Source organism: Corythoichthys intestinalis, chromosome 1 (assembly GCF_030265065.1).
Source record: "Corythoichthys intestinalis isolate RoL2023-P3 chromosome 1, ASM3026506v1, whole genome shotgun sequence".
Taxonomy (NCBI): Eukaryota; Metazoa; Chordata; class Actinopteri; order Syngnathiformes; family Syngnathidae; genus Corythoichthys; species Corythoichthys intestinalis.
The window spans coordinates 21108623-22029927 of NC_080395.1; the positions used below are offsets into that span (position 1 = coordinate 21108623).

The 921305-nt window shown below is 39.6% G+C and overlaps 7 protein-coding genes and 1 non-coding gene across 14 annotated transcripts; 5 read left to right on the forward strand and 3 right to left on the reverse strand.

Moving 5' to 3' along the window:
* Window positions 1-739: 739 nt before the first annotated feature.
* On the reverse strand, window positions 740-173079 carry adamts18 (ADAM metallopeptidase with thrombospondin type 1 motif, 18). 3 transcript variants are annotated; one of them, XM_057843203.1, is made up of 25 exons: window positions 173050-173079; window positions 150349-150505; window positions 150087-150180; window positions 143774-144093; window positions 121667-121949; window positions 117863-118077; window positions 113890-113973; window positions 113354-113513; window positions 108571-108676; window positions 107940-108077; window positions 107707-107860; window positions 103713-103808; window positions 101870-102018; window positions 80301-80473; window positions 70228-70358; window positions 66847-66970; window positions 66531-66775; window positions 47267-47387; window positions 43439-43565; window positions 28968-29172; window positions 20067-20258; window positions 15253-15323; window positions 15002-15167; window positions 10103-10295; window positions 740-1422 (listed from the first exon to the last, which is right to left on the reverse strand). In XM_057843203.1, the coding sequence occupies exons 2-25, from the start codon at window positions 150448-150450 to the stop codon at window positions 1304-1306; spliced, it is 3768 nt and encodes a 1255-aa protein (XP_057699186.1). In that variant the 5' UTR covers window positions 150451-150505; window positions 173050-173079; the 3' UTR covers window positions 740-1303. The 3 variants fall into 3 exon arrangements, with proteins under 3 accessions (XP_057699186.1, XP_057699175.1, XP_057699197.1); XM_057843192.1 differs by having other exon boundaries at window positions 15002-15170; XM_057843214.1 differs by lacking the exons at window positions 143774-144093; window positions 150087-150180; window positions 150349-150505; window positions 173050-173079 and having other exon boundaries at window positions 743-1422; window positions 15002-15170; window positions 121663-121872.
* Window positions 173080-214668: 41589 nt separating this feature from the next.
* On the reverse strand, window positions 214669-414174 carry phkb (phosphorylase kinase, beta). Of its 3 annotated transcripts, XM_057831364.1 has the most exons (32): window positions 414092-414174; window positions 411199-411298; window positions 403001-403087; window positions 393871-394009; window positions 380083-380182; window positions 373948-374055; window positions 373733-373813; window positions 352148-352263; window positions 349949-350012; window positions 345640-345735; window positions 342564-342761; window positions 332976-333033; window positions 332575-332652; window positions 332321-332479; window positions 329209-329303; window positions 299170-299225; window positions 295112-295205; window positions 261591-261674; window positions 256911-257015; window positions 252499-252581; window positions 248393-248483; window positions 247543-247601; window positions 247288-247450; window positions 242790-242871; window positions 241507-241564; window positions 233219-233309; window positions 225672-225877; window positions 221455-221589; window positions 221095-221224; window positions 220899-221006; window positions 215960-216100; window positions 214671-215882 (listed from the first exon to the last, which is right to left on the reverse strand). In XM_057831364.1, exons 2-32 carry the CDS (start codon window positions 411239-411241, stop codon window positions 215745-215747), a joined length of 3246 nt encoding a protein of 1081 aa, XP_057687347.1. In that variant the 5' UTR covers window positions 411242-411298; window positions 414092-414174; the 3' UTR covers window positions 214671-215744. The 3 variants fall into 3 exon arrangements, with proteins under 3 accessions (XP_057687337.1, XP_057687331.1, XP_057687347.1); XM_057831354.1 differs by lacking the exons at window positions 233219-233309; window positions 411199-411298 and adding an exon at window positions 241303-241393 and having other exon boundaries at window positions 214669-215882; window positions 414092-414173; XM_057831348.1 differs by lacking the exon at window positions 411199-411298 and having other exon boundaries at window positions 214670-215882; window positions 414092-414173.
* Window positions 414175-414487: 313 nt separating this feature from the next.
* itfg1 (integrin alpha FG-GAP repeat containing 1) lies at window positions 414488-717917 on the forward strand. The gene is made up of 18 exons (XM_057853607.1): window positions 414488-414848; window positions 414953-415037; window positions 422019-422149; window positions 422234-422291; window positions 422372-422449; window positions 422897-422991; window positions 479015-479064; window positions 492368-492449; window positions 504928-505022; window positions 555990-556141; window positions 610543-610693; window positions 613716-613824; window positions 654009-654052; window positions 654564-654642; window positions 682910-683034; window positions 693266-693348; window positions 696909-697026; window positions 708690-717917. Exons 1-18 carry the CDS (start codon window positions 414671-414673, stop codon window positions 708747-708749), a joined length of 1773 nt encoding a protein of 590 aa, XP_057709590.1. The 5' UTR covers window positions 414488-414670; the 3' UTR covers window positions 708750-717917.
* A 7740-nt stretch (window positions 717918-725657) lies between these two features.
* Window positions 725658-764786, forward strand: LOC130921698 (neuropilin and tolloid-like protein 2). The gene is made up of 10 exons (XM_057845908.1): window positions 725658-725953; window positions 728125-728181; window positions 728263-728406; window positions 734358-734606; window positions 734673-734720; window positions 738688-738815; window positions 743818-744046; window positions 756432-756545; window positions 758268-758398; window positions 758781-764786. The coding sequence occupies exons 1-10, from the start codon at window positions 725944-725946 to the stop codon at window positions 759471-759473; spliced, it is 1803 nt and encodes a 600-aa protein (XP_057701891.1). The 5' UTR covers window positions 725658-725943; the 3' UTR covers window positions 759474-764786.
* Window positions 764787-774625: 9839 nt separating this feature from the next.
* Window positions 774626-797853, forward strand: dnaja2a (DnaJ heat shock protein family (Hsp40) member A2a). Its single transcript, XM_057848867.1, has 9 exons — window positions 774626-774803; window positions 775720-775779; window positions 788291-788520; window positions 788598-788678; window positions 788758-788891; window positions 788958-789154; window positions 796642-796786; window positions 796851-796978; window positions 797049-797853. Exons 1-9 carry the CDS (start codon window positions 774726-774728, stop codon window positions 797235-797237), a joined length of 1242 nt encoding a protein of 413 aa, XP_057704850.1. The 5' UTR covers window positions 774626-774725; the 3' UTR covers window positions 797238-797853.
* A 503-nt stretch (window positions 797854-798356) lies between these two features.
* trnat-agu (transfer RNA threonine (anticodon AGU)) lies at window positions 798357-798430 on the forward strand. Its single transcript has one exon. It is a non-coding gene; the product is annotated as a tRNA-Thr (tRNA).
* Window positions 798431-804466: 6036 nt separating this feature from the next.
* lrp3 (low density lipoprotein receptor-related protein 3) lies at window positions 804467-824438 on the forward strand. The gene is made up of 7 exons (XM_057826350.1): window positions 804467-804685; window positions 809354-809492; window positions 809556-809779; window positions 812031-812647; window positions 812739-812947; window positions 813063-813462; window positions 820424-824438. The coding sequence occupies exons 1-7, from the start codon at window positions 804619-804621 to the stop codon at window positions 821111-821113; spliced, it is 2346 nt and encodes a 781-aa protein (XP_057682333.1). The 5' UTR covers window positions 804467-804618; the 3' UTR covers window positions 821114-824438.
* A 12868-nt stretch (window positions 824439-837306) lies between these two features.
* Window positions 837307-885925, reverse strand: slc7a10a (solute carrier family 7 member 10a). 3 transcript variants are annotated; one of them, XM_057848089.1, is made up of 11 exons: window positions 885709-885925; window positions 867057-867261; window positions 861155-861306; window positions 858028-858153; window positions 854381-854534; window positions 854119-854242; window positions 850512-850615; window positions 848757-848853; window positions 848515-848664; window positions 839298-839475; window positions 837307-839226 (listed from the first exon to the last, which is right to left on the reverse strand). In XM_057848089.1, exons 1-11 carry the CDS (start codon window positions 885809-885811, stop codon window positions 839126-839128), a joined length of 1494 nt encoding a protein of 497 aa, XP_057704072.1. In that variant the 5' UTR covers window positions 885812-885925; the 3' UTR covers window positions 837307-839125. The 3 variants fall into 3 exon arrangements, with proteins under 3 accessions (XP_057704072.1, XP_057704087.1, XP_057704080.1); XM_057848104.1 differs by lacking the exon at window positions 885709-885925 and adding an exon at window positions 870325-870579; XM_057848097.1 differs by lacking the exons at window positions 867057-867261; window positions 885709-885925 and adding an exon at window positions 862812-864622.
* Between the last annotated feature and the right edge of the window lie 35380 nt (window positions 885926-921305).

The window sequence follows — 921305 nt, forward strand, 5'->3', positions numbered from 1 at the left end:
TTGCGACATGGTTTATTGCTTTCTTGCCAGTTCAATATGGCTGCACGACGTCTCGGGCTGACGCCTACGTTGTAATGTTATGCTTATATGATCCTTAGAGAAGATTTGTCCGTAAGTATGGTTGTTGTAAAGAATGTACATATTATGTTAGTAAGCGAAATGTTATATTTTTTGTATGAGACGCTTTTTGTTTATGTTTAGTGAACCTGTATAGCGTGCTAAGCTAACGTTGTTGCTAATGCAATGCTTGTATACTTTTTTTTTGTAGTTTCACTACAGTCTAAAGAGGACAGTGGTTTGAGTCCATTTTATTAATAAATCAGATGAAAAAGGAAGAAGTCTGATTATTAAGGCGTCGTTCACTAGCTGTCTAGCTTTGGAAAAAGTAGACGCTTCGGAGTGAGGACAGCATAGACAGATTTAAATGACAGTAGAGTGAAATGCCCACTACAGTCCTTATGTACCGTATGTTGAATGTATATATCCATCTTGTGTCTTATCTTTCCATTCCAACAATTTATTTTACAGAATATATATATAATTTACAGAAAAATATGGCATATGTTATAGATGGTTTGAATTGCGATTAATTGCGATTAATTAATTTTTAAGCTGTAATTAACTCAATTAAAAATTTTAATCGTTTGACAGCCCTAATTTCAACAGATTATTTGGTGGAGTATTTTTGTCGTTGTTGTTATTGCGTTCATTTAAACTTCTATAAGTCATAAATCAGAACCAATAGGTGTTGCTTCACAACCAAGTTATATTATAATCTTAGCAATACAGGCGAGTGAAAGAGACGCACAGAAAAGCATGGTTTCCACCGTGTCAACACGCATGGAATGTCCGGGTCATGCGTCAGCAGCAGGAAGCAGAAAAAGAGGACCAGGAGAAGTGCACCAAATGCTAGTAATGCTTCTTAAAAATAAACACCAAATCATAAAAATACATAATGTCATCACGTGGAGAATGTCTGGGTGAGTTACACATCACAGATCCACTGCACAACATAATGTAACATCATGAGCAATAAGTTAAATAAAGGCATCGGATCCTTTAAATACACACACGATACAGGGTGAGCTAATAACAAAATGGGAAGAGCGCTCAAATGTCCCATAGACAGAAAATGTTACTTTTCCAGTTTGTTGATTTTTTCTTCTTTCTTTACTCAGTTCAGTAGTCAAGTACTCCAGGAAGGACAAACACATTCTGTCAGGTGCAGTTCCATGTGTTCTGAAGGTTCTAAAAGGCCCGCTTCAATGGTTTCGGGTCCTTTCCTTCTTTAGTAGGGGCAGCGCTACAACCTTCTCCCTGTGCAGGACCGGCAGCACTGATCCCCGTAGAACTTGTGGCTGCAGACGCCGTGCTGGGGGACCAGGTGGCACCAGCTGAAGCGGTCCGTGCAGGGCGGGTCGCCTGAGGAGAAAAGACATGGCGCTTCAGTACAGCTACCTGCGTCATGGGAAAAGATACTTATTTTTGCAGTAGTAGTTGTTTTAAGACTATAGAAAAGTTTCCAAGGTACTTCCGCATTTCTGCTCGCGCTTCCGTTTTACACGTTCCCCATCCATCAAAATCCCTCGGTAACACTTTACAATAAGGGTCCCTTAATTAACATTGGTTAATGCATTTTTAGACAATAACTACTGTAACTAGGGTTGTTCCGATCATGTTTTTTTGCTCCCGATCCGATCCCGATCGTTTTAGTTTGAGTATCTGCCGATCCCGATCCGATTACTTTTTTTTTTTTTTTTTGCTCCCGATTCAATTCCAATCATTCCCGATAATTTTTCCCGATCATATACATTTTGGCAATGTATTAAGACAAAAATGAATAAAACTCGGACGAATATATACATTCAACATACAGTACATAAGTACTGTATTTGGTTATTATGACAATAATCCCTCAAGATGGCATTTACATTATTAAAATTCTTTCTGTGAGAGGGATCAACGGATAGAAAGACTTGTAATTCTTAAAGGATAAATGTGACTTTGTATATTGTGACTAAATATTGCCATCTAGTGTATTTGTTGAGCTTTCAGTAAATAATAGTGCAGCCATTTAACTTCTGCCCAAATGCATGATGGGAAGTGCAACCATGACTGTGCGTAGGGGCACCAAATGATATACCTTCTCTGCGTTGGGAAAGAACATAGGGTGTTAAGAAAATGATCAACTACTACCTTTCTTCCCCACATTGCCTCCCACGTTATTTTTAATAGCTGAGAGAGGTATTGTAAGGCTTTAGCCACATAAAAAAAGGCTCCAAAGGCTGTCAAAATTCTCTCTACTGATAATACGCTGCCTTTCAGCACTATCTATAGGTAAAACGGCGTCTTTATAGATTGAACGCGACAATGCGTGAGTGGGTTGTGCAGCGCATGCGTTAACTATTTAACGTGATTAATTTTAAAAAAATTAATTACCGCCGTTAATGCAATAAATTTGATAGCCCTACTTTAAGCCAAAACTACTCTGGATGAGTGTAAGACATTTTGTCTGTAACGTTAAATACAATCAGAAAACAATTTAAATAATATGTATATATACATATATTAAAAAAAGGCATGTCCGATATTTGTTTGCCAATTCCGATACTTTGAAAATGACGTGATCGGACCCGATCGAGCGGCATCCCAATCGATTGGGACATCTTTAATCTTTAAGTAACATGACAAAAGTTCATTTATTCCCTTATCTAACATTTATTATTAACTAACACGTGTTAATGCATTAAGGTAATGCATTAGTTAATGCATTATAAGACAATTACTCATGTTTAAGTAACATTACAATAATACATATAATCCCTTATTTAACATTTAGTAATATATTAATTAACATTAGTTAATGCATAATCAGACAGTAACTAATAGTTTGGTAAAATTAAAAATATATATAGGCCTATATAGGGTTAGGGTTTGTTAACTTAAGCATTTATAATTTCTTAGTTAAGGGACACATGTGCTACACTTAACAATAAGGGTCCAAAAAACATTCAGTAATAAATCTACACCTCATGTTAACACAGGTTGTAGAATTTTGTCCACGAATGATCCAGGAAGTGATAAGAACAAACATACAATCTTTTAAGTGGATTCTTGGGTACATCCATAGGCAGAGTTTGACTTTTGGGGCGGGGGTGGGGGGTGGGGGGCACAATATGTTGATGACCCCGAAACGCAGTGTCAGCAATAAAATTAACTTACAACAATATTTATAATAATTTGAAAATGAGCGTTTTTTTTTTTTTTTCCCCATCATCATGAGGGGATTTCTAAATCAAGCCGCTTACGACAGCTATACTTTTCGCCAAGATCGTCATCCATTTAATGTGGTACGCCCACCGGTGTCGTGCCAATGTAGTTACCCCCGTCAAAAATTGTATCCCCTGGGCAGAGCCACTGCGCTGCACTGATTGTCTTGATTTCCGTGTTTTGGTGATGTAGTTACGAGGTTTTAAAACATGGCCCATCCATAAAAAAAACAAACTTTTCTTTCTGTCGTATAACGCAACATACGTACTGAACGTAAAAACAGCAATGTTTCACTGTTTTACTCGTAGGATGACCTATAACTGTTATTACTGAAATTCAAGTCCTGTATGGACTTTCTCCAGTTTAATAAACGCCGATGTCCAAAATGTATAACCGTGGTTCTTTTCTGGCTTCAATTACTTGTTTATGTTAACATAACTTAGGTGTGTGTGTGCACTCTCGCGGCCAGGGGACACAATTTTTAAAGGGGGTAACTACATTAGCAAGACACCGGTGGTGGCTCTGTTGTACAATTAGCGTCTTTAGTAGGGCAAATTGAAACTCCGCTCACCATCTTGACGGTGGTCTCTAGCATTTCATGGTCCACAGTTTCAATCTTTGGTTCTTGCTCAGTAGTTGTTGTCGCTTTTGAAAGCTTAGGTTTAGAAAAAAATTACGTATATCCATATCCTTGCTGCTTCGGTCCTAAGGTGGTTTTGGCTAAGCAAAGCAAATGACCGTCTTAGGTGCTAGTCACATGATCTGTTCAAAAAATAATTTTGACCCATTATAAAAAAATTTTTTTTTGTTCATTTCATTCATTTTTGTTGTTTGTTTTATTGCTTTACAACTTTGATAGACAAAAGTTTACCAAAAGATTCTCAATTTTAAAATTATATACTGTACAGGAAAGTCAATTACATGCAATTACACTTTTCGGCCACCAGGGGGTGCCTGGCCCTGGTCCCCCTTGAAAATCTGCTCATGGGTATATCCATAACTTACTGTCTGCAGCTGGTTTCAATTCAAGGAGTATGGTGAAGTAGATCCACACTGGCGCATTGTAGCTACTAGCTGGTCGCTTATAAAAACATTCCACTTCCAACCATATATACCTGTATATATATATAGGCGCTTCCAGGAGTTCACGCACAGCACAGAAAGCCTCGGAGTCTCATCTATGTCGTGCTGAATCCATTTTTGGAGATTCCGTGAATTCCTCTGGTTTGATTTTGCAGTTTTAACTTTGTCAACACACTGCTTACTTCAACCGCAATTCATGTTGTTGTGTCTGAACCGGACGTTTGGAGCAGAAATTGTCAAAGATGGTGCCACCCATGTTTCTCTCAGGAAACTTTTCCATTAGAACGTAAATTAAAAGGTACTTTAATATGTATATACATATAGTTAAATAAATGTGTTACTATTGAAGGGAAAAAAGTCGAGGCAAAGTCGACTTTCTCTTATTTTCCTAGGTTTGTTCTCTTAAAAGAAAAGAAAAGAAATCAATGTTAGAGTTGTCCGATAATCAGGCATGAAAATGGGTCAGGGGTTAAAAAGGTGAGAAGGGTGTGGAGGAAATATGTTCCAGTACACTGTATTGTACACCCCAACAAAATATTGAGCTCTGTCGACCCACACTGTGTTTCAGCAGGGCCATGCAGAGACCGGTGGAGGGGTGGGTGCTCGTAGATCAAAAGGGGCACATGAACAAGTATTTAATACACCTTAAAACAACATAACTTAAATTTTAACCAGCTTTAGATAATAATTGGCTGCGACTGTGACATACTTTAATTGGGAGGGGGCAACAGTGAATAGAAATCAAAACTGTCATCAACACTTTCTGGCTGTGACTCAGTCAGTCTGCCTCTTTTCTTCCTTCAACCTCTGCATCAAAACTTCCTTCCTCAACTTGTTCATCTGAGAACAAACCACATCAGATGGTCACTGAGCCACCAACAGCACAGTTTTCTTAAAACTATTATTTCATTATTATCCATACTTAACAACTCTAGCACCTAATGATTAATAAAGCAGTGACATAAAACTCTTATAGAAAAATAACATTGTAATTGTGTTTATAATTGGATTTAATACCCGACTATCCTTGCAAACTTGTTCTTACCAGGTCTGCTATTCACCCAGCTGATGAGGTATCCACTGCCTTTAGCAGCCTCATCTAACTCCTTTTTTTATCCCTCAATCTCCCTTCCCTACGACGCATGTCTATGTAATGAAATATAAATATTTAAAAAAACAAACAGACTCCCCGGTGGCTTTTAGTTTTAAAGCTTTCTTAATTTCTTTCTCACTCAATAACGATGGAGTTAGATTTGTGTTTTTATTATTCAATCAAAAAACAAAGTTACTTCTATCAAAAACAAAGTTGCTTCAATCAAAATACAGTATACACTTTTAATCCCAAAAAGTAACTTCAATTAAAAAAAAAAGTTTTTGATTGCAATAATAAATTTGAGACAAAAAAAGCTTTTGAAAACTATTTTTCTTGATTGAAACAAATTTTTCCATTTAAGTAATGTTTTGCGTTTGGGCCACATTTTGGCTAGGACATTTGTGTCTTTATTATTCAATCAAATAAGTTGCTTCAAACAAAAATATATATATAAAAAGAAAAACTTTGCACATGTGCCAATCACCGTTTACCAAAGCCTGAGAGGGTTTGAGTAGACTCACTATGAAGCTTTTAATAAAGCCAAGCATTTTCTAACTACTTTATTCTTGTTTAAAAATAATTTGGTGGGGCAGTAACATGTTTAAAACTTATCATAATTCTTACATTTTGAAGTGCTTGAAAACCATTTATAAATGATACTTTGGTGAAAAAAGTGAAAAAAAAACATGTCTTATATATATGTATCTTTTTTCCAATGTAAAATCTGAATAAATGCATTGAACACGCACAAAAAAATGGGGGGGGGGGGGGCGCTACTTCGCGGTTTTCACTTTTTGCGGCGGGTTCTGGTCCCCATGAAACGCGAAAAACGAGGGATCCCTGTATTTCTGAAAAGCTTTAAGAAGCAGGACTCATTCCCACCACTCGTCGGGCCGCTTTTGTGCCGACACCGGCCGTCAGCTCAAATCCAAGCCGAAAATAACGCGTCTCCGGCGGGTGACGGGAGCGATGTGAGGCGCTCCCTCCATCCGAGAGAATGCCGCTTAATTTGACTCAACAGTGTGTTTCTTCGTTTATATTACCGCTAAATACACAAGCTTGACTTTAACGGGAGCTATTTTTTTTCATGGGAGATTTGGCTAGCTCTGGCAGTGTTCAACGCAAGCTGCAACGAATGGCAGTAACTTTTTTATATCGCAAAACGTGAAAACGATTGAAACCATTACTCACCAAATTCAATCTGCTGGCAAATACAGGCAAGTGTGTATGCTGCGCTCTGCCCCGATGTGGATAAGGCCTGCTTTTTGTTTTCGCTGCTTTGCAATGCAACCGAAGGCTCTCCGAGCACTCCATGTACACACGTAAGGAGTGCGCGCGTTTGGAATAATGGAATGCAGCTTGGCCCGATGATTGGTTCTCGTCAGCGAAGCATCTAGAAGGATTTGCTGACTGTGTTCTTGAGTGCTCAGTTTACGTACGTAAGTTAATCACATGATGATAATAATAATAATTAAACCTCCCGACCCCCCCCCCCCTTCCTCCCAAAAAGAATTTCTCCTCGGATCTACGCAATTCACGTAGGTCGCCCTTTTTGACTTCAAAACGGCGAATTTCGCCGAAAGGTGAGAGATTTTCATGCCTGGATAATATCGGCCGATAAAAGCATTACAAATAATATCGGAAAATATCAGTATCTGTTTTACCCCAGTATATGTGCTGGGTTATAAATTAATGTAGAATCCTGCAGCCTTTGTGCATGGTCTGGTCACAGCGGCTATGCTTAGAGTGACCTTTAAGGGTCTCCAAACTAAGATGCTTGGCATTTGTTAACTGAGGGAATCAAGGTGCACACAAAAAAAAAAATTCATAACTCATTAAATTTCATTTTTAACATCATAAAATAATTAACACCTTAAATTCTATGACGTCAAATTCATATCCCAAAAAAAACACACCTTTATTCTTGTAAACATTACAGCAAATTGTTAACCCTTTATAGGCACTCATTTAAAGAAACACTATGTAACTTTTCAGTTTTTCGATTATAGCGATATCGGTGGACAAAAGCTATAGTTTTTGCCTTAAGGAAGACTGTTTCCCGTGAGGACCAGCACTGTGTTGTAAAATCATCAATTAATAAAAAAATCAATCTCCGAGTCGCCTGCAGATGGATTTAACGACATTTCGGTTTCCAGGGGCTGTGTGAAAGAACAATAATAATAAAGCAATGAATCCTGTTGTGGCTAAACAATGACATAGGATGGTTGCCAACCGTGTGGCTATGTGTTGCTAACCCCCCCACCCCTCCTGAACTCATCATGGTTGACGAGTTCGGTTCACTGCAGTGAGTGAAAGCCAGGCCAATAGTTATTCTTAAGTATCCTGGTAATGTCAGTTTTTTTTCCTCCTCAGACAAAACTTTTTGTCGCTTTTGTTGCTCTGCCATCTTTACAGAATTCGCGCAAAAGTGTTCGCATCGACTTCTGTCTTTATAATGAATGGGGACAGTGGGAAGTGACGTACACTATAAAGCAGTCAGCGCATTTGTAGTTTTTGTGTGACAGGATTTCTTCCATCCTCCTCAAAGTTAATTAGTGCTGGTGAAAGCGATACAGCCCCCCCTCAAGATATAAAAGAGGTGTCATTCAACTAGTTGTCAGTCGACATCAGGGGTCGCGTTAACCGGAAATTTTCCGTCGTTGACCGGTTTTTTAAAACGGTGACGGAAAAAACTGAAGTCCGTCAGTCATTTTGACAGGTTGCAATTCACACCCCAGACCACAGGGTGGCACATTAATTAGCTATTGTCTCTCTTAATGCATGACGTCGTTGGCTATTCTGTCAGAATATTGTAGTGTAACCGGGGTCTGGCGGCGGCACCGTGATTGACACATCAACGCGAGGTTCTTATTGGTGCACCCGGTGTGCCAGCGCGTGATCCAATTGGTGGACTAGATTGCCGCCTGTGTATAGACAAGTTTTCGAGGTACCGGTTTACTTCCTTATGTCTTCCTTCCCCTTCCGTTTCCGCCTGTTTACCATTGAAGTCAATGGCGGTGGAATAGAAGTTGGAAGGTCTTTATACAAGATCCCGGGAATGTTATTTTGATGTAGGCGGGTGGAGAACCAAGCCAAGGCCTCCATGCTTCGTACCATGTCGATTTCCAAACCATGGGTGCTCGTACTCGTCATAAGGAGATGGACGAAACTGACAGCTCCTGCAGTCATGCCCCCGCTGTTATGGAAGGTAATGTGCTCTAAAAATACGAAACCTAAAATCTGGCGCATGAAACGACTTGTTGCCTTTGCTATTGATATTACGATGAGGATTGTAATTACGAAGTTTAATCATTTTTACAACAACTAGCTTCTGCTACTGCTGCTAGCCGCCTGTTGCTAATCGTGTTTGAATGCACCGCATATATCCAAGTGTTACAAGTTTTTATTCGTTTGTTTACAGCTGGGAAATGCTGTTATAAAAGAGAAGACAACTTGACTTGTACGTTGATGGACATATATCGAACATATATAGTTTGCGTTCCACAATGATGATAACAGCTCGACTCCCGGGAGAGGCCGAGAGAGGGAGGAATTGTGACAGACGGTGGTTCGCCGAGATCGCCGTGATCCAACTACGAACTTGTGAACGGTAGCATTTTTAAATATATGCTATTGGAGCTGGAATTACCGAAGAGGAGAGCGAGATGGACTGCTGTAATTCGACAAGAAATCGGGGCACCAAACGATCACCACAGACTATGTAGTAGTCATTTTATATCTGGTAAGATGCATTTAATATATATTTAGAAGATTTTGGGCTGACAACCACAATTAAGATCATTGTGTGACGTTGGTGATTGGGGTCTATAGGGTTGCCTCTTTTTCTTTGGGAGTGGAGTTGTTTTTTTGGTGTTGTTGGCGGTAAGCAGAGTAAAAAGAGGGAGAAAAATACAACTTCAGTGTCTAATTTTTCGCCGCCAAGCAAGCGTTACAAATTAAAAATGAATGAAAACTAAATACTATTGAATATGTCATCATTATCATTTTAAAAATTTCAGTGACTGGTAAAAATAGATTATGACCGGATTTTTATGACCCTGTCAGTCAAAATGACAGACAACGAAAATGTCTAGCGCAACCTCTGGTCGACATATCATCACAAATGTTATGAAAATATTTTATTAAGGTTGAAAAGTTACCTAGTGTTGCTTTAAATATTATGTTGATTTTTTGTGTGGGTGTGTGGTTGTGTGTTGGGGGCCATAGCCAGATTGTATTTCTGCTATTATTCGTTTAAAGTTAGCTTTTATTAATATTTTCTATGTATTATATATACACATACAGTATATATATATATATATATATATAATATATATGTGTGTGTGTATACACACATATAAAATATTGATTAAAATTATTACTACGTAGTATAATAATAATTGAGACCTGGCATCCATATAAGTGGAATTTTGGGTCATGTAGGCCACACTTGCATACCAAATATTGTATGGGATCCTAAATGTGATGTCCATGTCTTTATGAGGTTGAAGTTTTGTTTTAATTGCCCAAAATGGCAACTTGCTTTAACAAGAGGTAATCTAACATGAGAACTGTAAAAGTAATAACAATAATAAACAAGATCTAAATTTTCATGGTATTTAGAGGTATTGTAAACACGTTTAAAGAGCATTTTACCTCTTAGCGTGGTCCCGTCCGCTGTGACCCGGTTTTGGTTTTGTGGCGGCGAGGCTGGGCGGGGGCAGAACTGAGTGTTGCAGGCCTGCGAAGCGACCGGTCGCTGATGAAGCATGCAGCCGGCCACCGGACGACCGTGAAGCAGACATTGTACACTGCGGGTCTGGACGCCACCGCCGCAGGACACTGAACACTGAAGCGGAGGAAGCCATGAGGAAAACAAAGTTACAGAACATAGTCGCCCTCCAGCCAGATGTCGACAAGCTTCTCCTCTGGTGGAAACAGGCGGGAATCAAACACTCGCCTCAAACTATCACAGGTTGCCCTTAAGACTTGATCTATAATGGATGAGAACCAAGAACACACAACAAGCTGCCCACAGTTTGCCCATGCTGTTTGTTGACTTGCTGGTGATGACACAGCAGTGCAAGCGGAAAATTCACGCTCAAATCCACGTGTGGGTCATCAAAAGAAGCGAGTGGTGTTTACACTTGGCAAACATGAGAATATGGGGCTTATTTTGGAGAAAATACAACTATTTTCTTGTAAGATTTGACCTTTTTTCCAGGATTTGTATTTTTTTTTTTTTTTTTTTTAATTGATTTGAAGATTCGTACTCTTTTTTTTTTTTAGGCAATTTACATACAAATTTTGCTTTCTAGAAAAGCAGAGTGCCCCAAAATTGTGCAGTTGAAATAAAATGTTCAATATACTAATTCAATATATTAATTTTGCATATGGTTATGTACGATTGGTCAAGATTTTTTTATTACTATTTTAGTATTGTAACTCTTTATTAAAATATTCCTATTTTTTACTTTTGGAAAATTAAGACTCATACTCGCAACATTATGATGCAGTATTTTTATATTTCTGACGAAAAAAAACTTTAAACATCCTATAAGTGTAACTTATGTGTAAGTAAAACTTGAATTTTCAAACATGAAAGTACCATTTATATAAAAAAAAAAAAAAAATCCTCAAAATACAACTGACTACCGTAATTTCCCGAATATAAGGCGCACCCGTGTATAATGCGCACCCCAAATTTACTTGTAAAATCTAGGGCAAATTATTGTACCCGTTTATAACGTGCACCCTAATTTTACCACTAATATATAGAAGAATACAAGAAAACACAGCTCGTGTACAGATACAGAAATGTCATTTTATTGACTGGTGAAACACAGCACAAGCATAGCCCATTGGTAGTTCAAAACATAACCATAAACTGACAATATTTACGGTTTCTTTTAAAGGCTGCTGTATAACTTGCTCGTTTCATCATGATGAATAAATGTTTCTTCCATGTATTGATACGGTAAAATGAAAGTGAGAACGTAAGGCGGAAATCTGAGAGAGGTCATCGCCGTCAACACGACAGTAACAATAGGAGCTATTGTTATTTGGGTTTGGGTTTCCCGAGGGACAGATATAGTTGACGGACACACACAGGAAGTCTGTTGTTACGTTTTTTATGGTCGGAGTTGCGGAGCTGCAATAAACCTTGAGTCAAATGAGTTGAAAAAACTAAATTCTGTGCTCTATGAAGAGTGAAAAAAGCTGAATTTAACACATACGAAATCAAGTAAAGTATTACCGAAACAAAATGGTGACGTCATGTACCGTAATGATCGGCAACGGGTCGCCACATACGTTTCTTCAACACAACGCAGCCGTGTCAATAAAAAAAAAAAAAAAAGGTTTATATATATATGTAATACATATATATATATTTCTGTCTCCATCCATGTATAATGAGCACAATGATTTTACAAGTTGATTTTGGGGAAAAAAAGTGCGCGTTATATTCGGGAAATTACGGTATTTTTTTTTATGTAAGAAAACCTAACATCTGCATGATTACTATATTTTAGTTGAATTGTTTATCATAAAATGTTTGGACCAGGCTCTCAAAAACATTACATTAGTTATATTGTTCGCAATTAGTATGTACCATAACAGGGAAAGTTTTGTTTTCCAGGGGTGCCCAATCCCGGTCCTCGAGAGCCCCTATCCAACTTGTTTTCCGTGTCTCCCTCTTTTAACACACCTGAATCAAATGATCAGCTCACCAGCAAGCTCTGCAGCAGCCTGATAATGATCCTGATTAGTTGATTAAGGTGTGTTAGAGGAGGGAGACATGGAAAACAAGCTGGATAGGGGCTCTCGAGGTCCGGGATTGGGCACCCTTGGTATACACTGTTCAATGTTACTGAATGACAATTTCATCTAAACTTTCAACTATGCCCAACATCAGTTGTCACCGTTGTCTTGATAGCCTAACCAAGCGTTAACATTTGACCAACAGAATACAGTCCTATACTGGCGACGTAACCCAAACTTCTGTCGGAATTAACCCTTTAAATACCCCCCAAATCTCAAAATAACTATCCAAAAACATGTATTATACACAGGGGTGCACATAAGTGGTCCGCATGCGTACTGGACGTATACAAAAGCGCTGGCCCTCAACGGCTTCCATACGCTTTTGCGTACCGATGGCTGACCGCTGTATTTGCGGCGGACACGAGATAATCACTTCTCAAAATGTCGGAGGCAGGCCCCACTAAGTAATTATTTCCGTGTTCCCCCACCCCCATCAAAGGACAGACAGACGACAGAGACGTCACCGGAGCTACCGAAAAAAGGACTTTTGCTGAAAAGTGGCTGCAGGAGGTACCATAGCTAGAAGCAAATGATGCTCGTATGGATATGTGGTACAAAATTTGCCGTGAGAATCGCTGATAAGAGCAGCGCATTTTATGTAGGGTCCAAGAATTTCAGCCATCCAAACTTTGAAATGCACGAAAAAAACAGAGCATGTGGCAATTAAACAAACTATTGATGTCAGGCAGCACCCCACTCGCCCTATGGACAAGTGGCGGAATAAAGTTAATGAAGAGCAGCGCCATGCACTGACAAACGTGTTTTTGCTCGCATTTCACAAAGCTAAACATGCACGTTCAATGAGCTTTTATGAGGAGGAGGACATCCCACTTTTACAAAGGCTTGGAGTTAATGTGGGAGCCGCATAATGCCCTATATTTTGAATTAGTACTGCTTTTATGTTTATTTCTTTACATTTCACTTCAAAGTAATGGCAATTTTGTTGTGCCAGTTGATGTTAATCAGGCATTAATTGTTAATATAATTAATAAAAAGGTATTTGGCTCTAACTAAAGCTTGTCATAATTTTATCGCATCAGGCGGGTCGGCTCTCAAGTTCAATGAGGACCAAGTCACATCTCTAGGTCCTCCTCTGAGAACCTGGGCAAAAAAAATATTTGCACCCCTGATTATACATCATTGTACCGTCCTCGCCAAGACGTTGAAGCCAAGTCCTCGCTAGACAGCGAGCTAAGTGGCGAAATGACAATGTTAGACGTCCGTGTGGTTTGCTGACTTTATTCAGATGCTCATGACGTCAACATTTGCAGAATTAAACTAAATTAAAAATGAAATTACTGTATTGGCCCGAATATAAGACAGTGTTTTCTGCATTGAAATAAGACTGAAAAAGTGGGGGTCGTCTTATATTCAGGATCTGGACATCATACCCATTCACGATGCTAGATGGCGCCAGATATCATTGAATCGAATGCTGAACTTGACTCCCGCGGCCAAAGCGACCTAGCCTGGCATTCCAGACTCACCGCTGTTCCAGCTAATTAGTCTGGCCACCATTAAGCGGATAAAATTTCCAGTACGTAGCAAGCCACAGCAAACAGACAGCGGAGTAGACCAATCAGCGACGGGCGGATGTGACGTTAGAAACGCGACGAGGGACTTGCACGCGGAAGTAAACATACGAGGAGAGTGGAGTTTATACAACATGGCTAGCGCAAGACAGACTGTTGTCAATGACTTGTGTCGATGTGTTTTTGGTCATTTAAAACTGATTTTATCGTGGATTGGAACATATTCTCGGCTCTCCTGTTCGCCATCTGTGTTGTTGTGGAGACGACTTCCGACGCGTAAGAGTGACGTTGCTCGTTAAGAACACGTCACGCAAATAAACGAATCTGATTTGACGATTGATTTTGTACTTGCTCGAGAAGCCGTTAATGGGCTGGGTCCCAGACTATTCTCTCAGTGTTTGAAAAATACAGGGAAAAATACTGGCCGTGCCAGGCAAAAAGCGACCCCTTATGGTTAATGCAGTTATTGCAGGTTTGTTGTTTTATCACAATAGATTGGTTTATTTACATTTCAAAAACCAGAAAGCATTGATTTACGAATGTGATTGCACTTTAGTTTACATATTTAAATGTTCAAATATTAAGATCTGAATGAGGCAAAATAACATGCTTTTTCTCTCAAATATATTGTTATGATCATTTGTTTCAGATGTACTGTAATTATTTTCTGTATAAAAATTAATTTGGTGTTCAAAAAGTATTTTTTCAAACTTGAGTCTTGAAAAAGAGGGGGTCATCTTATAATCTTATGTAAATCTTATCTTATATAAATAGATTATATTTTATATAATCTATAGTCTTATATTCGGGCCAATACGGTAAATCCGTTTCATTTTCAATAACAGCAATTTAAATTTGCGTTAGTAACTAGCTGCTGATACAGCAGTAACAATCAACATAAATTATTACGATGTATCAGCGTCCACACATCAAAAATAATCACATAAACTCGCCCCAAGTATTCGACCACAATTGAAAACGTACAATAAACACTAAAAAGGTGTTATATGCAGGTGTTGCCTCTGTGGATGCTTCACAACCAACAAATGTGCGCGGACGAGACTCCGGCGTCGTAAGGTCAAAATCGCGTAAGTCGGGTACGTCGTAACCCGGGGACTATCTGTACTTGAATGCATGTGTTTGGTAACCCTAGCAAGATGACCAACATTCTGTTAAGCAGCAAGACTAGTATATATACCTGTTGCCATGGAGAAGAATACCAGCTTGACACCACAGCACTGGGGAGGCTCCTGCCCGGCAAGACTCGGGCCAGCTCGGGGCATGGACCTCTGTCGCAGGCCTTCTGGAGATCTGCAGAGGGTTTGGCGAGGTTCCTGCACCTCCTCACGGGAAACTCCACAAAACTGCTTGGAATTTAACACAAGTAAATGAGCCCTTTCTCACTTGAATTTTGTGGATTTAAATGATATTGTTATAGAGAGTTCTTACCCTCCCTGAAAATCTTTCTCCCCGCAGCGGAGTTCTCTCTTTTGGAGGCCAGGTCCACATGACCTGGAGCACTAAAAGACACATATTTAACAGCTCACTATAGGTCACTCACCAATGAAACAAAGTCATACTGTAAAGAAAAAAAAAACTCCTATACGTCAAGCTCAGTAGTGGAATGTAAAGAAGTAAATGTACTTAGTGACTGTACTTAGGTACATTTTTGTGTATCTGTACTTTACTTGAGTACAAATATGAATTTGTACTTTTTACTTTTACTTCACTACATTTTACAGCACGTATCTGTACTTTTTACTCGACTAATTTTCAGATGTCGCCTACGGTAAACATTATCTTTGTTTTTGTCTCATTGTGAATTGATAGTTTCTTTTCATTTAATTTCCATCAGCGCAATCAATAAGCCCCGTGCAACTACAGTGATCCCTCGTTTTTCACGGTTAATGGGGACCAGAACCCACTGTGATAAGTGAAAAACAGCGAAGTAGTGCCTCCCTCGGCCCCCCCCAATTTTTTTTTTTTTTTATGTGTGTGTTCAATGTATTTATTCAGACTTACCATTGGAAAAGATACATATAAGACATGTTTTTCCACTTTTTCCCCACAGTAGAATAATAATAAAAATATATACCTGTATATATATATATATATTATATATACTGGACTGTCTCAGAAAATTAGAATACACAATATTCTAATTTTTTGAGACAGTCCTGTGTATATATACAGGACTGTCTCAGGAAATTAGAATACACAATATTCTAATTTCCTGACTGTCTCAGGAAATTAGAATATTGTGTATTCTAATTTCCTGAGACAGTCCTGTATATATACACAGGACTGTCTCAAAAAATTAGAATATTGTGTATTCTAATTTTCTGAGACAGTCCAGTATATATTAGGGCTGTCAAACGATTACAATTTTTAATCGTGTTAATTAAAGCTTAAAAATTAATCGTAATTAATCGCAATTAATCGAAATTCAAACCATCTATATAAAGTATGCCATATTTTTCTGTAAATTATTGTTGGAATGGAAAGATAAGACACAAGATGGATATATACATTCAAAATACAGTACATAAGGACTGTATTTATTTATTATAACGATAAATCAACAAGATGGCATTAACATTATTAACATTCTGTTAAAGCGATCCATGGATAGAAAGACTTGTACTAACATTCATCTAACATTCTCAAGAACTACAAGTTATAGAAATTTTATATTAAAAACCCCTCTTAATGTTTTCGTTTTAATAAAATTTGTAAAATTTTCAATAAAAAAATTAACTAGGAGCCCGCCATTGTTGATGTCAATAAATACTTACACAATGCTCATGGCTGCTGAAGCCTATAAAATCAGTCGCACCCAAGGGCCAGCAGAGGGCAGCAAAACTCCATAAAACACAATTAACAAGTGAGCCTTTCACTGTACTTTCATTTAAATCTGTCTGAGCGGGGCATGTGAGTTAATTGCGTCAAATATTTTAACGTGATTAATTTAAAAAATTAATTACCGCCCGTTAACGTGATAATTTTGACAGCCCTAATATATATATATATATATATATATATATATATATAATCCTTTTAAACATGTTACTGCCCCACCAATTTTTTAAAACAAGAATAAAGTAGAAAAAAGTCTTACCTTTATTAAATGCTTCATTGAGTGAGTCCACTCAAATCCGCTCAAGCTGCTCACTTACACACAATAAGTTGCCACAGCAACTGTTTAACAAGCTAAACCATGATTGACGCATGTGGCGCTTTGAAGTTCGCGTCTCTGGCAATATCAAACCGAAATGTCTGTCAATCATTGTTAACTTTAATAAGCAACTCCAGTGCACTACCTGACCAACAAAGAGCAGGGAGGTGGAGGGAGGGAGAGAGGTTTCATCTGAATTTTTTTTTTTTTTTTTTGAAATTGGAAAAAAAATCCGCGATGGACTGAGCGCGCAAAATTTGAAGCGAGAAGTAGCCAGAAATCACTGTATGCTGCGATTGAGCACTAGGGGGAGCAACAAGAGTACAAGCAAAATTAGGCAGGGGAACAAAATATTGACCAATAAAAAACTACAGTGAGAGCAGTGCGCCTTTAAATGGGTGCTGCACACTCTTGTACAGTAGGTGGGGGTATGTACCTGATAGTTGTTTGAAATCTGGCATTAAGGTTTGGAGTTTTTTTTAGCTTGTTAAGCTTCGGTTTACAGTGCAGTCAATTTTTTATTCCATTTTACACGACTATATAATATATTTATATTTAAAATATGTATACTGTATGACATTTTGGCATCGGGTGAAAATCTCAGATACTTGTACTTTTACTTAAGTAAAAAAAAGTGATTACTTCATTCACCACTGGTCATGCTAACTTAAGATTTTAAGTTGGCATTAATAAAATTCTGAACTTATTATTTTATCAATTTATTTATTTTTATTAAATGTAACTTGCTTCTTTAGTTTCTAACTCATTTTATTAAGCTAACACTGTTAACTCGATAAAAAAAAAAAAAAAAGTTGTTTTAATTTTAATGATCGAGTTTTAGGCAATACTGAGTAAACTGAATTGAAAAAGTTGTGTGAACGTAACCTTAGCTTCAATTCCAATGCATTAAAAAAAGGGCGCTGGCAGTAGCCACGTTTACATGCTGACTTTTATTCATACCGATTCAAATCATTCCGAATGGAAATTTCACATCAGCTGTTTACATGTCACTTCATCTATTCCGATCCAGCGTTTACATGTGTCTGCCTTTATTCCGAAAGGACGTTTGACAACTGCTGTCTGACATGCGCAGATTAATCAAAACAAAGCGTCACGCTGCAAAACATGGAGATCGATCGTCAGATCAGCTGCTGTTTTAACTTTTCAAGTGGAAACAAAACTTCAGAATGACACACTGTTCATTTAAAAAGTTGTGTGGGTGCGCTGTGCGTGTGCTTGGAAGCCATGTTGCAAGTGACGTTACTTACGTCACCAAGTGACGTCACCACGTCATTACAGAGCACGTGCAGAAAGAACGCAATCAGACACCATTCTGCTTCCCTGTTTACATGATATAATTTTACTTCTAATCGGTTTGGGAAAAGGAATATTCCACCCCTGTGAATCGGAATGAAATTCCATTCGGTTTGGGCCTGTTCATTCCGAATGAGGTGTTTATATGGAACACATTTATTCGGTTTGAACAAATATTCCGATTGTAATTGGAATATTTGGCTCCATGTAAACGTGGCAATTGACACAGTTAAGCCTGAGTTATACTCCCGCGTTGCGGTTACGGTGTAGCGACTACGGCGTCACTCGACATTCGATAGTTCTGCGGTGAGGGAACGCGTTGTTCTGTAATTCACCGTCAAGCCACTAGAGGGATGTGGCGTTATGTTTGTACGGTTTTGGGGCATGCTTGTTTACTTCCGCTAGTCGGAGAAAAAATAAACAATGCAAGATGGAACTCTTGAAAGTAAATATTCTGCTCATCAACACTGAATAAATATTGAACATACAAATGTTGACGGGCAGGCGACGCAGAAGACGGTTTCGAGGCGGTCTGGCCGACTTTTGATGCCGCACAGAGAGTTTTAAAGACTCGGGTGGAGAGAGCTAGCTGTGGCGGCTAGCTTCAAACTGGCGTCGAGCACTGAGTTCAAAGTCTGCAAAGCCCTCCAGCCTGATTTGTTTGCCGTGTCCTACAACCAGCCACTGGGAAGCCATAGCAGATTTCTGGCGTCTAGGAAACTTCCCAAACTGTGTTGGGAGGCTTGCTCATAAAAAGCACCGAGGCACTCTCAATCAGTGATGATGTATTGTGTGTGTGAACTGTCTGTTATTGAAAATTAAAGATCAAAACAACTCTTTTGACACCAAATCTGTGCTTTATTCTTCATATACTTGAAACATATGTACACAGTAAATGATGAAGTGCACCAACCAAAAATACGACATAAAGTGATAAAAAGTTGGCAGTTTTTGGCCCACTGGGTCACCGCTTCGTGTGGCCACTCGATTCCGAACACCCACGTCTCGGTGGTTCTTCCGTTTTTTTTTTTTCCGATCGCCGACCTTGCCATTTGGCAATCACAATAATAATGTCTTGATGAGACTTGCTCTTCGATGATACTCCCGTCGGCTTGGTGCATTTTTGCGTGTAGAAAATAATGTTTGATTCTATTCTACAATGGCGATGTTTTCGCGGTAAACCGGAAACAACAGTCTGAGCGGACCAATCACAGTCCGTTTTCGCTACGTCATACGCGTCTACGCGACGCGAAGGTTAGAAAAATCGAGAGGCGCGCGTCAGGCTACGGCGTAGGGTCGTAACTCGATTCTTCCTTGACGGCGTAGGTCTGACGCGGAAGTATAACTCGGCCTTTAGTCAGGCTGTGTAGCTCAGTCGTCATTCAGTTCAATTCCCAGTTGTATTAGTTCATTATATGTACTTAAATTTAGTTTATCTTTTTTTTTTTTACTTTAGATTGCTTAACAGAAGTCCATCTTACTTACAATTTTGAGTTTAAGATTTGATTTTTTTTCCAGCAAAAATGCTAAATTAAGGGAAATAGGTTGAAACATGATCATTCAATGCCAACTTGCCAATGGTAGTGAATAAATGCTTATGTATGTTATACTGTCTACAAAGTATTGTAAAAGGTCCGTTCCCATTTCTCAACTGTGAGGCACTTAAATGCCCTTTCCAGTGAAATCTGTTTATATTCAGCACAGTGTCCTCTTCCATAGAAGAGACGTTTCTTTCCATATTTGAAGTGGGTCAACCTCAAATATGTGTTCTTACCTCTCCCCAGGAAGTGTGAGTCCACTGCAGTCTGTCATTCTTAGGGCAGCGGCGCAAGACGCAGCTCTCCTGGGCTTTGGGTCGGTAGTTCTGTCTGCACATGCTGTCGGGCACCACCGCCGGTGCACCGGGGTCACCGCTTTGGCAGAACACGCTTCGCTTCTTCAGTCCACGGCCGCAACTCTTGGAACACTGTGAGCGGAGGAAACAGAGACAAGGTGAGACACAGGTGGCGTTCTCTGGAGGTTTAGTCGAGGACCTCACATTGTTTTTCAACCTTGCTTGTGATTCTTTAAAGCTGGATTTAAAATGTACTTTCAAATCTTGGGATAGCTTAACATCTACCTCCAAGTGATGCATATAAAAAAGCTAAGTGCTATATATAATATATACTGTATATATTAGGGCTGGAACGACCCGCTTTGTCACGATCCGATCCGTATCCCGATACCTGTGTGGCGATCCGATACGTATTGCGGTACTTCAACTATGGTAACATATTACCTTTTAAAATTTATAAAAAACACAGAGGCATGTACGTATCTCCGTATAAACTAGATGTTATTTGACATTTATTGTTTTTTACATGGAAAAGTGCATTAACTGTTGCAGCAGCTGTTCGTGTGCAAAATAGGATAAAAATGATTTAAAACACTTCACATTTTATACCGAGTCCTCATCCGATACCGAAAAAAATTGTTATAAAAATAAATAATTACTTATTTAATATAGTTTTAAACATGTTACTGTCCCACCAAATTATTTTTAAACAAGAATAACGTAGAAAAATACTTGTCTTTATTAAATGCGTCATTGTGTCAGTGCACAAAATTCTGCTCACGCTGTTGAGGGCACTTACACACTCACAATGAATGTCCACTCATACTACCGCTAACAAGCTAAACTGTGTCAATCATTGTTGAGCTTGTTAAACATGCGACCTCTTTCAAGTATAGCGCTCCCAGGCTTCTCTGGCAACATCAAAGCCTGAACAGCTAATCGATAACTTTACTAAGCAATCTCACAGCACACTGCAACCAAGAAAAACAGAAGGACAGAGGGGACATCTCTAGTTTGTTGGCCTTTGGCTAGCGCTGCATTGGAACAGAATATGAGAAGTCTAAAGTATCAATTCTCATAAAAAAGTATCAATAATTGGATCGTGACATAAAGGATCATGATATATCGCCAAACGATATGTTTCCCAGCTCTAATATACAGTAGATATACATAAAGATCTGTCCAATGTATCGGGTAGTCAATAATATCGGCAGATATAAGCATTTTAAATTATATTGGATACTATCGACATCGGTTTTTAATTATCTGTTTTGGGCCTGTTGCTTTTAAAGTGAATGTAGAAGCCCTCTGCCTTCGTACAAGGGCTGGTCAAAGCTTAGCACGGTAGTTATCCTGATTGATCATTTCATGCTTGGGATTTGTTATGTGAGCAGACCATTTAATGTGGGCATCACATTACAATTAGCCATAATAAGTCCACGACCGCATATATCAGTATTGGTTTGATATTAGTATCGAATTTTTGGATTTGGACAATATCATGATATCGGTTATCAGTTAAAAAGTCATTATCGGACAACTCTGATATATATATATATATATATACAGTATATATTAGGGCTGTCAAATGATTAAAATTTTTAATCGAGTTAATTACAGCTTAAAAATTAATTAATCGTAATTAATCGCAATTGATCGCAATTCAAACCATCTATAAAATATGCCATATTTTTCTGTAAATTATATATATATTCTGTAAAATAAATTGTTGGAATGGAAAGATAAGACACAAGATGGATATATACATTCAACATACGGTACCATAAGGACTGTAGTGGGCATTTCACTCTACTGTCATTTAAATCTGTCTATGCTGTCCTCACTCCGAAGCGTCTACTTTTTCCAAAGCTAGACAGCTAGTGAACGACACCTTAATAATCAGAATTCTTCCTTTTTCATCTGATTTATTAATTAAAATGGCCTCAAACCATTGTCCTCTTTAGACCGTCGTAAAACTACAAAAAAAAAAGTACACAAGCATTGCGTTAGCAACAACGTTAGCTTAGCACGCTATACAGGTTCACTAAACATAAACAAAAAGCGTCTCATACAAAAAATATAACATTTCGCTTACTAACATAATTTGTACATTCTTTACAACAACCATACTTACGGACAAATCTTATCCAAGGATCATATAAGCACAACATTACAACGTAGGCGTCAGCCCGAGACTTCGTGCAGCCATATTGAACTGGCAAGAAAACAATAAACCATGTCGCAAAAAAAATTAATCACTTTCAAATATATTAATCACGTTAAAATATTTGACGCAATTAACGCACATGCCCGGCTCAAACAGATTAAAATGACAGTACAGTGTAATCTCCGCTTGTTACTGTTTTTTTGGTGTTTGGCGCCCTCTGCCGGCGCTTGGGTCCAACTGATTTTATGGGTTAGTACCATGAATGATCATGGTGTAATTATTGACATCAACAATGGCGAGCTACTAGCTTATTTTTTGATCGAAAATTTTACAAATTTTAATAAAACGAAAACATTAAGAGGGGTTTTGATATAAAATTTCTATAACTTGTACTAACATATATCTTTTAAGAACTACAAGTTTTTCGTCTTTCGTACAAGTCTTTCATGGATCGTTTCAATAGAATGTTAATAATGTTAATGCCGTCTTGTTGATTTATTTTTATAATAAACAAATACCGTACTTATGTACCGTATGTTGAATGTATATATCCGTCTTGTTTCTTATCTTTCCATTCCAACAATAATTTACAGAAAAATATGGCATATTTTATAGATGGTTTGAATTGCGATTAATTGCGATTAATTAATTTTTAAGCTGTAATTAACTCGATTAAAATTTTTTATCGTTTGACAGCCCTAATATATATAATATATACTGTATATAAATAATATATTATATATAATATAAGTGGCGGATGCTGGTCTTTCAATGAGGGAGAGCTCAAAGTGTGTCTGTGTAATGCTCGGAAGGGAAAGAAACTACAGTGCCAGAAGTCAAGTCTTCAAACACAAGGAGCTACAAAAGAAAAAAAACAATACAAATAAGCTCAAATTTTCGCTAGTCGTTTTTAACAAAGTAAGTAACGATTCTGAAAGTCTACGGTTCAACTCAGAACAACTGAATGAAAATTGAAAAATGCCTCCCACAGATTTTAATATGACAAGATCACCGATTCGCTCATTTCACTGTCCCTCAAAAAGGATTACAGCCAATCATCATGCAGAGAACCAGAGTGTTCGGCCAGCCGAGCCCAGCCCACTGCCCATAGACCCTCAGAGATACACAGAGTCCGATTATGCGGGATAAACCCAGCCTCTAGCCAATGACTCATCTTGTATCGCAGTAGTGGAACAATGTACTCTCAACTCTGGAAACGCACAGCTTCCACACTGTGTAAAGCAATGTGAAGCTGTGTGAATAAATGAAAAGCAAGCCGCATTGTAACCAGTGATAAGAAGCTAATTCTGACCAAAAGTTGAGCGCGTTGTAGCACACATTTGATGGAACATTTTTTAATATTTTGGGGGAAGCTGAGCTTCCCTTGCAGTCTTATCGCAATCGCCCCTGAGATATATACTAGTATATATGATGAGCAGAAATTTCCTCAAAATTAGATGTCTTAAATACTTCATTTCAATTCAATTAACAATTTTATCACATGTTAGAAATAAGAACAAAATGTGTACACAAAGAACACAATGTTTTCTTTTTTTATAATCAAAACATAGCCAAATACCCATGCACTGTGACTGCATGGAGCAGCCCCACCTGTGTGCCAGACTCCGTATTACCCCAGAAAAAAGTTATTCTTCAAAGATTGATATGTTTAAATTAGGCCTGTCAAACGATTAAAATTTTTAACTAAGTTAATCACGGCTTAAAAATTAATTAATCATAATTAATCGCAATTCAAACCACCTATAAAATATGCCATATTTTTCTGTAAATTATTGTTGGAATGGAAAGATAAGACACAAGACGGATATATACATTCAACATACTGTACATAAGTACTGTTTTTGTTTACTATAACAATAAACCAACAAGATGGTATCAATATTATTGACATTTTCTTAAAGCGATCCATGGATAGAATGACTTGTAGTTCTTAAAAGATAAATGTTAGTACAAGTTAGAAATTTTATATTAAAACCCCTCTTAATGTTTTCATTTTAATAAAATGTGTTAAATTTTCAATCAAAAAATAAAATAGTAGCTCGCCATTGTTGATGTCAATAATTACACAATGCTCATTGTGCTGAAACCCATAAAATCAGTCGAACGCAAGCGCCAGCAGAGGGTGACAAAATACTAAAAAAAACACAAGTAACAAGTTGACATGACACTGGGCTGTCATTTTAATCTGTTTGTGCGGGGCATGCGTTAAATATTTTAACGTGATAAATTTAAAAAATTAATTACCGCCCGTTAACACGATAATTTTGAAACCCTGTTTTAAATATAAATCTAAAATAAAAATAAATAAATATAATATAATAATAATAAATATAAATATAATTGAGGGGGGGGGCAAAACAAAAAACAAAAAAAGAGAGATTATATTAGTAAGGAACGGAGGTTGCGGGTTTGCTGGAGCCTATCTACAGTTAACTAGAAGCAGGAGGCAGGGAACACCCTGATCTGGTTGCCAACCAATTGCACACATAGACAACCTTTCACACTCACAATCACACTTGTGGAGAATATGTAATGTCCAATCAGCCAACAATTCATGTTGAGAGGATGTGGGAGGAAACTGGAGTACCTGGCGAAAACCCACAGGGCTATGGTGCGAACATGCAAGCCCAGGATGAAACCCTCAATGCAATTATTTCCTCACAGAAATTTTAAAAGTGAATGTATTCCCTCACAAAATATGAATAAATGAAAAAAAAAAAAAACAGGCAAAAGGATCGATGCTAAAAAAAGAAAAAATTTACATAATGAGAATACATTTATAATTCTATGAGAATAAAAACGTTATATGTTTTGGTCGATAGAAAAAAACACTATTTTTACAAACCGTAAGACTCCAAGAGCAATATTTGGCTTTCTACATACTTTTTCTATTCGGTAACGAATTGCCAAAGTAAACACGTAACAACATTGTTGATTCAACACACGCTGTATGAGCTAACAGAAGGTCATAGCTTGGCTGAGGCTCTATTGTGGACCCGAACATTAATCACAATAACGCTTTAGCTCATAAATTCCGCGCCAGGAAAAAAACTTGCCCTCTTTCTAAATTCCTAAATACTGAAGATGAAAATCTATGCAAAACATAAATTGTAATATGGAAAAAAATTTGCACTGTAAATGTTACCTCCAACCAACAGAGAAAGCAGCAAAACACCAACACTGTAAACCTCGAAAGGAAAAAACAAATAGGCTGGAATGCTAATCAGGGACCCCAAAGCGCTTTATGTGACCACACCGTCCCCCTTACCCCGCATCCCAACCACAAACACATACACAAACACACACACGGTACATACAATCTGCCTCTTCCCAGCAGTGCTTTTGACACTGAAAGCTTCCATTGATCTTTTGAAGGAGAATGTCTTTGACCACCTCCTGAACTCAACAAAGAGTCACACCACTGTCACAAAGATTGACAGCTGAATGACGGCTGACTGGCTGCACTATATTGCTCTCCTTTTTTTTTTCCTAAAGAATTATGATCTGACTTGAGTTGGATAAAGTTTAACATAAGTAAATAAATACATTTAAAGGGGTTTAAATACAGTATTTACTGTATTTTTCGGACTATACGTCGCACCTGAGTATAAGTCGCACCAGCCAAAAAATGCGCAATGACAAGGAAAAAAAACATATATAAGTCGCACCGGAGTATAAGTCGCATTTTTGGGGGGAAATTTATTTGATAGAATCCAACACCAAGAACAGACATGTCATCTTGAAAGGCAATTTAAAATACAATAGAGAACAACAGGCTGAATAGGTGTATGGTATGCTAACATTACATGACGCTAGAAGTTAGATCGGGCCTAAAAAATCCAGCCTGACCTGACAGGCCCGCGGGTATTAAAGCCCGATCCGGCCCGTGTCCGATCAGTTAACTTGATTTGCTTCCCCGAGCCTGAAAAACCCCAAAATGTTATGTTTTATTTTTAGGCGTGAGCCCGAAAAAAACGAAACTTTATGTTTTATTTGTGAGGACTCAGGAGAAAGAGGAAATTCGGGGATGCGATGCGTGGTTGCGTTTTGTGTGATTACGTTTGTGACGATGCCGGTGCATATATGCATAATGATAACAAATTAAAGTCTGTCTTTTGTAAGGAATTCTCCCAGTTAAACAAGACTGTAAGATGGATATTCAATAAACATTTATATCGTTTGTATTTGCATGTCTGTTCTAACAGGCGGATAGTGGATTTGACATTTATTTTAATCTCTATTATTTTAAGTTTTCTCAATGTTTATATAGTCTAAATATTTTTATGATCATTATAAATGCATTTACACAACAAAATAACGCTGGAAAAGTTTGTTAAATATATTTTGTCGTATGAGACCAAAGTGCCGCATTCGTTTACATTCAGCGAAGCCGACACAGGTTTCCGTATAGCACCTTCAACAATCAATTTGAATCCTTTCCATATCCCACTCCTACCGCAGTTGTTTGCTTTTCAATTACCGTCTTTGATTTTCACTCCTATAGCTGCTCCATATCGAAAAGGAAATACCAGGATGCTTGCGGAGGGCGCCAAGGCCGGGAGGGGAAGATTGAAAAGAAAGCCACTGCGTTCACGTGCGCAGGCATTTATTTAACATCCATTCATCGTTTTAGTATAAATATATAAATATACATTTATTTTAAAAAAGTTAGCGAGAGAGAAGTCGGCCCGACCCGACCGTCAATAATCACACATAAGTCGCTCCAGAGTATAAGACGCACTCTTTGCCTAAGTATGAAAAAAATTGCGAGTTATAGTCCGAAAAATACGGTATGCTAGGTGAATCTGAAATAAATAGAGCATTTCTTGACAACAAATGAACTAAAATATTTTCACAATAATCTTCACTCATAGAAAAAATGCTTAATTTTTTTGTAAACAAAACGGGCAATTTCCATTTGTAAAATCTGGGTAAACTCTCGTAAAATCGGACTTTTCTGCATATACTTTATATACAGTATATACCGTAATTTTCGGACTATAAGGCGCTCCTGACTACAAGCCGCCACCCACCAAATTTGATATGAACATGGCATTTGTTCATAGATGAGCTGCCCAGCTGTCCTCACTGTATTATGGGATATTTACACCAAAAGCTATTAACCGATAACACTTTATTTGAAAGTGGCATCACAAGACTGTCATAAGACCAAATGAACCACCATCATTGCTTCAAGAAGCTTCATTTGGCCATCACTGCTCCCTTGGAATGAGACAGTCAACCTCTGCTGCCACCTGCTGTCAACAAATTGTCGTCCACCATGCCTCCTAGCATGCATTGCAGCGCTTCTGATGTAAATAACAATCCAAATTCATGTTCTGCGCTAATTATTTCTTCATTTAGTTTTCCAGTTGTTTCATTAGTTGCTAGTTTTGCTATTTGATAACACTTTTATTTGATAACACTTTATTTGACAGTGGCACCATAAGGCTGCCATAAGACCATCATAATTACGACATGACACTGCCATGAGCAGTAATGAATGCTTTTGACAGATGTCATTTTGTGTCATCCTGCAAACTATCTCACTTTTGAATGGATGTAAAAGATCCGAGATGGAGTTAGTGGCATAATTTGCCAGATGACACTTAATGATATCTGTCAGAAAAATGCATTCATGTCCATGATAGTGTCATGACATAATTATTACTGTCTTATAGCAGTGTTATGATGCCGCTGTCAAATAAAGCGTTGCCTATTAACCCAAATAAATTAACAAATAAGCCGCATGGGACTATAAACTGCAGGATTCAATATGAGAGAGAAAAAGTTCCGTCTTATAGTCTGAAAATTACTGTATATTTTTTTTATCTTAATTTTTTCTTAAAGAATGTAACTCAACAAACGTCATTTGAGTCAAAAGAAATTCAGAGTTCAATGTTTGAGAAAGCCACTTTTTTTCCCTTCATGTACCAAGTATTTCTTTAATATTGCATTAAATTATATTCTTAAAAAATATAGTTATAAAAACAATTAGTCACAAATATTTAGATTTTATTCAGATTTTGACATTTTCTGCAAAATGAAACATTCTTGATAACCCAAAGTAGATCCTTTTTCAAAAATGGATTAATTGTAATGGAAAATATTTATATACCGAGTAACATATAGTTTGACCACAGGATAGTTCAAAAACGTTTTTTTTTTTTTTTTTTTTTTTTTTTTTTTGTAAATATATATATACCGCTATGAAGTTGCATTTACAGTATTTAATTTGGTGTCATTTTTTTGGGTCGGAGCAATTTGTGAGTTAGCAACAGATCCAGTAGAGGGAAGCAGAGAGCTGAGAATGAGAGAGACGTACGTATGCAAATTGTGCAAGAATGCGTGTGGGCGCCTTTACTATTGTAAAGTCTTTAATTATGCAAACATCTTCTAAACATGTCACCATGTTTTAATTGAAGGTCACAAACTCTCCACTTACGTTTATATATGTCCATTTAAAGAGGTGATTATTGCTGCTATTACATTTAACTAAAGAGTGAAGCTACACATGGAGGGGAGGGATGTTTAACTACTGTTGCACTACATGGGGAGGAAGATGGTATTAAGTTCACAAGAACTGAATTCAATCAAAATCCGTGTCAAATGTGTTGCAAATTTTGCTAATTTTGAAATACACATTAGAGTACCTGCGACCAAGCTCCCGAGTTCCACGCGGGTGGGCAGGCCTGAGTGTTGCAAGGCCTGAGTTGCGCCGGTGAGACTACGGGGCAGAGGGAGTGCGGCGCAGCCTCCTCCCGTTGGTAGGTGACTTTCCGCATGCAGCGCAATGTCCTGGCCTGCTGGCCTCCGCCGCATGAGCGACTGCATGCTGCCCATTCTCCTGTCCACCAACTGGGGGGATGACAGAAAGAGAGCACTATCAATGAGAGTCATTCCAAAAAAGAAAGAAGTGCCTGGAGTTCATGTTTGTTTTTTTTTGTTTTGTTTTATTACAGGCTGAATGTCTGTCAAGTAGAAGCTCATGTTGTTGTTGTTGTTGTTGTTGGGAGTGTGTACACAATACTTTTTTTTATCTATTTCGCTGTTATTCGTGGTTGGATCACGATGAAATTTGGTTGCTATATGCTGGGGATGTATACACATTGACCCTCGGAGCCCGATATCAGGGCTGATTGATGAGTTGCGGACCATTTTCTGAAAAATCATTATTTTATTTCCTTCTAAACACTCCCGGAAATTACTGGTAGTCCCCAGGTTAAGACGTCACTGATTTACTTTAATTTCAACTCAACGGTTCAGGGGTCTGGTCCACTATTTTGTCACCGGTCTTTTTTTTTTTTTTTTTTAGCTGGTAACAATAGCCCCTTTCAGACTTATATCCCGCTTAATTACCTTGTAATGTGACGTGGGATTTACCCGTGACATAGCTTTCAGACATGGGGAGATGTACCAGGTTGGTAATTGGTTTTTGATAGTTGGCTTTTAGACTTGTGCAGTGTTGGCGACTCGGTGCTCTCTGTGTGAGGAGGGCGGGAACGGGATTTTATAATCTGGACGACATGCCTGTTTTTTGTCGGCAACAGCAACAAAATAAACCACACCTTTCCAAAGATGAACAATGGATTTTCTCTTTCTTGGCTCTATGATCCAGTCGCAATTGGATTTCGTTATGTTTCCAGTTTAATATTGTTATTGTTATATATATTTTGTTTATTATTGTTTCCGTGTTGCTAATTGCAGTGTTTGTTTACCTCTTTTCGGATTACTGCACAAAAAGAGGAAGTGACGATCCACCTGCCATGATATACAGTGCCATGCAAAAGTATTCGGCCCCCTTGAATCTTGCAACCTTTCGCCACATTTCAGGCTTCAAACATAAAGATATGAAATTTATTTTTTTTGTCAAGAATCAACAACAAGTGGGACACAATCGTGAAGTGGAACAACATTTATTGGATAATATAAACTTTTTTAACAAATAAAAAACTGAAAAGTGGGGCGTGCAATATTATTCGGCCCCTTTACTTTCAGTGCAGCAAACTCACTCCAGAAGTTCAGTGAGGATCTCTGAATGATCCAATGTTGTCCTAAATGACCGATGATGATAAATAGAATCCACTTGTGTGTAATCAAGTTTCCGTATAAATGCACCTGCTCTGTGATAGTCTCAGGGTTCTGTTTAAAGTGCAGAGAGCATTATGGAAACCAAGGAACACACCAGGCAGGTCCAAGAAATTGTTGTGGAGAAGTTTAAAGCCGGATTTGGATACAAAAAGATTTCCCAAGCTTTAAACATCTCAAGGAGCACTGTGCAAGCCATCATATTGAAATGGAAGGAGCATCAGACCACTGCAAATCTACCAAGACCCGGCCGTCCTTCCAAACTTTCTTCTCAAACAAGGAGAAAACTGATCAGAGATGCAGCCAACAGGCCCATGATCACTCTGGATGAACTGCAGAGATCTACAGCTGAGGTGGGAGAGTCTGTCCATAGGACAACAATCAGTCGTACACTGCACAAATCTGGCCTTTATGGAAGAGTGGCAAGAAGAAAGCCATTTTTCAAAGATATCCATAAAAAGTCTTGTTTAAAGTTTGCCACAAGCCACCTGGGAGACACACCAAACATGTGGAAGAAGGTGCTCTGGTCAGATGAAACCAAAATTGAACTTTTTGGCCACAATGCAAAACGATATGTTTGGCGTAAAAGCAACACAGCTCATCACCCTGAACACACCATCCCCACTGTCAAACATGGTGGTGGCAGCATCATGGTTTGGGCCTGCTTTTCTTCAGCAGGGACAGGGAAGATGGTTAAAATTGACGGGAAGATGGATGCAGCCAAATACAGGAACATTCTGGAAGAAAACCTGTTGGTATCTGCACAAGACCTGAGACTGGGACGGAGATTTATCTTCCAACAGGACAATGATCCAAAACATAAAGCCAAATCTACAATGGAATGGTTCAAAAATAAACGTATCCAGGTGTTAGAATGGCCAAGTCAAAGTCCAGACCTGAATCCAATCGAGAATCTGTGGAAAGAGCTGAAGACTGCTGTTCACAAACACTCTCCATCCAACCTCACTGGGCTCGAGCTGTTTTGCAAGGAAGAATGGGCAAGAATGTTAGTCTCTCGATGTGCAAAACTGATAGAAACATACCCCAAGCGACTTGCAGCTGTAATTGGAGCAAAAGGTGGCGCTACAAAGTATTAACGCAAGGGGGCCGAATAATATTGCACGCCCCACTTTTCAGTTTTTTATTTGTTAACAAAGTTTAAATTATCCAATAAATTTTGTTCCTCTTCACGATTGTGTCCCACTTGTTGTTGATTCTTGACAAAGAATTAAAATTTTATATCTTTATGTTTGAAGCCTGAAATGTGGCGAAATGTTGCAAGGTTCAAGGGGGCCGAATACTTTTGCAAGGCACTGTATAAGTCATCAGCCTTCGGGAATTAACCAGCAGCTTACATACAGGCCGCGTCCCAGTTAAGTCCCGGACATTATAGTAGGAAGTGACTTTGTTAATGTCCGTGTCAGTCGACCCGGTAAATTGCTTTCATACATAACGACTACCCGTTTAAATCCCAGGACTTAACCGGAGTTCAGCATATGTCTGAAAGGGGCCAGTTTCTCATCCAGCCACATTTCAGCATTGATGGTAAGTACAGTATCTTATTTTTCACTTTATTTTGTCAATACAACGTATAATACATGTTTTTACATAGTTATTTTGAGATTTAAGGGGTATTTAGGGGTACTTAAAGAGTTAATACTGACTGACGTGGAAATTCGGGTTATATCCCAGCATAGAAACAGAAGTCGTTCGTAACCCGGGGACAGTCTGTACTAATTTTACCCCCCAAAAAATTGCATAGATCAGCAATTCTATGAACATTTTAACAATGTAGATTTTGCACAGATAGTCAGATCTTGACAGCTCAGGAAATAACATTAAACATGTCAAACTACCCTTACCTTGTGTATAAATTCACTAACACTAACACAAACATTTTCCACCGACATCAGATCTTCACATATTTGCTCCGAAATAGCCGCCGTCCTGGCACCGCAGTGCAAGGGGGAGATTACTGCAAACAAGTGGTCTGACCACCATCCGGATTTTAGGCAGGATTGAGATGGTGAGTCCAGCAGATGGTTCGGAATGGCAAAAATAAAAAAGACCTCGGTCACGTAGGCGCTATTCGTTCTCTTTAGAATTCCCCAAACAAAATTTTGGGGTAAAGCATTGCGTTAAAGACTGGTTCTTTTCTCCCCTGTGTTTTGTACAGGGTTATAAATAACAACATATCACTAGGGTAAAGTTCCAAGAAATGTGGCAAAGATCACCCTACTTTGCATAGTGCAAATGCTACATTTTGAGATGGATGGACAGGGGACTATCCAACCTTTATTTATTTTTTTCTCTCTCTCAGTAAAGTTTAAAGGGATCCATGGATAGAAAGGCTTGTAGTTCTTAAAAGATAAACATGATTATGAGTTTTAAAAAAATGATCGAAGGGACCCCTCTAGATGTTTTCGTTTTTTATGCAATTTGTAAAATTAGTTTAACTAGTAAGTCGCCATTGTTGTTGACGTCGCAGGGCGGTGACGTCACACGGTTACGCTGCCGGGCTTCCAGAGTATGACTCAAGCGACATAAGCATGTCATCTCTTCAACCATTTCAATTGGAAGCCGAGCGGAACAATAATAAGCATGGCAGTACTGTCGATATTTCACAAAACGAGCTGCAAAAGCAAAACGAACAGGAAAGACTGGATGAGACAAGATGAGAGTACGACAAAACTGTTTTCTGCCAAAATTTTCTGCACTGGTGAACCGTCTTACAAGAGGCAAATTTGACACCCATTGTACTATCGTGCCCTTTCAGCTTGTTATGTTTAGATGCATACAGATAGAACATACTAAAGATGCCTTAGGAAAATACTTGAATGTAGTAATATCAAATAAGGGTGGTTTAAATATACTACGTGACTAATGTGGCCAACATATCAACAATCTGCTTAAAGCTACCACAAGAAAACACAATGCTTAAAAGTATGAGCGGGAAACACGTGCAAAAGTAGGCAAATGGAAAGGTAATAAAGACTCAATAAACACACAAATAGTAAGTACTCGCTGCTTTTAACCGATATGCGCATGTGTCTCGCTGCGTAGAAGGATTTGGAGTCTAGTGACGGTGACAATCTACGTCATTACCCCGAGCCCCCATTGCGTGCATAAAACATGGCGCCCTCCGTAGGTCAAAATATGCACTACGTATTATTATGATTTTTAAATCAATGGCAGTATTTCATGTGTTTCTAATAACATATTTTAGTAAAACAGAACAATTGTGGCTTATTAGAGCCCTTAAGTCTTAAGTCTGAGGTTCCCTTTAATGACTGGAACACTAAACTTATCTGTTCAAAGTCAGAGCCTGAACAGGTGTTTACAGTCCGTACAGTTATACTGTAGTTACAGTCAATTTTGACTTTGTTCGGCCATTATCCAGCTGTCTTTGAAAATGAACTTGTCTTAGAGATTTAATTTGATTTTAACCAAAATTGATCCATGTATAGTATACTTAACAAAATATAATCACTTTGCGGCATGAAATTCGGGAAACGTCTATCATGAACAGAGGTGGATAGTAATGCGTTACATTTACTCCATTACACTTATTTACCGGTAAGTAAGTTTTCGAGAAAAAAATACTTATAGTAGTTTTACCACACCATTTTTTTTTTTTTTACTTTTGAGTAGATTTGTGAAAATGCTATTCTTGCTACAGTAGAGTGGTTACACTTTTTTCCTCTTTGTTCTACATATTACAGTTTACTTGATTTTTTTCCAGAGATGCCCACACTGGCTCTACCAGTTTCACCAATGAGATGTCGCAGCAATAATCAAATGACTCCATAATACCAATCGATGTAACAATACAGTCACATGACCACACTTAAGCTTGCAGTTGAAAGTCCTATGATCACACCTGCCTGTTCAATCACGTGGTGTCATTGATGCATTGTAAAATATGAACTATTTGACAGAGCAGTTAACATAACTCGAAACCTTGGATTTCAACCTCTCACAATTTTTACTTGGCACCGATACATACTGTACATGGTTATAATTGTTTTAATATCATGGTAGGACATACGTTATTTTCAGCTAGAAGGCACTCATGCTATTTGGACGGGATGATGTTTTATTTCTTTAGCTTTTTCTAGTCAGAATTGTTGATTTTTATGTAATTTCTTGGCTTAATATGGTCCTGTAAAAGGTAATAATAGTTCAGTAAAATAATAACAGTTCATATATAGGACGTTTTGCTTAGAAAAAAAAATGGTAAAACATTGTAAGCAGTTACTCATTACTTGAGTATTCTTTTCACTGAATACGTTTTTACTTGTTCTTGAGTAAAAATTTTGGATGACTACTTTTACTGCTACTATGACTACTATATTATTTTGAAGTAACGCTACTCTTGAGTAAACATTTTTGCTACTCTACCCGACTTTGGTGGAGTATGGCAACAACGTGTGATGCCTCCAAATTTGGACCATGTAAACTTGATAGATCAGGAATGATGGTGTGGATATTCTGAAACATTTAAGTTTTTATCATTGTGTGTGCAAAAGAGATGGTGTCAAGGTTTACACAGTTCCATCCCAACCAAACTCCTAAATGTCTTCATGTGCCTCCTTACTTCACAAGTAGTTTGTAAAACTGGCACTTTACACTAAGAAATTTCAATCTCAATTATAATATGAAAGATTTTTTAGCATAACTGCAGCAACGTAGAGGGTTCAAGCATGTCTATGTCTAATGGCGGGCTGGATTGACTAAGACACTATAAAACAAAAAAGGAAGTCATTCAAATGAGTGAATGATATTGAGTTAGCGAAATAGCATATTAATGAATTCTTCAGTTTTCATTCAACTTAGTGAGCCGCCGTTTTGTCCAATTCTGCCTTCTGCTGTTGACACAAATTAACGTCACGGTGGATTTGATGCAAAACAGATTTACTGTTTATCTCAGCAGCTAGCATGAATATGGGCTAATGGCAGTTGATTGGTCCCGTGAAAATCCCAATCAACATCTGACTTTAAAGCGACAGACAAATCCTCGTACAAATGACCTTCAAATGAAAGGTTGCTTTCAGTAGTGCTGCAACGATTAACTCGAGTAATTTGATTAGGAAAAAAGCTTCAAATCAAATCTCGCTGTTTCGAGCATTGGTTTAATTAAGATTGGCGTTGTAATGGTTTGTTTTGAAAGTGTTTGTTTAGTTTTATTGATTTGGGTTGATACACTGACCTCTAGTGGCAACAGTGAATATGACATAACTCATTTAACATGGCGGAATCCAGCTGCTCCCTGTTAAGACCTACATGAGGTAAGTTGTTTGAGCTAAAATGTTTTTTAATGCATTTAAAATTTAGTTTATAGGTATATTTCGGCATTTTTTTTTTTTTTTTTTTTTTAATATGTAAAAAGTTAGCATTTTATAGCATTTAAGCTAGTGGACTTTTGCTATGCAAGTTAGCTGCTCATTTGTTGTACTTCAATCTTTATTTATTTATTTTTTTTATAGTTTAAGGGTAAGCTCAGCTATTTTAATTATTGCTCTTGTGAAATGAAAGTTCAACTCTACACTGTTTGAAGACACACTCGGGAATTTTATTTTGTATTCACATTTAAATGTTCCTAATTCGATTACTTGCTTATTCAAACCAACTAGCAGATAGATTATTCGACTACTAAATTAATCAATGGCTGCAGCCCTATATTTCAGTATACAAATCGTGATATTAAAACAAGCATAGAGAAAATAAGCATAAAAAATGACGAGCACAGCCATTTTGTGACATCAGTTATAGCCACGCACATACACACTGATAAACTTGAGCAGAAGTGCATGTGATTATAGGTAATAATGGCAGAAGGGTGGGCAATCTTGCATACTTGCATTTGATTGGCTAAAAATGTACTGGCATTGTTCGCTCTAAGGGCATCCTCTTCATAGAAATGCTGACGTTTATTTACCTTTGTCTTTACTTAATAAACAATATGGTTTCGGATTGGATGCACATTAAAAGGTGTTGTCTTTTTGATTTTCATCGACAGAAGAGGTTTCCTTCAGGCAAAATGGCGGCTCCCTAAATAGATGAAAAATGTAATTACACAGTGGGGCAAACAAGTATTTAGTCAACCACTAATTGTGCAACTTCTCCCACTTGAAAATATTAGAGAGGCCTGGAACTGTCAACATGGGTAAACCTCAACCACGAGAGACAGAATGTGGAAGAAAAAAAAATAGAAAATCACATTGTTTGATTTTTAAAGAATTTATTTGCAAATCATGGTGCAAAATAAGTATTTGTTCTATACCAAAAGTTCATCTCAATACTTTGTTATGTACCCTTTGTTGGCAATAACGGAGGCCAAACGTTTTCTGTAACTCTTCACAAGCTTTTCACGCACTGTTGCTGGTATTTTGGCCCATTCCTCCATGCAGATCTCCTCTAGAGCAGTGATGTTTTGGGGCTGTCGTTGGGCAACACGGACTTTCAACTCCCTCCTCACCCCGTGGCGTCAAAATGATAAGAACGGGGAGCAAAAATCCCAGAACCACACGGCGGGACCTAGTGAATGACCTACATGGAGCTGGGACCACAGTAACAAAGGCTACTATCAGTAATACAATGCACCGCCAGGGACTCAAATCCTGCACTGCCAGACGTGTCCCCCTGCTGAAGAAAGTACACATCCAGGCCCGTCTGCGGTTCGCTAGAGAGCATTTGGATGATCCAGAAGAGGACTGGGAGAATGTGTTATGGTCAGATGAAACCAAAATAGAACTTTTTGGTAGAAACACAGGTTCTCTTGTTTGGAGGAAAAAGAATACTGAATTGCACCATACCCACTGTGAAGCATGGGGGTGGTAACATCATGCTTTGGAGCTGTTTTTCTGCAAAGGGACCAGGCTGACTGATTTGTGTAAAGGAAAGAATGAATGGGGCCATGTATCGAGAGATTTTGAGTGAAAATCTCCTTCCATCAGCAAGGGCATTGAAGATGAGACGTGGCTGGGTCTTTCAGCATGACAATGATCGCAAACACACAGCCAGGGCAACAAAGGAGTGGCTTTGTAAGAAGCATTTCAAGGTCCTGGAGTGGCCTAGCCAGTGTCCAGGTCTCAACCCCATAGAAAATCTGCAGAGGGAGTTGAAAGCCTGTGTTACCCAACGACAGCCCCAAAACATCACTGCTCTAGAGCTAGAGATCTGCATGGAGAAATGGGCCAAAATACCACTAGCAGTGTGTGAAAAGCTTGTGAAGAGTTACAGAAAACGTTTCGCCTCCGTTATTGCCAACAAAGGGTACATAACAAAGTATTGAGATGAACTTTTGGTATTGACCAAATTCTTATTTTCCACCATGATTTAAAAATCAAACAATGTGATTTTCTGTTTTTTTTTTCCACATTCTGTCTCTCATGGTTGAGGTTTAACCACGTTGACAATTACAGGCCTCTCTAATATTTTTAAGTGGGAGAACTTGCACAATTAGTGGTTGACTAAATACTTATTTGCCCCACTGTATGTTTATTCGTTATTCTACAAACTCATGAAATCAGTGTACTGATCTGTGACACCCACACAAAATAGATGTTTGAACAAAAATATTTAGCGTTTAATTCATTCAAAGTCCTTTCTCGTAAAGTTGTATGGGTTCTCTGTATACCACTCTGATCCCCTCCCACACAAAAAGGGCTGTGTCTGGACGTGCAACGGGGCCCTTTAATACCTTTGGCTGAGATAAGAGAAATGCAATGCCCGAGATTAGCGGCAGGAAATGGCGTCTCAAGTGTTGGGAACAGAGGCCGTGCCGAAGCGTCAGCTTTGCGGCTCGTTGCGCACGGCCCGAGCCCGGCATCAACGTCCACGAGCATCCGACGAATGCTTTGCGTGTCTATTTCGGCCTCGCGGCTTGGACGCGCAACACATAATTGCAGCATCAGTGGAAGTGCTCATGCTCTCCCTGACCCCAAAACGCCGTGCCCTGTCTTTTCAGTGCAGTGTGCATGTAAATCACTTAGCCGCTCTCCAGAGAGGAAAGACCTTTCATACGGGTGCCGCTTCAACTTGAACGCCACCGCAGCGCTCGAGCCTTCATGCATGCACGCCCTCCTTTTTGAAAGCCAACGCCATTGCACTCACAAGGTCGAGACATGGGTGGGCTTGATCATTTGTGGACGTTTTGTTGAAGTCAGAAGGAGGTTTTAAAACCAAAATCAAATGCTGGCATAGGCTGGAACTCAATAGCCAAGTAGAACATTATCACCTCTATTTCTTTTATATGATATTTGACTCATTGGCTGCCAATGACTGCGCTAGATGTCCACTCTATTTTGACTGATGAATGATCGGATCGGATGATTGGATGTCAGTGGCACTGAAACATGAGCATTTATAGCCTAGCTGAAATGATTTGGACGTCTATCGTTGTTAATGGCCACCAATGAGTTAAATACTATTGGGGGTTGGTCAATTTTAGAGTGTTATTGGGGGTCATAATCAGTGTGTATTTCTGTTTGTATTCCTTTATTAACACGTCATTAATTCATCAGTTCATTTATTCATAAAAATTGTATTTAAAAACAAAAAAAATATTGATTCATTTGAAAAGTAATGTAATAATAATTGAGACGTTTGTCAATTCATTTGACTTTACTCGATTATACTTATCAACACTGATAAAACAATTCTGCATTCCGAACCACTAGTTTAAAAGTTGTTGAAAAACTCACCAACTCACAGTTTTCACATGACAAAAAAAAATCTTAAATCGCATTATTATTGGAATTCAAATCATATTTTGAGACGATGCAAATATATACAACAATTTGGCAAAGCGCAGAGAACAAGAAATGTGTCTTTAAATCTGCCGTTTAGCTCCTCCTGTCATTATAGCGCTCTGGCGCCTCCGTCTTAGTGATGACGTCAGAGAATGAGAGATTTCAGTGGATTTAGTATTAAGCCCAATAGAGGAGGAAGCGTTTTCAGTGATTGTGGTTCAGGTATGAATTTTTCGAAGATATTGTCGATCCAGACGAAGTATGTGACATACAGCCATATATGTTAGAGTTGTATTTGGAGGAGAAGGAAGACTCAAAACGTGTCACCCACTAAATGCAAGCCACCTCGTTATTAAAACGTGTGCCATGATCCCAGTATTTGACATAATATAAAACACGTAGCTTACTCACTTCCTCGTCCGTCCAATGGTCCCTCGATTGTCGGTCTTGTTTTGCCCATTCTTCACGTTGAACAGGATATTTTGAAAACCCAAAAAGGCTCACACTACTCTGCCTGGTGTAACAACAAAAGCCTGCAGCATATTGGGCTGGCCTGACGCGAACAATAAGACGATTAATCCGCAAAATCAGGAGAATCTGCAGTCCTTCTGCATACAATAGTATGGCTGTTTAGTGTAGATCAGGGGTCGGGAACCTAACGCTCGAGAGCCAGATCTGGCTCTTTTGACGGCTGCATCTGGCTCACAAATCACAAATTAATGAACTCATTCACTCCCAGCCATTTTCACCAGGGCAAGGCCCTTCGCTTCCGGCCGTTTTTTCCGGATTTTGACTGATTTTGCAAGGCCCACAGAAAATTCTGTTCCATTGCTATATAAACATGGAACCCACCAAAAGAAAGATTAGACTCTCTTCTTTCAGCAGAAAAAAAAATAAGTTCATATCTTTTTCCATTCTTTAGAAATCAGCATTAGAAAATAGCTTAGTTTGAGCAATTTTCAAATTTTTGATGAAAAAACAGAAAATGAGCTTTTTGTAAACGCATACATTTCAAACATAAGTTTGACTTTAACACGGCTATTTTTTGCTTCAGTGACATCCCAAACATCTGAATAATGTTTTCCTTTTACAAAATAACATGAACAACCAGCCAAATAGAGCTTTTGATAGCAAAGTAGCAATTTATTGACACATGACTACTGAGAGATGACGGTTTGTCACCGAGAGGACGCCGTTGTCGCCACGTCAGCCGTGTAAACCTTTCCCTCATCGTTGTGGGTCTCACAAAGATGGATTATTTTTGCGTTTCTGCGGGGTCTGCTTGGCTAGCCGCTTTACTGAGGGTCTCACTCGTTTTGCACAGTTGGCCAGGTGTCCTCTCATTGGTTTGTTCGGTCGGAGCGCCGCCTGGCATCATGCCGCCAGCGCTCCGACCATGCTGCCCGGCCGTTCACTGCTGTTGAATCGTGTTGCCTAGTCTTGCAAAATGCGCTACTGCCCTCCAGTGGCCAGTTTTATTGCTTTAAAATGGGTTTGGAATGTTTTCTTTGTTTCTCAGATACAGTGGAAGGTATATATGCTTCTTATTAAAAAAAAAAATTAAAAAAAACAAAAAAACGCAAAAGACGTATAAATACGTTTTTGGGACAGTGAAGCATTTAAAAATAGAACGTATTTATACGTTTCCGGGAGCAAATGAGTAAAAAAAAAAAAAAAAAAGATATATACTGTATATTAGGGCTGTCAAAATCATCGCGTTAACGGGCGGTAATTAATTTTTTAAATCAATCACGTTAAAATATTTGATGCAATTAACGCACATGCCCCGCTCAGACAGATTTAAATGACAGTACAGTGAAATGCCCACTTGTTAATTATGTTTTGTGGAGTTTTGCTGCCCTCTGCTGGTGCTTGGGTGCGACTGATTTTATAGGCTTCAGCACCCATGAGCATTGTGTAAGTAGTTATTGACATCAACAATGGCGGGCTACTAGTTTATTTTTTGATTGAAAATTTTACAAATTTTATTAAAACGAAAACATTAAGAGGGGTTTTAATATAAAATTGCTATAACTTGTACTAATATTTATCTTTTAAGAACCACAAGTCTTTCGATCCATGGATCACTTTAACAGAATGTTAATAATGTTAATGCCATCTTGTTGATTTATTGTTATGATAAACAAATACAGCCCCTATGTAGCGCATGTTGAATATATATATCCATCTTGTGTCTTATCTTTCCATTCCACCAATAATTTACAGAAAAAATATGGCATATTTTATAGATGGTTTGAATTGCGATTCATTGCGATTAATTATGATTATTTTTAAGATGTAATTAACTTGATTAAAAATTTTAATCGTTTGACAGCCCTAATATATATTATATATCATATCATACTCCTTTGCGCATTGCGCTAAACGGCGACGGTCACCGGTCATATGCTGGTGTTGTGCAGTAATGAGCAGACATGACTTTTGCGGCGTATGTTAACTTTTTTAATGCTCCAACAATACTCACGCAATTCGCTCTAGATATCATCAAATAGCAACCTAGATGTGCTACGTTAGATCCCCCCAAGTCCCATGCCATTGATTGCGGGAGCCCAGGGTGATCATGGGACACGTAGTCCGTATACTACAACCGGCGATTAGAAAGCCGGTTCACAGTAATTTTAGTGGGAAAGTGGCAAACATACATGTCGTTGTGTCTAGCTATATTTTTATTTATCTATCAATCTCACTGGCAACGTAGATGAGGCAGAGACACTGTTCAAGAGGGGTCGCTGTATTTTGCTGTCGAAAATAGTGGCCTATGTGCAAATCAGCGGAAAGAAAACTTCCCTGTTTTTTAGTTTCGTTTTTCGTGTTTGTCAGCTAATCTTAGAAACCCTTTTGAGACGATGGGAAAAAGAAAAAAAGACGGAGTAACGTACTTTTCAGCAGGAACGGCCAGAGGAATTTGCCTTTGTGGAGAGTTTTTGACGACTTTTCGGATAAAGACCGTCATGATGTCAAATCAAATTGAGTCACCGCAAGTGAAGGACATAAATGCAGCACCATTTTTTTTCTCTCACTTTGGATGAGTCAACAAACGTAGGCAATTTATCCCAATTCAGCGTGATTGCAAGGTTTTGACTATGAAAGGGACAACAAGAGGGCAGGATTTATTCAAGTCCTTCACTGAGTTCGCTGAAGAAAAAAATCTACCGATAGATCAACTTGTTTCGGTGTGCACTGATTGTGCTCCGTGCGTGGTGGGGAAAAACAGGAATCCTAGCGCTTCGTGAACATGAAAAGAGACACATCCTAAGTTTCTCAACGCCTGAATGAAGCAAAATCATCAGCAAAATCAGAAGTCACATTAATGGTAAGAAATACTCATCATTGATTAGCAACAGCATAACAATGCTATTAACAAGAATTCAGAGACTAACCCAAACCATTGTACTTTAAAAGTGTTGAAATTACATAAAATGCACAGATTACTTGGATTTTTAGTTTGAAACATATTGTATGGCTCTCACGGAATTACATTTTTTTTTTTTTTTAAATGTGGTGTTCATGGCTCAGTCAAAAAGGTTCCCAACCCTGGGTGTAGATAATCTTATTCTCTGACGTCACATCCACCTTCTTCTTCAACCCGAGACTCTAGCCGGAAGTCATACATTTTCATGGCGCGGGATTTAAAAAGTTGAATATATCGATCGCTTCCACACACATCCAAGCGGTTTCATTCAGGAAATACTGTATTATGAAATAAACATAATTTCTGGTGTCATATGCACTTTTTCATGCTCTATTATTTCTCAAAAAGAAACCATATCTAAGTCACTTACTTATAAGCATGCAATTTTCTCACTTATTTTATCAGAGAAACACTCAAAAAATTTAGGTAAACAACATAATATTTGTAAATTTAAAATATGACAAATTCAACAAATCTTAGGTTTAGTTTTTCTGTAAAATATACAGTAGTTTGAGCAGTTTAAATTTATGTTTTCATCCATCGATCATTGCAATATCATGAAAACTTCGCCTGTGAACCATATTATGCACGATGGGAGGAATCCATTGATTTGTTAAGTAGAGACCTGAGCCACAAATGTACTTAGTGGATTTCTCAAAAAGGAAAAGGAGTGATTAAAGAGTGGGCAGAGAAGGACGAAGAGTAGGAGGAAGGGAACGAGATAGACCACAGACAAAGTGCAGACTCCCCTGAACCGCAATGTGAAAGGGTGCGCAAGCCTGTAATAAAACCAGCGCAACATTTGGCAACATGGATGCACATGCCGCAAACCACACGCATACACACTTACTATGCTGGGCAGGGCTGCGTATTGCAGAGGTGCGAGCCCAGCGTGGGTCGAGTAAGCGGATTGCACATGGTGGCGTTGACGTGAAGTTTCTGGTCCTGCATGCAAATAGCCTTGGTGGAGATGCGACCTAAAGATGAAAACAGAAATAATTGAAGTTTTTCAGTACAGTAGGGGTGTCATGACCTACCAAAGTTCCAAAATCAAGTTAAATTGCTTTAATATTTGTTATTTACAACAACAAAAACATCTATATTTGTTAACCCAAAACCCTAAATTGCTCAACAGTGGTCAAATAAGTACTTTATATGGGTATATCCATACCTACTGGTGAGAGAATGAATAAATGAACGTTTACTTGTAAAGCATCTCATTACTCCGCTCTTCAAACTTCGCGCCCTCGGTTCATTGCAGATTTTTTTCTCAATAAATAAATAAATATATGTAGTATTTTATACAGCTGTCCTGATCCAATCACGTAGTCGCTCACTCTCGTTCTTGACGCTTTCCTTGGTCAGGCAGTGCACTGGAGTTGCTTATTAAAGTTATTGAAGATTAACAGATGTTAAGGTTTAATTTTACCAGAGACGCTTGGAAGCCAAAACTTCAAAGCGCCGCATACGTCAATAATCGTTCATCTTGTTAAACAGTTGCTGTGGCGACTCATTGTGTGGAAGTGAACAGCTTAAGCGGATTTGAGTGGACTCACTCAATGAAGCATTTAATAAAGACAAGCATTTTTGTTACATTATTCTTGTTTAAAAATAATTCAGTACGACAGTAACATGTTTAAAACTTATCATAATTGTTATATTTGAAATGTTTGAAAACAATTTATTATAATTTATTATAATATATATATATATATATATATATATATATATATATATATATATATATATATATATTAGGGCTGCAGCTATAGAATATTTTAGTAATCGAGTAATCAACTGAAAATTCTATCGATTAATCGAGTAATCGGTTAAAACATTTTTTTCTTTTATAGGTAAAGAGCAATTATAAATATACATGAGAAAAAGACATTTCATCCAATATTGAACCATTTTCAGTCAATCAATGTCTTTATTTTCGATGTACATTGTTGAAAACAGCCAACAATTGCATCTCAGATGTGACTAGAAAAAAAAATTCACTGCTGTCACTCAAAAAACTTCTAGATCTTACTAAAAAACAAAAAAACAAAAACATATTTCTTACCTAAAAATGTAATTACGCTTGATAACACACATCACTTGAAAACTACGTGTTTCAATTGAATTTCCATTTGTGTCAAGCTATTTTTAAGTTCTAGTTTTAAGTTAGTCTAAACTGTAAGTACTGATAGAATTTTGAGTTTTTGCAGTGTTCAAAATAATTGTATGATACCTGCTGTATTGGAGCACATTAGGGACCAGGTGTCTTGGTGTTTTATTCAGCAATGACTACTGAGCTAAAACTGACAGTTAGCTTTATTATGTTTTAATTTTACACCCTCATCACTCTACAGCGCTGTGTTTTTACAGATTAAATAAAGCCTGTATGTGAGACACGTTAGCCACGCATCGACAGTGGTCATAATAAATAGAAACCTTGCCCTCCGAAGGGCTAACGTTACGTGAGTGAGTGACAGAATATGTTATATTTATTAGCGCTGAGAAGTCTACTGCTTAAAGATGGCGGCTGTTTACTAATGCTGCCCAGACGCGGCCGAGTCTGTCATTTCGCATCTAGTTCTAAATGCATGCATTATCTATGAGACGCCTCGGACATTACCTGCTACCACACTAGCATCATGCGGGCGTAGTTTTTAGCAACGTCGGCGTAATTTGTAGCAGCTGTCGGCTGCAGTAAGTTTTTTTCTTTTCTTTTTTTAATTGCTTCTTCCTTTACGCACGTGACGTCAGCGCGTTGTCCCGCATTAAAAGTAGTCCGGGCAAAACGTGATGCTTAGAGCTGGCAAAATTAAATGATTCCCCGAGGTGAATAAAATTACTCGGATCAGTTTTTAAACTCGAGTTACTCGAGGATTCATTTCAGCTCTAACATACGTGTATATATATGGCTGAAAAAGCAGTTTCTGTTCTTGCACCCCTCTTTAAAATAAACTGCTGTATTTTAAGCCAAAAGAACTGTTGTGTTTGCTAGAACAATATGTCTATATGCTGCCATAGCAGTTTCATGGGGCATTCAGCCCCCAAACAATTTTTAATTTGTCCGTTTTACCCTGGAGACCCCCGTTTACAGACACTGCACAACTGCTTTTGTTTCAATCCAGCCATAAAAAGAAGGTAATTATATTTATTATTCGAAATGTCTATTATTTTTAGCTTAGAATCATTAATTTATTTCTAATATTTAGTTATAAAATTATTCACCTGCTTATTTTAAACAAATTACGTCACAAAGAAAAAAATAGTGTCTGTAAATAGGTCACGGATTTTGTTACTGTAGCATTTCCCCCGATATTTTAGATGACAAATAATCAATCCAAACAAAGAAAAATGAAAAAAAAAAAACATTTCAAAGGATAAATATTTGAAAAAGAAAATCTTGACCAATCCTTGATGTCTGCGATTTCTGCATTGCGACCCTTTTTATATTACCGTGTTTCACCCATAAAATCTCCCAAAAGTCCGGCTGTGGCCATTCACAGCTGTGTCTTGATACTCGGTGAGACATGCTACACGGAGTTTTTGGATTGAAACAAGGTAAGTATGCGATAATATCTCGTTAAAATCATGGTGTCTTTAATTATGCTCTCTTGTGCTCTCACTTCAAATGAGGGTTTTGGGGTTTAATTTTTTTTTTTTTTAAATGGCCTCCAGTTCAATTGTTTTCTTCCCCCAGAAAACTGAGATTTTAAGCTTTCCAATGATCTATCACACATGCATATAGGACAGTTTTGAAATTTGGCCAAATTGGGGGTCTCTGAACGGAACTTCAAGTCACCTGAGTGTTTGTATTTTTTTTTTTTTTTTTCAATCTAAATTATATTTTGGGCAAAAAAGTGAAAAAATATGTCATATATATATATATGTCCAGTGCTAAATCTGAATAAATACATTGAACACGATTTCTTTTATTTTTTATGTTTTTTTTTAGGGGGGGGGGCGCTACTTCGCAATTTTTTACGTATCGCGGCGGTTTTTGGGCCCCACTAATCGCGGAAAACGAGGAATCACTGTCGAACAAATGGATGCAGAAGTCCTCTCCATTTAACGCCTTGACAGTAAATTACTGCCGAAGGCGGTTGAGTGCAGGATCCAAGTAAAGATTTTTGGAAAATACATCCACACATTTGCATTCAACAGGGGGTGCTCAACGGACATCTGTCCTCTGAGTGCACTTGGTTTGATATTGTAGCTGTCAAGTGTGATTATAAAGGACTGAAAATGCTCTTTCAAGATTACATTTTTAATGCAATAGACAGATGAATAATGATGGAACATTGGAAACAAAAAACGTTCAAACAAAAAACACAACTCTGCAACGGGAAATTCCACAGAAAAAAATGAATGTGTATGTTTTGAACACACAAAATTACAGCTGTATTAGTTTATATAGGATTACATTCAATTCACAATGACTTACGCATAAGGGCATTTTGCAGAGCATGTTATTTTGTTGTTGCTTTTTTTCAATTAAACTGGATTCGCATTTGGGTCTAAGGTATACCTGAGTTGTGTACTTATTAACTTTTTGATCATTCGTTTTGGCATTTGTGCCTCCGAACTATCTTGTACAGTGACTCATCCCAATTGTGGTAGGCTCAAAATGCAACATGATCAAAGCATGCAGACATGAAGGCAAAACCAAACACTTCCAACTCACCTCCGGCACAGGGAGCGGAACAGTCGGAACGCACCACACCCCAGCTGTAGTCTGGCTTTCTTTCGGTGCGAGGTAGTGTGTACTCCCAAACCACGCCAGGGTTCTTGCCTTGCAGGAGAATCTAGCAGGGGAAGGGAAAGAAGAAGCTGTTTATTGCTGGCAAGACAGATAATAGCTTAGAGGCTTTCTATGCACCGTAATTGACTGGTGTGCAGTTTGGGGGTGGTTCACCAATGACCAAAGGTGGGTAGAGAAGCCTAAACTTTTATTCAAGTAAAAATAGCGTACTTCAAAATGATATAACTCAAGTAAAAGTAGTCACCCAAAAAAATTTTACTCATGTAGAAGTAAAAAGTATTCAGCAGTAAGAATACTCAAGTAATTAGTAACTGCTTACAATGTCTTTTTTTTTTTTTTTTTTTTTTTAAACAATATATTTTTTCCCTCAGCACAATGTCATCTATAAGAATTGTTATTATACTGTCATAGAAACACAGCCACAGTTATAAGGACATATGGTCTATTACATGACCATATGAGGCCATAAAAATACAAAAATTTAATTACAACTAGAAAAATCTACAGAAATGAAACATCACCCATCCAAAGAGAATGAGTGCTATCTATTGGAGAAAACATATTTTCTATCAGGAAATTAAAACAATCATATCTCCGGTTTTCCATGGTCTATCGGTGCCAAATAAACACTGGGAGGGAAGTTGAATTATGCATTTTCAAGTAGTGTTGACAACAGCGCTCTATGTGTCTGTGTTTTTTTTTCCTACATGATTGAATAGACTTGTGTGATCAAAGGACTTCCAACTGCAAGCTTGCGCGTGGTCGTGTGACTATTGTTACGTCTGATTGGTATAATGGAGTCATCTAATTATTGTTGCGACACCTCATTGGCAGGGGTGAAAGTGGCTAGAATTTCTTGCCGGAACTCCCTGACATGAAGGTAGCCATGGAGCCAGAATTGTTTTATTTTTTTTTCGGGGGGGCACCCCTGCCATTCTGTAAGATAATGCTCAATTTCAGCCAGAAAATGATTGCAATTACAAATGTTTTGGTAGTAATATCTTCATTTATTTAGCTTGCGATGAAAAAACACAAAAGAGAATGGAAAAAAAATTAAATCAATATCATTTTACACAAAACTCCAAAAATGGGCCGGACAAAAGTATTTGGACCCTTTGAAAAATCATGTGATGCTTCTCTAATTTGTGTAATTCACAGCACCTGTTACTTACCTGTGGCACAGAACAGATGGTGGCAATAAAAAATGTATAAATCAATAAAAAAATAACTAAATCACACTTGCAGCCACTTAAAATGGATTAAAGCTGACTCAACCTTTGTCCTGTGTCCTTGTGTGCACCACATTGATCATGGAGAAAAGAGACGACCAAAGAACTGTCTGAGGACTTGAGAAGCAAAATTGTGAGGAAGCATGGGCAATCTCAAGGCTACAAGTCCATCTCCAAAGACCTGAATGTTCCTGTGTCTACCGTGCGCAGTGTAATCAATAAGTGTACAGCCCATGGCACTGTGGCTAACATCCCTAGATGTTGACTGAAAAGAAAAATTGACAAGAGATTTCAACGAAAGATTGAGCGGATGGTGGATAAAGAACCTCGACTAACATCCAGACAAGTTCAAGCTGTCCTGCAGTCGAGGGTACAACAGTGTCAACCTGTACTATACGTCGTCGTCTAAATCAGGGGTCCCCAACCTTTTTTGCACCACGGACCGGTGTTATTTGGGTCTTTTTTTTCACGGACCGGATATCCCGCATATCAAACATAGCCGCAAAATGCGCAAATGCAGCGATTCCAAAGTAAACACTACAAACTTTCTTGAAAGAAAGGAATATTAACTTACGTTTGATCATGGAAGGACTTGTAGAAAAGTTCTCCTCAGATTCATCCTGCCATGTAAGCTGCACACAACAGCTGCACACCGCGCTCACCATTAACGACTTTGCCTTGTCATTAAACATTAATTAAGAAGCCCGCTTCACAAAGATACGATGTTGGAAATTGTAGCAGGGTTTTCAATGCTCTTGTCGCGATGTCAGGATATTCCAGAATGACTTTAATCCAGAACCTCGGTAGAGTTGTTGTCTCGAATGTACGTTTAATAAGGTCGCCGTCATTTGCGATCTCTCTGTTTATTCACAAACGGGTCACGAATCCACTCCTTCGCAGTTCGTGGGTCTTCGAGGCTGTAGGATCGTCAGGTGCCCTTTTCGCCATAAAAATATCCTTTTCGCCGTAAAAATATCTCCAAAGACGTCTGTTTTCCAGTCATCTTCGCTCGTGTGGGGGCTAATTATTTCCGGGAACAAATGTGCTGCGTCCGCGGCCTAGTAATACATTATTATCGAGGACAAGCGCACATAGATATATTATATACACAAACAAGATGTACTGCTAGCAGTCCAATCAATGGACTTCTATGACAACATTGTAATCTATCCCGTAGTATTATATCTAGAGTAGACAGAGATATTGGTGTGTTAAGCAGGGGCACAGGGTTAATTCGGCCAGAATGCGGTCGTTAATAAATTATTATGTCTGTGCGGCCCGGTAGCAAATGCGCCACGGACCGGTACCGGTCCGCGGCCCGGCAAATGGGGACCCCTGGTCTAAATGAAAAGCGACTCTATGGTAGGACACCCAGGAAGACCACACTTCTGACCCAGAGACATAAAAAAGCCAGGCTGGAGTTTGCCAAAACGTACCTGAGAAAGCCAAAAACGTTTTGGCAGAATGGGGGGGGGGGGGGGGGGGGGCGAGGCCTTCAAAGAAAAGAACATGGTCCCCACAGTCAAACATGGCGGAGGTTCTCAAATGTTTTGGGGTTGCTTTGCTGCCACTGGTACTGGACTGCTTGACTGTGTGGCATTATGAAGTCTGAAGACTACCAACAAATTTTGCAGCATAATGTAGGGCCCAGTGTGAGAAAGCTGGGTCTCCCATAGAGGTCATGGTCAGCAGGGCAATGACCCAAAACACACTCCAAAAAACACTAGAAAATGGTTTGAGAGAAAGCACTGGAGACGGGCCAGCAATGAGTCCGGACCTGAATCCCATGAAACAACTGTGGAGAGATCTGAAAATGGCAGTTTGGAGAAGGCACCCTTCAAATCTCAGAGACCTGGAGCAGTTGGCCAAAGAAGAATAGTCTAAAATTCCAGCAGAGCATTGTAAGATGATGGATTGATGGGTACCGGAAGCAGTTGTTCGCAGTTATTTTATCTAAAGGTTGTGCTACCAAATATTAGGCCCATGACCCCAATAAGAGTAAGTACTGTATTTTTCGGACTACAAGTCGCACCTGAGTATAAGTTGCACCAGCCATAAATTGCCCAACAAAGAGAAAAAAAACATATTAAAGTCTCACCGGAGTATAAATCGCAATTTGGGGGACATTTACTTGATAAAATCCAACACATAGAACATATATGTCATCTTGAAAGGCAATTTCATATAAAAATACAATAGAGAACAACATGCTGAATACAGTATGACGTTACATGATGCATGAACAACAAAATGCGAATATACTGTCCTCACCAGGGTGCTACGGTTCAGTCCTGGCTATACAGTGAGCTAAACTCCCAAATGACGATGCTGGACGTCCGTATAATTTGCTAAATGAATTTCGTCCTCGATACCAAACAAGTTCGCATCAACGTAAATAAATAATAATTAGGTGCTGTTACAGCAATGACACAAACGGTTAGCATGCATTCGCTAGCATTAGCACATCATTCAAACAACCACACAACTGGCTCTAAGTGTCCGATCGCGGGTGGAAAACACACAACAACAACAGAAAAGATGATACACACGGGCGTTGCCTCTGTAGAGATATTTTACAAGCATAAACAATGAACATAGGTTCGCTGCTGTGTTTCTCTCTCGCTAACTCGCCCACTCACTCAAGCTGCGTAGCTGTCAGTCTTCTTCTGGCGTGTGAGCGGTCTTCTTCACTTAAACAAGTGCGAGTGCGCCCTCACGTGGGTGTGAAAGTGCCACAAACTGAAAGCATGCATTTCAATATAAAAAAAGTCAATAATACAATTGAAAACACATTGCAGAAGGCAGAACGTGAACGTGGCCATAGCTATTAAGTTATTCAGATAACTATAGCATAAAGAACATGCTAACAAGTTACCAAACCATCAGTGTCACTCCAAAACACCACAATAACATGTGAAATGATATCATAATGGGTTAATAATTTCACACATAAGTCGCACCCCCAGCCAAACTATGAAAAAAAACTGCGACTTATAGTCTGAAAAATACGGTATAGAAAACACGCAACAAATGCCTTAGAAGGTCTTTGCTGCCCTGTGCTTTAGTAGCTCTGAAATGTAGGACAGTTACTGTATGCCAAAAATCACAAAACCGTACTGGAGGTCTACATAGACTAGGAAGAGAGTTGATCATGGATGTTGCGTACAACCGCATCTTCTTCTTAGCCTCGAAATCAGAGCGAGATTATTCTTCCTACACGGACATTCTTGTGGTATGCCAGTCCAGGGCCCGCAGTGTAATTTTGCTCCGGCGTTTTAGGCTTGATGAGTGGCGCGGTGAAGATGTGGAGAACCTGTGGTCTGTTGTCTTTGGTGTAACGATGTTTTGTACTTGTCAAACACGACAAAGATCTTATACTGTCTACACATTAAATGTGTTTATTTCCAAATCTTTGACTGCTTGTCTGTCCATCAAAGCATTTATTTTGGTCGTAATCGTCATCCCCCATAGCTAATTTGATTGACTATGTAGATTAGTATGTTTACGGTTGTGGTAGGGTTTTTATCTTTGCTTGTGTTTGGCTTGGAGACCAATATTTGGCTTTGTCTAAAACAATTGTTAGAAAAGTTGTGTGGTGTTTATCTTGGCAGACAATGTTTAGTGCACATTGTGTGTGTTTGGCGCAGAGCGAGTTGTTACACAGACGGAAAGCTGAAGGCATGATTATGTCTGCATTGTATTGTTTCTGCAGCTGTTTGTGAAAAAAGTTGGAATACAGCTCAATCCACATTTAATCGCATTTAATTCTGCAGATTGTGCACTAGGCATTTTGGTGTGATGGGAAAGTTTGCAATGAATAGATTGTTTTAAAAAGTGTTTTAAAACAATAGAGGATGCGGGACAGAACCCTGGGGAACACTGTTTATTGGTACTTGCTAATTATCTTAACATCTAAAATCAGTTTCTCTGTAAATTCCAAAGAGAGTCACATGTGAAACATAGTGGTTAATGTTAGCGTTTACAACTAGAAGAAAGTAGGCGCTCACTTTTTTACCCTTGTGCAAGCCAGGCTGAATGCCAAGATAAATCGGAGAAATTGACAGGTTCCCCAGTTAATATGAAACTAAAACTCTAAAGCAAATTGTAGCGAACATAATCATTTATACTTTTCAGCAGTTCATTCATAGGCCTCTACTGCAGTGGGCCCTCAACTGAATTCCCTGGGCACTTTGTGGTCTGAGAGCCTTAGGGGTCCACAAAATATTTTCCAATAAATTATGCTGTATCTTGTAAAAATGACAAACCTCGATAATTGGGGACAAGTATTCCAATATTAATATATTGTAAACCAATTAATTATATCTTGATTTAGCTTTGGACCACTTACACTGATTTAGCTTTGGACCACTTACACTGATTAATTTGTGACTGAAGCTAGTTTCACAATTCGTTATCCGTCAAATCCAATTTTTTTTTTTGTGTGTGTAGCCGTTCATATTGCAAAAACCTATGCAACTTGCTTCATGAATAGAATGTGGCCTCTATATGTGACTGTGACTTGTGAGACCCGTCATTACATTGTCACAGTGTTTATGGAAGTAAATATGGTCCCTTTGAGAGCTGTCCGCCATCATGTTTTTTTTTTCACTTTTGACGATCGATTGGAAGAACCAACATTTTCCTAAAATGATAGCTTCATGTGTTATATTAAGAAGGAAAAGGTACTTTTGCTCCTTCCTCCGCCATAGCTCGTCCGCTTCTGCTGTTTGTTTTGTCGAGCAGAAGTGACATATTTCACTTGTTGATGACGTAGAGGTCGGATTCATGCAGATATGCATTGACAGTGCAGTGGTGTCAGGCAATGTTAGATTTTTTTTCAAATCTGTTTTGGACTCATTTGGGTTTAAAAAAGGAATCAGATATCTACCCATTTACACTGCATGAAAAAAATCAGTTATGTGTCGCAGATTGACAAAGAAATAGTGTCAACGTAGCCTTAATCTCACATCTGTTTTTTTTTAAACATTTTTTTTCGTGTGTTTGTTTGGAACAGAAGACGTATTATTTAAGGAAAGATGCATATTTGTAGTGCTGAAATGATTACTCGAATAATTTGAGTAACTCGATTTTAAAATTGATTGAGAAATTTTCTCCCCCTCGAGGAATTGTTTCATTTTGCCAGGTCCGAGCATGATGTTTTTACTGGACTACTTTTAATGCGGCACAACGCGCTGACATCACGTGCGTACAGGAAGAAGACAGAGGCGGCGGATATATTTGATTTCAACTAAGCCTGTCGCGATAACAAATTTTAGTGGGCGATAAATTCTCTCTTAAATTATTGCGATATGCGATATTATTGCGCCCCCCTCCCCAATTTTTTTTTTTTAACCAATTTTCAATAACACAGTAAGAATATATAATAATAATAATACTAAGTAATATTAAGTACACCCATTTAAACGGAATTAATATTTACTCAATATCCATACCACACAGAAACACAGAATTAATAAAATGTCTTTTTCAAGAAAAAAATAAAATTGCACTTCAATAACTTAAGCATTTAGGCACAGAGATATAAAGTTGTAGTAACACAAACAATTGAACTTTAGCAACAAGAGAAAAACACATTAATTAAGTAGCAATAACAAAAATTTGGCTTCACTAAGGCTAGATTCATACTGCAGGTCTTTTAATGCACAAATCCAATTTTGTGTCATGTCTGCTTTTCTTCTTTTATTTTCTATTACTGTGGTCAAGCCCGCTTCTGCATAATAGCCGGAGTTCAAGCTAGAAGCCAATGGACAGCTACATCGCTCCCGTCCTGCCTGCTGCTTTCGGTTTGCTGACGTCATTGCTGCATGGATTCCGATTCGGGACACTTGAAAGTTCAGACCGCCAGCCACATTCTGGAAAAATGTGGCCCAGATCGGATTTAGACCACATACGAAAGTGACCCAGATCGGATTTGAAATGGTCCACTTCAATGCGACTTGTCACGTTCAGACCGTCAAGTTAATGCTTCGCTTGAGTCGGAAAAACACGAAAAAAATCGGATTTGTGCATTAAGACCTGCTGTATGAAATTAGCCTAAGTGTCAAACAAAATTAAACAGAGGTAAAACGGTCTGATTTCTTCAGCAATGTAGCGGACTACACGTTCCGTGAGGGAACGCCATTTTGCGCGATCTCGTTTGTGTTTCTCAAATCAGGCGATTACCTCTGTAACTGTCGATTCCCGTGACGAGGAAGGCTCTGGTTGTTGCGATGCAGGTTTCTTACCAAGCAGTTTTTGGTTGCCTGGCCATTTTCATTTGGTTTAAAAATCAAAATATTCCCACACCGGGGCTGTGGTCTTTGGCTTGGAAATCAGCATTTTCCGTCCATTTTGCTGCTCACTCATTGCTGTACGCCGACAGTGCACTCGGCCCCGTCCATCCACCATTGAATGATGGTCACGCAAACTCAAATGTATAAAAACGAACATACCCAGAAGTCAATAAAAAAGAGTGAATTCTCGTCACAGCATATTGTGCTGTTGGTAATGAGGACGCACGCACACACGCACGCGCATGAGGCGATAAATCGCAGTGGGAAAATTACCGCCTTCATTTTCATTTACCGTGCGACAAAGACAATTATTGCATATCGCGGCAAGTTTAATTTCAACCACGCATGAATATAGAGGTAACAACAAGGATGCCGACTAAAGCGAAGAGAAAGGCACCAAGAGCAAGCAGAAAATGTCAAAAGTGTGAAAGTATTTCAAGCTGGACACCAAGGCAAACACTGTTTCTTGTATTCACTGTAAGACGGCGCTTGCATAACACTCCAGCACGTGTTCAATGCTGCGACTCTACCGAAGGCACTCCGTGTATTCTGAGAGCGGAGGAGCGATACTCGGGACAAGGTAAACTTAAGTTAACGTGGCGCTAATATATAAGATTAACGTTACTACACCTTTCTAAAGTGACGTTAGCCCTGCGGAGGGCTAGGTTTCTTTAATTATGACTACTGTTGATGCGTGGCTAAGGTGTCTTTCATACAGGCTTGATTTAATCTGTAAAAACACAGTGCTGTACACTTGTACAGTAGTGATGAGGGTGTAGAATAAAAACATAATAAAGCTAATTGTCAATTTTAGCTCAGTAGTCATTGATGGATAAAACACCAAGTGGCACTGGTGCCTAATGTGCTCCAATACAGCAGGTATCATACATTTGGTAACACTTTATAATAACTATCCGTTTTACTAGTTAATAGATCATTAGTAAACTGTTGATACATAATTTATTGTTGATTTGTGAAGTATTTGTTAACAGTTTGTTAAGCATTTACAGGGGTGTTCCTAACCTGGAACACAGTTTGTGTAGAAACGTTTCAAGTTTTTGTGTGTAACGTTTGGCATTTCTAATTTTTCAGGTTAAGAAATGCCGTTCACTTCAAAAGAAAAGGCATTTGATAAGGCATTTTGCAGGCAGCGCTCATGTTTCACATTTATGAAAATCTGCCATAGAACCAACAAATATTTGTACTTTCTTTTTGTATATTAAACCAATAAAACTTATGACCTTCAACATAAAGTGTATATAGTTTTATTAAGATCCATCAACTAGCATGGGCATTTAGAATGGGGTCAACCATATTGGAACACCCTGTAAATGCTTAACAAAATGTTAACAAATACTTCACAAATCAACAATAAATCATTTCTCAACAGTTTACTAATGATCTATTAACTAGTAAAACGGATAGTTATTATAAAGTGTTACCATACATTTATTTTGAACACTGCAAAAACTCTAAATCCTATCAGGACTAACAATTTAGACTAACTTAAAACTTAACTAGAACTTAAAAATAGCTTGACACAATTGGAAATTCAATTGAAACACGTGGGGAAAACACCTAACTGTAGAGTGAAGTGTGTTAGCAAGCGTAATTACATTTTAGGTAAGAAATAAGATTTTTTTTTTTTTTTTTTTTAATAAGAGCTAGAGGGGTTTTTTGTGAAAGTAGTGAATCTGTTGTTGATGTTATTGTCTGAGATGCAATTGTTGGCTGTTTTCAACAATCTACTGTACATCTAAATTAAAAGACATTGATTGTCCAAAAATGATTAGATGAAATGTCTTGTTTTCACATGTATGTTTATTATTGCTCTTTACCTAAAAAAAAATGTTTCATCCGATTACTCGATTAATCGATGCAATTTTCAATAGAATACTCCATTACTAAAATATTCGATAGCTGTAGCCCTACATATTTGACATAAAAACTATTTTTTGTCATTCTCAATTTTCTAATTACTACAGAAAATATAATAATTTAGAACAGAAAGCTTTTATAGTATGGTAGGGTAGGGTAGTCATTTCCCAACCCAAAAGTAATACTGTACATTTGATCATCAGCCCCTGTGACAATAATGCCCACCCCAAGAGATTATTCACTGCCAGCCTCTCCCAGTCGAAATGGAGTGGACGTCCAACGCCGTTAATGGCAGTCAACGAGTTAAACAAATGTCCTACAAGAGTTAAGGGAAAATTTTCCCATGTGAATAAGGTCCTTGGGCCCAAAAAGTTCGAGCACTATTCCTCTAATGATAACGTTTGCTTCTGTTCATCCGTGAGCCTCGGCTCAAAATGGACATCCAAATAAATGACAACTAGGAATCACCGGTCAGTTGGGGAAGAGAAAGGATGTGGTGGAAGATGGCTGGAAATTGAGCAGTGCGCTGTCCAAATAAAGGGACTGTGAGCCAGCACGAACTGAAAGAGGAAGCCATCTTCGCTCTAAAGAGGCTTGTGGCCAAAAGTCAATGATAGCAACGTGACTGTAGAATCATGCCAAGTTGTTACAGGACTCCACTTAATGTCCATAAAAATCTGTATACTGCATATATAAGTCTCAAGTGAGTATCCAGTTCTTGGTTAAATTTTAAACAAAGGAAATGGACGATCGGCAATTTGCGATGAATATTAGAGAACAAAGTTTTAAATATCAAGATCAAGTTCATATTAGGGCTGTAATCGTAATTAATCACAATTCAAACCATCTATAAAATATGCCATATTTTTCTGTAAATTATTGTTGGAATGGAAAGATAAGATACAAGATGGATATACATATTCAACCTACTCTACATAAGTACTGTATTTGTTTATTATAACAATAAATCAACAAAATGGCATTAACATTATTAACATTCTGTTAAAGGGATCCATGGATGGAAAGAGTTGTAGCTCTTAAAAGATAAATGTTAGTACAAGTTATAGAAATTTGATATTAAAACCCCTCTTAAAGTTTTCGTTTTAATAAAATTTGTAAAAATTTTTATCAAAAAATTAACTAGTAGCTGGCCATTGTTGATGTCAATAATTACACAATGCTCATTGTGCTGAAACTCATAAAATCAGTCGCACCCAAGCGCCAGCAGAGGGCGAAAAAACACCAAAAAACACAAGTAAAAAATGGACATGACACTGTGCTGTCATTTTAATCTGTTTGAGCGGGGTATGTTTGTTAAATGCGTCAAATATTTTAACGTGATTAGTTTAAAAAATTAATTACCACCTGTTAACATGATAATTTTGACAGCCCTAGTTTATATCCATAGGCGACAAATGCAAGCATACCGTATTTTTTGGACTATAAGCCGCTACTTTTTTCTCGCCGCTTCTACCCTGCGGCTTTTACAGTATAAGGAAGTGGTTTATTCATTGATTATTATTTTTTTTTACAAGCAAACTTCATCTTTTCTTGTTAAAAATAATAGAATTGGATAATTAGACATGTTTTAAAAGAATGGCTTTCCAAATTCTGCAATGACATAGCTCTCAGCCACTACACTAGCACAGATAAAGCTTGCCAGAAGCTTGTCAGACTTACTCAAAAACTCATGATTTTATAAATGAATATGGCTCCATCTGATACTATATGCTGCTACAAAAGAACAATTTGAAAAAGGATGGGAATCCATTATTTACTACGACAAGAGATCGCGATCCTAGCGATGATTAGCTGTTTTTTAACTGGCACTCAGAGGACTTTAATGCCACAGTATGCTACAACAAAGTTCCTATATAAGGGTTAGCGCTAGCTGTTAACCGTTTTTTTAGAGGATTTCATCCACTTCAAGTTTAGAAGGAAATTTAAATATTTTTTTCAAATGTGGAGACCTGTTTTTTAAAGTTTGTTTTTAAACATTCAGACAACATGTGTCAGTGATGTTGATGCGTTTTTATCTGGTTAATATATTTTTGATCAATGAAATATTTCTGTATAACATCTATGTAAATACCCAATGTTAAGATATCAACACCAGCGGCTCATAGTCAGTTATATATGTGGATTTATTTCTAAAATAATGTGAAATTTAGCCGTTGCAGCTTATAATCATGTGCGGCAGAAATTACGGTAGTTAGCGATGGGAGTGAAACATTACATTGGAGACATACTGGAACATGATTGTTATATTGCAAAAATGTGATGCATATTTGGAATGATCATGTCATTACATTTTTGTGATGCAACAGCATCCATATGATTCATGATATTGCATTTTTTGCCATTGGAAACAGACGTAGCCTCTGACTAGCAAACAGCATTGCTAGTGACATTTAGTCAATTGGAGCCAAAGCAAAAAATGAATTAAAAGAAAATTGTTTACTGCTTCTGACAAAATAGGATATTAATAAGATTTTAAATTGTCAGCCGTACCATATATTACCATCAGTTGACGAGACAGCTCATACAGACATTGCGCCATGGCTTTTCATAGCGTCCTAGCAGCTTTCACTGCACTAAAGCTGAACTCAAAAACACGCTGCGTTCTAATGCCACATTTAGGTGGAAACAGGACAAACATTTTAGTGCATACAAGCAGGCATGAGTGTCTCAAGAGTGAATTGGTCGAGGATTCAAGGTAATTATTATAAAAAATAGCACTATGCATGCACTTCGAAACATTGTTAAAAAAAAAATGAAATGAATGGAAAAATTAGTGCAAATTTAGCTTGAAATGTTTAAGTACAATGAATGATAACTGCCCGTTTCTTTGCTTATAACCACAATTTTAGACTGTTTTAAGATCATATCTATAGAAATTCTGGGATTTACCAATATATGTACAAGAATTTTCAACTTAGACATCTCTGTTTTGTGATGAACGCCATGTTGGATTTTGTGTCCATACACAATTGCATAACTTTACATTCAAATAATCAGCTAATTCTAGGCCAACTGCCATTTTTTTTGGCAAAAAAAATTATATAGACATTTCTGCGTCCATACAAAAAAAAAAAAATTGGCTTTTACGTGTTTTATCTTATGTAACATTTCAATATAAAAACGACGAGGTCCAGATACGTGCTGAAGCAATAGTGACATCAGAATTCAACCTAAACAAGTTGTTATTGTATATAGAAAAATGCAAAATTTGCTTTTCTTGAGTCAAATTAAGATGACTCTGCATGCTTTCCTCAAGTATTAAGTGTCTGACGTGAAAACTGAGTGGTTTATCAGCTTTTGAAAACATGAAAATTGCACTAATTTAAAAAAATAATAATCGCTATTTCGGGCAAAAACTTATATGTCATGTTAAATATTGCAATTGATCCTGAAAATATCGGTGATTATCTCAGCATCTGGTGATTTTTGTGAATCTAGCGTAAAATCCGAGAATTTTATAGCCATTTTAAGTTTTGTTATACCGTATTGGCCCGAATATAAGACGGTGTTTTAGCATTGAAATAACACTGAAAAAGAGGGAGTCGTCTGATATTCGCGGTCTAGACATTATACCCATTCACGACGCCAGATGGCGCAAGATATCATTGAAGCGATGTTAAGTCATGACAGATCTCAGGTACTCTCCAAATTCATGACGCTAGATGGCGCCAGATATCATTGAAGCAATGTTCTGTCATGACAGATCTCAGCTACTAGTTTAACCAGTTTGCATTATTTTATTGCAATGTTTTTCCTTATTCAGATTTGTTTCAAGACTTAAGTAACAGTAAGACTTCACTTTGATGGTTAATGCAGTTACTGCAATTTTGTTGTTTTATCACAATATTTATTTACATTTTCAATTTTATTTTATATTTCATTTTTATCATTTTATATACCCACAAGGTTTATTTACATTTCAAAAACCAGAAGCCATTCATTTACGAATGTGATTGCACTTTAGTTTACATATTTAAATGTTCAGATATTAGAATTCGAATGCGGCAAATTAACATGCTTTTTCTCTCAAATATATTGTTATAATAATTTGTTTCGGATGTACTGTAATTATTTTCTGCATAAGAATTGGGGTTCAAAAAGTCTTTTTTCAAACTTGAGACTTGAAAGAGGGGGTCGTCTTATAATCAGGGCAGTCTTATATTTGGGCCAATACGGGTATTAGAAATTATAAACCGGGATTTTATTACAGAACGACTTTCAATTTTTTGATGCCGCTGCTCATGGTGACTCATACATGCCTAAGGAAGCTGCCTGTTTTGGTTTTAGGTCGCTAGCGGATTTGGTTTTGAAAATATTTTGATTTAAATTTTTGAAAATAGGCCCCCTACGGAGTGACCCTGCGCCGTTTCCCGTCAACTGATAGTGAAAGTCGTACATTAAGTTGCAAAATTTAGCTAAAAAAATACAAATCAGAAGTAGGAAGTGATGTTATGCTTCTTCATAGTCTGATCTTAACTCATCACATTCAAAGAGCCCGGTTGCAGTATTCTTAATCTTTTAATCTAGCCGACACCCCCACAGCCACCGCACTCTCAAGCTCCTTCTCCCTTTTTTTTTTTTTTTTCGTAATTACAGGACATACTTAGAGAGATTATGGTGGTGACATCTGCAGATCAGTATGAACTGAGAACACATGCAGACAAGAGTGCGTATTAAGCTTCCCTTTCTTTAAAGGACCGCTTTGGGTTGTTCAACTGTTAATCCTCCTTTCATTATTCGGCAACGTCTCGATCAGTTATGATGATGTCAGGGAAATGTTACACCTGAAGGTGATACGCGACACGCAGACACAATAGTGTTGATAGGAAGTGATTGATTCTTGTTTTTTTTTTGTTTGTTTTTTTTTTGCCGCGCCAATAAAACCTTGAAAATCATTAAAAATCAATCAGTGGGCCACCACTTATTTGCAATTCACCAATGTTTGAATCTGAAAGACATTCTAAACCAGGGGTTTCAAATGTACGGCCCGCGGGGTTGTTCTGCCTGACAGGCACCTTGTAACTCATATACTGTACATACAGAATCACATGCTTTTAATTTGAACTCACCATAAAACCAGAAGTCTGGGATTTGTGTGATCGAGTGCGTGCACTACTACACTCTGCTCAGTTTTGTGTCCGCAGACAAATTCATTCATTCAAAGTCAAAAGGGCGCCGGCAATGGCAGCTAATGAGTTAAACAAGGAAGTTACCCAGAAAATCCCCAAAATCAACAACAAGTGAAACAAAATCAACAGGAAGTAACTGGGAAACTCCCCAAAATCAACAGGAAATGACCAGTGAACTGGAATCTGCCCAGAAATGCCCCAAAAATCAATAAGAAATGATCCAAAATTTAAAACAAGTGCCCTGCAAGTACCCCTAAAATTACAAGGAAGCAGTGTTGTTTTTGTCAACGATGATGTCAACAAATACTCATGACAGTGACGGGACGATAACGATCGGGAAAAAAAAAAAGTGTTTTGGAAGAGTTAAGCATAACGAGCTTAATGCCAGTTTTTGTCTGTCGAGACGAGAACAAGACAAAAATGCACAATAGTTCCTGTCACATGTTCACAATATGTTACATTTTATGTGTAGTTAACAGTGTCTGGTTGTGTCACTCATGTGACGTGCTGTGCCACCCCCCACTCAGCAGTGCAGTGCCTTCTCTACTCTCAAGGCTTGCACACACCCCGAACAGGAAGATTTGTTTTCTTATCTTGGCCAGACAGAATATGCAAGGTTGCTTTAGCCTTTAAAGGTCTGTGCTGAGTGATCGTCACACACTAAATGTAACTCTTAGCGTTAGCATAGCATTCACATTTGCATTAGTGCTAACTGTGAGCGCCCTCTTAAACTCTCGGACAACTTTTTTTACATACTGTTCGTGGCGTCCAGGTGGGTATAATTCATTGAAAATAATGTACTGTTTTCCAGTTGAGTGTGTATTATCACTAGAGGTGTGCAGAATTTCCGATTCTTAGATTATTCGCGATTCGGCCGTGGAAGGTTCGAGAACGATTCACAAACATCCAAATTCCGATTATTGAAATATGCCAAGTAAAGCGGAAGTACAACACACTCAGCACGCCGCGCGGTCTTCGGGACGGAACGGAGCGAGAGTAGCTAAACATCATGCTTCTCATTACCCGGCCCCTCAGGTAATGCCAATGCTCAACTCACGGCTCTAGCTCAACTCATGCCACGAGCTAAAAAAACACAACAACATACCTGACTGCTGCCGAAAAGCTGCTACAAAGTACAGCCACATAATGTTACGGTAGATATCATTTATATAGGACTAGATGCATTATAGATTCGGTAGCGTAAGCAGCATATCTACAAAAAGCTAGATGCGGGCGTTAGTAAACGGCCGCCATCTTAAAGCAGTACACTTCCCTGCAAGGCTGTTGTAGCGAACCTTGCAAGCAAACCTAATTAACTTTTTATCTAAAATACTCCTAAATCGGTAAAATATTGACTTGAATCTATCTTTAAAATAGTTTTAAAACTTTCACATGTCGAAAGTAGACAAAAGGGAAATTATGGAGTAACGGGAGCAATTTTAACAACTTTAACGGTTGAGTCACAACATTAAATTAATTGAATGTAGTTTAAAGCTGCTGATACAGAATGGGGACTGGAGTTTTTTTATTTAATGTTATTTTTGTATATTTGTTTACTGCTATATGCGAACTTGATACTGAAATAGTAGTTTGGTTTATCCTGAGAGTATTTTTGAACAATTTTGGAACTAATGTACAAAACTTAAAAAAAAAAAAAAAAAAAAAAAAAAAAAAAAAAAAAGGAGGGGGGTGCATCAATAATCATTTTATAATCGAATCGGAGCCTCTGAATCGTAATCGAATCGTTAGGTGCCCAAAGATTCCCAGCTCTAATTATCACCAAGTTGGTGTTGTCCTTGTAGACGCTACAATATGTGCTTGTCTGTCAATGTTCTTTCAAAACAGTTGGAAAGCTTTATTTATTTATTTATTTTTGGAGTACATTTTTTTAAATTTTACAGACGAAAACATTTTTAGTAAACGTCGATGAAAACTAGACGGAAACAAACACATTTTGAGATGACTAAAAAATGAATAGGTACAGTGGGGAGAACAAGTATTTGATACACTGCCTATAGGAAAACCCATTGGCAGTGTATCAAATATTTGTTCTCCCCACTGTAAATGCTGGTATGATATTCTGACAGTATAATAAATTTAACCCAAAATATCACAGTTTCTCGGTTTTCCAATTACAGCTCTAAAATGCTTTACTTTGAGGTATCTAGGTTTAATTTTTTTTTTTTCCCCCATTGAACAGGATTTTTATTTTTCAAAACATATTAGCAAAAATAAATTATTTTCCATTAAAAGCATATCATGTTTACATTACACACACACACACTTTTTCTCAACATAGACAGTTGCCAGTGAAAGAAAAACACCGGATGTTTTACCACCGCTAGACAAACTAAACACGCTGGAGTTAACTCTCGTAGCTGGTGGGAAACGTTCATGACAGTGTTTACTAACCTTTAGTTTTGTATAAATGTGAAAATCATACTGGAGGTATTGCCTCTTCGGCAGCTACCCTCCGCAAACATGTTTTACTTGTCGGGTTGGCCCTCCTCCTCTAAGCCGCATATTACCATACCAGCGATTTTGTTTTCTTCGATAATGGAAAACGTTCAGCCATCGTGGAGCTCAGTTGACTCAGTGACACTGAGCAACAATCAGTGGGGTTGGGTTGAGCCTTACAGCTGCAAGTGAGGGATTTCTCCAGGCATTTTGGGACATAAAAAATAGCTGATACCTTCGGGCGGTATGACAGAAAATTTTTGCAGTTTTGAAACCTTGACGTTTTCAAACCACGGTATACCTCGGAACTAGTAATCGGCACATGTCTAAATATGACTAAGACTAATAAGCGTTATTGTCCATAAGACTAAGATTGAGACGATGATAGATGTCCATTTCACTAAAACTGGGAGGATCTTTCAGTGCCACTAACGGCGCTAGACATCCAATGCATGTCTAGCCCCATCGATAGCAGCCAATGAGGTAACTTATTTGGCCAAAAATATACTGGTCCGCCCAACATGAGATTTAATTGCCATAAATGTGGCTCGCAAATCACCCCTGACACCCCTACTCTAAACTTACTTGATAAAACCTTTACGAAGTTTAAATTGTGGGGGAAATTTGCCAGAACAGCATGGAGTTTGGCACGCATCTTTCATTTTGCAGTCTATAAATTTGTCCCTCAGTATTTCAAATGTTGGTTAGCTTGAGCTTTTTAATGCCACAACAGATCAAAAACCTACATATGCGATGAACACTAATTGCCGCAAGCGATCTAGGGAAACTCCCAAACAAAAAAAATATTCAGATAGTCAAGGTCTATAACTCCAAGATACTTCTTTAAATTACAATTACTATAACAGATTCTTGTTGCACCCTCTTTGCATTCATCCAACAACGAGCACTAAACAGAGGAGCCTTCTTTCCTGAAATTACTATGAAAACATACAAACTTTTCCGGATGACCAGGTGACCTTTAAGTGGAACAACTTTTAAGTGTATCCATTCAGTGCTTCCCATTCAAAGATTTATGGACCGCTCATTCTTGATCAAGCATTTTTAGGACTTCAGGTAAGAACAAGTGTCCTAGCGCTCACCTGGTTTCCACTTCTGGTTTCTGCAGGCAGGGATCAGAGTTCAAGGGAAAATAAAAGCTTGTGCTGACACAGTTATGTGGCGGGACCAGCCCCCGTGAAGCCTGCCGCCTCGAGGCAGGTAAAAGACTCACCCTCCTGCATTATAGTGGCTCTTAATGCAGTTTTCTTTCCGTTTTCTCGCATCGCTAACCACCAATCATGTTTGTAACAAAAGTACTATTGAGGTCAGTGGCCACGGGGGCCACATGGCCATGGCTTTGGATGCTTGTGCATGGATGAAAGCACGTGGCTGCCTCTTTACATTTGTGTGCTAAGACATACCACCACTTACAGTATGATGGTGCAAGGTGGATGTGAGTTTTCCTTCTTAAGTCAAAGAGCGCTGAAGTTGCTCTGTTCAAAATGAGTGAAAATTGGAATACACCAATAAATAATTAAAGAGGGCAAAATTGTCACGTATGACCAAATAATGGGGAAGAATGCGAGAAACATTTTATGAAATGCTAAAATTTTAAATACCAAAAGGCTTTAAAAGTGAAAGGGAACATTGTAAAGTGATGAAAAACTCTAAGAAAAGCGGTTCAGAAAATGGATGAATGAATAATGCACAGGTAAAATAATGCAATTTTTGTGTGAGGTGGATAAAAAATGTTGAGAGAGAAGAAAAAAAGGAGGGAACAAGGTAGACAGAGGGTGAGTTGGTCAAAATAAATTACTTAAATATCATCAAAACTGTGAAAAATGCCTTTTTTTTAAGTAGAAAGAACAAATTGTGAAACTTGTCATAAAATATGTGAAGATTTATATTAAGTCTTTCAGTGCCTTTGACTTGATAGACAGTGATAGTGACTTTTTTTGTCTTTCTGCTGCAAATTTAAACGAGTTTGTCCCAAGTAGACGTCCAATTCATTTAAACTGGGAGGGTAGACCAAAAGATTGTATGTTAATTGTCTTAAAATGTGACTTTTTTTTTTTACAAAATACAAAAACTGTAGATACATCTGTCATGTGCAATATTGCTAAAAAAGTTTACGACAGCCTCTTTCATGAAGAGATTTGACAAATACTGTAAGCCTTACTTCAAACACGAGCGTTTCATTGGTGGGCCCGGCAGCAAACAAGCTCTCAGGTTTGCTGAAAGACCGCTGGTAGCTGAACGTGGCCCCTCCAAAGTAGAATCTGCCCGGCCAATCCACAGTCCAGTCACCGGTTAAGTAGTACTTTCTCTTCAGGGAACGCACGGCCAGGTAGCTGGTCGATACCGCCATCTCCTCAATGCGAATGCTCCGGGCACCGGCAGGGATGGTTACCATGGAGTAATACTCTGGGAAAAGGAGATAGGATTAGATGCGTGATGATTTCTTGTCATTTTGGACATAACTCAGATGCACTTACCATTAGCTCTGTGCTGCAGCGTGTACATGCCTTTGTAAAATTTGCATGTAGAGTTGCTTCCTTTGCATACACCGCACGCATCCAGAGAAGCTTTGGATCCTAAAATCTGATCACAACCAACCGTCTGCAAAGAAAAATTAGATATGAATGAATTGCTGGAAAAAAAACAGTGAAAAACAAAATGGGTATCATGTAAAAGAAATAGGTATACCGTAATTTTCGCACTATAAGACGCACCACATTATAAGCCGCCACCCACCAAATTTGACACGGAAACGACATGTGTTCATAGATAAGCCGCACTGGACTATAAGCCGCAGCTGTCCTCACTGTATTATGGGATATTTACACAAAAAGATATTAACCAGTAACACTTTATTTGACAGCGGCATCATCATCTGTCATAAGACCAAATGAACCACCATGAAGTTTTGAAACAATTGGCTGCAAAGCTTCATTGCTTCAAGAGGTTTCATTTGGCTATCTCTGCTCCTTTGGGGGAGACAGTCAACCTCTGCTGCCACCTGCTGTCAACACTCTTGCCATCCAACATGCCTCCTAGCATGCATTGCAGTGCTACGGATGTAAATAACAATCAAAATTCTTGTTATGAGCTAACTATTCCTTCAGTTACTGTTCCAATGGTTTCATTAATTGTTAATTATGATATTTGGTAACCCCATTTTTTGACAGTGGCGCTATTAGACTGTCATTAGATAATCATAATTATGACATGACACTGTCATGAGCATTAATGAATGCTTATAACTGATGTCATTTAGTGTTATCCAGCAAATTATCTCACTTTGAATGGATGTAAAAGATCCGAGCTGGACATAAATGGAGCTAGTGACATAATTTGCCAGATGACACTTAATGACATCTATCATATGCATTCAGTAATGCCCCAGAAAGTGGCATGTTATAATTATGACGGTCTTATGACGCCGCTGTCAAATATTTTTACAGGATATTCTTTTTATCTATGTATTTTCCCCAATTTCTAAATAAATGGCATGGTCATGAAAAATAACAGTCTTGTGCTAAAATATGAAATATTTAAAAATGCATTTATTCAGTACAACATGGAAAAATGACTCCATAATGGTCAAAACTGTCGCCTTCTTGCACCTCCCGAACAATATTTTATGCCACCGGTGATAGTCCGGCTTTTGTCATTTCCATGCCCCGGCTTCGGAGAGCGTAAACAAACCAGGAGGCGTGACAGCTAGCCGACATGCAAACCCGAACCTAGCGGCGTTTCCAGGTCTTTATCTTGCCTTAGGAAGCGAAAAAAATCACACAAAACCTCCCCGGATTATGTCACATGGCGGCAGGGTTGTCGATTGTCTTTACCGATCGGCAACCCCCCGGCCGCGAGCAAGTTCCCCTGCTTCGGGCAGGAGAGCTCACTTGCCGGGGAAGCAGCTGGAGAATTACCGCCAGGCAAACCGGCCAACGTCGGAGGAGCGTGTAGCTGCCCGAGCCCAACCCGAGGATAGTGGTCTATTGCCGGTTATCTGTCAACTTTTGCACCCTTATAATATTTTGCTCCCAAAGCTGTTGTGGCTGTGAATAAGCCTCTTTTACATTCAGTTGGACTCTCAATGTTATCATCAGCTGCTAAATAAACAAGTAACACCATAAGTATTAGAGCTGGGAATCTTTGGGCACCTAACGATTCGATTATGATTCAGAGGCTCCGATTCAATTCTAAAACGATTATTGATGCACCCCCCTCCTTTTTAAAAAAAAAAATATTTAAATTTTTTTTTTTTTTTTTTATGTTTTGTATATTAGTTCCAAATTGTTTAAAAATCCTCTCAGGCTAACCCAAACTACTATTTCAGTATCAAGGTAACATATAACAGTAAACAAATATACAAAAATAACAGTAAATAAAAAACTCCAGTCCCCATTCTGTATCAGCAGCTTTAAACAACATTCAATTAATTTAATGTTGTGAATCAACTATTACAGTTGTTAAAATTGCTCCCGTTATTCCATAATTTCCCTTCTGTCTACTTTTGTCAAAGTTTTAAAACTATTTCATCATTTAAAGATAGATTCAAGACAAGATTTTGCCGATTTAGGAGTATTTTGGATAAAAAGTTAATTAGGTTCGCTACAACAGAGCCTTCTAGAGAGGTCTACTGCTTTAAGATGGCGGCTGTTTACTTACGCCGGAAAGTCTGTCATTTCGCATCTCTGTTCAATAATACATGTTTTAACACTGACGTCGTCTGTCATTTTGCATCTAGTTCTACATATATATGATATCTACTGTAGCCGTATGTTTGTAGCAGCAGAGCAGCAGAGACTGGGCGTTGTTTGTAGCGGCTGTCGGCCGCAGTCAGGTATGATTGTTTTTTTATCTAGCGGCATGAGTTGAACATGATATTTACTCGATCCGTTCGTCATTGTGTCCCAAAGACCGCGCTGACTATGTTTTACTTCCGCTTTACCTGGTATAATTCAATAATCGGAATCTGGATATTTGTGAATCGTTCTCGAATCTTCCATGGCCGAATCGCGAATAATCTAAGAATCGGAAATTTCGCACGCCTCTAATAAGTATACATGTTCAACACGAATATGGCATAAATTAAGGGTTAATTCCGATTTGCGCTGAAAAATGGGTTACGTCGCCAGCGTAGGAACGGAACTCATTCGTAAACTGGGGACTACCTGTAGTCACTAGCCCCATAAAGGGTTTAAGGTCTTAAGTGTAAATAAAAATAATAATGACAAATTACCAAAAATAGTCAGTTGCTCAATAAAGGGTTAAAAGTCTGATGTGCCAACTTTTGAATAACTGTCCACTAGTGACCACTGTCCCTGAAAGGGTTAATTACATTAAAAAATAAGCAATTGCGGGATGGACATTATAACCTATCCATGCAAATTTGTGTCATTATTTGAATTTTAGTGACTTAATGCCTCATCTAAATTGGCAGATTACGTTGACATACACGGTTGTTACAAGTACACACGCCACAATGACTAAATATACTCAAATTTACATGCAATTCAAGTCACTGCCAATTAAAGCCAACGTTTGGTCGCCCACCAGAAGCAACAACGTGTAGAAATGGGACAAAATAAGTGTCAACGCATCGGTTTGGGTTGCACCACAAGACAATTGCGCTAAGATCATGGTCAGACTTTTGAGATGATTGTTTGGAAATAAACTCTTGACTCTTGATGGCTGCTGAAAGGTAACACTTGAGGTCTACCAAAGTCGTTGAAAAAACAACGTTTAAGTCAAAGCGGGAAGAAAGGGATTGAACGGTGGTCACGCTGTGGACTGGCCTGCTGCACAATCTGTCTTATTTTTAAAGAAAATCATGCAATTATAAATCATTTTTGACACTTTTGTACCTCGCACACGCCGTCGATGCAAACATCGCCCCTGTGGTCGGAGCAGGAGGTGCCATCTTTGACCTTGCTGGACATGGCGAAGAAGAAGTCAAAGTCTTCGGCTGTGCAGTACAGCTTACAGATGTCTTCATCTGGAAAAAAACAAAAATAGAGAAGTTACACAATGAGGCATGCAGTTGGTCAAAAATATAACAACAGTAAAGAAGCTAAAGAATGACAGTGTATATAGCTACAGTATGTGAGGTTACATACATTATGCTATACATAAATCACTACGGAAACAATTTTTAGATTTTTTTTTTAAAAACAAAAAAAATATATAATTTCAGGACACTAGCAATCATAAATATGAGAGAAACAAGCGGAGGTGGGTAGTAACGCGGTACATTTACGCCGTTACATTTACGTTATTAGTAACTTTTTGAGAAAAATGTACTTGTAAGAGTAGTTTTACAAGCCATATTTTTTACTTGAATAGATTTGTGAAAAACAAACGCTACTCTTACTCCGCTACTATGTGCTACACTAGAGCCATTACATTTTTCTTCCTTATTCTACATATTAGATTTTACTTTATTTTTGCCCGAGATGCTGACAGTAGCACTACTATTTTAACCAATGACACTTAGCAACAATAATCACATGACTCCATTATACCAATAAGAAGTATCAATATGTCCAATGACTACGCTGGCTTGTTTAATCATGTGGTGTCTTTATAGCGCCGTAAAACACTATTTGAAAAAGTCTCAACATTACTCGAAAGCGCGGATTTCAACCTCTCAACCAGTTTTTATTTGACTATGGAAAACCGGAGATATGATTGTTTAAATTTCATGGTAGGAAATATTTTTTTTTTCCACTCAGAGGGCACTCATGCTCTTTGGACTGGTGATGTTTTATTTTTCTAGTCTGAACTTGATGAATTTTGTGCATTTCTTTTGCCTAATATGGTCATGTAAAAGGTTCTAGTACAGTAAATAACAGTTCATTTTTCGAGTTGGATTTCCATGATTTATGTTGAATTTTATGGCCATAATATGCTCTTCCAGTTACACCTATGAGGTGTTGCAACAATAATCAAATGACTTCATTATACCAATTAGCTGTAACAATACAGTCACATTACCACATGCAAGGTTGCAGTGGAAGTCCTATGATCCCACCGGCCTGTTTAATCATGTGGTGTATTTAAAGAACCGTAAAAAAGAACCTATTTCACATAGAACACTGCAGTCAACATTATTCGAAAGCACGTATCTCAACCTCTTTCCAAGTTTTTATTTGACTGATAGATCGTGGAAAACTGGAGATATGATAATTTTAATCTCATAGTAAGAACTTTTTCTCCACTAGAGGGTACTCATGCTCTTTGGACAGGTGAGGTTTCATTTGTGTAGATTTGTGTAGGCGGAATTCCATGATTTTTATGTATTTTTATGGCCCAATAAGCTCATGTATAGACCATATGTCCTTATAACCACACCTGTGGTTATAATGCAGCATATAAGCAGTTCATATGGATGACACTGCGCACAGAAAAAATATGCGATTGAAAAAAAAATGTAGACAAACATTGTAAGCAGTTACTCATTACTTGAGTATTCTTTTCACCTAATTTTTACTTCAACTTGAGTACATTTTTGGATGAGTACTGAAGTAACGCTATTCTTATTTGAGTAAAATTTTTCATAAAGGTTAATGGGGGGGGGGGGGGCACTTAAGCATTTATAATTTCTTAGCTAAGGGACACATGTGCTACACTTTACAAAAAGGGTCCAAAAAACATTCAGGAATGGTTAATTAAGGTTAAGTAATACTTATGAGGTACGTTCACGTGAAATAATACTATACTTAAGGTTAGGTTAGCAGCACCCAAGGACTCACAGAGCAATGTTTCTCATTTTAAAATAACAATCACTTACTAGTACTAGTATACATTAATAACTTTATTAATACACTAATGTATATGTGAATTAATGTTAAGTAATGTATTATATTTACTATATATCATAACCTAACCTTAAGCATGGCATTATTTCACGTGATGGTACCTCATAAGTATTACTTAACCTTAATTAAGCATTACTGAATGTTTTCTGGACCATTATTGTAGAGTGTAGCACATGTGTCCCTTAACTAAGAAACTATAAATGCTTAAGTTCCCCCCCCTTAACCTTGATTAACCATTACTGAAAGTACTAGTTTATTTTTTGATTGAAAATTTTACAAATTTTAATAAAACGAAAACATTAAGAGGGATTTTAATATAAAATTTCGATAACTTGTACTAACATTTATCTTTTAAGTACTACAAGTCTTTCTATCCATGGATCGCTTTATGAGAATGTTAATAATGTTAATGCCATCTTGTTGATTTAATGTTATAATACATAAATACAGTACTTATGTACCGTATGTTGGATGTATATATCCGTCTTGTGTCTTATCTTTCCACTCGAACAATAATTTACAGAAAAATATGGCATATTTTATAGATGTTTTGAATGGCGATTAATTATGATTAATTAATTTTTAAGCTGTATTTAACTCGATTAAAAATCGTTTAACAGCCCTAATTAATATATTGCTATATGTTAAATAAGGGATTATATGAATTATTGTAATGTTAGTTAAACATTAGTTATTGTCTTAAAATGCATTAACTAATGTGTTAACTTAATGCACTCACTCATGTTATTTAACTCATTTGCTCCCAAAAACGTATAAATACGTTAGGTTTTTAATTGATTCAGTGTCCCAAAAACATATTTATACGCCCCCCCACTTTTTTTTTTTTTTTTTTTTTTTTTTTTTGGACAAGAGGCCTCAAGTGGTTCCGATCTATCTTAGATACAATGCACAAAGCTCAAAACCCATTTTAAAGCAATAAAACTGACCACTGGAGGTCAGTAGCACATTGTTAAGAACTCATCTCGGGCCAAGAAAGTATGTGAAGAAAAATAGTCAGGAAACGGAAGTTGGAGGGATCTTGTGAAGACGCGTGAGAATTTGAGAAAAATGTGGAGAACGATTGGGAAAAAAAGGCAAACAACACTGGGGGAGTATTTTGAAAAGAAAACGAAACCATCGTCAAAGAAGGATTCAAAAAAACTATCTTGATGAGACAGACGGTGACGTCCACAACAGCGTCAGATTCCACACGCGTTCTGCGGAGCTCACGTTGCGTTACTCCTTAGCCTGAGGTTGAAACCAACGATGAAGATCATGAAGATGATGAAAAAAGTGAGACCGATCTTGAGCCAGACTAGCCACGGGAGCAGCCGAGAGCCTTCCCTGTTGTTATGTGCGCAAATAGTTCAACAGTTCAATAGTTTAGTTATGTGTAAATAAATTGTTACTTTGCCATCAAAAGCTCTATTTGGCTTGTTGTTTGTTAATTTGTAGAACAGAAACATTATTCAGATGTTTGGGATGTAACTAAAGCAAAAAATAGCTGTGTTAAAGTCAGCGTTTGAAATGTATGCTTTCACAAAAAGCTCAATTTCTCAGTTTTTTTTTTTTTATCAGAAATTGGAAAATTGCGCAAACTAAGCTATTTTCTAATGCTGATTTCTAAAGAATGGAAAAAGATATGAACTTATTTTTATTTCTGCTGAAAGAAGAGAGTCTAATCTTTCTCTTGGTGGGTTCCATGTTTATATAGCAATAGAACTAGGGCTGTCAAACGATTAAAATTTTTTAATCGAGTTAATTACAGCTCAAAAATTAATTAATCGTAATTAATCGCAATTAATCGCAATTCAAACCATCTATAAAATATGCCATATTTTTCTGTAAATTATTGTTGGAATGGAAAGATAAGACACAAGATGGATATATACAGTGGGGAGAACAAGTATTTGATACACTGCCAATGGGAAAACCCAGAACAAGTATTTGATACACTGCCAATGGGAAAACCCATTGGCAGTGTATCAAATACTTGTTCTCCCCACTGTACATTCAACATACGGTACATAAGGACTGTATTTGTTTATTATAACAATAAATCAACAAGATGGCATTAACATTCAGTTAAAACGATCCATGGATAGAAAGACTTGTAGTTCTTAAAAGAAAAGTGTTAGTACAAGTTATAGAATTTTTATATTAAAACCCCTCTTAATGTTTTCGTTTTAATAAAATTTGTAAAATTTTCAATCAAAAAATAAACTAGTAGCCCGCCATTGTTGATGTCAATAATTACTTGCACAATCCTCATGGCTGCTACAGGCTATAAAATCAGTCGCACCCAATTGCCAGCAGAGGGCGGCAAAACTCCACAAAACACAAGTGAGCGTTACTGTACTGTCATTTAAATCTGTCTGAGCGGGTCAACTGCGTTAATTGCGTCAAATATTTTAACGTGATTAATTTAAAAAATTAATTAACGCCCGTTAACGCGATAATTTTGACAGCCCTAAATAGAACAGAATTTTCTGTGGGCCTTGCAAAATCAGTCAAAATCCAGTAAAACGGCCGGGAGCGAAGGGCCTTGCTCCAGTGAAAATGGCTGGGAGTGAATGAGTTAATATATTAATAAATGTTTAGATAAGCGATTAAATTAATTATTGCCATGTTACTTAAATATTAGTTATTGTATAAAAATGCATTGACTAATGTTAATTAAGGGACCCTTATAGTAAAGTGTTACCAAAAAGTTGTATTTGTTTTAAATGTTGGATAATAAAAAAAAGACTACCTTGTTAGTTATTCAAGAAAGGTCTGAATGAAAACAAAACTGACGATTAAGTCTCGGGTAATTACTTCCTTCATTGAAATCACAGACAAGTCTCAGCAGATGACGGCGAAGGTGACTTAGCCCAAGGTTCCTGAGGCAGTTTACAATGTGTTCCTCCCAACATGACCTCCCATTCATCAAGAGCTTAAACAGGCCTGGGACGCTGGCCAAACAGATCACTGTCCTTCACTGCACTACCCCTCCTTCCTTCCCTCTCCCTTTTCAAATCTTTTCCAAGTGTGTTGAAGGGGTACAAGTGGTTGCATGCCTCCCATTATAGGTGGTAACAGTTCTCACACTCAGATACTTTTGAAGAAAAAAATAAAAATAAAAAGTAAAAGTAATGAATCATACCCTTTGATTCATTAGTGCATTTCCAAGTTTTTACTTCTAAAGTACAAAACTATTTGTACTTTCCACAAATGCCTTCAATGTCTGTTATGCAGAGTGATCCTTTTCGCAAGCTAATTTAGCTTCAGCAGTAGTAAATAGAAAAAAAAAATCTCATTAGGGGTTTTGGATCTGTAATACATAAGACAAATTAAGACAAGACAAAGCTTATCGCAGCTGAAACGCGCTCCTTTGTGTGTTTGAGATGAGTTGAACTGGCCAATTAGGTTAAAGCTATCGTGCTTTATGTTGAAAATCTTCCCAAGGATTAAATTCCTGAAACTAATTGAGAAAGTACTAAACATTGGACAGACCAACCATGACATCCCTGAATACATTCTATTGGCTCTTGGCAATATGGCTTGTATATACAAAGTAAAATATCATTTCCTTTTTTTTTTCTTTAAAAAAATCTGATTCGCTATCATCCATTTTTTGCTTGCACTAAAATCCTAGAGATATTCAAAACAGGTTTGTTACAGTGTTGATTTGCTTTTCTTCCCCCTCCTGATTACGCTTATTGCAAGTTCCTAGTTTTTCTATGTAAAATAGTTGCTAAAGGGATTGAAAATTGTCACTTGTTAAAAAAAATAATTTGTTCAGCTGGAAATACTGCGAGAAAAAAAAACAAACCTCTGGGGAGCCTTACACTAGGGGTCAGCAACCCGTGGCTCCGGAGCCGCACATGGCTTTTTGATCCCTTTGATGCGGCTCAGCTTTTTTAAAAAAATGCTTTGGATTAACTCAGCTTTCCTTTAGTAAGAAGTATAAGTCAGACTTACTTTTTTATATATATATATATATATACAGTGCCTTGCAAAAGTATTCGGCCCCATTGAATCTTGCAACCTTTCGCCACATTTCAGGCTTCAAACATAAAGATATGAAATTTAATTTTTTTGTCAAGAATCAACAACAAGTGGGACACAGTCGTGAAGTGGAACAACATTTATTGGATAATTTAAACTTTTTTAACAAATAAAAACTGAAAAGTAGGGCGTGCAATATTATTCGGCCCCTTTACTTTCAGTGCAGCAAACTCACTCCAGAAGTTCAGTGAGGATCTCTGAATGATCCAGTGTTGTCCTAAATGACCGATGATGATAAATAGAATCCACCTGTGTGTAATCAAGTCTCCGTATAAATGCACCTGCTCTGTGATAGTCTCAGGGTTCTGTTTAAAGTGCAGAGAGCATTATGAAAACCAAGGAACACACCAGGCAGGTCCGAGATACTGTTGTGGAGAAGTTTAAAGCCGGATTTGGATACAAAAAGATTTCCCAAGCTTTAAACATCTCAAGGAGTACTGTGCAAGCCATCATATTGAAATGGAAGGAGCATCAGACCACTGCAAATCTACCAAGACCCGGCCGTCCTTCCAAACTTTCTTCTTAAACAAGGAGAAAACTGATCAGAGATGCAGCCAAGAGGCCCATGATCACTCTGGATGAACTGCAGAGATCTACAGCTGAGGTGGGAGAGTCTGTCCATAGGACAACAATCAGTCGTACACTGCACAAATCTGGCCTTTATGGAAGAGTGACAAGAAGAAAGCCATTTCTCAAAGATATCCATAAAAAGTCTCGTTTAAAGTTTGCCACAAGCCACCTGGGAGACACACCAAACATGTGGAAGAAGGTGCTCTGGTCAGATGAAACCAAAATTGAACTTTTTGGCCACAATGCAAAACGATATGTTTGGCGTAAAAGCAACACAGCTCATCACCCTGAACACACCATCCCCACTGTCAAACATGGTGGTGGCAGCAACATGGTTTGGGCCTGCTTTTCTTCAGCAGGGACAGGGAAGATGGTTAAAATTGACGGGAAGATGGATGCAGCCAAATACAGGAACATTCTGGAAGAAAACCTGTTGGTATCTGCACAAGACCTGAGACTGGGACGGAGATTTATCTTCCAACAGGACAATGATCCAAACATAAAGCCAAATCTACAATGGAATGGTTAAAAAATAAACGTATCCAGGTGTTAGAATGGCCAAGTCAAAGTCCAGACCTGAATCCAATCGAGAATCTGTGGAATGAGCTGAAGACTGCTGTTCACAAACACTCTCCATCCAACCTAACTGAGCTCGAGCTGTTTTGCAAGGAAGAATGGGCAAGAATGTCAGTCTCTCGATGTGCAAAACTGATAGAAACATACCTACCCCAAGCGACTTGCAGCTGTAATTGGAGCAAAAGGTGGCGCTACAAAGTATTAACGCAAAGGGGCCGAATAATATTGCACGCCCCACTTTTCAGTTTTTTATTTGTTAAAAAAGTTTAAATTATCCAAAAAATTTTGTTCCACTTCACGATTGTGTCCCACTTGTTGTTGATTCTTGACAAAAAATTAAAATTTTATATCTTTATGTTTGAAGCCTGAAATGTGGCGAAAGGTTGCAAGGTTCAAGGGGGCCGAATACTTTTGCAAGGCACTGTATCTTCAATTATTAAAACACGCAGGTCATGAATTCGATAACTATGTACCGTATTTTTGGGACTATAAGTTTCAACAGAGTATAAGTCGCACCAGCCAAAAAAATGGGCAATGAAAAGGAAGAAAAAAACGCATATAAGTCGCACCGGATTATAAATCGCATTTTTGAGGGGGGATTTATTTGATCGAATCCAGCACCAAGGACAGACATGTCATCTAGAAAGGCAATTTAAAATGAAAATACAATGGAGAGCAACAGGCTGAATAGGTGTACCGTATGCTAACATTACATGACGCATAAACAACGACCTGAGAACGTTCAGGGTTTGTTAATGTAACATAGCTATTAAGAGTTATTCAAATAACTACAGTGGGGCAAATAAGTATTTAGTCAACCACCAATTGTGCAAGTTCACCTACTTGAAAAGATTACTGAAGCCTGCAATTGTCAACAAGGGTAAACCTCAACCATGAGAGACAGAATGTTGAGGGAAAAAAAAAATTAACATTGTTTGATTTTTAAAGAATTTATTTCCAAATTAGAGTGGAAAATAAGTATTTGGTCACCTACAAACAAGCAAGATTTCTGGCTGTCAAAGAGGTCTAACTTCTTCTAACGAGGTCTAACGAGGCTCCACTCGTTACAAGTATTAATGGCATCTGTTTTGACTCATTATCGGTATAAAAGACACCTGTCCACAAACTCAGTCAGTCACACTCCAAACTCCACTATGGCCAAGGCCAAGGAGCTGTGGAAGGACACCAGAGACAAAATTGTAGACCTGCACCAGGCTGGCAAGACTGAATCTGCAATAGGTAAAACGCTTGGTCTAAAGACATCAACTGTGGGAGCAATTATTAGAAAATGGAAGACACTCAAGACCACTGATAATCTCCCTCGATCTGGGGCTCCATCTGGGGCGCGATCTCACTCCGTGGCGTCAAAATGATAACAAGAACGGTATCAGTAACACAATGCGCCGCCACTTTTTGGTAGAAACACAGGTTCTCGTGTTTAGAGGAGAAACAATACTGAATTGCATCCGAAGAACACCGTGAAGCATGGGGGTGGAAACATCATGCTTTGGGGCTGTTTTTCTGCAAAGGGACCAGGACGACTGATCTGTGTAAAGGAAAGAATGAATGGGGCCATGTATCAAGAGATTTTGAGTGAAAATCTCCTTCCATCAGCAAGGGCATTGAAGATGAGACGTGGCTGGGTCTTTCAGCATGACAATGATCCCAAACACACAGGCAGGGCAACAAAGGAGTGGCTTTGTAAGAAGCATTACAAGGTCATGGAGTGGCCTCGCCAGTCTCCAGATCTCAACCCCATGGAAAATCTGTGGAGGGAGTTGAAAGTCTGTGTTGCCCAACGACAGCCCCAAAACATCACTGCTCTAGAGGAGATCTGCATGGAGGAATGGGCCAAAATACCAGCAACAGTGTGTGAAGAGCTTGTGAAGAGTTACAGAAAACGTTTGGCCTCTGTTATTGCCAACAAAGTGTACATAACAAAGTATTGAGATGAACTTTTGGTATTGACCAAATACTTATTTTCCACCATGATTTGCAAATAGATTCTTTAAAAATCAAACAATGTGATTTTCTGGGTTTTTTTTTTCCACATTCTTTCTCTCATGGTTGAGGTTTACCCATGTTGACAATTACAGGCCTCGCTAATATTTTCAAGTGGGAGAACTTGCACAATTAGTGGTTGACTAAACACTTATTTGACTAAATACTTATTTTGCCCCACTGTAAGTAAGGTGAAATTATTATTGTGGTAAAATTGCCAAAGAAATCGCCAGCTTTGTGAGGTTTTTACTTTTTATTATCAATTTATTTCAGAACTTGTGCAACTCAAGACACCTACTGTCCGCTACAGTTGACGGCAACAGAACATTAAAATCTCTACTGCACCGATCTTACTGTCACGTCAGTCACGCGGTGCATTCAGGCACAGCACGCAAAACACATCCGCCACATTAGAACCTGATTCTTTCCATTATTACAGGAATTATTATTAAAATTATAATACTGCATTATTACTCTGATTTTTATTTGAAATTTATTTATTTAGCTATGTATAATTGTCATTTGTAATAGTAACAGCAGTATTTATTCAGGATTTAGTGTTGGTTTTTGGGCTGCGGAAAGAATTAATGGAATTATAATGTATTCTTGTGGGGAAAATCATGCTCAACATACGACCATTTCGACTTACAAACAAGGTCCTGGAACGAATTCGTATGTAGAGGTACCACTGTATATGTATATTTATTTATTGATTTGCTACTGGAATCACATTTTGAAGCATATGTTTTTTGTTGTTTTTTTTAAACTCAGTCAAAAAAGTTCCCGACCCCTGGGATAGGCACTGTGCCGCTCCCAGTGTTGTCTTTTCTATGAAAATCAGGCCTAAATGACTATGCGCGTTAAAGGCTGCCAACCCCTGCCTTACACTGTAAAATATTCTGAATAAAAGTCTCCAACTTTACCATCCACTTTTGTGTACGGCTTCCACTTGTAGTACCAACCCCTGAAGGGTTTGCTGTTGTACTCTGCGCACTGCTGCATTCGGAAGTCCACAGTGTTGGGAGGGCACGGGCGGGTGTTGCACAGCTGGTTTTGGCGGCTAGGGCCATAGCAGAATTTGCCATTATGCTGTGGCCTGGAAGACACGAGACAAATTTGTCAAATATAAGTGAATATTACAACAAAACAATATACAGTCCCTGACAAAAGTCTTGGCGCTTATCCATTTTGTAGAAACGATTGCTAATAACCTGACTTTTAATTATTCAATTGGTTTCAGAAATTGCTCATATAGTTAATACACTCCAAAATGATGTTGAATGCACAAAAATAAATACTAATACTAATAAAAAAATAAAAACTATTTATGTTGCCTTCCACCCTGCAGATCTCTCGCACACCCCCATACTGATGTAACCCCTGACCATGATTTTGCCACCACCAAACTTCACTGTTTTCTGGGTGAATCTCTGAGCCATGCAGGCTCCAGTAGGTCTCCTGCAATATTTGCGGTGACTGTGTTGTAATTCAATAGAAGATTCATCGGAAAAATCCACCTTTTGACACTTTTCCAACGTCCATCCTTTTGACAGGCTGTGGGCCTTGGCAAATGCCACACGTTTTTTAATTGTCTTTTGTTTAATGCTGGTTTCTGGGCACTGATTCGACCATGGAGGCCATTTTTAGACAGAATTCGACAGACTGTTCTGGTTGACACAGGGACTTCAGGTGACCAGGTCTCGGGGAGCTCTGCTGCAGTGGAAAAAGATCAAGATCTTCCAGCACTGGCCAGCCCAGTCAAAGGACATGAACATCATTGAGCATGTCTGGGGTTGGATGAAAGAGGAAGCATGGAAGACGAAACCCAAGAATGTTGATTAACTCTGGGAGGCATGCAAGACTGCTTTCTTTGATGTTCCTGAGGACTTCATCAATAAATTGTATGAATCCTTGCCAAACAGCATGGATGTAGTCCTTCAAGCCCATGGAAATCTTACAAAATATTAAATTTGGATCTCACAGCACCACTACTAAATTCACTTATGTTATGTAAGATATTTTTGTATTTGAAGTACATTTTTTGTTCAATTTTCACACTACTTTCTGTAGGCGACAAAACTTTTTCTTGCCAAAATTTGACCTTTATGTCTTCATTAAATGATAAATCTTTTTTCAGTGAAACGAATATGTATTTTTGTACATTCATCATCATTTGGGATGGTCTTGGCCTTCATATGAGCCACTTCTGAGACCAATTGAAGAATAAAAAGTCAGGTTATTAGCAATTGTTTCACAAAATGGATACGCGACAAGACTTTTTTCAGGGATTGTCGTAATAATGAAAGCTGGGTGCAGAATTTGAAAATAGAATAAAAATGTAACAAGCCATTACATTATCCCATCAATCTACATTTGAAAGAAAGCCTGTTAACATTTAGCCTGCTTTGTGTTTCCCACAGCTTTTAAACTGAAGCATTCCGGCACGACCACCAGCGGAGAAAATTGACTTTAGCTATTTACGCTAGTTACCAAAAACAGTACGGTTAGCGCGGACCCGGAAGAATCCCACTGATCTCATAAAAACAGCAATGCTGTTCAACTTGGCGAAGGTACTGAAGAATGCTGACTAGAAACAGAAACCCGACGGGAGGACAAGAATATCGAGGAAACAAGTGAGTGTGCACGAAATGAAGCAATACCATCCTGGATTCCATCTAACGGAGGAGTGATGGAATGGCGTTTAAAACGCCGTCTATTTGGGGTTAGAAGAAGGTTGTCGGAATATACGTCTTCACAATCTTGAGCTTATTAGATGATCACATATGGTCTTCTGCTTATTGTGGGAGTCTGCGCAGCATAATCGACTAGAGGGCTTTCTGCATCCCAGAATTCCACTTTAACTGAAGGATTGTTGTTTTTCTTCTTGTTTCCTTCTCCCATGATCATTTAATACCACCTAACCGTCAATGTATTTCTAGAAAGAAACATGGGCCAGATTGTTAGATTTGAGTTGTAGCCTCCTTTCTGCGTCGGTAACCCTACGCTGGCGCAGACGTTTAGCGCATCTTTGGTTCAGGTTGTGCAAAAACTCATAGTGCAATCGCTATTATCCAATGACCGCAACACTATTGAGAACCTGTGGAGCATTTTTAGAAGAATGAAAAATAGCTGTTTTTTTTAAAAGGTTATGCATAATGATAGGTTTAGAGAAATTTTCCTGGGCTGATAACTATAGAAGCTCATGTGCTTTTTGCCTAAGAAATCAAAGCCTTTGTCATTGATTCATTCACATATGACTGACTTTTATGTAAAGATATAAAATATCAAGTGAAGGACCAAGTATGAGAGAATATGCAAGAAGTGCAAACGTAATCTAATGGAAAATCTTGAAGACTGTGTGATTATCTGCAAAGGTATGTCATCAAAAACAGATTGATTAAAAGCCAAATTTGCCCAAAAAATAAGGACATCCAGATGATTAATCTTGAACTTTGAGTTAAAGAACTGAACAAATGGAAGTTACAGAGGGGCAAATAAGTATTTAGTCAACCACCAATTGTGCAAGTTCCCCTACTTTGAAAAGATTAGAGAGGCCTGTAATTGTCAACATGGGTAAACCTCAACCATGAGAGACAGAATGTGGAGAAAAAAAACCCCCAGAAAATCACATTGTTGGATTTTTAAAAAATTTCAAATTAGAGTGGAAAATAAGTATTTGGTCACCTACAAACAAGCAAGATTTCTGGCTGTCAAAGAAGTCTAACTTCTAACGAGGTCTAACGAGGCTCCACTTGTTACCTGTATTAATGGCACCTGTTTTAACTCATTATCAGTATAAAAGACACCTGTCCACAAACTCAGTCAGTCACACTCCAAACTCCGCTATGGCCAAGGCCAACGAGCTGTCGAAGGACACCAGAGACAAAATTGTAGACCTGCATCAGGCTGGGAAGACTGAATCTGCAATAGGTAAAACGCTCGGTGCAAAGAAATCAATTGTGGGAGCAATTATTAGAAAATGGAAGATATACAAGACTACTGATAATCTCCCTCGATCTGGGGCTCCATGCAAGGGCTTACCCCGTGGTGTCCAAATGATAAACAGAAGGGTGAGCAAAAATCCCAGAACCACACGGGGGGACCTAGTGAATGACCTACAGAGAGCTGGGACCACAGTAACAAAGGCTACCATCAGTAACACAATGCACCGCCAGGGACTCAAGTTCTGCACTGCCAGACGTGCCCCCTGCTGAAGCCAGTAAACGTCCAGGCTCGTCTGCGGTTCGCTAGAGAGCATTTGGATGATCCAGAAGAGGACTCATCATGCCTTGGGGCTGTTTTTCTGCAAAGGGACCAGGACGACTGATCTGTGTAAAGGAAAGAAAGAATAGGGCCATGTATCGAGAGATTTTGAGTGAAAATCTCCTTCCATCAGCAAGGGCATTGAAGATGAGATGTGGCTGGGTCTTTCAGCAAGATAATGATCCCAAACACACAGCCAGGGCAACAAAGAGGTGGCTTCGTAAGAAGCATATCAAGGTCCTGGAGTGGCCTAGCAAGTCTCCAGATCTCAACCCCATACAAAATCTGTGGAGGGAGTTGAAAGTCCGTGTTGCTCAACGACAGCCCCAAAACATCACTGCTCTTGAGGATATCAGCATTGAGGAATGGGCCAAAATATCAGCAGCAGTGTGTGAAAAGCTTGTGAAAAGTTACAAAAAAACGTTTGGCCTCCGTTATTGCCAACAAAGGATACATAACAAAGTATTGAGATGAACTTGTGGTATTGACCAGATACTTATTTTGCACCATGATTTGCAAATAAATTCTTTACAAATCAAACAATGTGATTTTCTGTTGTTTTTTTTCCCCACATTCTGTCTCTCATGGTTGAGGTTTACCCATGTTGACAATTACAGCCCTCTTTAATATTTTCAAGTGGGAGTACTTGCGCAATTAGTGGTTGACTAAATACTTATTTGCCCCACTGTAAACATGAACAACTGAGCAAATGTATGTTTGTATCTTCCGTTTGTTCAGTGGAACAAGAAAGCTAAAGGCTTGTTGGTGACTGTTGAACAGTTGAAAGAAAGGCAAGGATGCCTTGGGATTGTGAAGGTGGAATTTGACTCTTTACATCAGGGGTCTCCAAACCGGTCATCAAGGGCTTTGTTGGTTGTTTTTTGTTCCAAACGATCAAGCACAGACAGTTTAACCAATGAGGTTTCTTCTAAAACAAGCAGCACTTGACTGCAATCAACTGATTACACTTGTAAGACACCAGATTGGTGTAAAGGTTTCGTCTTGTTTTGTTGGAATGAAATCCTGCGCCCACTGCGGCCCTATGTGGAATAGTTTGGAGACCACTCCTTACATGATAAAGTTCCTGAGCTACAAAAGAAAAAAATGCCAAGTCAAAACAATAAGTTGCATGGCATCTGCAAATTCCCGCGTTGACTGTGTCAATGAACAAAATTTTGGATTCTACTGAATGAAATATCTGATATCTGACATCTCTCCGCCATGAAAGTCATTATACATGCCTGGACGGACACAAATCTTAGCTTCAATTTATAGTCTTAAAGAGCTTCAACCTAGATTTTGTCTCTCTGAAATATCACCTAAAAGTGAAAGTGTGGAAAATGCCTCTTTTGCTGAGGAATCAGAGACTCATGTTAAAGCAACTGAAGCTATTCATGAGTTGTTCACTCTCTTGTTTTACATGCACATTAGTAATTTGGTGTACAGAAATCTTGAAAGGAGGTGTGGGCACAGCATCTGCAAGAGTAGCTGAACCATGCAGACCCTAAAGCATGGTTTATGATTCCGCGTCGGGCCGACGGCGTAGCTACGGTGTCAACCAGACACCATCGATAAGCATTTGAAGCTCTGCGTAGAAGTGCCGCATTGCGCTGTAGTGTGCTGCTCCAGGCTTCCCGCGGGGTCTTAAAAGCATTAAATTTATGAATTTGGAAATAATACCTTTAAAAGTCTTTAAAAAGTATTGAATTTTCATATCTGGGACTTAAAATTTAAGACGTATGTAACTTCTCTGTGTCTCATTCCTCCTCAAAAGTGTCATTTGTCATTTTGATTAAATAACGTAGCCTAAATAATATGAAAAAATAGGACGTAACATAGCCCCAGGTCAAAATCCCGTCCAGGGGATTCCCGCGTGAATCCCGTGTCACGGCGCGAGTCCTGATAAAATGTCATGCTAGTCTATAGCACACAGATTTTTTTATACCTAGCCATACATTTCTTATCAAAGAGATGGGGAAATGTAAATTCCTCGACGCGTCGTTGAGTAACCAGCCTTTTAGCTTTTGGCTAAAACCAGTGGATACCCGTGTGTTTGAAGCTTTTTGCATCGTATGTAAAAAAAAGATTTAGCTGGGTACAAAAGGCATGAAGGCGCTAGAGTCCGATGCTAAATCGTCCAAGCATATAGACCCCAATCACGTGACGTCACAACTCCGCCCCCCTGACTGGCGCTGCCATATTGTCCGTCAGCTCATCGTGTTTACATATTACCGCTACGTACATTCCTCCTATTACTGCATGTTTTTCTGCTTGTCTAAGGAATCACCGCCTAGTAAACAAATCCAAAAATCTTCCTGACAATCGTTAACATTGATTAATCAAAATGGTGAAGGCATGTGTGGCGGTTGGTTGCAGTAACAGAGAAGATAAACGGTCATTTTAGTAGTTGCTGTGTGCCCATTGTTAAAAGGGCAAATCTCTAAAGCAGCACGGTTTGTGTATCTCGGTCCATGATGCGTTTGTGTCGACAGCCGTTAGACAGCGGCTGTCGACAACACGATCGCAGACATCATCAGATGGAGACTACGAAGCTCGTCGCCACGGTCGCGCAGCAAGAAGGTGAGCGCAACAACAGGTGTTGTGCCGAAAAATAGCCGCCCTGCGTGAAATGCCCCCCCGACGGGAGCGCCCACATGCAAATGACTTTCTTGTACCATGAATATGTATTATTTTACTCTGCTTGAACTAATAAATGTCATACCTGTGTGATTGTCATTGGGATATGGTCGTGAAAACCTGTAGACCAATACATTTCCATTCAAAGATGGTTATGTGGCCCAGTCCAAGTTTTGTTACTAAAATACAGCTAGGGTTGTTCCGATCATGTTTTTTTGCTCCCGATCCGATCGTTTTAGTTTGAGTATCTGCCGATCCAGATATTTCCTGATCCGACTGCTTTTTTTTTTTGCTCCCGATTCAATTCCAATCATTCCCGATAATTTTTCCCGATCATATACATTTTGGCAATGCATTAAGAAAAAAATGAATAAAACTCGAATATATACATTCAACATACAGTACATAAGTACTGTATTTGTTTATTATGACAGTAAATCCTCAAGATGGCATTTACATTATTAACATTCTCTCTGTGAGAGGGATCCACGGATAGAAAGACTTGTAATTTTTAATGAATAAATGTGACTTTGTATATTGTGACTAAATATTGCCATCTAGTGTATATGTTGGGATTTCAGTAAATGATACTGCAGCCATTCAACCCAAATGCATGATGGGAAGTGCAACCATGATTGTGCGTAGGGGCACCAATTGGTATATCTTCTCTGCGTTGGGAAAGAACATAGGGTTTCAGATTCAGATTCAGAATATTTATTGTCATTGTTGCAAAAAGCATGTTAAGATTATGATCAACTACCACCTTTCTTCCTAACATTGCCTCCCACGTTAATTTAAATTGCTGAGAGAGGGAATGTAAGGCTTTGGCCAAATGAAAAAAAGGCTCCAAAGGCTGTCAAAATTCCCTCTACTCATTATACGCTGCGTTTAGTTCTATATATATATATATATATATATATATATATATATATATATATAGGTAAAACGGCACCTTTATAGATTGAAGGCGACAATGCGTGAGTGAGTCGTGCAGCGCATGCGTTAATTATTAAACGTGATTAATTAAGAAAAAATAATTACCGCCGTTAACGCAATAAATTCGATTGCCCTACTTTAAGCCAAAACTACTCTGGATGAGTGTAAGACATTTTGTCTGTAACGTTATATACAATTAGAAAACGATTTAAATAAAAAAAAAAATATATATATATATATATATATATATATATATATATAAAAAGGCATGTCCGATATTTTTTTGCCGATTCTGATACTTTGAAAATGACGTGATCGGATGCCGATCGATCAGGCCATCTTTATACAGTACAAATATTTTGTGTAATTTAATTATTTAAAACTGATCTTACAGTCGTAAAACCATTACTGTAGTGCGTCCATGAAAACATTTGATGTGTTCACGTCAATAAAGCGTTATAAATAAGTGCTCCCGTCAGGGGGCACATTTCACACGGGGCTGCTATTTTTCGGCACACACCGGCCCGTTGTCGATCAAGTTTCATTTTACAATCGTGACAACGGTGATGCTCAGCTGCCCAAATGTCGGTTTATATTCAGGCCGGTGCCGATTTTGGGTACCCGACTCCTCATTGTGACATAAACTGGAGTATGATTGGAAATTTTGTGGTATCAGGACGAGCTCTGACGCACGCGACGGGACCGGACGGGAGGAAACATCGGTTTGGGCATCAAATATGGATCTGGCGACTGGATCGACTGAAGCTTTTCCAAATAACGGCTTTTATGCAACTCATCCAATGAGTTTACAGTGAAAGCACTGGGGATTCCATAATTTGCAAGTGAATCCACCTTTAGGAACTACGATCATTGACAATACGGACACAAAATGACGGACAACATGGCGGCACAATACAGCGATCACGTGATTTTGTGACGTTGGTGATTGGGGTCTATAGCATCCATGAGAGGGAAGAAACAAACTCCCTCCAGCTAACAATAGCCAGCTAGCTGCTAGTGCTGCAGCCCCCCTGCATCCCAGCCCAGCTACGAATGCTAGTGGATTTGCAAACATAGATCTACACATATCGTTTGGGTCCACAGCAACCATTAAGGCCGAGGTGTTGTGGTTGCCTGAGAGTTTAAGATGACGCTCGCCATGCTAAATGCTAATGCTGACTAGAACGCCTCTACTTGGCCTGTGCTCTGTGTCTGTGCTCTGGTGGTGACGCATGAGTAGCCTATTCAATACGCTGCATTCTTACATCCTGCACACATCCCACATTTCCACTTTCAAAAAATAAATTTACACAAATTCACAGATTTTGTTTTTCTTTGTCAATATGGCTATGGAATAGGTATTAAGTTTTTAAAATGGTCTTAATTAGGTCTTAAAAAGTCTTAAATTTAACGAAGAAACCTGTAGGAACCCTGCGCTCAGTCACTAGGGGGGTGTATCCTTATCTTTGTGTGGTTTCGTGAGCTTCTGCTGGGCTTCACCATAGCACTCCTTGGTTTCTTTAATGTCAGAGACAGAGCAGCTATTTCTTGAGTCAGAGCTCATCGAAATCGAAAAAGAATTGCTTTTGCACCAAATGTGTAAATGTAGGAGACGCAGAAACATTTGTGGAGGTGGTCTGTCCGACCACTGAACCAGTCGAGGCAAAAAACGGGTGAATTTGCCACATTTGTTCACCCAATGAAGGGCATGGATGAAGAGATGCACTTTGGATATTTTCTGATGTCAGCTAGCAGATTTGACAATCATCTTTGCAAAATTCAACCTTTAATATCACACCAGCAAACACACAACATGCAGGCAACCCGTCACCGCAACGCGTAGTCAGGATTTTGAGCGGATGCACGTCAGGCTACTGCATAGGGTACGCCATCAACGGCAGATCGCAGAAGCATAACAAGTCCTTAAGGGGAAACCACCAATGCCCCTGGACCCAGTGCTGTCCCCACCAGTCTCAAAGACTAAACCACGGCCAACAGATGTGATCATTTTAGGTTGTACCGGAGTTTGTTGTGTTTTTGTTCTAGAACCACGGCCAAACCAAAAACCATCAATAGTTCCACACTCAAGTACGAAACACCTATTAAGTTAGTCCGGCAACAACCTAAAGGACCTTCCGCTGCGATAGAGAGTCTGGGGTTCTTACACACAGGGTCCAAATTGAGCACCACTCAGCCTTTACATTCCATCTTTACATCGAGCGTGTGACAAAATGTGCACCGTCAAAACCAGGTCAAGATTTTGACCCTAATCTCCAAGGCTTGTTGACGAGGATTAAGGCGGACCGTGTTTGATCTGGCAGGTGGTCTAAGGGGGGGAGGGGATGACAAAGTGAGGAAGCAGGTGGAAGACGTGGTAAAGCATGAAAATTCATTTTTCGCCTTTAGAGCAGCTACTACAAGGGCTTTAATCTGCCAAGCCCCCTTGAAGAAGACATTTGATGAGGATGACTCTGGCCACGGCACTGAGGCGAAAGTGCACCTGAGGTCAAGTTCAAAGGTATTTCACGAGAGAGTCGATGGGGATGAGAACCTTTTATATGACTAAGAACACATGATAATCAAGCAGATTTGGCAAAGACTGTGCTGATCACTGAACCAATTGAGGTCCGTTATCACCTGCAAATAAAAATGTTGTAAGACACATTCTCGTTCTTGTTTTTTTTTTTTTTTTCACGGACGAAGAAACAGACACTTGGCTTTGATGTTGGAATTGAAACAAAGTCCAAATTTAATTTTTGTTAAGATTTTCAGGGTATATATATATGTTATACCAGTTGCCAGAGGCAGGGTTAGCAGACAGGTAAGTCAGGCAATTGCTTCAGGCCCCGGCCAATAAATGGTCTCCCGTTTGCCAAAATGTACTCCACAATAATGACAATGACTGGCCATTTGAAATGGAAACAGTACCAAACCTCTCTTGTGGGTCTCCATCACATGCCACAAATGAGCCCAAATCAACAGGAAGTGACCCAATATGAACAGGAAGTGAGCCTGAAATGCCCCAAAATCAACAGAATGTGCCCCGATATCTACAGAAATTGACTCTGGAATGCCTCAAATTCAACAGGAAGTGACCCTGAGATGCCTCAAAATCAACAGGAAGTGACCCAATATGAACAGGAAGTGAACCTGAAATGCCCCTCAATCAACCAAAAGTAATAATAATAATAATACATTTTATTTCTACAGTGCTTTTCAAGACACGCAAAGACACTTTACAAGAAAGATCGGAACACAATAGCTCAAAAGGAATAACAAAACAATCATAAAATTAAATTAAAAGCAGGATGAGAGTAAATAAAGAGTTTAACAGGTCAGGATAAAACCGAGAAAAGGATTATGGTGGGTAAGAAAGTGTGAAAATGTGTGTTTTAAGTCTGGATTTGAAAAGTGAGAGGATAGATACATTGCGAAGATCGAGGGGTAGGGACTTCCAGAGCAGGGGGGCACAGTGACGAAAAGCTCTGGAACCTAAGGTGGCGAGACAGACACAGGTGAAGGAAAGAGGAAGAGCGAAGTGAACGGGGGGGACAGTTAATACAGAGGAGATTCCATTGGTAGGGAGGTGCCAGGCCATGGAGTGCTTTAAAGGTATTGAAAAGGATCTTGTAATTTATTCTTAGTTTTACTGGGAGCCAGTGAAGTTGACGAAGGATGGGGGTGATGTGGTGTGCGGTTGGGGTCGGAGTGATGAGCCGTGCTGCTGAATTTTGGAGGAGCTGCAGTTTTTTGGAGGGACTTATTTGGGAGACCGAAGAGCAATGAGTTACAGTAATCGAGCCGGGAAGTGACTAGACTAAAGACAAAAGTGGAGGCAGTATGGCGGGTGACAGAAGGGAGGAAGCGAGAAAAATTGTGAAGGTGAAAGTAGGCCGATCTGATGGTATCATTAATATGGGAGATATAGCAAATTCCTCAAAATCAACAGGAAGTGACCCAATATGAACAGGAAGTGAACACAAAATGCCCCCAACATCAACTGGAAGTAAACTCGAAATGGCTCAAAATAAACAGGAAGTGACCCAATATACCAGGGGTCCTCAAATACAAATTTTGAAGGTCCACAATTGTTTTTGTCATAAAAGCATGGGTCCATTTATTATTGTCGGTCAAGTGTAAACAAACAGATTGCAAAGTGCCAGCTGTGACTCGTGTTTCATACTGCTGCGGTCCGTCCACTCTAGCTCGCAGCACACAGGCTCTCTCAGCCAATCAGAGCATCGTTGTCATAGAGATGACAACAGAAGTGGGAACATGGAAGATATTTGACTAAAAATGAAACAGAATTTAGCGATAGAATAGTAGCGCATAGTGATAGATCGGCGATTCATACAAATAATATATGTAAAAAAAAGTTGGTGTTTTTTTTTGCGTTTTTTTTTTTTTTTGCCATTTGCTCTGGGTCCGCAGAGGTGTGCAGTGGTCCGGTCGTAGACCGCAGACCGCTAATTGAGGACCCTGGCAATATACCAACCATTACAGCAAAGCCACCATCGTAATTTGTCCAGTAATTGCACTTTCTAGTTTTATTTGACGTTATTTATTTGTATTATTAAAAGTTTTCTATTAAAATGTTTTATATATACTGTATCTCAGGGGTCAGCAACCCGTGTCCTCGAGTGCCACTTTCCAGCTTGTTTTCCATGTCACCCTCCTTTAACACACCTGAATCAAATAATCATGATCATTATCAGGCTCCTGCAGAGCTTGCTGATGAGCTGATCATTTGATTCAGGTGTGTCAAAGGAGGGAGACATGGAAAGCAAGCTGGATAGTGGCACTTGAGGACCAGGGTTGCTGACCCCTGCTGTATCTGGTCTGCCAACTTTATTTTTCTTTTGATGTGTTTATTTATTTATTGTACATTTATGTGAGCAAAACCCACAATTTTGCAGCGTGCAAGGGTGGCATGGGGGCCCCAGGGATTTATTGCTTGGACCCCAAACAGACCCGAGCAACACCACTGACAGATGTTTATGGTGGCCATTTCGCTGAGAGCTTGACTAAACCATGTACAGGTCACCCAAAACCCCTTCATGCTCAAATTAACAGCAATGGCCAATATGGAGGACCAAATCCTAACGTGCATTCTTTGAGTTGGTGTGAATGTCATTTTGGTAGGACATGCACAACTGTCAATTTGGAACATTTTGTAGGGTGTGAATGACATTAGCAACAGGCAGATAGATCTAGGCTAATCCATGTGGTTTTGGTCCGATTAGGAAGAGAGGGCCCCTGCCAAATTAATCAGTGAGATTAACAGTGGTACACTCAAACACATGCACACAGTTGAACGAGTTCGCCACTGCATGATGATTCACTTATGTACTACTGAGATAAACCTTTGAGGTTCAGCACAAATGACATCCAATATAGACGCTGACTATCACATCTTAAAAGGTAGCATATTAAATAAAAGTGACGTTTTTAGAGTGCCTGCCCAACTACTACTCCAACGATTGAAAAAATCTATACTATGTCTCCTTTAAGGTCTAGATACCTTTCCCTCCCCATATCCCACTGACCCTATAACTCAGAGTCACAGCAGTTGCAAAAGCGCCTCTCTCATTGCTGCAGCAATGATAAACGAACTAGACAGCTAACCTGCTTGCAAAGGACCTCCTCCGCAGGCCCTTCTTGCTCTGCCGAACGTGGCGTATGCGTAACGTGTATCATATGAGCAGAAAACAACTTTGATCCCCTGGCGGGAGGGATTAGGAGACGGACTGGCTGCGTCCGTGTCTGCCTGGCTGTTAAGTAAGATCTGATGATTGCAGTGAAGCGAACGGTCCAAATATTTAAACCGACCTCGTTATGTGTTTGTAGGGGGGAGGACGAATTGTGAAAACTTTGTAAAGCCAGGATGATGTGCTGGAAAAGCTGTTAATTAGCACTGTCAGGCTTTTAAGATGCTGTTGTGCTCTTTTTGTTTTTCTGTCAAAATGTGTTTTTTTTTGTTTTGTTTTGTTTGTGTTTCTTTTTGTTTAGAATAGATTTACATTTTTTAAATTCTACCTCAAAGCTACTTTTTGATCTAGTTAAAGTATCTCTTTAATTAGCGTGCTAGCTAGCTAGCGATCCGTCACCTAAACAATCTACTATCTATAAACTATCAACGGTTGTCTTTCTTGTTTGTAGAGGAGAAATTGTTCAAGGAAAATGGTGATGGAATGTAGTGCACAAGGTTTTCAGATTAACTGCAGCTGCTGTCTCACTTATAAATGACTAGCAGTATGGCCAGGCATTGTTCGATGTTGTGTAATGTAAACGCAATACAACTTAATGGCAGATAAAACATACTTTCCCTAGAGATGCAGCTGTAATGCAGTAAGAGTAAAAGGACACCATAAAAAGGTTAAAGCGCAACTGCTTTTCCATCACTGTGTACAGTATTGTGGAAAGCGACATGGAGAAGAATGAGAGAGACAGTCTTTATGTTTCACAGATGCTGCGCGTGCGCACCATAAACTACATGACCTCAAGAGACAGCGCATTTATTGAACATAAAACACCAAAACATAACAAAAGCAACCTCCACTCTCAGTCATGGTTGCCACAACTACCCATGAACCATTGCGGGCGTAACACATAATAACAGTCGCTACAGTATGTATATCCAGCCGAAATGAATCCCTTAGTAATATTCCGGAAAATTGTACATTTTTTAAAAATCCAGCATCTTGTTGTGGAGTACTCAAAGCCACAACCTATTGTCACAGCACATTTAAATTTGTACATGAAACCGTAAAGTTTGAAAGCCGACTGCGACATTGTAATCGCAAGAGATGCTTCTTTTGTCCAAAAGACGGTGCTGTCGACTCCACAATCAGAGATTTTCTTTCTTTCAAATTTCTTTTTATTGGTTTCACAAAGATACAGAACAAACCCCCTCCCCAAACTAAACAAAAACCAACAAAAAAATGTTTCACTCTAAGCTGTTCAACACAACCAACCGTGAAGTCTAAGTCTAATGTCCATAGAGCCATAGAAAGTTCTTCAGTGCCATCACTCCCAATACATAATGGTTACAGTATCAGAATAGAATAGTCAGATGTCCCAACAAGTAGGAGCAGCATGGAAAGTCACCATACCGTTGCCCATCCCCAATAGCTAAATTAACAGTATGACAGTGCATATGTCATTCCTGCACGTGTGTGGCAGTGTTGTCAAAGTATGAAAAATAAGGTCCCCATGTACTATAAAATTTCTTTTCAGAACCGCGAAGAATATATCTGATTTTCTCGAGCCTGAGGTTCATCATCACATACCTTATCCAATGCAAAGTTGTGGGTGGGGCAGCCTCCTTCCACCTCAGAAGAACCAAACATCACGCCAAAAGGGGGGGTAAAAGCAATAACCCTAAACCCCCAAGTAGGCAGCCACAGACCCTCCGGTAAACTCCAAATATTGATATTAAAGGATCAGGAGTGATTCCGACCCCTAACACTAGGGAGAGGGCTTCAAAAATACCCTTCCAAAATGTTTCTAAACTCGGACATAACCAAAACATATGGATCAGTGTTGCATTCGCCAGCTTACACCTATCACATAAAGGGCTGATTTCTGGAAAGATTCCGGACAATCTTACCTTAGAATAGTGTACCCAATGTACTACCTTAAATTGAATCAGAGCGTGACGGGCGCACATAGATGAATTATGTACCCTACCCAAAACCTTAGATCATAGTGCATCTCCAATTGGTGCTTGAAAATCCCGTGCCCACAGGTCTTTGATTCTGGATAAGGACGGAGCTACCATATGAGAAATTAGATCAAGAATACGCTTGATTCCCCCTTTCTCTGTCGGATCTAAAGACATTTTATCATCTAAAACAGTTGTAGGAGGTTTATTTGGGAAAAGTGGTATGACACTCTTAACAAAGCTTCTAAGTGGCAGATATCTAAAATGATGTGAGTTAGGAATATTAAATCTTTGGACTAGCAGTGCGAAAGAGGCAAAAATATCATCCACAAAAAGGTCATTTAAACGTGTAAGACCCAGGTTGGACCACAAATGAAAGGCTTTATCGACTGTTGAGGGTACAAAAAAAAAATGCTTCGACGCCACTGGGCTAAAAAGGCAAGTACCAACTACACCATTTTTTCCCTATATTGACACAATCAGAGATTTTCTATGCTAAATTTGGGAGTTTTGAATTAATTTTCAGCACTAAATGGAGGCCCACAGAGATCAAACCAATCTAAAATCATTCCCAGAAACAAAGTACAACTGTGTAAAGTTTCGTCGAAATCTACCCTGCCGTTTCATAGTTCCTAGGGAATGAACACACACACACAAACACAGGCAGTTTTATTTATAGGTAAGTCTAGATTTTAGGGCTGTCAAACGATTAAAATTTTTAATCGAGTTAATTACAGTTTAAAAATTAATTAATCGCAATTAATCGCAATTCAAACCATTTATAAAATATGCCATATTTTTCTGTAAATTATATATATATTCTGTAAAATAAATTGTTGGAATGGAAAGATAAGACACAAGATGGATATATACATTCAACATACGGTACATAAGGACTGTAGTGGGCATTTCACTCTACTGTCATTTAAATCTCTCTATGCTGTCCTCACTCCGAAGTGTCTACTTTTTCCAAAGCTAGACAGCTAGTGAACGACGCCATAATAATCAGGCTTCTTTCTTTTTTATTCGGATTTATTAATAAAATGGCCTCAAACCATTGTCCTCTTTAGACCGTCGTAAAACTACAAAAAAAAAGTACACAAGCATTCCATTAGCAACAACGTTAGCTTAGCACGCTATACAGGTTCACAAAACAAACAAAAAGCATCTCATACAAAAAATATAACATTTCGCTTACTAACATAATATGTACATTATTGACAACAACCATACTTACGGACAAATCTTGTCCAAGGATCATATAAGCACAACATTACAACGTAGGCGTCAGCCCGAGACGTCGTACAGCCATATTGAACTGGCAAGACAACAATAAACGATGTCGCAAAGCGACCACAAGAGTTCGCTGTTAGACAGCACAAAAAGCCTTGCTGTAAAACTTACCAAAAGGTAGAATACTGTCTGAGCGGGACATGTGCGTTAATTGCGTCAAACATTTTAACGTGATTAATTTAAAAAATTAATTACCGGGCGTTAACGCCATAATTTTGACAGCCCTAATAGATTTACAATTACTCAGAATAGTAGTTTAAAATAACCTAGGACAATTTGCTTCAACAAAATTTAGTTTATTTCATCATATAAATGGCACATATAACAGTCACACATGTGGACAATTTTGAGTCTAATGAACAGATCTTTTTGGGACATGGAAGGACAACAAATGACCCAGAAAAAATGCAAGCACCGTATTAGATGACCAGAGCATAGATTTTAAGCCACAACTTCAGAATTGTGAGCCTCATGTGCAAATATAAAATTACTAACGATTCATAACATTCATTACACACGCCTTCCATTTCAATTTAACTAAAAATTGATTTTGCTTGACAAAACACAAATGCTGGAAAAAAAAATATGAAAGGTGCTGCCGGCCATAAAATTTGTCTTGACTGTTGCTTCATGTTCATCGGCCAAAAGTCCAATGAGCCAAACTCCAGCAATTAGTTCCACCATCTATTGGTCCCCCATGGTTGTCCACCATGGACTGAATCACACGTATAAAAGGGAAGGCGTGACTCGCCAAAATTGGCTTGATAGCATCCAGTAGACTTTCTTTTTGAGTTTTTAACCCCCAAAACAGTTACGTGAAACATGCATTTTGAAAGGCATGTTTATCATGCTTCACCAGAAAATAACCAGGAACTGTGCTGAAAGGCAAACAGGAATGCTCCAATTTTGGTTTGAATACGTAATTGAAGGAACATTTTGGGCCTTTTACGAAAGAAGATGATTATTATATCGCATCCTAAAGCCAGTTTCATTTAGCAACATACAATTTGGATAGGGTAAACTGTATATCACTATGTCAAGAATCCATCATTCCATAAAGGAAGTGTCTTTTTCAGGGCAGACTAGTCCCAAGGACTATGTTTAGTGCCTACCAAAATGGGGCTGAATAAATTAGACTGTGGCTGAGGCGATATTATCAACCATTGTACAGTAGAGAAAATAAGTATTTGAACACCCTGCTTTTTTGCAAGTTCTCCTCTGCTATTTTGCAAGTTCTCCCACTTAGTAATCATGGAGGGGTCTGAACTATTCATCGTAGGTGCATGTCCACCGTGAGAGAGAGAATCTAAAAAGAAAATGCATGATTTTTAAGTTATTTGTGTGATACAGCTGCAAATAAGTATTTGAACACCTGTCTATCAGATAGAATTCTGACCCTGAAAGACCTGTTAGTCCGCCTATTAAAAGTCCATCTCCCCTTCATTTATTATCCTGAATCAGATGCACTTGTTTAAGTTCGATGGCAGCATAAAAGGCACCTGTCCACCCCATAAAATTAGTTAGACTCAAACTTGTAATATGGTCAAGACCAAAGAGCTGTCCAAAGTAGAGGTGGGAATCTTGGGGCACCTAATGATTCGATTACGATCCAGAGGCTACGATTCGATTATAAATCGATTAATGATGCATGTAACCCCCCCCCCCCCCCCTCCAGCTATTAGCTACTTTTAATGTTTTGTACATTAGTTACAATATTGTACAAAAATCCTCTCAGGCTTAAATAAACTACTATTTCAGTATCAAGTTAACAATTCAAAACAGTAAATAAAATACTCAAGTCCCATTCTGTATCAGCAGCTTTAAACTACATTCAGTTAATTTAATGTTGTGAATCAACCATTAAGGTTGTTAAAATGGCAAAAGAATCTGATAAAAGAATCGGAAATTTCAGAGACAAAATTGTTCACCTCCACAAGGCTGGAAAGGGCTACAGAGCAATTGTAAAGCAGCTTGGTAAGAAAGGTCCACTGTTGGAGCAATCAATAGAAAAAGGAAGACGCTAAACATGACGGTCAATCTCAATCGGAATGGAGCTCCATGTAAGATGTCACCTCGTAGGGGCCCCAGTGATCCTAAAAAAAGGTGAGGAATCAGCCCAGAACTACACGACAGGAGTTTTCAATGACCTGAAAATAGCTGGGACCACCATTTCCAAGGTTACTGTTGGTAACACACAAAGACATCATGGTTTGAAATCATGCATGGCAAGAAAGTTTCCCCTGCTTAAACCAGCACATGTCAAGGCCCGTCTTAAGTTTGCCTATGACCATTTGAATGATGCAGAGGACTCATGGGAGCACGTTTTGTGGTCAGATGAGAGTAAAATAGAACTATTTGATCATTATTCCACTAACCGTGTTTGGAGGAAGAAGAATGATGAGTACTATTTCAAGAACACCATCCCTACTGTGAAGCATGGGGGTGGTAGCATCATGCATTAGAGGGTGTTTTTCCGCGCATGGGACAGGACAAGTGCACTATATTAAAGAGAGCATGACTGGGGCCCTGTATTGTGAGATTTTGGGGAACAACCTCCTTCCTTCATTCAGTCAGAGCATTGAAGATGGGTCATGTCTGGGTCATCCAACATGACAATGACCCGAAGCACACAGCCAGAAAAACCAAGGAGTGGCTCTGTAAGAAGCATAACAAGGTTTTAGCATAGCCTAGCCAGTCTCCAGACCTAAACCCAATAGAAAAAAACCTTTGGAGGGCGCTCAAACTCTGTGTTTCTCTGCGACAGCCCAGAAACCTGACTGATGGGTGGGCCAAGATCCCTTCTGCAGTGTGTGCAAACCTGGTGAAAAACTACAGGAAACGTTTGGCATCTGTGATTGCAAACAAAAGCTAATGTACCAAATATTAACATTCGTTTGTTTCAGGTGTTCAAACACTTATTTGTAGCTGTATCACACAAATAAATAGATAAAAATCATACATTGTGATTTCTGGATTTTTCTTTTTAGATTATCGCTCTCATAGTGGACATGCACCTTGTGGGAACCTCTTGGTACCTCACGATACGATTTGCGATACAAAGCTCACGATAACGATGATCTGACAAAGTGGCGATACAGCGATCATCGATACATTGGTGAGGAAATCATTCTAGGATATTCTGCAAACAACTAATAAACAGATAAACAAGCTTCTGCTGTGAATTGGAATGAGTTTATCTCTAGTAGACGTCCAATCCATTAAAACGGATTGAATGTCTATGGCCGTCAGTGGCAGCCAATGCCAGGCAATGAGGTAATTTTGGACCATTTAAGGTCATTTGCCTGTTGATTTTCAGTTACTTTCTGTTGATTTGGGGGTATTTTATGGGTCACTTCCTGTTTATTTTGAGTTAAGAACAGGAACTGACCTGGGAATCACCCAAATGAATAGGCAGTGACCAAAACTCAACAGGAAATGACCTGTAAATGCCCTAAAATGAACAGCAAGTGACATGTAAATGCCCTAAAAATCGGACAGAATGATTGTGAATGCTCTGGTTTCCAATGAACGAACGTTCCCAGTCTAAATGGATTGGGCGTCAAGCATAGTCAATGCAGCCTTAGAGGTAACTGAGACACTATTATGGTGGAAGATTTTGGTAGCAACTTGTTGGCTCCTTTTTATTTATTTTTTTAGACATTGACACCATTTTAAAACGATATCTCGATTCTTGGCAGGAGCATAACTATAACATTTTGGGATACCAAGCATAAGCAGAGTTTAAGAGGGGGTCAGGAGGCCAGGCCCCCCCCCTGGTGGCCGAAAGGTGTCATTGCATGTAATTGACTTTCCTATATATATATATATATATATATATATATATATATATATATATATATATATATATATATATATATATATACTGGACTGTCTCAGGAAATTAGAATACACAATATTCTAATTTTCTGAGACAGTCCTGTACATTAATCCACCATTTAAAGCAGGGGTGTCCAAACTTTTTGCAAAGGGGACCAGATTTGGCGTGGTAAAAATGTGGGGGGCCGACCTTGGCTGACGTCCTTTACATAGAACAATATACAGGACTGTCTCAGAAAATTAGAATATTGTGTATTCTAATTTTCTGAGACAGTCCAGTATATATATATATATATATATATAAGTTGTAAAGCATTAAAGCAAACAACAAAAATGAATGAAATGAAAAAAAAAAACAAAGATATTTATAATGGGTCAAAATTATTTTTCAAACAGATCATGTGACTAGCACCTTAGACGGTCATTTGCTCTGCATATCATTTAAAAAAAAAAAAAAAATTAGGGGAGGGCAATTTTATTTTTCAAATGATTTTTTTTTCTTTGTTTGAAAATATTTTGGGGGGATTGAAGATATTGAATGATTTAGACACAAATGTCCTACCCATAATCTGGCCCAAAAACGAAAAGCATTGCTAAAATCAAAAGAAAACTTTTTAAATTAAAAATTAAGTGTTCAAATGCAAATATTTGAGCCTCATTGATTTTTTTTTTTTTAACTGAAGTGATTTTTCATTTGGAAATATAAATTTTTTTGTTTGAAGCAACTTATTTTTTGATTGAATAATAAAGAAACAAATGTCCTTCCAAAAATGTGGCCAAAACGTAAAACAACATTACTTCAATCAAAAAAAGTTGCTTCAATCAGAAAGAAAAAATGACTTAATTAACACAAAAAATCAAAGAAAAATAGCTTTTAAATGCATTTTTTTGAGTTTCAGATTTAGTTTTGCATTCAAACACATTTTGTTGGGATGGAATAATGAAGACACAAATCTACCTCCATATGGCTCCGCCCAGGGGATACAATTTTTGTCTGGGGTAACTACATTGGCACGACACCGGCAGGCGAATCATATTCAATGGATGACGATCTTGGCAAAAAGTATAGCTGTCCTAAGCAGCCTGATTTAGAATTCCCCTCAAGAATGATGGGAAACAAAAAAACGCTCATTTTCAACTTATTATTATACATATTCTTTTAAGTAAATTTTATTGCTGACACTGCGTTTTGGGGTCATCAACATGTTGTGCCCCCCCCCCCCCGGCCCAAAAGTCAAACTCCGCCTATGATACAAAGTACCATGATATATCACCATTTTAATATTTTGTCACACTCCTAGCAGCTACGATGAAAATTTCAGACCCCTCCATGATTTCTATGTCGGAGAACTTGCAAAACAGCAGGGTGTTCAAATAACTTATTTTCTTCACTGTATGTCATATCATTGTATATGGCAAGTTTGATCACTCATCATAAAAAACAACAAAATACATACAGTGTGTTATAAAACAAGCTTCCCCTGTGCATGTTAAGACCACTAACAGAGAGGTTGTGCACGGTGGGATGCGCTGAATTACATTTGTGCGAGCGAGCAGCGATGCGGGAAGTTGGCAGCCCTCAGCGCAAAAAAACTCTTGTTTTTACGAGGTTTTCCCCCACCCGTGTCTGGAGCATGGAGAGAGATTGTCTTGCTGTCTGGACTGTCAGCTGACTTGTGTGAGAGGGTGTGCATCAGGGTGCATGAGTGTGTGCGTGCTGACAGCTACCTGGCAAAAGATGCTTTCAGGTGTGTCCAAAAAAAAGAATAAAAGAGCTGTTCTCTTGCAACCATGGAGCAACTATGTTTCCTTGGATGATGACATGATGAATGCCATCTATGAAGTGCTTGTGTGTGTATTTACCTTGGACTGGTGCAGGAGCGCTCTTTGTGCATGACCCCACCTCCACACGTTCTGGAACATTCGGACCACTGGGACCAAGGAGACCACTGACCATGGATTGCTTTGGGGCCATGCTCCCCATATTTTACACATTGGCCACGCCAACACCACTGATGAAGTAAAAGTAGAAGTAAAATTTGGAAATAATTACATTTTTACATGTAGTACAATGGAACAAATAAGTATTTAGTCAACCACTAATTGTGCAAGTTCTCCCATTTGAAAATATTAGAGAGGCCTGTAATTGTCAACATGGGTAAACCTCAACCATGAGAGACAGAATGTTGAAAAAAAAAAACAGAAAATCACATTGTTTGATTTTTAAAGAATTTATTTGCAAATCATGGTGGAAAATAAGTATTTGGTCAATACCAAAAGTTCATCTCAATACTTTCTTATGTACCCTTTGTTGGCAATAACGGAGGCCAAACATTTTCTGTAACTCTTCACAAGCTTTTCCGCACACTGTTGTTGGTATTTTGGCCCATTCCTCCATGCAGCTCTCCTCTAGAGCAGTGATGTTTTGGGGCTGTCGTTGGGCAACACGGACTTTCAACTCCCTCCACAGATTTTCTACGGGGTTGAGATCTGGAGACTGGCTAGGCCACCTCAGGACCTTCAAATGCTTCTTACGAAGCCACTCCTTTGTTGCCCTGGCTGTGTGTTTGGGATCATTGTCATGCTGAAAGACCCAGCCATATCTCATCTTCAATGCCCTTGCTAAAAGGAAGGAGATTTTCACTCAAAATCTCTCGATACTTGGCCCCATTCATTTTTTCCTTTACACATATCAGTCGTCCTGGTCCCTTTGCAGAAAAACAGCCCCAAAGCATGATGTTTCGACCCCCATGCTTCACAGTGGGTATGGTGTTCTTCAGATGCAATTCAGTATTCTTTTTCCTCCAAACACGAGAACCTGTGTTTCTACCAAAAAGTTCTATTTTGGTTTCATCTGACCATAACACATTCTCCCAGTCCTCTCAATCATCCAAATGCTCTCTAGCGAACCGCGGACGGGCCTGGACGTGTACTTTCTTCAGCAGGGGGACGCGTCTGGCAGTGCAGGATTTGAGTCCCTGGCGGCGCATTGTGTTACTGATAGTAGCCTTTGTTACTGTGGTCCCAGCTCTCTGTAGGTCATTCACTAGGTCTCCCCGTGTGGTTCTGGGATTTTTGCTCACCGTTCTTGTTATCATTTTGACGCCACGGGGTGAGATCTTGCATGGAGCCCCAGATCGAGGCAGATTATCAGTGGTCTTGTATAGCTTCCATTTTCTACTAATTGCTCCCACAGTTGATTTCTTTACACCAAGCATTTTACCTGTTGCAGATTCAGTCTTCCCAGCCTGGTGCAGGTCTACAATTTTGTCTCTGGTGTCCTTCGACAGCTCTTTCGTCTTGGTCATAGCAGAGTTTGGAATGTGACTGACTGAGCGTTGTGGACAGGTGTCTCTTATATCGATAATGAGTTAAAACAGGTGCCATTAATACAGGTAACGAGTGGAGCCTCGTTAGACCTCGTTAGAAGTTAGACCTCTTTGACAGCCAGAAATTTGCTTGTTTGTGGTGACCAAATACTTATTTTCCACTCTAATTTGGAAATAAATTCTTTAAAAATCAAACAATGTGATTTTCTGTTTTTTTTTTCCCACATTCTGTCTCTCATGGTTGAGGATCACCCATGTTGACAATTACAGGCCTCTCTAATCTTTTCAAGTCGGAGAACTTGCACAATTGGTGGTTGACTAAATACTTATTTGCCCCACTGTAAATCCATTATTGATTATGGGACAAGAGTCCTCACCATGTCCGGTCCGCAGCTCGTACCCTCGGCGGCAGGCATGAACTTGGTCTCGCATCGGTGGCCCGTGCGGTGACACCACAGCGACTTGCAGATGTCCTGAAAGATGAGGCACACAAAAAAATGAAAGACTGGATATACTGTAAATAAATATTTTAAATGTAGGGAAGAAATATAAAATGTCAATTTTGTGAAAAGTGTGGATAACAGAAAAAAAAAATCTTGGATACATTGAATTAGTTGCACTTTGTTACTATCTACCACTGCAGAATGAGCATTATCTGCTCCCTGCCAGCATCAGAAGCGCTTATGGTGCACCCATGGAAAAAAAAAAAAAGCCTAAAAAAAGCCTGGATGTCAAATCTAATCAGTGCGCTTCTTTAATGAAACAGGCTATAATTGTATGTGTCATCTGACCCAACAATACAGAAATGGAGAGAGTGAGTGAGCACAGAGGGAGAGCCTCATATCGGGAGACAGGCTGCCGACACTGGCAGCCGGCCCGGCTGCAACGGGCACAGGGGAAGAAACGGGGATGGAGAGCCAAGGCAAATTAGGCTTTCGGACTTCGCTGGGTTTGGGGTTTTTAACATGGATTTGGGTGTCATACAAGGCAGGGGTCGGCAACCCAAAATGTTGAAAGAGCCATATTGGAGCAAAAAAATTATATATATATATATATATATATATGTATATGTCTGAAGCCACAAAAAGTTGAAAGCCTTAAATATGCCTTCCAAATAAGGCAACACATGTATTAGGTATCTATATTATCTATATTAGCCAACTATCAAAATGACTAAGTTGGCTACAAATACATAATGAGCCTTCATGATTACCGTATTTTCCGCACTATAAGCCACACCTGAAACCCTTCAATTTTCTCAAAACCCGACAGTGCGCCTTATAATCCGATGTGCCTTATATATGGATCAATATTGGTTAATCATGGCTTGACATTCCATCTAGCTCAGCTCCATCTCGTCGATGCATAATGCAACACTAACCACTACTACTACTACTGTGCCTTACAATGCAGTGCACCCTATACATGAAAAAGGTTTTAAAATAGGCTATTCATTAAAGGTGCGCCTTATACTCCGATGCACCTTATAGTACGGAAAATACGATAAATGCAGTGCATCTTATAGAGAATGACGCACCACGTGATTACTCTGTTGTATGATGTCGCCTCAAGTTTAACATTGTTACAATATTAATGCATTAAAAGAATGTTTCTGTCATGTTTGTCTTCCTACAGAAACCGTATTAAAACTAAAATAAGTCCAGGGAGCAACAGCTGCTATAGAGCCACAGGTTGCTGACCCCGATTTAAGCTTTATACCACAGTTATTGTTTCAAACTAAAAGATTTCAAAATAATGGGTTTGAAATGCATTATTAAGCCTCTAGCTACGATTACAATGGTGGCCAAAAGTATTGGCACCGCTGCAATTCTGTCAGATGATGCTCAATTTCTCCCAGAAAATGATAGCAATTACAAATACTTTGGTAATAATATCTTCATTTATTTTGCTTGCAATGAAAAAACACAAAAGAGGATGGGAAAAAATTAAATCATTATCATTTCACACAAAACTCCAAAAATGGGCCAGACAAAAGTATTGCCACCCTCAGCCTAATACTTGGTAGCACAACAATGAGTTTCCCATAATGCTCTGCTGGAATTTTAGACCATTCTTCTTTGGCCAACTGCTCCAGGTCTCTGAGATTTGAATTGTGACTTCTCCAAACTGCCATTTTCAGATCTCTCCACAGGTGTTCTGTGGGATTCAGGTCTGGACTCATTGCTGGCCACTTTAGAAGTCTCCAGTACTTTCTTTCAAACCATTTTCTAGTGTTTTTTGAAGTGTGTTTTTGGTCACTGTCCTGCTGGAAGAGCCATGCCCACTGAGGGAGACCCAGCTTTCTCACACTGGGCCGTACGTTATGCTGCAAAATTTGTTGGTAGTCTTCAGACTTCATAATGCTATGCACACGGTCAAGCAGTCCAGTGCCAGAGGTAGCAAAGCAGCAACCCCAAAACATCAGGGAACCTCCGCTCCATGTTTGACTGTGGGCACCGTGTTCTTTCTTTGAAGGCCTTGTTTTGTTTTTTCCTGTAAACTGTATGTTGATGCCTTTTCCTAAAAAGCTCTACTTTTTTCTCATCTGACCAGAGAACATTCTTCTAAAACGTCTTTGGCTTTCTCAGGTAAGTTTTGGGAAACTCCAGCCTGGCTTTTTCATGTCTCTGTCCTACCATAGAGTCCCTTTTCATTCAGACGCAGACGGATAGTATGGGTTGACACTTTTGTACCCTCAGACTGCAGGACAGCTTGAACTTGTTTGGATGTTAGTCGAGGTTCTTTATCCACCATCCGCACAATCTTTCGTTAAAATCTCTCGTCAATTTTTTTTCCCGTCCACATCTAGGGAGGTTAGCCACAGTGCCATGAGCTTTACACTTATTGATGACACTGCGCTCAGCAGACACAGGAAAATTCAGGTCTTTGGAGATGGACTTGTAGCCTTGATATTGCCTGTGCTTCCTCTCAATTTTGCTTCTCAAGTTCTCAGACAGTTCTTTGGTCTTCTGTCTTTTCTTCTTGCTCAATGTGGTACACACAAAGACACAGGACAGAGGTTGAGTCAACTTTAATCCATTTTAACTGGCTGTAAGTGTGATTTAGTTATTGCCACCACCTGTTATGTGCCGCAGGTTAGTAACAGGTGCTGTTAATTACACAAATTAGAGAAGCATCACATTATTTCTCAAAGGGTGCCAATACTTTTGTCCGGCCCATTTTTGTGTACATTGATAATGATTTTTTTTCCCCATTCTCTTTTGTGTTTCCCCACCAAAACAAAATAAATGAAGACCAAATCATTTGTAATTGTAATCATTTTCTTGAGAAATTGAGCATCATCCGACAGAATTGCAGGGGTGCCAATACTTCTGGCCAACAGTGTACATTTTCAAACTAGAGCTTTTAATTAGGTTAGCAAATCTGGGTTTTAATCTGCTTTCGGGCTTAAATAAGGGTTCAAACTTGAATAGGAGTTTAACAGGGGTAAGGACTTCTACTAATCGATGCTTCAGACCATGGCTAGGTGTTGAAATATGAGTTTTACAGAGATTGATGGTCTAAAGTTAGGGTTCGAAACCAAAGTTAGCAACGTTTAGCATCAAAGATTTGCATCTTGTTTTCAATAAGAAACCCTCTTAAGGTCACGGTCATGCAAACAGCCTTTGGAATAACCTGAATAGCTATGATATAGTTTTGTGCGCCAATCTCCTAGCTATACCATTTGTTTGAGTCTTTTCCCAGTGGTTAGCAGCCAAGGAGCATTTCCATTTGAATAACAGCTAACATAAAGATTTCACCTCGCCTAAGGGGCTCGACCAGGGGTAGAAGGTGTCCATCCATTGAGGGAATTCAACCCTTTGGTAAAACAACAGGGGTCTTGGGCTGTTTGGCAAAGATCACTGCGATTTATAAAGTGCCCATTTAGTGCGACATCATTGATGCTGTAAGGGTGACAATACAAGGACCCTGTATGGTAGAGGTGCTCATTACTGGAGGTTCCTGATGGTCTTAAATGCTTGTTCATGTGGGATAGTTCCGGTACATAAAAAAAAAACAAAAAAAACAGGACTATTCAACAGTATAGATGTTGGTGTTCATGCAATACAAAAAGTGAGGCTAATGGGGGAAGGTCTTGTGGCAAAGTTCAAAAAGAATCTGGACTAAGGTATTTTTAGAGAATTGATTGGAAGAACCGAAACCCTAAACACATTGAAAACCTGTAGCAGGCTAAAGATTCTAAAAGCCTAAGAACTAATTATGTGCTGAATTATAGAATTGTGGGACTGGGATTTTTGTTTACTGCTGAGGTACCTTTGCGGAAAACCACCAAGCCTCTTTATAAAGGATAATATAGAAATGGCTATAAGCCGACACAAGGTGAAGTTTGAAAGGTCTTTATGAGCTTACCTTGACAAAGTCAAGGCTGCACAACTCAGCCCCGGAGCCAAACTGCCACTTGCACTGTGTGTCTGCATCATATAGCTGCCCGGGTAGCTTCTCGGGATATTTGTACTGACCAATCTGCTTGGGCTCATCCACCAGACAGGAGGCCTGGGTCGTCCTGAGGGACACAGTATTGGGTATCACATTAAAAATCAACAAAACCATCCAACTAAAGGTGGTATTGCAAAGAGGCCTACCCTAGGAAGCGACTGAGGTACTGCCGGCTGCAAGTGGACCAAGAGAAAACCCCATTGTTGCCAGCAAGAGTGGGGGACATGATGTTGCCTTCAGTTTTACGACAGGGGTTACCCTCACCATCATGTACCATCCCGAAACTGAGGAGTGAAAAGTAAGCATACACGAATATTTTTAATATAAATTATTTCACTTTCTGATTAGTCGTGAGTTCACAGTATTCTTTGCATCCTAACATTACATTTTTGTTCCAATTTGTCTCCTGAGTCGACACGCTTTCATGCCTTTTCGACTCTTAAGTAGCTGGGTGAAGAGCAGGAAAATACATGTCCAAGGTTTGTGTTGGGTGTGTGCCAGGCAAGCAGATGTATTTAACCATAGGATGAAAAAAAAAAAAAACAATGTAAATTGAACCAATCAAAGTTGTGGGGGTATCTCAATGGAAAAACAAAAAGTGCCATCTGCCGTGGGCTTTTCTGTATAAATGTCACATTTGAACATAATGTTTGCAGGTCAAAGTGTGTTTGCGGTATGTTTCAGTTTGAGACATTTTAAGGTTCCACTCAGTTCACAACTCTGCTAGTGGATTTTCTGACACATCAATATTATCACAGTGAGGCACGAAAGACATACTTGTGACCGGACTCATGAGCGATGGTGAACGCCAAGCCCAGTCCTGTGTCCTCATTGATGGTGCAGCTCCTGTATTTGCTACACATGCCACTTATTGGAGCAAAACCTACCAACACAGGAACATCTTGAAATCATAAATAAGCCAAACTTGTAACAGATCAATCAAAGCCCTGGAAAATCAAAGCCTTATTCCGTCACAGCTTCAAATCAAAATGCTCATTTGTCCAAAATTGTTGATTTGATCAAAATAGTTGATCTCCTGTTCAAACTTGAAACATGGTTCCCATTGATTTGTTTTGTCCATCCCAACCTATGGGTGTTTTCACACCAGGAAAATCCATAGTTTGTGTTCTTTGGTCTGCACCAAAATACTTTTGGGCCAGACTTTTTGGTGTTTTTACTTTTCATATTGCAATTTTAGCAAGCCAGAATTTGAGACAAATCTACCGTACGCATTAGCAATTATCTTTTAATCAGTGGACAAAACAGTCTGATGATGCCATGGTTATTTTACAAGGACAGTAGACATTACACTCCTCATTGCTTCACGTTGAACCCAAACTCATATTAGCCGACATACTGCTAACCAAAGACTGTGATGCTAACCCACTATTTCTCAAATCGTGGTGCGGACCCCCCTAGTGGGGTGCAGAGCGATGCCGGGGGTGGCGCTTGTGATCTCGGGGAACATACTTTTTTGCCGTACAAGAATAAAGTGTAATTGCACATCCACTCAGCGAGTGGCAGTGCCACTCTCATTTTCAGAGTGTGCGCAGTATTCCTGAACCAAACAAGAGCACACAGCAAAGAGCACTACTGATATGAAGAGCTAAGATGAGGAAATATGTCGAAGCGTATGTAGCATTTGGCATTTGGTTTTGACTTTTAATACAGTGGGAGACGAGAAAAGACCAGTCTCTTTACTGTGCCTAAAAATGTTTGCAGCGGACAGCAGGAAGCCAAAACAATTAAGACATCACTTAAAGACATTAGACCAGAATCATAGTGATAAGCCACTTAATTTTTTTCCAGCAAAAATGTGCCCAATAATGTCAACAATCGTCCCGCTTTGTCAGTGTTACATCAGTAAACCAACAAGCACTGTTAGCATCAAGTTAGTTGGCGTATCAAGTTGCTCAGTGCAAAATAGCCCCACACTATAGCGAAGGAGCTGATACTGCCCGCAGAAAAAATTAAAATGGGTCCTCTGTCCAATGACACTGTCGTTTTTGTTCGATTAATTTTTGTTTTTTTCTGTCAAATTGTTTGGCAAATTGTCCTCATGAGTTAATGTTGCTAATCAATTTGAATGTTTTTTTTTTTTTTTGTATTTTATTTGTCAGTATCAAATGGTCAAAAAATCTAACTTGAGTGTATCTTTACAGTTTGAATGTGACTTTTTTTTTTTTTTTAATTCAGGTAAATTGATGTGCTTTAGGTCTTTTCTGTTAATTAAGTTATACTTTATTGTAAGCTGATCTCTCTCTCTCTCCAATTTCAGCCATGGTCCTGACCACAGTGTGGTCGCTTTCACACCAACAGTATAGCGATGCGCACCATGGTCTGCTTGGAGAAAACTGAGAACACCTCCCCGGCAAGGTTTAGGACCAGCTGTTTGGTCCGCACTAGAGTTCGCTGGTTTGCAGTCACACCAGCCCAAAAGGTGAGCACCACAAATTTTTTTGGTCTGGTCCGGACCAAATAGTGCAGGTATGAATATGCCCTAAACAACCATTTCCACAAAACCTTGTGATCGGTTAAACTGGTGTTGAGGGCTAAATTTTTCCAACATTTTTTTTTTTTTTTTTTCTTGCCGTATTTTACCCTTGCATAAAACAGCATTAATGCCATGAGTGCTCCTCAAGGGTACTTCTCCAAGTACTTCTACCTTGCTTGGTCAGTCCAGACATTTTAGTTTGATCCAAACCAAAATAACAGGAATGAAAATGTGCCTTGGACCGCAGTCTGGACCAAATGACTTCCAAGCAGACATGGGAGACTCCCTGTGTAGGACGGTTAAGACTTTCCAGCAATTATAGGAGGTCGCTCCATCCGTCCATCCGTCTCTTGAGGGGAACATGGGAAAGGCAAAAAAGACTACACCCTGGAGTGATAGCCACGCCAGCTATGTGAGCAATACACTAACTACCAACAGAGTATAAAATGTAGGTAGCCTATGGATTAAACAAAGACCCTAAACCCTTATCATGTCTAGATTTTTTTCGTGTAATTTTTATAAATTGATAACTTGAACCCTCATTAGTGCCCAAATTCTACCTTTGTTTTTTTTTCTAATCTCAAAACTTCAATCTAATTTGTAAAACCAACTTTGAAAACTAAAATGATATTGAAATCTGTCAATGATGGCACTAGACGTCCAATCCATCAGTATCAGTTTTAATTCTGCAATTAATTAATCAGTTCAATGACACGTCCCTAGAATATCCTTACAAAATTTCATTCGTATTTGTCCACGAATAAAAGAGGAGTAGCCATTTTAGCTTTTAGTTTTTAAGATTTCCCTCCAGGTACAGTGGTATGAAAAAGTATCTGAACCTTTTGGAATTTCTCACATTTCTGCATAAAATCACCATCAAATGTGGTCTGATCTTTGTCAAAATCACACGGATGAAAAAACAGTGTCTGCTTTAACTAAAACCACCCAAACATTTATAGGTTTTCATATTTTAATGAGGGTAGTATGCAAACAATGAAAGAAGGGGGGAAAATATGTCAGTGAACCATCACACTTAATATTTTGAGTCCCCCCTTTGGTTGCAATAACTTCAACCAGACACTTCCTGTAGCTGCAGATTAGCCTGGCACTTTGATCAGGACTAATCTTGGCCCATTCTTCTCTACAAAACTGCTTTAGTTCAGTCAGATTCCTAGGATGTCTGGCATGAATCGCTGTCTTTAGGTCATGCCACAGCATCTGAATGGGGTTCAAGTCTGGACTTTGACCTGGCCACTCCAGAACGTGTATTTTGTTCTTCTGAAACCATTCTGAAGTTGATTTACTTCTGTGTTTTGGATCATTGTCTTGTTGCAGCACCCATCCTCTTTTTAGATTCAACTGTCTGACAGACGGCCTCAGGTTTTCCTGCAAAACATCCTGATAAACTTTTGGATTCATTCTTCCTTTAATGATCGCAAGTTGTCCAGGCCCTGAGGCAGTAAAACAGCCTCATATAATGATGCTCCCTCCACCATGGGTGGGGGTGAGGTGCTAATGTTGGTGAGCTGTTCCCTTTTCCTCCACGCATGACGTTGTGTGTTACTCCCAAACAATTAAACTTTGGTTTCATCAGTCCACAAAATATTTTGCCAAAACCTCTGTGGAGTGTCGAAGTGCCTTTTTGCGAACATTAAACGAGCAACAATGTTTTTTTTAGACAGCAGTGGCTTCCTCCGTGTAGTCCTCCCATGAACACCGTTCTTGGCCAATTTGACATTTAATTCATGTGTGCACAGAGATATTGGATTGTGCCAGTGATTTCTGTAAGTCTTTACAAGACACTCTAGGGTTCGTTTTTACCTCTCTGAGTATTCTGCGCTGAACTCTTGGCATCATCTTTGGTGGACGGCCACTCCTTGGGAGAGAAGCAATAGTGCCAAACTCTCTCCATTTGTAGACAACTTCTCTGATTGTCGATTGATGAACATCCAGACTTTTAGAGATGGTTTTATATCCTTTCCCAGCTTTATACAAATCAACAATACTTGATTGGAGGTCTTCAGCTCTTTTGACCGAGCCATGATGCACATCAGACAATGCTTCTCATCAAGACATTTCTTACCAGGTGTGTGTTTTATAGTGGGCAGGGCAGCTTTAAGCCACTCATCAGTGAATGGGCACAGACCTGACTTAAAATGTTTGGTAAAATTTGGTTTCAATTGTTCTTTAAGCCTACTTAGGCAAAGGGTTCACATGCTTATTTTCCCCCTTCTATCATTGTTTGCATGCTATCCTCATTAAAACATGAAAACCTATAAATGTTTGGGTGGTTTTAATTAAAGCGGACACTGTTTTTTCATCTGTGTGATTTTGACAAAGATCACATTTGATGGTGATTCTATGCAGAAATGTGAGAAATTCCAAAAGGTTCAGATACTTTTTCAAGCACTGTAATTATAACACAGTATATATCGAGCAGACTTGTAGGTCACACTTCTGTACCAAATTTTTGGCGCCCATGACCAAAAATGTGATGTACAAAGTATGCGGATGACAGACAGATGACATTTACTTGACTATAAAGGGTGAAACCCAAATCTGAAACCTCAACCTTGTCTTAAAACCCTAACTTGAAACCCTACCTAGCTTGAAATGGTTATATAAAACAATAACTGTGTCCGGAAATTCTTCGTCTGAGGTAAAACCAGGATTTATATTTGTACCACTATTTTATAAAATAATCTGGAACAAAATGTTTCCTAAATTTGATCACCAACGCTGGCTTTAAACTCTAAATCAAATCCATAACCGCGATTTGAAATCCTAAACTGAAACCCTGAACCTGTCTTGATAACATACAATTAAAAACGTCAAGTTCTTATCAACTCGAGAATGTGAAACATTTCAAATGGAAGCATCTTGATGAATTTCAATTCAGGAACCCTCATGCTTGGACAGAAGCAGGTCAGCAACTTGCACGGAGAAACCAAAACTAGCAACCTCGTGTGTGTGCAGGGCAGGCCAGCATAAATTGGTCAAGACATTCAGGTGTAAAAACAAACCAAAAACGGAGAGCAGGAAGTTGCATTTGGCCGCTCGCCTTACCCAGGGTGTCACAGGGCTCATTTTTCCAGGAGCAGATGTCCAGCCCAGTGAGGAGAACGGCGTGGTCGTGCCGCTTACCGCTCTTGCCGACCAGGCCCGACTGCCATTGGCAGAAGCTGTTGAGCGACTGGTCAGCATGGTGATTGATGGTAAGGCCCAGCTGCGGTTAATGGTAGGCAAAGAAAAAAAAACAAAAGAGTCATCCTCTGCATAATCATGGCTCACTGAATTCAAAATCACCTGTTCCTATTTTATATTGGGATTTTTTTGTGTTTTTTTTTTTTTTGGTGGAACCCAATCTAAGCTTTTCACTGAAAAAATGGCATTTTAGTGGATTTTGTTCTCTTTTTAAAATGTGCATAAATGCCAGATAATAACTTTATATTTTATGTTGAAACTAATAGGCAAATAAAAACTTTTATTGAGAAGGAAGCGTCAATTACATGCGGTTTTTCACTATTCTCAGCAAGGCTTCGACTGTGAAAAGCAGCAAATTACCGTATATTTGCAGTTACAGTACGAGCCAGTGCACTTACCGGGTCTTGTTCCAGTAGCAACAAGCTAACTACCACAATGTTGATGTCTGTCCCGATGGTGCCGTCTTTGAAAAGACTGGAAACCTAGGGAATAAAAGCAGTAAAAGTGACTGTTAACTCAACAAATGAGCCAAGTGTACAATCGGTTACCACCATGTGTTTGCCTGGTTCCGAGTCGTCACGGCCAAATACGACCAAAAAAGAAATCTGGAAAGACTTTGTCATTGATGCACTCAGGGATTAGGAGAATGAGAAGAAGCCACCGGCGCCACCGAATGCATTACGAAACCACATTTTAGAAAACGAAAGGCAGGCCTTAGGGACGGGTATGGTCCGATTCAAGCGAAATAATGACTGGTGTTCTGTGTGATTTCATATGAAAGTAGGCTCAGGCACATTCTTTCGGCAGTACAATTCACAAAAGTTAGTGGTTTTAAGATGAACAAAATGCTAACAACTGTCTTGATAATATTGCTGCTTAACTGTCAACTTAACCAGGCAAATCAATAGAAAATTCAGCTTTTCCGTTAGGTAAACTGTAGTAACTAGGGGTGTAACGGTACACAGAAATCTTGGTTCGGTACGTACCTCGGTTTTGAGGTCACGGTTCGGTTCATTTTCGGTACAGTAAGAAAGCAAAATGCAAAATATAAATGTGCTAGTGGTTTATTACACACCTTCGTGCTTTCAACAATAGGAACATTAGCCTATACAAAGCTAGAATTCTGCTCAAAAAGTAGCGGGTATTTAAAGATAATTCAACAACAATTTGCCTTTCAGACCCCACGTATTGGTCAGCTTTCTTTCTGAAAGAAAGAAGAAAAAAGAAGTCCTGTGCTAAAGAGAAAAGCAATCCCAAAGACAAGTATTTTAACATGTATTTTACAAATGAAATGCCTCAATGAATCATTTTTTTTTTTTCTTATGAACGGTTTTCAAAAGCTTTATTGGTGGATTTTCTGAAATTAAAGCGCCACACAGAAATTAATAAATTTAATTGTGTAAGCAGGTGCAGGATCTGTGTATTATTCTTATTATTGAATTACAGGTGTTTTAGCTCATTTCAATTTATTTTACTTAAATGGGCTATTATTTATTTTATTATGTGTTTATATTTTACAAATGTAGTATTCATTTATATTGTATATTATATGTTGTATAACTTTAGTTTCTATGTGAATATTAGTTCCTACTTGTTTTGTTGTGGTAGGAGGGTTTTGTATTGAACACGGGGCCGTGTTGGTTATTATTATAGCAGAGAAGACAGCAGTAAATCAACAAAGACAAGTCAACTGTGCCCCGATCTACCACTCAACAGATCTGATGGACTCAAAAAGTGGGTTACGATTGCATATTAGTTTGAAAATCGACCGGATCCACCGTATTTTTACACGAGTGACTTCCGGTCTGCCCGATCCTAGCTACTGGTAGTGGTATTGGCGCAGGAGGGTCGCGTCTCGCGTCAAATAATAAACTCTGCCGTTCTTTTCGCGTGTGTCGTGTTAAGCCGCTTCTGGGACATGTCTAACACGCGGCCGCACTGCGACTGGTGTGCATTGGCTTATTGACTTTAACGCCCGCGTTTCACTGCGTTCTCGCGGCGGCCACGTTGTCGCGCCGTTGATGTTTCTGGGTTATACTTTCCTACCGTGTTGGTCCTCATTATAGTAGAGAAGACGGAGTAAATATAATCCACACAAAGAAATTGTAAGCCGATCGACTCACAGCCCAGTTCATTAGAAATACATGTACCGTTACACCCTTAGTAGTAACCCTACAGTTTACAATGTAACAATCTGGATTGATACATCGATTGGTTATTATAAGATTCAATCAAATCAGCGGATGTAATAGAGTCCATCTCCAAACAATATAGAACTGTACTGTGTGGTGGATAGACAGCAAATTATGGTAAACTTGACTATGGACTTCACTATCAGTTGACGGGAAACAGGGTCGCTCCGTAGGGGGCCTATTTTCAAAAACTTCAAATTCAAATATTTTCAAAACCAAAGCCGCTAGCGACCTAAAACCAAAACAGACACCTCCCTTCGGCATATAGGTCTCCATGAGCAGTGGCATAAAAAATCAAAAGTTGTTCCCTAATGAAATCCCGATTAAATGTTTTTTTTTTTATACAACTATAACAACATTTAAAATGGCTATAAAATTCTCAGATTTTACGCTAAATGCACAAAAATCACCAATTGCAGAGATAATCACCTATATTTGTAGGATTAATAGCAAAATTTAACATATCATATACGTTTTTGCTCGAAATAGCTAAATCCTTTTTTTTTTTAATTTAGTGCAATTTTGACATGTTTTCAACAGCTAATAAATCACTCAGTTTTCACATCAGAAACTTAATACTTAAGGAAAGCATGTAGAATTAATTATTATAAATATTAATATTATTATTAATTAAATTTGCATTTTTTCATATATAATCACAACTTATCTAAGTTGAATTTCGCTGTCACTATTGCCTCAGCAAATCTTGCTGGCTATCTGGCCCTCGTTGTTTTTAGATTGAAATGTTACATAAAAATTTCTTTTTAAAAAACACGTAAAAGCCTCTTTTTTTTGGGGGGGGGGGGGGGGTGGACACAGAAATGTCTAAATTACCAGGCTTTTTCTTTGCTGAAAAAACGGGCAGTTGGCCGAAAATTACCTGATTATTTGAATGTAAAGTTCCGCTATTGTGTATGAATACAAAATCCAACATGGCGGACATCAAAAAACAAAGAGCTTTTTAAGTTGAAATTTCTCTGAAATTTCGGGACTGGTCTGTAGGTGGCCTATTTTCAAAAGCTTTAAATCCAAATATTTTCAAAACCAAAGCCACAAGCGACCTAAAACCAAAATAGGCACCTCCCTTAGGCATATATGAGTCTCCATGAGCGGTGGCATCAAACAATTCAAAGTCGTTCCCTAATAAAGTCCCCATTAATTATTTTTTTACAACGATAACATAAAATGGCTATAATGGCGAGATGCACAAAAATTACCAAACGCAGAGATAATCACCAATATTTTCAGGATTAATAGCAATATTTATCATGTCATATCACTTGTCATTTCAGTTTTTGCCCGAAATAGTGACTTTTTAAAAATTTTAATTTAATTTTATTTTTTTAATTATTTTTTTTATTTAGAGCAATTTTAAATTTTAGGCAGATAGTAAACCACTCAATTTTCAAATCAGAAACGTAATACTTGAGGAAAGCATGTAGAATCATCTAAATTTTACTCAACAAAAGCAAATTTTGCATTTTTCTATATACAATCACAACTTATTTAGGTTGAATTGCCTCCTATAAATGTTTCATTATAAATTTTTTTTTTAAAAAAAAAACGTAAATGCCTATTTTTTTTGTATGGACACAGAAATGTCTGAATTACTAGGTTTTTTTTTTTTTGGGCCAAAAAACGGGCAGTTGGCTGAAAATTAGCTGATTTGAATGTAATGTTCCGCTATTGTGTTTGGATACAAAATCCAACATGGTGGCCATCACTAAACAAAGAACTTTTCAAGTTGAAAATTCTTGTAAATAGGTGCGTACATCTCGGAATTTCTATAGATATGAGTCTACATTCTTGGTTAAAAGTAAAAAGCAGGGCAGTTGTCATTCGTTGTACGTAAATATTTCAAGCTAGGGTTAGGGTTACACTAATTTTTTCCATTCATTTCATTTTTTTCACAACGTTTGAAAGTGCATGCATGGTGCTATTTTAAATAATAATTACTTTGAATCCTCGGCCAAATCACTGTTGGGACACTCTTGCCTGCTTCTATGCACTTTCATCCTGTTTCCACCTAAATCTGGCGTTAGAATGCAGCGTGTGTTTGAGTTTATCGCAGTGAAAGCTGCGACGACGCTCTGCTTGGCCAGGCCCTCTACGGGAAGCTGTGGCACAATGTCTGTAGGAGGTGTCTCTCGTCAACTAATCTTCCCATTTTGACACTGACCATGTTCATGACGGTGAGGACGTAAGTGGTCACATTCTCGCGGCCATGTTTCTCCAGCATCTTCCTGTCGGCCACTACCAGGGTCTCCACATTCAGCCCTCCCACACGGTTGGTATCAATAGGGGAACGTTTCGGTCTCCCTGGGCCTTCATCGTCAGGCATGGCAAACTCATCTGGCATCAGGAAAGGATCCTCAGTGGGAAGCTTGGGAGCGTCTGTTAGAATTAGAAGCAATTTTATCCAGTCAAGCAGAAAGGTTTTTAGGGTCTCAAATACATGTCCGTATTAGGTGTTCTTCCACACCAAGAAAGCCGTTATTCGGCAGGCTTCGTTCCATTTAACATGCGTTAATTCAGAACACAGTCACATCCAGAGTCATAAGACAAAATTCATGCGCAGCCAGTTTTACACAGTAGGATTTCTTTCCTTTTACTGATAGTGGCTACGTTTACGTCGACAAAACTTCCTATATTGGATAATGTTTCGTATTAAAATAATGATCGGACGCACTGTTTTCATGAACACTAAAAACTTTGATCCGATTAGGAAAACACACTTTCTGTCGGAACAAATTTTTTTGACACGGTCGTCAGTATGGCTTCTTCTTCTACTACTATTTCAAATATAATTAGCCAATCGCTCCATCCATTTCTACATCAAACGTTAGCGTTATTTCGTGTACTTTTCCCGTTTTTCTACCATCACGTCTTTCAACAACTTTAACATCTACAGTAAAGTGTTCGTCTCAGATAGAGACCAGTTCAGTCTTTGCGCCTGCCATGTCTTTCGCTCATTTTGCTTCTAAAACCGTAATTTTCAGACTATAAGCCGCTATTTTTTCCCTCATTTTGAATCCAGCAGCTTATAGTCCAGTGCGGCTTATTTGTTGATTTATTTGGGTGAATAGGTAACACTTTATTTGACAGCAGCATCCTAAGACTGCCAGAAGACCGTCATAATTATGACATGACACTATCCATGGGCATCAATGAATGTATCTGACTGATGTGATTACGTGTCATCCGGCAAATTATGTCACTAACTCCATTTACAGTGGGGAAAATAAGTATTTAGTCAACCACCAATTGTTCTCCTACTTGAAAAGATCAGAGAGGCCTGTAATTGTCAACATGGGTAAACCTCAACCATGAGAGACACAATGTGAAAAAAAAAAACTGAAAATCACATTGTTTGATTTTTGAAGAATTTATTTCCAAATTAGAGTAGAAAATAAGTATTTTGTCACCTACAAACAAGCAAGATTTCTGGCTGTCAAAAAGGTCGAACTTCTTCTAACGAGGTCTAACGAGGCTCCACTCGTTACCTGTATTAATGACACCTGTTTTAACTCATTATCGGTATAAAAGACACCTGTCCACAACCCTCAGTCAGTCACACTCCAAACTCCACTATGGCCAAGACCAAAGAGCTGTCGAAGGACACCAGAGACAAAATTGTAGACCTGTACCAGGCTGGGAAGACTGAATCTGCAATAGGTTAAACGCTTGGTGTAAAGAAATCAACTGTGGGAGCAATTATTAGAAAATGGAAGACATACAAGACCACTGATAATCTCCCTCGATCTGGGGCTCCATGCAAAATCTCACCCCGTGGCGTCAAAATGATAAGAACGGTGAGCAAAAATCCCAGAACCACACGGGGGGACCCAGTTAATGACCTACAGTAGGGGTGTCCAAACTTTTTGCAAAAGGGGCCAGATTTTGTGAGGTAAAAATGTGGGGGGCCGACCTTGGCTGACGTCCTTTACGTAGAACAATATATTTAAGCAAATTTTAGCAAGCCATTCAGTGTGTCACATTTGCTTTATTATTTGTTTTTAATTAATAATTTCAACAATCTCGCAACTAGCCTTTGCAGAGTTATCTTTTGACTCTCGGGCTCCTGCGAAATACTGCTACTGTGAAATTAAACTAGCTTCAAGTTGCTTCAATTTCTCGCTGCGAATCTTCCCTGTAATCTTGTCGTACATGTCAGCGTGTCTTGTTTGGTAAAATCGCCATACATTGAACTCTTTAAAAAGAGCGACTGTCTCCTTGCAAGTGAGGCAGACACAGTTGTTGCGTATTTTAGTGAAAAAAAATAGTCCAATTTCCACCTATCCTTGAAGCGTCGGCCGTCACAGTCAACTTTCTTTTTTTTTGTTGCTTGTCGCCATTTTAGAAAATTGGGAGTAAAAGGTCACACGGGGTAATGTTGCTTAGAGTAATGTTGCTTTTTTAGTGGGTAAATGAGGAGCAGCATTTAGTGTGTAAGCTGTCTCATATGCTGGTAGCAGTACTGCTGACCAATTTATTAAGTCTGTGTGCGGGCCAGACGTTATTGATTTTATGACAGAGGCTGGGGGCCGGATGAAATTTGACCACGGGCCGCATTTGGCCCCCGGGCCGGACTTTGGACATGTCCGACCGACAGAGAGCTGGGACCACAGTAACAAAGGCTACTATCAGTAACACAATGCGCCGCCAGGGACTCAAATCCTGCACTGCCAGACGTGTCCCCCTGAAGAAGAAAGTACACGTCCAGGCCCGTCTGCGGTTCGCTAGAGAGCATTTGGATGATCCAGAAGAGGACTGGGAGAATGTGTTATGGTCAGTTGAAACCAAAAAAGAACTTTTTGGTAGAAATACAGGTTCTCGTGTTTGGAGGAGAAAGAATACTGAATTGCATCCGAAGAACACCATACCCACTGTGAATCATGGGGGTGGAAACATCAAGCTTTGGGGCTGTTTTTCTGCAAAGGGACCAGTACGACTGATATGTGTAAAGGAAAGAATGAATGGGGCCATGTATCGAGAGACTTTGAGTGAAAATCTCCTTCCATCAGCAAGGGCGTTGAAGATCAGACGTTGCTGGGTCTTTCAGCATGACAATGGATCCCAAACAAACAGCCAGGGCAACAAAGGAGTGGCTTCGTAAGAAGCATTTCAAGGTCCTGGAGTGGCCTAGCCAGTCTCCAGATCTCAACCCCATAGAAAATCTGTGGAGGGAGTTGAAAGTCCGTGTTGTCCAACGACAGCCCCAAAACATCACTACTCTTGAGGAGATCTGCATGGAGGAATGGGCCAAAATACCAGCAACAGTGTGTGAAAAGCTTGTGAAGAGTTACAGAAAACGTTTGGCCTCTGTTATTGCCAACAAAGGGTACATAACAAAGTATTGAGATGACCTTTTGGTATTGACCAAATACTAATTTTCCACCATGATTTGCAAATAAATTTTTTAGAAATCAAAGAATGTGTTTTCTGTTTTTTTTTTTCCACATTCTGTCTCTCATGGTTGAGGTTTACCCATGTTGACAATTGCAGGCCTCTCTAATCTTTTCAAGAGGGAGAACTTGCACAATTAGTGGTTGACTAAATACGTATTTGCCCCACTGTATGCTAACAACACAGACGTGTGGTAATGACGGTTTGTTCCGAAATTGTGGAATAACAGTTTTCATGCGCACAGGTTAATTTTAAAAATTGACATAAACCACCCCTCTCGTTCGGAATAGAATTTTGATCGGAATAGGCTTGATTAGGTCAGAATATTCCGAACAGGGTGTGGACGTGAAGCGTTTTTATTCAGATCAGGCTTTTAATATGAATAAATTTTTGTATGTAAACGTAGCCAATGAAAGACAACAAATTAACCGGAAAGGCTGCCATTGAGTGATCATGTTTCATTGGCACTTAGTTAAAAGTGGATTTATTTTTTATTTTTTATTTTTACAATAACTGTATCTACTAAAATACATTCATTCAATTTCAAGTAGAAGGAAAAGAAAGTTCCCTTACATACATTGCTTGCGGCGTCCACAGAAGTGTTGCCTTTGTGTGCTGTCAGGTTGCTCATCCTGGTGTTGATGGTGGTCCAGGTGTGGCAGGTGTTGCTCCTGGTGCTGCATGGACGGGATGAAACTCAACGGGTCGCCGGCTCGTTCACGGACTATGTGTTCAGCAGAGCGTTTGTAGATGACGTGCGGCTGGTGACCATCAGGCGCACTGTAGTTGTGACGTTTGGCCAGATGTTGAGGTAGAGGTGAGATCAAGTAGTCGTGCTCGGACACACGGATCAAACCTGACTGGGAGACACACACACAATGCAAATCATTGCAATTTTTAACTCAGTTTTTTTCACCAAATATTCTAAATTTTACAAGGGGAAAAAAACACTTTTTTGACAGCCTTCTCACTCCAAATTCTTTTTTTTTCGCCCTAAAAAATATATCTTCTAGTTTCCAATTGGACAATCGACATCCATTGGCTTGGCAGAACCACCAAAGAAATCCACATTCTTTTCCATTGTCTTCTGACTCGGACCCACCAAAAAAATCCACATTCACTCGGATTGACATATGAGCGTTTGAAGGGAACCTCGAACTTAAAGACTTGTAGGCTCTAATAAGCCTCAATTGTTCTCTTTTACTCAAATACGTCATTAGAAACACATCAAATATTGCCATTGATTTCAAAATATATATTTAGTACATGTTTTGACCTACAGAGGGCGCCATGTTTTATGGGCGCAATGGACGCTCTGGGTGAGGACGTAGTTTGTCACTGGCACTAGACGAAAACTACCGCCGTTCTGCAATTCCTTCTACGCGGCGAGACGTCCAACACAAGCGCACATCGGTTAAAAGCGGCAAGTACCTACTATTTTTTTTTTTTTTTTTATCTTTTAGTAACATTTCATTGCCTCAAAATACTTTTTGCATGTGTTTCCCTCTCATACTTTTAAGTATTGTGTTTACTTGTGGTAGCTTTAAAGGGATCCTCTATTTTTAAGACAAGTAATTCTTAAAAGATAAATGTTAGTATGAGTTATAATAATTTGATATTAAAACCCCTCTTAATGTTTTTGTTTTAATAATGTTTGTAAAATTATTTTAAGTGATAGGTCGCCATTCATATTACGTCGCAGTGCGTGACGTCACCGGTCCCGTTGCCGAAATTCCAGCGTGTCACTCGTTAGCTTTCCCAACATGTCGTCAGTTGTACCCTTCCTATTTGAACCAGATCTGAAAAGTGAAGAGCAGGACAGCACAGTGGGTCGTTCACAAGACGAGCTTCAGGGAAAAATGCGTGCAGCAAATACCTGATAAGACAAAAGCTGGGCAAAACTGGTGATGCGAGAGAGTCCTGTTGGGAAGTCCGGTTGGGAGTGTATGCTGTCAGATTTTATTAGCAGATATTCAAGGTAAGCATATTGCGTTTTCAAACTTATCCCAATATAATTATGTAGATTGTTAGCATCCAGAGCTGTCGTGTGCTTTACATACAGTACAGGCCGAAGAGCACACCTTGTGTAATCCATGTCTTGTACATTGTAACGTGTGGTAGCTAGGATATGTGTATAAAAGTACCAAAAAGGGAGAAGCTTCCACTTATGCACATTTATTCACAAAAAATAATATGTCCACCTTGACCACTCTTCACTCGGGAGCTCAGCAGTACGCAAACACGCGTTCCCTGACGAACTCCCAACATTGTTGTGAGGTCTACGTCAGAGTCACTGTCGTCACTGTAGTGTGCCATAGTGCTTTAATTGTTTAGTATGATATGGGGAAAATTCCCACGAAGAATAGTCAACATAAAAGATAGCAATAGTAAACTAAATCCGCGTCTTTACTCACTCGAAGATCCAGGAATTAGACCGATCCCATGGCAATGTCGCAGCCGCGTCAGGCCGTCGATTCCACAAAATAGACTGATCCGAAAAGCTGCTGTTTGGGACCGACGAATCAAAAAATGGACAGATCCGAAACCAATATTGCAGACGCGGTGGGACCGTCTGATCCAGAAAATAGACTTACTTGACTGGGGATCCAGGAAAAATGTTCGGGCGCCAGTTGTAACGCATGGTGGGTAGGATACGTGCATACAGGGACCAAAAAGGGGGAGAAGCTTCCACTTATGCACATTTATTCACTAAAAATAATAATTCCACCTTGACCACTCACTCCACTCCCCTTGTTTCCATTTCACTGGAAATTGCATCCAAAAGCAGCACATCGTGGCATTTTACTTCGCGAGTTTAGGCAGCAATAAGCAATTGTTGAACACGCTGTACATTTGGAAAGATACCAATTACATCATCACTGCGAGGCCGCAAACCATGGCGCCAACTAACGGTCAAAATATGGACTAAATATTATAAAATACTGTCATTGATTTAACATTTTATGTGTTTCTAACAACATATTTTAGTACAAGAGAACAATTGTGGTTTATTAGAGCCTACATGTATTTAAGTTAGAAGATCACTTAAGCAGATTGTTGATCTGTTGACCACATTAGTCACGTAGCATATTTATACCACCCTTATTTTGATATTACTACGTTTAAGTATTTTCTTAAGGCATCTTTAGTATGTTCTGTGTGTATGCAGTGAAGCAAAACAAGCTGAAAGTGCACGGTAGTACTTTGGGTGTCAAATTCGCCTCTTTTAGGACGTTTCGCTGGTGCAGCACATTTTGGCAGAACACCGATTTTGTCTGTCGTCTCATCTCATCCCGTCATTCCTGTTCATTTTGCCTTTGCTGCTCGTCGTATGAAATATCGACAGTGCTGTCATGCCCATTCATGTTCCTCTCAGCTTCAAGTTTAAAGGCCTGAACAGATAACATGTTTATGTCGCTAGAGTCATACTGTGGAGGCCCAGCAGCGTAACCCAGTGACGTCACCGCTCTGCAACGTCAACAACAATGCCGACCTACTATTTAAACTAATTTTACAAATTGTGTCAAACCTAAAATATCAAATTATTTTTTACTCATAATATGTTTATCTTTTAAGAACTACAAGTCTTTCTATCCATGGTTCCCTTTAAGCGATTGATGGGTGCTCGGGTGTCCTGGGGGACCACCCTGGATCCTGGGGGGGGTGGGGGGCAATGGCACCCTTGCTGGGCTGCGGGAGAAGGGATGGGCTAATGCTGAAACCCCCCCACCCCACCCTCGGGCTGGCTGGGTGGGGGCCGTGGCCCTGGGTTGGTGCCCGCGTGGCGTCTCCACTCGTCTGTGTGGCTGTTACGCTCTTGGTGGGGCTCGCGTGCCGCTGGATGTGACAGGGCGCGCTCGGGTGGGGGGTCCCGGTGCCGGGAGTGGCGATGGGGCAGCGTAGGGTCGGTCACCGACGGGCTTACACTCACAAGGGATTCACACGATTACTGGGTTCCAGATCACAGAGCTGATTTGTGCGCAATCTACCCCTTTCAACCACTTAGCTTACAGACTCCCCCACCCCCGTCCCCCTCTTTCCCTGGTCAACGGGCCCCCCACATGGTGTCAACGGGAAATACATCTAGCTGACCACCAACATATTAGTAGTTAGTGTAGACGTTCAGTGTCTTTCTTGTTGTTGTTTGTGTTTCTTTCTTCTCTTGTGTTTTTCTTCTGTTCCCCCATAACCCCTTCCTGTTCGCTGCTTTGTCATAATAAACGAGGTATCTTGAATGATCAACATGGGAGTATGCCAAACTCTCAATGTGAAACATTAAAACTGTTCAGACCAACTGCGCACTTAGACTTCCATTCTCCGTGTCAAACAGCTGAACAGGACAGGTTTAAAAAAAAAAAGGAAAGACAGAAAGAAAACCAGGGTGACTATGTTGAAAAACAATGTAATGATGTACTGTACGATGATGTTTTCAGTGGCAATTGCTCGATGACTAAGAGGGAACCTTAGCTTCCCTCAAAATGTCAAAAATGAATGATCAAATGTATACTGTTGTGTGTCATTGACTAAATATGCACTACAAAGCGCTCAACTTTGTTCAGAATTAGCTTCTTATCACTGGTTACGATGCAGATTGCTTTTTATTCTATGGCGCAGCTTCATAGTCCTTTACGTGTGGACGCTGTGCATCTCTTGAGTTGAAATGGCATTGTTCCATTACAGCGAAATGAGATCCCGCCCATCGGAAGCTGTGCAGCTATGGGCAGTGGACGGAGTTCGGCTAGCCCGGACGCTGTTTCTCAGCATGATGATCGGATTATCTTTCTGAGGCTGAATCATACGGTGGCCGAGAGGTGTCAGGCGAAATGCAAAGTCCAAACACTTTGCAAATAGAAAAAAAGAACGAACCCCAATTGCAAACGCTTTGCAAAATAAAAAAGCACGAACGCAAACTGCCACAACACGATCCCCAATTCCTAAAGCGCGATTGCAAATTGGCAAAAGCATGAATCCCAATTGCCACAACACGACAGCAAATAGCTCGCAGCACGACAGCAAATAGCTCGCAGCACAACTGCAAAATCACGCAGCACAACGGCAAGAGGATGACCCGGAAGTTTAAAAAAAAAAAAAAAAAAAAAAGGATGAAACTTTGTATAGTGCTATATGTGCTTTGTGACCAACTCTAAGGACCTCCGTATAGTTGCAAATGTATATAAAAATGTCAATCGTTTTTGCTGTAAACGTTTTGTGCTGCTTTCGTTTTAGAGATATTTACAATTCTTTTATAGGTAAATTTGAGGTCAGCTAGGTTTTGTAGATACAGTATTATGCTTTAACATAGATATTGATTTCGAGTAGGGATGTCACTCGGTTAGCTCCCCGCGGCTAATGGAGCGTACCAACTCTTTCAATAACAAAGGGGTGTCAAAACAACTAGCACGAACGTAGCACAAAACGAATGGCAACACTTCGGGACCATTTTGGAGTAAATGGGGGGCTTAGAGTGACATCATCACTCGAAATTAATATCTCAAGCCCCGCCAATTTACTTCAAAATGGACCCGAATTTGTTTGATCGTGCTAGTTGCTGGGACACCCCTCTGTTACTGATCGCCTCGGTACGCTCCCTTAGCCGCGGGAGCTAAGCTACGCATCACCACTCGAAATTAAAAAGAAGATTGTAAATATCTCTAAAAGCAGCACAAACAAAACGTTTACTGCACAAACGATTTTGCTGTTGTGTTGCGAGCCTTTGGCATTCATGCTGCGAGCTATTTGTTGTTGTGCTGCGAGCCATTTGCTGTCGTGTTGCGAGCCATTTACTGTCGTGCTGCAAGCCATTTGCTATCGTGTTATGGCAATCGGGGTTCGTGCTTTTGCCAATTTGCAATCGCGCTTTAGGAATTGGGGATCGTGTTGTGGCAGTTTGAATTCGTGCTTTTTTTCTTTTGCAAAGCGTTTGCAATTCGGGTTCGTGCTTTTTTCTATTTGCAAAGTGTTTGGACTTTGTATTTCGCCTGACACCTCTCGGCCACCGTAGAACCCCTTTTTGATTGACAACGAAATGAGCGAATCAGCGATCTTGTCCTATAAACATCCTCGTGAGACTTTCTTCAATTTTTATTGTGCTTTTCTGAGTTGAACCGGAGACTTTCACAATCATTGTAGCAACAGTTGCTTTTTTAAGAACGATTAGCGAAAAATTGAGCTTCTCTTTTTGGTGTTTTTTGTTTATTGTAGCAGCTTTTGTTTGGAGACTTAACTTCTGGCTCTCTAGTTTCTTTCCCTACCAAGCAGCGAGAGCCGCTGAGCTCCTAAATCGTAAAAAAAACCTCACAGGTGCATACACTTTGAGCTTCCCCTCACTGAAACACCAGCATCCGCCACTGGTGGTTGTATGAAAAATATATGGAGTGCAGATACTTATTGACTGACACTGGTAAAACACAAAAGTTGATTTTTTTTTCCAGATGTTGAGAACTTTTGACCCAATCCATGTGCTTGGCCTTGCCTCAACTATTCAACTCTATGTTAGAAGAGTGTGAGAGAGATGGCTTAAAATGATAGACTTGCCTTCAGTTTGGGAGAATAAAATGTTTGGTTTTAGGAGAAATTAAAGGAATCTATTTTTAGAGTAATGTTATATTTTTAAAGCCATATCAATAAGCCCTACCTCTATTGTTTGAGATTCCATGTTTGACAGTCGTAAGTAGTTAACATTAGGGTTTGGGGGTTTGAGGGAAGCAATTCATTGTCTATTTCCACTCATTCCCATCAGAATTGTAAAGGAGGGACTGGCTAGAAGACATAAACACACACATCAACCCACTGACCCACTGAGCTTTGGCCTTAGTGTGAGTGAGTGTGTGTGTTATGGTGTCATTGTGTGTGTCTGTGTCTGACACAGTCGACTAGCAGATTGCAAAATAAACAGAAGACCGACAAAAGAGAAGCTGGTGTTGTCAAAACACGACTGGGCTCGCTGTGAAGCGGCCGCTTTGAGACCGAGTGTTTCTAATTTGTGTGGAACGTAAACTTCCTCTAGCCTACATTTCACGTGAACGCACACACACATGCACACGCACATGTTGGGAAAAAGGGTTTTCCAAACATTGCTTTGACTGAGTCTTATCTGAGAGATCTAAAAAAAATCATCATCAATGCAGCAAATTCCTAGAATAATCTATTTTAGTTACAATCATGCATTATGTATTGCTGCAGTGTCTTAGAATAGAAGTCAAAACTGAACTGCAAGAACAGAGAGGAGAGGTCAGGGCAGTCACGCTTTTATTGAGTCACGTTTGCTTCACTCATCTTTTCATCTTCGTCTGGAGTTTTTACAGCCTCGTCAAGCAATATCGCTGTCATCGTTCCTCGGAAACTTTCCCTCACCCTCGAGCGATACTACGTGACTTTTCTTCAAAGGTATTAGCCTTGTGAAGCCTAAATATATCACACGACATATCGGTCCTCTTTGCTTTGCGCTGCATTTAAATTTATTTTCCATCTTAAAAAGGTGCAATTAGAAACTTTCAACCTGGAAAACTGTCATTTAAAATGTCAGGACTTGTTAAAGTTGCCCTTCTCTTTATTGTAAACATCAAAGAGTCTTAAATTAGTCTAGACTAGATGGCGATTACTAATAAGTATGGTACGGTAAGGGGAATTTGGATTGGGAAATTATTGGAAGCTAATGTGAAAAAAAAAACGTACACTGGAAACTTTCGCTAGTTGAGTGTATTTTCGTTGTTGTTTGTTTGTCATAAAAGCAGAGTCACCAAGTTGGTTTCATCGACTTACAGTGGGGCAAATTAGTATTTAGTCAACCATTAATTGTGCAAGTTCTCCCACTTGAAAATATTAGAGAGGCCTGTAATTGTCAACATGGGTAAACCTCAACCATGAGAGACACAATGTGGAAAAAAAAACTGAAAACCACTTTGTTTGATTTTTAAAGAATTTATTTGCAAATCTTTGGTACAATCTTTGTATACTTGGATTAGCATTCTGTCACAATGTGACCTTTAAAATTTTCAGAAAATGAACAAAACCAGTCTTTTACACCTACGGCCTTTATTTCCGATCAAGTGATTGGATCGGGACATCAATGCTAAATAAGTAAGTTTAGTAAATAGGTAAGCACATCGGTAACTAATTTAGTAAATTAGTAGATTAGTGCTGCAACTATTAATTGATTAACTCGAGTAATTCGATTAGAAAAAAGCTTTGAATCAAATTTTGCTTCTTCAATAATTCGTTTAATTAGTGCAGTGTTGTAATTAGGGTTGGGCATCAAGCATCGATGGGATCTGGGAATAACACTCTGGTTGTCCTGAAACCTTTCGAATTTTCTTATTCCGATTCCAAATTTTGATGCCCTGACCGCCGACTGTAAAAAAACTGCTGCCAAACACTACAAAGAAGAAGCCACATGAAGTGTGTGTTTGTGCATTGCAACTTGATTTCAATCATAGTCACTGTGCAGCGGCACTCAAACGTTTGGCTCAACTTCACAAAGAAAAATGACCAGTCAGCTGAGTGCAACATCATGCAGAGGTGGCTGCACGACCAATATGATTAAACTCCGGCTTCATGGAATACAAGTGCCGAGTAGTTCGTAGCTGAGCGCCGCGTATTTGACGCACTGGGCCGGACCTCTAGCCAGTCAGAACCAGGTAAGTAAAACAATAAATTACGTCTGTCTTCTGATGCCCCTGTGACCCGACCCAAGATTAAGCTGGAGATGATGGATATATGGACGGACAGATGGAATAGTATGAGAATAAGTCGGATTATTAAATCGGGCTAATGTAGATATATAAGCAGCTATGTACTTTACGAAGCGCGTTGCTGTGGCCGTTAAAATCAACAGTATTAAAAGGTCATCAAATTATAATCAATAGGAAGAATTTATACTTATGCTTCATCGTAGCTCCCAGCTATGGTACATGTATGTATATAACGTTGCGGCTCACAGCTACCTTACCCCTACGTAACATTTGCGACTTTGTCGTAGCAATTGTACGACTAATTTCGTAGTCCTTTTTAAAAATGTTATTAATTTGGCCCTAATACTCTGTCGTATCAGACTACGTTATTAGGTTTTCTTTTCACATGCTTCACTAGTGATACGTGGCATCTATTTATCTACTCTGCTGTGAGCACCAGCCACCAGCTGTTATGCGTTCAAGCTTCATCTACACCCGGTGAACGTGCGTTTTCCACTTCAGGAGACACTATCTGTCCTGAACACTCATGCTTACTGCCTGAGAAGGCAGATATGATAATTGTCCTAAAAAAAAAAAAACTGTTTCTGATTTTATACTGCATCCGCTGCTAATCTGGACTGGGATTTACAAGTTGTTTTTTTGGTTTGTTTTATATTCTACACCAGGTTAGACCATTAGTGGTAGCTCAATAACATGTAAAAATGCCTGCAGCATAAGACACTCTAAAACATAAGCAAAAGAATATGTGTAAATGTTTTCTCTTTGAGATTTTGAAAAATAAACATCTTTGTGAAAGTGCACTCCTGTGTAAAGAAACTTGATCATATTCAAGTTAAAAGACTGATATTGATATGCAAGTTAAAAGTAGCCCTTTGAGGAATTCATAGGAAAGTTAATTGAAAGTTCATATAATTTAAAAAAATAATCGAGAAGTTAAGAAATTAATATAAACTATGCAATTTTTTTACCCTGCCTATTAAAAGAATCTGAATCGAGAATCATTTGGAACTGGAATCGAAACATGGAATCCGAACTGAAACCGCTCAAATTCAAACGATGCACAGCCCTAGTTGTAATGGTTTTGAAAGTGTTTGCATTTAGTTTAATTGATTTGGTTGGATACCCTGCCCTCTAGTGGCAACAGTGAATATGACGCAACTCATTTAACATGGCAGAATTATGCTGCTCCCTGTTAAGACCAACATAAGGTACATTTTTGTTTGAGCTAATGTTTATGTTTTTTTATACATTCATAATTGACTAAGTCGCAGTTTTTTTTCATAGTTTGGCAGGGGGTGTGACTTATACTCTGGAGCGACTTATATGTGAAATTATTAACACATTATTATATAATTTCACATGTTATTTTGGTGTTTTGGAGTGACACTGATGGTTTGGTAAACTTGTTAGCATGTTCTTTATAGTACAGTTATCTGAATATTTCTTAATAGCTATGTTACATTAACATACCGGCCACGTTCGCATTTCGTTATTCATGCATCATATAACATTATCATACTGTACACTTATTCAGCATATTGTTCTCTATTGTATTTTTATTTTAAATTGCCTTTCAAGATGACATATCTGTTCTATGTGTTGGATTTTATCAAGTACATTTCCCCCGAAAATGCGACTTATACTGTATAAGTCGCACCGCAGTATGTTTTTTTCCTCTTCGTTGGGCATTTTATGGCTGGTGCGACTTATACTCAGATGCGACTTATAGTCCCAAAAATACAGTAGTTTATAGGTACAGTGGGGAGAACAAGTATTTGATACACTGCCAATGGGTATATTTAGCTGTTTGTTGTGGCAATATGTGTTTGAACAATTTTTTTTTTAAGAGCATTGTATAAAAAAAAAAAAACATTAGCATTTAAGCTAGCGGACATCTGCTATGCAAGTTGACCAATTGTTCTTTTGTTGTATTTTGATTCACATTAATGTTTTATACCATTTGAGGCTAAGCTCAGGCCTTTCAATTTATTTCAAAATGAAAGTACAATCCTGCATAGTTTGAAGAAACACTCTGGAATTTTATTTTGTAATCTTATGTAATACTCTTTTGAAAGTGCAATCTTAGCGAACCTTTGTTTTACATCTCCTGAAATTTATTCTACAACACATTAAATGTTCTTAAGTCGATGACTCAATTATTTGAACTAACTAGTTGGTAGATTAATCGACTACTAAAATAATCGAGACCTGCAGCCCTAAAGTAGATAGGTTGGTAAGAAAGTAAAATAATAGACTGCAGATAGGAAGGGTCAATAATAGCAAATAATTTTGGCTAAGTGGCAAAAGGCTAAAAATAAGATTTTCATCAGTTTCATCTTATATCTGAACACACATCAATTTGCTTAGTCAATATTGGAGTAGATTTCTTGTATAAACCTGCTTACTGTGTATGCTAAACTGGCCTCTATATAAACTACTTTAAAGGTTCCCTACCATGACATTATGACGCAAATGACTAAGTGCTTACATGCCATTAAAGACGAGGAGGGCAAAGGGGAGTTGAGTGGCCAGAAGCCCCAAACCAGTGATTACTGCACATCTGCGGGGAATCATGTGACCAGAAGAATTATGGGTCTTGTAAGGGTAATAAGCACAAGGTGGTAATATTATATTTAGAAGAGCAAAGAGACCCACAGTAGCGGAAGAGTGTGCTGACAGAGAATAAATACTGGAAAATAATACATCATGCAGTTTATGTCATTAATTATTTTTTTTCCCTTTTGCTTAACCAGACTTGCATGTAAACAGCTTAATTCTAAACTTCGTACATACTACATCTGTCTTGGCAACTTAGTGTAATTTAAAAAACAAATACATAATGACTTTTTTTTAACGATACGGTGCTTTGATATTGGCTCCTAAACCACATACTGATGACACAGCGGTAGTGATCGTTTTATAGAAAATCTGGAATGAAGGCATATTAATAAATTTAAGTGACATAATGTCTGTAATTTGATGTTTTATTGACTGTATTCATTATATTCAACCACATTAAGAAGCTAATTGTCATTAACATGACACTGTGTCACAATTAGCATCAATGCTACTGCATTATTTCCAGGTCCCCGTGTCAAAATGGAACAGTCCAAGTGAAGTAATAGTAATTTCCATTTGTATGGGCCTCCAAGGAATAGCGCCTCATGCTCCGTCCTAGTCCAAAATGGGGTAACGATGCTTCTTTGTGCAAGCATGAACCTGTTCAAGTTGCTTAAAGACTTCACCCTATTGTGTTGCTCAACAGGGGAAGAATAAAGACAACAATAAATGCTTAAAAATTTCACAATACAGCAGGGTTGTGGATGATGATCACAATACAGCGGGGTAAATAAGCATTTAGTCAACCACTAATTGTGCAAGTTCTCCCCTTTAAAAATATTAGAGAGGCCTGTAATTGTCAACATGGGCAAACCTCAACCATGAGAGACAGAATGTGTGTGTGTGTGTGGGGGGGGGGGGGGGGGGGGGGGGGGTGGGCAGAAAATCACATTGTTTGATTTTTAAAGAATTTATTTGCAAATCATGGTGGAAAATAAATATTTGGTCAATACCAAATGTTCATCTCAATACTTTGTTATGTACCCTTTGTTGGCAATAACGGAGGCCAAACGTTTTCTGTAACTCTTCACAAGCTTTTCACACACTGTTGCTGGTATTTTGGCCCATTCCTCCATGCAGATCTCCTATAGAGCAGTGATGTTTTGGGGCAGTCGTTGGGCAACACAGACTTTCAACTCCCTCTACAGATTTTCTATGGGGTTGAGATCTGGAAACTGGCTGGGCCACTCCAGGACCTTGAAATGCTTTTTACAAAGCCACTCCTTTATTGCCCTGGCTGTGTGTTTGGGATCATTGTCATGCTAAAAGACCCAGCCACGTCTCATCTTCAATGCCCTTGCTGACGGAAGGAGATTTTCACTCAAAATCTCTCGATACATGGCCCCATTTATTCTTTCCTTTACACAGATCAGTTGTCCTGGTCCCTTTGCAGAAAAACAGCCCAAAGCATGATGTTACCACGCCCATGCTTCACAGTGGGTATGGTGTTCTTCAGATGCAATTCAGTATTCTTTCTCCTCCAAACACGAGAACCTGTGTTTCTACCAAAAAGTTCTATTTTGGTTTCATCTGACCATAACACATTCTCCCAGTCCTCTTCTGGATCATCCAAATGCTCTCTAGTGAACCGCAGACGGGCCTGGACATGTATTGGCTTTAGCAGGGGGACACGTCTGGCAGTGCAGGATTTGAGTCCCTGGCGGCGCATTGTGTTACTGATAGTAGCCTTTGTTACTGTGGTCCCAGCTCTCTGTAGGTCATTCACTAGGTCCCCCCGTGTGGTTCTGGGATTTTTGCTCACCGTTCTTGTTGTCATTTTGACGTCACAGGGTGAGATCTTGCATGGATCTTTCCATTTTTCTAAAAATTTCTCCTACAGTTGATTTCTTTACACCAAGTGTTTTACCTACATCTTCCTAGCCTGGTGCAGGTCTACAATTTTGTCTCTGGTGTCTTTCGACAGCTCTTTGGTCTTGGCCATAGTGGAGTTTGGAGTGTGACTGACTGAGGTTTTGGACAGGTGTCTTTTATACCGATAATGAGTTAAAACAGGTGCCATTAATACAGGTAATGAGTGGAGCCTCGTTAGACCTCGTTAAAGTTCGACCTCTTTGACAGTCAGAAATCTTGCTTGTTTGTAGGTGACCAAATACTTATTTTCCACTCTAATTTGGAAATAAATTCTTTAAAAATCAAACAATGTGATTTTCTGTTTGTTTTCCACATTCTGTCTCTCATGGTTGAGGTTTACCCATGTTGACAATTACAGGCCTCTCTGATCTTTTCAAGTAGGAGAACTTGCACAATTGGTGGTTGACTAAATACTTATTTGCCCCACTGGATAGTTGGGTAACACTGTTCCTGTTCTAGAGCAGTGCTAGCTCGGTATGCTAGCATTTAAAATTACTCTGTCATTCATTGTTTTTTTGTTTTTTTTAACTCAATATCCCTGAGATCTGAAGCATCTGATTATTAATGTCGAGGTAGACATGCTGTCCTAAGCGGCCAAGAAAGACACATACAAAGAACCTTTGCTAACCTACTAGCAGAAAGTCATAAGTAATGAATGCCCACTGTTCACGTGTAGAATTACCTTTATATATAGCTTAAACCCTAAACCAGTTCCCAAAAACTTGAATATCATTTCAAACTAATCTTACAACAGTACCCTAAAAAAAACAAATGGTTTGCAGATCAGATATTAATTTGCACCATTTGCTAATGTAAACAGTTAGATCTCTGCTGGCAACGTGATCCACCCCCTTTGACCAGGTTGGGACTTGTAACGGTGTTGTCAGCACAGCAGTAGAGGACAGTTACCACTAGGCTAACAGCGCAAGCTAGCAGCTCTAACTGCTAGCGTGCAGTCTTTTGAGGAGGAAGGTTTCGTCGGCAGCAATGCACTTGCTTGCACCCGTTACCTTACTAGCAACTTATATCTTCCTCTGCATCCATTTGACAAGTTTAACAACCTTATTTCTATAGAATCCATCCCACATTAAGCCTTGTCCACTTAAACGGACCTTTACTGGAATCTTCCGAAAACTCTAAGACTGCAACAGGTTAAGATAGCATGAATGTTGATTTTTGCATATTCCTCAATAAGCAAGACAAGATATGTTTCATTTTCCAACTCCGCAGGTTTAATACCTTTTCGGATCAGGTACTAAACGGGCAGAACCTATGCCAGACGAAACATGTCTGTTGAGAAAAACAATAATCAAGTAGTTCTGTACTTTATTTAACAACATTACCAACACATCCCATTATTGCACTACTGCTGTAAAGGTCACGTTTTGATGTATGGCTTCGGTTTGCATCCACTTGAGGTCCTTCACAGAGCCCATTCGTCTTGTGTGAGAAAGATGACAAAAAAAACGCACAAACACACAGAATGCCTCAGCCATTCTAAGAACCCAACCACGTACTCCTCCTTTTTCTTCCTCTTAAGATGGCATCTAACAGTGGGCACTACATCACTGTCAGCATAAAGACCACCATGGAGTGGCTACGGGCCCGAGCGAATGAGGACGGACCAATTTGTTCTTCCCGAAGTAGACAGGTACAAATGGGCAAAATGCTGGTTGGAGATCCCTCATTGATGCGTCACTTGAACCCTATTATTGTGGATTCTTCCTCACGTCTGACCCCATACATCAAGTCATCCACAAAAAATTAAATACCAGGGTGTAGGTTTAAGAATTCTGGTGATTTGTTTGTTACTAGATTGTGAAGTTCAACAACTGAGATTTAACTCTCACACTTCTTAGTGTTTTAGGCAATTGTCATTCCATTGTCACATTATTTGAGGTTAACGGTAGAGCTGACCTTAAGAGTCTGATTTAGACATTGTTCCGTCACACAGCCAATGGTATTTGATGCCTTCAGATCAAGGGTGTAGGTTTTCATAGGGACGGTTGGGACAGAACACTACCAACTTTTCAGGATGTTCAAATTGTCCCCACCAACTTTTAAGCAACCTTATTTGCATTTCATAATGAATTCAGTTATATGATAATAATAATTGTATTTATATAATATGATAAAAATTTAGGAGTATCTTCACATATGCTGTAAGGATAGAATACACCCTACCATTATTTAATAAATTATTTTCATTATGTTCAAAATTGATCCCTTTTCACTTGCTGAATGTGCCGGTTCATTTTTTTCCCCCTCAAACGCACGTTCGATTGGCTGATGACTTGACCCCCACACACACACACACACACACCCTCCCGCCACACAGACACACCCGCACACTCACACAACCCCGACAGATTCATATTGACAACATGGCGCCTCCTCCGCCCCCTTAAAAGAGGAGGGATATTAGAAGTTTTTTTTTAGCCAGCAGCAGCCACAGTAAGTAATGTAAAAAGACGTCAATCTTCTGGAGGTGGGGAACACAACACTAATTTTGTTACTGAAAGTCAGACCTGCATTAGAGTTGGCATAACATTAAACTGTGTGAACTTGCTAACCTGCAAAACGACTGCCATCAAGCTTGCCATCCCTCATTTGGATCATTATTTGCATTATGTGCATCACGGTAATGCAACACGGTGGCTTCAGAGTGCAAGTCCTTTTATTTAAAGTCTTAGGGTAGTCTAGTATGGCTCAGATGTAGATTGGTCCTTGGACAGTTCATATTTTTTTCATTGATTTTTTTTTCCCCAAATCACTTTTTTGTTGCAATATTTTAGTTTGAGTCTTGGGGTGCTCCAGTGCCCCCAAAAGTGGACCCATTCATGGATAGTTCCCCATTTTTTCAACAAAAGGACTTGCACTTCAAATGGTTCTTTAGTAGTTTTTGAAAACAAAGGTTGAATTAAACGTTGTTTCACCTGAACCAATACGCATGAAAGTTGGTATAAGTCAATACAGATTTATTTTTCATTGATCATCATCTCTTATCTCATATTCGTGAGAAATGTAGCCTGCCCTGACCCCTTTTCAATAATCTGTTTGGTCTTATTAATGTCCTGTACCCAGCAAAACATTTACATGCAGTTTTTGCTGCTATATCGTCCCTACCAATGTTGAGACCAAACCTACGCCCTTGCTTCAGATACTCATTTGGGGAAGTGACTATCAGCCCAAGAGAGTATTAAACACTAAGGGATGTGGGGAATTTCAGACTTATATCCCGGTAAATTCCCATGACATGGCTTTCACGCTTGGGGAAATGTCCCGGGAATAAACCGGGTTGTATGTATGAAGTGGCTTGATTTATCCTGGGTTGGCGCCTCGGCGCTCTCCGTAAAATCCTTTTTGGTTGGCATCGGCTGTCACATTCTGTTGGTCAGATCGTGTTTAGTTACAGGGCTGGTTGTGGGAGAATTCTCAAAGTCGTACCTGCAGCCAGTTCAAGCTCATCAAGACTATTTAAGCCCAGGTGATCCAAGAGAAGGGTGCCAAGATATTAACTTGCTGGGCGCCATTCGACACCTTGTACTCTCGAATTCCGTGCATTTGCTAGCTTGTTTGTCTGCCGCCCTTGTTTTAAAATCCTCTGCATTGTGCTGGTATTTCAGTATATTTATTTTGTTGTCTTATCGGCTGCCTGCCTACCGCATAGGTTAGTATTATTGATCCCCGTCGACCTGCTGTCACGGACCCGTTGTGTTATTCCCTTTTTTAAGCGATAGAGTGTAATTTTGTTTGTATTTAAAAAAAAAAAAAAAAAAAAACAATCTTGAACGCATCCCTCCATTGTTGTCTGCTTTGAGGTACAACCTTGTTTCCGCAGTTGCGGATCTTAACATTGGAAACAAAATAAACCACACATTTCCAACGAAGTACGATGGACTCTCTTCCTTGGCTCTACGATCCAGTAGCATTTTAATTTCGTTATGTTATTAATTTAATTTTGCCATGTTGATAATTGTGATGTTTGTTTACCGCTTTTCATCATACGGCGAAGAAACAGGAAATGATGATCGGCTTGCCATGATATTTACATCATCAGCCTTTGTGCTGTGACCCAAGAATCAAACATGCTTTCACACATGCCTCGCCCCGGGAATGTCCCAGACAGTATACGAAGATGCGACTCGGGAAATGTCCGCATCATCTCTATGTCAGTTGATCCAGGAAACTGCTTTCATACATAAGGGCTGCCTGTTTAAAACCCGGGATTTAAACAGTGTTCAGGTGTGTGTGATAGGGAATTGTCTGTTATGTGTCAGTTTTTTTTCCAAGAAGTCATTCAAAGGGGCTTGCTTTGGAGGACTGGCAGATACTGTATAAAGCCTGAGTTATGCTCCCACGTTGCGGTGACGGCGCAACGACTACGGCATCATTCGACATTCGATGGTTCTCCAGCCAGGTGACGCGTTGCTCTGTAATTCACCGCCAAGCCACTAGAGGGGTGTTGTGTTATGTTTGTACGCTTTTGGGGCATGCTTTTTGACTTCCTCTTGTCTAGTTTAACGGAGAAAAAAATTAACAATGCAAGATGGAATGCTTGAATGTGGATCTTCAGCTCATCAACATTGAATAAATGTTGATCATACAAATGTTGAGGCGCAGGCGACGCAGAAAACGGTTTCAACGCGGTCTGTCCAACTTTTGATGCCGCATAGAGTTCTTCTAGCCTCGGGTGAAAACCAGCTAGCTGTGGCGGCTAGCTTCAAACTGGCGTCGAGCACTGCGTCCAGCGTTTTGTCCGAGGTCTGCAAAGCCCTCCAGCCCGATTTGTTTGCAGTGTCCTACAACCAGCCAGTGTGAAGCCATAGCAGATTTCTGGCATCTATGAAACTTCCCAAACTGCGTTGGAAGCCTTGATGTTAACGTTATCATAAAAAACACCGAGGCACTCTCAATCATTGATGATGTATCGTGTGTGAACTGTCTTGTTATTGAAACTTCAAGTACAAAACAACTCTTTTGACACCAAACCTGTGCTTTATTCTTCATATACTTGACACGTAAATAAGTCACAGACTAACAGCAAACATATGTAAACAATAAATGAAGAAGTGTACCAACCAAAAATACGACATTAAGTGATAAAAAGCTGGCAGCTTCACATTGGCGGTGATTTCGCGCTGAACCGGAAACAACAGTCTGAGCGAACCAATCACAGTCCATTTCCGCCACGTCATATGCGTTGACGTGACGCTAGGGTTTTAAAAATCAATAGGACCGCGTCACGCTACGGTGCAGGGTCGTAAATCGGGTCTTCCTTGATGGTGCAGGTCTGACGCGGAATATTTTACTTCATGTTTAGGTTTGGTTAAAAATAAGTCCAAACGGTTGCTTGGTTTTTTTATTATATTGAATACCAGTCCCCAAGAAACCCCACTACAAACAGCACTAACCCCAGTATCAATATGGGGGCAAAGCCACTACACACCGCAGGGAGTCGGGTGCGCGGCAAGGGCAGACGAAAGTTGAAGGTTTGAGTCTGTGATCTTGCTTACGTGCATGACAGAAGTCGCAACCTGAGGCAGCGTGTCAACAACACAAGCGGGGGAAAGTGGGAGAGGAAGAAATAACAATAGGAGGGCGGAAAGGGTTGGATTCACACTATAATGCCATGTAATGCAGTCCACTCAGTTTTGCCCAGAGTTTGGTGGTTCACTTGTTCAGTAACCCAAACATGAGAAAACCTCTTTTCCTCAACATCCAAGACGTGTTGATTAAACAGTTTCATTTTCTCTATGCAAGAGCCGCACTAGCAAATTCACTACACTCAAGTACCCAGCCTTTAAGAGCACGGAGAAAGTAATTACAAAGTGTGTACAATTAACAAGGCTCTGTGGGATAAAATCCCTCATCATCTTGCACTGCTCTTAATACGTTCTCATTTGCTACACTTCCATCTGTTTGATCCCTGGCCCGAGTCCTCCAGCATTGGTTCAAGTCCAGAAGCCCCAGCTGACTTCCCCTCTTGAAAAGACAATAACATGAAGAATGAGGGGCTCTTATTCTTCCTTTCTCCTCTTTGCTTGCTCGCACCCTATTTTGTACCCCCTAAAGCCCTTTGACATGAACAGTCCATCTTTCAAAAGAGACGATACGGCCTCCCTGGGAGCTTCCAGGGCCGGACAATGGCTCCACATTATCCCGGCACAACACTTTCCCTCACTCACTTTCGCTCACTCGCCATTTATGATGTCACCCTCTTTTCTTCCCTCTCATGTGTCTTTCTTCCCCTGCCGCATTGTTTCTAATCCCACCTTAATCCTCCTCTCCGCCAGCCTTGAATGCAGTCGCTCCTTATTTTGTACCTAATCCAAATATTCTTGTTAGGAGAGCTGCATAAAAGCATGAATGAGCTTTAGTCTCACATCACACACATACAGACCATAGTATACAGATAAAGACATGGAGTACGATGTCAATATTCATTCAGATTTGATTATAGGAAAGTCCTCAATCTAAAGCACTTACTAGCCGACAGGACTTGAAAAGGTGGCCCAAGTTTGCAAACCACCTTTTCATGGTCCCTGAACTGATATGCCTTCACTATAATGCTTTGCTTTCAAGATGTATTTACTGAGACTTGTTTCCATGCTAATGATGCACAGACAGCCTGTAGAAAAAAAAAAAAAAAGAGTCCCCAAATCATTCATCATTATGGAATTTTTTTTTCATCTCCACAATCAAGGTACCCTAACCATTTATTAGGGTTGTTCCGATCATGTTTTTTTGCTCCCGGTCCGATCCCGATCGTTTTAGTTTGAGTATCTGCCGATCCCGATATTTCCCGATCCGATTGCTTTTTTTTTTTTTTTTTTTTTGGCTCCCGATTAAATTCCAATCATTCCCGATAATTTTTCCCGATCATATACATTTTGGCAATGCATTAAGAAAAAAAAAGAATAAAACTCGGACGAATATATACATTCATCATACAGTACATTAGTACTGTATTTGTTTATTATGACAATAAATCCTCAAGATGGCATTTACATTATTAACATTCTTTCTGTGAGAGGGATCCACGGACAGAAAGACTTGTAATTCTTAAAGGATAAATGTGACTTTGTATATTGTGACTAAATATTGCCATCTAGTGTATTTGTTGAGCTTTCAGTAAATAATACTCTAGACATTTAACTTCTGCCCAAAAGCATGATGGGAAGTGCAACCATGACTGTGCGTAGTGGTACCAATTGATATATCTTCTCTGCGTTGGGAAATAACATAGGGTGTTAAGAAAAAGATCAATTACTACCTTTCTTCCACACATTGCTTCCCACGATATTTCTAATTGTAGGGATAGGGTTTGTAAGGATTTAGCCAATTAAAAAAAGGCTCCAAAAGGCTGCCATAATTCACTCTACTCGATTTACGCTGACTTTTAGCTCAATCACAAGTATTTGATACACTACCAATGGGTTTTCCCATTGACAGTGTATCAAATACTTGTTCTCCCCACTGTATATAGGTAGAACGGCGCCATTACAGATTGAACGCGACAATGCGTGAGTGGGTCGTGCAGCGCATGCCTTAATTGCGTTAAACATTTTAACGTAATAAATTTTTTTAAAAATTCATTACCGCTGTTAACGGGATAAATTTGATAACCCTACCTTAAGCCTAAACTAAAGACTCTGGATGAGTGTAACATATTATGTATGTAACGTTAAATAAAATTAGAAAACGATTTAATTTAAAATATATATATATATTAAAAAAAGGCATGTCCGATATTTTTTTGCCGATTCCGATACATTGAAAATGACGTGATCGGACCCGATCGATTGGGACATCTCTACCGTTTATTCCTTCCTTGTTAATTTGTATTTTTGTTATTCACACCCAGAATTACCAACACAGGATCTAACGACTGAGATTTGTCAAGATTTTAATCTTTCCTACATTTTTTACACTCATTTTACTGTCCTTTTTTAATGTTTTAATGATATCTGTGTATGTGTTAGCGGCAAACTCACTGCAACAAGGACTAATAAGAATAATAATAAAATAAACTAATGTGGTTTACCCTATTACCAGTGTTGTCACGGATTACTTGAAAAAGTAATTTAATTACTGATTACGCCTCAAAAAAAGGTAATCTAGTTACTTTACTGATTACTTCATTATCAAAGTAACTACCGTACGTTACTTTAGAAGTAATTTATCAGTTACTTTTTACCAATTTTTCTCCCTTTGCCGCCTCAACATAAGAATGACAACAGAATAATGTCATCGCATGTAATTGGCTAACCGATGATTGAGTTTAAAGGGGAAGATCAGAATTTATTACATAAGGCTTAATCTTTGAGTTAGCGGAGGTTTAAATAGTTGATTGAGTTGATATCAACCACCATTGGCTCGCACTAGCTTAGCAACTCCGGAGCCCTGAAACTAACAAATAACTGACAAACTGCATGGAATTTGTCGAAATCAACTCCACCGACTAATTAAACCCCGCTAACTCGAAGATTAAGCCTAATGTAAAAAATTCTGAATTTCGGGTTAGGGTTAACAGCATATCAGTTCCATTGTAAAACAATCAAAACAATGCAAATTGACTACACAATAATTAATACACACAAATGAATTGCACATTGCAATAAACACAAAGGTGGGGGCGGGGGCGGATGCACGCGCACAACTCGGAAGTACGTCGTACACACACGCGGTCAATTTGGCCAAAAAACGTGACAGTAACTAAGCAATTTACACTCAATCGGACATACGACACATCCCAAAGATGCGAAACGAACACGTTACCTCACGGCATAAATGTGCAACACAAATATGATGTAAACAATGCTTGCAAACTTGGAGCGATGACTGCCCGTCGCTGCAACGAAAGCTACGAAACAGCCGCGCATGTAGGGGGTCCAAACGATCGCTAATACCCTCCGGAATGAAGGAAAAATACTCATGTTCATTCAGGTTTGTAAACAGATCAACATTCCCTTGCACACCTCAACACTCGGCTCGAATTTGCAGCCACACTGGGAGCCTGGCCCACGCCTTTTTCAGTCTCAAAACTGCGCGTGTGACTCGACACCAAAACAGGAAGTAGCTGTGAGCGGTTAGCATGGAAACACATGCCGGGAACCTTTCAAACATGTTTTTATCCAAAATTCTCTTCATACGTGACTACAGTATTCTTCATTTTACATACATTATGCCGCAATAACAAAATGGTAATGCAGAGACAGTAAGGAAACTAACTTTAATCAGATGACTGGTTTGGAAAAAATTATTCGTTACTGAAAGAAAGTAATCACATTAAAGTAACGCGTTACTTAGTAACGGTACTGACGACACTGCTTATTATTAAGCTTCAAGGCTTGCAAAGCCATCTTTGCTATGTTGTGCATGCCAGACCACTAGTTGGCAGTGTAAATCTTCCACCAAAACAGCAGCTATTGTGCAGTCATAAAAAATTAAAAAGTTACAATCCAAGAAACACTCAAATCAAACAACATTAGTGGACTTACCAGCCCCGAGCAAGTTGAAATAGCTGCCGAAGAGGACGACAGGTCCCGGATAAATCCCTGATAGAGGCAGTCATGGTAACTGTCGCCTGTGGTTACTGTGGCAACACCGTCCGAGTCCAGAGTTTGCACCGTGAAACCCGGGCCAACAACGGAGGAAGGTTGCAGGTCTAGATGCACATCCCGGCCAAAGACAGAGAGGCGGTAGTGCAAAGATGAGGACCGTGACACGGACCTCCTACTGCGATGACCCCACTGGCTCACGTCATGGCTCAAGTATCGACCCTGAGCGTCCACCTCCACCGGCGTGGCAAAGGCGTAGTCTGAGGGGCACGGAGAACAGGAAGTTATGTACTGTACTTTTGTATATGTTTAGCATTTCAATGACCAAAACCAAGCTGTACAGTGTTTTCCTCAAATATTAGTATTGAAGTCACAAAAACAAATACCGAGGCTGCCACACCACCTCACTGACAAGGGTAAAAGGTTCTACACACTATTCATCTATAGTTGCAAGGTTCTTAGATGTAGCAAGTAGGCACTTTCTAAAGAAGCAGATTACAGTAATTCCTGGACTATAAGCCACACCTGACTATAAGCCTTATCACGAAAACGATATTTGTTCATAGATAAGCCGCACTGGACTATAGGCCGCAGCTGTATTATGGGATATTAACACCAAAAGATTTTAACCGACAACACTTTATTTGACAGCAGCATCATAAGACTGTCATAAAACCAAATGAACCACCATGAAGCTTTGAACCAATTGGCTGCAAAGCTTCATTGCTTCAAGAAGCTTCATTTGGCCATTACTGCTCCCTTGGGGAAGACAGTCAAACTCTGCTGCCACCTGCTGTCAACACTGCTGTCATCCAACATGCCTCCTAGCATGCATTGCAGCGCTACATATGTAAATAATTAAAATTCATTTTCTGTGCTGTTTCTTCAATTACTGTTCCAGTTGTTTCATCAATTGCTATTTATGGTATTTGGTAACACTTTATTTGAAAACGGCGCCATAAGACTGTCATAAGACAATCATAATTATGACATAACACTGTCATGAGCATTAATGAATACTTATAATAGATGTCATTTAGTGTCATCCGGCAAATTATCTAACTTTTGAAAGAATGTTAATGATCTGAGCTGGACATAAATGGAGTTAGTGACATAATTTGCTGGATGACACATATTGACATCTGTCATCAGCATTCAGTAATGCCCATGATAGTGTCATGTCATAATTATGACGGTCTTATGACTCCACTGTCAAATAGAGCATTACCTATTAACCCAAATACATCAGCAAATAAACTGCACTGGACTATAAACCGCAGGATTCAAAATGAGGGAAAAATTTAGCGGTTTACAGTCTGAAAATTACGGTACTACGCTGTCAAAAACAATTGATACCAAAGGACTATTTGGACTCTAACATAACTTGACCAGGGGTGTCCAACAATGTTGTAGCTCTTTCATACTGTCATACTGTACATACAAAATCACATGCTTTTATTTTTACATCGGCGCTGTAAAACCGTATATTTGTCATTAATGAGATTAAGTGCGTTGCACTACTGCACTTTGCTCGCTTTCATGTCCCCAGTTACATTCGTTCGTTCGCCCTCTCCCAGTCAAAATGGATTGGATGTTTATAACTGTCAATGGCAGCCAATGAGTTAACAAGGACGTGGTTCAAAATCAAAAGTAAGTAACCTGGAAATGCCCCAAAAATGAATAGGAAATGATCTAAAATTTAAAGGTCGTGACTAGAGATGTCCCGATCGATCGGGTCCGATCACGTCATTTTCAAAGTATCGGAATCGGCAAAAAAAATATCGGCCATGCCTTTTTTTAATATATATATGTATTTTTTTTTTATTAAATTGTTTTTTAATTGTATTTAACGTTACAGACATAATATGTTACACTTATCCAGAGTCTTTAGTTTAGGCTTGAGGTAGGGTTATCAAATTTATCCCAATAACGGCAGTAATTAAGTTTTTTAAAAATGTATCGTGTTAAAATATTTAAAGCAATTAACGCATGCGCTGCACGACCCACTCACGCATTGTCGCGCTCCATCTGTAATGGCGCCGTTTTGCCTATATAGAGAGCTAAAAGACAGTGTAAAATGAGTAGAGTGAATTTTGGCAGTCTTTGGAACCTTATTTTAATTAGCTAAAGCCTTACAATCCCTCTCCATACGATTAGAAATATCATGGGAAGAATTGAGGGGAAGCAAGGGAGCAATTGTTTTTTTTTTCTTAACACCTTGAGTTATATCCCATCGCAGAGAAGATATAGGAATTGGTAGCACTACGCACAGTCGTATTTCACTTGTCATGGTTCCACTTCCCATCATGCATTGGGCATGGCCTTCTGTATCATTTACTGAAAGCTCAACAAATACACTAGATGGCAATATTTAGTCATAATATACAAAGTCACAAGTCTTTCTATCCGTGGATCCCTCTCACAGAAAGAATGTTAATAGTGTAAATGCCATCTTGAGGATTTATGGTCATAATAAACAAATACAGTACTTATGTACTGTATGTTGAATGTATATATTCGTCCGAGTTTTATTCATTTTTTTCTCAATGCATTGCCAAAATGTATATGATTGGGAAAAATTATCGGGAATGATTGGAATTGAATCGGGAGCAAAAAAAAAGCAATCGGATCGGGAAATATCGGGATCGACAGATACTCAAACTAAAACGATCGGGATCAGATCGGGAGCAAAAAAACATGATCGGAACAACCCTAGTCGTAACCCATAAGTATCCTAAAATTACTATAAACAAGTGACACAAAATTACCTTATTGACAACGACAGACGTCCAATTCACTCATACTGGAAGGGCTTGGTATAAATGCTTATCTTCAAGGGCCATTCACGGATGTTCATTCTTTCAAAATAGATAGAATGAATGTCAAGCCGTCAATGGCGTCCTAGTCCAACCCTACTTTTGTGTATCCTATGATTAACTGGTGATCAATCCAGAGTATGGTTTTACTTTTCTTAAAAGTCAACTGAGTCGAGCGCCTCTTGCCTATGAACACTTGGCGCTAAAACCAAAACAATAAAACCTGTTGAGTAAGAAAACTACGAACGAACTATTCACTTTCTGCAAATTAGCTTTTGCGGAGGGACATCACTGCTACCCGCTAACAATTCAAGGGAGGGACACATCCGTATACCAAATACATTCCCATCTCTTTGTTCATCGGTGAATTTGAATTTCGTGTATGTGAAATGTCCTGAATGTAAACATCATGAAACTAATTTCCTCTTTGGGATTACAGTAATCCGCACAAATAGCAAAAAAAAAAAAAAAAAAAACGTGAGTAATTGATGGCCCCCTCTTAAGTGTTTATAGTTGCTTAGACTACAGTTAAAACCACAAATATACCACAACTAATCGTAAACACTTCATCATAACCTTCATAAATGAGTGGCTTGATTTGATTCAAAAGATGAAATGTATATGAGGGGTAAATTTAGTACAAATTAGTGCTGGTCTACTTTTGAATGGTGTACAAAAATAAGAGTTCAAAACAAGTAAAGGATGTGAATAAATACTTATCAGTTTCAAGTTAGCAATTACGATACCACTGTCTTTTTCTGCTCCCGCCACCAATAAATCAAAGCTTATAAATAGTCGAGAGGAACTTCACTAAGAGGGAATCCCAGAGTGAGCAGAGTGAGAGTAGCACTTTTTTTGGGACTTCATGACCCGTTTGACCCCAGCATTGTCACACTGCTAATTTGCTCTTTAAGGACTCCTAAGCATTACCATACTTGAGCCATCCCGGAGGTTGCGCCTGTCATTACAGTGGAAATCGAAATTCACGCTGGAAGGTTTTGTGGACTCGAAAATAACACAAAATATGTCATGACTGTCTTAAAACCATTGTGTACTGCAACATGTTTTGAACCAGCAATGTCATCTTTCTAAAGTAAAGTGTTATACCTAATGGCATTTTTGTAACTTCTTACGATAATTGTCCATATATGTTTTGGGTCACATTGACTACTACAAGTACATAAGAATTAAAAGGCATAAATCAAAAATGAAGGTTTCACCATTTGAAATAATGACACTCATTTCTGTAAAGCAAAAACAATTTTGAAACCCAAACCCTTCTGTGAAACAATAATTTTAAGGAACTTTTCATACATATCCAGGTCAGATTTAACTATTTCGGAAAAAATATTGCACACTTTTTTATGTTCCTTATCTTCTTTATAGCCACAATTTAAAGCAGCACTTGGTAACTTTTTAGTTTTGGTCGATTTTAGTGACGCCTGTGGACAAAAGTGGTAGTGTTTTGCCTAAAGGAAGACTGCGTTTCCAATGAGGACCAGCGCACACCCGTGCAGCGTCATAAAATAATCAATCAATCAATCAATCAAAAATCAATCTCCCGGTCGTCTGCAAATGGATTAAACAATATTTTTGATTCCAGTGGCTGTGTGAAGGATGAATAGTAATGAGGAAATGAATCCAATTGTGGCTAAACAATAGCATATGACTGTTAGTAACCATGTGGTTTAGTGTGGGGCGTCATGCCAGCGAGTGAAAGCCAGGCCAATGTTTATTCTGTATATAGTAGTAGCCTGCCTTTTTTTTCCTCCTCTGACAAAATTTTTTGTTTCTTTTGTTGCACTGCCATCTTTGCAGAATTCACGCAAAAGCGTTCGCATTGACTTTCGTCCTTATAATGAATAAGGAAAGGGGGATGTGACGTATGTCGTAAAGCAGGGGTCCCCAACCTATCATTGGGGTCTTTTTTCACGGACCGGTGTTCTGTCAAATTTTGCACCTTTATAAAATTTTGCTCCCAAAGCTTTTGTGGCGGTGAAAAGAGCCCTCTTTTATATTCAGTTGGACTCTCAATGTTATCCAACGGTGCTAAAAAAATTATTTACATCATAAACATACATGTGCAACACGAAAATGGCGTAAATTAATGCTTAACCAAACGGCGAAGTCGTTAAGTGAAAGAGCTGCGTGCAGTTGTTGTGTGCAGCTAACATGGCAAACGTAAGTTAATATTCCTTTTTTTAAAAAAATTTTGTTGTGTGTACTTTGGAAACGTTGCATTCGCGGTCATTTGTAACGCTACGCGCATGCTAAATTTGTCAGAACACCGGCAATGCGCGGCAGAAAAATACACCAAATATAAAATAACATTTGTTTTTAGCCCCGTCATGTTAAGTGCAGGGAAAATACAACTCACCCGCTGAATCAGTGGGAGGCCTGAGCTTGTTTCGTTGAGACGAGATAGTCGCGAGATGGTAGCCTGAGAGAAGCCTGCTTCACAAAGATACGATATTGGAAATTGTAGCCCAGTTTTCAGTGTTCTCCTAGCGATGTCAGGATATTCCGAAATGACTTTAATCCAGAACCTCGGTAGAGTTATTGTCTCAAATGCACGTTTAAGGTTGCCGTGATTTGCGATCTCTACAAGCTGATATTCCTGTTGCGCAGACATGCTCGAATAACTTGGTTTATTCACATACGGGTCATGAATCCACTCCTTCGCAGTTCGTGAGTCTTTAGTGATTGGGAAGTAGCATTGATTTTGTTTTCTTCGAGGTTGTAGGCTCATTTTCTGGCTCGCCAGGTGCCCTTTTCCCCGTAAAAAATCTGTCCAAAGAGGTCTGTTTTTCAGTCATTCTAGTGTGGGGGCTAATTATTTCCCTATGTCATACATAATTTTCGAGGACATCCAATAAATTGATTTCTATGGCGACATTCTATCCTGTAGTATTATATCTAGAGTAGACAGGGATATTGGCGTGTTAAGGGGCACACCTCAAGTTAATTTGGCCAGAATGCAGTTGTTAATAAGTTATTATTTCTGTGCAGCCCGGTAGCAAATGCGCCACGGACCGGCACTGGTCCGCGGCCCGGCATTTGGGGACCCCTGCCGTAAAGCAGTCAGCCTATTTGTAGTTTTTTTGTGTGCGGGTGTGTGGCAGAGTTCCCGCCAGCCTTCTCAAAGTTAATTAGTGCTCGTGAAAGTGACACAGACCCCCTCAAGATATAAAAGAGGTGCCATTCAGCTAGTTGTCGGTCGACATATTATCACAAATGTTATGAAAATATTTTATAAAAGTTGAAAAGTTACCTAGTGTTGCTTTAAATAACTTTTTTCCCCATTCATCTAATATACATTTTTGGCCATTTCTTGGTCCTAAATATTTAGATTTGACATGTCCTATTTTCTCTCACTGTAAAACCGAAGCCAGCCAAGCAAACTGCATAGCAACATCAACAACACATGGAGCACTCACCATGATTTAAACCGTGGCTGCTGGAGGGAGAAGAAGAGAAGTAGCTGGTTGACACTGTGTGCAGGGAGGCATGTGTGCAGCAAATGTGCAGAGTCTGCAAAAAAATATAAATAAATAAATTTTAAAAAGTAAAAAAAAAAAAAAAAAACAGGCAGGTAGAGCAACAGGTGACGCATGAATGACATAAATCGGTGGTTCTTTGAAAAAAGTCATCCTGGACTCAATAACTTTGAGAATCCTACATAAGATTTTGGATCAATACCTTGATGAGGTTCCAGGTCAGCAGGGTGGAAAGCAGCCGCACTGGGGCACAGCCGACCAGCGGCAAAGGTAGAGTCCAAATGATAAGAAGCAGACAGTCCATGGTGGTGGTCGTGATGGTGGTGGGTTCAGGGCGAGCTCACACCTCCTGGCGGCTCCTAAAAGTGCGCACGAGATCTAAAAGCGCGCCAAATATTGCCATCATCACGCAGTGCGCGCGCATCGTGGACCCCCTCAGGTGAGGTCCACTCGTGTGAGGCAGGTAGTCCAACACTAACTAAATGAGTGAATGAGTGAGTGAACCCAGTTGGGAAAGCCGGCCGTTCGTGCGCATTTGGCCCAATCAGCTCGCAGCATCACGAGAGCAGACAGAGAGATGTGACTCGGAACGACGCCCACACGCGGCCGTGCGTACGTGCGCGTGCACCTACCTATTCGAGTGCTCGTGTGGGCGCGTGCGCGAACAGTATGCGAGTACTAGCGTGACACTCTTCACCCATTTTGGGAGCTGCGCGCTTGGATGTGAACCACTTCGGGGGTGAAGTGCCTTGCAGTTTTCATTAAGACTAAAAATTGCCGAAAATCACATGCGCGAGTCAATACAGCACTGTACATGCAATCTGGTTTGCAGAGCATTCACTACCATAGTACCATTCATTTTACAGTACAGTAGAATGTACAGTCCCTGACAAAAGTCTTGTCGCTTATCCATTTTGTAGACACAATTGCAAATAATCTGACTTTTAATTATTCACTTGGTTTCAGAAATGGCTCATATGAAAGCTAAGACCCTCCCAAATGATTTTGAATGTACAAAAATAATATTTGGTTCACTGAAAAAAGATTTATCATTTAATGAAGACATAAAGGTCAAATTTTGGCAAGACAAAAGTTTTGTCGCTTACAGAAAGTAGTGTGAAAATTGAACAAAAAATGTACTTCAAATACAAAAATATGTTACATAACATATGTGAATTAAGTAGTGGTGCTGTGAGATCCAAATTTAATATTTTATATGACTTCCATGGGCTTCGGCAAGGATTCATACAATTTATTGATGAAGTCATCAGGAACATCAAAGAAAGCAGTCTTGCATGCCTCCCAGAGTTCATCAACATTCTTGGGTTTCGTCTTCCATGCTTCCTCTTTCATCTTGTTTATGTCTGGTGACTGGGCTTGCCAGTCCTGGAGGATCTTGATCTTCTTTGCCTTGAAGAACTTTGAGGTAGAGATTGAAGTATGCGATGGAGCACCATCCTGCTGGAGAATTCGTCCCTTTTTATGGTTAGGAATGTAAGAGGCAGCTAAGATTTGTTGATATTTAAGACTATTTATGTTGCCTTCCACCCTGCAGATCTTTCGCACACCCCCATACTGGATCTAACCCCAGACCAGGATTTTGCCACCACCAAACTTTTCTGAGTGAATCTCGGATCCATGCAGGCTCGAGTAGGTCTCCTGCAATATTTGCGGTGACTGTGGTGTAATTTAATGGAAGATTCATCTGAAAAATCCACCTTTTGCCATACAACAGTAAAGTGACTTTTGCAAGTTCACCCACTCAGAAAATAGGTAGAGGTCTGAAATTTGAATAATAGATGCATTTTCAATTATAGAGACATAATTTTAAAAATCCAGAACTCACATTGCATGATTTTTCAACAATTTGTAATTTACTGGGGTTCATAAGTATCTACACCCTTGAGAATCAGCAATGATTATGACACTAAAAGAGTTACCTTAAAAAAAGTCCATGAGTAACCACCCACCCACCCACCACCCGTTTGCAGTTAATATTGTCAAATGTGCACCTGACAGTCAGTCATAATTCAACTGCTACCATGGGCAAGACCAGAGAGCTTTTGAAAGACACCAGATTACAAAAAAAAAAAAAAAAAACGGCTTGCTCCACAAAGCTAGAAAAGGCTATGGGACAATTGGAAAGCAGATTGGTAAGGATAACTCAACAGTTGCAGCAACTTTAAGAAAACGGAAAAGGCTAAACATGACTGATAATCTCCCTCGGACTCGGCCAACATGTAAAATCTCTCCTCATGGGGCATCACTCATGATGAGAAAAGTAAGGGCTCAGCCTATAACTACACGGCAGGACCTGGTCGCTGACCTGAAGAGAGCTGGATTCAATTTCAAAGGCTACTGTCAGTAGAAAACTAGTGCCGTGGTTTAAAATAATGCATTGCTCAGAAGCCAGTACATATGAAGTCCCATCTGACGTTTGCCAGGGGCCATCTGAATGATGCAGAGGGGTCATGGGAGAAAGTCATGTGGTCAGATGAGACCAAAGTAGAACTTCTGGGAGGATAAAGAAGGATGAGTACTATTCCAAGGACACCATCCCCACTGTGAAGTATGGAGGTGGAAACCTCATGCTTTGGGGCTGCTTTTCGGGCACAGGACGACTGTGCTGTATAAAGCAGAGGATGAATGGTGAAATGTATGGTCAGAGTTTGAGCAACAATCTCCTTCCCACAGTCAGAGACTTGATGAGATATGAGTCGTGGTCGGATCGTCCAAAATGACAATGATCTGAAGCACACAGCCAAGCTGACCAAGTAGTGGCTGCGTAAAAAGCATATCAACGTTCTGAGTGGCTTAGCCAGTCTCCAGACCTCAATCCAATAGAAAATCTTTGGATGGAGCAGAAACTTCGTGTCTCTCAACAACAGCCCCGAAACCTGACAGATCTAGAGAAATTTTGTGTGGAGGAATAGGCCAAAAATCCCTGTTTCCATCTGTGGAAACCTGGTGAAGAACTACAGAAAGTGTCTGACCACTGTAATTGCAAACAAAGACTTCAGGCAAAGACACTAAATATTAGCACTGATTTTCTTAGGGGTACAAATACTTAAGAACCCCAGTAAATTACTATTAAATTATTGAAAATCATACAATGTGGGTTACGGATTTTTGTTTTTAATCGTGTCGTTATAAGTGGAAATGCATCTATGATTGAAATTTCAGACCTCTGTCTATTTTCTAAGTGGGTGAACTTCACAAGGGGTGCAAATACTTCTGCTCCTCACTGTATATGCCCAAGTCTCATCTTCTGAACTGCAAGTTGCTGGTTGAGAGAACTCTCACTCAAAAAAACTACAGGGAACTTAATCTGCTTTGCTTGCAGACAAGTGACAACTAAACAACCAATAAAGTAACAACAAGCATTAATAAAAATTCCCAGCATAATACATGTTTGCTAAATGCAATCAAGTATAGCCCAATTTTACTGAAAATGTGAATTTGTGAGAAAATAGGAAAGTAGGCTAGTGGAGATTTCTTTTTATCTGTGAATATTTTTACGTTGCAATGCTTTGAATCAGTAGAGGAATGTCGACATGCAATGTTCCCTCTAATTTTTCATGTGTCGGAGAAGACATACAAGCTCCCTGAACACACTGAGGACCACTGTGAGCAACATCAGATATGTACGCTGTGGCCACATACGAGTATCACGCCTGTTCAAAACCTTGGATCATTGCAAGTTACATGGCTTATTAAAAGAATGAAATTATACAGCAATGTTCAAAAAAGCTCAATGTTAAATGAGCAAAAAAGCACATATTAAACAAACCTGCAGAACAGCCTAATTTCACCTGCGCAACATAGCCAAAATTAGAAATATTCTGTCTAAAAACGATGCAGAAAAATTAACGCGTTCGTTACATCTAAATTGGATTACTGTAACTCCTTACTCGCAGCTTGTCCTAAAAGTTCCCTAAAAGGTCTTCAGCTAGTCCAGAATACAGCAGCACGACTTTTAACACGAACTAATAGAAGAAAGCACATCCCCCCTGTGCTCGAAGCCCCTTCCCTGGCTTCCAGTCAAGTTTAGAATTAAATTTAAAATCCTCCTTCTTTCATTTAAGACCATTACTGGTATGGGGCCATCTTATCTCACAGATGCTCTGGTTCCATACCGCCCCAACAAAACACTTCGTTCTCAGAATGCAGGTCTACTGGTCGTTCCCAGGGTCTCTAAAAGTACAGTAAGAGCTAGAGCCTTTAGGTACCAAGCTCCTGTCTTATGGAATCAGCTTTCAGCTAATATTAAAGAGGCTGACACAGTCTGTACATTTAAGATTAGACTAAAAACTTTCCTATTTGACAAAGCTTATGGTCAGGCTAGTTGAAAACAGACTGGACTCACAGTTCAGTCTAAAGCTGCCCTCGAGCTATAATGCTAGGGGAAGTACAGCCACCGAATTCTATCCCCTGTTTTTCACTCTACTTACCACTTGTTCTTACTTTATTTCTCTTTTCTAATATCTAGTTGACTACTTTTTTCATCACTAGTCACCCGGTGTCCCCTTTCCCCCTACTTTTTCAGCCCCCCATCTCATCTGGCTAAATGGACCTCCTCATGTTCCGTTACTCCACTGTATCTCTGCAAACTGGAACTCCTTCTGCGACTACCCATCATCAGTCCTGGTGCATCAATAGACCCTACTCACCAACGTCACAGAATGACGTGTCGCTGTATCCGGCCGCCATATTGTGAGTCTCTGTTTAGCTCTATTCTCAATGGTTTCAATTAGTCGTTCAGTTTAGAGCAATTCATGGAAGCCCCGGTGCTTTCAGACGCTGTAAACTCATTGGATGCGTTGCATAAAAGGCGTTATGTAGAAAAGCTTCAGTCTATCCATTCGCCAGATCCATATTTGATGCCTAAATCGATATTTTTCGACCCGCTGTCTTCGCCCTCTCTGCCTGACATCTGCTTCCCTGATATTTACAACTATCTTGTCCACACAAAATCAGCCTATTCTCACGAAAGTTTGAAAAACTTTAAGAGCAGCACTCTAAGCAACATTATCCCGTGTGATTTCTAAAATGGCGACAATCAAAATAAATAAATAAAAAAGTTGACTGCGATGGCCGACGTTTCAAGGATAGGTGGATAATGGACTATTTCTTCAATAAAACCTGCAACAACTGTGTCTGCCTCATTTGCAAAGAAACAGTCGCTGTTTTCAAAGAGTTCGATGTGACGCAATATTACTAAACAAGACATGCTGACATGTACGACAACATTACAGGGAAGATACGCAGCGAGAAATTATAGCAACTTGAAGCTAGTTTATTTTTTCACAGAAGCAGTATTTCGCAAGAGTCCGAGTGTCGAAAGAGAACGCCACAAAGACGAGACTGTTGAAATTATGAATTTGAAAAAAAATAAAGCAAATGTGACACACAGAAGGGCTAGCTAAAATTTGTTTAAATATATTGTTCTATGTAAATCAGCCAAGGTAGCCCCCCGCATTTTTACCACACCAAATCTGGCCCCCTTTGCAAAAGGTTTGGACACACCTGTTTAACTGATGATCCGTAGACGAGGCTAGCTTCTTTCACTTGGTACCAGCTAAATATTATTCAAAATGTAATGATGGTGGAAGAAATAAGCATCTTGAATTTGAAACTGTATGTTGTCGGCGATTAGCCTCGCAATAATCTTAATTGTGGTTGTCAACCCAAAACCCTCTAAATATATATTGAATGCATTTTACCAGATATAAAATGACTACTACATAATCCGTGGTAATCGTTTGGAGCCCAGTTTTCTCGTCGAATTGCAGCAGTCCATCTCGCTCTCCTCTCCGGGTCTCTCGGTAGAACTTCAAGTCTCTCCGTCCATCTTCTCTGTTATTGCAACCAACCGCCACACACGCCTTCACCATTTTGATTATTAATGTTAACGAGCAGAAAAACACGCCATAATAGGAGGAATTTACGTAGCGGTAATGCATCAACACGACGAGTAGACGGACAATATGGCGCGGAGGCGTGGTTGTGACGTCATGTGAGTAGGGTCTATAGCCTGTCCGTCCTGGGAGTGGATCTCTCCTCATTGTGGTTCTCCCCAATTAAGGTTTCTCCTTTTTCCCATGGGTTTTTTTGAGTTTTTCCTTGCCGCCAGTGAGGATCTAAGGATGGGGGATGCCCAGGTCATGGACTCATCTCATTCATCTACTGTATCCGACTGTGTATCAAAATGACTCTGTACAGCCCTCTGAGACAAACCTGTTGTGATATAGCGCTATACAAATAAAATTGAATTGAATTGAATTCATTAGTTAATTTTAATTTAATATGTTTGGCCTACTTAAAATGGAAAAGACAAAAATCTCGTTCATGAGATGTGTTCTTTAGAAATGTGGAAAAGAGTAGAATGTCGAAAAGCTACTAAGAATAATAAAGACAGAAATGAAAAAAAAAAAAAAAATCATTGCAGCATTTTAAGAAATAAAGTTTGCAAGTTCCTGCATCGTGTTGAAAAGTGTGTCATGCATGTAAACGATCTTTGAAGACAGTTTTATTTCCTCCTGTTGACCCTGCCAGCACTATTTTCTGTAGCGGAAGACGCGTAAACCTAACACTCATCTTTCCATATCATACCGTAGCATATGATATCACAGGATATGATATCATGTCATACTTGAGTGGTCCTGGCGGGCAGACTGAATGGTTGGTGGTTTGCCGGCTTGTGCCAGGTGTAGCTTTGAGTGGCTGAAAATATGAATTACGCAGTGGTGGTTGGTTGTGACTGCCGTGGTAACCTGAGAGGCAAATGCAAGCAAATCTGTGACAGAAATTCTACAACAAATATGCTCTCAATCTCAAACATCCTCTACACGAAAGAGACCTAATTTTTAGAACCTGATTCGATTTTTAAACCCTAATTTGATCCATAACCTCTTATAGGTCACTCATTGAACTCATTCGCTGCCAATGACGACGCTAGATGTCAAATCTATTTTGACAGTCAGAATGGATTGGATGTCTTGTACCATCAATGGCATTAGAACAAGGGTGTAGGGACGGTCGGGACATAACACTACCATCTTTTCAGGATGCTCAAATTATCCCCACCAACTTTTAAGCAACCTTGTTTGCATTTTGTAATGAGTTCAGTTATACCAGTATATGTAAATGTAAACCCTTTATTTAACATGGACATTAACTGACACAAGAAAAAAAAAAAAAAAAATCACACATCAAAATTTCATGAGAGTACTTTGGTTCGAGTCTTGGGGAAGTCTAGTATGCCTCAGATGTAGATCAGTCCTTGAATATCTTGATATGTTATATTGACCCTACCAATGTTGAGACCAAACCTACGCCCTTACATTAGAATATTGGCCTTCACATCTACTCATCCCATTTTAAATGAATTGGATGTCTATCATTGTCAATGGCAAGCAAAAAGTTGAATACTATGAAATTAAAATACAAAATACATAAACTTTCAAGTGTTCTTGGAGTCCATAACCAGAGTGTATACGAGTTTTTAAATCATATATTATTCATATATAATTTTATTTATTCTTTAAAAATATATATTAAAAAAATAATTTTAAAAAGCAATCATCATTACCAATATAAACAGCGTCGGGTCTGTTGCCAACGGGCTTACACTCGCAAGTGATTCACACAATTACTGGGTTCTACAGTAGATCACAGTGCTGATTTGTGTACATCTACCCTCCCAATCACTTATCTTATAGTCTCCCCCACTCCCCCCCACTTGTCAACGGGCCCCCCCATATGGTGTCGACCAGAAAGACATCTAGCTGATGATAGCACCAACCTATTAATAGTTAGTGTAGGCGTTCAATGTATTTCTTGTTGTTGCTTTTTCTTTTCTTGTGTTTCTTCTGTTCCCCCATAACCCCTTCCTGTTCGCTGCTTTGTCATAATAAATGAGGTATGTTGAATGATCACAATGGGAGTATGTCATACTGTCAACGTGAAACATTAAAACTGTTCAGACCGAACAGACCCTTAGACTTAAAAAAATAAGTATATATATATATATATATATATATATATATATACACACAGTATATACTGGACTGTCTCAGAAAATTAGAATACACAATATTCTAATTTTTTGAGACAGTCCTGTGTATATATACAGGACTGTCTCAGGAAATTAGAATACACAATATTCTAATTTCCTGAGACAGTCAGGAAATTAGAATATTGTGTATTCTAATTTCCTGAGACAGTCCTGTATATATACACAGGACTGTCTCAAAAAATTAGAATATTGTGTATTCTAATTTCCTGAGACAGTCCAGTATACACACTCACCGGCCACTTTATTAGGTACACCATGCTAGTAACGGGTTGGACCCCCTTTTGCCTTCAGAACTGTCTCAATTCTTCATGGCATAGATTCAACAATGTACTGGAAGCATTCCTCAGAGAGTTTGGTCCATATTGACATGATGACATCACACAGTTGGTGCAGATTTGTCGGCTGCACATCCATGATGCGAATCTCCCGTTCCACCACATCCCAAAGATGCTCTATTGGATTGAGATCTGGTGACTGTGGAGGCCATTTGAGTACAGTGAACTCATTGTCATGTTCAAGAAACCAGTCTGAGATGATTCCAGCTTTATGACATGGCACATTATCCTGCTGAAAGTAGCCATCAGAAGTTGGGTAGATTGTGGTCATAATGGGATGGACATGGTCAGCAACAATACTCAGGTAGGCTGTGGCGTTCCAACGATGCTCAATTGGTACTAAGGGGCCCAAAGAGAGCCAAGAAAATATTCCCCACACCATTACACCACCACCACCAGCCTGAACCGTTGATACAAGGCAGGATAGGTCCATGCCTTCATGTTGTTGACACCAAATTCTGACCCTACCATCCGAATGTCGCAGCAGAAATAGAGACTCATCAGACCAGGCAACGTTTTTCCAATCTTTGATTGTCCAATTTCGATGAGATTGTGCAAATTGTAGCCAGCGTGGTCTTCTGCTGCGGTAGCCCATCTGCCTCAAAGTTCGACGTTCAGTGCATTCAGAGATGCTCTTCTGCCTACCTTGGTTGTAACGGGTGGTTATTTGAGTCACTGTTGCCTTTCTATCAACTCGAACAAGTCTGGCCATTCTCCTCTGACCTCTGGCATCAACAAGGCATTTCCTCCCACAGAACTGCCACTCACTTGATATTTTTTCTTTTTCGTACCATTCTCTGTAAACCCTAGAGATGGTTGTGCGTGAAAATCCCAGTAGATCATTCAGTTTCTGAAATACTCAGACCAGCCCTTCTGGCACCAACAACCATGCCACGTTCAAAGTCACTCAAATCACCTTTCTTCCCCATACTGATGCTTGGTTTGAACTGCAGGATATTGTCTTAAACCATGTCTACATGCCTAAATGCACTGAGTTGCCGCCATGTGATTGGCTGATTAGAAATTAAGTGTTAACGAGCAGTTGGACTGGTATATCTAATAAAGTGGCCGGCCGGTGAGTGTATATATCAGACTTGCTGTTTTGTGTGTTTTGTTAAAAGAAAACTCACACAGGTCATGAATTCCTCAATATGTAAAGTCACAGTTGCCACTGGGGAGACACAAAAGTCTTTGCGCCATTTACGTGTGGGTTTGACTTGGAGTAAAAACCGTGACTTAAGTGGTGAGGGAGCTGAGCCGAAAGGCAATGATCTCGATTTACCAGTTGATTGACGTTCCTACACTCACCTATGGTCACAAGCTGTGAGTCGTGACCGAAAGGACAAGATCCCAGATACAAGCAGATGAAATGAGTTTCCTCCGCAGGGTGTCCGGGCTTTTCCTTAGAGATAGGGAGCTTGGTCATCTGGGTGGGACACTGTGCCGCGCAGTTACTCCTCCGCGTTGAGAGGAGCTAGTTGAGGTGACTCGTGCATCTGGTTCAGATGCCTCCTGGACCCCTCTCTGGAGAGTTGTCCTGGGCATGTCCCACCGGCGGGAGGCCCCAGGACACGCTGGAGAAACTGTCTCTCGGCTGGCCTGGGAACGCCTCGTCAGAGGAGCTGGTTGAAGTGGCCGGGGGAGAGGGTATTCTGGGCTTCCCTACTAAAGCTGCTGCCGCCGTGACCCGGCAGATGATAGATGGATGGACTTTATGTGCTTGACTCACGCAGGTCATAAATTCCCCAAATACGTAAAGTCGCGGTTGACCCTCTGAAGGTGTACCCACCATTCACAGCGCAAAGACATCCAAGTGGCAACCCTGACTTCACATAGATGGTTAATTCATGACTGGTGTAAGTTTTCTGTGAATAAAAGCGTATAAAAAGTGAGCACTTATTCTGCTTACTCAAGAGGAGGCTAAACTGCTTTGTTAAATCAAATATGCACCACAAAATACACAGCTGAGCTGACGCAAACACTTCAAATATCAAGTTGTTGCTACAGCTCCCAGACTTGTTTTTTCTATGGGAACTGGGTCGAAATGGCTCTTTTAGTGTTTTAAAGGTAACCGACCCCTGGTATAAAAGCACATAAAGACATGCTTCTGTGTTTACGTTTTTCGAAGAATGCACGTGTGTACAGGTGTGCTTTGATGTATTCTGTGTCATTCTTGTTATCTATCACTGAGGCACTCATCTTTTACTCCTGTTTGCGACTTTTGGCCTTACTCCATCTCAATCCCCAAAAGTGAAACTCAATAGCAAACCTCACAGATGCTCCATCTGGAGGCAGCATCTGTGCTATCGGTTATGTTGAGTCCTGCTTCGCTTGGAAAACTCTAAGGAGACCATTGGGAGGATTTTTCGTCTTCTCAGGCAGTATCCATTTTTATGAGGAGCTGACCAAAGAGATACTGCCTTCTATACACTTGACTATTGCAACCAAGCTGTTTTGTCCATTGTTAAGTTCCTCCACAAGTTTAACACTTTTTTTTTGTAATGTCTCCACTTTTTTTCCCTTTCCTGTCATATTTCCTTTGGCAGTAAGGGACAACTTTTCACTGCAAAGCAAGCAGTTGGAGTGATCACCCGACACCTCTAAATGGATGCTACAAATGTTGGTTCTCGCCAACTGTGTGTCTGTGTTGGGATTCGCTTTTTGTCTTTGATGTCAAAGGGGGGGTGATCATGTCATCAGTTACCACTCAAGTGACAGGTTCCTATAACCGTCGACACCTTTTGATGAGGTCACGACCGAAGTGTGAACCAGTGTGTGTTTGGTGTGTTCTTGTCACTAGGCAGAATACAGGCAACACCTCCTCTACTTACAATATTAGACTTTTGGTAGAATTTCAGAATAAAAATCAAATTTATCATACTTGTTGAGATTGTCATACAGAACCTCATCTCCTTCTTGATTATACTTGCAAATAACTGTTTAAACACATTAACATGGCAGCTTCAGGCATCTTGAAATTGAACCCAACGATACACCAGATTTGTGCAAGTCGTCAATGCTGTTCTTGATAACTTAGCCGATTTCTTTTTATTTTCCAATGTTACATAACAAAGCAGTGTGTTTCAGGCATGCCTTCAAATCAGTGGCACAGCTACACGTTGAGCAGCGAATGCGCCGCATATTAACGCGAGCAGACAGGGGGCACCGTCACGAGGAATCCCCCCGATCACTCCTGGTCCCAGTCAAAAGGCCCGGGAAGTGGGCTTTTTTTTTTTTAATGGTCACCTGACACCTTGCTTGCTACCGGGTCACGTTGACTAAGGTGCTATTGAAACAGAAAATTTAACTATTGGCAGAGGAGGCGTTAACACGGTGCAAAAACGAGTTAGCGATCTATTCCTTGCAAAAAACAGTGACATTTTCTAAAATGTGAGTTCGAAAATGAAGAGGACTATGATGTTAGTTCTATAATTGTGCCCAACGAGGAAAAGGTCAGCTGCAGATTTAGACCATCGAGTCCAGAAAGGAAATCTACCTTTGGTGTCCTCAAATAGGTAAGACATGCTTGCATTGTAGCCATATTATCATTTGTTGCTGCTGTTGAGCTACCACCGTCCAGAGCGCTGTTGGATATTTTTTTTTTTGCATTTTTAGTGTTGTGAAAAGGTGGTGTTAAACCGAGGCATATTGGGCCTTTTAGTTTTCAAATGTTTTTGTGTGTCATTGCACCGTTTAGCTCCACTGATTTTCGTTACAATACACGGGCGCTTTGATTTCCTATACAAAAACTCAACACAACACACACTGTAGGTGAAATAGAACGCTGTCTTTGTAGTAGCCTAGTAGTAGTATGTAGACTATCCAGCATGCGTGTGTACTGCCATTGTGCATGCCTTGTATTGAGAAAACCCGCGAAAATTGGACCAAAACAGCAGTTTTTGGTTGGGAAAAACTAAACAAACATCCAAAGCGTCCTCTGCTGTGAGTGACTTCCAGCGCCCCTGCTCACTTTCACGTTTTTTCGTTTTTTTGTTATTTTTCTCACAACTTAAAATTGTTCATGATTAAAGTCTATGATTGTTGCCAATGAATTTTATTAGCGATTTTTGCCAGCAGCAATGAGAAGTCCCGTTTGGGTACTGGGGTTTGTGTGTAATGTGAATCTATGCGCGCCTCAGTGATCAGAGCAAAGGAGAGAGAGTTCACTGCTAGTCTGCTCCACTCAAGTTTGGTTGCTAAATCCATAATATTAAGAAATGTCGCAAGTTGGATGGTCTTGTGTGTTGTTAGATCTAATTTGCCTCCGTCAGAGGTAAGTAAATGAAGCCAGTTGAATTGTTTGAATTCTTTGTTGATGAGAAGTTACTACTAAGCACAGAGCGCTAAGCTAATTAGCGATCAAGCAAATCAGTGTCTTAAGTTTCTGTTTGTATTGTGTTTTGGAGAAGTATATTAGCAATTGAGTTATTGTTTGATAGTAAAGTCGTCTCATTTCTTTTTATGATGAAACCACACACATAAACCAATTCACATAACAGCTTAGTCTCAGGACAAACTCCCATTCAAACTACCGGTACAAGTAAAAATTGTCAAAGCGAGAGTGAGCTTTGTGATATATATATATATATATATATATATGGTGGAAAACACAGACAAGATCGAAAAAGCATTTCTGCACTCTTCTTTAAAAGAAATTGCTGTATTCTAAGTCAAAACAACTATTGTGTTTGATAGAACAAAATGTCTATATGCTGCCATAGCAGATTCATGGTGCATTAAGCCCCTGAACCATTTTTAATTTGTCCGTTTTACCCTGAAAAACCCCGTTTACAGACGTCGCGCAACCGCTTTTGTTTCAACCCAGCCATAACACGAAGGTAATTAATTATATTATTCAAAATATCTGTCGGTTTTAGCTTAGAATCATTAATTGATATCTCATTGTTCGTTCGGAAAAAAAAAAAAAAACTACTTTAAATTATTCACTCACATATTTTAAACTTTTAAGCAAATTATGTCACAATGAAAAAATGGCGTCTGTAAAAGTCACAGATATCTACCTCATAACTATTGCTTAATTGTATTTTGTTTTTGTTTTTTGTTACTGTCGCATTTTCCCCAATTTGTGAGATGGTAAATAATCGATCCAAACAAAAAAAAATGTTTAAAAGGGTAAATATATGAAAAAGAAAATCTCGACCACTCCTTGATGTCTGCGATTTCTGCATCGCGACCGTTGTTATATCACCATGTTTCACCCATAAAATCCCCCAAAAAATCCAGCTGTGGCCATTCACAGCTGTGTCTTGACACTCAGCAATACATGCTACGTGGAGTTTTTGGATCGAAACAAGATAAGTACGCAGTAATATCTCGTTAAAGTCATGGCGTCTGTAATTCTGCTCTCGTGTGCTCTCACCTCCAGATAGGGTTTTGTTTTTTAAAAAACTTTTTTATTTTTAAATGCCCTCCTGTTATAAATTTTTCTTTCCCCAGAAAATAGAGATTTTAAGCTTTCCAATGATGTATCACCAGTGTTGTTAATAACGGCGTTACAATATAACTGCATTACTAACGGCGTTATTTTTTTCAGTAGTGGGTAATCTAATTAATTACTTTTCTCATCTTGGCAACGCCGTTACCGTTACTGAGGACGGAAAGGCATGCGTTACTATGCGTTACTATATTGGTCGAAAAGTCTGAGGGAGACTGACTCACCGAGACGACAGAGCAGAGCAGGAGCGGGGAGGAGGCAAGAAAGTTGTGATGCCGAGCAAACGCGATGCTAGGTAGCTCCAATAATACATGTTGTAGCCGAAAGCCGACAAACTACGCCCGCATGTTATGGTAGATATGTTAGACATGGTAGATATCACATGTACTGTATATAGATATAAATAGATGCAAAATGACAGACATGGCACTAAATGCGTTAGTAGACAGCCGCCAGCTTAAAGCAGTAGGCTTTTTAGGACGGCTCTGTTGTAGAGAACCTTCCTAGCGAACCTAAGTAACTTTTTATCTAAAATACTTCTAAATTGGCAAAATCTTGACTTGAATCTATCTTTAAATGATGAAACAGTTTTAAAACTTTCATATGTCGAAAGTAGAGAGAAGGGAACTAATGCAATAATGGGAGCAATTTTAACCACTTTTAACAGTTGATTCAGGGTAAAGGGTAAATTAGGGTAAAGAATTGGGCTCGGGCCAATTGTACCAAAAACCTCCACAAAAAACTTCACATAGTGTGGCCAATGTTTTTTTTTTTTTTTTGAGGGAAAAAAAATTAAAAAAAAAGTAATTATCACCAATTACTTTGCCAAGTAACTAATTACTCTTACATTCAGGTAATTGAGTTACTAACGCAATTACTTTTTGGGAGAAGTAATTTGTAACTATAATTAATTACTTTTTTTCAGTAAGATTAACAACACTGTGTATCACGCATGCATATACGACAAATTTGAAATTTGGTCGAATTGGGGGTCTCAGAGAGGAGGTCACCTGAGTGTTTTCTGCCATATATATAAGGATTTATTACAGTCTGCCTCCTCCTTATTTGATTTTGTTTAAAGGAAATAAATGATCCATTTAAACTATTTACCGTAATTTTCGGACTAAAAGCCGCTACTTTTTTCCTTCATTTTGAATCCTGCAGTTTATAGTCCAGTGCGTCTTATTTGTCGATTTATTTGGGTTAATAGGTAACACTTTATTTGACAGAGGCGTAATAAGACTGTCATATGACCGTCATGATTATGACAAGACACAATTATGGACATTTCTGAATGCTTATGACAGATGTCATTAAGTGTCATCTGACAAATTACGTCACTAACTCCATTTATGTCCAGCTGAGATTTTTTACTTCCATTCAAAAGGGAGATAATTTGCCGGATAACACTAAATGACATCTGTTATAAGCATTCATTAATGCTCATGACAGTGTCATGTAATAATTATTATTTTCTAATGACAGTCTTATGGCGCCACTATCAAATAAAGTGTTACCAAATACCATAACTAGCAATTAATGAAACAACTGGTAAAGTAACTGAAGACATAATTAGCACAGAACATGATATTTCATTGTTATTTACATAGTAGCACTGCAATGCGTGTTAGGAGGGGTGTTGGACAACAACGGTGTTAACAGCAGGTGGCAGCAGAGGTTGACTGTCTCCCCCAAGGGGGCAGTGATGACCAAATGAAGCTTCTTGAAGCAATGAAGCTTTGCTTTGGTTTAAAGCTTTATGGCGGTTTATTTGGTTTTATGACAGTTATATGATGTCTCTGTCAAATGAAGTGTTACCGGATAACATCTTTTGGTGTAAATATCCCATAATACAGTGAGGACAGCTGCGGCTTATAGTCCAGTGTGGCTTATGCATGAACAAATGCCGTTTTCGTGCCAAATTTGGTGGGTGGCGGCTTATAGTCAGGTGCACCTTATAGTGTGAAAATTACCTTATATTAGCACTTTGCCCACAACAGGACTTTTGTCTGATTTGAGGACTGGGAAATTCTTGTTTTATAATCAGAGCTTCTATTTAAAAAGTGTTTTATGTGGTTGACACGGTACAGTTTTAGACTACAGTTAAGTCAGGAAGCTCTAAAAAATATTTTCAATTTTGTTCTCATTGATACTTACAACATGACTTAATGTCAAGTGAAATTGTGTAGGTCATTGTAAAAAAGTGTCATTCATTGGATTAAACGATTAATTGTTTAATTAATCGTCTGATTAATCTTATATAAAAATATTCCTTGGTTGCAGCTGTATAACCACCATACTAAGAAGCAGCAAAGATGCTAAACAAAAAAAAAAAAATTTAGTTCGTGTGTGTCTGCTGGGTTAGGGCGGGATGGGATGTGGGGGACTAGGGGGTGACATTTTTTTATTTCACATACCCTAACAAGAATGGGTAGTTGTGCCCCCACTTCAAATACATTCACAGGTATATCTGTATTAAACTCAAATGTTGTCATTACACATATTGTAGGCTTTCCAAGACGTGACTTCGTCATTCTGGATCCCCAAATCGCTTCAATGAATAGTAATCTTTCTGTAAGTAAACGTTCAACTCTCAAAAAATATCATTTCAAGATTTACCTTCAAAAAGTCTATCATTACTCTTGCATTTCAAAATTATAAATAATATTGCTCGTTCGAAATAACCTTATCCAGAAAGAGTTTAGACTTTTTTTAATGTTAGACTTTGGGGGAGGTGAAAAATGTATTTTTATAGTTGATATAAATGAAGACAGTACAGTAAATTAATGCTGGAATGAAAGAAAAAAAAAAAAAAAAAAAAATCAACTTGTTTTTGTGCAAAGCCCTTGAATCGCATATTTAACATGCCTCGTGCTTGCTGGGGAAAAAATAGAACATGAAGTAGAGAAAAAGATTACTTTCACGACAGCGGTAAGTTTGGCGTAAACAAAACAACAATTGTTTTACTGAAATGAGATGTTATAGCTTCCAAAAAGAAATCAGTTTGATTGACAGATGGTTACTTCTTCAGAGTGTGAAAAAAAAAAAAAAAAGCCTCGGAATGAGCGTAGCAGTGCTTCCTCTACAGTTGTGAGGTGGAATTTCATTCCCCAATGCTTTGACTCAAACAATCTTTAAGCATTTTGCTCCTTAGACATGCTTTTAAAACATTAAAATGTGCTGTTAAACTTCAAAATGGGATAAATATTCTTCCAAATATGCTCCCAGTCAAAAGCTGTGAGGTCATTTTTCTAATGTACTGTCAAAATTATACTGACAGTTTTAACATACAGTGGGGAGAACAAGTATTTGATACACTGCCAATGGGAAAACCCATTGACAGTGTATCAAATACTTGTTCTCCCCACTGTAAATATGCGAAACTATAGTCTTTGAAAATTTCAAAGCCTGTTCGTGAGTGTCTAGGCTTCAGCTGTGGCTGCTGCAGGTGCATTATGGGTGTATATTTTACTGCTCTCCTGGCATTGTAACAAAAGGCTGAAAATTGCATTAACAAGTGTGACCCTTCTATCCCAGATGTAAAGGTATTCTAATAAGTGCAATTCTGTATGTATACTAGAAAAAACACCGATGTCTGTCATGTAGCGGGGCTTTCTTGAAAGACAGATTTACAGATTATACCACAGATATGTACATTCCACATAACAGTCTGGGATACATATAGCAGCAGAACACTGGAGTACATCACTGACAACCGTGACTTGCCGGCATGTCAGAGGAGCAGCTTGACTTCACCTGATCTCCCTTGGGGGAGTAGCTAATACAGAATAACAGGGAGCATTTGTTTTGCATCAGTTTGACGGCTGCACTGTAAAGGACTGCGGGTGTCAGGTATCGAGTGATAAGATGATGCTTCGTGTCCCATTAGTCAGCACTTTCGCGTTGACATAGAGGAGATCTGGAGCCCACTTTTACTGCTCCTGTTTTATCTCTTGAGAGTTAGTGGTCCAGGCCAACTGCTGACAGCAGAAGCGCTCTGGTTGCGACATGACAAAGAGTGACATAGAAATTGTTTGGGAAGCTCAAAACGAAGGTTGGTTTCGTTTGGTATGGACAAAACTTGTCCTATTTGTTGGTTAGTTGACAGCTTTGTGTTTTATCACGTTGTCGCTAGTGGATTTTTCCTACGGTTTTTGTTGTACGTATGCACCTGTGGCATGTTGACATGCTATGCTTCCTCAGTTGAACCATGGTGTTTAGTGGGTTGACCCATGCTATATGAGTTGCACCATGGTACTTGATACTAGCGAGGGAATTGGTCAGTTGGGCATGTCTTTATGGACACATCCTGATGTAACAAGTGTGAGCCGTGTTAAGAGCAGCACGGAGGTGACAAAATAGTGGGCATATCAGGAAGATCTGGTTCGGCTACTGGAGGGCAGCAGCAATGAATAATGGCAAATTTGTTTGATTGAATGAAATGTGTATTTAACAAATAGGAATATTTACAAAATCTGACTGTTGAAGGAATTTGTCCCCCAGGCCAAGCCGCACGGAAACGGCGACAGCCGAACCAAGTATCGCTCTGCCGATGTCGCCTCTGCGCGAGTCAACGGGGAGGGCTGAAATTCCGCGCGTTCACTCCCTATGTTAACTCTTTGTACTGCCACCAAATGTCCAAAAGTTTGAAGAAGGCTCATCGAAAACAGGTTGACAATAGTAAAAAACAAGGTAAAATCAGACGACGGAGACCAATGCTGGATCCAAAACAAGGCTACATAGAAAATGTTTCCGAGCAGTGAAGCGTTTGTTATCTCAGTGTCCAGTGTTTTTGAAGGCTACGGTGGAGTGGGCCGGGCCGAAGGTGTGTCTTCGTGGCTGGGACGTGGTTGCCACAGCGACCGACGCTGGTCTTGATGTCCCAAGCGCCAGTTATCAACTTTGTTATCCTGGCTGGTCGAGACGCTACTTGTTTTAGGATAGAGTGCCCTGCTCTATGTCCTTGGAGTGGCCAGGTGAACCAATTGCGATAGTTGGTGCGTCAATCTTGCTCGTGACGCACACGTGGGGCTTCTGTGATAAGATGGCGTTGTGTATCTATTCTGCTTCTTTTCATTAAACTATGGTGTGCTATTTATTTAGGTGTTTCAGAGTAGTACAAACAATCCTACATTACAAATGAGAAATTATACTATTCCCTGATTAATTGTATTACGTGTGTTAGAGTAATGCAAACAGTTAGACGGTGCCTACGAGAAACGGTATCATTTTTTTCATTTCCCCCTCATGAGCCCCGATAAGGTGATTCACTTTACTGTGTCCAAGGGCATGGAGTGAAGTCTGCCTAAACTGTAGTTAGATGAATTTGTTAGACTAACGCAAACAATTATGTGGTGTGTGCGAGAAAGGTTCCTATTTATTTCAGTGTGTACACCATTTAAAGTTGATCAACCAAGGGTGGGGGGGCCCAGTTCACTTTCCCCACCCCAACGTTCGTAAGTAACAAATAGCCAAGCACATAAATGAATGCCTTCAGCTTTATAGAGGTACAAGGTGCGTGTCCATTAGCGCTGCTTGAATCCTCACCAGTTGAATGGGTATTTAAATTGCATGGGAGAGAAAAATGGGCTGCAGAGCCTCCTACCAGACCCTGACATGACAATGGTGTTGAAGACAAGGAAAAGGACTGTCAGCCTCCTGGCTCAAGTTCTAGCTCGCCATCCTTTTATTGGAGTGGTCCCAAGGCAGGGCCGGACCATCTGGCCTGCATGAACCAACCAACCTAGTTACAAAAATACAATAATATTCACGTTACCATCATCATGCTAACATAACAATATACAACAATAAAGCACCAACAGACCCAGAAAAATCACATGAACACATAGGGTAGCGTAAGTTAGCATGGTGGCTAATCCGCTAACAATAGATGGAAAAATTCAGACTCACCAGTTCACTTGGATGTAGTTGAGCACACACACTAAACAGTAGTGATGGGTCCAGTGATACTAATACGCCGGCGCGTGCGTCGAGCTCATGGAGCAAACCCTGCGTCGGTGCGCGTATCACGACAAGAAAATCACGTGACCAATGCATGAACTCATTGAACTGTGTCGACACAGTCATGATGCGGCAAACTGGTTCAAAAGGAAGCGCGTCTGTCAACGCGATGGAGCTGCTGAAACAATCCACATCTCACGGTTACTTCCTCGTTGTCTACATCCTGTGGAAATGGACGTAACACAGGGAAAACGCACTAGTCATCTTCTATTCAAAATACAATTAATTTTAAGGTAACTCTTAGTTTATTAGAGTAACGGGTAGACGCGGGTCTGTCGTTTGCGGTGCGTGGAAATATCCGCTTTGATGCTTGGTTTCTCATTTTTCTCCCGAAGACTCTGGAGTTTTTGGAGTTTTTCCTTGCCGACATGGAGGGTCTAAGGATGGGGGAAACCCAGGACTTGAATTTGTTTATTCATCTTTGTTGCTTCATTTGCTGTTTCTTATTGTGTATCATATTGCCTCTGCAAAGTCCTTTGAGACAATGTTGTTGTGACCTAGGGCTATACAAATAAAATTGAATTGAATTAAGAACACTTGTTGGCATTTAACCAGTTAACTTAGTGGTAAGAGCGCTCGCCTTTTGTCCTCGACGCGTCATGCATGCAGTAACGAGTCCTGGTCTGAACGTGTTGAATAGACCACGGCGCCAAGAAAACTGGTTGTATTGTTAACTTTTTTTTTTTTTTTCCCCAGGTGAAATGTCTTATTTGTACTTTCAACCCGTCATATACAGACAGTAGCCACCTCCTCAATGCTGAAGCATTATTGGGCCAAGCATGAGAATCAAGTTTCTGATAATCCCAAGATAAACACAGGTATAGAGCGATTCCTTTACCTACCCACAGTAGCTTTTTTGGTCATTTATTTCGAAATCTGTAATTAAGTTATAATTTATTTATTGTCCACTTCAATTTTTTTCTGATTGGCTATTGTAGCACTTAGATGACGAAGTGGGGAGTCAAGGAGACAATGCAACTGTAGATGAAATTGCAAAAGTGCAACGATGCACGGCAGAGCCGAACATGGCACACAGTGCAGATTTTCTTCAATACTGGAGGAGCCAATGGACATCTTATCCAAACTTCTTTCAACTGGCTGAGAAATTCTTGTGCATGCTGGCATCGTTGGTTCCATGCGAGTGTGCGTTATCCACAGCAGGTGAAATTACTTGTTTAAAAAAAAAACAAATAATAAATAAATAAAAAGCTACCAGCTAAATTTTAAACATTTAAAAAGCTACCGGTATGTTGTTGAAAAAAAAAAAATGATCAGAACAAAAAGTCCACAAGCATCCTCGTTCACCCATTCATTATTACTTACATTTTCACATGATAATATATGTTCACATAATTTAAAGATATGGAATAATGCAATATGAATGCAAAGACTTAAATGATTTGATTTTACATGCTATGTCATCAATTCAGTGTCAGTCTGTCAAGTGGGTTGCCTGTAGAGATTTTTTATGTCCAGCAGGTGTCAGTATTCAATGACACAGTATCCACACTGTGTCAACACAGTGTGTCACTGTGTCGACACACTTCATGAAGTATCGCGGACCCATCACTACTAAACAGTAGTGATGTTACGCTCGAAGCAGACGCTCGAGACAAGTGTCGAGCGCTCGCGGCAGAAGTATCACGAATCAGTCGTCCCGATGTCTCGCTGGATCCGGGGGAACAGCTCGTGACGTCACGCTCGAAGCAGACGCCTGACAAGTGTCGAGCGCTCGCGGCAACAAGTATTCCGATACATTGTACTGATGTCTCGCTTCATTCAGTGGAAAAACACCTGGCCGCAGAAGCAAAGCGTTGTGATGCCACACGCGTGTCGGCCGTGACCGTGGACGTGTCACTCAGGTAGCGAGGGTTCGAGTCAGTCAATTTGGTTCAGTCAAGCTCACAATGCTTATAAAAAGGGGATATATCCCTCAAAATGTTGTGGGTTGCGAGGAGAGCCTTTGCGCGCATTACGTCATATTGAGAACAAGGGAGAGTAAAGTGAAATTAGATCAGATTACACATTAGATTAATTTGCAAATGCACATAGTATAGGCATTCATTGACACACTATACACTGATTTATATAATACGCACCCCCCCCCACACACACACACACACACAAGTTACTTTTTGTGTCTGTCAGTTAGTCAGTTTTTGTGTTTGTCTATCTGCCGGTTTGTATATTTGTTCGTTCCATGTGAGACAATATTCTCAAAAGCTGGAGAGGTCATTAGCAAAAAGAGGAACTGGCTGAAACCAAATGCTGCTGAGATGATTTGTTTTTAAATAAAAATGTGTGAAACACCCAAATCCCCATCCCAGTGTCACTAGCATTCTATACACCTACCATCAAGAGTTCCCTATTCCACAAGTATTTCCGTTTTTCATTTAAAAGTAACAAAACAGCTTTTTTTGTTTTTGTTATTAATATTATTATTTTTAATTAATCCAGGGAAGAATAAAGAATCAATTTCATGCTAGGGGTCGAACCCACTACTGCTTGCACACGAGGCAAATTATGTAACCACCATACGACCCCACATATTTAGTTGCTCAGATGATACTTGGTTATATGAAAGTTCAATATATTTTTCTCCAACAGATGTCATCAAACTGAATTGTGTCAAATGCCTCGTAGCGCTGAACCATTTCAACACATTTGCTTCAGTGATACAGAAAGCAGTGGTGAAGCAGTGTCGTGACTCACCACACTGATTCGTGGCAAATGCTTCATAACTCTGAACCATTTCAACACATTTGCTTCAGTGATACAGAAAGCAGTGGTGAAGCAGTGTCATGACTCACCACACCGATTCATGCCAAATGCTTCATAACACTGAACCATTTCGACACATTGCTTGATATTGATCCACTGCTTCAGAAAGCTTCGGTTTCTCCATCACTACTAAACAGATCTCCAACACAAATAAAAAGGTCTGGTTCTAGAAGTTATAAAACAAGTTTGAAAAGTACAATTGGTTGGATGCATCAAAAAGCATTTGAGACTGACCTGCAGCTGTTGCTTCTTGGCTTCTCTCCCACACGACTTAAGGGAGAGGAGTCAAGCGAGCTTATATAGTGCCTTGGTGACTGGTGATTGGATAATTGGTGTAATGTGACTTATCATGTGACGTGGTGCATTCAGGGAGTGTGGGAAAAACAAGTACTGGCTAAGAATGGGTAATCTCAACCCATGTTACACCGACTTCACTTAAATGCCTATCTTGGCACAGAGTTGTCCACCAATGAGTCAAATGTGCTACGTTTTTACAATACAGTGCAGCTGTACTGTTCTCCAGGGCTGGAGTAGGACTCATTTTCAGCCCGGGAATTTCATGCCTAAGACTGGCCCACTTTATATCATTTCAAATAGGGATGTACCGGTCACATATTTTTGCACTCGAGTCTGAGTCACGTTATTTTGAGAATCTGCCGATAAAGAGTCCCGATACGATACCAAAAATATATATACAGTGGTACCTCTACATACGAAGTTAATCCGTTCCAGGACCTTGTTTGTAAGTCGAAATGGTCGTATGTCGAGCAGGATTTTCCCATAGGAATACATTATAATTCCATTAATTCGTTCCACAGCCCAAAAACCTTCACTAAATCCTTAAAAAAATACTGCTGGTACTATTACAAATGGCAATTACACATAGCAAAACAAATAAATTATAAATCAAAATCGGAATAATAATAATAATAATAATAATTCCTGGAAAACGAATGAATGAATGAATGTATTAATGTAACGAATGGGGTTCTAATGTGGCGGACGTTTTTTGCTGACCCTGAACGCACCGCGGCGCTGACGTGCCAGAGAGACCGGTGAGCTTGAGTTTCACTTTCACTTTGAATGCTTTTTTGAGAACACCGTCAATTGCGGCAGACAGAAGGTGTTTTTGTTTTGAATAAGTTGTGAAATAAATGATAAAAACGTGGCGAAGTTGGCGATTTCTCTGGAGATGTTACCACAATAAGAATTGTCAGCTTAACTTATAAAGACTGGCGAACGATGGTCGGAGGAGGACCGTGGAGATGTATTGTTGAGCCATTTCACGGATGGCCACCCTACGCTCATATTTTTCTGTCATTTGCATCTTCATTTAGAAGGTAAGCGTCAACTTTTTCCTTGTTTCACCACCTGTACCAACCTTTTCTGAAACCAGTGTTGATTTGTCACACAAGAAAATCCGCCGTGCATTCGTCTGCGGTGCTGCCATTGTCGTCGTATTTCGAACATGTCGTCGGATGTAGAAACAAATGGCGAGTCAAATTTTACGTCGGATGTCGAAAAGTTCGTGTGTCGAAGCGATCGTATGTAGAGGTACCACTGTACTGTATATTTGAGCAGAAGTTCCAAACATGTTAAAGTACTGTATTTCTTCTTTTTTCAAGAGTGTTTCAGAGGATAAAATGTATATATTTTTGTTTCTTTTGAAAATGTCATTGTATTTCTGGATTATTTTGTTACTTTGTATTCATTCCAATCCGTTTATCCTCACGAGCGTGCTGGAGCCAATCCCAGCTAACTATGGGCAGTAGGTGGGGTACACCCTGAACTGGTTGCCAGCCAAATGCGTCTGAAAAATATCAATATATTATTACATTTATATATATTTTTTAAAGACAGCCCACAAGGATAGCAGTAACAGCATGTAAGTAATACCCACTGTCATGAATAAATACCAAACAAAAAATTATAATACTGTAGTATTTAAAATGTGTAAAACCCGGACTGGACCAGCCTTCTGACAGGCCAGCCCACCGGACTTTGTCCTGATCCTCCCGATTAGCCAATCCCGGCCTGCTGTTCAAGTAAATAGAGTCCATAATGCCTTGAGCATTATGGGTTGGCCTATGGGTTGAGTCATGTTAATTGTGATCCATGACTGTTTCTGGGTTGAACCAGGGTGCTGTTGAACCCCAGTGCTTCATGTGTTGCCCAATGGTAACTGATAGGTTGAGCCAAGGTGTTTGGTGGGTTGACCCATTGCATATTTGCTGCTTTATGGTTTAAGCCCTGGGGCGACGATCCTTTGTGAATTGACCAATTGGGCTTTGACCCACAGTGCTTCATTGATAAAGTCATGGGGCTCTCAGTTGACCCATTCTACTTTGTGGGGTTTATGGTGCTTTTGACTCATGATGCTTTTAACCATCATGTTTTGTGAGATGACCAATATTAATTGTGACCCATTATAATTCATGTCTTGATCTAGGGTGCCGTGTATGTTGACCAGTGGGTCAAAAATGGCGTGCCCCATTATTCCCCCCTCACTCCACCGCCTCAAATGTTTGATATCTCGTGCACCGATTCGCTCCATCAGATCAGACGCTTGAGTCTTCTCGCCGACAGCCCCGCTCGCACCATTCAGGAAGCTCGATGGGCCGCGAAAAGTTGTCGACACAGGCCGAGCAGGGCCAGCGAAATACATCGCAATGACCCCGCCAAGCGCCTACCTCCATCGTGTCCGGGCCTCAGTGACTCACTTCAGAGGTGATGAGATAATGAGGTCCAAGCCAGGAGCTCCACGGTCTTGTGTTGTTCACCATGCCACAAACACAACTGAGTACTCACTGACTGCCAAAGTATCCCAAAATCCACCCCCACAGCTCTCCATTGCTACATTCAACCCTAAATCCATCAGAGCCAACACACACCATTTCCCAGGTCTTTTGGCTCAATTCCAGCAGAGGGGGGGATTTCCCAGTTTTTATCCTAGATCCCACCCACATCCTTAGGGGACGTGACAGAGTGCAGGTCTCCGCAGAGGCAGCGCTTAATTGACGCTTGTCCTGCCTCTTTTGTCCCATGGCACAGTCTAATTGAGATGATTGGCTCGACCCAAAAGTGAGATTTGAATGATGGATTTAGTCTTGGGCAGTACGGTGGTCCGGTGGTTGCCATGTCTGATTTACAGTTCTGAGGATCAGGAATAGAATCTTGGCAGTGGCCTGTTTGTCTGGAGTTTGTATGTTCACCCCTTGGAGTTACTTCAAGCACTGTACATTGACTCCATGAAAGTTTTTTTTAATGAAGAACACTAAACTGTTCATATGTGTGAAAGTGAATGTTCGTTTGTGCGCAGGAATTCACCGATTACTTTAAAGTGATCCTCTACCTTAAGTACATGTAGGCTCTAATTAACCACAATTGTTCTCTTGTACTAAAATATCTTCTTAGAAACACATAAAATGTTAAATGTCAATGGCAATATTTTGTAATATTTAGTAGAGATGTCCCGATCACGTCATTTTCAAAGTATCGGTATCGGCAAAAAAATATCGGATGTGCCTTTTTTAAATATATATATATTTTTTAATTAAATCGTTTTCTAATTGTATTTAACGTTACAGACATAATATGTTACACTCATCCAGAGTCTTTAGTTTAGGCTTAAGGTAGGGTTATCAAATTTATCCCGTTAACGGCGGTAATTAATTTTTTTAAAAAATTTATCACGTTAAAATATTTAACGCAATTAACGCATGCGCTGCACGACCCACTCTCGCGTTGTCGCGTTCAATCTGTAATGACGCCATTTTACCTATATATAGGGCTAAAAGGCAGCGTAAAATGAGTAGAGTGAATTTTGGCAGCCTTTGGAGCTAAAACCATACAATCCCTTTCCCTATGATTAGAAATATCGTGGGAAGCAATGTGGGGAAGAAAGGTAGTAATTGATCTTTTTCTTAACACCCTGTGTTATTCCCCAAAGCAGAGAAGATATATCAATTGGTACCACTACGCACAGTCATGGTTGCACTTCCCATCATGCATTTGGGCAGAAAAATTAAATGGCTACAGTATCATTTACTGAAAGCTCAACAAATACACTAGATGGCAATATTTTGTCACAATATACAAAGTCACATTTATCCTTTATGAATTACAAGTCTTTCTATTCCTCTCACAGAAAGAATGTTGAAAATGTAAATGCTATCTTGAGGATTTATTGTCATAAGTATGTTGAATGTATATATTTGTCTGAATTTTATTCATTTTTTTCTTAATGCATTGCCAAAATGTATATGATCGGGAAAACTTATCGGGAATGATTAGAATTGAATCGGGAGCACAAAAAAAAAGCAATCGGATCGGAAAATATCGGGATCGGCAGCTACTCAAACTAAAACGATCGGGATTGGATCGGGAGCAAAAAAACATGATCGGAACAACCCTAATATTTAGTACACATTTTGACCGATAGTTGGCGCCATGTTTTGCGGGCTCGCAGTGATGATGTACAGTGGGGAGAACAAGTATTTGAGACACTGTCAATGGTGACAGTGTATCAAATACTTGTTCTCCCCACTGTATATGGGATGTTTCCAAATGTGTAGCGTATACAACAATTGCGTATTGCTGCTTAAACTCGCGAAGTAAAATGCCACGATGAGCTGCTTTTGGATGCAATTTCCAGTCAAATGATAACAAGAGGAGTGACGTGAGTGGTCAAGGTGGAATTATTTTTTTTTTTGTGAATAAATGTGCATAAGTGGAAGTACTCCCCTTTTTGGTATCCTACCTACCACACGTTACAACTGGCGCCCGGACATTTTTCCTGGATCCTCAGTCAAGTAAGGGATCCATCTAATTTCTGGATCCGACGGTCCCACCGCGCCGGCAATATTGGTGCCGGATCTGTCTAAGTTTTGGATTTGTCGGTCCCACAGCGGCTTTTTGGATCAGTCTATTTTGTGGATTCGACGGCCTGATCGCGGTTACAACATTGCAATGAGATCGGTCTAATTCCTGAATCTTCGAGTGAGTGAAAAAACGCGGATTTGGATTACTATTGCTATCTTTTTTGTCGACTATTCTTCGTGGTAGTTTTCCCCAAATCATACCAAATAATTAAAGCACTATGGCACGCTACAGTGACGACAGTGACTCTGACATGGACCGTACTTTTATGTTGGTGTTTTCGTCTGGGAATGCATGTGTGCGTACCGCTGAGCTCCTGAGTGACGAGTGGTCAAGGTGATAATATTATTTTTTTTGTGAATAAATGTGCATAAGTGGAAGCTTCTCCCCTTTTTGGTACTTATATGTACGTATCCTACCTACCATGCGTTACAATGTACAAGACATGGATTACACTTGATTCCAGGATTTGTTCCTGTCAAACTGTTGGCTTGTACTGTACGTAAAGCATACGACAGCTCTGGACACTAACAATCTACATAATTATACTGGGATAAGTTTGGAAACACAATATCTTACCTTGAAGATCTGCTAACAAAAACCTGAGTTCTCAACAGCATACACTCTCTCGCTCCGTTGTCAATGAGACACACTTGCAGCGAGTACATCACCAGTTTTGCCCAAGCCTTCTCTTATAAGGTACTGTATTTCCTGTTCTCATTTTGCCTTTGATGCTCATCTTGTGAACGACCGACAGTGCTGTCCTGCTCTTCACTTTTCCGATCTGGTTCAAATGGTCAATGGACATGGTCTCTCCAGCGTGTCCTGGGTCGTCCCCGGGGCCTCCCGCCGGTGGGACATGCCCGGAACACCTCTCCAGGGAGGCGTCCGGGAGGCATCCGAACCAGTTGCCCGAGCCACCTCAGCTGGCTCCTCTCTACGCAGAGGAGTAGCGGCTCGACGCAGAGTCCCTCCCGGATGACCGAGCTTCTCACCCTATCTCTAAGGGAGAGCCCGGACACCCTGCGGAGGAAACTCATTTCGGCCGCTTGTATGCGGGATCTTGTTCTTTTGGTCATGACCCAAAGCTCGTGACCATAGGTGAGGGTAGGAACATAGATCGACTGGTAAATCGAGAGCTTTGCCTTTCGGCTCAGTTCCTTCTTCACCACTACTGACCGGTGCAGAGTCCGCATTACTGCAGACGCCGCACCGATTCGCCTGTCGATCTCCCGCTCCCTCCTACCGTCACTCGTGAACAAGACCCCAAGATACTTGAACTCCTCCACTTGGGGCAGGATCTCATCCCCGACCCGGAGAGGGCACTCCACCCTTTTCCGACTGAGGACCATGGTCTCGGATTTGGAGGTGCTGATCTTCATCCCAACCACTTCACACTCAGCTGTGAACCGCTCCAGTGAGAGTTGGAGGTCACGGCTTGATGAAGCCAACAGCACTAAATCATCTGCAAAAAGCAGAGATTCAATGCTGAGGTCACCAAACCGGACCCCCTCAACGCTTCGGCTGCGCCTAGAAATTCTGTCCATAAAAATTATGAACAAAATCGGTGACAAAGGGCAGCCTTGGCGGAGTCCACCCTCACTGGGAACGAATTCGACTTACTGCCGGCAATGCGGACCAAACTCTGACATCGGTCGTACAGTGACCGAACAGCCCTTACCAAGGGGCTCGGTACCCCGTACTCCCGGAGCACCCCCCACAGGACTCCCCGAGGCACACGGTCGAACGCCTTCTCCAGATCCACAAAACACATGTAGACTGATCGGGCGAACTCCCATGCACCCTCGAGGACCCTGCCGAGGGTGTAGAGCTGGTCCACTGTTCCACGGCCGGGACGAAAACCACACTGCTCCTCCTGAATCCGAGATTCGACTTCTCAGCGGACTCTCCTCTCCAGCACCCCTGAATAGACTTTACCAGGGAGGCTGAGGAGTGTGATCCCTCTATAATTGGAACACACCCTCCGGTCCCCCTTCTTAAAAAGGGGGACCACCACCCCGGTCTGCCAATCCAGAGGCATTGTCCCCAATGTCCACGCGATGTTGTAGAGACGTGTCAGCCACGACACCCCTACAACATCCAGAGCCTTCAGGAACTCCGGGCGGATCTCATCTACCCCCGGAGCCTTGCCACCGAGGAGCTTTCCAACCGCCTCAGTGACTTCAACCCCAGAGATTGAAGAGCCCACCACGGAGTCCCCAGACTCTGCTTCCTCAAAGGAAGGCGTGTCGGTGGAATTGAGGAGGGCCTCGAAGTATTCTCCCCACCGGCTCACGACGTCCCGAGTCGAGGTCAGCAGTACACCATCTTCACTATACACAGTGTTAATGGTGCACTGCTTTCCCCTCCCCAGACGCCGGATGGTGGACGAGAATTTCCTCGGAGCCGTCCGGAAGTCGTTTTCCATGGCCTCGCCGAACTCCTCCCATGTCCGGGTTTTTGCCTCGGCGACCGCCGAAGCCGCAGTCCGCTTGGCCAGCCGGTACCTGTCAGCTGCCTCCGGAGTCCCACAGGCCAAAAAGGCCCGATAGGCCTCCTTCTTCAGCTTGACGGCATCCCTTACTGCTGGTGTCCACCAGCGGGTTCGGGGATTGCCACCACGACAGGCACCAACCACCTTACGGCCACAGCTCTGATCGGCTGCCTCAACAATGGAGGTGCGGAACATGGCCCACTCGGACTCAATGTCCCCCACCTCCCCCGGGATAAGGGAGAAGTTCTGCCGGAGGTGGGTGTTGAAACTCTTTCTGACAGGGGATTCTGCCAGACGTTCCCAGCAGACCCTCATAATACGTTTGGGCCTGCCAGGTCTGGCCAGCATCTTCCCCCGCCATCGGAGCCAACACACCACCAGGTGGGGATCAGTTGACAGCTCCGCCCCTCTCTTCACCCGAGTGTCCAAAACATGCGGCCGCAAGTCCTAGGGTGTCCTGGTGCCAAGTGCACATATGGACACCCCTATGTTTGAACATGGTGTTCGTTATAGACAAACCGTGACGAGCACAGAAGTCCAATAACAGAACACCACTCTGGTTCTGATCGGGGGGGCCGTTCCTCCCAATCACGCCCCTCCAGGTCTCACTGTCATTGCCCACGTGAGCGTTGAAGTCCCCCAGTAGAACGAGGGAGTCCCCAGAGGGGGTGCTCTCTAGCACACCCTCCAAGGACTCCAAAAAGGGTGGGTATTCTGAACTGCTGTTCGGTGCATAAGCGCAAACAACAGTTAGAACCCGTCCCCCCACCCAAAGGCGGAGGGAGGCTACCCTCTCGTCTACCGGGGTAAACCCCAACGTACAGGCGCCAAGCCGGGGGGCAATAAGTATGCCCACACCTGCCCGGCGCCTCTCACCATGGGCAACTCCAGAGTGGAAGAGAGTCCAACCCCTCTCGAGAGGATTGGTAGCAGAACCCAAGCTGTGTGTGGAGGAGAGTCCGACTATATCTAGTCGGAACTTCTCTGCCTCACACACCAGCTCAGGCTCCTTCCCTGCCAGAGAGGTGACATTCCATTTCCCAAGAGTTAGCTTCAGCAGCTGGGGATCGGACCGCCAAGGCCCCCGCCTTTGGCTGCCACCCAACTCCCTACGCACCCGACCCCTTTGGCCCCTCCCACAGGTGGTGAGCCCATGGGAAGGGGAACCCACGTTGCCTTTTCGGGCTAATCCGGGCCGGGCCCCATGGGGACAGGCCCGGCCACCAGACGCTTGCCTTCGAGCCCCACCTCCAGGCCTGGCTCCAGAGGGGGGCCCCGGTAACCCGCGTCCGGGCAAGGGAAACTGTGGTTCATTAATGTTACTCATCATAAGGGGTCTTTTTGAGCCATACTTTGTCTGGCCTCTCACCTAGGACCTGTTTGCCATGGGTGACCCTACCAGGGGCTGAAAGCCCCAGACAACATAGCTCCTAGGATCATTGAGACACGCAAACCCCTCCACCACGATAAGGTGATGACTCACGGGGGGGACAGCTCATCTGTTTTCATTTATTTATTTTTTTAAATTTAAAACAAAATTCGCGATGGACTGAGAGTGCGAAGTTTGAAGCCGAAGTAGCGAGAGATCACTGAAAATTTATCAAAATGAAATTAAATCAAATTGAATCGTGTCCTGTAATTCTGTGAAATATCTTATTATTTTTCCCAAGAATCAATGTCGCTGCATCATGAAATTGGTGATTTACACTCCTATCAATAAAGTTGAAAATTATAAGTTGTTGTTTTTCTCCCTGACTGAAACGTTTGCAATTTACAACTTCAGTCATCACTCAAAGCCAACAGGGTTCTTATTGGGACAAGAGAGAAGAAAAAACTTGGTGAAATTTCAGCAACAATACTGTCATCTAGGTCAAGAATCCTTGCAGGGTCAGGGCTCGCAGAATCCCCGTCGCGGTGGTCGGCGGTCGCATGCTCTCTCTCGCTCTTTTTCTTTCCTTCAGACAGACGGGCAGAGAGACAGACGATCCAGGCCAAATTACAGGATGGAGGATAAACATGTCGTGTAAAAATACACGCGGCAGCCAGCAGGTTCATCAGGCCGCGACGGGGGCGAGCCTGTTTTTAGAACGTATCTTCTCGCGGATAATCTCATCCTCTTCATTTGTGGCTCATCTGGAAGGGAAGGGCCATACTTTGATGCGTATATATATTTAAATATAAATACGCATCGCTTGTTTTGGGAAATGCACCGTGAAATGGAGGACAAGATGAAAGAATGAGAAGGATATTTATTTTTATGTCAAATGATGCCGAGTTAACCAAGATGGTTTGAAAAGAAGACACAAAACTTTGCATTCAGAACAATGGGAAAAATCTGTTTTTTGTTGTTGTTTTTTTAAAGCTCTCTTTTTGTTATGTTGTCTGTTGAATTGTTAGTTAGTCAGCAGTTTGACATGAAAATGTTTTAAATGTTCCCTTTACACTCAATCATCTAAATGATCGCTGTCAACCCTCCTAGTCAAAATGACCATACCGTCCATACTCATTGTCTGCGTAGTCCAGCTCTTTTTCTCGCGTTCGGGAACTCATGGATACTACATTGCGACAAATGGCTATTTGTAAACCACATAGCATGACAGGTTTGAACAATTTTAGCGATTTTTTGATAAAACACGAACGCAACTCTCTCGTCGATAAACAACGATGGCACCTGCCTCGACCTTTTGTTTCCTTGTTATGACGTCTCCGCCCCATTCGGCTGTTTCCGGAAAACTTTCGGAAATGTTCGTCATTTTCGATCTATTTTCGATAATTGCTCATTAATGTGATTGATTTTTTTGTTAACTTTATCAATATTTGTTATCTTGGCACATAACGGTTCTATTGATGTCTCACACCCCCTTTGCGTTTTCTTTTTTTTTTTTTTTTTTTTTTTTTTTTTTTTTTTTTTAAAACCTGTCCTGTTCAGCTGTTTGACACAGAGAATGGAAGTCTAAGTGCCCGGATTCTGAACAGTTTTAATGTTTCACATGGAGAGTCTGACATACTCCCATTGTGATCCTTCAAAATACCTTTTTATTATGACAAAGCAGTGAACAGGAAGGGATTATGGGGGGACAGAAGAAAAGAAATACAAGAGAAGAAGTAAAAGAAACACATAAACAACAACAAGAAATACATTGAACATCTAAACTAGTTACTAATATGCTGGTGCTATCGTCAGCGAGATGTATTTCCGGTTTACACCATGTGGGGGCCAATTGGCCAGTGAAAGAGGAGAATGGGGGGGGGTGTCTATAAGACTATAAGCTAAGTGATTGAAAGGGGTAGAGTGTACACAAATCAGTTCTGTGATCTAGAACCCAGTAATCGTGTGAATCTCTTATGAGTGTAAGCCCGTTGGCGACCAACCCTACGCCGCCGCATCGCCAATCCCGGCACCGGAACCCCCAACCCGAGCATGCCCTACCACATCCAGCAGCACGCAAGCCCCACCGGGCGCGCGACAGCCACGCAGACGGGCGGAGAAACCCCCCCCCCCCTTTGCGTTTTCATACCCTTTAATGTTTTCGTTTTAATAAAATTTGTAAAATTCAAAAAATAAACTAGTAGCCCGCCATTGTTGATGTCAATAATTACTTACACAATGCTCATGGGTGCTGAAGCCTATAAAATCAGTCGCACCCAAACGCCAGCAGAGGGCGGCAAAACTCCATAAAACACAACAAGTGAGCGTTTCACAGTACTGTCATTTAAATCTGTCTGAGCAGGGCATCTGCGTTAATTGCGTCAAATATTTTAACGTGATTAATTTAAAAAATTAATTAACACCCGTTAATGCGATAATTTGACAGCCCTAATATGTATATATATTTTTATTAGATCTAATAGTTTTTTGAGTGAAAGCCGTGAATTAGTCTTTTTTTAGTCTAGTTACATCTGAGATGCAATTGTTGGCTGCTTTCAACAATGTACATCGAAAATAAAGACATTGATTGACTGAAAATGACTCAATATTAGATTAAATGTCTTGTTTTCTCATACTTATAATTGCTCTTCACCTAAAAATATGTTTTATCCAATTACTCGATTAATCGATAGAATTTTCAGTCGATTACTCGATTACTAAAATATTCGATAGCTGCAGCCCTAATTGTCTTCCTTCTTAAATGGTCTTCACATAGCTTAAAAATTTTATTTCGAGTTGATTCCTCACTCATGTTTGTCTTTGCTTCAGCACAAACTTTGAGAAGCTTCCATTGTTGGCCTTGAGCTTTGAAGCAAGTCAGCACATTTGAGTGCATACTGCTGCAATATCCTGCTCCTTCAGGACAATCAACATTTGTGTCTAGTGACCTCCCTCCTTCATTGCTTTTGCTTTTTTTGTGTGTGGAGAAGAGAGCAATGTTAAGAAAAGTCAACACGAGTCACAATGATCTGTCCTTGGAGGAGGAAAATCGATCGGTTTGCCTTTTGTCCATTCGCAGGTGTTTAGTTTGAGTTACCAGGCAATTTGACTTTTGGGGGTAAAAGGAAAAACACTGATTTGACTTGAAAGTGACACCTTAAATAATACAAGAATGGTGAATATTTTACTTGTTAGAATCTTGTGCGTCAACCAAAATGTAGCAGGAATTTGTTTTAACCCTTTATAGGTAAGTGACTACTGTATTTTTGGTAATTGAAAAAAAAAAAAAAAAAAAAAAACTACTACACGATAAAGAAATCACATTTGGGATCATCTAAGCCACAATTTTCAAATTTAGTATACAAGTTTGGTCTACATGGTATACAGTGGGGCAAATAAGTATTTAGTCAACCACTAATAGTGCAAGGTCTCCTACTTTTAGAGAGGCCTCTAATTGTCAACATGGGTAAACCTCAACCATGAGAGACAGAATGTGGAAAAAAAAACAGAAAATCACTTTGTTTGATTTTTAAAGAATTTATTTGCAAATCATGGTGGAAAATAAGTATTTGGTCAATACCAAAAGTTCACACGACACGAGCAGCAATCTAAAAACAGCGCCATGGTGCCAAGCAAGTTTAAACATCATCTCCAAACAAAGCACCCGTCGCTTCCAAACATAGTCGATGGACTATTTTGTTTGCCTTCGTGAAAACACAGAGAAACAGGCAACTTTTGATAAAAACTACATAGGTATATGAGAAAGCCCTCAAAGCCAGTTACCTTGTTGCTAAATCCAAAAAGTCCTACACCAAGACATTTAATGCTACCTGCCTGCAAAGCCATTGTCTGCGAGATGCTCGGCCCTGATGTGGTTAAAGACATTGCTCAAGTCCCCATTTCTGATAATTCTGAGCTTTTTCAAGCCTAACTGCTATGAAAAAAATAAAATAAAATAAAAACAGAGACTGAGAGCGGTTGAAGAATAAGAATATCGACTCTCTGTTCATCTAAACAGATTCAAGTTTCACACTGCGTAAGTATACATATTGAGAAATTATTTTATAATTAAATATACTGTACAGAAAATAAGTTACGAACATTTAGTTTGTGGTGTGCCGCGAGATTTTTTCCAATGTAAAAACGTACCTTGAGTCAAAAAAGGTTGAAAAACACTGCTGTAGGGAACATTTGCATCAACTCTGCAGTGCCAAATAGTGGCAGCTGAATTTTACATATTCATGTCCAGTTTTTTTTTCAGGTTGGTCATTGTAGTCGCAAAACCTTTTGTAATAAATACTACATTTGAAGGCCCATGTCCACATGTCTGTCTGTTACCGTGATGACACTGTGTTAGCCATTAAAAGGAAGTAGATTTTTTCAGGGACTTAGGCAGCTTAAAGAGCCAAGAGATTTGGCACACTTGGTCCAATTGGCCCAATTAGAAGATTAATTTTGGTTTTGAATAAGGGCGTGGCTGCACAGCTCAGTAGCGCCTCCGTTTTGTAGGACCCTCTTCAATAGGATTCATTATTGATGTGAAAGATGTTGTTATAATATAATATCGTGTAGAACATGAAAAGTAATGCCAGTTACTTTGCTGGGTAACTAATTACTCTTACAATGAGGTAACTAAGTTACTATCTCAATTACTTTTGGGGAGAAGTAATTTGTAACTGTAACTAATTACTTTTTTAATGTAAGATTAACCCTTAGATGCATAAGTGGGTCAAAAATGACCCGGTGAGGTTGTTTTCTTGAAATATCTTTGGAATGAAAAATTGTTATCAATTCATATTCCAGGTATTCCTCAAAAAACATGTTTTTGATATAATGCCATTCAAATCTTTGATGAACTTTTTATACATTTGAAGAAATTGTCATTTTTGTATTAATACCCTAAGGGTAAAAAATGACCCACATTCATTTTCTATGGAATCCAATGGGAATCTTTCATTCTTATCAACTTTGGCTGTAAAGAATACATTTACCGTGGACCACACAGACTAGGTATGTAAAAAGTGACATCCCTTAAGAAGATTATTTTACACAGCAAGAGCTGATACGTGTATTGTAAGTATCATGTCCATATAGTATTTTGTGTGTATTTCATGACTCTTTATTATTATTTATCAACAAATTAACCTACTTCATAACTAGCTAGCTAACTAAGGCTAGGTTCATACTGCAGGTCCTAAAGCATATTTCCGATTTTTTTGTCATATGTTTTTTTTTTGGGGCGTACCCGTTCAGACTGCCTTTGTCCTTTGAGCCTGTTCAAGTATCACACATGCGCTCTAATTCGCAGTCCGAGATGCACTGAGCAACCTGGCCCGCATGTGCAGGAGGATTGGAACAGAGAGAAAAAAACATTGTCAGGCTTATTCTCAACCCATTTTATTTTTTTATGACTGTTGTCGAGCCCGCTCCCTCCCCAAAAGCCGCGTTCAAGCTAGGCGCTAATGCTAATGCACAGCTGCACCGCTACCGTAGCACCCTGTCTGTCTCTCTCTTTGCTGATGTTAATTGCTGCATAAATTCCAATTTGGGGGACTTGACAGTTCGGACCGCAGCCATATTCTGGAAAAATGTGGCCCGATTGGGATTTTAGCCACATACAAAAGTGACCTGGATCGAATTTGAAAATGGCCCACTTTTATGCGACTTTTCCCGTTCACTTGAGTCGGAAAAACACAAAAAAAATTGGATTTGTGCTATATTTACAGCTGAAATGGTCCTACAGATGTTGGATGATGAAGAGGTAGTGACAGGGTTGGACTCAAGTGTCCGAAATTTCTGATGATGAGGACCCAGACTATTGTCCAGGTGGCAGTGGCAGTTGTCCACCTGGAAATTCAACTAAACAGGATCAATCTGACTCATAAGATTCCACTTATGTGTCCTCTGAAGAACAAAGTGTCCAAATCATGGCCAACAGAATGAGTTGGTAGGGCTCTTACTTGAGAGAATTACCTCCCACCCAGGGCAGAACACAGAGCCACAATATCCTCAGAAATCGGTCAGTGCCTCCACAAGGGCTTAGCACCGCTGTCTCACTAAAGAGATGCATGGGAGCATTTTATCATTGATGATAAAATACAAATAAGGATAAAGTCTATTGCTGTTGTTGTTGTTGTTGTGTTTTTTTTTTTTTTTAATGTTAATTGAATCATAAAGATATTTCAAGCATGAAATCATTCTTGTGTGGCCCTAAATATCATACTAATTAATATACAAGTAATTATTCTTCACCAAAATGGCATGAAAATACATTGGTTCTAATATGGGTCATTTTTGACCCACTTATGGAAGAGTGTAGGGTCCAGTAACATCTAAGGGTTAACAATACCGACTAAAGTTAACCTAAAAAATTTGAGTTATGCTACTTCAAATCTTGAAAACTAATTCTTGAAAATATAACCATGAAAAGAACATTTTGTCTGTCCACTTCCTGCCTCTTTGTTTTTTTCTTTTTTCCAGCGTGACACAAATTTGTCTCACTAAAGTGATGAGAGCTACACTTTCTGAATGGCAGGCCTAGACATCTTCCCAGGCTTCAGTCTTTATTGAGCCGTGAATGTGACTGTGCTGTACATCAGTGGGCATGAAAGCACTTCACGTGTAATTTGGGTCTTGAACGTAAAAACATTTGTGTGTATATAAGACAGGGGATGGTATGCATGGTATGCAGTCTGTGCCTTGTAAATTGATTGTTTTAAAACAAAGCCAAATTGTCTCTTGATTCAAAGTACCTCACAATCAGCCATGCTGGTTTTTTTCCCCCTTTTTTTCCCCAATCTAAGAATGAATGTTGGGAGACCACAACTCTAAAATTCTGTTGATTAACTCTTTCATGAACGAATTATGATATTAAAAAAAAAGGGTTTTATTACAGTCATTTCAGACAGGGGTCTCAAACTTGCAGCCCAGGGGCCAATTGTGGCCAGCAGGACAAAGTTTTGCGTACCTTTTCTGACATCCAATTGGAGTATTAGTGTTGCTGTCGCACATATTTTGCGATGGGCGGGGCAATTAAAAATATATATAATATAATATAAATTTATGAATAAAATGAATGCAATAATTGGAGGATACACGTTGGGGAATTGTAGGAAACCTCGGACTAAAAGACTTGAAGGCTTTAATAAGCAACAATTGTTCTCTTATTATATGTTATTAGAAACACATAAAATATTGCCATTGACCTAAAAATCTATAATTTAGTACGTGTATTGACCTTAGACCTTGACCGTAGATTATCACTGTCACTAAACGAACACTACCAGGTAACTCCAATTCCTTCTACTCGGTGAGACGTCCAACACATGCGCATATTGGTTAAAAGCGGCGAGTACTTACTATTTGTGTTTTTATTGAGTCTTTTATTACCTTTTAATTGCCTCAAAATACTTTTTGCATGCATTTCCCACTCTTAAGCATTGTGTTTTCTTGTAGTAGCTTTAAAGCAGATTGTTGATCTATTGACCACATTAGTCACGTAGCTTATTTAAACCACTCTTATTGGATATTACTATTTTTAAATATTTTCTTAAGGCATCTTAAGTATGTTTTGTCTGTATGCATCTAAACAAAACAAGCTGAAACTGCACGGCAGTACTTTGGGTGTCAAATTCGCTTCTTGTAGCACATTTCGCCGGTGTAGCACATTTTGGCAGAACAGTTTTTTTTTTTTTTTTTTTATCCTACTCTCGGCTCGTATTGTCCCGTCTGTCCTGTTTATTTTGCTTTTGCTGCTCATTTTGTGAAATATCAACAGTGTTGCCATTAGGGATGAGAATCGAGAACCAGTTCCGAGTGTTCCAATTCCATGGATTCATTTGGCAATTTTTCTAACAATTCTTTTATCGGTTCCAACCAGCATGATTTACGTTTTAAATTTGCGCATGTTATACTTACGAATCGGCAAGCACGGCAACATAATTGCCGATCCGATCACGTCATTTTCAAAGTATCGGAATCGGCAAAAAAATATCGGCCATGCCTTTTTTAAATATATATATATATATATGTATATATATATATTTTTTTTTATTAAATCGTTTTCTAATTGTATTTAACGTTACAGACATAATATGTTACACTTATCCAGAGTCTTTAGTTTAGGTTTAAGGTAGGGTTATCAAATTTATCACAATAACGGCGGATATTATGCTGCACGACCCCCTCACGCATTATCGCGCTCCATCTGTAATGGCGCTATTTTGCCTATATAGAGAGCTAAAAGGCAGCATAAATTGAGTAGAATGAATTTTGGCAGCCTTTGGAACCTTATTTTAATTGGCTAAAGCCTTATAATCTCTCCCCCTATGATTAGAAATATCAGGGGAAGAAATGTGGGGAAGCAAGGTAGCAGTTGATCTTTTTCTTAACACCTTAAGTTATATCCCATCACAGAGAAGATATATGAACTGGTAGCACTAAGCACAGTCGTGGTTTCACTTGTCATGGTTCCACTTCCCATCATGCATTGGGCGTGGCCTTCAGTATCATTTACTGAAAGCTCAACGAATACACTAGATGGCAATATTTAGTCACAATATACAAAGTCACAAGTCTTTCTATCCGTGGATCCCTCCCACAGAAAGAATGTTAATAATGTAAATGCCATCTTGAGGATTTATTGTCATAATAAACAAATACAGTACTTATGTACTGTATGTTGAATGTACAGTATGTATTCGTACGAGTTTTATTCATTTTTTTCTTAATGCATTGCCAAAATGTATATGATCGGGAAAAATTATCGGGAATGATTGGAATTGAATCGGGAGCAAAAAAAAGCAACCGGATCGGGAAATATCGGGATCGGCAGATACTCAAACTAAAACAATCGGGATCGGATCGGGAGCAAAAAAACATGATCGAAACAACCATAATAATTACCAATGGCTTCTCATCAAGTTTAACCTGCAGAGAGTCGTTGCCGAGTGAATTTACATTGACTTTTACAGGCCATGTAAAAGTCCAAAAATAGCCCCAAAACATCACTGCTCTAGAGGAGATCTGCATGGAGGAATGGGCCAAAATACCAGCAACAATGTGTGAAAAGCTTGTGAAGAGTTACAGAAAACTTTTGGCCTCCGTTATTGCCAACAAATGGTACATAACAAAGTATTGAGATGAACTTTTGGTATTGACCAAATACTTATTTTCCACCATGATTTGCAAATAAATTCTTTAAAATCAAACAATGTGAGTTTCTGTTTTTTTTTTTCCACATTCTGCCCCTCATGGTTGAGGTTTACCCATGTTGACAATTACAGGCCTCTCTAATATTTTCAAGAGGGAGAACTTGCACAATTAGTGGTTGACTAAATACTTATTTGCCCCACTGTATATGGTAGGGTGACCATATTTTGATTTCCAAAAAAGAGGACACTCAGCCCGGCCTCAAGATACTTGAATTTTACTCGAAGTTCACTCAAAGATGCCTATATCACTTTAATATATTTAAAGTGTGCCCCCTCACTCTGGATGGAAAAATGCAGTTTGAAAAAAAATAATTAAATAATGACTTAATATATATATATATATATGTATATATATATATACAGTGGGGAGAACGAGTATTTGATACACAGTCAATGGGAAATCCCATTGGCAGTGTATCAAATACTTGTTCTCCCCACTGTATGTATGTATAATATATAATGCAGACCCATACAAATGAAGTCCAGTCAATACACATACACACAGTAGGCGATGTGCCAACTAAACATTTTTATAAATTACTATCACGACAATTGTCCTTGATAAACTGTTATTCCCAAATAATTGATATTCTCTTTGAGTGTTCTTGATTGCACACAAACAAAAACCAAAATTAACTGACAAACTACTCAACCAGCATGTTTCAAAATGTAGCAGTTAAAAACTCCGTTTCCCATAATGCCTAGCGCGGTTTAGCTTACTGATAGCTAGCTGAGGCAAAAATCAAACTTTGCTATAAAAGTTTACAATCATCGGCAGCGCAACGATGCGACACCAAACGGGATTTTACAGTTAAAGCTCCGACAGAAGTCAATAGTTGCCATTATATACGTATTTATCGTAAAAAAATTCAGGCGTTGTGGCCAAATCGTCAACCCAGTAGATGGCGGTAATGCCTCATGATAGGGATAAACTGCCAACAAAAACATGTCATCGCAGGCAGGCGCTGCCACCCAGCGGCCGGAGGGATTCTCTTCAAATTGGTCCCGTGAAAAATCATAAAAACCAGACATTTTTATGAATATATAAAACCCGCCCGGACCACGAGGATACTACGTGAAAGTAGGACTTGTCCGGGCAAAAGAGGACATTTGGTCACCCTAGTATATGGCTACGGTAGGTGCCTGTTTTGGTTTTAGATCTGTAGCAGCTTTGGGTTTGAACATTTTTGAATTTGAAGTTTTTGAAAATAGGCCCCCTAGGAATCGGCCCCGTTTCCCGTGTCATGTCAATAGGTTATGAAGTCTATGCCCTCTCTTACTAATGACCACAACACATACTCTGTAACCTGGGCTGGCAGTGAATGAGTTAAGATTATGCTAACTTTTGAATAGATGCCTCCTGTCCCAGAAAGATTGTATTATCTTCAAACTTGACAATTTGTCACGAACATGTTGAAAAATTAACTATTGATGTGCTTTATTAGTGGGCGTCATCATGCAAATTAGCCTTTATTAGATACTTGTTGTGGCTTGTGGTCAAGCTGTGCTGCTTTGGCGATGCCGATTGCGATCGGTACGTTACGAAGAACAATGGCGCCTCTGACTTGTCAACATGACGTTAATGGCGTGTGACGGCGGCACCGCTTTCTTTTCGCGTATTCTCATGACTACAAAAGGGGGCTGCATGTCAGCGCGAAGAAACACCGGCGGTGCTAAATAATGACAGCCAGAGCATTGCACATGAGCTCATCAAAGACCCACCCCCTCAACGCGGGCCACTTCAAAGCTGACTATGGAGGCCCGACTTGTTTCGTCTGATGCCACTGACCACTTTCAAATGCCGCCGGGCCTACAGGAAGCCAGTCATCCAGGCAGCAGAGTGCGAGGGAGTGCGGAGTGGGGGCTAGCGGGTAGCGGTAAAGGGTGGGGGTACTCCTGGGTGTACGTGGGGTGGGGCGGTGGGGCTCTTGTCTCACAATTTTCCGCCCTGATTGGAGTGAATGAGAGAGCATTCTGTAGCTCAGCTGAGAGGCAGTGACTGGTTGGCTCAGCGGTTCGCGAAGACTCTCACAGCCAGAGACGTGACATCACTTCGGGCTTGATGCCCCTTACAGAAAATAGTTTGGGATGACAACGACTGATGTGGATGCTTGTTAACTCTTTCAGGGACAGGGATCACTACAGTGGACATCAAGTCAAAACCTATCATTAGCTCAACTCATTTACTGCCAGCCCAGGTCATAGAGTACATTGGTTTGAAAAAGTATCTGAACTTTTTGGAATTTCTCACATTTCTGCATAAAATCACCATCAAATCTTATCTGATCTTTGTCAAAATCACACAGATAAAAAAAAAAAAAAAAACGGTCTGCTTTAAGTAAAACCACGCAAACATTTGTAGGTTTTCATATTTTAATGATAATAGTATGCAAACAATGACTGAAGGGGGAAGAATAAGTAAGTGAACCATCACATTTTATATTTTGTATGTACCCTTTGGCAGCAATAACTTCAACCAGACCGTTCCTGTAGCTGCAGATCAGTCTGGCACATCGTTCAGGACTAATCTTGGCCCATTCTTCTCTACAAAACTGCTGTAGTTCAGTCAGATTCCTGGATGTCTGGCATGAATCGCTGTCTTTAGGTCATGCCACAGCATCTCAACGGTGTTCAAGTCTGGACTTTGACTTGACCACACCAGAACGTGTATATTGTTCTTCTGAAACCATTCTGAAGTTGATTTACTTCTGTGTTTTGAATTATTGTCTTGTTGCAGCATCCATCCTCTTTTTAGCGTCAACTGTCTAACAGACGGCCTCAGGTTTTCTTACAAAACATCCTGATAAAATTTTTAATTCATTCTTCCATTAATGATTGCAAGTTGCCCAGGCCCTGAGGTTGAAAAACAGCCCCAAATCATGATGGTCCTTCCACCTTTCATTTTTCTTCCATACATGTCATGTGTTACTCTCAAACAATTCAACTTTGGTTTCATCAGTCCACAAAATATTTTGCCAAAACTTCTGTGGAGTGTCCAAGTGCCTTTTCGCGAACATTAAACAAGCAACAATGTTTTTTTTTAGACAGCAGTGGCTTCCTCCGTGGAGTCCTCCCATCAACACCATTCTTGGCCAGTTTTACATACAGTTGATGTGTGCACAGAGATATTGGACTGTGCCAGTGATTTTTGTAAGTCTGGCAGAAACTCTAGGGTTCTTTTTTGACCTCTCTGATTATTCTGCACTGAACTCTTGGTGTCATCTTTGGTGGGCGGCCACTCCTTGAGAGAGAAGCAACACTGCCAAACTCTCTCCATTTGTAGACCACTTCTCTGACTGTCCATTGATGAACATCCAGACTTTTACTGATGATTTTGTATCCCTTCCCAGCTTTACGCAAATCAACAATCCTTTATTGCAGGTCTTCAGGCAGCTCTTTTGACCGAACCATGATGCATATCAGACAATGCTTCTCATCAAGACATTTCTTACCAGATGTGTGTTTTATAGTGGGCAGGGCAGCTTTAAACCACTCATCAGTGATTGGGCACACACCTGACTTAAAATGTTTGTTAGAATTGGTTTCAATTGCTCTTTAAGTCTCCATAGTTTCACTTCTCTATAGGAGACACCCAGATTCCATCAGTGGGAGTGAAGCCAGTCAAGAGCCTGGGGAAGATCTACGACAGCACCTTAAAGGACACCACAGCACTCCATGCAACATCAGAGGAGTTGGGAGCCTGGTTGATAGCTGTGGATAAGTCAGGGCTACCAGGCAAGTTTAAAGCCTGGGTTTACCAACATGGGATCTTGCCTCGACTCCTCTGGCCACTGCTGGTCTACGATGTGCCAATGACCACCGTCGAGTGCCTCAAGAGGAAGGTTAGCTCTTTCTTGAGGACGTTGCTGGGCCTTCCACGAAGCCTCAGCAGCATCACACTGTACGGGAGAAACAACAAGTTGACTCTGCCCTTCAGCAATCTGGACAGGGACTCAAGTGACGGCAGAGTCTCCTCGGCTGGCATACAGGTGAGGACCGGCAGGAAGTGGTGCGTTAAAGAGGCAGTCGACCAAGCTGAGTCCCGCCTGCGGCACAGTGAGCTGGTGGGAAAAGTGGCATGCGGACGAGCAGGACTTGGGAGTAACCAAAGACCTTCGAACAACAAGGCACAGGGGAAGGAAAGGCGCCTGCTTATCCAGAAAGCGGTTCGGGCAGGGGTGGAGGAAGAGCGCTGCAGTAGGACAGTAGGAATGCGGCAGCAGGAGGCGTGGCCCCGATGGGAAGAGGCAGCTGGCCGGAAGATTACGTGGGCAGAGCTATGGCGATTTGAGCCTCACCCGATCAAGTACCTCATCCAGTCGGTCTACGATGTCCTACCAAGCCCATCCAACCTCCACCGCTGGGGCCTGGCTGAGAACCCACAGTGCCCACTCTGCCAAAGGGCTGGATCGCTGGAGCACATCCTGAGTTGCTGCCCACGAGCACTGGGAGAGGGACGTTATCGCTGGCGTCATGACCAGGAGCTGCGAGTCATCGCTGAGGCCATCAGCACAGGGATTTCCTCCAGCAAACACCAACAGCCAGTAAGGCAGCCCATCGCCTTTGTCAGAGCTGGGGAGAAACTACAGCAGCACCGGGGTGAAGCAGGTGGTCTCCTTGCAACAGCCCAGGACTGGCAGTTGAAAGTCGACCTAGGGAAACAGCTCAAGTTCCCAGAGAACATTGCGGTGACCACACTCAGGCCTGACATCGTCTTTGTGTCAGAAACAACAAGGCAAGTGGTCCTGCTGGAATTGACTGTTGCCTGGGAAGACTTTCGAGAGAAAGAGAGCCAAGTATGAGGAACTGGCAGACGAATGCCGAAGCAGGGGATGGAAGACCCGATGCAATCCCATAGAAGTCGTGTGCAGAGGATTCGCCGGTCAGTCACCCATCAGGGCACTCAAGATGCTGGGAGTGAAGGGACTGCAGAACAGGCGAGCCATTAAAAATATCAGTGACGCAGCAGAGAAGGTGTCCAGATGGCTTTGGATCAAGCGGGGTGACACGTGGTCACATGCTCTTAAGACACAAGCCGGGACTTGATCAACCCCGGCTGGGTCCCCTGGGCGAGGGTGTATGTTGTGAGACCCGAAACACCCAGTGAACCCAGGTGCCAACATTGATGATGTGTCTTAAGTTGCACCAAAAGTGTATATTAGAACTAGGCAGAGGGTTCACTTACTTATTTTTTTCCCTTTCTTTCATTGTTTGCATGCCATCCTCATTAAAATATGAAAACCTATAAACATTTGGGTGGTTTTAGTTAAAGCAGACACTGTTTATCCATCTGTGTGATTTTGACAAAGATCAGATCACATTTTGACAAAGATCAGATCACATTTGATGGTGGTTTTATGCAGAAATGTGAGAAATTCCAAAAGGTTCAGACACTTTGTCACACCACTGTATGTGTTATGGTAGTTAGTTAAAGATGGTAATTGATAATGAAAATGCCTCTTGACGGCCATTGATGTCCATTGGACATATACTGGATTTCCGTCAATGGCAGCCAAAGAGTTACGCTATGTGAGGTCACATAAGGTTTGTAAAACAGAACAAATAAATAAAATTCACTAAGCAAAACACACACAGGCCAAAACTAATTTTGAATTTATGTCTTAATTCTTCTTTTGTTTTTAAATTTGATTGCAATTTCTTTTTTCTGATTGCAACTGTTTTGAATTTATATATATTTTTTTGTATATATCACATATTTATATATCGATCGATCGATCGATAGATATAGATATATATATATCTATATATAGATATATATATAGATATATAGATATATAGATATCATAAAACTACAGCAAACATTAAAGTAATACTTTAGAAAAAAAAATAGAACAATAAGCTAAATAGGTATCTGTTACCATATCAGTTTTTCAGACAACTAAAGCTTGACAATTAACATAACAAACTGTCCGGTTGTCGGACTAAAAAAAAAAATTATATAAAAGTCACCCTTGAGTACAAGTCGCAAGCCCAGCCAAACTAAGAAAAAAGTGCGACTTATTATCCGGAAAATACGGTATTTGAATTATTGATTTTTTTTTATTTTTTTTTTCCACAAAATTGATCTATTACGATTTTTATCTTGGATAAAATTACTGGTATTTATATTTTTTAATTTATTGCCCATCGTAAAATAAAGGCGGGTAACATTAGTACTACAATTGGAAGTCAAATGAGGGGCCGCAAAAAATTGTCCCACTAGCCACAACTGGGCCCTGCGCAGCAGGTTTGAGACCACTGTCCATATGAATGGAAAAAAATATATCTATAATTACTGTATGAGAAAAAAAAACTTGTAGAGGTTTATTGAGGAGTTGCAACCATCTTTTTTGTTCCTGAAAACACGAATGTAAGATATTGTGAAGACTAATCTTCATCTTAAATGTATTACTTGTTGTCACTGATTTACTAAGATCCCGAATTTATAATAACAATTACTTTGGATGCAAGACCCTGTCTAGAGGTCATTTTTTGTTTACAACATTTAATTTTTTTCATTTTTTTTACTTGTGCTTATATCCTGCCCTTGGGCTCCGCCAAAACATAAAACCATGCAATTTTCATGATGGTGTCCACCCTTCGATACCACATTGCCTGGTATGCGGGATGCAACTTGGGCGCAAACATGTAGGATGTGTCGACATTCAAGGAAAGCAACATTTTGTTTTAGGGTGAATGCGGTCTGTAATTCAGAGTGGGCAAAATTTGGAATAACATCAGTTAAAAGTCATGAAACTGAGAACAATAAATCTAACACCGCCTTTGATGTTCAGGAAAAGTCGGACTTTAGGTTCATTTTAGGCGTTTGAAAACGCGATACTTAGCTTTGATTTTCCCTAAAACAAGTATGCAACGGTCACTACTACTACTACTAAAGGTTTAACATTTGCTTCAATGAAACTAGTTCTTGTAGTTTATATAAACACATACGATCAGTGACGGTTGTAGAATTTTTGTGAAACGTGGGCCAAGAAGGGGCCACATGTAAGTGTATTAAGGTAGATTTGTGTCTTTATTATTCAATCATAAAAAAAGTTGCAAAGCTGCAATCAAAATATATATTTTCAATTGAAATTTGAAAAGAAATGTTCAAATGAGTTAAATTAAGCGACAGGCTCTCGGATGGAGGCGCGTGCCTCGCATCAAACCGGTCGTCCTTTCGACTCGGGCTCAAGGTGATGGCTGGGGTCGGCCCAACGAGTGGTGGCCATGATTCTTCCTCTTTCAAGCTTTTCAGAAATACGCCATAGGTGTAGCCACTTGTCACTCAAACATGTCTGACCAACAACGAAGTGCAACGTTTGTCTCAAAATGATTCAATCAAATAAAAGGGAGCTCAAAGTTCTTTTCACTTAAAAAAATGGAATCTTTTTTTTTCTCTTCAATCAAAAAAGGGAGTTCAAAACTTCTCACTTAAAAAAAAAAAAAAAAAAGGACTTCAAAACATTTTTCGTTTCAATTAAAAAAAAATAGACTTCAAAACTTTTTTCACCTAAACAAAAAAAAAAAGATTAAATAAAAATAATATTTATATATATATTTTTTTTTAGGGGGGGGGGCAATTTTATTTTTGCATATGAATTTTTTTTTGATTGAAGTGATTTTTGTTGTTTTGTTTCTGTTATTTATTTATTATTTATTACTTAGTTTTAGTTGAATTATAAAGACACAAATGTCCTACACAAAATGTGGCCCAAACTAAAAAAATCATTACTTCAATCAAAAAAGTTTAAAAAAAAAAAAAAAAAAAAAAAAAACTAAATCTCCTAAAAAATTCAAAGAAAAATAATTTTCAAATGCTTTTTTTGAGTGTCAAATTTATTTTTGTATTTCAACACATTTTTTATATTTAAGTGACTTTTTTTTTTTTATTAAAAATATATTTTTTTATTGAAGCAACTTTTTTAATGCACAGTTTTCCCTGCACATAACGGTCGTGTAAATGCGCTATTAAAATAACAGCAAAATGCGAGATTGCTGAAAATCATTGTCGTGTAAAAGTGGCCTAAATTGTATGTGATGCCATAGACTTCATAAAGTCTATGGTGATGCTTACGAAACCCTGTGTTAAATTTAGTCAAGACTCAACTAAATTTAATGTTTACTAAAACCATAGGCAGAGAGATTTCCCCGCACATAATGGTCGTGTAAACGCGCTATTAAAATAACGGCAAAATGCGAGATTACTGAAGATCATTGTCGTGTAAAAATGGCCTAAATTATATGTGATGCCATAGACTTCATAATTATATTATGAAGTCATAATTATATTATGAAGTCTATGGTGATGCTTATGAAACCCTGTGTTGGATTTATTCAAGACTCAACTAAATTTAATGTTTACTAAAACCATAGGCAGAGTTTGAGTTGGCAGGGGGGACACAACATGTTAAAGACCCCGAAACACAGTGTCAGCAATTTAATTAACTTACAAGAATATTTATGATAATAAGTTGAAAATTAGTGTTTTTCTGTTTCCCATCAATCTTGAGGGGAATTCTAAATCAGCCTGCTTAGGACAGCTATACTTTTCGCCAAGATCGTCATCCATTGAATATGGTACGCCCGCCAGTGTCGTGCCAATGTAGTTATCCCCGTCAAAAATTGTATCCCCTGGGTGGAGCCACTGCAGTGCATTCAGGGAAGGCGGAGCCACTGCACTACTGCTTTGCTTTTGAGTTCCGTGTTTTGGTGATGTAGTTATCTACGAGGTTTTAAAACATGGTCCATCCATCAAAAAAAAATTCTGTCGTATAACATAACATAGGTACTAAACGTAAAAAAAGGCAATGTTTTACTGCTTTACTTGTAGGATGACCGATAACTGTTACTACTGTAATTCAAGTCCTGTATGGAGTTTCTCAAGTTTAATAAACATCGATGTCCAAAATATGTAACTGTGGTTCTTGTCTGGCTTCAAATAATTGTTTAAGTTGACATAACTCATAACTAATGTGTGTGCGTGCACTCCCGCAGCCAGGGGATACAGTTTTTGATGGGGGTAACTACATTGGCAAGACACCAGTGGTGGCTCTGTTGTACAATTAGCGTCTTTAGTGGAGTAAATTCACTCACCATTTTGGCGGTGCTCTCTGGCATTTCATGGTCCACATTTTCAATCCTTGGTTCTTGCTCAGGAGTTGTTGTCGCATTTGAAAGCTTAGGTTTGAGAAAAATTACGTATATCCATTTTGCCTCTTCGGTCCTCGGCAAAGCAAAGCAAAGCAAATGACAGCCTTAAGGTGCTAGGTAATATTGGTGATCTGTTCAAAAAATAATTGTTGTTGTTTGTTTTATTGCTTACAACTTTTATAGACAATATTTTACCGGAAAACTCTTAATTTTAAAATCATATATAGGAAAGTCAATTGCAATGACACTTTTCGGCCACCAGATGGGCCTGCCCCCCACCCCACCCGACCCCACTTAAACTCCTCGTATAACTAAAACTGATATGTTTGGTTGAACTTTAATCACGTTTCATGTTGCTTAACTCATTTGCTCCCAAAAACGTATAAATACATTTTATTTTTAATTGTTTCAGTGTCCCAAACAGTGTTGTTAATCTTACTGAAAAAAGTAATTAATTATAGTTACAAATTACTTCTCCCAAAAAGTAATTGCGTTAGTAACTCAATTACCTGAATGTAAGAGTAATTAGTTACTTGGCAAAGTAATTGGTGATAATTACTCCCCCCCCCCCCAAAAAAAAAAAAAAAAAAAAAAAAAGCCCAATTCTTTACCCTAATTTACCCTTTACCCTGAATCAGCTGTTAAAAGTTGTTAAAATTGCTCCCATTATTGCATTAGTTCCCTTCTCTCTACTTTCGACATATGAAAGTTTTAAAACTGTTTCATCATTTAAAGATAGATTCAAGTCAAGATTTTGCCGATTTAGAAGTTAAAAAGTTACTTAGGTTCGCTAGGAAGATTCTCTACAACAGAGCCGTCCTAAAAAGTACTGCTTTAAGATGGCGGCTGTCTACTAACTCATTTAGTGCCATGTCTGTCATTTTGCATCTAGTTATATCTATGTACAGTACATGTGATATCTATCATGTCTACCATATCTACCATAACATGCGCGCGTAGTTTGTACTAGCTATCGGCTACAACATGTATTATTGGAGCTACTTAGCATCGCGTTTGCTCGGCGTCACAACTTTCTTGCCTCCTCCATACTCCTGCTCTGTCGTCTCGGTGAGTCCGTCTCCTTCAGACTTTTCGACCAATATAGTAACGCATAGTAACGCATGCCTTTCCGTCCTCAGTAACGGTAACGGCGTTGCCAAGATGAGAAAAGTAATTAATTAGATTACCCACTACTGAAAAAAATAACGCCGTTAGTAACGCCGTTATATTGTAACGCCGTTATTAACAACACTGGTCCCAAAGACGTTTTATAAATACGTCTTTTACGTTTTTTTTCATAAGAGACATCTCTAGGTTCTGATGCAGCTTAGCTCCAAAGCACAATGCTAAAAATCCAATTTAAAGCAATAAAACTGGCCAATGGAGGGCAGTAGCGCATTTGGTAAGACCCGCAACCCGATTTAAGGGAACGAACGGCCGAGCCGCATGGCCGGGGCGCCTGCGGAAGACGATCGAATGGACGTCCAAGACGCCAGGCAGCGGACGACCGAGCAGAACAACCGAGAGGACGCCCGGGATGCCAGGCACAGGACGAGTGAGCAGAATGACCGGGACCACCAGCGCAGCGGACGATGCCGTTGAGTCCGTGCTGCTCGCCGAGCAGAGCCCGCACCGGCGTGCTCGGCCGCTCGCGTCCCCCACACCCTCCAGTGTCCCGCAACTCAGCCAGAAACGCGTAAGGCCAAACCAGTTCCCCCCTAGGAACACAACATGCCCCACACGTTTCCCAGGGGCGAACTCCGCCACGAGGCAGTGGTCATCACAAAAGAAAGACTAAAAAAAATTCATCTTAATGAGACACTACAGGCGGTGACGAGGGAAAACCCCACCACGTCTGCGGAGACAGCCGCGGCTGCCACAACAGCGCCATCTCCCAGCCCAACAGTCCAGCCATGTGCAAATAAATTGTTACTTTGGTATCAAAAGCTCTATTTGTCTTGTTGTTTATATTATATTGTAGAAGGAAAACATTATTCAGATGTTTGGGATGTCACATAAGCAAAAATAGCTGTGTTAAAGTCAAAGTTATGTTTGAAATGTATGCTTTTACAAAAAGTTTCAAAAATTTCTGTTTTTTCATCAGAAATTGGAAAATTGCTCAAACTAAGCTATTTTCTAATGCCGATTTCTAAAGAATGGAAAAAGATATGAACTTTTTTTTCCTGCTGAAAGAAGGATCTAATCTTTCTTTTGGTGGGTTCCATGTTTATACAGCAATAGAACAGAATTTTCTGAGGGCCTAGCAAAATCAGTCAAAATCCAGTAATACGGCCGGAGCGAAGGGGGTTGCACCGGTGAAAATGGCTGGGAGTGAATGAGTTAACATGTATTTGTTGGATTGAGCGAAGACCAAAAATAGCCTGAAAAAAGATTTTTACTGCCATGTTTAAAAAACAAAAAAGGTCCGCTAGGTTTATCAAACTTAAAATGATCTGTTATCAAAATATCTAACCTAATTTTAAGACAAATTGATCTGTGATGTTGAAAAAAGTCAATAGAGGTTCTAAATGGTATTTAATGTATGCAAAAAAACATTGGCTGGTTCAATGACGACTCTGCTAATCATGACAATTTGTATTTCAAAATAACTATGAGGGACTAAATGGAGATTTAGTAGTGTCCCTTATCAGATTGCCTCATCAAATGTTGATGTCTGCTACCATCTGGTGGTCTGCTTGTATAACAGCAATTATGATCAAACCCTCTAACAACATATCAAGGTTGAGCAATACAATACAACGTTGATGATGATGATAATAATTGCAACAACCTATTTTTTGTTAGATTTGTTCAAGAAAAGTGCAATATAATTTTCAATAAATATATCAATTCAAACTTTTAATATTTGTGAGGTTTTGAATATTGCTTATTAGTTTGCATTAAGTCAGTCATCTTAATACACACAAAAAAATGTTGCACTTCCAGTCTGTCACGAGATGGTATTACATAATTTGGACTGATTGTCTTGCTGAATCAAATCAATGTTTAGGAGTAGGAGGTGTTGTTGCCACGGCAACACAAAGTTCTTCTGTCATTGAAATGAAAGAATATAAGTTGCAACAAGGTCAAAAACAGTAAACAGCTGCGCCGCTAAGTGGGTCTGCTTTTATGGTCCCAGTCGGCGGTGTCATTTAGTTTTGATTCACAACATTTGGGAATATGGCTACTGTCCCGCCCGCTAATATGACATGTTGATACCATGGGTGTCACCTTGAACCGGATATGAAGTTATGGCACCGACGTGTCGGGGAACACAAAGCATCCATTTAGGACTTGATTATTGGGATTGTTGTCCACAGAGGACAACGAGCAAAGCACATTTTCAAAAATCATACAGTTGTGGTCAAAAGTTTACATACACTTGTGAAGAACATAATGTCATGGCTCTCTTGAGTTTCCAATTATTTCTACAACTCTGATTTTTGTCCGATAGAGTGATTGGAACAGATACTTCTTTGTCACAAAAACATTCATGAAGTTTGGTTCTTTTATGACTTTATTATGGGTTAACAGAAAAAGTGATCAAATCTGCTGGGTCAAAAATATACATACAGCAACACGAATTAGTAATTTCTTGTGAGTGATTATTGACTTGAACAATCATTGACTTGAACAAGTCAGGAAAGTCACTTGGAGCCATTTCAAAGCAGCTGCAGGTCCCAAGAGCAACAGTGCAAACAATTGTTTGTAAGTATAAAGTGCATGGCACTATTTTGTCACTGCCACGATTAGGAAGAAAACGCAAGCTATCACCTGCTGCTGAGAGAAAATTGGTCAGGAGGGTGAAGATTCAACTGAGAATCACCAAAAAACAGGTCTGCCAAGAATTAGAAGCTGCTGGAACACAGGTGTCAGTGTCCACAGTCAAGCGTGTTTTGCATCTCCATGGACTGAGAGGCTGCCGTGCAAGAAGGAAGCCCTTGCTCCAAAAGTGGCACCTTAAGGCTCGACTGAAGTTTGCTGCTGATCACATGGACGAAGATAAGACCTTCTAGAGGAAAGTTCTGTGGTCAGACGAAACAAAAATCGAGCTGTCTGGCCACAATGCCCAGCAATATGTTTGGAGGAGAAAAGGTGAGGCCTTTAACCCCAATTACACCATGCCTACCGTCAAGCACAGTGGTGGTTGTACTGTATCTATTCATCTTTGTTGCTTCATTTCTAATTGTGTATCATATTGCCTCTGTAAAGTCCTTTGAGACATTTGTTCTGATTGAGGGCTATACAAATAAAATTGAATTGAATTGAATTGGTAGTATTATGCTGTGGGGCTGTTTTGCTGCCAATGGAACTGGTGCTTTACAGAGAGTAAATGGGATAATGAAGAAGGAGGAAATGGGATAATGAAGAAGGAGGATTACCTTCAAATTCTTCAAGAAAACCTAACGTCATCAGCCCGAAGATTGGGTCTTGGGCGCAGTTGGGTGTTCCAACAGGACAATGACCCCAAACACACATCGAAAGTGGTAATGGAATGGCTAAATAAGGCTAGAATTAAGGTTTTCGAATGGCCTTCCCAAAGTCCTGACTTAAACCTAGGGATGGGAATCGAAATCTGATTACAATTCGGAACCGGTTCCTAGTGTTTCGAGGCCTCGACATCACAATGAAAAAGCCTTAACGATCCCTTTAACGAGTCCTGAAGACGCATATTGCGTCGTGACTGTCTTGTTGTCCAAACGCATCAAACTAGCATGGCGCCAAGAACCACCCGCTCCAAAGTTTGGCTACACTTCACCAGGAAAGAGGGTGAAAATGAAAGGTTACGATGGTTTAGCACGAAGCACGAGCATTGCAGCCGTTAACATAACAATGACAGCACATAGGTTCAAACGCTCGAAAGTGTGTCTTCACTTCACGAGGAAAAATTACAACAAAACGACTTGCAATCATTGCAAGGTGGAGATAACAGCATCGGAAGGGAAGGTGGAGACAACTGCTTCGGGAGGGAATAGACTACACTGTCCTCACGGAGACAGCTATACAGCTAGCTAAACTCCGATATGACGATACAGAAGACGTTGGTATAATTTGCTGACTTTATTCAGCCATCACTTGAAGAGTGAAACTAAAAATAGAAATGAAACAAATCAATTTCGTCCTCAATAACAAACAAGTTTGCATCAACGTAAATCAGCCATGATTAGCTGCTAATTCAGTAAAAACAAAACAGTTAGCATGCGTTCGCTAGCATTAGCACATCGTTCAAACCACTACACAACTGGATTTAAGTGTCCGATCGCGAGTGGAGACACACAACAACCACAACACAAAAGATGATACATACAGGCGTTGCCTCTGTAGATATTTTACAAGCATTAACAAAGAACGTAGGGTCGTAGCAGTGCCTCCCTCTCTCACTAACTCGCTCACTCGCTTGTATGCGGCATTTCTTCTTCTTCGCGTGTAAGCGCGCTCTTCTTCACGTGAGTGCGTTCTTCTTCGCGTGAGGAAGCGCAAGGGCGCCCCCACTTGAGCGTGAAAGCACCATAAAAACTAAAAGGCATTCATTTCAAAATACTGGTAAATAATACATTTTAACAGGGGTCCCCAAACTACGGCCCGCGGGCCGAATACGGCCCGCCCCGACATTTGGTCCGGCCCCCTGAACAATACCAGAGAGCATTTTGAATTTTTTTTTTTTTTTTCTCAATAGTGTTATTTTCTGGCATTTTTCTGTGAAGAACTCAGAGAGGGTTATTTGGTTATTATCTATTTGATTAATAGTGTTATTATTATTAATTATCATTATATTATTTGATTTTATTTTATTTACTTTTGTTCCGTGAAATATTCAATTCAATTCAATTCAATTCAATTTTATTTGTATAGCCCTCAATCACAACAGAAGTCTCAAAGGGCTTTGCAGAGGCAATATGATACACAATTAGAAATGAAGCAACAAAGATGAATAGATACAGTTCAAGTCCTGGGTATCCCCTATCCTAAAGACCCTCCATGCCGGCAAGGAAAAACTCCAAAAACTCCAGAGTCAATTGGGAGAAAAATGAGAAACCTTGGGGAGTACCAATCAAATATCCAGAAAGGGTTATTTGATTGTGGCTTTCTGAAAAACAATTTTTCTGAAAAACAATTTTTTACATTTAGGCACTCCTGCAATCGTCACACTTTTTCTGTTACAAACTGACCCCGGCCCCTCATCAGAGAAGGGAAAAGTTATGCGGCCCTCACTGGAAAAAGTTTGACCCTGCAAGTTTAACACATATTGCTAACGGCAGACCAACAACCTATATGCCAATATATACCAATATTTTTTATTTCTATTAGAAAAATGTTTCAGTAAAATGTTAAACATTCTTGTGCATTTGCCACTTATTGCCACAGTTAATATTGAGGCTTTGGGCCTCTTTTGACCTTGTTGTGAGTTTGTAAGGTTGTGACTTCTGATTAAACAAACTCGATGCCAATCAAAACGTTTGTTCTTCTTTTTCCCCAAATTAGAATCGATAAGAGAATCGATAAAGAATCGAATCGTTAAGCAATATCGATAATGGAATCGGAATCGTAAAAATCCTATCAATTCCCATCCCTACTTAAACCCCATTGAGAACTTGTGGACAATGCTGAAGAAACAAGTCCATATCAGAAAGCCATCAAATTTAACTGAACTGCACCAATTCTGTCAAGAGGAGTGGTCAAAGATTCAACCAGAAGCTTGCCAGAAGCTTGTGGATGGCTACCAAAAGCGCCTAATTGAAGTGAAAATGGCCAAGGGACATGTTACCAAATATTAACGCTGCTGTATGTATATTTTTGACCCAGCAGATTTGATCACTTTTTTCTGTTCACCCATAATAAAGTCATAAAAGAACTAGAGCTGTCAAACGATTAAAATTTTTAATCGAGTTAATTACAGCTTAAAAATTAATTAATCGTAATTAATCGCAATTCAAACCATCTATAAAATATGCCATATTTTTCTGTAAATTATTGTTGGAATGGAAAGATAAGACAAGATGGATATATACATTCAACATACGGTACATAAGGACTGTATTTGTTTATTATAACAATAAATCAACAAGATGGCATTAACATTATTAACATTCTGTTAAAGTGATCCATGGATAGAAAGACTTGTAGTTCTTAAAAGATGAATATAAGTACAAGTTATAGAAATGTTATATTAAAACGCCTCTTAATGTTTTCGTTTTAATAAAATTAGTAAAATTTTCAATCAAAAAATAAACTAGTAGCCCTGTTCTGTCCTCAATGTGTGTGAGTACACAAATTGACAGATAGCAAACATAAGTTCCAAAAAGAAATCAGACGGTGTGGCAAAGTTGCATGGGCTTTACTGAAGTCATCTCTTTTTGACAGGAGCACGTTTCTTGTATTTTTGTAAAACTGAAAATAACAAGGCAATGTGTCAATAACTTGCATAAATCACAAAATAACATAAAATGTACACACACGTGTCCATTTGAGCAGTAGCACTAGCCAATTAGCTCACAAGCATCTAACAATGTAGCTGCATTTCACCATATATGTGAACAAATTCAAATACACATTATCAATAACTATCTAATGCTCATGAATATAAACAAAGGAGGAATATAACTCACAAGCGATGCATGTATTAGACACAAACAGTGTGATGGGGCTATGAGAACTGCCACTGAATACTGGATGCGGACGTTAGCTGGTCTGAATAGCACTGTCTATTAGTGTGAGTTCGCGTCGACATATAATCACGTCAGAAAAGCGCGCCGAAACCCAAATAATCAGCTGCACTGAATCGCCAGCAGAGGGCGGAAAAACTCCGTAAAACACAATTTACAAGTTGGCCTTTCACTGTACTGACATTTAAATCTGTCTGAGCGGGCCTAGTGCGTTAATTGCGTCAAATATTTTAACGTGATTAATTAAAAAAATTAATTAACGCCCGTTAACGCGATAATTTTGACAGCCCTAAAAAGAACCAAACTTCATGAATGTTTTTTGTGACAAAGAAGTATCTGTTCCAATCACTCTATCAGAGAAAAATCAGAGTTGTAGAAATAACTGGAAACTCAAGAGAGCCATGACATTATGTTCTTCACAAGTGTATGTAAACTTTTGACCACAACTGTAAATGTCAGAAAGAAACCCATCATCTAGTGGAGTTAATATATCACAGGCAACATTACAGTACATGGAATTGGATGTTCCTCCAAAAAGGTAGGCCGCCAAGAATCCACGATTCCCTGATCATGGAATTTTCCACTGATTCGAACAGTTTCAGCAAAAATCAAAACAGTCTGCAGAATACAGGGCGGGGAACTGAATATTACATTTTACCTGAAGTCTGTCCCGGGGATAAGAGGCCATGGTTAAATAGCCCCCTCCACTGGCCCTGCTTGTAATGGGAAGAGAATGGATTTTGCAAGAAAAAAATGTGTGGGAGCGTGTTATGTTTCGATAAAACCAAGGTTGAACTTCTTATCCATGATTTCAAGAGGCACAGTATTTCTGGCACAACCACATAAATTCTTATCTGCAAGAACATAACACCTCCTGTGAAACGTGGTTGTTGCTGCTTTGCAAGCTTTGGCAGAGTTTTTCTTCACCTAAAACTGGGGCTTCAGTCAAAATACAATGATTCATGAACAGTTACAGTAATTTTCTGACTATAAGGCGCACTTGACTATAAATCGCCACCCACCAAATTTGACATGAAAATGGCATTTGTTCAAAGATGAGCCACACCTGTCCTCACTGTACGATGGGATATTTACACCAAGATATTAACTGGTAATACTTTATTTGACAGTGGCATCACAAGACTGCCTTCGACCAAATGAACCACCATGAATCATCATTGCTTCAAAAAGCTTCATTTGGCCTCACTGCTCCCTTGGGGGAGACAGTCAACCTCTGCTGCCACCTGTTGTCAACACTATTGTCATCCAACATGCCTCCTAGCATGCATTGCAGCGCTACAGATGTAAATAACAATCAAAACCCTTATTTCTTCAGTTACTGTTCCAATTGTTTCATGAATTGTTAGCTATTGTATTTGGTAACATTTTATGTGGCAGTGGCACCATAAACCTGTTATAAGACCATCATACTTATGACATGACACCGCCATGAGCATAAATGAATGCTTATGACAGATGTCATTTTGTGTCATCCGGCAAACTATATCACGTTTGAATGGATGTAAATTATCCGAGCTGGACATAGAGTTTGTGACATAATTTGCCAGATGATCCTTATTGACATCTGTCATAAGCATTCTTTAATGCTTATGATAGTGTCATGTCATAATTTTGAGGGTCTTATGGACAGTCTCATGACGCCTAGCCTTCATTGCTTCAAGAAGCTTCGTTTGGCCTCACTGCCCCCTTGGGGGAGACAGTCAACCTCAGGTGCCAGCTGTTGTCAACACTGCTACCATCCAACATGCCTCCTAGCATGCATTGCAGCGCTACAGATGTAAATAACAATCAAAACACATGTTCTGTACTAATTATTTCTTCAGTTATTGTTCCAATTGTTTCACTAATTGCTCGCTATGGTATTGGGTAAAACGTTATTTGACAGTGGCGCCATAAAAATGTCATAAGACGATCATACTTATGACAACGCCATGAGCATTAATGAATGTTTATGACAGATGTAATTTTGTGTCATCTGGAAAAGTATCTCACTTTTGAATGGATGTAAATTATCCGAGCTGGACACAGAGTTTGTGACATAATTTGCCAGATGATCCTTAATGACATTTGTCATTAGCATTCATTAATGCTAATGATAGTGTCATGTCATAATTATGACGATCTTATGGCAGCCTCGTGACGCCTAGCCTTCATTGCTTCAAGAAGCTTCGTTTGGCCTCACGGCCCCCTTGGGGAAGAAAGTCAACCTCGGCTGCCACCTGCTGTCAACACTGATGTCATCCAACATGCCTCCTAGCACGCAGTGCAGCGCTACAGACGTAAATAACAATCAAAACCCATGTTCTGTACTAATTATTTCTTCAGTTACTGTTCCAATTTTGTTTCATTAATTGCTACCTATGGTATTTGGTAAAACTTTCTTTGACAGTGACGCCATAAAACTGTCATAATACCATCATACTTATGACATGACACCGCCATGAGCATTAATGAATGCGTATGACAGATGTCATTTTGTGTCATCTGGAAAATGATCTCACTTTTGAATGGACGTAAATTATCCGAGCTGGACATAGAGTTGTCCAGCTGTCATAAGCGTTCATTAATGCTTATGATAGTGTCATGTCATAATTATGACGGTCTTATGACAGTCTTATGACGCCGTCAAATAAAGTGTTACCTATTAACCTAAATAAATCAAGAAATAAGCACTACTGGACTACAGGCCGCAGGATTCAAAATGAGGGAAAAAGTAGTAGGTTAAAGTTCGAAAATTACGGGAATATCCGATCTATAACTAATGGAGCCTTTGGTGATTTGCAAGTTGGATATGTAGGCACTTTAAATGGCCCTCTGAGGGTTTTTCTAACGGTCCATCCATTCAACCATTCATTCGTTGCTTACCCCATGAATCCACCCATTCATCAATCCATTCATTAATGACATCACTGCACAATGAGCAGCCACTTGTGGATTTCTTTGTGGAATTGATCAATCTGACTATTCATTTGCCATCCGTCAATGCATCTATCCATTAATCAGGTTGCTACTCAACCTTTGAATTTTGTCACAGAAATATTCGTATTGCTGCCATAACACACACATATCCTCAGAAATCAATTAGGATCTTGACCCCTAGAAGTAATGTTTGTCTGTTGGAAAATATGATTGGAAGGGAACAAATTGTTGCAAGCTAAATTGGTATTTGTCCAAAGCGTATCCATCGCACTCCTCTAAAGATGTTTTCTGCAACTGAATGGCATTCAATAATATGGATCCCTGCTGTTTGCTGGAAGGTGTATTTCCCCCTAAAAATAGCATCTTTGTTTCAAGGTGCACAGGCCATTAGCGTCAAAAAGAAGTCAATTAAAGTGCTGATTAAAAAAAAAAAATCTTGCCAGGACTTCAAAAGCGGGTGACATTTTATGCAGTCAAATTAAATGTTTTTAAAAGCTTGTATCTTATTTGGCAAAGTGACAGAAGTACAGAATATATATATATTTTTTTTGGGGGGGGGGGACCACTAAAGGGATTTTGATGAAGCAGCCCCTGAAACAGTTGCTTAGCAACTATATTTTAGACAAAGAAGCCTGCCATTTTTACATTTTGATTATCCAGTTTGGTGTAAGAGCACCATTTAACCCATGATGCTAAAAAAAAAAAAAAAGCGGACACTTTTCAGGTGTTTTTGTCAAAAGATATTTTAGAATATTAATACCAAATTGCAAATATACCAAAAAGCTGGACAGCGCCTAATTTTGAAATGGAATTCACATAGCAGAGAGATGTTAAAAAGATGTTGAATCAACATTCCGCTGTCGATCTTATATCGTTCACCAGACGTTGTCATTACTTTTGCACCCACGTTTAATGTTGTTCCAATGTTGAAATCCTTACTAAACCTCAACGTCATTTCGATTATCAACATTGGAACAACGCTGAATCAATCCTGTTTTCCTTCAATTTTAACCATGATGTTATTAATTCTTTCAAATATGCCTATATTTAGAGGTTCTGCTTTACTTACAAAGGAATTAGCTAATAATAAATGGATAAATAGTAAAAACTTAGCTGCATTTCAAATTACAGTATTTTTTATTGACTCACAACAACAGAAAACGTCATTAACGCTCAGTAAATTTATTTCAAACTTAAGCCTCCTCCTCAGTCTGGCGAGCTTCGCTGGTCTGGGGCGTAGCGTAGCACCATAGCCACTCCTGCAAAAGGAAGCGAAAGCATATTCTGACGCGTCCATTCCCATCTCCTTCTTCAGTGAATCTGAAGAGTACAGATAAAATGGCATTCACAGTTAATTCATATTATGGAATTCAAGCATATATCATGTGTTAGTTCAACATACTTCAGTATTTTGTGGTGAACTGAGTTTCTCAACCAGTCTCAAACCAAATTTGGGCTACATGTGGGAACGGAGCTAGCTAGCTAGCTTCGATGGAAAAATGACCGCACTATCTTGGTGTTCAATAAATTAATTTAGACTAGGCTTGATTGTGTAATATCTAGCGATTTTAGCACGTTAATTGGGGGGAAAAAAAAAAAAAGTTAGCCTAAACCATGGGTGTCCAAACCTGCCCTCAAGGGCCGCTGTGGGTCCTGGTTTTTGTTCCTACCAATAGAGCACAGACAGTTTAACCAATGAAGTTTGTGCTAAAACAAGCAGCACCTGACTGCAATCAACTGATTACACTTGTGAGACATTAGATTGGTGAAAAGATGTCGTCTTGTTTTGTAGGAATGAAATCCAGCACCCACTGCGGCCCTATGTGGAATAGTTTGGACACCACTGGCCTAAACCATAGACTTCATAATATATTGACAGGAAACGGGCCCGGGGCCAATTAATAGAGGGCCTATCTCACTCAAAGCTGACCTAGTGGAAACACAAAGAGCTTTTTACGTTGAAAACTCTTGTGAATGAATGCTTAAATCCCTGAATTCTTCATAGAAATGGACGCAAAACAGTCTTGATTCTTGGTTATAAGCAAAAAAACAGGCAGTTAGCATGTATTTTACGAAAATATGTCTAATGTGCTGCTGGTCTTGAAGCCACTGTGGCACCACCTGAACACCACAAAGAGCTTTTTACGTTGAGAATTCTTGTCAATAAATGCTTAAATCCCTGAATTCTTTAGAATTATAAACATGAAACAGTCTCGATTCTTGGGTAAAAGCAAAAAAAAAAAAAAAAAAAAGGGCAGTTAGCATTTCTTTTACGTAAATATGTCAAATGTGCTGCTAGTCTTTAAGCCACCGTGGCGCTGCCTTATTACCACAAAGAGCTTTTCACGGTGAAAATTCTTGTGAATAAATGCTTAAATCCCTGAATTCTTTGTAGATATGAACGTAACACAGTCTCGATTCTTGGTTAAAAGCAAAAAAAAAAAATGGGCAGTGAGCATTTATTATACAGAAATATTGCGAATTATGACACCAATGTCGCAGTGGTTAATTTGTCCCATTGTTTTTTTTCCCACAACATTTCAAAATGCATGCATGGTATGAAAAATATAATAATTACCTTGAATCCTCGAACAAGTCACTCCTGAGACAATCCTTCCTGTTTTTATTCAGTACAGGTTTCGAACCTTTTCAACCTACAGTAACTCCGCCGTTGGATAGCTGGATGTGTTTGAGAATGACTGCTTACTGACTGAAGTGGACTGTGGGACGGCCCCCTACTTGAAGGCGTGGCGTAGTGTCTGGGGAAAGTGTCCCGTCAATATCATTATGAAGTCTATGCCTGAACTCAGCTCTAGGAGATGTGACATATTTATGTCACACTGCTGTTGCCATAGTGTGCACTTCCTGTGGGTGTGGTATTACAGTATAAAAGGAATCTCTGTGATGTCTCTGTGACATATATGCTGAGAGTGAGAAGCACACTGAATAAAGAAGTGTTGTTCCATTCAAGTCTCGGCCTGACATGTACTTAGATCAAGGAAGTACTTAGCGAACATCCAGGCTAAGTAAGTCTTTGCACGTATGCCAATCACCGCAAATACACCATTTCTTACAATTTCGGCTTTGTCACGTTGTGTCAGGCGAAGCGTTTTATATACAAGTAATAATGACAAACATGGTTCATTCTACCATCAGACATTGTTGCTGTTAAAGGCTCTGAAGAAGAGCAACAGGCTTACCTTTAAATATGGCTATCTTTAGATGAGGCATTTCCAATGGAGTTCGTTCGAAGTGATATGGTCTTCCCGATCGTCTTCCCACGAACACAATTATTTTTTTGACCATAACTCCTGCTCATCCATAACTCGATGACTTTTCAATCATACATCTCGGTCAATCATAAATCAACTATCTGTCAAAATTAGTTCATTAGGGTGACCAAACATCCTCTTTTGCCAGGACAAGTCCACTTTTCACTTCTTCTCCGTTACGTCCGGCCGGGTTTTAGAAATCCATGAAAATGTCCGTTTTTCATGATTTTTCACAGGACCAATCCCTCTGGCCGCTGGGGGGCAGCGCCTGCCTGTGTTGACGTGGCTCCTACTAGTAGGGGAAGAAGGAGTACTTTTTGTTTTTTGTTGGTAGTTTACCGCTTGTACCATGGGGTGTTACCGCCATATACTGGGTTGATGGTTTGGCAAGAAATCAGGCAGTTATAGACTACAATAAGGAGTAGTTCTAAGAGACGTTTATGCTGTTTTAATTACTAAAAATGTTTAGTTGGTACAAAGCCTACTGTGTGAGTGTGTGTATTGACTAAACTACATTTCCATGGTTCTGCATTATATTATTTTTTAATCATTATATGTTTTTTGTTGGTTTTGCGTTTTTATAATTTATTTTAGGAAGAATAAAGCCTGTTGAGAAACCTTTAACCTGTTGACTAAAAAATATTTTCATATAGTATGTGGCTTTATATATTTTTTTATAAAAATGAATTTTTCTATCCAGACAGAGGAGGCACAGTTTAAATATAATAAAGTGATATAGGCATCTTTGAGTGAACTTCGAGTAAAATTCAAGTATTTCGAGGCCGGGCCAAGTGTCCTCTTTTTTGGAAATCAAAATATGGTCACTCTAAGTTCATCATCTATAAAACAATGTTAACCCAACCACCGCCTGACATACAATAGAACAATGTTGTTTCAACGTCACTGTATGGTGTCATCGGTATTTGTAATATTGATTCAACATGGTTTATCGTCGAAAAACGTCGATGTCAACCATACTAATGATTATGATGAAAAATCAACGTTTATTCAACGTCACTATGCTCTCCGGGAATTTTTTTATCATCGCATGTTAGCGGAGAGAGGCGACAAACTTTGATAATTTACCTATTAAAAAACAAAACCATGATTAACTTGACCTAACAAACAATATACAATCATACTTTTAAATGTGTCTTTATTTCTCCTTGCACTGCTGCCATTAAGCAAAAAAATATATGTATAATTGTGCATGCAACCATGACAATCTAAACATTTAGCGTGTATTCCAACACAAAAAAACGCTATTCACATTCAAAGTAGGTGATTTCTAAACATCACTTTGCACCGGATTAGCAGCTAATCATGCTTCTGGCAATCAAAAGCACCATGATGAACAGGATGTTATGACGACTTAATGGATTCAAAAGGGGTTAGTTTAGCTTGCTTTAGATTAGCATGACACTGGCTAATAGCTAGCATTGCTCTGTAAATCATTAAGAGGATTTAGTTGTATGGCTGTTGATTGGCAATTCAGCAACTGTACTGCCAAAATGTAGACTACAAGCAATTCGACAGCAAATTTGACATGGTGTTTGTCAGTGAATGTTGTGTGACAATTAACCAACTGTCAGAAGAGTCTAGGCTTAGCTTAAGTCTTAGCACAAAATGCTAATGCTAGTTCATTCTTACATCCCTTCAAAGCTTTTCTTGCTAACCGGCCTAAAATAATTCTGAGACGGCTGCCGAGTGTTGAGTAAAAGGACTAAAAAAATGTAGTAGCTGCCCTTCATCTCAAAATTCTCAGTCTTACCCTCTGTTTTGACAGGTTTGGCTAGAAAGACAACAAACAGAATGATTAACTTCTTAGTCTGTTGTTCCATCAACCACATGATGTTTCTCCACCACCAAAATCCACCTAGACTTTAGTGCACATGCTAATCTAGGAAAAGTAGTGAATCAGATGACGGAAATTTAGCATGAGGGCTTCTAGCTAACAGAACATGGGTCGTCCTTGCAGGGCTTCACGTCACCCTGCAGCAGCAGGGTCATGACGGCCTTGGTCAGGTAGCTTGAGGTGCCTCTCCGGCCTACAGGTGGAGTGTTGTAGAAGGCCTGGGGGTCGTCCTAAAAAAAAAAAAAAAATGTCGGGGAGGAACACAGTGAATTTTTAACAAATGGAAGGAGAGCGGAAGCCTTTATACCTGTTTCTCAATGCATTCTGAGCGACTGTGATCCCGTTGGAAGTCTGCAAATGCGTCCTTCACCAGACTGTCCAGGTCCACTTTTTCTGCAAAGTCCACTTCTGGGTTTCTCTCCAGTACAATGGACACCACCATCAGCAGCTGCTCGTACAAAACATTGGAAACTGATTTTAAAGCGTGCAAATATTTATTTAATAATTAATTAATTAATGAGTGTTATTATTTTTTAAATAAAATTTAAATGGTGCATAGAAACCATTTATTGTTCATTTGAATCATTATCTCTAATTTACCAAAACTATACATATTACAGTTGTCCGATAATGACTTTTAAACCGATATCCCGATATTGTTCAACTCCAAAAATCTGATACAGATATATGCACTTGTGGACTTATAGCAATAACTGCTGTGCAAAGCTGTGACCAGCCCTTGTACCAAAGCAGAAGGCTACTACATTCACTTTGAAGGCAACATGTATACTGGTCCAAATCCGATAATGAAAAACCGATGTCAATATTATCCGATATCATTTTAAAATGATTTTATCAGCCGATATCATCAGGTACCCGATAATTAATCGGGTCACCAATAATATTGGCTCAATTCTGATTTATTTATTTTTTGCCCATATGTGAAATGTATAATTTTTTTTTCTTGCCGTGTGAACAGTCCATATCTTCTTTTTTTTTTTCAGATCCAACGGGGCCATTTTAATACGAGTAGGAATGGAATACATCTTGAGCAAGGGCGTAAGTTTGCATAGGGATGGTAGGGACAAAACACTGCCAACTTTTCAGGATGTTCAAATTTCCCCCACCAACTTTTAAGCAACCTTATTTGCATCATATAATTTGTTCAGTTATATACAGTGCCTTGCAAAAGTATTCGGCCCCCTTGAATCTTGCAACCTTTCGCCACATTTCAGGCTTCAAACATAAAGATATGAAATTTAATTTTTTTGTCAAGAATCAACAACAAGTGGGACACAATCGTGAAGTGGAACAACATTTATTGGATAATTTAAACTTTTTTAACAAATAAAAAACTGAAAAGTGGGGCGTGCAATATTATTCGGCCCCTTTACTTTCAGTGCAGCAAACTCACTCCAGAAGTTCAGTGAGGATCTCTGAATCAGAAGTTCAGTGAGGATCTCTGAATGATCCAATGTTGTCCTAAATGACCGATGATGATAAATAGAATCCACCTGTGTGTAATCAAGTCTCCGTATAAATGCACCTGCTCTGTGATAGTCTCAGGGTTCTGTTTAAAGTGCAGAGAGCATTATGAAAACCAAGGAACACACCAGGCAGGTCCGAGATACTGTTGTGGAGAAGTTTAAAGCCGGATTTGGATACAAAAAGATTTCCCAAGCTTTAAACATCTCAAGGAGCACTGTGCAAGCCATCATATTGAAATGGAAGGAGCATCAGACAGCTGCAAATCTACCAAGACCCGGCCGTCCTTCCAAACTTTCTTCTCAAACAAGGAGAAAACTGATCAGAGATGCAGCCAAGAGGCCCATGATCACTCTGGATGATCTGCAGAGATCTACAGCTGAGGTGGGAGAGTCTGTCCATAGGACAACAATCAGTCGTACACTGCACAAATCTGGCCTTTATGGAAGAGTGGCAAGAAGAAAGCCATTTCTCAAAGATATCCATAAAAAGTCTTGTTTAAAGTTTGCCACAAGCCACCTGGGAGACACACCAAACATGTGGAAGAAGGTGCTCTGGTCAGATGAAACCAAAATTGAACTTTTTGGCCACAATGCAAAACGATATGTTTGGCGTAAAAGCAACACAGCTCATCACCCTGAACACACCATCCCCACTGTCAAACATGGTGGTGGCAGCATCATGGTTTGGGCCTGCTTTTCTTCAGCAGGGACAGGGAAGATGGTTAAAATTGACGGGAAGATGGATGCAGCCAAATACAGGAACATTCTGGAAGAAAACCTGTTGGTATCTACACAAGACCTGAGACTGGGACGGAGATCTATCTTCCAACAGGACAATGATCCAAAACATAAAGCCAAATCTACAATGGAATGGTTAAAAAATAAACGTATCCAGGTGTTAGAATGGCCAAGTCAAAGTCCAGACCTGAATCCAATCGAGAATCTGTGGAAAGAGCTGAAGACTGCTGTTCACAAACACTCTCCATCCAACCTCACTGAGCTCGAGCTGTTTTGCAAGGAAGAATGGGCAAGAATGTCAGTCTCTCGATGTGCAAAACTGATAGAAACATACCCCAAGCGACTTGCAGCTGTAATTGGAGCAAAAGGTGGCGCTACAAAGTATTAACGCAAGGGGGCCGAATAATATTGCACGCCCCACTTTTCAGTTTTTTATTTGTTAAAAAAGTTTAAATTATCCAATAAATTTTGTTCCACTTCACGATTGTGTCCCACTTGTTGTTGATTTTTGACAAAAAATTAAAATTTTATATCTTTATGTTTGAAGCCTGAAATGTGGCGAAAGGTTGCAAGGTTCAAGGGGGCCGAATACTTTTGCAAGGCACTGTAGGTCATTTAGATTGTCTTCCCATATGTTGTAACAATAGAACTGACCCTACCATTATTAAGTGAATTACGGTCATTATTTTCAGACTTACATTTACCCCTTTTTCACTTGCTGAATGAGCCAGTCCATGTTTTTTTCCTCAAACGCATATTTGAATGGCTGTTGACTTGACCCCCCCAGCCCCCACGCACACTCTCATAATGAAGAATTACGTTACATGTCGATTTATTTATTTATCTATTTTTTGCATTCCTGGATAGTTAAGAGATGATTAAAAATTTTGCATTTCTTTCTATGTTAATATACAAATTTGTGTTCAAATATTGTAATTTAAATTTGCTAATAAAAGTTCAAATAATTTAAAAAATGTTTCTTTAGTAGTTTTGGAAACAAAGGCTTGAATCGAACGGTGTATCACCTGAACCTATACATATGCACTGCAAAAACCCATCTCCTTAAAACTGTGAAAAAAAGGAAAAAGTTGAATTCCCTTGTTGTTAGTATAAATCTACTAGAAATAGGTAAAATTATCTGCCAAGTAAATTAAATTTTCAAAAAAAATCAAGTAAATTTTACTCTTAATCTAGAAAAATACCTAGCTGAAAATAAGCTTAAGACTTATTTGAAGCAAAAATCTTCTATATTTAATCTTAAAAAAAAACTTGTGTGTCAAGAATAGATATTATTCAAAACATTCAAAACATTATTTGAATTTTTTTTTTTTTTTTTAAATTTAGATGAAAAATGACCGATTTTTCTTTTTTTGGGCTTAATCAGAACAAATAGTATTATTTACTAAAAGTAAGTGGAAGAATCTGACACATTAATCTGTTATGTAGCCTTTAAAATTCAAACCAAGATGAAGAAAATATTTTGACTTGATTTAAGAAAAACGATGTAATACTCTATATATGCAGCGTGAAAGTTAATATACGTCAATACAGATATATTTTGCATTAATCATTTAGCCTATCAATTAATTAGGTTCTTATTGGTGAGAAATGTAGCCCTGACCACTGTTCACCCAGTCTGTTTGGTCATATTAATGTCCCGTCCCCAGCAAAAAGTGTACATGCAGGTTGTGCTGTTATTTCGTCCCTACCAACATTGAGACCAAACCTACGCCCATGACACGCAGGTTATGCTGTTATATCGTCCATACCAATATTAAGACCAAACCTAAGCCCTTGCTCTTGAGTGTTAGCATGAATGTGACCCATACATCATCAACAAGTCAGATAAGTCACTATTGTTCGACAAAACAGACAAAAGACACGAATGACCAATGCGGACAAAGGCGCAGAAAGTATCTTTTTCTCCTTAATACTGCACGGGAAGCCATCAAGTTTAAAAAAAATTATACATTGGTTCCGCTAGCTTAAAATTTGCCAAAAAAGTGTGACGATGGAGACTTCCAGAAGGAATAGCTTTACTTACTTACCATAAACGTCACGTGTCTCAGTGCTCAAGTGTGCCACTTTGCGGTCTGATTCCATTCACAATTCAAGTTTCTTATGATTTTGCAATGTAAACGGCTACACAAAAAAATCGGAATTGGAAATCGCGCCTGCGCTGCGAACTTCCATTCATTTAGGGTGCTTTCATACAAGAGCAAGAGGACCAGGCTCTGGTTGGAGAGCTACCTCGCAGCAACACTTGCAAATGAGTTGTTGAAAAGTTTCAGCATCCACACTGCGCCAACTGAACTTTCTTAGTAGCATTACGTGGACGAAAGGTGCTGATTTGACAAATACAGTAGAAGAGGAAATACCTCCCTACAGAGAGGGGAGGGAGCGTGGAGTGTCACTTGTGCTGTGATACTGCACGTAATGTAGCATAGCATAGCAAGTCCTGCTCGACCAGCGGTGGCGTCACTCACTGCTGACTCAATGCCGAGTGAACTGGAGTATATAAACATGCGCGGGGAAAATTAAACCACGAAAGAACACAATGTGGTACCTTCACAGAGGTGTGCTATTGCTCTCACTTTCGTGACTTTTTGGACTGTCAAATTATCGCCACTTCCAGGAGAGCGAGACTCATGAAGCGGCTACCCCAAAATGCTCCTGTCACTGTCCCACGGTACGTCCAACAACAGCATGCAAAATACAACTGCCACAGTAGAACTTGATTCTCTGTATCAAATGCAAATGCTTAGCACAGCACAATAATATTTGGCCATGGCTAATCGTCTGTCATTTTGCCACTGTTGATTTTGAATAGCGTGCGTGCTGTACTTCCGCTTCCTAGGATGCCCTGCATGTACCGTCAGTACCACAGTTCGTTTGTTTGGTCCGAACTACAGTTCGTATGCATGTTCACGTTTACATAACAAAGCCGACTATCTGAGAAAAACAACTGTAGTCCGTTTAAAACGGACCAAACAGTGCTAATGTGAAAGCGCCCTTAATTACCTCCACGATGGTCTGTCTGTATTCGGGCAGGACGATACTCTTCAGCATGTCCTCCACCAGGAGAGAGAAGTTCATCTCGTACATGGTCATGTCAGACAACGTCGGTTGCTATAAAAAATATATCCAACTATAAGTAAGTTTAGTCTAAAGACATCATCTTGTATGACCAGAGTCAAGTCATTCCTGAGGAAGGTACCTGAGGGAGGTGCGTCCCACCGACCAGGATCCCATTGGGGGTCCGCTCCAGGATTTGCCAGACGCGGTCATAAAAGCCCAGAGGAGTTCTATTCAGCGAACCGTCGATCTGACGGCGGTGGAGCCAAGACCTGCGAGAGGTGAAACCAGGCCAAACTGAGGAAATTGTCTTCCTGAGCTGATGCGCATTTGATGAGATAAGATTAAAGAGAAAAAAAAGGTTTAATGAAATCCCCAGAAGAGCTGCGGTAGATAGCGGAAGATGGATGTGGACAAGTTAAAAATAATTAGAAATGGAGAGGATTACAAAGTAAGTCTTTAGATAAGGAACACAGCATGGATGATGTTCAATTTTGAGTACCTGCCCGTGTGCTGAGGCTGCAGCACGTCGAGTAGGAGCTGCTTGATGTCGCTGGGGGATAGCTGGTAGATGTCCTGGGGGGGCATGTCTCCAGCTCGGATTTTCAACTCCTGTTTCATGGCCTGGACAATCCACCTGTGGAACCACACAATGAAGAACAGGGCAATCATTAGCTGCCATTGACATTGCTAGACGTCCAATTTGTTTTGACTGGGAGAGGATGGCGGCCATCATTCAACCTCTCAGTCAAAATGGACTAGATGACTAGCACTGTCAATGCCACTGAAACATTAGCATTTACAGCTAATCCGTCCAGTTTAAAAAAATTGGACGTCTATTATTGTCAATGGCAGGCAATGAGTTAAATATGTACTCTGGGGGATAAAACATTAGAGGGATACTGGGGGTCATAACCAGAGTGTATTACAATTTTTAATAATTTCAATGCTATTTTGTTCTTATTAACATTTGATTTGCTTCTAATTTTATTTAGCCATATTTTTTTTTAAATAACATCCCAAAAAAAAAAAAAAAAAAAAAAAAATATATATATATATATATATATAATTATAATTCAGAACTGGCATCCATATTGGTGAAACTCACATTTTTGGTTAATATTTTGGTCTACATAAACAACGTGATGTCATGTACAGTCATGTGAAAAAATTAGGACACCCCATTAAATGTTTAGTCCTTTATTAGTAAATGTTCACATATCAATCTCTGATCTTGCTTTTCTTTATCTCTGGAAAACAAAGTGATTTAATTGCAAGTAAATAACAACTCATTAAACCAAATTTATAAACAAAAATGCATATTCTAACTAAGGAAAAAGTTACGACACCCTACCTCCTAAAAGCTAGTGTTACCCCCTTTGGCTGAAATAACTTCAGTGAAATGCTTTTTGTAGCCATCTACCAGTCTTTGGGGCAGTTTACATGGCGACTCTGTGACACAAAGACGCAATGCCTGAGTAGCGGAATGGCCTCGCGTGCATATGGCGTCGGCGAAGACGAAAAATTCTGAATCCTGCCTCCAAAGTGGAAGAATTCGATTGTGGGGGATTGAGGAGGGCTTGCGCCGCACGCATATCAAGGGCTCCCGCGGCGCGAGACCGTGCTGATAACATCAGGACTCGTACACGTTCCATTGGGCATGCGCAACGGTGCTACTAAACATTAAAAACAGCTAAAATGGCGGAATGTCGGCTTTAATTTACTGTTTTAATAATTTTTCTTAATTAAATATGTTGAATGTTTCCATTTTTGTGCCTATTTGAACAAAAGAAAAATGCCATTGCTTCGAGTGGCCGGGCATATTTTTTTCTGGGCTGAGGAACTTAGTGGGGTCAAAGTGCATCATTTGCTGTCGCCTTCTAAATCTGCACTGTCCCCTAGGGCCTGGCATGAATATTACATCGTTTTCATGCAGAATTGCGACATTGTTCGAATGGAGACGGGCCCATATAAATGCAAATTTGAAATTTTTCGTATTCTCGGAGAGTCACCATGTAAACGGCCCCTTTGACATCAGTATGGAGAAAATTTGCCTCAATTCTCAACGCAGAATACTTTCAACAGGGACTGACTGCTGAAGTGAGATAGTGAGATCAAAGGAGCTGTCTGAGGCCTTCAGAAAGAAAATTGTAGACACTTATGAGTCTGGTGAGGGATTTCAAAAAATCTCAAAAGAATATAAAATCAGCCATTCCACTGTCCGTTGTCTACAATTAATTTTTGTTGTTTACCTGCAACTAATTCACTTTCTTTTCCAGAGATAAAGAAAAATAAGATCAGACATTGATATGTGAACATAAGTGAAAATTTCTTAATAAAGAAATGAACATTTAATGAGGTGTCCTAATTTTTTCACATGACTGGATGTGTATGACTTTTTTTCATTACCAAAATTAGTGTCACTTGCCCTACAAAGGGTTAAGATTGTGCACTGTTAAATAAAAACCAAACTCATCACAAAAAACATACATTTTTCTCTCCACTAAGAGAAGAAATAGTTCTCTGTTACTAGCTTAAGTGTTCTCTATTAACAGTAAATCGCTAAACACTTCCGTGTCGGTAAAAAATGTATTAGATCTGCGAGAATGCATTTGCTCTTCAAATGTGTCGATTAGCAACAGGTCTCTACATTTAGTCTCAGCTGCGCCAAACATTTGCTGCTCAAGCACTTACAAGAACTAAGTTGTCTAAGAGCAACTTTAATGAACAGTAATTGCTCCTCGATGTATTCTATTACCAACACGTCTTGACAGACTACGGTGATCCCTCGCTACTTCGCGCTTCAAACTTCGCACCCTCAGTGCATCACGGATTTTTTTTCAATTGCAAGAAAAAAAAAAAAAAAAAAAAAAAGATTTTTTTTTTCAATTAAAACAACAAATACAGATGAGCTGTCCTGAGCCGATCGCGTAGTCTCACTCTCGCGCCCTCCCTCCATCTCCCTGCTCTTTGTTCGTCACTGTGGCACTGCACTGGAGTTCCTTATTAAAGTTAACGATGTTGACTGATGTTTGTGTTTGATCTTGCCAGAGTCATGAGCTTTAAAAGCGCTGCATGGGTCAATCATCATTTAACTTGTTAAACAATTGCTGTGGCAACTCATTGTGTGTAAGTAAGAGGATTTGAGTAGACTCACTCAATGAACTGTAGCAAATGCTGCCTTGGAACCGACAGGCGCTGTGTGCGCATGCGCAGGTGGGGGGATAAGGAAGCATGCGCTGGAATGAATGTGTGTGTGTGGCGACGTTCGAAGCAGCCGGACGTGTTGTGTTCGTGGCAATAAATGCCACATGTTAAAAGTGATCCTGAGGAGTTTGTAATTTCCACGTGTCACTCCTAAGAGTCAGAGCAAAGGGAGGTAACAGAAGCATTTAATAAAGCCAAGAATTTTTCTACTACAGAACATTATTCTTGTTTAAAAATAATTCAGTGGGACAGTAACATGTTTAAAACTTATCTTGTCCCGATCGATGGGCATTCCGATCGATCGGGACAAGACAAGTCCGATCACGTCATTTTCAAAGTATCGGAATCGGCAAAAAAATATCGGACATGCCTTTTTTTAATATATATATATTTTTTTTAATTAAATAGTTTTCTAATTGTTTTTAACGTTACAGACAAAATGTCTTACATTCATCCAGAGTCTTTAGTTTTGGCTTCATTTATCGCGTAAACGGCGGTAATTAATTTTAAAAAAATGAATCACGTTAAAATATTTAATGCAATTAACGCATGCGCTGCACGACCCACTCACGCATTGTCACGTTCAATCTATAATCGCGCCGTTTTACCTATATATAGAGCTAAAAGGCAGCGTAAAATGAGTAGAGAGAATTTGGCAGTCTTTGGAGCCTCTTTTTAATTGGCTAAAGCCTTAAAATCCCTCTCTCAACAATAACAAATATTGTGGGAAGCAATGTAGGGAAGAATGGTAGTGGTTGAGCTTTTCCTTAACACCCTATGTTACTTCCCATTGCAGAGAAGATATATTAATTGGTGCCACTACGCACAGTCATGGTTGCACTTCCCATCATGCATCTGGGGAGAACAGTTAAATGGCTACAGTATCATTTACTGAAAGCTCAACAAATACACTAGATGGCAATATTTAGTCACAAAATACAAAGTCATATTTATCCTTTAATAATTACAAGTCTTTTTATCTGTGGATCCCTCTCACAGAAAGAATGTTAAAAGTGTAAAAGCCATCTTGAGGATTTATTGTCATAATAAACAAATACAGTACTTATGCACTGTATGTTGAATGTATATATTCGTCCGAGTTTTATTCATTTTTTTCTTAATGCATTGCCAAAATGTATATGATCGGGAAAAATTATCGGGAATGATTGGAATTGAATCGGGAGCAAAAAAAAGCAATCGGATCGGGAAATATCGGGATCGGATCGGGAGCAAAAAAACATGATCGGAACAACCGTAATAATTATTATTACATTTGAAATACTTAAAGATTTATTTTTTAAATTATGCTTTGGGGAAAAAAGTAAAAAAAACTACCTTGTATTCCTAATAAATACTTTTTTTTGTTGTTGTTTTTGGATGGAGTGCCCTGCTTCGCGGTTTTTCACTTATCGCGGTGGGTTCTGACCCCCATTAACAGCGAAAAACGAGGGATCACTGTAGTTGTGTCACTGCCTGAGTGCAGACTAAAACAAGATAGATTGTGGAACGAACCCAACTCGGATCTTGAGCATGCCACTGAAAAGCTCTGGGCTGTTGGAGATGATCCATCCAATATGGATGACAAGCTCCTGCTGAAGGACGGCCTCGCGCTCGCCCCCAAGTGGGCAGCACTTGCTGTAGATGATGCCCTGGATAACGCTGGGAGACAGCGGGTTTGAAATCACCTCCTCCTCATTGCCGAACACGCCCAGGGTCACCTGGGAAAAGACCCGCCTAGAATTAGAAAGCTCTCCCACTATCCCAGGAAGGGGGTTACTTCATTTCATTGTGTATGTGTTGCAAGCCATATCATCATCCTCTAAGGTCTTCAAAAAAGATTCAAAGCTGTTCTTACGGTTAGAGCAACCACTTGATGAAATTAATCTCCGCAAAAATAAATGAGGACTGACACAAATTAAGATATTAGCAGCAAAACAAAATGGTGCTACCTGCTGACTGACAAACAAGTCCGAGGGTCGGCAACCTGCGGCTCTAGAGCCGAATGCAGCTCTTTGTATCAATATTTTAATCAACAATTATTTGGCGACTGTGAAATTTAAAAAAGACATTTCACTTCCCTTAAGTAGGCAAATCAAGACAGGTCTACTGTTATTGTGTATTTGTCAACAGAACACTCACACAGGTCATGAATTAACCAACTTTGTAAAGCCACAGTTACCACTCAGAAGGTGTACCCACAAGTCTTTGCACCATTCAGAGGTGCAAAGACTTGTAGGTACACCTTCCGAGTGGCAACCGTAATTCTACTTAGTTCACTCACGCACGTCGGGAATTCACCAACTATGTAAAGTCGTGGTTGTGGAGAGTGACTTTGCATACAGTAGTTCATGAATGAACAAATTCATGTTTTGTACATATCTGCTCTTCCACCCCTCTTTAAAATAAACTGCTGTATTTTAAGCCAAAAGAACTGTTGTGTTTGATAGAACAATATGTCTATACGCTGCTATAGCAGTTTCACAGCGCAGTAAGCCGCTGAACTATTTTTTATTTGGGCGTTTTACCCTGGAGACCCCTGTTTACAGACACTGCACAACCTCTTTTGCTTTAACTCAGCCATTTCCCCCGATATTTTAGATGATAAATAATCAATGCAAACAAAGTAGGGCTGTCAAAATTATCGCGTTAACGGGCGTTAATTAATTTTTTAAATGAATCACGTTGAAATATATGACGCAATTAACGCAGATGCCCCGCTCAGAGAGATTTAAATGACAGTACACAGTGAAACGCTCACTTGTTGTGTTTTATGGAGTTTTGCCGCCCTCTGCTGGCGCTTGGGTGCGACTGATTTTATAGGCTTCAGCACCCATGAGCATTGTGTAAGTAATTATTGACATCAACAATGGCGGGCTACTAGTTTATTTTTTGATTGAAAATTTTACAAATTTTATTAAAACGAAAACATTAAGAGGGGTTTTAATATAAAATTTCTCTAACTAGTACTAACATTTTTCTTTTAAGAACTACAAGTCTTTCTATCCATGGATCGCTTTAACAGAATGTTAATAATGTTAATGCCATCTTGTTGATTTATTGTTATAATAAACAAATATTCCTTATGTACCGTATGTTGAATGTGTATATCCATCTTGTGTCGTATCTTTCCATTCCAAACAATAATTTACAGAAAAATATCGCATACTTTATCGGCGGTTTGAATTGCGATTAATTGCGATTAATTACGATTAATTATTTTTTAAGCTGTAATTAACTCGATTAAAAATTTTAATCGTTTGACAGCCCTAAAACAAAGGGAAAAAAAGTTTAAAAAGGTAAATATTTGAAAAAGAAAATCTGGACCACACCTTGATGTCTGCTATTTCCCTATTTATATCACCCTGTTTTACCCATAAAATCCCCTAGAAGTCCAGCTGTGGCCATTCACAGCTGTGTTTTGACACTCAGTGAGACATGCTATAAGGAATTTTGGGATCGAAACAAGGTAAGCACGCGATAATATCCCGTTAAAATCATGGTGTCTTTAATTATGCTCTCTCATGCTCTTACCTCAAGTTTGGGTTTAGGGCAGGGGTGGCCAACCCTGGTCCTTGGGAGCCGCAATCCAGCTTGTTTTCCATGTCTCCTTCCTTTAACACACCTGAATCAAATGATCAGCTCATCAGCAAGCTCTGCAGTTGCCTGATAACAATCCTGATAATTTGATTCAGGTGTGTTGGAGGAGGGAGACATGGAAAACAAGCTGGATTGCGGCTCTCGAGGACCAGGGTTGGCCACCACTGCCCTAAACCCTAACTTGAGGTGAGAGCATGAAAGAGCATAATTTAAGACACCATGATTTTAACGAGATATTATCGCGTACTTACCTTGTTTCGATCCCAAAATTCCATATAGCATGTTGAACTTGAAGTTCTGCTCTGAGACCCCCAATTTGGCCAAATTTCATAATTGTCCTATATGCATGTGTGATATATCATTTCTTAAAATATCAATTTTATGGGGGAAGAACATTTTTAAACAGGAGGGCATTAAAAAATATATATATACAGTGGGGAGAACAAGTATTTGATACACTGCCGATTTTGCTGGTTTTCCCATTTGCAAGCCATGTAGAGGTCTGTAATTTGTATCATAAGTTCTCTTCAACTGTGAGGGACGGAATCTAATACGAAAATCCAGAAAATCACATTGTATAATTTTTAAATAATACATTTGTCATAACTGCATGAAATAAGTATTTGATACATTACCAACTAGTAAATATTTCGGCTCTCAGTTCTTTTTTAAGAACCCCTCCTGTTCTCCACTCATTACCGGAAGTAACTGCACCTGTTTGAACTTGTTACCTGTATAAAAGACACCTGTTCACATGCTCAAACATACAAACTCCAACCTCTCCACAATGGCCAAGACCAAAGAGCTGTGTAAGGACATCAGGGATAAAATAATAAACCTGCACAAGGCTGGGATGGGCTCCAGGAAAATAAGCAAGCAGCTTGCTGAGAAGGTAACAACTGTTGGAGCGATGATTAGAAAATGGAAGAAGTTCAAGTTGACGCTCAATCTGCCTCGTTCTGGGGCTCCATGCAAGATCTCACTTCGTGGGGCATCACTGATCATGAGGAAGGTGAGGGATCAGCCCAGAACTACACGGCAGGACCTGGTCAATGACCTGAAGAGAGCTGGAACCACAGTCTCGAAGAAAACCATCGGAAACACATTACACCGTCATGGATTAAAATCCTACAGCGCATGCAAGGTGTCGCTGCTGAAGCCAGTGCATGTCCAGACACGTCTGAAGTTTGCCACTGACCATCTGGATGATCCAGAGGAGCAATGGGAGCAGGTCATGTGGTCGGATGGGACCAGAATTGAACTTTTTGGTCTAAACTCGGCTCGTCGTGTTTGGAGGAAAAAGAAGGATGAGTACAACCCCAAGAACAGCATCCCAACCGTGAAACATGGAGGAGGAAACATCATTTTTTGGGGCTGCTTCTCTGCCAAGGGTACAGGACGACTGCACCGTATTGAGGGGAGGAATAATGGGGCTATGTATCGTCAGATCTTAGCTGACAACCTCCTTCCTTCAGTGAGAGCCCTGAAGATGGGTCGTGGCTGGGTCTTCCAGCATGACAACGACCCAAAGCACACAGCCAAGGCAACTAAAGAGTGGCTTCGTAAGAAGCATCTTAAGGTCCTGGAGTGGCCTAGCCAGTCACCAGATCTGAACCCGAAAGAAAATCTATGGAGGGAGCTGAAAGTTCGTGTTGCCCGGCAGCAACCCCGAAACCTGAAGGCTCTGGAGAAGATCTGCATGGAGGAGTGGGCCAAAATCCCTGCTGCAGTGTGTGCAAACCTTGTCAAGGACTACAGGAAACGTTTGGTATCTGTAATAGCAAACAAAGGTTTCTGTACCAAATATTAAGCTCGATTTTTGTGATGTATCAAATACTTATTTCATGCAATTAAATGCTAATTTATTATTTAAAAATCATACAACATGATTTTCTGTTTTTTTGCATTACATTCCATCCCTCACAGTTCAAGAGAACTTAAGATAGAAATTACAGACGTCTACATGCTTTGCAAGTGGGAAAACCAGCAAAATCGGAAGTGCATCAAATACTTGTTCTCCCCACTGTATATATATATTTAAACCCCTAAACCAGGGGTGGCCAACCCTGGTCCTCGAGAGCCGCAATCCAGCTTGTTTTCCATGTCTCCTTCCTTTAACACACCTGAATCAAATGGTCAGCTCATCAGCAAGCTCTGCAGTTGCCTGATAACAATCCTGATAATTTTATTCAGGTGTGTTGGAGGAGGGAGAACTGGAAAACAAGCTGGATTGCGGCTCTCGAGGACCAGGGTTGGCCACTCCTGGTTTAGGGGTTTAATTTTTTTTTTTTTTTAATGCCCTCCTGTTCAAAAATGTTCTTCCCCCAGAAAATTTATATTTTAAGAAATGATATATCACACATGCATATAGGACAATTATGAAATTTGGCCAAATTGGGGGTCTCAGAGCGGAACTTCAAGTCACTTGAGTGTTTTCCGCCATATATTTATGTATATATATTTACGGTTAAGCTTATGAAATAATTTCAAATGTCAATGTATTCGTGCAGCTCCGAGTATTGTTTGCGTGGAAACTAGGTCGAAATGGCGCTTTGAGTGGTAAAGGTTACCGACCCCTGAACTAGACGATGAGATCGCTTCACTGCACAGAATTGTATTACTTTTAATGTCACCAGCCAATCAAAAATGCTCTTGCCCAAATACTGACCAGAATTCGAGAAGGGATTATAGTAATGCAGTCAGGTTTGCAAATTAAATTTTTAAACCAGGGACCCAAGCTGTTAGCTAATGATTTCAATTAACTGAGGTATTTTGGTGTAATTTCGGCTTTAACTACTGCTCCAGTTCTGACTTTCATAATAGCCTACAGGCCATGGCAGTAAAATCTTATTTAAGAATATTAATTGAAAATCTTGGAGCACATATTTTTTCCAATCCTTATGTGGGATTGGATTAGGTTTAGTCTACGCACTAATCTTCAGTGTCACTTCTGAGTCAAATTCAGACTTGAAACTCAAAAATTTTTAATTTTCGTGAACAACTTGAACTCAACTCTAGCACAGAAACATCATGTTTAAAGGGATCCACGGATAGAAAGACTTGTAGTCTTTAAAAGACAAACATTATTAGTGCTGTCAAATTTATCACGTTAACAGGCGGTTATTAACTTTTGTAATCAATCACGTTAAAATATTTGATGCATTTAACGCATGCGCGGAATGACCCGCTCATGCATTGCCTAAAACAGATTACAATGATGCCGTTTTTTGCACATTGAGAGCAAAGAGGCAGAGAAAGGCGAGTGGACACAGGCGTTCATTGGACCGCGCCGTTTATTGGCATAAGCTTCGGCAACTCCTTCACAACAAACATAAGTATCATTTAGTGAAAGCACAACAAAAATAATATTCCTATCGCTCCAAAAAAATAATGTTCACAAAAAGAAAATCGTTTAGCTCAAATACAAACTATCAGAGGTCTGGTACGATGTGAAGCCAGCACTCAAATGACCGTTTAGTACAATGGAAACAGGGAACTACCGCGTCAGTCAAGGGACAAAACACACTCATTGGCTTGATTTCCAAGCAATTTAAAACTCTCCTTTGACACCTTGTGGTGTATTTCAATCACTACCTTACGTAGTTAAAGACACCGTGGAAGAACGGCAGGGAGCCCATGTAACGTCACCGCTCAGCGACGTCAACGATGGCGAGCTTCTAGTTTATTTTTTTGATTGAAAGTTTTACAAATTTTATTAAAACGAAAACATTAAGAGGGGTTTTAATATAAAATTACTATAACTTGTACAAACATTTATCTTTTAAGCACTACAAGTCTTTCTATCCGTGGATCCCTTTAACAGAAAAAATGTTAATAATGTAAATGCCATCTTGTTGATTTATTGTTATAATAAACAAATACAGTACTTATGTACAGTATGTTGAATGAATATATCAGTCTTGTGTCTGATCCTTCCATTCCAACAATAATTTACAGACAAATATGGCATATTTTAGAGATGGTTTGAATTGCAATTAATTATGATTAATTAATTTTTAAGATGTGATTAACTCGATTAAAAATTTTAATCGTTTGACAGCCCTATTTATCAGGAGTTAAAATAATTTGATAATGAAACCCCTCTTGGTGTTTTCATTTTCATACAATTTGTTAAATTAGATTAATTAATAGGTCCCCATTGTTGTTGACGTCACATGGTTACGCTGCTGGGCTTCCAGAATATGACTCTAGCGACGTAAACATGTCGTCTTTTCAACCCTTTCAATTTGAACCCGAGAGGAACATCAATGAAGATGACAGCAATGTCGATATTTCACAAAACGGCAGCAAAAGAACAATTAACAGGAAAGACAGGATGAGACGAGATGAGAGTAGGAAAACAAAAAAGGTTGTTTGCCAAAATGTGTGACGTCTCGCCGCGTAGAAGGAATTGCAGTACCCCGCTAGAATTCATAACGTGACAGTGACAATCTACGTCATCACCCCGAGTGTCCATTGCACGCTTAAAACATGGCACCCTCCTCAATTGTGGGTTATTAAAGCCTACAAGTCTTTGAGTCCGAGGTTCCCTTTAATACATGCTCCAATGCAAATTAGTATAACAAAAATTTACTTCTTATCTGACTTAGAGGAGCTGTTTATCCTTGGAACTATGAATAGTCATAAAACCAACATTTTGGGTCCGCAATTTTCAATAAACAGTGAATATTGAAATGCTGCTGTCGGATGTACTGATCAGAAATAAGCAATCCTCAAATATGCAAGAAGCTTGTGTTGAGGCCATTTTTATGCAGATGCATAACTTCAGATACTTGAACATAATGAAAGGCTAAAAGTGCTCACATGGAGCATAAAAAAAAAAGATAAGTCGAGAAAAACAAGGCTCTCAAAAGGAGAAGGCTAATCTCCAAGAAACACTTGAGATGCCACACGACAGCGGCGGCGGAAGTGCTCTATCAGGGGTCACGGGAGGATCGGCTGGCACGTGCACAGTGGCTAGACGAGGCAAATGACGAGCGCGCATGCGGTGACCAGGCGTTCCCTCAGGAGGAAGCGGCACGAGGAGCTCCAACGTGATTATCTATTTTTTTTTCTCACAGTGAACAATGGAATGAACAAGCCAAGCAGTCATTGTTGTTGTTGTGTCGCATGGATTTCAATGACATTCACAAGTCCCAGGAAAACTTCATGCGCAATTATTTACAGCCAGTTTTGAAATTCAATGAATCACGCCGGTGTTTGCGCATTCATTTCAAATGTAAGCAATGTGAATGTGTGTGTCAGTCTGGATAGGAGAAGGCATGTACTTTAAAAACAAGTGCGTGAAACAGATTTGCCAGTGAACAGGAACTCTTCTCTTAAACTGAGTAAATGTTTGTCTTGAAGTCATTATAACCAACTTTATTCTGATGGCATTAACACTTCTAAAGGTTTTTTTTTTTTAATCCCAGTGTAACCCTGTTGCCTGTGTGTACACTTACCTGCTTGCCATGCACTAAAACACTAGTAATACTGGGGGCAAGGCTGTCCACTAGCTTAGTTAACAGACTGGCAGCAAGACGGACAACAGACCTAGTGGGCGAAAAGACAGCGGGCATCAGACAAATAACGCAGCTCCCGCTGTTGCATTAGGAAAGAATATCTAATGTTTGCGAACCAATGAGGGTAAAGAATATTTGACCGAAATTACAGCATTGGTCATGCAAGTTCTCCCACTTGAAAATATTAGAGAGGCCTGTAATTGTCAACATGGGTAAACCTCAACCATGAGAGACAGAATGTGGGTAAAAAAACAACTGAAAATTACGTTGTTTGATTTTTAAAGAATTTATTTGCAAATCATGGTGGAAAATAAGTATTTGATCAAAACCAAAAGTTCATCTCTATACTTTTTTATATATCCTTTGTTGGCAATAACGGATGCCAAACGTTTTCTATAACTCTTTACAAGCTTTTCACACACTGTGGCTGGTGTTTTGGCCAATTCTTCTATGCAGATCTCCTCTAGAGCAGTGACGTTTTGGGGCTGTCGTTGGGCAACACGGACTTTCAACTCCCTCCACAGATTTTCTATGGGGTTGAGATCTGGGGACTGCCAAGGCTGGCTAACCTTGAAATGCTTCTTACGAAGCCACTCCTTTACTGCCCTGGCTGTGTGTTTGGGATCATTGTCATGCTAAAAGAACCAGCCACGTCTCATCTTCAATGCCCTTGCTGATGGAAGGAGATTTTCACTCAAAATCTCTCCATACATAGCCCCATTCATTCTTTCCTTTACACAGATCAGTCGTCCTGGTCCCTTTGCAGAAAAACAGCCCCAAAGAATGATGTTTCCACCCACATGCTTCACAGTGGGTATGGTGTTCTTCGGATGCAACTCAGTATTCTTTCTCCTCCAAACAAAAAGTTCTATTTTGGTTTCATCTGACCATAACACATTCTCCCAGTCTTCTTCTGGATCATCCAAATGCTCTCTAGCGAACCGCAGACAGGCCTGGACGTGTACTGGCTTCAGCAGGGGGACACGTCTGGCAGTGCAGGATTTGAGTCCCTGGCGGCGCATTGTGTTACTGATAGTAGCCTTTGCTACTGTGGTCCCAGCTCTCTGTAGGTCATTCACTAGGTCCCCCCGTGTGGTTCTGGGATTTTTGCTCACCATTCTTTTGTTATCATTTTAACGCCATGGGGTGAGATCTTGCATGGAGCCCACAATCGAGGGAGATTATCAGTGGTCTTGTATGTCTTCCATTTTCTAATAATTGCTCCCACAGTTTATTACTTTACACCAAGCGTTTTACCTATTGCAGATTCAGTCTTCCCAGCCTGGTGCAGGTCTACAATTTTGTCTCTGGTGTCCTTTGACAGTTTTTTGGTCTTGGCCATAGTGGAGTTTGGAGTGTGACTGACTGAGATTGTGGACCGGTGTCTTTTATACCGATAATGAGTTAAAACAGGTGCCATTAATACAGGTAACGAGTGGAGCCTCGTTAGAAGAAGTTAGACCTTTTGACAGCCAGAAATCTTGCTTGTTTGAAGGTGAAAAAAAAACTTATTTTCCACTCTAATTTGGAAATAAATTCTTTAAAAATCAAACAATGTGATTTTCCGTTTTTTTTTTTTTTTTTTTTTTTTTCACATTCTGTCTGTCATGGTTCAGGTTTACCCATGTTGACAATTACAGGCCTCTCTAATCTTTTCAAGTAGGAGAACTTGCACAATTGTTGGTTGACTAAACACTTATTTGCCCGACTGTACTTCATTAAAAGTATGAACAGTCAGGTTAGGTATATAGAATGATTAAAATATGTTTGGCTGTTGTTTTATTACGGATTAACCCCAATTTAATATGGTGTATCAGTCATGCTTGGAACAGATTAGCTGATTTACATGTAAAACGCGTCTCTATTTATGAAAATTTTGGGTTACGGACTAATTCTAGAACAGTGGTTCTTGACCTAGCTAAGGGTACTGAACCCCACAAGTTTCACATGTGCATACACTGTACTCTTGGAATTGAATAATAATTCAAATTATTATTATTCAAATTCAAAACTGATATAGCTAAACTATAGCAAGCTAATATCTGTGTGAATTCCCATTCAAATTACTTCAAATTTCAAATATACGACAAATAATTGGGCATTTGGCTTTTGATTTTCACGTTGGAATTTTTTTGTTTTTGTTTTCATGTCCACATTCCCATTTTAGTGTTGCATCCTTGCATCACACACGATTTTCATAATGTAAAATATGTCGAAAATGTTTTTTTTTGGTACACTTCCTCGAACCAAGTCCAGGTCAACTTTCCACTGAGCAAACCAGTTTCTCCTCCCATAAGATAGAGGGCTAGCAGTTGAAAGAAATGGAATTACTTTAAGCGTATAAATTGGGGGAAACTAGTCCAAAACTTAGTCTAAAACAACACTTTGTTTAATTAATGTCGTAAATAGAGGTACCACTGAATAACATTTAAGAAAAAAATAATGTAATCAAACACACAAAAAAAAAACACAAAATGTTAGCTAATTTTGTGTAGTTGTATTTAATTCATTTTTAGAAAGTAACAAAAATATTTTAATTAGCATAAAAGTGCACAAAGTTGGCCTATTGACAATATTACAATTTTGAATTGTTAATTTTTGAATTGTATTATTTTGTCTTTTCTAAAACAGCATCCTATCAGCTAATACACATGATGTAGAACTTCGACATTTTGGAGTGTGGCAAAAATTCTCCATTTATATTCTGAAATGGAAAATTAGAAGATAGTAAAACATAATTTTCAGCCTCACTGATAACATGAATAGCACCAAGTCAACCAGCCTGCTCAATGGATTCATGTGATGTGGCTGACTTTTTATATGCCATATTTTAATGTTCACTCCCTGTATTTTGTTAAATTGGTCTTCAGAGTGCCTCCTCTTGCCTGCCTCTGAGGGTGAAAAGCAGCAGCGCGTTGCCATTGGCAACCGTGGAACCGAAAGCCACCCTCACAGAAGAAATTAAATCATTTCAATAATAAGCCAGGATGAATGATGAGTGTGTGCGTGTGTGTGTGTGTGTGTGTATAGGTATTCAGCATGGGAACGCAAAATGTGCACGGATGAATAAAAAGCAACAGACCCTCGGCGTTTATGAGGCATGATGCGGTGTCAATCCGCCGACGCTTTGTTGGCCAACCTATTTCAAGCTTCACTTGCTGGCCAATGTTAGGGAAATGAGAAAGTAAATTGAACCCGAAGCACTGATACCATTTCCAAGCGGGGATAGAGGGGGGTAAAAAAAACAAAAAAAAACAGCCTTTTCCCTGCCTTTCTCTCTTTGGCATAATCACATCTCGATGCTGTGTGTGCAAATACGCCTTCAGTCAATTAATACAAACAGCATACAGGGGAAAAGTTGTCGCTGTCAGTCAGACTACAACACACTGAAACACGCATAAGTTAATACACAATTCTGCTGGGTTTGGTCAATGCTGAGTCAGGTCAGTATGATTTAGAATTAATTAATGCTGATGTGCAGCGGAACTTCTTAACGTGAACGCTGGGCGACCTCGCTTTAAATAGGATTTGGACATTTTGAGTTCGAGAAATAATAGAGTGCATGTGAAAATTACCGTATTTTTAGGACTATAAGCCCCTACTTTTCCCCTTCATTTTGATACCTGTGGCTTATAGTCCAGTGCGGCTTATTTGTTGATTTCTTTAGGTAACACTTTATTTGACAGCGGTGTCATAAGACTGTCATAAGATCATCAAAATTATGACATGACACGATCATGGACATTACTGAATGCTTATGTCATTAAGTGTCATTTGGCAAATTATGTCACTAACTCAATTTTTGTCCATCTTGGATCTTTTGCATCCATTCAAAAGTGAGATAATTTGCTGGATAACACTGAATGACATCTGTTATAAGCATTCATGAATGCTCAGGACAGAGAAATGTCATAATTTTGATTGTGTAGTGACAGTCTCATGGCACCACTGTCAAATGAAGTGTTAGCAAATACCATAACTAGCAAATGATGAAACAATTGGAACAGAAACTGAAGAAATATTTAGCACAGAACATGATTTTTGATTGTTATTTACATCTGTAGCGCTGCAATGCATGCTAAGAGGCATTGTTGGATGACAACAGTCAACAGCAGGTGGCAGCAGAGGTTGACCGTCTCCCCCAAGGGAGCAGAGATGGCCAAATGAAGGTTCTTGTAGCAATAAAGCTTTGCAGTAATTGGTTCAAAGTTTAATGATGGTTCATTTGGTCTTATGACAGACGGTTGTATGATGCCGCTGTCAAATAAGGTTGTACCGGTTAATATCTTTTGGTGTAAATATCCCATGATACAGTGAGGAAAGCTGCGGCTTATCTATGAACAAATGCCATTTTCGTGCCAAATTTGGTGGGCTGCGGCTTATAGTCAGGTGCGCTTTATAGTGCGAAAATTAGGGTAAATAAAAATAAATATTTAAAAAATAAAACTACAGTGGTAAGAAAAAGTATCTGGACCTTTTGGAATGTCTGACATTTCTGCATAAAAACACCACCAAATATGATCTGATCTTTGTCAAAATCTCACAGATGAAAAAACAGTGTCTGCTTTAACTAAAACCACCCAAACATTTATAGGTTTTCATATTTTAATGGGGATAGTATGCAAACAATGAAAGAAGGGGGTAAATAAGTGAACAATTACATTTAATATTTTGTGGCCTCTTCTTTGGCAGCAATAACTTCAACCAGACACTTCCTGTAGCTGCAGATCAGTCCGGCACATCAATTAGGACTATTCATTCATTTTCCATGCCGCTTTTCCTAATCTTGGCCCAATTTTCTCGACAACACTGCTGTAGTTCAGTCAGATTTCTGGGATAGCTGGCATGAATCGCTGTCTTTAGGTCATGTCACAGCATCTCAATGGGGTTCAAGTCTGGATTTTGACATGGCCACTCCAGAATGTGTATTTTGTTCTTCTGTCCTGGGATGTCTGGCATGAATCGCTGTCTTTAGGTCATGCCACAGCATCTCAATAGGGTTCAAGTCTGGACTTTGAATTGGCCACTCCAGAACGTGTATTTTGTGCTTCTGAAACGATTCTGAAGTTGATTTACTTCTGTATTTTGGATCATTGTCTTGTTGCAGCATCCATCCTCTTTTTAGCTTCAACTGTCTGACAGACGGCCTCAAGTTTTCCTGCAAAACACCCTGATAAACTTTTGAATTCATTCTTCCATTAATGATTGCAAGTTGTCCAGGCCCTAAGGCAGCAAAACAGCCCCAAATGATGATGGTCCCTCAACCATGCTTCATAGTGGGATTGAGGTGCTGATGTTGGTGACCTGTTCCATTTTTCCTCAACACATGATGCTGTGTGTTACCCCCAAACATTTCAACTTTGGTTTCATCAGTCCACAAAATATTTCGACCCAACTTATGTGGAGTGTCCAAGTGCTGTTTTGCAAACATTAAAACGAGCAAAAATGTTTTTTATAGTCAGTAGTAGATTCCTCTGTGGAGTCCTCCCATGAACACCTTTCTTGGCCAGTTTTACATATAGTTGATGTGTGCACAGAGATATTGGACTATGCCAGTGATTTCTGTAAGTCTTTAGCAAACACTCTAGGGTTCTTTTTTTTTTTTTTACCTCTCTGAGTATTCTGCGCTGAACTCTTGGTGTCATCTTTGGTAGACGGCCACTCACTGGGAGAGAAGCAACAGTGCAAAACTCTCTCCATTTGTAGACAACTTCTCTGACTGTAGATTGAACATCCAGACTTTTAGAGATGGTTTTGTATCCTTTCCTGTAGAGTGGCGCCTCCAGAAATTTGTCATAGGGGTGGCCAAATGGGGCCACTTAAAATCTTGGGGTGGAACACCAAAACTAAAAGCCATAATTTCATGTTTTCATTGTATTTTTGCAGTAAAAAGGTCACAGGAAAACTAGGCTGTACACCATCGTCACGCTGGTGCTGCTCTGTCTGTTCCTCTCCTCCATCCTCCTCCTTCTTCTCCTCCTAATCACTAAGCCTCTGTTGCTCCTCTGTCGTTTCTTTCTCTCCTGTGCTAATTTTCCTCTTAAAATAAGAAACAATGTCTGTCGACTTTCTCTTCATCGTCTGAAAATTGACCAGCAGCAGCTAGCGTTGGCTACGTAACTCGAAACCACGTCAAAAAGCTGCTCTAACAGGTGTGTAACAGCACAATTTAGCTCTTAAAAATCACGTTACGATGGCGCATACTTCCCCTTCTTCTTTTACAAAGGTATTCTAACTTCTATAATTACTTGTAGTCTTCTCCGTCTTCTCTCTTTACTTTTGTGGCGTTCACCGAAATAAGCTGCCCATCGAATTGTGCTACCTTGTCGCGCGCACTAAACCGTTGCTGTCGGAGGCGGAGCGCGCAACAGCAGCGGGTGCGGGGCGGGGGGACTACTGTGAAGGTGAGGAGCAGCGGCTTGCCAGGCTGTGCATTTGGGATGAAATGGATAACAGATGCTACAACAATTTAACGATATACTGGCAAGCGGGGTGGCCAGTGGGTGGCCAACAAATTTATAGGGGGGGCCGTGGCCACCACCCCTGGCCACCCCCTGGTGGCGCCACTGTTCCTGTATCGTTTATACAAATCAACGATCCTTCATCGCAGGTCCCCAGACAGCTCTTTTGACTGTGCAATGATGCACATCAGACAGTGCTTCTCATGAAGACATTTCTTAACAGGTGTTTGTTTTATAGTGGGCAGGGCAGCTTTAAGCCACTCATCAGTGACTGGGCACACACCTGATTTACATTGTTTGGTAAAAATTGGTTTCAATTGCTTTTTAAGTCTCCTTAGGCAGAGGGTTCACTGACTTGTTTTTTTCCCTTTCTGTCATTGTTTGCATGCCATCCTCATTAAAATATGAAAATCTACAAATGTTTGAGTGGTTTTAGTTAAAGCAGACACTGTTTTTACATCTGTGTGATTTTGACATAGATCAGATACCATTTGATGGTGATTTTATGCAGAAATGTAAGAAATCAAAAAGGTTCAGATACTTTTTCATACAACTGTATTTATGAGATAAAAAGAAAAATATGTGTACAATATTTACAGACAAACAAAATAATTAATAGAATAACACAGTTGAAACATGTGATTAAAGTATTAATAAAAGTATTTCACATATGGACTATAATACCTTAAATATAAACTCAAATTATTTAGGTCGAAAGTAAAATCATTAATGATTGTTTTTATATAGTATAGAAAGTATTTTATCATTAAAGATTCTTGATTAAGATATCAACTAATTCTAAATGAAATACACGATTTCTCAGTAAAATTCATTCTTTAACTCATTGGCTGCCATTGACGGCGACAGACATCCAATCATGAGGCTGTTTTCATCCTTTTGCTGTGAATATAAATGAGTTCATCACTAGTAGACGTCCAATCCATTTCAACTGGGAGTCCAGCCCTCCCACTTCAATGGATTGGAAGTCTGTTGCTGTTAATGGCAGCTAATGAGGTCATTATTAAATAAAAGTAAGTTTATAGATAAAAAAAAATATATATATATACTGTATATATTTTACACATTAGAATACCTTTGTAAAAACAAAACAAAAAATAAGAAAACATTAAAAAAAGATTTAAATAGGTTATAAATTATATAAACACGATTAGATGGGAAAACATTGAATAAATTGTTAACATTTGGGAATTAAATAATTCAAACACACCACTGTAACATTGTATGGGCAATATCTTCAGACACTGTAATTGTTAAGCGATTCCCTCAAGTGTGTTTTAAGTCCTTTAAAAAGGTCCAAGTCCCTTTCATTGGAGAGTACAGCCAACAGGGGGCGTCGCTATGCAATGGTTAATGAGATGAAAGCAAGCCAACTAGCTAGTAAGCTAGCTCGCTTGGCCAAACTCACGCTGGCGTAATGTTTACCCACACGATGTCACAAATTCATATCGACGGCTGTTTTGAACTTAGCCTGTTAGCCCGGCGGTAAGCAAGCCGCTAACGGCTAACATGCAGACTCCGCATTTTCTGGCGGGACTCCATTACCTGCTTGCCCTTCACCAGAATGGAGGTAATGTGAGGTGCGATAGAGCTGGCCAACTTCTTGAGGATGGCGGCGGCGTGGCGCACCGCCAGCCTGGGCGTTGTTAAACAAGATAACTAGTTAAATGTTGACGTTTGCGTGTATGTCGGTGTGTGTGTCTTTGTTTTTCGTGTGGGTGCGTGTGAACGTGTGAGTGAACGTCAGACCAAAGCTTCCGGGTGCCAGCTTGTCGGTAGATCCTCTCCAGCTCTTCCATCAGATTCTCTGTAAGTTCAAACAGTGCAAGTCTTGGCCTTACAAGTACATAACAAAAGAGGTATCAACGTGTTGTCTGCACGCTCGTAGTGTTCATCATCCAACAACCCGGGGTAAAGCTTAATAGCGACCCCTGTCAACTTGTGTCATACCCCATATCAAAGAAATTAAATCCTTAATAATATATTACACATTACTTCAATGTAATAAATATTAAGAGAAATGTTATTAATGACCTAAATATATAGGTTCTAGCTCATTCCACAGACGTTATCACATGACTACTCGAGCTTATAGCGAACACAGAGTGCTAAAAGATGAGCTAACTTCAGCGGCCATTGTTTGCTGTGGTTTGTGCCTTAATAAAGCATCGCTTGTAAGTTATATTCTTCTTTTGTTTCGTACATATACATGCGCATTGTGTTGCACATTATGGTGTGTATATTTTGTTTGATTACATTTATAGTTTAACGTAGTTACATTGTTTCATTGTTATGGGCACGAATGATTAATTTCAGTATGGATTATCCTTCGTTTGATGAATATATTTTTGGTATATAATAGAAACAAGCAATGAAAAACTTTCGTAAGATGAATTTTACGTGTACCGAAGCTTTCGCATTTTGAGGTACTACTGTACAAATATTTTCAAATTTAAAAAAATATAATTTGTTCAATTAATGTTACAACACTGCAAAAAATGCCACTTCTAAAACGAGTAAAAAATTATTTGAAATGAGATAAGATTTGCCTATAACAAGTATGAAAATTCTGCCAATGGAACAAGCAGTTTTTGTCTTGCTAAGAATTCTTAAAATAAGATTAAATGTGAGGGGGGTAAAAAAAAAAAAAAAGAAAAAAAAAAAAAAAAGAGCCTTTCCTAATATTCAGGATGAACTAGTAAATTATAACTACTTTCAAGATCTTGTTGAACGTGTAAAATATAACTAGTTTCAAGATCTCAATCATCCTGAATGGATGTCTTATTTTAAGAATTCTTACCAAGACAAAAATTGCTTGTTCCATTAGCAAAATGTTCTTGTTACAAGCAAATCTTATCTCCAACACTAAGCGTAATTTTTTACTCGTTTTAGAAGTGGCATTTTTTTCCAGTGAACATATATTGTAATGGATCATAATAAATTGTGCAGTCATACAAAATATCCTAAATGATAATAATTAAGGAAAACGAATGCATGAATTTTTTTTCTGACACAAAATTATATGAGCTTACCATCTTTAGTAAGAAAGTGCGATCCTTCCCTCCTCAACAGGATTCCGGCGAGCTGAGCTTGGCTGGCCAAGCAGTCACAATCCTTCATGATAATACACAAAATATGCAGTTAATTCAAACTGTGTATATGCGAAAACAAAAACAAGATACCCATTTTCGCCCACTGGTGGAAAGCTGCCATGAAATTATAATGAGGCGACTCAGTGTCGTGCCTGACGATAATGGATAATAGAGCGTATCACCTCATTTCCATTGAAATTAAATGAGGAATATGCATGAAATGGGGAAGAAAAACAAGGCATTCTCATGCACTACAGTGGAGAACTAGTTTTCAACTTTTGGCCTGTCTTCACTTTCACAGGACACTTAAATAGCTACCATAAAATGGCATCCGATACGATCATTGTCATCTTGTCATCTTTACAGAGACACCCCGGCCACACCAGAGGTGGGTGGTAACTAGACATGTGCCGATTACCGGTTTCAAGGTATATTGTGGTATGTGCGTGGTATCCCTTGCTTGCAGCTGCAAGGCTCAACCCTTCCTTGGTCAGTGTCAGTGAGTCAGCTGTGCAACACGATGGCTGGGGGAGGTGAAACTCCTGAATATTTTTCCCCAATCGAAGAAAAAGAAATCCCTGGTATGGGAATACTTCAGCTACAGAAAAGTTACAGATGGCCGTGGCTTAGAGGAGGAGTGCCAACCAACATGTAAAACATGTTTGCGGAGGGTGGCTGCCGAGGAGGGAATACGTCCAATATGATTTCGCATTTATACAAAATTAAAGGTTAGTAAACACTGTCATGGATGTTAGCCACCAGCTATATATATAACTCCAGCGGTGGTAAAACGTGGTGTTTTTTTCTCTTTGGGAACTGTCTGTGTTGAGAAAGAGAGTGTGTGTACAATGTAAACATGATACGAGTCATACACACGTGCTTTTCGTGGAAAATAATCTTTTTTTTTTGGTAACACTTTACAATAAGGGTCCATTAATTAACATTAGTTAATGCATTTTTAGAAAATAACTAATGTTTAAGTAACATTACAATAATTAATACAATTGCTCATCGAACATTTATTAATATATTAATTAACATGAGTTAATGCATTAGCTAATGCATTGGTTAATGCATTTGTTAATGCATAACCAGACAGTAACTAATGGTTTGGTAAAATTGGTAAAATTAAAAATATATGTAGGCCTGTGGTTTACGGTTAGGGTTTGTTAACTTTGCATTTAGAATTTAGATAAGGGACACATGTGCTACACTTTACAATAAGGGTCCAAACAGCATTCAGTAATGGTTAATAAAGGTTAAGGGGGAACTTAAGAATTTATTATTTCTTAGTTAAGGGACACATGTGCTACACTTTACAATAAGGGTCCATAAAACATTCAGTAATTGTTAATTAAGGTTAAGTAATACTTATGAGGTACGATCACGGGAAATAATACCATACTTAAGGTTAGGTTAGCAGCACCCAAGGACTCACAGAGCAATGTTTCTAATTTAAAATAACATAATCACTTACTAGTACCAGTATACATTAATAACTATTTATTAATGCACTAATGTATATGTGAATTAATGTTATATTATATATATTATATATTATAACCAGGGGTGCATATAAGCGGTCCGCATGCGCGCATGCGTACTGGACGTAGACAAACGTGCTGGCCCTCAACGGCTTCCATACGCTTTTGCGTACCGATGGCTGACCACTGTATTTGCGGCGGACATGAGAAAATCACTTCTCAAAATGTCAAAGAGGCAGGCCCCACTGAGTAATTATTTCCGTGTTCCCCCACCCCCGTCAAAAGACAGACAGACGACAGAGATGTCACTGGAGCTACCGAAAAAAAGGACTTTTGCTGAAAAGTTGCTGCAGGAGGTACCATGGCTAGGAGCAAATGATGCTCGCACGGAAATGCGGTACAAAATCTGCCGTGAGAATCCCAATGTCGCTGATAAGAGCAGCGCATTTTATGTAGGGTCAAAGAATTTTAGCCATCCAAACTTTGAAAAGCACGAAAAAAACAGAGAGCATGTGGTAAATAAGCAAACTATCGATGTCAGACAGGACCCCACTCGCCCTATGGACAAGTGGCGGAATAAAGGTAATGAAGAACAGCGCCATGCACTGACAAACGTGTTTTTGCTCGCATTTCACAAAGCTAAACGTGCACGTTCAATGAGCTCTTATGAGGAGGACATCCCACTTTTACAAAGGCTTGGAGTTAATGTGGGAGCTGCATAATGCCCTTTATTTTGAATTAGTGCTTTTATGTTTATTTCTTTACATTTCACTTCAAAGTAATGGTAATTTTGTTGTGCCAGTTGATGTTACTCAAGCAGTAACTGTTAATATAATTAATTAAAGGTAATTGGCTCTAAGTAAAGCTTGTCATAATTTTATCGCATCAGGCGGGTCGGCTCTCAAGCTCAATGAGGACCAAGTCACATCTCCAGGTCCTCCTCTGAGAACCTGGGCAAAAAAAATATGTGCACCCCTGATTATAACTTAACCTTAAGTAAGCCTGAACGATATATCGTTTAAACATCGCCATCGCGATGTGTGCGTGCGCAATAGTCCCATCGCGAGGACGTGCGATAGTTTTTTTTTGTTTTAATCCACATACGCCCTGCTTTCTGCTCTGCGCAGAGCCTCACACGCTCTTTGAATCTCACAGTCACTGCAGCACTTGCTTATTAAAGTTAACGATGCTGGTATCTTTGATCTTGCCAAAGAAGCGGACATCAAAGCATGGCAGCTGTCAATCATCGTTAAACAGTTTCTGCAAGGAAGCTGCTTTGGAATAAATGTGTGTGTGTGTGGAGACGTTTGAGACATAAATTAAATGCCAGAAGTGATCATGAGGAGTTTGTAATTTCTACATGTCCACCAAGAATCACAGCTAAGGTAGATGAACAGAAGTATTTAATAAAGCCAAGCGTTTTCTACTACAGTACTTTATTCTTGTTCAAAAATTATTTTGGTTGGACAGTTATGTTTAAAACTGATCATAATTATTACATTTGAAGTGCTTAAAACCATTTATTAATATGTATATACATTTTTTTTTAAATCATACTTTGGGGAAAAAGTGAGAAAAAAACATGCCTGATATGTATCTCTTTCCAATGCTAAATCTGAATAAATACATTGAGCACACACAAAAAAAAAAAAAAAAAAAAAAAAAATTGGGGGGCGCAACTTCGCAGTTTTTCACTTACCGTGGCAGGTTCTGGTCCTCATTAACCGCGAAAAACGGGGGATCACTGTAAATTGGTCATTGTGAGTCATCCAAAGTCTTTCCAAACAGCTATTCAAGTCATCTAGTGAAAATTTCTTTAAAAAAAATAATTTAAAAAAAAAAAAAAAAAAATATATATATATATATATATATATATATATATATATATATATATATATTTTAATATCGCAATATAATATCGCAAACCCCAAAAAAATCGCAGCAATAGGTTTTTCCAATATCGTTCAGGCCTAACCTTAAGTATGGTATTATTTCACGTGAACGTACCTCATAAGTATTACTTAACCTTAATTAACCATTACTGAATGTTTTTTGGACCCTTATTGTAAAGTGTAGCACATGTATCCCTCAACTAAGAAATTATGAATGGTTAAGTTCCCCCCCTTCACCTTTATTAACCATTACTGAATACTTTATGGACCCTTATTGTAAAGTGTAGCACATGTGTTCCTTAACTAAGAAATTATAAATGCTTAAGTTAACAAACCCTAACCCTAAACCCTAACCCTATATAGGCCTGTATAAAATTTGAATTTTACCAAACTATTAGTTACTGTCTGGTTATGCATTAACTAATGCATTAAATAATGCATTAACTCATGTAAATTAATATATTAATAAATGTTAGATAAGGGATTAAATGAATTATTGTCATGTTACTTAAACATGAGTTATTGTCTAAAAGTGCATTAACTAATGTTAATTAAGGGACCCTTATTGTAAAGTGTTACCCATTTTTGTTCTGATGGTAATAATGTTGAAGTGTGGCTGTGGGTTTAGGCTCACCTAAAGAACTGCATTTATTTTAATTTTATTTATCATCAGAAAATGATCAAAAAATAGACAGGAAATTACCCCGGAACGCCCCAAACTATACATGAAGTGACCTGTAAGTATCCTACAGTTACAAGGAAGTCATCCGAAATGAACGCTTTGGCTTCCATTGACAACATTAGATTCCCAATTCACTTAAACTACGAGGACTAGCTGTGAATGCTCATATTTCGGTGCCACTGGCGGCACTAGTGGTCAATCCATTTTGACTGGGTGAGGCCTAATGGTGTCAATGGCAGCCAGTGAGTTAACTTAATAAGCCAAAAGTAACTAGTCTGGCCCACCTAAGAAATAGTTGCCATGAAAGTGGCTTGCGATCCAAAATGAGTTTGATACGCCTGGCATAGGCTATGCCTTAGAGGTGTGGGTTTTATACTTACGTGAAACTTTTGGAGGACCTCGTCTGTAGGCTTGTGCAGCCACTCGTCCACGCTGATCTCGGGCTGTTGCTCCAAGTCGGAGGCATTGGGCGTGCTGGTCTGTCGCTTGACTTTGGAGTGTTTGGGAAGCTCCAGCTCTTCGAAACTTCGGAACTCCGGGATTCTTTTTGTTGTTATTCCACAGAAATTTGCATGTAAGAAAGATGTTCCTAATAAAGCGGCTGGCGAACGTGTAGCACGTGTCATGATTCTTACTCAGCCTCGTTGACACGCAGGAAGTCCAACTGTTCTACCACAGCTCCGGAGATCAGAGTCTGGGAAGATCACACGCACTCAACATCATCAACTTTATTCTCTTGATATAGCTACCTTTTACTGTGAAAATAGAAAAGCATTTTTATAGTGAAAAAATATATATGATTTTCATATTTTAGCATTTCCCGCTCTAAAATACAGTGGTACTTCTGAATATGAATTTAATTTGTTCCAGGACCTGGTTTGTAAGTTAAATGGTCGTATGTCGAGCGGGATTTTCCCATAAGAATACATTATAATTTAATTTATTCATTCCACAGCCCAAAAACTTACGCTAAATCCTTCATAAATACCGCAGGTACAATTACAAATAGCAATTACACATAGCAAAAAATAAATTATAAATACAAATCGGAACGATAATAATATAATAATAATAATGTAACGAATTGGGATCTAATGTGGCGGTTGTTTTTTGCATGCAGTTCCTGAACACATCGCACACTACGCTCATATTTTTCTATCATTTCCATCTTGCCATGGGAGCAATGTTGATTTCTCTCACAAGAAAATCTGCCGCGCTGCCAGCTTGGGGGAAAACAATGAAATTGCGACGCTGTTGTAAATCATCGTATTTTAAACATGTCGTCAGAGGTTGAGACAAATGACGAGTCAAATTTTATGTGGGGATGTCAAAATGATCGTATGTCAATGCGATCGTATGCCACGGTACCACTGTTAGTTAGTATGACTTTTCCCCTCGAAAACTGAATTTCTTCGTGGCAAACACACATATAAATTTAAACTAACACTTTCTTTTGTCTATTATATTTAAAAACAACACAAAAACCTGAAGTCTGTCCACATGAACTTTGACCCCTCCGATGTGGCCCTTCTTGAAGGATGCCAGCATGTCCAACACCGGATTGAAGCGACTTCCCCTGATGAGACAACAGGTCCAGTTATTGGAATGGAGAAACAAACTGTTGATGCATCGAAGCGGCTAATCTAAATTCTAAAAAAAGATGTGACTGTCTTTGCAATATATATTGTTCCATAGACTTTACTATCAGTTGACGAGACAGCTCCTACAGACATTGCACCACAGCTTCCTGTAGGGGGACGGACCAGGCAGAGGCGTGAGACGTGGCGGCTTTCAATGCGCTAAACGTACGCTGCATTCTAACACCGAATTTAGGTGGAAACAGGACGAATATTTAGTGCATACAAGCAAGCAGAAGTGTCTTGAGAGGGATTTGGTCAAGGATTCAAGGTAATTATTGTATAAAATAGCACCATGCATGCACTTTGAAACGTGAAAAATACTTAACTCACATTCATATCTATAGAAATTCCGGGATTTATGCAATTATTTAAAATAATTTTCAATTTAAAATGCTCATTGTTTTGTGACGAAAGCTCTTTGTTTTATGACGGCCACCACTTCGGATATGGTATCAATAAACAATAGCGTAACTTTACACTCAATAATCAGGTAATTTTCGGCAAACTGACCTTTCTTTGCAAAAAAAAAAAAAAAAAAGTAATTTAGACATTTCTGCGTCCATACAAAAAAATGTGTCTTTTACCTGTTCTATTTTATGTAAAATCTCAATCTAAAAACGACAAAGGCCAGATATCCGGCAAGACGTGCTGAGGCAACAGTGACATCGGAATTCAACCTAAATAAGCTGTGATTGTAGATAGAAAAATGCAAATTTTGCTTGTGGTGAGTATAATTAAGATGATTATGCATGCTTTCATCAAGTATTAGGTTTCTGATGCGAACATTGAGTGATTTATTAGCTATTTAAAACTTAGATCAAATTGCACAAAATTAAAAAAAAATTAAGTCGGTATTTCGGGCAAAAAGTTGTATGATCTGTTGAATATTACTATTGATCCTAAAAATATAGGTGATCTCTGCATTTGGTGATTTTTGTGCATCTAGTGTAAAATCTGAGAATTTTATAGCTATTTTAAGTAGGGCTGCAGCTATCGAATATTTTAGTAATCGAGTAATCGACTGAAAATTCTATCGATTAATCGAGTAATCAGATAAAACATTTTTTTTAGGTAAAGAGCAATTATAAATATACATGAGAAAAAAAGATATTTAATCCAATATTGAACCATTTTCAGTCAATCAATGTCTTTATTTTCGATGTTCATTGTTGAAAACAGCCAACAATTGCATCTCAGATGGGACGGACTAGAAAAAAAAATATCACTGCTTTCACTCAAAAAACTTCTAGATCTTATAAAAAAATTTTAAAAATTAAAAAATAAATTTAAAAAAAACCCTATTTCTTAGCTAAAAATGTAATTACGCTTGATAATACACATCACTTGAAAGCTACGTATTTTTCCCACGTGTTTCAATTGAATTTCCATTTGTGTCAAGCTATTTTAAAGTTCTAGCTAGTTTTAGGTTAGTCTAAACCAGGGGTGTCCAAACTTTTTGCAAAGGGGGCCAGATTTGGTGTGGTAAAAATTTGGGGGGCCGACTTTGGCTGACGTCCTTTACATTGAACAATATATTTAGGCATATTTTAGCAAGCCATTTTGTGTGTCACATTTGCCTTACTATTTTTTAAAATAATTTCAACAATCTCACAACGAGCCTGTGTGGCGTTCTCTTTCGACTCTCGGGCTCTTGTGAGCAAACTTCAAGTTGCTTCAATTTCTCGCTGAGTATCTTCCCTGTAATCTTGTCGTACATGTCAATGTGTCTTGTTTGGTAATATTTAGGGCTGTCAAAATAATCGCGTTAACGGGCGGTAATTAATTTTTTAAATTAATCACGTTAAAATATTTGACGCAATTAACGCACATGCCCCGCTGAAACAGATTAAAATGACAGTACAGTGTAATGCCCGTTTGTTACTTGTTTTTTGGTGTTTGGCGCCCTCTGCTGGCGCTCGGGTCCATTTGATTTTATGGGTTAGTACCATGAGTGAGCATGGTGTAATTATTGACATCAACAATGGCGAGCTACTAGTTTATTTTTTGATTGAAAATTTTACAAATTTTAATAAAACGAAAACATTAAGAGGGGTTTTTACATAAAATTTCTATAACTTGTACTAACATTTATCTTTTAAGAACTACAAGTCTTTCTATCCATGGATCACTTTAAGAGAATGTTAATAATGTTAATGCCACCTTGTTGATTTATTGTTATAATAAACAAATACAGTACTTATGTACCGTAGGTTGAATGTATGTATCCGTCTTGTGTCTTATCTTTCCATTCCAACAATAATTTACAGAAAAACATGGCAGATTTTAAAGATGGTTTGAATTGCGATTAATTACGATTAATTAATTTTTAAGCTGTGATTAACTCGATTAAAAATTTTAATCGTTTGACAGCCCTAGTAATATTGCCTCACATTGAACTCTTTAAAAACAGCGACTGTCTCTTTGCAAATGAGGCAGACACAGTTGTTGTGTATTTTAGTGAAGAAATAGTCAAATTTCCACCTACCCTTGAAGCGTCGGCCAACACAGTCAACTTTTTGTTGTTGTTGTTGATTATCGCCATTTTAGAAAATTGTAAGTAAAAGGTCACAAGGGACAATGTTGCTTAGAGTGCTGCTGCCTTTTAGTGGGTAAATAAGGAGCAGCATTTAGGGTGTAAGCTACTTCATATGCTGGTAGCAGTGCTGCTGACCAATTCATTAAGTCTGTGTGCGGGCCAGACGTTATTGAATTTATGACAAAGGCTGAGGGCCCGATGAAATTTGACCACGGGCCGCATTTGGCCCCCGGGCCGGACTTTGGACATGTCTGGTCTAAACTGTAAGTACTTATAGGATTTTGAGTTTTTGCAGTGTTCAAAATAAATGTATGATACCTGCTGTATTGGAGCACATTAGAGACCAGTGTTACTTGGTGTTTTATTCAGCAATGACGACTGAGCTAAAACTGACAGTTAGCTTTATTATGTTTTAATTTTACACCCTCATCACTCTACAGCGCTGTGTTTTTACAGATTAAATAAAGCCTGTATGTAAGACACATTAGCCACGCATTGACAGTGGTCATAATCAATAGAAACCTAGCCCTTCGAAGGGCTAACGTTACGTGTGCGAGTGACAGTAACGTTATTTATTAGCGCTGAGAAGTCTCTTGCTTAAAGATGGCGGCTGTTTACTAATGTTGCCCAGACGCGGCAGAGTCTGTCATTTCGCATCTAGTTCTAAATGCATGCGATATCTATGAGACACATCGGACACTACCTGCTACCACACTAGCATCATGCGGGTGTAGTTTTTAGCAACGTTGACGTAGTTTGTAGCGGCTGTCGGCTGCAGTAAGGTTTTTTTTTTTTTTAAATTGCTTCTTCCTCTACGCATGTGACGTCAGCGCGTTGTCCCGCATTAAAAGTAGTCCGGGCAAAACGTGATTCTTAGAACTGGCAAAATTAAACGATTCCTCGAGGTGAATAAAATTACTCGGATACGTTTTTAAACACGAGTTACTCGAGTTGCTCGAGTATTCGTTTCAGCTCAAATTTTAAGTTTTGTTATACTTATGTAAAAAAAATAATCGGGATTTTATAAGGGAACGACTTTGAATTTTTTGATGTCGCTGCTCATGGAGACTCACATACAGTATGTGTAAGGTTTTAGGTCGCAAGAATCTTAAGTTTTGAAAATATTTTAAGTTTTTGAAAATAGGCCCCTTACGGAACAGTCCTGCGGACCGTTTCCCATCAACTGATAGTGAAGTCTAGGATTTTTGTATTCTCAAAATTCTGACTATTTATTAAAAAAATGAATAAACACTATTCTTATTTATGATTGTAATAGTAACTATTAACTATTACTACTACATTTGTTCTTGAAAAATCTAACACATTATTTTCTCATTACTTTTTTTTTTTCATGATGAAAAATTCTTATTTTCAAATCAGTACGCTTTTGAAGGAGCAAGTGTACAAAATGTTACTTGATGTTGTCCTCGTGGATGAGCACTAAGAAGAGAGGTCGTCCCTGCATCTTCCAACACTGCTTGATGAACTGGAGGGCGTTCTGCAACATGAAATAACATTTGGAAGACAATTTCAACGTTTCCTATGCTAATGTAAGAAATCCTCCTCCGTGTTTAGTGATTTCTTCTATACTTTTTCTTTTTGGAAAATTTAACTTCGCTAAAATAATACTGTATGCTCATAAAACTTTCATACTAGTAGTACTCGTCATGTTACATTCTAAAGCAAAAACAGATCCATGGTCTGCAGCATGGAATAACATTTGGAATACAATTTCAACGTTTTTTATGATGATGTATAAAATACTCCTTCGCGCCCAATGATTTATTTAACAAAAAAACTGCATTCACATCATACTTTTTCTTTTTTTTTTTTGAAAAGTAACTTCACTAAAATACTTCTGTATGGTCGTAAAATTTTCATAGTAGTAGTAATACTTGTCATGTTACAAACATTCTAAAGCGAAAACCTATGTTATTCTTGCAACATATACAATGGGGCAAATAAGTATTTAGTCAACCACCAATTGTGCAAGTTCTCCTACTTGAAAAGATGAGAGAGGCCTGTAATTGTCAACATGGGTAAAACTCAAACACGAGAGACAGAATGTGGGGGTGGGGTGGGGGGGTGGGGGGGGACAGAAAATCACATTGTTTGATTTTTAAATAATTTATTTCCAATTTAGAGTGGTAAATAAGTATTTGGTCACCTACAAACAAGCAAGATTTCTGGCTGTCAAAGAGGTCTAATTTCTTCTAACAAGGTCTAACGAGGCTCCACTCGTTACCTGTATTAATGCCACCTGTTTTAACTCATTATCGGTATAAAAGACACCTGTCCACAACTTCAGTCAGTCACACTCCAAACTCCACTATGGCCAAGACCAAAGAGCTGCCGAAGGACACCAGCGACAAAATTGTAGACCTGCACCAGGCTGCGAAGTCTGAATCTGCAATAGGTAAAACGCTTGGTGTAAAGAAATCAACTGTGGAGGCAATTATTAGAAAATTGAAGACATACAAGACCACTGATAATCTCCCTCAATATGGGGCTCCATGCAAGATCTCACCCCATGGCGTCCAAATGATAACAAGAACGGTGAGCAAAAAATCCCAGAATCACACGGGGGGACCTAGTGAATGACCTACTGGGACCACAGTAACAAAGGCTACCATCAGTAACACAATGCGCCGTCAGGGACTCAAATCCTGCACTGCCAGACATGTCCCCCTGCTGAAGCCAGTACACATCCAGGCCCGTCTGCGGTTCGCTAGAGAGCATTTTGATGATCCAGAAGAGGACTGGGAGAATGTGTTATGGTGAGATGAAACCAAAACTTTTTGGTAGAAACACATGTTCTCGTGTTTGGAGGAGAAAGAATACCGAATTGCATCCTAAGAACACCATACCCACTGTGAAGCATGGGGGCGGAAACATCATGCTTTGGGGTTTTTCTGCAAAGAGACCAGGACGACTGATCTGTGTAAACGAAAGAATGAATGGGCCCATGTATCGAGAGATTTTGAGTGAAAATCTCCTTTCATCAGAAAGGGCATTGAAGATGAGATGTGGCTGGGTCTTTCAGCATGACAATGAGCCCAAACACACAGCCAGGGCAACAAAGGAGTGGCTTCGTAAGAAGCATTTCAAGGTCCTGGAGTGGCCTAGCCAGTCTCCAGATCTCAACCCCATAGAAAATCTGTGGAGGGAGTTGAAAGTCCGTGTTGCCCAACGACAGCCCCAAAACATCACTGCTCTAGAGGAGATCTGCATGGAGGAATGGGCCAAAATACCAGCAACAGTGTGTGAAAAGCTTGTGAAGGGTTACAGAAAACATTTGGCCACCGTTATTGCCAACAAAGGGTACATTACAAAGTATTGAGACGAACTTTTGGTACTGACCAAATACTTATTTTCCACCATGATTTGCAAATAAATTCTTTAAAAATCAAACAATGTGATTTTCAGGGTTTTTTTTCCACATTGTCTCTCATGGTTGAGGTTTACCCATGTTGACAATTACACACTTCTCTAATATTTTCAAGTGGGAGAACTTGCACAATTAGTGGTTCACGAAATACTTATTTGCCCCACTGTAAAGAAACACTGTGAAGAAAATAATTATTTGAACACCCTTTTGCAAGTTCTCCCACTTTGAAATCATGGAAGAGTCTGAAATTTTCATCGTAGGTGCATGTCGGAGTGGAGCCCCATGTAAGATATCACTTCGTTGGGTCTCAATGATCCTAAGAAAGGTGAGGAATCAGCCCAGAACTACATGACAGGAGTTGGTCAATGATCAGAAAAGAGCTGTGGCCACCATTTCCAAGGTTACTGTTGGTAATACACTAGACGTCATGGTTTGAAATCATGCATGGCACAGAAGGTTCCCCTGCTTAAACCAGCACATGTGAAGACCCACTGTAAATTTGGCTATGACCATTTGATGATGCAGAGGAGTCATGGGAGCATGTTTTGGGGTCAGATGAGAGTAAAATAGAACTTTTTGGTCATAATTCCACTGTGTTTGGAGGAAAAAGAATGATGAGTACTATTTCAAGAACACCATCCCTACTGTGAAGCATTGAGGTGGTAGCATCATGCTTTGGGGGTGTTTTTCTGCGCATGGGGCAGGAAGAGTACAATGTATTAAAGAGAGGAGGACTAAGACCCTATACTATGAGATTTTAGGGAACAACCTCCTTCCTTCAGTCAGAGCATTGAAGATGGGTCGTGCCTGGGTCTTCTGCCATGACAATGACCAGAAGCACACAGCCAGGAAAGAGCCAAAGAGTGGCTCCGTAAGAAGCATAACAAGGTTCTAGCATGGCCTAGTCAGACTCTAGACCTAAACCCAATGGAAAACCTTTGGAGGGAGCTGAAACTGAGTGTCTCTCAGCGACAACGCAGAAACCTTAGTGAAGGGTGGTCCAAAATCCCCCCCTGCAGTGTGTGCAAACCTGGTGAAAAACTACAAGAAACAATTGACCTCTGTAATTGCAAACAAAGGCTACTCTAACAAATATTAACGTTCATTTTCTCAGGTGTTCAAATACTTATTTTCAGCTCTATCACACAAATAAATCATTACAAAATCATTCATTTTGATTTCTGGATATTTCTTTGTAGATGATCTCTCTCACATGTACCAACAATGAAAACTTCAGACCCCTCCATGATTTCTAAGCGGGAGAAAATGCAAAACAGCAGAGTGTTCAAATACTTATTTTCTTCACTGTAGATAACTTTATTTTGTTACGTTGAGAATATTTATACAGTACTTTTGAAATCTGCAAATGGATTCTTGCGATGTTCAGACAAGCTTTTCAGAGTAAAAATAATAAGCACTAATTTTGTAAAGTTCAATTATCTTTTTTTTTTTTTTTTTAAATACATTCAACCCTTCTCTGGGAAATGGAAAAAATATATAACTATACTACATTTAGACTTTAAAATCGTATTCATTTTTAGAAATGTCCAGCTTTTTTAATATTGAAATAAGAATCTCGTATTTTTCTTTTTCTTAAAAACCAGCAAATTTATGTTGTGAAATTATTTTCTCATTTCTTATCAAACGAAAATAAATAAATAAAACACCCTTGTGTTCTGTTTGAAATCATTTTCGGCAGTGAATTAAATTTGATCTTAAATATAAATCAGCCGAAAAATACTAAACCTTTGCAGTACATTGTTTTGATGCATTTTCAAATTTGGATATGCAAAATGTACCATTGATTTTCGCATACCTAAATTTGAAAACCGGTCAATTTTGAGCCAAACAAAATACAGGGGTTAAATCAAAAGCATCTTAAATTAACGGAGTGATTAATACCTCAAAACAAACTAAGCTTCCATCTTGAAAAGATCCCTGGCCCTCGATTGGCAAAGTAGTAAACAGAACAGATTGATTTTTGTGCACATATTATTACTAAAAAAATACATTTTTTTCTCAAACGTTTGAACTTATCTTCAAAAGAAAACATCACATATTAGAGCTATGATTGGTGTAATTTTCCTCTTAAAAATAATTTCCGTGCACCAGATGAATGACATCCCAGTTATTTTTGTCAGCACTCTATTATTGGCTTATAATCACAGATGCTTTCTGTCATCAGCTTCTTTGACAATTTGATGTGCGCCTTTATCACGGCTCATTTGCACACCATATAATTTTATTCCGCGTGCGATAGTGACAGTTTCAGTGGCGAGCTGTGGTTTAATAAAGGATTAGGATGAGTTAGCGCACTCTAAACCTTGCACATTTTTACCATTCTGACCTTCCCTCAAAGCCAGGTAGAAGGCCACGGATTTCAGCCTGTCGTAACATATTGCCGGCGGGCGACCAGTTCATGATCGCCATTGTGTATACCTTAATATCGTCGATCAGCAGCATGACATCCTGAGACAAGTAAAAGTCGCTCAGATCAAAGACAATCGGGTAGCACACCACCGTCTTGCCCAGGATGCGGTAAATCTACACACAAACATATAAAATAGGATGGATGTTGACAAGAATCACATTACTGTGGTCATGTGTACAAAACGAGCCATCAATCCTGTGATACAGCTAACCCATGGGGGAATAACACAATCACATCCACACACATACCCACTGATAATGATAATGCTTTCTTGCAGGGACCATCCTCCCTCCATATATGTTCATTACAATATTGTCTTTGTGACAAGAAGGAGGGAGTCATGATTTATTGGTTAGGGGGCTTTGCCTGAGTAAAGCTGCTCCAGCTCATCAGCGCACACACATGTAACATGTTATAATATGAAAAGAATGACGATACAAGCTGTTCATTAACTTGCTTTATGACATTAAAAGGAAAGACAACACCTAATATTAATGACCTTCATGTAAAAGATGGCTGATCAAAGTGGCAAATTTCTACAAACTCTGATAAGAAAATAATGTTTGAACGCAAAATATGACACTGATTTTGTGATATCAGTTATACCCGTGTACATAGAATCTGATAAGACTCAAACATACAGTGCCCTCCATAATTATTGGCACCCCTGAAAAAGATGTGTTTTTTTAGCTTCTAATATTTTTTTTTTAATTCAAATAATATGGGACCTTAATGGAAAAAAAGAGAAAAATCCAACCTTCAATACAAGTGCATTCATTCAGTGGGGAAAAAATCCCACATAAAGAAAAAAATATTTGACATCAAATAATGTGTGTCACAATTATTAGCACCCCTGGTGTTAATACTTTGTACAACGCCCTTTTGCCAACAAAACAAGGTCTGGGGACTGAGATGACCATGGGAGGAGCTTGATTTTGTGTCTGGTGAACCATTTCTGTGTAAATTTGGCCATATGTTTAGGGTCATTGTCTTGCTGAAAGACCCAGTGACGACCCATCTTCAGCTTTCGGGCAGAGGGCATGAGATTTTGATTTAAAATGTCCTGGTATTTCAAAGCATTCATGATGCCATGCACCCTAACAAGGTTCCCAGGGCTTTTGGAAGCGAAACAGCCCCACAGCATCACTGAACCACCCCCATACTTCACAGTGGGTATGAGGTGCTTTTCAGCATGCACATCTTTCGTGGCACGCCAGACCCACTTAGAGTGTTTGTTGTTTGTAGCTCAATCTTGGTCTCATCTGACCAAAGCACATGGTCCCAGTTGAAACCAGGGAGCGTGTCTATTTTTGTGTCAGACCAAGATTGAGGGGTTGTACAAAGTATTAACACCAGGGGTGCTAATAATTGTGACACACATTATTTGATGTCAAATAATTATTTCTTTATATGGGATTTTTTCCCCACTGAATAAATGCACTTGTATTGAAGGTTGGATTTCTCTTTTTTCCATTAAGGTCCCATATTATTTAGGAAAAAAAATTATTAGAAGCTAAAAAAAACACATAATTATTATAAATCCAATAATTATGGAGGGCTCTGTAGGTGCATATGATAATGGGTAGTAATGGCATATTGAGAAAAAAGCAATTTGGTATACTCAAATTTGATTGGCGCTGATAAAATGTCTGCACTCGTCATGCAGCCAGTTTTCGGCAATGCTGGCTTTTATTTAAAGTGCCTGTAACACAATTAAAAAAAATTCTTAAATAGCATTAATATGTGAATTAAAATCTTATTTTGAGACTTTTCGACTATATACAACAATTTGGCAAAGCGTAGATGACTAGAAATAAGTCTTTTGATCTGCCGTTTAGCCCCGCCTGTCATTATAGCACCTCTAGCTGGATGATGACGTTGGCAGAGTAACGATTTCAGCCGATATAGAATTCAACCCATTGAGGGGGAAGATTCAGAACGAGGAAAATGCGACAGGGAGCAGCAAAATGTAATGTTTTAATCTCTCTGCTCGAATATTTTTACAGTATATTCTTTTTATCTAAAAAAAATTCACCAGTTTCTAAATAAACTGTATGGTTATGACAAATTAGTCTTGTGTTTAGTCTTGTGCTAAATGGAATATGAAATATTAAAAATGCATTTAGTCAGTACGACAGGGCTATATTACCGAATAATGGTCAAAACTGCCCGAACGGTATTTTATGCCACTGGAGTTAGTTCGGCTCTTGTCATTTCCCAGCGTGGGAGGAAAGTGTAAACAAAAGAGGAGTGTAATAACTAGGCGACATGCTAACCCGAACCGAGCGGCGACATGCTAACCCGAACTAAGCGGCTCTACCAAGTCTCTTTCTTGCCTTTCGAAAACGAAAAATCACACAAAACTACTGTGAGATGTGCTTTAATGCTTTTGCACAATAACAGTATTAACAATATAATAACAGTATTAACAATATTCACAATATTTACAATAGTTATTGCAATTATGTGTGTTTAAAACTAGGTGTTATGATTATGTTTTCTCTATTCACTTATACTTTTTAGTGTTTACACAATGGAAAGAGTAAAGTTTCTGTTTTCAGTAAATGTCACCATAATGTTTCATTCTGGTTTCTGTTCTCAGTAAATGATACAATCTCGATAAAACAAAACTTACGCACGTGCAATGAATGCTCTCCAACTCCTTAATAAAAAGGCTGCGCTCCTCAGGGGGGGTTTTAGATAAGCTTGTTGCGAGCTACTCGCTCCGCATCAACCTTCTCTCCTGACGGCCGTTAGCGTAAAACCTTATCCCTGTCTCCGTTCTGATTCTCTCTCCGCCCTCCCTCAGGTCTTTTATTATTTTCTTAGTACAGTAGTAAGTTTAGACCCAACAACTACCCCGACTTATGTCACACACGGCGGCGGGGCTGATTGTCTTCACCGTTCGGCCAGTCACAGGTGGCGAGCAAGTTCCGACTTGTCGTTCTGCTGCGGCAGGCAGGCAGTGCTCGTTGCTAGGGACGCAGAGGGGAACGAACGCCGAAAATAGCGCATTCTCGGTGGGCAAACCTGCCGATGTCGAAGCGCATTGCTGCCAAAGCCTAACCAGAGTATAGCGCTGGAGGGGGGGTGGAAGTCTACACAATCGAGAACCGGAGACCAGAGCGGGGGGCTCCCCGGGCCCAAGCCGAGGATAGTGCTCCATAGTCGGGCACGCCTTTATCGGCCGGCGACCATAGTGTGAGACAAGCCGCTGGTCGTCGGCCGAGTTTGCCTTCCACAAAATGCAAGCCACCTCCTTATTAAAGCGTTTGCCATGATCCCAGTATTTAACATAACATAAAACACATAGCTTACTCACTTCGCTATTCGTACAATGATCTCTATATTGTCGGACTTGTTTTGCTCATTCTTGGCGGTGAACAGGATCTTTTGGAAATCCAAAAAGCCTAACACCACTCTCCCTGGTGTAGTAACAAAAGCCTGCAGCACATTAGGCTGGCGTGACGCAAAAAATAAACGAATTAATCCGCAAACTCAACTAAATCCACAGTCCTTCTGCATATGATAGTAATGGCTGTATTGTGAAAATGATTAGTCCGCTGGCGTCACATTCGCCTTCTTCCTCAATCCAAGACCGTGGCTGAAAGTTACATATTTTCGTAGTGCGGGATTAAAAAATTGGATAAATATATTGATCGCTTCCACACACATCCAAGTGGTTCATTTCATTCAGGAGCATAAAATACCGTGTTTAATTTGAAATAAATGTTTTTTTTTGTGTGTGTGTGACAGGCTCTTTAATCTGAAAACAAAACGAAATTAAATTGTTTCTGGATCGTAGAGCTGAGGAAGAGAGTCCATCGTCCATCTTTGGAAACGTGTGATTTATTTTGTTGCTGATGTGAGGGGCCACAACTGGGGAAACAAGGTTGGACCTCAAACCAGAAAACAACAGAGGGATGCGCTCAAAGGTACAGTATATTAAATACAAACAAAAATGCACGCGATCGCGGAAAAGCGGGAATAACACAATGGGTCCGTGACAGTAGGTCGACAGAAATCAATTATACTAACCTAAGCGGAAGGCAGAGCCGATAAGAAAACAAAAAAAAATACACCCAAATACCAGCACAACGTAGGGGATTTCAAAAAAGGGTGGCAGACGAACAAGCTAGAAAATCACAAAATTTAAGAGTACAAGGTTTCCAATGGCGCCCAGCAAGTTAATATCTCAGCACCCTTCTCTTGGACCGCCTGGGCTCAAATAGTCTTAATGAGTTTAATTGCCTGCAGGTACTACGTCGGGAACACTCCCACAACCAGCTCTGTAACAAAACACGATCTGACTAACAGAATGTGACAGTCGATGCTGACCAAAAATGACGTAATGTCCGGCTTTTGAAATCGTGCCAGCTGTCCTCCCCAAACAGAGAGCGCCGAGATGCCAACCTGTGATAAACGAAGCCACTTTCACACACACAACCCGTTTTTTTCCCGGGACATTTCCCCATGTGTGAAAGCCATGACACGGCTAAATCCCGCGTCACCTTACACGTGAATTTACCAGGATATGTGTGTGAAAGGGGCTAAAGTTGCCTCTGGAAAATGTATTCACGTTGTGAGCTGCATAGATTCCCTTAGTTGTAGCCTCTGCGCACTCTTCCACGTGTGGTAAACATACGCTATGTGGAGGTGCAACATACATGTGAGCACGTGTAGTATACCTTGGAGGTTCCAATACAGCCCACGGGTCGATCTGGACGCCCACTCAGGCCCAGTTTTTTGTTGACAGCCAGGAAACGGTAAGCCTGTGGGTAGACAGGCAAAGCCATGTTAATGAACATGTATAGCATTGTGGGTGGGAGGTCATTCAGTCCCCAGCTGAGAAATTCCATTACCTTTGTATGGCAGCGCTACCACCCACTGGTATTGCTATTATCATTAATGTTTATGAGATGTGGCGCTAATGAAAAGGTCCCAAGCACTCCATTAGCAGCGTTCTAGGCAGATCCCCGTGGGGCTTAAGGCGCAGTATTGTTGATACGTAACATGGGAAATGTGAGCGCATTGAACAGAGAAAATAACACTCTTCATCATACATGCCACAGCCTTACGTTGAAGCAAATTATAGGAAGATTGTACTTCACCTGGCAGTCCAATTTTGATAAATTTTTAAGATTAGGTATACAGGGAGTCCTCAGGTTACGATGTCCTTGACCTATGACTTTCTGACGCCCACGCCTCGTCCACCATAAAGTCCCCTTTACCATATTTTCTGTTTAGCTATTTCATAGTGCTTGTCTGTATTTGAATAACGTTGCGTTTTTCGCCCTCATATTTCACATGATGACCCCAGAAGAAGAAAGCTGGGTCTTTTAGGTCAGCCAAAAGAATAGTAGTTGCTATGTACCATAATTTTCGGACTATAAGCCGCTACTTTTTTCTTTCATTTTGAATCCTGCGGCTTATAGTCCAGTGCAACTTATTTGTTGATTTATTTAGGTTTATAGGTAACACTTCATTTGACAGCAGCATCATAATACTGTCATAAGACCGTCATAATTACGACACAACACTATCATGGGCATTACTGAATGCTTATGACAGATGTCATTAAGTGTCAGCCAGCAATGTCCCTAACTCCATTTATGTCCAGCTAGGATCTTTTACATAAATTCAAAAGTCAGATAATTAGCCGTATAACACTAAATGACATCTGTTTTAAGCATTTATTAATGCTCATGACAGTGTCATGTGATTATTATGGCGGTCTTATGACAGTCTTATGACGCCGCTGTCAAATAAAGTGTTATATAAATACCATAACAAGCAATTAATGAAACAACTGGAACAGTGACTGAAGAAATTAGCACAGAACATGAATTTTGATTGTTATTTACATCTGTAGCGCGACAACACATGTTAGGAGGCATGATGGACAACAACAGTGTTGACAGCAGGTGGCACAGAGGTTGACTGCACAAGGGAGCAGTGATGGCCAAATGAAGCTTCTTGGAGCAATGAATGGTGGCTAATTTGGTCTTAAAGTGTTACCAGTTAGTATCTTCTAGTTTAAATATCCCATAATACAGTAAGGACAACTGCGCCTTATAGTCCAGGGCGGCTTATCTATGAACAAATGCCATTTTTGTGCAAATGTGGTGGGTGGCGGCTTATAGTCAGGTGTGCCTTATAGCGCGAAAATTACGGTAAATGAAGCTTACATCATATAAAGAACGGAGACACTGATGAACGGTAAAGATATGCTACATTCAGACCAACCCTAAATCATCACGTGAAAAAGTCTAGCTCAAGGGCCTTGGTTTGCATAGGGATTGTAGGGACATACAGTGGGGAGAACAAGTATTTGATACACTGCCAATCCATTGGCAGTGTATCAAATACTTGTTCTCCCCACTGTAACACTGCCAACTTTTCAAGATGCTCAAATTGTCCCCACCAACTTTTAAGCAACCTTATTTGTAAAATACAAGTATAATGACCTCGGTTATGGAGGTAATTTAGATTGTCTTCCTTTATGGTGTAAGGATATAATTGACACTACTATTATTAAACTGAATTATTTTCAATAGGTTCAGATCTACATTTGCACCTTTCACTTGCTGAATGTTCCAGTCCATTTTTTTTTTTTTTAACTTCACACATCTGGTTGGCTGAAAGACGTGACCCCCCCTCTGTGTTTCCTGAGCTTCTTTCTTTATACTTAGTATTTTTGACGTAAATCTCAACTTTAACAATGAAATCAGACTTTTGCAGAACTTGGTCTTAAGTCCAGGACTCCCTGTATATCCTCCATGAAAGGCTTTCATTCAGCACAGGGCCTGAGTAATTTGGTGCCCTAGAAGAAGGTTTAGCTAGGCACCCCCGAAAATGACAGTACGATATACATATATATCGCGGAAAACACAGACAACACTGCTCTTGCACTCCTCTTTAAAAGAAACTGCTGGATTTTAAGCCAAAACAACTGTTATGTTTGATAGAACAATATGTCTATACGCTGCCATAGCAGATTCATGGCGCATTAATCCCACAAACTATTTTTAATTTGTCCGTTTTACCCTGAAAACCCCTGTTTACAGACGTCGTGCAACCGCTTTTGTTTCAACCCAGCCATAAAATGAAGGTAGTTATATTTATTATTCAAACTGTCTGTCGTTTTTAGCTTAGAATCATTAATTGATGTCTCATATTTCGTTAAAAAAAAAAAAAAAAAAAAAAAAAAAGACTTAAAAAAATTATTCACTCGCATATTTTAAACTTTTAAACAAATTATGTCACAATGAAAAAATCGGCGTCTGTAAAAAAGTCACGAGTATCTACCTCATAACTATCGCTTAATTGTATTTTTTTTTGTTACTGTCGCATTTTTAAATAATAAATAATCTATCCAAACAAAGAAAAATTGAAAAAAAAAGTTTCAAAGAGTAAATATATGAAAAAGAACATCTTGACCACTCCTTGATGTCTGCGAGTTCTGCATCGCGACCCTTGTTATATTGCCATGTTTCACCCATAAAATCCCCCCAAAATCCAGATGTGGCCATTCACAGCTGTGTCTTGACACTCAGTGATACATGCTACATGGAGTTTTTGGGTCGAAACAAGGTAAGTACGCGTTAATATCTCGTTAAAGTCATGGCGTCTGTAATTCTGCTCTCGCGTGGTCTCACCTCCAGATAGGGTTATGCTGTTTAAAAAAACTTTTTTTTTTTTCAAAAATGCCCTCCTGTTCAAAATTTTCTTTCCCCAGAAAATGAAGATTTTAAGCTTTCCAATGATGTATCAAACATGCATATCAAACAATTTTGAAATTTGGCCAAATTGGGGGTCTCAGAGCGGAACTTCAAGTCACATGAGTGTTTTCCGGCATATACATACCTGTCAACCCGGGGCCGTTGGCAATCTTACGAATAGTGACGTATGCCCTTACAAATTGGTGACTAATCTTACAACGTCGTAAAAAGCGTGCAATATGAAACAAAAATAAAACTAATTTTTTAAAATAATATGAATTTATTAGTATTATTGTCACATATAATCTGGTAAAGTCAAAGAACAATCAATATCTTCAGCTACATCAGGATTAACAGTGACTTCTGTTATAATTGTATGAAGTACTTTTGGCAATTTCTATCATGTCTTTTGAGGGCTGCACTTCATGGCACTTCAGCTCGCAATTCAGTTTGACTTGAAGGTAGTTCGTTAGTGTGTCCAATTATAAATTAAAAAGGTCAATTGATAAAATTAACTTACCGATGCAATCTTTGAGTCAGGGAACATTTCGTTTGCTAATTCTGAGACGTGATCAGCAATAGTTGCGGGCAAATTGTGTTTGGCTTCAATTTGGCAAAATAAAATCTCCGCTTTCGTCACTTTTCATTCTGCATACTTCATCTTTATGATCAGTGTTGTTAATCTTACTTTTAAAACATAATTAATTACAGTTACAAATTACTTCTTCCAAAAAGTAATTGAGATAGTAACTCAGTTACCTGAATGTAAGAGTAATTAGTTACTTGGCAAAGTAACTGATGTTACCTTTCATGTTTTTTCATTTTCTCCATTAAAAAAAAAAAAAAAAATCATAGTAACCCTCGTTATGTTTGGAAGTCATTTAATGTTGTGAATCAACCGTTAAATTTGTTAAAATTGCTCCCTTTTTTGCATTAGCTCCCTTCTGTCTACTTTCGTCTTGTGAAAGTTTTAAAACTCTTTGATCATTTAAAGATAGATTCAAGTCAAGATTTTGCCGATTTAGGAGTATTTTAGATAAAAAGTTACTTAGGTTAGCTAGGAAGGTTCACTACAACAGAGCCTTTGTGAGAAGTCTACTGCTTTAAAATGGCGGCTGTTTACCAACGCCGCCTAGTCTGTCATTTTGCATGTAGTTCTATATGCATGTGATATCTAGGCGTAGATTGTAGGCTGTCGGCTACAGTCAGGAAATATTGGAGCCACATAGCCTAGCATCGCGTTTGCTACAGCGTCACAACAAACACTCTTCTCTCTCCGTGTCTGACTTTTCTCACGTCATTCAACCAACGTAACTCATAGTAACGCACATTGTCTCGTTGCCGAAACGGTGACAAAATCCGAACGGAGAAAAAAAAACAAAACAGAATGCACGAAAAACGTACAGATTTTAAACGTACGGTGTACACATTTAAAAATCAGTGCTCACTTGTACAAATTACGCCGAAACCTCACAACTTGACAGGTATGTATATATTTCTATATGTATTTTCTGTATATATTGTATTTTCACAACTTCAAGGGTGTTCGTCTGCCACTGTTTATGGTTCAGAACACAAGTTAGACATTCACTTTTTCATTGCGCTAGCCGCTAACACAGTGAGATGATGCACAGCTTCTCCACCTTGATATGTTACAAAATATTCTGAAAGCATACCACGATTTTTTCCCAGAGCATTTCTTTTCCCCCTAAAGCAATTTGGCCCCCCCTCCACTAGATGACGCCCTAGGCAAATGCCATGCCTTGCCCGGGGCCAGCCTTTATTCAGCAGAACGTTAAAAGGGAAGCATATACCAATCCTGTTAACTGAATTCAGACATTTGTGATGTGAAAAAGCATTTCACTCCATCCTGATTTTTTTCCCTTCACAGTTTAATACAGGTATTACGAACGCGGTTACGAACGAGTTCCATTCCTATGCTGGTGACTTAACCTTAATTTCTGTGTAAATTGGGTTTAACCCTTTAAGTACCCCTAAATACCCCCTAAATCTCAAAATAACTGTTTGAAAGTACTGTGTTGTATTTTGTTCACGGATGGAGGATACACTGCCCTTTGTTGGGAGTGTTGGGTCTGGCTGGACTCTTGCCTTGTATTGACTGAGGAGCAGACTCGTCTGACATGGCTATAAGGACAGCTCCACTCTGGTTTGGCCCACATAAGGCTGTAAATTGTTTCAGCTAATATATGCTTGTGTATGTGTTTGTAATTAAGTTTAGAGCTACAATTTGTGGAGTTATGTGTGAGCGATTTGCTATGTCATAGCCAGTGTTGGGCACTTTACTTTAAAAAAGTAATTAGTTATAGATACTCACTACCTCTTCCAAAAAGTAACTGAGTTAGTAACTGAATTACTCAATAATAAAAGTAACTAGTTACCAGGGAAAGTAACTATTTCCATTAATTTAAAAAGAAGTTGTTGTATGTCAAAGAATTTGAAATTTTCTGAGCAGTATTCTAGTCAGTTGAATAGAGAAGAACAGACAGGTAGTTGTGTTATAGAACCTTGTAATATTTATTGCACCTCACCAGCAACAGATTTATCCTACACTTGAAGGGCAACAAAAATAAACAGATTTGAATTGCTTACCACAGATGTCGACAAAAGTTTTGCCCTGGGACATAAATTACACTTTACATGCCAGTACTTTCCTTTAATTTTGACCAAATAGTGTTTATATCTCTACCTCGTAAAGGACACATTTTCCTCTGAATGCTCTGCCATCATATCCCTCTGCATCTGTTTTGCGTGTGTGTGTTTGCCGCACGCTGTTCCGGCTTGTGTGTGAAAACACCGGCTCTGAAGTACGTGCACTTTTAGGCTCGAGCGTTTACGTCACAGTATGGTGGGATCACCTGAGATTTGACAACAACGCAGCCATATTGGAAGCAGGTCTGGCTCGCGGGACATTAAACTTTAACTTGCCAGTTCGATAAAGAGACAAACTCGTTACTAAGGCAAAGAAAAGATATGTGATCAAACTAAAGAATGTGAACAATGTTGACCCTTACGAGCAAGCCGAAGACAAATGGAGTAAAGATGTCAACGGGCTTCCACAATTATGCGAATGGACATTGTGCTGTATTTATTGTTTGGTGTATGTTACTAAAATCATCAGCAATTCCGAAATTACAAATCGCTACAAAGCTACGAACAGTTTTGCTGCGGATGGGTGCAGGACCTGCACATTATGACCGTATCAAACGGCAACTCCATCGTTCTTGCAAAGGTAGGCTATGTGTGTTTACTATTTTCATTGCCATGAACCTGAACGCACCCAAAGTCTTGGATGACAAATAAACAGAGCAAAGTAGACTCGCTACGGCTGGTAGTTTCTTCAATTTATTCAAAGTAAGTAAAGCACCGCTTTTGACCGTCAGTAACGGTAACGGCGTTGTAACGGCGGAAAAAATGATTAGTTAGATTACCCCATTACTGAAAAAATAACGCCGTTATGTAACGGCGTTATTTATAACGGCGTTATTCCCAACACTGGTCATAGCAGCTATGAGATAAATGAGAATTGCAATTACATTAGCATTTGCAGCGGATTTTTGTTAGGCAAACCAGGTTTATTTACTCTACTAATTTTACATATTGGTCAGACTCGTTGGATGTTTGAACACCAATTGTTTCGTGTCAAGTGTTTCCTTGTTAAATTAAGTGTTGTATTGAACATGTGTGTACATATATGTGTTACAGCTAGGGCTATCCCAAACGACTAATTTCCTCCCGATTATTCAGCCGACTATTTTTACGATTAGTCGACTAATATAATAATTTTATTTATTTATTTTTTTTTACTATTTTAATCATGAAATTTTTGTTGAAGCTTATTAATTCCCAAAAAACATTTAACACCTAAATTCTTTATTAACGTATAAATAAATAACATAACTCAATATAATAAATAATAATAATAATAATAAAAAATCAATAATAAATCACAAACAATTAGGTCAAATGATGCTGGCATTAACTTGTGCAAAAAAAATGTAAACGTATACGCTGAGACTTCACTTCTTTAACAGGAGTCAAAACAATTGTTACTCTTTTTGTGGTATGTCATCGTCTATATTGTTCTAAATGTAAAAATGAATTGCAATGTCCCGGACAACCATTTTCAGAATACTTTGTGTGAGTTCAGATGCTTTTTCTGGTGTTCCGCATTTTTGGGGGAGGGGAAAAACTTGTTCAACTTTTGCTTTAACCTGAAAATGGATAAAGTAGAGGGCACACTGAAATATTACCACAACTATTTTGAATGAGAGGCATACATACTCACAGTAACAAAAATTAAATATATAGTATTAATTTTATAGTATACTACTATACGTATATACACAATGATACTTTACAATATAAAGTAACTAACATTAGTGCAGTCATGGATTACAGTAAGCAGGCCAGTGCTGTTTCCATATATATTTTTATTATATTATGTATATACAGGACGTATGTATATATTTTCCCCCCCAAATGGGAGCTTCCATGATCCTAATAAATTTAATAAATAATAAATAAAAAATTTTAAAAAATTATTATATAATTATATATATATATATATATATATATATATATATATATATATATATATATATATATATATATATATATATATATATTAATTAATTATTTTATTAAATAAAAATGCACGTTGATACGATGCACATAAACGTAACTTCCATTTTAAAAAATCGTTAGAAAGTTGTTATGGACTTGCAATCCGCTAGCTTGTTGTTTCTTGTTGTATTCGAAAATTATACTTGGGTGACGGCGCTTCAAGTGTTCGTTCATAGCCGACGTGGTACCGTGGTATGCGAGCTCAGCTTAGCAAAGAGTACACACAGTGGCACCCTCCATATTTTCCTTGAAATTATTCCAGGCTCTGGCTATTCTGGTCCACTTTTTGGCTTTATGGCACTTTCACGTGTCACCAATTCTGCCCATTTTGGTAATTGGCGGTGTTTTCAACTCCTCGCCGTAGTGAGGAGTGAACCGGCGACTCACTTGGCTCGTTGTCGTCGGTTCGGCCAATTTCCTCCTCAGGAAGGCGGTGGTGTGCATAAAACTTTTATTGACCAAAACAAAAACGTAGGGGCTGCAGCCACTGAACTACGCGCTACCCGCGCACTTTCCCAACTCAACGATCTCACTCCCTCTCTCTCGCTCGCCCACTTTCTTTCTCTTTACTCAATCTGACAATGCCGGTCACATTGAAATAAGAGCGGCCCCATTGGGGGTGTTTGTCACAACTGCTTGCATCGCGAGCGCCCGCCATTCTAAACTTTATCCCCATGTAATTTTTTTTTTAACCAGTCGTTACCCGTCGACGGTATGTTTTGCCCGTCGACGCATTTAAGTCATCGATGACGTAGACAACGTTGACTAGTCGGGACAGCTCTAGTTACAGCTTTACAAACTGTCAAAAGTGAAGGAAGTAAAAAGCTGAAAAAAACGAAATCAAGTGTTTTTCCGATCTCTTTAGCGATATTTTGGCCCACTCTTGCTTGGAGAATTCTTTTTATTCAACGACATTGGAGGATTTTTGAGAATAAACAGCCTTTTTGGATGGACAATCAACAACTTTATTGTTATACAATATAGTGCCTATACTCAAATTGTGCTTTAGGCCAACCATATTCGTGGGCTAGCTCTGAAGGGTCAAGACACATTTAGACAACGGAACATTTCAACGAGGTTATAAGGTTCTTCTAGAAAAGTGCAAAGTAGGGTAAAGGTGGCGGCTGCTTTCTTTAATGTAGCTCCGACGCATTTAAAGATGCTGTCGAGTGGAGCAAAGACCAGTGTTTCTCTCTGCAGCTAAAAAGCCTCTTTTCTGTCATGGCCTGTCTGAAAGCACCAAATCAGCGGATGCAAAGAGAGCCGAGATGGACATCGATTCCAACCCCCCCGCCCCCCATCCCTCGACTTGGAGGTGTGAAATCCTCACCTGCTATGTGAGCCGAATACATCAGGCATACACCTTTATTGCCCTTGAGATAGACTTGGAATGCTACACTTGTAGGGGGTGCAGTATCTATGACATTTTCACTCAGGTGACCTATATAACCTGTACAACTCAAGTGAAATAAACAAGCGAGTTTTTCATTGCATAAGCTTGCACACCCTCCTAGAGAAGGGCAGGAATTCAGAATTCAGCCAATGTTACTCACATTAAATTCCATACACAAAGAAAACTATGTAAATATATAAGCAATTTCAAGCTGAATTTATCGTCATATGTTCTCTTGAAGATGCACTCTGATTGTACTCCTGCTGCCACTTCACTCTCAAGAACTGCAGTTCACCAAGAACATCAAAAGGTGGTACTGTGCTCCTCTGGTGCAAATCCTCTGCAAAGCACACGGTCGCTTAAAGGTTGTTCCAATTAAAATTAAACACACTTAGAAGTAAGTAAAGAGCAGAACTGTGTATTAACCCAAAAAAAGCTGTTCACTGAGGATGAAGCAGAATTGCAAATGTGGCGCACACTCATACACACACGTACACGCAGGGAGGTGAGCACAACCTCTGCACCCGACTCGGCTCCCTTGTGGAGAATAGCAATGAGGCAGCTGGTCAAGGCGAGTTTAATTCACACAAGTGCGTGACATCACGAGAGAGGCCATAGTATGAGGAGTTTGAGGCTCTTGTGTCGGCAAATATTAGGTGGGGTTTGTTTTGTTTGTTTTACCCTTTGCAAGGAAGGGGAGATGAACGGTGCAGTGGAAAAGGTCTTTTGATTGGCACAACTGGGACCCTTTTGTGATCACAGAATGCTTAGGTAGTCAGCAGATAGGTCAGTAGTTCGGGGAGTTCTTCTCAAACAGTGGTTCAGTGGTAAGTCAAGACTTGGTTCTTAACAGCACAGTGGTTCTTAACTCATTTGCTCCCAAAAACGTATAAATACGTTCTATTTTTAATTGTTTCAGTGTCCCAAAGACGTATTTATACGTCTTGTACATTTTTTTTTTTTTAACAAGCGACATCTCTGGGTTCTGATTCAAGTTAGCTCCAAAGCACAATAAAACTGGCCAATGGATGGCAGTAGCGCATTCGGTAAGACCCGCAACCCGATTCAACGGCAATTTTTTAAATTAATTACGTTAAAATATTTGACGCAATTAACGCACATGTCCCGCTCAGACAGTATTCTGCCTTTTGGTAAGTTTTACAGCAAGGTTTTTTGTGCTGTCTAACAGCGAACTCTTGTGGTCGCTTTGCGACATGGTTTATTGCTTTCTTGCCAGTTCAATATGGCTGCACGACGTCTCGGGCTGACGCCTACGTTGTAATGTTGTGCTTACATGATCCTTGGACAAGATTTGTCCGAAAGTATGGTTGTTGTAAAGAATGTACATATTATGTTAGTAAGCGAAATGTTATATTTTTTGTATGAGACGCTTTTTGTTTATGTTTAGTGAACCTGTATAGCGTGCTAAGCTAATGTTGTTGCTAATGCAATGCTTGTGTACTTTTTTTTTGTAGTTTCACTACGGTCTAAAGAGGACAGTGGTTTGAGGCCATTTTATTAATAAATCAGATGAAAAAGGAAGAAGTCTGATTATTAAGGCGTCGTTCATTAGCTGTCTAGCTTTGGAAAAAGTAGACGCTTCGGAGTGAGGACAGCATAGACAGATTTAAATGACAGTAGAGTGAAATGCCCACTACAGTCCTTATATACCATATGTTGAATGTATATATCCATCTCGTGTCTTATCTTTCCATTCCAACAAATTATTTTACAGAATATATATATAATTTACAGAAAAATATGGCATATTTTATAGATGGTTTGAATTGTGATTAATTACGATTAATTAATTTTTAAGCTGTAATTAACTCGATTAAAAATTTTAATCGTTTGGCAGCCCTAAAATGTATGCTTTCACAGAAAGCTCAATTTCTCTGTTTTTTCACCAAAAATTGGAAAATTGCTCAAAGTCAGCTATTTTCTAATGCTGATTTCTAAAGAATGGAAAAAGACGGCACATATAGGACAATTTTGAAATTTGGCCAAATTGGGGGCTCAGAGCGGAACTTCAAGTCACCTGAGTGTGTTCCGCCATTTATATAAAATTATATATTAATAAAAAGTTAATTAAAACCAAATTAATAAAATAAATACAATCATTAATACAATTACAACTGATGAAAAGAGAAATATACCTTGGTTATGGCCACCAGTAACAATCTTAAACTGTTGCTTTTATTTCATTTCAAAGTATTTAAATGAGTGCCCTATAAAGGAATAAGGGTGATGTTTGTTAGTACAATAAACTAGTGACTAAACATAATTTTAAATCAAGGAAGGTAAACCATATTGCTAAAGTATCAATGTCATTGAGGTGAGTCAACACTTGGTTTAAATCTGGATGTTCTCCTCTATGTTGCGCTGCATGTTCCTCTAAAGTGTACAGTGTGCTCGCACGGTCAGCTTTCATCTGTTCAGAAGGATTACACAAGCGGTGGTCTGAAGCTCAGGAATAGTCCATTAAGCGGCAGGCAGAAAATCGAAAAGTGCCTTTACAGTTATCCACTCTACAAAGTGCTCTATTAATTTGTAGTCTGTGCTAAATCCCGCCGCTTGCTCCATGATTCTCACTCTAACCCGGAGGCGGGTAAACAACGTGCAGAGTGAATTTCACACTAAAAGGCATTGACAAATGCAAAGAAACTTTGACAAAGTACCAATGGTGGTCGACAACTACACATGTGATGTTTTTCTTATTCTTCATCAGCATCATTGATCATGAACTTCATGATCTCCTAAATCATCTGAATGCAGAGAAAATTATTGATCATGTACCGTGGAAGGAGCTGTATAGATCCATAAGGACCCTACTCGTGTGATGCACACATTCACACAGGCAGGAAACGCTCTGCTTGATAATTGGTATCGGCAATCAACAACAATCACAAGTTGAGAGCTGCTGGGAGAATGTTTTTCAAAAGCTCCCCATTCTGAATTTTCTTCAAATATAGATGCTATCTCATGTGATGAAACGCAGTATCAAATTTCTTGAATTCTGAATTTTGTTTTCCATGAACTGACGTAGATTTGCCAGCAAGTGAAGGAATAATAAGTACCCTGGATGCAAGGGTTTGCATAGGGACGGTAGGGACATAACACTACCAACATTTCAGGATGCTCAAATTGTCCCCACCAACTTTTAACCCTTGAGAGTCGAAGGACGCGCCGGCGCGTCCTCAGCGCACGTCGTTTTTGAAGCGCCCTCACGTTTTAATTATCGTTGCTTGGTCTCGTTTTAAAGTGCGGAAGTTGCGGTTTACTCTCGTTATTATTTGAAGTCAATCGACCAACTCAAACGTGAGATACTGTCATTTAAGTTTTATAGTTTTATTGTCCTCTCAAAAAACATTAAAACGCTGCATGGATCATTTGTTTATGTCTATATTTCCATCATTTCTTGTCCTTTTTCAAAACGGAAGCTCCATGAAAAAAACACAAATCAAACGAACCCTTTCGAAGTCACAGTGGAAGCACAAAATGCGTTTTTTTTAAATAAATATAACTGCCGTGCGAGGTTCTACCGAACGAGAGGGAGGAGTGTTCCGAAAGCAGCGAGGTGGCGAGCGACGGCCGTTTGGATCGAGCAGCGACTTTGTGTGACTTAGAGAATGAACGGAAAACTACATTTAGCGCAAGCAATTGTGCTTATTTATCAACTTGAGGAAGAGGATGGTCCAAATTCGTCATCATCGTCTTCTTCGGAAGAGTCCTCGAGTGAAGATAGTGACGGATTTGAACACGTGGGTGACGCCATCGACGAGAAGAGGTAAGCCAACTCACTTTTTTTTTTTTTTTATGCTGAAAAAGTTTCTTTTGAAAGTTTCTTTTGATATTGCAAGACAAAGTTAATTTTGATGCAATATAAGTGTGTGTTTATGTATATAATAATAAAATGTGCATATCAGATCAAAGTCATACGTGCACTGTGGGTATCCCAGGCAGGAATTTATAATTTGTGGTGTTCTTCTTTCTATATGAAGATTAGGGATGTAGCACATATTCAGCTATGGTATTCTTTCTATTGTCATACATATAGATTTCCATTATTATTTATTGCTGTATATATTTTTATTTTATACTTTATTATTTTCATAAATACTGACTTTTTTTCATGTACATTTATAGTGACAATGAAAGTAAAGTGAAATGAAAATGGAAGGGTGGAAAGAGGACCGACACCCCATGGAAGTGTGGGCTGTGTGATGTAGCCCTGTGTCTAATTCCAGGACGAAACTGCTTTTCGGAGTCGCATGCCTGAAAAAAATTTAACTTGTTTATTGTAAATATTTTTGAAATACTTTTTTTCCCAATGTTATATATATATATTTTTCCCCCACAATCAATCTTCTCAATTTGTGTATATAAATGTGTGTTCAAGAAGCTTGATTGTGTGTACATAGTTTTCATCAGGTGATGGGCCGCAATACCTAAACTCATAAAGAGATGGCCTCTAAACACTTTTTGTGTTAGATGGTATATATTTTTTCACTGTTCTTCACTGTTTGGTCTGCTGTATTTAACCTGTTTTGACTAGAGCATGTATAAAGGCAAAAAACGCCTATGGCTATACCTGTTGTTTATGTTGAATTGTCAAATATAGGACTATTTATTCTAATTTTTTTTGGTTGAATGTTCATCCTAACATGTTGAATAAATATTACAAAGTTTCAAAACGGTTCGTTACGCATGTTTGGTTGTCAATTGGACATCAATATTAAAAATTTTGACAAAACGATTTTGGAATTTTTGGTCTTTTTGGGCCCAAAATGATGATTTATAATTGTTCAGTGAAGGAAACAACAGTTTGGACATGAAGTTCAAGGTGTCACAAAAAAAGGGACCAAACCAGGCCATCGTAAACAATTCTTTCTTTGAAATATAAAGGCAACTTCAAAGGCCTGCAAAATCAGACAAAATAGGCCCAGACCTTAAAGGGTTAAGCAACCTTATTTGCATTATATAATGACTTTAGTTATATAGGTAATTTAGAATGTCTTCCCAAACGTAAGAATAGAATTGACCCTACAATTATTAAGTGATTTGCATTATGTTTAGACTTAGATTTACATCTTTTGACTTAACGAATGTGCTGGTTCATTTTTTTCCCCTCAAACCCACGCTTGATTGGCTGATGACTTCACCCGCCACCCCCCAACACACGCACTCACAAAAATGCAACATGTCAACAACATGCCACCTCCTCTGCCGCCTTCGAATTTTTTTCAACCAGTAGCAGTAGCAGCCACTGCAAGTAATGTAGAAAGAAATCAATGTTGAGGAGGTGGGGAACACACTACTAATTATGCTACTAAAAGAGTCAACATTAAACTGTGTGAATTTGCTAACCTGCAGAATACAAGTAGGAAGCTGTTAACATTTATTAGACTTACTAATTTTTTTTTGTTGATCCCTGATAAGAATTTTTTTCAGCTATATTTAATTTCTTTATTTAGACACACAATGTTGAGTGGTCTTAAGACAAATGTTTATTTTTTGCATTCCTGGATAGTTAAGAGATGATTAACACGTGTATGTAATATAATTTATGTTAGGGCTACGGTAGATATCACATATATATGGAACTAAATGCGAAATGAAAGTAGACGGCAGCGTTAGAACATGTATAAAGAACTAGATGCAAAATGACAGACTTGCGGGTGTTAGTAAACAGCCGCCATTTTAAAGCAGTAGACTTCTCTAAAAGGCTCTGTTGTAGTGAACCTATAATAATATAGGTAATAATTAACATTTTATCTAAAAAAAATCCTAAATCGGCAAAATCTTGTTTTAAATCTATCTTTAAATGATGAAATAGTTTTAAAACTTTAAAACGTGTGCCACAAAAGATGCGCATGCTGAAAAGCACCTCATACCCACTGTGAAGTATGGGGGTGGGTCAGTGATGCTGTGGGGCTGTTTCGCTTCCAAAGGCCCTGGGAACCTTGTTAGGGTGCATGGCATCATGAATGCTTTGAAATACCAGGACATGTTGAATCAAAATCTGTTGCCCTTTGCCCGAAAGCTGAAGGTGGGTCATCACTGGGTCATACAGCAAGACAATGACCCTAAAAATATGACCAAATCTACACAGAAATGGTTCACCAGACACAAAATCAAGCTCCTCCCATGGCCATCTCAGTCCCCAGACCTTGTTTTGTTGGCAAAAGGGGGTTGTACAAAGTATTAACACCAGGGGTGCTAATAATTGTGGGACACATTATTTGATGTCAAATAATTATTTCTTTATGTGGGATTTTTTCCCCCACTGAGTGAATGCACTTGTATTGAAGGTTGGATTTTTCTCTTTTTTTCCATTAAGTTCCCATATTATTTAGAAAAAATATGATTAGAAAAACACAAAACACATAATTATTATAAATCCAATAATCATGGAGGGCACTGTATACTGTATATGTTCACCACATGTATACACGGTAGTGTATACATATATAGACACACTTCGAAGAGGTCTGAAAGATAAATGCATTTCCACTCATAGAGATATAATCTTACCAAAAAAAAAAAAAAAATCCAGAAATCACATTGCATGATTTTTAAAATAATTTATTTGTAATTTACTGTGGTTCATAAATATTTGTACCCCTGAGAATCAGCAATAATTATGACACTCAAAGAGTTGTCAGTCTACGTTAGAAAAAACACCACCTTTGCCCCATGAGTAATCACCCACCCACCACCCGTTTGAGCTCAATATTGTCACCTGTGCACCCCACAGTCAGTTATAAAACAACTGCTAGCATGGGCAAGACCAGAGAATGTAGTGTCGAATGACACTAGAGAAAAAAATGTTGAGCTCCACAAAGGTGGAAAAGGCTATGGGACAATTGAAAAGCAGCTTGGTGAGAATAAATCAACAGTTGCAGTAATTGTCAGTTAATAGAAAAGGCTAACCATGACTGATAATGTACCTCAGACTGGGGCTCCATGTAAATCTCTCCTTGCGGGGCATCACTCATGATGAGAAAAGTGAGGGCTCAGCCTAGAACTACACGGCAGGAGCTGGTCAGTGACCTAAAGAGAGCTGGATTCACAGTTTCAAAGGCTACTGTCAGTAGAACACTACGGCGCAAAGGTTTAAAATCATGCATTCCTCTGAAGGTTCCCCTGTTGAAGCCAGTACCGTATTTTTCGGACAAAAAGTCACAGTTTTTTTTCATTGTTTGGCTGGGGGTGCGACTTATACTCTGAAGCGACTTGTGTGTGGAATTATTAACACATTATTATATCATTTCACATGTTATTTTCGTGTTTTGGAGTGACACTGATTGTTTGGTAAACTTGTTAGCATGTTCTTTATGCAATAGTTATCTGAATAACTCTTAATAGCAATGTTATATTAACATACCGGCCACGTTCACATTTCGTTGTTCATGCATCATGTAACATTATCATTAGGGTTGTTCCGATCATGTTTTTTTGCTCCCGATCTGATCCCGATCGTTTTAGTTTGAGTATCTGCCGATCCCGATATTTCCCGATCCGATTGCTTTTTTTTTTTTTTTTTGCTCCCGATTCAATTCCAATCATTCCCGATAATTTTTCCCAATCATATACATTTTGGCAATGCGTTAAGAAAAAAATGAATAAAACTCGGACGAATATATACATTCAACATACAGTACATAAGTACTGTATTTGTTTATTAGGACAATAAATCCTCAAGATGTAGAGCTGTCCCGACTAGTCGACATAGTCGACGTCATCGATGACGTAAATCCGTCGACGAACACGACATCCCGTCGACGGTTAATGAAGGGTTAAAAAAATATATATGCGTGGAAAGTTCAGAATGTCGGATGCTCTGTATGCAAGCTGGGAAATGGGCGGCACAAAGCCAAAAAAGCGCACCAGCGTGTCCAAAACACTGACTTATTTCAAAGAAACAACGGAGGGTACACTCTTCTGTCCTGTCTCTTCAATGCCAAGCTTGACTGCACGTCGGCCGTGAATTTAACACCTCAAGCGCCGTCACCCAGTTTTTTTTTTTCATTTTTTGTACACCAGAGGGTGCTGTCGCCTTACTGAATAATAATGTTTCATTGACAATGGGCTTATAAGTGCTATTAGTATTGTCCTTAATGCTAACTGAAAGGTTTACTTCATGTTATGGTTTATTTTATGGTATAGAAAATTATATAAGGTTAAAAGGTCATAAATATATACAGTATATACAAAGATTACACTCAAGGGAGAGATTGTCAATGATAAGGTAATAAATTAAGGTAAAGGCAATTCATTGATATATAAATAAGGTTTAAAAGGAAAAAGGTGAAAAGTTTTTGTTAATTTCTAATTGTGTTGTTTTATTTGTGTGCACCGTAGCTTTTACGGTGTGATTACATCAAGGATGGAATAAAAGTTGTAAACCATCAGTTTAAGAGACCACCTTTTCAATCGGGATGCTACACTAGTTAATTCTATCAGCATTTGAACTCATTGTTTATTTGTGATTTATTATTGTTATTTACGTGTTTATTTGTACTTTAATATATAATTTAAGTGTTCCAATATGTTTTTTGTGAATTGATAAGCGTCAACAAAAATTTCATTGCTAAATTAGTAAACAAAAACCAAAAAAAAATTTTTTTTTTAATTATTAGATTAGTCGACTAATCGTAAAAATAGTTGGCTGACTAATCGGGAGAAAATTAGTCGTTTGGGACAGCCCTATCAAGATGGCATTTACATTATTAACATTCTTTCTGTGAGAGGGATCCACGGATAGAAAGACTTCTTAAAGGACAAATGTAACTTTGTATATTGTTACTAAATATTGCCATCTAGTGGATTTTTATGAGCTTTCAGTAAATGATAATTCAGCCATTTAACTTCTGCCCAAATGCATGATGGGAAGTGCAACCATGACTTTGCGTAATGGTACCAATTGATATATCTTCTCAGCGTTGGGAAATAAAATAGGGTGTTAAGAAAAAGATCAACAACTACCTTTCATCCCCCCATTGCTTCCCACGATAATTCTGATCGTTGAGAGAGGGATTGTAAGGCTTTAGCCAATTAAAAAAAGGCTTCAAAGGCTGCCAAGATTCTCTCTACTCAGTTTACGTTGCCTTTTAGTTCTATGTATACGTAATACGGTGCCATTATAGAGTGAACGCGACAATGCGTGAGTGGAATGCCGATCGATCGGGACATCTCTATCATACTGTACACTTATTCAGCATGTAGTTTTCTATTGTGTTTTTACTTTAAAATGCCTTTCAAGATAAAATCCAACACATAGAACAGAAATGTTATCAAGTAAATTTCCCCCAAAAATGTGACTTATACTCTGGTGCGGAGTTTTTTTCCTCTTTATTGTGCATTTTTTGGCTGGTGTGACTTATACTCAGGTGCGACTTATAGTCCCAAAAATACGGTACATGTGAAGATTGATGATGAGGGGTCATGGGAGAAAGTCATGTGGTCAGATCAGACCAAAGTACAACTTTTTTGGCGCAAACTTTACTCGTCGTGTGGAGAAAAAATAAGGATGAGTACAATCCCAAGAACACCATCCCCACTGTGAAGTATGGGGTGGAAACCTCATGCTTTGGGGCTGCTTTTAGGCAAAGGGGACAGCGCGGCTGTACTGTATAAAGCAGAGGATGAATGGAGAACTGTATCGTCAGATTTTGAGCAACAACCTCCTTCCCTCAGTCCTGAAGAGACCTCAGTCCTCAGAGACCTGAAGATGAGTCGTGGCTTGATCTTCCAACATGACAATGATCCGAAGCACACAGCCAAGTAGTGGACAAGGAGTGGCTGCGTAAAAAGCATATCATATATACAGTTGTGGTCAAAAGTTTACATACATTTGTGAAGAACATAATGTCATGGCTCTCTTGAGTTTCCAGTTATTTCTACAACTCTACTTTTCTCTGATAAAGTGATTGGAACAGATACTTCTTTGTCACAAAAAATATTCATGAAGTTTGGTTCTTTTATGACTTCATTATGGGTTAACAGAAAAAGTGATCAAATCTGCTGGGTCAAAAATATACATACATGGATCTAAAAAGGGAATCATTGACTTGAATAAGTCAGGAAAGTCACTTGGAGCCATTTCAAAGCAGCTGCAGGTCCCAAGAGCAACAGTGCAAACAATCGTTTCTAAGTATAAAGTGCATGGCACTGTTTTGTCACTGCCACGATCAGGAAGAAAACGCAAGCTATCACCTGCTGCTGAGAGAAAATTGGTCTGGAGGGTGAAGATTCAACCGAGAATCACCAAAAAGCAGATCTGCCAAGATTTACAAGCTGCTGGAACACAGGTGTCAGTTTCCACAGTCAAGCGTGTTTTGCATCTCCATGGACTGAGAGGCTGCCGTGCAAGAAGGAAGCCCTTGCTCCAAAAGCGGCACCTTAAGGCTCGACTGAAGTTTGCTGCTGATCACATGGACAAAGATAAGACCTTCTGGTGGAAAGTTCTGTGGTCAGACGAAACAAAAATCGAGCTGTTTGGCCACAATGCCCAGCAATATGTTTGGAGGAGAAAAGGTGAGGCCTTTAACCCCAAGTACACAATGCCTACCGTCAAGCACGGTGGTGGTAGTATTATGCTGTGGGGCTGTTTTGCTACCAATGGAACTGGTGCTTTACAGAGAGTAAATGGGATAACGAAGAAAGGAGGATTATCTTCAAATTCTTCAAGATAACCTAATGTCATCAGCCCGAAGATTGGGTCTTGGGGGCAGGTCGGTGTTCCAACAGGACAATGACCCCAAACATACATCAAAAGTGGTAATGGAATGGCTAAATCAGGCTAGAATTAAGGTTTTCGAATGGCCTTCACAAAGTCCTGACTTAAACCCCATTGAGAGCTTGTGGACAATGCTGAAGAAACAAGTCTATGTCAGAAAGCCATCAAATTTAACTGAACTGCACCAATTCTGTCAAGAGGAGTGGTCAAAGATTCAACCAGTAGCTTGCCAGAAGCTTGTGGATGGCTACCAAAAGCGCCTAATTGAAGTGAAAATGGCCAAGGGACATGTTACCAAATATTACCGCTGCTGTATGTATATTTTTGACCCAGCAGATTTGATCATTTTTTTCTGTTCACTTATAATAAAGTCATAAAAGAACCAAACTTCATGAATGTTTTTGTGACAAAGAAGTATCTGTTCCAATCACTCTATCAGAGAAAAATCAGAGTTGTAGAAATAACTGGAACATCAAGAGAGCCATGACATTATGTTCTTCACAAGTGTATGTAAACTTTTGACCACAACTGTATATCCAGGAGTGACCTAGCCAGTCTCCAGACCTCAATCCAATAGAAAATATTTGGATGGAGCTAAATCTTCGTGTTACTCAACGACAGCCTGACAGATCTTGAAGATTTGAGTGGAGGAATGGGCCAAAATCCGTTTCCATATGTGAAATCCTCGTGAAGAACTACTGAAAGTGTGTGACCTCTGTAATTGCAAACAAAGGCTTCTGCCCTAAATATTAGCACTGATTTTACATTACGAATACTCATGAACCCCAGTAAATTACAAATAAATTATATAAAAATCATACAGTTTGAGTTCCAGATTTTCTTTTTTTTGTATTATGTCTCTATAAGTGGAAATGCATCAATGATTGAAATTTCAGACCTCTTCCTATTTTCTAAGAGGGTGAACTTGCAAAATCACAAGGGTTGCAAATACTTCTGCTTCAAATGTGCATATTTACAACCTATCACATTGTTTATCAATCATTTATTGGTTTGGTCAATAACACTGAAATATTTGCAAATATTTAGAAAACGATCCATCAAAGTCAAATAGTTTCTAAATAGATTATTAGTCCACTGTCTTTGAGGAATCAGACAATATTAACTTAGAAAAATCTAAAAATGTTTAAGATAGGATAATTCAATTTGTCAATTAATTTTATAATCAACTAGAAACTGCAATTTCGGGAGAAATTACACACCTTGGTCTTTCCTCTGTGGTGATACAGATCTTAGCCCCACTCAGGTCTATCAATAGAATGGATCATAATGCCAGTCATTGGCACAAAACAAAGTAAAAGCCATTAGAAATGAATGGGAGAATTGGACGTCCATGGACGTCAATGGCGGCACCTTTCATAATTGTTAATGGAATCGGGGAAGTTTGGGGGACACGTCCTAATGATATCTAGTCATTTTCTGTTGATTTGGGGAAAAAAAAAAATTACCATTGAAAATGAATGGGAAAAATTTTGGACGTCCATGGACGTCAATGGTATCAACTTACATAAGCGTCAATGGAATCCAAGTACATTGGCATCAATAGAATGAACAAACATGAAGAAATGCCTTTGGAAATGAATGGGAAGTTTGGACGTCCATGGACGTCAATGGCATCACCCCCCATAAGCGGCAATGCAATCGGGGACATTTGGGGGACACGTCCTAATGATATCTAGTCATTTTCTGTTGATTTGGGGAAAAAAAAAAATTTCCCATTGAAAATGAATGGGAAAAATTTTGGACGTCCATGGACGTCAATGGTATCAACTTACATAACCGTCAATGGAATCCAAGTACATTGGCATCAAAAGAATGAACAAACATGAAGAAATGCCATTGGAAATGAATGGGAAGTTTGGACGTCCCTGGACGTCAATGGCATCACCCTCCATAAGCAGCAATGCAATCGGGGACATTTGGGGGACAGGTCCTATTGATATCTAGTCATTTTCTGTTGATTTGGGAAAAAAAAAAAATTTCCCATTGAAAATGAATGGGAAAAATTTTGGACGTCCATGGACGTCAATGGTATCAACTTACATAAGCGTCAATGGAATCCAAGTACATTGGCATCAATAAAATGAACAAACATGAAGAAATGCCATTGGAAATTAATGGGAAGTTTGGACGTCCGTGGACGTCAATGGCATCACCCTCCATAAGCGGCAATGCAATCGGGCACATTTGGGGGAAACGTCCTATTGATATCTAGTCATTTTCTGTTGATTTGGGGAAAAAAAAAAAATTCCCATTGAAAATGAATGGGAAAAATTTTGGACGTCCATGGACGTCAATGGTATCAACTTACATAAGCGTCAATGGAATGCAAGTACATTGGCATCAATAGAATGAACAAACATGAAGAAATGCCATTGGAATAAATGGGAAGTTTGGACGTCCCTGGACGTCAATGGCATCACCCTCCATAAGCAGCAATGCAATCGGGGATATTTGTGGGACACGTCCTATTGATATCTAGTCATTTTCTGTTGATTTTGGGAAAAAAAAAAAAATTCCCATTGAAAATGAATGGGTAAAATTTTGGACGTCCATGGACGTCAATGGTATCAACTTACATAAGCGTCAATGGAATCCAAGTACATTGGCATCAATAGAATGAACAAACATGAAGAAATGCCATTGGAATAAATGGGAAGTTTGGACGTCCCTGGACGTCAATGGCATCACCCTCCATAAGCAGCAATGCAATCGGGGATATTTGGGGGACACGTCCTATTGATATCTAGTCATTTTCTGTTGATTTGGGGAAAAAAAAAAAATTCCCATTGAAAATGAATGGGTAAAATTTTGGACGTCCATGGACGTCAATGGCAGCACCCCCCATAAGCGTCAATGGAGTTGGGGACGTTTGGGGTATACGTCCTATTGATATCTGGTCATTTTCTGTTGATTTGGAGAAATTTATTTTTTTCCCCATTGAAAATGAATGGGAAAAATTTTGGACGTCCATGTAAGTCAATGGCGGCACCCTTCATAAGCGTCAATGGAATTGGGGAAGTTTGGGGGACACGTCCTATTGATATCTGGCCATTTTCTGTTGATTTGGGGTAATTTTGTTTTTTCCCCATTGAAAATGAATGGGAAAAATTTTGGACGTCCATGGCAGTCAATGGCATCGACATCCATATAATCAATTGAATCCAAGTACATTGGCATCAGTAGATTCGACATGCATGGCCGTCAATGGCATCAATGCAATGTAAATTCCATTGGAAATCCCATTGGAAGTGAATGGGAACTTTTCCCATTCGAAATGAATGGGATAGTTTTTGGCAAATTTCCGAGGAAGCGTAATTTTTTTCCAAATTCTGTATACAACTTTTATGCCCCTCACCGTCCCGGAATTTTTGATGCCCAAATTATGTGATTTGGTCAAAAATTGTAGGACTAGATACATTTTGAAACTTTTTTTTTTTTCACGGAAAATTGCCGTTTACGGACGAACGGAAAATTTTTCGGGGCCATTTGTAAAGTTTCCTGTGTCACGCGAAAATTCCGGTCGTGCCGATACTTGAACGGTGCCGATCGGTCTAACGGTTCGGGCTGTGAAGCGCGCGTTTTTTTTCCATTCAAAATGAATAGGAAAGTTTTTGGCAAATTTCCGGGAAACCGTAAATTTTTGCCAAATTCTGTATACAACTTTTATGCCCCTCACCGTCCCGGAATTTTTGATGCCCAAATTATGTGATTTGGTCAAAAATTGTAGGACTAGATACATTTTGAAACTTTTTTTATTTTTCGGAAAATTGCCGTTTACGGGCGAACGGAAAATTTTTCGTGGCGGTTTGAAAAATTCCCATCGTCACGCGAAAATTCCGGTCGTGCCGATACTTGAACTGTGCCGATCGGTGCTACGGTTTGGGCTGTGCGTTGGCTCAAAAAAACGCGGAGAATAAGATGAATAAATAACTAGAAACTGCAATTTCGGGAGAAATTACACACCTTGGTCTTTCCTCTGTGGAGATACAGATCTTAGCCCCACTCAGGTCTATCAATAGAATGGACCATAATGCCAGTCAATGGCACTAAACAAAGTAAAAGCCATGAGAAAAGATTGGGAGAATTGGACGTCCATGTCCGTCAATGGCAGCACCCTCCATAATTGTTAATGGAATCGGGGAAGTTTGGGGGACACGTTCTATTGATATCTAGTCATTTTCTGTTGATTTGGGAAAAAAAAAAAAATTTCCCATTGAAAATGAATGGGAAAAATTTTGGACGTCCATGGACGTCAATGGTATCAACTTACATAAGCGTCAATGGAATCCAAGTACATTGGCATCAATAAAATGAACAAACATGAAGAAATGCCATTGGAAATGAATGGGAAGTTTGGACGTCCATGAACGTCAATGGCATCACCCTCCATAAGCGGCAATGCAATCGGGGACATTTGGGGGACACGTCCTAATGATATCTAGTCATTTTCTGTTGATTTGGGAAAAAAAAAAAAATCCCATTGAAAATGAATGGGAAAAATTTTGGACGTCCATGGACGTCAATGGTATCAACTTACATAAGCGTCAATGGAATCCAAGTACATTGGCATCAATAGAATGAACAAACATGAAGAAATGCCTTTGGAAATGAATGGGAAGTTTGGACGTCCATGGACGTCAATGGCATCACCCCCCATAAGCGGCAATGCAATCGGGGACATTTGGGGGACACGTCCTAATGATATCTAGTCATTTTCTGTTGATTTGGGGAAAAAAAAAAATTTCCCATTGAAAATGAATGGGAAAAATTTTGGACGTCCATGGACGTCAATGGTATCAACTTACATAAGCGTCAATGGAATCCAAGTACATTGGCATCAATAGAATGAACAAACATGAAGAAATGCCATTGGAAATGAATGGGAAGTTTGGACGTCCCTGGACGTCAATGGCATCACCCTCCATAAGCAGCAATGCAATCGGGGACATTTGGGGGACAGGTCCTATTGATATCTAGTCATTTTCTGTTGATTTGGGGAAAAAAAAAAATTTCCCATTGAAAATGAATGGGTAAAATTTTGGACGTCCATGGACGTCAATGGCAGCACCCCCCATAAGCGTCAATGGAATTGGGGACGTTTGGGATATACGTCCTATTGATATCTGGTCATTTTCTGTTGATTTGGAGAAATGTAGTTTTTTCCCCATTGAAAATGAATGGGAAAAATTTTGGACGTCCATGGAAGTCAATGGCGGCACCCTTCATAAGCGTCAATGGAATTGGGGAAGTTTGGGGGACACGTCCTATTGATATCTGGTCATTTTCTGTTGATTTGGGGAAATTTTGTTTTTTCCCCATTGAAAATGAATGGGAAAAATTTTGGACGTCCATGGCCGTCAATGGCATCGACATTCATATAGTCAATTGAATCCAAGTACATTGGCATCAGTAGATTCGACATGCATGGCCGTCAATGGCATCAATGCAATGTAAATTCCATTGGAAATCCCATTGGAAGTGAATGGGACTTTTCCCATTCGAAATGAATGGGATAGTTTTTGGCAAATTTCCGAGGAAGCGTAATTTTTTTCCAAATTCTGTATACAACTTTTATGCCCCTCACCGTCCCGGAATTTTTGATGCCCAAATTATGTGATTTGGTCAAAAATTGTAGGACTAGATACATTTTGAAACTTTTTTTTTTTTCACGGAAAATTGCCGTTTACGGACGAACGGAAAAATTTTCGGGGCCATTTGTAAAGTTTCCTGTGTCACGCGAAAATTCCGGTCGTGCCGATACTTGAACGGTGCCGATCGGTCTAACGGTTCGGGCTGTGAAGCGCGCGTTTTTTTTCCATTCAAAATGAATAGGAAAGTTTTTGGCAAATTTCCGGGGAACCGTAAATTTTTGCCAAATTCTGTATACAACTTTTATGCCCCTCACCGTCCCGGAATTTTTGATGCCCAAATTATGTGATTTGGTCAAAAATTGTAGGACTAGATACATTTTGAAACTTTTTTTGTTTTTCGGAAAATTGCCGTTTACGGGCGAACGGAAAATTTTTCGTGGCGGTTTGAAAAATTCCCATCGTCACGCGAAAATTCCGGTCGTGCCGATACTTGAACTGTGCCGATCGGTGCTACGGTTTGGGCTGTGCGTTGGCTCAAAAAAACGCGGAGAATAAGATGAATAAATAATAAGTACAACTAGAAACTGCAATTTCGGGAGAAATTACACCTTGGTCTTTCCTCTGTGGAGATACAAATCTTAGCCCCACTCAGGTCTATCAATAGAATGGACCATAATGCCAGTCAATGGCACTAAACAAAGTAAAAGCCATTAGAAAAGATTGGGAGAATTGGACGTCCATGGCCGTCAATGGCATCACCCTCCATAAGCGGCAATCCAATCAGGGACATTTGGGGGACACGTCCTAATGATATCTAGTCATTTTCTGTTGATTTGGGGAAAAAAAAAAAATTCCCATTGAAAATGAATGGGAAAAATTTTGGACGTCCATGGACGTCAATGGTATCAATTTACATAAGCGTCAATGGAATCCAAGTACATTGGCATCAATAGAATGAACAAACATGAAGAAATGCCATTGGAAATGAATGGGAAGTTTGGACGTCCGTGGCCGTCAATGGCATCACCCTCCATAAGAGGCAATGCAATCGGGGACATTTGGGGGACACGTCCTATTGATATCTAGTCATTTTCTGTTGATTTGGGGAAAAAAAAAAAATTCCCATTGAAAATGAATGGGAAAAATTTTGGACGTCCATGGACGTCAATGGTATCAACTTAGATAAGCGTCAATGGAATCCAAGTACATTGGCATCAATAGAATGAACAAACATGAAGAAATGCCATTGGGATTTAATGGGAAGTTTGGACGTCCATGAACGTCAATGGCATCACCCTCCATAAGCGGCAATGCAATCGGGGACATTTGGGGGACACGTCCTAATGATATCTAGTCATTTTCTGTTGATTTGGGGAAAAAAAAAAAATTTCCCATTGAAAATGAATGGGAAAAATTTTGGACGTCTATGGACGTCAATGGTATCAACTTACATAAGCGTCAATGGAATCTAAGTACATTGGCATCAATAGAATGAACAAACATGAAAAAATGCCATTGGAATAAATGGGAAGTTTGGACGTCCCTGGACGTCAATGGCATCACCCTCCATAAGCAGCAATGCAATTGGGGACATTTGGGGGACACGTCCTATTGATATCTAGTCATTTTCTGTTGATTTGGGGAAAAAAAAAAATTTCCCATTGAAAATGAATGGGTAAAATTTTGGACGTCCATGGACGTCAATGGCAGCACCCCCCATAAGCGTCAATGGAGTTGGGGACGTTTGGGGTATACGTCCTATTGATATCTGGTCATTTTCTGTTGATTTAGAAAATGTAGTTTTTTCCCCATTGAAAATGAATGGGAAAAATTTTGGACGTCCATGTAAGTCAATGGCGGCACCCTTCATAAGCGTCAATGGAATTGGGGAAGTTTGGGGGACACGTCCTATTGATATCTGGTCATTTTCTGTTGATTTGGGGTAATTTTGTTTTTTCCCCATTGAAAATGAATGGGAAAAATTTTGGACGTCCATGGCCGTCAATGGCATCGACATCCATACAGTCAATTGAATCCAAGTACATTGGCATCAGTAGATTCGACATGCATGGCCGTCAATGGCATCAATGCAATGTAAATTCCATTGGAAATCCCATTGGAAGTGAATGGGACTTTTCCCATTTGAAATGAATGGGATAGTTTTTGGCAAATTTCCAAGGAAGCGTAATTTTTTTCCAAATTCTGTATACAACTTTTATGCCCCTCACCGTCCCGGAATTTTTGATGCCCAAATTATGTGATTTGGTCAAAAATTGTAGGACTAGATACATTTTGAAACTTTTTTTTTTTTTCACGGAAAATTGCCGTTTACGGACGAACGGAAAAATTTTCGGGGCCATTTGTAAAGTTTCCTGTGTCACGCGAAAATTCCGGTCGTGCCGATACTTGAACGGTGCCGATCGGTCTAACGGTTCGGGCTGTGAAGCGCGCGTTTTTTTTCCATTCAAAATGAATAGGAAAGTTTTTGGCAAATTTCCAGGGAACCGTAAATTTTTGCCAAATTCTGTATACAACTTTTATGCCCCTCACCGTCCCGGAATTTTTGATGCCCAAATTATGTGATTTGGTCAAAAATTGTAGGACTAGATACATTTTGAAACTTTTTTTATTTTTCGGAAAATTGCCGTTTACGGGCGAACGGAAAATTTTTCGTGGCGGTTTGAAAAATTCCCATCGTCACGCGAGAATTCCGGTCGTGCCGATACTTCAACGGTGCCGATCGGTGCTACGGTTTGGGCTGTGCGTTGGCTCAAAAAAACGCGGAGAATAAGATGAATAACTAGAAACTGCAATTTCGGGAGAAATTACACACCTTGGTCTTTCCTCTGTGGAGATACAGATCTTAGCCCCACTCAGGTCTATCAATAGAATGGACCATAATGCCAGTCAATGGCACTAAACAAAGTAAAAGCCATGAGAAAAGATTGGGAGAATTGGACGTCCATGTCCGTCAATGGCAGCACCCTCCATAATTGTTAATGGAATCGGGGAAGTTTGGGGGACACGTTCTATTGATATCTAGTCATTTTCTGTTGATTTGGGAAAAAAAAAAAAATTTCCCATTGAAAATGAATGGGAAAAATTTTGGACGTCCATGGACGTCAATGGTATCAACTTACATAAGCGTCAATGGAATCCAAGTACATTGGCATCAATAAAATGAACAAACATGAAGAAATGCCATTGGAAATGAATGGGAAGTTTGGACGTCCATGAACGTCAATGGCATCACCCTCCATAAGCGGCAATGCAATCGGGGACATTTGGGGGACACGTCCTAATGATATCTAGTCATTTTCTGTTGATTTGGGAAAAAAAAAAAAATCCCATTGAAAATGAATGGGAAAAATTTTGGACGTCCATGGACGTCAATGGTATCAACTTACATAAGCGTCAATGGAATCCAAGTACATTGGCATCAATAGAATGAACAAACATGAAGAAATGCCTTTGGAAATGAATGGGAAGTTTGGACGTCCATGGACGTCAATGGCATCACCCCCCATAAGCGGCAATGCAATCGGGGACATTTGGGGGACACGTCCTAATGATATCTAGTCATTTTCTGTTGATTTGGGGAAAAAAAAAAATTTCCCATTGAAAATGAATGGGAAAAATTTTGGACGTCCATGGACGTCAATGGTATCAACTTACATAAGCGTCAATGGAATCCAAGTACATTGGCATCAATAGAATGAACAAACATGAAGAAATGCCATTGGAAATGAATGGGAAGTTTGGACGTCCCTGGACGTCAATGGCATCACCCTCCATAAGCAGCAATGCAATCGGGGACATTTGGGGGACAGGTCCTATTGATATCTAGTCATTTTCTGTTGATTTGGGGAAAAAAAAAAATTTCCCATTGAAAATGAATGGGTAAAATTTTGGACGTCCATGGACGTCAATGGCAGCACCCCCCATAAGCGTCAATGGAATTGGGGACGTTTGGGATATACGTCCTATTGATATCTGGTCATTTTCTGTTGATTTGGAGAAATGTAGTTTTTTCCCCATTGAAAATGAATGGGAAAAATTTTGGACGTCCATGGAAGTCAATGGCGGCACCCTTCATAAGCGTCAATGGAATTGGGGAAGTTTGGGGGACACGTCCTATTGATATCTGGTCATTTTCTGTTGATTTGGGGAAATTTTGTTTTTTCCCCATTGAAAATGAATGGGAAAAATTTTGGACGTCCATGGCCGTCAATGGCATCGACATTCATATAGTCAATTGAATCCAAGTACATTGGCATCAGTAGATTCGACATGCATGGCCGTCAATGGCATCAATGCAATGTAAATTCCATTGGAAATCCCATTGGAAGTGAATGGGACTTTTCCCATTCGAAATGAATGGGATAGTTTTTGGCAAATTTCCGAGGAAGCGTAATTTTTTTCCAAATTCTGTATACAACTTTTATGCCCCTCACCGTCCCGGAATTTTTGATGCCCAAATTATGTGATTTGGTCAAAAATTGTAGGACTAGATACATTTTGAAACTTTTTTTTTTTTCACGGAAAATTGCCGTTTACGGACGAACGGAAAAATTTTCGGGGCCATTTGTAAAGTTTCCTGTGTCACGCGAAAATTCCGGTCGTGCCGATACTTGAACGGTGCCGATCGGTCTAACGGTTCGGGCTGTGAAGCGCGCGTTTTTTTTCCATTCAAAATGAATAGGAAAGTTTTTGGCAAATTTCCGGGGAACCGTAAATTTTTGCCAAATTCTGTATACAACTTTTATGCCCCTCACCGTCCCGGAATTTTTGATGCCCAAATTATGTGATTTGGTCAAAAATTGTAGGACTAGATACATTTTGAAACTTTTTTTGTTTTTCGGAAAATTGCCGTTTACGGGCGAACGGAAAATTTTTCGTGGCGGTTTGAAAAATTCCCATCGTCACGCGAAAATTCCGGTCGTGCCGATACTTGAACTGTGCCGATCGGTGCTACGGTTTGGGCTGTGCGTTGGCTCAAAAAAACGCGGAGAATAAGATGAATAAATAACTAGAAACTGCAATTTCGGGAGAAATTACACACCTTGGTCTTTCCTCTGTGGAGATACAGATCTTAGCCCCACTCAGGTCTATCAATAGAATGGATCATAATGCCAGTCATTGGCAAAAAACAAAGTAAAAGCCGTTAGAAATGAATGGGAGAATTGGACGTCCATGGACGTCAATGGCGGCACCTTTCATAATTGTTAATGGAATCGGGGAAGTTTGGAGGACACGTCCTAATGATATCTAGTCATTTTCTCTTGATTTGGGAAAAAAAAAAATTTTCCCATTGAAAATGAATGGGAAAAATTTTGGACGTCCATGGACGTCAATGGTATCAACTTACATAAGCGTCAATGGAATCCAAGTACATTGGCATCAATAAAATTAAGAAACATGAAGAAATGCCATAGGAAATGAATGGGAAGTTTGGACGTCCATGAACGTCAATGGCATCACCCTCCATAAGCGGCAATGCAATCGGGGACATTTGGGGGACACGTCCTAATGATATCTAGTCATTTTCTGTTGATTTGGGAAAAAAAAAAAATCCCATTGAAAATGAATGGGAAAAATTTTGGACGTCCATGGACGTCAATGGTATCAACTTACATAAGCGTCAATGGAATCCAAGTACATTGGCATCAATAGAATGAACAAACATGAAGAAATGCCTTTGGAAATGATCGGGAAGTTTGGACGTCCATGGACGTCAATGGCATCACCTTCCGTAAGCGGCAATGCAATCGGGGACATTTGGGGGACACGTCCTAATGATATCTAGTCATTTTCTGTTGATTTGGGGGAAAAAAAAAATTTCCCATTGAAAATGAATGGGAAAAATTTTGGACGTCCATGGACGTCAATGGTATCAACTTACTTAAGCGTCAATGGAATCCAAGTACATTGGCATCAAAAGAATGAACAAACATGAAGAAATGCCATTGGAAATGAATGGGAAGTTTGGACGTCCCTGGACGTCAATGGCATCACCCTCCATAAGCAGCAATGCAATCGGGGACATTTGGGGGACACGTCCTATTGATATCTAGTCATTTTCTGTTGATATGGGGAAAAAAAAAAATTTCCCATTGAAAATGAATGGGAAAAATTTTGGACGTCCATGGACGTCAATGGCAGCACCCTCCATAAGCGTCAATGGAGTTGGGGACGTTTGGGATATACGTCCTATTGATATCTGGTCATTTTCTGTTGATTTGGAGAAATTTAGTTTTTTCCCCATTGAAAATGAATGGGAAAATTTTTGGACGTCCATGTAAGTCAATGGCGGCACCCTTCATAAGCGTCAATGGAATGGGGAAGTTTAGGGGACACGTCCTATTGATATCTGGTCATTTTCTGTTGATTTGGGGTAATTTTGTTTTTTCCCCATTGAAAATGAATGGGAAAAATTTTGGACGTCCATGGCAGACAATGGCATCGACATCCATATAGTCAATTGAATCCAAGTACATTGGCATCAGTAGATTCGACATGCATGGCCGTCAATGGCATCAATGCAATGTAAATTCCATTGGAAATCCCATTGGAAGTGAATGGGACTTTTCCCATTCGAAATGAATGGGATAGTTTTTGGCAAATTTCCGAGGAAGCGTAATTTTTTTCCAAATTCTGTATACAACTTTTATGCCCCTCACCGTCCCGGAATTTTTGATGCCCAAATTATGTGATTTGGTCAAAAATTGTAGGACTAGATACATTTTGAAACTTTTTTTTTTTTCACGGAAAATTGCCGTTTACGGACGAACGGAAAAATTTTCGGGGCCATTTGTAAAGTTTCCTGTGTCACGCGAAAATTCCGGTCGTGCCGATACTTGAACGGTGCCGATCGGTCTAACGGTTCGGGCTGTGAAGTGCGCGTTTTTTTTCCTTTCAAAATGAATAGGAAAGTTTTTGGCAAATTTCCGGGGAACCGTAAATTTTTGCCAAATTCTGTATACAACTTTTATGCCCCTCACCGTCCCGGAATTTTTGATGCCCAAATTATGTGATTTGGTCAAAAATTGTAGGACTAGATACATTTTGAAACTTTTTTTATTTTTCGGAAAATTGCCGTTTACGGGCGAACGGAAAATTTTTCGTGGCGGTTTGAAAAATTCCCATCGTCACGCGAAAAATCCGGTCGTGCCGATACTTCAACGGTGCCGATCGGTGCTACGGTTTGGGCTGTGCGTTGGCTCAAAAAAACGCGGAGAATTATTGAATAATAATAATAATAATAATAATAATAATAATAAAGTTGCACAATAACAATACCTTGTTCTTTCTTTCAGAAAGACCAAGGTAATAAGTACAATAAAGTTGCACAATAACAATACCTTGTTCTTTCTTTCAGAAAGACCAAGGTAATAAAGTTGCACAATAACAATACCTTGTTCTTTCTTTCAGAAAGACCAAGGTAATAAGTACAATAAAGTTGCACAATAACAATACCTTGTTCTTTCTTTCAGAAAGACCAAGGTAACTAGTAGTCGATTCAAGTGTTGCGTTGCATTGTCGCCTTAATGGAAAATTGTCTACTGTAGTGTGTATATGTATGTCCAGGTTCACATTTTCGATAACATTGTAGAAAACATTTGTTCCTGTTACCACATCAAAGAATGACATCCTGCAGGAAGAAATGACGGCGATCAGTTGGGCCATTATACTGATCGATGGTGGTTAAGTAGAGCAGTGCTGAGAGGGATCAATGGCATGGAGCTGACAGCGTGTCTTTGATGAATGTGACAATCAAGACCAGGCAAGGCTGCTGACATGCAATCTGACTGATTGCAGCATTGATTAGTTCTTGCGGCGGTGTCGAAGCTATTTTTCAAAAACTCCTCCAATTAGATGAAAAGTAAAGAGGAAGCTGCTTAGAGAATCTGACTAACTACCGCCACCTCACGACAAAAGGCAATCAATTAAAATAGCTTACTATTGAATAGTCGACAAGAACAGCTGGAAAGCACCCTCCCAAATCTACTGATTTGAGGTTTAACACTTGAACGTCACAAAAACAAACGAACAGTGTCGTGTTTGTGTGGAAGTGTGTGTTGGCGAGTATATGCATTACCTTGACCAACTCCTTCTGTGGCCAGATTTGGATGGGCTCCACCTGCTGCGGTGTCTGCGTCTGAATACCGTATGTGTTCAGAAACACCTGCAGCCTATACATAAATGCAAAAAATATATAAATGCTGTATACAGTAAAATAATTCTTCTTACAATTGTATTTCTTTTCTTTAGAGAGACGCCTTGGGATCGATCACAAAGGTCCAAGGCCAGCTACAAATGATTATTTTGTGAGTTGATTTTTTGCGGTTAGTACACTGATTGGCTCATATATAAATCATGTTATGAATTAGATGTTTTCGAAAGCAAACACAGATGATTGCAAATGTCTTATTTTGTTTAATTACAACACGGCTGCGAACCTTCGTTCATAAAATATCTAGGGCTGCATCTATCAATTATTTTAATAGTCGATTAATCGATGAACTAGTTAGTTCGAATAATCGAGTAATCGGATAAGGAACATAAAAAATTAAAATAACTGAGTTGAGCCTCAAACGGTATAAAAAAAACAAAAAAAGAGGATATATTTACAACAAAAGAACATTTAGCTAAATTACATAGCAAAAGGCCGCTATCTTAAATGCTATAAAATGCTAATTTTTTTTTTTTTTTTTTTTTTTTTTTTACTACAATGCTCTTAACAAATGGTTCACATATTCCCATAAAAAAACGGCTAAATATACCCATAAACTACTTTACCAATGCATTAAAAATAACATTACCTCAAACAAAAACTTAGCTTATGTGGGTCTTAACAAGGAGCAGCTGGATTCAAAAATTGCAAAAAGTTTGGACATCCCTGGATTACACTGTCCAACATTTTTTTTTTCATTTTCAGTTACATGAGTTTTTTTTGTTTTTTTTTACAATCAAAGCTAAATATACATTTAAACTAAATTATGAATGTATATTAAAAAAATTAGCTCAAACAAAAACTTAGCTTATGTTGGTCTTAACAGGGAGCAGCTGGATTCAGCCATGCGAAATGAGGCAGACTAGAGGGCAGTGTATCCACCCAAATCAATAAAACTAAATGCAAACACTTTCAAAACAAACAATTACAATGCCACTTTAATTAAACGAATACTCGAAGCAGCAACATTTAATTTGAATATTTTTTCTAATCGAATACTCAAGTTAATTGATTAATCGTTGCAGCACTAAAAATATCTCTACAGAGTCAATGCCTGTGTGTATCATCTTTTCGGTTGTTGTTGTGTGTTTTCCACCCGCGATCGGACACTTAGAGCCAGTTGTGTGGTTGTTTGAACGATGTGTTATAGCTAGCGAACACATGCTAACTGTTTGTGTCATTGCTGCAATAGCACCTAATTATCATTTATTTACATTGATGCGAACCTGTTTGGTATTGAGGACGAAATTGATTCAGCAAATTATATGGACGTCCAGCATCGTAATTTGGGAGTTTAGCTCGCTGTATAGCCAGGACCGAGCCGTAGCGTCCTGGTGAGGACAGTATATTCACATTTCGTTGTTCATGCACTGTACACTGTACACTTATTCAGCATGTTGTTCTCTATTGTATTTTTATATAACCAGTATGGGGCCCCCAACCAGCTGCCCATGCCCATATGCGGGTCTATTATTCAGGCGAAGTAGGCGATTGCCTTAGGCCCCCAACCAGTAGGGGGCCCCCAACCAGCTGCCCATGCCCCAACGAGCAAGGGCTTGGGCCACCAAGCCAGCAGCACCCCCAACTATTCGTCATGTATAACTATGTCCGCATACCAAACAAACAAATAACAAAACAAAAAAGAAAGCCATTTGAATGCTGCATTTATATTATCTCTCCCCCCACACACGCACTACAATGGACTGTTCCACGACGACGGACTGAGTATCTGTCGCTTAGCTTCATTTAGCGCCGTTTAGCTTCGCTTAGCTCCGTTTACCATCACTTAGCTCCGCTTAGCTGTTCGTTAGCTTCGCTTAGCTCTCCCGCGTTTTTCACGCCACTAAGCTCGCTATTTTTACAGCTCACATGCTACTTTGCACGTCCGCTATAGTTTATTTCGAACACATGAGCGAACGTGCGCCCCATGAGAGCCAAAGTGCAGTGAGGGAGAAGTTGAGAACAGGCCGCTAATGCCTCTTTTAACTTTCTTCTTCTTCACACCGAACATAAAATACACGACAGCACACCCTGTGGCGAAACAATGCAGTGCAGTTCCAATCAGTCATACAATAACACTCAAAAGCTGGTTAACAGCATTTGCTAACGAAAAAAAAATTAAATCTATTAGTGACACCACAAGCAATGATGAAGAATTTTTTTTTTACGTAGTGTAAAGCTTTCGGTTAGCGGTTTAGCGAATGTACCTAGGGTGAACATTTCAAAATAAAGCACGTCATGTTCGTCATATCAATAATTTCTGGAGTTAATCCCACATACTTCAGAATTAATATTATAATATGTAGAGTAAATACTACGGTATACAGATTCTACACTAAGAATAGCTTTCAAATGACACTCTTTATGACAAACATGATTGGCAATGAATAATTAATATAATTATTATACTACTATTATAGATAGTAGTATACTATAATAATAATAATAATAATAATGCTAGAATTTTTTTAAAGAATTGTTTTGAATAATGTTGAAAAGGCAAAGTCAGTGTTCTGAATCTGTTTACTTTCCATTCTTTTGCACTAGTAAATCCTATCAGCATTTAACCTCACTGTTTGTGATGAATTATTGTTATTTACATGATTATTTGTACTTTAATAAAGAATTTAGGTGTTCCAAAATGGTTTTGTGAGTTAATAAGCGTCAACAAAAATTTCATTGCTAAATTAGTAGAAAAAAGAAAATTATTAGATTAGTCGACTAATCGTAAAACTAGTCGGTTGACTAATCAGGAGAAAATTTGTCGTTTAGGACAGCCCTAGTGTACCGGAACATATTTTCTCCACACTCTTCTCACCTTTTTAACCCCTGACCCATGAAGAGGGTCCCTGGATATGTTCGCCTTAGCCCCCAAAATTGCCAAGTCCGCCATTGAATGCGACTTATACTCCGGTGCGACGTATATATGTTTTTTTCTCTTCGTTGGGCATTTTATGGCTGGTGCGACTTATACTCAGGTGGGACTTGTAGTCCGAAAATACGGTACTGAGTGAATTTGATAACACTGGCCAACAGAAAATGTGTAGTTTTGGGGAGTTTTGGGGGATCCAAATTTTTCTGTACACTCGAGATTTTTTTGCAAATCATTCCTTGTGCAATGCAGCAAAGCAAACAAACAAAAAAATAGCCGAAAATTAACAATATGTAGCTAAATAATATCCGTTATTCCACGTTTGAGACAGCTTAGATAGAGACAATGTGACATGTGCTGTGCTGCACTGTTGCCTAACAGTGTTGTTTTCGTCAACAATGATAACGAAAATATTTCGTCGACGAACAATTTTTTCATGATAATGACGAGTTCAAAATGTGGCTTAGGAGACGAGAACATAACGAGACGAACGCCAGTTGTCGTCGGACGAGAAAACAACGAGATGAAAAATAGTTCCTGTCCTATGTTCACAATGGGTAACATTTTCATATTGTACGTTGAATACGTTCGAGTTTAGGATGTGTTTCAAGTAGTAACGAAAAATCGATTAACTCGAGTGCCCGATTAGAAAAAAAAGATTCAAATTAAATTTTGCCGCTTTGAGTATTCGTTTAATTAAAGTGGCGTTGCAATGGTTTGTTTTGAAAGTGTTTGCATTCAGTTTTATTGATTTGGGAGGATACCCTGCCCTCTAGTCTGCCTCATTTCGAATGGCTGAATCCAGCTGCTCCCTATTAAGACCAACATAAGCTAAGTTTTTGTTTGAGCTAATTTTTTAATGCATTCATAATTTAGTTTAAATGTATATTTAGCTTTGATTGTAAAAAAAAAAAAAAAAAAAAAAACTCATGCAACAGAAAATGAAAATAAAAATATTGGTGATTAGTCAGTAATTCATGACAGGATTTCTTTATAATTGTAAGGAGGAACAGGATGTGAGGAAGCACACACACCAAGACACACAATATACCTTTGGCTCTCGGCTATCAGCGACACATGGACCACAACATCATTCTCTATGGGGCCCTACAAGGGACAAAAAAACAACCTTTGAGGTTCATATCAACATTAGGTTTACTGTGTTCTATGATCAGCTTTTAAATTGTTGAATGATAGGTGGAGGTTAAAATGGGTAAATGGGTGGGTGGATGCGTAAGAAGATTGAGAAGAAAAGCAGGAAGATAAAAATAGTAAGAAGTGAAGGTACAAGGTAGACGGTTAACCCTTTCATGCACTAATTATCTTCTTTTTTTTTTTTAATTCTTAAATATTTTAATTACATAGATTGTTAGCTTCCTATAACAGCTAGCGTTATGTCTTCCGAAAATGTATTTGTCATGCTACGTAGTACAATATTTTTGAGTATGTGTTTCTTTTGACAAAATCATTTTGCACCTTATTTTGTTGCTTTGTAGACCTTAAAACAAAAACCTGATATTTTTCACCAGACCTTGTAAAGATGCAGTGATCGGGCCCGATATCCGATCATGTGATTGGATGAGGGACATTAAATTTTGGGGTTGTTTGTTTTAGTTTTTTTTTTTTTTTTCCATTTAAAAGTCTTCCGAAATCATATAGCTTGACCATAGACTTAATAATTATTAGAGGTGTGCATCGGCACTGCCCTCACGATTCGATTACGATTCGGAGGGCCACGATTCGGTTCTATTCGGCAATACATCACGATGCATTAAAGCCTGGGATGCATTAAAATTCTAAAGCAAAGCATATTTTTCGTGAATCATGAGGCAACACAAGCAGTCAGACATTAAACAACTTTTTATCGGCTCTTGTGTCACTCCTGGTTGAAATCAAATGAACATGCTTTCAGATATATATACAGTGCTGCTCGAAAGTTTGTGAACCCCACAGCGATGGTCAGATTTTTTGTAAAAAAAACTAAAATAACCTTATTAAATGTTAAGTTATACCCAAATCCACAATACTGACATTCCAAATAATGGACTGAAACAAAAGAAATAGTTATATTGTCATTCTTTATTTAACAAAAGTGGTTGATTTAAGAAAAACTCAGATATCATGTGTGCAAAAGTATGTGAACCCCTTCAGTTAATAGGATATTGCGCCTCCTTTTGTAGAGATTACCTCAACCAAACGGTTTCTGTAGTGACTAATCAGCCTCTCACATCTACTTTGGGGGATTTTTGCCCATTCTTCCTTGCAGAACGCAGTCAGTTGAGAGAGGTTTGATGGGCGTCTGGCATGAACTGCTCGCTTCAGGTCCCGCCACAGCATTTCAATGGGATTTAGGTCAGGACTTTGACTGGGCCAGTCCAGAACACGAATCTTCTTCTTTTTCAGCCATTCCTTGGTTGTATTGCTGGAATGCTTTGGATCATTATCATGTTGCATGATCCACCTTCTGCCAAGCTTTAACTTCAAAACAGATGGCATCAGGTTATGTTCTAGGATTTGACAATATTCCTCAGAATTCATGATTCCCTGGACTATGTGGAGTTGTCCAGGTCCTGAGGATGAAAAGCAAGCCCAGATCTTGACATTCCCACCTCCATGCTTCACTGTTGGGAGAAGGTTCTTTTGGTGGTATGCAGTGTTGACTTTTCGCCAGACATGGCGGTTTTGGTTGTGACCAAACAGTTCAATTTTGCACCTACATCAGTTGATGAAAACTCTTTTTAATTTAGTCTCGACAACACAACTGTTAAAAAAAACAAAAAAAACCTACTGAATTGATTGATTAGGAAATCAGGTTGAAATAATAGAAAATCCCAAAATGTTGAGGGGGTTCACAAACTTTTGAGCAGCACTGTATAAAAAAAAAACAACAAAAAAAAACAGATCACAGCATTTAATTAGTGCTTTGAATGAGACCAGGGCTTTCTCTTTTTTTTTTTCTTTTTTTTTTTTTTACACATAGTAGCAGCCTTTCACACATTGCAACATCTGAATTCCTGTGCAAAATCAGTAATAACAGTCACTGTATTTTAGTCACAACGACCCATCAATAACAATATTCAAGTAAATATTAAAGAAAACGAAAAAGAAAATATTGTAGTGCAGCAGCATCTTTATCGCAATATCAATCCAGGGATCAGCTCAGCTGCAAACAAAACCAACTAAATTGCAATGTAGAACAAAAGTAAAATGTAGGCCTAGCCCACTATATATTTTTTATTTTATTTATTTATTTATTTATTTATTTATTTAATTAATTATTTTCCCTTCAGGCATGACAAATCCAAACAAACATACAGCATTTATATGTGTTTAATTCAGCCCGAAAAGAAAAGGGCTGACGAGAGAAGCCGAAGCTTTAAAAATGTATATATATGCAATAGAGGTTAGATCGGGCCTAAAAAATCCAGCCCGACCCGACAAGGCCCGCTAGTATTGAAGCCCGACCCGGCCCGAGCCCGATCAATTGACTAGATTTGCAGGCCCAACCCGAAAAACCCGTTTTTTTTTTTTTTTTTTTTTTGAAATGACGCGGAAAAAAAAAAATGTAGGAGCAGCAATTTATTTTCATTTCTTTGAGTTGGCAGAAAAAAACGCAAGTTTTCTTAATGTTTAAATAGTCTACATATTTTTATGATCATTATAAAAGCATTTACACAACGAAATAACCCTAGGCAAGTTTAATATAAAAAAAAAAAAAAAAAAAAAAAAAAAACCTTGGGTTTTGCAGACACACAGAGGAGAAGATTCAAAAGGATCACATTTCTGTTGCCTTTGTGTGCATAAATAAAAGCGTCCTAAAAGTAGTCCGGGCAAAACGTGATGCTTAGAGCAGGCAAAATGAAACGATTCCTCGAGGTGAATAAAATTACTCGGATCAGTTTTTAAACACGAGTTACTCGAGTTGCTCGAGTATTCGTTTCAGCTCTAGTGGTGATAAACTGGCGCTACAGTGCCTTAAAGACTAGCAGCACATTTGACATATTTAAGTAAAATAAATGCTAACTGCCCGTTTTTTTTTGCTTTTAACCAAGAATCGAGACTGTTTTACGTCCATATCTATAAAGAATTCAGGGATTTAAGCATTTATTCACAAGAATTTTCAACGTAGAAAGCTCTTTGTCTGTGTTTCCACTCGGTCAGCTTTAACGGAGATAGGCCGCCCAATAATCGGCCCTGCACCCCATGTCCCGTCAATATCATTATGAGGTCTAGGGCTCAACTCTTTGGCTACCATTGACGGCAATTGACGTCCAATCCATTTTAACTAGGAGGGGCAGGTAGTGATCGTTGCTTGTCTATTGTTGTTAATAGGTGTTTTCAATATGAATTTCCCTCGTTACTAAGTACCACAACACATACTCTGTGACCTGGGCTGACAGTGAATAAGTTAAACTAATGTTAAGTTTAAAACAGATGTCCACTGAAACGACCACTGTCTGTGTAAGTGTTAATATACTATTTTTTTGGGGGTCTTATCATCTGTTTTGTCCAGTGGAGTACAGTACTGCACTTTCTTTGCTGTTCATCCGGGCTACATGCCAACAAAAGTGCGGAAAAAGTTAATTGTTTTGACGTAAGTCGACTTTGACACTGCGGGAGATGAAATGTGAGCTGAAATCAGGATTCAGCTCAACCCATCACGCACAAACTGACAGTGGGCGGAGGTATAGCGCGACCTCCACGCTGTTGGAATGGAAATGAGATGTAAATCCTGAACAAGCAACTGCGGGTGATGTAGTAAGAAATTCTGTTCTCCTTTGTAATACTGCCCTGTAGCTCTCAAGACATCATTGAGCCATTAAAAGGCAAACCGACAGGACGTTGTGCCATTTTAGTTTAGCTTGAAGCATCATTTTAGTGTAAAAAGGAGTCAAAAGTTGGTTTTCTTTACACAGTTTTTGTAGAATACAGCAGTTCACATGTCATGTTAGACAAAAAGTCAGTCTTTCAGCCAGCATTGTTTACTTTCTGAATATTTCATGCGCATTTTCCAAAAAGTCACTTCAGCAACTCATTGAAGGAGTGCTACACGGTCAATGGCTTGACATGGTAGATAAGTAGAGTGGAATAAGACAAGGTCGGCTACAGGCTGAGGAGAGTAGGTTTAGCCAGCAGCCGTGAAAAATGAAAGAGCACTCAGCATGGCACCACAGATGCTTTCTGACATTTAACACATTTCACATTCAATCCCCTTCCTCTGGTAAAGCATGTCATCACAATCAAAACTACGACACGAAAAAGAGAACCGAAATTTGAAACTCTAACACAGAACACAGGTTTTTAACACTAATTTGAACCCAAAACCTGGTTCAAAACCCAAACGTCAACGGGAAACCCAATGTTGGAACCCTTACCCATATTTGAAACTAGAGATGTCCCGATCGATCGGCATCGATCGGGATGCCGATCGCTCGGGTCCGATCACGTCATTTTCAAAGTATCGGAATCGGCAAAAAAATATCGGCCATGCCTTTTTTAAATATATTTAAATTAAATCGTTTTCTAATTGTATTTAACGTTACAGACATAATATGTTACACTCATCCAAAGTCTTTATAAAGTTTAGGCTTAAGGTAGGGTTATCAAATTTATCCCGATAACGGCGGTAATTAATTTTTTAAAAAATGTATCACGTTACAATATTTAACGCAATTAATGCATGCGCTGCACGACCCACTCACGCGTTGTCGGGCTCAATCTGTAATGGCGCCGATTTACCTATATAGAGAGATAAAAGGCAGCGCAAAATGAGTAGAGTGAATTTTGGCAGCCTTTGAAGCCTTTTTTAAATTAGCTAAAGCCTTACTTTCTCTCTCCCTACAATTAGAAATATCATGGGAAGCAATGTGGGGAAGCAAGGTAGCAATTGATTTTTTTTTAACACCTTATGTTATTTCACAACGCAGAGAAGATATATCAATTGGTAGCACTACGCACAGTCATGGTTCCACTTCCCATCATGCCTTTGGGCATGGCTACAGTATCATTTACTGAAAGCTCAACAAATACACTAGATGGCAATATTTAGTCACAATATACAAAGTCACAAGTCTTTCTATCTGTGGATCCCTCTCACAGAAAGAATGTTAATAATGTAAATGCCATCTTGAGGATTTATTGTCATAATAAACAAATACAGTACTTATGTACTGTATGTTGAATGTATATATTTGTCCGAGTTTTATTAATTTTTTTCTTAATGCATTGCCAAAATGTATATGATCGGGAAAAAATATCGGGAATGATTGGAATTGAATCGGGAGCAAAAAAAAGCAATCGGATCGGGAAATATCGGGATCGGCAGATACTCAAACTAAAATGATCGGGATCGGATCGGGAGCAAAAAAAACATGATCGGAACAACCCTATTGGAAACCAGTGTTGTTTTTGTCAACAATGACGAGAGCGAAAATATTTCTTCGATGAACAATTTTTTCATGATGATGACGAGCTAAAAACGTGGCTTGGGAGATTACAACATAATGAGACAAATGCCAGTTTTTGTCTGACAAGACAACAGCGAGACGAAAATGTAATATAATTTCTGTCAAATGTTCACAATGTGTGACATTTTCATATTGTACATGGAGTATGCCAGCTTGCATTGTAGCAGTGTTTGGGTCGTGTCACTCATGCGTCTCTCCCTCATACGATGTTTTCGTCCGACGAAACGAAAATGCAGCAATGTGTGACTAGTCATGTGCCGATTACCGGTTTCAAAAATTTTCCGTCATACCGTCCCTACGGGATTACCTATTTTTAATGTCCTAAAAATGCAGAGAGAATCGCTTGCTTGCAGCTGCAAGGTTCAACTCTCCCCTACCAGTTGTTGCTCAGTATCAGTGAGTCAACTGTGCTACACGATGGCTGGAGGAGGTAAAACTCCTGAACTTTTTGCCCCCATCAAAGAAAAAGAAATTGCTTCCAAAAATTGCTTCCAAAAAGCTCAATCTTGGTCTCATCTGACCAAAGCACACGGTCCTAGTTGAAGCCTGGGACCGTGTGCTTTGGTCAGATTTTTGGCAACAAACACTCTAAGTGGGTCTGGCGTGCCACGAAAGATGCGCATGCTGAAAAGCACCTCATACCCACTGTGAAGTATGGGGGTGGGTCAGTGATGCTGTGGGGCTGTTTTGCTTCCAAAGGCCCTGGGAACCTTGTTAGGGTGCATGGCATCATGAATGCTTTGAAATACCAGGACATTTTAAATCAAAATCTGTTGCCCTCTGCCCGAAAAGTTGAAGGTGGGTCATCATTGGGTCTTTCAGCAAGACAATGACCCTAAACATATAGCCAAATCTACACAGAAATGGTTCACCAGACACAAAATCAAGCTCCTCCCATGGCCATCCCAGCCCCCAGACCTTGTTTTGTTGGCAAAAGGGGGTTGTACAAAGTATTAACACCAGGGGTGCTAATAACTGTGACACACATTATTTGATGTCAAATATTTATCTCTTTATGTGGGATTTTTAAATGCACTTGTATTGAAGGTTGGATTTTTCGCTTTTTTTCCCATTAAGGTCCCATATTATTTGAATAAAAAACATTATTAGAAGCTAAAAAAACACATCTTAACCAGGGGTGCCAATAATTCTGGAGGGCACTGTAAGTCGCTTCTCAGTATAAGTCGCACCCCCAGCCAAACTATAAAAAAAACTGCGACTTATAGTCCGAAAAATACAGTAGTAGAAAAATTCTTGGATGTATTAGATGCTTCATTGAGTGAGTCTACTCAAATCTGCTGAAGCTGTTCACTTACACACAATGAGTTGCCACAGCAACTGTTTAACAAGTTAAACAATGATTGACATATGCGGCGCTTTGAAGCTTTGCCTTACAAGCATCTGTGGCAAGATCAAACTCGAATATCTGTCAACATCGTTAACTTTAATAAGCAACTCCAGTGCACAGGTTGACGAACAAAGGGCAGGGAGAGGGAGTGAGTGAGACTACGCGATTGGCTCAGGACAGCCCATCTGTATTTTTTATTTTAATTGGAAAAAAAATCCGCGATGGACTGCAGGCATGAAGTTTGAAGCGCGAAGTAGCGAGGGATCACTGTACAGTGATACCTCTACATACGAATAGAGGCGTACAAAATTTCCGATTCTTAGATTATTCGCTATTCGGCCGTGGTAGATTCGAGAATGATTCACAAACATCCAAATCCCGATTATTTAATTATACCAGGTAAAGCGGAACTAAAACACAGTCAGCACGGTCTTTGGGACGCAATGAGGAATGGACCGAGAGTAAATATCATTTTAATCTCATGCCGCTACAAACGTACGGCCAGATAATGCTATGCTAGATATCACATATATATAGAACTAGATGCGAAATTACAGACGATGGCGGCGTTAGACCATGTAAAGAGAACTAGATGCGAAATTACAAACTTTACTAAACATTACTAAACAGCCACCATCTTAAAGCAGAAAACTTCTCTGGAAGGCTCTGTTGGAGCAAACCTAATTAACTTTTTCTCTAAAACACTCCTAAATTGGCAAAATCTTGACATGAATATCTTTAAAACAGTTTTAAAACTTTGACATGTTGAAAGTAGACAGAAAGGAACTTATGGAATAACGGGAGCGATTTTAGCAACTTTAACGGTTGAGTCACAAAATTGAATTAATTGAATATAGTTTAAAGCTGCTGATACAGAATGGGGACTTGAGTACAGTGGGGCAAATAAGTATTTAGTCAACCACCAATTGTGCAAGTTCTCCTACTTGAAAAGATTAGAGAGGCCTGTAATTGTCAACATGGGTAAACCTCAACCATGAGAGACAGAATGTGGGGAAAAAAAACAGAAAATGACATTGTTTGATTTTTAAAGAATTTAATTCCAAATTAGAGTGGAAAATAAGTATTTGGTCACCTACAAACAAGCAAGATTTCTGGCTGTCAAAGAGGTCTAACTTCTTCTAACGAGGTCTCCACTCGTTACCTGTATTAATGGCACCTGTTTTAACTCATTATCGGTATAGAAGACACCTGTCCACAAGCTCAGTCAGTCACACTCCAAACTCCACTATGGCCAAGACCAAAGAGCTGTCGAAGGAGAAATCTTGACTTGAATCTATTTTTAAATGATGAAACAGTTTGAAAACTTTCACATGTCGAAAGTAAACAGAAGGGAAATAGTAAAGGGAGCAATTTTAACAACATTAACGGTTGATTCACAACATTAAATTAATTGAAAGTAGTTTAAAGCTGCTGACACAGAATGGGGACTTGAGTATTTTATTTACTGTTTTGAACTTTTAACTTGATACTGGAATAGTAGTTTGGTTTAGCCCAGACATGTCCAAAGCCCGGCCCGGGGGCCAAATGCGGCCCGTCGTCAAATTTCATGCGGCCCCCAGCCTCTGTCATGAAATCAGTAACGTCTGGCCCGCACACAGACTCTACTAATACCAGCATATGAAGTAGCCTACACACTAAATGCTGCTCCTCATTTACACACTAAAAGTCAGCAGCACTCTAAGCAACATAACCCCGTGTGACCCTTCCAATTTCTAAAATGGTGACAATCAACATAAAAATTTGACTGCGACAGCCGACGCTTCTAGGATGCGGAAATTGGACTATTTCTTCACTAAAATACGCAACAACTGTGTCTGCCTTCTTTGCAAAGGGATAGTTGCTGTTTTTAAAGAGTTCGATGTGAGGCGATATTACCCAACAAGACACTCTGACATGTACGACAAGATTACAGGGAAGATACGCAGTGAGAAATTGAAGCTAGTTTAATTTCACACCTGCAGTATTTCGCAAGAGCCCGAGAGTCAAAAGAGAACGCCACAAAGGCTAGTTATGAGATTGTTGAAATCATGAATAAAATAAATAAATAAATAAATAAATAAACGTGACGCACAGAATGGCTCGCTAAAATTTGCTTAAAATATATTGTTCTATGTAAAGGACGTCATCCAAGGTCGGCCCCCCACATTTTTACCACACCAAATCCGGCCCCCTTTGCAAAAAGTTTGGACACCCCTGGTTTAGCCTGAGAGGATTTTTGAACAATTTTGGAACAAATGTATGAAACATTAAAAGTGGCAGGGGGTGGGCATCAATAATCGATTTATAATCTAATCGTAGCCTCTGAATCGTAATCGAATCGTTAGGTGCCCCAAGATTCCCACCTCTACATACGAACGTCTCTACATACAGAATTTTCATCTCTTCCTTCGCCCCTCGTGTTCCGACAGGTTTAAATGAGTGCATTAACTTTTATTCTTTATTATGTTTATTGTGCAATAATTGAATTGTAGCATGTATTTGTTACACATTTTTATGCATTATAAAAGGTTTATGTCAGAATTTTGGGGGCTTGAAACAGATTAGGGCATTTAAATAAAAAAGCGTCTCTACTTACAGAATTTTTAAGTTACAAAACGACTTCCAGAACCAATTAGTTTAATAAGTAGAGGTACGACTGTAGTACGTAATTTTGACCCTTGGCTTGGAAGAAATAAAAAAGCCTTGAAATCAAAATTTGACAGCATTAATCCTTATTTCAAACCCGGACCATGCCTTGAAATCTTACGTCGAAGCCTAATCCATATTTGAGACCTAACAATACAGTAAGTATCGACTCTTCTAGTCCTCCGGGGTGTGAAGTTCATGGAAATTTTCTCCATGCAGACATCACACTGCTACTGTTTCAATTATATTCGCATCGCATCTTCTATTTCTTTGGTTCATTTCTTGTCTTCTAGACTTATTTGACAGCAAGTCACATAGTCTAACTTATTTGCAGGATTGTTCAAACATTTAAAAGAATTTGAAATGCAAAAGTTTGCATTGAGCATGTCTCTGTTTCAAGGTCACATTGCATCCCAGTGCGTGAGCGTAGCATCACAAAGGAATAAAAAAGACTTTCACACAAAGTTGAAGCAGGAGAACTCCCATCTCCCTGACTCACACTCTCCGTTTCTGTGCGAAATGAAATATAATCCCCTTCTTTTCATGCCCCGGGCGGCTGCGTGCCGGCGCGCAGATTCGTATTTTTGATGAGGGCATTTGAACGAGTCACAGGTTTAACATTAAAGAAATGGTAAGTCTGGACTGTGAGAAGGCAAGATGTCGGGGGTTGGGGAAGTATTGCGGTGTCTGGGGGTGTGTTGAAGGGTGGTAGGATGAGTTGTGTATTTGTAGAGTCAGTAAAAGACGGAGAAGGAATATTATCTTACCCTTGAGAAACATTAAGGACGAGGCAACAATAGGGAATTTTTTAGAAAATACCAATTTCTAAGTCATTTTCATACAACCCTGCGGTACGATAGAAAAGATTAAAATCCCGGATCACTTCTAGTAGAAAAGTACTGTATAAATATAATTCAAAAGCCTCTCATTTGAATCCTTAACTAGGGAACCTGACTGATCCTTGAAACCTCACTTAAACACTAACTTTGACATTGAAACTTTGACTTTAACATTGAAACCCAGCTCCAAACAGTTTAAAGTGCGTACGACACGAGAAATCAAAGTCTTAAATAGGATTATTATGTGAATTACAATCATATTTTGAGACGATTCGCCTATATACAACAATTTAGCAAAGCACAGATGGCGAGAAATTAGTCTTTTAATCTGCCGGTTAGCCACGCCTACCATTATAGGGCTCTAGCATCCCCAACAGGTGGATGACGTCAGCAGAGTTCCGATTTCATCTGATTTAGTATGCAGCACGTTGCGTGGGAATTATTCACAACGGCGAAAACACGACGAAGAGAGCCGCAAATGTCTTTGTTTCAGTCTCTCTACTCCAATATTTTTACAGGATATTCTTTTTATCCAAGTATTTCCCCAAATAGCTAAATACAGTAAATGGCTTGAGAAGGACCAGTCAGCCCGTTGAGGGGAAATTATTCAGAATGAGGAAAACGTGACGAAGAGAGCCGCAAAATGTCATTGTTTCAGTCTCCCTACTCCAATATTTTTACAGGATATTCTTTTTTATCCAAGTATTTTTCCCCAATAGCTAAATAAATGGCATGGTCATGACAAATAACAGTCTTGTGCTAAATGGAATATGAAGTAATAAAAATGCATTTATTCAAGACGACAGGGCAAAATTACTCCATAATGGTCAAAACTGTCGACTTTACCTTTACTGTCGCACTTCCTGAACGATATTTTATGCCACCTAAATCGGGTTTATGTCATTTCCCTTCCCTGGCTTCGGAGAATTTAAACAAACCAAGAGGCGTGACAGCTAGCCAACATGCCAACCTGAACCGAGTGATGTTTTAAAGTCTTCGAAGCGGAAAATCACACATAACTAGCCCGGATCATTTCACATGACGACTGGGTTGTCGATTGTCTTGAGAGCAATTTACAGCTCGTTCCCCTGCTACTACTGACAGGAGAGCTCGCCGAGGAAGCAGCTGGACAATGACCGCTGAACATTTACATGCCAATCCACGATCAAACATAAGTAGTCTTTTATTTAAAGAAAGTTTGTAGTGTTTACTTTGTAATCGCTGGATTCGCACCTATTTTTAACTATTTTTAACTCAAAGTTGCAGTTTCTGATCGGTCAGAAAATTTGACAGAACAACGGGCACATGAGCACAATAAGCCGAATATAGTACTCTCCCGGCGACAAGCTGCTGGTGTTGTGACGAAAAATAGCCGCCCCGCATGCATGTCAGCCACAAAATGCAAGCCACCTACATATTAAAATGATCCCAGTATCTGACATAATACAAAACACGATGTTTACTCACTTCCTCGTAAGTCCCATGGTCCCACAGTAGTAGGGCTTGTTCAGTGTTGTTAGTAACGCGTAACGCGTTATTGTAATCTGATTACTTTCTACAGTAACGAGTAATCTAACGCGTTCATTTTTCCAAGCCAGTAATCCGATAAAAGTTAGTTTCCCTAGTGCTGTGCGTTACTATTTTGTTTTTGCCTCATAATGTATGTAGAATGAAGAATACTGTAGTCATGTACGAAGAGCATTTCTCATCATGGGGGGGTGCAGGTCACGTGTATTACGATGCTGTATGAGGCTGTCTGCCACGGCGGTCAACAACATACAGTTGTGGTCAAAAGTTTACATACACTTGTGAAGAACATAATGTCATGGCTCTCTTGAGTTTCCAGTTATTTCTACAACTCTAATTTTTCTCCGATAGAGTGAATGGAACAGATACTTCTTTGTCACAAAAAACATTCATGAAGTTTGGTTCTTTTATGACTTCATTATGGGTTAACAGAAAAAGTGATCAAATCTGTTGGGTCAAAAATATACATACATGGATCTGAAAAAGCGAATCATTGACTTGAACAAGTCAGGAAAGTCATTTGGAGCCATTTCAAAGCAGCTGCAGGTCCCAAGAGCAATAGTGCAAACAATTGTTTGTAAGTATAAAGTGCATGGCACTGTTTTGTCACTGCCATGATCAGGAAGAAAACGCAAGCTATCACCTGCTGCTGAGAGAAAATTGGTCAGGAGGGTGAAGATTCAACCGAGAATCACCAAAAAGCAGATCTGCCAATAATTAGAAGCTGCTGGAACACAGGTGTCAGTGTCCACAGTCAAGGGTGTTTTGTATCTACATGGACTGAGAGGCTGCCGTGCAAGAAGGAAGCCCTTGCTCCAAAAGCGGCACCTTAAGGCTCGACTGAAGTTTGCTGCTGATCACATGGACAAAGATAAGACCTTCCGGAGGAAAGTTCTGTGGTCAGACGAAACAAAAATCGAGCTGTTTGGCCACAAAGCCCAGCAATATGTTTGGAGGAGAAAAGGTGAGGCCTTTAACCCCAAGTACACCATGCCTACCGTCAAGCACGGTGGTGGTAGTATTATGCTGTGGGGCTGTTTTGCTGCCAATGGAACTGGTGCTTTACAGAGAGTAAATGGGATAGTGAAGAAGGAGGATTACCTTCAAATTCTTCAAGATAACCTAACGTCATCAGCCCGAGATTGGGTCTTGGGGGCAGTTGGGTGTTCCAACAGGACAATGACCCCTAACACACATCAAAAGTGGTAATGGAATGGCTAAATCAGGCTAGAATTAAGGTTTTCGAATGGCCTGACTTAAACCCCATTGAGAACTTGTTGACAATGCTGAAGAAACAAGTCCATGTCAGAAAGCCATCAAATTTAACTGAACTGCACCAATTCTGTCAAGCGGAGTGGTCAAAGATTCAACCAGAAGCTTGCCAGAAGCTTGTGGATGGCTACCAAAAGCACCTAATTGAAGTGAAAATGGCCAAGGGACATGTTACCAAATATTAGCGCTGCTGTATGTATATTTTTGACCCAGCAGATTTGATCACTTTTTTCTGTTTACCCATAATAAAGTCATAAAAGAACCAAACTTCATGAATGTTTTTTGTGACAAAAAAAGTATCTGATCCAATCACTATCAGAGAAAAATCAGAGTTGTAGAAATAACTGGAAACTCAAGAGAGCCATGACATTATGTTCTTCACAAGTGTATGTAAACTTTTGACCACAACTGTAGCATTCTGACGAGGCAGCGAGGCTAACAGTGAAAGGCAGGATATATGCCGCAAATGGATGCATTTGCTCACTGGAAATACAGCCATTACTTCACATTTCTGTCCAGTAAAGATGACAAAAATATCTCAGTGCGTTGCAAACTTTACGCTGGCTGAAAAAGACTGTCGGCCGCTAAAAACTCTACATCCAATTCAACAAGGAAGCACTTGGAATTACAGGACTACGCGAAAAAACTCGAAAAAGCCGAGAGGTAACAAGACAGCCAGCACTTAAACAGTTTGTAACCAGCCTTTATGCACATTTTATTGTCAGTGTTTGTAACCATAGGCGGAGTTTTACTTTTGTGGGGCTGGGGGCAAAGCATGTTGATGACTGAAACAAAAGTCAAAAGTTTGGACACACCAAAACATTAAACATTTTTACGTTTTATATATTTTCCCTACTATTGTAAATCCTGTCTGAATACATCAAAACTGAATGAACATGTGGAATGGCAAAAAAAAAGTGAAATAACTGAAAACAGGTTTTATATTCTACATTCTTCAAAGTGTCCACCTTTGAGGTGTCGCCAAACTTTTGGCCAAAAGTTTATATATATACAGTGGGGAGAACAAGTATTTGATACACTGCCAATGGGTTTTCCATTGGCAGTGTATCAAATACTTGTTCTCCCCACTGTACATATATATAAAACTGTTCAAGCTCAGTTGTTGTTGGTTGCGTTTGAAAGCTTAGGTTTAGAAAAATTCTAAATACCCATCTTGCCTCCACAGGTGTAGTTTTGGCTTAGCAAAGCAAAAGCTAGTGTCTTAGGTGCTAGTCACATGATCTGCTCGAAAAATTATTTTGACCCATAATGAAATACGTTGTAGGATTCTTGTTCATTTCAATAATTTTTGTTTGTTTTATTGCTTTACAACTTTTATGGACAATATTTAACAGCTAGGTCTTTATTTTAAAGGGGAAGTTCAGAATTTTTGACATTAGGCTTTATCTTGGAGTTAGCGGGGGTTTATTTAGTCGTTGGAGTTGATTTGAACAAATTCCGTGCAGTTTGTCAGTTATTTGTTAGTTTCAGTTGGAGTTGATTTGAACAAATTCCGTGCAGTTTGTCTGTTATTTGTTAGTTTCAGGGCTCCGGGGTGGCTAAGCTAGTGCAAGTCAATGGTGGTTGCAATCAACTCCATTGACTAATTAAACCCCCCCTAACTCAAAAGATTAAGCCTTATGTGAAAAATTCAATTACATGCGATGACATTTTTTGTTGTCATTTTTATGTTGTGGTAGCAAAAGGAGAAAATTTGGTAAAAAGTAACTGATAAGTTACTTTTAAAGTAACTTAGTTACTTTGATTATAAAGTAATCTGTAAAGTAACTAGATTACTTTTTTGAGGTGTAATCAGTAATCAGTAATTAAATTACTTTTTTAAGTAGTCTGTGACAACACTGGGCTTGTTTTGGCCAATATCCACCGGTGAATGGGAACCTTTTGAAACCCCAAAAAGGCGCACATGCCTCTCCCTCGTAGAGCAAGATTTCTCTGCAGCCGTCTGGATAGCGTGATGCGAAACATAAACGTATTAGTCCGCAAAATCAGCTGAATCAGTCCTTCTTATACAACAGTACGGCTGTATATTGAAGAGGACTCCTTCCTCCGTACACGTCACAGCGCCCTCTTTCTCAACTCGAGACTGTTGCCGGAAGTCACTCATTTTCATGGCGTGGGATTCAAAAAACTAAATAAATATAGCGATCGCTTCCACACGCATCCAAGCGGTCTATTTCATTCACGAGCATAAAATACCGCGCATATTATGAAATGAACATTCTTTTTCGTGTCGCAGGCACTTTAAGCTACCATCGGCTGGCTTTTGGCATAGATCTCAGATTCATCTGCCATGATGGACCTCCATGCTGTTAAGGCATGCTGCACCAATCTGATGTGTGGGCAGTTACCATGGTGATGTCGGGGACAGTCTCAAGGACACAACAGAAAAGATATAAGATGGGAAAGTATCCATGATGAAGCGGATCACGGCTTGGATGGTCAGTCACAACTAAAGTTGGTGCACCAATAACAGGTGACTTGTTGAAGTTGTTTAGTGTTGATAAATAAGAATATAAATAGCTGGACATATAAATGCATGATGGGAAGTGCAACCATGACTTTGCGTAATGGTACCAATTGATATATCTTCTCAGCATTGGGAAATAAAATAGGGTGTTAAGAAAAAGATCAACTACTACCTTTCTTCCCCACATTGCTTCCCACGATATTTCTAATTGTTGAGAGAGGGATTGTAAGGCTTTAGCCAATTAAAACAAGTCTCCAAAGGCTGCCAAAATTCTCTCTACTCATTTTACGCTGCCTTTTAGCTCTAAATATAGGTAAAACAGCACCATTATAGATTGAGTGCGACAATGCGTGAGTGGGTCGTGCAGCGCATGCATTAATTACGTTATATATTTTAATGTGATTAATTTAAAAAAATTAATTACCACCATTAACGCGATAAATTTGACAGCTTTAAACACAATTAGAAAATGATTTAATTAAAAATATATATAGGCTCCAGCAACTCCGCGACCCTCGTGAGGATGAAGCGGCATGGAAAATGAATGAATGAATATATATATTAAAAAAAGGCATGTCCGATATTTTTTTTGCCGATTCCGATACTTTGAAAATGACGTGATCGGACCCGATCGATCTTTAAAAAAAATCTATCTTGATGAGACAGGCAGTGATGGGGGAAAAATTTACCCCGTCTGGCGAGACAGCCGCGGCCACAACAGCGTCATCTCTAAATAGTTTAGTTATGTGTAAATAGATTGTTACTTTGCTATCAAAAGCTCTATTTGTCTTGTTGTTTGTGTTATTTTGGAAAAGGAAAACATTATTTAGATGTTTGGGATGTCACAAGAGCTAAAAATAGCTCTGTTAAAGTCAAAGTTATGTTTGAAATGTATGCTTTTACAAAAAGCTCAATTTCTCAGTTTTTCATCAGAAATAGGAAAATTGCTCAAACTAAGCTATTTTCTAATGCTAATTTCTAAAGAATGGAAAAAAGATATGAACTACTTTTTTTCCTGCTGAAAGAAGAGAGTGTAATCTTTCTTTTGGTGGGTTCCATGTCTATTAGCAATAGAACAGAATTTTCTGTGGGCCTTGCAAAATCAGTCAAAATCCAGTAAAATGGCCGGGAGCGAAGGGGGTTGCTCCGGTGAAAATGGCTGGGAGTGAATGAGTTAATGTAACTCATTGCGTTAGCATTAGCATTAACTTTATCTTGGCAAGCATCCTCGTAAACGTTCGGACTTTTTTTACATACACTTCGTGGCTTCGAGGTGGGTTTAATTGAAAATAATACACTGCTTTTCCTGCTGAGTGTGCATTATCATCACGAAGTCGGCATTGTCCTTGTAGACTTCAACAATATGTGCTCGTCTATGTTCATTCAAAATTGTTGTAAATCTAAATTGATTTTTGGACAAAAACATCTGAATTTTACAGACGAAAACATTTTGAGCAACTCTTGACTAAAACGAGACGAGCTTTTCCATGAGATTTTGTCGACTAAAACGAGACGAACACGAACACATTTTGAAATGACTAATAAATAGTTTCGTCCAAAAGACTAAGACTATGACAAAAATTAAATGGGCTGCAAAAAAACAACACCAGATAAGATGACTGAATACATATGCTGTCGGACTATAAGTAGCATTACAAAGTAGTCTCGTTCTTCTACACCATCATGCTGTTCCAACAGCCACAGCCATTCCAAAGAAGAAATCATAAGTCTTAACAGCCTTTGCTCAATACTCTAGAATTAGGTTGTAACGTAAATTGCAGGAAAGCCACAGTGTTGCTTTCCTGAGGGATAAATAAATAGGAGATATCTATTTGAGGTGCGGGCTTTATTACAGGGGAGGTCACTATTGGGAGGAAAGAGGATATGTCATCTGGCATCTCGAATAAAATTGGTCATCCAATTGAATCGGTAAGCATCACTGGCGAGGAAGAGCTATCACTAGTTTTACAGCGCTATTATTTTCAATGGCTGATATGCCATTTTATACACCATTTATGTGATACAATGTGGCAGTGTACTGAACGTGTTATTTACAACACGTAGCGGCACACGGACAAATGAAGACGACTGTGCCATCACGTCTGATCGCTTCATTTCCTCACAGCAGCCTTTTTATGCGACACTCTATGAAACGCATCTACGCCCTTCAAGCTAAATGGACTGGAACACATTACATTGAACGAAATACACACACACACACATGCACAAATACACAACCATCTCAATTGCTGATGCATCCGGTGTGTTATATAACAAGACACAGTGACACCTACAGGGTAATATACAGTGCTGCTCAAAAGTTTGTGAACCCCCTCAACATTTTGGAATTTTCTATTATTTCAACCTGATTTCCTAATCAATCAATTCAGTAGTTTTTTTTTGTTTTTTTAACAGTTGTGTTGTCGAGACTAAATTAAAAAGAGTTTTCATCAACTGATGTAGGTGCAAAATTGAACTGTTTGGTCACAACCAAAACCGCCATGTCTGGCGAAAAGTCAACACTGCATACCACCAAAAGAACCTTCTCCCAACAGTGAAGCATGGAGGTGGGAATGTCAAGATCTGGGCTTGCTTTTCATCCTCAGGACCTGGACAACTCCACATAGTCCAGGGAATCATGAATTCTGAGGAATATTGTCAAATCCTAGAACATAACCTGACGCCATCTGTTTTGAAGTTAAAGCTTGGCAGAAGGTGGATCATGCAACATGATAATGATCCAAAGCATTCCAGCAATACAACCAAGGAATGGCTGAAAAAGAAGAAGATTCGTGTTCTGGACTGGCCCAGTCAAAGTCCTGACCTAAATCCCATTGAAATGCTGTGGCGGGACCTGAAGCGAGCAGTTCATGCCAGACGCCCATCAAACCTCTCTCAACTGACTGCGTTCTGCAAGGAAGAATGGGCAAAAATCCCCCAAAGTAGATGTGAGAGGCTGATTAGTCACTACAGAAACCGTTTGGTTGAGGTAATCTCTGCAAAAGGAGGCGCAATATCCTATTAACTGAAGGGGTTCACATACTTTTGCACACATGATATCTGAGTTTTTCTTAAATCAACCACTTTTGTTAAATAAAGAATGACAATATAACTATTTCTTTTGTTTCAGTCCATTATTTGGAATGTCAGTATTGTGGATTTGGGTATAACTTAACATTTAATAAGGTTATTTTAGTTTTTTTTACAAAAAATCTGACCATCGCTGTGGGGTTCACAAACTTTCGAGCAGCACTGTAAATGCTGTTATGGACTTAACAAACATCTATTGACTCTATTTTGAACCCATAATGCAGGGATCCATATTTTATTTTATTTTTACTGGGAGCACTGTAGCCAAAAAAACTCGATTTTGGTGGTGCAAGCACTTTCACTGCATTCCGGATAAATCAGAGGTGGGTAGAGTAGCCCAAAAAATAATTATATTACTCCAGTAAAAGTAGTCATCGAAAAAATAAAAAAGTTTTCAATGAAAATAATACTCAAGTATTGAGTAACATTGTAAGTAACAGCTTACAATGTAATGAAGTGTTTCTCAATTACCGTATTTCCAGTCCCTCCCCCAACCCCAGGAAGAAGTAAATGTTTCCCGCCACTGTAAATAGTGTCATTTGTCTATAAAATTATTATAAGCACATCTGCATAAAATTGTTTACTTGTTAACATTTGATCAACTTACAATAATGCATAAACTTTTAAACATTCTTTTTGTTTGTAAAAGAAAAGACTTAAAGTGCACCAATTTGCCTGAATTAAAAAAAAAACACTCAAGGCAGTTTCTGACTATTTGATACTGAAATGTACAATTTAATAATATCAATAAATGATAATACATTCAAATTGATTAGCAACATTAACTCAGAGAACAATACGCCAAACAAAAATTAATAAAACAAAAACAAATGTCAGTGGACAAAGGGACAGTCTTTATTTTTGCAGCACTTGTATCATCCAATATGACTGAGCACATGTCTAATGCTGCAGGCCGTAACAGCTCTCCTGTTATGGAATTTTTTTTTTTTTTTTTTGCACTGAATAACGGTAATATACAGCTACATCGCTGCCGTCCTCCGTCCCTCTCGCTCTTCGCAGAGGTAATTGCTGCATAAATTCCGATTTGGGAGACTTGACGGTTCGGACTGCAGCCACATTTTGAAAAAATGTGGCCCAGATCGGATTTTAACCACATACAAAAGGGACCCAGACCGGGTTTGAAATGGTCCACTTTTATGCGACCTGTCCCGTTCAGAACGTCAAATTAATGCCTCAATCCAGTCGGAAAAACCGTAAAAAGACCTACTGTATGAACCTAGCCTTAAATTTCCATTCTCTGAGTCTAAGCAGCCGAACAGAAGAGGCTAAAAAAAAATAAAAATAAAAATAAAAAAACACCTTACATTGTGATATTTTTTTTAAACAATATTTTATTTTTTTCCTAGCACATCATCTATATGAACTGTTATGATTACACTGTACTATAACATATTACATGACCATATATTAGGCCAAAATGAAACATCACCCATTCAAAGAGAATGAGTGCCCTCTACTGGAGAAAAAATATATTTCCTACCATGAAATTAAAACGATCATACCTTTGGCTCTTCGTGGTCTATAGACCCTACTCACATGACGTCACAACCACGCCTTGGCGCCATATTGTTCGTCAGCTCGTCGGGTTTAAGCATTACCGCTACGTAAATTCCTCCAATTATGGCGTGTTTTTCTGCTCGTTAACATTAATAATCAAAATGGTAAAGGCGTGTGTGGCGGTTGGTTGCAATAACAGAGAAGATAGACGGAGAGACTTGAAGTTCTACCGTATTCCGAGAGACCCGGAGAGGAGAGCGAGATGGACTGCTGCAATTCGACGAGAAAACTGGGCACCAAACGATCACTACAGATTATGTAGTAGTCATTTTATATCTGGTAAGATGCATTTAATATCTATTTAGAGGGTTTTGGGCTGACAACCACAATTAAGATCATTGCGAGGCTAATCGCCGACAACATACAGTTTCAAATTCAAGATGCTTATTTCTTCCACCATCATTATTTTTTGAATAATATTTAGCTGGTAACAAGTCAAAGAAGCTGGCCTCGTCTACGTATCATCAGGTAAACAGGGGTGTCCAAACTTTTTACTAAGGGGGCCAGATTTGGTGTGGTAAAAATGTGGGGGGCTACCTTGGCTGATTTACGTAGAACAATATATTTAAACAAATTTTAGCAAGCCCTTCTTTGTGTCACATTTGCTTTATTATTATTATTTTTTTAATTCATAATTTCAACAATCTCGCCTTTGTGGCGTTCTCTTTCGACACTCGGGCTCTTGCGTAATACTGCTCCTGTGAAATTAAACTAGCTTCAATCTGCTTTAATTTCTCGCAGCGTATCTTCCCTGTAATGTTGTCATACATGTCAGCGTGTCTTGTTTGGTAATATCGCGTCACATCGAACTCTTTGAAAACAGCGACTGTCTCTTTGCAAATGAGGCAGACAGAGTTGTTGCGTATTTTATTGAAGAAATAGTCCAATATCCACCTATCCTTGAAGCGTCGGCCATCGCAGTCAACTTTTTTTTTTTATTGATTGTCGCCATTTTAGAAAATTGTAAGGGTCACACGGGGTAATGTTGCTTAGAGTGCTGCTCTTAAAGTTTTTCAAAGTTTCGTGAGAATAGGCTGAGTTTCTGTGGACAAGATAGTTGTAGATATCAGGGTAGCAGATGTCAGGCAGAGACGGCGAAGACAGCAGGTCGAAAAATATCGATTTAGGCATCAAATATGGATCTGGCGAATGGATAGACTGAAGCTTTTCTACATAATGCCTTTTATGCAACGCATCCAATGAGTTTACAGCGTCTGAAAGCACCGGGGCTTCCATGAATTGCACTATAAATTGCACGACAAATTGAAACCATTGAGAATACGGATAAACACTGACGGACAATATGGCGGCCGGATACAGTGACACGTCATTCTGTGACGGTGAGTAGGGTCTATTGGTGCTAAATAAAAACTGTGAGAGAATTTGAAATACGTGCTTTTGACTAATGTTGACTTTAAGTCAAATAGTTGTAATTTTTAGACCCGTTTAAAGACGCCATGTGATTGAACAGGCCGGTGTAATCATAGGACTTCCAACTGCAAGCTTGTGTGCGGTGATGTGTGTGTGTTGTTAGGTGTGATTGGTATAATGGAGTCATGTTATTATCGTCGTAAAATATCATTGGTGAAACTGGTATATCCACTGTGGGCAACTCTGGCAAAAATAAAGTAAAATCTAAAAGAAAAGAAAATGTAATGACTCTAGTGATGCTCAAAGTTGTCGGAATAGAGTTGCATTTCTTCATCACCAGTGTTGTTAATCTTACTTTAAAAAAGTAATTAATTAGAGTTACAAATTACATCTCCCAAAAAGTAATTGCATTAGTAACTCAGTTACCTGAATGTAAGAGTAATTAGTTACTTGGCAAAGTAACTGGTGATAATTTTCATGTTTTTTTCCCTCAAAAAAAAACAAAACAAAAAAAAAAAAAAAATACAGGTAAAGTTCAAAAGGTTTTTGGGACAATTGGCCCTAGCCCAATTCTTTACCCTTAACTTAACTAGACACAGGTGTATTGTGGATATTGCGATAACTAGATAGTAACCTTTGCTATGTGTGGAAGTCATTTAATGTTGTGAATCAACCGTTAAAGTTGTTAAAATTGCTCTCGTTATTGCATTATTTCCCTTCTGTCTATTTTCGACATTTCTAAGTTTTAAAACAATTTCATCATTTAAAGATAGATTTAAGTTAAGTTTCGCCGATTTAGGAGTATTTTAGATAAAACGTTACTTAGGTTCGCTAGGAAGGTTCTCTACAACAGAGCCTTCTTGAGAAGTCTACTGCTTTAAGATGGCGGCTGTTTACTAACCAAGGGCGTAGGTTTGGTCTCAAAATTGATAGGGATGCTAAAACAGCATAAACTGCATGTACACTTTTTGCTGGGGATGGGACATTAGTTAGACCAAACAGATTGGGGACATTTCTCAAATATAGCTCAGATATAGCTGGTTCCTACGTAAAAAAGAAAAAAGGTTACAATAAAATTATTTTCATGGGAGAAAGTCATTTTTCAAAATGCTTGCTTCATGTAAGGGAAATTTACAGTGGTTGTGTTTTTTTTTTTTTTTTTAGGGGATGAGGTTAAAATAATGTGCATCAGCTGCGAATACAAATATTTAATGATAAGAGATAGAAAATACAAACATTTTAACATAGGGAATAAATGCAAAAAATGCACATTTGGATTAACGTTAACTGTAGAAAAAGTACAGGAAGACACGTAACTAAACAGCTTTCTACTCGAGTTTTACAGGTTAGCAAGTTCACACGGTTTAATGTTATGCTAACTCTGATGCAGGTTGGACTTTCAGTGGCAAAATTAGTGGTGTGTTCCCCACCTTCACAACATTGACGTCTTTTAACATTACTTAAAGTGGCTGCTGCTGGCTGAAAAAACCTTCTAATATCCCTCCTCTTCAAAGCGGGCAGAGGAGGCGGCATGTCGACATGTATTTCTGTTGGGATTGTGTGAATGTGGGGGTTCTGGTTATCAGCCAATCAAATGTGCGTTTGAAGGCGAAAAAATGGAACAGCACATTCAGCAAGTGAAAGGTGGTAAATGTAAGTCTGAACATAATGTAGGGTCAATTCTATCCTTACAACTTATGGGAAGCCAATCTAAATTACCTATATAACTGAAATCATTATATAATGCAAATAAGGTTGCTTAAAGGTTGGTGGGGGCAATTTGAGCAGCCCTAAAAGTTGGTGGTGTTATGTCCCTACCGTCCCTATGCAAACCTACGCCCTTGTTACTAACGCATCTAGTTCTTTATAATACATGTTGCTAACGCCGCCATGTCTGTCATTTGCATCTAGTTCTGTATATATGTGATATCTACCGAAGCATCATGTGGGCGTAGTTTGTAGGCTATAGGCTAGAGTCAGGTATTATTGAAGCCACCTAGCATAGTAGCATCGCGTTTGCAACTGTGTCACACTCCCTTACATCCTCCCCACTCCTGCTCTGCTCTCGTCTCCGTGAGTCCGTCTTTTTCAGATTTTTCTCGCGTTAGTCAACGGCATAGTAATGCACGCCTTTCCTGCTTCAGTAAAGGTAATGGCGTTGCCAAGATGAGAAAAGTAATTGATTAGATTTCTCACTATTGAAGAAAATAACGCCATTAGTAACGCCGTTATATTCTAACGCCGTTATTAACAACACTGTTCCTCACAAATCTCCCCACCTCAGTAAAAACAATGCTTATTTGTGCATTATCACTAACATTTGCCAGGGCATATGTGTGGCGCTGTTGAGTTTTTTTCCGCAACAAAGCGCTACCTCATTGGCAGAAGTGGGTGGAGTAGCCAAAAATCTACTCAGGTAAGAGTAGTGTTACTTCGAAATAATATTACTCAAGTAAAAATAAAAGTAGCCGTCAAAAAATGTGCTGAAGTACAAGTAAAAAAAAGTATTTGGTGAAAAGAATACTCAAGTATTGAGTAACATTGTGAGTGACCGCTTATATTTTTGTGGATTTTTTTTTTTTAAACAATAGTATTTTTTTCTGAGCGCGAAGTTATCTATTTAGACTATTGTTATAATGATACTGTACTGTAACCCATTAAATAACCACACGAAACCAAATAAATATTAACAAAAACAAAACAAAAAAAAACAATTCCGACCAGAGACAAAAAAAAATTACACGAATGAAGCATTATTCGTCCAAAGAGCATGACTGCCCTCTGGTGGAGAGGTGGAGGTGATGATGACTATTTTGAAATTAAAAGGATCATATCTCTGGTTTTCTGAGGTCAATCGGTGCCAAATAGAAGCTGGGAGAGAGGTTAAAATCCACTCTTTCGAGTCATGTTGAGGGCAGCGCTCTACGTCAAATACTAGAGATGTCCCGGACCCGATCGGGATGCCGATCGATCGGGTCCGATCATGTCATTTTCAAAGTATCGGAATCGGCAAAAAAATATCGGCCATGCTTTTTCTTTAATATATATATATTTTTTAATTAAATCGTTTTCTAATTGTATTTAACGTTACAGACATAATATGTTACACTCATCCAGAGTCTTTAGGTTAGGCTTAAGGTTGGGTTATCAAATTTATCCTATAACGGCGGTATTTCATTTTTTAAAAAATGTATCACATTAAAATATTTAACGTAATTAATGCATGCGTTGCACGTCCCACTCACACATTGTCGCGCTCAATCTGTAATGACGCCGTTTTACCCATATATAGAGCTAAAAGGCAGCGTAAAATGAGTAGAGTGAATTTTGGCAGCCTTTGGAGCCTTTTTTTAATTGGCTAAAGCCAAACTATCCCTCTCCCTATGATTAGAAATATCGTGGGAAGCAATGTGGGGAAGAAAGGTAGTAATTGATTTTTTTCTTAACACCCTGTGTTATTTCCCAACGCAGAGAAGATATATCAATTGGTACCACTACGCACAGTCATGGTTGCGCTTCCCATCATGCATTTGGGCAGAACAGTTAAATGGCTACAGTATCATTTACTGAAGGCTCAACATATACACTAGATGGCAATATTTAGTCACAATATACAAAGTCACATTTATCCTTTAAGAATAAAAAGTCTTTCTATCCGTGGATCCCTCTCACAGAAAGAATGTTAATAATGTAAATGCCATCTTGAGGATTTATTGTAATAATAAACAAATACAGTACTTATGTACTGTATGTTGAATGTATATATTAGTTTTATTCATTTTTTTCTTAGTGCATTGCCAACATGTATATGATCCGACAAAATTATCGGGAATGATTGGAATTGAATTGGGAGCAAAAAAAAGCAATCGGATCGGGAAATATCGGGATCGGCAGATACTCAAACTAAAACGATCGGGATTGGATTGGGAGCAAAAAAACATGATCGGAACAACCCTATCAAATACTTTACTTTTTTTAACGGTGTATTAAAGACACCACAGAATTGAACAGGTCGGCGTGAAGATAGAACGGGAAGCTTGCGTCTAATTGGTATAATGGAGTCATGCGATTATTGTTGCATCGTCTCATTGGGGAAATCTGTAGAGCTACCCCAGTAATACACCAGGCACGTCTTTACCCTTGGCATTGCTGGCAAAAAAAAAAAAAAAAAATTAAATCTAATATGGAAAATAAAGAGGAAATATGTAACGACTCTTGTGTAGCCCAAAGTAGCGGAGTAAGGGTAGCGTTTTTTCTTCAAAAATCTACTCAAGTAAAATGTGTATCTTAGTAAAACTACTCTTATAAGTACATTTTTCTCAAAATGCTACTCAAGTAAATGTAACACAGTACATGTAACACATTACTACCCACCTCTGCCAATTGGTTGCCATTGACAACCATAGATATCCAATCCATTTGAAAGGGGAGGGTTCAAATGGATTGGACATCTACTAGTGACATAATTAATTAAATTTAAAGCAGAAGGATCATTGGACATTACATGAAAGGATGTCTATCATCGTCAATTGCACTGAAAAAGCTAATAATGACTTAAAAGGAAAAAAAAAAGGGGGAAAAAAAGCACAATTGACTGACTTTGAACTAAAAAAACTAACAGCATGCTGTAGTTTTTTTATATAGAAATGAGCAAAATAGTTACAGCTACATAACATGCATTTGCGCTTTACATGGTGCATTAATGCAAATTGAGCTTTTTTTCCGCCTTTCCTTATTCATCACCCTTGCTGCCGCCTTTCTTGACCCGCTTTTCCACTCTGACAGGGACCACTGAGTGGCACGGGATGGATCCATTTATCTCACGCCGATAAATCTTCAAGCATTCATTGCGGATACGAGCTGTCACGCGTGTGTGGGTGGCGGTGATACTGCTTTCTCATGCGAAGGAATTTAAAGCCGTCCATTAAATACTGCATGAGTGCTCCCTGTTGACCCATTAGATTAATACGCACCACACCTCCAATATGGGGGGGGGGGGGGGCGGGGTACATTGACTTTAGTCCAGATTATGTAAATTTAATGAGTCTTACCTATGTAAGTAATGAATAAATGTGTCACGTCAGCATATTTCAATTTAGTATTACTGGCATTACTACCCTTTTTGTTTAAGTTCTTTCTTTATTTAATTTTTTAAACCTGCCCTGTTCAGTTGTTTGACATGGAGAATGGAATCCTAAGTGTTCGGTTGGTCTGAACAGCTTACATTGTGAGTATGACATACTCCCATTGTTATCATTCAACATACCTCATTTATTATGACAAAGCAACGAAAAGGAAGGAGTTATGGGGGAACAGAAAAAAAGAAACGCAAGATAAGAAAAGCAACAAAAGCAAATATATTGAACGCCTACACCAACTAATAAAATGTTGGTGCTATCGTCAGCTAGATGAATTTCCGGTTGACACCATGTGGGGGGGCCTGCTGACCAGGGAAAGAAGGGGAGGAAGGTGGGGGACACTATAAGCTAAGTGATAAAGAGGGGTAGAGTGTACACAAATCAGCACTGTGATCTAGAACCCAGTAATCGTGTGAATCCCTTGTGAGTGTAAGCCCGTTGGCAACCGACCTTACGACACGACACCGCCAATCCCGGCACCGGGACCCCTTACCCGAGCGCGCCCAACCACAACGCTGCACGTGAGCCCAACCAAACACGTGACAGCCAAGCAGACGAGCTGGAACACCGCGCGGGTGCCAACCCAGGGCAACGGCCCGGGAAGGGAGGGCGATCGGGGGGGGGGGAGCAGTTCAATCAAAAGTTGCTTCAATCAAAAAATATATATATTTTCAATCAAAGAAAAAAATACATTTAAAAAAAAAAAAAATTTCTCTAATATATATATATATATATATATATATATATATATATATATATATTAGGGGTGTCAAACGATTAAAATTTCTAACCGAGTTAATTACAGCTTAAAAATTAATTAATCGTAATTAATCGCAATTAATCGCTATTCAAACAATCTATAAAATATGCCATATTTTTCTGTAAATTATTGTTGGAATGGAAAGATAAGATACAAGGCGGATATATACATACAACATACTGTACATAAGTACTGTATTTGTTTATTGTAACAAATCCATAAATGGCATTATTAACATTCTTTCTGTTAAAGTGATCCACGGATAGAAAGACTTGTAGTTCTTAAAAGACAAATGTTATAGTTACAAGTTATAGTAATTTTATATTTACCATTAAAACCCCTCTTCATGTTTTCGTTTTAATAAGATTTGTAAAATTTTCCATCAAAAGTAGAGTTAATATGATAATAATAGGAATAAAAATAACAATAATAAGAATAGAGTGACCAAGTCTGAGTAAATTTTACGTGTATTTTGCACAGCTATTTTGATATGGAATGCACATTCATTTTGCATTGTTGTTTAACTGTGAGAATAGGGCCTCATTACTATAGACTGAAGTGCTTTTCTTTTTGTGAACATTATTTTTTTTTTTTGAGGGAGATAGGAATATTATTTTTGTTGTGCTTTCACTAAACGATACTTATGTTTGTTGTGAAGGAGAAGCTTATGCCAATAAACGGTGCGGTCCAAAGAACGCCTGCGTCCACTCACCTTTATAAGGCACATATCTTACCCAAAATACAACAAGAGACACATAATTGCCACTAAAAGAAAGAAAACTTACCGAAATATGTGTGGAACACAAATAGCAATTTGCATTGCATTGTGCATACAGCATAAACATCTCACAACTACTAATTCTCCCACGTTTAAAAGAAATAACATTAGTATGGAACGGCGCTGCCCCCAAACGGCCAGTGACATTCTCTTCCCTCTTAATGTCCATAAACGGCCTCATTGTAATCTGGTCATTCAGTGCATGCGTTAATTGCGTCAAATATTTGAACGTGATTAATTAAAAAAATTAATTAACGCCCATTAACACGATAATTTTGACAGCCCAAATATAAATATATATATATATATTTATATATATATATATATATATATATATATATATATGCAAAGCAACTGACCTAAGATGATCTGATCTAAGATGCTCGAAAAATAATTTCGACCCATTATAAAAATGTGTTGTTTTTTTTCATTTCATTAATTTTTGTTGCAGTTTTATTGCTTTACAACTTTTATATACACTGGGGCAAATAAGTATTTAGTCAACCACTAATTGTGCAATTGTGCATTGTCTTGTATCGTGATTTCTTTACACCAAGCGTTTTACCTATTGCAGATTCAGTCTTCCCAGCCTGGTGCAGGTCAATAATTTTGTCTTCGACTGCTCTTTGGTCTTGGCCATAGTGGAGTTTGAAGTGTGACTGACTGAGTTTGTGGACAGGTGTCTTTTATACCGATAATGAGTTAAAACAGGTGCCATTAATACAGGTAACGAGTGGAGTCTCGTTAGACCTTGTTAGAAGAAGTTAGACCTCTTTGACAGGCAGAAATCTTGCTTGTTCGTAGGTGACCAAATACTTATTTTCCACTCTAATTTGGAAATAAATTCTTTAAAAATCAAACAATGTGATTTTCTGTTTTTTTTCCCCACATTCTGTCTCTCATGGTTGAGGTTTACCCATGTTGACAATTACAGGCCTCTCTAATCTTTTCAAGTAGGAGAACTTGCACAATTGGTGGTTGACTAAATAATTATTTGCCCCACTGCATATATATATATATATATATATATATATATATATATATATATATATATATATATATATATATATATATATATATATATGAAAGTCAATGACATGCAATGACACTTTTCGGCCACCAGAGGGGCCCGCCCCCCCCTTAAAATCAGTTTATGACATAAACCCAGTTTACGCAGACACAGAAAACATGGAATGGTAAGTGCGCACGACACTGACAGTGGAGGCTTTTCAGGAATGAAATAGAAAAACAAAAATGCTACCCTATGAGTCAATGCTCAGCAACACTCACACAAACACGACTGATTGTTCCTAGGATCAAAGAGAATAAGAAAATTGCTTTCAGGTGAACTGCTTTCAGGTGGAATTGTTTGGAAGAATCAACTGTATTTCCTCAAAAAAAACAAAAAACAAACAAAAAAAAAAACTAAAAGCCTGTCACATGTATGACGTTGGCAATATTTCAAGATGACTTGTTTTGAAAGTGCATCCTAGAAAAGGCACCATTTACAGAGAAATTACAGCGTATTGGAGCAGGAAGGAACACTTTATTAACTCCATTCAAATATAAGCTGTTAAATCTTGTAATTATTTTTTTCACAATTAAAACATCAGTTTTACACAAAGCTTCTAGAAGAATGTCTTATCTACACTTTCTCTCGCAGTTGAAGTGTACCTGCAGACCTTTGTTTTATATTTCAAGTGGGTGCAGTTTTTGTTTTCACAGACAAAATTCTAGGAATTCAATTCTGGGAAAGTGAGTGGAGACATTGAAAGCATTAAGACTGACCTGGTTGGAGTAGCGCATGCTGACGTTGCGCTGGTCCTGACGGGGAACATAACGATGGATGGGGTCGATGTCCTTGGGGCTGATCAGTTCATCAACTTGGAGACAAGGACAAACATACATTCATTTATTCTTAAACCAAACAGGGCTGATTGCATGTGTCTGTCACGACTAGATGCAAACATAAGTCTCAAGGAATTGTTTTTGTTGGATCAGACATTTGTGGAAAGTTCCTATCAATTTTAGCAAAACCTTGTGAGACTTTCAGACTTTCATTAGACTTTGAAAAATATCATACGATTGCCACAAACGTCACAACATTTTCATAATTCGAACGAGTCTTCCCATAATTTTGTGAAACGCCCACAAATCAGGTTGCCAACTGTCCCTTGAATAATGGAGTTGTCCGCTAATCAGAAACAAAAGTATCCGTCCCTTATTGAGCTTTTTAAGGGGCGTGCTTTGTCCCTAATGCCATATACCCCCCCACAAACCAAAATGCATTTTGCCACATATCAAAAAAAAAAAATGCCACATGGCAAAAAAATTCTGCCAAATGGCAAAAAAAAAAAAAAAAAAGCCACATGGCAAAAAAAAAATTTGCCACATGGCAAAAAAAGGCCACATGGACAAAAAAAATGCCATATGGCAAAAAAATTTTGCCACATGGCACATGTCTGATGACGTAAATATCATGGCGAACCGATCGTCATTTCCTCTTTCTTTACAGTAAGACGAAAAGCAGTAAACAAACATCGCAATTATCAACATGGAAAACTGGAAAGATAGCGAAATTAAACTGGAAACGTCCTGAAATGAATTTGCTACTGAATGTTAGAGCCTAGGAAGAGACAGCCCATCGTCCAAATTTGGGAATGTGTGGTTTATTGCGTTGCTAATGCCGAACAAAAATAATGTCCAAGTTATAAAATCCCTTCCCTTGCCCTCCATGCACGGATAGGTCCAAGTCACCAACACAGGACAAGTAGTGTTAAACCCAGGTAATTCCCGGTACATAAATCACTTTTCGCATACAAAAAGATAATTAAATGGTGACTGTAATCGGGGCGGGTGGCTCTACCAATGAGGTGTCCCTTATTTTGTTTTTTTACCTGGAGTTGGCAACCCTACCCACAAATCCTGAGACATCACAAAACTAGTAAGACTATAGCGAATTTCTAGCGACTTGGCTAATCTCATAAGACTTGAACAAATCTCATTAAACTTTATCAATCAGTGAATCACATGAACTTGTAGCTAAAGTGGGGCAAATAAGTATTTAGTCAACTACTAATTGTGCAAGTTCTCTCACTTGAAAATATTAAAGAGGCCTGTAATTGTCAGCATTTGTAAGCCTCAACCCAAGAGACAGAATTTGGAGAAAATAACACAGAAAATCACATTGTTTGATTTTTAAAGAATTTATTTGCAAATCATGGTGGAAAATCAGTATTTGGTCAATACCAAAAGTTCATCTCAGTACTTTGTTATGTACCCTGGCAATAACGGAGGCCAAATGTTTTCTGTAACTCTTCACAAGCTTTTCACACACTGTTGCTGTTATTTTGGCCCATTCCTCCATGCAGATCTCCTCTAGAACAGCGACGTTTTGGGGCTGTCGTTGGGCAACACGGACTTTCAACTCCTTCTACAGATTTTCTATGGGGTTGAGATCTGGGGACTGGCCAGGCCACTCCAGGACCTTGAAATGCTTCTTACGAAGCCATTCGTTTGTTGCCCTGGCTGTGTGTTTGGGATCATTGTCATGCTGAAAGACCCAGCCACGTCTCATCTTCAATGCCCTTGTGATAGAAGGAGATTTTCACTTTAAATCTCTCGATACACAGCCGCATTCATTCTTTCCTTTACACAGATCAGTCTTCCTGGTCCCTTTGCAGAAAAACAGCCCCAAAGCATGATGTTTCCACCCCTATGCTTCACAGTGGGTATGGTGTTCTTCGGATGCAATTCAGTATTCTTTCTCCTCCAAACACGAGAACCTGTGTTTCTACCAAAAAGTTCTATTTTGGTTTCATCTGACCATAACACATTCTCTCAGTCCTCTTCTAGATCATCCAAATGCTCTCTAGCGCAGGGGTCCCCAACCTATTCCACTAAGGCACACTGTGGGTGCAGGATTTCATTCTTACCAAACAAGATGACAACACTTTTTCCCCAATCTGGTGTTTTACAAGTGCAATCAGTTGATTGCAGTCAGGTGTGGCTTGTTTTAGCAGAAGCCTCATTGGTTCAACTGTCTCTGCTGGATCGGCTGGAAAAAAAACCAGGACCCACAGTGTGCCTTGAGGACTGGGTTGAAAACCCCTGCTCTAGCGAACCGAAGACGGGCCTGGACGTGTACAGGCTTCAGTAGGGGGACACATCTGGCAGTGCAGGATTTGAGTCCCAGGCGGTGCATTGTGTTACTGATAGTAGCCTTTGTTACTGTGGTCCCAACTCTCTGTAGGTCATTCACTAGGTCCCCCGTGTGGTTCTGGGAATTTTGCTCGCCGTTCTTGTTATCATTTTGACGCCACGGGGTGAGATCTCGCATGGAGCCCCAGATCGAGGGAGATTATCAGTGGTCTTGTATGTCTTCCATTTTCTAATAATTGCTCCCACAGTTGATTTCTTCACACCAAGCGTTTTACCTATTGCAGATTCAGTCTTCCCAGCCTGGTGCAGGTCTACAATTTTGGCTCCGGTGTCCTTCGACAGCTCTTTGATCTTGGCCATAGTGGAGTTTGGAGTGTGACTGACTGAGGTTTTGGACAGGTGTCTTTTATACTGATAATGAGTTAAAACAGGTGCCATTAATACAGGTAACGAGTGGAGCCTCGTTAGACCTCGTTAGAAGAAGTTAGACCTCTTTGAAAGCCAGAAATCTTGCTTGTTTGTAGGTGACCAAATACCTATTTCCCACTCTAATTTGGAAATAAATTCTTTAAAAATCAAACAATGTGATTTTCAGTTTTTTTTTCCCACATTCTGTCTCTCACGGTTGAGGTTTAACCATGTTGACAATTACAGGCCTCGCTAATCTTTTCAAGTAGGAGAACTTGAACAATTGGTGGTTGACTAAATACTTATTTGCCCCACTGTATCTTTGTCTTACCTAACAGCTTAGCAATGTTGTAGAGGGCTTGACCCCATAAGAAAAGCTTGCCGTCACGTCCTGAGTTGCTAGGGAAGCGCTTTTGGCTACCATGCTGCTTTTGCTCGGCCTCTACAAAGTCGGCAGGCACGTAGTAGTACTTGGGGACTACAGCGTGGCCTAGAGTGAAAGCCCAATCACTGAGTCATGAGGTCAGCAAATACGATTTTTTCTGATGACTTGTGTCACGCGATGATTGTAGTGTTAGTACTTGCCCTCGTAAGACTGAAAGATGATGGGCTCAAGGAGGTCCTGGTACTCTTTCACCTGAGCATGGTTCCCTCTGAACACCCCTACAACAAACAAACACAAGTATTTGAATTTGAATTCATGTTTTTCGATTATTCTTGTCGACGAAATAAAATGTCAGCATCAAAATATCATTTTATTCATCATCCATCTATTAAACCTAAATGCCAGTGGGTTCAAGAAAGGGAATCATAATCCTTTCAATTACATTTCTTTTGAGAACTTTTACATTTATTTTCAGGCCATTCACTAAATTTCACACTTTGTTAAGTCCTCTAAAATCTTGGATTCAATAGAATCAAAGTCATTCGGCTTGAGCCCCGGGCTGCCTGTGAGACACTCAAGGTATTGTTGCAAGGAGGCTTACCGTCAATCATCATGAAGATGAAGAATATGGGAAACTCACACTCGATCCCATCAAAGAGCTGCCAGGAGACACAAAAAGACAGATGGAAGAAAGGTTATATTGCTTTTTCATTTCAGTCAGGTTAGAGGATCCACTTCCAAGTGGCTGATAGCTGACATTTCGAAGGACAAGACCAGTATTTAGCCACAAGGCTCAACGTAGAACACAAGGGTATAGGTTTGGATAGGTACGGTAGGGATATAAAACACTACCAACTTTTCAGGATGTTCAAATTGTCCCCATCAACTTTAAGCAACCTTATTTGCATTATATAGTGTATCACAAAAGTGAGTACACCCCTCGCATTTCTGCAGATATTTAAGTACCGTATTTTTCGGACTATAAGTCGCATTTTCTTTTTTTTATAGTTTGGCTGGGGGTGTGACTTATACTCAGGAGCGACTTACAGTGGGGCAAATAAGTATGTAGTCAACCACCAATTGTGCAAGGTCTCCTACTTGAAAAGATTAGAGAGGCCTGTGACTGTCAACATGGGTAAACCTCAACTGTGAGAGACAGAATGTGGGGGGGGGGAAAAAACAGAAAATCACATTGTTTGATTTTTAAAGAATTTATTTCCAAATTAGAGTGGAAAATAAGTATTTGGTTACCTACAAACAAGCAAGATTTCTGGCTGACAAAGAGGTCTAACTTCTTCTAAGGAGGTCTAACGAGGCTCCACTCATTACCTGTATTAATTGCACTTGTTTTAACTCAATATCGGTATAAAAGACACATGTCCACAACCTCAGTCAGTCACACTCCAAACTCCACTATGGCCACGACCAAAGAGCTGTCGAAGGACACCAGAGACAAAATTGTAGACCTGCACCAGGTTGGGAAGACTGAATCTGCAATAGGTAAAACGCTTGGTGTAAAGAAATCAACTGTGGGAGCAATTATTAGAAAATGGAAGACATAAAAGACCGCTGATAATCTCCCTCGATCTGAGGCTCCATGCAATATCTCACCCCATGGCGTCAAAAATGATAACAAGAACGGTGAGCAAAAATCCCAGAACCACAAGGGCGGACCGAGTGAATGACATACAGAGAGCTGGGACCAAAGTAACAAAGACTACTATCAGTAACACAATGCGCCGTCAGGGACTCAAATCCTGCACTGCCAGACGTGTCCCCCTGCTGAAGCGTCTAGGCCTGTCTGCGGTTCGCTAGAGAGCATTTGGATGATCCAGAAGAGGACTGGGAGAATGCGTTATGGTCAGATGAAACCAAAATAGAACTTTTTGTTAGAAACACAGGTTCTCGTGTTTGGAGGAGAAAGAATACTGAATTGCATCCGAAGAACACCATACCCACTGTGAAGCATGGGGGTGGAAACATCATGCTTTGGGGCTGTTTTTCTGCAAAGGGACCAGGACGACTGATCTGTGTAAAGGAAAGAATGAATTTGGGGCATGTATCGAGAGATTTTGAGTGAAAATCTCCTTCCATCAGCAAGGGCATTGAAGATGAGACGTGGCTGGGTCTTTCAGCATGACAATGATCCCAAACACACAGCCAGGGCAACAAAGGAGTGGCGTCGTAAGAAGTACTTCCAGGTCCTGGAGTGGCCTAGCCAGTCTCCAGAATCTCAAACCGATAGAAAATCTGTGGAGGGAGTTGAAAGTCCGTGTTGCCCAACGACAGCCCCAAAACATCACTGCTGTAGAGGAGATCTGCATGGAGGAATTGGCCAAAATACCAGCAACAGTGTGTGAAAAGCTTGTGAAGAGTTAGTTACAGAAAACGTTTGGCCTCCGTTATTGCCAACAAAGGGTACATAACAAAGTATTGAGATGAACTTTTGGTATTGACCAAATACTTATTTTCCACCATGATTTGCAAATAAATTCTTTAAAAATCAAACAATGTGATTTCCTGTTTTTTTTTTTTTCCCCACATTCTGTCTCCCATGGTTGAGGTTTACAAATGTTGACAGTTACAGGCCTCTTTAATATTTTCAAGTGGGAGCACTTGCAAATTAGTGGTTGACTAAATACTTATTTGCCCCACTGTATGTGTGAAATTATTAACACATTATGATATCATTTCACAAGTTAATTTGGTGTTTTGGAGTGACACTGACGGTTTGGTAAACTTGTTAGCATGTTCTTTATGCTATAGTTATCTCAATAACTCTTAATAGCGATGGCCACATTCGCGTTCTGCCTTTGGCAATGGAAGTTCAATTCTATTATTGACTTTTTTATATTGAAATGCATGCTTTTAGTTTGTGGTGCTTTCACGCCCAAGTGGGGGCACACTCGCACTTGTTTACGCAAAGAAGAGCGCTCACATGCCAGAAGAAGACAGACAGCTATGCAGCGTCTGAGCGAGTGGGCGAGAGAGAGAGAGAAACACGGCTGCGAACCTACATTCATTGTTTATGTTTGTAAAATATCTCCACAGAGGCAATGCCTGTGTGTATCATGTTGTCTGTTGTTGTTGTGTGTTTTCCACTCGCGATCGGACACTTAGAGCCAGTTGTGTGGTTGTTTGAACGATGTGCTAATGCTAGCGAACGCATGCCAACCGTTTGTGTCATTGCTGTAATAGCAGCTAATTATCATTTATTTACATTGATGCGAACCTGTTTGGTATCGAGGACGTAACTGATTTGTATTACTTCTATTTTTACTATCACTCTACAAATGATGGTTTTATAACCACGGCCAAAATAAAGTCAGCAAATTATACGGACGTCCAGCATCGTCATTTGGGAGTTTAGCTCGCTGTATAGCCAGGACCGAGCCGTAGCGTCCTGGTATATTCGCATTTCGTTGTTCATGCATCATGTAACATTATCATACTGTACACTTATTCAGCTAGTTGTTCTCTACTGTATTTTCATATTAAATTGCCTTTCAAGATGACATATCTGCTCTATGTGTTGGATTTTATCAAGTAAATTTCCCCCAAAAATGGGACTTCTACTCCAGTGCGACTTATATATGTTTTTTTATCTTCGTTGGGCATTTTATGGCTGGTGTGACTTATACTCAGGTGTGACTTATAGTCCGAAAAAAAACGGTTTATCTTTTCATGGGACATCACTGACAAAATGAAGCTTTGACACAATGAAAAGTATTCTGTGTGCAGCTTATATAATACAGTTCATTTATTTTCCCCTCAAAATAATTCAAAATATAGCCATTATTATCTAAACCCCTGGCAACAAAAGTGAGTACACCCCTATGAAAAAATGCACATTCCTAAATGTCCAAATTGAGTACTGTAGGTCAGACAGGTCAGACTTTCAGTAGCAACATTAGTGGTGCATTCCCCACTTCTACAACATTGACGTCTTTTTACATTTCTTACAATGGCTGCTTCTGGCTCAAAAAAAAAAAAAAAAAAAAAAAACATCTAATATCCCTAATATCTAATGTCTGTGTGTGTTTAGGAGGAGTGGGGGTCAAGTCATCAGCCAAAAAAGTGTGCGTTTAGGAGGGAAAAAAATGGACTGGCATATTTAGCAAGTGAAAATAGGTACTAGTACATGTAGGTCTGAACATAATGAAAATAATTCACTTCATAAATAATGCTGGGGTCAGTTACAACAATTAACTCATTCACTCCCAGCCATTTTCACCGGTGCAACCCCCTTCACTCCTGGCTGTTTTACTGGATTTTGACTGATTTTGCAAGGCCCACAGAAAATTAGGTAATATTGCGATATAAACAAGGAACCCACCAAAAAAAGATTAGGCTCTCTTCTTTCAGCAGGAAAAAAAGTTAGTTCATACCTTTAGAATAGATTCTTTAGAAATCAATATTAGAAAATAGCTTAGTTTGATCAATTTTCCAATATCTGATGAAAAAACAGAGAAATTGAGCTTTTTTTGAAAGCATACATTTCAAACATAACTTTGACTTTTACACAGCTATTTTTTTGCTTTAGTTACATCCCAAACATCTGAATAATGTTTTCCTTTTACAAAATAACATAAACAACAAGACAAATAGAGCTTTTGATAGCAAAGTAACAATTTATTTACACATAACTGAGAGATGATGCAGTTTTGGCCGCGACAGACGGGGTAAACTTTTCCCTCATCGCCGCCTGTCTCTGCTCGGCGAGCAGCACCGACTTAACGGCATCGTCCGCTGCACTGGTGGTCCCGGTCGTTCTGCTCAGTCGTCCAGCGCCTGGCAATACGTCCAGAATTCTGCCGTCCGCCTCCTCACCCACACCCGCTCCAGAGAGCACATCACCCCCATCCTCCAACAACTTCACTGGCTTCCAATCTAATACCGGATTCAGTACAAACTCCTCCTCCTCACCTACAAGTCTCTCCATAACCTGGCCCTTTCCTACCTCACTGACCTTCTACAACAGCACTGTCCATCCCGCCGCCTACGTTCTTCCGACTCCAATCTCCTCACACCCATCACTCGCACTAAGCTCCGAACCTTGGGGGACCGAGCCTTCGCCGCTGCTGCTCCCTCACTCTAGGACTCACTCCCAAAACCCATCAGGAACTTGGACTCATTACAAAACTTCAAATCACTCATAAAAACCCACCTGTTCAAACTAGCTTTTCCCAACTCTTAATTCTGTCTATGTGTTATGTTCTGTAAAGCGTCTTTGAGTGTCCAAAAAAGCGCTATACAAGTTTGATGTATTATTATTATCATTATTATCCCGGGCGTCCTCCCGGTTGTTCTGCTCGGTCGTCGGCCGCCTGGCATCCTGGATATCCATTCAGTCTTCCGCCGGCGCCCCGGCCATGCGGCACGGCCGTTTGTTCCGTTGAATCGGGTTGCGGGTCTTACCAAATGCGCTCCTGCTCTCCAGTGGCCAGTTTTATTGCTTTAAAATGGATTTTCAGCGTTGGGCTTTGGAGCTAAATTGAATCAGAACCCAGAGATGTCTCTTGTGAAAAAAAATGTAAAAGACGTATAAATACGTCTTGGGACACTGAAACAATTAAAAATAGAACGTATTTATAAGTTTTGGGGAGCAAATGAGTTAAAACATATGGGAAGACAATGTAAATGACCTATATAACTGAAGTCATTATATATCAAAAATAAGGAAGCTTAAAAGTTGGTGGGGACCATTTGAGCATCCTGAAAAGTTGCTGGTGTTTTGTCCCGACCGTCCCTATGCAAATCTATGCCCTTGGACCAAACATACGCCCTTGGTAGAACACCTAATATATACAGTATTGGCTGTTTCACTATGTAAAATTATACAAACATCCCCCATTCATGCAATAACACAGAAAATGTCTTTTAAAGTGCCTATTCTCTTCTAATGTGACTTCCTAGTGTGAAGGTTCAGCCATGTGTGTGTATTTGAAATGTGTTTGGGCGGTCATCTCGAATGGAGGAGGATGCAAGAGGAGACCATAAACAGACAAAGGTGACAGGCTGAGAGACAGAAGATCCAAGCTTGAGACTGATTTCTGTGGAACTCTTAAGGGGATTTGGCACTTCAGCTGCTGCCCCTTGTAAATGATGACAACTTCATTTTTAATCGACACAGTTTGACACTGCTTCAGGACCATATTGTCTCTTGTAGGGTTACTAATATTTCTGCAAAAAAAGTAGAATAATGAATAAATTGGATAGATTTTGAATGCACTAAAGCGAAACCCTGCTATTTATGTGGGATAAGGAGGGAACCCTGCTGTGATAAGTAAAAATCCATGAATAATTGAAACTTCCATCCTAAAGGAGTATGCAAATGCACAGTGATGTCGCAAGATAGCAGCACAGCACAGCACTTCAAATGGGAGACAATAATAAAGCAAAACTCAATGCATTTAGCATGTAGGCAGTCATTCCAAGAGTGTAGGTTTGCATAGGGACGGTAGGTACATAATACTACCAGATTTCAGGATGCTCAAACTGTCTCCTCCAACTTTTAAGCCACCTTATTAGCATTATATAATGAGTTCAGTTATATGCGTGATTTAGATATGTATCACATATGTTGTAAGGATAGAATAGACCCTACCATTATTAAGTGAATTATTTTTATAATGTTCAGATTTACATTTATCCCTTTTTCACTTGCTGAATGTGCCGTTTTCCCCCCCCCTCAAACTCACGTTTGATTAGCTGATAACTTGACCCCCCAACCCCTCCTCCAAACCCTTCGAGTAGGAGGGATATTATTTTTTGGGCGGCCAGCACAAGCAACTGTAAGTAATGTAAAAAGACGTCAATGTTTGCGCTACTAAAAGTCCGACCTGTATCAGAGTTAGCATAGCATTAATCTGTGTGAACTTGCTAACTTGCAAAACTATTGTAGTCAAGCCAGCTTTCACAAGGAACAACAAAATCAAGCTAGCCGTCCCTCATACGGATCATTGTTTGCATTATGCGCATTACGGTAATGCAATGCGGTGGCTTTAGAGTGCAAGTCCCAAGAATGCGTTCACTTAAGAGGGACATGAACATGAACTGACATGAAAAAAAAAAATCTGTGAAATGAAATCACACATCAGAATATCATGAGAGTACTTTGGTTCAAGTCTTGGGGTAGACTTGGATGCCTCAAGATGTAGATCCGTCCTTGGATTTCTTTTTTTTCCCAAATCACTTCTATATTACAATACTTTAGTTTGACTCTAGGGGTGCTCCCATGTCCCCCAGGAATGGACCCATTCTTGGATAGCTCCCCATTTTTTTAAATAAAGGGGACTTGCCCTTCAAAATATTTCTTTAGTAGTTTTTGAAAACAAAGGTTTGAATCGAACGTTGTATCACGTGAACCAATTCATATAAAAGTTAGTATAAGTCAATACAGATTTAGTTTGCTCTGATCATTTCACATATCAATTAATTGGGTTCATATTTGTAAAAAAGGCTCCGACCCTGTTCAATAATTTGTTTGGTCTTATTAATGTCCCGTCCCGAGCAAAAAGTGTAAATGCAGGTTATGCTGTTATATTGCCTCTACCAATGTTGAGACCAAACCTATGCCCTTAAGTCATTCATCCACGTTACATAAATGGCTGCATATTGAATATGTATATGGCGGAAAACACTCAGGTGACTTGAAATTCCGCTCTAAAACCCCTAATTTGGCCAAATTTCAAAATTGTCCGATATGCATGTGTGATACATCAAATTTTGAACAGGGGGGCATTTAAAAAAAAAAAAAAAATTAACAGCAAAACCCTGACTGGGGGTGAGAGCACGCGAGAGCAGAATTAAAGACGCTATGATTTTAACGCGATATTATCGCGTACTTACCTTGTTTCGATCCAAAAACTCCATTTAGCATGTATTACCGAGTGTCAAGACACAGCTGTGAATGGCCACAGCTGGATTTTTGGTGGATTTTACGGGTGAAACATGGTAATATAACAAGGGTCGTGATGCAGAAATCGCAGACATCAAGGAGTGGTCGAGATTTTCATTTTCATATAGTTAACTTTTTAAATGTTTTTTTTTCCAATTTTTCATTGTTTGAGATGATTATTTATCATCTAAAATATTGGGGTAAATGCGACAGTAACGAAAAAAATACAACTAAGCGATAGTTATGAGGTAGAAATCCGTGACTTTTTTACAGATGCTAATTTTTTCATTTTGACGTAATTTGTTTAAAAGTTTAAAATATGCGAGTGAATAATTTTTTAGTCTTTTTTTTTTTTTTTTTTTTTAAGACATATTAGACATCAATTAATGATTCCTTTTTTTTTTTTTTTTTTTTAAAGATATATTAGACATCAATTAATGATTCCAAGCTAAAAATGACATACATTTCAAATAACAAATACGATTACTTACCTTCTTCTTATGGCTAGGTTGAAACCAAAACAGTTGCGCGATGTCTGTAAACGGGGGTTTCCAGGGTAAAACGGACAAATTAAAAATAGTTCAGGGGCTTAATGCGCCATGAATCTGCTATGGCAGCATATAGACATATGGTTCTATCAAACAGAAAAGTTGTTTTGGCCTAAAATACAGCAGTTTACTTTAAAGAGGAGTGCAAAGAAACTGCTTTTTCAGTCTTGTCTGTGTTTTCAATATATCCAGGGGTGAAAGAAGGCCAGAACGGTCAGGAACGCAGTTCTGGTATAAGATTCAGGGCCGGAATGCTGTTCCGGTATAAGATTCAGAGCCGGAATGCTGTTCCGGTACACAGTGCTTTGATTCCGAAAATATGACGGCAACTGTCAAAACGCTATGTAAAAAAAAATTATATGTATATTATATATATATATATATATATATATATATATATATGCTAAACTGCCACACATGCATTTCATCTCCAAGAAGAAAACAATCAACCAACATCAGATTTACATACACAAGTGTTAACAACAAACATAATAAAGTGCTTGTGTAGCGTGACGTGATCAACAGAGAGGGATAGCTCTGATTGGTTCAAATGTGCATGTTTTCTGGAACAGCAAAAAAAGCAAAATTATTGTTGAATTAATGCGACAAAAAAAGGGCAATGCAACATATATGGATCAAATTTTTAAGAGCAACGAAAGAGTTGAGGAGGTTTATTTTTTTCATATTTAGTTTTATTTGCTCTGATGGGGAGGTTCAAAACATCTTAGCTGTCAATATGCACTTTGGACTTATATTTGTTCATTTATGTTAGGCTACTTATTCCTTTCCTTATGATTTAAAAAAGTCAATGTTGGCGCGATCTTCAAAATATATTCCATTACACGCTGCATAATATAAGTCATTTGTACTTATTTTTCTGAATGTATGTTACCTCTATCTTTATTATTAAAAAAAAAACAAAAAGTAAATGTTTACATTAACTTCAAATTTAACATACGTCATATGTTCTTAAGTAGTTAAAATTGAGATTTGGCATTTAGTATGTGAGGAAATGAGGGAAAATTAAAATTAGGAGATGAAGGTTGGGGTTATTGCTGTTTTTGTTAACGTTTATTTTGCAAATCACTGAAAAGATACAATTTTGAATGAAAATCAGTTTTTGTATGTGTTATAGAAAAAACTGTGCTAAAACAGTTTTCTTTGCATTTCAGTAGTTTAAGAGGTTTGACCCACCCCCAAAAAATGAAAGAAAAAATAAATAAATAAATAAATAAATAAATAAATACAATTTCTGGCTCCATTACGACCTTCACGTCGGGGAGTTCCGGGAAGAAATTCTAGCCACTTTCACCCTTGCATATATCTGGTTGGGTTTTGAATGTATGGCTTTAAATTAGGCTTTCGAAAAATGGTTAATAATGCCAAATAAGGGCTCAAGTTTAGAGTTTCTAATGAGGTTTTCAAGCCACGAGTCAAATGGTTCCAAACCAAGTAGGTTCTCAAAATAAAGTGTGTATGTTTTAAACTTATAAAAAAACAAAAAAACAAAACAGTGTTCAAACCAGGAAATGAAATGAAGACGTTCAAGTGAGATTAGAGTTTAAAAAAAGTTTATGTTGAGGATTTTAAAATTAGTGTTAAAATTAAGGTTTCAAACCTTGTTTGGAAGTGTTAAGTGTTAACAAATGAGTCTTTTGGGAGTTATTTCCCACGACAACTACAATGTAATTATAATTCAATGTTAATCCAGTTATAAAAGACAAAACGATGGAAGTCCTACCTTCATTTCGGCAGGTTTGTAGTATCGACGATCCTTGTCCTCATTGGAGGTACGGTATCCATCACGGAGGAAGCGCTTGAAGCCGTACTTGCCACGCAACTTGCGGACGATTTTGTCCAGTGTCTGACTGTAGAGAGCATCGTCATCCACAGCAAAAGCCGGGTAGCTGATGGTGGGCAGTAAAGCTGCGTCTGTATTCTGAAAAACAAAACGACATTTTTTTTTTTTTTTTGCCAAACGATTAAGGTTTGGACAGGTTGTTAAACCCTATGGATCAGTTCTAGTCCTTCTGATTATTGTGACCAGTGTCATGGAATCCTATAGATTCATCCCAGGAGTGTTTTTTCTACACTTAACTACAGCTTATCGTCAGAGAAAAAAAAGCCACGGTTCTCCCTGGTGGATCATGTCTATCCATTCCCGAAGGCTGGTGGTCGAAGGTGTCGCCAGATGGAATATTGAATTCCAATCCTCCTTCACAGGCCAAGGGGTCCAGAAGTCATACTTATATTTTAGTTATTTCTTGGGATTTTTCCTTCTTCTTCTTCTCCAACCTACATTTTATAGCGCCGAGGCACCGTGCTGAGTTCCAGACACCCGCTGACATCTTGACGTTAGTCTGATGTGCGCAATTAACCTCTCATAGCCGTCGTCACAAGGCTTCCATTTCAAATCTGACGGGAGGGAAGAGGATGAGGAGAAGGAGGAAGAAGATGGGATTAAGATCACAGCTGCTTCAAAAAGGGAAGCGAGGACGCCTCCGAAGGGAAGCACTTGAGCTTTTTTAGCGTCCATTCTGAGCTAAAATGCACCAGGTTTCATCTCAGAGGGGAGAGTTCATAAACTGAGTTGAACATCTGCTAATTAATAGCGCCTCAGAGACCATCCGTATCTCCACAAAGTCCATTTAGTTGTTAAATCTACAGTCCCTGTGCACTCCTTTTTCTATACATGTTTTCTTATCAGTGGTCCTCCACACTCCCACTTTGCTATGAATCTTGCATTGAGAACCCTATTCTTTTGAACTAGACACAGATGTCAAAGTCTCTCGACATTAGGAAATGATAATGAGCGAGCTCAATAGAAATAAATTGAACATCAAGAAACAGCCCAAAGAGTATCATCTGCAATGCTTATCTTAAAGAGGATCACATGGTGCTGGAGCATATCCCATCTGACTACAGGATGAAGGTGGGTTACAACTTTCTTTTAATAAACTATTAGTAAGCCAAACGGGCACACTTAGATAAACTACGATTCATAATAAATAATCACAAGAGTTGCCCGATAATGACTATTTGAAAAATAACTGATATCCAGATGTTGTCCAACTCCAAAATCCTATACCAATATACAGTGGGGCAAATATGTTTTTAGTCAACCACCAATTGTGCAAGTTCTCCTACTTGAAAAGATTAGAAAGGCCTGTAATTGTCAACATGGGTAAACCTCAACCATGAGACAGAATGTGGAAACAAAAAACAGAAAATCACATTGTTTGATTTTCAAAGAATTTACTTCCAAATTAGAGTGGAAAATAAGTATTTGGTCACCTAAAAACAACCATGATTTCTGGCTGTCAAATGGGTCTAACTTCTTCTAACGAGGTCTAACGAGGTTCCACTCGTTACATGTATTAATGGCACCTGTTTTAACTTTTTATCGGTATAAAAGACACCTGTCCACAATCTCAGTCAGTCACACTCCAAACTCCACTATGGCCAAGATCAAAGAGCTGTCGAAGGACACCAGAGACAAAATTGTAGACCTGCACCAGGCTGGGAAGACTGAATCTTCAATAGGTAAAACACTTGGTGTAAAGAAATCAACTGTGGGAGCAATTAGAAAAAGGAAGACATACAACACCACTGATAATCTCCCTCGGTCTGGGGCTCCATGCAAGATCTCGCCCCGTGGTGTCAAAATGATAACAAGAACGGTGAGCAAAAATCCAAGAACCACACGTGGGAACCTAGTGAATGACCTACAGAGAGCTGGGACCACAATAACAAAGGCTACTATCAGTAACACAATGCGCCGCCAGGGACTTAAATCCTGCACTGCCAGACGTGTCCCTCTGCTGAAGAAAGTACACGTCCAGACCCATCTGCGGTCCGCTAGAGAGCATTTGGATGATCCAGAAGAGGACTGGGAGAATGTGTTATGGTCATATGAAACCAAAATAAAAAATTTTGGTAGTAACACAGGTTCTAGTGTTTGGAGGAGAAAGAATACTGAATTGCATCTGAAGAACACCATACCCACTGTGAAGCATGGGGTGGAAACATCATGCTTTGGAGCCGTTTTTCTGCAAAGGGACGAGGACAACTCATCTGTGTAAAGGAAAGAATGAATGGGGCCATCTATCGAGAGATTTGGAGTGAAAATCGTCTTCCATCAGCAAGGGCATTGAAGATGAGGCATGGCTGGGTCTTTCAGCATGACAATGATCCCAAACACACAGCCAGGGCAACAAAGGAGTGGCTTCGTAAGAAGCATTTCAAGGTTCTGGAGTGGCCTAGCCAGTCTCCAGATCTCAACCCCATAGAAAATCTGTGGAGGGAGTTGAAAGTCCGTGTTGCCCAACGACAGCCCCATAACATCACTGCTCTAGAGGAGATCTGCATGGAGGAATGGGCCAAAATAACAGCAACACTGTGTGAAAAGCTTGTGAAGAGTTACAGAAAACATTTGGCCTCCGTTATTGCCAACAAAGGGTACATAAGAAAGTATTGAGATGAACTTTTGGTATTGACCAAATACTTATTTTCCACCTTGATTTGGAAATAAATTCTTTAACAATAAAAAAATGTGATTTTCTGGGTTTTTTTCCCCACATTCCGTCTCTAATGGTTGAGGTTTACCCATGTTGACAATTACAGGCCTCTCTAATATTTTCAAGTGGGAGAACTTGCACAATTAGTGGTTGACTAAATACTTATTTGCCCCACTGTTTAGTAGGAAAAACACACCAAAGATCAGAAATAAACACAGCAACTAGAAATTATCCACATTTTATTTTCCCTCCCACATGAACATTAGTGGGTGGTCAGAGGAACAATGTGGGTGCACTCACATGAGAGCGTGACTCTCGTGGCAGCAGTGAACACAACGTTTGCCTGTTTCGGTTGTGGGCGTCCAGATCCACAAAGATCACCGACCAGGAGCAACCCTGAACACACACGCACAAACATGAGCACCAAAGGATATCCAAACGCACACACATGCTTACATGCACACACATAGACACCCACACCCACATACAGAAAGACACACTCGTACAGACAGACACACTTATTTAAACACGACCCGACATGATGTGAAGCGTGGGAGTGCTCCAACAACAGCAAGTCAAGAGTCATCCAATCGTTCAAAAACATCCCATGCACTTAAACGTCCCACCATCGATGCTTTTTACTTAGCGAGTGGTCAAACGTTTGGAAAAAAAAAAACATCTTTCTCCCTCCACCTGCTAAGCACTTTCTAATGTAAGCACAAATGCATTATGGATGATTATTGCCTACACGCTCTATTTTCTACTTCTATCCGGAAAAAAAAATGAGTTGGACGGAGAGGGCTTTTAGTCAAATTGGTGAGGTATGCAAAGAGCAAGGGATTATGGGTCAACACTGTTGATTGAGGAACTGGGAGCAAAAAATGTGCCTCAGCCTCAATTAGTTGTTCAGATCAAGCCAAGGCAGAATATAAAGTATTGGCCCGAATATAAGACAGCCCTGATTATAAGACGACCCCCTCTTTTTCATGACTCAAGTTTGAAAAAAGACTTTTTAAACACCAAATTAATTTTTACAAAGAAAATAATTACAGTACATCCGAAACAAATGATTTATCACAATATATTTGAGAGAGGAAAAGCATATTATTTTGCCTCATTCAAATCTTAATATCTGAACATTTAAATATGTAAACTAAAGTGCAATCACATTCGTAAATGAATGGCTTCTGGTTTATGAAATGTAAATAAACCAATCTATTGTGATAAAACAACAAACTTGCAATAACTGCATTAACTAACAAAGTTAAGTCGAACTGTAACTGTAGTCTTGAAACAAATCTTAATACGGAGAAACATTGCAATAAAATAATGCAAACTGGTCAAACTAGTAACTGAGAACTGTCATGACAGAACATCGCTTCAATGATATCTGGCGCCATCTAGTGTCGTGAATGGGGAGAGTAGCTGAGATCTGTCATAACAGAACATCGCTTCAATGATATCTGGCGCCATCTAGTGTCGTGAATGGGTATAATGTCTAGACCGCGAATATAAGACAACCCCCTCTTTTTCAGTCTTATTTCAATGCAAAAAACACTGTCTAATATTTGGGCCAATACGCTATCTTTAAATGTGTATATTTAAAGCAACACTATGTAACTTCTCAGTTTTGGTCGATTTTAGCGACGCCGGTGGACAAAAGCAGTAGTGTTTTGCCTAAAGGAAGACTGCGTGGATGGATTAAACAACATTTTCTGTTTCCAGCAGCTGTGTGAAGGATGAATGGTAATAAGGTAATGAATCCAGTTGTGGCTAAACAATAGCATATGACGGTTAGCAACCGTGTGGCTAAAAGGGGGATGTAGGTGAAAGGGGGAAGTGACATATGCGTAAAGCAGTCAGCACATTTGTAGTTTTTTTTGTGTGGCAGGGTTCCTGCCACCCCCGTCAAAGTTAATTAGTGCCGGCGAAAGCAATACAGACCCCCTCAAGATATAAAAGAGTTGTCACTCAACTAGTTGTCAGTCGGCATATCATCACAGATGTTATAAAAATATTTTATAAAGGTTAAAAAAAAAAAAACATACCTAGTGTTGCTTTAAATGTTTTGCATTTGATTTTTAATATACAGTATTATTTCCATATCAATGATTGTTTAGTTGCATACAATTACAATGAGCAACATTTCTTTTATATTTTCAATAAAATGAAAACATATTAGCAAAATGATTTTACACAATTTTTAGATTTGATTTCACGAAATTACTTGTTACATTAATTACATTTATTATTAATAACAGAAATAAAATGTTGTTTTAATATTCAAATCAAAACCTATATTTCATATATTTTAAATCTATTTCATTTATAGACGATAGTGATATATTGTAAAAATATGCCAAATAAAATTAGCATTTTTCTATGCATTGAAAGATTTTGCATTGATTTCATGAATCCATTTGTAAGTCATTTATAATTGCATCCTCTGTAAGGACAAAAAAATAGTCATCATTTTATTAATCATTGGTTACATACTGTATTTGTAATATTTGTAATAAGCTATGTGTAACATGTCATTGCAGTGACTGTTAGACTGGATTAAATGACGTTTAAATGATGTTTCTCACGCATTTGCCTCAGATCAATTTTTATAACGACAAGAAAACAAAAAGTTGACAAAAAAAGAATACAAAAAATGAAACACCTCGCCTCACATTCATGTCACACAAAGAAAAATGGGAAAATGACAAATTCGCAAGGCATATTGAAATGTGATGATATCACCCGCAGCTGTGAGACAGCCAACTGGGAAATCAGCCCTGATAGACATTATTAATACAGAAACCATGAACTGATTCTTTTTTTTTGTCTGTGATCAGACTATTAAATATGGCACAAATATGGTATTATTAGTGGTGTATATGCTAGTAAACACAGTATCATGATACAATACAGGTACATAAAATATGATATAAATACAGTGCCTTGCAAAAGTATTCGGCCCCCTTGAATCTTGCAACCTTTTGCCACAATTCAGGCTTCAAACATAAAGATATGAAATTTAATTTTTTTGTCAAGAATCAACAACAAGTGGGACACAATCGTGAAGTGGAACAACATTTATTGGATAATTTCAACTTTTTTAACAAATAAAAAACTGAAAAGTGGGGCGTGCAATATTATTCGGCCCCTTTACTTTCAGTGCAGCAAACTCACTCCAGAAGTTCAGTGAGGATCTCTGAATGATCCAATGTTGTCCTAAATGACCGATGATGATAAATAGAATCCACCTGTGTGTAATCAAGTCTCCGTATAAATGCACCTGCTCTGTGATAGTCTCAGGGTTCTGTTTAAAGTGCAGAGAGCATTATGAAAACCAAGGAACACACCAGGCAGGTCCGAGATACTGTTGTGGAGAAGTTTAAAGCCGGATCTGGATACAAAAAGATTTCCCAAGCTTTAAACATCTCAAGGAGCACTGTGTAAGCCATCATATCGAAATGGAAGGGGCATCAGACCACTGCAAATCTACCAAGACCCGGCCGTCCTTCCAAACTTTCTTCTCAAACAAGGAGAAAACTGATCAGAGATGTAGCCAAGAGGCCCATGATCACTCTGGATGAACTGCAGAGATCTACAGCTGAGGTGGGAGAGTCTGTCCATAGGACAACAATCAGTCGTACACTGCACAAATCTGGCCTTTATGGAAGAGTGGCAAGAAGAAAGCCATTTCTCAAAGATATCCATAAAAAAGTCTCGTTTAAAGTTTGCCACAAGCCACCTGGGAGACACACCAAACATGCGGAAGAAGGTGCTCTGGTCAGATGAAGCCAAAATGGAACTTTTTGGCCACAATGCAAAACGATATGTTTGGCGTAAAAGCAACACAGCTCATCACCCTGAACACACCATCCCCACTGTCAAACATGGTGGTGGCAGCATCATGGTTTGGGCCTGCTTTTCTTCAGCAGGGACAGGGAAGATGGTTAAAATTGACGGGAAGATGGATGCAGCCAAATACAGGAACATTCTGGAAGAAAACCTGTTGGTATCTGCACAAGACCTGAGACTGGGACGGAGATTTATCTTCCAACAGGACAATGATCCAAAACATAAAGCCAAATCTACAATGGAATGGTTAAAAAATAAACATATCCAGGTGTTAGAATGGCCAAGTCAAAGTCCAGACCTGAATCCAATCGAGAATCTGTGGAAAGAGCTAAAGACTGCTGTTCACAAACACTCTACATCCAACCTCACTGAGCTCGAGCTGTTTTGCAAGGAAGAATGGGCAAGAATGTCAGTCTCTCGATGTGCAAAACTGATAGAAACATACCCCAAGCGACTTGCAGCTGTAATTGGAGCAAAAGGTGGCGCTACAAAGTATTAACGCAAGGGGGCCGAATAATATTGCACGCCCCACTTTTCAGTTTTGTATTTGTTAAAGTTTAAATTATCCAATAAATTTTGTTCCACTTCACGATTGTGTCCCACTTGTTGTTGATTCTTGACAAAAAATTAAAATTTTATATCTTTATGTTTGAAGCCTGAAATGTGGCGAAAGGTTGCAAGGTTCAAGGGGGCCGAATACTTTTGCAAGGCACTGTATAATATAATACACGTATCAACTCAACGAAATAGGGCATACCTGGTTTCCAAACAGGTTAAATCCATTGATAGCCTCCAGAGCAGCCTTGGCCAGGCCGACAGAGCTGCACAGAACAACATTTTAAATTTGAACTTTATTAACAGCAACTGATTTCTACACTCACAATGCGCTACTGTTGTGTTTCCCCAAAAACATAAAAATAAAAATAAAAAAAGACCAGAGGGGAGCGTTGTAAAATGTCAACATCACCCAAATTTTTTTGACTCATAGATCCTAAACATTTATAATGTTTAAAGTGCGTATGACAGGATAAAAAAGTCTTAAATAGCATTATTATGTGAATTAGAAACATATTTTGAGACGATTCGACTATATACAACAATTTGGCAAAGCGCAGATGATGTGAAATTAGTTTTTTAATCTGCCATTTTAATCTGCCTAAATGGAGAATGACGTCGGCAGGGTCATGAATTTATGATTTAGAATTCGGCCCATTGAGGGGGAATTATTCAGAACGGGGAAAATGTGACGAAAAGAGCAGCAAAATGTCATTGTTTCAATCTATCTACTACAATATTTTTACAGGATATTCTTTTTATCAAAGTATTTTTCCCCAATTGGTGAATAAATGGTATGGTCATGACACATAACAGTCTTGTGGTAAATGGAATATGAAATAATAAAAATGCATTTAATCAGTAGGACATGGCAAAATTACTCCATAATGGTCGAAACTGTCGACTTCTTGGCACCTCCTGATATTTTATGCCACAGGAGTTAGTCGGCTTTTGTCATTTCCCTGCCCCGGCTTCGGAGAGTGTAAACAAACCAGGAGGCATGACAGCTAGCCGACATGCTAACCTGAACCGAGCGACGTCTCAAAGTGTTATTTTCGCTTTTCGAAGCGAAAAATCACACAAAACAACCCCGGATCATATCACGCGGTGGAGGGGTTGTCGATTGTCTTCGCTGATCGGCAACCCGCCCAGTGGCAAGCAAGTTACAGCTCATAGTTCTCCTGCTGCGGGAAGGAGAGCTTGTTTGCCTGGGAAGCAGCTAGAGAATGACCGCCGGACAAACCGGCCGACATCGGAGGCGCAAATGGCTGCCACATGGTCAACACGAATATGGCGTAAATAATGCTTAAAAACACGGCGAAGACTTAAAGACTTTTCTACATGTCCGTCCATGATGAAATGTAAGTAAATATTCCTTTATTTAAAGAAAGTTTGTAGTGTTTACTTTGTAATCGCTGTATTCGTGGCCATTGTTAACACAAAGTTGCAATTTGACAGAACACCCGGCACATGAAGATGGCAATAAGCCGAGTATAGCGCTCTCCCGGCGGGGGTGCGACAAGCCGTCGGTCATCGGCCGAGTGGCATTCACGGTGGACAAGGAGCATTAAAACGTGTACCATGATCCCAGGATTCGACATAATACAAAACACGATGTTTCCTCACTTCCTCGTAAGTCCAATCGTCCCACAGTTGTCGCAACCTGTTTTGACCGATCTCGGGGTGAACGGGAACATTTTAAAACCCGAAAAGGCTCACACCCCTCTCCCAGGTGCAGCTACAAAACCCTGCAGCAGTTTGGCTGGCGTAATGCGAAAAATAAACAAATTAATCCGCAAAATCAGCTGAATCTGCAGTCCATCTGCATGCTATGAAGCAATGCTGTATTGTTAAATGCTGACCCAGGTGACGTCACATTCGCATTCGTCGTAAACCCGAGACTGAAGCCGGAAATCCCTTATTTTCATGGCGTGGGATTAAAAAATTAAATTTGAAGAAATCTGTTTTTTTTGCACTGTTAATAAACAATATTTATTACTGACTGCTGGTATCACATGTCACCTTACCTATAGTGCAAGAGTACCACTATTACAAGTCTTTTTAATTGTTTTTTTATTGTGTACATACTTTTTAATCCATTTTTTGTGCATGTGTGCACTCCATGGGGCAGCTTTAAATCTCATGACACTTTGTGTAATGACAATAAAGGTATTGTATTCTATTCTATTCTATTCTATTCTATTCTATTCTATTCTATTCTATTCTATTCTATTCTATTCTATTCAAAATAATACGTTCGCTTCCACACACATCCAAGCGGCCCATTCACTCAGGAGCATAAAATACCGCGTGAAATAAGAAATACACATTATTTTTGGTGTCATAGGCACTTTAACTTATTTAAGTTTCTGAGCCCAAAAATGGAAAAAATCCAACTGACCTTGAATGCAGCTCAGTGCTGCCATTGTTATACTTGCTGCCTCGCTCCCACATGCCATAGTCTGGCACTCGGTAAGCTCTCTCTACGCAGAACACAAGGTTCTGGATAAAGGACACCTGTAACAAAATCAGAGGAAAAAAGTTGATCCCCAACATTCCAAGCCCATGCGAAGCCATAAAAAACCATGAAAGAGAGGCCGTATCAAAATTAATGCAATTTTTTAGAAACCTTAAAATACTGGTCCGCTTTCTAATTGGATGCTATATAGCAGAGTTTCCACATCAAAACAGGCAGCTAATGCTATACTAAGATCAATTGTTGCATGAGTTGATGAAGCCTGCTCATTTGAGAGCCGAAACGTATTTACAGCCAAGTAGAACACTCCAGTATGGCAATCAATTCAATGCCTAGAGAATTAAATTACCTGGATGAATAAAAATATTCAGAGGCATGAGTCTTCCTTTCATTAAAGATACTTTATCATCGACTGCAATTTTGACAGAGAAAGATACACGGGTCTGAACTAGAGTATTCGTAAAAACCTGTGTACTACTAATTTTAAATGTGTTTTATAGCACATTTTTTTGTTTTTAGATATATTTTTAATGGATATTAAGGTTACGGTGAAGAATCAGAATTGCAAGTGGCACGTTATAAGTGCTTATACAGTGCGGAAAATATGTATTTCAACACCCTGCGATTTTGCAAATTCTCCGACTTAGAAATGATGGGCAGCGTTGAAATTTTCATGATAGGTGCTTGTCCACTGTGAGAGACAACAATGTATGATTTTTTAACCATTTATTTTGTATTATACTGCTGCAAATAAGAATTTAAACAACTGTCTATTAGCTAGAACTGTGAGCCTCAAAGACCTGTTCGTTGCCTTTAAAACTCCTCTCTAACTCACCTCCACTCTAATTCTCCTAAATATTATAAATATAAAATATATAGATATAATATAATCCATATAATATATAATTATCCTAAATGGAGGGAGGTAACTTTTTGAGTCTGACTTTTTGACCTGTTTGAGGCGGCTAGCTGCATATAAACACCTGTCCACCCCATACACCCCAAAGAGCTTCCCAAAGACATCAGAGACAGAATTGTAGACCTCTACAAGGCTGGAAAGAGTTACAGGGCAATTGCCAAGCAGCTTGGTGATATAAGACCCACCATTGGAGCAATTATTAGAAAATGGAAGAAGCTAAACATGACTGTCAATCTCCTTCAGATTGGGGCTCCATGCAAGATCTCGATCGTAGGGTCTCAATGATCCTTAAAAATTGTGAGGAATCAGGAGGAGCTGGTCCATGACCTGAAAGGAACTGGGACCACCATTTCCAAGGTTACTGTTGGTAATACACCAAGACGTTATGGTTTAAAATCACGCATGGCATGGAAGGTTCCCCTGCTTAAACCAGCATAAACCTGTTAGTCACCTTTAAAAAGTCCAACTCCCCTCCACTTATAAAGCTGCACAGAAACACCTATCCACCCCATAAAATCAGTTCCAATAACTAAAATGGGCAAGACCAAAGAGCTGTCCAAAGAAATCAGAGACCGAATTATAGACCTACACAGGGCTGGAAAAAGTTAGGGGGCAATTGCCAAACAGTTTGATGAAACAAGATTCACTGATGGAGCAATTATTAGAAAAGGGAAGAAGATCACCAGTTATGTTTAACTCCCTCGGACTGGGGCTCCATGCAAGATCTCGCCTCGTTGTGTCTCAATAATCTTAACTCATTCACTCCCAACCATTTTCACCGGTGCAACCCCGTTCGCTCCCGGCCTTTTTACTGGATTTTGACTGATTTTGCAAGGCCCACAGAAAATTCTGTTCTATTGCTATATAAACATGGAACCCACCAAAAGAAAGATAAGACTCTCTTCTTTCAGCAGGAAAAAACTTAGTTCATATCTTTTTCCATTCTTTAGAAATCAGCATTAGAAAATAGCTTAGTTTGAGCAATTTTCCAATTTCTGATGAAAAAAACAGAGAAATTGAGCTTTTTGTAAACACATACATTTCAAACTTTGACTTTAACACAGCTATTTTTTGCTTTAGTTATATCCCAAACATCTGAATAATGTTTTCCTTTTACAAAATAACATAAACAACAAGACAAATAGAGCTTTTGATAGGAATGTAACAATTTATTTACACATAACTAACTGAGAGATGATGCTGTTTTGGCCGCGACAGACGGGGTAAACTTTTCCCTCATCGCCGCCTGTCTCTGCTCGGCGAGCAGCACCGACTGAACGGCATCGTCCGCTGCACTGGTGGTCCCGTTCGTTCTGCTCGGTCATCCAGCACCTGGCATCCCGGGCGTCCTCCCGGTTGTTCTGCTCGGTTGTCCGCCGCCTGGCATCCTGGAAGTCCATTCGGTCTTCCGCCTGCGCCCCGGCCGTGCGGCACAGCCGTTCGTTCCGTTGAATCGGGTTGCTGGTCTTACCAAATGTGCTACTGCCCTCCAGTGGCGAGTTTTATTGCTTTAAAATTGATTTTCAGCGTTATGCTTTGGAGTTAAGTTGAATAAGAACCTAGAGATGTCTCTTGTGAAAAAAAACGTAAAAGATGTATAAATACGTCTTTGGGACACTGAAACAATTAAAAATAGAACATAATTATACGTTTTTGGGAACAAATGAGTAAAGAAAGGTGAGGAATTTGCAAAGAACTACACAGGAGGAGCTATGGAGCTGGCCAATGACCTGAAAGGAGCTGGGTCCACTGTTTCCAAGGTTATACACAGAGAAGTCATGAAGGTTCCCCTGCTTAAACCATCACATTTACAGGTCCGTCTTAAGTTTGCCAATGACAATTTGGATGATCCAGAGGAGTCATGGGAGAAAGCCATGTGGTCAGATGAGACCAAAATGGAACTTTTTGGTCTTAATTTCACTCGCCATGTTTGCAGGAAGGAGAATGATGAGTACCATCCTAGGAACACCATCCCTACTGTGAAACATGGGGGTGGTAGCATCGTGCTTTCAGGGTGTTTTTCTTTATATGGTACTGGATGACTGCACTTTATTAAGGAGAGGATGACCGGGGCCATGAGTTGCGAGGTTTTGGGTAACAACCTCCTTCCCTCAGTTAGAGCATTGAAAATGGGTGATGATTGGAGCTTCCTACATGGCAATGACCCGAAGCACACAGCCAAGATATCCAAGCAGTGGCTTTGTAAGAAGCCTATCAAGGTTCTGGAGGGGCGTAGCCAGTCTCCAGACCGAAACCCAGTAGAAAATCTTTGGAGGAAGCTCAAACTCTGTTTCCCAGCCACAGCCCAGAAACCTGACTGACCTGTGTGGAGGAGTTGTGCAAAATCCTTGCTGCAGTTTGTGCAAACCGGGTGAAAAGTTACACATAACTTTTGACCTCTGTAATAGCAAACAATGGCTACTTTACCAAATATTAACATTGATTTTCTCAGGTGTTCAAATACTTATCTGTAGCTGTTGTGAAAGAATATTTTATTCATGCTTATAAAACACATAACTTCTGTGAAACGATAATCATTTGTGCTGTGACAGTATCCATTCATGCTCGTGTGCTCTATCTATTTCTTTGAACATAATACAAAGAGTTTCTGTGGACTGCCTCATCTGATTTTACTCCCTCTTGTACCAGCTACGGCTAAGTTCCCAAGGTCGTAACTCAAGATGTTTTTCTGTGGAAAATCCCCAGGTTGGGCTGTAATAAGATTCACTTCTGTTTCACAGTAAGCATCCTTGGGTAACGCCCTTTCTATAGTATAAAGGAACTTGGCTCTCTTTGCCTCATTGTACTCATGCGCGGTCACAACTCCAGGCTGAAACACAACATTTGTACCCTTGATATATATCTTGTTTATAAAGTCTTTGAAGCAGACAATCCTTGGCTGGGTTTGATTCTTTCTCTTATTTGAGCTATTGGTTGATACTTGTCTCAGAGTTCAAACTTGAACCACTCCCTGACAGCTGTATAATCCAAATCAACTCAAGTATACATTGTGATTTAAAGTTGTATTTATTTATTTATTTTAAGATTATGTCTTTCACAGTGGAAAAGCACCTATGATGAAAATGTCAGACCACCTCATGACTTTCCTCGCTGTAACTATGTGTGCTATATTTGGAATTGAATTTCCATGGCAATCCATTACGTAGTGTAAATACAACACTAGGAATAAAACAGTGCCTAGTAGAGAACATATCAAAATGGATAAGGTCATACCGGCTATCATTTCCCGTTCCAATTATTTATGAGAATCAGAGCTAAGTGGAGTAGATACATGCAGTATAAAGGGGAGCATAGCTGAGTCATACACATAAACAGAAAATATTTGAACTGCAAAACGAAAAAATACAATAAAACTAAAGAGGAGAAACACAAAAGTGTCTTGAAGGCTTTGAATCATTGAAACGTGTGTGTGCACTTGAATGATTGAAGATGTAATCTAAAATGACAAAGCTGCAGGGAGAAGCAGAAAGCAGGATTTGAAGGTGTTTGTCTGCTTGTTTTGGGCTGCACTAATACGACACAGGATTGCTGCAACTTTACGGACTCTATGCCTTATTTCTCGTCCAATCTTGTTCCTGTAATGCAAGGTAGCGGTTACTAATAATAAATGGCGTGAGAAACAAGTGCGTCATTTTATATGTCAAATACAGTACATGGCATAAAACAGCCTGCCATTTTTACTCTCTGCTTATTTCTAGTTGTTCTGCATATTTCTGTTTTGTGAGGTAGATATTAACATGAATAACTGCTGGGAGAAAGAATCACATTAAATCATATGATGCGTGCATTGCAGAGCGTGTCGTGTACTTGTTTTGTTTTGTTTATTTTGTTGCGCAAAGTGATTGCATTAATCATGTACTACCAATATTTATGACTGAGCGTGCCATGGAAAGTTTTTTTAACAGTCTGGATTATTTTTAGTGCCTGTTTGTTCTTATTGTGAAAGGTGGCTGGGATCAAGAATAACTGCAGGGCAACTGAGCAGGGCAATTTCTTTCAAGATGATGTGTGAAGGGAATAGTATCCTTTCCCATATTTACTGTTTGACTGTTTGTATTACTCTAACACACCCAATATAAAATAAATAGCATTAAAATCATAGTTTAAGAAATCAAGTAGAATATAACGTATTGGCCCGAATATAAGACGGCCCTGATTATAAGACGACCCCCTCTTTTTCAAGACTCAAGTTTGAAAAAATACTTTTTGATCACTAAATTAATTTTTATACAGAAAATAATTACAGTACAACTGAAACGAATAATTATAACAATATAATTGAGAGGAAAAGCATTATTTTGCCTCGTTCAAATCTTAATATCTAAACATTTAAATATGTAAACTAAAAAGCAATCAAATTCGTAAATGAATGGCTTCTGGTTTTTGATATGTAAATAAACCAATCTATTGTGATAAAACAACAACATTGCAATAACTGCATTAACCATCAAAGTGAAGTCTAACTGTTACTGTAGTCTTGAAACAGATCTTAATACGGAGAAACATTGCAATAAAATAATGCAAACTGGTTAAACTTGAGAGTAGCTGAGATCTGTCATGACAGAACATCGCGTAAATGATATCTGGTGCCATCTCGCGTCGTGAATGGGGAGAGTAGCTGAGATCTGTCATGACAGAACATCGCTTCAATGATATCTGGCGCCATCTAGCGTCACGAATGGGTATATTGTCTAGACCACGAATATAAGACGACCCCTTCTTTTTCATTCTTATTTCAATGCAAAAAACACCGTCTTATATTCCGGCCAATATGGTATATAAAGTATGAGTGGAGTTGGAGTGATTGGAATTTGCAGGGCCAAGACACCGGGCAGATAAGGGCGATAACAACTGTAGGATGCCTGCTGACTACGGAAGCCCAACATGCGTCATGCAGCTGACTGAGCGAGATTGACGCTGACGGAGCGAGACAAGCAGGGGATGGCCAAGACAGCCGGACCACCAAATTCCACCATCAGCTCTTCTGGTAACCAACAATGGAGAGTCCAGAACAATGAAACGACATCCTCTCCTCACATAAGGATCATCTGATAATGGAGGAACCTCTGAGAAGTTGACAACCAACACTCTCGTGGCGCTGAGCCTGGCAAAATCCTCAGCTCTCGTTGCCCTGGCAATAATAATGCCCAAACGCTCCTGCCCAATCCACAACAGACAATAACCCTAAAAAACGCCCAAACACACCCTTCTTCTGGACCACAGCCCGCCTAACCAGAGCCTTTAAAAGACTGAATAGTTAACAAATCGTGGCTATTTTTCTCGGGAATCTTTTGTTGACCTGTGATATGGTGACCCTGGATCCAGCCTTCCGCTTCGTCTGGGTCTGTTTGCTTTTTTGCCTTGCTGTCTGATTGCTGTTGACTTGGAATAAATTGTCAACTTGTGCTTCAAAGTCGTTTTCCAGCTTTTAAAATGGAGTCCGTACAAGGGGTTAAAACTAGGGCTGTCAAACGATTAAAATTTTTAATCGAGTTTTGCATTCGCTTTGCATTCCACCAAAGTATTCAAGCAGATAGTCGCTTCTTGGTTATGTCTGCTCCTCCCGCCTCTTTTTACTGATGGGCTCAAACATCAAATGACCGGGGAATTGGTAGTGCAGTTGAGATTTGCAAGACGGTACTGCATGATGAATTAATGAATCAAGAATTACCGTCTTGCTTGCAAGGCTAAGATAGAGCATGCTGGAAAAGTTTTTCTCTTCTGTGGTTTATTGCTAACAATTGTATTATTACAGTACATATTCCAAGAAAAAGGTACGTTTACATGGGTAGTTTTCCTCAGTCCAATTGAAATCAATCTAATTGAGTGAATAGGATTTGATCTGTATACATGAAGTCGAAGTAAAGAGATTCAAGTTCAATTCGCAATTTCATGGCCCCAGCTGAATCCGATTGTATTGTTCTTTTGACATGCACATTGTGTGACTCTCTGCCACTACCTGTAATGTGTAATGTTGCCTTCACATGCTATGGGAAAGATAATCCTTACTACTTGCTAATTGTTAGTTACGAGTATGTCCTGTTCATGTGCTTTAGCAAAAAAAAAAAAAAGAAAAAAAACATAGCAGACACAGATTTCATTTAGATTTGTTGGGAAAAAGGGTAATAGACCTATTACTTCATCAACTACAAGAAGAAGAGATTGCATCAAAAGGCAAACTGTAGGTTTTCGGTTGCAAATGAACATTTTAGCAACCACTTGGTTAAAAAAATAAATAAATAAATAAAGTTTTATAAATGTGTACACGATGTTTTGATGATGGCGTTAAAAAAAAAAAAAAAAAAGTACAAATTGACGATATACTGTATCTTTTTTTTTAAAACGATGTGTAAGGAATCTTACCATACACAACTTTTTGTTCACGCGCTGCCATTTTGAAAAGTAAATGGTCGACCCATCTCGGAAACTCGAGACTATTAATAAAATAAACTAATAATAATAATAATAATAACGAATAAAATACCAGTTTTCCAGTAGAAAATACGAATTGAGGGGGGGTTCACATGCAATAGTGGTATTTACTGGGGATGGGAATCGAAATCCGATTCCAATTCTAAACCGGTTCCTAGTGTTTTGAGGCCTCAACATCACAATGAAAAAGCCTTAACGATTCCGTTAACGATTCCTAAAGACGCATATTGCGTCGTGACGTGTCTTGTTGTCCAGACGCATCAAACTAGCATGGCGCCAAGAACCACTCGTTCCAAAGTTTGCCTACACTTCACCAGGAAAGAGGGTGAAAATGAAAGGTTACGATGGTTTAGCACGAGCATTGCAGCCGTAAACATAACAATGACAGCACGTTGGTTCAAACACTCGAAAGTGTGTCTTCACTTCATGAGAAAAAATTACAACAAAGCGACTTGCAATCATTGCAAGGTGGAGATAACTGCATCGGGAGGGAATACTACTGCAATTTCCTCACCCAGACGCTAAGGCTCAGTCCTGGCTATACAGCTAGCTAAACTCCCAAATGACGATACAGAAGACATTGGTATAATTTACTGACTTTATTCAACCATCACTTGAAGAGTGAAACTAAAAATAGAAATGAAACAAATCAATTTCGTCCCCGATAACAAACAGGTTTGCATCAACGTAAATCAGCGATGGTTAGCTGCTAATACATTATTAACACAAACTGCTAACATGCGTTCGCTAGCATTAGCACATCGTTCAAACCCACTGCACAACTGGATTTAAGTGTCTGATCGCTAGTGGAAACACACAACAACAACACAAAAGATGATACATACAGGCGTTGCCTCTGTAGATATTTTACAAACATTAACAAAGAACGTAGGCTCATAGCAGTGTTTCCCCTCTCTCACTAACTCGCTTGGATGCGGCACTTCTTCTTTGCGTGTAAGCGCTCTTCTTCACGTGAGGAAGCATAAGGGCACCCCCACTTGAGCGTAAAAGCACCATAAAAATTAAAAGGCATGCATTTCAATATAATGGTAAATAATACACTTTAACACAGGGGTCCCCAAACTACGGCCCGCTGGTCGGATACGGCCCCCTGAACAATACCAGAGAGCATTTTGATTTTTTTTTTTTTTTTTGATTTTTTTTTTCCTCAATAGTGTTATTTATTTACTGGCCTTTTTCTGTGAAGAACTCAGAGAGGGTTATTTGGTTATTATCTATTTAATATTAATATATAGCGTTATTATTATTCATTATTATTATATGATATTATACTATAATATCATTTTTATTTTATTTACTTTTGTTCCATGAAGAATCCAGAAAGGGTTATTTGATTGTGGCTTTCTGAAAAACAATAATTTTTTTACATTTAGGCACTTCTGAAATTGTCACAGTTTTCTGTTACAACAGAGAAGGGAAAAGTTCTGTGGCCCCCACAGGAAAAAGCCCTGACCCCTGCTTTAACACATATTGCCAAAGGCAGAACAACAACCTATATGCCAATATATACCAATATTTTTTTATTTCTATTAGAAAAATTTTTCAGTAAAATGTTACACGTTCTTGTGCATTTGCCACTTATTGCCACAGTTAACATTGAGGCTTTGGGCCTCTTTTGACCTCGTTGTGAGTTTGTAAGGTTGTGATTTCTGATGCCAATCAAAACGTTTGTCCTTCTTTTTCCCCAAATTAGAATCGATAAGAGAATCGATAAAGAATTGAATCGTAAAAATCCTATCAATTCCCATCCCTAGTATTTACCATAATAACGACATCACATTATGGCAGCATAACAGAAAAAAATGTGCACTTCCTGGTTCCTCCACATGCGCTTATGTAGTTAGGAGCACATGCGCAAACTGAACAATCCTCTCTATCAACCCAATCCGCTCCAATCAGCACTTTACATGGGACATAGAGCGGATTATCAATCGGCATTGAATACACTTTACAATCCGATCCAAAATACAATACAATACAGGTGAATTTGATTGGCTACGGTGTTTATATGAGACATTTGTAATCGTATTGGCCTTTCAATCAGATTATAAATAGGATTTTTTGACCCATGTAAACACACCCAAAGTGTCAGACAAAATGTTCTATGGACAATTGTTTTTGCTATTGGTCTACCAAGTTTACTCCTCTGACCAGTTAATCATCACAAAAAGTGCATCGCTCCTGCTTGGCAAATCGTGCTGGGGTTTGATTTTACACAATGGATTCTATTCATTATGCTCATTTCTATTGTGCATAGCAGCACTTTTCATGAATAAATGGGGCAAGGAGTCGTAGTATTATTCATAAAACACGGACATTGCATGAATGAGCATGCTGTGGGCTATTTTATCACTCTGTGGATTATTTCTGGGCATCATGTTATATGTATTGTATCAGGTAGTGGTGATCATTAATAAATGGCTAGAGGACTGATTAATATAACTTTCCACTTGCAAATGTGGAATCAGGTGCGTTGTACTGGTTATTTTTACTCCATGGATAATTTTGTCATTTTTTTCTTACTATGCAAGGTGTTGGGAGTCATAACTGGTGAAAGGAACATTAATCGTGACACACAATGTACATTACACAACAAAGGTTGTGTTGTGCAAGGTGACATTTATGATTAATAACTGGCAAGAATAATGATCACATGGAATTGGTTAATTGTGTTCATGTATGATCATTGACTTTTTTCTTCTTTTTGCTCTACAGATTTTTGAAAGGTTGTTTTGTTGAAAGACGTGCTTTGTCTTCTTTTGGGGGGCTTTTACAATAAAATGGAAGGATGAAGGGGATTAAAGTGGTAAGTATCTTAATGGCATCTTAATGGACACAACACTAACACACACACACAATTACACACACACACCACCAGGCTGAATGTGTAAGGAATCATCTTCAGAGGATACACAGACACTTTCATGCCAGTTTTTCTGCACACGCACATACAAAATGAAAGAAAAAGACCGCATTGCAGTTTTGGCTTTGACTTTACATTGGAACTAACAACTGAGGACACTTTTTTGATAGTATGTTTACAGATGAGCTCATTTAAATTAGGGCAGATACAGCATGAAAAGAGTGTAAAATTGGAATTTAGCCAAGACAGCATAAATTCTTTTCACCTAGCCTAGATCAGTGTTTTTCAACCGGTGTGCTCTGAGAGATTGTCAGGTGTGCTGCAAGAAATTATCAAATATCTTTTTTTTTTTTTAAATAATTTTTTAAAATTTATAATTTATGACATTATTAGGGTGGCCACCTGCCCTGTATTTTGAAAGGCATTCCTCCTTGTTAACAGCACACGGACATCGAAGGAGGAAGGAGTAGGTGGAAGGTTCTCGGCAGTGCTTAAGTTGTAAATCATAAGGTGCCGGAACGCAAAGTACATGTGACAGGGATGACGAGACGGACGCAGGTCCCGGAACATTCGCAGAAAATGGTGCTGAAAACAACACGCAAATGCCCACTTGCCATGCTGTGGGACTTACAAGCTTCAATTTCAGATAATATCCATGGTATAACTGTTATGACAACAATTTACAATAGGGCTGCAGCTATCGAATATTTTAGTAATCGAGTAATCGACTGAAAATTCTATCGATTAATCGAGTAATCGGATAAAACATTTTTTTGTAGGCCAAGAGCCATTATAAAACAAGACATTTCATCTAATATTGAACCATTTTCAGTCAATCAATGTCTTTATTTTCGATGTACATTGTTGAAAACAGCCAACAATTGCATCTCAAATGTGACTTAAAGACTAATTCACTGCTTTCACTCCAAAAACTTTTAGATCTTATAAAAAATTTCTTACCTAAAAATGTCATTACGCTTGATAACACACATCACTTAAAATGCCGCCAGCGCTCCGACCATGCTGCTCGGTGTTCACTGCTGTTGAATCGGGTTGCCTTGTCTTACAAAATACGCTACTACCCTCCAGTGGCCAGTTTTATTGCTTTAAAATGGGTTTGGAGCGTTGTTCTTTGATTGTTAGATAGAGCGGAAGCTATATATGCTTCTTATTAACAAAAAAACGCAAAAGACGTATAAATACGTTTTTGGGACAGTGAAGCATTTAAAAATAGAACGTATTTATACGTTTCTGGGAGCAAATGAGTTGACTGAGACACTATTATGGTGGAAGATTTTGGTCGCAACTTGTTGGTTACTTTTTATTTTTTGACATTGACACCTTTTTAAAATGACATCTCGGTTCTTGGCAGGAGCATATCGATAACCTTTTGGGACACAAAGTATCACGATATATCACCATTTCGAAATTTTGTCACACCCCTATTGTGTACTGTGATTTTTTGATCCAGATTGGACCAAAGAACAACAGACTGAATTGTCATGTATCTTGTTCGTGTACATGGTGAAAATCAAGTTGGCTTGCCAGGCAAGGACATAACAGCCATCTCAAACAATAGGGAAAAAAACACGTCATAAAAAAAAAAATCGTCTAAAATATAGTCTATGCTCATATTGTACTTGTTATAGATGAATGGACATGCTCCTCTCCACATATTTTTCCCTAATAACTGCCATTATGCAAATGATCAGAACAGTGAGAAATAATTAACATTTTCAAAATAGTCTATGGCATAATTATAATCCTTGTATTAAATGAATAATGCCAGCGCTCTTTTTGACAATTACTCATAACAACTTCCACTGGGCATAACAGAAATAAACAAAGTGACCTCTACTTTTCATGTGTGGGAAAAAAAAAAAGCTTTCAGCTATTGCATGTTGTCACATCAATGTAATCACCCCAGGTGGGGCTTTCAGAATCAGAAATGCTGATCCATTAACTCCAGTGTTGTCAGTAACGCGCTACTGTAATCTGATTACTTTCTTTCAGTAACGAGCAATCTAACGTGTTCATTTTTCCAAGTCAGTAATCCGATTAAAGTTAGTTTCCTCAGTGCCTGTGCGTTACTATTTTGTTGTTGCCTCATACTGTATGTAGAATGAAGAATACTGTAGTCATGTACGAAGAGCATTTGAATAGAAAATACTGCTCTTGAGTTTGGGAGTGACATCACATCTCACGTTTTCTCATCGGAAAAAAAAACGGGTCACGTGTATTACCATGCTGTGTGCGTGCCGTCTGCCACGGCGGTCAACATAAAACATAGCCTACCATAGGCTACCTATCAGGATGCTAACAGTAAAGGAGCCGGAGAGATACAACAAACAGCTGCATTTGCTCAATGGAGATACAGCCATTACTTCACATATTTGTCCAGTAAAGATGACAAAAATATCTCCGTGCGTTGCAAACTCTGCGCTGGCTCAGAAAGACTGTCGACCGCTAAAAACTCGATATCCAATTCAACAAGGAAGCACTTGGAATTACAACACAACGCAAAGAAACTCGAAAACAAAGCCGATGGGTAACGAGACAGCCAGCACTTGTACAGTTGGTAACCAGCCTTTATAATATGTGTAATTATGTACATTTTATAGTTAGTGCTTGTAATCATAGGCTGAGTTTTACATTTGTGGGACTGGGGGAAAAGCATGTTGAAGACTCCGAAACAAATGTCAAAAGTTTGGGCACACTTCATCATTTTTGCATTTTATATATTTTCAATACTATTGTAAATTCTCACTGAAGACATCAAAACTATGAACGAACATGTGGAATGGCAAAAAAAGTGAAAAAACTGAAAAAAGGTTTTGTATTCTACATTCTTCAAAGTATCCACCTTTGAGGTGTCTCCAAACTTTTGGCCAATACTGTATATATATATATACACATCTTGACACTGTTCGAGTTCAATCAACTGTTCAAGTTGTTGTTGGTAGCGTTTGAAAGCTTAGGTTTAAAGGAATTCTAAATATCCATCTTGCCTCCTCTGGTGTAGTTTTGGCTAAGCAAAGCAAACGATAGTCTCCAAGGTGCTAGTCACATGATCTGTTCGAAAAATGATTTTGACCCATTATGAAAACTTTACGTTGTAGAATTTTGTTCATTTCATTAATTTTTGCTTTTCTTTTATTGCTTTACAACTTTTATGGACACGATTTTAACGGCTAGGTCTTTATTTCAAAGGGGAAGTTCAAATTTTTTTACATTCGGCTTAATCTTGGAGTTAGCGGGGGTTTAATTAGTCGTTGGAGTTGATTTAAACAAATTTCGTGCAGTTTGTCAGTTATTTGTTAGTATTAGGGCTCCGTAATGGCTAAGCTAGGATGAGTAAATGGTGGTTGAAAGCAACTCCATCGACTAAATAAACCCACGCTAACTCAAAGATTAAGCCTTATGTGAAAAACTCAATTACACACAAGGACATTTTTCTGTTATTTTTATGTTGAGGCAGCAAAAGGAGAAAAATTGGTGAAAAGTAACTGATAAGTTACTTTTAAAGTAATTTAGTTACTTTCATAATAAAGTAATCAGTAATGTAACTAGATTCCTTTTTTGAGGAGTAATCAGTAATCAGTAATTAAATTACTTTTTTAAGTAATCCATGACAACACTGATTAACTCATACACATCATTCCGATTAGCTGGATTTTATTTTATTTTTTTTCTGTTCAGCCAATCAGATTACAGATTCACCACTTTTGACCTTCACATAACCTTAAAGTGACATCCCTATGGAATATTGCAACGTGGAATTTTCTAACTGGTGAGGAAAACTGTCAAAGATTAGGGAAGAAAACAACAGTTTTCACCTCCAATTGTTGTGCTGCCACTTTTAAATTTTATTAAAAACAAACGATGTTTTAAGTTTCACAATGAACATTTGACTGTTTTAGAGATTTCCTATGTGAAATTGACTGAATTTAGGTTTACAATAAATAATTGACTTTTTAAATTATGCACAATGTCGTGGCATATTCTGGGATATTCTATGTTTTATGATGCTTTGAATCCGAGGTTAGAATTCTTTCCTGCATCATATCCTGTACACAATTTCCTGAAGGGAATGACAAGTTAGATCCAGTTGTGGGAATGTGATATGAACATGTTTGACATACTGTACATCCATAACATTGTACAATATGGTGTGTTTTGACAGCTCTAGAATGATGATGTAAACAGTGGTGATATTGAGAAGATGTCCACATCGTATATGCAATGAGCAGAAAGCACTGAGGCGGGAAACATGATTGGTCGGGCTGGATGAAAAGTGAGAGGAATGTTATAGAATCTTGGTAAATAATGTGTAAATATGCAGTATTGTGCATGTTTGGTTTATACCAGCAACAAGAAAAAATTACTCCTGTGAAAAAAACAATACTTATTTTTAGGGCTGTCAAATTTATCACATTAACGGGCGATAATAAATTCTTTTAAATTAATCACGTTAAAATATTTAACGCATTTAACGAATGCGCGGAACGACTTAGTCATGCATTGCCGCAAACAGACTACAATGGCGCCGTTTTATGTATATTGAGAGCTAGGAGACAGAGACAAGCGAGTGGAGTGGACACAGGCATTCACTGGGGCCGCGCTATTCATTGGCATAAACTTTGGCAACTCTTCCACAACCATTATAATTATTGTGGCGAGCGACGTGGGGAACAATGACAGGCGATGATCTTTTTCTTAACACCCTGTATTGAACACAATGCAGAGAAGATATACCATTTGCAGACACCACTTAGAGTCATGGTTGCCCAACTTCCCATCATGCATTTGGGCAGAACAGTTAAGTCGCTACAGTATCATTTACTGAAAGCACAACAAAAATAATATTCCAATCTCTCAAAAAAAAAAAAAAAGAAAAAAGAAAAGCGCTCAATGCAAAGGAGAACTGGCATTCCCAAACAAAATAGCTATAGAGAGATAAAAGGCAGCGTAAAATGAGTAGAGTGAATTTTAGCAGCCTTTGGAGCCTTTTTTTAATTGGCTAAAGCCTTACAATCCTTCTCCCTACGATTAGAAATATCATGGGAGGCAATGAGGGGAAGCAAGGTAGCAATTGATCTTTTTCTTAACACCTTTCGTTATTTCCCAACGCAGAGAAGATATATATATAGCACTACGCACAGTCATGGTTCCACTTCCAGTCATGTATTTGGGCATGGCTACAGTATCATTTACTGAAAACTCAACAAATACACAAGATGGCAATATTTAGTCACAATATACAAAGTCAGAAGTCTTTCTATCCGTGGATCCCTCTCACAGAAGGAATGTTAATAATGTAAATGCCATCTTGAGGATTTATTTTCATAATAAACAAATACAGTACTTATGTACTGTTTGTTGAATGTATATATTCGTCCGAGTTTTATTCATTTTTTTCTTAATGCATTGCCAAAATGTATATGATCGGGAAAAATTACCGGGAATGATTGGAATTGAATCGGGAGCAAAAAAAAAAAAAAAAACAATCGGATTGGGAAATATCGGGATCGGCAGATACTCAAACTAAAACGATCGGGATCGGATCAGGAGCAAAAAAACATGATCGGAACAACCCTAGTAATTTACTTTTTGATTTAAAATTTTTACAAAACGAAAACATACAGAGGAGTTTTAATATAAAATTACTATAACTTGTACTCACATTTATCTTTTAAGAATTACAAGTCTTTCTATCCGTGGATCCCTTTCACAGAAAGAATGTTAATAATGTTAATGTCATCGTGTGGATTTATTGTTATAATAAACAAATACAGTACTTATGTACAGTATGTTGAATATACAGTACAGTGCCTTGCAAAAGTATTCGGCCCCCTTGAACCTGGCAACCTTTCGCCACATTTCAGGCTTCAAACATAAAGATATAAAATTTTAATTTTTTGTCAAGAATTAACAACAAGTGGGACACAATCGTGAAGTGGAACAACATTTATTGGATAATTTAAACTTTTTTAACAAATAAAAAACTGAAAAGTGGGGCGTGCAATATTATTCGGCCCCCTTGCGTTAATACTTTGTAGCGCCACCTTTTGCTCCAATTACAGCTGTAAGTCGCTTGGGGTATGTTTCTATCAGTTTTGCACATCGAGAGACTGACATTCTTGCCCATTCTTCCTTGCAAAACAGCTCGAGCTCAGTGAGGTTGGATGGAGAGTGTTTGTGAACAGCAGTCTTCAGCTCTTTCCACAGATTCTCGATTGGATTCAGGTTTGGATATTGACTTGGCCATTCTAACACCAGGATTCGTTTATTTTTTAACCATTCCATTGAAGATTTGGCTTTATGTTTTGGATCATTGTCCTGTTGGAAGATAAATCTCCGTCCCAGTCTCAGGTCTTGTGCAGATACCAACAGGTTTTCTTCCAGAATGTTCCTGTATTTGGCTGCATCCATCTTCCCGTCAATTTTAACCATCTTCCCTGTCCCTGCTGAAGAAAAGCAGGCCCAAACCATGATGCTGCCACCACCATGTTTGACAGTGGGGATGGTGTGTTCAGGGTGATGAGCTGTGTTGCTTTTACGCCAAACATATCGTTTTGCATTGTGGCCAAAAAGTTCAATTTTGGTTTCATCTGACCAGAGCACCTTCTTCCACATGTTTGGTGTGTCTCCCAGGTGGCTTGTGGCTAACTTTAAACGGACATTTTATGGATATCTTTGAGAAATGGCTTTCTTCTTGCCACTCTTCCAAAAAGGCCAGATTTGTGCAGTGTACGACTGATTGTTGTCCTATGGACAGACTCTCCCACCTCATCTGTAGATCTCTGCAGTTCATCCAGAGTGATCATGGGCCTCTTGGCTGCATCTCTGATCAGTTTTCTCCTTGTCTGAGAAGAAAGTTTGGAAGGACGGCCGGGTCTTGGTAGATTTGCAGTGGTCTGATGCTCCTTCCATTTCAATATGATGGCTTGCACAGTGCTCCTTGAGATGTTTAAAGCTTGGGAAATCTTTTTGTATCCAAATCCGGCTTTAAACTTCTCCACAACAGTATCTCGGACCTGCCTGGTGTGTTCCTTGGTTTTCATAATGCTCTCTGCACTTTAAACAGAACCCTGAGACTATCACAGAGCAGGTGCATTTATACGGAGACTTGATTACACACAAGTGGATTCTATTTATCATCATCGGTCATTTAGGACAACATTGGATCATTAAGAGATCCTCACTGAACTTCTGGAGTGAGTTTGCTGCACTGAAAGTAAAGGGGCCGAATAATATTGCACGCCCCACTTTTCAGTTTTTTATTTGTTAAAAAAGTTTAAATTATCCAATAAATGTTGTTCCACTTCACGATTGTGTCCCACTAGTTGTTGATTCTTGACAAAAAAATTAAATTTCATATCTTTATGTTTGAAGCCTGAAATGTGGCGAAAGGTTGCAAAATTCAAGGGGGCCGAATACTTTTGCAAGGCACTGTATATATCCGTCTTGTCTTATTTTTGCATTTCACCAATAATTTACAGCAAAATATGACATATTTTAGAGATGGTTTGAATTGTGATTAATTACGATTAATTACTTTTTAAGCTGTGATTAACTCGATTAAAAATTTTAATCGTTTGACAGCCCTACTTATTTTAAAACTAAACTTAGTAATTCCAAATCATGTACCGTGTCCAATAAAATTACCATTTATAGGTTTCTCGACAATACTGCAAAGATAATGTACATTTTATACGCTAGTGTCGCAAAAACCACAGTTGATGTATTTGTTACATCCTGCCTCGACTATTGTTATGCGATGCATTCTGGTATTCCCATGTCTATGAAACTGGCAGTCATGTCAGACATCCTTCCTGACATAAACCTCACACTTGCCTTGTTTTGGCTTAGAACAGGCAGGAACAGGGAACAGGGTCACTGAGTGTGAATTGAACCTGTCTGCACAAAAGCCAGCAGCAGCATACTAAACCAGTAGTCTACGAGCCCATAGAGGTATTAAAAAAGATTATTTTTGTAAATTCGACTGCAGCTGTCGTATTGGCTCTTGTCTTTTTATCGTCTTAGCAGTCACAAAATTTGAAGTGAAGGCTCATTAAGTCCACCCGTGTGCCACCCAAATGTAAACAAGCGTCGCATAAGTGGGGAGGCTTTGGCTTGTGTCCATGCTCGAAGTTGTTTTGATCATTGCCTCTCTGCTGCATGCCAAGTGCAAGCACCATAAACGCAACAAAAACACAATTACTGACAAAGAAAAAAAAATCATATTTTGTCTAAGCATTTTGTCGTAAAACAAGATAGCAGCAATCAAAAATGTACAGTTAAGAAATCATCTTGAGATAAACACTTACTGAGCAGTCCATATTTCAGAGTACATACTGCAAGCGAACACCTTAATTAACCAAAACAGCAGCACGATAGTGAAAGAAAATAAACCCTCAAATAGACACCAATACTAAAATAAGGAGCGGAAATATTTGCACCCCTTGTGATGTTTCAAGTTCACCCACTTAGAAAACAGTTTGTGGTCTAAAATTTCAATCATAGATGCATTTCCACTCATAGAGACATAATATAAAAAATCCAGGTATCATATTGTATGAGTTTTAAAAAATAATTATTTGTAATTTACTGGGGTTCATAAGTATTTGTACCCCCTGATAATCAGCAATAATTATGACACTCAAAGAGTTGTCAGTCTACCTTATAAAAAAAGTCCACCTTTAACTAATGAGTAACCACCCAGCCACCACCCTTGGTGGCTTGGTGAGAATAAATCAACTGTTGCAGTAACTGTTACAAACTGGAAAAGGATAAACATGACTGATACTCTACCTTGGACTGGGGCTCCATGTAAAATCTCACCTCGTGGGGCATCACTCATGATGAGAAAAGTGAGGGATCGGTCTAAAACTAGATGGCACGAGCTGGTCAATGACCTGAAGAAAGCTGGATACACAGTTTCAAAGGCTATTGTCAGTAGGACACTACGGTGCAATGGTTTCAAATCAAGCATTGCTCAGAAGGTTCCCCTGTTGAAGCCAGTACATGTTAAGGCCTGTCTGAAGTTTGCCAAGGACCATCTGAATGATGCAGAAGGGTCATGGGAGAAAGTCATGTAGTCAGATGAGACCAAAATATAACTTTTTGGTGCCAACTGTATGCGTCGTGTGGAGGAAAAAAAAGAATTATTAGTACAATCCCAAGAACACCATCCCCACTGTGAAGTATGGGGGTGTAAACCTCATACTTTGGAGCTGCTTTTTGGCAAAAGGGACAGGACGACTGTACTGTATAAAGCCAAGGATGAATAGTGAAATGTATCACCACATTTTGAGGCACAACCGCCTTCCCTCAGTCAGACTTGAAGATGAGTCGTGGCTGGATCTTCCCACATGAAAATGGTCCAAAGCACACAGCCAAGCTGACCAAGGAGCGGCCGCGTAAAAAGCATATCAAGGTTCTGGAGTGGCCTAGCCAGTCTCCAGACCTCAATCCAAGAGAAAATCTTTGGATGAAGCTGAAACTTCGTGTTTCTGAAAAACAGCCCAGAAAACTGACAGAGCTAGAGAAGATTTGTGAGGAGGAATGGGCCATAATCCCTGTTTCTATATGTGAAAACCTGATGAAAAACTACAGAAAGCGTCAGAGCTCTGCAATTGCAAACAAAGGCTGCTGTACTAAATATTAAGGGTGTAACTGTACATGTATTTGTATTGAACCGTTTCGGTACGTGGTGCTCGGTTCGGAATGGACGCGTACCGAACAAGTTTCTGACGTAATGTAACCCTTACTTTTTGAGGCTGTGAGTCGATTGGGTAATAGTTTCTTTGTGTAGATATTTACTCCGTCTTCTCTACTATAATGAGGACCAACACGGTACCATGGTTTAACCCAGAAACGTCAATGGCGCGACAACGTGGCCGCCGCGAGAACGCAGTGACATGCGGGCGTTAATGTCAGTCAGCCAATGCACACCAGTCGCAGTGCAGCCGCGTGTTAGACGGGTTCCTGAAGCGGCTCAACACGACGCACGCGAAAAGAACGGCAGAGTTTATTATTTGACGCGAGACGCGACCCTCATGCATCAGTACTACTACCGGTAGTTAGGATCTGGTGACCGGAAGTCACTCGTGTAAAAATACGGTGGATCCAGTCGATTTTCAAATTAATTTGCAATCGTAACCCATTTTTTGAGTCCATCAGATCTCTTGAGTGGTAGATCGGGGCACAGTTGACTTGTCTTTGTTGATTTACTGCTGTCTTCTCTGCTATAATAATAACCAACACGGCCCCGTGTTCAATACAAAACCCTCCTACCACAACAAAACAAGTAGGAACTAATATTCACATAGGAACTACAGTTATACAACATAAAATATACAATATACATAAATGAATACTACATCAAATTTGTAAAATATAAACAGATGACAAAAATAAATAATAGCCCATTTAAATAAAATAAATTGAAATGAGCTAAAACACCTGTAATTAAATAATAAGAATAATACACAGATCCTGCTCACACAATAAAATGTATTAATTTCTGTGTGCCGCTTTAACTTGAGAAAATTCACCAATAAAGCTTTTGAAAACCGTTCATAATAATAAAAAAAAAAGATTCATTGAGGCATTTCATTTGTAAAATATATGTTAAAATCTTTGTCAAAAGAAAGCTGACCGATACGCGGGGTCTGAAAGGCAAATTGTTGTTGGATTATCTTTAAATACTCGCTACTTTTTGAGCAGAATTCTGGCTTTGTATAGGCTAATGTTCCTAATGTTGAAAGCACAAAGGTGTTTAATAAACAACTAGCACATTTCTATTTTGCATGTTGTTTTCTTACTGTACCGAAAATGAACAGAACCATGACCTCAAAACCGAGGTACGTACCGAACCGAGATTTTTGTGTACCGTTACACCACTAATAAATATTAGCACTGGTTTTCTCAGGGGTACAAATACTTGAACTCCAGCAAATTACAAATAAATGATTGAGAAATCATACAATGTGAATTTTCAGATTTTCTTTTAGATTATGTCTCTATAAATGGAAATGCATCTATGATTCAAATTTCAGACTTCTACCTATTTTCTAAGTGGGTGAAATCACAAGGGATGCAAATACTTCTGCTTCTCACTGTATGAGTAGAATTACTGTTTCTCATTTTAGAGATGCCATTAAAGATTAGCTGCTGAGCATATTGGTATCATGATGCTGACCAAAACAACAACATAGAAGCAGATAAATATCCTTAGGCTGGTGCATACCTCGTCGGTGTTGTAGATAATCTGCAGGCCGGAGCAGATCATCTCCACCAGGTACAGCAGGAACAGTGAGACGGCATCGATCTGTGGCAACCACACAAGCACAACCAATTAACGTTTCTGTTCATTTTGGTGACGATCATGAACAGGAGGACTCCTAAAAGCTCCTTTGTCCTTCTCGTGTTAACATCGTTGACAAGTGTCTTTATTGAACTGACCTGCAGGTGGTGGTATTCATCATAGGTGTGGATCTCATCACCAGTGTCCACATTGAACATGGAGTGCAGACATTTGGAGGGGCTGGGGTCCTGCTTAAACTGCTCAACCTACACGCACAAAATTAATCTCTGTGTCAACGAAGCTATTGGAAAACAGGAAAGCAGAATATTCAAAATGTAAGATCTTGTGGAAACAGATCTCTTAACTCATTCATTCCCAGCCATTTTCACCGGTGCAACCTCCTTCGCTCCCGGTCGTTTTACTGGATTTTGACTGATTTTGCAAGGCCCACAGAAAATTCTGTTCTATTGCTATATAAACATGGAACCCACCAAAAGAAAGATTAGACTCTTTTCTTTCAGCAGGAAAAAAAAGTTCATATCTTTTTCCATTCTTTAGAAATCAGCATTAGAAAATAGCTTAGTTTGAGCAATTTTCCGATTTCTGATGAAAAAACAGAGAAATTGAGCTTTTTGTGAAAATATACATTTCAAACATAATTTTCACTTTAACACAGCTATTTTTTGCTTTAGTTACATCCCAAACATCTGAATGTTTTCCCTTTTACAAAATAACATAAACAACAGGAAAAATTGAGCTTTTGATAGCAAAGTAACAATTTATTTGCACATAAGTAACTGAGAGAAGACGGTGTTGTGGGGTAAACTTTTCCCTCACTGCCGCCTGTCTCAAAAAGATGGATTTTTTTTTTTTGTCTTTCTTTTGTGGTGACCACTGCCTCGTGGCAGAGTTCGCCTGGGGAACTTGTGTTCCTGTGGGGGAACTGGTTTGGCCCTACGTGTTTCCGTGCGGGACATTGGAGGGTGCGGGGGACGCGAGCGGCCGAGCACGGCGGCGTGGGCTTTGCTCGGCGAGCAGCACGGACTCAAAGGCATCGTCCACTGCACTGGTGGTCCCGGTCGTTCTGCCCGGTCGTCCAGCGCCTGGTATCCCGGGCGTCCTCCCGGTTGTTTTGCTCGGTCGTCCGCCACCTGGCATCCTGGACGTCCATTCGGTCGTCTTCCGCCGGCGCCCCGGCCGTTCGTTTTGTTGAATCGGGTTGCGGGTCTTACCAAATGCGCTACTGCCCCCCAGTGGCCAGTTTTATTGCTTTAAAATGGATTTTCAGCTTTGTGCTTTGGAGCTAAGTTGAATCAGAACCCAGAGATGTCTCTTGTGAAAAAAACGTAAAAGACGTATAAATACATCTTTGGGACACTGAAACAATTAAAAATAGAACATATTTATAGGTTTTTGGGAGCAAATGAGTTCATGAAAAGTGTCAAAGGGATCTTGGTCTCAAAAGGATCTCCATGTAGAAAGCATCTCAGAGTGAAAAGGATCAAAAGTAGGTTAGAAAGAGATCTGTTAGTGTGAAACAGATCTTTCAATGAAAAGAATTTTACATGTGATGGTGATGTCTTTGCAGGGATGACTTCATGTAAAGGGTCTCCATTTTTAAAAGATTTCTATGTGTCCGAGATATCTTTGTGCAAGGGGTCACTATGTGAAAGGGATCTTAATGTAAAAGGGATGTTCACGAGAAAGAAATTTCTGTGTGAACGGAACGTCTTGGTAAAAAGAATCGATGTGTCAAAGGGTTCGTTGAGTAAAAGGCATCTTACAAATGATGCTATTCCAGGTGGAGCTACTGTGTGAGGTCTATGTTTTCGGTGCAAATCTGTGTGTGCGTGTGCGTTGGTACGAGAGCATGTGTGTTTGGTGGCGACACGAAATCACAGCTGGGCCGCCAGCCGTTCCCTCTGTCACACAGAGTTATAAATAATTGGGCCTTTGTCCCACTTTTACCTCGTTTGTTTCCCCTCTTGCTGGCTCGCTCCATCATCAGAGCAGCCACTTTTTCATCCTCCATCTTTTTCTTTCTGTAACTGCCACAATCTTTCCACCTTCTTCACTAACTCTCACTGATATTCAACTTGTCAGCCCCACTTTTAACTTCAAATTCAGTGCGAAAATGTTTCGGAGTAATTACAGAATGGTTTTTACCTTTACTAATGAAGAGTCTCTTAATTTTTTGTTGGATGTTTGTGTGTGTGTATTTTTAATGTTATTGCATTACCATTTATTTCCTTATAAATGAAATAAGTCAATGTATATTTTATTCGCATTTTTATTATTTGGCAACCTGGCAGGTTTTCTCCAGTGCAGATAAGGGAAAACTCCTGAAAGTGGGAAGAGAACTAAAAACAGTAAACAGGCCTATGATGTTATTTTTTATATTGGTAAAGCCAAAAGAAATTTTTAAAAATGCTTACTGCAGGGGTCATATTCATATAAAAGGAGCCCAACCTTACACACAAGCTCATCAGAGCTGAATGACCTTCTATTTCAAACATACATTATGATCTTGTTTTGACTGTGCATGTGGTCGTTTACATTTAAGAAAGGCTCTAAATCTAGTTAACATAAACCGTACTTAGGTTTAATCAAATTAGGCATAATTAAGCACAACCTTACACACAACCTCATCAAATCTGAATGACCTTCCATTTCAACCATGTATTGTGATCTTGATTTGAGTGTGCATGTGGTCATTTACATTTAAGAACGGCTCTAAATGTAGTAATCATAAACCATGGTCAGGTTTAATTTAATTAAGAATAATTACCTTGATTTTCAGACAATAGACCCCACTCACCAACGTCACACAATGACGTGTCGCTGTATCCAGCCGCCATATTGTCAATCATTGTTTATCCGTATTCTCAATGGTTTCAATTTGTCGTGCAATTTATAGTGCAATTCATGGAAGCCCCGGTGCTTTTGGACGCTGTAAACTCATTGGATGCGTTGCATAAAAGGCGTTATGTGGAGAAGCTTCAGTCTATCCATTCGCCAAATCCATATTTGATGCCTAAATCGATATTTTTCGACCCGCTGTCTTCGCCGTCTCTGCCTGACATCTGCTACCCTGATATCTACAACTCTTGTCCACAGAAACTCAGCCTATTCTCACGAAACTTTGAAAAACTTTAAGAGCAGCACTCTAAGCAACATTACCCCGTGTGACCCTTCCAATTTTCTAAAATGGCGACAATCACTAAAAAAAAAAGTTGACTGCGATGGCCGACGCTTCAAGGATAGGTGGATATTGGACTATTTCTTCAATAAAATAAGCAACAACTGTGTCTGCCTCATTTGCAAAGAGACAGTCGCTGTTTTCAAAGAGTTCTATGTGACGCGATATTACCAAACAAGACACGCTGACATGTACGACAACATTACAGGGAAGATACGCTGCGAGAAAATAAAGCAGATTGAAGCTAGTTTAATTTCACAGCAGCAGTATTTCGCAAGAGCCCGAGTGTCGAAAGAGAACGCCACAAAGGCGAGATTGTTGAAATTATGAATTAAAAAAAATAATAATAATAAAGCAAATGTGACACAAAGAAGGGCTTGCTAAAATTTGTTTACATATATTGTTCTACGTAAATCAGCCAAGGTAGCCCCCCCACATTTTTACAACACCAAATCTGGCCCCCTTTGAAAAAAGTTTGGACACCCCTGTTTAACTGATGATCCGTAGATGAGGCCAGCTTCTTTGACTTGTTACCAGCTAAATATTATTCAAAAAATAATGATGGTGGAAGAAATAAGCATCTTGAATTTGAAACTGTATTTGTCGGCGATTAGCCTTGCAATGATCTTAATTGTGGTTGTCAGCCACAAACCCTCTAAATATACATTAAATGCATCTTACCAGATATAAAATGACTACTACATAATCTGTGGTGATCGTTTGGTGCCTAGTTTTCTCGTCGAATTGCAGCAGTCCATCTCACTCTCCTCTCCGGGTCTCTCGGAATACGGTAGAACTTCAAGTCTCTCCGTCTATCTTCTCTGTTACTGCAACCAACCGCCACACACACCTTCACCATTTTGATTATTAATGTTAACGAGCAGAAAAACACGCCATAATAGGAGGAATTTACGTAGCGGTAATGCGTAAACACGACGAGCAGATGGACAATATGGCACGGAGGCGTGGTTGTGACGTCATGTGAGTGGGGTCTATAAGGCGCACCTGACTATCGACGCTACTCACATGACGTCACAACCACGCCTCCGCGCCATATTGTCTGTCTACTCGTCGTGTTGATGCATTACCGCTACGTAAATTCCTCCTATTATGGCGTGTTTTTCTGCTCGTTAACATTAATAATCAAAATGGTGAAGGCGTGTGTGGCGGTTGGTTGCAATAACAGAGAAGATAGACGGACAGACTTGAAGTTTTACCGTATTCCGAGAGACCCGGAGAGGAGAGCGAGATGGACTGCTGCAATTCGACAAGAAAACTGGGCTCCAAACGATTACCACGGATGATGTAGTAGTCATTTTATATCTGGTAAGATGCATTTAATATATATTTAGAGGGTTTTGGGCTGACAACCACAATTAAGATCATTGCGAGGCTAATCGCCGACAACATACAGTTTCAAATTCAAGATGCTTATTTCTTCCACCATCATTACATTTTGAATAATATTTAGCTGGTACCAAGTGGAAGAAGCTGGCCTCGTCTACGGATCATCAGTTAAACAGGTGTGTCCAAACCTTTTGCAAAGGGGGCCAGATTTGGTGTGGTAAAAATGTGGGGGGCTACCTTAGCTGATTTACATAGAACAATATATTTAAACAAATTTTAGCAAGCCCTTCTGTGTGTCACGTTTGCTTTATTATTTTTTTAAATTCATAATTTCAACAATCTCGTCTTTGTGGCGTTCTCTTTCGACACTCGGGCTCTTGCGAAATACTGCTGCTGTGAAATTAAACTAGCTTCAAGTTGCTATAATTTCTCGCTGCGTATCTTCCCTGTAATGTTGTCGTACATGTCAGCGTGTCTTGTTTGGTAATATTGCGTCACATCAAACTCTTTGAAAACAGCGACTGTCTCTTTGCAAATGAGGCAGACACAATTGTTGCGTGTTTTATTGAAGAAATAGTCCAATATCCACCTATCCTTGAAGCGTCGGCCATCGCATTCAACTTTTTTTTTTTTTATTGATTGTCACCATTTTAGAAGATTGGAAGTAAAGGGTCACACGGGGTAATGTTGCTTGGAGTGCTGCTCTTAAAGTTTTTCAAACTTTCGTGAGAACAGGCTGATTTTGTGTGGACAAGATAGTTGTAGATATCAGGGTAGCAGATGTCAGGCAGAGACGGCGAAGACAGCGGGTCGAAAAATATCGATTTAGGCATCAAATATGGATCTGGCGAATGGATAGACCGAAGCTTTTCCTTATAACGGCTTTTATGCAACGCATCCAATGAGTTTACAGCGCCTGAAAGCACCGGGGCTTCCATGAATTGCTCTATAAACTGAACGACTAATTGAAACCATTGAGAATAGGGCTAAACAGAGACGGACAATATGGCGGCCGGATACAGCGACACGTCATTCTGTGACGTTGGTGAGTAGGGTCTATAAGCCTCCACCCACCAAATTTGACACGAAAAAGGTATTTGTTCATAGATAGTCGCACCGGACTATAAACAACTGCTGTCCTCACTGTATCATGGGATATTTACACCAAAAGATAATAACAAGTCACACTTTATTTGACAGTGGCGTCATAAGACTGTCATAAGACATAAGTCATTATTTTGACACAACACTGTCATGAGCGTCAATGAATGCTTATGACAGATTTCATTTAGTTTCATCCAGCAAATTATCTCACTTTTGAATGGATTTAAAAGATCCGAGCTGGACATAAATGGAGTTAGTGACCAAATTTGCCGGATGACACTTAATGACATCTGTCATACGTATTCAAAAATACCCATGACATTGTCCTGTCATAATTATGACTTATTATGTCTTATGATAGTCTTATGACGCTACTGTCAAAAAAGTGCTACCTATTAACCCAAATAAATCAACAAATAAGCCGTACTGGACTATAAGCCGCAAGATTCAAAATGAGGGGAAAAAGTAGCGGCTTATAGTCCCACAATTACAGTAGTCAACAACAAAATTGTGGTTAGAATAAATGCTGAGAGGCCACAAAATCTAGGAAACAACTCGCCATAGTGGCTGGTGAGCAAAAAAATACATTTCAAGCCTTGATTATAGTCCAATGATAATGTCAGTAATTACGAATACTACTAACCTTATGAGCTTGCCTCATGTAGCAGTAGAGAATTCCTCTCATGCACTTGATGGCTGAGTGTTCCAGTTCATGAGTGCGTCCCATGTCATCATCAATGCGCCTGTAGCCCCCCAAAAAAACCAATGAATTTTCCCAGTTCAGGATTTTCAATGGGGGAAATATAACAGACATTATTTCAATAGGGTATCGCATGAATGCTATTTTTAGACCGTGACGTCACCATTGTATACCGGAAGTGGGTTAACATAGAGGAGCCCTCGCATCCAACCCATTTTAGTACTGCTTGTTTTCTGTCGGTAATCTTTCAAAAAAGAACATGCCGAGTAAACACTGCTGCTATGGAACTTGTAGACACAACTCGAAATATTACAATATATGAAGGATGTTTTCTACATACGTTTCCCAGGCCAAAAAAGGGGAAAAAAGTGAACAACACCAGCAAGGTGAAGCCATTCACCTTCATATGCAGTAAACATTTTGTTGGGGGCAATGGTCCAACAGAAGACGAAGAGGTAAGCCATTTTGGTATTTTTCTTATTTTTAACGTGGCGTTTTGCCATGCTGCTTCAGTCTGACAATGAATGACCTTAAAAAAAAATCAAAATGGTGTCTGACTGCCACTGTTGTTACCTTTTCTGTTGTAAAAAAAACAACTTTAGTAAGGGGAAAGTGTAAATAAATTATAGAATTAAGATTTGTTATCAATGAAAAAATTAAAAGTGTTCATTGGCTGTCACTGAGTAGCATTTGTGATCGCTACACAAAAATAGCAATGCAAATTACCCCCAAGAATGGTCAGAGACGTAAGACAACCAGAGGATATAATATATAGTAAAGGCAGGGCATATGGTGGTAAAGGATAGATTGTTGAAACAGGAAAATGTCATTGTCAGTGGCGTAAGGGAGTGCACACAAGAAAAAGATGTGGATAAAAAACCTGCCTCTGGATCAGGTCGGCTCTTTTTCCCAATCTTTTTCAGCCTTCGACACTCAAGCAATCTCTTTGAACATTCGTATGTAAATTTGGCACAGAATTGGTTGGTTTAGCTCAGTAAACATCACATTTGTACACACTTTACTCGGGCTGTCAAACCATTAAAATTTTTAATCGAGTTAATCACAGCTTAAAAAATAATTAATCGTAATTAATCGCAATTCAAACCATCCATCACTAAAATATGTCATAATTTTCTGTAAATTATTGTTGGAATGGAAAGATAATACCGATATATACATTCAACATACTGTACATAAGTACTGTATTTGTTTATTATAACAATAAATCCACATGATGGCATTAATGTTATTAACATTCTTTCTGTTAAAGGGATCCACGGATAGAAAGACTTAAAAGTTCTTAAAAGATAAATGTGAGCACAAGTTATAGTAATTTTATATTAAAACCCCTCTGTATGTTTTCGCTTTAATAACATTTGTAAAATTTTCAATCAAAAAATAAACTAATAGCTCGCCATTGTTGACGTCGCCAAGCCTGACGTCACATGGCTTCCCTGCAGTTTTTCCACTTTGTCTTTAACGTAAGGTAGTGATTGAAATAAACCACAAAGTGTCAAGGGCTAGTTTTAAATTAATTAGAGATCTAGCCAAGTTTTCCTAGTTCGTTTGCCCCTCGACTGACGCCATAGTTTCCGGGTTTTTTGTACGTTACATTCATTTGAGTGTTGACTTCACAACATATAAGACCTCTGATAGTTTGTATATTGTGACTAAATATTGCCATCTGGTGTATTTGTCAAGCTAAACGAAATGTTTGAATAGACATAGGAATATTATTTTTGTTGTGCTTTCAGTAAATGATACTGTAGCGACTTACCTGTTCCGCCCAAATGTATGATGGGAAGTTGGGCAACCATGACTGTCAGTGGTGGCTGCAAATGTTATATATGTTCTGCGTTGTGTTCATTTAAGCGTGTTAAGAAAAATGATTATCACCTGTCACATCGCTTGCAACAATACATATGATTGATGTGAGAGAGTGGCCAAAGCTTATGCCAATATATGGCGCGGCCCCAATGAATGTCTGTGTCCACTCGCTTTTCTCTGCCTTTTACCTCTCAATGTACAAAAAAACGCGCCATTGTAGCAATGCATGAGTGGGTCATTCCACACATGCATTAAATGCATTAAATATTTTAACGTGATTGATTTAAAAAAAAAATAATTACTGCCCGTTAACGCGATAAATTTGACAGCCCTACTATTTGCATGCATTTAGCTTTAGGGACAAACGAGAGCTTGACCCGCCTAGCAACAATTGCTAACGTCATGAACATTACTGACCAAAAGTGACGTGTTTTGTGCGGTATGCCATTGCACATGTGTACCTAATATTGTGGCCAGTGAGTATACTCCCACTGGCATCTCATTAATCAGATATCTGCTATATTATTGTATTATAGCAATATTACTGTTGACATTTTAGTGGTTTAAATGACAATAAATTGTGGCACACTGTATGTCCATTATAAATAATGCAATTGAACTAAGTGAATGCAATCAAGTGATTGTCTGACACACACGCACACATAAGCATCTGCTTGAAGACGTAACGACACTCTGTGAGGCCGTCAGATGAGAATCATCTTAATTAAATCCCAGTGACAGTTCTAATAGAAGGCGGCCGTGACTGATGGCAGCGATCCGCCGCCGGTCACATTGCAGCGGAGCACTCTATTTTTAACGTTCCTCTCCTTCCTTCCATTTCCCTTCATATTTTTCTTTTCCCTTTCTTCATCACGTCATCACTCTTGTATTGCCCTGGTGGCCTTTAGTTTGCTTTTGTCCTCATCAGTCCCAACTAAAATAACCACAGAGAATTGCAGGCACTGAGGGTGTGAACGCTAGGTGATGTTACACGGTGCAAAAAAAAAAAAACATATATAAAACAACACAAAAGCAAACAAGTATGTGTGGCAGGGCTAGGTGATAAAGCCTTACAAATTTACTCTTCTTTCAAAAATCTGCTTTCGACTTTAAATGATTTTTCAAAGTGACATAACAGTTGGCACTTAGACAAAACTGTTCACAGTTACATTGGACAAAACATTAGGTCATGCTGCTAACAGTGTTGTCACAGTAATCTGATTAGTCTCTCTCAGTAACGAGTAATCTTACGCTTTTACTTTTCCAAACCAATAATCTGATTAAAGTTAGTTTCCTTCGTGTCTGTGCGTTACTATTTTGTTGTTGCCTCATAATGTATGTAAAATGATGAATATTGTAGTCATGTAGGATGCTACAAAGGTACCTGCTACGTTTGTTTCTATGGTAACCGCTCAAAGTTACTTCCTGTTTTGGCTTCGAGTCACACGCGCTGTGAGTGTTTTGGGACTGAGAAAGTCATGTGCCAGGCTGCCAGCGCGGGTGCACATTCTAGCCGAGTGCAGCCAGCTTTTGAGATGTGCGAGAGAATGTTGATCTGAGCACGTCCGTGAAAAACGTGAGTATTTTTCCTTCATTCTGGATGGTTCTAGCGATAGGTTGGACCCCCTACATGCGCAACCGTTTCGTAGCTTTGCCGTTGAAACGGTGGGTAGTCATCCCTCCGAGTTGGCAAGCATTGTTTACATCATATTCGCGTTGCACATTTATGCCGTGAGGTGACATGTTCGTTTAGCATCTTTGGGACGTGTTGTAAATCCAACTGAGTGTAAAGTGCTTAGTTGCCGCCATGTTTTGTGGCCAAATTGACCGCGTGTGTGTGCGGCGTACTTCTGGATTGTGCGCGCGCATCCGCACCTGCCCCCACCTTTGTGTTAATTGAATCACTGTGCAATTCATTTGTGTGTTGCTGATTATTGTGCAGGCAATTTGCATTGTTTTACATTGGCACTGATATGGTGTTAACCCTAACCCTATCCCGAAATACAGAATTTTTGACTTAATCTTAATCTTTGATTTAGGCTTAATCTTCGAGTTGGCGGGGTTTAATTAGTCGGTGGAGTTAATTTCAACAAATTCCATGCACTTTGTCAGTTATTTGTTAGTTTCGGGGCTACGGCGCTAGAGTGAGTCAATGGTAGTTGAAATCAACTCCACCGACTAATTAATTCTTAAAGTTTATGCCTTATGTGAAAATTTCTGATCTTCCACTTTAAATTCAATCATCCGAAAGTTACCGAGCCCCTAACATGACATGGAAGAAGAAAAGAAAATACAGAGAGGAGAACAAAAAAAAAAAGCTGACATAAAAAAAAAAAAAAAGTGCCCGAAAAGAACACGGAAGATTTTTTTGTCGAAGCAAAAAAATAAAATAAAAATAAAAATAAAGAAAAAATGCCGCAGAAAAAAATGACAAGGAAGTAGAAAAAAAAGTTAATGTATGAGTAAAAAAAAAGAAAAAAAAATTACATCTAAGCAAAACAAACAAAAAAAAATTCATCTTCGAGTTGGCGGGGTTTAATTAGTCGGTGGAGTTAATTTCAACAAATTCCATGCACTTTGTCAGTTATTTGTTAGTTTCAGGGCTCCAGAGTGGCTAAGCTAGTTTAAGCCTTATGTGAAAAGTTCTGATCTTCTCCTTGAAATTCAATCATCAGAAAGTTATGGAGCCCCTAAGATGACATGGATGGTAAATCGACAGTACTTATATAGCGCATTTATCTGCATGGTTACCACGCCCAAAGCGTTTTATATTATCACACCTGTTACCTGTTCACGCACGTTCACACACCGATGGGGTGCCTCCAATGGGGCTGGCCCCATTGGAGGCAAATCAGGGTTCAGTGCCTTGCCCAAGGGCACTTCGACAGTGGGCAGTCGTAGCCGGGAATCGAACCGCTGACCCCACGGCCGCCCATGGAAGAAGAAGAAGAAAAGAAAAAACAGAGAGGGAACTAAAAAAAAAGTTGACGTTTAAAAAAAAATAATAAATAAATAAATAAAAAAGTGCCCAAAAGGGACACGGAGGATTTTTTTTTGTCGAAGCAAAAAAAAAAAAAAAAAAAAAATGCCACAGAGAAAAAAAATACGACGGAGGATTAGGGCCAAATCAAGGAGAGAGAAAAAAAAAAAGAAAAGGACGACGAGATTAAAACCGTACTGGTACTACAAGACTAAACTCATTACATAGCGTAACCGCTACGCACATTACGTACATGTACCGTAGCTGAGCGCTACGACGAAGCATCAATATAAAGCAATCTATTGATTATAATTTTATGTAGATGATCCAAAAGATAACGTGTTTCTTTATTTATGAAGCAAATTATAAAATATAGGCTCAGGAAAAGCACAATATCACCCGAATACGCTATGACGTCACTTACGGCGTACGTAACGTTATATTGACTTGGAACAACAGCGTGCATCTCGAGAGCGGTGGTGATTCGGTACTTCTGGATTGTTTCAAAAAGACGTTTTGGTGCATTGGCATCAAATTACAATCAATATAAAGAGTCATACACGTCGTGGCTCCCAGCCAAGGTAGGGTAACTTGTTATTTTAAGTACTTGATATAATATCCGTCGTAATCACACACAAAGCTTTCACTTCATTAAGTTTTCACCGTCAATTGCAGCCAATGAGAAAATACTGTGATAGGGCCAAATGTACGTTTTATTTATATTAAAAGGTAATACTCAAACGTACGTTTTGCTCGATGTATTTATATCAAAAGTAATAATTTATGTATCGTGAATCTTCACAATTCTTCTACATGGTGTGTCTGTATATCCATTTTTCAGTTCTTCCCGAGCGCTTACATGTTTTGCATCTTCTCATTTTTGTCTTCCGAGTTCCCGATTTTCTTGTTTATTCAATTCCACCTATCCAAGATGGCAAAGAACTTGTTGGAAATTGTGACTTTCCTGAGACGTCGGGGTGTATCAGAGGAAACAATCAATTGAATTGAACAGCAAAAGGTATTTCTTACTTTTTTTTACCTTTTCATCAGTCAGTTCATGTCATTTGTAAATAACAATGCTTCAATATGCATTTGTTTCGACTATTTCTCCGTCTCTTGTTACTTTTCTCATCCGCCTCTCCTCCTATGCACTTTCCTTTTACCATCCCCATCTTCTCACCTGCTTCTCTACTTCACTTCTCACACAGTATCTCACAAAAGTGAGTGCACCCCTCGCATTTCTGCAGTATTTAATTGTCCTTTCACGGGACAACACTGAAGATATGGCTTTTTCAAAAGGTGAAAACGAGTCGGTGTACATCTAATAATACAGTGTAAATGTATTCTCTCAAAATACAGCCATTAATGTTTAAACCACTGGCAACAAAAGTGAGTACACTCAAGTGAAAAATCCCCCAAATCAGTACGCCTTTTTCCCTCCCCAGCGTAACGTGAATCATTAGTGTTATGTGATCTTAGGTGAAAATACTGTAGGGAGCAAGAGTGTTAAATGTGGTATTACTGCTCCTCTCTCGTTCAACATTAATGGCTGTATTCAGAGACAGATCTGCAGTTTCGTGGGATACTGTACCTTCTCTTTTCCTACAAATCTCCTCCTCCTTTCTCCTCATTACCCCCTGAGCATTATAGTTAACTAGGAGTGATGTATACTAGGGCTGAACGATATTGGAAAAAACTGACATTCCGACTCTATAGGGGTTTACGATGTATGTTGTGATATTGAAACGAAAAGAATTTTCACCAAAGAACTTGCATAGCTCTATTTGGGAAGACTTTGGTTGACTCACCATGACAACACTGTATTCATATAATACCGTTAAATCCAGGCTAAGGTGGTTCATCTGTGAATGATGAAGATTGCTGCAAATAAAAGGAATCCAGGAGGACATGTCTTTGCACTATTGCTGCTTTTATGATGCAGAACAAAAATATACATGTCCAAAAAAATAATAATAATGAAATAAAACAATCACACGTCCTGCGATGGGACAATTGCGCTTGCGCACATTGCAATGGCGATGTTCAAACGATATATTGTGCAGGCCTAACGTATAGCCATTTTAACTAAAATTGAGAAATGAAAATCGGGAAATTTGGAACGTTCTGGATATCAGCGGACTTAATAGTGTTATGAAATGGAGTTCTGGATGAAAGTTACGTTGTCCTTTTTTTCTTTGTTATGATGATGTGTCTGTCTTATTTTCAGATTGACAGCGAGGTCATCCTACTGATGGAAGATGCTCAACTGGCGAATTATCTCCCATCATATGGAGACAGGATTGCTCTCTTTAACTTTTGCAATCACCAACCACAGTCATCAAAGCGAAAGCAGGGACTATTTGAAAAGCTAAGTGAGAAGCTCAAACTTAGAAAGGAAAACCATACAGAGAGAGTGAGGAAGCAATCACCTCCAATAAAACAAAAAGACCTAAACCAAAAACAAGAAAGCTTAAAATAGGGTGGATTCACACTGAAGGCCAACTGACCTAACAAATCAGAGCAAAACAAGGCGGAGGGACAAGAAAGATCTCAATTCGAAGTGAAGAAGGTTATAGTGAGATACTAAAACAAGGAAAAGTCACTTTTCTTTCGATACTTTTCTAGTCGATATTTTGACGACGAATGTTGCTGATTCCATTCAGTTTTAAATACTCAAACTGTTCTTTTTAAAATCACTCCATGAAGGGAATACTGTATTCACATAAAGATAATCAGAAACACAATTGTTCAATACCAACGTTTACAGTTTTACTACGTTAAATGTACAGTAGTCTGCTACTGCACCATATTTACATAGATGAGTTTTACTGTTACACGTACAGTATATATCACATTACGATGTTGTGTACGATGTTACAGTTAACCTTTAAAGAAGACCAGTATTACAATGCTACATGTAAACAGTATATGTAACTGTTACAAATCATTCTTATTATTTACAATGTACCATTATTTACAATGTTATATGTGTATATATATACAGTGGGGAGAACAAGTATTTGATACACTGACAATGGGAAAACCCATTGGCAGTGTATCAAATACTTGTTCTCCCCACTGTATGTAACAGTGGCTTGGTAATGTAACTGTTTAACAGGTAATTATGCTATTTACAGATAATGTGAATCATTGCTTTAAATTTCACTGCTGCTTTCTTGGGGACCTTGGCTGAGTGAACATTTCAAAGGGTCGCTCGCATTTGTTTGTTTTTTTCCACAAGTTCCATTTACTTTATATGTTCAATAAAAGGTTGTGAATACGTCTACATTTTACTGTGGAACATCCATAAAGCATAGAGGAATGCCATTTCCAATATTTCCACACTTTATATATGTTCGACTATTTCATTCCTTAGTCGTGAATAGAGTTCTACTGCAGCATATGCATCTGATGGAGCATTCCAGCCATTTTCCTCCATAAGGAGAGTGCAAAGCTCAAAAACCGTCTCATCGCAGGGATATGGCCCTTTCGGAGTGCAATCCTCCTTGCAAACAGGTATTTCCTCTGCAAGGACAGGCTACAGTTTGTCGTCTGCTGCATACAGCCGTGCCATGCTGAACATGAGGATGGGCCGTCCTCCAGGCGTCCCATGGGCAGATCTTGGTCGTATTTGGTGTGTGTTCCATGTCCTTACCACTTCATCCAATTCATCCTGCATGACAATTAATATACAATTGATAATCAATCAACAGAACCACTATAAATGTCTAAAAGGATAGTGGTTTTTTAGCTGTAGTTGTGAAAAAGTAGCCTTACGTCACATTTCGTTTTGGCAGATGTTTCAAAGTATTTTTACAAATGATATTGGATTATTTCCATCAATTCGCCTGCTATATATCTCTGTGTATGTTTATTATTCCTCCTCTTTATGTCTCACTCTCTGTCTGTCCCAATCTTTGTTGATATTACAGTACATGGGCAATAACTTCCTTTGTTTATTGAAATAGAATAGATTACAACTATAAGCATGAACTATTCCTTTTTAGCCTCTGTGATGGAGGTGCAAAATGTCATTTCTCGTAGTGGAAGTAACAGTATGACTTTTATTCTCGAAGTAACAGTATGACTTTTATTCTCGAAGTAACAGTGTGACTTTTAATCTCATAGTAACAATTGGAGTTCTATTCTCGTACTAATAGGGTGACATTTTTCTCGTACTGTTACTTCAAGAATAAAAGTCGTATTATTTCGTTGGGCTAATGCTACTTACAGGGAGCTACGACAAAGTGTTGATAGCCTGTAAATAATGATGTAGATGAGCCAAAATATGAAGGATTTCCTTTTCCTTATTTGTAGATCCGATTCAAAAACACAAGACGCTTTCAATACAAAACAGTGTAAAAGCGACGTAAGGTAAGTAGCATTAGGACAACGAAATAATATGACTTTTATTCTTGAAGTAACAGTACGAGAAAAATGTCACCCTATTAGTACGAGAATAGAACTCCGATTGTTACTATGAGATTAAAAGTCACACTGTTACTTCGAGAATAAAAGTCATACTGTTACTTCGAGAATAAAAGTCATACTGTTACTTCCACTACGAGAAATGACATGTTGCACCTCCATCACAGAGGTTAAAAAGGAATAGTTCATGTTTATAGTTGTAATCTATTCTATTTCAATCAACAAAGGAAGTTATTGCCCATGTACTGTAATAATATCAACAAAGATTGGGACAGACAGAGAGTGAGACATAAAGAGGAGGAATAATAAACATACACAGAGATATATAGCAGGCGAATTGATGGGAATAATCCAATATCATTTATAAAAATACTTTGAAACATCTGCCAAAACGAAATGTGACGTAAGGCTACTTTTTCACAACTACAGTTAAAAAAGTTTACAGTGGTTCTATTGATTGGTTATCAATTATTTATTAATTGTCATGCAGGATGAATAGGATGAAGTGGTAAGGAGCTGGAACACACACCAAATACGACCAAGATCTGCCCATGGGACGCCTGGAGGACGGCCCATCCTCATGTTGAGCATGGCATGGCTGTATGCAGCAGACGACAAACTGCAGCCTGTCCATGCTAAGGAAATAGCTGTTTGCAAGGAGTATTGCACCCCGAAAGGGCCATATCCCTGCGATGAGACGGTTTTTGAGCTTTGCAGTCTCCTTATGGAGGAAAATGGCTGGAATGCTCCTTCAGATGCATATGCTGCAGTAGAACTCTATTCACGATTAAGGAAAGAAATAGTCAAACATACATAAAGTGTGGAAATATTGCAAATGCCATTCCTCTATGCTTTATGGATGTACCACAGTAAAATGTAGATGTATTTACAACCTTTTTTTGAACAAATAAAGTAAATAGAACTTGTGGAAAAAAACAAACAAATGCGAGCGACCCTTTGAAATGTTCACTCAGCCAAGGTCCCCAAGAAAGAAGCAGTGAAATTTTAAGCAATGATTCACATTATCTGTAAATAGCATAATTAACTGTTAAACAGTTACATTACCAAGCCAATGTTACATAAATATACATATAACATGGTATATAATGGTAAATTGTAAATAATAAGAATGATTTGTAACACAGTTACATAGACTGTTTACATGTAGCATTGTAATACTGGTCTTCTTTAAAGGTTAACTGTAACATCGTACACAACATCGTAATGTGATATATACTGTACGTGTAACAGTAAAACTCATCTCTGTAAATATGGTGCAGTAGCAGACTACTGTACATTTAACGTAGTAAAACTGTAAACGTTGGTATTGAACAATTGTGTTTCTGATTATCTTTATGTGAATACAGTATTCCCTTCATGGAGTGATTTTAAAAAGAACAGTTTGAGTATTTAAAACTGAATGGAATCAGACAGCAACATTTGTCGTCAAAATATCGACTAGAAAAGTATCGAAAGAAAAGTGACTTTTCCTTGTTTTAGTATCTCACTATAACCTTCTTCACTTCGAATTGAGATCTTTCTTGTCCCTCCGCCTTGTTTTGCTCTGATTTGTTTGGTCAGTTGGCCTTCAGTGTGAATCCACCCTATTTCAAGCTTTCTTGTTTTTGGTTTAGGTCTTTTTGTTTTATTGGAAGTGGTTGCTTCCTCACTCTCTGTATGGTTTTCCTTTCTAAGTTTGAGCTTCTCACTTAGCTTTTCAAACAGTCCCTGCTTTCGCTTTGATGACTGTGGTTGGTGATTGCAAAAGTTAAAGAGAGCAATCCTGTCTCCATATGATGGGAGATAATTCGCCAGTTGAGCATCTTCCATCAGTAGGATGACCTCGCTGTCAATCTGAAAATAAGACAGACACATCATCATAATAAAGAAAAAAAGGACAATGTAACTTTCATCCAGAACTCTATTTCATAACACTATTAAGTCCACTGATTTCCAGAACGTTCCAAATTTCCCGATTTTCATTTCTCAATTTTAGTTAAAATGGCTATACATTAGGCCTGCACAATATATAGTTTGAACATCGCCATTGCAATGTGCGCAAGCACAATTGTCCCATCGCAGGACGTGTGATTGTTTTATTTCATTATTAGTGTTTTTTTGGACATGTATATTTTTGTTTTGCATCATAAAAGCAGGAATAGTGCAGAGACATGTCCTCCTGGATTCCTTTTATTTGCAGCAATCTTCATCATTCACAGATGAACCACCTTAGCCTGGATTTAATGGTATCATATGAATACAGTGCTGTCATGGTGAGTCAACCAAAGTCTTCCCAAATAGAGCTATGCAAGTTCTTTGGTGAAAATTCTTTTCGTTTCAATATCACAACATACATCGTAAACCCCTATAGAGTCGAAATGTCAGTTTTTTTCCAATATCGTTCAGCCCTAGTATACATCACTCCTAGGTAACTATAATGCTCAGGGGGTAATGAGGAGAAATGAGGAGGAGATTTGTAGGAAAAGAGAAGGTACAGTATCCCACGAAACTGCAGATCTGTCTCTGAATACAGCCATTAATGTTGAACGAGAGAGGAGCAGTAATACCACATTTAACACTCTTGCTCCCTACAGTATTTTCACCTAAGATCACATAACACTAACACTCTTGCTCCCTACAGTATTTTCACCTAAGATCACATAACACTAATGATTCACGTTACGCTGGGGAGGGAAAAAGGCGTACTGATTTGGGGGATTTTTCACTTGAGTGTACTCACTTTTGTTGCCAGTGGTTTAAACATTAATGGCTGTATTTTGAGAGAATACATTTACACTGTATTATTAGATGTACACCGACTCGTTTTCACCTTTTGAAAAAGCCATATCTTCAGTGTTGTCCCATGAAAGGACAATTAAATACTGCAGAAATGCGAGGGGTGCACTCACTTTTGTGAGATACTGTGTGAGAAGTGAAGTAGAGAAGCAGGTGAGAAGATGGGGATGGTAAAAGGAAAGTGCATAGGAGGAGAGGCGGATGAGAAAAGTAACAAGAGACGGAGAAATAGTCGAAACAAATGCATATTGAAGCATTGTTATTTACAAATGACATGAACTGACTGATGAAAAGGTAAAAAAAAGTAAGAAATACCTTTTGCTGTTCAATTCAATTGATTGTTTCCTCTGATACACCCCGACGTCTCAGGAAAGTCACAATTTCCAACAAGTTATTTGCCATCTTGGATCGGTGGATTTGAATAAACAAGAAAATCGGGAACTCGGAAGACAAAAATGAGAAAATGCAAAACATGTAAGCGCTCGGGAAGAACTATGAAAAATGGATATACAGACACACCATGTAGAAGAATTGTGAAGATTCACGATACATAAATTATTACTTTTAATATAAATACATCGAGCAAAACGTACGTTTGACTATTACCTTTTAATATAAATAAAACGTACATTTGGCCCTATCACAGTATTTTCTCATTGGCTGCAATTGACGGTGAAAACTTAATGAAGTGAAAGATTTGTGCGTGATTACGACGGATATTACGTCAAGTACTTAAAATAACAAGTTACCCTACCTTGGCTGGGAGCCACGACGTGTATGACTCTTTATGTTGATTGTAATTTGATGCCAATGCACCAAAACGTCTTTTTGAAACAGAATCCAGAAGTACAGAATCACCACCGCTCTCGAGATGCACGTTGTTGTTCCAATTCAATATTACGTTACGTACGCTGTAAGTGACGTCATAGCGTATTGGGGTGATATTGTGCTTTTCCTGAGCCTATATTTTATAATTTGCTTCATAAATAAACACATTATTTTTTGGCTCATCTACATAAAATTATAATCAATAGATTGCTTTATATTGATGCTTCGTCGTAGCGCTCAGCTACGGTACATGTACGTAATGTGCGTAGCGGTTACGCTATGTAATGAGTTTAGTCTTGTAGTACCAGTACGGTTTTAATCTCGTCGTCCTTTTTCTTTTTTTTTTCTCTCTCCTTGATTTGGCCCTAATCCTCCGTCGTATATTTTTGCTTTGATTTAGAATTTTTTTTTTTTTTTTTTTTTTACTTCCGTGCTTTTTTCCTGCTTTGGCAGAAAAAAATCTTCCATGTCCCTTAAGGGGCACTTTTTTTTTTTTTTTTTAACGTCAACTGTTTTTTTTTTTTTCCCTCTCTGTTTTTTTTTCTTCTTCCATGTCACTTTAGGGGCTCCGTAGAAAGTCAATTACAGTGGGGAGAACAAGTATTTGATACATTGCCAATGGGAATGTGATTACATTTTTCTGTTGTCATTCTTATGTTGAGGCAGCAGAGGGAGAAAAATTGGTAAAAAGTAAGTGATAAATTAACTTTTAAAGTAACTTAGTTACATTGATATTAAAGTAATCAGTAACTAGATTACTTTTTTGAGGCATAATCATGAATTAGTGATTCAATTACTTTTTCAAGTAATCCGTGACAACACTGACAACTACACCCTGAAATGTTCATCTATTGGTGTACAGTGATACTGACCGGTAAGCTAAGGCCAAGGCCCATGCTCCCGCAGCACAGTAGAGGGAGTCCCGCACCTTGGCCTCTTTACAGGTGGAGCAAGTCTTGATTGGGAACAGGCCAGTGGTGGGACTCTGGTAGTTGAGGATGGTGATTTTGACTAAAAAAAAAAGACAGAAAACACTAAGTCACTCATCTGTAGAATAAAAATGTATGAAGGGGAGGGGAGCAAATTCAATTAAGGCCTGCTTTCAACCTGAACAACTTGTTGGAAGCGAACGTAAATGTTAGTTCCATATTCCCCTGAAATGTGTCTGCATAAATTTAATGGTGAAATATGACAGATTAAACAGAAGAGGGCTTCCGAGCCAAAAATAGTTTCCCCAAAAATATGCAGAAATACCACATGCCCACATATCAAGCTTCTGACACAGTCATTAATATACTTTACACACACATTGCAGTGAACAGAGGTAAAAAATGTATTTTGGGAGCTCACATCATTTTTCATCAGTATATTAGGCTTCACAAACGGCAGGCAACATCCATTCACTGGTCGTTTGTTCCAGTCAGAAATTGTAAAGGATTTAGAGCATCTGAAGTACTTGACAGCTCAACATATCGTCTCACAAAAAGTATAAAAGGCATTTAAAATCCACCCACTGCACATGTTTTAACTGATGGGGATACATATGCATATCCATCATCGGAACTGTTTATAGAGAGCAGGATTCAAGGGAGCATGGGAGTAAAGATCTAAACTGCAGGTGGAAAAGAACTCCACTGTAATTCACACAAAAGTTGCGCTCAAATTAGTCTACCATAAATAGTTACACAGATAAAATAACACGACTGTAAGTGTGCCAAAAGTTGTAAGAACATAAGCAGTCAAGCAACTATAAATGGACAAAATCAGTAACTAAAGCCTAATAATCCACAATCCCTCGCATTATTCAACGCAATTTTCATGGAAATTTCCTCAACTTCAAAGCACTCTTTTTACCCGGTCTCACTTGTCGGGTTTGTTTGGTTCCCCGCATCTTCCTCATCTCCCGTGCAGAGGAGTAGTGCGTCCAAAGCCCTCAAATGGCTGATTTAGTGCGACATTATCTTGATGGATGCCATATTACCCCTCCCCCAAATCCTTTTAATTTGCATTTGGAGGAAGTTTTCCGAACAAACTACTTCTCCCCCCACCAACGCTGCCCATTTACGTCTCATGGTGACTTTGCTGGTACGTGCATCTCAGTTTATACTAGAACACATCAAGATGACATTATCGCTGTTTTGTACTCAGGGGACACACTGAGCTGGACTCAAATTTCACTTTAACGGGGACATATTATGCGGAAAAACTTTTATGTGTTTGTACACAAATAACAAAGGTACCTGGAATGACCACTCACCCATCAGGTAAGAAATTAATATACTGTAATGGTTAGCGATCTGCCTTTCTGAAAATGGGTGCTTAGTAGAGCTGGGAATCTTTGGGCACCTAACGATTTGATTACGATTACGATTCAGAGGCTCCGATTCGATTATAAAACGATTATTGATGCACCCCACTCCTTTTTTTTTTTTATATATATTTTTTTTTAATTTTGTTTGTATATTAGTTCCAAAATTGTTCAAAAATCCTCTCAGGCTAAACCAAACTACTATTTCAGTATCAAGTTAACATATAGCAGTAAACAAATATACAAAAATAACAGTAAATAAAAAACTCCAGTCCCCATTCTATATCAGCAGCTTTAAACTACTTTCAATTAATTTAATGTTGTGAATCAACCGTTAAAGTTGTTAAAATTGCTCCTGTTATTCCATAATTTCTCTTTTGTCTACTTTCAACATGTGAAAGTTTTAAAACTATTTTAAAGATAGATTCAAGTCAATATTTTACCGATTTAGGAGTATTTTAGATAAAAAGTTAATTAGGTTCGCTTGGAAGGTTCGCAACAGCAGCCTTGTAGGGAAGTGTACTGCTTTAAGATGGCGGCCGTTACTAACGCCCGCATCTAGTTTTTTGTAGATGTGCTGGCAACGATACCGAAGCTATAAAGCATCTAGTCCTATATAAATGATATCTACCGTAACATAATGTGGCTTGTAGCAGCTTTTCGGCAGCAGTCAGGTAAGTTGTTGTTGTTTTTTTTTTTATCTCGTGGCATGAGTTGAGCTTTGGCGTTACCCGAGGGGCCGGGTAATGAGAAGCATGATGTTTAGCTACTCTCGCTCCGTCCCTAATTGCGTACCGAAGACCTCGCGGCACGCTGAGTGTGTACTTCTGCTTTACTTGGCATATTTCAATAATCGGAATTTGGATGTTTGTGAATCGTTCTCGAATCTTCCACGGCCGAATCGCGAATAATCTAAGAATCGGAAATTTTGCACACCTCTAAGTGCTTAGTCAACAATAATCGATGCAGCGATGCATCCCGATGCGGGGCATGGACGAGTCGATTCGATGCGGGCAACAAGCCGAATCGATTCAGCGCATTTTAAAATATATAAGTACGTTCAAAAATCTTCCCTGCGCAATTCCAGTGATGCAACGGATTTGGTTTCCCCATTTGTATTATTATTCTCATGTTTCATTTTTTACACACTGCATAACTCTGGTCAAGTTTCCCACCAACCGCGTAGAAGCCAAAATGTCTCCAGACGTCTGCTTTCAATGTCTTAGGTGCATCAATAATCTTTCTCACTCCCTCTTTCTCCACTTCAGCCATTGTTATGTTATGTCCTACCTCTTAGAGGTCAGATCTTGTGCCCGAACCCGAACGGGTCGGGCCCAAAATGTTAAGCATTCACGTTCGGGTCGGGCCGCCGCGCCGGACTAATAAATCATTTTTTTTTAAATGGGATAGAACCGAGAGCAGGCTCTCTGTATTGTGCATTTGCTTGTGCATGCACATGAACGCAGTGGCGCCGCCCGCTTTTTCTTCTCCTCCGCTGTGGCGCTTGCAATTCGTTACGAAAGATACTTTTATTTATGCACACAAAGGCAACACAAATGTGATCCTTTTCAATCTTCTCCTCTGTGTGTCTGCAAAATCGCATGTTTATTTTTTTCATATTAAACTTCCCCAGCGTTATTTCGTTGTGTAAATGCTTTTATAATGATCATGAAAATATGTAGACTATTTAAACATTAAGAAAACTTGTGTTTTTTTCTGCCAACTGAGAATTCGTTATGAAAGACACTTTTATTTATGCACACAAAGGCAACACAAATGTGATCCTTTTGAATCTTCTCCTCTGTGATTCTGCAAAATCGCATGTTTTTTTTTTTTTATATTAAACTTTCCCAGCGTTATTTCGTTGTGTAAATGCTTTTATAATGATCATAAAAATATGTAGACTATTTAAACATTAAAAAAACTTGCATTTTTTCTGCCAACTCGAAGAAATGAAAATAAATTGCTGCTGCTGCGTTTTTTTTTTCGCGTCACTCCAAGCCGGGTCGGGCTTCAATACCAGCGGGCCGTGTCGGGCTGATTTTTTTAGGCCCGATCTAACCTCTACTATCTCTCTGCTCTCTCAATTGCAAAAAACTGATATTTCCTCATGTTGAAACAGATTGTTATGGCTGCTAAAATGCTGATGCACTTCATTTTAATTCATTATTTTTTTATTGTTATGTGGTAGTTACTGATTGAATTTCTAAGTTGATTGCACATACATAGTGGGCTAGGCCTACATTTTACTTTTGTTCTACATTGCAATTTAGTTGATGTTTTGTTTGCAACTGAACTGATCCCTGGATATTGCGATAAAGATGTTGCGGCACTACAATATTTTCTTTGTCATTTTCTTTAATATTTACTTGAATATTTTTATTGATGGGTCGTTGTGACTAAAATACAGTGACTGTTAGTACTGATTTTGCACAGGAGTTCAGATGTTGCACTGTGTGAAAGGTTGCTACTGTGTGTAAAAAAAAAAAAGGGAAAGCCCTGGTCTCATTCAAAGCAACAATTAAATGCTGTGATGTTTTTTTTTTTTTTTTTTTTTTAAATATATACATCTGAAAGTATTTTCATTTGACTTCAACCAGGAAAGACACAAGAGCCAATAAAAAGTTGTTTAATGTCTGACCGCTTGTGTTGCCTCATGATTCACGAAAAATATGCTTTGCTTTAGAATTTTAATGCATCCCAGGCTTTAAGGCATCGCGATGCATTGCCGAATCGAACCGAATCGAATCGTGACCCTCTGAATCGAATCGAATCGAATTGTGGCCCTCCGAATCGTAATGGAATCGAATCGTGAGGGCAGTGCCGATGCACACCTTGAGTGCTTAGTGCAAGGAGGGCTCTATGAATGTGCTGATTACTGTAATCAATGTAATCGAATGATTTTTGTAAATTTTAATGGGCCTTCTGTACTTCTAATGATGTATTTTGCTCCAGTTTTCATAAGCAAACTGCACCATTGGTCTCAGGTTTGAAGGGTGTTCACTCGAGGCAACACGTTCCAGCTCATGTTTCATGTTTAATAGGATTTAGATCAGGGGTCATAGAAGGCTGCTTCAGAATAGAACAGTGTTTTGCTCTTAGCTGTGACTGAGTCCAAACTTTCTGACGTTAGGTGGCACAATTTTCTCTGGAATACCTTCAGATATGATTGCGCCCTTAGATATTGAAGACATCCTGTGTCAAATGCAGAAAAGCAGGCCTAGAACATAACAGAGCCCTCTCTAGTTTTCAAAGTCAGGACCTTGTACATTTATTTCTGTGACCATTGTGGTTTTAACATAGGGGTACCAACCAGGGCCAGAGTGGGACTCATTTTTAGCCCTGGAGTATCATGCAACAGACTGGCCTACTTTATATCCTGACCTATTCTATTGAAATAATGTAAATATAATCATGCTGTCAAATGATTTAAAAATTTTGATCCTGATGAATCGCAAGCTGTCCATAGTTAACTTGTTATAAATGGCTTCTTTTTTTAAATGGAAAAATAATTACATATGGCGGAAAACACAGACAAGACTGAAAAAGCAGTTTCTGCTTTTTCACTCCTCTTTAAAAAAAAAAAAACTGCTGTATTTTAGGCCAAAACAACTGTTGTGTTTGATAGAATAATATGTCTATATTCTGCCATAGAAGATTCATGGCACATAAAGGCCGCAAACTATTTTTAATTTGTCCGTTTAACCCTTGAAACCCCCTTTTACAGACGTCGCGCAACCACTTTTGTTTCAACCCAGCCATAAACGAAGGTAATTAATTATGTTTAATCGCGTCATTTTCAAAGTATCGGAATCGGCAAAAAAATATCGGCCATGCCTTTTTTTAATATATATATATATATTTTAATTAAATCGTTTTCTAATTGTATTTAACGTTACAAACATTATATGTTACACTCATCCAGAGTCTTTAGTTGAGGCTTAAGGTAGAGTTATCAAATTTATCCTGATAACGGCGGGAATTAATTTTTAAAACAAATGTATCACGTTAAAATACGCATTGTCGCGCTCAATCTGTAATGGCGCCGTTTTACCTATATAGAGAGATAAAAGGCAGCGTAAAATGAGTAGAGTGAATTTTGGCAGCCTTTGGAGCCTTATTTTAATTGGCTAAAGCCTTACATTCCCTCTCCCTACGATTAAAAATTTCATGGGAAGCAATGCGGGGAAGCAAGGTAGCATTTGATCTTTTTCTACACACCTTATGTTATTTCCCAACACAGAGAAGATATATCAATTGGTAGCACTACACACAATCATGGTTCCACTTCCCATCATTCATTTGGGCATGGCTACAGTATCATTTACTGAAAGCTCAACAAATACACTAGATGGCAATATTTAGTCACAATATACAAAGTCACAAGTCTTTCTATCCGTGGATCCCTCTCACAGAATGACTGTTAATAATGTAAATGCCACCTTGAGGATTTATTGTCATAATAAACAAATACAGTACTTATGTACTGTATGTTGAATGTATATATTCGTCCGAGTTTTATTCATTTTTTTCTTAATGCATTGCCAAAATGCATATGATCGGGAAAAATTATCGGGAATGATTGGAATTGAATCGAGAGCAAAAAAAAAAAAAAAAGCAAGCGGATCGGGAAATATCGGGATCGGCAGATATTCAAACTAAAACGATCGGGATCGGATCGGGAGCAAAAAAACATGATCGGAACAACCCTAATATTTTTAATAATTTAATAATGTAATTTTTAGCTTGGAATCATTCATTGATGTCTAATATTTCTTTAAAAAAAAAAAAAAAAAAAAAAAAAACATAAAAAAAAATTATTCACTCGCATATTTTAAACTTTCAAACAAATTACGTCAGAATGAAAAAAAATGGTGTCCGTAAAAAAGTCACGGATATCTACCTCATAACTATCACTTGTATTTTTTTTTTTGTTTGTTTCGGTCACATTTTTTCCGATATGTTAGATGAAAAATAATCGACCCAAACAAAGAAAAATGGGGAAAAAAACGTTTAAAAGGGTAAATATATGAAAAAGAAAATCTCGACCACTCCTTGATGTCTGCGATTTCTGCATCGTGACCCTCGTTATATTACCATGTTTCACCCATAAAATCCCCCCCAAATCCAGCTGTGGCCATTCACAGCTGTGTTTTGACACTCAGTGATACTTGCTACATGGAGTTTTGGATCGAAACAAGGTACGTACACGATAACATCTCGATAAAGTCGTGGCGCCTGTAATTCTGCTCTCACGTGCTCTCACCTCCAGCCAGAAAATCGAGATTTTAAGTTTTCCAATGTAGACATGTGCCGGTATGAGATTTTGACGGTACGATAACCGTGAGCAAAAATACCGCGGTTTCACGGTATTGCAATTATAGCTCCAAAATTTTGAGATGTATGGGTTTAAAAAAAAAAAAAAAAAACTTTTTTCCATTCAACAGGTTTTTTTTCCAGAACATATTTGCAAATTGGAACATGAATATAATGTGAAAATAAATAAATTAACACAAAATAACAAATATATGAAATCAAAATAAATAGAACCTAGACTATACCCACAGCCACAGCTCAGGTTACTCATTATTAGAGCAAGAACAAAATAATTGCTATAAAAAAGTAAAAACACTTCTAAATAAAATTAAAAATATATACTGTATGACTTTTTTTGAGGGGGAGAAGCTGAAGTTTCGCCATTTTCAGCCACTGTGTCAACTCTCTTCTACATGATGTCATGCCTTTGTGTTAAAAAGAACAAAGAATTCATAAGTTAATACGTTAGTTAAAAATGTATAAGTTAGTTTTATAAGTTAGTTAAAATGTAAATATTGTTGAGGAAAGGTTTCATCTAAAACAAAAAGTGAGGAGTGAGACCTCCTTTCGCAATTAGCGATCTATGCCGCAATCCTTTTTTTTTTCTCCCCCCCTTCATTCAAGCTTGTTTCTTACTCAGCGGCAGTAACACATAAAACCTTGACGAAGCTGCTCTCCCAGCTTAGCCGAGGCTAACATTTGTCTTTGTAAGTTTAGTTAGTTTGTATATTGAATTTGAAAGGAAAATGTGTGTTTTGTTTTTGGCGACCTTTTTCATGGTGCTACAGCTATCCTGTTGAACCTACTCACATGTGGAAAAATACAATTGTACAACATTTTAAATGTATTCATTTGTATATTTCACCGCGATTTGAGAGCTCAATAAATTGAAGAAAAGTACGCCTTGTGTTTGGAGGGTTTGTTTTTGGGTTTGCTGGCTGTTTAGCAGAATAGCGTCACTGACACTCACGGCAACAAACGGGAAGGGTGAGCGCTGCCGCACCAAGCCACTTCGGCTGCATTTGGGCACTTGAAAAATAGCGAAAACCTTACTAAGGTATGACGGAAAATTTTAGTGGTTTTGAAACCGCGACGTTTTCACACCACGGTAAACCGTGAAACCGGTAACCGGCACATGTCTATTCCAAAGATGTATCACACGTGCATACCGGACAATTTTGAAAGTTAGCTAATTTGGGTTGTCTCAGAGCGGAACTTCAACTCACCTGAGTTTTTTCCGCCTTATGATAAGATTTAAAAGTCATGCGTGAGCAACGCAGTTTATCAACTTGCCTCAGTTACATCGGCGGTGACAGAAGGAATGGGACAAAATTTCTGTGTATGTGAACTTCTGGTTTCAACAAATTTAATGTTGACGGATAAAACTAATGTCATGGACTTCTTTTTCCCTCCTGGGGAAGTGGGGAGCTGCAGAGAGTTTTACAACACCATCATTATAGTGGATGTACACATGACGAGTCAATCATAGTGGAGGCATTGTGGACAGTTTTGCAGGCAGGCAGGCATCAAAGACAGACACACACACAGACAAAAGGAGAGAATATAACGTGTTTGATTTGTCATTGTTTTCCCGTCTCACCAGCCGGCACTGTGAGCAAGAGCAGGTAGCATTTATTGGCAGAAGGGTCTGGTTGACGGCGATAACAGTGCTGGCTTTGTTCCCGTCGCTGGAATTGAACAGGCACTTCCTATAACCGCCACCCGACACAACAATTAAATAAGACTGATGCCGAGAATTATTTCCAAGCGTAGAATCACCTGTTGGACGCTAAGCTACGGTAATTAACTCCCGTTGTTTCACCAGCAGTTATCAGGCAAAAAAGCCGAGAGCACAAAAAATCCAAATGAAATCCATTATTTCTTACTTCCAAATGGTCCAAAATTAAGTTTCTCTTTTCGTGCATTTACTTTCGATTCCTACAGCAGCCCATCGAGGCAGGACAACAAGTTTGACCGGATTGCATCATGACAATTTATTAAGCCTATAGCGACAAATCTAATCTAGTAGCCACCCTCAAATTCATTGCTTGCATTCTCTCAGCCACATAAAACTAATTATGTGTTTCATCATGGAACATCAGGACAGGAAAAAGTACTTTGGTTGGAAAACTGCCTTAAATTGATGCCATTTGTGCTTGTGTAGCACACAGAAATGCACTTACCTGCACCCCACTCCCCCTCTCGCACATATACACACCTTCTAACAATAAAATAAGTGTCAGATGGAATCATAAACACAATAGTCCAGCTGCACTTTATGGGACTATTGTGTTCTTTGTGAAGCGCTCACTTGGCTATCGTTGTACACTACTTACATGTCATCGCTTCACATGCTGATAACAGATAAGTGTACTTACCAGCATTGTAGTAGCGGTCCAGCTTCTCCCACAGGGGCTCATCCTCGCGGTGAAGGATGGACAGCTTGAGGGGCTCATAGATGGATCCTGGGTGATGACAATAGAGTTAATTTTCCCTTTGTGAAAGACCAAAAGATAATGGTCGACCTTGTTTAAAATGAAGAATACACTTTCCCCTTAGGAATTATGTTGGAAGTTGAATGCTTGCACTTACAGTGTGTCACAAAAGTGAGTACACCCCTCGCATTTCTGCGGATATTTAAGTATATCTTTTCATGGGACAACATTGACAGAATGACACTTTGACAAGTAGTCTGTGTGCAGCTTATATAATAATTTATTTTCCCCTAAAAAAAATGCCATTAATATCTAAACCCCTGGAAACAAAAGTGAGTCCACCTCTTAGAAACTACGTACACCCTTAAATGTCTAAATTGAGTACTGCTTGTCATTTTCCCTCCAAAATGTCATGTGACTCGTTACAGGAGTACTGTCAGTATTGCTGCAGAAATTGAAGAGGTTGGGGGTCAGCCTGTTAGTGCTTAGACCAGACATGTCCAAAGTCCGGCCCGGGGGCCAAATGCAGCCCTTGGTCAAATTTCATCCGGCCCCCAGCCTCTGTCATAAAATCAATAACGTCTGGCCCACATATAGACTTAATAAATTGGTCAGCAGTACTGCTACCAGCATATAAAGTAGCTTACACACTAAATGCTGCTCCTCATTTACCCACTAAAAGGCAGCAGCACTCTAAGCAACATTACCCTGTGTGACTCTTTACTCCCAATTTTCTAAAATGGCAACAATCAACAACAAAAAAAGTTGACTCCGACGGCCGAAGCTTCAAGGATAGGTGGAAATTGGACTATGAATTCACTAAAATACGCAGTCACTGTTTTTAAAGAGTTCAATTTCAGGCGATATTACCAAACAAGACACACTGACATGTACGACGAGATTACAGCGAAGATATACGTAGCGAGAAATTGAAGCAACTTAGCTAGTTTAATTTTAAAGCAGCAGTATTCACAAAAGCCTGAGAGTCGAAGGAGAACGCCACAAAGGCTAGTTGCGAGTTTGTTGAAATTATTAATTTAAAAAAATAATAAAGCAAATGTGCCACAAGAAATGGCTTGCCAAAATTTGCTTAAATATATTGTTCTTCGTAAAGAATGTCAGCCAAGGTCGGCCCCTCACATTTTTACCACACCAAATCTGGCCCCCTTTGCAAAAAGTTTGGTCACCCCTGGCTTAGACCATACGCTGTACTTTACATCAAATTAGTGTGCATGGCTGTCACCCCAGGAGGAAGCCTCTTCTGAAGACGGTACACAATGAAGCCCGCAAACATTTTGCGAAGACATGTCAACAAAGCACATGGAATACTGGAACCATGTCCTATGGTCTGATGAGACGGGCTGGCTTTCTTGTGTACCGAGGCTTTCTCCTTGGGTGACAACCATGCACACCAATTTGATGTAGAGTACGGCATATGGTCTGAGCACTAACAGGCTGACCCCCCACCTCTTCAATCTCTGCAGCAATGCTGACAGCACTCCTGTAATGAGTCACATGACATTTTGGAGGGAAAATGGCAAGCACTACTCAATTTGGACATTTAGGGATATGCATTTTTTCACAGGGGTGTACTCACTTTTGTTGCCAGGGGTTTGGATATTAATGGTTATATTTTGAGTTATTTTGAGGGGAAAATAAATTAATATATAAGCTGCACACAGACTACTTTTCTTTATGTCAAAGTTTCATTTTGTCAGTGTTGTCCCATGAAAAGGTATACTTAAATATCTGCAGAAATGCGAGGGGTGTACTCACTTTTGTGATATACTGTAGCTCCTGGGATCAATGTTTCACACGAGCGAACGACCCAATGCCCCCTCCACCAATTCTATACACATTACACAATACTGAAAACTGTTAAACAAAACTTATTCAAAAGTCAAGTGTTTAGAATTGTTGACAAAATTTGTTCAAAGAGCAACAATGAATTTAATATGCGATAGTTTACATTTTTTGATTTTCTCATGTTCAATATGAACAATGTTTGAGCTGTCATAACACTTTGCTTTGTTCTTTTTCCCCAAACACACAACAGAGACACAGCAATTTTTTTTGTCAGTCAATGAATTAAGAATTGGTGATCGCTGTTGTCAATCGTACATTTGTGTGACAAAATACAGGTAGTCCCAAGGTGTATACATGTGCCGAATACTGGTTTCAGGGTATAGACCCTACCCACCGACGTCACAAAACCACGTGCTCGCTGTATGGTTCCGCCCACTTGTCCGTCATTTTGTCTCTGTATTAGCATTGGTTTCAATTGATCGAGGAATTTAAAATGCATTTCACGGAAGACCCGGTGCTTTCTGATGCCGTAAACTCACTGGCGTTATGTGGAAAAGCTTCGTTCTATACAGTCGCCAGATCCATATTTGATGCCCAAATCGATGTTTTTCGACCCACTGTCTTCGCCCTGTCTGCCTGACATCTGCTACGCTGATATTTACAATTATCTTGTCCACACAAAATCAGCCTATTCTCACGAAAATTTGAAAAACTTCAAGAGCTTGGAGGCTTATAAATACTTCGTTGCTGGTTGGGTGAAACAGGTCCTCGTCCACGAAAATTCGGCAGGAATCTATCTTGTGCTTGGAAAGGTGAGTTACGAAATGTTCAATTCAAAATCTTTTGTTATTGCTAACATCCACTGTCAAGTCAAATGTATTTCATGTCGTTTGTCAATGGAGTTAAGGCTTTTAATGTTTATATGGTTTAGCGATAGCACTCTCACTACGTACATACGTGTATGTTGTCGGCGATTAGCCTAGCAATGATCTTAATTGTGGTTATTTGTCAGCCCAAAACCCTCTAAGTATATCTTAAATGCATCTTACCGGATATAAAATGACTACTACATAGTCTGTGGTGATTTTTTGGTGCCCAGTTTTCACGTCGAATTGCAGCCGTCCATTTCGCTCTCCTCTTTGGATCCCTCGGAATAGGGTTAAACTTCAAGTCTCTCCTTCCATCTTCTCTGTTAGTGCAACCAACAGCCACACACGCCTTCACCATTTTGATTATTAATGTTAAGGAGCAGAAAAACACGCCGTAAATAGGAGGAATGTACGTAGCCGTAACAGGTTAACACTATGTTTTGACGGACAATTGGGCGGTACCATTCAGGAGAGCGGAGTTGTGACGTCACGTGGGTAGGGTCTATACCGTGGTAGCTATTTTTTACGTCCCCAAAATGCATGGAGAAATCCTTCACTTGCAGCTGCATGGCTCAACCCCCACCCACCACTTGTTGCTCGGTGTCATTGAGTCTGCTGTGCTACACGATGGCTGAAGGAGGTGAAACTCCTGAACTTTTTCCCCCATCAAAGAAAATGAGATCACTGGTTTGGGAACACTTCGGCTACAGAAAAGTTACCGCCGGCCGCGGGTTGGAGGAGGAGGGCCAACCGACATGTAAAACATGTTCGCAGAGGGTGGCTGCCGAGGAGGCAATACCTCCAATATGATTTCGCACACGGGAAGTTGTGAGTCGGTGGGGAGAATACTTCGAAGACCTCCTCAATTCCACCGACACGCCTTCCTTTGAGGGAGCAGAGTCTGGGGACTCCGAGGTGGGCTCTCCGATCTCTGGGGTTGAAGTCACTGAGGTGGTTGGAAAGCTCCTCGGTGGCAAGGCCCTGGGGGTTGATGAGATCTGCCCGGAGTTCCTGAAGGCTCTGGATGTTGTAGGGTTGTTGTGGCTGACACGCCTCTACAACATTGCGTGGAAATCGGGTCAGTGCCTCTGGATTGGAAGACGGGATGGTGATCCCCCTATTTAAGAAGGGGGACCGCAGGGTGGTTCCAATTATAGAGGGATCATACTCCTCAGCCTCCCCAGTAAAGTCTATTCAGGGGTACTGGAGAGGAGGGTCCGTTGGGAAGTCGAATCTCGAATTCAGGAGGAGCAGTGTGGTTTTCGTCCCGGCCGCGGAACAGTGGACCAGCTCTACACCCTCGGCAGGCTCCTCGAGGGTGCATAGGAGTTCGCCCATTTAACCAGTCTACATGTGTTTTGTGGATCTGGGGAGGGCGTTCGACCGTGTGCCTCGGGGAGTCCTGTGAGGGGTGCTCCGGGAGTACGGGGTACCGAGCCCCTTGGTAAAGGATGTTCAGTCCCTGTACGACCGGTGTCAGAGTTTGGTCCGCATTGCCAGCAGTAAGTCGAATTCGTTCCCAGTGAGGGTTGGACTCCGCCAAGGCTGCCCTTTGTCAACGATTCTGTTCATAATTTTTATGCACATAATTTCTCGGCGCAGCTGAAGCGTTGAGGGATTCCGGTTTGGTGACGTCAGCATTGCATCTCTGCTTTTTGCAGATGATGTGGTGCTGTTGGCTTCATCAGGTCATGACCTCCAACTCTCACTGGAGCGGTTCGCAGCTGAGTGTTAAGCGGTTAGAATGAAGATCAGCATCTCCAAATCCGAGACCATGGTCCTCAGTCGGAAAAGGGTGAAGTGCCCTCTCCGGGTCGGGGATGAGATCCTGCCCCATGTGGAGGAGTTCAAGTACCTCGGGGCCTTGCTCACAAGTGAGGGTAGGAGGGAGCGGGAGATCGACAGGCGGATCGGTGCAGCGAATCTGCACCAGTCCATAGTAGTGAAGAAGGAGCTGAGCCGAAAGGCAAAACCCTCGATTTACCAGTCGATCTACATTCCTCCTCTCACCTATGGACACGAGGGGTATAGGTCATGACCGAAAGAACAAGATCCCGGATACAAGCGGCCGAAATGAGTTTTCTCCGTAGGGTGTCCGGGCTCTCCCTTAGAGATGGGGTGAGAAGCTCGGTCATCCAGGAGGGACTCACCATCGAGCCGCTACTCCTCTGCATGGAGAGGAGCCAGCTGAGGTGGCTCGGGCATCTGGTTAGGATGCCTCCTGGACGCCTCCCTGAAGAGGTATTCCGGGCATGTCCCACCGGCGGGAGGCCTCGGGGACGACCCAGGACATGCTGGAGAAACTATGTCTCTCGGCTGGCCTGGGAGCGCCTTGGGATCCTGCCGGAGGAGCTAATTGAAGTGGCTGGGGAGAGGGAAGTCTGGTCTTCCCTGCTAAAACTGCTGCCCCCGCGACCCGACCTCCGAGCAAGCGGAAGATAATGGTATTGTATGGTATGATTTCACATTTAGACAAAATTAAAGGTTAGTAAACACTGTCATGAACGTTTCCTACCAGCTACGAGTGTTAACTCCAGTGTGTTTAGTATGTTGAGCGGTGGTAAAACGTGGTGTTTTTTTCTCTCTGGCAACTGTTTGTATTGAGAAAGAGAGTGTGTGTATAACGTCAACATGACATGTGTCATACAAAGGTGCTTCTTATGGAAAATACTGTCATTCAATTATTTTTGTTCTGATCGTAATAATGTTGAGCTGTAGCAGTGGGTTTAGGCTCACCTAAAGTACTGCATTTATTTTATTTCGAATATTTAGTTATATATATTTTTTATTTTAAATTCACATTATACTTATGTTCCAATTTGCTAATTTGAAAAATATAAATCCAGTTTAATGGAAAAAGTTTTTTTATTTTTTAAACCCAGATAGCTCAACGTAACACATTCTAGAGCGATAATTGCAATACCGTGATACCGGGATATTTTGTCTTAAGGTTATCATACCATAAGAATATCATACGGGCACTCCCACCCGGGTTACAACAGACCCGATTTACGTGATTTCGACTTAACGATGCCTGCGTCACATTGTTTTTTTTTTTTTTTTTTTTTTCTTTTCTTTTTTTAATGTTGACTTTTGTTTTGTGATACATGCTTTTATTTTGGCGCAGGAAGCATACAACAAGAAGCGAGCGCATGTACCGATGTGCCCGCCCCACACACGCACACACAGAGCAGCCGAGTGACAGAGGTGACAGCCTGTGCGCACATTAGTTGCTTGTTAAGCATCCAGAGGTGACGGCTGTATATAACCCCTTTTGTACTGTTTATTGTGCATTTCAATTGTGGTCAAATACTTTGGGGTGTGTTTACATAATTGTTTTTGATGATTTGCGAACGCTAACTGATACATGATAATCGTTTGTTATTGATGTACCAGCCGCTACTTGTAACCGCACATTTGAATAGCTGTTATTGAAGATGAGACTGATTTAATTTTCATTTTATTTTAGATTTCTTTCTGCAAGTGTTGATGTCATGAGCAGTTAAATAAAGTCAGCAAACCATACAGATGTCTGACATTGTCATTTTGGAGCTTAGCTCACTGTCTAGCTAGGACTTAGCTCCAACGTCTTGGCGACGACAGTACAGTGACGAATAATACATGTTTTTGGATAGTTTTTTTTTCTTTTTCTTTTTAATTTACAAGATGTTTTGAGGTATTTAAAGGGTTAATTCCGACTTAGACGGAAATCCGGGTTACATCGGCAGTGCAGGAATGGAACTCGTTCATAAACCAGGGACTACCTGTATTACTTTTGAACTTGCCAACATACTTAATAAAGAAGTTATAATGGCTCAGACAGTGCCGGTAAGTGTTTTTTATTTATTTTTATTTATTTATTTATTTCCACGATTATAGGCAAATTAATTTTTTTCTGTCTTCGGCAGTACATTAATGTCTTCTTTCTTCTTCTATTTTTTTTTTTTTTTTTTAATCATAACTTCCATTTCCCACCAAAGGAACAAGTAAGGTAAGACATAGTACTGTATGTGACCCAAGAGCAGCAGAAGAATTTGAGGGAATCCCCTCAAGTATCTGACTTTTTTCCCTCAACTTCAGACTCGTTTCACTCTCCCAGTGATTTGCATTTTAATAGACCTGACCTTGGGTCAACACCACAAGGTAGAGGATATTTCACATTCTCACTGAAATTTGCATAATTTCCATCATATTAAAAGTTTCAGTGGATGGGGACAAAGGGGAGAGATAAAGCTCTTTTGAAGGATGTAGATGTGAATTCCAACATTGAAATTTCACTTTCTAACATGGAATCAATCACATGTACCTGCTCTCATATATGCCCGTGACTAAGTCTATTACATTCTAATGCATTTTAAGGGCATTTCAGACTTCATATTACAGTTTCTAAATTAAGCAGTATTTTATTTAGTTTAAATGCAATTAATGTCATGTACATATCTTTGATCTAGCTGCATTTTTGTTATAGTGCTTTTGAGTTACTGTCTCGCTAAACAAAAATAGTGCAGCCTCTGTTATGTTTCGCTATTATATGCAACACTTCATATTGTTAACCGTCACAATTTAGATAATTATTGTATTATCGGGTTGCTGATAATATCAGCCGATAAAAGCATTTTAAAATGCTATTGGATCATTTCCACATCGCTTTTGGGCCAATATGCATGTTGCCTTCAAAGTGCATGTAGAAGCCATCTGCCTTCTGCTTTTGTACAAGGGCTGGTCACGGCTTAGCACAGCAATTATGCTTATTGACCATTAGATGTCTCCAAACTAAGATGCTTGGGGTACCTTATGTGAGCATTATCATTATTAAAACATCCAGTGGGGCATCACAATACAATTAACAATAATATGTAAAGTCCACGTCCGCATATACGGGTATCAGTTTGATATCAGTATCGGATTTTTGGACTTGGACAATATCAGAAAATTCGTTAAAAAGTAATTATCAGGCAAATCTAATCACAACCGTTCACATTGGCTGTTAGTGACAACGATTATTGTCCAATCTATTTAAACTGGGAGATGGCAATAGACATCCAATTGAACTCGATGGTTTGGAAATCTGTCAGTGGCAGTCAATTAGTTAAATATCAATCAATCAATCAATCAATCACTCAATCAATCAAGCAATCAAACAATCAGATAGGATTTAATTGTGGAAAGTCTCAAATAAATTACGATATACGGTAAGCAATTTTCACAAACCAGTAAACTCGAGAAAGTTCACTTTCAGAGAAATTTTGGCTAATATTCAAGGCATTGTTGCATAATAGTCTCCTTGAGTAGTGGGGAAAAAAGGGGGGAAAACTGGATTTTTACACTTCAAGCTTCACATTCAGAAGTGGAATGTTCCCCAACTCTTTGACAGTGTGGCATATTAACTGTTCATCATTTTAATTGTGCCATTTCTTCCCTGAAACATTTTATTTTATGAATTCCTCCAAAACCGGTGCTACTTACCAAGCCTTTGGACTTTCTGATGACGCCCCTTTATCGCAGTCATTTTCAAAAGTTGAAATTAAGGCCAAACTTCTCTCTCTTTCTCAGTTAAATCACAAATCTACAGCAGGAGGCAGTTAGTAGCACACATTAGAATTTGGACACATGCATGATTTAATACTGAATTTCGTGATTGTCATGTTATCATACAATAAGCATGCAAGAAATCATTACAATGGAGAAAAATACATTAGCACATTGAGATTTTTAGAATAAGTAGAGTGATCAGTAGTTGCTTCATTGCAAAGGTTTACAATATAACAGCTCTGCAATATAGTCCCTGACAAAAATCTAGTCGCTTATCCATTTCGTAGAAACAATTGCTAATAACCTGACTTTTAATTATTCAATTGGTTTCAGAAATGGCTCCTATGAAACCTAAGACCCTCCCAAATGATGTTGAATGTACAAAAATATTAATATTTGTTTCACTGAAAAAATATTTATCATTTAATGAAGACATAACGGTCAAATTTTGGCAAGATAAAGGTTTTGTCGCCTACTGAAAGTAGTGTGAAAATTGAACAAAATGTACTTCAAATACAAAAAAAATATGTTACATAACATATGTGATTTAAGTAGTGGTGTTGTGAGTTTCAAATTTAATATTTTGTATGACTTCCATCAGCTTGAAGAACTGCATCCATGCGGTTCGGCAAGGATTCATACAATTTATTGATGAAGTCATCAGGAACATCAAAGAAAGCAGTCTTGCATGCCTCCCAGAGTTCATCAACATTCTTGGGTTTCGTCTTCCATGCTTCCTCTTTCATCCTACCCCAGACATGTTCAATGATGTTCATGTCTGGTGACTGAGCTGGCCAGTCCTGGAGGATCTTGATCTTTTTCCACTGCAGCAGAGCTCCACAAGACCTGGTCACCTGAAGTGCCTGTGTTAACCAGAACAGTCTGTCAAATTCTGTCTAGAAATGGCCTCCATGGTCGAATCAGTGCCCAGAAACCAGCATTAAACAAAAGACAATTAAAAAGCCGTGTGGCATGTGCCAAGGCCCACAGACTGTCAAAAGGATGGACGCTGGAAACGTGGCAAAAGGTGGATTTTTCAGATGAATCTTCCATTGAATGACACCACAGTCGCCACAAATACTGCAGGAGAACTACTGTAGCCCGCATGGATCTGAGATTCACTTAGAAAGCAGTGAAGTTTGGTGGTGGCAAAATCATGGTCTGGGGTTACATTCAGTATGGGGTGATCTGCAGGGTGGAAGGCAACATAAATAGTCTGAAATATCAACAAATAGTAGCTGCCTCTTACATTCCTAACCATAAAAAGGGACAAATTCTGCAGCTCCATCGAATACTTCAATCTCTACCTCAAAGTTCCTCAAGGCAAAGAAGATCAAGATCCTCCAGGACTGGCCAGCCCAGTCAACAGACATGAACATCATTGAGCAGGTCTGGGGTAGGATGAAAGAGGAAGCATGGAAGACGAAACCCAAGAATGTTGATGAACTCTGGGAGGCATGCAAGGCTGCTTTCTTTGATGTTCCTGATGACTTCATCAATAAATTGTATGAATCCTTGTTGAACCGCATGGGTGCAGTCCTTCACGCCCATGGAAGTCATACAAAATATTAAATTTGGATCTCACAGCACCACTACTTAATTTGTTTATGTTATGTAACCTTTTTTTATTTGAAGTACATTTTTGTTCTATTTTCACACTACTTTCTGTAGGCGACAAAACTTATGTCTTGCCAAAATTTGACCTTTATGTCTTCATTACATGATAAATCTTTTTTCTGTGAAACCAATACATTTTTGAACACTCAACATCATTTGGGAGGGTCTTAGCTTTCATAGGAGCCATTTCTGAAACCAATTGAATAATTAAAAGTCAGGTTATTAGTTATTGTTTCTACAAAATGGATAAGCGACAAGACTTTTCAGGGACTGGATATCATCACAATTGGGCTCATTTCAGCTAATTACAAATTGTAATGATTACGGAATGTAAATTTGCTTCTTGCAGAACTGTTAGATTGTATTGATTTTCCTTTCATATTCTGCTAACCCCATTTCCAGCATGGCAGATGGAATATTAGAACATTGAGGACACATGAGGGAAAAAAAATAATAATGTGGGATTTCATTGAGGAAGTATTAATGCATTTGTCTAATAAAAGTACAACAACAAAAAAAGTGGTCTGCCAAGTACTTCATCTGATAAGAGCTTTATTGCAAAATCTTCCGGTTTCCCAAGATGCACCAACATGCAAGGCTTCATTCCCCTTACCATATCGCAGTTTTACTTGTATGTGTTAAAAGTTGTTTGTTTAATGTAAAAGTTAATAAAACAACAGATGTTTATTGACATTTGAAAAAATATTTTCCTTTTAAACATTTTGTAAAGTTTTGAATGTCCTTAGTATTCAGTCAACTCCAATTCTGGCCCTAAATTATTTATACTATATTTGTAAATTAATGTTAAAGCTAGAAAACATAGGTCATTGCTCCTTTAGTCGTTGTTAAATCTGATAAGTATAGTATAGCAAAAAGGAGGGATAGTGTGCTCTTATTAGTTTGTCTGATTGTTTATTTTTGGTTTATTTTGTTCTTTTGCAAAAAACGCCCTATTCAAGAAGATGCATAATATGTACCAAAGACATATCTGAAATCGGGCCCATTGAGCTTTCGCACAAGGGAGAGGGTCTCAAAATAGCACCCCTTCCAAAACACTGCACATTAAAACCTCTGACCTTTCACGCTTGGACCTGTCACCTTATCAACTGTAAATCAAACCACCCCTCGTTTAAAACGTGTAACTGGCACACAGGCGAGAGAGCAGAAATTGTTAATACGTGAACGAAGGTGCAAAAAGGGTAAATCTGACCTGATCGTTTCGATCGGGCTTTAAATTCCAGCAGTTTCCAACCGACATCAGCCAAGCTCGCCATGGCTGCAAGACCATTCACTTCATGTGTGTAGAATAAGCGTCTGGGGTGAACTTTCAAAATAAATTACAGTGACTCTTTTTCTGTGTATAAACTGAGTTTAGGCTTAAATATTAGCTTTTAATACAACATTTTATTTTGAATAAAGCTATAGATCTCAGAATCCTTGTGATTCTCTCTCATATGGATTTGCGATTAACCCTATTAAAAAGTATTTTGACATGAAAAGCACTGCTTCCGGTTACGTCGATACTGCTGTCAAACGTCAAACCATTTGATTACGACACTGACGGAAATGCGAAAGTTATATTACTACCCTCTTTTACCTAAATTGGGTAATGTAATGCACATTTACGTGATCTTAAATAAAAATTTAAATACAAAAAAATCATAAATTGTATATTTTTATGATTTGATGTCCATTTCGCTGTGAAAACCCCGCTATTTTCTGCTACCGTAAAATCCCATGCCGAACGGCGATTTGTGTTGTTGTCATACGAGAAGCAGCTACCAGCGAGATGTCCCCGTCAAGATGGAATATTATGCTGTTTTTCTTCCAAGTTTTTGCCAGGTACCGGACGCTTGCCCTCCAGGATGTCACGGCTGTCTTGTTCGGGTCCGAAAACAGCGGCACAGTGGCAGCATTCGGCGACTTTAACGCCGACAAGCAGACAGACATCTTCATCATTAGGGACCGTATGTCACTAGCTTTCATCATAACATAAGCTATTGCAATTTTATATGGAATGATTTTGCATATTCACCCACTTATTCATTAATATGACTACATTTCATTTTAGAGTCCGAGCTGGTAGTCTTCTTGGCTGACTCCAAACCACCTTACTTCAAACCCAAGGTGCACATCTCAAAAGGAATATTGCCCAGGTAATTGTTTTCATTGAGTTGTAGGTTAATCAGTGACGTATGGATTATTTCACTTTACATGATGTAGCCAGGGAAGATCCCATTTGTATTTTATTGAACCCTTTTAAATCACAGCAAGTTTAAGTCACTTTCATTAGCAATTATTTCGGGTTTGTTCATAGGCAGAGTTTGACTTTTGGGGCTGGGGGGGCACAACATGTTGATGACCGTAAACGCAGTGTCAGCAATAAAATTAACTTACTAGAATATTTATAATAATAAGTTGAAAATGAGCATTTTTTTTTTTTTGTTTGTTTCCCATCATTCTTGAGGGGAATTTTAAATCAGGCTGCTGGCAGGACAGCTATACTTTTCACCAAGATCATCATGCATTGAATATGGTCCACCCGCCGGTGTTGAGCCAATGTAGTTACCTCAGTCAAAAATTGTATCCCCGGGCTAGAGCTGTATAGAGGCAGATTTGTGTCTCCATCATTCGATCAAAAAAAAAAAAAAAAGTTGCTCCAATCAAAATATATATATTCAATTTAAAAAAGAATTCACTTCATTTAAAAAAATGTGTTTGAATGTAAAATTAAATTTGAAATTCAAAAAAATGCATTTGAAAGCTATTTTTATTTGAATTTTTATTGAAGAAACTTTTTTAATTGAAGTAATGTTGTTTTGTTTGGCTAAGACTTTTGTGTATTTATTATTAAATCAAAAAATAGGTTGCTTCTCACAGAAGAAAATATTTTCAAAAGAGAAATCACTTCAATTAAAAAAAAGAAAAAATTCAATCATAGAAAAAAAGTTTTTGAATGCGAAAAAAATATTCGAGACTCAAAAATTTGCATTTGAACACTTAATTTTTCATTAAAAAAAGTTTTCTTTGTTTTAGCAATCCTTTTTGTGTTTGGGCCATATTATGGGTAGGACATTTGTGTCTAAATCATTCAATCCCCCAAAAAGTTGCTTCAATCATAAAAAAATATTTTCAATCAAAGAAAATAATCATTAGAAAAATAATATTGCCCTCACCTTTTTTTTTTTTTTTTTTTTTAAAATAATATGCAAAGCAAATGACCGTCTAAGGTGCTCGTCACATGATCTGCTCGAAAAATAATTTTGAACCATTATAAAAATATATTTTTTTTGTTCATTTCATTCATTTTTTTTGTTTTTCTTGCTTTACAACTATCTATCTATCTATCTATCTATCTATCTATCTATCTATCTATCTATCTATCTATCTATCTATCTATCTATCTATCTATCTATCTATCTATCTATCTATCTATCTATCTATCTATCTATCTATCTATCTATCTATCTATCTATCTATCTATCTATCTTTATACAGTGCCTTGCAAAAGTATTCGGCCCCCTTGAATCTTGCAACCTTTCGCCACATTTCAGGCTTCAAACATAAAGATATGAAATTTAATTTTTTTGTCAAGAATCAACAACAAGTGGGACACAATCGTGAAGTGGAACAACATTTATTGGATGATTTAAACTTTTTTTAACAAATAAAAAACTGAAAAGTGGGGCGTGCAATATTATTCGGCCCCTTTACTTTCAGTGCAGCAAACTCACTCCAGAAGTTCAGTGAGGATCTCTGAATGATCCAATGTTGTCCTAAATGACCGATGATGATAAATAGAATCCACCTGTGTGTAATCAAGTCTCCGTATAAATGCACCTGCTCTGTGATAGTCTCAGGGTTCTGTTTAAAGTGCAGAGAGCATTATGAAAACCAAGGAACACACCAGGCAGGTCCGAGATACTGTTGTGGAGAAGTTTAAAGGCGGATTTGGATACAAAAAGATTTCCCAAGCTTTAAACATCTCAAGGAGCACTGTGCAAGCCATCATATTGAAATGGAAGGAGCATCAGACCACTGCAAATCTACCAAGACCCGGCCGTCCTTCCAAACTTTCTTCTCAAACAAGGAGAAAACTGATCAGAGATGCAGCCAAGAGGCCCATGATCACTCTGGATGAACTGCAGAGATCTACAGCTGAGGTGGGAGAGTCTGTCCATAGGACAACAATCAGTCGTACACTGCACAAATCTGGCCTTTATGGAAGAGTGGCAAGAAGAAAGCCATTTCTCAAAGATATCCATAAAAAGTCTGGTTTAAAGTTTGCCACAAGCCACCTGGGAGACACACCAAACATGTGGAAGAAGGTGCTCTGGTCAGATGAAACCAAAATTGAACTTTTTGGCCACAATGCAAAACGATATGTTTGGCGTAAAAGCAACACAGCTCATCACCCTGAACACACCATCCCCACTGTCAAACATGGTGGTGGCAGCATCATGGTTTGGGCCTGCTTTTCCTCAGCAGGGACAGGGAAGATGGTTAAACTTGACTGGAAGATGGATGCAGCCAAATACAGGAACATTCTGGAAGAAAACCTGTTGGTATCTGCACAAGACCTGAGACTGGGACGGAGATTTATCTTCCAACAGGACAATGATCCAAAACATAAAGCCAAATCTACAATGGAATGGTTAAAAAATAAACGTATCCAGGTGTTAGAATGGCCAAGTCAAAGTCCAGACCTGAATCCAATCGAGAATCTGTGGAAAGAGCTGAAGACTGCTGTTCACAAACACTCTCCATCCAACCTCACTGAGCTCGAGCTGTTTTACAAGGAAGAATGGGCAAGAATGTCAGTCTCTCGATGTGCAAAACTGATAGAAACATACCCCAAGCGACTTGCAGCTGTAATTGGAGCAAAAGGTGGCGCTACAAAGTATTAACGCAAGGGGGCCGAATAATATTGCACGCCCCACTTTTCAGTTTTTTATTTGTTAAAAAAGTTTAAATTATCCAATAAATGTTGTTCCACTTCACGATTGTGTCCCACTTGTTGTTGATTCTTGACAAAAAAATAAAATTTTATATCTTTATGTTTGAAGCCTGAAATGTGGCGAAAGGTTGCAAGGTTCAAGGGAGCCGAATACTTTTGCAAGGTACTGTATATATAAAGTCAATTTCATGCAATGACACTTTTCGGCCACCAGGTGGGCCTGCCCCCCCCTTAAACTCTGCATATAGGTTTGATGTCTCCAAACTATGATGTTTATGAACTTTATCAATTCATTTATGTCCTCAAGCCATTTGTTTTGTTTATAGTTTCCACCAAATGGCAGCCACTTGACATTAGTGGTGTGACAAAATCTTGAAAAGGTGATAAAGTTTATAGTGATGGCATGTGCCGGTATGAGATTCTGACGGTATGATAACCTTAAGCAAAAATATCCCGGAGTCACGGTATCACGGTATTGCAATTAAAGCTCTAAAATGTGTTACTATGAGATATCTTTAAAAAAAAAACAAAAAAAAAAACAATAAATAACTGAAATATTCTAATTACAACGAAAATAAATGCAGTCCTAAACCCACAGCTAAGCCTGTCGCATATGCAATAATTCTATTTACCGCACGGTAAATAAAAAAGAAGGCGGTAATTTTCCCGCTGCAATTTATCACCTCGCATGCATGTGCATGTGCGCGCGCCTGCGGCAGATGTGTGGCAGACGTGCTGTTAAAAGTTCGGCTTCGTTGTTATAAACTACACAATATGCTGCGACGAGGACTCACTGTTTTATTGACTTCTGGGCACCGATATGTTGGTTTTATACATTTGAGTTTGAGTGAACATCATTCACTGGAGAGAGGCGGGGCCGAGTGCACTGTTGGCACACAGAAATGAGCGAGCAGAGTGAGGAAGACGGTTCAAAGCCAAATAACCACAGCCACGGTGTGGTAATATTTTGATTTGAAACCAAATGAAAATGGCGAGGCAACCAAAAAGGATGAAACAGTTTGCAAAATGTGTTTGGAGGTTGTTTCAACAAAGAGGACCAACAGAACAAATCTACATGCTCATTTGACAACACTATCACCCTCTTTAGTTTTCACTGCTTATTAAGAAAACTGCATCGCAACAAGCAGAGCCTTCCTCGTCACGTCAATCGGCAATTACAGAGGTGTTCGCTTGACCCGAGAAATACAAACGAGCGTAGTCTGCTACATTGCTGAAGAAATGAATGTTTCACCTCTGTTTAATGTTGTTTGATCCTTATGGAAGTCAAATTTTTGTTACTGCCACTTAATTACTCTATTTTTCTTTGTTGTTTAAGTGCAATTGCTTGTGTTACTACAACTTTATACCTCTGTGCCTAAATGCTCAAGTTATTCAGTGCAATTGTATTTTTTCTTCAAATAGGCGTTTTATTCTTTGTTTATGTGTGGTATTATTATTGTTGTCTTTTACTTGAAAGAGGCATATTCTATTGTTTATAGTTGGGATTTATTCAAGTATTTTTGAATTTAAGAGTAAACATTTATTGCGTTTAAAAAGGTGTACTTGATTTAATAATATATACAGTATTCTCACTGTGTTATTGTAAATTGGTTAAAAAAAAATAGGGGGGGGGCGCAACAATAATGTATATCGCAATAATTTATGACAGTGTTTTTCAACCTTTTTTGATTCACGGGACGTTTTTACATTGGAAAAACTCTCGCGGCAAACCACAAACCAAAAATGTTCCAAAATATTTTCTGTATAGTATATTTAATTATAAAATTATTTCTCAGGGTGCATAGTTACTCAGTGTGAAAATTGAGCCTGTTTATATGAATACAAAGCCGATATCCTTATTCTTCAACAGCTCTCAGTCTTTCTCTGTTTTATTTATTTATTTATTAAAAAAAAAAAAAATTTATAGCAGTTAGGCTATAAAAGCTCAGAATTATCAGACAGGGGGACTTGAGCAATGTCGTTAACCGCATCAGGGCCGAGCATCTCGCAGACAATGGCTTTGCTGGCAGGTAGTATTAATGTCTCTTTCACAGTGTGGGACTTTTTGGATTGAGCAACGAGGCTTTGAGGGCTTTCTCATTTACCTTTGTAGTTTTTCTCAAAAAAGTTCCCTGTTTCTCTGTGTTTTCACAAAGGGGAACAAAATAGTCCATCGACTTGTTTTGAAGTGACGGTTGATTCGTTTGAAGATGACACCATGGCGCTGTTGGATCACTGATCGTGTCGCGTTCAAGAACTGCTTGGGTTTCTAGCCATTAGCCACCCTGCACCTCAACAATGTGTTGGAATAAAACACGGAGAGGATTGGCGGTCGTCACATATGGATAAAATAGGAAGGACACTGTCCAGTATATCGACACATGACGTGTCTAACCAAATGATGTGCAGTAGACTTGCTGGGGTCCACATTGTCGCGGACAGCAAGTTCGCTGATGGCTAGAAATCCGAGCAGTTCTTGAACGCGACACGAACAATACCTCGCTTATCTGAACACGACCGAGAACTTTCTACCTACTCCTTCCTTCCTTCCTACTGCAACTCCGCCCCACAACTTAAAAAAAATATATATGTATAAATGCGACATTGGATAATTTCTCGCGGCACACCTGACAATCTCTCACGGCACACTACACCGGTTGAAAAACACTGATTTATGAGATACTGTAATTTATCGCCCACTAAAATTTGTTATCGCCACAGGCCTACCCACAGCCACAGCTCAACATGATTACCATCAGAACAAAAATAATTGAATTATTTTCCATAAAAGCACGTGTGTATGACGTGTATCATGTTTACATTATGCACACACGCTCTTTCTCAACACAGACAGCTGCCAGAGAGAAAGGAATCACGTTTTACCACAGCTAGACACACTAAAGACCCTGGAGTTAACGCTCGTAGCTGGTGGGAAATGTTCGTGACAGTGTTTGCTAACCTTTATTTTTTTTATAAAAGCGAAATCATATTAGAGGTATTGTCTCCTCGGCAGCCACCCTCCGCAAACATGTTTTACATGTTGGTTGTCCCTCCTCTAAGCACGGCTGTCTGTAACTTTTTTTTGTAGCCAAAGTATTCCCATCCCAGCCATTTTGTTTTCTTCGATGGGGGAAAAACTTCAGGAGTTTCACCTCCAGCCACCATGTTGCACAGCTGATTCACTGATACTGAGGAACAACCGGTGGGGGAGGGTTAAACCTTATAAATGCAAGCGAAGGATTTCTCCATGCATTTTTGGGATTTAAATAATAGCTGATATTTTAGGGACGGTATGACGGAAAATGTTTGCGGTTTTGAAACCTTGACGTTTTCATACCACGGTATAGCTTGAAACCGGTAATCGGCACATGCCTAATCGTGATACTTTGCATCACAAAAGGTTATCGATACCCTCTTGCCAAAAATTGAGATATTATTTAAATAAAAACAAATAAATAAATAAATAAATAAAGGAACCAACAAGTTGCTACCAAAATTTTCCACCCTAATAATTCCTCAATTAACTCTATAGTTGTCATTGACGGCGCTTGACGGCCAATCAGTTAGGACTAGGAATGGCGAATGAACGTTCATTCGAAACCAGAGCATTCTCAATCACTCCAATTTTTGGGGCATTTGCAGGTCACCTTTCTGTTAATTTCAGGGCATTTACATGTTACTCCCTGTTGAGTTTGACTCACTGCCTATTCATTCCCGAGTCGGTTACTGTTCTGTAACCCAAAATCAACAGGAAGTGACCCATAAAATGCCTCAAAAGCAACAGGAAGTGACTGAAAATCAACAGGTAATGAACCTGAAATGGCCCAAAATTACCTTGTTGCCTGGCATTGACTGCCACTGAGGGCCATAGAAGTGGGAAGGGCTCATATGAAGAGGAAGGGTTCATTCGCTGCCCCCCTCGCAGTTCAAATGGATTGGACGTCTCCTAGCGATAAACTCACAGCAGAATTATTAAGATAGCTTGTTTTTCGTGTTATTAGTTGTTTCGTAGAATATCTTAGAATGATTTCCTTACCGATTTATTGATAACTGTTGTATTGCCATATCGTGAGATCATCGTTTTCGGGAGCTTTGTATTGCAAATCGTATAGCATGGTGAGGTACCAAAAGGCCCCGACCCCTACTTTGCACATTGTTACATTAATGTGTTTTTCTACAGTGAAGCCATCCTCACCAGCGTGGTGCCGGGCGACTATGATGGAGATTCCCAAATGGACGTTCTACTCACAGCTCAGATTAATCCAATGGCTTCGTCTGTCTTCATCTTTTGGGGGGACAACAATACGTTGGGTGTGTATGGGATTAAGTCTTGGGCCAAAGAGGTCATTGAATTCTGGTGGAGATCAAGATAAATGGTTTTTTACCTCTCTGCAGATATGACTGGTTGGCTCAAACTGAACAGGACCTTCAGGGATCAACCTCTAGTCATGGAGTAAATTTCTACTTACAATATTCCCACCATACTCGCACACATGATGTTTTTAATACCGACAAATTTATCTTTTCTTATAGCTTCAATGGTGACATGATTCCAGATATATTTGGAGTCACGGACCAATCGACCACTGAATTTTGCTCTCTCACTGAAAGGTAATCTATGTTTACGTCTGTGTAATAGAATATTCTAATAAATATTATAATTTTTATTGAAATATATGTATATATATTTTATCAATCAAATATCTTTTTAGTAACATTTTCAACAGGAGTTTAATTTAGAAGTTCCCATTTTCATTGTGAATCATCAAAAATCCTGGTCAAACAATGCTCCACCACTTAATTTGCCCCAAAAATATTTAACAACTGAAAATGTCTTTATGCCTGCAACCGATTGTAGAACAATTTATGTAATGCGAGAATAATTTGCAATGAGGACCTCATTTTAGTATTTGTACTTTTTTTAGCAACTTTGTTGAAGGTGTAAGTTTACCTTCCTTAATGAGCATATCAAGGATTTGCCATGAAAAAAAGCTTTTGCATTCCAGGAAATGTTTGTGTCTTTCCAAATTTTTAAGTTTTTCTTTCCAATTTTTTTAGGGATCCTGTGTGTCAGAGTGCTCTAAGTTCACCCATCAACATGCGTATACCTCATGCAAATGCCTTTATCGACCTCAACAAGGATTTAACCGCCGGTAAGTTTCAGACTTTTATGAGATAAGACAAGGTGGCAGTGATTGATTAGCAAGCTGTTTAAATCCATATTCCACTGGGATCACAACAGTAACATCAGTGCTTGTGTATTTTGGTATTCACCGGCCGGATTACTGCTTAATCCATGGGCTGTCACAATTACCTACAGTGGGGAGAACAAGTATTTGATACACTACCAATGGGTTTTCCCATTGGCAGTGTATCAAATACTTGTTCTCTCCACTGTATTAATGTTGTCGGTGTACCAAACAGTCAAGCTTCTTGTCCCCGTCCAATATGTCCCATGCTGGAAATACATCTACCCCTCACGTACATACTTTGCTGCACTGTTGAACTCATAATCTTTTGTTCATTTCATAGACAGTAATTCCAAGATGGTAGAAAAATAATCTGCGTAGGCAGAACAATAAACACCAAGAAAACAAACTGGGGAAAACATTAATTTTGTTGCATATCACTGCATGTAAATAGGATCCGACAAGCTCTGACTCACAGCAATCATACTACCAGAACCATGACTCAGCATATCGACTCCTCCGTTCGGAGAGAAAAGAAAAACAATAGCCTCAGGATAATTTTATTGTGCAGTCTCATTCGACTATGTGCTTATTTAGATGATTATGTCCGGTCAAAATGTTCTACATGCGTTAAAATAAGTAGAGTACAGTGGTACCTTTACTTACTTACTTACTTACTTACTTACTTACTCTCTGCCTACAGAATTTTCAGGTTAAGACACGCCTCAATGGGAAAATATTGCCACTTGTTACGAAAGAAGTTTCAGGATACGAAAGGCAAAAATCGAGTATGGCTGGCACTCGCTGTTCCCAGAGTTGCTGGGAAGCTGCTCTGCTATTGGCTATTGTCGAGCTTTCCTGGCATTCAGTTGGCTAAGCGGAACCTCTACTGCATGTCTATGTGTGTATCCTAGCGTCCTCTTCATTCGCCGCACATGTTCCGACAGCTTACATGAGAGTATTAACTTTTATTCTTTACTCTATCCTTGTTTTTTTACATTGAGCACAACTCTGATTTTATGTTTATTGTGCAATAATCTAATTGTAACATGTAGCTGTTAGATGTTTTGATGCATTGTTATGCAAAATAAAAGATTTGTCTGAATTTTGGGAGGCTTGGAACGGCTTAGGGCATTTACATGGAAAATTCGTCTTTATTTACAGAGTTTTCAAGTTACAAAACTACTTCCAGAACCAATTAATTTCGTTAGTAGAGGTACAACGGTAAATAAAATGGTTGTGCTTATTTCACCGATTTACTACAAAAATCTTAGCAGAGTTTTATCGCAAAATTATAATATGACTTTAATACCCAAAGGTTATCTATATGCTCCTGCCAATAATCTATTTCTCGTTTTAAAATGGTGTCACTGAGAAAAAAACAAAAATCCGCATTCGCAGCCAGTCTTTCCTATTATCGGGGCATTTACAGGTCACTTTCGGATCATTTTTTTAGGGCATTTTCAGGTCACTTTCTGTTCATTTTAGGGGCTTTACAGGTCACTTCCTTTTGAGTTTGAGTCACTGCCTATTCATTTAGGGAGATTTCCGGGTTACTTCCTGTTTTGTAACCAGTGCTTAATTTGTAAATCATAAGGTGCCGGAACACAAAGTACATATGAGAGCGCAGGGATGACGAGACGGGCACAGGTCCTGGAACATACACAGAAAAAAGTGATGAAAACAACACTCAAATGCCCACTTGCCATGCTGTGGGACTTACAAGCCTCAATTTCAGATAATATCCATGGTGTAAATCAGGGGTGACCAACCCTGGTCCTCGAGAGCCGCAATCCAGCTTGTTCTCCATGTCTCCCTCCATTAACACACCTGAATCAAATGATCAGCTCATCAACAAGCTCTGCAGTTGCCTGATAACAATCCTGATAATTTGATTCAAGTGTGTTGGAGGAGGGAGACATGGAAAACAAACTGAATTGCAGCTCTCGAGGACCAGGGTTGACCACCCCTGGTGTAAAGGTTATGAGAACAATTCACAATTATTTAGGCTATACTCTGCACAGAACGGGCAAATTGCCCACATAACCACAGGTGGGACTTACAGTACACAGTTAGCAATTAATTTCACAACAGGTCTGACTTTTAAAACATTAAAAAAAAAAAAAAATCAGAGCTTACAATAAATACCACCCCCCCACCCCGTCTTCTCTGGCTCAGGTTGTATGCCATAAGCCTGTTGCTCCAGCTGTTGGCGGTCCACCTGGCTGACTGCTGGCCCTATAGCCTCCACGCCGGGTGGCGCTGAACCTGACCAACTGCTGCCATGGTAGCAGCCTCCTGCCCCGGCTTGGCTGGCTGTCAGTGAACCTGGCTAGCTGCTGCGGTGCTAGCCCCCTGCTGCACCTGGTGTTCCGCCCGTTAGCATGATCGCTGCAGCTGCCCTCATTGTCGGTTGTTGCTTTTCTGACTCGTTTTGAACCATCTTCCTTCTTTTTGAAAAAAGACAGGTAATGCAACTGTCTTTTTGGCATGTTGAAATACCGTTTGATCCTGGCTGCTTGCTCCCCAGATGACACAAATTTCCTGTTTTTTTTTTTTTTTCTTATGTCAAGGGTGTGATTTGTTGGTGTATCAACAAATCTCCGACTCTTTCAGATGACATTAAATGTTTATAAACAACATTGTTACGGGCATCCCCAAGGGGCCGCTGTCCCGTTTCAGTGTGACCGGCATTGCCAATTTGACATAGAAGAAGAAGTGGGCGAGCGTAAGGGGGAGAGAGAGGGAGCAAAAAGGACAGTTGCGCGGGAGCACGGTATTGACTGGCTGACTGTCCCTCGCTGGTTTTTGTTTAGTTAATAAAAGTCTCCATGCAACAGTCATCCGAGGCGTCTCTGTGTCTTTATACACTACACCACCTCCCCGGAGAAAGAACATCATGTAGGAGCGACGAGGAACGAGCAACGGAAGTCTCCAGTCCACATATTATGATTATTTTCTGTACACGAGAGGTGCCGGATCTGTCCAAATAAGTCCCTGAACACTGGGAAGCCAAAATCAAGAAGTGCCGGATCTTGTTCCGGCAGAATCCGGCACAAATTAACCCCTGTCTGTAACCCAAAATCAACAGGAAGTGACACACAAATGCCCCCAAATCAGCAGGAAGTGAATGAAAATCAACAGCAAATGACCTGAAATGTCCCAAAATTAAACTCATTGGTTGCCATTGACCGCCATAGACCACCAATCCATTTGTGTTGGGAGGGATAGCAGCCTCTCAGTTCAAATGAATGGCGTAGCGCAAGCAACACGTCACTTCCGCTCATTAATATTCATGACATTAGCTACTGTTGCTAAGTAGGGACAAGTCACCGTTTGTCCCTAATAGGAAATGAATGGAAATCGTGTACGAAGGAGATGTTTACAGAGCTAAACCTACCAATTCTCTCCGAAAATGATTGCCAGTGAATTTGGCACCAGGCACAAGATGTGGAAGAACATAAAAACATAAAACATAAAAATGTCATCCATCAGCTGATAAAGATGCGTCACACCAACATCAGTGACCCTCTGACGAAGGCGGAAGTGCCCGCCGAAACATGTCAGGTAAATAAAACTACCTATTATTGCCTGGGATAAAAGAAAGGGTTTGACGAATAAAAATGTTCAGTTAAAGAGATGGCTTGAGTGTCGAAGGCTGAAAAAGACGAAAAAAACGAGCCGACCTAAGCATAGCTTTAGCTTTTTTATCGACGTGACTGACAATGACATTCTCCTGTTTCAACAAGCTATCCTTTACAATCAGCCCTGTCTTTCTTATATAGCCTCTGGTTGTCCTACGTCTCTTACCGTTCTTGGGGGTAATTTAGTTAGCTTTGTGTGGCGATCGCAAATGCTACTCAGTGACAGCCAACGAACACTTTTAATTTTTTCATTGATGACACATCTTAATTCTATAATTTATTTACACTTCCCCCTTATTAAAGTTGTTTTTTATATATACATATACATATATATATATATATATATACACATGTATATATGAAAAACAACTTTAATAATATAATATACATATATATATATATACACATGTATATATGAAAAACAACTTTAATAATATATATATGTATATATGTGTGTATATATATATATATATGTATATATGTGTGTATATATGTGTATATGTGTATATATGTGTATATATGTGTATATATATATATATATGTATATATGTGTATATATGTGTATATATATGTATATATATATCACAGAAACGGTAACAGTGGTAGTCAGATACCATTGTAATTAATTCTTTTCAGGTCATTCATTGTCAGTCAGAAGCAGTACAGCACAACGTTACGCTAAAAGAATAAGTTAAAATTATAAAAATGGCTTACCTCTTTGTCCTCTGAAAGACCATGCCAACCCAACATAATGTTTACTGCATATGAAATGTGAATGGATTTACCGAGCTGGTGTTAAAGTCCGCGCAAGTTGAGTCGGTCTTCACATTTTTTCCTCTCGAGTTTTTGGTTTTCGGAAACGTATGAAGAAAACACCCTTCGTGTGTCGTAATGTCTAGAGTCGTTTCTACAAGTTCCAAAAAAGCAATGCGTGATCGGCATGTTCGTTTTTGAAAGGTTACCGGCGAAAACTAGCACAAATTACGTTGAGTCTATGCGGGGCGGGTCTATAATGTCCCACTTCGGCTTTACTTCCGCTTTACGATGCAATGTCACGGTCTAAAAATAGTAGAGCTGAAACAAGTACTCGAGCAACTCGAGTAACTCGAGTTTAAAAACTGATCCGAGTAATTTTATTCACCTCGAGTAATCGTTTATTTTGACAGCTCTAAGCATCACGTTTTGCTCGGACTACTTTTAATGCGGGACAACGCGCTGTCACGTGCGGAGAGGAAGAAGGAAAAAAAAAAACTTACTGCAGCCGACAGCCGCCACAAACGACGCCGACGTTGCTAAATACTAGCCCGCATGATGCTACGTTGGTACAGGTAGCGTCTGATAAGTCTATAGAGATCACATGTATGTTGAACTAGATGCGAAATGATAGACTCGGGCAGCGTTAGTAAACAGCCGCCATCTTAAAGCAGTAGAGCGCTAAGCGCTAATAAAGAGCCCTAAGCGCTAGTAAATAAGATTAACGTTACTGTTGCTACTACCTCACGTAACGTTAGCCCTGCGGAGGGCTAGGTTTCAATTAATTATGACCACTGTCGATGCGTGGCTAACGTGTCTTACATACAGGCTTTAACATAACATAGCATTGTGGAGTGATGAGGGTGTAAAATAAAAACTTAATCATGCTAACTATCAATTTTAGCTCAGTAGTCATTGCTGGATAAAACACCAAGTAGCACTGGTCCCTAATGTGCTCCAATACAGCCTGTATCATACATTTATTTTGAACACTGCAAAAACTCAAAATCCTATCAGGACTTACAGTTTAGACTAACTTAAAACCTAACTAGAACTTAAAAATGGCTTGACACAAAGAGAAATTCAATTGAAACACGTGGGAAAAAATCCTAACTTTTAAATGATGTGTGTGTTAGGGCCTCCGTCCCTCCTTCCTGAGCCCTGCCTCAGGTGAGGGGAGTTGGGCTGATTACAGGTCAGACGGGTGGAGCGACCACAGCTGAGAGCGGTTAACATCAGCCAGCTTTAAAAGCCCAGCAGACGCACCACCACGTCGCCCGATCAACTCGTCTGGTTCCACCGACCTGTTCTCTGCGCGCCCCTTGTCGGATTCCACGCCTGCCTCCTTCCGAGCTCCCTCGCCTTCACGCCGGCTCAGCCACCCCGAACAGAGCAAGCTACAACAACACTTTTTCCTTGGTGTCGCTAATAAACCATTGCTCATCACAAGTCCTGTTTGTCTGCATTGGGATCCCTTCCTGCTCACGCACATCCTAACAGTTTGATCGGGCCAAAACATGGATCCCGCAGACAACCTCGCCCGCTTGCCTACGTCACTCCTCGATCATCACCAGGCCATAGAAGTGCTCTTCCATAAGGTAACTGACGTCTCCCAGACAATCCAGGCCATCCAGGCACGGCTCACATCGCTTTCTCACTCGCATACGGCCCCGTTACCCCCCGGCCACCCCGCTGCCGTTTCGAGCCTCGCGCCCACTGCTAACCCGGCGTCATCGGCTTCGGGCCGAGAGCCCCACGTTCCCGCACCGGCTCCGTATGGTGGCGACCTCGGAGCATGCCGGACATTTCTAGTGCAGTGTAGCCTGGTATTCGAACAACAGCCATCCACTTACCGGAATGACAGAGCGAGGATAGCATATTTGATTAGCTGTCTTCGCGGCACCGCATTGGAGTGGGCTTCTTCAGTGTGGCAGCAAGATTCCCCCTTGTGCTATTCGTACGCCAGGTTCACCGAAGAAATGAAGAAGATCTTCGATCACCCCGTTCGGGGAAAGGAAGCCGCTAAACGGCTCATGTCAGTGCGCCAGGGAGCCCGCAGCGTTGCAGAATTCGCCATAGAATTCCGAACACTGGCGACGGAGAGCCGATTTAACGACGAGGCGCTACAGGAAGTATTCACCCGTGCGCTAAACGAATCCCTCAAGGATGAACTGGCCACAAGGGAAGCTTCTTCGCTGGATCACGTGATCGCCCTTTCGATCCAGCTGGACAATCGGCTGCGGGAACGAAGGAGACAGCGCCGAGAGCAGCAGGCCGCTCCACCCGCCCGTGTCTCTCTCCCCCGGCCGCTTCCGCCTCCCTTCCCGGCACCAAGCGCTGCGTGTGTGCCCACGGGCGCGCCCCCTGTCGACGACCCGGAGCCCATGCAACTGGGTCGGGCACGATTAACGCCAGGAGAACGGGAGCGAAGATTCAGAAGCAAATTGTGCATTTACTGCGGGACAGGGGGACATTTCCTTTGTGACTGCCCCGTACGCCCGGGAAGTTCTGGCTCGCCAGTAAAAGAGGGACTGCTTGTGAGCCATATGAGCAACATCCCCTCTTGCCGCCTCCAACTCCCAGTTACCCTCTCCAGGAAGGGCCAGTCGCGCGCCGTCACTGCTTTGGTGGACTGTGGCTCTGATGAAAATTTCATTGACCGAGAACTGGCTAATCAGTTGGGGCTCGCCATGCATGTTCTCTCGACACCTATGCAGACCACGGCGTTGGACGGCCAAATCTTGTTCCGGGTGACCCATCAGACCGAAGCCCTTGACATCCTCGTATCAGGTAATCATAGAGAGGTGAGCCCCTTCCTCGTTTTCAGGAGCCCTCGCTCCCCCCTTGTCCTTGGGCTGCCTTGGTTGAAGAAACATAATCCCACCATTGACTGGTCCCACCCCAAGATAACCGCCTGGAGCTCATATTGCCATGCACACTGTCTTCAGTCTTCATTGATGCCGTCCTGCCCTGTCCCAGAAGCGGAGCCACCCGACCTCTCCAAGGTCCCGGAGTGCTATCGTGATCTTGGGCAAGTGTTCAGTAAGGAACGCGCGGCTTCGCTCCCTCCACATCGCCCGTATGACTGTGCTATCGACCTCCTACCAGGAGCAGCCCTCCCCAGGGGGCGCCTGTTTTCCATCTCTCAACCTGAGAGGGAGGCGATGGAACAGTATGTTAGAGAATCCTTGGCAACGGGCATTATACGGCCGTCCTCTTCCCCGGTGGGCGCGGGGTTCTTCTTCGTGCCGAAAAAAGATGGCGGCTTACGCCCGTGCATTGATTATCGATCCCTGAATGATATCACCGTAAAGAACAAGTATCCGCTCCCGCTCCTCGAGTCTGCATTCACCCCCATCCAGGATGCCACCATTTTCTCCAAACTTGATCTCCGCAACGCCTACCATCTCGTCCGTATCCGTGAGGGAGATGAGTGGAAGACTGCATTCAACACGCCCCTGGGTCACTATGAGTACCTCGTTATGCCATTCGGTCTCACAAACGCCCCTGCCGTCTTCCAAAACCTCGTTAACGATGTCCTCGGGAACCTGATCAACCGGTTCGTAGTGGTCTACCTTGACGACATCCTGGTCTACTCCCGCACCCTCGCCGAACACAAGGAACATGTCCGCCAAGTGCTCCAGCGGTTACTGGAGAACAAGCTCTTTGTGAAGGCAGAAAAATGCGAGTTCCACGTCCCCGAGACTACCTTTCTTGGCTACATCATCGGCAAAGGCCACTTACGAATGGACCCAGCTAAGCTCTCAGCGGTCCTGGATTGGCCTCTTCCCACAGACCGAAAACAGCTCCAGCGCTTCTTGGGCTTTGCGAATTACTACCGCCGGTTCATCCGCAACTACAGTCGGATTGCTGCTCCTCTCACGGCCCTCACCTCCACAGCCACGCCCTTTCGCTGGTCTGATGCTGCCAGCGTAGCCTTCCGCGACCTCAAGGCCCGTTTCACCACTGCTCCTGTGTTACTCAATCCCGACCCGGCACGTCAATTCATTGTTGAAGTCGACGCCTCCGAGGTTGGGGTGGGTGCTGTGTTGTCCCAACGCGGGGCCGACGACAAAGTGCACCCCTGCGCCTATTTTTCCCGCAGGTTGTCCCCAGCCGAACGTAACTACAGCATCGGTGATAGAGAGCTCCTCGCTGTGAAGCTGGCCCTGGAGGAGTGGCGCCACCACCTGGAGGGAGCATCCGTACCATTCCTTGTGCTCACCGATCACAAAAACCTTGAATACCTCAAGTCCGCCAAACGTCTCAATCCACGTCAAGCACGGTGGGCCATGTACTTTTGCCGGTTCAATTTTAATCTGTCCTACATTCCAGGCTCCAAGAATGCAAAACCAGACGCCCTGTCCCGGCAGTTCCAGAAAAGCCAGTCCCAGGAGGAACCCTCGACCATCCTCCCGCCAACCTGCTTCCTTGCCGCCATGGAGTGGGAGATTGAGGGGAAGGTGAAAGAGTCACTCAAGGACCACCCCGACCCTCGTGTGGGGCCACAACCAACCCTCTTTGTTCCTCCAGACCTTCGAGCCCAGGTACTGGAGTGGGCCCATTCTTCTCGTTTGTTTTGCCACCCCGGCATTAGGAGGACGTTGGCGGTGCTGAGACAGCGTTTTTGGTGGCCGACCCTTGTGACGGACACCCGCTCATTCGTCCTTGCATGCACTGTCTGCGCACGCAGCAAGACGACCACCAGGCCCAGTGCTGGACTACTACACCCACTACCAATTCCGAGCAGACCATGGTCACATATCGCCCTGGACTTCGTCACCGGTCTCCCGCCGTCTAAAGGCAACACAGCAATCCTCACGATAGTTGATAGGTTTTCCAAGGCAGCCCACTTCGTTCCTCTCCGTAAGCTTCCCACCGCCTCGGAGACAGCTGATCTGCTCACACAGCACGTTTTCCGCCTGCATGGTATCCCAGCAGATATCGTCTCAGACCGGGGGCCACAATTCACCTCTCAGGTGTGGAAGGCTTTCTGCACAACCTTGGGCATCTCGGTGAGTCTCTCCTCCGGCTATCATCCGCAGACAAACGGGCAATGCGAGCGTACTAACCAACAGATGGAAGCCGCCCTTCGATGCACCACGCAGGCCCATCCTGCCTCCTGGAGCGACTATCTAATGTGGATTGAATACGCTCACAACTCCCTCCCCAACGCCTCTTCCGGTATGTCCCCGTTCCTATGCTCCCTTGGTTACCAGCCGCCGTTATTCCCCTCGCAGGAACAGGACATCGCTGTCCCCTCGGTCCAGGCCCATGTCAACCGGTGCTCTCGGGTCTGGAACCAGGCTCGCACGGCACTCCAACGGGCCTCGCAATCATCGTCTGCCCAGTCCAACCGTCGTCGCACGCCGGCGCCTGTTTACGCTGTGGGCCAGAAGGTTTGGCTGTCGTCCAGGTTTCTGCCGGTGAAGAACGGTTCAGCTAAACTTACCCCCCGGTTTGTGGGCCCTTACGAGGTCATCAAGGTGGTCAACCCCGTGGCCGTCCGTCTCAGGCTTCCTCAGCATTTCCGTGTCCATCCCACGTTCCATGTCTCCCAGGTCAAACCGGTTTCCTCGTGTCCCTTGTCCCCCCCTGTTCCGCCCCCTCCTCCACCTCTGTCTGTCGATGGAGGCCCTGCGTACAGGGTGCGTCGCCTGTTGGACGTCCGACGCCGAGGCAGGGGGCTTCAGTACCTTGTGGACTGGGAGGGCTATGGTCCCGAGGAGCGCTCCTGGGTTCCGTCCCGGTGGGTGCTGTCTCAGGCTCTCATCCGGGATTTCCACCGCGCCCATCCCGATGCTCTCCGTCGGACGCCAGGTGGCGCCCGTGGGAGGGGGGGTCCTGTTAGGGCCTCCGTCCCTCCTTCCTGAGCCCTGCCTCAGGTGAGGGGAGTTGGGCTGATTACAGGTCAGACGGGTGGAGCGACCACAGCTGAGAGCGGTTAACATCAGCCAGCTTTAAAAGCCCAGCAGACGCACCACCACGTCGCCCGATCAACTCGTCTGGTTCCACCGACCTGTTCTCTGCGCGCCCCTTGTCGGATTCCACGCCTGCCTCCTTCCGAGCTCCCTCGCCTTCACGCCGGCTCAGCCACCCCGAACAGAGCAAGCTACAACAACACTTTTTCCTTGGTGTCGCTAATAAACCATTGCTCATCACAAGTCCTGTTTGTCTGCATTGGGATCCCTTCCTGCTCACGCACATCCTAACAGTGTGTTATCAAGCGTAACGGCATTTTTAGGTAAGATATATATATATATATATATATATATATATATATATATATATTTTTAATAAGATCTAAAAGTTTTTTGAGTGAAAGCAGTGAATTAGTCTTTTTTTAAAATTCTAGTTACATCTGAGATGCAATTGTTGGCTGTTTTCAACAATATACATCGAAAATAAAGACATTGATTGACTGAAAATGGTTCAAGATTAGATGAAATGTCTTGTTTTCTCATGTATATTTATAATTGCTCTTCACCTAAAAATATATTTGTTTTATCCGATTACTCGATTAATCGATAGAATTTTCAGTCAATTACTCGATTACTAAAATATTCGATAGCTGCAGCCCTAAAAAATAGCCTGCGTGCGGTACGCCATTGGATGTCTTCTAGTGATAAAAGTAATACAATTCACAGCAGAAGGATGACGATAGCTTGTTTTTCTGTTTATTAGTTGTTTTGTAGAATATCCTAGAATTATTTGCTAACCCATATATTGATAATTGTTATATTGCCATATTATGAGATAATTGCTGTCATGAGCCATGTATCGCGTATTGTATCGTGAGGTACCCAGAGGTTCACACCCCAAAGTTTAATTAAGTTAGTCTTATGTTAAAATTCAAATGTCTGTCGTGTGGTTCAATGGCTGAAAAACTTGCAAAATTTGGAGACAAAGGTGGTATTGCTTGGTGACATTCTCTATTTAAAACCAAAATGTGCATGTCTTTGTTCAGTGAATTATTAACATAAGAAAAACCTCTAAATGTAAACATTGTTTATATTATCTGTCAGCTTCGTACCAGCACTGGAGACCTCTAATTGTTTTATTTTTCCAATGACATTATACATTTAATTATATACATAACTACCATCATCATGCCACCTGAATCTGAAACACAGATTCACCACTAATCACTGCATTGTTTTTACTTGTCTTTAAATTAAATAGAATGAATAAACAATGGAACATGGCAGCAGCAACAAATATACACAAACAAAACAAAGAGCTGCGTGTACAATTTATTTTTTTCACATACTTCTATGCTGTGCGACATAATAAAACAAACTAATTAATGCAAAAACACAATCTGTACCAAAGTTCATTAAATATTAACCAGAAAGAGGCGCGGAGCCGGCCAAGAAAAAAAATACATAAATTGACTTCCATTTATCACTAAACAGATTAGAAATGAATTAAAACGTGCACAGGTTAAACTGCGACTGCCCCGAGACAAAAAAAGCGAGCGCCGCAAAAAGATACCCGCGGTGCATATGACACTGGTAAATCCTCTGTGATTACCTAAAACATGGGGATTACTTTCCAGAGTGTTTAAAAAAAAACAAAAAAAAAACACTAAGTATGACTGGCAGCTTTGCACTTAGCTGGCCGAGGAGAGCATAGCTCAAGCAAAGTGATTTCTTCATTCAGTGGTGGAGAAAATGACAAATTTAGTTATCCTTAGTAAACTAGAACTTGACATTAGTATTTGGGTCTCTTTATTGATTTCTACTGCTGTCTCTAGGGTCCAGAGCCATATACTGTATTTTTCTGACTATAAGTCACGCCTGAGTACAAGTCACACCCGCCAAAAAATGCGCAATGAAGAGGAAAAAACATATTTAAGTCTCACCGGAGTATACATTGCATTTTGGGGGGAAATTTAGTTGATAAAATCCAAAAGAATATTTTACAGCACAAACGATTGACATCATTTTCAATTAAATTTGCATCTGATGGAGTAGGGGTGGGCAACTTCACGGAGGTTCGTAGAGATGGTCACAAAGCACATGTAGCTAAATACAAAGTGTCGTCCGTTTGGGGGGGTTGGGTGTGGGGGGGTTGGTGGCGCGTACTTTCATCCTGCAGGACTATCACATGTCTGATGGGATTCACGCATCACTAGGTGCAATTAGACTCACTCAAGTAGAAAAACTCGGTGTCAGGATTAGCGATCAGACAGCATAGAATAGGATGCCAACATACTCACAAGGAATTCACACAAATACTGGGTTCTACACCTCACATGGCGGATTTGTGTACATGCCATCCCTCCTAATCACTTATCATTCTGACCCCCCCCCTTTCTTTCTCCTTGGTCATCAGGCCCTCCACATGATGTCAACCGGAAATACAACTAGCTAACGATACCACCAACATATTCATAGTTAGTGTAGGCGTTCAATGTGTTTCTTGTTGTTGTTTGGTCTTATCTTGTCTCTCTCTCCTTCTTCTGTCCCCCATAACCACTTCCTGTTCGCTGCTTTCTCCTAATAAACGAGGCACGTTGAATGATCACAATGGGACTATGTCATACTGTGATACTTTGAAATTTTATCACATTGAAACAATCGGACACTCAAATTTCCATTCTTCATGTCAGCAGCTGAACAGGACAGGTAAAAAAAAAGGCAGTTTAAAATAAAAATAGAATAGCGTACAACAGGCTGAATAGGTTTTCAGTATGCTAAAGTTACATGACGCATAAACAACAAATTGAGAGCGTGCCCGGTATGTTAACTTAGCATAACTGCTTAGTTTTCACTACTTGCAGCATGTAATATGCAAAATATGATTTTGTTTTCAGTTCCATTTTTTTAAGCCCTTCTTAGTTGTTTTTATTTGTTTTTAAAAGTTACCACCAATGTTGAAACACAGGCTTGGAGCGCCTTCTTGTGGTTTAGTGTCAAAATGCCATGTGAAATGATATTATAAGGTGTTAATAATTTCACACGTAAGTCGCACCAGAGTATAAGTCGCACCCGCAGCCAAACTTTGGAAAAGGAAAAAAAAAAAACTGTGACTTATAGTCCGAAAAATACGGTACTCTCTGCTGTCAATGGTCTCACACTGTCGTTTTGGTCGCGCAAACCCTCCCATTTAATGTGAAAACTGGACCCTATGGCTGACCTGGCAGACTTTAATCCATATTTATGAAGCGTATACGCTTTTGTATTTTTTTCCTACTTCTAAATAACAGCGACTTCGCTCAATGAATGACTGATGCGAGGCCATATTACAGTTAAGCAACAAGAGGCGAGAGATGACGAGGGACATCCTTATCGCCGCGGTAAACCCAACATAACTGTTCTGGGGAAGAAGTGTCCAGCAGGGAGCATTCATGACCTACCTGTGCAAAAGGGGGCAAAGCTTCTAATTACAATTTACGAATTCCATTTTAGGGGAAAGAAAGTAGAAAAAAAAAAAAAAGATTGTCGGCAATTCATCGCTAGGCAACAGGCACGGTGCTGCACTGTGTATCATCTAGTAACTAAAATGGAGTCTTTTGGAGGAGTTTTCTAGTGTACTCTGAGAACAATTGGAATTGATTACATGATGATTCATCTAATAACATGTTGTGTAAGTTTTGTGTGGTAACAGTTAAGGATCTACCAAAATTTAAAATTCTTCTTTGAAACTGAAAAACAGAAATAAAGGATCCTAGACCGAAAATTAAAGGTGCACAATGTAGAATTGCACTTCAATTATTTATGAAATGGCCAAAACATTTCAATTGACATTAAAGAAACATGTTTTTGGAAGTATGTCTAAAACGGTTCTCAATGGTTAAGCAGGGTTTTTCCCCATTACAAAAGATGATTTGCGCAAATCTGTTTGTTTTGCTTTCGTGTTCATCATCAGCCAATCATGAGACCAATTTACAGTCTTCGTTCGTGTTGCCGCAGCTCTGTACGCCCCGTAAACTAAGGCTGTGCCAACTTTTACAAAGAGTCTGAATTATGTCTACCACTCAAGCAAAAAAAAAAAAAAAAAAAAAAAAAACATTGTTACAAACCTCAAAGGATTCAAAACAGCAGGAGGACCAAAACAAGGATTTGCATTCAATTGGCGTGATTGAGCTACGTTATTTAGTATTAGCCATCTAATGCACCCCACGATTCGATTCGATTACTATGCAGGGTGCTAAGATTCAATTATTGAACGATGATCACGGTATTGACTATGATCACGATTATCGATGCATCATACATTAATAATTATTAAAGTAACAAACAAACAAATTTATGTCTGTTATTTATTTAAAATATCTTAATGATTCAACAGGAAGTATGAAAACATAGCCATACAACAAAAAGCTTAAGCTGCTTATTTATTTATTTATTTATTTTTTAAATACAAGAAAGTGCCAAAACATTAACCATTTTAAAGGCAGTACTTATTTCTCAACAAGCCTAAAAACACACACACACAGCTGGCTTTGAGATGCTCTTTTTCACAAGAAGGTGCAAAAACATTGGCTGTTTTACAGGCAGTACTTATTTCTCTCAACAATACAATGACATTTATACTGGTGGAATGAATTCTGGAGACAAACAAAGTGTCTTCTTTTAACCAATATAATTTGTTTTCACAGATTTCTGTACTATTTTGCATGTTTGTAGTGTTACCGCTGTACTTAATCCTGGTCTTACACGTTCTGCATCTGGGGTAAATTTTGTACATCACCAAACAATGCACAAATTGACATGGAAATACATATAAGCGAAGTCGCTAATTAGCATAGCACTCGGCGATAATTAGTCCCATCTCAAAAACAACAACAATAGAAGCTAAACAGCAGAAGAGAGTTCGTGTACTCACCTCTGATAGACGGACACGACACTTGGCAAAACACTAGGGACTTTTTCCAATTAACACGACTTGAACCTACTGCTGGACAACTGAAAGACAAGGAGCAACAAACTATCTTTCTTCCTCTCTCGCTCTAAAAAATAACTTGCGCACAGAAGAGGGCCAGGTACCTGCCTGTCTCATACAGAAATGTATTTTCGATTCTTTTGAACAGGAGTAAATCTCTCGCTCAGTAACTTCAGCTGCAGCCATCATAACGTTGTGCGTACTTTAGGGCTGCAGCTATCGAATATTTTAGTAATCGAGTAATCGACTGAAAATTCTATCGATTAATCGAGTAATCGGATAAAACAAATATATTTTTAGGTGAAGAGCAATTATAGATATACATGAGAAAACAAGACATTTTATCATTTTCAGTCAATCAATGTCTTTATTTTTGATGTGTATTGTTGAAAACAGCCAACAATTGCATCTCAGATGTAACTAGAATAAAAAAAAAGACTAATTCATTATATATATATATATATATATTATATGTATATATATATATATATATATATATATATATATATATATATATATATATATATATATATATATATATATATATATATATATATACACACACCTAAAAATGCCTTTACGCTTGATAACACACATCGCTTAAAAGTTACGATTTTTTCCCACGTTTTTCAGTTGAATTTTTATTTGTGTCAAGCCATTTTTAAGTTCTAGTAAAGTTTTAAGTTAGTCTAAACTGTAAGTCCTGATAGGATTTTGAATTTTTGCAGTGTTCAAAATAAATGTATGATACAGGCTGTATTGGAGCACATTAGGGACTAGTGCTACTTGGTGTTTTATCCAGCAATGACTACTGAGCTAAAATTGATAGTTAGCATTATTGAGTTTCTATTTGACACCCTCATCACTCCACAACGCTATGTTATGTTAAAGCCTGTATGTAAGACACGTTAGCCACGCATCGAAAGTGGTCTTAATTAATAGAAACCTAGCCCTCCGCAGGGCTAACGTTACGTGAGCTAGTAGTGACAGTAACGTTAATCTTATATATTAGCGCTTAGCGCTCTTTGTTAGCGCTTAGCGCTCTACTGCTTTAAGATGGCGGCTGTTTGCTAACGCTGCCCAGACGCGGCCTAGTCTGTCATTGTGCATCTAGTTCAACATACATGTGATCTCTATGAGACTCATCAGAGCTAACTGCAACTAACGTAGCATGTGCAGGCTAGTATTTTGCAACGTCGGAGTCGTTTGTAGCGGCTGTCTGCTGCAGTAAGTTTTTTTTTTTTTGCTTCTTCCTCTACGCACGTGACATCAGCGCGTTGTCCCGCATTAAAAGTAGTCCGAGCAAAACGTGATGCTTAGAGCTGTCAAAATAAACGAATACTCGAGGTGAATAAAATTACTCGGATCAGTTTTTAAACTCGAGTTACTCGAGTTACTCGAGTTGCTCGAGTATTCGTTTCAGCTCTAGCGTACTTTAAAGTTTTCCAGGCTGCAGACTTGTCTGAATTTCGTTCGAATTGAATCGAATCGTCACTTTTCAAATCTCGATGCATCAATAATCGATTTACTGGCACACCACTATTTAGCATGTGGATCCATTGTCCGGTGCTGTTGTTTAGCATGTGGACCCATTGATCCATCCATATACTAAATCAGTAATTGAAATTAAAGTGGATGGGGCAATTAAATTGTCTTTGTGGATGCTGTCAATGCATTACCAAACTATATATTTCTTTGCCAGTGTGCTTATTCATTAAAAAAATTAGCCCTCCCTCACTTCGGTCGTGGTGACATAAACTAACTTTAACCTCGTATCACGGCTCTTTTAATCATCATTACTAAATGTTGCCATTATTACATTAAAAACATCTTGCTTGAAAATTAAAAATAAGAGATACATTCACCAGAGGACTCGTCGCTTGGCAGTTAAAGTTCTTTTGCTGCAGGTTCTCTGATGTAAAGCAGTATTCTGGCAACCCGAAGGGGGAGGGCATTTTGTGTTAGTCAATATTTTGATCAAGTGTAGTACCATTTTTGGCCACTAATCCTACATTGTGCACATTTAAAATCGCCGTCAATGGCAGCAAATGTGTTCATTTTTTTAGGCGCCATACAATATTTGAATTGTATTTTACTGTTAGTCATGATGAGCAAAGTACCGTAGTACCTCTACATCCAAAGTTAATTCGTTCCAGGACCTTGTTTGTAAGTTGAAATGGTCATATGTTGAGCAAGATTTTCCCATAAGAATACATTAAAATTCCATTAATTTGTTCCATAGCCCGCAAACCTACACTAAATCCTTAATAATTACTGCTGGTACTATTACAAATGGCAATTACACATAGCAAAACAAATAAATTATAAATAAAAATCGGAATATTATTATTATGATAATAATTCCTGTAATAATGTAACGAATCTGGTTCTAATGTGGTGGAGGTTTTTTGCGTGCTGTACCTGAACACAGTGAGATAGAGAGTGTGGTAGATAGTTTACTTTCTCTTTTAATATTTTGTTGCTGGCGTCAACTGCGGCGGACAGTAGGCGTGTTGTGTTGCACAAGTTGATGGAATAAATGGTTAGATACCTGATGAAGCTGGCGATTACTTTGACAATGTTCCCTCAATAATGATTGTCACCTTAACTTATAAAGACTGGTGAATGGAGGTCAGAGTAGGACCTTCAACATTGTAGACATTCTACGGTTGTATTGTCGAGACAGTTCACGGATCCGCACACCATGCTCATATTTCTCTATCATTTCCATTTTCATTTCAATGGTAAGCAACACCGTTTTCATTTTTCACCACCTGCACTAACCTTGGAAGCAGTGTTTTATCCCACAAGAAAATCCGCCGTGCGTCCGTCTAATGCCACTGTCATAAATAGTCGTATTTCAAGCATGTCGTCGGATGTAGAAACAAATGGCGAGTTAAATTTTACGTCGGATGTCGAAAAGATCGCGTGTCGAAGCGATCGGATGTCGAAATACCACTGTATTTGTTTTTTCAAGAATCACTACTTTAGAGCAACAGGATGACAGTTTGTTTACTGGTAGCCTTTTCGTGCTAGGTTATTGCGGTTATTATTATTATTTTTTAATATTAGCCAACTTTATGCCTTTGAGGTGCCGCACTACATTTTGTTTTAGGGCTGCAGCTACCGAATATGTTAGTAATCGACTGAAAATTCTATCGATTAATCGAGTAATTGGATAAAACATTTTGTTTTAGGTAAAGAGCAATTATAAATATACTTGAGAAAAAAGACATTTAAAACAATATTGAACCATTTTCAGTCAATCAATGTCTTTATTTTCGATGTACATTGTTGAAAACAGCCAACAATTGCGTCTCAGATGTGACTAGAAAAAAAATCACTGCTTTCACTCAAAAAACTTCGAGATCTCATAAAAAATATTTCTTACCTAAAAATGTAATTATGGTTGATAACACACATCAACTGAAAGCTACGTGTTTTCCCCACGTGTTTCAATTGAATTTCCATCTGTGTCAAGCTATTTTAAGTTCTAGTTAAGTTTTACGTTAGTCTAAACTGTAAGTCCTGATAGGATTTTGAGTTTTTGCAGTGTATTGGAGCACAATAAGGGACCAGTGCTACTTGGTGTTTTATTCAGCAATAACTACTGAGCTAAAATTGACAGTTAGCTTTATTATGTTTTAATTTTGCTCCCTCATTACTACAGCGCTGTGTTTTTACAGATTAAATAAAGCCTGTATGTAAGACACGTTAGCCACGCATCGACAGTGGTCATAATCAGTAGAAACCTAGCCCTCTGAAGGGCTAACGTTACGTGAGCGAGTGACAGTAGCGTTATATTTATTAGTGCTGAGAAGTCTACTGCTTAAAGATGGCGGCTGTTTACTAACGCTGCCCAGACGCGGCCGAGTCTGTCATTTCGGATCTAGTCCTAAATGCATGCGATATCTATGAGACGCATCGGACACTACCTGCTACCACACTAGTATCATGCGGGCATAGTTTTCAGCAACGTCGGCGTAGTTTGTAGCGGCTGTCGGCTGCAGTAACGTGTTTTTTTTTTTTTTTTTTAATTGCTTCTTCCTCTAAGCACTTCAAGTCAGCGCGTTCTCCCGCATTAAAAGTAGTCCGGGCAAAACGTGATACTTAGAGCTGGCAAAATTAATTGATTCCTCGAGGTGAATAAAATTACTCGGATCAGTTTTTGAACTCGGAGTTACTCGAGTTGCTCGAGTATTCGTTTCAGCTCTATTTTGTTTAGTACAGTATGTATCTATTTCTGCTGTGTTCCATTACATATCTGTACGAGAAGCATTTTTTTCCAGTTATATTTTCTTCAGGAAGTTGACGTAGCATGAGTAGAAGATGTAAATTGCAGTCCTTTACAGAAGTGACGGGTACCATCACAGAAGGACGGAGCAAAAAACAGTTATATTGGCACCAATTAAATGCTTGACTCCCTGTAAAGTGAAAATAAAAATGCCTTAAGCATGTTATATACTGTAATGACAGGTTTTCTTATACAAGTGTGTCAAATTTGAATTATTAAAAAAATGCCAAGTCTATAGAATCGAATCAGTGAAATCACTTTACATGGTCTTCAAAGTTACCAGCTAAATGCTATTACAGGGTACTAATTTAACACCAGATTGGCTTCTTGGAACAAATCCATCCAAGATTATTTTATTTTGTGTCATTTGATTGGCTGGCAACCGGTGAGTGTAGGCTCATGCTCACTCCCAACCCTAATAAGGATAATTGGTATACAAAACGGGTGGATGGATTATCTTATTTATGAATTCCTCTCTAAATTAGTTGGCAAGATCACAGTGAGAGTGATTCCCAGTAATTTTATCTTTTAATGCAAAGCCAAGTGTTTATTTACGACTGTTTTAAATTGGTGTGTGCGCGCTCAGAAAATGTAATGAGTTCTTACAAATAGATGCAAATAGTGCAGCGACATTAAAACGATGTACATACTAGGCCTTTTTTTGTTGTTATTTTTATTTCCCTGTCGTTTGCACATTTGTTGTTCCTGATAATGGTTTGCGGACGTTTTCCGCCGTGAATAACACCACTCCTTTTCCCATGTCGTTTCTCTGTTTTTGCTGTGTTTTTCTTTTTAAACGAGCCATTTTGACAGATTGGGGTGCGAGTCGTGCAGTGTCAGGGAACTACATTAGTTCAGTGACAGAGCCGTGCCTGATAAAAAATTTAAAAATAAATAAATAAATTCTCCCAATGTGTAGATGGTATGTTGTGTTCCAGATGACTGCACGTAGAGGATTTTATTTAAATTAACATTCCATTTTTTGTTTTTTTCGCCATGGTTTTTGCATACGTTGTTTCTGCTGTCTGTATCCAGATCCAACTCATGCTTGTTTGTTTATTTTGTGGGCCACATGAGTACTTTAAGATTTTCCACTGATGTTGTTGGATCAGAATGAAAACAGGCACTCATTCACGAAATAATTGTCTACCCCTATTAATGTAAATACTGTACAGTACTAGTGAAAACACATTACAAGGGTCAAATCAATGACTACATTCGAGGAGCAACTTTTCAATTTGAGAAGCAATTTTATTTAACGGATCAAATTTAAATCAATGCCAGCCCATCGAAATATCTTTGCTGTTTTGATTTTAAATGTGTTTGAGGCGCAAAATGTTGAATTTGACTCACAAATCGGCTCTTTTCAAACCTTGAATTATTTATCAAAAGGTGCTGAAAAGCCAATATCTATATAAAATAATGAACCTTTTTCCCCCCTTGGGTTTTCATTGGCTACTTGTAAAACACATTGGAGCTTCAGTTGTAATTGACACAGTATAAAAGACAGTATAAAACTAATGGCATTACTGAGTGAATGCATGAAGTCAAATCTTCAACCGGTGCAGACAAATTAAGGGGTTTGGCTGTATATACTGTACAGCAGGGGTCGCGTTAACCAAATATTTTCCGTCGTTGACCAATTTTTTAAAACGGTGACGGAAAAAACTGAAGTCCATCTGTCATTTTGACAGGTTGCAATTCACACCCCAGACCACAGGGTGGCGAGTGAGCATATTAATTAGCTATTGTCTCTCTTGATGCATGACGTCGTTGGCCTTACTCTGAAAAATGTCAAGGCAACTGAGTGTCCGAAGTTTCTTCAAAAAGCCCCAAAATGACGATGGTGTTGATAAAAGAGGTGAAAAAAGAGGGACTGCACAAGCGGGCACGCAATTCAAGTCCATGCGCACCAGGAGGAAAGTGTGAGAATGCGTTCAGGCCACAACAGGTGAACTGTTAATTTCATTGTTCCATATGTAGCCTAGCTACTCGGGCCACAGTCAGCTGTTTTTGTCAGTGCGGAGAAAAGTTACATATTCATCTGCTTGATGTGTGATGGCACGGTGTGGATTCTCTGTTAAGCTTGTTCGGAAAGAACAATAATTTAAAATGAATGAAAACTAAATACAATTGAATATGTTGAAGCGGTATGCAATGTTAAGAGTCTTGTTAGCTCGAATTGCTGTGTCCAGCCGCTGTAGCTCTGCTGCTCTCTATTCAAGCCGGAACGCGCGCGGCTCTTAAGTGTCTGTCACGTGACTTTGTCGTAGCCGGTAACGCGCTCGGCCAAATGGACACACAAGTATGGAAGGTGAATTATGCCAAACAAATGGTCACCACAATGTCATTATCATCATTTTAAAAATTTAAGTGACGGGTAAAAATAGATTATGTTCGGATTTTTATGACCCTTTCAGTCAAAATGACAGACAACGAAAAAGTCTAGCGCAACCTCTGCTATACAGTATTTAAAAAAAGAGGTTGGGAACCTATGTCTCGCGAACCATATCTGGCTCTTTTGATGGGTGCATCTGGCTCTCCGCCAACCCGCAATTTTAAATGTGGAACCGGCCGACTAATTTGACATGAACGAGCTGTGATGAGCTGATGGTCCATTCACACATTTTTCTTGGACATTCAAACATTCATCGCAATTATATGCTTCAATTCTGTGCCCATTGGTGGAGCTCCCGTCGCGAATTTCACGGAGGTGGGCACGAGTACAGAGCTCGTCTTGTGCCTTAAATCTCTGCTAGGGGAACGTCAAACCACGAAAGTGAACTGCGTGGTACCTCAAGTCATAGTGGTGCGCAATCAGTTTGACTTCAATGGCTTTTTCACCTGTCAAAATTGTCGCGTTCCCTGGTTGCGGTTTTACAGTTCCAGGAAATATATGCAGTGCCACACCATGATTCTATTAGTTATTTTCCAAGTGGTGAGCGCAACGATTGTAAAACATCATGTAACGATGTCAGGCTTTCATTGTTGTTTGTTGTTGTTTTTTAAAGATTTATTTCAATCACAACTCAGTGACTGCTCGTAAAAGCCGAGCATGGCCTCACTCTCCCACATGATGCGTTCAAATGCGCTCATGAAAAAAAACAGTGATTACAAAGTCGTCTCGGACAAGCTGGCAACAGAATATGTTAAAAATCTCTATATTGACACACACACGCACACACACTCACACACTGTATGGCTCTCATGGATTTATATTTTAAAATATATTCTAGGGTTCAATCCCGGGCTTCGGCCTTCCTGTGTGGAGTTTGCATGTTCTTCCCGTGCCTGCGTGGGTTTCCTCCGGGAACTCCGGTTTCCTCCCACATCCCAAAAACATGCATGGTAGGCTGATTGAACACTCTAAATTGTCCGTAGGTATGAGTGTGTGCGTGAATGGTTGTATGTCTCCTTGTGCCCTGCGATTGGCTGGCAACCAGTTCAGTGTGTCCCCTGCCTACTGCCCGTAGTTAGCTGGGATAGGCTCCAGCACCTCCGCGACCCTCGTGAGGAAAAGCGGCATGGAAAATGAATGAATGAATGGATGAATGAATGTTGGGTTTTTTTGGCTCTCTTGGTCAACCCTTTTCACGGACAGGTGTTCTGACAAATTTTGCAACCCATCAAAAATTGCAACGATGCGGTTCTGCGCATGCGCGTAAAGTTAAACATGGCCGCAAATGCAGCGATTCCAAATTAAACACTACAAACTTTAAAGGAAGAAATATTAACTTAACGTTTGATCATGGAATGACATGTATAAAAGTTCTCCTCAGATACATCCTGCCATGTTAGCTGCACACAACAACTGCACACTGCTCTCTCACCATTAACGACTTCGCCTTGTCGTTAAGCATTAAGAAGCCCACTTCACAAAGATACGATTTTGGAAATTGTAGCTAGGTTTTCAATGGTCTCGTAGCAATGTCAGGATAAGACTTTTATCGAGAACCTCGGTAGAGTTGTTGTCTCAAATGTACGTTTAATTTCGCTGTCATTTGCGATCTCTACAAGCTGATCCTCCTGTTGCACAGACATGCTCGAATCACTCGGTTTATTCACGAACGGGTCACAAATCCACTCCTTCGCATTTCGTGGGTCTTCGAGGTTGTATGCTCATCTTCTGGCTCGTCAGGTGCCCTTTTCGCCGTAAAAAATATCTCCAGAGACGTGTGTTTTCCAGTCATCTTCGCTCGTGTGGGGGCTAATTATTTCCGGGAACAAATGTGCCGCGCCCGCGGCCTAGTAATGCGTTATTATCGAGGACAAGCGCACGTACATACGTATATTATATACACAAAACAAGATGTACTGCTAGCAGTCCAATCAGTGGATTTCTATGACAACATTCTGATCTATCCTGTAGCATTATATCTAGAGTAGACAGGGATATTGTTGTGTTAAGCAGGGGGACAGGGTTAATTCGGCCGGAATGCGGTCATTAATAAATTATTATTTCTGTGCGGCCCAGTAGCAAATGCGCCACGGACCAGTACCGGTCGGCGGCCCAACAGATGGGGACCCCTGATCTAACATATAAAAAAATGCTACCTTCACGTGAACAGACAATGTTACAGTTCATCATGTCAGGAGGAGTGGAAAGAAATTGCCAAGAACTCTCAAGTGATTTTTTTTTTCTCCCTTTCGAGCTGGATCAGACATTATTAATTGGGCGGAAATAGATGTTGTATTTCTCACATTAATAAGAACGCGACAACTGCTTTGTTGGCGGGGGTGAAATCATGAAGCAAGTGAACGCAAAGCCCTACCCTCGGTGACCCCAAACGAACTCCACTTTGTGGGCCATGGCCAAGTTTTTGAAAATCTTGTTTCACAGTCTGCTGCTTCCCTTAGTAGGAGGACAGGGCCACATATCATTGAGCCAACGCTGCGTGAGTCCATGCCTCCTGCGAAGGGCAATTTACGCGCTACTTCCAAGTTTTCAGCAAGAAAAAGTCCAAATACCAATTAAAAAGGATTTGAAACATTAAATAACTGTGAGGTGCCTGCGTAGTGTAGTGTTTTTTGTTTCCTTGATGGAACCGAAATGCCACTGGCCACTGTCTTACAATGTGCTATTGCACCTTAAGTTTCCTTGCCCTTGTTGACCGTGAAAGAGAAGTGCTCTGAAAAGAGCATAGCAATGGTTGGCAGCGATGTTACACAATAGTCTGAAAATCATGCATTAATTGAAGTGGAACAACAGTGTGATACACAAAAGCCGCTTTTGCACTGTAGGAACTATCCACAGTTCCTAGAACCTTTTGGGGGACGATGACGTCATCTTGCATGTTCACACATGTAGGACCAGGAACTCAAGTTCCAAGAACAATGGTAGTTGCTACTCTGAGGTTTCAGTGGGGCCGTAGGAACCCGATTACGTAGATGTTTGGTGATTCTCTGACATCAGCAGCAGCTACGTCCATTCCATAATCGCATTTCTCAAGGAGCCAACATTTTTGAAAAAAAAAAACTACCCTGTACTAAATATGTGTACTCTACCAGTCTCGTCGTTAGACACTAGATTTGCTCGCCAATCAGGGGTATGCCATCTTAGGCACCCCACGATTTGATTTGAGTACGATTCAGGGTGCTATGATTCGATTATTGTACGATGATCACGGTTATCATGATTATCACGATTATCACGATTATCGATGCATCGTACATTACAAATTAATAAAATAACCAAACAAATGTATATCCATTATTTATTTAAAATACCCGAATGATTCAACAAGAACAATGGAAACAAGCCCATACAACAAAAAGCTGCCCTTAAACCGCTTTATTATTATTATTATTATTTTTTTTTACAATACAATAAAATTTACACAGGTGGAATGAATTCCACATTTTCGGGAAACAAAGTGTCTTTAGAAATAAGACCTCTTTTAACCAATATACTTTGTTTTCACAGATTTCTGTACTATTTCACATGTTTGTAGTGTTACCGCTGTACTTAATCATGGTTTTACACGTTCTGCATATGTATCGTAGTAACTTTTGTACACCAACATACAACGCACAAATGGACATGGAAATACACGTTAGCGAATTCTCTAATTAGCTTAGGGCTCGGCGCTAACTAACATCTCAAAAACAACAACAATTAAAGGCTAAACAGTACAGGAGGGTTCGTGTACTTACCTGTTATAGATGCACACAGGTCTTGGGAACACACTCAGGACATTTTTAAATTGAAATGACTTGAAAATACTGCTGGACAACTGAAAGACAAGGGGCAACGAACTATCTCTCTTCCCCTCTCGCCCTAAAAAATAACAGGCGCACAAAAGCGTGACCACCGGGTCCCTGCCTGTCTCATACACAAATTCATTTTCCAGTCTTTTGAAAAGGAGTAAATCTCTCGCTCAGTAACTGGCAACATCCATCATAACGTTGTGCGTGCGTCCGTTAAAGGTGTCCGGGCGGCAGACTTGTCTTGAATTTCGTTCCGCTAGGAGCAGCTGTCATAAAGTTGTTAGGGAAAGTCATCGTTTTTGAACATTTATGAATCGTAATCAAATCGTCACATGTCGAATCATGCAATGCATCTAATGATACATTTTTTTGCACTCCCTTATCGCCAATGGAAACTATTACTATAAACTTCAAACGTGTAAGAACTGCCGCTGCGTCCTCGACGGTCTCCATCTCGTTGTTTTCCGTTCAGCTTAGGATTTGCAGTTTTGTTTTGTCAGAGGTGGGTGTGGTGAGTAGGCATGTGCCGGTTACCGGTTTCACGGTTTGTCGTGGCATGAAACCACTAAAATTTTCCGTCATACCGTAGTACAGTATTCGCTATTTTTCATGTTCCAAAAATGCAGCCAGAAGTGGCTTCGCGTGGCAGCACTCCCCCATTCCCCTGTTGGTTGATGTGTGTGTCAGTGACACTATTCTGCTAAACAGCCAGCGAACCCAAAAACAAACACTCCAAACACAATGAGTACTTTTCTTCAACTTATTGAGCTCTCAATTCGTGGTACGTGAAATATACAAAATACATTCATTTAAAACGTACAATTCTATTTTTCCACATGTGAGTAGCTTCAACAGCTTAGCACCATGAAAAAGTTCACCAAAAAGTAAACACACTTTTTCCTTTCAATTTCAATATACAAACTAACTAAAAACTTATAAAGACGAATGTTAGCCTAGGCTTAGCTGGGAAAGCAACTTCGTCAATGTTTTAAGTCTCAAAACTGCTGAGTGAGAAACAAGCTTGAACGAAGGGGGAAAAAAGTATAGCGTCAAAGATCGCTGATAGCGAAAGATGATTTGCCCTAAGCACAAATCCACATTTGCTGGACGAGGAGAGGTCTCACTCCCAATGTTTTTTTTTTTTTTTTTTTTTTTTGATGAAACCTTTCCACAACAACTTTTACATTTTAACTAACTTATACATTTTTAACTACCTTACTAACTTATAAATTCTTTATGTTCTTTTTAATACAAAATTACTTATGTAGTCCAGAGTTGACACAGTGACTAAAATTAGCGAAACTTCACTTGAGCCCCCCCCCCCCCCCTCAAAAAAAAAGTCATGGAGTATATACTGTATGTATATTTTTCATTTTATTTAGAAGTGTTTTTACTTTTTTATAGCAATTTTTTTTTTTTTTTTTGCTCTAATCTTGAGCATCTTGAGCTGTGGCTGTGGGTATAGTCTATAAGTTCTATTTATTTTAATTTAATTTAAAATATTTGTTATTTTGTGTTGATTTATTTATTTATTTTAACATTATATTCATGTTCCAATTTGCAAATATGTTCTGAAAAGAAAAATTCTGTTTAATGGAAATTTTTTATTTATTTATTATTATTTTTTTTTAACCCATACATCTCAAAATAACACATTTTGGAGCTATTATTGCAATACCGTGAAACCGTGGTATCTTTGCTCACGGTTATCATACCGTGAAAATCTCATACCGACCCATGCCTAGTGGTGAGTAAATAATGCGTCACTAGCGCAGACTACGTCACAGCAGTTCATTTCAGACGCAGTTACCATGTGTGAACATGACTGCCTGGCAAAGTATAGTTCCTCCTATGACTACTGGAGAGGCCTGTAGTTATAGGAAGTAAGTATTCAGGTTCCAGTAGTCCAAAAGTGGCTAAAGCCTTGTGTATGCTACACAAAAGCCTGAATAAGGAGCATATTGACTATAATAAAGTGTAGTTTAATAATAGAATCGCTTTTCTACATTTTCCCAGATCTCTGCACAATATGACATAAATCTCAGTGGTACTTTTGCGCATTTGTTAAAAGTTTGAGAATCACTGATTTAGGTGTGTCACGCTTTGTCTTTAATCAATCAAATTGTATTGCATGACCAGATCTAATCAACTGAAAACACTGTACACGTTGTAAATTGTGACATTAATAATTTGCTAAAACTGAAACTGCATTCCTGTGCATTGCCAACATCCAAAATGTGTCTTTCCAATACAATCCATCAAAGACAAGTTAATAAACTCAACAAACTTAGTACACTTTATGATTGTCCACTGGAAAAAAAAAAAAATGAATACGGAAAATGGTTATATGTCAGGTACTCTGCCAAACTGAACCGCACTATGTACTTATCCGTGCAGTGTGTCATGAATCTCAATCCACTACCCTCTTTGAGCCATCTATCGCAATGCCTGACTCAGACAAAGTTCCATTTTAATGGCAGAGGCTGTGACATTTCTCCCAGAATGCCAGAGGCCAACCCCCACCTAGATCTACCCTAGCGGGTAGGGGGTAGGCTTAAAGAAGAGCCAGTTGATGCAGACAGATGAGTACAGAGGACGTGACAGATAGTAGCACACAAATATACGCCAGCTCGCATGGTCTCATTACTGTCAGCCTCGCTCAGACGCACAAAGGCAACACGCCAAGGTGACATTTGTCCCCCGTAATGGAGCAATAAGATCAGTCGACAAGGGCTTTCTTGAGCTTGTCTCCATAGCAACCTCAAGGGGCTACAGTGTGTTTGTACTAGAGGGTTGAACTGACAATTTGTTGTCTCGCCTTTACCATTTCACAATGACAGCTTTAGCTTGATTAGTTGCCAATCACGTTTAAGAAATATTCTTTAAATCCACAAGTGTTGGGTCTGCACCGCCAACTAGTAGCATTGTCTCTAGCATGTAGCAATATTTTACTAATAATTAAAGTAGGGTCTGCACAGCAAACTAGCACCATTGTCGCTAGCATGTGGCAATATTTTACTAATAATTAAGATCAATAATATAGCCATGACAAAAATTAGCAAGACAGACAGTATTCTCTAGTGGATGATTAGTAAATTGTTTAATGTCAAAGTTAATGGTTATTGTTGATAAAGAAAACATCTAACTACTACTGCTTTCAACCATTAACCTTGTGCACACTAACACAGGCTACAAACTCAGGCTATGTCTACACCAGGGCGGATAATTTTTTTTGCCTTTTAATTCGGACAATATTTTATAACTGTGGGACGACGTTGCTCAGTGGTAGTGTAGTCGTTCCCCAACCCAGAGGTTGGGAGTTCGATTCCCCCCCGATGAACTCGTCTAAGTATCCTTGAGCAGAGCAAGATACTGAACCCCACGTTGCTCCTGGGACTGTGTCACCACTAGGTAGATGAGGAAACGGTGTAAAGCGCTTGAGGGCCTTAAAAGGTGGAAAGGCGCTATACAAGTGTAACACCATTTATACAAGTGTAACACCATAACTGTCCACACTACGTGTAAAGTGCGTTTATAAACACCCCGCTCCTGAACGGGACACCTGCATTTGCGCTGAAAGGAGCAGCTTCGTGTGTCAGATCATGGTCCACGCAGGTCACTCCTGAACTGGAAGCTTATCAATTTTTGGCATTGTTCGATGTCTTTTCCAGACAAATTCAAGCGGAAAAAGAGGAGCAGGAATGCTGTGTCTGTCCAATTCGCCTCCATTGTTTACAATGCCGTACTGGATGGCGCGCTCCATTACGTCACTTCCTTTGACTCCGTTTATCATTACACAAATATCCCGGTTATGTTAGGCGGTAGGTCCATAGTTTATGACATTACATGGGCCGCTACATAGTGTAATATAATCTCCCGGGAAGAGGTACATTGGTGTAGCCGACATGCTGCATAGTCTAATATATTGAACGTTTGAGGTAGGGCTGCAACTATCGAATATTTTAGTATTCGAGTATTCGACTGAATGTTATATCGGTTAATCGAGTAATCTGATAAAACATAATTTTTTTTTAGGTAAAGAGCAATTATAGATATACTAGGGCTGTCAAAATTATCACGTTAACGGGCGGTAATTAATTTTTAAAATTAATCACGTTAAAATATTTGATGCAATTAACGCACATGCCCCGCTCAAACAGATTAAAATGACAGCACAGTGACATGTCCACTTGTTACTTGTGTTTTTGGGTGTTTTGTCGCCCTCTGCTGGCGCTTGGGTGCGACTGATTTTATGGGTTTAAGCACCATGAGCGTTGTGTAATTATTGACATCAACAATGGCGAGCTACTAGTTTATTTTTGGATTGAAAATTTTACAAATGTTATTAGAAGGAAAACATTTATAGGGGTTTTAATATAAAATTTCTATAACTTGTACTAATTATCTTTTAAGAACTACAAGTCTTTCTATCCATGGATCGCTTTAACAGAATGTTAATGTTAATGCCATCTTGTTGATATATTGTTATAATAAACAAATACAGTACTTATGTACAGTATGTTGAATGTATATATCCATCTTATCTTTCCATTCCAACAATAATTTACAGAAAAATATGGCATATTTTATAGATGTTTTGAATTGCGATTAATTACGATTAATTTTTAAGCTGTGATTAACTCGATTAAAAATTTTAACCGTTTGACAGCCCTAAAATATACATGAGAAAACAAGACATTTCACCTAATATTGAATCATTTTCAGACAATCAGTGTCTTTATTTTCGATGTACATAGTTGTAAACAGCCAACAATTGCATCTCAGATGTGAGTAGGGGGGAAAAAATCACGGCTTTCACTCAAAAAAACTTCTAGATCTCATAAAAAAAATTAATAAATTCTTATTTCTTACCTAAAAATGTCATTACGGTTACACACATCACTTAAAAGTTAGGTGTTTTTCCCATGTGTTTGAATTGAATTTCCATTTGTGTCAAGATGTTTTTAAGTCCTAGATAAGTTTTAAGTTAATTTAAATTGTGAGTCCTGATACAATTTTAAGTTTTTGCAGTGGTCAAAATAAATGTATGATACTTGCTGTATTGGAGCACATTAGGCACCAGTGCTGCTTGGTGTTTTATCCAGGAATGACTACTGAGCTAAAATTAACAGTTAGCTTCATTATGTTTTTATTTTACACCCTCTTCACTCTAAAGCGCTGTGTTTTTACAGATTAAATAAAGCATGTGTGTAAGACATTAGCCACACAGCGAAAGTAGTCATACTTAATAGAAACCGAGCCCTTCGCAGGACTAACGTTACGTTAGCAAGGTACAGTAACGTTAATCTTAATTATTAGTGCTGAGAAGTCTACTGCTTTAAGATGACGGCTGTTCACTAACACCGCCGAGTCTGTAATTTCGCATCTAGTTCCATATACATGTGATATCTATGAGACGCATCAGACGCTAATTGCTACCACCGTAGCAGTATGTGGGCGTAGTTTGTAGCAACTTTAGCATAGTTTGTCATGGCTGTTGGCTGCAATCAGGTATTATTGCTTCTACTATTATTCCTCTATAGATGTGACATCAGCGCGTTGTCTCGCATTAAAAGTAGTCCGATTCCTCAAGGCGAATAAAATTAATCGGATCAATTTTTAAACTCGAGTTACTCGAGTATTCGTTTCAGCTCTAGTTTGAGGCGAACGTTGTCCGTCCTTTTCTAGACGTAGCCTCACTTTCAGGGCCTTAAACACAGTCTGATTTTATATAACTCTTTGGAGAATTCCCCCAACAAAACTGCATCTTTGTTAAGAAACATTATTGTAAAGCACTCCCTCTTGTTATACACTGTGGACAGTAGTGTTATATTTGATTGATATGAATTGATTTAATGAATCAGACTTTTTTGTTGTTGTGGGTGATATTTAAAAAATGACATCCATCCACAGCCCTTTTTTTCAGTGTATGTTTTATTCTTCAGTAGCCTTTTCATTTAACTCAGTACTTCTCAAATAGTGGGGCGCGCCCCCCTGGGGGGGGGGCGCAGAGCAATGCCAGGGGGGGTGCATGTGACCTCGGGGAACATGTTTTATGTGTTTTTTTTTTTTTTTTTTTTTTTTTTTTGCCGTACTGGAATAAAGTGTACTTGCACATCCACTCAGTAGGTGGCAGTGGCGCTCTCATTTTCAGAGTGCGCGCAGTATTTTTGAACTAAGGAAGAGCACTCAGCACACACAGACAACAGATATGAAGAGCAGTGTGCCACCGTCGTTTTCGAAAGCCATTTTCCGACCGGACTCACTCACGCAGCGACCCACTGTCTTGTCCGGTTCTCACGTCGCCGCCCGAGAAGTGCCATTTTCGGCTTGGGATCGTCACGACGACTGCCCTCACCTACGGTTCTACCTCGGCCGCCGTGAATGCGCTTTTTTCGTGCCGTTTGCCTTTTAGCTTTGACTTTTAATACAGTGGGTGATGATGAAAGACCACTGCTTACTGTGTCTAAAAATAATTATAGCAGACAGCAAGAAGCCAAATCAATCATTGTTAAGCCGCTTGATTTTTTCAGTGAAAACGTGCCGTATATTGCCAACAATCGTCCTGCTTTGTCAGTGTTATATCAGTAAGCCAGTGAGCATTGTTAGCATGCTAATTGAAAAATAACTCCACATCATTGCAAAGGAGGTAAATACTGTGAGCAGCAAAAATAAAAACTGTCCTGTCCAAGGACACTTTTTTCCCCCTTTTTATTCAGATTTGTTTTTTCGGTCAAATTTTTTGGCACATTGTCCTCATGAGTGAATGTTTCTAATCAATTTTAATATGGTATTATTTACTGATTTTATTACATTTTATTTTTCTGTATCAAATGGTCAAAAATGTACCTTGAGTGTATTTTTTAGTTTGGATGTGAATTTTTTTTTTTAATTCAGGCAAATTGATGCACATCAAGTCTTCTCTGTTCCAAACAAAACAATGTTTATAATAAAGTTATACTTTATTATAAGTTGATCTATGTTACTTTTTTTCTTTATTAGAAAAAAAGGACACAATGTTAGGCAGATGCGTATTTATAATAGTAATTTTATAGACAAATGATACTATTTACAGTGGCGGCAGAGAGTTTGGGGGGGCGCGAAACATTTACGTCTTCCTTGGGGGGGCGTGACAGAAAATAATTGAGAAGCACTGATTTAACTACAGTATTTCAATGTGATTGGATAAACAAGTTGGTGCCTGGGGCCTTTGGAAGTGAGGATGGCTGCAAGTGAGTAAGCAATGTGTTTATAGGCACATACATGGAATCTTTTCGGTGAAAAGCTAGGTTTAGTGTGTGTTTTCAAATCGTTCTGAAAAATCAGTTTTGTGACTTGAACTCTGTAGTGTGCGTAAATCCAATTTCTGACTTCCCATTCTAATATTTAGTTTTGTTGTTGGTTTACAAGACAACATGTATTTGCAGGTAATCAACAAAATCACATTTTAGCATGAACAAATATCCAAGACGGCATTACAGATCCAGAGCATATTAGCTCTCTCCTCAATCCCACCAACCCCCCACTTCCATTTTCCACTCCCTGACTCTGGACTTCAAAGCCCCTTTCTTTTCGCATAAACCTGGATGCTTACAATTGGTAATAGCTTGGAGCTGTGGTGACGAAAAGCGAGGCGACAGCACACATGTCGGTGCGTGGGGGAAACATCAGGCTCTAATGCAGCAGTCTCAGTGCCGACTGTCAGCTCCCGTCTGCACTGCCGCCTCAATTTTTTTGTGCTACTGTTGCAAAGCCTTTTTACAGGTAGTATGTAAGGCTGCCTGTGTTATCCCTCCATGTCTTCATATTGCTGTGGTTATTCACTTTTTTATGCAACACATAGACAAAGATGTCTTCAATTTAAAAAAAAAAAAAAAAAAAATCCAGCTTGCCTTTACAAGCGGGAAAGGATCCGCTGTTAATCCCAATGGCAATTAATTACACCAAAATAATTATGACTTTTTTAATGCAAACACCAACATGACTTTGAACAGAGTGGATGTAGTTTACAAAAGCACAGGCTGGTGTTCCCAATTTAAAGAAATTTACTGGCATTATTTAGTGTTTTTTGTGTTTTTCTCTCCAGACAACATGAGTAAAATAATTTTCATTTACTGGTCCTTCTCAAAAATTAGCATATTGTGATAAAGTTCATTATTTTATGTAATGTACTGATAAACATTAGACTGTTCAGGCCTTTTATTGTTTTAATATTGGTGATTTTGGCAAAAAAAAGTCAAGAAAAAAAAATCCCTATCTAAAAAAATTAGCATATTTCATCCAACTAATACAAAAAAGTGTTTTTTAATACTTCAATTAATTATATCAGCTATGCACTAGGTGTGCACGATATCCATTTTTTGAAACGATCGATAACTTCCTGCTCCTCAAGGCTGATACCGATACAATAACCGATAATATATAGAGAATTTTAAATCTATATTCACCTGAGTTTTTGAACAACTGTAGGTCAAAAATACTAGTGGTGGATTCAGCCGTTGACGTAATCAGAGTTTTCATGATGACATGAACATTATTATAATGAACAAAACAAAGACAAGAAAAGTTTTGACTTCAAATAAAGTGCCCATATTTATTTTTTCAAATAAATATAATTTCAGTCAATCACAATCAATCAGTCATTGACGATATGTTCCCCTGAAAAATGAGCACTGAACTTATACATAAACCCAATAGGTATTGTGCTTTGTCAGGGGATAAAACATTTGGTGCAACATGAGAGGATTTTTGCCGTCTTGGGCCATGAAACAACTTTCTTAACCTGGTAATTATAGGACAGCAAGCCTATCAATAACCAAAAGGCCTCTCAAGAACTTGTAAACATAACACTGTAAAATGCAAACATTTGCTAATTGCCGTAGTAAGGTTTATCACTTAGTGATGGAAAAATACTCTAGAACTGGAAGTGAAAAACAGGAGTGGAAACAAACGCACACATCCAAATCCACCGACACCCTGCCAAAAATGTATTATCAGGCCGATAAATAATGTTATCGGATTTATTGGGATGACATCATAATTCCTATTATCGGACCGGTAATTATCGGACTGATAATTATTGTGCACCTTTACTATGCACTCAATACTTGGTCGGGAATCCTTTTCCAGAAATGACTGCTTCAATGCGGCATGGCATGGAGGCAATCAGCCTGTGGCACTTATGATGTGTTATGGAGACCCAGGATGCTTCGATAGCGGCCTTAAGCTCATCCACAGATTTGGGTCTGGTTTCTCTCAACTTCCTCTTTACAATATCCCACAGATTCTCTATGAATTGAGCACAGTAATGCCATGGTCAGTAAACAATTTACCAGTGGTTTTGGAACTGTGAGCAGGTGCCGGGTCGTGCTGAAAAATGAAATCTTCATCTCCATAAAGCTTTTCAGCAGATGGAAGCATGAAGTACTCCAAAAGCTCCTGCTAGCTAGCTGCATTGACCCTGCCCTTGATAAAACACCAAGCAGCTGACATGGCACCCCATACCATCACTGACTGTGGGTACTTGACCCTGGACTTCAGGCATGTTGGCATTTCCTTCTCCCCAGTCTTCCTCCAAACTCTGGCACCTTGATTTCCGAATGACATGCAAAATTTGAAAAAAGTACTTTGGACTAGAGCAGGGCGGTAAACCGAAAATTTACCGTCACCGAAATTCTTAACGATGACCGACGTAATTTTGACCATGTCGGTAAATTCGGTAAATTAATAAAACAAGAAAATATAGTCTTTTCATCCCGCTTTGATTCTGTGTTGTTCGTCTATGTTCATTCCCCTTTAAGAAAGCAGTGAATGTGCTTACGTAGGGAGTCACGTGATCATCAGGATGCCAATCAAACAAAAGCCCGGTAAGCTAACGCTAGCAGCTAACGCTACAAGCAAAACGTGATGGAGTGTGGCTTAAGGGAGGTTCACCAAACTTTCAACCGACATTTAGTAGACTCTTGGTGGCATCCAGACGGGCTTTCACCCGCTGTCCTCCTTTGTTCTCACGATTTCCGGAGATGGTGCTTTCAGTGCTTTCTACTGGTAGCCAGGCTAACGCTAGCTAGCGGCTAACGCTACAAATGAACGTTATGGAGTCGGATAGCGGCTCTAACTTGTCGAAACGGCTGAACTTAATGAGTGGATTGGGCACGGACTGCATCTAGCAATTACTATGTGGCGTTATTTTGTACCTGTCTGTGTGTGATTCCTCTGATAGCTTTTGTGATGGTAAAGCATTCAGCATAAAGTACAATCCAACGGCAAAACTTATAATGACCGAGAAATGGCCCCAGCTATTTTTATTGTGCGTGCATTTATTAAAAAATGCACTGGGGGGAAAAAAACCCTTAAACCATAAAGTAAACACTTGTATTTAATAATTATGTCACAGCAGCCATTAACAATAAGTTGTCTTTTTGAAGTGTACTGTTCAAGCTGCAAGTCATTTGTGTTACAATTACATGTTTAGACAGGCATATTGATTTTGACAATGTACATTGTTCAAGTCATACACGCTGTTATAAATGTTCATACTTGAATTCTTATTGCTTACAATACATTTTTATAAACTTAATGTTTAGACTGCATGTACAATTGTTAAATACAGTATATCAAATTGAATGCTGGTAAATAAATCAACAAGAAATAGTTAATCTGTATTTCATGCATTGATTCAGATTTTCAAATTATATAACAGTCCGCTTGGGCGAATTTATCGTCATTTATCGTTATCGAGATAAATCTGCTCAATTTATCGTGATACATGTTTAAGGCCATATCGCCCAGCCCTACTTTGGACCACTAAGCAACAGTCCAGTGCTACTTCTCTGTAGCCCAGGTCAGGCGCTTCTGCCGGTGTTTCAGGTTCAAAAGTGGCTTGACCTGGGGAATGCGGCACCTGTAGCCCATTTCCAGCACACGCCTGTTCACGGTGGCGCTGGATGTTTCTACTCCAGACTCAGTCCATTGTTTCTGCAGTTCCCCCAAGGTCTGGAATCGGCCCTTCTCCACAATCTTTCTCAGGGTGTGGTCACCTCTTCTGGTTGTGCAGCGTTTCCTGCCACACTTTTTTCTTCCCACAGACTTCTCACTGAGTGGCCTTGATACAGCACTCTGGGAACAGCGTATTCGCTCAGAAATTTCTTTCTGTGTCTTAGCCTTTTGCTTGAGGGTGTCAATGATGGCTTTCTGGACAGCAGTCAGGTCGGCAGTCTTGCCCATGATTGCGGTTTTGAGTGATGAAACAGGCTGGGAGTCTTTAAAAGCCTCAGAAATCTTTTGCAGGCGTTTTGATTTAATCCTTTGATTCAGATGATTAGGTTAGTAGCTTATTTAGAGTACCTTTTCATGATATGCTAATTTTTTGAGATAGGGATTTTTGGTTTTTCTTGACTTTTTTGCCAAAATCATCAATATTAAAACAATAAAAGGCTTGAACTACTTCAGTTGTGTGTAATGAATCTAAAGTATTATGAAAGTCCAATGTTTATCAGTACATTACAGAAAATAATGAACTTTATCACAATATGCTAATTATTTTAGAAGGACCAGTACTATTTCCTCAAGATGTGATGTACCTACATATTGGAAGACGTGCAACCAAAGTATGTGTTTCCTAGCTGCCAATATTTTTGTTTAAGTACTGGAAACTGGTAGCGGGAACTGGGATATACAGTATTCCTACAAGTCCACCATGTAAAGCGGCATGGATTAGTGGTAGAGTAGTCGTCTCCCAACTCAAAGATTGTGGATTTGAGTAGAGCTGTCCCGACTAGTCGACATAGTCGACGTCATCGATGACGTCGACCATGTCGACGTCATCGATGACGTAAATCCGTCGACGAGCACAACATCCCGTCGACGGTTAATGAAGGGTTAAAAAAATATATGCGTGGAAAGTTAGAATGTCGGATGCTCTGTTTGCAAGCGGGGAAAACGCCACAAAGCCAAAAAAAGCGCACCAGAGTGTCCAAAACATTGACTTATTTCAAAGAAACAAAGGAGAGTACACTCTTCTGTCCTGTCTCTTCAGTGCCAAGTTTGGCTGCACGTCGGCCGTGAATAAACACCTTAAGCGCCATCACGCAGTTTGTAATTTTTTTTTCCATGTTTTGTCCACCAGAGGGTGCAGTCGCCTTACTAAATACTAATGTTTCATTGACAATGGGCCTATAAGTGCTATTAGTATTGTCCTCAATGCTAATTGAAAGGTTTATTTCATGTTATGGTTTATTTTATGGTATAGAAAATTATATAAGGTTAAAAGGTCATAAATATATACAGTATATACAGTGATTGCACTCAAGGGAGAGATTGTCAATGATAAGGTAATAAGGTAAAGGCAATTCATATAGGCAATTCATTGATATATAAATAAGGTTTAAAAGGAAAAAGGTGAAAAGTTTCTGTTAATTTCTAATTGTGTTGCTTTATTTGTGTGCACCGTAGCTCTTACAGTGTGTTTACATCAAGGATGGAATAAAAGTTGTAAACCATCAGTTTAAGAGACCATCTTTTCAATCGGGATGCTACACTAGTTAATTCTATCAGCATTTGAACTCATTGTTTATTTGTGATTTATTATTGTTATTTACGTGTTTATTTGTACTTTAATAAATTATTTGAGTGTTCCAATATGTTTTTTGTGAATTGATAAGCGTCAACAAAAATTTCATTGCTAAATTAGTTTTTTTTTTAAATTATCATTAGATTAGTCGACTAATCGTAAAAATAGTCGGCTGACTAATCGGGAGAAAATTAGTCATTTGGGACAGCCCTAGATTTGAGCCCCTGCCCTGGTGACCATGTATCTTTGAGCAAGATACTGAATCCCACATTGCTCCTGATGCTGCATCATTATTAATTAGGTGAATGAGGAGACATTGTCAAAGCGCCCCGAGTGCCTTAAAGATGGATAAGCGCTATATAAATGAATGCCCTTTTACCATGTAGAGACATTGCTTCCTCAGCAAGATGTCAAATTCATGCCGTAAATCTTTATCAGGCCAACTGCATCGCGGTTGGTCATTCAATGACGCATAAAGAACTGCATTTACTGACTTCAGACATTTGCTTTAAAAGGCTGTAGCATTTTTAATTTGAATGAATAATCCAAGACTTAATCCCATTGCCAACAAGAAGCCAATAAAGTTCCAGAATAGGACTTCAAGTAAACTTTTGAAGTTGGCTCAACTGTCGCCCAATTAGGATATATTGTCTCAGTGACTGTCCAAACTATCACATGAGAACCAAGCTGAGTTTCACTCATGAATCTATGCTGAACCCGAACCGAAATCCCTCCAATTCCTTAAGAGCTCGGCAGTACTTGTGATAAGCTGCTAATTGGAAGCTTTGAAAGCACAAGCTTGGCAGAATAAAGTGACTGTGTACGGGGGTGTGTGTGGGGATATGTGTGTGTGTGAGTGTGTGAGAGAGAGGGTAACGGCCTAGTGGTGTGAAAAGAATAATTATCCACATTTCTCCACGTTGTGTGTCTCTTACCTCCCACTCTGTTGTGCCTTTCTCGCCTTTTTGTTTGCGTCATTAGTGCTGTGTACTGCAAATATGTTGTGCATATTGGTGATATTAATGCATGGATTCTCTAGATGTACACCAAGAGCTACGGCATGTAAATAAAATGCTTTCCGGTATCTTGTCTCATATCTTTGAGTTGCAAACCTTGCATGTTGCTCTTGTCGTCTTGCAGATTCCATCAAAAAGATAAATATTGTGCCCTAACGCAATCTTCTTTAGAAATGCCTCTGGAAGGCAATGGAGTGGCTTCAGCTTTCGTCTCATACAAATACAAGCAACATGAAAAATAAGTTTTATTTCAGAAACAAATGGCACACTGTAATAAAAATCCAGATGTTCAAATGTAAACAATAGAGCCGTGAACAAATCATTTGCTACTCTAATTGCCATTCGAGTAGGCGTGGGAAAAACTAATGAACAAATCCAAAAGGAATATTGTCCGTATGCAGGGGAACAAATTGCCTCTTTAGATTATCTACTGTGTGGGTTGTGATCGACCGAACATGATGTATACGTCTGAATCCATCATAGCAACAAATGAAGGGAGTTTGTCAACTATGGAGAGCGACGGTTTCCACAGTGATCTTAGTTTATTGTATGAGCTGTCCAGAATGACATCGCTATCAGCCAAATTTGGATGAATCTAGCTTAAGCCACAATAAATCGAGGGACCCTGATTCAAGTAACTCTGTTTCAGAGCACACATATCCACTCACGTTCCCATCAGACGTTGCCCTATCTGTTAAGAAGAAGGCTAAATAGCAAACCTGGTCTTTATCCCCCTCAGTGTGCCTGAGCAAAATGGAATACAGAGATATAATGTTGCTTGCTCGAGTCAAACAGTCAGCAGAGGCCCCTTAAATTGCTTCCAATCCCCTTAACAAATCTGATGGAGAGGCTATGAATAACTTGCAGTGCTCATCTGCCATGATTCCCTGTCTCTCCTCTGCTCCCCGAGAAGTCAAAACCTCTATCAACATGAATTAGCTGAGTATGTGCCACCTTTTCAGCTTTTGTGTCATATTCGGTAGATGCTGGCTTTCAGAGTGTTTTTTTTTTTTTTTTAATACTCAAGATAAACTGCAGCCTGCTATTACAGATGCAAAATAGAGGGTAATTTTGACGAAGTGATTTTTCTGAAGGTAATGTTCTCTATACTTTCGTGGCAAGTTGAGTAGTGATTGTCTGGTATAGACTTTAGCCTTAGAGCGAGGCTGTCTGGGAGAATCAATGTGTGGCATCAATGTCTCTTTTCCTGTGTTTTCTGCTGCAGTACATCAGATTTTTGTTTGTTTGATTTTTGTTTTGAAATGTGCTGCACTCTTACAACTTTTGTTTAGGTATTTTAATTAGGGCTGTCAACATTTTTATTTAATTAATTAATCATAATTAGTCGCAAGTCAATCTTAGGGGTGTAACGGTACACAAAAATCTCGGTTTGGTACGTACCTCGGTTTTGAGGTCACGGTTCGGTTCATTTTCGGTACAGTAAGAAAACAAAATGCAAAATATAAATGTGCTAGTTGTTTATTACACACTTTTGTGCTTTCAACAATAGGAACATTAGCCTATACAAAGCTAGAATTCTGCTCAAAAAGTAGCGGGTATTTAAAGATAATCCAACAACAATTTGCCTTTCAGACCCCGCGTATTGGTCAGCTTTCTTTCTGAAAGAAATAGGAAAAAAGAAGTCCTGTGCTAAAGAGAAAAGCAATCCCAATGACAAAGATTTTAACATGTATTTTACAAATAAAATGCCTTAATTAAACTTTTTTTTTCATATGAACGGTTTTCAAAAGCTTTGTTGGTGGATTTTCTCAAGTTAAAGCGCCACACAGAAATTAATAAATTTAATTGTGTAAGCAGGATGTGTGTATTATTATTATTACGGTATTTAATTACAGGTCTTTTAGCTCATTTCAATTTATTTTATTTAAATGGGCTATTATTTATTTTATTATGTGTATATATTTTACAATTGTATATTTTATGTTGTATAACTTTAGTTCCTATGTGAATATTAGTTCCTACTTGTTTTGTTTTGGTAGGAGGGTTTTGTATTGAACACGGGGCCATGTTGGTTATTATTATAGCAGAGAAGACAGCAGTAAATCAACAAAGTCAAGTCAACTGTGCCCCGATCTACCACTCAAGAGATCTGATGGACTGAAAAAGTAGGTTACAATTGCATATTAGTTTGAAAATCGACCGTATCCACTGTATTTTTACACGAGTGACTTCCAGCCCAATCCTAGCTACCAGTAGTAGTATTGACGCAGGAGGGCCACGCCTCGCGTCAAATAATAAACTCTGCCGTTCTTTTCGCGTGCGTCGCGTTGAGCCGCTTCTGGGACGTGTCTAACACGTGGCCGCACTGCGACTGGTGTGCATTGGCTGATTGATTCTAACGCCCTCGTTTCACTGTGTTCTTACGGTGGCCACATTGTCGCGCCGTTGACGTTTCTGGGTTATACTGTCCTACCCTGTTGGTCATCATTATAGTAGAGAAGATGGAGTAAATATACACAAAGAAACTTTAAACCGATCGACTCACAGCCTCGAAAAGTAAGGGTTATATTTCATCAGAAACTTGTTCGGTACGCGTCCATTCCGAACCGAGCACCACGTACCGAAACGGTTCACTACTATTACATGTACCGTTACACCCTTACAAACCATCTATAAAATATGCCATATTTTTCTGTAAATTTTTGTTGGAATGGAAAGATAAGACACAAGAAGGATATATACATTCAACATACTGTACATAAGTACTGTATTTGTTTATTATAACAATAAATCAGCAAGATGGCATTAACATTAACATTTTGTTAAAGAGATCCATGGATAGAAAGACTTGTAGTTCTTAAAAGATAATTAGTACAAGTTATAGAAATTTTATATTAAAACCCCTCTTAATGTTTTCCTTTTAATAACATTTGTAAAATTTTCAATCAAAAAATAACTAGTATCTCGCCATTGTTGATGTCAATAATTACACAATGCTCATTGTGCTGAAACCCATAAAATCAGTCGCACCCAAGCGCCAGCAGAAGGCGACAAAACACAAAAAAACACATGTAACAAGTAGACATGACACTGCTGTCATTTTATTCTGAGCAGGGCAAGTGCGTTAATTGGGTCAAATATTTTAACGTGATTAATTTTAAAAAATGAATTACCGCCCGTTTACACGATAATTTTGACAGCCCTAATTTTAAGGTTTTGAAGGAATACCACTGGTTGATTACATATGTGTTGATATATCACGTATATGAATACTGTTTGCTGTTTTTGGTGATCTGTTCATTTCATTTGCCACATACCAGAAGGAAGGATGAAATGCAGTGAGTGTTTTGAGTTCCGTGTGTAGTCAAGACATTGGAATGGAATGAGGAGCAGAAGTGTTTGCACTCTTTGTTATTTTGCAAGTTCGCCCACTTAGAAAATAGGTAGAGGTCTGACATTTCAATTGTAGATGCATGTCCTTTCATAGAGACATAATCTAAAACAAATAGTGAAATAACATTGAATGATTTTTTAAATAATTTATTTGTTGTAATTTACTGGGGTGCATCGGTATTTGTACCTCTGAGAGTCAGCAATAATTATGACATTCAGAGTTTTCAGTCTACCTTAAAAGGTCCACCTTTACCAACAACAGCCCACCACCTGTTTGAGCTCATTATTGTCACCCGTGCACCCCACGGTCAGTCATAATCCAACTGCTACCATGGGCACGTAAAATAGCTGTCCAAAGACACCAGAGACAGAATTGTCGACCTTTACAAGGCTGGACAGGGTTAGGGGGCAGTTGCCAAGCAGCTTGGTGAGTTAAGATCCACCTTTGGAGCATTTATTTGAAAATGGAGGAAGCTAACCATGAATGTCAATCTCTCTCAGACTGGGGCTCCATGCAAGATCTACCTCATAGTCTCAATGATCCAAAGATTGGTGAGGAATCAGCCAAGAACTACACAGGAGAAGATGGTCAATGACCTGACCAGGTTACTTTTGGTAATACACAAAGACGTCATGTTTTAAAATCATGCATGGAATGGAAGGTTCCCCTGCTTAAACCAGCACATGTCCAGGACTGTTTTAAGTTTGCCATTGACCATTTGAATGATCCAGAGGATTTATGGGAGACAGTCATGTGTTCATATGAGATCAAAATTGAACTTTTTGGTCTTAATTCCACTCATAGTGTTTGGAGGGAAAACAATGATGAGTACCATCCCAAGAACACCTTCCCTACTGTGAAGCATTGGGATGGTAGCATGATGCTTTGGGGGTGTTTTCCTGCTTATGGGACTAGACGACTTCACCGTATTCAGGGAAAGGATGACCAGGGCCATGTATTGTGAGACTTTTGGGAATAACCTCCTTCCCTCAATTAGAGCATTGAAAATGGATCGTGATTGGGTCTTCCAACATGACAATGGCCCGAAGCAGACAGCCAGAATAACCAATGACTGGCTTTGTAAAAATCATATCAAGGCCAAGCATATCAAGGTTCTTGAGTGGCCAAGCCAGTCTCCAGGCCTTAATCCAATAGAAATCTTTGGATGGAGCTGAAACCTGGTGTTTTTCAACGACAGTCCCGAAACCTGACAGATCTAGAGAAGATTTGTGTGGAGAAATAGGCCAAAATCCCTGTTTCCATATGTGAAAACCTGGTGAAGAACTATAGAAAGTGTATGACCACTGTAATTGCATCTATGATTGAAATTTCAGACCTCTACCTATTTTCTAAGTGGGTAAACTTGCAAAATCACAAGGGGTGAAAATTCTTCTGCTCCTCGCTGTATCACATATTAATAAATAAGAAAACACTCAACACTTAAATTGTATTTAACACTTTTTTGTTATGCATGGGTTTAGCATAATACTGCAGATAAGATTTTAAGATATTTTAATCATGAAATTTTATTGGGATAAAAATAGCCACATCTATTCTGCAGAGATACTCTTGACAGATCACAAACGTTACAGACAGAACAACGGCAACTGTTCATTAATTTGGGCAACGTAGCCGTGTGGCGCAGAGGCGGGCATGTGTAGTTTGTTTGTTCATGCACTCGCTTGTGTAGGCGGGACAGTTTATCCTTTCAAGTTTCATGAGACAAAAGACATGCATCGGAGAGCTGAAATAATTAAGCAATTGTAGATTGTCTCTTTTTGTAATTAAGATATTTTCCATGCTTTGTTGTGACTTGTAATGCACGGCTGTATTTTTTAAAGGTGAACGTCCTTGTTGCATTGACTATTTCTTCCTGTGTGATTCCTTTTGTGCATCCTTTGGCTCCAGCCTTCGTGCCGAGCGTACCTTTAATTACCCTGCGACACGACATAACACTTAGCACTCAGAATCCCTGCCGTTACACAAGTGCCGCCCGCCCACCCACACAAACACATTTTTAAACTCTGTTATATATGCTACTTTCCCTGAGTGTTTGAGACAGCTTCACTCACTCACTCACTCACTCGCTGGGGTCGCTAATGCTCATGCTAAGATCAACTGCAGCATCCAATTTTTGTCTGTGGTTCACTTGTCAACTCAAAATTGATATGACATGGAGTGTGTAACAGCATGCCAGTGTAAGCTCAAGATTGTAAAAGACACTGCAAGAATGGGTTGTGTATTTCTTCTAAGTGGTTTTCAAGGCCATCTGAACCAAACACAACTGGAGAATACAATCAAATAAGGCTAGGATCATCCAATCAAATCAAGGTACCTTGATTTAGGGTTGGATGTGCTTATAATGAAATGCACGAGTCTAAAATACGTACGCTACAAACCACTTTTTATTAGGTCATTTATTTGGTTTGGTCTTAAGGTCACAGTTCAGTTTAGGTGAAAAGAAAAAAGCAAAACAAAGTGTATGCTTTTCTCAAGGGTTGTTCCGATCATGTTTTTTTGCTCCCGATCGTTTTAGTTTGAGTATCTGCCGATCCCGATATTTCCCGATCCGATTGCTTTTTTTATTGCTCCCGATTCAATTCCAATCATTCCCGATAATTTTTCCCGATCATATACATTTTGGCAATGCATACTGTATTTGTTTATTATGACAATAAATCCTCAAGGTGGCATTTACATTATTAACATTCTTTCTGTGAGAGGGATCCACGGATAGAAAGACTTGTAATTCTTAAAGGATAAATGTGACTTTGTATATTGTGACTAAATATTGCCATTAGTGTATTTGTTGAGCTTTCAGTAAATGATACTGTAGCCATTTAACTGTTCTGCCCAAATGCATGATGGGAAGTGTAACCATTACTGTGCGTAGTGGCACCAATTGATATATCTTCTCTGCGTTGGGAAATAACATAGGGTGTTAAAAAAAAAAGATCAACTACTACCTTTCTTCCCCACATTGATGTCCATGATAATTCTAATTGTTGAGAGAGGGATTGTAAGGTTTTAGCCAATTAAAATAAGGCTCCAACGACTGTCAAAATTCACTCTACTCATTTTACGCTGCCTTTTAGCTCTATATATAGGGAAAACGGCGCCATTATATATTGAACACGACAATGCGTGAGTAGGTCGTGCAGCGCATGCGTTAATTGCGTTAAATATTATAACGTGATTAATTTTTTAAAAATTAATTATCGCCGTTAACGCGATAAATTTGATAGCCCTACTTTAAGCCAAAACTAAAGACTCTGAATGAGTGTAAGACATTTTGTCTGTAACATTAAATACAATTAGAAAACGATTTAATTAAAATATATATATATATATATATTATATACATATATATATGTTAAAAAAAAAGGCATGTCCGATATTTTTTTGCCGATTCCGATACTTTGAAAATGAAGTGATTGGACATCTTTACTTTTCTCTAAATACATTTCATGAAAATTGAGTTTTCCTAGGATTTATTTTAAACTACTAAGCAATAAAATACTCAATAAATGGAAAATTGTCAGATAATAGATACAATAAAATGTAGAAATGAATGCTTTTTGAATTTTTTAGGAAACTGCCGTGTCCATAATTTTTTATTTAGTCAGGAAGGGAACAATGAATACAGCCTGGTGCAACGTAACACTTTATAAAGTATAAATTATTATGCTATAAAAACAGTAATAATGCAGTTTGTTATTACTTTGGCTCCATTTAAGTAGCCTAGGGAAGATTGATTAGGTGCTGCTGGATATTGTTTTCACATTGTACTATTTTTCCCCCTCTGCCCTACTGATATTATACTATGATGCCATTCCAAACGATTTAACAAGTTTGGCATACCGCCAAAAGAATATCTCTAACCTGATGTCGTCCAGCCAGAGACTGTGCTGCACTTTTTTACTGGAGGAGACAGGGGAAAAGAAAAAGCATTGCTTCCTTGCAAAAAGTAAATGTAATTAAAATATTAGTAATTTTTGTGTCCATAATAGTGGTGTATTAATGGGTAAACCTTCTAAAATAGGCGACTGTCTAGATTTTAGGAGAAGTCATCAATTACTACGTTCCTATCGCAGTCGATTGTTGTTTTCACAGAATAATCCTTTAGTAGCACCTGTACCGGAATTTAATTGACTTCAGCACAAAAGTCGCACAAGTCATGCATCCAGAGTCAGTCTAAATACCAGGTCTCTAAGGGAACAGGCCATTTCTGTTACGTAAGTGTTTTACTTTTGGTAAACGTTTTATCTATGCTTCTGTTGATTAAGGTTAACACAAATGAGTCCCGGGGTAGCAGTAAACATCAGTAGTTAACTTAAAGAAACTGCCTTAAAAATGAGCGATTGTGGCAGCAGATGGTTTTATATGACTTGCTCATAGCTCTTGATAAGGCTGGTTTAGGATGTAAGTAAAGCGACGAGCTTTTTGGAATAGCCTATTTCTTGAGTTACTCAAATGGAATGAAGCTCCCCATCTTTTACAAAATCAAATATCTGAATGGCTGTCAAAAGATAATTTATATTCAAAATAAAACAGGAGTTTGCTTTTCTGGGAACATCTAAAACCAAATCATCAAAGTGATATTACTGGATTTTTTCGAAAAATTCCGAAAAATAAACCCAAAACATCAGTCTACCATAAGTGGACGACTACTGAACCGATACTACCAAGGCAAATTAGGTCTGTGTTGTGTTCATTTAGTCGCCAAAAGAAGACCGTAAATCTAACATACAAAGGATTGCAGTCAGTGGTTATCCTGTTGAGTTGGATTCAGTGAACCGATGCAACCGAATTATCTGTTGGAGATGTTTTTGTTGAGTTTGCTGGCTCTAATCAGTGAGCTGATGTGACTACATAATCTGAGTGCACAATTCAGTATGATAAGTAAGATATTTTTGAGAGTTCTTAAAAACCGTTTAACTGTCCATTATTTGGAAAAATTTGACTACGTTTGTACCAAATATACTCTGGTACTAGGGCTGCGCAATGTGGCCTTATGTACTTATCACTTAACGAAACAATTTGAAAATCTGAATCAATGCATGAAATACAAATTAGCCATTTCTAGATGATTTATTTACCAGCTTTCAATTTAACATATGTAACAATTGTACATGCAGTATAAAAATTAAGTACATAAAAAAACTCTTGTAAACAACAAGCATTCAAGTATGCACATTTATAACAGCTTGTATGACTTCAACAATCAACAACGTTAAAATATCAATATGGCCACTGTGCAAAAATGTCATTGTAACACAAATGACTTAAAGCAAGAGGAGCTTGAACAGTACACTTCAAACAGAGAACCGAGTATCACACAACACTTTTGTTCATGGCTGCTGTAAAATGATTACTCAACACAAGTGTTTACTTTCAGGTTTTTTTTTTTTTTCCAAAGCATTTTCTGAAGTACGTGCACGCACACATGCACCCCCCCCACCCTCCCCCGCACGCACATTAAGCTATACTGATCCAACTCTGTCTTATGCCTATGAAACATGAGCAGTAATGACACAGAATAAAGCAAGCACATATAGAAAAATAGCTGTGGCCATTTAACGGTCATAGTACCGACTGCACCGTTGGATTATCCTTTATGCTGAATGCTGTACTATCATAACGTCTATCAGAGAAAACGCACACACCCACGCAGATACAAAATAACACGGCATACTGATTGCTAGATGCAGTCCTTGGAAAATCCATTCATAAACTTCAACCGCTTTGACAAGGTTAGAGCCACTGTCACAGGTGGTGATAGCGACTTCATCCTTCTCAAAATTTTCCAGACATCCTAAGTCGAGTTCTTTCTTGGCATCAACACGACATTATGAGCGTCGCCTAATGCTATACTCGAAATGCCTGTGGCCTGGCTACCAGTAGCCGTTTCACTATTATCCGACTTCATCACGTTCACTTGTAGTGTTTGACGCTAGCGTTAGCATACCGGACTTCTGTTTGTTTGAGTTCCTGATAGCCATGTGAAATTACACCTAAACACATGGTTGTTTTCTTAAAGGCGAATGAGCACAGCCAAACAACACGTAGTCAAAGGGAGCTGAAAAAACTTTATTTTTTGTTAAATTAAAAAAACAAATTTACCTACGCGGTCAAAGTTGTGTCGGTCATCGTGAACCATCTCGGTAACGATACATTTTCGGTAAACCTATCTGGTACGGCTATTTGCAGTGCAGCTCAGATAACAGATACTTAAAGTGCTTCCAAGTGCTAAATCCTTATTCTAGTAAAATGAAAGGACAGTAAAGCCTGAGTTATGCTCCTGCCTTGCGGTGACGGCAAAGTGACTGCGGCGTCAATGAGCATTCGATAGTTCTGCGGTGAGGGAACACATTGCTCTGTAATTAACCGCCAAGCCACCAGAGGGTTGTGGCATTGCGTTTGTACGGTTTTGGGGCATGCTTGTTGACTTCGTGTAGTAACGGAGAAAAAATAAACAATGGAATATGGAACGCTTGAATGTGGATCTTCAGCTCTTCAGCATTGAATAAATGTTGATCATACAAATGTTGAGGAGCAGGCAACACAGAAGACGGTTTCAAGATGGTCTGTCGGACTTTTGCTGCTGCTCTGAGACTTCTAGCCTCGGGTGGAAACCAGCAAGCTGTGGCGGCTAGCTTCAAACTGGCGTCGAGCACTGCGTCTAGCGTTTTGTCCGAGGTCTGCAAAGCCCTCCAGCCCGATTTGTTTGCCGTATCCTACAACCAACCAGTGGGAAGCCATAGCAGATTTCTTGCGGCTATGGAATTTCCCAAACTGCGTTGGAAGCCTTGATGTTAACGTTATCATAAAAGCACCAAGGCACTCTCAATCAGTGATGATGTATTTGAGTGTGAACTGTCTGTTGTTGAAAATTAAACATCAAAACGACTCTTTTGACACCCAACCTGTGCTTTATTTTTCATATATTTGAAGTGTGACACGTAAATAAGCCACAGGCTCACAGCAAATATTTGTACACAATTAAGGATGAAGTGCACCAACCAAGAATATGACATAAAGTGATAAAAAGCTGTCAGATTTGGCCGACTTGGTCACCTCTTTGTGTGGCATTCGATTCCAAACACACACATACTGGTCTCGGTGATTCTTCCATTTTGTTATTCAATCGCTGGCTGACCTCCAGTCCCGTATTTTCAGCAATCTTCTCCTACGAATTGCTTGCCATATGGCAATCTTCATAATGTCTTGACGTTGTGGAAATTGTCGTACTTGCTCTTCGTTGATACTCTTGTTGGTTTGGTCCACTTTTGCGTGTTACAAAATCATGTTTGACAATGGCGGTGGTTTCGCGCTGAATCGGAAACAACAATCTCAACGGACCAATCACAGTCCATTTCCAAAACGTCACACGCGTTGACGCGACGAAAATTGAGAAGGAGCAAGAAAGGCTACAGCGGAGGGTCATAAATCCGGTCTTCCTTGACGGCGCAGGTCGATGCGGAAGCAAAACTCAGCCTTACACAAATGTTCATCAAGCCAAATTTTTAACAAATATTTTTTTTCTAGTTGAGTTCACTTCGGGGTTTGTGTGAACAGTGTAGCAAGAAGTAAAACTAGGTGAAATATCTTTTCTTTTCAAGTGAGAAATGGCTGCTCTGCAAATCATGTTGCAAAGTGAAAGCAGAGAGTAGTGAGGTTTCACAAGGAAAAGTGTGGACTGAAAAGAAGTTGAACTACCGCAAGCGTCTCATTCAGCAGAAAAGCATTTTAATGCTGTGGCAATGGCACGAAGACTCAAAATGGGAATAGGAATTGGTATATTATTGCAGGAGAGCACAAAAGATTGAGAGAGGAGTAACGAGCTGTCACGCAATAAGAAACCTGACCGCGAGCAAGTTTAAGATTTCATTCAAACGCTCCCCCAACTATCAAAAATGAATGCGTCAGTGCCGTCGTTTCATCCAAGTATAGCAGAAAGCTTGCAATGCAAAAAAAATGTGCTTGAGAATTTGTGAAGTCAATCAATGAGATTATATGGAACGAAAAGATGTGCAGTGTTAAAAATGCAAACTGGCATATACTAGTATTTATAGTACATGAGACAACAAATATCAGTGCACAAAATTTCAGGCCTATATGTTACATACAATTGACAACAGCGAGGCTGAAGCCTGCAAAAGTGTCGACATGATTGACAAGAAGTCGTGGAGTGGAGGCGAGAGTTTTTCAGAGATAAAACTTGGCGAGATGATGCCCCGCAGGGAGAATGTGGAGTGTTTACCAAATGATCAGCTCTCTCCACCGAAGCTAATCAGCCAATCACGGCTGGATCCTGCCTAAAAGGCCTGATTGGCTGATTAAGGCAAAACTCATCAACACGACCCCCTGCGCGTCAATGACTTGCTTCCTTGAATCTTTAAGTTTTTTTCCCCTCCCCCAGCCTGTCAGGATGCCATCCTTTGTACTCACTTAAAATTGAGATCCCTCTTTCTCCCTCAACCTGTCTGGATGTCATACTTTGTGCTCACTTAAAATTGCAATTCCTCTCAAATACTGCCTGTGTTTTGTTTTGTTTTTTGTTTTTTTTCACTTCGTTGGTCGTTGTTTTTATGAATTGCTGGTGTGATGATCTAATTTTCTTCATGGATTAACAAAGCTATTCATCTGCAAAAAATACTTACACGTGAATCATTTTAATCATTATGAACTTTAGATCAAAAAGTGCTACATAATTTTTTTTAAATCATCAGATTTTTTCTTTTAGTTTGAATCTGTGTGATTGAACCGTACTTTACCAACTTAAATTTGCATCTATTGAATGAATGAAGGAATCGGCAACGGGGTTCTCCAACTTACTATTGATTGTAGGTAGGCCTAGAAGATTTTTGTTGCTAATATAACACAACTGAATCACGGATGTTCAGATGATTGCAATTTTTATTTATCATTGTTAGCTGAGATTAGGCCTGTCGCGATAACAAATTTTAGTGTGCGTTAATGTATCTCATAAATTATTGCGATATGCGATGTTATTGTGCCCCCCCAATTTATTTATTTTTTTAAACGAATTTACAATAACACAGTGAGAATACAGTATATATTAGTCGATCGAGTACGCAATAAATATTTACTCTTAAATTCAAAAATACTTTTTAAGAAATCACAACTAAAAACAATAGACCATGCCTCTTAAGTAAAAGACAACAATATTAATACCGCACAGAAACACAGAATAAATAAAATGTATTTTTCACGAAAAAAAGATAAAATTGCACTTAATAACTTAAGCATTTAGGCAAATGAAAACTTTTCCCCTCATAGCTTCTGCTATGGTGTTCCATAGGGATGCAGCGATACAGTTAAGTCACAGTTCGGTACGATTTTCAATACGGGGGACACAATTTTTTATCCGATTGAATACATTTAATGCTCTGGGGGAAAAAAAAACAAAAAAACAATTGTATATTTTTTTCTAACGAGCAAAAATTAAATTTGCCATTATAAAAACATGCATTTTAGTGCATAATATTTATGTTCTTACTTCTTACTGATCTGAAGAAATTTTGTATAAAAGTGCTGAGAACAATCTTTACTGTTTGTAAAGTGAGGCAGGGCACACTGTTGATTGCTACAGCTCTCTTAGCAGCCAGGTTTACTACATGAGCAAGACATCCTATTTGTGGTCCGAATCCATCTGTGTCACGTACTGAATTAATAATATTTGTAGCATTGTCTATAGTCACTGGTATGGATTGATTTGGCCTTCTTAACTTCCATTCAGTCATTGTGGTTTATAATTCATCGTTGTTGTATATGGACTACATGTCCCATAATCACTCTGGGCTCACGTAGCCAATGGCACGGGACATAGCACATCTAGTTTGCTATTTCATGATATCTAGTGTGTGCGCACATAAAAAAGTTGAAAACGCCATAGTCGCGTTTGCTCATTACTACACAACACCAGCATATGACAATCGACTTTCATAAACAGGACGAGTTTGAAGCATAGCGCTAGTAATTTGCCACTCAATGTTCATCATGTCAGCTGTCCGTTGTCAAAGCAAGGTTGTTCGTAGCAGCCAAGTCGGTAACAATGTTTTGGCTGACTTCGTTGTAAATATCCGGTGTTGTACCGAAAAATAGCTGCCCCGCGTGAAAGGCCACCCCTGACGGGAGCGCCCACAGTCAACAACACCGGCACGCCGGAGATGGTCCACAGTCAATCCGGAGCACTGACGCGGCCGGTATACAATGAACAAAAGGATATAATGGAAACGATTGGCTCCGGCGCCATTTTTTGATGGGACCTGGAACGAAGATGCATTTTGCGTAGTTGGTAACAAGGAATCCGAAGTTTTAACAGCACGTCTGCCGCACGCGCGCACACATGTGCACGCAAGGCGATAAATCGCAGCAGAAAAATTACCGCCTTCATTTTTATTTATCATGCGATAAATGGAATTATTGTATATTGCGACAGGCTTAGCTGAGATGCATTACTTCAATGACCAACATGGCATGTTACAAAGACAAAGAAATGCTGTTTTACAAATGCACCATTGGGCTTCCCAACTTAGTTGACATCTATAACTGGCGACAACTCAGCTTTTATTTTTCAAAAAGTAACAAAATAATTGTTTTCCTGCGGACTCTGCACCGGTCCGGACTGGTGCAGAAGTAGCTGAGCCGAAAGACGAAGCTCTCGATTTACCAGTCGATCCTTCACTCACCTATGGTCATGAGCTGTAGGTCTTGACTCGGGCTGCAAAAGACAACATGTATCAAATACTTGTTCTCCACACTGTACGTAGTTCCTATGGAGTGTACTCATTTTTTTTGCCTGGGGTTTAGATATTAATGGCTATATTTTGAGGTATTTTGAGGGGAAAATAAATGAACTCTATTACAGTGCCTTGCAAAAGTATTCGGCCCCCTTGAATCTTGCAACCTTTCGCCACATTTCAGGCTTCAAACATAAAGATATGAAATTTAATTTTTTTGTCAAGAATCAACAACAAGTGGGACACAATCGTGAAGTGGAACAACATTTATTGGATAATTTAAACTATTTTAACAAATAAAAAACTGAAAAGTGGGGCGTGCAATATTATTCGGCCCCTTTACTTTCAGTGCAGCAAACTCACTCCAGAAGTTCAGTGAGGATCTCTGAATGATCCAATGTTGTCCTAAATGACCGATGATGATAAATAGAATCCACCTGTGTGTAATCAAGTCTCCGTATAAATGCACCTGCTCTGTGATACTCTCAGGGTTCTGTTTAAAGTGCAGAGATCATTATGAAAACCAAGGAACACACCAGGCAGGTCCGAGATACTGTTGTGGAGAAGTTTAAAGCCGGGTTTGGATACAAAAAGATTTCCCAAGCTTTAAACATCTCAAGGAGCACTGTGCAAGCCATCATATTGAAATGGAAGGAGCATCAGACCACTGCAAATCTACCAAGACCCGGCCGTCCTTCCAAACTTTCTTCTCAAACAAGGAGAAAACTGACCAGAGATGCAGCCAAGAGGCCCATGATCACTCTGAACTGCAGAGATCTACAGCTGAGGTGGGAGAGTCTGTCCATAGGACAACAATCAGTCGTACACTGCAGAAATCTGACCTTTATGGAAGAGTGGCAAGAAGAAAGCCATTTCTCAAAGATATCCATAAAAAAGTTTCGTTTAAAGTTTGCCACAAGCCACCTGGGAGACACACCAAACGTGGAAGAAGGTGCTCTGGTCAGATGAAACCAAAATTGAACTTTTTGGCCACAATGCAAAACGATATGTTTGGCGTAAAAGCAACACAGCTCATCACCCTGAACACACCATCCCCACTGTCAAACATGGTGGTGGCAGCATCATGGTTTGGGCCTGCTTTTCTTCAGCAGGGACAGGGAAGATGGTTAAAATTGACGGGAAGATGGATGCAGCCAAAGACAAGAACATTCTGGAAGAAAACCTGTTGGTATCTGCACAAGACCTGAGACTGGGACGGAGATTTATCTTCCAACAGGACAATGATCCAAAACATAAAGCCAAATCTACAATGGAATGGTTCAAAAATAAACGTATCCAGGTGTTAGAATGGCCAAGTCAAAGTCCAGACCTGAATCCAATCGAGAATCTGTGGAAAGAGCTAAAGACTGCTGTTCACAAACACTCTACATCCAACCTCACTGAGCTCGAGCTGTTTTGCAAGGAAGAATGGGCAAGAATGTCAGTCTCTCGATGTGCAAAACTGATAGAAACATACCCCAAGCGACTTGCAGCTGTAATTGGAGCAAAAGGTGGCGCTACAAAGTATTAACGCAAGGGGGCCGAATAATATTGCACGCCCCACTTTTCAGTTTTTTATTTGTTAAAAAAGTTTAAATTATCCAATAAATTTTGTTCCACTTCACGATTGTGTCCCACTTGTTGTTGATTCTTGACAAAAAATTAAAATTTTATATCTTTATGTTTGAAGCCTGAAATGTGGCGAAAGGTTGCAAGGTTCAAGGGGGCCGAATACTTTTGCAAGGCACTGTACTGTATATAAGCTGCACACAGACTATTCATTGTGTCAAAGTGTCATTTTGTCAGTGTTGTTCCATGAAAAGATATATTTAAATATCTGCAGAAATGCCATGGAGTGTACTCACTTTTGTGATACACTGTAGCTGTGCTGGACCAGGATATACTGTCGGACCCGTGGGTTGATTCCCACCACTTCCTGATTCCCCTTCCACGCCTTCAGCAGATGCATTTACCTCCCAAGATGCTCAGTTCCCAGCAATATTGTGGATGTTCATAAAGTTCTGCTATAATTGTTCCCCACTCAGTGCAATTATGATCGTACACTGTATCCACAGCTGCCGTATCAAACACATTATGTAAACAATTGACATACATTTTCTTAAATGGTGTGGCCAAACAAGACGTGTATTTAAAAAGCATGCAGTCAAAGAAATTATATCCAAACCAGGTGAATTTGTGCAGATGTTCCAGATCAAAACCTCTTTGCTCTTTGTTTTTGAAGCGATTGGTAAAAAAGTTGAAGTACATATGCCGTACTTATTTTAATGTTAATGCTTTGTAACGAAAAAACAGTTTCATAAAAAGGTGAACAAAGACAATCCATTGCACAGTGTTAGTGGTTTTAGACGTATTTCCTGTCCGTCAATTTTTATATGTAAGCTGAAACCTGACCAATGTGAATTTGTTCCATCATTATGGCTTTATTTATTATAATTTGCCCGACTTAACCGGTTACCTTTCCCCCTTTCAGATTTGTTCCTGACAACTGAAGGACCGAAGTTTGAGACGTGGATCAGCAAGGTACTTTTCTTGAGATAAAAAATCAAGCCCTCAAAAACACTAAGATTATTTCAATCTTAGTGTTTTTGAGGGCTTGATTTTCAACTTTATTTCAAAGTTTATTTGGCTTATTTTACACAAAATATGGTAGTACTATAGTGGATTTTTTAAGATTGGGGTTTGAACTAGAGATTTACCAGTTATTGGTGCCAATATTTGAAAATTTGACATATATCGATATCTGGCTTTTTTTTTTAAAGCCGGCCGGCCGATATGAAAAAATCTATTTAAACCAAGGTTATATATTTGTCATTTCTATTATTAGTTTTTCCATTAGTCTAGACCTGTTTTTATCTTCGTGGTTATATATTTTCTGTGGAAATTTTTCAGAGAGCTATTTATTTAACCTTTAATTCAACTTTATAAGAGATATGTCTGAGTCTGGGAAGTTATTTTCCATTTGTGTGATTCAATAAACATGCTTAAGGCTTTTCATTGAAGTTCAGTGTTTGCATTAGTCAATATTTTCCCGCCAATTTTTAAGCTTTTACTGCAAATAAATATCGTCTCCAAAAATCGGTTATCAGACCCTCTAACTACTAAGAATCAGTGTTGTTAATCTTACTTTAAAAAAGTAATTAGTTAGTTACAAATTACTTGTCCCAGAAAGTGATTTAGTTAGCAACTCAGTTACTTCAATGTAAGAGTAATTTGTTACTTGCTATTAGTTTTCATGTTCTACATGTTATGACATGATCCATCATCCATTTTATAACATCTTTTACATCAAATATGCTTATATTAACTGATTGAATTGAACTGGCTTTTTCATTCCTAAAAAAAACATAGGTCACCTATTTTACGTTTTTTAACATTTCACCTATATAAGAGCGTAATGGTATACAAACGTTTTCAAATGCTGTGAGAAAAAAGTTTTTTTTTTCCTGTTGTACTGAACCCACACCAAACCGTGACACCCGTACTGAGGTACGTACTGAACCATGACTTGTGTATACTGTCACAACCCTAATACAGATTCATATAGTTTTCAATATGCAGGTGAGGCTCTGAATCTCTTCCCTCTTCTATCTTTCATACCTGCCAAGTTGTATGGTTTCGGCATAATTTGTACAAGTGAGCACTGATTTTCAAATGTTTACGCCGTACGTTCAAAATCTGTGCATTATTTTTTTTTTGTTTGTTTTCTCCGTCACCATCATTTTGTCACAGTTTCGGCAACGAGACAATGTGCGTTACGATACGTTACTATGTTGATTGAATGATGCGAGAAAAGTCAGACACGGAGAGAGAAAAGTGTTGTGACGCTGGAGCAAACGCGATGCTAGGCTAAGTGGCTCCAATATTTCCTGACTGTAGCCAACAGGCTACAATCTACGCCTAGATATCAAACACTTATAGAACTACATGTGAAATTACAGACGGCGGCGTTAATAAACAGCCACCATTTTGAAGCAGTAGACTTCTCAGAAAGGCTCTGTTGTAGTGAACTTTCCTTGCGAACTTAAGTAACTTTTGATCTAAAATACTCTTAAATCGGCAAAATCTTGACTTGAATCTATCTTTAAATGATGAAACATTTTTAACATGTGGAAAGTAGACGGAAGGGAACTAATGCAAAAACGGTAGCAATTTTAACAACTTTAACAGTTGATTCACAACATTAAACGATTTCCAAACATAGCAAAGGTTACTTTTTTTTTTTTTTTTTTTTTTAATGAAAAAAACAAAAAAAACATGAAAGGTAACACCTGTTACTTTGCCAAGTAACTACCGCATTTTTCGGTCTATAAGTCGCAGTTTTTTTCATAGTTTGGCTGGGGGTGCGACTTATGTGTGAAATTATTAACACATTTTTATATCATTTCACATGTTATTTTGGTGTTTTGGAGTGACACTGATGGTTTGGTACACTTTTTAGCATGTTCTTTATGCTATAGTTATCGGAATAACTCCTAATAGCTATGTTGCGTTAACATACTGGCCACGTTCGCATTTTGTTGTCATGTAACATTATCATACCGTACACTTATCTTGTTCTATATTGTGCTTTTATTTTAAATTGCCTTTCAAGATAAAAATATGTTCTATGTGCTGGATTTTATCAAGTAAATTTCCCCCAAAAATGCGACTTATACTCCGGTGTGATTTATGTTTTTTTTTCCCTCTTCATTGGGCATTTTATGTCTGGCACGACTTATACTGAGATGTGACTTACGGTCTAAAAAATACGGTAATTACTCTTACCTTCAGGTAACTGAGTTACAAACTCAATTACTTTTTGAAAGACGAATTTGTAACTAATTAGTTACTTTTTAAAGTAAGATTAACAACACTGGTCTTAAAGATGAAGTCTGCAGAATGAAAAGTGACGAAAGCGGAGATTTTATTCTGCCAATTTGTTGCCGAACACAATTTGCCCGCAACTATTGCTGATCATCTCTCAGAATTAGCAAAAGAAATGACTCAAAGATTGCATCGGTAAGTTAATTTTATCAATTGAGCTTTTTAATTTTTAATTGGACACACTAACAAACTGCCTTCAAGTCAAACTGAACTGCGAGCTGAAGTGCCATGAAGTGCAGCCATCAAAACATGATAGAAATTGCCAAAAGTGCTACATACAATTATAACAAAAGTCACGGTTAAATTTAAGTAATCATGATGTAGCTGAAGATATTCATTGTTCTTTGATTGCACCAGGTTATATGTTACAATATTACCAGTAAATTCATATTATTTTAAAAACTGAGTTTTATTTTTGTTTCATATTGCACACTATATAGTACGTTGTAAGATTAGTCACCTATTTGTAAGGGCATACGTCCAAATTTGTAAGATTGCCAACGGCCTCGGGTTGACAGGTATGATCTTTTCTTTAGTTGTTTTGATTTAAAAAAAATAAATAAATAAAAAAAAAAAAACACTAGGTTTATGTCTACTTCATTCAAGAAAAGTTTAGGGCAAGTGACTATTTTTGGTAATACAAAACAAAAACATTATTATTATATTGTCGCATCTACAAGGACAACACCCACTTGGTGATTATAATGCATACTGAACAGGAAAACAGTCCATTATTTTCAATTAACCTGAACACCACGAACTGTATGTATAAAAAGTTGCCCGAGAGTTTAAGATGACGCTCGCCACGCTAAATGTTAATGCTAGCAAAAACGCTACTGCTATGCTAACGCTCCGAGCCACATAGCATCACGTTTGCAACGTTGTCACAACCCCCTTCCCTCCTCCCGCTACTCGCTCCGTGTCTATCAGACATCTCTCGTCATTCTACCAAATTGTAGTAACACAGACCTTCACATCCTCGGTAACGGTAATGACGTTGCAAAGATGGGAAAAGTAATTTGTCAGATTACTAACTCATGACAAAAATAATGCCGTTATACTCTTACGCCGTTATTAACAACACTGCTAATAATCGGTATCGGTTCTAAAAAACCCTATGTTGGTCGATCTCGGGTTTGAACCTCTTCTCTGGTTTTCTTTTTTTGAGTTCTACTTTTCTACTGTATTTGCTTTTGTTTTTTCCAGGTACTCTGGTCTCCTACCATGTTTCATAAGCATCCACATTAGGTTCATCATGTGTTAAAATATATTTGTTTTTTAGTCACTCAATTTTAACAACAGCTAAAATCTCATACAAAGTCAGTTTTCTTCAAGTGGTCTTATCAGAATAGTTTGAAGTAAAAATTTAAATTTTCTTTAGCAAGTCATACCTGTTTGATATCAAATGATGTACAACTTGCTATTGTATTATAACTCTCCCGCCCTCTTTTATACTCAGTAAATTAAAACAGCAATTTACAGCTTATCTTTGCTAGTGCACCGTCCATCAATTTTCTGTGGCAAATGCTGCTTTTCCTCATTAATTCCAAAACTATTTAATACTGTTTCAAACTCATTTTTCAATATTACCTATAAAATTCACTGACTTCCATGTGATTTCATAAAAATAGAAAAATACAGCAAAGGAATTAGGGCTGCAGCTAACGATTAATCGTATAAATGTCACATTTTTCAATTACCTTCGCAACTTGAAGTTGTTTTAGGCATGTTGTAAGTAACAATGAAGACAAAATGGATGACTGAACTTGAAAATATTTTTAATTACTGCTTCCTGACTTAACTGTAGTCTACAACTGTACTGTTTGAAGTACTTAAAACTTGTTAAAGTTTTTAATAAAGGTTCGGAGTATAAATCAAAAAAAGAATTTCTCAGGACACAAGTCAGACAAAAGTCCTGTTCATTCAAATTAAATAAAAAAGTCCTTCTGTTTGACTTTTTTTTTTTTTATTATTGTAGGGAAAGCACTAATATTATTCAATTCAATAAACTTTATCTATCCCTTGGTAGTTGGTCATAAATACAGTCCAAATCCAATTTCAAAGCACACTCTCTTGAATGACAATTTACAGTCTGAATTGGGAGTTGTGTTGAAAGGAGACTCTAAGCTTTTATATGAATGGGTTTATGTGTGTGGTGTCTTAATAAAAAGAAATGAGACAACTTTACTATCTAACAGTAACTCCAGTGCTCATATACTTCTCCAAAACAATACAAACGGACACTTAAGACACTGATTAGCATAATCGCTAACTATCTTAGCGCTCCATGCTAAGTTGTAATGTCTCATCAACAAAGAATACAATTGGCTGCCTTTACTCACCTCTGATGGAGGCACACTGGATCTAACAACACAAAAGTCAATCTAACTCTCGGACCGTCGAAATATTATTGATTCAGCAAACCAACCTGACTGTAGCAGTGACCTCTCTCTCTCTCTTGCTCTAACCACCGGCGCGCGCGCAACCTCACATTAGCCACAAACAAGGACCCAAACGGGACTGCTCATAGCTGCCGGCAACAATTGATTATCAAATTCGTCTGCAACTAATTTATTACAGTGTTCCTTCGCTACTTCACGCCCTCAGTGCATCGCAGATTTTTTTTCAACTTAAAAAAAAAAAAAAAAAAAAAAAAAAAAACACAGATAAGCTGTCCAGAGCTGATCACGCAGTGTCGCTCCCTCCCTCCCCCTGCTCTTTGTTCGTCAGGCAGGCAGTGCACGTGCACTTGAGTTGTTTATCAAAGTTAACGATGATTGACAGATGAATTTGTTTGATCTTGCCTGAGTATTGAACGTCTGAAACGGCGCATGCGTCAATTATTAATTTGTTAAACAGTTGCTGTGGCAACTCATTGTAAGTGAGCAGCTCCGAGCGGATTTCAGTAGACTCACTCAGTGAATGATTTAATAAAGCCGAACATTTTTCTACTCCTACTTTATTCCCTTTTAAAAATAATTTGGTGGGTTAACATGTAACATGTTTAAAACCTGTCATAATTATTTTATTTGAAGTGCTTAAAAACATGTATTAAATATATATGGCGGAAAACCCTCAGGTGACTTGAAGTTCCGCTCTTGAGACCCCCAATTTAGCCAACTTTCAAAATTGTCCGATATGCATGCGTGATACATCATTGGAAAGCTTAAAATCTCAATTTTCTGGGGGAAGAAAATTTTTGAACGGGAGGGCATTTAAAAAAAAAAAAAATGTTTATTAAACAGCAAAACCATGTCTGGAGGTGAGAGCACGCGAGAGCAGAATTACAGATGCCATGACTTTAACGAGATATGATCGCGTACTTACCTTGTTTTGATCCAAAAATTCCATGTTGCATGTATCACTGAGTGTTAAGACACATGTTTGAATGGATTTTATGGATGAAACATGGTAATATAACAAGGGTCGCGATGCAGAAATTGCAGACATCAAGGAGTGGTTGAGATTTTCTTTTTTATTTATTTACCCTTTTAAATGTTTTTTTTTAATTTTCATTTTTTCTTTGTTTGGATCGATTATACATCATCTAACATATAGGAGAAAATGCGACAGTAACAAAAAAAATACAATTAAGCAATAGTTATGAGGTAGAGATCTGTGACTTTTTTACAGACGCCATATGTGAGTGAATAATTTTTTAAAGTCTTTTTTTTTTTTTTTTTTAAACGAAATATTAGGCATCACTTAATGATTCTAAGCTAAAAACGACAGACGTTTTGAATAATAAATATAATTAATTACCTTCGTTTTATGGTTGGCTTGAAACAAAAGCTGTTGCGCGACGTCTGTAAACAGGAGTTTTCAGGGTAAAACGGACAAAATAAAAATATTTCGGGGGCTTCATGTGCCATGAATCTGCTATGGCAGCATATAGACATATTGTTCTATCGAACACAACAGTTGTTTTGGCTTATAATACAGCAGTTTCTTTTAAAGAGGAGTGCAAGAGCAGAAACTGCTTTTTCAGTCTTGTCTGTTTTCCGCCATATATTTATTTTTTTTAAATTATACTTTGGGGAAAAAGTGAAAAAAACATCTCATATTTTTGTCTCTTTTCAATGCTAAATCTTTGGGGGGAGGTGAAAAAACATATCTTTGTCTCTTATCAATGCTAAAGCTGAATAATACATTGAACACACACACACAAAGAAGTTTTTTTTTTTTTTTGAGGGGGGGTGCGCTACTTCGCGGTTTTTCACTTATGGCGGTGGGTTCTGGTCCCCATTAACCGTGAAAAACGAAGGATCACTGTAATCGATTTTAATCAATTAGTTGTTGCAGCTTTCAAAGGAATGCAAAAACACTGCCACGGATGCTGCCAATTCACAAACCCATAAAAAGCATTACTATATTTTGACTGAAATTGTTGATTTATTCGCATAAGTAGATGCTCTTATTTTTCAAATAGATGAGCCAAAAGTGGGTGTACCCCATTTAAATTAATGTATTCACAGAAGGAAGGAAGGCAGTAAGGATCATATAGGAAGGAGGAATAAAAAACAAGCTTAAAACAATCCTACTTAAAAGTTACATGATTAAATTGTGTTTGGTTGATGTAATTTTAATAAATGTGTAAATCCATTGAAATGAAAACAGCTTAGCTTGGCACTTACTGCTGAACAGCTAGCCGTTAGCAACAGTTCTGGCAAAGGTGGCATTAATTCACATACTGCATGTGCAAAGTTTGTCTAACTATTCACTTCCAAGATGGATTTTATGATTTTGTTGAGTAAGGAATTTTAGGACATTAAGGAAAGGTCTCAAAATTACATTGATAGGCACATATACAAAAATCCCCCAGTTTTTGCAGGACATAGGAACAACGCCCTACCCCCCTTGTAAAACAATTAATATACCAAAAACCATGATTCCACAAGCAGCTATATAAAACTCGTCTTACAATATTACACTTGAATATAGTTTAAAGAATGTATCTTTCGGTGAGTCGAGATTTATCACTTTTTCACAGTGTATAGTGAAACAAATACAGTGAGGAGCAGAAGTATTTGCACCCCCTGTGATTTTTGCAACTTTACCCACTTAGAAAATAGGTAGCGGTCTGAAATTTCAATCATAGATGCATTTCCACTTATAGAGACGTAATCTTAAGAAAAAATCCAGAACTCACATTGCATGATTTTTAAAATAATTTATTTGTAATTTAGTGGGATTTATAAGTATTTGTACCCCTGAGAATCTGCAATAATTATGACACTCAAATAGTTGTCAGTCTACCTTTAGAAAAGTCCCCCTTTACCCAATGAGTAACAACCCACCCATCCCCCTTTACCCCATGAGTAACCAACCACCACCTGTTTTAGCTCATAATTGTCACATGTGCACCCCACAGTCAGTCATAATCCAACTGCTACCATGGGCAAGACCAGAGAGCTTTCGGAAGACACCAGAGGAAAAAAATGTTGAGCTCCACAAAGCTGGAAAAGGTTATTGGGCAATCCGAAAACAGCTTGTTGAGAATAAAGCAACATTTGCAGCAATTGTTAGAAAATGGAAAAGGCTAAACACGACTGATAATATACCTCGGACTGGGGCTCCATGTAAAATCCCTCCTAGTGGGGCATCACTCATGATAGAAGCGTGAAGGCTCAGCCTAGAACTACATGGCAGGAGCTGGTCAATGACCTGATGAGAGCTGAAAGCACAGTTTCAAAGGCTAGTGTCAGTAGAAAACTACAGTGCAATGGTTTAAAATCATGCATTCCTCAGAAGCCAGCTGTTGAAGCCAGTACATGTGAAGGTCTGAATTTTGCCAGGGACCATCTGAATGATGAGGACGGGTCATGGGAGAAAGTCATGTGGTCAGATGAACTAAAGTAGAACTTCTTGGTGCAAACTTTACTCGATGTGTGTGGAGTAAAAAAGAAGGATGAGTACAATCCCAAGAACACCATCCCCACTGTGAAGTATAGGAGTGGAAACCTCATGGTTTGGGGCTGCTTTCTGCAAAGGGACTGGACGACTGTACTGTATAAAAAAGGATGAATGGTGAAATCAGATTTTGAGCCACAACCTGCTTCCCTCAGTCAGAGACTTGAAGATAAGTCCTGACTGGATCATCCAACATGACAATGATCTGAAGCACACAGCCAAGCTGACCAAGGAGGGGCTGCGTAAAAAAAACATATCAAGGTTCTGGAGTGGCCTAGCCAGTCTCCAGACCTCAATCCAATAGAAAATCTTTGGATGGAGCTGAAACTTCGTGTTTCTCAACGAAAGCCCTGTAACCCGACAGATTTAGAGAAGATTTGTGTGGAGGAATGGGCCAAAATCCCTGTTTCCGTATGTGAACACCTGGTGAAGAACTACAGTAAGCGTCTGACCTCTGTAATTGCAAGCAAAGGCTTCTGCACTAATCATTACAAATAAAATGATTTAAAAAATCATACAATGTGAGTTCTGGATGTTTTTTTTTTTTGTTTGTTTGTTTTTTGTTTTTTGATCATGTCTCCATAAGTGGAAATGCATCTATGGTTGAAATTTCAGACTCACAAGTAGCGCAAATCCTTCTGCTCCTCACTGTATATGGTAAAAAGGACCATAAATGTTTTTCAGCAAATGGTTTGAGTTACGTTTCACTACCTGTAGCTTGTGTTCTTAGCGGGAGGAGGCATTTATTTTTTTTTTGCAAACACATGAACAGAAGGACCTGACATTTATTTATAGCTGTTTTGCAGTAAACACGAGTGCATTTAGCAGTGCCCAGTATTCTTGAAACACAAACAACATTGCTCTGTTGTTGTCACAAACCGCCCACCCACAACCTAAAGGTGTTAACCCACCGATCAGAGACAATGATGAGTCATGAAGCACCCACACCTCTGTTCATTTGTGATCTGTAAAGCTTCAGTGGGCTGCGGAATTGTCGGTTGCTGCTGCAGGACTAGTTAATATTCCATCGGTGCAGAGCTAGGGGAGACTGTGTGGCTGTGTTTTTTATGTGTATGCATGTGTGAGTGTGTTGCGGATGGGGCCCTGCTTGAAATTCAGCAGGTTGAGGCACAAGGCGAACAGCAGTGTATCTTATCGCAGAAAGAGGGAATGGAAGGAGGCCCGGCAAAAAGAAACAGGGCGGGGGTTGGCAGTGAAATAGTAGCCAGACAGGGATAAAAAAAGAAGAGAAAATAAAGAGTGTTTATAATTTTCAAGCATCTGAATACCTCCCGTCTTTTACGGTCACCGAGGCTGTTTTCCCATTTAAGACATCGAAGGTGTCTTTCCTGTTGGAAAGTTTGTCCCACAGTAAAAGGAGAGAAAAAAATAATCTGTGCAAATAGCACTCTGGTTCGTTTGCACATTTTTATTCAAAATCAGCATAACCACTCCTGGAATGTGCCTTTCACATTATAAGTAGTACTGATATTTGAATGGATTTCGGCGGCTACTTTGAGATCTACTGTATACAACAGTTCTCAAAGGATTGAAGCTCACGGACCCCTCATTGCCTATTGCCCAAGGACTATATTTCTGTCAGCAATTAAACGTACTTATCGTGTATCATTGAAGGCTAGAGGAATTAAAACAAAATTGCGTTTTATTGAGAGAAATGAGTCAAAGTAGAGTGCGCTATTTTTACACATTGATGTTATTTTATATTTTTTGAATACTTTTGAATGATTAAGTGGCATTTTTTCTGCATAGAAAGGAGTTGTTCAAGGTTGTGTGGATAGTGCTATGTTGTGTTTCACTTTTTTGATGTACAAAAAGTGGCACAAGTTCATTACTAAAATGAAAATGGGATTGTATAACATACAGTATTTTGGCTCTAATGTTTTCATAACTTAAACACTCATTCTCTTTACTGTTTTTTTTTTTTTTTTTTTTTTAATAATTGTTATTTGTTTGCTGCACTTCTGTAAAGTCCACTGGTTTGCTGCTAGCCCTGGACGCTTTTCAACTTCTTTTACCTGCTCCGGGGCAGCGCAATTTAGTTATAAACTCATATATAAGTACCACCATATTCAATATACCCCCTACTTTCCTACATCCAGACCTGTCGGTGTTTCTTGACATTATCTAAAAGAAGTGAGGTGCTGAGTAGGACAAGGCAGAGGTTAACAAACTCTAGTGAGGAAAGGTGTTTATTAAAGGTCAAGTCCACGGCAGCTACTATATTGTGGGAGTACTTCACTTGCTGTATGGCAAAGCTGCACATTTGTTGAGGCACTTTCAGTGCACAAAAAGATTGAGCAGTGCAGACTACATAGTGACTTTCCCTACTGAGCAGCTCTCAATGGCTGATATCGTTTTTACTAAAAGTCTATGGATCATCACTTGCAATGTTTGTTCGTGGTGTTGTAAGCTTTGACACTTTGCAAAGGACATGTGCGCAGGATGATACAATTTTCTATTGTATGTGTTTGTATTAGTGCTTTCAAATTTATGGCGTTAACGGGCGGTAATTAATTTTTTTAATTAATCGCGTTAAAATATTTGACGCAATTAATGCATGCACGGAATGTTCCGTTCACGTGTTGCCTCAAACAGTTTACAATGACGCCGTTTTAGCACACTGACAGCGAAATGGCAAGAAATGGGAGTGGATACAGGCGTTCATTGGACCGCACCTTTTATTGGCGTAAGCTTTGGCAACTCTTTCACAACAAATATAAGTATTGTGGCGAACGATGTGGGGAAGAATAACAGGAGACGATCTTTTTCTTAACATGCTTAATTGAACACAACGCTGATCATACTGTATACTATTTGCAGCCACCACTGACAGTCATGGCTGCCAAACTTCCCATTATGCATTTGGGCGGAACAGTTAAGTCGCTACAGTATAATTTAGTGAAAGCACAACAAAAATTATATACCTATCTCTCACAGGAGACAATGTTTTTCTTAACACGCTTAATTTAACACAACACAGAACATACTGTATACCAGGGTTCACTAAATCCGGACCTCGGTGCCACTTTTCCTGTTGTGTTTTACATGTCTCCATGTCTCCCTCCTCCAACACACCTGAATCAAAATAATCAGGATCATTATCAGGCTTCTGGCGAGGTTGCTGATGACATAATCATTTGATTCAGGTGTGTTAGGGGAGAGAGACGTGGAAAACACAACAGGAAAAGTGGCACCGAGACCCGGATTTAGTGAACCCTGCTGTATACCATATGCAGCCACCACTGACAGTCATGGTTGCCCAATGTCTCATCATGCATTTGGGTGGAACATTTAAGTTGCTACAGTATCATTTAGTGGAAAGCACGACAAAAATAATATTGCTATCTCTCAAAAAAATAATGTTCACAAAAAGAAAAGCGCTCAATGCAAAGAGAACTGGCATTTCCGATCAAAATAGCTATGCAAAATACACATAAAAGTTACTCAGACTTTGCCTTGGTTAGATCTCTAATTAATTTAAAACTCGCCATTGACACATTGTTGTGTATTTCAATCACTACCTTACATAGTTAAAGACACTGTGGAAGAACGGCAGGGAGCCCATGTGACGTCCCGCTTGGCGACGTCAACAATGGCGAGCTATTAGTTGTTTTTTTTGTTTTTTTTTTTGATTGAAAATTTTACAAATTTTATTAAAACGGAAACATTAAGAGGGGTTTTAATATAAAATTACTATAACTTGTACTCAAATTTATCTTTTAAGAACTACAAGTCTTTCTATCCGTGGATCCCTTTAACCAAAAGAATGTTAATAATGTTAACGCCATCTTGTGGATTTATTGTTATGATAAACAAATACAGTACTTAGGTGCTGTATGTTGAGTGTTTATGTCCGACTTGTGTCTTATCTTTCCATTCCAACAATAATTTACAGAAAAATATGGCATATTTTAGAGATGGTTTGAATTGTGATTAATTACGATTAATTCATTTTTAAGCTGTGATTAACTCGATTAAAAATTTTAATCGTTTGACAGCCCCAGTTTGTATTTATGGAATTAAGAATAATATGAATAGAAAGGGGACTAATAAGAAGTGTTATCCTTTCATCTTTGCACATCAAATCCATTGACACACACACGCACAGTTTTAATATTGACACTTTGCAATCAGTAGCCTGCTCCAATCAATCACACTTGCTAGGATCTCATCTTCAATCAGTTAACACCCTTGTTATGTGTGTGTGGTACTGCGCCTGGGAGTGTTTGTGTGTATGCATGCGTGTGTGCGTACGTACGTGTTTATTTCTGTACCTTTGTTATTTTTTACACATTTGACTCTTTAGAATACTTACAAATTAAAATGTGTGGACGTGAAAGTAAATGGACTGTAATATTATGAAGAATACAATACTCGCATGTAAAGTACAACTCTAAATATCCACATTGCAAACAGTTATTAAGACAAACATGCACACTTTGCTGTTATAGTCGTATCTCACAGAGAATTGTGAAAATGTTAAATTTGTAACACTGCACTAGACATTGAGATTATATTTTCAGTGTAATTATATATATACTTTTTATGTGACCGCCCAATTTGTGATGTTTTAAATTGTGCATTACACTTAAGATATTACAGTCATAGTAGCTTAAGTCACTGTATATTTTACTTTTAAACAGTCCCTTTAGTCAATTGTAAGAAACATGCATTTGAAAGACGAGTTGCGTTAGTGGGTTGCGCCCATGAAAAATTTACTAAATTGATTTTTTGCCATTGTCAAACTGCTTAATTTGCTGTAGCCATTGACTCTTGTTTTTATTTTCTGGTGCCGCTAACGTGAGAGTTGTCCCTCCTACAATGGTCAGTTGGTGCAGGATTTAAGAATCTGAATGCCAAATTTGACTGATATGGATTGGGCCCATTTGAAAGAGAAAAAACCTCAAGCTAGTTAGTGTTTGGCAAAACCAAGTTGCTGCATTGTTTGTATTAAGACACAGTATCTTTCTCCAAACATAGACTTTAAATCAAAGAAAAAAAATCAGTTATCTCTATCATGTGTTGTCAGGGTGGAAACTTCAGCCGGGAAACCGTTTTACCTGAAGCCCCACCCCACTCCAACGTCGGGCAGTCGTCTTTTGCTGATTTTGGTGAGTACAACAGACATGTAAAACCCTGAGAATTCAGATCATTATTATTATTATTATTATTGCTCTTAGTGATTTAAAATGGCAGTTAAATGATGAGTTTTTAATGTGTTTCAGTTATTTTCCTAAATTGACAGTGATGATTGCAGGCTCAAGATAAAAGCTTTGTCACATAGTAATTTGAATCCCTAAAAAATGAACAGGGACGGATATTTGTGAGCCACTTAATTTGCCATATTCCAGTCTTTAACTCAAACTATAACAATTTGCTTGACCTTAACACGATCTAATGACTCTAAGGCCCAGCTAAGCTAACAAGGTTTCCTGTGTGCTCTGTGTGGCAAGGATTAAATGATGCGTCTTGCTTTAAATCAGTAGTTCTCAAGGGGGCCGCAGAGCGATGCTGGGGGTGGCGCATGTGACCTTGGAGAACAAACTTTTTTGTCGTACTAGAATAAAGTGTAATTGCACATCCACTCAGTGGGTGGCAGTGCCGCTCTCATTTTCAGCGTGTGTGCAGTACTTTTGAACCAAACAAGAGCACACAGCAAAGAACACTGGCGATATAAAAAGCTAAGACAAGGAAATATGACGAAGCGTATGTAGCATTTAGCTTTTGGCTTTGTCTTTTAGTACAGTGGGAGACGAGGAAAGACCAGTCCGTCTACTGTGTCTAAAAATGTTCGCAGCGGACAGCAGGAATTATTTTTTTCAGCGAGTGCCCAATATTACCAGCAATCCTCCCGCTCTCTCAGTGTTACATCAGTAAACCAGCGAGTACGGTCAGCAACATATAAGGTGGAATACCAAGTTGCTCAGTGCAAAATAACCCCACACCATTGCAAAGGAGCTGATACTGCCTGCAGCAAAAATAAAAACTGCCCACTGCCATGTCGTTTTTGTTCTATTAATTTTTGTTTTTTCGGTCTAATTTTTTGACATATTGTGTTCATGCTTGATTTTGCTAATCAATTTGCTTTTTTTACTATTTATTGATTTTATTAAACGGTCAAAAAATGTATCGAGTGTTTTTTTACAGAATGATGTGGGGTTTTTTTTTACACTTCATTGTAAGTTGATCTATATTACTTTTCTCTTTAATATTAAAAATAACACATTGTTATGCAAAGTTGTACTTATAATAATAAGAATTTTATATACAAATGATACTACAGTATATTTACAGTGGTGGCAGAGAGTTGGGGGGGCGCGGAACATTTATGTCTTCGGGGGGGCGTAACAGAAAATAATTGAGAAGCACTGCTTTAAATGATAGTACAGTCATTTCTAAATGTTCATGGGTGTTAGTGGCAGACCCTTATTGCAATTAGAAAATGTGAATGAATGACACGCCTCCTAAAAATGCAGGAAGTTTTTATTTACATACACAAGCAGGTGTGAAAAATGGTTGGTGAATGTTGTCATAAATGTGTCTGCACTTCATCCTACATCACCACTTCATACTGAAAAAACTCAAGGTTGCAGGGACCTAAGTGAGGATTTGATTCCTGAAATTAAGCTCTGTGGTCAACATTTTCATCTGTGAACTCTTTTCTTCCAACTTTGTATTGTTTCCTTTAATTAAACATTGAATTTACAACTTTCTGCAGGCAGGGCATACAAGGTAAGGTAGGGAGAACCACCTCATCCATGGCCACTATCAATTCCAGGGCCTACCAAGGAATATTTCCTCTTTCTACTTTTCATCTTACTTGACACAAACCGCTGCACCTCAATGCACAAAGCTGTCAAACTACAGAAACTTGCAGAACACACCACATCATATCCAACTCATCAGCAACAGTGATGAGATGCATATCGACAGGAAGAGTCGCATCTGGTGTCCTGACGCAGCAAGCTGAACATGCTGAAAACTGGAGGGATGTTTTTGACTTCAGGAAACACTCTTCGTCCAAGCTGATGCTCCTCACACATTCTAACTTCACTGTATCACCTATTGAAACTGTCAACTGTCTTGCGAGTTACTCTTTGGAAGCCCCACGTCAACTTTGTCCTCAAAAGGCCATGCATATAATTTATTATCTGCGGCTGCTGAGGAAGCTCTGTCTTAGAGCAGTTAAAGGCAGTTCTCCCCAACGGTGTTTGAAATAGTCTGTTATTATCCACCACAGTCCTTTTTACTGTGGCGAAGAAGGACAAAATCTGCAACAGACAGCTTAAACTGCTGAGAGGATCATTGATGTCCCCTGACCATTTGAGGTCTTGCAAGCTTTAAGAACTAAGATGAGTGAAAGGAATGTACTCTTGGACTTACCCCCATGGACAACATCTATTCCAGCTCCTTCCTTCTGGTAGATACTATCAAACAATGCACACTAAAACCATCCGATATTCTAGTAGCTTCTTCAAATGGTGGTAAAGCACTACTTATTCTGACAGCACATCCTTGACACCAAGACACCACAAAATAGCACCAAACTGCTATAGAAATTGAGAGATAACCTGTTTTGCAGGAACTCTACTACTCATTAATATAATTATCCTTGGTCTCGATCGTTGGACTTATTAAGCGTAGCTCATTTATGCGGCTTTATGTGGGAGGCCAATTGAAATTATCATGTCTAATTCATTCATTTACTCCTTAACTCATTCACTCCCAGCCATTTTCACCGGAGCAACCCCCTTCGCCCCCGTCCGTTTTACTGGATTTTGACTGATTTTGCAAGGCCCACAGAAAATTCTGTTCTATTGCTATGTAAACATAGAACCCACTAAAAGAAAGATTAGACTCTCTTCTTTCAGCAGGAAAAAAAAGGTTGTTCATATCTAAGGGTGTAACGGTACATGTATTTGTATTGAACCGTTTCGGTACGTGGTGCTCGGTTCAGAACAGAGGCGTACCGAACGAGTTTGTGACGTAATGTAACCCTTACTTTTCGAGGCTGTGAGTCGATCGGGTTACAGTTTCTTTGTGTAGATTATATTTACTCCGTCTTCTCTACTATAATGAGGACCAACATGGTAGGACAGTAAACCCTGAAACGTCAACTGCGCGACAACGTGGCCGACGCGAGAACGCAGTGAAACGCGGGTGTTAAAGTCAATCAGCCAATGCACACCAGTCGCAGTGCGGCCACGTGTTAGACACGTCCCAGAAGCGGCTGAACACGTTGCACGCAAAAAGAACGGCAATTTATTATTTGACGCGAGACGCGACCCTCCTGCTTCAATACTACTACCGGTAGCTAGGATCGGGCAGACCGGAAGTCACTCGTGTAAAAATACGGTGGATCCGGTCGATTTTCAAACTAATATGCAATCGTAACCCACTTTTTGAGTCCATCCGATCTCTTCAGTGGTAGATCGGGGCACAGTTGACTTGTCTTTGTTGATTTACTGCTGTCTTCTCTGCTATAATAATAACCAACATGGCCCTGTGTTCAATACAAAACCCTCCTACCACAACAAAACAAGTAGGAACTAATATTCCCATAGGAACTAAAGTTACACAACATAAAATATACAATATAAATGAATACTACATCACATTTGTAAAATATAAACACATAATAAAATAAATAATAGCCCATTTAAATAAAATAAATTGAAATGAGCTAAAACGCCTGTAATTAAATAATAAGAATAATACTCTGATCCTGCTTACACAATGAAGTTTATTAATTTCTGTGTGGCGCTTTAACTTGAGAAAATCTACCAATAAAGGTTTTGAAAACCGTTCATAAGAAAAAAAAAATGATTCATTGAGGCATTTCATTTTCTAAAATACATGTTAAAATCTTTGTCATTGGGATTGCTTTTCTCTTTAGCACAGGACTTCTTTTTTATTTCTTTCAGAAAGAATGCTGACCAATATGTGGGGTCTGAAAGGCAAATTGTTGGATTATCTTTAAATACCCGCTACTTTTTGAGCAGAATTCTAGCTTTGTATAGGCTAATGTTCCTATTGTTGAAAGGAGTGTAACTAGCACATTTATATTTTGCATAGTGTTTTCTTACTGTACCGAAAATGAACCGAACCGTGACCTCAAAACCGAGGCACGTACCGAACTGAGATTTTTGTGTACCGTTACACCCCTATTCATATATTTTTCCATTCTTTAGAAATCAGCTGTAGGAAATAGCTTAGTGTGAGCAATTTTCCAATTTCTGATGAAAAAACTGAGAAATTGCCAATGCTTGGCATCCCGGACGTCCTCCCAATTGTTCTGCTCGGTCATCCGCCGCCTGGCGTCCTGGACGTCCCCCTAGTCGTCGCGCTTTGTCGTTCATTGCCTGGCGTCCCAGACGTCCTCCCTGTCGTCCTGCTCGGATTTCCCACACCTGCCGTCCTGGACGTCCTCCTGATCGTCTGTTCGGTCGTCTTCCACCGGCGCCCCGGCCATGCGGCCCGACCGTTCGTTCCGTTAAATCGGGTTGCGCCTGCCGTCCTTTGTGGGTGGATTCTGGGTGGGACCTGTGTGGTGACCGCTGCCTCATGGGAGAGTTCACCTAAGGAGCTTGTGTGGGGCATGTTGTGTTCCTAGGGGGAACTGGTTTGGCCGTGCGCGTTTCCGGCTGGGTCGTTCTCCACATTTTTCTCACGCTTCTTGCTTTTTCCGACTTCCGTTTCCTGACGTATGACTTCTTACCAAATGCGCTACTGCCCTCCAGTGGCCAGTTAAAGGAGTTCACAAACAGTTGTCAGAAAACAACGACATCCCCTGTTCTAATTCCCCTATTGTGAAACTATCTGGACCACAAAAGGGGGCTCTCCTCTTAGATTATGATGAGGTTACAAAGGAGGCTGTGTGGGGAAGATGTATTACACATATCCGTGCTATACAGTGTAAGTTAAAAAAACATTAAGAGTTGGTCGAAATAGATCAAACGCCGCAGGGTGATTCTTGAGGCAACAGCCCGTTCGTCTTTCTTAAGGACTTGGCCCGGTCAGTCGATCAAGGACAATCTGCAGCAACTGAAAATGGTTGAAATAAAAACCTGAAAAGTACATCTTGTGCAGGACCGGATTAAACACCACCGGGTCCTAGTTGGTGTGCGAGAGGCAGGCTTAGTCCCTTAAGCCTCCTCTGCATCTGAAGCAGGCTCATCCCTAAACGTTCTCTTGCCGTCACCATGGCCAGACAGGACTAATCTACACAACACAATTTTACCACACGCGCACACACACACACGTACGCAAAGCCCCCCACTCACACACAAACTGTTGTGAACGTCTTTAAACAATCTTGGCTGGTGCGAGTCATTGTTCGTCTCTGCTTTACATTTTATTCACCACAAATCTCCACCGGCTCACTTTAATCTCTGTGCAGCTGCAAAAAAAGGCCCAAGGGGTTTTCTTGACTGGTTTAACATCAGGCAGTCTCTCTGGTGCTTTACCTTTAAGAAACGTCCAGGTGGTATGCAACGAGGAATTCGGAATAACTAGTATGGACACACTTAAACTGAAATCCTTTCAAATATATACATCTACAGTGGACCAAATAAGTATTTAGTCAACCACTAATTGTGCAAGTTCTCCCACTTGAAAATATTACAGAGGCCTGAAATTAAACCTCAACCATGAGAGACAGAATGTGGTAAAAAAAAAAAAAAAAAACAGAAAATCACCTTGTTTGATTTTTAAAGAATTTATTTGCAAATCATGTTGGAAAATAAGTTTTTGGTCAATACCAAAAGTTCATCTCAGTACTTTGTAATGTACCCTTTGTTGGCTATAACGAAGGCCAAAGGTTTTCTGTAACTCTTCACAAGCTTTTCACACACTGTTGCTTTCATTTTGGCCCATTCCTCCATGCAGATCTCCTCTAGAGCAGTGATGTTTTGGGGCTGTCATTAGGCAACACGGACTTTCAACTCCCTCCACAGGTTTTTCTATGGGGTTGAGATCTGGAGACTGGTTAGGCCACTCCAGGACCTTGAAATGCTTTTTACGAAGCCACTCCTTTGTTGCCCTGGCTGTGTGTTTGGGATCATTGTCATGCTGAAAGACCCAGCTACGTCTCATCTTCAATGCCCTTGCTGATGTAAGGAGATTTTCACTCAAAATCTCTCGATACATGGCCCCATTCATTCTTTCCTTTACACTGATCAGTCGTCCTGGTCCCTTTGCAGAAAAACAGCCCCAAAGCATGATGTTTTCACCCCCATGCTTCACAGTGGGTATGGTGTTGTTCGGATGCAATTCAGTATTCTTTCTCCTCCAAACACGAGAACCTGTGTTTCCACCAAAAAGTTCTATTTGGTTTCATCTAACCATAACACATTCTCCCAGTCCTCTTCTGGATCATCCGAATGCTCTCTACGAACCGCAGACGGGCCTGGACATGTACTGGCTTCAGCAGGGGGACACGTCTGGCAGTGCAGGATTTGAGTCCCTGGCGGCGCATAGTGTTACTGATGGTAGCCTTTGTTACTGTGGTCCCATCTCACTTTAGCTCATTCACTAGGTCACCCCGTTTGGTTCTGGGATTTTTGCTCATCGTTCTTGTTATCATTTTGACGCCACCGGGTGAGATCTTGCATGGAGCCCCAGATCAAGGGAGATTATCAGTGGTTTTGTATGTCTTCCATTTTCTAATAATTGCTTCCACAGTTGATTTCTTTACACCAAGTGTTTACCTATTTGCAGATTCAGTCTTCCCAGCCTGGCGCAGGTCTACAATTTTGTCTCTGGTGTCCTTCGACAGCTCTTTGGTCTTGGCCATAGTGGAGTTTGGAGTGTGACTGACTGTGGTTGTGTACAGGTGTTTTTTATACCAATAACGAGTTAAAACAGGTGCCATTAATACAGGTAACGAGTGGAGCCTCGTTAGACCTCGTTAGAAGAAGTTGGACCACTTTGACAGCCAGAAATGTTGATTGTTTGTAGGTGACTAAATACATATTTTCCACTCTAATTTGGAAATCTCTAAAAATCAAACAATGTGATTTTCTGTTTTTTTCCCACATTCTGTCTCTCATGGTTGAGGTTTAACCATATTGACAATTACAGGCCTCTCTAATCTTTTCACGTCGGAGAACTTGCACAATTGGTGGTTGACTAAATACTTATTTGCCCCGCTGTATATTTGCCTGCAAATTACTTTACTGAGATTTAACTAGTGTATGCACTGTTTCACATTGGTGTTGCATTTTTCTTTAAAAACTTAAACAGTTACAGTTTAAACGAAAACATAGGTTTTGAATCTCATGCACTAGCCATGACACATGGGATCAGTTCCAGACCCATTTTGTTATCCTGTATATGCTAGTCTTTGTTTAAATTATTCAGAACTTTAATGTCGGCTATCATGGCTATGCAGATCACACATCTTAAATCTAGCAGTGTCCTCAAATGACTGAGTTCCATAACATCTGAGCCGCGTTTTAGCACATTTTTTTCCTTCATTTATTTCATCGCGCGCACAGAAAATAAATCTTGTAATTCGCATTATCTGTTAATGTCATTGCAGCTCAGGGTTTCCTTCAAAAATTTATGGGACAAAATTCAGCATCTTAAAATGGCAATAATGTATGAACCAAAAGGGTTGTAACCTATACGCCACAGGGTATGTGTGTGTGTGGCTCGTGTGTGTGTGTGTGTGCATTTGCTTAATTTATAATCCCCCCATTTGTGCCAAACCAAAGATTGCGTCAAAAAAAACCTTTTGCCCTCTGTAATCAAATACCATCTTTTCTCACTATCCTACGGTTCTGGAAGTGCCACTTAAGCGCTTAGTTAGCAGAAGATGGAGGCCTGCACAGGTCACGCTTCTTCTCATCTGACAAATTTGGTGACGAGAGAGAGCGCTGCCTCCCTGGATGAAACGTGCTGTTATCTTTCATTCTGCTTGACCTGGCTACGCCTCAACCCAGATCTGTTATTCTCCTCAATGCCTCCTCTCTTCTCACCAGATATGGATCTCACTGGTCAGGAGAATGACTCACTTTCTTTCCTAGAAAATTGGAGTGAATCTAGTGATAGTATGTGTAGAAGCACTGCAGCAACCATTGTCAACCACACGTGGATGAAAGCACTGTTTTGTGCCACAAATTCCTAATTGACGAGCAAGGAAGAAAACAGACTCATCTGCCTTGCGGTTGAGGTAATTGCATTTTTCAAAGTGACAGTGGCCCTGCTACATAATTCATCAATAGGTGACATGCCGGTCCCAGTGCTGGGTTTGCTCACTGGCCCCGATGGAGTTAAGGGAGCAGGAAGGAGGTAGTCGCTTAATGAGACAGTTAGCTGGGAGGCCTGGCAGATTCAGAGGATGCAGCCAGAAAGGTGGTGGGTGGAAATGAGCAGTTGGTTAATGAGACATGAAGTTAGAGAACCAGGTATGAAGAAGGCGTTTTCGGGGCAATGCGGGCAGTATTGAAGGTGTTTTATTCCTATTCAGATGGGCAGACTGGAGAATGGAAGTGCGGGCATTGCTTGGAGAAGTTAAGTAGGAAGTAGGTATGTGCCGGTATGATAACCTTAAGCCAAAATATCACGGTATTGCAATTACAGCTCTAAAATGTGTTACTTTGAGATATCTGGGTACAAAAAAAACAAACTTTTTTTCCATTGAACAGGATTTTTATTTTTTCAAAACATATTAGCACATTTTGAAAACAAAATTCTCATTAGAATTAAAATAAATGCAGTCCTTTAGGTGAGCCTAAACCCACAGCCGCAGCTCAACATTATTACCATCAGAAAAAAAATGATTGCATTATTTTCCATAAAAAGCACGTGTGTATGACTCGTACCATGTTTACATTATACACACACTCTCTTTCTCAACACAGACAGTTGCCAGAGAGAAAAACAAAAAGTTTCACCACCGCTAGACACACTAAACACACAGGAGTTAACTCTCGTTGCTGGTTGGGAAACTTTCATGACAGTGTTTACTAACCTTAATTTTTGTATAAATGCGAAATCATAATGGAGTGTTCTCCTGGCTGTTGAGTTATGTGAGTTTTGAAGCATTCTGAGGGGGTCAAAGTAGGGCTCAAAGCTTTGGCCGGACAAAGAATGACTGCTAGGGGGCGCTACATAGTGTATTTGGAATTTGTCTTTACACGGTATCAAAGATTGCACCTGTCTTGAACTGCCTGCCGATTTTGGTGCATTTTGAAGCATTCTAAGGGGGTCAAATTGAGCTCAAAGAGGCTGTGGAACAAAGAATATAATAATAATAATAATAAAACCAAGAAACCACAATAGGTTATTTAAAAAAACATTGTCACCCGCATGTCCATACTGTTCAGTTATGGATGTGTTCTAAGTCAAATAAAATCGAATCAAGTTTTATTTGTTTAGACCAGTGCTTCTCAATTATTTTCTGTTATGCGCCCCACCTCCCCCACCCCACAGGAAGACGTAAACGTTCCGCGCCCCCCAACTCTCTGCCGCCACTGTAAATATATTGTAGTATCATTTTTATATAAAATTCTTATTATTATAAGTAATCCTCTCCATAACTGTTCTTTTCAATATTAAAGAAAAAAAGTCACATAGATCAACTTACAAAAGTGTAAAAAAATAAACAAAGAAAAAACTGACACACATCCATACTGTAAAAATGCACTCAGGATACATTTTTTGACCATTTGATACTGAAAAATAAAATTTAATAAAATCAATAAATAATAATAAATTCAAATTGATTAGCAACATTAACTCACGAGGACAATATGCCAAACAATTTGGCTGAAAAAACAAAAACAAAACAAAACAAAAATCTAACATAAACGACAATGTCATTGGACAGGGGGACAGTTTTTATTTTTGCTGCAGGCAGTATCAGCTCCTTTCTTATGGTGTGGGGTTATTTTGCACTGAGCTATTTGGTATGCCACATTATATGATAGTTACAGTGCTCGATGGTTTAGTGATGTAACACTGACAAAGCGGGAGGATTGTAGGCAATATTCGGCACGTTTTGGCTGAAAAAAATATTTCCTACTGTCTGCTGCAGACATTTTTAAACAAAGTAAACAGTCTGGCCTTTCCTCGTCTCCCACTTTACTAAAAGTCAAAGCCAAAAGCCAAATGCTACATACTCTTCTTCATATTTCCTTGTCTTAGCTTTTCATATCTCCAGTGCTCTTTGCTGTGTGCTCTTGTTTGGTTCAAAAATATTGCGCACACGCTGAAAATGAGAGCGGCACTGCCAACCACTGAGTGGATGTGCAATTACACTTTATTGTAGTAGAGTAAAAAAGTATGTTCCTCAAGATCACGTGCGCCACCCCCAGCATCGCTCTGCGCCCCCCTGGGGGGGCCCGCCCCACTATTTGAGAAGTACTGGTTTAGACCAAATCACAACAACAGTTATCTCAAGGAGAAAACAAAAGATGTTTTAAGGTGCAGTAGCCTTATGCTGGATTTTGACCTACTTGAGCATTGTAGTTTGTTTGTTTGTTTTTTTGCCCCCCCCCCCCCCCCCCCCAACCCCCCAGGTAAGACCCACCCACACCTGGCATCCTGGTAACACCACTGAGTTATTGCCTCCTCGGCATCCACCCTCCGCAAACATGTCTTACACGTCGGTTGGCCCTCCTCCGCTTAGCCGCCGCCGTCTGTAACTTTTCTGTAGCTGAAGTATTCCCATGCCAGCGATTTTGTTTTCTTCGATGGGGGAAAAAGTTCATACGTTTCACCTCCTCCAGCCACCGTGTAGCACAGCTGACTCACTGACACTAAGCAACAACCGGTCGGGGAGGGTTGAGCCTTACAGGTGCAAGTGAGGGATATCTCCATGCATTTGGAACATAAAAAAATAGTTCATACCTTCGGGACGGTATGACGGAAATTTTTTCCGGTTTGAGGTTTTCATACCTTGAAATCGGTAATCGGCACATGTCTAGAAGGAAGTAAGGAATGGTGAAGTTACTAGAAGGGGCTAGCAGTGAAACCGCAATTTTCAGTTGAGGGCAGAAGTAACAGAGTCTATGTGAGGACTGTGCAGGATATCCAAAGAGGAGGAAACAGGCTGCAGTGTGACCTCAGACTACCAGAGGCATAGGGAGTTTTCATACAGCGAGAAAAAAAAGTGTTTTGATCTGATGTGATATTCAGACTATGTGTGCGTTTGTCTGAATGCTTGCATATGTGCAGGTAAGTTGGTGCGTGAACAGGGCGGCCTAGATTCCTCTCCTACCCTCCTCACCCATTTTTTATGCTGCCATTACATGCAACCTCTCCACCTCTTTCTCTCTGTCGGCCATATATCCTCACCCCCCTTAAAACACCTATTTGCCCTCGTTTTCTTTCTCTAGTCACACATTCGTCAATTTATAGGTACACAATGGCACATGTTGATGTGGCAAAGTTTTTTTACGCTTCTTTCCAAAATCCTTCCAAATTTGTCACATGGTAAGGGCATGTCCTGTGCACAGCCATCCTCAAATCACCACATAGATGTTTGAAAAGGTTCAGATCTGAATGCTGTCTGGGCCATGACGAAAACGTTTTTTTGTTTTTGTTTTTTTTTTCGTTTGCTAAAGCCATTATTGAGTTGTTTTTGATTAGGCCCTTGGGTCATTGTCACACTGAAAGAAACTTTCACCCTTTCGTCTTGATAGCGGAATAATTGACTATTTCAAATTCTGCATTATTCCCTCCATCTCAACTAATGGTAATGCTCTGCCTAAATAAAAACCGCCAAAATACTCCAAATACACAAATGTAAACCAACTTAAAAGCTTGTTATAAATGATGTTGATTGCTTAACCATGTAAGTTCAGGCGCAACTACTTTGATCATCAATACATGCTTGTACCCCCTCTCGTTTGCCGGAACATGGATCCATACCTGCTGCTCCCTTCCCATCTGCTGCCTATCGCCTCGTCAGATAAATAGTGATCGGGAGGAAGAGGCAGGCGGTGAACAAAGAGTGGCAAAGATGGATGGAGACGCGCACTGGAGGAGGCGCCTCAACGGGAGGGAGGCGGGAAGGAGTGAAAGTGACAGAGAGGAAAGAAGAAGGGGCATAGCAGGAATGAAAAAGAGACTGACTGATAAAAGATAGATGAAAGAAGGTATTCATGGAGGAGAGGGCAGGTGGGACTGCATTAGTGTGTGGATGTGTGTGGTAGACCGTAAACACTGGAGGCAGGATGGCTAGTGTCAATCTCTGAAGGGCTAAATTTTCTCTCATTGTTTAACTTTGTGCCCCTTCCCTAACAGTGTGTCAGCCCCTATCTACCTCCATATATCCATCCATCTGCCATGCAACAGTTTTGGGTTCCATATGGCCAATTTCCATGATTAACATCCAAAGAATTAATAGACCCCCACCACACCAAACCTCCTGAAAGAACCCTGTGCAAACACAATGGACTTGCTTGGCAGTTTTCACTCTCATTTCTTTGCTTCAGCGTTCAGGATTTGCATTTTTGTCCTCCTATAAGCAGAATATAATGTGGAGATAAGTCGATGAGATTGTTTGTAGATGCCTTAGTACACTCTTTGTCATTTTACTTCTTGTTGTTTTACAGATAACTTTCTTTGTGATTTTTGTAGATGGCGATGGATACCAAGACCACCTCCTGCCCCTGTGCTTGGATGAAGCCTGCCAACGCAGCGCCATTTATCTGGCCAAGTCGGGCTCTCAAGAGGTACACGCACACATAAATGCACACAAACTAAAGTGACTTAACTGTGATTCAGATATCACTGTATTGTATATTTGCACTTTTTTTTTAGTTCAGCATGTAAAAAAAAAACGCTTAGAAATGCCATAGTTAAAGGGATCCACGGATAGAAAGACTTGTAGTTCTTAAACGATAAATGTACTTATTAGTTAAAATAATTTGATATTGTAACCCCTCTTGATGTTTTCGTTTTTATACAATTTGTAAAACTAGTTTAACTAGTAGGTCGCCATTGTTTTTCATGTCGCAGGGCGGTGACTTCACATTGTTACACTGCCCGGCTTCCAGAATATGGCTCTAGCGCAGTACTTCTCAAATAGCGGGGCACAGAGCGATCCCGGGGGTGGCGCATGTGACCTTGTGGAACATACTTTTTTGACATACTAGAATAAAGTGCACATCCACTCAGTGGGTGGCAGTGACGCGCTCATTTTCAGAGTGAGCGCAGTATTTTTTTAAACTAACCAGCACACCGCAAAAAAGATATGAAGAGCAGTGCGCCGTTTTCGGGCCGGGCTCACGCAGCAACCCACTGTCTTTGTTTCTCACGTATCCGCCCGTGAAGTACCATTTTCGGCTTGGGAGCATCACGATGACCACCCTCACCTCGGGTTTTCCTCTGCGGCCAAGAATGCGCCGTTTTCAAGCCATTTGGCTTTGACTTTTAATGCTGTGGGAGACGAGGAAAGACCACTTCGTTTATTGTGTCTAAAATTGTTTGTAGCGGACAGCGGGAAGTCAAATCGATTAGAAGTCGCTTAACCCTCATGCGGAATTTACATATTTTGTAATGTTTTTGATGCTTTCTTCTTTTACATCAAAGAGTAAGCATAGAAAGAAAAACACTAGGGATCTGAAATTTCCCCCGGATTGCTAAAAAAGGCAGACGTTCAAAATGAAACAGTGCCGTCATTTCTGAACTGTTGCATTAAAGTGCTTGTGACACGAAAAAGCATGTTTATTTCATAATACACGCGGTATTTTATGCTCCTGAATGATATGGACCGCTTGGATGTGTGTGGAAGCGATCGCTATATTTATTTAGTTTTTTGAATCCCGCGCCAGGAAAATGAGTGACTTCCGGCTTCGGTCTCGCATTGAGGAGGAGGGCGCTGTGACGTGTACGGTAGAAGATGTCCTCTTCACGCTACAGTGTACTGTTGTGTATGAGGACGAAGGATTCAGCTGATTTTGCGGATTAATACTTTTATTTTTTGCATCACGCCAGCCAAACGGCTGCAGAAAAATCATTCTGTATGCGGGAGAGGCGTATGCGCCTTTTTGGAGTTTCAAAAGGTTCCCATTCACCGTGGATATTTACTGTGGGACCATTGGACTTACAAGGAAGTGAGTAAACATCTTGTTTTGTATTATGTCAAATACGAATACAGTGATTACAAAGTAAACACTATAAAATTCCTTTAAATAAAGTTAGCTACACAACAATTCCAGCCACCCTCCTCCAGGGAACGAACTGTAAATTGCTCTCCGCCGGGCGGTTTGCCGATCCGCAAAGAAACTCGACAACCGGGTCGTCATGTCAAATAATCCAGGCTAGTTATGTGTGATTTTCCACTTCGAAGACTTTGAAACATCCCTCGGTTCGGGTTAGCATGTCGGCTAGCTGTCACTCCTTCTGGTCTGTTTACATTCTCTGAAGCCGGGGAAGGGAAATGACATATGTCCGATTTAGGTGTCATAAAATATCGTTCGGCAGGTGTGACAGTAAAGGTAAAGTCGACTGTTTTGACCATTATGGAGTAATTTTGCCATGTCGTCTTGAATAAATGGATTTTTATTATTTTATATTCCATTTAGCACAAGTTATTTGTCATGACCATGCCATTTATTTAGCAATTGGGGAAAGTACTTGGGTAAAAAGAATATCCTGTAAAAATATTGAAGTAAAGAGACAGAAACAATGACATTTTGCCGCTCTCTTCGTCGCGTTTTCCTCATTGTGAATAGTTCCCCCTCGACGGGCTGACTGGTCCTTCTCAAACCATTTATATAGCTATTGGGGAAAATACTTGTATAAAAAGAATATCCTGTAAAAATATTGGGAGTAGAGAGACTGAAACAATGACATTTTGCAGCTCTCTTCGTCTCGTTTTCCTCGTTCTGAACAATTCCCCCTCAATGGGCTGAATAGTAAAACCGATGAGCCTAGTCTACCGCTGACGTCATCCACCTGTTGGGGACGCTAAAGCCCTATAATTGTAGGCGTGGCTAACCGGCAGATTAAAAGACTAATTTCTCGTCATCTGTGCTTTGCTAAATTGTTGTATATGGTCGAATCGTCTCAAAATATGATTCTAATTCACATAATAATGCCATTTAAGACTTTTTTTCTGGTGTCGTATGCTCTTTAAGTGGCTAGAGAAATTGAGTACGTATGAGTTCAAATTACATAATATGTAACCATTGACTACCATTATAATTCATAATTTTTGATTTATTGTAAACCTGATGTAATTCATTGCAATTTTCGTGGTTTTTGCATGAATCTATTCAAAGACGGTCAAATAATGTGCGTGTCGTGCTTTGAGCGTGTTTGGACCACTAAACCAACAGGTGGCGCCATAGACCAATTAGTCATTTTCCTTGCAATCCAACGCAAACATTGGTGCTCTTCTTTCTCTCCGCGACTGCTTGCTGCAGTACTGCTTGGTCACACATGACCATGAATGGTCGTGCATGCTCGTGCATGCTCGCGCACGCTCGTGCACGCTCGTACGTGCACGTGCACGCTCCTGCACGCGCGCTACTTGCAGGAAGATTGAATTGCATAAGTATATTGACGGAAGTTTAGTGTCATTTGAAATCGTGGGGTTGTGTGAGTGTGTGCACACTCAAGTTGCAAGTTTTGTTTGAAATCCTGCAATTTCATTGGTCGAAACACCAGTCCCCGTTTCTAACATCAAAGGTGAACACGTAGGAAAGGCAGAGATCAAAGCCCAAAAAATTGACGGGAAAAAAGTACTTCCTTGAATCTCAAATGTTATTGGTCCAGCGTTCGAATTTTGTTTTAAACTTATTGGCTCGTGAACTTTTCAGTCAAGTATATAAAAGAGTCGACCGTGGGAACATTGTCCCAACTGACTCAGGCAGGATGGAGCGAAGATTCACAGCGGAGAAAGCGATGAACAGAATTTATGTCAAGAGAACAACTATCAAACTATAACAAATAATAACTAACTACTGCAACTACTAACTTTCAACGAACAAAAACAACAATAATTACAACTACTAACTTTTTTTTTTTTTTTTTTAAACAGTTCCAACATAGTCTCTTTGTATGCTTGTTGCATATAGCAACCCCACATGGGTTAAAACCCCATCACGTCATCGGGAAAAAACGAATCAAAAGCAGTGATGGGGCTGCTGCAAGCATTATTCATAACATCCTTCCTTCGAAGACGATGGTTGTGATGTTTTTGTATGATGTACTGCAAAAATGCCTCAAGGTGTCGCTATGTACCTTGTTATGAATAATATTTGCAGCAGCCCCATTGATTGACTGCCTTTGATTTGTTTTTTCCCGATGACGTGATGAACGTCATGGGGCAGAGGGGGGTTAATAAATAAATAAAAACTACATATGTATGGATAGCTGAGACGCTAATGAACATTTTGAGTTGTTGAAAGAAAAAAGATATTCAAAAATGACTTATTTATCACACCTCAAAGTAGCCTTACATATTATGTAAAATAACGCGAGAGGGGCGTTTTTAGTAAAAACTGTCATTGTCCCAAAAAAATTGTCATGCATAGAAAATATTGTTGTTATAACTTATTGCCTCATTCAAAGTTCTAATTATGTCAAATGAAGTATTATTTATATTATTTTATATACATATATACAGCACAGTTTTCTCCATAGTCCTTCTATGGGCTTGTGTTGTCCTAAGTGGGTGGGTGGATAAATAAATAAATAAAAACTACATATGTATGGATAGCTCAGACCCCAACGAACATTTTGAGTTGCTGAAAGAAAAAAAATGTTCAAAAATGACTTAGTTATCACACCTCAAAGTAGCCTTACATATTATGTAAAATAACACGAGAGGGGCGTTTTCAGTAAAACTGCCATTGTCAAAAAAATTCTCATGCATAGACAATTTTGTTGTTATAACTTCTTGCCTAATTCAAAGCTCTAATTATGTCAAATGAAGTATTATGATTATTATTTTTGTATATATATATATATATATATATATATATATATATATATATATATATATATATATATATATATATATATATATATATATATATATATATATATACAGCACAGTTAGTTTTCTCCATAGTCCTTCTATGGGCTTGTGTTGTCCTAAGTGGGGGGGGGGGGGGGGGGGGGGTAAATAAATAAATATAAACTACATATGTATGGATAGCTCAGACCCCAATGAACATTTTGAGTTGTTGAAAGAAAAAAAATATTAAAAAATGACTACGTTATCACACCTCAAAGTAGCCTTACATATTATGTAAAAAACAAAAACATCGTACGAGGGTTAAAAAACATTAGACCCCAATCTAATTGATAAGCCGCTTGATTGTTTTTCAGGGAAAACGTGCTGAATAGTGGCAACAATCGTCCTGCTTTATCAGTGTTACATCAGTGAAACTGCGTGCACTGTTTAGCATGCATACTGCCTGCAGCAAAAATGAAAACTGTCCCTCTTTGTTCTAATCCTTTTTTTTTCACTCAAGTTGTTTGGCATATTGTCCCCATGAGTTGCTGTTGCTTATCAATGTCAATTTATTATCATTATTATTAAATTTTGTTTTTCAGTATCAAATGGTTAAAAAAAAAAAAAAAGTACCTTAAGTGTATTTTTATAGTTTGGATGTGACTAAATAGAATTAAAATAGTCTTTTAGGTGAGCCTAAACCCACAGCCACAGCTCAACATTATTACCATCAGAACAAAAATAATTGAATCATTTTCCATAGAAAGCACGTGTATATGACTCGTACCATGTTTACATTATACACACAGTCTCTTTCTCAACACAGAATGTTGCCAGAGAGAAAAAAAAAATAGTTTTACCACCGCTAGACACACTAAACACACAGGAGTTAACTCGTCGCTGGTGGGAAAAGTTCATGACAGTGTTTACTAACCTTAAATTTTGTATAAATGCGAAATCATAATGGAGTGTTCACCTGGCTGTTGAGTTTGGTGAGTTTTGAAGCATTCTGAGGGGCTCAAAGCTTCGGCCGGACAAAGAATGACTGCTAGGGGGCGCTACATAGTGCATGTGTATGTGTATGTATGTTTATGACATTTTTTACTAACCTTTAATTCTGTATAAATGCGAAATCATTTTGGAGTTATTGCATCCTCGGCAGCTATCCTCCGCAATCATGTTAAAACACGTCGGTTGGCCCTCTTCCTCTTAGCCGCGGTCGTCTGGAACTTTTCTGTAGCCGAAGTCTTCCCATGCCAGTGATTTTGCTTTCTTCGATGGTGTTTTTTGGTTTTTTTTTTTTCAGGCAGATTGATGCGCTTTTGTTACAAAAAATGTTACTATGTTACTTTTTTTTTAATAGAAAAAAGGGCAGAGGTGTACATATAATTTTATAGAAAATACTATGATGATACTATTGATGAGACTAATGATGCTATTTACAGTGGCCGCAGAGAGTTGGGGGGGCGCGAAACAATTATGTCTTCCTGGGGGGTGGGCGTAACAGTAAATAATTCAGAAGCACTGCTCTAGCGACATAAACATGTCATCTGTTCAACCCTTTTAATTGGAACCCGAGAGGAACATTAATGAACATGACAGCACTGTCGATATTTCAAAAAACGAGCAGCAAAAGCAAAATTGAAGAGGAAGGACGGGATGACACAAGAGGAGAGTAGGGGAAAATACCGTAATTTCCCGAATATAACGCGCACTTTTTTTCCCCAACATCAACTTGTAAACTCATGGTGCGCATTATAAACGGGTACATGGATGGAGACAGAAATATATATGTATTACATATATATATAAACCGATTTTTTTTCATTGACACGGCCACATTGTGTTGAAGAAACTAATGCGGCGACCCGTTGCCGACCATTACGGTACGTGACGTCACCATTTTGTTTCGGTAATACTTCACACTAATCGGCCGAATGATTTCGTGTGTGTTAAATTCTGCTTTTTTCACTCTTCATAAAGCACAGAATTTAGTTTCTTGAACTCATTTGAGTCGACGTTTATTGCAGCTCCACAATTCGAAGCATAACAAATGTAAGGACACACACTTCCTGTGTCCGTCAACTATATCGGTCCCTCGGGAAACTCAAACCCAAATAACAATAGTTCAGTAGTTTTACCGTATCAATCCATGGAAGAAACATTTATTCATCATGAGGAAACGAGCAAGTTATACAGCAGCCTTTAAAAGAAAAGTCACATCCGTTTTGTTTTCTCCTAGATTCTGGTAAGTTGGAGAAGTTGTCAAATCATATTATTACCGTAAATATTGTCAGTTTACGGTAATGTTTTGAACTACCAATGTGCTATGCTTGTGCTGTGTTTCACCAGTCAGTAAAATGACATCTCTGTATCTGTACACGAGCTCTGTTTTCTTGTATTGTTCTATTTATTGGTGCTAAAATTAGGGTGCGCGTTATAAACGGGTACAATAATTTTCCCCAAATTTTACAAGTAAATTTGGGGTGCGCATTATACACGGGTGCGCCTTATATTCGGGAAATTACGGTAAGTGTTCTGCCAAAATGTGCTGCACCGGCGAAAGAGGCAAATTTGACACCCAAAGTACTTCTGTGCACTTTCAGCTTGTTTTGTTTATATGCATACAGACAGAACATATTAAAGATTCTTTGAGAAATACTTAAACGTAATATTATCAAATAAGGGTGGTTTAAATATGCTACTTGACTAATGTTGTCAACAAATCAACAATCTGCTTTATAGCTACCACACGAAAACAGTGCTTAAAAGTATGATATAGAAACACATGCAAGAAGTATTTTGAGGCAATGAAAAGGTAATAAAAGACAATAAAAACACAAATCAGTAGTACGAGTACTCACTACTTTTACCGATGAAAACATGTGTTGGACGTCTCGCCGCGTCGAAGGAACGTTATTAACCTGGTAGTATTCGTCGAGTGACAGCGACAATCTATGTCATCACCCCGAGCGTCCATAAAACATGGTGCCATCCGTTGGTCAAAACAGGTACTAAATATTATAGATTTTTAAATCAATGGCAGTATTTTATGTGTTTCTAATAACATTTTTTAGTAAAAGAGAACAATTGTGGCTCATTAGAGCACACAAGTCTTTAAATCCGAGGTTCCCTTTAGGTTGCAAATGCAAGTTCAAATTTTTAAAAGATGCATTGCAATAACAAAATTAGCACAACAGTATGGGATTTGGAGAAACTAAGAAACCACTGAGGCCTTCACAGAGCTGTTGCATTTATAATGAGAGAAAATACGTCCAACCTATTTGGACTGAGACGAGTGGCAGCAGTCATTCGCTGTCATTTATTAATGATCTCTCAGCTTGAGTTCTTGCTCTTGTCATGTCTTACATCTTTTAATTTCTTTTTTTGTTTTTGTGTTTTTTATGTTCATTCAATTTTTTTGTAATTTGTTAAGGCAATGTCTTTTATTTTATTTTGTCTTATATTGCAATTCTATTTATGGACAGCAGTTGGCTGCAACTTCAGTGTCTTGTAGAGTGATGCGCAAGTAACAATGGGTTGATTTGCTCGAAAGCAGTTGGTATGTTTTCTTTCTAGAAAACTGCAACAATTTTCCACAAGCAGCCCAACAGTAAATATTTGTTAGCAATAAATTGTCAAATCAATGAAAGATCAAATAATTACGATAAAATGTTCAGTAAAATGGAAAATGCATTTTGAATGACAATTAAAAGAAATGTATTTACTTTTAACTCCCTGTCATTGACAGAGATAGACATCAAATCAATTTTAACTGAGACGGCTGGCATTGAATGAGCATATTCCAGTGCCATTGATGGCGATAGGCATGCCATATATTCTTGCACCATCAATGGCAGCCAATGTTAATTTATGAAGTGAAATGGAAGCTCGTGTTACAGTAGGAAGGTTGTTGTTGTGTTTCCTAATGCTGGTGCAGGATAATTATTGGTCCTATAATTATCGGTCCGATAATAGGAATTATGACGTCATCCCAATAAATCCAATACCATTATTAATAGGACCGATAATATGTACTGTGCTGGCTTTACAGTTTACACACTAGTATGGTAAATCAGTTGACCATTTGCGGGGCATTGCTCTCACCTGCTGGTCAGAATACTTCGCTGCATCTATTTTTTGTTACAGTTTGGTTCAACTTACAAGCTCATTCACTTACACGTTGCGGTGTCTAGCGGTAGCATTGACAATCGTGAATGCTTTCTGTTACGTTTCCATCTCAGAAATATACTGTATGTCTGTAAGTATTTTATGTTTACTATAACATATAGATGTGCAACTAGACATGTGCCGGTTACCGGTTTCACGGTTTACCGTGGTGTGAAAACGTCGCGGTTTCAAAACCAATAAAATTTTCCGTCAGACCGTAGTACGGTATTCGCCATTTTTCATGTGTCAAAAATGCAGCCAGAAGTGGCGTGGCGCGGCAGCGCTCACCCCCTCCCGTTTGTTGCTGTGTGTGATAGTGACTATCGGCTAAACAGCCAGCGAACCCTAAACAAATAATCCAGACTTAAGGCGTTCTTTTCTTCAATTTATTGAGCTCTCAAATCGTTGTAAGTGGAATATACAAAATGAATACATTTAAAACGTTGTACAATTGTAATTTCCATGTGTGAGTAGCTAAACAGATTAGCACTATGAAAAGGTTCGCCAAAAACAAAACACATATTTTCCTTTGAAATTTGATATACAAACTAACTAAAAGCTTATAAAAGACAAATGTTAGCCTAGGCTTAGCTGGGAGAGCAACTTCGTCGAGTGTTACAGCCGCAGAGTGAGAAAACAAGCTTGATTCACTTGAATGAAGGGAAAAAAAGGCATAGCATCAAAGATCGTTAATTGAGGAAAGATGATCTTGCCCTAAGCACAAATCCACGTTCGCTGGATCAAGGAGAGGTCTCACTCCCAATTTTTATTTTTTTTAGGGGAAACCTTTCCACAACAATATTTACATTTTAACTAACTTATACATTTTTAACTAACTTATTAACTTTTGAAATCTTTGTTCTTTCTAACACAAAGGCATGACATCATGTAGACTAGAGTTGACACAGTGGTTAAAAATGGCGAAACTTCACTTGAGCTTTTCAATCCTCAAAAAAAAAAATTATGCAGTATAAATTTTTAAAAATTTTATTCAGAAGAGTTTTTACTTTTTTTATAGAAATTATTTTGTACTTGCTCTAAAGTTGAGCAACTTGAGCTGTGGCTGTGGGTATAGTCTACGTTATATTTTAATTTTATTTAAAATATTTGTTTTTTTTATTGATAATTTATGTATTTTAACAATACATTCATATTCCAATTTGCAACTATTTTCTGAAAAAACAAATCCTGTTCAATGGAAAAAAGTTATTCTTTTTTAACCCATACTTCTCAAAATAACACATTTTGGAGCTACAATTGCAATACCGTGATACCGTGAAACCGCGGTAGTTTTTGCTCACGGTTATCGTACCGTCAAAATCTCATACCGGCACATGCCTATGCGCAACATATGTTTACTTCTGTGGTGAAGGGTCATATGTACAGAACTTCATAAGTTGTTGTGTTATAGACGCCAGCCAATGCTTTAGTAGCTCAAGCTAGTGCGCTATGCTATGCTATACATATAATAGTTGTGTATATAAGTGTATTGTGCAGTTTGTTGTATATTGAGTATTGAATATGTGTATTTTTCTGTTGTACTTTCACAATATTAAGACTAGTGTCTTCCCATAAAAGCAAGAAAAGACCAAGCCTTGTGGTTTAAGGAAGTGCATTCATTTTTAGCTGGCTGTTGGGCAGTGCAGAAGTGAAACACACTGTTTTGTTAATGTCATTATGAAAAATCTGGTGAGATCAAAGGCAAATCTATGTTGAATCCACCACTATTTTTTTTTTTTTTTAATTAAACCTCCAGGCAGAGGTTGCGCTAGACTTTTTCGTTGTCTGTCATTTTGACTGACAGTGTCATAAAAATCCGGTCATAATCTATTTTTACCCGTCACTTACATTTTTAAAATGATAATAATGACATATTCAATAGTATTTAGTTTTCATTCATTTTTAATTAATATTCTGTCCGAACAAGCTTAACAAGAGGCAAACAGACAGCGGAGTGCACCAATCAGAGACGGGCAGACGTGCCGTTAGCAAAGCGACGAGGGCAGGACGTGGGACTTGCGCGCAGAAGTAAACATACAAGGAGAGCGGAGTTTATTGAACATGGCTAGCGCGAGACAGACTGTTGTCAATGACTCGTGTCGATGTGTTTTAGCTCATTTAAAACTGAATTTACCGCGGATTGGAACATATTCTCGGCTCTCCCGTTCGCCATCCGTGTTCTTGTAGAGACGACTTTCGGTGCGCAAGAGTGACGTTGCTCGTGAAGAACACGTCACGCAAATAAAAAATCTGATTTGTCGATTTATTTTGTACCTACTCGAGAGGCCGTTAATGGGCTGGATCCCAGACTTTTCTCTCAGTGTTTGGAAAATACAGGGGGAACAGTCTGGCCGTGCCAGGCAAACACATTTTTCCGAGTAAGGCCAACGACGTCATGCATCAAGAGAGACAATAGCTAATTAATATGCTCACTCGCCACTCTGTGGTCTGGGGTGTGAATTGCAACCTGTCAAAACGACAGATGGACTTCAATTTTTTCCGTCACCGTTTTAAAAAAACGGTCAACGACGGAAAATATTGGTTAACGCGACCTCTCCTCCAGGTGTTCAAAAACTCATGTTATACATTTTAAAAATTATGTATTATCGGTTATCGATATCACTATCAACTTTGAGGAGCAGGAAGTTATCGATATCAGTATCTGTTTCAAAAAATGGATATCGTGCACCCCTATTTCCTAAGTTTTAGCATTGTGTAAATTTGACAAAGTACTATTGTGGCCAATGTAGAAACAGCTGATTTTTAAAGCATCTCTGGTTTCTCTGTCAAAATGTCAGCCAATCAGTTAATCAGAAAAGTAAAAATAAAAGTATGTTATAACTACCAATCCAACACGTTCAGCATAAGCTTTTTTAAACTTTCATTCATTTATCTTCTGTACCGCTTATCCTCACGAGGTTCACAGGGGTTCTGGAGCCAATCCCAGCAAACAACGGGCAGTAGGCAGGGTATACACCCTGAAGTGGTTGCCAGCCAGTTGAAGCTTTTTCTAACAAAAATTTACAATTACTTCACTGCAAGGAAACTTTGCTTTCCCTGGATAACTTCCTGAGATTGCAGATTGCTTATGTAAGAAAGCAATTTACAGCAGACATGGGTGTCATTTGTCACAAAAAATAAGCGTTGTTGGAAATTCAGACAATGACAAATGGTAAAACTCTTTTTGGGGGAAGCAGGGACTTTTTAATCTCGACTTTCCCTCCACGAAAAAAAAAAAAAGACTAAAATGAAAAACAACCCCGGTGAGCACTTTGATAGTGTTACTCTGCTTACTTAAAAACAGCAGAATGAGGCTGATCATGTTTGGGAATCATGACTGTCATCTCAGCAAGAGGAAACATTGCATTCTGGCTCCTGTGCTGCTTCCCTTTGTGTGTGCATTCACACTTTGGCCCACCATAACTCATATTGTTTTTGAATTTTTTATGACTTTCTCCGCACTGAACCAGCAGATCCTAACCACACTACAAAAACCAAAATCAACCCAAGAAAAATGATCGAGAATCAAGCACATTATAAACTGTGGCTTTGTCTGCCTCGATATTTTTCTGTTTACGCAAAAGAGCATTTCACTTCCTTCACACATTTAGTTCCCTTATAAAATATGTTCTAGCAGAGGAGATTGCTTTAAGACTGCAACGGAAGCTTAGCAAAAAAAAAAAAAAGTAATCAGTTAGAGGTGCACGATAATTATCGGCTAATAGGAATTATGATGTCATCCCAATAAATCCGATTGCATTATATATTATCCGGCCTATTAATAATATTGTTGGCATGGTGTCGGATTGGGATGTGTGCCTGTGTTTTCAACACCTGTTTTGCCAGTATGCAGAGTTTTGTTACTGTTCTAGAGGCCGTATTTTTCCTTCACTGAGTAAAAACCTTAAATGGCAATTATCAATTGTTTGCATTTTACAGTGTGTACAAGTTCTCGAGAGGCCTTTGGGTCATTGATAGGTTTGCTATTCTATAATTGCCAGGTTAAGAAAGTTGTTTCATGGACCAAGACGACAAAAGTCTCCTCTCCTGTTGCACCAAATGTTTTATCTGCTGACAAAGCACAATACCTGTTGGGTTTATGTTTGCTTTAGATCAGTGCTCATTGTTCAGGGGAACACATCGTCAATGATATTGACTGATTGATTGTGATTGACTTATTATATTTATTTGAAGAAATTAATTTGGGCACTTTATTTGAAATCAAATTTGTTTTTGTCTTTGTTTTGTTCATTATAATAATGTTCCTGTTATTATGAAAATTTTGGTTCGGTCAAAGGCAAATCTATGCTGAATCAACCACTAGTATTTTTGACCTACAGGTGTTCACAAATGCAAGGTGAATATACATTGAAAAATTATATATAATTGGTTATCGTATCGGTATCGGCCTTGAGGAGCAGGAAGTTATTGGTATCGGTTTCAAAAAATGGGTATCGTGCCCCCCCTAGATCAAATGTACACTGTGGTGTGTACATACAGTACATGTCATTGAGTATGTATTACAATGCTCTCAACTTTTGTTCAGAATCAGCTTCTTATTGTTGGTTACGATGGGGCTTGCTTTTTATTCATTTGCTTCACAGTGCTTTAAACTGTGGACGCTGAGCGTTTACATAGTTGAGAATGCATTGTTCCACTGCAGCAAAACGAGAAGAGTCATTAAAAAATTAAATGATAAATGCTGGGCCTGCCCGCCCATCGGACACTCAGCGTCTCTGCGGGGTTTATGGGCAGTGGTCGGGGCTCGGCTGGCTAATTTTCATTCCATTGTTTTGAGTTGAACCGGAGACTTTCGTAATCATCCTAACGACACTTTCCTTGTTAAAAACGACTGACAAAAAAATCAAGCTTCCATTTCTGGTGTTTTTTTTCTTTTGAAGCTGCTTGTGTTTGGAGACTGGCGTCTGTCACTCTAGTTTCTGTACCTTTAGAGCAGCAGGTGCCTCTGAGCCCCTCCACCACCACAAAGCACTCAAAGGCGGACACACTTTCAGCTTCCCCTCCTTGGAAGACCGTAGGGATGTTTTGTTGCATCTGGCACAGTGTGTCATTCATCCGCAAAGGGTACGATGAAATCTTAAGACTATCAAGGCATTTTAGAAAGAATCGTGCTGCTCAATGTCAGGAAGTTTTCTCACATTCACAGGTCATGAGTCTTCTAACAGGAAAATAAGCTATAACACTGCTAAAGAGACCCAAGAATAGCTAAGAGTAAAACATTGGACCATTTTGATGTGGCCTTCAATGATTTCTGATATAAAGCTGATTGAAAATCTATTGAAGGAGTTGAAACATGCCGTCTTGTGTGCCCTCTTCAAACCTAAGAAAAAACAAACATTTTTTTCTCATGAACATTGGGCCAAAAGAATTGCTGAGAGGTTGTTTTGGTAAGCACTGTGGGTTATACATTCATCTGGTGAGGGTGCCAACTCGAGCTGCAGCTATCAGTTATTTTAGTAATCAATTTATCTATCAACTAGTTAGTTCAAATTATCGAGTAATCGGATTAAGAACATTTAATGTGTTGCAGATTAAATTTTTGGAGATGTAAAACAAAGGCTTGCTAAGATTGCACTTTCTAAAGAATATAAATTATGAACACAAAATAATATTCCTGAGTGTTTCTTCAAACTATGCAGAATTTCCCTTTCATTTTAAAATAAGTTAAAATACCTGAACTTAACCTTAAAATGTATTTTTAAAAAATAGGATCTAAGTACAACAAAACAACAATTGGCTAACTTGCATAGCAAACTACTGCTAGCTTAAATGCTATAAAATGCTTTTTTTTTTTGGTCAATGCTCTTAACAAATCATTCAAATACATATTCCCACAAAATACAGCTAAATATACCGATAAACAAAATTCCGAATGCATAAAAAACATTTTTGCTCAAACAAAAACATAACTTTTCTTGGTCTTAACAGGGAGCAGCTGGATTCAGCCATGTTACATGAGCTAAGCCATATTCACTGTTGCCACGAAAGGGCCGTGTATCCACCCAAATCAATAAAACTAAATGCACACACTTTCAAAACAAACCATTACAACACCATTCTAATTAAACAAGTCTTCAAAGCAGCAAAATTTGATTAGAAGCTTTTTCTAATCGAATTACTTGAGTTAATCGTTGCAGCACTAGTGCCACCACTTTTTGATTAAGTGTGTCTGAAAGGATATAAATTGTATCAGATTTTTTACAGACCTGTCAACCTTGAGACATTGTGTTTTCCGATTTCCTTTTGGATTATTTTTACACACAAAAAAAAAATTGAGAAAATTTAAGATGTCTGATTGTACCATTGCTTCGGAAGGGTTTGGAAAGCACTGTTGCGTACGCATTGTAAGCAGACGCGCACACGTGCACGCATGCACCACCACCCACATAAGGTCTTTTCATTTTACATCCTACCAGTTGGCAGGACTCCTAGCTCCCTTTCACTCCATCCTCTACCACCGGAGAACCAGCTTCCACTCACTTATTCCCCCCCTCTTTCACATCCAAAATAGAAATGTTATCGGCTTATCCGCCATGTCCGCCCACACACACAAATACACATAGACGTGCACAGTTGAGCATTCCCTGTAGACAAATATTTCTCTCGCCTTTCTCGTATCACATTTCCCTGTCAGCAAGAACAAACAATTGGAGAGAATGAAGTAGTGAAGGACACGGATAGCATGAAACAAAGGGATGGTTAGAGGAAGATGAAGAGGAGGAGGTGATATCATTGCGGATAGATGAAGAATGCATAATTATGCAGTTTCATGATTGAAATGTTCAAAGGCTGGGATGACGCTTCCTCAGACGAAAATGTCAAATCGATCCCTTTTCATGTGAAAAACGCGAAAAGACTATAAAATGCACGCCCATCCTTGAAAAAACTATAAATACTATCATCCAACATATATTTTTAACAATTTTTGGCTTTTAATTGCAAACCCTTAAAACTGGGATTTAACCCTTTAACACCGCGTCGGTGGCAACAAAATTACGCATATCATCTTTGAAGCCTTGTCACGCTGTAATTACGTTACCCACGTGCCGCTGGTTGGTATCATTTGAAAGTGCGGAAGTTGAGGTCCATACCCGTTTTTACTTGAAGTCAGTCGACCGAGTAAAATGGGAGATAATATCATTTGAGTTTTATAGTTTTATTACCCTCATAAATAAGCATTAAAACGCTGCATGGACCATGTGTTAATGTCTATATTTCCATCATTTCTTATCCTTTTTTCAAAACCGAAAGCACCACGAAAGACGAAATATCCCAAAAGCCATTGTGAGGTCGAACGACAGCCGGTTGGATTGAGCGAGTGACTGAAATGTGCGAAATGAATCGAAAACTAAGTTTAGCGCAAGCTAATGCATTATTTCATCAACTCGTGGAAGAGGTTGGACCAGATTTGTCGTTGTTTTCTTCGGATGAGTCGGCGAGTTGGGAAGAGTGACGGGCTGACCCGGCAAACAACGGAAGAGTGGGCTGTGTGACGTAGCTTCGTGTCCTGCCCAAAGGGAAACAAGTGACATGGCTGAAAAAATTAAACTGAACTAGTTTATTGTCAACATTTTTGAAAATACTTTTTTCAATGTTATATTTGATTTTTTTTTCTCACTATCAATCTTTTCAATTTGTATATACAGACGTGTGTGTTCGAGAAGCTTGATTGCATGTATATACTTTTGATAAGATGATGAGTGCAATAGCTAACCTCACAGAGATATTCTCCAAACCTTTTTTGTGTTGGATGATATGTATGGGGGAAAACACTCAGGTGACTTGAAGTTCCGCTCTGAGACCCCCAATTTGGCCAAATTTCAAAATTGTCTTATATGCACATGTGATACATCATTGGAAAGCTTAAAAACTCAAAAAAAATTTTAACAGGAGGGCATTTAAAAAACAAAAACATTTTTTTAACAGCAAAACCCTTACTGGAGGTGAGAGCAGGCGAGAGCATAATTAAAGACGCCATGATTTTAACAAGATATTATCGCGTATACTTACCTCTTTTTGATCCAAAAACTCCATGTAGCATGTATCACCGAGTGTCAAGACACAGCTGTGAATGGCCACAGCTGGATTTGGGGGGGATTTTATGGGTGAAACATGGTAATATAGCAAGGGTCGCAATGCAGAAATCGCAGACATCAAGGAATAATCGAGATTTTCACTTTCATATATTTACCCTTTCAACATTTTTTTTTTCAATTTTTCTTTGTTTGGATCGATATATCATTTAAAATATTGGGGGAAATGTGACAGTAATGAAAAAATACAATTAAGCTATATTTATGAGGTAGATATCCATGACTTTTTTACAGACACCAATTTTTTCATTGTGACGTAATTTGTTTAAAAGTTTAAAATATGCGAGTGAATAATTTTTTTTAAAGTCGTTTTTTTTTTTTTTTTTTTTTTTTTTTTTAAACTATATATTTGACATCTATCAATGATTCTAACCCAAAAAATGACAGACATTTTGAATAATAAATACGATTACTTACCTTCTTTTTATGGCTAGGTTGAAACAAAAAAGGGTTGCGCGACGTCTGTAAACAGGGTTTTCCAGGGTAATACGGACAAATTAAAAATAGTTTGGGGGCTTATTGCGCCATGAATCTCCTATGGCAGCATATAGACATATTGTTCTATCAAACACGACAGTTGTTTTGGCTCAAAATACAGCAGTTTATTTTAAAGAGTGGTGCAAGTGCAGAAACTGCTTTTTCAGCCTGGTCTGTGTTTTCTGCCCTATGTATTTAAATATTTTTTCCCCACTTTTTTTACACTGTTGGTCTAGTGTGTATAACCTGTTTTGACCATTGTATGTGTAAAGGCCAGAAACGCCTATGACCATACCTGGTGTTTGTGTTGAATTGTCAAACATAAAACTATTAAGTCTTATTTTTTTCTGTTGAATTTGTATCCTAACAAGTTGAATAAATATGATCAAGCTTCAAAACGGTTGGTCGAGCATGTTTGGTTGTCAATGGGACATCAATATTACAATTTTTGACAAAAGATTTTGAGATATTTAAGATATTGTTTTGTCGTTTTGGGTCCAAAATGTTGATTATAATTGGTCAGTGAAGAAAACAACAGTTTGGACCTGAAGGTTATGGTGTCCTGGAAAAAAAGCGACCCAACCTGGTCATTGTCAACATTTTTTTCTTTGAAATATAAAGGCAACATCGAAGGCATGGAAATTTGGCCAAAATAGGTTGGGTGTTAAAGTGTTAAACCCTACTTTGAAACAATAACCCTAGTTTGAATCCCTAAATACTAAACCTAAACCAGGTTTTAAACCCCACTTTGAAACCCTAACCCTGGTTTAAAACCCTAATTACAAACTAAACAGGGTTGTAAACCATACTTTAAACTCTAAACCTATTTTGAAACCCTAATCCTAGTTTGAAATATCCATTTGAAACACCAACACTCGTTTAAAACACAAATTACAAATCCCAAATGTATTAACGTTTGATTAATTTAGCGTGTTTATTATTTTATCTGTCTTGAGTTTGAAAATTCACTCTTTGTAGTTTTTCAAGGTACCTGGTGCCAAGGGCGATACACGTCAATGTGTTTTTGTTCGCTTCTCTTGATGCAGCTATTGACCATTCAACTAGTCAAACTTTGGCCTTCCAGATTGCCTGTGTTCACACATTTGATATTGTGTGTGAATGCCAGGGCACCTCAATAAATGAACGATCAAACTTTCATATTAAATGATATTTATGAGCAAAGTAAAGAAGGCAATTACAAAAAGGCTCCTTTTAACACACATTTGGAAAAAAAATCCCATTTTGAAGCCTGAAAACATTTAAAAACAATGTCTTGTAAACAGCCTCTGTCAGGAGGGATGAAGAGGAAATAGGACAGGAGAGCAAACTGAAGGCACATTAAGTGGCTCCATGTGGCTGTGTGGGGAGAGGGGTTGAGTTATTTCTGTTGCCTTATTACCACTTGAAGATGAACATGTCATTGGAGAGCAGTGGGAGGAAGATGAGAGCATGGATGAGGGCTGAATTAAAAAAAACGTGATGAGATGCCCTCGAGCTGGCAAGGAGGTCCCGCTGAGTCCACACCAGCTCGGATTGTATTTACATGCATGCCGGATTCTTGCTCAGCCCCAAAACAGCAATGGGCCTCCCACCCCCCCAAGTGTCTTTACTATCCTGGAGACCTTAAATTCACCTCCTTTACCCATTTCTGCCCTTCTTCTGACATAACCCAACACGGTCTTAACAATCCAACTGTGGACAGTGGACTTAAAATCATGAAAGACGTTTCTTTACTTGGATGAGAAATTACATTGGAATAGAATTAAGAAATATTTCTGGCAATATTATCTACTTACCGTATTTTTCGGACCATACAGTGTATCACAAAAGTGAGTACACCCCTCGCATTTCTGCAGATATTTAAGTATATCTTTTCATGGGACAACACTGACAAAATGACACTTTGACACAATGAAAAGTAGTCTGTGTGCAGCTTATATAATAGTCAATGTATTTTCCCCTCAAAATAACGCCATTAATATCTAAACCCTGGCAACAAAAGTGAGTGCACCCCTTAAGAACTACGTACATCCCTAAATGTCCAAATTGAGTACTGCTGGTCATTTTCCCTCCACTAGTCTTTCTCAAAATATTAGCATATTGTGATAAAGTTCATTATTTTCTGTAATGTACTGATAAACATTACACTTTCATAAATTTTAGATTCATTACACACAACTGAAGTAATTCAAGCCTTTTATTGTTTTAATATTCATGATTTTGGCAAAAAAGTCAAGAAAAAACAAAAATCCCTATTTCAAAAAATTAGCATATCATTAAAAGGGACTCTAAAGAATCTACTAACCTAATCATCTGAATCAAGGAATTAACTCAAAACCCCTGCAAAAGATTCCTGAGGCTTTTAAAAACTCCCAGCCTGGTTCATTACTCAAAACCGCAATCATGGGCAAGACTGCCGACATGACTGCTGTCCAGAAGGCCATCATTGACACCTTCAAGCAAGAAGCTAAGAAACAAAAAAAAACATTTCTAAGCATTAATAGGCTGTTCCCAGAGTGCTGTATCAAGACACCTCCGTGGGAAGTCTGTGGGAAGGAAAAAGTGGCAGGAAACGCTGCACAAGCAGAAGAGGGGACCACACCCTGTGAATGATTGTGGAGAAGGGCCGATTCCAGACCTTGGGGGACCCGCAGAAACAGTGGAATGAGTCTGGAGTAGAAACATCCAGAGCCACCGTGCACAGGCGTGTGCTGGAAATGACAGAAGCGCCTGATCTGGGCTACAGAGAAGCAGTACTGGACTGTTGCTCAGTGGTCCAAAGTACTTTTTTTAGATGAAAGCAAATTTTGCATGTCATTCGGAAATCAAGGTCCCATAGTTTGGAGGAAGACTAGGGACAAGGAAATGCCAAAATGCCTGGAGTCCAGTGTCAAGTACCCACGGTCAGTGATGGTCTGGGGTGCCATGTCAGCTGCTGGTGTTGGTCTACTGTGTTTTATCAAGGGCAGGGTCAATGCAGCTAGCTATCAGGAGATTTTGGAGCACTTCATGCTTCCATCTGCTGAAAAGCTTTATAGAGATGAAGTTTTCATTTTTCAGCGCGACCTGGCACCTGCTCACAGTGCCAAAACCACTGGTAAATGGTTTACTGACCATGGCATTACTGTGCTCAATTGGCCTACCACCCCCTGACGTGAACCCAATTGAGAATCTGTGGGATATTGTGAAGTGGAAGTTGAGAGACACCAGACCCAATACTGTGGATGAGCTTAAGGCCGCTATCGAAGCATCCTGGGCCTCCATAACACATCAGCAGTGCCACAGGCTGATTGCCTCCATGCCACGCCGCATTGAAGCAGTCATTTCTGCATCCCCGACCAAGTATTGAGTGCAGAGCTGATATAATTAAATGAAGGTTGACTTTTTTTGTCTTAAAAAACACTTTTTTTTAATGGGTCGGATGAAATATGCCAATTTTTTGAGATAGGGATTTTTAGTTTTTCTTGACTTTTTTGCCAAAATCGTCAATATTAAAACAATAAAAGGCTTGAACTACTTCAGTTTTATGTAATCAATCTAAAATATATGAAAGTCTAATATTAGTACATGACAGAAAATAATGAACGTTATCACAATATGCTAATTTTTTGAGAAGGACGAGTATATGCTGCTACAAAAGAACAATTTTAAATGGATGGGCATCCACTATTTGCTACGACAAGAGAACGCAATGCTACCATTGATTAGCCGTTTTCAACTGGCACTCGTTTTGTCTGACTTTGTTGCCCCAGTATGCTACAAACAAAGCTGTTATATAAGGACTAGCACTAGCGGTTAACCGTTTTTAAGAGGATTTTAAGAGGATTTTATCCACTTTAAGTTTAAAAGGCAAGGTAAAGTGGATAATATATCTTTACAAATGGAGTGACCTGGGGGGGGGGGGGTGATGGCTCCTTTGCTGGGCTGCGGCAGGAGGGATTGGCTGCGCTTGACCCCCGGCCGCCAATCCCCCCCACCCAGGCTGGCTGGGTGGGGGCCGTGGCCCTGGGTTGGCGCCCGCGTGGCGTCTCCGCTCGTCTGCGTGGCTGCGCGCGCCTTTTGGGGCTCGCATGCGGCTGGATGTGATAGGGCGCGCTCGGGTGGGGGGTCCCGGTGCCGGGATTGGTGATCGGGCGGTGTAGGGTTGGTTGCCAACAGGCTAACACTAACAAGGGATTCACACGATTACTGGGTTCTAGTTCACAGAGCTGATTTGTGTACACTCTACCCCTTTCAATCATTTAGCTTATAGACTCCCCCACTCCCGTTCCTCTCTTTCCCTGGTCAACAACAGGCCCCCCACATGGTGTCAACCAGAAATACATCTAGCTGACGATAGCGCCAACATATTAGTAATTGGTCTAGATGTTCAATGTATTTCTTGTTGTAGTTTGTGTTTTTCTTTCTTCTCTTGTGTTTCTTTTCTTCTGTTCCCCCATAACCCCTTCCTGTTCGCTGCTTTGTCATAATAAACGAGGTATGTTGAATGATCACAATGGGAGTATGTCAGACTCTCATTGTGAAACATTAAAGCTGTTCAGACTATCCGGGCACTTAGACTTCCATTTTCCGTGTTAAACAGCTGAACAGGACAGGTTTAAAAAAGGAAAAAGAAAAAAAAGTTGGCATTTTAAGCCTTCAGACAACACGAGTTGGTGATGTTGATGCGTCTTTACCTGGTCAATAAATATATTTTTAATCCATCAAATATTTCTGTGTTACATCTATGTGAATATCTAATCTTAAGATATGGACACTTGCGTCTTATAGTCAAGTACGGCATATATGTGGATTTATTTCTAAAACTGTGAAATTTGGGCAGTGCACCTTGTTATCAGGTGTGCTTTATAGTTCAGAAATTATGGTACATTCCCCCAAACGCTTCAGACATTCAGAAGCTTCTCAAAAACAAGCAAAGCATTTCTAAAATGAATAGTAAATACCATGAATTTGCTTAAGTTGCTTTGTCTTTTTTTCAGTGTCACTGTTCTGGGTCAACGTTGCCAGCATAGATTGAGAAACTGAAACAATGCGCGTTAGTATCATAAACGGTACAGCGCTTGCATGATAGGGAATCGAAGACTATGGAATAGGTCAGGGAATTTGACACTTGACACTCGCTTCCTTCTCCACGTATCGAATAATTTGATTACAAAAAGCCATGTCTCTTTGCAAAAGGCAAGGCAAGGCAAGGAAATTTTATTTATATAGCACAATTCAACACAAGGCAATTCAAAGTGCTTTACATCACATGAAGATCATAAAAATCACATTTAAATCAACACAACGTAGAAACGAAGACAAAAGATCGCATTTAATCACAGAATAAAAATAAATAAATAAAATAAAAATAAAACAAAAACTACTACTACTAATAATAATTGAAATCAGCAATGGAGATAAAAACAAGAGGAATAGAAAGCAGGTAGATTGAAATATATAGACAGTTATAGATATGCAGTGCTAAACAAAAGCGTTTTTAGCCCTGATTTAAAAGAGCTAACAGTTTGAGCATACTTCAGACGTTCGGGTAACTTGTTCCAGAGGTGAGGAGCATAATAACTAAATGCTGCCTCACCCTGCTTGGTTCTTGTTCTTGGAACATGCAGAAGACCGGTTCCAGACGACCTTAGGGGTCTAGATGTCTCATAGGACTCTAACAAGTCAAGCATGTATTTTGGTCCAAGGCCATTAAGTGTTTTGTAGACGAGCAGTAGTATTTTATAGTCTATCCTTTGACTTACTGGAAGCCAGTGTAGCGATTTCAAAACTGGTGTAATGTGGTCCAGCTTCCTTGTATTTGTGAGGACTCTGGCTGCAGCATTCTGTACCAGCTGCAACTTCCTGACTGATTTTTTATAAAGACCTGTAAATATACCGTTGCAATAGTCCAATCTGCTGAAAATGAATGCATGCATAAGTTTTTCCATGTCTTGTTGAGTCAGAAGCCCCTTAATTCTGGTTATATTTTTTAGGTGGTAATAAGCGGATTTAATGACGGACTTTAAATGGTTATCAAATTTTAGGTCTGAGTCAATAATTACGCCAAGGTTTCTGACTTGAATTGTAGCTGTAAGTGACATTGTGCTAAGTTGGCTGCTTATCTTTGACCTTTCCTTTTTTGGCCCAAAAATGATCACCTCTGTCTTCTGCACATTTAACTGGAGAAAATTCTGGCACATCCATTCATTGATTTGATGAATGCATTTGCTCAGGGTGACTAAGGGACTATAATCATGTGGGGACACAGAAATGTACAGTTGTGTGTCATCTGCATAGGCGTGATAGGAGATGTCATACTGTTTCATTATCTGAGCTAACGGAAGCATATAGATGTTAAATAAGAGTGGTCCAAGAATTGACCCTTGAGGGACTCCACACGTGAATTTGGTTCGTTCTGACTGATGGTTTCCGATTGACACAAAGAAATCCCTATCATGTACATAGGATGTGAACCACTGAAGAATAGTGTCAGTAAGCCCTACCCACTGTTCCAATCTGCTGAGTAGTATGTTGTGATCAACCGTGTCAAATGCGGCGCTGAGATCCAATAGTAGCAGAACAGATGATTTGCCTGCATCGGTATTCCGACGAATATCATTTAGGACTTTGATAAGCACAGTCTCGGTGCTGTGTTGTGGTCGAAATCCAGACTGAAATGAGTTAAAAAGATTGTTTTGCATCATATAATTCTGGATCTGTTCGAACACAACCCTTTCGATAATTTTCCCCAGGAATGTCAGATTTGATATTGGCCTGTAATTACTAATGGTTGAGGCATCCAGATTAGGTTTTTTTAGGAGAGGTTTTATTACTGCAGTTTTTAAAGTCTGAGGAAACTCTCCTGTTTGGAGAGAAGTATTTATAATCTGAAGTATGTCTGGGGCTATGCAATGAAAAACAGTTTTGAAAAAGTTTGAAGAAAGGATGTCAAGGCAGCATGTTGTGGGCTTTAATTTCGACACAATTTCTGTTAAAGTGGCATAGTCCAAGAGGCTAAACTGTCCAAGATTGACGTGGGGGACATTTTGGGAGGCATTTAGTGTAACATTTGTTAATCTGGAGTTGCACACAGTCTGTCTAATCTTTAGTACTTTGTGTGTAAAGAATGCTGCGAAATTATTACAGGACACCTCAGATGCCAATTCCTGAGGTATTGATGCTTGTGGGTTTGTCAGTTTGTCAACAACAGAAAATAGTGTGCGGGTATTGTTAGTGTTTCTCCGAATGATCTCTGAAAAATATGACTGTCTAGCATTTTTCAGTTCCTGGTTGTATTTGCGAAGACTGTCTTTGTAGATATCATAAAAAACTAGGAGTTTGTTTTTTCGCCATCTGCGTTCTGCTCGTCTACAAACTTGCTTTTGTTTTATAGCTAGTATGGCATTTCTCCAGGGTGACCTCTTCTTTCTTGACAAAGATTTTGTCTTAATCGGGGCAATAGTGTCAATTACAGTCATCACACTGGAACTGAAACTATTTACAAGTTCTTCCACTGGAGCTATTGTAGGGGTTAATGGTGAGGCATAGGCCTGTGTGAATAACGCACAAGTGTTATCACTTATGTAACGCTTCCTAATCACCTCTGTTTCCCTTTTCAGAGGATGGACAGGGGTGGTCATTTTAAACATAATGCAGTAGTGATCAGACAGAGCAACATCATTCACTGTGACCTCAGAGATGTTAAGACCTTTGGATATTATTAAATCCAGTATGTGCCCTCTGTTATGTGTTGGAACTGTGACATGCTGAGATAAACCAAATGTATCCAAAATATTTAAAAGCTCTATAGCACATCCTTCTTCAGGATTATCAACATGAATGTTAAAGTGCTTGTGACACGAAAAAGCATGTTTATTTCATAATACACGCGATATTTTATGCTCCTGAATGATATGGACCGCTTGGATGTGTGTGGAAGCGATCGCTATATTTATTTAGTTTTTTGAATCCCGCGCCAGGAAAATGAGTGACTTCCGGCTTCGGTCTCGCATTGAGGAGGAGGGCGCTGTGACGTGTACGGTAGAAGACGTCCTCTTCACGCTACAGTGTACTGTTGTGTATGAGGACGAAGGGTTCATCTGATTTTGCGGATTAATACTTTTATTTTTTGCATCACGCCAGCCAAACGGCTGCAGGAAAATCATTCTGTATGCGGGAGAGGCGTATGCGCCTTTTTGGAGTTTCAAAAGGTTCCCATTCACCGTGGATATTTACTGTGGGACCATTGGACTTACAAGGAAGTGAGTAAACATCTTGTTTTGTATTATGTCAAATACGAATACAGTGATTACAAAGTAAACACTATAAAATTCCTTTAAATAAAGGACTACTTACGTTTGATCATTGATAGGCATGTAAAAAGCTATCCTCACGCTCATTAGCAGTTAGCTGTTAGCACGTTAGCTACACAACAATTCCAGCCACCCTCCTCCAGGGAACGAACTGTAAATTGCTCTCCGCCGGGCGGTTTGCCGATCCGCAAAGAAACTCGACAACCGGGTCGTCATGTCAAATAATCCAGGCTAGTTATGTGTGATTTTCCACTTCGAAGACTTTGAAATAGAGCTGAAACGAATACTCGAGCAACTCGAGTAACTCGAGTTTAAAAAGTGATCCGAGTAATTTTATTCACCTCGAGTAATCGTTTATTTTGACAGCTCTAAGCATCACGTTTTGCTAGGACTACTTTTAATGCGGGACAACGCGCTGTCACGTGCGGAGAGGAAGAAGGGGAAAAAAAAAAAACTTACCGCAGCCGACAGCCGCCACAAACGACGCCGACGTTGCTAAATACTAGCCCGCACAATGCTACATTGGTAACAGATAGCATCTGGTGAGTCTCATAGAGATCACATGTATGTTGAACTAGATGCACAGTGAAAGACTAGGCCGCGTCTGGGCAGCGTTGGCAAACAGCCGCCATCTTAAAGCAGTAGAGCGCTAAGCGCTAATAAAGAGCGTTAAGCGCTAATATATAAGATTAACGTTACTGTCACTACTAGCTCACCTTACGTTAGCATTGCGGAGGGCTAGGTTTCAATTAATTAAGACCGCTTTCGATGCGTGGCTAACGTGTCTTTCATACAGGCTTTACACAACATAGCGTTGTGGAGTGATGAGGGTGTCAAATAAAAACTCAATAATGCTAACTATCAATTTTAGCTCAGTAGTCATTGCTGGATAAAACACCAAGTAGCACTAGTCCCTAATGTGCTCCAATACAGCCTGTATCATACATTTATTTTGAACAGTGCAAAAACTCAAAATCCTATCAGGACTTACAGTTTAGACTAACTTAAAACTTAACTAGAACTTAAAAATGTCTTGACACAAATAGATATTTAATTGAAAAACGTGGGAAAAAATCCTAACTTTTAAGTGATGTGTGTTATCAAGCGTAAAGGCATTTTTAGGTGTGTTTATATATATATATTATATAATATATATATACTTTTAAAAAATAAGATTAAAGGTTTTTTGAGTGAAAGCAGTGAATTAGTCATTTTTTAAAATTCTAGTTACATCTGAGATACAATTGTTGGCTGTTTTTAACAATATACATCAAAAATAAAGACATTGATTGACTGAAAATGATAAAATGTCTTGTTTTCTCATGTATATTTATAATTGCTCTTCACCTAAAAATATATTTGTTTTATCCGATTACTCGATTAATCGATAGAATTTTCAGTCGATTACTCGATTACTAAAATATTCGATAGCTGCAGCCCTACTTTGAAACATCCCTCGGTTCGGGTTAGCATGTCGGCTAGCTGTCACTCCTTCTGGTCTGTTTACATTCTCCGAAGCCGGGGAAGGGAAATGACATATGTCCGATTTAGGTGTCATAAAATATCGTTCGGCAGGTGTGACAGTAAAGGTAAAGTCGACTGTTTTGACCATTATGGAGTAATTTTGCCATGTCGTCTTGAATAAATGGATTTTTATTATTTTATATTCCATTTAGCACAAGTTATTTGTCATGACCATGCCATTTATTTAGCAATTGGGGAAAGTACTTGGGTAAAAAGAATATCCTGTAAAAATATTGAAGTAAAGAGACAGAAACAATGACATTTTGCCGCTCTCTTCGTCGCGTTTTCCTCATTGTGAATAGTTCCCCTCGACGGGCTGACTGGTCCTTCTCAAGCCATTTATATAGCTATTGGGGAAAAAAACTTGGATAAAAAGAATATCCTGTAAAAATATTGAAGTAAAGAGACAGAAACAATGACATTTTGCCGCTCTCTTCGTCGCGTTTTCCTCATTGTGAATAGTTCCCCCTCGACGGGCTGACTGGTCCTTCTCAAGCCATTTATATAGCTATTGGGGAAAATACTTGGATAAAAAGAATATCCTGTAAAAATATTGGGAGTAGAGAGACTGAAACAATGACATTTTGCAGCTCTCTTCGTCTCGTTTTCCTCGTTCTGAACAATTCCGCCTCAATGGGCTGAATAGTAAAACCGATGAGCCTAGTCTACCGCTGACGTCATCCACCTGTTGGGGACGCTAAAGCCCTATAATTGTAGGCGTGGCTAACCGGCAGATTAAAAGACTAATTTCTCGTCATCTGCGCTTTGCAAAATTGTTGTATATAGTCGAATCGTCTCAAAATATGATTCTAATTCACATAATAATGCCATTTAAGACTTTTTTTCTGGTGTCGTATGCTCTTTAAAGTCACCCACTAGAACAACACAATCAAAGTCCATGCAGACAGAAGACAGCATTTTGGTAAACTCATCAAAAAACATTGTGTTATACTTTGGTGGTCTGTAAAGTGTTACCAAGGCAGCTCTGCAAGGGCTTTTTAGCTGAATGACAATATATTCAAAGGAATCAAACTGACCACATGAAATATTTGTGCATTGGAAGCTGTCCCTGATCAGACTGGCAACCCCACCTCCTTTCTTATGGGTTCTTGGCGCACTAAAGAAATTGAAGTTTGTGGGGGTTGCCTCAATCAGAACTGTCGAGCTCTTATCTTTATCTAACAAAGTCTCTGTTAGGAACATCATGTCAAGGTTATGTTTGCTGATAAAATCATTAATTAAGAAAGATTTGCCAGCTAAAGATCTTATATTTAGCAGAGCCAATTGGAGATGCCAGACTGGATTCACTGGTGAGTTTTGGGAATGACATACTATGCTTAACAGGTTGGCAGAGTTGATTGAACGTTTTTTATTTCTCACCAATCTAGCCCTTTTTGTGTTGTTTATCACCACTGGGATTGTTGAGCATACAGACTGTACTCCATAGGGCCCCGGCTTTTGCTGGGACAGAACAGTCTTTGTAATGTTGTCCCAGCCTGGACCCGGTGCATATCATATTGGTGTCGCAAACATGGCTTCCTCCATTGAAGGATAATACCGTGTAGTTCCAGAGTTGTAGTGCTTTGGCTTTGCCCCGAGAGAATTCCAGGGGAGGCTGGTTAGTTTGTTGCCATCTTCCCCTGGCACCTGTCAGGTGTGACAGGTACAGGGTGGAAGCGAAGACATGAACTTGAGGAGATCAAGAGACTGGTTAACCTTGCTATTTAGATCCATGGAGTCCAGACCAGGTTGACTCATTATTCCATCCAAACTAAGTCGTCGGCGGGGTGGCTTCCGGGACTGTGGAGATTTAGGCCTTGATGAGGCCTTAGCCTGACTGAGTCGGCGGAGTGGTGGCGTCTTGGAGTATGAGGATTTGGTGCTGGATGGGGCCTTATCCTGGAGTCGGCGGCATAGTGGCGTCTTGGAGTGTGAGGATTTGGGGCTGGATGGGGCCTTATCCTGGAGTCGGCGGCGTGTTGGCGTCTTGGAGTGTGAGGATTTGGGGCTGGATGGGGCTTTAGCTTGGAGTCGGCGGCGTGTTGGCGTCTTGGAGTGTGAGGATTTGAGGCTGGATGGGGCCTCGTCAGCAGAGGAAAGCACTCGCAGTCATGGCAGTTTCCCATTTAGATAGGTTCTTGGAGAATGACTCATGTTGATTAATCCCAGCTACTTGTTTCAAGTCCATTATACTCCCAAATTTTGCTGCCGTCATAGAGCTACTCAGAGCCAGTTTTTGAATGTATCTTATCTTTTTTTTTTTTTTTTTTAAACCTGTCCTGTTCAGCTGTTTGACACAGAGAATGGAAGTCTAAGTGCCCGGATTCTGAACAGTTTTAATGTTTCACATTGAGAGTCTGACATACTCCCATTGTGATCATTCAAAATACCTTTTTATTATGACAAAGCAGCGAACAGGAAGGGATTATGGGGGGACAGAAGAAAAGAAATACAAGAGAAGAAAGAAAAGAAACACATACACAAACAACAACAAGAAATACATTGAACATCTAAACTAGTTACTAATATGCTGGTGCTATCGTCAACGAGATGTATTTCCGGTTTACACCATGTGGGGGCCTATTGGCCAGTGAAAGAGGAGAATGGGGGTGGGGGTGTCTATAAGACTATAAACTAAGTGATTGAAAGTGGTAGAGTGTACACAAATCAGTTCTGTGATCTAGAACCCAGTGATCGTGTGAATCTCTTATGAGTGAAAGCCCGTTGGCGAAACAACCCTACGCCGCCGCATCGCCAATCCCGGCACCGGAACCCCCAACCCGAGCATGCCCTACCACATCCAGCAGCACGCAAGCCCCACCGGGCGCGCGACAGCCACGCAGACGGGCGGAGAGACCGCGCGGGCACCAACCCAGGGCCACGGCCCACACCCAGCCAGCCCGGGGAGGGAGGGCGGGCGGGGGGGCGGGGGGATCCATGCGCAGCCCATCCCTCCTCCAACCGCCCAGCAAAGGAGCCACCGTCACCCCCCCCCGGGACCCAGGGTGGTCCCCCGGGCCACCCGCGCGCCCATCAACCGGTCTTCAGGGATGGCAGGAGGGGACGCATCACCAACCCCACGCCTACACCCACCCCCGCCCGCCCACCCGGACCACGAGCCACAGCCCCCCAACCGGCACGGCACGCCACGGGACCCCCAGCGGCCCACCAAGCCCCAGGCAAGGCAGGGTCCCCCGCCGGTGCAGGCGACACCCCGCTGATACACCGGCGCCCAGCCAGCGACCCGCGACGGAGCGCAGGGCGGACGCCCAGCCAGAGAAGAGAGGGGAAGGCGGAGGCAGGAGAACGCCCAGGGACTGCCATGGGGCGACGCAAGATCGGAGACCCGACCCCCCAACCCACTCCCGCGGCCGGCAGCCGAGGCAGAGGGGAGGCCACACCCGGGAGCCACGCCATATAGAAAAAGTGTGGGACCCACCTACCACCCTATTACTGTGGCTGCCAGGTTCCCGACTGGCAGCCATCACCCAGCACCGTGATGGGGGTGTGAGGGGAGGGTAGAATGAATGAATGTATCTTATCATCTTAGAAATTGAAAATACACTTTTTCAGAGCCCCAGGGGACCAATATGAAATCAATACAATGCGATGAATTTTCCTAATTTAGCATGTATGTTTTTTGTCCCCAAAATACATACTAGATAAATTACGATATAAGTCGTGGAATGGAAGGGCTGTCATTCATTCTCAGTGGGCCAATGCTGCATCCTCCCACAATTCACCAGGCAATCAGTTAGCAAGTCAACCCCAAAGGCCTTAGCGGGGTCACATTCACTTGGCCTTCTGCAGCTCACACATCAGCGTTCGATTAGCTTCTGCTCTCGGAGCACAAAAGAACCTCGAGAGACTGCACAGAAGTCGAAGCTCATTCACAAGTTGGACTTGAAAACTCATCACCAAAGTATAAAAGCTCTATTCACAGCACATATATCACCATAGCTTTCGTACTTGCCCAAACCAGCACAAGCTGCCTGGACTGCAACGCCCAGTCAGCCTCGCTTAGTCGGTCGGTGGTCTTTGACAGGTTATGCGAACATATGGTCTCACTCTATTTCCAATTTCTGCTCTGACCTCATTAACACCCACAGATTTAGCTATAGCCGCCTGTCAGTCTTATGTTGCGTGATAACTAGGGGTGTCGCGATCACATATTTTTGCATCTGTGTCCGAGTCACCTGATTTTGAGAATCTGCCAATATAGAGTCCCAATTTGATACTGAAAAAAGTGCTGAATAAAAATCATGTTACGTTTAAACTAGGGCTGTCAAAATTATCGCGTTAACGGGCGGCAATCTTTTTAATTAATCACGTTAAAATATTTGACGCAATTAACGCACAAATGCCCCGCTCAATCAGATTAAAATGACAGCACATTGAAATGTGTACTTGTTGTGTTTTTCGGAGTATTGTTGCCCTCTGCTGGCGCTTGGGTGCGACTAATTTTATAGGCTTCAGCACCCATGAGCATTGTGTAAGTAATTATTGACATCAACAATGGTGGGCTACTAGTTTATTTTTTTATTGAAAATTTTTACAAATTTTATTCAAACGAAAACATTAAGAGGGGTTTTAATATAAAATTTCTATAACTTGTACTAACATTTATCTTTTAAGAACTACAAGTCTTTCTATCAATGGATCGCTTTAACAGAATGTTAATAATGGTAATGCCATCTTGTTGATTTATTGTTATAATAAACAAATACAGTACTTATGTACCGAATGTTGAATGTATATATCCATCTTGTGTCTCATCTTTCCATTCCAACAATAATTGACAGAAAAATATGGCATATTTTATAGATGGTTTGAATTGCGATTAATTGCGATTAATTACGATTAATTAATTTTCAAGCTGTAATTAACTCGATTAACAATTTTAATCGTTTGACATCCCTAGTTTAAACATGTTACTATCCCAGTGTGCCGCCTTCACAATGTGAATTATTTTTAGACAAGAATAACTTGGAAAAACGCTTGTTTTTATTAAATGCTTCATTAAGTGAGTCAATTCAAATCTGCTCACGCTGCTAATAACAGCCGCTCTCTTACACACACACAATGAGTTGCCACAGCATGTTGCCGCTAGTGTTTCACAAGCTAAACGATGAGTGACACATTTGGCGTCTTTGAAGGTAGTGCTACCAAGCTTGTTACCAATGCCTGGCAGTCATCGTTAACTTTAACAAGCAAACTCCAGAGCACTCCTCACTAAAAGGGTGCGAATTTTCCGATCTTAGATTATTAGCGATTCGGCCGTGGAAGATTCGAGAACGATTCACAAACATCCAAATTCCAATTATTGAATTATACCAGGTACAGCCGAAATAAAACACAGCGTGGTCTTCGGGACACAATGAGGAACAGTTCAAGAGTAAATATCATGTTCAACTCATGCCGCTAGATTAAAAAAAAGAAGAATACCTCAGTGCCGCTTACAGCCGCTACAAACAACGCCCAGTTGCGAGTTGCTACAAACATTAGGCATAAAACGGCTACGGTAGATTTCACATTTATGTCGAACTAGATGCGAAATGGCAGACTACAGCGGCGTTAGAACATGTACAAAGAACTAGATGCGAAATGACAGACTTGCCAGCGCCAATAAACAGCCACCATCTTAAAGGACTAGACTTCTCTAGAAGGCTCTGTTGTAGAGAACCTAATTACATTTTATGTAAAATACCCCTAAATGGGCAAAATCTTGACTTGAATCTATCTTTAAAAGATGAAACAGTTTTAAAACGTTGTCATGTCGAAAGTAGACAGAAGGGAAATTGTGGAATAATTCTAAAAACTTTAACGGTTGATTCACAACATTAAATTAATTGAATGTAGTTTAAAGCTGCTGATACAGAATGGTGACTTGAGTATTTTATTTACTGTTAACTTGATACTGAAATACTGTAATTTCCCGAATGTAAGGTGCACCCGTGTATAATGCTCACCCCAAATTTACTTGTAAAATCTAGGGAAAATTATTGTACCCGTGTATAACGCGCACCCTAATTTTAGCACCAATAAATGGAAGAATACAAGAAAACAGCTCGTGTACAGATACAGAAATGTCATTTTACTGACTGGTGAAACAGCACAAGCATAGCTCATTGGTAGTTCAAAATATTACCATAAACTGACAATATTTACGGTAATAATATGATTTGACAACTTCTCCAACTTACCAGAATCTAGGAGAAAACAAAACAGATGTGACTTTTCTTTTAAAGGCTGCTGTATAACTTGCTCGTTTCATCATGATGAATAAATGTTTCTTCCATGGATTGATACGGTAAAATGAAAGTGAGAACGTAAGTCGGAAATCCGAAAGAGCTCATCGCTGTCGACACGACTACCAATAGGAACTATTGTTATTAAGGTTTGAGGTTCCCGACGAGGAAGTGTGTTGTTACGTTTGTTATGTTCGGAGTTGCGGAGCTGCAATATACGTTGACTCAAATGAGTTTAAGAAACTAAATTCTGTGCCTTAGTGTAAAAAGCAGAATTTAACACAGACAAAATCATTCAGCCGATCAGAGTGAAGTATTACCGAAACAAAATGGTGACGTCACGTACCGTAATGGTCGGCAACGGATCGCCGCATACGTTTCTTCTACACAACGTGGCAGTGTTAATAAAAAAAATTGTTTTATATAGATACAGTGCCAGTTGAAGCCTTGGACGGTGTGCTTTGGTCAGATGAGACCAAGATTGAGCTTTTTGGCAACAAACACTCAAAGTGGGTCTGGCATGCCACAAAAAGATGCGCATGCTGAAAAGCACCTCATACCCACTGTGAAGTATGGAGGTGGGTCAGTGATGCTGTGGAGCTGTTTCGCTTCCAAAGGCCCTGGGAACCTTGTTAGGGTGCATAGCATTATGAATGCTTTGAAATACCAGAACATTTTACATCAAAATCTGTTGCCCTCTGCCCAAAAGCTGAAGATGGGTCGTCACTGGGTCTTTCAGCAAGACAATGACCCTAAACATATGGCCAAATCTACACAGAAATGGTTCACCAGACACAAAATCAAGCTCCTCCCATGGCCATCTCAGTCCCCAGACCTTGTTTTGTTGGCAAAAGGGGGTTGTAAAAAGTATTAACACCAGGGGTGCTAATAATTGTGACACACATTATTTGATGTCAAATAATTATTTCTTTATGTGGGATTTTTCCCCCACTGAATAAATGCACTTGTATTGAAGGTTGGATTTTTCTCTTTTTTTCCATCAAGGTCCCATATTATTTGAATTAAAAAACAAATATTAGAAGCTAAAAAACACATCTTAACCAGGCGTGCCAATAATTATGGAGGGTCGATTATCGATGATCGTTGTTTCGCCATATCGTCAGATCATCGTTATCGTGAGTTTTGTATCGCAAATCGTATCGCATTGTGAGGTACCAAGAGGTTCCCACTCCTAGTTTCTGGTACCAACTATTAACACTGTATATATAATATGTATACTGTATAATTCTGTCTCCATCCATGTACCCGTTTATAATGCGCACCATGATTTTACAAGTTGATATTGGGGGAAAAAAAGTGCGCGTTATATTCGGGAAATCGCGGTAGTAGTTTGCTTTTGCCTGAAAGGATTTTTGAACAATTTTGGAACTAATGTACAAAACATTAAAAGCGGGGGGTGGTTGTGCATAAATAATCGATTTAGATTTGAATTGGAAACTCTGAATCGTAATCGAATCATTAGGTGCCCAAAGATTCCCACCTCTACTGCTCACCAGGAAAAGCAGCAAGCGGGAGAGTGAGAGGCTGTACGAGCATGAAGCAGAAAAACATAAATATATTTCAATTAAAAACCCAATCCTTTTCACCGATTCCGATCCTGTGAAAAATGGCACAATCGGCCCGCCTTCCGATCACGTGATCGGATCGGGACATCCGTAGTGATGTTTTTTTTTTTTTCTTTTCTATTTTATCTTTTTTGTATCTGTAACAAAATGTTACAATCAAACAAGGAAATTTAACCCATGAAATTTGACGTTTATTGCCATTATGGGCAGACAATAAATTAATAACAATAATATATTTACCTGGCACGGCCAGACTGTTCTCCCTGTATTTTTCAAACACTGAGAGAATAGTCTGGGACCCAGCCCATTAACGGCCTCTTGAGCAAGTACAAAATCAATCGATAAATCAGATTCGTTTATTTGCGTGACATGTTCTTAACGAGCAACGTCACTCTTACGCATCGGAAGTTGTCTCCACAACAACACAGATGGCGAACAAGAGAGCCGAGAATATATTCCAATCCACGGTAAAATCAGTTTTAAATTACCAAAAACACATCGACACAAGTCATTGACAACAGTCTGTCTCGCGCTAGCCATGTTGAATAAACTCCGCTCTCCTCGTATGTTTACTTCCGTGCGCAAGTCCCTCGTCCCGCCCGTCGCTGATTGGTCCACTCCGCTGTCTGTCTGCTGTGGCTTGCTCCGCCCTGGAAATTTTATCCGCTTAATGGTGGCCCGACTCAATAGCTGGAACAGCGGTGAGTCTGGAGTACCAGGCTACGATTTCCGAACACGTGATCGGATCGGGACATCCATAGTGATAACATTTTTTTTTTTTTCTTTTCTATTTTATCTTTGTTGTATCTGTAATAAAATGTTACAATCAAACAAGGAAATTTAACCCAACAAATTTGACGTTTATTGCCATTATGGGCAGACAATAAATTAATAACACTAATATATAGCATTTCCTTTAGATAACTGTATTCAACTTTCACAGATGGTAACAATTTTCACAGTGACATGAGCCAGGACCTTTCAATTGTTTTAACAACTCAATAATTAATTAACCTCCGTTATAGCATAACCCACTTCCTGAATACAGTTTCTGGTAGGGGTGTGACAAAATTTTGAAATGGTGGTATATCATGATACTTTGTATCTGAAAAGGTTATCGATATGCTCCTGCCAAGAATCGAGATATCGTTTAAAAAAGGTGTAAATGTCTAAAAAAAAATAAAATAAAAATGAACCAACAAGTTGCTACCAATATCTTCCACCATAATAGTGTCTCAGTTAACTCTAAGGCTGCATTGACGGTGCTTAACGCCCAATCCTTTTAGGCTAGGTTCATACTACAGGTCTTAATGCACAAATCCGATTTTTTATCACATCTGTTTTTTTGGCGTGCCCATTCAGACTGCCTTTGTCCATTGAGACCATTCAAGTATTACGCATGGGCACTAATTCGCAGTCCAACACTCACTGAGCAAGACGACCCGCATGCACAGAAGCATCAAAACAAATGACCACACATGCTGGCTGTCATCCGTCATTCCACGGATTTTATATTTTGCTTTTTAAAAAGAGGACACAAATAGCAGACATAAATAATCCCCGTCTAGGCTTCTATTCAAAGTATATGGATCGACAGCATGCACGCACTGTCCGTGCATGTCACACACACATACGGGCAGTTTGCCCCGACTCTCAGCCGTGTAAGCAATGTTGAAACATTGCGTATGTGGAGCAGACAGAAAACCGATTATTCTCAGTCTCATCCTCAATCCGTTTTTATTTTTATTTTTTTTATGACTGTTGTCAAGTCCGACCCTTCCTAAAAAGCCGTGTTCAAGGCAAGCTAGGCGCAAATGACGCACAGCTGCACCGCTACCGTAGCGTCTCTCTCGCTTTTTGATGACGTAATTGCTGCATGAATTCTGATTTGAGAGACTGGACAGTACAGACCGCCACGACAGTCTGGAAAAATGTGGCCCAGATCGGATTTGAGCAACATACGAAAGTGACCCAGATCGGATTTGAAATAGTCCAGTACTATGCGACTTGTCAGGTTCAGACCGTCAAGTTAATGCCTCACTCGAGTCGGGAAAAACACGAAAAAATGAGATTTGTGCATTAAGACCTGTAGTATGAACGTAGCCTTAGACTGGGAATGTTGGTTCATTCGAAACCAGAGCATTTAAAGTCATTCTGTCTGATTTTCAGGGCATTTACAAGTCATTGCTGTTCATCTTCGGGCATTTACAGGTCATTTCCTGTTCTGTAAATCAAAATAAACAGGAAGAGACCCCTAAAATACCCCAAAGTCAACAGGAAGTAACGAAAAATCAAACTTAAATGGCCCAAAATTACCTCATTGCCTGGCATTGGCTGCCACCGACCGCCATAGACGTTTAATCCGTTTGAAGTGGGAGAGATGGCAGAGAACAGTTCAAATGGATTGGACGTCTACTTGTGATGAACTTATTCCAATTCACAGCAGAAGCTGGTTTCAGGGCATTTACAGGTCATTGCTGTTCATCTTAGGGCATTTACACGTCATTTCCTGTTGAGTTTAAGTCACTGCTTATTCATTTTGGTGATTCCCAGGTGATTTCCTGTTCTGTAACTTAAAATAAACAGGAAGCGACCCCTAAAATACCCCAAAATCAACAGGAAGTAACTGAAAATGAACAGGTAAATGACTTTAAATCGCCCAAAATTACCTCATTGCCTGGCATTGGCTGCCACCGACCGCCATAGACGTTCAATCCGTTTGAAGTGGGAGGGATAGCAGCGAACAGTTCAAATGGATTGGACGTCTACTTGTGATGAACTTATTCCAATTCACAGCAGATGCTGGTTTCAGGGCATTTACAGGTCATTGCTGTTCATCTTAGGGCATTTACACGTCATTTCCTGTTGAGTTTAAGTCACTGCCTATTCATTTTGGTGATTCCCAGGTGATTTCCTGTTCTGTAACTTAAAATAAACAGGAAGCGACCCCTAAAATACCCCAAAATCAACAGGAAGTAACTGAAAATGAACAGGTAAATGACTTTAAATGGCCCAAAATTACCTCATTGCCTGGCATTGGCTGCCACCGACCGCCATAGACGTTCAATCCGTTTGAAGTGGGAGGGATGGCAGCGAATTCATTCGCTGCCACCCTCCCTGTTCAAATGGATTGGACGTCTACTAGTGATGAACTCATTCCACTTCACAGCAGAAGCTTTGTTTTCTGTTTATTAGTTGTTTGTAGAATATCCTGTAATGATTTACTGACCAATGTATCGATAATCGTTGTATCGCCATATCATCAGATCATCGTTATCATGAGCTTTACAATCGTATTGCATCGTAAGGTACCAAGAGGTTCCCACTCCTAGTTTCTGGTACCAACTAAAATACTATTAAGAGCAACTATAAAAATTTCACGACAGGGATGACGCAGCTATAAACGTGAAAAGATAACTCAGAATTGATTAGTATGATGTATATGGAAAAAAAAAAGTGGTCACTAACATGAAGAGATGAGAGATCAATAGACACACAAACTCAAAGTCAAATATTGACTCTTGGGCCTGCCTTGAAAGTCACCCCTGATTTGCATTTCAACCGCTTCGACTGCATTTGCATTTCTCTTTCTGCATTTGGGGGATTTGCGTCCCCCTTATTTTCTGAATTCATCTCATTTCAAGTAAATCGCACAGTAGTTTAATAAGGGAAATGAGGACAGCCAAGTAACGCTTTCCTTATCTTACCTCTGTGAAAATACCCGTCTGGGCCAGTCGTGGGAGAATATCAGAAGTAGAGGATTGTAGTCACATGACTTGTTTTAATTCAGATTTTAGATGCCATTTTTAGGATATTGGGATTTCCCCTGCTAAAACATCAAATATTCCACTTGGACTTGACAATTACCGTACCAGACAAGTCTTGCCTGTTTGCATATGACATTGTTTACAAGATGATGCTCCGTTTGTTTTTTCTGTTGCGACTAAACCTGGCAATCCAGCAGATCCTTTATGCTCCGATGCAGAGTGCAAACGGCACCTCATGAAAGAAGTATCATTGAGGGAGCATTAAAGTTAATTCATTTTGGGTCCAATGATTGTTGTTGATGAGTCACTAAAAGTTACAGACTTGTTTTTCTGGATGCGTACCACACTCAAGTACAGTGGGGCAAATAAGTATTTAGTCAACCACTAATTGTGCAACTTCTCCCACTTGAAAATATTAGAGAGGCCTGTAATTGTCAACATGGATAAACCTCAACCATTAGAGACAGAATGTGGGGAAAAAAAAACAGAAAATCACATTGTTTGATTGTTAAAGAATTTATTTGCAAATTATGGTGGAAAATAAGTATTTGGTCAATACCAAAAGTTCATCTCAGTACTTTGTTATGTACCCTTTTTGGCAATAACGGAGGTCAAATGTTTTCTGTAACTCTTCACAAGCTTTTCACACACTGTTGCTGGTATTTTGGCCCATTCCTCCATGCAGATCTCCTCTAGAGCAGTGATGTTTTTGGGGCTGTCGTTTGGCAACACGGACTTTCAACTCCCTCCACAGATTTTCTATGGGGTTGAGATCTGGAGACTGGCTGGGCCACACTAGGACCTTGAAATGCTTCTTACGAAGCCACTCCTTTGTTGCCCTGGCTGTGTGTTTGGGATCATTGTCATGCTGAAAGACTCAGCCACGTCTCATCTTCAATGCCCTTGCTGATGGAATGAGATTTTCACTCAAAATCTCACGATACACAGCCCCATTCATTATTTCCTTTACACAGATCAGTCGTCCTGGTCCCTTTGCAGAAAAACAGCCCCAAAGCATGATGTTTCCACCCCCCATGCTTCACAGTGGGTATGGTGTTCTTCGGCTGCAATTCAGTATTCTTTCTCCTCCAAACACGAGAACCTGTGTTTCTACCAAAAAGTTATATTTTGGTTTCATCTGACCATAACACATTCTCCCAGTCTTCTTCTGGATCATCCAGATACTCTCTTGCGAACCGTAGACGGGCTTGGACGTGTACTGGCTTCAGCAGGGGGACACGTCTGGCAGTGCAGGATTTGAGTCCCAGGCGGCGCATTGTGTTACTGATAGTAGCCTTTGTTACTGTGGTCCCAGCTCTCTGTAGGTCATTCACTAGGTCCCCCCGTGTGGTTCTGGGATTTTTTCTCACCGTTCTTGTTATCATTTTGACACCACGGGGTGAGATCTTGCATGGAGCCCCAGATCGAGGGAGATTATCAGTGGTCTTGTATGTCTTCCGTTTTCTAATAATTGCTCCCACAGTTGATTTCTTTACACCAAGCGTTTTACCTATTGCAGAGTCAGTCTTCCCAGCCTGGCGCAGGTCTACAATTTTGTCTCTGGTGTCCTTTGACAGCCTTTTGGTCTTGGCCATGGTGGAGTTTGGAGTCTGACTGACTGACTTGTGGACAGGTGTCTTTTATACCGATAATGAGTTAAAACAGGTGCCATTAATACAGGTAACGAGTGGAGCCTCGTTAGACCTCGTTAGAAGAAGTTAAACCTCTTTGACAGCCAGAAATCTTGCTTGTTTGTCGGTGACCAAATACTTATCTTCCACTCTAATTTGGAAATAAATTCTTTGAAAATCAAACAATTTGATTTTCTGTTTTTTTCCACATTCTGTCTCTCATGGTTGAGGTTTACCCATGTTGACAATTACAGGCCTCTCTAATCTTTTCAAGTTGGAGAACTTGCACAATTGGTGGTTGACTAAATGCTTATTTGCCCCACTGTACATACCTTACACGCAAACTGAGTGTACGTTATTCTCTTAGAAATTGTGTTTCATGAGTCTATGCAAAATATCAATTAAAATCAGCCATGAAATGCAGCTTCTCAATTGAGACACTGCATCTATTGACATGCACTTCAGTCTACTGTCATAATAAAATGCAATGCGTCCAACTTGTTTCCTACTCTGTTGCCCATCACTATCTCAGTGGCGCTCCTAATGCGATAAACATTACCCTCATCATTATGTCTGAGGCATCATAAAAAGCCACTAGTTGTCACACGGCTGCTTTTGAAACTAACACAATTGCCTCGTTTTTTTTGTCTATCCTATGCCAGCTCCCTGGCGTTAATATCAAAACTTTAGCACCGCCACCCGCGTTTTAATTTCTTGGCCTAATGAAGCGACAGGCACACTATGACAAGTTGACGGGAGTTTGCCAGCTTTTATTTCCAAGTATATTCCTGTGCCCCATTTTGGCTTTAATGTTGCTGCCACATGCGGTGCGGCTCCGTCTGACGCCCACGTTTTACGGCTGTTTTTCTGAAAATCCTATGTTATTTGGTTGTAAAAACTCTTTTGCTGAGTTTTTTTCATTGGGGAAATTGAATAATTTTCCTGTTATTTTAACATCGGATGGGTTATGACATGCAGCCAATCGCATTTAATGTTGACATTGTGCCCCTTTATACTTTGTAGTACAAGGTCATACACTTTTAACCCAAGATGTTAGAGACAGAAAGCATCCTGACTAACTGCATCTGAGTGGTGTGGAGGCTACAGCGCCTCCGACTGGAGCAGTGCGAGGAGAGTGGCAAGGACAGCAGAGAAAATTCTCTCCACTCCATTCAGGATACTGGACAGAAGCACTGCTTATCCCATGCCACAAACATCAGTAAGGACCCCTCTCACCCACATCACGGACATTTTACCCTGCTGGCCTCTGGTAAGAGGTTCTGCGGCATGCAGTGCAGGATCACCAGCTTCATAAATAGTTTTGACCCTGTGGCCATTAGACTGGTTAAATAAAAATCCCTCACATAACATGTCTACCTGGCTTGCACATTGCACATCTTTTTCTGCACTTTTGTACAACATTCTGACACGTTACATTCTTACCTATCACTGCATTTTGAAATATTGTGTCGTGTTGTTAAGCTCCCCCTGGCTTGCTCGTTTTGTATATGCACTGCTGTACGTTACTCCAATTACCAGATGTTTTTATTCACAATTTATTTTTTTATTCATATTTTTATTTTACTTTTATTATTTTTATTTTATATATTCTCAATACTGTGCGGATCAAATGCAATGACATTTTCAATGCAAGTATCTACAGTGATATGAAAAAATGTCTGAACCTTTTGGAATTTCTCACATTTCTGCATAAAATCACCGTCAAATGTCATCTGATCTTTGTCATCACACAGATGAAAAAAAGTGTCTGCTACAACTAAAACCACCCGGACATTTATAGGTTTTCCTATTTTAATGAGGATAGCATGCAAACAATGACAGACGGGGGGGAAATAAGTAAGTGAACCCTCTGCCTAATGAGGCTTAAAGAGCAATTGAAACTTGAAATTGAAATTTTGAAATGTGCGTGCCGAATCACTCATGAGTGGCTTAAAGCTGCCCTGCCCAATATAAAAAACACACCTGGTTAGAAATGTCTTAATGAGAAGTATTGTCTGATGTGCATCGTGGCTCGGTCAAAAGAGCTGTCTGAAGACCTGCGATCAAGGATTGTTGATTTGTATAAGCTGGGAAAAGATACAAAACCATCTCTAAAAGTCTGGATGTCCATCAATCGACAGTCAGAGAAGTTGTCTGCAAATGGAAAAAGTTTGGCACTGTTGCTTCTCTCACAAGGAGTGGCCGTCAACCAAAAATGACGCCAAGAGTCCACAGCAGAAAACTCAGAGAGGTAAAAAAAAAAATAAAAATAACCTAGAGTGTCTGCTAAAGATTTACAGTAATCCCTGGCACAGTCCAATATCTCACACATCAACTCTTTGTAAAACTATGGCCAAGAATGGTGTTCATGGGAGGACTCCACAGAGTAAGCCACTGCTGTCTAAAAAAAAAAAAAAACATTGTTGCTCGTTTAATGTTCGCAAAAAGGCAATTGGACACTCCACAGAAGTTTTGGTAAAATATTTTGTGGACTGATGAAGCCAAAGTTGAATTGTTTGGGAATAACACGCAACGTCATGTGTGGAGGAAAAATGGAACAGCTTAGCAACATCAACACCTCATCCCCACCATGAAGCATGGTGGGGGGAGCATCATGATTTGGGGCTGTTTTGCTTCCACAGGGCCTGGACAACTTGCAATCATTAATGGAAGAATGAACTCAAAGGTTTGTCAGGATGTTTTGCAGGAACACCTGATGGATGCTGCAACAAGACAATGATCCAAAACACAGAAGTAAATCAACTTCAGAATGGTTTCAGAAGAACAAAGTACACATTCTTGAGTGCCCAAGTCAAAGTCCAGACTTGAACCCCATTGAGATGCTGTGGCATGACCTAAAGACAATGATTCATGCCAGACATCCCAGGAATCTGACTGAAATACAGCAGTTTTGTAGAGAAGAATGCTCCAAGATTAGTCCTGACCGATGTGACAGACTGATCTGCAGCTACACGAAGCGTCTGGTTGAAATTATTCCTGCCAAAGGGGGGGACACAAAATTTTAAATGTGATGGTTCACTTACTTATTTTTTCTTCTTATGTCATTGTTTGCATACTATCCTCATTAAGTTAGGAAAACCTATAAACGTGTGGGTGGTTTTAATTAAAGCAGACACTGTTTTTTCATCTGTTATTTTGACAAAGATCAGATGACATTTGACTCTGATTTTATGCAGAAATGCGAGAAATCCCAAAAGGTTCAGATAATGTTTCATACCACTGTATTTATCATTTATCATGTATGCTTCCAAGCGACCTAATTTATTGCAAATTATTTAGCAAACAACAAAACTGCTTGAGGACCACTGCAAAAAAGTAGCAGATTACCTTGCCAGCATAAATCCCATCAGCGTCGCCATTCACTAGGTCACTTGGATCTTAACGTTGCCATGTTCATATAGTGACATCCGAGCCCCTTTAACGCCATGCTGCCGTTTTAAATGGACCTGAACTAATCCATAAGCACTCAACATGATTGTAATGTGTACCATAAGGAATATCCATGTGACAGTCTGCTATCAGTTTTGATTCAATTTCCATCTGTTGCGGTGCTGGGTGAGACTACACTAATTGAATCGTCGCGCAATGCAGATGAACCATAATACGTACAAAGACCATTTTACTTTTTTCACTTAGGTTCAGGCTTCATTTATCCGCCTCGTTTTTTTCCAAGCAATATGAAACAGTATGATAATAGAGCTGAAACGAATACTCAAGCAACTCGAGTTTAAAACTGATCCGAGTAATTTTATTCACCTCGGGTAATCGTTTAAATTGGACAGCTCTAAGCATCACGTTTTGCCCGGACTACTTTTAATGCAGGACAATGCGCTGATGTCACATGCGTAGAGGAAGAAGCAATTAAAAAACAAATAAATAAAACTTAGTGCAGCCGACAGCCGCTACAAACGACGCCGACGTTGCTAAAAACTAGCCCACACGATGCTACGTTGGTAGCAGGTTGCGTCTGATGCGTCTTATAGAGATCACATGTATGTTGAACTAGATGCAAAATGACAGAGTCAGCGGCGTTAGTAAACAGCCGCCATCTTAAAGCAGTAGACTTCCAAGCGCTAATAAATAAGTTTAACGTTACTGTCACTCGCTCACGTAACGTTAGCCTTGCGGAGGGCTAGGTTTCTATTACCGGTAATTATGACCAATGTCGATGCGCGGCTAATGTGTCTTACATACAGGCTTTATTTAATCTGTGAAAACATAGCGCTGTAGAGTGATTAGGGTGTAAAATAAAAACTTAATAATGCTAACTGTCAATTTTAGCTCAGTAGTCATTGCTGGATAAAACACCAAGTAGCACTGGTCCCTAATGTGCTCCAATACAGCAGGGTATAATACATTTATTTTGAACACTGCAAAAACTCAAAATCCTATCAGGACTTAGTTTAGGCTAACTTAAAACTAAACTAGAACTTAAAAATAGCTTGACACAAATGGAAATTCAATTGAAACACATGGGAAAAACACCTAACTTTTGAGTGAGGTTAATGGAATTTTTAGGTAAGAAATATATTATATTATATTATATTATATTATATTATATTATATTATATTATATTATATTATATTATGTTATATTATATTATATTATATTATATTATATACTAGGGCTGTCAAATGATTAAAATTTTTAATCGAGTTAATTACATCTTAAAAATGAATTAATCGTGATTAATCGCAATTCAAACCATCTATAAAATATGCCTTATTTTTCTGTAAATTATTGTTGGAATGAAAAGATAAGACACAAGACTGATATATACATTCAACGTACGGTACTTAAGTACTGTATTTGTTTATTATAACAATAAATCAACAAGATGGCATTAACATTATTAACGTTCTCTTAAAGCGATCCATGGATAGAAAAACTTGTAGTTCTTAAAAGATAAATGTTAGTACAAGTTAAGGAAATGTTATATTAAAACCCCTCTTAATGTTTTCGTTTCAATAAAATTTGTAAAATTTTCAATCAAAATATAAACTAGTAGCTCGCCATTGTTGATGTCCATAATTACACCATGCTCACTCCCCAATCCCATTAAATCATTGGACCCAATCGCCAGCAGAGAGCGCCAAACAACAAAAAACAAATAACAAGCGGACAGTACGCTGCTTTCATTTTAATCTATCTGAGCGGGTCATGTGAGTTAATTGCGTCAAATATTTTAACGTGATTAATTTAAAAAATTAATTACCGCCCGTTAACGCAATAATTTTGACAGCCCAAATATATATAGGTGTCCTGCCTAAAACTTTTGCACAGTACTGTATATTTTTATTATATTATGTATATACAGGATATACTGTATGTATATATTTTCCCCAAGTGGAAGCTTCCATGATCCTAATAAATGCCATAATTAAAAAAAATATATATATATATATATATAATATGTAATATATATATATATATATATATATATATATATATATATATATATGATCTAAAAGTTTTTGGAGTGAAAGCAGTGAATTAGTCTTTTTTTTTATTTTTATTTTTTTATTCTAGTTACATCTGAGATGCAATTGATGGCTGTTTTCAACAATGTACATTGAAAATAAAGACATTGATTGACTGAAAATGGTTCAATACTAGATGAAATGTCTTGTTTTCTCATGTATATTTGTAATTGCTCTTCACCTAAAAATGTTTTATCCGATTAATCGATAGAATTTTCACTCGATTACTCGATTACTAAAATATTTGATAGCTGCAGCTCTAGATAATACATTGTCATTGTAGAGATGAAGTTTGTATTTGCTCCCCAAGTAAACATAAAACACAGTTTTAAATAATTTATTTATTTACAAGAGAGGAATAAGTATTTAAGCTCCCTGGTCCATTGTGAAAAATGGATAACTGTTGGGCTACCCTTTAGCAACAACAACAACCGAAATCAAACGTTTTCTATTTATAAGTCTTGAGGTCACAACCCCAAACCCCTAATTCTAACATAGCACTACCATGAGACGCCCAAACCATTGGCCCTAAAACTAACCACCAGAGGTAACAAAAAACCTGTGACAGCGTTAAGTAAGCAGGTTACTGTATCAATTATTAACCATAAAAATATAGCGAGGATATTGCTGTCAAAAGACAGTAGATATACTAGTATTAAGAGGCTCCCTTGCCTCCATTCACTTGAATGTACCCACCGTGCTACGTACATAGCGTTTCACAGTTAAAGACTGACAGTCATCCTTGCAAGCCATCAGTGGGCGATTGTTTAATGAGCAAACCAATGTCACATTAAACTTCTGAGTTTAGTCTTACCCCTAGAGAAACACACCAGCTGGGTTTATCGTAGCTTTACTCCAAACGTTAGGCAGGCTCAGCTTTAACTACAAGTGAAAGCCATCCAGGAGCAGTATTAACAAATAGTTAGTTCCTTATAAACAGCTCATATGTTATCATAATTGCACTTGGTTTAATGAAGTCATAACCGCTTTGATTTTAATACCTGTAACATATGCAGTTACCCTTCAAATTCTGTGCGTTAGTTTGCAGACTAGATCAAACGTAGCAGTTTGATATTAATTTTGCACTGTCTGCAATCAGAGCCACTCAAAATGTGAAAGTAAATCATGCAAATAACCATTTTATATGACACCCCCCTTATAACCACTAAATATAACCTTTACCGCTAACACTATCTACAGAATAATTCCTAAATCCAACCACTAACTCTCTCCATAACCTTTATCCCTAATCTTACCTCTGTAAGGTATTTTGAGTCAGGACTTTCATGGAAGTCGTTTGCCGTGATTTAGTTAATATCAAAGCTCGCTGAAGGGGAAACTCCAAATGTGTTATGTTGATGCCTCGTTTAATGAGTCAGACTCATTTTCTAGCCATTTAACTTGCCAATGACACCTGCATGATTTACATGTCTTCTTTACAGCTAATGTTACCAGCTGCTAAAATAATTGCTAATCGCTGCGTCCTCAGACATTCTGCTTCTAGTTAGCTTTATTAGCTGCACTTTAGGTGAGCATCTCTGCGGTAGTTCCTGTCGCACCTGCTCTCCGTTTAACATTCATGAATAGTTAATACCCACAGCATCTGGCTATACACCCCGCTAGTCCACACACAGACATTGTGCAGCGTCTAAATCGATCTTTCATTGTCTGTTTTAGTCCCATTAAATCTGAGCTAAATCTAGAATGTGCCAAATCTAGAGGGCTCACCGTTAAATATTTTATTAATCGGCGATCTTCTAACTGTGAACATTGTTCAAGAGCTCATTGGCCATTGTAATACAATTTAGTGGCAAGCACAAGTACTCCCACATGGGAAAAGCCATGCACATGGCCAAAAGGTGTTGACACAGTTTTCTTTTTATATTACGGCTTTAAAAATATGAAATCAGGAATCAAGTACATTGCATTTTCTGGTACGTAACCCTGTAAAGGGCACTTATTGAACACATAGCCAGGGCAACAAAGGAGTGGCTTCGTAAGAAGCATTTCAAGGTCCCGGAGTGGCCTAGCCAGTCTCCAGATCTCAACCCCATAGAAAATCTGTAGAGGGAGTTGAAATTCCGTGTTGCCCAATGACAGCCCCAAAACATCACTGGTCTAGAGGAGACCTGCATGGAGGAATGGGCCAAAATACCAGCAAAAGTGTGTGAAAAGCTTGTGAAGAGTTACAGAAAACGTTTGGCCTCCGTTATTGCCAACAAAGGGTACATAACAAAGTATTGAGATGAACTTTTGGTATTGACCAAAGACTTATTTTCCACCATGATTTGCAAATAAAATTCTTTAAAAATCAAACAATGTGATTTTCTGTTTTTTTTGTTTTTGTTTTTTTCCCCACATTCTGTCTCTCATGATTGAGGTTTACCCATGTTGACAATTACAGGCCTCTCTAATATTTTCAAGTGGGAGAACTTGCACAATTAGTGGTTGACTAAATACTAGGGCTGTCAAACGATTAAAATTTTTAATCAAGTTAATTACAGCTTAAAAATTAATTAATCGTAATTAATCGCAATTCAAACCATCTATAAAATATGCCATATTTTTCTGTAAATTATTGTTGGAATGAAAAGATAAGACACAAGACGGATATATACATTCAACATACGTTACATAAGTACTGTATTTGTTTATTATAACAATAAATCAACAAGATGCTATTAACATTCTCTTAAAGCAATCCATGGATAGAAAAACTTGTAGTTCTTAAAAGATAAATGTTAGTACAAGTTATAGAAATTTTATATTAAAACCCCTCTTAATGTTTTCGTTTTATCAAAATTTGTAAAATTTTCAATGAAAGAATAAACTAGTAGCTCGCCATTGTTGATGTCATTACTCCATGCTCACTCCCCAAACCCAAAAAATCATTTGGACCCAAGCGCCAGCAGAGGGCGCCAAACAACAAAAAAACAGGTAACAAGTAACTAGTGTTGCACCGATACCATTTTTTGGGCCCGATACCGATACAGATACCTGGCTGTGCAGTATCGGCCGATACCGATACCATTCCGTTACCACTGTTTGCAACAACAACAAAAATATATATAATATATATATATGTATAAGGGATGCAACGATACAGTTAAGTCACGGTTCGGTACGATTTTTGATACAATTCAATACATTTAATGCTCTGAAGCAGAAAATACAACAGTTATTATTTAAAAAAATTTTTTTTGCTAACAAGCAAAAATAACAGTGCCATCATATAAACAAGCATTTTAGTGCATAACATTTATGTTCCCACTTCTTACTGATCTGAAGAAATTTTGTATATAAGTGCTGAGAACAATCTTTACTGTTTGTAAAGTGGGGCACACTGTTGATTGCTGCAGCTCTCTTAGCAGCTACATTTACTATATAAGCAAAACGTCCTATTTGTGATCCGAGTCCATCTGTAACGTGCTGAATTAACAGTATTTGCAGCATTATCTATAGTCACTGGTATGGATTGATTTGGCCTGCTTAACTTCCATTCAGTCATGGCAGTTTCTAATTCATCAATGGACAATATGGCGTCGCTCTGGGCTCACGCAGCTAATGGCATGGGATCTAATGTAGCACATCTAGGTTGCTATTTGATGATATCTAGTGTGTGCGCGCGAGAGTTAGCATTGGATCTAACATAGGACATCTAGGTTGCTATCTGATGATATCTAGTGTGCGCGCTGCGCCGCTTGAGTGTTTTCTGGCCACAGAAGTCACTTCTGCTCATTACTGCACAACACCAGCATATGAGAATCGACTTTCATAAACAGGACGAGTTTGAAGTACGGGGTTCTTAATTTGCCACTCAGTGTTCATCATGAAACCATGAGTTTGCTTAGTCTCTCACGGTCTTAACCTTTCTGATCCCATTGATGCTCTACCAGCGGGAGTTAGCTTACGCATGGTAGTCGTTGGTGAATGCCATGTTAGAAAAGCAGCGTAACATCGCGGATATGCGTTGTAGTGAAAATCCTGAATATCGAAGATGAAGATGATAATTTCGTTTTGTAAATTCGAGACAAAAACATACAGATGTCATACATCGAGATTTGGGAAGTTAGCTCATGTGGGAAAGACAGTTCATTTGCGCTCAAGTGACGCCAGTAGATGGTATCGGCGCCCTAAATGTTGGTACTCGTCGATACCGATACCACCAATTCGGGCCGGATCGGCGCCCCCTGCCGATACTGGTATCGGTATCGGTGCAACTTTACAAGTAACAAGCGGCCATTACACTGCTGTCATTTTAATCTGAGCGGGACATGTGCGTTAATTGCGTCAAATATTTTAACGTGATTAATTTTTAAAAAATTAATTACCGCCTGTTAACGTGATAATTTTGACAGCCCTGCTAAATACTTATTTGCCCCACTGTGTGTGAACATTTCTTAATAAAGAACTGAATATTTAACATGGTGTCCTATGTCTTTCACATGACTGTACATTAATACTGATGTCTGGTGCTTTTTATACAACCGTGTTGGGTCCTCTCAACAATTATGCACAGAAACTGTCACCAAATAAAAAGAGTGATTCAAAATGATGCTGTCTGTCTGACACCGTTCAAACTATGCTAATGTGTGGATGCCACTTCCATTTGACATGAAACATTTCACACTCACAGCCTGTCTGGAACAATGAGAGGATAGAAATCTACTCATTAAGTGGTGTCAGGGCAATGGCAAAAGGACTATAATATTTCCCCGCCTCCCCTTTAACGGCATGCATCCCTATTACGTTGCATGTAATTCTAACTAGCAGCCTTCGGCTAATTGTAGCACTCTCCACGACAATGCCATTAACCTGAAACTTTCATCCCCGCTTGGAATGGTTTCATGTACTTTTATTTAACATCAGTCTGAAAGGAGAATGAGGCACTTTCCCTTCTGTCCGGTGAAACGGAAATCATAGGAACCGAGAGGTGGTAATGGTACCGCAGAGGTGTCATAAAAGGTTGTTATGCTGTTACTTTTACTGTTCACACTAATGCCATCAGTCAGATGCTCTAATGCAGAGTTGGAACATCTTATTGACTATATTACTGTCAGCAGCAAAAACGAGGCACTAGTTTCCTATGAAAGGTTCGCAAAATTCTATCAACAGTTTAACCGATCAACAAAATATTCGGACGTCCGTCATCAGAGAGTACATATAGTAGAAAAGACTCGGGCAATTCCCTTAATTAAATCAATAGTTGACCATCTTGGTACAAGGCAGATATTTTGGGTGGATTCCAGATTTTCTTAGTGTTCTTACTCCTACTTGAAAAAAATGTGAAAAAGTTTTATAATCTGGGTACGAAATGGCAGGAAGGTTGCTTTGAATGCCTCAACACACATGAAAACTTTATCATTGTTTAACTGTATTGTAAAAGTAATCTTCATTGTATTTTTTGTTTTCTTTTAAGTGGGTCCCAGTGCTGCTCGACTTCCAACATAGCGGGACGGTGTGGAGCTTCGTGCCAGGGAAACCCAGCCAGCCTCTTTCATTGCACATAGGGGACTATAATCTGGACGGCTTCCCCGATGCTCTGGTGGTCCTCCGTAACACCAGTGGCGGGTAGGATTGCGTTGATAATGCTCCTCCATATCACATTGTTTAATTCATTTATCTTCATAAAATCATAATACATGACCAGTGCTGGGCACGTTACTTTAAAAAAGTAATTTGTTATAGTTACTCACTACTTCTTCCAAAAAGTAACTGAGTTAGTAACTGAATTACTCTATAGTAAAAGTAACTAATTACCAGGGAAAGTAACTATTTCAGTTACTTTAAAAAGAAGTTGTTGTATGTCAAAGAATTTGAAATTTTCTGAGCAGTATTCGAGTCAGTTGAATAGAAAAGAACAGACAGGTAGTTGTGTTATAGAACCTTGTAATATTTATTGCACCTCACCAGCAACAGATTTATCCTACACTTGAAGGGCAACAAAAATAAACAGATTTGAATTGCTTACCACAGATTTCGACAAAAGCTTTGCCCCGGGACATAAATTACGCTTTACATGCGCGTTCTTTCCTTTAATTTCGACGAACTTGAAATAGCGTTTATATCTCCACCTCGTAAAGGACAAATTTTCCTCTGAATGCTATGCCATCATATCCCTCTGCATCTGTTTGGCGTGTGTGTTTGCCGCACGCGCTGTTCCGGTTTGTGTGCGAAAACACCGGCTCTGATTGGCTTACCATGACACATGACTCTAAGGTAGAGGTGTCCAAACTATTCCACATAGGGCTGCAGTGGGTGCTGGATTTCGTTCCTACTAAACAAGACGACATCTTTTCACCAATCTGGTGTCTCACAAGTATAATCAGTTGACCGCAGTCAGATGCTGCTTGTTTTAGCACAAACTTAATTGGTTAAACTGTCTGTGCTCGATTGGTAGGAACAAAAACCAGGACCCACAGTGGCCCTTGAGGACAGGTTTGGACACCCATGCTCTAAGGGCTCGAGCGTTTATGTCACAGAATGGGGGATCACGTGAGATTTGACAACAACGCAGCCATATTGGAAGCAGGTCTGGCTCGCGGGACATTAAACTTTAACTTGCCAGTTCGATAAAGAGACAAACCCGTTACTAAGGCGAAGAACAGATATGTGATCAAACTTATGTGATGTGAACAATGTTGACCCTTACGAGCAAGCCGAAGACAAATGGAGTAAAGATGTCAACGGGCTTCCACAATTACGCAAAATGGACATTCTGCTGTATTTATTGTTTGGTGTATGTAACTAAACTCATCAGCGATTCCGAAATTACAAATCGCTACCAAGCTATGAACAGTTTTGCTGCGGATGGGTGCAGGACCTGCTCATTATGACCGTATCAAACGGCAACTCCATCGTTCTTGCAAAGGTAGGCTATGTGTGTTTGCGATTTTCATTGCCATGAACCTGAACGCACCTCGAGTCTTGGATGACAAATAAACAGAGCAGAGTACACTCGCTGCAGCTGGTAGTTTCTTCAATTTATTCAAAGTAACGCACCGCTTTTGACCGTCAGTAATGGTAACGGCATTGTAACGGCAGAAAAAATAATTAGTTAGATTACCCCGTTACTGAAAAAATAACACCATTATGTAATGGCGTTATTTATAACGGCATTATTCCCAACACTGTACATGACTTATTTTGATGTCAAGCAAATATCGTAATTTTCGGACTTTAAGCCGCTACTTTTTCCCCCGTATTTTAAGTCCAGTGGCTTAAAGTGCATTGCAGCATTTTTGTTGATTTATTTGGGTTAATAGGTAACACTTTATTTTGGCAGCGGCGTCATTAGAGTGTCAAAATTATGACATGACAGTTTCGTGGGCATTACTGAATAGAGGTGTGCAAAATTGCCGATTCTTAGATTATTCGCGATTCGGCCGTGGAAGATTCGAGAACGATTCACAAACATCCAATTTCCGATTATTGAAATATGCCAAGTAAAGCAGAAGTACAACACACTCAGCGCGCCGCGCGGTCTTCCGAATGAGGAACGGAGCGAGAGTAGCTAAACATCATGCTTCTCATTACCCGGCCCCTCGGGTAATGCCAATGCTCAACTCACGGCTCTAACTCAACTCATGCCACGAGATAAAAAAAAACACAAGAACATAACTGACTGCTGCCGAAAAGCTGCTACAAAGTACATCCACATAATGTTACGGTAGATATAATTTATATAGGACTAGATGCATTAACGTTCGGTAGCCTTCGCAGCACAATCTACAAAAAGCTAGATGCGGGCGTTAGTAAACGGCCGCCATCTTAAAGCAGTACACTTCCCTGCAAGGCTGTTGTAGCGAACCTTCCAAGCAAACCTAATTAACTTTTTATCTAAAATACTCCTAAATCGGTAAAATATTGACTTGAATCTATCTTTAAAATAGTTTTAAAACTTTCACATGTCGAAAGTAGACAAAAGGGAAATTATGGAATAACGGGAGCAATTTTAACAACTTTAACAGTTGATTCACAACATTAAATTAATTGAATGTAGTTTAAAGCTGCTGATACAGAATGGGGACTGGAGTTTTTTATTTACTGTTGTTTTTGTATATTTGTTTACTGCTATATGTTAACTTGATACTGAAATAGTAGTTTGATTTAGACTGAGAGTATTTTTGAACAATTTTGGAGCTAATGTACAAAACATTAAAAAAAAATAAAAGGGGGGGGGGGTGCATCAATAATCGCTTCATAATCGAATCAGAGCCTCTGAATCATAATCGTAATCGAATCGTTAGGTGCCCAAAGATTCCCAGCTCTATTACTGAATGCTTATGACAGATGTCAATAAGTGTCATCCGGCAAATTACTAATCACTAATTTCATTTATGTCTAGCTCGGATCTTTTACATCCATTCAAAAGTAAATAATTTGTCAGATGACATTAAATGACATCTGTTATAAGCATTCATTAATGCGTATTATTATAGTGTCTTATGGGGCCACTGTCAAATAAAGTGTTACCAAATATCATAACTAGCATTTAATGAAACAACTGGAACACTAACTGAGGAAATAATTCGCAAAGAACATGAATTTTGATTGTTATTTACATCTGTTGTGTCACAATGCATGCTCGGATGCATGTTTATTGACAACAGTGTTGACAGCATTTGGCAGCACAGGTTGACTGTCTCTCCCAGGGGAGCAGTGATGGCCAAATGAAGCTTCTTGAAGCAATGAAGCTTTGCAGCCAATTGATTCAAAGCTTCATGGTGATTCACGTGGTCTTAAACAGTCTTGTGATGCCGCTGTCAAATGAAGTTTTACTGGTTAATATCTTTTGGTGTAAATATCCCATAATACAGTGAGGACAATTGTGGCTTTTAGTCCAGTGCGGCTTACTAATGAACAAATGCTATTTTCGTGTTAAATTTGGTGGGTGGCGGCTTATTGTCAGGTACGCCTTAAGCCTGAGTTATGCTCCCGCATTGCGGTGACGGCGCAGCGACTACTGCGTCATTCGACATTAGATAGTTCTCCGGCCAGGTGACGCGTTGCTCTGTAATTCACCGCCGAGCCACTAGAGGGGTGTGACGATATGTTTGTACGGTTTTGGGACATGCTTGTTGACTTCCTCTTGTCTAGTTTAATGGAGAAAAAAATAAACAATGCAAGATGGAATGCTTGAATGTGGATCTTCATCTCATCAACATTGAATAAATGTTGATCCTACAAATGTTGAGGCGCAGGCGACGCAGAAGACGGTTTCGAGGCGGTCGTCCGATTTTTGATGCCGCATGGAGTTCTAGCCTCAGGTGGAAACCAGCTAGCTGTGGCTGCTAGCTTCAGACTGGCGTCGAGCACCGCGTCCAGCGTTTTGTTCGAGGTCTGCAAAGCCTTCCAGCCCGATTTGTTTGCCGATTTGTTTGCTGTGTCCTACAACCAGTCAGTGGGAAGCCATAGCAGATTTCTGGCGTCTATGTAACTTCCCAAACTGCGTTGGAAGCCCTGATGTTAACGTATCATAAAAAGCACCGAGGCACTCTCAATCAGTGATGATCTATCGTGTGTGAATTGTCTGTTACTGAAACCAAACCAGTGCTTTATTCTTCATATACTTGAAGCGTGACATGTAAATAAGTCACAGACTCACCGCAAACATATGTACACAATAAATATTGAAGTGCACCAACCAAGAATACGACATAAAGTGATAAAAAGCTGGCAGTTTTTGGCCAACTGGGTCACCGCTTCGTGTGGCCCCTCGATTTCGAACACAAACGTCTCGGTGGTTCTTCCATTTTTTTTATTCAATGGCTGACCTTACCATTTGGCAAACTTTATGATGTCTTCACGAGACTTGCTCTTCGATGATACTCCCGTCGGCTTGGTCCATTTTTGCATGTAGAAAAATAATGTTTTACAATGGCGGTGATTTGGCGCTGAACCCGAAACTAAAGTCCGAGCGAAACAATCACAGTCTATTTCCGCCTCGTCACATGCATTAACGTGACGCTAGGGTTTGAAAAATCAATAGGACCATGTCAGGCTACGGCGCAGGGTCGTAAATTGGGTCTTCCTTGACGGCGCAGGTCTGACGTGGAAGTATAACTCGGCCTTTGTAGTCTGAAAATTAAGGTAGATTACATGGAGATTTTGTTCATTCGCGAATAATGATTTTATCTGTACTTCTGTAGCTGTAACATCACCAGACCAACCAACATGTTCATATTGGCTATTTTTGTCATACATTGTTATCCGTCAGCAAAAGTAGCTTCAAGCACTTCTTCAATGCAGCCAGCTCATTTATTTACACAGCTTTGTCTAGATAAATTATGTGGCTAAACACAGTGAACATCCAGTCCTCTAAAGTCACTAATCATCCCCCCTTGGTGGCTAACAAGCTTCCATTTTGACAAGTGGCATTATCATGATGGAAAGATGAGTAGTTATAGCAGTATGTAGGAGAAGATTGCTAAGCTATGTTCAACTTGTGCAAAGCTATTGTTAAATATTGTCACGAAACACCAGAATAAATGATTGTTGCTACAGTACACTTTATAATGAATTCTCGCTGGAACCACGTTCGTTACAGCAGAGACTAACCAACTGTGAACAACAAATTAATAGGTGTCTAGACAGAAAACATACAGCAACACAAGTTTGAAAACTGGAAATAAAGGAGGCCTTGTCATTTTAATCCTGCTGTATTTTTGTTTAAGATATGCTGTTGTTTTATTTCAATTTTTTTTTTTAATATAAATGTGTGGGTAGCATAGCATGTACAGTTACAGTGCCCTCCATAATTATTGGCACCCCTGGTTAAGATGTGTTTTTTAGCTTCTAATATTTGTGTTTAATTCAAATAATATGGGGCCTTAATGGAAAAAAAGAGAAAAATCCAACCTTCAATACAAGTACATTTATTCAGTGGGGAAAAAATCCCACATATAGAAATAATTATTTGACATCAAATATTGTGTGTCACAATTATTAGCACCCCTGGGGTTAATACTTTGTACAACCCCCTTTTGCCAACAAAACAGCACCTAATCTTCTCCTATAATGTTTCACAAGCTCGATTTTGTGCCTGGTGAACCATTTCTGTGTAGATTTGGCCATATTTTTAGGGTCATTGTCTTGCTGAAAGACCCAGTGACGACCCATCTTCAGCTTTCGGGCAGAGGGCAACAGATTTCGATTTAAAATGTCCTGGTATTTCAAAGCATTCATGATGCAATGCACCCTAACAAGGTTCCCAGGGCCTTTAGAAGCGAAACAGCCCCACAGCATCACTGACCCACCCCCATACTTCACAGTGGGTATGAGGTGTTTTTCAGCATGCGCATCTTTCGTGGCACGCCAGACCCACTTAAAGTGTTTGTTGCCAAAAAGCTCAATCTTGGTCTTATCTGACCAAAGCACACGGTCAGGGTGTGCTTTGGTCTGATGAGACCCACACCCTAAGTGGGTCTGGCGTGCCACGAAAGATACGCATGCTGAAAAGCACCTCATACCCACTGTGAAGTATGGGGGTGGGTCAGTGATGCTGTGGGGCTGTTTCCCTTCTGTTGCCCTCTGCCCGAAATCTAAAGATGGGTCGTCACTGGGTCTTTCAGCAAGACAATGGCCCCAAACATATGGCAAAATCTACACAGAAATGGTTCACCAGACACAAAACCAAGCTTGTGAAACATTATAGGAGAAGATTAGGTGCTGTTTTGTTGGCAAAAGGGGGTTGTACAAAGTATTACCACCAGGGGTGCTAATAATTGTGACACACGTTATTTGATGTCAAATAATTATTTCTTTGTGGGATTTTTTCCCCACTGAATAAATGCACTTGTATTGAAGGTTGGATTTTTCTCTTTTTTTCCATTAAGGTCCCATATTATTTGAATAAAAAAATTATTAGAAGCTAAAAAACACATCTTAACCAAGGGTGCCAATAGTTATGGAGGGCACTGTATATCGCTATACACCACAAAGTAACTGCATTCTTACCTCCACCTTCCCTCCACTTACTCCATTCGAGTTGAGTTTCATGGTAGTAAATAGCAAGGTATCAACATTAGTTTAGTCAGTCTGAGCACAGCCCTGCGCCAGTGAAAGAAGGCAGCTAAGGTGAGCGTGATCTTCAGCATGCAGACATCACAGCTGATAAGAAAGCCCTTTTAAAAGTCATTACGCCGTGTGCCTAGGCATACACACCAAAGTATGTGCGTGTGCGTACGTGTGTGCTCGGGTAATGAAAGCACTATATGGATTATTTTAAGAGATGAAGATGAGATAGTTGAAGAGGTCATGTCTGCATACTGATTGCTGTGTTATGCATGTGATGTGGCGGTTGTGCGAGACTCTAGGTCAGTTGGGAAGTGCCCCAAATGACACACACGCACAAATATTTGAGCCCTATATTCCGGGTAAAGCCATATATAATCATCACTAAGTCCTGCCGGACTTAACCCTTGAAGGCTCCCTACTCGCCCCCTGCCATGGAGAAATGACTGAGGTCTCACCAGGAATAATAACACAAGCTGCTAGAGCTTCCTTTTCCATTTCCTCCGTGTTTGTATGCCCGTGGCGTTGTAATCTGCTTGCAGGAAACATGCACTACTTACAGACTAGCAGTAAATATACACCCCTCAGAAAGTGAAGGATTATCACGGTTTTAAGCGAAATTTGGAGGTGAACTGTGTCCTCGGTGTTTCTGGTGAGACAGCTCACTTGAGTTTTTAAACTGAACCAATGAAGTTTGAGATTTTACCACTTTTTTGAGTCAGTGACCCAAAGAAACCAAATCATCTCAGTCTGCTGAGTTTCACGTCAGTCCTCTAATTTGAAGGCTAGGCTAGGTTCATCCTGCACAACTCAGATTTTTTCGTGTTTTTCCCGACTCGAGTTAGGCATTAACTTGACGGTTTGAACGGGACAGGTCGCATAAACGTGGACTAATTCAAATACGATCTAGGTCACTATCGAATGCGGGTAAAATCTAATCTGGGTGAAATTTTTCCAAGTTTTTGAATGCGGTCTGCACTTTCAAGTCTCCCAAATCGGAATTCATGCAGCAATTACGTAAGCAAAGAGCGAGAGAGGCATGGAGGACGGCAGCAATGAATCTGTACATTAGTGTTACCGCCTAGTTTGAACTCAGCTTTAAGGAAGCCGGCTTGACACAGTCATAAAAAAATTTAATGGGGGGAAAAGCATAAGCCTGAGAATGCTCGATTTTCTTTCTGTACGCCAAATGAGCAGTATTTCAATATTGCTTATATGGCCGAGAGTCAGGCCAAACCGACCGTATGTGTAGGCATCATGCACGCACAGTGCGTACATGCGTCATATCAATACATATGAACTGACTATAAAACTAAACGGGGATTATATTTCTCTGTTATTTGTGTCCTCTCTTTAAAAATCAAAATATGATCACCCTAGGACAGAGGTCACGGAACCGCGGACCTCGGTCCGGTTCCGGACCCCCAAGCCGTCTGGACCGGATCTCAAGCTGTCTGGACTAATACACGTTGCAACAACAAAAATCTTTTTTTTTCTACGGGTTTGCAGAGTGGAGGCGGGCAACAAACAAAAACCTTAGCGGTGACGCGTGTGAGCCAGCCAATGGGAGTGAAGCATTTGAAAGTTATTTTTAGAACAGCATGTCTCACTGTCGCTTTCCAGACTCCGCGGAGTGACAGCCAAAAACTGAGCCGAATGAAGTTGGAGGAAGAGGCGAAAAGGTACGACAAATGGCGTGCTCAAAACTACGCAAGATTGATGCAGACAACAGAGTGTTTAAGGAGGAATGGACCAACACATTTTTGTTCATTTTACCTGGCGGCAGCACAAGACCGCCATGCCTCATCTGAGACTCATTCAGAGACGGTAGCGCTTGTAAAAAGCAGCAATTTGAAAAGGCCACACCGAGACGAAGCATGCAGCTTTTTTTGCAAAGTTTCCCAATGAACTCTGCCATCCGTTCTCAAAAAATAGCGGAATTAAGGGCTCAATGTGATCGCACCTCAAGGCTCATGGTTCATTTATTCCCTGCACAGCAACGCGCAAATGAATTCTCCCTCAGAATAGCGTGGGTCAAAACAAAAAGTCTTTCAGTGACGCACCGATTGTCAAAGATTGTATGAGTGTAGTTGCTGAAACTTTGTTGATGGAAAGCAAAAAGAAGAGGTCTGTCCAAAAATAAAGCAAATCCCCCTGTCAGCATCCACAATTTAAAAAAAAAAAAAAGTCTTGAAGATGCTCTTATGTTGCTATTTAATGATTCAATTAAAGCAATTTTTTAGTTTTATGCACCTTTTATATTTTATATACATTTTTGAATGATGTAATTATCAGCATGGGCACGTAAAAATACGTTTGTATTTTTGGGAAAAAAAGAAGCATTAAAAATATTTCCGGACCCGAGATTGTTGTAATTTTTAAATTTCGTACCCAGAGGATTTTTAATTCATGACCCCTGCCCTAGGATGACGTAGAGCCAGCATGTGTAGTCATTTGTTTTGATGCTTCTGCGCATGTGGGTCTGTTTGCTCAGCCTGTGTCGGACTGCGAGTTAGTGCGCATGCGTAATACATGTACGGGCTAAATGGAAAAAGGCAGTCTGAACAGGCACGTAAAAAAAAAAAAAAACAGATATGAAGAAAAATCGGAATTCGGTCTGAACGTAGCCATAGTCTTTTCTGGCGAGTTTGCAAACTTAAATGAATTATGAGATACTGTACATCCAAATCATATGAGTATGCTCTATTTTCAACCGATTCAAAATACTCGGCTTTTTTGCCCAGACCACTGACAATTTTAAAAGTTCTCCATAAAGCATATAATCGATTGGGTTCACTTTGCATATACAGAAGCACTTCATATATAGCAAATTACCTTTAATTTATGTTCACCTCCCTTAAGTAATTGTAATTGGATTTTCCAATTTAGCTTATCTCAGCACATTGATTCATTTCCAATGTGGATATTTATTCCACTCATAGATTTGCTGATTTGGTTTAATGCTTTCAACACATTCACCTGTGAGTGTTGGGTTTGAACACAAGCACTTTGTTCATGAAAATTTGCTATGCCTAGCTTAAATGGATCATTGGAGTCAAGTCATCATGACATTACTATTTTTGTTTTCAATAAATTACAATTTATTCAAAACTCCCTCACAAACTCAACCGCCAAAATCATTATTGGTAGTACCAAGTAGACTAGTCCTAGTCTTGGCCTAGTCCTAATCTAGCCGTAGACTAGTCCTAGTCTAGCCGTAGACTAGACTAGCCTTTATTGTCATGATACAGAGTAAAACGAAATTTAAAGCTTTGTCATAACGTGTACCACTTGAACAAAAGTACAATAAGGCTAATATAAAACATTGTTTAAAGGGTACACAGATTGGGAATAACGTGAATAAGTGACTAGTAGCAAGGGATGAGGTAGTAATATAAGCAAGATATATTAAGTAAAATAAGTATTTGTGGAAGCAGACAAAATTGATGCAAGAATATGGAGAAGTGTGTTTGAAGCAATAGCACTATGTTTTTCTGATCACATTGTTTTCATCTCATTTATATCTAAACGAAACTCCACATGTGGACTAGTTGATTTGAGGAAAAATCCTTTCAACACCACCATTGTTTTCATTTCTCATTCATTTTACAATGATACACCAGGAACTGTGTTTATACTGTATGTCTCTGTTGCGGGTGGACTCAAAGTTGTCTTTCTGACAATAATAGTCCTAATAGTTGGAAGAGCATCTTTCAAGGAAAATTCTACTTTTGAAATACAGGTAGTCCCTGGGTTACAGACGAGTTCCATTCCTAAGCTGGCGACGTAACCTGAATTTCCACATAAATCAGAATTAATGCTTTAAGTAGCCATGAATACCCCCAAATCTAAAAAAAAAAAAAACTGTCCAAATGCATGTATGATACACCATATTAATAAAATAAAGCAATAAATAAGATAGACGGATAAATATTACTCATCCGGTAACACCAATCACACCATAGTTCTTAAAGCTGATATTTATTACCGTACTTTTTTCTTCCAACTGACATTTATTAATAGCGAGCTAACGGGGAGTTGATCATTGCCGAGCCCACGACGTTTACTGTTTCTCTGCCTTCTTGAAATGTTAACTGGCGTTCATCCCCGCCTTCCAACGTGAAAGCAACACTCGACACTAACAGAAAATAGCGCGGACGTGACGTCAAAGAAGTCCAAGTGCAACAAAGGAAAGTGGACCGCACAAATACTGTAGTATAATGAAATACCAGATATGCATAACCCTGTCGAGATAACAAATTTTAGTGGGCGATAAATTATCTCATAAATTATTGCGATGTTATTGCGCTCTCCCCCCCCCCCACCCAAAAAATATTTTAACCAATTTACAATAACACCGTGAGAATACATTATATATTAATAGATCAAGTATACCCATTTAAATGCAATACGTGTTTACTCTTGAATTCAATAATACTTTTTAAGAAATCACAACTAAAAACAATAGACCATGCCTCTTTTGAGTAAAAGACAACAATTTTAATACCGCACAGAAACACAGAATAAATAAAATGTCTTTTTCAAGAAAAAAATAAAAATTGCACTTAGTAACTTAAGGATTTTGGCACAGAGGTATAAAGTTGTAGTAACACAAACAATTGCACTTCAACAACGATAGAGAAAAATAGAGTAATTAAGTAGCAGCCACAAAAATTTGGCTTCAATAAGTATCAAATAACAGTAAACAGAGGAAAAACTGTCTCATTTCTTCAGCAATGTAGCGGACTACACTTTCCGTGAGGGAACGTTCTTTTTCCGCAGTCTTGTTTGTATTTCTCACATCAAGTGAACACCTCTGTAATTGTCGATTGACGTGACAAGGAAGGCTCCGCTTGTTGTGATGCCTTTTTCTTACCAAGCAGTGAAAACTAAAGAGGGTGATAGTGTTTCAAATGAGCATGTAGATTTGTTCTGTTGGCCCTCTTTATTAAAACAACCTCCAAACACATTTTGCAGACTAGTTCGTCCTTCTTGGTTGCATTGCCATTTAGCTGTGTTTTTTGTTTGTGGTGTTTCCTCACTCTGCTCACTCATTGCTGTGCGCCGACAGTGCACTCGGCCCCGCCTCCCTCCATTGAATGATGGTCACTCAAACTCAAATGTATAAAACGAACATATACCGACAAGTCAATAAAACAGAGTCGGTCATCGTCGCAGCATATTGTGTAGTTGATAACAAAGAAGCTGAACTTTTAACAGCACGTCTGCCGCACGTGCACGCAAGCCGATAAATCGCAGCGGGAAAATTACCGCCTTCATCTTTATTTACCGTGCGATTAATGGAATTATTGCATATCGCAATAGGCTTCGATATGCATAGCAATTACTGTAGAGATCAACCATTTAGATTAGTGTTGCACCGATACCATTTTTTGGGCCCGATACCGATACAGATACCTGGCTGTGCAGTATCGGCCAATACCGATACCATTCCGATACCACTCTGTTAGCAAAAAAAAAAAAAAAACATATATATATACGTATATATATGTATGTACGTATAAGGGATGCAACGATACAGTTAAGTCATGGTTCGGTACGATTTTCGATACAATTCAATACATTTAATGCTCTGAAACAGAAAATACAACTGTTATTTTTTTTTTTTTTTTTTTTTTTTGCTAACAAGCAAAAATAACGAACAAGCATTTTAGTGCATTATATTTATGTGCTTACTTCTTACTGATCTGAAGAAATTTTGTATATAAGTGCTGAGAACAATCTTTACTGTTTGTAAAGTGGGGCACACTGTTGATTGCTGCAGCTCTCTTAGCAGCTATATTTACCATATAAGCAAAACATCCTATTTGTGGTCCGAGTCCATCTGTAACATGTACTGAATTAACAGTATTTGCAGCATTATCTATAGTCACTGGTATGGATTGATTTGGCCTGCTTAACTTCCATTCAGTCATGGCGGTTTCTAATTCATCAATGTAGTATATGGACTACGCGTCGCTCTGGGCTCACGCAGCTAATGGCATGGGATCTAATGTAGCACATCTAGTTTGCTATTTGATGATATCTAGTGTGTGCGCGTGAGAATTAGCATGGGATCTAACCAAGCACATCTAGGTTGCTATTTGATGATATCTAGTGTGCGCGCTGCGCCGCTTGAGTGATTTCTGGCCACAGAAGTCACTTCTGCTCATTACTGCACAACACATATGACATTCGACTTTCATAAACAGGACGAGTTTGAAGTACGCCGCTCTTAATTTGCCACTCATTGTTCATCATGAAACCAGAGTTTGCTTAGTCTCCCACGGTTTTAAGCTTTCTGATCCCATCGGCGCTACAATAGCAGGCGTTAGCTTACGCATGCTAATTGTTTGTGAATGCCTTGTTAGATGAGCAGCGTAACATCGCGGATATGCGTTGTAGTTTACATCCTTAAAATTGAAGACGACGGAGTTAATTTCCTTTGGTAATTTCGAGACAAAGACATACAGATGTCATGCATCGGGATTTGGGAAGTGAGCTCACGTGGGGAGGACAGTACATTTGCGTTCAAGTGATGCCAGTAGATGGTATCGGCGCCCTAAATGTTGGTACTCGTCGATACCGATACCACCAATTTGGGCCTGATCGGCGCCCCCTGCCGATACTGGTATTGGTATCGGTGCAACTTTAATTTAGATTAATTAGACCTAATGAATAACAACATTAAATGACAAATAATATACTGTACTTACCATCAATGCTGAGAGGTGGCAGTAAAGACACTGTTATGCGACTAAAGAAAAAAAAAAAAAATGAATGGAGAAAAAACAGCGGGCGAGACACGCTTCGAAAAGTCAAAATCACAAAGGTCGGGTACATCATAGCCCGGAGACTACCTGTGTTACTGTTTCTAACATGACTTTTTGTCCTGAAAAAAAAAAAAAAAAAAAAAAAAAAGAATCTTTTTCTCCAACTAGTTGTGTCAATTTATTGTTGTAACAATACATTTATAGTCACTTTCTCAACGCTAATGGAATTCAGGATGCATACTGCACCTATGCCTTATTGACATTAGTTGTATGAGGGCATCTGGGAAAATTAATCCAAAATTTAAAGAAAATACGTCCTAGATGCTCTGTTTGAAATACGTATTTGTTAACCTACTGAGTGAATAAAGGACAACGTCTTGAGAGGAGTTGTGTTGACATCACTGTAGTCCATCCATGTCTGTTTGCGTTAGTGTTGTCCTCTTTTTTTGCGCCTGGATGTCATTTCCACCGGCGGCTCCTAAAAGCAACAAGCATTAAATCCAGGTCACAGGACAGACGACGCCTCCAGACGCTGTCTCACCCCTTGAGTGTGTGTTGAGTATTGTTGCAACGTCTGAAGGCTGCACACAAGCTAAGTATTTGAGATGAAGAGGAACAGTGCAGAGTGGCTACCAGCTGCTTTTTCGTTCAGGTGTTTTTGTGTGTCTTCTCCAATTTGACGGCCTCGTAACTTGTGCAAAATTGAACAACTGCGATTATTAATTCACTAAAACATTTTTGAACAGTTATTTAAATTCTTTATGAAAGTAGAAATAAATACGTAGGTAAATACAGTGGGGCAAATAAGTATTTAGTCAACCACGAATTGTGCAAGTTCTCCCACTTGAAAATATTAGAGAGGTCTGTAAATGTCAACATGGGTAAAACTCAACCATGAGAGACAGAATGTGGGAAAAAAAGAGAAAATCACATTGTTTGATTTTTAAAGAATTTATGTGCAAATCATGGTGGAAAATAAGTATTTGGTCAATACCAAAAGTTAATCTCAATACTTTGTTATGTACCATTTGTTGGCAATAACGCAAGCCAACCGTTTTTTGTAACTCTTCACAAGCTTTTCACACACTGTTGCTGGTATTTTGGCCCATTCCTCCATGCAGATATCCTCTAGAGCAGTGATGTTTTGGGGCTGTCGTTCAGCAACACAGACTTTCAACTCCCTCCACATGTTTTCTATGGAGTTGAGATCTGGATTTTCTATGGGGTTAAGATCTGGAGACTGGCTAGGCCACTCCAGGACCTTGAAATGCTTCTTAAGAAGCCACTCCTTTGTTGCCCTGGCTGTGTGTTTGGGATCATTGTCATGCTGAAAACCCCAGCCACTTCTCATCTTCAATGCCCTTGCTGATGGACGGAGATTTTCACTCAAAATCTCTCGATACATGGCCCCATTCATTCTTTCCTTTACTCAGTTCATTCGTCCTGATCCCTTTGCAGAAAAACAGCCCCAAAGCATGATGTTTCCACCCCCATGCTTCGCAGTGGGTATGGTGTTCTTTAGATGCAATTCAGTATTCTTTCTCCTCCAAACACGAGAACCTGTGTTTCTACCAAAAAGTTCTATTTTGCTTTCATCTCACCATAACACATTCTCCCAGTCCTCTTTTGGATCATCCAAATGCTCTCTAGCGAACCGCAGACGGGCCTGGATGTGTACTGATACTGTATTGTACTGTAGATTTACGTGTACTGATACTTATAGTAGCCTTTGTTACTGTGGTCCCAGCTCTCTGTAGGTCATTCATTCATTGGTTCTGGGATTTTTGCTCACCGTTCTTGTTATCATTTTGACGCCACGGGGTGAGATCTTGCATGGAGCCCCAGATCGAGGGAGATTATCAGTGGTCTTATGTCTTCCATTTTCAAATAATTGCTCTCACAGTTGATTTCTTTACACCAAGTGTTGTACCTATTGCAGATTCAGTCTTACCAGCGTGGTGCAGGTCTACAATTTTGTCTCTGGTGTCCTTCGACAGCTCTTTGGTCTTGGCCATAGTGGAGTTTGGAGTGTGACTGATTGAGTTTGTGGACAGGTGCCTTTTATACCGATAATGAGTTAAAACAGGTGCCATTAATACAGGTAACGAGTGGAGCCTCGTTAGACCTCGTTAGAAGAAGTTAGACCTCTTTGACAGCCAGAAATCTTGCTTGTTTGTAGGTGACCAAATACTTATTTTCCACGCTAATTTGGAAATAAATTCTTTAAAAATAAATTTGCAATTGAATGCAAAGTAAACAGATTCAGAACACTATCCGACAGGATTTAACACAATTCTGACTTCTCTCATATCTCTATATTGTTCTCTCTAAGCACTGAAGTGAAGGAATGTGAGCATGTCTACGTGGTCAGGTGTCAAGCTTGCTCTTTTTTCGTTACAACGTTCCAAGCAGCTGAGAAAAGACACTTAGATGGTGTTGAGCAGAGTAGATAAATAGATGTCACGCGTTTTCATTCATTAATACATTAAAGGAAAAGCAGGATGTTGTTTTGGTTTTTGCCCAGGTCCATGCATGGTGACTCGCGTGCATTGATGCTGCTGCTGAGCAAATGTTAATAAAACATTGTGGTTTGGCTGCTTGGTTTGATACAGCACCTAAGACTCCCGTCTTTGCTCAGTGGGACTAGCAACGTGCCTACAGGCCCTAACACAATTTGACCAGTTACTGGAGTGTTGGAGTGTAGTTAAAGTAAGCTACATAATGCACAAAGCTGAAACACAACATTGTGATTTTAACTGCTACCCGATGCTTCAGAAAAAAATGAAACATAATGATGCACGTTAATATGACACATATGATTGCAACTTCAGTAAAACAGTGTCGTTAGTTAGTTATATGGTCTTGGTCTTAGGATTCCACACCTTTTTGTCTTCTGCCGTCCTCCAACAGTAAACATGGGTGACGGGCCGCCACTAACGGCATTTCACATGTTCGTTCGTTCCGAGGTGCTGCTGTGGTACGCAAGCTTGGCTCTACAAAGGCCTTGAAAATAAGACCATACTTTTGACACTCTGGTCCGCTTTTTTGGCATTATTATTAGGGGTGTGCCATCTTAGGCACCCCACGATTTGATTTGATTACGATTCAGAGTGCTATGATTTGATTATTGAACGATGATCACGGTATTGGCGATGATCACGGTTATCAGGATTATCGATGCATCGTACACGAGGCCGGCCCAGCCTAAACGCAGACTATGCAGCTGCTTAGGGCCCCTGACCACTAGGGGGCCGCCAATCTGGCAACCTCATTTTATACGTTGTTAATAGAGCATCGTGAATAGTGTGGCGCGCATTGCCGTCTATCTATGCAAACCTCCATTTTCTTGTCATTACAATTCTGGCAACCCGGGGAGTGACGTTGAACCTGCTTTGCGATGATTGGTGCTCAAACTTGCTTGGAAAATAGATGCACGAATATGTCGAAGAGAATTTATCCTTCTGGAGCAGAGAAACGAAAAATCTGATTAATATACAAAATATGGACGATTGGGTTGGATTGCATGTATGGGTTTCACAGTACAATGTGACGAAATGGTGGGCCAAAAATATGGGCCCCTTGGCATTATTTTGCTTAGGCCCCAAATGGCCTGGACCAGCCCTGATCGTACATTACTAATTAATAAATCAGACAAACAAATTTCTGTCCATTATTTATTTAAAATATCCTAATGATTCAGCTGAAACGATGGAAACATGCCCATACAACAAAAGCTGCCCCTTAAACGGCTTTTTTTTGTTTTTGTTTGTTTTTTACCAAAAATATTAACCATTTTAAAGGCTGTACATATTTCTCTCAACAATACAATACAATTTACACAGGTGGAATGAATTTCACATTTTCTGGAAACAAAGTGTCTTTAGAAATAAGACTTCTTTTAACCAATATACTTCGTTTTCACATATTTCTGTACTATTTTGCATGTTTGTAGTGTTACCGCTTTACTTAATCATGGTTTTACACGTTCTGCATATGTAGTAACTTTTGTACACCAACGTACAACGCACAAATGGACAAGGAAATACACGTTAGCGAATTTGCTAATTAGCTTAGCGCTCAGCACTAACCGTGAACATCTCAAAAACAACAACAATAAAGGCTAAACAGTACAGGAGGGTTTGTGTACTCACCTCTTACAGACGCACACGGGTCTTAGCAACACACTCAGGACATTTTTCAAGTGACATGACTACTGCTGCACGATTGAAAGACCAGGAGCAATTAACTATCTCTCTTCCCCTCTCGCTCTAAAAAATAACTTGCTCACAGAAGCGTGACCGCCTGTCTCATACCTGCCTGTCTCATACACAAATTTATTTTCCAGTCTTTAGAAAAGTAGTAAATTCTCTCGGCCAGTAACCGGCAGCATCCATGATAACTTTGTGCGTGCGTCCGTTAAAGGTGTCCTGGCGACAGACTTGTCTCGATTTTCGTTCCGCTACGAGCGGATGTCATAAAGTTATTAGGGAAAAATCATCGTTTTTGAACCTTTATGAATCGTAATCGAATCGTCACGTGTCGAATCGTGATGCATCTCATAATCAATTTTTTGGAACTCCCTTATTTATTCTCCCTCTGTCATCTTCCCCGCTTGAAACTCTTGCCTCCGGAGCCTTTGCACACTTGCTTTCAACAGCTTTTTTTTTTTTCTATACTCCTAATCGACCATTGACAGTTATGTTGTGCTCATCTATGCATTTACGTCATTGATAATGTCGACAACATCGACTAGCCGGGACGGGTCTAATGCATTTATTACAATTCATTCATTACAAAATAATTATTTAGTTTGAATGTATATATATTTTAGGGGCAGTTTACATGGCGACACTCCCAGAATACGACACATTTCATGATTGCATTTATATGGTTCTGTCTCCATTCGCAGTTCCGTGTGAAAACAATGTTGTATTCATGCCAGGCCCTAGGGGACAGTGCAGTCATACAAGGCAACGGACAATGATGCACTTCCTTCACGACAATCTCCTCAGCCCGGAAGACAACCACCCCACCCCAAAGCAATGGCGTCCACGGATTTTTTTCTTTTGCTTCATAAGGCACAAAAACGCGAACATAAAATATAGTTAGATTAAAAACATTCTAAAAAGAGTAAATTAAAGCAGACATTCATGTTTGCTGTTTTGAATGTTTAGTAGCAGTAGCTGTACGTGCCAGAAGTGACGTGTGCGAGTGCTGACGTCATCGGAGCAAGAGTGTTGCATTTATATGGTTGCGCAGCAATCACCGCAATCCAATCGTTCCGTTTTGGAGGCCGTAATCAAGAGTTTGCGACTTCGCCTTCCGTTTTCGTCATCTTCATGTAAAGGCGAGGCTATTCCGCAACACAATCGGTGCATCTTCGTGTTGCAGCGTCACCATGTAAACGGGCCCCTAGTCGCAGTTTGCTTTCCAAGCAGTACGAACCCTGGTGGAGCGATTACAAAAATGATTGGAGTTTCAAGCCTTTCAAATGACGGGTTGTTTGCACCAGAAGAAGAAAGGTGTGCACTTTATTTAGGATTCAATTCATTTAATGCATTGATGTTGCCCATACTGTTAGATATTGGCCATACTGAACACTTGTAAAATAAGAAATAAAAAGTGTGAGCTTAATACTTGACTGCTTGGTCTGACACTCCATTAGCTATATGGTGTAATTAGGTTTTTGGTTTAATTTAATTTGTAAGCGAATTTATCGGTTCAGTCATTTGGTTGTGAACAAGATGTATGGATTGATGGATGGATGCAGGGAACAAAATTGGATTTCCAGCTTTACTCTGACGTACGTGATTATTGTGTCTATGACAACCCGTCGTCATGGTACACTAATGGTCAAACTGCACAAATACATACAGTGAAGAAAATAAGTAGTTGAACAACCTGCTATTTTGCAAGTTCTCCCACTTAGAAATCATGGTGGAGTCTGAAATTTTCTTCGTAGGTGCATGTCCACTGTGAGAGAGATAATCTAAAAAGAAAAATCCAGAAATCACAATGCATGACTTTTTTTCAACAATTTATTTGTGTGATACGGCTGCAAATAAGTATTTGAAAGACCTGTTAGTCTGCCTTTTAAGAGTACACCTCCACTCCATGTATTATCCTGAATCAGATGCACTTGTTTGAGGTTGATAGCAGCATAAAGACACCTGCCCACCCCATACAATCAGTAAGACTCAAGCTTGTAACATGGTCAAGACCGACGAGCTGTCCAAAGATACCAGAGACAGAATTGTTCACCTTCACATGGCTGGAAAGGACTATGGAGCCATTGCCAAACAGCTAGGTGAAAAAAGGTCCACTGTTGGAGCAATCATTGGAAAAAAGCTAAACATGACGGTCAATCTCAATCGGAGTGGAAGCCCTATGTAAGATATCAACTCGTGGGGTCTCAATGGTCTAAGACAGGTGAAGAATCAGCCCAGAACTGCACGAAAGGAGTTGGTAAATGACTTTAAAAGAGCTGGGACTACCATTTCCAAGGTTACTGTTGGTAATACACTAAGACGTCATGGTTTGCAATCATGCATGGATCTGAAGGATCCCCCGCTAAAACCAGCACATGTCAAGGGGTCATGGGAGGAGTCATGTTTTGTGGTCAAATAAGAGTAAAAAGGGGGCCCGCGGGTTATTAAAAGTATTAAAAAAGCATTGAATTTAGTTTTCCATTATTAAAGGTATTAAAAGTATTAAATTAGCTGTCGTGAGTCTGGAATTTTTTCACCATGGTTTTAATTTTGAAAAACATCTCAGTGCAACCTAAATTATATCCGTGACGAAGTTTTTTTTGTTTGTTTGTTTGTTTTAATCCATAATGAAGATGACGCATAGAATTTTTACGATGCACTGCACTACAAATCATAATGCACCTCGTGCGTGCACGCTGTTAGCATCATTAGCATCAACATTACGGCAGCAGGCAATCGCACAGTACTGTGTGCTAACGTAAGGAACTGCTCAGATGCCTTAGTTGTTATGTTCGACGAAAGCCTCAACAAGACAGCCAAGTCCAAACAGTTGGACCAGCATGTGAGGTATTGGATCAGCGACCAAGTCGCATCCAGATACTTTGGGTCGCAGTTTGTGGGTCCTGCGAAGGCAGTGGACCTGCTTAACATTTCAAAGTAAGTTGCCAATTTCTCCAATTAAAATGTGTTAGGTGCAATAATGTATTTCTGCACGGTTTGCCTTTCGAATGAATATCAATTTCGTAGTTTTAACTCAAGAGTTAGCCATGTTCAATGGGGTATTGGCAGGTGCTCTAGCCTTAGCATGGATAAACCGGAGTCGTAGATCCACCATCACCCTCAGATACACAACACGGTTGACACTATTATTGAAACGAGTGCGGGGTAACGTTGATCTGAATAACATGGCGTGGTGATAGGCAAATTATAATGTAGGTGATAGTAAAACAGCTCCTGGTATATTTCAATGTTTTTCTTGATTGAATAAGAGTATGGATTTTCTCTATCTGCTTAAAAGAAATATATTCAATAGCTAACAAAGGATAAACATGTGTTTTGTATACTTCTTGGAATGTGATTAGAAAAAAACAATTACCAAGGAAAATGGTCATGTGTAGCTGTTTTATTTTGTGGTAATTAATGGTAAACTACTGCCATTTAGTGGCTGTTTTTTAAACTTTCACTGCCAATTGCAAGATTTTCCCAAGCACTTTACAGTTAAGGTGACCAACTTGACAATCACCAGTTAAGGTGACCAACTTCACAATCACCAACCTACCACCTTGACTAGGTCCTCTTAAAAGGGAAACCTGTTGTATTGCAAATGTAATTTCTGAAGTTGCTTTACAAAAATAGTGTAAAATCCATTTTATCCTGGGGGGAAAAAATCTGAAAGACCTTATATTCATTCATTCATTTTCCATGCCGCTTTTCCTCACGAGGGTCGCGGAGGTGCTGGAGCCTATCCCAGCCAACAGGCAGGGGACACCCTGAACTGGTTGCCAGCCAATCGCAGACCTTACATTTAAATGTGTTTTAATTGTATCTTCAGTAAATGTGCATTCTTTTGTCAAACACACTTAGTAATTGAGGTTAAATTTGATGTTCAGTGCTTTATTTTTTTAATATGATTCAATATTATCTAAATAATGGGTGCGAGAAAAGTATTAATTTTCAGTTGAAATGGCATTAAAAAAGGTCTTAAAAGTCTTGAATTTAGATTTATCAATCCTGGGGGGACCCTGGTAAAATAGAACTTTTTGGTCATAATTCCACTAATCGTGTTTGGAGGAAGAAGAATGATGAGTACTATTTGCCTGTTAACCAGATCCGTCTGGCGGATCAAATTCCGAAGGCGGAGCAAGCCACAGCAAACAGACAGCGGAGTGGACCAATCAGCGACGGGCACACGTGACGTTGTTAAAGCGACAAGTAATTAGCGTGAGCGGAGAATGGAGAAGTGGTTTCAACATGGCTAGTGTGAGTCATGTTGACTGTTGTCAATGACTTGTTTCGATGTGTTTTTGGTAATTTAAAACTGGTTTTACTGCAGATTGGAACATATTCTCGGCTCTCCCGTTCGCCATCTGTGTTGTTGTAGACACGACTTTCGGCGCGCAAGAGTGACGTTACTCGCTAAGAACACATCACGCAAATAAACTAATCTGATTGGACAATTGATTTTGTACCTTGCTCGAGAGGCCGTTAATGGGCTGGGTCACAGACTCTTTCTCACAGTGTTTGAAAAATAGAGGGAGAATAGTCTGGCTGTGCCAGGCAAGAGTACTATCCCAAGAACACCATCCCTACTGTGAAGCATGGGGGTGGGAGTATCATGCTTTAGGAGGGGGTTTCTGCGCATGGGACAGGATGAGTGCACCGTATTAAAGATAGGATGACTGGGAGATTTTGGGAAACAACCTTCTTCCTTTAGTCAGAGCAATGAGCATGGGTCGTGTATGGGTCTTCCGACATGACAATGACCCGAAGCACACTGCCAGGAAAACCAAGGAGTGGCTCCGTAAGAAGCATAACAAGGTTCTTACATTGCCTAGCTGGTCTGAAGAAATAAACCCAAACCTAAACCTTTGGAGGGAGCTCAAAAGCTGTGTTTCTCAGCTCAGAAACCTGACTGATGAGTGGGCCAAGATCCCTCCTGCAGTGTGTGTAAACCTGGTGAAAAACTACAGAAAACGTTTGACCTTTGTAATTGCAAACAAAGGCTACCGTACCAAATAATAAAGTTTTTTTTTTTTTCTCAGGTGTTCAAATACTTATTTGCAGCTGTATCATCTTTTTAGATTATCTCACTCACAGTGGACATGCAACTACGATGAAAATAACAGCCCCTCCATGATTTCTAAGTGGGAGAACTTTCAAAATAGCATAGTATTCAAATACTTCTTTTCTTCATTGTAAATTTGCATTGCAGTGGCATATGTTCGCGTATAGATAGGAGATTATCTCAAGCACTAATCACGTTGCTTCTTCTTGTTGACACATGACAATATGCTGTTTGATTAAAAGCTGCAGAGGTCATGGGACTTTCACCCAAGCATAAGGTTTGGGGTCAGAAAAGATTACATTCAAATGAGGATCTTAATTGATACCTTCAACTCAAGGCCGGCAGATAAATGTAGACATGAAAATAGAGATAGGCATTGACAACGCACAGAGTGAAAAACAGAACTTGCTGTCCCAGTATTATCACACTATCAAGAATTTCACTAAATCAGTGAAAATTTCAATTGCTTGTCAAATTTGAAAAAATGTTAAGCATTGCATAAACTCAGACTGGACTCTCAGACTCTCTATATTCTGTAGTTGTAGTTTGCTAGTTTTCTAGCTATTCGGCCAGCTATTCATTTTGCTATTACAGTGCCCTCCATAATTATTGGCACCCCTGAAAAAGATGTGTTTTTTAGCTTCTAATATATATATATTTTTTAATTCAAATAATATGGGACCTTAATGGAAAAAAAAACAAAAATCCAACCTTCAATACAAGTGCATTCATTCAGTGGGGAAAAAATCCCACATAAAGAAAAAATTATTTGACATCAAATAATATGTGTCACAATTATTAGCACCCCTGGTGTTAATACTTTGTACAACCCCCTTTTGCCAACAAAACAGCACCTAATCTTCTATAATGTTTCACAAGCTTGATTTTGTGTCTGGTGAACCATTTCTGTGTAGATTTGGCCATATGTTTAGGGTCATTGTCTTGCTGAAAGACCCAGTCACACAAAAATACACACGGTCCCAGTGTGCTTTGGTCAGATGAGCCCACGATTGAGCTTTTTGACAACAAACACTCTAAGTGGGTCTTGCGCATGCTGAAAAGCACCTCATACCCACTGTGAAGTATGGGGGTGGGTCAGTGATGCTGTGGAGCTGTTTCGCTTCCAAAGGCCCTGGGAACCTTGTTAGGGTGCATGGCATCATGAATGCTTTGAAATACCAGGACATTTTAAATCAAAATCTATTGCCCTCTGCCCGAAAGCTGAAGATGGGTCATCACTGGGTCTTTCAGCAAGACAATGACCCTAAAGATATGGCCAAATCTACACAGAAATGGTTCACCAGACACAAAATCAAGCTCCTCCCATGGCCATCTCAGTCCCCAGACCTTGTTTTGTTGGCAAAAGGGGGTTGTACAAAGTATTAACACCAGGGGTGCTAATAATTGTGACACACATTATTTGATGTCAAATATTTTTTTCTTTATGTGGGATTTTTTACCCACTGAATGAATGCCCTTGTATTGAAGGTTGGATTTTTCTCTTTTTGTCCATTAAGGTCCCATATTATTTGAATTAAAAAAAATATATATATATGTATTAGAAGCTAAAAAACACATCTTTTTCAGGGGTGCCAATAATTATGGAGGGCACTGTAAGTAATCAAATGTGGTACTGATATACACAATGGTTTCTTTAACTTAACATTCAGCCCCCAGCCCTGATGAGAATCGCATTTTATCATTTGCACTACTCTTGGGGTCTCTAATAATATTGAGGCTGAGCGCCAGCTGAGCTAAAGTATACAGGCACACACAAGAGAGCAATTATCTTAGTACATTATTTTATTTTTGTACTTTTTCTTGTCAAAGACGCCCCACAGGGAAAAGTGAATGGCTCCCTCATCGGCTCACCCATTTAACATTGAAAATTTCGCTTTTGGGGTTCATAGCATATTGAGAATAGTTTCAGTATGTGACAGCGCACCAAGTATGCTGTGTCGGTGTTGTGCGGTTAAAAGAAAGGTACCTTACCTTCTGGTTTAGTGAACCTTCATTTTTCAAAAGGATTGTGGCTCATTGAAGTGCAGTCTGATTTAGTAAAGTACTATCTTACATGATAGTGGGACCAATTAAAATATTTTCACTTTACTGAATGTATTTTTTTTTTTTATTAAATCATTAAAACAAATCTATGTTGGTTTTTAGGGATATACGCAGGTAGTAAATGTTCAAATGAAAGACTCGTCAAAAAACAGTTTTTGATTTATTTTTTTTCTCCAAATTGTAAGATAATCTGGAAATTATATCAAAAGCAATCTTATTTAAACAAAAAAGCATGTTTTGACAAAAGTCAATGTTGTAATTTTGCAGTGGGGAGAACAAGTATTTGATACACTGCCGATTTTGCTGGTTTTCCCACTTGCAAAGCATGTAGAGGTCTGTAATTTGTATCATAAATTCTCTTCAACTGTGATGGACGGAATCTAATACAAAAAAACAGAAAATCACGTTGTATGATTTTTAAATAAAAAATGTGCATTTAATTGCATGAAATAAGTATTTTATACATCACAAAAATCGAACTTAATATTTGGTACAGAAACCTTTCTTTGCTATTACATATACCAAACGTTTCCTGTAGTCCTTGACAAGGTTTGCGCACACTGCAGCAGGGATTTTGGCCCACTCCTCCATGCAGATCTTCTCCAGAGCCTTCAGGTTTCGGGGCTGCTGCCGGGCAACACGGACTTTCAGCTCCCTCCATAGATTTTCTATCGGGTTCAGATCTGGTGACTGGCTAGGCCACTCCAGGGCCTTAAGATGCTTCTTACGGAGCCACTCTTTAGTTGCCTTGGCTGTGTGCTTTGGGTCGTTGTCATGCTGGAAGACCCAGCCACGACCCATCTTCAGGGCTCTCACTGAAGGAAGGAGGTTGTCAGCCAAGATCTCGCGATACATAGCCCCATCCATCCTCCCCTCAATACGGTGCAGTCGTCCTGTACCCTTGGGAGAGAAGCAGCCCCAAAAAATGATGTTTCCTCCTCCATGTTTCACGGTTGGGATGGTGTTCTTGCGGTTGTACTCATCCTTCTTTTTCCTCCAAACACGACGAGCCGAGTTTAGACCAAAAAGTTCCATTTTGGGCTCATCCGACCACATGACCTTCTCCCATTGCTTCTCTGGATCATCCAGATGGTCAGTGGCAAACTTCAGACGTGTCTGGACATGCACTGGCTTCAGCAGCGGGACTTTGCGTGCGCTGTAGGATTTTAATCCATGACGACGTAATGTGTTTCCGATGGTTTTCTTCGAGACGGTTGTTCCAGCTATCTTCAGGTCATTGACCGGGCCCTGCCGTGTAGTTCTGGGCTGATCCCTCACCTTCCTCATGACCAGTGATGCCCCACGAGGTGAGCTCTTGCATGGAGCCCCAGAACGAGGCAGATTGACCGTCAACTTGAACTTCTTCCATTTTGTAATAATCGCTCCAACAGTTGTTACCTTCTCACCAGGCTGCTTGCTTATTTTCCTGTTGTCCATCCCAGCCTTGTGCAGGTCTATTATTTCATCCCTGATGTCCTTGCACAGCTCTTTGGTCTTGACCATTGTGGAGAGGTTGGAGTTTGTTTGTTTGAGCATGTGAACAGGTGTCTGTAACAAGTTCAAACAGGTGCAGTTACTTCCGGTAATGAGTGTAGAACAGGAGGGGTTCTTAAAAAAGAACTAAGAGCCGAAATATTTACTATTTGGTAATGTATCAAATACTTATTTCATGCAGTTAAATACAAATTTATTATTTAAAAATTCTACAATGTGATTTTCTGGATTTTTGTATTAGATTCCGTCCTTCACGGTTGAAGAGAACTTATGATACAAATTACAGGCTTGCAAGTGGGAAAACCGGCAAAATCGGCAGTGTATCAAATACTTGTTCTCCCCACTGTATATGAAATCTTACTGTCCACATTGGTGTTGCTGCGGCAACAAAGTGGAGGCAATTTGAGCTGAGTTCCAAAAATAACTTTAATCTACATCATTGAAGTCGGTTCTTAATATTACTATGGGGACATACACAGAGAAAACTTACCTATATGTGTGTTTATGTGTGCATGACATACACAGAGAAAACTTGCCTATATGTTTGTTTATGTGTGCATGTGTTTGTTTGTTTAAAATTACAAAACACTTGACAATGGAGTCAAGGTTCAGCTGGCAGTCAGTGTTTCACCCAGGGCCATCAGAAAATGTGTTCTATTACTCTCTCAACATGTTACTTAAGTGCTTTAAATGTGACTGCTGAATTAAGTTGCAAAATCATTAAGTTCCATTTTAAGCTCGAATGGCAGCAGAGTGCAGCCCTTCCCCAAGGCCAAACAATCATAACTCAAGCAATACCACATTGTACACATTAATGGAGTCCACCTCCTGCATCGGCCTGATTTTTTTTTTTTCCCGAACAAATATTGTTAAATAATGTTTTTTTTTTCCATATCCAACTCTGCTAATATTTTCCTCTAAGCCAAAGATGTCAAATGTACGGCCTGCGGCACAGCAAGGAGGTCCAATTCAGCCCGCGGAGTTGTTCTGCCTGACAGGCACGTTGTAGCTCATACGTACTGTTCATGCAAAATGAACTGCTTTTAATTTGACATTGCAGCCATAAAACTGTAGATTTATATGATCTAGTACTTGCACTACTGCACTTTTGTGTCCCCAGTCACATTCGCTCGTTCGCTCTCTCCCAGTCAAAATGAATTGGATGTCTAACACAGTTAATGGCAGCCAATGAGTTACTCACGAAATGACCCCAAAATGCCCTAAAACCAACAAGAAGTAACTTGGAAATGCCCCAAAATCAATAGGAAGCAGCCCGGAAATGACGGAAAAATCAACAGGAAGGCAAGTGATGCAAAATTAAGTCGGTGCCTGCCATTGACAACAATAGACGTCCAATTCACTTATACTAGAAGGGTTGGCTGTGAATGCTCATCTTTCAGTGCAATTGACAGGGCTTGACATCCACTACATTTTGACAATCTGTTCATTCGCTTCTCCCAGTCAAAATGGATTGGCAGTCGAACGCCGTCATTGGCAGCCAGTGAGTTACATTATTTGGTCCAGTGTTGTTTTTGTCAACAACGACGATAACGAAAGTATTTCGTCAACAAACAATTTTTTCATGACGATGACTCGCTAAAAACATGTCGTCGGAGACTAAAACATGACGAGATGGATGCCAGTTGTTGTCTGACAAGACAAGAACGAGATGCAAATTTGCCTTAGTTTCAGTCATAAGTTCACAATGTGTGACATTTTCTTATCGTATTTGTGGTTAGCATGCATTTTAGCTGTGTTTGGTAGTTTCACTCGTGAAATGATGCGCTCCCCACCCCTTCAGCACACACTGGTGAGTAAGTGTGTGCCCATTCCAGGCGCCTTTTGTTAGACACGTGTCAGGTGCTACTTGGTAATTTTTGCTTTCTTATCTTGGCTATGTCTGCCATCTTGCTTTAGCCTTTAAAGGTCTGCGATAAGTGATTATCACACAATAAGCTAACTTGTATTGTTTGCAAAGCCTGCGCATGAGCATTAGCATTTAGCGTGGTGTCTTCTTAAACTCCTGGAAAATGTTTTACATACAGTTCGTGGTGTCCAGGTGAGTTTAATTAATATCAAATAATGTGCTGTTTTCCTGCTGAGTGTGTATTAACATCATAAAGATTGTGATGTCCTTGTCGACTACAATGATGTGCTCTGTCAATGTCAACCCTTTTATTTATTGATTGATTTATTCACGGACTAAAACTTTTTAAGTTTACAGACGAAAATATTTTGAGAATTGTAGACTAAAACTAGAGGAAAATGAGTTTTCGTCGACTGAAACTAGACGAAGACAAAACACTTTGAAATGACTTAAATATGACTAAGACTACTAATTGTTTTCGTCCAAAAGACTAAGACTTAAATGAAAAGGGCTGCCAAAAAACAACACTGATTTGGTCAGAAAATAAAATAGTCCAGCCCACATGAGATATACAGTATTTACCATAAATGTGGTTCGCGAACCAAAATGAGTTTGAAACCTCTGATCTAAACCAAGTTGAGCCAGCGTCTAAGAACAGGGATTATATAGCCAGTAGCGGTGCAAGGATTTGCTGTTCAAAGCCGAACCGTACGGTTCGCCCTGTACGGTTCAATACGCCTTTATGAACCACGCCTTTTCGGTTTTGCAATTAATGTATTCTGAACGCTTGTGGAATGAATTGATCGAGCTCTGTGTAAATGTCGGATCGCTGTCAAGCACCTGTGTAATAGAAGCCGAGTAACGCCCTCTCTCGCTTTTGAGCGAAGTAAAAGTGAAACAAGAAAGAAAACAAATAGCTATGGCGAGCGGAGGAGTGGAGAGACAAATTTTAGGAAGCACCGGCTTCTTTCAAATCTGCGGTGTGGCAACATTTTGGTTTCCCCGTGGACTACCATGCGGAGGGAGAGAAAATATTGAAAAAAAAAAAAAATTGCAAGCATTGCTCAGCACTTGTTCCCCATGCTAATGGCTTTTATAACATGACTCCGGCACCTCAGCCGGCATCACCCACAGATATCACTTTCTCAGGGCAGGACAACCCCGAAGATGACACCAGTGAAAACACACGGCGGGCTTCGTTAATTTGCAACGCTTGACCCGCATTACATTGTTCCCTCGCGGACATATTTCTCCAACAACGTAATCCCCGACATTTATGAAATGGCACGCAAAGCCATCGAAGAGGATTTCGCTAAAGCACATAGTTTCGCCCTGACCACTGATAGTTGGACGTCCCGTGCTACAGAGTGCTACTACCCAACTATAACGGTCCAGTATAATTCATACCTGTCAAGTTGTACGGTCTAGTCGTAATTTGTACAAGTTAGCACTGATTTTTAAATGTGTACGCCGCACGTTACGTTCAAAATCTGCACGTTTTCCGTGCATTACGTTTTTTTTTTTTTCATCCGTTCGGATGTGGTCTGCAAGGAGACAATGTTCGTTAATACATTGGTTGAATGACACGAGAAAAGTCAAGAGACACGGAGAGGGAAGAGTGTTTGTTGAGACGCTGTAGCAAACACGATGCTAGGCTAGTTGGCTCCAATATTTCCTGACTTAGCCGACAGCATACAATCTACGCCTAGATATCTCACGCATATAGAACTACATGCGAAATGAAAGAACTCGGTAGCGTTAGTAAACAGCCGCCATTTTAGAGCAGTAAACTTCTCAGAAAGGCTCTGTTGTAGTAAACCTTCCGAGCGAACCTAAGCAACTTTTTATCTAAAATACTCCTAAATCGGCAAAATCTTGAGTCTATCTTTAAAGGATGAAACAGTTTTAAAATGTTCACATGTCGAAAGTAGACAGAAGGGAACTAATGGAAAAACGGGAGCAATTTTATCAACTTTAACGGTTGATTCACAACATTAAATGACCTCCAAACATAGCAAAGGTTACTATGTTTTTGGGTTTGTTTTTTAATTTAAAAAAACGAGAGGTATCACCAGTTACTTTGCCAAGTAACTTTTTTACTACTGTGTGTGTATTTCAGTAGTCAGTCACTACACTAGCCAAAGAGCTAAGAGGCATTTTAACAGTCGAAAATGTTCACATTTTAAGTGTTTAATTTTTTTTAAAAGCAAAATAAAGGCTTTTTTTTTTTTTTTTTTTTTTTTTTTAAATGCAGAACGCAAACCGAAACCAAACCGAATGAAACCGTGATCCCAAAACCGAGGTTCAAACCGAACCGTGGGCTAACTGAACCGTTGCACCCCCAATAGCCAGCCTACTAACTATTTGAATTTTTTTTTTGTTCAGGTGGTCCAAAAAGACTAGCTTTTAGGCATAGTTGATGGTCCTTAATCCATAAGCTAAAAAATATGATTGGTTCTTCCTGCTACATGAACTAGTAATTTTTTAATGTCACTGTGGCCTTGCTCAGCAGTGCTCGAGTTAGAAACTAGCTCCTATTAGGAATGTTACCAACAATTGTTCTTCACTAAATTTAGCACCTATTGCTCATCACACCGAGTCAGAATGGGAGCACTTAGGCTGAATTATAGGCTTTGTGCTAAGTCCTTTAATGCTCCTGCCACAAATCATCATTAGGAAAACTGCACGGCCAGGAGTGAAGAGGGGAAAACTTAAAGCGCCCCCCTCATTGCAAAAGCTGAGTGGGTCATTCACATACACACACGGACACACACTCCCGGTCTCTGGTGGACCTAACCATCCACTTCACACTCCGCTTTCATTCCGACTCAAGGGAGGCCAAGCGTTGCGCTGCCTCCCAGTGTTTGATGCAGAATAGGTCCACCCGGCTTTCAAAAGAGAGCCAGAAGAGAAGGGAGGTCTAAATGTCATCCGCCAACCTCGCCGAGTGCTATTTTGGGAAGGCAAAATGAGGTCACAGATGGAAAACGGCTAAAACGGTGCAACCTCTAGCTTAGCACCTGACATCAAGTGAGGTGTTTTAAATCATCATTTACTGTCACACGTTCCATAGAAATTTGAGCGTGTTAGAGCATGAATTAACAAGACGTGTATCGTCGGATTCCATTTAAATATGATCCCCGGAATTGGAATTTCAAACTAAAATAGACGATTTGAAAACCAAAATTTTGTAGTTTATGACCTGGTTCAAATTAGGTAGAAATCAAAACAATAAAAACACCATGATAAGTTCTTAAACGACCAATGGAAATGGCCAGAATGATCCAAAGGTTAGGTTACGGATAGCTTCCTCAAACAAAAATGGCAGACCTCTAGTGCTTTTGAGCGTCAACTCATGATAGAAATATCTACCAAATTTCATGTAACAGAGTTAAACTGGCTTTAGGTACTGAAAGAAATCGCCATCACACATCATTCAACAGCCATGTGGTTATGTAACCTTAGAAAGATGTGAAAATGTTGAAGCCTTAAAACTTTGTTCCCTACTGATAAAACCACATTGTTCATTTTTAAACCTACAAAGAATACAGGTGGTCTCTGGTTTATGAACGAGTTCCGTTCCTTCAGTGGCGATGGAACCCGGATTTCCGCATAAGTCGGAATGAACCCTTTAACTCATTTGCTCCCAAAAACTTATAAATACGTTCTATTTTTAATTGTTTCAGTGTCCCAAAGACGTATTTATGTCTTTTACGATTTTTTTTTTGTTTTGGTTTTTTTTTACAAGAGACATCTGAAGATTCTGATGCAACTGAGCTCCAAAGCACAATGCTGAAAATCCATTTTAAAGCAATAAAACTGCCCACTGGAGGGCAGTAGCGCATTTTGTAAGACCTGCAACGCGATTCAGCGGCATGAGCTGCTGACGTGACCGCTTAGCGACTATCTGCTTGAATGTTATTGCGGAATGCAAAGCTTTTTGTGTAGAAAGTTCCTAAATTTTGTCTGAAATACACTGAGAACGTCACTAAAAGCTTTTTTGTTTTGTTTTACGGGAATAGGTGTTTTCGCGGGTGTTACGAGAAGAGCCATTGTCTAGTTTTTTAAATATTCCTCACATGAAACAAGTCTCGATTGGATCTTTCATAGCTTTATATGTGGAATATGTTCGTAACGAATATATGGAACAATCAATCTGCCGTGCCAGGTTCATGTAGCATTATAAACTACCATAATTTGTCAAATTTACATGCCACCGTGTATAGTACCCCCGCTCTATTTAAAAAATAAATAAATAAATAAAATCCTCCTCTAAAAGAAGTTTTTCTCTGCACACATAATACACTGCTGGCCAAAATATTGGCACCCCTGCAATTCTGTCAGATGATGCTCAATTTCTCACAGAAAATATTTGCAATTACAAATGCTTTGGAAGTAATATCTTCATTTATTTTGCTTGCAGTGTAAAAAAACACAAAAGAGAATGTGGAAAAAAATTAAATCATTATCATTTTACACAAAACTCCAAATATGGTTCGGACAAAGTATTGGCACCCTTTGAAAAAATCATGTGATGCTTCTCTAATTTGTGTAATTAACTGTTACTTAACTGTGGCACATAACAGGTAGTGGCAGTAACTAAATAACAATTGCAGCCAGGTAAAATGGATTAAAGTTGACTCAACCTCTGTCCTGTGGACTTGTGTGTACCACATTGAGCATGGAGAAAAGAAAGACCAAAGAACTATTTGAGGACTTGAGTAACAACATTGTGAGGACGCATGGACAATCTCAAGGCGACAAGTCCATCTCCAAAGACCTGAATGTTCCTGCGTCTACCATGCGCAGTGTCATCAATAAGTGTAAAGCCCACGGCAGTTGGGCTAACCTCCCTAGATGTGGTCAGAAAAGAAAAAATGACGAGAGATTTCAACGAAATATTGTGCGGATGGTGGATAAAGAACCTCGACTAACATCCAAAAAGTTCAAGCTGTCCTGCAGTCCGAGGGTACAACAGTGTCAACCCATACTATCTGTCGGCGTCTGAATGAAAAGGGACTCTATGGTAGGATACCCAGGAAGACCCCACTTTTGACCCCGAGACATAAAAAAGCCAGGCGGCGTTTGCCAAAACTTACCTGAGAAAACCAAAAACGTTTTGGAAGAATGTTCTCTGGTCAGATGAGACAAAAGTAGAGCTTTTTGGGAAAGGGCATCAACGCAGAGTTTATAGGGAAAAAAAACAAGGGCTTCAAAGAAAAGAACACGGTCTCCACAGTCAAACATGGCAGAGGTTCCCTTTGGGGTAGTTTTGCTGCCTCTGGCACTGGACTGCTTGACTCTGTCTGTGCATGGCATTATTCAGTCTGAAGGCTTCCAACAAATTTTGCAGCATAATGCAGGGCCCAGTGAAAGAAAGCTGGGTCTCCCTCACAGGTCAGGGGTCTTCCAGCAGGACAATGACCCAAAACACACCTCAAAAAGCACTAGAAAATGGTTTGAGAGAAAGCACTGGAGACTTCTCAAGTGACCAGGAATGAGTCCAGACCTGAGTCCCATAGAACACCTGTGGAGAGATCTGAAAATGGCAGTTTGGAGAAGGCACCCTTCATATCTCAGAGACCTGGAGTAGTTGGCCAAAGATTCATGGTCTAAAATTCCAGCAGAGCATTGTAAGAAATATATTGATGGATACTGGAAGCGGTTTATCACAGTTATTTTGTTTGAAGTAAAGATACACGATAATATCGGTCGCCGATATTATGACGTCACACAGATAATCCAGATAATAAAAAAATTCAACCGATAATGCAATCCGATAATTATGTACTTGATTTAGCCTCCAAATATGCGCAACCGAAGAATTCAGCAAGCCGCCGCCTCAACCCCTCCCCTCTCTGAAGCCCCTGAGGGAGGAGGGGTTGAGGAGGCAGAGTTACACGACAAGAAATAGTTGAATATTATGGCGGCTGTTACTAAAAAAACGACGCTCTAGCCATCTTCGAAACATGTACCGCAGAAGTTCCACGGGGCCGAAAGAAAGCGTCCTCATTCAAAACCACTAACCCAGCATCCATTTAAAACTGCATCACAAAGATTTTTGGAACGAATACGAGGCTGCTGCTAGCGGGAATGCTAAAGCTATTGTAAACACAAACTAAGTGAAACTACGGGGCTTGTGACAATACAGAGTCGGGTTGTTTGGGAAAGCAGCCCAAGGCGGGTGGTAAACTCGCATCTAAAGCTAAACACCGGCACGACTGGAGACCGAAAGTCGGCAAGTAGCCGTCTTCCGACGGAGCCCCCTGCTCTGTACGGTCCGGTAGGCCGCCTCGCCGTTGGTGGGGCGGGAAGAGCCCGGTTCTCCGGCTTGGGGACCTCCGGCGAACACCCCGGTTTCTCGAGCGTTCCCCCACGGCATGCGAGCAGAGCCAGGCCTCGAATACGCCGCAGCGAACCGGCCGGTGCGGGCGGATTATCCGGTACGAACCTAGCCGCCGCTGCCGAGACGAGAGACGTTTTTTTTTTACCGAAATGACCCAAGAGCCAAAGCCCTGGTTAAAAAAATAATGCAGTTTATACGACCACCATTCTTCATGAAAAACATGCCAATCGCATTTTCACCATGAACATTTTGAAAAGTGATGTCCAGTAAGAAAGCTTATCATGACGGCACAGTGTTTAGATGACAATTTAAAAATGGAGAAAACGAAGTCAGCCAGTCAATAATGCATTCAGTATATAAAATGACGAGCGGTCAGATGACTTTGTAACGCTGCCTTTATTTTCGGCTTAACAAAACTCAGGCACAAAAGAACACGCACGGAGATGCGAGCTCCAACTCCATCCAGATAGTACTGCCGTGTATCAGTTTAGCTGCTGTAAAGCAAATGTCGTGACTCGTGAGTGCCGCAAATGTAAACAAAGCGCTGCAGAATGGGTACATGACATCTCGCTCTTTTGAGTTAATCATTTTCACAGTGTGCAACAAAGCATATAACATTAGCAATCACTTTTCAAATTAATTTAACTTATTTGTCTGCTCAATTACAGTCACAGTAGATAATCAAAACTTATTGGCACTTATCAATTTAAATATGCACATTCCTGTTGTAATAAAATAACAATAATATTCTGTAGCCACAAATATTATTAAAATATTTTCTTCTTCTAAGTTTTTTTTTTGGGGGGGGGATTAAGTATAATAATGTATTGCTTAAAATAAGGCTGTTAAGATTAATTTCAGCTAGCTATTTTTCTTCCAAGAAATCTGAGAGAAATACACTTGAAGCGATGGCAGATAATTTCACTTATTTCCAATAGATTTACACTTAAAACTGACTAGTTTTAGGGAGGTGTGTTTTGCCGTGTATTAATGTTATATATGTTAGGAATTGCTTACTTTTAAAGGCATTTTTGTGCAATTTAGGTATTACTCTGTAAGTAATTGTTGCCAAAAGTTTACCATTACACAATGTCAGACAATCTGTCATTATTTAGATGTTGGAATTGAATACTTGTTCATATTTTATGTTGAAAAAAAGAGCAATAAATTATATTTTTGCACAGTAATATTTTCTTTTGTGTATACTTTAAAGTTTTACATAAATCTTTTAATAGAATTATCGGCTTGACATTTATCGGTTATCGGTTGAAATGAGGAAATTATCGGTTATCGGTATCGGTTGAAAAATGTATTATCGTGCATCACTAGTTTAAAGGTTGTGAAATGAATAATAAATGAAGATATTACTACCAAAGCATTTGTAATTGCAATAATTTTCTGGGAGAAATTGAGCATTATCTGAAAGAACTGAAGAAGAATTGAATACTTTTGACCAGCATTGTATACTGGTATCCATGCTTTAAAAATATGAAGCATGTTTTTATTTGCATAGTGATTTCCAGTTCTAAAGTTTTTCAAAGAAATTCTATGTTTTTAATGGATAACTTGTGTATCACGCAACCAATAATATTTCCTGGTCCGTGGATACAGCACATGACAACCAGAATAATTTATATCATAAAGACTACACTCCTCAAAAAGTCTATTAGTGTTTCTCCATGTGCGTGTGTGCGCATGTCAATCTGTCTGTCTGTTTTGTTGTTTATCTGTATGCAACTCAACCAAGCAGTTGCCAAAAGCTTAAGCAGGCTGTTGCCAGGCAATGCCATTTCAAATCGATCCCTCTATGTATGTCGGCAATGTCAGGCTGTTGTCTCCTGTTTTTGTTTTAGGGGGGTTCCCTCTTTTTTTGGGTTCGACACACTGCCTATTTCTCTGTCCACTTTGTTAATCAGATGCAATGTTTTTTTTTCTTCTTGAATCAATCGCCTTAAAAAGGCTCAGTAAATTCATTTGTACTGCAATGTGTAATACAGAGAGTCATTCCCAGTATTTTGACACATGTAATCCTGTCAGTTTTTGTCGAGTAGTGTGATCATGTCGGTAACAGAAACCTCTCACGCGGTGTTTTGGCTACAACGGATCCGTTAATCTGCCGCAACAGCGTGTCGACACTGCGCCACACTTGACTAATCGTGGGTATATAAAAGGATCACCGTTTGGGATTACGGCGGATAATCCCGCTTTTTGCAAGACGACCCCACGCTTTTTAGGATTCCAACAGAGAATGCACATTAAGTTGTTTTGAGTCTACGCCGTAAACTCCGATGTCATTCACAATACTGTCTAGAGGCCTTCAGTTATGCTCGTTGTCTAATATAAAGCTAATACTTAGTTTTGATATAACTTCATAGTATTTTGTGTTTCCAAATCATTTTCTCGTCAGTTTCTTATCATTTTCACCATGTTTATTTCCAGTTTTTTCATTTCAAATTTATTTAAGATCGAAAAACTGTAGAAGAGTATGTATTCCATTCAAGAACGAATGGGGATTACCAAAATGACCAAATTGGCAGCTTCACACCAGAATGGCAGTCATTTTCAAATCAGACATGGGTTTATTTTTTAACTCATTCACTCCCAGCCATTTTCACCAGAGCAAGGCCCTTCGCTCCCGACTGTTTTATTGGATTTTGACTGATTTTGCAAGGCCCACAGAAAATTCTGTTCTATTGCTATATAAACATGGAACTATAAACATGGAACCCACCAAAAGAAAGATTAGACTCTCTTCTTTTAGCAGAAAAAAGTAAGTTCATATCTAGGGTTGTTCCGATCATGTTTTTTTGCTCCCGATCCGATCCCGATCGTTTTAGTTTGAGTATCTGCCGATCCCGATATTTCCCGATCTGATTGCTGTTTTTTGCTCCCGATTCAATTCCAATCATTCCCGATAATTTTTCCCGATCATATACATTTTGGCAATGCATTAAGAAAAAAATGAATAAAACTCGAACGTATATATACATTCAACATACAGTACATAAGTACTGTATTTGTTTATTACGACAATAAATCCTTAACATGGCATTTACATTATTAACATTCTTTCTTTGAGATGGATCCATGGATAGAAAGACTTGTAATTCTTAAAGGACTAATGTGACTTTGTATATTGTGACTAAATATTGCCATCTAGTGTATTTGTTGAGCTTTCAGTAAATGATACTGTAGCCATGCCCAAATGCATGATGGGAAGTGCAACCATGACTGTGCGTAGTGCTACCAAATGATATATCGTCTCTGCGTTGGGAAATAACATAGGGTGTTAAGAAAAAGATCAATTACGACCTTGCTTCCCCGCATTACTTCCCACGATATTTCTAATCGTAGAGAGAGGGATTGTAAGGCTTTAGCCAATTAAAAAAAGGCTCTAAAGGCTTCCAAAATTCACTCTACTCATTTTACGCTGCCTTTTAGCTCTCTGTATAGGTAAAATGGCGCCATTACAGATTGAGCGCAACAATGCATGAGTGGGTCATGCAGCGCATGCATTAATTGCGTTAAATATTTTAACGTGATACATTTTTTTAAAAATTAATTACCGCCATTATCGAGATAAATTTGATAACCCTACCTTAAGCCTAAACTAAAGACTCTGGATGACTGTAACATATTATGTCTGTAACGTTAAATACAATTAGAAAACAATTTAATTAAAAAAAAAAAAAAAAACATATATATATATATATATATATATATATATATATATATATATATATATATTTAAAAAAGGCATGTCCGATATTTTTTTGCCGATTCCGATTCTTTGAAAATGACGTGATCGGACCCGATCGATTGGGATGCCGATCGATCGGGACATCTCTATTCATATCTTTTTCCATTCTTTAGAAATCAGCATTAGAAAATAGCTTAGTTTGAGCAATTTTCCCATTTCTGATGAAAAAAACTGAGAAATTGAGCTTTTTGTGAAAGCATACATTTCAAACATAACTTTGACTTTAACACAGCTATTTTTTGCTTTAGTTACATCCCAGACATCTGAATAATGTTTTCCTTTAACAAAATATCATAAAGAACAAGACTAATAGAGCTTTGATAGCAAAGTAACAATTTATTTACACTTGACTAACTGGGAGATGACGCTGTTGTTGCCGAGATGACGCTGTTGTCGCCGCGTCAGCCGGGTAAACTTTTCCCTCATCGTTGCCTGTCTCATAAAGATGGATTTTTTTGAGTCTCTGCAGGGTCTGCTCGGCAAGCCCGCTGCACTGGTGGTCCCAGTCGTTCTGCTCAGTCGTCCAATGCCTGGCATCCCGGGTGTCCTCTCGGTTGTTCCGCTCGGTCGTCTGCCGCCTGGCATCATTCCGCCAGCGTTCCGACCGTGCTGCCTGGCCGTTCGTTGCTGTTGAATCGGGTTGCGAGTCTTACCAAATGCGCTACTGCCCTCCAGTGGCCAGTTTTATTGCTTTAAAATTGATTTTCAACTTTGTGCTTTGGAGCTCAGTTGAATCAGGACCCAGAGATGTCATTTATGAAAAAAAAAAAAAAAACGTAAAAGACGTCTGTGGGACACTGAAACAATTAAAAATAGAATGTTTTTATACGTTTTTGGGAGCAAATGAGTTAATCCACGCATAATAGACACTACCGTAATTTTCGGACTATAAGCCGCCACCTACCAAATTTGACACGAAAACGGCATTTGTTCATAGATAAGCCGCACTGGACTATAATCCGCTGCTGTCCTCACTGTATTATGGGATATTTACGCCAATAGATATTAACAGGTAAAACTTTACTTGACAGCGGCATCATTAGAATGTCATAAGACAAAATGAATCACCATGAAGCTTTGAACCAGTTTGCTGCAAGGCTTCATTGCTTCAAGAAGCTTCATTTGGCCATCACTGCTCCGTTGGGGTAGACAGTCAACCTCTACTGCCACATGCTGTCAGCACTATTATTGTCCAATATGCCTCCTAGCATGTATTGTAGCGCTACGGATGTAAATAGCAATCAAAATTCATGTTGTCTGCTAATTAATTCTTCAGTTACTGTTCCTATTGTTTCATTAATTGCTAATTTTGTTATTTGGTAACACTTTGTTTGCCAAAAAACTGCCATAAAACTATCATAATTATGACATGACACTGCCATGAGCGTTAATGAATGCTTATGACAGATGTCATTTTGTGTCATCCAGCAAATTATCTCACTTTTTAATGGATGTAAAAGATCCGAGCTGGACATGAATGGAGATCAATGGATACTTACTCTCTACTCTTAGCCCTTACGTAGGTCTGTCATAATTATGACAGTCTTATGTAGAGGCGTGCGAAATATCCGATTCTTAGATTATTCGCGATTCGGCCGTGGAAGATTCGAGAACGATTCACAAACATCCAAATTCCGATTATTGAATTATACCAGGTAAAGCAGAACTAAAACACAGTCAGCCCGGTCTTCGGGACGCAATGAGGAACGGACCGAGAGTAAATATCATGTACAACTCATGCCGCTAGATGAAAAATCAATAATACCTGACTGCGGCCGACAGCTGCTTCAAACAACGCCCAGTTGCTCGTTGCTACAAACATACGGACACATATGGCTTTAATAGATATCAGATATATGTAGAGTTAGATGCAAAATGACAGACGACGGAGGCATTAAAACATAAAGAGAAGTAGATGCGAAATGACAGACTTGCCGTTTAGTAGTTGACGCGTTGTAAACAGCCGCCATCTTAAAGCAGTAGACATCTCTAGAAGGCGCTTTTGTAGCGAACCTGAATAACGTTTTATCTAAAATACTCCTAAATCGGCAAAATCTTGACTTGAATCTTCTATAAATGAAGAAACAGTTTTAAAACTTTGACATGTCGAAAGGCAAGGCAAGGCAAATTAATTTATATAGCACAGTTCAACACAAGACAATTCAAAGTGCTTCACATCACATGAAGATCATAAAAATCACATTAAAAATCAATAGAACGTAAAAACAAAGACAAACGAAATAGGAAATAAAATTATACATCAAAATTGCATTTAATCAGGAATAGAATTTAAAATATATATATATACAAAATAAAACAAATACTACTACTACTGCTAATAACTGAAATCACCAATGGAGATAAGCACAAGAGGAATAGAAAGCAAATAGATTGACATACAGTATATAGACAGTTATGGATATGCAATGTTAAACAGCGTTTTTAGCCCTGATTTAAAGAAGCTAAAAGTTTGAGCATACGTCAGACCATCAGGTAACTAGTTCCAGAGGTGAGGAGCATAATAACTACATACTACCTCAGCCTGCTTAGTTCTTGTTCTTGGAACATACGGGAGACCGGTTCCAGACGACCTTAGGGGTCTAGATGTTTCATAGGAATCTAACAATCAAGCATGTGTTTTGGTCCAAGGCCATTAATTGTTTTGTAGACGAGCAATAGTATTTTAGTCTATCCTTTGGCTCACTGGAATCCAGTGTAATGATTTCAAAACCGGTGTAATGTCATCCAGTTTCCATATATTTGTGAGGACTGTGGCTGCAGCATTCTGTACTCGCTGCAGCTTTCTGATATTTTATCAAGACCTGTAAATATACCGTTGCAGTAGTCCAATCTGCTGAAAATGAATGCATGCACAAGTCTTTCCATGTCTTGTTGAGTCAGAAGCCCCTTAATTCTGGCTATATTTTTTAGGTGGTAATAAGCTGATTTAGTGACGGACTTTAGATGGGTATCAAATTTTAGGTCTGAATCAATAATTACACCAAGGTTTCTGACTTGATTTGTAGCTGTTAGTGACATTGTGCTAAAGTGCCTGAAAGTAGCCCGAAAAGTAGACAAAAGGGAAATTATGGAATAACGATAGCAATTTTAACAACTTTAACGGTTGATTCACATCATTAAATGAATGGAATGTAGTTTAAAGCTGCTGATACAGAATGGTGATTTGAGTTATTTACAGTTATTTACAGATTACACATTAAAAGCGCAAGGGGGGTGGGGTAAAATCAATCATAATAATCGTAGTAATCGTAATCGAATTGTTAGGTGCCCAAAGATTCCCACCTCTAGTCTTATGGCAGTCTCATGACGCAGCTGTCCAATAAAGTGTTACCTATTAACCTCTCTCTACCTATTAAGCCAAAACAAATAAGCCACACTGGACTAGGGGTGTGACAAAATATCAAAATGGTGATATATCGTGATACTTTGTATCCCAAAAGGTTATCGATATGCTCCTGTCAAGAATCAAGATATCGTTTTAAAAAGGTGTCAATTTAAAAAAAAAAAAAAAAAAAAAGGCTGCCATTGACGTTGCTCGACGCCCAGTCCATTTAGACTGGGAACTAGGGTTGTTCCGATCATGTTTTTTTGCTCCCGATCCGATCCCGATCGTTTTAGTTTGAGTATCTGCCGATCCCGATATTTCCCGATCCGATTGCTTTTTTTTTGCTCCCGATTCAATTCCAATCATTCCCGATAATTTTTCCCGATCATATACATTTTGGCAATGCATTAAGAAAAAAATGAATAAAACTCGGACGAATATCTACATTCAACATACAGTACATATGTACTGTATTTGTTTATTATGACAATAAATCCTCAAGATGGCATTTACATTATTAACATTCTTTCTGTGAGAGGGATCCACGGATAGAAAGACTTAAAGACGTAATTCTTAAAGGATAAATGTGACTTTGTATATTGTGACTAAATATTGCCATCTAGTGTATTTGTTGAGCTTTCAGTAAATGATACTGTAGCCATTTAACTTCTGCCCAAATGCATGATGGGAAGTGGAACCATGACTGTGCGTCGTGGCACCAATTGATATATCTTCTGTGCGTTGGGAAATAACATAGGGTGTTAAGAAAAAGATAACCTACTACCTTTCTTCCCCACTTTGCTTCCCACGATTATTCTAATCGTTCGGAGAGGGTTTGTAAGGCCATTTAAAAAAAGGCTCCAAAGGCTGCCAAAATTCTCTCTACTCATTTTACGCTGCCTTTTAGCTCTATATACTGTATGGTTAAAACGGCAAAACGGCGCCATTATAGATTGAACGCGACAATGCGTGAGTGGGTCGTGCAGCGCATGCATTAATTGCGTTAAATATTGTAATGTGATAAATGTAAAAAATATTAATTCTCGCCGTTAACGCGATAAATTTGATAACCCTACCTTCAGCTTAAACTAAAGACTCTGGAAGAGTGTAACACATTATGTCTGTAACGTTGAATACAATTAGAAAACGATTTAATTAAAAAAATATACATATATTAAAAAAAGCATGTCCGATATTTTTTTGCCGATTCCGATACTTTGAAAATGACGTGATCGGGATGCCGACATCTCTACTGGGAACATTCGTTCATTCAAAACCAGAGCATTCACAGTCATTCGGTCCGATTCTCGGGGCATTTACAGGTCACTTGCTTTTCATTTTAGGGCATTTACATGTAATTTCCTGTTGAGTTTGAGTCACTGCCTATTCATTTGGGTGATTCCCAGGTAATTTCCTGTTCTGTAATGAAAAATAAACAGCAAGTGACCCATAAAATACCCCAAAATCAACAGGAATGTAACTGAAAATCAGCAGGTAAATGACCTTAAATAGCCCAAAATTAATCATTGGCTGGCGTTGGCTGCCACTGACAGCCATAGACGATCAATCCGTTTGAAGTGGGAGGCGTTCATTCGCTGCCATCCTCCCAATTCAAATGGATTGGACATCTACTAGTGATAAACTCATTCCAATTCACAGCAGAAGCTTGTTTTTCTGTGTATTAGTTTTTTGTAGAATATCCTAGAATGATTTCCTGACCAATGTATCGAAAATCGTATCGCTATATCGTCAAACCATCGTTATCGTGAGCTTTGTATCGAAAATCGTATTGTATCGTGAGGTACCAAGAGGTTCCCACAGGATTCAAAATGAGTGAAAAAGTTGCAGCTTATTGTCCGAAAATTACTGTACCTTTTTTCACACTGCTATTGTGACTTACATTTTCTGTCATTTTATCCTCATGCAGTATGATTTGTGTGGGAACCGAAAATGTTCCGTACTAGAAATATGCACTGTATTGCTGAAAGGCCAGGTAACTGAATGGGGGAAAAAAAGTCCACGGGGTCCAGATCAAGGTGCAGATGGTCAAGTTAATGTAGTCGTACCGAAGCGTGTGTTGGCAGATCATAGTTTAGCATGCGCCCGTTGTGGCCTGGTAGCGTTGTCTCAGCGTGATCATCTGGCTGAGCTCCCGCCGGCTGGCTGCCCCCTCGAGGGACCAATTAAATGGGTAGAGCGAAGCACTAGTAAAAGAGACTCCCTGCAGACACTGAGTTCATGCAGTAATAGACATGCCAAAGGTACACACATAACTTCGCACACAATGGCACAAAGACGCCGTTTTGCTTGAAAATGGCTCATTTCCTCACTTTTTAAGAGCCACTATAATGCAACAAAGATTGGCACTTATTTTATTGCACTAGACATATCTGCATAGTAAAAAAAATCCCTTTTAAAATGACTTATTAGGGATTTTAGGCATGTTTTGGTGGTTTTTAGCAGATTTTAGAGATTATTACAGTGTCATCGCTTTTACGATGTTCAAAATTTTAGCTATCGTATGAGATGTTGGCTGTTGGTGTACTGTAATTGTCTTTAATCACTGACAGCGTAATAATTAAGCATATTGAATTAGTGATTGAACCTCTTATGCATTTTGAGTGTGCAATGGTATATGATAGCTTAGCGTGGGTGATACTTGAAATGAGGAAGACCATTTCTTCGCTGCATTCTAATACATTTTTATCATTTACAGCATAATTAATTTGTGAGATTTCGGTAATTCAAGGAAATTTGAGTGCTGTTGTGTTTATGTGAGTTTGCAACAGCATGTGATAGCAATATACGGTAATATCAACTTGTACAAAGTGTTCCTGAAAGGTTTTGCATTTGGAGGTGAAGAAATTCTGCATGACGGTGACAGGATGGATATACTTTAAAATATTATTAAATACGACGCCTTTTATCCATTTAACACCTGAGCCTATTTTGTCCTAATGTGTATGCCTTTTATGTTGCCTTTATATTTCAAAGAATAAATTGTTCACAATGGCCTGGTTGGGTCCCTTTTTTCAGGACACCATAAGCTTTATGTCCAAACTGTTTTTGGACCTAAAAAGACAAAAATGCCAAAACCGTTTGTCAAAATTTGTAATATTGATTTCCGATTGACAACCAAGCATGCTCGACGAACCGTTTTGAAGCATGATAATATTTATTAAATTTGTTAGGATAAACATTCAACAGGAGAGAAAAAAACAGTAGTTTTATATTTGACAATTGAACACAAACAGCAGGTATGGTCATAGGCATTTTTAGCTTTTACACATACTTTGGTCAAAACAGGTTATAGACAGTAGACCAACAGTGCAAAATAGTGAAAATGTATATGTTTACATATATATATATGTATACATATAAATCGTCTAACATAAATAGGGTTTGGAGGATATCTCTTTGTGAGGTAAGGTATTGTACCTATCATCTTATCAAAAGTATATTCATTGAGGTGGGAATCTTTGGGCTCCTAACGATTCGATTACGATTACGATTGAGAGGCTCCGATTCGATCATAAATCCATTATTGATGCACCCCCCCCACCCCACCCCACCCCCACCCCACCCCAGCTTTTAATGTTTTGTACATTAGTTCCAAAATTGTCCAAAAATCCTCTCAGGCTAAACCAAACTACTAGTTTAGTATCAAGTTAACAGTTAAAAACAGTAAATAAAATACTCAAGTCCCCATTCTGTATCAGTAGCTTTAAACTACAGTCAATTAATTTAATGTTGTGAATCACCATTAAAGTTATTAAAATTATTCCATAATTTCCCTTCTGTCTACTTTTGACATGTGAAATTTTTAAAAATGTTTCATCATTTAAAGAAGATAATCCATAGAAATCTACTGCTTTAAGATGGCGCCTGTTTCCGAGCGTGGGAAAGTCTGTCATTTTGCATTTAGTTCTTGGTACATGTTCCAAAATTGTTCAAAAATCCTCTCAGGCTAAACCAAACTACTATTTTAGTATCAAGTTAACAGCTAAAAACACTAAATAAAATACTCAAGTCCCCATTCTGTATCAGCAGCTTTAAACTACATTCAATTAATTTAATGTTGTGAATCAACCGTTAAAGTTGTTAAAATTGCTCCTGTTATTCCATAATGTCCCTTCTATCTACTGTAGACATGTGAAAGTTATAAAACAGTTTCATCATTTAAAGATAGATTCAAGTCAAGATTTTGCCGATTTAGGGGTATTTTAGATAAAAAGTAATTAGGTTCGCTACATCAGAGCCTTCTAGGAAAAATCTACTGCTTTAAAATGGCGCCCGTTTATTAGCGCGGGAAAGTGTCATTTCGCATCTAGTTCTTGGTACATGTTCTAACGCGGCCGCCGTCTGTCATTTCACTTCTAGTTCTAGATATATGCGATATCTACCATAGCTGTACGTTGCCGTATGATAGTTGAAACTAGCAGCTGGGCTCTGTTTGTAGCAGCTGACGGCCGCATTCAGGTATAATTGTTTTTTTTTTTATCTAGCGGCATGAGTTGAACATGATATTTACTCTCGGTCCGTTCCTAATTGCGTCTCGACGACCGCGCTGACTGTTTTATTTCCGCTTTACCTGGTATAATTCAATAATCGGAATTTGGATGTTTGTGAATCGTTCTCGAATCTTCCACGGCCGAATCGCGAATAATCTAAGAATCGGAAATTACGCACGCCTCTTAATATACATGCAATCAAGCTTCTCAAACACACACATCTATATACAAATTAAAATGATTGGAAGTGGAAAAGAATCAAATATAGCATTGAAAAAAAATATTTTCAAAAATATTGACAATAAACTAGTTTCCATGCCACTCGTTTCCCCTTGAACAGGACGCGGAGCTACGTCACTCAGCCCACTCTTCCCCCGTTTGCGCCGTCAGCCTGTCACTCTTCCCAACTCGCCTAATCATCCTAAGAAAACGGCGACAAATCTGGTCTATCCTCTTCCTCGATTTGGTAAAATAAAGACTTAGCTTTGGCTAAATGTAGTTTTCGATTCATTCCGCACGTTTCAAAGTCGCTTACTCAGTCCAACCGGCAATCGCTCGCTACCTTGCCTCCCTCTCCTTAGCTGGCACCTCGCTCGGCAATTTATTAAAAATGTTCACATTCCGTCCATTCTTCTTGGCCTCACAATGGCTCCTGGGATATGTAGTCTTTTGTGGTGCTTTCGGTTTTGAAAAAGGACAAGAAATGATGGAAATATGTCATCAAACTCACTAAAACTCAAATGACATTATCTCCCGTTTTACTTGGTCGATTGACTTCAAGTAAAAACGGGCGTGGACCTTAATTTCCGCACTTTCAAATGAGACCAACCAGCGGCACTTGGGTGACGTAATTACAGCGTGACCAGGCTTCAAAGATTATACGCGTGTGATTTTGTTTATTTAAAAGGGACTGGGGCAATCAGTCACTAATAGCTTGCTACAAAACAGATTCACGTTGTTTAAAATAATTAAGTATAATGTATATGACTAACTCCTATGTGTCAAACAATTTTTTTTTTTGGTATATGTTTTACAAGCATTTTAGGGTTGTTGTTATTTTTTTAATGCCCGTAATGTTTTTGTTGTACTTTGATTATAAGTATATTAAGTACCACAGTGTAGGGCATACCAATTGTAGTGTGGTTTATGAAAGAGTGACTAGGATACAAATGATGCTACTGTGTGTGCACAAACACACACAGGTGCACGATTAGGTTTGTATGCGTGTGTCCGCATGTGTGTGCGTGTGTTCTCCACCTCATGACTTTGGGTTCACCTCCACCTCTGCAGTGCTGAGAGGGGTTCTTTTGAAGCCCAGCAGTCCCGGAAAGGACACACAAACACACAGGATGGTGGAAGGGATTCAAATGGCTTTGAAAGTTCAGTTACACACACACGCACTCACACACCAAACTGTAATCCTAATGAGGAAGTGATGCAGTACACAGCAAATGCGTATGGATTAAACAGCAGCACACATGACCTAAACCTCTAGCTCTCAACCTATACACCATATATGTGTGTAATCACAGTGGTTAAATCCAGCTCAAGCCCCACCCATTACCCCTTGACCCTGCTAAAGAAGAATCTGCTTCACCGAGCTCGTCTGTCGGCAAACTTGACATTTGACTCGACCCTAACTTTCGATTTTTTTTTTAATCAGTTCGCCAGAAGAATTACTTGGGTGCTTTAAGAAAGAATTGTATTTCTCCATGTCCTTGTGAATTTCTACTGCACATTCAGTGTCAATTCACATACTTTATTAAACTACAGTTGGAGCGATCGGCTAATTTAGCCACCTGATCTTATTCAATCGATGTAGTGCTGCAACGATTAATCGATTAACTCAAGTATTCGATTAGAAAAAAAAATATTCAAATTAAATTACTGGTGCACGATAATTATTGGTCCGATAACTATCGGTCCGATAAGAGGAATTATGACGTCATCCCAATAAATCCAATGACATTATTAATAGGACCGATAATATGTATTGTGCTGGCTTTACAGTTTACAGTGACTTTACACACTAGTATAGGAACGCAGTTGACCATTTGCGGGGCATTGCTCCCACCTGCTGGTCAGAATAATTTGTTGCATCTATTTTTTGTCACAGTAGTTTTGGTCACATTACATGCTCATTCACATACACATTGCGGTGTCTAGCGGTCGCATTGACAATCGTAAATGCTTTCTGTTACATTTCCGCCTCGGAAATATGTCTGTAAGTATTTTATGCTTACTATAACATATGGATGTGCACCATGTGTTTACTTCTGTAGTGAAGGGTCATATGTACAGAACTTAATAAGTTGTTGTGTTATAGAAGCCAGCCAATGCTTTAGTAGCTCAAGCTAGTGTGCGATGCTATATATATAATAGTTGTGTATATCAGTGTATTGTGCAGTTTGTTGTATATTGAGTATTGAATATGTGTATTTTTCTGTTGTACTTTCACATTATTAAGACGAGTGTCTTCCCATAAAAGCAAGAAAAGACCAAGCCTTGTGGTTTATGGAAGTGCATTCATTTTTAGCTAGCTGTCGGACAGTGCAGAAGTGAAACGCACTGTTTTGTTCATGTCATTATGAAAAATCTGGTGAGATCAAAGGCAAATCTATGTTGAATCCACCACTATTTTTTTTTTTTTTTAAACCTCCAGGTGTTCAAAAACTCAGGTTATACATTTAAAAAAATATATATTTATTATCGGTTATCGATATCGGTATCGGCTTTGAGGAGCAGGAAGTTATCGATATCTGTATCGGTTTTAAAAAATGGATATCGTGCACCCCTAAAAATTTTGCTGCTTCGAGTATTCGTTTAATTAAAGTGGCGTTTTAATGGTTTGTTTTGAAAGAGTATGCATTTAATTTTATTGATTTGGGTGGATATGCTGCCCTCTAGTCCACCTAATTTCACATGGCTGTATTCAGCTGCTCCCTGTTAAGAACAACATAAGCTAAGTTTTTGTGTGAGCTCTTTTTTTTTTTAAATGCATTTGTAATTTAGTTTAAAAGTATATTTAGCCATTTTTTTTCGTGGGAATATGTGTTTGAACTATTTGTTAAGAGTATTGTTAAAAAAAAAAAAAAAACGTTGGCATTTTATACTATTTAAGCTAGCGGAATTTTGTTATGTAGGTTAGCCATTTGTTTTTTTGTTGTACATATATCCACATTTATTTATTGATTAATTTTTATACCATTTGAGGCTCATGTCAGGTATTTAAATTTTTTTATGTTCCTTATCCGATTACTCGATTATTCGAACTAACTAGTTCATCGATTAATCGACTACGAAAATAATCGATAGCTGCAGCCCTAAATCGATGTATATCACTTGGTGAAAACGTCATTCTGTATCCATTGTGATCTCATCTTTGTTTATTAAAACAAAGTAAAGCTGGGCAACTCATATCTTGACAGTCAGTAAAATGACATTTCTGAATCTGTACACGAGCTCTGTTTTCTTGTATTCTATTTATTGGTGCTAAAATTAGGGTGCGCGTTATACACGGGTACAATAATTTTCCCCTAGATTTTACAAGTAAATTTGGGGTGCGTGTTATACACGGGTACGCCTCATATTCGGGAAATTACGGTATTTTATTTTTTTAATTATACTTTGGGGGAAAAGAAGTGAAAAATCATGTCATATGTATCTTTCCCATGCAAAATCTGAATAAATACATTGAAGACACACACACACACACAATTTTTTTTATTTATTTATTTATTTTATTTATTTTTTTTTGGTAACACTTTATAATAACTATCAGTTTTACTAGTTAATAGATCATTAGTAAACTGTTGATAAAGGATTTATTGTTGATTTGTGAAGTATTTGTTAACAGTGTGTTAAGCATTTACAGTTTGTTCCAATATGGTGGACCCAATTCTAAATGCCCATGCTAGTTGATGGATCTTAATAAAACTATTACTAATAAAACTACTACTAAACTTTATGTTGAAGGTCATAGGTTTTTTTGGTTAAATATACAAAGAAAAGTGCAGATTTTCATAAATGTGCAACATGAGCACTGCCTGCAAAATGCCTTATCAAAACGCCTTTTCTTCTGAAGTGAACGGCATTTCTTAACCTGAAAAGATAGAAATGCCAAACGTTACATACAAAAACTTGAAACGTTTCTACACAAACTGTGTTTCAGGTTAAGAACACCCTGTAAATGCTTAACAAACTGTTAACAAATACTTCACAAATCAACAACAAATCATTTATCAACAGTTTACTAATGATCTATTAACTAGAAAAAAGGATAGTTATTATAAAGTGTTACCTTTTTTTATTTTATTTTATTTTTTTTTTTTTTTTTGCACTACTGCACGGTTTTTCACTTATCGCGGCGGGTTCTTGTCCCCATTAACAGCAAAATACGACGGATCACAGTACATTGGCTTTGTATGGGAACCGAGTGACAAGAAAAAAACGGTGCCAGCGTGAATGCAGCATCAGGTTGGGGCCATTCTCTTTCCCACTACAAAAAAAAGTTAGTCTGGAGGCTCCTCATAGTCTTCTGTCCAAGGTTGTCTGTACTTGGTTAAGAAAGTGAGGATGGTCAGCTCCTTTCCATGAATAATGGCCTACTTAGGCACCTGATTATATACTTACAATTAAGGTCATCTGCTAAAAAAATTATGTCCATTAGTTAGTCTGCACTTACTAAATACAATACTGTACTAAATTACAGTCCTGTACTTCAAGTACCGTTTTGCTCCCAACATTACGTTGAAAATATAATTCCTTTGTCTTTCACCGCTTTACAAATGCAAATTTTGTTTTCTTTTGTTTTTTCAAGGCTCGCCAGCTCAACGATGTTTGTGTCCTCTTAAACTGTGAATTAGTCAACATGTTATAGAGCAAATATTCAAGGATTTAGCACAGCATTCAACATTCTCACAGCAGACGTCTGCACACCTTCAACAACCAGAAACACACTGTCAGGCAAAGAGAGTCGTCTCAAAACCTTTCACCGTGATGTTCTATTTTTAAAGTGTTTTGCTCTTTTTCGTGTGTTATTCCCACGGAGATGCAAGAGCAGGGAGAGAGCTCCTCTCAAAAAACACTTGGATGGAGATTGGACGGGAAGAATTTAAAACTCCCCCGAGAATTTAAGTGAAACGGCGACAAACATGTGAAGGCTGAGAGAAATTTTATATATTTATTTCGCAGTGAAGAACTCTCCGCCTAAACATGACTTTTAACAAAAGTGACCCCAATCGACTTTTCCATTTAGTCTGTTCGGGGATGGTTTTTCCATTCCTACAAATCCAATTTACACAGTCACATTCTTAATGAAATTTCACATTGGTAGTACCCAGAGTAACGGGTTACATTTAATCCTGAGTAACTTTTTGAGAAAAGTGTACTTCTAAGAGTAGTTTTACCATGTCATACTTTTTACTTGAGTAGATTTGTGGAAAAGAAGCACTACTCTTACTCCGGCCTCCACTAGAGTTATTGCATTTTTCCTCTTTATTCTACATATTAGATTTTACTTTATTTTCGGCAGTACAGTGTCTACCAGTTTCACCAATGAGACATCGCAACAATAATCACATGACTCCATGAGACCAATCAGATGTTACAATACAGTCACACGACCACACACAGGCTTGCAGTCGGAAGTCCTATGAACACGCCAGTCTGTTAAATTAGGAGGTGTCATTTTATTCATTCATTCATTTCCCGAGCTGCTCATCCTCACGAGGGTCATGGGGGTGCTGGAGCCAATCCTAGCAAACTATGGGCAGTAGGCAGGGTACACCTTGAATGGGTTGGCAGCCAATCGCAAGACACAAGGAGACAAACACCTAGGGACAATTTAGCCTACCATTCATGTTTTTGGGTTGTGGGGGAAACCGGAGTACCCGGAGAAAATCCACGCAGGCACGGGGAGAACATGCAAACTCCACACAGAAAGGCCATAGCCCGGGATTTAACCCTTGGTCTCAGAACTGTGAGGCAGACATGCTAACAACTCTACCACCGGGACAGTCATTTTAAGCGCTGTAAAAAATACATATGTATTAGTGCTGTCAAATTTAGCGCGTTAATGGTCAGTAATTAATTGTTTAAATTAATCACGTTAAAATATTCAACGCAATTAACGCATGCACGGAATGACCCGTTCATGCGTTGCCTCAAACAGTTTACAATGATGCCGTTATAACACATTGAGAGCGAAAAGGCAGAGACATGCGAGTGGACACAGGCGCTCATTGGACCACGCCTTTTATTGGCTTGCTTTGGCAACTCTTTCACAACAATTTTAAGTATTGTGGCAAACGACGTGGGGAAGAATGACAGGAGACGATCTTTTTCTTATCACGCTCAATTGAACACAACGAAGAACATACTGTATACTATTTGAAGCCACCACTGACAGTCATGGTTGCCCAACTTCCCATCATGCATTTGGGCAGAACAGTTAAGTCGCTACAGTAAATTTTAGTGAAAGCACAACTAAAATAATATTCCTATCTCTCAAAAAAATAATGTTCACAAAAAGAAATGCGCTCAATGCAAAGAGAACTGGCATTCCCAATCAAAATAGCTATGCAAAATACACATAAAACTTACTCAGACTTTGCCTTGGCTAGATATCTAATTAATTTAAAACTCGCCATTGACACCTTGTGGTGTATTTCAATCACTACCTTACGTAGTTAAAGACACTGTGGAAGAACGGCATGGAGCCCGATGTGACGTCACCGCTCGGCGACGTCAACAATGGCGAGCTATTAGTTTATTTTTTTATTGAAAATTATACAAATTTTATTAAAACGAAAACATTAAGAAGGGTCTTAATATAAAATTACTATAACTTGTACTCAAATTTATCTTTTAAGAACTACAAGTCTTTCTATCCGTGGATCCGTTTAACAAAAATAATGTTCATGCCATCTTGTGGATTTATTGTTACAATAAACAAATACAAATACAGTACTTATTTACAGTATGTTGAATGTTTATGTCCGTCTTGTGTCTTATCTTTCCATTCCAACAATAGATTACGATTCAGGGCTCTACGATTCGGTTATTGAACGGTGATTACAGTATTGAAGATGATCACGATTATCGCGATTATCAATGCATCGTAGATTACGAAATAATAAAGTAGCCAGAAAAATGTATGTCCATTATTTATTTGAAATATCCTAATGATTCAACAGGAATGATGGAAAAATGCCCATACAACAAAAAGCTGCATTAAGCATTAACCATTTCAAAGGCAGTACTTATTTGTCAACACGCCTATACAACACACAGCTGACCTTAAGATGCTCTTTTTCACATGAAGATGCAAAAACATTAGCTGTTTCAAAGGCAATACTTATTTCTTTCAACAAAACAATAAAAATTACACTGATGGAATGATTTCCACATTTTCTGGAAACAAAGTTTCTTTAGAAACAAGAATTTTTTTTTTTTTTAACCAAAACTTTGTTTTCACAAATTTCTGTACTATTTCGCATGTTTGTAGTGTTACCGCGGCACTTAATCCTGGTTTTAAACGTTCTGCATCTGTAGTGACTTTTGTACACCACTAAACAACGCACAAATTGACATGGAAATACATGTTAGCGAAGTCGCTAATTAGCATAGCGCTCGGCTCTAACTAGTAACATCTAAAAACCAACAACAATAAAAGCTAAACAGCACAAGAGGGTTAGTGTACTCACCTCTGATGGACGGACACGGGACTTGGCAAAACACTAGGGACTTTTTCAAGTAAAAACGACTTGAACCTACTGCTGGACAACTGAAGGACAAGGAGCAACAAACTATCTCTCTTCCCCTCTCGCTCTAAAAAATAACTTGCTCACAGAAGCGCGACCACCGGGTTCCTGCCTGTCTCATACACAAATATATAAGTCTTTATAAGTAAATTTATAAGCTGCATCTATCATAACATTGTGCGTGCGCGCGTGCGTGCGTCCATTAAAGGTGTCCAGGCGGCAGCCGTGTCTTGAATTTCGTTCCACTACTAGCAGCTGTCGTAAAGTTATTAGGGAAAATCATCGTTTTTGAACATTTATTAATCATAATTGAATCGTCACATGTCGAATCGCGATGCATTTAATAATCGATTTTTTTTGGCACACCCTTAATCTAAATGTATTAAATTTGGTAGGCATTTTGATGCAAGGTTTTGAGTTATTGCCATTTCCAGATATTCCTTAAAAGGAAAAACTTGTACGAGTGATTTTGCCCGAACAATACTAAATTACTACCATTGAAAACAGCCAGATTGGCAACACTAAAATGTGACTATTGTAGTTTTTGTCATTGGATGTAGGGGAAGCAAGGCACTAACGTTTGAAAACTAGCAATGAAACAACCCTTGAAACAAGAAACGAACCCTACAAGGTCGGCACTTTACCAAACGTTTTTAAAATTCAGCCCATGTCGGCAGTTTTACTGAGGAACATGAAATTCTGCTTCTGAGAATGTCTTCTAAACCGCTGTTTGAATATTGTCTTTTTGTATTGTTTCCAGTGCTCAGCAGGCCTTCCTGTTGGAGAACGTTCCTTGCTCCAACCTGTCCTGCCAGAGCGTCGGCCGAATGTTCCGCATCCACTGGGAACAGTCGGACCTGGGCGCCATTCCCAACGCCACCATAGCCACCTTCTTCGACATCTACGAAGATGTGGGTAGAAGCTCAACGTCTTCATTTTCCTTCTTTATGTCATTTTTCATTTTTGTATCACCATCTCTCTTATTAGAGAATTTGATGACAGATGGGGAATAAGAACGAGAAATCCAACATTGCACACAGAATATGTGCTTCCCTTCTTAAGCAGAAAAGTGGATTACTTCTTAAGCTTTTTCACAACTCGTCAACAAAAATGACTTTTTTGCCTGCCTAAAATTAATACTTGAGCTGCGTGCATTCGGATGGGTTTGTGTGATTTTCCGTTTATGCCTGTTCGTGTGCCTGTCTGTGTTTGTGTGTGTCTCTTAGGGTGTATGTGTGTCTGTGTCTAGGGCATCACAACTGCAGTTAAAGGCACATTCAACTCCATGAGGCGACTTCCAGCCAGCTGTTGTTTGCACAATGCAAGACATCCATTTCTTGTCATTGTGCTCCCGGGCTGCACACAAACATGCACGCACACACACTCTTTATTCCAACTCTCTATAATTATTCTTTTTATAGAGGATTAATAATTACCGTTATTTTTCTAAGTAAGAGCAGGCAAATATAGGAATATGTACTCACCGGACAATATGTTGACTATACGTATTTTATCGACCCACCATGGTGGAAATCAGTGGTGTTACCAGGATGCCAGGTGTGGGTGGGCATTAATCTTACCTGGGGGGGCAAAAAAAAAAAGAAAAAGCTCCAATGCTCAAGTAGGTCGAAATCCAACGTAGCGATAACTGTTGTGATTTGATCTAAACAAATAAAAGTTGATTTGATTTTATTTGACTTATAACACAGCCATAACTGAACAGTATGGACATGCAGGTGACAATGTTTTTTCTTAGGTAACCTATTGTGGTTCCTCGGTTTTATCATTATTATGATTATAGTTATTGTTTGTTCCGCAGCCCCTTTGAGCTCAATTTGACCCCCTTAGAATGCTTCAAAATGCACCAAAATCGGCAGGCAGGTCAAGACAGGTGCATTCTTTGATACCGTGTAAAGGCAAATTCCAAATACACTATGTAGGGCCCCCTAGCAGTCATTCTTTGTACCGCCGACGCTTTGAGCCCTACTTTGACCCCCTCAGAATGCTTCAAAACTCAACAGCCAGGTGAACACTGGTGAAAACTTTGATAATATGTTAAAAATATATATATATATGTGTAAATGTGTGTAGCACCCCCTAGGAACAAAACCAACATTTATTTATTTATTTATTTTTAAGGTGAAAGAGGAGATAACAACGCAAAGGTTAAAACTTAGAACACATCAGTACTTTATGAATGGGATACCATACGCGGTGCCCAGACTGCCGTGAGTATTACATCCAGTTTTCTTTGGGTGGGCAGAGCGTGTCCGTGGTTGGGCCTTTTTCACTTGTCCTTGAGTACATTTTTTGGGATGACTACTATTAGTTGAGTAAAATTATTTTGTAACAAACAAACAATGTGATTTTCTGTTTTTTTTTTTTTTTTTTTTTTCCACATTCTGTCTCTCATGGTTGAGGTTTACCCATGTTGACAATTACAAGCCTCTCTAATATTTTCAAGTGGGAGAACTTGCACAATTAGTGGTTGACTAAATACTTATTTGCCCCACTCTAAGTTAAGGTGACAGTTATTGTTGTGCTAACATCGCTAAAGAAATCGCCATCTTCTTCAGGTTTTTAATCATTTATTCCATCAACTGCAACACAATACGCCTACTGTCCCCCGCAGCTGAACAAAAGCAAACAAAGTGAAAGCAAATAGTCCCATCTTGTGTCAAGTCAGCCACGCGATGCGTTCAGGTACACCACGCAAACACATTCGCTATATTAGAACCCGATTTGTTACATGATTACGGGTATTATTAGGTATAATTATTCCAATTTGTATTCCTAATATATCTGTTTTGCTCTCTGTAATTGCTGTTTGCATTGGTACCAGCAGTATTTATTAAGAATTTAGGGGCAGTTTACATGGCGACTCTGCGACACGAAGACGCAATGACCGTGTTGGGGAGTGGCCTCTCATTCGTATGGTGTCGGCGAAGACGGAAGGCAAAGACACAAACCTTGGAATCCTGCCTCCAAAGTGGAAGAATTCGATTGCGGAGGCTTGAGGCGGGCTTGCTCCGCATGCATGTCAAAAGCTCCCCAGCGCGGGACCACGCCAATAACGTCAGCACTCGTACACGTCACATTGGGCGTGCGAAGTGGTGCTACTAAACATTAAAAACAGCAAATATGGCGGAACGTCGGCTTTAATTTACTTTTTTTAATTTTGTGCCTTTTTGAACAAAAGAAAATGCCATTGCTTGGAATGGGTGGGCATGTTGTCTTCCGGGCTGAGGAGGTCAAAGTGCATCATTCGCTGTCGCCTTGTAAATCTGCACTGCCCCCTATGGCCCGGCATGAATACTACATCGTTTTCAAGCTGAATTGCGACGTTGTTCAAATGGAGACGGAACCATATAAATGCAATCATGAAATTTTTCGTCTTCTCGGAGAGTCACCATGTAAACGGCCCCTTAGTGTAGGTTTCCTGGCTGTGGAAAATCCTGCCCGACATACGACCATTTCAACTTACAAATAAGGTCCTGGAACGAATTAACTTTGTTTGTAGATGTACATTTATCAATTAATAGTCATAAAATGAAAATTAGGAAATACACTCTTGTTCCTGCCCCTAATAAAACTTTTTTTTTTTTTTTTTTTTTTTTTTTTTTAATTGTATTAAAACCATCTCCTGCCATTGACAGCAACAGACATCCGTTTAATTCATCGTTTGCTGCCAGCCTCTCCTAGTTAAAATAGATTGGACAGTGAGTTGCAGCCAATTAGTTAAATGTGTGCTCTATAAAAGATTAACACTCAAAACGACTAATATTCAAAGATACAAATGCCCTTGGAACATTTTCACTTCGGATTCTTCAAAAATACAAGTTACAAATTAACAATATAATAAAATTAAAATAATCTTGATCCATTTTTTTTTTTTGTAAAAGTAAGACATCTAATTGAGTGTTTGGTCTGCAGGGCATACTGGACATGCTGGTGGTGAACCAAGTGGAGGGAAAGCGGGATTTGGTCATTCACGCCTTGAAGAACAACTTTGAAGCCGATGCCTACTTTGTGAAAGTCATGGGTGAGTCGCCTCCTCCGCACTATCCACTCACCCCACAAATCTCTTCTCTGTCCTCTGGAGGGGATAGTGAGGAGCACCCCCATTCACACTGCAATTGGAATTTTTTTATCATTTTATATATTTTTTTTTCCTTTCTTTATTCCCCTCCCGGCTTGATTAGAGTAAGTTAACACAAGTAACTATCCCCCACTCTCCCCTCAATGTGCTGAGCAGATGGCCGTGACTATTATCTGCCGTCTGTAATTTAGATTCCCAGCCCCGAGCTCCTTAACACTGCAGTCTTCATGTGAGGTGCGGAAGGCGCTATGCTCGGGGCTTCTAGTTCACACTGCATTGGGGGGGACGTTATATTAGATTGCATTTGCATCGCATTCGCATTTATTGATTAAAGCAGTTTTAGAAATGTCAAAAACAACCAAAAAAGATCTGCCTTCATTATTCATTCAGAACATGATGGGTGAGTGGTTGGATTGGTACTGTAATCTAATTGTGCAACAATATATTATCAACTACAGTGGTACCTCTACATACGAAGTTAATTCGTTCCAGGACCTTGTTTGTAAGTCGAAATGGTCGTATGTCGAGCAGAATTTTCCCATTAGAATGCATTATAATCCCATTAATTCGTTCCACACCCCAAAAACGTCCACTAAATCCCTAATAAATACTGCTGGTAATATTACAAATTGCAATTACACATTAGAAAACAAATAAATTATAAATAAAAATCTGAATAATAATATAATAACTAGGGGGTGTGACAAAATATCGAAATGGTGATACAGTGGGGCAAATAAGTATTTAGTCAACCACCAAATGTGCAAGTTCTCCTACTTGAAAAGATTAGGGAGGCCTGTAATTGTCAACATGGGTAAACCTCAACCATGAGAGACAGAATGTGAAAAAAAAAAAAACAGAAAATCACATTGTTTGATTTTCAAAGAATTTATTTCCAAATTAGAGTGGAAAATAAGTATTTGGTCACCTACAAACAAGCAAGATTGCTGGCTGTCAAAAGAGGTGTAACTTTGTCTAATGAGGTCTAATGAGGCTCCACTTGTTACCTGTATTAATGGCACCTGTTTTAACTCATTATCAGTATAAAAGACACCTGTCCACAACTTCAGTCAGTCACACTCCAAACTACACTATGGCCAAGACCAAAGAGCTGTCGAAGGACACCACAGACAAAATTGTAGACCTGGACCAGGCTGGGAAGACTGAATCTGCAATAGGTAAAACGCTTGGTGTAAAGAAATCAACTGTGGGAGCAATTATTAGAAAATGGAAGACATACAAGACCACTGATAATCTCCCTCGATCTGGGGCTCCATGCAAGATCTCACCCCGTGGTGTCAAAATGATAAAAAGAACGGTGAGAAAAAAATCCCAGAACCACACGGGGGGACCTAGTAAATGACCTACAGAGAGCTGGGTCCACAGTGACAAAGGCTACTATCAGTAACACAATGCGCTGCCAGGGACTCAAATCCTGCACTGCCAGACGTGTCCCCCTGCTGAAGCCAGTACACGTCCAGGCCCGTCTGTGGTTCGCTAGAGAACATTTGGATGACGCAGAAGAGGACTGGGAGAATGTGTTATGGTCAGACGAAACCAAAATACAACTTTTTGGTAGAAACACAGGTTCACACGAAACCAAAATACAACTTTTTGGTAGAAACACAGGTTCACATGTTTGGAGGAGAAAGAATACTGAATTGCATCCGAAGAACACCATACCCACTGTGAAGCATGGGGGTGGAAACATCATGCTTTGGGGCTGTTTTTCTGCATTGAAGATAAGACATGGCTGGGTCTTTCAGCATGACAATGATCCCAAACACATAGCCAGGGCAACAAAGGAGTGGCTTCGTAAGAAGCATTTCAAGGTCCTGGAGTGGCCTAGCCAGTATCCAGATCTCAACCCCATAAAAAATCTGTGGAGGGAGTTTAAAGTCCGTGTTGCCCAACAAAAGCCCCAAAACATCACTGCTCTAGAGGAGATCTGCATGGAGGAATGGGCCAAAATACCAGCAACAGTGTGTGAAAAGCTTGTGAAGAGTTACAGAAAACGTTTGGCCTCCGTTATTGCCAACAAAGGGTACATAACAAAGTGTTGAGATGAACTTTTGGTATTGACCAAATACTTATTTTCCACCATGATTTGCAAATAAATTCTTTAAAAATCAAGCCATGTGATTTTCTGGTTTTTTTTTTTTTTTTTTTTTTTTTTCCACATTCTGTCTCTCATGCTTGAGTTTTACCCAGGTTGACAATTACAGGCCTCTCTAATATTTTCAAGTGGGAGAACTTGCACAATTAGTGGTTGACTAAATACTTATTTGCCCCACTGTATATGTGATATCTACCATGTCTACCATATCATGTGGGCGTAGTTTGTAAGCTATCGGCTACAGTCAGGTATTATCGGAGCCACGTAGCATCGCGTTTGCTCGGCGTCACAACTTTTTTACCTCGTCCACACTCCTGCTCTGCTCTGTCGTCTCGGTGCGTCTGTCTCCCTCAGACCTTTCTCGCGTCATTCAACCAATATATTAACACATAGTAACGCACGCCTTTCCATCCTCAGTAACGGTAACGGCGTTGCCAGGATTAGAAAAGTAATTAATTCGATTACTCACTATTGAAAAATATAATGCCGTTATATAGTCACGCCGTTATTAACAACACTGGTAGGGATTGTTTTTTCCAAATGTTATTAATTTGGGAACAAAGCTGTAACATAACAAAATCTGTAAAAATGGAAGCACTGTGAATGTTTTCCAGATGCGCCGTATCTCTGACAAATGATCTTTTCTATTCCATTTATGTCAGATTACATTACCCGGTGACAAAAAACATGTTTCGAACTCATTAATGTTTGCCAGTTTAAACAGTCTTCCTGAAACTTTGAGAAAATGTTATCATATGTCAAGAACCTTACTGATTTTATAGCACAGCGGTTCCAAGACACCCCTAGTTAAAAGTTGAATGAGTACAACATCCTATTTTCATTTCGGTCTACTTTTTTTTTTTTTTTTACTAACACAAAGGCTCATTTTGCATCATATTTATTAATCATATGACAATAGCTTTAAAACTCGCTTTGAACCTGACATCCACTGACAAAAAGAATTCTGCTTCTAGCTTTTCCTCACGGTTTTTGCTTTTTATTCCATTCGTAGCATCAAGACAGTTTCTTTTCAAGTCAAATTGTCGGTACCTGGCAACGTGAGGAGAGCAATAAATAGTCCCGCAGAAGGAGGAAGGGTTGTGGTTACGGGGGGAAGGCATGCTTGGTGTAATCTGTCACTCCACGTTGCTCATTAGTAGGAAAAGAGCATCGTTCATCCTTTTTTCTGCAGCACAGTTGGCGAACAGTTGTTCCCTTGTCTTTTGGGAGGGATGTGTGTATGTGTGTGTATGTAAGTTGCTCATCTTCCGCCTGCACGAACTAACACACGTATTGTCAGTGAATACTTAAGAAAAAAACACTTCGGCACAGGTCATGGCTGAAAGCTGTGTGACACCCACCAGATAAGTGGCAGCTGTAGTTACATCTAGCACTGAGGAATAAAATGCACCCATATAATTTACAGATTTTTTGGGAAATAATAATTAATTGCATAAGTAAAAAATATGTATTACCGTAATTTCCCGAATATAACGCACACTTTTCCCCCCAAAATCGACTTGTAAAATCATGGTGCGCATTATAAACGGGTACATGGATGGAGACAGAAATATATATATATTACGTATATATATTAGGGCTGTCAAAATTGTCGAGTTAACGCGCGGTAATTAATTTTTTTAATTAATCACGTTAAAATATTTGACACAATTAACGCACATGTCCCGCTCAGACAGTATTCTGCCTTTTGGTAAGTTTTACAGCAAGGCTTTTTGTGCCGTCTAACAGCGAACTCTTGTGGTCGCTTTGCGACATGGTTTATTGTCTTCTTGCCAGTTCAATATGGCTGCACGACGTCTCGGGCTGACGCCTACGTTGTAATGTTGTGCTTATATGATCCTTGGACAAGATTTGTCCGTAAGTATGGTTGTTGTAAAGAATGTACATATTATGTTAGTAAGCAAAATGTTATATTTTTTGTATGAGACGCTTTTTGTTTATGTTTAGTGAACCTGTATAGCGTGCTAAGCTAACATTGTTGCTAATGCAATACTTGTGTACTTTTTTTGTAGTTTTATGACGGTCTAAAGAGGACAATGGTTTGAGGCCATTTTATTAATAAATCAGATGAAAAAGGAAGAAGTCTGATTATTAAGGCGTCGTTCACTAGCTGTCTAGCTTTGGAAAAAGTAGACGCTTCGGAGTGAGGACAGCATAGACCGATTTAAATGACAGTAGAGTGAAATGCCCACTACAGTCCTTATGTACCGTATGTTGAATGTATATATCCATCTTGTGTCTTATCTTTCCATTCCAACTATTTATTTTACAGAATATATATATAATTTACAGAAAAATATGGCATATTTTATAGATGGTTTGAATTGCGATTAACTGCGATTAATTATGATTAATTAAATTTTAAGCCGTAATTAACTCGATTAAAAATTGTAATCGTTTGACAGCCCTAATATATATATGAACCGAATTTTTTTTTTTTTTTTTTCTTTTTGACACGGCCACGTTGTGTTGAAGAAACGTATGCGGCGACCCGTTGCTGACCATTACGGTACGTGATGTCACCATTTTGTTTAGGTAATACGTCACTCTAATCGGCCAAATGATTTCGTCTGTGTTAAATTCTGTTTTTTTTACTCTTCATAAAGCACAGAATTTCGTTTCTTGAACTCATTTGAATCAACGTTTATTGCATCCCCGCAACTCGGACCATAACAAACGTAAGCACACAGACTTCCTGTGTCCGTCAACAATATATCTGTCCCTCGGGAAACTCAAACCCAAATAACAATAGTTCCTATTGTTACTGTCGTGTTGAAGCGATGAGCTCTCACGGATTTCCGACTTCCGTTCTCACTTTCATTTGACCATATCAATCCATGGAAGAAACATTTATTCATCGTGATGAAACGAGCAAGTAATACAGCAGCCCTTTAAAAGAAAAGTCACATCTGTTTTGTTTTCTCCTAGATTCTGGTAAGTTGGAGAAGTTGTCAAATCATATTATTACCGTAAATATTGTCAGTTTATGGTAATGTTTTGAACTACCAATGTGCTATGCTTGTGCTGTGTTTCACCAGTCAGTAAAATGACATTTCTGTATCTGTACACGAGCTCTGTTGCCTTGTATTCTTCTATTTATTGGTGCTAAAATGAGGGTGCGCGTTATAAACGGGTACAATAATTTTCCCTAGATTTTACAAGTAAATTTGGGGTGCGCATTATACACGGGTGCGCATTATATTCGGGAAATTATGGTAAGTAGGATTTTCCTGATCCATTCACGTTTGCAAATCATTTTTAGAAGGTGTGAATCGATTGAAAAAAATTGGGTTTTAAAATGTATTTATTTAATTTTATTATCAACTCATTGATTGCCCACCTTCTCTGCTCAAATAAATGGAATATCTATCCTGTGTTGTTTTCATCAACGATGACAATCACGAAATATATTTCGTCAACAAACACTTTTTCATGACGAGACGATAACGAGCTAAAAAACGTGTTTTGTTTTGTCTCACGGCAGTTTTCGTCTAACGAGACGCAAATGCGCAATAGTTTCCATTACATGTTCAGAATGTGGCTGAGTTCTGACTGCAGGTCTTACTAGACGAATCCGATTTTTTTCGTGTTTTTCTGACTTGAGTAAGGCATTAACTTGACGGTCTGAAAGGGACAAGTCGCATAGACATGGACCATTTCAAATCCGATGTGAATCTCTTTCATATGTGGTTTAAATCCGATCTGGGCTAAATTTTTCAGAATGTGGCGGCGATCTGAACTGTCAAGTCTCCCAAATCGGAATTCATGCAGCAAATACGTTAGCAAAGAGCAAGAGGGCAGGCAGGACAGCAGCGATTTAACGCCTAGTTCGAACTCTGCTTTTACACTGTATCCTGGCTTGACCTCAGTCATAAAGAATATTTAAAAAATGAAGTAAAGGATAAGCCTGATCATGCTCAGTTTTCTTTCTCTGCGCCAAATGAGCAATATTTCAGTATTGCTTACTGACGCACACATATACGTCTTATTTGTGTGCATTATGCATCTACAGGGCGTGAATGCGTTCTATCAATCCATATAAACTTTGAAGATAAGGCTAAACACAGATTATTAATGCCTGTTATTTGTGTCCTCTTCTTGTAAATCAAAATATGATCACCCTGGAATGACGTACAGCCAGCATATGTGTTGTTTTGATGCTTCTGGGCATGGGGGTAGTTTGCTCCGCGCGTGTCGGACTGTGAGTTTGGGCGCATTAAGAGTGTAATGGTACATGTATTTGTATTGAACCGTTTCACTACGGGGTGCTCGGTTCGGAACGGAGGTGTACCGAATGACTTTATGACGTAATGTAACCCGAGGCTGTGAGTCGATCGGGTTACAGTTTCTTTGTGCAGATTATATTTACTCCCGTCTTCTCTACTATAATGTTGACTAAAACGGTAGGACAGTATATAGACCCTACTCACATGACGTCACAACCACGCCACCGCGCCATAATGTCCGTCTACTCGTCTTGTTGATGCATTACCGCTCCGTAAATTCCTCCTATTATGGCGTGTTTTTCTGCTCGTTAACATTAATAATCAAAATGGTGAAGGCGTGTGTGGCGGTTGGTTGCAATAACAGAGAAGATAGACGGAGAGACTTGAAGTTCTACCGTATTCCGAGAGACCCGGAGAGGAGAGCGAGATGGACTGCTGCAATTCGACAAGAAAACTGGGCTCCAAACGATTACCACGGATTATGTAGTAGTCATTTTATATCTGATAAGATGCATTTAATATATATTTAGAGGGTTTTGGGTTGACAACCACAATTAAGATTATTGCGAGGCTAATCGCCGACAACATACAGTTTCAAATTCAAGATGCCTATTTCTTCCACCATCATTACATTTTGAATAATATTTAGCTGGTACCAAGTGAAAGAAGCTGGCCTCGTCTACGGATCATCAGTTAAACAGGTGTGTCCAAACCTTTTGCAAAGGGGGCCAGATTTGGTGTGGTAAAAATACGGGGGGCTACCTTGGCTGATTTACATGAAACAATATATTTAAACAAATTTTAGCAAGCCCTTCTGTGTGTCACATTTGCTTTATTATTTTTTTTAATTCATAATTTCAACAGTCTCGTCTTTGTGGCTTTCTCTTTCGACACTCGGGCTCTTGCGAAATACTGCTGCTGTGAAATTAAACTAGCTTCAATCTGCTTTAATTTCTCGCAGCGTATCTTCCCTGTAATGTTGTCGTACATGTCAGCGTGTCTTGTTTAGTAATATTGCGTCACATCGAACTCTTTGAAAACAGCGACTGTCTCTTTGCAAATGAGGCAGACACAGTTGTTGCATATTTTTGTGAAGAAATAGTCCAATATCCACCTATCCTTGAAGCGTCGGCCATCGCAGTCAACTTTTTTGTATTGATTGTCGCCATTTTAGAAAATTGGAAGTAAAGTGTCACACGGGGTAATGTTGCTTAGAGTGCTGCTCTTAAAGTTTTTCAAACTTTCGTGAGAATAGGCTGATTTTGTGTGGACAAGATAGTTGTAGAAATCAGGGTACGAGATGTCAGGCAGAGAGGGCGAAGACAGCGGGTCGAAAAATATCGATTTAGGCATCAAATATGGATCTGGCGAATGGATAGACTGAAGCTTTTCCACATAACGCCTTTTATGCAACGCATCCAATGAGTTTACAGCGTCTGAAAGCACCGGGGCTTCCATGAATTGCTCTATTAACTGAACGACTAATTGAAACCATTGAGAATAGGGCTAAATAGAGACGGACAATATGGCGGCCGGATACAGCGACACGTCATTCTGTGACGTTGGTGAGTAGGGTCTATAACCCAGAAACGTCAATGGCGTGCAGGGCCAGCCCAGCCTATACGCAGACTATGCAGCTGCTTAGGGCCCCTGACCACTAGGGGGGCCCCAATCTGGCAATTGTTTAATTTATATTCTATTTTGTTTACTACAGTTTGCTTTATTTGACTTTTGTGAGTTTTGATACTTGATTACATGCTTAAAAAAATAAAAGTTCTTCCTTAAGGAAAAAAAGAAAAAAAAGTTAACTTTCCTTTTTTTAGAAAAAGGTTTGGCGCTATCTACTGTAAGTACTGACAATCATTTGGGGTGAGAAGTTTGAAGTAGGCAGTGCAACAAAATCTGATTAATATACAAAATATGGACGTATGGTTTGGATTGCATGTATGGGTTTCACAGTACACTGTGACGAAATTGTGGGCCAAAACTATGGGCCCCTTTGCATTATTTTGCTTAGGGCCCCCAAATGGCCTGGGCCGGCCCTGACGGCGTGACAACGTGGTTGCCGCGAGAACGCAGTGAAACGCAGGTGTTAAAGTCAATCAGCCAATGCACACCAGTCGCAGTGCGGCCGCGTGTTCCAGAAGCGGCTCAACGCGACGCACGCGAAAAGAACGACAGAGTTTATTATTTGACGTGAGACGCGGCCCTCCTGCGTCAATACTACTAGCTAAGATCGGGCAGACCGGAAGTCACTCGTGTAAAAATACGGTGGATCTGGTCAATTTTCAAACTAATATGCAATCGTAACCCACTTTTTGAGTCCATCAGATCTCTTGAGTGATAGATCGGGGCACAGTTGACTTGTCTTTGTTAATTTACTACTGTCTTACTGCTATAATAATAACCAACACGGCCTCGTGTTCGGTACAAAACCCTCCTACCACAACAAAACAAGTCGGAACTAATAATCACATAGGAACTAAAGTTATACAACATAAAATACACAATATAAATGAATACTACATCACATTTGTAAAATATAAACACATAATAAAATAAATAATAGCCCATTTCAATAAAATAAATTCAAATGAGCTAAAACACCTGTAATTAAATAATAAGAATAATACACAGATCCCGCTTACACAATTAAATTGAATCATTTCTGTGTGGCTCTTTAACTTGAGAAAATCCACCGTTCATAAGAAAAAAAAATGATTCATTGAGGCATTTCATTTGTAAAATACATGTTAAAATCTTTGTCTTTGGGATTGCTTTTCTCTATAGCACAGGACTTCTTTTTTCTTCTTTCTTTCAGAAAGAATGCTGACCAATACGCGGGGTCCGAAAGGCAAATTATTGTTGGATTATTATCTTTAAATACCCACTACTTTTTGAGCAGAATTCTAGCTTTGTATACAGTGCCTTGCAAAAGTATTCGGCCCCCTTGAACCTTGCAACCTTTCGCCACATTTCAGGCTTCAAACATAAAGATATAAAATTTTAATTTTTTGTCAAGAATCAACAACAAGTGGGACACAATCGTGAAGTGGAACAAAATTTATTGGATAATTTAAACTTTTTTAACAAATAAAAAACTGAAAAGTGGGGCGTGCAATATTATTCGGCCCCCTTGCGTTAATACTTTGTAGCGCCACCTTTTGCTCCAATTACAGCTGCAAGTCACTTGGGGTATGTTTTTATCAGTTTTGCACATCGAGAGACTGACATTCTTGCCCATTCTTCCTTGCAAAACAGCTTGAGCTCAGTGAGGTTGGATGGAGAGTGTTTGTGAACAGCAGTCTTCAGCTCTTTTCACAGATTCTCGATTGGATTCAGGTCTGCACTTTGACTTGGCCATTCTAACACCTGGATACATTTATTTTTGAACCATTCCATTGTAGATTTGGCTTTATGTTTTGGATCATTGTCCTGTTGGAAGATAAATCTCCGTCCCAGTCTCAGGTCTTGTGCAGATACCAACAGGTTTTCTTGCAGAATGTTCCTGTATTTGGCTGCATCCATCTTCCCGTCAATTTTAACCATCTTCCCTGTCCCTGCTGAAGAAAAGCAGGCCCAAACCATGATGCCGCCACCACCATGTTTGACAGTGGGGATGGTGTGTTCAGGGTGATGAGCTGTGTTGCTTTTACGCCAAACATATCGTTTTGCATTGTGGCCAAAAAGTTCAATTTTGGTTTCATCTGACCAGAGCACCTTCTTCCACATGTTTGGTGTGTCTCCCAGGTGGGTTGTGGCAAACTTTAAACGAGACTTTTTATGGATATATTTGAGAAATGGCTTTCTTCTTGCCACTCTTCCATAAAGGCCAGATTTGTGCAGTGTACGACTGATTGTTGTCCTATGGACAGACTCTCCCACCTCAGCTGTAGATCTCTGCAGTTCATCCAGAGTGATCATGGGCCTCTTGGCTGCATCTCTGATCAGTTTTCTCCTTGTTTGAGAAGAAAGTTTGGAAGGACGGCCGGGTCTTGGTAGATTTGCAGTGGTCTGATGCTCCTTCCATTTCAACATGATGGCTTGCACAGTGCTCCTTGAAATGTTTAAAGCTTGGGAAATCTTTTTGTATCCAAATCCGGCTTTAAACTTCACCACAACAGTATCTCGGACCTGCCTGGGGTGTTCCTTGGTTTTCATAATGCTCTCTGCACTTTAAACAGAACCCTGAGACTATCACAGCAGGTGCATTTATACGGAGACTTGATTACACACAGGTGGATTCTATTTATCATCATCGGTCATTGAGGACAACATTGGATCATTCAGAGATCCTCACTGAACTTCTGGAGTTAGTTTGCTGCACTGAAAGTAAAGGGGCCGAATAATATTGCACGCCCCACTTTTCAGTTTTTTATTTGTTAAAAAAGTTTAAATTATCCAATAAATGTTGTTCCACTTCACGATTGTGTCCCACTTGTTGTTGATTCTTGACAAAAAAATTTAAATTTCATATCTTTATGTATGAAGCCTGAAATGTGGCGAAAGGTTGCAAGATTCAAGGGGGCCGAATACTTTTGCAAGACACTGTAGGCTAATGTTCCTATTGTTGAAAGCACAAGTGTGTAATAAACAACTAACACATTTATATTTTGCATTTTGTTTTCATACTATACCGAAAATTAACCGAACAGTGACCTCAAAATCGAGGTACGTACCGAACCGAGATTTTTGTGTACCGTTACACCCCTCGTACACATGCATAATACTTGAACGGGCTCAATCTACAAACGGCGTATGAACAGGCACGCCAAAAAAACAGATAAGGAAAAAAATCGGAATTGTGCAATAAGACCTGCAGTGAGAACCTAGCCTATGTGACATTTTATGTGCAGTTATATTGCATTGTAGCAATGTCTGCTTGTGTCACTCATCTGACGTGCTGCACCCCCCCTCACTCACCAGTGGAGTGTCCTGTCCACTCTCAAGGCTTTCACACAAAGTAAGATTTGGTTTCTTATCTTGGCCAGAGAGACTATGCAATGTTGCTTTAGCCTTTAAAGGTCTGTGCCGAGTGATCATCACACGCGACGTGTAACCCGTACTGGCAGCATAGCATTCGTGTTAGCATTACGTTAATGCTAACGGCGAGCGTCCTCTCAAATTTCATAGCTATCTGGAAAAACATTCAAGTCTTTCCAGAGCTTTAAGACACTGAATAATCTATAATAATCTAAAAACTCTTTAAAAAGTAGTGTTCTTGTGTCTTATTAATAACGGGTTCAGCACCTTCTTAATATTGGAATCAATCAAATCAAGTCTGGAAGAGTAGATCGTCTTTGAAAGACTCCTCTGAATGGCCTCAATAAGTCGTTCAATGACTTTGATGTGATGGCATTGACGATGGCGATCCTACCCGCTTGAGAGATGCTAAAGGACATGCCACTGGCCTCAGACAGCGGATCCAACGTAGATGGATGACGCCGCTGCCATTTTAATAATGGGTCTGCATATAGAGGAGGACGGCTGTAAGTGATAAGGGAACATCTCCTGTCAGGCCACATTGAGTACGTGTGTATTTTTAGAACATGATTCCACAGAACGGTCTACTTGTGTTCATCTCAACAAACTGCAGATTTGCTAGACACAGAGTTTTAATAAGAGAGGCATAAATAGTTACCTACAGTACCATCCTTACAGCAACCAACTTACATACTTAACCCGACCTCCTCCACAAAATCTACCTTTCTATCTGAAATGACCAAGGTTGCATACCTAACCTTCATACCTCAACTACATACCCGATCTTAGTTTGACTTACAGTGCCAATCCTATCTTACTGACGTTACTCCATCCATCCTTTCTCTTTACCGCTCATCCTCATTTGGGTCACGTGGATGCTAAAACCTATCACAACTCACTATTAGCAGAAGTAAGGGTAAACCCGAAAGGTGTTGCCAGCCAGTCAGAGTGCACATATATGAGCCAAGCAAGTGTAGCGAAATACTTTGGTGATAGCTGGAAATCTAGATTTTAAATTTTATCTTCAGAGTTTAAAAAAAAAAAAAAAAAACTTTGAAAATTGCTGAAGTTATCAGCCATGCTTTATCTTATCTACCACAGACAAAACATATATTATTCATATTTTCTATATACGGTATTTTTCGAACTACACAGTGGGGCAAATAAGTATTTAGTCAACCACTAATTGTGCAAGTTCTCCCACTTGAAAATATTAGCGAGGCCTGTAATTGTCAACATGGGTAAACCTCAACCATGTGAGACAGAATGTGGAAAAAAAACAGAAAATCACATTGTTTGATTTTTAAAGAATTTATTTGCAAATCATGGTGGAAAATAGGTATTTGGTCAATACCAAGAGTTCATCTCAATACTTTGTTATTTACCCTTTGTTGGCAATAACGGAGGCCAAACGTTTTCTGTAACTCTTCACAAGCTTTTCACACACTGTTGCTGGTATTTTGGCCCACTCCACCATGCAGATCTACTCTAGAGCAGTGATGTTTTGCGGCTGTTGTTGGGCAACACGGACTTTAAATTCCCTCCACAGATTTTTTATGGGGTTAAGATCTGGAGACCGGCTAGGCCACTCCAGGACCTTGAAATGCTTCTTACGAAGCCACTCCTTTGTTGCCATGGCTGTGTGTTTTGGATCATTGTCAAGCTGAAAGACCCAGCCACGTCTCATCTTCAATGCCCTTGCTGATGGAAGGAGATTTTCACTCAAAATCTCTCGATACATGGCCCCATTCATTCTTTCCTTTACAAAGATCAGATTACACAGATCGTCCTGGTCCCTTTGCAGAAGAACAGCCCCAAAGCATGATGTTTCCACCCCCATGCTTCACAGTGGATATGGTGTTCTTTTGTTGCAATTCAGTATTCTTTCTCCTCCAAACACGAGAACCTGTGTTTCTACCAAAAATTTCTATTTCGGTTTTATCTGACCATAACACATTGTCCCAGTCCTCTTCTGGATCATCCAAATGCTCTCTAGCGAACAGCAGACAGGCCTGGACGTGTACTTTGTTCAGCAGGGGGACACGTCTGGCAGTGCAGGAATTGAGTACCTGGAGGCACATTGTGTTACTGATAGTAGCCTTTGTTACTGTGGTTCCAGCTCTCAGCAGGTCATTCACTAGGTCCCCCCGTGTGGTTCTGGGATTTTTGCTCACCGTTCCTGTTATCATTTTGACGCCACAGGGTGATATTTTGCATGGAGCCCCAGATCGGGGGAGATTATAAGTGGTCTTGTATGTCTTCCATTTTGTAATAATTGCTCCCACAGTTAATTTCTTTACACCAAGCAAAGAGTGAAGAGTTACAGAAAAAGTTTGGCCTCCGTTATTGCCAACAAAGGGTACATAACAAAGTATTGAGATGAACTTTTGGTATTGACCAAATTCTTATTTTCCACCATGATTTGCAAATGAATTATTTAAAAATCAAACAATGTGATTTTCTGTTTTTTTTTTTCTCCAAATTCTGTCTCTCATGGTTGAGGTTTACCCATGTTGACAATTACAGGCCTCTCTAATCTTTTCAAGTAGGAGAACTTGCACAATTGGTGGTTGTCTAAATACTTATTTGCCCCATTGTAGGTTGTGCTCAATAACCTCGAACATATTTCATAACTGTAGCATAACTGTATTACTCTTCTCCTGTAAAGTGCTCGAGACACACATTCAACATTCATCAAGTCCATATATAAATAGATAAATAAATTAAACAAATGTATTCATTAATAAAACAACATTAATATGTTACAATCCGGTGCATTTTATGTCCTGAAAAATGCGTTAATTTCCGTATCCAACAATTCTACCGAATAACTCACTATAAGGACCAAGAATGAAACTTGATTCCAAACTTGATTTTAAATTTACGAATGAATCAATTTTCAAATTAACATTTCCCAAGAAGACTCTTTCAATCATTAGCACAAAATCAAATTTATATCTTAATCATTAGAAATCAAATACCTGGCCGCCGTACTTCCTATAACGAGCCAGACGTCTTTTTTTTTTTTTTTTTGCCACCCATACCCCGCTTTTTCTGCTCAATTACAACAAAAAAACAAATTCTGTCAAATGGCTATGAAGTGATCTACAAAGTAGAGTGGTGCTCCACTTTAAAAACAAAATGGAGGAAGCGTGGACAGATGGAGCCGACTCATTACCGCCAAGAAGTCTTTAAACTGCGTGTGTATACTGTATGTGTACGTGTGAGATGTAGAAAGAGAGTGACAAGCAGAACTGTAGGAGTTGATTAGTTTTCTGCTTACTTATTAGCATGCAGATTAGCCGCATTGAAGAACATCTGCGTGCAACGCTCTCTATTTCTCACTCTCACTCACTCTCCCTCCAGCACTCGCCTCTTCTTGTCAATCATCCTGCTCCATTGTCTTCAACTCTCTGGCCAAGATCTAGCTCACCTTCTTCCTCATCCTGCTCCTGTCAGTCAGTCAGAGTTGTCATTCTGTCGAAGCATGTTTACATGAAGCCTTTCAGTGCTTCCGTCCGGAGGAGGATTTGAATCTGGGGCAGAGCGTGGTGACAGGCAGACAACTGATACAAAAATGATACAGTAGATTTAAGAACACTGTTTACAAGGGGTTGTCATTCTTATTGTGCCCTTTTCGCTAGCCAGTCTGACAGACATTTGGATTAAATTTTCCTGAAGAAACTAATAGAATTAGTCTGTTCTGGGCTCAAAACTGTCAAAAAAAAAGTGCTCAGATGATGCAAAAGGACAAAACCATACTGTATTAGACTAGAAGAAAGAAGACTAGGTTTTGGGGGAAAAAATAAAACCAAACTCGAACATGACTAGACTTGACGCTTGTACAGTGGGGCAAATAAGTATTTAGTCAACCACCAATTGTGCAAGTTCTCCTACTTGAAAAGATTACAGGCCTGTAATTGTCAACATGGGTAAACCTCAACCACGAGAGACAGAATGTGGAGAAAAACAAAACAGAAAATCACATTGTTTGATTTTTAAAGGATTTATTTCCAAATTAGAGTGGAAAATAAGTATTTGGTCACCTACAAACAAGCAAGATTTCTGGCTGTCAAAGAGGTCTAACTTCTTCTAACGAGGTCTAACGAGGCTCCACTTGTTACCTGTATTAATGGCACCTGTTTTAACTCATTATCGGTATAAAAGACACCTGTTCACAACCTATGTCAGTCACACTCCAAACTCCACTATGGCGGACACTGTCGAAGGACACAAGAGACCAAATTGTAGACCTGCACCAGGCTGGGAAGACTGAAACTGCAATAGGTAAAACGCTTGGTGTAAAGAAATCTACTCTGGGAGCAATTATTAGAAAATGGAAGACATACAAGACCACTCATAATCTCCCTCGATCTTGGGCTCCATGCAAGATCTCACCCCGTGGCATCAAAATGATAACAAGAACAGTGAGCAAAAATCCCAGAACCACACGGGGGGACCTAATGAATGACCTACAGAGACATGGGACCACAGTAACAAAGGCTACTATCAGTAACACAATGCGCCGCCAGGGACTCAAATCCTGCACGGCCAGACCTGTCCCCCTGCTGAAGCCAGTACATGTCCAGGCCCGTCTGCGGTTCGCTAGAGAGCATTTGGATGATCCAAGAGGACTGGGAGAATGTGCTATGGTCAGATGAAACCAAAATAGAACTTTTTGGTAGAAACACAGGTTCTCGTGTTTGCAAGAGAAAGAATACTGAATTGCATTCGAAGAACACCATACCCACTGTGAAGCGTGGGGGTAGAAACCTCATGCTATGGGACTGTTTTTCTGCAAAGGGACCAGGATGACTGATCTGTGTAAAGGAAAGAATGAATGGGGCCATGTATCGAGAGATTTTAAGTGAAAATCTTCCGTCAGCAAGGGCATTGAAGATGAGACGTGGCTGGGTCTATAAGCATGACAATGATCCCAAACACACTGCCAGGGCAACAAAGGAGTGGCTTCGTAAGAAGCATTTCAAGGTCCTGGAGTGGCCTAGCCAGTCTCCAGATCTCAACCCCATAGAAAATCTGTGGCGGGACTTGAAAGTCGGTGTTGCCCAACGACAGCACCAAAACATCACTGCTCTAGAGGAGATCTGCATGGAGGAATGGGCCAAAATAACAGCAACAGTGTGTGAAAAGCTTGTGAAGAGTTACAGAAAATGTTTGGCCTCCGTTATTACCAACAAAGGGTACATAACAAAATATTGAGCTGAACGTTTGGTATTGACCAAATACTTATTTTCCACCATGATTTGCAAATAAATTCTTTAAAAATCAAACAATGTGATTTTCTGGGTTTTTTTTCCACATTCTGTCTCTCATGGTTGAGGTTTACCCATGTTGACAAGTACAGGCCTCTCTAATATTTTCAAGTGGGAGAACTTGCACAATTAGTGGTTGACTAAATACTTATTTGCCCCACTGTATGTCATACAAAAGTACTGTAGTGCTGTAAAAGCCGAGAAAAAGTGTCAGCTAATTTGGAATTAAACTTTTCTTATTGTTGTTTTTATTTTCATCTCAAAGGGCCAATCGAATCATCTGCCTATTCATTTTGTGTCATTACCCCTCAGCATTAGAGCGCCACAAGAAGCGAAGGTTTTAAGTGAAAATTATATGACAGATGGGGGAATATGAACCCTCTCACACACTCTGTCTCTCTCTTTAACACTCTCTCTTGCGTCTGAGTCGCTCTGCTAAAGTGCATCGTTTTGTCTTACTTACAGTTTGACTGGACAGGACACGGCCACTTGACGTTTGTCTAATGGAGTCAGACTGGGACACTACCGCTTTTTTGTATGACTCATGCTCTGGGAAAATTAAAACTTCTCTGCCGGGTATCAAGTTAGAAATGACAAAATCTGACGAAATTGAATATGAAAATAAAACCCTTATATGTTAGAGACTAGACTGTGTTGGGGGGGTTTCTACGGCAGATTAAACAAACGCACTACCTTCGTTGGACTATTAGAACAATTAGAAACTAGACAATTCAAGGTTACTGTAATTTCTGGACTTTTGGGCGCCCCTGATTTCAAGCCTCACCCAGTACATTTTTAATGGAAAAACCATTTTGTACATATAGTTATTCTAAAAAAATTAGCATATTGTGATAAAGTTCATTAGACATTAGACTTTCTTATATTTTAGATTCATTACAAACAACTGATGTAGTTCAAGACTTTTATTGTTTTAATATTGATGATTTTGGCAAAAAAGTCAAGAAAAAACAAAAATCCCTATCTAAAAAAATTAGCATATTTCATCCGACCGATACAAAAAATGTTTTTTAATACAAAAAAATTCAACCTTCAATTAACTATATCAGCTATGCACTCAATACTTGGTCGGGAATCCTTTTGCAGAAATGACTGCTTCAATGCGGCATGGCATGGAGGCAATCAACCTGTAGCACTGCTGAAGTGTTACCGAGGCTAAGGATGCTTCGATAGCGGCCTTAAGCTCATCCACAGTATTGGGTCTAGTGTCTGTCAACTTCCTCTTCACAATATCCCACAGATTCTCTTTGGGTTTCAGGTCAGGAGAGTTGGCAGGCCAATTGAGCACAGTGATGCCATGTTCAGTAAACCATTTACCAGTGGTTTTGGCACTGTGAGCAGGTGCCAGGTCGTGCTGAAAAATGAAATCATCATCTCCATAAGGCTTTTTATCGGTTGGAAGCATGAAGTGCTCCAAAATCTCCTGATAGCTAGCTGCATTGACCCTGCCCTTGATAAAACACAGTAGACCAACACCAGCAGCTGACATGGCACCCCAGACTATCACTGACTGGGGGTACTTGACACTGGACTTCAGGCATTTTGGTATTTCCTTCTCCCCAGTCTTCCTCCAAACTCTGGCACCTTGATTTCCGAATGACATGCAAAATTTGCTTTCATCTGAAAAAAGCACTTTGGACCACTGAGCAACAGTCCAGTGCTGCTTCTCTGTAGCACAGGTCAGGCGCTTCTGCCGCTGTTTCAGGTTCAAAAGTGGCTTGACCTGGGGAATGCGGCACCTGTAGCCCATTTCCAGCACACGCCTGTGCACAGTGGCTCTGGATGTTTCTACTCCAGACTCAGTCCACTGTTTCTACAGGTCCCCCAAGGTCTGGAATCGGCCCTTCTCCACAATCTTTCTCAGGGTGCGGTCACCTCTTCTGGTTGTGCAGCATTTCATGCCACACTTTTTCCTTCCCACTGAGGTACCTTGATACAGCACTCTGGGAACAGCCTATTCGCTCAAAAATGTCTTTCTGTGTCTTAGCCTCTTGCTTGAGGGTGTCAACGATGGCCTTCTGGACAGCAGTCAGGTCGGCAGTCTTGCCCATGATTGCGGTTTTGAGAAATGAACTAGGCTGGGAGTTTTTAACACCCACAGGAATCTTTCGCAGCGGATTTGAATTAATTTGTTGATTCAGATGATTAGGTTAGTAGCTTCTTTAGAGTACCTTTTCTTGATATGCTAATTTTTTGGGATAGGGATTTTTGTTTTTTCTTGACTTTTTTGCCAAAATCATCAATATTAAAACAATAAAAGGCTTGAACTACTTCAGATGTGTGTTATGAATCTAAAATATATGAAAGTCTAATGTTCATCAGTACATTACATTAAAAAAATGAACTTTATCACAGCATGCTAGTTTTTTTAGAAGGACCAGTACATAAGCCTCTCCTGTCTATCAGCCGTGTGTGCCCACATAATAATATGAGTTTTTTACAAAGAAATACAGAGTTTTCTAAATTTTTAATAACATACCTTAACTTTTCTTTGCAAACAGCGCCAGCAACACTGCATTACAGCATTAACTGGGCTGGTTATTAGAAATAAAAGTCTTTGTTAGCCAACTACATCTTCCTCCTGTGCACTGAAACAGTGTCGTATATGAATAGGCTCAGATACACTTTGCCACGGACCTTGTCTCTCTTTCGTTGTTGCTTTCAATGGCTCTCGTATTGAGGCAAATTCACTCCTAAACTTGTGCCGTCGTATTCGTCACGCAGCAGACCGGCTTTTCGAAACCTGTTGGTGATGGTGGATTTTTATCACAATGATCTACGTTGACAGGATCCAGTGGCAGACTTGTGTCAAAGTTGCACTTCGCAAGCGGCCAGTTTTGGTAAACGATCTCTCGCCGCTGGTCATCCAAGCCTCCCATATTCATCTCGGAGTGCCAATTTAAATGCACAATTCACAATAATGTCTAAATATGAGGGTCTACTACTTTTATTAATGCACAAAGCACAAAGGTAAATTACTGGTAATAGTGCAAACTACCATCTTCCTCGACACATATATTTCTCGTGTCTCACTCTTACATTTTATGCTTGAGCGCCCCTAGTGGCCATTAGAAAAATCGATAAATTGTGCGCATCACTGCACTCACCGCAGGATTCAAAATGAGGGAAAAAAGTAGCGGCTTGTAGTCCGGACATTAAGGTCTATAAAAAACAAAACTGAAGTACACTACACTTAAGATTAGTGCTGTAACGATTAATCGATTAACTAGAGTAATTCGAACTTGGAATCAAATTATGCTGCTTCGAAGAGTCATTTCATTAAAGTGATGTTATGGTTTGAAAGTTTTGCATTTAGTTAATTAATTATTAATTTGGGTAGATACCCTGCCCTCTAGTGGCAACAGTGAATATGGCATAACTCATCCAACATGGCTGAATGTAGCTGCTCCCTGTTAAGACTAACAAAAGGTGTGTTTTGTTTGAGCTAATATGTTTCTTTATGCATTTGTTATTTCGTTTTCTAGTATATTTAGCAGTTTTCTGTGTTGGAATATGCGTTCGAATGATTTGTTAAGAGCATTGTAAAAAAAAAAATAAAAGAAAGGTTGGCATTTTATTACATTAAAGCTAGCAGGCTTTTGCTATGCAAGTTAGCCAATTGTTCTTTAGTTGTACTTAGATCCTCATTCTTTTTTTTTTTTTTTTTTTAACTGTTTGAGGCTTAGCTCAGGTATTTTAATTTAGTTTTAAATGCATTTATCGCTCCTGTGAAATGAAAGTGCAGTTCTGCATAGTTTGAAAAAAACACTCAGGATTGTATTCACATTTAATGCTCTTTTGGAACGGCAATCTTAGCAAGCCAAAATAAATTTGGGCATTTTAGGGCATAAACACTTGTTTCTTTTTTTCACATCTCCTAAAATTTATTCTGCAACGCATTAAATGTTCGTAATCCGACTATTCAAACTAACTTCTGTATCGGCCCGAATATAAGACGGCCCTGATTATAAGACGACCCCTCTTTTTCAAGACTCAAGTTTGAAAAAAGACTTTTTAAACTCCAAATTAATTTTTATACAGAAAATAATTACAGTACATATGAAACATGATTATAGCAATATATTTGAGAGAAAAAGCATGTTATTTTGTCTCATTTAAATCTTAATATCTCAACATTTAAATATGTAAACTAAAGTGCAATCACATTCGTAAATGAATGGCTTCTGGTTTTTGAAATTTAAATAAACCAATCTATTGTGATAAAACAACAAAATTGCAATAACTGCATTAACCATCAAAGTGAAGTTTAACTGTAACTGTAGTCTTGAAACAAATCTGAATAAGGAAAAACATTGCAATAAAATAATGCAAACTGGTAATACTAGTAGCTGAGATCTGGCATGACAGAACATCGTTTCAATGATATCTGGCGCCATCTAGCGTCGTGAATGGGGAGAGTAGCTGAGATCTGTCAAAACAGAACATCGCTTCAATGATATCTGGCGTCATGAAGCGTCGTGAATGGGTATAATGGCTAGACCGCGAATATAAGACGACCCCTTCTTTTTCAATCTTATTTCAATGCAAAAAACACCATCTTATATTCGGGCCAATACGGTATTACATAATCTTGACTGAGCTGGTCTATTTGAGGCTACACAAAATTTCGTCCATTCTTGACTATTGAACACCAGATTAGACCAGTGATTCCCAACTAGAGTGCGGTGAAGCGCTAGTGTGTGCTGAGAAATCATTAGTAAGTAAGTCAGGTTGGGATATTATCCATTTTGAATTAGAAAATTACTCGAGATTTTACAAGATTGGAGTAGTGTATAATTGACCAAAATGGATTGTACTATTTATTGAGTCTGTACTTGACTACATTAGTCTAAACAGTTGTCATCTTAACTAGACTAAACTAGTTCATAGAGTGGGCAGCATCAGCATGTACTGTCGTCTGTGAGCCGAGCCCAGCTGCTACATTGTTGTGATGATGTGTGTGCGCATACGTGTGTTTTAGCCTGTGCGCATGTAGCCACTAGCGCTGACACAGCACGCCCTGGCTCTCCTTCAAGGTCTGCTCCTCACATTTGTTGTGTGTTTTTGTGCGTGTGTTTGGTTTTGTGTACGTGTGATGTCATGTGACCTGACAGCGCAACCCAGCCGACGCGCAGGTGAGGTCCGAGTGCATAAAAGCCGAGCTCAGTGAGGTTAAAAAACACGCACAGAGACTGAGGGATGCACATTTTAGTTAGCATGCTTTGACCATGAGCTAATTTTAGTTTTGGCTATTACATAAGCAGAAGCACTAAGAGAGAACAGAAACCCATTGGCGCATTCTTGCTAACCAAAATAGGGCCACTTTAAGATGCATGTAAATAGTTGTTTGTCAAATTCACGAATGTTGTTGAATTTCTTTCATGGCATTTAGCTGCACCTTTGTGAAATCTCCTGGCATATTTCATGTGTCAGACAGATCCAAACCACTAATACAATATAGCAGTCCTTCCCCCTGACGCTTGCGTCTCACTTTGGATGGTGCACTACACGAATGAGATGGGGGAGCATTTGATCATAGGAGACTCCAATGAGCGGCTCGGTGCAGGAGCGCAACGAGTTATTTCCAGGAGCACTCGCTTGTTACGTGTCAACTTGGGACTGAAACGAGTACAACAAAAGCAGGCTGGCAGAAGAAAAAAAGGATCACTCGTTGTTATCTCTCTTGCTGATCTGGGCGCGGAGTCTGTCATGCCTGCACTCACCACAAGCATTCTGATTTAGTCTGAAATCATTGAAGTCGAGTTATTCACCTTGACTACTCAAAGTCTTCGTCTTTGTCTTGACTCTCCAAAATCTTAGTCATCAATTTGTCGTGTCTTTTTGAAGTCTGCCTTCACTTGGTCTTGACCCCTTTAAAAAATGTTTTCATTTGTGCTGCTGTTTTGTTGAGGCATCTCTGGTGAAAAGTAGTTATAAATCTCTTAGTTTTTTTATCATTTTTATACCTGGTTAAATGAAGGATGTTGAAACTATTGATATTGACTCTTCAAAGTCTGGGTTTTGTCTTGGACTCAAATTGCAACATTACGTGAGAGCAAGACTTGCTGGAGTTGAGACGAAGATTTAGTGTAAAGAGCAGGACTTCGAGGGTTCAGACCGGGTTTTGAGGAGTCAAAACCAATTCAATGCCACCGACATAAAAGCATCTTGATCAAGTCAACACCAACACTTGGAGGGCCTAAATCAGACACGTCCAAAGTCCAACCCGGGGGCCAAATGCGGCCCGTGGTCAGATTTCATCCGGCCCCCAGCCTCTGTCATCAAATCAATAACGTCTGGCCCGCACACAGACTTAATAAATTGGTCAGCAGTACTGCTACAAGCATATGAAGTAGCTTACACACTAAATGCTGCTCCTCATTTACCCACTAAAAGGGAGCAGCACTCTAAGCAACATTACCACATGTGACCCTTTACTCCCAATTTTCTAAAATGGCGACAATCAACAACAAAAAAAGTTGACTGCAACGGCTGGCGCTTAAAGGATAGGTGGAAACTGGACTATTTCGTCACTAAAATATGCAACGACCGTGTCTGCCTCATTTGCAAAGAGACAGTCGCTGTTTTTATAGAGTTCAATATGAGGCAATATTACCAAACAAGACACGCTGACATGTACGACAAGATTACAGGGTAGATACGTAGCGAGAAATTGAAGCAACTTGAAGCTAGTTTAATTTCACAGCAGCAGTATTTCGCAAGCACCCGAGAGTCGAAAGAGAACGCCACAGAGGCTAGTTGCAAAATTGTTGAAATTATTAATTTAAAAAAAAAAAAAAAAAAAGTAGTGCTGCAACGATTAATCGATTAACTCGAGTATTCGATTGGAAAAAAATATTCAAACTAAATTTTGTTGCTTCGAGTATTCGTTTAATTGAAGTGGCATTGTAATGGTTGATTTTAAAAGTGTTTGCATTTAATTTTACTGATGAGGGTGGATACAATGCCCTCTGGTCTGCCTCTTTTCACATGGTTGAATCCAACTGCTCCCTGTTAAAACCAACATAATCTAAGTTTTTGTTTGAGCGAATGTTTTTTTAATGCATTCTTAATTTAGTTTGTAGGTATATTTAGCCATTTTTTGTGGGAATATGTGTCTGAACCACTTGTTAAGAGCATTGTAAAAAAAAAAAAATAAAATAAAAAAAAAAAACTTGAGCATTTTATAGCATTTAAGCTAGCAGACTTTTGCTGTCCAAGTTAGCCAATTGTTCTTTTGTACACAGATCTTTTTTTTTTTAGTATTATTATTATTATATCGTTTGAGGCTCAGCTAAGGTGTTTTAATTTTTCATGTTCCTTATCCGATTACTCGATTATTCGAACAAACTAGTCCATCGATTAATCGACTATTAAAATATTCGATAGCTGCAGCGCTATAATAAAGCAAATGTGACACACAGAACGGCTTGCTAAAATTTGCTTAAATATATTGTTCCACATAAAGGACGTCAGCCAAGGTCGGCCCCGCACATTTTTACCACACCAAATCTGGCCCCCTCTGCAAAAAGTTTGGACACCCCTGGCCTAAATGGAACAGATTTTTCAAGGATCTATTTAGGAGGTTTCTTCATAGCAATAACCGATCCTGAAGAGTGCATGTGAATAACCGTATTGGCCCGAATTTAAAACGGTGTTTTATGCTTTGAAATAAGAATGAAAAAGATATTCTTATATTCGCGGTCTAGACATTATACCCATTCACGACGCTAGATGGCGCAAGATATAATTGAAGTGGTGTTCTGTCATGACAGAGCTCAGCTACTCTCAAGTTTAACCAGTTTGCATTATTTTATTCCAATGTTTTTCCTTATTCAGATTTGTTTCAAGACTACAGTTACAGTTAGACTTCACTTTGACGGTTAATGCAGTTATTGCAATTTTGTTGTTTTATCGCAATAGATTGGTTTATTTACATTTCAAAAACCAGAAGCCATTCATTTACGAATGTGATTGCACTTTAGTTTACATATTTAAATGTTCAGATATTTAGATTTGAATAAGGCAAAATAACATGCTTTTTCTCTCAAATATATTGTTTAATAATTTGTTTCAGATGTACTGTAATTATTTTCTGTATAAAAATTAATTTGGTGTTTAAAAAGTCTTTTTTCAAACTTGAGTCTTGAAAAAGAGGGGGTCGTCTTATAATCAGGGCTGTCTTATAGTCGGGGCAATACAGTAGTTTCTACTTTAACATTTACAGTATGCATGAACACAAGGGCATAGGTTTGCATAAGGACGGTAGGGACATAACACTACCAACTTTTCAGGATGCTCAATTTGTACCCCCCAACTTTTAAGCCACCTTATTTGCATTATACAATGAGTTCAGTTATATGGATAATATTGATTGTCTTCCCAAATGTTGTGAGGATAGAATAGATCCAGCCATTATGAAGTGAATTATTTTCATTACCTTCAGACTTACATTCATTCCTTTTCACTTGCTGAATGTGCCGGTCGATTTTTTTCCCCCTCAAATGCACGTTTGATTGGCTGATGACTTCACCCCCCTCACCCCCTCTTCCCGCCACACAGACACACGCACACTCACACAACCTCACGGACAGAAATACAACATGCTGCCTCCTCAACTCCTTTCGTAGAGGAGGGATATTTGGAGGGTTTTTTTTTTTTTTCCGGCCAGCACTAGCCACTTTATGGAATATAAAAAGTAGGGCTGTCAAACAATTAAAATTTTTAATCGAGTTAATTACAGCTTAAAAATTAATTAATCGTAATTAATCGCAATTAATCGCAATTCAAACCATCTCTAAAATATAATTTCTGTAAATTATTGTTGGAATGGAAAGATAAGACGGATATATACATTCAACATACTGTACATAAGTACTGTGTTTGTTTATTATAACAAAAAATCCACAAGACGGCATTAACATTAACATTCTTTCTGTGAAAGGGATCCACGGATAGAAAGACTTTTAATTCATAAAAGATAAATGTGAATACAAGTTATAGTAATTTTGATAGTTTGTATATTGTGACTAAATATTGCCATCTAGTGTATTTTTTTAGCTAAACTTAATGTTTGAATAGCGTATTATTTTGCATAGCTATTTTTATTGGGAATGCCAGTTCTCTTTGCATTGAGCGCTTTTCTTTTTGTGAACATTATTTTATTTTTGAGAGATAGGAATATTATTTTTGTTGTGCTTTCACTAAATGATACTGTAGTGATTTAAATGTTCTTCACTGCCCAAATGCATGATGGGAATTTGAGCAACCATGAGTCACAGTGGTTGCTGCAAAGGATATATCTTCTCTTCGTTGAGTACAATACATGGTGTTAAGTAAAAGTTCATCTCTAGTTATACTTCCCCAAATTGCTTGCCACAGTAGTAATAACAATTGTGGAAGAGATGCTACTGCGTAACCCATTAAATAGCGCGGCTCCAATAAATGTCTGCGTTAGCAATTCATCCTGGTAGGAAATAGGTAGGTGTTAAGGACCCCATTGGACCGATGAATCATGGTGGCTCAATGTCGTCAGATGGCTCGATTCGTCCGATTACCTTCTGAGGAAGTCGGCCACGAACATATAAATACCGAGAGGCGTAAGAAGGCTTTTTGTGAATACTTTTATTAACAAAATAAAAGCAAAATGGGGCACGTAGCACTCGGCCCTGCGCTAACTGCGCACTTTCTCTACTCTCTCGCTTCCTCTCTCGCTCGACCACTTTCTTCCTCACTGCTCAATCTGACAATGCCGGTCACATTGAAAATAACAGTGGCCCCCTTGGCGGGTGCCGGTAACACCTGTGTCCACTCCACTTGCTTGTCTCTGCCCTTAGCTCTCAATATACTTCAAACGGCGCCATTGTAGTCTGTTCGCGGCAATGCTTGACTGGGTCGTTCCGCGCATGCATTAATTACGTCAAATATTTTAACGCGATTAATTTAAAAAATTAATTACCGCCCGTTAATGCGATAAATTTGACAACCCTAATAAAAAGATATCAATGTTGTGGATTGTGAGGGAAACACCACTAATTTTGCTACTAAAAGTCCGACCTGAGTTATCATAGCATTACCGTATTGTGCGGACATAAGTCGCTCCGGAGTGTTAGTCGAACCAGCCATAAAATGCATAATAAAAAGAAAAAAAAACATAAATACGTCACACTGAAGTACAAGTCACATTTTGTTTTTATATTATTGCTCCAACACCAAGAACAGACATGTAACTTCACATTTAAGTGGCAAACAATTTAAAATAAAACTAGAATAGAGGCAACAACAGGTTTAACGGTATTGCTTATGTTACATGACACAATTGAGAACATACCTGGTATGTTGAAATAACATATTTAGATTTTAACTATAGCATAAATATCATGCTAACAACTTTATCAAAACCATCCGTGTAACTTCAAATACCCAAACACCTAAAATCCAATGAAATCTTCATCCTCAATGTCACTTTTCATCAACGCCGCTACCTCCGGAGGTAGACGATGCGGCATTTCCTCTTCTACATCGCTTACGTCAGTTGCAGTTACTGGCAATGCTGAAATTATCAAAACAGACCTAGAACACCCTTTTGTGGACGGTTTGTGGTAGTGTGAAAATAATATGAAATGTCATCATGAAATCATATACTGGTAATAATCTGTTAATAAAAACAAACATAAGTCGCTCCAGAGTATAAGTCGCACTCCGGCCAAAATATTAAAAAAAAAAAAAAAAAAAAATGCGATTTATAGTCCGGAAAATACGGTAATCTGTGTGAACTTGATAACCTGCAAAACTACTGCGGTCAGGCCAGCCTCAACAAGGAACAATGACGTCAAGCTAGCCGACACTCATTTGGATCATTGTTTGCATTATGTGCATTACCGTAATGCAACGCGGTGGCTTCAGAGTGCAAGTCCAAAGAATGGGTCCATTTCAGAGGGACACTGAGATGAACATGAGCTGACATGGAAAAAAAGTGACATAACATCACACATCAGAATTTCATGAGAGTACTATAGACCCTACCCACCGACGTCACAAAACCACGTGCTCGCTGTATGGTTCCGCCCACTTGTCCGTCATTTTGTCTCTGTATTAGCATTGGTTTCAATTGATCGAGGAATTTGAAATGCATTTCATGGAAGACCCGGTGCTTTCTGATGCCGTAAACTCACTGGATGTGTTGCATAAAAGGCGTTCTGTGGAAAAGCTTCGTTCTATACAGTCGCCAGATCCATATTTGATGCCCAAATCGATGTTTTTCGACCCACTGTCTTCGCCCTGTCTGCCTGACATCTGCTACGCTGATATTTACAATTATCTTGTCCACACAAAATCAGCCTATTCTCACGAAAATTTGAAAAACTTCAAGAGCTTGGAGGCTTATAAATACTTCGTTGCTGGTTGGGTGAAACAGGTCCTCGTCCACGAAAATTCGGCAGGAATCTATCTTGTGCTTGGAAAGGTGAGTTACGAAATTTTCAGTTCAAAATCTTTTGTTATTGCTAACATCCACTGTCAAGTCTAATGTATTTCATGTCGTTTGTCAATGGAGTTAAGGCTTTTAATGTTTATATGGTTTAGCAATAGCACTCTCATTACATACATACGTGTATGTTGTCGGCGATTAGCCTAGCAATGATCTTAATTGTGGTTATTTGTCAGCCCAAAACCCTCTAAGTATATCTTAAATGCATCTTACCGGATATAAAATGACTACTACATAGTCTGTGGTGATTTTTTGGTGCCCAGTTTTCACGTCGAATTGCAGCCGTCCATTTCGCTCTCCTCTTTGGATCCCTCGGAATACGGTAAAACTTCAAGTCTCTCCTTCCATCTTCTCTCTTAGTGCAACCAACAGCCACACACGCCTTCACCATTTTGATTATTAATGTTAAGGAGCAGAAAAACACGCCGTAAATAGGAGGAATGTACGTAGCCGTAACAGGGAAACATGATGTGTTGACGGACAAGTTGGCGGCACCAGTCAGGAGGAAGGAGTTGTGACGTCACGTGGGTAGGGTCTATAGGGGTGTGCAATCTTAGGCATCCCACAATTCGATTTGATTACGTTCCGGGGTGCTACGATTCGATTATTGAATGATGATCACGATAATCGATGCATCATACATTACTAATTACCGTAATTTCCCGAATATAACGCACACTTTTTTCCCCCAAAATCAACTTGTAAAATCATGGGTGCGCATTATACACTGGTACATGGATGGAGACGGAAATATATATATGTGTGTGTGTGTGTGTGTGTGTGTGTGTGTGTGTGTGTGTGTGTGTGTGTGTGTGTGTGTGTGTGTGTGTGTGTGTGTGTGTGTGTGTGTGTGTGTGTATATATATATATATATATATATATACAGTGGGGAGAACAAGTATTTGATACACTGCCAATGGGTTTTCCCAGTGGCAGTGTATCAAATACTTGTTCTCCCCACTGTATATATATACATATATATATATATATATCCAAAGACAGATTTTTTTTATTGACATGGCCATGTTGTGTTGAAGAAAACGTATGCGGCAATCTGTTGCCGACCATTACGTTACATGACGTCACCATTTTGTTTCGGTAATACTTGTTTCGGTAATACCACACTGATTGGTCGAATGATTTCATCTGTGTTAAAATCTGCTTTTTTCACTCTTCATAAAGTACAGAATTTAGTTTCTTGAACTCATTTGAGTCAACGTTTATTGCAACTCGGCAACTCGGACCATAACAAATGTAACACAACACAGAGTTCCTGTGTCCATCAACTATATCTGTCCCTCGGGAAACTTAAACCCAAATAACAATAGTTCCTCTTGTTACAGTCCACAGCGATGCGCTTTTTTTGTTGTCTGACTTCAGTCCCCACTTTTATTTTACCGTATCAAAACATGGAAGAAACATTTATTCAGCATGATGAAACGAGCAAGTTGTACAGCAGCCTTTAAAAGAAAAGTCACATCTGTTTTATTTTCTCCTGGATTCTGCTAAGTTGGAGAAGTTGTCAGATCATATTATTACCGTGCATAATGTCAGTTTACGGTAATGTTTTGAACTACCAATGTAGTATGCTTTTGCTGTGTTTCACCAGTCAGTAAAATGACATTTCTGTGTCTGTACACGAGCTCTGTTTTCTTGTATTGTTCTATTTATTGGTGCTAAAATTAGGGTGCGCGTTATACACGGGTACAATAATTTTCCCTAGATTTTGCAAGTAAATTTGTGCTGCGCGTTATACATGGGTGCGCCTTATATTCGGGAAATTAGGGTACTACTAGTAATAATAATAATAATTAAAATCAGCAATGGAGATAAGCACAAGAGGAATAGAAAGCATATAGATTGAAATATATAGACAGTTATGGATATGCAGTGCTAAACAAAAGCGTTTTTAGCCCTTATTTAAAGGAGCTAACAGTTTGAGCATACTTCAGACTTTCAGGTAACTTGTTCCAGAAGTGAGGAGCATAATAACTAAATGCTGCCTCACCCTCAGACTGGTTCCAGAGGACCTTAGAGGTCTAGATGTTTCATAGGAATCTAACAAATCAAGCATGTATTTTGGTCCAAGGCCATTAAGTGTTTTGTAGACGAGCAGTAATATTTTATAGTCTATCCTAATGATTCAACAGGAACGATGGAAACATGCTCATACAAGAAAAAGCTGCCCTTAAGCTGCTTTTTTTTTTTAAACAAGAAAGTGCAAAAACAATAACTATTTCAAAGGCAGTACGTATTTGTCAACGTGCCTAGACAACACACAGCTGACTTTGACTTGCTGTTTTTCATAAGGTGCAAAAACAATAGCTGTTTCAAAGACAGTACTTATTTATCTCAACAATACAATAAAATTTACATTGGTGGAATGAATTCCACATTTTCTGGAAACAAAGTGTCTTTAAAAATAAGACTTCTTTTAACCAATATACTTTGTTTTCACAGATTTCTGTACTATTTCGCATGTTTGTAGTGTTACCGCTGTACTTAATCCTAGTTTTAAACGTTCTGCATCTGGAGTAACTTTTGTACAGCACGAAACAGCGCACAAATTGACACGGAAATACATGTTAGCAAGTCGCTAATTAGCATAGTGCTCGGCGCTAACTAGTAACATCTGAAAAAACAACAATAAAAGCTCATCAGTAGAAGAGGGTTCGTGTACTTACCTCTGATAGACGGACACAGGACTTTGCAAAACATGAGGGACTTTTTCCAATTAACATGACTTGAACCTACTGCTGGACAACTAAAAGACAAGGAGCAACGAACTATTTCTCTCCCCTCTCTCAGTCTAAAAAATATCTTGCATACAGAAGAGGACCCAAAGCATGACCGCTGGTTTCCTGCCTGTCTCATACACAAATGTATTTTTCGAGTCTTTTGAACAGGGGTAAATCTCTCATTCAGTAACTTTAGCTGCATGTATCATAACGTTGTGTGCGTCCGTTAAAGATGTCCGGGCGGCAATCATGTCTTGAATTTCGTTCCGCTACTACCGGTTATCATAAAATTATTAGGGCAAATCATCGTTTTTTAACATTTACAATCGAATCGTCACGTGTTGAATCTCAATGCATCTAATTATCATTTTGGCACACTGCTACTATGGATGCCTCAGATGTACTGTATATGGGTCCTTGGATATCTTAGATTTTTCCTAATGATTTTTTTCCCCAAATCACTTTTATGTTAAAATACTTTATTTTGAGTCTAGGGGTGCTCCAGGGTCCCCCAGAAGTGGACTCATTCTTGGATAGGTCCCCCCCCTTTTTTTTTTTTTTTTTTTAATAATGGGATTTACACTTCAAAATGTTTCTTTTGTAGTTTTTGAAAACGAAGGTTTGAATCGAATGTCGTATCATGTGAACCAATAAGCAAAAGTTTAAGTCAATACAGATTTATTTTGCTTTGATCATTTCGCCTATCAATTAATTAAATTCATATTTCATGAGAAATGTGGACTTGACCCATGTTCAATAATTTGTTTGGTCTTATTAATGTCCTGTCCCCAGCAAAAAGTGTTCATGCAGGTTATGCTGTTATATCGTATATATTCCAATGTTTAGACCAAACCTACGCACTTGCATTAACAATATATACAGGGGTGCACATAAGTGGTGCGCATGCGCGCATGCGTACCGGACGTAGACAAACGCGCTGGCCCTCAACGACTTCCATACGCTTTTGCGTACCGATGGCTGACCACCGTATTTGCGGCGGACACGAGAAAATAACTTCTCAAAATGTCAAAGAGGCAGGCCACACTGAGTAATTACTTCCGTGTTCCCCCACCCCCGTCAAAAGACAGACAGACGACAGAGACGTCACCGGAGCTACCGAAAAAAAAGACTTTTGCTGAAAAGTAGGAGGTATCATGGCTAGAAGCAAATGATGCTCGCACGGAAATGCGGTACAAAATATGCTGTGAGAATCCCAATGTCGCCGATAAGAGCAGCGCATTTTATGTAGGGTCAAAGAATTTCAGCCATCCAAACTTTGAAAAGCACGAAAAAAACGGAGCGCATGTGGCAATTAAGCAAACTATCGATGTCAAACAGGACCCCGCTCGCCCTATGGACAAGTGGCGGAATAAAGGTAATGAACAGCGACATGCACTGACAAACGTGTTTTTGCTCGCATTTTAAAAAAATAAACATGCACGTTCAATAAGGTCTTATGAGGAGGACATCCCACTTTTAAAAAGGCTTGGAGTTAATGTGGGAGCCGCATAATGCCCTTTATTTTGAATTGGTGCTTTTTATTTCTTTACATTTCAAAGTAATGGCAATTTTGTTGTGCCAGTTGATGTTAATCAAGCATTAATTGTTAATATAATTAATTAAAGTTAATTGGCTCTAAGTAAAGCTTGTCATAAATTTATCGCATCAGGCGGGTTGGCTCTCAAGCTCAATGAGGACCAAGTCACATCTCCAGGTCCTCCTCTGAGAACCTGGGCAAAAAAATTATGTGCACCCCTGAATATATACCATTTTACTGTACTGGACAAAACATTAGTAGTTCATTGATCAAAGGATGGCTTAAGTAAAAAAGGAAAAAAATAGCTTTTTCTTAGAAGAGGTAATGTAAGTGGGGCGGAGAGAAGGCATCCTGGACAGAGAGTGGAGTACAATCAAAGGAATTCTGCAGCATTAAAGGGATCAAAGCCTACTGTGGCAAACTAGAAACTAGCCCGAATGACAAAATTACATGAAATTAAACTGGTTTATCCCAATTATTCCACACAAAAACGGAACCTTAAATGTTGCTTCATGCGGTCACTATCGGTGTATCTTGAAAGTACATTTGGGCTTTTGGGGTTTTCTTGGAAGATGTATTACCTCTCATACAGCAAGCTGAGTGAGTCTTTCATGACTAGAGGGAGGTGAACATAATGACTTTAAAAAAGTGAAGAGATGTTCACAGAGCTCGCTTGTGTTTTGTTAGTATTGACAAGTATTAATAAACACTATACACTGTAAAAGTAAAATTTCCAATAAATTATGTTAATTTAAAATTTTAAGAAACCACAACTCAAATTTTCTTTCTTCTTTCTTTAGTAACGCAGAGTATTCGTAACTCATCAAGTAAACACCGATAATTTGATCAAATGAGTAGTGCTAATTGGAATTATCTAGTTTTGGGACTAAACTCAGATATGTATCTGAGTTATGTTAAACTCGAATCGTGCTTCAATTAACTTTAGATATACAGTATGCACAGTGGGGCAAATAAGTATTTAGTCAACCACCAATTGTGCAAGTTCTCCTACTTGAAAAGATTAGAGAGGCCTTTAATTGTCAACATGGGTAAACCTCAACCATGAGAGACAGAATCGGGGGGGGGGGGGGGGGAGAAAATCACATTGTTTGATTTTTAAAGAATTTATTTCCAAAATAGAGTGGAAAATAAGTATTTGGTCACCTACAAACAAGCAAGATTTCTGGCTGTCAAAGAGGTCTAACTTCTTCTAACGAGGTCTAACGAGGCTCCACTCGTTACCTGTATTAATGGCACCTGTTTTAAGTCATTATCGGTATAAAAGACACCTGTCCACAACCTCAGTCAGTCACACTCCAAACCAGAGGTTGCGCTAGACTTTTTCGTTGTCTGTCATTTTGACTGACAGTGTCATAAAAATCCGGTCATAATCTATTTTTACCCGTCACTTACATTTTTAAAATGATAATAATGACATATTCAAAAGTATTTAGTTTTCATTCATTTTTAATGAATATTCTGTCTGAACAAGCTTAACAAGAGGCAAACAGACAGCGGAGTGCACCAATCAGCGACGGGCAGACGTGCCGTTAGCAAAGCGACGAGGGCAGGACGAGGGACTTGCGCGCGGAAGTAAACATACGAGGAGAACGGAGTTTATTCAACATGAATAGCGCGAGACAGACTGTTGTCAATGTCTCATGTCGATGTGTTTTAGCTCATTTAAAACGGAATTTACCGCGAATTGGAACATATTCTCGGCTCTCCCGCCATCCGTGTTGTTGTAGAGACGACTTTCGGCGCGCAAGAGTGACGTTGCTCGTGAAGAACACGTCACGCAAATAAACAAATCTGATTTGTCGATTGATTTTGTAGCTATTCGAGAGGCTGTGTCCCAGACTTTTCTCTCAGTGTTTGAAAAATACAGGGAGAACAGTCTGGCCGTGCCAGGCAAACACTCAGTTGCCTTGACATTTTTCCGAGTAAGGCCAACGACGTCATGCATCAAGAGAGACAATAGCTAATTAATATGCTCACTCGCCACCCTGTGGTCTGGGGTGTGAATGGCAACCTGTCAAAATGACGGATGGACTTCAGTTTTTTCCCTCACCGTTTTAAAAAACTGGTCAACGACGGAAAATATTCGGTTAACGCGACCCCTGCTCCAAACTACACTATGGCCAAGACCAAAGAGCTGTCGAAGGACACCAGAGACAAAATTGTAGACCTGCACCTGGCTGGGAAGACTGAATATGGAATAGGTAAAACGCTTGGTGTAAAGAAATCAACTGTGCGAGCAATTATTAGAAAATGGAAGACATACAAGACCACTGATAATATCCCTCGATCTGGGTCTCCATGCAAGATCTCACCCCGTGGCGTCAAAATGATGACAAGAACGGTGAGCAAAAATCCCAGAACCACACGGGGGGACCTAGTGAATGACCTACAGAGAGCTGGGACCACAGTAACAAAGGCTACTATCAGTAACACAATGCGCCGCCAGGGACTCAAATCCTTCACGGCCAGACCTGTCCCCCTGCTGAAGCCAGTACATGTCCAGGCCCGTCTGCGGTTCGCTAGAGAGCATTTGGATGATCCAAAAGAGGACTGGGAGAATGTGCTATGGTCAGATGAAACCAAAATAGAACTTTTTGTTAGAAACACAGGTTCTCGTGTTTGGAGGAGAAAGAATACAGAATTGCATCCGAAGAACACCATACCCAATGTGAAGCATGGGGGTGGAAACATCATGCTATGGGACTGTTTTTCTGCAAAGCGACCAGGACGACTGATCTGTGTAAAGGAAAGAATGAATGGGGCCATGTATCGAGAGATTTTGAGTGAAAATCTCCTTCCATCAGCAAGGGCATTGAAGATGAGACGTGGCTGGGTCTTTCAGCATGACAATGATCCCAAACACACAGCCAGGGCAACAAAGGAGTGGCTTCGTAAGAAGCATTTCAAGGTCCTGGAGTGGCCTAGCCAGTCTCCAGATCTCAACCCCATCGAAAATCTGTGGAGGGAGTTGAAAGTCCATGTTGCCCAATGACAGCCCCAAAACATCACTGCTGTAGAGGAGATCTGCATGGAGGAATGGGCCAAAATACCAGCAACAGTGTGTGAAAAGCTTGTGAAGAATTAGAGAAAACGTTTGGCCTCCGTTATTGCCAACAAAGGGTACATAACAAAGTACTGAGATAAACTTTTGGTATTGACCAAATACTTTTTTCCACCATGATTTGCAAATAAATTCTTTAAAAATCAAACAATGTGATTTTTCTGGGGGGTTTTTTTCACATTCTGTCTCTCATGGTTGAGGTATACCCATGTGTACAATTACAGGCCTCTCTAATATTTCCAAGTGGGAGACCTTGCACAACTAGTGGTTGACTAAATATTTATTTGCCCCACTGTACTTCATCCTAAATCCAGTTTGCTTAAATTGCTGAGTTTTGTTACTTACCATATAGGTTTAGCTTACGTCAAATTTCAGTTTTGGCGATAACTTGCCGTTGAAATTAAATAGGTTGACTTGATGCGTTTCATTTTTTTTAACAGTGTACGATTAACGTACACATGCCCCCGAGACAAAAAAAAAAGAAAAATGGCAGGCACTTGATAATTAGCGTTTCAATTGCCTCCGAGCTAGTGGAGTGTTTACAAGCTAGCAGTTAGTGCACCAACATTCGCTAATTTGTTCACTTGCCTTCTTTTATTGACGCTTGCGGCATTTGCTCTTGCCACCCAAAGCCAGTACTCTACCCCCCCTCCCCCGATATTTTTTAAAAGACCTAATCTGCCCATTTTTGTCTTTAGCTCCATTGAAGCAGTTATCAACGCTCGACCTTTTATTTTCAAGAGGTCAGCTGAGTTGTATGAAATGCTTTTAAGTCTTTTAAGGCCAAAAAGTTTTCAAAACTTGCTGCTGTACCACTGCATAGTACAGAGGTGGGCAAACCGGTCATCAAGGGCCGCAGTTGGTCCTAGTCTTTGTTACAACTGAACCAGCACAGGCAGTTTAACCAATGAGGAGTCTGATTCGTCAACTGATTGCACTTGTAAAACATGAGATTGCTGAAAACGTGTCCTCTTGATTGGTTGCCAGGAAAACTGCGGCCCTTTCTGGAATAGTTTGCCCACCCCTGGCATGGTACCAGGCCTGATGTTTGAAACTTGTAGTAACTGTTCTCTTCCACCATCATCATTTAGCCCAAATGCAGCGAGTCAATCAAGGCGACCTCGACACAAGACCTCATTAGCATGCTAATAAAGTCACCTCGCTTCTAATGACTGATTAGCAAGTCATCAGATTTTTTTTCTGCCACGCACAAATTGAACACACACACAAACTATTTTCATTTGGAGTTTTTTTTTACCCACACTGTCCTTTTTGTTTACATCATTACATTACACATTTAAAGGGATCCTCGGACTTGTTCTCTTATATTGAAATATGTTATTAGAAACATATATATTATTGCCATTGATTAAAAAATCTATAATATTTCGTACGTGTTTTGATCTACGGAGGCCACCCTGATTTACACGCGCAATGAACGCTGGGGGTGATGACGCGGTTGGCCTGGACTGGGAGAATACCGTAATTTCCCGAATATAAGGCGCACCCGTATGTAATGCGCACCCCAAATTTACTTGTAAAATCTAGGGAAAATTATTGTACCCGTTTATAACGCGCACCCTAATTTTAGCACCAATAAATAGAAGAATACAAGAAAACAGAGCTCGTGTACAAATACAGAGATGTCATTTTACTGACTGGTGAAACACAGCACAAGCATAGCACATTGGTAGTTCAAAACATTACCGTAAACTGACAATATTTACGGTAATAATATGATTTGACAACTTCTCCCAACTTACCAGAATCTAGGAGAAAAGAAAACAGATGTGACTTTTCTTTTAAAGGCTGCTGTATAACTTGCTCGTTTCCTCATGATGAATAAATCTTTCTTCCATGGATTGATACGGTAAAATGAAAGTGAGAACGTAAGTCGGAAATCCGAGAGCGCTCATCGCTGTCAACACGACAGTAACAAAAAGCACTATTGTTATTTGGGTTTGAGTTTCCCGAGGGACCGATATAGTTGACGGACACAGGAAGTGTGTGTCCTTACATTTGTTATGGCCCGAATTGCGGAGCTGCAATAAACGTCGACTCAAATGAGTTCAAGAAACTAAATTCTGTGCTTTATGAAGAGTGAAAAAAGCAGAATTTAACACAGCCGAAATCATTCGGCCGATTAGAGTGAAGTATTACCGAAACAAAATGGTGACGTCACGTACCGTAATGGTCGGCAACGGGTCGCCGCATACGTTTCTTCAACACAACGTGGCCGTGTCAATGAAAAAAATCGGTTTATATATATATGTAATACATATATATTTCTGTCTCCATCCATGTACCCGTTTATAATGCGCACCATGAGTTTACAAGTTGATTTTGGGGAAAAAAAGTGCGCGTTATATTCGGGAAATTACGGTAGCTGCGCTAGCTACCGAGCGAAGCTAGTATGACGACTGGCATGATTTTGACACGTTCTGCTGCTGGTCAGATTGTTTTGATACAGAGATGTGGGATGAGTTCCCAACGTCATACCAGCATCTAATTCCAGCTCATCAGTAGTGTCTTTAAACGGATCCTAGGCGGCTTGCCGAGATATTGACTTGCTGCCATTAGACAGTTTGTATATCTCGTCATTGTTAGTTGCATCATTGCCTTGTTTTCTTCGTTTGTCTGCCTCTCACCGCAGTTTTCCCTCGGGTTTTTTTTTTTTTTTAATTGATCCCGACTTCTGTTACAAACCCTCCTTTTCGATATTGCGTTTTTTTTTGTGTGTTCAATAAACCCTTTTACGCATTTCCTATGTTGTCTGCTTGCTGTCTGAAGTGAGCAGTGTTTTTTAATTCAGTGGTCAAGCCAGCCGTACTTTCTTTTCAGTCGTGTTTCCCTTTCAGGTTTTACTGCACAGACTCATGCCACTTGTGGGTTGTGATTGCTTCATAAGGAAAATCATGACTCTAACGTCACGCGAAAGTAAAGTCCTGTGGTTTACATGTACGTCTGTCGCCCAGGAACTTTTGGGTTCAAATCCCGCTCGTTTTGTGAAATATCGACAGTGAGGTCCGGCTCATCGGTTTTCCGCTCGGGTTTAAATTGGAAGGGCAGAACTGATAACATGTATATGTAGCTAATGAGTGACACTATGGAAGTACGGTGGCACTGCCCAATGTTGTCACCACCCGGAGTTCATTGCATTGTCAATAACAATGGCGACCTATTAGTGAAAATAATTTTTCAAATTTCATAAAGACAAAAACATTAAGATGGGTTTGAACATCAAATTTTTATAACTCATACTAACATTTATCTTTTAAGAACTACTTTGTTGAATTGTGCCGGATCCTGCCGGAACAAGATCCGGCACCTCTTGATTTTGGCCTCCCTGTGTTCCGGGACTTATTTTGACAGATCCGGCACCTCTCGTGTATAGAAAATAATAATATGAAAACATTTTTTAAAAAATGGATTGTAATAGCCCGAATGGGGGGGGGGGGGGGGTCGATTGCTTTTTCCACTTTTTTGTAGTAACAATCAGAAAGCAATAAACAAAATAACAGTGGACTGCCACTACATTCGACCGCTAACTTTTGCTTCTCGCCCGTCCCCCCCTACTACCTCACAGCTCTCCAGTCCCAGCGTCTCCTAAAGGGACCGTGCATAGTTACGGACATTACAGTATAAAATAAAATAATAATGTGCATAAATTCATTTACAGAACAAATCCCAAGAATTGCATGTTGTTTATAAAAAAATTATGTCATTTGAAAGGGTCAGATTTGTTGATGCACTGAAAAGCTGGATCAACAAATCACGCCTCTGACATAAAATAAAATTTAAAAAGAAAAAACTTTGCGGCTTCTGGGGAGCAAGCAGCCAGGATTTCATGGTATTTCAACATGCCAAAAACTTGTATTTACTGTTTTTTATCAAAAAGAAGGAAGACTGTTCAAAATGAGTCAGAAAAGCAACAAACAGCGATGAGGGCAGCTGCAGCAAGTTTGCTAACGGGCAGTAGGCTGCTATTGTGACAGCAGCTAGTCAGGTTCGCGGAGAGGGGCCAGCTACAGCGCCAGCAGTCAGCCAGGTGGACCACCAATAGCCGGAGTAACAGGCCAGTAACCTTATGGGAAATTCAGGTTTGGGCTGCACAATTTGTAAGGCAATGGGTATTTTGGGGCCATAGAAGACCCCGAGGGTGAAACTCGCAAAAGAATGGGTTTGTGTTTTTTTTTTTTTTTTCCCATAATTTACAAATTATACTGTACGTTACTGTAAATCCCACCTGTGGTTATGTGGGCAATTGCCTGTGCGGTGCAGAGTATAGCCTCAATAATTATAAATTATTATCATAAAATTTATACCATGGATATTATCATAAATTGAGGCTCGTAAGTCCCACAGCATGGCAAGTGGGCATTTGCGTGTTGTTTACAGCATCATTTTCTGCGTATGTTCCGGGACCTGTGCCCGTCTCGTCACCCCTGCGCGGTTATATGTACTTTGCGTTGCGGCACCTTATGATTTACAAATTAGGCACTGACTACAAGTCTGTCTGTCAGTGGTTCCCTTTAAGTACTGCACATGTAAACTTTCTTCAGTTTTATGTTTTGCAAACTCTATAGACAATATATTCTTTTAAATTTATTTTTAATGTAACTACTGTGCTGTCTGTCCTCCGCAGTGCTCAGCGGGCTCTGTGCTAACTCCTGTCCAGGAAACATCAAGGTAAGCAGCATAATCACATCCTTGTTGGGTCTCGGAATATTAAAATGTAATATTGACATTTAGAGAGTCTTTATGGGAAATTTTGGGGGTACTGAACTTTTCTTACAAGGCTCCCATTGCTTGTTCATGTACCTAATAAAGTGGAGCGATAAAGTACATACAAATAGTGTACAGTATACAAGTATGAGGGGTCAAGTATTTCATCACAGTACTGCGTTTTTTTCCGTCCTGAAACAATTTCTTACCTTTCACGTTTGCCTCAAGCGAGCTTTCCACTCGCCAAACTTGCCACCTCTTCTCCTGGCATTTGTTTTGCTTCCCCTGTCCGTCGACTCGTCAAAGTGGCAGGCGGGCTGCTGGCGGCTGTTTGTGCTCATTGCCGCCACCATCCATCACCTCCACTCTTTTTTCTATTCAACACACACCTCCTCTTTTTCTTATTTGTGTCATTTAGCTTAGTCATCATATTGAAAAAAAAATCTCTTATGGTGTTTTTTTTTTCTGCTTTCAGCCATTAGGAGTTAACCAGCCAGGCCCATATGTTATGTACACCACAGTGGACTCCAACGGCAAACTGAAGAACGCTTCAGGTCAGTGGCTTAAGTACATTTCTGGGATAAAGTACTTATTGATTTTGTTTTCCCTTATGAGGAGAGTGTAAGATAGTGGTGGCAAACAAAAGTGCTCCTGGAGCAAACCCTTCTTTAACATATAAAGTAAGGGGAATCAACTCTTATCTTCATTTGATTTGAACAAAATAGGATAGAGTGGTACACTAAAAGAAGAGCTGGTCTGTCCTTGAATCACCCCTGATCTGAATCTCTGGACTGAATCAGGAATCATAAATCTGAGGTTTTCATGATTATGGCCTACATCATACAAATTATATCTAATCATATCAACACAAATGATTCTTTCATGCCGTTTCATTGTGGGCAGACGCACCATAAATGTTGGTAACATTGACGATTCAGTTTACCAACTCATGTTAGTACTTCATCAGAAACATGTTGCATTCTTATGATATACAGTCATGTGAAAAAAATTGGACACCCCATTAAATATTCAGTTCTTTATTAAGAATTTTTCACATATCTGATCTGCTTTTTCCTTTATAAAAGAAAGTGATTTAATTGCTGGTCAACAACAAAAATTAACATTGTTTTACTTATTAAAGCAGTAATGTGAAGTAAGGTTGGCCAACCATGTTTTTGAATAATATCAATGGCTAAACAGTTATAAGCATATTTTCATTATTTTTATAACGCAACCCTTCCAGATTCTTTGTTTAACCCATAGCAACGCCCTTGACAACGAAAATGCTTTTCTTCGGCAATCTTCGGAAATATTCGGAAATTACGTCACACCTAGAAGTGCGAGGGAAGTCCGCCATAGAACAGTATTGTTTGTTGCATTGCTTCTCGGTAAGATGCCACAGCAGTGTGTGGCGATGTTTTGTTCTCACTCAAATGAAATGTTGTATGAGTGGCCAAAGGATAGCAGGGCACGTAAATGGACGTCTTTCGTTCGCACGAAGCGAATGAATTTCACGTCATCATCGAGTAGTGTTCTCTGCTGCAAACACTTCGAAGATGCCTGCTTCCTTAACCGGTCTGCTTATGATCAATGATTTGCCAAAAAGTAAGTGTGATTTTTGGATAGATGACTGATGACTTTGTCAAAGCATAGCTGCCTACTGTTGTGGAATGAACAGTATAAGCTAGCGACGTTAGCTGAAAGTTAACTCGTGGCAATCCCCGATCATAGTTGTTGTTGCGTTCGCTAGGTTAAGCGTGTTTAAATTGTGCGTCATCTACGATCTTGTCCGAAAGTGTTAATCCACTGTCAATCAGGAAACTGGTGTGGATGTGCATATAAACGGGTCGCCGTCACGGTAACTCACGGTCATGTTGCAGTAAGAGACACACACCGCCGGTGAGTTTGTGCACATTTATTTGTATTTGTATTATGTATTTCCACCTTCATGCTTCAAGCATTGCATTGCATTTGTACGGTTCGGCGTTTCTTTCACGGTGATCGCTTGATAGCCTTCTAGTTTGTTTCGCGAGAGCCGCTGACAGGTGACAATTTAGCGTGTTGGCATTGAGTCAATCTCGCAGCGAATCAGCGAGCGCGCAGGTCACGCAGTGGATCATGGGAAATGTAGTCTCGGGACAACACTGAAGTGGTGCTTTGTAATCTGTTCGCTTGTGTGAAAAAACTACATTTCCTCACGCCATTAGACGCCACTTCCTGCCGAGAGCTGTGCGAGCTGTGTTCTTACTTTTCCGTAAGAACTGATCCATGTGTTAATAAAGAGACAAAGTTGTCAGCACGTCGTGTGTTCGATACATTTGTAAACAAAAAGCTCATAACAAGACACTATGCACGATCCGTTTAAGAGACACTGGAGTAGGAGGCGAGGAGGAGATGAGCGAGAAGCAAAATTGTTTGAAGGGCTTTGTATGGCGGCCGTATGTATGGAGCTGCCATCACTGTTTCCGGTGTGACGTATCACTTCCGGGTTCGTCCCCTTTCAGGCTCGAACTTCGGAAACGCGATTATTTTGTCAAATATACAACATATAAATTATTTTTTCATGCTTTATTTGTTGGACAATGTTTAATTACTTTACTTGTGATCCTATTTGGCATGTGAAGAAATTACTTCACATTACTGCTTTAAACCAAATATATCAACAAAAATATATATTCTAACTAAGGAAAAAGTGAGGACACCCTACCACCTAATAGCTAGTTTTACCTCCTTTTACCACCTTAACTTCAGTGAGACGCTTTTTGTAGCCCTCTACCAGTCTTTAACATCGGTCTGAAGGTTTTCCCCACTCCTCAACGCAGAATACTTTCAGCTGTGAGATGTTTGAGGGGTTTTTTTTTTTTTTTTTTTTTTTGCATGTACAACCCGTTTCAAGTCACCCCACAGCATTTCAATGGGATTAAGATATGGGTTTTGACTCGGCCATTCCAGGACTCTCCATTTCTTTTCATTCAGTCCTTGGTGGATTTACTGGTGTTTTTAGGTCATTGTCATGTTGCAGGGTGGTAGGGTGTCCTAACTTTTTCCTCGGTTAGAATATGCATTTTTGTTGATATACTTGGTTTAATGAGTAAAACAATGTTAATTTTTGTTGTTTACCTGCAATTAAATCACTTTCTTTTCCAGAGATAAAGAAAACCAAGATCAGACATCGATATGTGAACATTTCTTAGTAAAGAACTGAATATTTAATGGCGTGTCCTAATTTTTTCACATGACTGGATTTGATTAGGTCTAAGGACTTTAGCGAATAAGACACTCTCTGATTCAGTTCAATGGCTTGTGTTAACACAACAAAAACACCATTTATGCAGATGATTCTGTTGTATCAGTCTACTGCTAACCAACTGTTACTTGACTAAGTGAAAACGCTCGACTCAGGAGTATTTGTGAATTTATCATAAATTGGTTGGAACCAACAAAAAGTAACTTTGGTCCCAATTCCTTTTAAATTCACTAGAAAAATGTGAAGAAGGATTTTTTTTCAGCCATATTTTCCACTGCAGTTTGTCAAATGTTACAAAAACAACAAAAAGGCAAACATTAGCCATCTCTTGTCTCCATTGGACTTCTTTCCCATCAGTCACATAAAGACCCCGTAGGCAATTTTGGTGAGATAAAATGCTTTCTTGCTTCCCGCTGGGTTGTGTTGGAAACATTGTGTTGAGCCTCCTCTGAAGTCTCTAAAGCTTCGTATTTTTTATTTTATTTTCCCCGTTCCTCAAGTCATCCTCTTTCGAGACAGCACCTGCAGATTGCATCAGGAGGATGACAGCGAGCGGGGGAATAGCCTATTTCTCCGTCTCGTCGTGATTATTCCCTTTTGTTCTCACCAAGTACTACTTCCACTAGCAATGTAGGCCACCATCTTTTAAACTGTGTAACCTGTTCAGTGACCCGCTGTCACAGGAAGCCAGTTTTAAAAAGCCCGTGACATAATGACGGGATGTACTGTATGTATGATGGGATGGGACGTTTGCGTTAGCAGCACTAAACTGAGCTGACATTGCACTACAGTGGCAAGCCAGTGGGGTCAGGGATAAATATAGACTGTGTTTTGTTGCTTCTGTTTCTGTGTTTACGCTCATTTTTAGGCATACTAATGCATTTTATGAAATTCACTGCAGAAGTGTGCCTTTAAAGCTGTTGCCAAAAATTCCATTACAAATACCAGAAACATTACCTGTGTTAGTATTTGTGGTGGTGACATTAACAGTACAGGAATAAAAATAAGTAAATTTTCGTTTGATTACTTCACTGAACATATGAACTCATAACAAGGAAAAGCATAATGAAGTGTGAATATATATTTTAAGAGAAAGAACCAGCAAGACTTGTTAAGCGCATTTTACATTCTAGTAAATTTTTCACATTTGAGTAACAGAAAAATAAATTACTGACAATGGAACAAATGAGCCAGAAATGTGAGTACATGGGGAAAAAAATCTGCTCTCCTATTAGACATTTTCAGTGTTGGGCACGTTACTTTAAAAAAGTAATTAGTTATAGTTACTCACTACTTCTTCCAAAACGTAACTGAGTTAGTAACTGAATTACTCTATAGTAAAAGGAACTAGTTACCAGGGAAAGTAACTATTTCCGTTACTTTAAAAAGAAGTTATTGTATGTCAAAGAATTTGACATTTTCTGAGCAGTATTCGAGTCAGTTGAATAGAGAAGAACAGACAGGTAGTTGTGTTATAGAACCTTGTAATATTTATTGCACCTCACCAGCAACAGATTTATCCTACAATTGAAGTGCAACAAAAATAAACAGATTTGAATTGCTTACCACAGATGTCCACAAAAGCTTCGCCCCGGGACATAAATTGCACTTAACATGCACGTTCTTTCCTTTAATTTCGACCAACTTGAAATAGTGTTTATATCTCCACCTCGTAAAGGACAAATTTTCCTCTGAATGCTCTGCCATCATATCCCTATGCATCTGTTTTGCGTGTGTGTGTTTGCCGCACGCGCTGTTGTGTGTGAAAACACCGGCTCTGAAGTACGTGCGCTATTAGGCTCGAGCGTTTACGTCACAGAATGGGGGATCACGTGAGATTTGACAACAACGCAGCCATATTGGAAGCAGGTCTGGCTCGCTGACATTAAACTTTAACTTGCCAGTTCGATAAAGAGACAAACTTGTTACTAAGGCGAAGAACAGATATGTGATCAAACTCAACGATTTGAACAATTTTGACACTTACGAGCAAGCCGAAGACAAATGGAGTAAAGATGTCGACGGGCTTCCACAATTACGCGAAATGGACATTGTGCTGTATTTATTGTTTGGTGTATGTTACTAAATTCATCAACGATTCCGAAATTACAAATCGCTACAAAGCTACGAACAGTTTTGCTGCGGATGGGTGCAGGACCTGCACATTATGACCGTATCAAATGGCAATTCCATCATTCTTGCAAAGGTAGGCTATGTGTGTTTACTATTTTCATTGCCATGAACCTGAAAGCACCCCAAGTCTTGGATGACAAATAAACAGAGCAGAGTAGACTCGCTACGGCTGGTAGTTTCTTCAATTTATTCAGAGTAAGTAACGCACCGCTTTCGACCGTCAGTAATGGTAACGGCGTTGTAACGGCGGAAAAAATAATTAGTTCGATTACCCTGTTACAGAAAAAATAACGCCATTATGTAACTGTGTTATTCCCAACACTGGACATTTTGTTGGTTCCTCACTAGCTTAGCACTTGTTGGGTGCATCATTAGTTGTTAGTCCGATTGGTTCATAGTCTGATTTGTTTTTTGTGTAGTTTGGTCAGTTGCTTGCTGCCTTTTCTGGGAATAGCATCTACCGTATTTTTCGGACTATAAGTCGCACCTGAGTATAAGTCGCACTCGCCATAAAATGTGTGATTTTTTATTTATTTATTTATTTTTAATCAAAACAACTAAAGCAAAAGTAGGAGAGGGAAGAGATTCAGAGCCTCACCTGCATATTGAAAAATATACCTATATATATCAGGGGTGTGACGGTACACACCAGTCACAGTTCAGTACGTACCTCACCGTTCGGTGCGGGTTCGGTACAACAGGAAAAACAAAAAGGCTTTTTTCTCACAGCATTTGAAAGTTAAAAAGTTTGTATACCATGGCACTCTTGTATAGGTAAAATTTTTAAAAATGTAAAAAGTGTAACCTAGGTTTTTGGAGGGAATAATAAAGAATTAAATTCAATCAGTTAATATAAACATATTGATATAAAAGACATTATAGAATGTATTATGTAAGAGCGCGTAGAACATGAAAAGTAACGTCAGTTACTTTGCCGAATAATTAATTAGTCTTACATTGAGGTAACAGAGTGACTAACTTAACTAATTTGCTCCCCAAACGTATAAATACGTTCTTTTTTTAGTTGTTTCAGTGTCCCAAAAACATATTTATACGTCTTTTACGTTTTTTTTTTTTTTTTTTTTTTTACAAGAGGGATCTCTAGGTTCTGTTGCCCCTAAACTGCAATGCACAATGCTCAAAACTCATTTTAAAGCAATAAAGCTGGCCACTGGAGGGCAGTAGTGCATTTTGTAAGAACCCATCTCGGGCCAAGAGAAGAAGTGAAGAAAAATAGTCAGGAAACGGAAGTTTGAGGGATCTTGTGAAGACGCGTGAGAATTTGAGAAAAATGTGGAGAACGATCGGGAAAAAAAGCAAATGACACTGGAGGAGTGTTTTGAAAAGAAAACGAAACCATCGTCAAAGAAGGATTCAAAAAAATCTATCTTGATGAGTCAGACGGTGACGGCCACAACAGCATCAGGCTCCACACGCGCTCTGCGGAGCTCACGTACTCCCGAGCCCGAGGTTGAAATCAACGATGAAGATGATGAAAAAAGTGAGACCGATCTTGATCCGGACTCATCAGATTACTGGGAGCCAACTCATTCAAACGGAAATAGTTCAACAGTTCAATAGTTTAGTTACGTGTAAATAAATTGTTACTTTGTGATCAAAAGCTCTATTTGTCTTGTTGTTTATGTTATTTTGTCGAACGAAAACATTATTCAGATGTTTGGGATGTGACAAAAGTTAAAAATAGCTGTGTTAAAGTCAAAGTTATGTTTGAAATGTATCCTTTTACAAAAAGCTCAATTTCTCTGTTTTTTCATCAGAAATTGGAAAATTGCTCAAACTAAGCTATTTTCTAATGTTGATTTCTAAAGAATGGAAAAAGATATGAAGTGATGAAAGAAGAGAGTCTAATATTTCTTTTGGTGGGTTCCATGTTTGTATAGCAATAGAACAGAATTTTCTGTGGGCCTTGCAAAATCAGTCAAAATCCAGTAAAACAGCCAGGCGCAAAGGGCCTTGCTCCGGTGAAAATGGCTGGTGAGTTAACTACTTTTTGGGAGAAGTAATTTGTAACTGTATCTTAATACTTTTTTAAAGTAGGATTAACAACACTGCTGCTATGGTTGTATTTTAGACTGGAAACCTATTTCATTGCTTTATAGACTGAAGATGATTCTCTGCTCTATGATGAAACTATAAAGACACCAATCCTCTCTCTTTCTGCCGCCACTCTCAAGCAGAACACCCAACTATTTAGGATCAGAACATTCCGGATGATCGCTGTCTGGCTCGTTGTAATTCAGCCTCATCATTTTTTTTCTAGTCTGTTTCCACTAAAGTGCACACGCGGAGGAGAAGCTGAGTAGCCCAAGGCCTCGCCAGCACTATTCCCCTGACTCCTCATTTAACAGCAGCAAAATGGTGCCTGTGTGTTGCGCGTGTGCGTTGTGGTGTGTGCGTATGTGTTTGTTTGTGCATTCATATGCGTCTACTCTTTTGTTTGCTTATATGTGGCGATTTTAAATTTGTTCATTTTGCCTCAGTTAAGAGAGCAAAGAACAAGACAGACGATCAGCTCGAGTAGGTAGTCAAGTAGTGAATGTGCGTTTTTGTGTTAGTTCATATACGGGTTGGCATCTGTTTGCTAACATGGTTGGATGGATGAGCATTGCCAACAGCGCACTCATCAGCGATTTCCCGCTGAGATTGTTGGGCGCATTCTGATTAATGATTGCCTGCACACCCAGATGAGGCTTTTTCACTGCAAGTTAGAATCTTAAACGTTAAAGGTGAGCTGTTATTTTATGTCCAAGGTTGATTGGTTTCTAGGTAGTCTGGTTGGTTTGTTAAGCCTGGTCTGTTAACTTGTTTGTGGGTCGGTTAGTTGGCCCAGTGGTTGGTCAGTAGATGGCTTGTGTTGGAATGGTTGGTTGGTAGGTAGTCTGGTTTATTGGTTGTTTTGTCTTTCTGATTGTTAGTTTGTTAGTACAATTGTTCAGGTTCTCATTTGGGTGGTGGGTATTCACTTCAATTCAATTCAATTTTATTTGTATAGCCCTGGATCACAACAACTTTGTCTGAAAGGGCTTTGCACAATCAGAATCAGAAACAGCAAATGAAGCAACAAAGATGAATGAATAAATTCAAGTCCTGGGTATCCACCATCCTTAGACCCTCCATGTCGGCAAGAAAAACTCCAAAACCTCCAGAGTCTTCATCTCTTATGTTAGTTGTTTAGTGTATTGATTGCTACTCTGGTTGGATGGTTGCTTGCTTGCTTGCTTGCTCGCTTACATGCTTGGCTTATCAGACAGTTGATTTGTTTAAACGTTTGTTAAGTAGTTGGTTAGTTTTATTATAGCCATTTGGTGAGCGTTAGAGCTGTCCCGAGTAGTCGACATTAGGAGTGGGAACATCTTGGTACCTCGCGATACGATACGATTTACGATACAACGCTTACGATAACGATGATCTGACGATATGGCGATACAACGATTATCGATACATTGGTCAGGAAATCATTCTAGGATGTTCTACAAATAATTAATAAACAGAAACAAAAGCTTCTGCTGTGAATCGGAATGAGTTTATCACTAGTAGACGTCCAATCCATTTGAACTGGGAGGGTGGCAGCGAATGAAGTGCCATCCCTCCCACTTCAAACAGATTGAACGTCTATGGACGTCAGTGGCAGCCAATGCCAGGCAATGAGGTAATTTGGGGCCATTTAAGGTCATTTACCTGTTGATTTTCAGTAACTCCCTGTTGGGTTTGGGGTATTTTATGGGTCACTTCCTGTCTATTTTGAGTTACAAAACAGGAAGTGACCTGGGAATCATCCAAATGAGTGTTTGCAGTGACTCAAACTTAACAGGAAATTACCTTGAAATGCCCTAAAAGAACAGGTAGTGACCTGTTAATGCCCCGAAAATCAACCGAATGACTGTGAACGCTCTGGTTTCGAATGAACGAATGTTCCCAACATTCTCAATCCATCAAGAATGGATTGGGTGTCGAGCACCGTCAATGCAGCCTTAGAGTTAACTGAGACACTATTATGATGGAAGATTTTGGAAGCAACTTGTTCATTCATTTTTATTTTTATTTTACACACACTGCACCTTTTTAAAACGATATCTCGATTCTTGACAGGAGCATATTGATAACCTTTTGGGATATAAAATATCACGATATATCACCATTTTGATATTTTGTCACACCCCTAGTCGACATAGTCAACATCATCGATGACGTAAATCCGTCGACGAGCACAACATCCCGTCGACGATTAATGAAGGGTTAAAAAATATATGCGTGGAAAGTTTAGAATGTCGGACGCTCTGTATGCAAGCGGGGAAAGTGGCCCAAAGCCAAAAAAGCGCACCAGAGTGTCCAAAACATTGACTTATTTCAAAGAAACAAAGGAGGGTACACTGTTGTGTCCTGTCTCTTCAATGCCAAACTTAAGCTGCACATCAGCCTTGAATAAACACCTTCGCTGTCACCCAGTTGTAATTTTCGAAGACGACAGGAGTAAGTCCATCTTACTAACTAACGACGTGTTCATTGAAGTTGCTAAGCCTGTGGCAATATGCAATGAGTCCATTTATCGCACGGTAAATAAAAATGAGGATGGTAATTTTCACGGCTGCGTTTTATCGCTGCGCGCGTGCGTGCATACTTTTGTACGTGCGTGCTGATGGCATATGAGACCCCAGTTCCTTTCTCTTATCAACACACTGTAGAATTAAAGTTCAGACATACAAAATAAGTAGGGCTGTCAAACGATTAAAAATTTTAATCGCGTTAATCACAGCTTAAAAATTAATTAATCGTAATTAATCGCAATTCAAACCATCTATGAAATATGCCATATTTTTCTGTAAATTATTGTTGGAATGGAAAGATAAGACACAAAACGGATATATACATTCAACATACTGTACATAAATACTGTATTTGTTTATTATAACAATAAATCAACAAGATGGCATTACCATTAACATTCTGTTAAAGTGATCCATGGATAGAAAGACTTGTAGTTCTTAAAAGATAAATGTTAGTACAAGTTATAGAAATTTCATATTAAAAGCCCTCTTAATGTTTTCGTTTTAATAAAATTTGTAAAATTTTCAATCAAAAAATAGACTAGTACGCCGCCATTGTTGATGTCAATAATTACACAATTCCCATGGTCATAAAATCAGTCGCACCCAAGCGCCAGCAGAGGGTGACAAAAATCCAAAAAACACAAGTAACAAGTGCACATGACCCAGTGCTGTCATTTTAATCTGTTTGAGCGGGGCATGTGCGTTAATTGCGTCAAATATTTTAACGTGATTAATTTTAAAAATTAATTCCCGCCCGTTAACGCGATAATTTTAACAGCCCTAAAGATAAGAAAACACATCTATATTAAACACTGTAAATGTTAGCATTGCTACATTGAGGTGAATGGGGGGGAAAAAAGAGCACCTACTTTAGCAAACTTACTGTTAAAAGGTGACACTTCAAACATGAAAAATCGCTAGTTAACAGCATTTGCAAACGAAAAAAATGAATGCAATCTGGACTTAATCCTACATACTTCTGAATTCAGATTCTACACTAAGAATACCTTTAAAATGACACCCTTTATGAAAAATCTGATTGGCAATGAATGATTATTATAATTATTATAATACTATTATATATAGTACTATACTATAATATTAATGCTAGGTATTTTTTTTGAAGAATTGTTTTGAATCATGTTGGAAAAGCAAAGTCATTGTTGTGAATCTGTTTTCATTACATTCTTTTGCACTAGTTAATTTTATCAGCATTTGAACTCATTGTTTATTTGTGATTTATTACTGTTATTTACGTGTTTTTTTGTACTTTAATAAATAACTTAAGTGTTCCAAAATGTTTTTGTGAATTGATAAGCGTCAACAAAAAAAATCATTGCTAAATTAATAAAAAAAAATATATATATATATATTTTTTTTTTTTTTTAATTATTAGATTAGTCGACTAATCGTAAAAATAGTCGGCTGACTAATCGGGAGAAAATTAGTCGTTTGGGACAGCCCTAGTTAGCTGGTTATTGGTCCAGCTCATTTGTTGATGAAGCAGTTGTTTGGTAGTTTTTTGGTAGGTAATTAATTTGTTGATCTGTTTTTTTCATTTGGTTGGTTCAACTAAACTAGCCTATCAGAGACTGACAAGACAGAAAGTGTGGATGAAGGATATATCGATCTTTTGCCCATGCGCACGACTGCTCACGTAGCCTCACTGGAACAGATGCACACTCTCTCATAGGAGACTATTACAGTTTCTTGGCTGGATGATTTTTTCAAGTTAGCAACAAAAGTTAAAAATAAGGATTTGGACAGCTTTCTACTTAAAATCAAGAGATACAACGGTGTTGTCAAAGACCCAGATGGCTGGAAATTGCAACCACGGGCACTAGCATCACCATTCTTAATAGGTCTTAAAGACATTTTTAATGAATGTCCTAAACAAATAGTCCAAAAAATACACCATCAATTTGGTATAATTTCGTGTTTGGCGCAACGCCGTCGTGAATAACTTTTATTAGCAATGGAGCTGCCACTAACATAATTAGTGAACTTGAGCAACTTTTTGCAGTGATAGCAGGGATGGGTAAGGTAAAGCCACCCAAAACATAGATTATAGGATTTATGTTATCGACATAATTCTACTGTGAGGGTTCTCTTCTAAAACCACCAAGAAAATGCTGGGCTTGTTTTAGAGGAAGCACTGAGTGTGCTAGTGAGAAGAAGAATCAATGCTGAGTTTTCTCTACTCGGTCCAATTAGCTTAATGACTTGTGGGCATTAGTAACTCACACAACACACACATTCGTCTCATTTTTTTGTACATGCATGGGTGACCTTTAAGAAATGAAACGGTGGACATCAAATTGCATATGGATCATGTCTCAGTATTTTGAAGATTCCAAACAACTTCAATGCTTACTCAAGCAAAACACAGCAGTGTGTCCACCGGACGATTTAATGCATAGGCCGTGCTTCATTATAGCCACTTCTCATTACTCAATGGCAACAATTTTTATGAGCAGCCGATCCCACAATGCTAGCCATTTTAGAGCAATTTCACTGATTTCACAGGATCCAGAGAATATTGTTTTATGATTGGATATACACTCACCGGCCACTTTATTAGGTACACCATGCTAGTAACGGGTTGGACCCCCTTTTGCCTTCAGAACTGCCTCAGTTCATCGTGGCATAGATTCAACAAGGTGCTGGAAGCTTTCCTCAGAGAGTTTGGTCCATATTGACATGATGGCATCACACAGATGGTGCAGATTTGTCGGCTGCACATCCATGATGCGAATCTCCCGTTCCACCACATCCCAAAGATGCTCTATTGGATTGAGATCTGGTGACTGTGGAGGCCATTTTAGTACAGTGAACTCATTGGCATGTTCAAGAAACCAGTCTGAGATGATTCCAGCTTTATGACATGGCGCATTATCCTGCTGAAAGTAGCCATCAGAAGTTGGGTACATTGTGGTCCTAAAGGGATGGACATGGTCAGCAACAATACTCAGGTAGGCTGGGGCATTCCAACGATGCTCAATTGGTACCAAGGGGCCCAAAGAGTCCCAAGAAAATATTTCCCACACCATTACACCACCACCACCAGCCTGAAACGTTGATACAAGGCAGGATGGATCCATGCTTCCATGTTGTTGACGCCAAATTCTGACCCCACCATTCGTATGTCGCAGCAGAAATCGAGACTCATCAGACCAGGCAACGTTTGTCCAATTACGATGAGCTTGTGCAAATTGTAGCCTCAGTTTCCTGTTCTTAGCTGAAAGGAGTGGCACTCGGCGTGGTCTTCTGCTGCTGTAGCCCATCTGCCTCAAAGTTCGACGTACTGTGCGTTCAGAGATGCTCTTCTGCCTACCTTGGTTGTATCGGGTGGTTATTTGAGTCACGGTTGCCTTTCTATCAACTCGAACCAGTCTGGCCATTCTCCTCTAACCTCTGGCATCAACAAGGCATTTCCGCCCACAGAACTGCCGCTCACTGGATATTTTTTCTTTTTCGGACCATTCTCTGTAAACCCTAGAGATGGTTGTGCGTGAAAAATCCCAGTAGATCAGCAGTTTCTGAAATACTCAGACCAGCCATTCTGGCACCAACAACCATGCCACGTTCAAAGTCACTCAAATCACCTTTCTTCCCCATACTGGTGCTCAGTTTGAACTGCAGGAGATTGTCTTAAACCATGTCTACATGCCTAAATGCACTGAGTTGCCGCCATGTGATTGGCTGATTAGAAATTAAGTGTTAACGAGCAGTTGGACATGTGTACCTAATAAAGTGGCCGGTGAGTGTATATTATTAACATTCTTTCTGTTAAAGGGATCCACGTATAGAAAGGCTTGTAGTTCTTAAAAGATAAATGTTAGTACAAGTTATAGTAATTTTATATTGAAACCCCTCTTAATGTTTTCATTTTAATAAAAGTTGTAAAAAAATTTTATCAAAAATAAACTAGTAAATCGCCATTGTTGACGTCGCCGAGCGGTGACGTTACAGCCATTCTTCCACAGTGTCTTTAACTACGTAATATAGTGATTGAAATACACCACAAGGTGTCAATGGCGAGTTTTAAATTACTTAGAAATCAAGCAAATGAGTGTGTTTTGTCCCTCAACTGACGCCGTAGTTCCCTGTTTCCATCGTACTTCACAGTCATTTGAGTGCTGGCTTCACAACGTATGAGACCTCTGATGGTTTGTATATTGTGACTAAATATTGCCATCTAGTGTATTTGTTGAGCTAAACGAAATGTTTGAATAGAGTTTGACCAAAGTCTGAGTAAGTTTTATGTGTATTTTGCATAGCTATTTTGATTGAGAATGCCAGCTTTTCTTTTTGTGAACTTTTTTTTTTTTTTGAGAGATAGGAATATTATTTTTGTTGTCCTTTCACTAAATGATACCTATGTTTGTTGTGAAGGAGTGCCTGAAGCTTATGCCAAGCAACGACGCGGTCCAATGAACGCCTGTGTCCACTGCCTGTCTCTGCCTCTTAGCTCTCAATGTGCAAAAAACGGCGTCATTGTAATCTGTTTGAGGCGTGAAATGCGTCAAATGTTTTAACGTGATTAATTTAAAAAATTAATTAACGTCCGTTAACGCGATAAATTTGACAGCACTAAAATAAACACAACATCTCATGCAACAACGAAATTATGCACTGTACTTTTTCTAAGTCACAGGACTTTTTTTTACATTGGAAAAAATCTCGCGGCACACCACAAACTAAAAATGTTCTGAAATTACTTTATGTACAGTATATTTAATTATAAAATAATTTTCATTATTTATACTTACTCAATGTGAAACTTGAGCCTGTTTAGATGAACAAAAAGCTAATACCCTGGCAGGAATGGAAGAAACACACACATAGCTCTTCTTCAACAGCTCTCAGTCTTTGTTTTTATTTTTTTTTTTGTAGCAGTTAGGCTTAAAAAAGATCAGAATTATTAGACAGGGGGACTTGAGCAATGTCTTTAAACCGTATCAGGGCCGAGCATCTCACTGACAATGGCTTTGCAGGCAAGTAGTATTAATGTCCTTGTCACAGTGTGGGGCTTTTTCGATTTAGCAACAAGTTCAGCAACAAGGCAACTGGCTTTGACTGCTTTCTCATTTACCTTTGTAGATTTTCTCAAAAAAGTTGCCTGTTTCTCTGTGTTTTCACAAAGGTAAACGAAATAGTCCATCGACTTGTTTTGAAGCGATTAGTGTTTCGTTTGGGGATGACGTTTAAGCTTGCTTGGCACCATGGCGCTGTTAGATAGCTGCTCGTGTCACGTTCAAGAACTGCTTGGCTGTCTAGCTATCAGCCACCTTGCTGTCCTCGACAATGTGTTGAAATAAAACAAGGGGAGGTTTAATGGTCGTCACATGGATTAAATGGAAAGGACACTTTCGTGTATATCGACACTTGACGAGTCTAATCAAATGATGTACAGTAGACGTGCTGGGGTCCACATTGTCGCAGACAGCAAGGTGGCTGATGGGTACAATACTGAGCAGTTCTTGAACACAACACTAGCAATACCTCGCTCATCTGCACACGACCGAAACCTTTTACCTACTTCTTCCTTCCTACTGCAACTCCGCCCGACGACGTAAAAAAAAAAAAAAAAAAAGTCAATATTGAATAATTTCTCGTGGCACACCTGACGATCCCTTACGGCACACCGGTGGAAAAACGCTGCTTTAGACAAACTGGACTTACTACCAAACTTGCCCAAGGAAGAAATAAAGACCACCCTCACGGGCGAAGCTGTGGGCGAAGCTGCAACTGTGTACGTTATGCAGCCAGCTTCGCTTTCGCAACAAACAATGTCGTCAAGCTACCTCAAGAGGGTGCTGTAGAAGCACGCAAAAAAGAAATGAGAAAGATGTTTGAAAGTGATAGTGGTGATGAAGAGGAATTTGAAGGCTTCCATCAAGACAGTTAAAGGGTATGACAACACCTGGGGAAATGCTAATATTCCATCATTTATCCATCAACGCATGCCTTTTGAATTCATATCATGCCACTTTGTGTAATTACACACATCGCAACACCAAGAAAATGATAGAAATTAGGTCGATTGTCAAGCTAAAACGACCCGCCCCCGAGATGCCCGAAATCTAGCATATTGTGTGCGTGACGTCACTATAAGGAAACAACCGGCTCAGTGGTTAGTACTGAATGGCGGCGATGATGGCGGACAATTTTATTTCTAGTTGCAGCGACGAAGCCGACGTAACGAACATTCTTCTAATGGTGACGAGGTGAGTTATGAACCTTTCTTTGGTGTTTTGGGTTATCAATTTGAGCCCAAACGAAAGCCAATGCAGCCTAATGAAAGGATCATTGAGGGGAGCAATCACACTGACGAAACACCGGCGGCAACAGAAACACCAAATGGTTTGTTTTGCATTTCTTTTTGTGAAGCTGATACACCGTGACCGCAAAATAAAGTAATGTATAGAATAATTATCATTTAATGTGCCATCATCGGTTTTCGCTCTGCCAACCAAAACAAATATGAATGGGATTAGAGGATTTGTTCTATATATTTTACGAGCGATAATTTATACATGTGTCCAGTCCTATATTACTGATATGTTTTTTATTAGAAAAGAGTACTCACTCTGGCCATTTCCCTCCTTTGCTTTGCCTGGGGTGGTGGGGTGGTCTCATCAGAGCCAGTCATCGTCCTCTTTCTTGTTATCTCGGGACATTTAGGTGGCTGCGTGTGTAGGTGGGCACCGCCTCTGCTTTCAGCAGCAATTTCTTAGCAAAACCTGATTTCATTTGTCCAAAGTTCGTATAGCTTTCAGGTGTAAAATGCGCAACACATATAACCGTGCCGGAGGCTGGGTCTGCAAAATTAGCCCTCTTAGCACGGACGAACTTTACTCATTGTCTGCGTACTCCAGCTCTTTTTCTCGCGTTCGGGAACTCATGGGTACTACATTGCAACAAATGGCTATTTGTAAACCACATAGCATGACAGGTTTGAACCATTTTAGCGATTTTTTGAGAACACACGAACGCAACTCTCTCGTCGATAAACAACAATGGCAGCTGCCTCGACCTTTTGTTTCCTTGTTATGACGTCTCCGCCCCATTCGGCTGTTTCCGGAATACTTTCGGAAATGTTCGTAATTTTCGATCTATTTTCGATAATTGCTCATGAATGCGATTTATTTTTTTGTTAACTTTATTAATATTTGTTATCTTGCCACATAACGGTTCTATTGATATCTCACAGCCCCTTAGTGTTTTCATACCCTTTAAGGAACTTAAAATATTGACCAAATTGGCATTGTTTGTGTTGTGTACTTAGTTTTTATTATGTTAATAAGTTGCTACTAAATAAAAATACATGAGATGTACCAGGTTTTATTTGTTTCAGTCATATTTTTCTCAAAAATTTGTCCAAAAGTATGCCCAAATGCGATCTATACAAGGGTGACCCTAAAATACCTACTTTTTTAAACCACAAACTAGGAGTGCAGCCTATCTGCCAGAGGGACTTATACGCAAGTATATACGGTATATAAATTAAAGATTCAAAGATGAGGATGAACTAATTGCCGGCAAGCAAAATACAGAGATGAATGCCACACATAGAGAGACATATGTGAAGTTATAGCTCAGCCCCCTCGTCTTTGTTTTTATGTCCTTCATGATGGTGAAGTGCCCTCCTCTAATCCAATGCCTGTCTTGTCTCTTACTTTCATGTGTGACACTGTAATCTTGCAACCCCTCCTCACATCCACGGCCCCGCCGCCACTTTATGGACTCCGTAAATCACCACAACACTACTCGCCACCTTTGCTGTCGTGTCTGTCTTTTCACCGTCCTAAGAAGTTGCTTGTTTTTGTTTGAGGTTGCTGAAGATCATAAAACTATGTGCGCCTTGTACATTTACAGAGCTTTCAACAGTGTGTATGTATAAATATATACACACATATATATATATATATATTAGGGCTGTCAAAATTATCGCGTTAACGGGCGGTAACTAATTTTTTAAAAATAATCACGTTAAAATATTTGACACAATTAACGCACATGCCCCGCTCAAACAGATTAAAATGACAAGGACAGTGTCAAGTCAACTTGTTACTTGTGTTTTTGGGTGTTTTGTCACCCTCTGCTGGCGCTTGGGTGCAACTGATTTTATGGGTTTCAGCACAATGAGCATTGTGTAATTATTGACATCAACAATGGCGAGCTACTAGTTTATTTTTTGATTGAAAAGTTTACAAATTTTCTTAAAACGAAAACATTAAGAGGGATTTTAATATAAAATTTCTATAACTTGTACTAACATTTATCTTTTAAGAACTACAAGTCTTTCTTTCCATGGATCGCTTTAACACAGTGGTGTCCAAACTATTCCACATAGGGCCGCAGTGGGTGCTGGATTTCATTCCTACAAAACAAGATGACATCTTTTCACCAATCTGGTGTCTCACAAGTGTAATCAGTTGATTGCAGTCAGGTGCTGCTTGTTTTAGCACAAACTTCATTGGTTAAACGGTCTGCGCTTGGTTGGTAGGAACAAAAACCAGGACCCACAGCGGCCCTTGAGGACAGGTTTGGACACCCATGCTTTAACAGAATGTTAATGTTCATGCCATCTTGTTGATTTATTGTTATAATAAACAAATACAGTACTTATGTACAGTATGTTGAATGTATATATCCGTCTTGTGTCTTATCTTTCCATTCCAACAATAATTTACAGAAAAATATGGCATATTTTATAGATGGTTTGAATTGCGATTAATTACGATTAATTAATTTTTAAGCTGTGATTAACTCGATTAAAAATTTTAATCGTTTGACAGCCCTAATATATATATGGCGGAAAACACTCAGGTGATTAGAATTTCCGCTGCGAGACCTCCAGTTTAGCCAACTTTCAAAATTGTCCGATATGCATGTGTGATACATCATTGGAAAGCTTAAAATCTCAATTTTCTGGGGGAAGAAAAAATTTGAACAGGAGGGCTTTTTTTTTTTTTTTTTTTTAATGTTTTTTAAACGGCAAAACCCTATCTGGAGGTGAGAGCACACGAGAACAGAATTAAAGACGCCATGACTTTAACGAGATATTATCGCGTACCTACTTTGTTTCGATCCAAAAACTCCATCTAGCATGTATCACTGAGTGTCAAGACACAGCTGTGAATGGTCACAGCTGGATTATTTGGGGATTTTATGGGTGAAACATGGTACTATAATAAGGGTCGCGATGCAGAAATTGCAGACATCAAGGAGTGGTCGAGATGTTCTTTTTCATATATTTACCCTTTTAAACGTTTTTTTCCAACTTTTTTCTGTTTGGATCGATTATTTATCATCTAACATATCGGAGAAAATGCGACAGTAACAAAAAAAAAATACAATTAAGCGATAGTTATGAGGTAGATATCCGTGACTTTTTTACAGACGCCATTTTTTTCATTGTGACGTAATTTGTTTAAAAGTTTAAAATATGCGAGTGAATAATTTTTTTAAGTCGTTTTTTTTTTTTTTTTTTTTAAACGAAATATGAGACATCAATTAATGATTCTAAGCTAAAAACGACAGACAATTTGAATAATAAATATAATTAATTACCTTCGTTTTCATAGCTGGGTTGAAACAAAAGCGGTTGAGCGATGTCTGTAAACGGGTGTTTTCAGGGTAAAACAGACAAATTAACAATAGTTCGGGGGCTTCATGCGCCATGAATCTGCTATGGCAGCATATAGACGTATTGTTCTATTAAACACAACAGTTGTTTTAGCTTAAAATACAGCCGTTTCTTTTAAAGAGGAGTGCAAGAGCAGAAACTTATTTTTCAGTTTTGTCTGTTTTCCGCCATATATATATATATATATATGTATAGTTTTTTTTATAAATATATATAAAACAGTCACAATATTAACTTAAAAATGTTGTTATAATATTAAATATTCATATTAAAGCAGTTTTTTTTTTTTATATTAACAAAAATATTCACTTGCTCTATGAATGGGAAGACATGAGCTGTCTATGGGAGAAAAGCAAACCACATTCATTTTTATCTGCGAGAATAATCAGAAGTTTAGATTGGATTTTGCAAAGAGGTACAGCGATGAGCCACAGAAGTTTTGAAGAAAAGTTCAATGGCCTGATGAGACCAAGATTAACATCTACCAAAGAAATGGAAAGGCTAAAGTATAGAGAAAGGAGGGATCTGCTTATGATCCTAAACAGACAAGCTTATCTTTGAAGCATGGCGGAGGTCATGTCATGGCTTGGGCTTGCATGGCTGCAGAGCCAGAGCTGTGGAGAATCCCATAAGAATCCTTCATTGGGTGCATGAACACATGACAAAGAAGCTGGGAAAATGTGTTAGATTCCAGTGGGATTAAATTGAAGGAATAAAACTAGTAGTTTGGATGTGAAATACATCTTTTGTGACACAAGTTCAGGAACTTTTCGAACATTTATTTCTGCTTTTTGCATGCATAAATGAGCAGATGTTTTACAATATATGTCATGCTAATGAGCTGCTTCAAGACAACGTACTCCTTACGGATGCAGCTTCTAGTCATTCATTTTCTGTTACGCTGCAGTGTTGACCCAGTAAGCGTTGAGAAACATTTACTATCAAATGTGCACGACTGAAACTGAGGTTACTATACACCCAAATATGCACAATTAGCATTATCCCAAGCATGTACTTTAACTTTAACATAAACCATGATTTCTTTAATTTATATGAATTCAATTTTAAAGTTAAGGTCAATTTTCATTTCTTTGAACATTTTAAATAACCGGTTTTCATACGGGAGCGTACAGGTTTGCCCCTGTATACATGATATAGTATGTAATTAGTCAGATATTCTGATGTAACATGGTGCTTGGTTATTTGGATAACCCTAACATGCGCAAATGTTACTTTAAAAAAGTGGGATATCCATTGTGAGTGCCGTTTTCCAAATTTCAAGCATTTAATTTCAACTTCCATGAGCAAATAAACAGGTCTCAACAGGGCTTCAACAGTTTCAACTTTAATTAACTCACCATTTATGTCTTCTTGTGCTGGGTTTGATGGACGTCATGTCTTCTGGAACTGGGTTGATGATGGATGGGTATAGGCAACAAACCCTACAGTGGTATGAAAAAGAATCTGAACCTTTTGGAATTTCTCACATTTCTGCATGAAATCACCATCAAATGTGATCTGCTCTTTGTTAAAATCACACAGATGAAAAAAAAATGTGCTTTAACTAAAACCACCGAAACATCTATAGGTTTTCATATTTGAATGAGGATAGTATGCAGACAATGACAGAAGGGGGAAAATAAGTAAATGAACACACACATATAAAATTTTGTGGCCCCTCCTTTGGCAGCAATAACTTCAACCAGACGCTTCCTGTAGCTGCAGATCAGTCTGGCACATCGATCAGGACTAATCTTGGCCCATTCTTCTCTACAAAACCGTTGTAGTTCAGCCAGATTCCAGGGATGTCTGGCATGAATCGCTGTCTTTGGGTCATGCCACAGCATCGCAATGGGGTTCAAGTCTGAACTTTGACTTGGCCACTCCAGAACGTGTATTTTGTTCTTCTGAAACCATTCTGAAGTTGATATACTTCTGTGTTTTGGATTATTGCCTTGTTGCAGCATCCATCTTCTTTTTAGCTTCAACTGTCTGACAGACGGCCTGAGGTTTTCCTGCAAAACATCCTGATAAACCTTTGAATTCATTCTTCCATTAATGATTGCAAGTTGTCCAGGCCCTGAGGCAGCAAAACAGCCCCAAATCATGATGCTCCCTCCACCATGCTTCACGGTGGGCATGAGGTGTTGATGTTGGTGAGTTGTTCAATTTTTCCTCCACACATGACGTTTTGTGTTACTCCCGAGCAATTCAACTTTAGTTTCATCAGGCCACCAAATATTTGCCAAAACCTCTGTTGGGTGTCCAAGCGCCTTTTCGCGAACATTAAACAAGCAAAAATGTTTTAGTTTTTTTTTTTTTTTTTTTTTTTTTTTTTTTTTTTTTTTGTTTTTATAGACAGCAGTGGCTTCTTCTGTAGAGTCCTCCCATGAACACCATTCTTGGCCATAGTTTTACATATGGTTGATGTGTGCACAGAGATATGGGACTGTGCCAGTGATTTCTGTAAGTCTTTAGCAGCCACTCTACGGTTTGTTTTTACCTCTCTGAGTATTCTGCACTGAACTCTTGGCGTCATCTTTGGTGGACAGCCACTCTTTGGGAGAGAAGCAACAGTGCCAAACTCTCTCCATTTGTAGGCAGCTTCTCGGACTGTCGATTGATGAACATCCAGACTTTTTGAGATGGTTTTGTATCCTTTCCGAGCTTTATAGAAATCAATAATCCTTGATCGCAGGTCTTCAGACGGCTCTTTTGACCGAGCCATGATGCACATCAGACAGTGCTTCTCATCAAGACAGTTCTTACCATGTGTGTGTTTTATAGTAGGCAGGGCAGCTTTAAACCAATCATCAGTGATTGGGCAATTGCTCTTAAAGTCTCCTTAGGCAGAGGGTTCACTTAATGATTTTCTCCTTCTCTCATTGTTTGCATGCTATCCTCATTAAAATATGACAACTTAAAAATGTTTGGGTAGTTTTAGTTAAATTTTGACAAAAATCAGATCACATTTGATGGTGATTTTATGCAGAAATGTGACAAATTCCAAAAGGTTTCAGATACTTTTTCATACCACTGCACACTACTGTTTCAAGGTTCCAAATTTAAGCAAACTCAAAAGGTTGTCAAACACATAACAGGTGAGTAAGAAAATAAGTATTTGTACGGTGACAAGTATCCAAAAAAAAAAGGAAAAGGGGTGTTGAGAGTGATGGTGTTGAAAAACTGTGTCAAACCAAGAGACCTGCTTCCAAAAATATGACCACTGACTGGTGGCAACATTATGTTTTAATTCTTGACCTTTACAAGGGAAATGCCTCAATGTGAACACCAGACCAGCAGATGGCATACGTAAGAAAAAAAAAAAAAATAGGGATGCTGTTGCCAACATTCAGATTGCCACATTCATGACCAGATATTCAGATTAGAATAGAGGGAACCTGAGGGTTGAATTGCACTTCTTTTGTAACATGGTTATTGCTGTTTTCATGGCCATTCCCAACCGAGTTACCATCAGTATTCCGATTATGAAAGAGTTCCTGAAGGACACACACACTACTAAAAGATCCATTGTTAACCATCACTCATGTGTTCTGGCTGTAATTCCCTGCCAAGCTGACTTGGCTTTGGATGTCTCACACACGCGCGCACATGCCAGCATCCTCATGTTGTGAGATGGCTTTCCCCCAGCCACATTTCCTGTATTCTTTTAGCCAATACACACACATACACACATCAGACGCTGAAGCCAGCCTCCAGCTTTACTTGATCAACACATAAATACACACAAAAACCACTGAAGCCAATCCACATGAAGCAGCTAAAAAAATATCCCAAACAAATAGCATTAGACACTGAAAAGCCCAAACACTGTGTGGGCCAAGTATTTGTAGAGTTCTGTCTTTCCACATAGACCACCACAATGTTTTTTTTTATTTTTATATATATTACATTTTGTGTGTCATCAAACAGTACGTCACACTCCACCCAAACCCAATAAAGGGAAAATCCAAGTTCAACTCTTAATACAGCACTCATTAAACTCGTTAGCTGCCATTGACATCGCTAGACGTCCAATCCATTTTGACTGGGAGAGACCAGCAGCAAATGATCGCTGTTAGCCGTCCTATTCAAAATGGATTGGACGCCTAAATGAGCATTCCCATCTTTGCCCCCCCCCCCCCCCCCCACCCACTTAAAATGAATCGGATTGTTATCATTGTCAATGGCAGGCAACAAGATAAATACGATGAAGTTTAAAAATACATAAACTTCAGAGTGTTAATTGGGGGGATTTACCATAGTGTATTTCTGTTTTTATTTATTTTTATTGTATTAATTTGTATTTTATGAATATGTTATTAATTTATACACATAAAAAGCAGTGGTGGATGAAGTACCGTATTGGCCCCAATATATGACAGTGTTTTTTTGCATTGAAATAAGACTGAAAAATAGGGGGTCGTCTTATATTCGCGGTCTAGACATTATACCCATTCACGACGCTAGATGGCAACAGATATCAATGAAGCGATGTTCTGTCATGACAGATCTCAGCTACTCTCAAGTTAAACCAGTTTGCATTATTTTTTTGCAAAGTTTTTCCTTATTCAGATTTGTTTCAAGACTACAGTTACAGTTAGACTTCACTTTGATGGTTAATGCAGACAATAGATTGGTTTATTTACATTTCAAAAACCAGAAGCCATTCATTTACGAATGTGATTGCACTTCAGTTAACATATTTAAATGTTCTTGTGCTGCAACGATTAATCGATTAACTCAAGTATTCGATTAGAAAAAAATATTCAAATTAAATTTTTTTGCTTCGAGTATTCGTTTAAAGTGGCATTGTAATGGTTTCTTTTGAAAGTGTTTGCATTTAATTTTATTGATCAGTGTGGATACACTGCCCTCTGGTCGGCCTCATTTCACATGGCTGAATCCAACTGCTCCCTGTTAAGACCAACGTAAGCTAAGTTTTTGTTTGAGCTAATGTTTTTTAATGCATTCATAGTTTAGTTTATAGGTATACTTAGCTGATTTGTGGGAATATGTGTCTGAACCATTTGTTAAGAGCATTGTAAAAAAAAAAAACTGAAAAAAATGTTAGCATTTTATAGCATTTAAGCTAGTGGACTTTTGCTATGTAAGTTAGCCAATATTTCTTTTGTTGTATTTAGATCATATATTTACCGTTTTTCATACAGTTTGAGGCTCAGCTCAGGTATATAAATTTTTCATGTTCCTTATCCGATTACTCGATTATTCGAACTAACTAGCTCATCGATTAATCGACTACTAAAATAATCGATAGCTGCAGCCCTAAATGTTCACATATTAAGATTTGAATGAGGCAAAATAACATACTTTTTCTCTCAAATATATTGTTATAATCATTTGTTTCGGATGTACTGTAATTATTTTTTGTATAAAAATTAATTTAGTGTTCAAAAAGTCTTTTTTCAAACTTGAGTCTTGAATAAAAGCCGTCTTATAATCAGGGCCTTCTTTATTCAAGCCAATACGGTACTTACTTTTTTACTTAAGTAAAAATGCAGATACAAGGGGCAAAAAATTACTTTAGTAAAAGTACAATTATCTAAGAAAAAATACTCAAGTAAATGTACAAAAGTACTTGCTTTAAAATTTACAAGTAAAAAGTAAAAGTATATTCTCCCGATGCAACACTGTAATGTACAGTGGTACCTCTACATACGAATTTAATTCGTTCCAGCACCTTGTTTGTAAGTCGAAAAGATCATATGTTGAGCAGGATTTTCCCATAAGAATACATTGTAATTCCATTCATTCGTTCCACAGCCCGAAAACCTACACTAAATTCTTAATAAAAACTGATGTTACTCTTGCAAATATCAATTGCAAAGAGCAAAACAAATAAATTCTGAATTAAAATCAGAATAAATAATATAATTATGGTAAAAATGTTAATAATAATAATACCTGCAATAATGTAACAAATCGGGTTCTAATGTGGTGAATGTGTTTGCATAGTGTACCTGAACGCATCGCGTGGCTAATTTGACAGGGTGAGCCTTTTTACTTTCACTTTGTTTACTTGCTGCGGGGGACACTAGGCGTGTTGTGTTGCACAAGTTGATGGAATAAATGATTATAAACCTGATGAAGCTGGCGATTTCTTTGGCGATGTTACCACAACAATAATCAATCAATCAATCAATCAAATTTATTTATATAGCCCTTTACAAAACCCGAAAGGCCCCCAAAGTGCTTTACAACAAAACATGGCTCAAGATAAAAAAAAAGCAGGAAAATATTATACAATGACATTTTACAAAATAAAATAAAACAAAGAGCGCATCGCAATAAAATTCCAGCAAGTAAAACAATAAAACCGATAAAATCGAAAAGAAACATTAAAAAAGCCCTTAAGCTAATAAAACCAGGCTATCCTAATCTTTGTAAAAGGCGAGTCTAAAAAGGTGTGTTTTTAGCTGAGACTTAAAAAGACCTACATCCGTGGTGGTGCGGATTTCGGGGGGAAGGCTGTTCCACAGCCTGGGGGCAGCAACCGCGAAGGATCGGTCTCCCCACTGTTTAAGTTTTGACCTTGGAACATCTAAAAGAAGCTGGCCGGTCGAGCGAAGAGTCCTGCCAGAGTTACGAAAAGTTAAAATTTCCGATAGATAAGATGGAGCCTGGCCATTAATAGAATTAAAAACAAACAGTAAAAGTTTGAAATCAATTCTAAAATGGACTGGAAGCCAGTGGAGTGATGATAGCACGGGGGTAATATGCTCACGTCTAGGTGTACCTGTTAAAAATCGAGAATAATTGACACTTTAACTAATAACTGGCGAACGGAGGAGGACCGCCAAGATCGTAGACTGTCTACGGCTGTATTGTTGAGCCATATCACGGATGCGCACCCCACCTCTCATATTTTTCTTTCTTTCTTTCTTTCTTTCTTTCTTTCTTTCTTTCTTTCTTTCTTTCTTTCTTTCTTTCTTTCTTTCTTTCTTTCTTTCTTTCTTTCAGTCTATCTATCTATCGGTTACCTTCACATGCCGAATGGTGGATGAAGTACTTGCTTTTTACTTAATTACAAATACCGATACAAGTGTAAAAAATTACTTAAGACAGAAAATACTCAAGTAAATGAACTAAAGTATTTAATTTAAAATTTACAAGTAAAAAGTACAAGTCTTTTCTCCCAATGCAAAAATGTAATATACTGTATATGACATGAAGTAGTTGGTGTGAGAGCAGAGGATGCAGAGGACAGGCTAAGATGGAGACAAATGATTCGCTGTGGCGACCCCTGAAGGGAAAAGCCGAAAAGAAAAGAACAATATATATAAATATATATATAGTATAGTGTATACACAGACAGTACATACAGAGATCTGAGTCAATATTCAAAGAAATAACCAGAAAATTCATTTACTGCTCAGTTTTATTTACAGCTATGCAGAATGGAAAAAACAAGCAATAAAATTGACTGCACTGTAAACAGAAGGTTAAGAAGCTCAAAAACTCTATTATTATGCTACCGATTATTCGGTGTCAGTCTCCCAGTCCCAATGGATTTGACGTCTCGGCCCGTCAAAGGCAACCAATGAGCGAAGGGTTAAAACCCCATTTGAAATGGTGCAAAAAAATGAAGCGAAAATGGTCTGCTTGTGCGTGTGTCATCCTGGTTTAATGGTTTTCCCCTCAGAGAGCTCGAGTGTGTTTGTTCGTTTATGACCTGACCCTCCAGAGGTTCCTCGGACTGGAAGGAAGCGGCCAATGTCGAGGTTTAAGCGAGGCGGAGGAAGAGGCAGAGCTTTGCAATGCGCAGTCCATCCACATTAGTTCTGATCACTGGCTGCCTCCAGGCTCCCTCGCTCTCATTCGTTTTCTCTCTATCCTCCCATCTTTGTTTACCACGGAGAGGTTGATTTATGTCGGCTGCACTTGGAAGAGTCGGGCCGCGTGGGCGAGACACAGCAGCTGATGGGGGGGTGCAGGGTGTAAGGGTGAGGGGATGTGAAACAAGGAAGGCCAGTGAGGTAATAGATTTTGATTGGACACTGCTCATAAAAGATTATTTGCGTTGGATGTTTAATTTCATTTGAATAGTCAGTGAGGTCATAATGTTTAAGAGTGTCTAACAAGACATTTTTTTCCTTTGCCTATTTTATAAATGTGCATAAAACATATATTTGACATTTCCTGCTCACAACATTGCATGCTGGGCGATATGCATATGCAGACACAAACTGATTTTTTTTGGGCATATTTTGAACAGTCCCTCAAGAAGAGTGAAATACTGGTTTTCTGGCAGTTAACTCATTTGCTCCCAAAACGTATAAATAAATTCTATTTTTAATTGTTTCAGTGTCCCAAAGGCGTATTTATACGTCTTTTACGTTTGTTTGTTTTTTTTTCATAAGAGACATCTCTAGGTTCTGATTCAACTGAGCTCCAAAGCACAAAGCTGAAAATCCATTTTTAAGCAATAAAACTGGCCACTGGAGGGCAGTAGCGCATTTGGTAAGACCCGTAACCCGACTCAACGGCAACGAACGGCCGGGCGGCGATTAGGGAAAAGTTAACCCGGCTGTCGCGGCCACAACAACATCAATCAGTTAGTTATGTGTAAATAAATTGTTACTTTGCTACCAAAAGCTCTATTTGTCTTGTTGTTTATGTTATTTTGTAAAAGGAAAACATTATTCAGATGTTTGGGATGTAAATAAAGCAAAAAATAGCTGTGTTAAAGTCAAAGTTATGTTTGAAATGTATGCTTCACAAAAAGCTCAATTCCTCTGTTTTTTCATCAGAAATTGGAAAATGCTCAAACTGAGCTATTTTCTAATGCTGATGTCTAAATAATGGAAAAAGATACAGTATGAACTTACTTTTTTTCCTGCTGAAAGAAGAGAGTCTAATCTTTCTTTTGGTGGGTTCCATGTTTATATAGCAATAGAACAGAATTCTCTGTGGGCCTTGCAAAATCAGTCAAAATCCAGTAAAATGGCCAGGAGCAAAGGGGGTTGCACGGGTGAAAATGGCTGGGAGTGAATGAGTTAATCACACTCCAAGTGGGCTCTACTTTACTTAAGCATATTGTGCACTAAAATACAAAATGTATTTCATCTAGCTTAATACACATATACAATGGTAGATGCCATTACTTAAAAACAACCAAAGTTTTTGAAAAATCGTGAGTAGAATCAAGATCGAACAAAATGAAGAAAAATAAACGTGATCTTTTCTCCATTTTGCAGCGGGCCAGTTGAGTCAGTCAGCGCACTTCTCCTTGCAGCTGCCCTACACTGTGTTAGGCTTGGGACGCAGTGCCAACTTCCTCGACCACTTGGTGGTCGGTATTCCACGCCGGTCCAGAGAAGAGGTGAGCGGAACTTAGCTTTTCGCCTGATACAAGCTACAATCACTGTAGCGCTCAATTTCCAAGAAGAGGTTTAGATCAGGTTCTCAAAATAAGGGTATCAACACCAGACTAAATTATATACTTGGTGGCATCCCTATGGGCCCCAAGGTCTCTTCACATTTATTAAGAATAACGAGGAAACACGATGATAACAAAGCAGCTCGTCTCTCAGGCATGTACAAGTGTAATCAACTCACTACGAGAAATAGCTGAATTATTGTTTAACATTACCTGTGGATCTACGTTCCTACCCTCACCTATGGTCACGAGCTGTGGGTCGTGACCGAAAGAACAAGATCTCAGATACAAGCGGCCACAATGAGTTTCCTGCGTGCTCTCCCTTAGAGATGGGTGAGAAGCTCAGTCATCCGGGGGACTCAGGGTCGAGCTGCTACTGCTCCGCATGGAGAGGATCCAGCTGTGGTGGCTCAGGCATCTAGTTCGGATGCCCCCTGGTGGTTGCTTGAACTAATACCTGGGGTGAAACCCTTGTCTGAAATCCATCCATCTTCAACCTCTTATCCGAAGTGAGGTCGCGGGGACAGCAGTTTCAGCAGGGAACCACAAACTTCCCTTTCCTTGGCCACATTAAATAGCTCTCACTGGGGCATCCTGGAGCCAGTGTCGAGATATAATCCCTCCACCTGGTCCTGAGCCTGCCCCGAGGTTTCCTCCCAGCTGGATGTGTCCGAAACACCTCCCTAGGGAGGCGCTCTGATGGCATCCGCACCAGATGCCCGAACCACCTCAACTGACTCCTTTCTACCTGAAGGAGCAGCGACTTGACTCCAGCCTCTCACGAATAGCAGCGTTTCTCACCCTGTCTCTAAAGCCCCTTTCACACATACCAAAAGACCAATAAAATCCCGGGATTTAAACGGGTAGCCCTTGTGTGTAAAAGCAATTTCCTAGGTCGACTGACATGGAGATTACGCGGACATTTAACGGGTCACGTCTTAGTATTAGGTCCGGGACCTTCCCGGGACAAGGCATGTGTGAAAGCACGCTTTGATTCCAGGGTCACAGCACAAAGGCTGATGACGTAATATCATGGCGGCCCGATCGTTGTTTGCTCCTCTTTCGCAGTAAGACGAAAAGCGGTAAACAAACGTCAAAATTATCAAAATGGCTAAATTAAACTGAAACCATAACGAAATTAAATTGCTACTGGATCGTAGAACCGAGGAAGACAGTCCATCTTCCATCTTTGGAAATGTGTCGTTTATTTTGTTGCCGATGTTAGGGTCCGCAACTGCGGAAACAAGGTTGTACCTCAAAGCAGACAACAACAGAGGGATGCTGCGTTCAAGGGTTTATTAGATACAAACAAAAATACACGCGATCGTGGAAAAAGGGGAATAACACAATGGGTCCGACTAGGTCGACGGGATCAATAATACTAACCTAAGCAGTAGGCAGAGAGCCGATAAGACAACAAAATAAACTGATTTCAAAACAAGGGTGGCAGACAAACAAGCTAGCAAATGCACGAAATTCGAGAGCACAAGGTGTCGAATGCCGCCCAGAAAGTTAATATCTCGGCACCCTTCTCTTGGATCGGTCTTGATGAGCTTGAACTGGCTGCAGGTACGACGTCGGGAACGCTACCTCTACCGGCTCTGTGACAGCCGATGCCGACCAAAATGAATTAATATTCGGGTTATAAAATCGCGCCAACCGCCCTCCCTGCACAGAGAGCGCCGAGACGCCAACCAGAGATACAGTGGGGCAAATAAGTATTTAGTCAACCACTAATTGTGCAATTTCTCCCACTTGAAAATATTAGAGAGGCCTGTAATTGTCAACATGGGTAAACCTCAACCATGAGGGACAGAATGTGGAAAAAAAAAACAGAAAATCACATTGTTTGATTTTTAAAGAATTCATTTGCAAATCATGGTGGAAAATAGGTATTTGGTCAATACCAAAAGTTCATCTCAGTACTTTCTTATGTACCCTTTGTTGGCAATAACGGAGGCCAAAACGTTTTCTGTAACTGTTCACAAGCTTTTCACACACTGTTGCTGGTATTTTGGCCCATTCCTCCATGCAGATCTCCTCTAGAGCAGTAATGTTTTGGGGCTGCTGTTGGGCAACACGGACTTTCAACTCCCTCCACAGATTTTCTATGGAGTTGAGATCTGGAGACTGGCTAGGCCACTCCAGGACCTTGAAATGCTTCTTACGAAGCCACTCCTTTGTTGCCCTGGCTGTGTGTTTGGGATCATTGTCATGCTGAAAGACCCAGCCACGTCTCATCTTCAATGCCCTTGCTGATGGAAAGAGATTTTCACTCAAAATCTCTCGATACATGGCCCCATTCATGCTTTCCTTTACACAGATCAGTCGGCCTGGTCCCTTTGCAGAAAAAACGCCCCAAAGCATGATGTTTCCACCCCCATGCTTCACAGTGGGTATGGTGTTCTATGGATGCAATTCAGTATTCTTTCTCCTCCAAACACGAGAACCTGTGTTTCGACCAAAAAGTTCTATTTTGGTTTCATCTGACCATAACATATTCTCCCAGTCCTCTTCTGGATCATCCAAATGCTCTCTAACGAACCGCTTTTATACCGATAATGAGTTAAAACAGGTGCCATTAATACAGGTGGAGCCTCGTTAGACCTCGGTAGAAGAAGTTAGACCACTTTGACAGCCAGAAATCTTGCTTGTTTGTAGGTGACCAAATACTTATTTTCCACTCTAATTTGGAAAGAAATTATTTATAATTCAAACAATGTGATTTTCTGGGGGGGGTTTCACATTCTGTCTCTCATGGGTAGGGTTTACCCATGCAATTACAGGCCTCTCTAATCTTTTCAAGTAGGAGAACTTGCACAATCAGTGGTTGACTAAATACTTACTTGCCCCACTGTAAATCAAGCCACTTTCACACATACAACTTGGTTTATACCCGGGACATTTCCCCATGTGTGAAAGCCATGACACAGCTAAATCCTGTGTCACCATGCACAGGAATTTACCAGGATATAAGTCTGAAAGGAGCTTAAGGGAGAAGCCAGCAGTCCGCCTGAGAAAACCCATTTCAACCGCTTGTACCCACGATCTTGTTCTTTCGGTCATGACCCATCGCTCATGACCATAGTTGAGGGTAGGAGCGAGAATTGAATGGTAGATGGAGAGCTTTGCCTCTCGGCTCATCCCTCTCTTTGTTGCAACAGTGCGATAAAGCGACCGCAATACTGCTCCTGCTGCCCCGATTCTCCATTCAATCTCACGCTCCATTGTTCCCTCACTTGTGAACAAGACCCTGAGATACTAAAACTCCTTGTATGAAATCCTAAACCTAATTTGAAATGATCTAAACCAGTGGTTCTATGCCTGGGTTCGATAGAACCCCAGTGGTTCGGTGAATAGACTAGATTTTGGACTGGTTAGCCCACAATTTACAGAATTTATTCACTTTCTTTCAACTGCTGGCCCTCTATCTAGTGGGAGGAGAAACTGATTTGCTCAGCGGAAGGTTGACTCACACTTGGGATGAGGAAGTTTAACAGACATACAGGAAGAGTGAAATCAGTGGCAAAAAAGGCAATATTTTTTAGTAAATTTGAAATTTTAGGTAATTTGAATGGGGATTTAGATACAGTGGTATGAAAAAGTATCTGAACCTTTTGGAATTTCTCACATTTCTGCATAAAATCAACATCAAATGTGATCTGAGCTTTGTCAAATTCACACAGATGCAAAAACAGTGTCTGCTTTAACTAAAACTACCCAAACATTTATAGGTTTTCATATTTTAATGAGGATAGTATGCAAACAATGACAGAAGGGGGAAAATAAGTGGGTGAACCATCACATTTAATATTTTGTGGGGCCCCCTTTGGCAGCAATAACTTCAAACGGACGCTTCCTGTAACTGCAAATCAATCTGAATCATCAATCAGGACTAATCTTGGCCCATTCTTTACAAAACTGCTGTAGTTCAGTCAGATTCGTGGGATGTCTGGCATGAAACTCTGTCTTTTGGTCATGCCACAGCATCTCAATGGGGTTCAAGTCTGGACTTTGACTTGGCCACTCCAGAACACGTTTTTTGTTCTTCTGAAACCGTTCTGAAGTTAATTTACTTCTGTGTTTTGGATCAGTGTCTTGTTGCAGCATCCATCCTCCTTTTGGCTTCAACTGTCTGACAGACGCTACAAAACATCCTGATAATTTTTTAAAATTCATTCTTCCATTACTGATTGCAAGTTGTCCAGGCCTCGAGGCAGCAAAACAGCCCCAAATCATGATGCTCCCTCCACCATGCTTCACGGTGGGGATGAGGTGTTGATGTTGGTGAGCTGTTCCATTTTTCCTCCACACATGAGATTGTGTGCTACTCCCAAACAATTCAACTTTGGTTTCATCATTCCAAATAATATTTTGCCAAAACTTCTGCGGAGTGTCCAAGTGCCTTTTTGCGAACATTAAAGGAGCAACAATGTTTTTTAGACAGCTTCCTCCGCGGAGTCCTCCCATGAACACCATTCTTGGCCATAGTTTTACATATAGTTGATGTTTGCACAGAGATATTGGACTGTGCCAGTGATTTCTGTAAGTCTTTAGCAGACATTCTTGGGTTCTTTTTTACCTCTCTGAGTATTCTGCGTAGAACTCTTGGTGTCATCTTAGGTGGACAGCCACTCCTTGGGAGAGAAGCAACAGTGGCAAACTCTCTCCATTTGTAAACAACTTCTCTGACTGTCGATTGATGAACATCCAGACTTTTTGAGATGGTTTTGTATCCTTTCCGAGCTTTATAGAAATCAACAATCCTTGATCGCAGTTCTTCAGACAGCTCTTTTGACCGAGCCATGTTGCACATTAGACAATTATTTTCATCAAGACAGTTCTTACCATGTGTGTGTTTTATAGTGGGGAGGGTAGCTTTAAACCACTCATCAGTGATTGGGCACACACCTGATTTAAAATGTTTAAAAAATTGGTAAAAATTGGTTTCAGTTGCTCTTTAAATTTCCTTAGGCAGAGGGTTCACTTACTCATTTTCCCCCTTCTGTCATTGTTTGCATGCTATCCTCATTAAAATACAAGAACCTATAAATGTGGGTGATTTTAATTAAAGCAGACGCTGTATTTTCATCTGTGTGATTTTGACAAAGATCAGATAACATTTGATGGTGATTTTATGCAGAAATATGAGAAATTCCAAAAAGTTCAGATACTTTTTCATAAGACTGTAGCTTGATAGCGTAGCTATATTGGTTTTGAATTTGACAACAACAACAAAAAATTAAAAAAAAAAAATAATAAAGCTTTAATATTTCAATTCCAAAGGGTTCAGTAAATGCACATGTGTGGGATTCGATACCTTTAGGCAGGTTAAGAACACTGATCTAAACTCTCTCTGAAACCCTAATTTGTCTGAAACCCTAACCTTTGTTTAAATATATATATATATATATTTTTTTTTTTTTTTTTTTTTTAGCTGTATTTCCTGCAGCTATTTTCCATCCTGTGTATTTTTTTTTCCTTCTCATGATGCCAGTAACATGAAGTGTGTGTTTAATCTTTTATTTCAATCCATGCTGCTGCTTCTCCATCTTTCCCACTGGGACTTCAAACTACTCTTATCTACTTTCCTCTCAAATCTACCTTAATAACTGCCGTCCAGTATTTGTCCTCCACGAGTGGTTGGGTGGTGAGGGATGATGGGGATTCACTCCTTCACTGGTGTTATCAATCTTGCAGTGCCACACTTTTTTTTTTGCCTTTGAACCTGAACTGGTATATTTTCCTCCTGCAAAACATCCGCTTCGAATGAAGTATAAATTAATTAACACCTCCCTGCCACCGATACATTCATGGTGCAACTGAATCATCTGATTTATTTGAGTCAGATTTCCATCTGACAGTATAGCACAGTACCGGTGAGTAAATCTTATGGTGTGTATCACAATATGGCGAGCATTATGACATTTTTAATGCTATTTCCCTATGCTCTCACATATAACGATAAGGAACTCATCAAATATTATAGTTTTCCAATACGATCAGCGGTATCATGATATGACGCACTAAAAAAAAATCTGTATATTTTATAATACTATAAATAGTGTCTGGATACCTTTGGATTGATTTATATTGTCTCTGCCGTATTCCACTGGTACGGACTACACCACAATACAGTGCACTAATTTTGGAAGATATTTTTCAACACTCTCTACACATTTTGGCTGATGTAGGCCACAATATTAATATTTGGTTAACAGTGTGGTAATAATGTGATGTCCCCATATGTGGATGCCAGGGGTCGTAGTGTGTTTTATTAATATTATTCATTAATGTTATATGTATGAATCATTATTGTGTATTTTTTTTAAATGTTTTGATGAATATTTTTTAATCAATTAATAAAATGAACATTAAAAACAGACGTAATCATATTAAAATGACAAAAAAAATGAAATGCAGTTTGCTTATGGCCCCCAGTAAAACTTCCCATATGTGGATGCCAGGGGTCGTAGTGTGTTTTATTAATATTATTCATTAATGTTATATGTATGAATCATTATTGTGTATTTTTTTTTAAATGTTTTGATGAATATTTTTTAATCAATTAATAAAATGAACATTAAAAACAGACGTAATCATATTAAAATGACAAAAAAAATGAAATGCAGTTTGCTTATGGCCCCCAGTAAAACTCTAAAGTAGATTTCTTATTCCTGCCATTGGGTATGTTTTCATTGACAAAATTCATTCAATCCAATCAGCGTTTGGGCTAAAATTATGATCGGATGCACAGTGTTCATGGACACTAAAAATAATGATCCGATTAGGTCTTGCGTGTTCATGCATCAGAACCTTAGTCCGAACAAATTATTTCGAGGTGCACGGATTGATGCTGCTAAATGATATTTTTAAAGATTTATAGTCAATTTGCATGTTGTTGTTTTTTTTTTTACGCTCGCATAATAACGTAGTGTACAAATATATAAAAATCTTATTTTTTAACCAAGTGTTCGCTAAGATGTTCAGTTACAAACAAAAACTTACCATTTGTATTTTGATGTATTCTCTTCTTGTTGTTTTAGATGAATTATTCTGGGGTTTTTTTCCATGTAACAAACCAAAATTCAGTCCATATCTGCTATGTCTTTTGGCTACGACAACAAAAAAGACATGAATAGAATGTACTTGTAATTACCAATGTGGTAAGGTTAATCTTTCCCACAGCATGTAAATGCAGCGTGACCAAATATACTAGGAAAAATAGTAGAAGAAGAGGAAGCCCCGACTGACTTACGTGTCAACTAAACATCACTCTGTCTGTTTAGACATTAAATCTGTCCTTGTCTAATAGTGGGGGGCGCTCACTTAGCAATGCCGAGGGGGGGGCGCATGTGACCTTGGGGAACATGCGTTTTTGCCTTACTAGAATAAAGTGTAATTGCACATCCACTCAGTGGATGGCAGTGGCGCTGTCATTTTCAGAGTTTGCGCAGTATTTTTAAACAAAACGAGACCACACAGCAAAGAGCAGGAGATATGAAGTGCTTGAAGAAAGCCTGCAGCGACACCATGAAAAAATATTTGACAGGGATGTCGGACATGTCTCCCGAAAGCTAAGACGAGGAAATATGACGAAGCGTATTTAGCATTTGGCTCCACTTATAATACAGTGTGAGACGAGGAAAGACCAGTATGTTTCCTGTGTCTAAAAATGTTGGCAGTGGAGATCATGAAGCCAAATCAATGAAGACGTCACTTCAAGACATTATACCCCAATCACATTGATAAGCCACTTCAATTTCCATTCATCCATCCATCATCTGCCGCTTAATCCGGGGTCGGGTCGCAGGGGCAGCAGCTTTAGCAGGGAAGCCCAGACTTCCCTCTCACCAGCCACTTCAACCAGCTCCTTCGGCGGGATCCCAAGGCGTACCCAGGCCAGCCGGGAGACATGGTCTCTCCAGCATGTCCTGGGTCGTCCCCGGGGCCTCCTGCCGGTAGGGCATGCCCGAAACGCCTCTGCAGGGAGGCGTCCAGGAGGCATCCGAACCAGATGTCCGAGCCATCTCAACTGGGTCTTCTCAATGCGGAGGAGTAGCGGCTCGACACCGAGTCCCTCCTGGATGACCGAGCTTCTCACCCTTTCTCTAAGGGAGAGCCCGGACACCCTGCGTAGGAAAACCCTTTTCGGCCACTTGTATCCAGGATCTTGTTCTTTCGGTCACGACCCACAGCTCGTGACCCTAGGTGAGGGTAGGAACATAGATCGACTGGTAAATCGAGAGCTTTGCCTTTCGGCTCTGCTACTTCTTCACCTTCACGGACCGGTGCAGAGTCCGCATCACGGCAGACGCTGCACCGATCCGCCTGTCGATTTCCCGCTCCCTCCTATCCTCACTCATGAACAAGTCCCTAAGATACTTGAACTCCTCCACTTGGCGCAGGATCCCATCCCGACCCGGAGAGGGCATGCCACCGTTTTCCTGCTGAGGACCATGGTCTCAGATTTGGAGGTGCTGATCTTCATCCCAACTGCTTCACATTCTGCTGCAAACCGCTCCAGTGAGAGTTAGAGCTCACGGCTTGATGAAGCCAACAGCACCGCATCATCTGCAAAAAGCACAGATGCAATGCTGAGGCCACCAAACCGGACACCCTCAACGCTTCGGCTACACCTAGAAATTCTGTCCATAAAAATGATGAACAGAATTGGTGACAAAGGGCAGCCTTGGCAAAGTACAACCCTTACTGGTATGAATTTGACTTACTCCCCGCAATATAGACCAAACTCTGACACCCGTCGTACAAAGACTGAACAGCCCTTACCAAGAGGCTCAGTACTGCGTACTCCCGGAGCATCCCCCACAGGACTCCCCAAGGCACACGGTCAAACGCCTTCTCCAGATCCACAAAACACTTGTAGACTGGTTAAGCGAACTCGCATTCACCCTTGAGAATCCTGCCGAGGGTGTAGAGCTGGTCCACTGTTCCACTGTCGGGAAGAAAACCACACTGCTCCTCCTGAATCTGAGATTCGACTTCCCGACGGACCCTCCTCTCCAGCACCCCTGAATAGACTTTACTGGGGAGGCTGAGGAGTGTGATCCCTCTATAATTGGAACACTTCCTTCTTAAGAAGGGGGACCACTACCCTGGTCTGCCAATCCAGAGGCACTGTCCCTGACCACGCGATGTTGTACAGGCATGTCAGCCACGACAGCAACACAACATCCAGTGCCTTTAGGAACGCTGGGCCGATCTCATCTACCCCAGAGGGCCTTGCCACCAAGGAGCTTTCTAACAACCTTAGTGACTTCAACCCTAGAGATAGGAGAGCCCAGCTTGGAATCCCCAGACTCTGCTTCCTCAAAGGAAGACGTGTCGGTGGAATTGAAGAGGTCTTCGAAGTATTCTCCCCACCGACTCACGACGTCCCGAGTATACCATCTCCACTATACACAGTGATAATGGTGCACTGCTTTCTTCCTCTCAGACGCCGGATGGTGGACTAGAATATCCTCGAAGCCATCCAGAAGTCGTTTTCCTTGGCCTCGCCAAACTCATCCCATGTTCAAGTTTTTACCTCGGCGACCGCCGAAGCTCCAGTCCACTTTTTCAACATTATCAATGTGATAAGGACTGATTAAGTTATTCAATGAATGCGTAACCACGCCAAGTGATGCCTTTAATGCTGGCTGTGTCTGTTTGCGTGCATTCTCATGCGTATTCGTAATGTCAGCTGTCTTAACTGGAAGTTTATGCCTAAAGGCAGGAAACTGACATTAAAAAGATGTGAGAAAATTGCAAACGGTGTTCAACATTCAGCCAGAGGCCAGTCATTTTATTTTATTTCTATTTATTTTTGTGATTCTTCAGTGCTGACCCACTCGAAACTTTGAACTCAAAGTAGAGCCTGGAGAAGACTTGAATTAATGTTGCAAACAATTTTAATTTCCCTAACCTGAAGTTGAGTACTACTTCATGATTACAATGCTTCCCAACACAATTTATTCGCAAGCTTTTCGCAGTGTTGCGCAGCTTAGTTTTCCATGTTGTCGAGAGTGTTTTCCCGTACGCAGGATAAGTGATATTTTTGAAATCTTATCAATGCTAGCTTTGCTATCAACATAACACATATACCACAGTATCTTCTAAATGTGGCACAATATAGCACAATAAGCAATACAGTCTAACATGTTTGTTCCCCTAGGAGTCTGCGAGGCAGGAGTGGACGGCCATCATCCCCAACTCTCAGCTCATTGTCATCCCCTACCCGCACAATCAGCCAAGCAGGTACACACACAAACACTCCCTCACCATAGGACGCTCTGTGCGCTCGTTGCCATGGACACCATTGGCTTAGAAGGAGCGCCTCATCCGCCAGCACATAGCGACAACACACTTAAGTTAGCGGCACAGATTTTATGGTGTTGTGCAAACACACATCCACAAATACACTTTCACGCACAGGCAGCATGTGATCTCACGGTTGCATGCGTGACGATACAGATGGCGACACACAAGCCCCCACAACACGGGTGCTGAAAACGGTACACCTTAATGATCTTCCAGCACCAGATGGTTTCTAGATGTCACAATATTTTGCTACACCAGTGAGGGGATCACAACGATCGACCTCCAGTTCATTTAAACCTGGTGATCGTACTGTGAATGCTCGTGTTTCAGTGCCATTGACGGCACTAGACGTCAGTGATGGCAGCCAATGAGTTCAATAAGTGCTTGAAGGGAACCACGGACAGAAAGACTTGTAGTTCTTAACTCATTCACTCCCAGCCATTTTCATCCGAACAAGGCCCTTCGCTCCCGGCCGTTTTACTGATTTTGACTGATTTTGCACGGCCCACAGAAGATTCTGTTCTATTGCTATATAAACATGGAACCCTCCAAAAGAAAGATTACTCTCTTCTTTCAGCAGGAAAAAAAAGTAAGTTCATATCTTTTTCAATTCTTTAAAAATCAGCCTTAGAAAATAGCTTAGTTTGAGCAATTTTCCAATTTGTGATGAAAAAACAGAAATTGAGCTTTTTGTAAAAACATACATTTCAAACATAACTTTGACTTTAACACAGCTATTTTTTGCTTTAGTTACATCCCAAACATCTGAATAATGTTTTCCATTTACAAAATAACATAAACAACAAGACATATGGAGCTTTTAATAGCAAAGTAACAATTTATTTACACATAACTGAGAGATGACGCTGTTGTCGCCGCAACAGACCGGTAAACTTTTCCCTCATCGCCGCCTGTCTCATAAAGATGGATTTTTTTTTTGTCTCTGCGGGGTCTGCTCGGCGAGCAGCACGGGCTCAACGGCATCTTCCACTGCATTGGTAGTCCCGGTCGTTCTGCTCGGTCGTCCAGCGCCTGGCATCCCAGGCGTCCTCTCGGTTGTTCTGATCGGTCTTCCGCCGCCTGGCATCCTTCCGCCGGCGCTCCGACCATGCGGCCCGGCCGTTCATTGCCGTTGAATCAGGTTGCGGGTCTTACAAAATGCGCTACTGCCTTTTAGTGGCCAGTTTTATTGCTTTAAAATGGATTTTCAGCTTTGTGCTTTGGAGCTCAGTTGAATTAGAACCCAGAGATGTCTCTTATGAAAAAAAAAACGTAAAAGATGTATAAATACGTCTTTGGGACACTGAAACAATTAAAAAGAGAACGTATTTATACGTTTTTGGGAGCAAATGAGTTAAAAGATAAATGTTAGTATGAGTTATAATTATTTGATATTCAAACTCCTCTTAATATTTTCGTTTTTATAAAATTTGAAAAATTTGTTTAACTAGTAGGTCACCATTGTTGTTGACGACGCAATGCTCTCTGGGCAGTGACGTCACTGGGCAGCGCTGCCGTACTTCCACAGTGTCACTCGTTAGCTACATAAACATGTCGTCGGTTCTGCCCTTCCAATTTGAACCATAGCAGAAAAGTAATGGGCTGGACAGCACTGTCGATATTTCACAAAACGAGCAGCAAAAGCAATTAAATGAAGGTGTCCAGCAGGATTCTAACCTGTGTTTCCCGTGTGACAGACGAGCGCGTAGACTATAGGACTATATTTACACGTGACGTTAGGGTCATGATTTTTCTTACAAAGCATTTGCAACCCACATGTGTTGTCTGTCTGAGCGGTAAAACCTGAAAGGGAAACGGAAACTGAAAAGACAGTGTGGCTGGCTTGACCACGGAATTAGAAAAAAAAAACGCTCACTTCAGACAGCAAGCAGACAACAATAACATAGGGATTGTATAAAAAGGTTTTTTGAACACAAAAAAAAAAAAAACACGATCGCACGAAGGGAGAAACAAAAAGGGTCTATGACAGTAGGTCGGGATCAATCAAATTTTAAAAAAAAAAAAAAAAAAAAAAGGAAAACCGCGGTGACAGACAGACAAAAACAAAAAAAAACAAGGCAATGATGCAACTTGCAACGAAGGTATATACAAACTGTCAAATGGCAGCAAGTAACTATCTCGACAAGCTGCCTAGGATCGGTTGAAAGACATTGCTGTTGTGCTGGAATTGGATGCAGGTACGACGCTGGGAACTCATCCCACAGCTCTAACAAAACAATCTGACCAGCAGCAGAATGTGACAAAATCATGCCAGTCGTCATACTAGCTTTGCTTGCTAGCTAGCACAGCTATTCTCTCAGTCCAGTCCAACCGCATTATCACCCCCAACGTTCATTGCGCGCGTAAAACATGGCGCCCTCCGTAGGTCAAAACGTACTAAATACAGTGGGGCAAATAAGTTTTTAGTCAACCACTAATTGTGCAAGTTCTCCTACTTGAAAAGATTAGAGAGGCCTGTAATTGTCAACAACATGGCTAAACCTCAACAATGAGAAACAGAATGTGGAGAAAAAAAAACAGAAAATCACATTGTTTGATTTTTAAAGAATTTATTTCCAAATTAGAGTGGAAAATAGGTATTTTGTCACCTACAAACAAGCAAGATTTCTGGCTGTCAAAGAAGTCTAACTTCTTCTAACAAGGTCTGACGAGGCTCCACTCGTTACCTGTATTAATGGCACCTGTTTTGACTCATTATCGTAATAAAAGACACCTGTCCACAACCTCAGTCAGTCACACTCCAAACTCCACTATGGCCAAGACCAAAAGAGCTGTGGAAGGACACCAGAGACAAAATTGTAGGCCTGCACCAGGCTGGGAAGACTGAATCTGCAATAGGTGAATAGCTTGGTTTAAAGAAATCAACTGTGGGAGCAATTATTAGAAAATGGAAGACATACAAGACCACTGATAATCTGTCTCAATCCGGGGCTCCATGCAAGATCTCACCCCGCGGCGTCAAAATTATAACAAGAACGGTGAGCAAAAATTCCACAACTACACGGGGGGACCTAGTGAATGACCTACAGAGAGCTGGGACCACAGTAACAAAGGCTACTATCAGTAACACAATGAACACAATTGAGATGAACTTTTGGTATTGACCAAATACTTATTTTCCACCATTATTTGCAAATACATTCTTTAAAAATCCAACAATCTGATTTTCTGAGGGGGTTTTTTTTCAGATTGTGTCTCATGGTGGAGGTTTACCCATGTTGACAATTACAGGCCTCTCTAATATTTTCAAGTGGGAGAACTTGCACAATTAGTGGTTGACTAAATATTTATTTGCCCCATTGTATTATAGATTTTTAAATCAATGGCAATAATATATGTGTTTCTATTAACATATTTTAGTAGAAGAGAACAATTGTGGCTTGTTAGAGCCTACAAGTCTTTTAAGTCTGAGGTTCCCTTTAATCAAAGGTTAAACAAAGCCAACAAAATGACAACTTCTCTTTCTTTGCGTACAGCTGGAGCGCCAAACTGTACCTGACACCCAGTAACAGTGTGCTGCTGACCGCCATTGCCCTTATTGGCGTTTGTGTCTTCATCCTCATCATCATCGGCATCCTTCACTGGCAGGAGAAGGTCGGCACTCACACACGCAAACACCCCAGCACACACACTGAGCTAATATCTCTCTCTGTAAGACCCGGAAGGACTAATTAATTGGTGTCTTCTGTCCTTTCAGCATGGCGGATTTGTTCTTTCATTACTCGCATAAATACGCCCCCCGGGGAGCCTCCGCCGCCGCTTCTTTTCCCGCCTTTCTTGCACACAGTCGCACTCCCACATCAAGCATACATGGAAACATGCAACATTTCGGTTGTGTTTGTGGCGTTTCCTCTTTCTCAGCTCTAACACCGACCACTGAGCTCATTCAACCGCCACATCCTGGCTTAGCCATCTGCCGTACTTGCGCGCTTCATAAATGTGACCCTGATATTTTTGTGTTTTTTATGGCCGGTCATTAAATTTCACCCACATGCAGAGGTAAAAATTGATTCTTCACTTTCTAATGTTGCCCATCTGCTAGTAAATGTGGCTGTTATTTGGTCAAACCCATCACCATTTTCTTGAAGAAATCGCTTTGTATTTTTAGCGTTTTATTTGAAACGTAGCTAATTGTGTTAAATGTGTTCAATCAATGGAAGGCCCTTGCATGGAGTCGATTTTGTAATACTAGCCCTTCTCAAAAAATTAGCATATTGTGATAAAGTTCATTATTTTCTGTAATGTACTGATAAACATTTGACTTTCATATATTTTGGCTTCATTACACACAACTGAAGTTGTTCAACCCTTTTATTGGTTTAATATTGATGATTTTGGCAAAAAAAAATCAAGAAAAAACAAAAATCCCGATCTGAAAAAATAAGCATATTTCATCCGACCAATACAAAAAAGTGTTTTGTAATACAAAAAAGTCAACCTTCAATTAATTATATCAGCTATGCACTCAATACTTGGTCGAAAATCCCTTTGCAGAAAAGAGTGCTTCAATGCGGGGTGGCATGGAGGCAATCAGCCTATGTCACTGCTGAGGTGTTATGGAGGCCCAGGATGCTTCGATAGAAGCCTTAAGTTTATCCACAGTGTTGGGTCTGGTGTCTCTCAACTTCCTCTTCACAATATCCCACAGATTCTCTATGGGGTTCAGGTCAGGAGAGTTGACAGGCCAATTGAGCACAGTAATGCCATGGTCAGTAAACCATTTACCAGTGGTTTTGGCACTGTGAGCAGGTGCCAGGTCGTGCTGAAAAATGGAATCTTCATCTCCATAAAGCTTTTCAGCAGATGGAAGCATGAAGTGCTCCAAAATCTCCTGATAGCTAACTGTGTTCACCCTGCCCTTGATAAAACACAGTAGACCAACACCAGCAGCTGACATGGCACCCCAGACCATCACTGACTGGGCGTACTTGACACTGGACTTCAGGCATTTTGGGATTTCCTTCTCCCCAGTCTTTCTCCAAACTCTGGCACCTTGATTTCCGAATGACATGCAAAATTTTCTTTCATCTGAAAAAAGTACTTTGGACCATTGAGCAACAGTCCAGTGCTGCTTCTCTGTAGCCCAGGTCAGGCGTTTGTGCTGCTGTTTCAGGTTCAAAAGTGGCTTGACCTGGGGAATGCGGCACCTATAGCCCATTTCAGGCACACTCCTATGCACGGTGGCTCTGGATGTTTCTACTCCAGACTCAATCCACTGTTTCTGCAGGTCCCCCAAGGTCTGAAATCGGCCCTCCTCCACAATCTTTCTCAGGGTGCGGTCACCTCTTCTGGTTGTGCAGCGTTTCCTGCCACACTTTTTCCTTTCCACAGACTTCCCACTGAGGTATCTTGATACAGCACTCTGGGAACAGCCTATTCGCTCAGAAATTTATTTCTGTGTCTTAGCCTCTTGCTTGAGGGTGTCAATGATGGCCTTCTGAACAGTAGTCAGGTCGGCAGTCTTGCCCATGATTGCGTTTTGAGTAATGAACCAGGCTGGGAGTTTTTAAAAGCCTCAGTAATCTTTCACAGTGGTTTTGAGTTAATTCGTTGATTCAGATGATTAGGTTAGTAGCTTCTTTAGAGTACCTTTTCGTGATATCCTAATTTTTTGGGATAGGGATTTTTGTTTTTTCTTGACTTTTTTGCCAAAATCATCAATGAAATTAAAACAATAAAAGGCTTGAACTACTTCAGTTGTGTGTAATTAATCCAAAATATATGAAAGTCTAATGTTTATCAGTTCATTACAGAAAATAATGAACTTTATCACAATATGCAAATTTTTTTAGTAGGACTAGTACAGTGGTACCGCTACCTACGAACGTCTCTACAAACAGAATTTTCAGGTTAAGACACGCCTGAACAAGAAAATATTGCCTCTTGTTATGAAAGACATTTCTGGATACGAGAGGCAAAAGTACAGTATGGGCTGTTATTCGCAGCTTCCAGAGTTCACTGAACGTAACATACTTATAGGTGCTCTGCTTTTAGCTATCTTCCTGGGATCCATTTGGCTAAGAGGGACCTCTACTGTACGTGTATGTGTGTATCCCAGCATCCCCATCATTCACCCCTCGAGGCATGAAATGTTCCTCCAGCTTTACATAATTGTATTAACTTTTATTTTTTTATTCTACTATTCTATTACATTATGCTCAAATCTGATTTTATGTTTATTGCGCAATAATCTAAATGGTAACATTTTGATGCATTTTTATGCTTTATATAAGATTTAGGTCTGAATTTTGGGGGGCTTGGAACAGATTAGGGCACTTACATGGAAAACGTGTCTCTACTTTAGGAATTTCCAGTTTACGAGACTACTTCCAGGACCAATTAATTTCGTAAGTTGAGGTACTACTGTATTGGCGAAAAACATTTTGTTGTCCAAAAAATCGATATTGTATTGTATCGACATGAAATTGGCATTGAAATTCTTGGCTGAAACCAAAAATCAAATATTGGAAACACATGGCTGAAAACCGAAAAGCCGAATAATACAAATTATACATTTTTTAAAATATTTATTAGAGTTTATTATTTTCCAATTATTGCCAGTTAGAGTTGGACGTCACGGCTTGATGAAGCCAACAGCACCACATAATCTGGAAAAAGCAGAGATGCAATGCTGAGGCCACCAAACTGGACACCCTCAATGCTTCGGCTGCGCCTAGAAATTCTGTCCATAAAAGTTTTGAACAGAATCGGTGACAAAGTTCAACCTCGGCAGAGTCTAACCCTCACTGGGAACAAATCCGACTTTCTGTCGGCAACGCAGCGAGCGTTAAAATGTGAATACTAAATACAAATTTAGGGTGCTCCGGGGAGTACAGGGTCCCGAGCCCCTTGGTAAGGGCCGTTCGGTCCCTGTACGTCCGGTGTCAGAGTCTGGTCCGCATTGCCGGCAGTAAGTCGAATTCGTTCCCAGTGAGGATTGAACTCTACCAAGGCTGCCCTTTATCACCGATTCTGTTCATAATTTTTATGGACAGAATTTCTAGGCGCAGCCGAAGCATTGAGGGTGTCCGGTTTGGTGGCCTCAGCATTGCATCTCTGCTTTTTGCAGATGATGTGGTGCTGTTGGCTTCATCAAGCTGTGACCTCCAACTCTCACTGGGGTGGTTTGCAGCCGAGTGTGAAGCAGTTGGGATGAAGATCAGCACCTCCAAATCCGAGACCATGGTCCTCAGCCGGAAAAGGGTGGAGTGCCCTCTCCGGGTCGGGGATGAGATCCTGCCCCAAGTGGAGGAGTTCAAGTATCTTGGGGTCTTGTTCACGAGTGAGGGTAGGAGGGAGCAGAAGATTGATAGGCGGATCGGTGCAGCGTCTGCAGTGATGCGGACTCGGCACCGGTCCGTTGTGGTAAAGAAGGAACTGAGCCAAAAGGCGAAGCTCTCGATTTACCGGTCGATCTACGTTCCTACCCTCACCTATGGTCATGAGCTGTGGGTCGTGACCGAAAGAACAAGATCCCGGATACAAGCGGCCGAAATGAGTTTCCTCCGCAGGGTGTCCGGGCTCTCCCTTAGAGATCGAGTGAGAAGCTTGGTCATCCGGGAGGGGCTTGGTGTCGAGCCGCTACTCCTCCGCGTTGAGAGGAGCCAGTTGAGGTGGCTCGGGCATCTGGTTCGGATGCCTCCTGGACGCCTCCTTGGAGAGGTGTTCCGGGCATGTCCCACCGGCGGGAGGCCCCGGGGTCGATCCAGGACACGCTGGAGAGACTATGTCACTCGGCTGGCCTGGGAATGCCTTGGAATCCCGCCGGAGGAGCTGGCTGAAGTGGCTGGGGAGAGGGAAGTCTGGGCTTCCCTGCTAAAGCTGCTGCCCCCGCGACCCGACCCCGGAATAAGCGGGGAAGATGATGGATGGATGGATGGATGGATGGATGGATGGATGGATGGATGGATGGATGGATGGATGGATGGATGGATGGATGGATGGATGGATGGATGGATGGATGGATGGATGGATGGATGGATGGATGGATGGATGGATGGATGGATGGATGGATGGATACAAATTCCTGAGTGTTTCTTCAAACTATACAGAATTGCACTTTCATTTTAAAAATAAATTTCAATACCTGAGCCTAGCTCAAACGGTATTTAAAAAAAATAATAATAACAAATGAGGATCCAAGTACAACAAAAAAATTATTGGCTAAGTCACCTATCTTAAATGCTATAAAATGCTAACCTTTTTTTGCAATGCTCTTAAAAAATAATTCAAACACATATTCACCCCAAAAGACAATAAATATACCTATCAACTAAATTACAAATGCATAAAAAAACATATTAGCTCAAACAAAAAGTTACCTTATGTTGGTCTTAACAGGGAGCAGCTGGATTCAGCCGTGTTCAATGATTTATGTCATATTCACTGCTGCCACTAGAGGGCAGTGTATCCACCCAAATCAATAAAACTAAATGCAAACACTTTCAAAACAAACCTTTACAACGCCACTCTAACTAAACGAATACTCGAAACAGCAAAATTTGAGTCGAAGCTTTTTTCTAATCAAATTAATCAAGTTAATCGATTAATCGTTGCACTAGTAAACTTTCGGTCTTCAAAACATTTTAACTGAAAACTGATGATGCATTTTTAGCTATTTTTAGCCGATTTTTCGGTCACATCTCTAGAATGTGGTTATTTACACCATGAGTTCAGCTGTTGTTATTCATATTAAATCAACACCAATACATGTATCGGAAGGGGCTCCCATCGGAATTATTATGGTTGCGAATGATTCACATTCCAGATCAAAGCCTGTTGTCGCCAATATAGATTTCGCGCAAAATTATTTGTATTTTATTGTTTGTTTTTTTTATTTTGTATGTATTTTAATAAACTTTATCAACTTGATATAGTATCTACTTGAAAGCAAACCGTACACAAGTAAAATATTTTTAATAGGGCTGTCAAACGATTAAAAATTTGTAATCGAGTTAATCACAGCTTAAAAATTAATTAATCGTAATTAATCACAAATCAAACCATCTATAAAATATGCCATATTTTTCTGTAAATTATTGTTGGAATGGAAAGATAAGACACACGACGGATATATACATTCAACATACTGTACATAAGTACTGTATTTGTTTATTATAACAATAGATCATAAGATGGCATTAACATTAACATTCTGTTAAAGTGATCCATGGATTGAAAGACTTGTAGTTCTTAAAAGATAAATGTTAGTACAAGTTATAGAAATTTTATATTAAAACCCCTCTTAATGTTTTTGTTTTAATAAAAGTTGTAAAATTTTCCATCGAAAAATAAACTAGTAGCTCGTCATTGTTCATGGTGCTGAAACCCATAAAATCAGTCGCACCCAAGCACCAGCAGAGGGTGACAAAACACCAAAAAACACAAATAACAAGTGGACATGACACTGTGCTGTCATTTTAATCTGTTTGAGCGGGGCATGTGCGTTAAATGCGTCAAATGTTTTAACGTGATTAATTAAAAAAAATAATTTCCGCCCGTTAACACGATAATTTTGACAGCACTAATTTTTAAATGTTGTTGTCAAGTGGTTAAATAACGCACCAATGATACGTCATGAAACTAGCGAGTTACAGCCCACACGTCTATTGCTGCAATGCTCCACCCAATAAGAACAATGAAAACCGATTTAATTTTCTAACATTGGCAGTTTGTCTTGTACGTGTGGCTAAAATTTGGCACCAATCAGCCCTCGGAGAAACTCAGGAAATGGTTTAAATTCACGTGAAATTGCTTCGCTCCAAAATGTCAGTCTTCCTGGGATTTTTCAGGCATTTCGAACTTTTTTGTTGGTCTCAGTACTTCTGATCGACATAGTGCTGAGTCGAACAAGCTTTGGGATGCTGCATTTTCAAACAAAGTATTGAATTTAGCAGTACCTTATTTAAGGTCAGCACCAGAAGGCTGACTGCCATTTAGTATTCGACTGTGTTTACTTGCTGGCATTTGCTCTCCCGACAACAAAGTCAGGTGGAGGACAGGCGGCGTAAAGAAAAGCCCGATGCTAACTTAGCACGGCCAACATCCATATGGAGCAAAGCAGAAGAATATTTAAGGAGGCCAATCAATCACTCCAAAGGAAGTGGCTTCCCACCTGAGGCGCAGCATCTGACTTAATTAATCCACATCAGAGACGACGGTGTCATTAAAAACGTCGGATGGACACAAATCAATGTGCCTCTGCTTAATGATGATTCGCTGGCCCTCGATGACGGATGTCGTCCCCCAGATGCCCGATTAAAGCGTTAGCGTCGATAGCGGAGTGCCTTGCCAATGCAAAGGACATCCTAGCCTTTTCATCTTTACCGCTGCAGAAAAAAAATGAGGCAGGATCATCAGTCAATACCTGGGAGAATGAATGAAGTATTGATTTGGGGGGAAAAACACACAGAAGTGACAAGGTGACAAATTATGCATCATTTTTTTATGTGAAAGGAGTCAACATCAGAAAGAAATCCATCATCTTTTAACTCATTTACTGCCATTGAAAGCGATAGACGTCCAATCAATTTAGACTGGATTTGTTCAATGAGATTGGATGTCTACCATCTTCATTGGCAGCCAATTGTTACATTTACATACAGTCCCTGACAAAAGTCTTGTCGCTCATCCAATTACTAATAACCTGACTTTTAAGTATTCAATTGGTTTCAGAAATGGCTTATATGAAAGCTAAGACCCTCCCAAATGATGTTGAATGTACAAAATATATTTGTTTCACTGAAAAAAAAATTATCATTTAATGAAGACATAAAGGTCAAATTTTGGCAAGACAAAAGTTTTGTCGCCTACATAAAGTAGTGTGAAAATTGAACAAAAATATGTTACATAACCTAAGCGAATTAAGTAGTGGTGCTGTGAGATCCAAATTTAATATTTTGTATGACTTCCATGGGCTTCGGCAATGATTCATACAATTTATTGATGAAGTCATCAGGAACATCAAAGAAAGCAGTCTTACATGCCTCCCAGAGTTCGTCAAAATTCTTGGGTTTCGTCTTCCATGCTTCCTCTTTCATCCTACCCCAGACATGCTCAATGATGTTCATGTCTGGTGACTGGGCTGAGAGACCTTTTGCCACTTTTCCAGCGTCCATCCTGTTGACAGGCTTTGGGCCTGGGCAAATGCCATACATTTTTTTAATTGTCTGCACCCTGAGAGATAAATAGTTTGAAATATCAACAAATCTTAGCTGCCGCTTACATTCCTAACCATAAAAAGGGACAAATTCTGCAGCAGGATGGTGCTCCATCACATACTTCAATCTCTACCTCAAAGTTCCTCAAGGCAAAGAAGATCAAGATCCTCCAGGACTGGCCAGCCCAGTCACCAGACATGAACATCATTGAGCATGTCTGGGGTAGGATGAAAGAGGAAGCATGGAAGATGAAACCCTAGAATGTTGATGAACTCTGGGAGGCATTCAAGACTGCTTTCTTTGATGTTCCTGATAACTTCATCAATAAATTGTATGAATCCTTGCCGAAGCCCATGGAAGTCATACAAAATATTACATTTGGATCTCACAGCACCACTACTTAGTTCGCTTGTTATGTATTTGAAGCACATTTTTTGTTCAATTTTCACACTACTTTATGTAGGCGACAAAACTTTTGTCTTGCCAAAATTTGACCTTTATATTTTTGTACATTCAACATTATTTGGGAGGGTCTTAGCTTTCATATGAGCCCTTTCTGAAACCAATTGAATACTTAAAAGTCAGGTTATTAGCAATTGTTTCTACAAAATGGATAAGCGACAATACTTTTGTCAGGGACTGTAAGTAGTTTTCCTCAATCCAATCGGATTCCTCCTCAAATATGATTTTTTTGTTTTTGTTTTTTGTTTTTTTTGTTTTTGGTTTTTTTTTTAGCTGACCGCTCACACTATTTTTAGCAGGTGTCCAGATCAGATATGGGCCTGTTCAGACTTGGCCACATTATTAACGCACCTGACAAGTTGCTGTCACGGACAGTCAAAACTAGGGTTAGGCATCGACCATCGATGGGATCCGGGACTAACAGTCCGGTTCTCCCAGAACCATTCAAATTTTTTTATTTCGATTCAGAGTTTCGATGCCTTGACCGCCGACTGGAAAAAAATAGCTGCCGAACACCACGAAGAAGCCACATGAAGACTAGCTCCGTTATGAGCAAATCAAATGAAGTGACTAATTTAGCTGAGCACAAAAACGTCTTCAGTTCACATAAATGACAACAAAGTAACAGAATAAACACGCCGAAATGATATCGGACCCTCTGTTAAAATGTGCAAAATTCCAGTTTTTTTTGTTTTTTTTAAGGGTTCCCAACAATTTGTAGTGCAGAGGAGGCTTATAGCGTCTGTACACTTCAAGGATTCTTTTACAACCAAATTAATGCTCTCTTTGCCAGCTTCTTCCAGTAACTCACCACTCGGGGAAGCCAAGCGTACATAGCAACACAAAATAAAAACTGTAGAGTCCGGAGTTAAAATAGTGACATCTTGTGGACGGATGTACAATATATCAGTTTAGAAAGAAATTAAACTTAAAAAGTTATTCCTCCCCGCCTGACCCCAAAAAAAGAAATTAAAACAAATGATGCAATACAATAAATGCCTGCAGCATAAGACACTCTAAAACATAGGCAAGAGAATATGTGTAAATGTTTTCTTTGTGAGCTTTTGAAAATTAAACATCTTTGTGAAAGTGCACTCCTGTGGAAAGAAACTTCATTATATTCAAGTTCAAAGACTGATATTTACATAGAAGTTAAAAATAGCCCTGTGAGAAATTCATAGCAAAGTTAATTGAAAGTTCATATAATTTCGAAAATAATCGAGAAGTTTAGAAATTAATATAAACCATAGACTTCTTAATATATGGACGGACATGGGGCGCGGGGCCGATTCATAGGGGGCCTATCTCAGTCAAAGCTGACCGAGTGGAAACACAAAGAGCCTTTTACATTGAAAATTCTTGTGAATAAATACGTAAATCCCTGAATTCTTTATAAATATGAACATAAAACAGTCTAGAAGATTCTTGGTAAAAAGCAAAAAAACGGGCAGTTAGCCTTTATTTTATGTAAATATTTATGTAAATATGTCAAATGTGCTGCTAGTCTTTAAGCCGCTGTGGCGCTGCCTCCTCACCACAAAGAGCTTTTTATGTTGAAAATTATTTTAAATAAATGTATAAATCCCTGAATTCTCCATAGATATGAACGTAAAACAGTCTCGCTTCTTGGTAAAAAGCAAAAGGAACGGGCAGTCAGCATTTATTTTTAAGTAAACATGTCAAATGTGCTGCTAGTCTTTTAAGCCACAGTGGCGCCGCCTCATCACCACAAAGAGCTTTTTACGTTGAAAATTCTTGTAAATAAATGCGTGAATCCCTGAATTCTCTATAGATATGAACGTAAAACACTCTCGCTTCTCGGTAAAAAGCAAAAAAAAAAAAACGGGCAGTTAGCTTTTATTTTATGTAAATATTAGGGCTGTCAAACAATTAAAAATTTTTATCGAGTTAATCACAGCTTAAAAAATAATTATTCGTAATTAATCGCAATTCAAACCATCGCTAAAATATGCCATATTTTTCTGTAATTTTTTGTTGGAATGGAAAGATAAGACACAAGACAGATATATATATATATATATACATTCGACATACTGTACATAAGTACTTTATTTGTTTATTATAACAATAAATCAACAAGATGGCATTAACATTATTAGCATTCTGTTAAAGCCATCCATGGATAGAAAGACTTGTAGTTCTTAAAAGATAAATGTTAGTACAAGTTATAGAAATTTTATATTAAAACCCCTCCTAATGTTTTTGTTTTAATAAAATTTGTAAAATTTTCAATCAAAAAAATAAACTAGTTGCTCGCCATTGTTGATGTCAATAATTACACAATGCTCATTGTGCTGAAACCCATAAAATCAGTCGCACCCAAACGCCAGCAGACGGCGACAATACACCAAAAAAAAAAAACACACACAAGTAACAAGTTGACATGACATTGCTGTCATTTTCATCTGTTTGAGCGGGACATGTGCGTTAATTGCGTCAAATATTTTAACGTGATTAATTTTAAAAAATTAATTACTGCCCGTTAACGCAATAATTTTGACAGCCCTAGTAAATATGTCAAATGTGCTGCTAGTCTTTAAGCTACTGCGGCGGCACCTCATCACCACAAAGAGCCTTTTACGTTGAAAATTCTTTTAAATAAATGCGTAAATCCCTGAATTTTTTATAGATATGAACGTAAAACAGTCTCGATTCATGGTAAAAAAAATAAAATAAAAAAAAACGGGCAATTCGCATTTATTTTACGTAAATATTGCGAATTATAACGCCAATGCTGTAGCGTCTAATTTCTCCCATTGATTTTCTTTCACAACGTTTCAAAATCCATGCATGGTACAAAAAATATAATAATGACCTTGAATCTTCGAACAAATCACTTCCGAGACAATCCTTCCTGTTCGTATGCGGTACAGCTTTCATACTTTTTCAAACTAAATCCGGCGTTAGATAGGTGCGTGCGTGTGTTTTAGAATAACTCCTATTGATGCTGGATATGGGCAGGCCCCCTACTTGAAGGCGTGGCGCAATGGCTGAGGGGGTGTGACCCGTCAATATAATTATGAAGTCTATGTATAAACTATGCAATTTTTTTTGACCCCGCCTATTAAAAGAATCGGAATCGAAACGTGGTATCGGAACCGTTCAAATTCAAGCGATGCCCACTCCAACCTCCCGCATGTGGTTTCAATCCATCTCCCAAAAATCTTGATTTCGGTGCTTTGTGACTGTTCAGACTACAAGAGAGCAGTTCAGTTTCAATCTGAATGGGCTAAAAATCGGATTATGGCTGCCAGTCTAAACACGGCCTTAGCACCACCGTTGTTTGAATGGGATGGGATGGAATGGAATGGAATGGAGTGGAATCTTTACTGTCATTGCAACAAGAGGTACAGGACGCTATTTTGGTACTGGAAAAAAATAGTACTAACAGAAAAGGTGCATTAAAAACAAGGACAAAAGCTGCGTGCGCGTGTGTGTGTGGGTGCGTTTTCAATAAGACGTCAGCTGTCACTTCAAAGAAAGTCCACGACGTAGAGAGAAATTGCTGCTGTCGGCGAAAACCTTCTCAGAATATTCTTAGCTTGTCAAGTGAAGGGGGGAGTAAAGTAGAGGGTCTTTGATTGTGACCTCACAGTGTCTTTTTGTCTGTTTCAGAAAGCAGACGACCGTGAGAAGAGGCAAGAAGCCCACCGCTTCCATTTTGACGCCATGTGAACGCCCCACCCTCTTACTTGCCACACTTTACGTGCACGTTACCTATCCTAACCCATTGGCTGCACTGACGGCGATAGACGTTCGATTCATTTGAGCTAGGAGGGCTTGATGCGATAAGGATTGAATGTCTATCACCATCATTGACTGTCCCTGTTGAGCCCGCCATCTTGATCTTCCTGTTATTTAACATGTTAGCTTTCACATTCACACTTTCATTCCCAAGGGACAAAACAACAAAGCATTTGTCTTGATTCATGCTTCTTGTGGCTTATTTTCTCAACTGTTAAAAGTGTTTTTGTTCCAAAATGGCCCACGTTTTTAACCCTTTATAGTGCAAGTCACTCTTTTTGTTTTTTGTTTCATTAAAGATAACCTAACCCCATAAAGAATTGGCGTTAGGGGTGTGACAAAATATCGAAATGGTGATATTTCATGATACTTCCTATCCAAAAAGGTTATTTAAAAAGGTGTCAGTGTTGGAAAAAAAAGGAACTAACAAGTTGCTACTAAAATCTTCCACCATAATAGTGTCTCAGTTAACTTTAAGGCTGACATTGACGGTGCTCGGTGCCCAATCCATTTAGACTGGGAACGTTCGTTTATTCAAAACCAGAGCCTTCACAGTCATTCGGTCCGGTTTTCGGGGCATTTATAGGTCACTTGCTGTTCATTTTAGGGCATTTACAGGTAATTTCCTGTTGAGTTTGAGTCACTGCCTATTCACTTGGGCGATTCTAAGGTCACTTCCTGTTCTGTAACGCAAAATAAACAGCAAGTGATTCATACAATATCCCAAAATCAATTGAAAATAACCGAAAATCAACAGCTAAATAATCTTAAATGGCCCAAAATGACCTCATTGCCTGGCAATGGCTGCCACTGACGGGCATTGACGCTCAATCCGTTTGAAGTGAACGAATGTTCATTCGCTGCCACCCTCCCACTTCAAATGGATTGGACGTCTACTAGTGATAAACTCATTCCAATTCACAACAGAAGCTTGTTATTCCTTTTAATAGTTGTTTGTAGAATATCCTAGAATGATTTCCTGACCAATGTATCGATAATCATTGTATCGCCATAGCGTCAGAATATCGTTATCATGAGCTTTGTATGGCAAATCGTATCATATCGTGAGGTACCAAGAGGTTCCCACTCCTAATTGGCGTATACATAGAGTGCCCTCCATAATTATTGGCACCCCTGGTTAAGATGTGTTTTTTAGCTTTTAATTAAAAAAAACAAATATTCAAATAATATGGGACCTTAATGGAAAAAAAGAGAAAAATCCAACCTTCAATACAAGTGCATTTATTCAGTGGGGGAAAAAATCCCACTTAGAGAAATAATTATTTGACATCAAATATTGTGTGTCACAATTATTGGCACCCCTGGTGTTAATACTTTGTACAACCGATGAGATGAGACCAAGATTGAGCTTTTTGGCAACAAACACTCTAAGTGGGTCTGTCGTGCCACGAATGATGCGCATGCTGAAAAGCACCTCATACCCACTGTGAAGTATGGGGGTTAGTCAGTGATGCTGTGGGGCTGTTTCGCTTCCAAAGGCCCTGGGAACCTTGTTAGGGTGCATGGCATCATGAATGCTTTGAACTATCTCTGACTAACCTGATTCGAAGTCATGCAAGCGGTTGAGGAGAAGGCGGTTCGCATCAAAAGGCTGGAAAGTCTGGCTGATGATCTCGACCAAGGAAGACGCGCAAATGATCTCATTATCTCTATCTCTGGATTACAACTGACGCCCAGATCATATGCCGAGGCCGCTAGCCCACCTGTGGCTCAGCAGGCAATCGCCAAGCTGCAAGAATTTGGAATAAATATGGAACCGCAGGACATCCGTCACTGCTTTCTGCTCCCAACTGGGGGGAGAGGACCGGTGACGGTGGTCGTAAAAGTTGGCAGACCACAAGAGACTAATCTTCCGGAGCGGGTACAGCAGACGTGGGCCTCCATGATACCCCCGGCCATCCCTCCCTACACCATCTTGGAAATCAACCTATCCAATGAACCTACTTAAATTGACAATATTGTGAAATGCCATGGCAATCAATGACTTTTTGAAAGATATGTGAGTTAAAAAAAAAAAAAAATGGACCATTTAACACAAACATGCTAGACTGTGCGTCCCAGGCTGTTGGGGGATGGGTGGCGATAAGCATTTGCTTTTTTTCCGTCTTCCTTTGTCTGTCATCGACTTTTTCGGGCAAATTATTCCATAATCTGTGTCAATGTTTCTCCTTTCTGGCCAAACTATCCCACACTCTGTAACTGTCAATGATTCTGATGATGATAATGACAATAAATTCATTCATTCATTCATTCAAATACCAGGACATTTTAAATCAAAATCTGTTGCCCTCTGCCCGAAAGCTGAAGATGGGTCGTCACTGGGTCTTTCAGCAATACAATGACCCTAAACATATGGCCAATTCTACACAGAAATGGTTCACCAGACACAAAATCAAGCTCCTCACATGGCCATCTCAGTCCCCAGACTATGTTTTGTTGGCAAAAGGGGGTTGTACAACGTATTAACACCAGGGGTGCTAATAATTGTGACACACATTATTTGATGTCAAATAATTATTTCTGGATGTGGGATTTTTTCCCCACTGAATAAATGCACTTGTATTGAAGGTTGGATTTTTTTTCTATCAAGGTCCCATATTATTTGAATAGAAAAAAAAATATTAGAAGCTAAAAAAACACATCTTAACCAGGGGTGCCAATGATAATGGAGGGCGTTGTATGTGAACATTACTTTTGACACGTATATACTAAATGTAAATATTGTGGCCTAAGTATATGGACACCATGTCTCATTTGTATATTTTTATTATTCATAAGCATTTTTATATAGGTGTTTGCATTAATAAATACACTTATAAAGGAAATAAATGTAAATTAAACATTAGGTTAAATTAAACACAGAAATATACTCTGGTTATGGCTAAACATGTGCCCATTCCCAGTTTCAAGGTATGAAAACATCAAGGTTTCAAGAACCGCAAAAATTTTCCGTCATACCGTCCCTATTTTCTATGTCCCATAAATGCATGAAGAAATCCCTCGCTTGCAGTTGCAAGGCTCAACCCTCCCCCACCGGTTGTTGCTCAGTGTCTGTGAGTCAGCTGTGCAACACGATAGCTGGAGGAGGTGAAACTCCTGAACTTTTTCCCCCATCTAAGAAAACAATATCGCTCGTATGGGAATACTTCATCTACAGAAAAGTTAAAGACAGCCGCGGCTTGGAGAAGGAGGGCCAACCGACATGTAAAACATGTTTTCGGAGGGTGGCTGCCGAGGAGGCAATACCTCCAATATGATTTAGCATTTATACAAAATTAAAGGTTAGCAAACACTGTCATGAACGTTTCCTGCAAGCTACGAGAGTTAACTCCGGCGTGTTTAGTGTGTCTAGCGGTGGTAAAACGTGTTTTTTTTTCTCTTTCTGGCAACTGTCTGTGTTTAGAGTGTGTATAATGTAAACATAATACGAGTCATATACACGTGCTTGTTATGGAAAATAATTATTTTTGTTCTGATGGTAATAATGTTGAGTTAAAAAGACAGACTGCATTAATGTTGAATTTATTTAGGTTTTTTTTTTTTTTTTTTTACTTAACCTTATACTTATGTTGTAGTTTGCCTATATGTTTTGGGGGGAAATCCTGTTCAATGGGGAAAAAATGTTGTTGTTTTTAACCCAGATATCTCAAACTGACACATTTTACTATTTTAGAGCTGTAATTGCAGTATACTGTGCAGGGTTTCCCCTACAGATAAAAGATTGTGGTGCACTGCCACACCAAAACAAAAGCCGCCACGCCTTGCAACTGAGATTTTTTTTTAGGGTTTTTTTAAGGCGGCTCCAAATTAGCGGCAGCCTAGTGTTAAGGTTTCAGCGGCAACCTAATCTTTGTGTATTGTAAAGTCCGTAACTAAGCGCAGCCCTGTTAAGAGACGATTGGACTGGGGAGCTGTGACGTAGGGGGAAGCGAGTAGGAAGAATGGGAGAACTGGCGAGAAAGCGATAGACATGTCGCGGCAGCTCGCTGTTATTTTGTTATTGTTTTTCTTTATGATTGTTCCCACAATAAAGTGGGTAAGCTAATACCTACTCATCTGCTTCTTCCCCCCATCCGGTTATTAACGTATTTTGGATCGGACTTTTCGGCGTAAGTGAGGTGGAGGCCCGTCTTGGACAGAACAGCAAGTTTGAATGAATTTGCGCCGAGAGGCAGGGCCTAAAATAGAGCTATTTTCAGGGCGCCGCCACGCTAACGTCAACAACGATCCAATAGCAGAGGGGCAGATGTACTTAAATCTGCGCTATCAGGTTGTTTCAGTGGACGGATATACGCAATCACGGCTGATGAAACCTTGATGAATGTGCTTTTTTTTTTTTTTTTCTTTTTTTTTTGCGATCTCTGGGGCACTCGAAAAATGACTCTCACATCTTTCCTTGCTAGCCTAAATGGTACCTCGATGTGCGTTTGTGTGGAAATGTAGTTCACGAACAACAACAGAAAAACTATTCACCTTCTCACCGAAACTAGTAAAACTCTTTAAACGGCGATTAGAATTTTCCCCTACTTCTTGAAATGGGTCCGTTAACAGAAGCACTATTATTGTTGCGGTAATGTAGTACATATTAGGGCCAAATAAAAGGAAAAAGGACTACGAGATATAAATTGTACTATTGTTACCAGTAAAAAAAAGTCGTATTATTACGTAGGGTAATGTAGCTGTAATCAGCGACACATTTTACGTACATGTACCGTAGCTAAGAGCCATAGGCGGAGTTTGAGTTTTGGGGCGGGGGGGCACAACATGTTGATGACCCCGAAACGCAGTGTCAGCAATAATATTAACTTACAAGAATATTTATAATAATAAGTTGACATTCTAAATCAGGCTGCTTAGGCAATAGTTTTCGCCAAGATCTTCATTCATTGAATATGGTACGCCCGCCGATGTCGTGGCAATGTAGTTACCCCAGTCAAAAGTTGTATTCCCTGGGCGGAGCCATATTGAGGAAGATTTGTGTCTTTATTATTCAATTTTAAAAAAAGTTGCACCAAAAAAAAAAAAAAAAAAAGTTGCTTCAATCAAAATATATATTTTCAATTTTAAAAAGTCGCTTCAATAAAAAAATGTGTTTGAAAGCAAAAATAAATTTGAAACTCAAAAAAATGCACGTGAAAGCTGTTTTTCTTTGATTGATTGATTTTTTTTTTTTTTTTTTTTTAATTGAAGCACCTTTTTAGATTGATGTTGATTTGTGTTTGGGCAACATTTTGGCCAGGACATTTTGGTCTTTATTATTTAATCAAAAAATAGGTTGCTTAAAAAATATATATTTTCGAAAAGAAAAATCAATCAAAAAAATAAAAATCTTAGAAAACGTTTTTTTAAATGCGGAAAAACATTTGAGATTGAATAATTTGCAATTTGAACACTAAATTTTTCATTTAAAAAGTTTTCTTTGATTGAAGCAATCCTTTTTGTGTTTGGGCCATATTATGAGTACGACATTTGTGTCTAAATCATTCAATCCCTAAAAAAAGTTGCTTCAATCAAAAATATATATATATTTTCAATCAAAGAAAAAAATCATTTAAGGTGCTAGTCACACTATCTGTTCGAAAAATATTTATAATTTTTTTTTTTCATTTCATTCATTTTTGTTGCAGTTTTATTGCTTTACAACTTTTATATACTAGTCCTTCTCAAAAAATTAGCATATTGTGTTAATGTTCATTATTTTCTGTAATGTACTGATAAACATTACTTTCATATATTTTAGATTCATTACACACAACTGAAGTAGTTCAAGCCTTTTATTGTTTTAATATTGATGATTTAGGCAAAAAAGTCCAGAAAAAACAAAAATCCCTATCTCCAAAAAATTATCATATTTCATCCGACCAATACAAAAAAGTGTTTTTTAATACAAAAAAAGTTAACCTTTAATTACATCAGCTATGCACTCAATACTTGGTCGGGAATCCTTTTGCAGAAATGACTGCTTCAATGCGGCGTGGCATGGAGGCAATCAGCCTGTGGCACTGCTGAGGTGTTATGGAGGCCCAGGATGCTTCGATAGCAGCGTTAAGCCCATCTACAGTGTTGGGCCTGGTGTCTCTCAACTTCCTCTTCACAATATCCCACAGATTCTCTATGGGGTTCAGGTCAGGAGAGTTGCCAGGCCAATTGAGCACAGTAATGCCATGGTCAATAAACCATTTACCAGTGGTTTTGGCACTGTGAGCAGGTGCCAGGCCGTGCTGAAAAATGAAATCTTCATCTCCATAAAACTTTTCAGCAGATGGAAGCATGAAGTGCTCCAAAATCTCCTGATAGCTAGCTGCATTGACCCTGCCCTTGATAAAATACAGTAGACCAACACCAGCAGCTGATATGGCGCCCCAGACCATTACTGACTGTGGGTACTTGACACTGGACTTCAGTCGTTTTGGCGTTTCCTTCTCCCCAGTCTTCCTCCAAACTCTGGCACCTTGATTTCCAAATGACATGCAAAATTTTCTTTCATCTGAAAAAAGTACTTTGGACCACTGAGCAACAGTCCAGTGCTGCTTCTCTGTAGCCCAGGTCAGGCGCTTCTGCCGCTGTTTCACACACGCCTGTACACAGTGACTCTGGATGTTTCTACTCCAGACTCAGTCCACTGTTTCTGCAGGTCCCACAAGGTCTGGAATCGGCCCTTCTCCACAATCTTTCTCAGGGTGCGGTTACCTCTTCTGGTTGTGCAGCGTTTCCTGCCACACTTTTCCTTCCCACTGAGGTGTCTTGATACATCACTCTGGGAACAGCCTATTAATGCTTAGAAAAAAATTTTTGTTTCTTAGCTTCTTGCTTGAGGGTGTCAATGATGGCCTTCTGGACAGCAGTCAGGTCGGCAGTCTTGCCCATGATTGTGGTTTTGAGTAATGAACCAGGCTGGGAGTTTTTAAAAGCCTCAGGAATCTTTCGCAGGGGTTTTGAGTTAATTCTTTGAACTAAATGATTAGGTTAGTAGCTTCTTTAGAGTACCTTTTCATGATATGCAAATTTTTTCAGGTAGGGATTTTTGTTTTTTTCTTGACTTTTTTGCCAAAATCATCAATATTAAAACAATAAAAGGCTTGAACTACTTCAGTTGTGTGTAATGAGTCTAAAATGTATGAAAGTGTAATGTTTGTTAGTATATTACAGAAAATAATTTATCACAATATGGTAATTTTTTTTAGAAGGACCAGTATATAGGAAGGTCAGGGGCAGTTTACATGGTGACTCTGCAACACAAAGACGCAATGACTGAGTTACGGACTTGCCTCGCGTGCATATGGTGTCGGCGAAGACGGAAAGCGAAGACGAAAAATTCTGAATCCTGCCTCCAAAGTGGAAGAATCCGATTGCGGAGGGTAGAGGGGGGCTTCCGCGGCATGCATATCAAAGGCTCCTGCGACGCGAGACAGCGCTAATAACGTCAGCACTCGTACATGTCACAGTGGGCGTGCGCAGCGGTGCTACTAAACATTAAAAACAGCAAATATGGCGGAATGTCGGCTTTAATTTACTGTCATAATAATATTTTTGAATTAAATATGTTGAACGTTTAAATTTTTGTGCCTTTTGAAAAAAGAATAATGACATTGCTTCGAGTGGGCGGGCATATTTTTTTCCGGGCTGAGGGAGCTTGTAGGGGTCAAAGTTCATCATTCTCTGTCGCGCAGTAAAGCTGCACTGCCCCATAGGGCCTGGCATGAATACTACATCGTTTTCATGCAGAATTGCGACATTGGTCAAATGGAGACGCAAATGCAAATTTGAAATTGTTCGTTTTCTCGGAGAGTCACCATGTAAACGGCCCCTCAATTTCATGCAATGACTTTTAGGCCTGGCCCTCCTGGTCCCCCCTTAAAATCTTAAGCTACGACATTAGCCCGGTTCATGAAATATTTCAAATAGATCTTTGTTATGGTTCTTGTTGGGGGGAAAATGTGAAAAAAAAAAATCTCATTTGGCATGATATGATGCAATTTTGCCGTGGCATGACATGGTAAGGCTGTCCAACTCCAGTGCAGCCCACTACCACAGCTTAAAAAAAATCCGAGGGGAAACCCTGCTGTAACACCGTGATATTTTGGCTTAAGGTTATCATACTGTCAGAATCTTATATCGGCACATGCCTAGTTATGACCCCCAATAACACTCTGTAGTTGATTTTGTTTTTTGATTTCATAGTATTTGTTTTTGAGGGGGTTTTTTGGGGGGGTTTTTGGGCCTTTCTCATTGCCTTCCATTGACAGCTATAGGCGTCAAATTCGTTTAAACAAGAAGAACTAGATTGGCTGTAAGTGCTCATGTTGCAGTGCCACGAACGAACGTTCATTCGCCCCTTCCAGCCAAAACGGATTGGACGTCTAGCGCCGTCAATGGCAGCCAATTAGTTCAATGAATCCCCTATAAAGGATTAATACTCGGGTCTTATTGTTATGCCTGTCAGACAAAATATCTGCCGTTCCATTCCTTGCAATCCGCGTTGCCAAATATTTGTTTTTGAATTCCTCATCTAATCAATTCCTGTCTGAAAAGATTTGTCTTTATCTGTTTGAAGCTACTGTGGGCGCAGTGCGTCAATTGTTTCTGAAGACTTTTGCACTTTTATTTTCGAAACTAATAATTACGCGTGTAAATTATTTGGTTTTGCAAACGCTGCATCAACTCAATGTGAATAATAAAAGTTATTGACTGTGCGTTGCAGCATTTGTGTGCTTTATGTTCAGCCTGGAAAAACACCCTGGGCTTCATTGTGGTTATACCCCCGAGCTCTTTCTTCAATTGATTTAGGTGCAGCAATGAATTGAAACAGATTTTTATTTTGCTGAGAAGAACCCCCTCCTTCCTTCCCTGCTGTCTGCTGCATAAAATATGCAGAGAGGACACATGAGTGTGGGATTGTAAGCATTTTTACACTCCTGTCAATGCCATGCAGGCTTGCAATCATGTGCTAGTCACAGTGTGTAGAAGAGATGGGAGCCTACACTTACGCATGGCAGAGCACAGACGGACGTTTTCTTCCTTTCAAAATAATAGCGTTGATATCCCACATCAGTTACTTGAGTATCATCACAAATTATTACATTAATCTTATAATTAACGGGAAGTTCCAGTGTTGGTTTTGGCAGTCCTTTTAATTTTGTCCTTAGTACAAAATAGTTATTAGTCATATATTAGTCATTTTAAAATGTGTTAGTCTTTGTCTACTTTTAGTCGACAAATACTCCAAATGTTTTGTCTGTATAAATTCAATGGTTTGAGTCCTGAAGAAAAATAGTCCATTTTATTTCTTTTTACAGGTTCTTTAATTCTCTTAAAGTGATCCTCTAACTTATATACATGTAGGCTCTAATAAACCACGATTGGTCTCTTGTACTAAAATATGTTGTTAGAAACACATAAAATATTAAATCAATGGCAATATTTTATAATATTTAGTCCATATTTTGACCGTTATTTGGCACCATGGTTTGCGGGCTCGCAGTGATGATGTCATTGTGATCTTTCCAAATGTGTAGCGTGTTCAACAATTGCTTAAAGACCCCACTCACATGACGTCACAACCACGCCTCCGCGCCATGTTGTCCGTCAGCTCGTCGTGTTTATGTATTACCGCTACGTAAATTCCTCCTATTATGGCGTGTTTTTCTGCTCGTTAACATTACTAATCAAAATGGTGAAGGCGTGTGTGATGGTTGGTTGCAGTAACAGAGAAGATAGACGGAGAGACTTGAAGTTTTACCGTATTCCGAGAGACCCGGAGAGGAGAGCGAGATGGACTGCTGCAATTCGACGAGAAAACTGGGCTCCAAACGATCACCACAGATTATGTAGTAGTCATTTTATATCTGGTAAGATGCATTTAATATATATTTAGAGGGTTTGGGGCTGACAACCACAATTAAGATCATTGCGAGGCTAATCGCCAACAACGTACAGTTTCAAATTCAAGATGCTTATTTCTTCCACCATCATTACATTTTGAATAATATTTAGCTGGTAACAAGTGAAAGAAGCTGGCCTCGTCTACGGATCATCAGTTAAACAGGGGTGTCCAAACTTTTTGCAAAGGGGGCCAGATTTGGTGTGGTAAAAATGTGGGGGGCTACCTTGGCTGATTTACGTAGAACAATATATTTAAACTAATTTTAGCAAGCCATTCTGTGTGTCACATTTGCTTTATTATTTTTTTTTAAATTCATAATTTCAACAATCTCGCCTTTGTGGCGTTCTCTTTCGACACTCGGGCTCTTGCGAAATACTGCTGCTGTGAAATTAAACTAGCTTCAAGTTGCTTTCATTTCTCGCTGCGTATCTTCCCTGTAATGTTGTCGTACATGTCAGCGTGTCTTGTTTGGTAATATCGCGTCACATCGAACTCTTTGAAAACAGCGACTGTCTCTTTGCAAATGAGGCAGACACAGTTGTTGCGTATTTTATTGAAGAAATAGTCCAATATCCACCTATCCTTGAAGCGTCGGCCATCACAATCAACTTTTTTTTTTTTTTATGGATTGTCGCCATTTTAGATACTTGGAAGTAAAGGGTCACACGGGGTAATGCTGCTTAGAGTGCTGCTCTTAAACTTTTTCAGTTTCGTGAGAATAGGCTGAGTTTCTGTGGACAAGATAGTTGTAGATATCAGGGTAGCAGATGTCAGGCAGAGACGGCGAAGACAGCGGGTCGAAAAATATCGATTTAGGCATCAAATATGGATCTGGCGAATGGATTGACCGAAGCTTTTTCACATAACGCCTTTTATGCAACACATCTAATGAGTTTACAGCGTCTGAAAGCACCAGGGCTTCCATGAATTGCACAATAAATTGCACGATAAATTGAGACCATTGAGAATACGGACACACAATGACGGACAATATGGTGGCACAATACAGCGACACATCATTGTGTGACGTTGGTGAGTGGGGTCTATTGCTGCCTAAACTCGCGAAGTAAAATGCCACGATGTGCTGCTTTTGGATGCAATTTCCTGTCAAATGGAAACAAGGGGAGTGAAGTGAGTGGTCAAGGTGGAATTATTATTTTTAGTGAATAAATGTGCATAAGTGGAAGCTTCTCCCCCTTTTTTGGTCCCTGTATGCACGTATCCTACGCGTTACAACTGGCGCCCGAGCATTTTTCCTGGATCCTCAGTCAAGTAAGGGATCCGTCTATTTTCTGGATCCGACGGTCCCACCGCGTCTGCAATATTGGTCTCGGATCTGTCCGTTTTTTTGATTCGTCGGTCCCACAGCGGCTTTTCGGATCAGTCTATTTTGTGGAATTGACGGCTGCGACATTGCCATGGGATCAGTCTAATTCTTGGATCTTCGAGTGAGAAAAAATTGCGGATTTGGATTACTATTGCTGTCTTTTTTGTTGACTATTCTTCGTGGGAGTTTTCCCCAAATCATACTAAATAACTAAAGCACTATGGCACACTACAGTGACGACGGTGACTCTGACGTGGACCTTAAAACAATGTTGGAGTTCGTCAGGGAACGCGTGTTTGTGTACTGCTGAGCTCCCGAGTGAAGAGTGGTCAAGGTGGAAATATTATTTTTTGTGAATAAATGTGCATAAGTGGAAGCTTCTCCTCTTTTTGGTACTTTTATACACGTATCCTAGCTACCACGCGTTACAATGTATAAGACATGGATTACACAAGGTGTGCTCTTTGGCCTGTACTGTATGTAAAGCACACGACAGCTCTGGATGCTAACAATCTACATAATTATATTGGGATAAGTTTGAAAACGCAATATGCTTACCTGGAATATCTGCTAATAAAACCGGAGTTCCCAACAGCATACATTCTTGCTCCCAACCGGAGTTCCCAACAGCACTCTCTCGCATCACCAATTTTGCCCAACTTTTGTCTTATCAGGTATTTGCTGCACGCATTTTTCCCCGAAGCTGGTCTTGTGAACGACCGACAGTGATGTCCTGCTCTTAACTTTTCAGATCTGGTTCAAATAGGAAGGGTAGAACTGACGACATGTTTGGAAAGCTAACGAGTGACACGCTGGATTTTCGACAACGGGACCGGTGACGTCACGCACTGCGACGTAACAAGAATGGCGACCTATCACTTAAAATAATTTTACAAACTTTATTAAAACAAAAACATTAAGAGGGGTTTTAATATCATATTATTATAACTCATACTAACATTCATCTTAAGAATTACTTGTCTTAAAAATAGAGGATCCCTTTAAGGAACAGAAGAAGATCATTCACAATTCAGGAACAAAAAGAAAGTTTACATTTAGTGAGGAAAGAGAAAAGCGCAAAACTAGCCGGCCAGCCGTTCCGGGACAGATGTCAATCTCGATCTACCTCGACCTTAAAGTTCATACCGTTTATATTAGTCTACTTCTCAAGCGATAGCCTAGCCCCAACTCCTTAGATCAGGGGTCCCCCACTGCCGGGCCGCAGAAGAAATAATACCGTATTGGCCCGAATATAAGACGGTGTTTTTTGCATGTAAATAAGACTGAAAAAGAGGGGCTCGTCCTATATTCGCGGTCTAGACATTATACCCATTCACGACGCTAGATGGCGCCAGATATCCTTGAAGCGATGTTCTGTCATGACAGATCCCAGCTACTCTCAAGTTTAACCAGTTAGCATTATTTTATTGTTGGGCTGTCAAACGATTAAAATTTTTAATTAATCACAGCTTAAAAAGTAATTAATCGTAATTAATCACAATTCAAACCATCTATAGACCCTACTCACATGACGTCACAGCCACGCCTCCACGCCATATTGTCCGTCAACTCGTCGTGTTTACGCATTACCGCTACGTAAATTCCTCCTATTATGGCGTGTTTTTCTGCTCGTTAACATTAATAATCAAAATGGAGAGACTTGAAGTTCTACTGTATACCGAGAGACCCGGAGAGGAGAGCGAGATGGACGGCTGTAATTCGACGAGAAAACTGGGCCTCAAGCGATCACCACAGATTATGTAGTAGTCATTTTATATCTGGTAAGATGCATTTAATATATATTTCGAGGCTTTTGGGCTGACAACCACAATTAAGATCATTGCGAGGCTAATCGCCGACAACGTAGTTTCAAATTCAAGATGCTTATTTCTTCCACCATCATTATTTTTTGAATAATATTTAGCTGGTGCCAAGTGAAAGAAGCTGGCCTCGTCTACGGGTCATCAGTTAAACAGGGGTGTCCAAACGTTTTGCAAAGGGGGCCAGATTTGGTGTGGTAAAAATGCGAGGGGCTACCTTGGCTAATTTACGTAGAACAATATATTTAAACAAATTTTAGCAAGCCCTTCTGTGTGTCACATTTGCTTTATTTTATTTATTTTTTTAAATTCATAATTTCAACAATCTCGCCTTTGTAGCGTTCTCTTTCGACACTCGGGCTCTTGCAAAATACTGCTGCTGTGAAATTAAACTAGCTTCAAGTAGCTTTCATTTCTCGCTGCGTATTTTCCGTGTAATCTTGTCGTACATGTCAGCGTGTCTTGTTTTGTAATATCGCCTCACATCAAACTCTTTGAAAACAGCGGCTGTCTCTTTGCAAATGAGGCAGACACAGTTGTTGCATATTTTATTGAAGAAATAGTCCAACATCCACCTATCCTTGAAGCGTCGGCCATCGCAGTCAACTTTTTTTTTTTTATTGATTGTCGCCATTTTAGAAAATAGGAAGTAAAGGGTCACATGGGGTAATGTTGCTTAGAGTGCTGCTCTTAAAGTTTTTCAAACTTTCGTGAGAATAGGCTGAGTTTCTGTGGACAAGCTAGTTGTAGATATCAGGGTAGCAGATGTCAGGCAGAGACGGCGAAGACAGCGGGTCGAAAAATATCGATTTCACCATCAAATATGGATCTGGCGAATGGATAGACTGAAGCTTTTCCACATAACACCTTTTATGCAACGCATCCAATGAGTGCAGTATAATGAACACAAAGGTGGGGGGGGGTGCGAGTGCGCGCTGTGTGCACATGCTGTCATCTTGGCCATAACAGTGGCGAAAACTAACCACTTTACAATGACTCATATGGATGTACTTACATTCGTTCATGGACGCACACATTTTAACAGGTGGCCATCCTCTGCTCGAAATGCGCACCTTACGCCTATTCTTGCTCCCAGAATACGCAGCGCTTGTGACGTAGGACAATAACAGGACTGGTTGCTATGGGAACGTACGCATAACCAAGGAACCTTGCTCAAAGGAGTATTAAAATTGCTAATAAAATCATTTAGGACTATTTTAGATGCATATATGTTATATTTTTCTTATAGAGTATTCGACGAGCAATACGATAGACCCATTAACAGACTTTTTTGGAAAAATCACCATTTCTTTAAGTAGTTACGTGAATAATGAGGTGGCCTGTGAAAATTACGTGAATAATGAGGTGGCCTGTGAAAATCAACATAAAACAACTCGGCAAGGACTTTCCAGAGAGTACTTGGTGAGTCAGTCTTTAAACAATCATGTGGTATTAACAGCTGATTAGACTTTCTTAAACATGTGTAATCTACGCGACATGGTTAGTGCTGATTGGGATTGATAACGGAATCGTTAGATAGTCTGCCAAATGATTCCATGGTATTGAAACACTCCCTACACTTGTCATTGCGACAGTGCAGTAAAGCTGTGTGTGCTAAATCTGTTGGCTAGGGATGGGCAATACCAGTGATTTTGGATTCGATCCGATACCAAGTAATACCAAGGCCAAATATTGTGATCACGATCCGAAATCGATACTGGAAGTTCATATTTTATATATATATATATATATATATATATATATATATATATATGTTATATATATACATTTTAATCTACTTAAGTTACATTTTTTGATCTAATTAAAGAACACATTAATAGTAGCATGTTACCGCCCTCTAATGGTAGGTCATGAAAAACAAATCCGATAAACAATAGTCATTTGCCGTTTTTGAATTTTATTTTACTAACACAATTTTCAAACAGATTTTGAAATAATTGAAACAGACCTTTAACCAGTGTTGTTAATCTTACTGAAAAAAAGTAATTAATTATAGTTACAAATTACTTCTCCCAAAAAGTAATTGCGTTACTAACTCAATTACCTGAATGTAAGAGTAATCAGTTACTTGGCAAAGTAATTGGTGATAATTACTTTTTTTTTTTTTCCTCAAAAAAAAAAAAAAAAAAAAAAAAAACATTGGCCACACTATGTGAAGTTTTTTGTGGAGGATTTTGGTACAATTGGCCCGAGCTCAATTCTTTACCCTAATTTACCCTTAACCCTGAATCAACTGTTAAAAGTTGTTAAAATTGCTCCCATTATTGCATTAGTTCCCTTCTCTCTACTTTCGACATATGAAAGTTTTAAAACTGTTTCCTCATTTAAAGATAGATTCAAGTCAAGATTTTGCCGATTTAGAAGTATTTTAGATAAAAAGTTACTTAGGTTCGCGAGGAAGGTTCTCTACAACAGAGCCGTCCTAAAAAGCCTACTGCTTTAAGATGGCGGCTGTCATTTTGCATCTAGTTATATTTATATACAGTACATGTGATATCTACCATGTCTACCATATCTACCATAACATGCGGGCGTAGTTTGTCCGGCTATCGGCTACAACATGTATTATTGGAGCTACCTAGCATCGCGTTTGCTCGGCGTCACAACTTTCTTGCCTCCTCCCCGCTCCTGCTCTGCTCTGTCGTCTCGGTGAGTCCGTCTCCCTCAGACTTTTCGACCAATATAGTAACGCATAGTAACGCATGCCTTTCCGTCCTCAGTAACGGTAAAGGCGTTTCCAAGATGAGAAAAGTAATTAATTAGATTACCCACTACTGAAAAAAATAACGCCGTTAGTAACGCCGTTATATTGTAACGCCGTTATTAACAACACTGCCTTTAACAAAATAAAAATAAATAGCAACAAACCATAAAAAATCAAGCATTTAATTGTTTGTAACATAAAACAATATGGAATACTGCCTCGTGAGAGGGGCAAAAGAAAAGCATGCTGATCGACACAGGATAGGGACGTAAATGGGGGCAGGAGCAGACGCCGGTGCACTGCTTATGTGCATGCACTGCTTGCGTGCGTGGAGATGGCGGGGAAAAGTAGTACAAAAAGTGTGCACAAAAATATACCCAAAAAATAGATAAAGAAAATACTGTACAATATATTAATTCCAAATATCGATACTTTTGCTTGGGGATCGATACTTAAAACTTAACACGCTGGATCGAAATATCGATATTTTGGTATTGATCCGCCCATCCCTACTGTTGGCCCTCTGGGGGCCCCTGCTGGCTGGGAGCCCAAGGCAATAGCCTGGTTTGCCTAATGGGACGTGACGCCTCTGCACACACATCCAAGCGGTCCATTTCATTCAGGAGCATAAAACTGGTGAAATATGAAATAAACATGCTTTTTGGTGTCATACACACTTTAAGAAAATACTTAAATGTAGTTATATTAAATAAGGACGGTTTAAATACGCTACGTATTTAAGCCTATTTATTAAATGTATTGACATCATTTTATTGATAAAATTGCATTTCACTCTTACTTTTGATTGATTTTTTTTTAAATAATTTTTTTAAACAATGTTATCAGATTATAGTGTTTTATTTTTAAGGCGCCACCGGAATAGAGTCGACGTCCATGGAGTTCGCCTTGACGATGCTGGTGACGACTCGCCGCTTGATGTCAGCGGCGCCCGCGGCTTTAAATGCTCCTCATGCGGGCGCAGCTTTTCCTCAGTGCGCCCACGGACTTGAAAGCGCAGCGGACACCTCATCTTTCTCCTCGTTTTCTTCTCTCTCTCTCTCTCTCCCCTCCATCTCTACCCCTCTCTCTGTCTCTCTCTCTGCCCATCTCTTTGGATACCTTACTTGGATCATCTCGTCAGGGTTTGGGTCCCAGTTGGAAGACGAGCTGGGGTGTGACAATGGCCGGGCTGAGACGCTGAGAAGCTCCGCTGGATTTCCACCGCGCACCCAAGCCGGGGCGCACGCGTGATGGATGTACCCTCTTTTAGAGCTCCATTTCAGTGAAGATTGACAAGACTGGAGGGTTGTAGTTTGAGAAAAAAAAAGAACATTCAAGCAGAGGGAATAATGCACAGAGGTAATATTCTTTACAATTTGATTTTCACGTTATTATTAAAACTTTATCAGAAATAATTAGTTGCACCCTAATTAAGCAAATGTCATTTTCCTCCCAGGCTACAATGGGGAAACTAGTAGAATTTACCTAAAGCTCTCGCACAAACTAATAGTGCGTGCGTTTATGGAGGCGTTTGAGCGTGTCGTGAACTGGCATCCTCTCGGTTTGTGTTTTAGCGGCGTAACTGCACCCCACGGAGCTTTTGGGAGGTGGGGGTCACGGAGGGATTCGTGCGTAAAAGCACGAATTTGTGGCGATGAATGTGTACACGCTAGGCTACTAATTTATACATCCAAACGCTTCAAACTGAGGACCAGGTCGGAGCGCGTGCATGCTATGCAGACCAAAAGCCACACGCGTATAGTTCCATTATCGGACACATGGTTGCCGACCGAAGGGGTCATGTCAGCGGTGCGCAGCGCTGGGTTTCACCGGTCTTTAGGACTACTCCGCAATCGAGTCTGTACAGTTCCATTATCGGACAGCGGGTGGCCGTGGAAAGTGTCACATCAACGGCGTGCGTAATTGGGTTTCATAGGTCGGATGGATGGATGGATGGATGGATGGATGGATGGATGGATGGATGGATGGATGGATGGATGGATGGATGGATGGATGGATGGATGGATGGATGGATGGATGGATGGATGGATGGATGGATGGAAGTTATTAAGGCGTGTGATACATTAAATGCATTAAAGTGCTTAATGCAGAGAACCTGAACAAAACAGTTGAAATGATTCGAACCATTAACATTGAAAAAAAAATGGCATGGATGGAGATGTAAGAGGAGGGGTTTAACAGGCATTCATTTGTACAAATACCTGTGTAAGAGGGCGGAGTTACACAATCTGAGGTGTACAGATTGGTCGCCAAATACATATTCTTATGAATGTTAACTTGACTGCCTTTCAAATTCTGCTCTTTTCTAGTTTTTATGTGTGATTAGCAAAAATGGAGGGACAGTGACTTGGTGATAGTCCACTTTTACAAATGGGACTGTAGTATGAAAAGCATTTAATACCTACCCAGATAGCTGACCGACATTGAAAAGATGTTGGATAAAGATTCCGCTGTCGATCTTATATCGTTGAATCAACGTCACTTTTGCACCGTTGTTTCAACATTGAAATCCTTACAAAATCTAAACATAATTTCGATTATTAATAATATTGGAACAACGCTGAATCAATGTTATGTTTTTGACCTAAACACCGACTCATCCATAGTTGAATGACTTTTCAATCATATTTCCCAGTCAATCATATATCAACTATTTATCAACATTAGTTTATCAACTATAAAACAATGTTAACCCAACCATCGCCTGAAGTACCATAGAACAACGTTGTTTCAACCTCACATGACGTCGAAAATTTCAACATCAACCATACTGATGATTTTGATGGGAAATCAACATTTATTCAACGTCGGTCTGCTATCTGGGTACCCAACACCAGAAATAGCAGAAAAAAGGAAATAATTGCTTAGATTAAGAACTGAAACCAAAAATAAAGTGCTCAAGAATGGATTCCCAAAGCATTTAAATAGCTTGTAGATCAGGGTGCTCATACTTTCTTGCTCCAAGAACTACAGAATTAGCGATGTGCATTTAATTTTTTTTTTTAAATGTTTTTTTGCTTTTTTTTTTTAATGCCGCGAGCTACCCACACTAGCATTGCGATCGACTGGTCGATAGCGATTGGCGTAACGGCCACCCCTGTTGCGGATAATTATGTTTCAGTGCCATTGACAGCCAATCCGTTTGAAATTCAACAAGTTCAAATAGATTGGACGTCTATCACCGTCAATGGCAGCCAGTGGGATTAATATTTTCACCACTGTTGAATTCTTTGGCACTCAGGTGGCTTGTATCGGGTAGCTACATATCGTTGTGGTTGTAACAACATAAACAGTTAAACAAAGCAACCACCCTGATTTAATTTACCCACTTTAACGTATGTCAAATTGGACCCTTTGTGACTTTATACAAGGCAACAAAGCCAAGAGATGTCTGCTATCTAATAATCATATACTATTACCATGGGCTTTATGCATGATCAGTATATTGCAGTCTTAACATATCATAAGTCTCATTAGTTCTGATTCATGTATATCTTTTGGTTTTCTAGCGTGGATCCTCATCGTTCTCATAGAAGAGGGCCTCGCTCTGGCGCAGAGAACTAAAGGTAATCACGACAACAACAACAAAAACCTGATAGATAAAAATACATTTCAACGCATTTACTGTAATGTAATTGTCTTTAAAGACTCGTTGAGTGACAATGGCGTCCAGAGTCCGAACCAGAATGATTGTGGCACATGGGTGCGCACCATCAATGGCGGCGTGTTCACATCGCCAAATTACCCTAACACGTACCCGCCCAATAAGGAGTGTGTCTACATCCTGGAAGGTGAGGCTGGTGCATTACAATCTGTGAAACCTCTTGAGTGGTTGTTTTATAAGAGTGAAGACACAATGTTGATTTTTGCCATTAAGTCATATGTTTAGGTAACATAAAGGTTTCATTGAATTTTGCAAAAGTCATATTTCTAATCTATAAGAATAAAGACACAATGTTGATTTTTGCTGCAAATTTGTTCCTGTTTTTTTTTTTTTTTTTTTTTTTTTTTTTTTTATGACGTTTTTAAATGATTCAAAATATATAAAGGTAGGACAATCCAATAAAAGCTTTTCCATTAAGTCATATAGTTAGGTAACATAAAGGTTTCATTGAATTTTGTAAAATTCATATTTAAATGATTAAATATAGAAATAATAGCATATGAGGGTTCAACTAGTATTAAAAAAATTAATCAGGTAGAATCATAATGCGGGAAACTAAATTAAGTAAATGTGTTTTGTTTTGGGGGAGCAATGTTAAGACAAGGAAAAATATTATAAGGTAAACATTTTCCAGGCCTAGTTTGTACACAAATCCATATATTTGTACACAAATTATACATAGTTTTAAAACTCCCTCATATTATGAAGTCTTTGTTATTCTAAAATAGATCACACAGACACAAGCAAAATGTATCATCTTTGAATTAAACGTCATTTTTTGGAAAAATTCACTTTTCTACTGTGCTGCTTGCTGCAACTCAGTCATGCTCGTTTGCTCAAACGTGCTGCTCAGCTTGCCAAACCCGAGATAATGACGTCACCCTGCACATGGCGGAGGCTCCCATAAACACATGGCTCAATTGCTCCCCCTTTAGACATAAAAAGACGTTACAGCTACTAAAGAGGCTTCGTCCAGTGGCAATACAGACGGATGATAATAATTTTGCTATCACCTTGACTGGCGACCAGTGCAATGTTTGCAGGGCGGCAGCTATCCAATATTTTAATAATCGAGTATTCTTATGAAAATTCCAATGATTAATCGAGTAATCGGATAAAATTTAAATAGGAATTATGAATATACATGAACAAGACATTTCACCTAATAGTGAACCATTTTTAGACAATCAATGTCTTTATTTTAGATGTACATTGTTGAAAACAGCCAACAATTGCATCTCAGATGTGACTAGAAAAACAAAAACAAATTCAGTGCTTTCACTCAAAAAACTTAAGATATAAAAAAATTTTTTTTTTTTTTTTTTAATTTATTACCTAAAAATGTCATTACACACACACATCACTTAAAATGTGTTTAGGAGTTTTTCCCTATGTGTTTCAGTTGAATTTCCATTTGCGTCAAGCTAATTTTTAGTCTAAATTGTAAGTCCTGATAAGATTTTGAGTTTTTGCAGTGTTCAACATAAATGTATGACTCCTGCTGTATTGGACACTAAGCACCAGTGCTACTTGGTGTATTATCCATCAATGGCTTATGAGCTAAACTTGACAGTTAGCTTTATTATGTTTTTATTTTACACCCTCATCACTCTACAGCGCTGTGTTTTTACTGATTAAATAAGGCCTGTATGAAAGACGCGTTAGCCACGCATCGACACTAGTCATAATTAATGGAAATCTAGCCCTCCGCAGGGCTAACGTTACGTTTGCTATGTGCAGTAACGTTAATCCATAGACTTGAATATCAGTTGACGGGACATGTGGCACGGAGCCGATCCGTAGGGGGCACATTTTCAAAAACTTCAAATTCAAATATTTTCAAAATCAAAGCCACTAGCGCCCTAAAACCAAAAAAGGCACCTCACTTAGCCTAGGCATTTATGAGTCTCCATGAGCAGTGACATCAAAAAGTTGTTCCCTAGTGAAATGCTGATTATTTATTTTTTATACAAATATAACAAAACTTCAAATTGATATAAAAACTCTCAAATTTTACGCTAGATGCACAAAAATCAGCAAATACAGAGATAATCACCTATATTTTCTGGATAAATAGCATTATTTAACATATGATATAAGTTTTTGCCCAAAATTGCAACTTTTTTTTTTTTTTTTTAAATTTAGTGCAAGTTTCAACAGCTAATAAATCACTCAATTTCCACATTATAAACTTAATACTCGAGGAAAGTGCGCAAAATCATCTTAATTTTACTCAACAAAAGCAAAATTCACTTTTTTCTATATACAATCACAATTTATTTAGGTTGAGTTCCGCTATTGTGTAGAGATACAAAATCCAACATGGCGGCCGTCACGAAACAAAGAGCTTTTTAAGTTGAAAATTCCTGCGAGTAAATGCTTAAATTGCGAAATATCTATAGATATGAACGTAAAACAGTCTAGATTCTTGGTTAAAAGCAAAAAAACGGGCACTTATCGTTCACTTTACGTCAATATTTCAAGCCAAAGTTACAGTATTGTTTAATCCAACATGGCGGCCGTCACGAAACAAAGAGCTTTTGAAGTTGAAAATTCCTGCGAGTAAATGCTTAAATTGCGAAATATCTATAGATATGAACGTAAAACAGTCTAGATTCTTGGTTAAAAGCAAAAAAACGGGCACTTATCGTTCACTTTACGTCAATATTTCAAGCCAAAGTTACAGTATTGTTTAATCCAACATGGCGGCCGTCACAAAACAAAGAGCTTTTTAAGTCGAAAATTCTTGCAAATAAATGCTTAAATTGCAAAATTTCTATCGATATGAACATAAAACAGTCTAGATTCTTGGTTAAAGCGAAAAAATGGGCAGTCATCGTTCATTTTACGTAAAACTTTCAAGCAAACGTTACAGTATTGTATAATCTGAGATGGCGGCCATCACGAAACAAAGAGCTTTTTAAATTGAAAATTTTTGCAAATAAATGCTTAAATCGCGCAATTTCTATAGATATGAATTTAAAACAGTCTAGATTCTTGGTTAAAAGCAAAAAATAAACGGGCAGTTATAATTCATTTTACGTCAGTATTTCAAGCCAAAGTTACGGTATTGTATAATCCAACATGGCGGCCGTCAAGAAACAAAGAGCTTTTTAAGTTGAAAATTCTTGCAAATAAATGCTTAAATTGCGAAATTTCTATCGATATAAACGTAAAACAGTCTAGATTCTTGGTTAAAAGCAAAAAACAGGCAGTTATCGGTCATTTTACGTAGATATTTCAAGCCAGAGTTACGGTATTGTGTAACCCGACATGGAGGCCGTAGTGAAGCAAGGAGCTTTTTAAATGGAAAATTCTTATAAATAAATGCTTAAATCGCGGAATTTTTATAGATAGGAACGTATAACAGTCTAGATTATTGGTTAAAAGAAAAAAACGTGCAGTTAGCATTCATTTACGTAAATATTTCAAGCCAAAGTTACACAAATTTTATCCATTGATTTTTTTTTTTTCACGTTTAAAAGTGCACGCATGGTGCTATTTTATTTAATAATTACCTTGAATCCTCGACGAAATCACTCTTTGAGATATTCCTGCCTGCTTGTATGCAGTAAAACCTTCGTCCTGTTTCCACCTAAATCCGGGGTTAGAACGCAGCGTGTGTTTGAGTTTATCACAGTGAAAGCCAACTCAACGTTCTGCCTGGGTCGGCCCCCTACGGGAAGGCGTGGCGCAATGCCTGTGGGAGTTGTCTTGTCAACTGATGTTGGAATCTATGGTTAATCTTATTTAATAGCGCTACGTTAACTTAATTTTACCTTGTCCCGAGTATCGCTCCTCCACTCTCGGAGTAAACGGGGTGCCTTTGGTGGAGCTGAACGTGCTGCAGTGTTAAGCAAGCGCTGTCATACAGTGAATACATGAAACAATGTTTGCCTTAGTCTCCAGCTTGAAATGCTCCCACACTTTTGTCATTTTCTGCTTTTTCTTGTTGCCTTTCTCTTCGCTTTCATCGGCTTCTTCGTCGTTACATCTATATTCATACGTACATGGTTAAAATCAAATATATCCGCCGCCTCTGGATTCTTCCTGTACACATGTGACATCAGCGCAGTGTGCCGCATTAAAAATAGTCCGGGCAAAACTGCTTAGAACTGGCAAAATGAAACGATTCCTCAAGGCGAAGAAAATTCCTTGATCAATTTTTAAAATCAAGTCACTCGAATTACCGTATTGGCCCGAATATAAGACGTTGTTTTTTGTACTGAAATAAGATTGAAAAAGAGGGGGTCGTTTTATATTTGCGGTCTAGACATTATACCCATTCACGACGCTAGATATCATTGAAGCGATGTGCTCTTATGACAGATCTCAGCTACTCTCCCCATTCACGACGCTAGATGGCGCCAGATATCATTGAAGCGATGTTCTGTCATGACAGATCTCAGCTACTCTTTTTAGTTTAACCAGTTTGCATTATTTAATTGCAATGTTTTTCCTTATTCAGATTTGTTTCAAGACTACAGTTACAGTTAGACTTCACGTTGATGGTTAATGCGGTTATTGCAATTTTGTTGTTTTATCACAATAGATTGGTTTATTTTAGGGCTGTCAAAAGATTAATGTTTTTAATCAAGTTAATCACTGCTTAATAATTAATTAATCGTAATTAATCACAATTCAAACTATCTATAAAATATGCCATATTTTTCTGTAAATTATTGTTGGAATGGAAAGATAAGACATAAGACGGATATATACATTCAACACACTGTACATAAGTACTGTATTTGTTTATTATAACAATAAATCAACAAAATGGCATTAACATTACTAACATTCTGTTAAAGCGATCCATGGATAGAAAGACTTGTAGTTCTTAAAAGATAAATGTTAGTACATTATAGAAACTTTATATTTTATATTTTATATTAAAACCCCTCTTAATGTTTTCGTTTTAATAAAGTTTGTAAAATTTTCCATCAAAAAAATAAACTAGTAGCTCGCCATTGTTGATGTCAATAATAATAATGGTGCTGAAGCCTGAAACCCATAAAATCAGTCGCACCCAAGCGCCAGCAGAGGGCGGAAAAACACAAAAAAACACAAGTAACAAGCAGACATGACACTGCTGTCATTTTAATCTGTTTGAGCAGGGCATGTGCGTTAATTGGGTCAAATATTTTAACGTGATTAATTAAAAAAATTAATTACTGCCCGTTAACGCGATCATTTTGACAGCCCTAGTAAATATGTCAAATGTGCTGCTAGTCTTTAACCTACTGCGGCGCTGCCTCATCACCACAAAGAGCTTTTTACGTTGAAAATTAATATTAATTAACAATTAAATAGAAAGTAACAAGTGGAAATAACACTTTGCTGTCATTTTAATCTGTTTGAGCGGGGCATGTGCGTTAAATGCGTCAAATATTTTAACGTGATTAATTTTTAAAAAATAATTAACGTCCGTTAACGCGATAATTTTGATAGCCTTAGTTTATTTACATTTCAAAAACCAGAAACCATTCATTTACGAATGTGATTGCGCTTTAGTTTACATATTTAAATGTTCAGATATTAAGATTTGAATGAGGCAAAATAACATGCTTTTTCTCTCAAATATATTGTTATAATCATTTGTTTCAAATTTACTGTATTTTCTGTTTAAAAATTAATTGGGGTTTCAAAAAGTCTTCTTTCAAACTTGAGTCTTGAAAAAGAGGGGGGTCGTCTTATAATCAGGGCCGTCTTATATTCGGGCCAATACGGTATTTGAGTAATCGTTTCAGCTCTAAATGTTTGTCTATAGACAATGACATCGATAGACGTCCATTCCATTTTGCACGGTATTTGAGTAATCGTTTCAGCTCTAAATGTCTGTCTATAGACAATGACATCGATAGACGTCCATTCCATTTTGCACCGAGTCAATTTGCACTTCTTGCGTCGTCAATGTCAGCCAATGGGTTAAACATGGCAAAAACAAAATTCGAGGTGAACTTGACTCACTCTGATGGGCGAATCAGAAATCAAAAACATCTGAGGATGAGAGGGCCAGCTAGCAGGCCCGTAGACCAGAATATCTCTTTTCATTTCCCAAAATCTGTGACTCAACAGCACTGCCCAGGCAACGAATCCAGCTGGCGTTCGACAAGAACTACTACATCGAGCCGTCCTTCGAGTGCCGCTTCGACCACATCGAGATTCGCGACGGGCCCTTCGGCTTCTCGCCGCTCATCAACCGCGTGTGCGGGGGCAAGAACCCCGGACCCATCACCTCCACCGGACGCTTCATGTGGATTAAATTCACCAGTGACGAGGAGCTGGAGGGCCTCGGATTCCGTATCAAGTACACGTTCGTTGCGGGTAAGGACGACTTTACATTGTCCTAACAAATGGACAAGATGACATTTACGTGTGTTGTATTTCCAGACCCTGACTTCCATCTGCACGTTGGTGGACTTTTAAACCCTATTCCAGGTATGTTTTTCTTTTAATTATGAAAAAAGGACATCCTAGGCGCAGGGGCGCAACTATCCATTCTTGTAAGGGTTTGCAAAATGAAAATTGATCATTTAAAATTTGAATGGGATATTGTGCTGAGACTTTAAGCTGTTGTGGGTTTATGTTTTGGGTTTCTTTATAAAAAGAAATGTGACAACTTTACTATCTAACAACAACTCGAGTGCTAATACGCTTCTCCAAAACACAATACAAACAGACACTTAAGACACTGATTAGCATGATCGCTAACTAGCTTAGCGCTCCATGCTAAGTAGTAACGTCTCATCAACAAAGAAGAAAAGCAATACGGCTTCCATTACTCACCCCTGACGGATGCAAACTGGATTTACAACACACAAGACAATCCAATTTCTTAATATTATTGATTAAGCAACAAAACCTGAGTGGAGCAGACTAACAGTGAACTCTCTCTCTCTTGCTCTAAAAACAGATGCGAGCACAGCTTCACATTAGACACAAACAAGGACTGCTCATTGCTGCCGGCAAAAATAGATCATCAAATTCATTAGCAACTACAGTGCCTTGCAAAAGTATTCGGCCCCCTTGAATCTTGCAACCTTTCGCCACATTTCAGGCTTCAGACATAAAGATATGAAATTTAATTTTTTTTGTCAAGAATCAACAATAAGTGGGACACAATCGTGAAGTGGAACAACATTTATTGGATAATTTAAACTTTTTTAACAAATAAAAAACTGAAAAGTGGGGCGTGCAATATTATTCGGCCCCTTTACTTTCAGTGCAGCAAACTCACTCCAGAAGTTCAGTGAGGATCTCTGAATGATCCAATGTTGTCCTAAATGACCGATGATGATAAATAGAATCCATCTGTGTGTAATCAAGTCTCCGTATAAATGCACCTGCTCTGTGATAGTCTCAGGGTTCTATTTAAAGTGCAGAGAGCATTATGAAAACCAAGGAACACACCAGGCAGGTCCGAGATACAGTTGTGGAGAAGTTTAAAGCCGGATTTGGATACAAAAAGATTTCCCAAGCTTTAAACATCTCAAGGAGCACTGTGCAAGGCATCATATTGAAATGGAAGGAGCATCAGACCACTGCAAATCTACCAAGACCCGGCCGTCCTTCCAAACTTTCTTCTCAAACGAGGAGAAAACTGATCAGAGATGCAGCCAAGAGGCCCATGATCACTCTGGATGAACTGCAGAGATCTACAGCTGAGGTGGGAGAGTCTGTCCATAGGACAACAATCAGTCGTACACTGCACAAATCTGGCCTTTATGGAAGAGTGGCAAGAAGAAAGCCATTTCTCAAAAATATCCATAAAAAGTCTCGTTGAAAGTTTGCCACAAGCCACCTGGGAGACACACCAAACATGTGGAAGAAGGTGCTCTGGTCAGATGAAACCAAAATTGAACTTTTTGGCCACAATGCAAAACGATATGTTTGGCGTAAAAGCAACACAGCTCATCACCCTGAACACACCATCCCCAGTGGCAAACATGGTGGTGGCAGCATCATGGTTTGGGCCTGCTTTTCTTCAGCAGGGACAGGGAAGATGGTTAAAATTGACGGGAAGATGGATGCAGCCAAATACAGGAACATTCTGGAAGAAAACCTGTTGTTATCTGCACAAGACCTGAGACTGGGACGGAGATTTATCTTCCAACAGGACAATGATCCAAAACATAAAGCCAAATCTACAATGGAATAGTTAAAAAATAAACGTATCCAGGTGTTAGAATGGCCAAGTCAAAGTCCAGACCTGAATCCAATCGAGAATCTGTGGAAAGAGCTGAAGACTGCTGTTCACAAACACTCTCCATCCAACCTCACTGAGCTCGAGGTGTTTTGCAAGGAAGAATGGGCAAGAATGTCAGTCTCTCGATGTGCAAAACTGATAGAAACATATCCCAAGCGACTTGCAGCTGTAATTGGAGCAAAAGGTGGCGCTACAAAGTATTAACGCAAGGGGGCCGAATAATATTGCACGCCCCACTTTTCAGTTTTTTATTTGTTAAAAAAGTTTAAATTATCCAATAAATTTTGTTCCACTTCACGATTGTGTCCCACTTGTTGTTGATTCTTGACAAAAAATTTTTAATTTTATATCTTTATGTTTGAAGCCTGAAATGTGGCGAAAGGTTGCAAGGTTCAAGGGGGCCGAATACTTTTGCAAGGCACTGTATCTATTGACTTTCCTAATGAAAAATTTAAAAGTGTAAGTTAAAAAAAAGAAAAAACGTGAGTGGGAGTAATTTCGATTGGGACCTGGAGTTATCAGGGGGATTATTACGCCATATACGGCGCTTTTTCTGCTCAACATGTAGTTGCGCCATGTCTACACATAGCAGGGTATTTGGCAAAAATAAGAACTTTTTCTACGGTTTGGCCTATCATCCACAAGCACATTTAAACAAGGGTTCCATGAAAACTGTTACCAAAGCGAAGATGTGCGAATTCTGCATTTGTGGCGCCATCATGTGGACACTGATAACCGAAGATTTAACTGTGGAAACGTCACTGACAGCGACAAACTTTGTCCCTACGTCACACATGAGACCAATGTTTACATTTGGAGTAAATTAGGTGCTTTTTTGCTTCCATTTATTTACAAACTTTTGCAGTGCTTCATATTGAAGAACACATGCGACGGATGGGGGTATTATGGACAATTATTTTTTGCGCATTGTTATGAATGTACTTAAAAATGAATGAATGTGGTCAGCTGTAGATTAACGTATTAGGGCAGGATCCTCGGTTTTAAAAACCCTGATAGGTGTAGACATGGCCTAAAATTCTCCATCGCAGTGAGGAAAATCAGTCAGTTCTGATGGGTGGTAAAGCAGGAGACAATAGGGGTCTATGATTGTACTTATTGTCCAGTACTGATTGTTACAGTTGATTTTGAATCTTGTCATTTTTTTTGTATGTTACGTTTTTTGTGCTGTTACAGACCTCTGCTGGGTTTTAACTCCTAATTACTAATTCCTCTTGATAAATTAGGCTCTATTACAAAAAAATTAACACAGTTAAGCTATTCATTTGGAAAAAATCCAGTGTGTTCATGCAGTTTGCCCATTAATACCTGCAACATGAAGCAATGATCAGAGAATCCCAAAATTTGGAAAAATAAGGTCCTAATCAAACCTTTTTTTCAAATATGTAATAAAAACAAGTCAAAATGAATATGTGTAATAAGCGCTCTAATATCAATAACACTTGCTAATTCCTGTTTTTTTTTTCTCATGGTACCTGCAGATGCATGTTTTGACTTCCATCCATCATTTTTTTTTTTCCCAAAAAGAAATGTCAAAATTCTGATTTTGTCTCATAATCATGAAATTTTAGGTTTATCAAATGTGATACATTTGGCAATAAAGGGTTAAACACTTCCTAGTTCTTATTTTTGTCACTGAGTTTTGAAATGGACTGGGCTAGACTGTGGTTTCATTTGTACATTTTTATTGGGCTATCCATTTTTTCAGATTCACAAGAAATGATGCGGGTTGTAATAGCCCTTTTTTCCAAAACGGACCAAGGCATTAAGAAAACCTGTTTCGGGAAGGTTGAATCAAATATTTATTGTCATCATCATCGGTATCAATGACAGTTACAAAAATGTGGGATAGTTTGGCCAAAGAAAGAGAATCATTGACAGTCACAAAATATGGAATATGGTTCTGGTCTACCTTAAAAGGTTGGGAAACGCACAGAATGTAATGATAACTTTCAAGTTTGAGGCTGAAGGAGAGCATTCGAGTGATGCAATTGGTCTGCAACAGCATTTTTTCTTGTTTATTACTGCATAATTTATTGTATTGTTGTTGAAATGCATTTAGACTGAACACTTCGTTAAAAATGTCCATATAATGAAAATAGCTTGATTTACATTAACTCAATCAAGCAATGTTAAAAAACATAATTAGTTTCAGTAATCCATGTCTTTGTCATCCTGCAGATTGTCAATTTGAGCTGGGCGGCTACGACGGGGTCATTCGATCCAGTCAGGTGGATGAAACCAAGCGGGTGAAGCCCGGGGACGCCTTGGACTGCATCTGGACCATCAGGGCCCCCCCTCAGTCCAAGGTATGTAAGCACCATATAATTTAACCCTAAAGTTGACACTTAAGCCTTTTAAATGGACTACAGTGATCCCTCGTTTTTTTTTTTTAGGTTAATGGGTACCAGAACCCAGCGCGATAAATGAAAAACTTTGAAATAGCGCCCCCACCCCCAAAAAATATAAAGAAAAATAAAATAAATAAATTATATATATATATATATATATATATATATATGTATATACTAGGGCTGTCCAAATTATCGCGTTAACTGGCGGTAATTCATTTTTATAATTAATCACGTTAAAATATTTGACGCAATTATGCCCTGCTCAAACATTAAAATGACAGTACAGTGTAATGTCCGCTTGTTACTTGTTTTTTGGTGTTTAGGGCCCTCTGCTGGCGCTTGGGTCCAATTGATTTTATGGGTTAGTACCATGAGTGAGCATGGTGTAATTATTGACATCAACAATGGCGAGCTACTAGTTTATTTTTTGATTGAAAATTTTACAAATTTTAATAAAAGGAAAACATTAACTCATTCACTCCCAGCCATTTTCACCGGAGCAAGGCCCTTCGCTCCCGGCCATTTTACTGGATTTTGACTGATTTTGCACGGCCCACAAAAAATTCTGTTCTATTGCTATATAAACATGGAACCCACCAAAAGAAAGATTAGACTCTCTTCTTTCAGCAGAAAAAAAAAGTAAGTTCATACGTTATTTCATTCTTTAGAAATCAGCATTAGAAAATAGCTTAGTTTGAGCGTTTTTCCAATTTCTGATGAAAAAATGGAGAAAATGAGCTTTTTGTAAACGCAAAAATTTCAAACATAATTTTGACTTTAACACGGCTATTTTTTGCTTCAGTGTCATCCCAAACATCTGAATAATGTTTTCCTTTTACAAAATAACATGAACAACCAGCCAAATAGAGCTTTTCATAGCAAAGTAACAATTTATTCACACTTACCTAACTGAGAGATGACGTTTGGTGGCTGCGACAGCGGTTAAACTTTTCCCTCATTGCTGACTGTCTCGTAAAGATGGATTTTTTTTAAAGTCTTTTTTTGTGGTGACCACTGTCTCGTTCACCAGGGGAACTTATGTTCCTGGGGGGGAACTGGTTTGGCCGTGCGCGTTTCCGTGCAGGACCCTCGAGCGTGCGGTGGACATGAGCAGCAAGCTGCGGAGGGGCTCTGCTAGCTTCCCTAATAAAGTTGTACTGTTTGAATTGAGTTGTGGGCTCTTAACAAATGCGCTACTGCCCTCCAGTGGCCAGTTTTATTGCTTTAAAATGGGTTTTGAGTGTTGTTTTTTGTTTTGGCGATAGATCGAAAGCTCTAGATGCTTCTTGTACAAAAAAACGCAAAAGACGTATAAATACGTAATCGGGACACTGAAGCATTTGGAAATAGAACGTATTTATACGGTTCCGGGAGCAAATGAGTTAAGAGGGGTTTTAATGTAAAATTTCTATAACTTGTACTAACATTTATCTTTTAAGAACTACAAGTCTTTCTATCCATGGATCGCTTTAAGAGAATGTTAATATTGTTAATGCCATCTTGTTGATTTATTGTTATAATAAACAAATACAGTACTTATGTACCGTATGTTTAATGTATATATCCGTCTTGTGTCTTATCTTTCCATTCCAACAATATTTTACAGAAAAATATGTCATATTTTATAGATGGTTTGAATTGCGATTTATTACGATTTAATTAATTTTTAAGCTGTAATTAACTCGATTAAAAATTTTAATCGTTTGACAGCCCTAATATATATATATATATATATATATATATATATATATATATATATATATATATGTATATATATATATATATATATATATATATATATTTCTTTTTTTTTGTGTTCAATGTATTTATCAATCAAAGAATTTATTCAGATAGCATTGGAAAGAGATACAGAAAAGACATGTTTTTTTACTTTTTTCCCAAAGTATAATTACAAAAAAAAAAACTTTTATGTATATATATTTTAATAAATGGTTTCCAAGCACTTCAAATGTAATAATTATGATAATTTTGAAACATGTTACTGTCCCACCGAATTATTTTTAAACAAGAATAAAGTAGAAAAATGCTTGTCTCTATTAAAGGCTTCATTGAGTATGTCCACTCAAATCCGCTCAAGCTGCTCACTTTCACACTATGAGTTGCCACAGCAACTGTTTAGCAAGCTAAACAATGATTGACGCATGCGGCGCTTTGAAGTCTCGGCTTCCAAGCATCTCTGGCAGGATCAAACCTTAACATCTGTCAGTCATCGTTAACTTTAATAAGCAACTCCAGTGCACTGCCAGACCAAGAAAAGCAGCAGGAGCGAGAGGGAGACTACGTGATCGGACCACGGCAGCTCATCTGTATTTATTTTTTATTGTTTTTTTAATTGAAAAAAAAATCAGTGATGGACTGAAGGCGCAAAGTTTGAAGTAGCGAGGGATTACTGGGTACAGGATTTTTCGAGTTGATTTAAAATACTTTTGTACGCCGTTCGTGCTACACCAATGCCCTAAAGAGTCCACAGAGCCCTGACATTTTAACTGAGACTGCCCCAAAAAGCCCTTTTTCTCACCTTCAATAGAGAGGGTTTGCAGTGAACACGTGCCCGTCCGTGTGGTTCCTCGCAGCAGCGGTGGTGTTTGGCCGAGCCTCCACCTTGTCTATGCTTGGCAAAAACACTTTTCTAACCCACTTAAGTAACTGTTTTTACTTTTATGATTTGGTGGGCCAGACGCTCATTGCTTTATGTTCGCGGTCGTACAAGCATGCGCGCCATGCACAATCTGCAGTTACACTTTAAGTCAAAGGTGTCAGTATAGTCTCCGTATAGTCCCTTTAACCATTTATAGAGCAAGTGACTATTTTTGGTCATAAAAAAAAAAAAAAAAAACTTACCACTCGAAAAAAAATTGAACACCAAGTAAAAGTTGTTTAAATTTGGCAATCTGCCTACTGCCCGTAGTTAGCTGGGATAGGCTCCAGCACCTCCGCGACTCTCGTGAGGAAAAGCGGCATGGAAAATGAATGAATGGATGAATGAAAGATAAAAGATTGGCTCCTATTTTATTGAGCCACAAATATATTGATATGCATTTTATTCATTTATTTAAGATGTCAAATTCACATTTTCCGTTGAATTGCAGAAATACAACAATGTTTTCAGGAAATTCTTTTTTTTTTTTTTGTAGTACTGCAAATTAGGGTTGTTCCGATCATGTTTTTTTTGCTCCCGATCCGATCCCGATCGTTTTGAGTATCTGCCGATCCCGATATTTCCCGATCCGATTGCTTTTTTTTTTTGCTCCCGATTCAATTCCAATCATTTCCGATAATTTTTCCCGATCATATACATTTTGCCAATGCATTAAGAAAAAAATGAATAAAACTCGGACGAATATATACATTCAGCATACAGTACATAAGTACTGTATTTGTTTATTATGACAATAAATCCTCAAGATGGCATTTACATTATATTCATTCTTTCTGTGAGAGGGATCCACGGATGATAAGACTTGTAATTCTTAAAGGATGAATGTGACTTTGTATATTGTGACTAAATATTGCCATCTAGTGTATTTGTTGAGCTTTCAGTAAATGATACTGTAGCCATTTAACTTCTGCCCAAATGCATGATGGGAAGTGCAACCATGACTCTGCGTTGTGGTACCAATTGATATATCTTCTAAATAACATAGGGTGTTAAGAAAAAGATCAGTTACTACCTTTCTTCCCCACATTACTTCCCACGATTAATCTAATCGTTGGGAGAGGGATTGTAAGGCTTTAGCCATTTAAGAAAAGGCTCCCATGGCTGCCAAAATTCACTCTACTCATTTTACGCTGCCTTTTAGCTCTATATACTGTATGGGTAAACCGGCGCCATTTTAGATTGAACACGACGATGCGTGAGTGGGTCGTGCAGCGCATGGGTTAATTGCGTTAAATATTGTAACGTGATAAATGTAAAAAATATTAATTCTCGCTGTTAACGCGATAAATTTGATAACCCTACCCTAAGCTTAAACTAAAGACTCTGGAAGAGTGTAACACATTATGTCTGTAACGTTAAATACAAATTAGAAAACAATTTAATTAAAAAATGTATATATATTTAAAAAAGGCATGTCCGATATTTTTTTGCCGATTCCGATACTTTGAAAATGACGTGATCGGACCCGATCGATCGGGATTGCTGATCGATCGGGACATCTCTACAGTAAATATTAACAATTGTTATTATATTTTTTTAATCATTATTATTAATCCTTTTTTAATAATATGAATAAATACATTATTGAATACAATGTTGTTGTTGGTTTTTTTTTTTAGCATAGCATTTAACTGTATGCCACTGATTGCCACAGATGTCAAATTCATTTTAACTGGGAAGGTATGATGTGAATGCTCATGTTTCAGTGCCATTAATGGCAGTATTTCATTCATTCGCCCTTCCCAGTCGAAATGGATTGGACATCCACCGCCGTCAATGGCAGCCATTGAGTTAAATGAGTGCCTTATAAGTGTTGGGGAAAAAAATCAGACTTCACGTAAACGTCTATGCATTCACACAAAATGACAAAACCTCTTATTCAGACTTTTTTTCCTTGAAATATTAATGGCTAGCATACCTTGACCTACATTTGGTTGTTTTCCTTATGATTAGTCCACTTTTCGGGAGGATGACCTATAAAAAAAAATGACAAGCGTGACTCACAGGCGAGTCTAGCGTCACCGCCCCTGGAGTGATTGAGTCAGAGACACATCCCGGCACGCCTCGCCTCCGCAGCAACATGGCGACGACACAAATTCATGCACATCTGATTAAGTTAGCGGTCACACGACATGTTTGCCGTGTTTATGCGTGGGCTTCAAATGGCTGGCAGGCGTGTTGCTGTGTCTTCATTTACAGTTCGTATTGTCAATAACATCAAAGGACATGTATTGTGATTCATAAAATCAGTTCAGCAATGTGTTTGTGTATTTGTAGATTTACTTGCGCTTTATGGAGTACCAGATGGAGCACTCCAATGAGTGCAAGAAGAACTTTGTGGCCATCTACGACGGCAGCAGCGCCATCGAGAATCTGAAGGCCAAGTTCTGCAGCACAGTGGCCAACGATGTCATGCTGGAGACCGGCGTGGGCGTGGTGCGCATGTGGGCTGATGAGAAAAGCCGCCTTAGCCGCTTCCGTATGCTCTTCACCTCCTTTGTGGACCGTGAGTAACTTCCGTCATCTCATACTAGTTATTGATGGAGCCATATGTACAGTATTAGGTATGGCCATTGGCGTGTCCTCAACAGTGTTGTTAATCTTACTTCAAAAAAGTAATTAGTTGCAGTTACATATTACTTCTCCCAAAAAGTGATTTGTTAGTTGAGTTAGTAACTCAGCTACCTCAATGTAAGAGTAATTAGTTACTCGGCAAAGTAACTGATGTTACTTTTCATGTTCTACACGTTATTACATGACGTCTTTCACATCAAATATGTTTCTATTAACTGATTAAACTGAACTGTCTTTTTGCTTATATTAACTGATTAAATTGCACTTTTTGATTAAAAAAAAACAAAAAAAAAACTAGGGCTGTCAAAATTATCGCGTTAACGGGCGGTAATTCATTTTTTTAATTGATCACATTAAGATATTTGACGCAATTAACGCACATGCCCCGCTCAAACAGATTCAAATGACAGCAGTGTAATGTCCGCTTGTTACTTGTTTTTTGGTGTTTGGCACCCTCTGCTGGCGCTTGGGCCCAAATGATTTTATGGGCTTCAGCACAATGAGTGAGCATGGTGTAATTATTGACATCAACAATGGCGAGCTACTAGTTTATTTTTTGATTGAAAGTTTTACAAATTTTAATCAAACAAAAACATTAAGAGGGGTTTTAATATAACATTTCTATAACTTGCACTAACATTTATCTTTTAAGAACTACAAGTCTTTCTATCCATGGATCACTTTAAGAGAATGTTAATCATGTTAATGCCATCTTGTTGATTTATTGTTATAATAAACAAATACGGTACTTATGTACCGTATGTTGAATGTATATATCCGTCTTGTGTCTTATCTTTCCATTCCAACAATAATTTACAGAAAAAATGGCATATTTTATAGATGGTTTGAATTGCGATTAATTACGATTAATTAATTTTTAAGCTGTAATTAACTCGATTAAAAATTTTGTTTGACAGCCCTATAAAAACCATAGGTCACCCTTTTTATTTATTTTTTAAAATTTCACCGAAATAAAAGTGTAATGTTATACAAACTTTAACTTTCAAATGCTGTGAGACAAAAAAAGCCTTTTTCTTGTTTATTACGGGTTCGGGGGCTTCATGGGCCATGAATCTGCTATGGCAGCATATAGACATATTGTTCTATCAAACACAACAGTTCTTTTGGCTTAAAATACAGCAGTTTATTTTAAAGAAGGGCGCAAGAGCAGAAACTGCTTCTTCAGCCTTGTCTGTGTTTTCCGCCATATATATGCTCAGTGTTGTTAATCTTACTGAAAAAAAAGTAATTAATTATAGTTACAAATTACTTCTCCCAAAAAGTAATTGCGTTAGTAACTCAATTACCTGAATGTAAGAGTAATTAGTTACTTGGCAAAGTAATTGGTGATAATTACTTTTTTTTTTTTCCTCAAAAAAAAAAAACATTGGCCACACTATGTGAAGTTTTTTGTGAAGGTTTTTGGTACAATTGGCCCGAGCCCAATTCTTTACCCTAATTTACCCTTTACCCTGAATCAACTGTTAAAAGTTGTTAAAATTGCTCCCATTATTGCATTAGTTCCCTTCTCTCTGCTTTCGACATATGAAAGTTTTAAAACTGTTTCATCATTTAAAGATAGATTCAAGTCAAGATTTTGCCGATTTTGAAGTATTTTAGATAAAAAGTTACTTAGCTTCACTGGGAAGGTTCTCTACAACTGAGCCGTCCTAAAAAGTCTACTGCTTTAAGATGGCGGCTGTCTACTAACGCATTTAGTGCCATGTCTGTCATTTTGCATCTAGTTATATCTATATACAGTACATGTGATATCTACCATGTCTACCATATCTACCATAACATGCGGGCGTAGTTTGTAGGCTATCGGCTACAGCATGTATTATTGGAGCTACCTAGCATTGCGTTTGCTCGGCGTCACAACTTTCTGGCCTCCTCCCCACTCCTGCTCTGCTCTGTCGTCTCGGTGAGTCCGTCTCCCTCAGACTTTTCGACCAACATAGTAACGCATAGTAACGCATGCCTTTCCGTCCTCAGTAACGGTAACGGCGTTGCCAAGATGAGAAAAGTAATTAATTAGATTACCCACTACTGAAAAAAATAACGCCGTTAGTAACGCCGTTATATTGTAACGCCGTTATTAACAACACTGTATATACTGTATATATAGTTTGGCTGGGGCTGCGACTTATACTCCAGGGCTCTTTTTGAAATTAGTGAAGGGACAACCCAACCAAAATGACATTTTGCACTTTAATATTCTAAGCAAAAGAACAGGCTTACGTTCACATTCAGTAGAAATAACAAAACAGAAATTAACACATAACAACAAACTAAATAGCATAACTGGCAAGTAATGAAACAATTGAAACAGTTAACTGTAGAAATAAATAGCACAGGACATGAACTTTGAACATTATTTATATCCCAAGTGCCACAATGCATGCTGGGAGGCATGGGGCATGAGGCATGAGGCCGTTTTCATTGGTCTGTTTCGCACACAAAGGTTGATGGATTATTTGTCAGGGCTCCATTACTGAGGGTAGTCTTAGTCACTAAAGCCCTACCTGTGCACTGCGTTCAGTATAAGAAGCTGTTTCTTGGAGCCGTGCAGTGTATGAGACTCATGAGCAGTCTGTGAAAGCAAAAGTCAGTGTGTCCATATTTTTTCCCCACTTCACTTGCCACACACTTTCAGTTGCCCTCAGAATAAAATATTTGTTCTTGGGGTTGGATTTTATTACTGCATTTTCAGAGTATAAGACATCTCTAGGTATAAGTTGCACCAGCCAAAAACTGAACAACAAAGAGGAAAAAAACATATATAAGTTGCATCGGAGAACAAAGGTGGGTAGAGTAGCCAAAAATTTTACTCAAGCAAGAGTAGCGTAGTAGATGGGCTCACCACCTGTGGGAGGGGCCAAAGGGGTCGGGTGCGTAGAGAGTTGGGCGGCAGCCAAAGGCGGGGGCCTTGGCGGTCCAACCCCCAGCTGCAGAAGCTAACTCTTGGGACATGGAATGTCACCTCTCTGGCAGGGAAGGAGCCTGAGCTGGTGGGTGAGGCAGAGAAGTTCTGACTAGATATAGTCGGACTCTCCTCCACACACAGCTTGGGTTCTGGTACCAATCCTCTCGAGAGGGGTTGGACTCTCTTCCATTCTGGAGTTGCCCACGGTAAGAGGCGCTGAGCAGGTGTGGGCATACTTATTGCCCCCCGGCTTGGTGCCTGTACGTTGGGGTTTACCCCCGTAGACGAGAGGGTAGCCTCCCTCCGCCTTCGGGTGGGGGGACGGGTTCTGACTGTTGTTTGCGCTTATGCACCGAACAGCAGGTCAGAATACCCACCCTTTTTGGAGTCCTTGGAGGGTGTGCTGGAGAGCGCCCCCTCTGGGGACTCCCTCGTTCTACTGGGGGACTTCAACGCTCACGTGGGCAATGACAGTGAGACCTGGAGGGGCGTGATTGGGAGGAACGGCCCCCCGATCAGAACCCGAGTGGTGTTCTGTTATTGGACTTCTGTGCTCGTCACGGTTTGTCCATAACGAACACCATGTTCAAACATAGGGGTGTCCACATGTGCACTTGGCACCAGGACACCCTAGGCCGCAGTTCAATGATCGACTTTGTAATCGTGTCATCGGACTTGCGGCCACATGTTTTGGACACTCGGGTGAAGAGAGGGGCGGAGCTGTCAACTGATCACCACCTGGTGGTGTGTTGGCTCCGATGGCGGGGGAAGTTGCTGGCCAGACCTGGCAGGCCCAAACGTATTGTGAGGGTCTGCTGGGAACGTCTGGCAGAATCCCCTGTCAGAAAGAGTTTCAACACCCACCTCCGGCAGAACTTCTCCCTTGTCCCGGGGGAGGTGAGGGACATTGAGTCCGAGTGGGCCATGTTCCGCACTTCCATTGTTGAGGCGGCCGATCGGAGCTGCGGCCGTAAGGTTGTTGGTGCCTGTCGTGGCGGCAATCCCCAAACCCGCTGGTGGACACCAGCGGTAAGGGATGCCGTCAAGCTGAAGAAGGAGGCCTATCAGGCCTTTTTGGCCTGTGGGACTCCGGAGGCAGCTGACAGGTACCGGCTGGCCAAGCGGACTGCGGCTTCGGCGGTCGCCAAGGCAAAAACTCGGACATGGGAGGAGTTCGGCGAGGCCATGGAAAACGACTTCCGGACGGCTTCGAGGAAATTCTGGTCCACCATCCGGCGTCTGAGGAGAGGAAAGCAGTGCACCATTAACACTGTGTATAGTGAAGATGGTGTACTGCTGACCTCGACTCGGGACGTCGTGAGTAGGTGGGGAGAATACTTCGAAGCCCTCCTCAATTCCACCGACACGCCTTCCTTTGAGGGAGCAGAGTCTGGGGACTCTGAGGTGGGCTCTTCGATCTCTGGGGTTGAAGTCACTGAGGCGGTTGGTAAGCTCCTCGGTGGCAAGGCCCCAGGGGTAGATGAGATCCGCCCGGAGTTCCTAAAGGCTCTGGATGTTGTAGGGCTGTCATGGCTGACACGCTTCTACAACATTGCGTGGACATCGGGGACAGTGCCTCTGGATTGGCAGACCGGGGTGGTGGTCCCCCTTTTTAAAAAGGGGGACCGGAGGGTGTGTTCTAATTATAGAGGGATCACACTCCTCAGCCTCCCCGGTAAAGTCTATTCAGGGGTGCTGGAGAGGAGGGTCCGTCGGGAAGTCGAATCTCGGATTCAGGAGGAGCAGGGTGGTTTTCGTCCCGGCCGTGGAACAGTGGACCAGCTCTACACCCTCGGCAGGGTCCTCGAGGGAGCATGGGAGTTCGCCCAACCAGTTCACATGTGTTTTGTGGATTTGGAGAAGGCGTTCGACCGTGTGCCTAGGGGAGTCCTGTGGAGGGTGCTCCGGGAGTACGGGGTACCGAGCCCCTTGGTAAGGGCTGTTCGGTCCCTGTACGACCGGTGTCAGAGTCTGGTCCGCATTGCCGGCAGTAAGTCGAATTCGTTCCCAGTGAGGATTGGACTCCGCCAAGGCTACACTTTGTCACCGATTCTGTTCATAATTTTTATGGACAGAATTTCTAGGCGCAGCCGAAGCGTTGAGGGTGTCCGGTTTGGTGGCCTCAGCATTGCATCTCTGCTTTTTGCTGTTGGCTTCATCAAGCCGTGACCTCCAACTCTCACTGGGGCGGTTCGCGGCCGAGTATGAAGCGGTTGGGATGAAGATCAGCACCTCCAAATCCGAGACCATGGTCCTCAGCCGGAAAAGGGTGGAGTGCCCTCTCCGGGTTGGGGACGAGATCCTGCCCCAAGTGGAGGAGTTCAAGTATCTTGGGGTCTTGTTCACGAGTGAGGGTAGGAGGGAGCAGGAGATTGACAGGCGGATCGGTGCAGCGTCTGCAGTGATGCGGACTCTGCACCAGTCCGTTGTGGTGAAGAAGGAGCTGAGCCAAAAGGCGAAGCTCTCGATTTACCGGTCGATCTACGTTCCTACCCTAACCTATGGTCACGAGCTGTGGGTCGTGACCGAAAGAACAAGATCCCAGATACAAGCGGCCGAAATGAGTTTCCTCCGCAGGGTGTCCGGGCTCTCCCTTAGAGATAGGGTGAGAAGCTCGGTCATCCGGGAGGGGCTTGGTGTCGAGCCGCTACTCCTCCGCGTTGAGAGGAGCCAGTTGAGGTGGCTCGGGCATTTGGTTCGGATGCCTCCTGGACGCCTCCCTGGAGAGGTGTTCCGGGCATGTCCCACCGGCAGGAGGCCCCGGGGTCGACCCAGGACACGCTGGAGAGACTATGTCACTCCGCTGGCCTGGGAACGCCTTGGAATCCCGCCGGAGGAGCTGGCTGAAGTGGCTGGGGAGAGGGAAGTCTGGGCTTCCCTGCTAAAGCTGCTGCCCCCGCGACCCGACCCCGGACTAAGCGGAAGATAATGGATGGATGGATGGAAGAGTAGCGTTACCTCAAAATAATATTACTCAAGTAAAAGTAAAAGTAGTCATCCAAAAAATGTCCTCAAGTACAAGTAAAAAAAAGTATTTGGTGAAAAGAATACTGAAGTAATGAGTAACATTCTAAGTAATTGCTTACCTTTTTGTTTATTTATTTATTTTTTTAACAATGGTATTTTCTTTCTCAGCACAAATATATCTATATGGACTGTTGTTATAATGATACTGTACAATAACTCAATACATAACCACATTAAGCAGAAGAAATACAAAACAAAGAAAAAAAAAATCATTGAATTCCGCCAAGAGAAAAAAATGACAGAAATGAAGCATTATTCCTCCAAAGAGCATGAGTGCCCTCTAGTGAAGAAATAGTTCCTTAATTGTTACTATTATGAAATTAAAAGGATCATATCTCCTGTTTTCCGCGGTTAATCGGCGCCAAATAAAATTTGAAGAGCTTTCGAGTCATGTTTAGGGTAGCGCTCTATGTCAAATACTTAATTTTTTATGGTGCTTTAAAGACGCCATGTGATTGAACAGGCTGGCGTGATTATAGAATGGCAAAATGGCATCTGATTGGTATAACTGAGTCATGTGATTTTTGTTGCGATGTCTCATTGGTGAAATTGGTAGAGCTACTCTTGGCGTCGCTGGCAAAAAAAAAAAAAATCTAAAATGGAGAAAAAAGACAAAAAAATTTTACGACTCTTGTGTAGCCCAAAGTGGCGGCGTAATAGTTGCGTTTTTTCTTTACAAATCTACTCTCCTAAAAGTAAAAAGTATGACTTTGTAAAACTACTCTTCGAAGTACATTTTTTTCAAAAAGTTACTCAAGTTATGTAACGAGTTACTACCCACCTCTGCCAGAGAATAAGTCGCATTTTGGGGGGGGAATTTATTTGATAAGATCCAACACCAAGAACAGACAGGTAATCTTGAAATGTAATTTAAAATAAAAATGGAGTAGAACAACAGGCTGAGTAAGTGTACAGTATGCTAGTTTCTCGCTAACTTCAAACTCTCTTTTTACTGCTTGATGACCATTTTCGGCTGCATATTTCACTACTTGCAGCTTGTAATGTGGAGAATATGTTTTATTTTCGGTGCCATTTTGTTCAGCCCCTCTCAGTTGGTTTTATTTGTTTTTATAAGTTACCGCCAATGGTGTACCGCAAGCAACATGTCACTTCTGCTCATTAATATTCAGGACGTTAGCTACTATTGCTAAGGGAGGACACGCGACCGTTTGTCCCCAATAGGAACTGAATGGAAATCGTGTATGAAGGAGATGTTTACAAAGCTAAACCTACCAATTCTCTCCGAAAATGTTGTCCCTGGTGCCAAATTCACTTGCAAAGATGTGGAAGTACATAAAAATGTTCAGTTAAAAAGATGGCTTAAGTGTCAAGGGCTGAAAAAGACGAAAAAAAAACGAGCCGACCTTAGCCTTAGCTTTTTTATCGACACTTTTTTCTTACGCGACTGACAATGACATTTTCCTGTTTCAACAAGCTATCCTTTACCACCAGCCCCGTCTTTCCTATATATTATATCCTCTGGTTGTCCCACGTCTCTGACCGTTTTTGGGGGGAATTTATATTTTGTGTAGCGATCGCAAATGCTACTCAGTGACAGCCAACAAATACTTTTAATTTTTTCGTTAACAAATCTTCTGTAATTTATTTACACTTCCCCCTTCCTAAAGTTTTTTTTTTTTTTTTTTTTTTTTACAACAGAAACGGTAACAGTGGCAATCAGATACCATTGTAATTCTTTTCAGGTCATTCATTGTCAGACAGAGGCAGTACGGCACAACGTTACGCTAAAAAATTAGTTAAAAATATAAAAATGGCTTACTTCTTTGTCCTCTGAAAGACCATGCCAACCCAACAAAATGTTTACTGCATACGAAATGTGAATGGATTCACCGAGCTGGTGTTAAAGTCCGCGTAAGTTGATTCGGTCTTCACATTTTTTCCTCCCGAGTTTTTGGTTTCGGGAAACGTATGAAGAAAACATCCTTCATATGCCATATGCCATATCCCTCATAATGTCTAGAGTTGTTTCTAAAAGTTCCAAACAAGCAATGTGTGATCGGTATGTTCATTTTTGAAAGATTACCGGAGAAATGTAGCACAAATAACATTGTTTCTATGGGCAGGTCTATAATGTCCCACTTCAGCTTTACTTCCGCTTTACGATGCGACGTCACGGTCTAAAAATAGCATGCGTGCGGTGCGCCATTAAACACAGGCCTTGAATGCCATGTTGCGGTTTATTGTGAAAATAACATGTGAAATGATGTCCTAATAATGTGTCGATAATTTCACACATAAATCGCTCCAGAGTATAAGAGACACCCCTGGCCAAACTATGAAAAAAACCCTGCAATTTATAGTCTGAAAAATACAGTAAATACATTTCCCAATAAAAGTACTACTTAATACTCCGCTGCAACTTTTATATTTTTTATCTTTGTTATCATGCATTTATTGGCTTGTGCGACTTATATTCCAAAAAAGAAGTTAAATACTAAGGAATTAAGTAGTTTTAAAAATATATATTCCAGAATATTATTCGGGGCTATAACCAGAGTGAATTTCTTGGTTTCATTCACTTTAATTGTATTCATTTGGTTTTATTAACATTTTATTAATCCATTAATACCGTAGTCGGTGATGCTAAACCACTGTCGAATATATTTGCTCACCCTCCCCTTCCACATTGGCGGATGCCAAGTTTGCATAACCTGGATTTTTAATTCCCCTGGGAGGCCTCACTTGTCAACTATAGTTGCTGTCTTCCATTTGTAGCCTTAATGGAAGCGGCATCTTTTAGAAAGCAGTCTAAAAGAAGAAGTCTTTCCATGGCTTATCACAGATTTTACTGTGACTCTAGCCATCTGCATTCTGGCACCGATGCTATTGTTACTGTCAGGTTGTTCAGTCGGATTTTCGAAAAACTAAAGGTTACCGAACAAAATGTAACCCCCCCTGGTTCCAAATCACAATGATAACACACATCAACATCCAAGAAATAAAGTTAGAAATGCTTCAATAATGGATACAGCAATAAATATGAATGGCTTTCATGGGGACAATTTAGTCCATTTTGATGCCTATTCGTGTTTTTTTTACATGCTGCATAATTATACACTTTATGGGTAGGAATAGCTCCTGCACTCAAGCGAGTAATAAAGGCTAATGGCACATCACACAAATAAACAACAGCACGCAAACAAACAATAGAGCATGCATGTTGTTTGCTTTATGCGGTTGAATGAATTGATTGACTCCGGTTAGCAGACTCACCAGAAAAAAACATGGACTCACTTGATACGGTTCACAGATTAGAGTCAACATTAAGTCTGCTGTTTTTGCACACATAGCACGATAAATTACATATCCTGTTCTACGGTTATCACCACGGCAATTTTGTCAGTGATTATTTAATCGCTCACTGGCAGCCTTTATTGGCATATTGTACAAACAACACAATGATAGTGGTATTAAGCTAGAAACAAATGTCCAATGTGGAAATAAAAATAGAGAACTAAAACACCCAACTATTTCAACATATTTTATAAAGGCGGAGTTTAAAGAGCATACGACATGACAAAAAAGTCTTAAATAGCATTATTATGTGAATTAGAATCATATTTTGAGACGATTCGACTATATACAACAATGTAGCAAAGCGCAGATGACGAGAAATTAGTCTTTTAATCTGCCGGTTAGCCACGCCTACCATTATAGGGCTCTAGCGTCCCCAACAGGTGGATGACGTCAGCGGGAGAATTAGCTCATCGGTTTTACTATTCCGCCCATTGAGCGGAATTATTCAGAACGAGGAAACGCGACGAAGAGAGCCGCAAAATGTCATTGTTTCAGTTTCTCTGCTCCAATATTTTTACAGGATATTCTTTTTATCCAAGTATTTTTCCCCAATAGCTAAATAAATGGCTTGAGAAGGACCAGTCAGCCCATCGAGGGGGAATTATTCACAACGAGGAAAACGCGACGAAGAGAGCTGCAAAATGTCATTGTTTCTGTCTCTCTACTTCAATATTTTTACAGGATATTATTTTTATACAGGTATTTTTCCTCAATTGCTAAATAAATGGCATGGTCATGACAAATAACCGTCTTGTGCTAAATGGAATATGAAATCATAAAAATGCTCTTATTCAGGATGACATGGCAAAATTACTCCATAATGGTCAAAACTGTCAACTTCACCTTTACTGTCGCACCTCCCGAACGATATTTTATGACACCTAAATCGGGCTTATGTCATTTCCCTTCCCCGGCTTCAGAGAATGTGAACAAACCAAGAGGGGTGACAGCTAGCCGACATGCTAACCCGAACCGAGTGATGTTTCAAAGTCTTCGAAGCGGAAAATCACACATAACTAGCCCGGAACTTTTGACATGACGACTGGGTTGTCGATTATCTTTGCTGATCGGCAAACCGCCCGGCGGAGAGCAATTTACAGTTCGTTCCCCGGAGGAGGGCGGCTGCAGTTGTCGTGCAGCTAACGTGCAGCTAATGTGCATGAGGAGAGCTTTTTACATGCCTATCAACGATCAAACGTAAGTAGTCCTTTATTTAAAGAAAGTTTGTAGTGTTTACTTTGTAATCGCTGTATCCACGGCTATTTTTAACACAAAGTTACAATTTCTGATCAGGTGGAAAATTTGACAGAACATCGGGTATATCTGTTCCAAGAGTGCAAAAGCCGAGTACAGTGCTCGCCCGGTGGGGGTATGTGCGACAAGGAGCATGTCAGCCACAAAATGCAAGCCACCTCCGTATTAAAATGATCCCAGTATTCGACATAACACAAAACAAGATGTTTGTTCACTTCCTCGTAAGTCCTATGGTCCCACAGTAGTAGGGCTTGTTTTGGTCAATATCCACGGTGAATGGGAACCTTTTGAAACTCCAAAAAGGCGCACACGCCTCTCCCTCATACAGCAAGATTTTTCTGCAGCCGTTTGGCTGGCGTGATGCGAAAAATAAATGTATTAATGGGCAAAATCAGCTGGATCCTTAGTTCTTCTCCTACAACAGTACGGCTGTATAGTGAAGAAGACTCCTTCTACCGTACACGTTACAGCGCCCTCTTTCTCAACTCGAGACTGTTGCCTGAAAGCACTCATTTTCATGGCGCGGGATTCAAAAAACTAAATAAATATAGCGATCGCTTCCACACAAATCCAAGCGGTCCATATCATTCAGGAGTATAAAATACCGGTGTGTATTATGAAATAAACATGCTTTTTCGCATTACATGCGTTTTAAGGGGCCGAGTTGGCCAGCCCTCCCCCTGGTGGCCGAAAAGTGTCATTGCATTTAATTGACTTTCCTGTATATGATTTAAAAGTTTTTCAGTAAAATATTGTCTATAAAGGTTTTAAAGCAATTAAACAAAAAACAAAAATGAATAAAATGCACAAAAAATTATTATAGAATAAAACTAAAGCGACAACAACTACTGGGCAAGAACCAAGGATTGAAAGCATGAAGCGCCAGAGAGCACCGCCAAATGGTGAGCAGAGTTTCAATTTGCCCCACTAAAGACCTTCATTGTAAAACAGAGCCACCACCGGTGTCTTGCCAATGTAGTTACCCCCGTCAAAAATGGTATCCCCTGGCCATGGGAGCACACACATTAGTTATGAGTTATGTCGACTTAATTAATTGAAGCCAGAAAAGAACCACAGTTATATATTTTGGACATCAACGTTTATTAAACTGGAGAAACTCCATACAGGTCTTGAATTTAAGTAATAACAGTTATAGGTCATCCTACGAGTAAAACAGTAAAACATTGCTTTTTTTACGTTCAGTATGTATGTTATGTTATACAACAGAAAAAAAAGTTCAAAAAAAAAAAAAAAAAAAAAGTGTTTTAAAACCTCGTAGATAACTACACCACAAAAAAAAAACACGAAAATCAAGTAAATCAGTGCAGCGCAGTGGCTCCGCCCAGGGGATACAATTTTTGACAGGGGTAACTATATTGGCACGACACTGGCGGGCATACCATATTCAGTGGATGACGATCTGGGTGAAAAGTATAGCTGTCCTAATCGGCCTGATTTAGAATTCCCCTCAAGAATGATGGGAAACAAAAAAACGCTCTTTTTTAACTTATTATTATAAATATACTTGTAGGTTAATTTTATTGCTGACACTGCGTTTCAGGGTCATCAACATGTTGTGGCCCCCCCGCCCCAAAAGTCAAACTCCACCTATGATATTTTAATGTGCACTTCAAAAGGGACTGAACTATCATGTTAACCTGGATATGTGATTGTGCGCTGTCCACTAAACCTCCAGTGTTTGCTGCTGTATTGTTATTACACTCAAAATGGCTTACGGCCCTTTTCGCACCGTGGCTAAGCTATTTATATCATTTCTGTCTCTTGCCTGCAGCCCCTTGCTCGGCCAACACCTTTTTCTGCCACAGCAACATGTGCATCAACAACTCACTGGTTTGCAATGGCGTCCAGAACTGCGTTTACCCATGGGATGAAAATCACTGCAAAGGTAAGATAGATAAGAAAAGGTCAAGTAATTGTCACCTCCGCTTGTAGGTGAAATAAGCAGAAGACAAAGGTGATGTATTCGGCTCCGTATATCTGTCCGTGTTCAAGATAACTCAAGACTGATTTAAAGAATTATCATCCAATTTTCAGAATATGTTTGTAATATGAAACAGAAGATGTCATTAAATGTGACGAAATTAGATTAAAGGTCACTGAGGTCAGAAATCCGTTTTTGTTCTAGATAACTCACAAACGAAAAAGGGATTACAGTGATCTCTCGTTTTTCACGGTTAATGGGGACCAGAACCTGCCGCGATGAGGGAAAAACCACTAAGAAGCGCCCCCTTTTTTTGTGTGTGTGGGTGTGTTCATTGTGTTTATTCAGATTTAGCATTGGAAAGAGATAATACTGTATAAGACATGTTTTTTTCACAAAGTATATATAAAAAAAACTAGTATCTTATATATATTTTAATAAATGGTTTTAAGCACTTCAAATATAATAATAATTCTGATAAGTTTTAAACATGTTGCTGTCCCACCGAATTATTTTATAGAAAATTGCTTGTCTTTATTAAATGCTTAATTGAGTGAGTCCACTCAAATCTGCTCAACCTGCTCACTTACACACAATGAGTTGCCACAGCAACTCTAACCAGCTAACCAGCTAAACGATGATTGACACATGCGGCGCCTTGAAGTGTCAGCTTCCAAGCGTCTCTGGCAAGATCAAATTTTAACGTCTCTCAATTATCGTTAACTTTAATAAGTAACTCCAGTGCAATGCCAGACCAAGAAAAGCAGCAGGAGGGAGAGGGAAAGCTCATCTGTATTTTTTAGGGTTTTTTTCTAATTGAAAAAATATCCGCGATGGACAAATGGCACGAAGTTTGAAGCACGAAGTAGCGAGGTATCACTGTATAATTAAACTTGCAAGATATGTTTGTAATACGAAGCAGGTTTTGAGGTCAAAGGTCACTGAGGACCGAAATATATTTGTATTCTAGCTAACTCAAGAATGAAAAAGGGATTGTGATCAAACTTTCAAGATATGTTTGTAATAAGAATTGGAAGGGTGATGAAGTTTTGCTGCTTTTGGCAAAGATCAAGTGTGGTAATGAAGCCAGAGGTCACAGAGGTCAGAAATAGGGGGGAGGGTAACAACAACTAGATAATGAATTAACCTATCTACCTCAAAATTATAGGGTAGGTGATATGATGAAGACAAAGAGTTATGACATGTTGGGGCATGAGAGAAAAGAGCGCCCATTCAAGAAGGGTCCAGCTGTATTCTGAAGTACTCGCCAACAGCGCCCCTTGCTTTCAATGACTAATAAGATCAAGCGTTTGTCATCCGCCAACCGTGTCCATGCTTTCAACTACCAATCAGATCAAGCATTCGTCATCCACCAACAGCCCCGCCTGCTTTCAAGGATTAATCAGATCAAGCGTTCGTCATCCGCCAACCATGCTCCCTAATTTCAATGACCCTAACCTTAAACCCTAATCCCTTTTCTGCGTAATGGCACGCGAAAGGTACCAAAAAGGGGCGTGGAAGATTGGCGAGTACTGTGGGCCGCAGCTGGACCTACTTGGCCCATTCTGCCAAATATGATAATGCTTTGAATTTGGCTGCTTAAGTGGAGATCTTCTCCCTCAGGTGCTCCTCTAATTTGTACTATATTATGAAATTTTGACTTACCCCCACTTTTTTACCATCTAGAGAAGCGATCAAGGGGTCTCTTCCACCAAATTACCAAGACCCACGGCACAGTCATTGGTGTCTCATCCGGGATCGTGTTGGTTCTTCTTATTATTTCTATCCTGGTCCAGATGAAGCAGCCCCGGAAAAAGGTAACTGACAATGCTGTAGTGTGCAAGCCAGTAGTGGTCCCTGTCGCTCTGCAACACACACAAAATTCACTTGGTAACAGTTGGTACTACTCATCTATGTTGCTGAAGAGAAGACAAAGTTTAGACGGTGGCTGTCCAAAACAGTCCTCAAGGGCTGCTGTTGGTCCTGGTTTTTGTTCCTATCAATCGAGCGCAGACAGTTTAGCCACATACGTTTCTACTGAAACAACCAACGGCTGACAGCAATCAACTGATTACACTTTTAAGACACCAGACTGGTGGAAAAGGTGTTGTCTTGTTTTGTTGGAATGAAATCCAACACCCATCCAACAACCAACACAGTTTGGACACCCCTGGTTTAGACTGTTGTGTTTTTGTCCAGGTGGTAGCCCGCCGACCAGGCGTCTTCAACAAAGCAGGTCTGCAAGAAGTCTTCGACCCACCGCACTACGAGCTCTTCTCGCTACGTGACAAGGAGATGTCGTCTGACTTAGCTGACCTGTCCGATGAGCTGGACAGCTTCCACAAGGTTCGGCGCTCGTCCACCATGTCACGCTGCGTACACGAGCATCATTGCGGCTCGCAGGGGTCCGTGGGGACGGGCGGCGGAGGCGGTGGCAGCATCAAGCACAGCCGCACCACATTGAGCTCCATGGAGCTGTCCTACCACAATGACTTCTCCAAGCCACCGCCCATGAAGACCTTCAACTCAACCGGCACCTACAAGAAAAGCTGCTATGGCTACAAGCAGCATGCTCAGACTCACGACTGCGACCAGCAGGTCATCGAGGACCGCGTCACAGAGGAGATACCCTGCGAGATCTACAGCCGAGGCGGCGGGGCCACAGGCGGCGTGGGTATCGGCGGGGCGGTGGGCATCACAGGGGGAGTGGCCATGGCTGGGGGCATGGGAATGGCGGGGGGAGTGCCCATGGCCGGGCCCAGTGGCATTGCTGGTGGCATTGGAGGCAGCATGGGTGGTGCTTGCGGCACCCTCACCATCCGTGGCAGCAGTTCCCGCAACAGCACCTCAGTGGTTGATCCCCAACAACGTTCCATGTCCATGGACTTCTAGAAAGAGAGTCTACTCTCCACGGGGTTGGAAAACCGGGATCAAAAAACCAAAAACAAAACCTTAATGGTCAAACACCAACAGCATTCCATCTCACATGGACTTTTAATATGAAAATCTCTGTGGGATCGAAAACTGGGATCAAGGAACTGCAGCAACCAAGAGAGTTTAAAGTCAGACCTGCATGCACACCACTCAAATGCAGGAAGAAGAACCAATGGAAAAACTTAAGTAGAATCTTCTGTCCATGGAATGGGAAAGCCGGACTACAAGGACCAGAACAACTGGACCAACTGAGAGAGTCCGGATTCAGACCTGCATGCAGACACTCGGCTGGATCAAGAAACCACCCAGAGAGATTGACCATTCAAGACTCTTTCTTAACTTTTTACATCTGTTCACCTGCCATGCACAGACAGATACGTATATATACATAATGTCTTGAAATAATTTATTAGAATTCTTTTTTATTATGGTGCGTGTTCCATCACTGTCACATCTCAGATAAACAGGCCTTGTGACAGGGTGGGATTTAAAGTTGTCAACGTCTTTTCCTTTTGCCTGTTGATCAGTTCAAAATTGCTGTCGCATCCCAACAATTTTAAATGTCTGGCTGCAATCACAATCACCTGGTCAGTTACTTCCCTCCCCTGGTTGGGATACGTCACAACAAACCATGTGACACAGCGCTCTTCTGGTATTGGTCACAGGAATGTAAACATAAAGTATTTTGGGCTAATAGGTAAAACTGGACAATCTAGGACAGGGGTGGTCCGGTCCTCGAGAGCACCCATCCAGCTTGTTTTCCATGTCTCCCTCCTTCAACACACCTGAATCAAATAATCAGGATTGTTATCAAGCTCCTGCAGACCCTGCTGATGTGGTGATCATTTGATTCAGGTGTGTTAAAGAGAACCATGGACAGAAAGACTTGTATTGCTTAAAAGATAAATATTAGTATGAGTTATAACAACTTGATATTCAAACCCCTCCTAATTTTTTCGTTTTTATAAAATTTGAAAAATTAGTTTAACCAGTGGGTCGCCATTGATGTTGACAATGCAATGCACTCTGGGCGGTTACATCACTGGGCAGCACTGCGTACCTCCACAGTGTCACTCGTTAGCTACATAAACATGTCGTCGATTCTGCCCTTCCAATTTGAACCCGAGCGGAAAATTGATGAGCAGGACAGCACTGTCGATATTTCACAAAACGAGCAGCAAAAGCAATTAAATGAAGCTCTCCAGCAGGATTCGAATCCGAGTTTCACATGCGACAGACAAGCGCATAGACCACAGGTCTAGGGCCATACTTCCGCGTGACGTTAGAGTCATGATTTTCCTTATAAAGCAATCGCAACCCACATGCGTTGTCTGTTTGTGCGGTAAAACATGAAAGGGAAACACAACTGAAAAGAAAGTGATCAGACAGCAAGCAGACAACAATAAAATAGGGATCGTGTAAGAGGATTTATAGGACACACAAAAAAACATGCGATCGCGAAAGGGGAGACACAAAAAGGGTACGTGACAGTAGGTCGGAATAAAAAAAAAATTTAAAAACGAGGGAAAACCGCGGTGAGAGGCAGATAAACGAAAAACAACAAGGCAATGATGCAACTAGCAATGAAGGGATATACAAACTGTCAAATGGCATCAAGTCACTATCTTGGCAAGCCGCCTAGGATCGGTTGAAAGACACTGCTGATGAGCTGGAATTGGATGCAGGTTTGACGTTGGGAACTCATCCCACATCTCCGTAACAAAACATCGGACCAGCAGCAGAATGTGACAAAATCATGCCAGTCGTCATACTAGCTTCATTTGCTAGCTAGCACAGCTATTTTCCGAGTCCAGCCCAACCGCGTCATCACCACCACCGTGCATTGCGCGCGTAAAACATGATGCCCTCCGTAGGTCAAAACGTGCTAAATATGATAGATTTTTAAATCAATGGCAATAATATATGTGTTTCTAATAACATGTTTTAGTAAAAAAGAGCAATTGTGGCTTATTAGAGCCTACAAGTCTTGAAGTCAGACATAGAAAACAAACTGGAGAGGGGCGCTTGAGGACCGGACTTGGGCATCCTTGATCTAGGACATCAGCAAATAGCCAAGTGCACTTTAAAGTGGATAAAGCAAAGACTTGACCAGTGAGTAAATGTTTTCATTTGTTGACATTATGACGATATTAAGAGTCTGCAGACCTGATTACTTCACAAGATGGTGGAGTACATTCTGATTCAGTGATCTACGTAAGCATTGTGTTGTTTAGAGTCCAAACCTATTTGCTTCACAACCAGGTCGTCCAAAGTTTATTTGGAACTAATCACTTTGTCCTAGGTTGTCTCAGACCAGTTGGTTTTGTCCATTATTGGATTTGTCATGGAACAAACCAAACCAATGTGGAAAACAAACTAGACTTCTGATCAAATGAACCAAAATGTTAAAGTACCCCTAAAATAGATACTGAGTGGTTGGTTTCGTCTGGAAAATGAAATACAATAAAAAACTGTACATGTCATTTATGACTGTTATCGATCCAATTAGAGGTCCTTTCTTGAATATTCCAGTTATTTCAAGTATGAAAGCAATCCTAAACTAATCAGTACAGTTGTTTGGTTTCTTTATTCATAACTGACAAATCACGTCAAATATGAACACAAGCTAAAGTACACACAGCAAAAGAACATGTATTAGAACATGAAAAATGTGTTAGCAGAATTTCACAGTAAAAAAAGGTATCGCCTTTCAAAATTCATACTCAATTTTTTCAGTAAACTGGATTTAAGTACACATATAATCAATTATTCTAAGCTAGATATGAACCCAGGTTACCTCAACAGTAGAACAGTGCAGGGGCGGAACTTGGAGGGTGCTGGGTGTGTGACTGCACCCGGGCCTCTAACGGGCCTGGTCTGTGGGCATAAAGTGGGCGTGGTTGGGACGAGTGGAGGGTTAAAAAGAAAGGTAAAATGATGCGCAGAGCTGTAATATAGTGTTGAAGTTCTAAAATATCACTGCCAGCAACTTGGCTGGCTGTCTGGAGGGACTCGTGAATAATTGTGCATTAGCACCCCCATTTGGACAGTTCAATCGAGGGTTCCCGTTTAAGCTAATCGCACCCGAGCCCTGTTCACATTTGTTCCGCCACTTGATTGGCCGGCACCCATCTACCAATGTTGTGTTGAAATCTGTCTGAACGAGTGGCACCAGAATGAAAAACAATGTTGAATTCATTTGTGATGGACCAAAATTTAAAAACATCATAAGAACTGGTAGTATGTTTGGGTTGATCCAGACCTCACCAAAATGAACTGTACTGGGTGGGAATAAAGTAAAATGAACTGTAGTTTAGTCATATTCACACCTGATCAAACTAAATACAACAGAACACAACAAAAAAAAGTTAGCAGTCCTTACAGTATGTTTTGGCTAGTTGTGTGACTCAATGGTGCCTCAAGGAAAAAAAAAAACATTACAAAACATCTCCAGTTAACCTCTTGTACTTGCACTGGACTTGCTAAATCTGTTAAGGTCCTGATGGAGATCGATGTGTTTTTGCCTGCTTACCTCACACATACAGATGCAGACATAACGCCTATAGCTCCATCTCGCTATGGGAAGAGCACACTAAGAGACTCTTATTTTGGTAAGAGGAAAAGTGTATTTTTTAATTCTCCTTGTGAAATGTAAAACAAGCACAACTTGTTTCCCCTAAAGACACGTTGTGAATGATGACTATGTATGTTTTCATTCTGTTGGATTAAAAGAGAACCTATAGCCGACTCACTAGCCTGTAAGAGCTTTATTGCACAGTGTTGATCATAATCCAATCGCGCTGCCCTTGACGGAAATAGACGTCCAAGCGATTTCAGCTGGGAGGGTCATTTTCTGCTATTCCTCCCAGTTAAAAATCGATTGGGCGTCGACTACTGTCAATGGCAGCCAACGAGTTAAAACTGATTAGTATCATTATTTGTGGGTTATTTAAAGTATGTATAAATGACATTATTGAATATGATGATTGACATTTGTTTGTACAAATAAAGGCTGTTCCAAGTCTTAATGGATGCGTTTTAGTCACTGCAGTTGAGTATAAAAGGAGATTTTTTGCTTTCTACCTGTTAGTGTCAGCGATTGCTGTAAACAGCAAGTCATGCACGTGATTTCTTTGGCAGAGATGTTTTTTTTTTTTTTTTACACCAATGCCCCTCCTAAGGCAACTCAACTTCAAACACACCATCTGTGCTTTTAAGTTTTTTTTAAGAGCACTCAGAAGAAAATTTGTATGACACAATTTAACGCTATGTAGCGCAATTTAAGGAATTTTCGGACTATAAGGCGCACCTGACTTTAGGCCGCACCTAACCAAATTTAATACGAAAATGACATTTGTTCAAAGATAAGCCACGATGGACTATAAAACGCAGCTGTCCTCGCTGTGTTATGGGATATATACACCTAAAAATATTAACGGATAATACTTTATTTGACATCGACATCATAAAACCAAATGAACCACCATGAAGCTTTGAACCAATTGGTTGCGAAGCTTCATTGCTTCAAGAAACTTCATTTGGCCCTCAATGCTCCCTTGGGAGAGACAGTCAACCTCTACTGCCACCTGCTGTCAACACTCTAGCCATCCAACATGGCTTCTAGCAAGCATTACAGCGCTACAGATGTAAATAACAACCAAAATTCATGCTCTGTGCTAATTATTTCTTCAATTACTGTTCCACTTGTTTCATTAATTGCTAGTTATGGCATTTGGTAACACTTTTTTTGACAGTGGGGCCATAAGACTGTCATAAAACCATCATAATTATGACATGACAGTGCCATGAGGATTAATGAATGACTATGACAGATGTCATTTCGTGTCATCCGGCAAAATAACCCACCTTTGAATGGATGTAATAGATCAGAGCTGGACATGAATGGGAGTCTGTGACATAATTTGTCAGATGACACTTAATGACGTGTGTTATAAGCATTCATTAATGCCCATGATGATGTCATGTCATAATTATGACGGTGTTATGGCAGTGTTATGACGCCGCTGTCAAAGTGTTCCCTGTTAACCCAAATAAATCAACAAAAAAGCCCCACTGGACTATAAAACGCAGCTGCCTTCACTGTGTTATGGGATATTTACAACAAAATATATTAACCAACAATACTTTATTTGAGTGCGGCATTATGAGACCAACTGAATAACCATAAAGCTTTGAACCAATTGGCTGCGAAGCTTCATTGCTTCAAGAAGCTTCATTTGGCCATCATTACTCCCTTGGGAAGACAGCCAGCCTCTGCTGCCACCTGCTGTCAACACTCTTGCCATCCAACATGCCTCCTAGCATGCATTGCAGGGCTACAGATGTAAATAACAATCAAAATTCATGCTCTGTGCTAATTATTTCTTTAGTTACTGTTCCAGTTGTTTCATTAATTGCTAGTTATGGCATTTGGTAACACTTTTTTGACAGTGGGGTCATAAGACTGTCATAAAACCATCATAATTATGACATGACAGTGCCAGGCGCATTAATGAATCCTTATGACAGATGTCATTTTGTGTCATTCAGCAAATTATCTCACTTTTGAATGGATGTAAAAGATCACAGTTGGACATAAATGGAGTCAGTGACATAATTTGCCAGATGACACTTAATGACATCTGTCATAAGGATTCATGAAAGGCCATGATAGTATCATGTCATAATTATGACGGTCTTATGGCAGTGTTATGTCACCAATGTCAAAGTGTTCCCCATTAACCCGAATAAATCAACAAATAAGCCGCAGGATTCAAAATGAGCGAAAAATGCAGCGTCCTATAGTCCAAAAATTACGGTAGCATAGGAATTTTAATACCATTTTAAGACGCTTCATCAAAATGAAGGAATTCGCCCCCCCGCCAAGCCACGGAAACAGCGCCAGCCGAACGAAATGCTGTTCCGCTGGCACTGCTCCCGCAAGCCAACCGGCGTGGGCCAAGATCCCGCGTGTTCACTCCCGTGTTAACCCTTTGTACTGACTCCATGTTCCAAAAGTTTGAAGAAGGCTCACCGAAAACAGGTTGACAATTTATTCGTCGACAATGGTCAAAAACAAGGCAAAAACAGACGACGGAGGGACCCTGCTGGCTCCAGGGTCGGCAAAACAAGGCTACATTGAAATTTTCCCGAGCAGCGGCCGTGTTATCTAAATGTTCAGTTGTTTTTGAAAGCTGCGATGGAGTGGGCAGGGCTGAAGGCGTGGCTGGGTGTTGTCTTGGGATCATCATATCAAGTTCATGCGTCATCCTTCGTGGCTGGGACGTGGTTGCCACAGCGACTGACGCAGGTCTTGACGTCCACGGTGCCCGCACTATCAAGTTGTTGGTAGGGCAGGAGCGTCCTGGGCAGGAGCGTCCTGACCCCTACCGGAGCACTGATGACGCTTTTTCTTCACCTATCAGGCGTGGGCTGTTAAACTTTGATAAACTAGTCCACTTTACTGTGTCAAAGGGCATGGAGCTTGTTTCTTTAAACTATGGTTAAATGCTTTACTATGATGAATGTGTTAGACTAATGCAAACAATTATATGTCGTGTGCTAGAACGGTACCAATCCCCTTCAAAGATTAGTAAATTTAAGAGTTTTACATCGTTATACAGTAAGAGAAATCAGCACAACACAGCCATTTAAGAGTGCCTCGGTGCCATAAAAGCAACGCAAAGAAACAAGATTTCAAGAAAAACGGTAAATTTGTATCTTCTATTAGAATTCAAATTGGAAGTTGTTTACTCCCGGCTGCCATTGACCATGACAGACGTCTAAACCAGTGCTTCTCAATTATTTTCTGTTACGCCCCCCCAAGGAAGACGTAAATGTTTCGCGCCCCCCCAACTCTCTACCGCTACTGTAAATAGTATCATTTGTCCATAATATTACTATTATAAATACGCCTGAGCCTAACATTGTGTCCTTTTTTCCTATTAAAGAAAAAAAAGTAGCATAGATCAACTTATAATAAAGTATAACTTTATTGTTTTGTTTGTAACAGAAAAGACAACGCGCATCAATTTGCCTGAATTAAAAAAAAAAAAAAAAGTCACATCCAAACTAAAAAACTCAAGGTACATTTTTGACCATTTGATACTGAAAAATAAAATGTAATAAAATCAGTAAATAATACCAAATTCAAATTGATTAGAAACATTTACTCTTGAGGACAACATGCCAAAAAAATTGACCGAAAAAAACAAAACTGAATAGAAGGGGGAAAAAAGTGTCTTTGGACAGAAGGAAATTTTTTATTTTCGCTGCACACCGTATCACGTGATTCACCACAGTGCTCACTGGTTTACTGATAGAACTCTGACAAAGCGGGACGATTGTGACAAGTGGCTATATTCGGCACGTTTTCGCTGAAAAACAATCAAGCGGCTTATCAATGAGGTTAAGTTCTAATGTCTTTAAGTGGCGTCTTAATTCATTTGGCTTCAGACTCTCCACTATAATCATTTTTAGACTCAGTAACAGTGGTCTTTCCTCATTTCCCACTGTATTAAAAGTCAAAGCCAAAAGGCAAACAGCCTGAAAAAAGCGCATTCTCGGCGGCCGAGGGAGAACCGTAGGTGAGGGCGGTGGTCGTGACGATCCCAAGCTGAAAACGGCACTTCTCGGGCGGATACGTGAGAACCGGAGAAGACAGTGGGTCGCTGCGTGAGTCCAGCTCTTCATGAGTCTCTTCCGTGTGCTGTTGCTTACTTCAAAAATACTGCGCGCGCTTTGAAAATGAGAGCACCACTGCCACCCACGGAGTGGATGTGCAAGTACACTTTATTCTAGTATGGAAAAAAAAAAAAAAGCATGTTCCCCAAGGTCACTCGCGCCACCCCTGGCATCGCTCTGCGCCCCCATGGGGGGGCGCGCCCCACTATTTGAGAAGTACTGGTCTAAACCATTTGAAATGAACCTTCTGTCATCCTCACATTTCCAATGGATTGGATGTCTCCTAGTGACAAACGAAGAGCCGCATAATTCAAAGTATATCATCATCAATGGCACTGAAATATTTTAATTGAACACAAAAATTCTGTTATCGGTTGAGGTTAAAAAAAAAAAAAGAAATATAAAACATGGGTCTCAGGACTGATCAGATTGTAATATTAAAGATATGCAACAATTTGATGTGAAGATTATTACGATTTGACAGTGATACACAAAAAGTGCAAATATACAGTATAAATCCTCTTTGTAGTGATCTAGTGGCATTGGACGGGATATTTACTTCAGCACAAACACACACACGTACACACGGACAGCTGCTCTAGTCAGGCTGCTGCTTGCTGACAAATTTGCACTCCGCCTCCCCTTCGCCGCCTGCCATCACGCATTTGTCCTCTCGGCTGCTCCGGGCGCCTCTCTTAAACATGTCACCTTCACAAACACGTTACTCTTCGCTCAGATGTGCTGCCTCTCTTGTTGTGACGCACATGGAGTCCTAAATAGAATCAACTGTCCTGCTTGGCTGGACATGAAAATCCATTACTGTTTCTTGTTTTTCATATACCGTAATTTCCCGAATATAAGGCGCACCTGTGTATAATGCGCACCCCAAATTTACTTGTAAAATGTAGGGAAAATTATTGTACCCATTTATAACGCGCACCCTAATTTTAGCACCAATAAATAGAAGAATACAAGAAAATACAAGAAAATGGTCAAAACTGTTCACTTCTTGCACCTCCCAAACTATATTTTATGCTACCGGATTAGTCCGGTTTTTGTAATTTCCCTGCCCCGGCTTCGGAGAGTGTAAACAATCCAGGAGTTGTGACAGCTAGCCGACATGCTAACCCGAACCGAGTGATGTTTCAAAGTCTTATCCTCGGCTTTCGAGGCAAAAAAATTACACAAAACTACCGAGGATCATTTCACACTGCGGTGGGGTTGTCGATTATTTTCGCTGATCGGCAACCCGCCTGGCGGCGAGCATGTTACATTCGTCGGACTCTTTCCCCTACTGTGGGCACGAGAGCTTGTTTGCCGGGGAAGCAGCTTAAGAATGACCGCCGGACAAACCGTCCGACGTCGGAGGAGCGCGTAGCTGCCACATTGTCAACACGAATATGGCGTAAAAATAATGCTTTACTACACAGCAAAGACGTAAACAGTGAGAGAGCAGCGTGCAGTTGTTGTGCAGCTAACATGGCAGGATGTGTCTAAGGAGAACTTTTCTACATGTCCGTCCATGATCAAACGTAAGTAAATACTCCTTTATTTAATGAAAGTTTGTAGTGTTTACTTTGTAATCACTGAATTCGCGGCCATTTTTAACACAAAGTTTGACAGAACACCGGGCACACGAAGAGGGCAATAAGCTGAGTATAGCGCTCTCCCGGCGGGCAAGCGAAGGACCAAGGGGAGTGTGCGGCCAAGTGGCATTCTCGGTGGACAGTCAGCCACAAAATGCAAGCCCCCTCCGTATTAAAACGTGTGCCATGGTCCCAGTATTTGACATAATAAAAAATACGATATTTACTCACTTCCTCGTAAGTCCAATGATCCCACAGTAGTAGGGCTTGTTTTGGCCAATACCCGCGGTGAATGGGAACCTTGTGAAACCCATAAAGCACAGGTGTCAAACCGATTCCAGAAAGGGCCTAGTGGGTGCAGGTTTGCTTTCCAGCCAATGAAGAGGACACCTTTTCACCAATTAGATCTTATACATGTGTAATCAGTTAAACTTTGTCAGGTGCTGCTTGTTTCAGCAGGAAGTTCATTAGTTAAACTTTCTGCTTGTTATCGGTTGGAACAAAATCCTGCACCCACTAGGCCCTTTCTGGAATCGGTTTGACACCTGTGCCATAAAGGCTCACTGCCTCTCCCTGGTGCTGCAATAATTTTCTGCAGCACATTTGGCTGGCGTGATGCGAAAAATAAACAAATTAATCCGTAAAATCAGCTGAATCCGCAGTCAATCTGCATGCTATAAAGCAGTGGTCTCCAAACTATTTAACATAGGGCCGCAGTGTGTGCAGGATTTCACTCCAACAAAACAAGACCACACCTTTTCACCAATCTGGTGTTTTATAAGTGTAATCAGTTGATTGCTGTCAGGTGCTGCTTGTTTTAGTAGAAACCACACTAGTTAAAAGTAGAGATGTCCCGATCGATCGGGTCCGATCACATCATTTTCAAAGTATCGGAATCGCCCAAAAAATATCGGACATGCCTTTTTTAATATATATATATTTATATATATATTTTTTTTTATTAAATCGTTTTCTAATTGTATTTAACGTTACAGACATAATGTGTTACACTCTCCCAGAGTCTTTAGTTTAAGCTTAAGGTAGGGTTATCAAATATCGCGTTAACGGCGAGAATTAATATTTTTTACATTTATAACGTTACAATATTTAACGCAATTAACGCATGCACTGCACGACCCACTCACGCAATGTCGCGTTCAATCTATAATGGCGGCGTTTTACCCATACAGTATATAGAGCTAAAAGGCAGCGTAAAATGAGTAGAGTGAATTTTGGCAGCCTTTGGAGCCTTTTTTTTTAATGGCTAAAGCCTTACAATTCCTCTCCCAACGATTAGAATAATCGTGGGAAGCAATGTGGGGAAGAAAAGTCGTAGTTGATCTTTATCTTAACACCTTATATTATTTCCCAACGCAGAGAAGTGTTACGTGCCAAAGGCGGCTCGCGAAGGGCGTAACATAAAACAAGCCACACAATTATACGAGTGGACACAAATTTATTTACAGAACAATCAAACTCGCAATGAATATATACAGAATACCGACGAAGCGTGACTTCAGGGTAAGCCCAGGCCAAAACAACAAACAAAAGGAGCTGCACTTAAACCCCACCCGCTAACTAAACCTTGATCATGTAAAAGGAACAAAGAAAAGACAGCGTCTAACCTAACTTCCTACTCTATACAAAACAGGAGAAAACAGGTTGAACAGAAATGGCGACTTACCCTTACTTGCTTCAGTGCTCTTATTTACAGTGGTGAACAAAAACGATCCAATAACGAATGAACACAAAAGACCTCACCGAAAAAGCGGGAGCGTATCAAAGTAGCGATCAAATGCAAACGAGAGTGAATGGCGAGCAAATAGCTGGCGAGGCGGACCGCGGCAGAATACTGTCAAATGTGACTTCCTAGAACGTTGACAGCGGCAGGTTTAAGAAGCTTGGCGCCTTTTTCCGTGGCCAATCAGCGGCGGTGATGTCGTCGGTCCGTCCTGCGTCGATCAGCTGTCGTCACAGTGGGAGGGGAAGCAGCCAGCTGGTGGAGGCAACGATCAGCTGACTGGAAGAACCTCAGAAAATTAACTATTAAACGGCCAGGGGCCGTCACAGAAGATATATCAATTGGTACCACGACGCACAGTCATGGTCGCACTTCCCATCATGCATTTGGACAGAAGTTAAATGGCTACAGTATCATTTACTGAAAGCTCAACAAATACACTAGATGACAATATTTAGTCACAATATACAAAGTCACATTTATCCTTTAAATATTACAAGTCTTTCTATCCGTGGATCCCTCTCACAGAAAGAATGTTAATAATGTAAATGCCATCTTGAGGATTTATTGTCATAATAAACAAATACAGTACTTACGTACTGTATGTTGAATGTATATATTCGTCCTAGTTTTATTCAATTTTTTCTCAATGCATTGCCAAAATGAATATGATTGGGAAAAATTATCGGGAGTGATTGGAATTGAATCGGGAGCAAAATAAAAAGCAATTGGATCGGGAAATATCGGGATTGGCAGATACTCAAACTAAAACGATCGGGATCGGATCAGGAGCAAAAAAACATGATCGGAACAACCCTAGTTAAAAAGTCTGACCTTGATCGGTATGAACAAAAACCAGGACCCACAGCGGCGCTCGAAGACCGGTTTGGAGACCCCTACTATAAGGCAATGCTGTACTGTGAGATGCTGACCCAGTGATATCATATTCGCATTCCTCCTCAAATCAGGAAGTTATTCATTTTCATGGCGCGGGATTATAAAATTGAAGAAATAAAATGATCGCTTCCACACACATCCAAGCGGTCCATTTCATTCAGGAGCATAAAATACTGTGTTTAGTATGAAATAAACATGTTTTTTAGTGTCATATGCACTTTGAACGATTACTCAAATAATTCGAGTAACTCGATTTTAAGAATTGATCGAGGAATTTTTACCGCCTTGAGGAATCGTTTAATTTTGCCAGCTCTAAGCATGAATTTTTGCCCGGACTACTTTTAATGCAGGAAAGGGACAGGTGGTGGATATATTTGATTTCAACCACGCGTAAATATAGAGGTAGCGACAAAGAGGCCGATGAAAGTGAAGAGAAAAGCACCAAGAAAAAGCAGAAAATATCAAAAGTGTGGGAGCATTTCAAGCTGGAGACCAAGGCGAACACTGTTTCATGTATTCATTGTAAGGCAGCGCTTGCATAACACTACCCATGCCCGGCCCAGGCTACCCGCGGCCCCGCCGACGCTTCTGTAACCCCGGCTGGGCCAGATGACCGCCCCCGAAACCCGGGCCAGGCACCACCGCGCGACCCGCCCGCCTAGCCCCCGCTCCAACGAAGGCACCCTGTTTACTCCGAGAGCAGAGGAGCGATACTTGAGACAAGGTAAAATTAAGTTAACGTAACGCTAATAAATAAGATTAACGTTACTGTGCCTTGCTAATGTAACATTAGCCCTGCAGAGGGCTAGATTTCTATTAATTATGACAACTGTCGATGCGTGGCTAACGTGTCTTTTATACAGGCTTTATTTAATCTGTAAAAATACAGCGCTGTAGACTGATGAGGGTGTAAAATAAAAACTTAATAAAGCTAACTGGCAATTTTAGCTCGGTAGTCATTGATGGATAAAACACCAAGTAGCACTGGTGCCTGTCAATTTTAGCTTGGTAGTCATTGATGGATAAAACACCAAGTAGCACTGGTGCCTATTGTGCTCCAATACACCAGGTATCATACATTTATTTTATATCAACAATATCAACAAATCTTAGCTGCCTCTTACATTCCTAACCATAAAAAGGGACAAATTCTGCAGCAGGATGGTGCTCCATCGCATACTTATATCTCTACATCAAAGTTCCTCAAGGCAAAGAAGATCAAGATCCTCCAGGACTGGCCAGCCCAGTCACCAGACATGAACATCATTGAGCATGTCTGGGGTAGGATGAAAGAGGAAGCATAGTAGACGAAACCCAAGAATGTTGATGAACTCTGGGAGGCATGCAAGACTGCTTTTTTGATGTATTGCTGATGACGTCATCAATAAATTGTATGAATCCTTGCAGAAGCCCATGGAAGTCATACAAAATATTAAATTTGGATCTCACAGCACCACTACTTGATTTGCTTATGTTATGTAACATATTTTTGTATTTGAAGTACATTTTTTGTTCAATTTTCACACTACTTTCTGTAGGCGACAAAACTTGTGTCTTGCCAGAATTGACCTTTAGGACTTCATTAGATGATAAATCTTTTTTCAGTGAAACAAATATATTTTTGTACATTCAACATCATTTGGGAGGGTCTTAGCTTTCATATGAGCCATTTCTGAAGCCAACTGAATAATTAAAAGTCAGGTTATTAGCATTGTTTCTACAAAATGGATAAGCGACAAGACTTTTGTCAGGAACTATAGACTTGAACTTAAAACTTAACTAGAACTTAAAAATAGTTTAACACAAATGGAAATTGAATTGAAACACGTGGGAAAAAACATTTAAGTGATGTGTGCTATCAAGCGTAATGACATTTTTAGGTAAGAATGTACATATACATATATATATATATATATATATATATATATATATATATATATATATATACTGTATATACTGTATATACTGTATATACTGTATATAAACAGTATATATATATATATTTTGTTTGTTTGTTTTGTTTTGTTTTTTAATCTTGCAAATTGGAGATATTGGAGGTATATATTTATCAGTCCATTCTATGCGTAAGTGTGTGTGTGCACTCTATGGGGCAGCTTTGAATCTCATAACACTTTGTGTAATGACAATAAAGGTGTTCTATTCTATTCTATTCTATTCTATTCTATTCTATTCTATTTATACGTAAGATCTTAACTTTTTTGAGTGAAAGCAGTGAATTTGTTGTTGTCTTTTTTCTTGTCACGCAAGCTTCCGCAAACATGCGCACATCGGTTAAAAGCGCCAAATACTCACTATTTTTTATTTTTATTTATTTTTTTATTACATTTTCATTGCCTTAAAAATACTTTTTGTATGTATTTCCCTCTCATACTTTTAACCATTGTGTTTTCTTGTGGTAGCTTCAAAGCAGTGTTAATCTGTTGACCACATCAGTCACGTAGTGCATTTAGACGTCCTTATTTGTTAAAACTACCTTTAAGTATTTTTTAAGGCATTTCTTAGTACTTTCTGCTTGTATGTATCCAAACAAAACAAGTTGAAAGGCCACAGTAGTACTTTGGCTGTCAAACTCGCCTGTTGTAGGAGTTTCGCCGATGTAGCACATTTTAGCAGAACAGCACTGTCGAGATCGCCGACATTCATTGTCGAGCCAGTTCCCGGGAGCGCACTCCACACTCATATTTTTCGATTATTTCCATCTTCATATCAATGGTAAGCCTCACCTTTTCCTTTTTTCACCACCTGCACTAACATTTTTGGAACTCATGCTATTTTTCTCACAAGAAAATCTGCCATGTGTCCGTTTTGCGGGAAAACAAAGAAACTTCGGCGCTGGCATAAATCGTCGTATTTCGAGCTTGTCGTCGGATGTAGAAACAAATGGCAAGTCAGTGTCGAAGCGATCGTGTGTTGGGGTACCACTGTACTCGGTTACTAAAATATTCAATAGCTGCAGCCCTAGTTAAAAGTGTAATGTTTCCACAAATAAATAATGATGCTAATGTGTTTTAATCATAAAATCCTGGACCAAGCAAAACAAAAAAAAAAAGTCTAAATCCAAACTGAAGACAAAAAAGCCCTGGCGCGGCGTTGGAAGTGAAGCGGGTAACTTTGTTTTGGCTGTAATATCAGTCATTCGACTATAGAGGGCGATAGCGGACAGATAGCGCGTTGGACCCCACCGGAAGTGGAGACGCGAAAGGCGAACGAAACATTTTCCACCCGGCGCCGTCTCTTTGTCCGTCCACCTCCGCGCTGAAAGCAACATCTGCAGCGACAAACATGGCCAATGTTGCCGACACGAAGCTCTACGACCTGCTCGGCGTTTCGCCTTCCGCCTCCGAGAACGATCTGAAGAAGGTAAACCATGTCAGGCGAGAGCGGCCTTGCTTGAAAGCCGGCGAACTGCACCCGACGCCCGGGCTGCCTTTGACTTGCCGGGGCGCTAGTAAAAAAAAAAAAAAAAATGGAATCAGGAAGTGCGTCGATAGCATGGCGAGCTAATGGTAGCTCGTTTACCGGCCTGGATGCTCGTGTTTCGTGTTTGTGACGATGTCATCCAAGGCGTCAGGGTGGCCTTCCAAATGTTTTCTCTACTAAACATAAAGTTGGTTAAAAACGAATCTTTGCTTGATCTATTTGTTTGCTATTTTCGCTGTTGACCTCCCCTAGCAACCGTACAGGTGTTACTGATTGCCATGAAGCTGGCCAAGAGATGATTCATGAGCCTATCAAGTACAAAATAATTAGAAATGGGGCCGAATAAAGACAATCAAACAAAACCCGTGCTGTCACGAAATGTAGAACATTAATGCCAGTCCGATCGTTAATTTTGAACGATTTTAAGTACGTAAATACGTCGAAAATGTGTCCCGTTTTTTGGTCATAAGGGTATTTTAGTTTCTATTATAATTGGCTAGTTTTTTTTTTAATTAAGGAATGCGTTAATAATCTGTTTTAAGGGTTTACATTTGTAGATACTGTTAGTCATTGTGCCTATCGCTAGCCTAAGATGCTAATAGCCATCCTCACGTTTCTTATACATTTCAAGCCGCCATTTTATACGACAAATGTGGGTAAACAAACTTGATAGACTACTGTTTTTGTTGTATAGAATCGTGAAAAAATACATTTGATGTTTTTGTGCACATTTTGTAACATCTAATCTCTCGATTTCGTCACGTGTGGTTGCGTCATAGGCGTATGACGTGACGTCATTGAGGGTGAAGCACATGTGCTGGTGGACTGATAGTGATTGGTGTTGTTATCTCGTCAGGCATACAGGAAACTGGCCAAAGAATATCACCCGGACAAGAACCCCAACGCTGGTGACAAGGTAAAAGACTGAAGAAATGTGAGGTGTTAATTGTAAGTGTTCTCAAAGATTTTGGTGGTAGGGTTCATTGACCCCTTAAAACCTTCAACAGAGATTAAGTTGAACTGCGGTGCATACTCTAAAGGCCAAAGGATTAGTTACAATTATTCGAGGGTGGAAAAAAATAAGATTTACCCCACAAAAAGGTATTTTTGTGATGTTATGAAAATGAAAATATAATCAATAAATAGTCGTAAGGGGTATGTTTAAGTGCAACACTGCTACCTATGTTTTTCTGGGATATTTCTTATTTATTATCTTTTTTTTTTTTTTTTTTTTATTCATTACTGACATTTCAACAATATATAAGGGTGTAACGGTACATGTATTTGTATTGAACCGTTTCGGTACGTGGTGCTCGGTTCGGAACGAAGGCGTACCGAACGAGTTACTGACGTAATGTAACCCATACTTTTTGAGGCTGTGAGTCGATCGGGTTACAGTTTCTTTGTGTAGATTACATCTACTCCGTCTTCTCTACTATAATGAGGACCAACACGGTAGGACAGTATAACACAGAAATGTCAATGGCGTGACAACGTGGCCGCCGCAAGAACGAAGTGAAACACGGGCGTTCAAGTCAATCAGCCAATGCACAGGTCTGAAAGGCAAATTGTTGTTGGATTATCTTTAAATACCCGCTACTTTTTTAGCAGAATTCTAGCTTTGTATAGGCTAATATTCCTGTTGTTGAAAGCACAAAGTTGTGTAATAAACAACTAGCACATTTATATTGCATTTTTTTTTCTTACTGTACCGAAAATGAACCGAACCGTGACCTCCAAACCGAGGTACGTACCGAACCGAGATTTTTGTGTACCGTTACACCCCCTAACAATACACAACATAAAATTAGATACAGAATTTGTTTAGCTTGACACGCTATAAATTAAATAATTAAGTACATGGAAATGAACTGCAGAAAAACACAGTTCCACTTTTTAGAACTTTTTAATGAAACGGAGCATCTCTGCTTTATTGCGCTGACGTCTGATCCACCGCTCATCACAAGGACATGAGCGACAGCCGTGTCCCTCGCTGATTATTCCCGCATACAAGTAAAGTCCGAAACACACAAGAGTCCGCCGCGCTTTGCTCAGCTCCGTTCCGAATGACGCAACAAATACGTTTGTATTTTAGTCAATACGAGGTGGTCCACATGATCCACTCAGCTCCGATCCGGATGCGCCTGAGTCCGCCTAGGCCGTCAACATGCGGCCGGATCAAGCTCTGCTGTTTAGCACGCACCAAACAGGAAATAGAATGGCAGCAATATCCAGTCTTTCCAAGTAAATAATGTTAATAAAAGTATTATGCATCTAATTTTAACCATATTTTATTGAAATTTACACAAAACAAAATGTATACAGGTCATTTGCATGGGATGTACAGTGCTCGTGTAGCTCCAAACAATATATTTTAAAATGACTAAAGGCAAAGAAATTCTTCCTAACACTATTGTAGCGTCACTAGAAAGCACTGCATTGCTCATCAGCGCGACGTATTGGTGTTTTCAATGCGGCAACGCGAAGAGAACGCAGAGAAAAATAAACAGTAAAAAGTGAGCTAAACTTCTGTGCTGATTTATTGAAACTAATTGCCACTGGCAATTATTGCAAGTGCTACACTATATTTGTGTATGTGTGCGTGTTAGAGGTAAGAGCTTAAGCCAACCACCTGACCCGACCTGAATTTTGGGCAGGGTCGGGCCTTTTTTTTTTATAATAAATACAGTGGGGCAAATAAGTATTTAGTCAACCACCAATTGTGCAAGTTCTCCTATTTGAAAAGATTAGAGAGGCCTGTAATTGTCAACATGGGTAAACCTCAACCATGAGAGACATGAGGGAAAAAAAACAGAAAATCACATTGATTTTTAACCCTTTTACACCTAAGCCTATTTTGGCCGAATTTGCATGCTTTTGATGTTGCCTTTAGAGTTTTTTCAAAGAAAGAGTTGTTCACAATGGCCAAGTTGGGTCCCTTTTTTCAGGACACCTTGAACTTCCATGTCCAAACTGTCGTTTTCTTCACTGACCAATTATCATCCACATTTTGGACCCAAAAAGACAAAAAAATCCCTAAATCTATTTTTAAAATTTGTAATGTTGATGATGTCCGATTGACAACCAAACATGCTCGACCAACCATTTTGAAGCTTGATAATATTTATTCAACTTGTTGGGATAAACATTCAATAGGAAAAAATAAGATTGAATAGTTTTATGTTTGATAATTCAACACAAACAGCAGGTATGGTTATAGGCGTTTTTGGCCTTTGCACATACCATGGTCAAAACAGGTTACATACAGTGCAAAATACTGAGGAAAAAAATTATATATATCATCTAACACAAAAAAGGGTTTGGAGGATATCTCTTTGTAAAGTTAGGTGTTGTACCCATCACCTTATCAAAAGTATAAGCGTACATGCAATCAAGCTTCTCGAACACACATCTATATAAAAATTGATATATAAAAATTGAAAAGATTATAGTGAAGAAAAAAATATATATAACATTAAAAAAAGTATTTTAAAAAATATTGACAAGTACTGTAGTTCAGTTCAATTCAGATTTTCCAGGCATGTGAGCCAAGTTTTTTTTTGTTTTTTTTGTTTTTTTTTTTGCGTTTTTTTGTGCTCTCAATAAAGCTTCTTCTTGAACAACATGCAGCCTACTCTTCCGCCGTTTGTGCGCTGCTGTCACTTCTGCTTGCCGAGACACCGACTCATCCGAGGAAAACAACGACAAATACGGCTCATCTTCTTCCTTGAGTTAATGAAATAATGCATTAGCTTGCGCTAAATTTAGTTTTAGATTCATTCTGCACGTTTCAAAGTCGCTCGCTCAATCCAACCGGCCGTTGCTTCGCATGCCTCCCTTTCCTTAGTTGGCGCCTCGTCGGCAGTTTATTAAAAAATGTTCACATTCGGTTCGTCCTTCTTGACATCACAACGGCTCTTGGGATATGTAGTCTTTTGTGCTGCTTTCAGTTTTGAAAAAGGACAAGAAATGATGAAAATATGGAGATAGACACATGGTCCATGCATCGATTTAATGCATATTTATAGGTGCAATAAAACTATAAAACTCAAATGACATTATCTCCCGTTTTACTTGGTCGATTGACTTAAAATAAAAACTGGTGTGGACATCAACTTCCGCACTTTCAAATGAGACCAACCAGCGGCACATGGGTGACGTAATTACAGCGTGACGACGCTTCAAAGACGATATGCGGAAACGCGTCGCTGCCAACACGTTAGGTGTTAAAGGGTTAAAAAATTTATTTCCAAATTAGAGTGGAAAATAAGTATTTGGTCACCTACAAACAACCAAGATTTCTTGCTATCTAATACTCCTTTCCCACTGGCCAAAAAAACCCATGTCAACCCAATAACAGTCGGCTTTTGGTGGCAGTAGGAAAGGTGCAGCGACCCGCCTCAACCCGTGTCAATCAACCCGCCAAGCGACCCGCGTTAAAATCACCTCGGCTCTGATCGTCATGCAGTGTGAAAGCAAAACCCCGGGTCAACAGTCAACACCCTAATCATCGTGGTGACGTAGGCTCTTACGTGATGCGTCATAACAACGTGCCAGTCGCCTCCCATTTAACACGCCCCACAACCGTAGTTACGTCGACGCTCATAAGAAAGCTAGTAGAAGAAAATGAATTCACGTCGCTTACGTTGCCTCAGCACAAGCAGAGTGTTGATCCTTTGCTGCATTTTGATCATTTTGAGGGCAGTAAAAAGCATGAAAACAGAGAACACAAAAAGAAAGGGGGCTTCCATTTTGCTCTGCGTTGTTTACTTCCTTGAACTGAATAAATTCGGTCGCACTTGTCGACACGCATTTTAGCGTGGTGATGTCACGTAACCTTATGCACAGCTGAGGAGGAGTGGGGGTTAGATGGGTGAAGAAAAGAAAAAAAGACGGCTTTTTTTTTTTTGTCAGTGGGAAAGGTGCCAAATGCCAATTGCTAGTGGGTTGCATCGGCTTGGAAAAAACGCGCGTTGACCCACTAGTTTCAGTGGGAAAGGGGCAAAAGAGGTCTGACTTCATCTAACGAGGCTCCACTCATTACCTGTATTAATGGCACCTGTTTTAACTCATTATCAGTATAAAAGACACCTGTCCAGAACCGCAGTCAGTCACACTCCAAACTCCACTATGGCCAAGACCAAAGAGCTGTCGAACGACACCAGAGACAAAATTGTAGACCTGCACCAGGCTGGGAAGACTGAAGCTGCAATAGGTAAAACGCTTGGTGTAAAGAAAAACAATTGTGGGAGCAATTATTAGAAAATGGAAGACATACAAGATCACTGATAATGTCCCTCGATCTGGGGCCCCATGCAAGATCTCACCCCGTGGCGTCTAAATGATAACAAGAACGGTGAGCATCATCCATCAGCAAGGGCACTGAAGATGAGACGTGGTTGGGTCTTTCAGCATGACAATGATCCCACACAAACAGCCAGGGCAACAAAGGAGTGGCTTCGTAAGAAGCATTTCAAGGTCCTGGAGTTGCCTAGCCAGTCTCCAGATCTAAACCCCACAGAAAATCTGTGGAGGGAGTTGAAAGTCCGTGTTGCCCAACGATAGCCCCAAAACAGCATGTGAAGAGTTACAGAAAACGTTTGGCCTCCGTTATTGCCAACAAAGGGTTCATAACAAAGTATTGAGATGAACTTTTGGTATTGACCAAATACTTATTTTCTACCATGATTTGCAAATACATTCTTTAAAAATCAAACAATGTGTTTTTCTGTTTTTTTTCCCCACATTCGGTCTCTCATGGTTGAGGTTTGGCCATGTTGACAATTACAGGCCTCTCTAATGTTTTCAAGTGGGAGAACTTGCACAATTAATGATTGACTAAATACTTATTTGCTCCACTGTATATATGTAAACTAAAACGATGTATGGATGTTAAACTACGGAATACTTGTTATAAAATCATTTGAAAGGATATTGCGAACAGGAGCCGCGCAGAGCCTCTCCTTGTCAGATAGGTGTGTCCATGTGAGCACAGTATACCACACAGAAATATATTTAACAAACTTTTCCAGCGTTATTTCTTTGTGCAGATGCATTTATAATGATTATAAAAAAATATGTGGACTATTTAAACATTAAAAAAACTTACCTTTTTTTCTGCCAACTCGAAATTAAAATAGATGTCAAATGGGCTGCTGCGTTTAATTGCCAAGGAAATTAAACATGAACTGTGTAGCTGATAGAACAGACACACAAATATAAAAGATATAAATGCTTATTGAATATGCATATACAGTCTTTTTTAACTGGGAAAATTCTTTGCAAAAGAAGGGCTTTAATTTGTTTTTCCAAGCAGTGCTCTGTCCAGGTCTGACGCATCGCATCCTCGTGCTCCTTCTCCTGAGTCCTCACAAATAAAACGTAAAATTTCGAGGGGGAGGGCCCTGGGCTCCAGCCTATAAATAAAACATAAAATTTCGGGTTTTGTCAGGCTCGGACCTGAGAATCAAGTTAATTGATCGGGTCGGGTCAGGCTTTAATACCCATGGGCCCGGGTCAGGTCGGGCTGGATTTTTAAGCCTTGATCTTACCTCGTGCGCGTGCGTGCGTAGATTTGTTGTTGTTGCATCCGTGGGTTATTGGGTGCTTTTGTGTCTGTTGAACTGAATTTAACTGTAGCTAAACTGTACTATTTGCCTTTGTGCATTTTTGGCGTGTTTTTCCCCCTGACAATACTGTCACAATAATAAACTTTGTGTTGATCTGATCACATAGCCTCCTCCGTTTTGCGCATGCGCGTCTAGAGTCCACGGGTGTACGGACCGCATGAGAGTCGTATGCTGTGGGCATCGCAGGCGATCTGCATTGTATTTCTTGCGTCATCCGGAACGGAGCTGAGCGCAGCGCGGCGGACTCTGTGTGTTTCAGGGGTAACACTCTTTATAACGCGGGTCAAGTGAAGTCGCTTTGAAGTACACTGCCTCAGAATAGACTTCATTGAATGCGCATGCTCTGACTCCAATAGTTTTGTTATCATTGTTTTTACTCAGTGGTCTCGGCTTATTTACTTGGGAGCCAGCGAGTGAGTGTCTGAATTTGAAAAGCATCAGGTTTATCTGTTTAGTTAGCTGCTCGAAGGGGGAAAGAAGAGAATGTTCTCAATTCAGATCTACTGGTGGGAAGTGGATGTTGCGTGGTGGTCACGCTACAGTACTATATGCAGCCAAGACTTGTCTTGTGAGCGCATATCTGCTGTTGCGCTGTCATGCTGCGTTCAGACCAGACTCATTTTTTTTCCCGTCGTGCAATGGGATCCCATGCATAGTCAGATGTAATTGTGACATGTGCCGATTACCGGTTTCAAGGTATACCGTGGTATGAAAACCTCAAGGTTTCAAAACGGCAAACGGCATTTTCCGTCATACCGGCCCTAAGGTATTAGCTATTTTTCATGTCCCAAAATTGCATGGAGAAATCCCTCGCTTGCAGCTGTAATGCTTAAATCTCCCCCACCGGTTGTTGCTCAGTGTCAGCCAGTCAGCTGTGCTACACAATGGCTGGAGGAGGTGAAACTCCGGAACTTTCTCCCATCGAAGAAAACGAAATCGCTGGTATGAGAATACTTAGGCTACAGAAAAGTTACAGACGGCCATGGCTTAGAGGAGGAGGGCCAACTGACATGTTTGCGGAGGGTGGCTGCCGAGGAGGCCATACCTCCAATATGATTTTGCATTTATACAAAATAAAAGTTAATAAACACTGTAATGAACGTTTCCCATGAGCTAAGAGAGATAATTCCAGCATGTTTGGTGTGTCTAGCAGTGATAAAACATGTTTTTTTTCTCTCTGGTAACTCTGTGTTGAGAAAGAGTGTGTGTATAATGTAAACATGATACGAGTCATACGTACTTTTTATCAAATATTATTTAATTATTTTTGTTCTGTAGTGCCCCATTTTCATGCGCCGACTAAATCTAGACAAAGGGGCGTTTTAGACCAGGTTTTGGACTGGTTTGCCCTGAATTTACAGCCTTTATTCAATTTCTGCCAACTGCTATTCCTCAATCTGAAAGGAGGATGAAGTGGGTTGCTTAGTGGAAGCTTGACTTGCACTGGGGATGAGGAAGTACAACAGACCTGCAGGCAACGTGGACGGCGCTGTCATTAAAAACATTTGCGTCATATTTTACGCCATGAAAATGGTATGTGATCCAGGCTTAATGTTGAACAACATAATATTTAAAAAAGAAGGAATTTGACAGTAATTCGCTAATGGTAAATATTAGTTTGCTGTCTTAGCAATATCTTTGTGAGTTAAAAATAAAGCTTATTTAATTCTGATGGGTTTGGTGATTGCACATGTGAAACTCGTTGGGTTCGGTACCTTAAGCAAGGTTAAGACCCATTCCTCTAGTGCAGTGCTTCTCAATTATTTTCTGTGATGCCCCCCCCAGGAAGACGTAGACGTTCCGTGCCCCCCCACAACTCTGCCGCCACTGTAAATATACTGTAGTAGCATTTGTATATAAAATTCCTATTATCATAAGTACACCTCTGCATAACACTGTGTTCTTTTTAATATTACAGAAAAAAGTTTAATAGATGAACTTACAAAAAAAAAACACATCCATACTGTAAAATACTCAAAATACATTTTTAACAATGGATACTGAAAAATAAAATTTAATAAAATAAATAAATAATAATTTCAAATTGATTACCAACATTAATTCACGAGGACAATATGCCAAACAATTAGACCGAAAAAAAACCCACAAAAATTAATAGAACAAAAACGACTACGTCATTGGACAGAGGGACAGTTTTTATTTTTGCTGCAGGCAGTATCAGCTCCTTTCCTATGGTGTGGGGTTATTTTGCACAGAGCAACTTGGTATGCAACCTTATATGACTCTGACAATGCTTGCTGGTTTGCTGATGCAACACTGACAAAGCGGGAGGATTGTTGGCAATATTCGGCACGTTTTCGCTGAAAAAAAATAATCCCTGCTGTCCAATGCAAACATTTAAAAACAAAGTAAACAGACTGGCCTTTCCTTGTCTCCCACTGTACTAAAAGTCAAAGACAAATGCTACATACATCATATTGTCATATTTCCTTGTCTTAGCTTTTCATATCTCTAGTGCTCTTTGCTGTGTGCTCTTAGTTGGTTCAGAAATATTGCGCACATGCTGAAAATCAGAGCGGCACTTCCACCCACTGAGTAGATGTGCAATTACGCTTTATTCTAGTACGATCAAAAAGTATGTTCCTCAAGGTCACATGCGCCACCCCCAGCATCGGTCTGCGCCCCCCTGGGGGGGCCCGCCCCACTATTTGAGAAGTACTGCTCTAGTGGAAAGAAAAGTCCACGTTACTGACCTATTTGCGTGCGCCAACGCAACTTCAATGTCTGTAATGTTTTTCAGTGAGAGGAAAGTTTCAGATTGAAATGGAATCCGTATATTTCGTCGTATTTAGGCAGGACATTTTTGGCCACCAAATTTTCGGTACATCTTTAGTTTCCCATTTGGTCAGGTTGTGCAATTGTTACCTTATTGTCCCAAAAGCGAGTATACGTTGGCCTTGTCCAAATGAAGCAGCATTTTTGTATAACCTAATATTCTGCCATAATTGTCTACAACACCGATACATACACACTAGAGTTGTCCGATAATGACCTTTTAACCGATATTTTCCAACTCCAAAAATTCGATGCCGATATCATACTGATATATGCGGTCGTAGACTTTACATATTCATTATTTTTCAAACATTTATTGTTCATTTAATTTTTGTACAGTGAATGCAAATGGTCTGCTCACATATCAAATCCCAAGCATCTTAGTTTGAAGACATCTAATGGTCAACAAGCATTTACTGCTCTAAGCTGTGACCAGCCCTTGTACAAAGGCAGAAGGCTTCTACATCACTTTGAAGTCAATATGCATATTGGCCAACAAGCGATGTCAACATTATCCGATATCATTTTAAAATGCTTTATTCTGCCGATATTATCAACTACCAAGTAATATCGAACAACTCTACTACACACTAAGGGTGTAACGGTACATGTATTTGAATTGAACCGTTTCGGTACGTGGTGCTCGGTTCGGAACGGTGGTGTACCAAACGAGTTTCTGACATAATGTAACCCTTTTCGAGGCTGTGAGTCGATCGGGTTAGTTTCTTTGTGTAGATTATATTTACTCCGTCTTCTCTACTATAATGAGGACCAACACAGTAGGGCTGGGCGATATGGCCTTAAACATGTATCACGATAAATTGAGCAGATTTATCTCGATAACGATAAATGACGATAAATTCGCCCAAGCGGACTGTTATATAATTTGAAAATCTGAATAAATGCATGAAATACAGATTAACTATTTCTTGTTGATTTATTTACCAGCATTCAATTTGATATACTGTATTTAACAATTGTACATGCAGTCTAAACATTAAATTTATAAAAATTAGGGCTGTCAAAATTATCGCGTTAACTGGCGTTAATTATTTTTTTTAATTAATCACGTTAAAATATTTGACGCAATTAACGCACTTGCCCAGCTCAGACATATTTAAATGTCACTAGAGTGAAAGGCCCACCTGTTAATTGTGTTTTGCGGAGTTTTGCTGCCCTCTGCTGGCGTTTGGGTGCGACTGATTTTATAGTGTAAGTAATTATTGCCATCAACAATGGCGGGCTACTAGTTTATTTTTTGATTGAAAATTTAATTTTATTAAAACGAAAACATTAAGAGGGGTTTTAGCATAAAATTTCTATAACTGATTTAGAACTGATTTATTGTTATAATAAATAATAATAAGTCCTTATGTACCGCATGTTGAAAATATATATCCATCTTGTGTCTTATCTTTCCATTCCAACAATAATTTAGAGAAAAATATGGCATATTATATAGATGGTTTGAATTGCGATTAATTACGATTAATTAATTTTTAAGCTGTAATTAACTCGATTAAAAATTTTAATCGTTTGACAGCCCTAATAAAAATGTATTGTAAGCAATAAGAATCCAAGTATGAACATTTATAACAGCGTGTATGACTTGAACAATGTACATTGTCAAAATCAATATGCCTGTGCAAACATGTAATTGTAACACAAATGACTTGCAGCTTGAACAGTACACTTCAAAAAGACAACTTATTGTTAATGGCTGCTGTGATATAATTATTAAATACAAGTGTTTACTTTATGGTTTAAGGGTCCCCCCCCCAGTGCATTTTTTCATAAATGCACGCACAATAAAAATAGCTGGGGCCATTTCTCGGTCATTATAAGTTTCGCCGTTGGATTGTACTTTATGCAGAATTCTTTACCATCACAAAAGCTATCAGAGGAATCACACACACAGACAGATACAAAATAACGCCACATAGTAATTGCTAGATGCAGTCCGTGCCCAATCCACTCATTAAGTTCAGCCGTTTCGACAAGGTTAGAGCCTCTATCCGACTCCATAACGTTCATTTGTAGCGTTAGCCGCTAGCTAGCGTTAGCCTGGCTACCAGTAGAAAGCACTGAAAGCACCATCTCCGGAAATCGTGAGAACAAAGGAGGACAGCGGGTGAAAGCCCGTCTGGATGCCACCAAGAGTCTACTAAATGTCGGTTGAAAGTTTGGTGAACCTCCCTTAAGCCACACTCCATCACGTTTTGCTTGTAGCGTTAGCTGCTAGCGTTAGCTTACCGGGCTTTTGTTTGATTGGCTTCCTGATGATCACGTGACTCCCTACGTAAGCACATTCACTGCTTTCTTAAAGGGGAATGAACAGACGAACAACACAGAATCAAAGCGGGATGAAAAGACTATTTTCTTGTTTTATTAATTTACCGAATTTACCGACATGGTCAAAATTACGTCGGTCATCGTTAAGAATTTCGGTGACGGTAAATTTTTGGTTTACCGCCCTGCTCTACAACACAGTAGGACAGTATTACCCAGAAACGTCAACGACGCGACAACGTGGCCGCCGTGAGAACGCAGTGAAAGGTGGGCGTTAAAGTCAATCAGCCAATGCGCACCAGTCGCAGCGCGGCCGCGTGTTAGACGGGTCCCAGAAGCGGCTCAACACAACGCACGCGAAAAGAACGGCAGAGTTTATTATTTGACGCGAGACGCGACCCTCCTGCGTCAATACTACTACCGGTAGCTAGGATCGGGCAGACCGGAAGTCACTTGTATAAAAATACGGTGGATCCGATCGATTTTCAAACTAATATGCAATCGTAACACACTTTTTGAGTCCATCAGATCTCCTGAGTGGTAGATCGGGGCACAGTTGACTTGTCTTTGTTGATTTACTGCTGTCTTCTCTGCTATAATGATAACCAACACGGCCCCGTGTTCAATACAAAACCCTCCTACCACAACAAAACAAGTGAGAACTACAGTGGGGAGAACAAGTATTTGATACACTGCCAATGGGTTTTCCCTTTGGCAGTGTATCAAATACTTGTTCTCCCCACTGTAATATTCACATAGGAACTAAAGTTCAATAGAAATACTAATAAATGAATGCTACATCACATAGTATTTGTAAAATAAAAACACATAATAAAATAAATGTTTGCCCATTTAAATAAAATAAATTGAAATGAGCTAAAACATCTGTAATTAAATAATAAGAATAATACACAGATCCTGCTTACACAATTAAATTTATTAATTTCTGTGTGGCGCTTTAACTTGAGAAAATCCACCAATAAAACTTTTGAAAACCGTTCATAAGAAAAAAAGATTCATTGAGGCAATTCAAATTCTAAAATACATGTTAAAATCTTTGTCATTGGGATTGCTTTTCTCTTTAGCACAGGTCTTCTTTTTTCTTCTTTCTTTCAGAAAGAAAGCTGACCAATACGCGGGGTCTGAAAGTCAAATTGTTGTTGGATTTTCTTTAAATACCCGCTACTTTTTGAGCAGAATTCTAGCTATGTATAGGACAATGTTCCTATTCTTGAAAGCACAAAGGTGTGTAATAAACAACTAGCACATTTATATTTTGCATTTTGTTTTCGTACTGTACCGAAAATGAACCGAACCGTGACCCCAAAACCGAGGTACGTACCGAACCGAGATTTTTTTGTGTACCGTTACACCCCTACTACACACCAAAAAAATCCACACCTAAACGCGTAAGTGCGGTTTTAGGTGTTGTAATAGTAGCGATATATTTTAGCATCATGGTTTGGGTTATATTTTTAACTCGGTATTTGGTCTGAAAAATTTGCCTGGACAAGAACCAGTGCCAAATTTCAGCATGGGTTGCATATGTCATGTAACAGCATATTTTGGCCTGTTAATGTTACCAAATACAAAACCACAGTTATTGATGTCCCGAAACCTACAGCTTGTTCCTTGGATTGCAGTTTGTACGCTGGTGCTCATGTAGTGTCGGCATGTCAAGTTCCTCCTTAAACGTCCCCATTTCTACTTCAGTTCAAGGAAATCAGCTTCGCTTATGAGGTGCTGACCAACCCTGAGAAGAAAGAGCTTTATGACCGCTATGGCGAGCAGGGCCTACGGGAGGGCGGCGGCGGCGGACCCGGCATGGATGACATCTTCTCGCACATCTTCGGCGGCAGCATCTTCAACTTCATGGGTGGTCAGGGCGGACGCTCACGCAACGGAGGCCGGCGGAGAGGCGAGGACATGGTCCACCCGCTTAAGTACGACTTCAAAAGAGGGAGGGCTTGTTGCAAAAAAAAAGAGGAAATTATGATCTTAACTTTTGTTTTTCTTGCAGGGTATCGCTTGAGGACCTTTATAACGGCAAGACCACCAAGCTACAACTTAGCAAAAATGTACTGTGTAGCACTTGTAACGGGTATGTTTCATCCACAGCTCTTCTCTTCCCATGTACTTTTAGAATTATCTATTTCATGTGTTGCGTTGGTGCGTTGCAGGCAGGGCGGCAAGACCGGCGCCGTGCAGAAATGTACCGCCTGCCGAGGGCGTGGCATGCGCATCATGATCAGACAGCTGGCACCGGGGATGGTGCAACAGATGCAGTCTGTGTGCACTGACTGCAACGGCGAAGGTGGGCCTCTCAAAAAGAAATGTTAAAACGAGGAAGAAGCGGTAAAACTGAGTTGTCTGCTCTTAGGCGAGGTTATCAGTGAGAAGGACCGCTGTAAAAAGTGTGAGGGTAAGAAGGTGGTGAAAGAGGTGAAGATCCTGGAGGTCCACGTGGACAAGGGCATGAAGCACGGACAGAAGATCACCTTTGGTGGCGAGGCGGATCAGGCGCCGGGGGTGGAACCGGGCGACATTGTTCTGGTGCTGCAGGAGAAAGAGCATGAGGTATATGGATAGCTTTCATACTTTATATGGCACTGATTGGCCTAAAAGCGTTTATTGAACAAAAAAAAAAACACGCGATCGCGAAAACGGTCCGTGACAGTAGGTCGGCATCAATAAAAAATGTTTTTTTTAAAACGCGGTGGGTAGCAGATGAACGAAAAAAACAAGGCAAGGATGCAACTCTTAACAAAGGGGTCAAGAATACAAACTGTCAGATGACAGCAAGTCAATATCTCGGCAAGCCGCCTAGGATCGGTATAAAGACACTGCTGATGAGCTGGAATTGGTATGGAAAAGTATGACGTCGGCAACTCCTCCCACAGCTCTGTAACAAAACAATCTTTCTAGCAGCCGAATGTGACAAAATCATGCCAGTTGTCATACTAGCTTCGCTTGTATAGAGCACAGCTCAAGCCCAACCGCATCATCACCCCCAACGTGTATTGCGCCCGTAAAACGTGGTGCCCTGCGTAGGTCAAAAAATGTACTAAATATTATAGATTTTTAAACCAATGGCAATAATGTGTTTCTAATAACATTTTCGTAAAAGAGAACAATTGTGGCTTATTACAGCCTACAAGTCTTTAAATCTGTGGGTCGCTTTAAAATAAAACAATGATTAAGAACACTGTACTGTACGCTTTTAACCAAGACATACGCAACAAATTTCATAAACTATTTGTTGATATTTAAGCCGAACTGAACTTTTGTTGGTATTATGGGATATTTCACCGAAAGAGATACAGTACAGCTCATTAACCTGTAGAAATCCTTAAAGAAAAAGACGAGCTGCACAAATGAGCTTCATGTAAAACATGGTTGCGCAAAGAATCTAAATTTGCAAATCCTAAATTTCTTAGACCTTTGATAAGGGTGAAAATGTTTAAACACAAAAAAATTATATTGCCTATGAGCGCAGCAATTGTGTGACAATCGTGGTGTGAGTACCGCACATAAATGCTGCAAAAATTACGTTAATTATGAGTGAGACCTGCCGTCCAGAAATGGACACCACATTTGGGGTCATATACTCCACTCTAATAACAAAATAATGTGGCCGACATGACCCCATATGTGATGTCCACATATGTGGACAGCAGGTCTTTATTTTTCTAAATGGTGAAAAATTGTCACTTATAAAGGGCTTATATTTTGGTCCATTGGTCAACATAGAAGATTCCCGCCCCCTTTTAGCATTGTGATATTTATAGATGTTAGCACAATACAATTTGTGGCCATACGAACGCCGTTGTCATGAGCAGGTGCCGCTTCACAGCTCTTAACCTGAGAAGTAACACATTGCCCTGATAGCTCTTCATTCGCAGGAGAGCTGCAAAAAGACTGCATTTACTCACTACATTACATAATTGTAAATATAATTATTAGTGTTCCCACAGTGGCGACGAGGGTAACATACCTGTAAATATGTCTTGTTATTGTACACTCTTGTTTTTAGAGAGAAAAAAAATATAAACCAAATCTACCAATTAAATGGTTTGCGCAAAGACTTGTGGGTACACTTTCTGGGTGGCAACCGTGACTTTACATAGTTTGTGAATCCTTGCGTTCAGAGAGCATTGTTAAAAAACGTTAGCATTTTATAGCATTTAAACTAGCGGACTTTTGCTATGCAAGTTAGCCAATTGTTCTTTTGTTGTAGTTAAACCCTCATTTGTTTTAAGATCAGGTATTTTGATTTATTTTTTTACAAGAAAGTGCAATTCTGCATGCATAGTTTGAAGAAACCCTCGGGAACATTATTTTGTATTCGCATTTAATGCTCTTTTGAAAGTTTGATTTTAGCAAGTATTGGTTTTACATCTCCTTAAATTGATTCCGCAACGTATTAAATGTTCCTAATCCGATTTATCGATTATTCGAACTAACTAGTTGATAGATTAATCGACTACTAAAATAATCGATAGCTGCAGCCCTAGACATTCGTATGCCACATTATCCATCCAGTGCAGTGCATTTGAGTCCGGGCGTGAATAGTTAGAAGTTTAATCAAACGTACACTATACTAAAGCTGAAACGAATACTCGAGCAACTCTAGTCACTCAAGTTTAAAAACTGGTCCGAGTAATTTTATTCACCTCGAGGAATCCATTAATTTTGCCAGCTCTAAGCATCACGTTTTGCCCAGACTACTTTTAATGTGGGAAAACGCGATGCCGTCACGTGCGTAGAGGAAGAAGCAATAAAATTTTTTTTTTTTTTTTTAAAACCTTACCGCAGTCGACAGCCCCTCTACTCCGACGTTGCTAAAAACTACAGTACGTCCGCATAATACTACGGTAGTAGCAGGTAGCGTCTGATGCGTCTGATAGATATTACATCTATGTAGATCTAGATGCGAAATGACGGACTGGGCGGTATTAGTAAACAGCCGCCATCTTAAAGCAGTAGATTCTCAGCGCTAATAAAGATGTTGCTCGCTGTCACTTGCTCACGTAACGTTAGCCCTGCGGAGGGCTAGGTTTCTATGGAGGTAGATTTGTGTCTCTATTATTCAATCAAAAAAAAAGTCATTTCAATCAAAATATATATTTTTAATAAAAAAAAGTCAATTCAATAAAAAAAATGTGTTTGAATACAAAAATAGATTTGAAACAAAGAAATGCATTTGAAAACTTTTCTTTTGAAGTCAAGTTTATTTTTGATTGAAACAACTTTTTTGATTGAAGTAATGTAGTTTTGCATTTGGGCCTTTATCATTTAATCAAAAAACAAGTTGCTTCAAACAACAACAACAACAACAAAATTCAAAAGAAAAATCACTTCAATCGAAAATCTAAAAAAATTCAATCATAGAAAAAAGTTATTGAATGCGATAAAATTTTTAAGACTCAGAATTTTTCATTTGGCCACTTAATTTTTCATTGAAACTGTTTTGTTTGAAGCAATCCTTTTTTGTTTGGGCTGTATTATGGGTAGGACATTTGTGTCTAAATCATTCAATCCCAGAAAAAGTTGCTTCTATCAAAACTACTTTCAATCAAAGAAAAAATCTTTTTCAAAAATTAATTGCCCTTCCCTAATAAAAGTGTATGTGTGTGTATGTGTATATATATATATATATATATATATATATATATATATATATATATACATACACACACACACACACACACACACAGTGGGGAGAACAAGTATTTGATACACTCACAATGGGAAAACCCATTGGCAGTGTATCAAATACTTGTTCTCCCCACTGTGTGTGTGTGTGTATATATATATATATATATATAAATATATGGCGGAAACACAGACAAGACTGAAAAAGCAGTTTCTGATCTTGCACTCCTCTTTAAAAGAAACTGCTGTATTTTAAGCTAAAACAACTGTTGTGTTTGATAGAACAATGTCTATATGCTGCCACAGCAGATTCCTGGCACATAAAGCCCCCGAACTATTTTTAATTTGTCCGTTTTACCCTGAAAACCCCTGTTTACAGACGTCGCGCAACCACTTTTGTTTCAACCCAGCCATAAAACAAAGGTAATTAATTATATTTATCATTCAAAATGTCTGTCATTTTTAGCTTAGAATCATTCATTGATGTCTCATATTTAGTTTAAAAAAAAAAAAAAAAAAGACTTTAAAAAATTATTCACTCTCATATTTTAAACTTTTAAACAAATTGTCACAATGAAAAAAATGGCGTCTGTAAAAAAGTCACCTCATAGCTATCGCTTAACTGTATTTTTTTTTTTGTTACTGTCGAATTTTCTCCGATATGTTAGATGATAAATAAAAAAAATTGAAAAAAAAGTTTAAAAGGGTAAATATATGAAAAAGAAAATCTCGACCACTCCTTGATATCTGCGATTTCTGCATCGCGACCCTTGTTATATTACCATGTTTAACCCATAAAATCCCAAAAAAATGCAACTGTGGCCATTCACAGCTGTGTCTTGACACTCAGTGATACATGCAACATGGAGTTTTTGGATCGAAACAAAGTAGGTACGCGATAATATCTCGTTAAAGTCATGGCGTCTGTAATTCTGTTCTCGCGTGCTCTCACCTCCAGATAGGGTTTTGCTGTTTAAAAAAATATTTAAAAAAAAAAAAAAAAATGCCCTCCTGCTCAAAAATTTTCTTCCCCCAGAAAATTGAGATTTTAAGCTTTACAATGATGTATCCATGCATATCGGACCATTTTGAAAGTTGGCTACATTGGGGGTCTCAGAGCGGAACTTCAAGTCACCAGTGTTTTCCGCCATATATATAAATTTATATATATATAATTGAAGTGTCACTTTTTTGGGGGAGCAAAGAGTTTTGAACTCATGGCCACCAGGGCTCCAGCCAGCCATTGGACTCAGCTCGAGGAATTCAAGCCTAAAATAGCGCACCTAAGGCAGATGACTTTGATACGAGGCAGTGCCTCTATGATCCGAGGATACATCCGAGATGCAATTGTTGGCTGTTTTCAACAATGTTCATCGAAAATAAAGACAATGATTGACTGAAAATGGTTCAATATTAGATGAAATGTCTTGTTTTTTAATGTATATATATAATAGCTCTTTACCATAAAATGTTTTATATTTTATCTGATTAATCGATAGAATTTTCAGTCGATTACTAAAATATTCGATAGCTGCAGCCCTACACTATACAAATACAATAGTGTTTAAATGTATACATTTGCCTTTTCTGTGGTTTAATACAATACAATACTTTTATCCCACGATCAGTTGCTCTTTTTTCACACCACGTACACCCCTTCTGTTTAATCTGGCGGGGAGCCACTTTCCTTTGCTTCGTTGCCGCTAGGACTCTGCCTAATCGCCTGGCTCTCGATTGACTCTTTTTGTTGCATGAGAAAACCCACTTATTTTAAGGAGAATGACAGACTGCAATACCGTTTTACTTTATTGTTGTTCTGAACTACAGCTCCACACAAGTTACGTCCATTGAGATATCATGTAGCTTACCATTTGTAGGATTGGGAGCCATTTTCCCAGTGTCCCAAAATTCCAAGGAAGCAAGGTTTCCTCGACCGTGACTTGTGTGTCCACCAAACAGCATGCTATCACTACGCCATCACTGATATAGGGCTCGTTCAGAGTTTTCCACAAAACGCTCCATGCCACCGGAACGCACACTCCCAAGAGTCGTTCAGAATTGGCACCTTTCAAACTAACCTACCGTTTACCCCAGGACGCAACAATTGTGTTTAGTGCTGCAACGGTTAATCGATAAACTCGAGTAATCAATTAGAAAAAGAGATTTTAATTAAGTTTTGCTGCTTCGAGGATTCATTTAAAGTGGTGTTGTAATGGTCTATTTTAAAAGTGTCTGCATTTTTATTGATTTGGGTGGATACACTGCCCTCTTGTCTGCCTCATTTCACATGGGTGAATCCAGCTGCTCCATGTTAAGACCAACATAAGCTTTAGTTTGAGCTAATGTTTTTTTTAACGCATTTGTAATTTAGTTTACAGGTATATTTAGCTGCTTTTTGTTGGAATATGTGTCTGAACCATTTGTTGAGAGCGTTGTAAAAAAAAAAGTTTGCATTTTATAGCATTTAAGCTGCGGACTTTTGCTATGTAAGGCAATTGTTCTTTTGTTGTACATAGATCCTCATTTATTTACTTTTTATACTGTTTGAGGCTGAGCTCAGGTATTTTAATTTTACATATTCCTTATCCGATTACTCGATTATTCAAACTAACTAGTTCATCGATTAATCGACTACTAAAATAATCGATAGCTGCAGCCCTAATTGTTTTGCGGAATGGCCCTGACTTTGCATGGTGACAGCGAAGATGCACACTTTTGATTCCAGGCTCCAAAGCGGAAGGATTAGATTGCGGGGCTTGCGCCGCAACCAAATGAAGGAACGATTCAGTGTGGATTACGTCAGCACTCACACACGACACTTTGGGAAAGCACAGTCGCTGATAGTAAACATCAAAACGGCAAACATTGCGGAACGTTGGCTTTAATTTACTGATTTTATCATACTTTTAATTATAATTTTTTCATTTTTGTGCCTTTTGAAGCAAGAGGGAAAAAAACGCATGGATGCCATTCTTGTATTTTTTTTTATTGACAAGCAGTGTTGTACATTCATTTAAAACCGACAACAAATATGACCAAAAAAAGTGAATATTACTGCAAAATAAAACGTGTGTGTGGGGGGGCGGGGGGGGGATTTGATTACCGTATTGGCCCGAATATAAGACGGCCTTGATTATAAGACGACCCCCTCTTTTTCAAGACCCAAGTTTGGAAAAAGACTTTTTGAACACCAAATTTTTATATAGAAAATAATTACAGTACATCCGAAACAAATTATAATATATTTGAGAGAAAAAGCATGTTATTTTGCCTCATTCAAATCGTAATATCTGAACATTTAAATATGTAAACTAAAGTGCAATCACATTCGTAAATGAATGGCTTCTGGTTTTTGAAATGTAAATAAACCAATGTATTGTGATAAAACAACAAAATTGCAATAACTGCATTAACCATCAAAGTGAAGTATAACTGTATCTGTATTCTTGAAACAAATCTGAATAAGGAAAAACATTGCAATAAAATAAAGCAAACCTGAAAGTAGCAGAGATCTCATGACAGAACATCGCTTCAATGATATCTGGCACCATCTAGCGTCGTGAATGGGTATAATGTTTAGACCGCTGAGATCTGTCATGACAGAACATCGCTTCAATGATATCTGGCGCCATCTAGCGTTGTGAATGGGTATAATGTCTAGACTGATGAGATCTGTCATGACAGAACATCGCTTCAATGATATCTGGCGCCATCTAACGTCGTGAATGGGCATAATGTCTAGACCGCGAATATAAGACGACCCCCTCATTTTTCAATCTTATTTCAATGCAAAAAAACAGTCTTATATTCGGGCCAATACGGTATCTAATAAAAAACGTCATTGCTTGGAGTGGGCGGGTTATGTTGTCTTCCGGGTTGAGGAGCTTTGTTAAGGAAGTGCATCTTTGGCTGTCACCCTATTAAATTGCATTGCGGCATGAATACTATATCATTTTCACGTGGAATTGCACCACTGTTTGAATGGAGACGGAACCATATAAATGCAAACATGAAATTTGTCGTATTCTTGGAGCGTCACCATGTAAGCGACCCCTAAATATCTCGAGCCTCCAGTGTCGTCGAACATTTTGGAAGACAGTTGCTTAATTGTAAGTAGGCCCCTTTATATTTCTGCCCCATCGTTCAAAAAAAAAAAAAAAAAATTACAAAAAAAATTGGGATAACGTTTAAAAAAAGGTGTTTGAAAAACTGGAAAATTGGTCTTGAAAGTCTTTAAAAAGTGCTTGAATTTGGCCATGAAAGAAGTGTACGAACTTTGTTAATTGTATAGGAGTTTGTAACAAGAGTTTAGTGATTTGTGCAACGGGCAATTGATTGTTCCTAAACAAATTCATATAATTGAGAATGACAGTTTGTTGATGTGCTTCATATCTTTTCTGTACACGCAGACGTTTCGGCGAGATGGCAACGACCTCTTCATGAACCACAAGATCGGCTTGGTGGAGGCGCTGTGCGGCTTCCAGTTCATGCTGAAACATTTAGATGGCAGACAGATTGTGGTCAAGCACCCCGCCGGCAAGGTCATCGAGCCAGGTAAGGCAGCTCGCGTGGCGCCACAAAAGGAGGCAATTGTGAATGCGTTGCCATTTGTCTCCAGGCTCGGTGCGGGTGGTGCGAGGGGAGGGAATGCCGCAGTACCGTAACCCCTTTGAGAAGGGGGACCTGTACGTCAAGTTCGAAGTGCAGTTCCCCGCTAGCAACTGGATTAGCCCTGAAAAATTGGCGGTAAGGCCATTTTCCATTCCTGAAATAATAAAGGAAAATGTCGACATATGTAACAGTCTATGGATTGCAGGAGCTGGAGGACATGCTTCCCTCACGATCAGAGGCGCCGCTCATCACGGGTGACACGGAGGAGGTGGACCTGCAGGACTACGACGTCAACCAGGGCTCGTCGACGGGGGGCCGCCGGGAGGCCTACAACGACAGCTCGGACGAGGAGGGTGGCCACCACGGTCCGGGGGTCCAGTGCGCTCACCAGTAGCCCGATGGCGGTGAGGCGCGCGGGCGAGTTGGCGGGCGGGGCCGGCAGAAATAGACTTTATTCTTTGTTTATTTAAACGTGGCGGCTGCCCCGCTGCAAACATCCTGCCGTTACCTCCTCCAAGGCAGCGGAATGTCTCTTGTTTGAGTGTTGCTTTTTTTTGTTTTGTTTTTTTTCATAGAATTTACAATAATTTAAAGAAAGGACACATTCACACGTGCTGTTTTCACATAGGATGTTTCAGATTTTTACAGCTTTGTTTTTCTTGGTAGATTTTTACTTGTTCTTTCCCCTTCATCTTCTTTATATTTTTAAACCCAGATTGTGTATATTAATGAACCCCGCCATTGTTTCCTCTATTCAGAAGCAGTGTGATTTAAATGAAAATAAATTGAAAAAAAAAAACTGAACAAACCTAAGTGAAATCACATACACAAACATGCGCGCACACACGCACACAAACAGGAACAAAGACAACAGCCTGCATCCATGCTGAGACCATGTGCATGTATAAATATATATATATATAAATATATAAAAAGTGATGGTTCCAGCACTCATACAAGATTCACGTGGAGACGCTTCAAAAATGAGTTGAATAAATTGAAGAATCCTTGTTCGTGCCTCATTATTTAAGGTTTAACGTGCACTCTTCACTTTGAACAGTATGTACTAATTGCAGAGTTGACAGGATTACACAAACTGGTTTAATGACATGTTCTGCATTTTACGAGAAAGACGTAAATATTTGAAAAAATTGTTTTTAAAGATTTTTTTTTTTTTCTAAACTCGAAAGGTCAGTTGAATTCTTAGAAAGTGCTTTTGGCCATGTGACACATTTCATCTAAAAAAAAAAAAAAAAATTATATTGTAATACTGTAATACATTTTTAAAGTTTTTATAAGTGTCAATCTGGCCATTTGCAAGCCAATGCCAACGTTAGACGTCCACTTGAACTGGAAGGGCTGGCTTTGAATGCTCGTGTCAGTGCCATCAACGGCGCTAGTTGACCAATTAGTTTAGACCGGGAAGGTTGGCAGTGATAATTCGACGTCACCAGTGAGGGACGACGATAATGTGTTTGCTACATGTAGGGATTTTCCCGCAGAATGGATATCTGGCGCCGTGGCTTAGTTGGTTAAAGCGCCTGTCTAGTAAACAGGAGATCCTGGGTTCGAATCCCAGCGGTGCCTTTTGTGGTGCGTTTCAATTTGTCAGGTCAGTACTTATTTCACGGTAATACACATTAATCAATCTAATTAAACGTGATGTATTAACCAAACCCACTACAAAATACATCAATACACACAAAAAAGTACAAGTCGAGCGAATCTTTTTTTTTTTTTTTAAAGCAAGCTGAAGACAAAATAATTTGTTTTTCCAAGCAACTGCTTTACATTGTATAATCATACATCGTATAATCCATGTATAATTTAATATTATGACATACCCGTAAAGCAGGGGTCCCCAAACTTTTTCCTGTGGGGGCCACATCACTTTTCCCTTCTCTGATGAGGGGCCAGGGTCAGTTTGTAGCAGGAAAAAGTGTGACGATTGCAGGAGTGCCTAAATATAAAAATGTATTGTTTTTCAGAAAGCCACAATCAAATAACCCCTTTTGGATTCTTCACGGAAGTAAATAAAATAATATTATATAATAATAAATAATAACTGAAAAAGAGGGTTAATTTGACTGGGGATCCCTCTGTGGGTGTGTGATATAAAGCCGGCGACGCTATGGAGTTGTGACTCCGATGAGAGAATCAACAGGGAACGTTCAGGATTTGTTTCCTTTAATGATGATGAAAGGAGTATGAGATTTATTTTGTTTTAATGTGGTTTCTGTGAATACAAGACAACCATATAACATGTCAGTAATATAATATATATAACCTATAAACATATACTGTATTATAAACAGTGTTGTCACGGATTACGTAAAAAAGTAATTTAATTACTGATCACACCTCAAAAAAGTAATATAATTAATTTGCTGATTACTTTATTATCAAAGTAACTAAGTTACTTTAAAAGTAACTTATCAATTACTTTTTACCAATTTTTCTCCTTTTGCTGCCTCAACGTAAAAATAACAAAAAAATGTCATCGCATGTAATTGAGTTTTTCACATAAGGCTTCATCTTTGAGTTAGCGGAGGTTTAATTAGTCGATGGAGTTGATTTCAACCACCATTGACTTGCCCTAGCTTAGCCATTCCGGAGCCCTAAAACTAACAAATAACTGACCAACTGCACGAAATTGGTTTAAATAAAGTCCAACGACTAATTAAATCCCCGCTAACTCCAAGATTAAGCCTAATGTAAAAAAAATTCTGATCTTCCCCTGTGAAATAAAGACCTAGGTTTGTAAATGCTACCAACAACAACTTGAACAGTTGATTGAACTCGAACAGTATTGAGGTGTGTATATACAGTGGGGAGAACAAGTATTTGATACACTGCCAATGGTTGGCAGTGTATCAAATACTTGTTCTCCCCACTGTATATACAGTATTGGCCAAAAGTTTGGAAGCACCTCAAAGGTGGATACTTTGAAGAATGTAGAATACGAAACTGTTTTCAGTTATTTCACTTTTTTTGCCATTCCACATGTTCGTTCATAGTTTTGATGTCTTCAGTGAGAATTTACAATAGCAGTGAAAATATAAAACGCAAAAATTATGAAGTGTGTCCAAACTTTTGACTTTCATTTCAGTCTTCCACATGCTTCTCCCCCCAGTCACACAAATGTAAAACTCCGCCTATGATTACAAACTATAAAACGTACATAATTACGCATATTATAAAGGCTGGTTGCAAACTGTAGAAGTGCTGGCTGTCTCGGTACCTTTCAGCTTTATTTCGAGTTTTTTTCGCGACACGTTGTGCTGAAATTCCAAGTGCTTCTTTGTTGAATTGGATGTCGAGTATATAGCGGTCGACAGTCTTTCTGAGCCAGCGCAGAGTTTGCAACGCACGGAGATATTTTTGTCATCTTTACTGGACGGATATGTGAAGTAATGGCTGTATCTCTAGTGAGCAAATGCAGCCGTTTGTTGTATCTCTCCGGCTCCATTACTGTTAGCATCCTGATAGGTACTCAGGCTATTTTCCGATGAGAAAACGTGAGATGTGATGTCACTCCCAAACTCAAGAGCAGTATTTTCTATTCAAATGGTCTTTGTACGTGACTACAGTATTCTTCATTCTACATACAGTATGAGGCAACAACAAAATAGTAACGCACAGGCACTGAGGAAACTAACTTTAATCAGATTACTGGCTTGGAAAAATGAACGTGTGGTGACCCTTTATTATGACATAATTCACCCACCGAACTTGTGTGTGGGAGATGTTGTGCGTCACAGTCACGTGACACAGACACTTAAGAACCGTGTGCGTTCCGGCTGAGTTAGCAGAGTTCATAGTGAGTTACAAGAGACACATGAGCAGCCGAGCACGGCAAATAAGACTCCACCCAACGTCTTACCGCTACAAACGCGTTAGATTGCTCGTTACTGAAAGAAAGTAATCAGATTACAGTACTGTAATGACAACACTGATTATAAACATATCTAAATTAACAGGAACAACATTAAATATAATATTATGGTGACCCTTTGTTGACATAATTCACCCACCTTAATTGTGTGTCTGATTGGCCGAGTGCGTTACCGGCTGCGTCACAGTCACATGACTAGACATTATAAAGAGCCGCGCGCGTTCCGGTTCAAGAGAGAGCGCACGAGAGTTCACAGAGCTGGACACAGCAATTCGAGCAATAAAGACTCTTAACAAGCAAACCGCTTCACTGGTGACCCCGACGAGCCTCGCTGAAGTCTCAGAGGCATTTTGAACACTTTACGCAATGGCGGATGCTAGCTTTCTCGAGCTACCGAAGTTCGACGAGTCTTCTGCGGCCGCGTGGTTGGCTAACGCGGAGGAGCAGTTCGTCCTCCGTGGTGTTTCCGACGACACCATGCGCTTCTACCACGTGGTGGCCGCGCTCGGGTACTCAACGGCGGTCAGAGCACAGCTTCGTGGTTTATCCGCCGAAAGTGGGCAAGTACACGGGGCTCAAGGCGCACCTCCTCAGACTTTTTGAACCGTCGTACAAATCGACGTCAGAGGCTCCCAGGGTGCCCGCCTCGAGAGCCCTGCTGCCCGAGGTTCCCGCCAAGGATGGCGGCACTTCCGCCCCGGTTCGTCGCAACCGTGCTTCTGTCCCGGTACCCACGCCACCGCCGCGCGCTTCCGCTCTGGCACTTCCCGACGCCGACGTTGCTGTCTCGCCTCCGGCCCCGCTCTCGCTCACCTCGGCTCCGTCGCCGCTCTCCGTCGACGCCGCTGCGCCCGTCCCTGGCTTTCCCGGCCGCGGCGCCATTGCGCCGGCCTGCGGCCTACTCGACGACGGTGCGCCGGCCTGCGGCCTACTCGACGACGGTGCGCCCGCCTGCGGCCTACTCGACGACGGTGCGCCCGCCTGCGGCCTACTTGACGACGCCCCGTCCGCCTCGGGCCTACTCGACGACGCCCCGTCCGCCTCGGGCCTACTCGACGACGCCCCGTCCGCCTCTGGTCTACTCGTAGGCGTCCCGTCCGGCCCTGGTCTACTCGTAGGCGTCCCGTCCGGCCCTGGTCTTCTCGACGGCGTCCCGTCCGGCCCTGGTCTTCTCGACGGCGTCCCGTCCGGCCCTGGTCTTCTCGTCGACACTGCGCCTGCTCTTGACCTTCCTCACGACGTCATTCCTGTGCCTGCGTCACTGGCCTCTGCTGACGTCACTCCAGCACCTGCGCCTTTGGAAGTCTCCGAGGTCGCCCCTCTCCCGGCGCCGCTGGACGCCGCTGCCTCTGACCTCGCTCCAGCGCCTCCGGGAGTCTCCGAGGTCAGTCCTCAGCCTACGCCGCTGCCCATCGCCGCTAGCCTTGCTGCTGTGCCGGCGGCTCCGGAAGTCTCCGAGGTTGCACATCGGCCAGCGCCAGCGAACGTCGTCCCCGACGTCTCTCCTCATCCGCCGCCTTTGGACAACGATGACGTCGCTCCGGTTTCGGCGTTTCCCCCGCTCCTGCAACGACCGGTCAACCTGGTCCGTCTCGCCTGTCGCCCTTGTCCACGGCCGGGCGACTCCGACCGCCGCGCCCGTCGCCCTCGTCTGCAGCCTCGACCGGGTGGTGCTGCTCGTCGCAGGTCTCGACCTCTTCCTCGACCGCTGCTGAGCAACGCGTGCCGCCTCTCTCGGCGTCCGCTTCTCCGGCCTCACCTGCGCGGTGCTGCACGGCGCGCTCCTCGTCATGGGCGTCCTCCAGACCGTTCTGCTCGGACGTCCCGCATCTGGCGTCCTGGACGGCCGCCTGATCGTCGCGTTCCGTCGCCCGCCGCCTGGCATCCTAGGCGTCCTCCAGACTGTTCTGCTTGGGCGTCCCGCATTTGGCATCCTGGACGGCCGCCTGACCGTCCGTTCGGTCGTCTTCCACAGCCGCCCCGGCCGCGCAACCCTTCCGTTCCGTACTATTGTTTCGGGTTGTGCCTGGCGTCATGTGTGGGTGAATTCTGGGGGGACCTGTGTGGTGACCCTTTGTTGACATAATTCACCCACCTTAATTGTGTGTCTGATTGGCCGAGCGCGTTACCGGCTGCGTCACAGTCACGTGACTAGACATTATAAAGAGCCGCGCGCGTTCCGGTTCAAGAGAGAGCGCACGAGAGTTCACAGAGCTGGACACAGCAATTCGAGCAATAAAGACTCTTAACAAGCAAACCGCTTCAATATAAATGAAATACACTGCTCACATAATGCATACATTGCTAATCATTCACAATAATGAGCATACACATTAAGCAGGAAAATAACTAACAATTTAGATAAGTGAAATGGCAACAAACAAAATTCTGCCTCCACTATGTACCCAAAGGGGCCAACGATTAGCATTAGCGATTAGCGCTAGCGGCTAACAAAGGTTAGCACAAGGCGGCTAGCGGTTAGCTCGTGGCGGCTAACGAATACAAGGGACCCTAAGCAGGTGACTCATCTGCCAAACGTGTTTATGCACTGCCAAGGCACACTTCTGCAATATACCCACCTCTCTCATTCACACACAACACTTGGACTGCCACTAAACAGGACAGCAGCTTGAACGAACAGCAGGCAGTAAAAGGAGGAAAAAGTGACTCTTGTACACCGGGAAGTGAAGGGAGGAGAGACAGTGACTCGTGCGTGCGTCGCTTTTCTTAAAGGGCCAGCATAGTAACAATTAAACTAAAACACAAACATGCAATGGGGCTTTGCTACAATGACATTATTAATTAAATAGATAATAACCAAATGACCCTCTCTGGGTTCTTCACAGAAAAAAAGTCAGGAAATAAATAACGCTATTGGGGGGGGGGGGGGGGGATCTAAATGCTCTCTGGTATTGTTCAGGGGGCCGGTGTTCTGACAAATTTTAGAACAGGTGTTCTGACAAATTTTGCAACCCATCAAAAATTGCTACCTTGCGGTTTTGCGCATGCGTGTAATGTTGAAAATGGCCGCGAATGCAGCGATTCCAAAGTAAACATTACAAACTTTCTTTAAAGAAAGGAATATTTACTTAAGTTTGATCATGTAAAGACATGTACAAAAGTTCTCAGACACATCCTACCATGTTTGCTGCACTCAGCAACTGCACCCCGCGCTATCATTGTTAACGACTTCGCCGTGTCGTAAAGTATTAATCTACGCCATTTTCGTGTTGCACATGTATGTTATGATGTATCTGGTTTAGTTAGGACCTTTGGATAACATTGAGAGTCCAACTGAATGTAAAAGAGGGCTTTTTCAGCGCCACAAAAGCTTTGGGAGCAAAATTTTATAAGGGAGAAAATTTTGACTGAACACCGGACCAAATGTGGAGGCGGGCCGTATCTGGCCCGCGAGCCGTAGTTTGGGGACCCATGCCTTAAAGACTATCACAGACATTTGTAGTTTGTTTTGGATCGTGCAATACTAAACATAAAGAGCCAAATAATCAAAGCGGAAATAAAACTGTGATGTCTTCAAATTAAGAAAACAATGGAAAATAGTAATGTCAAATTACCCAAATAAATCCACTATAGCATGACTAGACCTCTTGTAATGAACCGCATAATTTATTATCACGATTGGATGGAGTGTCTTAAATCCCGACAAACTGCCTTTTAATTTGAAGCTCCAAACCGGATATGATATATGTTGCACTTTTAATCATCCTGTCGCTGCAGACTCGCTAAAGGACACACAATGGCTTTTTAAAACCATTCAATATGCCAGCTTCGCTTGTCTGAAAATTGATGGACGCCACACCTGGGGAAGTGTGGTGGTCGTGTCCGAGATAGGAGGCCAAATCTCGGCTAAAGGGGGACGATGGGGGCGACGGTGCGGCTCGGGATGCTGGTGGTGTTGGTGAGCTGCACCGCTGAGCTGCGTTCAGGTGAGAAAAACAATGCATTACTATCAATACACTAGTGATACCCAGAATCATTCATAATAATAGCCATCAACTGTCATGCTTGGTGGTGGAGGTCGTTTTATCTTGCCCTGGGGGGTCCTCACGATAAAACGATGTGGGCTTTTGTTGTGGTGACGTCACCTCCAACACACAAACACATACGCTCACACGTTGCTGTATTGATCTGCGGTGGATAAATGATCAGTTTGAGTGTGGAAACAAGGGATGGCCTTTCACCGCTAGGATGCTGCTACACTGTATCAGCATTACATCACTGCAGAGTAGACACACGCGCGCGCATGCACACACTGGATGACCATGTTTCAGTGCCAATGACGGCGATAGACGTCCAATCCATTTCGAATTACAGTCTATCACTGTCAATGGCAGCCAATGAGTTAACCCTTATGGCAGGTAACTATTTTGGTCATTAAAAAATATATATCATTATCGTTTGTTATTGATATGATTTTTAAAAATTATTATATTATTTTATCATAAGCGGATTTTAAGGTGGGCAAGCCCCCCTGGTGGCCGACAAGAGTCATTGCATGTAATTGACTTTCCTATATATATGTATACAGTATAAAAGTTGTAAAGCAACAAAACCAACAAAAATTAATAGGATAAAAAAATATATATTTTTTTTTATAATGGGTCAAAATGATTTTTCGAACAGATCATGTGACTAGCAACTTAAACGGTCATTTGCTTTGCATATAATTTTCAAAAATAAAAATTTAAAATTAGGGGAGGGCAATTTTACCTTTCAAATGATTTTTTTCTTCGATTGAAAATATTTTTGTTTTTTTTTTGATTGAAGCATTAAGGGGATTAAATGATTTAGACACAAATATCCAACAAAATATGGCCCAAACACAAAAAGGATTGCTTCAAAGAAAACTTTTTTGATGAAAAATTAAGTGTTCAAATGCAAATTTTTCAATCTCAAATATTTTTCAAAATTTTTTCCCATGATTTAAATTTTTCTTTTTTTGATTGAAGTGATTTTTCTTTTTGAAGGAACTTATTTTTTAAGTGAATAATAAAGACAAAAATGTCCTAGCCAAAATGTGGCCCGAACACAAATCAACATTACTTCAATCAAAAAAGTTGTTTCAATTAAAAAAAAACGACTTAAATAAAAAAATTAAATAAATCAAAGAAAAATAGTTTTCAAATACATTTTTTTTTTTAGTTTCAAATTTATTTTTGTGTATACATTTTTTTTTAAATTGAGGTGGCTTTTTTTGGGGTTGAAAATATATATTTTGATTGAAGCAACTTTTTATTATTGAAGCAACTTTTTTTGATTGAATAATAAAGACACAAATCTACCTCCATATGGCTCCGCCCAGGGGATACAATTTTTGACTGGGGTAACTACATTGGCACAACACCGGCCAGCGGGCATACCATATTCAATGGATGACGATCTTGGCGAAAAGTATTGCCTTGGCAGCCTGATTTAGATGATGGGATTGTCAACTTATTGTTATAAATATTCTTGTAAGTTAATTTTATTGCTGACACTGCGTTTCGGGGTCATAAACATGTTGTGCCCCAAAAGTCAAACTCCGCCTATGTATTTTATATACGTGTTTAATCAATAACTACATTAATAAATTAATAACATGTTACACATAACAGTTTCTGGAGAAATTGCAAGTCGGTGAACTCTCTTGCTCAAGGACGTAGGTTTGATCTCAACGTTGGTAGGGACGATATAACAGCATGACTTACATGTCCACGTTTTGCTGGGGACGGGACATTAATAAGACCAAACAGATTGGGTGAACGGGGGTCAGGGCTACATTTTTCATGAATATGAACCTAATTAATTGATAGGCTAAATTATCAATGCAAAATAAATCTGTATGGACTTATACTTTAATGTGTATGGGTTCAGGTGATAAACAAAAATAATGTGTATTGACTTGTACTTTAATGTGTATTGGTTCAGGTGATAAACCGTTCAATTCAAACCTTTGTTTTGAAAAACTACTAAAACATTTTGAAAACTTCCAGAATAAATGTCTGGATTTTATTAGCAAATTTAAATAACATTTTTTAACATGAATTATATTAACATACACGTGTTAATCATCTCTTAACTATCCAGGAATGCAAAAAATAAACATTTATCTTAAGACCACTCAACATTGTGTGTCTAAATAAAGAAATTAAATATAACTGAAAAAAAATCGTAGTCAGGGATCAACAACAACAAAAAGTTTAGTAAGTATAATAAATGTTAACAGCTTCCTACTTGTATTTTGCAGGTTAGCAAATTCCCCCAGTTTAATGTTAACTCTGTGGTCGGACTTTTAGTAGCAAAATTAGGAGTGTGTTCCCCACCTCCACAACATTGATTTCTTTTTACATTACTTACAGTGGCTGCTACTGCTAGTCCAAAAAAAATCGAAGGGGGCGGAGGAGGTGGCATGTTGTCAACATGTTGCATTTTTGTGAGTGATGTGAGAGCGTGTGTTGGGGGTGGGGGGTCAAGTCATCAGCCAATCAAACATGCGTTTAAGGGAAAAAAAATGGACTGGCACATTCAGCAAGTCAAAAGATGTAAATGTAAGTCTGAACATAATGCAAATCACTTAATAACGATAGGGTCAATTCTATCCTTAAAACATTTGGGAAGACATTCTAAATTACCTATATTTTGGAGTAATCTAGATCACTTCCTGTTTATTTTGGGTCACTTCCTGTTGATTTAGGTTACATTCAAGGTCACTTCCTGTTGATTTTGGGTCATTTCTGGGTGATGTTCTTATTTTGGCCACTTCCTGTTGATTTTGTCATCCAGACTAAAGCGGACAGCTCAAGTTGTTATCAGCTCCAATAGCGACACCAGGGGGTGGCCACGGCTCCCCTATAAATTTATTGGCCACCCCACTCGCCAGTATAATATCGGATTGTAGTAGCTGTGGAACTCAAAATTTTGACTGGACTGTTAAAGTGCAATAAACATGCTTTCATGTGTCATATGCACAATCAGACTCAAGCTTGCCATTCTATGACCACACCGGCCTGTTTAATCCCTTGGTGTTGTTAAAGTACCGTAAGAAATGAAGCATACCACTAGAGGGGACTGATACTCTATTGACGAATAATGCTTAATTTCTGTAGATTCTTTTCTCTCACTGGAATTCAATGTATGTTTGTCGTTTTTTTTTTTTTTTTTTTTTTTGTATTTCTCTGGCTTTAATGCGGTTATTTAATATCTTAGTACATACATATAGTACAGTATAATCATGAAAGTTCATATAGATAACTTTGTGCTGAGAAAAAATACCATTGTTTAAAAAAAAAAAAAAAAAATATCTAACATCTTAAGCTGTTACTCACAATGTTACTTATGACTTTCTTTTCACCAAGTACTGGTTCTCATGTTCTTGAGTACTATTTTGGGATGTCTACTTTTAATTTTACTTGAGTAATATTATTTTTGAAGTAACACTACAGTCCCTGACAAAAGTCGTGGCGCTTATCCATTTTATAGAAATAATTACTAATAACCTGACTTTTAATTATTCAATGGGTTTCAGAAATGGCTCATATGAAAGCTAAGACCCTCCCAAATGATGTTGAATGTACAAAAATATATTTGTTTCACTGAAAAAAGATTTTTCATTTAATGAAGAAATAAAGGTCAAATTTTGGCAAGACGAAAGTTTTGTCGCCTACAGAAAGTAGTGTGAAAATTGAACAAAAAATGTACTTCAAATACATAACATAAGCGAATTAAGTAGTGGTGCTGTGAGATCCAAATGTAATATTTTGTATGACTTCCATGGGCTTTAGCAAGGATTCATACAATTTATTGATGAAGTCATCAGGAGCATCGAAGAAAGCAGTCTTGCATGCCTCCCAGAGTTCATCAACATTCTTGGGTTTCGTCTTCCATGCTTCCTTTTTCATCCTAGCCCAGACATGCTCAATGATGTTCATGTCTGGTGACTGGGCTGGCCAGTCCTGGAGGATCTTGATCTTCTTTGCCTTGAAGAACTTTGAGGTAGAGATTGAAGTATGCGATGGAGCACCATCCTCCTGCAGAATGTGTTCCTTTTTATGATTAGGAATATAAGAGGCAGCTAAGATTTGTTGATATTTCAGACTATGTTGCATTCAATGTCAACCATACTGATGATTTTGATGGAAAATCAATGTTTATTCAACATCGGTCTGCTCTCTGGTTAGCCCACCTCTGGTCGTGACACTAAACCCTACCCAGAAAGCAGACCGACATTGAATAAACGTTGATTTTCCTTCAGAATCATCAGTATGGTATCGAAATTTTCGACGTCAAGTGACGTTGAAACAACGTTGTTCTATGGTATGTCAGGCGATGGTTGGGTTAACATTGTTTCATAGTTGTTGGACTAATGTTGACAAATAGTTGATTGATGATTGACCGGGAAATATTACTTGCCAGATGACACTTAATGATATCTGTCATAAGCATTCAGTAATGCCCATTATAGTGTCATGTTATAATTATGACGGTCTCATGACAGTCTTATGACGCTGCTGTTGAATAAAGTGTTACCTATTAACCCAGATAAATCGACAAAAAAAATTACGGTAGATAAAAATCCAAGGCTATTGAAACTTTGGTGTGCACGTGCTTGCATACAGCAGGTTGCGGCGAGAGGGTAGAGGTCCACATGGAGCGCCGTGGTGTGATCTATAGCCCCTCCTGGCCTTTAAACTACCCCCCCGGACTCAACTGCAGCTGGACCATCCAAGCAGGCCATGGAGAGATCATTACCATTAGGTAATGTTCACACACACGCACACACCCCCACACATACCAACTAATGGCTTTCCTTCATTTCAGTTTCCGGGTGTTTGACGTTGGTGAGCCTGGGAACTGCGAGTCGGGTGATTGGCTGCTGATGACGTCATCTGGGTGGGGAGGAGGGGTGCTGGACTCACAGCGTCTGTGCGGTTCTTTGCGCCCACAGCCTTTCATCACCAGCAGAGGGCGAGCTTTGCTCTACTTCCACTCAAAAGTCAACGCTTCTGGACAAGCTCAAGGCTTCCACATGTCCTATATCAAAGGTGAGTTGACATAATTTTATGTCGACATCTATGTATTGGATGTTGATCCTACTTATAATGTTGCCAGCTCCTCCAAAATATATTTTTGAACAAAATTGTTGGGCAGAAAAAGTTAACTTACTCATTTAATTGCGAAGTTCTGAATACATTTAATTGAAAAGAGTATGCCCTAAACTCTTTATAGGGGAAGTAATTGAAAAAAAAAAAAAAAAAACCTCACAAAGACCCGATGCCAAGTCTCAATAATAATTACATATGGCGAAAAACACAGACAAGGCTGAAAAAGCAGGTTCTGCTCTTGCCCCCTCTTTAAAATAAACGGCTGTATTTTAAGCCAAAAGAACTGTTGTGTTTGATAGACCAATATGTCTATATGCTGCCATAATAGTTTCATGGTGCATTATGCCCCTGGACTCTTTTTAATTTGTCTGTTTTACCCTGGAGACCCCTCTTTACAGACACTGCGCAACCGCTTTTGTTTCAACCCAGCCTTAAGATCGATCGGGTCCGATCACGTCATTTTCAAAGTATCGGAATCGGCAAAAAAATATCGGCCATGCCTTTTTTTAATATTTATATATTTTTTAATTAAATCGTTTTCTAATTGTATTTAAAGTTACAGACATAATATGTTACACTCATCCAGAGTCTTTAGGCTTAAGGTAGGGTTATCAAATTTATCCCGATAACGGCGGTAATTAATTTTTTGAAAAATGTATCACGTTAAAATATTTAACGCAATTAATGCATGCGCTGCACGAGCCACTCACGCATTGTCGCGCTCAATCTGTAATGACGCCGTTTTACCTATATAGAGAGATAAAAGGCAGCGTAAAATGAGTAGAGTGAATTATGGCAGCCTTTGAGCCTTTTTTTAATTGGCTAAAGCCTTACAATCCCTCTTCCCACGATTAGAAATATCATGGGAAGCAATGTGGGGAAGCAAGGTAGCAATGGATCTTTTTCTTAACACCTTATGTTATTTCCCAACGCAGAGAAGATATATCAATTGGTAGCACTACGCACAGTCATGGTTCCACTTCCCATCATGCATTTGGGCATGGCTGCAGTATCATTTACTGAAAGCTCAACAAATACACTAGATGGCAATATTTAGTCACAATATACAAAGTCACAAGTCTTTTTATCCGTGGATCACTCTCACAGAAAGAATGTTAATAATGTAAATGCCTTCTTGAGGATTTATTGTAATAATAAACAAATACAGTACTTATGCACTGTATGTTGAATGTATATATTCGTCCGAGTTTTATTCATTTTTTTTCTTAATGCATTACCATAATGTATATGATCGGGAAAAATTATCGGGAATGATTTGAATTGAATCGGAAGCAAAAAAAAGCAATCGGATCGGGAAATATCGGGATCGGCAGATACTCAAACTAAAACGATCGGGAGCAAAAAAACATGATCGGAACAACCCTAGTAAATATATTTATTATTCGAAATGTCTATTATTTTTTAGCATAAACTTATTAATTGATGTCTAATGTTTAGTTTAAAAAAAAAAAAAAAACGACTTAAAACGACTTTAAAAAAAATTATTCACTCGCATATTTTAAACTTTTAAACAGATTACGTCACAATGAAAAAAATGTGTCTGTAAATCGGTAACGGATATCTACCTCGTAACTATCGCTTAATTGTATTTATTTTGTTACTGTCGCATTTCCCCCCGATATTTTAGATGATGAATAATCAATCCAAACAAAGAAAAATTGCAAAAAAACGTTTAAAAGGGTAAATATTTGAAAAAGAAAATTTCGACCACTCCTTGTTGTCTGTGAATTCTGCATCACGACCCTTATCATAGTACCGTGTTTCACCCATAAAATCCCCACAAAATCCGGCTGTGGCTATTCACAGCTGTGTCTTAACACTCGGTGACACATGCTACACAGAGCTTTTGGATCGAAACAAGGTAAGTATGCGATAATATCTCGTGAAAATCCTGGTGTCTTTAATTATGCTCTCTCATGCTCTCAACTCAAGTTACCGGGAAGCCACAAAAAGACATACATTGCAGTCAAACTCTAGCGCGAGAATTATAGACACAGCAGGCTAACTGACTAGCATGCTGTCCATTATCTTTTCGACCCTTGTTGCCGTTTGGATTGCTTATTGTGTATACTCTTCAAATAGTTCTTTACTTTGCTAAAAAAATATTTGTATCTGAAAATTGGCAATGTGGGTGCTAAAACTTTGCGTCTATTCCAATTATGATGTGCAGGTCACTTGGGTCAAAGCAGCTGCCAGCCGGATGAGTTTTTGTGTGGCAATGGCAAATGCGTGCCGCACTCTTGGAAGTGTAACGGCCAGGATGAGTGTGGCGATGCCACCGACGAACGGGGCTGTTCGCCGCCACCCACCGAGGCCCTTACGGGGCCCTGCCCCCGAGGGACGCTCCCATGTGCCTCCGGTCGCTCCACTCGCTGCCTGCCTGCTGCCCTGCGCTGCGACCGTTCCCATGATTGCCCGGACGGCAGCGATGAGCTGGGTTGCCCTGACACTGCGTGTGGGAAACATCTAGGTCACTTCTACGGCTCCTTTGCGTCGCCCGATTTCTTCCGGCCTGCTGCAGGGGCGGCGGGTGAGCTGCGGTGCTCGTGGGTCATGGACACGCGGGATCCTAAACCAATCCTGCTGCGGCTGGACCTGCGACTGGGGCCCGGGGACGCGCTGCATGTGTATGATGGCGCCCTGCACCGGGCCGAAAATCTCCTGCAGGTGCTGTCCTACCATAACAACCGTCGGCCAACATTGTTAGAGTCCAGCCGGGGGCAGATGAGCGTACTCTACACGGCCAAACCGCGAAGTCCTGGACATGGGTTCAATGCCACCTACCAGGTAACCAACACCAATTGCAGAGATTGCGACGAGAGAAACAATTTGGACTCAGATTTTTCAGTTTTTGTTGTTGTTTTCTCTGGTACTGCAGGTCAAAGGCTACTGCTTCCCCGGCGAGCGTCCCTGCGGTAGCGAGCAGGGTTGCTACTCGGAACGTCAGCGTTGTGACGGCTACTGGCACTGCCCCTCTGGCCGAGATGAATCGTCCTGCCCGGCGTGTCCTGAGGGCGAGTTTCCGTGCGGCGGTGATGCCGCGGGGGCCTGCTATTCAGCATCAGAGCGTTGCAACAACCAGAAGAGGTTTGGTTGACTCAAGTCTACATGCCTAAAATTACACATATTACTAAGTTGTACTTGTCCCCAAAATTTGATTGAAATACTAAAATGTTACTTTCCCACCATTGCAACTGCAAAGGTGCCCTGACGGTTCAGACGAGAGCAACTGCTTTGACTGCCAGCCAGGCAACTTCCACTGCGGTGACAACCTGTGCATTTTTGAGACTTGGCGCTGCGACGGCCAGGAGGACTGTCCGGACGGCAGCGACGAACGTGATTGCCCTACGGCAGTGCCGCGTAAAGTGATCACGGCCGCCCTGATAGGCAGCCTGGTGTGCGGGCTCTTGCTGGTGGTGGCACTCGGCTGTGCTCTCAAGCTGCACACTATCCGCGGTCGTGAGTTCAGAGCCTTTGAGACGCAACTGTCGCGCATGGAGGCGGAGTTTGTACAGAGAGAAGCGCCACCTTCTTACGGACAGCTCATAGCGCAGGGACTCATTCCGCCTGTGGAGGACTTCCCTGCTTACAATCCCGCACAGGTAATTGTCACGCACTCCTAAAACAGCAATTGACCAATCATACGTCCTCGCAACCGTTGTTAAGCGAACATGATCATCATACGTCCAAAAGTGAAGCAGTGTGCCTATGGCGTGTGTAGATCAGACCTGAGGTGCACAAAGAGTCGATCTGGGCGAGTGCGGTTCTTCCCCTTCCCAAAGCCAAAACACAGCTGGACCAGTGCCTTCAATTCATAAAATAGTGTGGATGGTCTCACTGCCCGGTAAATGTCTAAAAAATGAACAGGCACACATACTTGTGTGATAAGTTAACACTAAGCTTACGCCAGAGGCTAACTAGCTAGCCTGCTTGTTTTACTAGCGTTAAGACCATTCATAAAACTGGATATCAAAGTTCTAGTTACTGTTATCAAATATTAGCTCTTACTAGAATTTCATCGCTATAACGTCTAAGTATAGCTCTTTCATTAGCTAAAGTTAGTTACTTTGTTAGCAGTCCATTCTGTGAGTGCCCATCCATCCATCCATCCATCCATCCATCCATCCATCCATCCATCCATCCATCCATCCATCCATCGCTTAATTCAGCGTCAGGTCTTGGGGGTAGCAGCTTTAGCAGGGAAGCCCAGACTTCCCTCTCCCCAGCCACTTCAACCAGCTCCTCCGGCAGGATTCCACGGCGTTCCCAGGCCAGCCGAGAGACATAGTCTCTACAGCGTGTTCTGGGTCTCTCAGGGCCTCTCGGAACATCTCTCCAGGGAGGCGTCCAGGAGGCATTCGAACCAGATGCCCGAGCCACCTCAACTGGCTCCTCTCAACGCGGAGGAGTAGTGGCTCGATACCGAGTCCCTCCCAGATGACCAAGCTTATCACCTTATCTCTACGGGAAAGCACCGACTCCCTGCGGAGGAAACTCATTTCGGCCGCTTGTATCCGGGAACTTGTTCTTTCCCTCACCTATGGTCTCGTGACCATGGGTAAGGGTAGGAACGTAGATCGACTGGTAAATGGAGAGCTTCGTCTTTCGGCTCAGCTCCTTCACCACTACGGAACCGGATCCGCCTGTTGATCTCCCGCTCACTCCTTCCCTCACCCGTGACCAAGAACCCAAGATACTTGAACTCCTCCACCTGGGGCAGGATCTCATCCCCGACCCGGCGAGGGCACGCCACCCTTTTCCGACTGAGGACCATGGTCTTGGATTTGGAGGTGCTGATCTTCATCCCGACCACTTCACACTCGGCTGCGAACCGCTCCAGTGAGAGATGGAGGTCACAGCTTGATGAAGCCAACAGCACCACATCATCTGCAAAAAGCAGAGAGTGCTGAGGCCACCAAACTGGACCCCCTCAACACTTTGGCTGCGCCTAGAAATTCTGTCCATAAAAATCATGAACAGAATCGGTGACAAAGGGCAGCCTTGGTGGAGTCCAACCCTCACTGGGAACGAATTCGACTTACTGCCGGAAATGCGGACCAAACTCTTGACACCGGGGCTCGGTACCCCATACTCCCGAAGCATCCCCCACTGGACTCCCCGAGGCATACAGTCAAACGCCTTCTCCAAATCCACAAAACACATGTAGACTGGTTGGGCGACCTCGCATGCACCCTCGAGGACCCTGCCGAGGGTGTAAAGCTAATCCCTTTTTCCACGGCCAGGACGAAAACCACACTGCTCCTCCTGAATCAGAGATTCGACTTCCCGACAGACCCTCCTCTCCAGCACCCCTGAATAGACTTTACCGGGGAGGCTGAGGAGTGTGATACCTCTATAATTGGAACGCACACTCCAGTCCCCCTTCTTAGAAAAGGGGACCACCACCCCAATCTGCCAATCCAGAGGCACTGTCCCCAATGTCCATGTGATGTTGTTGAGGTGTGTCATCATTCCTCCATTCTGTGAGTGCGCTAACATTAAAGACTAAATGTGAAGTAAGGTTGGCCAACCATGTTTTTGAATAATATTAATGGCTAAACAATTATAAGCATATTTTCGTTATTTTTTTTAACGCAACCCTTCCAGATTCTTTGTTTAACCCATAGCAACGCCCTTGACAACGAAAATGCTTTTCTTCGACAATCTTCGGAAATCTTCGGAATTGACGTCACACCGAGAACTGCGAGGGAAGTCTGCCATACACACAGTATTGTTGCATTGCTTCTCGGTAAGATGCCACGGCGGTGTGTGGCGATGTATTGTTCTCAATCTAAAGAAAAGTTGTATGAGTGGCTGAAGGATAGCAGGGCACGTAAATGGACATCTTTTGTTCGCACTAAGCGAATGAATTTCACGCCATCATCGAGTAGTGTTCTCTGCTGCAAACACTTAGAAGATGGCTGCTTCCTCAACCGGTCTGCTTATGATCAAGGATTTGCCAAAAAGTAAGTGTGATTTTTGGATAGATGACTGATGACTTTGCCAAAGCAGAGCTGCCAACTGTTGTGGAATGAACAGTAAAAAGCTAGCGGCGTTAGCCGAAAGCTAACTCGCGGCAATCCCCGATCATAGTTGTTGTTGCGTGTGCTAGGTTAAGCGTGTTTAAATTGTGCGTCATCTACGATCTTCTCCGAAAGGGTTCATCCACTGTCAGTCAGGAAAGGGTTGTGGATGTGCATATAAGCGGGTCGGCGTTGCGGTAATTCACGGTCACGTTGCTGTAAGAGACACACACACCGGTGAGTTTGTGCACATTTATTTGTATTTGTATTATGTATTTCCACCTTCATGCTTCAAGCATTGCTTTTGGACGGTTCGGCGTTTCTTTCACGGTGATCGCATGATAGCCTTCTAGTTTGTGTTTTACGAGAGCCGCTTATAAGTGGCAGCTGACAACTAAAGTTGCACCGATACCGATACCAGTATCGGCAGGGGGCGCCGATCCGGCCCGAATTGGTGGTATCGGTATCGATGAGTACCAACATTTGGGGCGCCGATACCATCTACTGGCATCATTTGAAAGCAAATATACTGTCCTCCCCACGTGAGCTAACTTCCCAAATCATTACCTCTGTATGTCTTTGTCTCGAAATTACCAAACGAAATTTACACCTCCGTCTTCAATATTGCGGATGTACACTACAACGCATATCCGCGATGTTATGTTGCTCATTTAACATGGTATTCACAAACGATTAGCATGCGTAAGTTAATGCTTGCTGTTGTAGCGCCGATGGGATCAGAAAGGTTAAGACCGTGGGAGACTCAGCAAACTCATGGTTTCATGATGAACAATGAGTGCCAAATTAAGAGCGCCGTACTTCAAACTCGTCCTGTTTATGAAAGTCGATTGTAATATGGTGGTGTTGTGCAGTAATGAGCAGAAGTGACTTCTGTGGCCAGAAAACACTCTAGCGGCGCAGCGCGCGCACTAGATATCATCAAATAGCAATCTAGATGTCGTATTCTAGATCCCATGCCAACTCTCGCGCGCACACACTAGATATCATCAAATAGCAACCTAGATGTACTACATTAGATCCCATGCCATGAGCTGCGTGAGCCCAGAGCGACGCGTAGTCCATAGACTACATTGATTAAATAGAAACCGCCATGACTGAATGGAAGTTTTTTTGTTTTTGCATATCGTATCGCAAATCAAGACAGTTTGTCATCAAGCGTCAAGGGCAAGACTCAGTACGACCGCAAGGCAAGAGGTGTCGTATTGAAGCCAGGAGACAGAGTATTAGTCAGAAATCTAGGAGAGAGAGGTGGGCCTGGAAAACTGCGTTCTTACTGGGAAAAGAAAATTTATGTCGTGAAAGAGCAGATCTCAGACAACCCGGTGTACGCTGTTCATCCAGACGGTGCTGATCAAAAGAAAACCAGGACACTACACCGAAATCTACTCCTGCTGGCTAATGACCTACCAGTAGAGATCCAGCCCCAGTTATCCATAACAACCTCAAAGTCTTCAAAAAGCCATGTTAATCCTCTGCCAGGAACAAGCCGTGGAACTGAACAAGATGTAGACACTGACAGCTCTGACTCTGATGACCCAACTGATGGCTATTGGGTGAGAATCCCAGTGCAACCTTCGCCTGAGGAAAGATTCAGTCCGACCCTCTTGGCATCACTTGAAGTCCTTGAACCAGTGCAAAGACAGGAACCTGAAATGCCACAACAAGCACCAGTTGAGGGGAACATTGACGAGGACATGGTTGAGTCACCAGTTCAACTTAGACGGTCAGGTAGAGAAAGGCGGCCATGCCGAATGCTCACTTATTCGTCTCTTGGCAATCCAAGTTACGAGTTACGTCCAGCCGTAAATGCAGTTGACGCCAACCTGATCCCCTGCACTCATCCCTGGCATACACAACCATACTTACCATTCCCATACACAACACACCAGCCATATCCATACTTGACCTATCCGATTCGTAGTTATTGACATGTTTTTTTTGTACATAATAACTATGTTATTGGTCATTTTGTACATAGTGAAAGTTGAAAGTTGTTGTTAAATATGGTTACCTTGTATTTTCCTACCTCAAATAAGTGTCAGTAGCCACTTTTGTTGTTGGGGAGCGTGTGACACCCTAATATAGGGTGATCCCATTTGCATGTGGGAAATGTGTCATTGTGTATAGTTGAAAGAAAAAGAAAAAAACGTAATTTAATTTGATTAAATTTACTTTTCTAATGATGTCAAAAGTGCAAATGTCAAGGCAATATTTATGTTTAATATTATTTTTCTTTAATGAAAATACCACAAATAGGATGTTTAAATATAGCTGTTAAGAGAGCTGCAGCAATCAACAGTGTGACCCACTTTACAAACAGTAAAAATTGTTCACAGCACTTATATACAAATTTTTTCTTCAGATCAGTAAGAAGTAAGCACATAAATATTATGCACTAAAATGCTTGTTTATATGATGGCACTGTTATTTTTGCTTGTTAGCAAAAAAACAACAACAAAAAAACCAAAAAACAAAACAAAAACAAAAAAATAATAATAATAATAACAGTTGTATTTTCTGTTTCAGAGCATTAACTGTATTGAATTGTATCGAAAATCGTACCGAACCGTGACTTAACTGTAACGTTGCATCCATTATACGCACACACACACACACACACACACACACACACACACACACGTATATATATATATATGTTTTTGTTTTTTTTTTGCAAACAGATTAGTATCGGAATGGTATCGGTATCGGCCGATACTGCACAACCAGGTATCTGTATCGGTATCAGGCCCAAAAAATCGTATCGGTGCAACACTACTGACAACTAGCGTGTTGGTTTAGCGTAGCCATTGAGTCAATCTCGCAGCGAATCAGCGACCGGCGCAGGTCACGCAGTCAATCATGGGAAATGTAGTCTCGGGACAACACTGAAGTGGTGCTTTGTAATCTGTTCGCTTGTGTGAAAAAACTACATTTCCTCACGCCATTCGACGCCACTTCTACAGGCTCTATCTATCGCTCCGCACAGCCTGCCGAGAGCCCCAAGCTGTGTTCGTACTGTTAGCTCCATGTGTTAATAAAGAAATAAAGTCAGCACGTCGTTTGTTTGATACCTTTGTCAACAAAAAAGCCCATAACAAGACACTATGCACGATCCGTTTAAGAGACGCTGGGACTGGAGAGCTGTGAGTAGTAGGAGGCGAGGGGTGAGATGAGCGAGAAGCAAAACTTTGCGGTCGAATGTGGCGGCAGTCCGCTATTATTTTGTTTTCTTATTGTTGCCACAATGAAGTGGAGAAAGCCATCAACGACTCATCTCCTTCTTTCCCCCCAATGTTTTTAGATTATTATTTTATATGCACGAGAGCTGCCGGATCTGCCAAAATGAACATGTAGTCTGATTATTATTTTTTTTAAACAATGTTATCAGATAGACAAAAACATAAAATTATGTGCAAATGCCTGCATCTTCAAATCATGAAAATAATAACAGCTTATATTTGACCAATCTTGTAATCTCGATGGGTCTTGTCTCCATTCCATGTCAGGTAGTCCAGGCACATTGTTTGCTTCCTGATTAGCGTCTGGCTAAGACATGTTAGGTCCAACATAAAATTCCAACCTCCTCTTCTTCCTCCAACTCTTCAAAAACTTGGATCTCCTCCCTTGCGCTCGATCTATCGCTTATATCGCTGTTTGAATAATTGTTTGAAGGGCTTTGTATGGCGGCTGTATGGAGCGCTGCCATCGCTGTTCTTGGTGTGACGTATCACTTCCGGGTTTGTCCCCTTCGGAAACGCGATTATTTTGTCAAATATACAACATAGAAATTATTTTTTCATGCTTTGTTGGACAATGTTTAATTACTTGAATTGTGACCCTATTTGGCATGTTATGAAATTACTTCACATTTGGTCTTTAAGTAACATAGCGTCCTAATAAGTACCTCGAACTTATTTTCTTATTATTTTTCATGCAACATTATTGAACAGACACCTTAGTATCCCGACCCTTTGCTTGCTGTAAGCATTGAACATTTATAATAGCTTGCTACAATATTTTACAGTATATTTTTAATATAACCCTCTGCTGCATATTATCAACAAGGGATGGGCAAACTATTCCACAAAGGGCCACGATGGGTGCGGGATTTTGTTCCAACCCAAGCATTTCACCAATCTGTGGTGTCTTACAAGTGCAATCATTTGATTGCAGTCAGGTGCTTCTTGTTTCCGCTGAAAGCTAATTGGTTTAACTGTACGACCAGGACCCACTACGGCCCTTGAGGACCGGGGTGCCCACCCATAATTTAAACCCTTTTGCATCTGTCTGTATTGGCTTGTGCCATTGGAGTCACAAAGGTTGTTAGGTTAACAACTGCAACTAAGGGGGGGGGCTAGCTTTTGCGAAAGGTCAGTTGGGGGACTGATTAGTCAGTGGACTTTTCGAAATCGTAGCAAACTCAGCTGGTTTGGTTGCATTGGTTCAGTCACACGAGTGAGCTATTGTTATGAACAGCTGTTTATCGGTACATGATAATATTCCGCTGTATCTTTTTCAGGCCTCCATGTTGCAGAACCTACGCTTGGCCATGAGCCGCCAACTCAGACGTCACACGAGTCGCCGATCTTCCGCTTCCTCCTCGTCTTCGCGGCGCCGCTTCGGGCACTTGTGGCGTCGCCTGTTCCGCCGAGAAGGCCGCCCAAGAGGCCATATCCCACTTCTGGATCCACCGGCTGGGACGCACGTCAGTCTGGGCCTTCAGAGCTACCAAACCGCGGGAGGCGGTGTAGACGCTGAACGTGTTCAGGGACATCCGGAGGGCGCCGATCCACCGGAATGTGCATCGGAGGGTTCTGCCTCTCCTCTTTCCTACCAATCAGGCGAAAGCTTAGCGGGGTCGGCGCTCTCTCTGGAGGCACCCGGTCCAAGTGACACTTCATTGGGGCCGACCCCTTTTACTGGGCCCCACCCTCGGCCCACGAGAAAACTGGTTCTGGATCTTGCGCTAAACCTAAAAGGGGTCTCGCTTAGGCGATACTCCCCACTCGGACCTCTCTCTCAGGCCAATCCCCTAGGAGCCGGCGCCCTACCCCACCCCTTGGACAGCACGCCCCCATCATCGACGTCGTCGTCTTCAGAAAGCGATGGCGGCGGTCGGACGCCGGAGATAAGATGCCGGGAGAAGGGGTGGCGACGAAAGAGAGGGGAGGGCGGCGACGCTTTGGGTCGTCAAACGACGCCTTGCTGACGAGCGATACCTGCCAATCCGCCCGGCAACAAAGTGTCCTTGAGACCTGTACTCCCTTATGTCAATTCTAACTGATTGTAAACACCCTGGAGAAAAAAAAAAACTCACTCGATTGTAGCATGCTAAATGCTACGCAACAGGTTGCGATGCCATGGCCGCCTTTGAGTCGCGAGTAGCAACTCGCTACCTAGCGCTAATATGCTTTGCCAGCAAAGTGAATATGAACAGTTCCTAATGCTCGCTTGCTTCGTAATTTGGGAAATTTTGTGAGGAGGATCATATTATTTTTGGATTTTCAATCATTTTGGACTTAAGTTGAAAAACTCAACAAGGTGTAAAGGGAAAATTTATGATGCAAAAGGAAAGAACAATGGTAGTGCACTCAGGGTTCCCGCGGGGTCTTAAAAAGCCTTAAAAGCATTGAATTTATGAATTTGGAAATAATACCTTAAAAAGTCTTAAAAAGTATTGAATTTTCATATCCGGGTTTTAAAATTCATGATTTATGTAACTTCTCTGTGTTTCATTTCTCCGCAAACGTGTCATTTTGATTAAATGGAGCCAATCATTGAGAACGCAACGCAGCCCAGGGTAAAAATCGTCGATTGCAAGCACTGATGGATTATGGGATATTGTGTAGTTCTTTTGACTTGCTAATCCAAATCAAAACAGCGTTGGCTCACCTAAAGATGACTACAAATATGGCTGCTACTTCAATTTGGTGTGCTGTGTGACCAGCTGAAAACGATCACTATTATTATCAGGAGTGGGAACTGCTGTGAATTGGAATGAGTTTATCACTAGTAGACGTCCATTCCATTTGAAGTGGGAGGGTGGCAGCGAATGAACATTCGAATGAACATTCATTCGTTCGTTTGTGATTATGACATGACACTGCCATGAGCATTAATGAATGCTTATGACAGATGTCATTTTGTGTCATTCGGCAAATTACCTCACTTTTGAATGGATGTTAAGCTCCGAGCTGTACAGAAATAATGGATAATTTGCCAGATGATACTTAATGTCATCTGTCATAAGCATTCATTAATGCCCAATGATAGTGTCATGTCATAATTATGACGGTCTTATGGGAATCTTATGACGCCGCCGTCAAATAAAGTGTTACCTATTAACCCAAATAAAGTAGCGGCTTACAGTCCAAAAATTACGGTATATACTGGTTATGTCCCCAAGAAACACAGAATTTTTTTTTTCAAAGTATTTAATTCCTTGCCTACCATTGACAAGGATAAACGTTCAATTCGTTTAAACTAGGAAGATTCATGTGTCGGTACCATTCATCCTCTCCCAGTCAAAACGTATTGGACGCCTAGCATCGTCAATGGCAGTCATTGACTTTAAAAAATTCCCTGTAAGGGTTAAAAAGAAAAAACTGCATGAGCGGGTTCATATTGTTAGCGTGTATGTAGCGTGTATTTCCTGGTTATTATGGGATTTTTCCATTTACATTCTTGAGCAGGGGCCAAAGTTTAAAGACACAAATGTTAAAAACAGAAAATTGCATTGTACTTAACATGGACAAACTTGATTTTACCAGTTTGAATTTATGCAAAATGGTCCCATCATGCTAATAATTTACAAACAAGAAGGTTACCAGTAGAAGCAAACCACGTCATTATTTTTCAGTCATTAACAAGCTGTATTTTGTAATATATATTCTCTATGTAGTTTGTGCCCGATGTATGATTTTTGACTATTACGCATTTAAATTGTTTAAATTAGGTTTAGCGTCGGCGGACCTTTTACGCACTGTGCCACCATTAGAGTTGCCTACCATGTGCCACAAGTTCTTATTTCCTGTGTCTATTTCAAGCTACAGTGGGGAGAACAAGTATTTGATACATTGCCGATTTTGCTGGTTTTCCCACTTGCAAAGCATGTAGAGGTCTGTAATTTGTATCATAAGTTCTCTTCAACTGTGAGGGACGGAATCTAATACAAAAAAAAACAGAAAATCACGTTTTATGACTTTTAAATAATAATTTTGCATTTAATTGCATGAAATAAGTATTTGATACATCACAAAAATCGAACTTAATATTTGGTACAGAAACCTTTGTTTGATATTACAGATACCAAACGTTTCCTGTAGTCCTTGACAAGGTTTGCACACACTGCAGCAGGGATTTTGGCCCACTCCTCCATGCAGATCTTCTCCAGAGCCTTCAGGTTTCGGGGCTGCTGCCGGGCAACACGGACTTTCAGCTCCCTCCATAGATTTTCTATCGGGTTCAGATCTGGTGACTGGCTAGGCCACTCCAGGACCTTAAGATGCTTCTTACGGAGCCACTCTTTAGTTGCCTTGGCTGTGTGCTTTGGGTCGTTGTCACGCTGGAAGACCCAGCCACGACCCATCTTCAGGGCTCTCACTGAAGGAAGGAGGTTGTCAGCCAAGATCTGGCGATACATAGCCCCATCCATCCTCCCCTCAATACGATGCAGTCGTTCTTTACCCTTGGCAGAGAAGCAGCCCCAAAAAATAATGTTTCCTCCACCATGTTTCACAGTTGGGATGGTGTACTTGGGGTTGCACTCATCCTTCTTTTTCCTCCAAACACAACGAGCTGAGTTTAGACCAAAAAGTTCAATTTTGGTCTCATCCGACCACATGACCTTCTCCCATTGCTCCACTGGATCAGTGGGTCAGTGGCAAACTTCAGACGTGTCTGGACATGCACTTCAGCAGCGGGACCTTGCGTGCGCTGTAGGATTTTAATCCATGATGGCGTAATGTGTTTCCGATGGTTTTCTTCGAGACTGTGGTTCCAGCTCTCTTCAGGTCATTGACCAGGTCCTGCCGTGTAATTCTGGGCTGATCCCTCACCTTCCTCATGATCAGTGATGCCCCACGAGGTGAGATCTTGCATGGAGCCCCAGAACGAGGCAGATTGACCGTCAACTTGAACTTCTTCCATTTTCTAATAATCGCTCCAACAGTTGTTACCTTCTCACCCAGCTGCTTGCTTTTTTTCCTGTAGCCCATCCCAGCCTTGTGCAGGTCTATTATTTTATCCCTGATGTCCTTACACAGCCCTTTGGTCTTGGCCATTGTGGAGAGGTTGGAGTTTGTTTGTTTGAGCATGTGAACAGGTGTCTTTTATACAGGTAACAAGTTCAAACAGGTGCAGTTACTTCCGGTAATGAGTGGAGAACAGGAGGGGTTCTTAAAAAAGAACTAAGAGCCGAAATATTTACTAGTTGGTAATGTATCAAATACTTATTTCATGCAGTTGAATACAAATTTATTATTTAAAAATTATACAATGTGATTTTCTGGATTTATGTATTAGATTCCGTCCCTCACAGTTGAAGAGAACTTATGATACAAATTACAGACCTCTAAATGGCTTGAGAGTGGGAAAACCAGCAAAATCAGCAATGGATTAAATACTTGTTCTCCCCACTGTATTTGCTATAGAACTCTATTTTAGCATTTATTCGATTTCCTTGACATCCACAGCAAGAATATCGAACCAAATTTCAATGCTTTTCCATACTTTGCCTCGTCTTTTTGATGTTTGCATAGCTCGTCATGTAGTTTAGTCATCTCCGAAAATGCCTTAAATGCTTCATTTCCCTGCTGTTGTCGCCATAAAAACGGGTAGAGGAGACAAAATCTCTCCACTCAGGGGGAATTTTGCTTGCTGCAGCTCCAAACAGCAATTTTATGCTGCCTTCAATGAAATGAGGCGGTTTTGTAAGGTCACAGTTTGTTCATTTCAAAGCCCTGGACCTAGAGAATATACTACAAAGACTACAAAAAAGAAAAAAAAAAACACTTATCTGTTGGCAGAAGTAGAAAATGGCATCCACCAACCTGAAGGCCTCTTTATTCAGCAATGATGCTTCAAAGTTGAAAAGCACTTCCCTCTATTTTTTCGGAATTCCCAGCTTTCTAGAGTGCAGCACTAACAGAATCGAGATGGTTAAAGAGGTAAATGAGGTAATTAACACTGGAATAGTGAAGAGAGAGTAGCCTGCACACAATATATATTTCTATATTTCAGCTAAGAATACAACTACTGACTAGTAGTATCGTTTTATCACGAGTTTGTTGGAATGATATGAGAAAAAGGCTGTTATTTGTTTGTTTCTGTGCTTGTCATCAATAAAATTTTGAGTTTTTTACACCTTTAGTTGATGTCATAATATTTTAATGTAACAGGCAAGGGCGGAAATCCCGGGGGGGCCGGGTGGACGTACTCCTCCTCAATTAAGCTGCCCCCTTCCCCCAGGGGTGCTGTATAGACCCTAGTCACACGACGTCACAACCACGCCCCCGCGCCATATTGTCCGTCAACTCGTCACTGTTGATGCATTACCGCTGCGTAAATTCCTCCTATTATGGCGTGTTTTTCTGCTCGTTAACATTAATAATCAAAATGGTGAAGGCGTGTGTGGCGGTTGGTTGCAATAACAGAGAAGATAGACGGAGAGACTTGAAGTTCTACCGGATTCCGAGAGACCCGGAGAGGAGAGCGAGATGGGCTGCTGCAATTCGACGAGAAAACTGGGCTCCAAACGATTACCACAGATTATGTAGTAGTCATTTTATATCTGGTAAGATGCATTTAATATATATTTAGAGGGTTTCGGGCTGACAACCACAATTAAGATCATTGCTAGGCTAATCGCCGACAACATACACTCAGACGTTGTGAATGAACTACCTGAAAATATATAATTATAAGGGGTTAATAAGACAGTTGTCATACAATTAATTTACAATTTCACTATTGAGGTCAAAAGCCAAAAAATAAATTCAACTAGGGACAATCTGGAGTAGTGCTATCGCACTTCATATTTATTACATATTTTTAGGGCTGTCAAAGGATTAAAATTTTTAATAGAGTTAATTACAGCTTAAAAATTAATTAATCACAATTAATCACTATTCAAACCATCTATAAAATATGCCATATTTTTCTGTAAATTATATATATATTCTGTAAAATAAATTGTTTGAATAGAAAGATAAGACACAAGATGGATATATATATACATTCAACATACGGTACATAAGGACTGTAGTGGGCATTTCACTCTACTGTCATTTAAATCTGTCTATGCTGTCCTCACTCCGAAGCGTCTACTTTTTCCAAAGCTAGACAGCTAGTGAACGACGCCTTAATAATTAGACTTCTTCCTTTTTCATCTGATTTATTAATAAAATGGCCTCAAACCATTGTCCTCTTTAGACCGTCGTAAAACTACCAAAAAAAAAGTACACAAAGATTGCATTAGCAACAACGTTAGCTTAGCACGCTATACAGGTTCACTAAACATAAACAAAAAGCGTCTCATACAAAAAATATAACATTTCGCATACTAACATAATATGTACATTCTTTGCAAAAACCATACTTACGGACAAATCTTGTCCAAGGATCATATAAGCACAACATTATCAGCCCGAGACGTCGTGCAGCCATAATGAACTGGCAAGAAAACAATAAACCATGTCGCAAAGCGACCACAAGAGTTCGCTGTTGGACAGCACAAAAAGCTTTGCTGTAAAACTTACCAAAAGGCAGAATACTTTCTGTGCGGGACATGTGCGTTAATTGCGTCAAATATTTTAACGTGATTAATTTAAAAAATTAATTACCGCGCGTTAACGCGATAATTTTGACAGCCCTACATATTATATATGTATGTAGTGAGAGTGCTATCGCTAAACCATATAAACATTAAAAGCCCTAGCTCCATTGACAAATGACATGAAATACATTAGACTTGACAGTGGATGTTAGCAAGAACAAAAGATTTTGAATTGAAAATTTCGTAACTCACCTTCCCGAGCACAAGACAGATTCCTGCCGAATTTTCGCGGACGAGGACCTGTTTCACCCAACCAGCAACGAAGTATTTATAAGCCTCCAAGCTCTTAAAGTTTTTCAAACTTTCGTGAGAATAGGCTGATTTTGTGTGGACAAGATAGTTGTAAATATCAGGGTAGCAGATGTCAGGCAGAGACGGCGAAGAAAACGGGTCGAAAAACATCGATTTAGGCATCAAATATGGATCTGGCGAATGGATAAACTGAAGCTTTTCCACATAACGCCTTTTATGCAACGCATCCAATGAGTTTACAGCGTCAGATAACACCGGGGCTTCCATGAATTGCTCTATAAATTGCACGACTAATTGAAACCATCGAGAATAGGGCTAAAAAATGATGGACAATATGGCGGCCGGATACAGCGACACGTCATTTTGTGACGTAGGTGAGTAGGGTCTATAGGGGTGAAAAGGGATACTGATTCTACGGGCCCATGCCCGGATGAGGCCCACAAAGAAAATTAGAACATTAGGTAATCGTTTGCAAATTTAAAGATTAATCATTATAATTTTAATAGGAATAAAACTAAGGGTTTCTTTTTCTTGTTTTGTTTTTGGCAAAAGGTAAACACCCAGAGAGCATACAGTATGAATTGCCCCCGTATTTTCATTAAATGGTTTGGTCCGCCCCTTCCATCAATCAGACCGCGGGAGCAGCTGTGCGCATTTACACCAGTCAATGACTCGGATTGTGCGGTACTGCAGTAATGTTTTCAAAACAGAAATCAGGTTATCAAAAGAGGACAGAAAAGAAAGCAAAACAGGAGAGGGGTAGAAAAGGCCAACGGGATGTGACAAAGTACTTCACAAAGGAAGGTTGGTTTCTTTTGTCAGTGTAGTGCTGAATATTAGGCTCGAGCGTTTACGTCACAACAACACGAGATCATGTGAGATTTGCGACAACGCAGCCATATTGGAAGCACGTCTGCATCACGGGACATTTAAACTTAAAACGGCAAATACAATTCAACTACGAGTGTCAAAATGAAAAAAAATTAAGGAAAATTTGCCAGTTCGATACAGAGACAAACTTGTTACCACGGCAAAGGACAGATATGTGAGCAAACACAAATGGAATAAAGATGTCGACAAGCTTCCACCACTACGCAAAATGGACATCATGCTGTATTTAGTGTTTGGTGTAAGTTACTACACTCCTCAGCAATTGCGAAACTACAAATCGCTACAAAGCTACGAACAGTTTTGCTGCGGATGGGTGCAGGACCTGCACATTATGACCGTAGCAAACGGCAACACCATCGTTTTTGCAAATTTAGGTAATGTGTGTTTACATTTTCATTGTCATGAACATCTGAATTTGTGCTGTGCTAAGCTATGATAGTTACGTGACAAATCAATGCTGTGTTTTAGAAAACAGATTTACCTTGCTCAATGTTCCCATGCCATTCTTCAATGTTTGGTAAGTTCAGATATGACCTTTTCCCTCGCCTTTTCTCCATGTAGGGATCCGGAAGAAACTCAATGGGGTTCGATCGGTTGTTGCAATTCTTTACCGAACAATAATTTCCAACCATTTTTAAAGAGCTACCTGTGTCGAAATGCCTCACTGTTTATATTTCCCGGAGTTCTGACACCGAACTTCCTGCTTCCAACATGGCGATAGAGGCGGAAACATTGCGAGTGCCACGTCATACGCTGGAGTCTAACTAACTGAAAGAAAGCCCACCCGTCCCATCAGACCATAGGACATGGTTCCAGTAATTCATGTGCTTTGTTGACATGTCTTCAGCAAACTGTTTGCAGGCTTTCTTGTGTACCGTCTTCAGAAGAGGCTTCCTCCTGGGGTGACAGCCATGCACACCAATTTGATGTAGAGTGCGGCGTATGGTCTGAGCACTAACAGGCTGACCCCCCACCTCTTCAATCTCTGCAGCAATGCTGACAGCACTCCTGTAACGAGTCTAATGACATTTTGGAGGGAAAATGACAAGCAGTACTCAATTTGGACATTTAGGGATGTACGTTTTTTCAAAGGTGTGTTTTCACTTTTGTTGCCAGGGGTTTAGATATTAATAGCTACATTTTGAGTTATTTTGAGGTGAAAATAGATTAATTCTATTATATACAGTGGGGCAAATAAGTATTTAGTCAACCACTAATTGTGCAAGTTCTCCCACTTGAAAATATTAGAGAGGCCTGTAATTGTCAACATGGGTGAACCTCAACCATGAGGGACAGAAGCTGGAAAAAACCCCAAGAAAATCACATTGTTTGATTTTTAAAGAATTTATTTGCAAATCATGGTGGAAAATAAGTATTTGGTCAATACCAAAAGTTCATCGCAATACTTTGTTATGTACCCTTTGTTGGCAATAACGGAGGCCAAACGTTTTCTGTAACTCTTCACAAGCTTTTCACACACTGTTGCTGGTATTTTGGCCTATTCACCATTCATCGTGAGACCGGTTGAAAAATGGCAAGAATTTGCATTTTGCAAATCTGGATATCAATGAGGTTTTAAGTAGAGCTACAATATGCAAACATAAGAAGGTAAATTCTGCACATTCATTTCTGGTTTAATTTTACATGTTCAATTTTTTTCCCCCTTGGATGTGAGATTTTGCAATCTTTGTTTAAACCGTTCACTATTTAATGTACGGTATTGGCCCGAATATAAGACGGTGTTTTTTTCATTGAAATAAGACTGAAAAAGACGGGGTCGTCTTATATTCGCGGTCTAGACGTTATACCCATTTACGACGCTAGATGGTGCCAGATATCTTTGAAGCGATGTTCTGTCATTACAGATCTCAGCTACTCTCAAGTTTAACCAGTTTGTCTTAATCTATTGCAATGTTTTTCCTTATTCAGATTTGTTTCAAGACTACAGTTACAGTTAGATTTCACTTTGATGGTTAATGCCGTTATTGCAATTTTGTTGTTTTATCATAATAGATTGGTTTATTTACATTTCAAAAAACCAGAAGCCATTCTGTTACGAATGTGATTGCACTTGAGTTTACAAATTTAAATGTTCAGATATTAAGATATGAATGAGGCAAAATAACATGCTTTATCTCTCAAATATATTGTTATAAACATTTTTTTCAGATGTACTGGAATTATTTTCTGTATAAAAATTAATTTGGTGTTCAAAAAGTCTTTTTTTCAAACTTGAGTCTTGAAAAAGAGGGGGTCGTCTTAGAATCAGGGCCGTCTTATATTCGGGCCAAAACGGTATTTTAACCTTGTTTATTTATGTTGAAACCGTTTTTTTTTTGTTTTTTTTTAAACTTTGGGCTGTCATGGCTGTCTGCGTTTGGGTTCCCGTTTATTCTGAGTTCAAGTCTCGTGTTCATGACATTTGTTAAGATATTTAATGGACTGTGGTGGAAATCAGGACAGCGAACAAATGTATTCTGTCAGATGTAGTCATATGAAGTTGACTTGAAAAGTAAGGATAGTGAAATGGTATATCAACAAAAAAGAACCGAAGAAAATATTAACGCATTCAATAACAGTTTGATGGTCCAGGATTGGACTACTGTATTTAGGGAATCAAATGTGGACAGTGCGTATGATAAGTTCCTAGAGAAATTTACTTCTCTTTATAATACGCACTGTCCTGTTGAAGGAAGCAGTACAAAGAAAAGGGAATTCAAATGCCCTTGGTTGACAAAAGGAATAATCAACGCCTGCAAAAAGAAAAATTATTTATACAAGTTGTTTATCAAGTTAAAAACCAAAGAAGCTGAACTGAAATATAAGATTTACAAGAACAAATTAAGAGCTATAATAAGAACTAGTAAAAAGCTATACTACAACAAGCAATTATATGAAAATAAAAATAATATAAAAGGCACATGGAACATATTGAACAAATTAATCAAACAAGGATCTACCAAGGCAACATATCCTGACCACTTCATTGAAAAGAATGGGATAAATTATGATGTGAAAAAAGTTGTTAACAGCTTTAATAGTTTCTTTGTAAAAATCGGTTCAGAATTGGCTGCAGGTATTCTGGACCAGGACCCCGACCACTATTATAAAAGAATTAAATGGAATCAGAATTCAATCTTTTTCTATGCACCCAGTGAGCAGGAGGTGATAAATACTGCATTGAAGTGCAAGAGCAAGCTGTCCACCGACTGTCACGATATTGACATGTTTATTGTTAAAAAAGTTATACATAGCATTGCAACGCCCCTCACTTATATTTGTAATTTATCATTTCAATCGGGTCAATTTCCAAACAAAATGAAAATTGCTAAAGTAATTCCAATACACAAAAATGGCAGTAAACACAGTTACACAAATTATAGACGGATATCACTATTACCACAATTTTCTAAAATCTTGGAAAAACTATTTACCTGCCGATTTAATAATTTTCTTGATAAACACAACATAATTAACCAGGGCCAGTATGGGTTTAGAACAAAAACAACCACCTCAATGGCAATTACAGATGCAGTAGAAGAAATCACAAATGCATTGGATGAAAAAAAACATGCAGTTGGAATTTTTATTGATCTAAAGAAAGCTTTTAACACAACTGATCACACAATTTTACTCAAGAAACTACATCTGTATGGTATCAGGGGGGTTGCTGGCGAGTGGTTGAGAAGTTATTTAACAGGAAGGGTACAATATGTGAAAATGGGGAAATGGTCATCAGAATATCTCAGTATATGTATGGGGTCCCTCAGGGGTCCGTTTTGGGACCAAAATTATTTAATGTTTATATCAACGATATATATACTGTATCTCAGTTATTGAAATTTATACTTTTTGCAGATGACACAAACATATTCTATAGTAGTGAAAACCAAAATGAATTGGTAACTACCGTAAATGAGGAATTAAGTAAATTAAAGAGGTGGATGGATATAAATAAATTATGACTTAACTTAAATAAGACAAAGGTAATGATATTTAGTAACCTAAAATATAACGCAAATAAATACAAATAAAGATTGATGGGGTCCCAATCGGGAATGTAAATGAATTCAAATTTCTAGGAGTTATTGTAGATAGTAAATTATCATGGAAACCCACATCAGACACATCAAAACCAAGATCTCCAAAAGCCTGTCACTAATAAACAAAGTGAAATCATACCTTGATGACAGTGCACGCCGCACTTTGTACTGTTCTCTGGTGCTCCCATATTTCACATATTGTATTGAAGTGTGGGGAAACATTTCCAAATCTACCATCAATTCATTAGTCACATTGCAGAAACGTGCGGTACGAATCATACATAAGGTTGGATTTCTCGATCACACCCACCGTTTATTTGCTCACTCAAAACTATTAAAAATCAAAGATCTTGTAAACTATCATACAGCTATAATGCTATTTAAAGCAAAAAATGAATTACTGCCCCATAATTTACAAAACCTATTTAAGGTTCGTGAGAATATCCATAGTCTGCGAGGCTCTGGAAATTTTATGTTGCCAAGATTTCGAACTACTTGCAAACGTTTTCGTGTGTCTGTCTGTGGAGTGAAACTCTGGAACAATTTAGACAATCATTTCAAGCGGTGTCAGAATATCCAAAAATTTAAATCGTTGTCTAAAAATATGGTCTGGTCACAATATAATGACATTTGCTGACAATGTGTGTTGCTGTTTTTGTCAATTGGTGTAAATATTGAAATTATTGTGAATGAGCCAACATTAGTTGGTTGTCTGTTGGTTTAGTTGTTTTTGTCTGTTTTTCCTTTTTTCTTCTTTTTCATTGTGTGGACAGGAGTATCCCACGAGTAAGGATGCTGTACAATGAGATCAGGGGTGGGACAAAATAAGTTTTTTCTTCTTCCCACTCCCTTTCGAGTGCAATTATTTTTGTTGAATTATATTGTATGTTTTTGTTCCTTTTGTGTGTGCATGCTTGAAATAAAGAAGTTTCATCATCATCATCATCATCATCATGAAGTCAATTATTGACACCTCCCTAATTCCACTCTTTGTATTGCTAGGTAAATAAACAATTGGTATACAGTTACACCGCATCCGTGATCGTTGCGTTTCCGGTCCGACTCCGGTAAAAAATAGCGCCGGAGCCAATCCGTTCCCATTATATCCTATTGTTCAACGTGTACCGGCCGCGTCAGTGCTCCGGATTGACTGCGGACCAACGCCGCATGCCCGCCGGATGGTATAGGCTATTTTCTATTTTTGCCGGACACGCATCCGACAAAATGGGCGGAGCTGGGCCTGGACGTAACAGCCCAGGTGCCTAATCACGGTTTAAACACGAGCGAAGATGGATGATGAGCACTTCATCATGGAGGTGGAAACCCACAAAATCATTTATGATGCAGCAGATCCTTTCTATAAGGACAATATAAAAAAGGAAGCTGCAAGGTGTCCTATTATGTTTGTTTTTCTGTCCTGATCTCATCATGATGCAGTCATGGCTGTCTCTTAATTCCAGATTAACTAAAATATCAATATGCAAAGAAAATATGTGCTCTCTCTCTGCTTCTCTGATGAGTATAGTGTGTTTTTCGTTGTTTTAAATGGCACATTATCGCGCGCGATGACGCGAGAGCTCACGGGGGGGACGAGGTTGGCGGTGTTTTTGACGGACTGCGTGGCACGCAGTCAACACTGAACCGGACCGGAACCGCAACGATCACGCATGCAGTGTGCTTGGGCCTTTGTGGTAAGTACTAATACAATATAAGTATCATTTCTTATCATAACATTGCAAGAGAGGAAGAATGAATAGCATAATGTGATATCATTGAGAAAAGGGGAGTTATCTGATTATGAGAAATTGATAAACCGACTTCGATTTTTTTTTAGGGAGGGGCATGATAATTAGTTTATTCATTGCATGTTTGCATGTTCATTAGATTTCAAAGATTTGGTTCTAAATCTGGACTCAGCTCGTGCTAAGAAAGATACGTTTATCCCTATTTGAAAATTTAAGCGACAAATTGGAGTAAAAGATGCCGTATAATTCTAGCAGTTATCTTTGACCCCCGCCTCCAATAATTATTCTATAAAATGTTTCCGGTTATTGTCCTTTCCCCCCCAACTTTAAAAGCAGTTGACCTTTAGCTATTGCTATTAGCACTGTTGCACTTGAAACAGAAATTCTTTTGCTTTTGGAAAGATGCTATATTTAATGAGAAATGACATTGTTATGGAGAATCATTTACAAACATTTACACATCAAAAATCATTAATAAAAACTGTAAAATTCACAAAAAAAAAAAAAGACTTTTTTTTTTTTTTTTTTTAAATCAATGGCTGCCATTGATGGTGATGGATGTCCAATCCCTATTGACAGGGACTTTAAGTAGAGGACATTCATCGCCGAAATCACAGCCAATGTCAATAGTGTTTTTACCATTAGCAAAACATCGTCTTAATTCCACATTTTCTTTTTGTTACAGCCTCATTCCAAAATGAGTTAAAACATTTTCCCCTCAAAAATTCTTCACGAAACATTCACTTGGCGTTAACATTTTTTTTTTTTAAATGCAAATATACTTTCAAATCTGTGACTATTTAAAGTTTTTTTGTTATTGTTTTCAAGAAATTTGAAAGCCTTGGCAAAAAAAAAAATGGAATTTAACATGCTCAATGTAATTTAATCCATATTGGAATGAGTCTGTAACACAACACAATGTAGAAAAAGCGAACCATTGTGAGTACTGTATTTATCAAACTATAAGTCGCACCTGAGTAGAAGTTGTACCAGCCAAAAAATGCACAATGAAGAGGATGAAAACGTATAATTCGCATTTTTAGGGGAAATTTGATATAAACCAACACCAAGAACAGACATGTCATCTTGAAAGGAAATTTACAGTACAAACAGAATACAGAACAACAGGCTCAATAAGTGTACGGTATGCTACTGTAATTTTAGATCAGCGGTCCCCAATCACCGGGCCGCGGACCGGTACCGCTCCGATGCGCATTTGCTACCGAGCCGCACAGAAATAATTAATTTATTAACGACTGCATTCCGGCCGAATCAACTTTGGCCTGTGCCCATTAACACACCAATATCCCTGTCTACTCTAGATATAATACTACAGGATAGAATGTCGTCATAGAAATCCATTGACTGGACTGCTAGCAGTACATCTTGTCTTGTATATCTATGTTCGCTTGTCCTCGATAATAACGTATGACGTAGGACGGGAATTGTTCCCGGAAATAATTAGCCTTAAAACTAGACTGACTGAAAAAAAGACGTCTTTGGACAGATTTTACACGGGGAAAAGGGCACCTGACGAGCCAGAAGATGAGCCAACAACCTCGGAAAAAAAACAAAATACGCTACTTCTCAATCACTCAAGAACCACGAACTGCGAAGGAGTGGATTCGTGACCCATCTGTGAATAAACCGAGTGATTCGAGCATGTCTGTGCAACAGGAGGATCAGCTTGTAGAGATCGCAAATGACGGCGACCTTAAACGTACTGTACATTTGAGACAACAACTCTACCGAGGTTCTGGATAAAAGTAATTCCGGAATATCATGATATCGCTACGAGAGCACTGAAAACCGTGCTACAATTTCCAACATCGTACCTTTGTGAACCGGGCTTCTATCACTCTCCAATCACATCTAGATGGGACCATCTCGTCTCAACGAAACAAGCTCAGGCCTCCCACTGATTCAGCAGGTGAGTTAAATTTTCCCTGCACTTAACATGACGGGGCTAAAAACAAATGTTATTTTATATTTGCTGTATTTTTCATTTGCCGCAAATTGCCAATGTTCTGACAAATTTTGCATGCGCGTAACGTTAAAAATGGCCGCGAATGCACCGATTCCAAAGTAAACACTACAAAGGAATATTAACTTACAGTGAGGCAAATAAGTATTTAGTCAACCACTAATCGTGCAAGTTCTCCCACCTGAAAATATTAGAGAGGCCTGTAATTGTCAATATAGGTAAACCTCAACCATGAGAGAGAGAATGTGGAGAAAAAAAAAACCCTGAAAATCACATTGTTTGATTTTTGAAGAATTTATTTGCAACTCATGGTGGAAAATAAGTATTTGGTCAATACCAAACGTTCATCTAAATACTTTGTTATGTAACCTTTGTTGGCAATAACGGAGGCCTAACGTTTTCTGTAACTCTTCACAAGCTTTTCACACACTGTTGCTGGTATTTGGCCCATTCCTCAATGCAGATCTCCTCTAGAACAGTGATGTTTTGGGGCTGTCGTTGGGCCACACAGATTTTCTATGGGGTTGAGATCTGGAGACTGGCTAGGCCACTCCAGGACCTTGAAATGCTTCTTACGAAGCCACTCCTTTGTTGCCCTAGCTGTGTTTTTGGGATCATTGTCATGCTGAAAGACCCAGCCACGTCTCATCTTCAATGCCCTTGCTGATGGAAGGAGATTTTCACTCAAAATCTCTCGATACATGGCACCATTCATTCTTTCCTTTACACAGATCAGTCGTCCTGGTCCCTTTGCAGATAAACAGCCCCTAACCATGATGTTTTTACTCCCATGCTTCACAGTGGGTATGGTGTTCTGGTATGCAATTCAGTATTCTTTCTCCTCCAAACACGAGAACCTGTGTTTCTACCAAAAAGTTCTATTTTGGTTTCATCTGACCATAACACATTCTCCCAGTCCTCTTCTGGATCATCCAAATGCTCACTAGCGAACCGCAGACGGGCCTGGACGTGTACTTTCTTCAGCAGGGGGACACATCTGGCAGTGCAGGATTTGTGTCCCTGGTGGCGCATTGTGTTACTAATAGTAGCCTTTGTTACTTGTGGTCCCAGCTCTCTGTAGGTCATTCAGTAGGTCCCCCGTGTGGTTCTAGGATTTTTGCTCAACGTTCTTGTTATCATTTTGACACCACGGGGTGAGATCTTGCATGGAGCCCCAGATCGAGGGAGATTATCAGTGTTCTTGTATGTCTTCCGTTTTCTAATAATTGCTCCCACAGTTGATTTCTTTACACCAAGCGTTTTACCTATTGCAGATTCAGTCTTCCCAGCCTGGTGCAGGTCTACAATTTTGTCTCTGGTGTCCTTCGACAGCTATTTGGTCTTGGCCATAGTGGAGTTTGGAGTGTGACTGACTGAGGTTGTGGACAGGTGTCTTTTATACCGATAATGAGTTAAAACAGGTGCCATTAATACAGGTAACAAGTGAAGCCTCGTTAGAAGAAGTTAGACCTCTTTGACAGCCAGAAATCTTGCTTGATTGTGGTTGACCAAATACTTATTTTCCACTCTAATTTGGAAATAAATTCTTTAAAAATCAAACAATGTGATTTTCTTTTTTTCTCTCCACATTCTGTCTCTCATGGTTGAGGTTTACCCATGTTGACAATTACAGGCTTCTCAAATCTTTTCAAGTAGGAGAACTTGCACAATTGGTGGTTGACTAAATACTTATTTGCCCCACTGTAAGTTTGATCATGGACGGACATGTGTAAAAGACCGCCACAAAAGCTTTGGGGGCAAAATTTGACAGAACACCGGTCCGTGAAAAAAAGACCCAAATCACACCGGTCCGTGGTGCAAAAAAGGTTGGGGACCCCTGTTTTAGATGACGCATGAACATGAACTGAGAACGTATGTTACCGTAACATAGCTATTAAGAGTTATTCAGATAGTTTGTGTCCCATTTTGTTCAGCCATTCTCAGTTGTTTTTATAAGTTAACCGCCAATGTTGAAACGCAGACCATGTTGAGCGCCCTCATGCGGTTTAGTATGAAAATAACATGCAAAATGACATAATAATATGTAAGTAAATTCACACGAGTCACTACAGAGTATGGCAAATCTATGAAAAAAACTTAGACTTACAAACCAAAAAATACGGTACTTTCCAAATACTTTTTTTTGTAACATTTTTGTCCAGAGATTAGAGGAACATCCTATTTTGTAGTTGATTGTTTCAATAGTTGGCAGCAATTTAAAACACACAACACAAATTTTAGTTTTCAAGACGCAAGTCACGCAACTATTAACATTTTCTTTTAGCTTAGCATTTTAAGTCAACAGACGACAGAAATGTAGTTTTTCTTCTTGACAAAAATGCACAGACGGTGTGTTTCGTCGTTTCGTCAAAAACATCTTGAATAGACAATACAAACTATTTTGCTATATTTTCTACTTTTTAGTCTTTCCCATTTTCCACCATTTTACAAATTCAAGTGCTTACCAGAAGTTGGTGGCAGGAACAAAAAGTCCAAGAGTAAAGTTTAGAGCGCTAGGTGAAGTTTGCATATATGAAAATGATTAAAATTTATCTTTGGGTTACCATTATTATTAAGACAAACCAGGAAGAATCATGTACATAGCTGAGCAAAAGTAGTAGCAGAATAATAGTAAGTAAAATGCATTTAAAATATAAATATAGAAATAAGTACACAATTTTCTTGTTTGTTGATTAGCTAAACAGCAACAAGTTGGCATTTAAAAATGTTTAACTTTGTTCCCCTGACATCAATAAAAAGATAAAAATTCCAACAGTAAGCACACTAAAAAAAATGACTCGTCAATAAGGCACAATTAATTGCATGCATAAAACAGCTCAAAGCCATCCGTGGATGAACTTTGAAAACGATTTGTCTCAACAGTTTAAGAAGTAAAAAAAAAAAAAAAAAAGAAAAATCAATTCAAGATGCATCCTTCTAGAGCAGCAGCAGGTGGTGCTGATGCGCCTCACTGTCAGACCGGTTTAGCCAAAAAGTCCTTCCCGGAAAGGCACATTGGATGGATGGAAAATTGATAGTGAAGTGTTGTTAGTCCTCAAATGCACATCATTAAAAAAAATAGTCTTTTCATTGATAATGATTTTTTTTTAAATCCTAAAAATTTACACAGCTAAATTAAATTACTTATATTATATTAGTGTGACTGAAAAAGGCTAATATGCATAGAAAATTTGGATTTTAAAAAATGCAGTAACCGCCCCGGTCCTTTGGGGGCACCCTTGTGCGTCGGAAAACTTGGAAGCGCTGGATGTGGCTTGAGGTCCGGCGGTGCACATATTCAAGTCCTGTTGCAAATACCAAGACTGTGTTTTGCCGGGTGGTGCGGCACCATACCCCAACATACGTGTGTGCATGTGTTAGTCTGGTCTTTGTGTGTGTGTATTTGTGTCCTATTCATCTATGACCAATATCAACAAGAGTTAAACTGCACCCACCAGGGGGCGTTAAAGTCTTAGTCTCTGTCTTTGTCAGATGTGAGTGGTTCACCCTCTGCCGGATCCTCCTGAGGGAACATCACGTAACATGCCTTCTGGCCCATGTACGTCACTTTCTCTGCAAGAGAAGAGCAACATAATGAAACCACGCAGGCATTGTGCAGTTGATCGTACTAGGCGAGCAATTACCTGTGATTCGGTAAATCCACTTGGGCTTGTTTTTCCACCAGACACCCACAAAGTAGACGGGCACACCGGTAAGCATGATGACCATTCCCAAGCCGCACACCACTGGCTCAGAGTACAGGCTGAAGCATAGGAGCACGACCCAGAACAGCATGTAAGCGATGGGGATTAGCAAGTTGACCTGCAAAACAAAAATGTAGGGGTCATTGTTGGAGTCGATTATTGCTGAAGGGCACGTTTCTTACCGCATAATCGTGCCAAACGTTGGCCGTTTTGAGTAAAAGTCGGCAGATACAGTGGGGCAAATAAGTATTTAGTCAACCACCAATTGTGCAAGTTCTCCTACTTGAAAAGATTAGAGAGGCCTGTAATTGTCAACATGGGTAAACCTCAACCATGAGAGACAGAATGTGGAAGAAAAAAAACAACAGAAAATCACATTGTTTGATTTTTAAAGAATTTATTTCCAAATTACAGTGGAAAATAAGTATTTGGTCACCTACAAACAAGCAAGATTTCTGGCTGTCGAAGTCTAACTTCTTCTAACGAGGTCTAACGAGGCTCCACTCGTTACCTGTATTAATGGTACCTGTTTTAACTCATTATCGGTATAAAAGACACCTGTCCACAACCTCAGTCAGTCACACTCCAAACTCCACTATGGCCAAGACCAAAGAGCTGTCGAAGGGCACTAGAGACAAAATTGTAGACCTGCACCAAGCTGGGAAGACTGAATCTGCAATAGGTAAAACGCTTGATGTAAAGAAATCAGCTGTGGGAGCAATTATTAGACAATGGAAGACATACAAGACCACTGATTAATCTCCCTTGATCTGGGGCTCCATGCAAGATCTCACCCTGTGGCGTCAAAATGATAACAAGAACCACACGGGGGGACCTAGTGAATGACCTACAAAGAGCTAGGACCACAGTAACAAAGGCTACTATCAGTAAGACAGTGCGCCGCCAGGGACTTAAATCCTGCACCGCTAGACATGTCCCCCTGCTGAAGAAAGTACACGTCCAGGCCCCTCTGCGGTTCGCTAGAGAGCATTTGGATGATCCAGAAGAGGACTGGGAGAATGTATTATGGTCAGATGAAACTAAAATAGAATTTTTGGTAGAAACACAGGTTCTCGTGTTTGGAGGAGAAAGAATACTGAATTGCATCCGAAGAACACAATGCCCACTGTGAAGCATGGGGGTGGAAACATCATGCTTTGGGGCTGTTTTTCTGCAAAGGGACCAGGACGACTGATCTGTGTAAAGGAAAGAATGATTGGGGCCATGTATCGAGAGATTTTGAGTGAAAATCTCCTTCCGTTAGCAAGGGCATTGAAGATGAGACGTGGCTGGTTCTTTCAGCACAACAATGATCCCAAACATACAGCCAGGGCAACAAAGGAGTGGCTTCGTAACAAGCATTTCAAGGTCCTGGAGTGGCCTAGCCAGTCTCCAGATCTCAACCCCATAGAAAATCTGTGGAGGGAGTTGAAAGTCCGTGTTGCCCAACGACAGCCCCAAAACATCACTGCTCTAGAGGAGATCTGCATGGAGGAATGGGCCAAACACCAGCAACAGTGTGTGAAAAGCTTGTGAAGAGTTACAGAAAACGCTTGGCCTCCGTTATTGCCAACAAAGGGTACATAACAAAGTGTTGAGATGAACTTTTGGTATTGACCAAGTACTTATTTTCCACCATGATTTGCAAATAAATTCTTTAAAAATCAAACAATGTGATTTTCTGGGTTTTTTTCCACATTCTGTCTCTCATGGTTGAGGTTTACCTTTGTTGACAATTACAGGCCTCTCTAATATTTTCAAGTGGGAGAACTTACACAATTAGTGGTTGACTAAATACTTATTTGCCCCACTGTAAAGCTGATATAATAGAACAACTTACAGTGAAGAAAATAAGTATTTGAACATCCTGCTATTTTGCAAGTCCTCCCACTTAGAAATCATTGGAGGAGTCAGAAATTTTCATCGTAGGTGCATGTCCACTGTGAGAGAGATAATCTAAAAAAGAAAAATCCAGAAATCACAATGCATGATTTTTTAAACAATTTATTTGAGTGATACAGCTGCAAATAAGTATTTGAACATCTTTCTATCAGCTAGAATTCCAACCCTGAAAGACCTGTTAGTCTGCCTATTAAAAGTCCACCTCCACTCTATGTATTATCGTGAATTAGATGCACTTGTTTGAGGTCGAAAGCTGTATAAAAACACCTGTCCACCCCAATCAATCAATCAGTAAAACTCAAACTTGTAACATGGCCAAGACCAAAGAGCTGTCCAAAGACACCTGAGATAAAAATGTACACCTCCACAAGGTTGGAAAGCGTATAAGTAATAACCAAGCAGCTTGGTGAAAAAAGGTCCACTGTTGGAGCAATAATTATAAAATGGAAGACGGTCAATCTCAATCGGAGTGGAGCCCAATGTAAGATATAACCTCGTGGGGTCTTAATGATTCTAAAAAAGGTGAAGAATCAGCCCAGAACTACTCGACAGGAGTTGGTCAATGACCTGAAAAGAGCAGGGACAACCATTTCCAAGGTTACTGTTGGTAATACACTAAGACGTAATGGTTTGAAATCATGCATGGCACGGAAGGTTCCCCTGCTTAAACCAGCACATGTCAAGGCCCGTCGTAAGTTTGCTTTAGACCATTTGGATGATGCAGAGGAGTCATGGGAGAAAGTTTTGTGGTCAGATGAGAGCAAAACAGGTCTTTTTGGTCTTGATTCGACTCATAGTGTTTGGAGGAAGAAGAATGATGAGTACTATCCCAAGAACACCATCCCTACTGTGAAGCATGGATGTGGTAGCATCATGCTCTGGGGTGTTTTTCTGTGTATGGGACAGGATAAGTGCACTTTAATAAAGAGAGGATGACTGGGGCCCTGTATTGTGAGATTTTGGGGAACAACCTCCTTCCCTCAATCAGATCGAGCATTGACGATGGATCATGGCTGGGTCTTCCAACATGACAATGACTCGAAGCACACAGCCAGGAAAACCAAGGTATTGCTCCGTAAGAAGCATATTCAGGTTCTAGCATGGCCTAGTCAGTCTCCAGACCTAAACCCAATAAAAAACTTTTGGAGGGAGCTCAAACTCCCGGGTTTCTCAGCGAAAGCCCAGGACACTGACTGATCTAGAGAAGAACTGTGTGGGAGAGTGGGCCAAGATCCCTCCTACAGTGTGTGCAAACCCGGTGAAAAACTTCCGGAAAGTTTTGATCTCTGTAATTGCAAACAAACTGTACTCCTGTACCAAACATTAACATTCGTTTTCTCTGGCGTTCAAATACTGGATTGTTCTTTTTAGATTCTCTCTCTTTATAGTGGACATGCACCTCATCCATCCATCCATCCATCCATCCATCCATCCATCCATCCATCCATTATCTTCCGCTTATTCCGGGGTCGGGTCGCGGGGGCAGCAGCTTCAGCAGGGAAGCCCAAACTTCCCTCTCCCCAGCCACTTCAGCCAGCTCCTCCGGCGGGATTCCAAGACGTTCCCAGGCCAGCCGAGCGACATAGTCTCTCCAGCGTGTCCTGGGTCGACCCCGGGGCCTCCCACCGGTGGGACATGCCCGGAACACCTCTCCAGGGAGGCGTCCAGGAGGCATCCGAACCAGATGCCCGAGCCACCTCAACTGGCTCCTCTCAACGCGGAGGAGTAGCGGCTCGACACCAAGCCCCTCCCGGATGACCGAGCTTCTCACCCGATCTCTAAGGGAGAGCCCGGACACCCTGCGGAGGAAACTCATTTCGGCCGCTTGTATCCGGGATCTTGTTCTTTCGGTCACGACCCACAGTTCGTGACCATAGGTGAGGGCAGGAACGTAGATCGACCGGTAAATCGAGAGCTTCGCCTTTTGGCTCAGCTCCTTCTTCACCACAACGGACCGGTGCAGAGTCCGCATCACTGCAGACGCTGCACCGATCCGCCTGTCAATCTCCCGCTCCTTCCTACCCTCACTCGTGAACAAGACCCCAAGATACTTAAACTCCTCCACTTGGGGCAGGATCTCATCCCCGACCCGGAGAGGGCATGCCACCCTTTTCCGGCTGAGGACCATGGTCTCGGATTTGGAGGTGCTGATCTTCATCCCAACCGCTTCACACTCGGCTGCAAACCGCCCCAGTGAGAGTTGGAGGTCACGGCTTGATGAAGCCAACAGCACCACATCATCTGCAAAAAGCAGAGATGAGATGCTGAGGCCACCAAACCGGACCCCCTCAACGCTTCGGCTGCGCCTAGAAATTCTGTCCATAAAAATTATGAACAGAATCGGTGACAAAGGGCAGCCTTGGCGGAGTCCAATCCTCACTGGGAACGAATTCGACTTACTGCCGGCAATGCGGACCAGACTCTGACACTGGTCGTACAGGGACCGAACAGCCCTTACCAAGGGGCTCGGTACCCCGTACTCCCGGAGCACCCTCCACAGGACTCCCCTATGCACACGGTCGAACGCCTTCTCCAAATCCACAAAACACATGTAGACTGGTTGAGCGAACTCCCATGCACCCTCGAGGACCCTGCCGAGGGTGTAGAGCTGGTCCACTGTTCCACGGCCGGGACGAAAACCACACTGCTCCTCCTGAATCCGAGATTCGACTTCCCGACGGACCCTCCTCTCCAGCACCCCTGAATAGACTTTACCGGGGAGGCTGAGGAGTGTGATCCCTCTATAATTGGAACACACCCTCCGGTCCCCCTTTTTAAAAAGGGGGACCACCACCCCGGTCTGCCAATCCAGAGGCACTGTCCCCGATGTCCACGCGATGTTGTAGAGGCGTGTCAGCCATGACAGCCCTACAACATCCAGAGCCTTTAGGAACTCTGGGCGGATCTCATCTACCCCCGGGGCCTTGCCACCGAGGAGCTTACCAACCACCTCAGTGACTTCAACCCCAGAGATCGAAGAGCCCACCTCAGAGTCCCCAGACTCTGCTTCCTCAAAGGAAGGCGTGTCGGTGGAATTGAGGAGGGCTTCGAAGTATTCTCCCCACCGACTCACGACGTCCCGAGTCGAGGTCAGCAGTACACCATCTTCACTATACACAGTGTTAATGGTGCATTGCTTTCCTCTCCTCAGACGCCGGATGGTGGACCAGAATTTCCTCGAAGCCGTCCGGAAGTCGTTTTCCATGGCCTCACCGAACTCCTCCCATGTCCGAGTTTTTGCCTCGGCGACCGCCGAAGCCGCAGTCCGCTTGGTCAGTCGGTACCTGTCAGCTGCCTCCGGAGTCCCACAGGCCAAAAAGGCCCGATAGGCCTCTTTCTTCAGCTTGACGGCATCCCTTACCCCAGGTGTCCACCAGCAGGTTCGGGGATTGCCGCCACGACAGGCACCAACCACCTTACGGCCACAGCTCCGATCGGCCGCCTCAACAATGGAGGTGCGGAACATGGTCCACTCGGACTCAATGTCCCCCACCTCCCCCGGGACAAGGGAGAAGTTCTGCCGGAGGTGGGTGTTGAAGCCCTTTCTGACAGGGGATTCTGCCAGACGTTCCCAGCAGACCCTCACAATACGTTTGGGCCTGCCAGGTCTGACCAGCATCTTCCCCCACCATCGGAGCCAACACACCACCAGGTGGTGATCAGTTGACAGCTCCGCCCCTCTCTTCACCCGAGTGTCCAAAACATGCGGCCGCAAGTCCGATGACACGATCACAAAGTCGATCATCGAACTGCGGCCTAGGGTGTCCTGGTGCCAAGTGCACATATGGACACCCTTATGTTTGAACATGGTGTTCGTTAAGGACAATCCGTGACGAGCACAGAAGTCCAATAACAGAACACCGCTCGGGTTCTGATCGGGGGGGCCGTTCCTCCCAATCACGCCCCTCCAGGTCTCACTGTCATTGCCCACGTGAGCGTTGAAGTCCCCCAGCAGAACGAGGGAGTCCCCAGAGGGGGCACTCTCCAGCACACCCTCCAAGGACTCCAAAAAGGGTGGGTACTCTGAACTGCTGTTTGGTGCATAAGCACAAACAACAGTCAGGACCCGTCCCCCCACCCGAAGGCGGAGGGAGGCTACCCTCTCGTCTACTGGGGTAAACCCCAGTGTACAGGCACCAAGCCGGGGGGCAATAAGTATGCCCACACCTGCTCGGCGCCTCTCACCGTGGGCAACTCCAGAGTGGAAGAGGGTCCAACCCCTCTCGAGAGGACTGGTATCGGAACCCAAACTGTGTGTGGAGGAGAGTCCAACTATATCTAGTTGGAACTTCTCTGCCTCACACACCAGCTCGGGCTCCTTCCCCGCCAGAGAGGTGACATTCCATGTCCCAAGAGTTAGCTTCTGTAGCCGGGGGTCGGACCGCCAAGGCCCCCGCCTTTGGCTGCCGCCCAAATTGCTACGCACCCGACCCCTTTGGCCCTTCCCACAGGTGGTGAGCCCATGGGAAGGCGGACCCACGTTGCCTTTTCGGGCGGTGCCCGGCCAGACCCCATGGGAAAAGGCCCGGCCACCAGACGCTCGCCTTCGAGCCCCACCCCCAGGCCTGGCTCCAGAGGAGGGCCCCGGTAACCCGCGTCCGGGCAAGGGAAACTTGGATCCTGTAATTTTCTCCATCATAAGGGGTCTTGTGAGCCATTCTTTGTCTGGCCCCTCACCTAGGACCTGTTTGCCATGGGTGACCCTGCCAGGGGCTTAAAGCCCCCAGACAACATAGCTCCTAGGATCATTGGGACACGCAAACCCCTCCACCACGATAAGGTGATGACTCAAGGAGGGGGGACATGCACCTATGATGAAAATTTCAGATCCCTCCATGATTTCTAAGTGTGAGAACTTGCAAAAAAGCAGGGTGTTCAAATACTTAAATTTCAGATCCCTCCATGATTTCTAAGTGTGAGAACTTGCAAAATAGCAGGGTGTTCAAATACTTATGGGTGCCGACTTTTCTTATAAAAGACGACCGATATGTTGGCCGGCTAATACATCGGGCCAATATTTGGACATTTTTGAAGATCGTGCAGCGGTTGGCATGAAGATCAGCGCCTCCAAATCTGAGACCATGGTCCTCAGTCGGAAGAGGGTGGCTTGCCCACTCCAGGTTGGGGGATGAGATCCTGCCCCAAGTCGAGGAGTTCAAATATCTTGGGGTTCACGAGTGAGGGTAGGAGAGAGCGGATCGGTGCAGCGTCTGCAGTGATGCGGACTCTGCACCGGTCCTTTGTGGTGAAGAAGGAACTGAGCCAAAAGGCGAAGCTCTCGATTTACCAGTCGATTCGACGTTCCTACTCACACCTATGGTCACGAGCTGTGGGTCGTGATCGAAAGAACAAGATCCCGGATACAAGTGGCCGAAATGTGTTTCCTCCTTAGCGTATCCCGTAGAGGAGTTCCAAAAAATCAATTATTACATGCATCGCGATTCGACACGTGACGATTCGATTACGATTCATAAAGGTTCAAAAACGTTGTTTTCCCCCCATAACTTTATGGCAGCCACTTGTAGCAGAACGAAATTCAAGACACGTCTGCCGCCGGGCACCGTTAACGGCCGCGCACACGTAGTGATGGATGCTGCCGGTTACTGAGAGAGAGATTTACTCCTTTTTAAAAGACTGGAAAATAAATGTTTGTATTCGACAGACAAGAACAGAAGCGCGCCCCAGTGGTCGCGCTTTTGTGCGCAAGTTATTTTTTTGGAGCAAGAGGGGAAGAGAGATAGTTTGTTGCTCCTTGTCATTTAGATGTCCAGCAGCAGTTTTAAGGCATTTCAATTGAGAAATGTCCTGAGTGTGTTGCTTATACCCGTGTGCATCTAAAAGAGGTGAGTACACGAACCCTCTTGTACTGTTTAGCCATTATTGTTGTTTTTGACATGTTAATAGTTAGCGCCAAACGCTAAGCTAATTAGCTAATTCGCTAACGTGTATTTCATATGCAGAACGTGTAAAACCATGATTAAGTACATTGGTAACACTACAAACATGCGAAATACTAACTACAGAATTCTGTGAAAACAAAGTATATTGGTTAAAAGAAGTCTTATTTATAAAGACACTTTGTTTCCAGAAAATGTGGAATTCATTCCACCTGTGTACATTTTATTGTATTGTTGAGAGAAATAAAGTACTCCCTTTAAAATGGTTAATGTTTCTGCGCTTTCTTGTAAAAAATAAATAAATAAAAAAGCAGCTTAAGGGCAGCTTTTTGTTGTATGGGCATGTTTCCATTGTTCCAGTTGAATCATTAGGATATTTTAAATAAATAATGGACATAAATTTGTTTGGCTACTGTATTAAGTAGTAATGAACGATGCATCGATAATCGCGATAACCGCGATTATCGTCAATATCGCGATCATCGTTCAATAATCAGATCGTAGCACCCTGAATCATAATCGAATCGAATCGTGGGGTGCCTAAGATGGCATACCCCTAGTGTCCCGGCTCTCCCTTAGAGATAGGGTGAGAAGTTCAGTCATCCGGGAGGAACTTGGGGTCAAGCCGCTACTCCTCTGCATTGAGAGGAGCCAGCTGATGTGGCTCGGGCATGTGGTTCGGATGCCTCCTGGACTCCTCCCTGGTGAGGTGTTCCGGGAATGCCCCAACGGCAGGACGACCTAGGACACGCTGGAGAGACCAGAGAGAGCGCCGACCCCTCCAAGCTCTCGGCTGGCTTGGGAACACCTTAGGATCCCGCCGGCGGAATTGTCTGAATACCAACAGGTAATATAAGATTTTTTACGACTACTTAGAAAAAAATTACATAATGCCAATCCCGAGGCTAATTTCACAACCAACCTCTGAAAACAATAGCAACGCTTAAAATGCGAGAGAATTCCTTTATTTGCATCAGCAGACAGAAAATTCCATTCTCACGTGACAACTCGTGTGAGTGCGTGTGTGTGCAAGCATTGAATGGCCCTTACACTTCATTTTCATGGAACCTTTTCCAGACAATAAAGGTACTGTATGAGGCCTACAATTCGACCTAAATTGGTGACGTTTTGTTCAAACTGGGTTCCCCAGGTTTTTTCATGCATGCTGTTTACAGTAATTTTGGTCAAAACTACAGAAGAGCTGCAATTTCCTCTTCAGTTTGAGTATGGATTGCTAAAGGACTTGTTCATTTGTCAGGACAGACATGTCTGCCCAATTTTGATCAGTAAAAGTAGTGCTAAAACCTATTTTTCCTCACTATAGGTTAAGTGAGTGTGTTTTGGTGGTTAGTTATTACCTTAATTGGCCGCATCAGGTCCGGCTTCTTTTTGCGGAGGTAGAGCAGGCCGGCGATGGTGACGCCGTACGAGAGATAATTGATGAAGGACACATAGTTGATCAGGTTGTGCGTCTCACCGATGCACAGGATTACGATGGTGGCAAAGCACTGTGGAACACCATAGGAGATGGTGCATACTCACTTGTGAGCGGACCTAATGTTGTGTCCTGAATTTTGTCGTAGGAAGTGCAGTTACTTACGCAGACAAGCAGGGCAGGGATGGGAGTGCAGTTCTTAAGGTGGATCATTGCCAACAAGTATGGCAGATGTCCCTCCCTGGCTCCTGAGAAACACAACCTACACGCACACATACAGTGGGGCAAATAAGTATTTAGTCAACCACTAATTGCGCAAGTTCTCCCACTTGAAAATATTAGAGAGGCCTGTAATTGTCAACAAAGGTAAACCTCAACCATGAGAGACAGAATGTGGGAAAAAAAACCCAGAAAATCAGATTTTTTGATTTTTAAAGAATTTATTTGCAAATCATGGTGGAAAATAAGTATTTGGTCAATATCAAAAGTTCATCTTAATACTTTGTTATGTACCTTTTGTTGGCAGTAACGGAGGCCAAACGTTTTCTGTAACTCTTCACAAGCATTTCACACACTGTTGCAGGTATTTTGGTCCATTCCCTCTAGAGCAGTGATGTTTTGGGGCTGCCGTTGGGCAACACGGACTTTCAACTCCCTCCACAGATTTTCTATGGGGTTGAGATCTGGAGAGTGGCTAGGCCACTCCAGGACCTTGAAAGGCTTCTTACGAAGCCAATCCTTTGTTGCCCTGGCTGTGTGTTTGGGATCATTGTCATGCTGAAAGACCCAGCCACGTCTCATCTTCAACGCCATTGCTGATGGAAGGAGATTTTCACTCAAAATCTCTCGATAAATGGCACCATTCATTCTTTCCTTTACACAGATCAGTCGTCCTGGTCCCTTTGCAGATAAACAGCCCAAAACCATGATGTTTTTACTCCCATGCTTCACAGTGGGTATGGTGTTCTGGTATGCAATTCAGTATTCTTTCTCCTCCAAACACGAGAACCTGCGTTTCTACCAAAAAGTTCTATTTTGGTTTCATCTGACCATAACACATTCTCCCAGTCCTCTTCTGGATCATCCAAATGCTCTGTAGTGGACCGCAGGGCCTGGACGAGTACTGGTTTCAGCAGGGGGACACGTCTGGCAGTGCAGGATTTGAGTCCCTGGCGGCGCATTGTGTTACTGATAGTAGCCTTTGTTACTGTGGTCCCAGCTCTCTGTAGGTCATTGACTAGGTCCCCCCGTGTGGTTCTGGGATTTTTGCTCACCGTTCTTGTAATCATTTTGACGCCACAGGGTGAGATTTTGCATGGAGCCCCAGATCGAGGGTGATTATCAGCGGTACTGTATGTCTTCCATTTTCTAATAATTGCTCCCACAGTTGATTTCTTTACACCAAGCGTTTTACCTATTGCAGATTCAGTCTTCCCAGCCTGGTGCAGGTCTACAATTTTGTCTCTGGTTTCCTTCGACAGCTCTTTGGTCTTGGCCATATTGGAGTTTTAAGTGTGACTGACTGAGGTTGTGGACAGGTGCCATTAACACTGGTAATTAGTTGAGCCTTGTTAGACCTTGTTAGAAGAGGCTAGACATCTTTGACAACCAGAAATCTTGCTTGTTTGTAGGTGACCAAATACTTATTTTCCACTCTAATTTGGAAATAAATTCTTTAAAAATCAAAGAATGTGATTTTCTTTTTTTTCCACATTCTGTCTCTCATGGTTGAGGTTTACCCATGTTAACAATTACAGGCCTCTCTAATCTTTTCAAGTAGGAGAACTTGCACGATTGGTGGTTGACTAAATACTTATTTGCCCCACTGTATACATTATTATTTAGGTACACAGTCCTCCGCTAAGTCTAAAAATTGGTAAGAACAAGAATTTGGTCACCAACTATGTGTTTGTGTATTACCTGGAAGAGGTAAATAAATAGCCGTTGATGCCGCCAAAGGTAGACAGGGCCACGGAAATGGGCATTACCCAAGAGAACATACCCAGCAGCTTTTCACCAAAAGTCTGTAATGTGACAAAATAGGAGGAATAATAGATTTGTGGTATGTGACCAGTGACAAATGAACATATTTAAAGTGGAATATTTAAACAACTAGATAATCTGATTCCTATGTCTTTAGAGGGACTCTGATACATCAAATCAGTCAACAAAACAACATAATGTGTTGTGTTTCTAAACACTGTGGACCAAACAAGTAAACAAACCATCTGAGTCTACAATGAGTCAGTTCACTCCCATCTGTGAACTATCACTAGCAAATCGTCTGAGTCTACAGTTTGTGAGGTGAGTTTACTGACTCGTCAGTGAACTATCACAACTGAATCAGTATTTGGTATTTATCTAATGTTTAAAGAATCCTACCCAAATCACCATTGTATCTCTAGCAATACACCCAGCCTAAGTGAAAAAAGATGAACTGTAACCATTTTAACTGTCACATGCGTGGTGGACTGAAGTGAATCCAAAGTAATTGGACAGTTATTTAGCTCAAATCTTGGCCCACAAGCAGACCATCAAGTATGTCACATGGATCTTTGTCTTGAAGCTAAAAAAATGTGTGTTCTTATGAGAATAAAGCAACAGATTCAATGGCCTGTGTTCAGAACTGTCACTTGTGTCTTTGGAATTGAGTCTCCAACATGAAGGCCCAAAACTGTCACTGTAAACTCTTACCACTAGGCCGGTTACCGGTTTCAAGGTTTACCGTGGTATGAAAACGTCACGGTTTCAAAACCATTAAAATTTTACGTCTATTTTTTATGTCTCAAAAATGCAGCGAGAAATGGCTTGGAGCGGCAGCGCTCATCCCTCCCGCCTCCAGTTTTTTCTCTGTCGGTGACACTGCTGTTACTGTTGAAACTAGACCTGCTTTTTGAAAAACCCATCAAAAAAGTCTAGTCTAGTATGGGAGCATTTCGGCCACCGAAAATAAACAGACGGCCGCGGCTTAGAGGAGGAAGGACAGCCGACGTGCAGGCAACACCTCCAACATGATTTCACATTTATGTGACAATGATCCATCACTTTACACAAAATTCAAGGTAAATAAACGCTGTCATGAATGTTTCCCACCAGTTACAAGAGTTCACTCCAGTGTGTTTTGTGTATCTAGCGATGGTAAAACAAATACTATAACGTAAGCTTGTTAACGTGGCTAGTTAGCATGCCAAGACGGATAACTAGTTTCCTCACTATAAGAGTACTTCAGTGAAGTCTTCCGCCATTGTAAACATCTGTTCAAAATTTTCATAATACAGCCTGTGGTGTTTTTCTCTGGTGACTTTCTATGTTGAGAGAGGGTGAGTGTGTGTGTATAATATGTAAATAATGATACGAGTCATACACACGTGCACTGTCTCTTGCTCTCACTCTCCATAAATATTCAACTAATTAATATTAATTGTAGTAGTGGTATATGAACCCAGAAAAGGTGAACATACTAACATTCCTACTTTTTTATGGAAATAACTATTTTCATTCTAATGTTTAGCAACTTGAGCTGTGGCTGTGTCTATAAATTCTATTTCAGTTTTAATTAAAGTATTTATGTTATTTATATTTTGTTATTTCATTTATTTCATTTTCATTGTATTGCATGATAACCAATACGAGTTTAGAAAAAAACACTCCACTGCGCAGGCCCTAGCAGAGTCTGTAGAAATCATCACAGATGCTATTGACCAAAAAAAATACTCAGTGGGCATTTTCCTGGACCTAAAAAAAGCCTTTGATACTGTTAACCACGATATCCTACTGGACAAACTAGAGAGACTTGGAATTCGAGGCGTCGTTCTAAATTGGGTACGTAGCTACCTGGATAACCGATCGCAATATGTAACATTTGATGGGTGCAAATTAACTAGACGTCAAGTCACATGCGGCGTGCCCTAAGGCTCCGTCCTGGGACCGAAACTATTCATCCTTTCCATAAATGACGTATACAAAGCATCTGAACTACTAAAAATTGTACTTTTTGCGGACGACACCAACATCTTTTGTTCAGGAAAGGACCTGAAAAGTCTCTCTAAGCAAATAAACGCAGAACTAGCAAAATTGCAAGAATGGTTCGACGCAAATCAATTATCCCTAAATCTCGAAAAAACTAAATACATGCTATTTGGCAGAAAAGGCCTTAACGAGAACTTAAGCATGCACATAAACAATGTTATGATACAAAGAGTACAGCAGCACAAAGTCTTAGGTATTGTCCTAGATCACCAACTAACTTGGAAGGCCCATGTGGTGCAGCTGCGCAACAAGCTTGCTAGGAGCATCTCCATTCTCTTTAGAGCACAAAATATGCTAGATAAGAGGGCTCTCCAAACCCTGTACAGCGCACTTGTCTTGCCGCACCTCAGCTACTGTTTGGAAATCTGGGGGCACACGTACACAACACACCTTTGTCCACTTTTTATCCTTCGAACTTTACATCAAGTCCAAGCTATTAAAATTTTATGACTTGGTTAACTTCAAAACTGCTCAAATGATGTATAAGGCCCACGCAAACAGTCTCCCGCCTAACCTACAAGCTCTATTCCAACTAAGGGAATCAAACTACGACCTAAGAGGATTCAGATTGTTTTCCTATCGGGCAACTAGGACAACATTAACATCTTTCTCGATGACGAACATTGGGGCTCGCCTATGGATTGGATGTGATGCAACGCTTATGAGTATAAAATCATTGAGTTAATTCAAAAAGATGTACAAAGAAACTATACTAAATCGCTACATGGACCAAAATGAGTCATAGCTGCACTGCACACACACATCCGCTACAAATTGTTCCCACAACAAAAAGGCAAACAAAGGATGATTAAATGTCAGGGACAGAGACTGAGACATAACATTGCTTGCTCTGAAGATATGCCCTCCAGGAAAATTAGATTCTGAGCTGCCATTGCAACGTGAGCGCTGTGTTTAACCTACTGTGAGATGGAGACTGGACACTTAGCTCATTGGACAAAATATTTTCTACAATGAGACCTACACCAAACCAACGGACAATATTGCGAAATGCCATGACATTCAATGACTTTTTGAAAGATGTATGAGTAAAAAAATGGACTATGCAACACTAACATGCTAGACTGTGCGTTCTGGGCTGTTGCGGGACAGGTATCGATAAGCATTTGCTTTTTTCCCGTCTTCCTTTGTCTGTCATCGTCTTTCTCTGGGCAAATTATTCCATATTCTGTGTCAATGTTTCTCCTTTCTGGCCAAACTATCCCACAATCTGTAATTGTCAATGATACTGATGATGATAATGACAATAAATTCATTCATTCATTCATAACATTATATTTATACTGATTTTCCAATTTGTAAATATGTTGTGAAAAATAAATAAATCCTGTTCAATGGAAAAAAGTTTTTTTAAACCCATACATTTCAAAATAACACATTTTAGAGCTATAATTGTAATACCGTGATACCGTGAAACCGCAGTATTTTTGCTTCAGGTTATCATACCGTCAATATCTCATACCAGCAAATGCCTACTTACCACTGCCACAGCATTGGATGCCAGAAGCTCCTCGGGGGTCATGGAGGTGAAATAAGCAATGTTGGTCATTGTGTAGACTAGCGTCACCAAGGGGATGGAGATGTAAATGGCGCGGGGCAGGTTCCTGTATAAGTAGTATGAAACCAGTTTAAAGACATTGTTGGGGGTTTTCAAGGTTGGCTATGTTTGCTTGATTTAAGAAATATGGATTTTTTTGTTCCATTTGCAGACATTCTTTTTTCTTAAATTATGTAAGACGTACTTGCGTGGCTCAACCACCTCCTCCGTGACATAGTTGAGGAAGTTCCAGCCACTGTAAGCGAAGGACGCCTGCAAGAAAGCCAGCGCTATCTGGCCCACGGATGGTTCTTGACTGAACTCAAAGGCCACGCTAGGCACCAGAGCATCGTAGTATCCTGGACACAAAATGCGGGAACTTGGTCAACCATTGTCCCAATTGTCAATAAGTTTGATATATGTATTTTTAGAACATATAAAAAATGGCACTTCTGATCTAAAAAAAAAAAAAAAAAAAGGTGCCGAAGCAGTGTTGTTTTTGGCAGCTCTATAAATGTTTTTCTTAGCCTTAGTCTTTTGGATGAAAATATTTATTAGTCTAGTCCGGAGGTCGGCATCTTGTGTTTTGAGAGCCGGATGCGGCTCTTTAGCGCGGCCCTAGTGGCTCCCTGGAGCATTTTCAAAACTGTTTGAAAATGGAAAAAGATGGTTGAGGGAAATATATTTTTTGTTTTGTTATGGTTTCTGTAGGACAAAAAAATGACACTAACATTCTTAAGGTTTTCCAATGCTGTAAAAATGTGTAGAATAAATATTACATTTCAACATGTCTGAAAATTTGCGTCATAGTCTGCGACAAACGTTTCTATCAGCAGGGCGGCATGCCAGGCAGGTGGCTATTGTAAACAAACCGGCAGCCGAGTACCCAGTTGGAAGTGAGAGAAAAAGTAAGATTCCATTACTTCTGAAGAACTTAGAGGAGTGCAAAAATAGATTTAAGAAGTGGATTGCATCGGCAAACTCCACTACTGCTGCATGTTTTGTTGCAACCTGGGAGATAATAAATCGTGGAAAACCGTTCACAGATGGTGAGTACAAGGATACATTAATCAACATATCAAAACACCTATTTGCAGACTTCAAAACCAAAACCGAGTTAATAAAGAAAATCAAAGGCATGCCCAGATAAAGGGCATGTTATGCACGTTCCAGTTTATTGTTTTTCAAAACCTCAATATAAAAATGACATCAAAAATCGGATTTCTTTATTGCATTTCTATAGTTTCATAAAAGCAATGAAACAATTCATTAATACTGTAATGAAGTTAAACTTGAGGTGGCATCATAACACAGAGTAGTCACGTGGTGCGTTGGATGCACTGCAGGGAAAATAAAAATTAAATCATAAAGGCTCATTATGTATTTTTAGCTGACTTAGTCATTTTGATAGTAGGCTAATATAGCAACTACAGATACATATAGCACATGTTCCCTTCATTATTAGGCTTATTTAAGGATTTTTTTTTTTTTTTTTGCAGCTCCAGACATATTTATTTTTTTGGTCCAATATGGCTCTTTCAACATTTTGGGTTGCCGACCCCTGGTCTAGTCTTAGTCATATTTTAGTCATTTCAAAATGTGCTAGTCTTCGTCTAGTTTTACTCAACGAAATCTCATACAAATTTCGTCTAGTTTTAGTTGACAGCTACTCAAAATGTTTTCGTCTGTAAAATTAAAAAGTTTTAGTCCAAAAATAAATAAAGGTTTCCAACAATTTCGAATGAACATAGACAGACAAGCACATATTGTAGCGTCTACAATGACAATGCCAACTTTGTGATGATAATACACACTCAAGAGGAAAAGCAGTATCGGTACCTTATTTTTTATTAAACCCACCTAGAAACCACGACTGTATGTAAAAAAAAAATTTTTTTTTAAAAAGCGTTTCAGAGGATGCTCGCCCCACCACAGTTGATGCTAATGCGAACGCAAATGCTATCTTAACGTGTTACATTTAGTGTGTGATGATCACTTAGCACACACCCTTAAAGGCTAAAGCAACATTGCGTATTCTCTATTGCTAAGATAAGATAAAAAATGTAAATCCCAAACAAGCAGGATGGAGCACAGCCTAGCTTCAATGTTAAAACACATCCTAAACTCCGGTGAGGAGAGTGAGGGAGAGGCGCAGCACATCTCACATGAGTAACACGACCCAAACACTGCTACGTATCTACCATGCAAGCTGACGTACTCTACAGTCCCTGACAAAAGTCTTGTCGCTTATCCATTTTATAGAAACAATTGCTAATAACCTTACTTTTAATTATTCAATGGGTTTCAGAAATGGCTCATATGAAAGCTAAGACCCTCCCAAATGATGTTGAATGTACAAAAATAATATTTGTTTCACTGAAAAAAGATTTATCATTTCATGAAGACATAATGGTCAAATTTTGGCAAGACAAAAGTTTTGTCGCCTGCAGAAAGTAGTGTGAAAATTGAACAAAAATGTACTTCAAATACAAAAATATGTTACATTAACATAAGCGAATTAAGTTGTGGTGCTGCGAGATCCAAATTTAATATTTTGTATGACTTCCATGGGCTTCGGCAAGGATTCATACAATTTATTGATGAAGTCATCAGGAACATAAAAGAAAGCAGTTGTGCATGCCTCCCAGAGTTCATCAACATTCTTGGGTTTCGTCTTCCATGCTTCCTCTTTCATCCTGTTTATGTCTGGTGACTGGGCTCGCCAGTCCTGGAGGATCTTGATCTCTTTGCCTTGAGGAACTTTGAGGTAGAGATTGAAGTACGCGATGGAGCACCGTCCTGCTGCAGAATTTGTCCCTTTTTATGGTTAGGAATGTAAGAGGCAGCTAAGATTTGTTGATATTTCAGACTATTTATGTTGCCTTCCACCCTGCAGATCTCTCGCACATCCCCATACTGGATGTAACCCCAAACCATGAATTTGGTAATGATGTAACCACCAAACTTCAATGTTTTCTGAGTGAATCTCGGATCCATGCGGGCTCCAGTAGGTCTCCTGCCGTATTTGTGGCGACTGTGGTGTAATTCAATGGAAGATTCATCTGAAAAAATCCACCTTTTGCCACTTTTCCAGCGTCCATCCCTTTGACAGGCTGTGGGCCTTGGCAAATGCCGCACGGTTTTTAAAATTGTCTGCACCCTGAGAGATAAATAGTCAAATGGAAGACGAAACCGAAAAATGTTGATGAACTCTTGGAGGCATGTAAGACTGCTTTATTTGATGTTCCTGATGACTTCATCAATACATTGTATGAATCCTTGCCGAAGCCAATGAAAGTCATACATAATATTATATTTGGATTTCACAGCACCACTACTTAATTCGCTTATGTGATGTAGCATATTTTTGTATTTGAAGGACATTTTTGTCTTGCCAAAATTTGACCTTTATGTCTTCATTCAATGATAAATCTTTTTTCAGTGAAACAAATATATTTTTGTACATTCACCATCATTTGGGAGGGTCTTAGCTTTCATATGAGCCATTTCTGAAACCAATTGAATAATTAAAAGTCAGGTTATTAGCAATTGTTTCTGCAAAATGGATAAGCGACAAGACTTTTGTCAGGGACTGTATGTACAATATGAAAATGCCACGCATTGTGAACATAGACAGAAACTAGGTCGCATTTTCGTCGTTTGTTGTCGTCTCGTCAAACGAAAACTGGCATTCGTCTCATTATATTCTAGCCTCGCAAGCTACGTTTTTAGCCCGTCGTCGTCATGAAAACATAATTCGTCGAAGAAATGTTTTTGATATCGTCATTGTTGACGAAAACAACAATGCGCCAAACGTAGAGGAATGAAGCTCTTTAGCCTTAGGATGGTTACCTCGGCCGATTTGAACCAGTCCCACAACGATGATGAGAACCAGAGCCAGCAGTTTCCCCACCGTAAACACATCCTGGATTCTTGTTGCCCCGCGCACACTGTAGCAGTTCACCCATGTCAGGAAAACTGCAACAAAAATGGTTGTAAATGTTATTCAGCGTTTTATTGGTGACGTTGCTGACTTCAAAAGTCATCCTTGTATGTTTCTTTGTGCTGAATGAATGAGAAAGGATACCATCACCGTTTTCTCTGCTGAACTTGCTAATGCTATTGCAAGTTAGCGTGCAGTAGTAAACAACCGCCTCAACTGATTGTCTATAATCTCAAAATATATTCGAAGTATCTAAACTTGCAGTCATGTTCACGATATGTGTGTCCTTGCAGTTTTCAAAGGGTTATTAGCCCACAAGTGTGCAACTTTTTTGACTTCATGCCCTTTCCGCACTCTTTCTCACAGGGGGGCGTTCTAGTGCATCCATCAAGGGGCACAACTTTTCCTCCCACCACTCAAACTGCTTCCGCTGTGAATTTTTGGCTGCAGCTTTGCTGTGAGACCGAGCTGATGAACAACCCCTCCGCTGCCCCCCTATTTTCTCTCCGCTGTAATGCTGCAGAGTCCCCCTTGCCTACAGCGTCCGTCTTTCCGCTGACTGGAGGGAGGCGCCAGGCGTCATGGAAAGTGACAGCGCAGGTAAATCTGTGTGCCAGTGGGAGCTAAAAGTTCAGCAGCAGAATACTAACATTTTTAGAGTGCTGTGGGCTCTTATAGGGTTCCTATTCTTAGAAAAAAAATGAGCAAGGCAGCAAGCTCCCAGGCCTCTGGTAGATGACCCGAGCTTGATATGAACAGCCATCCACCCTACAAGGGGAGATGGGGGGATGGGTGAGGAAGGAGTTTATTTAATGTACAGTGGGATGAAAACGTATCTGAACCTTTTGGAATTCATCACATTTCTGCATAACATCACCATCAAATGTGATCTGATCTTTGTCAAAATCACACAGATGAAAAAAATAGTGTCTACTTTTTCTAAAACCACCCAAACATTTACAGGTTTTCATATTTTAACGAGGATAGTATCGAAACAATGACAGAAAGGGGAAAAATAAGTCAGTGAACATCACATTTAATATTTTGAATTCATTCTTCCATTGACGATTGCAAGTTGTCCAGGCTCCGAGGCAGCAAAACAGCCCCAAGTCATGATGCTCCCTCCACCATGCTTCACGGTGGGGATGAGGTGCTGATGTTGGTGAGCTGTTCCATTTTTCCTCCACACATGACGTTGTGTGTTACTCCCAAACAATTCAATTTTGGTTTCATCAGTTCACAAAATATTTTGCCAAAACTTCTGTGGAGTGTCCAAATGCCTTTTTGCGAACATTAAACGAGCAATAATGTTTTTTTTAGACAGCAGTGGCTTCCTCCGTGGAGTCCTCCCATGAACACCATTCTTGGCCGTAGTTCTACATATAGTTGATGTGTGCACACAGCTATTGGTCTTTGCCAGTGATTTCTGTAAGTCTTTAACAGACAATCTAGGGTTCTTTTTTACCTCTCTGAGTATTTTGCCGTGAACTCTTGGCATCATCTTTGGTGGACAGCCACTCCTTGGGAACGAAACAACAGTGCTAGACTCCATTTGTAGACAACTTCTCTGACTGTCGATTGATGAACATCCAGATTTTTAGAGATGGTTCAACGATCAACAATCCTTGATCGCAGGTCTCAGACACCTCTTTTGACCGAGCCATGATGCACATCAGATAATGGTTCTCATCAAGACACGTCTTACCAGGTGTGTGTTTTATAGTGGGCAGGGCAGCTTTAAACCATTCATCAGTGATTGGGCACACACTTGACTGAAATTTTTTGGTAAAAATTGGTTTCAATTTCTTTTTAAGTCTCCTTAGGCATAGGGTTCACTTATTTTTCGCCTTTATTTCATTGTTTGCATGCTATCCTCATTAAAATATGAAAACCTATAAATGTTTGGGTGGTTTTAGTTAAAGCAGACACTGTTTTTACATCTGTGTGATTTTGACAAAGATCACATCACATTTGATGGTGATTTCATGCAGAAATGTGAGAAATTCCAAAAGGTTCAGATACTTTTTCATACGACTGTATATACAGGTAGTCCCTGGGCTACAAACGAGTAACATTACTATGCGGGCGACGTAACCTGAATTCCCGCGTTAGTCGGAGTTAATCCTTTAAGTACCCCTAAATATCTCCAAAATCTCAAAATAACTGTCCAAAAACATGTATTACACATCATATTAATAAAATAAGGTAAAAAAAAAAAAAAAAAAAAAAAAACTGTTACGCGACCGGTGACAAAATGGCAGACGAGACACTGTTACGTGACTTAAAAAAAAAAAAAAAAGCTTTTGAGACAAAATGGTGAACAAATTAACCAGCAGAACAGGGCTGTGTTTATTTATTTATTGTTTTTGCTACTCATTTAACTCAATGGCTGCCATTGATGGCACTAGATGTCCAATTCATTTCAACTGGGAGGGGCGAATGAACGTTTGTTTATCCGGTACTCCCAGTCAGAATGGGTTGGACATCTAGCGCTGTCAATGGCAGCCAATGAGTTAAATGTGTAATGGCAAAAAAATAAGCATAGCCATGTTCTGCTGGTTAATTTGTTCAACAGTGAGGCGCACTTTACCTTATCACTTGAGCACTTAAGAGCATTTACAAAAATCATATATATTTGCAAAAAAGCAATGAATGGTTGGTTCAGCCCTTACTCTACTGCTACATATGAAGGTGAATTCCTTCCGTGGAATGTGGTCGTTAAAGTAGTAGTAAGAAAGCTCTTGACCTTTTTCTTCTCTTTTTTTTCATGTTGCTGCTGTAGACGTGTAAGAGCAATTTCAGTGAAAGATGTCACATGGCCTGCATTCCTGCAGTCGAAGTTGACACATACTTTGATGCGTGACTGTGAAACACCTTGAAATCACTCTTGAGTAAGAATTTCCCACAGCTCGAGACAAAACGCTGTGGAATTTCATAGTACAAGCGGATTGACTAAAAAAATATAAAAAAAAAAATAATAATACTTGAAGCAAATAAATAAACCCCAATTAATGAAAATTGGATTAAGCTACTCACGGACGCAGATGGTGGCCAGCAGCCGGGTGGCGGCGTATGGCGTCACGCAGTTTTGGAAAGCCGGCTGAAGCACATAGTTGGCGAAAGTGAGAGCGATGACAGCCAGCGTGGTCGGATACATGATTAGCACGGCGCTCCATAGCAACAGGAATCTAAAGCACACAGAACAAACTACACTAAGGGATTTATGTGTAAAATAATACTGTTACGTCAGACCTTATTTCAGGAAGCATCAAAGAAAAAACTATGCAGGTTTGCTTTTTCGTTAGCTTTTTTTGTACATAGGAGCAACATCATGAATGCTGATTTAAAGCAACACTAGCTAACTTTTCAACCTTTATAAAATATTTTCATAACATTTGTGATATGTCGACTGACAACACTAGTAGTATAATGGCACCTCTTTTATATCTTGAGGGGGTCTGGATCACTTTCACCCACATTAATTAACTTTGAGAAGGGTGGCGGGAACCCTGCCACACACAAAAAAAACCTACAAATGTGCTGACTGCTTTATGGCATACGTCACTTTCCCCATGCATTACAAAGGTGGAAGTCGATGCTAACGCTTTCGCGCGAATTCTGCTAAATGGCAGAGCCTCACCCCACCATCAACCCGTGTTTAGCCACACTAAGCCACACGGTTGTTAACGTCATAAGCCATCTGCAGGTGACCATTTTGATTTACGACACTATGCTGGTGTGCGCTGGTCCTCATGGGAAACACAGCTCTGGTCCTCATGGGAAACGCTGTCTTCCTTAAAGAGTATGTCATGCCCTGGGAAAATGTTAATATTCCATCATTTATCCATAAACACATGCCTTTTGTATTCATATCATGCCACTTTGTGTAATTACACACAAGAAAATGAGAGAAATTTGGCTCGATTGTCAAGCTAAAACGACCGGCGCCCGAGATCTGGCAGATTGTGTGTGTGACATCATTACAAGTGAAGAGAGTGCCACCGGCCACTAGAGGGGCAGCGCCTGTCTGCATCAATATAATTCCTTCTAGTGAGGGGAGAATTAGCGGTGTTTTGAGCTGTTTATGCTGTTGCATTGTGTTTGTCCTGCACATATTCCAGGTTCCCTCATGAAGAAACACCCCTCGTTGTCAATAAAAGAGAATTCAGAATTGACAGTGAGGGGTGTTTCTTCAACAAGAAAAAAGGCTCAGTGCTTTAATACTGAATGGCGGCGATGATGGCAGACAATTTCGTTTCTAGTTTCAGCGACGAATCCGACATAGAAGGACGTAACGAATGTTCATCTAATGGTGACGAGGAGGGTTACGAAGCTTTAATTGGTGTTTTAGGTTACCAATTTGAGCCCAAACGAACGCCAATGCAGCGTAATGAAACGGTCATTGAGGGGAGCAATGACACTGATGAAACATCGGCAGCAGATCGTGTGGGAAACAACGAATGATATTTTTTGCATTTCTTTTTGTGAAGCTGATACACCGTGACCGCAAAATAAAGTAATGTATAGAATAATTATCATTTATTGCGCTATCATAGTTTTTCGCACTGCCAACAGACACAAATATGAATGGGATCAGAGGATTTGTTCTATATATTTTACGAGCGATAATTTATACATGTGTCCAGTCCTGTATCCAATGCGTGATATTTTTTTATTATAAAAGAGTACTCACTCTGGCCATTTCGAGCTTGGCTGCTCCCCTCCTTTGCTTAGCTTTAGCCTCCTTTGCCAGTCATCATCCTCTTTCTTGATATCTCGGGACATTTAGGTGGCTGATGTATGGTGGGCACCGTATCTGCTTTGAGCAGCAATCATGCAGCAAAACCCGATTTCACTTGTCCATAGTTCAAGAAGCTTTCAGGTGGAAAATAACAGAAAACCGTGCCGGAGGCTGGGTCTAGAAAATTAGCCCTCTTTGCACGGACGAACTTTACCCATTGTCTGCGTAGTCCAGCCTTTTTTTTTTCGCGTTCGGGAACTCATGGATACTATATTCCGATAAATAGCTATTTGTACACCACATAGCACAGCAGTTTTGAGCCATTTTAGTGATGTTTTGGTCAAACAAACCCGAACGCTACTCTCTCGTCGATAAAAAACAATGGCACCTGGCTCTGCCTCGACTGTCAATCACTTGTTGTGACGTCGCCGCCCCATTCGGCTGTTTCCAGAACACTTTCGGAAATGTTGATCTATTTTCGATAATTGCTCATTAATGTGATTGATTTTTTTGTTAACTTTATCAATATTTGTTATCTTGGCACATAACGGTTCTATTGATGTCTCACACCCCCTTTGCCGTTACATACCCTTTAAGGCAAAACACTACCGCTTTTGACCACCGGCGTCGCTAAAATCAACTAAAACGTAAAAAGAAAGTGTTGCTTTATTGCAGTACTTCTCAAATAGTGGGGCGCGCCCTGAGCGATGCCAGGGGTGGTGCATGTGACCTCGGGGAACATGTTTTTTTTTCTCTCCGTACTAGAATAAAGTGTACTTGCACATACACTCAGTGGGTGGCAGTGGCGCTCTCATTTTCAGAGTGCGTGCAGTATTTTTGAACTAAGCAAGAGCACACAGAAAAGAGATATGAAGATCTGTGCGCCGTTTTCGAAAGCCGTTTTCCAGCCAAACTCACACAGCGACCCTCTGTCTTCACCGGTTGTCACGTGTCCGCTCAAGAAGTACCATTTTCGGCTTGGGATCGTCACGACGATCGCCCTCACCTACGGTTCTCCCTCGGCCGCCTAGAATGCGCTTTTTTCGGGCCGTTTGCCTTTTGGCTTTGAGTTTTAATACAGTGGGAGATGAGGAAAGACCACTGTTTACTGTATCTAAAAATGATTATAGCGGACAGCCGGAAGCCAAATCAATTAAGACGCCACTTAAAGACATTGGACCCCAATCTCATTGCTAAGCCGCTTGATTGTTTTTCAGCAAAAACGTGCCGAATATTGCCAACAATCGTCCCGCTTTGTCAGTGTTATATCAGTAAACCAGTGAGCACTGTTAGCATGCTCAGTACAAAATAACCCCACACCATTACAAAGGAGATGATACTGTGAGTATCAAAAATAAAATCTGTCCTTCTGTCCAAAGACACTTTTTTTTCTTCTACTGTATTCAGTTGAATTTTTTCGCATATTGTCCTCCTGAGTTAATGTTTCTAATCAATTTGAATTTGTTCTTATTGACTGATTTTACCACATTTTATTATTTTTCAGTAATAAAATGGTCAAAAAATGTACCTTGAGTGTATTTTTACAGTTTGGATGTGACTTTTTTTTAAATTCAGGCAAATTGATGCGCGTTGTCTTTTTTGTTACAAACTAAACAAATTATTATAAGGTTATGTTACTTTTTAATAGAAAAAAGGACACAATGTTAGGCAGAGGCGCACTTATAATAGTAATTTTATTGACAAATGATACTATTTACAGTGGCGGCAGAGAGTTTGGGGGGCGCGAAACATTGACGTCTTCCTTGGGGGGGCGCAACAGAAAATAATTGAGAAGCACTGCAGTAAGCGGACTTAGTTGCCACATAATATAGAACAATTAAGAAAGCAAAAAAGAGGAAAGTGTAAAACAAATATTAGTAAATGTCTATAAAAATGACCACAAAATAAATAAATCCATACATTACTTGGAGTATACTACTAAATAATAGATATGAAAACACTTATGGTACTACAAAAGTAGTAGACACAACCGCTACAAAAATAGAAAATTACAGTTTAACATTATAGTTTAAATAAAGGAAGCTATTCAACAACACAAGTGATAAAAAACATCACCAAAAAAATGTTTTTTTCAAGGACCACTAACGAATACAATGTACTGTATGCCAAACATGAAGTGGCTAATCAATTTTCTGTCTAAGCAAGACTGTATAATTTCATTAGCTCAACCCAAGTACTTTTGGAATTTAGTGAGGACTCGACTTGATTTGCCCAAAATTGTTTTCAACATGAGCTTAAAGGTAGCTCCCACATACGCAAATCATTGAAATCCAGGAGCGATTGCTCGAAGACTGCAAGGGAAGCTCAGCTTCCCCTAAAATGTCAAAAAATAAGTAATAAAATGAATTAGCTTCTTTCTCACTGCTTAGGATGAGGCTTACTTATCGTTCATTCGTGCAGCTTCATAGTCCTTGAAACAGTGTGGACGCTGCGAATCTCCACAGCCGAGAGTGCATTGTTCCACTACTGCGAAACAAGACGAGTCATTGGCTAAAGGCTGGGTTTGTCCCACCCATCGAACGCTGTGCATCTCTGAAGGTCTATGAGCAGTGGGCGGGGCTTGGCTGGCCTGGGCGCTCTGCTTTTCTACATGATGATTGGATGATCAGTTTGAGGCTGAATCCCTTTTTGATTGACAGCGAAATGAGCTTTTGTTGTTTAACATGTGCGGGAAGAATTTTTCATTTTTAATTCCGTTGTTCTGAGTTGAACTGGACACTTTCCTAATCATCCTAGCGAAACTTTCTTCGTTGAAAAACGACTAGCGAAAAAAATCAAGCTCCTATTTCTGGTGGTTGTTCTCTTTTGTAGCTGCTTGTATTTGTAAAATGATTTCTGTCATTCTACAGTCCCTGACAAAAGTCTTGTCGCTTATCCATTTTGTAGAAACAATTGCTAATAACCTGACTTGTAATTATTCAATTGGTTTCAGAAATGGCTCATATTAAAGCTACGACCCTCCCAAATGATGTTGAATGTACAAAAATATATTTGTTTCACTGAAAAAAGATTTGCTTGAAGGACTGCATCCATGCGGTTCGGCAAGGATTCATACAATTTATTGATGAAGTCATCAGGAACATCAAAGAAAGCAGTCTTGCATGCCTCCCAGAGTTCATCAACATTCTTGGGTTTCGTCTTCCATGCTTCCTCTTTCATCCTACGACATGCTCAATGATGTTCATGTCTGGTGACTGGGCTGGCTAGTCCTGGAGGATCTTGATCTTCTTTGCCTTGAGGAACTTTGAGGTAGAGATTGAAGGATGTGATTGAGCACCATCCTGCAGCAGAATTTGTCCCTTTTTATGGTTAGGAATGTAAGAGGCAGCTAAGATTTGCTGATATTTCAGACTAATTTATTTATTATTATTATTATTATTATATTATTTATGTTGCCCTCAACCCTGCAGATCTCTCGGGTGCAAATAATTAAAAAACCAGGTGGCATTTGCCAAGGCCCACAGCCTGTCAAAAGGATGGATGCTGGAAAAGTGGCAGAAGGTGGATTTTTCAGATGAATCTTCCGTTGAATTACAGCACAGTCGCCGCAAATATTGCAGGAGACCTACTGGAGTTCGCATGGATCCGAAATTCACTCAGAAAACAGTGAAGTTTGGTGGTGGCAAAATGATGGTCTGGGGTTACATCCAGTATGGGGGTGTGCGAGAGATCGCATGAATGCAGTCCTTCAAGCCCATGGGAATCATACAAAATATTAAATTTGGATCTCACAGCACCACTACTTAATTCACTTATGTTATGTAACATATTTTTATATTTGAAGTACATTTTTTGTTCAATTTTCACACTACTTTCTGTAGGCGACAAAACCTTTGTCTTGCCAAAATTTGACATTTATGTCTTCATTAAATGATAAATCTTTTTTCAGTGAAACAAATATATTTTTGTAGATTCAACATCATTTGGGAGGGTCTTAGCTTTCATATGAGCTATTTCTGAAACCAATTGAATAGTTAAAAGTCAAGTTATTAGCAATTGTTTTCTACAAAATGGATAAGCGACAAGACTTTTGTCAGGGACTGTAGTTTCTTTCCCTACCAAGCAGCGGGTGGCGCTAAGCCCCTTTACCGTCACAAAGCACTCACAGGCGGACACACTTTGAGCTTAACCTCCTTGAAATGCCAGCATCCACCACTGCTGACATCACAGTCTTACCCGACGAGCCCGCCGAAGATCTCCGTCACGTATGAGTAGTCTCCGCCCGATTTGGGAATGGTGACGCCCAGCTCGGCGTAGCACATGGAACCCAGCACACAGATCCCTCCTCCACACACCCACACGATGAGCGACAGTCCGACTGAGCCGGCATGCTCCAAGACGCCTTTGGGGGACACGAAGATGCCTGAACCGATGATGTTTCCTGAGAAAGGGAAGCAGACTTGATCAAAAACCAGAAAAGATAACTCGACATCATTTATTATTGGCGGAAAACACTTAGGTGATTTGAAGTTCCCCCAATTTGGCCAAATGTCAAAATTGTCCTATATGCGTGTGTGATATATCATTGGAAAGCTTAAAATCTCAATTTTCTGAGGGAAGAGAAATTTTGAACAGGAGGGCATTTAAAAAAAAAACAAAAAAAAAACATTTTTTTAAACAGCAAAACCCTAACTGGAGGTGAGAGCACGCGAGAGCAGAATTAAAGACGCCATGGTTTTAACGAGGTATTATCGCGTACTTACCTTGTTTCGATCCAAAAACTCCATGTAGCATGTATCACCGAGTGTCAAGACACAGATGTGAATGGCCACAGCCGGATTTTGGGGAGATTTTATGGGTGAAACATGGTAATATAACAAGGGTCGCGATGCAGAAATCGCAGACACCAAGGAGTGGTCGAGATGTTCTTTTTCATATATTTACCCTTTTAAACATTTGTTTTCAATTTTTCTTTCTTTGGATCGATTATTTATCAACTAAAATATTGGGGAAAATGTGACAGTAATGAAAAAAATTCAATTAAGGAATAGTTATGATGTAGATATCCGTGACTTTTTTACGGACGCCAATTTTTTTATTGTGACATAATTTGTTTAAAAGTTTAAAATATGCGAGTGAATAATTTTTTTAAGATTTTTTTTTTTTAACTAAATATTAGACATCAATTAATGATTCTAAGCTAAAAATGACAGCCATTTCGAATAATAAATACGATTACTTAGCTTCTTTTTATAGCTAGGTTGAAACAAAAGCGGTTGCGCGATGTCTGTAAACAGGGGTTTCCAGGGTAAAAGAGACAATAGTTCGGGGACTTAATGCGCCGTGAATCTGCTATGGCAGCATATAGACATATTGTTCTATCAAACGCAACAGTTCTTTTGGCTTCAAATACAGCAGTTTATTTGCAAGAGCAGAAACTGCTTTTTCAGCCTTGTCTGCGTTTTCTGCCTATTATTATCATTTATATTATTGCTCATCTTGAGCTATGATTGGCTGGCTAGGAGTTCAGGGAAGTCCCCCCGAAAAAAATCACAGCTCATTTAGAATGAAAATTGTAATGAGGGAAAAAGTAGTGTTACACCGATACTAATATCGGAAGGGGCCCCAATACAGCACAAAAATGCAAGTATTGGTATCGGCGAGTACTAAGAATTAATGGACCGATGCCGTGAAATGTGTACACTTAGTTTCTAAACGCCACCGGTTGTCGCTCTTCCCGCTGATTCCAAACGCGTTCGAAGACAAGAACACATTTTTTTGAATACTTTTTTGCAAGATGGAAAATGAAAGTCAAGGAGAGGAATTTTTATTCTTCCAATTAAGCATTCATATTTTCGATGTTACCGCCTATATTTCAAATGGTGGCTAAACGTATACCATAATTTTCGACCTACAAGCCGCTACTTTTTTCCTCCGTTTTGAATCCTGCGGCTTGTAGTCCAGTCCGGCTTATTTCTTGATTTATATGGGTTAATAGGTAACACTTTTTTGACAGCAGAGTCATAACACTGTCATATGACCGTCATAATTATGACATGACACTATCAGGGGCATTACTGAATGCTTATGTCATTGTCATCCGGTAAATTATGTCACTAACTCCATTTATGTCCAGCTTGACTCTTTAACATCCTTTCAAAAGTGAGATAATTTGCCAGATAACACTAAATGACATCTGTTATAAGCATTCATAAATGCTCATGACAGTGTCATGTCATATTTATGAAGGTCTAATGACAGTTATATGGCGCCACTGTCAAATAAAGTGTTACCAAATACCATAACTAGCACACTGACATTGACTTAAGCATCTATAAAGATGCTGGCTTTGTTAGAAGGTAGTAAAATTGGGGGAAAGTAGGCTAGCAAACTTGTGTAATCTTGTAGCAAGAGTGATTAGTACATGAACTAAGCTAACGTGCTAATGTAACAGTGCACTCACAAAGTTTGATGGTCTAATGACAGTCATATGGCGCCACTGGCAAATTATGTCACTAAATCCATTTATGACCAGCTTGGCTCTTTAACATCCATTCAAAAATAAGATAATTTGCCAGATAACACTAAATGACGTCTGTTATAAGCATTCATAAATGCTCATGACAGTGTCATGTCATATTTATGATGGTCTAATGACAGTTATATGGCACCACTGTCAAATAAAGTGTTACCAAATACCATAACTAGCACAATGATATTGACATAAGCATCTATAAAGATGCTGGCTTTGTTAAAAGGTAGTAAAATTGGGGGAAAGTAGGCTAGCAAACTTGTGTAGTTTTGTAGCAAAAGTGATTAGTACATGAGCTAAGCTAATGTGCTAATGTGACAGTGCACTCACAAAGTTTGATGGTCTAATGATAGTCATATAGCGCCGCTGTCAAATAAAGTGTTACCAAATACCATAACTAGCACACTGATATTGACATAAGCGTCTATAAAGATGCTGGCTTTGTTAAAAGGTAGTAAAATTGGGGGAAAGTAGGCTAGCAAACCTGTGTAGTCTTGTAGCAAAAGTGATTTGTACATGAGCTAAGATAACGTGCTAATGTAACAGTGCACTCACAAAGTTTATATTAGTCTTTTTTCCTGTTCACAAACATTTTTAAGCAGTGTCTGACCAAGCCATGACAGCAAATATTTTATATTCAGGAAAGCATGCAGTAATTTAGTACTTATAAAACAAACTATTTATAACATTTCTCCCAAAAAAAATGTGGTACCAAAATTGGCTGATACAACACAGCCAGATATCAGTATCAGGAGCAAAAATGGTATCAGTGCAACACTAGAAAACTAAACACTAGTAAACTAAATAAAGGACACTTGATAAAGTAAATGCTCTGTGGGTCAGATTAAGCAGCAGTTGCAAGTCGAAGGAGTTCCTAGGTTTAAATGGGAGTCGAAAAGTCGTGTTTTGCTTTTAGCATAGTAATGGACTTCCCTCTAATTCACAACCAATGGGGCTGGTTCGATTTATTACCTTCCCCTTCTTTGGCTCCCTCCCATCCTTCTTGAGTCCTAGGAATCGGGATGACTATCCTTCCACCTACTGGACACTTTTTAGGCTTTAGTTCTCGTCCCACCAGTCGCCCCCTCTTGACACTTTCTCACGCCTCTTTAATTGACTGCACTGTAAAAAGGCTGGGCTGTTGATGTCGATGTATCACGACAAACAGAATGAGTATTGAGGTGGGCGGAGCAAACAAATTGGGACTTGGTTAGCGGTTGGTTGTGAAGCTAGCAATGTTTCTTTAGAAGAATAAAAAACGAAATCCTTCCAAGCCAGTTTACCTCATGTAAAAACAATTACTCATAATAATTGTTATGACCTTAGTACTTTCAAACAATGTATGGTGGATAGTCATTCCACGCATTAACTTAAACACAGAAGCCCTTCTATAACTATTTTCATTATTTGCCGTCATTAAGTATACTGCTCATAATGAGACACTTTCCTAGATCAGCGATTCCATTTCCCGCTCTATGGTTGTCATCATATTTTTCTGGTAGCTACCAATAAACTGCTTTTGTCCCTTTGATGTTTACATCTTTCTCAATGGAAGTACTACCATGGTAACCGTAACCAGTAATTGGCCCTATGGGGTCCATTATAGTGCAGCTTGAAGGGAGGAGCAGCTAATTTACAAGTTTTGACTTTCTATTTAAAAGACAACAAGCGCTTTTATTTAATATTTGCTAATCAGTGCTGTGTGGACCAGTGTTTTGTTTTTGTTTTTTTTTTGGCGGCCCTTTTAATTTTCGTCTTGGTCTTAGTCTTTTGGATGATAATATTTATTAGTCTTAGTCATATTTTAGTAATCTAAAAATGTGTTCATCTAGTTTTTGTTGATGAAAACTCAAGACCAATTTCGTTTAGTTTTTGTCGACGTCTACTAAAATAGTTTTCGTTTATAAAATTTAAAACATTTACTGCCAGAATAAATAAATAAACAAAGGTTTCCAACTAGCACGTATTGTGTCTCCAAGGACAACCCTAACTTGATGATAATACACACTCAGCAGGAAAAGTGCGTTATTTCCAAATAATCACACCCACCTGGACGCCACAAATTGAATGTAAAAAAAAAAAAAAAGTTGTCCAAGAGTTTCAGAGGACGCTCGCCATTAAAATTAGCCTAATGCGAATGCAATGCTAACGCTACTAGTTACATTTAGTGTGTGACAACCACTCAGCACAGACCCTCAAGGCTAAAGCAACATTGTATATTCTACACTGGCTAAGATAAAAAAAATTTTTTAAAAAACAAATCTTATCATCTGTGCAAGCCTGAATGGAGACTGAAAATGACTCACTGGTCAGTCGAGGGGGTGCAGCACATCACATGAGTGACACAGCCAGATACTGTTACATGCAGGCGAACTACACATTAAAATGTCACACACTGTAAAATGGGGCGAAAGGAAGCTATCGAACTTGTGTAGTCTCCTAGCAAAAATGATTAATATATGAGCTGAGCTAACGTGCTAATGTAACAGTGCACTCATAAAATTTACAGTATATTAGTCTTTTTTCCTGTTTCACAAATATTTTTAAGCAGTGTCTGACCGAGCATCGAAAGCAATTATTTTACATTTAAGAGAGTATGCAGTAACTTAATACTTATAAAACAAACAATTTTTAACATGTTTCTCAAAAAATTTATCAGCCGATGGCAATACTTAGGAGCCAGGTATCGGTCGGTATCAGGAGCAAAAAATGGTATCGGTGCAACACTAGAAAAATGTAAACTAAATACAGGACACTTGATGATAACTTGATGATAATACACACTCAGCAGCAAAAGTGCATTATTTTCAAATAATTATACCCACCTGGACGCCATGAATTGAATGTAAAAAAAAAAAAAAAAGAAAAAATTGTCGAAGAGTTTAAGAGGACGCTTGCCATTAACATTAGCCTAATGTGAATGCTATGCTAACGCTACAAGTTACATTTAGTGTGTGACAATCACTCAGCACAGACCCTAAAGGCTAAAGCAATATTGTATATTCTCCATTGGCTAAGATAAGAAAACAAATCTTATCATTTGTGCAAGCCTGAATGGAGACTGGAAATGACTCACTGGTCAGTCGAGAGAGCACAGCACATCACATGAGTGACACAACCAGAAACTGTTACATGCAGGCTAACAACACATTAAAATGTCACACACTGTGAACATTTGACTATTGCGCATTTTCGTCTCGTTCTCATCTCGTTAGATGACAACTGGTATTTGTCTCGTTCTGTCTCCCAAAGCACGTTTTTAGATCGTTATTGTCTCATCATCGTCATGAAAAAAAGTTTTTGTTGACAAAATATTTTCATTATCGTCATCGTTGACGAAAATAACACTGGTGTGGACCTTAGATGTCTTCTCTGCTTTTGTTAATAAGGACCTCTTATCTGTTTTCAGTTAACAATGCTGCTTTAGGTAGATATAACAATGCTGCTTTAGGTAGATACTCAAAGATGCATGTAAATGAACTAATTGTCCACCCTTGACGGCGGTAGACGTCTAATCCATTTGAATTGGGAGGGAGCCTGCCACCCTCTCAATTTAAAAGGATGGACATTGTTGGAGGCAGTCGTAGTTCATTTGTTCGTTTTCAATTCAGGTGAGACGGCTAGACTGGATTGCTAGATAAAAGACTGGAGGCAAGAGATTGTTACTGCGCAGTTTTAATTTCAGAAATTTCTGGGTGCATTCAATGACAGAACAAAAGCTGTGTGGAGGAATGCACACTGAACAGAGAGCTCGGCGTTGCTTATATGCTGTACTTAAAAGGAGGTGTGTCTGTTTGGTGATTAACACATCATGCAAGATAGGTCATGAGCCTTGCTGGTTGGTAGTTAAAAGTCCATGATTATCTGAGGCAAAACTAACTGTCAGCGGTTTTATATGGAAAACAACTCCATTTATGGACATGATTGCATTAAGTGAGATGTATACTGACTTCAACATCTACGAGCGATAAAGTAAATTCACGTCATTGGCAGCCAATGAATTAAAGTAGCAGGAGCAGACGATCAAGGATTTTGAGTTCATGTTTACATCAGCTCATATCACCTTGCATCAGAATTAACAAACTGCAACGCAGTTTGACCTGAAGTTGGACTTCAGCTCACCAGAGTTTACTCATCAAGACTGGAGTCTAACTAGAATAGGAGCAAGCTCATTTCCAAACATGATATACGATTGCATGTCTCAGAGAACTAAATGCAAATACACAGCAGTGAATTATTCTAATCCTCAAAAATGCAAATAAACCCACGCTAGTCGCGGTAACACATTTACAAGGGTTATTTTATAAGAAATGACATCATTGCTTTGGTGCAGGCAGCGTAAGCGTGGGTGCAAGTGTTTGTCTCTGTCCAGAGGGCTACATTCAGACTGCAGATAATAATGCACAAATTTGATTTTTTTTCTCATGTCTGATCTTTTTGTGTGGCTTGACTGACCATTGTGTGTATCCTCTGAACATAACGGCCCTAAAGTGAGTCACGTGTGTAGAACATCAATAACAAGACAATCCCTCAATTGCCTTTGATTTGTTTTATTTGCCCAAATACTTACTAGCTGTAATACTTTGCATCTCTCCACTGCTCCTCTGTTCCATTCCCCATGTTTGTTTAAGATTCAATTTCACCGGGTACTGAGCAATTGAGGTCATTATTGCATGAATTCCAGTTTTGGGTCACCAGACTGTTCAGACTGCAGTCACATTCCAAAAAGGCTATTCCATGTCTATGGTAAAACCAAGTGGCCTAAGTCGGATTTGAAAATATCAGATTTGGTGTGAATTGGCATGTTCAGACTACCATGTAAGAATCTCACTCGGTTCAGAGGCAAACAGATCCAATTTGGGTAACTTCAAGCTGCGGTCTGAACGTAGCCTATGTGCTCTATGATTGCCTGCTGAGCTGTTTAAGGTAGTTTTGGGCGATATGAAGATATACAAAGGCAAAAACACTAGTGAATCATGTATCATCATAAATTATTTCTATCGTCACTATCGTCAATTTATATGACATATTATAAAAATTCACTGTACTCAGCTGAAAGTTCTTAAACCAATGATCCGAAACAGCAGTTAGATCTGTCTACACCAGCAAACCAGGTGTGTGATAAATCACCACACAACACATACATGTGGTGCATAAATAAATCAAACAGTAAACAAAAGTCACTACTATTACACTGGAAAAAGAATCAGCCACTAACAATGACAAACACATAATTAACTTTTATGAAGAACTTTTTTCAGCAAATACTAAAAATAGTATAGAATACAACTTTCTTTGTCATTGCAACAAGTACAACAAAATTGCAATAGCACCAAAATACACGAAATCATGGCATATCCTTATCGTAATATATAATGTCCCAACAGTGATAGATATTTTTTCCATATCGCTCACCACTATTTTAAGTTTAATCCACGTGATGCCAGAAGTCAGCTGGGATTGGCTCCAGAATCCCACATCCTTCGTGAGTATAAGCGGTACAGATTATCATGGCTTTTTAAATGCTTGAATTCACATAGTTGGCTATCTGGTGTTGCTGTCAAGTCATCAAGATAGAAATTACACAACCACGTTTGCGTGCATGAAAATGAACTACTGTATAATTTTCACTGTATTTCATCTCTAGAGGCACGCGATGGCCGCCTCATCATGCCACATAAAAGACCACAACCCCTGTTGCGTTCTCAGCATCTTCGAGAGTCCGCTAATGATGCGGCACCAGCAGAAATGAGCATTCATGCCTGTCCCGTTCACTTGTGGAGGCTATGTGAGATGTTGCGTAATGGCTGTATTGTCTTTGTTATGTCATAAACTGCTCCCCAAACACTCCCCAACCCCCAGTTAATCTTCCTTTGTACGTTTACAGCGTGGTTTGGTGGTGCATGTGTCTATGCATTCATGTTTATTTGACGAAAGTTAGCAAACTTGTTTTGACGAGCTCCAGGTGGAAAACTGATTCCCTCCACAACCATTTCCATACTAAACATAAGGGTGTTTGATGTACAGAGATTTGACAAAATAATGGAAACGCCTTAAAAATAAATCAACAAATACGATTTTAATATAGTGTAGGTCCGCCTTTTGCGCCAATTACAGCCTCAATTCTCCGTGGTATTGATTCATACAACTTGTGAATTGGTTTCCAAAGGAATTTTAAGCCTTCTTCAGTTAGAATACCCTCTGACTCTTTTAGAGACGATGGCGGTGGAAATCGACCTCTTAATTGAATCTCTAAAACTGACCATAAATGCTCAATAATGTTGAGGTCTGGGGATTGTGCCGGCCATACGAGATGCTCAACTTCATTAGAATGTTCCTCATGCCATTCTTTAACAATTATGTTCATTCATTCATTCATTTTCCATGCCGCTTATTCCTCACGAGGGTCGCGGAGGTGCTGGAGCCTATCCCAGCTAACTTCGGGCAGTAGGCAGGGGACACCCTGAATTGGTTGCCAGCCAATCGCAGGGCACAAGGAGACACACAACCATTCACGCACACACTCACACCTATGGACAATTTAGAGTGTTCAATCAGCCTACCATGCATGTTTTTGGGATGTGGGAGGAAACCGGAGTTCCCGGAGGAAACCCACGCAGGCACGGGGAGAACATGCAAACTCCACACAGGAAGGCCGAAGCCCGGGATTGAACCCTTGATCTCAGAACTGTGAGGCAGACGTGCTAACCACTCAGCCACCGTGCCGCCGGTCAATTATGTTCAATGATTATGAATTCCAAAATGTTAGGTGTTTCCAACCTCATGCGTACTTGTAGTTCGGTGTAAAAATTCAACCCATCAAAGTAAAAGGACTGAATTGCTTTGTCAACAGTAGTGCTGCAATGATTATTCGATTAACTCGAGTAATTCGAGTAGAAAAAAGCTTCGAATCAAATTTTGCTGCTTCGAGTATTGGTTTAATTAGAGTGGCATTGTAATGGTTTCTTTTGAAAGTGTATACATTTAGTTTATTGATTTGGGTGGATACACTGCCTCCTAGTTACATCACTGAATATGACATAACTCATTGAACATGGCGGAATCCAGCTGCTCCCTGTTAAGATCAACATAAGGTATGTTTTTGTTTGAGTTAATATGTTTTTTTATAGGTACATTTAGCTGTTTTTTTTGGGGGGGGGGGGGTTTGAATGATTCCTTCAAAGCATTGTAAAAAACAATGTTAGCATTTTAGATAATTTAAGCTAGTGGACTTTTGCTATGCAAGTTAGCCAATTGTTCTTTTGTTGTACTTAGAACCTCATTTATTAATTTTCTTATACCTTTTGAGGCTAAGCTTAGGTATTTTTAATTATCTTTAATAGGGCTGTCAAAATTATCGCGTTAACGGGCGGGAATTAACTTTTTTAATTAATCACGTTAAAATATCTGACGCAATTATCGCACATGCCCCGCTCAAACAGATTAAAATGACAGCACTATGCAAAGCCAACTTGTTACTTGTGTTTTTTGGAGTTTTGTCACCCTCTGCTGGCGCTTGGGTGTGACTGAATTTTATGGGTTTAAGCACCCATGAGCATTGTGTAATTATTGACATCAACAATGGCGGGCTACTAGTTTATTTTTTGAATGAAAATTTTACAAATTTTCTTCAAACGAAAACAATAAGAGGGGTTTTAACATAAAATTTCTAAAACTTGTACTAACATTTATCTTTTAAGAACTACAAGTCTTTCTATCAATGGATCGCTTTAACAGAATGTTAATAATGTTAATGCCATCTTGTTGATTTATTGTTATAATAAACAAATACAGTACTTATTTACCGTATGTTGAATGTATATATCCATCATGTGTCTTATCTTTCCATTCCAACAATAATTTACGGAAAAATATGGCATATTTTATAGATGTTTGAATTGCGATTAATTACGATTACTTATGATTAATTAATTTTTAAGCTGTAATTTACTCGATTAAAAATTTTAATCGTTTGACAGCCCTAATTTTTAAATGAAATTGCAATTCTGCATAGTTTGACGAAATAGCAGGGAATTTTATTTTGTATTCACATTTAATGCTCTTTTGAAAGTACAATCTCCTAAAATTAATACTGCAACGCATTAAATGTCTCTAATCCGATTGCTCGATCATTCGAACTAACTAGTTCAGTGGTCCCCAACCATTTTTTGCACCACAGACTGGGAATGTGTGACAGAAAATGACAGGAAACAAATCGAGGCTTAAAACGAATATTAAGTGCAGGGAAAATGTCACTCACCATACGCTGAATCAACCTTTTTTTTTTTTTTTTTTTTTTTTAAAGCGGCCTGTTCTAAAACTTGTCATCAAATATCTGTGGTCGCAAACATAATGAGTTCTTCTCCAATCGTGAAAGGTTTCTTAGCTTTGGCAATTCGGTTCGCCATGAGGTATGATGCTCTCAGTGCATTCGCTTTTGTTGCCTCGTTTGCTAGCTTTTAGCCACGTATTATGCAGAATGGACTTGGTTGTAGGCTCCTGTTCAGGCTCAGCAGGTGGCCTTTTCCCCGTAAAAAAGCTGTCCAAAGAACTCGCCGCCCGCAGCACACAGTCAACAGCAGCTAAAGTTACTGTTTACATTGACTGGTGCTGGGCTGCTATAGGTGTGCAAACACTCTAGTAATTGCGGCCAACCACTAGATGGCGACCTGTACAAATAAGTTGACAGGGATATTTATGTGTCAAGAGCCACAAGCCAGATTGCAGTCGTTAATAAATTATTTATTTCTATGTGGCCCGGTAGCAAATGCCAGTCCGCGGCCTGGTGGTTGGGGACCACTGAACTAGTTGATAGATTAATTGACTACTAAAATAATCGAGAGCTGCAGCCCTAGTCAACAGCACTGTAATGATGATAATCGAGTGGGAACCACTTGTTACCTCACGATACGATACGATTTGCAATACAAAGCTCACGATAACGATGATCTGACGATATGGCGATACAATGATTATCGATACATTGCTCAGGAAATCATTCTAGGATGTTCTACAAACAACTAATAAACAGAAAAACAAGTTTCTACTGTGAATTGAAATGAGTTTATCACTAGTAGACGTCCAATCCATTTGAACTGGGAGGGTGGCAGCGAATGAACATTTGTTCATTCGCTGCCATCCCTCCCACTTCAAACGGATTGAACGTCAATGGCCGTCAGTGGCAGCCAATGCCAGGCAATGAGGTCATTTTGAGCCATTTAAGGTCATTTACCTGTTGATTTTCAGTTACTTCCTGTTGATTTTGGGGTATTTCATGGGTCACTTCCTTTTTATTTTGAGTTACAGAACAGGAAGTGACCTGGGAATCACCCGAATGAATAGGCAGTGACTCAAACTCAACAGAAAATCACCTGTAAATGCCCTAAAATGAACTGCAAGTGACCTGTAAATGCCCCGCAAATCGGACAGAATGACTGCGAATGCTCTGGTTTCGAATTAGTGCTGCAACGATTTATCGATTAACTCGAGTATTCGATTAGAAAATAAGATTCAAATAAAATTTTGCTGCTTCGAGTATTCCTTTAATTAAAGTGGTGTTGCAATGGTTTGTTTTGAAAGTATTTGCATTTATTTTTATTGATTTGGGTGGATACATGGCCCTCTAGACTGCCTCATTTCACGTGGCTGAATCCATCTGCTCCCTGTTAAGACCAGCATAAGCTAAGTTTTCGTTTGAGCTAACGATTTTTTGGAATGCATTCGTAATTTAATTTAAAGGTATATTTAGCCATTTTTGTGGGAATATGCGTCTGAGCCATTTGTTAAGAGCATTGTAAAAAAGCTTTAGCATTTTATAGCATTTAAGCTAGTGGACTTTTGCGATGTAAGTTAGCCAATTGTTCTTTTGTTGTACATAGATCCTCTTTCTTTTCACATATCGTGTGAGGCTCAGCTCAGGTATTTTTGAGTTTTTATGTTCCTTATCCGATTTCTCGGTTATTCAAACTAAATAGTTCATCGATTAATCGACTACTAAAATAATCGATAGCTGCAGCCCTATTTCAAATGAACGAACGTTCCCAGTCGAAATGGATTGGGCGTCGAGCACGGTCAATGGCAGCCTTACAGTTACCGAGACACTCTTATGGTTGAAGATTTTGGTAGCAACTTGTTGGTCCTTTTTTTTTTTTTTTTTTTTAATTAAACTTTGGCACCTTTTTAAAACGTTATCGCGATTCTTGGCAGGAGCATATCGATAACCTTTTGGGATACAAAGTATCACGATATATCACCATTTCGATATTTTGTCACACCCCTAGTCGAGTTACTTGATGACATAACTGATATTTTTTCTGTTGGTAACGTCCTGCACACATGCACTTCCCCAACTGGTTCCTGGTCAGCAAACCCGAGTAAACTATGCAAAACATTGAGAGAAAAGGCTACCTTAAAGTGTTTGTGGTAAGGAATTAGGAGTCACAGTATTAGTCTGCTTATAACTTTTAAGGACTTAATCATAATAAACATTCAAAATCTTAATAAAGTGCGTAATCTCTTGATGAAGCATTAAAACAACGACAAGTGTCCTTGCTTTCAGCATCTAGTCATAAATAGCCTGGCCGGTATCGCAGCGAATCAATGTGATGCTAATAGGCCCAGCTAGCACGTGAGCGAGTGGTTGCATGTAGCTTGCCCTCTCAAGAAAACTGACACTATTGTTCCAGCTCCCTGTGGCCGGCATAACATTACGCCCCCCTCAGTTCGCCTCCCCCACGTCACCAGCTAACGTTGCGGCTAAAAAGGAACTCGTGGAATGGAGTCATGTGAACACACTGGAACACTGCCATATTTACAGTTCTCCCGAGTGACAGTAAAATGTTCTTCGTGTCATCCCTTGATACCTTCTGCTAAATATACCCAGACTTTAGTTCCACAAGTACTGATGTTGTCTCCATCACAGAAAATCAGAGTTGGCCCAAGACAGCTGTGTTTTCTGTGCTAGTATTCTAGTGTGTGCACTGTGCATGTTGTTAAGTGTGTATTCATGTTTTTTTTATTTGTTTTTGTGTGTGTGCATGCGTGCGTGCATGTGTGTTTTACTCGTGTATGAAATTTAAAACTCATAGATGATAATTTAAAGAGGGTTCATTTAATTTTACAGTGGGGCAACCACAATTAATAAACAACAAATTGATTATCATATAATCGTAGTATAATAATAGCATTTTGACAATCGATTAATCGTTTTGAAACAGTGCTTTTCTAAAAATTGTCTAAACTTCCTTTCTTTCAGCCTCTTAATAATATTGCCTTGTTTTGTAGTTTTTATGTATATTTCGTTTAAAAAAACATGAAAAATGCAGTAAACAGTAAAAAAAAAAAAAAAAAAAGTTACGACGCTGTCTCATCCTACATTTTGTTTCCAGTCTTTTTTAAAAAATTTTTGTCGCACAAACAGTACCTAATTGTACCTTTCAGTATCTTATTTTTTACTTTACTTTATTAATATGAATTGTTCTGTCCTCACTAAAAGTGAAGTTGTTCAGCTTGACAGACAGCAAACAAAGTAATTGTGCTTTTTGAAACGTTTTACTTCCTTCACTTTTGACAATTTGTAAAGCTGTAACACGCATATGTACACATCTGTTCAAAACACACATATTAACAATAAAACACTCAACACAAAAGATTGGTGTTCAAACGTCCATCTAGTCTAATCAATATTAGGGCTGCAGCTATCGAATATTTTAGTAATCAAGTATTCGACCAATAATTATATCGATTAATCGAGTAATCAGATGAAACATTTTTTTTTTAGTTACACCTAATATTGAACCATTTTCAGACTATAAATGTCTTTATTTTCGATGTACATTGTTGAAAACAGCACACAATTGCATCTCAGATGTGAGTCCTGATAGGATTTTGAGTTTTTGCAGTGTTCAAAATAAATGTATGATACCTGCTGTATTGGAGCACATGAGCTACCAGTACTACTAAGTGTTTTATTAAGCAATGACTAATGAGCTAAAATTGACAGTTAGCTTTGTTATGTTTTTACTTTACACCTTCATCACTCTACGGCACTGTTTTTTACAGATTAAATAAAGCTAGGGCTGCATCTATCGATTATTTTAGTAGTCGATCAATCGATGAACTAGTTAGTTCGAATAATCAAGTAATCGGATAAGGAACATGAAAAATTAAAAAATCTGAACTCAGCCTCAAACAGTATAAAAACGTAAATAAATGAGGATCTATGTACAACAAAAGAAAAATTGGCTAATTTACATAGACTAAGTCCGCTAACTTAAATGCTATAAAATGCTAACATTTTTTTTACAATGCCCTTAACAAATGGTTCAGACACATATTGCCGCAAAAACAGCTAAATATACCTAGAAACTAAATTACGAATGCATTAAAAAAAAAAAAAAAAAAAAAAAACTAGCTCAAAGAAAAGCTTATGTTGGTCTTAACAGGGAGCAGCTAGATTCACCCATGTGAAATGAAAGACAAAAGACAAAGGACAGTGTATCCACCCAAATCAATAAAACTAAATGCAAACACTTTTAAATAAACCAGTACAACGCCAATTTAATTACACAAATACTTGAAACAGCAAAATTTAATTTGAATCTTTTTTTCCAAATCGATTACTCAGGTTTATTGATTAATCGTTGCAGCACTAATTAATATAATTTAGTAGATTAAATTAGCCTAATTTGCGTCAAAAAAGTCAGCTATCTTAAATGCTACTAACGTATTTACAATTCTCCTATAGCAAACCACTCACACGCTGTAGCTCTATACCTACGGCAACATACAGCCTTATGTGGGCCAAACCAAAGCGCAGCTATCCTTTATCCATGTGAGACGTCTGAGTGCTCCTGTATGGAAGCATTATTGAACAACAGTCCAGCCATACCCAACGCTGCCACCAGAGAGCAGTGTACCCTCCACCATTAAACAAAATACAATACTTTTGGACTTTTGGATAGTTATTTTGAATTTTCAAAAGGCTAATTATGCGGAAATGTGGGTTACTTCGCCAGCGTAGGAACGGAACTTGTTCGTAACCTGGGGACTACAGTCCCTGACAAAAGTCTTGTCGCTTATCCATTTTGTAGAAACAATCGCTAATAATAACCTGACTTTTAATTATTCAATTGGTTTCAGAAATGGCTCATATTAAAGCTAAGACCCTCCCAAATTATGTGGAATGTACAAAAATATATTTGTTTCACTGAAAAAAGATTTATCATTTAATGAAGACATCAAGGTCAAATTTATGCAAGACAAAAGTTTTGTCGCCTACCGAAAGTAGTGTGAAAATTGAACAAAAATTTGACTTCAAATACAAAAATATGTTACATAACACCAGCGAATTAAGTAGTGGTGCTGTGGGATCCAAATTTAATATTTTGTATGACTTCCATGGGCTTGAAGGACTGCATCCATGCGGTTTGGCAAGGATTCATACAATTTATTGATGAAGTCATCAGGAAAAAGCAGTCTTGCATACCTCCCAGAGTTCATCAACATTCTTGGGTTTCGTCTTCCATGCTTCCTCTTTCATCCTACCCCAGAAATCCTCAATGATGTTCATGTCTGGTGACTGGGCTGGCCAGTCCTGGAGGATCTTGATGTTCTTTGCCTTGAGGAACTTCAATGTAGAGAGTGAAGTATGTGATGGAGCACCATCCTGTTGCAGAATCTGTCCCTTTTTATGGGTAGGAATGTAAGAGGCAGCTAAGATTTGTTGATAATTCAGACTATTTATGTTGCCTTCCACCCTTTCATATGAGCCATTTCTGAAACCAATTGAATAATTAAAAGTAAGGTTGTTAGCAAATGTTTCTATAATGGATAAGGGACAAGACTTTTGTCAGGGACTTTACCTGTATTCTAAAAAAAAGAAAGTAAGAAACAGAAAAAAAAATCATAACCATATTTTTTTATTAAAAAATAGATGAATAAGATATTTGCAAACATATTTTCTTTCTTCGAAAACAACGAAACAGTTACTTATTTACAATACTGTTTCTCAGTGCATAATTTTTGTTTGCAATGCACATTTCCAGCTAAAATCTTAAGCCCATATAATGCTAATCAACCTGTAATTTATATGAGCCAAATAGTCGACTAATCACAAAACGGGTGATTGACTATCAAGATAATAATTTGTGGCCTATTTTACACTTGAATAAATGAAAAGTTCAGACAATAATTAGTAGTTTTTACTAGAGATGTCCCGATCGATCGGCATCCCGATCGATCTGGTCTGATCACGTCATTTTCAAAGTATTGGAATCGGCAAAAAAATATCGGCCATGCCTTTTTTTAACATATATATATATATATTTAAATTAAATCGTTTTCTAATTGTATTTAACGTTACAGACATAATATGTTACACTCATCCAGAGTCTTTAGTTTAGGCTTGAAGTAGGGTCAGGGCCGGCCCAAGCCATTTAGGGGCCCTAAGCAAAATGATGCAAAGGGGCCTATATTTTTGGCCCACCATTTCGTCACAGTGTACTGTGAGACCCATATATGCAATCCAAGCCATACGTCCATATTTTGTATATTAATCAGATTTTGTTGCACTGCATACTTCAAACTTCTCACCCCAAATGATTGTACAGTACTTACAGTAGATAGCGCCAAACCTTTTTCTAAAAGAGGAAAGAAAGAAGTTAAGGAAGAACCCTGGGTAGGATTATCAAATTTATCCCGTTAACGGCGGTAATTATTATTTTTTTTTTTTTTACAAATTTATCACGTTACAATATTTAACGCAATTAACGCATGCGCTGGACGACCCACTCACGCATTGTCGCATTCAATCTGTAATGGTGCCTTCGTACCTATATATAGAGCTAAAAGGCAGCGTAAAATGAGCAGAGTGAATTTTGGCAGCCTTTGGAGGATTTTTTAAATTGGCTAAAGCCTTACAATCCCTCTCCCTAGAGTTAGAAATATTATGGGAAGCAATGTGAGGAAGAAAGGTAGGAATTGATGTTTTTCTTAACACCCTATGTTATTTCCCAACGCAGAGAAGATATATCAATTGGTACCACTACGCACAGTCATGGGTGCACTTCCCATCATGCATTTGGGCACAACAGTTAAATGGCTACAGTATCTTTTACTGAAAGCTCAACAAATACACTAGATGGCAATATACAAAGTCACATTTATCCTTTAAGAATTACAAGTCTTTCTATCGTGGATCCCTCTCACAGAAAGAATGTTAATAATGTAAATGCCATCTTGAGGATTTATTGTCATAATAAACAAATACAGTACTTAAGTACTGTATGTTGAATGTATATATTCGTACGAGTTTTATTCATTTTTTTCTTAATGCATTGCCAAAATGTATATGATCGGGAAAAAATATCGGCAATGATTGGAAATGAATCATGAGCAAAAAAAAAAAAAAAAGCAATCAGATTGGGAAATATCGGGATCGGCAGATACTCAAACTAAAACGATCGGGATCGGATCAGGAGCAAAAAAAACATGATCGGAACAACCCTAGTTTTTACACTTTCCTGTTTTCACACTTTTGGGTCAGGAACAATCCTTAAAACATCATCTGTAAGATTCATAAACTTCTTTTCCCCGATGGCCACAGTTTGAACCCTGGATTAAATGATTTCTGTCATATTTCCATTCGGTCTCATTTTGCTAAAGTTCAGATCCGAACATGCAATGTGTGCTTTTACGCTGCAATAACATTGTCGGATATCCTCTTTCACACTCCAGTTTCGTTCACACACTGCATGATGGCATCTGAATAACAAGTCCATTTGCTTATGTTGGATCGGAATATGCTGCTTTATATATAGGCATAAATCAAAGTAAAGCAGCTCACCGAAATAACTGCAGCGTGCCAACGTCGAGTCTGGACGCACGCACACTCACACGCGCGCACATGCAGCACATACTGTAATGCAGTGTGTATGCAGTGTAACACGACCCTGAGGAAGCCATCTACTTCCTGCACTTATAGCATCCACCCGCTGATGTGCATAAACTACTGCAGGCGAAGTGCTCTCCAACCCACGAAGCGATCCACTCTCACTACAGAACGCGCGCATCTTCTTTCCAGTTCAACTTGATCCAGCCACGTAGGCAGGCACTGATGCAACAGTTTCCGCCCAAAAACCAAAGACGGGAGGGGGTGAAAAAATGAAATCCAGTTGTAACAGCATCCCACCAGAAAATGTCAGATTGTGCGTAAAAGATACTTTTGCGTAAATAGGACGCTGGTGGGAAGCGCTGGTTTGAGTCTCAAATGTGTGCAAGTGTAACTTTAACACCTCAAAGGTTTCGTTTTTCGCATTTGGAATGCGAACTAGTTGAAGTTGTAAAGGCAAAACTCACCGATGATGATTGCGCACGCGCTCAAAAGTCCAATTTCCTTTTTCAAAGTCACCCTGTCGTCGTCCTTTTTGCCCTTCTTCTTCCTCTTCGTCTTGTCCCCCATCGTCCACGGTGCCGCTCCACTTACAGCGGAGCCCCCGAGAGTGTCGACTTCCAAGAGAGTAGCCCCAAAGCCGCCGGAGGAGGACAGCCTTTATTAATATGACACACACACACACACACACACACACACACACACACAGGCACGCACCAGAACGCAGTAATGTGAAAGACTTGCGCATGCGCACCTCTCACCATTTTTCTTCCTCAGGTGGGTTGTGAGCGTCACGGGAATTTGGAATTTGCCACCCAAAATCTCACCTCACTGACTGGATTTACTTATTTTCAAGGGCGTAAATTTGGTCCTAATATTGGTACAGGGACGATATAAAAGCATAACCTGCATGTACACTTTTTGCTGGGGACGGGACATTAATAAGACCAAACATATTTGGTGAATTGGGGTCAGGGCTACATTTCTCACCAATATGAACCTAATTGATTGATAGGCTAAATGAATAATGCAAAATAAATCTGTATTGACCTATACTAACTTTCAAACTGCAAATTTATAACGTCTTAATCTGATATTTTTTGTTAAATCTAGTCCAAAAAAAATTCCATCTTTTTTTGAGTGTTAAAAGGCTAATTAACGGATGAATGGGTCAGATTCTTCCACTTACTTTAAGTAAATATTACTCATAGGTGGAGTTTGACTTTTGGGCCGGGGGGGCACAACATGTTAATGACCTCAAAACGCACTTACAAGAATATTTATAATAATAGGTTGAAAATGAGCGTTTTTTTGTTTCCCATCATTCTTGAGGGGAATTCTAAATCAGGCTGCTTAGGACAGCTATACTTTTCGCCAAGATCGTCATCCATTGAATATGGTACGCCCGTCGGTGTCGTGTCAATGTAGTTACCCCAGTCAAAATATTGTATCCCCTGGGCGGAGCCATATGGAGGTAGATTTGTGTCTTCATTATTCGATCAAAAAAATGTGTTTGAATGTAAAAATAAATTTGAAACTCGAAAAAATGCATTTGAAGGCTATTTTTTTGTTATTTTTTGGGGAGGGGATTGAAGTCCTTTTTTAAAATTTTTTTTTATTGAAGTAATGCTGTTTTGCGTTTCGGCCACATCTTGGCTAGGACATTTCTGTCTTTAAAATTCAATCAAAAAATAAGTTGCTTCAAACTAAAAATGTATATTTTCAAAAGAAAAATCACTTCAATCAAAAAGAAAATAATTCAATCATAAAAAAAAAGTTTTTGAATGCGAAAAAATATTTGAGGCTCAAATATTTGCATTTGAACACATTTAATTTTTAATGAAAAAAGTTTTGATTTTAGCAATCCTTTTTGTGTAGGGGCCATATGGGTAGGACATTGGTTTATAAATCATTAAATACCCCTAAATTATAAAAATATTTTTTTTTGTTCATTTCAGTTGTTTCCTTTAATGCTTTACAACTTATATATACACACACACATATATACACACACACACATATATACTGTAGATAGATAGATAGATAGATAGATAGATAGATAGATAGATAGATAGATAGATAGATAGATAGATAGATAGATAGATAGATAGATAGATAGATAGATAGATAGATAGATAGATAGATAGAGGAAAATCAATTACATGCAATAACACTTTTCGGCCACCAGGGGGGGCCTGGCCAAACTGACCACCCTTAAAGTCCGCTTATGATATTACTATTTGTTCATATTGAGCCCATACATCTAAAAGTTGTTCATTTTTCAACTGAATCATGAAAAAAATTATTTAAAATAAATGTTTTGAACAATATTCTTGAATTAAGAACATTTCTGACGAACACGATTTTCTTTTAAGATTAAATATACAAACTTTTTGCTTAAAATAAATCTGTTAAGCTTATTTTCAGCTAGCTGTTTTTCTTATTTCAAGAAATCTCAGTGAGTAAAATTGACTTGAAGCGCTGTAGCAGTAGCGAAATTAGTGGAGTGTTCCCCTCCTGCACAACATTGACGTCTTTTTACATTACTTACAGTGGCTGCTGCTGCAGAAAAAAACTTCTAATATCCCTCGTCTTTGAAGAGGGTGGGGGAGGCGGCATGTTGTATTTCTGTCGGGCAGTGAATGGGTGTGTGTGTGTTGGGGGGGGCAGTTCATCAGCCAATCAAACGTGCGTTTTAGGGGGGGAAATGGACTGGCACATTCAGCGAGTGAAAAGGGGTCAATGTAAGTCTGAACATAATAAAAGTACTGTAGTCCACTTAATAATGGTAGGATCAATTCTATAACTGAAGTCATTGTATAATGCAAATAAAGTTGCTTAAAAGTTGGTGGGGATAATTTGAGCATCCTGAAAAGTTGGTAGTGTTATGTCCCTACAGTCCCTATGCAAACCTACGCCCTTGCTTATTTTAATAATTATTTGAAATTGTTATTATGTTTGTAGCAGTGAAACGATGTACAGTACTCTGTTATATAATAATTCACTAATCATACCCAAATCAGAGTAAAGTTATAATAAGTTAATAAAATTACAAACTCATTTGACAGAAAGTGGGTTAGCGGTCAAGAGTTCAATTCCGGGCTCCAGCCTTCCTGTGTGGAGTTCACATGTTCTCTCCATGCCTGCATGCAGTTTTTTTGTTCTCCAGCTTCCTCCCACATCCCAAAAACATGCAGGGGTGATTGAACACTAAATTCTCTGTAGGTGTGAAATGTGGTTTGTCTATATACTCTGTTGGCCAAAAGTATTGGCACCCCTGCAATTCTGTCAGATAATTGCTCAATTTCTTCCAGAAAATGATTGCAATTACAAATGCTTTGGTTTTAATATCTTTATTTATTTTGCTTGCAATGAAAAAACACAAAAGAAAATGGAATTTTTTAAAGCATAATTATTTTACACAAAACTCCAAAAATGGGCCGGACAAAAGTATTGGCATCCTTTGAAAAATCATGTGATGCTTCTCTAATTTGTGTAATTAACAGCACCTGTTACTTACCTGTGGCACATAACAGGTGGTGACAATAACTAAATCACGTTTGCAGCCAGTTAAAATGGATTCAAGTTGACTCATCCTCTGTCCTATGCCCTTGTATGTATCACATTGAGCATAGAGAAAAGAAAGAAAACCAACGAACTGTCTGAGGACTTGAGAAGCAAAATTGTGAGGAAGCATGGGCAATCTCAAGGCTACAAATCCGTCTCCAAAGACTTGAATGTTTCAACGAAAGATTGTGCGGGTGGTGGATAAATAACCTCGACTAACATCCAAACAAGTTCAAGCTGTCCTGCAGTCAGATTGTCAACCCGTACTATTCGTCGGTGTCTTAATGAAAAGGGGCTCTATGGTGGGATACCCAGGAAGACCCCACTTCTGACCCAGAGACATAAAAAAGCCAAGCTGGAGTTTGCCAAAATTTACCTGAGAAAGCCAAAAAATGTTTTGGAAGAATGTTCTCTGTCAGATGAGACAAAAGTACAGCTTTTTGGGAAAGCACATCAACATAGAATTTACAGGGGGAAAAAACAAGGCCTTCAAATAAAAGAACACGTTCCCCAAGGTCAAACATGGCAGAGGTTCCCTGATGTTTTGGGGTTGCTTTGCTGACTCTGGCACTGGACTGCTTGACCGTGTGCATTGCATTATGAAGTCTGAAAACTACCAACATTATAATAAACATTTTTCTTAAGACCACTCAACACTGTCTCACTAAATAAAGAAACATAACTGAAATTTTTTCTTAGGGTAGGACAAAAATGAATAAAAATGCAGCCTTCCTTAAGGTAAAACACAACTGTTTTTGTCCACAAGCACAGGTAAACTCAACAGAAAAGGAAAACCTTTTTTTTTTTTTTTTTACCTTGACTATGATTAATGTACAGTGTATCACAAAAGTGAGTACACCCCTCGCATTTCTGCAGATATTTAAGTATATCTTTTCATGGGACAAGTAGTCTGTGTGCAGTTTATATAATAGAGTTCATTTATTTTCCCCTCAGAATAACTCAAAATATAGCCATTAATATCTAAACCCCTGGCAACAAAAGTGAGTACACCCCTTAGAAACTATGTACATCCCTAAATGTCCAAATTGAGTACTGCTTGTCATTTTCCCTCCAAAATGTCATGTGACTCATTACAGGAGTGCTGTCAGCATTGCTGCAGAGATTGAATAGGTGGTTGGTCAGCCTGTTAGTGCTCAGACCATACACCACACTCTACATCAAATTGGTGTGCATGGCTGTCACCCCAGGAGGAAGCCTCTTCTGAAGATGGTACACAAGAAAGCCCGCAACAGTTTGCTGAAGACAGGTCAACAAAGCACATGGATTACTGGAACCATGTCCTATGGTCTGATGAGACGGGCGGGCTTTCTTGTGTACCGTCTTCAGAGGAGGCTTCCTCCTGGGGTGACAGCCATGCACACCAATTTGATGTATAGTCTGAGCACTAACAGGCTGACCCCCCACCTCTTCAATCTCTGCAGCAATGCTGACAGCACTCCTGTAACGAGTCACATGACATTGACAAGCAGTACTCAGTTTCGACATTTAGGGATGTACGTAGTTTCCAAGGGGTGTAGTCTTGTTGCCAGCGGTTTAGATATTAATGGCTATATTTTGAGTTATTTTGAGGGGAAAATAAATTAACTCTATATATATAAGCTGCACACAGACTACTTTTCATTGTGTCAAAGTGTCATTTTGTCAGTGTTGTCCCATGAAAAGATATACTTAAATATCTGCAGAAATGCAAGGGGTGTTTTCACTTTTGTGATACACTGTATGATTATCTGGAAGAAAAAAAATGTCAGCATAGGCTGCAAATAAAAATATTTTTAAATAAATAATGTAGAAAATAAGTGCAAGTAATCAGCCAATCAAACGTGAGTTTGAGGGGGGGAAATGGTCCGACAGATTCAGCAATTGAAAAGGGGTCAAGTCTGAACACATTGAAAATAATTCACTTTATAATGGTAAGGTTAATTCTATCCTTATAACATATGGGGAGACAATCTAAATTACCTATACTGTATAACTGAACGCATTATGCAATGAGGTTGCATAGGTATCATCCCTATGCAAACGTACGCCTTTGGTAAAAATATATCTTGAGTGTAGCTTTGGATTAAAGCGAGCTAGGATTGCATAAATAGTTTATTGAGTCTCCTAAATTGACCCTGACACGTTCACATAACAACACCAACAAAACTTGAACACACTCACAACATCTGACACTTTATACTTTGATAGACAACATGCTGCTACTTCATAGGCAAACAAGAAGTCATTTGCTTTAATTTGCGTAGCTGTCAAAAATATTCACTGTGCTTTGCACATAGTAGACATTGTTTGATGCAGCTCCATTCCATGATGGCTTAAATGAAACTTCAGCCTCTAAATTCATTATGAAGCACCCCCAAAAGAAACACAAATGGGGGTGGGGGCTAGGGGTCACATTTACATTGGAATCTCTTAAATGTCTTCCAAAAATTACAAAATTCATTATCTGTACTGCTTATTGCAACTGGGTAGAGGGGTGCTGGAGCCAACTTTAGCTGACCAGGGGTAGGTATTAGGGTGCTAGAAATGTAGTAAATTATCTCTTTTTGCTCCAAAACGTTTCTTATTTTCTTTGAAAAGACATTCGATTTACTGCAACAGAAAAATCATTTAGGACCCATTAGACTCTAGTGATTATTAATTTTTCATAATTCATCAATACTGTAGACAGGGGACAGTCTCTCTCAGAGGGCGCTGGAAGTCACTCACAGCAGGGGGTGCTGAGGATCTTATTTTATTTTTCCCATCCAAAAAGAGCCGTTTCCGTCCAAATTTGTTATGCTCGCTCGGCCTGCACAATATATCGTTTAAACGTCACTGTTGCGATGTGCACATTCGTAAAAGTCAAATCGCAGGATGTGTGACTATTACTTTATTTTTTTGAACACGTAAACTTTTGGTTTGCTTCATGAAAGCAGCAAGCTCAGCATGTGCTGAGACATGGCTACGCCTTTTATATACAGTACTCTTCGTCACTCACAGATGGTATGACAGGAACACAATCATATATCATGGTTTTGCAATTTTAGGGGAATTTTTCTTAAATGAATGAATAAATAAATTAATTAATTAGGGCTGTCAAAATTATCGCGTTAACGGGCGGTAATTAATTTTTTTGATTAATCACGTTAAAATATTTGACGCAATTAACGCACATGCCCTGCTCAAACAGATTAAAATGACAGAACAGTTTCATGTCCACTTGTTACTTGTATTTTTTGTCTCCCTCTGCTGGCGCTTTGGTGCGACTGAATTTATGGCTTTAAGCACCATAATGTAATGTAATTATTGACATCAACAATGGCGAGCTACTAGTTTATTTTTTGATTGAAATTTTTACAATTTTATCAAAATGAAAACATTAAGAGAGGTTTTAATATAAAATTTCTATAACTTGTACTAACATTTATCTTTTAAGAACTACAAGTCTTTCTTACGGATCAGTTTAACAGAAAGAATGTTAATAATGTTAATGCCATCTTGTTGATTTATTGTTATAATGAACAAATACAGTATGTATGTTGAATGTATATATCCGTCTTGTGTCTTATCTTTCCATTCCAACAATAATTTACAGCAAAATATGGCATATTTTATAAATGGTTTGAATTGCGATTAATTATAATTAATTAATTTTTAAGCTGTGATTAACTTGATTAAAAATTTTAATCGTTTGACAGCCCTAAAATAAATAAATACAATTAAAGTAAACTGAAACCCGTTTAATCTTTAATGCAACAATAAAAAAAAAAATACAGAATCTAAGAAAACATTTTTATCATGAAGAATATGACAAATTGCTTGAAGAATATGAAATAAAGAAATAAATTAAGAATACATGGAGAAATGAGAAAAACATGGCACACAATCCATTAAAACACTGAATGCAGTACACTGATATATAAACATGGTGAGTTAACCAAAGTGTTCCCAAACAGAGCTATTCGAGTCATCTGGTTATTTTATTTTTCTAGTTTTGATATCACAATACATATCTCAATATATCGCAAACCCTTAAAAAGTCGCAATGTAAGTTTTCGCAAATATCATTCTTCCCTAATGCTTTTCTCCATACAAGGCGTGCACAATGTTAGTGCACACGCACGCTGGACAGTTTACGTCTAACTAATAGGCTACTACAAAGACAGTGTGCTATTTTACCTACAGTGTGTGTTGGAGTTTTTGTATTGGCAATGAAAGCGCCCTTGTATTATGATGCAAAACCCCACAGTTAGACGGCGCAATGACACAAAAACATATTTGAAAACTAAAAGGTCCAATAAACTTCGGTTTAACACCCAATTTTCACAACACTCAAAGATATTGCACACGAATATCCAACAGCGCTCTGCACAGCGGTAGCTCAAGAGCAACAACAAACAATAATATGGCTACAATGCATGCTTTTTGATATTCTCCGCGGTCTAAATCTGCAGCTGACTTTTCCTCACTGGGAAAATTTTTTAAACTATCATAATCGTCTTCATTATCAAACTCGAATTGAATTTTAGAAAATTTTGCTGTTTTTGCGCCATGTTAATGCCTCCTCTGTCAACAGTCAACTTTTCCGTTCCAATAGTGCCTTATCCAACGTGACCTGGTAGCAAGTAAGGTGTCATGTGGTGACCGTGTTGTTTAAAACAAAACAAAAAAAACGTTTTCAAACATATGTATTTAATCCCCGAAGTTAAATATGCTATTGTTTGATTAGTTAAAAATAAATCAAAAACTAAAGATGCACCGACACCAGTATCGGCGCGTATCAACAAAGAGGGCGCCGATACCATTTACCGGTCCGGTATTATAACATTTGATCGCAGCCGTTTTTTCTCCCGACGCTCACTATACTCTCTGTTGTGTGATGACACGTGATAACTTTGCATGCCAAGCAGCTATCACTATTGGCCTGTTCCAGACCAATGAGAGCGGGCCAATAGCCACTCTTAACCAATGCCGGGGCAGCTTTTTCATATGGAGGAAAAACAAACCAGGAGAAGAAATGTCAGCGTTCTGGAAATATTTCAGCATAGAAACTCCGTCGAGTACAATGGCTGCATGCAACATTTGCGAAATGAACATTTCGAGAGTTGGAGTTAAATCGGCCAGTTTCAATACCTCGAACCGTATAAAACATTTGAAGAAACGTGAACGAACACAAAGAGTTTGAGGCTAAAACACCAGCAACTGCTACAAAGAGAAAGGGGGCTGGACCGCAGCAACAAAAGGTCAGTATGTACGCAGTACGTACTACAGTATGTCATTCTGGTGTGATCATATTTTGATTTTCAAAATGAGGACATAAATAACAGACATTAATACCGTATTTTGGGACTATAAGTCGCACCAACCATAATATGCCCAGTGAAGAGGGAAAAAAAATACTGTATATAAGTCTGTCAAACATTAGACCACTCAAACAAGCAATCAAGCAGCCTAGGTGTGAAGATGGGGTTCACTCTGGATATCTGCAATCAGCATCTTGAATATTTTGTCTGGCCAATTTTTCGAGTTTTGTGTAAAATGATAATGATTTTTTTTTTTCTCTTTTGTATTTTTTCATTGCAAGATAAATGAAGATATTACTACCAAAACATTTGTAATTGCAATCATTTTCTGGGAGAAATTGAGCATTATCTGACAGAATTGCAGTGGTGCCAATACTTTTGGCCAGCCGTGTAGGCAAACTGCAGCTTTTGAAAGATGTAAAAAGGTTGTCCGCCAGATTGCTTGCCTAAGCGGCCCACTGTCCGACAAGCAACTACTGTTTTGTCCAACTATTCGGAAGAAGGAAAGAAAATGACCTCTAAAGGTGTTCATTGCCTCAGACAACCACCCAATAGCACCTTTCTGTCTCCATACAGTTTACACACACATACAGTATATGTGAGACATCCTGTAAGTCTGACCACAGTATGGTTCCATGCATGAAGTTAAAAAAAATAAATAAATAAATAAACCTGACTAGTATGTTCCATTTGGTTTACACAGAGGATGATAAAACTGGAAGAGTTGAAGGGACAAGTAAACACTTAAAAAGAAAAGTCACATCCTGTCAGTTTGGTCTATTTTATGGTGGCTTTTTCACCAAAACCTGTCTTCTGGGCTTGAAAGTGACAACAGGCCAGCTAGAATAACACCAGTTTACCCTTCCCCCATCAATCAAGGCACCCCTGCCCTGCAAACACTCAAGATGCCAATTGGAGCAATCCAACCCTGTGATTTTGTGAGTGTGAATAGGAATGACTAAGGAGGACCATAGTGCTCACAAAAGATATGCTGATTAGGGTCAGATGATCCTTCTCTGGTTACAAAAGTTTTTTGTATCAACTGATCCACCCTTGGTAGTTCTAGTGTTAAAATGGTCCACTTCTATATACTTGTCCTGTTAAGACCGTCAGGTTAATGCTTACTCGAGTCGGAAAAACATGAAAAAAAATCGGATTCGTGCATTAAGACCTGCTGTATGAACCTAGCCAGAGAGAGACAGGATGCTGTGGTCAATTATTAATACTTATAATTTCATGAAAGTCGCACTGTTTGACCTTTGTGAGCCAAAACTCAGAAACCTACTATAAAACTTTTTTTCTACCCAACACAAGGGGGTGTTGCAGCACCCTCAGGGCACCACTTCCCGCACCACTGTTCTCTTTTAAATGCTGATGTGCATAATATAATGTCCATCCATCAATTTTCTACGGCTTCATGTGTCTCCATTAGGTTTAAAGTGAGATGGCTCCTATCCCGGTAAACCTTGGGTTTGATGCAAGATACACCCTGCGCTGGTCACCAGCCAATCCCAGGGTACAAACAAGTACTCACTTCACACCTATGGAAAATTTTCAGTCTTCACCGACGCTAGTTGAATGTTTTTAAAACATAGAAAAAGTCCAGAGTAAAAATTCGAGCTAAAAACTCTAGAACTGTGAAGCAGACATGCTAATCCATCAAGCATTGTGCTGCCTGGCATATCATAAGCGATACAAGACTGCCAAATTTGTGTCGCATCATCATTATTTTTAGTGCACAGAAACCACTTCCTCTTCCTGTTGTTTCAGCTAAAGTGGCACAAGGACTTCCAGGTGGAGGGAAATTTCTAAAAGTTGTGTTTGTGTAACTTTACAACACACACACACACACACACATGCACACTTTCTTTATTTCTCTAAAGCTTAAATTATGTCCAATAAAATGTCAACCAAAGGAAAAAGTACTTTGACCTTTCACTATGACCTGTGCTCGCTACAGTGGGGCAAACAAGTATTTAGTCAACCACTAATTATGCAAGTTCTCCCAATTGAAAATATTAGAAAGGCCTGTAAATGTCAACGTGGGTAAACCTCAACCATGAGAGACAGAATGTGGGGGGAAAAAAAACAGAAAATCACATTGTTTGATTTTTAAAGAATTTATTTGCAAATCATGGTGGAAAATAGTGGAAAATGTATTTGGTCAATACCAAAAAGTTCATCTCAATACTTTGTTGTGTACGCTTTGTTGGCAATAACGGAGGCCAAACTTTTTCTGTAACTCTTCACAAGCTTTTCACACACTGTTGCTGGTATTTTTGGCCCATTCCTCCATGCAGATCTCCTCTAGAGCAGTGATGTTTTGGGGCTGTCGTTGGGCAACACGGACTTTCAACTCCCTCCACAGATTTTCTATGGGGTTGAGATCTGGAGACTGGCTAGGCCACTCCAGGACCTTGAAATGCTTCTTACGAAGCCACTTCTTTGTTGCCCTGGCTGTGTGTTTGGGATCATTGTCATGCTGAAAGACCCAGCCACGTCTTATCTTCAATGCCCTTGCTGATGGAAGGAGATTTTCACTCAAAATCTCTCGATACATGGCCCCATTCATTCTTTCCTTTACATAGATCAGTCGTCCTGGTCCCTTTGCAGAAAACCAGCCCCGAAGCATGATGTTTCCTCCCCCATGCTTCACAGTGGGTATGGTGTTCTTCGGATGCAATTCAGTATTCTTTCTCCTCCAAACATGAGAACCTGTGTTTCTACCAAAAAAGTTCTATTTTGGTTTCATCTGACCATAACACATTCTCCCAGTCCTCTTCTGGATCATCCAAATGCTCTCTAGTGAACCGTAGACGGGCCTGGACGTGTACTTTCTTCAGCAGGAGTACACATCTGGCAGTGCAGGATTTGTGTCCCTGGCGGCGCATTGTGTTACTGTGTTACTGCCTTTGTTACTGTGGTCCCAGCTATCTGTAGGTCATTCACTAGGTCCCCCCGTGTGGTTCTGGGATTTTTGCTCACCATTCTTGTTATCATTTTGACGCCACGGGGTGAGATCTCAATGGAGCCCCAGATCGAGGGAGATTATCAGTGGTCTTGTATGGCTTCCATTTTCTAATCATTTCTCCCACAGTTGATTTCTTTACACCAAGCGTTTTACCTATTGCAGATTCAGTCTTCACAGCCTGGTGCAGGTCTACAATTTTGTCTCTGGTGTTCTTCGACAGCTCTTTGGTCTTGGCCATAGTGGCGTTTGGAGTGTGACTGACTGAGAGTGTGCACAGGTGTCTTTTATACCGATAATGAGTTAAAACAGGTGCCATTAATACAGGTAACGAGTGGAGCCTCATTAGACCTCTTTGACAGCCAGAAATCTTGCTTGTTTGTAGGTGACCTTACTTATTTTCCACTGTAATTTGGAAATAAATTCTTTAAAAATCAAACAATGTGAATTTCTGTTGTTTTTTTTCCCCACATTCTGTCTCTCATGGTTGAGGTTTACCCATGTTGACAATTACAGGCCTCTAATCTTTTCGAGTAGGAGAACTTGCACAATTGGTTGTTGACTAAATACTTATTTGCCCCACTGTATGTGTTAGCATCCATTTTGTCCTCACAATCTGGAGAAATTCTTCATAGTAGACAGGAGAAAAAAGGCCCAACTCTCCGTCATCCTTTCATCTGCCTCTTGACGCATTCTCACTGTGCCGCCTCCATGGATTTGTTGTGGTTTGTTGCCGAACGGGGAGTCAGAGTTCCTGCGGCCCGTGAGCGGTGGCGGCATGGCAACGCAGCCTCTGCTGCAGCGCTTCCTGTCGGTGGGGCTGACGCCGGTTGTTCGCCTGCCCCGTGCCCCCTACTTGTGCTTTGAGAGGCGATGCACTCACAGCCGTCTCTGTGCGGCCTTTGTGTCAAGACAAATGAGCGGAAAAGGCAAAAGCAGCCACAATTCACGGCGCTCACAACAGCACAAGCTCCACACTAACACGTTTTCAGGGAACAATATCCGAAAATTCATCAATCCACATTAATTGTCAAGTGCCAAAGCAATTGTCATCCAAAGTATGTCACAAATTAGCTGAATAACACTTGATAGGCACTATAAATGTATCGGGCATTAGCCTTTTGGGGCCCCAGAAAGCTTTTGAATGGAATTTAAAAAAAAAAAAAAAAACGGTCAATGTTTCTCACAAACATTCTCACCTAGAGTTTGATAATTACTTTTTAACCGACAACTGATATCCCCTATATTGTCAAACTCCAAAAATCTGATTCCGATATCAAACCGATACCAATATAAGCGGCCACGGACTTAACATGTTATGGATAATTGTACTGTGATACCCCACTGAATGCTTTAATAATGATAAATGTAACAACTTCAAGGTTTTCAAAATAAACATTCGAAGTTATAGAAAAAGTGCCGATATTGCACCACTATATCAATATGCTTAATTACTGTGCTAAGCTGTGACCAGCCTTTGTGTAAAGGCAGACGATTTCTACATTCACTTTGAAGGCAATATGCATATTGGCCCAAAACGAATCATGAAAAACGGATGTTGATATTATACAATATCATTTTTAAATGATTTTATTGGCCGATATTATCAGCTACCCGATAATATCTGACGACTCTATTGTCAGCATTTACATTTCTACAAAGAACATTGACTCATATGTCTCATTGAAGCCCTTGCGGAGGACTGAGTCATTGTTGTGTCAGCGTCATCATATGACATTATAAGGAGATAGTAACTTTTCTCAGAAGCACCATCTAACTGTTTGCATTACTCTAACACACTTAACTCATTTGCTCCCAAAAACGTATAAAGACGTTCTATTTTTAATTGTTTCAGTGTCCCGAAGACGTATTTGACACACTGCCAATGGGAAAACCCATTGGCAGTGTATCAAATACTTGTTCTCCCCACTGTATTTATACGTCTTTTACGTTTTTTTTTCACAAGAGACGTCTCTAGGTTCTGATTCAACTCAGCTCCAAAGCACAATGCTGAAAATCCATTTTAAAGCAATAAAACTGGCCACTGGAGGGCAGTAGCGCATTTGGTAAGACCCGCAACCTGATTCAAGGGAACGAACGGCCGGGCCGCGCCGCCGGGGAACCAGCGGAAGATGACCGAATGGACATCCAGGATACCAGGCGTTGGACGACCGAGCAGAACAACCGGGACCACCAGTGCAGCAGACGATGCCGTTGAGTCTGTGCTGCATGCCGAGCAGAGCCCGCGCCACCATGCTCGGCCGCTCAGCTCCACCGCACCCTCCAGTGTCCCGCGACTCAGCCGGAAACTCGCATAGCCAAAACAGTTCCCCCCCAGGAACACAAGTTCCCCAGGCGAACTCCGCCACGAGGCAGTGGTCACCACAAAAGAAAGACTCAAAAAAATCCGTCTTTATGAGACAGGCGGCGATGAGGGAAAAGTTTACCCCGGCTGTCGCGGCCACAACAGCGTCATCTCTCAGTTAGTTATGTGTAAATAAATTGTTACTTTGCTATCAAAAGCTCTATTTGTCTTGTTGTTTATGTTATTTTGTAAAAGGAAAACATTATTCAGATGTTTGGGATGTAACTAATACAAAAAATAGCTGTTAAAGTTATGTTTGAAATGTATGCTTTCACAAAAGCTAAATTTCTCTGTTTTTCATCAGAAATTGGAAAATTGTTCAAACTAACCTATTTTCTAATGCTGATTTCTAAAGAATGGAAAAAGATATGAACTAACTTTTTTTCCTGCTGAAAGAAAAGAGTCTAATCTTTCTTTTGGTGGGTTCCATGTTTATATAGCAATAGAACAGAATTGTCTGTGGGCCTTGCAAAATCAGTCAAAATCCAGTAAAACGGTCGGGAGCGAAGGGGGTTGCAACGGTGAAAATGGCTGGGAGTGAAAGAGTTAATAGAATTAATCAGGGAATAATATTGTTTCTCATATTTACTGTTTGAACGTTTGTATTACTCTAACACACCCAATATAAAATAAATAGCACTTATACCATGGTTTAAGGAAAACAAGCAGAATATAGGGCATAAAAGATACACGACATCTTCTTATCACGGAAGCCCAACTTGTGCGTCATGAGCAAGATTGACGTACCAACTCTCGCAATCAGTTCTCCCGGACAGTCCAGAACAAATGGTGGGACGGTCTGTCCTAACACAAGGAGCACCGGAGAACACCCGATATCCAACTGATAACACGACTGACAAGACTCCAAGAGCCCCTTTGACACTAAGGCGGCAAAATCCACAACCCTCGTTGCCCGGACAACAGTAACTCCCGAATCCTCCTGTCCAATCCACAAACAGACAATAATCCTAACCACACCTTTCTTCCTGCTCACAGCACGCCCTGCGACAGCCTTAAAAAAACTGAATGTTTAACTAATCGTGGTCATTTTTTCTCGGGAACCTTTTTTTGACTTCTGATATGGTGACCTTGGAACGAGCTTGCCTCCCCGCCTGAGTGTTTCTGTTTCGCCTTGCCGTTTTGATCTCTTTCGAACTGAATAAATTGTCAACTTGCTTTCAGTGAGTCTTCTTTAAACCTTTCAAAATGGAATCAGTACAAAGGGTTAAGACTAAGGTGAACGCGCGGAGTTTGCCCTTCTGGCCGGATTGTCGGGGTCCCGTCGGCCCAGGTCGTTGGAGCTGCGCCAGCGCGGGTCCGGCAGTTTGGCTGGCGCAATTCTGGCGGTCTGACTAGAAGGTCAGATTCCTTCACATTTTTGTCAAAATTCTCCATTAGCAAAAAGACAAAAATAATACTGCTGCAAAACCAATGACTTGTAATACGTTTTAAAGTCCTAGAAGAGGTCCATAACGTTAAAAAAATGGTATCTTCCCAAAAATATTTGGTGTGTGCTCAAGGCTGTGCATGCGCTAACAAGTCTTCTTTGAAACTGAAAGGAGGACCGTTTCATTTGGCGGGACACTCCAATTTGGATGGTATCGTATAGTAACAGATAGGTTTGGACTTACTGTTTCTTTTAAAATTGACAAGGCAAAAACATTAACAAGCCTAGTATGCTGCGCGTTAAATTAAGAGGCCCCTATAGGAAAAATATTTGTATATTTTGTTCCTGGCTTTCGACAGCCTTTCCTGATAGCTTGCTAAAAATGTTCTTCACAGCATAGCAACATGAGTTGCTGGTAATAATGTGGCTTGATATGCACCATTAACCTATTTTCTAATGAACTTATCAGTTACTGGCCTGGCACGGCCAGACTATTCTCCCAGTGTTTTTCAAACACTGAGAGTATAGTCTGGGACCTAGCCCATTAACGGCCTCTCGAGCAAGTACAAAATCAATCGACAAATCAGATTCGTTTATTTGCGTGTTCTTAACGAGCAACGTCACTGTTCCGCGTCAGAAGTCGTCTCCACAACAACACAGATGGTGACCAGGAGAGCCGAGAATATGTTTCAATCCACGGTAAAATCAGTTTTAAAATACCAACAACACATCGACACAAGTCATTGACAACAGTCTGTCTCGCGCTAGCCATGTTGAATAAACTCCGCTCTCCTCGTATATTTACTTCCGCACGCAAGTCCCTTGTCCCGCCCGTCGCTGATTGGTCCACTCCGCTGTATGTTTGCTGTGGCTTGCTCCGCCCTGGAAATTTTATCCGCTTAATGGTGGCCAGACTCAATAGCTGGAACAGCGGTGAGTCTGGAGTACCAGGCTATCAGTTACGGCATACAGTATTGTCAAATGTTTCACCCTTTAGCAGGGGCGGACTGGTAATCTGTGGGTTCTGGGGGATCACAGAACGGCTGGTGCCCTGGACGGCCGGCGGCCGCCATTCATTATGCATAACTGATTTTATGCCCCCTAGCCTCTGATTATCTACAGTTCGCATCCAATCCGACAGGTGGTAGCATTGCGCCTGCTGTTCCATCGCCAGTCTGATAGAAGAACGAAGAAAGCACAAAGTAGCCTTCATTGGTTCTTTGTGGAAGCAAACTAGCAACGAGCGTCAATGCACAAAATGGATGGTGGTGGCAAAAAAAGAAAAGAGAAGGGTGACGCAGAGAAGGTTATGGAGAAAAAAATGAAGAAACTGGAGAGCGAAGCATTAAAATGCCATAAGTTGACAAATATTTTCGCAAGCAGTCCATACAACGGCCACGTCGGGTAACAGCAGCTCAGCCCCCGGCGATGGTGAGAGGAGGAGCGGGAGCCGCTCTGACGTGCAGCCGGTGCAGGGAGAGAGAAAAAAAAAGGGAGGGTGTAATGATAAGCTGGTGGAAGTTCCCCAGACACGCGCAGGGCAAGTAAAAAGGGATGAAGAGGGTCACTTGCTCGGTAAACTGGCAATTGTTATCCACCAGGTAGCTACATTTCAAATGAAATAAATGACAATTAAAGGGTTAGTGCCAGCTAGTCCGTTTGCAATCATGTCAAGTTACAGTATGCTAGTCCTACTATCGCTCTCCTAAGGAAAAATATTTTAGCTGTAAAACAACGTATGCACACGCAGCAGCAATATTAATTCAGAAGAAATATAACAAAATATTAATAAAATGAATGGTTTTACTTTAAAGTTTAGTTAAATTGATGTGATATATATATTTTATTCATGTATATATCGTTTTGTTTTCTGGTTAATACTTTCCAATGAAGGTTATGTATCCAGGATTTGTCTTGAAATGTTTATTGTATTTTCATTGAAATTTATTATTTGTATAGCAAGATTAATTATGGCAGGGGTCTCCAAACCGGACCTCAAGGGCCGCTGTGGGGCCTGGTTTTTGTTTCAACCGATCGAGTACCGACAGTTTAACCAATGAAGTTTCTGCTAAAACAAGCAGCATCTGACTGCAATCAACTGATTACACTTGTAAGACACCAGATTGGTGCATAGGCGTTGTCTTGTTTTGTTGGAATGAAATCCTGCACCCGCTGCGGCCCTATGTGGAATGGTTTGGAGACCACTGAATCATGGCATAAACAATGAAATCATTTTATAGACAGAGATATATAGAGATATATTGTAATCAATTGGATACATAAAACTTGCTTTGAAAAATAAATTCTTTCATTTGTTTTTTCAGGTTGATCATAGAGCTAGTACAGAAAATGAACCCAACTCCAGTTCAGCCTTGCAATACTTTGAGCGCCCCAAGTCAGACAGTCACAGTCTAGAGACATTTTCTTCATTTTCTCTCAAAGTGCACGGAATTGATGCATTTTACAATAAAATGTAAAAAAAAAAAAAAAAAAAAAAGAAAAAAGGTCTCCCGGGGGGGGCATGCCCCAGGGCTCCCTAGGGGGTCTGTATTTCCCTGCATATAGCGATTCTTGTGGGCTGGGCCGAGTCAAAGTCCAGGGCTGCTTTTTAGTCCCAGTCCGCCCCTGCCCTTTAGTATAATTGTGTGGTGCTGGGCTGCTACTGAGGCGTGTAAACACCCAGTAATGGCGGCAACCTCTAGAGGCCACCACAACTCGGATTAGTCAATATGTATTAAGGAAGCTATCCAATTGCCTGATAATGATCCTGATTATTTGATTCACATGGGTTGGAGGAGGGAAACGTGGAAAAAGACTGGACAGGTGCCCTCGAGGCCTGGAGGCTGGTGACCACAGCTCTAGGAAGTCTTTTCCACCCACAATGTATTTCAATTACATTTGTTTCTTAAATTTGCACACTAATTTCATGAAACTATTTTGCACTCTAGTTTAACATGCTAAAACATAGCACTCCTGTGGGTTTCAAACATCTATGGTACAGCATTTTTGCCTTATTTGTCTTAAACTGAAAGATGCTAGATGCACTCGTGTTGTTCACTGTTCAGTTAAAAATGTTGTTAAACTCATGTTGATTGCATATGATATATTTTGGACCAGTGTTGTTAATAATGGCGTTAGAATATAACAGTGTTACTAACAGCGTTATTTTTTTCAGTAGTGAGTAATCTAATTACTTTTCTCATTTTGGCAACGCCGTTACCGTTACTGAAGTGGGAAAGGCGTGCGTTACTATTAGAGCTGAAACGAATACTCGAGCAACTCGAGTAACTCGAGTTTAAAAACTGATCCGAGTAATTTTATTCACCTCGAGTAATCGTTTATTTTGACAGCTCTAAGCATCACGTTTTGCTCGGACTATTTTTAATGCGGGACAACGCGCTGATGTCACGCGCGTAGAGGAAGAAGCAAAAAAAAAAAACAACTTACTTACAAACAATGCCGACGTTGGTAAAAACTAGCCCGCATGATGCTACGTTGGCAGCAGGTAGCGTCTGATGCGTCTCATAGAGATCACATGTACAGTATGTTGAACTAGATGCGAAATGACAGATTCAGCAGCGTTAGTAAACAGCCGCCATCTTAAAGCAGTAGAGCGCTAAGCACTAATAAAGAGCGCTAAGCGCTAATAAATAAGATTAACCTTACTGTCACTAGCTCACGTAACGTCAGCCCTGCGGAGGGCTAGGTTTCTGTTATGACCACTGTCGATGCGTGGCTAACGTGTCTTACATACAGGCTTTAACATAACATAGCGTTGTGGAGTGATGAGGGTGTAAAATAAAAACTCAATAATGCTAACTATCAATTTTAGCTCAGTAGTCATTGCTGGATAAAACACCAAGTAGCACTGGTCCGTAATGTGCTCCAATACTTTGAACACTGCAAAAACTCAAAATCCTATCAGGACTTAAACAGTTTAGACTAATTTAAAACTTAACTAGAACTTAAAAATGGCTTGACAAAAATAGAAACACGTGGGAAAAAATCCTAACTTTTAAGTGATGTGTGTTATCAAGCGTAACGGCATTTTTAGGTATATATATATATATATATATATATATATATATATATATATATATATATATATATATATATATATATATATATATATATATATATATATATATATATATATACATACATAAATATATATATATATATTTTTTTTTAAATAAGATCTTAAGGTTTTTTGAGTGAAAGCAGTGAATTAGTCTTTTTTTTATTCTAGTTACATCTGAGATGCAATTGTTGGCTGTTTTCAACAATAAACATCGAAAATAAAGACATTGATTGACTGAAAATAGTTCAAGATTAGATGAAATGTCTTGTTTTCTCATGTATATTTATATTTGCTCTTCACCTAAAAATATATTTGTTTTATCCGATTACTCGATTAATCGATAGAATTTACAGTCGATTACTCGATTACTAAAATATTCGATAGCTGCAGCCCTAGTTACTATGCGTTCCTATGTTGGTTGAATGACGCAAGAAAAGTCTGAGAGAGACGGACTCACGGAGACGAGAGAGCAGAGCAGGAGTGGGGAAGGCGCTGTTGCAAATGTGATGCTAGGTGGCTCCAATAATACCTGACTGTAGCCGATAGCCTACAAAGTACGCCCACATGATGCTACGGTAGATATCACATATTATAGAACTAGATGCAAATGACAGACACGGCTGCATTGACAACATATATAAAGGACTAGATGCATTAGTAAACAGCCGCCATCTTAAAGCAGTAGACCTCTCAGAAAGGCTCTGTTGCAGAGAACCTTCCTAGCGAACCGAGTAACTTTTTTTTTTAAATGTAAAATGCTCCTAAATCGGCAAAATCTCGACTTAAATCTATCTTTAAATGATGAAACAGTTTTAAAACATGTCGAAAGTCAACAGAAGGGAACTAATGCAACAACGGGAGCAATTTTAACAACTATAACGGTTGATTCACAACATTAAATGACTTCCACACATAGCAAAGGTTACTATCTAGTTATCGCAATACCCCTGTGTCTAGTTAAGTGCAGGGTAAAGAATTGGGCTAGGCGCAATTGTTCCAAAACCCTTTAAACTTCACATTGTGTGACGTCTTTTTTTGTGGGGTTTTTTTGGGGGGTTTTTTTGTTGTTTTTTTTTTTAGAAAAAAAACATGAAAATTATTACCAGTTACTTTGCCAAGTAACTAATTACTCTTACATTCAGGTAACTGAGTTACTAACGCAATTACTTTGGGGAGAAGTAATTTGTAACTGCAATTAATTACTTTTTTAAAGTAAGATTAACAACACTGTTTTGGACTGATGCACTGTTGTTCTTACCTCCTCAATTAATCCTAAACTTGAACTCATACTATGAGGAAAAATGTTTGCAACCAATTTATGTTAAGCAGACAATTTGGTAAATGTTAAATTTAGCAAATTGTCAATAAAAACAGTTGAATGTTTCTCTTTTGTACAATGACTTTAGGGTAAAACAAACCTTATCTACAATAGTAATAATTAAGTTGATATTTAAATTTATAAATATATATATATAAATATATATATATATATATATATATATATATATATATGTATATATATATATATATACATACATATATTAGGGCTGTCAAAATTATCGCGTTAACGGGCGTTAATTAATTTTTAAAAATTAATCACGTTAAAATATTTGACGCAATTAACGCACCCGCTGGCATATTGCCTCAAACATTACAATGAGGCCGTTTATGGACATTAAGAGTGAAGAGAATGCCACCGGCCGCTTGGGGGCAGCGCCGTTCCATACTCATGTTATGTCTTCTAAACGTGGGAGAATTAGTAGTTGTGAGACGTTTATGCTGTATTCACAATGCAATGCAAATTGCTATTTGTGCTCCACACATATTTCGTTAAGTTTTCTTTCTTTTAGTGGCAATTATGTGTCTCTTGTTTTATTTTGGGTAAGATATGTTCAGATACAGTGGTGAGAAAAAGTATTTGATATACTGCCAATGGGTTTTGACAGTGTATCAAATACTTGTTCTCCCCACTGTATATGTTGTACAGTAAAGGCGAGTGGACACAGGCGCGCCATTTATTGGCATAAGCTTCTCCTTCACAGCAAACATAAGTAGCGTTTAGTGAAAGCACAACACAAATAATATTCCTATCTCTTAAAAAAAAAAAAATAATGTTCTCAAAAAGAAAAGCACTTCAGTCTATAGTAATGAGGCCCTATTCTGACACACAGTTAAACAACAATGCTAAATAAACTGGCATTCCATATCAATTTAGCTATGCAAAATACACGTAAAACTTTTCACTCTACTTTTATTCTTCTTATTATTATATTAACTCTACTTTTGATTGAAAATTTTACAAATTTTATTAAAACGAAAACATGAAGAGGGGTTTTAATATAAAATTACTATAACTTGTAACTATAACATTTATCGTTTAAGAACTACAAGTCTTTCCATCCGTGGATCACTTTAACAGAAAGAATGTTAATAATGCCATTTGTGGATTTATTGTTACAATAAACAAATACAGTACTGATGTACAGTATGTTGTATGTATATATCCGTCGTGTGTCTTATCTTTCCATTCCAACAATAATTTACATAAAAATATGGCATATTTTAGAGATGGTTTGAATTGTGATTAATTACGATTAATTAATTTTTAAGCTGTAATTAACTCGATTAAAAATTTTAATCGTTTGACAGCCCTAATATATATATGTAATCAGTAAAATACAATACAAAAACACTACAACCATGAGTAAATAAAACTCAATTTTAATATTTTAATAAGTATTAAGTGATATAATCTGTTTCAAAAGGTTGAGTAAACCTTACCCAAATTATTTGAGTATATTACTGTTGACGCTTTTAGGTAATATTTGCTAAGTAAAATTGGCTAAACTTTACACTATCAAACTGAGTGTAAATTGTTACCTCAATTTTATTGACTAAATTCTATAGTTTTTTTTATTTATTATTATTATTTTTTTTAACATTATCTTTAACATATTTTCCCCAAGAAGATTTTTCTTTTCTTTTTTTTCATGTTTTGGCCTTCATCACCTACAGTTTGCAGCTGGTGTGGCAAAAGTTAATGAAGTCAACAAATACAGATTACGCAAACTGAAAGCTATAGGTCTTATTTGCATCAAATGTCAATTGGAAGTGAATACAAATAGACAGTATGCTTGATTAGAGAAGAAAATGAAACAATATATTCACAATACATTGTTCATTGCTGTACAATGTTTCAACATGCATTTTCAACACACATGGTATTTATAAAGAAAAAAGACTATGCTACACAATGTAACACGGAAAACTGACCTGATATTTCTCACGTTAACGGGCGGTAATTTTTAAAAAAAATTTTAATTAATCACGTTAAAATATTTGACGCATTTAATGCATGCGCGGAATAAACCGCTCATGCATTGCCTCAAACAGAGTACAATGACACCGTTTTTTTTTTTGCACATTGAGAGCGAAGAGGCAGAGAAATGCGAGTGAACACAAGCGTTCATTGGACTGCGCCATTTATTGGCATAAGCTTTGACAACTCTTTCACAACAAACATAACTATTGCTGCGGTCGACGTGGGGAAGAATGACAGGAGATGATTCCTTTTCTTAACACGCTTCATTGAACACAATGCAGAACATATACCATTTGCAGCCACCACTGACAGTCATGGTTGCCCATCTTCCCATCATGCATTTGGGCGGAACAGTTAAGTCGCTACAGTATCATTTAGTGAAAGCACAACAAAAATGGTATTCCTATCTCTCAAAAAAAAAAAACAATGTTCACAAAAAGAAAAGCGCTCAATGCAAAATACACATAAAACTTACTCAGACTTTGCCTTGGCTAGATCTCAAATTAATTTAAAACTAGCCATTGACACCTTGTGGTGTATTTCAATCACTACTTACGTAGTTAAAGACACTGTGGAAGAACGGCAGGGAGCCCGATGTGACTTCACCGCTCTGCGACGTCAACAATGGCAAGCTATTAGTTTATTTCTTGATTGATAATTTTACTGAAACAAAAACATTAAGGGGGGTTTTAATATAAAATTACTATAACTTGTACTCACATTTATCTTTTAAGAACTACAAGTCTTTCTATCCGTGGATCCCTTTAACAGAAAGAATGTTAATAATGTTAATGCCATCTTGTGGATTTATTGTTATAATAAACAAATACAGTGCTTATGTACAGTATGTTGAATTTATATATCCGTCTTGTGTTTTATCATTCCATTCCAACAATAATTTACAGGAGAAATATGGCATATTTATATACTCAAAATTGCATCATCACTTTTGCAGAGAAGATTAAACTGTAGCAGGCCTGGTTGGTAGACCGTGAGCTTCTACCTCACTCTAGTGGCCAATAAGATTAGGTGCACAATTTATTGTTGGAATTTGTTCCCACTACATAAATCAAGTGTCCTGTGGAAGAGAAAGAAGCCTGACAAACGTGATAAAACAATGCTCCAAAAAGTGCGCAAGAGTTAAAAGTCAGAATGTAGATTGTACACATCCAAATGACCCACTCTGTTTAGATGTCCTTGGCCAGAATATTTTAAAAGGGAAAAAAAGTCCACTAATAGCGAGGTCTAAAAATAAATTGTAATGAACCTTATTGATGCTATTCCATTCATCGATGAAAGTTTTCTAAATTTGTAATTATTCATTCATTCATTTTCCGCTTTTTCCTCACGAGGGTCGCGGAAATGCTGGAGCCTATCCCAGCTAACTACGGGCACTAGGCAGGGGACACCCTGAACTGGTTCTTTAACATATTGAGTTATGTACACTGATGATTAAGTAATGAAGATTTGCATTTTTTTTTTTGTTAAGTAGTAGGGCTGTCAAAATTATCGCGTTAACGGGCGGTAATTACTTTTTTAAATTATTCACGTTAAAATATTTGACGCAATTAACGCACATGCCCCACTCAAACAGATTAAAATGACAGCACAGTGTCATGTCCACTCGTTACTTGTGTTTTTTGGTGTTTTGTCACCCTCTGCTGGCGCTCGGGTGCGACTGATTTTATGGGTTTAAGCACCAAGAGCATTGTGTAACTAGAAACTGCAATTTCGGGAGAAATTACACCTGGTCTTTCCTGTGTGGCTATACAGATCGTAGCCCCGCCCAAGGCTATCACTAGAATGGACAAACATGCCTATCAATGGCATTAAACAAATTAAATGCCATTAGAAATTAATGGGAAATTTGGACGTCCATGGCCGTCAATGGCAGCACCCTCCATAAGCGTCAATGCAATCGGGGACATTTGGGGTACACGTCCTATTGATATCTGGTCATTTCCTGTTGATTTAGGGAAAAAAAAAATTCCCATTGAAAATGAATGGGAAAATTTTTGGACGTCCATGGACGTCAATGGTATCAACTTACATAAGCGTCAATGGAATCCAAGTACATTGGCATCAATAGAATGAACAAACATGAAGAAATGCCATTGGAAATGAATGGGAAGTTTGGAAGTCCATGGACGTCAATGGCATCACCCTCCATAAGCGGCAATGCAATCGGGGACATTTGGGAGACACGTCCTACTGATATCTAGTCATTTTCTGTTGATTTTGGGGAGAAAAAAAAAATTCCCATTGAAAATGAATGGGAAAATTTTTGGACGTCCATGGATGTCAATGGTATCAACTTACATAAGCGTCAATGGAATCCAAGTACATTGGCATCAATAGAATGAACAAACATGAAGAAATGCCATTGGAAATGAATGGGAAGTTTGGACGTCCATGAACGTCAATGGCATCACCCTCCATAAGCGGCAATGCAATCGGGGACATTTGGGGTACACGTCCTTTTGATATCTTGTCATTTTCTGTTGATTTTGGGGGGAAAAAAAAATTTCCCATTGAAAATGAATGGGAAAAATTTTGGACGTCCATGGATGTCAATGGTATCAACTTACATAAGCATCAATGGAATCCAAGAACATTGGCATCAATAGAATGAACAAACATGAAGAAATGCCATTGGAAATGAATGGGAAGTTTGGACGTCCATGGACGTCAATGGCATCACCCTCCATAAGCGGCAATGCAATCGGGGACATTTGGGGTACACGTCCTTTTGATATCTAGTCATTTTCTGTTGATTTGGGGGGGGGGGGGGGGGATTCCCATTGAAAATGAATGGGAAAAGTTTTGAACGTCCATGGACGTCAATGGTATCAACTTACATAAGCGTCAATGGAATCCAAGTACATTGGCATCAATAAAATGAACAAACATGAAGAAATGCCATTGGAAATGAATGGGAAGTTTGGACGTCCATGAACGTCAATGGCATCACCCTCCATAAGCAGCAATGCAGTTGGGGACATTTGGGGGACACGTCCTAATGATATCTAGTCATTTTCTGTTGATTTGGGGAAAAAAAAAATTTCCCATTGAAAATGAATGGGAAAAATTTTGGACGTCCATGGACGTCAATGGCAGCACCCCCTATAAGCGTCAATGTAGTCAGGGATGTTTGGGGGACAGGTCCTATTGATATCTGGTCATTATCTGTTGATTTGGGGAAATTTAGTTTTTTCCCCATTGAAAATGAATGGGAAACATTTTGGACGTCCATGGCCGTCAATGGCATCGACATCCATAAAGTCAATTGAATCCAAGTACATTGGCATCAATAGATTCGACATGCGTGGCCGTCAGTGGCATCAATGCAATGTAAAAAAAAATTCAATTGGAAATCCCATTGTAAGTGAATGGGAAATGTTCTCATTAGAAAAAATGAATGGGACAGTTTTGGGCAAATTTCCGGGGGACCGTAATTTTTATCAAAATTCTGTATACAACTTTTATGCCCCTCACCGTCACGGAATTTTTGATGGCCAAATTATGTGATTTGGTCAAAAATTGAAGGACTAGATACATTTTGAAACTTTTCTTTGTTTCCCATTAAAAATGAATGGGCCAGTTTTTGGCAAATTGCCGGGAAACCGTACATTTTATCAAAAAATTTACCGCTGTCATTTTTATGCCCCTCGCCATCCCGGAATTTTTGACGCCCATCTTGTGTGTTTTCGTCAAAAATTGACGGACTTGTAACAGTTTGAAAGTTGTCTTTTTTTCCCATTAAAAATGAATGGGCAGGTTTTTGGCAAATTTCCGGGGAACCGTATATTTTTTCCAAATTGTATTAATAACCTTTGTTCCCCTCCCTGTCCTGGAATTTTTGATGCCCAAATTGTGTGATTTGGTGAAAAATTGTAGGACTAGATACATTTTGAAACTTTTTTTTTCTCATTAAAAATGAATGGGCAAGTTTTTGTCAAATTTCTGGGGAACCGTAAATTTTTTTCAAATTCTGTATACAACTTTTATGCCCCTCACCGTCCCGGAATTTTTGATACCTAAATTATGTAATTTGGTAAAAAATTGTAGGACTAGATACATTTTGAAAATTGCTTGTTTTTTCCGGAAAATTGCCGTTTACGGACGAACCGAAAAATTTTCGGGGCCGTTTGAAAAATTCCCATCGTCGCGTGAGAATTCCGGTCGTGCCGATACTTGAACGGTGCCGATCGGTGCTACGGTTTGGGCTGCGCGGCGGGACGAAGGATTCCCATTCAAAAAAAAAAAACAGAATAACATATAGGGGGGAGGCCGTAGAATCTCACTACCTGATCTTTCCAAAGGAAAGACCAGGTAATAATTATTGACATCAACAATGGCGAGCTACTAGTTTATTTTTTGATTGAAAATTTGACAAATTTTATTAAAACAAAAACAGTAAGAGGGGTTGTTACGGCACTGGGCCGTAGTTCTGTCACTCTCCCTCATTTTCTCTCTCCAGGTCGCCCAGCTGCTGCTAATTGTCATCAGCCCTGTATATAAGACTGGCTGGCCAGCCTGACGGCGCTTGGTGGATACTGCCTGCTGCCAGACAACCAATTTGGGCTCAGTTATGTTTTTGTTAGTTATGTTGCCAGTTAATTTTCTGTAACTACTTACTTTTGCACATTTTGATTTTTGGTTGGCAATAAAATTGTGTTTTCCAAACTTTTTTCTACAACCCTCGCTCAGTGCCATCATTTGTACCACGCCCGGCCATTTTTCTTTTCGTTTGTAACAGGGGTTTTTATATACAATTTCTATAACTTGTACTAACATTTATCTTTTAAGAACTACAAGTCTTTCTATCCATGGATCGCGTTAACAGAATGTTAATGTTAATGCCATCTTGTTGATTTATTGTTATAATAAACAAATACAGTACTTGTGCACAGTATGTTGAATGTATATATCCGTCTTGTGTCTTATCTTTCCATTCCAACAATAATTTACAGAAAAATATGGCATATTTTATAGATGGTTTGAATTGTGATTAATTACGATTAATTAAGCTGTGATTAACTCGATTAAAATTTGAATCGTTTGACAGCCCTGTTAAGTAGTAATAATCCAAAAATATGAATTATGACAAACCATTTTGACTCATATAGGGATGCCCACTCCCTGAGAAAAAAAAAACAAAACAAAAAAACTCATAAGTAGAGCCGGTCAGCCCGATAACTATCACCTTTGAATTTTTTTAAATTTATTTTTTGTATTTGAAAAGTGTTTTTTTTTTTTTTTTTTTAATTAACAATTATAATATAATAATCTTACTCAAACCTTAATTAATTAGGTACATATTTGAACGATATCAGCATGAAAAAATAATAATCAGAAATGTATATTTAACTAGAAACTGCAATTTCTGGAGAAATTACGATGGGGCTTTCCTGTGGTCGATACAGATCTACCAGGTCACTTCCTGTTGATTTGGGGACATTTCGGGGACACGTCCTATTGATATAGGGTCCCTACCTGTTGATTTGGGGAAATTTTGAGGACACGTCCTGTTGATTTGGGGACATTTCGGGGACACGTCTTGTTGATATCTGGTCACTTCCTGTCGATTTGGGGACATTTGGGGGACACGTCCTGTTGATATCAAGTCACGTCCTGTTGATTTGGGCACACAGGTTTTTTTTTGCCATTGAAAATGAATGGGAAATTTGAACGTACATTGCCATCAGTGGCATTGACTTACATATACTTCAATGGAATCCAAATACCATATTGGCCCGAATACAAGATGGCCCTGATTATAAGACGACCCCCGCCTATTCCAAGACTCAAGTTTGAAAAAAGACTTTTTGAACACCAAATTAAATTTTATACAGAAAATAATTACAGTACATCTGAAACAAATGATTATAACAATATGTTTGAGAGAAAAAGCATGTTATTTTGCCTAATTCAAATCTTAATATCTGAACATCTAAATATGTAAACTAATGTGCAATCACATTCGTAAATGAATAACTTCTGGTTTTTGAAATGTAAAAAAAAACAATCTTTTGTGATAAAACAACAAAATTACAATAACAGCATTAACCATCAAAGTGAAGTCTAACTGTAACTGTAGTCTTGAAACAAATCTGAATAAGGAAAAACATTGCAATAAAATAATGCAAACTGGCTAGTAGCTGAGATCTATCATGACAGAACATCGCTTCAATGATATCTGGCGCCATCTAGCGTCGTGAATGGGGAGAGTAGCTGAGATCTATCATAACAGAACATCGCTTCAATGATATCTGGCGTCATCTAGCGTCATGAGGAGGAACAAGCGTGCAAGAATGAAATAAATAAAAAGTGAAATAAATAAATAAATATTTAAATAAATAAATAAAAGTTTAAATAAATTTAAAAAATTGAAATAAATAAATAAAAGTTTAAATAAATGAAAAAAAATTTAAATAAATAAATAAAAATCGAAATACATTTTGAAATAAATATAAATTGAAATGAATAAATAAAAATAAAATAATAAATACAAATTATTGAAATTGAATTGAAATAGATAAATAAACGTTGAAATAAATGAATAAAAATTGAAATAAATAAAAATCGAAATACATTATGAAATAAATAAAAATTGAAATAAATGAATACAAATTGAAATAAATAAATAAAAATTGAAATAAATATTGAAATAAATAAATAAATATTGAAATAGAAGCATTTTAATGACACTTTAATTATTTATTTAATTGTGTATTTATTCATTGAATTTTTGCACTCCTGGTCCTCTAGGCTGTGAATATAAGACGACCCCCTCTTTTTCAATCTTATTTCAACGCAAAAAACACCGTCTTATATTCGGGCCAATACGGTACATTGGCATCAATAGAATCAACATACATGGTCGTCAATGGCATGGACGTGCATAGCCCGCATTGGCATCTGTCAATGCAGTGTAAAACCCACTGGAAGTGAATGGAAAATTTGGATGTACATGGCCGACAATGGCATGGTTGTTAATGACTGTCAATGGCATTGACTTACTTGGGCGCCAGTTCATTGCAGTTCATTGATCAAAAAGCGGGGTAGTGTGGGGGGGAAATGTGTTTCTCTGCATATTCTCGTAAAGCGCCATACCAGTATTTGTTCGTTCAACAAATAAGACACTATTTTCGAGTTTCATTATAATACGGGACAAAGTGCGCCCCTTGAAAGCTCAATACAGGATGCACACTTTTGTTTCTGAATACGTGTCGATTCCGATCCAACGTGAGTCATGCCATTTCTAAGGGAGAGCCTGGACACTCAGCTGGCATTTGTATCTGGGATTTTGTTCCATCCTGACGCATGCCATATTAAAGCCCTAGTTAAGGTCTTTCCAAATAGGCCGTTAGTTTATCATTATGTGCTGACGTGATGTTGCATGGTGGCACAAAATGTATTTTCATGCATGGATTCATTCAATTTGATCAGAACTTCCTAAATCTACTGCACATATACAAACCAAGTCAAAAACAGAAGAAGAAATCATCTCTGAGTGGGGCAGTGCGGTTATGTCGCCAATCAATACTGGCCTGACTGGTTGAAAACATGCACACACACATGCATGTGTCCAAACACACACAGGATGACTTAAGAGAGAGGACAGGAAGTACATTGATTGCTGTGGAAAAGGCAGGCAGATGTTGATGACCTCAGAAATGAATGTGTTTCTTCTCTTAGTTCTGTTTTTGCAAAAACAAAGATGCATATGTAACCACGTTCATTGCACATTTTGACAAGCTTGTTAACTCAGCTGGCTGCCATTTACGGAGATAGACGTTTATGATTATTGCCTACTTGCTATCTACCCAGCCTTTTTCAAGCAATGACAAAATGTCGTGGAAAAAGTATCGCATCTTTTTTTAAATTCCATTTTTGCAAAGCGACTGCAGACCAAAAATAACTTAAAGACTTCTGACGTCTACTGTGCGCAGTGTCATCAATAAGTGTAAAGCCCATGGCACTGTGGCTAACCTCCCCAGATATGGACGGAAAAGAAAAATTGACGAGAGATTTCAACGAAAGATTGTGCAGATGGTGGATAATTAACCTCAACTATCATCCAAACAAGTTCAAGCTGTCCTGCAGTCCGAGGGTACAACAGTGTCACCCCGTACTATCCATCAGCATCTGAATGAAAAGGGACTCTATTGGTAGGATACCCAGGAAGACCCCACTTCTGATCCAGAGACATAAAAAACCCAGGCTGGAGTATGCCAAAACTTACCTGAGAAAGCCAAAAACGTTTTGGGAGAATATTCTCTGGTCAAATGAGACAAAAGTAGAGCTTTTTGGGAAAAGGCATCAACACAGAGTTTACAGGGAAAAAACTAGGCCTTCAATGAAAAGAACACGGTCCCCACAGTCAAACATGGCAGAGGTTCCCTGATGTTTTGGGGTTGCTTTGCTGCCTCTGGCACTGGATTGCTTGACCGTGGGCATGGCATTATGAAGTCTGAAGACTACCAACAAATTTTGCAGCAAAATATAGGGCCCAGTCTGAGAAATTTGGGTCTCCCTCAGAGGTCATTGGTCTTCCAGCAGGACAATGACCCAAAACACACTTCAAAATGCACTAGAAAATGGTTTGAGAGAAAGCACTGGAGACTTCTAAAGTGGCCAGCAATGAGTCCAGACCTGAATCCCATAGAACACCTGTGGAGACACCTGAAAAGGGCAGTTTGGAGAAGGCACCCGTCAATTTTCAGCGCTCTGGAGAAGTTGGCCAAAGAAGAATGGTCTAAAATTCCACCAAAGGATTGTAAGAAACTCATTGATGGATACCGGAAGCGGTTGTTCGCAGTTATTTTGTGTAAAGGTTGTGGTACCTAGTATTAGGCTGAGGATGCCAATACTTTTGTCCGGCCCATTTTTGGAGTTTCGTGTAAGATTTAATTATCTTTTTATTCTCTTTTGTGTTTTTTTTTTTTCATTGCAACCAAAATAAATGACGATATTACTCCAAATAATATGTATTTGCAATCATTTTCTGGGAGAAATTGGGCATTATCTGACAGAATTGCAGGGGTGCCTGTTAAGGCAGAGTTGGCAAAGTTGATGTGGACCAAAATGCGAGCCGGAAACAGATGAAGTGTAAAGTGATATTTATTGTACAAGGACAGGGTGTTGAGCGGCTGGTGGATTGGATGGTCAATGGCTGTGGCTGTGGCGGCGAGGGCTTTGATAGGTGGGTGTCTTAATGGTGTAGATCACTGATGAGCTGCAGGTGCACTCCCAGGTGAGCCAAGTTAGAAGTGATGTCTTACATCAAAACAGAAAGTGTTATAACAATAAAAGTCAGCAGAGGGGAGTGTGGGCAAGGACCACCACAGTGCCAATACTTTTGGCCAGCACTGTATGATTATTTTAAATTCATAATAGGAACTATGGTGGAACAACAGATATTGACTATTCAACAATACAAACTAGGAACTATTTTCTCTACTAGAGGGTACGCATGTTCTTTCAGATCCAGATTCAGCTATTCAGATTTCCTTTATTTGTCATTGCACACAAAAAAACACCGCAGTGAGATTTATGGCAACGAAATGTCGTTGCTTGCTTCCAGCTTGCAACAGAGTTAAAAGACATACAAAAATAAAAAATATATAACTAAAATAAGACGAATGATGCTTCATTTCTGTCATTTTTTCTGTCTCACCAGAATTCAATGATTATATATTTTTTATTTCTTTGACTTAATGTGGTTATGCAGTGGGTTATTGTACAGAATAATAATAGCAGTTAATATAGATAACTTTGTGCTGAGAAAAAAAATACCAATGTTTTCCCAAAAAAATCAAACATCATAAGCTGTTACTCACAATGTTACTCATTACTTAAGTATTCTTGTCACCAAATACTTTTTTAATACATCTTTTGGATGACTACTTTTACTTGAGCAATATTAGTTTGATTTATGCTACTCTTATTTGAGCACAATTTCTGGCTACTCTACCCACCTCTGACAGGATGAGGCGGTATTCAGTTATTCTGCTCCTCACCTCTGGAGCAAATTACCTGAAGAGCTGATAACGGTCAAAAACGTTTGTGTCTTCAAATGGCCAATTGTCTGACTCTTTAAAGTTTTTATCCATTTATTTGTCTTTTTTAGATCTATGGCTATTTGAATTGTTTTTGTTTTTAATTGTGTCATGCTGACTTTAATGTGACTTTTATGCATCCTATGCCTGTTTTTATTTCTATTAATTATGTTATTCTGATTTCAAGCGATATACAGTAAAGCACTTGTGTTAAATTGTTGTTTACAAATAAATTTGCCTTGCCTATATGAAATTAATGTGTTGACTCTGGCGTTGCCACGTTTACTGGCATGGCTAGAGTTGTTGTTTTTAACTCATTGGTGGCCTTTGACGGCGCTAGACGTCCAACCCATTTTGCCTAGACGTGATCTTTTAATGCCAGCCATTATACAGTGCTGGCCAAAAGTATTGGCACCCCTGCAATTCTGTCAGATAATGCTCAATTTCTCCCAGAAAATCATTGCAATTACAAATAATTTGGGAGTAATATCTTCATTTATTTTGCTTGCAATGAAAAACACAAAAGAAAATGAAAAATAAAATTTTTAAAATCATTATCATTTTACACAAAACTCCAAAAATGGGCCGGACAAAAGTATTGGCACCCTCAGCCTAATACTTGGTAGCACAACCTTTAGACAAAATAACTGCGAACAACCACTTCCGGTATCCATCAATCAGATTCATACACTGCTCTGCTGGAATTTTAGACCATTCTCCATGCTCCAGGTCTCTGAGATTTGAAGGGTGCATTTTCCAAACTGCCATGTTCAGATCTCTCCACAGGTGTTCTATGGGAATCAAGTCTAGACTCATTGCTGGCAACTTTAGAGGTCTCCAGTGCTTTCTCTCAAACCATTTTCTAGTGCTTTAGGATCAGTTTTGGGTCTTTGTCCTGCTGGAAGACCGTGGTCCTCTGAAGGAGACCCAGCTTTTTCACACTGGGCCCTATATTATGCTGCAAAATTTGTTGGTAGACTTCAGACCTCATAATGCCATGCACACGGTCAAGCAGTCCAGTGCCAGAAGTAGCAAAGCAACCCCAAAACATCAGGGAAACTACAATGTTTGACTGTGGGAACCATGTTCTTTTCTTTGAAGGCCTCGTTTTTTTCTCTGTAAACACTTTTCCCAAAAAGCTCTACTTTTGTCTCATCTGACCAGAGAACATTCTCCCAAAACGTTTTTGGCTTTCTCAGTTTTGGCAAACTACAGCCTGGCTTTTTTATGTTTGTGGGGTCTTCCTGGGTACCCTCGGACTGCAGGACAGCTTGAAGTTGTTTGGATGTTAGTCGAGGTTATTTATCCACCATCCGCACAATCTTTCCTTGAAATCTCTCGTCAATTTTTCTTTTCCATCCACATCAAGGGAGGTTAGCCATAGTCCCATGGGCTTTACACAAATTGATGAAACTGCGCACGGTAGACACAGGAACATTCAGGTCTATGGAGATGAAGTTGTAGCCTGGAGATTGTCCATGTTTCCTCACAAGTTTGCTTCTTATGTCCTCAGACAGTTTTTTGGTCTTCTTTCTTTTCTACACGCTTAATGTGGTACACACAAGGACACAGGACAGAGGTTGAGTCAACTATAATCCATTTTAATTGGCTGCAAGTGTGATTTAATTATTGCCGCCACCTGTTATGTGCCACAGATAAGTAACAGGTGCTGTTAATTACACAAATTAGAGAAGCATCCCATTATTTTACAAAGGGTGCCAATACTTTTGTCCAGCCCATTTTTGGAGTTTTGTGTAAAATGGTAATCATTTAAATTTGTTTTTCATACACTTTTGTGTTCTTTCACTGCAAGCAAAATAAATGAAGGTATTACTACCAAAGCATTTGCAATTGAAATTATTTTCTGGGAGAAACTGTGTGGTTCAAATTGATTTGATGTACTCTATATATCACTGTCAAAAGCAGTGAATGTGTTCCTGTATGTAATGCAGGGGTGTCCAAACTTTTTGCAAAGGGGGGCAGATTTGGTGTCGTAAAAATTTGGGGGGGCGACCTTGGCTGACGTTTTTTATGAAGAACAATTAGGGCTGTCAAAATCATCGCGTTAACGGGTGTTAATTTTTTTTTTTTAATTAATCACGTTAAAATATTTGACGCATTTAACGCACATGCCCCGCTTAAACAGATTAAAATGACTGCAAAGTCTCATTTTCATTTGTTACTTGTGTTTTTTGGTGTTTTTCCGCCCTCTGCAGGCGCTTGGGTGCGACTGATTTTATGGGTTTCAGCACTTTCAGGCTTCAGCACCATAATTATTATTGACAATAACAATGGCGAGCTACTAGTTCCTTTTTTGATTGAAAATTTTACAAACTTTATTAAAAAGAAAACATTATGAGGGATTTTGATATAAAATTTCTATGACTTGTACTAACATTTATCTTTTAAGAACTACAAGTCTTTCTATCCATGGATCGCTTTAACAGAATGTTAATCATATTAATGCCATCTTGTTGATTTATTGTTATAATAAACAAATACAGTACTTATGTAACGTATGTTGAATGTATATATCCGTCTTGTGTCCTATCTTTTCATTCCAACAATAATTTACAGAAAAATATGGCATATTTTATAGATGGTTTAAATTGCGATTAATTACGATTAATTAATTTTTAAGCTGTGATTAACTCGATTAAAAATTTTAATCGTTTGACAGCCCTAAGAACAATATATTTAAGCAAATTTTAGCAAGCCATTCTGTGCGTCACATTTGCTTTATTAATTTTTTTAAATTATCTAATTAATAATTTCAACACTCTCACAACTAGCCTTTGTGGCATTCTCATAGCTTCAAGTTGCTTCAATTTCTCACAACAAATCTTTCCTGTAATCTTGTCGTACATGTCAGCGTGTCTTGTTTGGTAATATCGCCTCACATTGAACTCTTTAAAAACAGTGACTGTCTCTTTGCAAATGAGGCGGACACAGTTGTTGCGTATTTTAGTGAAGAAATAGTTCAATTTTCACCTATCCTTGAAGCGTC

Excerpts from the sequence above, each read along its gene's own strand:
- adamts18 (XM_057843192.1), bottom strand. The coding sequence starts at position 150,450 with ATGGACTGTCTGCTTCTTATCATTTGGACTCTACCTTTGCCGCTGGTC. Across the intron at positions 70,359-80,300 it reads GCCGTACACAAAAGTGGATG|ATGAAGACATCTGTAAGCTG; the intron begins GTAAAGTTGGAG and ends GTTTTTTTCCAG. Across the intron at positions 43,566-47,266 it reads TTCCGCTCCCTGTGCCGGAG|GTCGCATCTCCACCAAGGCT; the intron begins GTGAGTTGGAAG and ends TTTCATCTTTAG.
- phkb (XM_057831354.1), bottom strand. The coding sequence starts at position 414,155 with ATGGCGAGCTTGGCTGATGTCGGTTGGAAACTGCTGGAATTTAAAGCC. Across the intron at positions 352,264-373,732 it reads TTATCTACAACACCGACGAG|GTGTCCTTTATCCAGAACCT; the intron begins GTATGCACCAGC and ends ATTTTGTTACAG. Across the intron at positions 241,394-241,506 it reads GCTGGCACCCGGAAGCTTTG|GCTGGCGGTGCGCCACGCCG; the intron begins GTCTGACGTTCA and ends AACAACGCCCAG.
- itfg1 (XM_057853607.1), top strand. The coding sequence starts at position 414,671 with ATGTCCCCGTCAAGATGGAATATTATGCTGTTTTTCTTCCAAGTTTTT. Across the intron at positions 422,150-422,233 it reads GGGGGACAACAATACGTTGG|ATATGACTGGTTGGCTCAAA; the intron begins GTGTGTATGGGA and ends ACCTCTCTGCAG. Across the intron at positions 610,694-613,715 it reads TCTTCGACATCTACGAAGAT|GGCATACTGGACATGCTGGT; the intron begins GTGGGTAGAAGC and ends TTTGGTCTGCAG.
- LOC130921698 (XM_057845908.1), top strand. Across the intron at positions 744,047-756,431 it reads CTTCACCTCCTTTGTGGACC|CCCCTTGCTCGGCCAACACC; the intron begins GTGAGTAACTTC and ends TCTTGCCTGCAG. Across the intron at positions 756,546-758,267 it reads GGATGAAAATCACTGCAAAG|AGAAGCGATCAAGGGGTCTC; the intron begins GTAAGATAGATA and ends TTTACCATCTAG.
- dnaja2a (XM_057848867.1), top strand. The coding sequence starts at position 774,726 with ATGGCCAATGTTGCCGACACGAAGCTCTACGACCTGCTCGGCGTTTCG. Across the intron at positions 788,521-788,597 it reads GACATGGTCCACCCGCTTAA|GGTATCGCTTGAGGACCTTT; the intron begins GTACGACTTCAA and ends TTTTTCTTGCAG. Across the intron at positions 788,679-788,757 it reads CTGTGTAGCACTTGTAACGG|GCAGGGCGGCAAGACCGGCG; the intron begins GTATGTTTCATC and ends GGTGCGTTGCAG.
- lrp3 (XM_057826350.1), top strand. The coding sequence starts at position 804,619 with ATGGGGGCGACGGTGCGGCTCGGGATGCTGGTGGTGTTGGTGAGCTGC. Across the intron at positions 804,686-809,353 it reads CACCGCTGAGCTGCGTTCAG|CAGGTTGCGGCGAGAGGGTA; the intron begins GTGAGAAAAACA and ends GCTTGCATACAG. Across the intron at positions 812,648-812,738 it reads GGTTCAATGCCACCTACCAG|GTCAAAGGCTACTGCTTCCC; the intron begins GTAACCAACACC and ends CTGGTACTGCAG.
- slc7a10a (XM_057848089.1), bottom strand. The coding sequence starts at position 885,811 with ATGGGGGACAAGACGAAGAGGAAGAAGAAGGGCAAAAAGGACGACGAC. Across the intron at positions 854,535-858,027 it reads ACTGGTTCAAATCGGCCGAG|GATACTACGATGCTCTGGTG; the intron begins GTAACCATCCTA and ends TTTTGTGTCCAG. Across the intron at positions 839,227-839,297 it reads GTGGATTTACCGAATCACAG|AGAAAGTGACGTACATGGGC; the intron begins GTAATTGCTCGC and ends CTTCTCTTGCAG.